Raw genomic sequence first — 1153433 nt, 5'->3', positions numbered from 1 at the left:
TACTATTTTAATACAGTCTATGTGACAATGCGTCAATCCCCTTACTTGGGAAGCAGATTTGAAGGGAATAGTCAAAATGCTCTCAAATACTCCAAAAAACTTATCTTCCTTCATTTCTATAGACTTGAACACAAATTAGTTCACAAGTACCTATGTCTGCTAATTGAGGAAGAACATCGATTTGCCCAAAGTAATTCCAGACACTTTTGATTTTAAAAGAAGTAAATTCAGAATTTAATCTCATTCATTGCAAACTCTCATCTTCCGCTTTGACCTCATCTTTTGTTTTTTTGTTTTTTTTTTCTTTTGAGACAGAGTCTCACTCTGTTGCCTGGCTGGAGTGCAGTGGTACAATCTCGACTCACTGCAACCTCCACCTCCTGGGTTCAAGCAATTCTCCTGCCTCAGCCTCCTGAGTAGCTGGGATTACAGGCGCCTGCCACCACACCCAGCTAATTTTTTGTATTTTTAGTAGAGATGGGGTTTCACCATGTTGGCCAGGCTGGTCTTGAACTCCTGGCCTCAAGTGATCCACCCACCTTGGCCTCCCAGAGTGCAGGGATTACAGGTGTGAGCCACTGTGCCCAGCCTAACTTCATCTTTGCTCTGGTAGCAATGTGAGATGAGGCTGGTGAGGTCTCAGAAGGGACAATGCTTTACATAGCTTCTTGATATGGGCAAAGGATGCTCTATCCCAATGCCCCCTCTGGTGCTCAAAGGCTTCCACTACTGAAGTAGAGTTTCTCTATCCTGGTCTTCAGGCTCTCAGATTATTGTCTGTATTATAGACTTTAATTGTCCATTTGGAAACTTAAAGATAAGCAATACCTCTTTAATTCCCAGCTGAATTCTCCATCACTTTATTGATTCTGAGGGTGAAAGCCCAGAGCAAGTAGTAGTAGATTATCTCCGTTAATACTGCACAAGGATTCTTCCACTACACATGCATTATCTTTCTTAAATTTATCCACGGTTAAATGGTTAGTGAGTGAAAAGTCTGGGATTTTACCCAGGTGGGACCGACTGCAGAGCCTGGGCTCTTACTTATTCCTCTGTTATAGTATCATTCAGCGGAAAAACAGGCCTGATGCAGTGTTTCACACTTGTAATCCCCAGCACTTTGGAAGGCCAAGGTGGGAGAATCACTTGAAGCAAGGAGTTCATGACCAGCCTAGGCAACATAGCAAGAGCTTGTCTCTAAAAAAAAAAAAAAAAAAAAAGCCAGGCGCGATGGCTCACACCTCTAATCCCAGCACTTTGGGAGACTGACGCAGGTGGATCACGAGGTCAGGAGATCAAGACCATCCTGGCTAACAAGGTGAAACCCCATCTCTACTAAAAATACAAAAATTAGCCAGGCATGGTGGCAGGCGCCTGTAATCCCAGCTACTTGGGAGGCTGAGGCAGGAGAATGAGAATGGCGTGAACCTGGGAGGCGGAGTTTGCAGTGAGCTGAGATCGCACCACTGCACTCCAGCCTAGGTGATGGAGCGAGACTCCAGCTCAATAAATAAATAAATAAATAAATAAGTTACCCAAGCATGATGGTGTACCTGTAGTCCCAGCTACTCATGAGCCTGAGAGGGGAGGATTGCTTGAGCCCAAGAGTTCAAGGTTATAGTGAGCTATGATTGTGCCACTGCACTCCACCTGGGTGACAGAGCAAGACTCTGTCGCTAACAATAAATAAATAAATAAATAAATAAATAAATAAATAAAAGAACAACAAAACATCATCCACTACTAACACTTCAAGTTTTTCTCTGATTAAGTTCGGTGATTGATTAATTTCCACGATTTAACAAAGGTCTAGGACACAGAAAAGCAAAGAAAAGAAGGAGAGAGAAAAAAATATATCTCCAAGAATTTCTCTTAAGGGGAGACCCTAGGGAAATGCTAAAATGGGGGACATGGAAACCTTTCTGTCACTATTCAGGGATGGTATGCATTTAGGAAGACAATTCTCTATGTGTCTCTTGCATTTCTGTGCTTGTAAGAACAGCCACTGATGGCCCTTGCTCTGGACTCTCTTTCACAAATGTTTGTATAGCAAACATCCTTGGATGATAGAGATAGTACCTCCCTCTAAAGAGAAGGTAGATTTGTTTACTGTCAAATAGAATTTGGATAATGTCTTCTTCCAGGGCAAAAGTTAGGCAGGTTTGCCTGTAGTGCATTAAGAATGATTTAGATTTTCTAAGCTTAAGGTTCCTCAGTGGAGACACAAACCTATTATATATGCAGCATCTACCTGGGCCATTCCACTCATGTCTGACTTGGGGAACAGACATGAACATGATGCTCATGATGCTTTTTGTCCTGTGAGTAATAAAGTCCTTTGTCTCTGATCCAGGAGTCTCACGTCCTCTGCCAGTATTTATGAAACTGTGGCAGGCTATCTCGTGAGTTTGCAAGTAGATTAAAATCTCAGACCCTTTACAGTTCTTAACACCCATAATATCCTGTTCTTGGCTTAATGTAGTACCTAAGATAATATAATTTTATTTTGGCCTAATAATATCTACCACAGGTTTATAAACTAAAACTAGTGTATCAGTCAGCTTAGACTAAGTTATGGTATGGTAACAAACAAACTCAAAATAGTAGTGACTTTAAACATTGGAATATTGATAAATATTTAACATTAAGCTTTCCAAGAATAAAAGCCCTGACTTACTGTATTTGCCAATTTCCATAGTGTACATATTCCCACCTTTCCCAATGTTAAGCTATTAATATGGCATCATCTAATGCAGAGTTGGGAGGAGATGAACACAATCACATACAAGCCAGCTCCAGCACACCCATGGCTTTATAAGAACAGAGGATTGGTCAGGTGCAGTGGCTCATGCCTATAATCCCAGCACTTTGGGAGAGGCAGGGGGATCATGAGGTCAGGAGTTCAAGACCAGCCTGACCAATGTGGTGAAACCCCGTCTCTACTAAAAATACAAATATTAGCCAGGCATGGTGGTGCATGCCTGTAGTCCCAGCTCTTCGAGAGGCTGAGGCAGAAGAATTGCTTGAACCTGGGAGGTGGAGGTTTCAATGAGCCAAGATTGTACCACTGCACTCCAGCCTGGGCGACAGAGTGAGACTCTGTCTCAAAAAAATAACAATAAAAAAAGAACAGAGGTTTATTTCTTGCCAATGATACATGCTCTTTGTAGTTCAGGTTCAACCCTGAACCAGGTCATCTTTATTCCAGGATATAGGCTGAAAAAGCAGCTCTTCCCTGGGTCATGCCGTTTGTGTGGCAGAGAAAAAAGGGTAAGAGCAGAGCCATAGAATGACTCTTAATGATTCTATTCAGGAATGGCACAAATCACTGTTATTCACATTTTATTGGTTAAAGCAGATCACTTGGCCGAGATTGAGGTCAATGGGTTGAGAAGTATACGCTGGTCAAGACAGACCCAGTTAAGAGGGACAGTAAGATTTTGACATTAATACTATTGTGATGGTTAATTTTAGGCATCCACTTGATTGGATTGAGGAATGCCTAGATGGCTGATAAAGTATTGTTTCTGAGTGTGTACGTAAGGATGTTGCCAGAGGAGACTGACATTTGACTTGGTGGAGTGGGAGAAGAAGACCCACACTCAGTGTGGGTGAATACCATGTAATCAGCTGCCAGTGGTGCTAAAACAAAGCAGGTGGAAGAAAGTGGAATAAATTTTCTTGCCGAGCTTTCTGGCTCACTTTTCTTCTTCCTTTGATAGACACTTGATTCTGCTCCTCCTGCCATTAGACTCAGACTCCAGGTTCTTCAACCTTTGGACTCTGAGGCTTGCACCAGTGGCTTCCCAGGGGGTCTTAGGCCTTTGGCTGCAGAATGCAGACTGCACTGTTGGCCTCTCTGGTTTTGAGTTTTTGGACTGAGAGACTGCTGGCTTCTCTCTTTCCCCAGTTTCAGATGGCCTATCATGGGACTTCACCTTGTAATAGTATGAGCCAATTCTCCGTAACAAACTCCCTTTTATATGTACATATATCCCATTAGTTCTATCCCTCTGGAGAACTCTAACACAATTATCTATAACAATGTGCAACACATCTTATTTCTCCTTGAACCCATGCTATCCAACACAATGCTTTGTGCAGTTACTCCTCAGTTAATGAAAGACTAAATAACGAGTTAGTTAAAGAGTCTTTACTTTTATCTTTTTTTATTTTTATTTTTTTGTTTTGTTAGTTAGAGCCTTTAATAATAATGTTAGAAAGGTAGGCTAAGCTGTTTACTGTAAGACCAGCAAACATCATAATTTGAACTTTGTTATCTTTTCCCCAGTATCTTCCCAGAGGTTTGCACAGCCCTTTCAGTGGAATGCTGCATATCTAGAGGTTAAGACCATTAACATGTTAGTATTGTCAATTTGACAAAAATTTTTTGAACCCATATTCTGAGTCAGCCATTGTTTTAGACTTGGGGATTAACAGCAATAAAAAAAAAAAAAAATAAAAAAAAAAAAAAAACACCTTATTGCTCTTATTGAACTTAAAATCTATCAGAAGATGTATCATATGCAAATAAGCAAATTACAGATAATACATCATTCTATAAGTTCTATGAATAAACAACAAGCATTTGACAAATATTTATAAACATTTATGAACTCACAAACAAGAGCATTAAGGGAGACTCCTGTATATTATTGTTTTTATTAGCAATTAAATCTTCATGTAGCAGGCCAAGTGTGATGGCGCACACCTGTAATCCCAGCACTTTGGAAGACTGAGGTGGGTGGATTGCTTGCACTCATGAGTTTGAGACCGTTGTGGGCAACATGGTGAAACCCTGTCTCTACAAGAAATACAAAAATTAGCTGGGTGTGGTGGTGTACACCTGTAGTCCCAGCTATTTGGGAGGCTGAGATAAGAGTGACAGAGGCAGGAGGCAGACAGGGCAGGTCCCTGGAAAAACCCCACCTTGAAGAAAAAAGCCTGAAACCTGCAGCCCAAAGTGAGAACTTCAACTCCTGTTTGCCCACTCTCCTCCAATTGGGTCTTTCTGAATAGTGTCCTTTAACCAACTGAATGTTGCCTTTTCCAAAACTACCTATAGCCCACCATACACCCCACACCATCCTATGCCTATAAAGACCCTAGACTCAGTCAGTAGAGTGGAATGATGGCTCGATGTAGAGGAGAGGCAACTTAACTTCAGAGAAGTGGTTGGACTTTGCAGGAAGAGCCAGCTGGACTTTGGGGAGAAGCCTAAGTGCCCTTCCTCTCCCCTTTCCAACTCCCCTGTCCACCGAGAACCGCTTTCATCTCTCAATAAAATTCTCCGCATTCACCATCCTTCAATTGGCTTGTGTGACCTCATTTTTCTTGGGCACCAGACAAGAGCTCAGGACCCATTGAGTGCAGGTACTCAAAAAGGCTGTCACACTGGCCCTTGACTTCAGCGGCATGGGGCAGCTGCCCCATGTGACAAGGAAAGGGGCCAGCTGAGCTGATAACACACCACTGTCCATGGATAGCAGAACTAAGAGAGCGTTGTAAAATGTCTTCTAGGCCTCAGGGTCTTAGGCACCCCCACCTGGGCACCACCATGGACCTCACACAGAGCTTGCTCCTGCCAGTGTCTGGAACAACCCACACTCATTCCCTCATGTGTTCCTTCCCACAAGGGGTTGAGCATGGCAGGCAGAGTAAATGTGGCACCCGTGTCTCAAGTGCGATAAAGGGGTCACAAAAAATCCTGCATCAAGAGGATGATTTGAGCCCAGGAGGCAAAGGTTACAGTGAGCCAAGATTTTGCCACTGTACTCCAACCTGCGTGACAGAGTCAGACTCTATCTTAAAAAAAAAAAAAAAAAGAAAGAAATCAATATAAAATCTTCATGTAGCAAAGAGTATGAAGTTACACGGATTTCTTAATGTATATAAACTGTGACTTTGATAGGAATAATTTCCTGCTTGTTTTTATTGTTTTTGAAGTAATTAAATCCTCATTAAATACAGAATTTGCAATGTGGTTTTACAAATAATATGTGGATTGTGCCTAACTCTCTTTATTTCTAGTTTTAAAAGTTTAAGCAGTTGCTTTTTTAAAGATTTCTGTTTCATTTTTCTTTCCAAACTTTTTCCTTTTGAGGCTCTATTTCACATTTTTACCATCTTTTCAACTTGCTCTCATTTCCAATGATCTGAAGAATAAAAAAAATAATGTGTTCAATATGTTCATAATTTGAATATATATTTTATCAGAAAAATACAATAAATATAAAAATTAAAATTATTTTCACTCATGTTTTCAAAAATGTTCTATTTCTTCTAAAATGTCTAGAATTATATGCCTAATTGCCAATGTAAATAATTGATATTATGCTTCACATTTCATTTTTAGATCTATTTATACTCAAATGTAAGAGTAAATATAAATTGTTTACCATTGTAGAATCTTTCTCAGGCCCAGTTACAACTATGGATTTCAGCTAGTTCCTGTGTCCCTCCAGAACTATGAACAGGAACAGAAAAAAGGCAAGCAAATAGATGCAGAGCACCCCTGGAAATCATACTTCATTATGCAAGAATTTATTGTATTCATGCTATCTGAGAGGGAGTATTTGAGAAGTTAATTACTTTGTCTTTCTCTTACTTAAGTACTTCCACTGCTCCAATTATGCTGTCCTTTGAAGTCATGTCAATCTCTGATGTTGGCAGCAATGCAATCCACAAATATTCATAGCATTTATATATAATTGCTTTTTATTTTGAAGGCATAAATGAAACATGTGACAAGACATTTCCCTGGGGACTAACAACGTTAGTTACAAGAGCATATGTTTAGAGTGTGGATGTGTTGTGCCAGTAGGGAGAAATGGCTTCTGAGTGACAAAGGTACCTGTGTGTCCTTTAGTACATCTTTTTTTAATGTTTTTGTAATACATGGGAACCTGTAAAGAATGGATCAACTTAATAATGCCTTGTAGACTATGGTAAAGAGTTTAGATTTTATTTTAGATGAAAAATCTTTGGAGAATTCTGATCTTGGATTCATTTTAAAATTATTTTTCTGAATGCAACATGCAAAATGCATTGTAGGAAAGCAAAAAATAGAAACAGGGAGACCAGTTGGAAGGCTACTGCAATGGTCACATGGAAAATGAGGATGGTTAATTAGAAGTGGCCTAATTCTGGATATATTTTGAAGGTAAAGTTCAAAGGATTTGCTGAATTGGACATGGGGTATAAAAGAGACAAGTCATTGAAGAATCCAATTTTGACTCTCACTTTCCTTTTCTAAGATTAATTTTCTTCATTTTAAAATAGGGTCATCTTCAAAATTGGGTTTTTATGTAGATTAAATGTGATAATATATGTAAAGTTATTCTCATGATGCCTGGCATATACTGATCATGTAATGAATATTCACTATTTTAAAAAGTTTATTTTAGCTTCAGGGGTACATGTGCAGGTGTGTTATATAGGTAAACTTGTGTCACAGGGGTTTGTTGTATAGTCATATAGATTATTTCCTCACCCAGTCACTAAGCCTAGTACCCAGTAGTTTTTTCTGATCCTTTCCCTCCACCTATCCACCACACTCAAGTAGGTCCCTGTGTCTGTTGTTCTCCTATATGTGTCCATGTGTTCTCATCATTTAACTCCCACTTATAAGTGAAAACATACAGTATTTCGTTTTCTGTTTCTTTGTTAGTTTGCTAAGGACAATGGCCTCCAGTTCCATCCAGTACTATGCATGGCTGCATAGTATTCTGTGGTATATAGGTACCACATTTTTTTGTTTTATCCTCTCTGCCATTGATGGGCATTTAGGTTGATTCCATGCCTTTACTATTGTGAATAGTGCTGCAGTGAACATACATGTGCATGTGTCTTTATGGTAGAATGATTTATATTCCTTTGGGCATATACCCAGCAATGGGATTGCTGGGTTGAATGGTAGTTCTGATTTTAGCTCTTTGATGAATCACCACACTGCATTCCACCATGGCTGAACTAATTTACACCTCCATCAAAAGTGTATAAGCATTCTCTTTTCTCTGCAACTTTGCCAGCATCTGTTATTTTTTGACTTTCTAATAATAGATATTCTGACCAGTGTGAGATGGTATCTCATTGTGGTTTTGATTTTCATTTCTCTAATGATCAGTGATATTAAGGGTTTTTTAATATGTTTGTTGGCTACATGTATGTCTTCTTTAGAAAAGTGTCTGTTCATATCCTTTGCCCACTTTTTAATGGGGTTGTTTGTTTTTCTCCTGTACATTTGTTTAAGTTCCCTATAGATGATGATATGAAACCTTTGTCAGATGCATAGTTTGCAAGTATTTTCGCCCATTCTGTAGGTTGTCTGTTTATTTTGTTGATAGTTTATCTTGCTATGCAGAAGCTCTTAGGTTTAATTAGATCCAATTAGTTAATTTTTGCTTTTGTTGCAATTGCTTTTGGCATCTTCATCATGAAATCTTTGCCAGTTCCTATGTCCCAAATGGTATTGCCTAGGTTGTCTTCCAGGGTGTTTATAGTTTGGGGTTTTACATTTAAGTCTTTAATACATCTTGAGTTGATCTGTTATATGGTGTAAGGAAGGAGCCCAGTTTCAATCTTCTGCATATGGCTGGACAGTTTTCCCAGCACCATTTATTGAATAGAAAGTCCTTTCCCCATTGCTTGCTTTTCTCAGCTTTGTTGAAGATCAGATGGTCATAGGCATGAAGTCTTATTTCCAGGCTTTCTATTCTATTCCATTGTTCAATACTATGCTGTTTTGTTTACCGTAGCCCTGTAGTATAGTTTGAAGTTGGGTAAGGTGATGCCTCCAGCTTTGTTCTTTTAAATGCAAAAGAACCACAATCATACCAAACACACTGTCAGACCATAGTGCAATAAAAATTGAAAATCAAGACTAAAAAAAAAATCACTCAAAACTATGTAATTACATGGAAAGTAAACAACCTACTCTTGAATGATTTTTGGGTAAATAATGAAATTAAGTTCTTTGAAACTAATGAGAACAAAGATACAGCATACCAGAATCTTTGGAACACAGCTAAGGCAGTGTTAGGAAAGGAATTCATAGCATTAAATGCCCACATCAAAAAGTTAGAATGATCTCATATTAACAACCTAACATCGCAACTAAAAGAACTAGAGTTCTCCAAACCTAGCAGAAGACAGGAAATAACCAATATCAGAGCTGAATTGAAGGAAAAACCATTCAAAAGATCAATGAATCTAGAAGTTGGTTTTTTGAAAAACTTAATAAGATATATAGACTACTAGCTAGACTAATAAAGAAGAAAAGAGAGAAGATGCAAATAAACACAATTAGAAATGACAAAGGGGATGTACTGACCCCACCAAATACAAATAACCATCAAAGACTACTGCGAACACCTGTATGCACACAAGCTAGAAAACCTAGAAGAGATGGATAAATTCCTGGACACATATACCCTCCTGAGACTGAACCAGGAAGAAATGGACTCCCTGAACAGACCAAAAACAAGCTCTGAAATTGAATTCGTAGTGAATAGCCTGCCAACCAAAAAAAGTCCAGGACCAGACGGATTCACAGCTGATTTCTATTAAATTCAAGAAGAAGAGCTGGCACCATTCCTACTGAAACTATTGCAAAAAATTGAGGAGGAGGGACTCCTCCCCAACTTTTTTTTTTTTTTTTTTTTTGGAGAAGGTATTTCTCTGTTGCCTAAGCTGGAGGGCAATTGTGCAATCACAGCTCACTGCAACCTCAACTTGCTGGGCTGAAGCGATCCTCCTGCCTCAGTCTCTAGAGTAGCTGGGACCACAGGGCCACATGCTGCCAAGACCAGCTCAGTCGTGGAGACCCTAACCTAGCAGCACTAGAGAAATTAAAGACACACACACAAAAATACAGCCTGTGGAGTAGGAAATCGGGGGTCTCACAGCCTTCAGATCTGAGAGCCTCGAACAGAGATTTATCCACATATTTATTGACAGCAAACCAGTGATAAACATTGTTTCTATAGATAATAATATTAACTAAAAGTATTCCCTACAGGAAACAAAGGAATGGGCTGAAATAAAGGGATGGGTCTGGCTAGTTATCTGCAGCACGAACATGTCCTTAAGGCAGAGATCGCTAATGCTATTGTTTGTGGCTTAGGGAGGCCTTTAAGCGGTTTTCCACCCTGGGTAGGTGGGGTGTTCTTGCCCTCATTCTGGTAAACCCACAACCTTCAGCGTGGGCGTCATGGCCATCACGAACATGTCACAGTGCTGTGGAGATTTTGTTTATGGCTAGTTTATGGCCAGATTTGGGGGCCTGTTCCCAACAACGTGCCACTATGCCCAGCTAATTTTTATTTTTGTTGAGACAAAGGTCTTGTTGTGTTGCCCAGGCTAGTCTCGAACCCCTGTTCTCAAGCAGTTCTCTGGCCTTGGATTACAGGCGTCAGCCACCACACTTGGCTAAATTACTGGTTTTTTTTTTTTTTTTAAACCAGTCTAATTAAGTAGTGGTGGGGTTGTGATCAACTTTCTAAATTACTTTTAAGGCACCACCTGATAAAACTATGTTTCCGAAATATCCTCTTTCATTCGTCTAAATTTGTTCACATTTATATTGCTATAATCAGAATCCACTGTGCCTATGATTTTCCCATCAACAACTTCCTGTCTATCTATCAGATCTTTGAAGACTAAAACACTTTCCAGTCTCAAAGGAAAAAAAAATCAAATATTGAAAACGATAGAAGATGGATTGATGCTTGACAAACAGGAGATACCCTTCACAAGCAGTTGCCTGTTCCACTTATTAAATCTAAATTTCCTAAATCTGAAACTGACTGTTGAGAACTACAGAACACTGTTTCATTAGCAATTCATTAATTTTTTTAAAATCTCACCTTTATGCATGAATAGATGCATAAAAATAAAAATGAATCATCTTGTCAAGAGACTAGTAATGACTTTTGCCTAACTGCTTCAGGAACCATCTCCTCTCTCTAATGAGAAAATATTTTTACACTGAACTAAAGAAACCTCATATTGGGCAGGGCTTATATATGATTCACACCAATGCACTGGAAAATTGGACCTAGACCATGTTATCATGATATGTTTTATAATTAGTTGAGTCATAAATAATTCTTCATATTGGAGTTCTGAATATCTTCTTCCAATACATAGAACTAACATTGTCTTTTTAAAGAGATGGGAAATTATAAAGCCCACTAAAACTTAAAACTAGTTTCTTAGTTTTAGTAGTCCTTTTATGAATTATGCAATTCAAAGAGGATTTGCAAGGTGAGGATAGTTTATCAAAGTAATTAAACTGATGTGGTCATCAAAATGTTTGCCACAATAGTCATTAGTGATATAGTTCTAACTGGAGAAGGAAAAACTTTAAACTTTGAGAATCACAAAAGCAGCTGGCCCATTTGGCTAGTAGTCCAATTCAACCATGTAAGGAAAATACATTGGTAAAAAAAAAAAAAAAGTACTAAATTCTCAGGTAGACACACCAAAAAGAATGACACCTGTTATCCAAAGAATAACTCTTTTTTTTTTTTTTTTTTTTTTTTTGAGACAGAGTCTCGCTCTGTCGCCCAGGCTGGAGTGCAGTGGCGCAATCTCGGCTCACTGCAAGCTCCGCCTCCCGGGTTCACGCCATTCTCCTGCCTCTGCCTCCCGAGTAGCTGGGACTACAGGCGCCCGCCCCTGCGCCCGGCTAATTTTTTCTATTTTTAGTAGAGACGGGGTTTCACCATGGTCTCGATCTCCTGACCTTGTGATCCGCCCACCTCGGCCTCCCAAAGTGCTGGGATTACAGGCGTGAGCCACCGCGCCCGGCCAAAGAATAACTCTTAACAGCCCATAAGACAGACACAGCATCTGTAGAGAGGGAAAAAACAAAGATATATTCAAAATGTCGCAGCCATTTTAGAAGACAATTTGGTGACTTCTTATAAAACAAAACATATTCTTATTATAATTTATCAAACACATTTCTCTACCTCTAAGGAGTTGAAAACATATGTGCACATAAAAACATGTGCAGGGGTGTTTTTAGTGGCTTTATTCATAATTACCAAAATAAACAACCAAGACATCCTTTAGTAGGAGAATAAGCTGTGGTATAGTCAGACAATGGAATATTATTCAGCACTAAAAACAAATGAGTTATCAAGCCATGAAGAGACATGGAGGACACTTAAATGCATATTACTGAGTCAAAGAAGCCAATTTGGAAAGGTTACATACTATATGATTCCAATTATATGACATTATGGAAAAGGTGAAACTATGAAGGTAGTTAAAAGACCAGTGGTTGCTAGAGGTTACAGAGGCAGAGAGGGACGAATGGTGGAGCACAGAAGATTTTTAGGGCAGTGAAAATACTCTGATTCTTAAAGATGGGTACATGTCATTAAACATTTGTCCAAATCCACAGAATGTACAATATCAAGAGTGAACATCAATGTTAACTGTGGATTTTGGGCGATAGTGATGTGTCCATAGGTTCATCAATTATAACAAACATACCACTCTAGCAGGCAATGTTGATAATGGGAGAGAATATGCATGTGTAGTGGGGCAGGAGGTTTTAGGTTATCTTTGCACTTTCTTTGCAATTTTGCTATGAACCTAAAACTTCTCTTAAAAAAATAAAGTATTTTTAAAAGATACATTTGAAAAGAATCACGAGTGATATATACTTTAATCTATTTTTAAATGATAGCAAAGAGTTCTGTAATAATGAAGAATATTGAATTCCATGTTCCATTGCATTTGGTCACACTAAATTTACCTTATTTATACGTATATAATATATTATGTCTAACTCTATCAAATCACTTATACTGTTTTATAAATGTTGATTTTTATTTGTTTCCTCCACCAGATTGTGAATCACTCATTAAAATAAAGAACATTAAAAGAGGTTCTAGTAGAGATGTAAACAGTTTAGTTCTGAACATATGTCTCCAGAATCCAAGTAGAGTTGTTAAAAAGGGATTGGGATACTGAAATCTAAATGTTAGAATTGGGATGCATGAGTCTTGATATTAGAGGAGAAATATGGGTTGAGGAAATGAATCATGGTAGGTGGAAGTAATTGGGACTACCTAGAGGAGAGAATGTAGGAGGCTAAGAGATAGTGGCTCTGGGTTGGATTCTAGAGAATTCTGGCATTTAGAGGTAAGATGCAAACAGCAAACAGAGAACAGGAGTGGCCAGTGATGTAGAAGGAGAATCAAGAGCGTGTGGTGTGTTTCTAGAGTACTGGGAAGATAAAAATATTCCAAAAAGGAATACGCAGTAGAGAGGGTCAAATATTGCTGGGAGGTCAGGTAAGATTAAAACAGAAGAACATGTCCACTGGATTTGAAAAAAATGTTCACTTTTGTGACCCTGACAAGAGCAGTTTCAGCAGACAGATGTGTTTAAAGGTAGAATGGGCCAGGCACAGTGGCTCACGCCTGTAATCCCAGCAGTTTGGGAGACCGAGGGATCACCTGAGGTCAGGAGTTCGAGACCAGCCTGGCCAACATGGTGAAACCCCATCTCTACTAAAAATACAAAAAATTAGCCAGGCGTGGTGGCACATGCCTGTAGATCCAGCTACTTGGGACGCTGAGGCAGGGGAATTGTTCGAACCCGGGAGGCGGAGGTTGCAGTGAGCAGAGATTGTGCCATTGCACTCCAGCCTGGGAGACAGCAAGAGTCTGTCTCAGGAAAGAAAAGAAAAGAAAAGAAAAGAAAAGAAAAGAAAAGAAAAGAAAAGAAAAGAAAAGAAAAGAAAAGAGAAAAGAAAAGAGAAGAGAAGAGAAGAGAAGAAAGGAAAGGAAAGGAAAGGAAAGGAAAGGAAAGGAAAGGAAAGGAAAGGAAAGGGAGAGAAAGAAAGAAAGAAAGAAGGGAAGGAGGGAAGGAGGGAAGGAGGGAAGGAGGGAAGAAGGGAGGGAGGGAGGGAGGGAGGGAGGGAGGGAGGGGAGGGAGAGGGAAGGAAGGAAGGAAAAGTGAGGCAGCATTCACAGATAAGGAGAACAGAGAGAGATAGGGGAAGTTGGAGGAAGGTACATGAGGCCAATTTGTGTGTGTGTGTGTGTGTGTGTGTGTGTGTGTGTGTGTGTGTGTGTGTGTATGATCATATTAGTATCTTGACGGAAATGATACAACAAAGAGAAACTAATGAAGCACAAAAGAGAGAGTAAAACCCAAGAAGAAAAATCCTTGAGTAAGAGAGAACACAAGAGACTTCATTCACAAGTAGAGACATTGGCCTTGGCTAGGAGAGATACTTTTGTCCATTATGACAAGAGGGAAGAAGAAAATACAAAAGGATTGTAGAATTAAATTATAAAGCAAAATGAGAATTCTTTACATTAATAACTTCTATTTTCTTGAGGAAGTGTGAGGAAGGTAGTTAATTGAGAACAAATTGGGTAGGGCACACTGGCTCATGCCTGTAATCCCAGCACTTTGGGAGGCTGAAGTGGGCAGATCACTTGAGGTCAGGAGTTCAAGACCAGCCTGGCCAACATGGTGAAAACCCATCTCTAACAAAAAATACAAAAATTAGCCAGGCATGGTGGCATGTACCTGTAATCCCTGCTACTCGGGAGGCTGAGGCATGAGAATTGCTTGAACCCAGGAGGTTGTAGTGAACCAATATTGCACCACTGCACTCCAGCCTGGGTGACAAAGTAAGACTCTGTCTCAAAAACAACAACAAAAAAGAAAACGAGAGAGAACAAATTGGCAGAGTAGGTATGAAATAGTCATCTGTAAGAAGAGAAGAGTAATATTACTAGAGACGTGTAGTAGGATTTCTGGTGCTAAGTACTCACCTGACATGAATAGTCGTGAATTGAGGTGAAGTTAGTCAGTACAGTTGGGTGATTTTCTTTTGCAATATTCTGCTATTCAGCTAGAGGCAGAGAAGACAAATAGTTGGGTTCAGCTTGGGCTGAGGTTTTGCCAGGCAATTATAAGTAGTAGAGAATAGGGTGGAGAAGATTTTACTAGGGAGAAAATTTAATGATGGACCATGAAATCTAAGCACCTTCCTAGGTGAATATAGAAGGGAATAGATGGATACCAACAAAATGGTAGAATCTATAGTTTGGAGGCCTCAAAATACTGGAAGAATTGCATCGGGGACGTACTAAGGTAAGCAAATGGAAAGATGGAAGGTGGTGGTTGGAGAGTCAGATGTTTGAAATCAAGATTTTGGATAAGGTTACATTTATGGTGTTGTCAAGCACTGCAGGGACAGAAAGTTGTCTGCTACCACCTAATGCTTAATAACAAACCACACCAAAACTTAATGCTTAAAACAACAATCTTTTTTTTATTTCTCATATCTCTGGGTAGTTTGGTAGTTCTGTTGACCTGGTCTGGAATTGGTCAATCACAGCTGGGCTCACTCATGTTTTCTGTGGGCAGCTACAGATGTGCTTGTGGCTAACTGGTTCAGGATGGCCTCAGCTGGGAAGACCACATATGGTCTCTCATCCTCCAGCAGGCTAGTCTATATTTGTTCTGAGGTGGTGGCAGAGGTCTGAGAGAGAGAGAGAGTGGATGCATGATCTGGCTCTCTTGAGGCCCAGACTTAGAATTTACATATTGTTGCTTCTACACTATTCCATTGGCCAAAGAAAATCACAATCCAGACCAGACTCAAAAACTAGAAAAACTGACTGTCTTGACCAAATAAATAAAGGGTATGAATACAGAGAAGGATGGGAAAACTGGTCATTTTGTACTCAATCTATTGCAACAAGATCTAGGATGTAATTGTGTTATTGAACGTCCTCACCCTCTTCCTATTATCACCACTATGAATACATTCATGAACAGATTACATTTGCATGGCACTTTTGAGTTTGAAAATCTTTTGTGATTATTTGATTGATCTTCACTACAACAAGCATTTAACCCCACTTTACAAAGGCGAGGCATTTAGAAGTTTTATACTGTGGAGGGAACATGATCAGATTTGCATATAGAAAGCAGACCCTGGAAGATAGGTGTAGGATATGTGGGGAAGGTAAATAAGAAAGGAGAGCAGTTGGAAGGCTATTGAGTAGTTCTGTGGATAAATACTAAGAGTCTGAACTTAGGCAGTAGACATGAAAAGCAAATGACAGATTTCACCTGGATGCAGTAGCACACACTTGTAGCCCCAGCTACTCAGGAGGCTGAGGCGAGAGGATCATTTGAGCCCAGGAGTTTAAGGCCAACCTGGGCAACATGGTGAGACACTGTCTCCAGAAAAAAAATGGAAATGATAGATTCCAGAAATATGTAGGAAGATAGGAAAAAAAAAAAAAAAAACAGGATTAGTATATTAGTAGATGCAGTATATGCAGACAAGGAAAGGAGAGAATTAATATTGAATTTTAGGTTTCTAACAGGGGCATGTGGATGGATCCTCAAGACAGGGAATTGAAGATGATCGACCAACTTCAGGCATAGGCATAGGCTAGTGAGTTCAGATTTGGATATACGAAGGTAGAGGTTCCTGGAGGACTTATGCAGATATCAAGTTGGCTTTTGGAAATATGAATGTGAAACCCAGGAGCACACAGGGTTCATATACAGTTTATAAGTGGAGACCACCAGTAATGAAGGTGGTTGTGGAAATAAATATATGGAACCAATTTATCAGGAAAGGGGTTATAGGAAGGAAAGAATTAAAGCTCTAAAGAGTTTATAAGGTGAAGAGAATTTAAAATGGAGCCCCAAGGAGGCCAAGGCAGGAGGATCACTTGAGCCCAGGAGTTCAAGACCAGCCTGGGCAACATAGGGGGACCTCGTCTCTATAAATAATAATAATAATAATAATAATAAATTATCCAGGTGTAGTGTGTGCCTGTGGTCTCGACTACTTGGGAGACTGAGATAAGGTGGGAAGATCACTTGAGCCAGTTGAGGCTGCAGTGAACTGTGACTGCACCATTGCACTACAACCTGGGTGATGGAGCGAGACCCTGTCTTCAAAAAAAAAATGAAGCCCCAGGGAACATCTACCCAGAAGTGGTGGTCTGAAAAAAGAAGGGAATATGATCATAAAGGAGACGAAACAGGAGACAATAGAGAGTAACATGAAGAAAACCAAAATAGAATGATACAGAAACCAAGGAAAAAGGAAGACACCAGGAGAGCTTGTTAAAAATGTAAAATACAGCTTATGTAAAATAAAAACTAGTAAGTGCCTAAGACGTCATCACTATGAAGGACAAAGTTCACCTGAATTAAGGTGAGGACAGTAAAGTGTTTTGAGGAGGGGCCTGGTTGTAGGACTTGTGAATCTCTTATAAGTAAAGAACACTGTAGAAGTGACGCAGCTTGACTTTTGAGGCTAGGAGGGAAAAGGCAGGATAGCTTCTGCCTTAGTTGCTGGGATGCTTATCCTTGGGGTCCTGCGAGCTTCTGTGGAAGAGGCCTAACTACCTGAGGCTGTCATAACATAAGGAAGCCCAAGCCACATGGAGAAACTGTGTGTAAATGCTCTGGTCAATGATTCTGGAGGGATTAAGGTCCCAGCAAAAAGCCAGCATCAATTTGTCTCCTGGTGATTCCAGCCTCCAGCCATCAGGTCACCCTCAGCTTTCAAGTCTCCTTGGTTGAAGTTCCAGATACTGGGAAGCAGAGACAAGTCATTCCCCTGAGCCCTGTTGTTGTTTCTTACCCACAGAATCCATGGCCATAAGGAGCAGTGTTGTAAGCTACTAAATGTTGGTGCAATTTATTACACAGCAATAGTAACCGTAACATCACTGAAATATATTACATCTCCAGAGGGAAAATATGTAATTTTTATGATACAACAATTTTTAAAGGATGTTAAATTACAAAATATCTTCCCAACTCAAGCTCTAATCTTTCCAAGTTTTGGGCATAGATAAAACTCAAATCGGCTGTATCTTTTCACACGTTTCCCAGGATTTACAAGAAGCAGCTCTTACTATAATTTCCTGTTACCTAATCTCCAAAGCCTATCTTAAATGCTATCTTCTCTCTGAAACCTTTAGTGACCACTTTTGATAGAAGTCATCATTCATTTCTATAAACTCCACCACCTTTTTTTTTTTTTTTTTGGTAAGAAACATATAGCCTATCCTATCAAATAGATCTAACAAATCTGGGGACACATTTATGTTTCTTTGTATCATACAGATTAACGATCACAGGACACTGTCTATAATAGGTGGTCAATAAATATCTGTTTATCTATTGATGATTATTAACCATTAATGCAAATATTATTACTGGATTTTAAAGCTGATTGTTTTTTCTTGCAACTTAATAAAATTTACTCTTCTTGCTTTTAAAGAAAGAGATTGTGTGCATAGTCATCATATAAAGTATACATCCTCTTAGTGTCTTCAAAAGTTACTTTTGTTAATAGAATATTATTTTCACTTTGTTTATGCCACCTAAAGAGACATGTATTTAAAGGATGGTGGTGTCCATGCTAATAAACGCAGTCACACAACATGTTGAGAAACATTGGGCCAAGTTGTTGTTTTGTTTCGTTTTTCCCTGTTTTCCTTTTTAGAGACAGGGTCTCACTCTGTCGTGCAGGCTGGAGTGCAGTGGTGCAATCACAACTCACTGCAATTTGGACCTCTAGGCTAGAGTGTTCCTCCCACCTCAGCCTTCGGGGCAGGGTAGCTGGGACTACAGACCACCATGCCTGGCTAATTTTTTGTAGAGACGGGGTTACATCATGCTGCCCTGGCTGGTCTGGAACTCCTGGGCTCAAGCGATCCGGCCACCTCGGCCTCCCACAACGTTGGGATTAGAGTCTTGAGCCACCACGCCTGGCCTGGACCAAGTTTTTATTCACTCAAACAATTTTCTAAGAATGGAAAAGGAAATTGGGAGAGGAAGGAAGACTGACTCAGCGGGAGGCTGTTTGTTAATTAGTAAACAAGTGCTGTATACACATTGAGCCAAGTGGCTGCTTTTCAAAAAAGCAAAGTACATGAGAAATCTCAGCTGTTTCCTGAAAATATGCTCACTTACACTTCCCCGATGGAGACATGTTTTATTATCTGTGAGAACTGAGGAGTTTGTTTATCAAGAAGAAAGAGACAAAATGGGATTGGGGGTGGGGTGAGGAAGTTGGAGAGTCATCTCGGCAGCCGGCTGGAGAGAGAAAGTGTTTGTCGCTGAGGCTTGTTCAACACAAGCAAGCAGATAGCATATTCTTCTTACCAAAAGAACGGTTATTCTTCATTCTTAGAAAATTTGCAATATCAGAGTTGAGGGCAGAATTTGGGTGGGGACTGGGTGGGAAGTCAGGGACAGTTGTTTTCCAGATATGTTTAAAATGTAGACATTCTAATCAAGGACTGTCTGGATCTCCAGGACTCTTACACTGTTCAAAGTCCATGACTGTATCACCAAGTTCATGGCCTTTTGTTTATTTATTCAATAAATATTTACTGAGAACATATGAAAAGCCAGACATTGTTCGAGATGCTGAGAACACAGCACTGGGGGAGAAAAACCAGATTAAAGTCTCTGCTCTAAAGGAATTTATTTACATTTTACTGGAAGGGGCGGGAGACAGACAATAAGCAAATAAATACAATTTTCAGATGATGATAAGTATCATGAAGAAATTAAACCAGAGTAATGTAATGGAGATTGACCTTGACATTCAGTAAAATGAAATCCTCTTCAAGGTACCAGACTGGCTCCATTGAGTTCTGACCCATTGGAGCCCCTATAGGAATTAGAAGACAATGCATTCATCCTTATTGGACAATAGCTCTGAAGTCTCCTAACTAGTCCTAGACCCCCTTGACTATAAGAGGTTCTTTAGGAGCCAGAAGGAGGAATGTTGTCCAGCAACTCTGAGCTGCTATGAAATTATAGGCCTCTTTCAGCAGACACTCCTTGATTGAAATAATGGCTCCCTCCAAGCGTGCACTGATTTATGGTCTGCTGGATTCTTCTTCTTGATTGCCTTAATGTTGTTGATATCAGATTCCATTTAGCTTTGAGCCTCCTCTTCTTTCTCTACTGCCATCCCCAGACTATCCCGCTTGCTTTCTGTTGCAAGTCAAGCTTGCCTAATCCTCCGCAGGGCCTAACTCTGCCTAGCTGTTGTGAGTTGGATGGAACACGCTGCTAACATGGCCCACAATGATGACATCCATGATAAACCTGGTTTTTTGCTTTCCTTGTGTCAGCACGATGATTTTGGCCAACATGTCTATTCTTACAAATGTTGCAGCAATGCCTTCTAAATCTATACTACGCGGAATGTTTTGCCAACTGAAGTTAAGAGGTTATTATTTGAACACTTGGTGGTAGGTCATCCTGAATATGATATCTAAACACTGGGCCTGCTAATTGGCAGAGGAAAACTCAGTGCATTACAAAAAATATCAACAGTCTGAGAGGTATAACTGTGGGCACAAGTAGAGGAAGTACAGGCAGCTGTGGGAATACCTAGTTAAGACCTGTTAGGTCAAAGGCGTGGCCGTTCTACCAAAAAGTATAGGATTCCCTGAAATAGCTAAGCAGCTTCTCATTCCAAAACCATTTGCCTGGGGTGCTGAGAAAGACATTCCAATAGACAAGATGAAAAGGGAATTTATTTGAAGGATACATGGAAATCTTACATAATCCAACTGTAAATGCTGCCACTAGGCCTCATAAATGTTGAAAAAAATCTTCAGACAAGCTACTTTCTCTGCTTTTTCTTTCAGGAAACATGATTTCTTTTCTGCATCCCTCTGTACTTGAATTTCACTCTGCTTCATGTAGCCAGACTTCTTTTACCAGGCTCTCTCATTTCACTTCCTGGGTAAACTTCAGCTTAACGTGAGCCCCTGCCCTGCTGTGAAGCAATTTGGTTCAGACTTGACCAGATGTACAGCTCCAGCCCACCACTGATTACCAAGTCAAACTCTACGGCTTTTAGTTCAAATTCTTGTGAAAGAGAATCTAATTGGCTCAAGTGAGCTTTGGGTTGTTTTTCCCTGGGTCGTTTTTCCACTTACCTGTGACTAGCCATTGGGGCTAGAGAATTTATAATCCTGTGCTACAAACAATAGCCATGTGTGTGGTTGGGAGAACATTTTCTTAGATGGTGAATAGGAAGGAAATGATCAGCATTCAGGTGCAGTGAAGCTATAAAGTCTAGCCACCACCCACAACTACCAAAGAGGCCACTCTTTTCAGGCCAACTGCTTGATAGGTGGTAGTTACCATAAAGATTCTGATGCCTCTAAGTTTTTTTTAGTTTTTTTTTTTTTTTTTTTTTTTTTTTTTTTTTGGAGATGGGGTTTTGCCATTTTGCCCAGGCTGGTCTTGAACTCCTGGACTCAAGTAATCCATCTGCCTTGGCCTCCTAAAATGCTGAGATTACAGGTGTGAGCCACCACACCCAGCCACCTCTAACTTATATGAATGTTGGAATTGCTCATTGTTGGGACAGAATGTACTTCTAATTTGTCCACTTTCCAAAGGAAATTAAATTGAAGGCATGCTAAAGATAAACATTTTGTAAATCTTGATCTAACAGAATTAGCATAACAAAGCAAGAACTTGTGAAGCGATAGTGAACAACAATGTAAATAAAAAATAGTTGATGGTTTCCAGCTTCATCCATGTCCCGGCAAAAAACATGAACTCATCCTTTTTTATGGCTGCATAGTATTCCATGGTGTATGTGCCACATTTTCTTTATCCAGTCTATCATTGATGGGCATTTGGATTGGTTCCAAGTCTTTGCTATTGTGAATAGTGCTGCAATAGACATACGTGTACATGTGTCTTTATAATAAAATGATTTATAATCCTTTGGGTTTATACTCAGTAATGGGATTGCTGGGTCAGATGGTATTTCTGCTCAGCAAACTGACACAGGAACAGAAAACCAAACACCACATGTTCTCACTTATAAGTGGGAGCTGAACAATGAGAACACATGGACACAGGGAGGGGAACATCACACACTGAGGCCTGTCGGGGGATGGGAAGCTAGGGGAAGGATAGCATTAGGAGAAATACCTAAATAGCTAATGTAGATGACAGGTTGATGGGTGCAGCAAACCACCATGGCACACATATACCTATGTAACAAACCTGCATGCTCTGCACACATATCCCAGAAGTTAAAGTATTAAAACAAAAAAATAGCTTATAAGAGGCTAAAAAGGGGAGTCAGGCTTCCTTGCACTTGCACATGCTCCCTAGCATGAAAAACTGAAGTGTTCTCTCTAGCATGCCTTTCCCTTTACCATCTACTTGGCAAAGTCTTATTCATTCTTCAAGAACTATTATAGATTAACCATCACTTCTTGTAGAATGCCTTTTCTTACAGGGCTTACTTTCCTCCCTAATAGGCAAAAAGGATTTCTCTTCTTTTGCCACAGACATTTAGATTGAATTTCTGTAGGGCAGAAACCTTGTTTTATTCTTCTTTGAATGCCCCTCACCATACACTACAAAATTTACATGGATTTTTAATGAATACCTATTGATTAAAATCATATAACCAAATGGATGTGGTTAACAACCTCACTTTACACAGAAATTAGGCCAATATACTATAGATAAAGGCTCTAATGAAGTGCTGCACACCTAATTTTAGACAACACACATCACCTACACTATTCCCATTATTTCATCCAGTTGACAGATATATTATTAAGAGAATAATTCTTATATTTGTCTTTCCACAAAGAGTGCAGGTGTTTGTACTCAATAGGATCAAAATAATACAGGATAAAATGAAAATTGTATGAGAAAGTAATTATTATTTCATTCAAGTAATATTTATAGTGTACTTACTTTGTGCCACACATTAGCTATAAATGTTGTATACTAAAGCAGAAAGTGGAGAATGTAAGCTAAGAACTTGCTAAAGTAAACATGTTATATAATCATCAGATAATAATTCATACTGAATAAAGGCTAAAAGGAATTATTACAAACTCTCATAGAACTATTCACTTCTATTTTGCAACAACAATGTGCTTATAAATTATTTGTTGAATATCTGCCTGTTTTTCTCCCTGGGCTATAAGCTCCAGTGGAGCCTAGTCCATGTCTAACTTGTCAGTATTCTACTCGTGGTGTGTAGCACAATGCCAGCACATAATGAAGTATTTAATAAGCGTATGCTGAATAAATAGTGAATAGATGGATGTATAGGGAGAAAAACAACACCAAAACTTGCATTTAAAAAAAAATCCCCAAATAGGAAGAATTATAAAAGGTAATATCAAGCTATCCTTTATTGAAGACAATTTGAGAAAAGCAAGTTGTTCAAGAATGTGAGTCTTTAAAAGTAAATTTAAAGAATAATTTGAAGGCTAAATTTATATTGGACTTTGGCAAAGACCAACAAGCTCAATAATTTAGTAATTTGCTTAACAACTAGATGTTGAATCCATACAAAGTGCCAGACATTGTACTGAGTGCTAAAATGCAGGAGAGAATAAGATAAATTTGATCTCTGTTCACATGGAGCTTACAGGAATTCAGAAGATACTAGAAGGTTCGTAGATTATTTTCCTAACATGTAAAATAAAGCAAAACTCTAGTATAAAAAAAATGCATATCTGATCAAAAAATACCTATTAGATCTTTGATATTATTTGGACAAATATACTCACTAGTGCCACAGTAGGTTCTATGGTTTCCTGTACAGTCTGTGACTGTTCATACTATTAGTCCTTGTTGGAATCTTTTCCCACCTAAGCCCCTCTTTTACTTGTCTAAATCACCCATTCGGCCAGGGTAGTGGCTCACACCTGTAATCCCAGCACTTTGGGAGGCCGAGGGGGACAGATCACTTGATGCCAGGAGTTCAAGACCAGCCTGGCCAACATGGCAAAACCTTGTCTCTACCAAAAATACAAAAATTAGCTGGGCATGGTGGTGGACACCTGTAGTCCTAGCTGCTTGAGAATCACTTAAACCCAGGAGGCAGAGGTTGCAGTGATCTGAGATTGTGCCACTGCACTCCAGCCTGGGTAACAGAGTGAGACTCTGTCTCAAAAATAAATAAATAAATAAATAAATAAATAAATAAAATGAATCACTCAACTTTCAAATTTATGAGTCATAGACATAGTCTCCCACCAGCCCCTCCACATCCCCTTAGCTACCATAAGCTTCGTGTACATACCCCATTGTGAGTTTACCATAGTATATTGAAATCATGATTTGTTTGCCTGTTTCTTTTCTGAACTCTAAGCTCCTTGAGGGCAGAGGCTAATTTTCATTGATTTTTGCGTGTATAATGTCTGGTATATAACAGAGGATCAATAAATGTATATGAAGTTGAACTGAAGTCTGTATGTTTTCTCTTTAGAAACTTGTATCTGCCTAATATAAGAGCAAGGGCTTCACCTGATATCCTATATTTCTAAAATTTCTTTAAAAGACATTCTACAATCTAAGTCATCAAGAAAGTTCATCACTGAAAGCATTCACAAGCCTGAATATCTCCTCTCCTCTCCTCTCCTCTCCTCTCCTCTCCTCTCCTCTCCTCTCCTCTCCTCTCCCTCTCTTCCTCTCCCCTCCCTGTCTCTTCTTCCTTTCTTCCTTTCTCTTTCTTTCTCTTTCTCTTTCTCTCTCTCTTCCTTCCTTCCTTCCTTCCTTCCTTCCTTCCTTCCTTCCTTCCTTCCTTCCTTCCTTCCTTCCTTCCGTCCTTCCTTCCTTCCTTCCTTCTTTTTCTTTCTTTCCTTCTTTCTGGGTCTTGCCCAGCTGGAGTACAATGGCACAATAATCATGGCTCACTGCTCACTGCAGCCTTGACCTGGGTTCAAGCAATCCTCCCACCTCAGCCTCCTGAGTAGCTGGGACCACAGATACGGGCCACCACACCTGGCTAATTTTTTGTAGAGATGGGCCTCTCTATGTTGCCCAGGCTAGTCTTGAATTCCTGGGGCTCAAGCCATCCTCCCACCTCTGTCTCCCAAGGTCCTGGAATTACAGGTGTAAGCCACCACACTCAGACCATTATTTTTTCTTCTTACCCGTAGCTCAAATCCACATGAAAATTTGAGGCAGAGATCATCACTGTCTTTACAGTCCTGATCATGTAGAACCTATTTACATTTTTATACCTTAAATGCTTAAATAATTATACATTAGAAGTCAGGCCTCTTTCTTGGCAAGCCCAGTGTTAGAAGGAAACATTCTCTGGTACCACTATTGCTCCTGGAATAGTAAAACAAGATGAAAAAAAGCAAAAGGAGATGTAAATACATGAGAATAGGCCGGGTACAGTGACTCATACCTGTAATTCCGGGTACAGTGACTCATACCTGTAAGCACTTTGCAGGCGGAGGCTGGCGGATCACCTGAGGTCAGGAGTTCAAGACCAGCCTGGCCAACAGGATGAAACCCCATCTCTATTAAAAATACAAAAATTAGCCAGGTGTGGGGGCGGGTGCCTGTAATCCTAGCTACTCAGGAGGCTGAGGCAGGAGAATCACTTGAACCCGGGAAATGGAGGTTGGAGTGAGCCACGATTGTTCTATTGCACTGCAGCCTCAGCAACAGAGCAGAACTCTGTCTCCAAAAAAATTTAAAAAAATTTTTAAAAAGAATATCTGCCATATATAAATGTTGTCTGTGACTGGGCACCTCACAAACACAGTGAGTTCACCTCATTGATTAATTACTATTTGAGCATCTCTGCGTTATCTATGTCTATTGCCACAATAATGCTTGATAACAAACCATCCCAAACTCAGTTCCTTAAAATAATAAAATTATTTAGTTCACTAGATTTTAAATGGGGCTAGCTGGAAAGTTTTTCTGACCTAAGCTGGATGTCCTCACATATCTGGGGCTAACTGGCTGTTGGTTGATCTAGGATGGCCCTGGCTGGGATGTCAGGGGTAACTCTGCTTTCTTCCACATCCCTCTCACATCCTTCCTGCAGGCTAGCCCAGAAGATGTATGTTCTCACAGCATAACAGAGGAAAATAGTGGCCAGGCCCAGTCATACAAGAGTGCAATGAAAAAGCGCATGCCTTCTTCAAGCCTCTGCTAACATCTTTTTTTTTTTTTTTTTTTTTTTTTTTTTTTTTTTTTTTTTTTTTGAGACGGAATGTCACTCTGTTGCCCAGGCTGGAATGCAATAGTGAGATCTTGGCTCACTGCAACCTCCACCTCCTAGGTTCAAGAGATTTGCCTGCCTCAGCCTCCCGAGTAGCTGGGATTACAGGCGCGTGCCACCACACCTGGCTAATTTTTTGTATTTTTTGTAGAGATGGGATTTCACCATGTTGGTTATGCTGGTCTTGAACTCCTGACCTCAGGTGATCCACCCACCTCAGCTTCCCAAAGTGCTGGGATTATAGGCATGAGCCACTGCACCTGGCCTGGTAACATCCTATTGACCAAAGCAAATCACATGCCCAAGGCCAGAGTAGGGACTGGTTCGGGGGACAGGGGACACTTTAAAGTTATAAGACAAACATTGTGATTTCATGGAGGAAATTAAGTGGGGTCATTAACACAACCAATCTATGGGACATCTGGATTCCTAAACCTACTATGATACTAAACTTTAACAGCCTGTTCGGGAGAAATAGCATAACATTTCCATATTATAAATTCCAGATACTTCAGAAAGTAGAGTAGTCTAAAAAAATGTAACACAGTGTTTAGAAGTTTGGAATTTTTATTTAGAATTTGGCACCTAGTTTTACAAAACTATAGATTTTTTAAAAATATGGATTCAGCATCTGAGGTCCACTCATCAAATATAAGACTGAAAATAAGCTATGCAATAATAGCAATTGTAAATTGCAACTAATTTTGTTGAACCCCTCAAAGTGAATTGATAAGGCAGATAATATAGAGGATTCACTAGAGAAGGAAATAGGAGGTAACATAGCAAAATTCAGCCTACAAAGATAGTGTGTACATGTGCAGACACACACAAGAAGGCTGTAGCCAAATCCTCCAAACAAATCTTTTAAAAAGTTACTGAAAAAAATTGAACCTAGCAGCATTTTAGGAGAATAATTCTACTGGTTGGTATTTTTCAGGCAGCAAAAAAGCCATATGTAAGTAATTTCAGCTGATACAGGGGATATATGCAAAATAGTCTCTCCACAGTCATATGACCAGGTCTCCTGAAAGACTGGAATGACATTCAGGATGCACTGATGCTCCAGAGCTTCACAACTACAGTAATCAGCATGGGAATCCCATTTGTCCTATCATCTCTCATAGCAATTACCTTTTGCTCTCTATTTTTGCTACTCTTCCATATTTGTGGCTAAATGTATCTCTGCTTCTACAGTGTCTGTTTCTGTTTTACCACCACTTCAATCTAACTGTTTTTACTGTTACCCCATGGCTTCTGATTATTGCTTCTCTCTCTTTGTTTCCATGCCAGTCTGTTTTCCGTATCTCATTCTGAGTGTCTGATACTGCCAGACTGTCATCTTCCAGGAGAGGGTTGGCAAGCTCTTCTCCCAGGCCCTGTGTTAGGCAACAGGCTGGTTTTCTAAATGAACATCTTTGGGTCAAGAACTCATCACTGCTCTGCTCAGCTGTTGTTAGTGTTGGTGTTATTGGGCAAAAAGGAATCCCAGAGATGGAGGACTACAGGGACTTGGAGGTCTCTCAGATGAGGATGATCTAGCTGTCAAGTGCTTTCCATAGACTGTTTAATATAAAAACCACGACAAACAAGAAAAGACTAATCTAGGAATGCAAGGATAAATCATTATGAGGAAACCTATCAATATAATACAACCTATCAATGAATAAAAAGGGAAAAATTATACATCATCTTGAAAGAGGTTGGAAAAAAGCAATTGAAGTGCTAGTATAGATTTAATATTATTCAATATAGTTTTTCTAGCCAAATTTTTAATCTGGTGGATCTATACAAAGAAAAATATAACATTTTGCTGGGGAAATATAAGTGGATGTAATAAATGCCAAGAATACTATGTTTTTTAATGAAGAGGCTGTTAGAAGTGATAGTGAGGCCAGGCATGGTGGCTCACATCTGTAATCCCAGTACTTTGACAGACTAAGGCAAGAGGATCACTTGGGTCCAGGAGTTCAAGACAAGCCTGGGCAACATAATGAGACCTCACCTCTACAAAGAAATAAAAAAATTAGCTAGGTATGCTGGTGCATGCCTGTGGTACCAGCTACTCAGGTGGCTGAGGTGGGAGGATTCCTTGAGAGCCCAGAAGGCTGAGGCTGCAATGAGCTATGATCGTGCCACTGCAACACTGCACTCCAGCCCTGTCACTAAAAACAAAAAGAAGTGATAGTGGAATAATTAAGGTGGTATTACAGGACACAGACATACTTAAATCTAGTTGTGGTCCAGACACTTCTTCTTCCTGAAAGGTCCCTGAGGAATATAAATAGATGACAATGACAATGACAAAGATGAGCAAAGTAATACTTAATTATTAAGGGCCGTCATCGTGATACTAATCCCCAAATACTTTCTGTTTCCCACAGCTTGGACTACCACTAATGTTGCATTAAAGGAAAAAGTAAAAAGAGCATTGAGGAGTGGAAAAATGGAGAGAGAGAGAAAAAAGAACAGTAATGGTATCTAGGCCTGCTCAAAGGAAACTGTGTACACTGACCTTTGAACACACTGTCACCATTTCTGCTCATGAATATGGCCCACTCAGTGTCCTGAAACCCCACGAAACACATTAGCTGCTTTATTCAGGATCACGAGGAAGGAAGGGAGAGGAAAATAGAATGGAGAGAATCAAGTATTGTAAAATATCAGGTCTTCCCAAATTAAGTTCAGTGCAATCCCAAACACCATCTTGATGAGGTTTTTTAAAAAAAAAAATTGACAAAATAACTAATATAACCAATAATAATAATTATGTGAGAATAAGCAAGAAAAATTTGAAAAGAGAGGGTAATGAGAGCCTGTACACACACTTATGATCATACACTGTGGTATGTGCTGTGTGCCCTCTTGTGATTGGTCAGTTCATTTGCTCTGATTGGTTTATGGTTGTGCTTAACTAACTGTTAAACATTTGGTATATCAAGCTTGCTTATAGGTATTAAATTATATAATATAGTTACAGTAATTAATAGTGTGATACTAACAGGTGAAAAAAACAAAAAAGGGCTGGGTGTGGTGTCTCATGCCTATAATCCCAACACTTTGTGAGGCCAAGGCAGGAGGATTACTTGAGGCCAGAAGTTTGAGACTGGCTCACATAACAAAGTGAGACCCTGTCTCTACAAAACTAAAAAAATTAGCTGGATGTGGTGGCACGTGCCTGTGATCCCAGCTACATGGCAGGCTGAGGCAGGAGTTTTGCTTGAGCCCAGGAAGTCAAGGCTGCAGTGAACTATGTTTGCACCACTGCTTTCCAGCCTGGTCAACAGACCGAGACCCTATCTCAAAAACCAACCAACCAAACAACAATAACAACAACAAAGAAGAAGAAGAAAAAGAAAAGGAACAGAATAGATGACCTAGAAATAGATCCTTGTTTCGTGAGATGAAAGAAAGTGATTTTGACATTTTCTGTGAGAATTTCTCTTGGGAAATAAATAATTTTCTTGAGAAAGATATCTTAATATATTGCATGAAAGTAAGAGGCAAGATCCTAGTGGCATAGTTTGGAATAACATAATGAAACAAAGAGACAAGCAAACTATCTGCTTAAGAAATAAAAAATAATTTATATGAAAAGAGAGTGAAGAGAAGAAGCAGCACCATGTGTGTGGAGAGAAGCAGCTGGTGAGAAATTCCTGGCCATGGGTTGGCTGAAGGGCTTCTGAAAGCAGGGAGCTCCTAAAGACCACTTTTAAATTGGTTGCATTGCTGTATGCAAATCCCTTTTGTCTCCCCTGTCAGTGGGGAGGATGCTACAAACAAAGAACAACTTTTATAAGTGAGGTTTTCTTTTTGAGGGGATAGGGTGGTGAGAAGAAATTAAAGAGTCTTGAGATTTGTGTCTAGTGTAGAACAGAGAAGAGACCAGCCATGTGGGATGTGTATGTGTGAAAGCAAAAGTTAATTAGGAGCTTATTCACACAGCCAGAAGAGACCATGTGAACATAAGTTTTTGGGAATTCAGAGAGGCTGTAGGAGGGAGAGAGACTAGACTTCCAATGGGCTGTTGGCTAAGGGGTTGGAGCCAATTTTATTTAAATCTCAAGGGGTGGGCCTGTGTATGTAAATATATAGCAAATCACACAAAGACATACAATAATCAAACAGTTCAAAACCAATGATACAGAAAAATATTTTGAAAGAAACAACATCAAAATGGTGTGTGTCTTGGTCCATTTTGTGCTGCTATAACAGAATACTTGAGATTGGGTAATTCATAATGAATAGAAACTTATTTGTTTGTGAATCTGCAAGCTGGGAAGTCTAAGATCAAGGTGCTGGCATCTGGGAAGGGCCTTCTTGCTGTGTCATATCATGGCAGAATATGGAAGGATAAAGAGAGAGTAAGAGGGGGGTGAATTCACCATTTTATAAAAGCACCAATCCCATCCATGAGGATAGAGCTCTCATAGCATAATCAGCAACTAAAATTCCCACCTCTTAGAACTGTTACAATGGCAGTTAAATTTCTTATCTTTCTTTTTTTTTTTTTCCACTTTTTGAGACAGGGTCTTTCTCGTCACCCAGGTTCAGTGTAGTGATGTGATCATGGCTCACTGCAGCTTCAACCTCCTGGGCTCAAGCAATCCTTGCACCTCAGCTTCCCCAGTAGCTGGGTTTATTTGCAAAACAAGAGGAAATACACCCAAAGTAAGTAGAAATGTAGCAATAATAAAAATGAAAGTTGAAATAAATGAAATAGAAAATAAGCAGACAATAACATTAATGAAATCAAAGCTCTTCTTTGAAAAGATCTAATTGAAATATGTTTAACCAAACTGATCATGTAAAAGACAGAGAATATACAAATTACAAATATTAGGAATAAAAGATTGGACATCACTACAATCCTACAAATATTAAAGAATAACAAAGAAATATGATTAACAACTCTGGGTCAATATACCTGAAAACTTAAACAAAATGGACAAATATCTTAAAAGACAAAATTACCCAAACTGGCATAAAAAAATAGAAAATGTGAACTGTCTTTAATTTGTAAAAGAAATTAACTTCACACTTTAAACTTTCTCAAAAAGAAAACTCTAGTGTAGAGTGTAGGTAATAGATAAGGAGGATATACTTCCAAGCTCATTTTATCAGGTCAGTCTCACCATGATAATATAGACAAAGATATTACAAGAAAACTACAGATTAATATCCCTAATGAATTTGGATTCATTAACATCCTTTAAAACATTAGCAAACAAAACAAAACAAAACAAAAAACCAGCAATATATAAAAGGGAGAATGCATCATGACCGAGTGTGGCTTATCCCAGAAAAGCAAAGTTAGTTTGACATTTGAAAATCAAAAAATTTAATTAATCATATTAATAGTCTAAACACAGAAACAAAAAGATCATCTCAATAGATGCCCCCCCCACCCCCGACTGCCAAGCATTGATAAAAATTTAGCATTTATTCATGATTTAAAAGTTATCGACAGGCCAAGCACAGTGGCTCATGTCTGTGGTCCCAGGACTTTGGGAGGCTGTGGTGAGAGGATCACTTGAGTCCAGAAGTTCGAGACCAGCCAGGGCAACATAGAGAAACCCTGCTTTTACAAAAAATGAGCCGGGTGTGGTGGTATGCATCTGTAGTCCCACGTACTCAGAAGGCTGAGGTGGAAGGATCACATGAGCCCAGGAGATTGAGGCTGCAGTGAGCCATGATCGTGACACAGCACTCCAGGTTAAGTGACTAAGATCCTATCTCAAAAATATAAGAAAAGCTCTCAGCAAACTAAGAAAAGAAGGGAACTTCCTCAATCTCATAAATTGCATATATAAAAACCCTACAGATAGTATACTTGATGGTAAAACACTGAATGCTTTGCCTGAAAATCAGGAACAAGGTAAGGATGCCTTTCTCATCACTTCTGTTCAACATTGTACTGGATGTTCTAGTCCGTGCAATAGGGGAAGAAAAGGAAATAAAAGTATTAAAAGTATACAGAATGGAAAGGAAAAAATAAAACTCTTTATTTGGAGAAACATGATTGTATACATAGAAAATCAAAAGACATCTATAAAATGCTACTAGAACTAATAGGTTTTTTAAACAAGATCTCAGTGTACAGGACTAATATTAAAAAAGAATTATATTTAAATACCCGATTAATGAACCACTAACAATGAAATATCATTTATAATATGAGGGCACTTCAAAATGTTCATGGAAAAAATTGAATTTAACGATAAAGATAAAGAATATAAACTTTATTTCTCAACATAAGCTCCATCCAGGTCAACCATGGTTGTAAGTGATGACACCAGTCGTTTAATCCATCCCTAAAAAAACTGGGAGTCCTGGAAATTCAACCATGTCTTTTTTACATGATTAACTGAAGAAAAATGGGAGCCCTTTGCAGATTTTTTAAGATTAGGAAACAAAAAGAAGTTAGAGCCAAATTAGGACTGTAAGGTGGATGCCTAATGATTTCTCATTGAGAGTCTTACAAAATTGCCCTTGTTTGATGAGAGGAATGAGCAGGAGCATTGTTGTGGTAGAAAAAGACTGTCCAGTAAAGCTTTACCAGGAATTTTTCTGCTAAAGCTTTAGCTAACTTTCTCAAAGCACTCTTGTAATAAGCAGATATTATTGTTCTTTGACTCTATAGAAAGTCAACAAGCAAAATAAGCATCCCCAAAAACTATTCCCATGACCTTTGCTCTTGGCAGGTTTGCTTTTGCTTTGATTGGACCACTTCCACCTCTTGGTAGCCATTGCTTTGATTGTGTTTTGTCTTCAGGATTATACTGGTAAAGCCATATTTTATCTCCTGTTACATTCTTGAAAGAAATGCTTCAGGATTTTTATCTTACTTGTTTAAAATTTCCATTAAAAGCTCTGCTCTTGTTTGCAGTTGATCTGGGTACAATGGTTTTGGCACCTGTTGAGTGAAAAGCTTGCTTCACTTTAGTTTTTCGGTCAGATTGTATAAGCTATGAGATTTGAGTTTTCTATGGTGTTGGCTGTTGTTTCTCCTGCTAATTGTCAGGCCTCTTGAATGAGGGTATGAACAAGGTGAATTTTTTCCTTGCAAATTGGTGTTAAGGTCTGTCATTGCAGGCTTCATCTTTTACATAATCTCTTCGCTTCTTAAAATGAGTTACCCATTTGTAAACTGCTGATTGCTTTGGAGCATTGTCCCCATAAATTTTTCATAAAGCGTCAGTGAATTTATCATTGTTTTATCCAAGCTTCTCCATAAATTTGATGTTTGTTCTTGCTTCAACTCTAGCAGAATTAATGCTACTCTGCTAGGGGGCTTTTTTCAAACTGATGTCTTATCCTTCTTAGTGACTCAAACTACATCCTGTTCATACATGTTATAACAAGTTAGTATGAGTTCATCTGGGGGCAAAAAAATATAAAATTTGTACATAGTTTTTTTTCAAAATATGCATATTTCTATGAACTTGTTGAAGATCCCTTGCAGCATCAAAAAGCATAAAATATGCAAAGAACCTGGAAGAGTCAAAATCATTTTGAAAAAGAACAAATTTGGAAAATTTACACTTCCCAATTTTAAGACTTTCTAAAGTTATAGTAATCAAGACAGTGTGATATTTGTGTAAGGATAGACATATGGTTCAATGGAAGGAATAGAGAGTCCAGAAATAGACACAGAGTTTTCACAAAAGTTCCAAAGTAATTCAATGGGGAAAGGATTGTCTTTTCAACAAATGATGTTGAAACAACCATATATCCATTTAGAAAAAAAATGAACATTGACTCTTTCCTCTCACCATATGCAAAAATTATTTTGAAATAGATTATAGACCCAAATGTAAAAGATAAAGCTATAAACTTCAAGAAAAAAAAAGTATTAACAAATCTTCACTGTCTTAAAGTAAATAAAATTTCTTAAATATGTCACAAAATGATGTGAACTTCTTCAAAATGAAAATATTGACTTTTCAAAACACATTGTTAAGAAAATGAAAATGCAAGTATATTTGTTGTATAAAAAATTTCTCCAAAACCTAGTAGCTGAAAACAATAATAAACGTTTATTATTTCTCACAGTTTTTGCAGATCTGGAAAATATGAATTTCTTGGCTGGCTACTTCTGGCATAGAGTGTTACATGAGATTGCAGTCATCTGAAGACTTGTGAGGGATTGGAAGATCCATTTCCAAAGTGCTACATATGGCTAGCAAATTGCTGCTGTCCATTTATCAACAGGCCTCTGTTCCTGTCTGAGGCAAGACAGCAAGGCAAGAGCCTTGCTAAAGGACTGTCTTTCTCTAGAGCAAGAGTAACCCACGGGGGCAAGGTGGGAGCTGCAATATCTTTTATGATGTAGCCTCAGAAGGCATGTACTATCACTTTTAAAATTTTCTCTTGATCACACAGGTCAGTCAATAGGGGAAAGTACTGTATAAGAATGTGTACCTACCAGGAGTCCAGGATCAATGGGGTCCATCTTGGAGGCTGACTGCCATAGCAAGCCATAATCTGGGAGAAAATATTCACAACACCAATATCTGACAAAGGATATTATAAAAGACAGAATATACACACCCCAATAATAAGAGGGAAAAAAAATTTTGAAGTAGACAAAAGGTTTGAACAGATACTTCTGTTCAAATATGCACATACCCCTAAGGACAGGAAAAGATACTCAACATGACTAGTTATTAGGAAAATGCAAGTTTAAATACAATAATTAAAAACTAGAAAGGATTACCAAGCATTGGAGAAGAAATGGAGCAACTGGAACTCTCATATATTGCTGGTGGAAATGGAAATGGTACAACCACTTTGGAAAAACGGTTTGGCAATTTATCATAAAGTTAGATACATGACCATATGACCTAGCTGTTTTACTCTTAGGCATTACTTATCCAAGAAAAATGAAAACATACTTCCACACAAGGACTTTTAACCAAATGTTCATAGAATCTTTAGTCATAGTAGCCAAAAACTGGAAACAGACCAATTATCTATAAATAGGACAAAAATAAACAAATTGTAACAAATCCATACAAGGGATCACTACTCCACCAGAAAAGAAGAAATAACTACTACACACAATATTATAAATAAATCTCTAAAATGTGCTGACCTGAACCACAAACAAGAGAGTATATACTGGATGATAACATTTATATCAAATTCGTGAAAAAGTGGGCCTAGGTGCAGTGGCTCCCACCTGTAATCCCAGCACTTTGGGAGGCTGAGGCAGAGGGATCACCTGAGGCCAGGAGTTTGAGACCAACCTAGGCAACACTGCAAGACCCCCATCTCAACAAAAAGTTAAAGAATTAGCTGGGCCCTGTGGCACATGCCTGTAGTCCCAGTTTCTCGAGGGGCTGAAGCGGGAGGATCCCTGGAGCTCAGGAGATTGAATCTGCAGTGAACTGTGTCCATGCCGTGGCATTCCAGTCTGAGTGACAGAGCGAGACCCTGTCTCAAAAATGAAAAATGAAATTATGTAAAAAGTATAATAATTCTACAGTGACAGAATGCAAACAAATAGTTACCTAGGACCAGAAGTAGTTGGGGGGAGGGAGGGCTTGAGAATACTTTTTACTGTGTTGGAAATGTTCTGTATAATGATTGTGGTAAATTTACACTGGTATATTCATTTGTTAAAATATATTGAACTGTACCATTTAAATGAGGTTAGTTTAGTGTATATAAATAATACCTAATTCAAGTCAATTAAAAAAGAGTATCACAAAAATATAAATAAAAAGGCTAGGCATGGTGGCTCATACCTGTAATCCCAGTGTTTTGGGAGGCCAAGGTGGGAAGGCCTGAAGTTCAAGACCAGCCTGGGCAAAATAGTGAGACCCTGTGTCTATAAAAATATTTTTAAAATAAAAACAAAGAGTATTACTAAAGGCTGAGTGTGGTGGCTCACGCCTGTAATCCCAGCACTTTGGGAGGCTGAGGAGGGCAGATCACCTGAGGTCAGGAGTTCAAGAGCAGCCTGGCCAATTTGGTGAAACCCCATCTCTGTAAAAATATTTTTTTAAAAAGACTATCACCAAAAATAATTCCCTTCATAAGATATAACTACTTTAAGTTATATCTTATGGGCTGGGAACCCCTTAAGACTCATATACCCGATTACTTTGTTTGGTACTTATAGGAAGGTAAATAGGAGAGAGGACCCTCAGAAGAGGAGAGGACTGCCTCATGTTAATATTTCACTCCTTCAAAGGAGTTCTTAAGGAAGTCCAGATTGTCCTAAGGGGCACTGCTCTCTATGTTATCTGAGTTTTGGGTTTTGACCAGCAGAGGAGAATGAGAACGAGGAGAATACTAAAGAGCGTTAAGCAACAAGCACTTGTGTGACAGGATCATTTGTACACCAAGCCTCAGTGACACGCAATTTACGCATGTAACAAACCTGCACACGTATCCCCTAAACCTAAAAGTAAAAAAAAAGAAGAATAAGAAAAAAAAAAAGAAACAAGTGAAGCAGCATTTAAATGAGTAATGGAAATGAAGCAAACCCCACCTCTTTCACAAGTACAGGTGAAATAGGAAACTTTTAAGGTGCAAGGGAAAATAGGTTGGGGCAGAGTTTCTCAGCTTCAGCATTAATGCCATTTGGACCTAATCATTCTTTGTTTTTTGAGTGGGGTGATGGGGCTGTCTTGTGCACTGTAGGATGTTTAGCACCATCCATCACATCTACCCACTAGATGCTAATGGAACATCCAAACTACCCCCGTGAAAAATGTTGTAAGCCATTGCCAAAGTCCCCGGGATACGAAATGGTCCCAAGTTGAGAACAACCGGATTAGTGTATTTGTTATCTATTCTTGGATAGCAAATTATCTCTCACATTTAGTGACTTAAAACAATAAACACTTATTTTACAACTCTAGTTGCTATGGGGTAAGCATTTGAGAGTAATTTAGTTGGGTGGTTCTGGTTCAAGGTCTTTGATGAGGCTGCAGTCAAGATGCAATCATCTGAAGGCTTGACTTAGGCTGAAGGATCCACTTCTAAGATGTCTCACTCACGTGGTGATGGCAGCAGGCCCCAGACTGTGGTGGTTGTTGGCAGGATGTCTCAGTTCCTTGCCATGTGGGTCTCTACATAGGGCAGCTTCCTGTGTCTTTGCCATATGGCAACTGAGAATGATCTGAGAGAGAGTGGGAGAGGCTCCATGATGCCTTTCTATGGCCTGGTCTTGGAAGTGACACACTGTCACTTTTGCTATATCTATTAACAACAAGTTACTAATTACAGTCTACATTCAATTTGGAAGAGAATTAGGCCCCACTGGTTTATTTTTTAAAATTTTATTTTATTTATTTTTTTTTTTTTCGAGAGGCAGCCTTGCTCTGTTGCCTAGGATGGAGTGAAGTGGCGCGATCTTGGCTTACTGCAACCTCTGCCTCCTGGCTTTTTTATTTATTTATTTTTTTTGAGACAGAGTCTTGCTCTCACTCTGTCACCCAGGCTGGAGTGCAATCATGATGCACTCATGACTCACTGCAGCCTTGACTTCCTGGGCTCAAGTGACCCTCCCACCTCAGCCTCCAGAGTAGCTGGGATTACAGGTGCACACCACCATGCCCAGCTAATTTTTTTTATTTTTAGTAGAGATGAGGTCTCACTGTGTTGTCCAGGCTGGTCTCAAACTCCTGGGCTCAAGCAATCTTCTCACCTTGGCCTCCCAAAGTCCTGGGATTATAGGCATGAACCACTGTGCCTGGCTAGGCTTCACTTTTTGAGGGCAGAAGTATCCACATATTTGAAGACATATTTTATTAAGAAATTTAAAAAAAAATTCTTAAAATTATAATAGAGACAGGGTGTATTAGTCTGTTCTCATGCTGCTAATAGAGACATACCCGAGACTGGGTAATATATAAAGGAAAGAAGTTTAATTGACTCATAGTTCAGCATTGCTGGGGAGGCCTCACGAAACTTACAATCATGGCAGAAGGGGAGGCAAGCACATCCTTCTTCACATGGTGGCAGCAAGGAGAAGTGCTGAGCAAAAGGGGGAAAAGCCCCTTACAAAACCATCAGATCTTGTGAGAACTCACTCACTATCACCAGAACAGCATGAGAGTAACTGCCCCCATGATTAAATTATCTGACACTGGTCCCTCCCACAACACATGGATATTATGGGAACTACAATTCAAGACAAGGGCTGGGGATGGTGGCTCATGCCTGTAATCACAGCACTTTGGAAGGTCGAGGCAGGAGGGTCGCTTGAGATCAGGAGTTCGAGACCAGCCTGGCCAACATGGTGAAATCCCATCTCTACTAAAAATTAAAAAAAAAAAAAATTATCCAGGCGTGGTCGCATGTGCCTGTAATCCCAACTACTCGGGAAGCTAAGGCAAGAGAATCACTTGAACCCAGGAGGTGGAGGTTGCAGTGAGGCAAGATCACACCACTGCACTCCAGCCTGGACAACAGAGCAATAATTCATCTCAAAAAAAAACAAAAAAAAAAAGATGAGATTTGCGTGGGGACAGAGCCAAACCATATCACGGGGTTTTGTCATGTTGGTCAGGCTGATATCAAGCTTAAGTGATCCAACTGCCTTGGGTTCTCAAAGTGTTCGGATTACAGGTGTGAGCCACAGTGCCCAGCCTGTAGACATATTTTAAAACCACTACAGTTAGAGAACAATTTTTTAAACAAATGGTTTGGGGGAATACCCTGAGCTATTTTTAAAAGAATAAAAGTTAGATCATCATTGTGAAATAAATCTTAGAAAATTAAATTATTTAATGAAAAAAGTAAAATGTCAAACAAGTAGAAAAAAGTAAAGACAGATGAATTATATGATCTCAGGATGCGAAAGATGTGTGAAGTAAAAAATAATGAAAGAATACAAAAATGGAAACGATCAATAGTTTCACAAAGGATTAATATCTACATTGCATGAAGCACCCTTTTGTGAAATACCTCAGTAAGAAAATGGACAAAGGACAAAAAATAAGCTACCATACATACACATATGAAAACATACCGTGATGATTTGGGCACATGGAAGAAGGACAATCACATACTGTCATGTAGTGCTGTGGGAAAATTGATAACCATTTTGACAGTAATTTCTTGATTATGTGCCATGCTCATGTGTTAAGTAGCTCTATGCGTGTTACTTATAGCAATTTATATATTATTTTACTACAACATGTGGAAGCACTATACTAATTTTCTAGTTGAGGTACAATTAGATTAAGCAATTGGCCAAATCTCTCAGCTTATAGGTGGCAGGTGGGTCAGGTTATCCATTAGGCACAGTAGACACAGTGCCTCAGGCTTATAACACTTTCTGGGGCCCACAAAAATGTTTTAATTTCTTTTAAAATCAGAAGGCAAAAAATTGAATGTTTAGGTCAAAGAAAATATTTTAATGCATAATGGTAATATCTTTGTCTTCATACCAATGCAGTAATAAAATATATTATGTAGTATTATTTTATGGAAGATGAGGCCCACACAGGTATAACACCTAGGGTCTGTGAAAGTCAGAATGTGGCACTGGCTGGCAGAGCTGTGTTTTGATGCTGGGTGATGTGATACCTGAGCCTATGCTCTTTCTGGAAGGTAGTTGCCAATATGTTTCAAAAGGGCTAAACTTGTTCACACTTTTTTATTACTTTTAATAATTTATCTAAGACAGTGAATAAGGACATGAACAATGGTTATGGAATGCTATTTATAATATTGTTCATTTGAAACCAAACAGATAGTCAATAACAAAAGGCTGGTTCAATATTGGGTGTCAGCTTGGGGACTAGGTGAGTACTAAGAGCTTCTGAGCAAGGGAGGAAATTGAGCAATGAGGGGAGCTGAAAGTGAAACACAGAGCAGGAAGCAGGAGGCCTGCATGCATTCTAGAGAAGGAGTCCAGATCCCTGCTGGGGAATACCTAAGGAATTTCTGAGGACGTGTTTGTAAGCACATTATTGCATTTATTTAAAGGGACCGGACAGCAAAAGAAAAAGATGAAGAAAATCTTAGTACATGTTTAAAGCAGAGATGAGTGGGCACATATGGGGCACTGTGAAGAGTTTTTCATAACAGGAGAGAGAGAGCATGTGAGCATCAAAGGAACCTTGAATATCACGTTAATCTTTGTCAGGAGAGGTCCGAAAAGCCAACGAATGATTTTAAGCAGTGGAGTGACACAGATGTATATTTTCGAATGATCTTTGTGTATATAATGTGCACCAAATTCAAGTGTGAAACCAGAGGGCAAGAACTAATGCATGGAGGTAGGCGGGAATGTGCATTGTTCAGTCAAGATATACTTGTTGAATTCTGTACACACTGATGAAGCGATGGCGCTGTTTTTGGTACACAGTTCAAAAGCTCAGTTAAAATGGAAGGGGAGAGAGAACCACAGGTTTTAAAATCAAGGGAAAATTTAGGACCTAGTCTTAAAACGTGATTATGCTGAGAGTTGTAGGCAGTGGAGACAGTGAAGTTAAAGATGTGCCAAGGACCGCTCAAAATGGGGAGCAGGCAGTGGAGAGGGGCAGGGGCATCTGGCCCTAGATAGAAGGAAAACTAGTAAGTCTGGGTGTGGACGTAGATATAATCTATCGGGGTTGGTCAGGTGGTTGGGAAAGCTGTAGAAATCCATGCCTGAAGGCTTCTGCTTCTCTGAAGTAGGAACCGGATCACCTGGTAAGTAATGTGGTCTCACGGACTTCTATTTGCATATTGACCTTTCTTCTAAAAGCAATACATATAACCAGCAGCACTTTTCTAAACCAGTTGACTTTTCTGTAAAATGCAGACAGTAGACGCTACTTTATCAGATTGTTGTGTGCGTTAGTTGTGCCAACACGTGTACTTGGTCAGTAAGTATCTGCTTTATCACTGGGCTGATGTGAGTGAGGACTAGGTGGTGGGACTTCCACAGATGAACGTTTTGATTAATAAAAAACGGACTGAAAGTCTTCGGGTATGACCAACAGCTAAATGCAATTATTTACTCTTGCAATGGGTTCGAGGTCAAACACTCAGGTCACGGAGTATTTATGAACAGCCTACTTTTGCCCCCGGACTTTAAGAAGTCCTGTTCCGGGCTCGACCGCCGACCGGAAAGTCAAATTAGCAGTGCCCAGAGCGCGTTTAGAGCAGCCCCTGCCCAAATCTCAGCGACGGCCCCGCCCCTTCCACAGGTTCAGGCCCCGCCCCTCCCTGCTATTGGCTGTCCCTCCCCCTCCGCTCGACCGCTCGGAAGACCAGGAGGAGCGGAGTTTTCCTAAGGCAGCATCCGAGCGCCCTCGCTGCGCATGCTCCGGGGAGGCGGATTCCGGGTCCGGAGTTGGAGGCTTTGGGCGGCCGCGGCGTAGCGCGCTGTGCCGGGGCCGGCGGGGAGGCGCGCGCTCGGGGCGCGGCGCCGGCGACGCGGCCACGCGGCGCGCTCCCGAGGAAGGGAGGTGTGGGGTCGGCTGGGGGTGGCGCGTGGCCGGGGTGGGGGTGGGGGGAGGGTCGGGTGTCGGCAAGCTCCGCGTGCGGGTTCCGAGTGGCTGCTGGCGGCCTGGGCTGCCGGGGCCGACGCCTGGGTGGCTGCCGCCGCCGCGCCTGCTGCGAGATGGCGATCTTGGGCGCGGAAGGGTGAGGGCGCCCGCCGCAGGAGGAGGTGCCGCTGCCGTGGCCGCCCGGCTGCCGGGAGCCGACAGCTTCGCGCCGGGTAAGGACGGCGCGGCGCGGGGCTGGGGGTGCGGGCGCCCAGGGCGGGAGGGGGCACGGGCCCGGAGCCTTGGTCGCGGTGCTGGGCGCCCGGCGCCGTCCGCCTCCGGGCTGGACCCTCCTAGGGGCCGTCGGGGGACGGTCCGCCCTACCTTGGCTGCCTTCTCCAGCCAGGGAGTCGGGAGTTTTCTAGGGTGGGGTCACGGGTCTTACCCGGAGTTCGTCCTGGCACAGGCCTGTGCCAGTGATCCTGGAGCGGAGCGAAGTGTTTCCGTGACTCTGCAGCTGCAGTTCTTAGGCTTTCTTAGCCTTCTCTTCGCCTTCCTCCACCTTTCCCTAACACCTCCCTCAAAACACAAATATATGGACTCATTGCCCGTGCCCTGACTTTAACCCCAATTTGAGCGTTGCAAACCAAGGACTCCAGCCTTGGAACGTCTTTTTCTGACATGTTTTTATCACTCCCCGTTCTTCACCGACTCTGCAGCTCCCCATCCCCCGCCCCCCCATCGCAACCCCCACCTCCACCTTTTGTGACCTGGTAGGTTCCAGTGACCTTGCAGATTTTACCAGTCCTTATCTTGTCTGTGACTTACAGACTCTCCTTTCATCTTCGTGTCCTTTTTTAAAAAAATTTAATTTTGTAGTTTGCTCCTTACCTTTACGACCTTTAAATGATCAGTCTTGTTCACAGTCCTTTCTTTGCTCTGTCGATTTGGAGTTTTCTTTGCTCTGGTAAATATATGAAACCTTCATTACCAAAGAAGAGTAGTGTCTGTTATAATTTTGACATTTTTACTCTTCCAGAATAAAAATATTTTTCAGGGGCTTGATTTTGCTTTCTTTTTCTATTTGATAAGTTTAACAAAATTTTGTGTGTGTGTAGGTTAATGTAGAACAAGATTTTGTGTTTCTGCTTTAAAATGTTACTAGTAATAGTAATGGGGGAAAAAATCATGTCCAAAGTTATATTTGTTTTCCCCATTTGGTGTTTTTACCTGAAATACTTGGTTTACAGTTACCTGCATTTTTTTTTTTTTTTAAAACAAGAGTTCATGTGTAAATCCACTTTACCTGCCTCACCAAATCTGTGTGTATTACGCAAGCAAAATGCACCTTTTAAAAAAGAAAGACATTCTTTTATTGTGTGACTTGTTTTTAGCCATCAAGTAGTAAATTAGCTGCGACTAGAAATGATCATTTTTTATAAATGGTTAGTATGTTAAAAAATGGAAAGTGTAGTGGCCAAGTGTTGGGAGCTACTCAGATTGGGAATTGTAAAGTATTTGGAATAGTTCTTTGGGACATAGCTTATTAACATTTTCAGATAGTTCTTACCTTAAAATGTGAAACTGCTGGTAAGATCTACATCAGGGTTTTGAAAAGCAATAATTATGAGCTACCGGTATAATACAGGATGTCACAGATAAAGTCTCTGCCTTCAAAGAGATGGTAATCTTTGCTGTTTACCCCACGGTGGCTGAAATTTCCTTTACTTCCTTGTACAGTTGTTAAGCATTTACTGCATAATTGTGGGAGGTATTTTGGGGAATACAAAGATGAACCGATTAGCAGTTTCTGCCTTCACACTAATTAGGTAGATAGTGCTATACACAAATGCCCTATTTGTCTTTTAATATATAAGTTTCATAAATGGTACCAAAATCCTCTCAGAAGTAAACTTCAAAGAGTAGAGCTCAGATCTTACTTGGCAAGGTAGAGATAAGAGGGTTAGTTTGTAGAGCTTATGGCTTCTGAAATCATGGTTTTGAAGGACGATTATGACTTTGGATAGGCAGGAAAGGTAATCCAAGCAAAGAGGTATCTCTCTATGAGAGCACAGAGTTCCTATTTAGGGAGAGGCACGTACTTATGTTTGAATGGAACATAAGCTTATTTGTACCAGGATAAAGGATGGTAAAACTTGAAGGGAAAATTTGAACTAGTTTATGGGTTGTTTTTAATGCCAGGCTTATGACCTTGGATTTACTAGGTGATGGGGCTTCCACAGATGATTTTGAGTTGGGAGTGAAACAATTTGAACACTTTGTTTCAGAAGGATTAGTGGGATAGCGGCCTGTAGTGTGAATTGAGGTAGGGAGAACCTGGAGGTAGAAAGACCTCCCAGTTTTTGTAGTCATGGGTAGTGAGGATCTGAGCTGTGGTGCAGGCGAATGGAAAGGAAGAAAGGAAGTCGAATAGCCAAAATGGATGAGAGGGCAAGTGAAGAAAGTAAAAATAACTGATTCTGATTCAGGTTGGTTGGGAGAACAGTGGTACCATTTTGAGCAAGATCATGACGCTTTACCCTTAGCATGTGTGTGCTACTTTACAACTTTTTGGGGATTACTAATTCTTGGTAAAACTTATGCTGGCCTGGAAATTTTCCATATGTGCCTATGCTTCGTGGATATAATTTTAGCGGAGTCCATGGGCCACCTGAAGGTCATCCACAACACTCATGTCGGAATTACTTGGAGCTTTTTTCTATTTTCGAGGCAGGATTTCTTTCACTCCTGTCCCTATGGTTGGAGTGCAGTGGTGCCTTCTGGGTGCATTGCAACCTCCGCCTCCCAGGCTCAAGAGATTCTCCTGCCTCAGTCTCCTGTGTAGCTGGAACTACAGGCACTTGCCACCACACCCGGCTAATTTTTGTATTTTTTTTTTTTTGTAGAGACGGGGTCTCACTATTTTGCCCAGGCTTGTGTTGAACTCCTGAGCTCAAGCGATCAGCCTGCCTTGGCCTCCTAAGTGCTGGGATTACACTTAGGGCGTAAGCCACCATGCCAGGCCTACTGGGAGCTTTTTAAAACAGTAGAACCTTCAGATTCCTCTATGTATTGATAAGAACTCTTACTGTAGAGATATGCCGTATATATACAGAGACACAATATTACATTTGTGTTGTGGTTTACAGTTTACAGAGAATTTTGACTAATGTTATTTACTATTATATTACAGAATAAACTAGCCCGGGAGTTTAAATGATTTGCCTGAAGCATTATTCAGCTGGTGGGTAAAGTGGAATCAGGAGATTGTTGACAATGATGGTTTTCTTTTATGTATGAAGATAATACAATGGCTTTACCATCAATTAAATATAGTTACTGCCTTTAAGTGACCTTGTCAGTAAGACTAGATGATCCCACAAGATTCCTTCTAGTTTTTAACATTTTGTGATTCTCGGGTCCTAGACTTTCGTCAGAGTATCTACCCTCCTTGTTTAATATGTGCATGAGAGCTGGTGAGTCTAAGGGATGAATTGGGTAGAGAAGAGCAGTTAGCAATATCAGGTGATTTATTTGGATTGTTACTTTATTTGTATGTCTCACTTTGGGCTAGGGAGTAGGAAGGAGAGAGGTGACATAAGTGAAATAAGAAACTTTAAGAACTTTATCGGGAGGTTGAGGCAGGAGAATGGTGTGAACCTGGGAGGCGGAGCCTGCAGTGAGCCGAGATGGCGCCACTGCACTCCAGCCTGGGCGACAGAGCGAGACTCTGTCTCAAAAAAAAACCAAAAAACAAAAAACTTTATCTTCTCTATTCATTTATACTTTCAGAATACTCTTTTCTTTCAGGAAGGCTTTATCAAATAAAAATGAAGACTTTACAAAGTAAATGAAGATTCCTATTCAATTTTTTGTGGGTGGATTAAGTAGCTAGCTAGTATGGTTAAAACATAGTGTGATTGGTAAACAGTTGACCTTTCTGTACCTATAAGATTATCTCCCTGGTAATAGGTTAGCATGTTATTGCATGTTAATACACTTTGATTTCATAATTATTAGAAAGACTGGGTTTTTTACTCTATAAAAATGTGATACGATTATAATGAGCAGTGGAAAATCCAATAAATTGCCCTTTATAATGGTATCCAAGGAACTAGTTAATAATACTTAATGGAGGAAAAATGATACAAACATACATAGATAAATTTTACTGTTTTAGCTGGCATTAAGAAGAGTGTTATAGCTTATGTTAGTATAGCATTTCACATTTGTAAATAATAACTATATTTATTGTTTGGTTCTCATGACAACTGATAAGTAAGTGTGTTAGTAATAATTGCTTTATATTTTATTTTATTTTATTTTATTTTATTTATCTATTTTTGAGACAGGATCTTGCTTTGTTGCCCAGGCTGGAGTTTAGTGGCGCAGTTATGGCTAAACTACAGCCTCGACCTCAGCCTCCCAAGTACTTGGGACTACAGGTGTTTGTCATGACACCCAGCTAAATTTTTAAATTTTTTTATAGAGATGGGGTCTTGCTGTGTTTCCCCAGGCTGGCCTCTAACTCCTGGACTCGTAGCCCTCCCACCATGGCCTTCCAAAGTGCTGAAATTACAGGCATGAGCCACCGCTTCTGGCCAGCCATTGCTTTTTAGATGAATATGCTGAGGCTAAAAAAAAAAAAGTTTAAAAAGTTACATTTCCAGAGTGGCTAGTTAGTGGCCACAATTAGAACTAAAACTAAAACCTTATTTTTGTTCCTATGTCAGTATTCTTTTCCCACCCGACTTCTTGCTCTTCATGTACAATGGAACATTAGTTAAGAGCTGTATGTGAAGGATTTGAATTTACCTGTTTGGATTGTATTAAACTTTTGTACCGTGTAGAGGTGAATTTGTCGGTTTTTTTCCTTTGTGTTAAAATGGTAATCTCACTGCAGTGGCTACTGGTAGGTGATATTTAAATTTGTAAGCCATTGTACCACAGAATAGTTATTCTGTCAAGGATAAAGCAGAAGTTGATTTCTTATCTGGAAAAGTACACTGGTGAAATGTAGATATTTATTTTATTTTGAAAATTTTGAATTCTGTTGCTTTTACAGATGAAGTTTGTGTTTCCCTTTTATAAAAGCTTAGTCTTTGAAAATTTGCATTTTTTGAGCATATGAATCAGGATCTAATTTCCAAAATATATATAAAGTGGGTATCCCTAATTCAAAGTTTGAAATGCTCCAAAATGGGAAACTTTGAGGCACCTACATTACTCAACAGAAACACCCTCTGGAGTATTTCAGATTTTGGATATTTGGATTAGGGATACTCAACCTATATCATGATATTTTATTATTTTTGGTATTAGATCATAAGCTCTACCATTGAAACAAACCCAAATATATTAAAAAGCCCTCCTTAGTGGGCACTTCAATTCATATGTTTAAACAACTCTTATGTATAATGTAAAACCATGTGTCAGATGGTTTTTAAGTTATAAGGAAGACTAGCATTTGTTGATTTAGTCTTGACATTTCTTTCTCTTTTTTTTTGAGATGGAGTTTCCCTCTTGCTGTCCAGGCGGGAGTGCAATGGCGTGATCTCGGCTCACTATAGCTTCCGCCTCCCGGGTTCAAGAGATTCTCCTGCCTCAGCCTCCCAAGTCGCTGGGATTACAGGCATGCACCACCAAGCCTGGCTAATTTTGTATTTTTACTAGAGATGGGGTTTCTCCTTGTTGGTCAGGCTGGTCTTGAACTCCCGACCACAGGTGATCTGCCCGCCTCGGCCTACCAAAGTACTGGGATTACAGGTGTGAGCCACCACGCCCGGCCTAATCTTGACATTGCTTAAACCTGTAGTTCACTCACAGCACATACTGGTGTGCCTATTATGTGCCAGACATATTTCTAGGTGCTGGGAGTACAGTGTTGAGATGACAGACATGAAGCCTGTCCTCTTGGAACCTGGAGTTTAGTGGAATCACTGACATTAACAAGGGCATAGGACTTTATCTTCTCAGGTTGTAATTTTGCAGAGTGTAATTAATTGTACCTGTCCTTTTTCTGGGATTTGAAGAAATTATGCAGAACACACAAGGAACCAGGTGAGCGTAGTTTCAGTTACGTGTTGCTGCGTAGCAAACAGCCCTAAACCAAGTCACTTAAAACAACCATTTTCTTTGTTACAGTTTTGCTTTCCTGAGTTGGGCTCATTTGGACAGGTTTTGCTGGTGATCACTCTGTGGCTGCTTTTCTCTCCATGTAGCCTTTCCAGAAGAGTTGCTGGCCTTACCTGGTAGCTGATGACTTAGGGCTCACAAGAGTACAAAGCAGAAGCAACCAGATCTTTTGTTTTGAGAGGGAGCCTCACTCTGTCACCCAGGCTGGAGTGCAGTGGCTGAATCTCGGCTCACTGCAACCTCCGCCTTCCAGGTTCAGGCGATTCTCCCACCTCAGCGTCCCGAGTAGCTGGGATTACAGGCGTGTACTACCATGCCCAGCTCATTTTTGTATTTTTAGTAGAGATAGGGTTTCACCATGTTGGCCAGGCTGGTCTGGAACTCCTGAGCTCAGGTGATCTGCCCGCTTCGGCCTCCCAAAGTGCTGGGATTACAGGCGTGAGCCAACGCGCCTGGTCTGCAACCAGATCTTCTTAAGGTTTAGGCTTGTAAGGGACACAGTATCATTTCTACCTCATTATACTGGTTAAAGCAAGTCAGAAATCTAGCCCAGGTTCAAGGGTACAAATATGTGAATCCATTTGGGGCCATCAGTGTAACAGATTACCATAAATTTTATTTAAGTATAGCATCAGCTTTATTATACCAAAACAGGACTTCCGGAAAACTGTTTTGAAAGCTGAAGCTTAGACAGCTTACTACTTTCTGCAAATCTGGATTTTGAGTCTGAGCCTGCCACAGGGAAAGCTGAGTCTAAAAAGTGCAAATGACAGCACATCTGGCTTACTACGCAGATGGGAATAGCTGGCACTATCCTTGGTTAGAAAAGAAGAGAACATTTGCGGCCTCTGAGGTTTTTCCTGGTATGCCACCGTAATGGGGCAGGATTGACTTGCTTTCTACTTGAGGGCAGTGGGATCTAACAAAGTACAGGACCCAATAGTCCACACTGCTCGGAAGTAGTGATTTACCCGATCTCGTGAATTGGAGCAGACAGCGTCCCATGCAGAGAATGGGCCACAGATGGGCAGAAATCAATTCCCCCTGCCCTTGTGATTGGATTTGAGACCTAGGGGAGCAGGGTGTCTTCACTATCACTCTGGCCTTGACCAGAGTGAGCAGCCTTTCCCCCCGTGCTCCCAGCCCCAATGGCATTTTCTGTTTGCAATGTCTTGAAAAAGCTTGGGATAAGCTACTCTTCCTTTGAGAGGTGTCATTATAGTGGAGGGAAATCTCTTTCCTTCTAGAGACTGGAATGGAAATCCTCTCTTATGGAAATACAATGACTAAGGTGCTGCTTCTCCTTTCCAAGAACAGGTAGATTCATTGCTTGCTATCTGGGTTTTTCTCGCTTTATCTCTTAGCCTTATCCATTATTGCTTTATTTTAGTCTCAGCAGTGTTTTTTGTTTGTTTGTTTTTAGTTCATGTTGGCTGCTAAGTAATGCCATGGTTAAAGGTGAAATGAAGAAAATGAGTGTTTAGTTTTTATTACATTATAGCTTCTGAGTGGAGTAGTGAGTGCATTTCATTTTAAGAATTTAGGTTATTAGTGCATAGCTGCGAAGCATTTTTGAAGCATTTCATGTACACTAAAAACGGGCCCCTGCATCCTCATGCAAATCTCTTTGCAAATTTCTGAAAATAGTACATTGGCTGTTGCGGGGAGGAGTTTGGTAATTGGATGTACTGAGAAACATGATTTATAGAAATTGGAAAGGCCGGGGCACAAAGAAGGGCACGGATTGAGTTACATGAAGGTGCTTCTTGATGGCTCTCCTCCCTACCCTAAATTACTTGGGTAGTTAAGAAATATCCTAGCATTAACAATGTAGGTATGATAGCCTTTTAGGAAACAAGGAAAACAAGTTCTTTTGGTAGCTATTCAGTATACTCATAAATCTGATTGACTGGGCTAGGTGGAAGCTGACTGTTGAGTCCTGACTTGAAATTAGGATACTGTGGTTATACATTAGCCCCAACTTGCAAAGATGTCCTATTTTTTGTCTGTGTTTAGTTAGACTGGGGAAGAGAATTAAATGAACCTGTTTTGGATAAAGTAGGATATTCTTTACCTTAGAAGTAAACAAACTAGATTGCTCTTCTCTTTTTAAGTTTTTAACAATAGAGGCACTTTTGGTATACAGGTTAAGAGTTACAGTTTAAAGTCAGGCAGACCTGACTTGTGGTAGTACTGTTTAATGGTAGGATTGCCTCAGTTTCTTCTTTTGTAAAATGTAAAGAATACCATCCTTAATGGATTTTTGTAAGGATTAATTGAAATAATGTTTATAAAGCAGAAAGCATGGTGGCCAGAACATAAGCCCTTAAAGCAAGTTTATTGCTCGTAATTCAGTATTATTCAGTTGAAAATTCAAACAAGTATTCACTTTGCTGTGAGCTACTCATTTCTCAAAGACAGTTCTAGCTTCGTTTTGGCATGGGCAGAGCTCCTTATCAAATTTTCCACCCCTCACTTTTTTTTGAGACAGGGTCTCTGGCAGCTCTGTCTCCCAGGCTAGAGAGCAATAGTGTGATCATGGCTTATAACAGCCTTGACCTCCTGGGCTCAAGCAATCCTCCAACCTCAGCCCCACAAGTAGCTGGGACTACAGTTATGCACTACCATGCTCAGCTATTTTTTTTTTCTTTTTCTTTTTTTAGTAGAGTTGTTGCCCAGGCTGGTCTTGAATTCCTGGGCTCAAGTGATCCCCCCCACCTCGACCTCCCATAGTGCTGGGATTTACACGCGTGAGCCACCATGCCTGGCCAAATAAAAAACAGTTGCTAAAAGGGTAAGCATGAAATCTGGGATACTCACTTAACATGGCTAGCAGTATATCAGGTAGTGATGGTTTTGCTGTGCAGCCTGGGAACAAGAAATCATTAACATCATCATTAGATGAAGTATAGTATAGACCAGTGTTTGTCAAAGTGCAGTCCTTGTGTAACAGTCGTCTGGGATGCTTATTAAACATGCTGATTTTGAGTATCCTTTGAGATCTCTGATATGGTCCTTGAGAGTGGAGCTTAGGAATCTTCATTTTTTGCAAATGTCTCAAGAGATTTTATACATGTTAGTTTGAGAACTGTTGGTAGAAACTGAGTTGGTTATTTGGGTCCTAGTGTGCTCTGTCAGAGGTCATTTTTCTAGCTAGCTAAAATATTCCTTTTTTTTTTTTTTTTTTTTTGAGAAAGGTCTTGTTCTGTTACCCAAGGCTAGAGTGCATTGGCAAGATCACGACTCACTGCAACCATAACCTCCTGAACTCAAATGATCCTCCCATCTTAGCCTCCCTAGTAGTTGGGAGTACAGGTGTGTGCCGCGACACTTGGCTAATTTTTTATTTCTATTTTATTTACTCATTTTTTAAGACAGAGTCTTACTGTCACCCAGGCTGGAGTACAGTGGCACAATCTCGGCTCACTGCAACCTCTGTCTCCCAGGTTCAAGTGATTCTTGTGCCTCATCCTCCCGAGTAGCTGGGATTACAGGTATGTGTCACCACACCCAGCTAATTTTTGTATTTTTGGTAGAGACGGGGTTTTACCATGTTGGCCAGGCCGGTCTTGAACTCCTAGCCTCAAGTGATTCACCTGTCTTGGCCTCCCAAAGTTCTAGGATTGATTTCAGCCATGAGCCATCGTGCCCTGCCTTATTTTTATTTTTTTGTAGAGATGGGGGGGTCTTACCTTATTGCCCAGACTGGTCTTTAACTCTGGGACCCAAGTGATCCTCTCACCTTGCTGTCTTTCCAAAAATGCTGGGATTAAAGTTTCGAGCTAGTGTGACCAGCCCTCAAGTATTCTTTAAGTACACATGTATAATGTAAATACAAAGAGAGCTTAACATCTGAACCTTCCAGACATTTAAAACAGCCTAAGATAATTGCCAAGGACTTGATCCAAACAAACTCTGGAAACTTGATACAGGGTGATTACAGTGAGGAGTAGGCAAGAGAAATGATACTGCAAAGAGACCTCCATTAGGCTTCCTTGTTCAAAACATTTCCTCCGTACTTCTTTCTACAAAAGCAGAAATTATTTTGAGCAAAGCTAATTCTTTTTTAAAAATGCCTACTGAGAGTTCAGCTAGAAGTTATGATTCATTATTAAATAGTCTGATTGCTTTTCGCTTAGCTAAGGTAAGCCACTTAAAAATAGAGATTTTTAACTGAAATGTGTCAAATTTGGAATTTGGGCTTTTGACTAGAAAGTAGGTTGGTTGGGGGCATGATGTGTCTCTTATAGGAAAAAGCCTTTGTTTAGGGTAAGGGCATTGACTTGGAAAGTCGTGAGAAAAGGTTTGAATTTTAAATTAATGAAAGAAACAAAACAAATTTCAAGCTAATCTCTAACTCTTATTTAGGGCCACAGTGATGACACCTATGGGCTGTCTCACTTAAACCCTCCTCAGACCCATGACCAGCAGGACCCAAAATCTGATCCTGTCATCAGAAGAGTAGATCTTTTTTCCTGGAAAAACCTAAAAATATGGTTGAAATAAACATAGGTTGCTGTGTTAGTAATTTTGTGGTCAAAAATATGCCAAAGCCATGATTTTTTTTTTTTCTAAATTTGAGTGGAAAGGATTAGTTGACATTTCTTTTTGAGGAGCCTATTGTTTTTTTTGTTTTTTTGGTTTTTTGTTTCCTGAGACACAGTCTCGTGTTGCCCAGGCTAGAGTGCAGTGGTGCAGTCTCAGCTCGCTGCGACCTCCGCCTCCTGGGTTCAAGCAATTCTCCTGCCTCAGCCTCCCAAGTAGCTGGGATTATAGGTACCTGACACCCGGTGGCTAATTTTTGTAGAGGTGGGGGTTTCACCATGTTAACCAGGCTGGTCTCGAACTCCTGTGACCTCAAGTGATCTGCCTGCCTTGGCCTCCCAGAGTGCTGGGATTACAGGCTTGAGCCAAGGCACCTGGCCATGAGAAGCCTATTGTATTTGTGTTTGTTTTCACTGTCTCTTTGAGCCCTTTCTCTCGGGGAAAAACAATAGCCATCTCTTTTTGTCTATGCTCTGTGAAATATTGTGTCGATGTTTACAAGTGAATACGGAATGGAAGGTATATATTATTCTTGGGAATACCATTTTTCTAGGTTAAAAGTGGTAATTGTAACTTGTTTTAAAACTTTCTTTGTGATTTAATTTCCATTAATGTATTGGCTATTTAGAGCTCGGGCCTTAAATAAAGTAAGACAAACTTAGATTTGAGTTTTGGCACCCATGGGCTGAGTGATACTGTTTAAGTTAACTTCAGTTTAAGCCCTAGTTGTATCATATGTAAAGTGAGAATAATATGCCCAATTCATGGGTTTATTGTGTGACTTAAAGCTGGCACTTGGTTTTCAGTACATATTCACTTGGCTGGGTCTATAATACCTTCTCGTTGATGTCAGATCTATTTCAGAATTTTCTTGAATTTTGGAAAGGTAATCCGTTCCATATACTGTTAAATAAAACCCAGTGAAGTCTAGGGCAGTGCCTGTACTTTGTTTGGCAAATGCTTGTGTGTGGATAAGTAAGGTTAATAAATAGCCACACATCAGGTCAGATTTTGTTGCTAAATGAACTTTCAGGTTTTTTTAGTTTTTTGCATTTTGGGTCTGTGGATATTGTGTCCCTGTATTTTGGATTCTAATACTTTCCTCTAAGAATGAGGACTATCTGATGAAAATTTATCCTTTACAGCATGCTTTAAAATGCTTAGGAAGAGTATTTGTAAATAGTGAATTAACAGTGTGTATCTATTATGTAAATAACTTGAAAATATCTTGAAATTGTGTATTTATAACAGATTTTGTGGCAGTACTGTATTCCTTTCAAGTTCTTAAATGTAATTTCTAATCCTTACTGCAGGTGTGTGAGGGGCTTTCTTTACCTACTTTTCTCTATATGTTGTGGAAGTGTAGAAGAAAAATATTGAGAGTTTCTGTGCCTTAGAGTAATTGAGAGTGTGGTTAGAGTGGTGGTGATCACGGTGGGATGGGGTTAGGAAATTAGCTATTATTGGGCACCTTCTATATTCCTGATTCTAGAAAAGAGTTCCACTTTCCCACAGTTAATATTAACACCTTTTTTTAAAAAAAAAAAAAGTACACAATACTATATTAATTTGGTTTTAGTATCCTCATTTAACAAACAGGAAAACTGAGACTCAGGTTAAATATGCACAAATAGAGTTGAAGTTTGCACGTAGGTCTGTCTGACTTAAAAACTGTTCTCTACATTACATTACCAAAATGTGCTCTTCTCAAACTTGAAATTGGCACTTTGGAATTGAAGAGTTAGGACATCTCCATGGCTGCTTAAATGCTGATAGAATTCTTAATGTATTAAGAAACAATCAGAAGATGTTTTGAGGTGAATATAACTTCGAGTCATGATATGCTGCTGATGAGCACACTGTGGAAGAGTGCTGGTTTCATCAGCAGTTCTGGGTTTGGCCTGCCATTAAGAAGCTCTGAGTTTCTGAGTAATTCTCTTTAATCACCTCTCATCCTCAGCTCAACTTCGCGACTCTGCTTTCTGCTGCTTCATAAATGCAGCAAGTATGTGTATTTCAGGGATGCCAAAATATTAAAAATTTTTGAATTTTTAGGAAAAAAGTCAGTTAAGCAAATATACTATTAAAATATCAGTTTGAATCAAGTGACCAATTACTTATGGAAATGTTAGTGTCATTTTGAAATAAGAGATTATACTGAAGTTTGATCTTCATAGAATGTGAATGTCATGTTGTCCTGAATGCTTTCCCAGAATACATGGAAATTATTTATTAAGCATGATCTCTAACAGCTTACCTACTCCATTATTTATGTGCTTATACTTTTACACATTTATCTTTTTACGATTAATTGTTCTTTCTCTCTTAACCTTAAGGAAAGATATTTTCAAAGGCTAGCTGAACAGCCCACAAAACCACCTGACGTAAGCTTTAGTTGATAAAATAAGAGAATAGTAACTTCAGATTGATACAGCAAACTTCTCATTTTAAGGCATGGGATTAGCTCAGCGTTTCTTATTATATATTTTGTTTCTGCAGTGCATATGTAGTGAAAAGAGCATTAGCTTTGAGCTCAAGAAAATCTGGCTTCAAATTCAAAGTTTTACTAGTTTCATGGCCCTGGGCAATTTACTTCAACCTAATTTTTCTTATCTGTTCATAAGACTATTAATGATGACTCTAATAGATAATTGATAACGTTAGAGAGAATTTTTTTTTTTTTTTTTTTTTTTTTGAGACAGAGTCTCGCTCTGTAGCCCGGGCTGGAGTGCAGTGGCCGGATCTCAGCTCACTGCAAGCTCCGCCTCTCAGGTTTACGCCATTCTCCTGCCTCAGCCTCCCGAGTAGCTGGGACTACAGGCGCCCACCACCTCGCCCGGCTAGTTTTTTGTATTTTTTAGTAGAGACGGGGTTTCACGGTGTTCGCCAGGATGGTCTCGATCTCCTGACCTCGTGATCCACCCGTCTCGGCCTCCCAAAGTGCTGGGATTACAGGCTTGAGCCACTGCGCCCGGCCAGAGAGAATTTTTTTGTAAAGTGACTGACATATAATAGGAGCCCAGTAAATGTTTGCTGCTGCTGTTATATTTTGGAGTTCAGGTTCTGTGTTTAAGACTGGCTATGTTTTCTGCATAACTCAGGTGCCCCACCTAAGTGTATGAGGTCTTGGGCTTTATCATCTTACCTTTCTGTCTAGCAAGTATCTACACAGCTCTTTTTATACGTTAACTTACGTTGATTCTGTAAGTTTGGAACCCAAGTTTTAATGTACTTAGTGTTATTTGAATTATATTGTCTTCGGAAACCTGCAGCATAGGAGTGGGAAACCTGTTTCTGATGTTCACTAGGGTAAGGGGAAAAACTATCAAATGCATGCTTTTATATATATATATATATACACACACATACACACACACACACATATATATATTTTTTTTACTGTAAAAACTTTGGTGTAATATGCAAACATAATATTGTATAAGAAACTGAGAAATTATAGCAAATTAAAAGAAAAACACTAGCTCATTCTTAGAACTGTACTGATACCATTTAGGTTTATCTTTTGTTGACATAGCTAAATTTTAGTATAAATTATTTTGGTTGACACTAAGTATTCTTATACAGAGAAATAATCTTAAGGATGGGAAAAATAAAGTTCATCAATGCATGATAAGTGAAATTATATTTCGCTCTTTTTAGAGGTGGAGGAGGAGATGGAGCTGGGAGAAAAGGAAAGATTAGTGGGATAATAGAGTAATGATGCCAAATCGCCCTATGTTTTTGTGTTTTAAAGGCCTATAGCTGCTTAGGTTAAAAATTGGAATAGTTGCTGCTAAGTGTGATGAATACATTTTCTTTTCTTTCTAATGTTTTCTAGTAAACATAGTAACTGATATCCTTTCCTGCAATGGAGGAAAACTGTCAATTTCATTTTGGGGAAGTTGGTATAATCTATTTTATTTTTTTAAAAAGGTTCTTTTTATGGTGCAACATCACCACCTTGTGGCTGTCTAGAATATTGTTTCTAAGTTGTTTCCACCACTGTAAGCATAAATTAAATTGTTCTTTGATATTGGCCAGCGACTCTATCTAGTTTGTAATGCGTAGCTTTTTACTATAAATAGGGGTGGAGAGTAGAAAATAAAATGATTTGTATACAAGGAATGCAACTTTATAGAAGTGTATTTGAGGAAAATAATTGTGTAAATCATTGTGAGGTTGGTGTAATTATGGATGGTTTCTGTGTATTTCATATTTTCATGAAATATGCACTATTTTCAGTGAAGTAATTCTAAGCTAAAAATTATCAATATGTTCTATGTTCCAGTTCTCATTTAATAAGAAAATTGAGGCCAAGTAAAGTTTAGATGCCCCATCTCACTCAGCCATTTAATGTAGGACTGTTTGTTGTCTAAAACAGTGTTTTCTAAACTGATGACTCTTGGAGGGATATTTTCTACATGAATTTTTACACTTTTTTCTTTTTTTTATATGACTGCTAACAGCCAAATACTTTTTTCATTTTGATGATAATTTTAAGGGGACAAATCAGAATGAAAAGTATGATGGTTAATTTAAAAGAGCATCTAGAATAAGTAGGCCATTTGGTTTTACTGCCTGTATTTACTTAGTTGTTTGGGTATTTGGTTGACACTAAGTATTCTTCAGTAGCAAATATATATTAAACACTTCCAGTATGCCAGGTTTTGAGGGAGGCAAGTGGTAAGGACTTGCCCTGGCATTCTTGGAATTTAGTATTCAGTGAGATAAATAAAGCTGTTTTATGACAAAAGTTTAATATCAGGAGTTCTGGATAAAAGTAGCTATAATTTGTTTTGTGTTAGGCATCATGCAAAGGGATTTAGGTACTGCTTTTTAGTCTCGGCAATTGATTTTGGAATTTTGCTTTCATTTTGCAGGAGCAGTGTATATGCACACAAATAAATATTGGTGGAAGCCCTGGCATACCCCCATGGAATGATGGTTTTCCTCGTCAAGTATGGACAGTTTGGCTGTTCCAGTGGGCTTTCCTGGCTTGGTCTTGCTATCCTGCCACCATTTGTCACAATGTTTCTGTGGGAAAATTTGTCTTGTATTCCAAGAAGTCATCTTTTCCTTAAACTTTTGGGGTCTAATGTTTGATAGTTTGGGGTTTAGCATACAACTTCTAAAGTGTTTGGAATGTTTAATTAGGGTTGGGGAGTATCCAAGTGTAATAAGCCTCTGTCCTATATTTTTTTGTTTCTTTGAATATTTAATAAGTCAAACTAGCATTTTAGATCCTTTAGTTTTGTATTGGACTTTTTTCTATTGAGCATTTGTTTTGGGCTGTGGAGGTGAAATATTGGTGAGGTGAGCATGGACTTGAATCTTAGAATTAGGGCAGAGATGGGAGAGGATGTAGGTGGGTATTGTCCCATTTGCATAGTATTTTCTTAATGATATTTTAATTTAAAATTTCAGTTCTGTGCTGTATAGGTATTTTCTTAACCTAACCAGTCTAGCCATCTTTTATTGTTGTTTTAACAGTTAACATAATAATATGTTGTTTTATTAGTTGTGTATCTGTGTGTCTTCATTTAATACACATTTATTGAGGGTTTTTTGTTTTTTCTTTTTTGGAGACAAGGTCTAGCTCTGTCCCCCAGGCTGGAGTGCAGTGGTGCCATCACAACTCACCACTGCCTCAAACTCCCCAGGCTGAAGTGATGTCCTACCTCAGCCTCTTGAGTAGCTGGGACTACAGGAACGCAGCACCACACCCAGCTAATTTTTTTTTTTTAATTTCCTTTATTTTGGGTATATGTAATTCTATTTTTTTTTTGTAGAGACAAGGTTTTACCGTGTTGCCCAGGCTGGTCTCGAACTTCTGGGCTGAAGTGATCCACCCACCTTGGCCTCCCAAGGTGCTAGGATTATGAGCATGAGCCACCATGACTGGCCCATTTATGGAGTATTTAGAAGGGGCCAGACATTGGGCTAGAGGCTAGAATTACGATGAAGCTTAGTAATAAAGACTTTAATAGTACAACAGGGGAGATAGAGAAAAAAACATGGTTAGAGTGCTCTGAAGACACATAGCAACTAGTTCAAAATTGGAGAGATGACACTTGAGCGGACAGATGATTAGAAGTGAAGGAGAAGAGCAGTGGGAGGAACATGTGGGAAGTTGTTGGTATCTAAATCTGTGTGAGAATCACCTAGAATGCCCAACACAGACCCCAGGTGATTCTGCCATGCAGCCAGATTGGGAACAATTGGCAATGAATTAGAAATATATGCGAATAGTGAACTTTTTTTTTTCTGGAGAATCATCTTTTTTTCTCTACCTAAATTTTAATGAATGGAGGTAAGAGAGTGAGTGTGTATAAATAATGAATTGGAATGACCAGGACTAATTTGATAATAGTTGGAGTGTGCCCCTTTCTCTTCTGGAACCTAGGCTCTAAACAACTCTAACAGATTTCATCGTTTCAAATCGTGTACTATTAAAATGAGCTGGAAGAAAGTTCTTGTCTAAGGGGATTGGTGCCTCTACTCAGCTGGGCCCAAGTTTCTCCTCTGTCTGCCTCAGATTCCTTACCTTAGTCACATACCTGGTAAAACGGAATTTTGTCTATTCTCGTTGACCGTTGTATTGCCAGTGCCTCAAAGAGTGTCTCCTACTTCACTGAGAAAATTGGAGACATTAGGGAACATATCCTTAACTTCCTTTCCAGACATTTTTAAAGATACCTGCACCCACAAGCATCCTTTCCTCTTTGAAATATCAAGAGTAAGAGCAGTTTTTGTCTCTACCTGTGTTTAATCTCAGCCAGTTCTGCCTTCTCGGGTATCTTGTGTTAGTGGTCATCATCCAGCCAATGACTACAGCTTCTGCTTGCCTGTAAAGAATACTCAGGTCTCTTTCATCATTAAAAACAATCCTCTAAACATGTTTACACTTATGTTTCTCTTTTCTTTGCTGGTCAAAATAATCTGAAAATAAGTTTCTGGTTGTTCCTTTTGCTTCATAAGCCGCAGGCTTCTGGGCCTACCTTTCCATGAAAATTGCTCTTGCTAAGGGCCTGGAAACTTTCACATTGTCTAGTAAACAATTTGCTGTTTTTACTGATCTTACCTTGATGGGGTTGGTCACTGTTTCCTCCTTCTTGAAATTCTTCCTTGGAGTTTTCTTTTGGTTTTCGTCACCCCTTTTCATAGTTCCTGTCTGCTGTCCAGCTTATTAGTCCTGGGGTTGCCTAGGTTCTGCTCTATGCAGTAGGCCTTTCCTGAGTGAGTGCGTGTACACTGGGTACCTGTCACAGCATGGCTGGCTTTCAGTTTACTCTCAAGCTCTGCTCATAGGATGTCATGCGCAGAATATACCTCCAGAATATAGCTCTTTGCTGTGCTGTGTCTCAGTCAGTAACTGTTTATTGGGGGCCTTTCCCCAGCCAGACTCTGGCGTAGGTTCTAGGAATAGAATGACAAATAAGATAGTCTCGGTCCTCAAGGATCTTATCTTGGCAGAGATGGGAATATGGATAGAAGCGAGAGGACAAAATATGTGAACGTCAGTAATTGAGAATTACTAGGACAGATAAAATAGGGCAAGGTGGTAGAGTTGGCCTGTGGTGATCAGGAATTCTTTCTGAAGAGATCATATGTAAGTTGAGTCCTAAGACTGAGAAGGCAGCCAAAGGACTGTTGGATGAAGCAGTGAATGCAAAGGCTCCTTAGCAGCACTTGAGGTAATTAGGTTGAGGAATGGCAGGAATGGATACAGAAGAGAAGGAAGAGGTGGGGCAACAGATTATATAGGCATTTATGAGTTTGGATTTGTTGTAGTTAAAATGAGAGAACATTGGAAACAGAGTTACCGTGATGTATCCTGCTTTAGAGGGATCAGTCTGACTGCTGGGTAGAGGATGGATCTAGGTTGGGAGTGAAGAGTGGGGCAGGGAGACCATTTAGCAAGCTGTGCTTAGTTTGGATGAGAAATTATGGGCTTGGAGATAAGAGCTGTAGTGGTAGTGATGGTAAGAAGTAATTGGCCTAGTCAGAAATCTGGGACATCTTAACGTCTCCCCTTCTTTTACCCCTGCATCTCATTAGTCCACCTCTTGTTATAGATTCTGCTCCTCAATGTCTCTGCTTCCTCTTCTCTTTCCCCTAATTTCAGGCCATTTTCTGCCTAGACTACTTTCAGGCTACCCTCACAACACTGCCAAAGGGGTTTTTCTAAAATACACATATATTCCTTCTCTGCTGAAAATGTAGTGGTTCTGTATGGCTTTCCTGGTATTCTTCATGGTATAGCTTCTTTCTGCCTTAATAGTTTTGTCTCTTAAATTTCTCCCCCATACCCTTCCTAACAGAACTGCTATTTAACCTGCTTATGTTAGTCATCTCACCTCTCTGGGCACGGAATGTCTTGAAAGCATGTCTTTCCTTTCTACTTCTTTTCTTTTGTATGTGCAGCTGCTGCATTGGAGTCCTCCACAACTCATCTCAACTGTTACCATTTCTCAGCATTCTTTCCTGACAACTCTTTACCTCTTACCTCCAAATAATATTAAGGTGCTCCCCTTTTGTTGTGTAGTTACTCTCTGCGCAACCTTTTCTGTCAATGAACTTAAAATTGAGTCACTTGTCTGTTTCTGCTACTAAATTTTAAACTCATTGAGAGCAAAGAACATATTTTATATGGTTTTTATGTTTCTAGTGTTTTAATATATCACCTCAAAATATGCCGTGTGTGTGTGTGTGTGTGTGTGTATATATATATATATATATATACCAAAAAACTTCATTCAAAAAATTGTTAAATTGCCTAATGCCTAGTTTGTTTAATTATTGATCACCCTTTTTTTTTTTTTCTTTTTGCAACATGGTAAATTGATTTACTAGAAAGATTAAATTAGAAGCTTATGTCAGTATTTTTCAGGGAGAGAATGGAGGCCACATCAGTGTTTATTAAGTGATTGAATTGTAGTCTGATGGTGCAGACAGGTCCAGGAGAAAGTGGATATGAGGTGGCCACTGTTTGGCCTTAGAAGAGGAGCGGAAATATTGCAGTAGAGTGGTGAGGGCAGCAACCAAATTGCAAAGGTAGAAGAGTGGGTGACAAAGAAGCTGGACATTATTTTAGGAAGTGAGTTCATCAAAGGAATTTTTTTCTCCCTTTTTCTTGTTGCTCTTGTTTTTTAAAGTAATTCATGAGCCCCAAATCTGTTTGATGACCCAAAAAGAAGGGTTTAAATGAGGGAGGAGAAGTGAGGGAAGACATTATCCTAGAAGATGACAGTGTGTAGGTATACCACTTCAGAAAGTAGGAGGGCATATTTAATTTCAAAGACTTAATGCTAGGACAGGATTGAGTGTAGTGTCTTTTTACAGAAATTTTCATCAGAAATTATTTAAAAGCTGGGATTAGTATCTCAAAAGCACCTCAGTGTTTAGAATTAACTGATACAAATCATATAAATGTAGCAGGACTATTATTTTTCTAAAATGCATTATTTAACTTTCATTATTTAAAATTGTTCCTTGTATTTAATATTATTTAATATTGCATTTTTCATGCTTAATAATTTAGCGTTTATATAGTACTTGATAATTCACAAAGTGCTTATCTAATCTTACCTTGAAGGTATCAAAAAACAAAATTATCACAAATTTAGTTATAGATTCAATTGGCTTTTATTCACAGTCTGTTATAGATCTAATTGGCTTTTATTCCATTCTACAAAATAGAATGAGAACGTCTGCTGGGTAGTGGCAGAACGCTGGGTTTTGTAAGATGGGGACAAGGAAACAACAACAGAGAAAAAGCTGACTGGTTAATGTCAGGATTAAAGCAGAGGGGAATTCTTTATGATGTTGACTCAGGCAGACTGTTATCTGTTTTCAGGGAAAGATGGTCTGCTTTGACTATCTGCTTCCTTGGACTTTTAGTTTGATTATGTGGCATTTAGCATGAGTGGCTTCATTTTGTCTTGGTCTGGTATTTTGGGGCCTAATGCAGGAGCTTAGTCCAAAAACAATGGCTCCCCTAAGTTTTGCTTAACAAAGGCTACTGAAAGAGGTTAAATTATATGTCTATGGGCCGAGCGTGGTGGCTCACTCCTGTAATCCCAGCACTTTGGGAGGCCGAGGTGGGCCGATCACTTGAGGTCAGGAGTTCAAGACCAGCCTGGTCAACATGGTGAAACCCCGTCTCTACGAAAAGTACACAAATTAGCCGGGTGTGGGCACCTGTGGCCCAAGCTACTCAGGAGGCTGAGGCAGGAGAATCACTTGAGCCTGGGAGGCGGAGGTTGCAGTGAGCCGAGATCACACCACTGCACTTAGCCTCGGCGACAGAGTGAGACTCCATCTCAAAAAAAAAAAAAAAAAAAAAAATTGTCTGTGGTCTTGCTCATTTTATTTATTGTGCTTTGTCACTAAAATGACAAAGGTAGTATACGTGAAACACATTTTCCTTGAAAGGGTGGTTAGTTTAGTTTTGCTTTGGGTATGTAATTGTAGCTTTTGTCATTAATTGGAACAAGAACTCTGATAGAAGAGCACATTAAATTGCTCTGATCATATTTTCTGGTATTACTGAAGCCTTGCTGTGATGCAGGGCTATTTAGAAAGCAAGGACATAGATGGAATTTAAAGTACTCAAAAAGGTACTTGATTAGAATTAATGAGAATGAAAAGAGAATTGAGTTAAATAGTTTCACTAGTTATTGGACTTGAATTTCTGTAAATAAAGTGAATTTTATGTGTTGGTTGCTTTGAGAGAGAGAAAAAAATTTGTGTTCATTTTGTAACTAATAGTTTAGAGTAGATTGATCATAGAATAATTTTGAGAACAAGGCTTTCATATAGCTTAGAAATGGTTAAAATTGGCATTAAAAAGGGAATCTACAGAAAAATCAAGATTTGGTGCTTCAAGCTCAAAACTGTGATATGTATGGTGCATTTTAATGTAAGAATATTTTTTGCTTACGTTATACATGTTAATGAGAGGTAAATTTTGAGGTAACTTACTGTAAAGCAGAGGAGTTTTCTGTGTAATTATTTGAGAGTAATAAAACTTTAAAAATAAAAAATACTTCAGTGCTTTGGGAGGCTGGGGTGGGAGGCTCACTTGAGCTAAGGAGTTCTGGACCAGCCTGAGTCAAGTGTAGAGAGACCCCATGTCTACACAAACAAACAAAAAAATTAACCAGGCATGGTGGTACATGCCTGTAGTCCCCGAGACTCAGGCAGGAGGGTGGCATGAGCCCAGTATTAGACGCTGCAATGAGCCATGATCATGCCACTGCACTCTATCCTGGGTGACAAAAGTGAGATCCTGCCTCCAAAGAAAGAAAGAAAATAAAGTAAAATTAAAAATTAAAAATACAATCGAATAGAAGCTCACTTTCTATAAGAAAATGAAGTGGTTGAAAAATAGGAAGAGATTGCATTTATGAAAGGGGAGATGTGAGATATATCTGAAAAAGAAAAGTCAAGAAACAAGGTTTAGATTTATGTTACTGGAAAAGAAGATGTAAAAATTAGAGAGTAAGAGAAAACAGAACTAACAGGCTCAGAAAAAAATTAATGTTAATTAAAAATTAATGTATTATCTCCCTCTGGCTGAAAATCTGAAATTGAGTGATAATGAATAGTAAGAGTTGGGTATTCATACTAACTTAGGAAATTGGGCATTTTGAAGAAAAATACATTTTTCTCATAGAAATACTTCCTAAAGGGCCATATATTGTACACTTAAAGGAACTTTGAAATTGACCAAAAATACAGAAAGATAGAGGAAAGATAGTTGAAATTATTAGGTCCTGTGGTTAGATAGGCATTTTTAGGTTAAAATAAACACCCAAATTAAAGTCAGAGGCTAACAAGTACCTGTAGATTCCATGTTTATTTGTCATTTTTCTGGTAGATATTGCAAGTACTCTTCAAGTCACTGGAATGGTACAGCTCAGAAGTGCTATTCTGCAGCACACTTGTAAATTATCAGAAGAGGGGCATTCTTGTATTTTGAGTATAAGTGGATCAATCCGTGATATTTATAGGGAGAGGTCAAGTGTGGACAAGAAAGCTTTAATTTTTTGGCTGGTTATAGTGGTTGATGCCTGTAATCCCAACACTTTGGGAGGCCCAGGTGGGAGGATCACTTGAGGCCAGAGGTTAAAGACTAGCCTGGGCAAATAGTGAGACCCCGTCTCTATTTGTATATAAAAAGCTTTAAAAGAAATTAGATAGCTTCTTTCCCAAATAGTTAGATATGTACATTGAGAACACCAAGTTTATTTGAAGGTAGAGACAGAGGCACAATAATGACAGAACCTGGGAAGAAAAGCCCAATGGGAGATAGAAGTGAAAAGTGATATTAACGTGGCACTGGTAAAATTGGAAACAATTGTACTTAGCCTGTTTTCTTGACATAACGTGTGAAAAGTTGAAACTATGAAGTGCTATGCAAATGTAAAGTATTAATGACATTGCCAGTAGGGCCCCTACAGTGGAGTGTGGGAGAGTGCTGGAGAGACTATAGTTCCTGAGTTAAGCAGACCAATTCTAAGGGAAGAGTGCAGTGGTAGAGATTACTATTGGGAGATTGTGAGAAGAATAGGACCCATCAAGTCCAGGATGGGGTCATATGAGCTAGTGAATGGAACGGAGATCAGCAAGATACAGGACAGGTGAGTTGTTGGCATAGATGCATAGGCTGCGATGGCATGGGGTATGATGGCATGGGGATGATGGAGGATGGCATGGGCCAGGGAAGAACAGTAGCACTAGTTGGAAATGCCTTGAGTAGAGAGATCAGTGGTGATGATACGGACAGAGAGTCTATTAAAAGTAAATGATTCGGAGGGCTAAAAGGTATTGAGAAAACCTCTTACTGTTCCCTTCTCCCGACATGTAGTCCCAATGATATGATTTTGAGCCCTAGTGATGAGTCGTTCCTATAAAATTGGTTTTTCCTTTCTGAATTTGCAGGTCGCATGGAAATGAAAAATCTAACAGAATTATACTTTTATAACAGGATTCCACTAGAAAAGTTTCTTTGAGATACATCAAAAGAGCTGTCTAGGCAGTTAGAGCCAGTACACTGTTCGCTAGGATTATCAAAAACCCCAGTTTGGCCAGAACTGAGAGGTTTCCCAGGATGCAAGATTAAAACCTGATGTTCCTGAGCAAACTGGGACGAGTTGGTCGCCCTCCTGTTTACTCTCTCATTCTATAAAGTCATTGAAATGACCAACAGTATTTCTATGTAGAAGTAATATTTCTATATTCCTATATATAATTTAACTTAAAATTTAATCCTCTATTTTGTAGTTTACATTTTAATGAAATATTTATTTTATGCTTTAGAGTTGCTGAATCTTAGCCATATTGAGGGGGGAGACTGCATGGTTCATCCATTTTTATCTTTGCCACATTCATTGAGTTTTACATTTTATGCTTGATAAAATAGCTTTGCCTAAGTGCAGGCTTTCTAACCTTTTAGGTTCCACATTTATTGGACTAAACTGCTCTGTTACATATCATCCTATCTTGTTACTGAGTTTTTTCTTATGTATTAGTATTGTCGTCAAAATTAGACTCGGTATTGAAGCCAGGACTTTGTCTTCTACCATTTCTGTATCCTTGCCATACCCACTTTATAAACTATGCAGCCAATAAGTATGTTTATTAGTTGATCCAGGTACATAGATATGTGACAGTATTTATTTGACTTTTCAAAGCTTTAACACTGCAGAGTGTGCAGAATGAATCAGATCTGTTCGAATTGAATCTTCTTTCCCTTCCCTTCCCTCCCCTCCCCTCCCCTCCCCTTCCTTCCCCTTCCTTCCCTCCCTCTTTCTTTCTTCCTTTCACAATTTTGCTTCTGACTTAAGAAAGACATTTTGAAGTAAGCAGGCAATTAAGATATACCTTCTAAATGAGGATTTGATAGATCTATAACCTGAGTACTGGAAATGTAGTTTATTATCTACATTCAGGACTTTTTTCTGTTCTTTGCAGTTGAATAATAGTGAACCTTTATACAAGCCTGGGGATTTTCATAGGGTTGGACCGACATAATTAGCTTAGATATTACTGACCATACCCTCTGAGCGTAGATTATGACCTAAAACTCAGACTTCGTTTTTTCTTTTGCCAACCCTGCTTTCTAAATTCCTGAGCCTAAATTGATCATACAGTCTTTTTGTCTTCTCATATGCTGGGGACCAAGGACAACTTAATAAAAGTCATACCGTTATGCAGATTGTTGTCCCTGAGGGCTTGTGATAAGCACAGTATTAATAGGGCTCAGCAGAAGTTGATCAGCACTCTCTCATTCTGCTCAATATTTATTCCAAAACATCTCCACTGTGAACAAGCCCATTGTCTTCCATGGAAGTTAATGCCACTTACATAAACTGTGACTCCAAAATATTTCTTCCCCATGGACCTGTTTCCTCGACTGCATGCTTCTCTAACTAGCTGTCTATTATACCTGGTTATTAGCAACTTTCTTTTGAACTGCATATCCAAATGAAACTTGTATTTTTAACCTCCTTCTTCCACAATAAAAACAATAGATAGTCTTTATTGAGTCCTTACTTCGTGCTGCATACTCAAAGTGTTACGTCTTTTACATATATTATCTCATTTAATTCTCATTGTAACATGAGATAGATGACTTTGTTTTTCCTATTCTACTGATACAGGAAATGAGCCATGGAAAAGTTAATTTGGTCATACAGCTCTTAAGTGGCAGAACTGGAAGTGAAAAATAGTCTTACTTAGACCCGTAATGGATCTCCGTTCCGTTCACTAGCTCATATGACCCCATCCTGGACTTGATGGGTCCTGTTCTTCTCACGATCTCCCACTAGTAATCTCTCCCACTGCACTCTTCCCTAATAGTCAAATAGTCAAATAGTCTTACTTTTCTCTCTATCCTGGTTAGGGAACCATCATCCACCCAGACAACGAAGTGGGAAATTTTAGTTTTTCAGATTCTTATTTTTTTTGTAACCCTCAGCCATCCTATAGCCATCTGGTCAAAGACCTTATATGTATCCTCAGTGTTTTCTTTCATACTGCCAGTGCTCTAGTTCAGATAAGCTCACTATCTTAAATCTAACCCCCACAGCTTCCAAAGTTATTTTTCCAAAATGCAATTCTCATCACTGAAGCCATCAAGATAAACTTTAAAGTACTATGCATGGTATATTTTAAATACAATATAAACTATTACATAGGATCCTATGCAGTTTAGACCCTCTTTGTTTGCCTGATCACATTACATTCTCCGTATGTTCCATTGTGCACTATGCAAGCAGTTCTCTGGACGTTCCATTCTTTCTCTAATTCTCTCTCGAAGAATTACGCACTTCAAGATGCGGTTCCCTCAGAGGTTATCTTCTCTGTGATCCCTTTCTTGATCCCTGAAGGATGGATTGTCTACCTTCTCTTATGTGCCCCGGATGTAGTACTTTACCTTTTGCATCTGTTTTAGGAATTATCACACTGAAAGCTATTTATTTGTTTACAGGGTTGTCTCCTCACAGACTATGAGCTCCTTGAAAGAGGGAATCGTGTTTTACTCATCTTTGTATCCCCAGTGTCTAGCAGTTCCTGATACATAGTAAGTGATTAACAATTTTTTTAAACTAAGACCACATTTAATAATGAGACTTCATACATTTTGATAATTATGTAGACTTCGTAATATGTGGTCATAAAAAATACTTTAGACTTCTGATACTCCTGAGACTCAGTTTTCTCGTCTCTAAGATGGACAGAGTGCTTCCCTCCTCACACAGTGTTACTGTAATGCTCAGATGGGAGAATATATGATAGTACATTATCTTTTAAGTGTCATATAACTTTATTAAATGAAGTGTAGAGAATAATTGTTGAAATTGATAATTTTATTTGCTGTATCTCTTCCCTTTTAAGGCAAGGTAAGTATCATTTTTTGAACCATCTTTCATGGTTTTAGTTTAAATTTGCAGTTACTGGTTACCAGAACATGTGCTCTTGAGTCTGGGGATTGGGTGATATCAAAGAGTTTATATAGAATACAGAGAAAAATAGATTGGGGGTGGGGATCAGAGTACACAGAGTTTCATGTAATAAAGTGAATAATTTTTTACCTGGTTGGCACTGTTCCTGCGTCTCCAGGGTATTGTAAACTTTTAAGATTTTTCTCAAATAAGTAATCTATGCCTCTTGCCTTTATTCTCAGTAGTTGTCTTTGTGTTTAGTTCCCCAGTAAGGGTCTTTGATTTTTTTTTTTTTAATCTACCTCCAAATGAATCAATATCTTCACCTATCCTTAAGTCCCTCATTTACTGCCTAGAGGAAGAAGTGTCTTTTTCTTGGAAGACTAAATGCATCTGTGAAAGCTGTATCTGTCCTTCTTTTGCATCACAGTCTCCAGTAATCACACTTGATTAATTAGTGATTTATACTTTACTGTGTCTACTTCCGTGCCTTCCATACATTCTTTAAATTAAACAAGAAAAAAAAACCATGTGATTTGAATGTACCAGATTATATGTAACACATAGAAGTCAATAATAAAATCCATTTGTGAACCGACTGCTCAACCGAAGAACTAGGTCAATCCCAGTGTGGTTAAAGAGCTGTGAAGACCTCTCTGATTCCATATTCTTACCTTTTCCCAGCCCCTAAAGTAACTGCTATCCTGAACTTGTTTCCATCTTTTCTTTTTAAAATACCACAAATATGATTGTTTGATTGGAGTTTCATAATCATGTTTGCAGGCTTTTTAAAGCTTACACATATAGTATTTTATTATAGAGGAAAATATAATTTACAAATCTTTATACATTTCAAGGAAAGCATTGAAACATCATAAAAGATGTTTGAGCAGACATAAAAATAGACAGAAATATCTGAATAGGCAAATTCAAATTTATAACCAGAAAATAATTGTGAAGACTTATTTTTGGACTCTGTGGATATTGCTATATCATAGACAAATAAACATTTCTGTACACTAGTTTCTTTATTGTGTGCAGAAGTGTTACCATGAGATTCACAGAGTACTCCTTGGAAGACTGACAGCTTGTTATTTGGTGGCCGTTTGGACCTTAGCAGTTCTTTACTGGGCTTCCTGTAATTGCTCGTTGGTCAAACTCTTGAGGCTCAGGATCCACAGTACCCCACATTTCTGGATTTCTTTTTCAATCATGGAATCATGGTGTTTTCAAAGGAAATGAATAACAAAAGATGAGGTCATGATAACTGTCAAAAGAATTCATTTCTTCTTTGTCATTAGGAGTTGGAAGAATTTCTTATGACTTCAGTGTAGAATGTTAAATCTTGGAGACAGAACTGAGAGGAAGGTGTTAATGCTCAGAACTCATCTGTCTTTTTTCTTTTCTTTTCTACTTACTGTTCTTTTTCTTAGATCCATTCATGTTGTTGCTTATAGCTATATTCATTCTTTTTTTTTTTTTTTTGAGGCAGAGTCTTGCTCTGTCACCCAGGCTGGAGTGCAATGGCACGATCTCAGCTCACTGCAACCTCTGCCTCCTGGGTTTAAGCAGTTCTCCTGCCTCAGCCTCCCGAGTAGCTGGGGTTAGAGGCATCTGCCACCTCGCCTGGCTAATTTTTGTATTATTATTATTTTTTTTTTGGTAGAGGCGGGGCTTCACTGTGTTGGGCAGGCTGGTCTTGACCTCAAATAATCCACCCGTCTCGGCCTCCCAAAGCACTGGGATTACAGGCGTGAGCCACGACCCCCACCTAGTTCATTCTTCTCACTACTGTATAATGCTCGATTGCATGAGTTAGCCTAATTTATGTAACCATTTTCTACCAATGGACATTTGAGTATTTTTCACTTTTTTTGTTGTTATGAAGAATGCTTATACTTGGTACACAGGTACAAAAATTTTATAAAATTCAAAATCGCTCATTGAAGGGCATGCAAATGTTTAACTTTAAATGATAATGCCAAATTGTTTTCCAACAGGATTTTGCCATCTGAAATGCCTACCAGCGGTATATAAGAGCCACCACTGTTGCATGTTTTTTGCCATTATTTGGCACTATCAACATTCCTAGTTTTTACCATTCTAATGAATTTAAAAATGACATCTGTGTGGTTTGTATTTCTCTGATGGGCAGTGAGATTTGGCATTGTTTCATCTTTGTTGGCCTTAGAAATCTCCTTTTCTATATAATTACAGTTAAGCCTTTTGCCTAATGTGTTGTCTTTTTCTTATTTGTAAGTATTATATAGTAGTAAATACTAATCTTTAGTTTTTTGTTTTGCAAATTTATTCCAGTTTCTGGCATATCTTTTCATTTTCTTTATGATGTCCTGATAAACAGAAGTCTCAATTTCCATGTAGTCAAAATATTCACACTTTTTTTTTTCTTTTGAGACAGAGTCTCACTCTGTTGCCCAGGCTGGAGTGCAGTGGTGTGACCTCGGCTTACTGCAACCTCCACCTCCCGAGTTCAAGCCATTCTCCCTGCCTCAGCCTCCTGAGTAGCTGGGATTACATGTGCCCACCACCACGCCTGACTAATTTTTGTCTTTTTTTAGTAGAGACAGGGTTTTGCCATGTTGGCCAGGCTGGTCTTGAACTCCTGATCTCAGGTGATCCGCCTGCCTTGGCCTCCCAAAGTGCTGGGATTACAGGTGTGAATATTCACACTTTTCTTATTTGGTTAGTATGCCCCTGTCACTTAAGAAATCCTTGCATCCTGGGAGGACACAAAACAATAGTTTTCTGCTGTAATTTGTTCTAAAAGTTCTACTGTTTCCCTTTCATATTTATGTCATTGGTCCATCTTGAATTGGTTTTATATATGATGTGCAATAGGGGTCCAGTGTCATTTTTTTCCATATGGCTAATTCAAGGTTTATTTAAGTATACCCCTTTTCTCGTGGATCTGCATTGCTACATCTCTTACATGGCTATGTCCTTACATGCGTCGGTCTGTTTTAGGGCTTCCTATTTTGTTTCATTTTTTTCCCCTTCATTAGTCTTATCAGACATTTATTATTTATCTTAGTGTTTTCTAAGTAGCTCTGACTTTGTCGATCCTTTCTGTTACCTTCTTTCTACTTCGTTAGTTTCTGCTCTTTATTAACTCCTTTCTTTGGGTTTGTTCTGTTTTTCTCTTTCAGACTTACCAGATGACCTACTAACACATGAGTTTTCAACCTTTCCTTTCCTAGTATGTCTTTAAGGCTATAAATTTGCCTCTAAGTATAACTTTTCCCATACATTTTCATATGTGGTATTTTTGTTTCTCAGTTCTTAGTTTTTTTTTTTTTTTAATTTCCAACATGGTTTCTTTTGATTCATTAATTATTTAGAAGTGTTTTTAAATTCTATTCATATTTTTCAAGTTTATCTTTTACTGATTTTTAACTTAATTGTATTACGGACAGAGACTTAGAACATTTTTTGAAATTTAGTGAGCTTTTCATTGTATCTCAGTGTATGTTTTTTTGTATGTCACTCATGTCTCATGAGTACCTGAGAAAAATTTTTATTTTCTAATAGTTGGTTGTGAGGTTCTGTTGATGTTATTAAATCCTGCTTGTTCATTATTATTTTTTGTCTGCTTGACTTATGATTAATTGGGATGTGTTGAAATCATCCACAACAATGGCCGAGTTGTCAGTTTTTTCCTGTAGTTTTTACTGTATTTTGAGGCTTCCCACCCACCCCATGTAGATTGTGAGTTTTATTTTGTCTTGTTTGGATAGAGATTCTCGTTGTTGTTGTTGAGATGGAGTCTCGCTCTGTTGCCCAGACTAGTGGCTTGTTTTCATATAAATTTGATTTTTAAGATTATAGACTCGGACTTGGTTGGTCTTCGTCTTGGGTACTCCCAATGGCTTAAATTGGGGTACCTTCCTAAAACATGTATATATATGCTTCTGCCGTATGTTAGGAGTTTCTACTGACTTGGGCCCTTGCTTAGTATGGGAATCTCAGCTCCTTCCCCTTGTAGCAGGCCCAGTGCTTTGTCTCTGGATCCCAGCGTTCCTGCAGCAGGGCAACATTCTAATGTTTATTTTTATTTTTGCTTACTACTCACCATTTTTTCTGTTATTTCAACTAACTTTAGGGTTTGTTTTAATGGGATGGTAATAGGCTTCATAATTTCCCTGTACTTTTTGAGAACTTCTTAGTTGATTTAAAAAGTAGTTTTAATATCTTGAAAATTATTAACTCTTGTCTAACACATGAATAAATTCCCTTTTTTAAAAATAGGTTTTAGCTGAATTTTGGGACATGGCCACTGCTTCACCAAGGTCTGATACTAGTAATAACCACGGTGGAAGGTTGCAGTTACAAGTAACTGGTAAGTTATTTTTATATTTAATATGGTGATTCCCTGATAAACTTTTCTTTTGAATACCTAATTCAGCAGACTTATTCCAGAAATATAATTTCTTTTAGATTCATACTATGGCGTATTTGTTGCAATAGGCCTCAAAGGTAGATGCCCTCCAAAAGTATGCTATTTATTCAGTAAATATTTATTGAACCTATGCTGGATGAAGAGAAAATAAAGCCTCTGTAATGGTGGGAGAATTTGGGCTTTTGAAAAGTATCATTGAGTTGACCCTTAAATGATTAATAGGATGGAGCAGGATGCTAAAGGCCTTCTTACATACATTTAGTCATTTGTTCAATCATTGGGCAAATATTTAAGTGGGATTACACAGTGCTGTAGTTCCCATGGTACTCATTACTGTAAGGTTAGTTGTTTCTGGGAGGTTTCAGTTAACAGAGCTAGGAAATGTTTATTGTAGAAAGCAAAAAATGAAAAATATTTTAACATCCTTAGTTCATGCTGATATTTCCAATTCATAATAATAACTGTAGTCTATAAGTACCATTTTCTACTAAAAGGAAAAAAAATTAAATTAATTTGACTTTATATTTATATCTTTTTTTTTTGTTTTTCTTTTGAGATAGGGCCTTACTCTCTCTCCCTGGCTGGAGTACAGTGGCACAAACATACCTCCCTGTAGTCTGAAACTACTGGACTGAAGTGATCCTCATGCTTCAGCCTCCCAAGTAGCTGAGACTGCAGACGTTCAACACCTTCCCTGGCTAATTAAAAAAAAATTTTTTTAGAGACAGGGTCTCACTATGTTGCCCACGCTAGTCTTGAACTCTTTGTTTCAAGCAATCATTTTGCACCACCCTCCCAAATTGCTGGGATTACAGATGTGAGCCACAGTGCCTGACCTGTAACTCCCTTCTCTTAATCAAAAAATCTTCATTCAAAATGACATTATCATATTATCTGTTTTATCCTACCACACCAGTTCAAAATAACATGAAAATTACCAAAAACAGAGGAAGGAGGAGATGAAAAAAGGGGGAAAAAAAGGTAATTAAAAAAATTACCAAAAACAATAGGTCCACTCATTGCAGTTTAAGATTTTTTTTGTGCGTTTTCCCCCTTTAGGATGTATAATCAAAATACCATGTTTTAAAGTACCTTAGTAATTCTCTATTTGGTTATGTCACTAAATTGATAATTAGTTAAGTTCATTTTTTTTCAGTGTTTTTTTTGTTTTGTTTTGTTTTTTTAATTTTGTTTTATAACCTTGTAAGACATTTACATAGTCCCAGAGTCAAAACCAAGGTACCTTCAGAGAGGTCTGGCTACTTGGTCCCATTTTCCCACTTCTCTCCCTTGCCCTGTAGGTTCACATTTTTTATTAGCTTTGCTTTATCTTTCTGTTGCTTCTTTTTGAAAATATAAGCAGATATGTGTTCAGTATATGTGTCTCATTTCTCCTCCTAATCCCCTAATTCTTACATACTTTTCTGTGCTTTGCTTTTTTTAACTTTATAGTATTATTCTGGACTTTGTTTCATGACAGAATATTCTTTTTTATTATTGCGCCATACCTTGTTGAATAGATGTAAAAAAGCTAACTAATCTATTGCTGGACATTGGAGTTCCACTGTTTGCTATTACAAATAGTGCTGCAACAAATAACTTCATACAAAAGTTGTTTATTATTTCTGCTCATGTATCAATAGGATAGGATCCTAGATTGCTGGGTCAAAGGGTAAAAACACATGTAATTTTGCTAGGTATTGCCAAGTTCCTCTCCATGGGGCCTGTACCATTTTGTGTCTACACCAGCTGTACATGAGAGTGCCTGTTTTCCCAAAGCCTAACCAAAATCTATTGTCAAGCTTTGGGATTGTTCATAATTAGATACTAAAGTGGTATCTTAGTGTTATTTAAATAGCATTTCTCTCACTGTAAGTAAGGATGAACTATAAGGGATATTTGTATTTTGTTTTCTGTGAATAATGGGCATGTATTTTTGAAACAGTTCTCCTGATGAAGCTGATAGGTACTCCACTGAAGAACCACTTACATAATTCCTTCTACTTTTGTTCTGTATAAGAAACTTAGAGCCTTATTTTCACCACATTTTCAGTTCATTGTAACTTGCCTAGGACCAATGGACAGTACACCCGAAGTTTAACTTTCAAATTATCTTGATCTATGTGTAAGAGTTCTTAAAGTAAGAAAAACCTAGGCTGGGCATGGTGGCTTATGCTTGTAATCCCAGCACTTTGGGAGGCCAAGGCAGGTCGTTCACGTGAGGCCAGGAGTTTGTGACTGGCGTGGCCAATATGGTGAAACTCCATCTCTACTAAAAATACAAAAATTAGCCGGGCATGGTGGCACATGCATGTAATCCCAGATGGTTGGGAGGCTGAGGCATGAGAATCACTTGAACACTGGAGGTGGAGGTTGCAGTGAGCCGAGGTGGCGTCACTGCATTCCAGCCTGGGGGATAGAGTGAGGCTCTGTTTCTTTTCTTCAAAAAAAAAAAAAGAAAAGAAAGAAAAAAGAAAAACCTGATCTGGCTAATTTGAGCTGAAAAAGAACTTACTGAAAGGCTATCAGGTGAATCAAATCTGGAGAACCAATTGGAAAATAGATGTGGACCAAGGGAGTCTAAGTAACCAAAACAATGCCACGACAGTATTTATAATTTTGAGCATCAGTTGCTGCTCTCCTTTGAAATACAGTGATCCTCTTGGGAAATAATGATCATGGACCTGTGCTAAATGGCACCAGGTTTTAGTACCTTCTTTTCTTTTTGTCTTTGTCTTTTGTTTTGTTGATCTAATTTTTAAAATAAAAATCACCTTAAAATTCCCAGTCTTACTGATCTTACAATCACTTCTTAAATAAAGATTACGACTCCTGATTTGTCATTGAGGACACTGAGAATCAGAGGGATTAAATTAAGTGCCTTGGGTTAATAATGAGAAACTAACAGAGGTCTTAGGACTCCAAGTTGTTTCTCCTTTTATTAGATTACAATGACCTCTGTATTGATTTTTCCTTTTTTTTGAAATGGAGTCTTGCTCTATTGCCCAGGCTGGAGTGCAGTGGTGCGATCTTGGCTCACTGCAACCTCCCGCTCCTGGGTTCAAGTGATTCTCCTGCATCAGTCTCCCAAGTAGCTGAGATTACAGTTGCATGCCAACATTCCTGTCTAATTTTTTTTTGTATTTTTAGTAGAGACGGGGTTTCACCGTGTTGACCAGACTGGTCTCGAACTCCTGACCACAGGTGATCCGCCTGCCTTGGCCTCCCAGAGTGCTGGGATTACAGGCGTGAGCCACCACACCCAGGCTTTTCTTTTCTTTTAAAAACAATAAGTAACCAGGTTAAGCCCCCTCTAATATTGCAGTCTGGCTGTTTATTGTCTGTAAACTGAGGTACTCTGCCCTAAGCCGAATTATTAAAATCTCCTAATTTATTTTTATTATTAGCATAGTTACTCTTATCCTCATTTCTGTTCTTAACCCTTATCTGATTGGCAGCAACTTATAAGAATAAGAGCATTGATCATGGAACGCAGGGAAACTGATGGAAAAAATAAAACAGAAAACTACCTATTGTCATATGGTGATATACTGTAATGTACCAGGTACCTAAGGATAGTAGCATATAGAAGTGTATTATCTTCGATATTTTAGATTTTAGACTTTCAACAGGAAAGAGTCAGAAGCATAAAGTGTGCAAGATATATTAAAAGGATGAGATTGAAGAACAAATGGGATGTTATATTCATGTTTATAATTTTTTTTAGCATTTTGTCTTCTAGAGCATTAATTTCATTTTTTAAAGTAAAAATGCCAAATCATATGCCACTTATTTTTGTATGAGTGGTGTGAATTATAGACTTCATTCTTTTCAAATGTTTCAACATTTATGGACTAATCTATCTTCCCATTGATTTGAAATGCCACTGTTATGCATTAGTATCTTGCTTGTTCTCTTTACTTCTCTTTTACATCACTGTCAAACCATTTTAATTATTTTCACTTTATGGTGCTTTTTAAAAGATTATTTTGATAAATTTCCTTTTATTACTTTGCATTTTAAAATATACCTTTACTGTTCTCAAATTTTCTTTGGCTTTTGTTTGAATATTTAAGTCTCCCCTCCTTTTCCTCTGCCCCGACCAAAAACACTCAAAACCAATCAGTTGGTGTTTTTATTTTAAAATAATGTATTAAATTGGAGCTAATTGAAATATTTCAGTGTTAAATTTTTCAAATCTAGGAATATATCATATCATTTTTCTTACGTCTTTGTTTCTATTGGTAAAGTTTTATTGTTCTCTTCATGTGACTCTTACGTATTAAGTTTATTACTAGATTTTTTGAAGAGACGTTATTGTCAGTGGGATTTTAAAGTTAACGCTCCCTACCCTCCCACACATGACTCATTTTCTGATAGTTTAAAAATACTTATATAACCTTAGGGTGGAGGACAGTCTGTGTATAACACCAAAGGAAATTCATTAAATAGGAAAAAAAATCTATATATTCTACTAACTAGAACAACTTTTTGAATTAATAAGATTGTCTTCTAGTTATTTAAAATCACAGTATTATATTTATATGTGCATTTTTGCTAGCATATTTATAAATTCCTCATGAGATTAAAGATTATTATCTTTTCAAAATCTCTTTTCTTACCTTACCCTCTAGTATTGTTGAGTATTTTGCCAAGTAAGGGTATTCATTGGACGTATTTTGGATGGATCTGCAATGAACTCAGAGAAGAGTTAATACTATATAGTCAGTAGTAATAGAGTAACAGCTACCATTGTTGGATGCCAGGCATTCATTGATGATGATAGTGCTTTGCATGCCTTCACTCACCAATCCTAAGAATCAGGTACTGCTGTTCTTCTAATTTTTCAAGTAAGGACGGAGAAATTAATTGACTTACTATGGTCAGGCTTTTAGTAAGTGGCACAGTTGAAAAATGAACCCAGATATATCTAACCCTCTGCTTTTAACACCATCATATACTGACTTTTCCTTCTTCCAGTCTTCTACTATATGGATAAGACTTACATATACTGAGGAAATATATGAACACTTTTATTCAAAGAATCTTGGGGAGTTCTTGGGAGAGAGCAAGTCTGGGCCTTCTGTGTTAGTTCAGTGACACTGAACTTAGAGCAGTTTGGAACCGTGAAGGATGGAAATGAGTTTTGCTAAGACCCTGATAGTAGCAGTTCAGATATAACATTGAACACTCTTTAATTGCTATGTTGCCAGTACTTAAATATAGTATTTGTTTTACATCTTGCATTTATCACATTGTATTTCAGTGGTTTATTTGTGTGACTCTTTATTTAGATCATTATTCTCTCACAATAGAATGGAAGCTTACATAGCTTTGGTTGTTTTTATATCCTTAACATCAGTTGTGTGTGACATGAAAGAGGCTTTTCCCTTCCTCATCTCTGACCTAGGGTGTTCATAGGTAACTGGTTATAGAGGTGATCTTGATAAGTTGTTCTTACTGCCTGGTCATCAGTATTTTGCCCAGAAAGTAGATAGTCCCTGATTTCTTCATATGTCGGGTATGTTAGATTTAAAATTCACTTTCTGGAAGGGGTTATGATTAACTTTTATAATGACATTTTGATTTTTAAGTTTTTATTTGAAAATGCAAATACTGCTTCTTTTCGAAGCTAACTTTCCAGATAAAACATTAAAACATTTTTTTAATGCCACAGTTATGTAATTTCAGAAAGATAAGTTAATAGTACCTGGCAAGGGTGTTAATGGGCATGTTGAATCTGAAGACGCTTTTCCCTTGATCTTTACTGCAGTTGTTGGGTGAGGATGTGGAGAAATCAGTATATATTGTTGGTAGGAGTATAAAATGGTGCAGCCACTTTGGAAAATAGCCTGGCAGTTACTCAACAGAGGGTTATCATACAAGCCAGGAGTTCTACTCCAAAGCATATGCCCAAGATAAATGAAAACTTACGTCCACACAAAAGCCTGCACACAAATGTTCATAGCAGCTTTATGCACAATAGCCACAAAGTGGAAGCAGTTCATATATTTATCAGTTGATGATAGATAAAATGTCATATACCCATATAATAGAATGTTACTTGGCAATAAAAGGCGTGGAGTACTGGTGCATGTTACAATATGGATGAACCTCAAAAATGTAATGCTGAGTAAAAGAAATCAGTCACAAAAAACTCGACATTATATGATTCCATCTATATGAAATGTCCAGAATAGGCAAATTTAAAGAGACAGATAGTAGGTTACTGGCTGCCTAGGGATGGGGGTAGGGAGAGGGTTGATTGGGAGGAGAAAGAAGGGGGTGACTGCTTAATGGTATGGAGTTTATTTTTGTGGTAACAAAAATGTTTTAAAATTGATTGTGGTGATGGTTGTGCATTCTGAATATAGTGCGACCATTGAATTGTACAGTTTAAGTGGGTGAATTATATGGTATGTGAATTATAGCTCGATAAAACTGTTTTGGAAACATTCAAATGGCTCTCAGGCATTATCAATAGCCCTTTTGTATTGTTCCTTCATTCTGCCAATGAGAAGGGTTCTAGTTGCACAAGAATCACAATTCCATTCTTACTGATTGATTAGTGCGCAGTACTACTTTTTGGCAGCACATACTCACTAGTGAATTATTTGTCTGTTAGTTTCTAGTGCCAAACTTAAAAGAAAAAAGAACTGGTTCGCAACAGCAATATATACAGAAGTAGCTGTAGATGGAGAAATTACGAAAACAGCAAAATCCAGTAGTTCTTCTAATCCAAAATGGGATGAACAGCTAACTGTGTAAGTACCTTGTATAAAGGATGGAAAATCTTCACAAGAGAGTATGTTTTTTGGAATATGTTTTTTATTTTGTAAAATGACTTCAAAGTAATGAGTGTTTTTTTAAAGTGTGGATCGACAATTTAAAGTATGGAGAAATTTTTGATTAAATTATTTTTCAGGAGTGGATGCATAATAATGCTTGCTTTTGCTTTATAAACCAAATTGTTTCCATATAGACATTTTCTCTGACTGTTCTGATACAGAAATAAATAGGACTGCATATTAGTCATTCTTAATTTTGGCATTTCAAAATAATAATGGCATAAATTTGTGTATAGTAAAAGTATTATGTAAGTCTTTAGACATTTGTTCAAATAGAAACAGTGTTACTGTGAACTCTCAGTAAGACTCTTGTGTTGGTGTTTTGGCTTGCTAATTCCAAAAATCCTCATCTATTTTTTAAAGTCCTAATGTATTTGAAAGTAAAATATTTTTATTTATGATTCAAGTAGTTTCCTGTTTCATACAATATTTCTTCTCAAATAAATGGAATTCATGGTCTTTAAAACATTACTGAAATAAATAGTTTAATAGGAATTGTTACTTATTAATAGAATGACGATGTCTGCTCCTGTGTTTTTGTTATAATTTTACCCTTCCAGAAATGTTACACCACAGACTACATTGGAATTTCGAGTTTGGAGCCGTCACGCTTTAAAAGCAGATGCTTTATTAGGAAAAGCAACGATAGATTTGAAAGAAGCTCTGTTGATACACAATAGAAAATGTAAGTTTTTTGTTCTGACCTTTATTTCCTTATAAATTTATTTTAGACACTTTGAACATATCCCGAAGCCTAAAAGCAAAAACATAGTTTTGTATTCATAAAGAACTTCAGTTATTGCTTGTGATTGATTAACTTTGTGGCATTTTATGAAATAGGAAATATTTACCATGGCCTTTCTCCAGTCTGCACGTTTACAAGGTGATCTAAGTCATCCACAAGTACCCTATTATCAGTGACTATCAGTCATTTATTATCTGCTTGTTATTGTATACTTTAAAACTTGAGAAAATTATCATTACATGACCCTACTCTATTTCGTCACTCGACTAATAACAATTTTATTTTGGCTAAAATAAATTGTAACTCTTAAGTTTTCTTTTATTATTATATAATTAGTTTATTGTAAAAAATAAGATAGAAAATTATAGAGTAATATAAAAATTTTCTATAATTTTACTATCCGAGGATAACCAAGCTTAATAATTTGGTCGCTGCCCTTTTTCATAGACACAAACACATATTTCTTTTCTTCTTTGCATCTACTAGTTTATCCTTTGCTTTCTAGAAATTTAACAATATACCAGAAATATTATGTGTCCATGAAAGTTTTTCTAGACTGGGATTTTTAAGGTAGTTTAGACTTTAATTATTTGTAAACCTCCTATCATTATATGCAAAAATATGGGGTTATATACATATATGTGTAATTCTCGGGAGAGGGTTCATAGCTTTTATCAGATTCTCAAAATGCGTGATCCTCTGAATGTTAAAAACCAGGGTCCTGGCTGGGGGCAGTGGCTCACTCCTGTAATCCCAGTACTTTGGGAGGCCAGGGTGGGCAGATCACTTGAGGTCAGGAGTTCGAGACCAGTCTGGCCAACATGGCGAAACCTCGTCTCTATTAAAAATACAAAAATTAGCTGAGTGTGGTGGCATGTGCCTGTAGTCCCAGCTACTTGGGAGACTGAGGCAGGAGAATCACTTGAACCCGGGAGGTGGAGGTTGCAGTGAGTCGAGATTGCACCACTGCACTCCCAGCCTGGGCGACAGGGTGAGACTCCATCTCAGAAAAACCCACAAAAAACCAGGGTTCTAGTTTATGATTTTTAAGTACCATAAAATAAATTCTCACACCACAATTTATTTAGTTTCCTGTTGTCTGACACTTAAGTAGCTTGTAACAGTTCACTAAAAATACGCTCTTGCTCAAATCTGTAAATATTTTTGCTCTTCTTACTTCCTTAGAGATTTTCTTATTAATTCCTAAAAGTAGGTTTGCTGAATGAAGTAAGGGATGAAATGCTAATGATGAAAATAGCAAGTTAATCTTTAAAAAAGTTCTTTCTGCAAATCCACATGCAACTTAAAGATCTGTTTTGATCTAGTGTTTGGAAATAAAGAGTTATGAGCTAAGAAAATATAATGTGATTATGGCATATAATTAGAACTAGTAATTAGTAGTTAGTATAAACCATAATAATTTTTATATACTCGGCTTAAAACATTTTTTTTTTCTCTTAAAGCATTGTAAGTTTGATTCTCTGCTGTGCCATGGCTTTTTTTTTTTTCTTTTTCTCAATGAGTCATGCAATTCATCTTGATTCAGAAATAAGTAATAGGTTATTTAAGTATACAGTACCTTGCCTGGATTATTACTATTATTTAACCATATTCCCATTGTTGGACATCTAGATTGTTTTCAATTTTGTTATGTTAGACTCTACTGAACCTCCATGTAAAGATAACTATCCACTTATCTGCCAAATGATTTTCTAGGTAGGTTGTGATGTCATTACACTTCGAAATGAAGCCCTCACAAATTGTTAAAACTAAAAATTACCTTGGCCGTGTGCAGTGGCTCACGCCTGTAATCCCACCACTTTGGGTGGCTGAGGCAGGCGGATCAGCTGAGGTCAGGAGTTCGAGACCAGCCTGGCCAACATGGTGAAACCCCGTCTCTACTAAAAATACAAAAATTAGCTGGGCGTGGTGGCGCATGCCTGTAATCCCAGCTACTGAGGGGGCCAAGACAGGAGAATTGCTTGAACCGGGAGACGGAGGCTGCAGTGAGCTGAGATTGTGCCGCTGCCTTCCAGCCTGGGCAACAGCGTGAGACTCCATCTCAAAAAATAACTAACTAAATACAAATTATGATTTAATTGAGTAGGATATGCTCAGGAAAAATAAAATTTAATAAACATACAGTGAGTAGATGGCTTCAGAAATTGTCGTAGCATCCTGCACACCTAAGAAGTCAGTAAATTAGTTTGCAAGGGCTGCCATAGCAAAATACCACAGACTGGGTGTCTTAAACAATGGAAATTGATTTTCTCACATATCCGGAGGCTGGAAGTCTGTGATTAAGGTATCAGTGGAGTTGGTTTCTTGTGAGGCCTCTCTTGGCTAGGAGATGGGCATCTTTTCCCTGTATCTTCATGTGGTCTTTCCTCTGTATATGTGTCTGTGTCCAAATTTCCTCTTATCAGGACACCAGTCATTGGATTAGGGCCTACCCCAATGACGTTATTTTAACTTAATTACCTCTTCAAAAATCTAGTCTCTAAAAACGTCACATTTTGAGGTACTGGGGAGTAAAACTTTAACATACTAATTTGGTGGGGGACACAAATCAGCCTCAAAAGGTAAATAAATTTATTTGGAGAATTAATCTCATGATAGTATCATAATCCTTTTATGATAGAAGACATTTATGGGTATTAGTTTTAGTCATTTATAGACAAATGAGTAACTAAAATAATTTAAAGTAAAATTAGATTTTAATCTAAGTGAGTTGTTCAAGAGTATACACATAACTTTGGGTTGTGAGTAAAATATAAGTTTTCTGATTCTTAGCTGCCTAATTTTGATTAGAAGTAATATAAAATTAATAAGGTTCAAGACAGCCTTGAAGCAATTTATAAATACTTTTATAAATGATAGCATTCTTGGTTGCCTTTTTTTCAGTCTCTTGGTTTAGCACTTGGACTCTGAGTTTTAGTTGGGTATCAGTTGAATGAACTCTAGTTAAATTTTGGGGTTATTGTATATTTACCTTTAAAAAGAAGTAAACAGGCTAGGGGTGGTGGCTCACGCCTGTAATCCCAGCACTTTGGGAGGCTGAGGCAGGTGGATCACCTGAGGTCAGAAGTTTGAGACCAGCCTGGGCAACATGGTGAAACCCCATCTCTACCAAAGATACAAAAAATTAGCTGGGCTCTATCAAAGATACAAAAAATTAGCTGGGCACGTGCCTGTAGTCCCAACTACTTGGGAGGCTGAGGTGGGAGGATCGCTTGGGCCTGGGAGGTGGGGGTTGCAGTGAGCCAAGATTACACCACTGCATTCAACTCTGAGTGACAGAGTAAGACACTGTCTCCAAAATAAATAAATAAATAAACAAACAAACAACTGCTAAGAACAAAATAGGTAACCCAAGAAAAACGTGACATCCTAGTGATGAATAAAAATATTCAATACTAAAAACACTTTTTGTTCCTATCCTTAAACTCTGATTTGAGGGACAAGGTTATTGATAGAGATATTATGTTCCTGAGGTGTGCTCTATACAGAAAATGTTTGATAGTCAGCACCTTGAATAGAATTGTGTATATTTGTGTAGAAGGCTCCAGTGGAGGGATGTTCTGCAGTATGTCTGTGTTCCTCGTCTATTTGCAGAGGATAGATTTTTAAGGGATGAAGTGAAAGAGGAATCTCCTGAGAGGAAAGAAAGTAGGCTGAGTTTTTAGGTATTGAGGCAGTGAAAGAAGAGAACAGCGAAAGACAATCCAGCTGTTCAGGAAGAACCCTGGATCTAGCATGCATGAAAACTTCCAGTATGATTTCTGGCAAGACATTTTTTTAAAAAGTTTATGGTGTGAATGAATGGCAGACAGGATTAAAGTCCTTGAAGGCAGATTACAATATGGAGCAGGTGACTGTTACCAGAAGTATATGTGGGGGCTCTCAAGAGTAGTTTTAAAGGATGAAAGAACATGGTTTGGTTATAGTGGGAAAGTTATTGTAGGAATCCGAGGTAACATTTGTAACAATTGTAGACCACAAACAAAATGGAATTATTGAGCAACTTGAATGCAGACACTGTCTTATTCACTTGTGTTTTTTTCAGTGCTTCCCACAGTCCACAGCCAAAGATTTTTTAAAAATGTTAACAGAGAAACTGGCTTATTCAAGTAAAATCTTACCATGGAATCTTATTCTGTATAAAAATTTTACTGTATGTAAAACATAAAGCAGTATTGAACAATACAGTCATGTACATGCTCACATGTCCTTACTCTTGTTATCCACAGCAATTCCTGAGTTAATTTCTGGGGGTACCCTGCTCCTGAAACCAGTTTGAAAATCACTTTTCTATAAGATCAAGTTCAACTCCTGTTTTCAGTGCCTTACAGAGTCTTAGTTCAGTTTGTCTAATTTCCTGCCTACACGTTCATACCCTGACTACTGTGTTCAGCTAGTCTTCTCATTATCTTCTGAGTATGCTTTGCTGGGTCTCCTATACTGAAAGCAGCCTATCACTAATCATGTCCTTGGTATTTTCAATAATTATACATTTGTTTAGTGGGTTTTTAATTTCATTCTCTAACATAGATGGAATTATTATCGAGAGTATATAAAAAACTATATCTAAGGTAGCTACTAAGGAGGCTGAGGCAAGAGGACCTCTTGAGGCCCAGAGTTCAAGGCTGCAGTGAACTATCATTGTGACTGTGAACAGCTGCTGTACCCTAGCCTGAGTACACATTTTATCATTTTATGTTCCACTCATATAGCAGGCTATTCTGTCCCTTCCTTTCCTCCTCGTTCTTTGTGTGTGTGTGTTGGGGGGGTGGTCTTGACAATGATGTAGGCCCTGTGGTATATACTCAATTATTTTTGCCTAAGTGCTATTAGAATGTAATTTTTACTTAACTATCCTTACCTTTCAACATAAATGTACTTAAGCTTGCCTAAAATTATTTTTGCAATGGGTTGGAGGTACAATGAATAATTCCACAAATGAAAACATAAACTAATTGTAATGACTATAACTGAAGAAACTTTGGGTATCATTCAGATGTAAGGATTCAATTTTTTCTGTACTGTCCTACTGCATTTGTGCTGCCATAACAAAATACCTGACACTGGGTAATTTCTAGAGAACATCAATACGTTTATCACAGTTCTAGAATCTGGAAGTCCAAGATCAAGATCAAGATGCCAGGTTCGAGTTTGGAGAGGATCCAGTTCCTGTTTCCAAGATGGCACCTTGTTGCTGCATCCTCTGACGGAGATGAACACTATGTCCTCACATGGCAAAAGGGACAGAAAAGGGCACACCCACTCCCTCAAGTCCTTTTATAAAGGCCCTAATTCCATCCATGAGAGCTGTGCCCTTGTGATTTAATCCCTTCTAAAGACCCTAATTTTTAATACTATCACAGTAGTGATTAAGTTTCAACATATGAATTTTGTGGGGTGCCATCAGACCGAAGCAGAAGTGGTCCAACTTTTTGTTAAGCTAAATTATTTTTATTAGTTGCCATATATATCTTTTTTTTTTTTTTTTTTTTTTTTTTTGAGACGGAGTCTGGCTCTGTCGCCCAGGCTGGAGTGCAGTGGCGGGATCTCAGCTCCCTGCAAGCTCCACCTCCCAGGTTTACGCCATTCTCCTGCCTCAGCTTCCCGAGTAGCTGGGACTACAGGCGCCCGCCACCTCGCCCGGCTAGATTTTTTTTTTTGTATTTTTTAGTAGAGACAGGGTTTCACCGTGTTAGCCAGGATGGTCTCGATCTGCTGACCTCGTGATCCACCCGTCTCAGCCTCCCAAAGTGCTGGGATTACAGGCTTGAGCCACTGCGCCCGGCCGCCATATATATCTTAAATGACCTTTATTTTCACATTCTTTCATTAGCAATGGTCCTGTGTATTAGGCATTTATCTTTTATTGGAAAGATATTTATTAGAACCACTTAAAGGGTAAAATACCAAGAATCTTGTGAAAAAGGTAGAAGGGAGTGCCAAAATAGTCAGCCTGTGAATAACAACAGAGATTCTACTTTGTATTACCAGTTGTCTTGACCATAACCTTGATTTCTAATCTTTTAAAATATATACTTTTGTAATCCCAGTACCATTGAATTTTACTGACACATTCTCATATATATATAGATATATATATATATATTTATTTTTTTTTTTCCCTTGAGACAGGATCTCACTCTGTCACTCAGGCTGGAGTGCAGGGGTGCAGTCTCAGCTCACTGCAGCCTTTGCCTCCTGGGTTCAAGCAATTCTCCCACCTCAGCCTCCTCAGTAACTGGGATTACAGACGTGCGCTACCATGGACCACCATGTTCGGCTCATTTTTGTATTTTTTGGTAGAGACGGGGTTTCACCATGTTGGCCAGGCTGGTCTCGAACTCCTGACCTCAAGTGATCTGCCTGCCTCAGCCTCTGAAAGTGCTAGGATTATAGGCACGACCCACCACAACCTAGCTGGTGTTTTATATTTTTATATAATTTTCTTCCGTCTTCATAATGAAAAGTTAGCTTCATTTAAGCACTGTTCAGTAAGGGCTGCTGTCCAATAGAACCTCTGCAGTGATGGTTATGTTCTGTATCTCTGCTATCCAATATGGTAGCCTTTAGTCATGTATGGCAGTTGAGCATTTGTAATGTGGCATGTAGAACTAAAGGCTTTAATTTTAAACTTGATTTATTTTAATTAAATTTACATTTAAATAGCCATATGTGGCCACTGGCTACCGTATTGGTCAGTGCAGTATCAGACTCTTTTGTGTTTGAATTGCAAAATCAGAATTTATCTCTGCCATTTTTTTTTGTAATAGCTTTGCTTTCCTTCCTACTTACTTTTATATTTCTCTTAGGTAGAGTTTTAATTTTATCACTAGATATCAGGTTGTCTTTTTTTTTTGTTTTCTGAATGTTGCCCAGGCCAGTGACTGTTCACAGGTGCTATCCTAGTGTACTGTAGCCTCCAACTCCTGGACTCAAGCGATCCTCCCACCACAGTCTTCTGATGCCACTACACTTGGCTAGGTTGTCTTTTTTGTAAGGATCAATTCTGGAAGCTCCTTGAGTATTTTCTTAATTGTTAGTTTGAAATCTGTGTTTGTTTTCTCCTTCATTATGATTTGCTGCCATTTGTCTTTTGTGTTTCCCCTGGCACACATACTAATATAATCTAATCATAATCCCTTATTGCCTTTTCTTCCCCCTAGGTATTTCACTGTGTCATCTGTTTGGTCTGTGTTCTGGTTTTGATTGATACTGTTTGTCATTCCTTTATTTCTTGCTTACAATGTTGTTTTGAAATTTTCATGTTTTCCATTGTATTTTTAGTCTTCAAAATATCATTTCTTTTATAATAGTTCTTAATAATTTCATTTAAACATCTTGGTAGATTATATTAACCAATAATTCTTATTTTATTTGCCTAAGATTTTAAAAGTTTTTCGTAGAACAGAAGGATTTATTCTTTTGACTTCTGCAGTCTTTTAAATCAGACCTGAGTTGCTTTTTAATTTTATATTCCCATTTGCTAACAGCCAGTAGAATTGTCTTCTTATTTATGATTTTTTTAAAATAAAAATGCCTTTGTTGTTTTGATATGTTTGGTTCAAATCTCCCTATCTTCCAAGAAGTTGCATATTTTACCTCAGGTATGCTTTGATAACTTGCTTAAAGTTAGAAACCCTTAAAATTAATTGTATTTTTTACTTTCTTAGATCTGGGACTTTTCTTCATTAAATAAACATTTATTGAGTTTTAGGAAGAAACATACAAAACATAGAAAGAATATGTGGTTCTGACCACTCCCCCATTCTACCATAGTAGGAACCCAACAGTCTACCATATCAAAATAGATTTTGCAGTTGTTGAGGTCATTTGTTCCTTTTCAGATTTATGAGGCTAATTTCTTCCTTTGTTCAAGGCTCCCTATCGTTTTCTCTTATATTTCATGGTTTTTCATCTGTCTTTTCAGATATATTTGGGGTAATGGTGGGGGAGCGATTTATATGAATAGGCATTTTTTTCTATTTTTGAAGTTTTTTTTTTTAATTTCTTCACCCTTGATGGCATGTGTTATTACAACCATTTGTAACCTTAAATAAAACCCAAGACTCACCTCACATAAATTATTTGTATTGTTTTCCTCAGAATCCAACTCACTGCGGCTTATTAGGGAGATTGTTCCACTTCTTCACATTTAAACCCTAGTGAGCTTTCACTGCTTAACCTTCATCTGTTTTGTATAAGTCCCAAAGCTTTTGCTCCTTTAATCCTCTAATACATTGTCTCAGAATGTTTGTGGATTTAAGCCATCATTTGTGCCTCAGTTAACCTTCAGTTCTGTGTTCAGGTCACTTGAACAACATTCCAAAGTATGGAAATTATTTATTTGGCTCTGCAGAGATGTGTGGTATTTTTAACTTTCTTTCCTTCATGTCACCAGTGTGAGATACTGATATCTGAGGTATGTTTCACTTACTCAGCCTCACTATTGCTTAAAGTACATAGGAAAAAAAAAATCCCTCTATTGTCACAGATAAACAAAACTGGGACACTGTTTAGAGTGGTTAGGACATACTTTAATCAGTAATATGTTTTTGCAATAAGGAAGAGATTCCAGCATGAACCAAACCCAATTTTGATTTGTGTAGAGGTTACTGGGTCTTTTAAAAGGAGAATGAAGGAGTGGGGGCGAGGGGTTCAATGGAGGCTCAGTAGAGTCAGGAAAATGAAAAATTACAAAAGCTCGGTCAGTGTAAATGCAATTAGGCCCTTGTGTTTGGTAGCTGGCAAGTAACAAAGTCAGGATTCTGTCCTCCCACAGAGACAGGGAGACAAAAGCCCTATCCTTCCCGATGATTGCATTTTAAAGGAATGTCTTTCAGGCCCTTGAGAAAGACACTCACATATTCTAGGAGACAGAGGAAGGATTTACCATTGTAAGCCCTTTTTAGTAAAAGCTCTAAGAAAGAGGAGTCGGGGGCCTATCATCAGGTGTTGGCTACAACAGGCAGTAAATTCTTTTGGCAGCCTTAAGTTTTCTCAGGCAGGCGCTTTAAGGGGAGTTAGGGTTATCCCTAAGAGCCTTGAACTGTTAGAAACTATGGTAATGCTTGCTGAAGTCTTTCCGTGTGTGTGCAATGGTGGTCCAAGTGGTGCTTGTGGTAGTGAAGTTGCCGATGAAATAATTTGGGCTGAGTTTGCAGTTTTTCTAGGTCAAGATTGAGGCCTAGTCAAGAAGGTTCTGAGGACCCTGACTAGAGTTTGATTAAAGAGAGAATCTTTGTCACTATACCCATAGGTGAAAACCGTAGGAATAGTATAGCTAACATACACATTAGAGTATATTTAGAACTTCACTTTGTGTTTCAATTTTGAGGCTGAGAGAACCACTTTAAATATTCCAGAGAGGAGTGAGATGGCTGCCATTCAAATACTGGTAATTAGACTGAGGTTTTTTATTTATTTATTTTTTATGGTGTTAATAGAACCAAGAACTTAGTTTTTGTCAGGGAAAGCATTTTGAAATCCATTAAGGTCATTTCAAAGTAAATTATGTCCAAAATGATTTATAATGAATAATTCTCTCTTTATATTGAATGGTGGGGAAATACAGCAGAGAAATGTGTCATTTGTGGTACTGGACAGAGTATAATCAAATTGGATTTTATTTTATAATTTTCTTTAGCCTTATTAACTGGGTGAATTCGCTTATTTAGTTTATACTGAGACAAATTTTGTTTTATAAATTCACTTACTATCAACACAAACTCAGACATTTTGAAGTCAAACTTTGAATAAACAGTATTTTCACATTCAGTGATATAAGTGCCTCTTTATTCTTTTTTTTTTTTTTTTTTTTTTTTTTTTTTGAGACGGAGTCTCGCTCTGTCTCCCGGGCTGGAGTTGCAGTGGCTGGATCTCAGCTCACTGCAAGCTCCGCCTCCCAGGTTCACGCCATTCTCCTGCCTCAGCCTCCCGAGTAGCTGGGACTACAGGCACCGCCACCTCGCCCGGCTAGTTTTTTGTATTTTTTAGTAGAGACGGGGTTTCACCATGTTCACCAGGTTGGTCTCGATCTCCTGACCTCGTGATCCACCCGTCTCGGCCTCTTTATTCTTTAGAAATTTTTTTTGTATTGAAATTACTGGGAGGTAAAAGGGAATGCAAAGTTTTCAGGAAGTTCAGCTGCCTTCCTGAAAAGTTCTGCTAATTTATATACACAATGTAGCATATGGCAGTGCCCATTTGTAAATATTTGCCACATTAATTGGTAAAAAAGATGAGTTTTATTATCAAAGCATTTCTTTGATTATTAATAAGGTCAGATGTTTATTAATCATTCATACTTCATCATTTATGATTGTCTCATGCTCTGTACATTTTTTTATTGGTTTGTTTAGTTTTTTTCTCACTGATTCATAAGAGCTCTTATTTTTTTTCTCTCAGTTAATCATTAGTCTTTTTATTTTTTAATTTGTATTTATTTATTTTTTTTGAGACAGGGTCTCACTCTGTCACCCAGGCTGGAGTGCAGTGGCACGATCTCGGCTCACTGCAACCTCTGCCTCCTGGGTTCTAGCCATTCTCCTTGCCTCAGCCTCCCCTCAAGGCTCTTAGGGATAACCCTAGCTACTTAACTTTGTGAGTAGCTGGGACTGCAGGCACGTGCCACCATGCCTGACTAATTTTTGTATTTTTAGTTGAGGCAGGGTTTCTCTGGGTTGGCTAGGCTGATCTTGAACTCCTGGCCTCAAGTGATCCACCCACCTCAGCCTCCCAGAGTGCTAGGATTACAGATTTATTATAAATAAATAAGTAAATAAATTCTGAAATTTTTTGTTACATGGCAGGAAGTGGGAGCTTAACTTTGTGAGTTGTTGAACATTGACTCATAGCATGATATAATGAAAAGACTTAGGAATTAGAAAACTTTGCTATTATTGGGACTGTCGCTTACAAGCTATGTAACCTTATGTATTCATTTTGTTTCTAAAAATTTGGTTTTTCTCATACTTACGAGTACGTTGGCCAGCCTCTAAAATGGCCTCCAAGCATTCATACCTTCTGGTGTTCCAACACCCTTCTGTAGTCCCCCTCCCACACTGTGTCACAGATGATCTGTGTGATCACTAGATTGTGGCAGAAGTGATGGTGTATGACCTCTGAGACTTAGTCGTATAGGCATTTTAGCTTTTGCCTTGTTCTCTTGGAGTACTCACCATGGGAAATCAGCAACCATTGGGAAGACTCTCACAAAGCCCTGTGGAGGGGCACTGAGGTCTCCTCTCAGCAGCCAGCACCCCCACCTGCCAGATGTGTGTGTGCCCCTCTTGAGTTCTTGGCAATAATGAGTGATTATTGTTATTTTTAGCCAGTAAGTTTTAGGATAATTTGTTACTCAGCAATAGATAATACATTGAGCAGTTTTTAAAAACTGCTTCAAAATGTGGCTCTGAGCTAAATAGAAATCTCTGAAACACGTTTTCAACAAATCCGTGATTTATAGAACAAATTACCTACTTATTTATCTGCCTCCTCAGAGACTCAAGTTGTTCTGTCTCAAATTGCTAGGAGGTACGAAAAAAATCAGCTTCTGCCTTGTAAGAGTAAGTTCCCCTAGGACAGGACTACCTTAATCACTTAGTTTAAATGTTTCTTAAGCACTTACCTTCTCTCAGCTGCTGAGGATACATCACTGAATTAGTTGGACAAGATCTCTCTGCTCTGCTAGAGATTTCAGTTCGTTTGGGGAGGTCGACTGAAAAACAGAAACATTCTTTTTGTGGTAAGTGCATTGAAGGAAATGAGCAAAGCAGTGGTAAGGAGATCTCCTTTAGGCTAGTCAGGGTTTGTCCTGCTTCTTCCCCAGCTACAGTGCCTGGCACACTGCAGGCACTCAAATATTGAATGGATAAATATGTCTGAGTTGGTTTGTTTATACTATGACAGAATAATATCTTTTTCCCTCTGACACACACATATACATTCACATGTAGATGGGAATTATTTATGTGATTGTCCTTCCAGTTTTATGATCCAAAATGTTCCATGTTCAGAATTGTGAAATAATATATACTGTAAACACCCTCCCACTGCAGAAAACCTAGGTACTGGATTGAACAAATCTTTGTGGCATTGATGATTTTGCAAAAAGGTAGAGGACTGTTCTTCTTAAAAAAAAAAAAAAAAAAGCCAGGAGATGAGGGGATTGGGGTAAAGAAAACCTCATGAACCAGAATTAGAATAGTCTGCCATACCAATAGCAGATTTAATGATGCTGAGCTTTTGGCTAATAGCCAGAGATAAGGGAGCTGAACTTGAACTCCTCTAGTCTACACTCTTGGGTGTACAATGAAACCACTGTAAAATTAGGGCATATCATCAAACCACTGGTAAAAATTAGCTTAAAATTAGTTTAAGCTAACGTCAGATAATAAACGTAAGGGAATAAGCCACCAGAAGCAGAGGTTTTCCGTAAAGAGACAGATTGTAAACATTTGAGCATGTAGGCCATATGTGGTTTCTGTTACACCAATTAACTTGCCATTTTAACGTGAAAGCAGCCATAGAAAATATGTAAATGAATGAGTGTGACTGTGTTCAAATAAAACTTTATTTATGAAAAATAGGTAATGGGCCAGATTTTTGAGGAGATATTTTAAGAGAGAATGGCTGCAAGTTTTTGAACACTAATGAAAAACGTGAGTCCACAGATTCATACTGTCCCAAACAAGAGAGCAAAGAGAAAGTCATGCCTAGTGACCAGGCCACTAGGTGACCAGGTCAGGATCAAACCCTGACCAGCCTAAAGGGGACCTCCTTACCACTGCTTTGCTCATTTCCTTCAATGCACTTACCACTAAAAGAATGTTTTTGTTTTTTGGTCTACCTCCCCATATCATAGTGAAATGCATAATACCAAAGACAAATAAATTTAAAAAGCAGCTGTAGAGAAAAACTGGGTATTTGCAAAGATTTATGAATTAGAATTGCAGAATTAGTAATAGGAGAAGATAGTGGAAAAATATCTTCAAAGAGTTGAGAGGAGATCATTACCGATATAAAATTATATGTCCAACAAGTCTGTCTTTTGAGGATGAGAATGCAGACATTTATAGATAAATAAAAGTGAAAGAACTTACCAAGAAACACACACTAAAGAGATTTTAAAAGGCTGTTCTTTAGGAATCTGGTCAAACAGCTTCATATTTTAAGGAGAAACCAAATCACCAAATTCCAGACACTTGAAATCATGGGAGATGACAAGAATGCAATTGTATGTCAGTCAATATAGTTTTCTTCAGATATTGATTATTAGAGAAAGCTGAAATTTGTGCTTTTGTAGTTTTCTTTTTTTTTTTTTGGAGAAGAAGTCTTGCTCTGTCGCCCAGGCTAGAGTGCAGTGGCGCAATCTGGGCTCACTGCAGCCTCTGCCTCCCAGATTCAAGCAATTCTGCCTCAGCCTCCCAAGTAGCTGGGACTACAGGTGCCTGCCACCCAGCTAATTTTTTTGTATTTTTAATAGAGACGGAGTTTCACCATGTTGGCCAGGATGGTCTTGATCTCCTGACTTTGTGATCTACCCGCCTCGGCCTCCCAAAATGCTGGGATTACAGGCGTGAGCCACTGTGCCTGGCTGCTTTTATAGTTTTTTTGTGTGTGTGCTTTTGTATTTCCTTTAGTTTTTCTAGTTGTTTAATTGGTTTTTTTTTTGTTTGGTTTTTTTTTGGGGGGGATGTAAAGTAGAATTGAGGTCTGTGATGCTACAAATGGTTGGGGTATTCTATAAGGTCTTTTATTACATGGTTTAAACTTTTTTTTTGCTAACAATTTCTTTTTCTTTCCTTCTTTCTTTTTTGAGACAGGGCCTCACTCTGTTACTCCCACTAGAGTGCAATAGTGCATTCATCATTTGCTGCAGCCTTGAACTCCTGGGCTTACAGGATCCTCTCATCTCAGCCTCCTGAGTAGCTGGGAATACAGGAACATGCCACTGCACCTGGCTAATTTTTAATTTAAAAAATAAAATAGAGACAGGGTCTTGCTATGCTGGCCAGGTTGGTCTTGAACTCCTGGGCTCAAGTGATCCGCCTACCTCACCTCCCAAAATGCTAGGATTAGAGGCGTAAGCCACCATGCCTGGCCTTAATTTTTAAATTTTTTATAGAGACTAGATCTCACTGTGTTGCTGGTATCAAACTCCTAACTCAAGGGATCCTCCTGTGTCGGCCTCCCAAAGTGCTGGGGTTACAAGTGTGAGCCACCAGGCCTAGCCACAAAGAATTTCTGTCCAGTGATTAGTAGTTCTAGATTTTTGTCTTGTCTTTTCTGTACATAGATAACTGTGAACATACTTATTCTGGGCATTTGGTAAATGGAGAACCTCCCCTCCCCACCCAAATTTGTTAAATATAGGAAAGATCAAATATAGGAAAGATCAAAGTTAAGGACTTCATCTAAAACGTGAAATGTTCCGTGATTGCAAAAACTGCAGAAAGCCACCGAAGATCAGATTGAAGTATTTGGCCTCAGTTTGAATAATAAAGTGATCACTGATAACTTTCTCTTTTAGTTTTTATTTTTAAATTATAAATTGACAAATTGTAGTTGTGTATATTTATGGGATACGGAGTGATGTTATGATCAATTAATACAATGTGGAATAATTAAACCAAGTGTATTAACATGTCTGTCACCTCAAATACTTATGTTTTTTTTTGTGATGAGAACATTTGGAATTTACTGTTAGCAATTTTGAATGTACCACACATTATTTACTGTGTAAATCACACTGTACAATATCTCAAAGAAACAAAAATTCCTTCTAACTGAAGCTGTATTCTTTTACCTTCATCTCTACTTTTCTCTAAGCCCCTTCTAATAACTATTAATATATAGTCTAATATATAGAAGTCTAATATATCACTTAATACATAGTCTAAATATATAGTCTAATAGAAATTGAAGCAAAATGACCTTGAATTTAAGAAAGAACTAGTTGTTCTAATAATGGGAAGGAAGTATTTATCCTTATATGAAAATGATGATAAACGATTGTCACAATACGTAGCATTTATCGAGCATGTAAACTGTGCCTCAGAAGTGGTGCTAGAGCTGTCTGTATGGTTTTGCATTTGGTCCTCAACACTGTCCCTTTAGTTTGAAATCCATCGTCTCCATTTTGTAATTAAGAAACCAAGGCTTAAAGACGTTTGAGTAAGTTGCTGAATACACGGCCAGTAAGTAGCAGAACTGGAATTTGAAACCAAACTTACCTGACTCTTGCGCAGAAATTTTGCCTCAGCCACAAGAGTCCTCTGTGGTACCTTAAGCTGAAAAGCAAGTTTAGATAATTGCTACAGTTATTATTTAGATGTATTTATATGTTCTCCAACATTTATAATATGCACAGAAGCAATTAAAGCTGATATTGAAAGCATGGGATTGAGGGGGAAAGAGGAATTACTTAACTAAGTGTCAAAGGCATGCAAAGAATTCCTTCCAAATGTCAAGTACTGAATTAGAGTGATTCTTGAAATGTAATTTTGATTTCTGAAGCATTTTTATGTATGGCAAAAGCTTTTAAATTAGAATATTCTTCTTTCTAGTGGAAAGAGTGAAAGAACAATTAAAACTTTCCTTGGAAAACAAGAATGGCATAGCACAGACTGGTGAATTGACAGTTGTGCTTGATGGATTGGTGATTGAGCAAGAAAATATAACAAACTGCAGCTCATCTCCAACCAGTAAGCTAACTTTATATGTTTGTAAAATTTAAAGGAAAAAGAATGAGCAAGAAGTATATAAAAACCTAGTTTCTTTCTTTCTTGTTGTTCAGTAGAAATACAGCAAAATGGTGATGCCTTACATGAAAATGGAGAGCCTTCAGCAAGGACAACTGCCAGGTAGAATATTTTATTTGAATATGGGTGGCGACATGATGTGGAACATATTTCCTGAATAAGAAGTTTTATATTTTACCTTAGTTTAGAATTTGCCACAGAATTTAGAAGCTTATGTCTAAACATGTCATTTGGTTAATTCTTGTGAAAGTAGCTTTTTAAAAAATTACAGCTTTATTGAGATATCATACATATATCATGAAATTCACTTTTTAAAAGTATATGTTTTAGTAGTTTTTAATATATTAACATAGTTGTGTTACCTTCTCTACTGTGTGATTTCAGAACATTCTACCCTGAAGAGAAACCATGTATGCATGAGTACTCACTCTCCATTTTTCCCTGTACCCATAAATCTACTTTTTCTGTGTCTGAATTGTCTATTCTGGCCATTTTATATACATGGATTCATACAGTATGTGATCTTTTGTGACTGGCTTCTTTTTCTCAGCATGTTTCAAAGTTCATTTATGTTGTAGCATGTATAGTGCTTTATTTCTTTTTATTGAAAATGGCTTTTTAAAATCTGTATTTAGACATATTTTATAAGTACAGTCAGTTACTATGGATAAATAGGTATCATACCGCTCTCTGGATTGGCATTATGCTGTAAATCATGAGAAGGTAAATGCTCCACAGATTGTGGCCTTCTTTCAGACATCATTGTGGCCTTCCCTCAGATATATCATTCTAACATTTCAGAAACACCCTGGCATTCACAGTTCGTGACAATTAATAAAGGTTTTTTTTGTTTGAAGTAATTTAAATTGGAATAAAAGTATATAATAGATCAAATAAAGTGGAATTAGCACCTGAAAATATAAAAATATACTGTTGTAAAACGGACTCATTACCTTTGAAAAAGCATACTGGTATGTGACAAAGTGTGACCTTTATTAATCTATAGTTTTTAGTATCATTTCTTCTAACCTGCCATTTAGTGATTCTCATTAGACCACCTGAACAGATAAGTATGCCTTCTGAATGTATATTTGGTTTAAGTAAATATATTTAATGTCCATGTAATTAAAAAAATTTTAGATGGGTAGAGGAGCTTGAATTACTACCAAATATTGTCGATTGCATAGTAAGACTCTTTGAATTAAAGATTAGTTCTATAATACCAGGAGAAATTCAGATGGGTTATTTTACCTAGACTTCTGAATCACTGATTCTTGCTAGTTGCCTGGGGAGGGGTGTACAAATCACAATCATTTCAGTCTTTACCTGCCCAAACTTCCTAAACACATCTTGTTCCAAATGTATAGGTGACAAGGGAAAGGAGGGTGGGATTCATTAATCATTTGTTCATTCAACAGATACTTACTGAATGCCTGTTTGATGCCAGACATTAGTTCAGGTACTAAGAATACCAGCCGTGTTCCCATGAAATTGACATTCTGTTGAGATAAAGGTAGATAGTAGGCTGGGCACGGTGGCTCGTGCCTGTAATCCCAGTACTTTGGGAGGCTGAGGCGTGCAGATCATGAGGTCAGGAGTTCCAGACCAGCCTGGCCAACATGGTGAAACCCTGTCTCTACTAAAAATACAAAAAAATTAGCCAGGCGTGGTGGTGCGCACCTGTAATCCCAGCTACTTGGGAATCTGAGGCAGGAGAATTGCTTGAACCCGGGAGGCAGAGGTTGCAGTGAGCTGAGATCACGCCATTGCACTCCAGCTCTGGGTGACAGAGTAAGACTTCGTCTCGGGGAGGGGGGGGGAATATATATATACACACACACACATATATATGTGTGTGTATATATGTATATATATGTATAGTAAACAGAAGACATAAATACACTAATTGGACATAGCAATAAGCACTATGAAGTCATTTAAATGGGACAAGATGACAGGAATGGAAGGGAGCCTATTTTTAAGAGATGCCAAGGAATCATCTCTGAGGAAGTGTGATTTGAGCTAAGATTAATAAGCCAAGAATGAACCATCTGTGCAGAGTTCTGAGGGAAGAACTTTAAACTTTTCTGATAATTTCATAGTTATTATGTTTTACCACCTGGCGTATCATAATTTGTAATAAACATTTGAAGACTGTTCAGTATGTTTTTGATATTCAGTAAAATCGGTATCTGCTGCAAAGTGAGCAAGGATGAGCTCAGAGAGAAATAGGTTAGAGAGAAGATGGGATAAAGGTGTGGTTGATTTTCAAAAGATTTGTTGGCTAACCAGGAGAGTGACATGATGATCTGGTTTATATTTTTAAAACAATGCTCAGGCTGCTCTGTGGAGAGTAGATATGGGATGACCTGTGTATTTGGAAAAGCACTCCTGGCCACTTACAATTTCCAACTCCTTTAAAATTTTTTTGTTTTGTTTTTTTTAAACACTGTGTCTCACCAAATCGCCAGCTCCTTCCACTGCCAATAAGACTTAAAATGTTTGATTTTGTTGTTAGAGTTACTTATTTGCTAATGTATATACTACACATTTTTATAGTTCTGGGGTATAATATTTAGCTTTTTTTGATCATCCTGTAGTCATGATTTTAGTGCCTCGTATATGCTAATTTGTAATCAATATCTGAAGACTTTTTCACTTATTTTTCAAGATTTAATAAAGTTATAATAGTTTCATGCCAGGTACAATGGCTCACACCTATAATCCCAGCACTTTGGGGGTCAAGATGGGAGGATCACTTGAGGCCAGGAATTCGAGACCAGCCTGGGCAACAAAGGGAGATCCAATCTCTACAAAAATTTTAAAAATTAGCTGGACACTGTGATGCATGCCTGTGCTCTTAGCTGATCAAGAGGCTGAGACAGGAGGATTATTTGAGCCTAAGAGGTTGAGGCTGCAGTGAGCCACTGCACTCCAGCCTTGGTGACAAAGTGAGACCCTGTCTCTAAAAAAAAAAGAAAATTTACAGTAGTTTGTACTTGATTTTTATGATTCATATAATTTCATGAACTTTTTGAAACTACTTTCTTTTAGAGCTTTTAAAATAGATTAATATTAGTCTTAAATATTTAAAATGTACAATTTGAATATTTTTGTGAGAGACCTTATTTATTTTGACTTAGTATGTTTGTATACCTCAGTATTTTTTTATCTGCAGAATGGATATACTTAGAACTGAAAAGTAATTAAAACGTTAATATAAAACCTGTCATATCTTTGTTCATTACCTCTCATTTTACTTGAAATGTAAGAACTCAATTGTTTGGAAATAGAATCTAAAAAATTATTTTTATTTTTATTTTATTTATTTATTTATTTTTTGAGACGGAGTCTCGCTCTGTCGCCCAGGCTGGAGTGCAGTGGCTGGATCTCAGCTCACTGCAAGCTCCGCCTCCCGGGTTCACGCCATTCTCCTGCCTCAGCCTCCCGAGTAGCTGGGACTACAGGCGCCCGCCACCTCGCCCGGCTAGTTTTTTCTATTTTTTAGTAGAGACGGGGTTTCACCGTGTTAGCCAGGATGGTCTCGATCTCCTGACCTCGTGATCTGCCCGTCTCGGCCTCCCAAAGTGCTGGGATTACAGGCTTGAGCCACCGCGCCTGGCAAAAATTTTTAAAAAATAAATAACAGAAACTTAAGAGAACTCAATAAATAATTCTTATGAAAATTCTCATGAAATGTTGTTGACTTGTACTTAAATGATTGAAATAAGGCATTTTTTTTTTCAAGGTTGGCTGTTGAAGGCACGAATGGAATAGATAATCATGTACCTACAAGCACTCTAGTCCAAAACTCATGCTGCTCGTATGTAGTTAATGGAGACAACACACCTTCATCTCCATCTCAGGTTGCTGCCAGACCCAAAAATACACCAGCTCCAAAACCACTCACATCTGAGCCTGCCGATGACACTGGTAAGCAAGGCTATTTTTGACACCTTGTTTAAAGGAAAAGTAAATAAAGTTTATGTATCCATCCATGCCTACACTTCCCTTTTTGTGCAGTCCAGTCTTTTTGTGTGTGTGTGTGTGTGTGTGAGATGGAGTCTCACTCTATTGCCCAGTCTGGAGTGCAGTGGTGCGATCTCGGCTCACTGCAACCTCTGCCTCCTGGGTTCAAGCAATTCTCCTGCCTCGGCCTCCTGAGCAGTTGGGACTACAGGCACCCACCACCACGCCCAACTATAAGTTGTTGTATTTTTAGTAGAGACAGAGTTTCACCTCTTTGGCAACTGGCTGGTCTCGAACTCCTGACCTCAAGTGATCTGCCCGCCTCAGCCTCCCTAAAGTGTTGGGATGACAGGCATGAGCCACTGCACCCAGCCTGTGCAGTCTTTCTTAATATTCTAGTCTATGATAGGAATTTAAAAATTACAATGCCTGAAATTTTTCCTAATAATTTGAAACTTTCTGGATTGTTTAGGAAGATATTTCAAAAATATTTTAGAGGTCAGAACGTTTACTAAGCAAGTGCATATATGAGAGCTAGATTCTTAAGCTTTACGCCACAAAAAGTACTGTGTAATTCATGGTATAAAATATACTTCTGAAAGAACTTTAGTTAATTCATTGATTTCTTAGTAAAAGTAAGTAATGAATGGTTCTTTTATCCCCTCTTTCAGTATATAAATTTATTATTCTTGGCATCTAACTTGGTGGAAAAATGTACTAGGAGTTGAATAGCTCTCAGAAAGTTTATTTTCCAAAAGTAAGCTTTACTGTATTATAGAAGGAATGCCTAAGGAAGATGTCCTCTATAATCCTTAGTGGACTCAGTTATAAGATTCACAAATGTTTTGTTTGGTCATTGTATATTAACTCTTTCAGGTGAGTCTCCTGAAACTTAAACATCTTAGGATGTTTTTAAGATTATTAGCACACATATTGGGAATTAAGTTGAAATCCTGGTCTTTTTATTCAAGAGCCTGTATTCCTCCCTGTGTTTGTCCATTTCTGGGAAAGTATTCAGAAGTAGAAATACGTAAAGAAGCAATTCAGTATTTACATTAAAATAGATGGACCTTTTTGATAATGAGTCTTTTTTTTTTTTTTTTTTTTTTTTTTTTTTTTGAGACAGAGTCTCACTCTGTTGCCCAGGCTGGAGAGTGGTGGCAGGATTTCAGCTCACTACAACTTCTGCCTCCTGGGTTCAAGAGATTCTTGTGCCTTAGCCTCATGAGTAGCTGGGATTACAGGTGTGCGCCACCATGTCCCCCTAATTTTTGTATTTTTAGTAGAGACGGGGTTTCATCATATTGACCAGGCTGGTCTCAAACTCCTGACTTCAAGCGATCCACCTGCCTCAGCCTCCCAAAGTGCTGGGATGACAGGCGTGAGCCACTGTACCCAGCCAGTAATAAGTCTTAATTATGTATTTTTATCCAAGGTTGGTATTTGGGGGATGTTTACCAGGAGTTGTCTGAGAGTTTTCGTAAACATTGAGAACTGACACATGAATTATATTTTTAAAATTTAATTTCTTTAATAATGCTCCCCTTAAAAAAAAAAAAAAAAGGAGTAGACTAAAAGATGGTTTCCCAAGTACTCATAGTAGGTAGAATTTTTTAGTCTTAATTTAAGGTGGCTAGAAAACAAAGAGAGTAGATACAACTATTATGAAATTAATGAGCAAAGTTCATGTATTTTCTGATTTTCACCTACTTTCTAGTAAGAACATTTGTCTCTGATAGTTCTGTTAGCAAAGCAGAAAAGGAAATATCATCTTGGATTATTCAGGTTATTTCTAAATTAAGAACAGATCAGTTATAATTGCTACTATTTCTAATACAGGTGGAGTATCTCCAATCTAAAAAATCTCAAATCTAAAATGCTCCAACATCTGAAACTGTTTGAGCATTGACTTGATGCTGAAATTTCAGAAATGCTCACTGGAGCATTTCAGATTTTGGATTTTTGGATTAGGGATGCTAAACTGGCAAGTAAAATGCACATATTCCAAAATTTAAACAAATATCTGAAATCTGAAACATTTCTGGTTCCAAGCATTTTAGATAAGGGATATTTACCTTGAATATGGATTTGGAGGTTTTGCTCTTATTCCTAAAATATTCAGCTGATTGAATACATCTGTGAAAATATCCCTTGACCACTAATTAGTTGTATGTTTTGGCATGTGGATGTATTCAGATGTTGATGTAAAAAGGAGAAGAAATTGAGGCTTTCCTCATCATAGAATCTTAATTTATACCTCTACAGCTTGTCTGATACTGTGTAGATTCTTTCCATTGGTAATAAGTTCAGTTCTCACATTTCTTTCTTATTTATCCTTGCCTAAAATTTTAAGGTAAAAATAAAACGGATGTGAGGAACTAGAAATGAAGGTCTTATCATAATTCTCATGACATTTCATAGTAACTGTAAGGAAATCTATGACAATCTGAAAAATAGTGATAATAGCTCCTATTTGTGCCCTGCATGTTCTAAATAGTATATATGCATTAACAGATTTATCTCTCTCACAATAACTCTTTGAAATAGGTGGTAGTATTTTTCCTTTTCTCTGATGAAGGAACTGAGGCACTGAGAGGGCACAGCTAAGAAATAGAAGAACTGTAATTGACATTCCACTATCTGGCTATTGATTCTGTGCGCTTTGCTTTCTTCCTATTCATTTTGATGTGTGTGATTTTTATAGGATCTCAAAGCTATACAGTTCATCTTTTATGCTGCTAGGCTTCAAACAGCATTCCCCTAGCCTTTTCACCACCTCTGATTATTGCTAGTGACATCTGACAAAACAATCCAACTGTCATCATTCTATTGGCTGGTTTACAGAGGCTTCCGGAACCTGTTCTGTTGGTAGCAGCCATTTAACTGATGGCTTTTTGGATGATTGTTCATCACTTAATAGGAGGATGAATTCAGGTATCTTTTCAAAGAGTGGGTAATCCCTGTCCTTCTAAGATGTTGGTGTAAGATGGCATTACTTTTTCTAATTAAGGATTTCAAAAATTAGCTTTTGTTTTTGGAGATGGGATGGAGGTGTGTATATTCTGTGTATAACATGTTAAATGTTTTTAATCCCTTAATCTGCAATTCCACAAGCTTGAAATCTCTGAAACCAAAAGGTGTTTGTTTTTTATTGTTATTTATTTATTTTTTTGGTAAACTCATTTGGTGGCAAAATTACTAGAACTGATGGAAGGCTATTTATGGTTTTTACTTATCGTGCTTACTATGCATATCTCTGCATTTTGCTGCAGAAATATTAATGTATTTAGTCATGATGTGTGACCCCTAAACCCCCTCCAGGCATAGTGTAATATACAATATATATGCCTTTACCTTTGTTTGTTTGTTTTTTTGAGACAGGGTCTTGCCCTGACTTCCAGGCTGGAGTGCAGTAACCCCATCATGGCTCACTGTAGCTCCGACCTCCTGGGCTCAAGTGATCCTCCTGCCTCAGCCCCCTGAATAGTTGGGACTACAGGCATGTGCCACCATGCCTGGCTAATATTAAGATTTTTTGTAGAGATGAGGTCTTGCCATATTGCCCAGGCTGGTCTCAATCTCCTGGCCCCAAGCAATCATACCACCTCACCTTCCCGAATTGTTGGGATTACAGGGGTGAGCTACCATGTTGTCCACTGCTACCTTTCTAAATTCCAAAAAGTTATGAATTCTGGAACACACCTGGCACTTAAGGTTTCAGATTAGGGATCATGGGCCAGTACTAAGGTAATTTAAGACAAATGATATATTTTTGTCAAAGACAGTATTATACATGAAGGCTTCCCCTTCCCCCAACTCCTGTTCTTTTGAAGCTTGAGTAAGGGGATCCATTTGACAGTTTAGTTGCTATGAAGATTGGCAGGTATTCCAGGTTAAAATGGGAGGCAATCATAGTGTAGTAATCCTAGCACTTTGGGAGGCAGGTGGATCACGAGGTCAGGAGATAGAGGCCATCCTCGCTAACATGGTGAAACCCCATCTCTACTAAAAATACAAAAAATTAGCCGGGCGTGGTGGTGGGCACCTATAGTCCCACCTACTCAGGAGACTGAGGCAGGAGAATGGTGTGAACCCAGGAGGCAGAGCTTTCAGTGAGCCGAGGTCGCACCACTGCACTCAAACCTGGGCGACAGAGCGAGACTCTGTCTCAAAAAAAAGATTAGATTTAGCCTCTGACAGGAGGTAACGTGGTGTCTCAGCTCAACCACTTACCATGTTAACTCTGTAACCTTGGACAAATTTAGCATCCTAAAAATTTATGAAAAGAGGATAATATGCGACTACCTTATAGAACAGTTTTGGAGGTTAAATGAGATAATCTAAAACATAATAGTCCTTGGAGAGTGGTATTTAAGGAAAATATATTCTTTTCTACTTTGTTCCTCTGGTCATAACTTCTAGTGTAAAATAACTTTTTCTAATATGTTGTTATTATTTTATTAATCAAGTAGATCAGAGCTCAGTGTGGTAAGTTTCGTAGAGAACTAAATGATATCACAAGTTTATTGTATTTTTTTTAGCTCTATAAATATACAAAAAGTTGCAAAGAAATGTCTAGGAAGGTCTCATGTACCCTTCACCAGCCTCCTCCAGTGTTAACATCTTGTACAACTATTTTGTATCAAAATCAGGAAATTTACATGAATATAACCCATAGAGCTTGTTCACATTTCACCATTTCTACCTGCGTGTGTCTGTGTGTTTCTGTACAGTTTTTTGTCACGCATATGGCTTCATGTACCACCAGTTCAATCCAGATACAGTACTGTACCATCACCAGAAGACTCCTTCATGATGTACCCTCTTTAAAGCCACATCCACTCTCAAGTGTGAACTGAATATTAAAGAAACTTGCTGTGTATATGCAAACAGTTATTTTTCATGTCATAATTTTAAAATGGAGAAAAAATGGTATTTACTCTAGTATTTCTACTTTTTTCTTCTTTATATTTGAATGTACTTTTAGAGTGAGGACAATTGCATGGTGCTTTGAAATGGATATACCATAAAGTTCATGCGAAAATTAACCTCTCAAAGACTAAACATAAAGTTAGGAAGATATGTCTTATAACCCAGAAGTCATAATGGCTGCAAGTAAGGCTTGGGATATGTTCATTAAGAAACCAAGTCAGTGAGTGTGGTCTTATGTCTTGTGGAGATGAGATGGTTTGCATAAGCTTCTGCTATCATACCTGTTACATAAGATTTTAATTTTTTGCCCCATGTTTCTGCATGAGCAGGGAGCCTACCATCCTGTCCTTCATCTTTCCTTTTTCTTTCCTTCTTTTTTCGGTTTTATCTGTTCAGTCTTTCTTATATCCATTTGTCAACAGATGTTTATTTTGCAGCTACCATAGGCTGCACACTGCCAGGTGGCTGGGCACATAGGTATCAGAGTTTCTCAATTTCAGCACTATTGACATATTGGCCCAGGTAATTCTTTGTTGTAGGGGGCTGTCCTGTGCATTATATTAATAGAATGTTTAGCAGTATTCCTGACCTGTATGTACTAGGTGCCAGTAACGTCTTACCTTCTCCTAGTTGTGATGACAAAATGCATTTACAGACATTACTAAATGTCTTTGGAGGTGGGGAGAGCAGAATCTTCCCTAGTCAAGAACCATTGATATATATGAACAGTAATCTCTCCAATCAAATATTATTGTGGCATCTTAATGCAGTTCTGAGCAGTATTGAAGAACAAACATTTGTTGAATTATTGAATAGAAATAACTTGTTTCTAAGCTAGCTTTTTTAAATTAATAGATTTTATATTTTAGAACAGTTTTAGATTTACAGGAAAATTGGGCAGATTGTAGAGTGTTTCCATATGTCCTCCCACCCCACTCAGAGTTTTTCTCTTATTAACATTTTGCATTACTGTGGTATGTTTGTTACAATTAATGAACCATTATTAATACATTGTTATTAACTAAAGTCCATAGTTTATGTTACCTTACATTAAGGTTCCTTCTTTGTGTTGTACTGGTTCTGTGGGTTTGAGAAATTCATATTGTCATGTTTCATTTATTCATCCCTCATACCCTTTGCAACCACTGTTTTTAAATACTGTCTCTGTAGTTTTGTCCTTTCCAGGATGTTACATAATTGGAGTCCTACAGTGTGTGTAGCCTTTTCACATTGGCTTCTTTCACTTAGCAATGTGCATTTAAGGTTTCTCCATGTTTTTTTGTGACTTGACTTCTCATTTCTTTTTATCACTAAATATTCACTTATTAAGGCTCCTTGGTTACTGCAGTTTTTGGCAATTGTGAAAAACATTGCTATATACATTTGTGTGCAGGCTCTTACGTGAATATAAGTTTTCAATTCATTTGTACTGAGGAGTGAGAGTGGTGGGTTGTGTTTTTAAAGTATGTTTACTTTTGTAACATACGGCCAAACTGTCTTTCAAAGTGTCTGTACTCCTGCATTCCCACTGCAATGAATGAGAATTTGTAGTGCTTTGCATCTGACCAACATTTGCATTTCAAGGAGAGTTTATTGTGTATTATTATTTTAACAATACTGAATCTTCCCATTGAGAGATATTTTATGTCTGTATTCATTCTGTCTTTTTAGTAATGTTTTTAAAAATGTTTTCTTCATGCTGGGTGTACAGTGGCTCATGCCTGTAATCCCAGCATTTTGGGAGGCCCAGGCTGGGGAATCACTTGAGATCAGGAGTTCAAGACCAGCTTGGCCAACATGATGAAACCCTGTCTCTACTAAAAATGCGAAAAAAATTAGCCGGGTGTGGTGGCACACGCCTATAATTCCAGCTACTTGGGAGGCCGAGGCAGGAGAATCACTTGAACATGGGGTGCTGAGGTTGCAGTGAGCTGAGATTGCACTACTGCACTCTAGTCTGGGTGACAGAGCAAGACTCTGTCTCAAAAAAAAAAAAAAATTTTTTTTTTAAATGTAATCTTGATGTTGATCTTGTGTCTGTTTATTTTGCTGAAATGTTTTAGCTCCAATTAATTGGTTCTAATGGGTTTTTAAAAAAAATTTTCTTGTGTGTTCTAAATAAATAATCTATTTGTCATTTTCATTACAAATGAGTTTTACCGTCTTCTTTCCAATGTTGTTATGACTTTTCTTAATGGATTTTCAAATATAATCAATATTGAATTGGCATGGTAATTGTGATCTTCTTTGTTTTGTTGCTGATTTTAATTTACTCTTTTTCTTTTTCTTTTTTTTTTTTTTTCAGACAGAGTCTTGCTGTTTTGCCCAGGCTAGAGTACAGTGGCGTGATCCCGGCTCACTGCAACCTCCACCTCCTGGATTCCAGCGATTCTCCTGCCTCAGCCTCCTAAGTAGATGGGATTATAGGCACACACCACCACACCCAGCTAATTTTCCTATTTTTTGGCAGAGATGGGGTTTCACCATGTTGGTCGGGCTGGTCTCGAACTCCTGACCTCGTGATCCACCCGCTTTGGCCTCCCAAAGTGCTAGGATTACAGGCATGAGCCACCACGCCCAGCCCTGATTTTAATTTATTCTTGATCTTAAAAGAAGTTCTTACAATAGGCTGTAATCCCAGTACTTTGGGAGGCCATGTAATCCCAGGCATGTAAAAACATGCCTGTAATCCCAGCACTTTGGGAGGCCAAGTCGGGTGGTTCATTTGTGGTCAGGAGTTCGAGACTTCCCTGGCCAACAAGGTGAAACCCCGTCTCTACCAAAAAAATAGGAAAATTAACGGGACTTGGTGACAGGCGCCTGTAATCCCAGCTACTTGGGGGGCTGAGGAAGGAGAATCATTTGAACCTGGGAGACGGAGGTTGCAATGAGCTGTGATCGCGCCACTGCATGCCAGCCTGGGCCACAGAGCGAGACACCATCTCAAAAAAAAAAAAAGAGGTTCTTAAAATGTTTTACAATTATTGTATATTAATGACTATAGGTTTGTGATAGATAATCTAGATAACTTGTGAATTTTTCCTGATTCTTCTTGTCAGGTATTTTACCAAGATTTTCTTGAATGCTTTTGGTTTGTATTGAAAATAATCATATGATGTTTATCCTTTAATCTGCTAACATAGTAGATTTTCTAATGTAGTTTCCTAATATCAAATCATCCTTGAATTTATACATGATGTTAGTCTATAGTCTTCTTGTTCTGTTGTTGTTCAGTTTCAGCTTTGAAAGGTTACATTACATTACCTTCCCAGAATGAGTTAGGACACTCCTTTTCACTTTTTCTCCCCTAATGTGTTATAACACCTAAAATAACGTAGGAATGATCTATCTGATAAAGTCTTCATAGAATTTTCTCAGAAACCTTTCTGAGCCTGGGGCCTTTAGGAGCAATGGTATTAGAACTTTCATCACCTTTTCCATTGCTACTCTGATTTGTCTTTTTTTTCTTTCCTTTGAGTTAGTTTAGCTAATTTCAAACTCATTGATAGGAAATTGTACGTGGTATTTCTAATGTTATTTATATTAAACATGTTTTCTTTATAAAACTTGGAAAGGTATATTTTATGGTTTCTCCAGCTTTCCTGATTAAAAAAACCATATGCATTTGTTGAAAATGCAGATCCCCAGGTTCCTCCCTAGCGATTTCCCCTAGAGATTCAATAAGTCTAGTATGAGGACTTAGATATTATATTTTCCGTAAGTTCTTGAGTCATATCAGGTGCATTAGGAAATTCTGGTCTTTTTTTTGGGTCTTTTGATCAAAATTCATTTTCTTCTAGTTACTTTTTTCTTTTTTTCTGTACCTGGAATGAATTCTAAGCTCTTTTATTACCTTTTTTTCTTACATCTTTGGTACTTCTTTGGCCATGTCCAGTAGCATTTAATCTGAGTGGGTTTTTTTGTCATTAATTCTCCTAAAATTTGTGATTATGTCTCCCTCTGCCGTTTGATATGTGGTTTTCCAGTAGGTTTTATTCTGTAATCTATTCACCCTTACAGTTTTAATTTGACTCATTTTTATAGTGACACATAGTCGAACTAGAGCAATCAATCACACTTAAAATGAAAATTAGGAAAACTGTGTCACTGGATTGCAGTACTGGGTTATTTCTTGAAAAAGTGTAGAACAGGTTCTTGTAACCCCTATAGTGCTATTTTTAGAACTGATGCCATCATATAGTTCCTACTATTGGCAAAGCAGTTTGTTTGACGTTAGCTACCATTTACACAAGAGAAGAGCAATTGAAAGGGATCATTTTTCAAAGTTTAGATGGCCCATACAGACTTCTCAGAATTGATGATTTGGAGGGAAAACATTGGTTATCTTAATGTTGGTGCCTCTCTCCTTAAGGTTGTTATTATTATACATACTTAAATTTTTATCGTTTACATATTTATCCCTGAAATTTTGAGGAACAAAAAAAATCTCCATTTTATTTTATGTTACATATTTTGAAAAGATTACTTTGTCTGCTGTTTGGAGAATGGATTGTAGTTGCTTAGTCTGGATTAGGCTCTGAATAAGTGTAGTCAATTGATTAGGTAATTGATTGCTTTATCATTACTTGATAGATTGTTTTATTAATTTTCCCTTCTCAGTTAATGGAGAATCATCCTCATTTGCACCAACTGATAATGCTTCTGTCACGGGTACTCCAGTAGTGTCTGAAGAAAATGCCTTGTCTCCAAATTGCACTAGTACTACTGTTGAAGATCCTCCAGTTCAAGAAATACTGACTTCCTCAGAAAACAATGAATGTATTCCTTCTACCAGTGCAGAATTGGGATCTGAAGCTAGAAGTATATTAGAGCCTGACACCTCTAATTCTAGAAGTAGTTCTGCTTTTGAAGCAGCCAAATCAAGACAGCCAGATGGGTGTGTGGATCCTGTACGGCAGCAGTCTGGGAATGCCAACGCAGAAACCTTGCCATCAGGGTATGTTAAATTTTTTAATGCCTGACTTGCATTTAAGTAGCAACTGTCTGTTAACATATGACTATTGAATGTGTGTATAAAATGTTTTCATTGTTCAGAACTTCAAAATCTAAGTTGGGATCTGAATCATACTATTTATTTACTTGCTACAAAGAAGTACTTTTTGAAACTAAGAACAATTGCTCATCTGGTTGAAATATATGTAGTATGAAGGGAAAACAAAAAACCTGATGTTAATTAGCAAAACCCTCTTGATTTGATTCTCGGTTTATTTTTACTTTTCATAAGAGTGACCATGATACTCCATATAATATCTTCAGTTCTCTAGCATCCTTGGTGGTCTGTTTCCAGACCTCATGCTGGGGAGGAAATAGCTCTTCTTTTCCTCAGCTAATAAATTGAGTGCTGGAGAGTCACATACCTTGCTGATTGACTATTAAAAACACAGTTTTTCATTGCTGGTTAGTAATTCTTAAGCTCTTTTAAGTTTCTCATTATAATTATTTAGCTCCCCATGATTTTCTTTAAAGAGTATTCTATATGTTTATTCCATTTGGTCATCTCCTCTGTATTCATGTAACAATTTCTTTGACCTTTGGCACTGGTAATACTAATATTAATTAATGATTAATTGTCTCTGCCTTCAAGAAGCTTATGTAGTGATTCACAGTTGTAAACGTGTACAGTATATACAATACGGTCAGAAAGTGCTGCAATAAAAATATGGACACAGTGCTTTCCAACACAGCTTACAGTGATCAGAATGTCAACTCTTGTAGCTGTTGCAACTGCACTTCTAGATGTCTCTACACTATTGTCTTCATTTTCTTACCTCAGTCACTGTTAATGTACCTTGGTTTTTTTTAGAATTGTTTTTTCTCAGTGCCCCTTACTGGCTCATCTGATGTTGTCCACTGCATAATTATGGTTTCAACCTTTGGTCTTCCTTTGTGTGCTTACCCCAGTAGATCTAGCACTCTCCATTATTATTGTTTTGGAATGGAGTTTCACTCTTGTTGTCCAGGCTAGAGTGCAATGGCACAGTCTTGACTCACTGCAACTTCTGCCTCCCAGATTCAAGTGATTATCCTGCCTCTGCTTCGTGAGGGGCTGGGATTAGAGGCACCTGCCACCATGCCCAGCTAATTTTTGTATTTTTAGTAGAGACAGGGGTTTCTCCATGTTGGTCAGGCTGGTTTCAAACTCCTGACCTCGTTATCCACCCGCCTCGCCTCCCAAAGTGTTGGGATTACAGGTGTAAGCCACCACACCTGGCCAGTGCTCCATCATTTTAACTATTAAATCTATATGTTCAGGCCAGACTTTTCTCTGAGCTTATTTTCAACCGCTTTTCCCTCTTCTGTTTCCTGCAAATGTTTCAGCTTTCCTTTCCCTCTCAAGAATCTCTTGTCCTGTGTCCTCTGTCTTTGGTAAATTAGTCATTTATCCTAGTCTCTCATGTAACAGTCACTGTGGCAAAGACATATAAAAAGCTATTCTTAGCCGGGCGCGGTGGCTCACGCCTGTAATCCCAGCACTTTGGGAGGCCGAGGTGGGTGGATCACGAGGTCAGGAGATGGAGACCATCCTGGCTAACACGGTGAAACCCCATCTCTACTAAACATACAAAATATTAACCAGGCATGGTGATGGACGCCTGTAGTCTCAGCTACTCGGGAGGCTGAGGCAGGAGAATCGCTTGAACCCGGGAGGCGGAGCTTGCAGTGAGCTGAGATTGCGCCACTGCACTCCAGCCTGGATGACAGAACGAGACTCCATCTTAAAAAAACAAAACAAAACAAAACAAAAACTATTCTTACTGTCAGAAACCTCATCATCTAAGTGCTGGGGGTGGGGAAGAGGAGTAAACAATCAGCCAGTATACAGTATAATTAAAGCTAATACCAGAGGTAAGTTTACGATGCCATGACAAGGAACACATGCAGAGAAGGAATGGGAGGAGTCACCTGTGCTGTTGACATCGAAGAATACTTTCTGAAAGCTGTGACACTTCAGTGGATTCTGAAAGAAGAGGAGGAGTTATAGTTAGCACAGTGGTGAAAAGTTTCATTTTAGTAGAGCCGACTGCACATTCAAATCCCTAGTACCCATGAAAATGAGTATGCTGAACCCAGGAATTATTATTTTGTTATAGTTTGAGTTCAGCATTTGAGGCAGCAAGATATATAATGCTGAAGAGAAAACAGCCCTATGAAGAATTTTGTGTGATTGCGAAGGGTTTTGAACTTTTTTCTGAAAACCACTAATAAGCATTAAAGAATGTAAAGCAGGGGAGTGACATAATCCTCTGCTTTTACTAAGAACATTTTTGCAGTGGTATAGACAGCTGAGGAGTTAAGGAGTTGGGATAGCAGCCAGGCTGTTTTATAAATGAGGGAAGCCGGCATTCCAGTTCAAAACAGTAAGTACATACACCTAATTCTGTCGGGACCAGATAAATGCTTCAGCAGGCTTGTTGCCACCATTTATGATCTTTGTATTAGAATTTGGCAGTAATCTAGATTAGTGTTTTTCAATTTGTAGAGTGCAACCCATTAATAGGTTATGACCAGCATTTGAATAAAGAAATATAGGTGAGAATAGGAAATACTGGAAAATGTTAAATGTAGTAAGAATAAGCATTGTTTCCTGAAAGTTTCTCTCTCTCTCTCTCTCTCTCTCTTTCTCTTTCTGTGTGTGTGTGTATGTGTGTGTGTAAGTAAAATCAGTAAATAGCAATCTGGTATACACAGAGATGTTTATATAAAACACACTTCTTACTGTGTAAACAGTGGTCCAAAAAAGTTTAAAAGCCACTAATCCAGGGGAGAAATGAAGAGAGCCTGAAGTGAGGTAAATGCTAATATTTTAGGTTGACGTAAGATGGATCTTGGTAATAAGTTGTGGGGAGATAGAATAGAAAAGAGTGGAACCAAGGTGGATTCTTCTGGCATACACAGCACTAGGCTGTGTAACCCTTTGAATTAGCAGTTTTCAACTCCACATCATCTTCCCTCTTTGCTTAAAAATCTTACCTTAGTTCCTGTGTTTTCTTTTGTTTGGTAACTTACTGAGTCATTTAGCTAACAACAGGATAGGATTATGGGTGCCTAAATCCTGTTGATTCGAATGCACAGCCAGGTTGAGAACTGCTACTTCAAGTTGTTTTGTTAAACAACCCTTTACTCTCCACAGTTTTTTTAATTCACTTTCTATAGAGATATGTAGATGAAATAAAAAAATTCTGTGTATCAAAATCTAATTTAAAGTGCGCATCAGTGAAAAATTGGACAGTGTATTGAGTTACTTTTCAGAGAGATTAAAAATACACTGTGAATCTACACCCCTCCGCCCCACCCCTAAATAGTGGTTAGGCGCCTGGGTCGTGGCATATTTGACCAAAATAATGATAGAATGTTGGACTTGGGGTAGGAGAGTGAAGAGAAAGCGTTCTGTATTTTGTAGGACATCCAGTTGATATATGTTACCTCATGCCGTATACCAAGGAGGTAGTTATATGTATAGTTCCAAAACTGAAGAAGAGTATTCTAGCCTGGAGATAACATTTGAGTGTTATGCCAAGCATGATTTCGCCTAAAGACCTTTGCATGTGCTCTTTTATGTATTCTCAAATATACTCAGGTTTTGTTAAAATGTTACCTCATTCCAGAGGCCTTTTTTGAGTCTCCTGTCCAAATCAAGCCAGTCTCCCCACATTCCCCTACCCTGCCTTATTTTCCCCAACATTTTATGTTGAAAATTTACAAATGTACAGAAAATTACAATTTTGCAGTGAAAACCCACACACTTCCCACTAGATTTTAAAGTTGACACTTTATTGTGCTTGCCTTATCTCATTTCTTCATCTCTTTATCCATCTGATTTTTAGTGCATTTCAATGAGTTTCAGACATCAGTATGTTTTGTTCCTCAACACTTCAGCTTGCAAATCATTAACTGGAATTCAATATGTTTTTAAATTTTTTTAGATAAAGATTACAAAGAAAGAAAAACACGAGTCTTGAATGTACCATTTTGATGAATTTTGGCAAATATGTATGTCTGTGTAACTCAAATCTTTATTGAGATATAGAACATTAATATCACCCTAGAAAGCTGTGATTCTGAGGCAATCACTATTCTAATTTTTTCTACTGTAGATTACTTTTCCCTGCTGTAGAACTTACTATAGATGGAGTAAATATGAACTCTTTTGAGTAGGCTTCTTCCAATCAGCATGATGTAACCTTTATTATTTTTCTTTTTAACATTTAAATTATGTGACACACAGTGTTATTATCTGTTGTCTCTCCACTAGATTGAAGAGGGATTTTATTTTGTCTATTTATATATTCTTCGTGCTCAGAACTGTGCCTGCCATATAGCAGGCACTCAATAAATATTTGTTAAATAAGTGTATTTGTGTTACATTAAATGATTTAGAATGAGCAATTGGGCAAAAGCTCTGACTGGTAAATGCCTCTGGAAGAAATGGTTACCAAGGTCAGAAGCCACTGAAAAATTCTAGTAAGAACTGAAAGGCACTCATTGAACTTAATTACAAAGAGTTTATTTATTGTTGACCTATGACAGAGTGTGGTTTCAGGGAAATAACGAGAGCTGTATTTAACTTGCTCTGAGTTGAGAGTGAATGAGAAGGGAGGAAGTGTAATAGAGGACACTTTGGAAGAGTGTGAACTAATGTAGAAAACTTTCTCTGAAGACAAAGGGAAGGAGGAATGTTTGATAGAAGTGAGCAAGAGGACATACAGAACTGAGGAGTAGATTGTTTTGTAAAATGGAAGAGACTGACAGTTGATCTGCTGATGGAGTAGGTCGGTGGAGGCAGAGATTGGCCAATACTAGACAGAAAGAGGATTAACTCTGGGATTGTGGTTATGACAAGGCAGCAGTCTTACTGCCAACCCCTGTTACCTAAGTTTGAAGCCAGCAGTTGCCCAATCAGTCACCAAATTTTATTATTTTTATTGTAATATATTTCACAAAATTCTTCCACATTTTTTTTTAAAGCAAAGTCTTTGTTCAGTACGAGGCTTTGAAAATTTGTATATAATGTTTCAGTGAGACAGAGAAACCATACCTAAATACTAGGCAGAAGAGGGTTATGGTTGAAGGTGAAGTGTGGCAGTTATAAATCAGAGTTCTATTGAGAATTCTCAGTAATCAGTAATTTGGTGGTTTGCACCTATTTGCGGGGTGTTCATGAATTTTCACTATGGGATTATCTGGTCTCTGGCCAGATCCTGTCCACCACTTTTATAGGGCCCACAGGTACAGCTCTAGCAGGCTGTCACTGTGAGTCATGGAGACAAAGCCAGAGTACCCCCTTTACCCCTGTACCACTTCCCCCTAAAAATACCTTCCTTACTGCTGCCCAAGGCCTGCTCTGGTCACCACCAGATTTTGGGGACTTACTCTTGGCAGCTACCAGGTCCCAAGCAGTGGACACATACCCTGGGAGTGACAGCTCAGCATGGTGACTCCCCTTGGGCCAGCTGCCAGGGGAGGAGAGAAGGGCACACACAGGTATTCAAGAGTCCCTGGGGCAGACGGTGAAATTGGCCAGGCTGCTCCCTTGTGGACCAGGAACTCTGTGTTCTGAGAATGTTGTCAGCAGAGGGAACTGGGTAGGCAACATACCCACAACTCCCGATGCCCCAGCATAGGCAGAGAGGGTGGAGCTGGGCAGGAGTCTCTTTTTATGTAAGTACCTATATAATTGTCTTGATTATATCTTTGGTTCACAAAGCCTGAAATATTTATCATCTGGCTCTTTGTAGAAATTTGCCTATTCCTTATTTAGTGCATTATAGATCTATTAAAGTGCATTCTGTGGGTCTAGAAAATTAGAAATAAGATAACTGAAAGCAGTTCTGAATATAATGTTCTGTGTAGCAAGAAATTTAGTTTGAGAAAGACAAATTCTATTTAGAACAAAAACACTGAAATCTGGAAGTGATCTAACAAGATCAGCAAGTAGCATTGTGCTTGGAACGTAAGTGCTTACTGAATATTTGTTAAATGGTAAATTAGAAATACTTGAAGTTAGCTCAGGATAAAACAGAAAAGGGCTTTGTAGCCCGTTATATGGATGAAGGGCTTGGTTGTGTTTATTTTTTCCCCCAATATTAAAACTGTTTCTGATTACAAAATTAAGACATGACCAAATACAATATGTAAGTCATATAGAAATATTAATACTTCTTAAACTCACCAGTGAGAGTGGTGTCTATATATATTATTCCAGCAGGAAATATTTGAGAGCCTTGTTCTAGGCGTGTGCAGCAGAGCTAGAGAACCCGAGGCTCTGTTGTGTAGCACCTGTTGTATAGAGCTTGTATTTCAGTGGGAAGACAAACAGCGGTCTTCTGTAAAAAAACTCATTGAGTAATGTCCGGTAGTGACAAGTTCTATGAGACAAGATAAAAGTGGATGAAGAGGCTAGAGAGCAGCTATATACATTATTATTTTGCATAAAATATTTTCATAAATAGGATCATACTGTGTATAGCTTTTCAGTTGGTTTAAAAAAACAACTTAGTCATATTTCCAAATCAGTACAAATAAATTCACACATTGATCAAATATTTAATTGACAAATATTTATTAAACTCTTTGTCTGTGGCAGCCTCTGTGCTAGGTGCTGTTAGTATACTGATTAGCAAAACAGATGAAGGTCCAAACTCTGTGGAGCATATGGTCTAATATGTAGGTCTCCCTTAATTCTTTTGAATGGTTTGTAGTGCTTCCTTGTGTATTATTTATTGCTGTATAATAAATTACCCCAAAACTTATCTCACATAGTTTCTGAGCGTCAGGAATAAGGAAGTGCATTCGCTAGGTGCTTCTACTTGGGGTTCTTATGAGGTTGCCATCAAGCTGTTGGTGGAGGCTGCAGTCATTTGGAGGATGGTTAAGTGCACCTCAGTTAGCAAACCCAAGAGAGCTGGATTCTGGCCTGTCATTGGGAAAAGCTCAGAATACGCATTGGCAGCATCGGATACCTTTGGAAGTGGTAGTGAAGATGACACTGTAAATGGCAAGATTGAATGTTTGAGAAACCCTAATTCCCTTCCCTGCAGCCAAAACTTCTGCTCTGCCTAGGGGTTTCCTCACTGGAGATACTTGACGCTTGGGAACACCAGGCACATTGGAGGTCAGAAATACTGTCCTAAATCAGCAGACATAAGTGAACCTTTGAAAGGTTAATAAGTAAAGAAGGTTGTAAAGTAAATTTTCAAATATACACCCAACCCAGATCCCAGAATATTGACACCCAGGATTTTACCTCTTCACCCAGGAGACTGACAGTATCTTCTATTGAAGACCTCCCCAAAACACCGAAAATACTAGTATAGATTGTTCTCTAACAAAACAGCCCCACTCTTTATTTAATCCCGCAATCCACAAGCCCCACCCAGGCACATAAAACTCCCAGTTTTCGGTGCCCTTCTCATTAGACATCTGAGGGAAACCTCTTAATTTGAAAGATAGATATCAAAACAAACAACCTAGAAAATACTGTTTTAAGATACCAGACTAGGGCTGGGCACGGTGACTCCCGCCTGTAATCCCCAGCACTTTGGGAGGCCTAGGCGGGCAGATCACGAGGTCAGGAGTTCAAGACCAGCCTGGCCAATATGGTGAAACCCTGCCTCTAATAAAAATACAAAAATTGGCCAGGCGTGGTGCCACGTGCCTGTGGTCCCAGCTACTCAAAAGGCTGAGGCAGAAGAATCGCTTGAACCTGGGAGACGGTTGCAGAGAGCCAATGTCGCACCAGTGCACTCCAGACTGGGTGACAGAGTGAGATTCCATCCAAAAAAAAAAAGATACTATTTTAATATCCTCTGAAGGATAAAAGTAGATATGACATACATAAAACAAGAACCCAGTGCTATAAAAATGGAATACTCAAAGGACTAAAAAACTCTTGGAAATTTAATTCAGTGGAAAGTTTGACTGATAAAGGTAAAGAAATTTGCCAGAGAGTAACACATAAGGATCAGTTCAGATAGTCTGATAAGAAAAGTTCTAGAAAGAGAGAAAATAGGAGGAAGTCCTTAACAAAATAACAAACACAAATTTCTTTATTGAAGAATAGACACAAATTTCTTATTGAAAAGGCTCACTAAAAATCCAGGATGATAAATGAAAACATTTATTTTAAGACAATTGGTTGTGAAAATTTTAGTACATTTGGGCCAATTAAATTCTAAATATTTTCAGAGATTGAAAAAAATAAAGCAGGTTTCATAATAATCAGAATGGCATCAGATTTCCTAGAATCAACATGAAAACCTAGAAGACAGTGGAAGACAGTGAGTCCATGCCTTAGATGCGGAAGGAAATTATACCCAACATATGATCTGTATCTAGACACAGTGTTTAGTGTTTGCATAGAATAAATACAATTTTTCATATCCTAGGTTTCCAAAAGTTCACTTCTTATGTCTTCTTAGAAAGCTACTAGGACTTGTGTTTTCCCAAAACTAGGTAGTTAAAGTAAAAGATGTTGGATGCAGGAATTAGAGGGTCTGCTAGGAGAGGAGTGAAAGGAATGCCTGCACCATGATGAAGGAAAGCACAGAGTGGCCTCAGACAGCAGACAGTCTAGACTAGAAGCTAATCAGAAGACAGGTGCAATCATAGAACAGCTAACGAGCTTGAACGTTTTAAGAGATTTATGCAATTGGAAAAGTATTTGGGGTTTAACGATAAGAATGTAGACAATAAGCAAATGGAAGTGGAGATAATTTTTCTAGCTAATAGTATTTTTTTAAAAAAGAAATTGGGGTATGTTCTGTGCTCAGCTGTGGGGAGTTTATATAGTCATAATGATAACTGTAAGGGAAGGTACAACATATGTATATATTTGGAATGGTTGGGAGGAGGGTAAGTGTAGATGTGTGTGTGTGCAGGAGAGAGACCTGCAGCTTCACCTTTCCTAGTAAAATGTCAATACATTGTGTTTGAAATTAAACAAGTTACAATAAATCAAGGAAGTTAATAAGTAAAAGAAGTAAATACCAAAAAAAATGGACTGAAACAAAGTTGAAAATGTTGCCTTGGGGAGTGGAAAATGATGTGAAAAAGACAGTAAGTACTGTTGTTTTTTGCAATAAGTCTCATAGACTATATGACTCTGTTTAAACTATGTGAAGGTATATATAATTATATAGCTATGAAGGTATATATTAAACTATCTGGAAGTATATGTAATTTTGATAAAAATTAAAGCCAAATTAAAAATAGTAAAGGATATTTGTGAAGAAACAGTTGAAACCAGGAAATTTTGCTATAGGATAGCAATAAAAATTCAAGGACTGTGTATGGGAATTATTACCTAAAAATAGCAAAAGTGAAACTTGATCAGGTTTTTAGGTATTCATTTGGTTTTGGTAGTTAAGCTTTCATACAGAATAGCCCATTGGTACATGTTAGACATACTCCTGAAAGGCCTTTAAAATGAAATTTTATATTTAACTCCTTTCCTGTGAGCTTTTTATATAAGCAAATAAAGTTAATCATAACTTTCAGATTGTCTGATTTTAGTGAAATGCTTTATAAGGAATATCTAAGTTTTTACAGTACTGAATATCTTGAGTGTTCCAGTGTAGGATATAATAGGCAAGTTTAATAATTTTTGTGATCCTAAGTCAGTTCTGAACTTGGGAATCTTTACTGTTTATGGTTACTACTTAAGCGTTTTGTGACTTAGGTTTGTTAGATGCAGACTAAACAAATTTTTTAATTTTTTGTGTGTATTTGTCATCTTAAGTATGTATGTGTTTATGGGTGCAAACTAGGGAGTAGTTTCAGTATATATAGTTATCGTGTATAAAAATAAAATAACTTCGGCACTCTTAATAAAATAAATTTAATTGGGTTCCTTTTGGGGGGGTTCTCACAGATTGACTTAATATTTGAAAATATAAATTTACCATATTAACAAATAATAGGGAAAAGCGATTTGATCCTCAAAACTTTGCAGATGGGGAAGGAAGGTAGGAGGGAAAAGTGCAGGATTCTTTATGGGAGATCCTTGAGCCTCCCTCTTGGTGCAGGACAACTTATCAAAACTCACCATTCCAAGTTAGGGCTTCTTGATAAGCACTCACATTTAAAAACAGAATCTCTTATTGTGAAACTTCACATACACACAGAAAAGTACTTTCCTTCAAAATATATAGATGAAGCTGATTTCTCACAAAATACACATTTGTAACCATCACACAAGTCACGAAAGAGAACATTGACAGCATCCCAGGAATACTCTCTCATGTCCCTTCCGAAACACTACCTTCTTGAGTTCTTGTGTTAAAGAAAAAGGAAAATATTTTCTGGTTATTCTATTTTAAAATTGAAAACAAGAGTCTTAAACTCAGAAGTATGAGCTTTTGTTTGTTTATTTATTTATTTGTATTTTATATTTTTAAGACAGAGTCTTGCCCTGTCGCCCAGGCTGGAGTGCAGTGGTGCAATCACGGCTCACTGCAACCTCCACCTCCTGGGTTCAAGCAATTCTCATGTGTCAACCTCCCAAGTAGCTTGGATTACAGGAGTGTGTGCCACCATGGCTGGCTAATTTTGTGTGTGTGTGTGTGTGTGTGTGTGTGTGTGTGTGTGTGTGTGTGTTTTTAGTAGAGACGGGGTTTCTCCATATTGGCCAGGCTGGTCTTCAGCTCCTGACCTCAGGTGATCCACCCTCCTTAGCCTCCCAAAGTGCTGGGATTACAGGCATGAGCCACCATGCCTGGCCCACCAGTTTTTATTTTTAAAAATTATTTTTCTATACCATATTAAGAAAAGACTGAAGAGAAATTAACAGGAATCACAGAAGAAAAAATGAGAATGGTAGAAACGAGAGATTGAGAGTCTTCAAAATAGAATATGAAAAAGATAAAATGTAATTTCCATAAGTTCTGAGACCTACCAAAACGAAAATTGGGATAGATATGCACAAAGAAAAGACACTGTGCACACAGATGAAAGAATTTTCATGGAGCAGTATCACCACATACTTCTTTAAGGCCATTTCGGCTAAAAATCTTTTAGATGGGTACTTTTGAAATTATAGCAAAATCAATGTATTACTTCATAGACATTTTGTGCCTTGGATTTAATATTAAGCTGAAAGTTTCTTTATTCTTGATTCAATTTCTGCTTTCTGATAATTTGGAATTCTATAAGTAACTTTTTAAAATGTGGGGTATTGTATTCCTTTTCTGCTAACTATACTTTTTGAGTTTCCAATACTGTAATAAAAAGGGAATAATTAAGAGGTTAAAAAAGTACTAATAATTGAGAAAATGAACACTTATGTATATATATAAAATAGCCTTTATATATAGCTGTGTATGTGTGTTTATAGTCTTTTAATGTAAAGCTTATCTGTAATTTTTCTGATTGTAAGGAAGAGTCATTCAGTCATTCTGATTACTAGGAAGATTGTCTTAGTGTGTTGTCTCTTACTGTTATTTTTGTATTTTTATTAAAGGTGGGAACAAAGAAAAGATCCTCATGGTAGAACCTATTATGTGGATCATAATACTCGAACTACCACATGGGAGAGACCACAACCTTTACCTCCAGGGTAATATAGCATCTTTGTGCATCTGCAGTTATATTTTATCACATATGTGGTTTTCACATTCATTTAGTACAGCATAATTTGATTCTTTCATTCTGCATATATTCAGTTTCTTTAAATTTCCTTGTATAAATAATGAATGTTCAGTCAATGAGACTAGATAGTCTGTAGGGCTTCTTCAAGAGACTGTCAAGCATTGGCATGAGTTACTGAGAGAAGTTGCAAAATTTGGTCAGTTGTCAGTCCTTCCTTGTAATTTTTTTAAGGAAAGAAAGGTAACATTTAGGACAGTTTATATGTATGGTTCTGCAAGGATAGTGATCTAAAGTATGTTATTTCATAAGATTTAATGACTTAAATATTAAAGTGGCCCAAAACTATAATCTACAAAGGTCTCCATGAGTGAACTTATGCCTAAAATTGTAGAAAGTTTTAATAAAGTTTTTATTACATACTAAAATTCATGCTATTAGGCTGTCATTCAAGGCCATTCACAAACGAGTCTTCCTTTACTTTTGTATTTTTTCATAACTGTCTACATAACTGCACTGATAGCTAGTCGAATTGTACTATTTGCATTTATTTATCTCACACATTCTGTGTGTACCTGAAGTATATTTCTTAGATACTCAGATTTCCCTTCCAGATTCAATTTAAAGCCCACCATTTTAAAACACATTCACAATCTAGAAAATTTAAGGCAGAGAAATGTTATTTTTGTGGGATATTTCTGTTTTATGGAACAAAGCACTCAGGCCTTGATTCTACAGTATTAAATGAGAACTTATTGGAAAACATGGCGCCGATATTGCAATATAGCAAACCGTGAAGTTCATTTTAACTCTGACAGGATCATCAAGTTATAGTCATTCATTTAGCCCATTCATTGAGTGCCATGACATGGGGTTTATTTCACTGAAACTGTTGTCCAAAAATTAGGCAGAGGTTGTCTTTAATTTCATCTTTAGCGTCTATTATTCTCTTTGTGACCCCATTGTATTTTTAGTAATAAGTTTAAGGAATTTATAATTGCTTGCTGAAAGGAGTTTACAATCATTTCATGAATTAATGATAAAAATTGGTTTAATAGATCCTACATGTGTAGAACAGGTGGAAGTTGGCATGAACCCTCAAGGATGAGTAGAATTCTAGTTGGTAGAGATATAGGGAAGGGTATTCTGTGAGGCAAAAGCATGACAAAATTCAACTCATGACACCCTTGGAACCAGCAAATAGTTGGTTAGACTCTCACGTGAGACCCTTGTAGGATCTCAGGGAGATGAGACTGAAAATGTGGACAGTACATTTTTATGCCATGCCAGTGATCCATCGTGGGTGGAATGACATGGAGTCCACCTGTGTTTCAGGAAGAAAATTGGCAGCAATATAATGGCAGGAAGGTGAGTTAAAAAGTAATAAAAAGAGTTCAGTTAACTCATCCTGAACATGGGTATTGGCTATAGAGCAGATTGCTTGGTATACAGCAAGCACTGTCAGTAAATGCTTATCAAAGAAAGAAGGAGAGGCCGGGCACGGTGGCTCATGCCTGTAATCTCAACACTTTGGGAGGCTGAGAGGTGGGAGGATCACCTGAGGTCAGGAGTTCAAGACCAGCCTGGCCAACATGGTGAAACCCCGTCTCTACTAAAAATACAAAAAATTAGCTGGGTATGGTGGTCTGTGCCTGTAATCCCAGCTACCCAGGAGGCTGAGGCAGGAAAATCACTGGAACCTGGGAGGCAGAGGTTGCAGTGAGCTGAGATCACGCCATTGCACTTCAGCCTAGGTGACAAGAGCGAAACGCCATCTCACAAAAAAAAAAAAAAGAGAGAAAACGGATAGCCAGATTGATACTGAAACTGTTCTTTCAGTGGCCTCTTTTTAGACAGGTTTTAGAAATTATATTAGGACTAATGCTCTCCCTCCCCTTGAGGGGCTTAAAACCTGATGGGTTGATAGCTGCAGCAAACGACCATGGCGCATGTATACCTGTATAACAAACCTGCGTGTTCTACACATGTGTCCCAGAACTTAAAGTAAAATTTAAAAAAAAATAAAAATAAGCAACCTCTTCTAGTGCGGGACTAAACATTACAGTGACTAAAGGAAATAAAAAGGTATTAGTCGTAGAATGGGAAGGTAATGTAGCTAAAATAAATAGTTCATAGTTTCATGTTTTAGGTATTTTAACATGTCTTGATATTTAAAGTGAGTGAAGTAATAACTGCTTTTCATTTTCTTATATTGAGAGATTATTGTTTATTTTTATTATTGTTTATTTGTGGTAGTTGGGAAAGAAGAGTTGATGATCGTGGAAGAGTTTATTATGTGGATCATAACACCAGAACAACAACGTGGCAGCGGCCTACCATGGAATCTGTCCGAAATTTTGAACAGTGGCAATCTCAGCGGAACCAATTGCAGGGAGCTATGCAACAGTTTAACCAACGATACCTCTATTCGGTAATTAGCAAATTATAAGATTGTTTACATAACTTCCTCCCTTATTTGTTTGTCCTTCTCTATTATGGTGATTTTTCTTTCCCTTTTTTTTTTTCTTTCTTTTTTTTTTTTTTTTTTGCTATCCCTTGACCATAATCACATATCTGTTTTGGTGATTTTTAGAAATGGTATAGACTGTGTTACAAGATATTTTTTAATCTTTAATAAATAGTGTTTCTGATATATATATATATATATATATATGCACTTTATAATAATTTAAAATATTCTAGTTTAGTAACATAACTTACACACTAAGTTTTATATCCTTACTAAGGGGTAGTTTCATAAATGCAATTCTTCGTAAAATAATATTTTTGCTAATTTTCAATCCTCCACTTTTATAATAATTTTGTTTGCTTTCAACATAACCAGTTACCTTATGATTTTACTTAGAGCCAGTCTCGCAGTATTATAGCTATTCTGATTCTCTTCCCAGATTCTAAGAAGCAACGTTCATCTGTTTTGTCCCATAAGAGATATTTCTAGAACTTGAAAGTTTTGTCCAAAAAGTCTAACACTGTCTGAAAATTTGACCAATTGGGGATTTACTTATTGCCATAAGCAAACATCCGTGAGAGAAGTGGAAAAAACAAAACAAAACTCCTCTGATAAATGGTGTGATCATAGGAGGTAGAAAAGATAAATTTTAAAGTACTGGGCAACTACAGATAGTGTTTTGAGGCACCTTGAGACCTAAAGTGTAGCAGTTAGCAGATAGAAAGGAAGTAGGAAAGAGACATAGAAAGAAAATGTAAGTAACTTCCTCCAAAATGCTGTTACAGTCTGACTCTTTTGACCACATTTTTTTCAGAGGTTAAATAGTAAGTTCTCATTTGCAGGTTGACCTACTCTCCCGGTTATATGTAGCTAGCAGGGAGGGAGTGGGCAGCCTAGTTTCTATAGCGTTTCCTGCTGCCTTCAATTGCTGGTTCTTCCATGACTTGTACAGAAATCAGTGGTAAGGTTCCATAGTTTAGCTGTATATAGTAATTATACCATATGGTATATATAGTAATATATATAGCTATATACATACATAAAAAGTAATACATATAGCTTTGTTTTTGGTTGGACTTACCTGTACACTTGAAAACCTTTGGTGAACAGGGCAGAATGAGGTAACAGATGCGTATCAGAAGAATGTTATCTTGCAAGTAATAGAATCTCCTTAAACACATTGAGGTTTAATTATCTCAGTACAACATCAGGTCTGGGGTAAAAGTCTAAGTGCTGCATTGACTCAGTAGTGTCATCAAGGACCTGGGTTCTTTCTGACTTTATGCTCTGCCATCCGTATCACACTTCAGGCCTTTTACTTCGTTTATATGGAACTCTACACTGTGGGCCTCACATCCATAGTCTAGGCAAGAAGAAAGAGAAAGAGGAATTGAAAGGGCAGATGGCTCTGTTGTTGCAAGCCCTTGCCTTTTTTACTTAGTGAAGGATGCCCTTACCATGGCCTCTGCCTATACTTCACTGGCCAGAATTGTTCACTCTACCAGCTCAGCTGCAAGGGAAGGGGGATGGAATGATCTTTATGGCCACGTTTCTACCTCCAACAAAGCAGGGATTTGGTTCTCAAGAACAGGTGGAAGATAAATATTGAGTATAATTAACAGGGTCTGTTACAAGATTATATTCATCAAGATGCATTTACTTTAAGAAATTATTTTTCAGGTAATTATTTTTACATTTGTCATTATTATAAAATTCTTGATAGAATGCTTATATTTTCCTCAGAATATATTTCTAGGTTATAATAAGAATGGAGGCATACATAAAAATGTGTTTTTATGTATGCATGAAAATATAAAAGATACTAATTAAAAGTTTATTTCTATAAATGGTACTGGAGTTGAGTGTTAGTTTTATTAGTGGGCATTTGTTTTAAAGAAAATTGTGATAATTGGTCTATTTTTAAACAAATAATATTGCCTCATTTAAACATCAATTTCCTGTATGTTCTTCTCCCATTTCATCTTCCCTCTATAGTTTAGTATGGAAGGACTGGGAGAGTAAAGTACTGATGCCAGTGTATTATTTTTAAATCATTTTAGAAAAACTAATAATTAATTTGATTAGTTGATAGTCTCCTCTTCATGACGTTTTATGAACTTTGTGTCTTGGCTGGGAGTGGTGGCTTACACCTGTTATCCCAGCACTGTGAGAGGCCGAGGCGGGTGGATCACGTGAGCCTCGGAGTTCGAGACCAGCCTCAGAAACACGGCAAAACCTTGTCTCTACAAAAAATACAAATATTAGCCAGGTGTGGTGGTGCATGTCTGTAGTCCCAGCTACTTGGTGGGGCTGAGGTGGGAGGATTGCTTGAGCCTGGGAAGCAGAGGCTGCTGTGAGCTGAGATCACACCACTACACCCTAGTCTGGGTAATAGAGCAGGAAGATCCTGTCTCAAAAAAACAAAGAACTTTGTGTCTTGAAATTGCTACATTTCCTTATTATGTAGATCTCTCTATCTATCTATCTATCTATCTATCTATCTATCTATCTATCTATCTATCTAATAATATAGATCTATTTTTGAGATAGCTTCTTGCTCTGTTGCCCAGGTTGGAGTGCAGTAGTAGTGTGATCACAGTTCACTGCAACCTCCACCTCCTGGGCTCAAGTGATCCTCCCACCTCAGCCTTCCAAGTAGCTGGGACTTTAGGCAAATGTGCCAACATGTCTGGCTAATTAAAAAAAAAATTTTTTTAATAGAGACAGGGTCTTCCAGGCTGGTCTTGAACTCCTGGGCTTAAGTAATCCTCCCACCTTGCCCTCCCAAAGTGCTGGGATTACAGGCGTGAGCCACTGTGCCCAGCCCCTTATCATATTTTTAGAAAATTATTATAAAATGTGATTCTGCCATGCACTTGGCTTATTTCCACTTCCATATTAAAATACTGTTATTTTATTTCTCTCCCCAATCTTTTCTCCAATCAGGCTTCAATGTTAGCTGCAGAAAATGACCCTTATGGACCTTTGCCACCAGGCTGGGGTAAGCCGTTATGTTTTTGCTAATGATCCGTAAGGGAGATATATATATCTCCATGTATATATCCCTTATTTTATATGTATATCTCCCTTATATATATCCCTTAATATATACCCCTTATAATATATAATATATATTATTTATATAATATATAATTATGTATGTAATATATATTATATATAGAATAGATTATATATTATATATATTCTATAAGACATATAAGCGATACATATATCCCTGATATATTTTTATATATATTTATATATAATATATAATATATAATTATATATATTCCTTATTTTATATATAGATCCCAAATAGTTATTAAATATTATGGTCACTTTATATTTCAGAGAAAAGAGTGGATTCAACAGACAGGGTTTACTTTGTGAATCACAACACAAAAACAACCCAATGGGAAGATCCAAGAACTCAAGGGTATGTATATACAGCAGCCTTAAATCATCTTGCATATATCTGTAGGTAGAATCAACCAACCTTGAATGAGATATTTTTAGTACCTAGAAAATGTTCATCTTGTGATTTTAACTTTATCTTTTAGCTTACAGAATGAAGAACCCCTGCCAGAAGGCTGGGAAATTAGATACACTCGTGAAGGTGTCAGGTACTTTGTTGATCATAACACAAGAACAACAACATTCAAAGATCCTCGCAATGGGAAGTCATCTGTGTGAGTGAAAACCTGAGGTTCTCCTTTAAATGTTGCTTAATGAGCACATGAGAGTTAGTCTCTAACTTATCCTCAAGTTTAGAAAAATATTTTACTTTTTGGTTCAAGAAAACCTACACAAGTGATACGTTAGTATAGCTGTCTTTGCTCTCATTTGACGATGGATTTGCAGCATGTCATTCCTTAATAATAGCAATGGCAACTATTTATGTAGTGATTACTATGTGCCAAGGATTGTTCTAAGTACTTCATAGATATTAACTCATTTTATCTTCCAATAACCCCTTGAGGTAGATACTATTATTTTTCTCTTTACCAAGTGAGGAGAGATACAGGGAGTGTAACTAACCGTGCAAAGTTATAAGGCAAGTAGTGGAGCTGGTTTCTAACTATGACAGTCAGTCTGTCTCTTGACTCTGTGCTCTTAACTGCCACATGACACTGCTGCAATGAGATGGTCAGTGAAATGATTTTCCAGATTTAAAGATAACTGAATTAAGCAGTTGACAGATGTCTCCTTCATTCTTACTCTAAGGTGTAATGTCTTTGCATAACTAAGAAAGTAGAAGCAATCATAAAAGGTCTTTTGCAAATTTGTACCACCATATCTGTGCATCTCCTACCACCTCTCCTCCCTCCTGTTCTGTAGATGAACTGTCATTGTTATTATCAAAGTCTGCTCCCTCTGCTGGTACATTCGATTCCTACCACCACTTTTCTACTTAATTGCTCCAACAGTTACCACCTTTGTCTTGAATTATCAGGTTTTATTTCTCCACTAAATTATTCTTATCAGCTGTTATTTCTCCTAGATTTAAAAAAAAAAAGCAAAAAAAAATTACAACTCTTCCCTTTACCAAACCAATGTGTTCGATTACACAGTTCATTTGTGTGTGTGTGTGTGTGTGTTTTTTTTTGAGATGGAGTTTCGCTCCTGTTGCCCAGGCTGGAGGGCAATCAATGATGTGATCTCAGCTCACTGCAACCTCCACCTCCTGGGTTCAAGCGATTCTCCTGCCTCAGCCTCCCGAGTAGCTGGGATTACAGGCACCCGCCACCATGTCCAGCTAATTTTTGTATTTTCAGTAGAGATGGGGTTTTGCTATGTTGGCCAGGCTGATCTCAAACTCCTGACCTCAGGCGATCCACCCGCTTTGACCTCCCAAAGTCCTGGGATTACAGGCGTGAGCCATCACACCCAGCCCACAATTCATTTTTATTGCTCCCGTTTACAGGAAAGCTACTTGCACGGTTGTCTCTGTATTGCTGTTCATAGTTTCTCCTTTAAACCAACTCCAGGAAGTTCCCGTGACACTGAATTTGCAAGGGCACCAATGATCTTCCCATTGTTAATCCAGGCATTGGTCTGAAGTCCTGTCTGATTGGACTTATCAGGAACATTTGACATAATACATTTCTCTCTCCTGGCAAAAGTAGTGCTGTGAACCATACTTTCTTGATTTCCCTCTGCCTTTCTGGTCTTTTTTCTTTATTTTGCCGAGTCCTCCTTTTTTTCCTCAGCCCTTTTTTAAAAAAAAAAAAAAACTACATTCATTCTCTTGGTGCATCCTATTCAGTATTACACTTTTAAAACACCTGCCCGCTAATGACTCACAAATTTAGCTCAGACTTCTCACTTGAAATTTTGCTTTCTATATTCAGCTGCTTATTGACGTCTCCACTTGTAACTCCTTCCTGATAGGTCCTGTAGAACCTGCTCTCTGGCCAGGCATGGTGGCACACACCTGTAATCCCAGCACTTTGGGAGGTTGAGGCAGGTAGATCACTTGAGCCCAGGAGTTTGAGACCAGCCTGGGCAACATAGCAAGACCCCATCTCTAAAAAAACAAAACAAAACAAAACAAAAACAAAACAACAACAAAAACCCAGCCCTACCTGTGATACTCCCTGTCACACAGTTGATGATAACTCCACTCTAGCATGTACTTGGGTCAAAATTTTTTGAATCACCTGGGCATGGTGGCTCAGGCCTGTAATCCCAGCACTTTGGGAGGCTGAGGTGGGTGGATCACCTGAGGTCAGGAATTCGAGACCAGCCTGGCCAACATGGTAAAATTAGCTGGGCGTGATGGTGGTGCCTATAATCCCAGCTACTCAGGAGGCTGAGGCAGGAGAATCACTTGAACCCTGGAGGCAGAGGTTGCAGTGAGCTGAGATTGCACCATTGCACTCCAGCTCGGGCAACAAGAGCAAAACTCCATCTTAGAAAAAAAAATGTGGAATCATCCACAACTCCTCTTTCTCTCCTAGCTTACAAACAGTCCATCAAGAATTCTAGTTACCTCAGCTTCAGAGCATATCTAGAGTCCAGCTGTCTCACCACCCCCATTGCCACCATTTTGGTCCAGGCTACCATTGTCTGTTGCCTGGCTTGGTAGCAGAGTCCTCTCCCTGCTTTCTTCCCATACCTCGTACAATGTTGTGTTATTCTCCGTACAGCACAGAGACTGACTTTCCAAAACAAAAGTTAAATTAAAAGCCATTTGTTTGCACAAAACCCTTCAGTGGTTTCCATCTCAGTTGGAGTAAAAAGCACAGTAATGGCCTTACAGGATCTGACCCCTCTCATCTCTTCAACCTCTTCTTGGTTTTCGCTCTTCCTTACTCACCATGTTCCAGCTTCACTGGCCACTAGCTGTGCCTTCAACACCGTCAGCTTCCACCTTGGGTCTTAGCCCTTACACCGTCTGCCTGGTATGCTCTTTTCCCAAATCTCCATATGGCTTATGCCCTCTCCTTCATGTTTTTGCTCAAATGTCGCTTTGTATATGAGCTCTACTCTTTTTACCCTTTTGAAAATTACAAAATACTTGTCATATCACTCCTTATCCTTTGTCCTTTTAACAATGCCTTTTTTATTGTTTTAGGTCAAGAGTGATAAGACATTTGTACTTTACTTATCTCTTCACTAGTACATAAGCTCCACAAAACAGGCATTTTTACCTATTAATAAGTAATGCCGTCACTGTCTAGAAGAAAGCCAGGTACCAGCTATCCTTTCAGCAAATGCTTGAATAAGTGAATTCACTTGAACCTGACAATGCAAGAGAACATTTTTCATCTGTTCCAAAGTGTTCCTTAAGATTATGAAAGTGATTTGTGCTTGTCAGGCCCTCAGTCAATAGGGAAGAGATCCAGGCTCTGTTACTGTGAGTCAGACCATGTTGTGAAACCTGTATTCCCAGGTGCCATGCCACCAACTCTGCCTTTTCTCTCACTGACCGCCTGAACCGTGTCATCTGGATGACAATGTTGTTTCTAGGAATTTGATTTTGCTCTGCTTATTATCTCCAGGAATATTTGTTTGAGTTTTAGGTTAGACTTAGGATGGGATAGAATTTCCTTCCACGTCTCTACTGTCTGGAGCCTCTGTCCTCCTTAGATTTAAGGATTATCAAATATTTTCTTTGAAATAGTCTGTAGTAGACTTTGGTATTTCATTTAACTCACTAACCAAAGACCCAGCATAAATACAGTGTCCCTCTTTGTGTATGTGTGTGTCCTGTTGCTGTAATAGTCCCCATTACTTGAGCTGCTTTTGGCCCACCATGTATGTATACCCTTCTCTCCCAGCAAAAAACTTCCTGTGGTATTTTGTAGGACTTTAGGACCTCTGATTTCATACTGAATACTAAGTATTCAGCTTTATTGTGAGTTAATTTGGTTTCTTTTTGTTTTTCTTTAGAACTAAAGGTGGTCCACAAATTGCTTATGAACGCAGCTTTAGGTGGAAACTTGCTCACTTCCGTTATTTGTGCCAGGTACTACAGTGGTAAATAAATCTTATACTCACAATAATTTAGTGTTATCTTTATACAATACATATACTATAACTTAGATGATATTATGATATTGTTTTTGTCTTTAGTCTAATGCACTACCCAGTCATGTAAAGATCAATGTGTCCCGGCAGACATTGTTTGAAGATTCCTTCCAACAGGTAAGGAGGATTTTAGCAGAATAAAATACTATTTGTCTCATTGTATTCTGTACATCTAAATAAAGTTACGGTTTTAGAAATTTTTAAACCACCCAGAACACAGCTATAATAATAATGACTGCCACCGCCACTTACTGAGTGCCTTTTTTTTTTTTTAATAGAGATGGAATTTTGCCATGTTACCCAGGTTGGTCTCGAACTCTGGGCTCAAGTGATCCACCCACCTTGGCCTCCTAAAGTACTGGGATTACAGGCTTGAGCCACTGCATCTGGCCTGAGTGCCCATTTTAATAATAGTTACACTAAACCCTACCATAAACTGAGTGAATATCATTTGTAAAACACTGGCATCTTACATTTCTCATTTTATTTCATTCGTCCTCACAGCATCCCTTTGAGATAGCTCTTATTGTATCTCCATGTTATAGGTGAAGGTACTGAGACTGAGAGACAATCATTCTATCATGAATTTAGACGTGTATTTACTAAAATAAAGCCTAAACAGCTTTTGGAATGAGTTGATTCTTGTTTCGACACTTAATACTTGGCTAAGAATTTATTACTTCAAAGTTTTGATAATGCTATCAAATTAAAATTAAATTGGTAGATACTGTATTCCATCTGAGTATTCCTTTAATAACTGTTTATTCTCACCTTTACGTTTCTGTTTAAATGTGATCTCAGAGAGACCTTCTCTGAGCTTACTATTTTAAGATGGCAGTCCTGCTCTTCTCCCTCACAGTCACATTCCAGCCATTTATGGTGCTTTATTCTTTTTCATAACCACCCAACATAGTGTATTTTGTCTTCCTTACTAGAATGTGACTCCATGAGAGCAGAGACTATTGGTTTACTGCTGTTCTGCCTAGTACCTAGAATAGTGCCTTTGCACATATAGGGTATTCAATAAATATTTGATGAGCGAATAAATGAATGCAGTATTTCTACCTTTCCTGAATCATCTGCAGAATATTTAAGGATAAATAATCCAAATACTGTATTGTCAGTTTTTTTCCGATGGAGAATTTTTCATAATGAGACGTCTTGTTCCCTCCCCCTCTAGTATCACAGTGATGAACCAAATTTTGCTGTGTACTCAGGCATACAGGGACTTTTATTTATACTTTGTACAAGCCAGAATGGAGTAATGATACTCTGAGCCCCGAGAGAATTTCAAGCCATAGCTTAATTTTACTATTGGACTTTGGGCATAATACTTAAACTATTATCAAGTTGATTTTTTTCTTTTGAGTTAATAAATTCTTGGCAAACTAAGTGTAAATAGGTCAACCGCTGTTTGTGTTGATTTTAGTAAGTGTACATGTGAATTCATAGACTTTATTTTGCTTTTTACCCTGTCTTGGGAAGAATCATGGTCTATTTGATGTAGAGCACTGAGCCCATGACTGCCCCAAAGGAGGCATGCTGGTGAGCTATGCTCCAACCCAGACCTGCCAGTCTTGCTCTGGTCCTGACATATGTGTGGAATGTAATGTATTTCTATCCAAAAGTAAAGCCTACTTACTAGTAACCTTGATGTAAGCTATTAAAGATTATGAAAATTTGGTATAGGTATTGTTTTTAAGTTATACTAGCCTGTGAATAAATTCATCATTGTATAAATAGTCATTATAGCTGAGTTTCTTTCCTACTAAGAAATGGAATGTTCGGTATAAGCAGGATGCAGAACAAAGTCTTTTGCCTCTAAGTGCTGCTAGTCAGAAAAATTTACAAGTCACGTGTTGAAAGATTTTGGTACAGTTTGGGGAAACCAGCAGGGGAGATAATATTTTTAACCTTAAAAGCCTTTTGTGTCAAGCTTTTCCTGTCTTGCCGTTAACCCAAAGTAGAACTATCATTTAATACCAGAAGGGGGAAAGAGTATAGGTGACCCTTAAACAACACAGGAGCTAGGAGTGCTGACCCCTTGCACAGTTGAAAAACCACATATAACTTGACCCAAATGGCCGGGCGCGGTGGCTCAAGCCTGTAATCCCAGCACTTTGGGAGGCCGAGACGGGCGGATCACGAGGTCAGGAGATCGAGACCATCCTGGCTAACACGGTGAAACCCCGTCTCTACTAAAAAAAATACAAAAACTAGCCAGGCGAGGTGGCGGGCGCCTGTAATCCTAGCTACTCGGGAGGCTGAGGCAAGAGAATGGCTTAAACCCGGGAGGCGGAGCTTGCAGTGAGCTGAGATCGCGCCACTGCACGCCAGCCTGGGCGACAGAGCGAGACTCCGTCTCAAAAAAAAAAAAACTTGACCCAAAAACTGAACTACTAATACCTACCATTGACTGGAAGCATTACCAATAACATAAAGAATCAGTTAACACCTTTTGTATGATATATGTATTATATACTATATTCTTAAAGTAAGCTAGAGAAAAAATGTTTTTTAGAAAATCATAAGGAAGATAAAATACTTATACTATTCATTAAGTAGAAGTGGATCATCATAAAGGTCTTCATTTTCATTGTCTTCACATTGGATAGGCTGAGGAGGAGGAAGAGGGCTTGGCCTTGCTTTCTCAGGGTTGGCAGAGGCTGAAGAAAATTTCAGGTATAAGTGGACCTGTGCAGTCACCATGTTGACTTAAATTCATGTTGTTTATGGGTCAACTGTATGTGAAAGTGAGTCAGGAAAAGCTTAAGAGATTGAAATGTATGTCTTTATCTAGTTTGTGAAACAAACCAATTCATCTCTTCAGTTAAAAGCATTGTATAAGATAAGGAAATCTGTTATTTTGAAAATACAGTTTAAATTTAAATTGTTTTGAAAGGAATTTGTACTGCATGTGAGTATTTAATATTCATGTTTTTGTTTTTAATTAGATTATGGCATTAAAACCCTATGACTTGAGGAGGCGCTTATATGTAATATTTAGAGGAGAAGAAGGACTTGATTATGGTGGCCTAGCGAGGTAAAATAAAAAACACATATCTGCCTTGAAATAAGTGTATCTCGTATGCAGGGAAAGTATTCTTGAAAACATATGTAAATATATTGTATTAAAATTTTGAATTAACAATCCAGAATTTTTCTCAAAAATACACAAGGTAACCATTATTATTATTATTTATCTTGGTTATCTTTCTATACATCTTCTTTACATATGTGTAAATTCGTATATATGTGTATTATATATTTGCTGCTTTTTTAACAATCATACAAGTGTACAAAATGCAGGATCTGATTTTGGTTTTTTAATGTAGTGTGGACATCTTTCTATGTATATATATATATACAGTGAGTGAGTGAATTTATTTCTTTTTTCTTCTTTTTTTTAAAAAAGTTTTTAAAGGCTGGGTGCAGTGGCTCACGCCAGTAATCCCAGCACTTTGGGAGGCCAAGGCAGGCGGATCATGAGGTCAGGAGACCAAGACCATCCTGACTAACATAGTGAAACCCCATCTCTACTAAAAATACAAAAAATTACTCTGGAGGCTGAGGCAGGAGAATGGCGTGAACCTGGGAGGTGGAGCTTGTAGTGAACTGAGATCACGCCACTGCACTCCAGCCTGGGCAACAGAGCAAGACTCCATCTCAAAAAAAAAAGAAAGTTTTTAAAGCTTTTTGTAGAGATGAGGGTCTCATAATTTTGCCTAGGCTGGTCTCGAACTCTTGGGCTCAGGAGATTCCCCCCACCTTGGTCTCCCAAAGTACTGAGATTACAGTTGTGAGGCACAGCACTTAGTCTGAATATTTTCTTTTTTAAAAATGTCTGTGTAATATTCTGTTGTATGGGAATATCATAATTAATGGATTAGTATGCATACATTCTTATTTTTTGCTATTGTGACATCGTATGTTGGTTTTATATTTATGTTTTTAGTCTAATCTGAGTCTCTTTTGGGAATGTTTTCTACATTCACTAAATATATTGTTAACAGTAGACACTTGTGAAGCAGTATGGGTGGAAAATCCTTTTTTTTTTTTTTTATTTTGTCCCTTATTTGTTCTGCCCCAGCCTAATTTGGCAACAATCTATTGTTTAGCAAAACATTTTGATTAAATCTTTCTAAAGAATTCAAACTTGCTTTTCATAAAAACAACTCCTTTTTTGAACTCATTTTAGAGGTGTACAGAATTACAAAATCACGGTTTTAACACAGCTGGCAAAAAGAGATACAGAATCAAGTACAACTGGTGGGAACAGATATGTGATAATATATGTGGAATTATCAGAGTTTTGTTTATATTAGCATATTTCCTCATTACAACATCATTAGACTTTTCCAGAAACAAAACACTGCCTATCACAATAAATGTTCATATTGCATCTATTGTGAGTTTATCTCAATTTCAGAAATGTTCAGACATAAGAAAGGTACATCTTAGAAATGAGGAAGTATGGTATGTTTACAATGTGTCTTTATTAACATTTACATTCTTATCTGAGCCCTTATTTGCCTCAACTATTTTGGTCTAAGTTTTATATTTTGATGGTTTTAATGAATATAGCCAGTTCCTCCATAACATGATTTTTTATTCCTAAATTTTTTATTTAATTCGTGTATTGGTGGGTTAGATTCATCAAATGGTTTATTAAAGAGTTTACAGGGTTGATATATTCCTACAGTCTTTGCATAATGTTCTCTGTTGCTTTTACATATAAACAACAATTTCACTAGATATAAATTTCTCACACACTTGTTTTTCTAATACTCAGACATTGCTTTACTGTTTTCTAGCACTGAATGTTAGTACTGTGAAGTGTGAGGCCAGCCCCTTGTAGGAACCTTATTTTTCCTCTGGGTGCCCACACAGTCCTTTTTCTTGAAGTTCAATAATTTCACTGTTGATTGTTTTGTATCTTTTTTTAGGAATGTGTTAAGATCTTCCTTAATGTCAGGGAAGTTTTCTTCTATTATGTCTTTGAATATTTTTTCTGTTCCGTTTGTTCCATTTTTCTTCAGGAACATCAGTCATGGGTATGTGGAATCTCCTTTGTCAGTCTTACATGTCTGTCATCTTTTCTCTGATCATTTTTATCTTTGTGCTTTTCCATTTTACTTTGATTTTTCTCAAGCCTATCCTCATGTCACTGTTTGCAGTACTGCCCTACGTTTTGCTGCTTCTAATGTGGTTTTTCTTCATTAGTGGTTTTACTGTTTTCTTCATTTTCTTCTTTAGGCTCTGCTAGTTCATCTGTTGTCTCATAATTTTTTCAACCTCTTGTGTCTCTTCAGTTTATTTGAGAGTATTGAGAAGAATATGTTGAAAGTTAATTCTTCTGCCTCTTGCTAGTTAGGAATTTTTCTTCCTTTTCTGCTAGCATCAGGGGAAAGTTTAGATGCCATGTTTTAGCCATTCTTCTTTTGAATTGATTCAGTTTCCTCTGGGCTGTTGTTTGCTAAAAATTATCTGAAGCATCTGGAGGATTTATTCCTAGTTTTTATATATGTGTCTAAACACACTCTCACTAGACCTGCTCCGTCCTCTTACCTGGGGCACGTCTTACTTCAGCCTCATCATAGGGGGACGTCACTTGGTTCAACTACTACTATGTTACAACTGGACTTAGTTTTAAGAATTGGTGTTTACCATTTCTAGTTGATTTTGTTTAGGGACTCCCTTCTCTACCCTTCAGGCAGTATCAGCGATTGTGTTTTAAAAGTTTTAGAAAAGCATTTATTAACAGGCTGCCAGACCAGATCTAGCCTACATAGAGGTGGCCCTCATTGTGATTTTACAGTTTTTAAATTACTTGATGACATTTGAAAATCATTAGATTATGCTTAAGAATGAAGATTTCTGACTTCTCTTTAAAACACTCGACCCACAATCCTGCCTTCTCACGTGGCGTCAGTGGGCTGAATCAGAGTCACTGTTTCCCCTGTAGGTTAGCATATGCTCTGTTTCACTGCAGTGTCCACCGCTGCCCAGTTGTCTGAGGACTACGATAATATGCCTAGAAATTCTTCTTCCTTAACACCGATAATTTAGCAGGGATGTAAGGAATGGAGGATTGTGGCTAAGCAGAGAATGTGAGAGAAGGAAGCCCCTTGTACTCACAGATCATTGTAAGCATTTGAGTTTGGAAATCTTCTTTAGAAGAAATTGCTGTTGAAAAGAATCTTTTAGAGATTGGGTTTATCTTGTAATACCTTTATCTAGTTGAAAATTTCGTATATTGGACTTTAAAATGGGTGGTAAAAGGTTAGAGATTGCTTATCATATTTAAAGATTTAACCTTTTAAATGTTAGTTTCATTTTTAATGCAGTGACAATAAAGTTAAAACTGTTCTATAGCAGCAGTGCTGTGTATCTCAGTATCACCTGCAAATGTATATTAAAACCTATTGTATATATGTCCTGGAGTGCTTGCTTGTAAGAGTTAAGAATACAAAAAATACATGGCTTTTGCCTTTGAGAAACTTATAGTCTGATGGATGGGGCAAGTCATGTGCATAAAAATGAATTAATATTGTGAGATTGTTACCACAGAGTATTCAGTGACTGATATTAATACATATACACTGGAAATTGCTTCAAAAAATTGTTGAAGTGGGATTTAAGCTGAGTTGAAGTTGAGGAGACATATCCAAGCAAAAGTGTGGCATACAAATAAGCATGTTATATCTGTATGAGGATCAGTGAATTTGTAGTTTGGCCATATCGAAACTAGCAGGTAACTTAAAATGGAGAGCCAGATCATAGAAGAACATGGATGGAGGGCCGAGGAATTGGGCAGTGGAGTTCTTAAAGACTATTGAGCCAGAGGTATGATGTATATATGAGTATATTTAAGATCTGTTTTTAAATTCACATATTAATGCTAAAAAATAACCTTGGCTTACTTTCTTATAGAGAATGGTTTTTCTTGCTTTCACATGAAGTTTTGAACCCAATGTATTGCTTATTTGAGTATGCGGGCAAGAACAACTATTGTCTGCAGATAAATCCAGCATCAACCATTAATCCAGACCATCTTTCATACTTCTGTTTCATTGGTCGTTTTATTGCCATGGTGAGTTCTTGATTTTATTGTTTTTATTTATTTAAATTTGTTACAAATGTATTAGAGAAGTCTTTTTTTAAAAAAAAAGATAAGCATTATATTTGCTATTCACAAATTTTATTACCAAGAAAGTTTCCCTGGAGAGTATAAAAATACATTTTTTGAGTACCTGTATAAAATCAAGATTATGAATATGAAGATTATGTTTATACAGCCACTTAGTCTTTAAAAGTCCTTTCATTTTTAAAATTAAAACTCATTTATAGTATGACTACTTTTATTTGTTTATTTTTAATAGAAAAAAATTCTTTTGAGACAGGATCACACTCTGTTCCCAGGCTGGAGTGCAGTGGCATGATCTCAGCGCAACCTCCCCCTTGCGCTGTTGTTTATATTTGCTTGTTTAATCCTTGTTTATATTTGCTGTATCCACTCTTCCTCCATTCTCTCTTGATTCAAACGATCCTCCTACCTCTGCCTCCCAAGTAGCTGAGACTACAGGCTCATGCCACCATGCCAGCTAATGTTTTTGTAGTTTTAGTGGAGATAGGGTTTCGTTATATTGCCCAGGCTGGTCTCAAACTCCTGGGCTCGAGTGATCCACCTGTCTCAGCCTCCCAAAGTGCTCAGAATACAAATGTGAGCCACCACTCCCAGCCTGCTTTTCAATACAAGGAAAATCTTAGCTATCTAATAATTGTATTTGATTGTTTTTGGAATTTTTAGAGCTTTGCAGAAGCCTTTATGGAACTATTGTCTTTTGGGAAGTGTTTGTATTTATTTATTTACCTATTTATTTGCACTTTGTTACCTATTAATTCATTCAGCAAAAATTTATTGACAGCCTACTGTAATGCCAAGCACTGTTCTAGGCTCCAGAGATGAAAAGAATACACGTCCCTGTTCTCAGGGACCTAAATTCCATTAGATAGAAACAAATAATCAATAGATATATTCTGAAGGAAAGAGTGTGTTGCTTTTTTTATATGGTTAGAGGAAGCCTCACTGATGGATGACACATGAACAGAAATTGAAGAAAGCTAGGGACTGAATCATGCAGATATCTTGAAGACTATTCTAAGCTTAGGGAACAGCAAGACAAAGGCTCTAATGCGGGAGTGCATTCTTGATTGAGAAAGAGACCAGTATAATTGCAACAGAGGATATGAGAGAGAATGTAGTAGGAGATGAGATTGAGAGATGCTGTGTTGGGACCTTTAGGAAATTCATGTAAGAGTTGAGTAGGGCAATGAGTGACATGATCTAACTAACATGATCTGACTTAAATTTTATTAAGCTTGCTTTACCGGCATGTAGAAGACAGACTATAATTGGGGGCATAGGAAAACATGGATAGAAACAGGAAAATCATTTGTAATAATCCAGGTGAAAGATAATAGTGGCTTGGACTTGTGTCTTCTAGCAGTGGAGGAAGTGAGAAGTGGTTTGGATTCTGGGTATATTGCAAAGTTAGAACTAACAGTTTTCTGACAGATTAGATGCAGGGTGTGAGAGAGAGTCAAGTATGGCAACAATACTTATGGCCAGCTTGTCTGGTTGCAAATTTTGGGGGTGGGAGAAATCAAGAATATTTAGGTTTGGCTTGTTAAGCTTGAAGTAGACATCCAAATGGAGATGTAAAAGAGATAGTTGGAGGTATAAGTCTGGCAATGAAAGGATATTTAGTTTGGAGATAGGCATTTGGGAATTCTTGGCACACAGAGAGTATTAAAAGGCAGTATGATTGTTTACAGAGTGAGTGTGGATGAAGAAGTTTTTCAAGGACAATTATAAGTCAGGGAGATAAGTAACCAGCAAAAGTTCTGAGGTAGTAGAATCAAATAGGAGTGGTCCCCAAAGGACAAGGGAAGAAGGAAGTGTGTTTCAAGAAGGAAGACATGATCAGCCCTGTCATATGTTACTGATAGGCTGAGCAAGATGAAGCCTGCGATTTGACCATTGTATCTGCAAAGGTGAAGGTTATTCATGAGTGGTAGGGTGGAAAGACTGATGAGAGTAAAATCAAGAGAGAATGGAGGGAGAGTGGATACAGCAAATATAAACAAGGAATCGTAGAGAATTGGTCACTAACTAGAAATGCTTATGGAGTCGAAATGGGAGGAGAATAAAACATTTGTATTGCTGATAGTGATGACTAAATATCTTAGTCTGTTTTGTGTTGCTATAAAAGAATACCAGAGGGTGGATAATTTATAAAGAAAAGGCGTTTGTTTGACTGTGCAGGCTGTACAAGAAGCATGTTGCCAGCATCTGCTTCTGGTGAGGGCCTCAGGCTGCTTCCACTCATGGCAGAAGGAGAGGCAGCGTGGATGAAAGTCACATGATGAGAGAGGAAGCAAGGGTGGGGAGGAAGTGCCACACTCTTGTTAACAACCAGCTCTGTAGGGAACTAATAGAGTGAGAACTCACCAGGGCATTAATCTCTTCATTGCAAGTCAAATTTCTTTGTTTTTCTGGTTTAATTTTAGAATCGGGGGGTACATGTGCAGGTTTGTTAAAAAGGTATATTGTATGATGCTGAGGTTTGGGGTGTGATTGAACCCATCATGCTCAGGTAGTGAGCATAGTACCCAATAGGTAGTTTTTCAGCCCTTGCCTTCCTCCCTCTCTCCCTCCCATAGTAATCCCCAGGTGTCTATTTTTCCCATCTTTATGTCCATGTGTGCCCAATGCTGAGCTCCCACCTGTATGTAAGAACATGTAGTATTCGGTAGTTGGCTTGAGAAAATGGCCTCCATCTGCATCTGTGTTATTGCAAAGGATATGATTTCATTCTCTGTATGGCTGAATAGTATTCCATGGTGCTTATGTACCACATCTTCTTTATTCAGTCCACCACTGATGGGCACCTGGATTTATTCTGTCTTTGCTATTGTGAGTTGCGCTGTGGCAAATGTACAGTGCATGCGTCCTTTGGTAGCACAATTTATTTTCCTCTGGATATCTATACCCAGTAACTGTATTGCTGATTCTTATGGTGGTTCAACTCTTAGTTCATTGAGAAATTTCCAACCTGCTTTTCAAAGTGGCTGAACTAATTTACATTCTGAACAAAGTATATGTCTCTTCTTTTTCTGCAGCCTTGCCAACATCTATTATTTTTTAATGTTTAAACAAAAGCCATTCTGACTGGTATGATGGTATGAGATGGTGTCTCATTGTGGTTTTGATTTGCATTTCTCTGATGATTAGTGATGTTGAGCATTTTTTCATGTATTTGTTGGCTGCTTATATGTCTTTTATTTTATTTTTTTGAGACAGAGTCTTACTCTGTCACCCAGGCTGGAATGCAGTGGCATTATCCCAGCTCACTGCAACCTCTGCCTTCTGGGTTCAAGCAATTCTTCTGCCTCAACCTCCTGAGTAGCCGGGACCACAGGCGTGCACCACCAAACTCAGCTAATTTTTGTATTTTTAATAGAGATGGGGTTTCACCATGTTGACTGGGCCAGTCTCAAACTCCTAACCTCAGGTGATCTACCCACCTCAGCCTCCCAAAGTGCTGGGATTACGGGTGTGAGCCACCACACCCAGCAGCTGCTTATATATCTTCTTTTGAGAAGTGTCTGTTTATGCTTGCCCACTTTTTAATGGGGTTCTTTTTTCTTGTTGATTTGCTTACGTTCTTTATGAATTCTGGATATTAGACCTTTGTTGGATCCATAGTTTATGAATATTTTCTCCCATTCTGTAGGTTAGTTTACTCCCTCTCTTGCTGTGCAGAAGCTCTTTAGTTTAACTATGTCCTATTTATCAATTTTTGTTTTTGTTGCAATTCTTTTGAGGACTTAGAAGTTTTTTTCTCAAGGCTAATATCAAGAGGGCATTTCCTAGGTTTTCTTCTAGGATTTTAATAGTTTTAGGTCTTACATTTAAGTATTTAGTCCATCTTGAGTTAATTTTTGTGTATGATGAGAGGTAGCACTCTGGTTTCATTCTTCTGTATGAAGAAGCCAGCTGGGGGATCACATTTCAACATGAGATTTGGAGGAGAGAAACATCTCAACGATACTACCAAGTTAGAGGATAAAGAATTTGATAAAGTCAGAATATAAGGAATATGAGAGCAATGGACTTGAGTTGGAGAGAGGAAGAGATTTATTTAGCACACATACTAGTTGATAGAAAGATTATCTGTAATAAGATTATATGCATTCAGATGCTAGTAGTGAGCAGATATAGTAGAACACACAAAAGTTCTCTTGTGGTTGCTTCTGTTTCCTCTGTGAAATAGGAAGTAAGATCATCAACTCAGAATAAGGAGCAGGGAGAAGTATTTGAGGAAAGAGGAGTAGGAATGAAATAGTCATCTAGGAAAGTGGGAGAGTGAATGCAGTAGGGAAATGTGATTACCAGGAAACAAACCAGTGATGAAATATGACTGTTGGTCATGGAGGAGTCAGCTTGGTTGTTTATGCATTTCTAGCATGTTCCATTGCCTAGGTATAGACATTGAGTAACCTGAGAGTTGAATTTAGCTGTGCTTGGGATTTTGCTAGAATACACTGGCGGAGGTAGGGTTTGAAGGGAGTTATTTTATTTTATTATTTGAGACAGAGTCTTGCTCTGTCACCTAGGCTGGAGTGCAGTGGTGTGATCTTGGCTCTCTGCAACTTCCACCTCCCAGGTTCAAGCAATTCTCCTGCCTCATTCCCCTGAGTAGCTGGGATTACAGGTGCGTGCCACCATTCCCAGCTGATTTTTTGTATTTTTAGTAAGGACAGGGTTTCACTGTGTTAGCCAGGATGGTGTTGATCTCCTGACCTCATGATCCACCTGCCTCAGCCTCCCAAAGTGCTGGGATTACAAGTGTGAGCCACCGTGCCCCACCTTGAAGGTAGTTATTTTAATGATTGACTATGGAATCTAAACTGAGTAAGGGAAGACATAACTTCATGAGGAGGCTAAGGTAGTATTAATAGCTTCAGTGGATTTTTTTAGTTCCCCCACATTGCTGGGAGTCTGGGGCTTCCTGGGTTGGCTGTTGTGAATAGGAGCAAAGGCACAGTGAGGTTAGTCCTAAAAGCCTCACATGCAACAGTGAGAGTAAGAAAGGAACGGGGGAGCTGCCTTTTCAGGTGCACAGAGCCCTTTTCTATTTCGTTATCCAATTAGGTTAATTCAATTTATAAAACATTTAGGAAGATTGAGGCAGGGTATGGTAACAGAAGTCTTGTATCATCCTCTACATTTTTTGACATATGTTATATAGCTGTATGTATAAAATAGATTTTGTTTTAACTTTGTTTTTCATACCTAGCATTTTATATAATATTTTAGTTTTCATGATTTATGCCATTCACTTACTGAATGCTTTGTTTACTTGTAAAGTCTCATGATTTTTCTGTTATCATTGTTTTGTAAGAAATTGTTATTTTGCAAATTTTAAATAAAATTTTTCATTTTTCTTTGCAGGCACTATTTCATGGAAAGTTTATCGATACTGGTTTCTCTTTACCATTCTACAAGCGTATGTTAAGTAAAAAACTTACTATTAAGGATTTGGAATCTATTGATACTGAATTTTATAACTCCCTTATCTGGATAAGGTTTGAAGATTTTGTTTTGCAGTAAGTCATTGTTTTGAAACTCATTTTGTTTCATTTTGTTAATTAGTGTATATATATTTATTTCACCCAGAGATAACAACATTGAAGAATGTGGCTTAGAAATGTACTTTTCTGTTGACATGGAGATTTTGGGAAAAGTTACTTCACATGACCTGAAATTGGGAGGTTCCAATATTCTGGTGACTGAGGAGAACAAAGATGAATATATTGGGTAAGGCGATATACCTTATTAAGCTTAATTTCTAGAACACTTCAGAACTAAATCCTTTCTCTGTACCCTTAATTTCATCCCCTTTTCATGCCTTTGGGAAGTTCTTCTCACCAGTACCAGTGCTCTTGAAAAAAAAAGAATGTATGTTGCTTCATTTTCCCACTGCCATTTGCTGTAACCATTCTACCATTTCCCTTTCCATGTCATTTTCCCTTTTTTAACTTAGGCTTTTAAATAGTGCTCACCATAGCCTCTTTCTTGAAACTCAGTGTTTTCTTGAATTCCATGATCCTATGTCATACTGATTTTCCTTACATTCTCTTGTTTTAAAATTTTGTTTTCAGAGAGTAGACACTGAAATTTGATTTTGTATGATTTTCATATCCCAAAATACTTTTAATATTTTTCAGTCATTTTTTTAAAATGTAAAAACTATTCTTAGCTCAAATGCTGGGGACAAAAAAACCAGATGATTAGGCCCACGGGTCATAATTTGCCAACACGTGAACTACAGATGACCCATCTTAAAATGTCATGGGTCTAAAATCAAACTTTTCATTTTTTCTAGATATTTTCTCCTACTGATGTCTTCTATGAATAGTACTACCATTTTCACCCTCTTAGATGCTAGCTGTCATCTCTGTCTCTTTCAGATTTTTTGTTTTTTATATTTGTTTTGAAAATGGGATTGGATTATACACATTACTCTGTATCTTACTTTTTTGTCTTAAGGACAGTACAGTTAAATCTAGCTCATTTTTTAATAGCTAGGTAAACTGGGGTGGTTTTTTTCCTATATTTTTCAGCTATTCCTGTCAATAGAGATCATTTAGGTTGTGTCCAGTTTGGGCCACTGCAAAGAAGACAGCAGAAAACTTCCTTAAGCATGAATCCATACATCCTGCTACTTGTTTTGTGGGCTAGATTTTTAAAAAGTGAAGTTACTTGGTCAAAAAGTATTTAATAGATATTGCTATGTGGCTTTTGTAAAATGTCACAGCCATTCTTTTTTCCCTTCTTGTAAATTGCTATGGCCTTTCAAATTTATATCCTTAATGTCTCTGCTTACCAACTTCAATGTACCCTTCTTAGCTTGACATTCTTGGCCTCTTCTGTTTCTGCTAAACCAGTCATCTCTGAGTGAGAGAAATTAGCAATAGCTGATTTTCTTCTTTTGTACTTTTGTACTCTGTTAGATATTTTTGTTTTGCTTTGTTCTGCAGCGTGCATTTATTACACTAGTTGGAAAAAAACAGTAACACTAGATTTTGAGGAAAATATATTCACAAAGATCACGCATAAGGCACTGGACTTTTTTATTTGTTAAGCCTGAGCCTTCCACAAAGTCCAACAAAAATAAGTACCACAACCTGAGTGGTTAAAAAAATGCTATCAGTGGTTTCAAATATCAAAAGCAGTCTAAATAAAATCTTACCATGTAAGATTTATATTCACTTTCTGTAAAGTTAAGCACTGTTTCAAAACATTTTATCACTGTAATACTATTCATAGCTAATCATGAATGCAGCAATTTTTGGAGGATTTTGTTTCAGTTTCAAATAATAACAGACTTTAGTCTTATTTTTTAATCCTGCTTTTGCAAATTATATGATAACACTCTTGTTTAGTTGTGATACCTTATTTTTAGTGCACAAAATAGGCCATCAGTGAAGCTATAAGTAAATGAATGGTAGAAATATATATGAAGTACTACTGGAATCTAAAGTAGGAAGAGAGGTAGTGTTTCTACTGGGAGGAGTCAGGAAAGTTCTTCATAAGACATTATGTATTAGGTTACGTCTTAAAAGATGCATGAGAGGCTGGTGGCTCCTGCCTGTAATCCCAGCACTTTGGGAGGCTGAGGTGGGCGGATCACTTGAGCCCAGGAGTTCAAGACCAGCCTGAGAAACATGGCAAAACCTCATCTCTACAAAAATAAATAAATAAATAAAATTTTAAAAATAATTAGCTGGGCATGGTGGCATGCGCTTGTAGTCCCAGGCACTAGGGAGGCTGAGGTGGGACTATCACCTGAGCCCAGGGAGGTCAAGGCCGCAGTGAACCAGGCAACAGAGTGAGACCTTATGTTAAAAGAAAAAAAAAAAAAGATACATGAAAGCTTGCCTGATAGAGGGAGATTTTGGGACAGGGAAAACAGCAAGAGCAGAATTGACGTATTAAGGGGATAAGTTGATAGTGAGAATTAGTGGCTATAGTGAAGCCTACAATGATAGCCAGGGTTAAAATTACCTTGGTTTAAAATTTGGTTGAATAGAAGGTGAGCAAGTGAAAACACTGAGTGTGGTGTACTCTTATAATGAGTGTGGTGGTAAAGAGATGACAGAGAGGAATTTAAAAGAGACACTGGGTTAAAGGAAGGGTTTTTGGAAAAGAATAGTCTGAACACGTTTGTGGACAAATGGGAAGAAAAGTTGGAGTTGGAGTTGAGGATACGGGACAAAGAGGGTTTAGGAATTGAAGAAAAGTTTTAGAGGCAGCCTTAGAAAAGCATAAGGCCAGCTTCCTCTAGAAAACAAAAAGAAGAGTTAGAAATGAGAGGAGTGGGAACAGCTTGGCTTTCTTTTCATCTGCTAGAATCTGTGGCTTCTCTGTATGAGGTGGTGTATGCTGCTTCTCTAGGTAGTTCTTTCCAGATCCACCTCCTTTTGGAATCTCCTTTTACAGATTTTGTGTCACTGACACATTTTCTTCCTTATTTCATTTCTATCATACTTCTGTGCTCTTATAGCTGCTTTATATGTGTCTCTTCAGAATGTTTTGTTTTCATCTTGAGTTCTTCTATTCTAGTTAGGAAATCTTCATGTTTTCCAATAAACCAGCAAGTAAAGAACCTGTTCTCCAGCCTTAAGCCCTCTCAGACGATAAGCCCTCACCAGTCCATGGCCTGTGGACATATGGTCATTACATACTACTGAGACAATCCCTTGCCTCCCTGGTGTGGAAGGCTTTGAGTCAGAGTCCTCAGGTCTGTCATGGCAATGCTTGGTGTAAGGACAGCCTGTTAAATGACTAGCTATTCCTTTCCCGGTGAGCACATGATGTTTGGATGTATTTGTCTAGATATAAACAGGAAATAATTAGTGCTAGGATTTGGCTATCTTACTAAATAGTGAGGAACCTCCTATTTATTTTCTTTCTTTTTTCTGTTTTTTCTTTCCTATTTATCTTAAAAGCATCCTTTTTAATAGTTGCCAATGTGCTAGAACTGATTTCTTTGAATGTGTTAACTCTAAAATTATGTGCATACATACATATACACACACATCACATTTATATGTATATATATATGTGGCATATTTAGAAAAAGAGAAAGAACTATAGAAGTTCTTGGTGTTTTTAAGTATTTTACTTCACATATAAATTACCTATTTTTAAATACTATCTTTATTTTCAGTTTAATGACAGAATGGCGTTTTTCTCGAGGAGTACAAGAACAGACCAAAGCTTTCCTTGATGGTTTTAATGAAGTTGTTCCTCTTCAGTGGCTACAGTACTTCGATGAAAAAGAATTAGAGGTTAGGCCCTTTTATTTTGCTATTGTAGGGAATGTTAGTGGGGGGAGGGACTAATTTTGTGCTTTTACAGAACAGTGTTCACACATTTAAAAATCCTGTAGCACAATCTTGAATCCTCTCATTTGTCCTGATGTCAAGGTGGTATTTATTCTAGCATTGGGTAAGAGTCTTAGTTATGTTCTCTGAACTATATAATGCCATGAGCACAAAATCATCAATCAGTGTCAGTTGTTAGGGGTCTTGAAGAGTTATTGGAACATTATTAATAATTCTGAAATTTCAGTTTAGTAGTGAGTTGCTTCAAAGATCAGAATTTTAAGTCATGAGTTGTTAGTGGTCTTAACTACATTTAGACTTGGTAGAAGTATATCAGGTGTGCGATAAAATATATCTTAAAATATACCATCTTAACTATTTCTAAGTGTTCAGTAATGTTAAATATATTCACATTGTGCATCCAATCTCCAGAATTTTTTCATCTTGCAAAGCTGAAACTCTATATCCATTAGACAAGTCCCCCTTTCCCCAGCCCCTGGCAACTACCCTTCTACTTTGTTTCTGTGAGTTTGACTACTGTTGATACCTCCTATGAGTGAAATCATACAGTATTTTACTTTCTGTGAGTGGGTTATTTCACTCAGCCTAATATCCTCAAGGTTCATTTGTCCTGTAGCATGTGTCAGAATTTTCTTCCTTTTTTAGACCGAATAATACTCCATTATAGGTATGTACACTACCACATGGTATTATCCGTTCGTCCCTCGAGGGACCTTTCTGTGGCTTCCATCTTTTGGCCGTTGTGAATAGTGCTGCTGTGAACACAGGTGTATACATATCTCTTTGAGATCCTGTTTCTTTTGGATATGTACCCAGGAATAGTGTTGTTGGATCATATGGTAAACCTCTGTTTCATTTTTTGAGGAACTACCATACTGTTTTCTAGATCAGTTGCATCATTTTACATTCCTGTTAAACATGTAGAAAGATTCCTGTTTCTCCACATCTTTCCCAACACTTATTTTCTGTTTCTTTCTTTTTTCTTTTTTTTTTTTTTTTTTTGCTTGTTTTTTTAATAGTATCCACCCTAATGGGTGGGAGGGGATATCTCATTGTGGTTTTGATTTGCATTTCCCTAATGATTAATTATCAAGAATTTTCTAAGTCTTATTTTCCCATATGAAGTTAGGACATAGGCCGGGCATTTGAATAGTTCTTGGCATTTCCTCTCTGCCTGCTTTGGGTGTGCTATTTTAACTGTAGCCATATTGGGCCTTTTATTAAGAAACTTGGTTCTTTCATGTAATCAAATGTACATATGAAAAACAGTACTTTAAATTTCATACAGTAATATTCCTATGTAGGAATTAAGCCTTCTAGCAACTCTGGAAGTACAGTCATCCCTAGGTATCTGTGGGGGATTGGTTCTGTAGGGCACCTGTGGACACCACAATCCATGGATACTCAAGTCCTTACGGTTACAGTATATAATAGTATAGTATTTGCATATAACCTACACACTTCTCCCTTATACTTTAAATCATCTCTAGATTACTTATAAATACCTAATGCAATGCAAATGTTATGGTAAATAGTTATTATACTATATTTTTAATTTTTTTATTTTTTTAATTGTTGTATTATTCTTTTTTTCTCAAATATTTTCAATCCACCATTGGTTGAATCTGCCGATACAAAAGCTGTGGATATGGAAAGCCGATATATATGAAAACCAGGACTCTGAGCCTGGCTGACATAGACCGTCACTAATCCTGGTTAACATCTTTCTTAACAGTTTGCTTACACAAATTAACAGAAACATATTAGAAGATTAGCATGGAAGACATTTTTAGAGTAGTATTTATTAATCTTTTTAAAAACCACAGACTTCATTTTTAATCTGAAGACAGACATCTTGCATCCTCTAAATTCATACACCTAAATACTCCATACCTCCCATTAAGAATGCCTATTTTAGAGGTGCACTCAAAGAGGGATGTTATAGTGGGAGCCTTATATTGAAGTGGAGATGAAATTAAAACAGGAGATCAAGAAGCATAATAATAGGAACATGTAGTTTATGTACCCTTGGCAGGGTGTATAATGTTCTCACATACTGCCCTGTGTGTGGGAAGGCCATATGATACTTTTCTTTTACATATAAGGTGACTGAAGCCCTTTATGATTATTTGCCTTGACCTAATCAATTAAAAGTACAATTAAGAGTGCTAATCAATTAAGAATGCAGAGCTGTGTGAGAAAATAGATTTTGTCTTGTTTTGCTTTGTCTTAAGTTTTACTCCTAGTCTGTTGTTCTTCCGTCTGCTGCCATTCATTGGCTCTCTTATCACAGTAACCGTTATTCATACTATTATTCACAATAATGGCTATGCATAATCACACCCCCTTTTATAGGTTAATATCTGTTTAATGCTTAAGATACAGTAGTCATTCTTTATGAAAACCCCTACCACACTAGGAATAGAAGGCAACTTTCTTAGTTTGATAAAGGGAATCATCATCAACAACAAAAAACCTTAGCATTATTCTAAATGGTAATATTTTGAAAGTTTCCCATTGAGTTTCGGAAAAAGGCAAAGGTGTCTACTCTTACCACTTCTATTCAATATTTTACCAAATACCCTAGCCAGTGGCAAAAGCAGAAATAAGAAGCATAAAGATGGGAAATAAGTAAAACTGCCTATATTCACAGATGAAAGCATGAGTTTCAGCTTAGATTAGAAAATCCTAGGTAACCCACCAAAAAACTACTAGAAATAAGGTGAATTTAATAAGGCATGGGTACAATTTTAATACTTTAAAAATCAATTGTATTTTTATGTATTTGCAACAGACACTTAAAATTAAGATTTTAGTTTCATTTGTGAAAGCTCAAAAAATGAGCAAATTTAATCAAAAACACACAAGACCTCTATACCAGCCGGGCGCGGTGGCTCACGCCTGTAATCCCAGCACTTTGGGAGGCCGAGGCGGGCGGATCACGAGGTCAGGAGATCGAGACCATCCTGGCTAACACGGTGAAACCCCGTCTCTACTAAAAATGCAAAAAATTAGCCGGGCGAGGCGGCGGGCGCCTGTAGTCCCAGCTACTCGGGAGGCTGAGGCAGGAGAATGGCGTGAACCTGGGAGGCGGAGCTTGCAGTGAGCCGAGATCGCGCCATTGCACTCCAGCCTGGGCGACTAAGCGAGACTCTGTCTCAAAAAAAAAAAAAAAAAAAAAAAAAAAGACCTCTATACCAAAAACTCAAAACTGCTCAGAAAAATTAAGGAAGACCTAAATAAATGAAGAGATATACCATGTTATATTGTTAAAGTGTCAATTCTCTTCAAATTGATTTAGAGATTCAACATCTCAGCAGAATTTTTTTATAGAAAGTGACAGGCTGATTTCAAAATTAGAAGGAAATACAGAGGCCCTAGAAGAGCAGAGCCAATTTTGAGAAAGGACAGACTTGGAGGATTTACATCACCTGATTTTAAGACTTATTTCTAATAGTAAATAAGATAATGTGGTATTTGTGAAAGAAGAGACAAATTGGTGGAACACTAGAAAGTCCGGAAGTAGACCCTATATTGTCAATTGATTTTCAGCAAAAGTGCTAAGATATTTCAATGTGGAAAGGGAATATCTTTTCAACAAATGATGTTGAATCAACTGAATGTCCATATGGAAGAAAATTAACTATGAACCTACTTCAGTCCATATTTAAAATTAACTTTGACCTTACCTCTGCCCATAAAATTATTCATGCTTACAATTAAAGAGAATTATAAGTCTGAATGTGAAAGTGAAAAAGAAAACATGAGAGAAATCTTGATGCAGGCAGAAGTTTTTTAGAACACAAAAAGTAATAACCATGAAAGAAAAATATGGATAAATTGGACTTCTTCAAAACTAAAAACTGCTCTTGAAAAGATACCATTAAGTGAAAAAGTAACCTACACACTGGGAGAAACTGTTGAGACAGAGATCTTATATCTGGAATATATTAACAAAAAACTCATGGAACTCGATAAAAAGACAAGAAAACATTTTTAAATAGACAAAGGCTCACTTCACAATAGGAGATACACAGATGGCAAGTAAATACATGGAAAAATGCTTATTAGTAATTGGGGAAATGCAAATCAAAACACCACTTTGAGATAGTGTTGGTAGTTTCTTATAATGTTAAATGTACATCTACCTTATGGCCTACTAGTTCTACTGTTAGGTGTTTGTTAAAATGAAATGAAATATATATCTAAACAAAGACTTGTACATAAATGTTAATCACTTTATTCATCAATGCTAAAAATTGAAAGTAACCTAAATGAATTAACAAGTGAATGGATAAGCAAATTGTTGTATATTCATATAATGGAATACTACTCAGTGATAGAAAATATGAACTACAGCATGGATGAATCTCAAAAACATGTTGAGTGGGAAAAACAAAAGAGGATGTGTGTATATGTGTATGCACTATATATGACACAAATATGGACGTATGCATATACATGACATTCTTAAAAGGACAAATATAATCTGTGGTGAAATCACTGATCACCTGAAACTAGGATGAGGATATGGTTTTGATTACAAAATGGGATATGATGGAAATATTCTATATCTTGATTGTAATGGTGGTTACACAGGTGTATACATCTGTTGAAAATCTTCTAACTATATACCTAAGTTTGTGCATTTTATTCTATGTAAATTATAGCTCAAAGTTGACTTATGAAAAAAACTTAAGAGATAAGTGTTACATATTTTACTATGCCTAAAATAATGTTCATTTCATATACAAGTTGAGGTTGTTTGAAAATTTCACATATGTAGAATATTCCTAGAGAAGCTGGATAAATTATTAATAGGAGGTTAGTATTTTTTTATTTTTAAGTATATAAGATAGCATAGATTTTTTAAAATGAGAACCAGAAATAGGTTTGGAACTAATGAATTTGGATACCCAGTTTGGGGGAGATCGATTGATCTATCTATGTATCTAGATATATATCTATGTATATATCTAGATACATATATACACACATATCTAGATATAAATCTATATATATAGTGTGTGTGTAAATACACACACCATATATATACACATGGTAAAGGAGACATGCTTTTCAGTATAGCTGTTTTTCTTGAAAATACTCTAAATGTAGTTTTTATTTTGAGTTCAATAAACATGGGTAAAGTACCAGAGAATCCTTTATGCTAAATTGCCACAGTTTTGTTCAAAAGATTTGCTTATTGTTATCATTATATGCCGTGCACATAGCTTTTCACATAATTTGCCATGTGCATGACTGCATTAGGAAATTTCAGTCATATGATTACTCTCTTCACTAAATCTTTATCGTAGCCTGATTCTGTGCTCATTTCCCAGGTTATGTTGTGTGGCATGCAGGAGGTTGACTTGGCAGATTGGCAGAGAAATACTGTTTATCGACATTATACAAGAAACAGCAAGCAAATCATTTGGTTTTGGCAGGTATTTGCTTTTATCTTTTTTGAAACAAAGTACTCAACGTATTTGAAACAAAGTACTCAACATATTTTCTAATGAAATGGTGGTTTTAAAAATAGCTTATTATTTTTAATTGAGACTGCTTTTGGACACAGTTTATAATTTTCCAATTCTGAATCTAAGAGAATAGTGTGAACACTTGTCAAAAGTACTTTCTATTGCTTCTTTGTCTTGCTAAAATGAAGGAGTGAATGACGGAATCTTATTTAAGTAATAGTTTAATGTTAATAGTTGTAGGCATAGCAATTTTTTTCTAGTGGTATCAAAGTAGTCTAAATTCCACTTAATTCTAGAAGTAAATGAGGAAATATGTTTGTAATGATAGTCAGTGCAGATATTTTAATTCCTCTGAGGTAATATATACTAGGGAATTAGAATGATCGAGGGCATAATGTCATAAGAGTGACTTTATTCATTTATTTATGTATTTATTTTTATTTTTTTGTGTTTTGCTTAAACTGTAATAGGATGGTCTCAGGAATCCAAGTGTACCACACTAATCTTGAACATTTTATTTTAATAGACTTTTGTTTTGTGTGTTTGAGAATTTAAAATCTCCAGATCAGGGATATTCTTCAGATAACTTCTCTACTAATTGGGACTCATTTGAGCAATTTAACGACTGGACTTCTGGCTTACTTCTGCTTAACTGTTTCATTTTCAGGTGAAGAGTAATGCTAGGTTTTGTGTTACAGTATACTTTCCAAAAGTTGCATCTTTTCATAAGGATGTGTGTCATGAGTTTATTGCTTGATATTTTAAAGAGATGTAGACACTTCTAGAAATTTATCTTAAAATATACTTCCACATGTGTAAAGTGGCACATACCAAAGTAATGCAATATCATTGGTTTACTAACAGAGACTTGAAACAACCTAAATGTCCATCAGGAGAGTACTGAGTAAATAAACTATCATACATCCATTCTATATGTCTATACCTTGGAGTCATTCTTTTTTGAGACAGAGTCTCACTCTATTGCCTAGGCTGGAGTGCAGTGGCAGGATCTCGGCTCATTGCAACCTCTGCCTCCCAGGTTCAAGTGATTCTCCTGCCTCAGCGCCCCCACTCCAAGTAGCTGGGATTATGGGTGCGTGCCACCACGCCCAGCTAGTTTTTGTATTTTTAGTAGAGACAGGGTTTCACCATGTTGGCCAGGCTGGTCTTGAACTGCTGACCTCAAGTGATCCACCTGCCTTGGCCTCCCAAAGTGCTGGGATTACAGGTATGAGCCACTACGCCTGACTTTTCTTTCCATTTTTAAAAATGCAAATTAACAAAAATATTGGAGAATAATGTTTCAATACAGTATTAAGGGGAGAAGGAAGATGCTAAACAATGTGTATAATATGATGCTTTTTGTTTAAAGACTTATCTGTATAGTAAAAGTGTATGTTAGTATGGAAATATATCATCTTTGAAAAGGCAGAGAAAAAACTGGAAACAGTTCTAGAGGGGTGCTGAGCAGTTGGAGGCAAAGGTAGGAAAGCTGCTTTTCATTAAGTAAAAGTCTTTTGCATTCTATACTATTACCTATTATAAAATAAATACATAAATAGGAAGGAATAAATCAATTTTCACGCCTAAAATACCTGAATTGCATTGCATGCAATATGCATACTATTGTCTGTAACCTTCCCTTTCAGGCTTTTTACTAGCTTCGTTACATTTGGTCTTCCCTGGCTTTCTGTTTATACATTTGTATCTACATAGCCAATGAGCTTAAGCTTAGGGTCATATAAATCCAAATGAATACTTGTGTTTTCTGAAGTGGGTTTATTTTAGGGGAAGTGGTGAGGTTTATGCCAGACCTGGTAATAAGTTTTGTTTCTTGTGTTTTGTTGAAATATGTGCCTCAGCACAGTTCTTCACTGAAATATTTTGGGACATGATTAGCACAGCTGTTTTATCTTATCCTTAGCTAAAGTTTATTCCCTATTTTTAAGATACATTTCTACTCTTAATCTGCTCCCTATGTTCCTTGCTTTCTGTTATACTCAGACCAATCAAATTAGTATTTCACCACATTGCCCATTTATGTCTTTGAAAATGACTAGTCAGTGAAATAGATAATTTTAGAGAAATGTGTACTTTGGTTTTTCAAGTACTAGTCAGGAAGAACACAAAGTGTTAGGAAAATGGTGTTTCATGGGAGAAAATACCATAGACTATTAAGAGTGGCAGCAGAGAGGTGTTCATTTGTTTTCTGTAGCTTAAAGGGGAGATGGGTAATTGACTCAGGGAGGAATAACAGTGGTTTAGGGCTCATCTAGACTTGAGTTCAAATGTTAGTTCTGCCACTTTAGCAGTTTAAGAAGGACAAATGATTTAAACTCTCTAGGCCTCCATTTCCTTATGTGTACAGTGGGGATGCTAATGATTCTACCTATCTCATAGAATTGTGAGAACTAGATCCATGAAAACCAGTGGCACACTATTTGGCAGGAACCCTTAATAGCTGTTATACTACAGCCCAACAACAACATCTATCTTGGTTGCACCTTTTGTTTGACCTTACATAAATGACTTAACCTTGCCAAGATTCTCGTGTCTTTGCTCGCTGTAAGATGGGCGTAGTAATGATGGTGGCCAGCCTCCGTGTTCTCATGAGGATGACCTGAAGTGAGGTTCACAGTGTGCTTAGCATGGTGCCCACCCTTATTAAATGACAAACCCTACAACCACTTTTTCACACGACTTTTCAACCAATTCAGTGTTATTTAATTTCTTCAAGTGTGTACTAGTTTCATGATTGAATATAGTTTAGCATTTATTTCATATTAAAGTACATTGGATTTTATTACAGTTTGTGAAAGAGACAGACAATGAAGTAAGAATGCGACTACTGCAGTTCGTCACTGGAACCTGCCGTTTACCTCTAGGAGGATTTGCTGAGCTCATGGGTAAATGTAGTTTCACTGTAATTTCTCTGTAGATAATTTTGTGATAATAATGGCCTTTGGACATACAGTAGACTTGAACTAAAGATTACTCTTCTGTGCTGTAGATAGGACTTCATTTAGAAGAAAGAAAAATGAATGGCTAATATCAAAGCACTTGTAAGACAAAAATGAATGTCTCCTCATATAGCTGAGGTGGCCATTGCTTTGCTCCCTAGGGTGACTGTGAAGGGAGCGACATTCTGTATAAATAGTTTTCTTCCCACTGATTTAATTCTTATTGCTGGATCTCTGCAACAGTAAGAAGCTTCTTCAGGCAGAAGCAGCTTACATTGTGAATTTCTTCTTTATTTCGTATCATTCATATGATTATGCAGCATGTTCTATTATTTAAGTAGTTGTCAGAAGAAAAAAGTTTAAAGGACCAGATAAACTTTGTCTTATTTTCCTGGTGTAGGAAGTAATGGGCCTCAAAAGTTTTGCATTGAAAAAGTTGGCAAAGACACTTGGTTACCAAGAAGCCATACATGGTAAGTTCAAGAATCCTAAATACGAAGGTGAAAGCCACAGAGAATCTTTTGTTTTGTTCCTTTAAAAATATGTAAGATCCAGTATAACTGCGTATTCATTAAAGTAGTCAGAATTTCAATTTTGAGAACACATTGATTAATACAGCATTCTATAACTGAACACTTTAGCGTGTTCTCATTAATAGAAATACTTGAGAAATGCATCCATGGATTCAACAAATATTAGTGTACCCACTATGTATAAAGTAAGATTTAAGTATTCCCTGTCTTTTATGAAGTTTGTGCCCCATGGTGGGGCGCAAATGACAAACAGATAAACAAATAACTATTTGCAAATCCTGGTAAGTCCTTCGAAGGGAAAAATGAGAGTACTCTAATAGAGAACAACTAATGGGAACCTACTCTGGGTTGAGTGGTCAGGGAGATTTCTTGGAAGGGGTAATTTGCTTAAGTTGAGTTTGATAAAGAGCATGCTGTGGGAATAAGCAGAGAAAGAACATTCTTTGCACAGAAATGCCAAAGTAAGCAAAGACCCTGAAGAAATTGTTTTTCAAGGAAATGAAGATGATAGGTATGATTGGAACTTGGTAAATCAGAAGAAAGGGAGATGAAAAAAATTGGGGGATGTAGGCAGGGATTAAATTATGTACAGCCTTATAGGCTAATATAAAGAACTGAGATATCAAAGAAAAATTAGACAGCTTTGAAAAGTTTTAAATAGCAAGTAATAAATCCCAGAAAAATCGGCCGGAAAACAGTATAGGGGAGGAGTTGGATGCAAGGGTGAATGCAGGGAGAGTAGTTAGGAAATTGTTATAGTTACCCAGGCCAAAGATGACAGCCTGGAGATACGTGATTCTTTCAGGAGGTCAAAACTATTTTCATACCAAGCCATTATTTGCCTTTTTATCATTTTGAAATTTCTACTTGTGGTGCAAAAGCAATGGTTTGTGAACCTGCTTGTGCCTTAGCATAAATCAAGGCAGTGGCACCAAACTGCTACTACCTCTGTATTCTTCAGCACCATATACTTGAGGTTTAAAGCAAGGGGAAAAAAAAAAAAAAAAAAGCAAAAAGGCAGGTTCATTGAAGTTCTTTATGAAGCAGTAAAAATTACTAACTTTATTCAATCTTGATGCTTGAGTATATGTTTTTTTAACATTTGTGTGACAAAATAGGAAGTCTGAAATAGCACTTGTGCACACCAGAGAATGATTTTCTTGAAGGAAAGCTCTTGGGCAGTTGTTTGAGTTGAAAACTGAACTACCTTGTTTTCTTTTATGGAACACTATTTTTACTTGAAAAAATGACCCGCCAGCAGTTTATGCAGACTTAGGTATTTGACAGACATTTTCTTGAGAAGTAATGTTGTTAGCTTGTCATTTTAAGGAAAACAATAGGCATTTGTTGGTGGTGATAATTACCACCATGAGCTTGAGAGCTTCTGAAGACTTTCGTCAATGAGATTAGTGAGATTGTTTGTTTTTTGTTTTTTTGAGACGGAGTCTTGCTCTGTCACCCAGGCTGGAGGGCAGTGGCGCGATCTCAGCTCACTACAACCTCCGCCTCCCAGGTTCAAGCGATTCTCCTGCCTCAGCCTCCTGGGTAGCTAGGATTACAGGTGCGCACCACCATAGCTGGCTTATTTTTGTATTTTTAGTAGAGACGTGGTTTCACCATGTTGGTCAGGCTGGTCTCGAACTCCTCACCTCGTGATCTACCCGTCTTGGCCTCCCAAAGTGCTGGGATTACAGGAGTGAGCCACCATGCCCGGCTGATTAGTGGTATTTTAACAAATGTGATTTTTTTTCCTATTATATAATTAAATGAGTCAACATTTAGAAAATCCTTATAATTCAATGAGTCATTATTTTCAAATGATCAGTGAATGCTACAACAAATGTTACAAAATGACGCATGAGTAAAAGATCTATTCAAAGTGCAAGAGAGTCTGGGCACAGTGACTCACACCTATAATCCCAACACTTTGGAAGGCCGAGGTGGGAGGATCGCTTGAGCTCAGGAGTTTGAGACCAGCCTAGGCAACATGGTGAAACCCCGTCTCTACAAAAAATACAAAAATTAGCCGGGTGTATTGGCACACACCAGTAGTCCCAGCTTCTCTGGAGGCTAAGATGGGAGGATCACTGGAGCCAGGGAAGTCAAGGCTGCAGCGATCCATGATCACACCACTACACTCCAGTCTGGGTGACAGAGTAAGACCCTGTCTCAAAAAAAATCAAATCAAATCAAAAACAAAGTGCAAGAGAGAACAGTAAATTTTGTATAACAAAGTACAAAGTGTTCTTTGACCTGATTTCGAACCATATTGTGCATTCCCTTGTCAAATTTAGTATCAAAGAATAATATCGATAATTATCTGACAAGATGAGTAGAGTATATCTCTATTTCTAACTATTTTTCTGTGTGGGGCAGTAGATTAAATGTACAAGTAGATATCAGAATCCAGATGTTTTCTGTTACACCAGATATTTAAAAGATTTCCAAAACTATAAAACAAAATCACTCTTTCCACTATATTTTTTTGGAAATACTTGGGTTTTTCCCATTAAAATGTTTATTTTCATATCAAAATGAATTAATACTTTTTAAACTTCTGTTTTAACTTTTAAATATCAGTAGCTATAATTCATATAAATAAAATATGTTTTAACTTTTAAATATCAGTAGCTATAATTCATATAAATGAAAGCTCTTTGCAGTTGGAAATTTTTTTTTCCGAGACAGTCTTGCTGTGTTACCCAGATTAGAGTGCAGTGGCACAAACACAAGTCACTGCAGCCTCAACCTCCTGGGTTCAAACAATCTTCCCACCATAGCCTCCCCAGTAGCTGGGACCACCAGTGTACACCACTATGCCTGGCTAATTTTTTAATTTTTTGTAGGGACTAAGTTTTGCTATGTTTTCCCAGGTGGGTCTTAAACTCTGGGCTCAAGCCGTCCTCCTGCCTTGGCCTCTGAAAGTGCTGGGGTTATAGGCATGAGCCACCGCTCCCAGCCAAAGTTGACAATATTTTTAAGAGTGAAAAGGAGTCCTGTGACCAAAATTTGAAGACCTCTGCCTTCAATTAAAGTGGTAGATCCAATATCTACCACTTTTGAGTGATTTTTGAGTCAAGGGGAGAATTAAAATAGATTTCAAATTTTGTGAAGGGAAAGTAATTACCACCCACTGATTTCTGTTTTCTCAAAGTATAAGGAGAAGTCACTGGCTAAGAGTGAAGAAAGGAAAAACTTTTGAAGGAAAGAAGGAATTGGGAGAATTGTTAGAGAATAGGGAAGTATTGATTAGAGGAACACGGCTAAGATTGCTAGGCAAAATTGGATTGTTCACTTGGATTAGTAGTATATTTGAAATGACAACCGTCTACTTGAATGCATGATTTCCTCCCCCAGTAATTTTCAGCTGTTAAGTTGAAAGGAACAAGAAAGCAGAAGATTGAGTTCATCAGAATTTGAGTTTATGAGTTCAAAAGAGGGAGAAGCGTGAGATTTAAAAATATTTGTAGGCCGGGCAAGGTGGCTCACACCTGCAATCCCAACACTTTGGGAGGCTGAGGTGGGCAGATCCCAGGAGTTCGAGACCAACTTGGCCAACATGGTAAAACACCGTCTCTACTAAAAATACAAAACTTAGTCGGGCGTGGCTGTGCACGCCTGTAAACCCAGCCACTCGGGAGGTTGAGAGCAGGAGAATCAGTTGAACCCCAGAGACGGGGGTTGCAGTGAGCCAAGATTGCACCACTGCACTCCAGCCTGGGATACAGAGCTAGACTCTGTCTCAAAATAAATTAAATGAATATGTTGTAAATACTTTTACAAATACAAATAAAATGCAAATACATTATGATGTATAATGATGGACTATGATCTCTAATTATAGTGATGGGCTATAGGTAAAGAAAAAAGGGAGGACAAGAAGAGGTAGACAGGATAGTATGATGAGGCCAACAGGCTGGCATTTTAATTGAAATAAACTGGAAAGACATGGTAAGAGAACAGGATTTTTAAATTAGAAACTTCCTTTACTGGTGATGTCAGGGTTCAAAGTATAGCCTTGGGGTCAATAATTGAAGAAAGCAGAATCAATTTTAGCTTGTCTGTCTTACAAAAACAGCACAAAACATAATGGCCAATGTTTTAAAACAGAAGCCTCTTTTGGATGTTTTCAAGTAACCCACTTTCATGTTTTTCAACTCGGCATTTACTAAATATCTACTGTATGCGAAACAGATCAGCATTAAGAGAGTGCAGAGATGACTGCCCTCATGGATTTTAGAATCTAATGGGAGAAACCAGTCAGTCCTAATCCAGAGTAGATTAAAATAGATGCTAAAACAGAAATAAAAGGAGCTTATGAATAGGGAAATTGTATGTATAAGATGCTCAGAGGAAGTTGTAGCATTTGGACTGGTTCTTGATGAAAAGTGTATTCCAGATCATAGAGAGCAGGGTTACAGAAAGAGAAAGGCATGTGGCATGCTCGGGAGAGCGTGAAACAAGTTGACGGTAGAGAACAGAAGCTTCCTTTCCCCACCACAGCCCCCTCCCCACCCACAGCAACTCAAAAGCAGCAAAGGTTTTTGAAGAGTAGCATAAACTGGTATGTCATTTTAGCAAAAAGTAAAAAAGAAACAAAACAAATGGGCCCAAAGTTGAGTAGCAGGAAATTCTCTGATGATCCAGATAAGAGATGATGGGGAAGCATATACAGAGGGATGTAGTGGCAGTAGAAATGATCAGGAGGAGCCTGGGCAATGTGACAAAACTCCGTCTCTACAAAAAATATACAAGTTAGCTGGCCATGGTGGCATGCACCTGTACTTCCAGCCACTCCAGGGGCTGAGGTGGGAGGAGGGAGGATTGCTTGAGCCTGGGAGGTCGAGGTTGCAGTGAGCCGAGACAGTGTCACTGCACCCTAGCCTAGGCAACACAGCCAGACCCTGTCTCCAAATAAATACATAATCAGGAGAAAAAATGGAATATTTGGTAGATAGAATGACAGAATTTGGCAAAGACTATATGTGAAAGATGTAAGAGAACAGAAAGTGAATGGTTGTCTTATATAGGAAGTATTGAAAAATAATATTTTTTTGACCTTGTTATCATACTCTACCTTGAAGTATAGTTTAAAGGGGAAGGCAGTAGATGGTCTGCTTAGTTGCTGCTATTAATATCTTTAACTTCTTTTAAAATACAAAGAATACAGTCTTAAAACAGCACTGTTTTAATTAGATGCCTTGTTTCAAAGGCTCTTTCCTAACTCTAACATGGGAGGATCAAGGGCACATGGAAAGTGGTGGGAATGGTAAGAGGGTACCTGGATTATCTCTAGAAAGCTTCTGCATGGGAAAATGAAGGTACAGAAGCGTTCTGACTTACTCAGAGCTATCTCACTAGTCACTGCTACTGTGGGGACCAAAACCCTGAACACCCGAATCCTAATCTAGCTACTCAGTGCTGTACCTTACAAAATGAAATGTGATTTCACCTTTGTAAACTGAAAAATAATACATTGTTATTTTAAGCATTTTTTAGTATTTTAACATTTTTCATCAGTTAATCCCAGAATGGAATTATTTGAGTATGACAAGGCTAAAAAAGTATCATTTTAGAAGAGTTTATATATGTGGTTAGATTATTTGAAAAGACAGATGTATATATTTGTTCACTGACTGTCTCCACCCCAGAATGTAAATTCCATGAAGACAGGGATTTTCGTTTTCTTCACTGTATCACTAGCTTATCGGTTATGTCAAAAAATCTCAGTAAATGACTGATGAATGAGTGACTGAGTGGATGAAAGAAATGGACTCTTATCCTAAGAGAAATTAGGAGGACTCATGACACACGTAACAGGAATAATAAAAAGAAAATTGATTTTTTTTTAAAAAATTGTCTTTATCCAAATTTGCTACACTTATTATTTGTAATTCCATTTTCCTCTCGGAGATGTTAAAATAGTTTTTATATGTAAGTCTTAAATTTGGATTACTCTAAGAAATTTAGAAATGTTAATATACCAATTAAGTAATATTCTAGTAGTAAATTGTTAGAATAATTCTGGCAAAATTTTTACATATATAGTATATATTCATATATCCATTCAGCTTTTCTATGTGCTTTGAAAAATATTGTATTTTTTTTTCATTTTATTGAAAACATCTGATTTTGTTTTTGTTTCTGTTCAGTTTTAATCGCTTGGATCTACCACCATATAAGAGTTATGAACAACTAAAGGAAAAACTTCTTTTTGCAATAGAAGAGACAGAGGGATTTGGACAAGAATGAATGTGGCTTCTTATTTTGGAGGAGCTCTTGCATTTAAATACCCCAGCCAAGAAAAATTGCACAGATAGTGTATATAAGCTGTTCATTCTGTACAGTGAATTTTCCGAACCTCTCAAAGTATGTTTTCCGTTCTTCCACAGAAATATGCAAAACAGTTCATCCTTTTCTACTTTATTTATTGTTCCCTTGAAATGACTGACCAGGAAAAACATCATCCTTAAATTTTGAAGCAAGTGAGAGACTTTATTAAAAATACATATATATCTATAAAAGCATATATGATAGTGGCTCTAGTTTTATAGAGCTCCAAGTGTATGAAACATGACAGCCGTTCATTCATAAAGATCTGGATTTGCTTTACCTTGTTAATATTATCTAGGGGAAAAAGTACAAAGTGCTCCATGTTCTTCTCTCCCTTATGTAACATCTCCTGAGGGTGTTTAGTTGCATGGCTGTTCAGGAAGGTATTAAGGGCTTAGGCCAAATCTTACTTTGAGTATGTTAAAAAAAAAAAAAAAAAAAAATGCTGCTGGCTTTTCTGAAGACAGGTGCTTGAAACCTGTCAGTTTGTTTTAAATAAATACAATAGTTGAAAATTTTTCTCTCTGTTACATCAGTAATATTGTCAAAGTAATGGATAAAACCATAACTTACACATGCAAGTCATATACTAGATCTGATACTATTTAGTTTATCGAAATTGGAAAGATTCATTGAGCAGCATAGAAGTTTGTTTACATGTTGAGATGCTAGGTATTTGTGGAATTAAAAAGAATCAGGCACTTTTATACTTTGTTTTTAAATCTGTGATGTTTTTCAAATTTAATTCATAATAAATTGATGCAGTTTCATACTTAGGAACATACAAAAGGTAATGTGAACTCTGCCACTTTTTTTGTGTTCAAAGTTTTGGATTTTATGAAGCCAGATGGATTGAAGAGTTACATAAGCATTTGAATGCTCTAATATGAGGCTAATGATTTTCTGTTAGTATTTGACTATCTTCATTCCTCTCAAATTCGTAACAGTTCTATTTATCTGAATTAAATAAGCATATAAAAATCTTTTGAGTCTCCCCCTTTTTACACAGATAATTATTTTTGTCATAAGTAACACTTTTTAATTGTTTTTCATCATAAGGCCTTTGCTGAACTACAAAAATGTGTAACAAATTAAAATCTGATGTGAATGATATTAATGCTACTTTTAGCAAACTGGGCTTCCTAATACAAAATTTTAAATTTCCATTTGTATCATGCTTTTAATATGCACTGTAAATTTCATCAACTTAAACATTTTTTATAGCCATGGAACTGACTTCTTAAAATATGTTGCCTATAAATATTTCACTGCTAAGTACATACAGAAAAACAGTAATTATTGTTTTGCCAAAATTTTATTTTTCTACATACTGAGAGTGTGTTCTGCATTTTATTCAGAAATCACAGTAAAGACGAAAGAAAGGCAGTGATCTGCTTGGCTGAATAGACTCCTTTTCCAAATCCTAATTATGAACACTCTGGTTATTTTCAAGCCTAAAGAATTTTTTAAAAATTCTAATGTATGTGACAGGTTATGTGATAGACGGTAACTGGTCTTCAAAAAGGACTGCCTTAATTATACCATAAGAGTTAAGTATTAGAATTACAAATGGTACCACTGCTGTATACATTTTGCTATGACACAAGTTATTGAATATCATTCATTGGAGGTATGATTTAGCAGATTTGACTAAAGAAGGTGGCTTTCCAGTTCGTTTTCAGGGTGCTGGTCTCCCTCCTCAAGTAAGAAATTACGATGCACCAGGTGAGGCTACACAGAACCCTACAAGAGACCAAACCAGCTTTGTTTTGGAGAATTCATCAGGGTCTTCCACTTTTCACACCCAGTTATAGATATCCAAGACCTACAGGCAGAGCTGTCTTGATTTATCTACCCAGTAGCAGTCGGAAAAATTGTAGAAATATGGTCCCTCACTCACCTTCTCCCCTTCTTCCCTTCCCAGCTGGACCAACCAGAAGAAATTAGGGAGTGCAAGACTCTCTGTGCAGTTCATGAGGAAACAGACAAAAGGGAGGCTCAGAGACAGGTTTATACTGCTATTTCATTTTGGTGACTCACCCGCCCCCACCACCAGTAAATAGTCCAGGGAATAGATCACAGACCCAATACAATTGTGTCTATTAGATCAGTTTAGCTATTTGTCTTCCAGGGAAAGCAGCTTACCAGTGTTTGGGGTTCCCCCCCTCACCCCCATACTTCCCAAGTAGTTGAAAATGAAAAGGTTAACAAAACCTTTCCCCCTGATGATTTCTGTTAACTACCTACCTCTTCCTACCCTGACAACTAAATAGGATGTATTGCCAGGCAACTTTGCTTCCGGTAAGTATGACCCCTAGGACTGGTAAGTTGCATCTGGACTGGGAAATCTCCAGATACATGATAGAAAGCCACAGCTTTGGACATACTTGAGTGGAAAAGTCTTGTAACTGCATGTCCTTTAAGGAGGACCCTGAGCTGTCACCTGGGGAGATACCGTTGCATTGCTGTTAGAATATTGTCTTCTGAAAAGGAGGTTCAAAATTGTCCTGCTGGTGAGCTGTGGTTCCTGTCCTAGAGCCTTCTGAGTAAATTGGTGCCAAATATAGCCTGTTGTAGACTTGTTAAGTCTGAATGTTTGGTTGAACCTAAGAAGATTGGTGGATGATGCAGAAGTAAAAATCTTCCTTTGTTGAAATACGCAAATAAAAGTTGTCCTGTAACACTTACTTGGCCTTAAAAGCCAAGCTTTAGGTCAACTGGGGATTTGATCTAAGTCCAAAAGTGGTATCTCCTAAATTCCAAAATTTCTCTCCTCAATTCTCAATCAAGAACAAAATCAGAGGTAATAGTAGTTGTATTTATAGGTATTCATGGCAAATCCTTTACATAAATTATTCTTTTAATCCTTACAATTCCATGAAATTGGTGGGGGTTGCCTTTAACGATGCTTTTTTTTATAGATGAGGAAAGTGAGTATGAGAGAAGACATTTTTACAACATCCACAGCTAGTACACAGCCCGTGATTAAAAACTCAGTTGAGATAACTTGGCCATCAAGAAATTGAGGACTTTTACATTCTTATAGGATCATGGCCACTTTCCAAAATCAGTATTCTACTCACATCCTCAAAAGGAAGGAAGGAAACATCTATAAAGGAGAGAGATAGCCTGTGTATGTAATACGCTTAGAAGACAGAGTACTACCAACTTCTATATACATGTATATGGGGAAATAAGCATCTCAGTCCAGCAGTCAGCTCTGGAATCCACACAAGAACAGAATCAGGTGGGGGCTGCAGGGGAAGGAGTAAGGGATTCCTGGGGTTCCTTCTCAGTAGTGGGTCTCATCCTTAGTAGGGAAACATCAAGAACCAATGTGACATGTGGGGAATCAGGCTCCTGGGAAGTCAAGTGGAAGCGACTTAGTGCACAGAATTAGAATCTTGGGAAGGCACCATGTCTTGCAGAAGAAACCTAACCCTCAGAGAGTAAAGGGGAAAAATGAAGATAAGGACCCAATAGCCACACTCCTGGACATGTATCCCAGAGAGAGAGAATTTATGTAGACATAAAAACCGGCATATAATGCTCATAGCAGATTTGTAACAGCCCCAAATCAGGAATAACCTAAATGCCCCTCAGCATATTATTGATATGGTATGCCCGTACAATTAAATACTAATCAACTCTAAAAAGGAACAAACTATTGATAGAACTTAGGTCTCAAGGGAATTATGCTGAGTGGAAAAAAAAGTGTCACAGGGTCTCACTGTATGATTCCATTTGTATAACACTGTTGAAATAAAATTATGAAGAACAGATTAGTGCTTGTCAGAGCTAGGGATGGGTGGGGGAGAGGAGGTGGATGGCGTGACTATAAAGGGACAGCACTAGGGATCTTTGCGATGATGGAACAGGTCTGTATCTTGATTATGGTGGCAGTTACCAAAAATCTACATGTGATAGAACTGCATACAACTATACACACAAGAGCATTTAAAAGTGGTAAAATCTAAATAAGGTCTGTGGTCTGTACCAATGTCAGTTTCTGGGTTTTGCTATTGTACTTTAGGTTATATGAGATGTTAGCACTGGGACAGGCTGAGAGACGGGTACACAGGACCTTTTTTTTTTTTTTTTTTTTTTTTTTTTAGTGTGTGAATCTATAATTATTTGAAAGTAAAAATATTTTTTAAAGTTCTAATAAGGAATCAGGAGGTAAAACCGCACTCCATAAAAAGCTTTATTACTGAATGATACCTGATCTCACAAAAAACAACTTAGCAGAAAGTATTCTTGAACTAACCCAGACCCTTTCCTCCCATTTGATGACTTAGTATTGCTGGTAACTCAACATAAAATTACATCCCTAGGGAAAAAAATAAAATCACTAAAGAGAAAACTGAAAATGAGAAAAAAGTAAATTTTAACACAATATGCTAATATGAATTAAATTATTAGATATTTAAAAAATCCAAAATAGCAACTTAAAAACTCAGAACTGGACAAACAAAATGCAGATGTGAATGACTGGCTAAAATCAGGAAAAACATTCAGAGAAAAAGACAAACATATCAGACATGAAGGCAATTATAAAGTATCTAAGGAAGAAGAGATACAACCAAAAGTAAAATAAGAGATATGGAAGATATAAATGAAAAGAGCCAAGAAAATGAAACAAAAAGGCTAAAAGAAAAATCAGTAAGTGATAAATATGAAAGTCAGGCAAAGATCTAATAGAACTAATTTGAGTCCTGGAAATAAGCTGGAACAGCGGTTCTCAAGGTGTGGTCAATTAGGCCAATCTGGAATGTGACAGAATCTATGACAAACGGACTGGCCTATTCAAAAAGTCAATGTTGCAAGAAGAAAAAAATGGGGAACTGTTCTAGATTGAAAGATAAGCAACAAATCAAATGCAATTTGGATCCTGATTTTAAGAAGCATGAGACATCTTGGGGACATTTGAGAAATTTTGAATATGGGTAGATACTAGATGATGTTAGAGCATTGTTAACTTTTCCAGTTGTGATAATGGTTTTGTGTTTGTTTAGGAAGATGTCTTTATTCTGAGAAAATGCATGCTGACACATTTAGGGGTGAACTATTATGATGCTTGCAATTAATTTCAAAAGGTTTAGAAATGTATGTGTTTGTACACACACAGACATACATATAAATACAGTTTGAACATCCCTGAATCCAAAAATCTTAAACATGAAATTTGTGCTCCATAATTCAAAGCTTTCTGAGTGCCAAAATGATGATACAAGTAGAAAATTCCACATCTGACCTCATGTAACAGGTCACAGTCAAAATGCAGGTGCACAACACAGTTTATTCGGTTTCCCTAAAGGAAAAAACCCATTTTAAAAAGCCATCCAGCAGAATGCCACCACATCCCTAGAAAGACCCACTTCTGGCCCTTCAGCTGCTTCTGTTTCTCCTCACCTACAAAAATAAAATACAGTATACAATAACCTTTTAAAATACAGCATCATAAGCGGGAGACTGAAAGCCTGCCATTGTTTGTTGCTGCCGTTAACCAGCTGATAAAGGTTTCTGGTGATGCTACTGTTGCCTAGCTACCCTGACCACATTATTTTTTCACTGTATCAATGGTATGTCTTTTTTTTTTTTTTGCCATCTTTGTTCCTATGCGAATTATGTCATTTTTTTTACTGTTAAGTAGTTATGCATGAATAAGTATAGTAACTGCTTATTGGTAGCATATAAATTCAGTCAGGAATGATGGTGACATCAAACCACAAATTGACCACATGAGTGGCTGAGATGACACCTTTGCTTTCTGATGGTTCAATGTATGCAAACTTTGTCTCAATGCACAAAATTATTTTTAAAGTATTATATAAAGTTACCTTCAGGCTATGTGCATAAGGTATATATGAAACAAGTGAATTTTGTGTTTAGACTTGGATCCCATCTCCAAGATGTCTTATTGTGTGTATGGAGATATTCCAAAATTTGAAAAAAATCCCAAATCCAAAATGCTGCTTCTAGTCACAAGTATTTCAGATAAGAGATACACAACCTATATAGCAGAATCGTTGAATCTGAGATGGGTGTACAAAGATCACTACTTTCGGTCTTCCTTTTTGTTTGAAAATGTACATGATAAGCATATCCATACAGTTCATTGTAACATTACAATTTCCAAATCCTTTGGGGAAAATCCACCTACACACAGTCTCTCTTTATCCAAGTGGATTCAAGATGATATTCCTTTTTACAAAACTTAAAAAGATTTTGCAGTGGTGGCACTCCAGCCTCAAGTGAGTAGCATAGTCCTGCCTATTTAAAAACATCTTAGTATTCCATTTCACTCTTAAGTTTTGTGTTCCTTCCATTCCATTAGGGAATAGAGCTTTGTGTCTGATAAATTCAGTCTACCATGAGACTATACACCACATTTAGAGGAAACTGGCCAGGCGTGGTGGCTCACACCTGTAATCCCCACACTTTGGGAGGCCGAGGTGGGCAGATCACTTGGGGCCAGGAGTTTGAGACCAGCCTAGCCAACCTGGTAAAACCCCATCTCTACCAAAAATATAAAAGCCGGGTGTGGTGGTACAACCCTGTAATCCCAGCCACTCAGGAGGTTAAGGCAGGAGAATCACTTGAACCAGGGAGGCGGAGGCTGCAGTGGGCCAAGATTGTGCCACTGCATGCCAGCCTGGATGACCGAGTGAGACTCTGTCTCAAAAAAATAAAAAAGGAAACCACTCAATTTTTAGTCGTCTCCTGACTTAATTCTTTCCTTATACAGGTTAGCTCCAAGATACATCATTTAACTACTTTATGTCAGGAAACCACAAAATCCTAACCTCTTTCACCACACCTTCTCTGCAAAGATCTCAACTTAGAATCAATCCAACTTGAAAATCCATCCCCCTGTATATCCCCTATAGATCCATTTCCCCTCCTCTACAAAGCTTTCTTTGCTTGATCTCCCATCCCAATGTGATCAATCCTTAGAAATCTCATACCATTTTGCATTGCTGGTATCCAGGATGCAAAATAATCTTTGCCTGAGCCATGGAGATTTATTTCTACCACTCTTACGGCAATTATTTATTTTACTTTATTATTTGTGAAGAAGCCTAGAATTTTTTATATTTACACTGTTAAATGGTCACAACATTTTAAAAGCCGTAGAACAGTTATAGGTCATATATTTTTATAATTAAATGAAAAGGCAATGTTTATTAGCTGTTTCACACATCGTCTCTGAAAAGTTCTCAGTTCTTCTCACTGAAACTTGTAAGCAACTGAGCAGCTTCTGTCTGTATCTAAAATGGAAAAATATATGTTATAAGTAAACAGGAGAGCTAAGAGACTAACTTGTGAAATTTAAGTTTATAAAGTGGGGTTTCTAAGAGTTTCCAAACACCAGATAGGACATTATAACAACAAAATTTCTTGACAGTGACCTGATGAGACTCTCAGCTCTTCCACTTTAGTACACATCCCTTGACTTTTATGTTTTAGAAATCTTAACTCCATCTGCCATGTGTGTCAAAACAGGAATAATTCTGCATTGTAGCAGGCAACCCCTAACATCTCTTTGGTGACAGTAACTAAACATTTCCTATATAGAAATATAAATGTCAATGAATTTACACTTGAAATGAACACACCTGTTTTCAACAATATTATGCATTTAGAAAATTATGCTTTTAAAGTTCTTAATTCACCATTTAATAGTGCCTCAAAACATTTCTGCCTTACTTTATGGGAGATGTTTTACCTGTTTATCCTCCTCTGTGTGTGCTGGATAGTCCTTGGCTTTCATTAGCCAGAAAGCAGCAAGCTTTTTGTTGTGTAGTTTCAAGTATGTCTTTCCTAAAAGAAGTAAGTTTTTGCTGTAGAAGTTTGGATCCACTGCACATAGGAAAGAAAAAATGATCTCAGATGAAATAGTGTTGCTTTTATTTTTAAAGGTTTGATTTTGAGGTCTAAATTTCAATAAATTGGGTCAATAAGTGATTAGACTAATGGAAATTCTCTTTTGTTCAACTGTTTATATCTCAAACAAATATTTGTAAAATAATAATTACCATTTAATGAACATCTACAAATGTGCTAGGCACTGTATTATACACATTTCTGATTTTCACAACTTTGCAAGTGGGTATCTCCATTTTATAGATGAGAAGCTGAAGCTCCTGATAGAATGTACGCTATTTGAGGACAGTGATACTCTTTTTAATCTCTTTAGTTCCCTATGGTACCCCAAGTGCCTACAACAGTGTGTGAAACAACATACATTCAGTGTACATCTGCTGAATAAGTGAATGAAATAATGATGATGACATATATATATTTGATCAACATTTACTGGATGTCAGCTATACTTAAGCATAGAGGATGAAACAAAAGCTCTGCTTTTTTCAACTTTATAACGAAAAGGAGAAAGAAACATGAATACAACTAAATGTAATATAAAAATGAAGGGAATGCTTTGCTAGATATACAAACTTTGAAATGGTATGAGAAACCAAAAAAAAAAAAAAGTGGTGAACATTCTTGGCTGAGAGAAAAGCATAAAGCCTATGAATGAAAGCATAGAATTATCTCACCAACTTAATTCTCCACAAAGTTTCCTAACAATCTGAGATCCTCTGTATTCAAAGCATACTTTTTCCTGTATACAATTAATGATTAATTCCATGTGCTCCTTAGCCAAAATTGTTTTACTTCTTTTATTTGAGCAGATTTGTGTGATGCCATGTTGATATACTTAAGTTGTCCTGTGGTTAAATATATTCTTAAATTCATTCATCCAATCATTCATCTATTTACTCGGTCATTGAACAAATTTGCCAAGCATTGTGCCAAGTAATGAGTGTGCAATTGTGAGCCAGAAAAGACAAAGTCCCCGTCTTCTCTGAATGTACAATCTTAGACATGTAAGTGTTATAGTATTGAGTGATAAGTGTCACTGGAGAAACAAAAGATACTAAGGGCATCGGAGGAGCTTCTGAACTGAATATGGACCAGAAAGAAATAAGGTAAGGTCACTGAAGAATGACTGAAGTTACCACACATTTATTTTAGCTCCATGAGGGAAGAACCATGTTTTTCTCAACACACCCAACCCTTAAGTCTCTAAGTCCTATATTTTTACTTTGTAATTAACTTTTAAATCTCTTTTTAAAAAAAAGTCATTCCTAGATTCATATTTATGGTATGTGAAACAGTATGATCATGAAAGGGTATTAGTAGAAGGTAATAATGTAAGTCAGAATTGATAAATTACAGAGATAAAACATTCAGATAAAATTCTGTAGAAAACTATTATCATGAAATGAACAAGTCTATTATGTGTGGGATCTCAAATTTAATAAACATGGGATCTTCTTAATTTTCTCCTGATTAAGTTTTATAGAATATATTTCAATGGTTTTTATGGTCTATTTGGTAACATATGCTTATGTCTCTTATCTCCCCCACTTAGTGTATGAATATTAAAAAGGATAAATTTAGGATGGCCTGGTGACAGTTTCATAGGACTAGTCACTTTTCAAAACAAACATGACCTGAAACTCTTTATCACAATATCTTCAAGAGAACTAACCTGGCTGAATAGCAGAATTCCCATTTAAATGCCTCTAATGAGATATATATATATACACACACATATATATATATATTTTTCCCCCCAGACAGGTGTCACTCTGTGGCCCAGGCTGTAGTGCAGTGGTGCAATCACAGCTCATTGTAGCCTGGAACCCCTGGGCTCAAGTGACCTTCCTGCCTCAGCCTTCTGAGTAGCTGGGACTACAGGTGTGTGCTGCCACACCTGGCTAATTTTTATTTTTATTTTTTGGTAGAGATGAGGTGTCACTATGTTGCCCAGGCTGGTCTCAAACTCTTGGGTTCAAGTGATCCTCCTGCCTCGGCTTCCCAAAGTGCTGGGATTACAAGTGTGAGCCACCACATCTGGCCAATATGTGCAGTCTTGAATAAGATAATTACCATGTCAGAGACTCCTCTCAAAAAGGAAGGCTGAATTACATCAAATGATGAACATTCCAGAACTGTAGCTCAAGTTCAGTAGCAGCCTATTTCTCATTCAGGTGATCTTTACTGAATAAAGACTTTAAAAATTGTTTTATAATATCTAGCACAAAAATAAGCATAGCAGAATAACTTTGCTTTAGAAATTGCTATTATAGTATATATATACAGCATTCATACAATTGTACTGTATTAATATGTGTAATCAAAAATACCTTACCTTGTTCTGCCCTGTGAAAGTAGCCTAAGGCCTGTCAAAAACACAAAGAGCCCAAACATAAAAAAGATTAAAACAGACAATATTAAAAAAGCATTGTCTCAAAGACCTATTCCTATATTAAAGTCAGGAAGTAAATCATCTTAAAATAATGGTCACTTCTTCAACAGTGAGAGTTAACACCCAAACTGAACGTAACACTTAAATCATCATTAAGATTACAATATATAGACTACTTCTGGTAATAACTCGGTTGCTGTTTAGAACTTGTACCAAACTAACAATGTGCAGAAAGGAAAGAACATTATCACGTGTAACTCAGCTATTTTGACAGTTCTCTTAAATAAGAACTAGTGATTTCTAGTAAAAATGAAATATAATCAAAAGCTGAATTGATTCAGGTTGTACTAGTGAATTTTTAAGAGTCCATTATTATTGAAATTCCTACATACAATGTTATTGTGGGTCTGAAACACTTTTTGTCCTACTTAAGCTACTGTTTTTGTAATGCATTCTCTAATGACATTTGATTTCTTAGAAACATAACTAATTTGATAAAGTAGAGCTGACTATATTTTTTGTCCTTAAAATGATTTTTTTTTTTTTAAGATAGGGTCTCACTCTGTTGCCCAGGCTGGAATGCTATGGCACAATCACTGTTTATTGCAGTCTTGGCCTCCAAGGCTCAAGATCCTTCTCCCACAGGCCACCACACCTGGCTAATTTTTGTATTGTTTTCCAGAGGTTTTGCCACGTTGCCCAGGCTGGCCTCAAACTCCTGGGCTCAACTGATCCACCAACCTCAGCCTCCCAAAGTGCTGGCATTACAGGCATGAGCCACTGTGCCCAGCAAATGGGCATGATTTTAACAATGCCATTATAAAATAATGTATTATAAAATAATGCCACCAAAGTGCATTATTTTAATAATATTTCTCAACTGTGTGTAAAGAATACAACTATTTTTCTACATCAATTTCTACACTATAGCTTCCAGAAGAAAGAAAAGTTCCTTGTTACAATGTAAGTAATATAAGTACAGCTTTCTCAATTGCCTGTTTTCTTACTCTGAAAAGCTTGTGATGAGTAAACCCAAAGTTTAACCAGAAATTCCTCTCAATTTTTATTTTTAACAAGAAAAACAAACTCCTTGAAAATATGACAGAATATGAAACTTTCATATGCTTTTTAAAATCAGAGTTATAATGAGTGTTCTTCTTTTATCAACTCAAGCATGTGCTTTACTTTTCTATTATTGTGTATAATACAGCTAAAACATGCTGGGTAACAGTTGCTGTATTTCTTGTTCTATTTTTGTGACTTCAATATGGTTTAGATTTCAAACAGAAAATGAAGGTAGATTTTAGCCACGAGCCATTTTAAATTACAGTATTCCAGAATTACCAGCCACTCACCTAACAGGGAAAAAGAAAACCGCTCACCAGTCATGAATAATAAGTTTTAAGCCTTGTGATAACATAGTTGAATTGGATCATTAGAAATTGCTCAAGTCCCTCACTGAATCAGAGCTCCACATGTGTGAACACTGGGGAATGGCGCTGTGGTTAATAAATCGGTACTAACTTAACAAAGGACATCATACTACCTTCTCATAGGTGGAACTCGGAGGAGTTGCAAACAGCATTTCAGCAATTCTTCTTTGATACCAAGGCATTTCAGCAAATGTATAGCACCTACAAGGAAATAATACAATTTTATACATTCAAATTGTACCTTCTTTTCGCTTAAAGATAACGAAGCATCTTAATACTATAAAAGGAATCTTGTACTGTATGTTTAAACAACTTGTGCTTTACATGATTATCAGGTAAACCAGAGATTGACATAGTGATCCGTTAGCTGGGATGTGTATTTTGTGATTAAATATAAATAGTAAGCAGTCATACTAATAACAGTAATATAATATGCATCTACCATTGAATGCATTGTGCCAGGTACTGGGCTGATTATTCTCTCACTTATTCTTTGTAACAATTATATATGAGATAGGATAATTTCCCCTATTTTTTTATAGAAGAAAAACTCAGAGAAGTTAAACCTTACTCAGGAAAAATGACAAAGCTAAACATCAAATGTATAAATAACAGCAACCGACAACTTAAATCCATTTTTAAAGGGGCAAAGCAAATGATTAACCTCCAAAGATCTTTACAACTTTCAGAAATAAGTAGGAAAGAAAGTGTTGGATCTTTGACTAGGATCTAAAGTCCTTAAGGCAGAAATTGCTATTTCATTTGGGTTTGCTTACTAGCATCTGACTTAGTGATTGCCCCTCAATTATCATTAATCCTCAGTGAGTGAGTGTTAGCTTAATATGTCCTTTATCCTGAAGAATATATTTCTCTTTTTAAAAAGAGTTTGACACCGGACAGTTTACACTGGTACCCTTCTTAGATGGCAGTAAATATTTAGCTCTGCAGACCATACTCAAAAGAGTGGCCCATCGATCTCAAAACAGACTGTTAAACCATCAAGTACAAAACACTTTGATAAAGCCTAATACCAGCACAATAATAATCTACAGTGGACATAAGATCACATAAAAATGGACAGATACTGAAAATCAGATTATATCATTCCTCAGATTAATCCAGACTATATCTGACACACGTTGAAGATACAAAGACCCTCTTGGGGCATTCTACTGTTTTACTATAGTTACATTAATCTAATTTCATTTAGCATGGTAAGTAAGAACAGTCTTTTCAGTCTGTACATGTTTCTAAATGACCTGAATAACAATGTTTAACAGGGTCATAATCAAATTTAGTATGTTCTAACAATACATATACGAGTGCTAGTTAATGGATTTAGCCCTCTAAACTCTGTCAGATAATATTTTAAAATATTTAATATCTTTTATATATGCAAAAGATATTTATACATACTACAAAATAATATCACACTAAATACTACTGAAATATTGAAATAAATTTTCTTACCAAATACCCATAAGGTGAATTGAAGTCGCATCTTTAGGGTTCAGTTCAATTGCTTTCTAACAAGAAATGAGAAAAATAAATTGTATTTATTTTCTAAACACCAATAAGTGCTTTACTGTGTTTGCTGAAGAAGCCATGATTTTTGTAAAAAAAAAAAAAAAAAAAAAGCAATCGTGTGTTTCAATTCTCCCATTATATTAATAATTAATAATCCTGATTATTTGATTAAATTCACTTCAAAACACTATTAATGACTTGTACTAAGGTTACTATTTTGTAAGGTTCAGACATTTATAGTGTCTATCAAGATGAGAAAAAACATGAAATACATAAATGAATTGATTTTGCAAATTAATAATCTATAGCTCTTAATGTTTCTTCCAGATTAAAGGAAAAATGAATAAAGAAGTACTTTCTTGGCAAACTGTAGATGAATACTGAATAAAAGTCATTATTTCCTAAAGAAGAACTAAAAATGCATTTTAGTTTTTTAGAAAAAATCTAGTTTTAGAAAGTCTCTTCTATGTAGAGTTTAGAAAGTCTTTTCTGTTTTTAGCAAGTCTCTTCTTGTATGCAGATTTTGTTCAACTTCCCCATCTGTACTTACCAAGGAAAAATAAACAGTTTATAGAACAACTATGTGCAATGTCAAATATGTTGAATCTCCCGAATTTCTATTTACTATGTGAATTAGTGTGAAGCATAAACTACAGAATACCTTTAAAGAAACTGTTCCTCCTTTTCTCCATTATTTTGTTGAAAACCACTAAAGAAATCTTACAGATTAATGTTGATCATATTAAAAGGACTTTTTTTGAAAAAATTAAGATTTCCTAGTTTATGCTTTTCTATAAACCCACATTTTTGCTTTCAGTTTAGTAATGTGTGAGGTACACATTTTCAAAATTTGTAATGGTTAAGAGCATGGTCTCTGAAGCCAGACTGACATGATTCAAGTCACAGCTTAATGACCCTGAACTGGCTGCAACATCTACATTGTTACCACGACTGAGTTTTTTCTTTTTTATAGAAAAGTCGTATACTCACTTAACTCATAAGGTTGTGGTAAAAAATAAAAATATTTTAACATGTTTATATGCAACTTATACTCTAAGCAACCTTTCCCAATTGGAATTCCACTAAAAATTAAGCCCTTCAAAAAACTGTGTAAGTAAGTATTTTTTCCATTTCCTAAGAATGATACAGAGATACTGTAGTCCCATTCTAGATGCATAGGAAGGAAGTCAATTCATCACAATGGATGCCTGGGGGGATCAGGGTTTAATTTTCCTTTTTTTTTGCCTTTGCCAAAATAAGGTCTTATTTTGAAAGTTACTTGAAAAACACTGAGGAAAGAAGGAGAAGACCTAAGACCCAACGGATATAAGTTTCCAAATTTGTATTCCTGACAGCCCCACCAATGGTCTGTCTCTGTCAAGCCCAGAAGGTGATTTCTTTGGTAATTCCTATTTTTTAGCTTCCTGGAGGAGAGATCTTTTCCCATAAGCCATCTTCTTCTTTTTTTTTTTTTTTTTGTAGAGTAGGGCTTTATTTCCAGGAAACTGTGTGTTAGTTGGAGCAGTATTTTTTTAAAAACCATCAAGGTAGATCTAGTATGTTCAACAAAGTGGGACGGCTCGGCCAGACACGAAGTGGAAAGATTCTCTAGTATTTGCTTGTCATCCTGCTGCAAGCAGAAATCCACATGTGGAAATGGCATCCAGGAGTACAGTCCTTTACGAAGTTGTTCTGTCTTTGCATCGTAAATGCGAATCATTGGTCCTCCTGCTAAAACTCATGCGGCGTGCAGCTGCTCCTCCAGACCTCGATCTTGAAAGGAGGCTCTGTAGGCCGGGCACAGTGGCTTACACCTGTAATCCCAGCACTTTGGGAGGCTGAGGCAGGCAGATCACTTGAGGTCAGGAGTTTGAGAACCAGCCTGGCCAACATGGTGAAACCCTGTCTCTACTAAAAATACAAAAATTAGCTGGGCATCGCAGCAGGCGCCTGTAATCCCAGCTACTCGGGAGGCTGAGGCAGGACAATCACTTGAACTCTGGAAGTGGAGGCTGCAGTAAGCCAAGATCACACCACTGCACTCCAGTCTGGCCAACAGAGGAGACTCTATCCCAAGCAAAAAATAAAAGAAAGGAGGCTCTGTAAATCTCTGCAGTCTCAAGTTGACAGCAATGCCATGTATTATTAGAAAGTGGTATTCATTTTCTTCCCGATCATTTAATTCCGTCACACATAATCATAATACCACTAAGTGAATGTCATCTTCTTTCCTGTCAGATTCACTAAGAAGTTAATGAATGAGTTTTTGTGACAACTGCCTCCCACATCACTGAAGCCTCCCACGAGGTATACTTCCAGCCTTCCACATTGAGCGTGGTCGGAAAAGGATTTTATGGAGTTCATGACCAAGGGGACCTCAGCTTTGGTGTCAGTTCCATCACAATGTGTCAAGCAGGTGGCCCCGTTACCTGTGTGCCACATGACCACAATGTGACAAGTAGTGGCATTATCAGAACCCAGAATGGAGATGGAGCCATCCTTTGGGGAGGTCACTGCGAGCTCTCTTTGCTGAACATACAGAAGGCCCTAGGGTCCCACTTGTTGAACAGACTGACCTCTGAGATGTCTGGCTCTTTCCTCCAGAGGCAGGTGGGCTCGGACGAGGTCCCTCGCGAACTGCAGCAGCCACACTTGCCGCCCCTCAACAAGCAGTGGCATTGCGGAGGCAGCCGCCCAGGCCAGGGTTTAATTTTCTTATGGAAAGCGTTGAGAGGGGGTACTTTCAAGCAAACTCTTTCATAATCAATCTTTCCTGCCATTGGTCTTTCAAAAAGAATCCAAAGATGGTAATTCCTTGCCACTTTGGATATATAATGGAATTTGAAATGTAAGTAGTATAAATGATCCTTTTAATATGTAAATACTAAATACTGCCATTTAAAATATATTTAAACATGCACATTTGAAAGCTTATATAAAACACTTTTTCTTTTATAATCTATGACCTTCACTGTTTTGTTAAAAAAAGAGAAAAGCATACATTTGTATTTTTTCTACAGTTCTTCATTATTCACTTTGGAAGTTACGTCATGTATTTCTATATCCTGAGACACAGAGAAATTAAGTGATCTATCTAATGCCACTGAGAAAAGTACTGTATTTCCCTAAATCTAAAATATCAAAAATGACACACCATTAGTTTATGTGCCACTAAGAAAGAAAATATCACTGCCAACTACAATGTAAGGTTCCAGTGATTACATCATGTAATCTCATTTCAAGAATTTTAAACTGTGAAACAGGTAAAGTGTTACATTATAAAATGTCAGTTATTAGGTATATATTACTATCCATACCTGAACAAGAAAAGCTAGGTCTCTTGACTCCCAGTCATTCTTTTTCACTAGTTGTTATATAAACTAGGAATTGACACTAAACCATAAAATTCTGAAAAACTATTTAAATAGCAAATTCAGCACTATTCCTATGTATGTTTCCATCACTTTTCCTTCCTATAATCTCAAAAGAGCAATAAATATGCTGGTTTTTTGTGGGTTTTTTTTTTTTTTTTTTGAGACAATGAAGTTCATACACGTTAAGAAATATACGGACTCCTATGCAATTCTTAGCACCTAATAGCTAACTATAAACTTTAGGGGAAAATATTTTTAATAAAACACGCATACAATACACACACAGATATCAATCTTAAATAGAATTATTACTACAAGGAGTGGTATGTCAATTGTGTTAAAGACTGTTACACTGGACCACACTTTCCATATTCAGGAACTTGTGTCACTGGTCCCCTCCCACAGAAACTGGGCTTGCCCTTGTGACTTGTTTAGATTAATAGGATATTACCAAGTATGATGCAAACAGAGGCTTGCTAAAAGTTTGCACACTGGATCTTTTCCCATGGAACACTCATTCTTGGAAGCCAACTACCATGCTATAATGAAGGCTGAGCTAGACAACTAAGTGATTAAAAAAAACAAGTGAGGAGAAACTCTCATAGGTGATAGGCCATCTTGGACACTGTAGTCTCAGCTGAGGGCCCAGGTGAATGCAGCTGTCTAAATGACCTCAGCTATACTAAGCGATGTGGAAATGCCACTGAGCTCAGTTAACCCACAGAATTGCAAGAAATAACAAACTTGGCTGGGCGCAGTGGCTCACACCTGTAATACCAGCACTCTGAAAGGCCGAGGCAGGTGGATCACCTGAGGTCAGGAGTTCGAGACCAGCCTGGCCAAAATGGTGAAACCCTGCCTCTACTAAAAACACAAAAATTAGCCAGATGTGGTAGTGTCCGCTTATAATCCCAGCTACTCAGGAGGCTGAGGCAGGAGAATTGCTTGAACCCAGGAGGCGGAGGTTGTAGTGAGTCGAGATAGCGCCACTGCACTCCAGCCTGGATGACAAGAGCAAAACTACGTCTCAAAAAAAAAAAAAAAAAGAGAAATAACAAACTGTCATGGCTCTACTCCACTGTTATCATAGGTGGTTTGAAATACAGCAATAGATAATGAAAACAAAAACCTATTCAGAAAAATTTGACTTTTAAAATTCATGAATTTGAATAATTCATCAGTACCTCAAAATGCTCCTTGATAATATACGCATTTGCAATTTTAGCCTTGATGCCTTCATAATCTCCAACATCACTAAGGCAGATTGCATACCACTGAAAATTAAAGAAAAGTGTAAGAACAATAATATTCTTAATATTCCATTCAATACAAGGTAAAACTGTATAATATTTATTCTTCAAGTCATTTTCATCCAACAAAAAGTCATCGAGCACAAAAACTGTATTAAATGTAATGGAATACATAAAGAAAAGTGGACATGGCCCTCTAGAAACTCAGGAATAGGGTTGGGCGCAGTGGCTCACGCCTGTAACAGTACTTTGGGAGGCTGAGGTGAGTGGATCACCTGAGGTCAGGAGGTTGAAATCCTGGCCAACATGGTGAAACCTCATCTCTACTAAAAATACAAAACTTAGCTGGGCATGGTAGCATGCACCTGTAATCCCAGCTACTTGGGAGGCTGAGGCAGAAGAATCACTTGAACCTGGGAGATGGAGGCTGCAGTGAGCCAAGATCACACCCCTGTACTCCAGCCTGGGCAACAGAGAGAGACTATGTCTAAAAACAAAACAAAACAAAACAAAACAACCTCAGGGATAGGACATGTTTATAGAGAACTATAACACAAGGTAGAAAGTGGTGAATTTTCCAAGAAAGTTACCAACACAATGAGATAATGGTTCATGTTTATGGTCTGAGTGTCAATTTAGAAGAATATGTAATTGAATGTTTTATTTTCTCATTCTCTTTTCTAGGAGTTCCATCTCCTCCCGTATTGCATTGTTATAGTAAGAACAGCCACATTGTCAACTGTGACCTTATCTCCACAGCCACAGTTGGACAGCAGACCCAAACTGAGACAACCTGAGTTTCTTTCCCAAGAAATGAATCTAAAATGGCCATGCTTCAAAAACCCAGGTGCTGTGGAAAGTCACAAGACTTAGGATAAGGAGAAAACAAACGTCTGCAATGAAAAAGATTTTCCGGTAACAGCAGAGTAGAGAAACAATTAATGAAGCCTCGGAGCAATCAAGCCAATTTTTTCCCAAGGTCCAACTTTACCCTGCCTTTGGGTTCTATGAAGTCCAACAATCCAGAAGGCTAATGATGACCTCGTCTCCCTGTACAATTTACTGAAAAACGTCGTCGTGAACCAACAAGAAATCCTGAGTTACATGTGCAAGTCATTCTAGGTCTCAGCTGTCTAGCTGTTATATTCCTACCTCTAAATAAAACAAATATAACGTGAGGAAAATGAGAAAATATTTGTGAAGCGCTTATACTAGTAAGAATATAGATATAGGTAATTCATGAAATTACTAAACTTCTGTTTAAAAATAAGCATTCACAAAAGTAATTTATCAAATACACATGAAGTTAGAGCAAATGTCTATGAAAACAAAGACTTCTTTTTGAAAAACATAAAACTAACTATCTTCCCTACTTCTTTAAAATAGAGAAATTATCCTTAAGAGATAAGATTGAATAAAAATAAAAAAACCTTAAAATAGAGAAATTGTTCTTCCAATGTAAATTAGGGATAATAGAAAAATATAGAAAATGTACCTCTCAGTACATGGTAATAGCTTAGTTAAGCAACTCACCTTATGAGCTGCAAAATGTGATTCATTCTTCTGCAGTGCTCTTTTTGCATACTCTAGGGCTTCATACACTAATAGCTTTTTCTCCTCTTCTGAGGTTCTGCTAAGCTGAGCAACATCACGTGATGCCCGTGCCAAACGCCACAGTAACTCTGCATCTTCGCTAATTTGAAATAAAATATAAAACAACCATTTTAGCTCACATTTAAAAATTGTTAAGGGTTACATTACTAATGAATACATTATGGTCTTTCAGCTTAGGAAGCTAGCAACATGGTATCAAAAGCCATTATTAATAATGCTAAATTTGTTATTTTCATTAATACAAAACCTTTATTTGCTAAAATTTCCTATAAAAATGTCTAATATTCATAAATATTAACTTACCTCTAGTATCTAAAACACTGACTTCTTTCAAAAATATCTCTGTATTCAAATTCTCTAAACATTTGCCCTACAAAACTCAACATATTAACTTGAGGCTTGGCCTCACTGGCACTGTGTTTCAAATAGCTCACTCGGTAGTTCATACAGTACCATAAAATACGTAAATTTTATAGACAGGGTCATGTTCTAAAAATACAAAACTGCTGAATCCCTAGTCTCAAATATAGCACCTGACACACAATAGTTTTTGACAATTATTTGCTAATGAATGAATGCTTGAATATAATGTAATCTCAAAATATAATCCTATGTTTGAATACTATGCCATGATGTATGGGTTACTTCAAGTAAGAGCATTGGATTCTTTGAAGAACTGCCATTTCCATATAGTGATATAAGAAATGGTTAATAAATTATTAACCATCACAACTGACAGAAATAATTGCAAAAATTAAATTCTGGTCAGGCACAGTGGCTCACGCCTGTAATCCCAGCACTTTGGGAAGCCGAGGCAGGCAGATCACCTGAGGTCGGGAGTTCAAAACCAGCGTGACCAACATGGAGAAACCCCGTCTCCACTAAAAATACAAAATTAGCCGGTCGTGGTGGTGCATGCCTGTAATCCCAGCTACTTGGGAGGCTGAGGCAGGAGAATCACTTGAACCCGGGAGGTAGAGGTTGCAGTGAGCCAAGATTGCGCCATTGCACTCCAGCTTGGACAACAAGATCGAAACTCCATCTCAAAAAAAATAAAATAAAATAAATAAATTCCTTTTTATTAAATGTTTGCCTTTAATCCTAACTTTATATTTTTTTAACAAAAAATAAAAATTTGAAACTAAAGGTTCCTTAAGATAGTTATTTTTTTTTTTTTTTTTTTTTTTTTTTTTGAGACGGAGTCTCGCTCTGTCACCCAGGCTGGAGTGCAGTGGCCGGATTTCAGCTCACTGCAAGCTCCGCCTCCCGGGTTCACGCCATTCTCCTGCCTCAGCCTCCGGAGTAGCTGGGACGACAGGCGCCCGCCACCTCGCCCGGCTAGTTTTTGTATTTTTTAGTAGAGACGGGGTTTCACCGGGTTAGCCAGGATGGTCTCGATCTCCTGACCTTGTGATCCGCCCGTCTCGGCCTCCCAAAGTGCTGGGATTACAGGCTTGAGCCACCGCGCCCGGCCAAGATAGTTATTATTCAATGAATATGGAGTAACTACCTTACAGCTTATTTTTCAAGCTATCAATGACATGACAATAAAATGACAAACCAGCCACCTTGAATTACTGAGGGGAGAATGGAGAAGAAAAGATCAATCCTGTAGATATCTAGAAAGTAAATTTGGTGGGTCCTGGGGAGAAAACTGGTTTTGAAAATCTCAAAAAGGTAGATGAAAAGGACTCAATGTTTTTAGTTTAGGAGATGCGTAAATTAGTTATCTAGAAATGCTATTTAGCCATATGATTTACTTTATAGGTTGAGTCTTTCTCTCACTCCACACTCCTCCCAAAAATGAGTACACACTGATATTCTACACTAAACATACAATCTAATACTAAAAATAGAAAAAGGGGGTATTTTTTATTTCTCTGACTATCCTTCTAAAGTAATACACGGTTACCATTCAATGGTGGCATACAACATCCTAAATCTCAGTGAATTCATGTAACCTATACCAATAAATAATTACTTTAAAAGGAATGAGAAATATACAATATGGCTAGAATGGATAAACATATATTCAGTAACTATGCTGTACGATCTAAAGCAAAATGGAAAAATCAACATTCCACTAGAGTAAGTAGTAACACCTTTTCTAAATCAATGAGATACATGCAGCATTTAACGTAAGAAATAAATAGTATATTATAAATTAAACTCTAAGAAATATTTTGAAGTAAAAACTACAATAATCGATTTTTAAAACCTCAAGCACTAAAGGTCATTTTAATTGTTAAATAAAAATTTTGAGGAAACCACAACCCTAGGCCTATCCTACATTGCTTACCTTTCCTTGTATTGGGTTAGCAACTGATAAAGTTTTTCTGTTTCTCCGCTTTCATACAGGTAGTCTGCTTGTTCAAGTATTTCTTCAACTTCAAAGATTATAAAGGAAAAAAGACACAATAAAATATGTCTTCCCAAGTCAGATGACAATAATTCAAAGAAACATAAACACTTTTATATATAAGCAAATGAAATTAGATACAGAAATGACCTATAGTGAAAGAGCAGAAATTATGAAGAACCTAGATGGAAACAAAGTAGCAATAAGCATAACGCTATCATAAAAAATGATTTATTGAAATCATGGGAAATAAAAAATTAGAAAACTTATTCTGGTACTGATTAAATACGAAACACTAACAATAAATATAACAGTAACGATAGCTGATGAGCTAAAAAAAATTCCAAAAACTCTCATAATATTTTAAGAACGTTTACTTATCTGTGTTGGGCCAGATTCAAAGCTGTCCTGGGCTCCATGTGGCCTATGGGCCGCAGGTTGGACAAGCTTGCTGTACAGTCTTTGTTGTTGCTGCTGTTAAGTACCATCCATTGTAGAAAATAAAAGTCATCTACTTGCAGCACTGAATGTTAGTAATGTGCATGAACCAAACTACACTGTTTTAATAGATTCTCTTTATACACAGATGTTCAATGAGTCAGAGCTGTCATCAGAAATTTAGATGAAGCTAACTACACACTGAACCTGGAACTTATTGATACTATGCTCTGACCGACTCTTAAAACTAATTTATATATGACTACAAAATACATAAACATTATTGACAGTGTAGTGACCTAAGAAAACTGTCTACTTAATGAAAAAACAGTCCGAATTTCAGGAAATTCCAATTATTACTCAGAAACATGTACATTTAATTTTGTCTTCTATAAGGGTACTGTACTACTTAGTCCTAAGCCAACATTCCAATGTGTATACACTTGGTATACTTTAATCAATCATGGTATACTTGTTGTTAAAAGGGTTTCTTGGCCTGGCACGGTGGCTCATACCTGTAATCCTAGCACTTTGGGAGGCTGAGGTGGGAGGACCACCAGGTCAGGAGTTTGAGACCAGCCTGGCCAACATGGTGACACTCCGTCTCTACTAAAAATATAAAAATTAGCTGGGCGTGATGGCATGCGTCTGTAATCCCAGCTACTTGGGAGGCTGAGGCAGAAGAATCACTTGAACCCAGGAAGAAGAGGTTGCAGTGGGCCAAGATCACGCCACTGCACTCCAGCCTGGGCAATAGAGCAAGACTCTGTCTCAAAAAAAAAAAAAAAAAAAGGTGGGGGGGTGAGTTCTTTTTTAAAAAATTAGCCAAAAGAAAAAAACCACGCAACTTGTGATGCAATCATGTATTTTTTAACATCATAATGTAATAATTATACTAGTTAAGAAATTAAATGACAATAGCAGGGAAAAAACCCTAAAATTAAATAAAGACTATTTTTTTCAGTAATCCCACTTCATTCTGATTAGGTGTTATAAAGTTTAATAATATTCATATGGCTGGTTAATTTTTAAAATTTTGCTTCCATTCTATTCTATATTTTTATCTAATAAGTGGCTGAATCACTATGTTTGTGTTTTAACAACCCAAAGGATAAGTAGTAGTCTTTATTCTTTAGTTGATATTTACAGTAGGTAGAATAATGGCCCCCAAAGATGCCCCAATCTTAATCCCTGGAATCTGTTTGAATGTTTGGTTACATGGCAACAGTGAACTGTAGATAGAATTAAGGTTGCTAATCAGCTAATCTGAAAATAGGAAATTATCCTGGATTATCCAGGTAGGCCCAATATAATTATAGGAGTCCTTAAAAGTGAAAGAGGAAGGCAAAAGTCAGAGAAGGAGTGTCAATGGAAACGAGGTCAGAATGATGGTTTGATGGTGGTTCTGAACATGGAGGAAGGCGCCTTCAGCCAAATAATGCAGAAAGCCTACAGAAGCTGAAAAAAGCAAAGAAAGGGAATATTCCCCAGGGTCTCTGGAATGCAGCTCTCCCAATGCTGATTTTAGCCAGTCAGAACCATTTTTGGCTTCTGAACTGTAAGATACAGAACTATAGAACCCTAAGATAATAAATTTGTGTTGTTTAAGTCACTGAACTTGTCAGAGCAGTGAAAGAAAATTAGTATTAAATTAAATATATTGATCTGGCATATTTGAATGTGTATATAGTATGTATAAGTAAAAAAGTTACTTTTAAATCTATTCATTGATTATTCTCTGACTTACTGAAAAGACTGATTACTGTCCTTAACATGATCTAGGAATTCTAAATCACATTACTCATGCGATTAAAAAAGTAGAAATTGTCAGCCAGGCATGGCAGCTCATGCCTATAATCCCAACACTTTGGGAGGCTGAGGTGGAAGAATCACTTGAGCCCAGGAGTTCGAGACCAGCTTGGGCAAGATGGCAAGATGCCAAGATGCCATCTCTTTAAAAAAAAAAAAAAAGTAGAAATTTAGTGAATAATCTAAATCGTTTTTGTGTGCATCCTTTTATAATCTCTCAAATCACTTAGCTCCAAATTCTTAATTACATAGTAAAATACTGTAAGCTATAATATAATGGCTTTAAATATATATACACATATATATATATTTATTTATTTATTTGGGACAGAGTCTCACTCTGTCACTAGGCTGGAGTGCAGTGGCGCCATCTCGGCTCACTGCAACCTCTGCCTCCAAAGTTCAAGTGATTCTCCTGCCTGAGTCTCCTAAGTAGCTGGGACTACAGGTGTGTGCCACCAGTCCCAGCTAATTTTTTGTAGTTTTAGTAGAGACAGGGTTTCACCATGTTGGCCAGGAAGGTCTTCATTTCTTGAGCTCATGATCTGCCCACCTTGGCCTTCCAAAGTGCTGGGATTACAGGCGTGAGCCACCACACCCAGCCTATAAATTTACATATTTAAATATATATACATATGTATATATATAATTCTAAAAAGGATTTTTCTAAAATCATACACTGTACAAGTTATAAGAAAAAGGTACACTTCCTATGGTACTACAGACTGACGCAGGCACTCAGGTGAGAGCTTGTAGACAACTCCACATATCTGTAAATCAGTTGTTTTCTAACCTAATATTTTATACTTTCTTGAAAATATTTAAAACTAAGTTATGTTACTAACATACAGACCATATTCTATAAAACAGACTAAACTTTTAAAGTAAATTATTTTCAACTTAATAAGCAAGTATTCTAAGATGAAATGAGATGTTAATTCACCTAAAACTGTAGAGTGAAATCTTAAATTTAACCTAAAATAGATATGTACAAGATCAAAATAATTAGAATTTTTTAAAGAAATGCCAATGATGTAACCTCCTACATATATGTTAGTAAACTTCGATTTTCTACTTTTCTAGCTGACTGTATTCCAGCCATGTGAGCAGTGTCAGGACAAGAATACTCCTCTGGCAAGATAAATAGCTATATTCCTGAAATTTCTCTACATAAGACTTAAGAAGTAGAAAATCTGAGTATCTAGATTCAAGCCTCTAAGTAGCAGTAACATCATCAAAGTTTAAGGCAATTCTTTCATACCAATAATACTGTGTCTCAGCAGTACCAGAAACAGTGCAACCAAAAATGCACTGAAGTACAACAAATAACTACATACAAAGGAACACTGATCTCAGTTCTGTAGGTTCATCAGTAAAGAGGAATTTTGAAAATATATATGAAAACACAAGTGATATATAAAGAACCTTTAATGACTGTGACAAAAACAGAAATTTAAAAAAACACACAAAAACAAACTAAAAAATAAAAGAGAACCTTTAAGTTGGGCACTTGTAATTATCTTTTAAGCATTTTACACAAGCTTTCATATGCACAAAGAGTACTATGAATGTATTAGCATACCTTTCTTCAAGGGGCTTTAAATTTGGTCTATTTTAAGGAGCTAATGAGGCCAGGCATGGTGGCTCACACTTATAATCCTAGCTAGCACTTTGGGAGGCCAAGGCGAGTGGATCACCTGAGGTCAGGAGTTCAGGACCATCTTGGCCGACAGGGTGAAACCCCATCTCTACTAAAAATACAAAAATTAGCCAGTCATGGTGGCGGGTGCCTGTGATCCCAGCTACTTGGGATGTTGAGGCAGGGAAATCGCTAGAACCCAGAAGGCAGAAGTTGCAGTGAGCTGATATTGCACCAATGCACTCCAGCCTGGGGGGACAGAGCAAGACTCCGCCTCAATAATAATAATAATAATAATAATAAGATAATGAAACGTTCCTATAGGAGTGCTTCAGTTCCTGATAACAAGTGGATATCTGGTACCACCTTGTGATAAATACAGATATAACCATTTTAAAAGTCAGTCCTATAATCCCATCCAACTAAAATGTCAATGATATTTATGCCCTTAAACTTCAACTCATTTCCAAAAAACTCCCACTTCAGAATGTAACTTAGTTCCAGAAAATGGAGGAAGTAAAAGCTTTTAAATTTGCTTTAAATAAGCACAAAGCAGATCAAAAGAGAATCAAGCAGAAATTTTGAAGCACGGAATTATTTGAAGACCAATTCCTTTAAAAAAAAAAATAGCAAATGGAAGAGATATAAGACAAAGAAAAACTTGTAAGGGCCAGTGAAGTTATATTTTTATAGAAACATATGGATCATTTTCCAGGATAAAAAAAAATGTGTCTGTATTTTTCAATTAATCTTTTTTCAAGGGCTATGGTCTGTAGTCTCACAAATTATATAAGCATGCCAATCAACTAATTACAAAGTGATTTTTTTGTTGTTTTAAGAAAATAAAGCTATTGCATTATGGAAAACAACAGCGAGGTTCCTCAAAAACTAAAAATGGAACTAGTATATGATCCCGCAATCCCACTTCTGGATGTATATCCAAAGGAACTGAAATCAGTATGTCGAGATATTTGTACTGCCACATTCACTAAGGCATTAGTCACAATTGCCACGCCTTAGGAAACCACCTAAGTGCCCGTTAATAGATAAGTGGATTAAACACAAAAAGTAGCATACATACACAAATGGAGTATTATTTAGCTTTAAAAGAGAAGAAAATTTTGTCATTCTGTCATTTGTAAGAATGTGGATGAACATTATAGTAAGTGGGGGACATTATGTTAAGTGAAATAAGCCAGGTACAGAGAGAAAAATGTAGATTGAACATTTCTAATCTAATCTGAAAATCCAGAATTTGAAATGTTTCAAAATCCAAAACTTTGTGAGAGCCAACATGATGCCACAAGTAGAAAATTCCACACCTGACACTTTTACTTTTTGATGGTTCAATGTACACAAACTCTGTTTCATGCACAGTTATTTAAAATCTTGTATAAAATTACCTTCAGGTTATGTGCATAAGATATAAATGCAACACAAATAAATTCTGTGTTTGGACTTGGGTCCCATTCCTAAGACATCTCATTAGGTATATGCAAATATTCCAAAATCCAAAAAAATCCAAAATCGGAAACACTTCTAGTGCCAAGCAGTTTGGACAAGGGATACTCAACCTACACTATATGATCTCACTTACATGTGGAATCTAAAAAAGTCAAACTCACATAGGTAAAGAGTAGAATGGCGGTTACCAGAGGCCGGGGTTGAGTGGCAGGAGGGAATGGGGCAATGGTCAAATGGTACAAAGTTTCAGTTAGACAGGAGGAATAAGGTTTAGAGATCTGCTGCACAGCATGATAACCATAGTTAATAAGAATGTATTACGTATTTAGAAATCGCTAATGGAATAGACTACAGAACTCCATAGCTTAGCTCACTTAAGAGGTAGAAAAGAGAATGCTGGAAAGTGGCATAAGAGCTTGTTGAGGCTGGGTGTGGTCGGTCATGCCTGTAATTCCAGTATTTTGGGAGGCCGGGGTGGGCAGATCACTTGAGGCAAGGAATGCGAGACTAGCCTGGCCAACATGGTGAAAACCCGTCTCTACCAAAAACACAAAAATTAGCTGGGCATGATGACACGTGCCTATAGTCCCAGCTACTAGGGAGGCTGAGGCAGGAGGATTGTCTGAGTCCACGAGGTTGAGGCTGCAATGAGCTGTGATCATGCCACTGCACTTCAGCTTGGGTGACAGAGCGAGATTCTGTCTCAAATAACAAAACAAAACAAAAGCTTGTTGAAGTGTGAAAGAAACCAGTGATCATGTGACTCCCTCACCCATCCCTACTGTGGCTAAAAAGGCCTCATCCAGCTTGTGCAGGCCTCATAGAGGTCTAGGACCTTAAAATGTTATTTTTAACTTAACAAATATCAGCCAGGTGTGGTGGCTCATGCCTGTAATTCCAGACTTTGGGGCGGGCGGATCACTTGAAGTCAGGAGTTCAAGACCAGCCCAGCAAACATGGTAAAACCCCGTCTCTTCTAAAAATACAAAAATTAGCTGGGCATTGTGGCACATGCCTGTAATCCCAGCTACCTGGGAGGCTGAGGTGGGAGGATCACTTCCACCCAGGAGGCAGAGGTTGCAGTGAGCTAAGATCACATCTCCACACTCTAGCCTCAGGGACACAGCGAGACTCTGTCTCAAAAAACAAAAATAAACATGTAGTAACTTTTTATGTTCTCAAGACACTTTTGAAAAACTAGAAGAGCCAAGATGGCTGACTAGGCACAGCCAGGAAGACATTCTCCCACTGAGAGAGACCATCATCAAGTAGACTGGCACATGCTGAACAGATACTCAGAAAGAAGACGTTGAGAGTGGATACAGGGAGGACACAGACCCTGAATCTGAAAAAGGAGGAAGCTGGGAACCCTGCATGGGGTTGCCAAGCACCAAGACTCATTCCTGGAACCTAGCAGCTCCTAGGGAAAGGATAATTGAAACTGGTTTGGAGTGGCCCACTCTCATCACAGACCTTTGAGATCCTAGCTGCAGGAGACCCTAAGACCCCTCCAAGACATTTGAAATGGCAGGGAGAACCACCTGGAGAGCTGCCAGAGACAGAATTCTAGTCTGTGTGGAGAACAGAGGGTTTAGCATGGGAATAGCAACAGTGCAGCATGGTCATAAGTATCCATTTCCCAAGGCTCACCATACTCCTCTAGGTCGCCTTAGCCTTTATTAGCAGCCAGACATGGAGACAGCAGGGCTGTCTTGTGCATGGGATGGGGCCTGTCTCATCTGAACATCCCCGTCTGCCAGTCTCTCCCAGAGTCCCTGCCTGGCCACACCCGTATGCAACATAGCCTCAGCTGTCCTGGTGAAATACTTGCCAGTGGCCCCCACCTTCCCAAGGGAGGACTTTTGCAGATGGAGCCCCACAGGTGCACACTCACTCATAGCCTCTGTCCACTGCCTCGCCGGCATGCACACATACAACATGCAAACTTAGGAAATGCAGAGAACCCCTACAAGTTGGTATACAAAAGAACCATCCTCGAGACACACAGTCAGCAGATTCTCCAAGGTCCACATGAAAGAAAAACTCTTAAAGACAGCTAGAGAGAAGAAGCAGGTCACCTACTATGGGAATCCCATCAGGTTAACAGTGGACTTTTTAGCAGAAGCCTTACAAGCCAGAAGAGACTAGGGGACTATATTCAACATCCTTAAAGAAAAAAAAATTCCAATCAAGAATTTCATATCCAGCTAAACTAAGTTTTATAAGCAAAAGAGAAATTAAATCCTTTTCAGACAAGCAAATGCTAAGGGAATTTCTTACCATCAGACCTGCCTTACAAGAGGTCCTTAAAGGAGTGCTAAACATGGAAATGAAAGACCAATACTTGCCACCACAAAAACACACTTAAGTTCATAGCTCACTGATACTGTAAAGCAACTATACAATCAAGTCCACATAACAACTAACCACATGATGACAGGATTAAGTTCTCACATATCAGTATTGACCTTGAATGTATACAGGCTAAATGCCCCACATAAATGACACAGAGTGGCAAGTTGGATAAAGATGCATAACCCAATTGTATGCTGTCTTCAAGAGACAGATCTCACATGCAATGATGCCCACAGACTCAAAGAAAAGGAATGGAGAAACATCAATCAAATGGAAAACAAAAAAGAGCAGGGGCTGCTATTCTTGTTTCAGAGAAAACAGACGTTAAATCATCAATGATAAAAAAGGACAAAGAAGAACATTACACAATGACAAAGAGTTCAATTAAACATGAAAACAACTATCCTAAACATATATATAAAATTAGCATTGGAGCACACAGATTAATAAAACAAGTTCTTAGAGACCTACAAAGAGACTTCGATAACCACATCGTAATACTGAGAGACGTGAACACTCCATTGACAGTGCTACACATACTATTAAGGCAGAAAACTAACAAAAATATTCAGGATCTAAAGTTGACACTTAATCAAATGGACGTTAACAGACATCTACAAGGTACCCTACCCAAGAACAACAGAATGTACATTCTTCTCACCTGTGCATGGCACATACTCTAAGATAGGCCACATGCTTGGCCATAAAGCAATTCTGAACAAAATTAAAAAAAAAAAAAAAATCTGAAATCAAACCAAGCACTCTCTCGGACCACAGCTCAATAAAAATAGAAATCAATATCAAGATCTCTCAAAACCATACAATTATATGGAAATTAAACAATTTGCTCCTGCATGATTTCTGGGTAAACAATGAAATTAAAGCAGAAATCAAAAACTTCTTTGAAATTAATGAAAACAAAGATTTACCATACCAGAATCTGTGAGACACAGCTGAAGCAGTGCTAAGAGGAAAGTTTATGGCACTAAACGCCTGTATCAAGAAGTTAGAAAGATCTCAAATTGACAACCTAACATAATATCTAGAGGAAGGAGAGAAACAAGAGCAAACCAAATCCAAAGCTAGCGGAAGAAAATAACAAAATTAAGAGCTGAACTGAACAAAATTGAGATGTGAAAGCCATACAAAAAAAATCAACGAAACCAAAACTTGGTTCTTCAGAAGAATAAACAAAATTCATAGACTGCTAGCTGTATTAATCAAGAAACAAAGAGAGGCTGGGCACGGTGGCACATGCCTGTAATCCTAGCACTTTGGGAGGCCAAGGTGGGTGGATCACGAGGTCAGGAGTTCAAGACCAGCCTGACCAACATGGTGAAACCCCGTCTCTACTAAAAATACAAAAATTAGCCAGGTGTCGTGGCACGCGCCTGTAATCCCGGCTACACGGGAGGCCAAGGCAGGAGAACTGCTTGAACTCAGGAGGCAGAGGTTGCAGTGAGCTGAGATCATGTCACTGTATTCCAACCTGAGTGACAGAACAAGACACTGTCTCAAAAAAAAGAAAAAGAAACAGAGAAGATCCAGATAAACATAATCAGAAATGACAATGGGAATATTAACAGCAAACCCAGAGAAATACAAAAACCAGGCCAGGTGCAGTGGCTCACGCCTGTAATCCCAGCACTTTGGGAGGTTGAGGCAGGCAGATCACCTGAAGTCAGGAGTTTGAGACAGAGTGACAACATGGAGAAACCCCATCTCTACTGAAAACACAAAAAATTAGCTGGGCGTGGTGGCACATGCCTGTAATCCCAGCTACTCGGGAGGCTGAGGCAGGAGAGTCACTTGAACCCGGGAGGTGGAGGCTGCAGTGAGCCGAGATCGCGCCATTGCACTCCAGCCTGGGCAATAAGAGTGAAACTCCATCTCAAAACAAAAACAAAAACCCTCAGGGACTATTGCAAACACCTCTATGCATACAAACTAGAAAACACAGAAGAAATGGATACATTCCTAGAAACATCCGAAGACTGAACCAGGAAGAAACTGAAATCCTTGTAATAGTCCAATAACAAGTTCCAAAACTGAATCAGTAGTTAAAAAAAACAAAAAAAAACAAAAAAAAAAACCTACTGTCATGCGCGTCCCTGTGGAGAGACCATCAAACAGGCTTTGTGTGAGCAACATGGCTGTTTATTTCACCTGGGTGCAGGCAGGCTGAGTCCGAAAAGAGAGTCAGCAAAGGGAGATAAGGGTGGGGCCGTTTTACCAGATTTGGGTAGGTAAAGGAAAATTACAGTCAAAGGGGGGTTGTTCTCTGGCGGGCAGGAGTGGGGGTCACAAGGTGCTCAGTGGGGGAGTTTTTTGAGCCAAGATAAGCAAGGAAAAGGAATTTCACAACGTAATATCATCGCTTAAGGCAAGGACCCGCCATTTTCACTTCTTTTGTGGTGGAATGTCATCGGTTAAGGCGAGGCAGGGCATTTGCACTTCTTTTGTGATTCTTCAGTTACTTCAGGCCATCTGGGCGTATACCTGTAAGTCACAGGGGATGCAATGGCTTGGCTTGGGCTCAGAGGCCTGATACCTACCAACCAGAAAAAGCCCTGGACTAGATGGAGTCATAGCCAAATTCAACCTAATGCACAAATAAGGGCTGGTACCAATCCTATTGAAACTATTCCAAAAAATTGAAGAGAAGGGACTCTTGCCTACTCATTCCATGAGGCCAGCATCATTCTGATACCAAAACCTATCAGAGACACAATGGAAAAGGAAAACTTCAAGTCATTAACTCAGGTGAAGGCAGATGGGCTGGGCATGGTGGCTCATGTCTGTAATCCCAGCACTTTGGGAAGCTGAGGTGGACGGATTGCTTGAGCTCAGGAGTTTAAGACCACCCTGGGCAACATGGAGAAACCCCAACTCTACAAAAAAAAAAATTACCTAGATGTAGTGGTATGCACCTGTAGCCCCAGCCACTCAGGAGGTGGAGGTGGGAGGATCACTTGAGCCTGCCTGGGAGGTAGAGGTTGCAGTAAGCCAAGATTGCACCACTACACTCCAGTATGGGTGACAGAGTGAGACCCCATCTTAATAAACAGAGAAAGAAAAAAGAATATAGGCATAAAAATAGTTAAATTAGTATTTGCAAACTGAATCCAGCAGCACATTGAAAAGATAATATAACACAATCAAGTAGGCTTTATTCTTGAGATGCAAGGTTGGTTCAACATGCAGATCAATAAATGGGATTCATCACATAAACATAACTAAAAAGAAAAACCACATGATCATCTCAAAAGACACAGAAAAGGCTTTTGATAAAATTCAACATCACTTTACGTTAAAAAAATCAACAAACTAAGCACTGAAGAAACACACCTCAAAATAATAAGAACCATTTATGACAAACCCACAGCCAACATCATACTGAATGTGCAAAAGCTAGAAGCATTCTCCTTGAAAAATGGAACAAGACAAGGATGCCCGCTCTTACCACTCCTTTTAAATATAATACTGGAAGTCCTAGCCAAAGCCATCAGGCAAGAGAAAGAAATGAAAGGCATCCAAATAGAAAGAAAGGAACTCAAACCATGTCTCCTTACAGATGATATGATTCTTTACCTAGAAAACTCCAAAAACAGTCTTTGCTCAAAGGCTCTTGGAACTGATAAACAGCTTCAGTAAACTTTCAGGTTACAAAATCAATGTATGAAAATCAGTACATTTCTATACACCAGTAACACTCAAGCTAACAGCCAAATAAAAAATGCAATCCCATTCATAACAACCACAAAAATAATAAAATACTTAGGAATACAGTTAGATCTTTTACCAGAATGAAAAGGAAATCAGAGATGACACAAACAAATAGAAAAACATTCCATGCTCATGGGCAGGAAGAATCAATATTGATAAAATGGTCTTACTGCCCAAAGCAATTTACAGATTCCTATTTGTTATTCCTATCAAACTACCAACATCATCTTTCACAGAATTACAAAAAACTATCCTAAAATTTGTATGGAACCAAAAGAGAGCCCAAATAGCCAAGGCAAACCTAGGCAAAAATAACAAAGCTGTAGGCATCACACTACCTGACTTCAAACTATACTACAAGGCTACAGTGACCCAAATAGCATGATACTGGTACAAAAACTGACACATAGGCCAGGCAACAGGTTAGAGAACTCAGAAACAAAGCTGCACATCTACAACTATGTGATCTTCAATAAAGCTAACCAGAACAGACAGACAACATGGTGAAACCTCGTCTCTACAGAAAATACAAAAATTAGGCAGGCATGGTGGTGTGCATCTGTAGTCTCAGCTACTCCTGAGGCTGAGGTGGGAGAATCTCCTGGGCCCGGGGAAGTTGAAGCTGCAGTGAGTTGTGATCATGCCACTGTGGCCTAAGCATCAGAGTGAAACTCTGTCTCAAAATAAAAAAGTTCTAATATCCACTCTAACATTTTGACTTTCAAGAAGTTTAACTCTGTGAGCTTTTCAAAAATTATTATAATGTGATAAGATAATAAGACTTGTACTATTTTATAAGGCTGCTGTGAGAATTAAAGTCTAGGTTGCTTTAAAAAGATGAATTAAGTATTTGCCAAAATACATCATTCAGCCGGAAACAAAACAAGTCCTTCTTCATAAATACATTAAAAAAAAAAAAACACAGTGCAGGGTTTCTCAATTATCTGCTTTTTAAAGAAGATAATCATAGATAAATGAAATCAATAGATAACTATCAACCTTTAGATCACATTCTCAAATTCTATCAGAAGTTTAATAAGACCATCTATTCAAAATCAAGTCTCTGCTTCTTTCCCCAATCACCTTCTCCTTTTTAAAAGGTGAGAATTGCAAAAAACAAAAAAGCTTAAGCCATTAATTCTTTCATATGATATTGCTGTAATATACCAAAATTTTGGTTCACAATTGGTTCAACTAATTTTTTTAAACTGGCAAGTCTTTTTTTTTTTTTTTTTTTTTTTTTTTTTGAGACAGGGTTTTGCTCCATTGCCCAGGCTGGAGTGCAGTGGTGAGACCACGGTTTACTGCAGCTTTGACCTCCTGGACTCAGGTGATCCTCCTGCCTCAGACCCCTGTGTAGCTGGGACAAGCACGCACCACACACCCAGCTAATTGTTTCAATTTCTGTAGAGATGGGGGTCTCAATTTGTTGCCTACACTGGTCTTAAACTCCTGGGCTCAAGTGATCCCCCCACCTCAGCCTCCCAAAGTGCTGGGATTACAGGCATGAGCTGCCACGCCCAGTCAAGTTTTAATATATGTTTACTTATCTATATTATGCCAATAAAAAATGTGATGGATTTTTCTTTTTTTCACTTTCAACCTGTTACTTACCAAGCAGCATTCTGTTTGTAAATAAAAATCTATCTATCTCAAAGTACTTGGGCCTTTTGTTAACCATATCAAGAAGAATATAACACCCTGGGATTGGTTTCATTTTGTCATTATAAAGCAGGGATTAGCAAACTTTTTCTGTAAAGATCCAGAGAGTACGATATTTCAGGCTTTGTGAGCCATACATGGTCTCTGTAGCATGTCCTTTTTCTTCCCTTTAGCTCTTCAAACTCAACCCTTTAAAAATGTAAAAGAATATTCTGAATTCTTAGGTAAAGGGCTCTACAAAAATATAAACTATTAATAAAGCATCGCTGAGGCAGCTCTAATTTCTAGGGAAAAAATATATATATGGTATTAGGCTGACAAGTAGAGAAAGGCAGAAAATAATCCAGACCATAGCAATATTAGTTTCATTATCTATATAAAAATAACTAAGCTACGCCAGGTGCAGTGGCTCACGCCTGTAATCCCAGCACTTTGGGAGGTCAAGGCGGCCAGATCGCAAGGTCAGGAGTTTGAGACCAGCCTGACCAACATGGTGAAACCCGGTCTCTACTAAAAATACAAAAATTAGCCAGCTGTGGTGATGCGCACCTATAATCCCAGCTACTCAGGAGGCTGAGGCAGAAGAATGGCTTGAACCTGGAAGGCAGACGTTGCAATGAGCCAAGATCACATCACTGCACTCCAGCCTGGGCAACAGAGCAAGACTCCGTCTCAAAAAATAAACTAAGCTATTAACAAAATAACAAGCAAAAATAACTTGAGAGATGCTGTAATGGTGAGAGTTTAGAGCATTCCTGAGGACCTGGAGAAAACCTGTTGCTGAGGACAATTTGAAAGTTTTATTGGCTAAAAAAGGTGTCTGCAATCCCACTCCTAGATCTTTTTTTTTTAAATTTTATTATTATACTTTAAGTTCTAGGGTACATGTGCACAACGTGCAGGTTTGTTACATATGTATACATGAGCCATGTTGGTGTGCTGCATCCATTAACTTGTCATTTACATTAGGTATATCTCCTAATGCTATCCCTCCCCGCTCCCCCCATCCCACAACAGGCCCCCGTGTGTGGTGTTCCCCTTCCTGTGTCCAAGTGTTCTCACTGTTCAATTCCCACCTCTGACACACTCCTAGATCTTTCTTGAAGACTTGAAAAGAATTAGATTAGGGCCATGGGGACACAGAAGGTCACCCCAGCTCTGATCTTCGCCATCACAGTTGCTACAATCGGCTCTTTCCAATTTGGCTATAACACTGGGGTCATCAATGCTCCTGAGATGATAATAAAGGAATTTATCAATAACACTTTGAGGGACCAGGCAAATACCCCTCCCTCTGAGACGCTGCTCATGTCCCTCTGGTCTTTGTCTGTGGCCATATTCTCCATTGTTGGTATTACTGGCTCCTTTTCCATTTGACTCTTTGTCAACCACTTTCACAGATGCAATTCAATGCTTATCGTCAACCTGTTGACTGTCTCTGGTGGCTGCCTTATGGGATTGTGTAAAGTAGCTGAGTTGGCTGAAATGCTGATCCTGGGCTGCTTGGTTATTGGCCTCTTCTGCGGACTGTGCACAGGTTTTGTACCCATGTACATTGAAGAGATCTCACCTATTGCCCTGCAGGGTACCTTTGGCACTCTCAACCAGCTGGGCATCATTGTCAGAATTCTAGTGGCCCAAATCTTTGGTCTGGAATTCATCCTTGGGTCTGAAGAGCTATGGCTGGTGCTATTGGGCTTTCCCATCCTTCCTGCTATCCTACAAAGTACAGCCCTTCCATTTTGCCCTGAAAGTCCCAGGTTTTTGCTCATTAACAGAAAAGAAGAGGAGAATGCTAAGCAGATCCTCCAGCCATTGTGGAGCATCCAGGATGTATCCCAAGACATCCAGGAGATGCAAGATGAGAGTGCAAGGATGTCACAAGAAAAGCAAGTAACCGTGCTAGAGCTCTTTAGAGTATCCAGCTACCGAGACCCAATCATCATTTCACTTGTGCTCCAGCTCTCTCGGCAGCTCTCTGGAATCAATGCTGTGTTCTATTACTCAACAGGAATCTTCAAGGATGCAGGTGTTCAAGAGACCATCTAGGTGTGTTTCATACTACCTTCACTGTAGTTTCCCTATTTCTGCTGGAAAGGACAGGAAGAAGGACTCTGCATATGATAGGTCTTGGAGGGATGGCTTTTTGTTCCATGCTCATGACTGTTTGTTATTAAAGGATGAGTATAATGGGATGAGCTTTGTCTTTATCAGGGCTATCTTGGTCTTTGTGGCCTTTGAAATTGGACCAGGTCCCATTCCCTGGTTTATTGTGGCCAAACTCTTCAGCCAGGGCTCCCGCCCAGCTGCGATGGCAATGGTCAGCTGCTCCAACTGTACCTCCAACTTCCTAGTGGGACTGCTCTTCCCCTCTGCTGCTTACTGTTTAGGAGCCTATGTTTTTTATCTTCATCGGCTTCCTCATCACCTTCTTGACCTTTACCTTCTTCAAAGTCCCTGATACCCGTGGCAGGACTTTTGAGGATATCACATGGGCCTTTCAAGGGCAGGCACATGGTGCAAATAGATCTGGGAAGGACGGCATCATGGAGATGAACAGCACCCAGGCTGCTAAGGAGACCACCACCAATGTCTAAGTCATGCCTCCTTCCACGTCCCTCCCAGCATGGGAAAGGCACCTCTCCCTGAACGAGGGAGACACGTCATCAGGATGAACCCAGGACTGCTTCTGAATGCTGCTACTGATTCCTTTCTTATCCCATGCATTCCATGCACACCTCAAGGCTGTGGTTTGTTGGATTTTCAATGGTTTTTTAAATATTTTATTTTCTAGACATTCTCTTCTGCTTAAGAGAGACCACGTGAACCTACCTTCATTTCAGGAGGCATTGGCCGCTTGGCATATGACAACTCGGCCAGTTTTTCCTTCCTTGGTTTCTAATATTGCCGCACTAGGGGATATAGGAGAGGAAAAGTAAGGCGCAGTTCCCCCAACCTCAGACTTATCAGGAAGAAGATACACACATGAGTGTGGAAGGCAGAGAGGGTTTATGTAAGAGCACCTTCCTCACTTCCGTATAGCTCTACATGGTAAATTAACTTGAGTTTTATTTATTTCACCCTCCCTCTGGTTTAATTACATAATTTTTTAAGTTCTGGGATACAGGTGCAGAATGTGCAGGTTACATAGGTATACATATGCCATGGTGGAAATGTTTATTTTTTTAAGTGTAATTTTGCTAAATAATAAACACAGAAGGAAACTGAGATTAGAGGGAGGTGTTTAAAGAGCGGTTACAGAGTAGAAGATTTCATGCTGGAGAGGTTAGCGTCCAATACGAAGAATTTAGGGAGAAACGTAGTTCATTATTGGAGGGTATATTATGTGGTGCCTGAGGTCTGCACGTTACCTCTTAACAATTTCTGTCCTGCAGATGGAAACTCTTAAGTTTAATTTCTCATAAAAGTCATATGCCTATATAATAGTTATTGATTTCCTTTGGAACTTTTTTCTTTAAGATAATAGTTTACATGTAGTAGTACTTGAAATCTAGGATTATTAACTAATACGGGCCTTGTAGTTAATGGTGGTTGATGGGTTCTAATTTTGAATGCAGGTGAGGGAAGAGAAAGTTATTTCTAGAAAGCGTGTTCGCCCTCACTGGACCAAACAGCCTCTTCTTGTAGTAGACTCATTACTTTTGAAGTAATCCCACCACCTATCTGGTGGGAGAGCCATCCAAATGAGAAACCTAAAATAATCGGTTCTTGGTAGAGATTCATTATTTCTCCATTTTGTTCTTTAGGAGATTTTCTGTTTTATTTCAACTCATATCTTTAAAGGAATTCCCCAAAGAATGTTTATAGCTAACTTGGAATTTGTAACCTCAGCTCTGGGATTTTTTTCTGAACACTTATTATCTAAAGCTGTGTTGTTGCCTTTAGGGTCATGCCATGCTTGTCTATGCCTGTTAGCTTGTCACTGTGGTCCTATGCCAAGTGCCCTTAGGGGGCCTGAATCTTTCCAATAGACCATGTTTGAAATAGTATGAGTCAATGTACAGTGTAGCCCACACTTGAGAAGATGAATATATGTGCACTGTCCCTTTGCTCTGGATGGAAATAGGTTATAGTTGACTTATTTTTTCAGTGTTTGTTCCTACAGCCCCTTTTTCATATGTTGCTCAATTTCTCTTTCCCTTCTTGGTGCTAACACATCTCAGACTCTTTAGCCAAACCCTTGCCAAAAACAGTATTTTAGTTCTCAGTTCTCAACTGTTTCCGCTGGTCGTGGAGACTTCAAATAAAAATGCACATAGCTATGGAGTGGGGTTTAGTTGGAAAAGGTGACCTTCTTCCAACTTCACGTCAACTTCTGGCTCCTCAAACAGTAGGTTGGCAGTTAGACAGGGAAGTTGTTTTCCCATTTCTCACTGAGTAGATAGTGAATATTTCCATATGGATTTTCTATTATTAATGTTACCCTGATTATTTGTATTAAAATAAAAATTCTGAATGTACACACACAAAAAAAAACTCTAAATGTTCCATATATCTAATTTATGCTTACCTTTGGCTGCGGCATGAACCACAGCAGCCTGAGAGATAACCTGGTAAGTTTCAAAACCCCAATAAGACAAAGCTGAGAGTAAAAGGCCTCTTTTGAAAGTTCCTGGGTTTCCCATTACCTATGGAAACAATTATGTTAAGAGTTACAAACTTTGAAAATCTGAAGGTACTGCTACCCCAAGCAAAAATTACATTAATCTTCTCCCATCCCCAAAGCAATCGATCATGATATTGGAAGCTTAAAAATTACTTCATCAAAATCTGTAGTAAAACAATCTCAAAGAGTATCTTATTAAGAAAAAGATATCACACTCCTGCTGGAAAGGAAGAGCTACAACTTATTTGCAAATGCATGAATATTGCAAATTGCATGAAGTAAAATATGAGACACCAACACATCATAAAAATGAATCTTACAGACAAGATTAAGAACACAGACAAGAATAATACAGTAATCTTACAGACAAGTAATATGGTAATTACTACATATAAAAAATGTACATGGCTTTTAAATTTTTTTGCAGAGCCAGGGTCTCACTGTGCCGCCCAGGCTGGTTTGAAACCTCTGGACTCAAGCAATCCTTCCGCCTCGGCTTCCCAAAGTGCTGGGATTACAGGCTAATCCAAGGGACCAGGTCTAAAATGGGACTTAAAACTCATTGTTCTAATTTGAAAACTTAAGGCTAACTAGTTTCATACTTAGAACTCCTCCCATCTCTCCGCCTATATTATCTATCACCTCCCCATTTGGTTATAGACTTCCAAGGAAAGGGAATATGCCTAACTTTTAACCACCCCTCCCCACCATCAGTCCCAAAATAATTCTGAAAGATTTTAACTGAGCAGTTAAAAATTTGAGTTTAAAATAATGAAACACCTAGTTCATGTGAAATATGTCATATACACTAATGCCATTCCCCAATTCCCTGACAAGAATAAACAGAGGCCCACGAGCAGTCTAATACCAGAACTGATACTACAACATGCCGACATCCTTCATTGACGTCATGCAGATAAAACAGGCAACTCAGAAATAATCATTTTTAAACAAAAACCTAAACAGGATGAAATCTCTGCTTCTGAGTTGTTGAATTTTTTAAATCACACCCCACACTTATCAAAGTCTGAAAGTTGCAGCCTCAAGCGCTGTTGCTGTATCTGTCATCGCCTACAGTGAGAATCATTTCACAGCGCTCAAGGTTCTTTCCCGTCCTGTTCTCTGTTTCGCACAGGATGGGCAGGTAGGAGGCAGCTTCCGGGGCGCGTGGGGGCAAACCCCACTCCTTCTCTGACAGCCCCAGCTTAGGATAGTGAAGGTTTGCAAAATGGAAGGGACCTGGCCAAGCGCTCCAGGCACAGTGGCCCGAGTTCCTTCCTCGGTTCATCACATTCCCGTAGAACCGTAGGCGGCGCGGGGCCGCCAACCCTGAAGAAGTTAAGGGAGAGCAGGAACCCACTGGGTAGGAGGTGGGGAGCGGGAGCCAGGACCGCGGGGGTACCTCGAAGCCACGGAATCGACAGCGGCCGCAATGCCCACTGCTGCCCGAAGTCCCCGCAGGGAGCCGAGGCCCCGGGGCGGCTCCACGTCGCAATGGCAGAAAGCGCCACAGTCGAGCGGCCAGGGACATGACCAGCAACTCGCGGGCAGACCCCGCACTACTTCAGGCAGCTACCGAGGCGGGCGGGGCTAAAGAAGCCACAGCCCTTCCGGAGAGAACCGCGTCCACCCGCCTCCTATCCAGCACCTCTTCCGCCCCCAAGGTTTCCGGACCACGGGCTTAGGGGGAGGGAAATACCCCGAGTGGGTGGGACTTAGTGGATCTTCCGCGCCGGACTGAGGCCGTGAGAGCGCTGTCTTTAGGCTGACTGACTTGTTTCTGCACCATCTCTCCGGAGGTTTGGGCACAAAGATAAGTCGCCAGAACAGAACCGAAAGCTCAGAAATAGACCCAAGAATACAAGTATGCAAGAAAAAAAACTTGTCATTTTAATTATCTGCTGCCTTCAAAAGTACATTGAATCTTGGCACTAGTAAATCTTTTTTTGGAAATAAATAATTGGAAGAATTAAGTTGCCCAATATGAAGAAGGGAAAGGAAGAGACTGAGCGACTTAAGGGGGTAGATTCAAGAAAGAGTCCAGAGCAGAGGAACAAAAAATGCAAAGCGTTTTGGGAAGAACTAGCGGAAGGAGGCCTCTGGACAGGATATTGATGCCTTTTAATGCTAGGGCATGTGTAGTAAAAAAATAAAATAAATAAATAATTTTTTTAAAACCTGGTCTCCCCTAAAATTCTTCAATAAGATGTTTTACTTACTCGAGCAAAGTATTTTATTTTACTAGAGTAAAATAAAATTTCTTGCTCAAGTGGAATTCTTTTGTGGGAAAATGAAGAGGTTTTGGATCCTACTTGAGGCCTGGTGGTGGGTGGAAACACAGACTGCAAATGGAGTACCTACTATAGGTTTCACAAAAAAATGTTACGGGTAATAAGGGAGGCGAGTCATGGTTTTAAAAAATTAGGTTGCATTTCTATGGTACTTTTAGTACTGTATAGGGAATTAATACATAATTGTATTGATCTACCAAACTACCTTGTGAAGTAACTGGTATCCCAGGTTTACAAATGAAAAAACTGTAGCTCAAAGAGATGCATTAACCTAACCAAGAATATGTTATAAGACAGGAATCCATGTCTTTCTACTCTTGAGTCGGGTGCTCCTTCTACTATATGATTGCTACCTCCACTAGTTCCTATTAAATCAGCTGTATTTCTTTAGGATTATGTCTTTAAAGTCTATCTTTAAAAATATATAGATCTCCTTCCCAATTTCTGAAACCTACCCTTTTTTTCCCAAAGACAGAATCACTTTTATTTTACGCATTTCTACTGGTAGCTACCCCTTCAATATTGCTAAATGTTTATGCCACTGGATACCATGATAACACTGAAATTAAGTTTCTGATATCTCTGCTAGAGTGAATTTGTAATTAAGTTTTCAGCTTTGAAAAAAAAAAAATTAGATCCTAAGAAAAGTTGCAGGAACTCCCATATATTCTTCAGCTAGAGTCAGCCATTGTTAACTTTCTCTCACATTTGCTTTACCTTTCTTTACATATATTACCTATATTCCTAGTATTATATTCCTAGTATTTTCTGTTGTTAGGCCTTTTGAGAGTAGATTACAGATATCATGACTCTTCAGTCTTAGAAACAAGACATTCCCTTATTTAGTCTCAGTATAACTATCAAATTCAGGAAACTGAAACTGACAGAATACTATTATTTAATATACAAATTTTGTTTACTTCCCAATGCTGTCCTTTATGCTAATGATTTTTTTTTTTCTAAATTCAAGATCAAATCTTGATAACATCTTGCATTTGTTATGTTTCTACTTTCTTTAAATCTTTAAATCGTCAGCCTTGGTCTTTCATGACATTAGTATTTTTTAAATGTATAGTCCCATTGGTTTAAAGCAGGTTTTCTCAACCTTGGCACAATTGAACTTTTGGGCTGAAGAATTCCTTCAGCCCCTGTCAAGCCATCAGATGATTGCAGCCTTGGCCAAAATCTGACTGCAACATCAAGAGAGACGACGAGCCAGAACCACCCAGCCAAGCCACTTCTAAATTCCTAAACCACAGAAGCTATGACAGATAATAAATGATTGTTCCTGTTTTAAGCCACTAAATTTGGTGTTATCTGTTACAGAGCAACTGATAACTAATACAACAACCGAGTAAAGCATAGAGAGTTTAAGCGTGGAGTTTCAGAGGAAAGGTGTGGAAGTTCGATAACCTTAACAATATAGGCTGGGCATAGTGGCTCACACCTGTAATCCCAACACTTCAGGAAGCCAAAGCCGGGGAATAGCTTGAGCCCAGGATGTTCAAGACCAGCCTGGGCAACATAGTGAGACTCTGTCTCTACAAAAAAAGTTTCTGTTTGTTTGTTTGTTTGTTGTTTTTTAATTTGCTGCATGTGGTGGTGCATGCTGTAGTCCCAGCTACCCAGGAGGATGAGCTGGGAGGATCATTTGAGCCCAGGTGTCCGAGGTTGCAGGGAGCGGTGATCACGCCACTGTACTCCAGTCCAGGCAAAGAGTGAGACACCGTCTTTAAAACAAAAAAAAGAAAAAAAAAAAAAAAAAAAAAAAAAAAAAAAAAAAAAAAGAAAAGCGGCCAGGCCCGGTGGCTCATGCCTGTAATCCCAACACTTTGGGAGGCCGAGGCGGGCAGATCATGAGGTGAGGAGATCCAGACCATCCTGGCCAACATAGTGAAACCCCGTCTCTACTCAAAATACAAAAAAAGGTCAGGCGCAGTGGCTCATCCTGTAATTTTGGCACTTTGGGAGGCCGAGACAGGTGGATCACGAAGTCAGGAGATCGAGACCATCCTGGCTAACACTGTGAAAACCTGTCTCTACTGAAAATACAAAAAAGTAGCTGGGTGTGGTAGCACGCACCTGTAATCCCAGCTACTCAGGAGGCTGAGGCAGGAGAATCACTTGAACCCAGCAGGCGGAGGTTGCAGTGAGCCGAGATCACGCCACTGCACTCCAGCCTGGCGACAAAGCTAGACTCCATCTCAAAAAAAAAAAAAAACACACAAAGAGAGAGAGAAAATACAGATGGAATTCAAAGCTCTGAGACTAACGCTGGGCGTGGTGCCTCATGCCTATAATTCCAGCACTTTGAGAGACAGGCCAGTGGATTTCTTGAGCTCAGGAAGTTGACACCAGCCTGGGCAACATGGTGAAACCCCATATCTACAAAAAGTACAAAAATTAGCCAGACACCGTGGCTCGTGCCTGTAGGTCCCAGCTACTTCAGGAGGCTGAGGTGGGAGGATCACTTTAGCCTGAGAGGTTGAAGCTGTGGTGAATCGTGTTCGCACCACTGCGTCCCAGCCTGGGTGACAGCAAGAACCTGTCTCAAAAAAAAAAAAAGCTATAAGACAGGATGAGGTAATTAAAAATGTGACTGAAAGAGGTAAGATAGAAATATGACGATCAAAATACATAGGAGAAAGAATATTTTGTGAATATCTCATTCATTTTAACATGCATTTAACTCTCCACCAGGTGGTGTTTTATTTCTAGAACCTTGTTAGGCTTGGTATCTAATTCAACACATGTTAAATTAATGGGTGAATGAATAAGAACAAAAGTAGAATGGGATTTAGACTCTAGTTAAGGAGAATGAATAAATGCATTGAATAGCTATGGCACTATGTATTTAAATGATAGATTGCTGTTTGGATACTAAAAGTACAAAACTATCCCCTTGCCTCCACTCTTTCCCTATTTTAGTGGAAAGAAAAGTTTTGAAGGTTGGGTATGGATACTATATATTCTGGGAAATTTGAAATTTGCAATCCAATTAGTGGTGCCTGAGAACGTTCATTTACATATGAAGGCAGAATCAAAAATAGAGCCAGAAACCTTTAGTAAAAACAAAAACACTTCTAGTACCTCCCCAGTACACTTCAGCAACAAAGGCCTTGTTTCCGCACTTGCAGTTTGTTCTTGTCTTTTTGCCCCTGCTATCATTCCTGTGCCCCAGATATTTGCATAACTGGCTGCTTCTTATTTTTCAAATCTCAGGTCAAATACCATCTTAGAGAGCTCTTTTCTGATCCCCAGTCTAAATAAGCTCACACTATCCTCAAGTCCCTCTAACACATCACCTTGCCTTAACTTTCATCATGGCACTCTGGCTGTCTGAAATCTCATTTTGTCTTTAACAACTAACTTATTATTCGACCCTCCTGTAGGATAGAAGTTCCTATCTGTCTTGCTCACAAGTATAGAACAATGCACATAGTAGGCAATCAGGATGTGTTTGCTGAATAAATAAATGAATCCTCACTGGCACTGATATGATTTTAAAAATGTTTAATTTGCAGGCCAGGTACTGTGGCTCACACCTGTAATCCCAGTACTCTGGGAGACCAAGGCTGGCAGATCACTTGAACTCAGGAGTTCGACACCAGCCTGGGCAACATAGTGAGACCCTATTTCTTAAAAATAAATAAAATTAAAATGTTTAGTTTGCATTTTTTGGATTAAGAGTAAAGTTTTTACTTAGGAATGTCTATGTTTCTTCATTTGATACCCTTTCCATTTCTTCTGTAATTAAAAAAAATAAAACCCTTCACCCATTTTTCTATTTTTTTTTTTTTCTTATCAATTTAAATGAACTTAAGAGGCCAGGCGCGGTGGCTCACGCCTGTAATGACAGCACTTTGGGAGGCCGAGATGGGTGGATCACCTGAGGTTGGGAGTTCAAGACCTCTGACCAACATGGAGAACCCCATCTCTACTAAAAATACATAATTAGCTGGGCATGGTGGCAGGTGCCTGTAATCCCAGCTACCCGGGAGGCTGAGGCAGGAGAATCGCTTGAACCCGGGAGACGGAGGTTGCGGTGAGCTGAGATTGCGCCATTGCATTCCAGTTTGGGCAACAATAGTGAAACTCCATCTCAAAAAAATAAAAATAAAAAATCAATGAACTTAAGATAGTAACTCTGTCAGGTTTGGGACCAATATTTTTCCTAATATGTTTTATTGATTTTGTCCCTGTTTCCTTGGGAAGAAGTTCTACATAATCGAGCAGTTATGTATCAATATTTTCCATAGCGTTTTGTTTAGTTGCAGGCAGCATGGAGTAGCAAGCAGTCCAGCCTGCACTTTGAGGTTAGTTTACTTACAATCTGTGACTTCAGAAAAGTAGGCCAATTATTTAGCTTTCAAATCTCATGTTACTCAAATGCAGTTTTCATTTGTAAAATGGGGATACTGGCACCAAATACATCACAGAATCATGAGGATTAAAGGTAATGAAGGATATAAAATGTCCTTGGTAGTGTGCACATTAAGAATGCCCTAAATAAGCATATAAGCATGGTTAAGAGCTAAGATGTGTTTCGCTATTTTCATGTTGATAATTTGTCTTAGTAACTTTTTATTTTCTTTTTTGAGACAGGGTCTCTCTGTCACCTACGCTGGAGTGCAGAGGCACGAACATGGCGCACTGCAGCCTGAGCCCGTGATCCTCCTGCCTCAGCCTCACGTGTAGCTAGGACCACAGTCGCGTGCCTCCACGCCCAGCTATTTTTTTTTTTACTTTTTGCATCGGTGGAGGGGGTCTCATTTTTTTGCCCCAGGCTGGGCTGGTCTCCAACTCCTGGGCACAAGCCATCCTCCCATCTCTGCCTCCCAAAATGTTCGGATTACAGGTGTGAGCCACGGCGCCCAGTCTTCTCAGTCCAGATATGGTATAAATTTTCTCAAATATTTAAATTATTTAATCCTTAAGGAATTTATTTTGGTGCACCAAACCACTTACCTTAAAGTCAGCTTTGCCTTTTCAGTAAGCGACTGGCCCCCAGAGTAGCCTTGAAGCGCCAGCCTACTGGCAGGGAGCGGACCTGCAGCCCATAGTCAGCTCCCTGTGGATGGGCGGATCCTCGCGCAGGCTGTGCGGGGCTGGGCGCACACTGGACCCGCCCCCTCCCAGCCCCGCCCCGCCCCGCCCCGCCCCCTTGCTCTGCCAGTCCGGCCCTAGGTTCTCTTGAATCCCTGCGGTCCCGGCAGCTCTCCGGACGCTGCTGGCCTGTTCTCCACCGTCGCTCGACTTCCACCTCTAAGACTCGCACGTGAGTGCGGGCCTCTCCCAGTTCCTGGGCCGGTGAGGCAGCAGCCCAGCAACGGTACCGCCCGGGGGAAAAGGAAAATCCTGGCCTGGAGAATCTAAGCCCGCAGGCTCCGTGCGGCAGGTCCCGCCGGGCCTTGGTGCTGGAAGTGCTCGGTAGCCGGGGATCGGCAGGTCGCGCGGGGGGCTCCCGAGCTAGGTCGCGGCCTGGCGGGGCCCAAGCACCGCCGGCGCCTCCTGGAGGAGCCCGGGCTCGGGGCTCAGCTCTGGGCCGCAAGGCCCCGCCTGGGCCTGGCGCTCGCGCACCTGGGGCTAGGGATAGGCTGGGATCCGCCCTCCTTCCCTGGGCGGAGAGGGTCGGGCTTGTGGCCCAGAGAAGGGTGACAGGCCCCGAAATCACTGCAGCACCACGCGGGGAGAGGGATAGGGTACCCACATCACGTCAGTGGTGAAGCCAGTGCCCAATTGAGCAGGGGGCGCGCGCTTCAGAGCACCCGAGAAGCTGGCAGATGAGGTGGGAAGAGGTGACTCCTGATTTCAGAGTAAACAAGGAGGTTGTGAGAAGTAGTCCAGCAGCTCCCGTTTCTCCTCCAGCTTCAAGTTTCTTCTGTCTAGTGTTTTGGGTTCCCTACACCAGGATTGTGGAGGAAGCGCAGGGCCAGAACCCGTTGGGACCGAGCAGACCAGCCATTTATGTTGCGCTTAATGATCGTCTGCACTTTTTGCATATCCTTAGCGTTGTCTTTTTGAGGCCGCCTCTATAATGGATAATCAAATAGAGGGAAGGGCGGGATTGAATATTGTAACTATTGATTGCAATGTCCCACAACAACTGTGCTGGACAGTTTTTATATGTTAGCTTATTTAACGCTCCCAAGCACTTATAGAAGTGATGTTACTCTGTTTCATTCTCCAGGAAACTCAGGTTGAATAACTCATCGGATTACACAACTGGTAAGTGGTGGCATTGGGGTTTGGAATTCAAAAGTTCGTATGGTTTTAGGGCACAGGCTTTATTGCTTAATGTAAAAGAACGTTATTCTTTGGGATAAGCCAGATACCTAGGTTTCAAATCTATGCTATGAAGGCTGTTAGCTGGATGACCTTGGGCAGGATACTTCACCTTTTAGGGCCTGTTTCTGCATTTGTGAAATAGAGATAAAATGTCACAAGGTTGCTATGAGAATTAAATTAGATCCTACTTGTAAAACATTTAGCAAAGTGCTTGGCACATAGTTAGTGGTAAGCTATATATAGTCACATATATCCTGATGTCATTAATTAAGGTTAGCAAACTAGCTCTCTGTGTGTGCTGCCAGCCAGAGCCAAACACAACTTATACAAGCCTAGGACATAGGTAGAGGGAAACAGCAAAGGATGGGAAATGGAAAGGGAATAAAAACAGGTGACATATATAATGGCAATTATAATGACACCAATAGATGTCTCAGTCATTAATCTGTGGTACCCAGGGCCACTTTTTGCCTTTGTGAGAATTTTTAGGAGGTCCGTTCCTTTTGGCTGATGAATTGGAAAAATACATCCCACTCTGGGCTGAAGAATTTCAAACTCTGGGACTGGATCACTTTGAGACTCTAGATGTGAGGGGGAGCTGAATTTTAGGACCCCACAGACCAAAAGGTGCCTGGCACAAACCCCACAGTGAAGTCTGCAGTTCTCTTTCAGGATTTCTTCTCTCAGGTCTAGTCCCTGAAGAATGGGAAGGGAGAGGAGGCTCCAGTATGGGAGAAGCAAAAGAAGTTTGCTTCATTAAGGGTTGCATAATGACTGGACACCCCTTCTAATTTTATCTGTAACTGTGAACAGTTTATAGACAATGGTCTTCATTTTCACATAAGTTTATGGAAACCTATTATACTTTTAAAATATTTTATTTTCTATGCTCTTTATGATGATATCACTGCTGCCCTGAGTATTTCCCTTGCATCATCTGTTTCGGTACCTAGTTCGTATTGTACTCCAACACCTATCAATTATTTTATTTACTTATTTATTTATTTTAGAATAAAGATAAGGTCTTATTATGTTGCCCAGGCTGGTCCTGAATTCCTGGGCTCAAGTGATCCTCCTGCCTTGGCCTCCCAAAGTGCTGGGGTTACAGGTGTGAACCACCACACCCAGCCTTATCAATTCTTGGAATAGCTTTATCCATAGTTTTCTTTGCCCTCTTTGTTTTTTGGTACTATCACTGGACTTTTTTTCTTACTAGTGTTAGAGTTTTCTTTTTTTTCTCCTTTTCAAATGTTCTTTAGTCAGTGATTTATTATGCTAGAAAGTATGACTGTTAGCAAAACTAAGAAAGTAAATGTTAGACGTGAAAAATGATTATATGTCATTTGACCTTCAAAGATTCATAATGCCACCACTGCTCACCAAAGCATGATCTTTCAGGTGGATCTTTTCGCAAGACTCAATGTCACTTCTATGGGTTGTGCTCAATGACCTGCAGGAGTCCTAACTAGAGCATTCCTTTACTGTTCCCACCATTACCTTCACCTGACAATCTAGCTTCCTTCCCACCAATATTTTCCCTTCTTGTTCTTACTTGTGAGTGGGAATCATATTGGGGGTTTTTTTGGAGAGACTGTTTATTCTTTTAATATAACAGCTTAGCAGTATGCAATCCTAACTTTTTAAAAGACATTAAAATTCATCAGTATTATGGTCACATTAACCAATATGAATTAGGTGGATAGCATATTAGTAAGTGTCCTCATGAAAAAAAATAGAAGGAAATACTACATACTGATTTTAGTAAATAATTTTGAAATGTCCTCTTGCAAATGGTTATATTATATCTAGTTCCTGTGAAAATTACCGGAACAACTGTGTGGTTTCTGGACACGTTGTTATGAGGCTATTTCACCTTCCCCGGCTTTTAGTTTACCATGCCTCTAGACTAAGGTGATGGTCAGTACTTGTTAAAAGAGGTACCTGCAACTGTAAAGAGGAACTTACTTATCTGTCCACATTTTCATGTTTATGTGTCAGAATTTTTTAAAATGAAGTGAAAATTAAGACAAATACTTCCTGATGATATTGTCAAAACAATTTTATAAAATATGTAAAATTGCACCCCACCTTCAGTACTTCTTGCTCTCCTTCTTTATTGTTCCCTGTAACACTTACTGCCACCTAACATACTATACATGTTACTTATTTGTCTTTATTGTTTTCTGTCTCCCTGCAGTGTAACTCACCTCTCCCTCATGGGGATGGTTGCCTGCTTTGTTTATTGTTGGCTCTCCAGCACCTTAAAACAGTGCCTGACACACAGTAGGCAATCTATAATATTTGTTCAATAAGTGTTAAATGAATTAATAGTACTATTAAACTGCTCATGATTGGGAAATATAAAGGGATTTGCCCTAAAATTAAAAACAGCTACAATGTATGTGTTAAGTAACCAGGACATGAATATTCTTGAAATCAGGAAATGTATAAACATCTCAACCGTCCTTGCCCAATATACAAACTTTTAAACCTTGGGAACCACGTGGTTGTAGTTGTTGCTACTTTAAACTGAAGGCATTTTTATATGATTTGTTCACCGTGAACTAGAAAGGAGCACATAGTGATAAATTGTGAAGTGCTCAACTTGCCCAATTAAATATACATGTTCCCCTACAAAGAGAAGGAAAGGAGTCAAATTTTGGAAAGCATGCATTTAGAGTTGGGGCATAGTGGACACCAGGGCAGGTGAGAGGTTCTGATGGCTGGTTCAACATCTGGGAAATTCCAGAAGGGGGAAAATTCTTAATGTGCTCTGAGGGGAATGAGAACCCCAGGAGACTTCAGTCTCTGCAGGTTGGTGTGCCTTAATATCAGATCCAGCCTGCCTGCTGCACAGCTGGCCAGCAGCTTTACTTAGCCCTTATAATGAAAGACTTTTCAACTGAACACTTGGGATTTTCAGGTAGGGGATGCAGCTCTGATTTTCATTGAGGGTAAAAGATGATTCACTTTGTAGACATGTATTTCATAGCCAGCTTTGCCAAGATGCATGTTGCATAAAGTGAGGCAATAGTGAGATGTTGCCACTGCTTCTTTTTTTCTTAAGCCAGTCAAATTTAGCAGTAGGGGATTGTATACCAATTTTAGTGACACTGATGTTAGTAACTTCTTATTTGTAACTTTTTAATTTTAATTTAATTTTTTCTGCTTATGTAGCTAATAAGTTCTGATAACCCTTCTTTTAAAAAAAAATTTTATTTATTTATATATGAGATGGGGCCTGATTCTGCCACCCAGGTTGGAGTGCAGCAGCATGATCTCGGCTCACTGCAACCTCCACCTCCCAGCCTCAAGCAATACCACCTCAGTCCCCAGAATGACTGGTACCACAGGCATACCCCACCATGCCCGGCTAATTTTTGTATTTTTGTAGAGACGGGGTTTAGCCATGTTGTCCAGGTTGCTGTTGAACTCCTGAGCTCAAGCCATCTGCCTGCCTCAGTCTCCCAAAGTGCTGGGATTATAAGGATCAGCCACCATGCCTGGCCCAACCCTGCTTCTATTAATAACTTATATTAATACCTCACTAAATGAACCTATGATGAACTGTTCATTTGATGGGCTTGAAAATACAATCAGTGATACTTCTAAAATGTATATACAGTAACCAAGGGATTAGAAAAGTGGTATAACCTGAAACACATGTTAAGTAAACTTTGTAGCCAGCTATGAATCATGGAATAGAACCATATCAGGATTTTCTAGAGAAATTAATGAAGGGTCCTTAGTTGATTGCTTACTTTGTAATGATAAAGACAAGGTAAAACTGCACCCACTTTTTATTTTTGAAGTTAGAGTGATAACATATCAACCTTTTCATGTTAACTCCTGCTTTCCTCAGTTCTACGTGTCCAAGCATCAGCAATGGTATCACTATTTAGATTTTGCTCAAGATAGTTTAAGAATCTGGAAACTTTTTAAAGTGTGGCTAAAAGCTGATTTATTTTACTGTCATGATAGATGCTAAGAGCTTAATAATGTGAGATTTCATGGATGCTAATAAAATTTACTTCCTTATCGTGCTGCATCTGCTTAATAGACTGGGCCCTGTGTTTTGTTTGTTTATTTAAGTCATCTGAGCACTTAATAACAATTTTGAGCCAAGATATCTAACTAATGGAGAAGTTTCTAGATACATTTTTTTTCAGATATAGCTTTTTGTTTGTTTGTTTTGAAACGGAATTTGGCTCTTTTTGCCCAGGCTGGAGTGCAGTGGCATGATCTTGACTCACTGCAACCTCCGCCTCCCTGGTTCAAGCAATTCTCCTGCCTTAGCCTCCTGTGTAGCTAGGATTACAGGCAGACACCACCATGCCCAGCTAATGTTGTATTTTCAGTAGAGACAGGTTTTACCATGTTGGCCAGGATGGTCTTGAAGTCCTGACCTCAGATGATCCGCCCACCTCGGCCTCCCAAAGTGCTGGGATTACAGGCACAAGCCACCGTGCCTGGCCCCAGATATTGTTTTTTTGATAGAGATGGAGACTGAGTTTGGAAAACTTTATCCTTTTTCTTCCATTTCTCCTTTTTGTCCTTATAAATATTCTGATGTTTTCTACTCATTTTTAAAAATCCTTTAGTACCACTTCCTAAACAAGTTACATATTCATTATAATTAAATCAGGGTCAGGATACATTAATGGAAAAGACCTTAGTAATTACTTAAAGAAAGGGATTGACTCAACTCTTAGTTTTAACAGCTGAAGGCTGGATGCAGTGGCTCACGCCTGTAATCCCAGCACTTTGGGAGGCCAAGGTAGGCGGATTGCAGGCAGATTACCTGAAGTCAGGAGCTGGAGACCAGCCTGGTCAACATGGTGAAACCCCGTCTCTACTAAAAATACAAAAATTAGCTGGGCGTAGTGGCGGCGCCTGTAATCCCAGCTACTCAGGAGGCTGAGGCAGGAGAATCATTTGAACCCAGGAGGCGGAGGTTGCAAGTGAGCCAAGATCGCCATTGCACTCCAGCCTGGGCAGCAAGAGTGAAAGTCCATCTCAAAAAAAAAAAAATTTTTAACAGCTGAAAAAACCTGAGGCCCAGAGAAGTGACATCAGTTGCCTAAATGCCCGCCATTGTGGTATGACTAACACTGAACCAGTCCCTTTCTTTTTGTTTTTTTGAGATGGAGTCTTGCTTTGTCGCCCAGGCTGGAGTGCAGTGGCACAATCTTGGCTCACTGAAACCTCCACCTCCCATGTTCAAGTGATTCTCCTGCCTCAGCCTCCCAAGTAGCTGGGGCTATAGTGCACCATGCCCAACTAATTTTTATGTTTTTAGTAGACACAGGGTTTCGCCATGTTGACCGGGCTGGTCTCAGATTCCTGACCTCAGGTGATCTGCCTGTGTTGGCCTCCAAAGTGCTGGGATTACAGGTGCGAGCCACCACGCCCAGCCCAGTCCATTTCTTTTGACACCTGATCCAGTGATTCTTCCTTTTTCTTTTTTTGTTTTGTTTTATGTATGTTTGTGCTTGACTTTATTCCCTATCTTCATTTCTAATATCTTCTGGTAGTGATTAAAAAAACAAATCTGGGCATCACTTTCTTACTAAATACAGAACAAGCTTAGTTTAAATTCTTTTAATGTGAGTTTTTTACTGTCAGAGTCTGGGTATTAAGTGCAGTATATTCCTGAGAATAAGTGTTGCTGCTCTAAGATGATCTAACGTCACCTACGTACATGGTAGACCTGTGTGTGTAGAGACACACTAGCAAGGAGAACATGCTTTCTTAGTCTTAAGTAATTTACAATTTAATGGGTTATCTTGAAGAGGAACTGCTATGAGATAAATAAAGTATAAACCATTCTAGTTCTTCCATTCTTTGGCAAGCTTTTGTTATTCTGGTTACCTTTGTTTGAGAACCATATAACTAGTTTTAGCCTCAGTATTAATCTTGTAATTTTAAAGATATTATTTTATTAGTTTGTGTCAGGCTGAATATTACTTTTGATATTAACAAGCCAAAAGGAAATTATTTAGAGAATATTGCTGTTATACTAAGTAACTATTTTTTGATATTGTTTTTAATTGAAAAATCATAATTGTGGGCATCTATGGAGTTTATTTATTTTTACAAATACTGGTTTTACTTGACAGCTAAGTAACTATTAATTAGAGGCTTTAGTGCCCTGGAGGGATTTTGGCATAAAGGAGAAAATACGTGGGTTTATGCTGTGGTGCTGACACTTAGTAGCTTTGTGATCCCATGTAAGTAATTTAACCTTTTTGAAGAAATTTGTATTTTTTTTCCTAGTAGATATTATGCATTGTTTTGAAGATTAACAATGTGCTGAAAATTATCAACATATTCTGGGTCAATCAATTCAGACACTGGAGTGCCTTATATTAAAGTCATACCTGTGACACATGGACCTTTCACCATGTAGTAATCATTATCCTGCCTAACTCACAGAGTTTTTATAAGGTTCAGAAGATAATATATTATTTGGAAGCACTTTGAAAACTATAAAAGAAATAATATCTGTCTAGTTGTATGGAATTATTACCTATCTTTTCTTTCCCCTTATTCTTCTACTCCCCACTCTCTTACTGTCTACCCTTAAATGTAAGGGTGAAAAAGAAATCCAGTAGTCAGTAGCAATAAGATTGCACATTTTTTTATAGTGGAGTATAGTTTTAATTGCCAGTAAAAGTAGAAATCTCTGGGGAGCTTCTTCAGCTCCAAGAGCACTAATTGTTCTCTGACTGTACCACACAATTTTATACTCTTGTATACTCTTTCTGTGTATACATAGTTAGCTAAGTAGCTAAGTATTTATTTCGTTTTGGCCTCCTCCCCAAACCCCACTTTTGGAACACCTAGAAAGTATTCAATAAGTAATTGTTTTTTGAATGGATCTCCCCAGTTTGATTATAATGAGCTACGAGCTCTTCCGTTGCTGTATAATGTCCCTGCTGTCCTTAGCAAAATAATGGGTTTACAGTAACCTCATAATAAATACAGTTGCTAGTTTGGCCTGGGAACTCTCAGGAACTTAGCAGCCTTGGGATTTTCAGCCGTATTACCTGCTCTGCGCGCCCCCCCCCCTTTTTTTTTAAGTAGGGGAACACTTATTACTGTTCTGAGCAGCACAATTGGAGAAACACTGCCTAGGGTGTTTATTGCTGATGTTGCTGGGCGGGTTCCAGCTGCCCCAAGGTTGCCCTTGTGTGCTTTCAGTAGCGGTCAGGCAGGATGTACTGCGGAATAGCAGTTAGTGAATCATGGTATTAGAACCAGAAGGAACATCTGAGAATTTTTTATAGTAAGCCAGTCTCTTCATTTTTCGGCTGAAGACCGAAGGAACTTTACTAAAGGGATTGGTAGATGGGCACTGACTTCTCCTTCACAATTGTTTTAGAACACATTTTGAGTCACTGACATGAGCCTGCGCTGCCCTCACCTGCGTACCTTATCTATGCTCAAGGCTGACTATTTTGCCAAATTAATTTTATGTAAATCCCAAAAAGTATTATTGTTTCAAGAAGCTTTTCATAAATAAGAATGAGAAAGCTGCTTTATGTCTTACTACTTAATAATAAGCCATCTATGCTGAGACAATCAATTAAAATCCCTGAGTCATTAATAAAATAATTGCTACAATTCATGGAGTGTCTATTATATGCTGAGCATGCTACAAACCTACAATTGTCAGGGTTTGTATTAAGTTTATTTTTCTATTTTAACCTTATTTACATTAAGGATAAGTGTCAGGGTTTTTTAATATCCCCATTTTATAAATTAGGAAATTGAAATTCAGATAGATAATTTGGCAGAGGTGACACATCCAAATTAGTGGTAGGAAAGAAATTTGAACAACACACACTGACTCCAGGTTATTGCTCTTTCTGCTACAAATAACCTGTGCCAGATGTCATGCTTCAGGAAGAAGAGGAAGTGGTAAAATATGATCGCTGCCCACAGTTCACAGTATATAGACGGAGTGATGAGCCACAAATACGAGTAACAATAGTGGAAAGAAGATAGAATCAGTGCCATAACAGCATGAGGGGTATCAGCAGGGTATCAGCAACAGCTGTATGAAGGAAGTATCATTTCAAGTGTTTGTTTTGTTTTGTTTTGAGATAGAGTCTCACTCTGTCACCCAGGCTGGAGTGCAGTGGTGCCATCTCGGCTCACTGCAACCTTCGCCTCCTTGGTTCAAGCAATTCTCCTGCCTCAGCCTCCCGAGTAGCTGGGATTACAGGCACCTGCCACCACGCCTGGCTAATTTCTGTATATTTAGTAGAGACAGGGTTTCACCCTGTTGGTCATGATGAGTGTTGAACTCCTGACGTCAAGTGATCCCCTGCCTCGCCCACCCAAAGTACCGTGATTACAGGTGTGAGCCACCATGCCCGGCCTGAAGTGGATCTTGAAGAACTTGAATGGGCAGAGGTAGCTGTTCAGGTAGACTAGGGGTAGATGTTGGCAGAGCCGTGAATTCTAGGCTTAGTTTATTGGACTATCACTTTTTAATCAGAAGTGATAAAATCATAATGTGAATGGAGAGAAAATGGCAGTGGGAATACCCATTAGGAGACTATTATGTTAGGCAGGTGACAGATATAGAAGACCTGAAGTTAAGGTTGTGACTCTGGGGATGGGGAAGGGGCTGTATCTCCATGTTTGAGAGTGATTTGGGTTTCTAGTAGGCAGAATCTCTGTCGCATCTTTACTGGATAAATCTAAGAGTAGGTTTAAGGAGGAATGAGAAAAGAGAAAGTAGATAAGACTTCAGGATTTTCAGCCAGGGCATGGGAATGACCAGATGCCTTAAATTTGACATATCAGATACCACTTTAAATATTAGGTCTTACATTCATACAGCCAACAGACACATGAAAAAATGCTCATCATCACTGGCCATCAGAGAAATGCAAATCAAAACCACAATGAGATACCATCTCACACCAGTTAGAATGGCGATCATTCAAAAGTCAGGAAACAACAGGTGCTGGAGAGGATGTGGAGAAATAGGAACACTTTTACACTGTTGGTGGGATTGTAAACTAGTTCAACTATTATGGAAAACAGTATGGCGATTCCTCAAGGATCTAGAACTAGATGTACCATATGACCCAGCCATCCCATTACTGGGTATATACCCAAAGGATTATAAATTATGCTGCTATAAAGACACATGCACACGTATGTTTATTGCAGCACTATTCACAATAGCAAAGACTTGGAATCAACCCAAATGTCCATCAGTGACAGATTGGATTAAGAAAATGTGGCACATATACACCATGGAATACTATGCAGCCATAAAAAAGGATGAGTTTGTGTCCTTTGTAGGGACATGGATGCAGCTGGAAACCATCATTCTTAGCAAACTATCGCAAGAACAGAAAACCAAACACCGCATGTTCTCACTCATAGGTGGGAACTGAACAATGAGATCACTTGGACTCGGGAAGGGGAACATCACACACCGGGGTCTATCATGGGGAGGGGTTAGGGGGGAGGGGGGAGGGATTGCATTGGGAGTTATATCTGATGTAAATGACGAGTTGATGGGTGCAGCACAGCAACATGGCACAAGTATACATATGTAACAAACCTGCACGTTATGCACATGTACCCTACAACTTAAAGTATAATAATAATAAATAAATTTAAAAAATAATAATAATAAAAATAAATAAATAAATATTAGGTCTTAATTCTCAGTTCCTTAGGTTTATCTCTGTTATAATACTGATGCAGAACATTAGGGTGAATGGGAGAATGATTGATATGTTTGGTATTTCTAGGGATTATTTGCATTTCAGAGGAGGTGTTTGGATCAAATTATTGTCCAATAAGTAATAATCTGTACAGTAGGAAGCCATTGTCTAATCCTAGGGATTATTTGTGTTTTCTATCCTGCTCTTTAAGGAGTAAAATACTACATAGAATTATTCTTTAGTTGCTCGTTTATTCTTTGCCAGGTAACTTATCCCAGCCAAATCTTTCACACTAAAAGAGTATAAAACATTTGCTTTATTTTCCTTCATAATTTTTTTTTTTTTTTTTTTTTTTTTTTTGAGACAGGGTCTTGCTCTGTCACCCAGGCTGCAGTGCATAGCTTACTGTGGACTTGAACTCCTGGACTTGAGTGAGCCTCCTGCCTTAGCCTACCGAGTAGCTGGGACTGCAGGTGCATGCCACCTTGGCTGGCTAATTTTTTAAATTTTTCTTTCTTTCTTTCTTTTTTTTTTTTCTGAGATGGAGTCTTGCTCTGTCACCCAGGCTGGAGTGCAATGGTGCAGTCTCACTCACTGAAACCTCTGCCTCCCAGGTTCAAGTGATTGTCCTGCCTCAGCCTCCTAAGTAGCTGGGATTATAGGCACGCACCACCATGCCTGGCTAATATATATATATATTTTTTTAAGAGAATGAGGTCTCTGTTGCTCAGGCTGGTCTTGAACTCCTGGGCTCAAGTGATCCTACTGCCTCAGCCTCCCAAAGTGCTGGGATTACAGGTATGAGCCAATATGCCCAGCTCCCATTGTGATTTGTGGATAAAATATGCTATTGCTCTCTTAAAAAATTGTATATCATGTACTGGATAATTACATTAAAAGGAAATGAGAACAGCATCTTCATGAATATTACTATTAACAAGATTCCAGACGCTGGTGTTTATGTAATTTCTTCCATTTGCCATTCAGCCATAATGGTTTCAGGATAAAATTGAGGCCACAGTCAGAGTCATTTTCAGAGGGCAATGCTGCTAATAGAGGAAATTTGTTTCCTGGCAGCAATGCAGTAGTGTAACTGTCAGCAATTTGTTAAATAATCAGTTGTGCCTGGCATGTTGTTTTTGTAGCTTTTGTATAAGCATTTTTAGGGAAAAAAAATAATGCTCTTCTGATATGTGGTGTCTCTTTGCTGTGAGACTGACTTCACACATAGATGTCTGCATTCTCTCTTGAATTCTCCCCATCCTTGGAAATTTGAAGACTTTTCTGCTGGCTGGTAGAGAATCCTCTACATGTTTTTTTTGGAAGCTTTAGCAATCATTGCTCATTCTATGTTCATCCACAGGGCACTGCATTATGCTTGGTACTGCTGACATACAACTTACAAGACTCTAAACTACATTATGCAAAAAAAAAAAAATCATACAACTAACATTTATTTTACAGATTCTATATTAGATACAAAAGACAGGATGCCTGGCACATGCCAGATTTACAAATTTACTTGCAGTATCTCCATTTTTACTGATGAGGAAATCTAGGCTCAGGGAGTTGAAGTTACTTATACGTGGTCACACAGCAAGTGCCAGGTGGAGGGTTCTACAGGGCGTGGTGGTGGGCACCTGTAATCCCAGCTACTCGGGAGGCTGAGGCAGAGAATTGCTTGAATCTGGGAGGCGGATGTTGCAGTGACCTGAGATTGTGCCACTGCACCCCAGCCTGGATGACAGAGCAAGACTCCATCTCAAAAAAAAAAAATTGGGGGTGTGCATTACCCCAAATTTGATCTTGTTCCTGTAATTCAGTAATCTGTTACTATTAGTGCAATAGGAATTCAAAGGAACACCTTAGTATGGATTGGAATAATCAGGATAATCATGCAATGGAATAATAAAAAAATAAGAAACATGGGATAGATAAGAAAGGATCAAACCCTAGAGGCAGATAGTGATAAAATAATAATAATGATAAAATGTGAGCACTTACTGTATACTAGGACTGTTTAAATATATATATCTTGTATATATTTTGTTTGTTTTTGTTTTGTTTTTGTTTTTGTTTTTGTTTTTTGAGATGGGGTCTCACTCTGTCACCCAGGTTGGAGTGCAGTGGCATGATCTTGGCTCACTGCAAACTCTGCCTTCCAGTCTCAAGCGATCCTCCTACCGTATCAGACTCCGGAGTAGCTGAGATCACAGGCTCATTCCACCACACCCAGCTAATTTTTGTATTTTAGTAGAGATGAGGTTTCACCATGTTGGACAGGCTGGTCTTGAACTCCTGACCTCAAGTAGTCCACCTGCCTAGGCCTCCCAAACTGCTGGGAATACAGGTGTGAGCCATGGTGGTCAGCCAGCTTTGTTTTTAAATGGGATTTCTAGCTACTTCTAAGACTATGCAACCTACTTCATTTTTCTTAGTCTTTATTTATTTAGGAATCTTAGTATTGATTTTTGACATGTGTTAAGAACTGCTACTATTTTTAGAGAGTTCAATAGAATTATCAATTTTTTTTATAAGACGTTAGTTGTTTTTGACATTACAAAGGCTCTTCTAATGGTAATCTTTGTTATTTCAGATTTGCTTAGGCATTTTATACAGCACAGGAATCCTACTGCCATATTTAAATATAACAAGATAATGAGCGGATTTGTTTCTGTGGTCCTAGAACTTCAGCTAAATCTCAAAGTGAGGGGCAAAGGGCATTATATCTTACCCCATTGTAAGGATGTTTGCCAGTAGCTCTAGGGTAGTAGGTACCTTCTCTCCTGCAGAACCTGCCCTAGCACCATCAACGTCCACTGGCTAAGTGGACATCCAAATGGGAAATGCAATGCCTAGTTCCTTTTCTTGGTGACACCTGCATCCCCTTTCATTCCCTGGGTTCACGGATGAAGGCAGCTCACCTGCAATACTGAATTCCTTCTCAAGTCCAGCCCCCATCATGTGCTCCACCCTATCCCCAGTCCTTTTCATATTTTGATTGGATACTGAGGAAGGAGGGGTCTATGGAAGTTAAGCTAACTCTGATATTTCTTAGCAAGTCATAAGGGAAGATGGACCACACCTTCTCTCTGTAGAACAGTAGGCTTGTCAACCTTGTCTACACATTAGAATCATCCAAGGAGCTGATGTCAAGGTTGTACCCTAAACTAGTTAAAATCTCTTTAAGTGGAACTCCGGCATCAGTAGCTTTGAAAGCTTCCCCAGATGATTCCAGGAAGCAGCCAATATTGAGAACCACGGCTGCAAAATATTGGGAGCTGGGGGTAGAGTAGGGGGAAAGGGGGCTTTGGGGTTTTTGGTTTTAGCCAAAAAATCTGTGAAAACAGAAAATATCCCACTCGGTGTCTTGTTAAATAAACAAATAAAAATAAAACTTAATCTGTTTTGTAGTATAATGTTAGGCATACCTTTAAGTGAAGAATCAAGATAATACTTGGAGTTTTTCTGAATGATAAAATTTATAGTTAAGGTAAAAAGAAGATTAGTTTTTTCTTTTTTTTTTTTTAGACAGAGTCTCTGTTGCCCAGGCTGGAATGCAGTGGCACAATTATAGCTCACTACAGGCTCAATCTCTTGGGTTCAAGCAATCCTCTTGCCTCAGCCTTCCTAGTAGCTGGGATTATAGGCACACACCACCATGCTTGGCTAATTTTTTATTTTTAGTAGAGACGAGGTCTTGCTGTATTGCCCAGGATGGTCTCAAATTCCTAAGCTCAAGCCATCCTTCTGCCTCAGCCTCCCAAAGTGCTGGGATTACAGGCTGAGTCAGCCCAGCCAAGAAGATTAGTATGTCTTATTAGCCATCTTAAAAGCTGCATTTTTCTGTCATTCAGTAAATGAATTTTATCCTAGCAAGAGAATCTGATGGAGGCAATATCACTGTAATGAGCTAATAGACACCCACATCCCAAGGAGGCATATATAACAGTCGGATTCTAGCAAGTTCACTCTATAAGCTTATTATGACAATTGATCTTAAGAAGTCACCTGTTTTTGTTAGGAATGAGTGTGCTTCTTAAAGGCATTGTTTCACTTGCTTTCTCTTTTTATTGGTTTTCTCAGAACTCAAGACATGGCTGCCCAGTGTGTCACAAAGGTGTCGCTGAATGTTTCCTGTGCCAATCTTTTGGATAAAGATATAGGGTCAAAGTCAGACCCTTTATGTGTGTTATTTTTGAATACAAGTGGTCAACAGTGGTATGAGGTAATGTTAAATACTTTACTTAAAAAGTCATCTGAATTACCCTTTTAACAATGTAAGTAGTTTTTTTTTTTTTTTTTTTTTTTTTTTTTTGAGATGGGGTCTCGCTGTGTCTCCCAGGCTGGAGTGCAGTGGTGTGATCTCGGCTCACTGCAAGCTCTGCCTCCTGGGTTCAAGCCATTCTCCTGCCTCAGCCTCCCAAGTAGCTGAAACTACAGGCGCCCGCCACCACGCCCGGCTAGTTTTTTGTATTTTTAGTAGAGACGGAGTTTCACCATGTTAGCCAGGATAGTCTCGATCTCCTGACCTCGTGATCCACCCGCCTCGGCCTCCCAAAGTGCTGGGATTACAGGCTTGAGCCACCGCGCCCGGCCAGGATTTTTTTTTTTTATGTTAAAAATAATAACACTATCTCATCTGTTAATGGAGTTTTTTGTGAAAGTTTGCCCTTGATTGTAGAATTTTTCATACACATATAGAAACTTCCTTTAGTTGTCATGCCTGTGTTTATGTTTAGTACGTAAAGATGTGAAAATCCAAGTGCACCTTTGATCTGAACAAACTTTTTTGTTTTGGGGGATGGGTGTAGGTTGAGCGCACAGAAAGGATTAAGAATTGCTTGAATCCCCAATTTTCCAAGACATTTATTATTGATTACTACTTTGAAGTGGTTCAGAAATTGAAATTTGGGGTTTATGACATCGACAACAAAACTATTGAGCTGAGTGATGATGACTTCTTAGGGGAATGTGAATGTACCCTTGGACAAGTAAGTATACATAGCCACTGTACTCTATTTTGTCTAAGTTTTAATGAATTTGGTGTTTTCGGTAAGAATCATTTAATTTTTAAAGTTGAAAAACATGTAATCACTTTAAAGACAGTTTATATATTAATATGCTTGGCTTGAACATTATAGAATTCATCTTATATTTTGTACGGGCAGGAACTATGTATTTATGGAAAAGCCTGTTAATTCTTTTGAGTAAGGGAGGCTTCATGAGGCATTTCATTAAGTAATACCAACGCTTTAGCTGCTGCAGAGTTCTCTATAGTTTTGTTATGTTCAAGCCATAAATGCTATCAAGATAACAGCAACTTCTCTGTTCTTCTAACTAGTGAGACTGGCACCTCCTGACTTCCAATGCCCCAACACTACCCACTTTACCTGGCTTGCTCTTACTCAGCCTTATTCCCCCCATAAACCTTCTCTGACCCTCTAGATTAGTTTGGAATCCTTTCCTGAGCTCACTTGGTACTGTCTAGTACTTCTTATCATACTTTTTAATAGTTGCTTAATTATGTGTCTTCCCGGTATATGACAAGTTTGGTCAGGGTAGGGACGTGTCTCGTGGCTCACCATTTTGCTCCTATTTTAATCTGATTCATAAGGAGAGATTATGACCATTTGTATAGACTGAAGAAGGTTTTAGGAGGGAGGAATAATTTTTTTTCAATATGTGACATTTGTCACTCACATATGTCTTTTACAACTTTATTTTTCAGGGTTGAGTTGTTTGGAGATTATGGGTGTTTTCTGTATCTCAAAACCAATATGAAACTGATCAGTTTTCTGGAACTTTGATAAATAATATCAAAGAAAAAATTAAGGAAGTATTTATTTTTTGGGGGAAAAAATCCCAGTGTAGCTAAAATTCCTATGAATTTGTGAGATATATCAGAGGTATATCTGTTTGACAGAACCTAGGTATACTATATTCCTTCAAGCAATATGACATTTTATGGGAGTTAAATATTGAAGTTGTGTCTCAGTAGAAAACTCGAATCCTTTTTTTGTGGTTTTTTTTTTTTTTTTTTTTTTTTTGAGACAGGGTCTCACTCAGTCACCCAGGCTGGAGTAGAGTGGCTCAATCACAGCTCACTGCAGCCTTGACCTCCTGGGTTCAAGTGAGCCTCCCACCTCAGCCTCCCAAGTAGCTGGGACTATAAGCACACGCCATGGCACCTGGCTAATTTTTGTATTACTTTGTAGAGACAGGTTTCGGCATGTTGCTGAGGCTGGGCTTGAACTTGTGGGCTCACGCAATCCTCCCACATCAACCTCCCAAAGTGCTGGGATTATAGGCATGAGCCACTGCACGTGGCCTTGAATCTCATTTATCGAGTGTTCTGAAGCCCACCTTTTACCTAGAAGGTTTCAGCTAAGTGATTTGTTTATGCGATGAGAATCTGGTCCTCTTTTTCCATTACAAGGAATGATTTAAACTTTGACATACCGAGGAGATTAAGAAACTAGTGGGTAAGGAGATTGTATCTGCCAGGGTAGGCTCCTTAGAAGTTTTTTCCAATGGGTTTTAAATATGTATATGATTTTTTTTTTCTTTCTTTTTTTTTTTTGAAATGGACTCTCGCTCTTGTTGCCCAGGCTGGAGTGCAATGGTGCGAACTCAGCTCACTGCAACTTCCGCCTCCTGGGTTCAAGCGATTCTCCTGCCTCTGCCTCCTGAGTAACTGGGACCGCAGGCACCCACCACCACACTTGGCTAATTTTTGTATTTTTAGTAGAGATGGGGTTTCACTATGTAGGCCAGGCTGGTCTCGAACTCCTGACCTCAGGTGATTTGCCTGCCTCGGCCTCCCAAAGTGCTGGGATTGCAGGCATGAGCCACTGTGCCTGGCCCTAAATATGTAGATGATCTAAATCTTTAAGAAACCAACTTAATGTTTCTATTTCTAATGACTTTAAGTGAACCTTGTACTCAATCTTTTTTGCTGAAACTATTTCATTTAAAAATTCATAGGTTGAAGGGAAATGACTCTTTGTATCACTTTCTAATTCTAACAGATTGTTTCCAGTAAGAAGCTAACTCGACCACTGGTGCTGAAAAATGGCAGACCTGCAGGGAAAGGGAGCATTACGGTAAAAATAAGATATTTGTCTTTTGTCTCGAAAGATTTATCATAATAGGACATGCTGAAACTGTGCATATCAGACAAATATTCTGCAGCCATGCTTTGCCACTCAGTCTTGAATGTTGCATTCCGTCCACCCTTGTCTTGTAGTTATCACAAACGGAAAATGTATTGTGCAAACCAGGAGAAACATGCAATGTGGTAATCCCTTCTTTCAGTTTTTTTAAGTTGCCCATAGAGGTCCAGTGCACCTTGGTGATACCTGCCCCTCCTCTGTGGAAGTAAACTGCTTAATAATCTGGATCAATTTGGTTCTCTACTGGCGAAACATAGTCCTCTCAACATGACAGAAATTTCCCCTAGTGGATTTTATTCCAGAGGGATGTTATATTATGACATGGCCATTGAACCTATAAACTCTTTACCTTCATTTTTTGTGCTTGCTATCTGCTGCCCATCCTCCCACCTGGGCTTTTCATTGCTGATTACTGACTTCAAGCAAATTAATATATGCATCATTGTATTTTACATTTCCCATCATATAATGCCAAGCCTGTAAACCTTATCTTCTAGAGTGTCTGTACAGTTAACTGCTGCCTGGAGTGATAGTATTTTAACTTTAGCTCCCTCTGAGAATGTAAGGCTAGTTCCCTGAGAGAGCTATGTTTCAAGGTTATCAAGGTTATCATGATCATCAAATACATTTCTCTGAGAGCTATTTTGCTACAGTTTAGATTTCCAAAGGCGTAAGAATGTTCAGGGGTTTTGATTTTTGTGGGAAAGAGAACATTATCAGTAGTTAGCTTCCTTGCTGTGGGGCATGATAGACTGATACTTATTTTTAAGTAGAATGAGTTTTTCAGTTACATTGGATGAAAAACATTGATCTGATAATATCAATGTATAGAGTTTTCTAGGTATGATTTATTCATGCTTCTCAGTATTAGGGAACTTCAGTGTTGTGCAGAGGGTATTCTCAGTCTTCTGGGGTTTTGACATTTCTCTTGAGTGGGGAAGATCCAGTTTGGGCAACCACATTTCAAAAGACATTGCTTAATGCAGACCTGGGCATATTTTGGGCAAATCTTTATTCCACACACATAAAAGAAATAATGGTAGATCTTTCTTAATGATGCCATTTTCTTATGAAACATTTTAGAATTCATTTATATTAGTGTAGTCTTTATATTAGATAACAGAATAAATCAGTGCTTAAGTGTCTATCAGAATTCCTAAAACATATTTTCTTTCACTCACTTTATCTACTCATAGATTTCAGCTGAAGAAATAAAAGATAATAGAGTGGTCTTGTTTGAAATGGAAGCCAGAAAACTGGATAATAAGGTGGGTAGACTATGCAGATTTCAGCAAGTTTGTCATGTTTTGCCTGTTTTTTAAGAAAATGAAAATGCAGTTAATATCATGAACTTCATCATCTGAGCATCACATAGGGTACTAGTTACTTCCAAATTTTGCATATGTGTGTGTTGTATGTTTAAGCAGAACCCATTTCTCTTCACCTCTTTCATCTAGATGTAATCAAAGGATTTGTTTAGATTAAGAGAGGAGTTGAATAGAAGCATTAAGTTACTGTAAAAGCATGAAAGAGTACAGTTGAATTACTTTCAGGAAAAAAGTGGAAACTGTGCTTTATTAATTATAGGTCAATTATCCTCTTTGCATTCAAAGGTCAATTTCTTTTTATGAAGGATGAGTATATATAATATATAATAACACAACAATTTAGTATATAGCATGGATTATAATTCTTTTATCTATCTTATCTATCTATCTATCTATCTATCTATCTATCTATCTACCTACCTACCTACCTACCTACCTATATTTTTTAGAGACACGGTCTCACTGTGTTGCCCAGGCTGGTCTGGAACTCCTGGGCTCAAGCAATCCTCCCATTTCATACTCCCAAAGTGTTAGGATTACAGGTGTGAGCCCCTGAGCCCAGCTTTTTGTACTTAATTCTATAATCTAGTCAATATTCTTCATTGTTTGCAGTTCAATTTGAAAACATTTTAGGGCTAGGCGTGTTGGCTTATGCCTGTAATCCCAGTACTTTGGGAGGCCGAGGTGGGCAGATCACTTGAGCTTAGAAATTTGAGACCAGCTTGGGCAACATGGTGAAACCCCATCTCTACAAAAAATGCAAAAATTAGCTGGGTGTGGTGGCATGTGCCTGTAGTCCCATGTGAGGTAGGAGGATTGCTTGAGCCAGGAGGTCAAAACTACAGTGAGCAGTAATCCTACATTCTCACGTGCGTAATGGAGCAAGACGCTGTCTCAAGAAGAAAAAAAAAAGTAAAGAAAACATTTCAGACTATAGGCTGGAGACTTTTTTTTTTTTAATTGTGGAAAAATTTAAATATATACAAAACTGGAAGACTATTTTTAAAAAATTTCATGTTCCCATCACCCATTTTCCACAATAATAACTCATGGCCAATTTCATTTAATCTCTACCCTCATCTACTTTCTCTCCTCCCAGACTTCATAGCATTTCATCCCTGAATGTGTTGATGTATCTCTGAAGACACTTTAAAAAATGTAATTGTTTAAAGTGTGTCTTAAGTCCTTTTAAATCTATATATTTCTTCCTTTCTTTTACTTCTTTCTTCCCTTCCTCCCTCCCTTCCTTCCTTTCTATCAATTCTTCCATCCATCGTGGAATTTATTCAATGGAGAAAACTGATTTCTTTGTCCTGCAGAAGTTTCCACATTCAAGTTGGGCACAGGTAATGTACACCTGTAGTCCCAGCTACTCAGGAGACTGAGGCAGGAAGATGGCTTGATCCCGGGAGTTTGAGGCTGTAGTGCATTATAATTACAAGACTCCATCTTTTTTTTTTTTTTTCAAAAAGGAATTTTCCATATTTTGCCTATGGCTTATTAAAGGTGTCATTTAACATGTTTCTCTCTCTACTTTTACTTTCTGATTTCTGTAACCTGGCAATTGAATCTAGAAGTATGATCTGCTGGTATTTTTAATTGTTGGCAAGACAGTTTCATCATGTAATTCCATCAGGAGACTCACACTAACTTGTGTGTTTTGGGGATGTTTGTGATCATTGATGATAACTGCCTGGTTTTATTATTAAGAGTCTGGGCCAGGCGCGGTGGCTCACGCCTGTAATCCCAGCACTTTGGGAGTCCGAGGTGGACGGATCACGAGGTCAGGAGATCAAGACCATCCTGGCTAACATGGTGAAACCCTGTCTCTACTAAAAAATACAAAAAATTAGCTGGGCATGGCGGCGAATGCCTGTAGTCCCAGCTACTCGGGAGGCTGAGGCAGGAGAATGGCGTGAACCTGGGAGGCGGAGGTTGCAGTGAGCCGAGATCGCGCCACTGCACTCCAGCCTGGCGACAGAGCAAGGCTCTGTCTCAAAAAAAAAAGAAAGAAAGAAAGAAAGAAAAAAATCTGTAAAATAGTGATATCGTCAGTCTGTCATTGCTTTTGTTTCTTAGCAAGAATGTTTCTATAGAGAGAAACTTCCCCGCCTTAGGTATTTATTTACTTCGTGGTATAGTTTATATAGGAAAAACAAGTTAAACTGTTTGACTTTTCCCTCATATTTGCCATTTTTCAAAATTAAGTTGGTTCCCTAGCATCCCCTAAATGTGACCAGTGAAGTTTTTTTGTTTGTTTTGTTCTGTTTTAGAATTGCTATAAAGTAATAGATTTAAATATTAATAACTGCAATGGATTACTTCTCATAGATGCTTAAGTTATTCCAACTTTGGCCTGAGGGAATTCGTTTAAGTTTGTGCTTGAGACCATTTGGCACAACTCCAGGACTCTTTGAATAGTTTCCTTGCTCTGTGGGATGACAAGAGCTTCAAATAACTTCTTTCTGAAGTTCTTTTTGTCTTTAATAAGCCATGTTCCAAGCTTATTTTATCTAGTTTCTGCCTCAGACTGGCAGATTAAAAGGAACCTTACTTCATTTTGGTGGAATTGGTATTTAGAGACCACAGTCCAGTGCTAGGGGTACTCACTGTTGCGGGTTATTGTCATTCATGGTTTCGAGGGCTTTTCAGTGGACAACAGAAAAGACTTTTTTTTTTAATTTAAGAAAAACTAAATCATGAAATTACACAACTATTTCCAATTCAAATATAGAATTACTGGCTGGGCACGGTGACTCATGCCTGTAATCCAGCACTCTGGGAGGTGGTGGGTAGAACACTTGAGGTCAGGAGTTCAAGACCAGCCTGGCCAACAAGGTGAAACCCTGCCTCTACTAAAAATACAAAAATTAGCCGATCATGGTGGCATGTACCTGTAGTCCCAACTACTCAAGAGGATGAGGCATGAGAACTGTTGAACCCAGGAAGAGGAGGTCATAGTGACCTGAGATCATACCACTGCACTCCAGCCTTGGTTACGTCTCCAAAACAACAACGACAACAAAAAACATTTATAGAATTACAGGGACTTATTTTATATTCATACCTCATTTCTCTTGGTCGCTAAAGATATTAACATAATTGCTTATCTGTTTTGTCTCACATGACATTAATAGTTTTAGAATAAAAATATTATTATTAAGAGTATTTTTACTGAAAACAGTTTGAGCTTTCTTTGAAGTTCTTTTTGTCTTTAAGGTGTGTATATTCCACTTTTGTTATATAGTCACATTCTTACGATTTAAAGAAATAATTCTTTTGTGTGGTTATGCTGTCACAGTCCTAGTTTCATTTTGCTTTTTATATTTAGGGATTGCTTTTTAAAAAAACCATTTGATTTAATTTTCTTTTATAATCACATAAAAAATTTACATGGCTCTAAAATCTACAAAACAAGGTATTTAAGAAATTTAACTTCTCTCCCTGTCTACCTTGCTTCCACTTTCCTCCGTGCAGATAATAATTTTTAAAAAGTTGTGTTTTATAATTTAATCATTCTGTTTCCTAAATATCTAAGGGTTTTTCTGTGTGTATATATACTTGTGTGTGTGTGTGTATGTGTTCATATGTATATGTGTATGTATGTATTTGTATTTATGTTCCCCACCTCCAGCCCTTACATAAGCGTAGCATGCTAGATGTACACTTTCCTCCACCGTGCTTCTTTTACTTAACATATCCTGGAGATTAGAGCCAGCGAGTTTAATTATTGTTTTAGTTCTAATACTAACAACTTAATGAATCTTCGAACAAGTATTGGTTTTTAGCCTTCAAAATGATAACAAGGATATTTTGCCTTTTCCATAGGATTATTTTTAAGATAACTCACACAGGGCATGTTAATGTGTTTTTGAAAAGTTAATTTCTCACTGTTACATTGCTGTTATTTATTGTGTTTAAATATAAACACAAAGTCTTTGTGTTTATATTTTTGACTGTACCAAATATCTTATTTGCTTGACATTAAACTTTGTATTCAAGAGAGAAATAATTTTATTTTAGTTCTTAATGTAATACTGAAGTTAATTCAGAACTAAAGAAATCTTCAGCTCAGGGATATATCTGCATATATTCCTGTGAGATTAACAAGTGTCCTTTCATTTTCAAAAATAACAAGTCATATATGTTAAGGAATATGCAAATTTCAAAATGAAAATGAGAAAAAAATCATCCATAGTCTTACCACCTGAGTTAATCCATTTTCCCCGAATTTTATCTCACTGTATGTGTGTGAATATGTGTGTACTGAGGATGGTGATAACGGTATTTTTGAGCACTTAGTGTGCTTGAGCATTGTATAGGAGTTCTGTGGTGAATCACAGAGGAAATGGAAGGTGCAGTTTGTGCCCTTGAAGTGTTTCTATTATGCGTTCCACGTATCTACCTCTGGTCATTTGTGCATGCAAAGAAATGTGTGGTATTGGTGAAGGGGTTTCGGATATAGAAGGGTGAGATATGAAGTTAAGGCCTGGATCCATTAATTAATTAGATATGTGATCTTGGGAAAATCATTAACCCCTCTGAATCCATTTTCTCACTGATAACTTCCCTGTCTCCATAGAGTTGGTATGGCTAATGTTTGTGATGTCATTTATTTAAACCTACTCAGTGATATGTGAATGAAAATGGTTAAAGGTGAAAACAAGGCAAAAACATATGTTATGGTATATTTGACCACTGCATTTTAAAACCGTCATGTTTTTGAGAAGTCAGGGTATGATATACAGCATTATGAGCATTTATCACAAGCACTTTGATAATTCTCCCTAGTAGACTTCAGTAAGTTGCTAAGTTAGGGAGAAAGGTGATGAGATGTGTATTTACTACCAGTACTATAGAGTTAGACTTCAGGGGGTTGCCAACATGTGTAAAGTATGGTCACACATGGTTTCATGGGTTCAGAGGAGAACAAATGCTTTTTGTTGTTTGTTTTAATTGTAGGATCTATTTGGAAAGTCAGACCCATACCTGGAATTCCACAAGCAGACATCTGATGGAAACTGGCTGATGGTTCATCGGACAGAGGTGAACCTCTGAATTTGAAAAGCAGAGTGGAGGTGTTCTTTGGAATTATTGTAATCTGAGTTTTAGAAAGCTTATATTTATAAAAATATCAATCTGAGTTCAGACTTACATATAGCCAGAGATACAAGTTCAGACTTACATATAGCCATGTTCACATTTTTTTCTTTCAGTGAGGAGGCGCTACCATACTTTATGATTTTTATGTTGAAAAATTTTAAGCCCTATGAAGAACACTAAATGTATTCCTCTGCACCCCTCACCTAGATTCACCAAATGGACACACACTCCCACACACTTGTGCTCTCTGTCTCTGTTTCTGTACCTCTCTGTCTCTGTCTCTCTCTCTCTCTCTCTCACATACACACACACACACACTCTTTTGCACACATATATTTTCCTTTTGGAAAATCATCCTAATGGAGCTACAGACATAATAACTCTTATCTTTAAATGCTGCAGCAGGCCAAGTGTGGTGGCTCATGCTTGTAATCCCAGCACTTTGGGAAGCCAAGGCGGGTGGATCACTTGAGGTCAGGAGCTCGAGACCAGCCTGGCCAACATGGTGAAATCCCGTCTCTACTAAAAATACAAAAATTAGCCAGGTGTGGTAGCACTTGCCTGCGGTCCCAGCTACTCAGGAGGCTGAGGCACAAGAATTGCTTGAACCCAGCAGGCAGAAGTTGCAGTGAGCTGAGATTGCACCACTGCACTCCATCCTGGGCAACTGAGCGAGACTCCACCTCAAAATAAATAAATAAATAAATAAATTCCACAGCAGGTATGTTTAAAGAACAGGGGTATTCTATACAATCAGACTTGAGAAAATTGACATTTGACATAGCTAAATGTGTCATCATTCGGTATACCATTCAACTTCAGATTTCCTCGGTTGTCCCACAGGTTTTATATGTATTTTGTTTTGCTTTGTTTTGTTCAGAATCCAGTCAAGGCTCATATTTTGGATTTGACTATTATATTCCCAATAGAGGACTCTTCTCCCTATCTTCCTTGGTGCCACTGAATATCTTGAAAATCAAGACCAGAATGTCCAACATTCTGGATTCTTCTGTTTCCTCACAACTAGATCCAGATCAAACATTTCTGTCAAAAACACTGTGTGCGTTCCTTTTCTTTACATTTTCAGGAGGCTCATGGTACCAGTCTGCCCAGCATTGATGTCAAGCTTGGCTACTTGGTTAAAATGATGACCACCAGATCTCACCATGATAAAGTCTAATTTTTCCCCCTTTTTAATTAATAAGTGATATGTGGTGTGAAACTATGAGACTGCATGAATTACCTGTTCTCTAGCACTTCAACCAGTGATTTTAGCATCCATTGATGATCCTTGCCTAATGAATTATGGGTAGTAAAATAGTGATTTTTCAAAATCTTTCATCCTTTTTACTTATATTAGCAGACGTTCCTCTTTCATCTCTTCTCTCTCACTTTCTTTCCTTTTATTTTTAGTATCATTATAAATTCATGGATTGTTATAACAGTGTATGCTTTGTGTTAACTCATTACTCTATTTTTGCTGCTCAGATTAATCCAAGTTTGACCAGAGAGAGCTCCTAGTCTCTAAAATGGCTCTTGGTTTTTCTTTTTGACCTCATTTGTCTTTAAGCATTCTCTTAAGTTAGAGTATGTTCTCAGTTCTCCTTGTACTTTTTCTGTCCCAGAGCTGGTATGAGCTTGTCTCTTAATAAGCTCTATTTCTGCAGGATGGTAGTAGTATTTAGACACTGACATCTGAGTGCTAAATGTGCTCATTGCTACTGGATATCATTGCTTTTAGGCCTTTTCAGTGGACAAAGCTAAGAAATTTGTATATTTGTGTTTATCTGTTTATTATGTATGTATATATGGTATTAAAATTTTATATTATAAATGTGGACTTACTTCTCCAATTCAATTCCAACATAGTGAGTTTCTTATTCTGTATTACCTTTTCTTATTTCGTATTTGAATCTTCTGTGCCCTGCAATAAAACCGTGGTTGCTAATAAAATCAATAATCCTCTGCAGTTTTTTTTTGTTTGTTTTTTTTGTTTTTTTTTTTTTGAGATGTAGTCTTGCTCTGTCACCCAGGCTGGAATGCAGTGGCACGATCTCCACTCACTGCAACCTCCACCTCCCGGATTCCAGCAATCTCCTGCCTCAGCCTCCTGAGTAGCTAGGATTATAGGCGTGCACCACTACACCCAGCTAATTTTTTATTTTTTTAGTAGAGACAGGGTTTCACCATGTTGGCCAGGCTGGTCTCAAACTCCTGACCTCAGGTGATCTGCCCGTCTCGGCCTTCCAAAGTTTGGGGATTACAGGCATGAGCCACCGCGCCCGGCCATCCTCTGCAGTTTTTAAGTGCTCCTTGTAGTAGGTAGATGTATTTTCCAAATAGTTTTCTACTTTCCTCAGAATGTACCACAACTGTACAATTTATTACATTTTTCATGTAACAGTTGTATAATATTGTTCTAGGTAGATTTTTTGTTGAGATAGATTTTTTGTAGAAATAGTTGAGTTGATGAAAAGGTGAAGGATGAATGGTGAGAGTATAGCAAGAACCTAGGAAGGGCAGGAGCAAAATGTTAATGAACTGGAAATTTTTTCTAACAGCTCTTTGAAACCACATTTTTATAGGTTGTTAAAAACAACTTGAATCCTGTTTGGAGGCCTTTTAAGATCTCTCTGAACTCCTTGTGTTACGGAGATATGGACAAAACTATTAAGGTAATTTGAAATTTTATATATATATATAAAATACATAAATATATACATGTTCACCTATTTTATAAAATTAATACATAAGATAGTATCTAAAGAAAGTAAATGATATAACAGACACCTATAGAGTTAAATTTTATGTGTGTAGAATAATACTAAAATAGAAATGTCTTCTGTAAGTGGCATAGTTTGAGGAGTAGGCATGTTTGACTAATCTGTTGACCTAATGCTTAGTCAAACAGTGTCATTTCTATTTTATTCATTTTAAAAAATCAAATGTCCAGTTTAATATTTTTTCCTTTTAATAAGATTCCTCTGCTCTGCTAATAGGAACCTCGAACTACATTATTTGCCTTTGGTATGTCTGTTGCAGATAGAAGCAGATGTTACCCTAAGAACTCAGAGCTTGCTTCTACCCTTAGTAAAGGAGGGGAGTGTTGATGGCATTTTTCTTCCTTATTTTCAGAATGAGATAAGTAATTAATTGAAAGCCTTTAGAAGGCTTTAGTTTTAGAGTATCAGGGAAGTGAAGTATGAACAGCAAATAGCAGATGTCTCAGTATTTTTTTAAATGTTTTTATTCATAGGCATTTATTTGAAAAAAGAATAAAAAAATAAATAAAAGAAAACTCATGGAGTGGTGTTGAGAATGAAAAATATTTACATACATATACATAAAAAACACTTTTGTACTAGAATTATTATCTTTACATGATTACAGATAGAAGTCTTTTTTATGTTCAGACATCAGTAGATCAAAGGGATTTTTTGGTTTGTCTTTCTCTTTTTTTGATAATGAATAGGGTAAAAGCAGGCAAGGTAATGAGGAATAAGTATAAGATTTGGAGTCAGACCACAGTTCAAGATTTGACTTAGTCCTGTAACCGGCTAAGGGATCTTGGGCAGGTAACCAAACTTCTTCACATTTACTTATTTATTTATTTTGCTTATTAGTAGGAAACTTCACCTGCATTCTTCACTTTTATAATACAGTTAAGAATTTCTACATTGCAGAAAAGCAAAAATTAAATGAACAGAAGTGAAAGTTTTGTGAAAATTTTGTAAAGGTGCCATTGTTACTGAAAAACTGCTTCATTTTTGCTGGGTGTGGTGTCTCAGGCCTGTAATCCCAGCACTTTGGGAGGCTGAGGCAGTTGAATTGCCTGAGCTCAGGAGTTTGAGACCAGCCTAGGCAACATGACTAAATACTGTCTCTACAGAAAATACAAAAATTAACTGGGTATGGTGGCGCACACCTGTGGTCCCAGCTACTCAGGAGGCTTAGGTGGGAGGATCCCTTGACCCTGGGAGGCAGAGGTCTCAATAAGCCAAGATTGCTTCACACTGCACTCCAGCCTGGGTGACTGAGTGAGACCCTGTCTCAAAAAAAAAAAAAAAAAAAAAAAAAAACCCAACTGCTTCATTTCTGAGATCCATAAAAAATTGCTTCAAATTTGTAAAGAACTTTAAAAATCAATCTAAATATGATTTGTAAGGTATTTGAAACAGTAGTGAAAATCCAGGTCCAAAATAAATAGTTGAAAACTAGCTATAAAATTATTTTTTATCATTATACCAAATCCAGACTTTTGCTTTTCCTATTAAAAATAGTAAACGTCATTAGATGTCAGACGGCAGGTAAATCTGGGGAAAAATGTCTAAACCATGACTATTTGATTGTGTGTAGTGATATGTTAACAACAAAACAATGTTTTTTAAACTTTTTTGCTCACAGTGGCATGCTTACAGGGCTATTTTATTATAGTAAGTAAATTGATTTTCTGAGCTTTCTCTGATGAATGTCTTCCATTCTTAAAAGTTTCTTGGTTTGTTTTTATTTGTTTTTAACTATACACAACTTGGTTTGCTACGTCATCACTGACTTTATTTCGTTTAGTTCTGCATTTCTTTGCAATATCAGAAAAGTCATACATTTGTGATTCTCTTACTGTTTGAAAATTGCTTGTAGGGATAGTAAAGAATTATAGAGCAGAGAATAGAGTCAGAATCCTCAGTAGTTTCTTTGCTGTGGTGTGTTATTATTCTAGCATGTATTATTTTCATTAAGATCAAGTGAATACGAGAAATAATCATGCATGCTGCCACTTTGCCTAAAATGGGAATGCCTTGCTGAATGTAGTGTTGTGTGGTGTGTGCATTCTCTTTCATATATACATATGCCCATGTGTATATATGTATACATTTATTTATTTATTACACACATGTTTATTATGTATACTATATATGCATGTGTATATGCATATTATGTATCCATTAAATGTATATGAATACATGTATATATTATATACTTGTATATACATATGCATGTGTATATATGCATATATTGTTATGCCTACCATTGTTTAAAAAGCCAATAGTACTGGTCTTTGAATTCTTGAAAAGATAAAAATTAAATGACACAAATCGTCTTATCTCAAACAGTATCTGAACATATGACAGCATTATGAATATCATGTCTGCCTTCAAGGGGACAAGAGGCAGCTTTTTCTATATATTTATTATAGTGAGTAATCAAAACTTTTAGTTTAAAAATGTTATTTACATTTCCTGAAATTTTAACGTACGAATAGTCTAAACATATGAACCGTTTTAGCCCTTCATAATCTTTACTTAGATAAAATCTTGGCCTTGTCAAAGCTTAATCTTGTCTTAGATATAAATTGGTGTTCCCTGATTGCAAATCTAAACTGCAAGGTTCTATTTTCCATAACTGAAAATGTCTGTTTAAAAAACATGAACTTATTAAAATATTAAGATAGTTTATTTTCTACCTTATCTAAATATTACTTCCTCTAAAAATTATGGAAATTTTTACATTTCTTTTCTCTTGGCACATTAAAGAGTCATATAAAAGGTTTTTGGTTTAAAAATTGGATACTGAGTAGGGCAAGAGTCAAACTGTCAGACTTGGTCAGTGGCCAAAATACCTGCAAAGCATTTTCTTAAAAAAATAAAATTCCTTTCTGTTACTCAAAATTGAAATTCTCAATCTTGGCTGTTTTGATTGATTGATTTGTAGTCTTCCTGAAGAATAATGAAAATAGAAGTAGGGAATGAAAGACTTCCAGTTATGATAAGCATTCATTTCATAGAACTAAGGGGAAAAATAGTCACTTTGCCAAGTAAACATATAAAATCCTGAGCATTTTAGCTTGGCAGTTAAGTTTGAGAAGGATATTAGCAAGATAAAACTCTCTATTGGCTGATGGTAAATACAAGTTGCTTCTTAGTTAAAAGTTTTTTTTTTAAAGTATAGGTTCTAAGATTTCAAAGTGTCCTTAGCACAGCTTTACTTTACCTGTGTTGGTTACCACACAAGGCATACCATCTTCTAAGACTATTTAATTCCTCTAAGTTTTAGTTCTGCAAAATGGGCATCATAGTAACAAGATTCCAACTCTGTCTACCTCACAAGACTATTTACAGAATGTGCACAGTATATATAATAAATGTTTGCAGAAATGAAATAATCTGTTTTGAAATAAAATACTATAAAAACATTGGTGTTAAATGTTCACAATCATGGTCAGTTTTCAGCTTCCCTTGAACACTTCTGCTTGCTAGTAGTTCATGCCACCTAATTTTTCCCATTGCAAATAATATTCTAGTATGCTGGTGAATATTTGCTCTTTGACTGCTCTGTCAACCTGTCACGAAATTACATGCAACTCAAATACTCTCACCTCTCTTCTGTCTCCTTTCAGAGAGAGAAAGCATTTAATCAGAGCCAGATCTAAGACTAGAACTCACCCTGTCTCACATGGAAATAGAGTAAATATGACCCGGTATAGATACTTCCTCAGTGGACTAAGTACTCTTAGCCTGGAATTGTTCTTTTCATTGTAAGAGTTGTGATCTTCACAATGATGCAAATCTGGCTTCATCATATGTAACTTCTAATATAAGCCTAACCTTACCAAACTGCAGCTAATGAAATATATTTTTCATAATTCTAAATTATCTAGGATTTAATTATATAAATTTTAGCTTTCTAGAATGTTAACTTCCTTTCCTTCTCCAGATAATGGTTTTTAGCCATTGCATAGTAATAAGGCAAAGAAGTGGATGAGAAAGAAGGTATACCTCCTTTTTGCCCTTCATCAGCACTTATAGAAGGCATGATAGAGGAGCTGGAAACTGCTTAATGTGGAATTGAAACAGTATTTGTGTTTTTCATCTGCCTGTGGTTCTAGATCTGTTTAGATCCCCATTCCAAGGATAGCTGGGGTTTGAAAGTGTTTCAATATTGCTTCTCTAGGATATTAATTCCTACTTTCCCAAGTAGGGACTGCATATTCCATATTTTCATTTACTGTAATTAAAAGGGCACTTCATGATAGATTGTATTTATCACAGCCAATACTTTTTAATTGATTTTTATATATTTTTATTATATTTAATTTCAGGTGGAGTGTTATGATTATGACAATGATGGGTCACATGATCTCATTGGAACCTTTCAAACCACCATGACAAAACTGAAAGAAGCCTCCAGAAGCTCACCTGTAAGTTACATCTGTGCATTTTCATATACTTTATAGTTGGACTGTGTATTTATTACTGTATTTCATTTTTTTCCCACAGCATCAAACGGTTTACTATGCTTTTACTCTATATTGTGTAATGCCCCGAAATGTTTAGTAATCACATAATCCACAATTCATACTTGGGGTATGAATTTTATTGAGCAGAACACCACATAACAGTTACTAATGCCAGATGAGGACTCCAACTACATGGAGGACAGCAAAGATGATCACAATGTCAGTCACTAGGAATAGAAGTCCAAACCTTTTGCCCATTGTATCATGGTATTGGAGTCAAGGCAAACACAATGCAGGCAAGCACTAGAGGGAACCACACTTTACTCACAGAGAGAAGAGACAGAGCAATATCAGCTTTAAAAGTAGGCATTGATTTCCATGGCCAGCAGTTCCATCCAGCAGCTAATGCAGGGCAGTTGGCCCCAGTGCGCTTGTCTAGAAGAATGACCCTGCCCCTCTCAAATAGACTAGGAAATACTGAAAGCTGGGGGCAGGCCTGAGAGTCATTAAGCACAGGCTTCAGCAGGACCAAAGAGCACTTATTGAGCCTGAAGGTATAAATGAATAAGTGAAGTAATCTAGCCCTTTTTCAATAAGAATTCAGTTTGTGGAATTTCTGTAGCTCTAATACACAATAATTTTTTAATTGTTTTTCCTTTTTTTAATTTCTAATACTCAATAATTAATACTTATGATTGTGACTGAAACTCCAGCAAGATCCTGAACCATCAAAGAATTTGTTTAACATAATTTTGTTTTACATCATTGTATTATACCACATGTATTTTTTAGCGTTTGATTCTTGGAAAACTAGTAATGACTGTCTGAAGTACATATAAGTGGCTTTGTGTTAACCAGAAGAGGTGACTTATCAAGTAATTATTGAATATCTCTTATATTATTATTAGGCAAGCCAGTGAGAATTTGAAGGTATAACTTGGAGGTGATTATAATGTCACTGTGAAGAAAAAAATTAAATGAGACACTTGAGAATAACACAGAGTATGTAACTAAATTTCGTATAGTTGTAGAAATTTAAAGAGATAGAGATCAGAGAAAACTAGAGGAGTAGTGGAAGTTATAGAGCAGAACAACTTGAGCCAAGCCCTCAAGATGGATAGGGAGATAGGATGGGGGAAGGAAGATCATTCTTTTGGGAGAAGGAAATATAAAGCAAGAGGAGGTGTTAGATCAATTTTTAACATGTATTCCCAGTGGAAAGAGAAGATCTTTGCTGTATATTTTACCATAGAGTTGGGCTTCATATATTTGTTTTATGATGTTACTTTTTTTTTTCTTTCCTTTGCAGCGTATTTTCATTCTTTATGTTGGTAACAGCTAGGAGTAATATTTTATTTCCTTTATTATACCATATTATACCATAGAGCCCAACTCTATGATAAAATATACAGCAAAGAGAAAAGAGTATGCCTCGGAACATTTGCAAGAAAATTACCTGCAGAGGTAAAATTTATTTGGGGGAACTATTTTGAAAGGTATGCAATTTTAGGAATGCCTTAATTGTTAGAAATTTACCTGATAAATATTCCACATATTTAACATATTATGTAATTGTTTCAGAGTTATATTTTGCAACAGACCTATATCAGTAGGTAGTTTGATTCTAAAGGGAAAAAAGTCATTCACTTAAGTTCACACTGGCATTTCTAATATTGCTAATAAAAAGTAACATTTTTGTCTTCTCTTCCTACAGGTTGAATTTGAATGCATAAATGAGAAAAAAAGGCAAAAGAAAAAAAGCTACAAGAATTCAGGTGTTATCAGTGTCAAACAGTGTGAGGTCAGTTGGCCTTGGCTACTTATTTTTATTTATTTATTTTTGAGCTGGAGTCTTGCTCTATTGCCCAGGCTGCAGTGCAGTGGCACAATCTCGGCTCACTGCAAACTCCGCCTCCCGGGTTCAAGCAATTCTCTGCCTCAGCTTCCTAGGTAGCTGGGATTACAGGCGCCCACCACAACACTGTATTTTTTGTAGAAACGAGGTTTCACCATGTTGGCCAGACTGATCTTGAACTCCTGACCTCATGATCCACTCGCCTTGGCTTCCCAAAGTGCTGGGATTACAGGTGTGAGCCACTGCGCCTAACCCAAGCCTTGGCTACTTATAATATAATGAGATCATATTTCAAGTTCTCCTGTTAGTATGATTTATATTAAACAAATACTTGAATTTCAGGCAGTTGAAAATCACATGAGCATCTGGTCACCTTTAGCAAAAAGAATCAACTAGGGAAGAGGAAAAAAAATCAAGTAACCTGTTTCTAAGGTTTGACAAGTTATTTGCAAAGGACAAGGATAAGTTTTTCATTATCTTAGGAAATATAAAGAAGCATAGTATTTTCTCAGCTCTTTAGTGGAGATGACCTGACCCAATGCATTTATCCTCTTCTTAATTTCAATAGAAAATGTTATGAGTAGAGGGGAAAAGCCAAGATTTCTTAGGTTGAACAAGTGGAGTGGAGTTTTTGTTTTTTAAATGTTGACTACTATGCTTATTAAAGCCCTCAACATATTGGATTCATTACTAATATCTTAAAACTTAAAATTAGTATATTTCATCTTTGGCCATTAATATTCTAATCTTAACATTGCTGTAAGTATCTTGAAGTAAAATCTTACAGGTTCATGGCACATAGGGGAAGGGATATCTTAAACCTGAATGCAGGGGTAATTTCCATGTTTATATTATGTCCTGTTCAGTTTACAGACTTTAAAAAATATATGCGAAAGAATTTTTTGCTTCTCTTGTATAGTAGGAGAGTTGTAATTTTAACAGTTTTCTCTTATTATTAGATTACAGTGGAATGCACATTCCTTGACTATATAATGGGAGGATGTCAGCTGAATTTTACTGTAAGTAACACACTGAATTTTTCAGCATAGGCTTTTTCCTCCATGTTGCAGTATATTTTCTTCACTGCAAAACTGACTTTGTAATGAAATTTTCACAATCTGTTTAGCATAGTCTTCTTTTTTTTTTTTTTTTTTTTTGAGACGGAGTCTGGCTCTGTCACCCAGGCTGGAGTGCAGTGGCCGGATCTCAGCTCACTGCAAGCTCCGCCTCCCGGGTTTACGCCATTCTCCGGCCTCAGCCTCCCGAGTAGCTGGGACTACAGGCGCCCGCCACCGCGCCCGGCTAGTTTTTTGTATTTCTTAATAGAGACAGGGTTTCACCGTGTTAGCCAGGATGGTCTCGATCTCCTGACCTCGTGATCCGCCCGTCTCGGCCTCCCAAAGTGCTGGGATTACAGGCTTGAGCCACCGCGCCCGGCCTAGCATAGTCTTCTTAGAGTCCTCAGGCAGGTTGTCTGGGCTCATCCATCGTGAAGCTCTCTTTGTTGATGAGATCTCTTTCTCCTGAGAGAAAGCAGATGTGTACAAACCTACAAACCAGTGGTTATCCTGAAGTAATTTAAGGACTAGAAAGCATTAGTGAGACAACCTTATAAAAGACAACCCCTAAGCCTAAGTAGTGGATATAGTAATTCATTATTTAAGCCATCTAGAAAAGTAGAGGCATCAGGTTGTTTCACATTTAGGCTTTACTTGTTTCATTGTCTATGGAAATAAGTGGTAGACATTTGTTAGGAAGTCGGCGCCAGGATGCATGATTGTATCCCATCTCTTGAAGTTTTCCCGGACATCAAGCACAGGTGTCCCTGCCTTCTCCTCAGTAAGGGCTGCAATTGTTATTTGGCAGGTGGGAGTGGACTTCACTGGCTCCAATGGTGACCCAAGGTCTCCAGACTCCCTTCATTACATCAGCCCCAATGGCGTTAATGAGTATTTGACTGCTCTCTGGTCTGTGGGACTGGTCATTCAAGATTATGATGCGTGAGTATGACTTTGGAAAAACTAAAATACGTGTTTCCACAATTCCCCAGAAAGGGTAGTTTGTTTCGTCGGTTAGTACTCTGAAATAGGTGGTAGGATGATGATGCTTTCTCCCTAAAATTCCCCTGTCTTGTCTTCTATTTTTCTCTTTGTGGCAATCTTGCTGTTTACTTTAGATCTCTAATATCTTGCTGTGATTAGTTATAATATATTGCATGTACTTTGCTTTATAGTACATATAGTTTGCTATTTACTTCCTGACTGATGTCAGCAAGGCTCTTGTTTCTTTAGTCTGGTTTCCTTGGGGCTTATTCATTAGGCATAAGTTGTATGAGTGATTGAAGCCCAGAAGACATGTTTTATAAACACAAAAACTATTTCTTAACATATCTATCTCCTTGGCAGTTGTCAAATTATTTTTTTAATGGTGACTTTTAACAAGTGCTGAAGGATAACTAGATCTAATTGCTATGAAATATTCTGAATGGTTATTGATGGTTAGGTTTTGAATAGATTTAAATAGGTCCTCTTGAGGGTTTACTGAACAATATGGAAAACATCTGCATTAGTAGTGTTTTTCCTGGATGTGTTAAGAGTACAAAATAAAGTTTCTCTTGTTTTTGTCTATTATTATTTTATTTTCATATTGATGGGGCTTTTAATTAATCTGTAGCATTTAAAGAGGTGAAATTTGTAGGCACATGCAAAGAAATCTAAAGCAAGGTGGCAGTTCCAATTTCAGGCTAGTAAGTTTTAAGGCAAAAATCATTAAATATATTTAACATATATAGAAAGTTACTTTATTAAAAAGTAGTGAGAGCTTAGAAAGGTGGTCAGATATAACACAGAATTTAAAAATTAATAATTTCTCACTAGCAGATATTAAAAGTATTCTTGCAGTTATCTTAATTACAAGTATGGAATTAGGACATGACCAGTGGAACCAAGCAAACAGTCCAGAAATAGACCCATGTGTATAAGTGAATTTAGGGGAAGGAGTTGTAAAAGCTGTCAAACTGGACCAAAATTAAATTTGGATCCCTGACTCATACTTGCATGTTTTAGGATATTATTCTGTATAAATTAGAGTACAGACCAAACTGCTGAAATGGACACCCAAAAACAAAGTGACTTTGACAAAATAGAGGTTTATTTCACGTTGCATGTCTGGGGTAAGTATAATACTTAAGAACTGATAGGAGAGTTCTGCTATTCTCAATTCACAGCTTCCCTCTCTGGGTCCATAGCTCTGGTTCTCATCTTCTCCAGCCAGTGGGAAGAGAAGAAAGGGACTAGGGGGTGCATGTGCCTTCCCTTTTAGGAGTATGATTCAGAAGTGGCTGGCAAATCACTTCTTTCTCACATCTCCGTCTCTAGATTCCAGCCACCTGATCACATCCAGCCCAGAGAAGCTAGGAGGTACAGTGTCTAGCTCAGGTGTTCTATTATTAAAGGAGGGAATGGATATTGCCGGGGAGCAGCAATTTCTGCTTCATATCCACTTCAAAACACTTTCCAGATGAATTAGAAGTTTAATATCAAAAGCAAAGTTCTAGAAGTTCTAGAAGAAAATATATGTGAATTGTTTATAATCTTGTAGTGAGGAAAACCTTCAAGCAAGAGAGCAAAAGCAAAAATCATGAAACCTTTTTTGTATTCACATTCATTAATATTAAAAACTATGAAAAGAAAGACGCTTTAAACAAAGTTGAAGACAGACTACAAACTGGGGAAAAATGTATCTTTCTTTCTTTTGAGAGAGAGTCTCGCTCCGTCACCCAGACTAGAGTACAGTGGTGCAGTCACGGTTCACTGCAACCTCCACTTCCTGGGCCCAAGTGATCCTCCCACCTCAGCCTGGGAGAAATATTTCTGACATGGCATAGGCTCCATCTTCAATGCAAAACTAACTGTTAAGAATAAATAAGAAAATAATATTCCTCATAGAAAAAAATATGTTCATTATGGTGTTTTATAATGGCAGAACACTGGCTATCAGACATCTGGGGGAGGATATCCATATTGTGGCATATTGTATGGAGGATATCTATACTCAGTGGCTATTCATGTGATATATATATATTCGATCCACTGTCCCTCTCCCTAATGTATGAATGTTTGTATTAAGTGGCATAAATAAAAGCTACCAATATCCTCTGATCATCTGGGGTCAGGTTGTGCTACCAAATGAGTTTGCTTTAAATTAGTAAAAAAAGAATTGTGGTTTTCAGGGCTTCGTGTATTTATTTACCCATTTGATCACTGAAATGATATACAAGATTTAAGTAGAACACAGTAGATTATAAAACATGCATGTAAACTCCATTTCTACAAAATCTATAGAAAGAAACATTTTTCTTCCTCAGTGCACAGAAAAATATTTAGGATGAGAGTTGTCAAATATTAACATTGATTCTCTTTGGCAGTTAATATAGGTAATCTTTGTTTTATCTCCATACTTTTCTAAGATTTTGAAAAATTGTTTTTGAAATGAGCTCATATTGATTTTATTGTGAGCAAAGATAAAGCTTTTTTATTTTGGAAAAACAATATTTTATTAATGTTTTTTTTTTCTTTTTAGTGATAAGATGTTTCCAGCTTTTGGTTTTGGAGCTCAGATACCTCCTCAGTGGCAGGTAAGAGGAAATCTCATTTTTAAAGCTTTACCTCCTAGAAAAGCAACCCAGCCCTCATCAGTCCTTTGCCCATCTTTGACAGGTATCACATGAATTTCCAATGAACTTCAACTCATCCAATCCCTACTGCAATGGTAAGTTAAAAAACAAACATGAAGACTTCAAATGGAAAGTCTCACTAATCTTTGTTACTTTGTTCTTTGTTTTTTTTCTTGTGATGAAAACTACTCAAATTACATTTCTAGGTTTCATTTTCTTACATATTTAACTTTCTGTTGTATAAGGTAGAAGAATTGCACCAGGTTGGTGGTTAGGGTGGTAATGGTAATTATGGGGCAAATCAGTATTATGATGATGGAGGTGGTAAGCTAAATCCTCCTACCTTAAGAACTTTAGTGGGACAAAAAAATTCTCAATCTTTGGAGCTGATCAGTAAAAATAATCACATATTAAAAAGTATTTTCACATGTAAATTTATTTAAAAGCAAACCTTCAATAAAATAAGTAATTTAATATACAGATCTTTTGAAGCTTTTTTCAGAGTAGTAGTCACTCTCAACAAAGAGAAAAGTATCCAGCATCTAATACTTGTTGCTCACACAGTATTCTGTAAGTAGCTGGGATGGGCAAAAGGAACAAAGAATTGAGCTTCTATAGCAGCTTTCTCTTCTGTGTAGAGAGAAGGAGGCACATAGTTGTCTTTCATTTCACGTTTTTCTTTTATCTGTTTAAAAAAATAGAGACAGGGTCTCACTATGTTAGCCAGGCTGGTCTTGAACTCCTGACCTTAAGCTATCTTCCTGCCTTCTGCCTTGGCCTCCCAAAGTACTGGGATTAGAGGCATGAGCCACCATGCCCAGCCATGTTTTATTTTTTTCCTTATACCTCAAGTATCCAAGTGCTGCTGCTTTTTTTTTTTTTTTACCACATTGAGCAATCAATCAGAAATGCCAGCTCTTCCACTAAATTACATATGAGACTAAAGAGTTTGGAAAAGGGAAAGTAGGTGTGGGAGCAAGAGGCATAATTTAAAATTCTAGACAATAAGCTAATTTTCTGCAAAGGGTCCTTTTGACAATTACAAATGTATAGCTTTCTAACAGAAGAAAGTGTTTTTTTCTTTTCTTCCTAAACAATATTCATAAGGTGGAAGAGTGTGAACAATTTTTGTGGGGGCAGTTTGCAATATGGTTTTGTTCTTTTCCCCAGAACACTTTTTCCATACTAATTCAGTGTTCCTTTGAGGCACTTTCAGTGACTGGTTGTGACCTCTTTTATTCCCTAGCCATTTGAAACTGGGAATGTTATTCTTTTTAAGAAATAGGCGGCCGGGCGCGGTGGCTCAAGCCTGTAATCCCAGCACTTTGGGAGGCCGAGACGGGCGGATCAGGAGGTCAGGAGATCGAGATCATCCTGGCTAACACGGTGAAACCCCGTCTCTACTAAAAAATACAAAAAACTAGCCGGGTGAGGTGGCGGGCGCCTGTAGTCCCAGCTACTCGGGAGGCTGAGGCAGGAGAATGGCGTGAACCTGGGAGGCGGAGCTTGCAGTGAGCTGAGATCTGGCCACTGCACTCCAGCCTGGGCGACAGAGCGAGACTCCATCTCAAAAAAAAAAAAAAAGAAATATGCTTCATTTTTTTAATGAAAGTGGAATGATTTTTAGAATTTGTTGTAATTAGCTTTCATTTATTGTAAATGAATATGGATGACATATAATATGATAATTCATTTTAGAAGTTCAGTCATTCTGTGAGTAATGTAAGCCCATCCTTGGGCTGTTCACCAAGTGGTTTACACTCTGGAAAAAGATCAGTTTGGTTTTAAACAAAGGAGATACTATACAGCAAAAAGCTCAGAGCCTGATTTTAGGTCAAGGAAGTTTAATCCCCTTTTCCTAACTAATCATTGAACCTAATTGCCTTAGAAATAATATGCCTTAGAAATAACTTGTTACTGGCCGGGCGCGGTGGCTCAAGCCTGTAATTCCAGCACTTTGGGAGGCCGAGACGGGCGGATCACGAGGTCAGGAGATCGAGACCATCCTGGCTAACCCGGTGAAACCCCGTCTCTACTAAAAAAAATACAAAAAACTAGCCGGGCGAGATGGTGGGCACCTGTAGTCCCAGCTACTCGGGAGGTTGAGGCAGGAGAATGGTGTAAACCCAGAAGGCGGAGCTTGCAGTGAGCTGAGATCCGGCCACGGCACTCCAGCCCGGGCGACAGAGCGAGACTCCATCTCAAAAAAAAAAAAAAAAAAAAAAAAAAAAAAAAAAAAAAAACAGAAATAACTTGTTACTTTAATGCATAGGAAGGGTTTTTGGCATAATTCAGTTTTAATTAAGGAATTGAAGGCTCTTGATATTTGTGAAGAAATTACATTTTTGTTTTTGTTTTTGTTTTTTTGAGATGAAGTCTCGCTCTTGTCACCCAGGCTGGAGTGTGATAGTATGATCTAGGCTCACTAGAACCTCTGCCCCCTGGGTTCAAGCGATTCTCCTGCTGTGCCCCCCCCCCCCCGCCAGTAGCTGGGATTACGGGCGCCTGCCACCACGCTCGGCTAATTTTTGTATTTTTAGTAGAGACAGGGTTTCACCATGTTGGCCATGCTGGTCTAGAACTACTGACCTCATGTGATCTACCTGCCTCGGCCTCCCAAACTGCTGGGATTATAGGCACGAGCCACCATGCCCAGCCCTAAATGAATTATTTATGCCTTTGTTACTACTGGATTGACTACTAGTTACATGGACCTTATGCATGTAAAATCACCTCTGCATATGAATTAGTTACATTCTCAAAGGTTGTTCATAAGACTACCTGTTCCTAAATTCAAATAAAATAAGAGGAGTTTATTGGAACTCTTACATTTTAAGAGGAGAGAGTTGGTTTCATGAAGCTTTCAAGCCAAGTATGGTCATGCACTAAAAGTGACATTTTAGTCGATGACAGACCACATGTGCGACAGTAGGCCCATAAGATTTTAATATTGTATTTTTATTGTAAAGACATAGAAAAGGTACAGTTGCTATAATTCCCTACATTATTCAGTATAGCAATATGCAGTACAGGTTTTTAACCTAGGAGCAATAGGCTATACCATATAGCCTAGGTATGTAGTAGGCTATACCATCTAGGTTTGTGTAAGTATAATCTTATGATGTTCACACGATGATGAAATCACCTAACGATGCATTTTTCAGAATTTATCCCCATTTGTAAGTGACACATGACTGTATATGCTTCTCTTTTTTGTTGATCTGTGTTCTATTGGACATTTTTAAAGCAAGAGACCTGTTTTGATTTACATTAAGTTTTTTTTGGCCGGGTGCGGTGGCTCAAGCCTGTAATCCCAGCACTTTGGGAGGCCGAGGCGGGCGGATCACAAGGTCAGGAGATCGAGACCACAGTGAAACCCCGTCTCTACTAAAAATACAAAAAATTAGCCGGGCGCGGTGGCGGGCGCCTGTAGTCCCAGCTACTCAGGAGGCTGAGGCAGGAGAATGGCGGGAACCCGGGAGGCGGAGCTTGCAGTGAGCCGAGATCGCGCCATTGCACTCCAGCCTGGGCAACAGCATGAGACTCCGTCTCAAAAAAAAAAAAAAAAAAAAAAAAGTTTTTTTTTGTGGCAAGTATCTGTGATGATCTCAGCATATATTGTTGGAAATTCTTTAGAATTTCTGTTATCCTATCTGCATCCTAAATGCTCTGATATTAAGGGCAGATTCAACAGGTGCATGTGTGGGATACAAGTTTCATCAGCAGTGCTTTGACCAGCAATGTCAGTCAACTTTCACTGGGCTGTGCTATTGTGATAAACAATCTCTAAATCTCAGTGGCTTTAATGACAACAGTTTATTTCTTGCTCATTTTACATGCAGCTAGGCTGTAGTTCTCTCCATGTTTCTTATATTGGGACTCCAGCTGAAGGAACAGCCTTATCTGGGATGTGCTGCTCCTATGGCAAGGAAAGGAGCAAGAGAGCTGGAAAAAACAGGCAGTAGTTCTTAAGACATCTGCTTAGGCATGGGTGTCACATGCATTGGTCAAAGTTAATCAAATGGTCCTGTCCAACTTTCTGTTATAAAATGTGCCAGCAGGTTTAGGGGCAGTACCCCTAAACAAACACATCAGTGCTTCTGCAGCAAAATGGATAAATAACTTGGAAGTGAATATTTGGAGCTAATGCAATCTGTGATACAATGATTAACCTTTAACTTACTGAATAAACACTTGTATCAGTTAATTGACTAGAATTAATATTAGTTTTATTGCCATCTGGTATTTTTGTAGAACCTCTGGCCACACATGCAAATGATTTTTCATTTTATTAATAACTCTTTCTTACCTTTTATCATCCGTTGTATGATGTGGAACCTTTTTCATGGTTTTCTATCAGAGTCACATTCCCAACATGTATTAAAATTAAGCACAAATGTAACAGTCCTACTGTAGACTAATGAGTAACTTGACTGAGATGAAAGTAAATCCCTTCTACTGGGGGAGAACAGAGCTTATAGGTTTTTGCAATGGAGCATACCTATGGAGTTATGTAATACATAGCTTAGAGGAACTCCTGCATATAGAACTTTTGACTATTTAAAGTACTATATGTTGATATATATAATCAAATTAGCCAGAATAAACACGTTGTGCTTGAGAATTTTTAATACTATTTTTTTTGTTCTAGGAATCCAAGGCATTATAGAGGCATATCGGTCTTGTCTTCCTCAGATAAAACTCTATGGACCAACTAATTTTTCTCCAATCATCAATCATGTGGCCAGGTTTGCTGCTGCAGCCACACAACAGCAGACAGCTTCTGTAAGTGCTCTATGGCCAGGGAAAGGGAAGAATGTGGATTGGTAGCAGCTCCTGGTGCCATTTTTCTATTTTTCTGGTTTGTCATAATACAAAGTCAGGGCAAGATACAATAGCACAGTCACTCTTGATTTGCGAGTAACTTTTGTTGTGGTTATACTAGTGATTGTTAAAAATAAGGCAACAGCAAAACAACACTAGGCATTCATGAGTCTTTTATCCTTTGAACTAACTTCCATAGATAGGTTCTACCAAAAAAATTGCATATCATCTACCTTTTTGAAGTAGACATAACAAATTAAGGCTTAAGGAAACTTACCACATCAGATGCTGTTACAAGATTTCTTATTGTACTAAAGATATCTGAATGAGCTAACCATTACCTATTGGACCGTGGATACCAAATCTCTCTGAGCTTCAGCATATTCAGAAGTAAGTTAGGGGAAACTACCTCACACTGTTGTTGAAAAGGTTAGATAAGATAATTCATATAAAGTGCACAATGCCTGGGTCAGAGTAAACACTCAACACATGTTAGCTAATATTGTAAATCTTATTCCTATTCTAGACTTAAATGGCCCAAAGGATGGAGTCACTACTTGATGTAACATTTTACTGCTCTCTGAAAAGGTTTATCTTGGGCGACACAATCTGGGGGATGATTTCATCACTTAAACCATATCTATTTTTTTTTTTTTTTTTTTGTATTTTAGTTTGTAAAATTTTTGTATTCTAATTCTAATATTTTTATATTTATTTGCTCTTCTGAGAATGAAGTTTTCCACTTGCCTCCTTGACATATTTAATACTTGAGTTAAACTGTTATTCCTAGCCTGACTGAAAGGTTAATCTTTGACATTTAGATGTCTTGCTTCCATGTATTTTGCCAACCCTATTTTGTGGTCTGCTGCACTTTTAATGAACCTGCAGTTTTTGTTAAGAGTCAATTTCCTTGTCATCAGAGGAGCTTAGAATATTTTACGTATTGGTAGCCAGGGTAGAGACTGGCAGGAAAATGAACGAGAAAGATGGGTTGACTCATCAAGGCAGAGATGCCATTAGCCATTGCTTGACTTGCTCAGTGGACATGTTTTCTTTTTCTGGCAGCAATATTTTGTGCTTTTGATTATTACTGATGGTGTGATCACAGACCTTGATGAAACCAGACAAGCCATAGTTAATGCCTCCAGGCTGCCTATGTCCATCATCATTGTTGGAGTTGGAGGTGCTGACTTTAGCGCCATGGAGTTTCTGGATGGTGATGGTGGAAGTCTCCGCTCCCCATCAGGCGAAGTGGCCATCAGAGATATTGTCCAGTTTGTGCCTTTCAGACAGTTCCAGAATGTGAGTACCACTCCTCCCTACTCAAACACTAAAGTGAGTGAACACAGACCTTTGCCCATCTACAACCAGGCAGTTGAGTAGGTGTGTAGGGTTAGAGGACGTATGAACACTGTCCTTTGTCCATTGGAGAGCTCTGATTTGGTTTGGCAGTGTTGCTTCAGGATGTACATTATGTGCATCTTACAGGCTATATGATAAATCGTTTTAAAATAGTATTGCAACTGTCTCAAGTATTTTATCTTTACCTTTGTAACAGCTGGAAAAAACTCTTATGTAAGTGTACGCCAAATCCCCCTCAAGCTGGAAGTTTAGTTTGATGAATATCTCTTAGAAGACTATTTTACCCACTTTACTCCAGCGGTAACATACTGCAAAGCTATAATACAGAATCACAACCAGGATACTTACAGTGGTATAATCAAGATGCATTGGCCGGGCGCGGTGGCTCAAGCCTGTAATTCCAGCACTTTGGGAGGCCGAGACGGGCGGATCACGAGGTCAGGAGATCGAGACCATCCTGGCTAACACCGTGAAACCCCGTCTCTACTAAAAATACAAAAAAAACTAGCCGGGCGAGGTGGCGGGCGCCTGTAGTCCCAGCTACTCCGGAGGCTGAGGCAGGAGAATGGCCTAAACCCGGGAGGCGGAGCTTGCAGTGAGCTGAGATCCGGCCACTGCACTCCAGCCCGGGCTACAGAGCAAGACTCCGTCTCAAAAAAAAAAAAAAAAAAAAAAAAAAAAGATGCATCACAAGGATCCCTCTTGTTGCCCTTTTATAGCCACATCCCATCCTTTCTCCTTCTAGCCCTTCCTTAACCCTTAGAAACCACTTACTAATATGCTCTTCATTTCTATAATTTTGTCATTTCAAGAATGTCATATAAATGGAATCATAAAATATGCAACCTTTTGGGATTGGCTTTTCTTCTACTCAGCATCACTCTCTCGAGAATCACCACGTTTTTGCAAGTACTCCTTTTTATTGCCGAGTCATATTCCATGGTATGGATGCTCCACCATTTGTGTAACTGTTTCACCACAGAAGGACATCTGGCTGTTGCCTGTTTTTCTCTCACACACAAGGCTACTATAAACATTTATACATGGGTTTTTGTTGTTGTTTGTTTGTTTTGTTTTTGTTTTGGGACAGAGTCTGACTCTGTCACCCAGGCTGGAGTACAGTGGAGTACTGTCACCCAGGCTGGAGTACAGTACTGCAACTTCCACCTCCTGGATTCAAGTGATTCTCGTGCCTCAGCCTCCCGAGTAGCTGGGATTACAAGTGTGCACCACTATACCCGGCTATTTTTCCCTATTTTTTAGTAGAGACAGAGTTTCACCATGTTGGCCAGACTGGTCTCAAACTCTTGACCTCAAGTGATCCACCTGCCTCGGCCTCCCTAAGTGCTGGGATTACAGGCGTGTGCCACCACACCCAGCCTATGCATGGGTTTTTATGCAAACGTAAGTTTTTATTCCTCTGGGATAAATACCTAGGACTACAGTTGCTGGGTTATACAGTAGTTGCATGTGTAATTCTTAAAGCAGTTGTTAAACTCTTCCAAAGTGGCTGTATCATTTAACATTCCCACCAGCAATGGGAAGGGAGGAAGTGGAGTGTTGTGATTATAAAGTAGTAATGTTAGGTAGGGATCTTTTTGGTGTTGGGGAAGTTCTGTATCTTGATTGTAGTGATGGTTACACAGATCTACCCAGATGACAAAATTGCATAGAATTATACAGAAACACACACACACACACACACACACACACACACACACACACACAAATGAGTACATGTAAAATTATAAATCAGAGTAAGTTCTATGAACCATACCAATGTCAGCTGCCTGGTTTTGATACTATGCTGTAGTTATGTAAGATGTTACCTTTGGAGAAATCTGGGTGAAGGGTACATGGTACCTTTTCTTATTGTTTTTGCAACTTCCTATGAATCTGTAATTGTAAAAAAGAAGTAAAAAAAAAAAGAAAAAAAAACAAGTGAATGAAAGACCCACATTTAAAAGTTATAAAACAACAAAATCATCAAATGTTAGAATGTTGGCACCAAAAAAGGACTTGACAAATGTTAGCAGGGACAGTAATAGCAATCATAAGTAACTTTGGCTAGTTAGGTCATTCTATATTTCATGGACTGTTCCTAAGAAAAGGTACAGGCCTATGAATTAGAATTGCTTCATTTTAGTGGCTGCTGAAGTATCCCTAGTCTCTTTTATGAAAAAGCCAGGAAAATTCAGTTGCTAACAAAGTCACGTTGATTTTGTTTTTCACAAGGCTCCAAAAGAAGCACTTGCTCAGTGTGTCTTGGCAGAGATTCCCCAGCAGGTGGTGGGCTACTTCAATACATACAAACTCCTTCCTCCCAAGAACCCAGCCACGAAACAACAGAAGCAGTGACCACTTCAACAGAATTCTTTTGTGTTATGTGGAGCAATGCCGTCTCTCACCCTAAATCATGTATCTGTCATTCTATGTACTTTTTGCCTCCAGCATTTATGATGTAAATCTCTTTCTCTATGGATTATATCTGTTTAAAGCATTCTTTCTAGGCTCTTTTAGGGGGACAGTGCCAAGTCCATCTCTGCCCAATCAATTCAGTGATTGATAGTGATTTACATTAATTGCAGTAAAGCTCTTTGAATTAGAAATTAGTGTGAGGAAAGCTTATTTTGTTGTTTTTGTTTACTTTCATATGATGAAAATGCTGTTTTTAAATGTTTCTCAATAGGAAGAATGGAAAACTTGGGATGATGTGGTTTGCAGGTTGCTGTGCCTGATTCACAGTGTATGTTTTATAAGCCAATGTCCATACCTGGTTATGAGAGCTCCTTAAATTATATGATATCAAATTTGTTCCTCACTCTGTATACAGTGCTTTTCTGCAAGGTAAAAATTACCTTCCTGTGCATCTGATTTTTGCTACAGTTTAGACACTATGGTTTACAAAACAGCATGCACTCAACTTGGGACTTTATGAAAAATACTGAATGAGCAGGAAAAGCCACATACTCAGTTTTTTAAATGTACAATCAACAAGTAAAAATAACCTCATGTAAGTAAACTATTTTTATTTGCCTTTCTAGATATTTTATTTTATTTTATTGTGGAAAACTGTAAACATGTTCAGATTTGGCTTTTTTTTTTTTCATTAACTGAGCATGACTTTCAGGATATTGTAGATGCACAGATGGTAGGTTGTCCTGAATTCTACATTATTAGATTACTTTAATTGAGATTTGTTAAAACAGTTAGGACTGTTTTGTCCAGGAAAGATAAGAGGACCAAACATATAAGGTGAAATTCAGAATTCCATTTCCTTCTAACTAATGAAAAACTACTTACTAAAAAAAATATTTTATACTTTCCTTGCTAAGGTCCCACACGTTGATTTGTATAGATCCACTGAGTCATTTTTTCCTTTTTTTAAGTGCCATTTTCATCTGATTTTTAAACTTATGATACCAGTTATCTGTTAATTAAAATTGCGTTTTACAATTTAATAATGTGCTATTTCCTATGTCTAGAACAGACTTTATTAGGTATAAAACCTACTGCAACTTAGAAAAAGGAAAGAAGAAAGAAAACTTTTCCAACTGCTGCTTTAAGATAGGGTGGATTTTATGTGCTTTTTTTTTTTTTTTTTTTTTTTTTTTTTGAAGAGTTGAATTTCTTTTCCTGATTTTACCTTTTACAGCGTATTACTTAGTGAACATTACATTTTTGGAATAGATTCAGTAATATTTTATTGAGGGCCTATGTGCTAAAAACTATGCATATCTATACATTGGCCAATTATCTTTAATAATTTACCTTTTGAAATTGCATGTTTATCATATATCCTTAAGTGGACGCATACAGTGCCACGTTGATGTGCCTCTCAGTTTTACTGAAAAGCTGCCCCACAGCCCATGTCTCTTGTTGTCTGCAATGCCTCAAGGGAGTGAGCTCTCAACCACAGACAGCTGTGGCTTCTCAGAAGCAGCTCATTGCCAAGGCCAGGCTGAGAGGGGACCTGCTTGCTGTGATGGTTGCCTAGCCCAGGTGAGCATTTACCTACCACCTTCCCACTTGGCTAGCTGTCCTTTGGATATGTGCTGTTAACTGGGGAAGGCGCCTAACTAGTAGCCTGCTACTCCATAGTATGGCTCAATAGATGACACATCATTTTGACATTATCAATAGGAGAAAAGAAAACCCTTCTTCTGATTGTTTGGAGCCATAGTTGTCTCAGATGTTCTAATTCTCTTTGTATGCTTGGAAACAGCATTGATATGTTGCTGTGGTTTTCAGAATTTTCTCTTTTAATCACAAGAAACCTTTTAAAAAAATGACTTACACATATTCTCAATGTACAGTAAAACACAGAAGTGAGCTTATCTGTTTGATGCTGAGGCAGGGTCCCAGTCACTGGCCGTATTCTCCTTCTCCTTAACCAACTCCTCAGCAGCCCCTAAGTCACCTGCACAAGGTACTTGGGAACTGCTGGTCATGAGCATTCCTGGTTTTCTTCATCCAAATAACAGTTAATCACTGTCCATTGGATTTGGTCTTCATTATTTTATATTCTGATTTTATCAAAATTATTCTATTTTAAAATTGTTTTAAAATTTAAAAACATTTAATTCATGTCATGTTCATCAGTAGATGCTATTATTCATAAGAACTGTGATTCCAGCAAACTAGGGTAATTGGTGCCTTTTTACAATTTCGAATAAAAGCGTTTACAATTTCTAAATTATCAGTTTTCACAGTTTCAGCACTCAACCTCATCACATGCTGATTTAATATTGTTTTATATTAAAATAGTCCTTTTCTCTGTTGTGCCACCATTCATTCAAGTGCTATTTGTTCTTAAAATGCATTTAAAGAAAAATTACACATATTGACTTTCACACCTCATATAATCAGATCTATTACTAATATATATCAGAGTGACAGTGTCCAGGATAGATGTAATATTTCTTACAGATGCTGGCACAGAGAAATTGTATACCAGCTAATCTAGTCACCTAACCTTGTGGTTAGAATTGACATTTTAAGACCAGAAAAATTTGAAGTCTGATCAGGGATTTACAACTGTTCATTATAGTGGTGCCTTAGGCAATCTTTCCAAAGTAAATTCAGGGCCCCATTGCTACTTATGCTGTATTTTGACATGCCTCTTTTTTTTTTTTTCCAATTTTATAAACTTCCTGGAAAGCCGTCTTCACTAAGTATCCCCTAGTCTCTATATGTGTGGTTGGTAGTCATGGAAATGACACATAAAGTATGCCAGAAGTTTGGTGGAACGTGTTAGAAACTGTTTTGTGCTTTTATGGATGTCATACTTGACAATACATGTATAAGTTACTAATATATGAATTGATGCTAAATATATCTTACATTTGAATTCCTTGTGGATAAAGTTATTTCTTGATGTGACACAGTAGTGTCTTGTTTTCATTTTTATTCTTTACATGTGACCAAAACAATAGAAAAGTTAAAAATAAAATATAGTGTTTTAGGTGGCCTCGACTTCATATTTTACTGAATTAAACAATTTGGGGGATATTATTTTATGGGATTTATTTGTTTAAAAGATATTGAGTGGGTCCAAGATACTCTTCTGGGTACAGTAAAGGAAAGATTCTTAGCTTATAGCTAGAATGGCCTGAGATATGTAGCACTCACATTTTATCAATCATGTTAGGAAGGATAGTATAAGCACCTAACTAAAACGAATTTTTTAATTGCATTTGTCATAGGCATTGGGCACGACTTTGCCAGTGTACAGCCACAGTAGCTGACTTGTAGAAATAATGGTCTAGTGGGGGAGAGAAAACATTGAGCAAGTAATTATAGAGATGTGAGATCTGTGTGTGAAACAACATACAGTAGAGAGAGACCTAACCCATCTGAGAGGCAAGGAGCGCTTCCCTGAGGATGTGCCATGTAAGCTAAGACCTGAAAGTTAGCCGGGTGAAGAAGGTTAAAAGCACTTATGAAGCTGTCAGGCCAATAGCAAGTATAGAGTTGAATGTTTTAGAAGTGGACAGAAGTTTGAGTTTGTTGGAATATAAAGTATACGAGGGAAAGTGGTAAAAAAAAGAGCTAAGAGATGAGGTGGAGTAGTTGGTGGTGTTTACATCCTGAGGGCCTTTTGGGGCAGGTAAGGGAGTTCAGACTGAGGCTTAGGGTAATGGGATGCCACTAAATGGATTTAAGCAAATGAATGATGTGATTATATTTGTGCATTTGAAAAGCCAGAGGACCATATTTTTAGGGCAGACAGATGAGTTCAGAAGCCCACCGAGTTCCATATGGAACCCCGTGACCAAATGTGGGTCTAGTCTCAGTGGCTTTGCCTTGGTGAAGGCCAGATGGCAGAGCTGATAGTGGTCACCTTCTGGCAGAGACTCAGCTGTTTGGTCACATACTTTCTAAGTGTCTGATTATAGGTCTGTTTCCAAATTCTGAGCTTTTCCTGCCTCACTATCACATTGTCTGGTAGACCCATATCTTGTTGGTTCCTTAATGGTGCAGAGGCTGGTTCAGACCTGGTGATAACAGATCTCCAGGATTGCCAAACCCTTGCGTGTAGCAAGACCATCATCCTTGTCACTTATCACCAAGTAGCATCACTTCCTGATCATCATTACATTTGGCCAGATTCTCCAGAAAAACCACAGTAGGTTGAAATGTCCATACACTTTGGCTTGGCTGTTGATTCCCTCCTCCACAATGATGGCAAGTATTATTATGAGCAGAATTGTGATTCCTTACTGCTTGGGAAAGGAGCTATCTCTGGTCTTTCATCAGCAGATGCTTCCAAAGCATTTATTGGTGCTCACAAAGCACCAAGTTTTATAGCAGCACCTGGTCTTCTAGGACTGGACTCAGAAGAATTTCAAGGATGGGGAACTTTAAGGAGTTCTCAGAGAAAAGTCTGAGTAGGAAATCGTTTGTTTTTTTTCAACCTTCCCTTCCTTCCAGTAAGAAGTATTCAATTTTTCTTTGAACAAATATTTATTGGGTAGTCTATTACTGGCAATCAACAGGGGAATTCAAACAGCATAAAAAAATATTCTTGCTGACTTCAAAGCTTATGATCTAATATGGAAAAGGAGACAGTATATGATGCTAAACAGAACAAGAGTGAGCAAGATGAGGGACTCTGCTGTGGTTGGAGTAAGACGGGCCTTTCTCGTGCCTTCAGGCATCCATGGTGATGAGTGAAGAGGGGCGCTTGAATACTGCTTCTGGAAAGATGCTTCTCCTGCTCATCCCGCTATCATTCATTGCTCTCCACTGCCATCCTGTGATCGCTGTTCATGCCAGTCCTCACAAGAAGCCCAGACCATTAGTTCCCAACCCCTGTATTTTGACTCCACATCCCACCTCTCTCCAGTGCCCCATACCCTTCCACTCTGCCTTCAAAAACTGGGTCACTCATTAGCACAAATTTCTGAGGTCAATGTTTTTTCTGAACAGTACCTTCACCTTTTAATTCTAAGTAAAACCTGCCTCTCTTGAAGAACGTTGCTTCCTCTGCTACCCTCTCAAATGATGATAATTTCCTCTCCCTGATCTGCCACTGGGCTTAGAGGCTGCGTAGTTCCCCTCCTTGATCCTCCCTTCTGCTTTCAGATAGCTTTTCCCTCCTCTTTAAAACCTCTGACTTTGAATCTCACATCATTAGATTAGATCACTCTCTCTATCCCTCCTTATAATAATACTGCTCTCTATTCAACCTCAGCCCACACTCTATGGGTCACATGCTAGACTTTATCGTTATTGAGTAAAAAAACCCCTCCCTGATCACATTTTCAATTATTCAGTTTTTCAATAACAACCCCTTTTGCAGTTCCCTCCCTTTAGTACCGCAGCTCTAACAAGTCTCCTCTGTGCCTTCAAACCACAAATCCTACCAACTTCTCAGTGTCTTCTATGGTCTGGCCCCTCCTGCTCTTTCCTTTTCTAAACTTCTACTAATCTCTCGTCCTTCACTCCAACCGCATGGGCTTTCTTGTTCTTACTTGAATGTGCCTGGAATATTCCTGGCTCGGGGCTTTTGCACTTGTCGTTGCCCCTTCCTGAAAACCCAGCCTCCCGTAGCCACTTGGGAACCTTGTTCCCTCACCTCCTTCAGGTCTTTATTTAAGCATCACTCAGTGAGGCCTTTTCTGATTACCTTATTTTAAAGTGTACCTCTTTCCCTAGTACTTTTTATTTTTCTTCTCTGTTTAAAGTACATTTATTTTGGCCAGGTGCAGTGGCTCACGCCTGTAATCATGGCACTTTGGGAGGCTGAGGTGACTGGATGCATTTAGCTCAGGAGTTTGAGACCAGTCTGGGCAACATGATGAAAACCCATTGTATTAGTCCGTTCTCATGCTGCTAGTAAAGGCATACGCAAGACTGGGTAACTTACAAAGGAAAGAGGTATAATTGACCCACAGTTCAGCATGGCTGGGGAGGTTTCAGGAAACTTACAATCATGGCAGAAGAGGAAGCAAACACATCCTTCTTCACCTGGTGGCAGCACGGAGAAGTGCAGAGCAAAGTTGGGTAAAAGCCCCTTATAAAATAACCAGATCTCATGAGAACTTACTCACTATGACTAGAACAGCATGGAGGTAACCACCCCAATGATTCAATTATCTCCCACCCGGGTCCCTCCCATGACACGTGGGGATTATGGTAACTACAATTCAAGATGGGGACACAGCCAAACTAAATCACCTGTCTCAATACAAAAATTAGCTGGCTGTGGTAGAGCACAGTTTTGGTTCCAGCTACTTGGGAGGCTGTGAGGTAGGAGGATTGCTGGAGCCTGGGAAGTTGAGGCTTGCAGTGATCCATTATCACGCCACTGTACTCCAGCCTGGGTGACAGAGCAAGACGCTGTCTCAAAAAAAAAAAAAAAAAAGTGTTTTTTTGTTTTTTTCTTGTCCTCCCTCACCCACTAGAAAGTCAGTTCCAAGAAATCTGGGATTCTTGCCTGTTTGTTCACTGCTTTCTCCCCAGAGCCTAGAAGTTACCTTGGCATTTAGAAGGCATCCCCTAAATAGACACTGAAAGAATGAATGAATGAAGTATCTGCCAGAGCATATATAAAAACATAGAAGTTAGTTTAGTAATCCCAGCACTTTAGGAGGCCGAGGCGGGCGGATCACAAGGTCAGGAGATCAAGACCATCCTGGCTAACATGGTGAAACCCCATCTCTACTAAAAAATTACAAAAAATTAGCCGGGCGTGGTGGCGGGTGCCTGTAGTCCCAGCTACGCAGGTGACTGAGGCCAGAGAACAGTGTGAACCTGGCAGGTGGAGCTTGCAGTGAGCGGACATGTGCCACTGCACTCCAGCCTGGGCAACAGAGCTAGACTCTGTCTCAAATAAAAATAAAGAAAAAGAAAAAGAAAAAAAATACTGAAGCTTAGAATGGGAAGATTTTCTATTCAATGTGGAGAGTGGTGAGGGCAGTGGGAAGATCTTGGAGAGCTTCATGGATGGTTTGACATTTCATCTGGGATTTAAAGGTTTTTACGGAGCTTTATAATGTAGAGAAAGTGGAAGAGCCTTTCAGCAAAGAAATTGGCATTGTCAGTGGCATGGATTAAGAAAGCGTGGGTTGAGGAACATTGTTAGTATAGGGAGATGAACGTATGAAAGAACCCTTTTGTTTCATAACTAAATCTATTCGCTTTTACAAATGTGACATTGAAATTCAAACAATATTAATCTTCCACATGTTTTATTTCTTTATTTTTTGTAGAGACAAGGTCTCAAACTCCTGGCCTCAAGCGATCTGCCTGCCTTAGCTTTCTAAAGTGCTGGGATGACAGGCATAAGCCACCATGCCCGACCACACATACTTCTATTTTAATGAAATCTGTGGTTAGTCCTTTTCTGAAGGACATGCTAAATCTGATTTTTTTCTCTCAGATTTGGAATATAAATATGGTCCTAACATGGCAGACTTGATCATCATTTGATCCCATAAGATCTTGGCAAATGTACTTGTTTATTTGAAAAAGGCCTTCTTTAGGTGGATGCTACTTTTATCAAGCCAGTCCATGGGCTTCACTTTTGAAAAGCATGTGTTGTCTTTTGACCTTGAACTCTGCTTTACTCTGGCGTAGCCCTGGACAAAGGTTCTTATTTAATGTTTTGTAAAATAGGACTTGGAGTAGGAATCTTTAAATTCCCTTGCAAGTCTAGTATTCTGGTATAAACAACAGAGCTTGATTTATTCAAAGCTTGATGCAAGAAGCTGTATCATGAGCCTAGTTAATAACCCTTAGCATACACTGTATGCTGAATTCTGTATTACTTAGGATTCCCGGCAGAGAAGATTCTCATAAATTTGTAGCAAAATCATTGTGTGCAGTGGGCAGAGATCTCTAGAGGTGCAAAGGGACAGTAAGGGGGCTGTGACCTTTCAGGTATCATTCCCTTTCCTCATCCGAGGGAGTTATTATCTAGAAATGTCAGGTTGCATTGCTTAATGATGCACATTTATTTGACCTTTGCACTGTCACTTCTAGTCACAAAGTTATAGTAGGAAAAATACAGTCAGTCATAAAAGCCCACAGAGAAAAACATCAAATTTTACTATAGCATATGGGTATGGTACTTAAAATATCAATTTCAAGTATCTTTGGTCTGATTAGTTCTAATAAATTCCAGAACAGCATAATGATTAATTAACACCTTCTAAAGATTTAAAAAATTCCTCGTAGGAGGGTAAAGGCATTATTGTAAATATAGAACAGGTCCAAATTACTAAAAGTACAGATTCTTATTGGTTTTCTGTGTAGCAATTTTTAATCTAATACAACTGAAAATAAAATAGATTCTTATATATCAAGGGTGTTCAATCTTTTGGCTTCCCTGGGCGACATTGGAAGAATTGTCTTCGGCCACACATAAAATACACTAACATTAATGGTAGCTGATAAGCTAAAAAAAAAAAAAAATTACAAAAAACCTCATAATGTTTTAAGAAAGTTTACAAATTTGTGTTGGGCCACATTCAAAGCTATCTGAGCCACATACAACAAACTTATTATGTATTATGTTAAGAGGGGACCAAGTTGCTCCTTTCCTTTGGGTATACTTAGAGCTTTCGGCCCATTCTAATACTACAATTGGTGAAGTTGTGCAATTTATTTTATTTTTCTTTTTTAAATTTCTGTTTTGTTTTTAGATGGAATCTCACTGTGTTGCCCAGGCTGGATTGCAGTGACACAATCTTGGCTCACTGCAACCTCTGCCTCCTGGTTCAAGTGATTCTCCTGCCTCAGCCTCCTGAATAGCTGGGATTATAGGCACCCACCACCATGCCCAGCTAATTTTTGTATGTATGTATGTATGTATGTATGTATGTATTTATTTATTTATTTATTTATTTTGAGACGGAGTCTTGTTCTCTCGCCAGGCTGGAGTGCAGTGGCGCAATGTCGGCTCACTGCAACCTCTGCCTCCTGAGTTCAAGTGATTCTCCTGCCTCAGCCTCCCGAATAGCTGGGACTACAGGCACGGAACACCATGCCTGGCTAATTTTTTGTATTTTAGTAGAGACAGGAGTTTCGCTGTGTTGGTCAGGCTGGTCTCAAACCCCTGATCTCAAGTGATCCACCCACCTTAGCCTCCCAAAGTGCTGGGATTACAGGTGTGAGCCACCATACCCGGTGCTTTTTATTTTTTTATTTTATTTTATTTTTTTTTTGAGACAGAGTCTCGCTATGTCACCCAGGCTGGAGTGCAGTGGCATGATCTCAGCTTACTGCAACCTCTGCCTCTTGGGTTCAAGCAATTCTTTTGTGTCATCCTCCGAAATAGCTGGGATTACAGGCGCATGTTACCACGCCCAGCTAATCTGTTTGTTTCTTTGTTTTTTAAGTAGACGAGGGGTTTCACCATGTTGGGCAGGCTGGTCTCAAACTCCTGACCTCAGATGATCCACCTGCCTCAGCCTCCCAAAGTGCTGAGATTACAGGCAGGAGCCACCGCACCTGGCTGAAATTGTGCAATTTAAAAGTAATTTCTAGTTTCACGTTCTCTCTCTTTTAAAGAAAGGTTTTGCTTATTTTTGACATGGTCTGTGTGTGGGGTTGGCAGATTTACCAAACAAAAATACAAGATGTCAAGTTGAATTTGAATTTTGGATAAAAATGAATATTTCTTCATACAGGCAAGTCACAATTATGGCATGGAACGTATCTATACTAAAAAATTATTCAGGCTGGTCATGGTGGCTCACGCCTGTAATCCCAGCACTTTTGGAGGCCGAGGTGAGCAGATCACCTGAAGTCAGGAGTTTGAGACCAACCTGGCCAACATGGTGAAACGCCATTTCTACTAAAAATACAAAAATTTAACCGGGTGTGGTGGCACATGCCTGTAATCCCAGCTACTCAGGAGGCTGAGACAAGAGAATTGCTTGAACCCAGGAGGCAGAGGTTGCAGTGAGCTGAGATCATGCCACTGCACTCAAGCCTGAGTGACAGTGAGACTCCGTCTCAAAAACAAACAAACAAACAAAAGTATTCATTAACTGAGTGTTTTATGTGACAATTCTGTTTGATAGATTGCAAAAATGGCCAGAATCCTTCCACTGCCTCTGGAGCCACTCCTTTTGCAGTGTGGCTTTGCTGTCCCCCTATTAAGAAGTGGGTTTTATTTCCCTACCCCTTTAATTTAGGCTGGTCTTGTTACTTACTTTGGCCAATAGAATGTGTAAACGTAATGATGTGTGAATTCTGAGCCTATGCCTCAAGAGCCTGGCTCACTTCTGCTTTCTCTCTTAGAACCTTGTGCAGTCTCCACACCCAGTTACCCATTTTCAGCATGACAGACCATGTGATTAGAAACAAGCTGTCCCATCTGAGACTGTCCTGAGACTGTTCTATACCAGCCAGCCCCCAGTCAATCCAGCAACTGACTATAGAGCATGAATTAGCCCAGCTAAGACCAGAAGAACCACCAGACCAGAAGAACGAGCTCAAATTGGCAACCTATAGAATCTAATAAATAATTCAGGAGCTAATAAATGATTATTTTAATTCACCACATTTTAGTTAGCAAAAGCAAATTAATGTAGTTTGACAATGAAATTAGAGCTGGGCATTTTTAAGACCAGAGGACAGCTTATAGGTTGTGCTGAGTTTTGGGGGCCACAGATAAAAGTAAAATAGAAGGTGATATTGTACTCAATTTTGAGCAAATTACACTTGGGATGGCTTCAGTGAATCAGAGGAAATTACTTGTTGAAATAAACACTTGTGCCCACAGGGTGAAAAAATTACTTCTTATAGAGATATTGTTTTCCTTCTTTAACTATTTAATATTTAAAATATGGAACCTCTGCTGAGTGGCTTCTTCCTTCTTTCTCTGCAGATCTTATCATGATACATCTCTTTTAACCAGCCTATGCTGCACTGTATTTCTGGTGATTAATTGTTGAGGTCAGACCTGGGCAGTGAGGAAAGACCTGGTAGGGGAAGAACTTTCATACATAATAAGTCTTCTCTTGACATTAACCAATTTTACCATAGGCTAATTAGTATAAATAAGAGCTAAGTTACCATGGCATATTTCTGGTCATAAAAACATCACCAAACTTCAAAATAATGACCAAGACACCTATAATATTAAACATTGAAGTAAGTGTGAGCTGTACACACATTTAAGAAAGATTAATTAAAACAAGATAATTACTTACTCAATTATTCCAGTTCAGAGTCTCAGGTGACCTGAGAATATCCAAGCAGTGAAGGACATAGGTGAGAACTGACCCTGGAAAGGATGCCATCCATCATAGGGTACATTCACACACACCCACACACTCACACCCACACCCACACACACCCACATTCACAAACACATACACACACCCACACACACTCCCACACTCACTCTGACTGGGACCATTTAGACACAGTAGCCCACCTAACAGGCACTTCTTTGGGATACAGGAGAAAACTGGAGAAACCCACACAGTCGTAAAAAGAACATGTAAAATCCATGTAGACAGTGGCTATAGAGAGGAATCTATTTTTTTCTCATTAATGTTATAACAAAACAACATTGTATGTAATTACATTACTTGAGGACCTGCTGTATCTGTAAATCAATTAATTAGTCAAATGATTAATGAACATGGATTATAAGGAGTCCAGGGAAGAGATATATGTGGATTAGCAGTAGCAGGGGAAGAAAGAAGTAGGGAAAAGCACACCCTTTATCTCTGGGGACCCCTGGATGTCTGAATTCTGACTCTTGGCCAAGATAAGGGCAGTGAGAATAATGTGGTGTTTAAAGTGCTAAACTCTGGCGACTCCAAGAGTCAATTTCTTCACTAAAGGTTTTCTAGTGATCTAATTGGTTAGGCAGCGTGCCTTTGATACGTGGAGAGAGGGGTATGTGAAGCCCACTGTTGATTTTATAGCTTTGAGCTCTCTCAAAGCCTAGATTCCATGGAAAGATCTTGGTGGTTCAATCCCTGAGAGAGTCTGGTCGGATCCTTGTGTAACCACCTTGGGGAACTTGCTCATGGGATGATTGTCAGACTCCCACTGCTTGCCTGTGCTCTTTTTCTCTTGCTGCATCGTTTCCATGGCCTTTACATAAAAGCTCCACATGTGTATGAGTATGCTCTGTGGAGTGTGGTGAGCCCTTTCCAATATCCGGACATGGGAAATCTTTGCATTCACAGTGCCTAGGGAAAGAGATGCCTCATTTTCCTCATTGGAAAAATGATGAGGATGATAAAAATAATAATTACCTTATGGGGCTATTATGAAGATTAAGTGAGCTAATAGAGGTACAACAATTAGAGCAGTATATGGTACACAGTAAATGCTGTATAAGTCCTAGTTATTATTATTTTGAGCCTGTCTAAACCTTAGTGATATGGTTTGGCTGTGTCCCCATCCAAATCTCATTTTGAATTTAACTCCCACAATTCCCACATATCATGACAGGAACCTGGTTGGGGGTGATTGAATCATGGGGTGGGTTTTTTCATGCTGTTCTTATGATAGTAAGTCTCAGGAGATCTGATGGTTTTAAAAACGGGAGTTTCTCTGCACAAGCTCTCTCTTTGCCTGCTGCCATCCATGTAAAATGTGACTTGCTCCTCCTTGCTTTCTGCGGTGATTGTGAGGCCTCCCCAGCCATGCGGAATTGTAAGTCCATTAAATCTCTTTTTCTTTCTAGTCTCGGGTATGTCTTTATCAGCAGCATGAAAATGGACTAATACACTTAGCATGGGGGACTTCTTTTGCCTCAACTTTGTGTGTGTGCATGTGTGTATGTTTGATAATTGCTTCCTGTCTACTTACTTATTATTAAGAAAAACATTTCGTTTTAAAATAGCTGTTTTTTTGTTTGTTTGTTTGTTTGTTTGTTTGTTTGTTTGTTTGTTTTGATGGAGTCTCACTGTATCGCCCAGGCTGGAGTGCAGTGGCATGATCTTGGCTCACTGCAACCTCCACCTCCCGGGTTCAGCCTCCCAAGTAGCTGGGACTACAGGCGCCCACCACCATACCCAGCTAATTTTTGTATTTTTAGTAGAGGCAGGGTTTCACCATGTTTGCTAGGCTAGTCTCAAACTCCTGACCTCAGGTGATCTACCCGCCTCAACTTCCCAAAGTGCTGGGATTACAGGTGTGAGCCACCTCACCCAGTGCTGTTTGAAATCTTATCAGTAAGACTGAAACATTCCATTTTTGCCTGGAGGGTCTGAGTTATTTTGACACAGAAAAGCATCCAGGTACACAACTTCAAATAAGAGAGTTTTGGACACAACGTTCCATTTCAAGGAAACAGGGCCCTGCATTTGCTTCTTAGCTCAAGCCTGATGTTAAATACTGTCTTGCTTTAATTACAGCCTATCAAAATATCACTTCATTTAAACTCCACTTAACCTCTCCCCTACCCCAATATCCTATAGTAACCTTGTCTTTTTCTGTGTTTGGTGGGACACTCAGATTTTCTCTGTTGAATAATGTCCCTTGTTGCATCATGTTAATAAACTTGGCTTTATTGTATCATACTATAGTTTTGTTCCTGGTGGTCTTTATCAGACAAGCTTTATAGAAATATACATGCATGGTATAACTGAAGATTTCATTCTTTTTTCTTTTAAAAAAACTATACTAGTATTTTTAAAATATCTATCCTTGTTGCTTTATGTAAATCTAATTCATTACTTCTAACTGCTAGATAGAACTTCATCTCACAAATACAACCATACTCCCACACACCATATTTTTTTCCCCATTCTCCTAGAGGTAGATATTAGAGTTGTCTCCAATTCCTTTGTACTATAAACAATGCTATATATCCTCATGGATTTCCTCTTATGGAAATCCTTAAGAATTTTCTGGCATATATACACTGAAATGGTACTGCTGAGTTCTAAGGTGCGCTGCCAAAATTTTGCTAAGATTGCTAGAATAGTAGATCCAGTGTACATACTTGCCAGCACTTGGTACTATTATCTGCTTTCAAGTATTTTACAGTTAGATGGTGTAAGGTGGTATTCCATTTTTGTTCTGATTTGTATTTCTTTGAGCACAAGTAAAGTCAAGCACCTTTTCTCTGTCAATTACTTATTTGTTTTTCTTCCACGTATTACTTACTCATATTCTCTCCCCCTTTAAAAAACTGGGCTTTTTGTCATTATGCAAAGAAAGCACAAGAGCTAGTCTTTGCTGTGTTATAATTTATAATTAAGCAGAAATAATTTATAATTAAGAGGAAATTAGAGGACATGCTGTACTCTGTGGCACTTCCTGAAAGTACAAAAGATAATCCCTTGAGATAGAACCATCATAGGATGATGTTTTTAGAGGCAGCTGGGAGAGAGAAAATGTGAGCAGAGTTGGAAGTATAGGACAGAGGTAAGTGGTGGAGGAGAGACAAACTTCCAGAGTATGGCAGGCAGCAGGAACAAAGGCTAGAGGAAGAAGGGTAGGTTTGTTCCAGAAAAAGCAAGGAGACCCACTTAAGTGGAGGATATGGTTAGGGTAGTGGAAATTAAATTTGTATACATAGGATTTAACTGGTAGGAGGACTAATAGGTTCCTGTGATGATAGGTTTTATGTGCCAATTTGACAGGGCCACAGGATGCCCAGATAGCTGGTAAAACATTATTTCTGGGTATGTTTGTGGATGAGATCAGCATTTGAATTGGTGGACAGAGTAAAGCAGGTTGCCCTCCCCAATGTAGGTGGGCATAATCCAGTTTGTTGAGGCCCTGAATAGAACAAAAAGATGGAGGAAGGGACAATTTGCTCTCTTGGCCTGGTTGCTCATGCTGGGACATTAGTCTTCTCCTGCCTCAAGCTGCAACCTTCGCCATTAGCTCTCCTAATTCTCAGTCCTTTGGATTCAGACTAGAGCTACACCACCAGCTCTCTTGGGTCTCCAGCTCACAGACTGCAGATGATGGAACATCTCAGCTTTCACAATTGTGTGAGCCAATTTCTAATAATAAATCATATATATGTAAAATATATAAATAAAAACATGATAAATATCTCTATATGATATATATTAAAATATATAATAAATCACTCTATATATTTATAATATATAATATATATTTAAATATATTTATTATAAAGAATTGGCTCATGAAATTATGAAGGAAAAGAAGTCTCATGATCTGCCTTCTACAAACTGGAGTCCCTGGAAAGCCAGTTGTATCATTTTAGTCTGAGTCTGAAGGCCTCAGAACCAGAAGAACCAATGGTCTAAGTTCCAGTCTGAATCCAATGGCCTGAGATAGATATATATCCCCTATTGTTTTTTTTTTTTTTTCCCACTGGAGAACTCTAATACAGCCACTGAGCAGGGAAGTAACATGGTCAAAAGTAGGGTTTTAGAAAGATTTTATTTTCCAATAGTAAAGGGACTGAGAGGGCAGACCAGTGACCAGAGAAGACTATAGGTAAAAAGTGAATGTTTATTTGCATTGAACAGAAAATATGTACTGGGTGTTAGCAATGGGATTGAAAAACAAGGGATAATTAGAAAGATTTAAAAAGAAAAAGAATTTGGTGGCACTATATCAATAATAAAAGAGTTCTTGAATTTTCTAAGATTTCAGTCTGATGGATTGGAAATATATTGATATTATCTGAAACAGGATAGCTTGGGGGGGGCGGAATAACTGCCAGGGGAAGAGCATACATTGCAATGATATTTTAATATCATTTGAATAAATTACAGGGTTTAAGGGGAAAGCATATTGCTCACAAGTTGAGGACTTTTGTCCTTTTCTTTTCCTATTATCAGACTCTTCAGCCCTATTCTACCTTTTCTTTCTGGGTTTTGAAAACACCCTTTTTGTACACAATCACTCTTTCTGCATACAAACTCCCATTTATCAAATAAATGCTATTTAACAATTTGTCTGTATTCCCTTAAATCCTGAAAAAAATCAACCATTCTTTAGTAAAACTTGTTATATTTTGTGATATTCAAACACTACATTCAAAAATGGTGACTCTATCAAACGACACAGTTTATTATAGTGATTGATTTGTACATGGTTTGTTAAATGCATCTATGTTGTAGGCTTTTTGGCTAATACGATTTGTTAAAACCCTCTCAGCAAAGTGCTGTTACAATGACCATCTTTGGGGACTTGGAAATAGCCTCGTTACACAGAACTTGATGTTATACACTAATGGCATTTATTAGAATGGAATTCTATATGTATTATTACTTCCGACATCAGCCTGGCCTTTGTAGCCTCCTCACAGCATGCAACTTTGGTAATTATGCTAATGCTAGCTAATTCATGAGGACGACTTCCTAAAGTGCACTCAATTAACTTGGAGATTTTGTAAATAGCTATACATGTAGGTTCCGGAAATTGTGGGGATATGTCAATCTGACATGTGTAGAGTCTGCCTTCCTAACTGCATCACTTTGTTTTACTAAAGCTTAATTTTAAACAAGAAGTTACAATCTGATTTCTTTTCCAGCAAGTGCTTGAGGAAGATTCTGATAAGTGTCACTTTAGCCTGTATCCTCCAGTCCAAGTCCCTTGAGCCAGATGAGTTAGGTAGCTTGGTGTCTTTTAAGTTGGTTAGAAGAGAAAATATTGAAGTTTATTTCTTTAGCAAAGGGTACAATTTTTCCAATATGTTCCTGCAATGTGATTTTTGCCAGTTTGCTAATTCTGCCGACCAACATTGCTCTTCAGGGGACTGTTCCAAAAATTAGACTTCTCATTCAGAAGGCTTCATGATCTCTGCTTCCCTTCAGTCCCAGCTGCTGGGGATTTATTGATATTACAGTGACTCATCAACCTCATTTGAATGAAAATAATCTGATTTTTGACCTATTACATTAAAGGCTTATATCCCTTACATGTAAGAGGTGAAATTTATAAACCTAGAACAATTAGCCAGGCTTAAGAGTGCCATACAAGAAATTAAACACAATAAAAATTAAGAGAAAAGGTTAGTGAATCACATCACAGCCAAGAGCAAGCTAATAAAACTGGGAGGAAGAAACATTATCGGGAAAGAACCAAAGGAAAAGGAAACTTACTACATACAATTAGAAGATATAGCAATTGCATAAAGTTAATGAAAACAGAGAATAGGGATGGCTTTTAATAATCTTCTTATTACCACTGCATGAAATCACACTCTCAGATAAGTCCTAGAAACTAAGCTAGGGATTTGCCTTTCATTTCTCAAGGGTCCCAGCAGGTCATTTCCCCTCATTAATTTAAGTTACAATCCTAGGTACAATCTCTTTGGGAACTAGCTATATCACATCTAAAGATAATCAAACATTTATTGCTTAGCCTTTTCTTTGACTTCAATAGTAAGAACCTCTTCTCCACCCTCAGCAGAAGGAGCCATGCTGATGATGAGTGATTGACGGGAAGTTCCTCTGGGTAAAACTGTCCTAACTGACTGGGTCTCTTCCTCCACTGCAATAGGACTTGCTGTACATTCAGGTCTGTCCAGTGGCTTCTCTTCTGGCTCTCTTCCTTTATCTTTATCTTCATTTTCTTTTTGTTTATCTTCATTTTCTTTTCCTTTATCTTCGTTTTCTTTTTGTTTATCTTCATTTTCTTTTCCTTCTTCCTCTCCTTCAGAATTTTCTTTTTTCTGGAAAGAGCAATTACAAGTAACTGGTGTTGAAATCATAATTAAAAACATTGGATTGGATTTTGATTAGCATGCAATGGCTAAGATCACCACCAAGACAGACTGTCTGAATTAAGTGAATCCAGGAATCATGTCTGCTTTGCTTCTAACTATCATTTGACTAAGTTTCTGGTGTGTTAGAGAATAGACCTGTTGCCTCTGACTCATGACGTTAGTCTGAATTGCATTTTTTTGGTCTCTGCTAAGGAATTCTCTTCCTATTGGTCCTTATACTCTCCAAATTATTAGACTCAGTGCTCAGGACTCTGTTTTTGCTTTTTAAATATTTACTTATTCTGTAGAGATAAAAGTTTAAATATTTATTTTTAATAAAAAAGTATTAACCACTACCATATAAAAGTACTGTAGAAAGTAGGGTTTCCTCTTGCCTAAGCTCATGGGAGAAACTCAGGGAGAAACTTATCCCTTTCCTAGTATAATCTTTTCCATTTGTCCCACAGGTGCTTGACCTGTCATGTTTGAACCTATTGTGTTTAGCACTAGCTATAGAAATTTCATAGCAAAGGTACACTATGCTCTTTATTGGTAATGGTTGGTTGGGATCAATTTGAGAAACGCTTGCCCGAGATATGAATGTGCACAGATAAAGTTGAGATTCTTAACACATTTACTTATATATTTCTTTACTCCCATACATTTTTTATGTAAATTACTATTTCTATGCCGATGCAAATGAAGCATTTGATTTATATTGGATCCCTAATTTTCACCACAGTGTTTTGTGTGTAGAAAGGGAAAAGGCAAGTTTTCATCTTTTGTATGTGACTGAGTTTATAATATGTGCTTTACTCATTTTCTAAAAGGTCCACAGCTACCCATTTTCTACAGTTTTAGAGATAACATAATGACTAGGTTCAGAAAACCTGAATCCCTGGTCTGTTTCTCAGTATCTGCCCTCATAGACTAATTATGAGAATGAAATAAATACAGAAACCAAAAAAAAAAAAAAAAGAACATTGAATATTTGTGAAAATGTTGATAAAATAGGTTATTTATTTATATATCCATATGTATGTCTGTATATATACAGTTGATTCTATTATTCATGTAGTTTTGTTCTATAAAGTTTCAACAAACAGCAAGTGAGAAAGTACTGAACCATTGCTCCTGGGGGAAATACAGCATTAGGTTCCTATGAGATATTATGGTTCAAACCATAATATTTTTGTCAACTGGTCAATATATAACTTTGTTTCATGTGTGTTTTTGTTTAGAGATACCCTGTTTAATTTGATCAATTGATTAATTTGAGGTATTATTGATTCATTATATTGAACTCGTGGAAGCAGCACTGTAATGCCTGAATGAAGTTTATCTAACACACATATTTTCTCTGGAAGGCACATCACAGCACTTTGGCACTTAGAAGCACTAGACAGTATTTCAGGACTATGCTTGGGGGCTATTTTAAACAGCAAATCACACACATGCAAAAAGCACAAAAATGTGGAACCCATGGCCCCAAAAGGGTCACTCTTTGTTGTTGTTGTTGTTTGTTTGTTTGTTTGTTTGTGTGTTGAGACAGATTCCTGCTCTGTCGCCAAGACTGGAGTGCAGTGGTGTGATCTCGGCTCACTACAACCTCTGCCTCCCAGGTTCAAGCGATTCTCTTGCCTCAGCCTCCCAAGTAGCTGGGACTACAGGTGCATGCCACCATGCCCAGCTAATTTTTTGTGTTTTCAGTAGAGACAGGGTTTCACCACGTTAGCCAGAATGGTCTCGATCTCCTGATCTCGTGATTTGCCTGCCTTGGCCTCCCAAAGTGCTGGGATTACAGGCGTGAGCCACCACACCCAGCCAAGGGTCACTCATTTATACTATGAGAGCTGAAACAAGAAAGTAGAGTGCCTCTTTGTTCAACCTCAGCTGAAAATGTATGCATTAAGCAACTTAATTTTTTTGCCACCCTGCACATGTTCTTGTCCACAAATAACCACACAAGCACCATAAGTATTGATTTTAAGTTACTAATAAATTATAGTAGGTAGATGCACCAACATAGAATCTGCAAATAATCTATGAATAATGAGGGTATACTCTTTATAAATACATGTATATTAAGGCCGTCTATAAACATCCTGTGAGGGTTAATGTGATGATATGTGGGAATTCAGCAGTTTAAATAATAATGTGCTATATATAAAGCAGGAATTATTAGTATTATATTAGTCCAAATCATCCCATTGTCTGAAATGGAATTAGAGTAGGCGTTTGTGTGGATATACTTAGACTGGAGCCTTCTCCATGACAGCCCTCCATTCACTCCACCTTATTACCTGAGCTGCTTGTTCTTGTTTCAATTTGAGTAGTCTTGCAAGACTCGCTTTTCCTTTGCCTCCTAGGAGAGTTTTAAACAGTTTGGGTGTCTCTTCTTTTGGTGGGAAGAGGAAGGCAAGATCTTTTCTTGGAGGGGTTGCTTCTGCGGTCTTAGCCTTCTGCTTTAAAAGCACTCTGGGGGTAGCAGAGAAAAGCTGTTTTAGGTAACTCTGTGAGAGTTCTGGCAAAATCTACCAGAAAAACTGCAATTTATCCTAACCTGTGTAGTTTCAATTGGTACCTACATTAATAGTTGTTTATTAAGCCTATCTCACTGTGATCAAGTTTATCACAATCATAATACGGTTCTTCCTATTTCAGAGTTTACAAAGTAAAACCAACTCCATTCATCTCTAACGGGGTTTTATTTTTTTTTTATTTTTTATTTTTTTTTGAGACGGAGTCTCACGCTGTCGCCCAGGCTGGAGTGCAGTGGCGCGATCTCGGCTCACTGCAAGCTCTGCCTCCCAGGTTCCCGCCATTCTCCTGCCTCAGCCTCCTGAGTAGCTGGGACTACAGGCGCCCGCCACCGCGCCCGGCTAATTTTTTGTGTTTTTAGTAGAGACGGGGTTTCACTGTGGTCTCGATCTCCTGACCTTGTGATCCGCCCGCCTCGGCCTCCCAAAGTGCTGGGATTACAGGCTTGAGCCACCGCGCCCGGCCATCTAACGGGGTTTTAAAGGATGTACCTGGCTTTCTTCATGAGGATCCTTTCAGAATCTGGATAATGCACTAGAATTTCTTGAAGGGTCTTTTTGTCTAGAGTTAAAAGATTGGCAAACCCATGGGCCACCACATTGGCAGTTCGACGGTTTCCTCCTCCTGCTGCTAGAAGGCTGTAAGAGAGAAAAGTGAGTCTTTGCCACCAGTTTCACTTTTCCTTCACTGAAATCTGTTTAAAAAAATAGCAACTACTGTAAGTATTTATACTGCTTCAGAAATCATTCCCTAGAGGTGAGGGTCCAGGTGACTGTGTGGAGAGTGTCAGGATGTGGGAATATAAATGGCTCAGTTTCGGATATATTTTTTCTCTAACTCTCACCTCTAAGTCCCACAAATCACAGACTTGTGGCTGTCAGTATCCTGTCAGATCCTTCATCTCAGATTCCAGAAATGCAGAATCCTTTTTGACTGGGTATCCCTCATTTGCTCCTTCAGATACACTTTTCACCTCTCCCCAGGCTCCTTTGTTTCCCAGGAAGCTGACCTCTGTAGGCTTGCCCTCTGACTTCACTTGAGCTCAGTCATTGGAAAAGACTAACAGGAAATCAGAAAGCAGGAAGAGAGTGGGTTCAGAGCGTTTATCTCCCCTGTTATTTTCCTGCCGAACCTTAGGTTAGCAGTGGCTGCAGTTCTCTACCAAAATCTACAGCTCCTGACACATGGATGTTTTCTAGAAGTGCAATTCCCATCACTCTTGATGAGTTCTGGTAACTATACTCTCTTGTTTTCCTGTTCAGGCCTCACTATAGTAACAGTTCCTTTACTGCTGCTAAATTTGAGATGCACTGCCACCTTTTGTTGGTGTAGTAGTCCATTTTCACTCTGCTATAAAGATACTACCTGAGACTGGGTAATTTATAAACAAAGGATGTTTAATTAAGTCAATTCTGCATCACTGGGGAGGCCTCAGGAAACTTATGGTAATGGTGGAAGGCAAAGGGGAAGTATGGCACATCTTACATGGCAGTAGGAGAGAGAGCGAGAGCAAGGAAGTGCCACACTTTAAAACCCTCAGCTCTCCTGGGAACTCATTCATTATCACAAGAATAGCATGGGGGAAAATGCCTTCATGATCCAGTCACCTCCCATCAGGTCCTTCCCTCAACACGTGGGGGTTACAATTTGAGATGAGATTTGGGTGGGGACACAGAGCCAAACCATGTCAGTTGGGTGCGCTTAGACTTTTCCTCACTTCTGTCAGTAATCCCTTTATTAAACTTTACTCAATTGCCTCACTTGAGTGTGTCTGTTTCCCACCTGGGCTCTGGCTAATACAGCTCTCAACATCAAATGTGAAAGCCAGTCCTTCATGATGCCCTGGTCACCTGAGATGAATCCAGTCTCATCTCCTACTGTACTCCAAAATCTGTTTCTCAATGTTTCTCAATGTCACACTGTTTCTCAATGTCATAAGCTGCTCTGTAATAGAGTCATTCACATACATCTCCCCACCTGGAATGCCAGGGAATTGTGGGCTTTATGTCTTGGAGGGATAGAGAAGAGCATTTTGCATTTGAGAAATAAGCAACAAAGAGTGGGGGAATAAATGAACACAGAAATGAATAAGATAAGTGGATAAAAAGTCTATCATTACCAATGATCTGAGAAAGAAGGATTGGTCTGTAAAAACGAACAAGAATAACCGCATTTCAAATGTGTAAAAAAGACACCATATGTTCTGCATTAAGAGCATAACACAATGGACTGAACCCCTTGGAGTTAATCTGTTAGAAATTGAGAAAGAAGGATCACATTAACAAAAACAGCCTCTACAGGTGGAGAAGACAGAGAAAACAGTCTGACCTTTGGAAGCGATGAGGTATGAGAAGCTGCATGGGCCCTGTGCCTGAAGATTTCTGTTATACAGTGTGAACAACTTCTGTTGTTGCAGAAAAGGGGGCATTCCAGTTGGCTGTTAATTGTTAAAAATACTAATGTAGGGTTTTAGCTCTGACAGGTTAAGAGCCTGGAAGTCATTACTCCTGTCCTTACAACAAGAAAAAGCTGCACAATTGAAAAACTAATGAGTTTTCTTAGATCCGTCAGAGAACTAAAGTCACGGGGCAAACGACCACCCTCAAATCTGGAGAGAGAGGTGAATCCATAAAACTACAGCCGTGTCTGCTTATTAGAGCAGAAACCCCTGGAGTAGGAACTGGTAGGAATGCTTAAACGTTAATGTTAATAGATTGTTGGAGGCTGAATGTGGACTAGCATGAGAGTGAGAAACTCTTGGGGGCCGGGGTTATAAAGTCACTCACACTTTGGTGGGATTTACCACCAGGAACCTCATCAGGTTCTTAGGGTGAAGAGCCAACGAAGATCCCCTCTTGGCTCTGGCAGGCGTGGGGAAAGATGAATCATCATGAAATATGCCCAGAGCATATTTGTTCTCCATACCGCAGGCCTACTATTTAGAGAAAAATCCTTTACCAGAGCTTTGTGCCACGTGAGGGAAGAACATTTTTCCCAGTGCAGCCCCTTTAAGCCTTCCTGTCTTATCTAAGGGAGATGGAAAGCTAAGAAACTCCTGTGAATGTCACAGCATTGGGACATACAAAAAACTGAAAATCACAGAATTATAAATTGTTTCTCCTTCTCCATGCCTTACCCCCACCCCAAGTGTCCTACATAATACTAATGAATTACAGCTGAAATAGCGGCAAGATGCAAAACCTCTCTGAGAAGCCTCTCTTAGGCTGCCCTAAGCCCAGTCAACAGTGGAAACAAAGACAGGGAACTAGAAGGAATTTGAAGCCTCTGGCACCAACAGCTGTACCAAATGTTAAACACAGCCCGATTCCTAGCCAAATTCGTATAAAATGTCACACTAGAGACCTGTTTACCTCAGTCCATATTATTTGTTACATAATTTTTAGCTTTGAACCACAAAAAAACAAAAAAATTACAAGGAATGCTAAAAGGGAAGAAAAAACAGTCCCAAGAAACAAGCATCAGAAATAGATTGAAATATGACACAGATATTGAAGTTATTGGACAGGAAATGTTTTAAAACTATGATTAATATGTAATCCCAGCACTTTGGGAGGCTGAGATGGGTGGATCACTTGAGCTCAGAGTTCAAGACCAGCCTGGGTTACATGCTCAAACCCCATCTCCACTAAAAATATAAAAACTTAGCCGGGCATAGTGGCATGCCCTGTGGTCCCAGCTACTTGTGAGACTGAGGAGGGAGCATCACTTGAGCTCAGGTGGTGCAGGTTACAGTGAGCCAAGATCGCACCGCTGCACTCCAGCCTGGGCTGGAGTCTCACTCAACAGAGTAAGACCCTATCTCAAAAAAAAAGAAAAAAAAAAAAGGCCTAGAACTTTTCAAAATTAATGTCAGATACAAAACCATAGATCCAGGAAGTTAGGAGAACATTAAGCAAGATAAATACCAAAAGAAACAAAACAACTGAAAAACCCCCAACTTCTGGGCATATCATATTCCAACTGCAAAAAACCAAAGACAAAACCTCGGAAGAATCCAGAGGGGGGAAGTACCTAAGATAGAGAGAAACAAGGATAAGAGTTGTAGCAGATTTTTAAATTAGAAGCCACACAAGAAAGACAGCAGAGTACGGTATTTAAAGTGTTGCAAGAATAACTACCAACTAGAATTCTATATTTAGGGAAATGACCCTTCAAAAGTAAAGGAGAAACAAAATCATTGTCAGAAAAACAAAAACAGAGGGAATCAATTGCTAGTGTCCTCGCCCTGCAAAAAATGTTTAGAGTTCTTCAGGGAGAAGGAAAATGATATAGATCAGAAACTCAGGTCTACACAAAGAAAGGAAGGACCGGGGCCGGGCGCGGTGGCTCAAGCCTGTAATCCCAGCACTTTGGGAGGCCGAGACGGGCGGATCACGAGGTCAGGAGATCGAGACCATCCTGGCTAATACGGTGAAACCCCGTCTCTACTAAAAAATACAAAAAACTAGCCGGGCGAGGTGGCGGGCGCCTGTAGTCCCAGCTACTCGGGAGGCTGAGACAGGAGAATGGCGTAAACCTGGGAGTCAGAGCTTGCAGTGAGCTGAGATCCGGCCACTGCACTCCAGCCTGGGTGACAGAGCGAGACTCCGTCTCAAAAAAAAAAAAAAAAAAAAAGAAAGAAAGGAAGGACCTTTAAAAAGGCATAAATGAAAGTAAAATATTTTGTCATTCTTTTTCCTTTTCTTTTTTTTTTTTTTGAGACGGAGTTTCGCTGTTGTCACCCAGGCTGGAGTGCAGTGGTACAATCTCGACTCACTGCAACCTCTGCCTCCTGGGTTCAAGTGATTCTCCTGCTTCAGTCTCTTGAGTAGCTGGGATTACAGGTGTCCACCACCACGCCTGGCTAATTTTTGTATTTTTAGTAGAGATGGGGTTTCACCATATTGGCCAGGCTGGTCTCCAACTCTTGACCTCAGTTGATCTGTCCGCCTTGGCTTCCCAAAGTGCTGGGACTACAGGCATGAGCCACCATGCTCGACAATTTTTCTCATTCTTAGTTGTTCTAAAAGACAACTGTTTAATAAAGTGGTAATGTGTTTGGTAATTATAACCTATTGATAAGTGAAATGAATGACAGCAATGTCATAAGGGCTGAGAGGGAAGAACTGGAAACATTCTGTTGTAAGGCACCACATGTGAAGTGGCATAGTGTTATATGAAGGTAGGTTTAGATACGTTTAAAATGCATATTGAAAACTGCAGAGTAACCATTAAACTTTAAAAAACAAGTATAATTATTATGCTAAGAAAGAAAAAGGAAATGGAATCATATAAAATGCCCAAAGCGAGAGAAGGAAGGAAAAAAGTGGGAGGAAACTGGTGTAAGGCCAGTCATGGCTTCAAACTTGGCCACTTACCTGCACCTAGCATTAATGACAGGGTCCAGGGCTCTCCAGGCCACTTAAGAATGGACTTAGCCCTGGAAAGGTGACTCACGCATGTAATCTCAGCACTTTGGGAGGTTGAGGCGGGCAGATTGCTGGAGCCCAGGAGTTCAAGACCAGGCTGGGCAACGTGGCAAAATCCCATCTCTACAAAAAATACAAAAATTAGCTGGGCGTTGTGGCACACGCCTGTAGTCTCAGCTACTTGGGAGACTGAGGTAGAAGGATCACTTGAGCCTGGGAGGTCGAGGCTGCAGCAAGCGCCATGGTCACACCAATACACTCCAGACTGGGTGACAGAGTGAGACCTTGTCTCAAAAAAAAAAAAACAAAACAAAACAAAACAGTGGAATTCCTCCTCTAAGGCAGAAAGAGTATATTTGGAATCTTTAAACATGTGCTCAATGATTTCACATTTCAAAGTTTTTTCCTTTGTGGAAAACCACTAACTTTAGTCTTTTCCTAAGGTACTCTTAAGCTCTGCCTTTATCAGAGAAGACAAGGGAAATAAATTTTACCCCATCTGTCTATGTATGTACATATCATTCTGTCTGTCATCTGCTGTCACAACCATATCTTCACTCATTCATCTAGTCAGCTTTCTTCTGTCTACCTTCTTCCCTTTCTATGAAATTGATGTTAATATTTGAAGGACAGTGATTGGATGAGTCTATTTCATTCACATTCCCGTTGTCATGGACACAGGGTAATCCAGTAGTTATGCAAGGCTGGATGGGATTGGGGAGGTTAATTTGAACCTGAGAATATCTGTATATGTATGTTAGACTACAAGAACAGAACGGAAATAACATATTTAAATGTCAGGTTATTTTGAGCTTTCTCAAGTTTTAATTAAACTTGCCTACAGGTTACACGTTTGGAGTGCTTGATGAGTTTTTAAACGGAAGAAATAGTCTGTCTGCCAGATGGATTTTGCCCAAACTCTTTAAGCAACGTTTAAAATAGCATCTTTTTTTTTTTCATCTTGTCCACAAAATGCTTCTCCAGCATTCCAGCCATGGAAAGTTTCACTCATTAAATAGCCTAAATATTCCCAGCCCCACATAGAGTTTCCGAAAGAGCCCATGCTGGAGGACAAAGAGTTGAGGTTGCTATTGTGTCCCTAGGTAAAAATAGAGTGAGCAGAGCAATGGACGAGGAAACAAAGAAATGGTTCTAATCCTAGAGCCACATCTATTTGCTGTGACCTTAGACAATAACTCAAAGACTTTTTTGATTTTCACTCTAATCATGTATTTATTAATACTTACAGTGAAGTAGGGAAAAAGGAGAATTATTAAAGCATGGTATGGTTTTGTGGAAAGAATACATGCTTTGGAACTAGATAATCCTACCATCTATTGTGTTTCTGAACAAATTACTAATCTCTCCTGTAGGAAGCAAGGCCATATTTAGTACCTACTATAGATATCTGATTATCTTTAAGAAGAAATAGTACTAGTGTGCCAAAGTTGGGTACTAGTGTGCCAAAGTTGGGTGAATGAACAAAAGCAGGTGTGAGAATGTCATGGAGAAATGGTGTACTCAGGGACTATGTAAGATAACTTGTATATGCAAAACTCAGTAAATGTGAGGAACAAGTATACACACACATACACACATACATTTTCACATACATACATAAATAGCATATATAACAGACATACATTTGTGTGTATGTGTGTATATATATTTATATATATTTTTTCAGACAGAGCTAGAATATTAAGATAGTCCCTGCTCAGTCATCCATTCCAAGCTTTGTGCAGGGCTGCCACATGTAGGATTACAAATTGTGTGTTACATACAAAATGTAATGTGATTGGATCCCTCTGGAGGTGTGCAGTGTACAACCTGCACAGCTCTTTTTAGTTGAGCTACTGTATCCAGAAAGTACTCACAAGGAAAAGTAGAATACAAAAAAGCATAAATTGAATGTAGGAGCAAAAGAAAAACAAGAATGGGGACATAAAATGGAATTCATAAAAAAAATGAACACTTTGGCACCGTGGGGCTTCAAATTTAGGTATAATCCTCTGTACCATAAAAATGGATCCAATGTTGGTTTAAAGACAGGCAGAAATATCTCCTGAAGGGCTTAGTAAAGGGGCCATTCTGCAAAGTGGTAGAAAACTTCATATTCTTGCAATAGACACAACAATAAGCTTGCTAGGAGCATTTGTAATAGAGCCCCCAGTAAAGGCTATGAATCACTTTCAAGTAAAGTTCAGTAAGAGTAAGTTTATGGATGGAAGGAGATAGGTCAGTACAATGCATTCCAGATATCCAGCTCTCTCTTTGTTGCTCAGACGTGATCAATGGCATACATTTAGAATATTCAGAGAAACAATCTGTTTTAAACATTGTCTTTCTCAGCAAGGCTTTGATAAGTACTTTTTTGGATACATCCAAGATTGTACGGATGATTGTGCTTTGAAGGTCAATCATGCAAGGGAAGATAAAGAATTCACTGTATAAATTGAAAAGAAAAGGAAAAAGATAAGTTAGGAGTACATAGAAATAGCATACTCTATAAAAGGCTAGATACTCTGCCAACTTCTGGGGCTATAAAGATGACTAACACCTGCCCTCAAGCTGTTTGTAATCTAGGCATGGGGTAAGGGTGTGTGCAGATAGTCAATTAGCAAATATTATTACTACTAAGAATATTGTAATAGTGACATTAATAGATAATATTATTGAGTGCTTACTATGAGTGAGATATTTTCCCAAGTTCTTTTTTATGTTTTAATACATATAATACTTTTCAATCTTATGAGGTGGTCATGTATTAGTGTTTCTCCATTTTGACTGATGAAGAAATGAAGTCTCAGTTGAGTAACTTGCCTGGAGATACATAGCTTATACGTTGTGGCATATGGATGCAAACCTAGTCAGGCACCCTTCTCAAGCAGATGCAATTTAGAATGATTAATGCTTTAATAATTGTAAGAAATGAAAATGTTTCCTAAAATAAAGAAGGCTCTGGTCTAAATACATTTTCTCATGTAGAATTATTTCCGCCTATATATATAAAACGAACTCTACATGCTATCAATGGAAAGAACATCACATTCAATGCTGAGTAAGGGATTAAAACTCCAAATATTTGTTCTCATTAAGCAAATTTCCAACTGGGTTTTATTTGGGAAATATGAGGTTAGATAACCTGTGTAGACTTTTTCTGAGCTATCCTTTTATCTTTGTCAACATTATTGGGAAACACTTTATTCCTTGACAACTTTAAAATTTGACTAAGCCGGGCGCGGTGGCTCACGCTTGTAATCCCAGCACTTTGGGAGGCCGAGGCAGGTGGATCACCTGAGGTCGGGAGTTCAAGACCAGCCTGACCAACATGGAGAAACCCCGTCTTTACTAAAACTACAAAATTAGCCGGGGTGGTGGCACATGCCTGTAATCCCAGCTACTCGGGAGGCTGAGGCAGGAGAATCACTTGAACCTGGGAGGCGGAAGTTGCGGTGAGCCGAGATCGCGCCATTGCACTCCAGCCTGGGCAAAAAGAGCGAAACTCTGTCTCAAAGAGAGAAAAAAAAAAAAGAAAACTTGACTAAAAATAAATTCTAGCAAAACTTTTGTGACTGAGCAAATATCAGAGGATGTTCTAAGGCCACCTCTGCCTGGGCTTTTTGCTCTTTGCAGATACTTTGAATGAAAGGACACAAAGATAGATGTGTACCCGCCCCCCACCCGCTACACCCTTGTTCTGCTCTCTAATCTTTGCACATACCAGAGATTTCGTAAGTTCTGTGAGTACCTGGTTTTCTGCACGTACCAGAGATTTTGTTTTGCACATACCAGAGATTTTGTAAGTTCTGAGGCAAGGTCACAAGACGTGTTTAAGTAAGATAAACTCTTGCTGCCATAAACCTGCTCTCCCGCCTCAAAGTTTGAACCAAAATATCAGAAATGGCAGGAACCAATCATAGTTAGCCAAATCGCCTTGTTCAAACACTAGCCAATCATATATCTGATTTGTATAATAACTCTATGCCCACTTTTCTTAGACTATATAACATTGTTCGGAGCTGAGTGGGGGAGCTCTCCTGCCCGTCTCGTTTCACGAGCGAGGGAGAGTTCCAGGTTCGAACCTGTAATAAAGATCCTTGCTGCTTAGCTTTGACTCTGGACTCTGGTGGTCTTCTTCGGGGAATAAACGGTCTGGCCATAACATGATATTCATAAAACTACTGAATGGCAAAAACATGTTAGCCTAGATTTTTTTTCTGTAAAACATTTTGAGGAATGTCTGCATACATAGATTTTTAACAAAATTAAGGGTTTAGATATTACAGATATAAAATGTTTAGCCCCTTCTCCCCCTAGCAGGTCTTGATTTCAGAATCGAATTGGCCTTACAGAAGTGGATGAGCGATGAAGAATCTGGGTACAACTTCTAAGGAAGGAAAGAGGAGAAAAAGGATAATGTGGATCCTTTATTCCATGCTCTGTTTATCTTCCTTCAAGTGTGGGGAAGAATACTGAGCTATAGTACTTTGGCTGGAAAATACTGCATCAAATAAGCATATCCTAATACAGTAGCCTAACTAAATGTTTCTTTGGAGTAAAAACCGGGTAACTATGTCAAATATTTGTACAAAGTTTATAGTTTTAAAGTTTTTTTTTTTTTTTTTTTGGCCGGGCGCGGTGGCTCAAGCCTGTAATCCCAGCACTTTGGGAGGCCGAGATGGGCGGATCACGAGGTCAGGAGATCGAGACCATCCTGGCTAACACGTTGAAACCCCGTCTCTACTAAAAAAAAAATACAAAAAACTAGCCGGGCGAGGTGGCGGGCGCCTGTAGTCCCAGCTACTCCGGAGGCTGAGGCAGGAGAATGGCTAAGCCCGGGAGGCGGAGATTGCAGTGAGCTGAGATCCGGCCAGTGCACTCCAGCCTGGGCGACAGAGCCAGACTCCGTCTCAAAAATAAATAAATAAATAAATAAAATAAAAATAAAGTTTTTTTTTTTTTTTTTTTTTTTTTTTTTTTTTTAAGTAAATCCCTTTATTTTCTTATGTAATGACCATATCACTTTGGTGAGGTAGGTTTTTTTGTTTGCTTGTTTTGTTTTGTTTTCTCTCTCTCCTTCGAGGTCTTTATTGCCACTAGGCACAAGTGGCCATGAGAGGTGGTGGCTATAAGGGGTGAGTGGGGTTCCCCACTGAGGTAGACCCTGAAGGTGGCTGTATGCCCATGGCCAGACTTTGCTAGGCATGCTGAGGGCCAGGCCTGTGGTCCAGCAGTGGTGGGGGTGGCAGGAGGGGCACCAGCACAGGATGCCAGGGCAGTACTTATCAATGAGCCCCTGGTAATAGGGCCACAGCTTGTCCATGTCTGGCAGGTCAGGGCAGTTGGTCAAATTGAACTCCTGCACCCAGGGCAGCATGGCCAGGTCCTGCTTGCTGCACCACTGCCAGTAGTCACTGCCTGTGTGCGAGGGGAAGAAGGAGTGGAATCGGATCTTGTAGGAAGCCTCCACTGGGAGCGAGAATTTGTTGAACGTCATCAACCGGTATGTCATGCGCGTCAGTGTGAAGAGACCGCCAAACAGGCTGTGTGTGAGCAACATGGCTGTTTATTTCACCTGGGTGCAGGCGGGCTGAGTCTGAAAAGAGAGTCAGCAAAGGGAGATAAGGGTGGGGCCGTTTTATAGGATTTGGGTAGGTAAAAGAAAATTACAGTCAAAGGGGGGTTGTTCTCTGGCGGGCAGGATTGGGGGTCACAAGGTGCTCAGTGGGGGAGCTTTTTGAGCCAGGATGAGCCAGGAAAAGGAATTTCACAAGATAATATCATCGCTTAAGGCAAGGACCGGCCATTTTCATTTCTTTTGTGGTGGAATGTCATCGGTTAAGGTGAGGCAGGGCATTTGCACTTCTTTTGTGATTCTTCAGTTACTTCAGGCCATCTGGGCGTATATGTGCAAGTCACAGGGGATGCGATGGCTTGGCTTGGGCTCAGAGGCCTGACACGGAACAAGTACTCATTATGGCCCTAGGACATGAGGACCCTGCCCAGCCCACAGTGGGGCTAATACACGCCCAGTTTTGTGCTGTATCGAGGATCCTGGAGGTCGGGATTGTCCTGGAAAGTGGAGTTACAAAACCACGGAGGCCTGAGGACAGAGGCCCCCAAACACAGCCAGGACCTTCCCTACGTCATAGAAGCCCAACAAGCTGGAATCAGTCCTTGCCTGGGTGAGCTTCTGGATACCCTCTGCCATCTGGAAGGCTTGGAAGGAGGGGGGAGGTCTACACCTGGGTCCGATTCGTCCACCAGCTCATGCAGCAGGTCCACGGCCTCCATGACCTTCATTTCCTTGTAGAAAAAGCCCCCAAACCAGGCGTGCTTGCTCCTGACGAAATCCACTATCTGGTACATGTACATGAGCTTGTACGTGGTAAAGACATGGTCCAGGAGGGGACCCAACACGTAGTTCTGGAAGCCGGCCTTGTCTTTGGCAGCCTCTGGGTCCACTTCAGGTAGGTAGACCAGGGAAAGGTCTGGGTCCACTGTCACCTTCACCCTGAGAGGGATCCAAAGCACAGGGCGGCAAGTGTGCACCTGCTGAGGGATGTCTGCAGGCCCAGCCTCCAGCTTGCCCCTGGTTTTAGACAGTTTTTTTTGTTTGTTGGTTGGTTGGTTTGCTTGTTTTTGAGATGGAGTCTCACTCTGTCGCCAGTCTGGAGTGCAGTGGCACCATCTCAGCTCACTGCAACCTCGGACTCCCTGGTTTAAGCGATTCTCCTGCCTCAGCCTCCGGAGTAGCTGGGATTACCGGCACATGCCACCATACCCAGCTAATTTTTGTACTTTTTTTTTTTTTTAGTAGAGACAGGGTTTCACCATGTTGGCCAGGATGGTCTCAGTTTCCTGACCTCATGATTCGCCCGCTTCAGCCTCTCAAAGTACTGCGATTACAGGCGTGAGCCACCGCACCCGGCCAGTGAGGTAGGTTCTTAACCTATACTTACAGACATGGGAACTGAGGTCTAGAATCAGTTAAGTGAATTGTTCAAGAACAAATACTTAAGAATTTCATCCCTGAAATTAAAATCTAAGACAAGACCTGACTTCACGTCAAGAGGTCTTTTCTTTAACCATAACTAGTGATGCCAACGAAGTTATTGCTGTTGTTTTAATGATACAGATTTGCCCATGGACATCAGGAAAAATAAGGGAGGAACCCAAGCCGGCTGGTGTGATAAGACATGTCAAGGTATGATTCTCAGAATCTTTACTTCCTCTCTGCTGTTCCAAATGGTGGCAAAAAGCCTTGATTTAGCACTGGATAAAGTTACTTTGGGAGGAATCCTGAGGATATTTCAATGAATATTTAAGCAATGACACTGATTGTATATTTGTTCAGCGGGATATTGTGGGACTTAGATGAGGTATGCTTTTTATGCTAAGCAAAAAGGTGCAATACAAAGAGACTATATTCAAAAGGATGTAGTGAAAATGTAAATGTGTATTCTTAACACAGGTAGTGCTCACAGGTTTGAGACAGGAAAAAAATGAAAATGAAGTTTTCTCTTTCAGTATTAATCAAGTCTTATCTCTGCTCATACTTTTAATCTCCTATTGCATTGACCATTTCTGCCTTTTAGGAAAGGGGAAAAAAGGAATAACTGCCTTATTCTGATGAAGAGTAAGAATATGGAATTAAAATAGTCCAAAGACCTAAAAGTCTCCTCTGGTACCCCCATTTTAATGAGTATTCAGCAGAAATAGACAATAATGGTTTAAAGGTTAAAAGGAGTTTTAGATGATTTGTCAAAATTTTGGCCATTTCACATTGATGTAAAGTAAATATCAAAAAGAAATTCTCAGATAGGTGATTTGACTAATGTAATAGGTGAAAAGACAGAATTTAAATGTTTTGAATGAAAACCAGATATCTAAAACATACAAGAATATATCAATGCCTGAATTCTACTCAATAACTTGTTATATATGATGAAAAAAGGATGGTGAACAATGAAAGAAATGCAGAAGGTAAATGATCACATTTATGAAAATAAATAGACCCATAGGAAATTAATTCATTTAGCAAATATATATGGAGGAACTATTATTTCCAGGCACTATTTAAAGAACTTAAAATTAAAATAACCTATTAAAATGCAACAGCAATGGGGATAATAAAGTCATATCAGTAATACTGAAGGACAATAGCTATACATTGTGCTTTGTAATGCAAATTGGTTCATTTTTTCTGGAAAATAATCTGCCCATATATTATAAGAGTTACAGAAATGCTTCTACCTTTTGGCCTACTTATTCCTATTTTTGGGAATTAAACCTCAAATAAATAAAAGAAAACAAGTAATTTTACAAAGATAAATATAGCAGTGCAGGCCGGGCGCGGTGGCTCAAGCCTGTAATCCCAGCACTTTGGGAGGCCGAGACGGGCGGATCACGAGGTCAGGAGATCGAGACCATCCTGGCTGACACGGTGAAACCCCGTCTCTACTTTAAAAATACAAAAAACTAGCCGGGCGAGGTGGGGGCGCCTGTAGTCCCAGCTACTCGGGAGGCTGAGGCAGGAGAATGGCGTGAACCCGGGAGGCGGAGCTTGCAGTGAGCTGAGATCCGGCCACTGCACTCCAGCCTGGGCGGCAGAGCGAGACTCCGTCTCAAAAAAAAAAAAAAAAAAAATATATATATATATAGCAGTGTTATTCTTATAATGAAAACTGACAAAAAGGGCACAAGGCTGAATACGCATATTCATGACAAAAATGAATGTGCATTTGTACATTCACAAAGATAGAAAGATAATTACATTCACTTATTTATTCAATAACTGTTTATTAGGCACTTATGTGGACCAGCCGCTGCCCTAAGGGCTGGGGATAGAGTATAGGACAAACCACATATGGTGTCTACCAGGATCCCTGGGGGCCTGTGTAAAGTGTCTTCACGCAAACTATAAAAATGTGGCTTTTCATGCACACGTATGTTTATTGTGGCTCTATTCACAATAGCAAAGACTTGGAATCAACCCAAATGTCCATCAATAATAGACTGGATAAAGAAAATGTGGCACATATACGCCATGGAATACTATGCAGCCATAAAAAAGGATGAGTTCATGTACTTTGCAGGGACATGGATGAAGCTGGGAACCATCATTCTCAGCAAACTATCACAAGGAGAGAAAACCAGACACTGCATGTTCTCACTCATAAGTGGAGTTGAACAATGAGAACACATGGACACGGGGAGAGGAACATCACATACTGGGGCCTGTCAGGGGGTGGGGATCTGGGGGAGGGATAGCATTAGGAGAAATACCTAACGTAAATGAGTTGATGGGTGCAGCAAGCTAACATGGCACATGTATACCTATGTCACAAACCTGCATGTTGTGCACATGTACCCCAGAACGTAAAGTATAATAAAAAACAATGTGGGTTTTCTGAGCATGTGCAGTCCTGTGCTTGGCTAGAAGAATGCCTCCTTTCACAAAGTGAAAGGTAACTGTGCATGAGAGGGAGCACAACAGCCAGGGCTCATGGCTCAGAAGTGGAGTGCAAACCAGGTCCCTGCCCTCCCAGTCCCTCAGTGGACATTCTGGTGCAGAGAACATTTGGCACCGCCATAGGTGGTAGTTCTGGTGCTTGCAATTTAGGAAAGAAGAAAAACATTGAAGAAATAAATGCACGAATGCATGTATAGTTACAAAGATAAGTGCTCCAAAAGAAAGGAACATCATTGGATGAAAGTGTATGGCAAGGAGACCTGGGAGGCCCCTATAGTGGGGAATCCAGGAAGGCCTGAAAGAAGCTGAGATCTTGGTACAAGGGTGGGGAAATCATCCAGGTAGAGGTAACAGAATGTGCAAAAAACTCCCTGTGACTGGATAGAGTGTGGTGCATTCAAGGAACGGGAAGACAATGGGTGTTTGGATTAAAGAGAGTAAGGGCAGCTAGGCACAGTGGCTTGTACCTGAAATCCCAGCACTTTGAGAGGCTGAGGCAGGTGGATCACCTGAGGTCAAGGGTTCAAGACTAGCCTGGCCAACATGATGAAACCCTGTCTCTACAAAAATACAAAAATTTGCATGATGGCAAAACCTGTAATCCCAGTTACTTGGGAGGCTGAGGTTGGAGAATCGCTTGAACACAGGAAGTAGAGATTGCAGTGAGTTGAGATGTGCCACTGCCCCAGCCTGGGTGACAGAGTGAGACTCCATCTCAAATAAATAAAATAAAATGAAATAAAATAAAATAAAGAGAGCAAGGCAAGTCAGGTGCAACCTGAAGTAGAGAGGTAGGCAGGGGCTAGACTCTACAGGATCTCATAGATAGGGAAAATCACTTTGTTCTTATTCCTAAAAATGGCATGAAAACATTGAATGGTTTTAAGTGGGAGGGCAGTGATATGATCAGATCTGTGTTTCCAAAAGATCCCTCTGGCTGCAGAGTGGAGACTGATTGTGGAGGATATGGTTATTGGATTTGAGTGACTTGAAGTAAGCCACTACAGTTGTCCAGTGAGAGATGGATGAACTGAAGTAGTGGCAGTGGAGAACTTAAGATACAAATGATTTGAGACCTTCTTAGATGGTAGGATTAACAGGTGTTGGAGGTGGAGTGGCCATGTAGGGTGAAGGGGAGTGTCAAGCATGTTTTTGTTTATCCCCAGTAAAATTTTGAAAGTGAACAATTTAAATAATTTGGTATTGTATTCATTTCCTAGGGCTGGTATAACAAATTAGCACAAAACAAGTGACCTACAACCACAAAAATTTATTATCTCACAGTTCTGGAGGCCAGAAGTCCAAAATCAAAATATCAGCAGGGCTGTATTTCCTCTAAAGACTCCAGTGAAAATCTTTTCTTGCCTCTTTCAGCTTGTAGTGTTGCCAGGCATTTCTTGGCTATGGCTGCATTACTCCAGTTTCTGCCCTCAGTCTTCACATGGCCTTCTCCTCTTAGGTCTTTTATAAAGGCACTTATAAAAAGTGTCTTTAGGAAAAAGAACCCTCTTTGTCATTGAACTTGGGGCCCTTCAAGATAATTCAGGATGAACTCATCCTGAGATCCTTAACTTAATTACATCTTCAAAGACCCTGACCCTTTTTTTCAAGGTGGGTCACATACACAAGTTCCTAGGATGAGGATGTCGACTTATCTTTGTGGGAGACGCCATTCAACTCACTACAGGCATCATGTCAATTATCCTTTACATACCCCTCAGTAGGGGTTTCTAGGACTGACCTGTGTGCACACATCATTTGAGGACCACTGAAGGTTCAGCTTTTGGTTCCCAAATAACCTCTAGTAATTGCCAGATCCAAAGGACGCACTGGTCCTTGTGAAAACTTTGTCCCCCACAGCATCCTGTACACACTGTCTTCCTGGGACACAATCCATACATTTAATCACCAGGTATTGAAGTCTCCTCTAAAGCCCTTGAGGACAGCGATTGTTTCTTGTTCTCCTTTGTACCCTCATGACTAACACTGTGCCTGGCCAAGAAGGAATACACGGCCTTCTTTGAGTCACTTTCACACTATGCCATAAGGGGACCCAAATATAATTTTTTTTGTTTCTATCAAATCACAGTTAAATAATTAATTAAAAATTGCTGAAGAGCTGCTGCAAATTATTTTTGAATGGAGGTAGGATATAAGTAAAAATCACCACTTAGTATATAGTGTTTATGTAGCTGCTGGTGATCTGAAGATAAATTCTAGTTCTTTTTTTTTTTTTTTTTTTTTTTTTGGCGACGGAGTCTCGCCCTGTTGCCCAGGTGGGAGTGCAGTGGTGCGATCTCGGCTCACTGCAAGCTCTGCCTCCTGGGTTCGTGCTATTCTCCTGCCTCAGCCTCCCGAGTAGCTGGGACTACAGGCGCCCACCACCACGACTGGCTAATTTTTTTTTTTTTTTTTTTATTTTTAGTAGAGATGGGGTTTCACAGTGTTAGCCAGGACGGTCTCGATCTCCTGGCCTCGTGATCCGCCCACCTCAGCATCCGAAAGTGCTGGGATTACAGGTGTGAGCCACCGTACCCGGCCTCTAGTTCTTATATTTCAGTAGCTCAGTCTGTTGGAGAGACCTGTCTGAACAAATTAATTATAAATCAGTAGTAATTACTGTAATAAAGGCACGAATGAAATGCTATGGAAGCATAGAATAAAGAGCAACTAGTTGTTTTAGGGGTTAAAGATAGCTTCAAAAAGGTGGCATTTGAAGGATGAATGAAAAATTTCCTGGGGGAGGATATTCTGAAGAGAGATGAAACCAACAGAAAATCCTATTGAAATAATAATGGCAACACAAGAAATAAAAACTCAGATGTGTTTTAAGAAAAATGTCATTTTAACAGAAACAGAATGCAGACAGGAAGTGGTTAAATACATTCAGGGAATAGGACTTGGGACTAAATGCATGTGTAAGGAAAATGATGGAGTCGGAACCACCACAGGGCCATCCCTCAGCAGACCCTGGGTCTCTCTTTTAGAAATGGGGTATCTGCACTCTTCAGATGTTAATTGGAAATGTGGTCTGGGTTTTCTCTGTGACAGGCTGTAAATCTATATTTTAGTCAGGGTTTTGCTCTTTTGGATTAATATATAATGTCCTTGAAAGCCCTTAATTTTTTTCTTCATTTTTTTTCCTGAGGAAAAAGAACTCTTTTAAAGGCTACATGATAGTGCTGGATTGAGCTCATTTTAACAAAGGTCACAGCATTTTTGAGTAGTAAACACTATTACTAGATCTTTCCAGTATCTGGATGTTTGGCAGGCATGCCTCCAGCTCTGGAATAAATGACTAGAGCTTCAGGGGTGTATGACAGCTGTGGGCCTGTGAAGCCTGTGGGTATCTGGAAAGAGGCAGATGCATCCTGTTTTCCCATAACCACAGCCAAAAAGAGAATCAAGGCAAAAAGCTCCCTTTCACTTGAATCAACCAAACTACTGAGCAGGTTTAAAGCTTGTCCATTCTACCGGCTTCAATTTGGCCTTAGAAACCAAATGGGTAATAGGAGATTTATTTGAGAAGCTGCTGTCAGGAATCTAGGATTACTTTCAGTTGCAACTCAGCTACACCTGGAATCAATTCCTAGGGTAGTTCTTCCTGTGATGATAATATCAGCAATTAACATACTTGTATTTATAAGGCTTATTCTTCAGGGAGTACTCAACCCTTGGGAAAGGTCAGCTAATTAATTTCTGCAGTGTTTCAGATTAAACTGTTGCATGTTTTATGACCTTGAAGATTACAGTGATTATTAAGTCACAAAATATTAAATCACTTTTGCAAGGACTCCCAGGAAGGAAATGATAGAAAACAGGCAAAGAACTCAGGTCTTGTACATTCTGAGAAGTGTTTCCACCACTGCCCAGGAGCAAGATCCTCAGAGGATCACCTTAACAATAATCAGTCGTTAAACAAGGAGAAAAAATTAAAGAGAGAAGCCACATTTCCAACAGAGAAATAACATGCTTCAACATTCCAAAGAAACCCTAACGATGCTCCTATGAAGTCATCTAAAATTGTCCATATTTCTGGAACACGAAGATAACTTCTTAGCAGCTATGAAATTAGAGATTGGAAATTTCTTCTGTGACGTGGTATAAAGATCACTGGACCCCGATCCATGGAGACCCAGGTTTGAATGTTGTCCCTATAATTCATTAGCTATGGTGTCCTGGGCAAGATATAGTACTTGGCATCTTGGGATAGATGAAATAAATATATTATGAAAATATGAAATATATATTATGAAATAAATATATTAATAACTGCCTGATAGGGTACTCTTCTTTTCATTGTATGAGCCAGTATCCCAGTTCCAGACACCATCATCTTGCACTTGCGCCACCACAGTTGACTTCTAATTGGTCTCTATTCATTCTCGCTCCTCTACTGTATCTTTTCCACATAGCTGTTGAAGTCGTCTTTTAAAATAAGAATTCAGAGTGTGTCATTCTTTTGCCTAAAACCCTCTACTGGCATTCATTCATATTTAGAAAAAGACATAAATTCCTATCATGGCCTAAAAGACCATGTGTTATCTGAGCCTTGCTCACCTATTTGGCCTCATCTCCCCAGTGTTCTTACTCACTGTACTCCAGCCATATTCACCTTTCTGCCCCTTGACCAGACAAACTTGCTTTACCTCTAGGCCTTCAGTAATCAGAGAGGCTCTTCCCCCAATTCTGAATGGCTGATCCTTTACTCTTTCAAATCTCAGCTCAAATATTATCTCCCTAGAGAGGTCATTCCTGACCACTGCATCTAAGTAGTGTCCTGTTATGTTCTAACCATTTTTTCCTTCATAGCAGTTATTACAATGTGAATTCATCTTGTCTAGCTAATTAACTATTTATTATCAGTTTTCCCCGACTGTACTGTAAGCTCTTTCAGGGGCCATATCTTGTCTAATATTTTTTATATAGTTTATTCCTAGAGTTAAGAGCAATACCTGACAATCTAGCAAGTACTAGGCACTCAATGAATATTTTTTGGTTGAATAAATGTGATAATGCATATAGAAGTGTTTAGCCCACAAAATGCTTAAATTTGCTGTCTATATTTTTCCTCTTGGGGACTTTCTTTTTCTAGGATAAACTTTTCCGGGCCAATAAGAAACAATGGTAAAAATAAGTAATATTTATTGAGCTCTTAACAGATGCCAGGCAATGTTCTAAGTGCTTTTAATGAATTAACTCATTTACCAACACTTTAAGGTACGTTCTATTATTATCCTAATTATTAAGGTGAGGAAACTGAGGAACAGCGGGGACAAGTAACAGAGGAAAAAAGCCAGTAGTGGTGAAACTGGAGTTTAAACTCAGGAAATTTGGTCCCACAGCTATGATCACATCACTAGCCTACTCAAGATCCCCTTGTTAGCAAGGCATTCAAGTCTTCCAACAATCTGGTGACAATGAACCCTCCAAACCTCTTCTCTCATTAACTAATTCATTTGCACATCCATTCAACATATACTGGGAACTTGCTTTATGCCAGGCACTGCTCTAGGTCCTGGACTAAAGAGCTGAATGACCCAGTTCTTTTCCTCAGGTCTTTTTGGTGAAGGGATGAATAGAAATATGAAAATCCTTATTTTACCAATGCTATCAGCACAATCAAACCTTTTATAAATCTGAGCAGGAACTTTACTTACTTTACTACCTAAGATTTTTCTTTTATGACAAATGATGGGCTTCAATGTTTATGAAGTATCTTTCAGATACCTGATTTCTCCAAACACTGACCCAGCTTTCAGAGTAACCAGAACTTTAGTACCATCAGGGCCTCCGAGAACTTGGACTTCTCCATGCTTGATGATATACATTTCCTTGCCAATTTCTCCCTACATTTTAAATATAAAGAGGAAATGGTAGTTATTTTATTCTTGACAATTATGCTGTAAATTAAGAAATATAAACTCTTTTAGAGGAGTAAATATAAATGAAGGAAGCAAAGAACATTAGTGTGAAAGTAATTGTCTTAAGACCTAAAGTACTTACAGACATTGGTTAGACATATCATGTGAAAGGAAATGATTAGGAAGATGATACTTCTCAACATGTGAGTACTGTTTGCCTCCCTTGGATACATGAAGATATTTCAGTTAGCACATTGCTTTAGGAAGGACCCTGGGTAGAAGAAGTAATTGATTTTAAGCATGGTCAAGCCTTGCTTTGATGACCACCACTATGCTTGGTAGAAGTTGCTTGGTCTAGCCAAAGAGCATAGACTGCAGTCTTTCAAGGGTCAATTCTATTCTTCTACCCATGTCATCGAGGTCTGATTTGGGGAATTGGGGCATAGGAGATCTTTGAGTTATTATTAGTATTCCATGCTGAGATGAAGTATTAATGGAGTAGGTTGTTTTACTCAGTTCTTGCCTATCTTTGGGGACCCTTGGGACCAGGGGAATGATATTTGTTCAAGCCCTAAGAATTAAACTGCTGGAATGTTCACATAGCCACTGGTTAATGGTGTTATTCTATATTCCTGAGCCAGTGTAGCAGGATGTACCAGGCTGTCAACACTATTTAATATAATCACAAAGATTTACGATGTGTACATCCTACATATTTTGAAGTCTGAATCATGTCTGGTCATGCAGCTATATGCCCCAATTAAGAACATTGGACCCAAGACTAACATGAGCTTCCCTGGGTGGAGATATTTTGCTCATGTTTCTGTGGTCCACTGGAGAGAAAAATGCACCCATGTGACCCTCACAGAAATAGTACCTAGTAAGCCTGTGTCTGATTTCTCTCGTGTTTGCCCGTGTATATCTTTTTCTTGCTATTCCTGCATTTTATTCCTTGCTATAATAAATCTCAAGCCATAAATATAACTTTATGTTGAATTGTATGAGTTCTTGTAAGTAAATCACCAAACTAGTGGGTGGTTATGAGGCCCTTGGAACACATCTTCTCGCTCTAACTTCCAAAAAGAATAAATGTCTTACAAGAGATTTAATGGCACTTAGGTCAAGAAAGGCTATTAAACTTTAAATAGACCAGATTGCATAACACTAGGCAAACTATTTGGATAGCCTACATGTCTGAATGAGTAGTGCCTTGATCACCTTTAGCTATATAAAAAAAAATCATTAATAGATAAATTCACTTACTTGGCTTAGGAGGGGACTGGGTTATTTGAGTTATTCAAATATTCTCATTAACCATACTTTGAAAGAATTAGAATACACTAAAATCAACTCAAGATTAAAAGATTTTTTAAATTTTTATTTTAAAAAGTATTTAGCCTACATCATGCTTTGGAAGAAAAAAAAGTATTGACTGTAGTTTACTCCCCGAGATGGCTGAGAAAATGTCAACTTTGTTACAGTGCTGAACGCAGGTTTGACATGTAGAAGACACTCATTTATGAATAAGGAAAATATAACTTAGCTATTCTCTGGGAGATTTTAAAGTCCTTCCATACCTAGGTTTATTTTCCTGAACATCAACTATTGTTGCTTTATAATTGCCGGATTGTGTTTAAAGTTATCAGAATCCACCTTTTAGTTAATATCCAGGAAGCTGAAATTCTTATTTTATCTCCCCATTACTCTTATAAGGAAGGTAAAGTAAGTACTATTATTTCCTTTTTACAGAAATTAAAACAAAGGCACAGATTGGCTTAGCTAATTAGCTAAAGTTGTATGACCCAGTAATTAGAAGCAAAGGAAGCCTAGAACCCACATCTCCTAACTGAGCAATGCAAGAAATATGTTTAAGTTTTGCATTGTGCAAAATATCTTTTTAATTAAAATTTTTTGGTTGTTTTTGCTCTGAGACAGGGTCTTGCTCTGTTGCCCAGGCTAGAGTCCAGTGGCACGATATCAGTTCACTGCAACCTCTGCCTCCCACATTCAAGTGATCCTCCCACCTCAGCCTCCTGAGTAGCTGGGACCACAGGCATAAGCCACCATGCCTGGCTAATTTTTGTATTTTTTGTAGAGACAGGGTTTTGCCATGTTGTCCAGGCTTGTCTCAAACTCTTGGACTCATGTGATCCTGCTGCCTTGGCCTCCCAAAGTGTTGGAATTACAGGCGTGAGCCACTGCACCTTGCCTGTGCAAAATATTAAGCATATATTTATACTCAAAAACATATAAAAGTAGAAATTCCAACATAAATGGATCTTATTATATTTATTTACATACTATTAATGCTAATAACAATATCATGTCTTTGCATATTACTTTAAAAAATCATTACATTACCTGACATTTACATAGCTCCTTATTTTAATTCCTATATTTGTTCTAACAGAACATGCTACTTTATAACTGCAAAGCATTTCATAGATATTCATTCATCTAATTCTTGCAAAAATCCCAGTAAAGTAAGTAGGAAAGGCATCATTACTCTTGTTTAAAAATTGGTAGTCGAGGTTTAAAAAATTAAGTGTCTTGAGCAAACGTATAAGGCTCGCAGGTGACAGCGCCAGAACTAGTGGCACCTATGTCATCTGACTCCATATAATACATGAAGACAGACCATATCTAACGGTGACTCCAGTATCGGGAATGATCTCTTAAAAACCAATAAAATAGCCATGAATAATTTAAAAAATAAGGCATGATGTCTGAAAATTAGTTTTCCAAGAGATACTTTAGGAAGTAATGATGAGGACGGGGTCATATTCCTTATTCTTTGCATGAAGTAATTCTCAAGGAACTGGAATGATTTTTCAAAGGCAGTTATTACAACTGACTGGAGGTAGAAGTACATAGTGAGTACTTAAATACAGTTCAGCTCTTTTAATTATTTTTTAATGCTCATTTCAATAATTTTCCAAGGAGATCTGGCATAATCAACGAACCAAAACTTCCACTATTTCTTGCATATTTCTAGGCTAATTTAAGCCCTTTCTGCAGTTTAATTAGCATTCAAATTAAGTAGACATTCCTCAGAGAATAAGGGCTGACAGCATGTGCAAAATAAGATTGAACCAAGCTCTGGTTGTTAGTGTGTGGACTAATTTGGAGAAAATATGAAAAAACAAGAGCTTCATGTAGAGTGAGGTAACCCCTGGAGAGAGTGCACTTCAAAATTTCAGGGTTTCTGTGTAGGAAGCTATTTCTAAGGCTCATGAGGGCTTTGTGACACTCAAGGGCACCCCAGCAGAAAAGAGCAGTGCTACTTAAAGTGTGGTTCCTGGGTCACCAGCAGCAGCATCACTAGGAGCTTGTGTAGAGGTGCAAATTCTCAGTTTACTGAGAGTTCTCACTGCAGAAATATATATCAGAGTTTTTGGGAATGAGGTCCTAGAAACTGATGCTTTAACAAGAGCTCTAGGTGATTTCTGCCCTGCCCTAGAGCATCTGAAGAAAACTCCCACTCTTTCAAGCCGCCCAAGCTACCACTCAGTCAATTCCTGGGGATTAGGTAGGTCAGCAAACTTGGCCCCAAATGCCGTCATCTCTTACATTCAGATAACCTCAAATTGAACATATATTTTTCCTTCTCTTATTTTTGAGAAATATTTTGGAGATTTTGGAGAATATCTCACAAAATATTCCTTCAATATTTTGTGACAACGATAAGCAAAACAACGCTGAATTCAGCCACCTGAAGTCCTGTCAAGTAACAGCCTTTCTTCTCTGTCAATATCTACTATCATGCAAATCCCTTCTTAAAGAAATGTGACCTGTCAGTCTAATGTCTCCTCATTTCTACTTTCCACCCATTTATTCCTTTTCCTGCCTCATTTGTCTCCACTGATGTTTTTGTTATTGAGTGATGAATGTGATGTGAAGAAGAAATTAGAAATGAGAAGGTTGCATCTACTCTGCATTTCATACTTTGTTAAACAAATTTGCACTGCTTGGGGCACAGGTGCTAAAGTTTATGTGAGTTATCACAATTTTCAATCTCTGTTGCTACTGGCCCCAAATGAAAGGACATTTTTTGGTGCATTAAAGTCATGTCATTCCAGTACACCACTGCCCCCAAGGGGTTCTTGGACTGCACTGTGACTTGTATTTCCCATTTTAATAAAACTGATTTCATATCACTAATCTGCCTTATTTTAACTTGGACTAATTTGTGTGGGATTGTATATTCTTGGTTCCCATTTTATCATAATCTCTCTTCCATTTCCCCCCTTCATCTATGAAAGCTCCTTCTCAGTTGCCCTCTCTGACTCTTCTTCATTGATCTCTTCCATGAACACTGGAGTTCTTCAAAGTTAGAGCCAAGGCCCTCTTCTCCGACCTTTCCTTGAGCTTCTCTTGAAGTCTGTTTCCTTTATATTCCAATTCCCAGTAACCCCCAGTTCCATCCTCTCTCATTAGACTGATTTTCACTGTGTACTTGGCATCTCCACCTGATGCCTTGAAGTACCTCATACTCCATCTGACTTCGTCTGTTTCACCACAGCCCATCACTCACTTGCTTCTGTTCCTAGGATATGCCAACCTCCATCTTGCCTCTTGGCTCATGGTTCCAAGTCTTCATAAAAAATACCATCCTGTCCACTTCTTTTTTTGAAACTAAAGAACTATTTATCTTTAGATTTTTCGAGGGTCACTCCTGACAACCTAATAACCTCCCCATCTCCCAACCCTGGATCTAAATTAAGTGTCGTTGTCACTACATACTCTTCTGGCAACTTCTATTTTCCCTTTATACAACTTAGCACATTTTGGAATTACGCATTGACTTAATTTCACTTGTTTATTGCTTGTCTCGCCCATGAAGCCAGTGGTTCTTAGTTTTGGCTGCATTTTAGAATCATATGGGAACTTTTAAATAATACTGGTATATGGGCTCCATCTAGACCAAATCAATCACTGAGGGGTGGAGCCCAGACATCTTCATTCAGGTGATTCTGATGTGCACTGTGAATTGAATACCATGGCACTAGAAAGGTAGGACCCTAAAGGACAAGAACCATCTTTTTTTTTTTTGCTCAGTGCCCAGCACTGTTTCTGGCTCATTGTATTGAGAAACATTTCCTGAGTTTTGTAGAATAAATCATTCTAAAATTGTTCTAACATTTGCCTTATTATAGTTCTCTGTACTCCCTCTATAGACACAGTTCCTTCCTTTTTGCCTTAGCTCACACTTCTTTCCTCTACCCAGAACGCCTATTTCCTCTTTCACTTGGTTTACTCCAATTCATTTTTCAAGACTTAGCTCAGACCTTATCTTCTCTAGGAAATCTTACCAGTAACCAGGAAGGACAGATGCCCCTCCTTTATGTCCTACAACAGCTTGTGCTTTCTTTGACCATAGCATTTAACACATTATTTTGAAATGATAAAAGTGCCTCTCATCTTTATTCGCTTGTGAACTCACCGAGGTCTTGGATCATCTTGCATTTTTTTTAACTACTCATTTTTCTTTTAAAATTTTGATTATTGAGTTTATCTTTGATTTAGTTTCTCACTATATAAATCCCAGGGTCATCATTCCTTTTCTCCCCCTTCAAGTTAGTGATCAGAAATATGCAAAAATATTTATCTGAGGGGATGTTCGTTTTATTTATGATAGCAGACATTTGAAAATTGATCCTGATACATCCCTAGACTGAAATATCATGCAGCTTTTAAAAATCATATTGTAGATTACTTAATACATAAAATGTTCATATGATATATTGTTACATGACAAAACATGTTTCAAAACATATGTACAGTATGATGCCACTTTTATAGCACGAGCTCTATCCATCAGTCAATATAAAAAGATAGGCCAAAATATATGAAGAGTGGTTATTACTGGATGGTGGAATTTATGTCCTTATGTTTTTATGTGTTTTCTATCTTAAAATAATGAACATGTATTATTTTGTAATCATAAAAAGCACAGTACAGGTTTTTAAAATGTGGCATTGATTATTCACTACTTGGGAGAGCAAAATGAAGGTAACTGATATTTTGCCGAAGACATAAAAAAGGCTGAACCACCTATCGCTTCTAGAACTTTTTCCTCCACTTTAAATATTTGAGATTAATGAGCTGTGACAATTGATAATTAACATTTATACAAAGCAGTTTTTCAGGCTACCCACACTTCTATCCTATAATATGAGTAATGAAATCCATATTGTCTTGTTCCTTTGTGAACTCTGAGGGCGCATTATTGCTGTACAGAGCTATACATCATAATAATTTCTATACTATGGAATTCACCCTGAACAAATTTTGTTTAAACAATGCTCTTGACTTATGTCTGAAATACTCAAATTCATTTATTAGTTGTGCATTTGAAAAATAGCATGCACTCACCTTTTTGCAGACAAAGTCACCAGGCAAATAGAGAATGGATTTCAATCTTAGCAACATGTCATAAATCATCTGTGTATCACAACCCTATATAAAAAGAAAAATAATTCTTATAGAAACAACTAAAAGGCCAATATTCCAAATGAATTCAAAACTCAATGAAAATAAACAGTAATATATATTGTTTGTATTAACATAAAAATATTAACTGCCAATGGCTATGGACTTGTCATGACCCAAAATTTAGAAAAAAATACCTATAGTATAATGGCAAGGATTTAGATCTTGCTCAGATAGACTTGGGTGTGAATCCTGTCTCTGCTACATATTGCTACATAACCTCTCATGCCTCAGTTTACTAATGTGTAAAATGGGGATAAAAATGGTACTTATAACAAAAACTTAATGTACTTAATGACAGCTATTAATGGTAATATACTAATAATAGATTGTTAGTATATCAGGACCAACATAGATCAAAATCTTTGCTGCATATTTTTCTTTCTTAAAACATGTTTCATACCATCGTTAGATATTATTATTTAACATTGCAGGCTTGTCTATCTTTCTTCTTCAACTCAATTATCTTCTTAAGGCCGGGGAAAATGTACACAATAGATACAAAAGCAGTATCTGTTGAGTGAATGTTCGTATTCACTTTAATAGTGTAAGAAACACTATTTGGCTATAGGTCTATATTTGTCTTCTGTTTAAATAATTATATCTATAAGAGCTAAAGAAAAATCTTTAGGTGCTACAAAAACTCACATAGCAGTTTTGAATCTTTTGCTTTCAATAAATATATATTTTTTCATTTTCTTGCAGAGCTGCTAACATGTAACAACTTTCCTCTTGTGGGTGGTCCTGTCCACCCCTTGAGGGAATCATGATTTTGCTGTGAACTAATTATAGAGTCAGTGGCAGAGAAAGGAGAAGCTAAGGGTCTGCTCCCATTTGTGGATCGGATAATCGTTCCTTTAGCAATCACCAGTTTTCTGTAATAGCTTTGGTAACAGACACTTGACCTAGATCCATATGAAATTTAGACTTCAGGGTTGCTTGACTGATAAGGCAAGCTAATAATTTATGATTGAAGTATCTCCAAGTAGCCATTGGTGAGAGGCATTCAGATGAATGTAGTGTTAGAATTTTTAAAAATCACTTCAGAAAGTAAAGCTTTTGGTTCTTTAGGACAGAAAAAAAGGCCAAGGCCAGAAGATATATCTTCTTTTTTTTTTTTTAATTATTTTTTATTATTATACTTTAAGTAGAACTTAAAGTATACATGTGCATAACGTGCAGGTTTGTTACATATGTATACTTGTGCCATGTTGCTGTGCTGCACCCATCAACTCGTCAGCACCCATCAACTCGTCATTTACATCAGGTATAACTCCCAATGCAATCCCTCCCCCCGCCCCCCTCCCCATGATAGGCCCTGGTGTGTGATGTTCCCCTTCCCGAGTCCAAGTGATCTCATTGTTCAGTTTCCACCTATGAGTGAGAACATGCGGTGTTTGGTTTTCTGTTCTTGTGATAGTTTGCTAAGAATGATGGTTTCCAGCTGCATCCATGTCCCTACAAAGGACACAAACTCATCCTTTTTTATGGCTGCATAGTATTCCATGGTGTATATGTGCCACATTTTCTTAATCCAGTCTGTCACTGATGGACATTTGGGTTGATTCCAAGTCTTTGCTATTGTGAATAGTGCCGCAATGAACATACGTGTGCATGTGTCTTTATAGCAGCATGATTTATAATCCTTTGGGTATATCCCCAGTAATAGGATGGCTGGGTCATATGGTACATCTAGTTCTAGATCCTTGAGGAATCGCCATACTGTTACCTGACTTCAAACTATACTACAAGGCTACAGTAACCAAAACAGCATGGTACTGGTACCAAAACAGAGATATAGACCAATGGAACAGAACAGAGTCCTCAGAAATAATACCACACATCTACAGCCATCTGATCTTTGACAAACCTGAGAGAAACAAGAAATGGGGAAAGGATTCCCTATTTAATAAATGGTGCTGGGAAAATTGGCTAGCCATAAATAGAAAGCTGAAACTGGATCCTTTCCTTACTCCTTATACGAAAATTAATTCAAGATGGATTAGAGACTTAAATGTTAGATCTAATACCATAAAAACCCTAGAGGAAAACCTAGGTAGTACCATTCAGGACATAGGCATGGGCAAAGACTTCATGTCTAAAACACCAAAAGCAACCGCAGCAAAAGCCAAAATTGACAAATGGGATCTCATTAAACTAAAGAGCTTCTGCACTGCAAAAGAAACTACCATCAGAGTGAACAGGCAACCTACAGAATGGGAGAAAATTTTTGCAATCTACTCATCTGACAAAGGGCTAATATCCAGAACCTACAAAGAACTCAAACAAATTTACAAGAAAAAAACAAACAACCCCATCAAAAAGTGGGCAAAGGATATGAACAGACATTTCTCAAAAGAAGACATTCATACAGCCAACAGACACATGAAAAAATGCTCATCATCACTGGCCATCAGAGAAATGCAAATCAAAACCACAATGAGATACCATCTCACACCAGTTAGAATGGCAATCATTAAAAAGTCAGGAAGCAACAGGTGCTGGAGAGGATGTGGAGAAATAGGAACACTTTTACACTGTTGGTGGGATTGTAAACTAGTTCAACCATTATGGAAGATATATCTTCTTAATACAGTCTAACAAATACTGATGAGAAGCTGTTTTGAGCAAGGCTTTGTATGACAACCTTGGAGGAATTAAAGATGAAAGAAAATGCTGGGCGCGGTGGCTCAAGCCTGTAATCCCAGCACTTTGGGAGGCCCAGGCGGGCGGATCACAAGGTCAGGAGATCGAGACCATCCTGGCTAACACGGTGAAACCCCGTCTCTACTAAAAAAAAATACAAAAAACTAGCCGGGCGAGGTGGCGGGCGCCTGTGGTCCCAGCTACTCCGGAGGCTGAGGCAGGAGAATGGCGTAAACCCGGGAGGCGGAGCTTGCAGTGAGCTGAGATCCGGCCACTGCCCTCCAGCCTGGGCGACAGAGCCAGACTCAGTCTCAAAAAAAAAAAAAAAAAAAAAAAAAAAAAAAAAAGATGAAAGAAAATAACTCTAGTTGGGGTGATCTTGTAAGTAAGCAGAAAAGCTGTAATTGATGGTAGAAGATAATCATGTCATAAAACATTCCACAAATATACATAAAACTTGTAAGATAAAGAGAGTTAATTTTGCTTGGGAGTGGGATGGGAGAGAGGGGAGGCACCAGAAAAGTTCTAATTTGGGTAATAAAATTTGAATCATTTGAGGATGAGGATGATTTGCATTTGTAAAGATGCACAAAGGCCCTTTTAGGCAGAGGGAAATTTACCTTTTCTTTGCTTGTTATGTATTTGCTTTGCACAAAGTGTACACATTTTATTTATATTTGTTTTAGTCCTAGTATGTCTGATAGGTTAGCATATTTGCTAAAGCAAATTACAAACATAACTTTTTTTTTTCTCTCTAAAAGGCATGGTTCTTTTGTTTTCAGTAAAAATTAAATAAATGGCCCAAGTGCTTAATTCCTTTAAATGCTGTCATCATTTTGGAATAATTTCACTTCAGATACTGGTATTCTGATTCATTTAAAACTCACTTAGAAAAAAGACAAACAGACTTTGGATTGATTTTTGAATCTTCTCCACTAAAGAAAGTTTGTGTCTTTGATATGGTAAAGAAAATCCACGTGAAATATGCTTGGAAGTTCTTGAACATGTACGTGTCTGGAATATTTCTGCAATGAAGGTAACTCTCAGTCACTCATATCCGTGGAGATTTACATTGTAAATGATCAGAAATAGAAGATCTCAAAAGATCCACTTATATTTGTTTTCATATAAATAATCTGAATTTTTGGCACTAATTTTTAAGGTTTTAATTATAATTTGTAAATCAAAAATGACATTTGTATTCCTTGAACAATTTCTATCAGAATGTATTTGATGAAAATTCCCAACTATATTAAGTTGTATTCATGGGAAATATTAATGATTTTAAATGCTGTTTTCCTGTGGCAGTAATTCTGATTTTACATAAGTATATCTATAATATATATAAATTATGTATGTATGTATTATGTACATATAATATATAATGTAAAATATATATTATAAATATATATAATTTAAATATAATCATATATAATACATATATTTTAGATGTATAAAATTATATATATAATCAGAATTACTGCCACAGTAATCAGAATATAAGTATATATACACAGATATATATATTCTTATAATTTTATGTTGCCTTGGCACCAATTTTGAATATAAGTTTAACTTTCTCATACTGGAAGCGGGATCAGTCACTCTTGATACAGTTTCCAGTTCTCTGCCTCTTTCCAGTTCCTCAATATGGTTGATCCAGACACCTGCTTTATACCACTGCCTCCTGGTGACCACCGTTCTATGGTACAGCTGGATGCAACTGACTAGAATTGCCCCACTGACTTTCAGAGCCCACATGGATGAGCAGATATTCCACAGTGACTACCTGTCAGTCACAGCAAGACCTCATGGAACTCATGTCTGCTGTAAACCAACCTGTCAGAACTTCCCCTGGGAAACCTCCCTGGGTAACACCCTGGATCCCAAAAAGGCTTTGGCCCATTCTCTCTCTCCCCACTGGTTGAGCACGAGTGTTCCCCCTTCCCATTGGCCCTGTGAGGCGTGCTGCCCTCTTCTCTCTGAGATCTGTAATTAATAAAAATGCTTCTATTATTTCATGGGTTTTGTTGTGCTGCTTCCCCTGTGTCTCGCCTGACTGACATATCCAAACCTAACTTTTTTTCCAGTACAGGGTTTTCCTAGGGAGTGGCTATCTTATAGGAATAAACTGGACACGGATCAGATAAAAGCCACAAGAGCATCAGTCAATATAAATAAATTCCCTGTGAGAGAAATGTCTGTTCATGGTCGACCACCTAGGCATGAGGTCGTCGACTGGGATCAAGAAGTATCCCATGAAAGGCACACTGTGAACAGCCACCACCCATCCTCTGGAGCCCCGTGAGGGCAAGGCTGGAGTGTATGGCCAGTCTCCCAAGACAGACCCCAACTCCAAGACTAAATGAAAGGAAATATAACAGTGTGGCAGCACAGTCGGCCTCCGTATCCATGGACTCCACCTCCACGGATTCAAACAACTGTGGATGGAGAATATTCAGGGGAAAAAAAAAAAAAACCAAAATAGCAGTACCACAGTAAAAAAATACAAACAAGAAATATGGTTTAATTATTATTTACATAGCATTTACATTGTATTTGGTACTATAAGTAATCTACAGATGAGTTAAAGTATACAGGAGGATGTGGGTAGGTTATTTGCAAATACTATGCCACAGATTTTGGTTTCCTTGGGGGTCCTGGAACCAATCCCCTGTGGATACCACGGGATAGACTGTATTGTTTTCAATACTGAAAAAATTGGAAACAACATACTGTCAACCTATGGGCAGATAAAATATTGAATATTTGTAGATTGCAATATCGTAAAATGGTTAAAATAAATCACAGATCGGCTGGGTGTGGTGGCTTACACCTGTAATCCCAGATTTTGGAGGCTGAGGAGGGCGGATTGCTTGAGCTCAGGAGTTTGAGACCAGCTTGGCCAACATGGCGAAACCCCATCTCTACTAAAAATACAAAAATCAGTTGGGCGTGGTGACACATGCCTGTAATCCCAGCTGCTTGAGAGGCTCAGGTGGGAAGATCGCTAGAACCTGGGAGGCGGGGTTGCAGTGAACCGAGATTGCACCACTGCTCTCCAGCCTGGGTGACAGAGTAAGACCTTGTCTTAAAAAAATCAATAAATTAATTGGAAAAATAAAGATAAAAATAAAATAAACTATATCTATTTAAATATATGATTAAATTCAACCAATAGTGTAGTCTGAATACAGAATATATTCCGTATGATTCCAACTACAAAAATCTAAACACACTACTGCCAGTTTACGTTCATATAACTATAAAGTAAAACGATAAAGATGAGGAGTGGAGGGACATCCTCAGATGAGGGTCTTCGTGGCCACCTCTAGGGAGGAAGAAAGGAGAATGGGTCTGGGGAGAAGAACTGATGAAACTTCAACTCTCATTTTTTTTTTTTTTTTTTTTTTTTTTTTGAGGCGGAGTCTCGCTCTGTTGCCCAGGCTGGAGTGCAGTGGCTGGATCTCAGCTCACTGCAAGCTTCGCCTCCTGGGTTCACGCCATTCTCCTGCCTCAGCCTCCCGAGTAGCTGGGACTACAGGCGCCCGCCACCTTGCCCGGCTAGTTTTTTGTATTTTTAGTAGAGACGGGGTTTCACCGGGTTAGCCAGGATGGTCTTGATCTCCTGACCTCGTGATCCACCCGTCTCGGCCTCCCAAAGTGCTGGGATTACAGGCTTGAGCCACCGCACCCAGCCTATTAATTTTAAATTTTAATAAAATGTCTCTCTTTGCAGAGAAATGTGTTCAGGCTTCTTTCCCCTTTTATTCTTTAGGTGGGCTCAGGGGCAGATAGCACCAGTGAAGGAAATCGGATCAATGGGAAGTGTGAGACCAACCTAGGAGATAAGCCCGAACATAGATAAACAGTGAGCACTTTTCTCGGCAGGAACACACACAAGCATCTACATCCATAGCTTTCAGCTGACGGCTTGGATTTCCTCAGACAAAAACATTTGAACCAATCTAAATATGACTTTTTATTAACATACTCGGATAGCACATGGATCAAGTCATGCAAACTGAATCTAGCAGCTGTATATAGTAAAAACTTAGAATTTAAGTTCCACCAATTAAGTGATTCTGTCCCTCAATGATTACTTTATGAAAAGACGCCACTAGCTTTGGGGCAGCTTTTGTTTAGGACTAAATCCTTCTTATTTGGATTTAGGCCTAGTGAAATAAAGTTTGCATTGTGATGTCATTATATTTTATAATGTGTTTGAGAACTATTATTATTCTCTTTCTCCAGAAAATGATTATTTTCTTGAGATATACATTGCTTCATTATTGTGGGATTTAAAAAGAATTACATCCTGGGGCAACTTTTTCTCTCGGTAACCCAGCTCCATTTTGTTTAGTTAGGGAATTTTCTGATGTATGAAAAGACAGGATTGCTTTGTAAATGTCTCTTTTTTCTATAAAGTGAGAGTACCTGAGAAAGTATCAACATTAGCATTATACTAGTGTATAACATTTGTATTATGTTTTACTGTCATATCTTTACCTGTTTAATTCTTCCAGCCTCCCACTGATGCCTGGCATTAATGAATAGATGGTCATCACTCCTGGTTTTTAGATAAAAACTGGAATCCCAGGAAGCCTGTTGACTTTCTCTAAGGTCACACGTACGATAGGTATTGGAGGAGGAGTATCACCAGAGTGTGTGTTTTTATCTACACTTGGAGCAACTTGAGATCAAAGTGTTTGTATTATTCACTCTTGTATTCTCAGTGTCTCACCAGGGTTTAGGGCATGTTGGATGCTAAATAAAAATGGCTGACATATAGAATGAAGCTGTTAGAAATTATTCCATTTTGGGCAATGAGAAATTCAGTGCTGTACAGCTGTGTTACAGATTTGAATGAGGATATTGGAGATTTGAATGGAGTTGGGAGCAATGTTACTTTGATTCACAACAGAGCCATAGGTTAGATGGTGTTTCTCGTACCCAGGAAATTCCACTTTTAATAATGGCAAGCTCTGAATCCAAGTGTAAGGTTGGTAAAATTTTTCCTTGGAATGTGTACTCTCTTAGTCCTATAGAATTTCTCAATTTCTAGGCTCATTTCTGCTTTCTTTGAAACAGAACTTAAGATATCATCACTATTTTATAACTCACTGTGAATTTAAGTCACTCTCAAGTATAAGCAATGGTCTTCAGGGCTTTTTCCATCTCAGCCTGTTTATTACAAAGGGACATGCTTTGTTCTATCTTAAACCCCTTTCTCATTAAACAAGTAAATTATAGGTGATATGACTAGGGCAGGGAATTCTGAATTCAGTTCTTCATGCCATTGACTATGTGAGGCAGGATACTGATTGGTAGCTGTTGGGACCAGCAAAGTCAAATGTGATAAAAAATTTGCAAAGTGCTGTGATGTCATAATTTATTAATATTACTTAGACCTAAACTTACAGTCAATATTTGCAACACTAGTAAAAATCATCTCCGTCAAACTTTCCCTGAAAATTGGCAATAGTTTTAATTTTCTAGGAGTTTGGGTCAAAGTGGGTAGTCATGAGTTAGACAGAATCCTGAAGATGAATCTAATCCAGCAGTCCCCAATCTTTTTGGCGCCAGGGACCAGTTTTGTGGAAGGCAATTTTTTTTCACCGATGGGCAGTTGGGGGGATGGTTTCAGGATGATTCAAGCACATTACACTTATTGTGCATTTTCTTTCTATTATTATTACTTTGTAATATGTAACAAAATAATTATACAACTCACCATAATGTAGAATCAGTGGGAGCCCTGAGCTTGTTTACTTGCAACTAGACAGTCCCATCTGGGGGTGATGGGAGACAGTGACAGATCATCAGGCATAAGATTCTCATAAGGCACATGCAACCTAGATCCCTCGCATGCTCAGTTCACAATAGGGCTCCACTCCTATGAGAATCGAATGCCACTGCTGATCTGACAGGAGGCAGAGCTTGGGTGATAATACCAGCAATGAGCAGTGGTTGTAAATACAGATGAAGCTGCTCTCACTCACCCACCACTCACCTTCTTCTTTGCTGCCTGGTTCCCAACAGGCCACCGACTGGCACTTGTCTGTGACCCTGGGGTGGGTACGCCTGATCTAGTCAATTTTTCTATGATCAGGCAGGGCCACAGGAAGAATCTGATTTTACCTGTGTAGAAACTCCCACACAGTTGCATCAGTTTTATTTCTCCATTTAATAATGACTATGTAATTTACTATGTACCAGGTCCTGATATAAGTGCCTCATGTATTTTGAGTCCCTTACAGCCAAGTATATTATCTCATTTATTTAGTGTCTTCCCTCCTATCGAAGGGCTCCAGAGGGCAGAAACAACATGGTTGCAGTAGCTGGGCAGCAGCCCTCCATGTCTGGCTCAGTGCTTTAGACAGAGCAACTGCTGAGGATGTATAGTTGAATGGAGTTCATTTAGATTATAAACTCACTATTCAAAACATTTTTAAAAAATCTAGCGACAATACTTTATTGCTGATACCATTAGGGTAAAAATAAAGTTGGTAGAAACGAAACACAAATCTCACTGTAGTCTCCCTCTCACGTTCTGATTTCAGGCCCTGTGGAGTATATATGTGATGACATATCAGATAAGTAGGATGCCACTGCTGGGGATCTGCATGTGAGTGTTAGAAAGCATGCTGCCATTCCGGTTCTATTCCTGGCTCAGTCTGTCACTCACACACAAAACACTTCCTTCTCATCCTTTCTTCCTTGGAAGTCACAGCCTTTGCAGGTTCTCTTTGCCACATAATCGCAAACAATGAGTCAAAGATCCCAGTGAGGTGTCCTGTTGGGATGGGTTCTGCATAATTACCAGAGCAGCAAATAGACACATTGTGTCTTCCTTGTCAGACTGAAGGTACCTACGTTCCAATTTTGGTATCTCTGGGTCCCTGCTTTCCTACTGACTGCGGGCTGTTTCTAAAGTATGCGCTTCTAATACCAGCCACTAGGTGGCGCAACAGAACTTACATTAAAGTTTCTCCCATTTCTGGTAACGTAGTGGTAAAGGCAAAATGTGATTTCCCTAGCATTTAATTTGATAAAATATATTTAAAAATCGAGATCGAAATAATAAATCATCAGAAATGAGGGGAAATTGCCCAATCTCATAGAAATGAATCACTCCTTATTAGCTTAATACTTATGCTTGGGCCTGGAATAACGTGAAATCTGCAAGGAAGAGGAACCATTTTTGTGAAAAATTAAAATATATATATAATTTGACTATTCATCCCTAAGCTATTTCAAATCTCCGATCACCCATGTTGAAGCAGCAAATCTTACTAATTAACCACAATTTATTGAAGCAAAGTTTTAGTGAAAATCTGTGACTCTAATTCCACCTGCTTTGATTAAGAGGAGAAAAATCCTGCATGAGATTCAGAGGCTTTTCTTAGCAGGAAAGTAGAAAAGTGTGTGTGACTGTAGATATCTATCTGATGTGCCAAGTCTTAGTCTGTGAATATCGCCAAAGGATTGCCTTGGTCTTGATCTTTTTTTTTTTTTTTTTTTTTTTGAGAGGGTCTCGCTCTGTTGCTCAGCCTGGAGTATAGAGGCACAGTCATGGCTCACTGCAGCCTCAACCTCCTGGGCTCAGGCGATCCTCTTGCCTTGGCCTCCTGAGTAGTAGGGACTACAGGCACCTGGCTAAATTTTCTATTGTTTGTAAAGATGAGGTCTCACTATGTTGCCAGGCTGGTCTTGAACTCCTGGGCTCAGGCAATCCTCTTGCCTTGACCTCCCAAAGTGCTGGGATAACAGCCATGAGCTACTGCACTGGAGCAGCTTGACTTTTGACTCTAGTGAAACTTTTCCAGTTCCTCCCCACCTTATCAGTTATCCAGATAGGGCTGGCAGAGAACTGAAGGAAAGAATGATAGAGTGGTGTAAAGAAAGCCGTGCTCAAACTGTCCCAATGCTTAGAGCTCAATGACCTCAGTCAGGTAAGTTGTTTGCTCTTTGTAAAATGGGATAGTAACAAAGCTTTCATTGGCAGTGTATTAGTTTGTTAGGGCTGCCATAACCCAGTTATACAGGGTGTGTGCTTTAAACAACAGAAATTATTTTCTCACAGTTCTGGAGGCTAAACGCTTAAGATCAAGGCATCAGCAGGTCTGGTTTCTTCTGTGGCCTCTCTGCTTGGCTTGCAGATGGCCACCTTCTCACTGTGTCCTTACATGGCTTTTCCTCTGTGCACTTGCACCTGTGGTGTCTCTGTGTGTCCAAATTTCCTCTTCTTATAAGGACACCAAATTGAATTAGGACCCATCCTCCTAGCCTCATTTTAACTTCAGTGAACAGGTTAATCCTTTTCCATGCTTAGGAGTTTTCACCCAGGTGCTTCTAGTTTCTCACTCCATAGGCTCCTCCGCATCCCACACCTGGGCCATTCTCTCCTTTGTGCAGTCAGCTTCCTGGGTGCGTAGTGGCTTTCAGTGAAGATAGGAGACTGGTTCAGAAGCAGTGCAAGGATCAGTCAGGTATAAATTATGAAATGTAGGGTGGAGGATCACTATTCATCCTATTTCCTTCATAAGAAAATAAATTTGTGTAAACTGCTAGGACCATCTCTATGAAAATAAATTTAGAAAGATTCCATACCTACGTATTTTCTACTTCACTTGGCTTTACAAAAGAAAAAAAACCTTTTCATGTAACAGAAATATAAATGTAAATGGGTTCTTTCTGGAAAGAACTGTATCTTTAACAGAAATGTCAGGAAAAAATGAATCTAAGTTATATACAACATTAGCAAGATGTGAAGATTTAACCTTTTTTCTCAATCAGATGTTGCTGATTTGGTGGAGTACCAAAAAGTACATATAGAAAGAAAAAAACTATGAGGCAAAAAACTGATATCTTCCCAAACAGGAGATAATCCCATAAAAGTCATTGGTGTCTAATTTAAAGCATTTGTTTTCCTTTAGAAAAGGGTTAGTTACTGTCACTTATTCTCAAGTTCGTCATTCAGGTATAAAAAGTTTTATAATATTTTAAAACACTGTTAAGATAATTTAGCTTAGTGGCTTTCATACATTTCTGACCATACCCATAATAAGACATATATTTTCATTGTGCCTAGTACACACATAAATATGTATATGTGATTTTAAAAATAAAACATACAAACTTTTATAATATCTACTCTTATGTATGAGGCACTCTGCTATTTTCTTTTTAAAAATTTTTATTTAGGCCGGGCGCGGTGGCTCAAGCCTGTAATCCCAGCACTTTGGGAGGCCGAGACGGGCGGATCACGAGGTCAGGAGATCGGGACCATCCTGGCGAACACAGTGAAACCCCGTCTCTACTAAAAAATACAAAAAAAAAAACTAGCCGGGGGAGATGGCGGGCGCCTGTAGTCCCAGCTACTCGGGAGGCTGAGGCAGGAGAATGGCGTAAACCCCGGAGGCGGAGCTTGCAGTGAGCTGAGATCCGGCCACTGCACTCCAGCCTGGGCGACAGAGCGAGACTCCGTCTCAAAAAAAAAAAAAAAAAAAAAAAAAAAAAAATTTTTATTTAATTTCAATAGTTTTTGGGGGAACAGGTGGTTTTTGATTACATAGATAAGTTCTTTAGTGGTGATTTCTGAGATTTTGGTGCACTGGTCACCCAAGCAGTGTACACTATACCCATTGTGTAGCCTTTTATCCTTCACCCCCCTTCCCACAGTTCCCCCTGAGTCTCCAAAGTCCATTATATTATTCTTATGCCCCTGCATCCTCATAGGTTAGCTCCCACTTATAGATAAGTATATACAATATTTGATTTTCTATTCCTGAGTTACTTCACTTAGAATAATGGTCTCCTTCCAGGCGAGGTGGCTCATGCCTGTAATCCCAGCACTTTGGGAGGCTGAGATGGGCAGATCATGAGGTCAAGAGATTAAGACCATCCTGGCCAACATGGTGAAACCCTGTCTCTACTAAAAATACAAAAATTAGCTGGGCGTGGTGGCACACACCTGTAGTCCCAGCTACTCAGGAGGCTGAGGCAGGAGAATGACTTGAACCCGGGAGGCGGAGGTTGCAGTGAGCTGAGATTGTGCCGCTGCACTCCAGCCTGGGTGACAGAGCGAGACATTGTTTAAAAAACAAAAAACAGTAAAAAAAGGAGTAATGGTCTCCAACTCCATCTAAGTTGCTGCAAATGCCATTATTTTGTTCTTTTTTATGGCTGACTGGTATTCCGTGGTATACGTGTGTGTATATACAAATACATCAATATGCAGTAGAGGTGTCTGCAACTTAGAAATGGAGTTTACAGTTGAGTGTTATTTTGCAGAACAATGTAGAGTAAGTCTCATTCCTTGTTCATATAACAGACTTTAGTATATGAAACTTCCGCTGCCCTTGAATTTATTTATTTTTCTCACAACTGAACATCCTTAGCATCTACTCATTTTCTTTTGGGGCCATTCTTCTTTTTTTTTTTTGAAAATGGAGTAATAATTTACGTAAAATGAAATATACAGATCTTAAGGGACAGTTGGATCAATTTTGATAAATTTATACACTTATGTACCTTCCCTAGCAAGACAAAAAACATTTCCATCACCATACAAAGTTCCCTCATGCTTCTTCCTAATTAATCGCCTCATCTCCATTCACCACCAGAAGCATTAATTAATCTGACTTTCACCATTACAGAATAATTTTATAAGATTACCCTTTTACTATCCTTGGTCCATAGCTCAACCCCTCCTCTTAACCCCTTAGCTGGAATATACTCTAGTTTGTTAAAATCCTTCTTAAAACTGGTTATTTGCGGCCGGGCGCGGTGGCTCAAGCCTGTAATCCCAGCACTTTGGGAGGCCCAGGCGGGCAGATCACGAGGTCAGGAGATCGAGACCATCCTGGCTAACACGGTGAAACCCCGTCTCTACTAAAAAATACAAAAAAAAAACTAGCCGGGTGATGTAGCGGGCACCTGTAGTCCCAGCTACTCGGGAGGCTGAGGCAGGAGAATGGCATAAACCCGGGAGGCAGAGCTTGCAGTGAGCCGAGATCCGGCCACTGCACTCCAGCCTGGGCAACAGAGTAAGACTGTCTCAAAAAACAAAAAAACAAAAAAACAAAAAAACTGGTTATTTGCAATTTGATATGCTAATCCAAATGTAGTTTAAATGATTAAGAAACCGATATTATGTGAAAATGTCCGAGAATCCCACATATGGTTCTACTGACTCATGTGGAGTTGGAGATCAAGTAAAACTTCTATCTAAAAAGAAGTGTTATAAACTATTGCACTTTTGCATTTGTTATATATAGATCTCTCGTTCTCTCTCTCTCTACACACACACACACACACACATACACACACACAGACATATATATATATTTCAGTCAGGGTCTTGCTCTGTTACCCAGGCTGGGTATAGTGGTGCAATCTTGGCCCACTGTGGCCTCGAACTCCTGGGCTCAAGCAATCCTCCTGCCTCAGCCTCCCAAGTAGCTGGGATAAAAGGTGTGTACCAACATGCTCAGCTAAGTTTATTTTTTTAAAAAATGGGGTCTTGCTATGTTGCCCAGGCTAATCTTGAGCTCCTGGGCTCAAGCTATCATCCTGCCTCTACCTCCCAAAGTCCTGGGATTACTGGCATAAGCCATGGTAGCTGGCCTGTAATATTTTCCTTTTGGACCTAAGTTTAGAATTTTACTTTTATGCTTGTTGATGTTAATCTTGTTAGCTTTGCTTGTTGTTTCAAAGTATTCAGTAATTTTATATTTTGTAATTAATATATTTTATTCTATTCCTTCTTCCTTTGTGTCATCTGCCAATTTGAAAATCACATCTTTTATATGATCATCAAAATATTGATGGAAATCTAGCACAGGACATAGCTAGGAAAAGAGTCCTAGAATACTGACCTAACTCTAATAACTTACAAAGTCGTGGGTTAACCTAATGCTGGGGGTGACCATGCCTAACCATTCTACTCTACAGCTTCTGCTTCTTCATCTTGTTCCTAATATTATTGATTATATAATTTTAAGACATATCCTTCTGTTTGGATAACATTTTTTCTTCTGTCCATACTTACATCTTAAGTGATCACATTGAGTCCCTTGGCTTGAAATACACCAATAGGCTGACAGGTCCAAATGTATTGCTCCAGCTTGGACCTCTCCCCCGAACTCAGATTTATAAACCAAAGTGCCTACATGACATTTTCAACTGGAATCTAACAGTCACCTCATCAAACAAACACATCTGTTTTTGTGCTGATATTAAAAGAACACCACAGACTGGGTAATTTATAAATAACAGAAATGTATTTCTCACAGTTCTGAAGACCGAGAAGTCCAAGATTAAGGCATTAGCAGGTTTGGTCTCTGGTGAGGGCTGCTCTTTCTTCCAAGATGATACCTTGTTGCCGCATCCTCCAGATGGGAGGAACATTGTGTCCTTACATAGTGGAAGACCAGGAGGGCAAGAGAGTTCTTCCTTCCCCTTGAGACCTTTTATAATGGTGCTAAACCCATTCATGAGGGTCGAACCCTCAAGACTCAATCACTTCCCAAAAGGCTACACGTCTTCATGTTGTTGCATTAGGGATTGAGTTTCCACATGATTTTTGGGGAGGACACCGTTATCCAAACCATAGAAACATCCGAAAACAAAGAGTTGATTTCCAGCCCATCCAACCTACACTTACTTTAAAGTTTCCTATTTTGCAAATGATATCTTTGTTCTTCTTGTTCCTCAGATCTAAATGCTTGGAGTCATTTTTGGTCCTTTTCTGTTTCTTACCCTCTTCATGTAATCAAACAGGAAAAACTATGGGATTTTTGGGTTTGAATACACCCAATATTTGGCCACTTCTCAAAAACTCCGCTTCAATAACCCTGGGTCTGGTCACTATCATCTCTTCCACAGATGGTTATGATAACTTCCATTTGCTTCCCTGCCTTCCATATTTGCTTCCTAAGGCCTTTTCTCCACACAGCAGGAAAGATCCTGTTCAAACTGGTCTTGAATAGGTCATTTTCCTCTCAAGAGCCTCAGTGTCTTTGCAACTCAGAGTATAATTTAAAGTCTATAGAAGGCCGGGCACAGTGGCTTATGCCTGTAATTCCAGCACTTTGGGAGGCTGAGGGGGGGGCAGACCACTTGAAGTCAGAAGTTCAAGACCAGCCTGGCCAACATCGTGAAACCCCGTCTCTACTAAAAGTACAAAAATTAGTTGGGTGTGGTGGTGCATGCCTGTAATCCCAGCTACTTGGGAGGCTGAAGCAGGAGAATCATTTGAACCCGGGAGGCAGAGGTTGCAGTGGGCTGGGATTGTGTCACTGTACTCCAGCCTGGACAACAGAGTAAGACTCTGTCTCTAACTAAATAAATAAATAAAGTCTATAGATCCTCCAAGGCCCTCCATTAACTGCCGCCTGCCTCAGCCTCCCTTTTTTTTCTCATTCTTCCCTGACTGCTCTTGCTTCCACCACTGCCTTTGCTCCAGCCACTCTGGCTTCCTTGCAGTGTGCTTCCAGCTCAGGGCATCATGTCATCCATCCTCCTGTAATATTCCCTCCTGTCCTCATTCCTTTCTGTCCTCTTCCAATATCTGCATAGCTCACTCCCTTGCTTCTTGCCGTCCTCTGCTTGGGTGCTCAAATGCATTTAATCAGAGAGGCCTTTCCTGGCCAGTGCCACGCTCATCCTCCTTTACCTGTGACATGGCTGGGATCGGTGTCTCCACCAAATCTTTTGTCGAATTGCAATCCCCAATGTTGGACGTGGAGCCTGGTGGGAGGTGATTAAATCACAGGGGCGGATTTCCTATGAATGGTTTAGCACCATCCCCTTTGATACTGTCCTCATGATAGTGAGTGAGTTCTCATAATATCTGGTTGTTTAAAAGTGTGTGACACTGACCCCACCTGCCTTGGTCCTGCTCCTGCTGTATAAGATGCCTGCCCCTGCTTTGCCCTTTGCCGTGAGTAAAAGCTCCCTGAAGCCTCCCCAGAGGCAGATGCCACCATGCTTCCTGTACAGCCTGCAGAACCATGACCAAATAAACATCTTTTCTTTATAATTTACCCAGTCTCAGGTATTTTTTTTAACAGCAATGCGAGAACAACCTATACAACCTGCTTAACTTTGTTCAAGGCGTTATCACCTCCACACATGTTATGTATTTATTTTTCATTCCCTTCTTCTGGAATTTAAGCTCCACTTGAGTAAGTATTTGTTTTCAACTGTTATATTCCCAGGGGCTAAAGTGGTGCCTGAAACATGGTGGGAATTTCATAAATACTTTTTGAATGAATTAATTGAATGGATAAGTCGATGAATGCTATACCCAGAAGGAAATATTAGGTGAGAAAAATTTATATGTGACATAATGCATAAAAAGATTAGTAATACTTAAAACATTCAAAAAGTTAAAAATTTCTTTGTTATACTTTTTTTTCCTGAAACAAAAAGCTTCTAAATTAAAATTTGGCCATTTTAAGAGTCTAAATCCAACGTATTTGTAATAGAAGACATGATTAGGTATGATTCTCCGATTTCAGGCCATTACAGAGCTAAGCTGGAGCCTGATTTGTTGTGCATTGCCAAGGCACATTTATAGATGGGAGGTGATACATGTACTAGCAAAGACATAGAGCCATATAATTTAAATTATATTTAAATTAATGCAAGAAGAGTCTGAAGAACTCTTCTTTTTTGACACCAATTAGAAGAGAAAGAGGCTTTTAAAGAATAAGCCGTCTGCTGAAGAGAGACCTGTAATTTATTTGACTCTTTAATTCCACATACATTCTCTAGGTTATTTTGACTTTGTTAAAACATAAGGCAAAAAACCCCATAAATGCTGTATAAATCAAGAGCTTAGATTCCACAGAGAAATAGATACAGTGTCTTTCTATTAATTGTAAAAAGCACTTGCCTTGAACAAGTCGACTTTGCTGATGATGCTGAAGTTCACATCAATGGCGAGGGCTAACTGGACCGTAGTTGGCAGGGTCTTAAGCAAATCGGACTCATCTTTGTAAAGATAAACACATCAAACCCCGATGCAGAATAATTAATGAAATAAGTTGCCAAGGTACAAGTAGAAAATTTTTAAAAATAAAGGAAACAAAATGCAAACACTTTTTACACATAATTATATGCATCAGATTCTATATTTTCATTACTTCTATTGGACCTCCATACCTATTACAATAACACTATTATGCTTATGCAAGAAAAGAAGTATTTTTAAGTCTGGATGACGTACTGAATGATTCCTGAACATTATGCTTGCTGAAACTTTAGATATGAAACATAATGATCATAGCACAAAGGCTAGTGAACAAGCCAGCATGGGCAAAGGATCTAGTTCTTGTTTTCTGATTCTATTGATTCCAGCCTTAGCATTCAAGGGATGGCAAATAATAATGAGCACCATGTGGCATTGGAGAGCTTACAGAGCTCTGTCACACCCATTATCTTATTTGACCCTTGTGACAACCCCAAGGGTAAGTGTTCTCATTCCTACTTTGCAGAAAGAAGAAAAACAAAAGAACTGAAGCCCCGAGAAACTGTAAGTGACTTGCTCCATTGTGCATAATTAATAGGTGGCTCAGCTGGGATGAAATCTAAAGAAAAAATGTGCTAAGAGAGTAAATTCAAATTATTGTTATTTACTTGCTTATTATCAATGAAGAATGTGAATACATTACAGATTTTTCTACATGTGAATTGAATGATGGGCTTTCAGGCTGATAAAATGTTCCATAAACAAAATTGCCTATTCTTTTTTTTCCCTTTCTTAAAATCTTGTATTTGAAGTTCAGGGGTTCATGTGCAAGTTTGTTATATAGGTAAACTCGTGTCATGGAGATTTGTTGTACAGATTATTTCGTCACCCAGGTATTAAGCTTAGTACCTATTCATTGTTTTTCCTGATCCTTTCCCTCCGCCCACCCTCCACCCTCCAGTAGGCCCAGGGTCTTTCTGTTCCCCTCCAGAAAATTCCCTGTTCTTAACGTTTAGAATGCCAAGAGTTTATGAGAGTTGATTTTTTTTATGTTTTCTTATATTATTTAGAAAAGAGAAGAATTGCTATACTACATTCCTATTTTGATTCAAATATAGATTCTAAACATAAAAATCCGTCACATATAAACAGTTTATTGTTTCCGAGGGCTGCCTCTAGTTGCCTCCTAAGCCAAGGAGTTGAGTCATTATCTACCCTCTCTAAGGGGTGTGAGGGAAGGAGCCTGGCACCACTCCTTTTGTTGCTCTTTCTGCCCACTTCAGATGCCCTCAAGTAGCTGCAGATGTTCTAGAGAGGCATGTTGTTTTGGTCATTCAGGAAGAGATTCTAAACACGAGGCTGGAGTCTCCTAAGAGTGTTAGAAAGGTGAAGAAAAGATCCTACCATAATAACCAGTGGTTTCTGTCTACTCTTAGGAACCTTTGTGATTTGAGAATTTCATTGTAATTTGCACTCTGGAGCATTTTTGGTTTCTTAGTGGCACTAATTCCTATTTTCATATGGTGAGAACAAACTAAAAGTTGAGTTTCATTATTGTCAACTAGCAGTGCATTATCCTGAACTTATTTTATGTCCCTCAGTAACAATTATTTTTAGCTGCAGTAATATAGTGGTATAGTGGTATAGTGGTATAGTGGTAGGCACCATTAATTATTTAGCATCTCGTGGAAGCAACTGTGTGCCCTGAGGCGGGGTGGGAGTGGCCTGAAAGGTTGCTGCTTTCCATTAGCACAGGTGACCCTTGAACAACAACAACACGTGTTTGAACTACACAGGTCCACTTATACAAGGGTTTTCTTCCACCTCTGCTACATCTGAGAGCAAAGTCAACTCCTTTTTCTCCTCCTCCTCAGCCTACTCAACAGTGAAGATGAGGAGGATGAAGACCTTTATGATGATCTACTGTCACTAAATGACTAGTAAGTAGAGTTCTTTTCCTTATAATTTTCTTAATAACATTTTGTTTTCTCTAGTTTATTGTAAGAATATGGTATATAATACAGATAACATACAAAATGTGTGTTAATCAACTGTGTATATTATCAGTAAGTCTTCTAGTTAATAGTAGGCTATTAGTATTTCAGTTTTGGGGGAGTCAAAAGTTATATGTGGATTTCTTTCTTTTATTTTGAGGCAGAGTCTGGCTCTGTTGCCTAGGCTGGAGGGTAGTGGTGCATCACCACACTCTGCTGATTTTTGTATTCTCAGTAGAGACAGAGTTTTGCCATGTTGGCCAGCCTGGTCTTGAACTCCTGATCTCAAGTGATCTCCCTGCCTCGGCCTCCCAAAATGCTGAGATTATAGGAGTGAGCCACCACACCTGGCCTCAAAAGTTATATGTGGATTTCTGACTGTGGAGTGAGGGTTGGCATTGTTAACCCCCACTTGCTCTGTGTTCTGGGTAAGAGAGTAACATTGCAGTAAGAGCAAGGGTTTGGAAGATGCAGGTCTGAGTTCTAATTAGACCATGTGCTGGCTCTGTGTCTTTGGCCAAATTTCTCAGTTAGGAGCCTCCATTCTCTTCCCTTAAAAGGGATAGACAATGCCTAATTTTCCCACCTCCTTTTTTGTATGTGTGACTATATGAGACAATGTGTGTAATAGCCAGCATCCAGAAGATGCTGATTAAAATTTAGCCTTTTCTCTTCCAAGGTTTTCAAAATCAGTAAGATATGGCTTTATATTTAAGGAAAAACAAAACAAAACAAAACAAAAAAACCAAAACAAAACCCTGTAGTATTAAACGAATGACTTGAGGATCATTTAGTTGTTTTTCAACCTTTTGTTCAAATCCAATTAGTCTCTGCTACCTTACAGAATTTTCATCATATGACAAGGTTTACAGGAATTTAATTAGTAATCTGCCATGCTTACCTAGCATTCGCTGAGAGTCCCATGTATATTCATACCAAGTCCGCACTCGCTTTTGCACAAGTTTAGGAATGGAGTAATTGTTCATGTAGGCAATGGTATCATCCATGCAGGCGCGGAAGTAGTTCTGATTGGCTGTAGCTGCCCCAATCACATCTCTCATCTAAAACCACAAATACGGTTACTCCACACCCAGCAGAGGAAATGAGTTCATAAAAGTCACATTACATGTTTTCCACATGATATACTCCCTTCTAATGCCCTGATTACTTGATTTTATTCATTCATTTATTTTTATTTATTCTTGCCCAGACTTAACTTTCCAGCAGTGGATTACTTGACTTTAAATACACTGATATTGGGTCCTAATATCACCCACTTCCATAAAATATTGGGCAAATTATATTCTGTCTCTGATCCAATAAGGACAACAATAAGACCTGTAGGACAAACCAAGTGAGAATTCAGCCATGTAATGCATAGGACTGCATATAATCTTCTCTGCAAACTTGTATTTCACTGCAGAAATGTTAGTGTACATTGAAAAAATTATACAGCTGTGCTTATGCAAGGAATGTGCAATAAAAGTTGAGCAATTGTCTGGCAGAATGGCTAGTCCATTTTGGTGAGTCTTACTTTGAATGCATCCTTCATAGATTATCCAGCGTAGCTGGCTATATAGACTCAATTCATCATGAAATTGCAACCTCTGTACTTCCCTTTGTGTTGTTTAGACAGATAAAATCAAATCTCATCATGCTTAAGGCATAGTATTCAGCAGAAGTTGAAATGTGCTGAAATTACTGTAGCATCATCTACTGCTGTGACAATTCTTAAGAAACTGTCAGGTTTTAGTTCTTGGATGTTTATAACTCACCCATAAAAACCCACTCTAGGTTAAAAGCTGATCTTTAAGGTCTCAGCACAGAAAAGATATATAGCTCAACTCTTCCTCTCACATAGAGGGAGGTGAGTGGCTGTAAATATGTTTTGACTGTGGGTTTATAATAGGCAGGAAAACCAGGGCCTCACTTTCACACTCCTAAGACTTTGCTCGTTCATTTTAGTAGCTGTTGAGCCTTTCCTGCTTATGGAAAAACGACTCATTCTTGGAAGTCTAGCTCAAATGCTTCTTTTTAATTGTGATGCCCTCCTCAGTTTCCATTTTTAGAGTCATTAAACTTCTACAAATTAAAACTATCTGTTGAGGAGCTATGCAGTAGTCCAACTGTATATATCTTTTTCAGTCTCTTACTCCTCAGGGGCTCTTCCAAATATTCCTCAACAATCTCAATTCCTAGATCTCACTTATCCATGCCGTTCTTGACTGATAACTTACATTACCTAGTCACCAAAGGCTGGGGGACTTGGTATGTTAGGAGAGGGCTTGGAGATTTAATAGAGTGTTAAGTTGGGAAGCAAGGACTATTAAAAGCATTATTGATCGCTGTTGAGGCTCCAATAATTTGTAGTGACAGTAATTTGAATGGGTTGTGTGATATCCTTCAGCAACGTTGGGTTTTGTTGTTGTAGGAGTTGAGGAGGATGTATATTCTATGATGGATTCCAGGCTAGGGAAGTATGTGAGAGTATGAGAGGAAGAAAAATGTCCGTTTCTGTGAGTTGTGTCAGAAAATAGAATATTGTAGTTAAAATGTGATGATTGGCTGGGTGCAGTGGCTTATGTCTGTAATGTCAGCATTTTGGGAGATGAGGTGGGAGAATCACTTGAGGCCAGGAGATCAAGACCAGCCTGGGCAACATAGTGAGACTCTGTTTCTACAAAAAATAAATGAAGAAAAGAATTAGCCAGGCATGATGCCATGCACCTGTAGTACCAGACACCTGGGAGGCTGAGGTGAGAGGATTGCTTGAGCCCAGGATTTTGAGGCTACATTGAGCTATGATTAAGCCACTACACCTTAGCCTGGGCAACAGAGCCAGACCCTCTCTCTTAAAGAAAAAAAAAAGTGATGGTTAGCTCCAGGGTATAGTCTCCATGTGGGAATTTTGAGTGAGTGGAGGGTTTTGTTTTTGTTTTTGTTTTTGTTTGTCCCAGGCTTTTAAACTTTTATTTCTATCTGTTCCCCTGCTCAGCATCTTTTATTCACTATGACAGTTCGAGGCACACATCTGTATCTCTAGCCTCAATCTTTCTCTTGTGCTCTACGACCACATTTTTAGTGACTTGGTATTCCTTCTTGTTCCTATTGGAACCTCGAATCCAATTTAAAAGCAGATGTGGTGTGGTGTATAAAACAGCGCTTCTCAAACATTTGTGTGTATATGAATCACTTGACGATTTTGTTAAAATGCAAGTTCTGACTCATTAGTCTCAGGTGGGGCCTGAACTCTGAATTTCTCAAGTGCTGCTGCTGCTGCTTGTCCAAAGATTACACTTTGAGTGGCAAGATAATGGAACTGGTGCTAGAAATAGTATTTTAGTTTTGATGTGAAAATCGCCTTGCACACAGTAAGTGCTCAATACGTGTTAAATTTTACTGTTTCTATCAGTGTTGTTATATATGGTTCTACCATATGACCATATGAACTACATGTATGAATCAGGGATGCTTCTTAATCTCTTTAAACTGTAGTTTTCTCATCTGTAAAATAGAGAAAATATTGACTGTGATATGACACCTTCACATTGATTTTATGAGAAATTTTTAAAAAATGTGATTTTTGCCATTTATATTCAAATGGATTTGAATTTAGAATCTCTCAAACCAGCTTCCTATTTTAAACATTGTTAATATAATCTCCCCAGTCATGAAGATAATGATATTTTATACTTACAATTTTTAACTCTTAGTGTTCATCTTCCTAAACCTAAATATTTTCTACATAGAGTTTCCTTTACTACCCCTCTCTGTATTCCATTAACATGTTAAGGCTGGAGCTGCCATATCCCTGTATATCTGTATTAACCTGTTTTATTTTCTATGTTTTGATATGTTAATATCAGGGAACTTGCTGGCCGAGGCCTTGCTTGTTTCTCTCAGGGTTAGGTAATTACTAGAGATGGTGGCCAAATCTCCTGAGAGTGTGTCTTCCATATGTAAACTAACTATGTGGAACCCATATCCCAACTGCCTTCTGCATCAGGTTCTTACATGGGCTCTTACATTCAGGCCACTATCCACCTGTCCTACAAAAAAATTAGCTGGGTGTGGTGGGGTGCAACTGTAGTTGCAGCTACTTGGGAGGCTCGGGTGGGTAGATCCCTTGAGCCCAGGAGGCTGAGGCTGCAGTGAGCCATGTTTGTGCCACTACTCCCCAGCTTGGGTGCAGAGCAAGACCCTGTCTCAAAAAAAAAAAAAAAAAAAAAAAAAAAAAAAAATGTGGGCTCTATCCTTTGTGAGTGCCAACTATCTTCAATATAATTTATGTATTTAATTTCTTTCTAGACTGACTTTTTTGAGAATAAGTACAAGGAGATGCTATAGTAAACATTTGTGAAACAATAACTTATTATTTTATATGGCATTTTGTAGTCTCTGGTTTAAATGACCTCTGAAGTCAATTATAACCCAGTGATTTTATAAAAATAGTTGAAATTTAAGTAAATAAAAGAGATTTTAATGGTTTTCATTGGGGTCCAAGTAAAAAGTTAACTTAGAAACAACTTTCTCTGAGAGTTCAAACCAATGCTCTTTGCTGACAGTCTTTTGATAGATTTAATGGCTTAAAAATGGAAAAGCACTGTTGATCTAATTACATCCTTCTTCAACTCATTAAAATAGAAGAAAGTTAGTTCAAAAAAAAAGAAGAACCAGACAGATTTTAATTTTTCCTCCATAAAGTTTATAAAGACTTCTTAGTCTTTCAAAAATGACAGCACTGTGTATCCAGTGATTCATACTCAACTTACCTGACCAATTAAACTGCTGAACACAAAAACCCCAGAAAAAAAATTCAAGAGTTGAAAAACAATTTCAAATAAAGTTTGTGGTTCTGGAAGGCCACCAATGGTAATTAAAGTTCGAACTGCCCAATAATAACATCTCAGATACCTGTGAAAACAGAAGATACACATTTTGCTTTTTTTCTATATCGCTGAAAGACCACTATTCTTGGGAGAATATAGTACTATTAAATTATAATAACTTTCCTTATATATATAATATAATCAAGATTTTCTTTCTATAGACAGCACTGGCAAACACCACGTGTGCTAACGTAAACTTCTTAATAAACACTGTGAAATGATGAAACAATCCCACGGAGGGTGTTTACTAGCTGTTACCAAAATTTGGTGGTTTAAATAACCACCATTTTTATTAGGCTTATAGTTTTATGGGTCAGAATTTTGTGCAAAGCCCAACAGAGATGACTCATTTATGTTCCATGATGACTGGGCCCTCAGCTGGTATGACTTGAATGGCTGGAGATACCTGGAAAGATTCAATTGAGGTCAAATGTCTGAAACTTTGATTCTGACAGTTGGCCGGGTTCCTCTGTTCCTTTCCACATTATGTCCTTTTGGAATGCCCAAGGTAGCTCCTTACCTCACGTGTCTGAGCCTCAGCTGGTAATATTGGAACAGTTGGGGGTGACTGGGTATCTTTTATCATTCAGCCTCTCAATGTGACTAGCTTGGGCTTCCTCACAGCATGGACATCTCAAGGTAGACGGATTTTTACATGAGAGCTGGTTTCCCCCAGAGCAATAGCAGCCCAAGTGGTAGCTGCCAGGTTTCCTATAACTCAGAAGCCCTATATCATCTTATAGTTGCCACATTATATTTGTCAGGCAAGTCACTAAGGCCAAACCAGGTTCAAGGGAAGAGACATTTGAATCCACCTCTCAATGAGAGAAGCAGCAAAATATTTGAGGCTGTTTTTAAACTACCACGCTATTGATTTGTGGGAATATTTTACAGATCAAATGTATTTATGCAGATGGGAGAACCTTCTATAGTTTAGATCCAATTGTTTTTATGAATGGAAAACAGAACAGATGAATATCTCTTCTATTTTTCACCCACATATTATTATATTATTGAATACGTAAACCATGGCAGAGACAGAGGAGAACTGAAATCCATCTTAATAGGGAAATTACTGTTGATTGTAATGGGCAACTGAACTAGAAATTTGGTATTGAAGAAAATCAAGTATGCTCAGAAATGTACTTGATAAAAATTCCGTACTTGAACAATTGCAAATGAAGAGGCTGGGGTCATTACAGACCAGATAGGAAGAGGACGATAAAAGAATATGATAAAGGTTAGTAAAGAATGTATAACGTTCACTTAGCTAGCCAGAGAGTCCTTAACCTATTATGGTTTGATTTTATGATGGCATAAAAGCAATATCCATTCAGTAGAATCCATACTTTGAATACTCATACAACTATTCTGTTTTTCACTTTTAGTATAGTATTCAATAAATTATGAGATATTCAATAATTTATTAGAAACCAGGCTTTGTAGTAGATGATTTTGCCAAACTGTATTCTAACTTAAGTGTTCTGAGCACATTTAAGTTAGGCTAGGCTAAGCTATGATGTTTGGTAGGTTAGGTGTATTAATTGCATTTTTGGCTTACAATATTTTCCCACTAGGCTTATTGTGATGTGACCCCATCAGAAGTTGAAGACATCTGTATATATATTTCAGAATTCTTGTGCAGCCAGAACTATTTGGTAATTCTACATAGCTCTGACAATGTGGTCTGTATCAGGCATTTCCAGTGAATCCGTTTAAAAAGTCATTTATATAGAGAATGTCTCCAGGTTTTGTTATAGAGGGACATTTAGATTTCGTATGTTCCAACTAGCTATTTCAGCATCTTGTGCAGACACAGAAAAGGAGTACTTTTTACAGAATCCTGCCCTAGCCAAGCTTTTATTTCTTATCTAGGTATGCCACATATAACATTAGCACTTTGGGTAACTGGCATTAATCTTGGAACAAGGGTGGTCTTTTCTTGTAAAAATACTTTGAGATTTTAAGATCTTCAAATAGTAAGAAGTTGAAGTTTACAAAGGAAGGAACAAACTGCAGTTGAAGTTAATATTCAAACAAAAACAGATCTAGAAAGAAATCACTCATTTTGAAATTCAATACCTTTTGAAGGACATAGGACTCTTTTTTTTTTTTTTAACATAGTTCCTTATTACAGGAACAGAAAAAATAATTAACACTTTGGTAGTGCTTGAAAATCGCTATGCCAAGAGAATAAAAATGTTACCACTGTATAATTTTTTTCTAAAAGGCTTCCTTGGACTTACTAATATTATAGTGAACTTGATGTCAAAGAGAACCACCTTGAAGAAGTATGGAATTAATTTTATGGATTGCATTTTAACTTTTCAAATTTCAATTTATAATTTCCTATTACCTGATTTATTTTGGTCACAGGTTTTGGACCTGTGGGTCTCTTTAAATTAAGGAAATTTATTAAACCTGACATTACCCAAGAGTGAAGAGAAATAAGATTCTCTCCCAACATGGTCAATTCCATGATAAGTGTTGGGATTACTGTCCCCTCCAAAGTCACTCAAAAGTTTGTCCTACTTTAACAGGAACAAACATAAGAATTACTTTCTCCCATTTTCTTTTTTATGATGTTAAAAAATAACAATCAAGTGTGAAATTTTGGCATAGATTTTCCAAATATCAAGGGTTTGGCTTGAACTAATTTTTTTGGTATATTAAATAGTCTGCTATGTTAACTGGAAGTTTTCTGCCCTGAAGCTTTGAGATTTATTTTAGGATTCTTTTCTCAGTCACATCTTACACCTAGATATGCATAACCAAAGGTAAGATTTGTAATTTAATTAGATGGCCTCTTATTGATTTCCTAAGATTAGCTTAATTAGTCAAGTGTGTCAATCTCTAATATGTACATCCCAGTCAGATAGATCTTTTCAAAGATATTCTATCTGGCTGGATTCATACATGAACTATCTAACTATTAACTATATAATGCATCAACTATATAACACTGATATGTATATATACACACATACTTAGGCATATTTCAAGTTAAAGCAGTAAGGCAGAATTTGACATAAAGCCATAAAAAATATTTAGTATGAAAATAGAAAGTCTTCCTATGTGAAACAAACATGACATGCAATTTCTCCCAATATTTTATTATGAAACACTTTAAACAAACAGAAAAATTAAAAGAATTTTACAGTGAACACTCATTTTACAGTCAACACTCATATGCCCACTACCTAGATTCTACCATTAACATTTTACTATGCCTGCTTCGTCACACATTTCTCCACTTATTTATCAATAAAATCTTCTTATTTTTTGGATGTATTTCAAAATAATTTCTAGACAGCCAGAAACTTTCTCCTAAAAACAGTACTTCAGAATATATATGTTAACTTGAGTTCAGTATTTGTTTAGAGTTATGTTTTATTTTGAATATACAGTTAAAGCACTAATGAGGCCGGGCATGGAGGCTCACGCCTTAATCTCAGCACTTTTGTAGGCTGAGGTGGGTGGATCACCTGAGCTTGGGAGTTCGAGACCAGTCTGGCCAACATGGTGAAACCCCGTATCTACTAAAAATACAAAAATTAGCCGGATATGGTGGTGGGTGCCTGTAATCCCAGCTACTCAGGAAGGTTGAGGCAGGAGAATCACTTGAACCCGGAAGGCGGAGGTTGCAGTGAGCCAAGATTGTGCCACTGCACTCCAGCCTGGGCGACAGAGTGAGACCCTGTCTCAAAAAAAAAAAAAAAAAAAAAAAAAAAAAAAAAAAAAAAAAAAAGAAAGAAAGAAAGAAAAGAAAAGAAAAAAGAAAAAAAAGGCACTCATGTTAAGTAGGACCATTTGGTGAATTTAAAGAAAGTATAGTATTATCTATAGGCATTATGCCATACAGTAGATTTCTAGGACTTACTCATTTTGCATAATGGAAGTTTTGTACCCTTGACTTACACTTCCCCATTATCCCTTTCCTCCAGGCCCTGGTAACCCCCATCCTACTCTCTACTGCTATGAAGTTGAGTATTTTAGATTCCACATATAAGAGAGTTCATATGAGGTCATACAGTATTTCTCTTTCTGTGTCTTGTTTATTTTGCTAGGCATAATGTCCTCCAGCTCTATCTATATTGTCACAAATGGCAGTATTTCTTTCTTTTTAAGGGCTGAATAATATTCCATTATATATGTGCATATTTACCACATTATCTTTATCCTTTCATTAGTTGAGAGAAATTTAGGTTCCTTCCATGTTTTGGCTATTGCAAATAATGTTGCAATGCTGCAATAAACATGAGAGTGCAGGTATCTCTTTGAGATACAGATTTCAATACCTTTGGGTATATTCACAGAAGTGGCATTTCTGGGTCATATGGTAGTTATTTTGTTTTTATGTTTGTGGATATCCAATTTTCCCAGTACAATTTATTGAAGAAACTATCTTTCCTCATTGCATATCCTTAGCACCCTTGGACAGGCAGTTGACCATCTATGTATTCATTTATTTCTGGGCCCTCTATTCTGTTTCATTGGACCATATGTGTGTTTTTATGCCAGTTTCATACTGTTTTTATTATGGTAGCTCTGTGATATATTTTGAAATCAGGAAGTGGCATGCCTTTAGCTTTGTCCTTTTTGCTCAAAATTACTTTAGCTATTCGGAGTCTTTTGTGGTTCCATATGAATTTTTACATTTTTTTTCTGTTCCTGTGAAAAATCATTGAGATTTTGATAGGGATTGCACTGAATCTGTAGATCATTGTGAGTAGTTGGGACATTTTAACAATATTAATTATTCTAGCCCTTGAATACAGATGTCTTTTGATTTATTAGTTTCTACTTTAATTTTTTTCATCAACATTTTGCAGTTTTCAGTATACAAGTCTCACACCCCTTTGGTTAAGTTTATTCCAAATATTTTATTCTTTTTGATGCTTAATTTCCTTTTCAGATAGTTTATTGTTAGTATGTAGAAATGCTACTGATTTTTGTATCATTTAATAAATTTTGACAAATGCATATACCTGTGTAACCAAAACACATATTAAGACATACAGCCTTGCCATCACTTTAGAAAGTTCTCTCAATTCTTTTCCATCAATCCTTACTCAAATGCGCCAGAAGCAATCACCTGTTCTAATTTTTTTCTACCATGGATAAGTCTGCCTGTTTTAGAATTTCACATAAATGAAATCATACAGTATATATGGTTCTGTATAAGATGTCTTTTACTCAATATGCTTTTGAGAGTTATTCATGTTGTGTATTGGTAATTTATACCTTTGTATTTGCTGCATAGTATTCATTGTATGTTTATACCACAGTTTGTTTATTTATCCACCTACAGATTAATACCTAGGCTGCCTCAAGTTTTTGGTCTTGATGAATAGAGCTTCTATGAAAATTCTCAAACAAGTTTCATTCTGTGAACATATATTTTCATTACTCTTGGGTAAAATACCTACGTTCAAATTTTTGAGTTGTAAGGTAGGTGTGTTTAGTTGTAAAATAAACTGTCAGATCTTTTTCCAATATGGTTTTGTCATTTCACATTCCCTCTAACAATATGTGAGAGTTCCAGTAACCCCATGTTACCCTAACACCTGGCATTGTCATTATCCCAGTCTTTGGTATTGTCAGTCTTTTAAATTTTAGCCATTGTGGTGAATCTGTAGTGGGACATACAACTTTTAAAAGTACCCCTTCTATACTTATCTTACTGTGTGGACCTTCCTAGCTACCTCAATCCATCTTAGTTCCTGGTTTCTGTAAACTTATTTCTGGAAGCACTGGCTATGAGGGAGAACGGTCTTGTTAGAATGTAAGTGCTACAAAGGTAGGTATTTATGGGCCTAGTAGCACACAATAGGAATTCACTAGTATTTGTTGAATGACTGGAATGGATGAGTGAATGCATACCTAGACTTACTGAAATGAGAATGTAGGAAGACTGTATTTGAATCGCCTTCTGAACTCTCCCCTGTCATGCTGCTCACTGCCCTTCACTTCCTTCTGATCCCCCGATTCTTTGCTCTGGGTTTTTTTTGTTCTTGTTGTTATATCCCAAGGGTGACTCTCCAGGAATTGTAATATAAATATCCACCCCACCGCGCTCTCTCCCTCTTCCCTTCTCCCTCTCCCTCTTCCCCTCCCCTTTCTCCTCCCCTCCCCCTCCCTCTCCCTTTCCTTCTCTCTCTCTGCCATTGTCTGACCTCAGCTATGAGGTATCTAGGGCATCCTGAATAAATATTTTCATCTACCTAAGTCTTATAGTCTTCATCTGTAAAGTTAAGAAGGTAGATTACCTAAATTTTTCTAGCACTATAGTATAGTAATTCTGATTCCTTCCTTACCTCAGTTAAAGTCAATAATTCCCATGGCAGCCTTGTTTGCTTTTCTTTTTTTTCGAGGAAAAGATACATTAGGGATTAGGACCATGGGTTTGTTAAAAAAAATTTGTGCGCATTGGAAAATTTATGTCAGAAAATAAATAAAATTGGGATATATGTGGACAAAAGTACATTGGCAACATTTTTAAGTATCACATAACCGTAGGTACTCACTTGTGTTCTCCTTTTGAAATAACATTTGCATTCTTTGTCAAATTTTACAGTCTAAAGAAGGATGTCATTTGCTCAATATAAATAAAAATGCCTTCTATTGAAATGAATAGAAACTGCTTTTCTGATGAGAATTAATGGAATAATAATAAACTTGACTTATTTTAAATGTTCACAGTGTTCCATTTTTGCCCCACAGTCTGCTGCGTAATTCTAACTAGGGCAAAATTTGCAAATCCAAAGGCCTAATAAGCAACCTTCAATTTATAGGTCACCAGGACCATCACAAGGGTTAAGTTAAAAAAATACTTTAGGTAATTATTGCAAAAACTTGGCTTACAAGATCAAAGGGTAATATGAAGCAATAGAAGGATAAGTTGATGTTAAAAAAAACTGTTAGGATTAGTATATGAATAACTGACATATGCAAATTATCTAAAAAGATAAGTAAAGAAGCTACTTTTAAAAGCATTTTCATTGCAAAGGTGGCGACCTGTGTCCCTGACGGTTGGTAATAGGATTGCTGGAGCTTTGGTTTTGAGTGAGAATGCTTCAGTCTAAATGAGCAGAGCAGACTTGATGGGTTAATATTTATAGTCAGAGAATGTGAGTTGTATGATAACAAGGCTGTGGAATTTATTGAAACTAGTTTTGGGCCTAGAAAATGATCACTTTTAGTAGTTTTTCTGTGAGTGATTAAGAAAAATGAGCAGTTTCTTATCCTTGGGTGCAAGATTCTATTTCTACCCATGAAATCAAGCTTGTTATTTGGGTTATCAAATCTTTTATATGTTCATTGTTTTTGGTTACTTGACCTGTCAATAGTTATGTTTGGTGTCTCACACTTTGATGATATATTGGCCAATTTCTCCTCCTCCTATCAATTTTTGCTTTATGATTTTCTTTGAATGATTGTAAGTATTTTATTGGGTGCATACACATTTAAAATTGGAATATCCTGATGGTAGTAAATAAAATTTATAGGAGGCCATTGGTTTGGACTAAACTCCTGCACTAGGCCAAACAGACCAAACCCAAATGGAATGACTCATGCTGAAGTTCTATGTCACCAAACTGAAACTAAGTTGTTTATCTGCCATTCTAAGAAATCAGGAGAGAGAGAAAGAGAGATAGCTAAATCCCCAAACAAGCCAGTTTTATCCAGCATGGTAAGGAAGTCCCCTCTACTTTAACCTTTACAAGGAAAGTAACTTTGAAATGACCAATCCATTTTTGTTCTTTGTTTATGCTTTCTTCAGCCCCTTTCTGCCTATGAAGCCAACTTCTTTTGCTCAGCTCATCAGAACATTCATTCTATTTTATAGAATTGAGGTGTTGCCTGATTCTAGAATTGCAAATAAAAGCCAATTAAAATAGTTAAAATAAATTTGTTGTAATTTTGTCTTTTGACAATCGTGAATCAAAATTTTATCATTAAATGGTGACCTTTTTCTCTAAAATGTCTTTTGTTTTAAAGCTTTTTCTGACTAATTTTAATTGACAATCTCTGTTAGCATGTGAGTTTAGTTCACATTAATTTACTGCACATATTTGTCAGAGGTATTTGAACCAGAGTGACTCCATCTTGAAAAGGGGCTGGGTAAAATAAGACTGTGACCTATTGGGCTGCCTTCCCAGGAGGTTAAGCATTCTAAGTCACAGGATGAAATAGGAGGTTGGCACACGATACAGGTAACAGAGACCTTGCTGATAAATTAGGTTTCAATAAAGAAGCTGGCCCAAATCCACCACAACCAAGATGGCGATGAAAGTGAACTCTTGTCACCCTCATTGCTCATTATATGCTAATTATAATTCATTAGCATGCTAAAATACACTCCCACCAGTACCATGACAGTTTACAAATGCCATGGCAATGTCCAGAAGTTTCCCTGTATAGTCTGAAAAGGGGAAGAACCCTCAATTCTGGGAATTGCCCAGCCCTTTCCCTGAAAACTCATGAATAATCCACTTCTTGTTTAGCATATAATCAAGAAATAATTATAGGTATTCTTAGTCAAGCGGTCCATGCCACTCCTCTGCCTATGCAGTATTTATTTTTTTATTTCTTTACTTTCTTAATAAATTTGCTTTCACTTTATTCCATGGACTTGCCCCAAATTCTTTCTTGCACAAGGTCCAAGAACCCTCTCTTGGGGTCTGGATCAGGACCCCTTTCTGGTAACATACTGATCTATTTTAAATTGTCCTTATTATCTTATGTTGTGTCTTCTATTGTCCTGCCTTTCCTATACTTCTCCCCAAAACTGCCACTCCTTATCTTTGTGTCTTTTTTTGGATTGGTTTGCTTTCTAAATTTCCATATTCATTTTTTCCGCTTACCGATTTAGAAGTTATTCTCTCCATTTCTGTTCTTTAGTGGTTACTCACACTCATTTCCTACCGTACTCCAGGTTTGGTACATACGTTTGTGTTTTAGCCTTTGGAGATACTTCTTACTTTCTAGGGAACTCAGCAATCATTGAAAACTGTTGTAATTGTATTCATCTAGAAACTTATAATAAATAATTATAATAAGTAACAACAAAATTACAACAGGTAATTTATCTTGTATTTTAGAGAGAGTATTTTGGCTATCTGGTTTATAATGTAGCTGGAATTAGAAATCTAAAACACTAGCACACTTGAAGTTTCTTATGGGCTGAAGCTGAGATTTCTTTCTTCTTGTTACAATGCAGATTTGGCCGTTCCTTTCTTTTTTCCTTACTCTCCCTCTCTCTATCTGCCTTTATATACCTAATATATTTTCTACTATTATATACTTAACACTGAGCTTGACACTGGGAACAAGATATAGTCCCTAGAAACTCCACAGAGAGGCATCTAGGTATAAAAAGAGAAACAGCTTCACTTTCTTGAAGGCATTCTTATGCAATCCTGTATTATTTTGCTAATTTGAAAAAAACAGTTATCAGTCACAGTCATCTAATGATGTTGGATTACATACTCACTTTGAGGCAATTTTAATATAGTTGGTATTTTAGTCAATTTTTATACAAATTAGTTGTTTATATCAAAGTAAATCATTCACATTCTAAAGGGAATTATTTATTTAGTAAATTTTCTGGAAATAGAGTATCTGTATATGTGTGTTTCCCAATCAGTGGTCCTTCTGACTTTAAATTCTTTAAAATTGGTTCCGGTTGTTATAATCCCTTATGCACATCCAACTCACTCTAGGTAGTGTGTAATTTTGTAAGTTATTTTCCCTCTCTTTGCTCTATCCTATAATTGCTCTCCATCCCAAGGCTGCAGTGAGTTGCCCTTCAAAGTAATGCTGGGATCTGCTTTTTTTCCAATTTGGATATTGCCTTATTATATGTTCAATGTCATTTCACTGGAGCAGAAAGTTAGTGAAGTCAACTTTATGCCAGGTCTTTGTATCTTACCAAAAGGAAATTTCACTATTAAATAACCCAGTTGCCATTCCCAAGTCCTGATTCTACTGCTCTAAATTTTTCAGATGATCTTTTTTATTTCTGGGACACTTGCATACCTAATTATCAAGTTTAATTTATGATCCTTGTTAGTCTCTAAGTGTTTAATTGAGTTAGTGGTTATAGCTGACTCATAAACCCATAAAACCCTTCACTGGTAAACTAGCCACTGCACCTGCCCTCTAAATAATTAACATTGTTCATTACTAACAATCAGCATTGGAGTTATTAAAAGTTATCTTACTGCTCAGTTGTCTAATGTAGAGGCTTTCAAACTTTTTTGATCATGATCCAGAGTAAAAAATGCATTTCACAGGTTAACTCAGGATACACACACACACACACACACACACACACTCCCTTACTATCAGACAGATTCTGATATGTTCTATTCTATTCTCCTCTATTCTCTTTCACTTAAAAACGAACTGACTTACTAAAGAGGTTTTTCAGCTTAAAAATTTTTTTATTTGGACAAATTCATGGGGTACTGGTCCAATTTTGTTACACGTATATAATGCATAGTGATCAAGTCAGGGTGTTTAGGGTGTTTGTTAGCCGAGTACAATACAGGTTTTGAAACTATAGTCACCCTACTCTGTTGCAAACATTGAATACATTCTTACTATATGTTTGTATCCTTTAATCCACTTTTTATGTGCTCCTCTCTCCACCACCCACCCTTCCCAGTCTCTGTTATCTTTCCACTCTCTGTCTCTATGTGATCAAAATTTTTAGCTCCCACATATATGTGAGAACATGTGATATTTACCATTTTGGATCTGGCTTATTTCACTAAGATAGTGACCTTCAGTCCCATCCATTTTGGTGCAAATGACTTGGTTTTATCCTTTTTTATGGTCAAATAGTATTTACCAGTCATTGAATGGGTTATGACAGCTTCAAAAACACTGGCTCTCATAAATTCATGCAATGAAACAGAATGTTAAAAATAATCAATAAAGGTTTTTTTCAACATTAGAACTTACTTGTTTCCTTCCCCATCATACACCCATCTAGTAGTGCCAATTCCTTCATAGTTTGAAGCCCAGTAATAAACACAGGCATTAATGTGCAGAATAAACAGCAAGTATCCAGTTGTTCGAATAACTCTGTCAGAGAGAATAGATAGAAAGTAAGAATCCATGTTTTTTCTGGAATACAGGCTATTTTAACACTTTCTTTTCCTTAAAGTCTCCAGTGAACCCCTTGCTTTGGATTTGTGAACTGTTAACTCTCATTAGTACAGTATAAAGTGATGGTACCATTGCATGTTTTCCGATGGCAATGTCTTGACTGGGATTGACAGAGTGTAGGGAAAAACACAAATAACAACAACAACAACAAACCGAAAGACATGCCTCAAGGGTCACCTCTTCAGTTTAAGTACCATAAAATACACTATGCTGATTTAACTAGATGTCTCTGAAAAGCTCATGAGACTTTATGCTATGATGAATGGCAACTAGAGGTTTTGGTGCAAGTCAAATTTAGAACAACAAACGAATGAAATTCAGATTAGGAATGAATTATCACGAGAAAGGTTTAAAGTCAACTTGCAAAAGAGTATGTTTTTCTGTACTTGTTTTGACAGAAGCAGATAATAAGTCTTATTTTCTTAGTCCAGTACTCTTCTAAAATCTGATATGATTTTCATACTTTTATTTCACTTAAAATACCCACATCTGTTCTAGAACATAGTCCTATATTTTATGTAGCCAGAGCTGAAATTATACCCTTTTTTTTTTTTGAAGAGGGAGGTCATATCCCTGCCAAATTCTGTCTAAAATGCTGCACCATTGCTTTTTCCCCTTCCCCCAAGTATACTGAGTTATACTTTACCTGTAAATATATGCTTTGTCCATTATAGACTCCAGGTGATGATTAAATTCAAAAAATGAAGTATACTGTATAGAAAAGCAAAAGAAATCCAAAAGCATGTTAGTCCTAAATATATATATTTAAATAAAACTATATGAAATAGATTTTATTCATTACTGAAAATAATTTTATTCATATGTCTTAAAAAAAAAAAAAAAAAAACAAGACCCTGTTCAGTGGTATTTTCCTCTGGGCAGTACATTTTATAGCATGATATCACACTTCCAGAGCTTCTTGCTTTATGTTATTGCTACCCTCTAGTTATAGTCTTACTTTTAATGTTTGTTGAAAATGAAACTTAAAAAACATTTTTTTCCTTTTCCTTTTGTAAGCATGTAGTAGAACTCTATATTTCCCAACAATTAAAATCACACTCTCCAAAAACATACATAAAAGAGGAAAAGTGTAATGTGTTACAGTTATAAATAGATGTTAAGTCTTATTGCTCAACACTAGCATTATTTTTCAGTGAATTGCATTAAATGTGTATTTGTTTAAAGAAAATTTAAACTTCAGTAAGTATTAGCATTGGCTGTTCTTGACAGTATTCAAAGATACAATGAGTTTATGTGCATCTAATACAAGCAGAGTTACTATTTCCCTCAAGGCTTTTTCCTGCTTACTTCTACTTTTATCTCAACCTTTTCTACCTGCATGCACTCCTACCCCCTACTTCCTCTTTTATTTCTATAGGCAGTAAAGTATGGAATCCAGAGCCAAATGCCAGTCCTATCTCTGCCACTTACTACTGTGTAACCATGGAAAAGTCTCTTGCTATTTCTCTGCCTTGGTTTTCTCATCTGTAAAATGAGGTCAATAAGAAAAGATGCCCCCCAAAAGGGTTGTGTGCATATGTAAGTTAATATATTTAATATGCTTCAAATCATAGACTCTTACAGATAGGAGGGACCACAGAGATTACTTAGTTCAAAATTTTGCCCAACGTGGATATGACTGCAATAGAACATTTAGAATTAAAAATAGTGTAGGTAATAGTAATGACTATTTAATTAGAAATATACACAAAGGATTTGTTTTTCCAGAGTTCATAAGTAGGAAAAAACGTCTTCGAACACTCAGATTATGATACTTTATATGTGTGGTAATTTGTTTATTGTGCTCTTAAAACAATTTTGCACAAAGGCATGATTTCAAATTTAGCTTAAGTGTTCACTAAAAAGAAAATGTATATTCATTTGTTTTCTCTTTTATAATTTGGAGACAGATAGATAATAAATATTTATCCTAGAGAATTGTGCATTAAGATGACACCCTTATAAATAAGTGAAATGAGTGGACTACGGGGCTTTGAAAAGAAGATTAATGTTAACTGTCAGGATCTCCTATATTTAAATATCTAATGGATAGAGAGGGCTTTTGGACATTTTAGGGTTACAGAGATGGGGAATGAAGAGTTGGCACTTTATAAGCTTTTATCATAATGCCAGATAAACTCCTAAATCTATAGAAACCTGATTATTTCTGAAAATTGGTTATCTCCAAGCAGGTACCTTCTGAAATTTCCATGTGAGATATAAAATAAAAACCAGGAGCAACTTTCACCAGTAGACATTTTGTTCTTCTTTCATTAAAAAAAACATAGCATTGATGAGGGCAGAAAGATGGAGAAGAGTTTGGGAAAAATCAAGAATATTGGTAATTTCAAGATACTTTAAATTGTTTTGAGATTTCCATTATAAGGAAATGGAAATATTTCCATTATAAGGGAAAAGACAATTAAATATAGTTATCTTACCTTTAACATCCTGTTTGCTCTAAATATTGGATTAAACCCGAAGAAGAGGTAGCAAACATCAAATGGTATTATTGATGCGACATCCAACTGTTGAAAGAACACATTCAAAAATATGTAGTGTTTACATGCCTTTCTGGGAATGGATGGATTTACATTGATGTCTGTAAAAGTTGACCAGTCACAGTGCATTATTTGTTGTTTAATCCAAAACTGCTTTCAATTAACTATGCATGAGGCTTTTTAAGGCATATTAGCACCATGAAAACTATTCTGTAGCCTCCTTCCACTATATTTCATTTCCACCACCATGCATCTGATCTCTCCTTAGGCACTGCATTTACTGGGATTTTTATTGAGCTGTCACATATACAATGGGCATAGTTGCTAATGTTAAAATACGTTTGAATAGTGTTTCTAACATGGGGCTCTTGGACTAAAAATCAAGTCCATTCTTGATTTTATTTGAAAGCATTGAACTTTCATTGCAGCATTATATTTTTATGTTTCAGCCAATTCTCCAGTGTTCAGAGTTGATTATATTGTGGTTCATTTAGGCTCTTCAATGCTTTCTACTCTTGTCTACTTTGAACCATTTTGCTACCAATAAACTGCTTTAAAAGTATCTATCAGAGCCTGTACAGCAGGCTGAGAGAGGAGAGAAAAGAAATCAATAATGATTGCAATTAATCAGCAGCTCTGATGGGAGGAGGTGTTGAAAGTACTATTATAGCTAAGAAATTTTTAAAAATTGTCATGTATTAAAATTATTTTGATCTTCTGTTAAACTGGTCATTATGAAATGACAATGTCATACTTCATACTTTCTTGATGGCAACAACAATACGAAATTCTTTTATGTAAAATAATTATTCATTTTTAGTAAATTTTACATGGTCTTAATAGGGTATATTTAAAAACTTTAAGACATCTTAAGACAATTAAGAGCAGTTAAGAACATATTGTAAGGCCACACGTATAAAATAGAGAGTTGAGGAAGTCCTAGCCAGAGGATAATCAAGAAAGAGAAAGAAATAAAGGGCATTCACATCAAAAAAGAGGAAATCAAACTATCACTGTTCACTGATGATATGATCGTATACCTAGAAAACCCTAAAGACATCTCCAAAAGACTCCTAGATCTCATAAACAAGTTCAATAAAGTCTCAGATTATGAAATCAATGTACACAAACCAGTAACACTGCAATACACATACAAAAATGACCAAGCTGAGAAGCAAATCAGGAACTCAATCCCTTTACAACTGTAAAACAACAACAACAACAATAACAAATCCCTAGGAATATACTTAACCAAGGAGGTGAAAGATCCCTACGAAGAGAACTACAAAACACTGCTGAGAGAAATCATAGATGACACAAACAAACAGAAACACATCTGATGCTTATGGATTGGGAGAATCAATATTGTAAAAATGTCCATACTGCCAAAAGCAATCTACAGATTCAATGCAATTCCCATCAAAATACCAACATTATTTTTCACAGAATCAGAGAAAACAATTCTAAAATTCACATGAAACTAAAAAAGAGCCCTTACAGCCTAGGCAACCCTAAGCAAAACGAGCAAATCTGAAGGCATTACACTACCAGACTTCAAGTCTATAGTTAGCAAAACAGCATAGTACTGGTATAAAAGTAGGTACATAGACCAACGGAATGGAATACAGAACCCAGAAATAAAGCCAAATACTGATAGCCAACTGGTATTGAACAAAGCACACAAAAACATAAGTTGGGGAAAGGACATCTTGTTTTTTAAGTGGTGCTAGCAAAACTGGCAAGCCACACGTAGAAGAGTGAAACTAGATCCTTATCTCTCACTTTATACAGAAATCAACTCAAGATAAATCAAAGACTTAAATATAAGATCTGAAACCATAAAAATTGTAGAAGATAACCTTGGAAAAATTCTTCTGGACATTGGCCTAGGCAAAGAATTTATGACTAAAGCCCCAAAAGCAAATGCAACGAAAATAAATAAATGGGACCTGATTAAAAACGTTTCTTCACGTAAAAAGAAATAATCATCAGAATAAACAGACAACTCACAGAATGGGAGGAAATATTTGCAAACTATGCATCAAAGGACTAGTATCCAGAATCTACAAGGAACTCAAATCAGCAAGAAAAGACAAATAATCTCATCAAAAAGTAGACAAATGCCATGAATAGACATTTTTCAAAAGAAGTTATACAAATAGCCAAAAAACATGAAAAAAATGCCACCCCCAATTGCATCATATCATCAAACCTCATTGATTTTATTGTACAGGTACTGATCTTTGTAACAAGTTAAGAAGTGTACAGAACAGTACTTAAAATAATGTATTTAAAATAAAAAAGCAGGCACACTGTAGACCTGTCTAGTGCTACTATAAAACCTATAGTTTTTGGCTCGAATGATGATTTTTTTACTTGCTTTCTATTCAGTTGCTCAACTCCCCTCTCAACTCCTCTATGATGACAGTCATTAGTCATTAGCCATTTTAATATTAACACATTGGCACAGATTTGTGTAGCTCTACCATTCGATCCAGCAATCCCAGTACTGGGTATCTACACAAAGGAAAAGGAGTCAGTACATGAAAAAGACACATGCATATATAGGTTTATTTCAGCCCAATTCATAATTGCAGAAAATATGGAACTAACTGATCTTTGTAACAAGATGTCTACAGAACAGTAATTAAAATAATGTATTAAAAATAAAAAAGCAGACACACTGTTGACCTGTCTAGTGACCTGTCTAGTCAATAAGGATATGCAAATTAAAACCACAATGAGATACCACCTTATTCCTGAAAGAATGGCCATTATTAAAAAGTCAAAAAACAATAGATGTTGGCATGGATGTGGTAAAAGGGGAGCGCATATACACTGCTGCTGGGAATGTAAATTAGTAAAACTTCTATGGAAAACACTATGGACATTCCTTAAACAACTAAAAGTAGATCTACTATTCGATCCAGCAATCCCACTACTGGGAATCTACCCAAAGGAAAAGGAGTCAGTACGTGAATAAGACACATGCACGTGTAGGTTTATTTCAGCCCAATTCATAATTTCAGAAATATGAAACTAACCTAAGTGGCCATTGAACAATGAGTGGATAAAGAAAATGTGGTATATGTACACCACGGAATAATATTTAGACATCGAAAGGAATCAATGTCTTTTGCAGCAACTTGGATGGAGCTGGAGGCCATTATTCTAAGTGAAGTAATTCAGGAATGGAAAACCCAACACTAAATGTTCTCACTTATAAGTGGGAGCTAAGCTCTCAGAATGCAAAGGCATACAGAGTGATATAATGGACTTTGAAGACCAGAAGTGGGGATGGGCTTGGAGTGGGACAAAAAAAACTGCATATTAGATACAACGTACACTACTCTGGTGATGGGTGCACTGAAATCTTATAATTTACCACTATATAATTAATCCATGTAACCAAAAACCACTTGTACCCCAAAAGCATAGAGTTGAGATAATTAATTGCCTAACAATTTCAAAGCCTGCTGCTACTGAACAAGAATAGAACTTCTGGTTTGAATTAACCAGATTAGCTATTAAAAACAAATTACTTACTAAAAGTATTAGTTTAGAAATTACATCATATCCTCAAACCTCATTGATTTTACTGTATAAGTATCGATCTTTGTAACAAGTTAGGTGTACAGAACAGTAATTAAAATAATGTATTTAAAATAAAAAAGCAGGCACACGATTGACCTATCTATTGCTACTCTAAAACCTATAGTTTTTGGCTCAAATCATAACGATCTTTTTGCTTGCTTTCTATTCAATTGCTCAACTCCCCTCTCAAATTCTCTCTGCAGACAGTCATTAATCATTAGCCATTTTAATATTAACACATTGGCACAGATTTGTGTAGCCAGAGATAATTTATTTCTCATTGAACTATAGAAAATTGATTGAAGTATTGACTAACACTAAACTCTGTGCAAGACAATTTGCAAAGCATGTTGGGGTTGAAATAGGAATAAGATATTGTTTCTATTCACAAGAAGTTAACAAGCTAATAGTGGAATGACCAACTTCAAAAATACAGTCATGTGTCACTTAACAACAGGGATATATTCTGAGAAATGCATTGTTAGGTGATTTCATCGTGTGAATATCATAGTATGTACTTACAGAAACCTAGATGTATTGTCTACTACACACATAGGTGGTATGGTATAGACATATAAGCCTAAGCTTCCAGGCTACAAGCCTAGGAGCATGTTACTGTACAGCATGCTCTGTATATTACAGTATATTATTGTATGTTATTGTACAGCATGTTACTGTACTGAGTACTGTAGGGAATTATAACACAATGGTAAATATCTTTGTATCTAAACACATCTAAACATTGAAAACATACAGTTAAAAATGTGATATGAAAGATAAAAATGGTACACTTGTATAGGATACTTACCATGAATGGAGCTTGCAGGACTGGAACTTGCTCTGGCTGAGTCAATGAGTGAGTAGTGAGTGACTGAAGGCCTAGGACATTACCGTACACTAGTGTATACTTTATGAACACTGTAGACTTAGGCTACACTAAATTTGTTTAACAGTTTTTTCTTTAATAATAAAGTAACCTTAGCTCACTATAGCTATTTTACTTCATAAGCTTTTGAATTTTTGAAAACTTTTTACTCTTTTGTAATAACACTTAACTTAAAACACTCATTGTACAGCTGTACAAAAGAATTTTCATTATATGTTTATTATATAAGCTTTTTTCTATTTTTAAATGTTTTTATTTTTACTTTTAAGCTTTTTTGTTAAAAACTAAGACCCGAGCACAGAGTCAGGATCATCAATATCACTGTCTTCCACATCCATATCTGGCCCCACTGGAAGGTCTTCAGGCTCCATAACATGGGTGGAGCTGTCATCTCCTATAATAACAATGCCTTCTTCTGGAATACCTCCTGAAAGACTTGCCTGAGTCTCTTTTACAATTAACTTTAAAACAATTCATAGGAGTACAATCTAAAATAACAATAAAGAGTATGGTATAGTAAATACATAAGCTAGTAACTTAGTTGTTTATTACCATTATCCCCAATATTATGTACCATACATATTTGTATGTACTATACTTTTGTGTGACTGGCAGCCCAGTAGTTTTGTTTACACCAGCATCGCTGCAAACAGGTGAATAACACATTGCACTGTAATGTTATGATGGCTATGATGTCACTAGGCAATAGGAATTTTTTAGCTCCCTTATAATCTTATGGGACCTTCACCATATACATGGTCTGTCATTGACCAAAATGTCATTATGCTAACACAAATTAAATATATAAATTAATTTAGCCCTTATTCAAACTCAGGAAAGTAAGAGTTTGGAATAAGCTTTATGGGATTACAAAAGTATTCATCCTCTTCGCAGAATTCATCAAAGCCGCACAGAGATCTTTTATGAATGTGCCTAAGTATGTGGCAATTTTTAATAAAGAAAATTAGTTGGAGATTTTTAAAAAAGCCAATTGAAAGGGATGTTAATCATTGTAGATTTCCAACAGGGATAGTTTGAGACCTAAACCCAGATTTGTATTTTTAAACAAACTGTGAGGCCACTAAAGAATTGTCTTTGAAGTGGGGGGCTAGAGTTCACTCCAATTGGGTAAACCGAAATAACCCCGACCTCTGCCTATTTCTCAGAGTTAGAGAACAAAGTACTTAGAAAACAATTATGGGCAATAAAACGTATGTTTTAGAAAAGAAGGTTCCATGTTATCTAAACAATTGCCTCTCTTCTATTAATAATTTTTATTTTGAATACATGAGAACAAGAAAGAAGCAGGAGTAGAAACAAGTTTGCACCTTTACAACATCATGCTACATGAATTGGGGGCTAGAATTTTGCAGACAAGGCAAAGTATACAACCAACCCATATTCCTTTATTGATGTGTAAATTAGAATTCAAATGTGGGCACTAACTTATTTTAGTCTGCTTAATAAGGACTTATATGTGGAATTACCCATTTGCACATACAAGGAAATATATCAGGTAATTATTGAGAGGCAGAAACTTCAGGCTTATCTTTGTCTAATAAAACTTCATATGTATAAACTTTGTTTATAGAAATCCATAGATGGGATTTAAAGTCAAAATGGTAAGAGATTACTTGAGCAATTTTGAAATTGTTTTTGAGTCACCTACCTGAAATTTTGTAGAAGTCCTGTAGTTTTTCCTTAGCTCATTTGGATCCACCTGAAACATATTTGTATTTTCATTAATTTTCGCCAATTTCATCAATTTTTTTCCTCACTTTTAAATTTATATTTAGAACTATTTCTCTTGGCTGGTTCCTTTCAATCTCAGCCAATCAATATGCTCCGTATTCTCAGGTTTTAAAACAAATAATGTTTGGTTTTAGTTTTCTTCTTCTTGCTCTATTGTTTGCCACAGTCAAGCTTCTCAAAAGAGTTGCCTACCTGCTTTACTCTATATCCTTCCCTCATATTTATCCTTAACTCATGGCAATTTGGTGGTAATTTGGCTTCTTCCCACTTCTCTCACTTCTTCAAGGCTAACAGTACAAAACCATCAATGACCTCCTAATGATGACACCCGGGGTATCATTTATGGCACTTAGCATCCTGTTATGGCACTCATCATAATTTGAAATGACACATATATTGTTTGGCTCATTTATTTAAAATTAGTCTACTCCATTAAATGGTAATCTATCTGAGGACAGGTTTGATTTTGCTTAGCAACTATATTTAACTAGTGCCTAGAATATACTAAAAGCCCAGTGAATATTTATTAAATGAATGAAGAAAGAAATGGAGAGATGAATAAAAACCTTTGAAGCATTAAAAATTTTTTTGGACAATTTTTTTCCTTGAAACTTTTTCTTTTCAAAGAATCTGTAATGCCACTCTTAGTTTATTTCTTCACTTCCTACTTTTCAATGTTCTTCTTGGATTCTTGGGCTAGTCATTTAAAAGTCAACATTCCCCAGGATTTAGCTCTCTTCTCTTTTCTCTTCATACTTGCTTCCTGGGAAATCTCACCCACTTTTATAGTTTCAGAGATTACCGTGTGGGTTGATGCTACCAAATCTCTGCTTCCACCTAATATCACTTTCTTGAGCTGTTGGGTAAGCAACTGCCCATTGTCTTCTTCACTTAGCAGATCCACTGCACCAAAACTGAATTCATCATCATTCTACATTGCCCTTGAGCCAAACTGTGCTCCTCCTCCTGCTTCCGAGTATCCTCTGAGCACCCTCAACTACACTGCTTAGTGGTCCTACCCTGCGTGGTCTCCCTCAGCCCTCATACAACCAATAGCCAAGTTCTGCTCATTCTTCTTCCGAAAATTTTCTCATGTCCATTCTCTCCTTTCTGGCACTATCTCTGACTTTAGTCTTGTTCCCCTGGAACAATTCTACAGTGGCAGCCAGATGATCTCTAAATCAGATCACTTAAAATCCTCGTTTATGTCAAATCCTGCAACTCCACATGATTTTAAGAAAAAAAAAAATGAAAGCACCTTTTCAGGGTATACAAAGCACTACTTTCTGTTTCCCACTCACTTCCTGGAGCATCCCAGGAACAGAACCCACTCTGTTCGGCAGTTCCTCAAATGCATCATAGTAATGCCTTCGCCCATGCTGTCCCACAGCTCAGAACATGTTTTTCCTTTTTTCTTGTGGAGGAAAAAGGTGCAGGTAACACCAACTCATCCATCAAGATTTGGACTAAGGGTCTTCTCTGTCAGATGGTTTTCTCTGAGCTTTATAGCACCCTGGCCATGCCTTTTCATGACTCACAACATAAAATCCTACCATTTTTCTTTTGCCGGTCTGTCCTAGACATTCTGAGCTATGTGAGAGAGTAGGGTCCAATCTTTTTCCTCTATTTCCTCAGTTCCTAACACAGTGTCTAACACATAGTAGGTGTTCAATAAATGTGTGACAAGTGATAGATGACTAGAATGGCATTTGTTAATATTCAGACCTAAAAGAATTAATGTGAATATTGGACTTATATGTTTCACTTATATGTAATAAGGGATTTTCTAAGGGCTCTTAATTAGTTGACCGAAGCATTATAACTTGGACACATGGAAGTAGCATCTTCTAACAATTATCATTCAGGCTGTCTGGAAGTTTTAAACTGCTGTTTGAGCAATGTTAAAGATTGGTTAGTCAACTCCCAAGTTACTCCCCACACTACTGCCTTTTTTGGCTTTAATTTTTACTCATATACACATACTAAATTTTACATAAATATATTAGAAAATATATGACATGCTCATTTAATGATTTTTACTGTGAAACAAAATGGCCTACATAGGTAGACATAGATACAGGTTCAAATAAATAGCCTTATAAATCATGTACCACAAGAGTAAAATCAGTCACTTCCTTCAAAGCTTATATGGGACAGCCAGATAGATATCAAGTGCCAGACAGTTAAGTTAAAATACTACTTCCACCCTGCACCCAGGAAGAATGTTCTTAGCACATTTGTCTGTTTACTTTCAAGGTTGTCAATGATTCTATGATTGAGTAAATGTAAATGCAACTAAAACTTGCTAGATTAAATTAAATGCCATGTAGTGATTTTAAATTCTATCTTCTTTAGAGCAGTAAATCAACTTGGCATCATTAGCCTTACGAGGATCAGCATGCTTACCGGTAACAATTAGGTACTTATTTTTAAAATGTCACCCCACTTAATTCTCTCTCCCTCTTTTAAGCCTCATCATTATGCCACAGACATTTCTTCAGGGGAGGCTTACTTAAGAAGGATATGCTAATTGCACCTAAATCCTTTTCCAATGGATACTTTTTGAAGAAGATCTACTCAAGTGTTAGTATATTTATGCAGTATTCACCTCTTCTTCCCCCACACCATGGCTAAATCCGTTTATTCCAAAATAAAAAGCAAAATAAACAGAAATTGCATCACCAGGGCACCATGACCCCATCCCTGCCTCCTTTCTCTGTCCCATGCTATCAATAAAGAAGTTTCCGAGCCCCAAATAATTACTAAAACCTCCTCTCCATGTGCCAGCTTCAACCTCCTCTATGTATAGTACAGGGGGTGGCCCTACCCCTGGAATTACAAAATGTTATGCAGATACAATATGTCCACTGGGGAAGGGGAGTCACCCCCAGCAGCCTGTTCTCTTGCGTGTTCTACATTTAGCCCCATTGTCCTGCCTCAGCTGCCTCTCCAAATAAGAAGATGGGAGCCCCTGTGAGGGAAAAGTTGCTTTAGTGAGAGTAAGGCCATCAGGGAGGCCACCAGGCCTCCTCCAAATAAATCAACTCTATGAGCCTCTGGCTCTTAAATAACCACAATAATCATCCAGAAATTAAGGACTCAGCCCGGGCCAAGGTGGCAAAGGGTCTGCACTTGTTTGTCTCCCCACATCACACAGGGATCTTACCTTGCTACTCTAAAGATAATGGGGTGACTGGGAAGGGGTGGTAAGGACCTGATGGGGATGAGCTTCTGGCCCCACTTCTCCAAGCTTTGCTGACAGTGGCCGGCTTTTAGATGACGGTGATCTTCACCTCATTTCTCGTCAGCACGATAGAAAAATGGAATGCAGGGGTTGCTGCCCAAGCCTGGGTGCTCCTGGGGGTTCTGCATCTCAGGAAGCAGCTGCATAACCTGCTGTGCAGTGGGATTGTCATGGTGAGAACCCTCCCCGGCCTCTCCTTGTGCAGGTTCCACACTGTGGACGAGGCGCATATTGCAAAGATCACCCTGCTTGTTGGTAGTCCCAAGCTCCTGGGGGAGCTGTGGTGCCTGGAGCGGGCTCATCAGCAGGGTTCTGGGCAGCTGCCAGGAATTTGCCATGGCACTTGTTGTGGTTGCCCACAAGCTGCAACACCAGCTCCTGCAGCTCCAGCAGCTTCACTTTCATCTTCTTCTTGTCCTGGGCCAGCCTGCTCATGTATTCCTTCTGTCGCCACATCTTCAACACTGCCCTCTGGCTCTGGTACAGTGTGATGTACTTTCCTGCCGGAGGATAGGGTTCAGACACTGGGACCCCTCCGACCACAGTGCAGCTCCCCCTGCCATGTCCTGGCCTCCCGCACACTGATGACATCTGTCTCTCCAGACAGCTGGATACAGTGACGTTCCAGCTTTTCCATCTGCTCCTTCAGGTCCACCTTCTCCTGCATGAGCTCCATAAAGTGGCTCTGAGGCTTTTCCATGGCCCCCTGGAGGGCCTGGTGGGCCTTCCCACACACAGAATTGTCTCCAGTCCCTGGGGCTAGGGCTGCTGCCTCTGGCTCCTTCTGGACCGAGGCCACCAGGTGAGCCAGACACTTACAGCTCACCCTTTGCTCCTTCAGCTGCCCACGTGGCTGTGCCTGCTCCTCTTCGGCACTGGCTACAGCTGAGTGTAAAAATGCCACCATGGCCTCCTGACTCTTCAGGTCCTCCAGGATGCTCAGCATGAGTGGAGGCGTCTCCTCCTTACTGTCCAGTCCATCTCCTTCCCCATGGAGAGCCACGAAGGTCAGCTGGGCCTGTAGCTGCTGCTTCTGCTGGCTGGTGGCTTCCAGGTGCTCCTGGGTCTCCTGCAACTCTTGGCAGGCCATCTCAGCCACCACTTTGCCCTGAGCTTCCTCCTGCTGCAGCTGGTCTATGAGCTGGGTCTGCAGCAGTAACTGCTTGTGGAGCTCCTTCTCAGAGGGCACCTGCTGAAAGGTGGCCACCTGCTGCTGATAGGCCTCCATGTACTGCTGCAGGTGACCCAGGTACTGATCTCACTACTGCTGCAGACTCTGAGCCTCTTGGCTTTTCAGTTCTACCATCTCCTTCAGCTCACCCAGCTTCTTGCCCAGCTCCTTCTTGATGTACTGCTCTGACTGCAGTTTGCTGGTGATCTCCATGTTCTCATTTTTCAGCTTCATGAAGCCACTCTGCAGCTCGGCCATCTGCTCCTTGAGCTCACCATTCTGAGAGACTGCATGATTGATGGTGGCGAGGTCATTCTGCATGGTCTCCAAGGTTTGGGCCTGCGCACCTCTGCCTGCTCCTCCCAGAGCTCAGCCTTCTGCTCCAGCTCCAGCTCCAGCAGTCTCTCCTCCTGCTCTTGGTTCGGGCAACTCAAACCCTCATTGTCTGGCACCTGGGCTTGGAGCTGTCCTGCCAGACCCTCTAGCTCCTCCTGCAGGTGCTCGGCCTCCACTTGTAGCTGCTGCTCCACCTCAGAGGGCCCTGCTGGGGGCTCCAGGAGCAGGGGTTCAGCCATGTGGTTCCTCAGTTCGGCCAAGCTCGTCTCCAGCTCCTGTACCTGACTCATGCTGTGCCCCTTCTCCTCCCTCAACCTGTGCACCTGCTCTGACATCAGCTGCATCCTCTGCTACCACATGGTGCTCCCTCCTTTCAGATTTTCAGTATATTGATCTTTCTCTATCTGTAGCTGTTTCAGCAACTCTGTAACCTGCCCCAGGTGTGCTTTCAGTGTGCCTGATCCTCCATGGCCTGCTGTAACTGCTGGTTAGCATTAGGGGGTTCACACTGGCTTGAGGACTGTTGAAGCAGGAGCTTGGCCCTCTCCAGCTTCTTTTGCAGCTCCTCTAAGTTGAGCTGGACCCCTGACTTCTCCGATACTAGGACTCAAGTTTCTCTTCTAGTTCTGAGTTCTGCTGCTTCAGATCCTCATATAACTCCAGCCGGAGGGCATCTCTCTTTTTGGTTAACTCTTTGCTGTACTTGCCCATCATCTTCTGCTGTGTAGAGACAGCAGAGAGAGCCTGCTCCAACTCTCCCACATGCTGCCAGGAATACTGCAGGCGGCTGGCCAGATCCTTTCACTCTCCTTCAAACTACCTGGTAGCACGCTGAGTGTAATACAGGGCTGTCCATAACTCTGCTTTCTTGGACATGAGTATCCCTATGGTCTGAATTTGAACCTGTAACTACTCCCTTTGGGCTCCCTGCTTTCAATTCCTTGCTTTCTTTTCTTCTTCCAGTTGATCCAGAATTCTGTTGTTTCTGTTGTTTCTCCAGATCCTTCAGGTTAGCAGATGATGCAGGGCTCTCCCCATTGACAAAGGATGTAGACTCAGAGGCAAGACCATTGAGCTGTTGGGAGAGTTGCCCTGGGCTCCCGGTCAATGAGAAAGTCTTGGTTTCATCCATGAGGTTGGGACCAATGTTAGCATCATGATTCTGAGGTGCCGCCATGTTAGTGTGACTGGCACCAGGGGAAGAGACACCACCAGCTAACATGGTGTCATGAGCAGACAGTTGTAGGGGAGAAGCGTGGTCTTTGGATGTATCATCAGGTGAATGGCAACCAACAGAAGTGGTTGTCTCAGGGTTGCTGCCATTTTTAATTTTCTCCTTTTTTTGCTCTTGTACCTACACCAGGGTATTTTCTGTGCTGATATTCTCTCAATGTTTTCTTGGCCACAGCCAATTTGCTCTGTAGGGTTTCTTCCGACATCACAGGGCAGGGTGGGAGGCGGGGTTGGGGCCACATCAGCACGATCCTGGCAACCACTGCTAAACACATCCAGTCATCTACCAGGCAGATGTGCAACTGAGCCAGAGGAGAAGTAACCAGGGCCACACTAGAACGCAGAATGGGGCATGGCCTCAATGCTCCAAGCCCATTGGTCGATGAGAAAGATGAAAGGGAAAGGAAGCATGGCCAGGCGGCAGTGTGTCCAGAGGGACCATTTTTCTCATGCATCTGAACAATGGAATTATAGAATTGTTGGGCTCTTGCTAGATTATATTGATTCTTATTTGCTCCAAACTGCACTCTGGCTTTGCCTCTGACTAAGATGGCATTTATTTGCATGATGACCAATTCCATTGTGTAGGCACAGCTACAGCCCTGTTTTGTGAGAAGTTCCATATACAGTGCTCCCCCACCCAATACATACCCTCCTGAGAGAACAGGTAACACCACTCGAACAAATGGAGGATCAAATGGAAAATTATCCTGCTACCCTCCAAAGTCTGTGAATTCCAATACTAAAAACTTGGCAATTCAGTTTAAGGTCCTCTTCACAAGGCCAGTTAGCTCAAGGCAATAACATTCTTCCCAGGCCTCTTAAGAAATACTCCTACCCCAGAAAAGGCCCTTGTTTCTGGTATCAGGAAGCATGGTCCAGAAACACAAATCCAATAGAATTTCAGCCATTTACCTCTCAGATCGTCCCCTCCCTGAAGTTCTACTTTCCTGTTGTGTGTGTGTGTGTGTGTGTGTGTGTGTGTGTGTATTTTGTGTTTTGTTTTCGGCTTTGGTGCTTCATTCGTTCCCCCATATGAACCAGTAGAAATGTAGCCATTAGCAACTTCGGTCAATATATAACAGATTCATACTTTAGGACGACAACCCAGTTGACAACCACAACAGTTTCTTAAAAGATATGTTAAACAAAAAATATTCTATCTTCCTTTTTCTTTTCCGATCTGAAGATCATTGTGCAAAAGACTATCAGGGTCGACCTTCTGCAGTTTAACATGCCAGTCATGTACTGTCATTTATGAGTTCCACTGAATAAATCCTTTCCAAGCAATATTACTCATGCTTTTGTCAGAAGGTAAAAATCATGTAAGAGTTAATTCTCTTTCAGGAAGAAGACAAAGTTCCAGCAGACCTGTTTTATAACTCCGTGATCTGTATACGTCCCTGAGCTCTTTCATAAGTCTATCTGAAGCTTGCACTGACCCAAACACCACACCACATTTAAATGGTCTTGCCTTTGAGTCTTCCTAATTTTCTGTAATGTTGCCAAATTTTCTTTTTCAATTCCTTCATCCTCTGACTTTTTCCCACTAGTAAGTTCTTCTTCCTTCATCTTATAGTGATTTAAGTATTTTGTATCTCCAACCATCTATTCTTCTTCTGAAGTCACTTCTGTTTTCCCATTCTGACCCATGGGTAGTGGTTGATCTAGCATCTCAAACATGCAGGTCCTTAGGAAGGTTATATAATCTGCAGAGTTCACATATCAACTACTTCAATTACTGACGAAGGTGATTGTTGTTCTTAGTATCTTCTAGACATTCCAGAACTGATGTCAGATTTGGGTTATCAGAGTCCACAAACCGTATTGGTGAAAAAGATGGATAGGATTCTCGGAATCTCTAGGCACAAGAAGAGGCTCAACCCATCATGGGACAGTCTTGGCCTCGTGGTGGCTTGTCCACAGGAGATTCGGCAATGTGTAAATATTCAGGAGACTGGCCCAGGTGCAGGGCTGCGCGGGTGCGCTGCTGTCCCTGTCCCGCCGCCGCCAACTCAGTCCGTGAGGCTGAGCATGGGGTGCCACTGTTGTGAGCCTGTGCCAAGCCGCACACCGCGACCAGTATTCACTTCTTCTGAAAACAATTCATAGAAACTTCATAATTTTACACAGGACAGATGGAAGAAGTATTTTAAAATAATATTACCTGAAATAGTTATAATGCAGATTAATTATTCAAGGAAATAAAATCCTTGAACTGAGATTACCATTCATTCACTCCTTCAAACATTTCTTGAGTGTACTCTAAGTTCCTAGGTTAGATAAAGAAGTGAATCGAATACTGTCCCTACTCTCAAGAAACTTATCCTCAGGTAAGAAAGAGAGATACATAGACAAATAGGAGACAAGAGGGAAAAGTAAAGTGTGTGGACATCCATTCATTTAATTCATTTAACAATCAACTGTGTGTTTTCTACATGCCAGACCCCGAGCTAGGTGTCTTATTCAATCTTCATAATAGGTTTATGAGGTGGGTGCTGAGATAGCCGGGTGGGAGGGGGTTGCTGCAGAAACTCCAGCCAGCCTGCCCACTGAGGTGGAGCCTTGGAAAGTTTGCTACATTTGCAGTAGGGAGGAGCCTAGCCCCTCCTCTTCCTGTGTGGAACCTGGAATTTGAACAGTGGGCAGGAAGCACTCTAGCAGGGGGCTCTGGCTTTGTGGAGGATCCCTGTTCCCCCCCTTTTTAAACCTTTTCACCTAATAAAACCCTGCTTCGTTCACCTTTCAAACCATCTCTGAGCCTACATTTTCATGGCCATGGGACAGACAAGGACCCTGTCTTTAACTGAACTAAGGAAAAGTCCTGCAACAGTACGACTATTCCTATTTTGGGGGATGAAAAAGATTGTATTCAATGAAAGGGTAAGTTTACTTTCTTCAAGTTAATGCTATTAGCAAATTTCAGAAGTGAAATTTGACCCCGGACTGTTTGTTTCTACTACTTCATAATTAGTCTAATCAATATTTAACACAATTAAATAATAGAATTATGAGTAAAGTGTAGGAAACACAGAGAAGGGAGTGGTTTTCTTCAGATTGGTTTATAAAGAGCAATTGAGAGGTTTAAGTACCAAAAGCAGTTGACTATAAAGGAAGGCCTAATTGACATTGTAACTAGATGACAGCGAGGATTTCTGTGAATTTTGCAAAGGGTTGCGGATGTGTCTCTTACCTAAATAATCTTCACTGTCATTTCCAACTCAATTTCTGCTATCTCTAAAGGAAATTACATACAACAGACTAATGGTTCGACTGCATTTCAAAATTCTGTTATCTTTGTAGCATCACTTTTAGGAGAAAGATTTTATAAGTAAATGCTGTGAAAAACTTATAAGTCCTCCTGGTTTCTATTGTAGCTGTTAGCACCTCAATCTGTTGTCTGTTACTTGTTTGTTTTCCTTCAAAGCCTTGGGGAATTAATATTTCCATCCTCCAGTTATGGTGCAGTTATTTAATAAATGAATTAAGTAGATGTATCTACCTAGCAACTGTAGGTATTTAATAAATGTTTCTTGAATGAATGAATGAATGAATGATTCAGTGGTGTATACCAATGGTAGCATAGATAGCTAAATATAGTGAGACCTTCAGGTTGGGTACTCAATGTGCATAGTCTTCTTACGAAAATGTAATCAAGTTTCAAAGGCTGCAGCTACTTACTCTAAATTAAAGAAACCATTAATTTGGTTTCTTTAATTGAACAAACAAAGCAATTATTTCCTGCTCTATATTTGTAGCTTATGATAATGCATTTTAAATAGAGCTCGTTGCGTGTGTTTTTTACTGGTTATTTTTCTTGGTTTTAACACTCATTGTGTGCAAAGGCCTCTTAGAAAATTCAAAATAAAAGTCTCCCTTTATGGATTTTGTCATTTTCCATTTGTCAGATATTGATTTTCTCCCCCCTTGTAAGTCTAATGGAGGTTGAAATTAGTGTTCCTTTTTTTGTTGTTGTTTACTTCTTATTTGTACACTGTCATCACCATTCATCAAGCTGCCAGGTTGCTCTGGGGATGGGTGCTGGTGAGTTAACTAGTGTTCTAAAGTCTGCACAAGGAATATTTTGAATAGACTTTTGGTATAGCTTTGGCTTTTGCCTTTAGTATTTCTTTCTAGGAAAGATTTCAAATATAGAAAACACTTCCTAGAAAATGACAATTTTTTAAGGAAGAAAAAATATTCAAAACTATTGCTTTCAGCTTTTTGATAATTTAAGACCTTCTGAAGATCCAACAGAAAATATTAAGAAGATTAAGCAACCTAACTATCTTCTTGAAAATTCTACATGAACCTAAGGTGCCATATAGTCAGTCAGTCTGCTCTTCCTATCGTGACACTGGAGGACATGTTCTGTGCAGCCCTTGCTGAGCCTTGGGAGGAGGATGGCACATTGGCCACAGTTGGAAAGGAAGCATCCTTCTAGTTAGCTGGGGAAGGGGCTTGGGCTAGTGGCTATAACACTTGGATTTGTGCTTGTGAAAACACATTTGTCTGTTTCTCAGATTGACTGGATTCACAATAAACTTCCCTTAACACCGAGAGTAAATCCAGGAGAAGATAATTTATCCTAAGGGTAAGAATGCTAATTTCTTAGGAAGGGCACTGCATTTGATCATGAGAAATAGGATGTGATGAATTTGGCAGGTAAAGAATAAAAAGATAGACCCATAGATGCCATATTCATTAAAAAACAAAACACCAGTGGAGGTGTTCTATGTACTTGTGATTTGCCCATATCTGTGAGGGGTGTGGCTACCTGTCTGTGGTTTGGCTATATTGATGGAGATACGGATGGCTCATTTCTCTTTCATTCTCTTACCACACTGAATAATAGTATATTTTGCAATGGTGGAAATCTTCTGTGCTGTCCACTAGACATGTGGTTGTTGAGTTCTGGAAATATGAACAATGTGGCTGAGAAATCTGAATTTTTAATGTTATTTAATTGTAACTAATTCAAATTTAAATTTGAATGGACATATTTGCCTAGTGGTCACTGTATTGGACAGTGCGGTGAATCCACATTGATTCAAATGGTCATGACCATACAATGGCCAAAAAACAAGTGAAAAAATGCTCCACATCACTAATCATCAGAGAAATGCAAATCAAAACCACAATGAGATACCATCTCATAGAAGTTAGAATGGCTATTACTAAAAATTCAAAAAACAGCTGATGCTGGCAAAGGCTGCAGAGAGAAGGGAACACTTATAAACTGTTGGTGGGAGGGCAAATTAGTTCAGCCACTGTGGAAATCAACTTGGAGATTTTTCAAAAAACTTAAAACAGAACTACCATTTGACCCAGCAATCCCATTACTGGGTATATATCCAAAAGAAGACAAATCTTTCTAACAAAAAGACACATGCACCTGCATGTTCATCGCAGCATTATTCACAATAGCAAAGACATGAAATCATTCTAGGTACCCACTAATGGTGGACTGAATAAAGAGAATGTGGTACATATACACCATGGAACAAGATCATGTCCTTTACAGGAACATGGATGCAGCTGGAGGCCCTTATCCTAAGCAAATTAATGCAGGAACAGAAAACCAAATACAGCATGTTTTCACTTATAAGTGAAACATTGGGTACTTATGGACATAAAGATCCGAACAATAGAAATTGGGGATGACTAGAGGGAGGAGGACTGCAGGGAGGAAGCGGGGAAGGGTAGTAAACCTCGTTATTGGGTACTATGTCCAGTACCTGGGTCAATCATACCTCAAACCTCAGCATCACCCAAGATACCCAGGTAACAAACCTGTATGTGTATCCCCTGAATCTAAAATAAAAATTGGAAAAAAAAAGGGTCATGAAAGCTTTGCTTTCTAAGTTAGGTTTTCCCGAAGTGTCCAGGCCTAAAACCCTGTGCTTGATTTATCTACTACATGCAGACGCTGCACTCGGTTCCAGCTGCACAATGATAGACAAGGCACAGTCTGTGTCCTAAAATCTTACAGCCTAGTACTTTCTCACAACACCAGACTGTCTCCTAGGAAGGCTGAGTAGGTTCTAATGAGTGAAATCATACCTATCTTATTTATTAAAATATTGCGGTGAATGGTAGACTGTAACATGATAGAAAACAACTGCTTCACAGACTGTTTGAGGCTTGATTACCAGAGGAATATATAATAAATAGTTTCTTCTTTTGGCATTGATAATTGATCCATTTAAAAAACATTATTGAGGTAAAATATGTGTATAGTTTCAATATTTCAGACTTGGCACTCTCTTTATATGCTCAAGTATTGTCAAATTCTGAAAAACTTGCTGACCTGAACCAGCGTGATTGTAGAGGCAAGGCCTGGGTTAGAATCCTGGCCCCTCTACTCTCTCGCTTTGGGCTTTAAGCAAATAACCTCTCTCCCTGAACCTCAGTTTCCTCATTTGTAAATAGGGCTAATTACATCTTTTTCATAGTGTCATTGAAAGGATTAAATGCGGTATTATAAGTAAATTAACTAGAACAATAATGCTAGCTGACATTTAATACTCATTCACTATGCACCAGATACAGTCTAGGCACTTCACAGGCCTCAATTTATTTAATCTTTCAATCAATATGATGGTGTTATTGTTATTTTCACTTTAAATATGAGGAAATTAAGGTACAGGGAGATGCATGTTTTCCAGCACATTGTGAACACTCAATGGCTGTTTTGTAATTGTTTTCTTATTATTATTGCTCATGATTTCTTGCAGTTGTCCACGCAGATAGCCAGTCAAACATTAAATAAAACAATGCTGTTATTTTTTGTAGCCCAATTAGATGTTATTCATGTTTCAGTTTCTGCCTTTTCCGAACCCCACTTACTATTATGTCTCCTCCTCTTATAAACTGGAGTCTGGGCTGGATAAATAGCATATCATAAAGGTAGATGATATCACATATGATGTCCACAATAAGCCAGTAGTGTATGTTGTCTGGGGTTTGATATGGGAAGACGAGGCGCAGTGGTATAAACCAGCAGTTCCAGTTATAGGCAAGGCTGACAATCAAGAGCCACAGGAGATAGAGTCGATCTGGAAAAACAGCAAGTGGAGCAATCCAAATGACAGAGAACAAACACAGAAAGAATTCTCTTGCTTAGTTTGGGGAGGTTGGGATACTAACCTCTAGAGAGCCGTTTGCCATAGGAGGCTCTATTAAACATTCAACACAATTCTGCCTCTGGACTGTGAGGCACCAGGCTTTACAAGAGATGTTAAATGATCTTATCACCTCTTCTGAAAGTGGATAGTTTCCTTCCAGTCTCCTGAAGAAGTGGCCACTCTGAGTCTGTCCACACAGGTAACTACTATTTGGATCAGGAAAGAATTTCACGAAAAGTCGGAAGGACTTTACACAGACATCACTGCAGCCGCAGATCTTTAGTTCCTCAGTAGTTAAGTTGCAGGATTGATTGCCCAGGGCAGGTGGCAGAAAGGCCACATCCTGCCAGAAGGAGGATGGCACTAAATGGGAGGGCAGAGGGTCAGCCCATTAACGTAGTCCATGTCCCTTCACACATAGCCCTTCTCTGCCTATGGGAGGCCGCAGGAAAGAATTTGTTCAATTAGAATAATCAACAATGTGAAGCCATGGAAGAAGACTGACACTTTATAATGAATTGCAAGTGTGTCAGTGCACATATTGTGGAGTGCTTTGGGCCTTCTTTTCCGAGGTAATTAGGGGCAGGAGAGGATCTGGACTGCCTTTTAAATATAGGCAGGAATATTATATTTCTTATCTTCACCAAAGATGGGCAAATGATCCTTTGCAGGTTATATAACTTCAATTCTGCTTGCTAGTTAGATTGAGATTATGAGGTAAGGAAAATAGAAGCTATCGGTGACTTCGAGTCACAGGGTTTCTTGGTGATAGCCAGCCGTCCCACTACAATAGTTCACCCTTTGTTAATACCTGTGTATGAATCTATGCTGCTTGGAAGTTTAAGTCGCTTTAAGTACTCTGTTAAAGGCATCTTCTTGACTTTGAAACACAACAGCCTGTAGTAATGTTCTTCTGTTGGCTTATCATCGCTTTCTTTTACTGGTGGTACAGCCGTGGGCTTTGCTTCGTAGGAAAAAAAAAAAAAGATGAAACATTTAAAGAGGTTAAGTTAGCTTAGTTAAAAACTTGAATTTCTTAACCAAACACCGAATGTTCTCACTCATAAGTGGGAGTTGAACAATGAGAACATATGGGCACAGGGAGGGGAACATCACACACTGGGGCCTATCAGGGGTGGGGGACAAGGGGAGGGATAGCATTAGGAGAAATACCTAATGTAGACCATGGGTTGATGGGTGCAGCAAACCACCACAGCGCATGTATACCTATGTAACAAACCTGCGTGTTCTGCACATATATCTCAGAACTGAAAGTATAAAAAAACCCAAAAAACTTGAATGTCTTAAAGTCAGAACATTTAGGAATCTTCCTCTTTTGATACAGACAGATGAAACAAAACCTTCATGACATTTAAAATAGTGACATTTATTTCACTGTGTGTGTGTGTATAAAGAAAAAATATGTCAATGTAAAAAATTAAAGGAAACACAATTTTTAAAATAAATAAATGTTTTTAAATTTTTCCAAAATAAAAAAAGAACAGGAAAAACTACTAAATGATGACAAAATTCAGGATAGTGATTACCTTGGCAAGGGGGCTTTGTCACCTGGGGAGACTGTAAGTCTTCTCTAGTGAGGGAAATGTCCTTTATCTTGGAGGGTGGTGATGGTGATGCAACAGGACTATTCATGTATAAAAACTATCCAAGCATGGCGGCACAGGCCTGTAGTCCCAGCTCCTTTGAAGGCTGAGGCAAGAGGATCATTTGAGCCCAAGAGTTAGAGGTGGCAGTGAGTTGTGACTGTGCCACTACACTCCAGCCTGGGTGACAGAGCAAGACCCTGCCACTAAAAGAATAAAATAAGATTAAATAAATATATAAATAAAATGTTTGTCTACACTGAAATATTTATGGATGGAATATAGTGTCTGGAATTTGCTTTAAAAATTCATTGTAACTCCAATGTTGTGGAAAATAAAATTTTAAAAAATGAAAAAAGAATATGTTAAAATAATTGAACTGTACACTTAATTGTGGATTTTACAGTTTATGTCTCAAATAAAAATGTAAAGTATAAAATAAAGGCATTCTCTAAAAAAGAAAACAAATCATGTTGTATATCCTAAAGTATACAATAGAAACAAAATAAAATAGTAACATTTATGAAAATATACAGGTAAGGAAAACACTGGAATTTGGAAATATGTAACAGGTTTAAAGCTCACAAATAAGGTGTCACAAAGGTGTTACAAATAGAATATTTTAAATACAAGCTTGATTTTCACATACTTTGGAGCATCAATAAAGTCAGAGATCAGAAACACTGCAAATGTACGTCATTCTGCAGGTTTTGGTTTGGTGCTTCTTTACCCTCACATATGTCACACACAATATTCTTTTCAATATATCTTTATAAAAGCATAATGACTATGATTTCTTTAAGCCTCTTCTGTTTAAAAAGAAACTGTTATACAATACACAGTTTATTTTGAAAACCCACATTCTCTTATACAGAACTATGAGGAAGCTCAACTCCATCCCATGTAATTATCAACTTGATTTGCTTTTATATGTTAAACAACCAAGCTTTGTTCTATTCTTTTTCTGTATATATATGTAAATATTTTACATAGATGTAATCATAGTATATATTATTTTTGTGCTCTACATATTGATTTTTTTTTTTTGGAGTCTCGCTCTGTCACCAGGCTGGAGTGCAGTGGCGCGATCTTGGCTCACTGCAACCTCTGCCTCCTGGGTTCAAGCGATTCCCCTGCCTCAGCCTCCCGAGTACCTGGGACTACAGACACGCGCCACCATGCCCAGCTAATTTTTTGTGTTTTAGTAGAGACGTGGTTTCACCATGTTGGCCAGGATGGTCTTGATCTCCTGACCTAGTAATCCACCCACTTCGGCATCCCAAAGTGCCAGGATTACAGGCATGAGCCACTGTGCCTGCCTGATTAATTTTCATAAACACATTTTTGTAATTATTAGGGTGGTTGATAATAGTCCCTCCCTTTACGTGATTGGTTTGTTGATGTCCTTTGCTCTGTTGGATACCCAGGTAATATTCCTGTATTTTTATAATATGTACTTTGCATAATATGGGTATTTTTAATATTTACAATAAAATTTGCTATAGAAGATACTGTTTGTGTCCTACACATATACCCTGAGCCTGGAGATCACCTGTAGGAGGGTTCCCTGTGTCTGTCGGAGGATTTCCTTGAGCAGGTTTACTTAAAGTGCTGGGGAGGTAACAGTATGAAGCTCCAGCACCAATCAGTTTCCTCCTCTTCCATTCAGATAATTCTCAAGTATGATCCACACAGCTTTTCAGCTGGATAAAGCCCCAATGGCACAGTAGGCCCTCACTATGTTGCCCAGGCTGGTTTCAAACTCCTAGGCTCAAGCAGTCCTCCTGTCTTGGTCTTCCAAAGTGCTTGGATTATAGGTGTGAGCCACTGCATCTGGCCAGTGATCCTCTTACTAACCCATCTGTACATCTTAACTTTCTTCTCTGTCTCACCACTTGTACCTTCCTGGATCACTCTCAAAATAAACTGTGTGTAAATAATTTTCTCAGGATCTGCTTTTGGGAGATCCAAACTGAAACATCTGCAAAACACAGGTACCCTCATTACTTCCTTCTTCCCAGTACTTGGAGGGAGCAATGCTTACCAGTTTGTGGGCTGGCTTCGGGTGAGGAGAGATCTCCCTCTACCAACTTTTTCTTGTAGAGGGCTGTTCTTTGACGCATTCTTTTCACCAGGTTGTGTAGCTGGGCATCAGCATACTCATTTATAACAGGAGCTGCAGGCGATTTGTTTTGTGGGCTAAATGAGAAAAAAATGGCAATAGAGATGGGCCCACGAAGAGATAGATACAAGGGAAGGATTAAACTTTTCACCTTCCTTATATATTCAAGATTATTAACTTCCCCTTCTTTTGCAATTGAATAGTACAATTCAAACATTAGGTTTAATGGAAATAGTGCTGGTGGAATACAGATTTGTTATTAAAAATATTAGAATCCTTAAATAGCAAGTGGTAACTCTTGACTATATTGGATCTTGATGACGGTGATTCTGTCATTACATTGTATCACTAGGACAAGTAAAGCTACAGATGGTGGGGCAGGCAGGCGCCTAAGATGACCCTAAGATTCCCTGCCCTTGGTATATGTGCCTGCATAATCCCGGGGACAATAAATATGGTGGTTTTATCCCCATCAATAGTCCATGTTATATGGCACAGTTGATAAGGAGATTATGTAGGTAGGCCTGATCTAATCATACCAGGTCTTTTAAAGTAGACTTCCTCCCACTGCTCACACAGCAAGAAGGCAGAGATTTGAAGCATAAGGGAGATTTTACTTGAGAGAAATTCACCATGGCTGATCGTGAAGAAGAGGGTCACCTGGTTAGAATTTCATGAGGCCTCTTGGAGGTTGAGAGTGATTCCTGGCTAGCTATTCATAAGAAAACAGGGACTTCAGAGGTACAACTGCAGGGAACTGATTTTGCCAAAAACCTGAGTGAGCTTGGAAGTAGATTCTTCACCAAAACCTCCCAATGGGAACCTGGTCTGGCCTGGCCAACACCTTGATTTCAGCCTTGTGAGACCTGAAGCCAAGAACCCAGCTGAGCCCACCCAGACTTCTGATTCAGACCCATTTGCTAATGTGGGCTTTAATTTAATTTTATTTATTTATCTTCAACTTTTATTTTTGGGTGTTGTTTTAAATCACTTAAGTATGTGGTAATTTGTTTTGTGGCAATAGAAAAATAATGTAGCTGCTGTGCTTCAATGAACTTCCTTTTGTTTTTTTGTTTTTGTTTTTGACTGAGTCTCACACTGTCACCCAGGCTAGAGTGCAGTGGTATGATCTTGGCTCACTGCAATCGCTGCCTCCCAGGTTCAAGCAATTCTCATGCCTCAGCCTCCCAAGTAGCTAGGACTGCAGGTGTGTGCCACCACACCCAGCTAATTTTTGTATTTTTAGTAGAGACTGGGTCTTACCATGTTGGCCAGGCTGGTCTCAAACTCCTGACCTCAGGTGATCTGCCCGCCCTGGCCTCCCACAGTGCTGGGATTACAGGCATGAGCCACCGTCCCTAACCAATGAACTTCCATTCTGAGAAAATATACAAACAGCCCAGCATGGAGCGTAGAGTAGACATTAGGATACTTCATCAAGACCTGAGTTTCCTCACAGATTTTCCTCAGAGCTCTCACTGTCTATCTTCCTTCCAATGTCTGACATTGGGTCTACATGAGCCCATGTAGGCTCCATCCATTCTCATCTCCTCATATCTGCCCCTCCTATCTCACCTCCAAGTGGCAGCCCATGGGGTTCACAGTGGATCTGGGTAACTTGTAGATTCCACTTAAGAAAATCTCAGTATGAGATTTTCCCCTCTCCATGAACCCCTTCCTTATGTGGCCCACAAATATATCACATCTATAACTGTTTATAGATTCCCAGACTATCAGTGTTTTTCTCTCTTCCCTCATATCATAGTACGATTTATGCTTCTTTCAAAGGTAAATGGTCCTGTCTCAGAATCAAGATCTCCAAGTATGTCACATTAAGACATATATAAGCTTGCGTAAGGATGGTGGAGACCAAGAGGCAATGAAAATAGTTCAGATTCATCTTAAACGGTTCAGAAATAGGTGGACACTAGGTCTGTAAAGCCAGAATAACTTTTTTTCTGGTTAAGACTTGTTGTCATAGATATAATTTCATGGATTCCTTCTTAAAATCTTGGTGTGCTTAGAAGTTTATTCATCCATCAAGCAGTTATTGAGTTTCTACTTTATGTACTGCAAATAGAAATTCAAGTTAGACAGCGGCAGGTCCGATAGTTGTTCATAGTTTAATAGGGGAAACAAGGATGTCAATCCATAGCTAATGATAAATAATAAAAACATGTGCAAAGTACTTTGCTCCACACTGAACTTAGCCTGGGGTGTCAAGGAGGGGCTTTGTGGAGGAAGTGCACTGTCTTAAGGGACTAGCATATCTTTGACAGATAAATGATAGACTGGTCTTTTAGGCATGGAGAGTGATATGTTCAAAGGCATGAAAGAACATGGCATGTTCAGCAAATTTTGGTGTGATTGGAACAGAGTATAAGTGTGTGTGTAGGGGGCCAGGTGGCAGAGGGTGGCAGGAGTGATGGTGGTTGGGTCTGGAAAGGAAAGGTGAGTGAAGCCAGGTTATGATGGTCCCATGTGATCTAGTGAGGAGTTTAGACATTAAGCAGTGGGCAAAGAGACCCAATGCAGAGTATTAAGCAGACAAAAGGCCTGAGCAGACAGCATTGAACTTTGAAAAATTAGCAATAGTGAGAGGATAGGTTAATGAGCCACACATGGAACTTTCGGATAATTCAAAGAAATCAAGAACGACTCGAGTTTCTATTACAAGAGACTAGACTCATGAGGATGACATCAATATAAATAGGAATTCAGGAAGCAGATGTTTGTATGTAGTAGCGGCATGAAAAAATTAGTTACTTTTTGTGTATCTTCAGTTCGAGGTGTTTGTAGGACCTTGTGTGATAAAACCTTGTTTGTAATATTCGGGAGACATTCAGAAATACAGTTCTGGCAATAAGAACTTGGTATTCATCAGTGAATATGGAATATTTGAAGTGATTTATGTGTATAACATCATCATAGACTGTAAGATTCTCAAAGCAAGGAACTATGTCTTTTCTTCATTCTCCATAAGACCAGCACAAAGTAGGTTTTAAATAAATGCTTATTGAGTAAATATACCCACTACTTCTAACTATTTGTTCGACCTTAGTTGATGTGCCTGAGTGCTTTAAAATATATGTAAAAAGCTAAGTTGAAGATTGGTGAATCATTAACTATAAAGTCAGGTATTCAAACTGCCAAACTCTCTAATGTCCCAAGATCTGAGGAGAATATTTTTTCTTTCCCTGAATTATCTATAAGCCCTAATTGACCATATAATTGCCATTTAGTTTTATTACTTTGTAGTGTGCAAACCCACCTAATTGTTAAAATGCTGAAATTCATATGAAAAGAATGCAAGCATATCAAATACGTATCTATATTTTAACTACTATGCGTTTTTGTCTTTATGTTAGCTGGAGCATTATGATGTCATTTTATTTCATCTTCTTGTCTTTCTCCAGCTTCTTTTCTAGGATCCTTGCCCTTCTCCTCTGCATATATACATATAGAAGCTATGAATGTATTTTTCTTTGGGTAATTTTATGATTGGACAGGAAAGGCAAATAGAAAGGAAGAAACATACATCATGAGATAAAATCCAAAAGAGATAAAAGAAAAAACCAGTGAATTTGCCTTATATAACTATGCTTCATGTGAGCTCTGTTTGCTATTTCTTATTTATATTACTAATTTTTATGTTTTGTAAAGCATTGTTTCTCGTAATTCCATGATGAAAGTTTTGGTAAACAGTAAAAATATCCTACAATTTAACTCTATGTGTGTGTGTGTGTGTGTGTGTGTGTGTGAGATAGGATCTTGCTCTGCCGCCCAAGCCTGAGTGCAGTGGTACAATCATAGATCGCTGCAGCCTTGACTTCCCTGAGCTCAAGCCATCCTCCCACCTCAGCCTCCTGGGTTGCTGGGACTACAGGTGTGCAACACCACACCTGGTTATTTATTGATTTATTTTTTTGAGACAGGGTCTTCCTCTGTCACCCAGGCTGGAAAGCAGTGGCAGGATCTCGGCTCACTGAAACCTCCGCCTTCCAGGTTCAAGCAATTCTGCTGCCTCAGCCTCCCGAGTAGCTGGGGTTACAAGTACACACCACCACACCTGGCTAATTTTTGTATTTTTTGAAGTAGAGACAGGATTTCATCATGTTGGTTAGGCTAGTCTAGAACTCCTGACCTCACGTGATTCACCTACCTTGGCCTCCCAGAGTGCTGGCATTTCTTTTGTGTGTGAGTGTGTGTATTTTTTGTAGAAATGAGGTTTCACCAGGTTGCTCAAGCTGGTCTCAAACTCCTGGGCTCAAGCAATCTGCCTGCCTCAGCCTCCCAAAGTACTGGGATTACTGGTGTGAGCCACTGTCCCCGACCGATTCTATAAATGTTGATAAACATAGAAGGAAACTCATATTGGATAGTTGTTATTCTATTCTATTCTATTCTATTCTATTCTATTCTATTCTATTCTATTCTATGGTTGGTGTCTCACTCTGCCACCATCATAGCTCACTGAGGCCATAAACTCCTGAGCTCAAGCAATCTTCCCACCTCAGCCTCCTGAGTAGCTGGCAACAGATGTGTGCCATCATGCCTTACTAATTTATTTATTTTTTGTAGAGATGGGGTCTTGATTTGTTGCCCAGGCTGGTCTTTAAGCCAGGAGCTCCTGGCTTGAAGTAGGTTCCTCAGCCTCCCAAAGTACTGGGATTGCAGACGTGAGTCACCAAAGATGGTCAGTAACCATCTTTTATTGAGAAGAATGAGACTAAAAATTTATTTATATCTCTCTATGAAAGAATAAAGGATTTGTTATTGTTTGAATAAAATTTGTGACTTTTTTTGATATAGGTACAAGGGAAGCTCATTTTTTAAAAAGCTGATGAAAAAGAAAAGAACAATAGCAGTTTCCTTATTTCTTTAAATTCAGTCTGAGGCACAGGCCAAAAAATTGTATAATTAACAATTAGGGTTACAGAAGTTTTTACCCTCCAGGGCAATGCTAGTAAGATTGGAATGGGTGAGGCGAGTTAAGTTTTTTATTTTTGGGGGTAAAGTGGTGGGGTTGGAGGGAAGTCCATTGTGAAAGGGAAGATATGAAAGAAAAACACGTAGTCTGCAGCTGTACTCAATATTATTAGTTTTAAGAAAGAGAACATTTATAAGATGTGGATCTTGAAATTGGTTCTTTTAAAACTATCTGTGTTAGAACTCTAAGAAAGTTTTCACATGCATGCAGGGATAACATATTTTCTAGTTTAAGATTGCTGCTTTAGTATAACATGGAGAGATGACTAATTTTGATGGGCATGGTAACATGAGTGGGTGGTGATCAGCGGTGAGTTCACAGCAGAGGTGGTATCCTAGTTGAATCATGAAGGATGGACAGCACTTTGATAACATATAGGGAAAGTATTCAAAGCAAAGGAAACAGCTTTAGAAAAATGGTGTTCATTACTGCCTAATAGAATACAATAAAGGTTCAAACATTTTAACATACGATCCCAAGTGACCTAAAATTTGGCTTGCGTGATCAGTTGAGATTGATGGGGAACCAAGGCAGAATTCTAAGCAGAAGAGGGACATGATTAGCTATGCTTTGGAAAAATAATTGAAAAAAGAAAAAAGATAATTAGGTGCAGTAAGAAGGAAGTGTGACTTGAAGAATGGAGAGAGTCAACTTAAAATATGTGGGTTAATGTCAGAGTAGGGAATTCCATGTTTGGTCATTGTACTACATTGAATAATATTCTGCCAACATTCATGTTCACCTGGAACCTCAGAATGTGACCTTATTTTAAAATCGAGTCTTTATAGATATAACTATTTAAGTTAAGATGAAACCATACTGGAGTAGGGTGGGCCCTCAATCCAGTGACTGAGGTCTTTATAAGAAGCCTAAGTTCTGGAGTGGCCTATCAACTGCAATCCAGTACCCTTACACTAATGGTGCCTTTCCTATTTTTGCATCTGCTCATGAATATAGTAATTTACATATAGTTAATTTATGTTTGCCAAGTCTCTTAGGTACACGGATGATGAATAAATCAGAACAGTATGAATTTTTTTAAAAAGCCTAGTTGAAGACAGAAAACAGACACAAGGAGAATGCCATGTGACAACAGTGGCAGAAATTGGAGCACTATATCCCTAAGTCAGAAAACACAAAGGATTGCTGGTGATCACCGAAAGTTAGGAGAGAGAGCATGGAATGAATTCTCCCTCAGCTCTTTCAGAAGGACCAACCTTGAATTCAGGCTTCTGGCCTCCAGAACTGCGAGAAAATAAGTATCTGTTGTTTTAAGCCACCCAGTTTGTGGTAATTTATTATGGCAGTCCTAGGAAACTAACAGAGTTAGCAAAGCGGATAATTATGGTACCACATGGACAACTCATATGGAAGCATAAGTTGTAAGAGAAATAGCAATACATTCAGTTTAGCAGATGTTAAACTTGAGTCGTAAGAATCAAGGTCTCTTTCAATACATTTGGTACAGCAAGCAGTTGAGAATTTGGGTCTGGAAATTGGAAGGGAGGACTGAGTGGGTTAGATATTGAACTAGGCTGAATCACCTGTCTAGAGGATATGGTGGGAATGATATAGTGGATGAGATTACCAGTAAAAGCCTGCATAGAACAAGAAAAAATTGGGAAGTTGCAACCTTGGAATTTACTGACATTTACAGCATAGCATAAGAAAAGGAACTGAGAAGTAGCAATTAGAGAGATAGATCTAAAAGAGACAAATGTCACAAACAAATCAGAGAAGGTAAGAGTTTGAAAAAGGAGGTCAGTGGCATCTTATGCTGCACACAAAGTGAGTAGGATGGGGGCTAGAGGAGGGGGCAAGTAGGAGTTCACTGGTCATCTTTAAGAACATTGGTTAGGGAGATGTGTAATGCCGTCACATTTTCTCATTTTATCCCCATTTGTCTTAACAAGTATTTTGTAAAAACAGGTATGTAGAATCTTGTGTTTGTTCTCTAAATAGTATTTTGAATTTCTATTCATTATTTTCTTTTGCAAACTTTGCTAGATTCCTTTCAATTCTTAATTAAGAATTAATTCATTTTTCAGTGACTTAACTCATTTCTCAAAAATCCCAGTTGGTTCAATTTTTTAAAACCTACTGTTTCTATCTTGTTGAATAACAGGCATGAATTAGGCAAAGAGTATTGCATTCTAATTTGGGAAGTTTTTAGGGGAGAAAGAAGCAGGTCCTTTTTCTTTTGCCATATTTAGGCAATAATTAATGATAAATTCAGACAGCTGCCCTCAGAAGTTATATCTGAAAAAAATCCCACTTTAAATACATGAGTATTTTTGGTGGGAATACATTTCTGAGTGAAAGTAGTAAAAAATTATGATTTTTGCTAAAGTATGTGGCAGTCTACCATAAAGCCTATACATTTTAGGCAAATTTGGGAAAGTATGGATATAACTCAACCGAGTCTTACTTCACTCCCTTTTCACATTCACCTCTAAATGCTGTGAAGATTTTGAGTTGTTTACCACATTTCACTTGTGCATTGTGGTATTGTTGGTACACATCAGTTTGTACATATGGTAATGTACATATGGATGTTGTGATGCACAATTTCCTAACCTGACTTATTCATGATCTGTGTAGAATATGCTGCAATGCATTTATGGTTCCAACACTTGTTTCCACACCCCCTGTTAGCAGTCTACTCTCTAGAGCATTTATTTTGTTAATCTGGAAGTGCTGGAGGTGTGTCTCTGTTGTTTATTTTTGTTACTAGTGAATCATATTCTTTTGGCCCAAAAATGTAATGGTACCTAACCCTGTTTGAAGTTAGGCAACTATTTAAGGCTAAAGTAACAACAACAACAAAAATTCATAGATTGTGAATTTATCTTATACACCCATATGTACACATACCTGCCTTTATACACAAAAATCAACACACACAACCAATGGCAATCCTTCCAAAATCTAAATGCAATTGGAAAAAGAATGAATAAACATATCAGCATAAACATAGTCATAATACTAATATATTTAATTTCAGTAAGCATTTAAAATTCTCCAATGGCTTCAGGTATTTTTTTGAGAGTGGGAAAGTAACAAGTAGGGTGACTGTGTTTTTACCATTTTTTCTTGTTGAGTAGCAGCCTGAAAGAGTCAAAGAATGTTTGACACAATGTCCCTGCAAATTGGTGTCTTGGTGTCTTAGAGGTGCATTTTGAACATCTCATTCATTTATTCAACTAATATTTATTGTGCACTTACTTTGCACCAAGAAAGGTCATTATATTCTGTATTCACTTTGAAGATTTTTAGTTAACATTCCTCTCTTTCATTTTACACACACTTTTCCATTTATTAGTTTATACTCTTCCTTATTAGTTTGTTTATTGATGTTTTCTTTATTTAAAACCTATTTTATTAGAATGAAATTTTGTGCATTCTAAATTTTGTTCTGGGCTAAATTTTGTTCCCCCAAAATTCATATGTTGTAGTCCTAACCCCTAATGTGACTGAATTTGGAGATGCAACCTGTGGGGAGGAATTAAGGTTACATGAAGTCATAAGGATAAGGCCCTAATCCGATAGGATTGATAGGATTGGTGTCATCTTTTCTTTCTTTTTCTTTCTTTTTTTTTTTTTTAGGTAGAGTCTTGCTCTGTTGCCCAGGCTGGAGTGCAGTGGCACAATCTAGGCTCACTGCAACCTTCGCCTGCTGGGTTCAAGCAATTCTCCTGTCTCAGCCTCTCAAGTAGCTGGGATTAGAGGTGCCTGCCACCACGCCTGGCTAATTTTTATTTTTGGTACAGATGGGGTTTTGCCATGTTGGTCAGTCTGGTCTTGAACACCTGACCTCAGGTGATCCACCCACCTTCGCCTCCCAAATTGCTGGGATTACAGGCATGAGCCATTGCGCTGGGCCAGGATTCGTGTCCTTATAAGAAAAGGAAGAGACACCAAAGAGCACTTTCTTTCATCTCACGCACAGTGGAAAGTCCATGTGAAAATACAGCAAGACGGAAGCCATATACTAACCATCTACAAGGAAGAGAGGCGGCTTCACCAGAACTGAACCTGACAGCACCTTGATCTTGGACTCCTAGTCTCCAAAACTGTGAGAAAATACATTTCTGTTTGTTAAGCCTGTGATATTTCAGTCTGTGGTATTTTATTATGGAAGCTCAAGTGGACTAACCTGGAATACATACATATCAAGATAAAAGGGGTAAATCTATTTTAAGAAGCAGGTGAAAAATTAGATCAAGATATTAGGCCAAATGCCATAAAACCCAAGATGACTGAAAAAAATGTTGTGAAAACTCTACGGTACTAGAAAGCAAGACATTGCCACCAGTAAGCCAGAAAATTTGAGACATTTCTGAAAGATAGAAAGCATATGGGTTCATATGTTAGCTCATTTAATGCTCACAGTTGTAAAATGCTCAGAACAGCATTGATGTTAATGAAGAAAACCATCATTCAAAACAGTCACGGTAGATGTTCATTGCAAAGTGAGAGGGTTCTGGGAGAGTTTTACCCTTGGAGGAAGTGAATACAAGGGGCCAGAAGGGGCCATAGTCAACCACTGAGGTGATTCCACACCGATTGCATTCAGAGTAATGAAGTAGGTTGTTCTCCTTTTGACCAAACCTGCATTCAGTTGATAAGTGCAGAAGCATTTTCCTCTAGGCGGTGAGAGAGAATTTGAACTAGAGAAGCAGAGCTGTATCTTAGGAGGATGGCAACAATCAAAAGGAATGGGGAACTCTATGCCCAGACAGTGAGTTGGTCTTATACTACTCTTGACAGTGGTTTTCCCTCACAGTGTAGAAAGAATACGGTCAACTGAACATCATCTACAGCAATGGCATACCAAGTTGTGGGGTGACGAGGGGAGGTGGAGTGAGAGGAGGTTGTGGGACTCATCTTCCCCAGGTGTAGTCAATAAATGGGGGACATTGTCTGTAGGAAGTTTAAAAGAACTCCTAAAACACCTAAAAGTTGGTGTTTTATTTTTATTATTTTTATTTTTATTATTGCCATGTGCTAATAATTCTTAAAAACACTGATAAATGCTTCTACCCCCAAGGTAAACTGCTCCCACTGTTTGCTCTGTGTCCACTACAAATCTACACAAGTTATAGGGACAATTTCTAGTACAAAGATGATCACACAAACCCCAATTACCAAGTGATTGCATGAAATCACTACTATGAGAAGCACTGAAGAAAACAAATAAAGAAACCCCAGTATCTAAAGAAACAGAATAACAAAGCTGATGACATGTTTTAAAAGCTTGATATCTTCATAAAGGTAAGAAAATATATCTATTATATGTTGATTGGGATAGTTTATTGCAAAAGGGAATAGATAAGAGACTTGAAGACAAAAAATTGATTATCCAAAAAACAAACAAAAAACAACAACAACAACAACAAAAAGATACGAGATTAGCTAAACTACAGAATGAACACAACAGAAGAGAGAATAAGTGAGTTGAAGAATTTTCTCAGTGTAGAACAGGACAACGGGTGTAAAAGTATGCAAAGACAGGACTGAAGTTACATCAGGTAAGAAAGGCATATGGAGAATAGATCTAGAAGTTACAACACCTGTATAAATTCCCAAAGGAGAGAATAGAGGAAAAAGAAGATAAATCAAAGAAACTGTAGAGAAACATTATGCAGAGTTGAAGAAATGTACAAATCTTCAGATGCAAAGAGGTCATGAGCGGTGAGTGAGATGAATAAGAGAAAACTCAAACTTGGCACACTGTCAGAAATCTCAGAACACTAAAATTAAAAAGAAAAATTCTAAAAGCTTCCAGAGATGGAAAAAGACAACAACCTTATAAAAACATTAAATTGGCTTCAGATTTCTCATTGACAACACTGAACACTAGAAGCTAATGGAGCAATATCTCAAAATTTCCCAGGGAAAATAAATTTTCTTTGAACTCCATGTTGCCAAACCCTAGATAAGATTATCTCTTTGTTTTGCTCAGGAAGACTTCACCTTCTCCCAAGCACAACTCTTCCTTGCTAAGAAAGCAGCAAATTCCATTTTTGTGTCAGCTATTCAGTGGTGGCTTCTTCCTTTTGCACTAGGAATATCATGTAAAAGGTAAAAATGTTTAAAAAGAGAAAGCAAATGAAGAAGTTGAAATTTTTCTTGGTGTAGCGTGTAGAGCTCTGTAAAAGTTTTATTGAGAAATTTAGTGTAGGTCTTCAGGCTAAAGTAGATCTGCTGACCTTTTCCTGAATCTAAATTTTGGAACCACATAATGAAGAGAAATATGCTATTTCCACAGGTCAGACTGTGGGCCTACTTACCCACCTACCTATCTTGAGTGAGGACTTCCTCTAAGAAGTAATTCATGCCCAGATGGACTTACTGAATGGCAGATGGAAACACCTAGAGAAAAGTAAGTCCTGATTTCTTGCCTTTGAGGCGAAGCAATCCCAACCACGACTAAACAGTGGTGGATGAATATCTTGGCTTCTGACCAATTAGGTCAGCAACTTCTCCAGCTATGAGTAAATTGGGAATGAAACAGGGGATAGCAAGAGGCCAGTTTGACAGGGGGATTGTAGAGGTACTTCAACTCCCCAAAACAAATATCAGTACTTCTGAGGTTGATTTGTCATTGCCTCGGTAGCAGGATGTGTGGCTGGAGTCTGGAGATAAAAGCAGAAGTACGTGATGCAGAGATTGTCTTCTTTCATCGCAATGCCAGGAGAGATGTGTGAAGAGCTCCTGGAAGGGAGGGATTCCATTCAAAAACAATTCAATCATCTAAATGCAAACGGAGGACATTTGTAGAAACAGGAAAACCAAGAATGTCCGAGTCAATAACGCAAAATCGCGTGTGAGCCTTAGAGAAACCAGAATGAGCACAGACGGAAGGAAATCAGAGTAGGGAAGGGGGAAGAAGTCAGGGTGTCAATAAACAGAAATGTGGAGTAAGGTCCTGCTTCTGCACATTGGGATTCAGGACTGTAAGACAGAGGTCTAAACTCTGTTGACCTGTGTGTGGTTGAGGTCAGCTGTCAGAGCCCTGGAGCACCACGATCCCAGTTTTTGGCCATCTAGAAATTAGGAGGTTCAGTGCCTGACTGGGAAAGTTCTTGGGTCGATTCTTCTTTAAGAGTGAGTGGGTAGTAAATGGTTTTCAGAATTATACTTCCTTGACTGGAAAATATTTACACAGCTTCTTTCTCTGAAAGCATAGAGAGAGAGACACCATTTTTATTTCAGGTAAAGAATTAACAGCACCTAATAAAGAAAGAATGGAGAATGAATATTCAGTTTGATGTTAAAATAAAGGAGAGTACAGTGCATATATTTAAGAGATACTCTGAGTGCCAAATTAATGTCTGGTTCTTTTTCTTCTTCTTCTAAACAAAAAGCCAGGAAGATACATTGAGTTGGTCTGAATGCACTAAAGAGCCAAACTAAGCATATCCAAGCAGGTCCTGGATATGTGGGTGAAATTTAAATGTTTTTTGACCTTCAAACCACTAAATGAAGGATGATGGAAATGTCTATTAGAAGTAGATTAACAAAAAAGAGTAAGGTACAATTAAACAAATTGCTGATAACTGCCGAAACTCAGCCAGAGACCTGTACTGATAGTCTGACTCTATATTGAAACTTTCCTTGAGATGCAAACAGATGGTAATAACTTTTTTTTCATTTTTTAGGAATTATATTTTCACGAAGACATTTATACTGACTAGGTCACTGTCATAAGTCTTGATTGGTGTCAGTTATCTGCTGCTGGGAACAGACCTGCAGGATATTCATGTACCATTAAAAAGCTACTAAGTGATTTTTGACAAAGATAAAAAAGCAATTCAAAGGAGAAAAGATAGCCTTTTCAATAAATGGTGCTGGAGCAACTGGACCGCCAGAAGCAAGAAAAGTAAGCTTCAACCTAAGCCTACACCTTATACAAAAAATTAACTCAAAATGGATTGTGGACTTAAGTGGAGCACATAAAATTATATTTATGTTTTAGAAAACAATAGGGATAAGTTCTGGATCTATGGCTGGCAAAGAGTTCTTAAGTTGGACACTAAAAATACAGTCCATAAAAGCAAAAATGAATGAGATTGCACTTGGTCAAAATGGGAAACTTTTGCTTTGTGAAAGATATTATTATGTTAAAAGCATGAAAAGGCAAGCTACAAGCTGCAGAGTGGGAGAAAATATTCGCAGACTACCTATCTGACAAAGGTCTAGTATCTAGAGTATAAAGAATTCTCAAAATTCAACAGCAAAATACCAAAACAATATAATTATGAAGTCGGTAAAAGACATGAACAGACATTTCACAGAAAATGATATTCAGATGGAAAATAAGTACATGAAAAGGTGTCTTGCATCATTAGCTACTGGGGAATGCAAATTATAATCACAATGAGCTATAACTACACATCCATCAGAATGGCTAAAATAAAAAATAGTGACAACACCAAATGCTGGCAAGCCTGGGAAGAAACTGGATCAATCAAACACTGCTGCTTGGAATGTAAAATGGTACAGTCACTCTGGGAAACAGTTTGACAGTTTCTTACAAAGCTAAACATGCAATTATCATATGACCCCTATAATTATACTCCTGGGCATTTATCCTGGAGAAATACAAACTTTGTGTTTGCACAAAAACTTGTGCACACATATTCATAGATTTATTCGAAATAACCCCAAACTGGAAGTAACCTGGATGTCTTTCAATAAGTGAATGGTTAAACTCTGGTACATTCATGTCATGGAATACTTAGCCAAAAAAAAAAAAAAAAAAAAAAAAAAGGAATAAACTCTTGATGCACACACAGTTTGAAAAGATCTCTGGAGAATTATATTGATTAAAAGCCAGTCTCAAAATATTATGTACTGTATGATTCAATTTATATAACATTCTTGAAATAACAAAATTGTAGAGATGGAGAATAGCGATTGTCAGGGATCAGGTTTGGGTGTGGTTATAACAGTGCAACATGAGGGATCTTTGCAGCACGGAATTTTGTGGTTTGGGGATACATGAGCTTGCACAAGAAATAAAATTGCACAAAACTAAATATGCCATACACAAACACACACGCATGGATGAGTACAAGTAAAACTGCAGAAATATGAATAAGATCAGTGGATTATCATTGTCAATATCCTGGTTGTGAATTTTCATTGTCAATATCCTGGTTGTGAGATTATCGTACTATAGCTTTGCAAGATGTTACCATTGGGGAAACTGGGTAAAGGGTATATGGGATATTTCTGTATTATTTCTTACAACTGCATGCAAATCTATCCCCAAATTAAATTTGTAATTCATAGAAAAGGCCTCATTAACCCGAGGGCAGGCTGTTTGCTTAGTTAATGCTGAGCATACTTAGGCAGAACCTGGAGTTCTATAACCTTGCCACTCAGAGTGGTCCACAGACCTGTCACATTGGCATCCCCTGAGAACTTGTCTGGGCCCCATCCTAGGCCTACTGAATCAGAATCTGCATTTTCACAAGCTCCTCAGTTAATTTATATGCACATCAAAGTTTGAGAAACATTGTTTCATAAGAGTAGTCTTGCAATTTTATATTGTAAAATGTTGGCAAGAGCCACACTTCCTCCCCCCGAAAGCTTAAATATCCTTTCTCTTTTCTTGAGAGAAGGGTAAAAAGTCCTGTGTTTTCTGGAATGCTAGCTGTGTCTAGATCACTAATGATTCTCGCAAAACTCAATGGCTTTGTTAGGTCCCTTTCAGATGAATGAACCAAAGCCCGGTCTATCTTACTGAAAAGTCATATGTGCAGATAGGTGATAGAAGGTATAAACAAATTATGACTGAGTTAACAGAAGAGAGAAGTGAAAATAATTAGAACTCAATGTTTATTGAGCTTTAAATAGTGAGTATTTTGATTTTAAGAGGCAGAACTAGTCTCATAATGAATATCTTCTCTTTAAAAAATGGAGAACATTTAGAATATATGGAACACAACTAAATAAGAATATAGTTATTAGGGTTTTATGTTAGCAGTGTGTGCCGGAAGGTGAATTTGTTAATATTTAAACTGAATGACATAAACTTAGTTTGCTTATATGTAAAGTACAGCTAATATTTTACAGAGGAGAATAATGTATTAATAATAAACTATGGGAAAACACTTTGAATCTTCAAGAGGAAAATGTAGAAACGAAGAACACCATATGGTACTATAACATAAATTTCGAAGGCTATTCAGAGAGGCAGGCTACTCTCCTGATGAACATTGTCATCAAATTTTACGGTCTAAATTACTTACCATGTCTTGTGCAAATAATTTGTATAGTCTGTCACATACTGTATTACACTGAATATTCAATTCAAATAGCCTAGTTTCTGAAGGGCATAACAGCACATAGCTGTAAAACTTACTCATAAATCATATGGGCATGGTTAATGGAGCTCACCGTTCGATCTATTTGTAGTCAGTACAGATCTTGGATGTGCATCATAGATTTTTTTTTTTTTTTTTTTTTTTTTGAGACGGAGTCCCGCTGTGTCGCCCAGGCTGGAGTGCAGTGGCCGGATCTCAGCTCACTGCAAGCTCTGCCTCCCGGGTTTTTACGCCATTCTCCGCCTCAGCCTCCCGAGTAGCCGGGACTACAGGCGCCCGCCACCTTGCCCGGCTAGTTTTTTGTATTTTTTAGTAGAGACGGGGTTTCACCGTGTTAGCCAGGATGGTCTCGAACTCCTGACCTCGTGATCCGCCCGTCTCGGCCTCCCAAAGTGCTGGGATTACAGGCTTGAGCCACCGCGCCCGGCCGCATCATAGATTTTTATATAAATTGAGGACATCAACAGTCATATAAATTTGCATTTGCAACTTGATTTCTCTTAGTGAATGTGACAGAATCATCCCATTGGCTACAAGCAAACTGCAAAAGCAGTGTAAAAGATATGACATCCTTAAAATATTGCAGACACCCTACAGATCTGTTCTTTTTAATTTGATATTTGAGAAGAAGAGACAATTGTAAGCAAAACTGTGTAAGAATCCTTTTGGAAACTGAAATCTGTACTTGGCTTTCTAGCAGTAACCTGAATGCAGGGTGTTCTGCAATTGATAAGAGGCTGGGATTACTATGGTTCCTGCCGTGCTATCTGTGGTACTAGGTTCTTAAACTTTTTAATCAGGGGATAAGGTGTTTGTCATAAAGGCTTTAAGTGTGACTATGGTGACATTGGAAGTAAGAGATCACAGTACCACAGCTGGAGAAAGGTATATTGCTTTTACGCTCATGAACTAGATATTTGTATTTGCTTGTATGCGGGAAAATTCAAGTTTTGTAGTGCCAGGAACTTACATAATTTTTATGTCTCTTTTAAAGAAAAAGAATAGAAAATTATAAATTCTAATTTCAATGTAGAATCTTCATTGAAAGAATCTGAAGCTTAAGCTTTATTAACTTCATAGTAAAGTCATCTCTGAAGATGTTAAAGATTGTTCAAAACACCAGAGTGTTTTAAAACCTACCATCCAGAGGTACCACTTCACACTCACTAGGATGGGCATAATAAGAAAAATGGACAATAAGTGTTGGTGAGTTTGTGGAGTAACTGGAACCCTCATACCTTGTTGGGAATATGAGATTGTTCAGTCACTAAAGTATAAAAACCAGTTTGGCAGTTTCTCAAAAAATTAACCATAGAACATTCATAATAGCACTATTCACAGTAGCTGAAAGGTGGCCAGCAGCCAAATGTCCATCATTAGATAAACATACAATATATACACAATGAAGCATTATTCAGCCATATAAAAGAGTGAAGTACTGATACATGCTCTAACATGGGTGAACCTCAAAAACATTATGCTAAGTGAAAGAAGCTGGACACAAAAGGCCATATATGGTATGATTTCATTCATATGAATAACCAGACAAGTTCATAGAGACAAAACGCAGACTGTTGAATACCAGGAACTGGGAGGAGCAGAGAATGGGGAAAAACTGTTTAATGGGTAAAATATCTTACTTTAGAGTGATAGAGACTTTTTGGAACTAGACAGAGGTGGTGGTTGCACAACACTGTGAATGTACTAAATGCTGTTGTGAATGTATCAGTGCACTTTGGTTAATTGTGTGTTATATGAATTTCCCCTCAATCAATTACTTTGTAAAAGTCCACCACTGTTCATTTGCTCAATAAACATTTATTGATGTATTAGGCCTTTGACTGGGAGCTGGAGATATAAAGACCTTGCCCCCATGAAGCATAGCACAGTATAGGATAACCTTGTAGTGTGCTGAGTTCCAACTAAAGTGTTTATAGAGTGCCTGTTATGAAATAGATATCCAAATATGTTAAGAAGATAAATCACATTACTTATTCTTAAATAATTTAATATCAAAATGAAAAATACAATTACAGAATTGTGTGACATTCACAATGAGTAACAAAAAAGGAATTATCAGGCAACCTTCAAAAACCAAACAGGGCTTCAGATGATTGCAAAAGGTGGATGAGTTTCAGAAATGGAGGGAACTATGGGATGAAAAAGGAGTTTAGATCTTATGGGAGCTCAGAGAGGACCAGGAGAGAGATGTTTTGGATGGCATTTGTTTTCTTCTTCTCTCAACTGGGAAGATTTTTATTGTGAACCCGTACTAAGATGATACTCAATAAATTTTGTACATTGATCCTTAATTTGTTCTCTAAAATGACATAGCACAAATCTAACCCCTCTTCCATAAAATGGACAAATATTACCTGAAGATAATCATCATTTCCTTCCAATCATGAGCTTTAATTTTTTTAGGATGCCATGTTACTGAGGATATTTGTATGTGGCATGATATTAAGACCCCTTCATTATCACTGTGGGTGCCCTTCCTGGAATCACTCCTTTTGTCGAGTCCCTTTCAAGATGCCAAGTAGCAAACAGAATACCACAGGCCTGCCTTATTTTATTTTATTTTTTTGAGACAGTTTCTTTCTGGAATTTATCAATTTCTTCTAGATTTTCCAATTTATTGGCATGTAGTTCCTCATAGTAGCCTTTAATGATCCTTTGAATTTCTGCAGTATCAGTTGTAATGCCTCCTTTTTCATGTCTCATTTTATTTATTTGGGTATTTCTTTTTTTCTTAGTCTTGCTAAAGGTTTGTTGATTTTGTCTATCTTTTTAAAAAACCCAACTTTTCATTTCATTGATCTTTTTTTTAAAAAAATTATATCTCATTTATTTCTGCTCTGACTCATTATTTGTTTTCCTGTACTGATTTTGGGTTTTACTTTCTCTTGCTTTTCTAGTTCTTTACTTGGTTTTTCTACTTTTTTATGTAGGTGCTTATTGCTATACACTTTCCTCTCAGTACTGATGATTTCACCATATGCCACAAGCCTTGGTATGTTGTGTTTCCATTATCATTTGCTTCAAGCAATTTTTAAATTCTTTTCTTTTGTTTTTCATTAACCCATGGGTCATTCAGGAGCATTTTGTGTAATTTCGATGTGTGTGTATAGTTTCTAAATTTCCTCTTGTTACTGATTGTCAGTTTTATTCCATTGTGGTCAGAGAAGATAATTGATATAATTTCATTTTTTTTTTCAATTTTTAAGGGCTTGTTTTGTGGCCTAACATATGGTCTACCCTTGAGAATGATCCATTTGCTGAGGAGAAGAATGTGTACTCTATAGCCATTGGATGAACTGTTCCATAAAAATTCATTAGTTCCATTTGGTTTGTGGTGCAGATTAAGTCCAATGTTTCTTTGTTGATTTTCTGTCTGGAAGATATATCCAATGCTGAAAGTGGGGTGTTGAAGTCTCTAGGTATTACTGTATTGGGGCCTATCTTTCTCTTTAATAATATTTGCTGTATATATCTGGGTACTCCAGTGCTGTATGCATATATATACACACACACAAACCAATTTTTATATATATATATATATTTACATATAATTTTTTTTTACTTTTTATTTTTATTATTTGTTTTTTAAATTTCTTTTTATTTTTTCTTTTTATTTTTTAATTATACTTTAAGTTCTAGGATACCTGTGCACGATGTGCAGGATTGTTACATATGTATACATGTGCCATGTTGGTGTGCTGCACCCGTTAACTCATCATTTACATCAGGTATATTTCCTGATGCTATCCCTCCCCACTCCCCCCACCCCATGACAGGCCCCGGTGTGTGATGTTCCCCACCCTGTGTCCAAGTGTTCTCATTGTTCAGTTCCCACCTATGAGTGAGAACATGTGGTATTTGGTTTTTTGTCCTTGTGATAGTTTGCTTATAATGATAATTTCCGGCTTCATCCATGTCCCTACAAAGGACATGAACTCATCCTTTTTTATGGCTGCATAGTATTCCATGGTGTATATGTGCTACATTTTCTTAATCCAGTCTATCATTGATGGACATTTGGGAACCTTTTATTTTCTAAGTGCTCAAAAATCACATTTAGTCATTGATTCTGGTGTTCTGCCAAAGATCTGATAAAGCTGTGTGACCTATAGTTTCCAGATTCTATATCATAACCCTCTTTGAAAATGAATTCGTTTATTTGTATACAGCAGATTCAAGTTATTTGTAAATGAAGATTCTTCTAAATGTCATTTGTTATTTAGATATTCTTTGAAAACCAAATATAAGTATAATTTTCATCAGGGCCAAATAACAGATTTGAATCTACCTTTGTATGAACGTTATTATGACTTTATAGTCTAGGGTAATTAATTCTCTTTAATGAGTGGAATAAAAAGCACATTTCAAGCTTGTACTTGGTGGAGGCTTTAATTGGGGCAAGGACGTTTTTATACAAAGAAAGAGAAAACAATAACCTATGGAATTCGATTCGTTGCTCCATTCCCTTGCTAGCACCTCTCCACATGCTTGATGATATTTAAATTTCTTCATAGGGAAAAAGCTTTCATCCCACAATTAGAATCAGGCTTAACTGCTTTTTGAAGAGGTAGTATGTAATTTGTGTTAAGATATAAATTACCAAGATTTTTATATCTTGAAACAGATTTGGATGATAGAGTGAGGTAGATGGTGGTGGTTAGTGGGAAGGGGTAGTTTGTTAGAGAGGGTATTAAGAGTTGGGATTTTCAATGTGAGAGACGTGAAGGTTTGAAAATAAGTAAGAAAAGCACTTAAAGAATGAAGTCAAGGGCCTCTGAGAGCCAGGATGATAGATTCTATTTCACGTTTAACACAGGATCACCATAGACCAAAGCAAGTTTATAACTAAGGCAATAAAGGTCATCTGTCTCCTCCCTTCACCATTAATTGTGAACTTTAGTTTTGTAAGCTCCTAAGAGGCAGTAAACAAGTCAGAGACCTGTCATCTATATGGGAGTATATGGCAAGTATTTATTGTCCTAGGTGCTGGGTTTATTTTTTTTCAGCTAATGACAGCTTTTTTACAATTATTAATCAACGATGGAGGAAGTGATCATTGGAGTACACCTTTATATTTTGAAGGTTAGTAAAGTTACTCTCACAACTTGATTTTTCTTCTGAAAGCATGTTTTCAAGATCCTTACAATTTGAACCTCTTTTTTAAACTCCATCTATTGCATCTTAGTATCATATTGGAAATTAAAACAGAATTTTAAAATCTTCTTCATTATAATCTTATGTAATAATTAATAATTTAGATATAAATTAATTGGCCATAATTTTATAAGTAAACAATAAAATCAAGACTACTGAATGTTGGCCAGGTGCAGTGGCTCATTCCTGTAATCCCAGCACTTTGGGAGGCCAAGATGGAAGATTGCTTGAGGTGAAGAGTTTGAGACCAGCCTGGGCAACATAGCGAGAACCCATCTGTCTCTCTCTCAAAAATAATAAATAAATAAGACTATTGAATGTTAATATATTGCATATAAGTACCATTTCCAATGAGCCATGTATTGGTACTTATGGATTCTTGTTGAATATGATATATGATGATGGCTCATGACAATGTTCTGACATCCACAACAATCAATACAAGGAAAAACTGCTGAAAGCTTTCAAGTTTTTCATTGTCTGAAAACGGCAGTTAGTTTGGATAGAAATTTAATTGCCCATACTTTCAATCTCATTGTATTAGATCCCTTTTGCTAAATGTATAGGGTTGTCCAAGTATTTTATTTGAACAATGCTTATAATTTCCAATCTTTGCAGGTGGTGAATTCTTTAATCTTTCTTCTTAGCCTCCCTAAGAGGAGAGACAATTGGAACCTAAAATACAGTTTATTTCCTTTCCTACTTTTTTTCTCCTTCCCATCCTCCCCTCTTCTCCTCCCTCTGTGATCCAATCTCTCTTTCTTTCTCCTTTTGCTTTCAATTCAAATCAAGCCAAATAAAATGGCAAGACCCCCACAAAATTTTGTTTAACATGTTCAATTTCTTTTTGAGTAATACAAAGATACTAACTTGCTATAATTTTTATTGTAACTTCAAAGAAATGAGACCTAAGCATTTCCAAAACTAATTACTGCAGATTAAGAGCAACATTGTATGAGATGCAATGTTTATTTTTAATTGGTTTAATTCAGTTAACTAATACATACATCTGAAGCTCTTTATGCTTTTTTTCCTATTTGTCAGTGATAAACTTACCTCTATCTGAGGCATTTGTGTGACATCTTAGGAATTACTAAAATATGTTGCCTGCCATTTTCAATTTTTTTAATACTAATAACCATTCAACTAAACGTAAGAAAATTTACCACTAGGAAATTTCCCTGAATGAATACTTTCAACTAGTTGTATTTAAGTGATAGTCGTGGTAAAAATTCTGGAAATTTTTCTTAGAGTAAGACTTCTTTTTCTAATGTTATTTTCTATTTACAAAATGTCTCTTGGTTACAATTAACAAGATTAAATTGTTTAAATTCTACTTCCTTTTCTCCTCACATCTCCAATACCCTCAGGTTATGGTATGAATCAAAACCAGTGGACTGAACTGAAAGTAGATGGACTGGTAGACCAAGGGGAAGAAATTTTTTTTTTTTTTTTTTTTTTTTTGAGACAGAGTCTTGCTCTGTCACCCAGGCTGGAGTGCAGTGGCATGATCTTGGCTCACTGCAACCTCTATCTCCCGGATTCAAGCAATTCTCATGCCTCAGCCTTGTGAGTAGCTGGGATTATAGACTGTGCCGCCACGCTTGGCTAATTTTTGTATTTTTAGTAGAGATGGAGTTTTGCCATGTTGGCCAGGCTGGTCTTGAGCTCCTGGCTTCAAATGATCTGCCAGCCTCAGCTTCCCGAAGTGCTGGGATAACAGGCGTAAGCCACTGTGCCCGGCGGGAAGGAATGTTTTTGAATCATTCCCAATCTTAATAGTTTCTGGATAATTATCATGGTCAATATAGTTTAAAATATAAATAATATTGCAAATATTGAATCCCAGCTCCACTAAAATCCCTGCCTCCACAGCCTAGAATAAATGCTTTAAGTTTTTATACTTTGGGAAGGTATGCAAATGAACCTGTTATTTTCTATTTTACTAGCTGTGATCTCATAATTCCTTCAATTAAAATTTATGCACATCGTACCTATCCCTCTCATCTTTTAGATTCAGCTGTTCCTTGGCTATAGAAAAATCTCTGGCAAGCAGAAGGGTGGAGAGTATAAACTGGAACTTCAAATTTTTAAGTTTAAATTGGCAAAATATGTCAACATTGGTAATATTACAGAATGTATGGAATTTAATTTCTTTCAGTGTTGAAGTATTTCCTGAAATAAATATGGGGCTCTAACCCCAATAATAAGCCCTAAGTTTTGTGAAGTGGGGCACAAAAGACAAGCTTTGGAGGACATCTCAGAAATCTTCTAATTCAATTGCACTTAAACAAGAATCCTCTCTACATCATATCTAGATAAATAATTACTCAGGTTTTGAAGATAGGCTGTCTGTGGACTGCTTGAAGTAATTTAAAAGATTAGAAAAACAAAGATAACTGTGCAATAATGCATTGTTTATTATTTTTAAAATTCTCTCCCAGTGAAAGCCCGAACAGTGCAATAATATATTTAAAACATAGCTCTCTTACTGGACAGTCATTATAATACTATCTCATGGTAGATTTTACTTTGTAAATAATTCAGTAGGTAACTACTGCGAAACAGTCACTTCCCCTTCAGTATTTTTATACTCATTTGTTATGAATTTTACCATTTAGAACCTTAAAAATTAGTTTTTAATGGTCAAAAATGAGTAGTTATTATTGAGGACTCAGAAAATACCAAAAACGTGAAGGAAAAGAAAAATAAGAGTTTTAAGTCTACTATTCAGGGGAAATTATTATTAAAAGTTTGGTGCATATTCTTTAAGTCTTTGTTTTATGTATCAGTTTGAAAATATATATTTGAGATTAGTTGATATGGACAGCCCTGTATTCTTCTTTTTGTTACTAACAATCGAACATGTTTTTGTTAATATAACTTTTTGTAAATATTTTAATGCTTGTGTAATAAACACATTGAATATATGCTCTAAAAAGTTATTTGCCTTTTCCTCACATTATAGCACATTGGAAAGTAACTATTTTTAAGACATTAAGAGGTAAACAGATGAAGCTGTTTGAGACTAGATGCAACTGTCTTGTGGCACTGGCTGCACAGATAAATCTTCTTACCATTCTTGAGGGCTCGGAAGATCGATGAATCAGTAATCTGTTCTGCAGCATGGCAGAATCCACTAGGAGGACAATTCTTCTTAAGGCTATTCTGTATTGTTCTATCATTGGGCATTTAAGCTGAATACACATTTTATATTATTATAGGTAATGAACATATTTTGTATTAATACAGATACTGCAACAAAGATGTTTTAATTATCATCTTTGACCATGAAGATTTTATACATTTGAGATTATTTCCCTGTAATAAATTCTCCCAAATAGTAGCACTGAATATTTTTGGATATAGATATTTATAAGAATTCTGATACCTGCTCATTGGTTTTCTGAAGAAGTATCATTAACATTTGAGAATGTTTATTTTATCTCCCCTTCTCTAGCATTGAGTAGTATTTTAAAAACATTTCTGCTAATTTGGTAGCCAAAAATTGGCATGTAATTTTAATGAGCATTTTCTAGGTTACTCTCAAGGTGCATGCTTGCACATTTACTTATAAGTCACTTTTTTCTAACTTGTAAATTGTTGGTTTTGGAGTCATATTCTTTTAAAAAAATCTCTTTGGGTAAGCTTTTAATATATATGTTAAATATTTTCTGTTTTTCATGTCTTGCTCTATTTTTTAAAATAGGATAGTTTTTATTTTGATGAAGTCTAATTATTCATATTTGCCTTTGTCACTTCTTCCACCTTAGAAAGTTCTTCATATATTTGATGAAGATTGATTTTTATGTAATTTTAAAAAATTGATTTTACTTTTAACTTCATCCATATGAAATCTGTTAGGCTTTTTGGCATGCCATAAGGAGCTAAATACAATTTTCTTTCTTTTACATACAGTTGTTTACCATCTAACACAATTTTAAAAATAATGTTTTATTTTCTTGTGCTTCATAATGTCATCTTCATTTTTCTTTAGTATGTTGTTCTTTTTCTATTAATTAGATTCCTACTTAAAACAAGACTAATTAGTCTTCCACATATATCTAAATATTTATAACATGAAATTCTTTATTTATAGCTTTATTATAGGGACTCTTTTTCTTCCACTTACAGGCATGGTTAAAATGAAAAAAAGAGTTTGTGTATTGTGTTGGTAAAGAAAAATATAAGTGGAAGGAGGAGAGGAAAATAAGTGCTTTATGATAATTTATTTTTCCCAGAATAGGAATTCACTGAGTGCACACAATTTAATTGTTTTTCTCATCACTTCCGTCTACCCCTTAGCCATCATTATCCTTTGATCTTTTTTAAGCTTTGCAATTGTTCTGTGTGGCTGCATGATGTCTAGTGGACTGGCACTAGAGGGCAGTGTGAGTGCATGTTTATGGGTGGAAACCTCGACACTGCTCAAAGGCCGTTCGAAACCGAGTTCAAGCTTTGTTGTAACTGATTGCTACTGTGCCTCTTCTTCTTAACTTAATCCATGCTTTGGTTCAGCAGCCTGTACAGTAGGAGCCAGTGCTGGGGAGACTATTGCTTGTTGCCAGGGAGCTTGTACAACCAAATAAAGCCCCATTCGGGTCTTATACTGTGAATTTATTCATTCAGTGATTTGTATTTTTCAACAAAGAATCAGTAGCTATGGTGTTATATCTGAGTGATTTTAAGTCATTTTTACCTTTATTTTGTGGTATTTTTCAAATTTCCTATTGTGGACGTGTAAATTACACTATGAGAAATAATAAATATTATAAAAACTAATATTTCTTATTATTTCTAGCAGCCAAAATTTATTGCAAATTACAGTTGTTCCATAAATGATGTAGAGGTTAGGGGTGCCTGACCTCCTGTGCAGCTGAAAATTGCATATGACTTTTGACTCCCCCCAAACTTAACTACTGATAGCCTACTGTTGGTCAGAAGCCTTACTTGTTCCTATCGATGGGCACATATTTCATGTTATATGTATTACATACCGCATTCTTAAATAAAGCAAGCCAGAGAAGAGAAAACGTTATTAAAATCATAAAGAAGAGAACACATATTTACTATTCCCTAAGTGGAAGTGAATCATCAGAAAGGTCTACGTCCTGTTGTCCTCATGTTGAGTAGGCTGAGGAGGAGCAAGAAGAGGAAAGATCATGTTACTGTCTCACGGATGGCAGAGAAGGAAGAAAATCCAGGGATAAGTGTTACCACAGTTCAAATTCTTGTTGTCCTAGGGTCAACTGAATTAAAGATTGTGTTTATGATGGGAACAGAAGGAGAAGAAAAATTCATTAGGCTGTATTTTCCTATCCTGTTAACCAGGGATGATGAAAATATGGCTGTAATGGAAATGGAAAACCTTGTCGTTTTCCCCACTTCTCTTAAGGCAATGCTCTGAAGGACTTCTGCCCAGGCTTTGGGAGCTACGTCAGGGACTTGGAGGTTTCTCTCTAACTGATTGGCACTTGGTCTACCAAGGGACGCTGAGACAATGTCAGGGACACTATAGCAGTCATGTGTTTCAAGCTGGAAGTCGAGAGTACAATTTCTCACTGATTAGTTTCATAGTTCTTTTCATACAGCACTGGTCTTAAATAAATTATAATCTAAATTGAATTCTTGAGGCTATTTTGTCATCTGACTGTCAATTTTAACTTTGTTACAATGGAAAAATGCATTAGGAGTTTCAAACAACTAGTGACTTTTAAAATACCGTTTATTTTTTTCTTTTTTTTTTGAAGTAACATCTGTGTCATCAAATGACAGAATGGTAGAAGGTCTCTTTCATTCAGAGGTCACCAGCAACCCACAAACTAGAAATGTGGTATTAGAAGCTGTAGTTAAGGACTGATTGGCACTAAAAATTAGATTTAGAATTAATGTAAATTAGCATGTCTAAGCATTTAAAGCTGACAGTCAATAAACTCCTCCCCACACCTCTCAAAATACATCTTGGGAGAAGCAAATTGCCTAGGAATTCTAATTAACTGCTGAAGTCCTTTGCCAATATTTCACTTTAAGTTGAATTCTCATATGTATTTCTGTTAGTGAGTAGGCAGCTTTCTTCTTTAGCCAATTAAACCTAAGGTCTTGGAAGTTTTCATTTTCATCATTTAAGTTTTGTTTGGTCCTTCACTGTGTTTACCAGTCCAAATTATACTATGGGCCAGTAAACTATTTAAATTCTCCAGAGCAAATAAACTTCAGGTGTGAGTAAAAACAAACGGTGCTGGCAGATGACCTCCCCCACCCCCCACCTACAAATGTCTGTGCTCCCATTCCTAGAACCTCTGAATATGTTACATTACATGGCAAAAGGAATGCTGCAGGTTACAGAGTTTAAAATGGGAAGATTATCCTGGATTATCTGGGTGTGCCTAATATACTCATGTAAGCCCCTAAAAACGGAAAATATTCTCTGGCTGCAAACAGAAGAGATGCTGCAGACAAAACATTGTCACACCAAATATCAAAGACAGGCTGGATATCAGAGACACAGCTGACATGAGCGCCGGGCGTTCAGAGAGGAGTTATAGCCTGAGTTACATCCTTCTGGGGTGGAACTGCAGGTGGTTTACATATAGCAGCACAGGCTTTGGCCTTAGGTGGACAGTGAGAGAGTAAGTTGCTGGGTTTTCTAAATTTGTATTTGCACCAACGCATGGAGTTAGTTTAAATGATGTGGATTATAGTATGACACAGACTAGGAATAGTGGGTGATGCAGAACCAGATGCTCATTTGAAGAAATCAAGACAAATTTTTTGCTGCTTCTGTTACACCTGGCTAAATTTTCACCTGGTCATTGATGAGGAAGACTTGTTAACTTCAGAACCTTCTTTACTGAGGCCCTGCACTGACAGTGAGCTAAATATGGTGATTTAATTATCTTTTCTTATATAAATTACCTGTTAATAAACAAAACACAATTCATCTCATATTGTAGTTTATATCCTTTAGTGAATCTTTTTAAAAATTATATTTATAAAGTAGGGAGTGAAGTACTTTTCCAGGTCTCGTTAAAACCCAATGTGCTGATGTAAGAAGAATAGATTGATGATTGAGTAAAGACTGCTGTACCTAAGGAGGCGAACTAGGCAAACAGCCCCTCTCTTCCCCTCAGATTAATGTCTGAACAAGACCTATTTAAGTCTACATGAACCATATGTTACATTTTCAGTTCCTTTCAAAACACATGTTGGTACGGTTTAAGTAAAACATTCATTACTTTAAAAAATACCCTCTGCTTCTAATTTTAAAAGCATGTGAGTAAATGCATTGCTCATTAGTGTGAGAAAACACTGTATTGAGCTCCAAGTAGGTAAAAGTGCAACAGCCTTGAGAGCTCTTTCATGTGGCCACCGGTTGTATCTTAATCCTGGGGGAAGTAAAACCTTTCTCCAATTAGCTTTGCCCTGAATAGAAGGCTTGCTGTGTCCCTCAGCCTGGTACTTTTGTTACGTGGACTGATGCCTACTGAAGTCCAGACTTAAACCATTGTTTTCCTTTCATTTGAGTCTTAAATCATGTCCTAGACTCTGGAGGTGAACACTTAGGGGCAATCAATCCCTGATTACAGTGCTTTCTCCAAATCTGGTTATCATATGAGTCATTAGAATAATTGCAGTTGAAACCAACAATTGTAGACAGGAAGTCAAATGCATAACTTCTACTTCTTGTACTTGTGGAATCAGTTAAAGCTTGAGGGTTCAATTTTGTTCTTGACCTCAAATAGCTTAAAAGTACATTAAATTATGAATTTTCTACGAACCATTCAAAAAGACTTGGTGGTATTTTGTGATAAAATATTATAAAATCAGACATGAAGTTTGATCAAATAAATGTATTCATGGAAGAGGCTCAGAGTTACTTAAGAGATATTAACTTGATAATATTTTACATTTAATAATTTAAGAATAAAGTCACACATTTATGGGAAGAAACATTATCTTCCCTCCAAAGTTACAAGGCTCTCATCCATCCATCCATTCATTCATACATTCATTCAGAATTTATTAATCATAGGCCTATTATATGCCAGAAAGTCTTTTAGGAATTGAGAATATAGAAATAAGCTTAACAAAGTCCTATCTTTATATCTGAAGATACCTCACTTTTTAATAAAGAGAGACAGATAATATAAACTTAAAAAATATAGAATATGTCAGGTGATGATAAATGCTATGAAGAAAAACAAAGTAAGGAAGACAAAGAGTGAAAGATACTGGTATTTTCTACAGAGTGGTCAGAAAAGGCCTCTCCCGTAAAATAACATTTGAGCAGAGACTTTGAAAGGAGTGAGGGTAGAATTATGCAGATATCTGGGGTAAGATTGTTCCAGAGTGGTTGGGTCAGAGTGAGACAATGAGAGTGGTAGGAACTGAGGTTAAGGAGGCAGTGGGGGGTTACCAGGTTGAAGGCAGATAATATGGGGCTCTGTGGACCATCATGAGGACTTCAGCTTTTACCTCGGCATGAGATAGGAAACCACTGAAGAATCTAGAGGAGAAAGGGATGATCCACCCTTCAACAGGATCATCCAGGCTACTCTGGTGAATATGGAACATACAAGGGCAAAGAGCAGAAGCTAGGTGACCAGTTAGAAGGCTACTGCAATAGCTATGTGTGAGGGAGTAGCAGTGGAGATCTGAGATATGGCAAAGTCTAGATATAACACAAAGGAATAGCCGACAGAATTTGCTTTTGGATTGGCTGTATTGTAGGAGAGAGAAAATAGGGTGGATTTTTGGGTTGAGAAAAGAGAAGAATGAAGATGCCCTGCACTGAGATGGGGAAAACTGCAGGAGGAGTGGGTTTGAAAGAGGTAAGGGAAATTAAGAGTTGGTTTTGGACGCATGCATTTTGCCATGTCTGATTCCACCAAGAAGAAATTTTAACTTGGCGGTTGGTAATTCAACCCAGGGTTCTGCGCAGAAATACCAACTGAAGATACAAATTTGGGAACCATCAGGGTATCAATGTTGCTTACAGCCATGGGACTGAATAAAATCACTTACTAACAGAATCTAGGTAAAGGAGAGGTCTGAGGATTGTGCTTGTGCCCTTTCAAGTTTAGAGGTTGGGGAGGTGAAGAGGAGCCATTAACGAACGGTGAGGAAGAGTGGCCAGTGAGGGAGGGCAGCAGTCAAAGGAGTGGGCTCTGGGAAGCCGGATAAAGATAGAAGGGAGAGAGAGATCAACTTCGAATAGTTGCTGGTAGGTGGAATAAAGCAGAACTGAGCAATGGCCATCAGTATACACTTGATCTTAGCCAAAAGGCTGAGAAGCAGTAGTCATCAGAGTAGAGGGCATTATTGACCTTGGGAAAAGTGAACAGAAGCCAATAAAAGCTTTTTTCTTTAGTTTCTTTCTTTCTTTCTTTTTTCTTTTCTTTTCTTTTTTTTCTTTTTTTTTTTTTTTTTGAGACAGGGTCTCACTCCATCACTCAGGCTGGAGTTCAGTGGCATGATCATGGCTCACTGCAGCCTCGACCTCCTGGGCTCAAGTGATCCTCTTGCCTCAGACCTCCTAGTAGTTGGGACTGCAGGCATGTGCCACCATGCCTGAAGAATTTATTTATTTATTTTTGTAAAGATGGGATCTTGCCCTGATGCCCAGGCTAGTCTCAAACTCCTGGGCTTAAGTGATCCTCTTGCGTTGGCCAATAAATGCTTTCATAACAGTAGAAGCTGTGGAATGAAGGAATAAAACCCTGGCTGAAACAGATTCAGAAGAACATGGGAGTAGAGGAAGCGGAAAAAGTGAATATAGGTAACTGTTTCGAATAAATTTGCTGTAGTGGGGAATAGAGAAATAGGGTATGGCTGGTCACTCACCAGCAGCCCAGGGAGGCATTTTGTTGCTATTGTTTAAATGTGGAAAATGCTACACGTTTACATGCTTATGGAAATGATCCAACAAAGAGAACAAGCTAGGTGTTGTGGGAGAGAAAGGGTGCAATTGCTACAGTGGTGTCTATGACTAGGCTAGAGGGGATTAGCACACTAATAAAGGAGGTGGCCTTAGATGCAAGTATGTTAGGTTCATTCATTGTTACAGAAGTAGAAGTTGATAAACTGGGTACTGACACAGACACATGTTACATTTGCTGGTGGAAGCACATGGATTTTTTTTCTTCTAATTGTACCTATTTTGTCATCTTGTCCCCTGGCTACAGTTTCCTCTAGCATAGAGTAACACAGTTGTTTCTCTATTGTCTGTCAATGTCTTACAATCCCCAGTGCTTGGCTGAGCTCAGACAGCCCTGTTTCTGTGAGCCTGCTGCCCACATAAAGGGCATTGGTGAACAGTTGCAATATGAACAGCTGCAATGAAATGAATCATTAGGCTAGGTAGAAGCAATTTACCTAGCTGATTGTTGGCACGAAAACGAGTTGCTGGACTGTTACTTGTCTCAGCAGAGTTAGGGTGAATATTTATTGCTATAGAATTATTAGACATTTAAGCTCTCAGTTTTATGTTTTACTGCATTGTACCACAAACTGTCCTGATACTGTGGGATGTGGAAAAGTAACAACAAAAAAAATGAAAACATTACCTTTCATATAAAGGAAGAATGATCAAGACATTTTATGGCTAATGAAAACAGCCATATTTGAAAAAAAATTCCTATGTTTAAAACAAGAACAATATTTAAAGCTAAAACTATACTCATAAAATTTCCATCAGAAATTAAAAAATTTTGTGTATGTTTTCACTTTGTGATTCCTCTTCTAGGAATCTACTAGAATAAAGCACATAATGTTTTATTCACAATGTGATTACCTTCAACTGTATGTATTAAGTGCCAGACCCTGTGCTAAACAGTTGAGATAAAATGGTCAGTCCCTCTGGGAATTGCCTCACTCTGGCAAATGAGTTAACCCGCATACCTTGGTTTGCTAACTCACAAGTCTCTTCCTTCCTTGTAAAGGAAGGAGACAGTATGGGGGTTTCTTGTAAACTGCCATTCTCCACCCTGGCCGCCACAGATTAGCTTACTTTTAGGTGGCTTGTAAATGATTTTCTCAACTTATCTACATAGTATTTACGCTGCTTCTTGAAAATCTGTGCACTGTAAACCAATGTACTACTTTTACTATTTCCCATGCCTGAAGTTATCTCCCACTAGGTGGAAATCTGTTTTCTTTTTCAAATGACTCAAATTTTTTGTCTGCTATTGCCACCAGGTAGGGAGATATCCCCCACTCTCCACCCCCATCTCTACTCTTTTCCTCTCACCTTGTTCTTGTCTCCTGCTAATTGCCAGTCCTAGGCAGAGCAATCATTTTCCTCCTCCCAAGAGGATGAAGATCTTAAGAAACACAGTAGTCATCCATTTATTCTCTCACCATGGGGAGCTTCCATTTTACTTGTTAGCCAGCTCTACCAGCCATCATCAACCAATTAACTTTCAAATAGAATCAACTAGACCTCTTTTCTAATTGATTCATATTTGGACTACTATGAATGAATTAAAGAGGTTGGCTACAAAAACATTCTATTACCATGGAAGACTGCTTGTTAAATACTGTCGGACAAAAAAATACCTAAGATACAAACATCTACAAAAATTATAGTATAAAACAAAACCCTAATAAAAGCAACACTTATAAAAATAAGCTGGAAGGAAATGTAATAAAGTTAATTAAAATATAAAAATGATTCTTCATCTAGTTTTGATTCTTTCTTCCATAACTGCTTTATATTGGAAACAACATTAATGAATGTTTTTCCTGTTGACCACATGCCAGATTTTATAATGAAATTACATGGTTTGACAGTGAACTTGTTTAGAACATTCTTTCAAGGCAGAAATGGTAAACTGGTGACCTATAGCTGTGTTTTGTTGGATCTATCATTTGAAAGAATTGTAACTTATTTTGGTAGTATTGCAAAATATGTATTTCTAGATATTGGAGGTTTTTTGAATAAAGAAGATGATATGGTATCACTAGGCCCCCTTTTCCATATGGCAACCCTCAGCTATATGGGTTCTTTGCAAAAGGAAGGACTTCTTAAGGTGCACTTATGTTCACCTCCGCTTCTCTTTTCTACCTCCTGTCTCTTTTGTTATCAGGTTAACTCTGTTGTTTTAATATCCCCAATGTGCTTTATTCATGGATTTTTGCCTGCCTGCATCATAGAAATGAGATTGTTCACTCTTGTAATTTTCAAAAGCTTTCAATCAACCAACCAGTCAATCATCACATGGGTCTCCTCACTTTGCTAAGAACACAAGAAGACCCATTTTTTGAAAGTCTTAATTAAAGTGCCATAAAACAATATAGGAATTGTCAAATTTCCTTCTTTCTATGCCAAAAGAAAGGAAGGAGACTCAGGAGTTCTGTCAGCTCTGGTTTTCTATAGCAATAGGCAACAGAGCTGTCATCTCTCCATGATAAATAGTGAAGCAATTTTTGATAGGACCACAAACTGCCTGTAGGCTGGTTCCTCTCTCAGGGCCACTACACACACTCATAAAATGTTTGTCTTTTGTCTGCTGACTCATGTCCAACCACCTACCTGTAAAGCACTCTTGCCGTTTCTGATCCTGGCCTGCTTCATCTTGGTACATCTAGTTTTTGGCAGCATTATTAATGACTTTTAAGAATAGAAAGCACAGATGGAAGCTCTAGCAGGTAGTTCACCACTCTATAGATATATAAGACATGTAATACATAGTATATAAATATTATATATAATATATACTTTTATATGTACTATGAGTAATTACTTTTTTTGAGGTAAGGCCAGACTTTCAGATTGTACTTGTTTTGAGTACCAGGATCACTGTTTTACTTCTGGGATTACCTGACATATTTGTTACTTTAGGCTATTGGTTAAAGTATACTATGTTTCTGATATTGAAGTTTGAAAAAAGAAAAATGAAATTGTGGTAGTAACATATGAAGGATATCAAGTTAATTAAATCATTAGCAATTTTAAAGTACCTTAATAGCAAAACAAAATTTAAACATGTTATCAATCCCAAAATAAACTTATCAGTCATCGGAGAAAGTAGCAATGAGCATTTTCATATCTGGGTATTTTGCTGATTCTTTCTTTTTTATTTTGGTTGTGATTTGTTTTGTAATGCAAAGTCTTTTTTTATTTTTTAGGTAGTAAAATTTATTAAGCTTTCTTTTAATTGCTTCTGAATTTTGAACTTTAGGACATAATGTACATTTCTAGGCTGTAGAAGAATTAGCATTTTTCCTCTAGTATTTGTATAGTTTTATTATTTTACATTTAAATCTCTGGTTCATTGGGAATTTATTCTGGTGTGTGGCACGAGGGACAAATTCAAATTTAGATTTTTCCATATGGCTACTTAGTTACTCTAGCACTACTTACTTAAATCCACCTTTTTCCTACAGATTTTAGATGTTAACCTTAATATACTATATTTTTATGTGCAATTAGATCTATTTCTGTATTTTCTATTCTGTTCTATGGTTTGAGTCATGTGCCAATACCACACTTTTTCAATTATAGAAGTTTAAATAGGTTGTAATATCTGGTAGGAATAATACTACATCTATTAGTTTTATTTTTCAGGGTTTTCCTGGCTAACTTTTTTTTAGATGAGGTCTTGCTGTGTCGCCCAGGCTGGCCTTGAACTCCTCTGCTCCGGCAATTCTCCCTCTACAGACTCCCAAGTAGCTAGGATTACAGGCATGTGATACTGCACCTGTCTTTCTGGCTATTTTTGCTCATCTGTTTTTTTTTCAAATGAACTTTATAACCAACTTAACTAGTTTAAAAAAAGAAAAAAGAAAAAAAAAGGAGAGAGGAAAAACCTCCTGAAACAGAAAGGCAAAAACAAATACCTGACAGTATATTTATTATTCCTCAAGTTCAATGTTCATTATTTTCATTGTTGTATTTCCAGTTTCCCTTTGATTTATGTTTTGACCTCGGAGTTACTTAAAGGTGTTTTAAATTTTAACTAATGGAGATGTTTTCTAAATTTTAGTTTTATAAAATTAACCTCTAACTTTATTGCATAGTGGTTAGAGAATATATTCAATATAATGGGCAATCTTTAAAATTTGCTGAGACCTACTTTATGTTCTAGAAAAATGGTTCTCTAGCCTCGATTTACATTAGAATCACCTGCGAAGCTTTATGATCTGCTCATGCCTAGAACCCATTCCAGACCAATTAAATCAGTATTGCTGGGGATAGAACTCAAGCATTTGCACTTTTAAAGAGTTCCTAGGAGATTTTACATTGCACTTTGGGCATGGTATATAGTCAACTTTTATATATACTCTATGTAAACTTGAAACAACTGTGTTCTTTAGGAACTAGCTACTGTGATATTCAAATATACTGTATCCTAAATGAATTTTTAAATCCTTGATCCATTAATAAATGAAGATAAATATTTTAAAATCATCCACCCTAAGAGTGTGGAATTACCAATTTCATTTTGTAATTGACAGAATTGCATGCTCTCTCTGTCATCTCTGATCTTATAATATTAAAACCGTGAAAGTTTAGTATTTGGAGGTTAAAAATTCTGTTTTAATCTCGTATTTTTCAAAGATATTTAACATGCACGTTTACTTAAAACATTCTAAAATTAATCAATCAATTTTTTTGAATGTCAGTCACTCCTCTTTAGAAGAGATATTTTAATTCTTTCACACTTAAAAAAATATACTTCATTGTTTAGAGCAGCTTTAGGTTTACAGCAAAATTAAGTTGAAGGTATACAGATTTCTCACATACCTTTGACTCCACACTTGCATAAACTTCCCCATTGTCAACATCCCCCAAGAGAATGGTACATTTGTGACAATTGATAAACCTGCACTGACATATCATTTTCACTCAAATTCCATAGTTTACATTACGGTCCACTCTTGGTGGTGAACATTCTGTGAGTTAGGACAAATTTATAATGACATGTATCCATCATCCTAGTGTCACACTGAGTTGTTTCACTGCCCTAAAATCCTCTATTTTTTGCCTATTTGTCTTCCTAACCCCCCAGTCCCAGGCAACCACTGTTTTTTCTTCTTTTTTGTCTTCACAGTTTTGCCTTCTCCAGAATAGCTGTGATCATAGAGTGTGTACAGTGTGTAGCCTTTTCAGATTGGCTTCTTTTCCTTTTGAGATGGAGTCTCACTCTGTCACCCAGGCTGGAGTGCGGTGGTGCAATCTCAGCTCATTGCAACCTCTGCCTCCTGGGTTCAAGTGATTCTAGTATTTTAAATTATATTCACCCCAAATAATATTCTACATATAGTTTGCCATATTGCTAGAAATATGTTAGCAATAATGATTAAAAATGAATTGACAGGGATTGTGGAGAAGATGGGAGATAGGAGGTAGGACAAGTTTGTAGCTCCTCCTAGGACGGACAGAACAGCATGTGGAGACTCACATCATGATCTTTTGCACCAAGAACTGCCACAGGAACATATCAGGAAAGCTGAGAGAATCCACAGACCCTTGAAGGACATCTCAGGGAGATGCCGAAAAACTGAGTCTGTTGCTTTCTCAACGAGGAGACTAGTGGTCTGGGCGAGTTCTCAGTCCTGGTCACCGGCTGCCTGGAAATAGACTCAGTGCTATTGGTGGGGCACTGTGGGAGTGAGAACGGCCTTTAGGACTGCAGGCTGTGTGGGAGCAGGGTGAGGCCTGTGACTGCTTTCCCCCTCTTCCCTGGCCACATGTATGACTTAGCAGAGGCAGCCAAAATCCCCCTGGGAATATAACTCCTTTGGCCTGGGAACCACACTCCCATCCCCTACAACAGCCACAGCAAACCCCACCCGAGGCAAGTCTGAGCTCAGACACACCTACCCCTACCCCCACCTGGTGGTCTTTCTTTACCCACTCCGTTCACTGAAGACAAAAGACGTAATCTCTTGGGAGCTCTATGGCCCTGCCCACCACCTAAAAAACCTGAATACTTAACCAGGCAACCCTAGGGCAAGTTTACATCCTCCCCATACCCTATAGTACTGTAGCTGATGTGCTCTTGAAAGCACCACCTCCTGACTGGAGGCCAACCAACACAAAATTGGCACAACTGAAAAAAATACAACCAAGGACCCGCACAGAGTCCGCTTCACTCCCCTGCTACCTCCACTGGAGCAGGTGCTGGTATCCATGGCTGAGAGACCTGAAGAAGGATCACATCACAGGACTCTTTTCAGACACTCCCTAGTACCAGCCTGAAGCCCTGTAACTCCACTGGGTGGCCAGACCCAGAAGGGCAAAAACAATCACAGCAGTTCAACTCTCAAGAAGCCCCACCCCTAGGGAAAGGGAGCAATCACCACATCATGCGAGTACCCCATGGTACAAAGTAATCTGGCAGCCCTTGGGTCCCAGATCTTCCATCTGAAATAGTCTACCCAAATGAGATGCAACCAGAAAAGATCACACCAGCTCACCAGCAATGGATCTAAACCAAGATGAAATCTGAATTGCCAGGAAATAAATTAAGAAGGTTGCATATTAAGCTAATCAAGGAGGCACCAGAGAAAGGTGAAATCCAACTTAAAGAAAGAAAAAAACATGATATAGGATATAAAAGGAAAAATAATCGGTGAAATAGATAACATAAAGATAACACATATTTTAAAAAATCACAACTTCTGAAAATCAAGGACATAGCTAGAGAAAAGCAAAATACACTAGAAAGTCTCAGCAATAGAATCGAACAAGCAGGAGAAAGAACTTCAGAGCTCAAAGACAAGGCTTTCAAATTAACCCTTCTGACAAAGGAAAAATAATACAAAAATGGACACTGCCTCCAAGAAGTCTGAGACTATGTTAAGCATCCACACCAAAGAATAATTGGTGTTCCTCGGGAAGAAGAGAAATCTGAAAGCTTGGAGAACACACTTGAGGGAATACTTCCACACGTTTCCTGAACACATTGAGGTCAGGAAAACTTCCCCGGCCTTGCTAGAGATCTAGACGTCCAAATACAAGAAGGTCAAAGAACACCTGGGAAATTCATTGCAAAAAGATCATCCCCTAGCATATAGTCATCAGTTAATCTAAAGTCGAGATGAAGGAAAAAATCTTAAGAGCTCTGCGGCAAAAACATCAAGTTACTTATAAAGGAAAACCTATTAGAGTAACAGTAGATTTCTCAGCAGGAACGCTTCAAGTTAGAAGGGATTGGAATCCAATTTTTAGCCTCCTTAAACAAAACAATTAGCAGCCAAAAATTTGTATCCAGTGAAACTAAGCATCATGAAAGAAGGAAAGAGGCAGTCTTTTCCAGACAAACAAATGCTGAGGGAATTTGCCACTACCAAGCCAGTACTAAAAGAACTGCTAAAAGGGGCTCTAAATTTTGAAATAAAACCTCAAAATACACCAAAATAGAACCTCCTTAAAGCATAAATCTCATAGGGTCTATATAACAATAACAATAAAAAAGCCAATGTATTCAGGCAACAAATAGCATGATGAATGGAATAGTACCTCACATCTCAATACTAACATTGAATGTAAATGGCCCAAATGCTCCACTTAAAATATACAGAATGGCAGAATGGATAAAAATTCACCAACAAAGTGTCTGGTATCTTGAGGAGACTCACTTAACACATAATGATTCACGTAAACTTAAGGTAAAGGAATGGAAAAAGATATTCCAGCAAATGGACACCAAAAGTGAGCAGTAATAGCTATTCTTGTATCAGACAAAACAAACTAAAGCAACAGCAGTTAAAAAAGACAAAGAGGGGCATTATATAATGGTAAAAGGACTAGTCCAAGAGGAGAATATCACAATCATAAATATATATGCACCTAACACTGGAGCTCCTACATTTATAAAAAAATTACTACTAGACCTAAGAAATGAGATAGACAGCAACACAATAATAGTGGGGGACTTTAGACTGGGCATGGTGGCTCATGCCTGTAATCCCAGCACTTTGAGAGGCCAAGGCAGGTGGATCACTTGAGGTCAGGAGTTTGAGACCAGCTTGGCCAATATAGTGAAACTTCATCTCTACGAAAAATACAAAAAATTAGCCAGGTATGGTGGCATGTGCCTGTAATCCCAGCTGCTGTGGAAACTGAGGCTGGAGAATTTTTTGAACCCGGGAGGTGGAGGTTGCCATGAGCCAAGATTGTGCAACTGTACTCCAGTTGCTCTGTCTCAAAAAAAAAAAAAAAATAGTGGGGGACTTTAATACTCCACTGACAGAACTAGACAGGTCATCAAGACAGAAAACCAACAAAGAAGCAATGCAGTTAAACTATACCCTACAACAAATAGACTTAATAGATATTTATAGAACATTCTACCCAATAACTGCAGAATATACATTCTATTTATCAGCACCTGGAACATTCTTCAAGATAGACCATATGATAGACCACATAACAAGTCTCAGTAAGTTTAAGAAAATTGAAATTATATTAAGTACTCTCTCAGACCACAGTGGAATAAAATTGGAAATCAACTCCAAAAGGAATCCTTGAAACCATGCAAACACATGAAAATTAAATAATCTGTTCCTGAATGATCATTGGGTCAACAATGAAATCAAGACGAAAATTTAAAAAATTCTTTGAACTGAATGATAATAGTGATACAACCTATCAAAATCCCTGGGATACAGCAAAAGTGTTGCAAAGAGGAACATTCATAGCATTAAAGGCATACATCAAAAAGTCAGAAAGAGAACAAAATGATGATCTAAGGTCACACCTCATGGACCTGGAGAAACAAGAAAAAACCAACTCCAAACCCAGCAGAAAAAATAAATAGCCAAGATCAGAACAGAACTAAATGAACTTGAAACAAACAAACAAACAAACAAACAAATACAAAAGAGATGACACAAAAAGCTGGTTCTTTGAAAAGATAAATAAAATCGATAGAACATTAGTGAGATGAACCAAGAAAAGATAATAGAAAATTCAAATAAGCTCAGTTAGAAATAAAACAGGAGATATTACTACTGATACCACAGAAATACAAAAGGTTGTTCAAAGCTGCTATGAACACCTTTACGAACATAAACTAGAAAACTTAGAGAAGATGGATAAATTCCTGGAAATATACAACCCTCCTAGATTAAACCAGGAAGAAATAGAAACTCCGAATAGACCGATAACAAGCAGTGAGATTGAAATGGTAATTTTAAAAATTGCCAACAAAAAAAGTCCAGGATCTGATGGATTTACAGCTGAACCCTATCAGACATTCAAAGAAGAGTTGGTACCAATCCTATTGACACTATTCTACAGGACAGAGATAAAGGGAATTGTCCTTAAATCATTCTATGAAGCCAATAACACTCTAACACCCAAACCAGGGAAGGACATAACAACAACAACAAAAACTACAGATCAATATCCCTGATGAACACATATGCAAAAATCCTTAACAAAATACTAGCTAAAAAAACCTAACAGCATATCAAAAAGATAATCCACCATGATCAAATGGGATTTATACCAGGGATGCAGGGATGGTTTTTCATTCATAAGTCAATAAATGTGATACATCACACAACAGGATTAAAAACAAAATTACATGATCATCTCAGTAGATGCAGAAAAACCATTTGACAAAATTCAGAATCGCTTTATGATTAAAACCCTCAGCAAAACTGGCATAGAAGGTACATACCTTAAGGTAATAAAAGCCATCTATGATAAACCCACTGCCAACATTATGATAAATGGGGAAAAGTTGAAAGCATTCCCCTTGAGAAGTGGAACAAGATAAAAATGTCGACTTTCACCACTTCTATTTAACATGGTACTGAAAGTCCTAGCCAGAGCAATCAGACAAGAGAAAGAAATCAAGGGCATCCAAATCAGTAAAGAGGAAGTCAGACTGTCACTATTTGCTGATCATATAATCTTATATGAAGAAAACCCTAAAGACTCACCCATAAAGCTCCTAGAACTGGAAAATGAATTAAGCAAAGTTTCAGGATACAAAATTAATGTATACAAATCAGTAGCTCTGCTATATACCAACAGTGACCAGGCTGAGAATCAAATCAAGAACTGAATCCCCTTCACAGTAGCTGCAAAAAGTAAAATAAAATACTTAGGAATATACTTAATAAGGAGGTGAAAGACCTCTACATGGAAAACTACAAAACACTGCTGAAAGAAATCACAAACAACACAAACATGGAAACACATCCCATTGTGTAAATGACCACACTGCCAAAAGCAATCTACAAATTCAATGTGATTCCTGTCAAAAATGCCACCATCATTCTTCACAGAACTAGAAAAAACAATTCTAAAATTCATATGGAACCAAAAAAGAGCCCGCATAGCAAAAGCAAGACTAAACAAAAGAAACAAATCTGGAGGCATCACATTACCCAACTTCAAGCTATGCTATAAGATCATAGTCACCAAAACAGCATGGTATTGGTATAAAAATAGGCATATAGACCAATTGGACTGAATAAAGAACCCAGAAATGAAGTCAAATACTTATAGCCAACTGATCTTTGACAAAGCAAACAAAAACGTAAAGTGGGGAAAGGACACCCTTTTCAACAAATGGTGCTGGGATAATTGGCAAGCTACATGTAGAAGAATGAAACTGGATCCTGATCTCTCACCTTATACAAAGATCAACTCAAGATGGATCAAAGACTGAAATCTAAGAGCTGAAACCATAAAAATTCTAGATGATAACATCAGAAAAACCCTTCTAGACATTGGCCTAGGAAAATACTTCATGACCAAGAACCCAAAAGCAAATGCAACAAAACCAAAGATAAATAGGCGGGACTTATTAAACTAAAAAGCTTTTGCACAGCAAAATAAATAATCAGCAGAGGTAACAGATAACCCACAGAGTGGGAGAAAATCTTCACAATCTATATATCTGACAAAGGACTAATATCCAGAATCTACAAGGAACTCAAGCAAATCAGCAAGAAAACACAAACAAACAAAACCCTGAAACAATCCAATTAAAAAGTGGGCTAAGGACATGAATAGACAATTCTCAAAAGAAGATATACAAATGGCCAACAAGCATACGGAAAAATTCTCAACATTACTAATTATCAGGGAAATGTAAATCAAAACCACAATGCAATACCACCTCACTCCTTCCATAATGGCCGTAATCAAAAAATGAAAAAAATAATAGATGTTGGCATGGGTGTGGTGAAAAAGGAACACTTACACTGTTGGTGGGAATGTAAACTAGTACAACCACTGTGGAAAACAGTTTGGAGATTCCTTAAAGAACTAAAAGTAAATCTACCATTTGATCCAATAATCCCACTACTAGGTATCTAACCAGAGGAAAATAAGTCATTATAGGAAAAAGGTACTTGCACATACATGTTTATAGTAGCACAGTTTGCTATTGCAAAAATATGCAACCAACCCAGATGCTCATCAATCAAGTGAATAAAGTGTGATTCCTGTCAAAAAAAACATATATATACACACACACACTTAAACTAGTACAACCACTGTGGAAAACAGTTTGGAGATTCCTTGAAGAACTAAAAGTAGATCTACCATTTGATCCAGCAATCCCACTACTAGGTATCTACCCAGATACCTAGTATATATAAAAAAACATATATATGCACACACGCATATACATACACACACACACACATACACGCACACCATGGAATACTACTCAGCCATGAAAAGGAACAAAATAATGGCATTTGCAGCAATGTGGATGGAATTGTAGAGTAAAATTATTATAATAATAATAATAATAATTTTTTGAGACAGAGTCTTGCTCTGTTGCCCAGGCTGAAGTGCAGTGGCATGATCTCGGCTCACTGCAACCTCCATCTCCTGAGTTCAAGTGATTCTCATGCCTCAGCCTCCTGAGTAGCTGGGATTAGAGATGCAAGCCACCAGCCCAGCTAATTTTTGTAGTTTTAGTAGAGACGGAGTTTCACCATGTTGGCCAGGTTGGTCTCAAACTGCTGACTTCAAGTGATCCACCTGCCTTGGCCTCCCAAAGACCAATCTCCACTGGGATTACAGGCGTGAGCCACCACATCTGGTCAGAATTGGAGACTATTATTTGAAGTGAAGGGACTCAGGAATGAAAAACCAAACATCGTACATTCTCACTTATAAGTGGGAGCTAAGTATTCTCATGCAGAAGCATAAGAATGATACAATGGACTTTGGGGACTGTGGGAAAAGAGTGGAAGGGGGTGAAGGATAAAAGTTTACACATTGGGTACAGTGTACACTGTTCAGAATGATCTCAGAAATCATCACTAAAGGACTTACTCATGTAACCAAACACCACTGTTTTCCAAAAACCTATTGAAATAAAAAATAAATAAAAAATGATTTGATGATCTGTTGTTTAAAGTGTTTGCAATGTTTAATTATAAAAGTATTGCTTACTATAGAGGAAAATTTCAATATGGGGCTAAAAGTAATAGTGCATTATTTTTATTATGCATCCCACAAAACTGGCAAGTGTGTAGCTGGTTTCCTTTTTTTAAAAAAATGCTTATAAATTATTGAAGTGTAGATTACTTTTTATTTTTGTAAACTTGACAACTGACATTCCTTTTCTATTTCAACTATAAAGTCACATATGGATTTTTAAGCATCTTTACTGCAGTGATTCTTGCTTTTTCTAGCTACAAGACAATAAACGTCAGTGTTTATGAGTGGTGATAAGATTCTGAATTCTATTCTGCTCTCATTGTTCCTGCTGTGAAATGATTGCCTATTTTAAAACCACCCAAATAGAGACTGATTGCTATTATGAACAAAGAAGACTATTCATAGAAATAACCTTCCTTCTCAGTATTATGAGTAACAATGGTGATAAAAAGCCATATACTATAGTGTAAAAGTCAGTCTTGCAGCACACCCTAGTCACAGGCACTGAACATTTCATTCCCTTGCTTGTTCATCATTTAACCACTTAACCTATAAGCCATTCAACTCTGTCTCCTTTTTCAGACGTAGCTATTTGACATTTCCAGGCAATACACATCTTCTCTTGCTTGCTATTCATTAGTGTCCATCAAAATGTATTTTTATATTAAAAAATAAGACTGGACTGAGATAAAGTGCCAGAAATAAGCTGTTTTTCTTGGTAATGGACAAATGGCATCAGTGGAACTTCACAGGGGTGAACCCTGTGTCTTTCAGAAGCTAAGTGTTTCATTTGACAAGATAACGAATTGTTTGCTTTTGGGGGTGAAGAGTGGGACCAATACAGTTTCAATTCCTTTATGTACATAATGGAGATAGTGTGATGATTAATATTATGTGTCAACTTGACTGAGCCACAATGTGCCCAGATATTTTGTCGATCATTATTCTGGGTGTGTCTTTGAGGATATTTTGGATGATATTAACATTTGAATCAGTAGACTGAGCAAAGCAGATTGATTTCCCTAATTTGGGTAAACCTCATTCAGTTAGTTGAAAGCCTACATAGAGCAAAGAAGCTGACTCTCATGAGAGAAAGAGGGCACTCCTGCCTGATTGTTTAAGCTTGGACATTGGTCTTTTTCTGACTTCAGACTCAAACTGAAACATTGTTTCCTTTTGGGTCTTATGTTTGCTGGCTCTTTGAACTGGAACTTACACCATTGGCTCTTCTGGTTCTCAGGCTTTCAGACTTGTACTAGAACTATATCATTGGCTCTCCTGGGTCTCTAGCTTACTGACTGCGTATCTTGGGACACTCAGCCTCCATAATCGCATGAGTCAGTTCCTTATAATAAATTTATTTCCCTATATGTGCATACATCCTGTTGGTTCTATATTTCTGGAGAACCCTAACTGATATAGATGGTAATCTCTGTGTCTCTGCTCCTCTAGATGTTCACTTCTGCCCATCTTCCCAACAGGGCAGAAACTAAGGGTGTAATCAATAATATCACACTGTACTTCTCACACACTGACACCAAAATCCACACTATCCCTTCTCTCCAGTACCTATTGATCAGTCCAGACATAATAATCCCTATTCAGCTCAAGGCTTACATGAGAAGATAAAGTAATTGCACTTACAATAAGAAAACTTCTTTTAAATTTTCCAAATTTAAAAAATTGAGGTGAGAACAGGTCACTCACACAGCATCTATACTGAGTTCCTGCAATCAATCAAATACTTAATTTTTTTCTAGGAGAAAGAGCTTTTCAAACCTGACCTTGCCCAAGGTTAAAGATGCTGATATTTAACAACTGAAAATACAAAGGTGATCTTTTACTCATCAAAAGCATTATGAAGTAATAATTTCAAAAATTATTTTATCATTGATATTTTATTATAATGTATAAAAACTCTGTCTCTAGAAGTCTAGATATGGTAACTGTTGTTGCCCATAAGATCAGAACAGAAAACTTTGGTCAGTTCTACATGGTATTGAACTTTAAGATTCCCATTAATTTTAGTCAAAGGTGATACTGGAGCTTATAATGCCCCTTTCAAGTTGTTCCTTCAGTGCAGCTGAAGGATTTCACCCAATCCTGAGAAAACATGTGAACAACCATCTAATGACAAAGCAAGAACTTCAAGCTAACTTGGGTCTACTCAGTTTGTTAATACTTCTCAAACCACTTTGCTATCTACATTGTAGCCAGGAAGACATTAAAAAGTGTTCTGACAAGATCATGTCCTTTGCAGCAACATGGATGGAGCTTGAGGCCATTATCCTAAGTGAACTAACACAGGTACAGAAAACCAGACACCACATGTTCTCACTTACAAATGGGAGCTAAACATTGAGCACACAAGGGCATATTGAAGGAAACAATAGACACCAGAGCCTACTTGAGGATAGAGGGAGGGAGGAGGCTGAGGGTCAAAAACTACCTATTGCGTACTGTGCTTATTACCTGGCTGATGAAATAATATATACATCAAACCCTTGCAACAAGCAATTTATCTATAGTATCAACCTGTGTGTGTACCCATGAAACTAAAGTAACACTTAAAAAAAAAGTCTTCTGGATTTAACAGTTTTGCCATCTCATGGTAGTGATAGTGATGAAAAGCCGTGTTAGATGAGAAGTAAGGAATTGAGAGCTTTACAGCCTCATGTTTTTTTCTCATTATCTTTGCTATCTGCTACTGATTATTCTTGCTTTTGTCGAGAATTCTGAGCAGAAAGGAATGGGAAGACTTCGAAAGCCATTTGTGTCTTGCTGTCTCCTCCTGAAGATGCTGTACAGTTTTGAAAATCTAGAAGTTCAAGCAAATCCAGTATGTTTGGATCAATCATTTCATTTGTTAAATATTTACTGGATATTTACCATGCGCCAGACATCGATGTGGGTACTGGGGATACTAATCATCAACAAAAACAGACATGGCCCCTGCCATCATGAAGCACACAATTTAGAGGATGAGACTGATGGATTTTTCTGGCAGATAATCATATAAAATGCATCAGCAATAAATGCTGTGAAAGAGATCTTTTAATAGGGGCACATGGCCTAGTTAGGAAGGCCAGGGAAAGCCTTACAAAGGAAGTAATGGTCATGCTGTTATCTGACGAATGAATAGAAGTTAATTAGGTGATCAGGGGAGGAAAGAATAGAACAAGCAGAGGAAGTAGTATGTGCAAAAGTCTGCGACAGGAGGGAACATGACAAATACAAGAGACTGAAATAGAACAGGTGCGACTGGAGCAGAGAGTTGGGAAGGTTGTGCGTTGGGAGAGGAGAAAGTAAAAACAGGTGGGAGACAGACCAGGCAGGGCCTTAGAGGTCATGTCAAGAAGTTTTGTGTTTTTGAGCTATGCTAATTTACCCCTGGGTAACTGAAAGGTTTCCACTTCCGCATTTCAGAAGAGTATAAAAAATACTAGGAAGGAATGAAGATTAAGAAGAATTTATCCCCCAAATTGTTAGTTATGGCTTCAACTTCAGTCCTTTGAAAATCTATCAATTGCCATGGGTTATTATAAAAAATAAACATATTGAAATTAATGCTAGAAAGGGAGATTAGTTTGGAAGGCTAGGAGTGTATTGGTATGAGGAAGGTGAAAGTTCTCTTTGGGAATTCAAATCTTTTGTGGTCTAATATTAGGAGAGCTGACTCTATTACTATAGGCAAATGAATTAACCTTTCAGTATCTTGGTTGCTTATCTGTTGAGTGAAGATAATGATGATCCACTAATAGGACTGAAAATCATCCTGTAAACAACAACAGTTATAGATAAAATATAAATAATTAGTTGTTCTGTTGTTAGATTCCAGTTCTTCCCTCAGAGTTTAAACATCTCTCTGCCAAAATACTATGTCAACTTTTATTTTTGTCAAATAACATTGTGTTTATGTGCACACGTGTGTATGCGTGTGCGCGTGTGTGGTAGAGTGAGCTTGTGTTTATTTTCATATAGCCAAATTTGTATTTATCGAAAAGGCATTCTCTCTTTCTGATGCCAAGTGTTCATTCAGCAATTCCCCGGGTCCCAGATAATCACGATGACTCCTACTGACAGCAGATGGTTTAACACAGTAGAGGCACTGCTAAGAGAGAAGGCGGGGTGGGGTGGAGTGGAATGGACGAATAGGTACTTTTAACTTCTTTATAAGTGACAACTCTTTTTGTCTATTAAATAAGAATATGCTTTTATTGTTTCATAAACATATTACAATTATATCAACTATAGTTAAGCCATTTAAGCTGGATCAGCGGGTGTGTAATACCATGCCAAGGAGTGGCAAAATGAAGGACCTCCCTGTTGGGATTTATTGCAGATTTACTGATTCACATTTCAATTGTCATCTCTTTTGTAGTATTTCCAATAATCTTATGGGAAGTACTTGTAAAGCTGTGTTCCTTCAGTGGCATAAAGATGTTCCAGTTCTGTAATTATTCCTAGTTAGTGTGTCACACTTTCTTTAGTGGATGAAAGGAAATAATAATTAATCTTTTGAAACTATAAAATATTCACAGAATTAGAATAGCTATTTATGTGTGAGCTTGGAAAATTTTCATCATTTCTTTTTAAAATTCATGCCTAGTAAATATATAGGCTGTTTCCATAATGACACAATGACTCATATATGTAACAGAAATGTTTTTGTTCTGATTTGGCCTATAGCCAAATGGCTGCCTAGAGATATTGGTTAGTGGCCATGCCTGGCCAGTGAGGTACGATGAAGTGCACAGAACCAGCCTTTTAGTTCTGACACAGTTTTCTTGTGTTATGTGACTATTGAATTTTTTTTGCCCTTATATTCAACTAAAGGGGAGAGTGGATATTTGAGCTCTTTAGGGCAGGCTGAGCGATAGCTCTAACATGGGTTGTGAGCTTTATTAAATGCTCACCTGTTTGGACCTTCTTTCTCGGGGTCCATCTCCTTCTGCTCTGGCACTGTTCCGGTTGGTTCTGCTGCAGTTTGAGGGTCAGGGTTTGTGGTCAGATCTCCAGAGGAATTTTTCTTGGAGAGTTTGTCTATGAAAAAAAATTCACATAGACAGAAGAATGTACACCACTCTTGACCCAGTTATATTTGACAACATGAACTACAAAGATGTTCCTTGTGTTTTAGAATAGTCTTCTCAAGAACACCTCCCCTGGGATTTCTGCTAAACAAAGTAGGACTTTATGCAGGAAGAATTAACCTGTAGACACCTTCAGGCCAATGAAAAAATATAGTTATGTGCTATTTAATGACAGAGATATATTCTGAAAAATGCATTGTTAGGTGACTTAATCATTGTGCAAACATCATAGAGTGTACTTATACAAATCCTGATGTTACAGCCTACCACACACCAAGGCTATACAGTATACCTTATTGATCCTAGGCTACAAACCTGTGCAGCATGTTACTGTAATAAATACTGTAAACCATTCTAACACAATGGTCAGTCTGTGAATGTAAACATAGAAAAGATGTAGTTTGAAATATGTTATTATAATCTTATGAGACTATCTTCTTTTATGCAGTCCGTTATTGACTAAAGCATCTTTAGGCAGCATATGATTGTAATTGAAGTTGGTGTATTATGTAATAAAGAGTTCATAAAATATATTTCTTTTTGATATTGGCAAAGCTGAGGATAATAATTCATTATTCAGAGGGCATTTCCAGTTTTGCTAAAGTATTCATAATTTTGGGCTGAAATTGATGCATCATAAAATTCAGAAAAGTAAAATAGGAAAAAATGTGATTGGCATTATTTAGCACTTGCATTCTACATTTTTATGAAATCAAATTTTTGTTTTTAGCTTGACCATATTTAAGTTGTGAAATATTTTCTGAAGAAATGATACAAACTAATATGTACCAGCTTTATTTTCAGTACAGAAATTAATTTTTTCCCTTCAAGCCTACAAATACAATTTCTGATTAATATAGTTTAAATTGTAATTTACCCAGAGAATAATCAACTTACTGGTAAATATTTGGATTATAGAGAAGATTTTAATGAAAGAAAATTACTTAATATTAAAAGATAATATAGAAGCAGAAAAGAAAAATAAGAATGAATACAATTTAATGATAATTCATTATCCACAGTTTCTAACTTATTTTTAATTGGATGTCTTGTGCTTAGGATATTAAAATAGAGTCCCAAATCATCATTCTTATTTTCTTGTAATATATATAGTTTAAAGATTTAAGCAAATCCAATATTGAAAATTTAGATTTACAAAAGTGATAAATCAGGGGATGTTTGGTTTACACAAGTTTTCACCATACCAGTCCTTTAATATGAACATTTCTAAGATCCATCTAAAAATCTTTCAATGTACTGAACTTTCCAGGAACAAGTTTCAGGAATAAAGGAAATCATAAAATTGAATCACTCCTTAAAGTTTTTAAAAGTTTAAGACTAAGAAAGCTTAAATTATCGATTTCCCAAGACACTTTTATTCATTATGCATCTATCTACTTTTGTTTTGGAATTATAGTATTTTTGGCTAGAAGATAGAAAACACAGTACTAGCTATGTTTTTGTTACGTTTAAATGGAAAAAACCCCAATTCCCAATTTACTTGGGATACAAAGGTCTCAGTATAATCACATCCTTGAAGCCTGTATGTAAAGATTATGTTTAGGTGAAATATTGAAAATTGTAGGATAGGGACCCTTCTGTACAGGCACATGTGGTACGCTAATGAGTTTATCAGTATCCAACAGATTTCAGAGTAAAAAAATAGCACTTTCAATATGTCATTCTGTACTAACAAGCTTTTGATAAAAATAAGAGAGAAGGATCTGTTTTCCTTATGTGTTTGGGTCAAGTCATGTTTTCCATTTCTCTTTACCCAATCAAAACAAAAATCATATAGATCAGATCTCTGACAAATTGCCATTTTGCATTGCTGTCTGTGAAAGTGGCAGCCTAATCCTTTTTTGTATCTACAAACACTTGGACCATTACTGTATAATGTTTAGAAGCAAAATTCTTAATCGCTGGCCATGGATGTCTAGCACATTTTTGGTTTGAAGTCCTTGAAGCCATATGTTGTATATACCTTTTATTACATGGAGGGGATCTAGAGTTATCATGGGCTTCTCAAAGGAGTCTGGACCAAGAAAAATGTTATGGATCATTGTGTTCACATATGTTTCTAGGAGCGCTTACCCTAAAAGAAAATTAGGATTGATAAAGAACATGAAATATGAGTAAAAATCAGAAAAAAAAATCCTGAATGTAAAACAAATAGAATCTGTACTGTAAAACATTTCTTAAAGGCTTTTATTGGCTATGGGTTTTTGTTTTTGTTTTTGTTTTGAGACATGGTCTCACTCTGTCACCCAGGCTGGAGTGCAGTGGCATGATCACAGCTCATTGTAGCCTTGACCTCCTGGGCTCAAGTGATTCTCCCACCTCAGCCTCACAGATCACTGGAACTACAGGCATGAAGCATCACACCCAGTTAATTTTTGTATTTTTTGTAGAGATGGGGTTTTGCCATGTTGTGCAGGCTGGTTTCAAACTCCTGGGCTCAAGAAATGTGCCTGTCTCAGCCTCTCAGAGTGCTGGGATTATTGATGTGAGCCACTGCACCTGGTGGGCTATTTCTTATAAAGCCACATGGATATAAGCTGCATCATATATCTCCTCCATCTCTCATTCAAGCTACAGCATATGTATTGCATTTTCAGTATTAACTTTTCTGCTAGTACCAGTTAAATGACCAACTGTTCTGCAGTAGTTCTTTTTGTCCATTCCTAATAATAATTTTTATTTATCACCATAACATTCGGATAAAATTAATTCTAGGTAGATCTTAGCAACTTACCAGATCTTCTCTAGCTATTACCAAGCCTTTCTAAAATAACACTGCCCCTGTTTTGACAAGCCTGGGATATTTATAAATTAATTTCAGCCTGATTTGATTTGTGGATAAGCATTTAATTACAAAATAAATCCTCATTAATAGCTTATTGATGAACATGAGAAACCAGTTATTTCCTATTCTTGGCTTCAAAGCACAACAACAACTTAAAAAACCCATGAGGACTTAAAACAAAAGAATGCCTGTCAACTATAGTTCAGTGTGGGTGTCTTTTTATCCATGCAACATGTTATTTGTTTGTGGAAACAGATGGTCAGAGTGTTTGCATCATCCTCATCATGAAAGAGAAATCTGAAATACAAGGCAAGTGTTGCTCTGGCATCTGGGTGAAGTGTTGTCAACTGCACATTGTGCTTCTTCCCAGCTTCACACATGGACAGCAGGATTCCCGATTTCAATAGCTGCCCAAATGAATAGTGTAAGCCTTTCTGCCAGTGGTGCTCTTTGAACATTGTATAGCAATCGCCAGATCTCATCAGTACACTTGGTTAAATTCTGCCCTGGAATGTGTGCCTGTGGCAGATAGTGAAATCTGGAATCAAAGTGTTGTGATATGGTTGCCTTTATTGAATATGCAAAAATAAGTAGAGTTTGCTCTCCACACACCAGGCTGATTCCATCCTGAGCCTGGCAGCGTCTCACACTGAGCCTGTGTAATATGTTTCCAGTATCCTTGGCCCCTTGTAGCAGCACAACATGGAGACCCGAGCAGGTGTGAAACATCTGCTTCTCTCTTCAGGTGAGGAAATAAGTGATGTGGAAATCCATTAACCTTCCACATTTTATCAGTGACATTACATAAATGCTGGAAAGGAGGGATTCAAAGGAAGAACCTAATATGGGAATAAGGTTGTAAATTAAAAAGACACTCAATTGGCTTGTTTTGGATGGATATAAAAAGCACAAGACTTGACAATGCCTTCATTGGTTAGAATCTTTGGTGTGGGGGATGGTACTACTTTGGTCAAATTTCTAGTTCTTAAGACCTCAAAGACATGTGGATTCTATCTCAAAAATAAATCTTTTTTTATTAGCAGCCACCAGTACCTGAGTAACTGGATGTTAGATGCATTAATAAAGACTAAGTCCGGGTACTTCGATTAGATGCCTAAATGATACTATTATTTTCATCTAAATGAACATTTGGAGTTAAGGACTAACAGTTTTAAGAAGTGTATGATTAATGATTATTTTCCGGCACCCGAGGTTGTATTTTTGACTCAGCTTGTGGTTAATTTCAGAGTTGCTGGATTATCTAGTGTACTTACAATAATTTTAACTACAATACTTTAATCACACTTGAAATTTTATTACATCTTTGTAGATTGTCAAACAACATGAAGTTGACAACATTACAGCAGTGCACATAAAATGGAATCTGAAAGAGTGTTTTAAAATGGCATTCACAAGAACCGAAAAATGACACACTTTATATTAAAAACATGTAATCTGTAAAAAATCCAGAGAAGGACTCAAAAGGGATGAGAATTCTGGAAACCATCTCATATGAGAAATGGTTTGAGGAACTTAGGCTCTTTTAGTAAAGTATTTAAGATTAACTAGTGACATAATAGTTACTTCAAATTCATAGAAATGCTGCTACATAGAAAAGAAAATAGATTTATTTCATGTGGTCTAGAAGGCAGAAGAAGGACTTACCAATGAATTAACAAAACAAACATGCAAAACCCTCAAACATTCTAGCAACTTGTGTAACCACAAAATGCACTGCTTTGTGAGGTAGTGAATGCTCTGTTGGCTGGTGGTACTCAGGAGCCTCCAGCCAATCTAAGCCTGTGCTAAGGGAGCCTGTGCTGAGGGAGGACAGGATCTTTGCATAGGGTCAAAGCTTAGGTGTCCTCTAGGCAGCCTTAAAGTCCTATAATGTCCTGAAGAGATCTTTGTATTGAGGAAGATTTTTGACTTTTGGATACATCATCACAAGTAAAGAAATGTGCAAATCACCAAATGAAAAAGAACATGGATCTATCTAAGGTCGTTTTGTTACTGTGTCAGGATGGAGGAATCCAGTGCTCTCTCAATGTCATGCTAGGTTTCAGGGACTTTTTTAAAACTGAGATTAATTCATTTAGAAAATACATTTTATATATAGCTATTAAGGAATATGATGAGTTACCAGTGCTGGGTACTGAACAGAGACCTGTAATCCCTACATAACTAATTCTCTAGGTGACTCTGGATAAGTCTCTTTTTTATAACAGTTTCCTCATCCATAAAATGAAAAAATACTTTTGTACTAGGGATTTCTGTGAGGATTAAAGACTCCATTTGAGAAAAATGCAATATAAACACAAAGTGTTCCATGAGCCAGACTGGAATAAATTGCTAAAAACAAAAACAAAAACAAAAACAAAAAAGGTATATTAACTCTTTCAGGTCTTCATAGCACTGATGTATGCGGGGCATGATGCAAGACCTTCCATTTACTTAACACAGCCCAGGAACCAGAAAATCGTAATGCAATTTTCCATAAGTCAGCTATATTCTTTGGCAGAAAGAAGCCTAAAAGCACAGAGTTTAATTGAATTATGCAAATGTATTTAAATCCTGCAAACTACAACATAAAAGGCATTTTAAAGGAAAAAAATCCATCCTATCCACATTGGTTAGGGTCTCTTAAGTTTTTAGCCTATAAAACATGTAATGACAGTAATTTTATCAGTCAGAACCTGTTCTCTGTTCAATATTTAAAACGGTAGGTTTTCTAGGCCAAACTTCGCTCTTTTCAGCGAGGGAACTTTCAGCTGTATTACATGCAGGAATGGTTACCCATCATGCACATGCTGGGCACCTAATCTCAAGAGGGTGGCCTGTCCACAGCTGGCTGGCAACCTCGATGGTGGTCTGAAGGGCTCTGCTGAATGGGAAAAATGGTTGTTATCTAAGTCAGTCAGACTACTCCCTTTGGAATTTGGACTGGAAAATGAGTAAATGGAAATGAGAGAAGTCCAGAGTAGATATGCAGAGAAAACAGCGGTCACGAGAAATGAAGCCATATTCACTGAGGGAAAAGGAGAAAATGTAATTAGCTCCTAGGCTGCCTCAGTCTGAAAGCCTCCCCTGAATGGTTTTTCAGCTCTAGTTATCCATAAGTTTTCTTACAATGAGCCCCTGCCACTGAAGGTGTCCTGATTATGTCTCTGCCTCTTGCCAAACCAGCAGTTAGGAATTTTCTTTATCATCTCAGACTAGAAAGCAGATAATATTTATCTTTTTTCTAGACTAAATTTTCAGAAATGTCATACCAACTTTATTCATTTCTCAATTCTTTTGTTTATCATCCTATCAGGTATCATTTTAAAAGAATACTTCTGATTGTTTGCTACACAAGACTATTTCTATTTGGATGAAGGAAATAAATATGCTGGAGTCTTGTTTTTTAATTTCAGTTTTTATTTTAGATTCAGGGGATGCATGTGTGGGTTTGTTACATGGGTATACTGCATGATGCTGAGGTTTGGGATGTGAATGGTCCTTTCACACAGATAGTGAGCAGAGTACCCAACAGTTAACTTTAATTTTTTGGTTATTATTTTATTTTTTATATCTCCTCTAAGGTGAAATAGTTTTTCAACTCTTTCCCCCTCTCTCCCTCCTCCCTCCAGTAACCTGCAGAGTTGATTGTGCCCATCTTTTTGTCCATGAGTACTCAGTGTTTAGCTCCCACGTATAAGTGAGAACATGTGGTGTTTGGCTTTCTGTTTTTGCGTCAATTTGCTTAGGATAATGGCCTCCATCTTCAACCATATTGCTGCAAAGGATATGATGTCATTCTTTTTTATGGCTGTGTGGTATTCCATGGTATATATGTGCCAGCTTTTCTTTATCCAATTCACTGTTGATGGGCACTTAGGTTGATCTCATGTCTTTGCTATTGTGAATAGTACAGTGATGAACATACAAGAGTGCATGTGTCTTTTGAGTAGAACAATTTATTTTCTTTTGGATATATACCCAGTAATGGGATTGCTGGTGCAGAATGGTAGTTCTGTTTTAAGTTCTTTGAGAAATCTGCTTAAGTAGTTTTGATAAAAAGTTGTATACATTTTTTAGGAGGGTGTCTCTATTCCCACCTTATCCTTTGGCTGGTGAATGGGACTGAAAGTTACAGGGAGTGGACTATAGAACTAAAATTAACCATAGTAGTACTTCTTATGCATGTCAATCAAACTGGTTGGTCTTATACAGCAAAGTCTTTACTGCTTTTTGTAAACTAAATTTCAGTAGATGGCCTAGTTATTTTTCTATTACACATAGGACACATTAAATTGTATACGATAATTGTTACTACCAAGGACTGAAGAGTGGTTTCCTATTTAAACATCCACTACCTTTTCTAAAAAACTGGACTTTATTTTATATTTTTGTTTATTTATGGTTTAAGAGACAGGGTTTCTTTCAGTCACTCAGGCTGGAATGCAGTGGCATGACTATAGCTCACTGTAACCGCAAACTCCTGGGCTCAAGTAATCCTCCCACCTCATTCTCCTGAGTAGCTGGGACTACAGGCACGTGCTACTATGCCCAGCTAATTAACACAATTTTAGGGGGTAGAGGTCAGGTCTCTCTATGTTGCCCAGGCTGGTCTCAAGAAATCCTCCTGTCTTGGGCTTCCAAAGCACTGGGATTATAGGTATGAGCCACCATGCCTGGCCAGTTTTATTTTTTTTTTAGAGCAGTTTTAGCTCCAGAGCAGTTTTTAGCTTTAGATTGCTGCCCAAAGTGAGAGTTGGCTGAGATGCAGTCTAGATCAGTTTGGAGAGATGATAGGGACCTGGGCAAGGCTGGGGACACCTCTGTAGATCCAGAATTGTGCTAGACTTGGAACTCAGGGGTCTTGGCTGTGGAAAGTTATTTGGCAAGCAGTTCCAGGGAGGCTACCCTACTTGTAATCTGTTTACAAAACAAAGACTGAGATGGAGATTATGAGTGAAGAGGAATGGAAAAGCAAGAGGATCACTAAAAGCATTGCCAGATTCAGAATTTTGTCTAGGGATTTCACTGTTCACAAATGTAGACAACATTACATATCTACCATGTGGTTGGTTAGAGGTCACAGAATGGTCTTGTGGACTAAATTTCATAAGAATTCAGTTATGTGTTCCCAGTGATTTAAGAAAGGGAATATTTAAACATCAAAAAATCAACACTTAAAAATTGAGATCTTTCAAATTAACATTTGTGTTTGTAGTTTGTCTTGACAAGGTGTAACACCTGGCAGAGCTTGACCTGCATCCCCATGTGACAGTGACTAGCAGAGCTGAGTAGCTTCTGACCTTTTCAGACAGGGCATGAATGCTCCTCATTTATGCTATCTGGCTTCTATCAGGGTTGGGATTTACTGACCTCCGTGCTAAATGCTTTACATATATTAACTAATATAATTCTCACTCACAACCCAACACTGATAACAGTGTTGTCCTTATTTTATACATGAGCAAAATGCACTCAAAGATGTTAAATGCCTCAACTAAAGAGCTAGAAAGTAGCAGAGTTATGATTTGAATTCGGGGATGTCAAATTCTCAAATGCTCTTTTTTTTTTTTTGTATAAGTATACTGCCTGTACTATGAATTCACATGATTGTAGGAAAACTCAATTTCATTTTAAACATGGTTGCTTTTTTTTTTTTTGAGACGGAGCCTCACTTTGTCACCCAGGCTGAAATGCAGTGGCACAATCTCGGCTCACTGCAAGCTCTGCCTCCTGGGTTCATGCCATTCTCCTGCCTCAGCCTCCCGAGTAGCTGGGACTACAGGTGCCCACCACCACGCCCGGCTAATTTTTTGTATTTTTAATAGAGACGGGGTTTCACCGTGTTAGCCAGGAGAAAAATGGTTGCATTTTATATTTCAAGTTGGAATTATCTTAAAACAGTATGTATTATAGTTTTCCATTGCTGCTGTAATCAATCACCATAAAGTTAATGGTTTAAAACAACACAGTCAGTTGTCTTACGGTTCTGAAAGTCAGAAGTCTAAAACATGTCTGAAAGGCTGTGTTCCTCCTGGAAGCTTCAGGAGACAATCCTTTCCTTGTCTTTTCCAGCTTCTAAAGGTCATAGCATTCCTTGGGTCCTGGTCCCTTCCTCCACCTCCAGAGAGCATCAATCCACCTCTGCTTTCATTGTCCCATCTCCTGCCTTTGACTCTCCTGCTTCAACTCTTATAAGGAGCCCTTGATTACACTGGGGTTAGCTGAATAATCTGGGATAATCTTCCTATTGCAAGATCCTTAGTAACATTAGCAATTTTCTTCAATGTAAGCTAACAAATTCATAGATTTTAGAGATGATGGTGTAGATGACTTTGGATAGCCATTCATCGGCTTACCACACCATACTAGCAATGGGAACTCAACTTTGACCCATTTCTACACAAATAATATATCACTTAAAAGTACCATAAACCACTAGGTAAATTACTTACATATCCTCTACTGGGACCGAGACATTTATTTAAAGAAGCATTTAATGTAATATAAGTGAAGTAGATGCCTAAGGAAGATGATTATAATCAAAAGATGACCTTAGCAAGTTATCTTTATTTGAATCCAAAATATGTTGCATTCTTCATTTCCATGGCAGATATAAATTAAACCATGCTCTGCAGAAGATAAGAGTTCTATAATCAGAAATCAACATCTGCAGATTTTATGACATTGCACCTGCATGTTTTGAAGTGAACACAAAAATACCAAGCACATATCAGAGGCTATCTTTAAACACTAATAATTTTGCTTTTCCAAGACAAAATATCTTAAATATAACTGTTATTCCTATTAAAGTCTTTGGAGACGTGCTAAGTCTGCAGATTTAAATGAAACTACTTTTTCCTTCTACTCAAATAGCTCCTCTGTTAAATGAAACTTCCACAAAAGAGTTTTTATTACCAGCTATGAAAAATTTAAGCTTACAAATACACTTTGAAAAAAGTACAACAAAGATAAGAATAAACTTGTCTTTTCAAAGGTGTAATCCTTGGTTTTATGCCAATTAAGGTTGTATTTTTCTGTGCAAAGAACTGTAGATTTAAACCATTATTATTACAAAGTAACTCAGAAAAAAAGAATTGTAGTTTGAATTATCAGAATGTTTTTCTCTTCCTTGGTACTTCCATTTCTTAATCACATTTTGGAGTATGCCTTCAAGATTGTTGTATAATCTACAAGAGTCTTCTCCTTTTAAACAAATTTGAAGATTCAATAATCGTCTTCAATTACTGATAAAAAAAGGCAAGATTACATTTTTTACAATATCCTCTTTGTTTATGATTCTTACTATTTGTGGAAGTTTTATATATGTGAGTTTGGGTCAGACAGAGTTTTAGGCTTATTAAGTGATTTCCTCTTTCAATGACACATTATCCTAAATATTTTAAATAAGATAATCTAGCAGTTGAACAGTCTAGCTTTAGTCATCAGCTAGGAAGTATGATTATATTGCTTTCATGTTGAAAAATGTATTGTAGAACATTTATTTGTTTCCCCCTCTCTCCTCGAATAAGTCAATGCTGATTTTCTATTTGGAAGATACTGTTTTCTTATCTTTGTGGCAGAGATAAAAGTACAGAAGAAAGATAGTGGCAAAAACACCTGGTCTGTGCAAGAACATGTATTCCCTGCATTCTAATCTGCATAGTGAAAACACAGAGGTGTTTTTCAAAATAAGTAAATAAAGTCAAGAAAACTAAAGTGAATTTTCTTCCCCTTTTTTTAAAAAAATTATTACTGTAAGGTAGAGAGTAGGCTGTAACAAGTATAAATATAAATTAATTTAAGAAAAAAATCAATATCTTTATAATATCCTCCCAAGTGGACACATATTTCTCTCCAGTTATGTAAGTTTATTCTGCATATCTCTGTAAAATTCAGTTATTTTCTTCATATAGGTTCTTTCCTTTTCTCCTAAATAGAAACAAGTAAGTATGGGAGTGGGGCCATTTGTTTAGAGCAATCCTTTTTTTAAAAATTTTTCTTTATTACACAACAGGTTTAATGTAGCATTTCCAAATTAAAGTAAGATGGTACTGGAATTTTGTATTATTTAAAAATTGAAAATGTAACAAATCCTTTTAGGTTCAGGAGTACATGTGCAGGTTTATTTTTTATTTATTTATTTTATTTATTTATTTATTTTTTTGAGATGGAGTCTCGCTCTGTCACCCAGGCTGGAGAGCAGTGGCACCATCTTGGCTCACTGCAAGCTCCGCCTCACGGGTTCACACCATTCTTCTGCCTCAGCCTCCTGAGTAGCTGGGACTACAGGTTCCTGCCATCACACCCAGCTAATTTTTGTATTTTCAGTGGAGACGGGGTTTTACTGCATTAGCCAGGATGGTCTCGATCTCCTGACCTCTTGATCCGCCCACCTCAGCCTCCCAAAGTGCTAGGATTACAGGCGTGAGCCACTGCGCCCGGCCCATGTGCAGGTTTATCACATGGGTAAATTTTGTGTCATGGGGGTTTGGTATACAGATTATTTCATCATCCAGGGAATAAGCATGATACCGTATAGGTAGTTTTTCCATCCTCACCCTCCTCCAATCCACCTTCAAGTAGATCCTGGTGTCTGCTGTTCCCATCTTTACATGTGTACTCAATGTTTAGCTCCCAAAAGTGAAAACATGAGGTATTTAGTTTTCTATTCCTATGTTAGTTTGCTTAGGATAGTGGCCTCAGTACTTTGATTGTGGGGATATTCCTTGACAGCGATTTATGTATTTGAAACATTTCTTGTGATTTGTTTTTAAATTTATAATCTTGCTTGTAATTTTTGTGTATTTCTTATTTTTGTTCCTTAAAGATGAGACATTTGGGCTAGTAAAAGCTCAATTGTGCTTCAGTTCAAATATTTGTTTTAGTACAAATAGGAAGTCATTAACAATCATCATACACAGACTTTGTTGAACAGATGAAAAGCAAAACGTTTGTGCTAGTTTTATGGCAAAATTTTTATTTTTATTATTTAACAAAATATATTCTGTTCTAGCGATTTCCCTTTCATTTTGTATTTTTTTGTATTTTTTGGTTAGGGGGTAGTGTTCCTACTGGAAGTAGGAGAGAAGTAGGAGAGGTCTAGAGAGGGGCGCTGGGAATAGATCACATTAAGTTCTACAAAGTCAGGTGGAGGAATTTAGATTTTGTCTTGCAGGCAATATACAAACACTTAAGCTTCTTGAGCAAAAGTTGAGATCAAAGTGGTGGTTAATGGAAAATAATCTGCTAACAGTGTTTGGGCTGGGTAACAAGGGAGAGATGGGTGAAATAGAGTTCTAAACAAAAGTAGCCACTTAGCCTGGGGGTAGTGCATACATGACCTACTAATAAGGGCCCCAGCCAAGATGGTATTGCTGAGATTGGAAAGAAAGGAAGTGGGCCAGGCGCGGTGGCTCACGCCTGTAATCCCAGCACTTTGGGAGGCCAAGGCGGGAGGATCACGAGGTCAGGAGATCGAGACCATCCTGGCTAACGTGGTGAAACCCATCTCTACTAAAAAAAAAAAAAAAAAAAAAAATTAGCCGGGCGTGGTGGCATGCACCTGTAGTCCCAGCTACTCGGGAGGCTGAGGCAGGAGAATGGCCTGAACCCAGGAGGCGGAGCTTGCAGTGAGCCGAGATTGCACCACTGCACTCCAGCCTGGGAGACAGAGTGAGACCCCATCTCAAAAAAAAAAAAAAAAAAGGAAGTGGGTTTCAGGGTCCTTATGAAAGGAGATTTGGTGACTAATTTTCTTTATAGGACATCCTAGATAAAGGAATAAAATCTGAGTGAGGTTTTGAGCTTAGGAGGCTGAAAGAATGATAGTACCAGGGGTAGAAGTAAATCAGGAGAGGGAGCGTATTTGCAAGAGAACATAAGGAATTTAGTTTTAGACATGTTTTCTTTGTAATGCAGCAGAAAATACCGTCGTGTACATCTAGTGGTGAGATGAAAAATATTGACAGTCTTAAAAAAGAAATTGACCTGATATGGATTTAGAAACAAGTGTGGCAGCCTTAGAAGTATATGAGCCTTCTATTGGAAAGAGTTTAGCAGGAGGGAGCAGAGGTGTGAATGCTAAACCTTTAAATGTATTCAATCCACATTCATTTTAATGTCTTTATATTGCTTATCAGTGTCTGAAATTGCATCGTTCACAATGTGCTTACTTATCTGTGATGTGTTTCTTTAGACTACAAGCTCTATGTAACCTCAGACTCTGCTCGTGTTGCTCATCACTGCACCTCCAGCCCAGGGAACAGTGGCTGGCACATGTCAGGTAATGAAAATGCATCTATTGCGTGGACAAATGAGTTACTGATTGAGAATATAAAGTTTTTGTAAATATTCAGATCTTCAAATAACTGCAGATAACCCTAGATAATTCACCTAGTCAAGGACAAATATTTCAACAGACAATACATTTCAGATAAATACGTATTTCACTTTTTTTTTTTTTTTTTTTTTTGGCAGACTGCATTCTGACCTTGTATGTTGGTGTGTGGCTCTTCAGACGTGACTGGAGTCGAGTTGGTTTTGAGAGATTTCTCTTCACCTTTGTTTTGTTCCTTTGAGAAAAAACATAGAGATTGTATGTGATGAATTTACATGAAAATGAAGTTGAATGTAAAATGTAACACCATTTTCCACTCAATTGTTAATTGGATCATTAAAATTGACTGTTTATGATGCACTAAAAATGATTCATGCATTTAAAATGGGCATTCGTGGCCTACTATTGAATAATCAACCTCAGCCTCCACAGCTTGTTAGTCACAGGAGCCCTCTGGTTTTTTCAGGGTGGATTTTGTGTTTCTCTTGCTCACAGTTCTTCAATTCTGGTCTTTACTTGCCACAGGCCTAGCATTGGTCTAGGTCTTTCATGGCAGAACTTAAAATAGTGGAGAGAAGGCGGTTTGGTGCCATTCACACAAAACTCCCTTTCTTCTCTCCATGATTTCTTGTGCTTCTACCTCATCATTTGTCTGATCATCTAAGCTTTCCTTTGAAATGCCGTCATGTCGCATCGGACATGGCTAGTGTGTGCCTCAGGATGTTCCTACGGGGGCAGAGTGAAACAAGATATGAGGTTAGATCATAAAGATTGACTCCTAAGCTATGCACAGTCTAGAAGGGGAAACAAACACACAAAAATGTTAAGTGCAAGAAAATGCAGGTGACGAATCAATGTCTGTAGAGGATAAGGATAGGGCATAAACAGGAAGTGGTCAATTCTATTGGAGTAGAAAGGAAAGAAAGGAAGCTCTTCCAAAGATAGTGACTCTTGACTTTATAAAGATAAGATTTTTGTTTTCCACATGGAGAGGTCTTAGAAAACATTCCAGGCAGATGATGCAGGTTTAGCAAAAGCCAAAGGCGTGACTGTACATAGGTGGGGGGAGAGACTCCAGTGGGAGCAGTTGGATGGGACAAAGGGTGAGTAGATGAGGCTTGAGAGTAGGCAGGGACCAGAAGGACACTGAGAGTCTTGTGTGCCTGCTATGGAGTTCTGACATTATTTATAAGCCGTGTATGTCACAGAAGCATTTTAAACTAAAAAATGAATTAATTGGCTGATTTTCGCTTAAGCCTCACAATAACTGTATATGTTAATATGGTATAATAATAGCGAGGCAGCTATTATTAAATATTATTATGTTATTGAATATGAAATTGATTGAGTGGCCAGTTTATATGAACCTAGCTAGAAAGGTATAAGTCCAGAACAATTTATAAACGGTGAAGAAGCCTTCTGACTTTAATCAAGTCCTTTTGCATCATTATGTTGTTATTCATAAACATTTCCATCATAGTCTTTATGTGTGTACAAATGTAGATTTATGTGAACAGTGTCTTCTTCTGGGGTAAGAGAGAGTTTGGGTTAGACTGATTTGCAGTTCTTGAATTACTGTTTATTGATAGGTGGGAATAACCCATGACATTTTGGTTTGTAAATTCGCTCTTTAAATGACCCCTTAAAAAAATATACATTGATATATTTATTCCTAGATATTTTCTTAGAAGACTCTGATCATTTATTCATAGTTCAGAGGTTTATTGTTTAAATGCCATTTTGAAAGGTCAAATTCCATGAAAGAAAACGGGATTTTAACTTTCTGTCATTTTTAACATTTAGCATATTTGAAATCGGAGATAAATTATTTTTTCCCATACCCACATGTTCTTGGAAAGAACAGATGCAAATAATTCCCCAGACATGACTTTTAAGATAAAAGGTGGCCAAGCGCCATGGCTCACGCGTGTAATCCCAACACTTTGCGAGTCCAAGGTGGGCAGAATTCCTGATGTCAAGAGTTTGAGACCAACCTGGCCAACATGGTGAAACCCCATCTCTACTAAAAATACAAAAAATGAGCTGGGTGTGGTGGTATGCGCCTGTAATCCCAGCCTCGGGAGGCTGAGGGAGGAGAATCATTTTAACCCAGGACACAGAGGTTGCAGTTAGTCAACATCGCACCACTGCACTCCAGCCTGGTCAACAAAATGAGACTCTGTCTCAAAAAAAAAAAAAAAAAAATCTAATGTGATGCCAGTAGACTTCATGATTAATATCCACAAATTATGGCTGTTGGAATGGTGTGGGATATACCCAATGGGTGCTCTACCTCTGCCTAATCTAAGTACTTCTCCAGTATTCCTGTTTTGAAAGGAAGGACAACTCTTTCAGAAGTTTCTGTTCTTTTTTCCCCTTCTCTCTAACATCCCTTTATCATGCAAGCAAAGTATCTGAAAGGTTGACTCAACTAATATCCCTCCTGGTTTGAAGCAGTATAGCCTAGTGATTTAGCTCTCAGGTGCTCAAGTCAGATAGGACTTGGTTCCAATCCAGGCTCTGCCATTTGCTAGCTATGTGTAAGGAGCAAATTGTAATAGGACCTGTGACTGTTGTGAGGATTAAATACAGCAGCGCTAGAAAAGGGCTTAGCACCTTGCTTGGCACATAGTAATTGCTGTTAGCTACAATGTTCTCGAAGAGAATAATATATTAGCTATAGCTGCTTTTATGTGTTCCTTTGGAAAATAATCACAGTAGGCAAGGGTTAAAGATGAATGTAGTGACTTTCCCAGAGCAAAACACAGCAAGACTAGCTGAAGGGAAGTACCAGCTCAATATTTGTGACATTATACAAGTTCTTCAACATATAAATAACTTTTAGTATGACATAAGAATTTAGTTTGACATAAGAATTAGAAAGAAGTCAAGGGCACTCTCACGAAGCAATCCTAACACAATCCTCCTCATCTCCTCTCTACTGCAAAGCAGTCAACATTAATCAGAAAAGGAAGGCGGGTTTTCCACTGCCAATATTAAATAATCTCAGTGTTGTCTATCCTCTGGGCTCATTTAAACCCGAACCATTGGACCATGCTCCCCTAGTCCCTGAGGAGCACTCCTGCTTGTACTTGACATCTCTCATCCAGCCCTTTCAGACAGGAAAATACTGCTCTAAAAATCTTCTGTAGCTTTTTTAGATAATTCTAGTGAGTAATTCATGAAAATTATTCTCTAGATAGTTCTAAGCAAATATTGCTCTTGTAATGATCACTTTGGACTTAAACCTGTCACAGAAACACAAATTCTTATTAATAATGACCACTTGCAGAGTACCTACCATGTGCTTTATATATTACTGTCTCTAGTTCTCACAACAAAGCAGAAATTATCATATACATTTTGCAGATAAATATATTTAGAACTTGTGAAAAGACTTGTTTAAAGTCAAGTTCCTCCACCTTGGCAGTATTAAAATTGTGTAGTGTATAATTCTAAGTTGTGGAGGGCTGTCCTGTACATGATAGGATGTTTAGCAGCATCTGCAGACTTTACCCACTAGATGCCAGTAACATCCCCATCCCAGAGCTATGACAACTGAAAGTGTCCCCAGATTTGCCAAATGTCCTTTGAGTGGTAAAATCGTTTTCAACTGAGAGCCAGTAGATTTCCTGTTGCTCTAGAGAATTTATTGTTAACGTGTGGTTTATGAAGACCAGGATACTTGATGTTCTTTGTTGAAACTCAATCAAGTAACCAATTTAATATTTGAGAGGTGATTTCATTTTGGATGATGGTAGAAGTGAAAATCAGCAATAAGAAGCCTCACTTGGCTTTTTCAAATCCTAGTATAGTCTCCTAAACATTTATTATTCTTTTTATGAACAAATACATACAGAATATATAAATTAATGAAGATAAGCCTGACACAGTACATCTACCAGATGGTGCCAGGTAAAACTACTAAGCAATCATATATCGTAGCAGTGATTAAATGCTATTACTAGATAAGAAATGATGAAAATCAAGGCTCACATAGGAATGTAGAGAACATACCTGTGCTGTGGTTTGCTGAGACTGATTACTTGGATGAGAGTCTTGTTCATTCTGATGAGAACTTTGTTCATTCTCATTGTTCTCTCCTATAGGCTTTACCTTGTTGACTTTTGTCAGCGATTTAAACATCTTCTCTGAGGTAGTTCTGAAAACCCTCTGTATTTATGACTGTGCCTTAAGGTAGAGAAATGTACTTTGTTTTCCTTTTCTTTTTCTTTAGTAGACAAGCCAATTAGTTGTTTAATCAGGATTTTGTTCTGGTTAATTCCCACAGGCAACTCCTTAGCTAGTCAGGGCTTTGGCTTAAAAGCAGCAAATTACTTCTGCTTGGGTGATTTGCACTGTGTTTATGAACTTTAGAGAGTCAGAATGATCTTGTGAATAATTTAGAAGTAGAGGATTAAACACAGCTTCATAGCTGATTTGAATGATTTAACTGTGATCACACAACACATTGGTTTCTTTCTTTTTTTTCCTTCTAATTACCCACTTACCTATCTTTATCTATCTAACTTTATGCAAAGTAATATGGAAATGATTAAAAAAAACATCCACGAGGGCTTATGATATGAAGCAAATCATTCACTCCTCAAAATCTCCTTCTCTGGTCCTTCAATGTTAGGTCACTATTTTTAAGTTATCTTCCTCTGTTCTTCTGGTGGTTGATTTCCACATGGCTAAACAAACAAACAAAAAATCTGCTTATTCTACTCTCCCTCTGTGTGTGTGTGTGTGTGTAAATTTGACCCCAAACTTGTGTGAGATATAGGTACAAGACTAAGAATTGTTAAAGAGAACTTTTCTTCCCTTCTACCCAGAGCCCAGACAAACTTTGTTGATGTTCTATGCTGTTGGATGAGATTTTTAGTGCACCAAAGATGCACGTTTTTTTTAAAAGGGGTTCTGTTTTTGGTTTTGTTTTTAATGAAAGCACTTATCTTCTGCAGTTTCAAATTAAAACCAAAGCCTTTATGCAACAAAGCACATACCCACACCCAGGGCAGCCTAAGTCAACCCATCAAATACTTCTTGCCCTCTGTATTTTTGCAATCTGGAAATTTCCTTGAGATGCTAGTTATGTATTTTAAGATACATTTATTACAGTTAATACAGAAAAAAACCTTTACGTATTTATGAAGAAAAAAAAAAAAGAAAGTATTTATGTATTTATGAAGAAAGCATTTTAATTTAGATTTCGTATTACCAAAATTGTAGTTCCCTTATGGATTTTTAAAATAAATTAGAAGTTTTAATTTTAGATTTAACCATTTTATCAAAAATAAACTTACTTAATAAATAACATAATTGAATACATCATTTGACTTATATGGCCTGGAAACACAAAGCTATTTATTTTTGTTAAAAAATGGTGGGGGGTGTTTTTGTTCCATTATTGCTTCAGAAATACTTCTGAATAGATTATCAAATATGTATGGGGCCATTTTAGGAACTTTTCAGATAATCCTGTAATCCTATAATTGATTACATTTTGAACCTCGGATATAAGCATAGAAGCTGAGCCAAAAGAAGGGAAGGTATTAACAGCCAGCCTGTGACTAATTTTTTCCCTTCCTAAGACCCGCAGAGGAAAAAATGACCTCACCAGACTTTCTTATAAATCTCATAGTATTTATCAGTGGAAAGATACCAGGGAGTCCCTATTTATGAAATGTTTTTTTAGCAGGACATTTCTGGTCTGTCTAGATTGCTTGTTGTAAGTAAGCCTGGAATTTAGCAGGCTGACTGGAGAATGGAGAGAGAGGTGCCATGTAAGCTCTGTAAGAGAATGTGGAACGAAGATGTCCCCAAACCAAACTGCCTTCCTTTTGTGAGAAATGTTTTTGCAGACAATTCTCAAAAATTACTTGTCAATGCAAAACCAAAATGTGCCGACTACAGGAGAAAATGGTCTGTTTTGGATGCTGTGTCTGAAGATTTGGGGTTTTTCCCAAAATGAATGTTTTGTTTATTCCTGATGGTGGCTTGTATTAACAAAGTTTGGTACTAGGTAAGATCTGTGGTTCTGGGTAGTATCTTTTGACAATTTAACCCTTTAGGTTTATCACAGGTCAGAATAAATGGGATAGAGATATTTTTAAATAATTCAAGCACCTTTAAAATGATTTAAAATGCCTCCAACAACCTGATTTTTGACAATAGAGTGGCATTAACATGGGCATTAAAATTGTAAATGACTACTTTCATTTTGTCTAGATCAGAGGACTTAAAGTTTGGAAAATGGACAACTAGAAAGAATTCTGGACTGAAGGACATGCATTTTGTATCATTCTTTTTCACTTTAGTAACTCTGTTGACTAAGGTAAATCTCTTGCCTTAACCTGGAAATAACTAGGTTGGGAAAAAATAATGTTTGTTTTCTTCTGATTTTAAAATCTGTGATTTGTGGTCTTCCACAGAAGAGCGCTTCTAATCAGCAAGAAGACAAGGGAAGAAGGAGAGTTACTTATTCTGGGTGAAATGGCTTATTAGAATTTCATCAATAACAATTTAATTTTTTTTGTACCAAGTTGCCATGTTGGTGAAGTAGTGTATGTCCAGCCATGTCCAGGCCTGTTTTCTCTATTGGAGCATAAGCTCCTGCAGGCAGACACTATGCTTTGGCCACCCTCAGATTCCTGTGCCCAGTTCAGTGCTTGACATAGTCTAGGTACTCGGTGAAAGTTTGTTGAAAAAATAACAAGAAGAAGATGGTATAGACAATCTCTTAGTTCTGGATTAATGGTAAAGAGATTCTCTGTGGTAGATGCAGTAGGTAAGAAGAAGGGGAAAAAATCTTTCTGGAAGAATGCAAATGTTATAGCCTCATTGTTTTTTATTAGTAGTCATTGCAGGCTGAGGTTGGGATAGGCTAAGAGAAGCATGCATCAAATAATGGTATATTTTACAACAAATGGTGTCTTAGATACCATAGATAGTATACAAATGGCACATAGGAATATAACATATAAAATATAAGTCAGATGGTAATAAAGCCATGCTAAGACAAGAAGATTATTATCATTAGCAAACAGTTCCATATTCTTATTGTGACTAGTAATTTTATTTTCAGCAGAGCATTAGCCATCATATAGACATTGTTTTAATGTTATGGATTTTTAAGTTTTATGTTAAAATTTCAAATAAGTTTTAGCTTTATGGTTCTATAAAATTATAAGCAAATGAAGATTATATCTAGTTTCAGGTTTGAACATATTTAAGTATTATTCTTATGAATTATTCAGATAGGATCTGTAATAAAGTTTTCACTTAATAGGAGTCAGTTTTGGGAAATGCGATCTTTCTTTGAGGGAATCTTTAATGATGGAATTTCAGACATTCCCACTGTGGGTAATTTTGAAGGAGGAGGACTTTCTTCTGGTAATTCTCAAATCACAGTCTCCTCTGCTTCTGGATGGGTTCACAGGTTGAAGACTTGTTTTTATCTGGCAAATTACTGGAAACAAATTAAGGTTATAAAACCAACTAAGGTTATATTTTCCCCTATGCCTACTAGAAAGAAACATTGAGGCAATTTTCCAAGATCTTTCCAAATTAAGTTCTAACAGTCTGAATATTATTTCAATAAGGGAAGAGCAACCACTGAGTATAAGGGGAATAGCTGGTTTACAGTAGATGACCTAAAACAGTAATTGAAGGGAAGCTCCCAGAAGTCTTCTCCCATCTCAGGGTCGGGGCTGTGTATTTTTAGGAGAAGATAATAACCTGGTAAGAAACCTGAACACTGACCAAGTCCTGAAAAATTACACTGAATATACTTAATAAGGCAGGAAAACAGGTGAGTAAATTATGAGCTTTTTTAAAAAAAAATTATAAGACTTTAGAGAAGAAAGTTACTAGCAATGTCTGGTTACCTGCGAACAAGGTTTAGGTGCTCATCTGCAAAATGGAAGCTAGAATAACAAGCTAGATTACACAAGCCAATGAATAAGATGACAGACAAAAATTACCTGCTATAAGTTAAATTCTCAACAAATATTTGCCAATTAATTGAATAAAACAAATTGTGTTTTTGGAAGCACTAAAACTTAAAATACTTTGTATATTAAAGCATGTAATTTTATTGGGTGGTGAACATTTGGGTTCTTAGTGTGTGTTAGGTGCTTGGCTAGCTGCTGTGGGGTATACAGAGATGACCAAAATATGGCATCTGCCTGCACACACTCACCTTTTGAGACTGAAAGATGGAAGGTTTATAGACAATCGCAAGACAACTTCCATAATGGCAGTGTGTGAGCCATGCTACCTAAGCAGAGAAGAGCAGGTGACCAAGTCTACCTTTGTGTGAATGGACTGTAAAATGGAGAGTAGCTCCGCGGAGGAGCTAATGCTCATGACAGGTTTCAAAAGATGAGAGCTATTCCGGGCAGATGTTGAAAGGTCCAGACATTAGAAACAATATCCAGTGAATTAAGGTATTATAATAGTTAGCAGTTTATGTGGCCAGCACAGTGCGCTAAATATAATAGATACATAACAAAGACTTGTTAAACTACTGTTGAATATTAACAATAAACAAGAAAAATATACAATTTTCTTTATATATACGATGTAGACCACATCAGTTTCAAAAGAGACTGATAGCACTGATTTTATGTTCTTTTAATTATTGTAGGATTAGCAAAACATTAACTTTGCATTCAAAAAATAAATATTCAAAGAACATTTCTGAATATATTTATTTTTCTTGAGTTGATGACATTAACTAATGATCTTACAAAGTGGAATTATAGCAACTGATACTTAGAGGAAGTTTTCCCTCATAAAATATGTATGGCATTATTTAGAGATATTTGCCAGTGTGATTTTATGTGATGACAAATTTAGAGTATTTAGAATTTTTTTCAGTCATCTGCAGGTGTAATATGACTAGATGATGCAACTTAAAAATTTCTGAAACCAAAGTGATTTTAAATATGGTATTGCAATAGGTAGAAATGTTGTTTCTTTGATTATAATATTTGCATTGCTTTTAACTTATAATTAAAATTCACGAGCAGTGAATGTAACAGATATTAAGGGTAAAAATGCCTTCAGGAAATTGTTAATAACTAGTGGCATCTGTGTCTAATGAATGCTATATTGGTTTAGTCTGTGACTAATAGAATAAATGTTTTGAAAAAAATCCTTATGTTAGTATTTTATAAACAGTAATCAGGCCATGACGAATTTGTTCTGTGAATATGGATGGGGTAACTATGAAGTTTCCTCATTCTTTTACATTTTTTTTTTTTTTAACAAAGTTGATTAGCCTATTTCAGTACTTGGTTCCAATTATGGACTATCATTGCTTATTTATTTATTTTTTATTACTTAGTGAACTAACTGAAAGCACTTCAGCTAATTGAACGTCATGATCTACTGTTATGTAAGGAGATTAATCGTGCCATTTGGAAAGAAGATTGTCTATATACAATTAGCTTTCTAGCTAAGCTGCTTTTAACTGCATTTTTTTTCTGTATTCTAAATTTATCAATGATCTGAATCTAATGTTGTGGGAATTTTTGAGCTATACCAGAATATTCTTAGTTCTAACAAAAAATACATCCATCTGTTATTGAAAGTGGTTGTTGGTTTATGAATAATAGCTGTTGGTTACCTCAGTAATAAAAGCCAATATATGTTTTAAATATGTTAATCCTTGACCCAACACAAAGATGTTATTCCTTTTTGACAATTTGAAATTTCAAATTTACCAATGGTAAAACTTTATTGGTGCCTTAAATTTGAGAGATGAATATAATATTTAGCAATTTAAAGATTTTGAGGGTGATTATTAGTTTTTTATTTAGAAGTCAGAATCTATTTTATCCTTGAGTTTCAGCCTTATGGTTCCTACTGGAAATTTAATTCAGAATGTCTTGTAATCACTTTAAAATCAACCTGTTTAAAAATAAATGTATCTTCCTTACTACCAATCTAGCAGCTTCTTTTTTGTTCATGACATGATCATTTGTTTAATTCTCTCCCTTACCTTTATTATATGAATTTGGTACTTGTTTCTTTGATTCTTCCTTTACAAAACTTCAGCTCCTTATCCCTTCTTCTTTATACCCATTTTCACCACCATATTTAAACACCTAGAGAATGCTGCACTATTGTAATAACTTCTGGGTTGACCAGAGGAAGCCTGAGAAATGCATATGGAATCCAGATGGCTAGCCCATATGTGTGGGAAAAGGTAGAAGCCTACCCCTGAGAGGCAATGAGGAATCCAGCAGAGCACTTGTTTGAGCAATGTTGTCCATATTTTTCTGTAATGGGAGGAAGTCACTGGTTTCATTGAGTACAAGTTCTGAAATTGATGTATAAATGTCAGGTTGAACCTACTGATGCACTTGTTAGAAATTTAAAAAAAAATTGCAAGCATACCTCAGAGATACTTCAAGTTCAGTTCCAGACCACCACAATAAAGAAAACATGGCAAAAAAGTGAGTCACATGAATTTTTTAGTCCCAGTGCATATCAAAGTTATGTTTACACTATACTATAGTCTAGTAAGTGTGCAATGGCATTATGTCTAAACAAAACCAATGTACATATCTTAGTTAAAAAATACTTGGTTGACCCCGTCTCTACTAAAAATACAAAAAATTAGCTGGGTATGGTGGCATGCGCCTGCAGTCCCAGCTACTCGGGAGGCTGCGGCAGGAGAATCACTTGAACCTGGGAGGTGGAGGTTGTAGTGAGCAGAGATCGCGCCACCGCACTCCGGGATCGCGCCACTGTACTCCACCCTGGACGACAGAACAAGACTCCATCTCAAAACAAAACAAAACAAAACAAAACAAAAAACAAAAAACTGTTGATAAAAAATGGTACCAATCACTGAGCCTTCTGCAAGTCATAATCTTTTTGCTGGTAGAGAGCAGCCTTAATGTTCATGGCTGGGGACTGACCAGGGCAGCTGTTGTTGAAGGTTGGGGGACTGTGGCAATTTCTTAAAATAAGATAGCAATGGAGTTCTCCTCATCAACTGACTCTTCCTTCCACAAAAGATTTTTCTGTAGCATGCAATGCTGTTTGATGGCATTTTACTTCATATTAGAACTTCTTTCGAAATTGGAGACAATCCTTTCACACCCTGCTGCTGCTTTCTCAACTAAATTTGTATCATATTTTTAACCCTTTGTTGTCATTTCAACAATATCCACAGCATCTTCACCAGGAGTAGTTTCCATCTCAAGTAACCATTGTTGTTATTATTATTATTATTTTCTCATCTATAAGAAGCAATTCCTTATCTGTTCAAATGTTATCATGAGATTGCAGCAATTCAGTCACATCTTCAGGATCCACTTCTAATTCTAGTTCTCTTGCTAATTCCACCCATCTGCTGTTATTTCCTGCACTGTCTTGAATTTCTTAGTCATCCGTGAGGGCTGCGATCAACTTCTTTCAAATTCCTATTATGTTGATATTTTGACCTCTCATGTTCTGATTAGCATTCAGAATGGTGAATCCTTTCCAGAAGATTTCCAATTTACTTTGCTTAGATCCATCAGAGGAATCACTATCTATGGCAGCTATAGCCTTATAAATGTATTTCTTAAATAATGAGACTTGAATGTTGAAATTACGCCTTGATCTATGCATGGATTGCAGAATGACTGCTGTGTTAGGAGACATGAAAACAATATTCATCTCCTTGTATAGGTCTGTCAGAGCTCTTAAGCGACCAGGTGCATTGTCAATGAGCAGTAATATTTTGAAAGAGATCTTTTTTTTTTTTTTTTTTTTCTGATCAGTAGGTCTCAACGTAAGCTTCAAATATTCAGGAAACCATGCTGTAAACAGATGTGCTGTCATTCAGGCTTTGTTGTTCCATTTGTAGATCACAGGCATAGTAGATTTAACATCATTCTTAAGGGCCCTAGGATTTTTGGAGTGGTGAATGAGCACTGGTCTCAACAGAAAGTTACCAGCAGCATTAGCCCTTAATAAGAGAGTCAGCCTGTTCTTTGAAACTTTGAAGCCAGGCATTGATTTCTGCTCTTTATCTATGAAAGTCCTAGATGACATCTTCTTCCAGTAGAAGACTGTTTTGTCATCACTGAAAATCTGTTGTTTAGTGTGGCCAATTTAATCAGTGATCTCAACTAGATCTTCTAGATAACATGACGCAGCTTCTACATCAGCAATTGCAGCTGCACCTTGCATTTTTGTGGTATGGAGATGGCTTTTTTCCCTTAAACCACATGAACCAAGTTCTGTTAGCTTCAAACTTTTCTTCTGCGGCTTCCTCACCTCTCTCAGCCTTCATAGCATTGTGGAGAGTTAGGGCTTTAATCTGTATTAGACTTTGGTTTAAGGGAATACTGTGACTGGTTTGATATATTCAAACCACTGAAACCTTTTTCATATCAAGAGTAAGTCTGTTTTGCTTTCTTATCATTGTGTGTTCATTAGAGTGACACTTTTAATTTCCTTCCATAATTTTTCTTTTGCATTCAGAACTTGGCAAACTGATGCAAGACACCTAGCTTTCCTCCTTTCTTGGCTTTTGATATGCCTTCCTTACAGAGCTTAATCATTTCTAGGTTTTGATTTTAAGTGAGAGACATGTGACTTTGCATTCACTTGAATATGTAGAGGCCATCACAGGGTTATTAATTCACCAATATTGTTGCATCTCAGGGAATAGGGAGGCACGAGGAAAGGGAGAGAGATGGGAAATGGCAAGTTAGTGGAACAGTCAGAACACACACATTTAACAATTAAGTTCATCATCTTATATGGGCATAGTTTGTGGCAGCCTAAAATAATTAAATTAGTTACATCAAAGATTGCTTATCATGATTACCATCACAAATATAATAACAATGAAAGTTTGAAATATTGAGAGAATTACCAAAATGTGACACAGAGACACAAAGTTAGCACATACCGTTGGAAAAACAGTGCCCATAGACTTGCTCAACACATCTTCCATTTATACAAGATGTCTGTGAAGCACAATAAAATGAAGTATGCCTATCCTTTGAAGTAGTTTAAAATTTATGAGAAAGTTGCAAGAATACTACAATCAGTATCTGCTTCATCAGGATTTTCTAGTTTGATAACATTTTACATTTTACTGTATTTGTGCACTCCCTCTCACTCTCTTTTTATATACCAATTATCATCAATCTTTTCCTGAACCATCTGAGAGCAGGTTGCAAACATGATGTCCCATCACTCTCAAGTATTCCAGTGTGATATAATCATCATTCAACCCCCAAATCAGGAAATCAACATTGATATAACACTACCATGCAATCCACAGACTTTGTTTAGATTTTGCCAACTGTCTCAAAAATGTTCCCTTTTCCTTTCTGATCTAGGATCCAATATAAGATAAGTTCTTCTGTTCCTTGGTATCCACAGGGGACTGGTTCCAGGACCCCTGCAGATACTAAAATCATGAATGCTCAAGCTTCTTATAAAAAATGCTGTATTACTTGCGTATAACCTGTGTACACTCTTCCACATACTTTAAATCATCTTTTTTTTATTAAATCATCTTTAGATTGCTTATAATACCTGCTACAATGTAAATGCTATGTAAGTAGTTGTTATACTGCATTTAAAAATGTATTATTTTTATTGTTGTATTGTTATTTTTTATTTTTATTTTTTAGAATATTTTCAATCCATGGTTGGTTGAATCTGCAGATACAGAACCCATGGATATAGAAGCATTGTATCACAAATGAAATGGAATACTGACTCTATTTTATTTGACTGCTACGCCTCTTTAGTGTCTTTCAATCTGGAATGGATCCTCTGTCTTTTCCTGTCTTTCATGACAGTTTTAAAAAGTACCAGCCTCTCTTTCCACAGGATGACATCATCTATTTTATATATTGTGTCAAAGTAATATTTCTAAAAAGATGAATTACATTTTTGAAATAGTCTCAGGTAGGTCCCACACTGGCTTTCTAATACCTACAGTTTAGTTTGGAGGCCAATAAGTTTTAAACATTGCTTCCGTTACTCCTATGACATTTATTATGTATTGCCACATATTATTCTTGTGTTTATTTGTTGATTTATGGATGCATTTATTTAGTATTAAACGATTCAGTAAACATAATAATCAATTATATTGAAGGCCAGACACATTACATATGTTATTTCACTTAATACCTTCTCAGATTTTATTATTACCCTCAATATGCAGATATAAAAATTAAAACTTAAGGGAATTAAGTAATTTGCGCAGTTACACAACGAATAAACAGCAAAGCTGAAACTCTAATGTCAAAGCTCTATTGCTTTTGAAAACCTATCTATTGAGCATCAGAGATATAAAAATTGAGACAACCTGTTTTTCATTTTTTTAATTTTAAAATTTAATGGAACGTATAATAACTTTTCTCGTGGGTTTTCTGTAAATACAGGGAGAAATCAGAATTATATAAAGAAATTTACAAATTCACTTTTGCTTTACTTCTCCAAATTGATTATGTTGGGTAATACTTTTCTTTTCTTTTTTTTTTTTTTTTTTTTTTTTTTACTTTAAGTTCCAGGATACATGTGCAGAACCCGTGCAGGTTTGTTACATAGGTATACATGTGCCATGGTGGTTTGCTGCACCCATCAACCCTTCATCTAGGTTTTAAGCCTTGCATGCATTAGATATTTGTCCTGATGCTCTTCCTCCCCTATCCTGCCACTTGCACAACAGGCCCTGGTGTGTGATGCTCCGCTCCCTGTGTCCATGTGTTCTCATTGTTCATCTCCCACTTACGAAAGAGAATATGTGGTGTTTGGTTTTCTGTTCCTGTGTTAGTTTGCTTAGGATGATGGTTTCCAGCTTCATCCATGTCCTTACAAAGGACATGAACTCATCTTTTTTTTATGGCTGCATAGTATTCCATGGAGACACCCTGTTTTTCAAGAGGTCACAGTTTAGCGGAGGATATAGGCATGTTGATGAACAATATAAGCATCAAGATGGAGGGAATATCATCCGTCCATTTTCAGCCCTTGCAGTCAGTGCCTTTTAATATGTAGGCAAATGATATGTCCTGTTAAATAAGTGTATTAATGAAAAGGAGTTTAAAAGCATCCTAATTAGTTACTTAATTATATCTAACATTTGCAAATGTGTTTTAACCTGAAGCATACTTTAATCTGAATATTCAGTGAAAATAGCCTCCACTTGAAACTATGTATAATTCTAAAATAATTGACATTTTTCCTATTGGTTGTAGACCGAACCTACCTAAGGAGATAAATGCAGAGAATTTTGATGATTATAGTAAATCTTTATAACAAATTTTTAAGTTAATCTTCTTGTGGGGCCTATAATACCTGAGCTCAATTACTATAATTAATTTATAATATATTTTTTAAATTTATTTACCTCATACTTTTCATAGGGTATAACCAATTATGTAATTCAATTTATGCAACGTTTCTGTTATGTCTATTTGTGATTTTACAGGATACTGGTAACTAAGGGTTTATGACTATCAACTCGTTCATCCCTTGATCTCTAGGTAATGTCCCAGGAAGAAACTTGTGTATGTTATTATGGAAATCTATAACAATGAGCTCACTTTCTCTTCTTAGCATTTTAATACTTAATATATTTTTTATTTGGATTAAAGTTGAAACATAATATGAGTCACTAGAAGGAGAAACTTGACCTAGCAGTGAAAATAGAGGACTTCATATTAGAGAATGTTTCATAAAGAGCCAGTCTAAGCATTAATTAACTGTAAATTTGGCAACTCACAACTTATATAAACTGTAGTCTTTTCCCTTACATAAAAGAGATAGGCATGTCTCCTTTATAGTATACTCCCTCTGTAATTAAATCTCTTGATACTTAATGAAACGCTATGTTTGTGATACTGATCTACAACTTTGAAAATGCTTGATAATAGAATTTTAATCATGATTATGAATAATAGGTTAAAAACAAAAATTAGCACATATTGAACACCTTATAGCAGGAACACTAAAAATAAATTATTGTGGTCCATTTGCATGTATATAACTAACTGATTAACAAGAAGGTTGTCTTGTTAAACTTTGTTGTTATGATACATCAGGATATTATTTTAACATCATTTTCATCAAGCATTTGCTTAGTATTTATTATAGAGGAACTCAAGCTTATTCTACAAACACATATTGAAACCACGAGATATCACTAACTACCCACCAGAATTGCTATACAAATGGGAATGTAAATCTTACAGCCACTTTCAGAGACTGGCAGTTTCTAATACAGTAAAACACACGGCTATTCTGTTGCTTAGCAATCCCACTCCTAGAAACATACCCAAGATAAATGAATGCTTAGGTCCACATAAAGATGTATGTTCAGAGTAGATTTTATAAATAATTAGTTCCAAAATGGAAATAATACAAATGTTCATCATCATGAAAATAGTTAAAATTGTGGTCTGTTTATACAAAGAAGTATCTTGAAACAATCAAAAGGAACAGACAACAGATACATGCAACAACAGGAATACATCTTTAAGACATTTTATTGTGAGAAAGAAGCCAGACATGATATAATATACTCTTAATGATTTCATTATATGAAGTAAAAGAATAGATAAAACTCATCTTTGCTGATAAAAATGAGAATACAAGTTGCCTTTACATGATGGGATGGAGTTGAGGCTCTGGGGGGAACACTGAGCAGAAAGAAGCAGGAATGAACTTCCTGGGGTGGCAGAAATGTTCTATATGTTGATCTGAGTGATGATAAAATGGGTGTATTATGTTTGTCAAAATTCAGTGAAGTCTACATTTAAGATTTATGCATTTTGTTGCATATTAATTACAATTCAATAAAGTAGTGTGAGCACTAAAGTATTTATTTTAATTGCTTTCTACTGCTAGACATTATTCTGTGTCTGAATTAATCAGATAGAGTCCTGGACTTGAGAAGTTCACATCCCAGTGGAGGTGGGGAGTGAAAGAGTAGGTATAGATACATAATTATATTAAAACTATAAGACAGATATGTATACTGCACATGGCTAGCACAAAATATGGCACAATTTATTTATTTGTTGCATGGTGTTTCAGAAGGCTTCCAGAAACTGATTCTTGAGTGCTGAGTAGAAACTTGGGTGGAAGACTCATATTGACAAGGGAAGTAGAGAGAAACTCACTTGTATAGGGCTATTGGGAGCATTGCAGGCAAGAGAAAGATGACTATAAATTCTAAGAGACTGAGTTGAATTTGTATAAATCTTAGTTTATCCTCCAGAATTTGTTTTTTTGTAGAGTAAATTTCGTTTGCTTTCTGTTTGGTCAAATTAAGGGAAACAGCTTAAATCTCTGAGTTAGTTATTTATTTTTTTATTTTAAAAAATCACCTTAACACTTAGTACCTCAAAAGCACAATCATTTAATTTATCTAACAATTCTGTGGATCAGCTTGGCTAATCTCTGGGTTCTCTTGTGCATTCGTGGCCAGCAGGCAGGTCAGCTGGGACTGGCAGCTGGTCAGTTTAGGGCAACACTGCTCACAGACGAGTCGTTGTCAGGCTTTGGACCTGGCTTTCTGATTCTCTTTCATGTGGCCTGGCACTCTCCAGCTGGCTTGGGTTCTTTTACATGGTGGGCTCAGGGTATCACATGCAGCAAGAAATCAAGCCTCTATATCCATGTTCTTTTCATGTCTTTTACAGCACTTTTGTTAATATTTCATTTTGCCAAAGCAAGTCATGTGCTCAAATGTTCAAAATTAGAAAGGTAGACTCTGTCTTTGGAGGGAAGGGAAACATTTAATAGAATTTTTTTGGTAACCTATATAAACATTTCCATTGAAGGATTTACTTTATGTATTTACTTTCCTAAAGGTGTTATTTTTTTTCTGAAAACACTTTTTAATAGGAACTTCTAGGCAAGGTAATTTGTAAAGAGGTAGCTAAGTAATGGCATCAAACTGTGCTATAGAATTTGTAACGGTTTTAGCTTAAAAAAAGAGAAGACTAGCTGGATTGAGTAAGTTTTCAGAAAATTTTTGCAAACTGGAGATAAACCTATTTTGGGCATATTGGAAACTTTTCCCATTCTTACGTTAATTAAGGTTCTTTTTATTTCAGATAAGATAATCCCAGTTCAAACTAGATTAACCAAAAGGGGGAATGTATTAAAGGGATATAGGAGTGACTCATGGATCCCAGGGAGAGTGCTATCTTGCCGCTGGGTGACTTAAAGGCTTCTATCTTCTCTAATTCTCATCTGGTAAATTTTTCTTTCTTTCGCTTCTCAATCTACATGACAGAAATGGCTGCCAACAATACCTAGCAGATAGCATGTGTATAATTCAGATTCCTAGAGAGAGAAAAAATGTAACATGAAAACTATAAAATGATGTTATAAGATTATACCTGTATCCCATCAATTAGAGCTTTATTTTATTATGATTGAATCAATATTTGAAAAATTCTTTATACATAGTAAATAATACTGCATTTAATTTTAGCTATGAACCAAGAGCCAGAAATTTTTCTTTTTTTATCAGCATTTTATTATCATTATTATTATTATACTGTAAGTTCTAGGGTACATGTGCACAACATGCAGGTTTGTTACATATGTATACATGTGCCATGTTGGTGTGCTGCACCCATTAACTTGTCATTTACATTAGGTATATCTCCGAATGCTATCCCTCCTCCCCCACAATAGAAATTTCAAACAATATGGAAATATAGATTGTAGATACTGAAAAGCCTCCAGGTTCTATTCTCTTCCCATTTCAATCATTTGGCACATATTTTCTCAATTCATATATATATATGTTATATATGTTATACATGTTATATATGTTATATATATGTAGTAGGAAGAGAGGGAAGAATAATGACAGCAATATTAAAAGAAACATAAGAACTATCATTGGACAAGGTTTGACAGATGTCTAGGAAATTTTTCTACATTAGCACTGATTCTTACAAAACAACCTGTGAAGGCAGTTATTATTGTCTTTATTTTGCCTTTGAGGAAACAGACTAGGAGTGAGAGAATAACTTATTTAAAATCACAGCAAAGGAAGAGAGCCAGGAACTGAAGTTAGGTCTGTCTGATTCAAAACTTGTGCCCTTTCCACAATGATAAGAGTAATAGTCATCATTAATGAACCCTTACTATGTATCCAAACTTTAAAAGATTCTTTTTTTTTTTTTTTTTCTTTACAAAAACTCAGTGAGATAACAATAATCCTTCCTCTTTTAAAGAGGAGGTGAGGTTTGCTAATGAATGACAGAGCCATGATTCATACCCAGGACTTTAAGTTTCCAAAGCTTCTGCTTTATTCTCTACATTCTTATAGTGTAGTATTTTAGTAAAGTAGCATTCTGTATCTCAACACATTATTATGCATTGCATATTCTTTAAGAAATGGTTTGAATAGTCATTTAGTGGGTTTTCACTCCTGTGCTCACTCTGATAGATGGATGGTGGTTAAGAAGGATTCTGGGACAGCTCTGGTTCAGAGCAATGAGATGTGATAGACCAGTGACATCTGTCCTGTGTATGGAAGGAGAGGAGTTGTGGCCTCAGTCTCCAGATTTGCCATCCCTGCATGATTAACTTAAGGTGACATAAGATTACTAATTATTAATTAATTATACTTCTACAATGATTGTTTTTTTTCAAATGACCTAATAAAAGAACATTTAAAACTCTAGTTATAATAAAAGAAAGAATCATCTACAAAGACAAAGGAAGAGAGCCAGGATTTGAATTTAATCATATAATAATTCTCAGATAGAATTCCATATATAGCCATTTTTAATATTATAGACAAAAATCATTCAGTATAATTAGACCAACAGCTTTATTCACACAACCTGCTTCATTTCATTGTAGTGTTATGCTTTATAGAAAGATAGAAAATTGTCACCTTCTGCTCTATTAATTTTCTGCCCCTCAGTCTGATTTTTGTGCTGCCAGATTATCTTAACTGTTTGTATGTCTTTAAGTTAGGAGTTAATTTGTAGTTAAAAGACTAACTTTAATCAGTATTTCAATTGGGTAGACTATTTGATCTTGTTTTAATTTGGTTTGATCATGTTTTAATTTGGTACTTTGGCTTTGTGAGTGTAGATAGGTCTGGGAAATAGAAGGAAGTTGGCATGAATACATGAGAGGGATGACAGTCCAGTATTAAAGGCCAGGTAATTGCCTTCACACGGTCCTCTCCTTGGTATCTAGGGGGAATTGCTTTACTTGTACTATGAATTTCAATAATTGCTTCAAGCAAAACAAGGGGAAGTTAACCATGTTTTCCACTTGACTACTTTGTGCAAAATAACTGACAGGGATTGCTAGAACAAGTTTGATTTTAGGGGGAAGAATTTAATGATTTGACTTTAGGAAAAAGCACAGGAAAGAGTTTGGGAATTAGAATGCGTAGGTTATGGTCCTAGTTCAATAAGTTAATGCCATTGATCTTTGTAAGTCATTTCTATTTTCTTAGCCTCAATCTTTCTTTGTCTTCTTTAATGTAAACTGTAATATATATGTGTGTAATATATTTAAATGCATAAAACAAATTTTCAACCTGACAAATAAGTTTAAAGATCTGAAACCACTAACAAGGTCAACAAATAAATGTCAACAGCACCCCAGAAGAACTTGCTCTTATTTGTCCCTTCCAGACAACCATTTACTCCCCCACCATTTCACCCCATTTTACCAGGAGTGACCACTGTCCTGACTTTTATCATAATCCCTGTCTGACTTTTTCTTGGTAGTTTTACCACTCATACATGCATTTATAAATAAGAATTTTGCTGTGTTCGAACATTATGTAAATGGAATCATATGCACTATGTAAGCAGATGTTTATTTGTTGAATACAATTATATATATATATATATGAGATCAATTTTGTTAATCATGTTGTTCAAGTCCCCCATATTCTTAGATTCGGTTATCCTGCGATTTGTTGGGTTTTGTAAATCTGTGACTTGGTGTCTGTGACAGAGAGCCTCCAAATGGTTCCCAGTGATCCCTGCCTCTTGGAGTTCACACCTTTAGGCACTTCCCTCTGCCATTTACAAGGGCTGGTTTGGGCAATCAATAGAATATGACAGAATCACTTCTGAGATTAGGTCTTGGCTCCTCTGTTTATCTTACTCCTGCTCTCTTGGATCATTTTCTCTGGGCAAGTTGGTTGCCATGTTGTGAGCAGCCCCCCTGAGAGGCCATGTGATGATGAATTGAAACCTCCTGTCAACAGCCATGCCAGTGACCTAGGAAGCAGATCCCGCAGCCCAGTCATGCTTCAGATGACTGCAGCCCCAGCCACTATCTTGCCTGAAACCTCATAACGGGCTCTGAGCTAGAACCACCCAGCTAAGTCACCTCTGGCTTCCTGATCTTATCTTTCCAAAATAGTAAATGTTCACTGTTTTAGTCACTGTGTTTTGTTATGCAACAATGGATAACTCATACAGTATTTTTCATAATTTCCGGAAAATTTCCAACCATATCAATTCTAGTATTGCCCCTGCTCTGTTCTATTTTCTTTTTTGGTTCTTCTCATTAAAAAAAAAAAGAAAAAAAATTCTAGGCTGGGCGCAGTGGCTCACGCCTGTAATCCCAGCACTTTGGGCGGCTGAGGCAGGGGAATCGCGAGGTCAGGAGATTGAGACCATCCTGGCTAACACGGTGAAACACTGTCTCTACTAAAAATACAAAAAAATTAGCCAGGCGTGGTGGCACATGCCTGTAGTCCCAGCTACTTGGGAGGCAGAGGCAGGAGAATCGCTTGAACCCGGGAGGCAGAGGTTGCCGTGAGCCGAGATCAAGCCACTGCACTCCAGCCTGGGTGACAGAGCGAGACTCCGTTTCAAAATAAATAAATAAATAAATAAAATAAAATAAAATAAAATTATAGGTTAGTTACTTTCCTTCTTTATTTTTCACTTTGTTTTGTCCCTTTGTGCTCCATTCTATTAGTTTGGTGCAAAAGTAATTGCTATTTTTGCCATATGTTTAATAGATAATTTCTTCTGACTTACTGAACTTCATCAAATCTAAGACATCATTGAGTGTAAGAAAAATAAACTAAGACAAAATGTTTTCTTATCACATTGATGTAAAATAAAATGTATACAATTTTAAAGATATTGAGATAAAAATATTTTTAAAATCAATTACTCTGTCATTCAGTTCATAAATTTCATCTCAGCTGTGTCTTCTCTGTTTTTAAACCAAGTGCAATTTTAGTTTTTAATTTTGTTTATTAAATTTTAATTTTAAAATACTAAATTTTAAAATTTAATATTATTAAAAGTTAATATTATTCTTTTTTTCAACAATCATTGGTCGCTTTTTACATTTCCCTTTTTCCTGGAGATTTCTTCAGTTTTGTATTTTTTAAATGTTATAATTATAAGTGTAGTTGTTTTATAGTCTGTGTTGGAGTGTCCCCAGGACCACCTCCAGGTTCAGTGATTTGCTAGGAGTCACAGCATTCATTATAGAGTCATACTCATGATTAAGACTTATTACAGTAAAAGAATACACCACAAAATCAGCAAAGGGGAAAAGGTACTTGAGTAGTCTGGAGGAAAACGAGAACAAGGTTCCAAGGGTTTTCTCCCAGTGGAGAAACATGGGACACATTTCTCATAGCAATGAGTCATGACCACACATATGAACGTTGAATGTTACTAACAAGGGAATTTCTTTAGAAACTCAGTGCTCAGGATTTTAACTGGGGGTGATCATATGGGCAACCTCTGCCTGGCACATATATGACTCTCAGAAGGAGGACAGGAGTTCAGCATAAACTATACTGTTTGCACAAACAGTTTAGGCACAATGAGCTACTCTTACCAACGAGGGATGGTGGGAACCCTCCCAAAGTACAAGTTCCCATACACCAGCTAAGAGCTAGCCTTGTAAGTAGGCCTTTCAGAGAATAGCTGTAACTGTAATAGGTTTATCACTCCATGCACACAGCAAGTCAATATTCTGAGATTCCAGGTTGAAGCAGAGAAGCAGGTTTAATTGTAGGGTCACCAAATGAGGAGATGGGAGGAAACCATAAATCCATCTCCCCAAGGAATTTGAGGTTAGAGTTTTTAAGGACTTTGGAGTGAGTGGAAGTATAGAAACCATTGACTGATTAAAGAACGCAGGATGAAAACATGGGACAGATAGGTGAAGAAGCTGTATTCTCATGCTGATCCTTCTGTGTAAGTTTTCTATCCTCCTGTGTAAGTTTTCAAACTGGACGCTGAGATTCAGGGTCTGAAAAACGTCTTAAGCAATCCTTAAACAAAGGCCTTGATGATTCTAATGTCAGAGGTCCTGTCTATAGGAACAATGGGAATGTAAACCAATTTTTAAACAGTCTTGTGACCCTAATGTAAGAAATTCTATCTATAGGCACACACTGGGGATGCAATTGGTCAGAATCTAGTGTTAAGTGACTTTTAGCAGCAAAGAAGTCAGCCAAGGTGCAGCCTGATTAATGCTTAATCATATCTATATTTCTGTCCAGAACCTGGCATGTAATTCTTGTCAGTCTTGTGGGGATGGCTTCATAGCAGTCAGCCCTGTTACATTAATTATCTTTGCATGTAGTCCATGTCTGAAGTCTGTGTAAGTCTGATTTTGTATGTTGTTTCTTAAATTTTATGCTAATCTTGCCCACGCAATCTAGTTTTCTGGTTATCTGTGTGTTGCTCCTGGTTATCTGTATGCTGTTAATTGTATTTGAACAATAGTTTGAAGGAATAATTTTGAAGCACAGAATAAAGTTATTTTCCCTTAGAAGGAATTTGTTTTCACGTTATTTCTGTTTTGGATCATCTTAAACTAAGTTGAGAGCTTGAAAGTCTTTGGATAACTCTGGTGATTAGAAACTAAGCTGAAATCCTGGACAAGAGCAGCCTCACTTCTGGTTCATGTTTACACCCAGGGCAAATTCTTATTGTATCCCAGTTTATTGTGGCTCCTGCTTAACTAACAATCCTCTGTGGTCCCTGGGTTCATACTTTGATTCCCTACAGAAGTCATCCAAATGGAATTGCAAGTTTTCTTGGCTAGATAAATGCCTCCAAGGCAAAAGGATCTTCTGAGCTTGTTTACTTCTCTGGATTCCCATTTTCTCTTCAGCTTTGGCCTGGCAATTTCTCACAGTTTGTCAGTTGTTTTTCAACACTTCTAAGAAAGTACTTTTAATACTTTAATCGGCAGGATTTGGTAGGGCTTGCTTGCTTACCCTCATTGTTCTCTCCTATGAAATGGAAACAAGAATTTTTTTTTTTTTTTTGAGACGGAGTCTGGCTCTGTTGCCCAGGCTGGAGTGCAGTGGCCCACAGTCTCCACTCACTGCAAGCTCCGCCTCCTGGGTTCACACCATTCTCCTGCCTCAGCCTCCCAAGTAGCTGGGACTACAGGAGCCCGCCACCACACCCAGCTAATTTTTTGTATTTTTTTTAGTAGAGACGGGGTTTCACCATGTTAGCCAGGATGGTCTTGATCTCCTGACCTCATGATCCACCCGCCTCGGCCTCCCAAAGTGCTGGGATTATAGGCGTGAGCCACCGTGCCCAGCCAGAGACAATAATATTAATGGCACTTTTGCAATGATGTAATGATAATGAGTTAACGTGATAACAAAAGAAAATATTTTACAGGCTCTTAAGCTAACTCTTACTAGTGTAGACAGCCTATCCACTTCTCCTCCCCTAACTGCACCACAGGGTATTTGTTAACTTGGCTTCTGTTCAGATGCATAAAAAGATGTATAAGAAGTTTTCTTTTTTCAAATGCATAAGGAGAGACTAGAATTGTGTGTAAGAGAGAGCTCTTCTGACTTCTCTCCTCCATGATAATAGAAGGACAAGAAAAAAGTGGGAATATGGGGGCAGATGTAGGAAAGTCTCCTGGTCTCGCCCTATGGAGTGAGGGTGATCATCTGTGGTTGACTAGGAGAAACAGAATCTGCTCTGTGCAAGAGGCTCTGTCTGACACTAGCACAAAAGCTATGCTGAAGCCCAGGGAACAGTGTGCCTAACTCCATATGTGAATTTTCTTTCTTGAGAATCCAGAGTCCATTTGTATTGGAGGCATGGTCAGTGTAGTGGTTACCAATTGTAATGGTGGAAATTAGGTTTCTGTAAGCACTTTTTGTAGGCAATATTTTTTGTGTGGACAAGGGAGACTCAGAGCCTGGAGGGACTTACAAGAAGGAAGAAGGCAAATTACTTCTGCAGACAGTCTTGTGTATGCTTTGGGGACAATCAGAGATCAATGAAAGACACCTCAAGAGGGGCCGAGATCCTACTATAATACTAGAGGTGCCTCTTGAGTTTCCACAGTTGAGATGATGATAATAATACCAAGTGTTTACTTGGCATTGGCCAGATACTGCTGGGTGTTTCACCCCATTGTATGAGACAGGTGCTATTATTATTTTCGTTTTACAGATGAGGCATATCTGAGGCACAGAAAGGTTGAGTTGGGGACTGAAGGGTGACTCCAGAGTCTAAACTTCTAACTGCCATGCTATGGTGAGATTAGTAAGTGCATATGAGGAACTCATGAGCCTCAAAGTTATTTATCAATGCAGCATTCCATGATGGCTTACATCCAGGTGTTGAGGTAGGCTCATCACTTTTACCCAGACTCAAAAATACTGAGTTTTTATTAAGAAAGAAGAAAGCATGAAAGATGGGCACCACCCTTCATAAATGGTCATTTAATTGGTTTGGGGTGCATCCCAGGAAATCTAATTTCAAAAGCTCCCTAGGTGATTCCAATGTGCAGTTAGTGTTAACAAACACTGTCGTAAGACTTTTTCTTTTTATATTAATTTAAATATCCCTTGAAAGATAAGAACAGTTGAAACCGCCTTTTAAAAATGATTACAGTAAGAGAAATCTGATATAGTTGGCTCCATCTTGCTTCTGACCTCCTTTGGTCATTCCTGGATGTAGGCCAAGCTAACTTTGGGAGGAATTTAGTTTATAGTTTAACTTTGAAGCAAGGATGATAATCATCTCTCCCTAAAACTACTCCCTTCCTTATTCAGGGGCTGAAAATGCCTTTATAAAACTAATAAAAGGCCACAAGATTAGGATTATGGGAGGGGCCTGAGTTCTGCTAAAATGTGGGCATAGTTTTCATAATCCTTTTCTGCTTAGGAGTCATGTGGTCAGAGGTCACAATATTTGTGACTACCCCAATTGCTTCTGTAGATAACATCACATTGTGGAACCTAAGATTGTTCTTTTGAGATGTTTTTCAGACTGACCCCACTGGACACATGACTCATGACTCAGCTGGTTCTGTGGCCCTACCCAGAGGTGGACTCAGCACACGAGGACCATTTTCCCCACTCCTGTGATTTTATCCCCAACCATTCAGCAGTACCCTTTCCATAGCCCCTTGCCCAACAAGTTGTCCATAAAAACCCTAACTTCTGAGCCTTTGGGGAGATGGATTTGAGTAATAATTCCATCTCCTGCATGGCTGGCCTAGTGTCAATTAAACTTTTTTCTTTACTGCAATAACATGGTCTCAGTGAACTGATTTTGTTCATGCAGGAGGCAGGAAGAACCCCTTGGGTGATTACACAGTGGTTCTCAAAGTATGGACCTCCAACCAGCAGCATCAGCAGCATCTGGATACTTGCTAGAAATGCAAATTTTCTGGTCCTATCTCAGGCCTTCCAAGTTGGAAACTTTGAGACGGGGCCCCGCACTCTGTGTTTTAACAAGCCCTCTAGATAATTCTGATGCGTGTTAAGGTTTGAGAACCACTGATTTTAGACAATTACCACAACTCACTTGTATATAAGAAAGTTTTATTTTGAAGTCATTTTGTTTAATATTAGATTGCTAGCACAATTTACAGTTGCAAAGACATGGACCCACCCAAGTGCCCATCAACTGGAGAGTGGATAAAGAAAATGTGGTATATATACACCATGGAATACTACTCAGCTGTAAAAAATAGTTAAGTAATGTCTTTTGCAACAACCTGGATGGACCTGGAGGCTATTATTGTAAGTGAGGTAACTCAGGAATGAAAAACCAAATACCATATGTTCTCACTTACAAGTGGGAGCTAAGCTACGAGTGCACAAAGGCATACAGAATGATAAAATGAATTTTGGAGACTCAGAAGTGGGGATGGTGGGAGACAGGTGAGGGATAAAAAACTACCTATTGTGTACAACGTACACTACTTGGTTGATGGGTGCACTAAAATCTCAAAATTCACCACTATATAATTCATTCATGTCATCAAAACCACTTGTACTCCAAAAACAATTGAAATAAAAATTAGCAGGGAAGACCACACTCTGGGGCCTACTGGAGGGTGGAGGGTGGGAGGAGGGAGAGCATCAGGAAAAATAACTAATGGATACTAGGTTTAATACCTGGGTGATGAAATAATCTGTACAACAACCCCCCATGATACAAGTTTATCTACATAACAAACCTTCACATGTACCTTTGAACTTAAATAAAAGTTAAAAAAAAGAAAAAAAATTTTAAAAATATATATATTAAACAATAAAAAATGAAACAAAACAAAACAATATTAGATTGTCTAAATGGTTATTTTCCACCTTTGAAAGCCAGTATTGGTGTGTTTATCTTTGGTATTTATTTCTTTATTTTACCCATCTAATTTGCCTCATTTTTAGTTAATTTCTCACTTTATCCCTGGTAAGTCCATACTGATGGATTTAGTCTAAATGAGATTGTGTAGTAAACTTTATGCTGCATTTTTGCTCTATGAGACTCAAATAGAAATTATGAATAATTTATCATCTACCAATGGACTGATAATATTTTGGTTGATAAGCCAGAAATGCAGGAAAACAGAGTAGCTTTTAATTAAGAAACTACATATGCCTCTGAGGAATAAATCAAGAGTTGGAAAGTGGTATATAAAACCTAGTCTGTAACTTTTCTGAATTTTTTTTGTTATGTGAATTGTAGTAATTGTTGCATTTAGGGAGGTACACACTTGGGAAGCCAGCTGGTGACTTAGACAAGGTCAGAATTATTATTTGATAAGGTCATCACATTCCTGGATCTGGTTCTCAGCTCTCTAGGCCCAGAAATTAATTTTTCAAGCTTGCCTTGGGGTGACATCCTCTGGGCATTCTTCCCAAACCAAATCCCTAAGAGGCTGATATATTCTCCAGAGTTCTAATTTATTAACTCATCATTTTAAATATTTAACTTTCAGGGAGAGTAGAATGTGTGTATTGTGATACATGAATTCTCTTCCTTCTCAGTAAAATTACATAAAAAGACAAATTATAATCAGACGTTTTCTTGGTGAGCATGGAGTCAATCCAGGGAGAATGAATTGGATGAACAAATGTCTATTACATCCATCTTCGCTTGGGGCACATTTGTAAGAGGGATTGGATACTTATTTCTGGGGTCGGGACATGTCCTTTCCTGGGCTGTCCTGGGTTCTTTCTTCTTAGAGACTCTTTACTCTCTTTCCTCTAGATCATTCCCTTTTCGTTAATATATTCTTTCTTTATAATGAAGACAATGCAATTTATTTGATTATATGTTCTAATAGTCCTTGTCTGTTGAGGCCGTGTCTTAATAAATAGAATCCAAATATTACCAAACTCCCCAGTCAACAATTTATAGGATTTTTTTAGGGTAGATGATTTCTTTATTTTTTATAGAAAACCATTCTAAGTTGCTTCCTATTGATTTCCTATACTTTTATTTACTTTCAAAGTATAATTTAAATGCTGTGTGTGTGTGTGTGTGTGTGTGTGTGTGTTGCCTGTAGGAGTGGAGGTAAGATGTTTGGCTGTCATTCTGATGTATTTTTTCAAATCTAGGACACCATTACTCATGAGAAAAAGTGTATTTTGGAACTAAGAAAAAAACCTCTTCTGGTTATGATACAATGCTTTAGTACTTGGACTCTTTATTTTACACTTATAGGAAGAGCACTTTTAGACTCTCCTGCACATAGATTTTTAAAAAATCACATATCACTCCTCTTCATACTTAAAAAGGAAATAATAAGAAACATAAATTTATTGAAGTATTTCTTAAATGTAATTATGTACAGAATCCTATTCTTCTGAATCATTTCTCGACTTAGAGTTATTGACAGGCATGTTTTCAATACAATGTCACTGTTAGTGCCATTAAAAGCATTTATGGAGCCGTGTTTATTTAGAAGTGCTCTATCACTGATAACCGTTTTACAAATTTTGATGACAGTCCATTTCGATTTGACCACTCATTTTTTTTCCTCCATTGAAGCAAAGGTAGCTGAGCAGTAAGAACTTATCTTTAAAGTCATCAGGAAGTTTCTGAGTAATGGTAGTCCTATGTAAAATCTGAATTGATCACACCAGACAATTAGAGCTTTGAAATTTTTTTCCCATTTATTTTGAAAAAAATTGGCAATTTATCTCACCCTTAGCTGCATTGTTTGATGTAGAGAGGTAATTCTTCAGTGCCTTACAACATTGGCATGACCTGGGAGCCCATTAGAAATGCAGAGTCTTTGGTTCCTCCTCAAATTTACTGAATCAGAATCTGCAAATTTAGCATGATCCCCAGGTGATTCAAGTTACAAAAGCATTACTGTGCATCATGGTTTTATCCACTTGTGGGATTTTTCCTTTACTAATTGCTATAATGTTCTTGGTTTCTCCTTTGCAGGAAAATTTGGATTTGTTGTTATTTCTCCAATAATTACTATTTAATCATTTCCAGCACCCTTCTATTTCTATGTCTTTCTGCATACATAATTACTTGATTTTGATGAATCATCGTCTATTTTTTAAGACATTGTAAAAGATCGTTACATTCCTTGTGCCAACAAGTGCACATAATTCAATTGAAGTGATATAATATAAACAGTATGAACAATAGCAGTTATGATCCCTGTTAATAGTGACTGTAAAATGACGTGACTCAATTTTAAAGCTATTAAAATATAAGCAAAATATGTATGCTTTAGAATTGATGAAATATATGCCAATCATTTTGTTAAGTACTGGGCTGTTTCCTACTCTTTGCTTCAGCCCTTTTGTCCTGCAAGGAAGGAAATGTCAGTGGGGTTGGGATTTTGTTTCTAGCCCTAAGTTTAAGGAATGAGAGCTTTCAGGCTGCAGAGATGGAAATAGTGAACAGAGCTGGGAGAATCATGCAGGAGGGCAGACCAAGGCTGTGTCTGCAGAGTCAGTCATCCCCTTTTGTGAAAATATTTATTTCTTTGAGTGTTCATCCTCAACACAACAATAACAGCTTTCCTGACTGTGTACAACAAAATAGGTCTCACTTCTCCAGAATCTACATGGCTCTCTGAGTGGCCTTCTTAAATTGGATATTTGCATTACTACAAATTTAATCAGGTATAGTCAGTTGCAAGTCCCACAGAGTGGCTCAGGTATAAGGACAGGGGTAAAAATCTGGTCAAATTAACTTGGCTGGTGTAAAATAGGGATATATATTCACTTTAATCCAGAATTGCTGGATTGCTCACTCCATAATTTTTCCTTGGTATATTCTCAAATGGTTCAGGGCTGTTGTGTACTCAAAGCATTAAAAAGTTGGAATATTGAGCATAGAACAATCCAAGTTTATCCACAACAAAGCTTTCAGATCTTAAATGACTCCATATTTGATTTTCATAGAGTCTTTTTTTTTTTCTCTTTCTGTTACCAAACATCCTCTTCGGTGACTTATATATCATGCATTGATGGGAAATGTATTCTTCTGAACTTTAGTATGTCTTTCAAGATCTTTAGGATAATATTCACACTGAAAGACAACCCATATAATAATTACTAGATTTACTTATTTTTTATTTTTATTTTTTAATTAAAAAATAGAATCAGAGCTTACACTATTTACTAGATTTAATTTTCCTAAATAGAATGTATGATCTTTATCTGTCTCTTTAGATATTTTTATACTTGGAGTAAGTGGTTACTTGTGAGTGGTGGGAGGAGGCACATCTATTTTGTGGACAAAGTCCTATAAGCTTCTTATACATCAAAGAAAGAAAAAGAAAGTTTTGTTTTATTTTCTTTTTCCAATAGAGAATAAAAATAAGAGACTAATTACTTGGGTCTGCCTTTAGTAACCTGTAGCTTCTTGGAAAGCTAAAATGTGCCATGATATCTGTATTAGTCAGGGTTCTCTAGAGGGACAGAACTAATAGGCTAGATGTATATATGAAGGGGAGTTTACTAAGGAGAATTAACTCACACCGTCACAAGATAAGGTCCCGTAATAGGCCACCTGCAAGCTGAGAAGCAAGGAAGTCAATCCAAGTCCCAAAACCTCAAATGTAGGGAAGCTGACAGTGCAGGCTTCAATCTGTGGCCGAAGGCCAGAGAGCCCCTGACAAACCACTGGTGTAGGTCTAAGAGTCCAAAAGCTGAAGAACTTGGGGTCCGATGTTTGAGGTCAGGAAGCATCCAGTACGGGAGAAAGATGAAGGCTGGAAGATTCAGCAAGTCTGTTCTTTCCAACTTCTTCTGCCTGCTTTATTCTAACTGTGCTGGCAGCTGATTAGATGGTACCCACCCAGACCGAGGGTGGGTCTGCCTCTCCCAGTCCACTGACTCAAATGTTAACCTTCTTTGGCAACACCCTCATAGACACATCCTGGAACAATACTTTGCATCCTTCAGTCCAATCAAGTTGACACTCAATATTAACCATCACAATATCAAAGAGATATATTCCTTAAAGCCCTCTTACTTTCTGCACCCCTCCAATACTTCTTTATTCTGCATTGACACTGAGACTCCTGTTCTTTTTCCATGAATATTTAAAGCTTGCGATCATAAAAATCACATTAGCTAGTTCCAATTGGAACTTCAGAGGGCAGACCTCATTATACATAAAATTCAAACTTTGAGAAGGGTGAATTTATTGTTATTACATTCATTAGGAGTTATTTAGCTTTATTTTCCAAATCATTATTCTTTCATTTGAATGAAATCTTACTTATTATGAGGACTCTATTTTGATATTATTCGCTTACTTTAATGAGTGTCTTCTTCTACTGTATTCACCTGGCTATTGAAAGACGTCTGTAAACTCTTTCTGTTGTACAATTACAAGGTTATAAGACACCAGACCATTCTACGATGCTGGCATAAAGCGAAGAATATATTTGTATTTCTGTTTCATCACTGTACTTTGAAACTAAATTAACATGTAAAAAACTTGATAGCTGTTTACAAAATATAAAGTGGGTAGCTTTGCAATATGGCTTTTAAAATAAATATTTAAAGTGCATTCAAAAGCATGTTTAGTGCAGACATATGTGAGAAGTATTAGAAATACAGGCAAGTAGAAAGGACTATAACTGATTCAAACTTGTACTGTTCAGAGAGAAGCATTGTGAAAACAAGTTTTCTTATCTTCTCTCTCTCTCTTCATATGGGTAGATATGAACATAAATATCTACTGATAAATACATATAATATTTAGAATTAACTGCACATGCTGTACTGCTTTTTTATTTAATAATAACATGTCATAAACCTAGTTTCATGTCAGTAAATATTATAACGTTACTTCCAAGGTGGTATTCATGGAGTGGATTTAACATCGTTAATTAAGCAAATTCCTTAATGTTGGACAATGGAACATGAAGTGGACACTTACTAAAAGAGGTTCTGGTCACCTTGAACTTTGAGTATGAGGTTGTGCTTATATACACATGTGATTAGAAAGTGCAAAGAAAAATAGGGTTCAGGAATGAATTATATGTTACATATATGCAAGATATGCAAGAAAATAAATTGTACTCAACTTTAAAGTTAAGGAGTGGGGACAATATGCATATAAAATATAATAGGATAGAATTTTCTTTGTCATTCCTATGGACTTAAGGAAAACAACTCTGAGGACTCTTGTCACAGACTTGAAATTCTCATCTGTGCTTGGACAAGACTCTGAAACATACCAACTGTGTATTTTCCTGCCTTTGGTAAATCTGGAGTTATTAACCGATTCTAAAGAACATTAGACTTAAAAAGACTATGTAAAGCCCAAAGAATAAAGGTAAAATTTTAAAAGTTGTTCAGCCTTGAATATAATAATAGGTGATTGTCAACAAACACTTAGTTCATACTATGGCAATTATGATGTGGCATAAGTAGATACTAAAATGCTTTTTTCTTCCTGGTGTCATAATGAACTTTCATATTTACTAAAGGATAATATTTTTCTCTGAATAATTTCAACTTTTACTCAATATCCTACATATGCTATTTTAATAACACATTTTAAAATGATTAGATTTAAATATACTCTATAGTATTTCCTGACCTAAAGATGTACAGATGCTTCTTGAAAGCTCTTCATGATGATTTCACACACACACATACACATACACACATATACATGCATGCTGTCTTATTTAATGTCATATAAGACTATGCTTTTAGAAAGCTGTACTATTCCATTCAATTATCTCTCCCCGCCCCCCCACTTATGTACACATTCTTCAATTTGTTGCACTACTATAATTATAAACAAGACATAATCGTTTTCCTTCAGGGCCTTATAATTTATGTCCTAGGGTTATACTCATGTAGACATAGAAAATACTAATAAAAAGACAGTTTATATAAGGAAAAATTATTTAAAAGTACTCTGGGAATATTGGGGTGATAAATTTAGTTTCGATTAGCCAAAGTTTCTTGAAGAAATCAAGATTCAAACTACGTCTTAAAGGAAGAGCAGAACTTCAATAGGAAGAGAAGTATCAGGAGGAGAGGTCTTGTAAGTGCCCATGGCCACACTCCTGTGACACTATCTTCTGTCTCCCTGATGCACCTATGGTCTCACTGGCAGCTCCATATAATCAATTGATAAGGAAGAGGAGATGACTTGTTTACAGATGATTCTCTGTACGATATGCAGGCACCACCTGAAAGTGGACAGCTGCAGTACTACAGCCCTTCTCAGGGACAGCCCTGCAGGACAATGGTGAAGGGAAATCCTGTTTCCTAGAGATTTTAGTTCCAGAAGAAGGAATACTTTCCCCCAGGAGTCACAATGATTCAGTTGAAATGGAAGTTAAGACTGGCACCCTGAGCTTTGGGCTTCTCATACCTCTGAATCAATAGACAAGGAAGGGAATTATGGTGTTTGCTGGGGTATTAGATCCTGACCACCACAGTGGAGGTAAGGAAGAGTATGCCTGGCATACAGGATATCCTTTAGTGCATCTCTTAGTATTGTCTTAGTAACTAAAATTAAAGGAAAATTACAACAATACAATCCAGGCAAAAGTGTGAATGGCCTTGAGGAATAAAGTTTCATGTTACCCCACCAGGTAAAAAACCATGATCATCTGAGGTGCTTGCTAAAGGCCAAGGGAAATCAGAATTAGTAGTAGAACAAGGTAGTGATAAATACCAGCTATGATCAGTTACAGAAAGGAGTACTGTAATCATTATGTGTATTTCCACTTTATTAATTTATGAATTCATTTCTGAGTATATCTACCTAGATCAAGCATATATCTTTGTATTCTTTCCTCTCTTATCCCCTTATCATGTAATATAAGATGTGTTGACTTTATAACAGTATTTAAATGTTGCTAATTTTACATCATAGTGTCAAATTATGGGCTATCAGGAGGAAAGTAAATACCACTCAAAGCTTTTATCTCCTCTTCTCGGGAAGGGGTTAGTGTGTTTTTCGTTATATGCAGGATATTTGTATTATGGTAGGTAGATTGTTACTGTCATCATCTGAAGATCAAGTATGGCTTAAAGAGCTGCGTATGGGTGCCAAGTTGACAGGCATGGATTTGTAATGGTTAATTTTATGTGTCAATTTGACTGGATTTAGGGATGTGCAGATGGCTGGTAAAACATTATTCCTGAGTGTGTTTGTGAGTATGTTTCTGGAGGAGATTGGCATTTGAATTAATAGACTGAGTAAAGAAGATACACTTTCACAATTTGATTGAGCATTATTTAATTGGTTGAGGGCCTGAATAAAACAAAAAGACAGAGGAACAGCAAATTTGCTCTCTATGCTTGATCTGGGACATCTATCTTCCCCTTTTCTCAGACCTTAACATTACTAGTTCTCAGGCCTTTGAGCTGAGACCAGGACACTACCTGCCCTCTTGGGTCTCAGGACTATGAATTTGGACTAGGATGACATAACTGGCTTTCCTGGGCTTCCAGTTTGCAGACAGCAGATTGTGGGACTTCTCAGCCTGTATGGCTGCATGAACCAATTCCTCATAAAAATTTCTTCTATGTCTATATCTATGTATATACCTATATCCCATTGGTTCTGTTTCTCTGAAAAACTCTGACTAATACAATAGGATTAAGCATGAGGATTTCGGATTCAGACAAAATAGGCTCAAATTTAGCTTTTCTCTGTTCTGACAATGGCCTAAAATCATATGCTCTTTAAATCTATTTCTTCACATAAAGAATAGAAAAATACAATGGATACTATCTAACTCATAGCCTTTTTGAGAAGATTAGTTGGGCAACATTTGTACCAAAATAAACATTCAATTTCAATCAATTTCAATGGTGACTTGTCAAATCGAAGCTCTAGCACCTGAGACACAGGGCTGACACATAATAGTGGCTCAACAAGTATTTCTTAAATGAATGAGTTATGCTAGAAAGATCAGCTGGAGCAAAAAAATAGAGGTATACATAGGGTAAGCTAGGGGAATGGTGACAAAATTTGTATGACTGACCATAGGGAGAGCAGTGATGATGTGGATCAGGTGAGTTTTGTTTGTATGAATAGGTGGCCTTGAGGGAGGTACTGAGGGAATGGGCCAGGTCAATGTCAGTGGAGTCAGAAGGAATCAGATATGAGACTGAACTATTTAAAGAAATTTATGATTGTTTGGATGTGGTGTGAGAGAAAGGTATAAAATGACTCTGATATTCATATGAGAAAATTTCCAAAGGGTGGAGTTGATCCATTCTGTTTAGATACCACACATTTGACGTCTTTTGGGGCAGCTTATTTACCGTAGAATAAAGGCACAAATGCTGAGATTGGAGGCAGAAACCTTAATGCTTCTTACTTCGCTCTTCCACTTAATGTATGTGCTACTTTAGGGAAGTTAATACACCTCTTTAAGCCTCATTTTCTCAGTTTCTAAAATAGGAATGATTATTGTTATGAACTGAATATTTTCCTGTCTTAAAGTTTATATGTTGGAATCTAGCTCCCAATGTGATGGTATTTGAGGTGGGCCTTCGGGAGGTAACTAGGTAATGAGGATGGAGCCATACCACAAAAGGCATTAGTGCCCCTATAAGAAGGGGCCAAAGAGATAGTAGCCCATTTTTCTGACATATGAGGTCATAACAAAAAGTCATTAGTCTGCAACTCAGAAGAGGACCTTCACCATAACTTGACCAGGCTGGCACCCTGATCTCAGGCTTCTGTCCTCCAGAATTGTGAGAAATATATTTCTGTTGTTTATAAGCCACCCAGCCTGTACTTTGTTGTGGAAGCCCAAACTGACGGAAACAATAGTATTCATAGTTTTTGTTTGTAAAGAATGAAATGTTATACAGAATTAATTGCTCTTGCTTGATTTTGGTCCAGATATTTTGAAACAAGGTAAAATAAGAGGCAGACTTTAGAATATTAGAGATAATTGATTTGGCAATAGGAATTGTTAGGAAAAAAATTTAGGTAGTTATAGCTACATTTAAGTGAAGTTGTAAACCAAATGATTAGGAGAATGTAAGCTCTGCTAGGGCAGGGCCTTTATTTTCTTTGCTGCTGTGTTTCTAGCACCAAAAAGAGTGATAAACACACACAGGTTGAGTATACCTATTCAAAATCCAAAACATTTTTTCAACCAAATTTTTTGAATTTATTATAATCTTGCTTCTCTACAACTAATGATTCTCCTGGTTTGCAAACCATGTCTGCCTTTATTTACCTACACAAATACAGAATAGCATTTCCAATAGGGGAGGCTCACACAGAAAACAAAGTATAGAGTGTGTGACCTCAATAAGGCATTCAGGAAAGGTTTAAGCCTTCTTTCCCTCAGACCAGATTTCCTTAGGATGCTCTGATATTGGTGTTGCATTCTTCTAAAAGTAGAATCAAATCTCCAATCAGGCTGTGTTCTCTGCCATGTGTCACTCTCATAATATCAGAAGAGAGTCTTCGATTCTTTATTGCTTGGGGAAACATTCTTTGAGGTAACTGCAGTTTGCCAACTTGCACATCCAGAAGCGTTTTGGATTATTTTCAGATTTTGGAATACAGGCATTACATTGACCAGTTGAGTATCCCTACTTCAAAAATCTCCAATGAGTGTTTTCTTTGAATGTCATGTCAGTGTTCAAAAAGCTTAAGATTTTGGAGCATTTCAGATTCTAGACATTTAGATTGGGATGCTCAACCTGTAGGAGGCTCTCAATAAAGATTAATTATAAGAATAAACAAACAATAGCCATGGAGCTGCAGTTCTGAGGAAGCCAGGAAAGAATACTTAGTTTGGATACTAAATAGAAGCTGGAGAGTGTAGTCAATAGAATTGGAGATAAAAAATATTGGTGAAGCTTAGATATATAAATTTTTTCAGACTAAGGTGGAGGAGAGCACAAGAAAGAAAAACAGAATAAATAAGAACTAACTACTCATGAATCAGGTTTGTAGGAAAATAAAGATTAGAACTGGAAATATAAAGTGGGGGATGCAGTTAATGTTGTCCCTGTGCTCTTCTCATCTGTACACATTGGATAATATTATCTATTCCATGCCTTTAAAGCACATCTATTGGAGCATGGCTCTTGAATCTCATTCTAAATCTGAAATCTCTTTTAAGGTCTCAACCTATATAACCAATGACCTGTTACTAAATACCACCATTTGGATTCCACAAAAAACCCCAGGCTCAAGTGTAAAAACCTGTACTTGTTTTCCTTCCCCAAATCACTCCTTATATATTTTCTATCCTTATGACTGGCACCTTCATCTATCTACTACCCACATCAGAAAATTAGCATTTCCCACCACATTAAAAAATTCAACCATTCACTCAGGTTATAAAGGACAGAATCCTACTCAACGAATGTAGTTCTAAAATATATGGGGCTTAAGGATATAAAGAGAGTTTTTTTACCCAAGCACAGAAAAATTAATGATAATTCAAATGTTTTCTTACAAATAAGATGTTTAGGAAAGGCCAGGTGGTACACTAGATGAGATATTACAGATTTAACACTTTGAGATAAAAAACTCTGCTTATATTTGACACTATTATTTTCCCAGTGCTTAGCACAGTGCCTGGCATATAGGAAGGGCTCAATGAACTTAACTGGGACTCAGAAGATGCTTGGTGATCACAGAATGGTAGGAAAAGAAAATAGATAATAAGCTAATGAAACATGTACTAACAAGAGGAGTTATCTTTAAAGAGCAAGGGGGCCCTATTGACCAAAATCTTAATATCCTGAAGACAGAGTTGTTATCTATATTAGTCTGTTCTCACACTGCTATAAAGAAGTATCTGAGACTGGGTAATCCATAAAGAAAAGAGGTTTAATTGGCTCACGATTATGCAGGTTGTACCGGAAGCATGGCTTCTGAGGCCTCAGGAAACTTAAAATCATGGCAAAAGGTTAAGGGGAAGCAGGCAAGTCTTATATGGCTGGAGCAGGAAGAAGAGAGAGATATTAATATTACATTAATATTTGACTGTTCATCATAAGGTATGGGAGATATCTTGCATATTTTCAGACTCTGACTGGCATATTCTCTGCCCAGAAGCAAGATCCACAGGAAGATACATTATACCATATATATATTTTTTTTTTGCCTTGTAAGAGGTAGTCACAGCAGTAGTACAAAGGAAGGTAGGTGACACTGATTTATAGCTTTAAAAAATCTTATCAGAAAATGAGAAAGATTAAAAACAAACTGGCTACACATTCAATTCACAAAGTTAGGAACAGAGAATTGAACAGACCCAAATAAGCAGGCAAGAAATAAATAATAAAGGGCATAGATCTGTGAAATACAATACAAAATAATAAGGACATGTAACTAAACTCCAGACATATTCTTGAGATGATTAATGATATAATGAGATCTCTGACAAGACTGACAAACAGAAAAAAAGAAAAATGACATGGAAATAGGCAAAATAGAATGTAAAAAGAAAAATTATCATTCACAACAGAGTAATAAATAATAGACTATTAAGATAATTATACTTTAATTAATTTAAAATTTAGTATGAAACATATGCCTACTTGAAAAAACATAAAAGACCACAAAATTAAAGGAAATCAAAAATTAAAGACTAATAAATGTGTAAATAATTTGAAATCATGTTCAAAGTCTCCCTTTCTGGAACTTCTGGGCCAAAATTCTAGCAAAGTTTGAAGAAGCTGTTATTCCAAACATAAAAATTCTTCTAGAAAATGAAAACTTAGCAAAATGTGCCAACGTATTTTATGTTGTTAGATTAAGCCTGATTTCAAACTAGATGGAGAGAACACAAGAGAAAATCTCTACTTACAAACACAGATGTGAATCTCCTTAATAAAATATTAATCGACAGAATTCAAAAGTGTATAAAAAATAATACATCATGAGAAATAGTTTATCTATTACAGTAAATTGATACCAGTAGAGTGGGGTGCTGCTGAAAAGATACCCAAAACTGTGGAAGCGACTTTGGAACTGGGTAACAGGCAGAGGTTGGAATAGTTTGGAGGGCTCAGAAAAAGACAAGAAAATGTGGAAAAGTTTGAAACTCCCTAGAGGCTTGTTGAATGGCTTTGACCAAAATGCTGTTAATTATACCAACAATGAAATCCAGGCTGAGGCGGTCTCAGATGGAGATGAGGAACTTGTTGGGAACTGGAGCAAAGATGACTCTTACTATGTTTTAGCAAAGAGACTGGCGACATTTTGCTCCTGCCCTAGAAATTTGTGGAACTTTGAACTTGAAAGAGATGATTTACGGTATCTAGTGGATAAAATTTCTAAGCAGCAAAGCATTCAAGAAGTGACTTGGGTGCTGTTAAAGGCATTCATTTTCGAAAGGGAAACAGCACAAAAGCTTGGAAAATTTGCAGCCTGACAATGCAATAGAAAAGAAAATCCCATTTTCTGAGGAGAAATTCTAGATGGCTGCAGAAATTTGCATTAAGTAATGAGCTGAATGTTAATCACAAGACCATGAGGAAAATATCACCAGGGCATGTCAGAGACCTTTGATGCAGCCCCTCCCATCACAGTCCCAGAGACCTAGGAGGAAAAAGTGGTTTTGTGGGCTGAGCCCAGGGTCCCTGTGCTGTGTGCAGCCTAGGAACTTGGTGCCCTGAGTCCCAGTCGCTCCAGCCATGGCTGAAAGGGGCCAATGTAGAACTCGGGCCGTGGCTTAAGAGGATGCAACTCCCAAGCCTTGGCAACTTCCACGTGGTATTGAGCCTGCAAGTGCGCAAATGTCAATAATTGAGGTTTGGAAACCTCTGCCTAGATTTCAGAGGATGGATGGAAATGCCTGGATGCCCAGGCAGAAGTTTGCTGTAGGGGCAGGGCCCTCATGGAGAACCTCTGCTAGGACAGTGCAAAAGGGAAATATGGGGTCAGAGCCCCCACACTGTGGCACTGCCTAGTGGAGCTATGAGAAGAGGGCTACCATCCTCCAGACCCCAGAATGGTAGATCCACTGACAGCTTGTACTGTGCACCTGGAAAAGCCACAGACACTCTGTGTCAACTGTGAAAGTAGCTAGGAGAGGGGCTATACCCTGCAAAGCCACAGGGGTGGAGCTTCCCAAGACTATGGGAACCTACCTCTTGCATCAGCATAACCTGAATGTGAGACATGGAGTCAAAGGAGGTCATTTTGGAGCTTTAAGATTTGACTGGCCTACTGGATTTCAGACTTGCATGGGGCCTGTAGCCCCTTTGTTTTGGCCAATTTCTCCCATTTGGAAGGGCTGTATTTATCCAATGCCTGTACCCGCATTGCATCTAGAAAGCAACTAATTTGCTTTTGATTTTATAGGCTCATAGGTGGAAGGGACTTGCCTTGTCTCAGATGAAACTTTGGACTGTGGACTTTTGAGTTTATGCTGAAATGAGTTGAGACTTTGGGGGACTGTTGGGAAGGCATGATTCATTTTGAAATGTGAAGATACGAGATTTGGAAGGGGCCAGGGTGGAATGATATGGTTTGTCTCTGTGTCCCCACCAAAACCTTGTCTTGTAGCTCCCATAATTCCCGCATGTTGTGGTAGAGACTCGGTGGCAGATGACTGAATTATGGGGGTGGGTCTTTCTCATGCTGATCTCATGATAGCGAATGGGTCTCATGAGATCTGATGGTTTTAAAACTAGGAGTTGCCTTGCACAAGCTCTTTGCCTGCTGCCATCCGCATAAAACATGACTTGCTCCTTCTTGCCTTCTACCATGATTGTGAGGCCTCCCAGCCATGTGGAACTGTAAGTCCAATACACCTCTTTCTTTTGTAAATTGCCCAATCTCAGGTGTGTTTTTATCAGCAGTGTGAAAATGGACTAATACAACAGGTATACTTAATGTAAAAATGACATATTTTCTTCAAGATCAGAAATAAGACAAGAATTTCCCCTGTCAGTGTCGATGTTTTACACAATACTGGCTGTTTTGGCAAATACCATAAGTAAAGCAAAGAATAAAAGAGGTATAAGAATTAGTAGGAGAGAGAAGTATCTGTTATTTGCAGATATTGTGAATATCTACTACAGGCTGAGTACCTCTCATCCAAAATGGTTGAGACTAGAAGTGTGTCAGATTTTAATTTTTTTTGGAATATTTGCGTATACCTAATAAGGTATCTTGGGGATGGGACCCCAAATCAAGACAAGAAATTTATTTCATGTACACTTCATACACATAGCCTGAAGTTGATTTTATATAATATTTTAAATAACTTTGTGCACAAAACAAAGTTTTGACTGTGACCTCTCACATGAGGTCAGGTGTGGAATTTTCCACTTGTTATGTCATATTTGTGCTCAAAAGGTTTTGGATTTGGGAGCATTTCAGATTTTGGATTTTTGGATTAGGGATTCTTAACCTGTATGTCAGTTTCCTAGGAATGACATAACAAATTCCACAAATTGAGTGACTTGAAACAATAGAAATTAATTCTGTCATATTTCATGAGACTGGAAGCCCAGTGTCAAGGTGTCAGCAGGGTTCCTTCAGGAGGTTCTGAGGGGGAATCTATTCTGTGCCTCTTTCCTAGTGTTGGTGGTTTCTGGGAATTCTTGACATTCTTGGCTTGTTGACACAGCATTCCAGTCACTGTCTTCATTACCACATGGCTGAATTCTTCATCTGTGTGTCTTTACATGGCCTTCTTATAAGGACACCAGTCATTGGATTTAAGGCCCATCTTAATCCACTATGACCTCATTTTCACTAATTACATTGGCAAAGACCCCATTTCAAAAAACAATGACTGTCTTAAAGACAGGGTGGATGTAAATTTTGGGGGGACACTATTCAACCCAGTACACCTACGTAGGAAAAAATATCCAACAGAATCAAGAGAAAAATTCATAATACATATGCAAAATTGCCAGACACAACATCAACGTTTAACAATCAATAACATTTCTACACACTATAACCATCTAGAAAATACAACCAGAAATAAAGTATTTACAATAACAAAATTCATGGAGCTTATAGGAATAAACATATTAAAAATATACAAAACATCTATGAAGAAAATTGAAAGCTATATTGAAGTATGTTTTAAAATTTGAATAAAATGAAAGAATAATAAATAAATAATAAATACATTTGAATAAAAAGAAAGAATAAGCCCCAATGGGATAGCTTAATATGATAAAGATTTATATGTACATTCTTATTAATTGTAAATTCTATGCAATTCCAATCAAAACTTATCTTTTATAAGGAGCATGATCAACTTATTCTAAAATTGATATGAAAGAATAGAGAGCAATAAGTAGGAAAGACAATTTTGAAAGAGAGTAGTAGGAGAGAAAAAGCTGCATTTTTAAAAGGACACATGTAAATAAAAAGATAAGCATCAGACATATTAGAATAGATGCCTATAGGAGGTGAGGGAAATGGGAATAGAGACCAAAGGTAATAAATACACACAAAAAGGAAGGCCTTTGCTCTGACCAATGGTAGAGAGTATGAATGAACTGAAGCTTAAAATAAGTTACTCAGTGAGCACAGAATCAGAAAAATGCCATTTCTTAAATGATTTCCATCTCAATAGATGAGATAGAACACTTAACAGCATTTCCATATATTAGAGATCTGTGTGCCAGGTCTCCATATCTCTACAATGTTATCTAACTATTGTCTATGTAGTTCAGTTTTCTAGTGCTGCCATTAACAAATGACCACAAACTTGGTGGCTTAAAACCACAATTTTTTTTTTCTCCCAGTCTGGAGGCCAAAAGCCTGAAATGAAAGTGAGGTCAGGGTTGGTTCTTTCTTAAGGCTCTGAGGGGAAAACCATTTTACACCTCTCCTAGCTTCTGGTGGGTGCCAGGAATCCTTTGTGTTTCTTGAGTAATAGACACATCACTCCAATCTCTGTCTCCATCTTCAAATTACCTTCTTACCCATGTTCCCTCTATTCTAAGAACACTTGTCACTGGACTGAAGGCATATTCTAATTTAGGACAATGTTTTGAGATCTTTATAACTTAATTACATTTGCAAAGACCCAATTTCCAAGTAACTGGAACATCCCTAAGTTCCAGTTAAACATGACTTGTGGGAAGCAACCATTCAATTCATGGAACTATCTTTATATCTTATTTAAGCACTATATCATCCTTACATGTGGGGTATTCTCTGCTTTTTTTTTTTTTTTTTGAGACGGAGTCTCGCTCTGTTGCCCAGGCTGGAGTGCAGTGGCCGGATCTCAGCTCACTGCAAGCTCTGCCTCCCGGGTTTACGCCATTCTCCTGCCTCAGTCTCCCGAGTAGCTGGGACTACAGACGCCCGCCACCTCGCCCGGCTAGTTTTTTGTATTTTTTAGTAGAGACGGAGTTTCACCCTGTTAGCCAGGATGGTCTCGATCTCCTGACCTCGTGATCCGTCCGTCTCGGACTCCGAAAGTGCTGGGATTACAGGCTTGAACCACCGCGCCTGGCCCCCTCTGCATTTAATGGATAATTAATTGATGCCCAAGGAAATCTGTATCAGCTTGTTTGCGTTTCTTCCTCACTCCTCACTTAAATCTCATATGATTTCTGCTTCCTTTTTTTTACTGCAACTGTTGGTTGTCTTGTCCAAGTAGACAAGATTATAAGATTTTTTAAAGAATCTTAAAAACAGATTTAAATCTTAAAGAAAAAGATTTAAATCTTAAGAAAAAATCTTAAAAGATTCTTAAAGTATCTTTACTATTAAAATCGAACAAGCATTAATAAATGCCAAAAGGAAAACATATATCACTGTCACTGATTATAATTTAATAAAATTAGAAATTAATTTTAAGAAATTTTTTTTTTTTTTTTAAATATGGAACGCTTCACAAATTTGCGTGTCATCCTTGCGCAGGGGCCATGCTAATCTTCTCTGTATCGTTCCAATTTTAGTATATGTGCTGCCAAAGCGAGCACAATTTTAAGAAATTTAAACAAAAAACGCCAAACCATTTTGAAATTTGTAAAAGGTATACTCCTAAAGTAATCTTAAATGGAAGAGATGTGTAACAGCTGTTGAATACAACTCCAAAAAAAGTTAACTCCAATAATACACACTCAAAGCTATATTCTTAGTAACATTCCTAGTTGAAAATAATTACAATTTTGAATGAAACAACAAGGAATGGAAGCATATGGCGAATTCAGCATCAGAAGATAGACAAATAAGACAAATCTCAATAAAGCAGAAACAAAATATAACAGATAAAAATAATGAATTATATTCCTAAGTACTTTATTATTATCATGCTACTGATTTGTGTACACTGATTTTGTATCCTGAAACTTTATTGAATTTATTTATCAGATCTAGGTGCTTTTTAGGGTCTTTATGGTTTTCTAGGTATATGATCATATCATTAGCAAACAGCAACAGTTTTAATTCCTCTTTTCCAATTTGGATGCCCTTTATTTCTTTCTCTTGCCTGATTGCTCTGGAAAGAGGAAAAAGATCTCTGTAAGAAAAACTACAAAACATTGCTGATCACAGGTGACCAAACAAAGAGAAACAGCTATCATGCTCTGGATGGGCAGAATCAATATTGTGTAAATGACCATGCTGCCAAAAACAATCTACAGATTCAGTGCAATTCCAATCAAAATACTATCATCATTCTTCACAGAACTAAAAAAAAAATAAAAAAAAAAAATCCTGAAATTCATATGGAACCAAAAAAGAGCCTGCATAGCCAAAACAAGAGTAAGCAAAAAGAACAAATCTGGAAGCATCATATTACCTGGCTTTGAACTATAAACTACAAGGCTATAGTTACCAAAAGAGCATGGTACTGGTATAAAAATAGGCATGTAGACCAATGGAATTGAATAGAGAACCCAGAAATAAAGCCAAAAACTTACAGCCAAGTGATCTTTGATGAAGCAAACAAAAACATAAAATGGGTAAAGGGCACTCTATTCAACAAACGTTGCTGGGATAATTGCCAAGCTACATGTAGAAGAATGAAACTGGAGCCCCATCTCTCACCTTATGTAAGAATCAACTCAAGATGGATCAAAGATTTAAATCTAAGACCTGAAACCTAGAAGATAACGTCAGAACAATTCTTCTAGACATTGGCGTAGGTAAAGATTTCATGACCAAGAACCCAAAAGAAATGCAACAAAACCAAAACTAAATAAATGGGACCTAATTAAACTAAAATGTTTCTGCTCAGCAAAAGAAATAATCAGCAGAATAAATAGGCAACCCACAGAGAAGGAGAAAATATGTGCAAACTATACATGAGACAAAGGACTAATATCCAGAATCTACAAGGAACACAAATCAGCAAGAAAAAAGCAATCCCATCAAAAAGTGGGCAAAGGACATGAATAAGCAATTCTAAAAAGAAGATAGACAAACAGTCAACAAACATATGAAAAAATGCTTAGCATAACTAATTATCAGGGAAATGCAAATTAAAACCACAATGTGGTACAACCTTACTCATGCAAGAATGGCCATTACTAAAAAGTCAGAAACAACAGATGTTGGTGTGAATGTGGTGAAAAGGGAACACTTTTACGCTGCTGGTGGGAATGTAAACCAGTGTAACCACTATGGAAAACAGTATGGAAGTTCCTTAAATAACTAAAAGTAGAACTACTATTTGAGCTAGCAATCCCACTACTGGCTATCTACCCAAAGGAAAATGATTCATTATATGGGCCAGGCGTGGTGGCTTCAAGAGTTCAAGACCAGCTTGCCAACATTGTGAAACCCTGTCTCTACTGAAAAAAATACAAAAATCAGCTGGGCATGATGGCAGGCACCTGTAATCCCCACTACTTGGGAGGCTGAGGCAGGAGAATCATTTGAACCCGGGTGGCTGAGGTTGCAGTGAGCCAAGATTGCTCCACTGCTGTCCAGCCTGGGTGGCAGAGTGAGAATCCATATAAAAAAAAAAAAAAAAAAAAAGAATTCATTGTATGAAAAATACACATGTGCATGCATGTTTATAGCAGCACAACTGTCAACTGCAAAAATATGGAACCCACCTAAATGCCCATCAACCAATGAGTAGATAAAGAAAATATGCTATATACATATCATGGAATACTACTCAGCAACAAAATGGAACAAAATAATGGCATTTGTAGCAACTTGGATGGAGTTGGAGATTATTTTTCTAAGTGAAGTAACTCAGGAATGGAAAACCAAGTATCATATATTCTCACTTATAAGTGAGAGCTAAGCTCTCAGTGTGATATAGCTAAGCATAAGTGTGATATAATGGACTTTGGGGACTTGCGGGGAAGGATGAGAGTGGGTGAAGGATAAAAGACTACATATTGGGTACATTGTACACTGATCATATGACAAGTGCACCAAAATCTCAGAAATCACCACTAAAGAACTTATCCATGTAACCAAAAGCCACCCGTTCCCTAAAAACTATTGAAATAAAAATTTTAAAAAATGAATTTAAAAATATTTGGCCAGGTGCAGAGGCTTATGCCTATAATCCCAGCACTTTGTGAGGCTGAGGCAAGAGGAACCCTTGAGCCCAGGCAACATAGTAAGACCCTGTCTCTATAAAATTTTTTAAAATGTTAAAAAGTCAATAACAATAGTAGTCTTTATAGATAAACCCAAGAGTAATTTCTTTCTTTTTTTAAATTTTTTTTTTTTTTTTTTTTGAAATAGGGTCTCACTCTGTCACACAGGCTAGCGTGCTGTGGCATAATTACTCACTACAGCCTCAACCTCCTGGGTTCAACCAATCCTCTCACTTCAGTTTCCCAAGTAGCTGGGACTATAGGCATGGGCCACCATGCTTGGCTAATTTAATTAATTTTCTTTTTTATTTTATTTTATTTTTGGTAGAGACACAGCCTCACTATGTTACCCAGGCTGGTCTCAAACTCCCAGTTTCCTGTTGTGGCCTCACAAAGTGCTGAGATTACAGGTGTGAGCCACCATGCCCAACCTGTTTATAAAAATTTATTCATGTCTTCTAGCTTACCCTATTTGTTGATGTATAATTGTTTATAGTAGTATCTTGTGATCCTTTTTTATTGCTGTGGCATCCGTCTAATCTCTCTTCTTTCATTTCAGATTTTTGTTATTTGAATCTTTTCTCTCTTTTTCTTGGTTAATCTAGTAGGTGGTTTGTTAATTTGTTGATCTTTTAAAAATACCAACACTCAGTTTCACCGACTTTTTCTATTCTCTATTTTATTTATTTCTGCTTTGAACATTGCTATTTCCTTCCTTCCTTTAACGTTTGATTTAGCTTGTTCTATGCTTTTCTAGTTTCTCAAGGTGTAAATTAGGTTGTTTATTTGATATTTTTCCTTTTTAATATAGGTATAATACTGCTATAAATTGTCTCTTTGTATTGCTTTTACTGCATCCTACAAGTTTTAGTATGTTGTGTTTTCATTTTCATTTGTTTGAAATTATTTTCTAATTTTTCTTGTGACTTCTTTTTTGATTCATTGGTTGTTTAAAAGTGTGCTGACTTTCACATATTTTTGAATTTTCTAGTTTTCCTTTTGCTGTTGATTTATAATTTTATTCCATCATACTTAGAGAAGACACTTCATATGACTTTTAAAATTTGTTAAGACTTGTTTTGTGGCCCAACACATGAGCTATTCTGAAGAATTTCCCCTGTGTGCTTGAGAAGAATGTGTATTCTGCTGTTGTTGGGTGGAGTGTTCTGTATATTTTTGTTAGGTACATTTGGTGTATAATATTGTTCAAATCCTAAGCTTCCTTATTGATCTCCTATGTGGTTGATCTATCTATTGTTGAAAGTGAGGTATTGAAACCTCTTACTATTATTGTGTTATTGCCTATTCTTTCCTTCACTTCTGTCAATGATACTTTATATCTTAGTGTGCTCTGTTATCACATGGATATATATTTATAATTGTTATAGCTTCTTAGTGAATTGATTCTTTCATCATTATATAATGTCCTTTTTTTTGTGACAGTTTTGGACAGAAAGTCTATTTTGACTAATATAAATATGGCTGTTCTTGCTCTCTTTTGTTTACCATTTGCTTGGAATGTATGTATTCATTCTTTTACCTTTGGCTTATGCATGTCCTTATAGCTGCAGTAAGTCTCTTGTAGACAGCATATAGTTGGATCTTGTTTTTTTTTTTAAATACATTTAGCCACTCTGTTTTGATTGGGGAGTTTAATCTATTTCCACTTAAAGTAATTACTTTAGGAAAGACTTACTGATGTCATTTTATATTTTATTTATTTCTTGGTGTTATCTCACTCATTTTCCTTTCTTACTGTCTTTCTTTGTGTTTTTACTGATTGTAGTAAATTGCATTGATTGCTTTCTCATTTTCTTTGGTGCATCTTGTATAGGTTTTTTTTTGTGGTTAACACAAAGATTACATAAAAAAACTTAGTTATAACACTATAGTTTAAACTGATAACTGAATTTCAACCATATACAAAACTCTACTCCTTTACATCTTTGCTTCCCATTTTATGTTATTGCTGTCACAATTACATTTTAAACTATTTCATATCCATTAAAAGCTTTATTGTTATACTCATTTTCATGCTTTGCCTTTTAAATTCTATACTATAATTGAAAATGATTTATGCATCTATATTATAGCATTACAAGTTTCTGTATTTTTTTTATGTTTACCTTTACCAAAGTACATTTTTGTATTTTTATTTTTATTTTGTTTTGAAATGGAGTCTTGCTCTGTCACCCAGGCTGGAATGCAGTGGCACGATCTCGGCTCACTTCAAGCTCTGCCTCCCAGGTTCATGCCATTCTCCTGCCTCAGTCTCCCGAGGAGATGGGACTGCAGGCGCCTGCCACCACGCCTGGCTGATTATTTGTATTTTTGGTAGAGACGGGGTTTCACCATGTTAGCCAAGATGGTTTTGATCTCCTGACCTCATAATCTGCCCACCTCGGCCTCCCAAAGTGCTGGGATTACAGGCATGAGCCACTGTGCCCAGCCCAAAGTGTATTATATTTTTAAATGTTTTTGTGTTGCTGTCTAGCATACTTTCACTTCAACTTGAAGGATTCCCTTTAGTAATTCCTTTAAGTCAGGTCTAGTGGTGATGAACTTCCTCAGCTTTTATTTATCTAGGAATGTCTTTATTTCTTTTTCATTTTTAGAAGATAGTTTTGCCAAATATTTTGTTCTTGATAGGCACTTTTTTTTTTTTTTTAGCACTTGAGTATATAACCTCACTGCCTTCTGGCACATAATGTTTCTGCTGAGAAATCTCATAAGATTATGGGCATCCTTTTGTACAGAATAAACTGCTTTTTATTATTTCTGCTCTCAATATTCTTTTTCTTTGACTTGTGACAGTTTGATTATAATGTGCCCTGATGTGGGTCCCTTTCAGTTCATCTTAGGTGGCATTTTTTAAGCATCTTGAATTTGAATATCCATTTCCTTCTTCAGATTTGGGGACATTTTGGCTATTACTTTTTCAAATATGCTTTCTGTTCTTTATTCTTCTTCCAGAACCCTCATAATGTGTATACCAGTCTGCTTGAGAGTGTCTCGTAAGTTTCATAGACTTTGTTCACTTTTTTCTTTCCTTTTTTCATGTTCCTCTGACTTGATAATTTAAAATAAACTGTCTTCAGGTTTCTTGATTCTTTCTTCTGCTTGATCAAGTCTTCTATTAATCCCCTCTAGTGAATTTTTTAAATCAACTGTTGTTTTATTCATATCCAGAATTTTTGTTTGGTTCTTTTTCTTCTTTTCTTTGTAGTTTCTATCTCTTTGTTGATGCTCTTTGTTGTTTATGCATTGCTCCAGTGATTTTTGTTTAGTTGCTTATCTGTATTCTCTTATAGTGCAATGATCTTTGAGACAATTATTTTAAATTTTTTGGTGGTTCGTAGATCTTTGTTTCTCTGGTGCTGGTTTCTTGAGATTTATTTTGTTTCTCTGATTGGACAATGGTTTCCTGTTTCTTTCTAAGCCTTGTTAATTTTTCATTGTGATATTTGCATTTAAAAAATAGCATGTCCTCCAGTCCTTATGAACTGGCTTTATACAGGGGAAGACCTTAGCCATTCAGCATGGCTAGAGATTCTGGGGGCCTCTCAATACTTTCATGAAGATGCTTCCTCTCTGGACTTGGGAAATAGGTAATTTCCCTATTAGAGAAGTTTTCTCAGTTCTTTTTCCGGAACTTGAGTCTCTTGCTTCCTATGTTGTCTGCCTATGGTACTAACAAGCTGATGAGCTCTCTTTTGTTTTCTGAGGTTCTAGGCATCTAAAATATGCCAGTTCTGTAAGTAATCTGAATCAGTCAAGACAGAAACCAGTTTGTTGAACAGCCCTTCAGAAAGCTAGAACACTGAATACTTGTTTCACTCTTCTCTTTTGTTCCCAAGGGAGAAGCTACTAGCTGGGTAATTTCTCCTGATCTCAGTGAGCTGTTCCAGCTTCTGTCCGTGGCATTACAATTTCTCTGGTAGTGCCATAAGCTGCTGAGCTCTGTATTGTTTTCAGCAGCCCCAGGCATCCCAAGTAATAACAATTCCTTGTAATTGCTGAGTCAGGCGAGACAGAAACCCCGCACCTCAAGCACCCCCTTGAAAATTTCTACTCTTCTTTCCTCTCTCAAGGAGAAGTTTCAAATTGGGATTTTATTCCCATTGCCCTGTGCTAGCTTGGGGAAGGGGCTGGCATGGCTGAAATAAAATGACTCTTCTTACCCATGTTAATGCAGCTATTCTTGACTTTGGGCTTCTCTTGGGTACTGTGACTTCCTAACTGGTTTCTGCAGTTCTCATAGAGGGTTTTTGGAGCATATATTGTTGTTAATTTAGTGTCTGTACAAAGGAATGAGGGCTTGGGTTTCTTATTCTTTCACGTTACTCACTTTGTCCTTATATTTTTTTCAGCTCAAATCTTAGTAGATTTATTTGGCTCTCTTTATGTTTCTTTTCTGAGATTCTCATTTCCTTTCTTGCTTGACACTACAAACTCCTAGGTGTCATACTTCTCTAAGAAATACTTGTTTCCCTTGTAGAATTCCCTTATCTTTTAAAATCTTAACTGTTGGTATTGTCTAACTCTTTATACTCTTCTTCTTTTGGATTTGGACATTTATGCTTGAAATCTTAGTAGTTCAGCCAGATACAGAGATTTGGTGGTTATAATTCTTCTCATAGGCTTTGTTCTTTCTCGCCATCATGACACAGTCTATTCTATCTCAGCCTGAAATGCCATTTCCCTTCAAGTCTCTCTGCTTAGTGTTCCCTCTCTTCCCCACCATATGCACTTTCCCTTTTGCCACTAGCCAAATTCTTGGCTCAAAGTAGCATTTTATAAATATGAGTCAAACGAAGAAAGGAAAGAAAAACAAGGAAAAGAAAAGAGAGAAGAAAGAAAAGCAGAGAGCACAGGTAGCAAATGGCAGAGTTCAAGTTTAAATCTAGATCTTCCAAATACAAATATTGCTCTTTCCAATATGCTATTCATTTCCTAGCCCAAATATGCCTCCCTGGGGAGTGGGTGTTACTTTGTATATTTCTAATATCATTCAATGTATGTAGTTCATTATTGACTTTAGTTTTGCAGGGAGACATTTTCTAACCTCATCCTGAAGTCTGAGATTACATCTTACCTGAATTTTTAAAATCTATCAACTAAATAGACTGCCTTAACAAATTTTGTTGACTATACCCCTTAATTATAGTAAACATTTCTTAGTAATTCTAGCCAGATCAGTTACCATATTGTGCATCAGTATAGTCTGTTAGTTCTTCTTTCTTTCATTAATTAATTCGTTCAGCTGATATTGTGTACTTTCTAAGTGATAGGGAGATAATGAACACTGAGTGTCACAGGAAATGAAACAGATCCAATGTCAACATTTAAGGACTTAAGATTGGAGTTTAGTGGAAAGTCAGGCAAGCCATTTGTAAAAATATGACATATTACCAGATGGTGGTATCTGCTATGGAGCAAAAAGACTAGAACTTGGAAATAGAGTGTGAGGTTGGAAACAGGAGGCTGCTAACTGAGATGGGAAGGGCCGAAGACCTATCTGAAGCTAACATTTGAATGAGGGTTTGCGTGAAGTGAGGGAGGGAACTCTGTGGATTTCATCATGCAGGAGAAATAGTGAATGCAGTTCATTAGTATGCTTGGTATGCCTGAAGATCTGCAAGAGGCAAGGTCTTGAATGAAGTAAATAAAGGACAGTGGAAGTTGAGGGGTAACCAAGAGCTGGAGCAAGCAGTAAATGGTAAGCCTCTTAAGGGCTTTGGATATTTCCAACATATCAATTTTCCCTCCCTATTGGATGATTTTTATTGGCATACAAATATCTTCCTCTTGAACAAAGAAGCAAAACAAACAAATGACTTTCCATTGATCTCACAGTTTTCTTTCTGCTTTTTTCTCATATTTTAGTTACCATTTAGTACAACTTTGTTTAATATACTTGCCACCATCTCCACTAATACGCCAGAGGTCAAGCCACCACATGTCTTACCTAGTTGGACTACTACAATAGTTTCAGTCTGGTCTTCCTGACTCCATTCTTCCCAATACATTGGCCTGAACCATCACCTTCTCCTATTCTCTACAAAGCAGCCAGATTAATCATACGCATTTTCTAGTCCTGCTGTAACAAATCAACACAAACTTAGTAGCTTGAGACAATACAAGCTTATTATCTTATAGTTCAATATTTTAGAAGTCTAAGGTGGATCTCACCAAGATGGTGAAAAGACTGTTCAATTTCTCTGCATTTTCCAGCTTCTAGAGCCCACCTGCATTCCTTGGGTCCTGGCCCCCTTTCTCCGTCTTCAAGGCTACCAATGGTGAATGAAATCCTTCTCATGTCAAATTACTTTGACCTCCTTTTCTGCCTCCTTGCAGTTTCAGCGATCCTGTAATAACACTGGACATCCCTGGATAATCCAGGATAATTTCCCTATTTTGAAGTCATCTGATTAGCAGCTTTAATTCCTTTATACCATGTAAGATAACATATTCACAGGTTGTAGGAGTTAATGTGTGGACATCTTCAGAGGCCATATTCAGCCTACCACATTAATCATATTTATTTATTTATTTTTTGTGAGACAGGGTCTTGCTCTGTTGCCCAGGCTGGCATGCAGTGACATGATCTCAGTTTACTGCAGCCTCTACCTCCTGAGCTTAGGTTATCCTCCCACCTTTGCCTCTCAAGTAGCTGGGACTACAGGTGCTACACCAGCATGCCCAGATAATTTTTGGTATTTTTTGTTGAGACAAGTTTCACCATGTTGCTCAGTCTGGTGTCCAACTCCTGGACTCAAGTGATTTACCTGCCTTGTCCTCCCGAAGTGTTAGGATTACAGGTATGAGCCACTGCACCTGGCCCACATTAATTCTTTGAAATATAAGATAGATCATAACACTTCCCTGCTCAAACCCCTGAGGACTTCGTATAAACTCACAAGTCTTACAATGGTTTAGAAGGTTCAACATGACCTGGCCTCCCTGGCTGCAGGGTAGGGACTAGGGTGAGGTGAAGGAGGTATGTAGGGCACAAATTTGCAGCCAGTTCCACAGATCACTTTATGTCAGACTGGACTTCTCACCTCATCTGCTGTGTCTTCCCTCGAGCTAACTCCACTCTATCCATAGTGGCCAGTATGTTGCTCCTTGAGCAACTAAGCACACTTTTGCTTCAGTGCCTTTACATTGATATTTCTTCAGAGCTCTGGGACATTCTGCTCCTAGGCATTGGGCATAACTTAATTTCTCACTTCATTTAAATCTCTTGTCAAATGTCACCTTCCCCGAAAGGCCTTTTTTGACAATTCCATTTGAAGTACAGCCACATCACTTTCTAACCCCTTTCATTTTTTTTCCCTCCTAGTGCTTATCACCCTGGGTATCATATTATTCTTTATTTGTTTTTCATTTTTTCTACTAGAACAGAAGTGCCAGGAAGACAGTCTCTGCCCTACTTACTGTTTTAAAATTACCAGAGTCTGGGACAGTGTCTGGCATATAGAAGATGTTTACTAAATATTTGTTAAATGAAAACAAAGATATGACAAATTTATTTCTGTGAACGACAATGGAAACATTCAAGTGCTTTCTGTGAGCCAGGCACTGTTCTAAAAACTCTAAGTATATTAACTGATTTTATCCTCTTAAGGTTTTCAGATGAGAAAACGGGCGTGGAAAGACCAAATAACTTGACAAACTCACACAACTGGTAGTTACGGCTGCATCTGAATCTAGATAATGTGGCTTTAGCAGCCAACGCTTGTACATGTGTATGTTCTGATTGTATTTTTACTCTTTATGATTACGTAGGATGTTAAAAATGAATACGTACTGCAGTATACATTTTACAATTTGATGACTGCTCTAAACATGTTAACAACTTATTTACTTGAATAATCTTTAATATTATCGAAAGTTTTATTAGGAATTTCTGGGTAAAAGTATGGGAGAGGGAAAATTTATTAAGCATTTATTAATTTATCTAGCTCAGGTTGTTAACACAGATTAAATATTGCTTTCATTTGGGTGCATTAATTGGAAATGTACTTTTAAACTGTCTATTCTTTTTTTCCAATAAGTTTAGAATTAGGGAATAGTAGGAGCCACTCATGTAGATAAGCTGTGTAAGGTGGCACAGGTGGCAAACCGGGCAAGGGCTAATTTTATAAATCCTTAAAAATATGAAATAAAATTATTCTCAATAAGTAAGAGTGTTGAATTTAAAGAGGTGTGTGCCAGATGGCCTGATGGAAATTCAACACCATTTTCCCTCTCTTGTATTTTCTTGTGAATTCTTGGTAATAACATTTTCCCAAATCTGTGCCAGTAGGGTTCTGGATTAGATTCCACCTAGGAGAGGCTCTTGAGCAAGATTTGGAAGGCAGAAGAGCACCAGAAGCCATGAATTCTCCTGCAGGCAGGTTCATGGGTCTCAGCAGATGGGATATGTGATGTTCTGCCAGCAGCTTCCCAGCATCCTCTGGTGCATCTCAAACTTGGAGGCTGCAGGCAGCTGAGCTCACTGGTGGTGGTGGTCTATGAGCCTGTACGTCCTCATTTCTGGAAAATCAGTGGAGGCTTTTTCTGACTTTTGCTGTCCCAAACCTGTAACGGATTTTGTAAACCTCTGACTTACTTTATTAAATTTATTTCTGCATGAACTACCTACAGTGGCTTCTGTTTTCCTGACCTGAATGCTGATTGCTACACACACATTTTCTTAGGAAAAATATTGTATTTGACATGTGTTTTATAATTTTTCTTCCATCAAATATTAATTTTTTTCAGAAAATGAGTGGAACCATTAGTGTCGATTATAGACTTAAAATATTTCACTGGGGCTGTTAAAACAGGTAAATCAAATCAGTTATTCAATAATTAATATTTATTATTAATATTTAAACTTGTTTAGTACTCTTAGCTTGTGAAATAAAGATGAGGGAGATTTCCTTAGCAGGTAAGCATTGGCAGATTTGCAACCCAAAGAAGTGGAAGGGCCTTTCAAGTACTCTTCAGAATTATTTGGATACAAATAATCTCTTCTTCAAACACAGATATCTGCTCTGTCTCCCAATTCTTCTGGCCACTCCTATTTTCTACCATGTTCTATGCTAGTCAACTAAGGATAGAACCACATACAGACTCATCTCTGTGTAGGGCTTCAGTTTACAAGGCATGCTCCATACATTGCATCATTGGATCCCCACAAATTTAAGCTCAATTCCTGTGGGTTTCCACAATTTCCTGTGCTTTCCCTTATTATAGCACTTATGCATTACATTTAACAATTTCATGTCTCTTCTACCACCCCTAGATTTCAAACTCTTTGAGAACAGGAATTGTGTCCTTTAAATCAATTTTTAGTTTTTTGTTGTTGGTATAGATCGTGTCCTAATGATCATTGTTAGCCTTATCCTAGGGCCAAGCTCCTAGCAGATCGTCAGAAAGGATATATTTAATGGATGAATGTAAGTGGCTGAGACTGAGTTGATGTGAAACATTTTGGATTCTGAAACCTATGACTTTTTAATGATGCCACTTTACTTCTCATTCAAAATATATTTACGATACCCAAAAGAATGGATAAAATAATCGAAGAAAAAAATAAACTCCGTAACGTATTTTATGTAAACTACTTGGCATAACCAATAAAAGCAGAGAGAGAAATCTGGTTTTATTATTGTTTTTAACATGCATTAACCCTAGTATACCTTTTCTGCCACATGTTCCTTACCTCCCCAAGTATTCCATGCTATCCAATCACTTAATTATAGGCAAATGAGTAACAAAAATAATTCATGTTCTGTGCCTGGAAGACTTGACACAAGCTTTGTTTTAAATGGTTTGTCTGAAAAATTCAAGGAAGCATAGAAAAAGCGGTGGCAGATGGAGTGGTTTATTTTGAGCCGAATTTTAGGCAAACTTTGTGTTGATGAATAAGAGTTATTTATTCTGGAACACTACTATGTGAAAAGAGCTATACTAGTATTGAGGAGACGAATATGCATTAGATGTGGTTTTTATCCTCAAGGAGTGCACCCCCTTGTGGAATAGTCTGTTATTCAACAGGTACAAGAGGGTGTGAAAAGTGTTGAAGAGCGAACAAAGTAAATGATGGATTTTGATATTTAAAAATGCTCTTTATACTAAGATTGTTCTGGGAGAAATATCCCCTGGATATCAGGCCAACAGAGACAGAATCAAGGAATAGAAGGGAATGATGGTCCTTTTACTAATCACCTGCTTCTAGATATAAAGTGCAGTTTACTGCGGAGGTCATTGCCTTCAGAGTTAGGCATCAATTCTGAAAATTGAAGACTCAGAGGTGAAACGGTGAAGTGATAAGCGAAAAGTCAGATATAAGTAGCAGAAAAAAGATTAAAATCCCAGTTTCCAGAGTCCCAGTTTAATGTCATTTCTGATACTTTGCACTCTTTGGACTTTTTTAGACTTCGGCCATTAAGAATTTCAATTCCCACATCTACGTTTCCCCCAAGCAAGATTAGCAAGATTATTCCATGTACAGAGAAATTCATTACTAAGTCATCTGCCCAACTTCTTTTTAAGGTAAAGATAAATTAATGTAAATCTTCCTGTCCTTCTTATTGCAGATAAGAATGAATGTATATGAAATGTTTATTCATTTAAATGTTTAGTTTGTAGGGAGAGTGTCCAAGAACGGGCATTGGAGTGGGTGGGAAATGTGTTAAAGTAAAGGTGACTTGGATTCAGGACTAAGATTCCTTCATGAATGCAAGGCAATTTGATATTTTTCGCTTATACTGAACTGAATTCATGCAGGTGTGTATGCTAATATTACATATTTTGGTTTATATATCTAAAGTATAGAAATTTTAAAAATTAGACATCTTAATTATACCATCAAAAATTTTTGCCTAATTTAAACCAGTATATATTTTTTCCAAAGCAGAGTGACTTTTTATTTTGGTAGACGTTTCTTACCAGATAAATCACACATTCATCAAGAATTGCTGTGATTGCCTCACAGAGATGAAAAAAAAAAAAAAAAAAAAAAAAACTTGTCCTAAATTAAAAATAAAATCCATCTACTTTAATTATAAAATGGGAATGATTACTACTATTTACTGATTACTTAAATATTCATGAGAAAGAGTCTCCAAATTTAGATGGCTGTATATTTAAAGATAAGGGTGTGCTCATATTTCTTATAAGGAGATAGAGTTAATTCTTATCCCCATGGTGGAGCTCCCAGAGAGCATGGCAGATGCCTTTGTTGATTTCTGTACATTTAAAAGGTAGTGAGTAGCAGTGAGGGAGTTTCTCTCTGAGTCAAATGAGTGAATCAGGATGATTTGCCTTGGATGCACAGAAATAATTTATTCTGTTACTCCTTTTCATCGGACATGACACCTCAAATATTGAATATATGAATTCTGAAAATTGATATATCTATTTGGGCTTTTAAAAATCTCCACATAGAGAAGAATTGAACACTGCCAGGCACCTGGGGGAAATTCTGGTATTACTTGGAAAATATTGGAAGGAAGGGCAGAAAGATCTTCTTCTACCTGACACACTATGGATGGCTTGTTTTTTCGATGCCTGAGTGTCAGAGCTGGAGTGAACTCTAGGGATAATCAAATCCAAGCCATAATTTTACTGATAATGAATTGAAGACTCAGAGAGGTGAAGTGGTGAAGTGATAAGCAAAAAGTCAGGCATAATTAGCAGAAATAAGATCAAAATCCAGGTGTCCAGAGTCCCAGTTTAATGTCATTTCTGATACTTTTCACTCTTTGGACCATTTTCGACTTAAGGCTTACTAATTTCAGCTCCCACATCTAGCTTTCCCCCAAGCAAGATGAAAAGATGTGTCTCTGCTCACAGAATCGCCTCCTATAACCTTTATCCCAGTCTACTTTCTGATCCTGTTGGCTTATTCCTCTTTCCCTTGGAAAAACAAAACAAAACAAAACAAAACAAAAAATCCCTGCCACCTCACTATCAATTTGCCTTAGAGATTGCCACTTAGTTTATTTACAAATAAGATGGGATGGGATGAGAGGGATGGAAAGGTGAAAAGGAGAGAAGGCCACTCATCCTCTTACTGACATGGATATTTTGTCATTTTTTGGTCAGTATTTTTTTTCTGCATATTGCTCTCACTTCTCCTGCTAGGTTTTGTGCATTTGGAGGGCAATAGTGATGGCATTTTGTCTGCTTTCTGTTTATTTGGCAGAGCACCATGAATATAGTAAGTTTCGATACATTTTGGGGGAGTTCCTTCAATTGAGGCAGCAGGCAGAAGATATAACACTGCTAAGACAAGCTCAGTATGATTCTGTGGTCTAACCAAGTCATAAAGCAAAGGACACATTTTCATTAGTCTACCTTCCAGCTGATAAAATCTGCTAACAAGACATGTGCCATCTCAGAAAATTATAGCATATATGGTCCAAAATTTGATCAGGAACACAAAAAGGTCACTCAACATATATTAAACAGAAAAGGACTCAATACAGGTAACTAGATGCTTTCAAAACCATTGGCAGGGTTAGAGGCATGAAAGAGAATGTGACCACTTACTCTCAAGTGTTCTAGTTTCCAGAAAGTCTCTGGAATCATAAGAAACTATTGATTATGCTCTGAGCTGCCTCCACAATTGAGCTAGGTGATTCTTGAAAAACCACCTAGAGACCGATGCAAAATATCCCATTTGCTGAAGCCCACAAGTTTGTGGTTGTCTTTTCTGACAGAGAAGCAACAATACAGTTTCTGTTTATTTTGCCTCTCAAACTTCATGCAAGCGCTTCTGGCTGGCACATTCTAATCTGGAACACTGGTGATTAGAATTTTGAAAAATGCTGCTTCCAGGCTTCTAGCATCTAGAAATAGAGATGAGCATTGGGAAAGGTGGGTAGAAATGGTGTCATTTCTAAAGACTGTCCAATACATAAACATTTCTTCAGCTTTTAATTCTTTTGCTTTCACCAACTTTTTTATCTACTAATTAAAAAAAATCCTTCCATGTGTGTTACTTATTTATTCATCTGATGATTTCAGTATGTAACTGACATACACATGACATAGTTCTGTTTTTTTTTCAAGAAGAGTAGTTTGAGAAATTATTTATCAGAATACTGTGTAAGAGTGAACATGGTATTTGGGTGATAGAACAAATTCTTCAAATAAAAAAATGTTATGACTATACTCTGACAAAAACTTACCTCAGGGATATATTTTGACTTGAGATAATTTTATTTTTAAAAGGAAAGTGTGAAGAATGCAAATCATTTTTTAAGCTATTGAATTTGCTTTGGGGAGAGACTGACTTTGGGGCCAGAGTTTTGGAATAACTTAGTAGTATGCTTATAGGTGTATGATCTTTCTTTGCCTATACCAATGATAATTACCTAAACACGATCCATACCTGAAACACTTACACAGTAATAAATAACTGCTGATACTTGAGGAAAAGTAAAAGTTCTTTTTTGTAGAAATAATACTCTTTTTCACTCACTGGTCATTACCTTCCTTTGCAAATATTTAGAAATATACGTATTTCAGTATTATCAACATATGAAAGTTAAACATGTTTTATTTCCTAGAGAATATATCATTTTGGACAGAGATGGTGGCTCATGTTTGTAGTCCCAGAAATTTGGGAGGCTGAAGCAGAAGGATTGCTTGAGCCCAAGAGTTTGAGACTAGCCTGTGCAATGTAGTGAGATCTTGTCTCTACAAAAAATAAAAAATTATCCAGATATGGTGGCACATGCCTGTGGTTTCAGCTACTCAGGAAGCTGAGGTGGCTGGATCACATGAGCCTACGAGGTCTAAGCTGCAGTGAGCCATGATTGCACCATGCACTCCAGCCTGGGTAACAGAGCGAGACTATGTCTCAAAAAAATTAAAAAAAAAAAAAAAAAAGAAGACAGAATATACCATTTCATAGTGGATTTAGGAAGAGAGTCACCAAAAAAGGTGAGACTACTTTTATGAATAACAATTATCTATAAATAGGGAGGGAAATAAAAAAAATGATATCCTTCTATCATTTGTTTTTCTCGGAAAAATTTTACATTTATAGGTGTGATAGGATAAAATTTATTGATATTTTACTGATCACAGTACGTCACATTGGCCTCTAATTGTCAGTAACAGGTTAGGAAGATTATATCTGTAAATACTGCATAGAAGGTCTAGATACAAGTTCAATAAATGGTGCTGGGATAACAGGCTAGCTGTATGTAGAAGATTGAAGCCGGACCCCTTCTTTATACCACATACAAAAATAATCTCAAGATGAATTAAAGACTAAAATGTAAAGCCCAAAACGATAAAAACCCTAGAAGCGACCTAGGCAATACCATCCTAGACTTAGGAACAGGCAAAGATTTCATGACAAAGACGCCAACAGCAATCACAACAAATGCAAAAATTGAAAAGTGGGATCTAATTAAACTTAAAAGCTTCTGCACAGCAAGGGAAACTATCAACAGAGTAAACAGACAACCTATAGAAAGGGAGAGAAAATTTTTGCAAACTATGCATCTGATAAGGAACTTAATCATATTTACTAGAGAAAAACAAGGAACCTTATTAAAAAGTCGGAAAAGGACATGAACAGAGGCTTCTCAAAAGAAGACATACACGGCCGGGTGCAGTGGCTCACGCCTGTAATCCCAGCACTTTGGGAGGCCAAGCTGGAAGGATCACAAGGTCAAGAGATGGAGATAATCCTGGCCAACATGGTGAAACCCCATCTCTGTTAAAAATACAAAAATTAGCTGAGCGTGGTGGCACGCTCCTGTAGTCCCAGCTACTCAGGAGGCTGAGGCAGGAGAATCGCTTGAACCTGGGAGGCGAAGGTTGCAAAACAGAGCCAAACTCCGTCTCAACAACAATCATCATCATCATCATCATCATCATCATCATCATCATCATGATAATGATAAACATACATGCGACCAACAAGCATATGATAAAAAGCTCAATACCACTATCATCTTCAGAGAGAAGCAAATCAAAACGACAATGAGATGTCATCTCATATTAGCCAAGTTTGCAATTATTAAAAAGTAAAAAAAAAAAAAAAAAAAAAAAGAGATGCTAGCAAGGTTGCAGAGAAAAGGGAACACTTATGCACTGTTGGTGGGAATGTAAATGAATTCAGACATCATGGAAAGCAGTATGGCGATTCCTCAAAGAGCTAAAAGCAGAACTATCATTGGACTCAGCAATCCCATTAGTGGGTACATACCCAGAGGAATACACATCGTTCTACCATAAAGACACTTGCATGCGAATTTTCATTGCAGCACTGTTCACAATAGCAAAGATGTGGAATCAGCCTAAATGCTGATCAATGACAGATTGGATAAAGAAATATACACCATGTAATACTATGCAGCTATACAAAAGAACAAGATTATATCTTTTGTGGGAGCATGGATGGAGCAGGAGGCTATGATCCTTAGCAAACTAACACAGGAACAGAAAACTAAATAATTCATGTTCTCACTTATAAGTGGGAGATAAATGATAAGAACTTATGAACACAAAGAAGGAAACAACAGACACTGGGGTCTACTTGAGGGAGGAGTGTGGGAAGAGAGAGAGGATCAAAAAAGATAACTATTTGGTACTGGGCTTGATACCTGAGTGATGAAACAATCTGTACATGAGTTTGCCTATATAAGAAACCTACACATGTACCCCTGAACCTAAAATAAAAGTTAAAAATAAATTTAAAAAGTAAAAAGATAGCCTGTGACTATTTTAAAGATAGCAATAGTAAGTGGTACTATACAGAGGAAATATATTTAAAAGAGAATTTTCCTGGAAAGAGGCAAGAATTACCAAATGGTTATTGGAATTGGTAGTTGCAATTAGCATCGATTTCTTCATCAGATAAAAGTTTCAGTCAGTTTTCTTTTGCAAAAGGCAAAATCCCCAGTTTCATTATCTATACATTTGTAATAATAATAGCTCCACCTAACCTGTGGAGCTACTGTGAGGATTAAATGCATGTGAAGTAATGGCACATAGTGAATAAAAGCCATCATGACAGACACAGAGAGAAACAAGAAGAAAGGAAAAAGTCTTATGTTTTAGTACTTTTGCTGACACATTTTTTTTTCTGCTCTTTGAACAAGTAGCCCCACATTTCCATTTTGCACTGAGACCCACCAGTCCCGCTCATACCCACTCTTTCTCTTCCATTGCCTTTGCCACTCTCCCTGCATCCAGGTCTTTGTAGCAGGTTTCCACCTGGCCTCCCTGCTACCACATTCTTCCCTATCTCCATGGTGTACGTCACTTGTCATTTGCCATTAATATAAGTGGATATTATTAATATAACTACTAATAGGACTTTCAATAATATAACAAAATAAGTAGCATTAATAGTGTGAGTTGCCACAAATAACTATGACTTATGTGAATGACCACTATAACAAAAATAAGTTAAATATTATGATGCTGATGTGTAAATGAAGGGTTTAGAATGAATTTCTGTGTGGATTTGTAAGCATATGTAATAATGTATGAGTGAGGAGTATTCAGAATAAAAGCACTGATATCAAAAACATGACATGTGCCCTCAAAGTGCTTTGGATGTTGCTTGGTTGTTAGGCCTCTTAAATCAAGATACAAACCAAGAATATAACTTGAGGTCCAAGGAGAGCCAGTGCAATATGGTAAGAAACAGACTTCAGGATAGGAAAGGTTAGTGCTTAAATCCCCTGCTCCACCAGTACCACATGATAACCTGGGAGGAATTGCTTAATCTCTGAATGTCAATTCTTTCTTAAATTGTTTTTCCAAAAAAAAAAAAAAAAAAAAAAAAAAAAAAAACTTCCTAAAAATTCCTACCATCTCCCTCATAGAGCTATTTTAAGTGCTGTGTTAGATAACACATGCAAATTTACAAATATGTTGCCTGGGAAAGAGAAAATGCAATAAACTCTGGTTATTGCCACAGCAACAATGATGTAAAAAATAACTGGTAAAATTTTGACATTTTCCTGGACTTTGGGATATGAAACCATCCATATAAAATCATATTTTTAAAACAGCTAAGCAAAGAAAAGGTTTTTGCAAGATGATAGATCATCTTTACATGCAAGAAGGAATGTATGTCACATCTCTGGATTATGAACAAAGATCCTGGAAATGGAATTTGTTGAGAGCATGCTATTGAAACCATAAGTGGAATTTTCTTTCCTTTCCCTTTCTAAAATACCTAGTCATTTCAGTGAATCCACCAATCTGGACAACTTATGAGTTGAATGTAGCAATGGGTATATGTAAATGAGGAAGGGGTATATATAAGTTTACGTGCGTGTTTGTGAGCAATAGTATTTCTCCAATTGGCCTTTCCACCTTCCCCTGATGATTCTCCACTCTTCTCTGTCCCATTGGGGATGCCTGAATTCAGCTCCAAGTACCATATGCCTGAGCTTCTTTCCCTTTAGTTTTCATTTGGTTCAGTCAATGGTCTCCTGTGGCAGGAGGTGGAAGAGTGGGAGAAGAGTGAGGTTGAAGTACTGATTTTCTCCCACTGTTCTCTTCCTACAGACACTCTCTTTGGTCCGTTTGGCTGTGGCTACTTTCCTTCACTTATGGACACAACTCCCATTAGCCCTATTCCTACTCTAACATATATCACCAAGTTCAAATACCACAGATTCTCATTTTGCCCCTTCAGGACTAAGGTGGTTAATGACTTTCTTCTGTTGCTGGTCCCTGGGTTCCTTATAATCTGCACTGGTAATTTGCCCCTTTGAAGACTGTTTATACCCTAAATCTGTCATCTGTTTTCTACTAGGTCCCTAACTGTTAAAGTGTTTGTGTGTGTTTATTTGCATGTATTTCAGAAAGAAAGAGAGGGGCAAAGGATGATGATTAACTTATCTGTAACCAGTCGAAGTCTGTGGCCTTTTGAGACTTTCATTAATCACTTCTTACCAATATGTCACATTGCAAAGGCTATCAGTAAAGAACAGGGAAGAAAGAAGCAGAAATATAGAAAAGAGAAATAAAACAGAAAAAGGAAGAGAAAATGTCTTAAATTTTAATTAAATAAAAAAACCCACTCACTATTTGACTTTTTTTCTTGAGTTGCAGAAATTCTTTATATGTGTTTCAGATATGTACTGGATACAAAGTCTTGGTAAGATATATGTTATGTGAATATTTTCTCCAAGTGTATAGTTTGTCTAGTCATTTACTATTTTATTTTATTTTATTCTATTCAAGGGGTACATGTGCAGGTTTGTGACATGGGTGTATTTTGTGATGCTGAGGTTTGGGCTTCTGATGATCCTGTTATCCATGTAGTGAACCTAGTACCTGACAGGTAGTTTTTCAATCCTTACCCCTGCCTTCTTCCCCACTTTTGGAATCCCCAGTGTTTATTATTCCCATCTTTGTGACCATGTATACCCAAAGTTTAGCTCCTACTTATAAATGAGAACATCTGATATTTAGTTTTCTGTTCCTGTGTTCACTTAGAATAATGGCCTCCAGCTGTATCCATGTTGTGCAAAGGACATGATTTCATATTTTTATGGCTGCGATGGCTGCGTAGCATTCCATGGCATATATGCACTACATTTCTTTTATCCAGTCCATTGTTGATGGTCACCTAGGTCCATATCTTTGCTATTGTGAATAGTGCTATAATGAACACGGAGTACCTGTGTCTTTTTGGGAGAACAATTTATTTTCCTTTGGGTATATATCCAGTAATCGGATTGCTGGATCAAATGGTAATTCTATTTTTAGGTTTATGAGAACTCTCCGACGAACTGCTTTTCACAGTAGCTGAACTAATTTTTATTCCCACCAACAATGTGTAAGTGTTCCTTTTTCTCCATAACCTTGCTAACATCTGTTATTTTTTGACAGATGTTAAAAAATAATAGCCATTCTGACTGATGTGAGATGATACCTCACTGCGGTTTTGATTTGCATCTTTCTGATGATTAATGATGCTGAGCATTTTTTCATGTTTGTTGACTGCTTGTATGCCTTCTCTTGAGAAGTGACATTTCATATTCTTTCCACAATTTTGATGGAGTTATTTGAAAAAAAATTACAATTCTAATAGTGGGATCATTAAGAGTTAAAGCAACAATATAAAGATGTTAGATTGGAAAAACACTAGGTCTGTTCATTGTTAGAGAAGTCTCAAGAAGAAGTTGTGAATTGCTATCTTTTTCAAGAGATTTTTCAGTAGCAAACAGCATCTTAAAAAAAAAAGTTAATCTTTCCCATGATTTCCAATCTTTCCATGATTGAAGAGTCGTGAATGAGAACAGTAGTAATCTTTAGTCATTTAACTTCTGGAAACAGCAGGAAGAATCTGGATATAACTCTTCAGGTCAAGGTGGTCTCTATTTGTTTTGAAATACATTAACTGACATAACTGAGCTCAGATTAATAAGTGATTTCTAAATAGTAGAGGCTCCATTTGTTAGAGAATCATGGAAACAAAAATATCTTTAATACATTTCACCTCTACCCTGCTGCCAGAGGCTGATTAGAAAAACCTAAATGATAATATAAATACAAATGAAGAAGTAAGCATACCTTGCCTAGCCACGTCACATCTCATGAGGGAAAATGTATATTCTGTGTAGGAATACTTTCTGAGAAGAACAGACTAAGAAAATTTATGTAAACAGAATCAGATTTTCCTTTCAGCACACTATAAAAGATGGTTGATTTACATAAAATATTTTTAGTCCAAAATAAAAAAGATATTTTAGAATACAGACTTAGAATATAGCAACAAATGCTATGCAGAGATTATTTTTCCTTAAGTCTAGATGTTTTGTATGGGTAAATGGGACTGTGGGTATGTAAGATCTTTCATTACCAAACTTCAAGTCTTTCTCTGCGCCAAGGAAATGATCCCTAGCCTTAAAATATTTCTGCTTGAAATGTTCATTTTAAGCGATATTTTCTAAGATGTGAACCCTACTTAGTCCCGGATAAGGCTATACAGTGACTACTGATTTGTTTTTGTTTCATCTTTGATAAAGACTGTTTTAGAAAAGCGGAAAATATACCATTAAAAGGAGAGATAAGTTTGTTACAAAAGATGCTTTGTTGCATAGACTCAATCTCTCTCTCTCTCAAAATGAGTAGGAAGGTAAAATTTGGTTTCAAACACCTCTTTCTCTCTTTAATAGTCCACGACGATTTAGCCTTTAAATTTCTGTTGATCAAATTTTAGCTGTACAAAATTTTTTTGGAAATGGAGTCTTCAATATGGCACTTGATTAACTACTTTTCCCAAAACTTTATCTTTCAGTCTTGGTAGAGTTTGGAGGAGGAGAGTTTACCAGTGTTGGAGTACATTAGAATTTGGAAAGTCAACAGTCACGCTACCTATCTCCTTTATGATTTTATAGATTTCTATTACATTGCTTTTGACTTTCATTTGTCTAAATTGAAAGTACTCAATTTTTAAAAAATATAAATTTTGCAGAGTAATTTTTATCATTCACTTGAATATTTTATTTGATCTTCTCTTTATTCAATTTATTAATACCCTACTTATACAGTATTATAGGGTGTTTTATGTTTCTGATTATTACAGTTTTTGAAGGCTTAGATTTCTGCTTCGTTGTCTTTTGCTGATTAGAAGAATATTTACATATGAGATATTTTTCACCATGTGTTAATTGAACATTATGTGCTATGTATATTTTTAATATATTGAAAATTTCCATAATATAATAATATATGTTTTGTATTATAATCCATTAAAAGTCAGAAAGAATTCTTATTTAGCTCTAAATATACAATTTGTGCAAGTATATATTTTTACCTACATGTTTAATAGATTTTTTTGGATGGTAATATTGTATTGTAATGTGGATATGAAAGTATATTTCTACAACTGAAAGGAACAAATTTGAAGACATTTTCTACAATGATTCAGTTAAAATTTACCTCTAGTTAGATTGTTTTAAAAAGTCTCTTGCATATTTCTTCAGTTTTGTCTGTGTAAACATAGCTTCAGTTTAAGAATTTGATTTTACTTTTCCTACGCTTTTCATAATGTATATAAAAGCAGCACTGCAAAGAAGTTACAAAAATATTTTCTTCTTATGAGCCTAATAAAAAAGTAGAAATAATCCCAAGAGTCTGATTTTCAGAGCCCATGTTACAAGGTGTTTTTTCTTATTTGAACATAAATTAGATTGTGTGTGTAAAATATTTTCTAAACCTCTATTTCATTCCCTTTTTTTTTTCACCTTGAAAATGTTTGTTTTTACAATTTCAGGTACTTTAAGCCTAGTTACCAAACGATATGAGATTTTCCTAAAATTTATTATATTTACAAAGTGCATATCTTGAAGATGTAGAAAACAGACCTTATAGGTACTTTTAAAAAGAGTTGCTTTATCACATCCTTTAAAGAAGAAACTTCTCGTTTTTAAAAGATTGACAACATAGCAAACCCTTGAAATATTTCAGTTTAATTATCTTATTTTTCATTTAATTCACATAAAATTATAATTCTAAAATTATTTTAATTTGATGTTCAGTTATATTTAACCATTTGTAGTATGTTTTAATTCATATTGGATAAATCATGTAACCTTAATTTTATTTATCTTATAACATTTTCATTAAAAATAACACTCACTAATTGTAGAAAATTTGGAAATAAAGGATACTGGGAAAAATAGATAAAAGGTTGATAACATTTAAAAGTGATTAATAAAGTGAACATTTATTTTAAAGAAAAACCTTTATGCAATGGATGATAGATGGATGCAGATCTAGGCTTTTTAAGATAAATGGACATGACCGAGTTAAGAACACAGGTGACCTTTTTGATTTTCCATTTTTCTAATGTGTCTTTTAATGGCAGTTACACAAACTAAAATGTTTTAGCCTTGGTTTAATGCAACCATAATTAAGTAAACTCGATTTAAGAAAGCTTATATAATTAAAGAAAAGATCTTTTAAAAACCTTTATTATGTTGGCAAATAAATCATGGGCTTTACTGGTTCAACACCTTTGATATTCTAACTCAAGGAAAATTCTAAATTATATCATTTATAGACCATTATGCAAATGAAAGTAAATCTTTTGTAGTAGGTTCTTAGAAAGTAGATGAGGACAAGTATTAAACAGGAAAATTAAAAAAAAAACCAAATCCATTCACTTATCTAATAAAGGAAATAATAAGGCTTCTCTTATGTTGTAGATTTTTGTGGGTTTGTGCTCAAGTTTAAAGCTTCATTCAAAAACCAAAAAACTCGAAGTCAATTCTGATATGATACATAAAAATAAGAATGGCACAATGGAAGACTGCTAGGAAGACTCCCATCTATTAATATTACAAGGATAAGTTCTAATTTCTGTATATAAAAATGTGTACATAGCTAACAAGATGACTAATAACTAATTATTTTTAATTTGCTTATGAGAATTTGCTAGAAAAAAATTAAAGTTAAACTCCAACATAAGTTCAACAAATTTTCTCTGTAATAAAGACAGTGAGCCAAAGAATAAAGCTGTGGTCAGTAATGTATTAATTAGTGGGGTGATTGTTCAGTATGGTTGTAAATGTTCAATATAATACTAAAGACAAATATGAAGGTACTATATTCTCTTAAAAACTCAAGAAAAGCTATATAGACAGAAAGTAGTTACATTGTTACTAGTGTTGATTTCCTCTTCAGTTGTCTTCACTAGAGAGGAAAGAAATAATTTCTTGAGGAACAAAAAATAACAAGTTAAAAGAATATCTTTGGTCATTCATAATTATGGTTATCTATAAGGAATGAATATTAAATTCTTAAAAAAATTAAAAATGAATCTTTAATAATTTCCAAATATATTTTGTTGGAACATTGGATGTTCCAACAATACTTTATGAATTTTCTGTACCAGTCTCATGACTACACTATGAAATGTCAAGCCAAAGAATTACACCATAATTGTGAACATTTTCAGTAACAGCCCATCTAAGATAAGACTTGGAGTCAACCCAAATGTCCATCAGTGACAGACTGGATTAAGAAAATGTGGCACATATACACCATGGAATACTATGCAGCCATAAAAAAGGATGAGTTTGCGTCCTTTGTAGGGACATGGATGCAGCTGGAAACCATCATTCTTAGCAAACTATCACAAGAACAGAAAACCAAACACCGCATGTTCTCACTCATAGGTGGGAACTGAACAATGAGATCACTTGGACTCGGGAAGGGGAACATCACACACCGGGGCCTATCATGGGGAGGGGAGAGGGGGGAGGGATTGCATTGGGAGTTATACCTGATGTAAATGACGAGTTGATGGGTGCTGACGAGTTGATGGGTGCAGCACAGCAACATGGCACAAGTATACATATGTAACAAACCTGCACGTTATGCACATGTACCCTAGAACTTAAAGTATAATAATAATAATAATAATAATAATAATAAATAAAAAAGAAATCCTAATGATTTTCTTCTTTTGCTCTCTTTGATTAGTTTGGAGTTGGGGGAGAAAGTGGCTCTTTCTCATTGCCAATTTTAAAAAGTAAAATTCCCTATTTTGCCAATGGAGAACATTAAGAATAATTGTGTGTTTTCTTATTTTTTCTTTCACATTGTGGCTGTGATATTTTTGTTTGCTTGTTTTGATCTGTTGGTGTACTTCCAAAAGATTGGTTTTGGTCATTTGTTCTCCAGAGATTCAGGAGAGGCAAAATAATTCTTTAAAAATCTTCATAGGAAATCATATATGCATAAACTTTTGAAGCTGGATACAAACGTATTACAAGGCTCGTCACCAAGTATTTAAGTCCTCTCCAAAAGTTTCCATTAATTCATATAGTTGTTGAAAAATACTGATTAAGTATTTCGGATGACATAGGTGCTGATGAGTCAGTTAAGATACCATCCCTATTCTAAATGAGGAGTTTCCAGTCCAGTGGAAGGACAGATAGTTACTGCAAATGCAAAGATGTGCAAAAATGATTAGAATTAGTTCCAGGGTATTATGATGGCATTAAGAAAATTACCTAATCCTGTTTGTCTGGTGATGGGAGGGCTTCTGCATTCAGTTTTCAATAGAAATATTTAAGGCTGTGAATCTTCCTCTTAGCATTACTTTAGCTTTATTACATAATTTCTAAAGCAAGTTATTTTCATTGTTATTTTCTAGATGGCTTGCAGTTTATTTTTTATGTACATTTTGACTCAACAGTTTTCAAGTGGTATGTTTTTCTTTTCTAGTTTTGTTATTAATTTCTAGTTCTATTGTTTTGTGATAAAGTGTATATTGTCTTTACTATTTCTACTTTTCAGAATTTGAGCTTTTGCCTAATAAATGAACAAATTTTATAGCTATTTCATAGCTATGTAATAAGTAGGCATTGTCTCTCTTCATGATATAAAGGTTGAACATACGGGGATTCCATACTACATTTTTAATGATGTTTTTTAGGATTCCTATATTTTTACTTATTTTTGTCCACTTGATATATCAAGAATGAGAGAGGTAAATTCATATTCCTTACTAATGAGGCATTTGGCTATTTCTCTTTATATATCTTACACTTATTGTATGTATATTGTTGCTATGTTATTTAATCATAAATGTAATTCTGAGTTGTGGATTGCACACATTTTGTTATTGAACATACTTCTTTGTATAGTTTATGCTTTTTATGTTTGTGTTTCAAATAAAAATGATCATGATAACTTCTCTTTTTGTTTTCATTTGCCTTGTATGTATCTGTTCATCTTTTTAATTTTTACCTCTCTGATTCATTTTAGGAGTCTTTGTGAACCAAACTAATAAGTCGTCTTAGCCACTGGTATAAAAGATATATTTGGTGCTATGTATTTCATCATATTATTGTAATTAAAAAATATTTTTGTCTTTTTATTTATTTTTGTAACTGTTTTTATAATTCTTGCAGTATGGCTTGAATTTGTTCTTTGCTGCTTTCTTGTTTTATGTAATTTATAACTAGTTTATAATAATTTATTTGTAATTATTATAATTTTTCTCCTAATAGTTACATTTCTAACTGTACATTTATATAATGCAATTAGTTTGCTATTTCTTAGTAGTGTCTATTGACTCCTTTCTGTGATCAATAATAACATAATAACAAAATAATAAAATTATATTTCAACATTTTCCCACCTTAGCTCTTTCCTTTCCACATTGATTTTCAGTAATAATATTACTTTTCTTTGTTTTTATATTTGTATTCCTAATTATTTTCAAACTTCAGGTGTAAGTACTGGGTTTATCTGTTTTAAATGACTCTTTCTTTCCCCACCCCAGCTACAAAAGATATGAAGATCATCTTGATATTAGCTTGATTAGTTTAAGAAATGCCTTGGTGTTGGATGTACTGTCTTTATTTTATTTCCCCTGGGACACCTTGTGTTGTGTGACTTCATAGATTTAAGCCTTTTTAAATTTTGGGGTAATTTTCTTAAATACATTTATTTTTTGTTGTTGTTATGTTGAATTTCTTCTTCAGTATACATTTCTTTTCCACATCAATTTTGTGTGTATTGGGATAGCATTTCTCTTTCATGTGTTATGGTTTTCTGTCTAATCACTTAACTGTACTTACCTTCTCATTTCGCTTCCTTTTCCTGATCCTGTTTTCCATGTCCTTTAGTGTGTTTGTGGCAGCATTTACTGCTTTTGTCTGCTTCGCACGTGGACCTCATTTCTATGATGGAATTGCCTTTTCCCCTTTCTAAGTTCTGCCATATTGTGTTTTACCTTTTACTGTTTTTTTCACAATTTGTCCCCAGAGTTCATTTCTCTGTTTTGAGTTTTTATTTTTATTTATTTATTTATTTATTTATTTATTTATTTTTGAGACAAAATCTTGCTCTGTTACCAGGCTAGAGTGCGGTGGCGCGATTTTGGCTCACTGCAGACTCCGCCTCCCGGGTTTGAGCGATTCTCCTGCCTCAGCCTCCTCTGTAGCTGGGATTACAGGCACCTGCCACCACACCTGGATAATTTTTGTATTTTTAGTGAAGACGGAGTTTCACCATGTTGGCCAGGATGGTCTCGATCTCTTGACCTAGTGATCCACCCGCCTTGGCCTCCCAAAGAGCTGGGATTAAAAGGTGTGAGTTACCGCATCTGGCCATGTTTTGATTTTTTTGGAGCTATTTATTCATTGCATTAAGAAATTCATAGTGAAACTTAGAATTTTCATTTTGTTCTCATCCATATTTTCTGGTACATTACTCATTTTTCTTGTTCTTTCAGTTTTTAAATTTTCTTTTGGTATGTTAGTAAAGATCTTGTACAAAGTCCTTGCATATGACTACTCATTTATTTATAGAGGTAGGTTCTACTTGGACTACATATTTTCCAAGGGTTCATATGAGAGAGACCAAGGTAATCTTGTAGGCTGGTAGAGCTTCTCATTATAACATCACATGTGTGTGAGCAAGGTATTTTATGGTCGACTTCTTCCCAGTCATCTAAGATTGGCAGCTTCAGAGTGACTTATGATTCAGTCTCTTTTCTTTCAACCTTTCTCAGCAGGTTTTTCAACCTTTCTTTTTCAGGCAGACTCTGCCTCCTGAAAATACAGTCTGCCTGTGCAATTCCTCACTCATCTCTGCTTCCAGCCTCTCTTCAATGACAAACCATTTTGGAGACACTCCCACAGTATTCTATGTGCTCTGTTTTTGTAGCCCCCAGATTTCTCTTGCTTTCAGACAGAAGGAGTTGTCTTTCAAGATTATTTTTCCTCTGTGTTTTTGAGTAATTTCTGAGAAGAGAAGGGGTCAGCATCATTTTAAAATCAAAGTCCCATGTTCACTGTGGACCTTCCTTATCTAAACCTCCTGCTTTACTTTTCGCAAATCTGATGCCATGATTACTTGGTTACACTTATTGATCCATCAATGTATGCAGAGTGTTGTATTGTGAAGCAGTTATTAGGTTGATGCATAAGTAAACGCTGTTTTTGCCATCACTTTTAATGGCAAAACGTAAACCTTTAGAGTGTTTACAACTGTGCCTGGAACATAGTAGATATTTGACAAATATAGCTATCATCATCATCATCGTCATCATTAACATCATCATTTCACTCTTGCTATGTGTGTTTGCTTCATTAATGAGTATAAATACTAATAGGAACCTCTGTGCACTGGGAAAGCTTTTGAAGACAGTTAAGACAGGGGTGATCAAATTATAAATTCATCAAATTCTAAAAGGTTAACATTTATGAATCTTTTTAACACTATTTAAAGACCTTCACAACTCCTGAAATAACAAGATCTATGCAGTGGTCTTTGTGCTTCAGTCTTAGTCTAGTTTTACCTGGGGCTTATATCTAACTGTCAATGCTTCCTTATTGTTTTCTGTTTTTCATTTTCATTTTGAGAAAGCATAGGTACATGTGGAAATCTGAGGCCAATTGTGAGAGGTTACTGATTACTTTGATTACTTAATCAAAAGAGGAAAACAAATATGAAAGTGTGTTGCTTGGAAGAACTATTTTATAATTGCTACAGAAGTGAAGTCTAAAGTTGTCATAGTGCATTTTAAAATCTAATTCTTCCTCCTAACAACTTTAGTTCCTTTAAAATAGCTAACTCATAGGAATGGTTCAAGATATAATTGAGAGGTAATTAAAATCAAGTTTTAATGTAAGGTTTTGAAGAAATGATATTGAATACTGATTTGTTATAGAATATTCTGAGCATTTAAAAGATGCTTAAGAAAGCCAAATATTTCAGATTTACCCTGATTTTACAATGTTGAAATGGAATATATCAACAAAGAAGATTTTTAAGTAAGGAGTGACAGGGAAATTTCAAAAATAAAATGATTACTATAAAGACAATCATATTAGATGAATATCCAAGCATTTTAGAGTAGAAGTTATATTATGTATTATTTTTGAAATGATTTTATTACACATCTCCTTGCACAGGGATCATCAATGTTTATTGTGAGTTCAGGAATCACATTACCTATTGAAGAAAGTCACGGATTAACTGACTCTTAAACTTATAAAGATCCTTAAAATCATCCAGTACAATAATTCTCCTTACAATACTCCTAGCAGGCAGTAATTTAGCCTTTGTTTAAATTTCCATCTGCAAAGCAGACCAGTCTAATTTAAGGCATTTGTAATTGTTACAGAAATTCATTGGATTAAAGTTTGTGTCCCTATTACTTAAACCTTTGCAATCAATCTTTTCCTCTTCTGCCACATTGAGTACAGTCACTTTCCCGCTGACGCAAGAGACATTACTATGTAATGAACATGAGTTCTGGGTCACTCAGTCCTGAATTAACACGTTCTATGTTCTGTTCGCTAGTGGCATAACGGTTCATTAATTTTTCTCAGTCTTATATGACTCTGTGGCTATCTTTGATTGGAGTATGTTGTTCTTATTATGCCACAGTGGAAACATGGCTATTTTTGCTCAGAGCTATATGCAGAGTGCTGAGCATAGTACTTGGCAAAATGTAGGGTACTAATGTAATGTCTGTCCGCAGTAGATGATCAATTGATTCACTATTAGTTCATGAGAATCATTTGAAGTTATTTGATGTACAACTTGACTTCAACCTGAAATCTTTATCTAGAAATATTTGCCATGATATGCAATACAGATTTATTATGAGACAACCTTATTTTTGCCACTTTCCTTACTTGTAATAACCATCTCCTTCTCTCTACCTTCTCAGATACTGTCTTTCTTCAAGGCCCAATTCAAATTCCATTATTTTCTCAGGCCCGTCTTTAGTGCTGTCATTCTTAGAGCTCTCCAAACTTTGATAGCACTTTTCTGGATTTGTTCTCTAATTCTTAATAAACTAGCTTTTTAAATTTAATATTCTAAGTGCATTTGTTTTCTTTCATCTTTCAAGTGAGAGATTTTGTGTGATATAGCATCTTAATCTTCAACACTGGAAGGTCCTGAAGTATCATCTTATTTATTAAAGAATATTTCAAGAATATTCAATTTAGTTTTCATTTAACTATGAGTAAAGATAGCAACACTAACCACATCTCACCTTAGCAGGCTCAAGCTTGTGCACCTGAGCCCCTTCTGATGCCTGTGTAGACTTGTCTAGGTTTACAGAACAGTTGCACCTTTGGGCTTAACAGTTTTTTAGGGCATTGTGGAGGCTGATCATATGGCATGATTAGACCAGGACCAAATGAAATCTTGTTATATACAGTGCCATGCTGATGGGCAGCCAGTAACTGAGGTGCTGCCTGGAGATAGAGTGAAGTCTTCTCCAGCACTGGTGGTTGGATCACCTGGTTTTGATCCTGAGGGTGCAGGTGGTAGGAGGTTTTGGGTGAGTGAATTCCCAATAGGCAACATGTAAGAACTGAGCAACTGAAATAGGGACTGTTTCTTGGCCCACAAACTAGACTCTTTCCTAGTAGTAGGCACTTTTCCTTTTTAGGCATCTTCTCTGGAGTGAATTCTGTGGTTTACATGGCTCCTTGTGGTGAATCCCAATACTTGCACTCTCCCTCCATTCCCATTTCCTGTCATCTCAATTTTTCTCTTCTTTTATTATTTCCCCAGTAGATAATGAAGACCCCAGTAATTATTAGCAAATGAAAACTGGGTATCAAGAAGGGCAAAATCTTCAACCTTATCAGGAGGTGAGGGGAAATAATTATGCTCTATTATTATAATGCAGTAGACAGAAGAACAACTAAAGCAATTAAGTTTTCATCTTACTGCAAACTGAATAAGATACCACCATATTTTTATATGTTTATAAATTTAAAAAAATAAATTCATGAGTGTTATATACTTGTTATCTAACTATGTATCTATGTATCTCTCTATCATCTACCTATGTATCTAAACTATTGTCTTTTAGTATCTATCCTCTGATCATCCATCATAAGAGTATACCCTATATATTTTTGGAATATAATTTTTAGATTATTTTCACTAGCATTATTAGCTTCTGCCTGTCAAGGAAACTGGGAATTTTGGAATAGAAAAATATCTTAGAAAGCACTTTGTAACTGTTTTACATACATAATCCATATTAGTAACAACTGTTCCCAATGGCCATCTAGAATAATTTGGGTCAGTTATTTATAATTTTAATGAAACAGACGTTATTTTTTAAAGAATACAGTCTGTTTAGATATCCTTGAATCATCTTGATTTCCTAAGATTGTATATATGGGATTCAAACAATTTTTTGTTTGAGTTACTTATCTGGAGCATATCTTCAACTTGTAAATATCAGTTACTGAAGACAACACAAACCTTTGTGTTTTGACCTGGTTAATGGTGGTGGCCCCAGACTCACATCTTAAGAACCTGAGAAGATAAACTTTCTGTGATCAGGCCACAGCTTTCAGACTTTCTCTGGCTTCAATAAACTATTTCTCTATGAACTTCTGGACATAAAGGAAGATACTATATATGATATGCATATATAATATTATATATTACTTGTATATATTATATATTACTTATATAATTATACTATTTATATAGTACTATTGGCTATATAATAGTATTAATATAGTATATAGTATACTAAATATATGCTAATGCTATTTATTATACAATTACGTATTACATGATATATAATATTTTATATATTATATATTTACTTTGGAATTCAGTCATGGTTGATTAAAATTGTGTTATTTTATTTGGGATTTAGATTTCTATTTCTTTTTATATTTTCTTAAGGCTTTCATCAGTGAACAATTTAAAATAAAATTTGTATTCAAGCTTAAGCAAAGACTGATACATACTTAAAAAATTTAAATATTGGATTTGAATGATCTAACCTAATTTTTCATTTTCCAGAAAGAGTATATGTAAAAATATAACACATAGAATAACTAAAAAAAAAAAAACAAGTGATACCTTATCTGAGCTCAAAGAATCTGTTTCTTTGCAAATGGATAAAGGATTTATTATGTAAGTTTGGTGGGTTTGGGGGCAGAGAACTCAAAAAGTTTTTTTTTTGTTTTGTTTTTGTTGTTGTTGTTTTTTTAATATCAGAAGGCAATACTGTTTCTGAAAACTGTAGGAAAAGAATTTATAATGCCTTGCCAGAAAGCCTTTTCCCTGAATGTGCACTTATGTGCTTTGTTGTACAGCAAATCTCCAAGAGTGTCTCTTAATGCTCATTGACCAGTTCTCAACAGCTCAGGCATATTTATCATGTTTTTTGAGTAAAACCTTGATTTTATATCTAAAACCAAATATATGTCCTCATGATGACTTGCAGTGGCTTATCTGTAGTGATTGCATTTTTTTCTTGTAAAAAATATCATTTTGGGCTGGGCGTGGTGCCTCATGTCTGTAATCCCAGCACTTTGGGAGGCCAAGGTGGGCTGATCACCTGAGGTCAGGAGTTCGAGACCAGCCTGGCCAACACAGCAAGACCCTGTCTCTACTAAAAATACAAAAATTAGCTGGGTGTCGTGGTGGGTGCCTGTAATTTCAGCTACTCAGGAGGCTGAGGTAGGAGAATCGCCTGAAACCCGGGCAGCAGAGGTTGCAGTGAGCTGAGATAGCGCCAGTGCACTCCAGCCTGGGTGACAAAGAGAGACTCCATCTCAAAAAAAAAAAAAAAAAAAAAAAACCTTGTGAATCTTTAATATATTTATGCTACATGTTAGTTCTTGTTTTTGAAGTATAATGCACATTTGTGAGCAAATATATTTTAAAATGCCCTTAGAATGAATGGTAAGCTCATTCCCAAAATGCCTATTTGTAAAGTTTGGTATAGTCTTTAAACTTTGTATCTATAGAAATGTGAGGATAAAAATATATTTTAATACTCTTTTCTTTATTTTTGACCTTTAAAAATTCTCAATGAATAAGCTGATGAGACATAAATTAAAGGTTTTGTTGGCATATAGCAATGAATGAACAGATGTGTAACCTAAAATAGGGAGTGACATTGTTGGGTCCATTTAGTCACCATGGAAAAACAGATTTACATGTTTAACTTCCCCAAATAGAAGAAATTCCTTCTTCTCTCACTGTAACTTTTAATTATTAGATTCCAGCTCCATTTTCACTGACATTGGGCTTCGCTTAGGGCACTGTTCCTACAAATGCCTGAGAGGATTGGAAGCTTGGGAGTTATTATAGTCATTGATCAATGTAGTCAAGAGTTTTTCCATAAAAGAGCAGCTTTTGACTGGTTTCATTATTAAACTTTGTTTCTATGTAGGGGGCAATGCCTTAATCCTTTTCTTTCATTGTCACTTTGAAACACTCACATCAAGTGAAAAAAATTTTTTGGAGTCCCTCCGTGTTATACAATTTATCTATGTGGATAAGGAGCAAGGAAGGGAATGATGGTATGGGGAAACCCCAAGTTGAAAAGGGTGATTTTCCTCCTTTTTATGGATCTCACAGGATGCAGGGGAGACAAAGCTAAATGAATAGTTGCCATGCACTGCAACTGATAAGTGCTATAATAATAACTTGCTACAAGTGACCTCTGCCTGAGGGAGAGAAGACAGGATCCATAGGGGGAGTTTTTCCTGGAAAAGTTTTTTATTAATAGTAATTTAAAAGTGAGTCAAAAGCAAATTGAGTCCACGAGAGAAGACACAGAATCTTCTACATAATTTAACAAGAAATGTGTTGGCAACAGTTACTAATAATAGGTGAAAAATAATAGATTGGGATATGATCTATCTCTTTTTTAAACTTTACAATGTTTTACCCATTTAATATGGTGCTTGCCTATCCCTGTGTTTTATGATTTCTGTTTGTTTTCTTTCTCTTATAGATTATAGCGCCTTGAGGACAGAGACTTTATGTTTCTAACTACCCATTCCAGCATCATCTAGTTCATTCCTATGCTGAACAGCCCCTAACACATTGTCGCAATAAATACTAACATTATATGTGTGCAATGAAGTATTCTTTTGCTTAAAGCAAAACTTTAATATGGTCTTACAATAAGCCACTTGTAAGACCAGTTTTAAGTAATTACTGATACAAATGCTGCCACTGCCCCCAAAGAAACCTGAATAAAATTATGTTAGGCCACACTAATTTCAGTGTCAAGCCATATAACTCTGCTGATAATCATTTTTTAAAAAGTCTTTTGATCTTTAAATTGAGAGAGTTGAACTAAATAATCTTTTAGATATCTTCTAGTTTAATATTCTATGATTCTAGTAAATATATTGTATTTGGCCGGGTGTGGTGGCTCATGCCTGTAATTCCAACATTTCTGGAGGCCGAGGTGGGCGGATCACTTGAGGTCAGGAGTTCAAGGCCAGCCTGGCCACCATGGTGAAACTCTGTCTCTACTAAAAATACAAAATTAGCCGGGCATGATTGTGGACGCCTGTAATCACAGCTACTAGGGAAAGTGTGGCAGGAGAATCACTTGAACTCGGGAGGCAGAGGTTGCAGTGAGCCGAGATTATGACATTGCACTCCAGCCTGGGCGAGAGAGTGAAACTCCGTCTCAAAACAAAAAACAAAAAACAAAAAAACCCCAAACAAACGCATAAAAACAAAAAAACCTTCTCTCTCTCTCTCTCTCTCTCTCTCTCTCTCTCTCTATCTATCTACATCCATATATATATATGGATCTATACAGGGAGATTTTCCTAGAAAAGTTTTGTATTAATAGTAACTTAAAAGTGAGACAAAAGCAAATTGCAAAAGGTGAGTCAAAAGCAAAATACTATATATTACATATAGTATTTGCTTTGTGAAATTTAAATTATAGCTTAAAAATATAATGTGAAAATAACATACAGATTTGTATTTTCTGGTGTTTATAAGAGAAGTGTGATTGAATCATCTTAGAAACCAGTATCTATAGTATTTTTATGAATTACTTTCACAAAAGTGACTTTATTTCTCATTGACGTAGACATTGTTATTAAGTGTGACTTCATATGTTAAGTAACTCATACAAACTTTCTCTGTGAAAGCAGACAGGTTTCTTTCTGTCAAACCAATGCTGGTGCCTCAGATGACTAAACCCTAAAGATACTGTAAGTCTGCCCTTACTGTCATTGAAAGCTCTTGTTTTCCCTTAGACTTCTTTTTTCTCTTATCCAAAGTGAATATTCTGTTGTGAAGAATGTTGTAGCTCCCATGGTGATTTCTAAATGCAGTCTCTGCTGCACTGATGTGGCTGGATGCACACAGGATAGAGGATGCTATCAAGAGCTGATAAAACCCTTTCTAGAAATAGAGAAGAAATATTTATAAGCTTCTGGGGATATCATCAGGAAATTCTTCTAGGGCAGGGAATTAGGTCATTGGTGAAGAACAGATTTTGCCAAGAAACAGTTTACTGCGGGGTGGGGCACTGATAACAATATTCTGAAAGATTATAAATTCTTTTCCCTAGAAAAGAACTGTATAGTTTAACAGATTGCTGGAGCAGATGGAGATATGACATTCACTACTATAATTTACATTAACATGCTACAAGACAGATTTGCCTTAATCAAAAAAAGTCTAAACCACTTCAAAGATTCAGAAACAGCTTTTCATCAGTTCATTTCATCTCATTGAAACTTGATTTAATTTAGTCAATTTTGAAAAAAAAAACACACTATAAATTTACACCAGGTACAATGATATACTGTAGCAAAATCCTTTGAAACGTTTCATCTTCTAAAAATTTAATTCATAAAAATGATGATGTCTTGTTGCCAAATGTGTCTGTTTATTTCATGATGATGTTGCCTGCTTACTGAAATAGAACAGTGAATGATGTATTGCATCTGCTTCAGGAAACAGTAACATTTAAACATCTGTCTAGTATTGTCACATATGTTTACACCTGTACTAATTTTTTAATTTAATCCTGTGCCCTTAATTTAATGGAGTTAAAATGTTTGTTTTGTATATGCTCCATCAATTAAACACAGAACTTCTATGCTTGACTTTGATTATGTATGTCTCACCTCCGAAAACCCAATCTAATTCAAGCAAATTATTTGGCCAGCATTAGTAGTCGTTTAGACCATAATTAGTTGTTCTATATAATTGTGTTTCTTATAATACATTCTCAATACATATTAGTTGATTTTAGTTTACTTCTTATTGATCGGGCATATCACCTAAAGTTTAGCTAAATGAAGTTTCTTGGACTTTAGAGTTAATGATGGGCTAGGAATACATTTCTCAGTTTAAACTTAGAATATAGTACACACAATATTTGGGGAGTCTCAGAAATATGTAGCTGTTTCATAGTGTAGTTTTAATTGCTGTTTCACAATGACGTTAAATTAATTTGCACAATAATGAACTCTGGAATTTATTAAGTTGAAATATGAAAATCCATTTGTAGTAGTTTATTACTATCAAAAGAAAATGTATATCCAAAAATCACATGCACTTTTATTCTGTATTGCATACAAACTTATTTTTATTCAATCAGTTGAATCTTGTATATGCATTATCTTTTCTAAAACAAAGCAAGATTTGTGAACTTTGATGCAAACAATGCCATGTGGTGAGTCAGAATAAGACTAAGTAAATTAGTGTGGCCAAGTCAATTTCACATATGGTCTGAGCTTTTATGAAGCTGTGTATAGCTCCAGGATAATATGTAAAAACTTCTAGCACTTTATGTAAGGAAGCTATTAATTATCACCAACCACAGGAAAATGTTTTCATGAAACAAAGAATTAACAAGATGACAAAACTCACAATTCTTTCAAGGAGTTGGATAGAAAATGAGGTATATTCTGGATAATCTTTAGGAGATAAAGAAACATGGTTTTTCTGCCTAGAGTCATGGAATATTTCTGCTTAAGAAGTCATATTTTAAATGAGTGAAAGAGAAAAATCCCTGAAATATCAATTAGGGTAGCAACATTACTTTTTATGGCATATGCTAATAAACTATTTTTTAAGTGCATTTTTTAAGTATAACCAGGACATCAAGGATTGGAGTCAAACAAAAATCTGTTTTTCTAAGCAGTGGAACCTAGAATATGATCAAAGAAAATATGGAAGGGGATTATTTGGGGCTTTATAAGGAAATATGGACCAGTGTAAGGATGATTAAAGAAAGCTGGAAGGCAGAATCCCCAATTAAATCCTTTAATTTAAAGCAGAAAAGTCTGAGTTAATGTTATAATGTGATTGTGGTGAGACCTCGCCCCACAGACAGTGAATTAAGAAAGTCTAGAGAAAGGAGCAAAAACAATTTAGTGAATTTAGTGGTACAACCTGGTGCTTCCATTGGCTAATCCTCTCCCATCGCATTTATTAAGCACAATACAAATTGTAGCCATTATTATTGTTAAATAAAAATAACACTTCATATAGGGATTGTATGATGATTACAGATAAATGGGTAAAATTTTTGCACCACATGTAATGTGCGTCCATATGGGTACATGCGGTGTATGTGGGAAACAGGTGGGTTGGAAAGAAAAAGGGGTGGAGGTTTGATATGGTTTGGCTGTGTCTCCACCCACATCTCATTAACAATTGTAATCGAACCCGTAATCCCTACGTGTGGAGGGAGGGGATTGGATTATGAGGCAGTTTCCTACATGCCGTTCTCGTAATATTAAGTTCTCACGAGATTTGACGGTTTTATAAGACGCCCTTTCTCTTTCGCTTCCTCCTCTCTCTCTTGCAACGTTGTGAAGAAGGCGCTTGCTTCTCCTTCACCTCCCACCATGATTGTAAGTTTCCTCAGGTCTCCCTAGCCGTGTGAAACTGTGAGTCAATTAAACCTCTTAGACCTAATTTTATAAACTACCCAGTCTCTGGTATTTCTTTGTAGCAGTGTGAGAAAGGACTAACACAAGTTAAAGGGTGAGTACCCTGGGGCTCTATCTGCTATAATATTTGGGGTGAATGAGAGCTATGGTGGATGTTATATGATAATCATTCTCTTCCCAATGCACAATTCCTTTCTGTACAGAGCCAGAGACTGAAGATGCATTTATGCTGTTGCCTCCTTATTGGCATCTCTGCAACTTCTCCATTTTTTCATTGACTCTGATGTCGGACATGATAAAAATTTTTTGTAAAATGCTTACCATTTCTTCTTCTATACTCACTTTAATGTTTGGCTAAAGGTAGTTAATTTGTTATCTCCGAAAGAGTAATACATAACTCTGAACTGGGCATGTGTCACTTAGCCAAGAATTGTTTCCAACTCATAACAAAATAGACTGATTTAGGTATACTGTTTCTTTAAAGTGTTTGTCACAGCACATAGACTATCCAAATTGTTACTTATTTTATTGCATAAATATTCTGAATTTTTAGTTTTTGGTCTGAAATATTTGGTTTAGTCCTTCATTGTCGATTTCTCCTCCAAAGCCACTAATGCTAACATTACAATAGTAGGGTATCTAAATGGTGATAGTGATCTATCTATCTATCTACTTATCACCTACCTATCTAATACTTAATGTGAAGGAATCCACACAAATATCACTATAAATTAATGCATGAGCTGTCCATGATAAAGAATATTAATATTGATTAATAAGAAAGCAACAGTCAAACATCCTGCATTTAACTAGTTTGTAGCTTTGTGTTCTTGGGAAAATTGCTAACCCTTTGTGGGCTTTGGTTTTAAGAATCTAAGAAGGTACAAGACAGTAGAATTATGATGGTGTGGAAGTGGGAAAAAGATGACTTAAGGAAGGTTTGGTAAATTAGATTGAGTAGGATTTAAAGATGTTAGTTAAGGAATAGTTCACGGGAGGTGTGTGTTTGTGTGTGTGTGTGTGTGTATTTCCATGTGAACATGGATAGGGTTGGGATGGAGAGAGGGCTCATGGGAATGGACATAACTCTCTTCAAATATTTGAAAAACTGGTACCTGGATGAGGGATTAGATTGTTCTGTGTAGTAGGAAAAAACAACAACAACTTTTCCCAGTAGGTAGAATTTACAGAGATAACTCATTTGTTTTGTTGTTGTTCAATATAAACACTGACAGACTTATTCTTATCTGTCAGATGGAATGTTCAAATATAAGCTGGACAACCACTTGAATCATTGATAGTGGGGCACTTGTGAGTATGGACTTTGGTTTAGACAGACATCAATTTGAATACTAGCTCTAATACTCACTAGTTTTGTGACTTTTGGCAAATTCTTTAGTAAACTCTCAGGTTTATTTTCCAATTTTATTACATGGGGGATAACATATATTAACCACTGGACTTTTGTGAGATTTAAAAGAGATAATTACTCAGCAAAGCAAGTACTCAATACGTTTTTATATTTAGGAATGAGTGACTTAAGGATGGCATGGGAGGGTGTTTGGATATCATGTAAATAAATAAGAATAAAACCCAAATATGGCCAATTTCATCACCCTAAGGACTCATATCAATATTAAAAAAAGTAATTTAATGCATATTGTTAGATAACTCAAACAATATGAAAAGGTATAAAATAAAAAATAAGTTTCCTACCTCTTCGATTCTTTTGCCTATGGTACCCACTAACATGAATCCTCCCAGAAAACTTTTAGGTTTTGCATAGGAAGTTTAGGATGCTTTTGGATGCCTTTGGTTACAAACAACAGAAAGCTCAGCTGAAACTGGCTTAAATAATAAAGAAACCTTACCAATGTTTAAAACTAAAATATTTAGAAGAAGGAGAAGTTTAAGGCAAGGGTTTAAAAGTAGAGCCCTGGGTCTGAGCTTTTGGGGTTCTCAACTCTCTTCTTCACATACTGGCCCTGTTTTGGCTTTGACTTCCCTTATGGTTAAAAATTCAAACAACTGCAGCAGCTCAGAATTGTTCAGACAGAGAAAACACCTTTTACAGAGAACTCTGAGCAAAGTTTTAATATTCACCCTGATTGCTAGAGTCTGTTTTAGTTCAGATGCCCCTACATGAACTAGTCTCTGTGGCCAGGGGATTGGCATTGCTCATTGGATGACACTATATTATCTATTGTACCCATGAAGTTGGCAGACAACGCAGCTTTTCCAGAACAACATGAGCCCCACATGAACTGGGGACATTTGGAAGGTGGAAAGTAGGATATTGAAGATGGTAAGGTGTTCTAGTTATATATTACTGCATACAAAACTGCCCCAAATTTATGTGGTTTTAAACAACCGCCACTTAATCAGACTCACTGATTCTGTGTGTCAGGAATCTGGAAAAGTCACAGTGAGAATAGCTTTTCTTTCTAACGTCTGTGGTGTCATCTGGGAATATTTAAAAGGCTGGGGGATGAAATCTTTCAAAGGTTTCTTCACTTAATGTTTCTGGAACCTGGGCTGGAGAGAAAGAATTATGAGGAACCAAGTAAAAGCTTCATGACCTTTTCTGACTGAGTCACACAAGTCACAGTCACTTCCATTGCATCATTGCAATGACTTCTGTTGGTCACTAGCAAATCACTAAGGAGCTCAGATTTAAGGGGAAGGGGATTAGACTCCACTTCTTGATGAGAGATGGCAAGGTCATATGTCAGAAGAATAAGTAGGATGGAAGGTATCGTGAAAAATTTAGAAAATAAATCTGCCACCAGAAACAACCAACTAATGAACATTACGTGCATATGCTATTCTTTAAAAAGCTTACCAAAGCAACAATGCTGTACATTGTGCTTTTTTCCCTCTTAATGTTTAATCTTAGAAATTTCTCCCGTATTTACTCTAGATCAACCTTATTCATTCTAATGTCTTCGGGGCATTCTATTATATAAATCTATCTTTTTTTTTTTTTTTTTGAGATGGAGTCTCGTTCTGTCACCCAGGCTGGAGTGCAATGGTGTAATCTCGGCTCACTTCAACTTCTGCCTCCCTGGTTCAAGCAATTCTTTAGCCTCAACCTCCCTAGTAGCTGGGATTACAGGCACATGTCACCCCTCCTGGCTAATTTTTGTACTTTTAGTAGAGACAGGGTTTGCTATGTAGGCCAGGCTTGTTTTGAACTCCTGACCTCAGGTCATCCACCTGCCTTGGCCTCCCAAAATGCTGGGATTACAGGTGTGAACCACCGTGCCTGGCCAAATCTATCTTTTTTTTTAAAACTACTTTCACACTGAACATTTAGATTATTGTAATATTTTGCTACTGGAAACAGTGCTGCGATGAATTTTTTAAATATACTTTTATATACAGATATTTTTATATACTTCTGCAAAATTAACCTTAAGATAAATTCTTAGAAATGTAATTGTTGAGTCAAAGCATATGTGCTTTTAAATTTGTGATAGATATTGCCAAATTGCCTTTCCAAAGGCTGTGTTAATTTACATTTTCATCAACAGTGAATGAAAGTGCCTTGTCCACTTTGATCTATATTTGGTATCATCCAACCTTAACATTTTTACCAATCTTATAGATGGAAAATAGTATCTTATTGTTGTTTTGATTTAAATTTCTCTATAGTTGAGTGAGGCTGAGAATTGTTCCCTGAGTTTATTGGCCTTTAAAGTTTTCTTTTTGTTGGGCAGTGGGGAGATGATTATCTGTTCATATTACATTTTCTTCTTATTAATGTAAGAACCTTTTTCAAAAGAAAAAGAATTTAACCTTTGGTCTGTTGTATATTTCACAGTTTCATCCATTTTGTCGTCTGCTTAAGGTATTTATTTGCCATAAAATACTTTTAATATCCTATAATTTAAGTGATTAATTTTATACATTTTAATGTATAGGTTGTGTTTTAGATGTTTCTCTTATTAAAATTATAAATATATATATACTTCCATTTCTTCTCTAGAACATTAATGACTTCATTTCTATGTTTAAATTTTGATACATCTACAGTTTGTTTCTACTACTAATTCATTGATGAGGAAAACATAGCCCAATGAAGATAATTGACTACCTTTAGTTACACGGTTAGTGAGTGGCAGAGCCAGAAGAAGAACCACACATATCTAGAGTCTAGATTTTCACTAACGGGAAAGACAGAGTCCATTTTGGACAGTTTAAGTGGCAAAGGAATTTATTAATGAAGCTTGCATAGCTCACAGAATCTCTAGAAGAGACATAGAGGTGCCATGGAAATCTGGTGGTCATGATTGCCCAACCATACCTTGGGGCTTCTGTAATAATGACAACATTGCTATTGCTGCTCTTTGCAGGTGACAACCCGGGGCTGGACACCATAGGCTCTTTTACTAATGCTCCTAGGAACCAAATGCTTTTGCTACATCACCATCCAGAAGATCTGTTCCTTAGAGTGCAGCCTCTGTCTTACCTTGCTTAATTGCAAATCTAACTCCATATGGTGCATTTGATTGGCAAAACCTAGGCCACATGGTAATACATTAGGTGCAGGAGAGCCTGAAAATGCAGAAAGTTGGACTTAAAATATGGGAAAATACCAAAATGCAACAAGGGTGTTAAAAGATTTTTGGCTGTTGCCTCTAGGATGCAGATGAGACAAATAGTCCTCATGATAGACTTTTTGAGCTGAATAACTTGTCTGAGGTTATGATTTTAGAATTCAGCATAAGGAGAGTTAATTCACATATGATTTAGTTATTTTTACCCAAAGCTAAATATTTGAAACTTAGATCCAATTTAATACACCCTTGGCAAACATCTATTATGAAGCAAGCCCTGTGATGTTCTCCACATTCACTGGAGTTGAAAGAATTCTTGTAATCCTGTAACAAAATTTTCAAGTTATGTAGTTTAGTAGTCAGGGAGAGGATGAGAAAACACAATTGTTCATATTAAAAGCATCTAATTTTGTCAATTTCCTAATGGTCCTTGGAACCAAAGTATATTTACTTGCTGCCATAAAATGATTGAAAACAGCCATAAAGAGAGAAATTACACATATATAATGAAATAGAAATGATGAATCTCTAAAAGCACGCTACCTGTATATTGAATTATTGAATGAAAAAATTACTGATAGTATACATAACACCTTTAAATTATACTTTGTAGAGCTTTGTAGAACTACTGAACATGAAATATTTTTGAGAATTTTTAGCTCACAGGTCTTGCTTCAGACATTCAGTTGGCATATGAGGTTTTTAACCTTATATTTATTACTTTGATTACTTTCATTTGTTACTTTGAGTACTTTTCCGTAAACATAAACAGTTCTTAAAGGGCATCACATCCAGGTACATGGAAATAGAAATAGTCTTAATGCAACAAGAAGCTCTAATCACCTTTGGCTTTCCTTAATCTTCATGAAAAGCTATTTCGGAATTGAATATCTTTTGATTAAAACGATTCTAATCAACTCTATTACCAACTATAACATAGGAGTATTTCAAAGGAGGTGAAATAAAACAAAGTAAATCTTATCTCCTTAATTTCCAGTTGTATATATTTTTATGGGGAAAGTATGCAGATGTGGGTCTGTAATGATCAGATATACAGCTGGATGTAGAGGAAGGGGAGGAGGAGAGGAAACAGAATTAAGTTACAACATGTGACTATAAAAATCACATTCTACTTTTAACATTAAATCGTTATCTTAATAAGGATTCTGGCAGGGTTCAGTGACTCATGCCTACAATCCCAGGTCTTTGGGAGGCCAAAGTGGAAGGATTGCTTGAGGTCAGGAGTTTGAGACCAGCCTGGGCAACAAAGCGAGACCTTGTCTCTAAAAAATAATTTAAAAAATATTTTAAAGCTGTCAGAGTGTCCCAGGTAGGAAGTGGATGCCACATAAGCCAAGCAGGGCTGTGTATTCATCCAACCTTGTGACTTACATTCCGGAGAGATGTGTTAGGCAAAATGGTAACTAAGGGTCCAGAATTACTAGTAAGACTGCTGAAATGGTTTTGGACCTTGTCTATAGCACAACCATTGTGGTGGTATTCCCACATAATAGCCTGTGATGAAAGTATTCCAGACACTGAGAGCACCTATTTGAAATGACTAAGGTTGGAGAAAAGGGAGGAGTGAGTCTATATGCTCAAAATACATTAATCATTCAGAAGGATAGGCTAGAATTGGATAGTTCCAATTGCATTCCACTGCATAGCTCTCAGAAGAGTGATAATACATAGTTGTAGATAAAATGGATTGGTGCTCTTTGCATTCTAGATTCCGTGGCCCATTTTTAGGTCCATCTACTCATTCAGTTCTCATAGTGACCTTATGAGAATGGTGCTTTTATTATTCTTGTTAAAGAGATGGGGAAACACATTATTCAAGAGTTTAAAAACACATGATCTTAGTTCATTCCTTCTGCTGTGACAAAACACCACAGACTGGGTAATTTAGAAATACTAAATTTATTTCTCACAGTTCTGGATGCTGGGAAGTCCAAAATCAAGGTGCTGGCAGGTTGAGTGTCTGTTAAGGTCTAAGATGCTTATTATCTCTCCTTCCAAGATGGCGCCTTAAATGCTGTGTCTTCATATGGCAGAAGGTTGAAAAGACCTTAGGGTGGCCGGGTGCGGTGGCTTACGCCTGTAATCCCAGGACTCTGGGAGGCCGAGGCAGGCAGACCACAAGGTCAAGAGATCGAGACCATCCTTGCCAATATGGTGAAACCTCGTCTCTACTAAAAATACAAAAATTAGCTGGGCATGGTGGCATGCACCTGTAGTCCCAGCTACTTGGGAGGCTGAGGCAGGAGAATTGCTTGAACCTGGGAGGTGGAGGTTGCAGTGAGCTGAGATCACGCCACTGCACTCCAGCCTGGCAACAGAGGAGTGAGACTCTGTCTCAAAAAAAAAAAAAAAAAAAAAGAAAAAAAAAAAAAAAAAAAAAAAAGCTTAGTGTGCTCCTTCAACCTATTTTACAAGGTTGCTATCCCATTCATTAGGGCTCTGCTGGGATTTAAATCCAGCTTTATAAAACTGCAGAACCCTAGCTTCAAGCTACTGAACTTCACTGCTCTTTCAAAAGCATCCTTTTATGTAATAAATATATCATTACTCTAAATCCCAAAAAGTAGCACAGAAGGAAAAAAAAAAAAGAAATAAAGTATTTCCACTTGGAAAGCTAAAAACTCAGTCCCTGGAAAGAATAGACTAGTCTAAATAAACTATCTTCGGTACTGAGTAGTTATTCATTCATTCATTCATTTAATTAATATTTGCTAAACATATGCTATATGCCAGACCCTCTGCATAAATTTGATCATATTTTTTTATGGCTTAAAAATCACTAGTGGCTCTTTTTATTATAAATATTAAGATCTAAAACTCTTGGTTTTCATTGCAGGTTTATCTTTCTGTAACTCTTTTCTGTTTTTTACCTTTTAAAACAACCAGTTCCTGGATATTACAGTTCCCATAAAATTTAGTGCTCTTCCATTCCTCCACACATTTTCAGATTCAGCTTCCTCTGCCCAGTCCCTTTTCTCAAAGAGATTATAGTCTAATAGACATAAAAACAAAAAACTATGATTGAATGTCATAGATAACATAATGCAGGTCTAATCAGAGAAAAATGAAACCAAAAGTAAAAAGTAGTCATAAGTATCAGAATACGAGTAATAAGGGCTGGGGATGAGGTTGGCATTTCCTGAAAAGAAAATCTTCATGAGATAGAAGCTTGAAATGAGTCTTCAAAGGCAAATAGATCGTTCTCAGGAAGACTGACGGTGGAGAATGTGTGGAGACACTAAGTAGTGCTTCTGTGGGATATGGACAGGGCTAGGGACAAGGTCCTGGGCAGAGGAAGCTAGATTTGAAAATGTGCAGAGGCATGAAAGATCACTCAGTGTTATGGGAACTGTGAAATCAAGGAACTGGTCATTTTAAAAGGTTAAAAAAAAAAAAAAAAAACAAGGAAAGACTGAAAGATAAACCTATAAAGGAAACCAAGAGTTTGGAGCTTAATCTGTATGATAAAAAGAGCCACTGCTGAGTTTTAAGCCATGAAAAAATATGATTAAATTTATCTTCCAGGAATATCACTGATATATGAAGGATGAATTTGAATTGTTGGAGAAGTAGTATGGAAATTTAGCCTAGAAAGGAGAGGACAGATGGGAGAAATATTCACTAAGCATAAAAATAAATGGACAAACTCACTCTCCCCATGCTCTTCCCTGCCAAACCAAACCAAACCATGTGACTATTTCTCACCTAACTATAATTAATTAATGCAGCACAATGCCTGGCAAATAACATATGCTCAGTTTGGCTCAGAATTATGACCTTGGGGGTAATTTGAAGGAAAAAAAAATAATTGTTTGGTGGAATGAATTTTAAAATAATTTTGAGGCACAGTGAAAACCTTAACATATTATTCTGTACAATCTTTATTACTTATTCCTGAGAAGTATACTATCAAGATGAAAGAGAACAAAATAACAAACAAATATATTATATTGGTTTTCCAAATGTCACTATAGGTGTCCAATAGGAAGAAATAGAAAGGAACTTAAAAGTAATCAATTTGTGACTTTGTTTGCAAAAATATCCCTTTGAAAATAGCTTTTGAGTAAATAACCTTTTATAGCTAACCACTTTGGGAAATATTGTTTTCTATTACAAAATCACTTTTGGACCTGAGAGAAATAAAAGATTTAACCTATCTTAGAATCATAGTTGTAAGTCTTCATGTGGTACTAGTTGTGTTCTCGAAATGTATCCCCCAGCTATATCGAAAATTGTATTTGTTTTAAAAGTGAAAAATGCTTCTGAATTACAATGGAAAATCTAATTCCAATTCTCACTTATAAATGCCTGCATATCTGTTATTGTACTGTTGTTTATCAGTGAGAATGATATTGCATTGTGGGAAAATAGGTCAGGGTTTTTAGTGAGTACGTAACAGCTACAAAATAATAAAGTTTACTAATTGTTATCTACATTTAAGTTATGCTAGCAAATAATCATTGCTTGGAGTGAATACATGACTCCCTCTGGACTCAAAGGGGATAGCCTTTCAACAAGTGGGAACTTGAGCTCTTAGGTCTGCTTTCATATAATGCATAATGGAACCAAGAAACAGCAGTATTCCTGCCTCAGTCCTTCCTGAAATCACCTCAAAATTCTAATAATTCATGATTTGAAAATAATTGTCGGTTCAGGATGTGACCTTTTCCCTATGTTGCAAGCAGATAAAAAAGTTCATTGTAAGAAATTAGACATATTTCCATAACAAAAAAATAAACATATTTATATAGTCACCTGACCAGGCTAAAGACATTTTCTCAGTGCTTAACAAGGTCGGGATTTTCTCTTGCTTTTCCTTTAGGACTTTATGTTAACAGATTACATTTTGAATTTTCATCTTTAATCATTCTTTCTTACCTGACCCACAGATATACTCATGTTTTGCCTATCTCAGATTTCCTTCCCCAAAGATTTTTCTTCTATTACCTCAGTTACTATTGCCCCCTCTCTCTTTTTTCCTTTATTGCCACAATTTTTCCCTCTGACTCCTTATTTCTTGGAGAAATAAGAGTTATCTGTCTTTGAAACATCAAAACTGAGTAATTTCAACTTCTTCACTTTCAAGATTTACTTCCAATCAGTCACATAGTTTATACATTTTTACGTATCAATTTTTTCATGCCTGTCCCCTTATTTTTAATCTTGCCGTCCAAGAGGCAACATTCATAATGTCAGATCTGGATTATCGTAATTGTCTCCTAACTGGTTTCTTTTCAGAAACCTTTCCCTTTAATGCTTTCTAAACAGAGCTGCAGTAATAATCCTCCTAAAGGTCTGCTTTGAGAATGTAATCTCTATGTTAATAATACTGATACTCAACAACAAAATCTAATCGATTCTTATTTAGTAAGCATTCACAACCTTTCAAATTCTGACCCAAACTACACGCACTGCTGTTTCCCCGACTTTTCTACTTTCTACTCCTATGTGCTAGTTTTCTCATGTTATTCACTCCGTCCCACACCACAGGCTTTTCCATCTCTATGCTTTTCTGTATGTTCTTTTCTTTATCAGAAATCCCATCAACTCCAGTCTTTGCCAGTAGAAATCTCATCTATTATTTAAGGCTCAAACTAAATCCCATCTTCTCTATAATTCTTTCTTTAATTCCTTGATAAGTCACCTCTCTCCTATGAAGTGAGTTTTGAAAACTGTTTTTTTGTTTGTTTTTTGTAAAGACAAGGATATCTGAACAAAAAATTTCTTCTGGTTCAGTTATTTTCTTATGTATAAGTTCATTAACTCTTAATGTTAATGCTCATTAAAGTTCATTGATATTTATTTGTAGAGACAGGCTGATTGCATTTGGTTGGACTAAAAACATTTAGTTGCAATTGGAATTTTTTGGATGTATTATAATCATTGATCTACATAAGGTCCTGACTTGTTTTCTTTATTACTCTTCATCCCCATTTCCTTTTGCCATTTTCCTCTTCTCCTGTAATGAGTGCAAAGTATATCTTTACAAACCTTCTTTGAAGATATGTACTACTGCTCATGTGCAAGTATATTTAATTTTAATAGATTTTTGCTCTACTTCTTTCCTTATGTTTTCATCTATATTGCTCTGTGAACATATAGTTCATTTGTTCTAACTAATTATTAGTACTCCTTGCAGGGTTGCTTTTCAGTTGTTATGCATGCGCATGGTCGTACAAGTTGCTCAACTGTATAACTGACTTCATATGGATTGGCAAATATCTCCGCTTAGGGTCTCCTAAAGCCTCCTCCAGGAGATCTCTGGATCTCTCCACAATCCAGCGTCTACAGGGTTAACACTAAACCCTCCCCCACTTTTCTTTTTGAAGGGAGGGTGAAAGGTGTCCAGGACCCTGCTTCAGTGCCAAGGCTGGTATTCATTTCGATTGCTTTGAGCATCATCCCTGACTGCTGTGAATCCATCACATTTTGATGATTTGTTCTTTTAGTGACAGACAGATTGCCTCCAGCTGTATGCCACCTCAACCTTCTGCCACCACCAACTTTCTGCCCGATGAACATCTTTGTGCATATCCCTCTGGACATGTGTGAGAATTTGGGATATATCATTAGATACAGAATTTCTGGGTCATATCTTATACTTATCCTTAATTTGATCAAATAATGTCAAGTACTATGGAGGTATAAGGATGTAGGAACCCTATGTGCTACTGATGGGGATGGAGTTTAAAAGTTTATTTCTCTCTCAGCTAGCAATCTTGTAGCTCGGCTCCCCAAGGCTCTTCAGGAATACATTTTTATTTCATTTCAGTGCTCAGTCACCAACTAGGGACAGTGTAGTTGAAACGGGATTGCTGACCTATCTGTATTCTCATGAGAATAAGGAAACGAAGGCAGCCCAGGAAAAGCAGCTTTCTTTTTAGCAGTGCAGTGGAGTTTTTACATACATTCATGCATTGCTTAATGACAGGAATAGGTTCCGAGAAATGTGTTGTTAGGCAATTTTGTCACTGTGCAAACATTATAGAGAGGACTTACCTAAACCTATATAGTATAGCCTACCACACATCTAGCCTGTATGGTATAGCCCATGGCTCCTAGGCTACAAACCTGCACAACATGCTACTGTACCAAATAATGTGGGCAATTGTAACACAATGGTAAGTATTTGTGTATCTAAGGACATCGAAACATAGAAAAGATATGGTTACAATAAAAATACAGGTTAAATAATAAGAAAAAGGTACACCTGTAGATGGCACTTACCATGAATGGAGCTTGCAGGACTGAAGGTTGCTCTGGTGAGTCAGTGAGTGAGTGGTGAGTGAATGTGAAGCCCTAGAACATTACAGTATGCTACTGTAGACTATATAAATGCTGTACACTTAAGTTACACTCACTTATTAAATTTTTTCTATAATTAACCTTCTCTTACTGTAACTTTACAAACTTTTGAATTTTTTTTAACTTTTTCACTCTTTTGTAATAACCCCTAGCTTAAAACACAAACACATCGTGTAGCTGTACAAAAGTATTTTTTCTTTCTATCCTTATTCTGTAAGCTTTTTTTCCTACTTAAACACTTTAAAATTTACCATTTGCTTTTTAAACTCTTCATTAGAAACTAAGACACAAACACAGACATTAGCCTAGGTCTCTGCAGGACCAGGATCACCAGTGTCACTGTCTTCCAGCTCCGTGTCTTGTCCCACTGGAAGGTCTTCAGGGGCAATACCCATGGAGCTGTCATCTCCTATTATAACAATGCCTTCTTCTAGAATGCCTCCTGAAGGAACTGCTTGAGGCTGTTTTACGGTTAACTCTTCTTTTAATAAGCAGTTTGACAGTTAATTCTTCTTTTAATAAGTAGAAGGAGTACACTCTGAAATAATAATATAGTATAGTAAATACAAAAACCAGTAATATAGTCACTTATTATCATTACTCCATTTATTATATACTATGCATGATTGTATGTGCTATATTTTTATATGACTGGCAGCACTGTAGGTTCGTTAACACAAGCATTACCACAAACATGAGAGTAATCCATTGCACTACAATATTATGATGGCTACAACACCACCAGGTGATAAAAATTCTTCACCTCCATTATAATCTTATGGGACCACCGTCATGTGTGTGGTGCCTCATTGCTCCAATTGTTTTGCAGCTCATGACTGTATATTCTAATGGAAAGAACTTAGTCACATTGTCACAATTAACTGCAAGAGAGGATAAGAAATGTAGTCTCTAATTGTCTTGCCATGTGCCCAGCTAAAACTATACTATATTTAAAAAGGAAGTAGATTTCATATATTAATTAGAAATCTGCATGCCAATTTAAAAATTGAAGTTTCTCTTTCTTGCTGATTTTCAGAAGTTATTTGTATATTAAGTGGGTGGATACTTTATAAGATAATGCTGAATGAGCTTTGGTTGTAGAAAGTTGGTAAGTCTCTTATGAAGAAATATAGTGCAGGAAAAAGCTAACTCAGCAGGCCAGAGTGGCTCACACCTTGCACATTCCCAAGAAAAGCTGGTTTCTAGGAAAAACCTTTGGTTAGCTCTAAGGAGATGAGTTCAGAGCCCTTGGAATAAACTGCTGGATATGAGTGTTTTTGTATTCCTGAGGCCTTGGGCCATGAGATACTAGTTTGATCAGATAATTTATGCAAAAATGTGATTTATGGTGAACATTTGTGGTCACTCTGTTGGGTACTACAGTCTGAGTAGCTGAGGTCAGTTATACAAGTATTGCGTGCCTGTGTTACTGACTCCCTCTAAAAATCCTGTACACTGGTGGGGTGCAGTGGCTCATGCCTGTAATCTCAGCACTTTGGGAGGCTGAGGCAGGTGGATCACCTGAGGTCGGGAGTTCGAGACCAGCCTGACCAACATGGAGAAACCCCATCTCTACTAAAAATACAAAATTAGCTGCGAGTGGTGGCGCATGCCTGTAATCCCAGCTACTCGGGAGGCTGAGGCAGTAGAATTGCTTGAACCCGGGAGGCGGAGGTTGTAGTGAGCCAAGATTGCGCCATTGCACTCCAGCTTGGGTAACAAGAGTGAAACTCTGTCTCAAAAAAAAAAAAAAAAAAAAAAAAATTACTGTACACCAAGGCTTGAGCGAGCTTCCCTGATTAGAAGCAGTGGATACATGTTGTCACACATTGCTGCCAGGAGAATTAAATGCATCTGTCAACTTCACTGAGAGAAGACACTTGTAAGCTTGTGTTTTGTTTCTCCTAGAGTTTGCTTCATAAGCCTTTTTCTTTTGTTGATTTCAACTGATGTCCTTTTGCTGTAATAAAGAATAACTGAGCATGACATCCTTTCTGAATCTAGTGATCTTCCTACTGAATCATCAAGCCTAAGGGCCATCTTGGGAACACCTGACACAGACCCAGATTTCATCCCTGAAATAAAAGAAGTTCCGTACTTTAAAATACTTACAACCAAATGCATCATAAATGTATACGTTTTCAGAAAAAAACTCTCTGCCCCTATCCTTTCAAAAAAGTTTCTGAGAATAAATTGGGTATCTGAGAAAGTTGCATTAAGTCTTTCAAGACACAAGAATACGCTGTAACTCAGTGAATCTGTCATTGAGTCACATTTAAAATATTTACAGCATTAAATATATCAATTGATCTTGTTTAGAGTCAACTTGGTCAAGATTCAGCAACTGAGGTTGTGGGAGTTGGGGGCGTACACTGTCAAGCACCACTTTGCCATACTTGATAAGGCCCACTGTTCCCTGCTTGAGAGGGCTACCTCAAGGAAAGAATTGGAAAAATAACACCCTTTTACTATGACAAGTATAGTTGGCATGGAAACATTGTTAAAATATGTTGGCATGGTAACCATCCTCTCCATGGTCCTGAAGGACCAGAGGAGTAGGGTTTGACATTTTGGCACATTGCTTAGGAGGTTGCCGATCCCTGATTCAACCCAATACTTTTATTTTGGATTCTTATTTATTTTTCTATTTATATTATCCTGAAAAAATTCTGCTTATGGATATTACTCTAACTTGATCATCTAGTATAATCATTTTTCCATGAAAATTGCCTTAGAAGCCATTGAATTCATTTATATAGTGGTCGTAAAAAGTTTTTCTCTTGAAATAATTCCCACTGGCCAAATAGTCTACTTTCTATTATCCATGTTTATGTTTACTCCATTAAAATGTACTCATTTTAATGATATCAGATATAAAGCACACCGCACAATTATTTTGTTTTTAACTTCCAGGTACCATTGAAGTTTTATTATTTAGGTAGCAGAAATAAAGCTGAATGCTTGGGTAAATAGAGGCCCATACTGACAAATACTGCACACTCAGTTTATCATAACTATTATAAATTTGGGAGGAATGGAGGGAAATAAAAACAGAATATAAGCTGCCTATTAACCTTCAAGATGATAATTTAATGATTTATTAGCTGTTTAGTCTGTTTTAGATTGAGCCACATAAAATTGCCATTTTTTATAAGTAAAAAATGAGTGATTATTAGCAATTACAAACAGTTCAAGCCAATATTTTTCGGATCCTTTTTAAAGTATAGTGATACAGTGTGATTCTGAAGCAATTAATTCATCTGAATGACAGAAATTATATCTGAGTAATCTTTGATACCTATACTATGTCTTGAATATGATGTTGCATATAATACATATTTGTGGAAAATATTTGTGATTTATCTGGCTGTCAAACATCAGTTGCCCTTTCTAATGGCACCCTGTCTTGTTTTGCAAAATCACCTCTCTCTCATCATGGGCAATCTTGATGGGAGGTAATGCTGGTGATGACTGCACACCATGAAGCTGAAGTATTGGGAATCTCCTTCTCCTTGTTAGTTAATGGGCCCATGACATAAGCCAGGTCAAATGAATGCCTGGAAAACTAAAAATCTTGATAATAATGTAGCAGTTGGAAGAGTGGTCAGGTTAGCAACAAAGTAATCACCAGTCTGTTTTTATGCTCTGACTGAACCTTTGGTTTCTGCCTCTTGTTCCTCTGTAGCACCTTGGCACCTGCCCACTTCTCGGCATGACCGTCTAGCAATTCTGTGAGCTTTCTAATATACTTCCTATGAGTTACTTTTATTTTAAATTCGAATTTGTTTCAGTTGCATGTAATAAACCATACTGATGGAACATTTATTGTTTTACTCATTGACTCATATGCATAAGTCAGAAATTAAAAATGCATAAATAAATAAATCACTATGAAATGCAAAGAAAATGCTGATTATCCAATAGCCCTCCCCAAATGCCAACTTTTCCTCTAAAGCAATCCTTACAGAAAAATCTCAGAGGAATAAGCTACTACTCAGTTATTTTGAAGAATATTTTTTCTTTAGAATGTTTGCGGTTCTTTTTGCTATTTACTTCAATCAGCTAAAAATCGACAAGAGATAGATTACAAATAATTCAAAACAGCTGAATGATTAATTTTATTCCTACTTCTTAACATTCAGTTAATCATTTATTAGACATTTATTGAGTACTTAATATGTACCCAGCATTATACTTTGCCCTGTGGAAACAAGGTTAAATAAATAATAAATGATTATTACAGTGTACCTACGCTAAGGAGAAATCAGTCTAGTCATGGAGAGAGAAATACATAGGAGGAAATAGAGTAAGTTCTGTCTTTGAGTTTTGGCCAATGCAATGAGAGCCTAATGGAGGAAAACCTACATGTCTGTGAAAGAGGAAGTTACATATATCAAAGCAGAGAAAATGATACTTGGGTTCACTATTGAAAGAGAGGAAATTTTTACAAATGGGAGGAACAAAGGGCAGGAGGATAGAGTTGATTAGTCATAAGGGTATGATAAAGTTGATTAGTCATGAGGTTATGATAAGGTTGATTAGTCATTGCATATAATAGGTATAGCATCGACACAAAATTTAGTGACAATACAGAAACTTTTAAATGGATAAGAAGATTGATAAATAAGTTGTTCAGCTTACACTGACATCTTAAATTAACTATGGTTTTTAAGGAGGCTTACTCTCCCTTTTATTAATCTACTAATCAAATTGTGAATTTAAGTCAATACATTTCTTTGGCTATGTTATACAAGAACGATGCAAACATTCCTGTAATGAAAAGAAACCCTGCAGAGTAAATAAAACTCAGAAGCTTACTGAATCTGAAAATGGAATTATCTATTATGAACAATACCAAATTTGAATATGACACATTACCTTCCTTTTCTGTTTTTATTTCAGAAGACACAGTTCTTCCCATACTTCTATCCTTTAGGCTGGCTAAATTATCAATTTTACATGGTTTGTACATCTATCCCCAGCAAACTTGAGTCAAAGAGGAGTCTTAAAATGAAGTGTGGTTCATTTGCCTGAACTCAGACTTGACTATATGCAGTTCTCGAGCAAGAGGGAGGGCACTAGGAAGCATTGATTGACAGATGTTGCTATGCTGTCATCATGATGCTTCTAATGATCCAATGCAGTATTTACTGAGCAATCAGAAAATGTCTGTCTTTCCCCTTATTTAACGTACCTGGATCAAACATGTATAAGGACTCTAAGTTATTTATTATTAACAGATACAGTCTACACTCATTTACTTTACCCTGTTCCTTTCTGCCCTCTGTGATGTAAGAGTTTTGTCTAGCCAGAATCACTTATTAACTTCAGCCTTATTTAAACAGTTGCATAAAACACAAATTATATGAAGAGACTGTAAGACTTTTGTCAGTAAGAATGGAAAGCTTTAGTTACAATAACTATATTAAGTACAGCTGTTCACCTTGGGAAAGAGGAAATTAGATGAGGCAGTGGTGAGAAGACAGCTCATGCGAAAATGTCTCAGATAATTTTTATTTATACTCTAGTAATACAGGAGAGCTCGCCTCTTAATTATGGGATACATTGGAATAAATCCCCAGGCTTGAGCATTATGGTTACTGTTGGGATGCCAATTGTCACCCCTACTCTTAAGAGTGTTGCAGATCCTGTGCAGAACATAGTTACTGAACTACAAACATCTAGCCATGAGGGAAGAGTGGGATGATTTACTCCAACGGTCACGAGTTAAGGGAGAGAAAACCACATCAATGAATGGCCACCCTGTGATTCGTTTATTGTCCAAGAAAGAACTGAAGTTTTTTATTACACCAGTTTTATTCAGTTGAGTTTGACACTAATTGTATTAGGCTGTCCCTCTGTTCAAATGATAGAAAAGGACTAGTGACTCTAGGAAAAGAGAATTATTAGTTTCTTAATGGGGACAGAAGAGGAAAAAAAGCATTGTGAGAAAGAATTAGTCACAGTAGGGTCTTTTTGGAACAAACCATCTAAAGGTATATTTCTTAGCTTCCACATTCACCTTCATGGGGGAGCTTCATGTGTGCAATATTTACCCAAGGTTGGTGTTTGGTGAGCATGCCCTAGTGAAAGGCAGTTAGAGTTTCAGTTACCCAGAGAACCAAATCTTAGGCAGAGACAATCTGGATCTATGTTTAGATAGATGTTGATAACCCAGCCAATAACAAAGACGGAGGGGATTTCCAGAGAGAGGGATATAGTCTAGACTTGATCACATATTTGGGGAATAGGAGAGATATTGCAACCTTGCCATCTTCTAATAGAGATATCTCTTCCATTTCTTTTTCTTCTGGAGCCATGGAATATATTTTCACTGATCATCTAACAGGGTTAGGTAGAAAATCTCTAAAACAGATTTTCCAAACACTTCTCTGTGAAAACTTTCAATTTGTTCTGAAACTTAGACAACCTGTCTCAATTTGTTCTAAAGTTGTTAGTATCTTCCTTTTGAATGCAAAATCAAGACAAAACAAATCTAACATTTAGTTTTTTAAAATTTCTGGTCAACGCTAGCAAGACTAATAAAGAAGAAAAGAGAGAAGAATCAAATAGATGCAATAAAAAATGATAAAGGGGATATCACCACCGACCCCACAGAAATACAAACTACCATCAGAGAATACTATAAACACCTCTACACAAATAAACTAGAAAATCTAGAAGAAATGGATAATTTCCTGGACACTTACACTCTCCCAAGACTAAACCAGGAAGAAGTTGAATCCATGAATAGACCAATAGCAGGCTCTGAAATTGAGGCAATTAATAGCCTACCAATCAAAAAAAGTCCAGGACCAGATGGATTCACAGCTGAATTCTACCAGAGGTACAAGGAGGAGCTGGTTCCATTCCTTCTGAAACTATTCCAATCAATAGAAAAAGAGGGAATCCTCCCTAACTCATTTTATGAGGCCAACATCATCCTGATACCAAAGCCTGGCAGAGACACAACAAAAAAAAGAATTTTAGACCAATATCCCTGATGAACATCGATGCAAAAATCCTCAATAAAATACTGGCAAACCGAATCCAGCAGCACATCAAAAAGCTTATCCACCATGATCAAGTGGGCTTCATCCCTGGGATGCAAGGCTGGTTCAACATTTGCAAATCAATAAACGTAATCCAGCATATAAACAGTACCAAAGACAAAAACCACATGATTATCTCAATAGATGCAGAAAAGGCCTTTGACAAAATTCAACAGCCCTTTATGCTAAAAACTCTCAATAAATTCGGTATTGATGGAACGTACCTCAAAATAATAAGAGCTATTTATGACAAACCCACAGCCAATATCATACTGAATGGGCAAAAACTGGAAGCATTCCCTTTGAAAACTGGCACAAGACAGGGATGCCCTCTCTCACCACTCCTATTCAACATAGTGTTGGAAGTTCTGGCTAGGGCAATTAGGCAAGACAAAGAAATAAAGGGTATTTAGTTAGGAAAAGAAGAAGTCAAATTGTCCCTGTTTGCAGATGACATGATTGTATATTTAGAAAACCCCATCATCTCAGCCCAAAATCTCCTTAAGCTGATAAGAAACTTCAGCAAAGTCTCAGCATACAAAATCAATGTGCAAAAATCACAAGCATTCTTATACACCAGTAACAGACAAACAGAGAGCCAAATCATGAATGAACTTCCATTCATCATTGCTTCAAAGAGAATAAAATACCTAGGAATCCAACTTACAAAGGATGTAAAGGGCCTCTTCAAGGAGAACTACAAACCACTGCTCAGTGAAATAAAAGAAGACACAAACCAATGGAAGAACATACCATGCTCATGGATAGGAAGAATCAATATCATGAAAATGGCCATACTGCCCAAGGTAATTTATAGATTCAGTGCCATTCTCATCAAGCTACCAATAAGTTTCTTCACAGAATTGGAAAAAACTGCTTTAAAGTTCATATGGAACCATAAAAGGGCCCGTATTGCCAAGACAATCCTAAGTCAAAAGAACAAATCTGGAGGCATCACGCTACCTGACTTCAAACTATACTACAAGGCTACAGTAACCAAAGCAGCATGGTACTGGTACCAAAACAGAGATATAGACCAATGGAACAGAACAGAGTCCTCAGAAATAATATCACACATCTACAGCCATCTGATGTTTGACAGACCTGAGAGAAACAAGAAATGGGGAAAGGATTCCCTATTTAATAAATGGTGCTGGGAAAATGGCTAGCCATAAGTAGAAAGCTGAAACTGGATCCTTTCCTTACTCTTTATACAAAAATTAATTGAAGATGGATTAGAGACTCAAATGTTATACCTAATACCATAAAAACCCTAGAAGAAAACCTAGATAGTACCATTCAGGACATAGGCATAGGCAAGGACTTCATGTCTAAAACACCAAAAGCAACGGCAACAAAAGCCAAAATTGACAAATGGGATCTAATTAAACTAAAGAGCTTCTGCACAGCAAAAGAAACTACCATCAGAGTGAATAGGCAACCTACAGAATGGGAGAAAATTTTTGCAAACTACTCATCTGACAAAGGGCTAATATCCAGAACCTACAAAGAACTCAAACAAATTTACAAGAAAAAAACAACCCCATCAAAAAGTGGGCAAGGATATGAACAGACATTTCTCAAAAGAAGACATGCATACAGTCAACAGACACATGAAAAGATGCTCATCATCACTGGCCATCAGAGAAATGCAAATCAAAACCACAATGAGATACCATCTTATGCCAGTTAGAATGGCAATTATTAAGAAGTCAGGAAACAACAGGTGCTGGAGAGGATGTGGAGAATTAGGAACACTTTTACACTGTTGGTGGGATTGTAAACTAGTTCAACCATTATGGAAAACAGTATGGCGATTCCTCAAGGATCTAGAACTAGAAGTACCATGTGACCCAGCCATCCCATTACTGGGTATATACCCAAAGGATTATAAATCATGCTGCTATAAAGAGACATGTACACGTATGTTCATTGTGGCACTATTCACAATAGCAAAGACTTGGAATCAACCCAAATGTCCATCAGTGACAGACTGGATTATGAAAATGTGGCATATATATACCATGGAATTCTATGCAGCCATCAAAAAGGATGAGTTTGTGTCCTTTGTAGGGACATGGATGCAGCTGGAAACCATCATTCTCAGCAAACTATCACAAGAACAGAAAACCAAACACCGCATGTTCTCACTCATAGGTGGGAACTGAACAATGAGATCACTTGGACTCGGGAAGGGGAACATCACACACTGGGGCCTATCACGGGGAGGGTGGCGGGGGGAGGGATTGCATTGGGAGTTATACCTGATGTAAATGACGAGTTGATGGGTGCTGATGAGTTGATGGGTGCAGCACACCAACATGGCACAAGTATACATATGTAACAAACCTGCACGTTATGCACATGTACCCTAGAACTTAAAGTATAATAATAATAATAAAAATCATTAAAAAAAATTTCTGGCCAAAATTGTCTTTAAAATTTTACTTACAATTTATTTCTTTGAAATAGTTATTTTTATGATTCTACTTTTGTCATGTTGTAATAAAGAGTATAATAGCAGGAAATTGAAGAGTTTTTGACAAATAGAATTTCTGTACTTTGATTTAACAAATAAATGGTTTCTTGTTTTCTTCTCTTTCACTTATTTTTTTGGAAAACACGGTGTATTAGTCTGCTTGAGCTACTATAACAAAATATCATAGACTGAGTGGTTAAACAACAGAAATTTGCTTCTTTATAGTTTAGGAGGCTAAAAGTCCCAGATCAAGGTCCAGCAGAATTGTTTTATAATGAGGGCTCTCTTCCTGACTTCTCCTTGTTTCATCAAATCAGGGGGAAAGAGAGAGATAAAGAGAGAAAGAGAGAGCAACAGAGAGCAAGGAAGAGAACTCTCTCTAGAGTCTTCTTATAAAGGCACACTGGGAGTTAAGGCTTCAACATATAAATTCATGTAGGACACATTGAGTCCATGACACATAGTATACCTTCATATCTTATTTTTATCTTAGATGAAGTTCAGGCCTTTTCTGATCCTCTTTAAAACACCTTTTCTCTTTGAATCTTTTAGCAAATGCTTGTATTCATTTAACTTTGTGCTTTCTTTTGCTAAGCCTTTCTTGTTCGTGCTTTGCATTATACTCGATGTTGGTTGGAAGACATGGTCTCTGTTTGAGAAGAAGTTGCATCAGTTGAATGATGATTATAATTAACATTTACTTCAGAACTGCTATGAAGATAGAATAGGTTAATGTTGGTGGAAGCACTTTGTAAATTGTCAGGTGTTAGATGGTTCCCAGTTTATGATGGCTTGACTTTACATGGGTTTGTTTGATCATAACCCCATTATAAGTAAAGGAACATCTGCGCATGTAAAACAGTACTGCTATATTATTGAATAAAGGCTTGTTGATGTGAACAATGATTTTTTGGATATAAGTTCAAAAGTATAGGCAAAAAAAGTAAAAGTAGACAAGTGGGATTACATTAAACTAAAAAGCTTCTGAGTAACGTAGGAAACAATCAACAGGGCAAAAAGACAACCTATGAAGTGGGAGAGTATGTTTACAAACCATACATCTGATAAGGAGTTTATAGTCAATAAATAAGGAGCTCAGACATTTCAATAGTAAGAAACAAACAAACAAACAAAAAACAACCAAAATATGGGCAGGATGGGCAGAGCAAGATAGCCAAGTGGAAGACTCCACTGATCATCCCCCTTGAAGAGAACACCAAATTTAACAACTATTTACATGCAAAAAATTACCATCATAAGAACCAAAACTCAGGTGAGCTCTCACAGTATCTGGTTTTAACTTCATATTGTTAAAAGAGGCACTGAAGAAGGTAGGAAACACAGTCTTGAATCACAAATGTCATCTCTCTCCCATTCCTTGGCAGTGGATGTGTGGCATGGAGAGAGAATCTGTGTTTCGGAGAAGGAGAGTGCGGCAATTGTGAGATGTTGCATTGAACTCAGTGCTGCCCCATCACAACAGAAAGTGAAACTGAGCTGAACTCAGTTGATGCATGTCCACAGAGGGCACATTTAAAACAGCCCTACCCAGAAGAGAATCATCCATCCCAGTGGTCAGAATGTGAGTTCCAGCAAGCCTTGCCACTTCAAGCTAAAGTACTCTGGGGCCATAAATAAACTTGAAAGGTAGTCTAGGACACAAGGCCTACAACTCCTAGGTTAGTCCTAGTACTGAACTGGGCTCAGAGCCAGTGGACCTGGGGGTGTCACATGACCTACTGAGACACCAGCTAGGCTGGCTAAGGGAGTGCTTGCAACCCCCCTCTTCCAGCCTCAGGCTGCACAGCTTGTGACTCCAAAAGAGACCCCTTCTTCCGCTGAGCAGAGGAGAGGGAGAGTAAAGAGGACTTTGTCTTGCATCTTGGATACTGGCTCCACTAGAGTAGGATACAGCACCAGTCAGAGTTGTGACGTCCCCTTCCCAGGTTCTAGTTCCAAGATGACATTTCTAGACACTCCCTGAGCCAGAAGAGAACCTGCTGCCTTAAAGGGAAGGACCTGCTCCTTGCAGGACCCAAAATCTGCTGACTAAAGAGGCCTTGGGCCCTCAATAACCAGCAGTGATACTGAAGTAGTACTCAGTGGACATTGTATGAGTCTCTGAGACTCACTGGCTTCAGGTGAGACTCAGCTGTTGTGGCTATGAGGGACTTCTTCTGCTTGAGTAAAGTAGAAGGAAAAGTAAAAGGGGATTTTGTCTTGTACCTTAGGCACCAGCTTGGCCACAGAGGTGTACAGTATCAAGCAGGCTCTTGGGGTCCCTAATTCTAGGCCTTGGCTTGTGGATGGCATTTCTGGACCTGCCCTGGGCCAGAGGGGAGCCTACTTCCCTGAAGAGTGAGTCCCAGTCAAGGCACCATTCACTATAATCGGACTGAAAAGCCATTAGGCCTCAAGTAAACTTTGACAGTAGCCTGGCAGTGTGCCCTGTGGGCTTGTGGTGGTGGTGGCCATAGATGAGGCTCCTCTGCCTGCGGAAAGGGGGAGGGAAAGACTGCATGCATCTTGTGGTTTGAATGCCAGCTCAGCTGCAGTTCAATATAGAACATGAGGTAGACTTTTAAGATTTCGACTCCAGTCTCTGGCTTCTTGAGGGCACATCTGGACCTACCCAGGGTGTGGGGGAACTTGGCTCCCTGAAAAGTAGGACACAAGCATGGCTGGCTTCACCATCTACTGATTGTAGAGACATAGTGCCCTGAGCAAACATAGGCAGTAGCCCAAGTGGTGTTCACAGCAGGCCTTAGGTGAGACTTAGTGCCATACTGGCTCAGGTCTCACACAGTAAAGTCTCAGTGTTGATGACCACAAAGATACTTCTGTATCTCTCCCCAAGCTCCAGGCAGCTCAGCACAGAAAGAGAGACTCCATACGTTTTGTAGAAAGTAAAACAAGAGAACAAGAGACTCTGACTGGTAATCCAGAGAATTCTTCCAGATGTTGTCCAAGACCACAAAGGTGGTACCTCTATGAATCTGCAAGAACCACAGCAGTACTGGGCTTGGGGTGCCCCATAAGGCATATATGGCTTAGATCACAATACTCAAGTCCTTTTTGAATACATGGAAATCCTTCTCAAGATGGACAGGTATAAAGAAACCTAGACTATGAAGACTACAATAAATACCTAATTCTTCAATGCCCAGACACAGATGAACATCCACAAGCATCAGGACCATCCGGGACTACATAACCTCACTCAATGAAGTAAATAAGCCACCAGAGGCCAATTCTAGAGAAAGAAATATGTGACACTTCCGATAAAGAATTCAAATAGCTCTGTTGAGGAAACTCAAAGAAATTGAAGATAACACAGAGAAGGATTTCAGAATTCTATCAAATAAATGTAGCAAAGAGATTGAAATAATTAAAAAGACTTAAGTAGAAATTCTTGAGTTGAAAAATGCAGTTGACATAATAAAGAATGCATCAAGAGCTTTTTAATAGCAGAATGAATACGCAGAAGAAAGAATTAGTGAGTTTGATGACAGACTATTTGAAAACACAGAGGAGACAAAAAGAAAAAAAAATAATGAAGCACGCCTATAGAATCTAGAAATATTCTCAAAGGGTAAATCATTTTTTATTATTATACTTTAAGTTCTAGGGTACATGTGCACAATGTGCAGGTTTGATACATAGGTATACATGTGCCATGTTGGTGTGCTGCACCCATCAACTCATCATTTACATTAAGTATTTCTCCTAATGCTATCCCTCTCCCAGCCCCCCACCCCCTGACAGGCCCCTGGGTGTGATGTTCCCCGCCCTGTGTCCAAGTGTTCTCATTGTTCAATTCCCACCTATGAGTGAGAACATGTGGTGTTTGGTTTTCTGTCCTTATGACAGTTTGCTGAGAATGATGGTTTCCAACTTCATCCATGTCCCTGCAAAGGACATGAACTCATCCTCTTAGAGGGTGAATCTAAGAGCTATTGGCCTTAAAGAGGAGATAGAGAAAGAGATAGGGGTAGGAACTTTATTCAAAGGTATAATAACAGATAACTTCCTAAACTTAGGGAGATATATCAATATCCAAGCTCAAGAGGTTATAGAACACTAGCGGATTTAACCCAAAGAAGAGTACCTCAAGGCATTAAATAATCAAACTCCCAAAGGTCAAGGTTAAAGAAAGGATCTTAAAAGTAGCAGAGAAAAATAGATGACACACAATGGCACCCCAATATGTCTGGCAGCAGAATTTTCAGTGGAAACCTTACAGGCTGGGAGAATGTGGCATGACATATTGAAAGTGCTGAAGGAAAAAAAAAAAAACAAAAAACTTCACCCTAGAATAGTGTATCCAGTGAAAATATCCTTCAAATATGAGGGAGAAATCAGACTTTCCCAGACAAAAGCTGAAGGATTTCATCAATACCAGACCTACCTACAAGAAATGCTAAAGGGAGCCATTCAGTCTGAAAGAAAAGGATGTTAATGAGTGATAAATCATCTGAAGGCACAAAACTCACTGGTGATAGTGAGCACACGGAAAAACACAGGATATTATATAATTGTAACTGTAGTGTGTAAAGTCCTCTTAAGTAGAAAGACAAAAAGATGAAGCAATCAAAAATAACTACAGCAACTCTTCAATATATGTACAGTACAATAAGATATAAATAGAAACAACAAAATGTTAAAAAGCTGGGGGACGAAGTTCAGATGTAGAGTTTTAATTAGTTTTCTTTTTGCTTGTTTATGCAAACAGTATTAAGCTGTTATCAGCCTAAAATAATGGGTTATAAGATAATAGCAAGTCTCATGGGAACCTCAAATCAAAAAGTATATAATGGATACACGAAAAACAAAAAGCAAGAAATTAAATTATACCACCAGAAAAAAATCATCTTCACTAAAAGGAAGACAGGAAGAAACAAAGGAAGAACGAGAAGACCAGAAAACAAATAAGAAAATGGCAGGAGTAAACTCTTACTTATCAATAATAACGATGTAGATTGACAAACTTTCCAATAAAAAGACATTGAGTAGCTGAACGAATTAGAAAACAAGGCCTGACAATCTGTTGCCTACAAGAAACACACTTCATCTCTAAAGTCACACAGAGACTGAAAATAAAGGAATGGAGAAAGATATTCTAAGCAAATGAAAACCAAAAGAGAACAGGAGTAGCTATACTTATATCAGACAGAATAGATTTCAAAACAAAGAATTTTAGAAGAGATAAAGGTTGTTTTATATAATGATAAGCAGGTCAATTCAGCAAGAGAATATAATTGTGAATATACATGCACCCAACACTAGATCACCCAGATATATAAAGTAAGTATTATTAGAGCTAAAGAGAAAGATAGGCTGTAATACAGTAACAGCTGGAGACTTCAACATCCCACTTTCAGCATTGGAAAGATCTTCCAGACAGAAAATCAACAAAGAAACATCAGATTTAATTTGCACTGTAGATCAAATGGACCTAATAGATATTTACAGGACATTTCATCCAATGGCTGCAGAATACACAATCTTATCCTCAGCACATGGATTATTCTCAAGGACAGACTATATGTTACATTACAAACAAGCCTTAAAACATTCAAAACATTGAAATAATATCAAGTACCTTCTCTGTCCATAATGAAATACAACTGGAAATCAACAAGAGGAATTTAAATGAGAGGAATTTGGAAACAATAGAAACACATGGAAATTAAACAATATGCTCCAAGAATAACCAGTCAGTCAATGCAGAAATTAAGAAGGAAATTGAACAATTTCTTGAAATGAAAGATAATAGAAGCACAGCATACCAAATCCTGTGGGATACAGTGAAAGCAGTACTAAGAGGGAAGCTTATAGCTGTAAGTGTCTACATCAACAAAGAGGGAAAACTTCAAATAAACAACCTAATGATGCATCTTAAAGAACCAGAAAAGCAAGAGCAAACCAAACTCAAAATTAGAATAAAGATCAGAACAGAAATAAATGAATTTTAAATGAAGAAAACTATACCAAAGATCAATGAAACAAAAAGCTGGTTTTTTAGAAAGGTAAACAAAATTGATAAACCTTTAGCCAGACTAAGAAAGATAGAAGACCCAAATAAATAAAATCGGAGATGAAAAAGGAGACATTACAACTGATACTGCAGGCATTCAAAGGATCATTAGTAGCTACTATGAGCAACTATATGCCAATAAATAGAAAAATCTAAAAGAAATGGACAAATTCCTAGACACATGCAACCTAATATTGTTTCATGAAGAAACCAAAAACCTGAATAGAACAGTAATAAGTAAAGAGATTGAAGCCGTAATAAAAAGTCTCCCAGCAAAGAGAAGCCTGGGAACCGATGGCTTCACTGCTGAATTTTACCAAACATTTAAAGAAGAACTAATACAAATCCTACTCAAAGTATTATGAAAAATAGAGGAGGAGGAAATACCTTCAAACTCATTCTTGAGGCCAGTAGTCTCCTGATACCAAAATGAGGCAAAGACACATAGATAGGAAGGAAGGAAGGAAGGAAGGAAGAAAGGAAGGAAGGAAAAGTGAAAGCAAGCAAGCTTAGGCTAATAACATCTGAGAGAGAGAGAGAAGAAAGAAAGAAGGAAGGAAGAAAAGGAAGGAAGGAAAGAAGGAAGGAAAAAGGAAGGAAAAAGGAAGAGGAAAGGGAGGGAGGGAGGGCTAATATCTCTGATGAATATTTATTCAAAGATCTGGCTGAGTGCGTTGGCTCACTCCTGTAATCCCAGCACTTTGGGAGGCTGAGGTGGGAGGATCACCTGAGGTCAAGAGTTCGAGATTAGTCTGGCCAACATAGCGAAACCCCATCTCTACTAAAAATACAAAAATTAGCTGGGCTTGGTGGTGGGCGCCTGTAATTCCAGCTACTCAGGAGGCTGAGGCAGGAGAATCGCTTGGCCCCGGGAAGTGGAGATTGCAGTGAGTTGAGATCACTGCCACTGTGCTCCAGCCTTGGTGACAAGAGCGAAACTCTGTCTCAATAAAAAAAAAAAATTGATGCAAAGATCCCCAACAAAATACTATCAAATCACAATCAACTACAAAATAAAATCATGACCAAGTGGGATTTATCCCAAGGATGCAAGAATGATTCCACATACGCAAATCAATCAATGTGATACATTACATCAAGAGAAGAAAGGACAAAAACCACATGATCATTTCAATTGATGCTGAAAAAGCATTTGATAAAATTCAACATCCCTTGATAATAAAAACCCTGAAAAAACTGGGTCTACAAGGAGTACACCTCAACATAATAAAAGCCATAAATGATAGAACTGCAGCTAATATACTGAATGGGAAAAAAAATGAAAGCCTTTCCTCTAAGATCTGGAACATGACAAGGATGCCCACTGTCAACGATGCTGTCATTCAAGGTAGTACTGGAGGTCTTAGCTAGAGCAATCAGACAAGAGAAAAATATAAAGGGCATCCAAATTGGAAAGGAAGAAGTCAGATTATCCTTGTTTGCAGGTTATATGATCTTGCATTTGGAAAAAACCTAAAGACTCCACCAAAAAACTACTAGAGCTGATAAACAAATTCAGTAAAGTTATAGGATAGAAAATCAAGATACAAAAATCAGTATCATTTCTATTTGCTGACAGGGAACGATCTGAGTAGGTGGATTGGGGAGATGCTGATAAAATGATTCAAAATTTTAGTTAGAAGAAATACATTCAAGAAATCTATTATATAGCATAACTAGAGTTAATAATTATCTGCATATTTGAAAATTCCCAAGAGAGTAGATTTTATCTTCTCACCGCAAATAAATGTAAGGTAGTACATAGGTTAACTAGTTTGATTCAGCCATTCTACAATGTATGCATATTTCAAAACATTTTGTACACCATAAATATAGATAATTTTTATTTTTCAATTAAATGAATATATAATAACAAAAAGCCAATTTTGAATAAAATTTTACAATTTTGAACCCTTGGGAGCAAAGTTATCTCTGGTCTGTAGATGCATTCTAGATGGGTTGAGAATTTTTTTTTTTCATTTTAGAGACAGGGTCTCACTCTGTTGCCCAGGCTGCAGTGAAGTGGTGCAATCATGGCTTACTGAAACCTCAAATTCCTGGGTTCAAGTGATACTCTCGCCTCAGCCTCCCAAAGTGCTGGGATTAAAGGCATGAGCCACCATGCCTGGCCAAGGGAAAATATTTTTAAAGTGTCCATTATGTGTCATGCTTTGTTTTATGGACTAGAGACATAATAAGAAATAAGAAATACTTTCAAATAGTTTTAGGCAAGATGATGTGGCCCTAATTGTCTGTAACGTATTGGAAGTGATTCTCTTGTCCCATAGGAGTCCTCCACAGAGAGGGATCAGTTCAATTAGGGCCTCTGAAAATAGCGATCATAGTCTATTCTCATCATTTCAGAACAGATATTCTCCCAGAGACAAGCTAACATCCTACATTTTCCTGTGGCCTTGTTTTGTACCTAATTTGGTCTTTGGGTAGCATTGAAATTGTTCTCCTGACTGCAATACTAGCCCTTTCTCTATGCCTTATCTGCTTTTGATTCTCTCTCATGTCAGTTGGATACTTTTGTCTGCTAATTATTTGGCTGTAATTAACAACTAAGTTATTTTTTCTGATTTATGCCACAACTGACTTTCACCACATGCCTCACCCCCATCATCCCAGAGACCTAACCTTGCTCCCAGTCTTACAATAATGAGTGGATTGCAAATTCGCTATCACTTTTTCCTTGGTAGTGCTTAGGTCAGCAGTTCAATTCTTGACCCAAAGCATCAGATCACCCAAAGAGCAATTGTAACTGTGGGGATAATACATACTCAGGTATTTAGGTAGTGATGGTTCCTGGAATACTTAAGCACAATTTTATTTTCTTCACTTTACTGTGTCATAAGATTATAATTTAAATAGGTACAAATATTAACAGGTAGCCAGATTATATACAGAAAAGAGTGATATTGCATCTTTTATTTAATTACGTTATTCTGAAAGTTCAGATGCCTATTTGTGTTTTGTTATGTTTATATTCACTTATGAAAATAATCATATAGTAATTGGCATAAGAAATATATTTTTTAAGAAATACATTCTTTATCAAATTCTTGGAGGACATGCGTAACCAGCTCTGAATAATAGCATTTTTACCTTAAATTTATTCCAGCCTTCTACTTCTACAAGAAGAATATTGCTTAGAATTGGAGGAAGGCTGATCTGTCTTCCAGGATCAGAATCATACATTGAAAACATAAAAGAAGAAAGAGACATATTTAAAGTGATGGGCATTGTTGATACACTTAGTTAATTAGAGCTATCATTCTCTTGGATACTTTCAGTCACTCCAACAGTAGTCATAGATGACATCATAAAATCAAATATTTTCAATAGTCCATTACACAAATGATAGGGAGTATGTCAGTGTGTGAGTTGGCCTCATTTGGACTGGCGTGTAACTACTACACAGAGAGCAGCGTGAACTTGGTTATAAGAAGTTCCTTCAGAAGTCTTGGGTTCCATTGGTGGAAACTAGTGCTAGTAATAAATCTATTTGACTTCTTTTGAGTCCTTGTGGTGCAAACTCTTGTCTGGATACCCATTCCCTTATAGCCTGCTCATCCTGTGAATTTCCATATCTTTCTACCTCAACCCATGGAAAGAACTTGTGATGACTATTCTCCTCATTTAACAACTTGCCTGCTATAATGCTCCCTGGATTGTACTGAGAAAAATGAGACAGACTTATCGTATTTAATGTTTTTTTCCATCTGTATAATTTCAATTCAAAATTAAGTACTTCTTAGGTACATCTTTGTTATGAAGATATTCCAGTGCTGAAGAGCGCTGCAATGCCTGTTAAATCAGTTTGTCCATAAGCAGTAATTCTAAAACCATTGTCTTATAATCTCTTTTAATCTAAAATTATACATTGGTTGGGTTTTCATTTGCCTCAGATATTTGTTCTCATGCTTTCAACCCATTCTGAACCTTGCTGTTATTGTAGTGAGTGTAATACTGACAATTCACTGAAATTGTAAATGCTCTTGGGAAAGAAAAAATACACAATGGCTTCTTTTTGATAAGAACTCAAATTCAATGACCTAAGTTTATCGGTAGCTTTTTGTTTTTTAACTCTTCATGAATAGACAGATATGGCTGGAACCTAACAGCAATTCCAGACAGTTTCGACAATTTACCAGGAGACTGTAGAATGACTTTGATGCTTTTGAAAATATAGCTAAGAACAGATATCTCAACTGGGGTCATCATCAGTCAGCTGTTCAGTTTGACAGTCTTTTTCAACGTTTAGTCAAGACAGTATTGAACTAGTTTTTTTTTTTTGAAAAATTTTTATATTTTCCCCAGAGCACCTGCTTTTAAAACTTAAAAATATATGTGGTATTCTAAATTTGGGGCTCAAAACATGTCTTAGATTTGATTTCAGTTCAATAAGTTTAATTTAATATGAAGTAAGTGAGTATAAAATTGAGAATCTGTTTAAGATTTTAAATGATTCATATAGTAATACATTCTTAGCAATGACTGGTGCTAATACAGGCTCACTTATTTTTTCTTTGCTATGTAGCTCTCTCAGAACACTTAGCCATCCTCATCATGATCATCATCATCATCATACCCAAGAAACTTTAAGATCTAATTACATGCAGCTGTATGTAAAACTTTTAGAAGCAAGTGAGGTCAGACACAGTGGCTCATACATGTAGTCCCAGCACTTTGGGAGGCTGGGGCAGACGGATCACTTGAGGCAATTTCGAGACCAGCCTGGGCAACATGGTAAAACCCTATCTCTCCTAAAAACACAAAAATTAGCTGGGCATGGTGGTGTGTCCCTGTAGTCCCAGATACTCAGGAGGTTGAAGCACGAGAATCACTTGAACTCAGGAGGTGGAGGTTGCTGTGAGCCAAGATCACACCACTGTACTCCAGCCTGGGTGACAAGAGTGAGACTCTGTATCCAAAAAAAAAAAATAGCAAGTGATTTCTCGTTTTTTGAGCAGTTAACAATCTAAGAAAAACATTGGTGTAGGTTATTTTAATGCATCTACATTGCAATAGGACAACAGTGATGGGTGCCTAGTGTCTTCCTCCATTTCATTGTGAAGCCACAGCATGGCTAAGTGGAAGACAGCAAGTTTCAGTACACAATTCATTTTCTTTCTTCAAGAAAGAAGTGCATTCAAGTTTAAATATAAATCTCATAACCTTAGTTACTCGTTAAAAAGGCATAATAGAATATTACTTACATCCTTTGAATTTGCTAAGAAGCACATGACACAAAAGCAAATTGTGATGAAAATACATACAAAAATCATAGTTACTGTCTTTGAAAAGATAGATTTCATCAAGTATGAGAAAATAACCGCAAGAGTTCTGGTGAGATTTTGGAATCCTTAGGAAAGCTTTCTTCTTAAACAACTAATCAACCATTTGGAATGATGATATGTCATATCTCACACACATATATATGATATACATACATACATATATCCATATACAGTAGTCCCCCCTAATTCATGGAGTGGGGGGGGACTACTGTGTATGGATTCCAAGATTCCCGGTGGATCAAACCACTGGTAGTAACCAGTATATACTAAGTTTTTCCTATACATACTTACCTATGATAAAGTTAAATTTTAAACTAGGTATAGTAAGAGATTAACAACAATAAGTAATACTTACAACAGTTATACTATAATGCAAAGTTATGTCAATGTGGTCTCTCTCCCAAAGTATCTTATTATATAGTACTTACCCTTCTTCTTTTTGTGACTGTCTATCTGATAACCAAGATGGCTACTAAATGACCATTGGGTAGGTAGTTCATACAGCAGAGATATGTTGGGCAAAGGGATGATTTATGTTCCAGATGGAATGGAGTGGGATGATGTGAGATTTCATCACTCTATGTAGAAAGATATGCAATTTAAAATATATAAAATATATAAATTGTTTATTTTAGAATTCTGGAATTTTCCATTTAATATTTTCATACCACAGTTGCCCATGGATAAATGAAACCATGAAAAGTGAAACTACAGATAAGGGTGGACCACTCTGTGTGTGTGTGTGTGTGCGCATGCGCACATGTGTATGTGTGTGTGTCCGCATGTGTATATGTGTGTGTCATTGGACATAAGCTTCAGGAGGACAGTGTGCCCTTGGGAAAGGCAGCATTTTTTGTCACTAGACTAAACCTGTTGCTGGAGCAACAGGTCTTCCCTTGAAGGAGGACTGCGTTTGTGCATCTTCATGTTCACAAATATAATGCTAGTGAGACAATTTAACTGATTATCTTTGGACAGTGCTGATTAGAAGAAACAAATGAGAAGGGAAGAGTTGCCGCATTAATGATGCCATATAATCACTGACCAAATTTTTTTTTAAAATACTAAAATCAGAAAGAATTATCTCAAATTAAAGAATGAATCCATTTGATAAATTCTGACAACTGTATACACCCTAAGAGCTTCCTAAGGTACTATTGTAGCCCTGTAGTATAATGTTCTTGACAATCCTAAATCAACAAGTCAAAAACATCTATTCAGCAGAACTCCCCTCAACTAATTGATTAATTAGGTAATATTTTAGAAAGACTACCATTTAAAATTGTGAAATATTTAAAAATGTTTTGGGGATTTTAAATGTAAGTTAAACTATCTAGATAAGTTTCATATTGGAGTCTTTCTATCTCCTTATGATACTATTTTCTGAACTAGGTGTCCCAGATTTGTGGTACACAGAATCAGTGGACAAACACAAAGTAGCCTGTCCTTAAGAAGGGAGCAAGAACCCAGGGCTAGGGTAAGATTCCAGAGCTGAGCTACTTGTGAAAGCGTCAAATTCAGACTGAGTCTAGTAAGGGGGAAAAAATAGAGAAGGAGAGAGAGAGCGATCACACAGAACTGATGAAGAAAGGGATGGGTGCTCATAGGGGCCTGTGGTGCAGTTTGCATACCAAGCTTGCATAGAGTGCAGAATACATTAACAAGAGCTGGATTAAGAACATATTATAAATTATGCTATGAAATGAAGCAAATGTAGTATATTAATGTTTTAGGGCTGCTCTAACCAAGTACCAAAAGCCAGAGGGCTTAAAACAACAGATGCTGACTGTTTTATAGTTCTGGGGATTAAAAGTCTGAAATCAAGGTGTAGACAGTGCCATGCTCTCTCTGAGAGAGAGTCTCTTTTTGCTTCTTCTGGCTTCTGGTGCTTGCTAGCAATCCTTGATGTATCTTGGCATATAGTTACATCACTCTAGCCACATGGTTAATTTTCCCCCTGTGTATCTTTTTTTTTTTTTTTTTTTTTTTTTTTTTTTTTTTTTTTGAGACAGGGTCTCACTCTGTCATTCAGGCTGGAGTGCAGTGGTGTGATCATAACTTACTGCAGCCTCACACTCCTGGGCTGAAGTGAGGACTGCAGGTGTGCATTACCTTGCTTGGCTAATTTTTAAAAAAAATTGTAGAGATGGGGTCTTGCCCAGACTGATCTCAAACTCCTGGCCTCAGGCGATCCTGCCACGTTGACCTCCCAAAGTGCTGGGATTATAGGCATGAGCCACCACACCTGGCCATCCCTGTGTGTCTTCACATCATCTTTCCTCTGTGACTGTCTCTATGTCTAAATTACCCCTTTTTTTATAATGACACCAGTCATATTAGATTAGGGACCACATGGCAAACCTCATTTTAACTTGAATATCTCCTTAAATACCTTATTTACAAACAGGGAGGTCATATCCTGAAGTACTAGGGATTAGGACTCAATAGGATTCTCATCAGTCCTATGCCATATGCTTTACATTTTGCACAGAATTCTCTCAGATTTTGCCATTATGTTGTCTATCACTCTCAATTTTTGATACTAAACATTTTGTCTTTTAAAATATTTTTATGATTATTTTACTGAGAATTTGGAAGAAATATACAGGAGTTGGTATTCAGATACTATTTTGAATGGTGTTATTTTTCTATTTTCCTGAATGTGTCTTGGATGGTGATTTGGTAGTTTCCCCTAATATGTTTAGGGAGTCTATTTAGAAAAAAAGTGGAAATTGGATAAGTTAAAAGATCAGCAATGGGATGATGAGATGGATTTGTATTGTGTTACCGTATAAGCTCAAATCCCTATAATAAATCCCTTATTCCATGTATCTCTTAGTGGTTTTGCTTCTCTGATCAAACCCTGCCTAATGTGGATAGAGGAAGCAGCAGTTCAAGCTCTGAAAAACAGATAGATATTTTTTTCAGAATCATGCACAATTTTGAAGGCCAATTTGTGATATCTATATCACAGAAAATAGATAAAGCATCAGAGTTGATGTGTTCCTAAGCTATGTTTCAGCCAGATTTCTCTGGGTAGCTCTTCCTCTATTTGACCTAATAAAGTCAGAGATTTGCTTCAACTAAGCCATTTGCCATTGCCTATAAATCTGTCCTATGTTTGTTGCAGATACCATCTAACAAAATGATTAGCAAAAATATTCAGGCTGGGCGCGGTGGCTCATGCCTGTAATTCCAGCACTTTGGTAGTCCAAAGCGGGCAGATCACAAGGTCAGGAGATCGAGACCATCCTGGCTAATAAGGTGAAACCCCTGTCTCTACTAAAAAATACCAAAAATTAGCCAGGTATGGTGGCAGGTGCCTTTAGTCCCAGCTACTTGGGAGACTGAGGCAGGAGAATGGCATGAACCTGGGAGGCGGAGGTTGCAGTGAGCTGAGATCGCGCCACTGTACTCCAGAATGGGTGATAGAGCGAGACTCTGTCTAAAAAAAAAAAAAAAAATTAAATGATCATTAGTGATCTTTTACCACTAGTATGTGACCTATGGTTTACTAACACATAAACACATAGGCATGTTTTTTTGTTCAAAGATACTGCATCTAACAAGTACTAAAATAGAGTTTCAAACAACAGCAGTAAACAATAACAAAAAACCTGGAAAAGTATAACTGGTAACAGGCTTTTCTTCTGAACCATAAAAATGTAACTAGTAGTTCTCTGGTGAAAAAATGCACTACAATGGATATTTACCTAAGTAACATTTTATGCCAAAACAGCACAATGATTTATAACATTATAGGCCATCTCTGAAGTTGTCACAGGACATCTCGTGCAGATAGTGTACTGTGTGGTACAAATTATAGTGATTTGTGGAAGTGTAGAGAAGAAGACTAGAGCAATAAAGAAAGAAGAATAATGTTCTTCCTTGAATCATGGGAAAAGCACAGCTCAGCACTTGTCCCCAGGCAACTTTGAGTAATAGTACAGTGCATTGAAGTTCAAGTCTCTGAAATATTGCATCTAAATGACAATGGATTACATTAGAAAAAAAAAATCAAGCTCATTTAATGTTGTGAATGGTATCCTCATAAAAGTCGCTTATGGTGTAAACTGGGAAGCACTGGAAGTGGTTGGGTGAAGAGGGAAATAATATTCACTCATGAAATAAGTGAGGAAAAGGATACTAATCAAGAGGCAGAAAAAGGATTTGTGGTCAGGGCTTCAATCATGACTCCTATACTAATTTACTATTTGACTTTCAGAAAATTGAACATTGGTTGGATGAAGTAGTGAGTCCAATTCTGTTTGTTGCACAGGAGAAAATGAGAATTATATTCAGAAAACAGAAGGCACACAGTAGTTTCACCCAAAGAAGGAGAAAATGCCTTATGCCATTTCCAAGCTCTGCGAATGCTGCCACGTCTGTATCTTACTTCTCTGGCTACATGCTCCCACAAACTACAAAGTGAGGATCCACAAAGTGAGGATATGTAAGGAATGGGTAGGATTGTACAAAAAAAGGACGTGTCATGCACACCTGTGTGATACTTCTAAGACACATCTTTAGGCAGTTGTGAATATAGTTAAGTGCATCTTTGAGAATGTCTATGTCATACTAAAGAAAATGCAAGAAAGGGAGAAATGAAAGAGAAAGGGACATTAATTTTTGTCCTTGTATGGTTCACATCCTCCCAGTTATAAAGCAGATATTGTGCTTTTAAGTTTAAATGAATTTTGGGCACTTTCAGAGCAAAATGTTGTGAATTCAAAGTAATGTATCTGCAGAAATGTTGAGGGAGAAAATAGATTGTGAATCTAAAGAATGCATGCTAGTCAGTATTCACAGCATACAAGGGCAATCAGCTAATGTACTTCTTTGTAAGAACACATACTCGCTTAAATAGGGGCTCCCTTCTAACAAGAGACAGTGACATTTAAAGTAGGTCTGAGAAAATAATTGTTGAACATGTTTTCCATTGCTTGAACTAATGCTGAACCAACAGGCTGTGGAGTCAGCCCAAGTTTGAATGCTGAAACTGCATTTCAATGCAGCCGGAAGATCTGAGAAATTATTTTAACATCACCAAGACTTTATTTCCAAATTTATAAAATGGGAATAGTATCAATTTCTGCCTCATAGACTTTCGTGAAGATTAAATTAGAAGATAATGCATGGAAATCACTTGGCTTGGCAATTAGGTTATAGTCTACAGATGTTATTGATCATTTGGTTATTACTCTTGTGAGAAGGAAAATTTGAAGAGAAATGCTATGAATGAGCTTTCTCTCAGCATGTTCTTAAGGTTAATTTTGATCAAATATACTCAAGAAGCTTCGTTATAAGTAGAGCATGAATGGGTTCGTGACTTTCTGAGTGAATTTTGAACACACATTGAAATACTAGGACACTTCAGAATCTAGTAAAATGCATGGCTTAGTGTATTGTCATGGTTAAAATTCTTGGTAATATAAACAGTTTGTACTCTTTATTTTGTTTAGGAAAAAGCCGACTTCAATAAGGAGACTCCATCTGTTTGTGAGTGTCTATAGAGGGAAAGAATTTTAAAAGTAGGGAAGAGACGATATTTTATAAGTTTTGTGATATATTGAATATGTTTCAAATAATTTTATCCAGAAACCAGCATGGGAACTGCTAATGCCATCAAATCTGACAAAGAGTTTTTAATCTCAGTAGTTACCTCAACTACATAATTGTTATAATGTTTGATTATTCCCTTGAACAGTAGATTTCATTTGGATGTTGTTTTCATTTACAAACATCTACAGTTGATAACATCCTGAACATTTTGAACAGCCATCCTCTGGTATTAATATACTCTTCCTTTCCTGCTGAATACATTTCTCATAGAAAGAGCTTATCAAAAGTATTATTTTGATTCAGTTGGTTAAGACTACTAAGTCACTTGAGAAAGATCGTTTATTTGCATGCTGTAAGAAAGCATTTGGTATTATCACATCTTTTGGGAAATACCCTCAGTTTTAAAAAATCACATTGCATCTGGTTACATCTTCAGGCACTTTTTATATTAAAATGACACTCTTACTTATAAATGAGACTCCAAAATTCTGGGTACTTCCTAAAGGATATACACAGGGAAAACAATTGTTGGGATTCATGGGTAAAACACAGCTTAATTATTTTGAGGAAGGAGAGATGAGCAGATATCCTATTTCTTGTCCTTTCCTAATCTACTTTCGTGAACTCCCAAGAATCCCTTTTCACATCCTCTTTTGGTCCATTTGTTACAGGTTAAAAGTAAGACTTTCTCTGCCCTTTACGATATTTTCAAGTTAATTACCTCATTGTACCTCAATTTTCTTATCTATAAAATAGGAGTAATACATTGTATCTGCTTTATAGGATTGTGAGGGCTAAATACGCGTGGAGTATCTGAATCAGTGCCTTGCAAAAATCTACCCAATAAATACTGGCTGAATTCTTATCATCATTATCATCATCATCATTAGGGTCTCTGTTTTGGTTAGTGTACCTGCAGCTATTCCAACACAGAAGGCAGCACCCAAGGAATCTTGTAACTCGTTCTTCTCCCAGCCTCCACTGTTCATCAACTATTCTCTCTTGTTCTTTCCTGTTACCCAGCCCTAGTTGAGACCGTCATCATAACACCCTTGAACTATTCTAACAGCCCCTGGAAGGGTCCACTTTCTTTCTTCAATTTATGCTTCACTTTGTCCCAGAGTTCCAGCTCTGAAACACACTATATGATCCCTTCATAAGATCTGGGCAGGCACTATCTCACTGGTCACCTTCCTTTACATACATATATAAATCTTTGCATACTTTAGATAATTATTTCCCAATTGCTTAACCTGGAGTCTTTAAAATGCAGACAAATGAATTAATGCAGCTCTGATCTTCCACATGTATTCGTTACTGGGAAGACCAGATCTCACCATCTTCTGAATGTTATTTTCATTCAGAGAATTTCTGTACTATAATGCAGGGCACACAGTGTCATTTTCAGCAACATGAGTGGAACATGAGGAACATCATCTCAGTGAAACAACTCAGAAAGACAAATACTGTATATTTTCACTTATAAATGGTAGCTAAATAATGTATATACATGGACATAGAGTGCAAACTAATAGACACTGGATACTTGGAAGGGTGGAAGGGAAGTGGATGATGAGAAATTACTTAGTGAGTACAATGTTTATAATTCAGGTGATGGAATATATATAATTAAGGTGATAGATATGCTAAAAGACCTGACTTCATACTATGCAAAATATACATGTAACAATATTACACTAGTATTCCTTAAATTTGTACAAATAAAAATGAAGATGATTGCACATCTTTAAATCATGGAATCAGTGTGACCAGGACAAACTTTGGTTCAAATTCTAGTTTTACTGCATTCCAACTCTATAGTTTTCATTTTCAGAGCCTCATTTTCCTCATCTGTAAAGTGGGATCATATTAGCTATCTTCTAAATTATTGTGAAAAGTATCTGAAAGTTTGGAATTGCATAAGCCATTAGCAAATGCAAAAATGGATTGTTAAGCAGACAGTGTCTCAGAAAATAAAGACAAAACTCCTAAACAAATCAGGAGAATTTGTAATGAGGATTTCTGTAATTTTGTAATAAGAACAAGAGGATTTTTCTAAGTATGTAATAGAAGTCAGAAGGTATGAAAGAAAAAGTTGATAAATGTAACTACAAAATAATTTTTTAAATAACCACAAATAAAAAAGCATAGATCCAGAGGTCAAATGCAGAACTTGGAAAAACTGTCAGCAACCTACAAAGGGTTCATTTCTTTACTGTGTAAAGGCTTGACAATCAGTAAGAAAAAACTAACAATTCAAGAAAAAGTGGGCAAAAGTTATGCATGATAGTAAACAGACAAAATAGAAATGGCTCTTAAACATTTAAGGCATTCATTCTTATTCCTAACAAGACAAAATACAAATTAAAGTCACAAGTTGCTTGGGTGCAGTGGCTCATGCCTATAATCCCAACACTTTGGGAGGCCGAGAGGATCACTTGAGCCTAGTTCGAGACAAGCCTGGCCAACATGGAAAAACCCTATTTTTATAAAAAATAGAAAAATTATCCAGGTTTGGTGGCATGCACTTGTAGTCCCAGCTACTCAGGAGGCTGAGGTAGGAGGATTGCTTAAGTCTAGGAGGTCGAGGCAGCAGTGATTTGAGATCATGCCCCTGCACTCCAGCCTGGGCAACAGTTGGATCCTGCCTCCAAAAAAAAAAGGAATGTAAGTCACAAGTTGGATACCAAGGATTAATAAGGTGGCTATTGGTCTAGTGTTGAAGATGTAGATAAAAAAAGGCACTCTCACACAATTTAACCTTTGGGATAAATTGATACACCTTATAGAGAGAAATGTGGTAATATTGATCAAAATTTACAATGCACATTTACTTTGATCCAGCAATCTCACTGCTAGAAATATGACCTATAGATATATCTATACACATACAAAGTAAAATAAATACACGGATAAATATTAACTGTCACACTATTAACAATTTGTAAACAACTTGAATATCCCTCACAATGGGATTGATACCTCATGATAGAGATAAATGTAAGTATTTTATAATAGCACTTAACTAAGAAGAGCACAAAGATGAGCATAATAGCACTTAACTAAGAGGAGCACTTAACTAAGATGAGCACAAATAAGTATAATAGGACTTAACTAAGATGAGGCAGGCCTATACATACTGCTGTGAAAAAACTGTTCAAGATATATTAGCTGTGTGTGTGTGTGTGTTGTGTGTGTGTATATATATATATATATATATCAATGTGTGGAATTTGTAAAAAGAGAAGTATGCAGGTTTATGGTTCTATAAGCATAGATTATATCTGAGGAATGAATTTATATAGCAGAATAATAAGAATATAAAGACTTTTTACTATGTATAAATATCATTTTTAAACTCAGATTTGTATTATATGCATGTATTGCCTATTCAAAACATAAATAACAATAATTTAAAAGCAACTTAAATGTTACAAAAACTTGTCAGCAGTCCATCTGAGGAAATGTGTATCCTGCTAGTACTTTTTGGTAAAGTTTGCTGATATAATATGTCTGCTCGTGTCTTCTGGATACTTCATAGGATAATAACATACATGTCAAAATACTGTGGAGTCTGCTATGCTCAATTAATTGTATCACATCAGTTGTTGCTGAAACCCTTAGTCAAGAATATCTAATATATTTTCTATGTCCTGGTTATTATTTTTTTGTTCCTTTTTTCTAGTTTCTGAGTCATATGCTGAGCCACTTCAGTGTTCCAAGTGAGTAGTCATCTCATTTTGATGTACGCCAGTCCTCGTTGGACTGGCTGCTTTCTTGTACCTTAGCTTGACATGCCATTGCAGAAAGAAAGGAAAGGAACTGTAATTCTTTTTGGAATGTATATTATATGTCAAGCACTGTATTAAATGTTTTGCATGTTTAATATAATGTAACATTTATAATCATCATCATAATTAAGTAGTCACTTTGCTTATTTACAGTTCTCTCAATAATCCTATGAAGTTACTCTCAGTCTTATAATTTTACAAACAAACAAACAAACAAACAAAAAACCAGGGCTTAGTTAAATTAAATGACTTAACCAAGGGGTCACACCAAAGAGGTTTGGCTCAATATGGCTTCAACGCCTGTCAGCTCTGTCCTGTACTGTGCTGTCTTAAGTACTGACATACTCAAAATTCCATTTTAAAAATACAGTGACTTTCTAGTATAATATTTCAGGGTTTTATCAAATATATTTTATATAGTTAATTCTATGTAAAATTTCATGACTTTATAAAAAGCAAGGATATCAAAAAATGTAATTTTCCTTGGATGTGAATATACTCTGAAATTATTCTTTCAAAATGCCTTCTGTGTGTGAATATCTTCTCCATTAACCTCAAAGTGACCAAAACCCTCTTGCTTTTGCTAGGACTTTTTGAAGCCAGTCTTAAAATGTTCTTGTACTTCCCCCAAAACTTAAATTTAACTAACACATAATTTTTACTGAAAAAAGTCTGTATTTTTAGAGTGATGGAGACTGATTTTTTTATATTGCAAAAATCGCTAAAAATCCTCTCTAAATAATTTCTATTTCTTCCCCTAAAAGCCTGTCTATGATTACTGCCCACTTTTCCTCTCACTGTCTTCTCCTACTCCTCTTATGCTCTAGGCTGACCTGTCTTTTATATTATTTCTAAAAAGTATCTCAATTTGTCTACCCTACTTCACAAACTAAAACTGTAGTGTGTACAACTTCAGCAAACTAAAAGCCCCCATTTTATACATTTTTTTTTCTCCTGCAGACCCTGGAATGATCTAAATTTACCTTACTCCATATGTATTGATTATATTGTGAGATTGTTTTCTATTAATAGATTTCCACAGTTTTAGGATTCTAAAATATCTTTTGGGATATGTCTCTTGAGAGCCTATCTGCCAGCGCTCAGGAGCAGTTTTGGACTTTTGCTTGTTGCTTCTTTGGACTTTGCCATTTAATCGTTACATGCATCAGCTACAGGGTTATAAAAGCACTGGAAATATGCTTAGTTAAAATTTATCCAATGAAATGACTTGGGTATAACGTATATTATACTTGCATATCGTCAGCCCAACAGACATTGTTCTGGAAAATCTTTTGAGATCTCTTAATAAAATTATGCCAGTTATCTTAATTTGACATATCTTTTCTAATAAATAGAGTTAAAATATAATAACAGAATTAAACACTCAAAACCAAAATAGGGCATATTTGATATATTAAATATGTTAATAGTGTCTAGAAATGTTAATAGACACTAGAATAGTATCTAGAAACAGTGTCATGGTAAATTTGATTATTATTGGTTTTTGCAATACAGAATGAATACTTAAGGTACATCCTGAAAAATGAACCTGTAATATACTACTGCTGACTATGTAGCAGGAATAAATGGAACCCATATTAAATGTACTTTTAAAAAAGTATTTAAAGTATTAAAAATATTTATGTTCTGGTTTCTCTTCAGAATGACTATATCTTTTTGCCTTTTACTAAAGTATTAAAAATATTTAATCCATACGAATTTTTCAAAGTTTACTTCAGCAATAGTAATATTACTAATAAAAATGGAGTTATTACTATATCTAGGTACTGTGCTAGGACCTTTCTGCATTATTTTATTTAATATTCATAATATTTGTATGAGGCGTTATCATATCATTATCCCTGCATAGATCAGGATATTGAGGCCAAGGCAGATTAAGTGACTTGTCCAAGATAATTTTGTAAGTAAGTGGTTGGGAAACAATTAGACTTTACTGTCCAGGCATTGGTAAACAATGTAATACAGCTATCTCTCAAAGACAAATTGTGTGATTATGTTATTATTCTTTGAATGAATTTCAAAAGAATTCAGAATACATTGAAAAGACTAACAAGAAACATTTAGGGGAGCTGAATTTGTGATTTGATGGATTTTCTCTGGACATATATCAGCAGATACTAGCAGATGCTCACCTACAATTACGAATATTACAGAGACTTAGATAAAATTCAGTAAGCTATTCTAGTTGTTTATTTTGCTATTTACTCCATAATGTTCTTGTTTACTTGCATTGTCACTTCTCATATTTTCTTTCTTTAAAATTGTTTTCAAGCAAGGTCCAGGTTGATGTGAACTATGATATTATATGACTTTCAGTATGTAAGGTTTATTACATATGAAATACAGAAAAGAGAAAGGGGAAAATATGGAAAGGAAGGAAAATAACTAGAAAATAAACAAAAATAAGAACTGCTCACTTGGAGTCAGAGAGGAAATTGGTCATCACAAATTTAGGACCTTAGAAAACTTCCTTTCCTACATTTGTTTGATTAGAACTGTGTGTCAGAGAAAAACAGCATTTTATATAGCCCCATCTGGTTAACATCGATGAAAAATTCACGTCCTCAGTTCTTTGGGTTTTAAATGTGAGACTGGGAAGAGAATGGATCTAGAAAACCTGTAGAATTATGGCAGTAGGGATTACCAATGAGGGGACAGTTGGAATGGCAAGGAACCATTCTGAAGTGGGAGCTAGGCAGGTGGCTAGCGTGGAAAGAATGCAAGATAAAGAAGAGTGATGAGGCTGGGTGCAGTGGCTCACGCCTGTAATCCCAGCACTTTGGGATGCCGAGGTGGGCAGATCACCAGAGGTTGGGAGTTCGAGATCAGCCTGGCTAACATGGTGAAACCCCATCTCCACTAAATATACAAAATTCGCTGGGTGTGGCGGCACCTGCCTGTAATCCCAGCTAACTTGGGAGGCTGAGGCAGGATACTCGCTTGAACCTGGGAGACGGAGGTTGGAGTGAGCTGGGATTGAGCCACTGCACTGCAGCCTGGGTGACAGAGTGAGACTTGGTCTCCAAAAAAAAAAAAAAAAAAAAAAAAAAAAAGAATAGTGATGAGACTCAGTGACAAAATTGAGTCTATGGTGAGTTTGGACTTTGTAAAACTGGAAGTAGGAAAATACTCAATTGAAAAGTTATACCAAAATAAATTTGTTGTACAGATATAATTTAATAGAAACTGTTGCAAAATGGATTTGTTACTTTTGTAATATAATTAATGTTTTCTATTCTAGTTATTAATGTTATCTAGATGAAGTTGCTTAAGAAATGGTTGGTTAACACTCTACCAGTCCAGCTCAGGTGTCAGAGAGCCACAGTCCTTTTGTATATTACCTGATGAAATGGGAGAGTTCCCTGATTCCCCTCACAGGATGTGTGACAGGATTGTGGTTTGCCTGCTTGATTGATAGTCGCTGCTGCTCAAACCCTGCGGGGAGGGGGAGCACACAGACGGACAGGTGCAGGAGTCCAAGTGGGCATGTGTTGCAGTGTGCCCTTGTAGCCCTGCCCTCCATGGATGGCTTGATGTTAACAAGCTCAATAGACCCTCTGCCTTTTCACAAGGGTAGAGGGCCAGTGTGACAGCTTTCTGTATCCTGAATTCTTGCCCAGCATCCCAGAAGTACTGGGTCACACATGGGCTTGAAGGAAGAACTCAGGGTTTTATTGAGTGGTGGAGGTGGCTGTCAGCAGGATGGATGGGGAGCTGGAAAGTGGATGGAGTGGGAAAATGATCTTCCCCTGGAGTTTGATCGTCCAGCGGCTGAACTCCTCTCAGTGTTCGGATGTTCCTCCTCTTCTCACTTTCTCTACCATGTCATTCTGCCGTTCATCTATTTGTCTCATCTCTTCGTCTGCTTCTGGAGCCTGGGATTCAGGCTTTATATGGGTACAGGATAGGGTGTGTGGCGGGCAAAAGGCAACTTTTTAGGTGCAAAAACAGGAATGCCTGTCCCCATCTAAGGCTGCAGGTCTCCAGGCTTGAGGGTGGGGCCTTTACCAGGGAACTACCCTCTTCTACCCAGTGTTTCCCTGTCTCCTGTTCATATGACTGTAACAGTTATGAAACCAGGAACATATTTTTAAAGGCCTTGGAAGATAATACACAGCATCAAAAGATACATTAGTTAGGAATCTAAATCCTCGCCATTGTAACTATTCTTAATTATTGTGAAGCAGCAGAAAATAACACAAAAATGTACCACACTCTAGCAGAATATGGTTAAATGTAAGCAGGGGTGGGTTTATTGGTGTATGATAATTAGAAGGGATGGTTTACCCTATATATGTAGCCATGAAGAACAGTATATATATGTTATCCCTGTTACTGCTGGTACAAAAAGGGCCTGTGATACCCAGTGTAAACATTTGGTAGGTAGGAAAAGGGCTCTGGACTATGGAAGACCAAGGAAGTGAACACTTTCATTTCACCTAGACTCATGAGTGCTGTTGATTCTGCTGTATCGGCCTTGTCTGCTACAGTTTCCTTCTTCATTACTGCTACTCTCTATAGCTCATAAAGTCCTACTCATGATTTCCACTGGACTGAAATATAGCATAGTTCTTCCTGGTCTAGATTCTACTCTTGGAAATGCACAAACAATGGATAAGAACTGTGAACAAGAAGATTCCATAGGATTCAGCCTATCAGAGAGGACCTTGAAGTTCTGCTTTATGAGCCTGCAGGCAAAGAGTGATCACTTACCTCTCAAGCAGCCTCTGGTCCTCTGCCTTTGAGCCATCAAGATGCCTATGTCTTCTCTTCCAGCAGCTATTTTGTCTCACATGACAGCTGTTAACAACGTGCCTCCTCCTCCACTTCACAGTATACCAAGTGAGTGGGAAATACTTTGGTGTTCTCATTCATCTACCGTTGTTTTCAGTGGTTCTTACCCCAGATATGACAACTGGGGTTATTTCAGGGTTGATAGCGACATTGGCAATCTTATTGACAGTGCTAAGGAATGGAAAGAGCATAGATGTGTAAATCCTGCTTGGTCTACTTGAAGTCATTTCAGTACTCTAGGTCTTAAGTACTTTTTCTTTGTAAAATGAGGATCTTTATGAACTCTTAGAGCTTCAGATACATCGAAAGGTTTCTAAAGATGAAAGAAAACAAAGGCTCAGAGAGGCCACATGTTCCACCAGCTATCATGTTCCTTTTTCTAGCAGATCTTCTACTCCCTACCAAGAGTTGGTCCTACTACCCTTAATGGGATAATTAATACTTAATATTCTCTAGGAGAATTCTCATTTCAATTTGACGAGGAAAAAAAGATAATTCCTACTATTCCGACTGTGAAATTTATTCCTATTTAACTTTTTAATTTTCTAGTCTTTTACTTATAAGAATTAAGTATAGAACTAGATATTTCAAAGTTTATACAATTGACAGTATTTTCTCATTTTATGTAATTGGTCTAAACCTATAACATTTTCTTAAGATTGTAAACACTTCTTATGGCCATAGAATTTATAGATCTATTATTTGAGCACCATCATTCTGACTTATGTATGAGTCCCAGTGTTAGTTAAGATTTTAAAAAAAATACGTGGATAACAAAGGTAATACTTGTGACCCTTTTCAACTTCAATAAAGCATTAACTCTTATTTTGTTATTCATTGGGCAGATTTATAGTATTGATTTGAAGAAGCTAAGCCATGCATCCTTTTCCCTTCCTGTGAGAGTTAATTTCTCCAAATACATTTTAAAAAATTAATGCTCATAGTCTCCAGGTTAAAAAGGTATCACAGGTGGCAGTTGATACTCCTTGAACGGGTACACTGATGTCTTGAATCGTGTTAGATAAAATCCTTATGGTAAACAAAATTAATTCCATTTGTACATTTGTATTATCATGAAAACATTCTTGCATCTGGTCAAAGTTTTCTAGTTCTACTTGAGTGGAAATAAGAATTAAGTGCAATTTTGCTGAAGAAACACAGCTTCCACTATTCAGGTTTTATTTGTGAAAAAGAAAATAAAAGTCACCATAAAATAATATTTTTAAAAAGCCCAGGAAACTCAGTAGCTGGGAGTTAAAAGATCAAATTAATTTAGAATCAATGAGATGAGATTTGTGCTACCCTCTGTAGTGCCTCCCAAGGACACTTAACTTCTGTGAAGTGATTAAAAGATGAAAAATCAGCAGCAATTTAGATCTCAGAACTGAATCGAGCATAATGGAAAGTGGTGGAGCTCCCAGTGTTCTCTTTAGAGGCTCCCACTTGATGTTTCTATGTCTGAGACTTCTCTTTGAGGATGTGCCCGGCTTGCCTTAATAACTGTGTCTTTTTGCTAACTGTACAAGGCCACAATTTCCCTTAGCAAACACTGATTGTCTCGCTGCTGAAACAATGATCTCATGGAAGCCAATGTGTGGTGAATGCTTTCAATTTATGAAATGACTGAACCTGCATTACAAAGGATATATAAATGAGTTTTAAAGGCAATGGGCATAAATAGGAATGCATATTTACATACCTAAAGAGAAAATCCAGCCATTGTATACATCCTCGATACTTTGTATTTGTTGAGTTAGGTTGGATTTAGTGACTAATTCACCTTCTCTGTAAGTATTTATTTATTTATTTATTTTTTTATTTTTTTTTTGAGACGAAGTCTTGCTGTCTTGCCCAGGCTGGAGTGCACTGGTGCGATCTCCGTTCACCACAACCTCTGCCTTCCAGGTTCAAGCAATTCTCCTGCCTCAGCCTCCTGAGCAGTTGGGACTACAGGCGTGCCTGGCTAATTTTTGTATTTTTAGTAGAGATCGGGTTTCACTATGTTGGCCAGGCTGGTCTCGATCTCCTGACCTTGCGATCTGCCTGCCTCAGCCTCCCAAAGTGCTGGGATTTACAGGCGTGAGCTACCATGCCCCAGCTGTCTGTATTTATATGTGAATATTGTTAATTGACTGCTTTCTATAGTTAGTATGTAAACATGTAGCATGCTATGTTATTTCATGTATTTCTTACAATAACTCTGTGTCTTTGGTGGATAGAATAGTGGTCCCAGTGATATCCATGCCTTAATTCACAAATGAATAGGTTATACTACATGTCAGGGAGAATTGAGGCTGCACATGCAATTAAAGCAGCTAATTGGCTCACCTTGAGATGGGAGAATATTCCGGATTGTCTGGGTGCCCGCCACAGTTGTGAGAGCCTTTATAAGTGAAAGAGGAAGGCAAGAGAGTCACTCAGAATGATATGTGAGAAAGATGAGAAAGACTCGACTGGCCATTGCTGGCTTTGAAGATGGAGGGGTGGCAAAAGCCAAGGCATTCAGGCAGCCTCTAAAAGAGGGAAAAGCAAATAAGTGGATTCTTCCCTAGCGCCTCCAGAAGAATTGCAGTCCTGCTGATGTGATTTTAGCCCAGTGAAATCAGTTTCAGAGTTCTCATTTCCAGAACTGTTAGATAATACATTTTTATTGTTTTAAGCCACTAAGGCAGTGGCAATCTTTTACAGCAGCAATAGAAAATTAATACGTGTTCCAGTTTACACTTAAGGATAATAAGGCTTAGGTTTCACTCTAAGGTTCACACAGATATTAAGTAGCAGAGGCTCCTCATAGCGTCCTCTGTGTAAACGAACTCTCTCTACTCACAACAACAAAGCTAGCAGCATTCTGGATTGCCCCTTACCTCCTGCCCTGAATTTCTTGCCCATTTGGCTTCTTAGATGCTATTAATGTATGGGAGGCAACATGTCACACATCTTCAAACACTCCTTCACTGCTATCTTGTTGACTCTGAAATTCAGACTTAGACACTTCAAGTAGTTAATCTTCTTGAGCTAGTTTACTGCTTATGGTTCTTTCTTCTTTGAAACTTTCAAGTCTTCTCCTTTTCTGGTCTCTTTGACTTCTGTCTCAGGATTCTTCACAGTTTGCTAACCTTAGGGGAAGAATGAACGCTCTCAAAAGCAAAAGAGTTGTTCCACTTTTCGTTCTGGATGAGATTTATTTTAAAAACATTATAGCTAGCAAACTGTACAATTTTACCACATAAGTGAAATGGCATCTGGTTTAAGTACATACATGACCCATTATTATTATAAGTTGTTTCCCTGAAGAGACAGAAAAAAAGGAAAAAATAAGTCTTATTTTAAAAATTTTTTAATGGAAGGCAAGAAGCTGTTCTTCACTATTTGGTTTATGGTCCAGTTAACTTTCTTTCTTTGGGTAAATTTGCTGCTACTCTATTTTCTTCACACTAATTAGGCTTATTCTTCTGAGGAAGAATGGGTTTAAAAATATGCTTTCCATTTTGACTACTGGTTGACTTGAAAAAAAATTTCTGTGCTTTTCCAGTTCCAAAAGTGTTTCAAGTTCACCAGACATTTCTAGATACCTTTCATTTGTTCCAACATATGAGTTGGAGAAAAAAAAAAAAAAAAGCATTCAAGATAAGACCAGAGACACGTCAAGAAATTTAGAAACAAGATAGTACTCTTAAGCAAATGTTTTTCTTTGCTCTTTTTCATTTTATGGCTTTACATTTACTGCAAATCTGAAAAGACTGTGTCATCATTCCTAAGAGTTCAAAGGCATTTTCTATAATTTGAGAGTTTTTCCGTTCTTTGGTAGCCAAGGATTAAAGGTATATATTTGAAAAAGTGAATATTGTACCATTTAAAAGTTTTAAACCATTCAAATCCTAGGAATGCAGGTAAGAAAAAAAGGAGGCTTGCCAGTGAAGAAGAAAAACAGGGAAGTGGATTGTGTAATGTGTAAAGAAACCAAGTTTAAGAAAAAGAAAGAACTAAAATAAATAAGAATGAAAATTCCAAGAAGGAATAAAAGGTGGGAAAAAGGTTGAATGTGTCCATTTCTGTATCTGTATAATCAATGATAGTCGCAATGGGATGTGCTATCACAAAATTCAGAAGTATTGAAAAATTTTTTTCCTTGCCTTAAATTTTTAGGATAAAAGCCAAATTTTTAATCCCAAGGAGAAAAGATGGGTGTTTTATTGTAAAGCAAATATTTAGTCTTTTTTTCCTATTACTGTTATAACTATTTTGATGTACTTTGTGTCAAACCATTTCGAGTGGCCTTTAGAAATTAAGCTGTGAGAACTTAAATGTGAGCTTGATGGTACCTGGGAGTTCAGGCAGGAAACAGGAAATGGTGAAGTCAATTGCAATGCCTTGCAAATCACATCTCTCCACTAGATGTCAGGCTAGGTCTCCCCTGCGTCTCAGGCTACTGCTCTATCAGTCTATTTCAGAAATTAGTCCTGTTATTAGTTCCATGTTACCAATCCTTCAGCCAACTGAAGATGCTGGTCCTCCAGCATCTTTCACGGAACTGATCTCTGGTCTTCCTTCCAACATATATTATGAACTAGATTTACTTGTCTGATAGGATGATTAAACTTTTTGATCACTTTAACTCTCCATCCAAAAGCTGTCAGGGTCCTACTCGCCTTTAAAACTTAGATTCTAATCTATTTTCCACAATCTGGCATTTAAATCTTTCATGATTAGGCTAAAATCTGTCTCTTGTGTTCTAGATCTTATTCTCCATTGATGTAACTCTCCTCTACAGCTAAAACACTTTGTTATTCCTTAAGCTTATCTGCCAATACTGATTAGAGGTATAGGAAGATTTCAAAGGTTAAATTAACCATTCAGATGGACACACTTGGCACATATGTGGAGTAAAGTTACAGCCTTCCATAAGGACACTGTTAGGGGTTCCCCTTCTGTGGAAAAAGTCCCCAGATGCCTAGGCTGCAGCCCACACAGCCAGCCCTCTTTGGCTACCTACATAGTAGCTCAGGTTTAAGGCAGTGAGAGTCACATAGGGCAGATGCTGAATTGCCCTGGCTTAAAACCCTCATAAACCATCGTTTTTAATAAAAATTCCGAAGGCACTGCTTCCAAGTTTCCTGTAAGAAAACTCTCAATTACAAGAGTTAAGGTACTCAAGGGTAGCTCATTTCAGTGACTGCTCATCAGGTATTCATACATCATCTGTAGTGCTTCCTAGTCCAAATGCAAGTCATCAATCCAAGATCATTGTTATCATAAGCAATGTTGCCCAGCAACACTGTTAACTGTACCTTAATCTGGCCTATAAGGAACAGAGCTGGAGAGTTCCCATGCTGATAGGAAAACCATTCCTTTAATTACACCATCATAATCTTCACCATACTGTCATGCCTTAGCTCATGTTTCCTGTGTTTGGGGTTCCCTTTGCTCTTCCTCTGTTTGTTCTTATTTCAGTTCTTCAGAGTTTTTGTAAATTACTTTAATCTCCACAAAGGCTCTCCTGACTTTTCCAGTATGAAGAAACTGTATATACTATTTTAATATAATTGTATTTATTAATTATAATCACATTTTATATAATCACATTTTATATAATCATATTTATATAATTTTTATGAGTCACTATAGAGCCAAGAAGTAGGATTATTGGATCATATGGTAATTCTATTTTTAATATTTTTGAGGAACTTTCATACTGCTTTCCAAAATGATTGTATTAATTTACATTCTCACCAACAGTGTATCAGGGTTCCCTTTCCTCCACTTTCTCTCTAACACTTATCTTTCGTTTTTTTGATAGTAGCCATGCTAACAGGTGTGAGGTGGTATCTTGCTGTGGATTTAATTTGTATTTTCCTGATGATTAGAGATATTGACCATTTTTTTGTTGGCCATTCATAGGTCTTATTTTGAAAAATGTCTATTCAGGCCCTTTGCCCATTTTTCAAGTTGGACTATGTGTTTTCTTGTTATTGAATTGTTTGAGTTCCCTATATATTTTGGATATTACCCCTTTATCATAGGTTAGTTTGCAAATATGTTCTCCATTCTGTGGGTTGTCTCTTCACTCTGTTAATTATTTCCTTTTCTGTGCAGAGGCTTTGTAGAGTTATGTAATCTAATTTATCTACATTGACTTTTGTTGCCTGTGCGTTTGAGAAAGCTGAGGCAGGAGGATCGCTTGAGCCCAGGAATTTGAGGTTTCAGTGGGCTATGATCATGCCACTGCACTCCAGCCTGAGCAACATCACAAGACTCTGTCTTTTTTTTTTTTTTTTTTTTTAGATGGAGTTTCGCTCTTGTTGCCCAGACTGGAGTGCAATGGCGTGATCGCGATTCATTGTAACCTCCGCCTCCTAGGTTCAAGTGATTCATCTGCTTCAGCCTCCCAGGTAACTGGGATTACAGGCATGTACCACCACGCCTGGCTAATTTTGTATTTTTAGTAGAGATGGGGTTTCTCCATGTTGATCAGGCTGGTCTCAAACTCCCAGCCTCAGGTGATCTGCCCACCTTGGCCTCCCAAATTGCTGGGATTACAGGTGTGAGCCACCACACCTGGCCAAGACCCTGTTTTTTTTTTTTTTTTTTTTTTTAAAAAAGGATGAATTTGTGGAGAATTGATATATTTATAATATTCAGTCATCCTACTCAATAACTGGTATCTTTACAATGCTCAGTCTACCTCCTTCTCAGGCTCAATGGCTCACACCTGTAATCCCAGCACTTTGGGAGGCTGAGATGGGAGGATCCCTGGAGGCGAGGAGTTTGAGACTACCCTTGGCAACGTAGTGAGACCCTGTGTCTACCAAACAATAAATGCATAAATAAATACATCTTCTGCTTCAAATTTATGTAAGTGTTCTTTTCTTGTATGCCACTAAATAAAATTTATTCCTGGGTATTTTATCTTTTTTCTATTATGAATGATATCTTTTTCTAATTGTAAAGTCAGTATGTGAGAAATATTAAATTTAAATTTTTAAAATCTTTTGAAATAATCACAATCTTACAGATGTTGGAAGTTCAGATTAAAGGAACTTATTTTTCTAGAGCAATTTGACATTCCATCATCCCCGTATTTTAGTGTGTATTGTTAAAAAAAACATTGTTACATAATTACAATACAACTATCAAGATCAGGAAAATTAACATTGACACATTACTGTAATCTAATCTTTGGACCCCATTCAAATTTGGTCAGTTGTTCTGATAATGTCCTTTCTAGTAAAACAATCCAATTCAAAATCTCATGTTTTTCTGGTCAGTGTGTCTGTTTTATGCCAGTACCATACTATTTTGATAGCTTTATATTTTGAAATCAGACAGTGTGATACTTTTAGCTTTGTTCTTTTTTCTTGAGATTGCTTTGACTCTTCAGGATCTTGCTGTCTTATCTCTTCAATTTCTTTCAGTCTGGAATAGTTTCTCAGTTTTCCGGGAGACTACAAAGTAGTTATTTTATAGAATATCTTTTAATTTGGTTTGTGTGATATTTCCTCATGATTAGATTTGAGGTAGACATCTTTGTCAGAAATATCACAGGAGCGATTTCATGTTCTCCTTCCATCTTATCAGGGACCATATGATCTCAGTTTGTCCCACTCTTGATGATACTCACTTTAGTAATGATTAAGGTGATATATGGAGAACTTTCCACCTGTAAATGTACTCTTTTCTCTTGTTAAATTAATATGTTTTGTGAAGATGTATTTTAAGGTGTATAAATATTCCATTTCTCATGAAATATTAAAGTAACATTAAATAGATACATTGACCATTTTTTATTTGGGTTAAAAAAATAAAAATTAGATATATAAACTGTGAGGTTTCTATTTTATTCAAAGAGTTTTAAGGAGTTACTTTAATTATATATTTGGATCACATTGGTCACAGTTTGGACAGTGGGAGCCACTTTAAGTTGGTTTGAGCATTTCTTTGCTTCTGACACAGTGAGATTTTTCAAACTCTTTTCATACTTTCTTTGTCTGATCCCTGGAATCAGCCATTTTCCCTAAGAGCCCTGTCTTATTTTAATGAAAATTTAAGATTTGGGTGCTCTGTGTGTCTTGATCTTAGGATGCCGTTGCTCCCAGGCCCTCTCAGTGGACAGATCTAGGGAATACAAAGTCACATTTGTATTTGTTTGTATATCAGTTTATATGTATATATATATTAAAAATTGTGAGTTTACACTGATTTCTTTAATCCTAATGCAGCACCACAGGCTCATTCTTATCTTCTCCCTTTCTGTATTTCTAACTCCCATCTCTGAAGTGATAAAGCTTTCTCCTATTAGCTTTATCATAACACCTTTGAGCAGTTTCCTTGTTTGTAATCTATCTTCCATATTCACTGCCGTCCATTCTGACATTTAGCTCTGCGACACTCCCTCTGCCTCACACCTCACAACTGCTGTCCTTACCTGGTTGTTCTGAGACTCTGCACAGGCCCACCTTAACGTGGATGCCCTCCACACCCTGGTCTTGGATGCTGTGATACCTTACCTTTCACCTCACCTACTCCTGGCATAGATGTCTACCATCTGCTGCTGTCCCATTGGTCTTAGGACTCACTGTTCAAGGAAAAGGGCAAGCTGTTGAATTAGTTACTTCTGTAATAAGCCACTTCAGCAAGTACTCTAATGGGTTTCTGGCTTATGTACTTGTTTTCTATCTATATAATTATAATAATAGCAAAAACTGATTTGTATCTTTCTTTCTAATTTCTATATCTTATGCATTTCTTTTATTAAATTGTGTCCTTTGGTACTTTCAGAAATTTGTAGCACTAGTGTATATCTTTATCTCGTTCCTGAATTTAATGCTATTGCTTCTGGTGTTTCAACATTAAACATGATTCTATCTTTTGGTTTGATCTACCTACCAGCTTCAAAAAAATAAACTTTTTTCAATTTAAGCTGCTAAGAACTATGTTGAATTTTACTGAATACTTTGTCTGTATTTGGGGAGATTATAATTTTAAAAATTTCAACTTGTGGAAAATTATATTGCTATATTCACTAATTGAATTTTCTTTGATTACTTGCATAAATCTTACTTTGTTGTATGATCTTTGTTAATATGTTGCTGGGCACTATATCCTTATATATATTTTTGGAAAATATTCATGTGTATTTGTGAGATTAATCTCTGGTTTCCTTTTTCATGTTTTGTCATATTTGAATCTAATTGTTTTGCTTGCTTCATCAAATAAATTTAAAAACTTTTCTATGTTTTGAAATATTTAACAAGCAAAAGTATTGTCTCTTCTATGAAGATCTGATGGAATCCACTGTGATAATGCCTTGTTTGATGCCTCTGTATGTGTGTATGTGTGTGTGTGTGTGTTTGTGGTGGAGGAAAATTGCTTTGAGATTATTCCCAGCTTTTCAAGGCAATTAATTTACTTAGGCTTTTCTCTCTCTTCTAATGTCAAATATAAGATACATTTTCCTTAAAAAATCATTTTTGTTTAGTTTCAGTTTTTTTGACCTTACATCTTTGTGTAAAAATTTTTTTTAAAATTTCTTTTTAATGATATATACTGTTAGTTAGTTCCCAATTTTCTTATGTTGGGTACTTATGCCATTCTTTTTTAGATATGCCTGTGATTTACTTTTTTCTTTCCAAAGAACCAGCTCTTGATTTTTACTTTTCTGTATTTTTTGTTTTATAAATGTATTAATTGCTTTTCTTTGTTTTCTCCTTTCCATTTTTCTTATGTATTTTAATTTTCTTGTATTAAATACTTGAGTTAAAAGCTAATTTTTTACTTTATTCTATCTTTCTTCTTATAATATCAATCATTTTTTTCTTCAGAGAAATACTTTAACTATACTCTGTAGGTTCATGAAAGGATTCACTATTTTTACTTTATGTTTCATAGTTTTAGTTTTAATATCCTCTTTTGATTTAAGAATAAAATTTGGTACATGATTAATATATGTAAAAATCTTCTACATCCTTAGTGATTCATTTTCTATTTGATTTTTGTTGGATGACTAATGGGTTATTGGGGTTTATTTTGCCTCCATTTATACCTTCAATTTTTGCTTTATGAATTTTGATGGTATATAATTTGGAACAAAAATGTTTAGTAGTTTGATTCTATACCTATATCAAATCTCTGTTTCTTAATTTATGAACTTTAGACAATGCATATGTGTAACCTAGTATGAAATGAGAAAAATTTCCCTCTTCACATATTGATTTTGTTACAACAAATATTTATGTCCTTGGTTGGTTATATTCATATCTTTAAATATTAAACCTTTATTATTTTTAATATTTCTTAAACTGTAACTATTAATTATCTACTTTGTAAGGGAATATGTACAGATATATATTACATGTTCTCCTCTGCTGAAACTTCACATTTGTTACTCATTATTTGTACTATCTCCATTATAACCTGTGAATAATTTATTTATGTTAATGTTTACAAAATTTGCCTACACTTTATTAGTATAGTTTGCATCCTATTTAAGTCTTAGTTGAATGGGTATGTGATTTCTTCACCCAGTGCTTACTAGGCTAAATTTGATATCCAAATAATATCTCTTAGGTTTCATATTTATTAGTTGGGGAATAATATTCATGAGTCATATTTTTTTCTTCCCTGAGGTTGCCCTACTCTTTGCAGGACACTGCTGTGGAGAAGTCTGTGGCCAAAGTTTTTCACACTTGTAGAAGACTTCCTCTTTTGGCTTGCTGCTAAAATAATTATTTCTTTATCTTTGAAATATGGTAACAATTAGTTGCTAATCGAGTAACACCTAGAACATCTAATCTTTTTTGTAAATCATGTATCATGATTTCTCTTTGCCTTTCTGGGTCATGGTATTATATTTAATTCTGCAGATTCAAGTGTTTATATAAGTATTCTTGCATTATATCTTTGAACATTTTTTGTCTACTCTTATTTCTGTTTTCTTATTCGGAAATCATTTTTACATATAGTATCTGCTCCCTATTTTCATTTATTATTTTCTCCTTTGTTTATATTTTTCCTATTTATTTGAGTGTATTAGTCTGTATCTATGACTATATTTTCTTAAATCTTTGTCATTTTTGCAGTTTCCCATGTGGATTTTATTTCTGCCATAATTTTATTTTATCTTCCTCTTATTTCCTGAATATTGCCTGCTTGTAATTTCTTTCTGTTTTCTTATTTATGGTTAATGCCTTATAATTTTGTTTTTCTTTCGTCAAAGCTGTGTGTGTGTGTGTGTGTGTGTGTGTGTGTGAGAGAGAGAGAGAGAGAGAGATGGAGAAGCATGAATTTTTACTTCCTGGCATAATTATTACTCTGGTGCATACTATTTGATTTTTATTTGCTATTATAAATTAATCATTTTTACCTTATCCCTTAGAGCATATTGTGCTTAGGTTCCAGGATTATTAAATAGTGGTTATTTTTTGAAGGTAGTTTACTTGTTAGAAAATAAACGGTGGTGGAGAGTGCCCTGGTTCAGCAGACAGATTGAATTTTCTTGTATGTTAATGTTGAACACTTTTCATCAACTCTGTTCTGTTCTTTTCCCTAAACAACATGCCCCTAACTCGTGCTGTCATCGTTTATATTCCCAAGGTTTGTGTAGTTATTTGGCCATAATCTATTTCTTTTCAGTGACTGAGATCAGCTGCTTCTGTGTGGATTGCCACTTACATTGTCCTCTGTATTATCACAACAACTTTATTCTGAAAAAAAAAATGACTGTTATGTGGGACCCCTGTTTAACCCCGCCTTTCATGAATGTCATTGGTTCAAGGGTATCCCTTTAGTCTGTCCATGTCGGAACATCTTCCCATTTCCAGTAAGGTTTAATGACTGCATCCTTCAGAGCTATATCAGCTTCCCCTGGAAAACTCTTCCCTTTTTCCTCAAACAAGAGAAGTATGCGTTTTCTCTTGTACCTCTTTTACAGTTTATTGATGTTTCACTATTTGGTTGATATTCTTCAGAATTCATAGTTAGAAAATATGGTTAATCCTCAGTTTTACTGTAGACCAGGCTCCTTCCCCCTACTTCTATTTTTTACTCTTTATGTTATTGAGTGGGCTGTTTGTCATGATGAATAGATTTTTAATGCTGAAAAAAATGACATTGACTTGATGTTCAATCTCATGTAGATTGGAGATGAAATAATTAAATATGATCTTCTGCAAGAAACAGGGTGGTTCTGGAGTTTTGAAAGTATTATTTTAATAACATTTTTATTTCCACTTACCTGCCTTTGTTATTTTTCCTTGATTTGATTTTCATTGCACGGAACTGACTCTTACCTGACAAATTAGAGTCACATTATTATTACTTATTCATTATAATTTACTAAATAGTATTTAAATCCAATCATTATGATAAGTTCTAGTGTTTTGGTTCAAGATGAATAGAAAATGGACCCTGTCTTCAGGGGATCGTCATAAATCTGAAGAAATATAGATATAAATTAAAAAGTCGTAAAGAAAGATATTCTTTCTTTACGTAAAGTGCAACTATTCTTGTGGTGCTATAAGAGCACAATGGAAAATACATTTACCTTTTTCTATGGAAGACGGGTTTCAAAAATTGTCACTGGTTAACTTCTGAGATGGATCTGAAAGTATGGATGAGTTTTTTAAGTTGAGTAATGATCCAAAGAGAATATAATATCAAAAGGACAAGATATGTTCATGGAGCACCCAGAACATGCGTTGTTGAAAGATGGTGAGAATGAGGCCGGGCGCGGTGGCTCACGCCTGTAATCCCAGCACTTTGGAAGGCCAAGGTGAGTGGATCACGAGGTCAGGAGATTGAGACCATCCTGGCTAACACGGGGAAACCCCATCTCTACTAAAAATACGAAAAATTAGCCGGGCATGGTGGCGGGTGCCTGTAGTCCCAGCTACTCGGGAGGCTGAGGCAGGAGAATGGCATTAACCCAGGAGGCAGAGGTTGCAGTGAGCTGAGATTGTGCCACTGCACTCCAGCCTGGGAGACAGAGTGAGACTCCGAAACAAAAACAAAAACAAAAACAAAACGGAGAATTGGGGAGGAACTTAAAGGGTGGTCTTCAATGAAGTCACAGAATTTAATTTAGGTACAATTATAAAAAGCATGATTACATACAAAGGGATTTAAAGTAAGAAAGTTTAACAATCACATTAGAATTTTAGAAAGTACTGTGAGAGTAGCCTGGAGGATGTGTTGGGGAGGAAGAAGCTGAAGTCAGGGACATTAGTTAGGAGATTATTGCAGTATTACAGGTGAGATTCAAAAAGAACCTGAAATAAGATATTGAACTGTGGCAAGCATGTGAATAGTACTACTTCACAACGTACACATCACATGGCCCTACTTTGTGACTTCTGATTAACGACAATCCTTATTGTCATTGGGATAAGACGAGACACACGGTCAGTCCTTTGTATCTGAGGTCTCCCTATGCAGACTCAACTTGGGATACAACATATAAGAAAAAATAAAAAAATAATAATACTACAATGAAAATAATATAAAATACAAAACAATGCAGTATAACACTATTTAAATAGGATTTATACTGTATTAGGTATTAAAAGTAATCTAGAGAAGATTTAAACTATATGGGAAGATGTGCATAGGTTATCTGAAAATATGCCATTTTACATGAAAGACTTGAGCACTTATGGATTTTTGTGTTGGAGGGATGAAAGAGGTGTCCTAGAACCAACACCCTGTGGATATTGATGGACAACTGTATTTTGAAAATATTTAGGATATATTTAAAAAGAGGTAGAGTTGACAGTCTTTGTAACACTTTGGTCCTGAAGAGGAAAGGGCAGAATAAGGTCTCAAGATTGGTTATAGATACAACAACAAAAAAAGAAAACCTCAGGTCAATAACCTTAATGAACGTCAATGAAAAAATCCTCAACAAAATATCAGCAAACCAAATTCAGCAGCACATCAAAGCTTATCCACCATGATCAAGTAGGCTTCATCTCTGGGATGCAAGGTTGGTTCAACATATGCAAATCAAGAAATGTGATTCATCACATAAACAGAACTAAAGACAAAAATCACATGATTATCTCAATAGATGCAGAAAAGGTTTTTGATAAAATTCAACATTCCTTCATGTTAAAAACTCTCAATAAACTAGATATCGAAGGAACATACCTCAAAATAATAAGAAGCATACATGAAAAACCCACAGTCAATATCATACTGAATGAATGGGCAAAAGCTGGCAGCATTCCTCTTGAATGCCAGCACAAGACAAGGATGCCATCTCTCACCACTCCTATTCAACACAGTTTTGGAAGTTCTGGCCAGGGCAATCAGGCAAGAGAAGGAAATAAAGGGTATTCAAATAGTAACAGAGGAAGTAAAACTATCCCTGTTTGCAGATGACATGATTCCATATCTAGAAAACCCCATTTTCTCAGTTCCAAAGCTTCTCAAGATGATAAGCAACTTCAGCAAAATCTCAGGATACAGAATCAATGTGCAAAAATCGCTAGCATTCCTATACGCCAACAACAGACAAGCAGAGAACCAAATCATGAGCGAATTCCCATTCACAATTGCCACAGAAAGAATAAAATACTTAGGAATACAGCTAACAAGGGAGGTGAAAAATCTCTACAATGAGAACTATAAATGACTGCTCAAATAAATCAGATATGACACAGACAAATGGAAAACCATTCCATGCTCATGGATAGGAAGGATCAATATCATTAAAATGGCCATCTGCCCAAAGCAATTTATAAATTCGATGCTATTGCCATTAAACTGTCATTCACATTCTTCACAGTATTAGAAAAAACTATTTTAAAATTCATATGGAATCAAAAAGAGCCTCAATAGCCAGGCAATCTTAAGCAAAAAGAAAAAAGCTGGAGCCATCACGCTGCATGACTTTTAAACTACACTGCAGGGCTACAGTAACCAAAACAGCATGGTACCAGCATAAGAATAGACACATAGAATGATGGAACAGAGTAGTGAACCCCAAAATCAGCCCACATATCTACAATTATCTGATCTTCAACAAACCGGGCAAAAATAGGCAATGGGGAAAAGATTCCCTATTCAATAAATGGTACTGGGAAAACTGGCTAGCCATAAGCAGAAAATTGAAACTGGACCCCTTTTTTTACACCATATTCAAAACTTAAGATGGGTTAAAGATTTAAATGTAAAACTCCAAACTATAAAAATCCTGGAAGACAACCTAGGCAATACTATTCAGAGGCATGGACAAAGATTTCATGATGAAGATGCCAAAAGCAATTGCAACAAAAGCAAAATTGACAAATGAGATCCAATCAAACTAGAGTTTCTTCACAGCAAAAGAAACTATCAGCAGAGTAAACACACAACCTACAGAATGGGAAAAAAATTTTTGCAAATTATGCATCTGACATAGGTCTAAGATCTAGCATCTATAAGGAACTTAAAACAAATTTACAAGAAAAAAAAACCCATTAAAAAGTGGGCAAAGGACATGAATAAGCATTTCTCAACAGAAGACATAAACATGGCCAACAATCTTATGGAAAAAAGCTCAACATCCCTGATCATTAGAGAAATGCAAATCAAACCACTAAGACACCATCTCACACCAGTCAGAATAGCTGTTATCAAAAAGTCAAAAAAGTACAGATGCTAGTGAGATTGTGGAGAAAAAAGAACACTTACACCCTGTTGTTGGGACTGTAAATCAGTTCAACCGTTGTGGAAGACAGTGTGGCAATTCTTCAAAGACCTAAACACAAATACCACTGAACCCAGCAATCCCATTACTGGGTATATACCCAAATGAATATAAATCGTTCTATTATAAAGACACATGCACACTTATGTTCACTGCAGCACTATTCACAATAGCAAAGACATGGACTCAACCTAAACACCCACCAATGATAGACTGGGTAAAGAAAATGTGGTACATAACACATGCAGTACTATGCAGCCATAAAAAAAAGAATAAGATTATGCCCTTCGGAGGGACATGGATGGTGCTGGAGGCCATCTTCCTTAGCAAACAAACTCAAGAACAGAACACCAAATACCACGTGTTCTCACTTGTAAGTGGGAGCTAAGAGATGAGAACACATGGACACATAGAGGGGAACAACATACACTGAGGCCTACTGGAAGGTGGAAGGTGGGAGGAAGGAGAGAATCAGAAAAAAATAACTAATGGATACTAGGCTTAATACCTGAGTGATGAAATAATGCATGTAACAAACCACCATGACACCCGTTTACCTATATAACAAACCTGCACACCCTGCACATTCCCTGGAACTTAAAAGTTAACAAAAAATAGATTGGTGATAAAGTTATTATAAGTGGTAGGGATTTTCTTAATCCAGACAAAATTCAGGCGAGGATCATGTTTTATGTGGCAAAATAAACATAGGAGAAATATTGAGTGAAGTTTTGGTTATCTTGAGTTTGATTTTCCTGGGCAACATTCACGTGAATATTTAGTGGAGCACCGGTTAGAGATCTGGTCTAGAGAGTTTGATTTGAGTATCTTAAAATCAATGTGATCACTGAAGACATGAATGCAGATAAGATTATGCAAAAAGAGGATCTAAGCTGAGAAGAGAAGACAGGGGTAATGAGAATGGAATCTTGGCCAACATCAATGCTTGAGGGAAGAAGATAGCATTCAGTGGAGCAGTCTAATAAGGGGAAAGCAAGAAAGGAGAGAATGGTGTTGTGTCTGGAATTGGTGGGTTCTTGGTCTCACTGACTTCAAGAATGAAGCCACGGACCCTGGCGGTGAGCATTACAGTTCTTAAAGATAGTGTGTCCGGGGTTTGTTTCTTCAGACGTTCAGATGTGTCTGGAGCTTCTTCCTTCTGGTGGGTTCGTGGTCTCGCTGTCAGGAGTGAAGCTGCAGACCTTCATGATGAGTGTTACAGTTCTTAAAAGCAGCCTGTCTGGAGTTGTTCGTTCTTCCCAGTGGATTCGTGGTCTCATTGGCTTCAGTAGTGAAGCTGCAGACTTTCGTGGTGAGTGTTACAGCTCATAAAAGCATGGTGGACCCAAAGAGTGAGCAGCAGCAAGATTTATTGCAAAGAGCAAAAGAACAAAGCTTCCACAATGTGGAAGGAGACCAGAGCCAGTTGCTGCTAACTGACTTGGGCAACCTGCTTTTATTCCTTTATCTGACCCCACCCACATCCTGCTGATTGGTTCATTTTACAGAGAGCTGATTGGTCCACTTTACCGAGAGCTGATTGATCCGCTTTGACAGAGTGCTGATTGGTGCATTTTCAATCCTTGAGCCAGACACAGAGTGCTAGACAGAAAATGTCTCCAAGTCCCCACCAGGTTAGCTAGATACAGAGTACCAATTGGTATACTTACAAACCTTGAGCTGGACACAGTACTGATTGGTGTATTTACAAACCTTGAGCTAGACAGAGAGTACTGATTGGTGCGTTTACAGTCCTTGAGCTAGACACAGAGTGCTAGACAGAAAAGTTCTCCAAGTCCCCACTAGGTTAGCTAGACACAGAGTACTGATTGGTGTATTTACAAACCCTGAGCTGGACACAGAGTACTGATTGGTGTATTTAGGATCCTCTAGCTAGACATAAAAGTTCTCCTAGTCCAGAATGGTGTGAACCCCGGAGGCGGAGCTTGCAGTGAGCCGAGATCCGGCCACTGCGCTCCAGCCTGGGCGGCAGAGCGAGACTCCATCTCAAAAAAAAAAAAAAAAAAAAAAAAAAAAAAAGTTCTCCTAGTCCCTACCAGATTAGCTAGATACAGAGCACTGATTGGTGCACATACAATCTCTGGCTAGATATAAAAGTTCTCCGAGTCCCCATCCGCCTCAGGAGCCCAGCTGGCTTCACCTAGTGGATCCCGCACTGGGGCTGCAAGCGGAACTGCCCTCGCCAGTCTAGAGTCGCGCCTGCACTCCTCAGCCCTTGGGTTGTTGATGGGACCGGGAGCCACAAAGCAAGGGCGCCCCTGGGGAAGGCTGCCCCCTGCGGGGGCCCACCACAGTGGGGGAGCTCAGACATGGTGGGCTGCAGGTCCAGAGCCCTGCCCCGCGGGGAGGCAGCTAAGACCCGGCCAGAATTTGAGTGCAGCACAGGTCGGCGGGCGCTGCTGGGGGACCCGGCGCAACCTCCGCAGCTGCTGGCATGGGTGCTAAGCCCCCCACTGCCCTGGGCGGATGGCCGGCCCCTCAGTGTATGGGGCCCGCGGAGGCCGCGCTCGCCTGCACTCGGACTGGCCCGTGAGCGCCCTGCAGGCGCAGCCCGGGTTCCTGCCGGCACCTCTACCTTCACACCTCCCGGCAAGCAGAGGGAGGCAGCTCCGGCCTTAGCCAGCCCAGAGAGGAATCCCACGGTGCCATGGCGGGCTGAAGTGCTCCTCAAGCGCCGCCAGAGTGGACACCGAGGCCGAGGAGGCGCTGAGAATGAGGGCTGCTAGCATATTGTCACCTCTCAGTGTCACAAAAACCTAGTAAGAAGAACCTTTAGTGTCAAACATCACACAGGGTAAGATGTAGACTGAAAAGAGGTTATTTGACTAGAATCTACAAGGTCTCTGATGATCTTAATGAAAACAATTTCGAAAAATAATGAAGGCAGACAATTAATTATAGTAGATGGAGGAGTGAATTTGGGTTGGGGAAATAGAAAAGATACATGCAGATTATTTTTTCCAAAAATGCTGGGTATAAAGAGAAGTTATTTTGATAATTTGTTGTAAAACATTGCCCCTTTCCCTTTTGTGTGTTCCCCACCACTCCCCTGCTGCCCCCATTTTCTCTTCTCGGGTAATACAGTTCTATTTTAACATCTTAACCCACCCAGTCAATGAACAGGGATAATCTAGGCACACTTGGGAATTGTCCCTGTCAGTGTACCAGCATTTATTAATAGAAGACTTTGATTCAGCATTATTCTTTGGCCGCTGAAGGTTTGTTTAGTCACCCTTTTTGGGTGCCTCATTCTTATCTAATATTATGTTATTTTAAAAAAAGTTAGCTTTGAGATTTTTGAAAACAAAAACTAGTTGAAAAATGAGTAGATACACTATGAACCGTTAACATACGTATGTTTAGTGACCTCACTAGATAGTAAGACTTATTTTAAACATACTCCTTCCCGTAATTAAATCACTAATCCAAGTATATATGAATACTTAGTTAAGCTTATTGTCTCTGAAGGATCCTTTTCTTTATTTTCTGCCATCCAGCTTCGTGTTCAGTACTTTGGTCCTATGCTAGAATTCACCTTCTGCTTATTATTGTGTAAGGGCTGCTATTCTTACTACAAAAAGTTTGTTGCCAGTATTTCTGTTGCTATGGCTGCTGAACTGCTGCTTTGTGCTCTAAAAATCATATTAAGCAAGGTTCCATTTATCGTTGGATTAATTATTAGAGTATGTACTCTAACTACTTTGAAGGCATTTGACGCTGTGCTTTCCCGCTAACTCTGCTCTGATATTTCCACAGGATCAATGTGGTATTTTTTTCTATGGCTATACTGTCCATCTCTTTCTTGCCTCCTAGCCACTCAGATAAGCCTGGTCTCTGAGTAAATTGTGGCTATTTACAGAATTTCTAAGGCTTCACTTATTCTATTGCTTCCTCTTAGCTTTTTGTAAAGGGTAGTTATATACCTCCTAAAGGAAAGCTTGTTGGGGAAAAACAGTTTAGTAACATTTAAAACAAAAACCATTTCTAACTTCCATCACATGCATACTTAATTTACGACATGCACACATATGAAGATATATCTACCTTAAATAATCATTAACACATATAAATGATCGCCAGTATAACACATAAGACATTGCAATTTAGCTTTTCTATTCCAATAATATACAGTGGGCCTTATATCAATAAAGATAATTGGTTTTTTAATTGCACAGTGGGTTTCTAGTTAAAGATTAATATTCTAACCCTCTTTCAAATATACTCTTGTCTAAACCCTTGATTTTAACCCTGTTATAGGGTTAAGTCTTCTCTGCTTCTGTCAAAAGCCAGGCTAAGGCAAATTCATCAGGGAAAAACCAGGCTGGAAAACAAATGTAAACTTTGTACTCTTTGAACCTCTTTAAACTTTATCCTTGTATTAAATTTGATCGCAAGAAAAGCTCAACATCTGCTCTTTACAAAGTTACAATTTCGTGGTGAAGCCTTTGGCTTTTTTTCTTTTTAATGAAACTGCTTTCAAAGGCAAGATCCATTATGTTGCTCAACACCCTCCGCAGAAAGAGCCTTGCGACAAATACCTCTCAGAACTGAGGATCAGCAAAGAGATGTTTTGATGAATTAAAGTGTTCTTCTACTAGGCTGTGAGTGCTATCCAGCCCATTCTATTTTGAGTTTACTTGGCTGTTCCAAGCCTACTATGAAGCCTTGACCTCTACTGCTATAGCTTTTCTCAGGCAATGTTACTGTTAGATAAAAAGCAAAGTAGTAGTTTAATCTTTCTATTCTTTGCTAGCAGTTCTTAATCTTATTTTCTCCGTTCTATAATTCTTATTTTTTTGGTCACCTGCTTTAAATGAAGAATAAAGAATATTTACCTTTTTAAAGCCTCCCATTTTTAGTTAGAATTTCTCAAACCCTGACCTTTTTCCAAATGTTTGTGGCATCATCTCCCTTTCCTGTCCTGACACTATTCTTGAACACCATTAGAAAAATAGGCTAAAAGAATATTGTATAGAAGTTCCTTCCTAATCTGTGTATATAAAAATCTATGATTAAGATTTTATGTATCAGAAATATTAGTAGACTAAAAGGTAGTTTAGATATATTTAAGCTGATAGCTTGGTTCATTTAAAATAAATTATTCCATATGATGCTAACACACAATTTGGTAATTTTTTTTTGTTTGTTTTTCAAGGCTTTACCTGAGTAATGTGGGTAAGAAAATGCCTAAATCATGTAATCAGTATTTCCAAGTTTATTAAATGATATGATTTATATGGATAGCAATCAGTCGTCTGCTTAAATTTGCCTTATTTCAATTTCTAATTTAGAAAAGCAGTGTTTGTTATTGGTGATTAATAACCAATTTGTTATTGGTGATTAATTTAAAGGATCACAACATTTTTAAGCAAAGTCAAATTTTATGAGTCAGAAAACTAAAAGTTTTTAAAACAGATAAATGTGGATGTCAAATTCCAATTCTTCATAATTAGAATGTGGTCAATGAATGCATTTTTTAACGTTTGAGAAATGCATTAAACCACTGATTTTCTCAATAACTTTTCACTAAAGAAAGGAGTAATATGCCTAAGTGAGTATTTATTATTGCTTTTTTTTTTTACAACAGTTCTAACAGCACTTATTCTTCTGCAGTAAACAGAAGGCCTGTAATGTGACTGCCCATCATTGTAAAGATGCTATAATACTCAATACTCTATCTTCCTTTCCATCTAATTTGAAGGATGTCAGCCCGTTCTGGCACTGAAGAAGAATGACAATTAGTTTGCTTTTTGAGTATGATTACTATCTTTCTGCTCTTAAAGACTTCTTTATGATTTGCTTACATTTGATCTTTAGAAGGAATTGCAAACTGAATCCAGACACTGGAAGGTGCTCTGAAGAGGGGGAACCAAAGATGGGGACCTGCATAGGACTGAATAGGCCGGCATATGTAGGAATGAATCAAAGGGCAAGAGTGAAAGTGAGAGACAAATTAAGAAAACTCTTACTCAAATTGTCATGTCTGAAGTTCTGGGACCAGTTCACCTTCTAACAGTATTGGATAGGGCTTCTGCATGGCTTGCTTTAAGAGAAGTGACATTATATGAACACAGACAAACTTCAGCATTTGCTGGAAATAAAAAAAATGCCAGACTAGATTTGACATCAATAAAAAACATTAAATTCTTTCCTCACTTGAATCACCCTATTCAGTTCGACTTGTGTATCAAACAAAGACTGTTAATACCTCACTTCCATAGTCACTGAATTCTTTCACTATGATGAATGTTTTCAGTTAAACTCTATTTATATACTTGCTTAATAAGATTATGGAAAATTACTCAATTTTTTAATTGATTTTTTTTCAGACTTGAAAAAGTCTAAGCACATTAATTATGGCCAGTTGAATGCATTATGCCACATTAGAGGACAACACAGGTAAGCTATTCATGCATTTCTTTTTCTGTCATTCAAATGAATATGAGTATTTTTGTTTTAGGGATAAAGTATAGTAATAAACCATTGCTGGCTCTCACAGGTACCTGATTTATCACACAGATAAAAACAGTTGAAAACCTGGAGGTTATTTCTTCAGATTGAAGGGGCAGAATATATATGTCATACCTTAAGGAAACAATTTAGTGTGAAACAAACATAACTCATCCCTAGCTGGCCCTTTCTAGTACTTAAAAAGCAGTCATAAGGGGAAAAGCCTTAAGTGGTTGAAAACACACATACTGAGTGAAGTAAGTACCTGAGCAGTGAATAGGGAATGCCTCGTTGAAATATACTGGAACCAGAGAACTAGGAAATATCACTGTTCAAAGCTCAGGATTCCTAAGATGTGTGATACTTGAAGATTTAGTTTTAAAAGATCTATTTCCTTGACAACTCTTTTCTCCAAGTGGGATTTTCAGAATTATAAAACTGGTTATTTCCTTCCATATCCATCAGTGTCCATCCTCCCTCTTACCTTCCTTCACTCATCCTTCATGGGACTGCTGAGGAATGCCTTAGGTTTGCAGAGTTTTCTCTCTCTACTTTAAAACATCTCCAAGTCACATCCTTGTACTTTGCAATCCATTTCAAATTATTTTTATATTGTTGTGTGTCTTCTCATTTCTTCTTTCTCAGAGAGAGAGAGAAGAAGGCATTCAACTTTGATATTGCTTGGATTTCTGTCAAGAGGGATCATTTTCCCCTGTGCATTGCTGCCTCCTCCTCGCTCCCAGTGCTTTTCGACATGGACTAAAGAATGAGGTCCACACACTCCCGAGACCTATTGCCTGGTGTGACTCCTGTGTCAGCCTCTTACCCTCTGTGTGACTTTATACTGCTTACTACATTTCTCTGCCTTGGTTTTTTCATTTGTAACGTAGAGATAACAATAGTACTCACTTTAAAGGGTTACTAGGATGATTAAATGAGCCTAATATATGTAAATAGTGTCTGGCACGTAGGGTTCCAGAAGTGTTAGTTATTTTTATTATTATTGTTATTCAGAAAAGCTCATCCAATATTTTAAGTGTCTTGAAAAATGTTACCATCCAGGCTTTGAATCTGTCTTATATGTTGGTCCCTTTTCTAATGCATGAGAAGCTAGTCAAGGCTTTTGGAACTAAATGGCCTTTTTGTTTTCATTTTCCTTTTGCTTTCTGGCCCAGACTCATTTCATTTTTCAAAATACTTCTAGATTTTTTTCTCTTGGGGGATCATAATAAGAGAGATTGAATCATCTAGATCTAGCTCTGTCAAAGTATCCCCTCTAAATAAATGTGATCAGCCTTCCTCTTCCTGGATTGAATCATTCCTCTTGGGCAGTGTCCTCTCATGAGACAATTATCTCATTCAGGTCCAGTCTGGCTGTACTGCCTGACTCCCTCTAGTAAGTCTTATGTTTACTGTGTCTTCTGTTAGAAACCCAAATCCTGAAATTGTTGGATGTGTTCTTTTGGAGCACTGGTACACACTAGGGGGCTGGGGGGAACAGGTTTTAAGGTATGTGCATATAGGTTTTGCATCATTCTGTTAGAAATACAATATATAGTTACAAATATAAAATCAGATGTGAAGATGAATATTTACTTGGGGTGAGAATAAAATTACAACAAATTAATAAAAGCTTAGAAGTCCGGTCCTTTTTCTCCCTTGACATTTCTTTAGACAGTTTACCAGAAATACATTCACGGGAATTATTTAAAAACTTCAGAATTCAAGTGATTTCAACAAATTGAGAAGCAATTTAGGAAAAATGTATTTCTCCATATTATTAGTTCTTTATGTATTATAGATGAAAAATGACCAATAAATTACACTTTTCCCCTATAATAAAAATAGGAAGGCTGAGAATTAAATAATTCAAGGTTTTACATTTTTGTACATGAAACTCACAAAAGGCATTAGTTTTGATTCTAAAAAAGTTTCTTCTATTAGAATAAAGGCAGTAGGTTGGTATATTATCCTAGGATTTTTTTATTGAAGATAAAATAAAAAATTAATAACAAAGGGAGGATGATGTCACTTTGGATTTTTAAATTTTTGAGTGCAAGATTTTTCATCCTAGTAGACTACAAACTCCATGAAGGCAGATTTGTTTTATTTATTTTAGTGCTTCCAACTCCTTGACATTTGGCATAGAGTTCAATGTTTTGCATTGGATTTTATTTTGATGTTCAATAGAAATAAATATCTTCTGATGATTCAAAAAATGTACAAGACTTTTCTGTGTTGATTATAAATAAGTTAGGATAGATTCAGACTTACAGTTTTTCTTTTTAGTATTGTCTGGAGAGCAGATTCTTTTTAAATATTACTTTTAATCAGGAAATCTTAATTATATGCATATCTGTGGTAAAATGTTTTTGTATATGTACACAATGTGAAATAATTAAATCAAGATGATTAACATATCCATCACTTCTCTTACTTTTTTGTGATGAGACATTTGAAATTTGCTCTCCTGGCTATTATATAAACAATATATTATTATTAACTGTAGTCACCTGTTGTGCAATACATCTTAAAAACCTTTTACTCTTGTCTAATTGAATCTTTATACCCTTTCATCAACATCTCCACATTCCTCCCCAGCAACCTAGCTCCTAGTAACCACCATTCTACTCTCTGCTTCTGTGACTTTCATGTTTTCAGATTCCACCTCTATGTGAGATCATATGGTATATGTGTTTCGGTGCCTGCTTTATCTTACTTAGCATAATATCCTTGATGTTATTCATGCTGTTGCAGAAGAATTTCCTTCTTTTTAAGACTGAACAGTATTCCACTGTGCATAAGTACTACATTTTTTTAAAGCCATTTATTCATTGATGGACGTTTAGGTTGATTTCACATTTTGGCTCTTGTGAAAAGTGCTGCAATAAACATGGGAATGTAGATATCTCTTCAACATATTGATTTCAGTTTCTTTGGATAGATACCCAGAAGTGAGGTTCCTACATCATATGTTAATTCTATTTTTAGTCTTTCTGAGGAAATGCCATACTGTTTTCCATAATGGCTAAACTAATTTACATTCCCACTAACAGTGTACCTGTATGAGGGTTCCTTTTAGTTCAGGTCCTCATCAGCACTTACCTTTCTTTTTGATAACAGTCATTCTAACAGATATGAGGTAATATCTCACTGTGGCTTTAGTTTTCATTTCCCCATTGATTACTGCTATTGAGCATTTGTTATTTTTTTTCATGAACACATTGGCTATACATATGTCTTCTTTGGCAAAGTACGTGTTCAAAAACTCTGTCCATTTTTAATCATTTTTTTTTCCTTGCTACTGAGTAGTTTGAGTTCCTTGTATATTTGGATATTAATTCCTTATTAGATATATAGTTTGCAAATATTTTTCCCATTCTGTAGGTTGTTTCTTCACTTCGTTGATTGTTTCCTTGATTGTGCAGAAGCTTTTAGTTTGATGTAATCTCATTTGATTGTTTTTTCTTTTATTGCCTATGCTTTCAGATCATACTCAATAAATCTTTGCTCAGACCAATGTCATGGAGATTTTCCCCTATGTTTTATCCTAGCAGTTCTATGTTTAAGTTTTAGATCTTTTGTATTTAATCCATTTTGAGTTTATTTTTGTATATGGTGAGAGGTAAGGGTCTAATTTCATTCTCTGCTGTGGATATCTGGTGTTTTAAAGCACCACTTGTTAGAGAGACTGTCCTTTTTCCATTGTGTGTTCTTGGCAATTTTGTCAATAATCAATTTATTATAACTGTGTGTGTTTATTTCTGGGTTTTCTATCCTGTTCAATTGATCAATGTGTCTGTTTTTATGCCAGCACCATACTGTTTTGATTATACTAGCTTTATAATATATTTTGAATTCAGGGAGTGAGATGCCTTTGGCTTTGCTCTTTTTGCTCGAGACTCTTTGGTTGTTTGGGGTCTTTAGTGGTTCCGTACAAATTTTAGAATTGTTTTTTCTATTTTTGTGAAGGTGACATTGGAATTGTGATGCAGTTTGCCTTGAATCTGTATATCACTTTTGGTAGTATGGACATTTTAACCATATTAATGGTTCTAATCAGTGAACATGGATATCCTTCTATTTGTGTTTTCAATTTCTTTCATTAGTGTTTCAGTATACAGATCTTTAAACTTTTTTGGTTAAATTCACACTAAGTAGTCTATTTTGTTGTTGCTATCGTAAATAGAATTATTTTTCTAGGATTTTTTTGGGTGGTTTGTATATAGAAGCATGACTAACTTTTGTACATTGATTTTGTATATCCTGCAACTTTACTATATTTATTTATTCTAATAGCTTTTGGTGGAGTCTCTAGGCTTTCATACTTATCAGATTCATTTTGTCTGCAACTAGAGACAGTTTCCCTGCTTCCTTCCCTATTGGGCTGAATTTTTTTTTTTCTTTCTTTTGCCTAATTGCTCTGGCTACGACTTTCGATACTATGTTGAAAAGAAGTAGTGAAAGTGGGCATACTTGTCTTGTTCTTGATCTTAGATGAAAAAATTTCAACTTTTCACCTTTGAGTATAGTGTTAGCTGTTGGTTTATCATATATGGCCTTTATTATGTTTATGTACATTCCTTCTATTGAGAGTTTTTATTATAAAAAAGGTCAAATGCTTACAAAAACTATAACCCATGAATACTTGAATACTTATAAAAATTATCACCCATGAACAGCTTTTAGTCCAAAGTTCATTTATAAATTTACTGTCAAGCATTCAGAATTTTCCAAAGACACAATATTATGGAATCACAGAATTGTAGAACAGGAAGTCAACTCAATCCTCTAGTGGAAACTCGTTAACCTAAATATGATTGTTAATCGTTGTTCTTTAAAACAAAAAAGCTAACTAACAAAGTCATAGAGTACCCAATTTTCCTTAATTTGCTCAAAATATATCGAAATGTTATGCTTTTATAATAAAGAGGAAAATAACATTTTAAAATTTATAGTAATTAATGAAAAATTTAAAAATTGAGTGTTTCTTTCTCACTGTTTCAGTACCTTTAATTAGAAAAGTATTAAGAGTTTGATACCGATAATTATGATAATTTTAAGGAGGTTCCTGGAAAACCATAAGGCCTTTAGAGTATATTCATTATTAATTTTTGTTTCAAAATATCTTACTTTCCTCTTCTCTTTTTTCACTCACAGGATGTTGGTGAGAACCTTTCTTTTTCTTAATGAGAATGTTTTGATAATTCTGTTGGCTTTCCAGACATAATTAGACATGTATTTTTGTCTTAAAAAATAAAGAAATAAAGAAATAGGGGACTTTTATTTTTATGGATATAAAGTTTGAAAGAGAAAGGAAAGGTAGGAGAGCTTTAAAAAGATGGTTTATGTACACATAAAAGAAATGATCTGAGCTTTGAGCCATTAAATATTGCTTTGTCTGGAATGAAGCCATTTTTTATTTTGAGGTTTCCTCTGATGACCACTAGCTGGCACTGTCAATCCAGAACAGTCCTGTCTTTTGGGATGGCTGAAAATGTGGGCAGAGATTGGTGGGATCTTACATTTATTCAATAGGTTGTTAACATTTATTCAATAGGTTGTTAATTCAAGTCATGCCTATTAATCATATTTTACCTAACATGTACACTCTTATAGCCAATTGTTTAGGCAAGGTTTTCTACCTCGGGCGGTACCTTCACTAGGGGGCATTTGAAATGTACACATATTTATAGTTATTACCATGACTCAAAGGAAGTAGGGATTTTAAACCTTTAGTAATGTACAGTAAAATCTTGCACATTGTCCCAACCAAAATGTCAGTAGTTCTCCTTCTGCCATCCTCCCTTCTTCTTAAGGAACACTGGTTTAGACGATATTATCTTAAACTTTCTCAAATTAGAGGAGTTGCTATAGATAATTGCTAAAGATTTCATTAACCTTCAGATTTCCCTAGATCTTGATTTCAGAAACAAACTCATTCTTTCCTGAAAACTCACTTTCTTTCTCTATTTCTATACGTATCACTACAGTTAGACTGTAAACTCCTGGGGAAAAAAAGCAACACTATTTGTTTGGTGCACCTGGGAATTTTTATTGCTTATTTCAGTGCATGATACATAGGTGACATTCAAAAAATACTTGTGGAAGGCCTGCATTTACCCAGTAATTAAAGCATGAAAATCTTGCAGGCATGTTTTGTTACCTTTTCTCTTTATTTCTCCATGTGTTATAATTAGATTCTACTGCTCCATTGTATCTCTACTGTTTATCACTCATTTTTTAATCTACTACTCCACTCTAGCTTTTATTACCTGAATCCAGGACTACCAAACTTCTAAGTGGAATTACATTCTCAAATCTCTTCTCATCTTAATTCCACATTTTGTACTAGAACAAGTTAAATCTATTTTATTCACATGTTTTAACAGATTAATTTTTGAATACTTTTGGCTTTATAAAAAATTTGAGTAGAAAGTATAACTTCCACATATACCTTGACCCCTCCTTCCTAGTTTCCCATATTATCAATATCTTGCAGAAGCATGGTAAGTGTGTTGCAATTTTTAGCCAGTGTTGATATATTACTATTAACTAAAACCCATTTACTTTAGGGATTACTGCTTGTGTTGAACATTGTAGGGCTTTTGACAAGTATATAATGATGTGGGTCAACCATTCCATGTAATGATGTATGTTCAACATTACAGAATAGTTTTACTACTCTAAAAATCTTCTGCTCCATCCCTTCTCCCTCCCTTCTCCCTAGCCTCAACCCCTGACAACCACTGATTTTTTCCTATGTCTCCATAATTTTGCCTTTTTTAGAATGTCATATAGTTGGAATAATACTGTATATATTATTTTCAGATTGCCTTCTGTCTTCGTCTGTTTTCTGTTGCTGTAAAACAATATCAGAGATTGGATAATTTATAAAGAAAATAAATTTATTTCTCACACCTCTGGGGGCTGGGAAGTCAAAGGGCATGAGACTGGCATCTGTCAAGGGTCATCTTATGGTATAAGGGTGGAAAGCGAAAGCAAGCTTTTGAAAGATAGAGAAGATAGAGAAAGACCCCAAGGACTAGACTTGCTTTGTATCAACTCTCATGATAATTAACCTGCTAATGTGATAATGGCATTAATTCATGAGTCGTACCCTCATGACTCAATCACCTTTATTAAGCCCCACCTTACAACACTGTGGCACTGGGGATTAAGTTTCAAAAGCGTGAATTTTGGGTGGCACATTTAAACCACAGCAGCTTCCTTCACTAAACAATATGTATTTAAGTTTTTTTCTCTGTGTGTGTGTGCGTGTGTGTATTTGGCTTGATAGCTCATTCCTTTTAATGCTGAATAATATTTATTGTATGGATATACTAACCTACATATATTTGTGTTTCATGCTTAATTTTTATTTCATGAATTTATTGTATGGATCTACATATATATAGTGTGTGTGTGTGTGTGTGTGTATGTGTGTGTATTTGGCTTGATAGCTCATTCCTTTTATTGCTGAATAGTATTTATTGTATGGATATACCACGAGTATACCACATATTGTATTCAAATACAATATGATATATCTTTTATATACAAAGACCACACACTTAAACATAAATCTATATATTAAATATCTACTGGTTCACTGAAACGTATATAAAGACACAAAAAAGGCTAAAATAATATTCACTGATTTAATATGGGTTTTCTCTGAGGGTGATGAAAAAATTCAGTGTTAAGCGATGGTCAGAATAGTGGTCAAAATAAAATTCAAAGTAACTTATGTTGTTTTCAATTTTACAAGAGATTTTTCTGTTGCATGTGTACTCTTTGAATTACTAATTTAAAAAGAAATGAGTGCACAAATTCAAGATTTACTATAAAGCTACAGCAATCGAGACTATGTGGTATTAGCAAAATAGACAAATGGATCAATTAAACAGAATACAGAGGTTATGAATAGACCCACACAAATATGTCAACTGATCTTTAACAGAGGAGCAAGCCAATTCAATAGAGAAAGTATGGATTTTCAATAAATGATACTAAAACAACTGGATATCCATATCCAAAAACAAAAAATTATGTGTCTAGACAGAGACCTTACATTATTCACAAAATTAACTAAAAATGGATCATAGACCTAAATTTAAAATGCAAAAGTATAAAACCATATAAGATAACAAAGGAAAAAATCTAGGTAACGTTGGGTTTGGTGATGACTTCTTAGGTAATACACCAAAAGCATGACTGATGAAAAATAAAATGATTAAGCTGAACTTCCTTAAAATTCAAATCTTCTCCTCTGCTGAAGACACTGTTAGAAGAATAAAAAGGCAATGCAATTTACTTATGTAACAAACCTGCACGTGTACCCCTGAACCTAAAATAAAAGTGAAAAATAAAAATAAAAAATCTGGTTTATATACCCAATGGAATACTATTCAGCCCTAAGGAAGAATGAGATCTTGCCATTTGCCACAACATAGATGAACCCAGAGGCCCTTACGTTAAGGTAAATAAGCCAGACACAGAAAGTAAAATACTTCTTGATCTCACTTATATGTGAAATTAAAAAAATTGCAAATACAGAGATAGAGAACAGTGGTTACTAGGGGCAAGGGTGAAGGGAGGAAATGGGGAAATGTAGATCAGAGGACACAAAGTAGAATATATGTAGGATGAACAAGTGAAGATATCTAATACACAATATGAGGACTATAGGCAATAACATTGCACTGTATTTGGGATTCAAACTAAATGAGTAGATTTGAGCTGTTCTTGCCACACACAATAAAAATGGGTAACTATATGAAATGATGGATATGTTAATTTGCTTCCCTATAGAAATCTTTTTATTTTCTGTGTGTATTCTATAACATCATATTGTACACTTAAATTATACAGTAAAAATAAAATTTAAAGATACTGGTAATTCTGGGAGGGCGGAGCAAGATGGCCGAATAGGAACAGCTCCAGTCTCCAACTCCCAGCGCGAGCGACACAGAAGACCGGTGATTTCTGCATTTTCAACTGAGGTACTGAGTTCATCTCACTGGGGAGTGCCGGACGATCAGTGCTGGTCAGCTGCTGCAGCCCGACCAGCGAGAGCTGAAGCAGGGCGAGGCATTGCCTCACCTGGGAAGCGCAAGGGGGAAGGGAATCCCTTTTCCTAGCCAGGGGAACTGAGACACACAACACCTGGAAAATCGGGTAACTCCCACCCCAATACTGCGCTTTAAGCAAACAGGCATACCAGGAGATCATATCCCACACCTGGCCGGGAGGGTCCCACACCCACGGAGCCTCCCTCATTGCTAGCACAGCAGTCTGTGATCTACCGGCAAGGCAGCAGCGAGGCTGGGGGAGGGGCGCCCGCCATTGCTGAGGCTTAAGTAGGTAAACAAAGCTGCTGGGAAGCTCGAACTGGGTGGAGCTCACAGCAGCTCAAGGAAACCTGCCTGTCTCTGTAGACTCCACCTCTGGGGACAGGGCAATAACAAACACAGCCGAAACCTCTGCAGACGCAAACGACTCTGTCTGACAGCTTTGAAGAGAGCAGTGGATCTCCCAACACGGAGGTTGAGATCTGAGAAGGGACAGACTCCCTGCTCAAGTGGGTCCCTGACCCCTGAGTAGCCTAACTGGGAGACATCCCCCACTAGGGGCAGTCTGACACCCCACACCTCACAGGGTGGAGTACACCCCTGAGAGGAAGCTTCCAAAGCAAGAATCAGACAGGTACACTCGCTGTTCAGAAATATTCTGTCTTCTGCTGCCTCTGCTGCTGATACCCAGCAAACAGGGTCTGGAGTGGACCTCAGGCAATCTCCGACAGACCTACAGCTGAGGGTCCTGACTGTTAGAAGGAAAACCGTCAAACAGGAAGGACACCTACACCAAAACCCCATCAGTACATCACCATCATCAAAGACCAGAGGCAGATAAAACCACAAAGATGGGGAAAAAGCAGGGCAGAAAAGCTGGAAATTCAAAAAATAAGAGCGCATCTCCCCTGGCAAAGGAGCGCAGCTCATCGCCAGCAACGGATCAAAGCTGGACGGAGAATGACTTTGACGAGATGAGAGAAGAAGGCTTCAGTCCATCAAATTTCTCAGAGCTAAAGGAGGAATTACGTACCCAGCGCAAAGAAACTAAAAATTTTGAAAAAAAAGTGGAAGAATTGATGGCTAGAGTAATTAATGCAGAGAAGGTCATAAACGAAATGAAAGAGATGAAAACCATGACACGAGAAATACGTGACAAATGCACAAGCTTCAGTAACCGACTCGATCAACTGGAAGAAAGAGTATCAGCGATGGAGGATCAGATGAATGAAATGAAGCGAGAAGAGAAACCAAAAGAAAAAAGAAGAAAAAGAAATGAACAAAGCCTGCAAGAAGTATGGGATTATGTAAAAAGACCAAATCTACGTCTGATTGGGGTGCCTGAAAGTGAGGGGGAAAATGGAACCAAGTTGGAAAACACTCTTCAGGATATCATCCAGGAGAACTTCCCCAACCTAGTAGGGCAGGCCGACATTCAAATCCAGGAAATACAGAGAACACCACAAAGATACTCCTCGAAAAGAGCAACTCCAAGACACATCATTGCCAGATTCACCAAAGTTGAAATGAAGGAAAAAATCTTAAGGGCAGCCAGAGAGAAAGGTAGGGTTACCCACAAAGGGAAGCCCATCAGACTAACAGCAGATCTCTCGGCAGAAACTCTCCAAGCCAGAAGAGAGTGGGGGCCAATATTCAACATTCTTAAAGAAAAGAATTTTAAACCCAGAATTTCATATCCAGCCAAACTAAGTTTCATAAGTGAAGGAGAAATAAAATCCTTTACAGATTAGCAAATGCTTAGAGATTTTGTCACCACTAGGCCTGCCTTACAAGAGACCCTGAAGGAAGCACTAAACATGGAAAGGAACAACCGGTACCAGCCATTGCAAAAACATGCCAAAATGTAAAGACCATCAAGGCTAGGAAGAAACTGCATCAACTAACAAGCAAAATAACCAGTTAATATCATAATGGCAGGATCAAGTTCACACATAACAATCTTAACCTTAAATGTAAATGGACTAAATGCTCCAATTAAAAGACACAGACTGGCAAACTGGATAAAGAGTCAAGACCCATCAGTCTGCTGTATTCAGAGACCCATTTCACACGCAGAGACATACATAGGCTCAAAATAAAGGGATGGAGGAAGATTTACCAAGCAAATGGAGAACAAAAAAAAGCAGGGGTTGCAATACTAGTCTCTGATAAAACAGACTTTAAACCATCAAAGATCAAAAGAGACAAAGAAGGCCATTACATAATGGTAAAGGGATCAATTCAACAGGAAGAGCTAACTATCCTAAATATATATGCACCCAATACAGGAGCACCCAGATTCATCAAGCAAGTCCTTAGAGACTTACAAAGAGACTTAGACTCCCATACAATAATAATGGGAGACTTCAACACTCCACTGTCAACATTAGACAGATCAATGAGACAGAAAGTTAACAAGGATATCCAGGAATTGAACTCATCTCTGCAGCAAGCAGACCTAATAGACATCTATAGAACTCTCCACCCCAAATCAACAGAATATACATTCTTCTCAGCACCACATCGTACTTACTCCAAAATCGACCACGTAATTGGAAGTAAAGCACTCCTCAGCAAATGTACAAGAACAGAAATTATAACAAACTGTCTCTCAGACCACAGTGCAATCAAACTAGAACTCAGGACTAAGAAACTCAATCAAAACCGCTCAACTACATGGAAACTGAACAACCTGCTCCTGAATGACTACTGGGTACATAACGAAATGAAGGCAGAAATAAAGATGTTCTTTGAAACCAATGAGAACAAAGATACAACATACCAGAATCTCTGGGACACATTTAAAGCAGTGTGTAGAGGGAAATTTATAGCACTAAATGCCCACAAGAGAAAGCAGGAAAGATCTAAAATTGACACTCTAACATCAAAATTAAAAGAACTAGAGAAGCAAGAGCAAACACATTCGAAAGCTAGCAGAAGGCTAGAAATAACTAAGATCAGAGCAGAACTGAAGGAGATAGAGACACAAAAAACTCTCCAAAAAATCAATGAATCCAGGAGTTGGTTTTTTGAAAAGATCAACAAAATTGACAGACCACTAGCAAGACTAATAAAGAAGAAAAGAGAGAAGAATCAAATCGACGCAATTAAAAATGATAAAGGGGATATCACCACCGACCCCACAGAAATACAAACTACCATCAGAGAATACTATAAACACCTCTACGCAAATAAACTGGAAAATCTAGAAGAAATGGATAACTTCCTGGACACTTACACTCTTCCAAGACTAAACCAGGAAGAAGTTGAATCCCTAAATAGACCAATAGCAGGCTCTGAAATTGAGGCAATAATTAATAGCCTACCAACCAAAAAAAGTCCAGGACCAGATGGATTCACAGCTGAATTCTACCAGAGGTACAAGGAGGAGTTGGTACCATTCCTTCTGAAACTATTCCAATCAATAGAAAAAGAGGGAATCCTCCCTAACTCATTTTATGAGGCCAACATCATCCTGATACCAAAGCCTGGCAGAGACACAACAAAAAAAGAGAATTTTAGACCAATATCCCTGATGAACATCAATGTAAAAATCCTCAATAAAATACTGGCAAACCGGATTCAGCAACACATCAAAAAGCTTATCCACCATGATCAAGTGGGCTGTATCCCTGGGATGCAAGGCTGGTTCAACATTCGCAAATCAATAAACATAATCCAGCATATAAACAGAACCAAAGACAAGAACCACATGATTATCTCAATAGATGCAGAAAAGGCTTTTGACAAAATTCAACAGCCCTTCATGCTAAAAATGCTCAATAAATTCGGTATTGATGGAACGTACCTCAAAATAATAAGAGCTATTTATGACAAACCCACCCACAGCCAATATCATACTGAATGGGCAAAAACTGGAAAAATTCCCTTTGAAAACTGGCACAAGACAGGGATGCCCTCTCTCACCACTCCTATTCAACATATTGTTGGAAGTTCTGGCTAGGACAATTAGGCAAGAGAAAGAAATCAAGGGTATTCAGTTAGGAAAAGAAGAAGTCAAACTGTCCCTGTTTGCAGATGACATGATTGTATATTTAGAAAACCCCATTGTCTCAGCCCAAAATCTCCTTAAGCTGATAAGCAACTTCAGCAAAGTCTCAGGATACAAAATTAATGTGCAAAAATCACAAGCATTCTTATACACCAGTAACAGACAAACAGAGAGCCAAATCAGGAATGAACTTCCATTCACAATTGCTTCAAAGAGAATCAAATACCTAGGAATCCAACTTACAAGGGATGTAAAGGACCTCTTCAAGGAGAACTACAAACCACTGCTCAGTGAAATAAAAGAGGACACAAACAAATGGAAGAACATACCATGCTCATGGATAGGAAGAATCAATATCGTGAAAATGGCCATACTGCCCAAGGTAATTTATAGATTCAGTGCCATTCTCATCAAGCTACCAATAAGTTTCTTCACAGAATTGGAAAAAACTGCTTTAAAGTTCATATGGAACCATAAAAGGGCCCGTATTGCCAAGACAATCCTAAGTCAAAAGAACAAAGCTGGAGGCATCATGCTACCTGACTTCAAACTATACTACAAGGCTACAGTAACCAAAACAGCATGGTACTGGTACCAAAACAGAGATATAGACCAATGGAACAGAACAGAGTCCTCAGAAATAATACCACACATCTACAGCCATCTGATGTTTGACAAACCTGAGAGAAACAAGAAATGGGGAAAGGATTCCCTATTTAATAAATGGTGCTGGGAAAATTGGCTAGCCATAAGTAGAAAGCTGAAACTGGATCCTTTCCTTACTCCTTATACGAAAATTAATTCAAGATGGATTAGAGACTTAAATGTTAGACCTAATACCATAAAAATCCTAGAGGAAAACCTAGGTAGTACCATTCAGGACATAGGCATGGGCAAAGACTTCATGTCTAAAACACCAAAAGCAACGGCAGCAAAAGCCAAAATTGACAAATGGGATCTCATTAAATTAAAGAGCTTCTGCACAGCAAAAGAAACTACCATCAGAGTGAACAGGCAACCTACAGAATGGGAGAAAATTTTTGCAATCTACTCATCTGACAAAGGGCTAATATCCAGAACCTACAAAGAACTCAAACAAATTTACAAGAAAAAAACAATCCCATCAAAAAGTGGGCAAAGGATATGAACAGACATTTCTCAAAAGAAGACATTCATACAGCCAACAGACACATGAAAAAATGCTCATCATCACTGGCCATCAGAGAAATGCAAATCAAAACCACAATGAGATACCATCTCACACCAGTTAGAATGGCGATCATTAAAAAGTCAGGAAACAACAGGTGCTGGAGAGGATGTGGAGAAATAGGAACCCTTTTACACTGTTGGTGGGATTGTAAACTAGTTCAACCATTATGGAAAACAGTATGGCGATTCCTCAAGGATCTAGAACTAGATGTACCATATGACCCAGCCATCCCATTACTGGGTATATACCCAAAGGATTATAAATTATGCTGCTATAAAGACACATGCACACGTATGTTTATTGCAGCACTATTCACAATAGCAAAGACTTGGAATCAACCCAAATGTCCATCAGTGACAGATTGGATTAAGAAAATGTGGCACATATACACCATGGAATACTATGCAGCCATCAAAAAGGATGAGTTTGCGTCCTTTGTAGGGACATGGATGCAGCTGGAAACCATCATTCTTAGCAAACTATCACAAGAACAGAAAACCAAACACCGCATGTTCTCACTCATAGGTGGGAACTGATCAATGAGATCACTTGGACTCAGGAAGGGGAACATCACACACCGGGGCCTATCATGGGGAGGGGGGAGGGGGGAGGGATTGCATTGGGAGTTATACCTGATGTAAATGATGAGTTGATGGGTGCAGCACACCAACATGGCACAAGTATACATATGTAACAAACCTGCACGTTATGCACATGTACCCTACAACTTAAAGTACAATAATAATAAATAAATTAAAAAAAAAAATTTGATGATACTAAAAATATATGTAATTTTCAATTTGAGATTTTCCACTTAGTTCTTCAAGATAGATTGGCTATTCTTGATAGTCTCTTGTTATTAATCATCACTGTGATTCCCTCCTTTGTTTTCATAAAGATCTTATATATAACTCTTTTATATTTTATATCTAACATAGGGTAATTTATAGGCTTAGGGATATAAATCTGATGTTGTTGCTGCTGGCTTGCACTTATGGCAGCTTATCTTTCCAGGTGATCTTTCTGTGAAAGATTTGCTTATTAGCATGTAGTAGTAACATGTGGCCTAAATTATGAAAAATTCTTCAACAGAAAATTTATATCTATCTCTTCCTAGACTCAGTGTGCACCATCAAGCTAAGCTACTCCATTCTCCTTCAAGAGTCCTTCCACAAAGATGGCTGGGCTCCCCTCCTTGTTCCTCGGTCATGGCTCAATTCCTCCCACCCATGCTCCTTCGTATCAATGACTGCCTTTAGAACACCGTACCCCTCCTCTCTGCCCATTGCTCACATCTCAAGTATCCACTCACTTTCCCCCTTCTTTTCTTGCAATGTGGTGGGCCTTGGAGACCTAGGTCACCTTTCATAAGACCAGTAATGCATCAGAAATTTGTTATGCAGGATATGTGCAACAACAGGGCTCTTTAGAGAATCAAGACTGCCATGCTGCAAAAAGCTTGAAGACTTTTTTTCTTTTTTTGCATTTTGGCATGTGTGCATATAAGGTGTGTTCTAAGGTGTGTTAGAAGGTGTGTTCTTCTAAGGTGTAAGATAGGTTCTACCCTACCAGTATATGAGTGCCAGATATTTCCTTTTTAATAGTTCTGTTCTAATGATCAACGTTTTTCCTGAGTCTGTGTCTAGGTACTTTTTAACAAATCTTTCTCATAACTAGATTTTTCTAGTCTTAATAGCGTTTAACATGACAGGCACTGCATATATATGTACTGCTACAGGAAGATTTAATGGTGACTCACATTCTTGTCCTTTTTTCTATTAAAAGTGAGGCTTCTAGCCCTGTGATTTTAATAAAAATTTAAAAACTGTCTGATATCTAAATGCTGTACATTCTGTACCTGGATTTACATTAACAGTTAACATTTTTACATGCCTAATATACTATTAACAGTGGGTCTGAAGTTTTACTTTTATTATTTCTAGCTACTATAACAATCCTAAAGATAGGAAGTCCTTTTCTAAAGATAAAAAAATAAATGAAAGGTTTAAATACTTCATATAAGGTTATAGGACTTCAGTTTTATGTGCAAATCGTATATTGATTCTCAAAATAGGGAGAACTTTAGTTAGTTATTTCAGGGGAAGTAAATTTTTATGACTGATCAATATCTCTCTTAAGAGGTTTACATTCAATCTTGCAGTTAATTTTGTCAAACAGATCTTTAAATTTTCCTTTAGTACTTTATGAAAATGAAAAGTTTGAGATTAATCTTAATGTTTAATTGTGATAGCATGTGGAACTTCTTTGAAAAAATATAATTTTGAAGGCATAAAGTCATTGGCTATGAGCTTTGTCCATGAATAAGGCTAGAAACTCACATTTCCAAAAAAAATTTTAAATAAGAACAGAAGACACTGAATAGTGTGAAACTTTGTAGTGGCCTAATGTTAAATACACTGACATTTTTAAGGAATGTTTATTTTTCAACTCATATTGTAATAAAAGAATGACATGCATTATGAAAATGTGTTTATATATGCAATATACATATCGTATATATAAAATATAGAATCAGCTTAATTCTTATCAAATGTACCTGCCTCCTTTATCAGGATATCACTTGTATTTCTTTTAATTTTCATCAAATACGTGTGTAGGTGCTATGATAGTTGTAAGACAAATTCAGGAGGAAACAATCTATAAGTGATTGAATATATTCAACTTTTATGACTTGCTTTAGTTAACTTAAAATGAAAAATGTGAATTGCCTTAGGGCAAACACATAAATATAATTAATCAATAAGCATCTTATTAAAAGCTTATTATGTTTTCAGACATATGAGCAAAACTGAATGAGATGCAGAAGAAATATTGCATTAGGGTATTTCTGGTTGCTATAGATAAACACTAAATCTCAGTAGCTTTACACAATATAATTTTATTTCTTTCCCACATAATGCTATAAAGGGGTGCTTTTCATTGACAGTTTGTTCTTTTAGTTTAGAAACTCAAGCCTCTACTAAACATTTGCTCTTCAGTCTTTATTGTGTGGCTTCCAAGGCCACCTTGTTCCTCTGCATCAAGCTGGAAGGGAAAAGGACCTTGAGAATCTTCTGTGGAAGAATCTTTTTTGGCACATCCTTCTGCCTTCTCTTTTATATTCCACTGGGTAGAACTCAGCCATGAGAACACCAAGTAGATTAGCCTAGAACAGGGGAAGGGTGATCACTTAAAGCCCTCGGTAGTATTACCTGACAGTACGACGTGTTCCTTCCTTCCTTCTCTACTAGATTGTGCCTATGATGAGAAATGGAAGACCCTTAATCTTAGAGCAAGATGATTGGAATGTGTTCACTTATTTTGCTAGTTATATAAGCATAGGCAGGTAATTTAAACTTTATATGCATCATTTCCTTATCTGTAAAATGACAAACACATTTCTAAATAATAATACATCCAAATCTAATATAGTCAGTGGTTTTATGTCTACTTTAAAGGCTTCCGTATGCTCCTCCAAACTTTATCTTCTTTTTCGGCACAGGGCTAGACTACATTTACCAACCTCCCTTGTAGTTAGGGAGACTGCATTTATCTTCAAATATAGTCACACTGGGTGTTAGAGCTTTAACATACGCCTTTTTGGGAGAGGGGGAACCATACAATCCATAGCAGTTATTAACATTTAAAAATAAGACATTTTTACATGAGAGTACAGATTTCTGACTTCTGTAGAAAACTACAGGATCTGAACACATTGAACTTCTATTAATACATGTGGTCTTAAGGGCGAGGTCACAGGTCCCTCCATGTGGACATGGTCTTTTCAGTTTACCACAGTTCCCACCTTATGATACTTGCTTGGATATGATAAGCATTTAATTTTGTAATCCCTGTATATAGAGAATCCTGAGAGTGCTCTAGAGTTCTGCTGTGTAAACCTATATATTTTGAATGTATTTCCCTTTCATCTGCTTGAGGAAGTTGGAGTTATTTTCTTATAGATGAGTTCATTGCAGGTAAGCTTCAATGAAGTGGCAACTTCTTTGTCCATGGGTAGTATTTACTCATAGCCTGGTAAATCACAAAAAACATCTTCAGGACAGAGTTGAAGGGTGAAATAGGTATTTAGGTCCATGATCTACTGTCCAACTCTACCATAATTCTAAACATTTCTTTGTCTCTGGCATGCTAATTATTTTATGTTTCCCCTCAGCTACTTCTATATTCCATATTTAGATACATTTATTTACAGATTTCACATGGTTTTAGACAATAATACTTTTCTACTGAACACACAGACATATGTTGTTGTTTCAACAAGAGATTCAGAAGTAGGAATATGTTCTACATTACATTTTTGGAACATAGAGTATACATTATAGCATTACAGGTCATTTAGGGGCTCAATCTGAAAATCATGTCATCTCCAGCTCTAGTATTTGACTCTTCCATTTCAACCTTCCACGTATTTCACTTTTTGGACATACTACTTTTGGAGACCCAGATCCTAAACACTGAATCCATGTACATTACCAACCACATCTTGGAAATTCTCAAGAATTAGGTGAAGGAGGCAGCTAACTAAGGTTATATACATAAAGTATGTAAGTATAACTAAGGTTATACATATAAAAAATGACTTGGGTAAAAGTCTTAGTATTTGGGAATAAATTTTTTAGCCACTCCAAAGATGATCTAACCAGATCACAGATTGGAATAGGATTCCAAGTTTTATAGTATAGGCTGCATATGTCTACACTTTTGTACTCCTTGAACCTCAGCATCTTTTTGGGAACAAAATGGATAGGAGTATCTAGTTAATACAGTCAAGTAAGATGCATATACATTACTTAGAAGAGTGCCTGGCACATAGCAAGAACTAATTATGTTTTATTAATTGGGGGGTAGAATATCCCAGCAGTTAAAATAATGGGTTTTGGAGTCAATTTAGTTTTCATTTGTACCCTGTGTCCTCCACTTCTTAGTTATATGAATTAGGCAAACTATTAAAGTTGCAGTTTCTTTTTGTGCAGAAGGGTCAATAAAGTAACTCAAATAAAACATGTTGTCAGGTTATATAAATGTGCAATAATACAAAACAATGTAAAAGATCTTAGTACAATGATTCAAATATAACAAGTATCCAGTGAAAAACAGGTAGATGTGTAAAATAGATGATTGTAGAATGTGAGTTCCAAACAACAAAAAATTTTTTTCTGGGAAGCCTCCAATAAATCAGTGGTCAGATTTTAAAAAGATTTGATGCTTGGTGAATGTATCTCTACACTGTGAGAAAATGAATAAAAATGCCTAATATAGAAAATCACATCATATTGTGTTATTTGAATCAATTAAGTTACATTAAATAAGATTTTTAAAGTATGTAGAATTTGTCTTGTGTAAAGCGTCAATATGGTGTTTTAGGAACATTATCCAAGAGAAGAAAAAGCTGTTATGAATATTTTAGAATGTGTTGTTATTATTTACAATAAAAATGAAAAAGACTTTTTAAAAAAGCCTTCTCTTGAGGATTTTTGTGTTCATTGTCATGTGGCAACTATTGGCTAAGATGTTTGTCACTGTTCAGTTTGAAGTACGACAATTTTTTATACTTATTGAAATAAGCCCTCAAGATGAATGTTTAGCATTTTTTAAAAAATTGACAAACTTTTCATGGTGTTGTCAATTTAAAATTGAATGTGGTGGATTTTCCAGAAACAAATATCATTACCTAACATTTAATGACAATTTGCTATTCTCTGGATCTTGCTTATTGGCATTTTTGGTATTTGCCATAGATCAAGCTGTAGCTGCATATAAGAGTCGTCCTGAGGAATATATTTAAAAAAGAGAAACCCACCCAGGGCTCTACCGTTGGAGTTTATGATTATCAATAAATGGATCAGAAATTTTTACTTACAAAAAGCATCTTAGGTAATTTCAGTGATCTGAATTTGGAAAATGCTGATCTTTTGTTGTAACACATCTTTACCCTAGACCTAAAAAATACTGCATGAGATTTTAATACAAGATGGCAAAGATTCAGATAAATATTCTCTCTAGTAATGTAGATTGAAACTATTTTAAATAATTTTAGAGGGATTTTAATTCTGTAGTACATTATATAAAACTTTAATCAATTATAGAAATATGAGTTTTAAAAAGACAACTTCAAAAATTAAATTTTTTACATTGATATTATCATATATTATCATACATTTTGTATTTCTTAAAATGTTTCTCACTGAGATTTGGATATTTTTAAAGCACAAAATATTGATATTTTATATTTTTGTTAGTTACTTCTTAGACTAAATATTCAGTATAGAATTGATATGTATATATTAAGTTAAAAATCTTTCTCTTGGAAGCTGTTATCCTACGACACTTACAATTTAATTTCTGTCTTCTTTTTAAGCCAGAGTATAAGCAATACCTTATCACCTCACGATACATTTATGAAGCAATATCCTAAAGTATTCCTGCACCAAAAAACCAGACTTCCTAAACTTTTCAAACAGGAGGAACAAAGGTAATGATACCTTCTTTTGAAAGCAAGGTTGATGAGTGTGTATGAGTGTGCTTGTGCTCACATAAGTGGAACTCAATACTGAAAATATTTGACCAGTTTCCAGCCCTCTACACTAGGGAGCAGCCAAGGAAACAGAAATTAGTTTGTAAGGGTAAATTCATTTTTTGTTCAGCAAAAATATGTGTCCACTGCTAAGGATCATATTTATTTAAACTTTTTGTCAAAGAATTGTTACCTTTTACTAATGAATAGCAGTTTTTATGAAAGGGATTAAAATATTCTACAAAATTTCATGAGAAACTTCCCAATGGAAAGGATTAGAGTGTTTGTGGGTGGAGGATATTCGGAGGTGTGTCGTGTATCAAGGTATAAATGACAAAGTCGTGGGGCACTAAAAGGCATTTGTGAAGCCTTTTTTACTTGGCTCCTGCTTCTAGGTGGACCTGTATTTAGATGTGCTTTATGTGTTTTTAAAGTCAAACAATGAGATTACTTAAGGGTGTTGCAGAAGGTGTAACTGCCCTCTCAGTAAAGGATGAAGATGGATTGCCAGATCACATTGTGATGCAGCTCCTCTCAAATTGTCCCTGGGCCCAGTGGAACTGTAAGGTTCTTATATCAGTGCAGTACCTAGAAAGGCATTCTCACTTCTCTTTGTTGTTCCTTAAGTATCTTACAGTGGATATGGAAACCTCCTACCCCATACTATTCAAGTAGAGTTGACCTCTTGACATCCTTGGCTACCCCACTGCCGTACTCTCTAATAACTTGTATTGCCGTATCTGTAAGACTGTATTTTGCTTGTGTGTTTACTAGTCAGTATTTTTATTTCTGATATTTAACAGAGGGACTGACCCATAATTGTGAGTAGTAGATGTGTGTTGCCCCATGGGCAAACTGCTTACTGGCTGTGTAAGGGAGTTGATCAAGAATATGTTTTCATTTATTTATATCAACAATACAAATGTAAAAATTCAAACAAAATTGTTGTAACAAATATGTTTCCAGGGGTTGGAAGATATCAGCATGAGAGACATAGATCTATTTCATTATCCCATACCTTTCTTTTCTTTATAGCCATAGGGCAGTATTATGTGAAACATATCATATTAGTTGACTGGGAAGAATCTCTGAGAGATAGAGTTGCTCTGCCTTTTCAAGAACAATTCTGTTAAATTAATAAAATCTTATAAAAACAGAAATTCAAATATAACTTTTTCCAACACTGTATCTGTCATGTAGATCAAACTACATCCCTAGATAGTAAGCCTGCCTGGAATGATCATACAATGCTTATACTGTGATTTATCAAATTAACATCACTCTAGAAATATCTAATAAAAATATTTTGTACTTTTTTATTCCAAGTATACTCAATTTCTATTCTAATCTCGTTGATTAGAAAGAGACCTGTAAATATAGCTCTGTCTATAGAATAAGGGACCAAGAGCCTTTATAGATAGCTGATATGTTCATCTTGCCCCCATATTTATTCACTAATCTACCAGCAGTGGTCTGCTTCTTTAGTTAAAACATTAAACTTTGAGAGGACTACAGGGAGGCACCCAGCGGCTGTCAACATACTTGGTAATGAAATACCATCTTTATATTTTTAAGAAAAGAGACAGACCCCAAATGTGTTTTAACAGTAAAACTGTGGTTTAAATGTGAAAATAAAGAGTGGACTGCCAAATACACAAGAACTAGGAAGATACAGTATACTAATTAAGATTTGTTTAAGTGTCTGAAAAGCCAATAAAATTAGCTTAAGAATCAAGGGGAATTTTAAGAATCACACTTTAGAAATGTTTTGCTGTAGAGCTAACTTCACCATTAAATGATGACATTGGGACTCAGTTTTCTCTGTATCTCTGCCTCCTCTTTGCTGGGTTGGTTTCATCTTCACATATCATGTAATAGGTCTGGGAAGACCACATTGATTTATTTTATTATTCAGGTGAGAACAGAGGTGTTCTGAAACAGGCCCAGCAGGAGACTCATTGAAACCTCTAATTAAATTATATCATATCCCTGGATTGTCACTGTGCTGAATTTGCCAATCTTGAATTGCATGTCCACCTGAAGAGTGGGGAATATTGTTGACACTATATGAAGCACATGGGATAAGATTAGAAGAGAGAAAGTGGAGGCTCAGAAGAAAATTAGGGGCTGGGCATGGTGGCTCACACTTGTAATCCCAGCACTTTGGTAGGCCAAGGCAGGCAGATCACCTGAGGTTGGGAGTTCGAGACCATCCTGGCCAACATGGTCAAACCCTGCCTCTACTAAAATACAAAAAATTAGCCAGGCATAGTGGCGCATACCTGTAATCCCAGTTACTTGGGAGGCTGAAGCAGGGGAATCGCTTGAACCTGGGAGGAGGAGGTTGCAGTGAGCCAAGATCGTACCACCGCACTCCAGCCTGGAGACAGAGCATGACTCTATTAAAAAAACAAACAAACAAAAAACCCCAAAAAACAAAACAAAATGAAACAAAACCACAACTTAAATTGAATTAAATAGAATCTCCTAAAATATATTAAGAAAATTGTGAATTTTCTTCTTAGCTTAGTATACATGGGTCCCTCATTCAATGTGATATATCTATAGATACCCTGATGATAGAAACTGAGCTTAGGTAAATCCAAGAATCTTTTAAAGGAATAAAACTGATGAGGAAACTTGCAAGTTAGCAGACACTAAATACCTACACTGTTAACATTTACACTATTACAATTATTCATCAACAATATTTACCTATTATCATTGTCATATTTAACACTATAATTCATTTAACACAAATATTATGTGATAGCTACAATAGCAAATAAGGTACCTGCCTGGCTGTGGGTAGCTGGTGATGCCAGGTCATTTAGTAAATATTGAAGGAAGACAGACATGTTCAAGGAGATTAGGAGAAATGCTACATAGAAACGTTAAGTCCATATGGAGCAAGGCACACAAATGAAAATAAGCAGAAGACCTGGCTGAGACATTGAGAAACAATTCTATTTGAACAAAACTTGAAGAATAGGATAAGAAGAGGAAGTACTGCTATTTTATTCATGGATTGATAAGAAAGTAAATTTTTGGCATATTCACATATGTAGGAAATCAAATAGAGAGGAAGCTGTGTTGTTTTAAAAAGAACACTCAGTTTTGACCCAAAAGACTTGGTTTTGTGTGTTTGTTTCACTCAATAGCAGAAACATGACTTTTAAGAAAGAAGTCTGTTAACTCACACTCAGTTTTCACTCAGAAAAGGAGGACAGACAATATTGATCCCCTACTTCAGAGTTATGCATTGAAAACACTTTTAAATTGTACTTGTTTTCATTATTATCATGCACTATTGATGGCAGTGATGTTTTAGGTACATTATACCATCTGTCAAGAAATCCACCATTTTTCAAATAGATTAAACAACAGCAACAAAAAGATGGAAACTTCACCTTATATAAAGTACCAGTATGTTTAAAGGGGGCTGTGAAATGAAATGATTAACCATATTCCAATGGCTAGATGAAATGAACAATGTTGTGATTATCATCCTAAGAATTCTATTTTTTTTTTTTTTGAGAGGGAGTCTTGCACTGTTGCCCAGGCAGGAGTGCAGTGGCCGGATCTCAGCTCACTGCAACCTCTGCCTCCCAGGTTCAAGTAATTCTCCAGCCTCAGCCTCCCAGGACTACAGGCTCCCACCACCAGCTCCCACCACCACGCCCAACTAATTTGTATTTTTAGTAGAGACGAGATTTTACCATGCTGGCCAGGACCATCTGGATCTCTTGACCTTGTGATCCGCCCACCTTGGCCTCTCAAAGTGCTGGGATTACAGGCATGAGCCACCGTGCAGGGCCAATAATTCTTTTTGATGATACTGTACAATAATTGACTTACCTGTTCCCAATAAACATAATGGTCATCTTTTTTAAACAATAACAACAACAAAATGTGATTGCCATTTTGAGCCATCTTTACTCATTACAGAAAGATGGAGCATAATCTCAGATTTACATCTATATCTTATGTTTAGAATACATAATTATAAATGTACTAATTTAAAAAAAATGCTAGGGAGTCCTTTTGCTTTCAACCTATTCTATGCTTATTTTAGAACTTTCTTTTTCACAAAAATTATAACTTTACTGTTTTGATATTTTCATTTACTTTTTAATGACAGTCTTGGAAGTATTATAAAGCTAGATGGCTTCCTGAGAACAGTGCTGTTAAAGTGAATTTGGTAAATAGTTTACATTTTTTAAATGTAATTGTAACTTTCTACACTTGAAAAATTCCTAAATAAATATTGCAGTGATTTTTACCCAGAATATGTAAACTACAGCTCAATCTGTTTGCCTTTGAACATTTACTCAAATTTGTACTCTCCAAACTTTATTCTCAGTACTATGATGAGAAATATTTTTAAAATCTGAGAACCCTGGCTTAAGATAGAAAGTCATGATGTTTGTGATTTAAATACATAGAAGAGAAACATTCTGGCGTCAAGAAATCTTCCGATTTTGTGTTAAATTGGACAGTATAACCACCCTTTTCTATATTGACATTCAACTCTTTCTTTTATTAATTAATCCAATTATTTACCAAGTAGCTATTATATAGCAGGCACTGTGGTAGTGTAGAGTAAGATGAATATGGTCCTTGCTCCTCTAGAGTTTATGAGTCAGATCTTCTCAAGGGAGATAGCCTTAAGCAATAATCCTGCTAATAATTATTTAAGCACAATTTATCTTCATGAATTCATCTTTCAGTTTTTAGATTAGATCATGAATTAGTCCAGACTTTGAATTGTAATAGAAATTGGACTCAAAGGAACATAAGTTCCCTTGAGGAACATTTAAAAAAGTTGCCTACTGATTCACCTAACCTACTGGAGGATGGGAAAAGCCAGCCTTAGAGAAAAGGGTTATAAGATCTGGAGTGCTTGTCAAACCTCTACTTCTCATCCCTGCTCATATTTGTAGATTATCCCAATTCTCTCTTGGTGATTGTGACCTTTCTCCGTGTGGCGGGGAACATCGTTACCAGGAGTTTTGAACTTGTAACACCTCTAACACTGGAGATAAAAAGGAATTTTTTTCAGCCAGAATAATCCTGAAAAAGGATTGAGATTGGCTGCCCAGTGGCATAGAACCTGTTAGCAAAAGAAATGGGGGAGGGGGAGCATCCTGCACAAAGAAGATAGCCACTGTAAATAATGAATGCTTTCCTAGGTGTAAGATACATTAATACATAAAGTCACAGTGATTTAAAAAATTGCTACATTGTTTACTTCAATAAATTTAATATCTACCCTTTAAGCAATAAGAAAAGACATAGATTTTTCATCAATGTGTGTTTAGGTCAATTTATGTCAGGAGTGAAAAAGAAATGAAGTGGTCTCATTGTCTGGGGTAATAACCAAGGTTTGTTGTTCCACGGCCACGGAAAACTAGGACGTGGACACAAGAGAGTGAGGTTAAGAGCAGAGGTTTAACAGACAAAAGAAAGGGAAAAGTTCTCTCCTGCAGAGAGAAGGGGTCTCAAGTGGGTCTTCTGGTCCCCAGTAATGTGCAGGGGGTTTTATAGATGAGCTTGAGGAGGTGGTGTTTGATTTACATAGGCCACAAAAAATTGGTCAGACCAGGTATGCCATTTGCATAGCGTAAAGAACTGGTTAGGATTAGGTGTGTTGTTTGCATAGCCCGCGAAGAATCTGGCTACCTCACCCTAATCTTTTATTATGCAGAAGGGTTCTCTACCTCACCATGTTGCCTGCTTTTCTACTTAGTGTACATGTGGTGACAAAGAAAAGGGAAGATGGAGCCTCCGTGTTGAACATACCTGGTTTCCAGGTAGCCCTTTTCCATTGGCACAGCTGTTGGCATTCACCTTGCAAGCTTTTAGCTTGCTTATCTATGTTTGCAGCTGGATTTTTCAGGCTGCTCTTTGTTAGAAAAGAAATTATTTGGGGGCCGCTTTTTGTTAAAAGGCAAGCCTTGCCGAGGACTCCTTCACCCTCACTATCTGCCTAAATAATTTATTTTTAGCTCCTATATCAAAAGTTTAAGGAAACATTTGTAATTGAAGAAACAAATAATAAGCATCCAAAGCATTATGGAAACCTTTGTTAAAAATATATTTATTCAAATGTGACTTTTTATTGATACATAATAGATGTATGCATTTTTGGACATGTGATATTTTGATAAATTTATATTATGTATAATAATCAAATCATGGTAGTTGAAATATTTATTATCTTAAACATTGATCTATGCTGGGAATGTTTGAATTATTCTCTACTAGCTATTTTGAAATATACAATAGACTATTGTTTACTGTAGTCACAAAGAAAGAAGTGACATTATCCTTGTTCATAAATGACATGAGCTTATATTTAGAAAACCTTAAAGATTCCACCAGAAACTGTTAGAAATGATAAAAAAATTCAGTAAAATTGCAGGATACAAGAGCAACATAAAAAATCAGTAGCATTTATATATGCCAACCGCAAACAATCTGAAAAAGAAATCAAGAAAGCAATCCCATTTACAATAGACACAAAAATTGTAAAATACCTAGGAAAAAAATTTAACCAAAGAACTTAAAGGTCTCTACAAGGAAAACTATAAATTTTAATGCTGATGAAAAAAATTAAAGAGGACACAAAAAAGTAAGAAGATATTCCATGCCCCAGACTGGAAGAATAATAATATTAAAATGTCAATATTACGCAAAATGTGACATTTTTACGGGGGTGGAAATTGAAGTATTTACAAAGAAGGCTGCTTGCTTGTTATAATTTTGTTTGACTTTTATAAAAATGTTACCAGATTTTGACCATTTTAGTTCCAGAAGGGGTTAGTCAGCACTAAAATATCAAAACAATTTTTAAAAATTCTGATTAAGTTTAACAATTATAGTATTTGTATTAGATTGGTAGATATTAGGCAAAATGTTTATCAATGAGGGGTACATTTTTCTAGAAGGTGTAAACCAGAAATAATGTGGCAGAAGCTAAGGGGAAACCAATGATATATTTGAATTATTAGCTATAATACTTCTTCCAATATGCAGTCATGCACTACATGCATTTCAGTCAACAATGGATCACATATACCATGGTGGTCCCATAAAATTAAAATGGGACTGAAAAATTACCTATCACTCAGGGACTTCATAGCTGCCTGTAATGTCATACTTTAACATATTACTTATGTTTTTATGATGATGTTGATGTAAACAAATCTATTGTGCTGCCAGTTATATAAAAACACAGCACATACAATTATGTATAGTACATAATACTTGATGATGATGATAAATGACTATGTTATTGATTATGTATTTACTATAACTTTTATTGTGATTTTAGAGTGTATTTATTCTATTTATATATAAAAAAAGGTTAATTGTAAAACAACCTCAGGCAGTCCCTTCAGGAGGGATTCCAGAAGAAGGCATTTTTATCATAGGAAGTGACAGCTCCGTGTGTGTTATTGTCCCTGAAGACCTTCCAGGGGGACAAGACATGGGTGTGGAAGACAGTAATATCGATGATCCTGACCCTATATAGGCCTAGGCTAATGTTTGTAATTGTGTATTTGTAACAAAAAAAAAATTAAAAAGTAAAAATTAAAAAAAAAATTGTAAAAATAGAAAAATGCTATAAGATAAATATAGAAACAGAGCATATTTTTGTACAGCTGTACAATGTGTTTGTGTTTTAAGCTTAGTGTTATTGCAAGAGTAAAGACATTGAAAACAATGAAAAATCTTATAAAGTCAAAATGTTACCATAATCAAAGTGTAATTTATTATTGAAGAAAGAAAAATATTTTACAAGTAAATCTAGTGTAGCCTAAGTATACAGTGTGTATAAAGTCTATATGTGTGTACAATAATGTCCTACTCACTCACTGACTCACCCAAAGCAACTTCCAGTCCTGCAGGCTCCATTCAAGGGAAGTGCCCTCTACAGGTATACCATTTTACATCTTTAATCCTGTATTTTAATTTAACTCTACCTTTTTTGTGTTTAGATATGCTTAGATACATAAATACTTACCATTGTATTACAATTGCTTATAATATTTGGTACAGTAACATGCTGTACAGGTTTGTAGCCTAGAAGTCATAGGCTATACCATATTAGCTTTGGTATGTAACAGGATATACCGTTTATGTTTCGTTAAGCACACTCTATGGTGTTTACCCAATGACAGAATTTCCAAATGATGCATTTCTCAGAAAGTATCTCTATCATTAATCAACATATGACTGTATTCAGATTACTCAATTAATCAAAATGAAAGTTGGTTAATTTTGAAGAAAATGTTAAACTAAAAGTCAGATATATAATATTAAGTGAAGAAGTTTCTTCTTGTAAAGAGTTCAAATGAATAAAAATGAAAAAAAAACTTGGATGGTATCTACCTAATCTACACTTTCCTTAAACTATATACTTCACAAAATCAATATTATTTTATCTAAAGTGCACTCTCAGAAAAAGGAGCAGAATAGTTGATTCATATGAATTGAATGCTTGAGCAAATGTATCAAATGGAATAGTAAAGAAGAAAGATGCTTAACTCAAAATGGCACATGTCTAGTATAGAAAAAAGATTATAATTATAGCCGTCCAATGGGTTCTTCTTGCCTGTTGCCCAGATAGAGCTGATTTATCAAGGCAGGGAAATTGCAGTAGAGAGTTTAATTCATGCAGAGCCACCTGAACAGGGAACCAGAATTTTATTATTACTCAAATCAGTTTCTCAGAGAATTTGGGGGCTAGGGTTTCTCAAAGGTAGTTTGGGGGAAGGGTTATGGGTAGTTAGGAAATGAGTGCTTGCTACTTATTAATTGTGGATGCAACCATAGGAATGTGGGAAATGGTCCTCCTGCGTGCTGAATGGCTTCTGGGTGGGGCCATAGGAGCAGTTGGCGGGTCCTGGTAGAGCCATAGTGTCATTAGACATGCAAAAAACCTGAAAAGACGTATCAAAAAGCCAACTTGAGATTCTACAATAGTGATGTTAACCTTCAGGTATAATTGGAGAAGTTACATGTCTTGTGACCTCCAGCATAATGGCTGGCAATTGTTTATGTCTACACCTTAGCTGAATTCAGGCTCCTCTATCCTCCTAGGCTTGTGGTCTTCCATTAGCTTTACAAATGCAGTTGAGTTTTGGGGGAGGGCTATTATCATTTAAACTATAAGCTAAATATCTCCCAAAGGTAGCTTGTCCCATGCCCAGGGACAATTAAGGGCAACTTGAAGGCCAAAGGCAAGATGAGGGTTGGCCAGATCAAACCTCCTTCATTGCCATAAATTTCTCACTGTTACAATTTTTGCAATGGTGGTTTCATAATGATATATTCATATACAATTAACTTTCCAGACAAGATGTATAAGAACTCTTTGGAAATTCAGATGAGTAGAATCCAGCTAATAATTAAGAGTGCATTGGAGTGAATGTGCATTGCCTTGACATATAGTGTCTATTTTGCCACTCAGTAACTATATGACTTTGGAGAAGTCAGTCTATCTGGACGTTAGTTACCTTATATCTAAAATAAAATGCTCAGGTAGATGACAGTCAGTTCTCCTTTTAGCTCTATTAATCTAAGGTTCCATTTTCTAGTTGATGTTACAGATACTGTAGGGAGATAAATATATGTAATGAAGATAATATTTTTGTATTAACTTTTGATATATATTCCCTTATGACTGTTTCCTTCCTTGTATCCCATGTGCCATAGAGAATAGAGCAGGAAAAATATTACTTTAAGTAAGAGGAAGATATAAAATGGAGGTGTTACTGGTGGCAAATCTGTCTGGGTCTGCAGCAACCTCAATGCTTGTCTCCTCAGGAGAGAGAATTTAACTAAGGGGCATAAGGCAGAAGGAGAAACTGAGGCAAGTTTTAGAGTGGGAGTGAAAGTTTATTAAAAAGTTTCAGAGCAGGAATGAAAAGACATAAAGTACACCTAGAAGAGGGCAAGTGGGCAACAGGAGAGATCAAGTGTGCTGTTTGACCTTTGACTTGGAGTTTTATACGCTGGCATACTTCTGGGGTCCTGCATTCCTTCTCCCCTGGTTCTTCCCTTGGGGTGGGCTGTCTGCATCCACAGTGGCCTGCTGACACTTGGGAGGTGAGCATGCACAGTGTGTTTACTAGAGTTGTATGCATGCTCACTTGAGGCTTCCCTTACCAGTTGAATGTCCCTAGAAAGTCATATACCTGTTAAACTCTGCCATTTTACCTCATAATGTGTACGTGTAAGTCCACTTCACTCAATTACTGGAATCTTATTAGAAAACTGCCGATTACTAGTTTCAGGTGTTTTCTGTCTTTTGGGAGCCTGCCTTTCTCTGGTGCTGGCTGCGACCATTATTATTATTATTATTTTTTAAATGGAATCTCACTCTGTCACCCAAGCTGGAGTGCAGTGGTGCAAACTTGGCTCACTGCAACCTCCGCCTCCTGGGTTCAAGCCATTCTCCTGCCTCATCCTCCTGAGTAGCTGGGATTACAGGCACCCACCACCATGCCCAGCTAACTTTATTTATTTATTTATTTAGAGACAAGGTCTCACTCTGTCACCCAGGCTGGAGTGCAGTGGCACGATCTTGGCTCACTGCACCCTCCACCTCCTGGGTTCTAGCGATTCTCATGCCCCAGCCTCTCAAGTAGCTGGGACTACAGGCATGCACCACCATGCCCAGATGATTGTTTTTGTATTTTTAGTAGAGACAGGGTTTCACCATGTTGGCAAGACTGGTCTTGAACTCCTGACCTTAAGTGGTCCACCTGTCTCGGCCTCCCAAAGTGCTGGGATTACAGGTGTGAGCCACCATGCCCAGCCCCAATTACAATTTTAGAGAGATAGTTAACAACTGCCTATCACCTTATGGTTACCTGACATTCTTGGGTTGGGGAGGGTCTCCTGCCCTGTTCATGCCTTACTAGCTACCTACTGCAACAGAGGCATATGAGAAAGAGGAGAGCTATAGAGATAAAGTGAGATAAACTAAACAACTGCTTATCTTTATCCACTCCCATCCTTGGTATGAATCTCACAGTCAGGAGTGTAGAATATCTAGATAGTTGGGCCAGAGGTGGTGGCTCATGCCTGTAATCCCAGCACTTTGGGAGGCTGAGGCAGGCAGATCACGAGGTCAAGAGACCAAGACCAGCCTGGTCAACATGGTGAAACCCCGTCTCTATTAAAAAAATATAAAAATTAGCTGGGCGTGGTGGCACGCACCTGTAGTCCCAGCTACTCAGGAAGTTGATGCAGGAGGATCTCTTGAACCTGGGAGGTGGAGGTTGCAGTGAGCCTGTAGTCCCAGCTACTCAGGAAGTTGATGCAGGAGGATCTCTTGAACCTGGGAGGTGGAGGTTGCAGTGAGCCAAGATCGTGCCACCGTACTTCAACCTGGTGACAGAGCGAGACTCTGTTTCAAAAAAGAAAAGAAAACAAGAAAGACTATCTAGATAGTTATTGAGGAAGCTGTATCTTGTAGGACAATGATAATCAACTTGAACTACACATTAATATCACCTTAAGAGTTTTGAAAAATACTAATGCCAGATATGTCCACCGACATTATGTAAATTGGAGTCCCTGGCTTCAGGCTAGGACCTTAGTAATTAAAAAATAACTTGTAGTTGATTCTTGAAAATTACTGCTGTACAAGAAGACCTAAATTGGGCTCAACAGAACATTCAACAGGAAGAGAGAATAGTACAGAACTGGTGGAGACAGATGTCTTGTGATCTACCTCAAGTTAGTGCCATTAGATCCCCTTGGTCTGTGTCTAGCATGCAGGGAGGGGGTCCAGAATTTCCCATGAACACTGGTAAGAGTAGAATGACTTGCCAGTAGGACTGATGGGTGGTAAGACTCTGGGAAGGGGAAAACCAAGCTGCTGAGTCAGGAATCTGATGACACGAGGGGAAGATAGTTAAGAGTGGATGCAGAAGCAGAAAAAGCCAGTCATTCCTAAGTGGATACCAATCCAGAGCCAACCTGCCGGCCACTCTGCAACAGGAACATGATGATGATCAGCTGATAGCTTCCTCTCCCCAACCAGAATCGTGTAAGCAATCCAACCCACCCCCAACACACACCCAAATCAAGTCCAGAAAAAAATATGAAATTGACAGAAAATTGTTAAAACAGCCTTATTTACCTGACAGAGACAAAGTTCTTCTAATTATACTTCTTCAAATTAATGAGACTGAGATACCATAAAATGGTATTGGAGGAAGAGGGTTTGTCAGCTCATGAGAAAGGTTTAGCTTTTTTATAGAAAATAAATTAGTTTCTTTGTACATCTTAGCATTTAAGTAAATTTTCAATACCACTAATCTATTTAGCTATTAAAATACTTATTTAAACTATATCCATATAAAGGGGAATCAGAATAAAATGCCTTTTAAATATGAGAAGTTGCAGAGGATCCTGTCTCTTTAAAACATGCAATCCTAATTACTCACCTCTCAGGATATATGATGGTTGTAGCATATTCAGCATGGACTCTGTCATGACTTAAAAAAAAATTATTTGTAAACATGCTTTCTTAAAGAGGCATCATACACTCTTCTTTTAGTGAATGGAAGTGTCTGACAGAAAAACACCTGTGTAAGTAAACCTTTAGAATATGTTATTAGAACATGTTTCTTTCCTCACTGGTTCATATTACACAGGTTTACATATGCTGCTACAAAAGGTAAGTATAAGCGTGCTGATATGATTTGGTTCTGTCCCCACCCAAATCTCATCTTGAATTGTACCTCCCACAATTCCCATGTGTTGTGGGGAGGACCTGGTGGGAGATTATTGAATCATGGGAGCCATTTCCCCCATACTGTTCTCATGGTAATGAATAAGTCTCATGAGATCTGATGGTTTTATAAGGGGTTTCCCCTTTTGCTTGGCTCTAATTCTCTCTTGTGTGCTGCCACATAAGACAAGACTTTTGCCTTCTGCCATGATTGTGAGGCCTCCCCAGGCACATGGAGCTGTGAGTCCATCAAATCTCTTCTTATTTATAAATTACCCAGTCTTGGGTATATCTTTATCAGCAGTGTGAAAACGAACTATTAGACATGTTTTCTTTCTTTAAAAAAAAAAAAAAGATTTAGGGAGTAAAAGTGCAATTTTGTGTAGTCATAACCCAATTAGTGTACATTGTACCTATTAAGTAGTTTCTTTTTCCTAGCCCCAACGTTCTGAGTCTCCAGTGACTATTATTTCACTCTATGTTCATACGAAGACATTATTTAGCTTCCACTTGCAGGAAATGTGGTATGTGATTTTCTGTTTCTGAAAATATCATGTTTTTTTTTTTTTTTTTTTTTTTTTTAAAAAGAGAAAGGCAATTGGAACTTTAATTATGCCCCTATAAAATGAAATGTCATGAATCAACAAGACTGAAAAATAAACAATCCTCTCAGGCCCTCAGCAGTTTACCCTAACTGTAGAAGACAAAACAATGTAAACAAAGAAATACACATAGGATTCATTCACATTGGGATCCAGAAATATATATTGTGGATGATAGTGGCATACACACTCCTTATGGTGTTAAAAGGAAATCTTTAGACAAATTAAATATGTAACAGTTTATCTGAGCAAAGAATGATTCATGAATCAGGCAGTACTCAAAACTAGAAGAGGTTTGGAGAACTCCAACCAGCCATGTGAGCAGTGAGTTCTTATAGGCCAAACAAGGGAGCAAAGTATAGAAATTATGTGACTGACCAGTAAGGTATCTGCCTTATTTGCAAATGGTGTGATAAAACATCTGCCTTATTTGAGCAGGATTCAATCAGTTGACTACCTGTGATTGGCTGAAGCTTAGCTGTTTGTGATTGGCTAAAATCTGGCTATTTGTTACAAAACATATACTCCTGAGTTGGGTTTCTGTTTGTTTACATACTAAGTTAAGTTGTGGTTTGTTGATTAGGAACTCAAAGTACTGAGACAGCCTCAGGCTAGTGGCCTCCTGCTTGTTTAATTTAACAATGGGAATTTATTATTAAAAGGTAATTATGAACTATTTACAGAGGTAGAATTACTAGGCAGTGAATGACAGAAAGCTGACTTTGCTGTCAAAGTGACTTTCAATAAACTTCAGATTAGTGTTTTTCAAACTTTAATATGTGCACAGATCTCTTGGGGAGGTTATTAAAATGCAGATTCCAATTCAGAGGGTCTTGAGTGTGGCCTGAGATTCTGTGTTTCTAACAAGCTGCCAGTTGATGCTAATGCTGCTAGTTCATGGACCACAATTTGAACAGCAAGCTTACTATTTCATGTGTTTCTTCTTCTTTGAGAAAATGAAAAAAAAAATCCCTAAACTGTAACTTTTCTATTGGGAAAAGTTTCTACTGGGAGAATTTAGCCCACATTTTAAAGCATGAATTCATTCATCTAGGGATTTATTTCAGTTAGATAAACTACAAAGCTGTGTATGGTCTTTGGTCATAATATACTTGATTTATTAAATTTAGCAACCAGTCGCATGTTGCACTTAATGTGAACAGCATGTCTGTTTGGAATTTTTTTGGTATATTTTAACTTAGGATCTTTTAGTGAAGTCCAACCAGTATCTATTATCTTAAAAAGTTCCATTTTAATTAGGTACTAAATCAGGTAAGAAAAAGAGAGAAAGAGGTAGCTTGCTAAGTTTAGGAGTTGCCAGGCTTATAACTTATCCAGGTAATGGTAGTATTTTATAAAATCATTTTCTCTTAGTTTGTGTTATATAACTTACAGTAATTTGGAAGGCAGCTATGGTCACCACTATACCACCAAGACACAACTTAATAATTTGAACAGGGGAGAGCAAAATAATTTTGGTTGGCACTAGCCCCAGGACTCCACTGGCTACTCTCTAATGTGCCAAAGGCAGCCTGACCCAAGGAGGTCTGTTGGGAATGTTTCTCATGGACTCAGAATGTTTCTCATGGTCGGTATGCTTGGTCAGCCAAATTGCCAGTCACACCAAAAGCTGTCAAAGTACGTTTTATGCAAAGAATTGATACATGTTTGAATTTTAGATTCTAAAGAGGCTACGATATCCCAGCTGCTTGAATTAAAGAATTTTACTGAGAATTTTACTTCTAAATCTAAAAGCAGTAAACATGTAGCTTTAATCTGGGTTAAAATGATGAAGGGCTTCTCTGTAATACTCATTTTTTTTTTCCCAAACACATTTTAAGACAATCATTGGTATAGTGTATGCATAGTCTAGATGGATTATAAATTCTCTCTAAATGTATGAGAGCAGAAAATGTTCAAAAATAAAGATGAATATTTGGAGATGAAGAAACTGAAAACCTAGAGCAAATGGATTCTGATAGACTTAAAAAAAAGGTTTCTGCAAAATTGCATTTTGAACTTGTGAGTTCCTTTTGAGTTTTTGAGTTTTTGGACTTAATTTCTTTCTCTAGCATAGCTGAAATTACCCATATGATACAGCTACATCTAAGTGTACTTATTTCATGCTAGTGTAGATCTGGTCTCAGGTTAAATAATAAATGTTTGAACCATAGGCTATTTGAAAATATGTATTTAACATTAGAATAAATGAAGTTATTCTTGTTACGACTATGAAACCCATATTTTCTCTGAATTCCAAAATCTGTTGAATGAGGTACTCTTGTTTTTTTTTTAAGTCAGTCCTATAGTTATTCTGTTGTACCAATTTATTATAAAAATAAAAATAAAACTTACACTATCTGAAAATAAACCTCACAGTAATACTGTATTAGTCTGTTCTCACATTGCTAATAAAGACACAACTGAGACTAGGTAATTTTTAAAGCAAAGAGTTTCCATTGACTCACAGTTCCACATGGCTGAGGAGGCCTCATGATCATGGCAGATCAAGGGATGTCTTACATGGCAGGAGGCAAGAGAGAATGAGAGCAAAGTAAAAGGGGAAATGCCTTATAAAACCATCAGATCTCCTGACACTTATTCACTATCACAAGAACAGTATGGGGGAAACTACCCCCGTGATTCAATTATCTCCCACCAGGTCTCTCCTATAACATGTGGGAATTATGGGAGCTACAATTCAAGATGAGATTTGGGTGAGGATTCAGACTGACTATGTCAAATAACTTGTCATTTGTTTATTCAGTTAGACAATATATACTGAGCACCAACTGTGTGCTAAGTGCAAGTCAGAGAGGACCTCTGTGCTCAGAGCTTCGTGGTGCTGACAGGGTCTGAGTAAGAGGTGGTAAGTGCAGTGCAGGGGGTGTCAGAGGAAGACTTCAGGGCAGGGGCGGTTGCACTGAGAGTGCTTACATTGAGGACAGATTGTGTACTGGAAGATCAGAGAAGCAGAGGAGGCTTTCTTGAGGAAGAAATGTTTAAGTTGAAGGATAAGTTGTCCAGAAGAAGAGAAAGATTATCTGAGGCAAAGAGAATCACATCTGATAATTCTTCACATTATTGATTTCTAAATGCTGTCGAAGCCATCTTAGCTGATACTCTAATTGCCCGAGTTGGTAGTTGTCACCAGAAACTTGTTGAGAAAATTTTTTTCAAAACCTTAAATGATCTCCCCCATGGGTGTCAAGATGGGAGTGATAGCTTGAAGTGGGAGAGGAGACAAAAAGGAAGAAAGGAAGAGAAAGAGAAGAAAGAGAAATAAAAAAGGCAAGGCAAGGGAGAAGTGGACATGCCAGGCCATAGGAGCAATAGTTGGAACTTTTGGAAGTTTTATGAAGGAAGGAAGAAGAAAGTTTATATTAATAGAAATCTAACATTGTCTCTGCCATGCTTTGGTCTTGTCCTTTGTACCCCAAATCAACCCCTCTACCATGACATAAAAGGAAAGCCTGGATGGCTTGGGGAATTATTGTAGCCAAGTGATGACAATTTGTACAAATTGGCTACATGCATAAGATTTGCTTGCAGTAAAGTAGAAAGTTACAAGAAAGTTTCAAGTCTGAGTTAAAAAAAAATCCATTTATGATGATAACTGCCACTGAGTAATGGCAGATTATGCTAAAAGGAAGGTCCTTTTGTTTTATGCTTCCTTCCTGATTGCTTTGGTTTGAAGCATCTGGGTATAGGTGCTGAGAAGGGGTGAATTGCTCTGCCTGGTAGAAATGTTCTAATTTAGAGTTATGGAGCAACCAGGAATGAAGAAATTCAGAGACAAAGGGGACAGGAAAGAAGCAAGAGGAGCCAGGAAATGATTGAAGGAAGGTATGCACTAAATAAGGAGAAACTACAATGCTGGGGATGGGGGTGAGGACATTTAAGAAAAGAAATAACTATTAATGTGTTTCAAGTAGAGTGTCATATGTGATACTGTTACTGGAAGGAGGGCCTTGAGAGTGAGTTGTCCAGGTCCTTGGCGTTTTTAACAAAGAATTGCTGGACAAAACACACAAATAAGGTAACAAAGGAACAAAACACAGGAACGAAGCAGGGATTTAATTAAACAGAGAAAACACTCCACAGGATGGGAGTGGGCCCAAGCAAGCGGCTTAAAGGCCCAGTTACAAAGTTTTCCAAGTTTTAAGTACTCCTTTTGAAGTCCCTATCAGTTAACCTTGTCTCAATGAAGGTCTTGGTCTGTGGCTAATTAAAGGCTGAGGTGAATTGGAGTCTTATGCAGATGAAGGGATAGTCCCCGCTTGGCCCACAGCCATTCCAGGGCACCTTCCCTTTCTATCTGAGATGTGGTGGAAGGGAGGGTTGTAGGGAGAGTAGCCTTTGATCCTTACTACTCGGGGAGATACGGTTTTTCCCTTTGGTTTAGCTTTTGGAAGTTAGTGTTAATTGGTCTTAGGGTCCCTGCCCCTAGACCCAGGTGTTTTCCTTTTGACCCAGCTTTGGGAAATCAGCACAAATTGGATTCAGATTCCCTACCCCCAGCCTTTGGTGTTTTCTCTTTTAAGAAGTCAGCACAAGTAGGCCGTGGATTCCCTGCCTCCAGACCCTATTCTCCTGCCTCAATGCAACATCTCTTTAGGATATCCTCAGTATTTGGTAAGTTCTAATTTCAAGTGCTCTGCATGGTTGCTTTCATTTAGTTCAGTTTTGTTGAGAAAATATTAGGAAAAATTGGATTCATTTCTGGGTAAACAAGCCATAGAATAAAGAGAGCATTTAAAGAAGAATCATAGAAGGAGAGGTGACATCCGAACAGAATCTTCTGGGGAACTGCTGAAATCTTAGGGAGAGCTTTACACTTTCATGGATTTCCATGGGACTGTATGAAGACCCTAAGGGACCAATGGGTCCCAGTTGGCATGACCATATGCAACATAGGGAGAAAAGCCCAACTTTGATTTAAAAGGGGTATGTTCCATTCCATTCAATTCAAAAGGATATAGTTGAAAGTTTGGGGCATTTTTTCAGGTTGTGTTACTATTGGTAGCAGGAAATGTACCTCCCTATGTCCTTAAATTGGAGTTTCTATTTTACCAATTAGATGCCCCATTCATTACTTAGCACTGTGGGACTAAAATCTGCTTGAGAAGGTTACAATGAAAGGAAAAATAAATTCTGAAAATTCACAGGCCACATTTTCTGTAAGTCTTGCTTGAGTGACTGTATACCTGAATGGCTAGAACGATATTTTCTCATTATTTCTCAACAATTAGTAATAATTGTAGGTAGAGAGCATTTGAACCAAGACAAGTTGTCTACAGAATGTGAAAATGGGGTTGAAAAAGGAGTTAGATGAGAGTCATCGAGATGAAGGTGTAGGAACTCCACAAACAGCTAATTTAGGAATGCTAAACAAAATCAAAGATCCGTTAAAATTAGATAATGTAGATTTGTAATTATCCAGGTGTGTGACTAATTCAGCAATGTTCTGTGGGTGGAAAAAGTAGAGTGGTTACAGCAGAAAATGGAAATGATTCATACCTGGGAGCTGAGACAGTGAAGACAATATTGTTTTTGCCTGACAGGAGTTCAACAAATGTTTCTTGAATTATAAATAGAAGAAATTTAGGCTATGAGTGAAGATGGAACATGATATTTGATGATTATTTTATAAATGCATATTAATATATTGCTATATATTAAAGCTTGTCTTAAGGTATCCCAACTTTTTAATTTGCTTCTTTAATTTGAATTTGTACTTAGGAAATAAATCTGTATAATAATAATCTCTGAACAAATTGACTTTCTTGCATGTTTCTATAGCTTCTATATATTCTGGAAAATGTATTGCTACTTTAGCCTAAAGAATACATGTAAATCCAACTGTTGATTTTTAGCTGCACATTTTTCTATTGCATTTTTAGAAATGGAAAGAGAAGACCTTGAGTTTGGCACAGACATTACTTTAGTAGAAACCAGGGAAATATTGCTTACCTCTCTCTAACCTTAAAATATTCTTTCTTATATTATAAGAGATGACAGGATTCCAATATTGACTGTCAAGAGTTTATGATGGAACTTGCCTTGGACTCCTCAATTTTAACTTTGGATATGTTTGGCAATGTGTGGAACAAAGTCAGCAGTCTTGGTTAGCACAAGACAAAGCCTGGAATTTGCCAACTTCTATCCTGGAGTGAGAATTTACCCATAGTTACTTCCCTCGTTTGGTACTAGTGATAATTAAGCTAAGCTTAACAGATGGAGTTAACTTAGTGTACTTAGTGTACTGAATTTAATTAGTATTTTTATGAGTGAGGCTGACTTCAGCTTTTATTTTAAAAAATGATGGAAGAATCTTATAGCAAACATCTTAAGAAAGAGTCTGTCTATTACTCTGGCTCTAATTACTACCTAGTAAAATATATATGGGCTCACCAAAAAGTGTGTGTGTGTGTGTCTGTCTGTTTGTGTGTGATGATAGGACTGAGGGTAAAGGCAGTCAAGAAAGATTTTGGGAACTGATAAAGGAAAAAAGTTTGTAAAAGCTATAATACAAGAATATATGCACTTTGGGAGGCCAAGGTGGGTGGATCACTTGAGGTCATGAGTTTGTGACCAGCCTTGCTAACATGGTGAAACACCATCTCTACTGAAAATATTAAAAAAAAAAAAAAAAAAAAAAAAAAAAAAAAAAAGAATTAGCCAGGTGTGGTAGAGGGTGCCTATAATCCTGTGTCTGGAGTTGGTTCCTGCTGGTAGGTTTGTAGTCTCGCTGACTTCAAGAATGGGGCTGCAGACCTTCACAGTGAGTGTTACAGCTCTTAAAGATGGCATGGTAGTAAGGTTTATTGTGAAGAGTGAAAGGACAAAGCTTCCACAGGGTGGAAGGGAACCCGAGTGGGTTGCCACTGCTGGCTGGGGTGGCCAGCTTTTAGTCCCTTATTGTCCCCTCCCATGTTCCATTTCTGTCTTATTAGAGTGCGCTTTTTTCATTCTTCCCCGTGATTGGCTACTTTTAGAATCCTGCTGATTGGTGCATTTCACAGAGTGCTCATTGGTGCATTTTACAATCCTCTTGTAAGACAGGAAAGTTCTCCAAGTCCCCACTTGACCTAGGAAGTCCAGCTGGCCTCACCTCTCAATCTCCCCTCTAAACAGGACTCCAACTGCTGTTGGGAACTGGGCAATGACCGTTCTAGCTACTTCCTGCTGGATAGGGGTTAAGAAGGGGCCCTGCAGTTGTAGTGTCCTCCAGAGGGGAACTCTCTAGGCCCAAGGGCCAGTGAGTTGGTCCAAGTGTCCTCAGTGGAAGTTGTGAGTTGAGCTCATTTGGGGATCCACTTGTAAGACCATCTGTAGCTTGATGGCCTTGATCCTGGAGGAAACAAATTTGACAAGGAGGTTAAAAATATAGGGCCTAAAGGCGAGTAATAGCAAGATGGCTGTCACAGGCCCTAGAAAAGGGAGAAGCCATATTGCCCAACTCCAGAGGTTGGTATAAGAGTTTGAAAGGCATTGTCTGATTTCAGAAGCCTTTTCCTGTAAACACCGGGTGGCTTCTCATACTATCTCTGACTGGTTGGTGTAAAAACAACACTCTTCCCCTAAGAAGGTGCAGAGTACTCCCCTCTCAGCAGTGAGGAAGTCTAGGCCCCAGCAGTCTTGGAGAGTCACCGCTGCCAAAGAGTCCACCTGGGATTGCAGAGTAAGGACAGACCCTGTCATTTCCCACAAACTATCCGAGAAATCCTTTGAGAGTGTGTGGGTAGTAGGATAATGAAGTAGATAAACTGGCTATTCTGGCTCCTGTAGCAGTGGTCATTCATAACCCTATAAGAAAGGATATCAGTTGTATGGCCCTCTGCTGATAGACTTGAGCTTTGAGCAGCACTGATAAGGTCTGATTTCCTGGAGCAATGTCAGTGTTGGGACTTAGGAAGACTAAGGTTCAGGTGCCTGTCCAGTTGGTGGGGAGGAAGATATAGGCTGGAGTTCCACATAAGAAGAATATGCCTTGGCTGGGTAGACAGAACTGGTTGTGTATGTTAAAAAGGTGTGTGAGTTTGTTGTTTTCATTTTCCCATACTCCTAGAGTACTTGCCAAGGTAGCTCCGGTGAGCGATTGGAAAGGGGTGTTGGGAGCAAACTGAGTGGCTCCGTGTGTTCTATTTTCCCATTGGAGAAAAAACCATTTTGTATCTACTAGGAACCATTCAAGAGAGTAACTGAAAGAGGGGATAAGAAGGCATTCATTAGTGTTGGGGGCACTGCTGCAGGGGGTCCAGGGTTGAATGGTCATACAGGGAGTATGTTTGCCATTACAAAACCCAGACTGTTAAGCAGGGAGAAGGTGATGATTTTGGGGGGCCCTGAGAAGCAGACAAGCGGTTTGAATGGACCTGTTTAGGTGACTCAGAAGTTACTATGATCAGTTGGGGCTTGAAGTTGTAGGGTATAATTACACTGATGGGATAGTAGGTGCCCCAGGGGCAGGCCTGATAACAGGTTGTGTTGGATGCATAAAGGGGCTTGGAAAGTTAAGACAGTAAAAAAGGTTGATGTGATTAGGATTTTCATCCTGGCAGGAGCTACATTATATACTCCTACTGCAAAGAGTATGGTTAGTATACTGCTTAATAATGTGATGAAACAGTAAAAGGATTCCATTAAAGGGGCAAGGAGAGGTGTTAAAGATTAAATAGGTTTTCACTTGTCTTTTTTAAGTAGGAAGGGGTTTTTCCTCAGGATCAGCTGTAGGAGCCTTTTTAGTCTGGGATATTTTCTTCCGAAATAGGAGATGCAAGTCCTCCGATAATTCAAAGCTGGTCTGGCTGATCTTGAGACTCCTGAGCTGACGGTCTCGCAGGTTCCTCACAGGTGTCCAAAGTTTAACTCTGGTATGGTGAATCCAAGATTCCACTCTTGCCACCTTCACTGCAGTGGGAGTAGGGAGGATTACTCAATATGGTCCTTCCCACTAGTAATCCATAGATGGGGAGGTAGAGGGAAGGGACTTGACCAACACTAGATCTCCTTGTTGGAACAACTCTGTCCCCTTGTCTCTGACATTCTTCAGGTAGGTTTTTAAGGTTTTGTTGATATCTTGCCAAAGAAGTTATATCCTTGACCAAGTTGGCCTTTTCCTGATCAAGTAGGAAGTATTTGTGAGAAAAGGTCGTCCACACAGCATTTCATATGGACTGAGCCCCATTTTGTGAGGAGAATTTCGGATTCTCAGTGAGGCCCTGGGCAAGAGAGTAGGACATGGGAAATGAGTTTCTTGTCTTTTCAACCTTCCATGAGGATTGTGGCCTCCAGGCACAGTGAAGGTTATATTGTATCCCTAGCACCCTGGAAATTCCCTGAGTTACCGTGGCTTTAAAAGCCAGACCATTGTCACTTTGTAAGCTTTGGGGAAGCCCAAATCTAGGAATTATTTCATGAATTAGGACTTTAACCACTTCCTGAGCCTTCTCTGTTTGCAGGCTTCTATCCAATTTGTGAAGGTATCAACACAGACCAACAAGTATTGAAATCCCCTTGACTTAGGCATATGGGTGAAGTCTAACTGCCAGTCATCTCTGGGATAGTGCCTTATTTTTTGTTCCCCTAGAGGGGCCTTATGATGAACCAAGCAATTATTCTCTTGACACACATCACAGGCTTTGACTACTTGTCGGACGGTCTGTAGGAGATTTGGTCCTGTAAATAGGGATTTGGCCATTTGATGAGTGTTCTCAATACCCATATGAAAAGTTTGGTGGAGGGTCTTAAGTATTTTCCACTGGCTGGCTTTGGGTATGAGTACCTTTCCCTCTTCTGTCGTTCACCACCCCCAGGGGAGAAAACTATGCCCCTGCGAAAGTCCCCATTCTGTTTCAGTCCGGGAATACTGGGGCTTAATCTCTTGGAGAGAGTTGTTCCATACCAAAGGTCCTTTCATAGGCATTTCTAATGGGAGGTTCTGCTTGGCAGCAATTGTGGCCTCAGTGTCTGCCCAACCGTTTTCTTCTGCCTTTCTCCTTCACCTTTTTGATGGCTTCGGCAGTGTAAGACTGCCACCTCTTTGGGTTTTTGCATTGCATGCAATAACTCCATGATTTCTTTGTGGTATTTAATGGGGGTTCCCCCAGAGTTTAGGAACTCCCTTTTCGTATTGCAGCATGGACATGTAGGATTATATTAGCATACTTGCTATCTGTATACACATTTATTCTTTTTTCCCTTCCCAGTTCTAAGGCTCAGGTAAGCACCACTAGTTTTGCTAACTGGGCGCTGGTCCCTGGGGGAAGAGGCTTACTTTCAAGTACTGTTACATCGCTAACTATGGCATAACCTGCCCTTCATATCCCATTCTCCACAAATGAACTTCCATTGGTACATAGGTTAAGGTCAGGATTGGCTAAGGGGACTTCTAAGAGATTCTCTCAGGCAGCATAGGTCTGGGCAACAATTTGTTGGCAGTCATGCTCGATTGGTTCCCCATCCTCTGGGAGAAGAATAGGAGGGTTGAGGGCTGCACACATGTGAATTGGAAGCACCGGTCCCTCAAGGAGTAGTGCCTGGTATCTAAGCAGGCAGTTGTCTGATAGCCATAAATTTCCTTTGGCAACTAGTATGCCATTTACATCATGAGTAGTCTAAATGGTGAGATCCTTTCCTTGAATTATTTTGATAGCCTTTGATACTAAGATGGCCACTGCTGCAACTATCAGTAAACAATGAGGCCAGCCGTTTGCTACTATATCAATTTCCTTACTTAGGTATGCAACTGGTTGTGGGGTTGTCACACGAGTCTGAGTAAGGACTCCAAGAGCTATTCCTGCTCTCTCTGTGACATATAAAGGGAGATTTTGTCCTCTGGGAAGGCTTAAGGCTGGAGCTTGTACTAGGCCCTGCTTTAAGGTTTTGAAGGCTGTTTCTACCTCTGGTTCCCATTCTGCTAGATGAGTATTTGCCCTCTGGGTCTCCTTGATTAGAGTATAGAGTGGCCTGGCCATCTTGCTGTATCCAGGGATCCATAGTCAGCAAAAACCGGTGATCCCAAGGAACCCCCGCAACTGTTTTAATGTCTGAGGGCAAGGACAAGCCAGTATAGGCTGTATTCGTTCTGTGCTGAGGGCCCTGCTTCCTCTGGCTAAGATTAGGCCTAGATATTTGACTTGTTGTAGGCAGAGCTGGGCCTTCGATTTAGATGCCTTGTACCTTTTGATTAGCTAGAAAGGTCAAGAAATCTAGAGTAGCCTGCTGGCAGGAGGCTTCTGAACTGGTAGCCAAAAGTAATTCATCCACATACTGAAGGACCAGAATGCCTGGACTTGAGAAATGGCCTAGATCTTGGGCCAGTGCATGACCAAACAGGTGAGGGCTATCCCTGAACCCTTGGGACAAGACCATCCACATAAGTTGGGACATGTGGTCTGTGGGATCCTCAAAGGCAAAGAGAAACTGGGAATCAGAGTGCATTCACAGAAGAAAGCATCCTTGAGGTCCAGAACAGTGGACCATTCTGCTTCCTCTGGTATTTGAGAGAGCAGGGTATAGGGGTTGGTTACATCTGGATATAGAGGAATTACTGCCTCATTGATGAGTCTAAGATTTTGCACTAGTCTCCACTGACCGTTCAGTTTTTGTACCCCTAGAATTGGGGTGTTGCAGGGACTGCTGCATTTTCTTACTAAGCCTTAAACTTTTAAATGTCTAACAATATCCTGTAATCCTTTATGAGCTTCAGGCCTTAAGGGATATTGCCTTTGATAAGGAAAAGTGGTGGGGTCTTCTAATCTGATTTGGACTGGGTGGGCATTTTTTGCCCTTCTGAATTGTCCTTCCAAGGCCTAGACTTCAGGATTGTTTCCCTCCTCAAGTAGGGGACAACAGATGGGTAACGTGTTCCCTATATTCGTGTAGATAATAGCTCCAGCTTTGGCTAATATGTCCCTCCCTAATAAGGGTGTGGGGCTTTCAGGCATAACAAGAAAGGCATGTGAAAAGAGCAAAGTCTCCTTACAACTGAGGAGGTGGGAGAAATACCTGGTTACAGGCTGTCCCAGGATTCCTCGGATGGTAACTGACCTTGAGGACAGCTGTCCAGGGCAGGAGATTAATGTTGAGAATGCCACGCCAGTGTCTAGGAAGAAGTCAATTTCCTGGCCCTTAATGGTTAAACTTACCCGGGGCTCAGTGAGGGTGATGACGTGAGCTGGCGCTTGCCCTGGGGACCCTCAGTCCTGTTGTTGGATCATCTGGTTGGGGGCTTGTGGCCCAGAGAACCTTTGTCCTTTTGGGCTGTGCACCTTCCAGTGATTGCCTCAGCATAGTGGACATGGGCGAGGGGGTGGCTTGTTTCTCATTGCACAATTTTTTTTTTAAAGTGTCCTTGCAAACCACACTGACAACAAGCTCTACCGGGTGATTGGCCTACTCCGTTTTCTGTCCTTTCTGAACCACCAAGGTTTGTTTGTCTAAGGGCCATGACTGAGGCTGTGGCCTTTCTCTGATCTCGCTTTTCCTTTTCAGCCTGTTCCTTCCTCTTGGTCCCTATTATAGAACACCAAGGCTGCCAGGTTTAGTAATGCCTCCAAATTTTGTTCAGGGCCCAGGGCTAGCTTTTGGAGCTTTCTCCTGATATCTGTGGCTGATTGGATAATAAAATTATCTTTTAGGATCAATTGGCCCTCAAGGGAGTCGGGTGACATGGTAGTATATTTTCTGAAGGCCTCCCATAGCCGCTTAAGGAAGGCAGTAAGATTTTCTTCCTTTCCCTGAGTTATGGTGGACATCATTGAATAATTCATGGGCTTTTTCCTAATTCTCCTTAGTCCTTCTAGAACACAGGTCAACAGATGTTTGAGACTCCAGTCCCTATGATCTGAGTCGAGGTCCTGGTGGGGATCCATACTGGGGACAGCTTGCTGACTGGTAGGGAATTTGTCCCTTTCTTCGACTGTCATTCTATCATTTACTTGAGTAAGATACCAGGTATCTCCAAACTCTCGGGCTGTGGCTAAAGTCGCATTCTTTTCATTAAAGGCCAGGGTTTGATCTAATAATAGCATGACACTTCTCCAAGTGAGGTCAAAGGTTTGCCCTAGACCTTGTAGGACATCTATATACCTATCAGGATCATCTGAAAACTTCCCCAGGTCTACCTTGATCTACTTTAAGTCAGAGAGGGAGAAAGGGACATGTAGCCGGGTTGGGCCAAATTCCCCTTCCCCTGCAGCTTGAAGGGGACGTAACTGATAGCCCGGGAGGGTTTGTGGTCCCTTGTAGATTTCTTTGCTTGTTTCCTTCTCGGTGGGGAAATTAGAGGAGGCTTATCACTAATAGGAAGGGGAACTGTAGGGAGGCTAGGATATGAAGGTAAGCTGACAGGTTCTCCTGTCAGGGACATAGATTGCAAGTTGTGCATAGTTGTGGATTATCCTTCAATGAAAGGAAAGCTTGGACATAAGGTATTTCAATCCATTTGCCTTCCCTCTTACAGAAAAGGTCAAGCTGCAGGATAGTATTGTAATTTATACTTCCCTCAGGTGGCCATTTTTCCCATCAGAGAGAATAATGGGGCCAGGCCATAGTGCAGAAAAAAATAAGCAGCTTCTTTTTCAGGGTTTGAGGGTCAAATTGGTTCCAATGGCTTCATTTCAAGGGAGAGCTTGTTGAGGCTTGAGCGTTTCCCATCTGAAAGAAAAAACCATCCATGATTTTAGTCTGTTTTATTTTTCCCCCGCCCAATAACCTGCAATGGTCCTGGGACCCTGCTGTTCAGAATAGTTGCGCTCACCGAAGCAGCAGCGGAAACACTTGTTTTCCTCTTAGACCACAAAGAGGATGGAGGAAGGTCGTATTGAGTGGCCCTTACTGACACATTCTCGAAAACCTGCACCCTTGCCTTTCCTCTTAGACTACAAAGAGGAACGAGAGAGGTCGGAGTGGAGGGCCATACCCTGAGGGAGGGATGGGATCTCCAGCGTTGGAAGAGTGATGCCTTTTGTCCTCATTTCTCATCATATGAATAGGAAGAATATCCCCCCCAATTTTGGAGTCTGTAATTTGAGGCTCCCCATATCCTAGCTTCAGAAATAGCCTTTTACTCTTGGGCATATCTCTTGGAGAAGTCTTACTTATATAAGACTGGTAATAGTAGCCATGCTTGTATACAAAACAAAACAAACAAACAAACTTAACAAAAATCCAGTTTCCTACAGACTAGAAAAATGAAAAAACAAAACACACAAACTCCCCCCAAAGCCTTTGTGGTACATACCTATAATGAAATCCTCATAAAGCAGTAAAATGAATGAATTAGTCATTGAATCTCATGTACACAATGTTGAATACAACAAGAAAAGCAAGTTACAGAATCCATAAGAATCACTTCTTTTTACAAAGTTTAAAATATAAAAAATTAAAATGATCTTTTTAAGTGAATACATATATCTTTGATAAATCTATAATGAAAACCAACAGAATACTAGAAACAAAATTCAGGGTAGTGGTTACTTGTCTTAGAATGAGGGACATGTCACCTAGAGAAATAGTTGTACAGTAACTGGTAAGGTTCTGTTTTTAAAAACCTGGGTGGGTACATTAAGTTTCATTTCTGTTACTCTTTAACCTGTAATATATTATGAATATTCTTTTTTATTTGTTTAATAATTAATATAAACAATACCAAAAACCTTAAAATATCAACATCAGAGAAAGGAAAAAATTGCCTTTTTAATTACTAGTTCTATACTGTAAAAATCCAGTTGTGTACATTATTTTACATATCTCTATTATTTACCTGGAATAAAAATTAATCCACAAATAATTGGATGTGATGCCAAAATGCATGAACAGATGGATAGTCTGTTCATATATTGTACAGTGACTACTTGACATAATAAAAACATTTTTAAACAAAAATTTACTATCTATAGAAGCTTATTTTACAGGAGAATGCCTGATACCTTCTCCCTGGAATATTCTTTGTCTAGCTCCTTTTCATTTTTTTATGTCTCAGCTTAAATCCTTCTATCCCTGAGAGATAATGTCTTTTCCTGGCAAGCAAAGTAGGTCCCCCATTTTTATATTGTTATAGTACCTATGATTATTTTTCACAACACATATACATTTTCATATTATTTTTAACAGCTTTAAATTACATATTTATGGAACTGATTCTTCTATCAGTGCCTTCATGCATTCCTATGTAAGGATGGCTGATTTTTGTATATTGAACTTTCATCCCAATTTTATTGTCAGTTATAATATCTGTATGTTCTTTTGCATATTCCATGTATAAGATCATGTCATCTGCAAAAAATAACAGCTTTGCCTGTCCTTTCCAATTCTTACATTTTGTAGTTATTTTAATTTTAATGCTTAGGACCTTTTCACTAGAATGTTGAATTGATTAGAGCAATATCCATGGCATTTCTGATTCCAGGGGCAAAGTTTTCAAAATTTCACCTTCAGTATAATATTTGCTATATTTTGTGTAAATAAATAATTTTGCATATTGTTTCATTTCTGTTTCTAGTCTGCTAATAGTTTGTGTTACAAAAGATATTGAACCATATGAGGTGTTTTTTTAGATACACATTATTTTTTCCTCCTGTATTTTGTTAATGGGTTAAATAACACCCCTGGAATAGTATTCCTGATATATTCCCAAGTAGCCTAGGCTTTGTTATCTTTTAAAATTATCCCTGGATTTAGTGTTAATATTTTGTTTAGAAATTTTGCATCTATAATCAGTGACACTGGCTTGTAATCTTCCTTTATGGTAATTTCCTTGACTGCTATTGATATCAAGGCTAAGCCAGCCTCATAAAACTTGCTGGAAACTACATATGACTTTTGTATTTTTCTGGAAGCGTTGGGTTTATTTATTAAAAGTTTGTTAGATTTCACCGATAGGACCATTTTGGCCAGTTTTCTTTGTAGGAAGGTTCTTAGTTGTATTCTTTAAAATATTTGAACAATTAAAATTTTATATTTCTACTTGTGTCATTTTGGTAATTTGTACTTTTATAAGTATTTGTTCATCTAAATTTTCAAATTGATTGGCATGAAGTTTTCATAATATAATCTTTCTGACTTTTTCTATCTGTGGGATCTGTGATGAAGTCTCCTTTTCCATTTCTGACATAATTTATGTCTGCCTTTTCTGTTTTTGTCCTCAAAAAATTTTTTGCCAAGTTTATTAGACGTTATTTTTGCAAGTTTATTAGATTTCTAAATAAGTTTTGGTTTTATTGCTCTAACAGTTTTTCTCCTTTATTATATATTTCCTTATACTTATTTTGAGTATAACTTGCTCTTTCTTTTTCTCATTTTTTGAGATCAAACCTTAGCTCATGAATTGTCAGTTTTTCTTTTTTAAAAAACATGCATTCGGGGTCTGAGCGTAGTGACTCATGCCTATAATCGTAGCACTTTGGGAGGTTGAGGCAGGAGTGCATCACTTTGAGCTCAGGAGTTTGAGACTAGCCTGGCCAACGTGGCAAAAACTATCTCTTAAAAAAAAAGTAGCTGGGCATTGGTTTGCACCTGTAGTACCAGCTACTTGAGAGGCTGAGGTGGGAGGATCACGTGAGCTGGGAGGCAGAGGTTGCAGTAAGCCAAGATCATGCCATTGTACTCCAGCCTGGGTAACAAAGATCCCTTCTCAAAAAAAAAAAAAAAAAAAAAAAAAAAAAAAAAAAAAAAAAAAAAAAAAAAAGAAAGTGCATTTAAAGCAATATATTTCTTTCTACTTTGTTTTATCTGTGCCTCTTTTTATTACTACCTGAAAAATCCTTAAGATAACCAACTGAAAAGGGTGAGCTAAGTAATGTAGCTGACTACTAAAGAAAAAGGGAAAAACAGTTTTACTCTACAACCACAGTGATCATTCAAATTATAAAATTAAAAACTCCTAATTACATTAGATACAGAAATATTATCACACATATACAAGTAATATGATAATACAAATGTTATGTATTTTGTAAAAATCTTATGGAACATGTAGAATTTGTTTGGAAAAAAAATATGTAGGGATTGAGGCCAAGCGCGGTGGCTCACACCTATAATCGAAGCACTTCAGGAGGCAGAGGCAGGTGGATCATGAGGTCAGGAGAACAAAACCATCCTGGCTAACACCATGAGTCCCTGTCTCTACATAAAAATACAAAAACATTAACCAGTTGTGGTGGTGGGCTCCTGTAGTCCCAGCTACTCAGGAGGATGAGGCAGGAGAATGATGTGAACCCAGGAAGAGGAGCTTGCAGTGAGCCGAGATTGCACCACCACACTCCAGCCTGGGCAACAGGGCAAGACTCTGTCTCAGAAAAAAAAAAAAAAAAAAAAGAAAAAAAAAAAGACTATAGGGATTGAGAATAATATAAAGAAGTAGGTTACCAAATTAGACTTCTAAGAATCAGATTTTACCCAGTATCAAGCTTTATTAAAAATTCAAAGGTACAGGTAATTGTGAAAAGCAGAAGGATGAAAAAAGTCTTTCCAACTCTACTAGCTGTGAGAGTTTAGAAAATTTATATAAACTCTTTTAGTTACAGTTTCCTTATTTTATAAACTGAGGCTAATATTGCCTACTCACATGGTATATTGTGTATTCATCTGTTCTCACACTGCTAATAAAGACATACCTGAGACTGAGTAATTTATAAAGGAAAGAGGTTTAGTTGACTAACAGTTCCACATGGCTGGGGTAGGCCTCACAGTCATGGTAGAAGGTGGAGGAGGGGCAAAGTCACATCTTACATGGCAGCAGGCAAAGAGAGAGCTTGTGTAGGGAAACTGTCCTTTATAAAACCATCAGATCTCATGAGACTTACTATTGTGAGAACAGCATGGGAAAGACCTACCCCCATGATTCAATTACCTCCCACTGGGTCCCTCCCACAACATGTGGGAATTAAGGAGCTACAATTCAAGATGGGATTTGGGTGAGGGACACAGCTAAACCATATCATTCTGACCCTGGCCCCTCCAAAATCTCATGTCCTCACATTTCAAAACTAATTATGTCTTCCCAACAGTCCCCTAAAGTCTTAACTCATTTCAGCATTAACTCAAAAGTCCACAGTCCAAAGTGTTATCTGAGCCAAGGCAGGTCTCATCTGCCTATGAGACTCTGAAATCTAGGCAGAGGTTCCCAAACCTCAATTTTTGACTTCTGTGCACCTGCAGGCTCAACACCATGTGTAGACTTGTACTCTCTGAAGCAATGGCCTGACCTCTACGTTGGCCCCTTTTAGCCATGGCTGGGACATGGGGCACTGAGTCCTGAGACTGTACAAAGCAGCAAGGCTCTGGGTGAGACCCATGAAACCATTTTTTCCTCCTAGGCCATGTGGCTTGTGATGGTAGGGGCTGCCATGAAGGTCTCTGACATGGTCTGGAGACATTTTCCCCATTGTCTTGGAGATTACCATTTGGCTCCTTGTTACTTATGCAAATTTCTGCAACCAGCTTGAATTTCTCCTCAGAAAATAGGTTTTTCTTTTCTACTCCATTGTCAGGCTGCAAATTTTCTGAACTTTTATGCTCTGCTTCCCTTTTAAACATAAGTTCCAATTCCAAACTTTATCTTTCTGAATACATAAAGCTGAATGCATTTTATAGCACCCAAGTCACCTCTTGAACACTTTGCAGCTTGGAAATTTCTTCTGCTAGATAGTCTAAATCATCTCCCTCAAGTTCAAAGTGCCACAGATCACTAGGGCAGGTGCAAAAGGCTGCCAGTCTCTGCTAAAACATAGCAAGAGTCACCTTTATTTAAGTTTCCAACAAGTTCATCTCCATCTGAGACCAACTCAGCCTGGACTTTTTTGCTGACATCTCTATCAGCATTTTGGTCAAAGCCATTCATCAAGTCTATCGGAAGTTACAAAATTTCCCACATCTTCCTGTCTTCTTCTGAGCCTTCCAAACTGTTGCAATCTCTGCCTGTTGCCCAGTTCCAAAGTAACTTCCACACTTTACTGGTACCAATTTTCTGTATTCATCTGTTCTCACACGGCTAATAAAGACATACCCAACACTGGGTAATTTATCAAGGAAAGAGGTTTAATAGACTCACAGTTCCACTTGACTAGGGAGACCTCACAATCATGTCGGAAGGCAAATGAGGAGCAAAGTCATGTCTTACATGGGAGCAGGCAAATAGGGAGCTTGTGTAGGAGAACTCTCCTTTATAAAACCATCAGATCTTGTGAGACTTACTCGCTATCATAAGAACAGCCCGGGAAAGATCTGCCCCCATGATTCCATTATCTCCTACTGGGTCCCTCTAGTGAGACATGGGAATTATGGGAGCTACAATTCAAGATGAGATTTGGGTGGGGACACAGCCAAACGGTATCACATGGTTAGTGTTAATGAGATGATGTGCGCATAATGTTTAGCAGAGTAGCCAGCACATTTAAGAATGCAACAAGTTGCATGTTAATGTGATAATTTACTATTGCTATTATGATTCCACATAATATCTTATATTTAATTTTTAATCTTCCTATGTATATAATTAAAGGTCTGTTATCAAGATGTAATCCAGATTCATTTCTGCAACCTAACTTACTATTTTTTTTCTTAAAGATAGGCAGCACTGGTTGGATTTCTTGCCTATAAGTTTTCAATGGCCTTTTAATAGAAATGCTTGATCCTAGAAATATGAATGGGAAATAGTCATTTATTTGTACATCTCTTAGGGACTTAGGTATAGAACATACCATAGCACAAGAATAAGATATGGTGGCTATCTTCCAAGATGTTTATAGATTACCAGGGGTAAATAAAAGTTAAATAATATAATTTTATCCTTGGTGCTAAAACAACACTGAAAAACAAGTGTTCGTGAGTATAAAGGATGTTAGCCATTGGCTTGAAATATTTTCCTAAATTATGTAAGCCTAATATATTATTAAAGGTGTTTCATTTGCTCAGGACAGTTATAATACATGTAATCAAATTCTATACATTGAAAATACTTCATATATTCTAAGTTCTACATTTAACAGAATGACATATATAACTGTGCTATCATGATTGAAACATTCTAATGCATTTAAAAAGAATATGTTCTTAAATTGACAAATTTTCTCAAAACAGTGCATTTATACTCCTGGTAATATAGTTAAAAGTCCCTGTAAATAATTTTTGTGCAGTATACAACAGCATAAAATACTCTATTTTCTTGTTCAGGGAACTCAGTGAAGGCAAAGAGGAAAGTCAACATCAACAACCTGATGATTCTCACAATGTAGGTGTCTATGTTGAGAGAGCACATGGTGGCCATAATTTATATAGACCAAAAAGAGCCACAGAGAACTTTGAAGAATTCCTAGCTATCTTAAAGAAATTGTAAGTATTTAAATTATACTCCTTCTTTTAGTTGAGTAATTCTTTGGAATGTCTTTGTTTATTGTTGTTGGATAAGTGTACTTTAGTTATGATATAGCACTTGTGGTTGATTCAGAAGAGATGGACACACTGGAGATTTTATTTCTATATAAATACAATCTTCATGAATTCAGTCTTCATGGTGTGTCATGGATATAATGCTAAACCTGTGACCCATTATTTTAAAATTAAGCTGCAAGCATAATACATATTATTTACTGATATTTCACAATTATGTTAAGGATGTCCTTAGCTTATGGTTATCTGAAGGTTTTTCACAGAATTTAAGCTGTCTTCCTCATCCAGGAGTCTTTAAATAAACTTACCACACATTCCTTTTTTTTTTTTTTTTTTTTTGAGACTAAGTCTTGCTCTTGTGCCCCAGGCTGGAGTGCAATGGCATGATCTCGGCTTACTGCAACCTCTGCCTCAATGGCATGATCTGGGCTTATTGCAACCTCCTGGGTTCGAGTGATTCTCCTGCCTCAGCTGGGATTACAGGCACCTGCCACCATACCTGGCTAATTTTTGTGTTTTTAGTAGAGATGGGGTTTCACCATGTTGGCCAGGCTGGTCTCGAACTCCTGACCTCAGGTGATCCTCGGCCTCCCACGGCCTGGGATTACAGGCGTTAGCCACTGCACCTGTCCCCATTGGCTTTAATTTCCTAGAATACTTTGTGCTCTAATAGGGACACAACTGTCTGGAGAAGGATTGGTGTGTAAGAGAAGATTAAATCTGAGTGGAGGCTGATTACAAAAGATGGTGTTGGATTTGTGAATAAAATTAAAGTTAAACGAGGACCATGAAAATTATAGAAGAAAATCTTTACCACCTGTCATAGGGGAGTAAAATTAAACTTGTAAGCTGAAAAAAAGAAATTCAACTAGAATATGTGATATTGGAATTGAGATTGATAATAGGAACAAAACCAAAAGTCTCAAGACTAGAATTGTCTTCATAAAAAATTCAATAGCAGGGAATGAGTAATTAAAAATTTGACATTTATGTTCTGAAGAATGAACTTTTTCTTTGTTTAGATACACAAATACCATTATGGTATAACTGCTACAGTATACAGTGCAGTAACATGCTGTACAGGTTTGTAGCCTAGGAGCAACAGGCTAGACCAGCTGGCCTATGTGTGTAGTAGACTACACTATCTAGGTTTGTTTAAGTGTACTCTGTGATGTTTACAGAATGACAAAATCGCATCGCATGATGACAGATTTCTCAGGTATCCCCGTTGTTAAGTGACACATGACTATGATTGCAAATTTGAGGAAATATGATCAGAGCTTCCAGGAAAGTTGAGAATGGTCAGATTTTTGATACTCTTAACTTATAATAACAAAAAGGAAACAACGAATACTAGTCACGTTTCAGTAAAGCAGGTATGAAGGAATTATAGAAGGAAATCTTAACCACCTGTCATAGAAGAATAAAATTAAACTTGTAAGCTGAAAAAATTAGAAAATTCAACTAGAATATGCACAGGAAATTTGTTAAAAATATTCTTTAACTGGTAGAAAATCACTAAAACACTGAAAGTGATTGAAGATATACTATGCTGCAATCACTTTAATTCCATTAAACTCTAATGTTGATTAATATTGCATTAGATTCCAAATTTTAGTTTCCAGAAACCCATGAATCACTCTGCTGATTTCAGATTGTGCTGGACTGTAAGAGTTTTAATGGCAATGGTGATTCCTATCTTTTTTACTATAATGAGATAGCAGTTTCCAGATAACAAAGTTTCTGATCTGAGATGCAGGAGGTCAGTAACAGGGACTTCCAAGCAGCTATGATTCTGCACTGCAATGTCAGAATACTGGGAGGTAAATCCAGGTCAATGTCAGAATGGAAACTGCAAATGGGTAAGAAGCCTAGTACCTTCTTAACAGTGGACTACTGCGAAAAGCAGGAACCATGGTAGAAGGCTATCCAAGTACAGTGAAGAATAGACAAGTTACTTTGCTGCATTCTTTTGTGGACCTCCATGGATGCTATTTAATGGCCTATTTCCAAATACCTAGGACAATAGATGTTGTATCAGTGTCAGTTTCCAGAACCCACTTCCTCACTTATGTGTGAGAAAATGGATGAGTAGAGAAGGTCCTGAAGTATATACATCCCCGTTTTCAGTGGCTCAGAATTGGGCAGCCAGGACTTTGACATGGCAAAACTCACTGCTGTGACAGCCACCAAATTACCATAGGAGAGTAAATGTGAAGGAAACTCACTTTTATGAGATGTTTAATATTAACACAAAGCCTTAAGCTCTCTATATAACATTTCTTATTTAATCCTCACGTCGATGCTTTGAAGTAGCTATGACAAGCTATTAATAGTAAGTAAAAGGGCAATGTATGCACTAAATCCACAATTTATGTTCTATAGTACATGCCTTTTCTCTCCTCTTCTCCTTGGGACACTAATGTATTAGCTTCTTATTGTTCTGTAATTAATTAACATAAACTTAGTGGCTTACAAAAACATACATTTATTATTTCTCAGGGTGAAGTTTAGCTGGTCCTCTGCTCAGTGTCTCACAAATCTTCATCAGAGTGTCCACTGGGCTGTGACCATTTCTGCAGCATGGAATCCTCTTCCAAGCTCAAATGGTTGTTGGTAGGATTCAACTCCTTGTGGTTGTAGGACTGACATTCCCACTTTCATGATGACATTCAGCAGGGGCCCCTCTTTGTACTAGATACTCCCTAGATCCTTGCCACATGGCACTGTCTCAAGCTCTCTCACAACACAAAAGCTTAAATTTTCAAAGCTAGCAAGGGAGAGTCTGTTTTTCTCTCTGTTATTCTGCCTAGGTGAAGTATGATATAAGCTAATCAAGGGCCTATATATCCCATCGCTTTTGTAGTATTCCCAAACCACAGATTCTTTCCCCACCCCCAACATTTAAGGAAAGGGGATTGAGTGTTCCCTTGGTCACATTTAGTAACATCATCAATCTATTTGTGACTCTGTTAATCACATTCGCAATGAGGTTGTATGCTTTATAAACACAACACTAAAGTAATTCAATTAAAATCTATTTATTGATGGATAAGTTGTCAGGTCTGTAGCCTTTTGTTTATCTCTGACTAATTCAACCATGATCAGATTGATGGGCTGCTTCAGTGATGTTATCTAATGAAATTTTGAAAATGTTACCTTCTATACTTTAAAACTTTTCACTTTGTCATCCTGACTAAAATTAAAAAAAAAAAATTGACTCACAGTAGCTTTTTAAATAAATGCAGGCTGGGTGCAGTGGCTTACACCTGTAATCCCAGCACTTTGGGAGGCCAAGGCGGGTGAATAATGAGGTCAAGAGATGGAGACCATCCTGGTCAACCTGGTGAAACTCTATCTCTATTAAAAATACAAAAATTAGCTGGGTGTGGTGGCATGTGCCTGTAGTCCCAGCTACTTGGGAGGCTGAGGCAAGATAATTGCTTGAACCTGGAAGGTGAGCCAAGATCGGGCCACTGCACTCCAGCCTGGTGACAGAGCAAGACTCCATCTCAAAAAAAAAAAAAAAAAAAAAAAAAAAAATGCAAATATGTCTGATGAGATTAAGATACTATTAATTATTAATAACTCAGTGTGGTATAGCTTAATCATGTTAATTACATCTTAACTTCCACTTCATGTCAGCAGCTCTGAGTAAATACTGATAGATGGGAAAAATAATAATTTTGAAACATTAAAGTCATGGTGGTGGTGCCACCATAAAGGAGAGATTTGAGCAACCAGAGGATTGTTGAACAGACAGTCAGAGGGAGAGAAGAGACAGAGTGAGAAAAAGAGAGTTGGGAGGCCCCTTTTAAAAATTTTATATTTTAAGGCATATCAGATTGAATATAAGTTTATCATGCGTATTCATTAGGATTTTGGATCATAAGCAAAAGAAACTGACTCTGGTTCATTAAAACAATCACAACAAACAAAAAGGGAAGCGGGGATTGATGGAAGAACATCAGGTAGCTCTCAGAATGGAAGAACAACAATAAGATGCTGGAGATGATACGAACTCTAAGGCAACTCTGGAAGTCTCTTCAAGGTACAACACTGGAATCAATCAGCTATAACTACTTGCATTTGGGAGTCACTAGGCTCACAGCTTAATTTCAGGGATAAGGAGTCAGATTGTTGTTTATTTTTGTACCCACTCTTAAATAAATGCTGAGGGAGAAGTACACTTTGACAGGCAGTTTTACTGAGTTTACATGCAATTGGCAAAGGGGCAGCGTTTCAAAAGAGAAAGTATTTCAGAAGAAGGGGGAAATGATAGTAAGTAAATAATATTAAAATCTAGGAGCTGAAACATGACTTAGAATTTTAGTTTCTAAATAATTTTGACTCATTTTAGTTTTCATCCATTAATTAATGAATCCAACATACACTTTTGAACTCTTCTGTGTTTCTGTCAGTATTCCTGGTATTGGGACTGTGGGAACACACAATACCTTTGCCCTCATGGAGCTTACGTTCTAATGTAAGAGATACTAAACACATATATATTCTGTCAGTTAGTGATAAGTGCTAGCAAGAAAAGCTAATGCAGAATAAGTGGTTAGAGAATGATGGAAATGATCAGAGAAGTCAGATTTTATGAAATAGGAGAAAGAGAAGAGAGAGAGAGAGACAATTAAATACCTTGAAGAAGTGCGTTCTAGGGAAAGAACACAAGTGCAAGAGCCCAGGTATTGCAACATGGTCTGCAAATAGAAAAACAAATTAACAAAAACCACAATAATTGGCAAGAAGGTCATTGTTGTGAAAGTGCATGAGTCAGATGGGAGACCTCGTGGAAATAGGGCTTCAGAAGTAGCCAGGGACCAGATTATCATTTAGGGTCTCATGGGCCATGAAGGGATTTCAACCTTGGTATGATTGGCACGTTATGATTTACATGGCAAAAGGTCATGTGTGGATGGTAGACTGTGGATGCCAAAAGGAGATTCAGAGTGACCTGTTAGAATGCTGTGAAATTTGTCTAGGTGTGAGATGAAAGTGGCCCATATTCTGTGTTAGGGATTTAGATTTGACATGATTTGATTTTCTCTCTCTGTTTAAGACATGAGCAGGGTTGAATAGATAGTCCTTGAAGCAAATCAGGTTCATTGCTCAATTTAACCACTCATATGATGGAGAATGCTGGGCAAATCATCTGATGCTCTCACATGTTGGTATTTGACTGCAGTGCCTATAACAACAGTGGCTTTTAAAATGCAATTATAAAATACTATGGTAAAAATAATTAGTTTCTTTATAAATGACTAATTTCTGGGGAAAAAAGTTATGTTTGTGTGTATTTGTGGGAGTTGTAGAAAGGGTAGGAGAAGAGAGGGACTTATAAATGAGCTGTGAAATGCAGATTAAGATCCTCTGAGAAAACTTGGCCCGATTGTTTTTTCTTCTACTGTCTCCAGTTAACGATGTTTCCTTTGAGGGAATGAGGCAGCTGAAGATCATTATGTTTCAGTAGAGCAGTGATGCAAAGCCACTTCTCAGGAATGACTCAGAGGAATTGCTCCCTGGAAGAACATCAGGATTTTTGCCTTTTAGATTCAGGCTGTTTAAAAGCCAAATGCAATATGGTTCTTACGCTGTCGTCCTCTGGTGAAATGGCACATAAGATGAGGAATTGCAGTCTCAAACTATATTTAAGGGCTGCATGCTGATCAAAGAAAAACACTTTGTGGGGCTATTAATTTGTGAAAAAATACAGTATTTTGGAGGAAAACTGCACTGCAATGGAGTGGAAGGGGGTTCACATCTAGAAAAGAAAATTTCTCTTTGAAGTTAAAAGGTAACATAGGTTAATAAAGAATGGTGTGGTACTGAAAGGAATTTAGATTTCTGACACAAATGGTGATCATTTATGACAGAAGAATGGGAAATAAAGGAAGAGAATTATTTGTGTTAAAATGAGTTAGCAAAGGACAGAAATTAAAAACTCATTGACAGTAGATTGGTATTCTAAAAGCGTGTCACACTGCATCTTGTTTTGTCTGTGGCAGCTAGATTGAAAGTTGCATTTGGGATGTACATGTTGCAAAATGCCTGGCCTGCAGAGTCAGAAAGAACTGTGTTCTCAACTGGACTCCCCTAATCATTAGTTGTATGATATTGAGCAAATTTCTCCTTCTAAAAATTTAATGCACTAATCTATAAAATGGGCACGATTATTAATCTCATAGAGTCATCATTGTTGTGAAGCCTAAACACAGTTAGAATGTAAAGCCCCAAACATTACTTGGTCCGTTTTAGGCCCTGTGTGAATGTCAATCTCCCCTTTCCCAAAGAATGTTACATATTGTGACTGCTTTTTAACAAAAGACTTGGCTATGTTCTTGCCATAGTTGAATTATAAAGGGGTTCCTGGTGTCTCTGAATAATAATGTATTTCATTTTTAATTTCTTCAAGAAAGAATATTCAAATTTCTCCTACAACTTATGAATAAATAACAGATATTACTTATTTATAATATATTTGCATTCATTTACAAAGTTGCTGGGAAAATTTTCATACAGGAGTTTAAGAAACTACTGTTTGATCATATATTAACTAGTATTCAAAAATAATTGTATCTTGATAGCTTTGTTCTATTGTTTGGACATAAGCAAACATCTATTATAATATTTCTTATAAAAAGTTATTTTTTCACTGTATAGATGTATTATTTCAGCATAGATGTGACTATTAAAGCTGAGGCTTCTTGTTTTGGGTGACATGGTTTTGCATTTTATTTTTCCATAGAAATGTCTTAGTAAGTGTTTAGTGTAAGTTCTTTCTTATTAATATTAGGTTTATAAGTGTAACAGAAAGTGCTTGTCATGCACTGAGACATGAGAATCTTATGACTTTATTGGGAATTTTTATCATGTGTTGTATTATAGATTTAATAACATAATGGAACACAAAGTCTTTTAAGAATATTTCTCAGGCCGGGCGCGGTGGCTCAAGCCTGTAATCCCAGCACTTTGGGAGGCTGAGACGGGCGGATCACGAGGTCAGGAGATCGAGACCATCCTGGCGAACACCGTGAAACCCCGTCTCTACTAAAAAATACAAAAAAACTAGCCAGGCGAGGTGGCGGGCGCCTGTAGTCCCAGCTACTCGGGAGGCTGAGGCAGGAGAATGGCCTAAACCTGGGAGGCGGAGCTTGCAGTGAGCTGAGATCTGGCCACTGCACTCCAGCCCGGGCTACAGAGCGAGACTCCGTCTCAAAAAAAAAAAAAAAAAAAAAAAAAAAAAAAAAAAAAGAATATTTCTCGTAACAATTATCTGTTGAACTATCGCAAAAATCCATGATTTCATTAAAAGATTTAATGTCTGACTATGCAAAAATATTACTTGCCTTCCTCATGCAGTTATTCTTATAGACTATTAAAATCATCTTGAATATTAGTCCTACATTTATCAAAATGACTTAGTTTCACATACATGCCATTGTACTTTATATGTATGAGTAGAATGCTTTTGTACTCGAGGAGTTACCTCATGGTATGAAGAACCATTTTAGGGAAACATAGATAATTAAGTCCAGGCTGAACTCATACAATATCTAGAAAATTTTGGCAAGATTTGGTTGTTTCTAGCAGAGTGTGGGTCTGCATGGTCGCTGTTGCCAGTCAAAACCTGGGTCTATCTGCGGAGAAGTAATAAACTACTTGGCAGTCTCTAAAAACCTGCAACATAATTCCTTATTTGTCTCTCCTCTTTCATCCACTGAACGTTTAGTCTAAGAAAATGGTGGTTTAATTGGTTTAATATTCAAAGGTGATATTATAATAGGCTTGGTTTGGCTACAGAGATGAAAAATGTGGTCAGATGTCCTTAGTACGTTTGCAGTATCCATTTGTGGTTCTAAGGAGATGTGTGTGTGACTCTACCTATTTGATGGCTTACATAAAATTTGGTTTCCAAATGAGCCACTAAATTGGGCTTGTTGTACAGCAAGGTCCATCAGTGTATGGTTAAATGTTCTTTCTTCTTCATTAGATATTTGTCAGCTAGACTGATGTGAAATCTACATTGGACAAAAATTCTTCCCTGGAGCATTCATGCTCCATTTCATTTTTTTTTTTTTGTAATCTGATAATTATGACCATATTCTTGTTAAAAATTTCCAAGCACTACTTTTCACTTTTCATTTTTTTATTTTTGTGGGTACATAGTAGATGTATATATTTATGGGGCACACAAGATGTTTTGATACAGGCGTGCTATGAATAATAATGACATCGTGGAGAATGGGGTGTTCCTGCCCTCAGGCATTTATCCTTTGTGTTACAAACATTCCAATTATACTATTTTATGTATTTTAAAATGCACAATTAAATTATTGACTATAGTCATCCTGTCGTGCTATCAAATAGTGGATCTTATGTATTCTATTTTTTTGGTATCCTTTAGCCATCCCTACCTCCTCCCAACCACCCTACTACCCTTCACAGCCTCTGGTAACCATACTTCTACACTCTATGTTCATGAGTTCAATTGTTTTGATTTTTATATCCCACACATAAGTGAGACTATGTGATGTTTGTCTTTCCGTGCCTGATTTCATTTACTATAATGACCTTCAGTTCCATCCATGTTGTTACAAATGACAGGAGCTCATTATTACATATGGCTGAATGGTACTCCATTGTGTATATGTACCACATTTTCTTTATCCATTCTTCTGTTGATGGACATTTAGGCTGCTTCCAAATCTTGGCTAATGTGAACAGTGCTACAATAAATGTGGGAGTGGAGATATCTCTTCAATATACTGATTTCCTTTCTTTTGGGCATATACACAGCAGTGGGATTGCTGGATAATATATTTCTAATTTTAGTTTTTTCAGGAACCTTAAATTGTTATTCACAGTTCTTGTACTGATTTACATTCTCACCAACACTGTACAAGTGTTCCCTTTTCTCTGCATCCTCACCAGCATTTGTTATTGCCTGTCTTTTGGGTATAAACCACTTAAACTAGGGTGAGATGATACCTTATTGTAGTTTTGATTTGCATTTCTCTGATGATCAATGATGTTGAGCATCTTTTCATATGCCTATTTGCCATTTTTATGTCATTTTTTTGAGAAACATCTATTCATATCTTTGGCCAATTTTAAATCAGATTATTAAATTCTTTCTTACAGAGTTTTTTGAGCTTCTTATCTATGCTGGTTATTAATCCCTTGTCAGAGGGGTAGTTTGCAAATATTTTCTCCCGTTCTGTTGACTGTCTCTTCATTTTGTTGATTGTTTCCTTCACTGTGCATAAACTTTACAACCTGATGTGATCTCATTTCTCCATTTTTGCTTTGGTTGCCTGTGCTTGCGGGTTATTACTCAAGAATTTTTTGCCCAAACCAATGTCCTAGAGATGTTTTCCAGTGTTTCATAGTAATTTCATAGTTTGTGTTCTTAGATTTAAGACTTTAATCCATTTTTATTTGATTTTTTTATATGGGGAGAAATAGGGGTCTAGTCACTCTGCATGTGAATATCCAGTTTTCCCAGCACATTTTGTTGCAGAGATTGTCCTTTCAGCAATGTATTTCTTGGTTCCTTTGTCAAAAATGAGCTCACCGTATATATATGGATTTATTTGTGGGTTCTTTATTCTGTTCCATTGGTCTATGTTTCTGTTTTTATGCCAGTAACATGCCATTTTGGTTACTATAGCTCTGTAATATAATTTAAAGTCAAGTAATATGATTCCTCTGGTTTTGTTCTTTTTGCTTAGGGTAACTTTGGCTATGCTGGGTCTTTTGTGGTTCCATATACATTTTAGTATTATGTTTTCTATTTCTGTGAAGAATGCCATTGGAATTTTGATTGGGATTGCATTGAATCTGTAGATTGCTTTGGGTAGTAAGGACATCTTAACAATATTGATTCTGCTAATACATGAACATGGAATATCTTTCCATTTTTGGTGTCCTCTTCAATTTATTTCATCAGTGTTACATAGTTTTCTTTATAGGTATATTTCACATATTAGTTAATTCCTAGGCATTTAATTGTACTTGTGGCTATTGTAAATGGTATTACTTTTTTGATTTCTCTTTCAAATTGTTGATTTTTGTATTTGGTTTTGTATCCTGCAGTTTTACTGAATTTGTTTATCAGTTCTAATCATTTTAGGAGGAAGTCTTCAGGTTTTTCCAAATATAAGATCATATTGTCTACAAATAAAAATAATTTGACTTTTTCCTCTGCACGTTTGATGCTCTTTATTTTTTTTCTTTTGTGTGATTGCTCTTGCTAGGACTTCCAGTACTATGTTGAGTAACAGTGGTGAATGTGAAGATCTTTGTCATGTTTCAGATCTTAGAGAAAAAGCTTCAGTTTTTAATCCCATTCAGTATGATTCCAGTGTGGGTCTGTCATATATAGCTAATATTATGTTGAGATATGTTTCTTTTATACCTAGGTTTTTGAGGGTTTTTATTACAAACAGATGTTATATTTTATCAAATGCTTTTTTTTTTTTTTTTTTTTTTTTTTTTTTGAGATGGAGTCTCACTCTGTTGCCCAGGCTGGAGTGCAGTGGTGTGAGCTCAGCTCACTGAAACCTCCGTCTCCTGAGTTTAAGCAGTTCTGTGCCTCAGCCTCCCGAGTAGCTGGGATTACAGGTGCGTGCCACCACGTCCTGCTAATTTTTGTATTTTTGGTAGAGACGGGTTTCACCATCTTGGCCAAGCAGGTCTTGATCTCCTGACCTCATGATCCACCTTCCTCAGCTTCCCAAAGTGCTGGGATTATAGGCATAAATCACCGTACCCAGCCTATCAACTGCTTTTTAGGTATCAATTAAAACAATTATGTGGTTTTTGCCCTTCATTCAGTTGATATGGTGTATCACATTGATTGATTTGCATATGTTGAACTATCCTTGCATCCCTGAGATAAGTCTCACTTGGTCATGATGAATGATATTTTTAATGCATTGTTGTGTTTAGTTTGCTAGTGTTTTGTTGAGGATTTTTACAGCAATATTAAACAGTGACATTGGCCTGTAGTTTTCTTTCCTTTTTTTTTTTTGAGACGGAGTCTTGCTTTGTCGCCCAGGCTAGAGTACAGTGGCGCGATCTCAGCTCACTGCAAGCTCCACCCCCCAGGTTCATGCCATTCTCCTGCCTCAGCCTCCCGAGTAGCTGGGACTACAGGCGCCTTCCACCATGCCCAGCTAATATTTTATGTATTTTTTTTTTTTAGTAGAGATGGGGTTTCACTGTGTTAGCCAGGAGGGTCTTGATCTCCTGACCTCGTGATCCACCTGCTTCAGCCTCCCAAAGTGCTGGGATTACAGGCATGAGCTGCCACACCCAGCCAGTTTTCTTTTTTTTAAATGTGTCTTTGTCTGGTTTTGGTGTCAGAGTACTACTGGCTTTGAGAATGAGTGTGAAAGTATGCCAGTGTCCCCTGTTTTTCAGAATAGTTTGAGTAGGATTGGTACTAGTGCTTCTTTAAATGTTTAATATAATTCAGCAGTTAAGTCTGTCCTGGGCTTTTCTTTCCTGGGTGACTTTTTATTACAGGTTCTATCTTTTTACTTATTATTGATCTGTTCAGTTTTTGGATTTCTTCTTGTTTCAATCTTGGTAAGTTTTATGTGTCTAGGAATGTGTTCATTTCTCCCAGATTTTCCGATGTATTTTATGTGTTAATTTATTCTGTGTTCGTTTATTCTATATATTCCAAAGGATCATAGTAGCTACTAATGATCCTTTGAATTTCTGCATTATCAGATGCAATGTCCACCTTTTCATCTCTGATTAAACATTACTTTTCTACTGTTTGCTTTTTGATATCACAAAGTTAATAACTTTACAGTCAATTCTTGCTTTTCAGTTTTCAGCACTTAGGATTCTTATTTGAAAGCAATAGAAGCTGATTCCTAAGCTAAAAGAAAAAATATTAAATTTCTTGTTATTTAGAATGATTTTCTTAAAACAGATTCAATATCAGGTAAAAGTACAGATAATGTAACTATTCCTGATCTTTTTAGCTACATTCACTTTTGGCAAGAATATAATAGAAAGGCAGGGCATGGTGGCTCACGCCTGTAATCCCAGCACTTTGGGAGGCTGAGGCAGGAAGATCACCTGCGGTTAGGAGTTTAAGACCAGCCTGGCCAACATGGTGAAATCCCATCTCTACTAAAATTAGCTGGGTGTGGTGGTGGGCACCTGTAATCCCAGCTATTTGGGAGGCTGAGGCAGGAGAATCACTTGAACCTGGGAGGCGGAGGTTGCAGTGAGCCAAGATTGTGCCACTGCACTCCAGCCTGGGTGACTGAGCGAGACTTTGTTGCAAAAACAAAAAACAAAACAAAAAAAATTGCCCCTAGCAGTAAATATTAGCTTTTAAATTATTTTTAATTTTATAGAACAAAAAAAGACATCTTGTTTAACTTACAGTTATCTTAATTTGCCTTTCTTTGTTTCCTTGTTAAGCTAAATTTTCTTTAATCATTTATTAGCCATTTGTATTTATTCATGTTGGTGTTGTGAAAAAAAGTAAATCTTGGAATTCCCAAATCACTAAGACAAAGGAAAAATGAAGCTAGGAACTGCGCAGGGCAAACCTGCCCCATTGTATTCCTAAAAAGATAGCTACTAAGATTAAAAAGCTGCATACCTCCCTCACAATTGGTCCACAGAGAAATTCCTTGCAGACAAAGGACAAACAGAACTCAGGAGAAACCCTTTGCTCACTGAGATAAATGCATATCTAATTGCTTCCTTTGGAAAGGAATCAGAAACTCAAAATAATATAACCGTTTGTCTTCTATCTACCTATGATCTGGAAGCCCCCCCTCCCCTCTTCGAGTTGTCCCACTTTTCTGCACCAAACCAATGTACATTTTTACACATATTGATTGATGTCTCATATCTCCCTATAGCATATAAAACCAAGCTGTTCCCTGACCACCTTGGGCATATGTTGTCAATACTTCCTGAGACTGTGCCACAGGTGCATCCTTAACCTTGGCAAAATAAACTTTCTAAATTGACTGAGACCTGTCTCAGATATTTCGGGTTCACAGTGTGAATTATCTGATAATGGATTTTGCCCATATTTTCTACTGTGCTGATATAAAGAGCTATCTATATTTTATATAGATATATGACAGTATAGACATAATACCATTTATGGAATGGAGAATAAAATTTTTTAGAAAAATATTGTACCTAATATATTTATCCAATATATATTTGCTGGTCATGTGAAAATTTAACAAACATCAAATGAAAAAGAAAGAATATATGTGTGTGTGTACATATATATCATATATAGCATATGTTATTAAATATATAAGCATTTTTATTAAAGTCTAATTTACATATAATAAAAATGTATATTTTAAACTGTGCAATGTGGTAACTTTAGACAAATGTATAAAGCTGTGATATAAACCATCACCACAATTTAGATAATGAACATATTCATTGTTCCCAAGAGTTTCCTTGCAACTTTTGTCGTTCTTTCTTCTTGTGTGTCCTTGTGCCCACCCTCTGTTCCAAGCAACCACTTATCTGCTTTCTGTCAGTAAGTTTATTTTACATTTTTGGGGGGGGGGAGAAGTTAAATAGCACTAACTGATACATGGAATTAAATAGTATTATTATTTTTTAGTCTAGCGTTTTTCACTCAGCATAATTATTTGGAGCTTGATGCATGTTGTTTTTCATAACAATAGCTATTCCTTTTTCTTTCTGAATAGCAATCTGCTGTATGAATATACCATAGTTTATCTAAGTATATGTTGATGAACATTTGTGGCTACTATGAATGAGGCTGTCATGAACATTTATTTATAAGTCTTAGTGTGAGCATGTGCCTTCATTTCTCTTGAGTAAATACTTAGAAAAGAAACAACTTAATCATAGGGTAGGAATAATTTCATCATATGTTGAACTTCTTAAGTAACTGCCAAACTATTTTTCAAAATGGTCGTATCATTTGGTATAGATAATAATTTTCTATGAATGTCAAAATGTCCTATGGTAGTCACAGTGAAAAACACAATTGACAAAGAAATTTGGTCACCTCTGTGATTTACAATAACCGAACACAATAACCCTAATTATGATTGATAACACAGTCTCAGACATCAGAACTCTGGAAATCCCATACAATTCTGGAACACATGTTAACATTTTTCACTAAAATATGGCCTGAAGATCAAACACTACCTTATTCCAACAATCCTATGCAGACCGGGCACGGTGACTCACGCCTGTAATCCCAGCACTTTGGGAGGCCGAGGTGGGCAGATCGCCTGAGGTCCAGAGTTCAAGACTAGCCTGGCCAACATAGTGAGACCCCTGTCTCTACAAAAATACAAAAATTATCCAGGCATGATGTCGGGTGCCTGTAATCCCAGCTACTTGGGAGGTTGAGGCAGAAGAATCACTTGAACCCAGGAGGTGGAGGTTACAGTGAACCAACATCCTGCTACTGCACTCCATCCTAGGTGACAGAGTGATACTCTGTCTCAAAAAAAAAAAAAAAAAATCCTGTGTAACTAAACATGTTAAATAATCCTGTTTATCACTCCTTTGGACACTCCAGGGGTTCTCTTTAGCATCGAAATGCTAGGGGTTAGGAAAGACAATTTTGAAGCTATAAAGGCTTAACACACTTAATAGAATTTCAGGTTATTTTAAGTCATCCATTTAAATCATGACTCAAAGCGAAAAACTTTATTCACTAAGAGGGAAGACCTAGTATTCCAAACAATCTGTCTCTTGTCCTTCCCTTCTTTTGTCAGTATTTTATTCACAAAGCAAACAAAAATCTTTCATTGCATGAAAATCTTGTTAAAGAGAAAGCAAAATTTCACCTTGCATTAGTCTATTAATGTCAACCCCAATTCTTTAAAAAATAAAACCTTACAGACAAATCTATTTAATCTTAATCAGTTTGGCCATGAACTGAGAGTCTTATAAATCTTTTACAACACTTCATAAATTTTTGTTAAAGAGCATATTAGTGCCTCAGGAAAACCTTGTTGTGTTTTTATTTTAATGTTCAATTTACAGAAAAACCAAATAATACTCTTTTGAATTTAGTCAATATGTTCACAAACAGATTTTCTCTTTAAAAGATTAATTTTTACAAACCTTCCATAACTTGTTTTAGCTATTAGCTTTATCTTATCTAATTTAAAACAATCCTTTAATCTTCTGAACTAGATGAAAATTTACATTCCCATACGTTCTTATATTCTTTTACTAAAGATACATTTTACTCTCCTTACACACATTGTATTTAAATCTATTTTCAGTAGACTCCACTACATGTTATAATGGTAGCTCTTAGCAATTTTTAATTTTCAAATACCTGGTAAGTTATTTTAGTTACATACCTAGGTGCAGATAAGGCCTGACTATTTCCAGTATAGCTAGGAGCATGGTATCTATCCCCAGGCCTTACCAAACTATAAAGCAGGAAAGTTAAACAATTTGCTTTTTTTTCTTTTTTTTCTTTAATTATACTTTAAGTTCTATGGTACATGTGCACAACGTGCAGGTTTGTTACATATGTATACATGTGCCATGTTGGTGTGCTGCACCCATTAACTCGTCATTTACAGTAGGTATATCTCCTAATGCTATCCCTCCCCACTCCCCCCAACCCACGACAGGCCCCGGTGTGTGATGTTCCCCACCGTGTCCAAGTGTTCTCGTTGTTCAATTACCACCTATGAGTGAGAACATGCCATGTTTGGTTTTCTGTCCTTGCAATAGTTTGCTGAGAATGATGGTTTCCAGCTTCATCCATGTCTCTACAAAGGACATGAGCTCATCCTTATTTTATGGCCACATAGTATTCCCTGGTGAATATGTGCCACATTTTCTTAATCCAGTCTATCATTGATTGACATTTGGGTTGGTTCCAAGTCTTTGCTATTGTGAATATTGCTGCAATAAACATATGTATACATCTGTCTTTATAGCAGCATGATTTATAATCCTTCAGGTATATACCCAGTAAAGTAATGGGATGACTGGGTCAAATGGTATTTCTAGTTCTAGATCTTTGAGGAATCGCCACACTGTCTTCCACAATGGTTGGACTAGTTTACAGTCCCACCAACGTGTAAAAGTTTTCCTATTTCTCAACATCCTCTCCAGCACCTGTTGTTTCCTGACTTTTTAATGATCGCCATTCTAACTGGTGTGAGATGGTGTCTCACTGTGGTTTTGATTTGCATTTCTCTGATGGCCAGTGATGATGAGCATTTTTTCATGTGTCTGTTGGCTGCATAAATGTCTTCTTTTGAGAAGTGTCTGTTCATATGCTTTGCCCACTTTTTGATAGGGTTGTTTGATTTTTTTCTTGTACATTTGTTTAAGTTCTATGTAAATTCTGGATATTAGCCCTTTGTCAGATGGGTAGATTGTAAAAATATTCTCCTATTCTGTAGGTTACTGTTCACGCTGATGGTAGTTTCTTTTGCTGTGCAGAAGCTCTTTAGTTTAATTAGATCTCATTTGTCAATTTTGGCTTTTGTTGGCATTGCTTTTGGTGTTTTAGTCATGAAGTCCTTTCCCGTGCCTATGTCCTGGATGGTATTGCCTAGGTGTTCTTCTAGAGTTTTTATGGTTTTAGGTCTAACATTTAAGTCTTTAATCCATCTTGAATTAATATTCATATAAGGTATAAGGAAAGGATCCAGTTTCAGCTTTCTACATATGGCTAGCCAGTTTTCCCAGCACCATTTATTAAAAAGGGAATCCTTTCCCTATTTCTTGTTTTTGTCAGGTTTGTGAAAGATCAGATGGTTGTAGATGTGTGGTATTATTTCTGAGGGCTCTGTTCTGTTCCATTGGTCTGTATCTCTGTTTTGGTACCAGTACCGTACTATTTTGGTTATGGTAGCCTTGTAGTACAGTTTGAAGTCAGGTAGCATGACGCCTCCAGATTTGTTCTTTTGGCTTAGGAATGTCTTGGCAATGCGGGCTCTTTTTTTGGTTCCACATGGACTTTAAAATAGTTTTTTTCCAATTCTGTGAAGAAAGTCATTGGTAGCTTGATGGGGATGGCACTGAATCTATAAATTACCTTGGGCAGTATGGCCATTTTCACGATATTGATTCTTCCTATCCATGAGCATGGAATGTTCTTCCATTTGTTTGTATCCTCTTTTATTTCACTGAGCAGTGGTTTGTAGTTCTCCTTGAAGAGGTCCTTTGCATCCCTTGTAAGTTGTATTCCTAGGTATTTTATTCTCTTTGAAGCAATTGTGAATGGGAGTTCATTCGTGATTTGGCTCTCTGTTTGTCTGTTATTGGTGTATAGGAATGCCTCTGATTTTTGCACATTGATTTTGTATCCTGAGACTTTACTGAAGTTTCTTATCAGCTTAAGGAGATTTTGGGCTGAGATGATGGGGTTTTCTAAATATACAATCATGTCATCTGCATACAGGGACAATTTGACTTCCTCTTTTCCTAATTGAATACCCTTTATTTCTTTCTCCTGCCTGATTGCCCTGGCCAGAACTTCCAACACTTTGTTGAATAGGAGTGGTGAGAGAGGGCATCCCTGTCTTGTGCCAGTGTTCAAAGGGAATGCTTCCAGTTTTTGCCCATTCAGTATGATATTGGCTGTGGGTTTGTCATAAATAGCTGTTATTATTTTGAGATACATCCCATCAATACCTAGTTTATTGAGAGTTTTTAGAATGAAGGGCTGTTGAATTTTGTCAAAGGCTTTTTCTGCATCTATTGAGATAATCATGTGGTTTTTGTCTTTGGTTCTGTTTATATGACGGATTATGTTTATTGATTTGTGTGTGTTGAACTAGCCTTGCATCCTGGTGATTAAGCAAACTTGATCGTGGTGGATAAGCTTTTTGATATTTTGCTGGATTCTGTTTGCCAGTATTTTATTGAGGATTTTTGCATCGATGTTCATCAGGGATATTGGTCTAAAATTCTCTTTTTTTGTTGTGTCTCTGCCAGGCTTTGGTATCAGGATGATGCTGTTCTCATAAAATGAGTTAGGGAGGGTTCCCTCTTTTTCTATTCATTGGGATAGTTTCAGAAGGAATGGGACCAGCTCCTCTTTGTACCTCTGGTAGAATTCGGCTGTGAATCTGTCTGGTCCTGGACTTTTTTTTTGTTGGTAGGCTATTAATTATTGCCTCAATTTCAGAGCCTGTTATTGGTCTATTCAGGAATTCAACTTCTTGCTGTTTTAGTCTTGGGAGGGTGTATGTGTCCAGGAATTTATCTCTTTCTTCTATATTTTCTAGTTTATTTGCGTAGAGGTGTTTATAGTATTCTCTGATGGTAGTTGTATTTCTGTGGGGTCAGTGGTGATATCCCCTTTATCATTTTTTATTGCATCTATTTGATTCTTCTCTCTTTTCTTCTTTATTAGTCTTGTTAGTGGTCTATCAATTTTGTTGATCTTTTAAAAAAAAAAACAGCTCCTGGATTCACTGATTTTTTGAAGTGTTTTTTGTGTCTGTATCTCCTTCAGTTCTGCTCTGATTTTAGTTATTTCTTGCCTTCTGCTAGCTTTTGAATGTGTTTGCTGTTGCTTCTCTAGTTCATTTAATTGTGATGTTAGGGTGTCACTTTTAGATCTTTCCTGGTTTCTCTTGTGGGCATTTAGTGCTATAAATTTCCCTCTACACACTGCTTTAAATGTGTCCCAGAGATTCTGGTATGTTGCATCTTTGTTTTTATTAGTTTCAAAGAACGTCTTTATTTCTGCCTTCATTTCGTTATGTACCCAGTAGTCATTCAGGAGCAGGTTGTTCAGTTTCCATGTAGTTGAACAATTTTGAGTGGGTTCCTTAATCTTGAGTTCTAATTTGATTGCACTGTGGTCTGAGAGACAGTTTGTTATAATTTCTGTTCTTTTACATTTGCTGAGGAGTGCTTTACTTCCAACTATGTGGTCAGTTTTGGAATAAGTCTGATGTGGTGCTGAGAACAATGTGTATTCTGTTGATTTGGCATGGAGAATTCTGTAGATGTCTATTAGATCCTCTTGGTGCAGAGCTGAGTTCAATTCCTGGATATCCTTGTTAACTTTCTGTCTTGTTGCTCTGTCTAATGTTGACAGTGGGGTGTTAAAGTCTCCCATTATTATTGTGTGGGAGTCTAAGTCTCTTTGTAGGTCTCTAAGGACTTGTTTTATGAATTTGAGTTCTCCTGTATTGGGTGCATATATATTTAGGATAGTTAGCTCTTCCTGTTGAATTGATCCCTTTACCATTATGTAATGGCCTTCTTTGTCTCTTTTGATATTTGTTGATTTGAAGTCAGTTTTATCAGAGACTAGGACTGCAACCCCTGTTTTTTTTTTGTTTTCTATTTCCTTGGTAAATCTTCCTCCATCCATTTATTTTGAGCCTATGTGTGTCTCTGTACATGAGATGGGTCTCGTGAATACAGCACACTGATGGGTCTTGACTCTTTATCCAATTTGCCAGTCTGTGTCTTTTAACTGGAGCATTTAGCCCATTTACATTTAAGATTAATATTGTTATGTATGAATTTGATCCTGTCATTATGATGTTAGCTGGTTATTTTGCTCGTTGGTTGATACAGTTTCTTCCTAGCATCAATGATCTTTATAGTTTGGCATGTTTTTGCAGTGGCTGGTACTGGTTGTTCCTTTCCAAGTTTAGTTCTTCCTTCAGGAGCTCTTGTAAGGCAGGCCTGCTGGGACAAAATCTCTCAGCATTTGCTTGTCTGTAAAGGATTTTATTTCTCCTTCCCTTATGAAGCTTAGTTTGGCTGGATATGAAATTCTGAACTGAAAATGCTTTTCTTTAAGAACGTTCAATATTGGCCCCCACTCTTTTCTGGTTTGTGCAGTTTCTGCTGAGAGATCCATTGTTAGTCTGATGGGATCCCCTTTGTTGGTAACTCAACCTTTCTCTCTGGCTGCCCTTAACATTTTTTTCTTCATTTCCACTTTGGTGAATCTGACAATAATGTGTCTTGGAGCTGCCCTTATCGAGGAGTATCTTTGTGGTGTTCTCTGTATTTCCTGAATTTGAATGTTGGCCTGCCTTGCTAAGTTTGGGAAGTTCTCCTGGATAATATCCTGCCGAGTGTTTTCCAACTTGGTTCCATTCTCCCTGTTACTTTCACATACACCAATCAGACGTAGATTCGGTCTTTTTGCATAGTCCCATATTTCTTGGAGGCTTTATTCATTTCTTTTTACTCGTTTTTCTCTAAACTTCTCGCTTCATTTCATTAATTTGATCTTCAATCACTGATACCCTTTCTTCCACTTGATTGAATCAGCTGCTAAAGCTTGTACATGTGTCATGTAGTTCTCATGCCATGGTTTTCAGCTCCATCGGGTCATTTAAGGTCTTCTCTACGCTGTTTATTCTTGTTAGCCATTCGTGTGCTCTTTTTTCAAGGTTTTTACTTTCTTTGCGATGGGTTCAAACATCCTCCTTTAGCTAGGAGAAGTTTGTTATTGCCGATCGTCTGAAGCCTTCTTCTCTCAACTTGTCAAAGTCATTCTCCGTCCAGCTTTGTTCCATTGTTAGCAAGGCGCTGTGTTCCTTTGGAGGAGAAGATGCGCTCTGATTTTCAGAATTTTCAACTTTTCTGCTCTGGTTTCTCCCCATCTTTGTGGTTTTATCTACCTTTGGTGTTTGATGATTGTGATCTACGATGTGGCCAAATAGGAACAGCACCAGTCTACAGCTACCAGTGTAACCAATGCACAAGATGGGTGATTTCTGCATTTCCAACTGAGGTACCGGGTTCATCTCACTGGGGCTTGTTGGACAGTGGGTGCAGCCCAGAGAATGTGAGCCAAAGCAGGGCATGGCATTACCTCACCCCGGAAGCCCAAAGGGTTGGGGAATTCTCTTTCCTAGCCAAGGGAAGCCATGACAGACAGCACCTGGAAAATCGGGACACTCCCACCCTAATACTGAGCTTTTCCAATGGTCTTAGCAATCGGCACACCAGGAGGTTATATCCCGCACCTGGCTTAGAGGATCCCACGCCCACAGAGTCTTGCTCACTGCTGGCACAGCAGTCTGAGATAGAACTGTAAGGTGGCAGCAAGGCTCGGGGAGGGGCGTCCGCCATTGCTGAGGCTTGAGTAGGTAAACAAAGTGGCCCGGGAAGCTCGAACTGGGTGGAGCCCATCACAGCTCAAGGAGGCCTCCTGTCTCTGTAGACTCCACTGCTCAGGGCAGGGCATGGCTGAACAAAAGGCAGCAGAAACTTCTGCAGACTTAAACGTCCCTGTCTGACAGCTTTGAACAGAGTAGTGGTTCTCCTAGCACAGAGTTGGAGATATGAGAATGGATAGACTGCCTACTCCAGTGGGCTGCTGACCCCTGATAGCCTAACTGGGAGACAACTCACAGTAGGGCCGACTGACACCTCATACAGCCGGGTACTCCTCTGAGATGAAGCTTCCAGAGGAAGTATCAGGCAGCAGCATTTTACTTACGTTCTGCAATATTTGCTGTTCTGCAGCCTCTGCTGGTGATACCCGGGCAAACAGGGTCTGGAGTGGGCCTCCAGCAAACTCCAACAGACCTGCAGCTGAGGGTCCTGATTGTTAGAAGGAAAACTAACAAACAGAACAATTTTCAAAAGCCAAAGCAGTTTATGACCTTAAAGCCTTTAGTCAAGCTAGTTTCTGACTTGCATAATTTAGACCATGTCTATATTTTGAAGACATTTCTACTTTTATTTTACCAATAATTTTAAAGCTAGCCTGTCTACATATAGCAATATATGTTGTTACAACATGACAGTAAGTGTACAAATAAACACATCTAGACATGTATATATACACAAATGAAGATCCAGTAGCTTGGAACCCTAGTCATAAGATAGCACTATGAGCTTACCAGTTTTACTTTGTTTGCTCCAATAGGTAATCCAATGAAGGCTGTCAAAGAAAATTTCGGGTAAAGCGGTTTCTATGACAGTTTGATTTTTAAAGGCCAAACTTCCCCAGACTCCAAAGAACACTGGGACCAAACAGCACCAAAGGAGAACATCACAAGTTAAAACAGGCCCCTGCTTAGAACAGCAGCACAAAACCCTGGATACATGCAATGCAATCTTACTTTCCTATTCAACAGCAAAACTCCAGATTCCATACAATATTGGGGCCAAACAGTAGTGTAACTGTGAGAGAAAATTCTAAGGAGGGTTTAGTACTAGACCCCAGAACCTCTGCCAAGGGCATCCCGTTTGGAGAGGTGGAGGTCCAGAGGATCCCCTGGGGTGTCCCCCTGTGGAATTCAACCTTAGAGTGTCAGATGTCTCTGACCTTAGGTAGGCACTGGTGCTGCTTTGTGTTTTCCCTCCAGAGGCAATGGCCTACTACGAGCTTTGTAAGGCCATACTTTCTCATGCTTCCCGTTCCACCAGAGTGATAGCCATGAATTAAAAGGCATTGCAGCTTTATTTTTGTTTCAAAATAGTTGATCTAAGAACTTGATTTTCTTTAAGCCAATCAGAGCTCTCTTATATAAACATCATACACATAACACATGTATAACTACACAGACAGAAGGAGAATCAGTAGTTGTAAGATTTTTTATGTGCCAATCTCCTATTTGCATTGCTGGCCCTGGGGTGGAGCACTTCAAGAACAAGGGCTAGGAAAACATGCAGTTTCTATGGCCTAATAAGTAGGGATAGCTGGAAGACAAAAACAGATTTTGAGAGGGATACATCCACCTCTAATCCCTGGTGCTCCATGAGGAAAACAGAGGTTTTTTCAAAAATGAGTCAGTGGTGCCTCCTTTGTTTTCCCAAGAAGTCCCAGGACTTCAGGGGTTATTTTGGGGCCCTTCATGTGTGCAATAGGATTGGTAAGACAAAAATGGAGACCAGTTCAGTCGACTGATAAAACCTTTTTCCAGAAAAACAAGATCCATGATGAGAAAAGACATAAAGGCCTTTTAAATATACCTATAGCTTGGATAACCATAGACATCTACTTTTAAATAAGCTAACTTTTAACTGTAGCACACCTTTTTAAAGTTATTTTAAATCTCTTATTTCCTAACTTTAGCCATGCCAAATGGCTATTTGAATTCTTGAAGGGGCAGAGAATACAGTGATTTTTATCCTTCCTGCTACCAGTTTGCATGAAGAAAGAGAAGCCAGAGGCCTGGCGCAGTGGCTCACACCTGTAATCCCAGCACTTTGGGAGGCTGAGGCGGGCAGATCACGAAGTCAGGAGATCGAGACCATCCTGGCTAACACGGTGTAACCCCGTCTCTACAAAAAATACAAAAAAAAAAAATAGCTGGGCGTGGTGGCAGGCGCCTGCAGTCCCAGCTACTCAGGAGGCTGAGGCAGGAGAATGACATGAACCCAGGAGGCAGAGCTTGCAGTGAACTGAGATTGCACCACTGCACTCCAGCCTGGGTGACAGAGCAAGGCTCCATCTCAAAACAAACAAACAAACAAACAAAAAACAGAGAAGCCAGAAATCTGACTGGCAAGGACCTTTGCCCTTTTGTCGGCATGTCAGGCTTCTGGGTTCCCTTCCCCTGAGACATGGAGCCCTTTGACCCTGGAGTCTGTGAAGGGGAAAAAGCTATTTTCTTTCTTCAGAGCCTGAGGGTCAAACGAGTCCAGCGATTTAGGATACACTTGAGGAGTGCAGGCTGAAAATGATTTGTTGGTTACCCATCTGGAAAGAGGGATAAAAGTCTTCCCTTTGTTCCTCTGTCTTCCTAGCAAATACCCGGGGTACATGACAGAGAGAAGAAAAGGCATCCCTCTTAATTCTTTTGACCTTATATCCCCAAGTCCGGGTGATCTGCGCAGGTGCTGACCATGGGTGTAAGGGCAACCTTCACCCATGAAGTTGGAGGCATAACTGACAGGCACTTACCTGAGCAGAGCCTATGCCTCCCACTGTCAGTCACATTCGAGTTCCTAAACCCTATCCATGCCATGAAAGTGAGCATGATCTTCCCATCCATGAAGCAGGAGGGCCTAATTGGCAGGAATTAGTCATGTTCACCTACACTGTGCCCTTTGACTCCCACTGTCATCTGCCTCAGGTCTATTATTCCATTCCAGGGCTTCAAACTGAAGCTTTGGACCAAAAGGTGCCTCAGGGGGGTGTATGAACCCATTAAATTAGTTCCAGATAGCCCTCACCAAATTGCGGCTAGTAACTGGCAGGGGCTGCTCCACCATTGCCTCCCTATCACAAGCAGGTGAAGCTGTGGGGCCAAGTACAAGGGAGAGAGAAAGGGAGTCCCAGTAAGTGAGGACCTGGCCTAAGAAGGTGACAACTAAGAGGTTGGGTTTTTCCTGAGATGCCCTTCACGGTCATGCTAAGAGATGAAGCAGAGGTTGGAGAGGAGAACTTAAAGGCCCACTCAAGTCCAGGAGGAGATCCAACCTCCTTCCCTTGATCCCTAGAATCACCCGGGCTCCTGGATGGCAATGACAGTCTGAACCACCAGAGTCAGCGAAAGGAACCCTGGGACCAGTCAGTCTGGCTGCACCATTTGGGAGATGGCAAGCTAGACCTTGCAACCTATGTCTCAGGGACAGTCTGCCCTCCAGTGATGTACATTTGCAACAGTCGACAGGTGTATCATGAGGACTCTGGGGCTTGTGAGCCTGCAAGGTGGCTATTAGAGGTTCTGCCTTTTTCTTGTGTCTCCTTCCCTCTCTTGGGCCTCCTGATCCCTATTTTAAAAGGCCAAGGTGGCCATTTCAGGAGGTCCTCTAAAGTACTACCTAGTCCTATGGCCTGTTTCTGCAGCTTCCTCCTGCTATCAGGTGCAGCCTGAGTAATAAACTCATCCCCTAAAACCAGCTGTTCCTCTATTGAATCTGGAGATTGAGTGGTATGTTTCACCAAGTCCCCTCTTAGATTTCCCAGGAAGGCAGTGGGACTCTCATCCAATCCCTGGTCTACCATGCATAGCCCACTGCAATCAAGAGGTCTAGTCCCAGTCCCTTGCAAGCCATCCAATATGTACACCTGTAAGGGCTTTCTTTTCCATTCTCCCATTTCATCATTGGACTCTCATTTAGGGTCCTCCAATGGTATTGCTATTCTTCCAACTGGAAAAGGTTCCTCCCCTTCCCACATCCTATATAAGATGTAAAGCTCATCCTAAAAATTCTCTGCCACTTGCAGAGTGGCCTGCTTTTTAGCAGTGGTCAGAGTTTGATCCAAAAGTAACACGACACCCTTCCACAAGAGTTCAAATACTTAGGTTAAGTTCTGGAAGGCCCATATGTGCGTGTCAGGGCCATCTGAAAACCTGCTAGGATCCCTGTTAATTTGCTGTAAGCCCTGAAGATAAAGGGGCACCTGAATCTAAATGGGACCATATTTATTACGCGTCTGTTGTAGGAGCAGGAGGGAGACTGGGACCTTCCTAAAATGACTTCTAGGATGAGGCAAGCTTGGAGGAGAACCTGGATAGGGAGGAGTGGAGGGAGTTGATTCCCCTGCTGGAGGTACCACTGGGGTTTGTTTCCCCAGTTCCCTGGGATTGACCCTTGCAGCCTCTCCTGAGATGGCCACTAGGAAGGCTGAATTGCAATCCTACAATGTTGGCAAAGGTCTGGGTTACCCTAGAAGGCAAAGAAGGCCTTCACATAAGGGACCTTGGACTATTTGACCCGGTGTTTATGGAAAAGTTTTCTTCTTGAGGCAATGCTTCTTTTCTGTGCCTCATGGTGCTTGGCCCTAAGTTGGCAACCAAATAAATTACAAGAACATTTTTACCACAAATTTACATACAGATACCAAGATATACTTTTCTTTGTGCTACTCTTAACCTTATATCTTATACTTTCAATGACTACGCCAAATGCTCGTTCTACACAGTAGTATCTCTGTTTGGCAACATTCTTGACATTTTAATATTGTATATAAAAGAAGAACCATGACGGCATGAAAGAAACAATGATAGGAAAGACTAAGGTCCTAGCGTGGACACCCTAATGGGCAGTCAGGGACTGGAATTAGTCCAGGAAACTTTGGATAACACCGAGGTGTAGCCTTAGCCAGATACCCTTAGTTGCTCCAGGACCTCTGTCCAGTCCCACGTGACTGCGAGATCTCCATGAAGTGAAACTGGGTTGGAACAAAACCAACATTCCCAACACCAGAGAATGATGGGGGATTGACAATGTCCTCCCCAGCAAGCCTGTCCTCTTTGTCTTCAGTCTGGCAGCCATGCTAGTCACTTTTAACTGGCTGAGAGTGTTTCTTCTTCATTTTGACTATTACGGAGTTTAGAGACTCCAAAAGAAAAGGACAGAAAGCAGATTCACTTTTACTCACCCTTCCTGCAGATCCCAGATGAGCCCCCAAAATGTTATGAGATCTTTGGGGGGTGGATTTTCTGGCCAGAAACCTCTGTGGCTGTGGGTGGTTTTGCCTGAGTTCTTGTCCTGTATGCAGGAAGAATGAGGTATGCAGACAAGTGAAGGGTGAACAAGATGAAGATGAGCTTTATTGAGTGTTATAACAGCTCAGAGGAGACCCACAGTCGGTAGCTCCTCTCGGTAGTCCTCCTGTCTCCTCTCTGCCTTCTTTGTCCTCTGATTGTCTTCTGCCCTGCTCTGACTGATCCCAGGGCTTTTATGGACCTTAGAGGGGAGGAAGTGCCTGCCAATTGGTCCATGGGTGGCTATGGGTGGGCCCAGAAGAGATATAATGAGTCCCCTCTCCGGTCAGCGGGATTGGCAGCCTGGCCCCCAGCCTTCAGGACCTCCCTGGCCTGAAGGTGGGTATTCACTGGGAACCTGCCCCACTCTACCCAGGAATCAATCTGCCTCCTGGGGCCAGGCCAGGAATTAATCAGCCTCCTGCTGTCAATCATGGCCTGGGGGCTCTTCCCCAACTCCCGCTCCAAGATTGGAGCAGGTGCCAGGAGTGGAGAGAGGCCAGGCAGCCAGAGCAGACACCCTTGAGTCTGCAGAAAAACTATGTGTGTGGGGTCCTTCCTGGGTCTCTCAAGGGTATAGGCTGCAGAGACACCCTGGTCCTGTGCCTGGGAGGGTGGCTGAAGCAGCACCCAGGAAGACAGATCCTGCCTACTCCTGGCCTACCCAAAGAGCACAGAAAGGCTCAGATACACAGCTGCAGTTTGGATGGCTGTAGCCCTGTCTGGGAGGGCCAGGCTCCTGCCTGCTTCATAGAGCAGAAGACTTGGGTCTGCAGCTGTGATTTGGGTGCAACCGGGGAACTCCTGTCCCAACCCAGAAGGGGTGGGGCTCCCACCGGCTCCATGGAGTGTGCAGGCCCAGCTGAGCCCCCCTCCTGCAGCCAGTGTGATGGCCTCTGCCATCAATATCTTCTATCTCAGAGATTCTTTCCTCAGCTGTCTACTAATGAGCCCATCAAAAGCATTCTTTATTTCTGTTAGTATTTCTAAAATTTTAAAATTATTTCTCAGAATTTTTATCTCTCTCTTCTTGTATTTTCCATCTGTTCTTGCATGTTGTCTACTCTTTTTATTGAAGCTATTAGCATGTTAATCATAGTTTAAAAAAATTCCTGGTCTGATAATTCCAACATTCCTGTCATATGTGACTCTGATTCTGTTGCTTGTTCAGTTTTTTTTAACCTGCAGTTTTGCTGTTGTTATTTTTGCCTGCTAGTAGCTCTGTAATTTTTTGTTGAAAGGTAGATATTGATATACTGAGTAAAAGAAACTGCAGTAAATAGGCCTTTGGTAATAGTGGTAAGGTGTAGGGAGAAAGAGAGTGGTTTACAGCCCTATGATTAAGTCTCAGTCTTTGGTGAGCTTGTGGGCCTGGACTATGAATGTTACATGTGCTTCTGAGTATTTTTCCCCTCCCCTTAGGTGGGACAGAATGGCTGGAGTGGGTTGAGGTTGAGCATTTGCCTTCCTCCTGGTAGGTTTGGCTCTGACAAAACCCTAGTCTGTTAGGCTTTTGTAAAATAGTTTATTTTGAGGACACACCTTGTTAAGAAAATCATATTGCTCTGTCTTATTTCAAATCTTTTTTGTTTTGTTTTGTTTTGTTTTTACCACTTGCCCTGTTGGAAGCTTGAGACGATTTTTCTCCTATCTTCATCATGAGGACCTCGTAAGTTTCTGGGGAAAAAATTCACAAAAGTGTGAATTGCCCCCACCCTTCCTCAAGCATGAGTGGGTCCTCTGGAGTTTCTAACACCTAAAGAAAGAGTAAACACAGAATAAAAATGTATTTTCTCTTTTAGAGACAAGACAATCAGAATCTGAATTTTACTTTGTAAATCAAAGAAAATGACTAAGGCAAGTCTCAATCATTGTAGGAGGTTTATTTGCCAAAGTTAAGGACATGCACCAGGGAGGCACGTCTATGCCTTTCTCCAAAGATGATTTTGACGGCTTCAATGTTTAAAGGAGAAGGGCAGATATTTGGGGAAGAGAAATATTTTTTACAAGATTCAGTAGATAAAAGGACAAAATGGTTGCGTCGTTTTGAGTCTTTGATCAGCCTTTCACTTAATATACAGTTTTCCTGTGAGAGGGTGGTAGAGGAAATAGTCACTCATAATTTAGTGTGGCTCAGTGAATCTGCATTTTTTTGTAGGACAACATAGACAATAGGGCAGAGGAAGCAATCAGATATGCATTTATCTCAGGTGAGTGGAGGAATGACTTTGAGTTCTATCTTTTGTCCTGCACCTGTGAAGATAAGCTATCAATTTACATTGCTAAGGTGAAATTCAGCAGAACTCTTTGAGGGTACAGATCTTGGCGCCCAGAAGGAATTTTCTTGTGGGCAAATTGTGAGAGAAGTATGTAACTTTTAATTTTTTTAGCCATCTTATTTAGGAACAAAATGGGAGACAGGTTTGTGTGATCCAGTTCCCAGCTTGAATTTTCCCTTTGGTTTAAGTGAGCTTGGGGAAAATAAGATTTATTTTCCTTTCACAACTTACTGTTTTTTTTTTTTTCTCTGCATTTTCTCATTTGCTTTTAAATGTTATGTTTGCTTTATGTTAACTGAATTTATTGAGTCTTATTGTGTTTTTAAAGAATCTAATTATAAAGCTCATTTAGGCCGGGCGTGGTGGCTCACGCCTGTAATCCCAGCACTTTGGGAGGCCGAGACGGGTGGATCACGAGGTCAGGAGATCGAGACCATCCTGGCTAACACGGTGAAACCCCATCTCTCCTAAAAAATACAAAAAACTAGCCGGGCGAGGTGGCGGGCGCCTGTAGTCCCAGCTACTCGGGAGGCTGAGGCAGGAGAATGGCGTGAACCTGGGGGGCGGAGCTTGCAGTGAACTGAGATCCGGCCACTGCACTCCAGCCTGGGCGACAGAGCGAGACTCCGTCTCAAAAAAAAAAAAAAAAAAAAAAAAAAAAAAATAAAGCTCATTTAAACACAACTTTTCCACAGGTAAATAATACGTTAAACAAATAAGAGCACAGATATTTTGATTAAAGAGATGGAATCTGTAAACTTTTCTATTCTGTTTTTTCCCCATTATTTGCAGTGTCTTTATAAACACTCCTTCAGAACCTTCTTTGAAAACCACTGCCACTGGCAAATCCATCAATACTTTTCTTTGGGATTTTGTCCCATGTTTTAATGTTTAGGAACTTTTACTTAACAGTGAACTAATTGGTACTACTGGTAAGCTTTTCCTTATACGTCTGAATGCTTGATACTTTGAGCCTATGAAATAAACTGAGAGTGGACAGATTACCAGTAGAAAAGGCACACATATTAATTATGAGCATACACATGGAATCTCACAAACTATAAGGCTCAATATTATAGTATAATATTACATATTACAGTATGTATTTTTGAGTTATTGTCTAATGCAAATTAATAATGTGGAATACAGTCATCTAAATTTTTTCTCCTATTCAAATAAGGACTAGTGTTTTTTATATATATATATATATAGTTATATATATACACACACATATATAGTGTTATATATGTATATGTAGTTATATATATAGTTATGTATATATAGTTATATATATAGTGTTTTTTATATATACATATACTGTGTGTGTGCGTACATGTGTATAAATCCTACAATCAATATCACTAGTACTTTAAACAATGATTTTTAACTTAGATTTACTCCCATTTTAAACTTGCATTTCTTTTCATTTTTTTCTGCCTGAAATATATTAATGTTTTCATTATTGTGGTCTGCTGATGGCAAATTCTTTCAGGTTTTATTCAGAAAATGCCTTTTTTCCTTTTCATTCTTGAAGAATGTTTTTGCTGAATATAGAATTCTAGACTGGCAGTCATTTTTATTTACAACTATATGGCTTTGTTTCAACTACAAACTCAGTTATCAGTCTTACTGTTATTCCATTGAAAATAATAAGACTCTTTAACCTAGCTCATTTTTAACCCAGTTGTTTTGGAAAATTCTTAACCATTTACCTACTAAATATCCCTCTAATAAGCTATCTTAGCACTTCTAATTATGTCCTACGTGTTTTATTATTTTTTCTGTTCTTATGATTTTGTCTCATCATTGTTCAGTTTGTGTTTTCTTTTGTTCTAATTTCTTGTTCACCAATTCCTCGTTTAGCTGAGATTTATCTGGGGTGTTAATCTCATTCACAGAATTCTTTTTTTCAATTTTTATTTTAGATTCGGGGTGCATGTGCAGGTTTGTTACACGGGTATATTGTGTAGTGCTGAGGTTTGAGGTATGAATGATCTGTCACCCAGTTTTACTAAGCATAATAATCAACAGGTTTTCAACCCTTCCCTTCTTCTCTCCCTCCCACCTCTAGTAGTCCACAGTGTCTATTGTTGCCATCTTTAAATTCCTACGTATGCAGTGTTTAGCGTCCACTTATAATTGAGAACATGCAGCATTTCATTTTCTGTTCCTGCCTTAATTCACTTAGAATGTATGACCTCCATCTGCATCCGTGTTGCTGCAAAGGACATGGTTTCATTCTTTTTTATGGCTGTGTGGCATTTCATTGTTTATACATACCACCTTTTCCTTATCCAATCCACCACTGAAGGGCACCTAGGTTGATTCTATGTCTTGGCTATTGTTGTGCACAGAATTATTAATTTCAGTTATACATTTATCATTTCACAAGGCTTTCGATGGATTCTTTTTTACAGATTATAGTTCTTTGCTAAAAATCTTCATGTTATCTTTTATGTCCTTGGACATTTCAATTATAATTATCAATTTGTGATACAATTTTATCACATTTTAAACTTATATATTTTATTCTGTGTATTAGTTTGTTTTCACACTGCTATAAAGAACTATCTGAGACTGGGCAATTTATAAAGAAAATAGGTTTAATTGTCTCACACTTCCACATGGCTGGGGAGGCATCGAGAAACTTATACTCATGGCAGAAGGCGAAGGGGAAGCAAGGCACATGTTACATGGCGGTGGGTAAGGGACCAGGGAGTGGACTGCCAAACGTTTTTATGCCATCAGATCTTGTGAGAACTCACTCACTATTATGAGAAGAGTGTGGGGAAACCGTGCTCATGATTCAATTGCCTCCCACCAGGTGCCTCAACACGTGAGGATTACAATTTGAGATGAGATTTTGGTGGAGATGCAAAGCCAAATCATATCATTCTGTTTCATTGAATTTTGTTTAGTCTTATGCTGATTTCATATTGATTTAAAAATAGCTTTTGTTTTATGGTACGCTTTTTTTTTTGAGACGGGATTTCTCGTTCTGTTGCCCAGGCTGGAATGCAGTGGCGCAATCTCGGCTCACTACAACCTCTGCCTCCTGGCTTCAAGCAATTCTTTGCCTCAGTCTTTCAAGTAACTGGGATTACAGGTGCCCGCCACCATGCCTGGCTAATTTTTGTATTTTTAGTGGAGATGAGTTTTCACCATCTTGGCCAGACTGGTCTTGAACTCCTGACCTTGTGATCCACCCACCTCGGCCTCCCAAAGTGCTGGGATTACAGGCTTGAGCCACCGCGCCTGGCCTAAATAGAACATTTTTAAACATAATATTAAATATGACAAAAGTGAGCAGTTTTTAAATGTATTTTCTTTTAATAGTATACTTCTAGTCATTTACCATATTGTGTGATGTAGGCTCTTGGTTTAAGGAAAGAAAAATGTAAGAGTAGAAGCATACTTGTCAAAAAGTCTTGAGTTGAAAATCTAACTTGCAACTTTGTAGATATAGCATCATGAATAATTTATCTAACCTAGATTTATTCATTTTTGAAAAGGTGAAACATTTAGCTAGTTCTTAGGATGCTTATGAAACTTCAGGAGATAGTGCATATGAAGTACATAAATGTACAAAATTGTGCACGTAATAGGTAAGATACACACACACATACACACACACACACATCTTCACCATTTTTCACTCTGCTTTATGCCTCAACCAGGTGACTGTTATAAACAGCATTAGCTGTACTTTCTGACCATCTAGTTTCTGGTTGGATTTATTAATACAATGGAAGACACCAGAACATATTAAGGGGTGAAAGGAGGATGAGGTCTGAGTTATTCCCCGGTTCCTTTCTTGCCAGTTACACAAAGTTGGCTGTTATCCTATTGCAAATGCCATAGTAATCCCTCTTCTACGACTGTAGCTCTCTCAGGACATCAAGGACCCATCTTTTCCCTTGTACCTTCAGGCTTACAGACAACTTCTTGCTGTCCCCTTGTGCCCTGGTTGACTTCCCTCACCCCTGCCTATTTACTTTTTAAAATAATTTCTACATTAAACATCCACTTAATTGTCCCTTCTGACGGTGTAATCATCTTGTTTGATGAATCTATGAAAACATATATAACATTTCCAAACAACCTAGAGTGCTAAACCAGATCCCTACTATTTGGCTCCTACCTACTCTAGAATTATATTCTAACCACTCGCCTTGACAAATCATCTGTAGTTTTCTGATTGGGCTGCTGTTTCATGTGCCTGTGCTGATGCTCTTTCCTTTGCTTTGAATGTCTCTTCTATCCACTTTTCAATTTCTTCTCTGAAGCCTTTTCTGATACACTAGGTAAAAGTCTACAGTTATCTTTTAAACATCTATCTATACATGGAATTTTATATAGACTTCTATCATAGTAGTGCAGGAATTTATTTTGTTTGCATGATGAAGAGTTGTAATTTTTGTTACTAAACTGGAATCTTTGTAAAGGATGGGGCCTTGTCTTTTTATCATTGTTTATACTATGGCTTACATATAATTCCTGGCACAGTAGATACTGAAGAAATATTTACATAATAAATGAATCTAGCTATTATTATTAGGAGTTAGCTCATACAATTTATGTTAGAATTGAAATATTGTAAGAAAGGTTGTAAGGTTCATGATGCAGAAGTTGTGTTTAGTGTGAAAGTAGGCCTTATGTATTTTCAATGCTCTGACATGTTTTTGTAGCAAGTTGACACATTGCTTTTGAACTACCAGGTGGAATTCCATAGAGCTTAAACCAGACAGGGCTTAACAACAGTTTGAGCAGTCTGAGAGAGCAATTGACTGCTTTTCCAGTAGCACTGAAACCGGAAAAGGAGGGGGTAGAAGAAAATTCAATTATTGCACTATTTTAAAAGCAGTCATCTGCTGATTTCTGAGAGTGACTTGATATCATGGAATTTTTATTTTCTCCAGTGCTCACCTAGAAAAGAGTAAGGCATTAATAAATATTTATTGACTATTGTCCAAATAAAAACTTAATCCTCTAGGAGGACTTTTTAAACAGTGTACAATGAAAATGTACCCCAAACAGTTACTAAGAGGATGGGGAATGTTTTGTCCTGTAATTATGATAAATGTTCAAAGACATAATTACAGTTTTATTTTATGGAAGAGGAAATAATTATGACAAATGTATATATGAGTAAATATTCAACTTCATAAGTAGTCAAGGAAATACAAATTAAAACTATCATGAAATATGATTATATGACCACCAAGTTGAAAAAATTCAAAAGTTGGAAAATACCAATTTTTCTTAAGGATGTGGTGCTATGGGTGTTCTTACATGCTAATTTTGGGAGTATAAATCCATACAATTACTTTGAAAAACAACATTGCCTAATATAGACAAACATTCCCATAGTTATAATTCACTCCTAGGCATGTAGTACTACAGAGCAACTATGTATGTAGTTGCATATATGTGCTATACAATATTTGTGCATATATGTACCAAGAGAGACAAGATTATTCACAATAGCATTGTTTGTGATAAATGGCTATTCACAATAGAATGGTTATAAATTGTAGCCTATCCACACAATAGAATGCTATTATTATGGTGAATGTACTAAGACAATAATCCATGCCTATCATCATGGTTGAACCTCAGAATATTACATCTTAAATGTTAAAAGTGAGAAGCAAATTATGGTTAATAATATACAACATTCCATTTGTATCAAATTTGAAAATAAGTAATACCAAATATAATATTATTTAGGAATATAAATACACATGATGAAATATAAAGAAAATCAACTTTCTTGGAAATGTTCTATTCTTAAGCTGGATAATGAATGTTTATGTTCAGTTTCTTTTTAGTTTATTTAAAATTTGCATGTGCATTATGTTTTGTCCATATCTTTTACATGTCATATAGGATTTTAAAAAATTATGTAAACCACCTTAAAATAAGTCTATTCCCATTTACAAATGCAAACACTAAAAATCCATTAAGGCAGGGCTAATATGTTTGGAAAAAATCTATTGGGAAAACTGTAGGCACAGATAAAATGAAAATATTTTCTGTGTTCAACAAAATTACTTTAGTGTATACAGCAGATTTTCTTGTTTACATTTTTAAAAATATTTTATTTTATTTTTAATTGACAAATAATAGTTGTATTTTGTATGGCTTATGGCATGATGTTTTGAAGCATGTATACATTGTGGAATGATTGAATTGGGCAAATTAATATATCTATCATCTCACATACTTATCATTTCTTTGTGGTGAAACATTTAAAACCACTCTTTTTAGCAATTTTAAAATGTAAAATACATTATTATTAACTATAGTCAACATGCTATGCAATAGCCCACCAGAACTTACTCTTCCTGTCTAATGAAATTTTGTACGCTTTGATCAACATCTCTTCTTTTCCTGTCTACCACTGTTTTCATCCCCTCCTTCAGCTTCCAGTGACCAACCTTCTACTGTCTACTTATATGTTTGACTTTTTTAGATTTTGCATGTAAGTGAGATCATTGAGTATTTAACTTTTTGTGCCTGGTTTATTTCACTTAGCACAATGCACTCTAGATTCATCTATGTTGTTACAAATGACAGAATTTTCTTCTTTTTTAAGGCATAATATTATTCCATTTTGTATATATACCACTTAAAAAAAGTTTTATCCATTGGTGAACACTTTAGTTGTTTCTATATTTTGACTATCGTGAATAATGCTGCAATGAACATGGGAGTGCAGTTATCTCTTTGATGTGCTGATTTCAATTCCTTTGGAGATATACTCAAAAGTGGGATTGCTGGATCAAATAATAATTCTACTTTTAGTTTTTTTGGAAAACCCTCATCTGTTTTCCAAAATGACTGTCATAATATTACCACCAGCAGTGTAGAAGGAGTTCTCTTTTCTCCCTATTCTTACTGACACTTGGCTATCATTTTTCTTTTTGATAATAACCATTCTAACAGGTGTGAGGTGATATTTCATTGTGGTTTTAATTTGCATTTTTCTGATGATTAGGGATGCTGAACATTTTTTTTGTACCTGTTGACCATGCATATTTTTTTAAAAAATGTCTATTCCACTCCTTTGTCTGTGTTTTTTAAATGGGGATACTTGTTTTCTTATTGAGTAGTTTAAGTTTCTTATATATTTGAATATTAGCTCCTTATCTGATTTATAATTTGCAAATATTTTAGTTTGTGGGTTGTCCTTGATTTTTTTTTTTTTTTTCCTGTGGAGAAGCTTTTTAGTTTGATGCAAGCTCATTTGTGTATTTTTGCTTTTGTTGTCTAGACTTTTTGGGTCACATTAAGGAAATCACTATCCAGACAATGTTATGGAGCTTTTCTCCTATATTTTTTTCTTATAATTTTATAGTCTTAGTTCTTACATTTAAGTCTTTAATCCACTTTGAGTTCATTTTTGTATAAAGGATGAGATAAGGGTTCAATTTTATTATTCTGCTATTAGGATATCCAGTTTTCTAAAGACCATTTATTAAGACCTACCCTTCTCTAAGATTGCTTTGGCTGTTGGAGATCTTTTGTAATTCTATATAAATATTAGAATAGTTTTTTTCTATCTCTGTGAAGAATGGCATTGGAATTTTGATAGGGATTGAATTTAATCACTAGATTGCTTTGGGTAGTAAGGATACTCTCACAATATTCTTCGCATTCCTGAACATAGAATATCTTTCCATTTATTTGTGTTTTCTTCATTTTCTTTCACCAATGTTCTATAGTTTTCAGTATATAGATCTTTCATATCCTTGGTTAAATTTACTTCCAAATATTTTGTTTTATTTTCTGATGCTTTTATAAATGCTATCGCTTTCCTAAGTTCTTTTATAAAGAGTTTGTTGTTAGCAAATAGAAATGATACTGATTGCTTTATGTTGGTTTTGTGACCTACTAATTTACTAAATTTGCTTATGAGTTTTAACAACTTTTTTGTTGGAATCCTTAGGATTATCGATAAGATCATTCCATCAGCAAACAGAAACAATTTTACTTTTTCCTTTCCTATTTCAATGTCTTTCATTTCTTTCTCTTGCAAAATTGCTCTGGCTAGAATTTCCATTACTACGCTGAACAGAAGTGGTGAGAGTGGATAACCTTGTTTTATTCCTGATCTTAGGGGAAAAGTCTTCAATTGTTCACCCTTGAGAATAATATTAGCTGTTGACTTGTCACCTATGGCCTTTATTTTGTTGGGGAACATTTCTTTAAAAATCCAACAAGTTCTTTGGGCTTCCTGGATCTGAATTTCTATTTCCTTCCCCAGGCTAGTGAAGTTTTCTGCCATTATTTCTTTCAATACAATTTTTGTGTCATCCAATCTTTCTTCTCCTTCTGATACACTAATTATGCATATGTCATTCCACTTGGTGGTTTCCCATAAGTTTCTTTCCCATTTTCACTCTTTTTATTCTTTTTCTCTTCTTTGCTCCTCATATTGGAAGATTTCCAGCGCCCTATCTTTGAATTGACTGATTATTTCTTCTGCAACTGACAAACTTTTAACTGGGTTAGCTAAGAAGCAATGAGAGAAGACTCAAATAAGTAAAATCAGAAACCGAAGAGGCGACATTACAACTGATACACAGAAGCAAAGAGAATTAATTATGAGACTAGTATAAAATTATACAACAAAAATTGGATAACCTAGAACAAAATTCATAAGATAAATTCCTGGAAAATATATAACCTTTATAGACTGAATCATGAATAAACCAGAAAACTGAACAGACCAGTAATGAGTAAGCAGATTGAAACATGAATAAAAGGTCTCCTATCAAAGAAAAACTTAGGACCAGATGGCTTCATGGCTGAATTCTATCAAACATTTGAAGAGCTAATACCAATCATTCTCATAGTCTTTCGAAAACTAAAAAGAAGTTAATACTTCCAAACCATTTTAAGAGATGGGTATTACCATGATACCAAATCCAGACAAAAACACAATAATAAAAGAAAGCTACAGGCAAATATCTCTGATGAATATAGATGCAAAAATACTCAACAATATACTAGTAAACTAAACAGTACATTAAAGAGATAATTCACTATGGCCTCTTTATATTAAAGTAATCTGTACTGCTTATGAACAACATTTTTTTTTTTTTTTTTTTTTTTTTTTTGAGACAGAGTCTCGCTCTGTCGCCCAGGCTGGAGTGCAGTGGCTGGATCTCAGCTCACTGCAAGCTCCGCCTCCTGGGTTTACGCCATTCTCCTGCCTCAACCTCCGGAGTAGCTGAGACTACAGGCGCCCGCCACCACTACAGGCGCCCGCCACCATGCCCGGCTAGTTTTTTGTATTTTTTAGTAGAGACGGGGTTTCACCCTGTTAGCCAGGATGGTCTCGATATCCTGACCTCGTGATCTGCCCGTCTCGGCCTCCCAAAGTGCTAGGATTACAGGCTTGAGCCACCGCGCCCGGCCTTATGAACAACATTTTAATGTCTATTTTCAAAAGATTGGAATGTACTGTATCGTTCTCCTTATTTTCTTGCTATTTGACCTATGCTTATCACTTATGTGCTTTTTCTTATAATTCAGTAAATAATTTATAGGAAAAAATTCACTTTTCACTAAAATCTACTTCAAACCATTAATCTCGTTTACAGAAAGCCAATTTCTACGTTGACTTTTATGTGTCAATGTCGGTGAGCTTTCCATTGAGAAAACAACAACAATATTATTCAGAATAAGGAGCACTCTTTAATCTTACCCTCTAAAAACAAAGATAAAATGAGATAATTTAGGCAGTCTGTTTGAAAAAAATTTTGTCTCTAAGGTTAAGATTGACCACAGCTTTTATGTGAAATTTGATTTATAAAATATTATGGATTTGATACTCCTAATTTTTTTTACATTTGTAAAGGACATGCTATACATAAATATATATATTTATATATCTATATTTTGTTTGTTTGTTTGTTTTGAGGCAGAGTTTCACTCTTGTTGTCCAGGCTGGAGTGTAGTGGCATGATCTCAGTTCACTGCAACCTCCACCTCCCGGGTTCAAGCAATTCTCCTGCCTCAGCCTCCTGAGTAGCTGAGATACGGGCATGCGCCACCGCACCCGGCTAATTTTTGTATTTTTAGTAGAGACAGGGTTTCTCCATGTTGGTCAGGCTGGTCTCGAACTCCTGACCTCAGGTGACCTACCTGCCTCGGCCTCCCAGAGTGCTGGGATTACAGGTGTGAACCACTGTCTCTGGCCGGACATGCTTTATATTTTAATAACTGATTATAATACTCAATGTAGCAAATTAATGATTTTTTTCCTGGAAAACAGTATAATCTATGCCACAGTCTAGGCATATTTTGAAGTTGACTGTATACAGCTGAACGTTCTAAGTAATGAGTTATACAATGTAACTTTTCATTGTAGTAATGTTAACATTATGTTGTAATGTTAAGATTATGACTTGTAATGTTAAGACTAGTAATGTTAAGATTATGACTTCAAAAAATTTACATTTTGAGTCAATCAGGGAGTTAGTCACAAAATCAAATTTTTAAAAAAGGCTATATTTTCCCTTTGTAGTCTCCATTTTTCTTATTAGTCACTGAAGAACAAGAGTATTTGTCTTCTTGTGTAGATTTATTATGGGCAATATATTTTTCCTTTTTTAAAATTAGAAAAGTCAGAATAAAGACTATAATGAATAACACTGAGGGCTGGGTTTGGTGGCTTGTGCTTGTTATCCTAGCTGTTTGGGAGGCCCAAGTGGGCAGATCACTTGAGCCCAAGTGTTTGAGACTAGCCTGGGCAACATGGAGAAAAATCATCTCTACAAAAAAAATTTAGCCTGCCATGGTGGCACTCACCAGTAGTGCCAGCTACTTGAGAGGCTGAGGTGGGAGGATCAACTTAGCCTGACAAAGTCGAGATTGTAGTGAGCTGTGATCTACTTCAGCCTAAGTGGCAGAGTAAGACCCCATCTCCAAAAAATAAAAAAATTAAAACTCACACTGAGTATGTAATTCCAAATGATTACTCCCCAAGAAATATTTCTGGATAAATAAATATTACAGACAAATTAGCTGTTCAGTATAAAAAACAGATTTTTATGTAGACATAATTTGTCCCCATATAAGAAGTCCCATAAAATATGTTCTTCTGCAAAGATTATGTCAAAGGCTACCTGTGATCTCAAAACATCAGCTTGACCACTCACCTTTTGTTTCTCAGGTTAAATGCTGTTTTATGGAGAAATGATATAAGAGCAATATGATAACATCGGGGATCCTTTCAATGTTGTTGAAAAATGTGACAATTTATGGTGCCTGACAGAAAAAAATATTTTAGATTTAATTACTTTACTTATAATAAATAATTGAACTTCTACAAATGCGTATTAATCAATTTTTGCTAATTTAAGTGATTTTGTTATTTTTAAGTTTTAAAAGGCAGATTTATCAACAGCTCTCAAATACTTGCTTTTTTCTGTTATGACTACATTCTTTTGGTCATCTTCATGCATGCTTGAAGTTTTTGGATTCATAACATTTGGAAATGTATCGCTTTAAAGAATGAGGGAAGTCACACCATGTACCGTAATTCTTTTTGGTGCTTCAGTGACTAATATGGTGAGTGTTTCCCAGACCTCCAAGGTGTTCTTTTCCTTGACTGGGAGAAGCATTGCTTGCTGCTGGCTTTCAGCCACCAGCTCTGAGCAAGAGTACTATCCAGCCAAGCTTATTCCCTCTCTGGCATCTAATGACAGGGTCACAGGGTGAGTGGTATTTTATGCCATATTTACTGTACACGTTTCTCCACTTCCTTAGTGAATATCTGGCTCACTGCTATATATTTACACCTCAATGTGGCTTTATTTCCAGATTTTAAACGTATTTTGAGAAAGCATACAAATACACAGTTTGGTAGAGTTTATTTTAGAGATAAAGTTTATTTTGATAGCTTTGAAAATGAGTTCACTAATATACTGTAGAATCATTAAGAGTCAAAGGGATTGCTTACATTTTTTTGGTTACACTTTGCTGTGTTTTAGGAAGCAGATTATTTGCTGTAGTGGCATTAAGGGATTTGCAAAAATCTCAGGATGTAGACTAATAATAAAAGCTGACATTTATTGAGCTTTACATTTATTGCATTTAATATTCATAATCATGTAATTAGGTAGACATTATTATTTTTCCCATTTTAACAGATGAGTAAACCAGAGTTTGCTAATATTTACTTGGGATTTAGATCTGGAGCACAAACTTAGGATATTCTGGTAGCAAACACTCTTCTCTCAACCACTGCTTCTTAAATAATAGTGATCTGCAAATATTTTCTATCAGTTTGTGGCTTGTCTTTTTGTTTTCTCGTGTCTTTCGAAAAGCAAAAGGTTTTAATATGTCACAAAATTTTCTCTTATATTTTTTTCTAGAGATTTTAGGGTTTTAGCTCTTCATGTAAGCCTGTGATCCATTTTAATTTGCTATTTAATTTTTGTGTATGGTGTGGATAAGTGTTGAGGTTCCTTTATTTCCATGCAAATAGGCAGTACGATTTGTTGCAAAATCTATTTTTCCCCATTGAATTATCTTTGTAAGTTTGTCAAAAATCAATTCATAAAAGAACTATGAGTCTATTTCTGAATTTTATTTTATGTAGATGCAAATGTTGATTCCTATGCCAATGTAACATTTTGTAATGATTACAGAGGCTTTTATTAAGCCTTAAAATCAGGGAGTGTGAGTTCTGCCACCTAACCTTCTTTTCAAAATTGTTTTGCCTTTTCTAAGTCCCCTCTGTCTATGTAAGTACTAGAATCATCTTGATGATTAGTACACAACAAGCCTGCTGAGGTTTTGATTGGGATTATGTAAAATTGGGATTAATTTTTGGAGAATTGACATTCTAACAAAACTAATCCATTGGCATATATTTCTCCATTTATTTAGATATTATTTAATTTTGTGTTTTACAACTTTAAAAGTATGAGTTTCCTTAAAAAGTAATTTTGACATTTATTTTAGATTCAGGGAGCACATGTTCAGGTTTGTTACATGGGCATATTATATTGTGTGATGCTGAGTGATATGGTTTGGCTGTGTCCACACCCAGATCTCATCTTGAATTCCCACATGTTATGAGAGGGAACCCGTAGGGAGGTAATTGTATCATGAGGGCAGGCTTTTCCTGTACTGTTCTCATGATAGTGCATAAGTCTTACAAGATCTGATGGTTTTAAAAAGGGGAGTTTTCCTGCACAAGCTTTCTTCTCTTGTGTGCTGCCATGTCAGATGTACCTTTCACCTTCTGCCATGATTGAGGCCATGTGGAAATTTAAGTCCATAAAACCTCTTTCTTTTGTAAATTGCCCAGTCTCAGATATGTCTTTATCAGCAGCATGATGCAGTAAATTGGTACCAGTAGAGTGGGGCACTGCTGAAAAGATACCCAAAAAAGGGAAAGCAACTTTGAAACTGGGTAACAGGCAGAGGTTGAAACAGTTTGGAGGACTCAGAAGAAGACAGAAAAATGTGAGAAAGTTTGGAACGTCCTAAAGACTTGTAGAATGGCTTTTCCCAAAATGCTGATAGTGATATGGACAATAAAGTCCAGGCTAAGGTGGTCTTAGACAGAAATGAGGAACTTTTTGGGAACTAGAGCAAAGACAACTCTTGTTATGTTTTAACAAAGAGACTGGTGACATTTTGCCCCTGCCGTAGAGATCTGTGGAACTTTGAACTTGAGAGAGATGATTTTGGGTATCTGGCAGAAGAAATTTCTAAGCAGCAAAGCATTCAAGAGGTGAATTGGGTGCTGTTAAAAGCATTCAGTTTTATAAGGGAAGAAGAACATAAAAGTTTGAAAAATTTGCAGCCTGACAATTTGATAGAAAATAAAATCCCATTTTCTGAGGAGAAATTCAAGCCAGTTGCAGAAATGTGTATAGTAATGAGGTTTAACATTTGTTAATCACCAAAACAGTGGGGAGAATGTTTCCAGGGCCTGTCAGAGACTTGTGTGTCAGCCCCTCCCATCACAGGCCCAGAGGACTGAGAGAAAAACATGGTTTCATGGGCTGGGCCCAGGGTCCCTCTGCTGTGTTCAGTCTAGGATCTTGGCACCCTGCATCCCAGCCTCTCCAGTCATGACTAAAAGTGGCAAACATAGAGCTTGGGCTGTAGCTTCAGAGGGTAAAAGCCCCAAGCCTGGGCAGCTTCCACGTGATGTTGAGCCTGTGAGTGTACAGAAGTCAAGAATCGAGGTTTGGAAACCTCTGCCTAGATTTCAGAGATGTGTAGAAACATCTAGATGCCCAGGCAGAAGTTTGCCACAGTGATGGGGCCCTTATGGAGAATCTCTGCTAGGAAAGTGGAAGGGAAATGTGGGGTTGTAGCCCCAACACAGAGTCCCTACTGGGGCATAACCTAGTGGAACTGTGAGAAGAGGGCCACCGTCCTGCAGGCCCCAGAATGGTAGATCCACCAGCATCTTGCACTGTGTGTCTGGAAAAGCTGCAGACACTCAATGCCAGCCTGTGAAAGCAGCTAGGAGGGGGATTATACCCTGCAAAGCCACAGAGATGGAGCTGCCCAAGGCTGTGGGAGCCCACCTCTTGCATCAGTGTGACCTGTATGTGAGACATGGAGTCAAAGAAGATCATTTTAAAGCTTTAGGATTTGACTACCCCACTGGACTTTGGACTTGCATGGGGCCTGCAGCACCTTTATTTTGGCCAATTTCTCCTATTTGGAATGGGTGTATTTACCCAAGGCCCATACCCCTATTGTATCTAGGATGTAACTAACTAGATTTTGATTTTACAGGCTCATAGGCAGAAGGGATTTTCCTTGTCTCAGGTGAGACTTTGGACTGTGAACTTTTGAGTTAAAGGTGAAACTAGTTAAGACTTTGGGGGACTGTTGGGAAGGCATGATTGACTTTGAAATCATTGGTGAGGACATTAGATTTGAGAGGGGTCAAGGGTGAAATGACATGGTTTGCCTGTGTCCCCATCCAAATCTCATCTTGAATTCCCATATGTTGTGGGAGGGACCCATTGGGAAGTAATTGAATCATGGGGGCAGGTCTTTCCTATGCTGTTCTTGTGATAGTGAATAAGTCTCACAAGATCTGATAATTTTAAAAAGCGGATTTTCCCTTCCCAAGCTGTCTTGTCTGCTGCCAAGTGAGACATGACTTTCACCTTCTGCCATGATTATGAGGCCTCCTCAGCCATGTGGAACTTTAAGTCCATTAAACCTTTCTTTTGTAAACTGCCCAGTCTTGGATATGTCTTTGTCAGCAGTCTGAAAGCAGGCTAATACACTAAGGTTTGGGTTATTGATCTCATCACACAGATAGTGAGCATATTACCCAATAGCCAGTTTTTCAACCCCTGGTCCCTTCCCTTCCTCCTGCCTAGTAGTTGATAGTTGTTTTCATCTTTATGTCCATATATACTCAGTGTGTAGTTTCCACTTATAAGTGAGAATATGCAGTATTTTATTTTCTGTTCTTGCATCAATTCACTTAGGATTATGGGCTCCAGCTGCATCCATGTTGCTACAAATGACATGGTTTTATTGTTTCTTTATGGATGCATAGTATTCCATGGTGTGTGTGTGTGTGTACTACATTTCCTTTATCCAGTACACCATTGAATAACTGCAATGAACGTGTAAGTGCATGTGTCTTTTTGGTAGAATAATTTGTTTTCTTTTGGGTATATACTCAGAAATGGGTTTGCTAGATTGAATGGTAGCTCTCTTTTAAGTTCTTTGAGATATCTTCAAACTGCATTCAACAGTGAGTGAACTGATTTGCATTCCCACCAACAATGGTTAAGCCTTCCCCTTTTCCCACAGCATCACCAGTATCTGTTATTTTGGTACTTTTATAATAGCCATTATGACTGGTGTAAGATATCACCTCATTGTTTTTTGTTTGTTTGTTTGTTTGTTTGTTTTTTCCTGAGATGGGAGTCTTGCTCTGTCGCCCAGGCTGGAGTGTTGTGGTGCTATATTGGCTCACTGCAACCTCCGCCTCCTGAGTTCAAGCAATTCTCCTGCCTCAGCCTCCCAAGTAGCTGGGATTACAGGTGCACACCAACACGCCCAGCTAATTTTCCTATTTTTAGTAGAGACAGGGTTTCACCATGTTGGCCAGCCTGGTCTCAAACTCCTGACTTAGCGATCTGCCTGCCTCGGTCTCCCAAAGTGCTGGGATTACAGGCATGATCCACCACGCCCAGCCCTCACTGTGGTTTTGATTTGTATTTCTCTGATAATTAGTGATGACGAGCAGTTTTACATGTTTATTGGCCATTTGTATGTCTTCTTTTGAGAAGTATCTGTTCATGTCCTCTGCCCATTTTCTAATGGGGTTGTTTTTTTGCTTTTGAATTGTTTACGTTCCTTGTAGATTCTGGATATTAGAACTTTGATGGATGCATAGTTTACAAATATTTTTTCCCATTCTGTAGGTTCTGTTTACTCTTTTAGTAGTTTCTTATACTGTGCAGAAGCTCTTTAATTAGGTCCCAGTTGACAAGTTTTGTTTTTGTCGTAATTGCTTTTGGGGAGCTTATTCAAAAACTCTTTGCCAAAGCTAGTATCGAAAAGGGTATTTCCTAAATTTTCTGCTAGGATTTTTATAGTTTGAGGTATTACATTTAAATCTTTAATCCATCTTGAGTTTATTTTTGTATATGGTGATTGGTAGGGGTCCAACTTTGTTCTTCTGCTTATGGATAGAGAGTTACTCTAGCACCATGTGTTGAATAGGATGTCCTTACCCATTGCTTGTTTTTGTCCACTCTGTTGAAGATCACATGGTCATAGATGTACAACTATTTCTGAGTTCTCTATTCTGTTCCATTGGTTGATGTTTCTGTTTTTGTGTAGTACCATGCTGTTTTGGTTACTTTAGCCTTATAGTATAGTTTGAAGTTGGGTAGTATGATACCTCCAGCTTTGTTCTTTTTGCTTAGGATTGCTTTGGCTATTCCACTTTATTTTTGGTTGCATATAAATTCTAGAATAGTGTTTTTCTATTTCTATGAAAAATGACATAGGTAGTTTAAAAGGAATAGCATTGAATCTGTAAATTACTCTGGGTAGTGTGGCCATTTTAATAACATTGTTTCTTCTAATCCATGAACATGGAATGTTTTTCCATTTATTTGCTTCACCTCTGATTTCTTTCATCAGTGTTTAGTTCTCCTTGTAGAGATCTTTTACATCCTTGGTTAGCTGCATTCCCACATATTTCATTTTCTTTGTGGTAACTGTAAATGAGATTTTTTTTTTATTTTGACTCTCGGCTTGAACCTTATTGGACATAGAAATGCTACTAATTTTTGCAAATTGATTTTGTATACTGAGACTACTGAAGTTGTTTATCAGTTCTAGGGGCCTTTTGGCAGTCTTTAGCATTTTCTAGGTATAGAATCATAATGTCAATAACGAGAGACAGTTGGGCTTCCTTTCCTGTTTAGGTGTATATTATTTCTTTCTCTTGTCCAATTGCTTTGACTAGGACTTCCAGTACTATGTTGAATAGGAGTGGTGAGAGTGGGCTTCCTTGTCTTGTTCCAGTTCTCAAGAGAAATGGTTTCAGTTTTTGCCAGTTCTGTATGATGTTGGCTGTGGGTTTGTCATAGATGGCTCTTATTATTTTAAGTATGTGCCTTCAATTCTTCATCTGTTGAGAGTTTGTATCATAATGGAGAATTGGATTTTATCCAAAGATTTTCTGTGTCTATTGAGAATAATTTTTGCTTTTAATTCTGTTTATATTGTGAATCACATTTATTGATTTGTGTATGTTAAACTAGCACTGTATCCCAGAAATAAAGCCTACTTACTTGATCATGGTGTATTAACGTTCTCATTTACTACTGGATTTGGTTTGCTAATATTTTGTTCAGAATTTTTGTGTCTATGTTCACCAGAGATATTGACCTGAAGTTTCCATTTGTGTTGTCAGTCTTCCCAGTTTTGGTATCAGGCTGATGTTGGCTTCATATAATGAGCTAGGAAGGAATCTCTCCTCCATTTTTTGTAGTAGTCTCAAGAATACTGGTACCAATTATTCTTTGTACATCTAGTAGAATTTGGCTGTGAATCAATCTGGCCCATGGCATTTTTGGTTGATAGTTTTTTTTTTTTTTTATTACTGATTAAATTTTGAAATTCACTATTGGTCTACTTAGGTTTTCACTTTCTTCCTTATTCAATATCCAGAGGTTGTATGTTTCCAGGAACTTATCTATTTCCACTAGGTTTTCTAATTCGTGTGTATTAAGTTGGTCATAATAGTCTCTGAGGATCTTTTGTGTTTTTTGGGATCAGTTATAATGTCACTTTTGTCATTTCTATTAAAAATTATTTTTATTTTTTGTGGGTACGGGGTGTGTATATTTATGGGGTACATGAGATATTTTGATATAGGCACAAAATGCATAATAATCATATCAGAGGTATCCATCATGTGGGGAATGCATCACCTCAAGCATTTATTCTTTCTCTGTGTTACAGACAATCCATTCCAATTACACTGTTTTAATTATTTTAAAATGCACAATAAATTTTTGTTGACTGTGGCCACCCTGTTGTGCTATGAAATACTAAATCTTATTCATTCTATCTAACTATATTTTTGTATCCTTTAACCATCCCACATCCCCTCCTTTCCCAGCCTCTGATATTCATCATTCTGCTCTCTAACTCCATGGATGCAATTGTCTTAATTTTTAGCTTCCACAAATAAGTGAGAACATGTGACATTTGTTTTTCTGTGCCTGGCTTATTTCACTGAATATAATGACTTCCAGTTCCATCCAAGTTGCAAATGACAGGATCTCATCCTTTTTTATGGTTGAATAGTACTCCATTGTGTCCAGGTATCACATTTTCTTTATCCATTTTTCTGTTGATGGATAATTAGGCTTCTTCAAAATCTTGACTATTGTGAATAGTGCTACAATAAACATGAGATCACAGGGAATGATGGCTCATACCTGTAATCCCAGCACTTTGGGAGGCTGAGGTGGGTGGGATTGCTTGAACTAAGAATTTGAGACAAGCCCAGGCAACATAGTGAGATCGTGACTCTACTAAACATTAAAAAAATTAGCTAGGCATGGCGATATGTGCCTGTAAGTGCCAACTACTCAGGAAGCTGAAGTGAGATGATCACTTGAGACTGGGAGATCAAAGCTACAGTGATCTCAGATCAAGGCTGCAGTGAACTGTGATCATGCGACTGCACCCCAGCCTGGGAGACAGAGCAAGACAGCATCTCAAAATAAATAAATACATACATACATACATAGGTATGCAGATATCTCTCTGATAGACTGACTTCCTTTATTTTGGGTATATACCTAGGTGTGGGACTGCTAGAAATAGTATGGTAGTTTCTAGTTTTAGTTTTTATTTTATTTTATTTTTTAATTTTTTTCAGATGGAGTCTTGCTCTGTTACCCAGGCTGGAGTGCAGTGGCATGATCTCAGCTCACTGCAACCTCTGCCTCCCAGGTTCAAGTGATTCTCCTGTCTCAGCCTCCCAAGTAGCTGGGATTACAGGCACATGACACCATGCCCGGCTAATTTTTGTATTTTAGTACCGATGGGGTTTCACTGTGTTGTCCAGGCTGATCTCTAACTCCTGAGCTCAGGCAATCCACCCACCTTGGCCTCCCAAATTGTTAGGAATATAGGCATGAGCCACCATACCTGGCTAGTTTTAGTTTTTATACTGTTCTTTATAGTGCTTGTACTAATTTACAGTTCCCATCAACAGTGTACGAGGGCTCCCTTTTCTCCACATCCTTGCCAGCATTCAGCATTTATTATTGCCTGTCCTTTGGATAAAAGCCATTTTAACTGGGATGATAGGATAGCTCATTGTAGTTTTGATTTGCATTTCTCTGATGACCAATGATGTTGAGCATTTTTTCATACACCTATTTGCCGGTTGTATGTCTTCTTATGATAAATGTCTAATCCAATCTTTTGCCAGTTTTAAAATCAGATTATTAGATTCTTTCCTATAGAATTGTTTGAGCTTCTTATATATTTTGGTTATTAATCCCATGTCAGATGGACAGTTTGCAAATATTTTATTCCATTCTGTGGGTTGTCTTTTCACTTTGCTGATTGTTTCCTTTGCTGTGCAGAAACTTTACAACTTGACATTATTTCATTTGTCCATTTTGCTTCAGTTGCCTGTGTTTGTGGAATATCACTCAAGAAATCTTTGCCTAGACCAGTGTCCTAGATAGTTTCTCCAATGGTTTCCTATAGTAGTTCCATGGTTTATATTCTTAGATTTATGTCTTTAATTCATTTTGATTTGGTTTTTGTTTATAGTGAGAAGAGTTCAGTTTCATTCTTTTGCATATGGACACCCAATTTTCCCAATACCTTTTATTGAAGAGATTGTCCTTTCCCCAATGTATGTTTTTGGCATCTGTATCAAAAATGAGTTCAGTGTATGTATGTGGATTTGTTTCTCGGTTGTCTATTCTGTTCCATTGGTCTATGTGTCTGCTTTTATGCCAGTACCAGGCTGTTTTGGTTACTGTAGCTCTGTAGTATAATCTGAAGTCAGGTAATGTGATTCCTTCAGTTTTGTTCTTTTCACTCAGGATGTCTTTCACTATTCTGGGTCTTTTGTTGTTTCATATAAATTTTCTGATTGCTTCTTCTATTTTTGTGAATAATTCAATATGTGTTTTGATAGAAATTACATTGAATCTATAGATTGCTTTAGGTAGTATGATATTTTAACAATAATCGTTCTTCCAATCCATGAACATGGAATATCTTTTTCATTTTTGGTGTCCTCTTCAATTTCTTTCAGCACTGTTTTATAGTTTCCATTTTAGAGATCTTTCACTTCTTTGGTTAATTTCTAAGTATTTAGTTTTATGTGTGGCTATTGTACTTCAGATTACTTTTTTGATTTCTTTTTCAGATTGTTTACTGTTGTTATATAGAAATGCTACAAAATTTTGTTCATTTTGCATCCTGCAACTTTACTGAATTTATTAGTTCTAGTAATTTGGGTGGGGGTAGTCTTTAGGTTTTTCCAAATATAAGATTATATCATCTGCAAACAATGATAATTTGACTTCTTCCTTTGCAAATTGGATGCCCTTTATTTCTTTCTCTTATGTGATTGCTCTGTCTAGGATTCCTTGTATTATGTTGAATGACAGTGGTGAAAATGGGCATCCTTGCATATTCCAGATCTTAGAGGAAAGGCTTTCAGTTTTTCCTGATTCGATATGATACCAGCTGTATGTCTGTCATATATGGTTTTTATTTTTGTTATTTATGATTGTACTTATTCTGATATTCTCTCTCTGATACACACTCTCTCTGTTTCTCTCTGTCTCTCTCTCTCTCTCTGTCTCTCTCTCTGTCTCTCTCGGTAATCTAGTTAGTGCTCTGCCAATCTTATTTATTCTGTTGAAGAACCACCCTTGGTTTCATTGATATTTGTGTGGAATTGTGTGTCTCAATATTGTTCAGTTCTTTTCCAATTTTAGTTATTTCTTTTCTTCTGCTAGCTTTGGAATTGTTCTGCTCTTTTCCCACTCCAGTTCTTCTAGGTGCATAAAGTTAGATTGTTACTTTGAAATCTTTCTAACTTCTTGATGAAGGTGTTTAGTTCTGTAAACTTCTCTTAACACTGCTTGAGCTGCATCCCAAAGATTTGGTAAGTTGTGCCTCTACTTTCATTAGATTCAACGAATTTTTTTATTTTTGCCTTAGTTTTTTTGTTCAGCCAGAAGTTATTCAGGAGCAATCGTTCAAGTTCAATGCATTTGTGTAGTTTTGAGAGATCTTCTTCGTATTGATTCTATTCTTATTGCCCTGTTGTTCAAGAGTGTGCTTAGTATGATTTCAATTTTCTTGAATTTATTGAGACTTGCTTTATGACTGAGCATGGAGTTGTTCTTAGAATATGTTCTGTGTGCAGATGAGAAGAATGTATATTATGTGATTGTTGGTGAATTATTCTGTAGATATCTATTTGGTCCAATTGATTGAGTGTAAATTTTAAGTTTAGATGTTCTTTGTTAGTTTTCTGCCTCCATGTTCTGTGTAACAGTCAGTGGAGTGTTGAAGTCTCCCACTATTATTTTGTGGCTGCCTAAGTCTTTTCATAGCTTCATAAGCTCAAGTTATCCTTGTTTCATAAGCTTCATAAGCTCAAGTTATCCTTGACCTATGAAACTTGTTTTATTACTCTGGGTGTTCCAATGTTGGGTGCATATATGTTTAGTACAGTTAAGTCTTTTTTTTTTTTTTTTTTAATTATACCCCTTATCGTTATGTAATGTCCTTTTTTGTCCTTTTAATTTTTGTTGGTTGAAGATCTGTTTTATCTGATATAATAATACCAACTCCTGCTATTTTTTTTGTTTTTGCCTGTGGGTATCATTAAATATAATATGGGCCTTTTGAAGATAGCAAACAGTTGGGTCTTGTCTTTTTATCCAGGTTGCCACTCTGTCTTAAACGAAGCGTTTAGACCATTTTCATTCATAGTATTGATATATGAAATGTTGATCCTATCATCATGTTGTTGGTGGTTTTGTAAATTTGATTGTGTAGATTTTTTAAAGTGTCTGTGGCCTGTGCTTAAGTGTGTCCTTGTGGTAGCAAGTGTCATTCTTCTGAATCCATGCTTAATATTCCCTTAAGAGCTTCTCATAAGGCTGATCTAGTTGTTAGGAATTCTCTTAGACTTTGCTTGTCTGAGAAGGATTATCTCTCCTTTGCTTATGAAACTTACTTTGGCAGGATATGAAATTCCCATTTGGAATTTCTTTTCTTTAAGGATGCTGAAAATAGGGTCACAATTTCTGGCCTGTAAGGTCTGCTGCTAGTCTGATTGGGTCCCCTTTGTATGTGCCTTGACCCTTCTCTCTAGATGCATTTAAGATTTTTATTTTCACATTTACTTTGGTGAATCTGAAAGGCACTATATGCCTTGGTGATAGTCATCTTATATAGTACCTAGCAGAGGTTCTCTGTGTTTCTTGAATTTGCATGCCAACCTCTTTAGTGAGGTTATGGAAATTTTCATGGACCATGTCTTCAAATATATTTTCCAAGTAGCTTATTCTCTCTCCTTCTCTCTTTGGAATGCCAATGAGTTGTAGGTTTGGTTTCTTTATGTAAGCCAATATTTCTTGGAGATTTTATTCATTTTTTAAAGTTCTTTTTCTTTATTTTTGTCTGAGTGCACTGATTTGAAAAACCAGTTTCAAGCTGTCAGATTTTTTTTTTTCAGCTTGGTCTATTTTTCTGTTAATGCTTTTGAATATATTATGAACATTTTTATTGAATTTTTTCAGTTCCAGAAGAGCAATTTGGTTCTTCCTTAAAACGGCTTTCTTTCATCTCTTTCATCTCATGGATTGTTTTACTAGAGTCCTTGGATTGGCTTTCAGCTTTCTCTTGAATCTCAATGGGCTTCCTTTTCTTCCTGATTCTGAATTCTATTTTTGTCATTTCAGTCATTTCAGTCTGGTTAAGAACAATTGCTGGGGAGCTAGTGAGCTGATTGGGAGATAAGGGGACATTATAACTGTTTAAATTGCCAGAGTTCTTGTGCTGCTTATTTCTCATCTGAGAAGGCTGGTGTTCTTTACTGTGGTGTAATTTGAGTAGGGTGAATTGGCTTCATTTCTGGATGCTTTCAGAGGGTCAAGGCTCTGTATAGAATCTTTATTTGTGGCTGGATTCTAGCCTTTGGTATCACAGGGGTGTGTATTAAAAGAATATTTTTGGTGTTGCAGCTTGGGCTGTGATCCAGTGGATGCTGTTTTAGAGTAGTGACCAGCAGATAGGCTGTTACTCAGCCACATGGCTCTTGTATATTTCCTTGCATTAACAGCCATGCTCTTTGGTGGAGGAAGAGAGAGAAGCCCTCATCACTATGTCTGCTCCTGGACCTTGAGGGATCCCTCTCTGATCACTGGTGCTGTACCTGTGCACTTCCTGTGTTAGGTGTCCTGGGCTACAGGACTCTATTGGGTAGAGGCCATGGAAGGGAGGTAGGCCACACCTTTTCCAGCCCAGCCCTGTAGAGGGAGGCCCATCCTGCTCCTGCACCAGTCCATGATCCTGCATGTTTCATCCATCTCAGTCCTCTGACAGTGGAGGCTCCTCTCCAACTCTGGTACCAGCCACAGATCTTTGCTCAGCATTCCCAAGATGCCTGTCACAGCCCTGGGGCAATGGGATCAGGCCATAGCTCCATCCTTCAGACCCTTGGAGTTGAGCTGCAACTGTGCTAAGGAATCTGAAGTGCTCCTAGGTCACTGGGCAACTACTTACAGGAAGCAAATCACCCAGGCTGGGCAACAAAGTCTGTGATGTGCACAAAAGGCCCTAGTAGGGACTGGTGGGCAGGAGGGCCTACAGAACAGACGTGCCACAGTCCTTGGGTAAGCCAGTCCCACTGTCTCCTGGCCAGGTGGATAGTTGGGGCTAGAGCTAATTGGAGAGCGATGTGGAATCCAGGAGGATGGGGTGTCTATGGGCACAAACGCCCCTGGCTCCGTCTGTCTCTGCCTACTCTCTGGGCAGATTAGCCTGCTATTTCAAATGTCCGTGATGGACACTGGTTGCCTTGTAGCTAGCATCCCAGCGGTCCACAGCAAGAGTGGGTTCTTTCTCTGTCCCTTGACCCACTCTTTTCCCAGGATCCATTCAGGGCTGGAAACTAGCTCTAACATTTGAATACCCCAGCAGAGTCCCCAGCTTCCTTTCTTCAGCCTCAGTGTGTGTGTTGCTTCTCCATCAAGTCTCAGTGCTTTCTGTCTGAAGATCTGCTCAAAATAGGTTGGTTTTGTTTATATGTTGGTCACTCTCAGTGGGCGTGGCACTTCCTGGCTTTTGTTAAGTGCCATGAATAAAACAAGCCACATGCTTTGATAGAGAATAATGATAGGAGTGGAGGATATGGGTTGTGTGCTACGTATGGGTCAAGGAAGAGGCCTTTTTGGGGCTGTGATAATTAAGCTGAAATCTGAAGGGGGACAAAGAGCCCTCCTCATGAATAGCAAAATGAAGGAACAACTTGTATGAGGATCTTTAGATGAGAATGCTTTTAGAGGCATCAAATAACTGAGAAGAGGCTTATAAAGCTTGGTGGGGATGCAGGTGGAACAAAATAAGTTTGAAGAACTAGGCAGGATTTAGGTCAAGTAGGGATTTGCGGACAATTGTAGGAAACACAATTTCTGGCTTAATGGATGAGATAAGAATACATAAATAAATATTTATGAAACAAATGGGAAGTTCTACAATGGAGGCAGAAACCATGAACCGGGGGCAGGCATGCTTTTAATTTAAATGTTGAGATAGTAAATGTCTGTTGCAACTACTCAACTCTGCATTATACTGCAGAAACAGCCATGGTAAATAAACAAATGAGAGCGACTGTGTTCCCAACAAACTAGTTACAAAAACAGTCAGCAGCTGGATTTGGCCTGTAGGCCGTAGATTCCCAACCCCTGACATAAACCAAGAGTTCTTGCCTCTAATTCTGACTCAGCATAAAAATCACAGAGTTGGAAGTTCAGGTAGAGTTTTGAAGGGTAAGAAACATTAAGGGGATTGTATACCAGATAGGGCAAAGCACAAGGACATTAAAGGGAATATACTATTGCTGGGGTAGCAAAACTGGAGCATATTTGCACACCATTGTGTGTATGGGTGGTGTGTGTATGTGAGAGAGAGAGAGACAGAGTCAAAAACACAGTGGAATGATAAAAAATGAGACTGGTGAGGCTGGCGTTCTGAGAAACATGCAAAGGCCTTGGACTTAACTGAAAAGCAGATTCCTAAAGTATTTCATTGCCATGCTTACATTTGCTTACATTTAAATGTTGAGTGACATTCATGTGAAAGATGAATTGAAATTGGACAAAAGTAGAAGTATTTTTCTTGTCAAAAATCCCCAATGGCTTTCTATTTCTTGCCATATTACTCTAAATCCCTATCAGTATTAACATCTGCTATAATTTGCCACTTACACTCCCAGTCTAATTTTGTTTGCTCTCATTTTCCCAAGAGAGTAAGCCCCTTCCTGGCTGATTTCTACCTGGTAATTAGGCTTCTGTTATCTAAAGGATCACCTTCCCCTGTTTTTTATTTTATTTTTTAAAATAAATTCAGAAAGCATTTCTGGATGTTTCCTAAGGCTATTTTTTCCCACTCTGGATCTCTTTTGTTGACTGTGACTCATGTTTTGGGCACCTTGCTATGCAAGGTCTTATTTGTGCTTCTGTTGTATGTTTCATATGTCTCACCAGGATTGTAAACTTCTTGAGCAAAGAAATCATTGCTTCCTATAAAAAGGGCTTGTTTTAATGCTGAGAATGCTGAGAATTCTCAAAAACACATTAATTGATGTAAACATCAATAATGTTGAAAATTCTATCTGAGCACAAACTAATGCAAAACTAGTTTATAAACCTGATCAATGTTTTCATTAGGATTTCTAAAACATTACTCACATTGCTATTTAATATTTATATATAAATTCTTTGTACCTTACAACATTATAGCAGCAGACTGAATATTAAGTTTTACACTTTCTGTTTTCAGTTTTTGAAATTGACATATTTTTTACCTTTGGGCAGAAAGTGTTCTGTCTTAAATAGTGATGAAGTTATAGTGGGAGAGGATATTAAACAGAATAGCAAGTGTCACAAAGTTGATACAATGAAAGCACAATGAGTTCAGAGTTTAAAAGATTATGTATTTACTACTTTAGCCCATTTGGGCTGCTATAAAAAAGTACTATAGATTGGGTTGCAGATAAACAATGAAAATGTATTTATTATTACAGTTCTGGAAGCTGGGAAGTCCAAGACTAAAGCACTCGCAAATTTGGTGTCTGGTGAGGACCAGCTTTATAATTCATAGATGGTACCTTTTTGGTTGTGTCCTTACATGATAGAAAGGGCAAGACAGTTCTTCTATAAGAACATTAATCCCATTTATAAAGACTCTGCCCTCTGACCTAATCATCTCTAGAAAGCCCTACCTTCTAATCCCGTCACCTTGAAGATTAGGTTTCAGATTATTAATTTGGAGGGAGTCACAAACATTCAGACCATAGCAAAATTTACAGCTGACATATTTGTTCTAGGACCCTAAATTACTTGCTACCTTTAGAATGGAGTACATACTGTGTAATTAAGAGACATGAACAGTGTTGTTTCTTTTTACCTTTGTGGGGATTGCAATGCCATATTTAGAGAAGACAGATTTAAGCAGAAAATTATGAAGACTCCTTTCAGAACACTTAAAAAATTCCAAAAGTACAAGTTGAACTTCTTGAGCATCATTGCTGTTTTCATCTTGCTCTTCAGTTCTCTAGGGTGTACACTAGGAGGAAGTTGTCTTCTATCATTGCCTTGGAAAGGTAATGAGATCAATTTGTCAGTATTCACAATCCTTTGGTTTGGTATTTCAGACTTTTAGTCCTTCTTGAAAAGGATTAAGCCATTAGTCACCAATGGGTCCTCATTTATCTGAGAAATAGTGTTCAGAGAAATATCACCTCTGAGGCTGTTTACCTACTCAACACGAAATAGAGCCTGTAAAAGTGGGGGACATTCACTGACTTGATTACCTTTCCCAAGGCCCAATGTGGCAGGGCTTGCAAAAGCCACAGGAGACAGCAGATGTCTTCTGATACGGACTTTGTTGCAGTAGCCTTGAGGTTCCTAAGGAGTTACCACTAGGAGGATTAACAGTATTTTCTCAGCTTATTTGACTTCCTGACTCACAAATTTCCTTCAGACCCAGGGGGGTGGCTGTTCTCTTAGTAGGGCCTAATATTTCTTGGTAGAAAGGTTATGCTTTCCTTACAGTATGAATTCTCCACTATAAGAAGCTCCCACTATGTGCAGCTCAGAGTAGACTGGGACAATATAGTTTAATGTTCCTTGTTAAACACATTTCTGTCCTTTAAGTGCTGAGAGCGAGCCCATAGTGTACTCGGGATTCCTTTCTTACATGCCCATGTTGTAGCACAAAGGCAAATATATTTCATAAAATACCGGTCTGTTGCAGTTGATTCTTGCTACTTGCAACCATTCTGTTCTATAAAGTCATTGGTGATACTAACCATTGCCCCTAAGGAAAATACAGGGTTAGGTCCCTTGCAAACTTTTACTCACAATGTTCTCATAACTATATAACCAGTTTTGTGTGTATTTCTGTTTTATTTTATTTAACATACACACACAGACACACACACACACACACACACACATATATATATAGCTGATATACTAACATTGAACTCACAGCTGGCAGCACCATAATTCATGCCTGAATTAAGTTTATGTAATGCATGTACTTTCTCCATAAGGGACATCACTGCCTTCTTGTGCTAGGGAACACTAGGTAGGACTTCAGCCCTATGCTAGGGCCATTTTAACACAGTGAAATCACCAGCAAAAAGCACAAAAATGCAAAAAACATGGCAGCAAACAGACTATGAAAAAGACACTTGTTTATGAGAACTGAAGAAGTCACAATGTTTTATTTTCAGCCTCAGTTGGGGTCCTGTACATTGGGCAATTCAAAGTTTTTCCCTTCTACCTATGTCCACAAATCACTGTGAAAACACCTTGTGTATTGATTATGGGGCTACAAATAAATTTTAGAAAATAGGCGAATTCATGAATACAGAATCTGAAAATAATGAGGATCAACTGTATATCACTGGCCCCATGTTTGATTTTAAATTTGTACACTCTAAACCTTTTGAATGATTTGTAATTATATGTTTTTAGAATTGCTCAACCCTGAAACAGATCAACCAGATCAACCAGTGGGTCTGTCCCATCTAGTTTTTATGCTCTTCCATCCACATTTTACAGCCAGGCAGATTTACATCCACAAATGAGTCTTGCCTTATGCTGGACCCTCAAAGCATCCCACAATCCACCTCTGTGTAACTGTGTTTTATTGGAATCCGATTCAATGAATTCATTATAAAATGGGAAACAAACTCCTCATCCCAGTTTTGACCTTTATGCCCACTATCTATGTGGACTTTGGTCAATTTTAATCACAAGAGCTATCTGCTATCAATATTTAAATGTCCATGCCATTGATAACATCAACTTTCTGAACATTCTGAGTTAAAGTCAGCTTTTGGAAGAGTGACTGAAGGGCAGGGAAGGTTGACATTCAGGACTTATTTTTGCTTTGATTTTCCAGCCCTTTTGCCTCTTCTCTCTCACCCAGTAGCTAAGGTTCTTCCCCTCTTGGGGTCCAGGAGGAGAGTGGATTAAGAGAAAAGGCAGCCTTGGGCAGATAGGATCTAGTGACCTGGACTTGTCCTCTGGTTATGGCAGCTTCCTATGTTACTTGTTTTCTTCTAGGGCCTCTGTGGGTTTCTCAGATATTTCCCTACTGGGAACCTCCATGCACAGTTACAGTAATGTGATCTATGCATCTACTAGCTGCTGTTGTTGCTTGTAAACTTCAGTCAAATTTTCCTGCCTTGCCCATCCATTCCAGACAGTTTTCTTGGCTCCTGGCTGATTTTGTCCTGAAAGAACACCCACTCGGTGGGGGGGGGGGGGAGGGTTTTATTTCAAATAGCAGCTTACTTCCCAAAGCAGTTCAATCTCTTTCCTTCTGTCCTTCCCCTGGTTGAGAGCCTACCATTTTGCCTTTAGATTTCCTAAGCTTATAGCAGACACTAATCCCTTATTTCCTCAAACTTCAGAGGATACATATAAAACTCTAAAGTTTATCTTTTGAATTCCTTTTCATTTGGCTTGAGATAAAATTGGATATTTCTTTCCTCTTTCTGCAGGGGGGAGAAAGCTGAAAATACTTCAGTGATGCCTTCAAAGCATCAGTGTTATGCCTTTATTGATTACAGAGGGACATTGTCCCATGGGGCAAAACCAGGGGCCCAGTTGCTTAGCATGTTGCACCTGCATATTCTGCAACCTTGTTTTGCAATGTGGCAACCATTATTTTGCTGGCCTTAGACTGAATTTTATCAATATTCTTTTTTGTTTTTGTCTCCTGGGAAAAGGACATGGGTTCTGTATTTATCAGATATTCTTTAAGTTCTTAATTTTTGATTTTCCGTAAGTAAAGTAGTAAGGCATTGATATGGTTTGGCTCTGTGTCCCCACCCAAATCTTGTCTTGAATTGTAATCTAATAATCACCATGTGCTGAAATCACCTCCCACCAATCGCCAGGTGGGAGGTGATTGGATCATGGGGGCATTTTTTCCCCATGATGTTCTCATGATACTGAGTTTTTATAAGATCTGATGGTTTTAGAAGGCAATTTTCCCTGTTCTTGTACACTCTTTGTAGCCTGCCACCATGTAAGATGTGCCTTTTCCCCTTCTGCTATGATTATGTTACTTGAGGCCTCCCAGCCATGTGGGACTGTGAATCAATTAAACCTATTTTCTTTATAATTACCCAGTCTTGGGTATTACTTTATAGCAGTATGAGAACAGACTAATACAAGTATGGTCTCTGGAACCAGATAGCCTAGATGCAAATGAGACTTAGAGCAAATTATATAATCTCATTGTACCTTAGTTTTCTCATATGTAAAGTTAAGTGGATAACAGAATCTTGCTTATATTATTGTTGTGAAGATAACACTTAAAAAATCACTTAGAATAGGTTTGGCCAATGATAGCATTAAATGTTAGATAATATGCCTGGGAATATATTATGGTTGTTTGCATAATTGAGTAGCATCTTAACTAGATATGAGTTAATTCTTGGATCTCACTTTCATTCTTTTAGAACTTTTTAATGTTGTTCCATCATCTTATGGAATTTATTGTTACATTATAGATTTGATGTCACCTTGACTATTTCTCTCCTTTGGGGGTAATTTGCTTTTGCTACCTATATACTTGAAGAATTTTTATCTTTGAAGTTTATCCATATAATAGGTCTCAATATTGAGCATTTTAAAATCAAATTTTCCTGTTATCTGGTGTTTTTTTAATGTGTTGTTTTCAATCTTCATAATTAACTCTTCACTTTAGAAAGTTTTCTACATTTTATCTTTGAATATTTTTCCTCTTTCATTTATTGAATTATCCCATTGTGAACAAACAATTATCATTATACTGAACAATCCTTGCCTTCTATTATTCTCTATCTTATGTCTTCATTCTTTTTCTTTTTCTCAAGCCTTTTATGTGTCATTATTCAATTTTTACTTATGTCTGTTCTGTTATTGCTTTTATTTTATTTATAGAGATGCTGATTTGGTGATTAATTTGTTTTCTTAGGTCTGCAGTGTCTCTATCTCATTCTCTTTTTTATGGAATCTGGTGTCTTAGGTTGTATTAAAGTGTAAGTTAATAAGTAGGACTCTTCTCCAGTTCTTGGTGTTATATGTTCTTCCTGGTTGAATTATTCATATTTATTTAAGTTTTACTTATGCTTTATTTTTTGGAAGAGGATATGTGCCTCTCCACTCTCTGGATAACTTACTGTTTCTTTTCCTTTTGACCATATATGTGCATATCAGATAAGGTAGTGTATTTGTGTTCTAATGGAGCCTCTGTGACTTTTTTTGGTCTTTTTACACTGTATTTGAGGCCAGTTCTTTCTAATGAGCTAAAGTTGAATATGTGGTTATTTAATTAATTCAATCATTCATTTATGTACTAATTCATTTTTTTAATTTTACAATAGCCTTGGGATCATGAATAATTAAGGATGAACTCAACTGAGGGAATGCTCAGTTTTTTTCTTTGAATATTTCAATGTGTTTTACCTTCTGAGATTCTTTATTAATGTCTTTAACTGGGGTGCATTTCAATTCAGTTGGGAGGATATTTCCCATTGTGACATATCACAAATGTTTTTCCCTCTCTGTATGTTTCAATCTAATGAGTATCAGTGAAGTGTTCACTACTTTAGGAAGTCAGCTTGGTCTTTCATTTCTCTGTTTAAACTTTTTGTTCTCAGTAGTGATTTCAAAATGTTCTTTCTTTAATTTTTTCATTTGTTGATACCACTCTTGGAGGCTGAAGTCAGAGGTAGGAACCTCCTATATGTGCCATTGTACTTTGCTATAGAAATGTTATTTACTTTAATGGAAATTCACATACAGATTGTTTAGGCCCCAAGTCCTTGACTCTTTTCTCTCATACCTTATATCTAACCTATTAGGAATCCCAGCTGGGAAGACCTTCAAAACAGTGTGCCCAGAATCTAATCCAGTCACTTCTATTTACCTCCACTGACAAAAATTTGGGCAGGGTCACCAGCATCTCTCTCATAGTTCATTTTCATAGACTCCTAATTGGTCCTGGCTTTTATCCTTTATCCTCTATAGATTGTTCTTAGCATAGTGGCCAGGGTGGTTTTTTACAACAATTAATCAGATTATTATCTGTCTTCTGTTCCAAAGCCTAGGAGAATAAAAGCCAGAGTCCTTTTGATATCCCACAATGCGGAACATGTTTTTCCCTCCTACATGACTTCACACCTAATACTCTAGCAATAACCCAACCCTTCATTCTATTCCAGGTATGTGGTCTTCTTGCTGTTTCTCAAAAATGCAAAATGTACCATCTCCTTTGCACTTATTCTTACTCATGCTGAAACCTCTTATTTTTATTCAGATATCCCATGCTAAGTCCTCAATAAAGGTTTTAAACAAACATCATCTTTTCAGTAAGGCCTATTAAACTTTCAACCTGTTCTTCCAACTCTGCTTTCTTCATCCCTCTTACCTTTATCATTGTTTTCTTTTTCCTTATCACTTATTAATAACATACTTACATAATTTATTTGATTATGTTTCTTGTTTATCTGTCTCCTTTATCTAAAATGTAAATTCTGTGAGCTCAAGTCTCTATGTCTTTCTTGTTGACTGTTATATTTCTGGTGACTAGAAAAGTTTCTGGCATGTATTATTTGTGTAAAAAAAATTTATTGACTGTTTTAAGTAATTAGTCATTTCTTCCCTAGGAAAGATAAGAAAATTATACTCAAACACCTTTTCCCTTGAAGCAGTGACTACCAGTTCATGCCCATGAAACTTGGCAGAGGGCACAGTTCTCTTTTTCTGATTTTTATTTTGAAAGAAGTCCAGATCTGTTGGAATGCTTGAAAATAAAAGGAATGCTTTTACAGCAGAGATCTGAAAAACAATATTAAAAATCTCATTGATTAATATTATCTTTTGTAGATATGAAGGGATATATTAAAAAATATTTTGTGATTGTTTCATGTTTTATGGTTCTTGGTATTTTAAAATATTTGTCTCACAGGTTTTAAAAAGGAATGATAATAAATTGATTAAAAGGACAGAATGATTCCTGATTTTGCAATATCCTAAAATACCTAGATTATTAGAATATGTGATTACTTGTTATTTCATCATGATGATAATAAAAGGGAGACAGGGTAGCATGGAAGGAACAGTTTAGGACTTGGATAGGTCTTAGCAAAAAATGTCATCTGCTACTTAATCACTATGTGTGTTACCCTTGGCATGTTACTTAAATATTGTGAATTTTGTCAGTCCTTCTTTGTCAAGTAGGAGATAACAAAACTTTGTTAGTCAAATAGAAAAGGAGAAACCACTTTATCAAGAAAAGAGAAATCCCTTTATTTTTTTTTAAAGAGGGAGTTTAACTTAGGGCATTGAGAACACAGGTACTAGAGGATATGAGAAGACAAATAACAAAAAGTTAGCTAACCGAGAAATTACAATAAGAAAGACAAAGGTAGAAGAGGAAATAGCACAGTCTGTGAACTAGGGTCACCTGCTGGCGGTGGGCTGGATCACACGGGACTAACATCAACTAGGAGACTAACCACTGCAGGAGATGGTGCCCAAGGAAAAGTGTGGGCAGAAATACTCTGGATTCTCCTTTCTCTTGTATTCTAGTCTCCTTCCAGGACGTTTGAAAGTCCAATCCTAGTCAGAAGTCTGCTGACAGCAAGAACCACAGGGGAAGAACAAGGAATGAATTTATTAACACACAGGTCAAGAATCAGCAAAAAAAAAAAAAAAAAAAAAATTAAATGCGGCATACTATATATATGAAGTCTATTACTGTGCTTTTTACATAGTAAATGATCAATAAACTATTAGTGCAATGATTTATAAATTACTGGAGACCACAAAATTTATAAACAAAAGAGGTTTATTTGGCTCACAGTTCTGTACAGAAAATAGTGCCAGCATCTGCTCAGCTTCTGGGGAAGCCTCAGGAAGCTTTTATTCATGGGGGACGCTGAAGTGGGAGTAGGCACTTCTCATGGTGAAGGCAGGAGTAATATGCACTCATAGTTATAGTTTGTTGATCACCTACTATGTGAAAACCACAGTAATGTGCATTGTCTTTTCCTTTGTGTTTGCATGCATCAATTTTAAACACAATTTTAAACTTTAAAAAAGTGTAACTTATTTATAAAATTTCTCATGTGTAAATATAAACATTTTATATTACTCATTATTGCTACTCACACCCTTACTTTGTCCTAATCAATTCCGTTTTGGCAAATTAGTATTTATCTGAAAACAAAACCCTGTAATTTTACTTTAAAATCACAGAGCACAAAAATCTAAGGGCTTATTTTACCAAATATAATTAAAGACAATACCAAGAACCAATCCATATACTCTACCAACACAAGCACAGGATAGATATGCTATCTAGGAGTTGTTTCTGGCAGAAAAATACCATATGCTACATGAAGGGGTACGAAGGAACCTAAAACTAAGACCATACCAGTTTTAATTCAAACAGTATAATGAATTGTCTTACATGTTATTTAAACAAGGCTGCTCTTTGTAATTCATACCACTCTCAAGGCTGCGCCTTTTGAAATTCAAACCATTCATTGTTGAACTTTGATACTTTAAAATACAACTGAAGTTAAAAAACAAAAAATGGGTGCTGATAAAATAAAAATCTGTTTTATTTGGGCAGGCATCACAAAAATTGTCTTGGATAATTCAAACCCAAGACATATTCCAAAATGCAATAGTTTGCTGCATGATTTAATTCATGTAATATGAAATACATGTTGAAGATTTTTTTTTTAAGTTGTTGTCTTAAATATTGAAAAAGAAAGCTTCAGGTCACCAAATCTATATTTTGTGATAAGGAGAAGCAAGATTTGAAATAATTTAACTTAATATTTCTCCTAGTTAAAACACAGTAGAAATCATGGTTGATAGCATATTAACTGCTATCACTCACATCAGAAATGAAACATAATTTGTTTCCATGTTTTTGCACTTCTGCTTGCCTATTTATTAAGAAATATATATATTTCTTTTGACTGAGGAATTCAGTAGGATCACCATGCCAAAAATTGTGCCAGACATGTTAAACAGGCAAGGAAGACTTTACTCAAGATTATTGCAGCAAGGGAAAGAAATTGAACCCAACTCTATTGAAACAAAAAGTGGGAGAGTTTTTAAGTTCTGGGGTGAGCTACTGGAAAAGGACTAAAGATCATTAGAGAGAAGGCCCCATATGATTATGCTATCTGTGTTTACTAATTGGTACTTATGGAAGAGCCTGGGCGATGAGGGGGCTCTATCTTTCCTGATGAATATAATTCAAAGGGATCAATCCCAGGTGTTTGAAAAATACATTTCTGGGTTATAAAACTGAAAGAGACTGGGAGAAGATTTGTATCTCAGGGGGCAGAGAAAGGATATATGGTTGCAAGTTTTCTAGAGTAAATGCTCTAAGAAAAGGGAGGAAACCTGTCTAAAGTTCAGTCATGCTGAGGAACACTGAGGCCATCTTGGTCAACAGATTCTACAGGCACCATTTTGGAGTTGAGATGTACGTTAAAGGCAAGATTGAGCAAGCATCTATTTTCCCTAAATTCTGTCTGGTTTCTGATTGACCATTTTTACTTTATCACTCTAAATCAGAGTGACAAATGTGTCCTCCTCTCCTAAGATCTCTGTCTTCTCTGTCCCTTCAGCCCTTACTTTAGTTCTAGGTGACCTTTATGGAAGGTGATAATATTTCCAAAACAGAAGGCATCACTTGTCCCATTTTCCTATAATTATAACAAGTATAAAATAAATTAACCAAGAAAAGGGTGTTTTAGGCCATTTTTGCATTACTATAAAGAAATTTCTGAGACTGGGTAATTTATAAAGAAAAGAGGTTTAATTGGCTCATAGTTCTGCAGGCTATACAGGAAACATAGTGCCAGCATCTGCTCAGCTTCTGGGGAGGCCTCAGGAAGCTTTTATTTATGGGGGAAGGTGAAGTGGGTGCAGACACTCCTCATGGTTAAAGCAGGAGTAAGAGAGAGACTAGGGGGTAAGAGGTAGGTGCCACACACTTTTTAAAGACCAGATATCACAAGAATTCAGCGGTTATCATGAAGACAGCACCATACCAGGCCTCACTTCTGTCAGTAGGGATTACAATGCAACATGAGATTTGGGCAGGGACAGTTATTCAAACTATATCGGATGACAGCTCCTCCTCTTTAATCTCCTCCTCTTCTTGCCTTGAATGTTTCTCTCCATAATGTAAGTTAATGTTTATCTAAGGTAAGATGAAGCTATTTAAACATTATGACTTTCTTATCTCAGTACCTAATTAAACATTGTACAATATGTCTTCTTGTTGGCCGGTTGCCGTGGCTCATGCCTGTAATCCCAGCACTTTGGGAGGCCGAGGCAGGTGGATCACCTGAGGTCAGGAGTTCAAGACCAGCCTGACCAATGTCAAAACTCCATCCCTACTAAAAATACAAAAATTAGCTGGGTGTAGTGGTGGGCACCTGTAATCCTAGCTACTCAGGAGGCTGAGGCAGAAGAATCTCTTGAACCTGGGAGGCGGAGGTTGCAGTGAGCCAAGGTCATGTGATTGCATTCCAGCCTGGGCGACAAGAGTGAAACTCCTTTTTGGGGGAAAAAAAAATTAAAACTTATTACTGATTTTCCTAAATGTATTTTCCCCATTTATTTTCATCTTTTCATACTGTAGAGAATGCCAAAATATTAATCTCATTGGAGATTTGATCTGCAACAAACTGGAAGGTATTTACAGTACTTAAAAAATCCATAAGCTCTTATTTTTATATTTTTTAACTAGTGCATACTTTTGTATTATGCGATCCAATTTTTCATTGTTTTATATTTTATCTTTCAGATGTAAAAAGTATATTTTGAGCCCTCAGTGCTATGTTTTAGCAGTTGAAGTATGAACTTTGCCCTTTTTGAAATGGTAATTCTGTTTTTTTTCCACTAAGTAAGTTTTCTTTGTGTCTTTTCTATGTTACTGATGGTATTTCATCACCTAAATAAACGCTTCCCATCTTGATTTTAATTTTTTTCAGCGGGTGAAATTAAGTCACTTACTATACTTCAGTGGAATTAGGACATGTTTATTACAGACAAATGTATTTTAGATAACATTCTTAAAGTTTTCCTTAAAAATTTACAAAAGAATGTTTAGATTTCTGTTGAGACGTTTGTCATACATTAGTATTTTTTTTTTTTACTAAATTTACTGTGTATTTATTAAATTTTCAAACATCTAGATAAGATGTTGGGCAGATTGATTTACCATTTTTTTTTTCCTGTATAGGACATTGCTCACAAGATCATTAAATGACTCCAAAAACATAATTATTGTATGGGTAATTATAAATGATACTTGAGGTGAGGGATGAAAAAATAACTGGTCCTCACAAATTAATATTTTTGTCTGCGCACTCATATTGTTTTCATACAGATTTTAAAATTACTCAGGTTTGACATTTTACATTGAGGTTTTGGAATTTTATCTATACTGACTACTTCTATGAAATTGAGATATTTCTCTTACCAAATACTGGTTTGAAATCTATATCATTAATTTATTGTTTTTTCAAATGCCAATTCACGGCTAATATAATGGGTGGCTATTAAGTCCAATATGTGCTCTGAGGTTCTCCCAGTGTTTTTAACGTAATCTTTATCTGAATCTATTTACAATAGTTTCTAAGCATACGCTTTAGTGTTCTCTAAGTTTGATGAGTTCCTTGTTATATGCTTAATTTAGTTTTAGAAACACTAAATATGGGAATCTGGAGGTGAACGTCACAGTACTGATTTTCTTAGATGTTTTACACGGTAACTACTGTTCTTAACTATAACCTTTGCGTTTTTTGGCTGGGGCAGGGGCGGGGTGGGTGTTCTAATTCCACTGAAGTATAGTAAGTGACTTAGAAGTCCTTTCTGTAGAACTTATCCAGTAAAAGTTAGTTTTTGGATAGGCTGGGGTTTACTTTAATGCATGTCTGAATGCTCAGTGTTGGTAAGTCAAATATATCCTTGTATCTAAGTCCCTGCTGAGTGAAAGGTTTTGCTACAGCTAAAAGTCTGAGAAGAAAAGCAGAAATGATCAGGGAGTTAGCTTTATGCATGAAAGACCCACAGGAAACAAAACTGAGTTGATGTTACCAATAGGAGCAATTAATAAAGAATGGTTTTGTGCCAAAATGTTCCTGTAAGCTTATTTGAGGAATCTGTATTTCTTTGCTTTAACAAACAACCTTTATTCATCTTCCTTATAAATAAAACTTCCTATTCATATTGCTAAAAAAATGGTTTGCTTGGATACAAAAAAGGAGTTTTTGCTCACATTTTGAATACACTTAGATACTTTCTTATTCAGTCTGATAATCTTTGTCTTTTCATTGTGACATTTATTCAGTTTATTATTTAATATAATTTAAGTTGAAATTTTCCATATAACTATTGTTTTTCTATTTGAACTAGCCATTATTGTTCTTTTTTACTTTACCATTTTCTTGGTTTCTTTCCTGATCATTTTCTGGCTAGCTACATATTTTTTTTATTTCCCCAGAAATTCCTATGTATCTCTTTAATTTACTAGAGTCTATGATAAATTAGTGCTTTTATATTTCTAGAAAATTATAATAAGCTTAAAATAGTTTAATGCCATTCAATTCTCTTTGCCTTCTGCTCTTTTTCTGTCATTTAATTTAATTCTACATATATTTTCATACTCCCAAAACATTGTTTTTTATTTTATTTTATTTTTATTCTTTTGAGACTGAATGTCACTCTGTCACTCAGGCCAGAGTACAGTAACGTGATCTCAGCTCACTGCAACCTCTGCCTCCCGGGTTCAAGGGATTCTGCTGCCTCAGCCTCCTGAGTGGCTGAGACTACAGGCACGTGCCACCACACCCGGCTAATTTTTTGTATTTTTAGTAGAGACAGGGTTTTACAGTGTTAACCAGGATGGTCTTGATCTCCTGACCTCGTGATCCGCCTACCTTGGCCTCCCAAAGTGTGCTGGGTTTACAGGTGTGAGCCACCACACCTGACCCCCCAAAACATTATTACTATTATTTTATACAGTTGATATTCATTTAAATTCACCTATACATTTACCCTTTCTGGTACTCTTCATTTCCTCCTGCATTTCTATGACGTAATATGGGGTCAGTTTTCTTCTGCAGGAAGAACTTTTAGTATTTCTTTATAGCTCACATCTTCTGGTGACAAATTCTCTTGGCTTTTGTTTATCTTAAGCATCTTCATTTTATCTTTATTTCTGGAGTATATTAGAGAATTCTAAGATGCAATAATTTTATTAAGTTCATTAAAGATGTCAGTCTACCATCTTCAGGTGGCCTTTGCTGCTGCTTCTCTTTCTTCTCTTCCTCCTGTTCCTCATCCTTCTTTTGTCTTCTTTCTTTGAAATGTCATCTAATAGTTTTATTTGTGTATTTGAAAGGAATATCCTCTCCTATCTCTGTGGCTACTTTTCGGTTTTTCTCCTTATCTTTAATTTTTGGAATTATTTTTTTCTAAAATTTGTTGTTTTTTGATACTTCAGGTTAATAAAATTCAATGAAGTTACAGCTTGTGGTCTTTCATTAGTTTTGGGGAAGAAAATGAGACATAGGCTGCTCTAATATTCTTCCTACCTTTCCCCCCACTTCTCTTAGTACTAGAAATGCATGAGTTAGATGTATAGACAATGGTTCATGCGTTCCTGACACAATTTTTTTTCTTATTCTTTCATCTCTCGAGCTTCAGTCTGACATTGATCTGTCTTCCAATTCTCTAATGCTCTGTTTTATATCTAATCTGTGGTTAAATCCATCTACTAGGTTCTTTTTTACTGTGCCTGTATTTTTATTTCAAGAATTTACGTTTTGCTCTTTAAAAAAATGAAATCCAGGCCAGGCGCGGTGGCTCATGCCTGTAATGCCAGCACTTTGGGAGTTCCAGGCGGGTGGATCACCTGAGGTCAGGAGTTCGAGACTAGACTAGCCAACATGGCAAAATCCTATCTCCACTAAAAATACAAAAATCCAGGCATGGTGGTACGTGCCTGTAATTCCAGCTACTTGGGAGGCTGAGGCAGGAGAATTGCTTGAACCCAGGAGGCAGAGGTTACAGTGAGCCATGATCATGCCACTGTACTGCAGCCTGGGCAACAGAGCGAGACTCTGCTCAAAAACAAAAACAAAAAAACTCCCATTCTGTGGTGAAATTCTCCATGTTTTCACTTGTTTTCTTGAACACTGAAAACATTATTTTTTTTAATTGATGTCTGAAACTTCCAATGTCTAATTTCCTCGTAGGTGCGTTTCTAGTCTGGGTTTTTTTCTTTATATTTGATGACTTGTTTTGTTCTCCTACTAGAATTTATTTGTAAACTGGACATTGAGTGTGAAATGTTGTAGAGACTCTCGATGATGGTATCTTCTTTTGGAGAGGATTTAATTCTTTTCTGGCAAAGAGAATAGAAATGTGTCATCTTGTTGCAATCATAGTTGGAGAATCTATGGCTCATTGAGTCTTTCTAGGGGCTTGCTCTGTTTATTTTGTCTCTAAAGTGTAGTTTTGTAGGGTTTTCAGTTTAAAAACATGGATGTTTATTAGAGTCTTTTTTTTTTTTTTTTGTAGTCCTTGAATTCCAATATTTATTGTTGCAGCAGTGTGCAACTAAAGAATTCTCTGCTTAGATTGTATCCTCTTAGGTTTATTTTCTGCTTGACTCTTTGGCCTCTGCCCTTGTATATAGCTTATTAATCATCAAATAGGGCTTGAGGGGAAAAGTGGCAAAGATCACTGGGGTTGCCTCTGTCAGTTTCCACTTGGCAGAATTTTGACCCATTGTCTATCTTGGTTGTGTTTGATACATTCAAAATATTGTCTTTTGTTTATTTGTTCTTGTTAAAAAATCATAAAAGTTGGATAATTTTATTTTTTCTTCATTTGGAGGTAGGGATATGGGGCTGTTACCTGAGACAGGTTACTTTATCATAACCAGGAACAGAAATACTTATTAAAATCTTCATCTAAACATTTTGTAAATAAAAATCTTTATAGATGAATTAAATCTTTATTTTATTCTCATTTGAATAATAAAAAGCATTTTAATTTAAGAAAAATGTTATGTAGCAAGAACACATTTTCTTCTTTTCTATTTTAGGAGTTTTAAGATTAGATATTGTCAGTTTGTTCCAGTACACTAATTTAAAAAACAAACATGAGACTCATTTTGTTTTTATGGAAGACTAATTGAAACTCTGGATATGATAAACAAAAATATTAGAAGAATAGCTCAGGTAATTGACACTAAGAATAATTTTAGATGGAATAATTTGTGCTTGAAGGGGGAAAACAGATTAATTTGAAATTCAAGAGCTAAAGAACATCTGGGAACTTTGTTTTGTATTTATACAAAAGAATTTACATTATTCTACAGAACACAGCAATTCCTACTATAAATAAAGTGATGAAGGTGAAATTCTCTAGGGGACATGTAGCTCTGTTGTAGGACAGGTTCATTGTGGTCTGAATTTACAAGTTAGAAAGGACTAGAAAGTCACTAAATTAACTTTGAAATATGGCTTCTTTAAGAGCAGATAAATGAGTAGGAAATTTTTGTCCATTTGATAGTAGAGGTCATTGGTTGCAGAAATGTTGGCAATTGTGTTGGTCATTCTTGTGGTTGTTGATTTTTGTGGGAGCAGGATTGTGACTAATACATATAACATGTTGAAGACTAAGCTCTGATTTTTTATCTTATCCAAATTCCTGCCTAAGTGGTCTAGGGAGTCATGCCTACAAACCACAAATTCTCATCAGATGGGTTTTATTTAACCATATATATTGTGACTTACTTTTCAACCTAACTCTGGCATAACATTATGAGACAAGGAAAAAATATTTAACCCAAAATATATTTCCTTACCATACCTTACATTGCCCTGCAAAGTCTCTTGTGGGAAGAATCCACATTCTATAGAGAATCCCCTACCCCTTTTGTTTTCCTTCCTTCCTTCGCAGATCCAGGAGATAACCAACTAAGAGCCAGGTGCCCTTTTAAGTCCTACAAAAAAACAATTTACGACCTGCTCTTTCTAAAGTCTGCTATCTAAGAACTTCCTCTGAACAATAAAACTTGGTCTCCACAGTCCTTTACCTTTAACCTGAACATTCCTTTCTATCAATCCCAGGTCTTCAGACAACTTCAACCAATTATCAACCAGAAAATATTCAAATTTACCTATAGCCTGGAAGCCCCCACTTTGAGTTGTCTTGCCTTTCCAAACCAAACCAGTGTATTTCTTAAATGTATTTGATTGATGTCTCATGCATCCTAAAATACATAAAACCAAGGTGTACCCCAATCACCTTGGGCACATGTTCTCAGGACCTTCTGAGGGCTATGTTATAGGCCATGGACACTCATATTTGGCTCAGAATAAATTCCTTCAAGTATTTTACAGAGTTTGACTATTTTTGTCAACAATATAAAGAGAGACTGGCGCCCAATATGGGGCCTCAGAGAAGACTCAAGACCCCAAAAAAACTTGCCTTGAAAGTGGAGCTAAGGTACCAGCAGGGGCACACTGAAGTCCCACTGAATTCAATCTTCTCCTCCAGTAGAACTGGTAAGTCCTCCTGAGCCTAGGACCTCCCTTAGGTTAATTGTCCTTGATTTATTCTAAACTGGTTTTTCCTAGAAGTTGTTGTTAAAGGATCCTAATGCAAGTTTGGAGGTGCATTTCTAAAGGGTCTTCTCAATTGGTTTTCTCTCAGAATTAACTAAGAATAAGGACAAAACAAGTAGAATGACCCCCTTTTGAGCACTTCTCAAAAGGGGTTCTCAAAAGAGGTTTTATGGCACCTCTACTTGAAGTAATACAGTTTTTGTGCACAGTTTACTTTAAGAATAAAAAGTCCTAGCGATGACCTGCAAACTATAGAGTTTCTATTCTAAGTTCTCTTTCTCTGTTTTCTTTTCTGCTTGCTTTACATCTGCTGTTACTTTTCTATTGAGATAAAAATAACTGCTGTTTGGATCTAACAGGTTTTTTTTTTTTTTTTTTTTGCCAGAAAATTTATATTCATCTCATGGCTAAAGTACTAAAGTAAAGCTGTAGGATATTTGTGTTTGTATGTATATGCATGTGTATATTTAAAGGCCTTTATAAATTCTATAATGTTATGTTTAATTGGCAGTTAAATGTTTTAATTTCCTTCTGGCACACCAAACTTTTCCTCCCTATACCTTATAATGTAAATTTTGCTATCTAATCTTCACCTGAGTTATTTCCTTTAATATGCAAATTTAGGGCTATTTAGCTAACTACTGCCTAGGGTGATGCAACATATTACCAAAAATATAAAAGTCTAAAATAGAAAAAAAAAGGAAAACAAAAGTCTTTTATAAATCTATAAAATACTTGTATCAGAATGCCTAACTACATCTACATATTAAGTGTGTGTATACAATATTTTCACTACTAAAAATGTATATAGAGCTCTAATCCATTGGCTTAAAAATAGCACTCAAAATATTAAAAAAAAAAAAAGACAAAAAAACAAAAACAGAAGAGCAGTCAAATGCTTTTTCAAGTTCATGTGATTTAAGTAAAATCTTTACTAAATAAGCTAGCATTAAAATTATCAGTATATAATATCAGCAATGTCTTTGGAATTGTTAGCAGTTTTTTTTTTTTTTTTGCATCTGTTGATCAAGTAGTTTCATGTTTACTCCTGTAGAATACTATAAGATTTGCCATAAGGGTTATAAACTATAAAACCCAACCCAAGACAGAATGATCTTTGCTTGTATATACTTATAAAATATTGTTGGCTTCAATGAAAACAGCTAAATACTGAGTTATTGGTACAAATATCCTAAAAACTAACCATAAGCTTTATTACTAAAGTAAATATCTGAAATTCACCACTATAAAAATGGTTTATAGAAAAATAACATAAATATTTGCTATCACAGTTTTGTAAATAATCTAGGTAAACTACAAGATTAATCGGGTAAGTGTAATGAAATAAATGCTTGTAAACAAACTTGTCATAATTTAGGATCTAAGGTTATTATCTGATATAAGTATCTGGGTAATTTATAACTTAAAAATTATAGGAAAACATTTTTAAACATTCTTATTACAGGTAAAATATCTTTGTCTAATACAGACCTTATTTAAGTGTTAGGTTTAAAACAAGTTAAAAAAAATCAGGAAATAATAGATGTAAAGAAAGTTAAAGATGTAAAAAGCTATTTTTGGTAAAGATTGTAAAAAGAAAAATTATTTTATATAAAAAAGAATCTCATATGGTGAATTTTTGCCCTAAAATAAAATAGCTCTGTTGTTCAAAGAAGAAAGATATTTAGGGTAAAATGAAAAGTCTAACCATCGTGAATGATGTAAGTCATAATAAGGTTAGTAAAATGAATTTATAAGGGGGTTGTATAATTCAGCTGGCTATAATTAAAAATAAATCATAATCTTTCTAGAAATAAGTATTTAATACTAAAAAACATACACTAATGCAAAACTAAATAATTGGTTAAAACAAGATTTTATTACAAATACTGACCTTTTTTTTTTTTTTTTTTGAGATGGAGTCTTGCTCTGTTGCCCAGGCTTGGAGGTTGGAGTGCAGTGGCACAATCTTGGCTCACTGTAAGCTCCACCTCCCAGGTTCATGCCATTCTCTTGCATCAGCCTTCCAAGTAGCTGGGACTACAGGCACCTGCCACTACGCCCAGCTAATTTTTTTCTATTTTTAGTAGAGACAGGGTTTCATCATGTTAGCCAGGATGGTCTCCATCTCCTGACCTGGTGATCCGCCTGCCTCAGCCTCCCAAAGTGCTGGAATTACAGGCATGAGCCACCATGTGCAGTCAAATATTGACTTATTTTTAATACAAAAAGTTTTTAAGTTTTTAAATTCTATAATTTGTTTATTTGATATTCTTCAAATTGGTATCTTTAAAATACCACTCTTTCTCTTTTAAAAAGGCCTTAAATGATGACTTTCTCCTTTACCTTTTGTTGGCTCCTGTAACTTTTACTAATCTAAGGGAAAAAAATTGTTTTTGAAAACAGGCAAATATAGCATCTTTTAAACATGCTTTTTAGCTCACGCCTATAATCCCAGCACTTTGGGAGGCTGAGGCGGGTGGATCACTTGAGGTCAAGAGTTTGTGACCAGCCTAACCAACATGGTGAAACCCCATCTCTACTAAAAGTACAAAAATTAGCCTGGTGTGGTGGCAGGCACCTATAATCCCAGCTACTTGAAAGGCTGAGGCAGGAGAATCGCTTAAACCCAGGAGGCAGAGGTTGCAGCAAGGTGAGATTGCGCCACTGCACTTAGCCTGAGCAATAGAGTGAGACTCCATCTCAAAAACAAAAAACAAAAAACAAAAAAACCGCCTTTTATTCTGTATAGCTGTTATACCTCTATTCTATCTTATATGTGATGTGTCATGTGGAAGTAATATTTCACTTTCCAACTACATAAAATAGCTCTAATCGAATAACTTAAAAATGTAAGTGATTATCAGATTGGTAAAAGCTAGCTCAGAAGCCTTGTAATTTACATAACCTTAGTAGTCTTTAATAAAAATTAATTTGGTACATTTAATCTCAAAACTCTCTGGTAATTTAAAATTCTTAAAGTCATGTTTAAACCCTCAGGATTTTCCCCACCACTGGAAATTTGGGTTACTAAAAAGTTAAAATAATAAAAGCATAAAAGCATAAAATAAGGTTTTGTTAAAATTTTATAAAATACAAGGATGTCAATTTTCAATAAATGTAAAGTTTTTGGTTAAGAAAACTGTTTAAAACTTGCTTTAAAATAAAGAAAATTATACAGATAAGATTAAAAAAAATATCTAGGGCAACAAAACCCTAAGTCCTATGGTTAACAAGAAAATAGTCGATATAGGGAAAGGGCAAAACCAAGTAACTATTTAAAAACCAAAGGGTGTAATGTTAAGGAATTGTTTCATTTTGTAGATTAGTATCATTCAGCTTCTTTAAAAACAAACAAACAAACAAAACAAAACAAAAAAACCTTAGTGTGTTATAGAAATAACTACTTTAAAAACAAACTTCTTAATTTTAAATGGTACAAAATGTAAGCGCTTTGTTTAAATTAATGCAGGACCCACAGCTTATTACTAAACAATCACTGATGCACAGGGAGCTATTCCTAAAAAAGCAATCAGCCTAGTAGGCCAGATAATGCCATTATAAGGTCTGTTTGCCCTGAGAAGGGGACTGCCCAACTCTCCCTATAAAATACCAAGGAAAGTACCCCAGATGAAGCCATTAATATGTTTCATATGCAAGCCATATTGGACTAGCTTTATGATAACTGGGATATCCTCCCACCTAATATGTCTATTACTCAGGTCATGGTAAATGTGGGGACTAAAGGGGCCCCTTTTACATAGGTACCCCTCCCACAGAATCATAGGTTTATTTAAGAAGCCTTATCAAATCTGCTATTCCTCATAGGTCATGCAGATGCAACCTCCTGCTGGGAACCCAGAACCTTTTCACCAGAAAAGGTAAAACGGTTTGGAGGTAAAATGGCTTTCTGGAACCAGAACACAAAAACATACAGGTTAATAGAATTATAAAATGTAAGATGTTTAAACAAGCTTTATGTAAGCTAGCCATAACCACTTTTACTTGAATGCCTTATAAAAATAGGTACTCTATCTAGCTGGGAATGTTTTCCCTTTCTAACACTATAAAACCGAAGACATGTAAATCTGCTCATATAAATTCTCCACTGCATAGCCTTTTGTGTGGAGCATTTATTGGGGCTAATGGTAAAAACTGTAAGTATTTTTCAGTAACAATGACTGAGCTAGAGAATTTCTACTTGATGGGGCATTTACCGCTTTGCTATGGAATATTAACTAAAGCTATCCCTATATTAATGGAAGTAATGTTTCTTAAAAAGTTCCATAATAAAATCAAAATGGTTTACATGAAATCTTGAAACCTAATAAGCAAAAAGCCTCTTTTCTAAAACTAATTGTAAGGAGTTGCTAAATTCCACAGTTCCTAATAGTTCCTAGTGAGCTGTTTGGTCTGTAAATGGCATTTCCAAGGTAAACAAACATCTTGTTTCAAAAGCTGCTGCTCTGGTTAAAGAAGGATATATATATATGTGTGTGTGTGTGTGTGTATATATATATGTATATATATGTGTATGTGTATATATATATTTTTTCTCTTTTACTTGGGGAAATATCTTTTTATAGGCAAATTTACCTAAGTCCTCCAGAATTCAGATTATAGTTTTATGGCAATATAGTTGTCTGCATAAGTTCAATAATAATTTTTTAAAAAACAAAGACACTGGTTATTTTACCAAGACTGAAACTAAAATAACCTATTTTTAGGTAAAGTTTGAGTAAAACCAACTTTAAAAAAATTCTGGCCGGGCACAGTGGCTCACACCTATAATCCCAGCACTTTGGGAGACCGAGGCAGGCAGATCACCTGAGGTCAGGAGTTCGAGACCAGCCTGACCAACATGGAGAAACCCCATCTCTACTAAAAATACAAAATTAGCCCAGTGTGGTGGCGCATGCCTGTAATCCAAGCTACTCAGGAGGCTGAGGCAGGAGAATCTCTTGAACCCGGGAAGCAGAGTTTGCAGTGAGCCAAGATAGCACCATTGCACTCTAGCCTGGGCACCAAGAGCAAAACTCTGTCTCAAAAAAAAAAAAAAAAAAAAAATTCTATATTGCCAATCAATTTCTTACTCCATTTTATGCAAATAATCAGGCAAACATAATAAGCCTAAAACTTACCTTGCACAAATTGGCCTTTCTATAATATTCTCTTTAATAAAAAAAGTGGCCAAAAAAAATTGTTTCAAAGGCAAAGCATAACATTTAATACTGGATTTCAATTGTTTCAAAGGCAAAGTATAACATTTAATACTGGATTTCAGCCCTGACTTTTTAAGTACAAATTAAATCATTATTTCTTGGCTATAATAATCCTCTAAAAAGTACTAAATTATAATTTTTTTTCATATTTTTATTTGGTACCCTAAAGGAGTAGCTTCCTTTTTCTGGTCTAACATACAAATTACTGTTATGTCAAACTATAAATGTTATTTGTGTCTTTTTGTTTTACTTCCACAAAAACCCCAAATCATGGTATTTTAAAGACCAGAGATATAAATCTCCCTCATTTGGCATCCCACTGGGCCCAGATCTGTTTCACTGCTAATGCTCTGCTGCTAAAACTATACAAGCTGCCTCCCTCTAGGCCCAGGGACTATTGCGGAAGAGGTAGGCACGTAAGATTGTAAGGGCCAGTTTTAAGGGATAAAATTAAAATAAAATCAAACCCTCCAAATCAAAAAGGGGGTAGAAAAAATGCCTAAACAGCTGGAAAACAATTTGGTTGCCTTCTAAACTATTATGTGTCACTTTTGCATCCACCCTAACCATAAAAATTTTCTGCTTACTATAAAATTAAAGGAAAATATTTACTAACAGGATAAAATACCTTGTAACAAAGTCTCCTGGGTATAATACTCCCAATTATGAGTTGTAAAAATAAATCTATCTATACATATTTAATTTTTCAGAACAATGCTTATGTTTGTATGGCTAATTGCTGTAAGTCTGTAACAAAAACCAAGCTCACAAAAGCTCAACACATAAAAGTTAAAATAAGTCTGTCTCATAGCTTTTCCTTTTGGTTTTTCTATCTACCTTTTTACTTAAAACAATCATTTTAAAAAGTAACAGATGCCTGTCCATATCCGTTTTTATCTGGCCTAAAACAATTAATTGGCTGTAAGTCTTTTAACTCTTAAGGCCTCAGCTATAAGAAGTCCTTCCAAGAAAAAAATAACACTGTAGATTTGTATAACTTTCCCTGTAACATAACCTTTTCTCTCCCAAATACCAGTATATGGTGAATACAAATTTGGGGAGAAAAATAGATTTGTCTACTGTTAACACGTCTACAACTACAACAATTTAAACACTAAGAACCAGGCATTTCTTGCATTTAATTTATACCTTCCTCAGGATCCTATATCTATAAAGATAAATTAGCCAGAAAAAAGATTAAATTTGGCCCAGTGCAGTGGCTCACACTTGTAATCCCAGCACTTTGGGAGGCCAAGGTGGGTGGGCCACCTAACATCGAGAGTTCCAGACCAGCCTGGCCAGCATAGTGAAACCCTGTCTCTACTAAAAATACAAAATTAGCCAGACGTGGTGGCAGGTGCCTGTAATCCCAGCTACTGGGGAAGCTGAAGCAGGAGAATCGCTTGAACCCAGGAGGCAGAGGTTGCAGTGAGCCAAGATTGTGCCACTGTGCTCCAGTCTGGGCAATAGAGCGAGACTCCATCTCAAAAAAAAAAAAAAAAGATTCTAATTTAATGTTGGTCCTACAATTCTCAAGTAAGATTTATCACAAGGTTCAAATAACCCTTAATAAGGAAGGGAAACATATTGTAAGTCTAATCAAAAATATAATAAAGCATATGGGTTTTTTTTCTGGCTAATTAGTTTGTTTACTGCCCTCTATTTCTACTTGTAATCTTGGATGCCCAAACCTTCACTATCTTTATCATATTTATTACTATATTAACATGAAACATTTTCTTGTAAATGTTATGCCAAATATAGCAGAAGAAAAGGCATAATTAAAGACTCGAATCATAATAGCTCAAAAAATCTGATCTAGGATTTTTTTTTTTAAACAAACCCTAGGCCTAACTCCATCTCACCCATTAAACAATTAGCTGTTATATCAGGTCAAACCATGTCCTCCCCCATTATCCAAATCATTAATATTTAAAACTATTGCCACCAATCAAACTACACTGGGAATAAGCATTCCTAGTGCTGTGAAACCTCGCTAAATGACCAAATCAAACACCCCTAGGAATAAGCCTCTTAGTGCTGTGGGAACTGATGATGTTTTGTTGGCCTGTAGGTGCATTCTGTGGAATGCTTTTTGGCCAAGAGTGGGGACTAAGGACTAAGCTCTGATTTTTTTATCTTACCCAAATGCCTACCTAAGGGGTCTAGGGAGTCATGTCCTACAAACTATAAATTCTCATCAAATGGGCTTTATTTAACCCTATATATTGTGACTTACTTTTTAATCTAACTCTGGCATAACATGAGACAAGGAAAAAAAGGTTTAACCCCAAAATATATTTCCTTGCCATACCTTAAAATTGCCCTGTAAAGTCTCTTGTGGGAAGAATCCACAATCTATAGAGAATCCTCTTGCCCCTTTGTTTTTTTCCCTTCCTTCCCAGATCCAGGTAGTCAACTAAGATCCAGACAGGCTTTTAAGTCCAACAAAAAATCATTTACAACCTGCTCTCTCTAAAGTCTGCTCTCTAAAAAGCTTCCTCTGCACAATAAAACCTGGCCTCCACAATCCTTTATCTTGAACCTGAACATTCCTCTCTGTCAATCACAGGTCTTCAGACAACCTCAACCAATTGTCAACCAGAAAATGTTCAAATTTCCCTATAGCCTGGAAGCCCCTGCTTTGAGTTGTCCTGCCTTTCTAAACCCGTGCGTTTCTTAAATGTATTTGATTGATGTCTTATGCATCCTAAAATACATAAAACCAAACTGTACCCCAATCACCTCAGGCACATGTCTCAGAACCTCCTGAGGGCTGTGTCACTGGCCATGGTCACTCATATTTGGTTCAGGATAAATCTCTTCAAATATTTTAGAGTTTCACTCTTTTCATCAACAGTGTTAATTTTTTTTTTTCTGTCCAAGTACTTGTATAAATGTTTGTTCAGTAAATTTTCTTATTGTCTGGGAATACTTTTGCATCAATTGTATTATTATCCTATTTCAGTGCATTGTTCATATTATATAGATATAAGAAATGTGTATGAATAATAAGATGTTATTTGGGAGCAATCTTTCTTCCAAATTTGAACTAATTTGAATTACCGACATACCTTTTAGTTATTTAGTATTCTGTTGGCTACATTTGCTTATCAAAGGTTAAAATTTAGATTTATTGATTTAAACCAGTAGTTCTCAGCTATTGACCAAGTGCCTCCAGGGCACATTTCACCATAAGCTGAGACACTTTTCCTTGTTTGCACAAAAGAGAAGGTCCCATTGACACCTGTAGGGTAGAGGCCAGATGCTGTTTTGTACTTCAAAGCACACAGGGGGGCCCATTACAACAAAGCTTTATCCTGCTCAGAATATCAGTTATGTCAGGGTTGAGAAACTAATCTAAAGATAAAGATAATATGAATAAAAATGTAAAGAAAATACACATAAATGCACTGTTACTCAAATTAGTAAGCATTGTATCTAATATTTACCAGATTTGTGCTTATTCAAAAGCAAATGTAGATCTATGTGAGAGATAAAACACACAAAAATACATTTTTAATAGATGAGAGTCAGTAGTTTTGTATGAAGAATAATTTATTTATATCAGAAATGACAGTAACAGGCAAGGAATTTGTACATGTAAATGGCATACCCATGTTTGAATTTACAGATTAAGCATAAAATGCATCTCATGGAATGTCATGAATGGAGATGGATAGAGGCCTGCATCATGGGTAGTAAAAGAATTTACTTAAACAGCAGTGAGTTAAACAAAACAAGTTTATTAGAAAGTACTTTGCAAGGAAGCAACCAGCAACACAGCGGAGAAGGAGATGTCTGCAAAGAGGCAGGGGCTGGAGGAAAGTTTTACAGGGTCATGGTGCTAGGACTACTTGCATGAAGTGAGGCATTTGGGAACAGGATATTGTGCCTCTTGGTTTTTTGTGGTTAGCTGTCTCAGAATAATTGTTCTCCCCGACCTGGGGTCCCTTCCTCTTTGTTGTTAACTTATCAGGACTCCACATGAAATATTTAGCAGTCATTAGTAATACAATTTACTGTGGAGAGCTGTGAAATGGGAAAGTTATATTTTTCTGTTGGTGAAAAGAGAAATAGGAGATTGCTTCAAAATGAGGTAGCCTACCATAAAGAAATGAAAATACTGGAAGCTTTATGCTTTCAAGTGTGTGCTTGACACTTCAGATGACCTTGATTACATTTTGTTTACTCTGCCCTTAAATTTATTAAATCTACAAATTTCCAATTGAGTACGCATTTATACTCTAGCTTTTCTGTAACTACTAATTCTGAAACCATGGTAATGAAATCATCTTTGTTAGAATTCTGTAGATTGTCAAATAAACTTCAGAAAAAGTGAGTTTAATTGCAAGTTGATTCTCAAAGATCACCTGACAATGGTTGCTGGAAGCCTTTTAATATTTTATTAGATGGAGACAGTTTGAAATGTAAAGACAACTTGAACTTGCTTGCTTGAAGTCACAAAATTTGCATTCCAAATTTGAAAGAATGGAGGTAAGGAAGGAGGCAGTTTAGGAAGAGAATACTATCATGAACCCAGGTGCTTTCCAATATTTATTTAAACCTTACTGTAACTATTTTAAGTGAATATTATTATCATTATGTAAAAGGAAATGAGACTAATTGTTCTCAATGTCCTTCAGCTCCTAATTAAGGAGGTAGCTTGAATTCAGTTCCTTTGAAATAAAAGGTACTGGTCTTTCCTCATATGCTCCTTCTTTTTGACAGAATTTATACTAATGTTCATGACTTCATTGAATCTATTTTGCATGAGCGATTTTGCTGAAGGTAACAGATGAAAAATACACACACATTGCTGATGAGGGGCTCCTAAAGCAAACTTGATGATTGCAGAAGATGGAACACAGTGACATGTTAAGAATAAATGTAGAATACTCCATTAAAATATACCTTTAAATTTGAAATATGTAAAATAATATCCTAGTGTAATTAGATAATTTAAAATCTTTATTTTTATTTTATTTACCTTGGTGAAGCTTTTGGAATCGGAAAAATGTATCACATCCAAATAGTATTTTACATTTTGACTTTTTGCATTATTTCCTTATCTGTAGAGACCCTCAATACTATTTTTTCCAAATGTATAATTATGTCATATATTTCTTTAGGTCAAATTTTAATTCAAGTATCAAATTATCATTTTAACCAACTCTTCCTTGTGTTCCTGGATACCCATCAGGCTTAATCACACTGAGTTAGAATCCCTAACCACTGTCTTAATGAGTGAACCTGCTTTGTTCGTGTGACTGGATATCTTGGCTTGCCAGAAAACATTGGCTTTTTCATTTTAAAAGTTTGTTCTGACTTCTTAGAAAGTGTTATTTGAGTTATGTGGTTTGATTGTTCATTAAAACAGTATTATAAATGCAGTTTAGCTTCAAATTATACATTTTCTTTGTGTTAAACACCAGAATACCTCTGACTCATTTCGTATAAAAAGTGAGCTGAGCTATCCGGCCGGGCGAGGTGGCTCATGCATGTAATCCCAGCACATTGGGAGGCCAAGGTGGGTGGATCACAAGGTCTGGAGATCGAGACCATCCTAACTAACACAGTGAAACCCCGTCTCTACTAAAAATAGAAAAATTAGTCGGGCGTGGTGGCAGGCGCCTGTAATCCCAGATACTCAGGAGGCTGAGGCAGGAGAATGGTGTGAACCCAGGAGGCGGTGCTTGCAGTGAGCCTAGATTGTGTCACTGTACTCCACCTGAGTGACAGAGCAAGACTCTGTCTCAAAAATAAAAAAAATAAAATAAAAAACTATCCAGGAATCATTAAAGTATACAAAATATAGGGATTTTTAAAATTTATTTTATTTATTTATGTTTTGAGAGGGAGTCTCACTCCGTCTCCCAGGCTGGAGTGCAGTGGCATGATCTTGGCTCACTGCAACCTTTGCCTCCCAGGTTCAAGCAATTCTCATGCCTCAGTCTCCTGAGTAGCTGGGATTACAGGTGTGTGCCACCATGCCCAGCTAATTTTTTATATTTTTGGTAGAGACTGGGTTTCACCATATTGGCCAGGGTGGTCTCGAACTCCTGACCTCAAATGGTCCACCCACCTCGGCCTCCCAAACTGCTAGGATTATAGGCATGAGCCACCATGCCCAGCCAGGAATAACTTTTTAGAGTAAAAAAAAGTAATTTATTATTTTTGGTTTTTGTAGAATAAGACATTTTGATACTTTAAAGTTCATTTATTTTCTGTGTTGTTGTAAAGACTTATTCTCCTAGATAACAATGAGAGATAATTTTGTAACTTTGCTGATTCTGCATCAATTGCTGTGGTTTTTGAATGGTGGCTTACTACCTAAGACTGTACAAATAAGAATAATCCCAAAAAACTTTTATGAGAATAAAGTTTTATGAAATCCAAGTTAAAGCATTTAAAAATGATAACTTTCCTGAGTGCATAGACAATGAGTGAGAAATACAAAGAGGCTAACATCTTTCTATGTTTATTAAGCCAAATTGTTGGGTGAGATGAATGAAGTTCAGAATAAAGATGATTGAGAGGTGAAGCCAGCTGGGCTTCTGGGTCGGTGGGGACTTGGAGAACTTTTGTGTCTAGCTAAAGGCTTGTAAATGCACCAATCAGCATTCTGTGTTGAGCTAAAGGATTGTAAATGCACCAATCAGCCCTCTGTAAAAATGCACCAATCAGCGCTCTGTAAAATGGACCAATCAACACTCTGAAAAACGGACCAATCAGTGCTCTGTAAACTGGACCAATCAGCAGGATGTGGGTGGGGCCAAATAAGGAATTAAAAGCTGGCCATGCCCAGTCAGCAGTAGCAACCCACTTTGGTCCCCTTCCCTCCTGTGGGAGGTTGCTTGTTTTGCATTTTGCAGTAAGTCTTGCTGCTCACTCATTGGATCTGCCTGACTCTTTTGAGCTGTAATACTCACTGCGAAAGTCTGTGGCTTCACTCCTGAAGTCAGTGAGACCACAAACCCACCAGAAGGAACTCTGGACACCATCTTTAAGAACTGTAATACTAGCCACTGCACTCCAGCCTGGGTGACAGAGCGAGACTCCGTCTCAAAAAACAAACAAAAAACTGTAATACTCATTGGAAGAGTCCATAGCTTCATTGTTGAACCCACCAGAAGGAACCAATTCCGGACACTGGATGAATTCATGAGGATGGAGGGAAGAAAAATAGTTAAACTCTGTGACCTCATGTTATAACTGATATGTGTTATTCCACAGGAAACGTTTTCTACATTCTCTAAGAGGAATGCCCTTATGGTTTAAAATAGATTTATGGGATGTTAACTTTTTTCTTCCAAATCACTGTGTATTTAAGGTCAAATGTTTTGCTTGTCTTTTAAATTAGAGGAAATAAATGCCACAAAAGCATTCTTTTAAAAGGGTCTTTTCAGTAGCATACAAATCAAAGAGATCTACACATACTGTATAATGGAAGGACCAAATTCTGTCTTTATACTTATGACTACCTTATAATCAATAGAGCTAAAATGGTTATAACTGAAGAGTTTTTTTCTTTTCTTCTCTCTCTCTTTCTCCCCCTTTCCTCCCTGCTCCTGTCTTCCTTCCGTTGTTGCTTCCTTCCCTTCTCCCTCCCTCCCCCTCTCCCTCCCTCCTTTCTTCCCTTTCTTTCCTATTGCTAAGAATACAAAGAACCCCTACTTGTTAACAGTTACTTTGAGGGAAAAATGCGATATTTCTATTCTTAAAAAAAGTAGGTAAGCAAAATGTATTCTAAATTCTGCCTAATCTCCAGATTATTGCTTTATATTTCAAAATAAAATATGGGACTATTTTATGATTTTTTCTTTTAAAAAAAAAACAATTTTACTTTAGAATAAAAATTCAAACAAGATCCTTTCTCATAAAAAAATTTCTCTTCTTTATAACCTTCCTTATCAAAAAGACATCTTCATTTTCATAACTTCCTTCAAATCTCTCTCCCCTACTTACTGGTTCCTCACTATCTTGTTTCATGAATAACCTTTTCAAGCTGATAATTTGAATTATACACAGGTATTTTTCCAGATAACTCAAGAAATTCAGCAAACAAATTAGTCTCATTTGTCAAAGAAGACACACAAACCAGGATCATTTCATTTTGGCTGGGTTTCTATGCCAAACCTTGATACCTCAAAATATCCAGCAGAGACAAACATAAAACCCAGACAAAAAAAGTATGCTGACAGTTCTGAAGAAGTTTCTATTTTTATTGTATCAATAATTTTAAAGCCAGCTTGTTTGTTAAAAATTTCTTTAAGTCATGTGAACTTCAAAAATACTTTGGGCTTAACTTATGAGTGCTTTTTTTTTTTTAATAAGCCAATTTGGTAGACACAATATATAACCTAATAAATGTACATACATAAATACTTCTAGACGTGTACATACACTTAAACAAATATCCAATAGTTTTACCCCAGAACTCTAGCCATGTGATAGTAATACAAACTCACCAGTTTAGAGGCTACATTTTGTTTGGTCAAATAGGTAATGCAATGAAGACGGTGAACCAACATTTTGAGTAAAACAGTTCCCATGGCAGTTTGATTTTTATTTTTATTTATTCATTTTTTTGAGATGGAGTCTTGCTCTGTCACCAGGCTGGAGTGCAGTGGTGTGATCTTGGCTCGCTGCAACCACTGCTTCCTGGGTTCAAGCGATTTTCCTGCCTCAGCCTCCTGAGTAGCTGGGACTACAGGCAGGCTCCACCATGCCCAGTTTATATATATATATATATATATATATATATATATATACACACACACACACACACACAGAGAGAGAGAGAGAGAAGGAGGGAGGGAGAAAGGAAGGAAGCAAGAAGGGAAGGAAGAAAGGAGCCAGGAGGAAAGGGGGAGAAAGGGAGAGAGAAGAAAAGAAAATCTATTACCAAAACACCAGGAGTTCAGTATAGGTCCTGCTGCTCACTGCACAGAAGGCCAATCACTGAGACAACGAGTATTGGCAAGGAGAAAGGCTTTAATCAGGTGCTGCAGCTGCAAAGATGGGAGAACAGTCTCAAATCCACCTCCCTAAGTGACTAAAAATAGGGGTTTATATAGCAAGTGAGAAATATAAATATAAGTATATATAAGTAAAATATATAAATATATAAACATGTGAATATATATATATAATCTATATAATATGTAAATACTATATATATGTATATATATTTTTTTGAGACGGAGTCTCGCTCTATTGCCCAGGCTGGAGTGCAGTGGTGTGATCTCGGCTTACTGCAAGCTCTGCCTCCTGGGTTCCCACCATTCTCCTGCCTCAGCCTCCCGAGTAGCTGAGACTACAGGTGCCTGCCACCTTGCCTGGCTAATTTTTTGTATTTTCTTTTTTTTATAGTAGAGATGGGGTTTCACCATGTTCACCAGGTTGGTCTTGATCTCTTGACCTCATGATCCATCCACCGTGGCCTCCCAAAGTGCTGAGATTACAGGTGTGGGCCACTGTGCCTGGCCTGGCAGTTTGATTTTTAAAGGCCAAACCTCCTGAGACTCCAAAGACCACTGGGTCCAAAAAGTACCATAGAAGAACATCACCTGGAATCTATTAACCAGGCCCAACCCTGTTTAGTATAGCAACATAAAAGCCTAAATACGCAGGACTCCATCCCACTTTCTCATTCAACAGCAATCTCCAGATTCCAAAGAATATTGGGACCAAACAGTATTGCAAAGAACATCAGTTTACCAAATTCTAATTTCCCATGACCATGTCAAACATAAACAGTCATCAAAACATCCAAGTGCTGCAGCAACAAACAAGCTCCAGGTGCATCCAAACTGAAACTAGTCAGTATGCTTCCTCTATCAGTTGGGCTTGATCAACAGCAAACAAAAATTCCTTAGGAATTTCTCAATTGAGAGGAGCCCATCCCAGTGTCTGGTACCCACAAAAGACATTCACTTCCCTGGACACACACACAACGCACAATTGCAAGTATGTCCCCAAGTGTATCCATACTGAAACAGCCAGGGTGCTTTCCTCTCTCAGTCAGTTAGGCTTGTTCAACTTGCAAATGGAAATTCCTTTAAAAATTTCCCAAATTGAGAGGAGCAGATCCTGCTATCTGGGGCCACAAAGGACACACAGCTATCCAGATGCAGGTGCCAAATTTTAAAGGCAGCTCTTCTGAGGCAATCAGGAATGTGGTTGGGGCCACATGCAATGGGGCCGGAGAGAGACAGAAACTTGCCTCCAGCCAAAATTGGGCAGGCATCTAGTTAGGAGGTCTTCTGAGACTCCCAGTCAATGGCAGCTGAACCATGAGCAATGCTTTTCAAGTCAGGGAATGAAAATCTATTACCAAACACCAGGAGTTCAGTATAGGTCCTGCTGCTCACTGCACAGAAGGCCAATCACTGAGACAACGAGTATTGGCAAGGAGAAAGGCTTTAATCAGGTGCTGTAGCTGCAAAGATGGGAGAACAGTCTCAAATCCATCTCCCTAAGTGACTAAAAATAGGGGTTTATATAGCGAGTGAGAGATGTAACAATATGTAAGAAAAAAGGAACTAGGGAGGGGTAAGAAAGTAATTATGATAAATGGGGGCCTGGTATCTCATTGTCTGGAGGTGGTGATCTGATGAGTTTCAATTATTTGATACTTTTTTTTTTGAAAAGCCAAGGGTTATTTCCTAAGGAAGGAACTCAGATAAAATGAATGTAAGTTTCAAGCTTTAAGACCAGAAGGGTCAATTTCTGTTCATCTACAAAAACTATTTATAGGACCATTGACTTGATTTCACCAATTTATTTTCTCTGCAACAAGATGTACAAGGGTTCCCTTTTCTCTACATTCTTTCTAACACTTGTTGCATTTGACTTTGATATTAGCCATCCTAACAAATGTGAGGTGATATCTCATTGCTTTGGATTGACACATTTAAAAAGAAGGCTTTTAGCATTATTTAGACTTATATTTATTCTAACTTACTACATTAGCAAAACATTTAGTCTTCAATAGAATTCTTTGTCCCGAAATTGTTTTCTTGATAATGTGTTTCTACTCCAATTTCACAATCTCCCTCATTTTTTCTCTCCATTTGAAATCTGTGTGTTCCAATTAAAAGTATTCTTTCAGACCAATATGCATGAAAAGTGGAGCATAGTGCAGTATTATGTAGGAGAAGCCAAACAAACAAGTAAACGACAAAGGAATCAGTCATGGTAATTTTCAACACTTAGTTGTAAGTTATATTTTTAAAGGCATGCTAATTTAAATACTGAATATAGAGTCAACCAAACTTATTCCAATTTTTATGTGGTTATTTTGTGTAGTTATGTCACATAGACACATTGGGAAATGGGGAGGTAAAGCAGTGTAGAAAAGACAAAATCCCTCATGTGCTCTCACAGAAAGGTAATAAAATCTAAAATTGAAAAATTGTAAGATAATAAATTATGTATATAATTTAGATAATTTCTGATAATGCCAGAAACCAAAGCAGATAAAACAGTAAAAAGTGGTTGCCCTATATGAGAGAGACCAGAGGAGTGAGAAAGGGCCTCACACTGTTTTGTTGAAAGACTTTAATACTATTTGAGGAAAAAATATGGATCACTGGGAGAAAAGATATTTATGGGAAATAATTTTTATGCTATTGTTCTACATCTTTATTTGTTAGTTTTTTGGTGCAATTATCAATATTTATAAGCTTCTGAGGTTTTGCTTTTAATATGTATTTGTATTTTGAGGGATTCATTTCCTAAAATGCAAAGTCTAGACCCACGTTTTAAAAGCCAAATAGTTATAATCTATTGAAATATAAAGATCTCGTCTATTACATGTCCACTATTCTGTGTGCCTGTGACAGGCACATATATGTGTGTTCAGCATTTTATATAGTAATGAAGTCACAAATATAGTCAATTGAAAATAAAAATGAAATAAATTTATATATGCTTTTTAAAAGTGAATTCTGTACTCTGTTCATTGAGTTTAATACATCTGCTGAGTTTTCAAAATTATTGTAATCACACAACATAAATGATTAGTAAAGATAAACATTTCAAAAATTTTATTTTAAAATGCTTAATGGCACTAATTTTTTTTTTTTAAAGCAGCTTGGTAAATGTTTTATGGCTGCTGGATTTAATAGGAGTCACCATGGAAACTATCTCACAATGCTTTGCAGTTGAATGAGATATAAAATATCCATTTAAAAACATAAACACTTTGACAGCTGTAAGAATATTTACATTTTCTCAAATTATGATGTAATGGTATTGCTAGGGGAATGGGAGAAATAAGCATTAAAACAAGATATTCTTGGAATTCTTATGAACTACTCAGGAACTTTGGTTTATCTTTATATGTTTTCCTTCTTTTTGAAAGATAGTAAAAGATTAGGAAAAATCATAAAATTCAAGACATCCTGTCCAAGTATATAGAAATCACTTGCTACTTTTCACTCCTTTATCTCCATACTACATATCCTTTTGCTCTTTTTAAATCTTTTCTTCCTAATCTACCTGACACTTTATATCTTCTAAAATTTTTTTAAATTAAAAATAGTGTATTTTAATGCTCTTCAGGATTTATTCGGGGATGCACTATATTATTACTGTTCTTAGTAAAAATTGACATGTTTGCTTCATTATCTGAAGCAGGATGTGCAGTGATTCAGCTAGAACTCAGGATAAGATGGAGGGAAACACAGCTCCAGCCATAACATCTGTGTTCAAGGTAGAAAGGGAAAGGGTGATGACAGCCATGCCTCCTCCTCCCCTTTCCCCTCCCCTCCCCTCTCCCCCCTCCTAACCCCCTCCTCCCCCTTCTCACACTCTTCTTCTCCCCTCCTTCTTTCTCCTTTTTTTGTAATCTGGAAAAAAACCATAATTTTTCCAGACGCCCTCTTCACCAAACAGATTTCCGATTATGTTCCACAGTTGGGTTTTATAGATGCTCCCAAATTAAAGAAGTTAAAAAAATTAAACATCCCCTTTTCAGCATCAATATATAATAAAAAATGACAAGGGAATAGGGAGTTAGAAATGACATTTCTATAGTCAATCCGAAGTATCTTTCTCAGGGAATTAAGGATGGAAAAGTGGTGAAGGCAGTGTGTCTTAAGCACACGTTGTAACATTTTCACAAAAAGCACTTAATTATTGCCTTGGAATATACCACATCATGGAAATGTTGCACATAACTGGTACGTGCAACATTGCCTTCATAGTAAGGCAAGTAGAGCATCAGACTGAGCTTCAGAGATATCAGTGGAGTTGTTGCTACACTTCAGCCTGTTTATCATGCCTCCTTATCAGTAGGGCTCATTTTGATTATTGGCTAGAATTGAGAAAGCCTATGCAAGCATTTTCCACTATTTTTCAGAATTATAATTTAATTCTGGATGATCTCATCTATTCCCATTGCTTTAAATTTAGCATCTGTATTCTGCAATTAAACCTGTTCCTTTTCTGGGGTTCTCTGTCTCAGTGAATGACAACATTCCTGCTCACTGGTCCCAGACAGAAAAGTTAATACACTCTTAAACTCATTCCTCCATGAATATTGACATCCAGTTAGTCACTAAACCCTTCCTTTATGTTTTTATTATTTATTTATTTATTTATTTTTGAGATGTAGTCTCGCTGTATCACCCAGGCTGGAGTTCAATGGTGCCATCTTGGTTCACCATAGCCTCCATCTCCCAGGTTCAAGCCATTCTCTAGACTTAGCCTCCTGAGTAGCTGGAATTACAGGCATGCACCACCACATCCAGCTAATTTTTGTATTTTTAATAGAGATAGGGTTTCATCATGTTGGCCAGACTGGTCTTGATCTCCTGAAGTAAGGTGATCTTCCCCCATCAGCCTCCCGCAGTACTGGGATTATAGGCATGAGCCACAGTGCCCAGTCTAAATCCTTCCTTTAAATATCTCTAAACAAAATTTGTTTTCAACATTGTTTGAAGGCAACATCTTTCTCTTTGAAAGAAGGTTCTTAATGGCTGCATACGTTTAATGGTATGGATCTTGCCTAATCTAATCAGTTTTTTAAAGTTTTGTTGGAATCCAAAATTATATGCCATTCACCCTTGAACAAAGTGGGGGATAGGGGCATTGACCATCTGTGCACTTGAAAATCTGCATATAACTTTTAACTTCCCTCAAACTTAATTACTAAGAGCCTATTGTTGATCAGAAGCCTTACTAATTATATAAACAGTCAACGAACACATATTTTTATGTTACATGTGTTATATTCTATATTCTTACCATAAAGTAAGCTAGAGAAAAGAAAATGCTATTAAGAAGATCATAAGGAAGAAAAAAATATATTTACTATTAAGTGGAAGTGGATCATCATAAAAGTCTTCATTCCTACTGTTTTCACACTGAATGTACTGAGGAAGAGGAGAAAGAGGAGGGGTTTATTTTGCTGTCTCGGGTGGCACAGGCAGAAAAGGTGGAGGATGTGGAAGGGGAGGCAGAAGAGGCAGGGATGCTCTGTAACTTCACAGAAATACATTGTAATTTTTGTCTTCCTGTTTTCTCTAAAAATGTTTCTATATGGTACCAATTGTTCTTCCACCATTTGCATATTGTAGAAAGATCAACGTCATAAAAGAGTAAAAATCAGTCTTGAGTAAATGAGAATCCTTCTGCCAGATTGTCTCATGTTAACTTGTTTTCTGGCACTGCTTCTTTTACATCTTCCTCATTGTCTGTCACTGATTTGGAAGCACTTATTTCCCTCTAGTCATTTTCCATTAATTCCTCTGGTGTGGTGTCTACTAGCTCTTTGTTTTCTTCAGGATTCATATCTTGAAACCCTTTATCTCACCCCCCTCTTTGCCATATCGACAATCTCTTTCACAATTTCCTTGATTGACTCTGTCATAAACCTGTGAAGTCATGCACAACATCTGTACACAGTTTTTTCCAGCAGGAATTTATTGTTTCAGCTTGATGGCCTTTGCAGCTTTTTATATAACAATGATGGCATCTTCAGTAGTGTAATTTCCCCAGACTTTCCAACATTCTTTACATCAGGGTTTTCTTCCACAGTATTGACAATTTCTTATGTAGAGTACCATGTGTAATAAGCCTTAAAGGTCCTGATGAAACCCTTGGTCTAAAGGCTGAATTAGAGACATTGTGTTTGGGAGAAGTAGACCACTTCAGTGCCTTTGGTATAGAACTCATGAAGTTCTGGGTCACCAAGGTCATTGTTCATTAAAAAAAAAAGAGCTTCAAAAAGCAATTTCTTACTGACAAAGTAATTCTTGACAAGGTATTAATGAAATCAATCCAGAAAAAGTGTTCTTGTTGTCCAGGCCTTCTTTTTGTACACCCACAACTGGTAGCTGGTGTTTATCTTTTCCCATCAGGGATCAGAGATTAGCAGCTTTATAGATAAAGGCAGTACTGATTATAAACCTAAATGCATTTGCACAAAACTGTAGAGTTAGCCTGCCCCTTTCTGCCTTAAATCATGCTGCTTGTTTATCTTCCTTACTAATAAATATCCTTTGTGACATTTTCTTCCAGCATAGGGCACTTTTGTCTTAAAACTTTTTTCAGGTATATATATCATTTCTCCTCAATGCTTTTTTAAATGGCTTCTGGGAATTTGTCTGTTGTCTCTTGGTCAACAGAAGCTGTTTCTCCTGTTATTTTGACTTTTTTAAGCCAAACCTCTTTCTAAAATATCAAACCATCCTTTGCTGGCATTACATTTATTAGTTTTTTCCTTCATCTTTCTTTTGCTTTAGGTTGTCATATAGTGACTTAGCTTTTTATTGAAGCGTATTAGAGCCTATTGGTATACTTTTCTTACGGCTGTCCTGCATCCACAAAAAAAAAAAAAAAGCTGTGTTTTTAATATGATATAAAAAGGTATTTCGTAAAAAGGGCAAGGTTTTCATGTTGTGTGGCTGTAGTGAGAGCTTCAGTAATTTTCTTTTTCCCATTTATTTTTGTATTTATTTACAATGATCCTTATGCTGTATTCATTTATCTTGAAATGTCAGGCAACTGCAGCTATAGACCTCATTTTGATTACACATTGAGCAATTCAACTTTTTATTGTAATAATTTAACTTTTCTCTGCTTCTTGGGAGTGCTCCCAAGGTATCATAATATCATTCAAGGTTTACAGTATTGCACCAAACATGAACAATGTGCAAGAACTATGAGAGATCACTTTTTACTGCGATAAGTAGCCTACTGCAGGGAACTGCTCATGAGGAGATGGTTAGCATCACCTGGTGTTTTAAGCTAATACTGGCAATTCTTGAGCTCATCTCAACAGCAACAGGAGGCAGCTACACAATTGTTACAGTAGCATGGTATGTACTACAGTTAATTTTATACAGTTAAAATTTAATACTGAATCTTTATATTTATTTACATGTCTATTAACTGTGATGGTGCCAATGTAGGTATGGTCTGTTCATGTGTGTGAATAAGTTTTGGTAAATTTCAACATTTTATAATTTGTGTATATTTTGTGGTAGTAAATGACAACATAGACTAGTATCTAATATCTACATATATTATTTGCATTCGTGACATACTTAAACTTTCTTAAATTTTTTATGTTCCTAGGCTACATAGTTCAACTGCTTTTTGATTTATCACAAATCTCCAGACAAATTTAGTATATTTGTGTTTTAAAACTCATATACAAGTGGATCTGCACAGTTTAAATTCATGTTGTTCAAGGATCAACTGCATACATATGTACAGATTTGGATGTGACCTTTTTATTCAGATATGTACAATTCAAGTTCTTAGATGGTCAATGTACATCTCTGGATAATTTTTTTTTCTGGAATTTATGTGGATGGTTTAGTTTTGTTTTTGTTTTTGTTTTTTTTTACTTTTTTTGCTGTTGTGTTTACATTTGAACAACTTGACTGGAACAGAATTTGGGAGGGGAGTTGTAACAGTGTTTAACCAAATGTTCATTTTTTTATAGATAGTATTTTATTGTCTTTTGGCAAATTATGTTTGAAACCAGACTAATTTTTTTAAAGTTTGTGCCATCTTTATTTCCTTAATTAAGTGAATTATTTAATGTTTATGTTTTTATTTTAAATGCAGGGGGTGCACATGCATGTTTGTTACATGGGTATATTGTGTAATAATGGAGATTGGGCTTCTAGTGTAACTGTAACCCAAATATTAAATGTTGGATACAGTGTTCAGTTGGATAGTTTTACATTTCCTTTCTCATTGGATACAATGTTCAATATTAGATTGGATATTTTTGGAGTCCCCAGTGATGTTAGCCTTATAAAATAAATTAGGAAGATTTTAATCATTTGCAATGCTTTAGAATAGTTTAAATAACAAACTTTCTTAAATTTTATTACATATACTTTAATTTTTATTAAAGTATACATATGCATAGCTTAAAATGAAAATAGTAGTATATGGTTCAAAGCAGATACAATCTTTTGATCGTATTCCCAAGGGCAACTTCTCAGATGCCAACTCTTTTAATGCTGTCTTCTTTATATTCTGTGTTTCTAAATAAAATACTTGAATGTGTTTGTGGCAGTTATGATGAGGTTTGGCTTTAATACAGATCACAAATGACAGTAGCTTATATAAAACAGAACTTTGCTTCTCTCTCATATAAATGTCTGGAGGGTAGATAGTCCAGGTAATGTATAGCAGCCTGGCTCCACAGAGTTCTTCATGGATGTTTCTATATTGTGGCTCAGACAGAACATGTCCTTCATTGCTAATGTTACCTTATAGACCAAGTAGCTGCTTCAGCTCCAGATGTTGCATTCCAGCTAGCAGAAAGAAGAATGTGATAATTCCCTGACTGCGTTTTAAGGAAGATGCTGGGAAACTAACACCTGACATATCTACTGACCAGAACTCAGTCATGTGACTGTAAATACCTAGGAGCAAGAGCAGTAGGGAAACGCAACCATGCACCTCCATAGCCCATTACTGTGGGGAAGGGGAGATAGCGATTAGAAGGGAGGGAGTGGTTTTTCCATTTTTATTTCTTGATTTTTCTATTCTAGATATTTTCTTTTAACATGTTATGAAAATGTAGGATTGGGATCTCTTACATCCATTAAATCCCAAGTCTTGATCTTTCTCCTCACCATTTATGTTTCTTCCTCATATTTTTAAAAATTAAATTATTGTTCACTATTATTTTTACAGAGTAAAGATTGGTCACAGATGTTCCATATAGTTTTAAATTTCCTTTCTCATACAATTTTTGTTTTTCCTGCAGATAATAAAGTACTTTTCATTTATTCACTTGTTTCTATATCTATCATTGATTTGTCTTTCAATTGTTAAATAAATTAAAACTCTAATAATAAAGTCCAGTATATCAGATAATATATCATTTTTTTTCCCTAGAAGCCACTTGGAGGCCTCGGCCTTCTTGCTTTATTTTACACTAGATGTTCTCTAGGCCTGTTACACAGCTGTCATCCTAAGATTTTATTTGCTTTCATCCTGTGAAGTCCCTTCCAGTTTTACTTGTGAAGGCAAACCTTTTCAGCAAATGCTGTCTCTTCTGGTTTCATTTACCTCTTAATATTGAGGGCAGCATTTCTCTATAAACTTCTAGGAATTTGTAAATTTTTTGAGACCTTGAATATAAAAATATGTCTTTATTTTACCTCTCACATTTAATTATTAGCTTGGCTGGTCATAGAATTCTAGAGTTCAAAATAATTTTATCTTGAAATTTTGTTTCCTTATTTTTTAGGTTTCAGTTTGCTTTTCTGGAGTTTGATGTCATTGTGATTGACAATTCTTTAAAAGTGACTATTTTTTAAAAAACAGTATTTATTCTGGAACCTTTTAGGATTTATTTTCTAGAGTTCTGAAACTTTGCAGTGATATACTTCTATATAAACTTTTCCGTTCATTTTCTTGAACATTTGATTGTCTTCATCAGTGTTTAAGTCATATCCATGGGTATAAAAACATTATTATGTTATTTCAATGATAATCACCTTGCTTTCCATTTTTCAGAAACTCATATTAATTACATATTAGCACTCTTCTTCTGGAACACATAATAGTTAAACATTGGCTCTCCTAAATTATCTGATTTTTTTCTTATATTTTCCAGTTTATCCTTTTCTGGTTTTCCTTTTTAAGAAGATAATTTTTTCAGCTTTGTCTTCCAACTCCTTTACTGAATTTACACTTCTTTTACCGAAATTTTAAGTTCCAATAACTTTTTGTTATTAAAGTATTTATTAGTGTCCTTTTATTATTTTAAGAATTTAATATTTTGGTTTTATCCTTTTTTGGTTTTCCTTTTTAAGATGATAATTTTTTCAGCTTTGTCTTCCAACTCCTCTACTGAATTTACACTTTTTTTACCAAAATTTTAAGTTCCAATAACTTTTTGTTATTAAAGTATTTATTAATGTCCTTTTATTATTTTAAGAATTTAATATTTTGGTTTTTTGGGAGCTACTGATAATTAAAACTTTGTATCCTAACCCTTTATGTAACATTTCTGATTCTTCAAAAACTTTGTTTTGATGTTTGTGTTTTTGTTGCTGTCTTTCACAGTGGAAACTTTTCCAGACTGTATGCTGTCTTCATATTTAAGAGTGAGACAATAAAATGTTCATTCAAAATTGTGTTTTTAGGCCTCATATAGGATGAAATAGGTGGTTACTGAGGAATTTCAGTGTCTGTGTCATTTTCTAAAGCTTAGTATAAACTTTCAGTCTCCCATCTGATGGTGGAATGGGTCAAAGTCTCATAGCCAGCGTTCGTGGGGACTCATGATAGAGAGGTGAATGATGATCTCACAGTTTGACTTGCACTTAAATCTCTGTCTTCAGTAACATGCCTCACTTTGTCTTCTGCCATCCAGAGCCTCCACAAATTGTAAATATCGTAGTGTCATCTACGATTGAAAAGGAGGTAGCCATGTTGATATGTGGGTTTGGAGAGGGACTTTAGAGATCTAATATTTAGGCTCAAGTTAATCAATATCTTTTTTATTCAGCAGACTGTAACCGCCTGGTGGCTTCTTCCTGCCCTGCACAGACAAAGCCAAATCACTGAGTTTAATTGATGCAAGACTGGCTACATTATATGGGAGACAGAGTTATTACACAAATCAATTTTTCCAAAAATTCAGAGGCTAGGGTTTTTCAAGGACACTTTGGTGAGCAAAGGGATGATGATGTGGAAAAATGGTCCTCTTCTGGGTAGGGCCACAGGACAGTTGGTGGGTCTGGGTGGAGCCATCTCTCCAGACATGCAAAAACCTACAAAAGACAGCTCAAGAGACCAATTTTAGGTTCTACAATAGTGATGTTATCTGCAGGAGTAATTGTTGGAGTTACAAATCTTGCAACCTCCAGAATCGTGGCTGGTAATTGTATTCAGGCTCCTCACATCCTCCTAATGTATTGGCCATTCATTAGCTTTATAAAGGTAGTTTAGTTTTGAGGAAGGGCTATTATTATTTAAACTATAAACTAAATGTCTTCCCAAGTTAGCTTGGCCCAAGCCCTATAGTAATTAAGAAGAATTTGGAGGTTAAAGGCAAGATGGGGGTTGGTCAGATCAGATCTCTTTCAGTATCATAATTTTCTCACTGTTGTAATTGTTTCAAAGGTGTTTTCAAGGCCATTCCACTTTCCATTGTTGCCTTCAGTGATACCCATTGCTGCCTTCAGTGATACCCATTGTTGCCTCTGATTCTTAAACTTCCCCGGCCCTTTGAGTTGCAAATCTCTTACTCTTGCAGGCTTCATCCCCACTACAGGCCCTTAGCAGAACTCCGAAAGCTGAAGCATTCAATTATTATTATCCATCAAAAGATGGATAATGGATAATTATCAATTTTCCAAAACTATATTGACCTATTTTGTCTGCTATTAATGTCTCTTCTATTATCTCTGTGTGTTTGGCTTAATATATATTTAAAATTATTTGCCTTTTATTTTAGTAAATTTCAGGAGGAGTGAAGATAACACATTTCTTCAACCTATGTTTAATTGGAAATTGATTATACCTTAAATATGCAAACTTTAATACTCTGGTTTTTATGGGTATAAAACATTTTAGAATTTAGAAGTATATTTTCTATTCAGGTTTACTACCTCTTCCTATATTTGCCATCCTAATTTACTCAGTGGATCACATATTTATTCAATACGTTTCTACTCAAAAGTTTTGATCTTTTCCTTAGCTATCATTATAGCCTTTTTTCATTACTGTTTCTGATGATATATTATTTCTCCATGGTTTTTTGGGGGGTTGGATTTACTAGAGGTTTATCTATTTTTTTGTCCTTTTCTAAGAAACTGCTTTTTGGTTTTATTTCTCACTTCTAGTTTCTTTTGTTAGAAAAAAGTACGTGTAGCCACCCAACATTTCACCTTGCCAGCTGCTTAGATAGAGCCAATTTATTGAGATAGGGTAATTGCAATAGAGAATGAGTTATTCATGCCGGGCTGGCTGTTCTGGAGACCAGAGTTTTATAATTACTCAAATTAGTCTCCAGGAGAATTTGGGGACTGAGATTTTTAAGGACAATTTGGTGGATAGGGGCCAGTGAATTGGGAGTACTGACTGGTTGGGTTGGAAATGCCTCCCTATGGAGATGACTGGTTGGGTTGGAGATAACTCCCTATGGATATCAATCCCTATGATTTCACAGGAATTCAATGCTGTCTTCTTGCACTGAGTCAGTTCTTGGGTGGGGAGCCACAAGACCAGATAAGCCAGTTTACTGATCTGGGTGGTGACAGCTGATCCATCAAATGCATGGTCTGCAAAATATCTCAGACACTGATCTTTGGTTGCAAAATACCGATGTTATCTCCAGGAGCAATTTGGGGAAGGTCAAAATCTTGTAACTTCCAAATGCATGACTCCTAAACCATAATGTCTAATCTTGTGGGTAATTTGTTAGTTCTACAAAGGCAGTCTAGTCCCCAGGAAGAAGGGGGTTTGTTTGAGATAGACTTTTATTGTCTTTGTTTCAAGCTGTAAACTAAGTTCCTCCCATAGTTAATTTGGGCTATGCCCAGGCATGGATGAGGACAGTTTGGAGGTTAAAAGTAAGATGGAGTTGGTTAGGTCAGATTTCTTTCACTGTAATAATTTTTTCAGTTATAATTTTGCAACGGTGAATTAATATGTATTTACAAATGCATTTACTTTTTTCTTTGTTGTAATGAATTTTTTTTTTTTTTTGAGATAGAGTCTTGCTCTGTTGCCCAGTCTGGAGTGCAGTGGCATAATCTTGGCTCACTGCAATCTCCGCCTCCCAGATTAATGCCATTCTCCTGCCTCAGCCTTCTTAGTAGCTGGGATTACAGGCACCTGCCACCATGCCCAGCTAATTTTTTTGTGTTTTTAGTATAGATGAGGTTTTGCCATGTTATCCAGGATGGTCTCAATCTCCTGACCTCGTGATCCACCTTCCTCAGCCTCCCAAAGTGCTGGGATTACAGGCGTGAGCCACTGCATCTGGCCTGTAATGAATTCTTAACATGAATTTTCTTACGTTTATTTTTTGTGTTTTTTTAAATTATTGAGTTGAATATTTATTTTTAATATTTATTATACAATAATAAATAATAAAACCTTTAAATTTTCTACTAGGATATGATACAGTAAGTGTTTCATTAGGAAGCATTCCTCCCATTACTAATTTATATATTGTATATCATTATACTTTCTAGTTAAAATAATTGATTGCCTCAGATTACAAAAATAATGCAAACTTGTTTTTAAAATACTTAGAGAAATGATTATATTAGTTTGGTGCAATAGTAATTGCAGTTTTTGCCATTTAAAAGTAATCGCAATAACTGCAATTACTTTTCACCAGCCTAATATATTTTTAGGGAGGTTCCAAGCAATAAAAGGTATATAAATAGAAAATAGTATAGCCTGAAGCTGTAAGAACTACTATGAAGCCAGATAAAGAAAGATAAAGGGTTAGGGAATGACAGGAGGGGTAGGGAAGATATATTTAGCTATGGTGTTCAGAAAAGACCCAGGAATGTGACATTTGAAAAGATAACTTATGGATATCCCTGAGCAATGTGAGCATTTGGGTGTAGGGGGTTGTGGGGCAGAACTAGGAATGGCTGGTGTCAAAGTCTCAGGCAGAAATTAGGTTATTTGCACAAAAGCAACCACGTCGGTGTGAAATAAGTACAGTGAGGGAAGAGAAAAATGTTCTTAGATGAGCGATAAAAGATGATTAGGGGGCAGATTATTTGACAATCCATAGAAAGCTGAACTTGAAAACCATCTATGGATATTGAGCAGGAGAGGGAATGCTCTGACCTAAGTATAGTAAGTACTGTGTTTCTTACTAGATATCATGCTGGAGGAATAAAGAAAGCAGGGACACCAGGTAGGAGAATATTCCAGTAATCTAGGAGAGTGACAACGGTGACTTTATCAAATTTGAACCTACAGTAGAGATGGTGAGAAGTAGTCAGGTGTACCATCTGATTTGTAGGTAGAGAGGATTTGCTAATAAATTGAATTTGGGGCCTATGCGAAAGAGAGTTGAAGTTACTGCTCAACTTTTCGGCCTGTGCTATGGTGCTTTTGTTTACTAAGAGGAAGATGGGTTGGCCAAAGGCAGAGTTTTGGGTGTCAGATAAATCAATAAATCTGTCTTAGATACTAACTTTGAATTTGTCTGTTAAATATATCCCAGTGGAGAAATTGCTTTGACGGTGGAATATAAGCATCTGGAGCTCAGGTGAGGGCCTGAGGCAAAGATACAAATGAGCCATCAGCCCAGGGATAGTGTTTAAAACCACGGTCTTGAATAGAACTCCCTGCAGGTATTTTGTAGTGGTGTCTGCCTTTCTGTAGGTAAAAAAGGCAGAACCGGGCTAAGTAATAAACCATATACAGTGATGCTGTGAGTGTGAATTGATTGCCATTTGGGGGTTGATAATTATATTTGGAAAGATGAAGTAGTTGGTTATTTCAACAAAAGTTAAATGATGGGGAAGAAATATTGACCAGAATAGATTAAAGAGAGACTGGACAATCATGAGCCAGCAAGACCCCTTTTGGAGAGTTTTCGGTGAAATCATACTTATAAATATTTTGTGGTCAACAGAGTGTGTTGTATTCATCTGTTTTAGAGCAAACAGTTGGAAGTAGATAATTGGTTATATGTTTTCACTAACAATTATGTGTTATAAATAATTATACAATAAACATGTAAATATATAAATTCAATAATGTGTAAAATAGAATGGATTGGATTATTAATATGCTTGTTATATTTTTATAAATTCCCCTAAATTTTATAGATAGAATTTTAATCTTAGAAATTATATCTATATACAGAGATACAATACACATAAATACACCTATGGACACATGTGCATGTGTGCTGTGTGTGTTATTGTGGGTGGAACTAGCTGGGGCTGATGTTATGGGCAATAAAGGAATTTGCCAAGACAACTGTAGGTAAGGAAAGGCAGATTTGTTAGAGAAAGTATGAAGATATGTTGCATGTTGCAACAGGCAGCACAGCAGAGAAGGGGCTGTCTGCAGAAGCAGGGGCCAGTGGGAAATTGTACAGGGTCATGCTGGAGGGGGTTATGTGTGGAACAGGTTATTGTGCCAGTGGAATGAGGTGGTTGTACCTGTAGGTTGTTTGCAATTAGCCTTCTCTCAGAGCAATTGTTCATTGTTTTCCCCAACCTAGGACCCTCCGTGACTTGGGCTTCCTTCCTCATAGTTGCTTACTCATCAGGACTCCATGTGTGTATAACACATATCTATAAAGTCTGATATAATGAGAGAGATTAATTACAATTATTCACAATAATTTTGGTTATATTAATTTATCCTTATGTTTTGCTATATATATAGAATTCTTGATTCAACACATTTTGTCTGCAAACCATATATATGTTCCACTAATGTTTCCTAATTTTTGATATTTTAGTTCTGATATCAAATATCAGTCTCACTCCCTTTACTCAGTGGCCTTTGGGCTCTGATATTAGGTCAGTCCCCTGGAACTCAGAGCTCCTCTGTTTCCCTCAGCAGGGTGGGAAACAGCTCTGCTACATGTTCATCACATAGGAGCTGTAGCTAACCAGCAGTATCCAGAGTCGGAAGACTCATCACTGTCTCTGCCCAATCATTCCTTAATCACCCGGATAACCCAGTTGTCTGCATTCTTCCCTACTCTCTGCCAGTCCCCGGTTAATGTTCTCAGGCTCCTTCTTACCTCTCTGATGTTTCTAAAAACTCCTTATCTCTTTTGCATAGCAGCAGCGAGAAATCTGGCATTTCAGTTCTTTGCTATTTCATCCCTGCCCTGGTCATATTTCCTCCCCATCCCACTGTCAGAAAGAAGTTGGTTTCAGACTTTCCCCTTCTACTCTGTGTTATTTTACTTGTACCTTGGACACAAAATTTATTGCTTCAATGTCTTTGGTAGAAAGTGCCACACATGGTGAAATAATCTCTATGATCTGAGTCATTATTTGTGTCCTTTATATGTTAATGCAAGGTAGATAGCTTTAGAAAGGACTTTAGTTTTATTTTCAAGACTTAATATTTCTTCAAAATTTTATTTTGGTTTTCTACAAAAGCATATTTACATTGAAGCTAATGAAAATTGAGCTTCAGGGTCACTCACTTGAATGGACCTGGATAGAGCTCTAACAATCTGTTCACATGATCATATGTTTTTGTGTTTTTTTTTTCTTTTTAAGTGCATTATTTTTGTATTATTTTTATTAAAGAGAGATAATGTCATATAAGTGTCAGATTCAACAAAATCTGGATATATCCTTGAATAACTTAAATGGTTGTTTTTTCCCTCCCTCCCTCCCTCCCTCTCTTCCTCCCTTCCTTCCTTCCTTCCTTTTGAAACAGTTTAGTGTCATTGGTCATGTTGTCTGGGGTGTTATCTGAGTTCGTGGTCTCATGACTGAGAATATGAAGGAGCATGGACACTAGAGTGAGGTTAGAGCAAAAGTTTAATAAGCGAAAGTAGAGAGCTCTCCACAGCAGGGGGGTCCTGGACAAGTTGACATTTTACAGTCGAATGCAAACTTTTATAAGAAACTCCTCTCATCTCTGTAGCTGTTTGAGTAACTTTTCTTATGTGAAAAGCTGTCTGTACAACTCTCCCCATCTTTACAGCCGTGGGATGTCTCTAGGTAAGCACAAGCATAACTTTTCTTGTTTATGTAATTGTGGGTTTGTTTTAGGTCACTCCCCCTCCCCTTCCTGTGCAAGCTACTACGAAGCCTGCCATATTCATGTCTGAAAAAGGGAGGAACCTTTTTCCTGGGAGCCTACTAATCACAAAAAGAACAAAAAGATTCTATGCTGGACCTTACCTGCCTGGCCTACTTATCTGTACAGCTGCAGCCTGAGTTTTCTTCAGGCTGCTGTATTTTTGCCTGTAATTGTGATTTTTCAGAGCTGCTTCTCCGACTAGCCTTAGTTGTCTGCCTATCTGATTTTTCCTTTTCTTCTCCCTCATTACCCCCCTTTAGGAGAAGAGACCCTAACTGCGTTAGGAAGGTTAGGCAGTGGTCTTTCTAGATAATTCCTGATGGAGAGGGGTGTTGTGTTGGGAACACCAGCTAGGGTTTCTTCTGGGCCTAGTTCAAAGGTCCGTGGAAGAATGGCATGTCCATGTGGGTTCCATTTGCAGCACCACTTGGAGTTTACTAGCCTCTAGGTGAGAGGAAACAATTCGGGTTATAGCATTGAGTATACAGGGTCCAAACTTAACACAAGACATACAAGAAAAAGAGGTCCCAGTAAAGGAGCCAACCAGGTCCAAAAAGAAGACTGGAATCTTTCAAGAAGGGATTGTAGCCACCTGGGACTGAAGCCTGCTCTTTCTCTTAATGTGTCAATGATTCTAATTTGATTCTTAAGCACCTGTAAGTTTTCTTCCAATTGGCTAGAGGTGTTGATCCAAAAGGAACATGCTTTATTTAAGAGTACACAGGTGCTGCCCAGGCATGGTGGCTCACGTGCGTCATGAGGTCAGGAGATTGAGACCATTCTGGCCAACATGGTGAAACCCTGTCTCTACTAAAAATACAAAAAATTAGCCGGGTGTGGTGGTGCATGCCTGTAGTCCCAGCTATTCTGGAAGCTCAGGCAGGGGAATCACTTGAATCCGGGAGCTGGAGGTTGCAGTGAGCCGAGGTCATGCCATTGCACTCCAGCCCGGGTGACAGAACAAGATTCCCTCTCAATAAATAAATAAATAAATAAATAAATAAAAATAAGTGCACAGATGCCCTCTTACTTTAGGCTGTAGAAACATCTAGGACTCATCTATTTTGCCTTAGCATTGCCACTGAGGCTACAGAGTTTATGGATTGTTGTTGCGCCTCTTTGGCTCCTACTGTTGCCTTCCACCCTTGTGGCATCATAATAAATATATTAAGTACTGATCTCTCAAAAAGAGAAATACTAGCAAATCAAAATAGGCCTTTGGCTATAGCGTGTCCCATTCCTAGTTTTTCTAGTATAGGATTATTGTGTGCATGTCCTCCCCAGTCCTTTCTCTCAGTTAGATATCCATATGATGGCATGGACATAATAGACCTATGTGTTTAGTGTGCCTGATAGAGGGCACTTTCTAGAAAGGAGCCCAGATTGTGAATTCCACCAGATTATGTTGCCATGTCAGTGGAGTTTGAAAATAATAGGTCGAGGACCACAGCCACTATAGTGCATATTCCACTCCAGTGCCTAGGGAGAATTAGGTGTAACCAGGAACTACAGAGAAAATAAATCCCTGTCCCTTGAAGGGAGGATTCTAGGTTGTGATGTATGAGAGATGCAACTCATCTGTGCCTTGGCCTCATAAAGAGGTTCCCCTTATATCTAATGGGAGCATCTTTGATATAGAGATAAAAATACAAAGTATAGTCATTTTAGGTGCCATTTGGGACTATATACACTAGGTGGGAAGGATCCTGTTGACAGATGGAACTTTGGAAGATAATATGTCCTGACCAGTATCTCAGTTGATTCTTACTGCAGGGGCTGTCAGTCCAGACATCTCCTTCTCGCCCACAAATGTGTAGGTTATTCCTAGTATCAAATATCTTACAGGGGTCTGGGATTCCCTGAGATGGCATAGTTGGGAAGGACCATGTGTTATTTGTTATTCTGATGTAATACTGGTAGGAGGAGTTACCCAGGGGCTGCCACTCAAATTTAGAATTACAGTTAGGAGGTGTGGATGGGTTTTTTAAATTTTTCAACCTTTTATCTCACATGTTAGATTAGCTTTCTCCTTTTTTTACCCTCCATACCTCCTCACTTTTAGAGATTGTAAGTGTAATGTTGCAATATTTGAGATTTCCCAGGTATAGAACTTTTCCTCTGCTTTCAAAGCAGAGGGAGGCATTTGCTATTATTCTATCAACGCTACCTAGTCTAAGGATGTGTCTTACCCTAGGGGGATGTGTCTTCCTGGGTAGAATTAAAAGTGCTCCCATATCAAGTTCCATTTATACCTGACAAGTTCTTGATGGTTAAGGGCAAAGCTATCAAAGGGAACCCCAGGACTATGAGTTAAGGATCATCAAGAAGCCTCCAAGTTTCAGTGTTATTAAACTGAGCAAATTGCTCAGGGAAAACCCAGCAATTAGTCTTGCTGTATAGATGAGCAATGGCTGATACAGTTGGGGTTAAGGGCTAAGAAGCATTCCTGCCTCTAACAGTGAATGCTGCTAAGCTTGACAGAAACAAATTTGTCTCTTATCTGTTACTGCCATCCCTGCAATGAGGATAATAACTAAGAAAAATATTACAGCAAGTGAGACCCTCTGTCTGCTATTCCACTCAGGAGGTGCCACAGTGTGTAGCCCTGCTGCAAAAGCAAAGTAAGCAAGATAATTCCTGCAAGTATGGTGTAGTTAATGATTTCTATCTGAATTTCTACCTGTCAAAATATTGGATTTTCCTCTCTGGGGTCTATGGAGTTATGAATTTGGTCCCATGGATAATCAAAGTCCCCCTATAAATTTGCATCAAAAAAAGCTGCAACACCTGACAGCAGATCTCAAAAGGAAAAGTGGAAATAACTGGAAGAATCTGATAGGGTAAAGGTGAGATTGAGTTAGATGGGCAGTCCTCACTCATTTACTTATCTTTTGTAATCTTCACTTTAAGGTCCCTGACTTCTTCATGTTGGTACCTGGGATGCTCTTCTGGGATGTCAGAGGCTGCTTTCTCTGCTTTCCAGGCTTTGACTTGGGTGTGATAAATCCAAGAGTTGATACCTGCAACCTTAACCTTTGAGAGGGTAGAGAAGAGGACAGTGTAAGGTCTTTGCAATTGGGGTCTAGAGAAGGGGAAAGAGAGGGAAGAGCCTTCACCAACACCAAGTCTTCTGGGTTAAATAAGTGTAGTTGTATTTCTTGGGGTTTGGCTTCCAATGGTTGTTTTCATTCCTATTGGAAGTGGGCAAGGGAGGTTATATGTTTAGCTAATTCAGAAGTTTCCTTGTCGAATAGAAAATCATTGGTAAGAAAAGGTCAATCATACATTATTTCAAAAGGGCTTAAACCTAATTTGGAGGCAGTGTTTCTCACCCATAGTAAAGCCATGGGAAGAAGAGTAACCTAAGGGAGGTGAGTTTCTTGAGATAGCTTCCTCAGGTACCTCTTAATGACATCATTTGTTTTTTCTACTTTTCATAAAGACTGTGGTCTCGTATTATATGCCTGGTGCTTTTGGGTAACAGACACATTAAATGAGGGGGCCATTGTCACTTTGGAGGTACTTGAGGAGTCCAAAGCAAGACGTTATCTCACTAATTAGTACTCTTACCACCTGAGGGGACTTTTCTGTTTGACATGGAAATGTCTCCACCGTTAGTCAAGGTATCTATCTATACTAAAAGATATGGAATGCCCGTTACTTTTGGCACATGGGTGAAGTCTATCCACTAGTCTTCTGCCAGATAACTTCCTATCCTTTGAATTTGGTGGGGAAGGAGCTGCCTGTTGAGGGGATTATTTTTAAGGCAAGTTTCACAAGCATTAAGAAGCTGTTTGACCATTTTAGTAGGTTTCCCCCCAAAACAATCTTTGAGTGCATAGATAAGTCTTATCCCTACCTAGGTGAAAGGAGTTTAAGAACTTTTCACTGACTAGAGGCTCGCAAGTGGACTTCACTGTGCTCTGAGTGTAACCATCCCGAGGGCTGAAAAGTGTATCCTCGAGAGGTGGCTTATTCTATTTCTGTAGAAGAATACTTCTTACTTCTCTTATGGAGCTCTCCCAGATTAGAGGGGTCTGAAGTGTGTCAGATATCTTGGGTATTTTTGCTGCTGATTTGGCTGTTTGATCTGAAGCCTATTTCCCTCAGTTATGTCATCCATACCCTTCTCATGTACTCTGCAATGCATTACTGCCACTTCCTACAGAAGGAAAACTGAGGATAAAGTCCGCCTATTTCCTGATGGTATTTAATGGAGGATCCATTAGCAGTGAGGAAGTGTCTTTCCTTCCAGATAGCAGCATGGACATGGAGAACTGGGAAAGCATATTTAGAGTTAGTACAAATATTAACTGCCTTTCCTTTGCTTTATTTGAGCATCCTTGTGAGAGCAACTAGCTCAGCTAGTTGAACAATGATGCCCAGTGAGAGATGTGTGCTCTCAATAATGACATTCAGGGTGACTACTGAATACCCTGCCTTCTGGATTTCTTGTTCTACAAAGGAACTTCCATCTGTAAAGAGAGTCCAGTCTGGATTTTCTAGGGGAGTTTCTCTGAGATCCTCCCTGATTGCATAGGTTTGTACCACTATATGTTCACAATCATGTTCAGGTTCTCTGATTTCCTCTGAGAGGAGAGTGCAGGGTTTAGGCAAGGGCAGGTTTTTAACTGAACCACAGAGCCCTCTAGCAGCAAGGCTTGATGTTTGAGGAGGTGACTTTTTGTTAGCCAGAGACTCCCTTTAGAGTATAGCAGTCCTGCTGTATTATGGGGAGTATAAAGAGTTAAATTATTCTCCATGGTTAACTTGATGGCCTCTGTTACCAGCAAAGCCACTGTGGCAACTGCTGGAAGACAGGCTAGCCATCCTTTAGCCACCAAATCAAGCCCCTTGCTTAGGTAACTGACAGACTGCTGGGATAGACCTTGGGCCTGAGTTAAAACTCCCAAGGCTATTTCTTTCTTTCTGAGACATAAAGATTGAATGTTTTTCCTATGGGAAGACTATGGGTCAGTGCTTTAAATAAGGCTTGCTTTAGCTGGTTAAAGGATTTTGGGGCCTCAGATTCCCAGAAAAGACAGTGACTTTTAGCGCTTGAGCATCTTTCATAAGATGATATAAAGGATGAGCAATTTCACCATACCTGGGTGTCCACAATCTTCAAAGGCTTGTAGTACCCAAAAACATTCTTAGCTGTTTGAGACTTTGGGAAAGGGCGAAGGATGTAATGGGCTTAATCTTCTCTTTGCCCAGTGTTCTGGTTCCCTCTGACAGGACTAAACCTAGGTATTTCACTGAGGTTTGACAAAGCTGAGCCTTAGATTTTGAAACCTTATATCCTCTGTTAGCTAGGAAATTAAGAAGAGCTTCAGTGCCTTCCTGAGAAGTCTTCTCAGATGAGGTACAGTGGAGAATGCCATCAGCATTGTAAAATGTTAATGTGAGGATGAGATAACTAAGAGATCTCTCAAAAACTCCTTCCCAAACAAGTGAGGGCTGTCCCAGAATCCTTGAGGCAGCACTGTCCAGGTTAGCTGGGTAGTCTGGCCAGAGGGATCTTTGAAGGCAAACAGGTATTGAGAGTCAAGGTGCAACTGAATGCAGAAGAAGGCATTCTTTAGGTCTAAAACCATGAACCATTTAGTTCCCTCAGATATTTGGGTTAGCAGAGTATAGGGATTAAGAACCACTCAATTAATTGGGACCACAGCCTCATTAATGAGATGGAAGTCCTGAACTAGCTTACATTCCCAATTGGGTTTCTGCACTCCTAATATTGCATGTTGCAGGGGCTGTTGCAGGGCCCAAGGAGGCCTTGTGCTTTTAAGTTATCAATAATGATGTCTGATCCTTTTATAGCTATGGCTGTAGGGGATATTATTTCTGCTTAGGAAAAGAAGTGGCATCCTTAAGTTGAATCTAGACTGGTATAGTGATTGTTCAGCCAATCTTTCCCTGAATTGCCCATACCTCTAAGTTAATATTGGTTTCCACTAAGAGGAGATAAAGAGTTTGTTCTGAAGGCATTAGGATGGTGGCTCCCAGATGGGCTAGAATATCCCTGCCTAGCAAAAGAGTGAGACTTTCAGGCATAATTAAAAAGGCATGGATAAAAGCAGTTTCCCCCAACTACAGCTGAGGGTCTGAGAAAAATTTCAAGTTAAGGGCTTTCCTGAGATGTCCATCACAGTCATGCTACGGGAGGAGGGAATGCCTGGATTGGAGAGGAGAACCAAAAGACTGGCTCCAGTGTCCAGAAGGAAGTCTACTTTCTTCCCTTCCACCTCCAGAACCACCCAGGATTCCTGGATAGTGAGGCCAATTTGAGCTTCTGGAGTCCAGGATATGTGCCAAGACCAGCTCAGTCAGGGAGACCCTAACCCAGTGGTGCTAGAGGAATTAAAGACACACACACAGAAATATAGAGGTGTGGAGTGGGAAATCAGGGGTCTCACAGCCTTCAGAGCTGAGAGCCTTGAACAGAGATTTACCCACGTACTTACTGACAGCAAGCCAGTGATAAGCATTGTTTCTATAGAACATAGATTAAAAGTATTCCTTACAGGAAACAAAGGGATGGGCCGAAATAAAGGGATGAGTTTGGCTAGTTATCTGCAGCAGGAGCATGTCCTTAAGGCACAGATCACTCATGCTATTGTTTGTGGTTTAAGAATGCCTTTAAGCAGTTTTCCGCCCTGGGTGGACCAGGTGTTCCTTGCCCTCATTCTGGTAAACACACAGTCTTCCAGTGTGGGCGTTATGGCCATCACAAACATGTCACAGTGCTGCAGAGATTTTGTTTATGATCAGTTTTGGGGCCAGTTTATGGCCAGATTTTGGGGGCCCTGTTCCCAACAGATCTGAGCCCCAGGATCCATCAGTCCTGCTGGACCATCTGTGAGACTGGCCTTGGACCTGGTGACTTCTGCCTCCAGGGACAGTCCAATCTCCAGTAGTCCCCACCACAAACTAGATAGGGTCAAGGTGGCTTCTTTTTGTTGCCTGGGCACTCCTGTTTGAAATGTCCTGGCTTACCACACTGGTAATAATTTGCAGGCCTACCATGGGGATCCTAGACTTTATAGACCTGTAAAGCAAATGCTAGTGCCTCTGTCCCTCTCTTGTACTTCCTGTCTTTTTCCTGGGCTTCCTCCTGGTCCTTGTTGTAAAAGACCAAGGTGGCCATGCTCAGGAGATTTTCTGAGGTGCTACTCAGTCCTATAGCCTGCTTCTATAGCTTCCTTCTAATATCAGGGGTTGTCTGAGTAATAAACTTGTCTTTTAAGATTAGCTACCCCTCAATTGAATCAGGAGATGGAGAGGTCTGTTTCAGTAAAGCGTACCTCATCCTTTCCATAAAGGCCAAGGAATTTTCATCTGGTTTTTGATCTATCATAGATAGCTTAGAGTGATTAAGAGGTTTGTCCCTGATCCTTTATAAGCTTTCCAGTATGCACGTTAGAAAGTGTTTTCTTTCCCACTCATGTATAGGATCACTAGGGTTCCAATTAGTATTCTCAAGGAGTACTGCCTTACTCCCTATTGGAAATGGAGTTTCTTGTTCCTATTCTTCTTCTCTAATCCCCTCTCCAGTTTCTTCCTTCTAAGTTATTTAGTTCCCCTTCTTGGATGAGGAGGTTTTCTTTGGCTACAGGAGACATGTTTATCCCCAAACTTTTCTGCTGCCTGTAAGGTTACCTGTTTCTCCATAGCAGTCAGGGTTTGGGTTAGAAGAACATAACATCTCTCCATGTATGATCAAATACTTGGGTTACATTTTGGTAAGCCTCTATATATCTATCAGGGTCATCAGAGAAGCTTCCCAGGTACCCTTTATTTGCTTCAGGTCTTGTAGTAAAAGGGAACTTGAACCCTAGTGGCATCACATCCACTGGACATTTCTTGCAGGCGTAATCGTGAAGTCAAGGGAGTTGGAGGCTTTGGAGTGGATGGAGCTGGAGTGGCTGATGTTGTGGCTGGAGAGGGCCCAAGATAAGGGGTCGGGGGTGAGAGGGGCTGAGGCACTCAGAAGTTTTCTTTGATGGTTTTCCAGAAATTCGTTTCTCTGATTTTGGAGAATCATTCTCTATGTGCCTGCCTGATATGACTGCTAAAAGAGCTGGATCAATTGTGCGATACTTACAAAGATTTGAGTTGTGTCACAGGACAAAGAAAGCTGGTACATAGGGAACCTCGAATCATTTGCCTTCCTGTCTGCAGACAAAATCTAATTGTTTGATAGTATTAAAATTAACACTTCCCTCAAGAGGCCAGGCCTGTATGCTCTGTAGTTGGTAATAAGGCCACCCTCTTGTACAAAAGAATATGTGCCACTTTTTCTTCAGGGTCTGCAGATCAAAGAAATCCTAGTGTCTCTGGCTGCACTTGAGAGGCATGTAGGCTGAGGATGGTTTTTTACCCATCTAGAAAGAGAAAAGAAAAGGCATCCCTTAGTCTCTTTCCTTTCTTTTGGAATGACTCAGCGTGGAGAAACAGACAGAAGGGGTGTCACTCCTCTCCTCTTCTCTCCTTTGCTGTCTAGGTCCTGGTGACCTTTGTAGATGCTGCCCCTGAATGCAAGTGTGACCTTTACCCATGGATCGTGAGGAGCTAGTCAGCATGAATAGTCGTGCTTATCTGCTGAAGTCCCTAGCTCTCTGCTGGTGCTTCCCCCTTAACTCCCTTGCGTGACTGGTATGGATCCCAGGTCTCCCAGCTATATGGATCCTGGGAAAAAACTGTGTAATAGTTGTACTTGGGCAAAGCCCCCTAATGGAGGGAATGTTCTGGCTCTAAATACCTATATTCAGGTATTTTGGCCCAGGCTAAAGTATTCATTCCAAGACAATGGGTCCAATTGACTTCCAAACATAAAACCCTTCTTTCTTTTAGATGCCATTGCAATTGGATGCAGAATGGATGCCTTAAAAGAATGTAGGAATTGAATGGCTGTCTTCCTTCAGATGGAGACAGCATGGAGGCTAAAATCTGCCTTTCAAGGGCAATTTCCTCCACACTGTCAAAGACAGAGTTTCTCCATTCACAGATAAGACGTGGAGCCTGATGTCTGATAGAAAAGTGCAGATGAGAGAAGAGTTGGGAAATTGTAGATTTTGGACAAAGGACCAGTAAGTCTCCCCAGGGAGAAATCCCATCCAACTAGTTGGTGTGACAGAGATTGGAACTCTGACTTCAATTATTCTCCAGACAAAAGTTAGAAAGGGAAGTTTGGGGCTGTCCCCACATCATGCCTCCCCATAAGAAAAAAATAGTCCATCTCATAGAGAGACTGTCTAGTTATGCTGCACAGTGCTGGCTTCTCACTTGGAAAAAGAGACAGCTTGATCAATAATCCCCACATCCAACCCCATTGAGTGCTACCATTGAGAGATAAATAGGACTTCAGATCCAAGTCTTGGAATCTCCCTGTTTCAAGAAAATCACAGAAACAGCAATTCCTTGAAATACATTCTTGATTACTAAGGCACCAGCTGACTTTACCCAACAGGATTATATGCCCAGATTGTAAAAACACTTGCAACATTGCATTCAAAGAAGGAATAGGAGACATGATAACCACAAAACGAAAGGAAGAAAATGCAGCAGAAAAGTCTGGAAGTCCTGGTGCTGATACCAACAGGCTGCCAGGGACTGGAGTTAGTCCAAGAGTCTCCAGGTAACACCAAAGTGTAGCGTTGGCCAAAAACCTTTGGTTGCCCCAGGGCCTCCTTCCAGCCTCATGAGATGTCTAGATCCTCCACAAAAGAGAACTAGATTGGAACACAGACAACATTCCCAACAACCAAGGGTGAGCGGGATTGATAAAGTCCTCTTAAGAAAGCCTGTCCCCTGAGTCTTGTAAGGCTGGATGCTACCCTATTGGCTTTTAACTGACTGATGGGCCCAGTGTGTTTTGTTCACTCTTGAGAGAACAAAACTGAGAATGAGAAGCCTCAAAAATAAAAGTAAAGTGTTAAGAATTTGCTCCTACTCACGCTTTTGATGGATCTCAGGCAAGCCCACACTAATAAAAAGTATAGGGTCACTGGTCACATTGTCTGGGATGTTATTCAAGCTCATGATCTCATGACTAAGAAAATTAAGAAGTGTAGACATGAACAACAGGGTGAGGTTAGAACAAAACTTTAATAAGTAAAAAAAGAAAGGTCTCCACAGCAGAGAGGGGTCCTGGACGGGTTGCCATTTTACAGTTGAATACTAAAGTTTTTATAAGAAACTTCTCTCATCTCTGTTGCTGTTTGAATAACTTCTGTTATCTGAAAAGCTGTCTGTACAACCCTCCCTATCTGTGAAGCTGTGGGACATTCCTAGGTAAGCACAAAGCATAACTTCTCTTGTTTGTATAATTGTGGGTTTGCTTTAGGTAAGTCCCTCCCTTCCTTCCCTGTGCAAGCTCCCATGAAACTCATCGTGTTAATGTCTGAAAAGGGGAGGAAACATTTTCCTGGGAGCCCACTAATAACACAAAGAAAAAAAGGCTTCTATGCTGGACCTTGCCTGCCTGGGCTGCTTATCTGTACAGCTGCAGTCTGAGTTTTCCTCAGGCTGCTCTATTTTTGCCTGTAGCTGTGATTTTTCAGGCAAGCTGCTTCTCCGAGGACTAGCCTTAGTTGTCTACCTAACTGTTTTTTTCTTTTCTCCTCCCTCACTTCCTTCCTTCCTTCTTCTTTCTTTTCTTCCTTCCTTTTCTCCTTCCTTCTATCCTACCTTTCTCTTTTACTCTCTACTTCCCTTTCTTTTCAGCCATCCATCCCTCCCTTCCTTCCTTCCCTCCCTCCTTCCTTCCTCCCTCCCTCCTTCCTTCCTTCCTTCCCTCCTTCCCTCCTTCCCTCCCTCATTCCTTCCTTCCTTCCCTCCTTCCCTCCTTCTCTCCTTCTCTCCTCCCCCCTTCCCCCCTTCCCCCCTCCCTCCCCCTCCCTCCCTCCCTCCCTCCCCCTCCCTCCCTCCCTCCCTTCCTTCCTTCCTTCCCTTTCCTTCCTTCCTTCCTTCCTTCCTTCCTTCCTTCCTTCCTTCCTTCCTTCCTTCCTTCCTTCCTTCCTTCCTTCCTTCCTTCCTTCCTTCCCTTCCTTCCTTCCTTCCTCCTGAAAACCAGGATAATAAAACAATGACAATGAGAACAACTAATAGCTAATATTTTTGGAGCACTTACTAGGAGCCAGGAACTGCTAGTTTGCAAAAATTAACAATGAATGTAGTAAGTCCTACTATTATCCCCACTTTACAGATAAAGAGTCCTAGGCACAGAGAGGTCTAACAGCTTGCCCAATAGGTCATAGAATAGGTAGATATAATGGAAGCATTGCTACCTATATAGAACATTTGGGCAGTTTACATAAAAGCATTTCTACCTCTAAGTGCAGGAATGACAAAAGGCACTCCTTTCCATGGTCACATGGCCCCACATCAGGGCACACTGCTGGGCTGGGAGATCAGGAATGGCTGCCAGGCTCCTACTACATTTTTGTCCTGGTTCCATGGGGGCAACACATAGCTGTACAGCCTTGCAGTTCCTAGACTTAAGTACAAGGAATATTAAAGGGAAATTAATGTTAATGTTAATAGCATTGACACTCATATTAAAAATGTTATCTTAGAAATTCATTAGTTCACTAAAGCTATTAGAATAAAACATTTCAGGAAGGTGTAGATGATCAATATAAATACAGGTTATAAACCAACTGTATTTTCATATATGAGCAATAAATAATCACAAAATTTAATAAATACAAATCTATTTTTACTAACCATTATCATCCAGAAATAGTCTTGACCAAAAAAGTCCCTCAACTAGAATATATGTGAACTATGTGAAGATAATTATAGTATTTTAAACAGGTAAAGTTAGAATTTGATTATATTGACTGATTATATATTAATTCTAATTAGAAAGATTATATATTTTAGAGGTAGCATTTTTTCCAAATTAAAATATATAAAATTCAAACAGACTCACATCACAACTAGAAGACTTAATTTATAAAACAGCAAAAAAAAGTTTGCAAAAATATTTTAAAATTTTAAGACAAATATTTGATAGGTGGAATTCTAAGATAGCCCTCGCGATCTGTGCTTTGTGTTACGTCTGTATAACTTTCTCCCTTTGTGTGTGGATGGAACCTGTGACTTGCTTCCAACCAAAAGAATATGGCAAAGGTGATGCAATGTTACTTCTATTATTATATTTTGTAAGACTTAATCTTACCTGACTGGGGAGGAAGACCATCCACCTTGAAGTAGCAACCTGCCATGTTATAGAAAGGGCCGTGTATTAGTTCATTCTCATGCTTCTATGAAGAAATACCTGAGACTAAGTAATTTAAAAAGCAAAGAGGTTTAATTGACTTCGTTCTACAGGGCTGGGGAGGCCTCAGGAAACTTACAATCATGGTGGAAACGGAAGCAAACATATTCTTCACATGGCAGCAGGAAGAAAAAATGCAGAATGAAGGCAGGAAAGGTCCCTTATGTTGATAAAACCATCAGATCTTGTAAGAACTCCATCACTATCAAAAGAACAGCATGGGGGTCACCACTCCTATGATTCAATTACTTCCCACTGGGCCCCTCCCATGATATATGGAATTATACGAACTACAATTCAAGATATTTCAGTGGGACACAGCCAAACCATACCATTCTGCCCTGGCCCCTCCCAAATGTCATGTCCTCACATTTCAAAACACAATCATGGTCAGGCACGGTGGCTCATCCCTGTAATCCCAACACTTTGGGAGGCCAAAGTGGGTGGATCACTTGAGGTCAGAAGTTTGAGTCCAGCCTGGCCAACATGGTGAAACCCTATCTCTACTAATAATACAAAAATTAGCTGGGTGTGGTGGTACATACCTGTAATCCCAGCTACTCTGGAGGCTGAGGCAGGAGACTCACTTAAACCTTGGAGGCAGAGGTTGCAGTGAGCCAAGATCATGTCACTTCACTCCAGCCTGGGCAACAGCATGAGACTCCATCTAAAAAACAAACAAACACACAAACACACACACAATCATGCTTTCCCAAAAGTACCCCTAATGTCTTAACTCATTCCAGCATTAACTCAAAAGTCTAAGTCCAAAGTCTTATTTAAGACAAAGCAAATCCCTTCTGCTTATGAGCCTGTAAAACCAAAATCAAATTAGTTACTTCCTAGATATAAAGGGGATACAGGCATTGAGGAAATACACCCATTCCAAATGGGAGAAATTGACCAAAACAAAAAGGCTACACGTCCCATGCAAGTCCAGAATCCAATAGGAAAGTCGTTAAACAATAAATTTCCAAAATGATTTCCTTTGACTCCATGTGTCACAGCCAGGTCATGCTGAGGCAATAGGTGGGCTCCCACAGCCTTGGGCAGCTCCACCCCTGTTGCTTTGCAGGCTACAGTCCTTAGCCCTAGCTGCTTTCACAGCTTGTGTTGAGTGTCTTCAGCTTTTCCAGGCATACGGTGCAAGCTGGCAGTGGATCTACCATTCTGCACTCTGGAGGACAGTGGCCCTCTTCTCACAGCTCCATTAGGCAGTGCTCCAGTTGGGACTCTGTGTGGGCATTCCAACCCCACATTTCCCTTCTGCACTGCCCCAGCAGAGGTTTTCCATGAGGGCTCATCCCCTGCAGCATACTTCTGCCTGGACCTCCAGGCATTTTCACACATCCTCTGAAATCTAGGAAGAGGTTCCCAAACCTCAATTCTTGTTTTCTGCACACCTGCAGGACCAATACTACATGAATTCTGCCAAGACTGGGGCTTGCATTCTCTGAAGCAATATCCTGAACTGTACCTTGGTCCCTTTAGCCATGGCTGGAGTGGCTGATATGCAGTCCCAAGGTTGCACACAGTAGGAGGGCCCTGGACTCAGCCCATGAAACCATTTTTCCTTCCTGGGTCTGTGATGGAAAGGACTTCTCTGTGAAGGGAAGCTCTCTGACATGCCCTGCAAACATTTTCCCTATTGTTTTGGAGATTAACATTTGACTTCTTGTTACTTATGCAAATTTCTGCAACAGGCTTGAATTTCTCCCCAGAAAATGGGGTTTTCTTTTCTATTGCATCATCAGGCTGCAAATTTTTTGATACTTTTATGTTCTATCACCTCTTGAACACTTTACTGCTTAGAAATTTCTTCCACCAGATATCCCAAATCATCTCTCTCAAGCTCAGCGTCTCTAGGGCAGGGGCAAAAAGCTGCCAGTCTCTTTGCTAAGCACAGCAAGAGTCACCTTTGCTCTAGCGCCCAACAAGTTTCTCATCTCCATCTGAGACCACCAAAGCCTTGACCTTATTGTCCATATCACTGTCAGCAGTTTGGTCAAAGTCATTTAATAAGTCTCTAGGACATTCCAAACTTCCCCACATCTTCCTGTCTTCTGAGTTTTCAAAGCCCCTAGGAAATTCCAAACATTCCAACATTTTCCTGTTTTCTTCTGAGCCCTCTAAACTATTTCAATCTCTGCCTGTTACCTATTTCCAAAGTTTATTCCACATTTTCAAGCTCCTTATAGCAGCACCCTATTTCTGGTACAAATTTACTGTATTAGTTTGTTCTCATGCTGTTACGAAGAAATACCTGAAACTGGGTAATTTATAAAGGAAAGAGGATAACTGGACTCACAGTTCTGCAGAGCTGGGGAGGCCTCAGGAAACTTACAATCAAGGTGGAAGGGGAAGCAAACATCCGTCTTCACATGGTGGTAGCAAGGAGAAGTGCAGAGTGAAGGAGGTGGGGGAAGCACCTTATAAAACCATCAGATCTTGTGATAACTCACTCATTTTCACAAGAATAGCATGGAGGTAGCCATTCCCATGATTCAGTTATCTCCCACTGGGTTCCTCCCATAATATGTGGCAATCATGGGAACTACAATTCAAAATTAGATTTTGGTGGGAGCATAGCCAGACTATATCGGGCCACATGGCAGTGCACTGTTGGTGACCTCTAGGTTCTGAGGACAGCCTTTACCTGAGAGCCAGTGGTAAACTGGCTTAGTTAAGGGAAGGTACCCCTTGTTCTGACCCCTATGGCCTCATTAGTTTGGCAGCCTGTGCTAACAAAGCTGAAAGCTGCTAAGAGGTCAGGACAATTCCCAGGCCTTAGAAGCCTGCCTTAGGGGGACACAGCATCTGGACCCTCTGCCCTGGGGTGACTCCTCCCAAGAACAGTTCCTGGGAAGTTGCCCAGCCCTTCACTGGCCACACAGATGCAAGAAAACAAATTTTGCTGACAACTTGAATGAATCTGGAAGTGTAGTCCTCCCTAGTTAAGCCTCCAGGTGAGAATGTAGCCCAACTGACACCTTGATGTTAGCTTTGTGAAACCATGAGCAGAGGATCCAGTTAAGCAATGCCTGGACTCTTGATCTATAGAAACTGGGGCATAATAAATACGTTATTTTAAGCTGCTATGTTTGTGGCAATTCATTATACAGCATTAGAAAAAGAATACAGAAATTATAGAAACATTAAAGTCCTATATTACAGCAACTCTTACTGAAAATAAAAGTGTTGGTGCATGGACAGATAGATCAATGGAAGAGATAATTTCAACTTTAATCTTATTATAGGTGAGAACCTAATATATTACAAAACATCACAAATTACATTTAAGAATCTACTCATGCCTGGTGTACTATTTACTCCTTTTCTCCATTTGGGAATCACGGATACATCACTGAAATAAATAACAGGCAGATTCGTTCCATTGTATTGTGAAAGATCTAATCACAGGAAAGCTAAAAGCGTTTTTCAAATCTTAGTCCATTCTAGGCTTGAGAATGATAAAAATAGGTCAGAGAGAAAAAGCGTACATGAATATTTAAAAACTAATCATCACAATTTTACACCTAAAATTTTTTTAAAATTAAGAGAATGTTTTCATTAAATATGAAAACGTTTAGTATATCTATTATGTAGGGAGCAAATCCAATAGGTAAATGAAAGTGGGTGCAGACCATAACTTACAAATGATAAAATGCAACTAGTAATTTTTTTTTTTTTTTTTTTAGCATTTTTGCTTATGGAGGAAGAAGCTGGTCACCAATAGATATTCCTTACTTTGGTCAAAGCCTGAGGAGTATGAGTAGTGGGCAACTCAGGGCTGACCCTGAGAAAGTTAGAGTCTCTCTATCTCTTGACCCTGGCTCATCATGACAGTCCAGATTTCAATGGTAGTGAAAGTCAAATTCTTCTTTTAATATGAAATTCCTTTTCAAAAAGCCAAGTGCATGATTGTCAAGCTGGTAATCAAACTTTCTGTGGCTGTTTGCAATGAGCAATGTCCTTGCTTCTCTTGTACGATTGGAAAAAATTATTCTGCTCAACACTCACCAATCGGTGCTGGCTTGCTTGAACTATGTGTCATGCAAGTGACAAGCAGGATTCTGTGAGATAAGAAGTAACTAAATAGGATTAGTGTCCTTAATCAGGGCTAATCAATCATTTCAAGTGGAAAGTTTATTTGGAATTCGCTGACCTGAAGTGCATTGACAGCAGATTCCATAATAATACTGCAAATGGTTATATTTTTACAATGCTCTATGATCCCCACAAGGAGCTAATTTATTTTTTTCCTTCTGAATTTTTCTAATCATAAAGATTCAATCATCTGTCCCCACTGACTTCCCAGAATGGCTTTCATATTTATTTACATTCATGAAAAATGTGTGATTTGTTTTATGGCACTTCTTTTACACCTTGAAATAATTATTTTGGTTGAATTCACCATGCTTCATTATGTTGTGCTTGCCCCATTCTGAGTTTTGTTTAAGAGTATAGGGTAAGCTGATGACATTTCAAATAACTTAATTTGTCTTTGTATACTGTATGTTCCAATCAAGGATATTTCAAAGAATATGAAAATTCTGTCAGAAAATATGTTATCAATGTTAAGTGTAGAGGCACATTTCCCCCCAGTATTAATAATTATTTTAAAAAAGGATCTCTGGCAGAGGGTCACATGATTCTCCTAATAGCTTTCTCTGCAGGCATCTCCATAATTATTGCACCCTGTGGTATGCCCTGTCAGTACAGCTAAGTATGACAGAGCAAATGAAGTGGTCAATGCTTTTCAAGATCTATTTTCAACTGAGCAATGAATGACTGCTAAGTGCAGATAGTTGTCCATTGGTGAGTACTCTCATTATTGACATTAAGGCTGTGACACCAGTGAATGAAAAGTGAACTGAGGTTGTTGCTAGTCAGCAAGTCAGCTCCTGGCAAGTGATATATTCTTTCAGAATTATTAGCCAACTACTGAGGTCTGCAATGACAACTAGAGTTGCTTTCAATTCCTATATAGGTTTATATTTTATTGTTCAAGGTAAAGTTAATTTCAATGAATAATTCTTGACAGTGGCAGCTTCTTTCAGTACTGTCATTTTAGGCTTGAAAAAACAAAAGGACAAATCATGCCTGAGTGCGTATGTGAGTTTGTTGTATGTTTGCATGTAAGTGAGCTTTGTCATCTTCCTAGGAGGTACCTACATTATTAAGAAAAAAAATGGACATTTTTTAACAGCTAATATTTTGATTGCTTACTATAAACCATGCACCCTATTAAAATGCTTTGTACGGTCAGGTGTGATGGCTCACACCTGTAATCCCAGCACTTTGGGAGGCTGGGGCAGGTGGATCACCTGAGGTCAAGAGTTTGAGACCAGCCTGACCAACATGGAGAAACCCTGTCTCTACTGAAAATACAAAATTAGCTGGGCATGGTGGCTCATGTTATACCTGTAATCCCAGCTATTAGGAAGGCTGAGGCAGGAGAATCGCTTGAACTCAGGAGGCAGATGTTGCAATGAGCCAAGATCACATCATTGCACTCCAGCCTGGGCCACGAGAGCGAAACTCTGTCTCAAAAAAATTAAAAAAATGCTTTGTACATTATACTTTATTTTCTCCTTAAATTTAACAGGATTTAATGTGAGCCATGGGGCTTAGGTTAAAAGTATATTGAAATTCCACAATTCAAAATGGAGAAGATAGGTCTTAATAGTAATACCTATTTTTTTAAAAAGTTAGGATTTTAGCTAAATATAATCATAGTACAAGCCATCTACTGGTGTGGTTGTCAAGAAAATTAACATATACCTGCATTATTAGTATAACAACTGAAAAATAAGAACTATAGTGCAGATCAGACCCCTTCAAAGCAAGTATTCACTTTTGGTTGTGCATTTTTAATGGGGGACTGGTAAATTGGCCAACTACTGAGGTCTGCAGTGAAAACTACTACTGTAGCCCACTCGGATGAAAGTAACTATACGGTGAGTACTCAAGAAACCCTATCATATGATGAACAGTTCAAGTAACTTTAGAACTTAGCTACAGAAAACATATATAATTCCCAGGATAGTTATCTTCAAACACATTCACACCTGTTCAACACAGGGACTGTGTTCCTGGAAAGGAGTGTGGATTTAATCAGCATTATAAGAACTGGAACAGTATGGTCCATATGGATATCTATGGATATCCAATTGCCTCAGCACCACTTATTGAAAAGACCTTGAATTTTTCAATGCTCTGAAGTACCAACTTTGCCCTAGATAAAGCAGCGATATATTCAAGTGTTTAGTTCTGGGCTCTATTTTCTTGCCTGGTCTAGTTGTGTAGTTTTATGCTGACATTGTATCACCTCAATTACTTAACTTTTTAATTAGGCTTGATATCTGATAATGTTGTGAAACCTTGTTCTTTGACTCTTGAGAGTCATAGCTGTTCTGGACCCTTGAATCACTATATAAAGGTTAGAATGAGATAATTTTCAGAGGGGAATATTTGGGATTTTAATCAGGGTTCTATTATCTATATATTGATTTGAGGAAAATTGACATATTTTCAGTACTGAGTCTTCCATTCCAAGTTTCTTCGTCCATTTATTTAAAACTTCAAAAACTTATCTCAATACAGTTTATAATTTTCTGAAAGGAGGATGTACATATATCTTTTGTTGAATTATTTCTAGCAGTTTTATATTTTGATGCCATTATAAATGGTATCTTCACAAATTTTTATTTTTTATTTACTTATTGCTACTTTATAGAAATGCAATTGATTTTTGTATACTGACCTTATGTCTAACACTTTGCTAAACTCACTTGTTAAATCAAAATTTATCTGTCATTTTGTAGGTTTCTCTTATATGCAATCATATTATCTGTGAAACGTTAAAAGCTGTATTCCTTCTTTCCAATCTTCATACCCCTTTTCCCCTAGCGTTGTTACTACACTGGCTTCTACCTTCAGTAAAATGTTACTCTTGGCAATCAGCATAGAGCTGCGGTTCTCCCCACAACCTGAAAACAACCTTTATTACAGACGTTAGTCCACTGACATTTACCAATATTGTTAACATATCTGATTTAAATAAATTACCTCACTTGCTTTCTTTTTATATTTTGTGTATTAGATTTTTCTTCCATCTTGTTATCTTTTGCATATTTTTATTATATGATTATCCAATTTTCAGCTTAAAAATTATAGATTATTTTACTATCATTTTGTTTGTTTCTGTAGAATTCTTCTCAATTTATCAAAGTATAATGCTAACTGATACTTTTATTTTCTTTCTGAGTAAGGAAGGGCCTTAGAACACATTAAATCCATTGTCTTCTTTCTTGAATTACATGTTATTTTTCTATGTCTTTTAATTTTTTATATTTTAAAATTTAAAGGATGTTATTGTTTTATAAAGTCAGTATTACATTTTTTGTTGACCTTTGTTTCTATTCATCTCTCCAATTTTATTCGTCTGAAGGAGCACCTTTTTAATATTTCTCTTAACTCAGGTATTCTAGTAACAAACCACCCTAGTTTTTGTTTGTCTGAAACGTTATTAGTTACTTTTACGTTTAAAGGATACTTTCTCTGGCTGTAGAATTCTAGATTGTGTCCTGGTGGAGGCTTCACATTATTTATCTTATTTTGAATTTAATTGGCTTTTAAGATCTGTGACTTATTGTCTTTCATCACTTTAGTGCAACAGGCATTAATTTAAAATTCGCTTCTGTTCCATTCACTCTCTTTTCTTCTTTTAGAACAAAATTACATGTATGTTAGACCTTCCCAACTTATACCCTGTGTCTCTTATCCTCTAGATGTTTCAACAATTGTCTCTCCATATTGCAATATGGCAATATTTTTAAAAATAAGTTTTGGCTCAGAAATTTTCCATCTATGTTTATTCTGTTGTTACTTCAATCTGTTTGGTTCTTAATTTGGTGGTGTCTTTCAATCTTGTAATTTCATCTCTTCCATATGTTTCTTATAGATTTTCTAGTTCTCTGCAGAAGCTCTAATTTTGTCTTTTATATCCTTGAAACATGGTAGGTATAGTTTATTTTACAGCATATGTCTGTTTAATATTTAGAATTCTTACGAATTTGTTTCTATTGTCTGTTTTTCTGTTGTTTTGTTTATAATGTCTTTCTTCTCTTGGGCCTCATTATGTATTTATGTGACAAGTCACTGTATTTGAAAAATTCTGGAAATATTTTGAAGGTGGTGATGTTATCTTTCTCCAGAGAGGATTTTCATTGCTTCTGATGCATTTCAAATAGCACCAGGAATTTGGATTTCTTAATACAGTTTAAGGAATTGATATTATCTAATGTTGGATGTAGTCCCTCTGTGGCATTATTTCTAGTTCACCCTTGTTAGGAGAATGCAGTTCTTTGAGGAACCAAACCAATTTGTGGAAATCTTTACTAGGTACACTCTTAGCAGGCATGATTTCCAATCCTTGTTCTCCATTTTCCATTTAAAAACTTCAGAAACTGACAGATTTATAAGGGAAAAGTAACTGAATACTGGGTTTACTTTTCTTCATTGCATAGTTAGTCCTCTAATGCCTTTATGTAAATATTTTTATCTTGTTTCCAAGCCTTGAAGTTGTCCTCCAAATTTCCCACCAGTCTTAGGAGAAACTGGGACTTGCCCAAAGACACACACCTATAAATAGAGTTGGCGCTCAAGACCCAGTTCACTGTAGCCATGAAGTCCATCTTCTTAACCTATATGTGATTCTTTCCCACTCCACCGTTGTTGATAAGTTTCAAAGAACAATGCACAATGATTCCTAGATGTCACCAGAGAAGTACAGATGATTGGAGACTATGAACACCAATATTGTCTTGTAGCAACCTTTGACAGTTAATAGTAGCCAGAGTTAGACTTCATTCTTTTATGTTTAGTGACCCAGTGTTGTCAGCATGAGAGTGATTTAAATTCTCAGACATAGTCACAATACTAGGTTCATGAAAGGTATGTGCAAACCAGAATGCCTGTGTATTAATGTATAATTTTAAAAATTAAGCTATCCTGAACATAGGAAGGTTTATGTCAGTCAACTAGTGATTTCTATTACTGTTGATAAGTGATTGAAAAAAAGATGAACTGGAATCAGAAGGTTGTATATAATCAGAATTGTTAAATCAGAATAAGAATTATTCAGATGTTACATAGTTACACTACCCCAGTCTCCAGTCATGAGTTCTTAAATCCATGGACCAGACATCCTCTCCTCCACATGAGTGAGTGCTGCCACCTTATTAATTTTGAAATTTCCCTTTTCAGTGTGCTAAGATAGCCAACCCCTTTTTAAATCAGTCTTGCCTCTATGAAGAAATATCCAGAACAATTTGGAGATTTGGATATTATAAAACTTTTCAATTAAATAATGAATTACACTCTTGTTTTAGTTTTGGAGTAGTCAATTATATTGATTGTGTGGGAAGACTTTTTTTTAAACAATTACTCAGTGTGCATCTTTATATAATTCCAGATAGATGTTATACACATTGTTTTTGTCTGATATACTGAGAAAATCAAATATTTAGAATTTTCCAAATTCTGTAAAAATTGCTTCAATTAGAATATAACTTAATATTTTGAAAACTAATAGTTTCAAAAATTGTGATTAATGTCATATAGATGTATATCCTTGTGTAAGTTAAAATTATCATTAAATATTTATTTTATTTTTACTTCCTATAATCTACTAATTATTACAATCACCAATGTAATTACTTCTTTACATATTCAAGTTAGACATTTGGCCTTTCAGCATTTTGTTTGTTAAGAAGCAGCTTTGGAGTAGATGATATTGAAGATATGTTCCTGATCTAAAATTTCACAACTACTTCATTAATATAGATTAGGAAGAAAGTCATTCTACTGGCTGCGTTTTAAATTTAGGTACAATGCACATGTGTGCTGCCATCATTAGTTAGGGCTGGGTATAGAAGCATCACCTCTTCCATATCATGATGCACTTGAGAGTTGAGTTCAATTGTTTAGAGATAGAATGTTAAATATGTCTACATCTGGTGCTTATCGATTAACAAAGTCTTTAAATATTGACAATTTGACCATATTTTTTTCCAGCAAATAAGCTTGGAAAAAAGTTGGAGAAAGAATACAAAGATAAAGAACACAGATTTTTCTCATGCCTTAAAAATGCAATTCCACCCTTACAATTGTGCAGTTATTATTGTGGGATTACTTATTCTCATTGCAGCCTTTTGACTTTCCTCTTGAAATTTTAAATCCCCTGTTGCTACCAGGAAGCATTTATTATACGCAAGTATAACATTTTTCCTTTGATTTTTGAAGACGTTGTTTATAAAAATTTCATGATATACAGTGTTTCTATACACATTTTAATATTTGAAAACTTTTTAATGAACCAAATAAGGAAGGTTTCAGGGCAAAAGCCAGTTATCATGGTCATAAATATTTCAATCTTTTTTTCACCATTTTCCAGTGTAAGTATAGGCATTTCTTTTAGAGATTTTAGAACATTCTTTGTAGTTTTCAGTCTTCACAAATTAAAATGATTGAACAATGGCCATCGGCTTTTACTCAGTACTTAATTTGTACTCTTGTATTTTAAAAACTTGCCTCTTTAAAGTGTGATTGATCTCCATTAATGTATTATTTCTCTGTGTATTTTTTCATGTTTCATAATATACTTAGTGTTTTCACCTGAGAAGACCAAAGACTATCCTTTGATTTTCATGTGCCTCTTCAACAGGTGAAACGAGTTTGACCTAAGAGTAGTTAGCACTTGAGTTTTTCTTGAAAATAATTATCTAAAACACAATAGTCAACTTATATTCTAAAGAGGAACACTTAATCTCCTTTACAACTCTAGCAAATCAGATTTAGAAAATATGTTAAGCATTCTGAGGTGTGGGCAAGTAATCATCTGTTCTTTCAGTATTTAATTGCTTTTTTAATTGCAACTGTGATTTTGACCTCCAATATAAAGCAAGCATGACTTATTGGGTTACTCAGACAGCAGCAGAAGCGCTTGTAAATGAATGCTATCTTACCCATCAAATTCTGACAAAGTGCTTAGTTAATTTACAAACCACTTGCACAGAGACACTTAAAAATGTGTTTTCAATGAATGGATCTAATAAAATTTTAGGTAATATATAATTACAGTGGTAAAAATACTCTTTTGTTTTTTAATTTTGGAAGTTTTAAGGGGTAATGAAAGGAAATACCAATTGCTTTTCCACTTTAACCCAATTTAATCTTTACAACAAATCTTTGAGTTGGGTTTTATGTAAAGAAACAATACCAAGGCTCCAGGTGATTAAATAAGTCACCAGTATGTCAATGTTTCTCAGTTTGTATGTGTTTAGGCCAAGATTTGAGCCTGGGCCTGTCTTGTTAATCTTGCTTGTGTTTTGGTAAGCTAATTTTAAATATTTTCCAGAAGCAAGGGATATATAATAAATAAGCACATCGATAAAATTAACAAATCAGAGGAAAGAGAATTTGTCAGAATCTGTTTAGGATATAACTTGTTTAGGTGAGCATTATTAAAGAGCATTTGAAGAATCTACAGATAGAGTTCCTATTTTCTCTTTCCTTTCTCAACCAAGTCACCTGCCGTGTATCATTCCTTTCTCCTAAAGCCTCTCTCAGCCAAGAGGGAAGGGCTCTGGAACTCTGTTGTGCCTTTGAAGGAGGTAAAGCCTCAGAGCTCTTAAGCTAATCCAAGACACTCTCATACAGAAAGAAAAATAGTAAGTACCTTTTGGTACTTCAGTGCCTATGAATACAGCAAGTTCAGAAACTATCTTGAACAAAACTGCATGCTGCATGTGACACAGGAACTAACAGAGATGTGGTTGAGGTGAGGAAAAGGGACAAGTCTTTGTTTCTATAAACTACACCTGCTAATTTGGTGCTACGATGAGGCCTTTTTTTAGGATGAATAAACAAGTCTCTGCTTTGTAAATGTACCCGTTTATACATTTTTTTTTTGTATTACTTGATAGCTTTGGTGTTATTTCATCATTTATCTGTTGTTGTTACCCTGGCTGCCTCTGCTGTTGTTACTGTATTGAAAAGTAATTTTAATAATTATGACCAGGAAATTTTGGCAATGCCTGTGTCAAGCAGTGACAGATATAGTCACAGCTACATAACTGCATTTTGATCAATGACAGGCTGCATATATGATAGTTGTCCCATAAGATTATAACACTGTATTTTTACTGTAAACTTTCCTATGTTTAGATATGTTTAGCTACACAAATGCTAACCATTACATTACATTTGCCTACAGTATTTAGTACAGTAACATGATATACAGGTTTATAGCCCAGGAGCAATAGGCTATACCATATAGCCTAGGTGTATGGTAGGATATTCCATCTAGATTGTGTAAGGATATTCTATGATGTTCACACAATGACAAAATTGCCTACCAAGGAATTTCTCGGAAGCTATTTCCATCATTAAGCAGTGCATGACTGTATAGTGAAGAGTGAAAATTTGGAATATAAAAATGTTAGGAATCTACTGGAGTTGCCATTCTTGCTCCACCTTGTCTTTTTCTTGTAAATCTTTAGTGCTTTTGTAATTTAGCATTTTAGCTGTGGATAAATTTCATACGGGCATATAATACATTTACCTTTCTACAGTTTAATTTTTGATTTAAGTTTGTACACTGTGCTCAAAAGTTCTAAATTCCTTTGTTCATGAATCCAGTTACTCATTCGGAATAGCGTGATACATACACAGCTACCCAAATCCCAATTCCCATGCGGTTCTGTTCAGTTTTATTTTGGTTGAAGGCTGAGGTTTTCATCTGGTGTCTAAACAAATGAATAAGCCTCCACTCTCATGTCAGAGAGTGTCAGATAGCTGGATAATCAAAGGTTTAATAAATGGGTGGGTATCCACATTTCTGGACATTTGGGCACAGTATCTCCTTTACTTAGTCCTGGTGAGCAAAGATCCATCTTCTGTTGTCACTTCATGGATCCTGCTCCGTTCACTTGTTCCTGTCTGGCTGAATTGTCATTCTGTCACCTTCTCTTCCTTTTACAACTCTAGTCCTACCCTGCATATATCTAAAATATTCTCTCTTGACTAGCATTAGTATTTTCTGAGTCTTATTTTTGTGTGGGATGGGGAAGAGGAAAAACCACCTTTGAAATTGTTGAAGGAAAAGGTGGAAGTAAGAGAAACAAACATAAAATACATTGTTAATTGCAGATAAGATCCTACACATATTTGTTCAACAAATATTTATCAAATGCCTGTTACTACTAAAAAAATCTACTTAAATGCTGAGAATGGCACACTTTTAAAAGAGACAAGCTCTCTGCTCTCTCAAAAATACTATGTATGGCTTTGAGGGAAATTATGAGAAAAATTTTTTTTTCCTAATTGTAATGGGACATTATTATAGATTTTTAAGCCACGGAATTATATGGCTTATAGTATGTTTTTGGAGGATTATTTTATGCTCTGAGGAGCAGAACTGATAGCTAGATTAGATTGGGAGGGGTGATTAAGGGAAATACAATGAAAGACAATTACTTTGCTTTTGGCATTTATTAACCCAAGCAGTAAATATTTATTAAGTAGCTACTATGTACCCCTAGGCACCAGCAGTAAATACTTATTTTAGTGGTGACCTCATTACCCAGAGCCTTGATGTTTTCACCATATTAATAATGAAGAGCACATCCCTATCTTTTGTTATGATTCCAAGGTATTAGAGAATATTATATTAAATATGTGAAATGGGATAGGATAATGTTTACTGTTCTCCTTTGAATATTGATTTTCTTCAATTGTTGATTAGTTAATTATTCTTTGGAAGACAAATTTAGGCTGATGATTAAAAAATGATTTTCTAAAAAAGGCGAAGAACTTCTGTGGAATGAAAGTGACTCTTTTCTGTGGTGGTTTTTGAATGAAAATACAGTGGTCTGAATGTTTTAGTGAATGTTTAACCTATTTTATGTATTTTTTCATATTTTCATGGTTATTCAATGTATACATTTCTCAAGGTTTATAAAATGAAAACTCAATTTTTCACCACTTTCTAAGATTTTCAAATTTTTATAGTATTTTTAATTCACACACTACTGCATACTATAGTTCTAAATGTGGCAATAGAGCCTCAACTTTGTTCATTGCGGTGATTCAGACATTTCTGAGAATCCTTAACACACTCTTGAAAAGGCTCCATTCACTAGCAGACTTTGTGTGAGACACTGAGAAATTTTCTGGTAAAAGTCAAACATACCCACACAAACACTAATTCTAAAAGTAGCGACAATTAGGCAAGACAGTCTTAATATTGATTTCTGGTAATGGCAAAATGCATATTGTTCATTTGTGTTTTCTCATTCAGACCTTTAAAAACTCATGTAACAGATTTCAATGGAGGTGATTAGAGGTAGAGTGGTGGTAGTGGAGTGAATATATTAATCTTGAGTTCTAATTTGATTGCACTGTGGTCTGAGAGACTATTATTATTTCAGTTCTTTTGAATTTGCTGAGGAGTGTTTTACTTCTGATTACGTGATCAATTTTAGAGTAAGTGTCATGTGGTGATAACATATATTGTGTTGTTTTGGGGTGGAGAGTTATGTAGATATGTATCAAGTCCATTTGAGCTAGAGCTGAGTTCAGGTCCTGAATATCTTTGTTAATTTTCTGTCTCAATGATCTGTCTAATATTGTCAGTGGGGTATTAAAATCTCCCACTATTATTGTGTGGGAGTCTATGTCTCTTTATAGGTCTCTGAGAACTTGCTTTATGAATCTGGGTGCTCCTGTATTGGGGGCATATATATTTAGGATACTTAGTTCTTATTGTTGAATTGAAACTTTTACCATTATGTAATGCCCTTCTTTGTCTTTTTTGACCTTTATTGGTTTAAAATCTGTTTTGTCAGAAATTAGAATTGCAACCCCTGCTTTTTTGTTTTCTATTTGCTTGTTAAATTTTCCTCCATTCCTTTATTTTGAGCCTATGTGTGTCTTTGCATGTAAGATGCGTCTCTTGAAGACAGCATACTGATGTGTCTTGGCTCTTCATCCAGCTTGCCATTATGTTTCTTTTAACCAGTTAGCTTATTTACATGTAATTTTAGTATTATTATGTGTGAATTTGATTGTGTCATCATGATGATAGCTGTTTATTTTGCAGACTTGTTTATGTGGTTGCTTCATAGTGTCACTGGTTTGTTTATTTCAGTGTGTTTTGTAGTGACTGGTAACAGTTTTTCCTTTCCACTTTTAGTGCTTCCTTTAGGAGCTCTTGCAGGGCAGGCCTGGTAGTGAAGAATTTCCTTAGCATTTGCTTGACTGAAAAGTATCTTACTTCTTCTTCACTTATGAAGCTTAGTTTGGCCGGATATGAAATTTTGGATTGGAAATTCTTTTTTTCAAGAATGTTGAATACTGGCTCCCAATCTCTTCTGGCTTGTAGGGTTTCTGCTGAGAGGTCTTCCGTTAGTCTGATGGCATTTTATTTGTAGGTGATCTGGCCTTTGTTTTTGGTTGCCCTTAACATTTTTTTCATTTGACCTTGAGGAACCTGATGATTATGTGTCTTGGGGTTGATTTTCTCGTGGAGGATCTTACTGGGATTCTCTGCATTTCCTGAATTTAAATGTTGGCCTGTCTTTCTAGGTTGAGGAAGTTCTCCTGGATGATATCCTATAGTATGTTTTCCAACTTGGTTCCACTCTCTCTGTCTCTTTCAGGCACCCCAATCAGTCATAGGTTTGGTCTCTTTACATAATTCCATATTTATCAGAGGTTTTGTTCTTTTCTTTCTATTCTTTTTTTCTTTTTTATTTCTATTCTTGTCTGTGTGTCCTATTCCAGAAAGTTCTGAGAGTCTTTCCTCTGCTTCTTCTACTCTGCTACTCATACTTGTGATTGAATTGTGAAGTTCTCAGGTCTGTCAGGTCAGTTATCTTCCTCTCTAAACTGGCTATTCTGGCTGTCAGCTCCTGTTTTTTTTTTAATCATGATTCTTAGCTCCTTTGCATTGGGTTACAACATGCCGCTTTAGCTCAACAAAGTTTGTTATTACCCACCTTGTGGAGCCTACTTCTGTCAATTCAGCCATCTTAGCCTCAGTCCACTTCTGTGCCCTTGCTGGAGAGGTATGGTAGTCATCTGGAGGAGAAGAGACATTCTGGCTTTTTGAGTTTTTACATTTTTACATTGATTCTTTATCATCTTTGTGAGCTTATCCACTTTTGATCTTTGAGGTTGCTGACCTTTGAATAAGGTTTTCGTGAGATCTTTGTTATTGATGTTGTGTTGTTGTAGTTTTCTGTTTGTTTTTCTTTTAACAGGCCATTGTTCCATAGGGCTGCTGCTCTATGCTGCTGTTTCCACTTCAGACCCTAGTTGCCTTAGTTTTTCTCATACTGGATGTATCACTAGAGAAGGCTTCAAAGTAGGAAAGATGGCAGCCTGCTCCTTCCTCTGGAAGCTCTGTCCCAGTGGGGTACTGACAGTTGCCAGCCTGAACATTCCTGTAGGAGGTATCCGGAGGCCCCCATTGAGAGGGCTCACCTATTCAAGAGGAACAGGATCAGGGACCTTCCTAAAGAAGCAGTCTGGCTGCTTTTTGGTAGAGTAGGTGTGCTGCACTGGGTGGGGGAATTATTTGCTGTTGATACATTTGGGCTCTCCAAAGCTGGCAGGCTAGAACAGCTGAGTTGACCAAACCATGGAGATGGTGGCTGCCCATCCCCTCAGGAACTTCATCTCAGGGAGAGACCAGAGCTCTGTCTGTATAACCCTGAAGCCCCCACAGGGATGCCCCCTCCAGTGAGGAGGAATGAATCAGGGTCTCACTTAAAGAAGCAGTCTGGCTATGATCTAGCAAAGCAGCAGTGCTGCATTGTAGGGTATCCTTCCTCATCTGGATCGTTTGGATTCTCCAAAGCTGGCAGGCTGGAATGATTGAGTTGACCAAACCACACAGATGGTGGATACTCCTTCCCCCTGGGAACTTGGTCCCATCTCAGGCAGACCCCAGTCTATTGCCATTGACTGGCTGGAATTCCAAGCCAGTGGGTCTTAACTTGTGGGGTGCTGTGGAACTGGGGCCTGCAGAATGATGCTGCTTGGCTCTCTGGATTCATCCCCATTCCTAGGAATATGTACAGACAGATCTCCCATTGTTTTGGGGATCCTGGGGCTGGAGTATGTAAAACTCCTGGATCTCTGTGTGTGCCTGAACAACTGCTCTGCTGAGACTCCACACAGCTCTATGTATTGAATCCAAGGCCCTGGTGACATGGGCTCATGAGGGGATCTCCTGATCTATGGGTTGCAAAGATTGGTGGGAGAAGTGTGGTTTCCTGGGCGAGGTTGTACAATCACCCGCTGCTTCCCTTGGCTGGGAGTCGGGGCTCTTTTGGCTCCGTTCCACTCCTGGGTGGACTATCACCCCACCCTGCTTTTCTTCATTCTCTGTCGTTCAACTTGTTTGCCTAGTCAGTCCCAAGGTGAGAATCTGGATATTTCAGGGCACTGAAATCAGTCGTCTCTTTCATTCCTCTCCATGAATGCCACAGACTGAAGCTGCTTCTAATGAGCCATCTTGCAGAAACCACTGGTTTCATTTCTTTAGCATTAGGTATTGAACTTCAGTATAATTTAGTGGTTAGAAGCAGGGATCTTGGCTCTTTCAATTATTTAATCTGTCTTTTTGGAAAAAGCACATAGCTTCTGTCTGTTTTAGTTTGCTCATCCATATATGGGGTTAATAATACTACTTATCTCTTAGGCATATTATGAATATCAAATAAGTTATTATTTGTAAAACTCCTGGAGCACTATGGCACTTAGTGAGCATACATGAAGTTAATCACTCATTTAAAAATATTTTTTCTATGAGAAGAAAAGTCTCTTTTATTTGTATATCCTCAGTTACTAGTGAGGTAAAACATATATGATGCCCGTGCAGTTCTTTCTTAATTGCATGTATGAAACCAACCCAATAGTCCCATAGGTAGTTTTTTTCTAAACAAAGAAATTGATCCTTCTGGTCTTAAACCTTGAAACTTGCATTTGTTTTATCTGAGTTCCTTCCTTAGGAAACAACCTTCAGGTCTTTCACCAAAAAAAGTATTAAAGAATTGAAATTCTACTGATTACCACATCCAGACAGTGAGATGCTGGACTCCTCATTCATCATGATTGCTTCTTTGCCCCTCCCTAGTTCCTATCTTTTGTTTTTCCACACATTGTTAAATTTTTTTCCCCCTATATAAATCCCTAGCTTTAGTTAGTCAGGGAAGTTGATTTGAAATTGAGCTTTATCTCCTTGACTGTAGCACCTGGTTAAAGCCTTCTTCCTTGGCAATAATCATTGTGCCCCTGATTGGCTTTCTATGAGATGGGCAGCAGGACCTAGACTAAACCCCTGGTGTCTTGGTAAAATGTACATGGATATTTGGGGAGTGTTTTCTTCTTTTTATTTTTATTTTTAACAGCTCTCTGAGCTTTCTGTGAGGTGAGCAATGGGGCCTAGACTGAACCCCTGGGCTTTTGGTAAAATGTACATGGGAGTCTGGAAAATATTATTATCTTTTTATTTTTGTCTTTAATAGCTCTCTGAGGGACAGAAACTACTTTAGCCCTTGCATCTAACTTCTGTTTTCAAATTTCCATTGGCACACTAAAGAAAAATATTATACATATACTAGTTGTGTAAATCAGGATACGTTACATATGAAGCAATTTCAATATGTTTCTGAAAGAGTGCAGATGGGATAAGAGTGAGGAAGGCAGATTTACCACCTATGTAAGAAAAACTATAATATATCCAGCATGAAGTGGGTAAGAACTACAGAGGAGGTTGAGTGATAAGGCAGGAAGTAGATTTTATTAAACTTCAGAGGAATGCCCTGATTTCTAGAGTCCACACAGGGTGGTGATACTGTAATGGTAATCACAACCTATATCTGAATGATATGGTAATAGGTCCTGATATAATATAGTCTTAGGATATGGTCACTCTACAAATAGGACTTTTGACTGGTGCTACTGGTGGCCTATTTTTTTTTATTACTTAAATTATTTAGGTCTCCTAATTGCAATAAAATATTATATAGTATAATGGAACTCTTAAAATTTTATTTATTTTTTATTTTTTTATTTCGAGACAGAGTCTTGCACTGTTACCGAGGCTGGAGTGCAGCGGCACGATCTTGGCTCATTGCAGCCTCTGCCTCCTAGGTTCAAGCGATTCTCCTGCCTCAGCCTCCCAGGTAGCTGGGACTACAGGTGCACACCACCACATCTGGCTAATTTTTTGTATTTTTAGTAGAGATGGGGTTTCACCGTGTTAGCCAGGATAGTCTCGATCTCCTGACCTTGTGATTCACCTGCCTTAGCCTCCCAAAGTGCTGGGATTACAGGTGTGAGCCACTGCACCCAGCTGGAACTATTACTTACATTAGTTAACCACTATCCTATTTAAACACAATAAAGCTCTCTGTGTCATATGTCAGGAAAATGTAACTGAGAGATTTGAGAAATTCAAAGGACAAGCATTCATGATAAATAATACAGAAATATGAATTGACTTCTTTGAGACAGTCTTGAATCATTGTACATGATTTAAATGAGGAATTAAACATTCTGAAATTTTTGGCTTTGTTGACATCAAAAAGCTATTTAATATGTGCTTGTTGAAAATACCACCAAAATAATCTGTTGACAAAGCAAATCCGAGTGTATTGCTTACCATGGAAAGGGAAACATTTACTTTGATAGAGTTTTAGTAGTGTTTCAGAAGAGGGAGGGCAAAGGAAGGATATTTTTGAGGCCTTGAGGGACCTGGCTTAAAGAGGGTCTTTTCAATGTTGGAACTTGCCTTAATCAGTTTGGGCTGCTATAACAAATTACCATAGATGGAGTGACTTAAACAACAAACGTGTATTGCTCACTGTTCTGAGATTTAAAGCCCTAGGTTGGGCTGTCAGCAGGGTGGGATTCTTAGTGAGGGTTCTCTTCCTGGTTTATGAATGGCTATCTTCTTGCTGTGTCCTCACATGCCAGAAAGACAGCTAACTAGCTCTTAGGCCTCTTCTTAAAAGGACCCATTCATAAGGGCTTCAATCTAATGACTTAATCACCTCCCAAAGATCTCACTTCCAAATATCATCACATTAAAATTAGACCTTCAATGTGTACATTTTTGGAGAACACAAATATCCAGTCTATTATAATGGTTTATTAGAATTGGGCAATCTTCAGGATATAATATTTTAAAAGTGATAGACCCAGAGAGTCAATGATTTTGAGGCAAGAGTTCCTAAGTGAGCTTTGGCCAGTCCATGAGATTAGTTGGGCTATCTAGTGTTTTTAGATGAGAACTTTCAAAAGGTTCCTGAAAGAACAATTGAATATTTCTGCAATTTTAGTTTCCTGGGAAGTGGTTGCTGAAGTAATAAAATAATGTTAATGTCAGTGGAAAGCTGTATGAATGTTGCTAGTTTTATTTCTCAAAGCAGTACAGTTGTAGAAAAAATATCTATTCCAAGCAGTGTAACAAGGAACAAATGCTACAAATCTAACAGATCTAGGAGTCAATGCAGAGAACAGACTCTGGTTTTAATGTTTCCTCTACAAAAACAAATTATGATTTGTTTGAGGGGAATCATTGCATTGGATCCATTACTTCCTTATCAAAGATACTCATATGCTTGAGTTTCTCCATTTATCAGGAGTTTGCTGTAGTTGGAAATAGAGGACGAAAAGGAACTAATAGAGTCTTGATGACTTTAGCTCTTTTGTTTGTGTTTAAGAGCATCGCGGGAAAAGAAAATTAGGGAGATCTTAGTATAAAAAAGAGCTGTAACTTTTAAAAAGCTATTCAGGCATGATTTAGAGTTAATCCAGAATGTAAATAAAGTGATATCCAATGACAGCAGTCAAATAATATAATCTATAGGTATATATAGTGTTTGTTCTCAGTAATTTATTAAGAATTATTTTTAATATCAACTTTATGCATAATTTATTTACAATAATTTCTTCCAATTAAAGTGAATAAATTGATACACCACCACCGTTAGACAAAACTCTGTTGCTCCCAGAAAGTTCCATTATGCCCATAGGCAGTCTATCCCCTCGCTTTTTTCTAGACCCAGGAAACTACCATTTTTTTTTTTTTGGGGCCAGTATGATTAGTTTCCAATTTTAAGGCATTTTCTATAAATTGAGTCATACACAAGAATTTCACAGTGTCTAGTTTTTTTTCACTCAGCCTGCTGATTTTAAGATCATCCAAGTTTTGTCGTTATCTGTTACTTTTTAATAATGAGTAGTTTTTTATTGTTATAATACCACATTTTGTTCATTCATTGTGCATTTGGTTTGATTTCAATTTTGGATAGTGAATAAAGGTGCTATGAAGATTTATGTAAATGTTTTCATAGATCCATAGGGATAGAATGACTACATTGTATAGAAGAGTAATTTTTATAGATATTTTAAGAAATAATCAAATTGTTTTCTAATATGGCCATACCATTTTACATTTTCATTATCAGTATATGAGAGTCTCAGTTACCTTCATATTTTCACCAACACTTAGTATTGTCAGTCTTTTTTAATATAGTATTCTAATAAATGTGTGGTGGCATCACTTTAAAAATTTAATTTGCAGTTCCCTGATAATCCTTGATATTGAGAATCTTTTCATGGACATACTGACTTTTTTTTAAATTATTATTGATTTATCTTTTGTGTATCTGTACAAAACTTTGGCCCACTTTTTATATAGTTGTTTCTTTTCTTATTGGGTTAGGAGGACTTCTTATTGAACACACATATTTTGTCTGACAAATGTACTGCAAATATTTTTCCAATTCTGTGGCTTGCATTTTAATTTTTTAAAAAAGATCTTTTAAGCAGTGGGATGCTTTTATTGTAATAAAATTTAATTTTTCAGGGTCTTCTGTTATGCTTTGTGATATTTGTGTTGTAATTAAGAAATATTTGGCTAACAATAGATGCAAAGGTTTTTCTCATTTTTTCTTCAAGTTTTAAGTTTTAAATTTAGATTTCTGTTCCATTTTGGGTTAATTTTTGGATACAATATGAAGTCAATGTCAGTGCTCTTTGTTTCCATATGGATATTGATTTGTTCCAAAAATATTTGTTAAAAACTATTTTCCTTTCCCTATTAACTTTTCTTGTCATCCTTGTCAAAAATCAATTGAGCCTACATTTCAGGGTCTACTTCATTTATATGTGTATCTGTCCTTTCATGAGTACCACATTGTCTTGATGGCTGTAGTTTTATAATAAGTCTGGCAATTAGATATGGTAAGTCTTCCACTTTTGTTCTTTTTCAAAATTACTTTGGATTTTCTAGGTCAGTATAATTCTTAAAAGTTGAACTTTAGTTCTGGGTATGGTGTCTCATGCCTGTAATTCCCAGCACTTTGGGAGGCTAAGGCAGGTGGATCACAAGGTCAGGAGTTTGAGACCAGCTTGGCTAACATGGAGAAACCCCGTCTCTACTAATAATACAAAAATTAACTGGGTGTGGTAACCCACACCTGTAATCCCAGCTGAGGGATAGAGAATCACTTGAACCTGGGAGGCGAAGGTTGCATTGAGCCGAGATTGTGCCGTTGCACTCCATTGTGGGTGAAAGAGTGAAACTCTATCTCCAAAAAAAAAAAAAAATTGATTTTTTATTTCCCTTTTTACTTTCTGCAAATGATTATTTAGGATTTGAATCATTTTTTAGTTAACTATGTTGTAGACTTTGCCAGTGTTGTGAAATTGTTCTGTAGTCTTCTTTGTGGGAAGATTTTGAATTATAATTTATTTCTCTTAATAGATATTGGACTATATTCTTCTCTGAGCTAAGTTAGTTTGAGTCTTTCATTAAGTTTGTCCATTTCACTAAATCTTCAAAATGTTTGTTGGTCAATGTTAATAATATTCACTTAATATTATTGTTAATATCTGTAGGATCTGTAGTGACTAATTTTTTTCTATCATTCTTGATATCAGTAATTTGCATCTTTTTTCCACTTGTCATTGTGTCTAAAAGTTTGCCAATTTTTAAATCTTTCACTCTTTTTTTTTTGCTTTCATATATTTTCTCTTTTCAGTTACATTTATTTTCTTCTTTCCTCTTGTTTTGTGTTTAATTTTCTCTTCATTATCTTATTTCTTAAGGTGGAGGTTTACATTATTGATTTGAAACTTTTATTGTTTTCTAAAATAAACATTTAGTGTTATAAATGTTTCTCTAAATGCTTATTTAGCTTCATCCTATTGTTTTTGATATGTTGTGTTACCATTTTCATTTTTTCCATAATATTTTCTAATCTTTTCTTATTGATTCTTCTTGGGAAATGGGTTATTTAGGAGTGTTTAATTTTTACATATATGAGAATTTTCTGGCTATCTTTCTGTTATGTATTTCTAGTTGAATATCCTTGAGATAAGAGAACATACTTCAAATGATGTGTTTTTTCAGAATTTTTTTAGGCTTGTTTCATGCCTACAATATAGATTATCCTAGTAAATGTACCATGTGCATTCAAAAAAAAAGTGCATTCTGCTGTTATTGGGTGGACTATTTTTTTTTTTTTTTTTTTTTTTGAGATGGAGTCTCGCTCTGTCTCCAGGCTGGAGTGCAGTGGTACGACTTCAGCTCACTGAGAACTTTGCCTCCTGGGTTCAAGCAATTCTCCTGCCTCAGCCTCCTGAGTAGCTGGGACTGCAGGTGCATACCACCACACCCAGCTATTTTTTTGTATTTTTAGTAAAGACCAGGTTTTACTATGTTGACCGGATGGTCTCGATCTCTTGACCTTGTGATCCACCCACCTCAGCCTTTCAAAGTGCTGGGATTACAGGCATGAGCCACCACGCCTGGCCTGGGTGGACTATTTTATAAATGAAAATTAATTCAAATAGGCTGATAATGTTGTTCACGTGTCAATTTAGTCTCTAATTTTCTCTCTATGCATTACTTAGATTATTGATAGAGGAGTAATTGTAGTTTGTTTATTCCTCTTACAGTTCTATCAGTTTTTGCTTCGTGCATTTTAAAACTCTGCTTTTAGATGAATATACACTTAACATAGCAATGTCTTCTTGGTGAATTGATTGTCAGGGCTCTGAGCTCAAGCTAAGCCCTCATAACCCCTGTGACCTGCACATATACATCCAGATGACCCGGAGCAACTGAAAAACCACAAAAGATGACATTCCACCATGTGTTTTGTTTCTGCCCCACCCCAACTAATCAATCAACCTTGTGACATTCCCCCCGCCCCCCGCCGCCCCGGACAATGAGTCACATGATCTCCCCACCCTGCACCTTGTGACCCACACCCCTGCCCACAAGAGATAACCACCTTTAACTGTAATTTTCCATTACCTACCCAAATCCTATAAAACTACTCCACCCCATCTCCCTTTGCTGATTCTCTTTTCAGACTCAGCCCACTTGCACCCAAGTGAAATAATCAGCCTTGCTGCTCACACGAAGCCTGTTGGTGGACTCTCTTCACATGGACGCACATGACATTGATCACTTTATAGTCATGTAATGTCCTTTATCTTGATAATATTCCTTGTTTTGTTGTCTACTTCACATGCATTAACATCTACCCTAGTTTACTTTTTATTAATGTTTGAATGGTATAGTTGTTTTCTTTTCATTTTATTTTTAAGCTATTTGTGTCTTTATATTTAAGTGGGTTTCTTATACACTGCATACAACTGAACTGTGTGTGTGTGTGTGTGTGTGTGTGTGTGTGTGTGTGTGTTTTAATTCAATCAGAAAATCTCCGTACTTTAATTTAGGTGTTTAGACCATATACATTTAATGTATCACTGTGGTTGAATTTAAATCTACCATCTTTTTGGTTGTTTTCTAAATGTTCCATCTGTTTATTCTTTGGTTTTCTTTTTCTCAGTTTAGGTCTTCTTTTGGACTGATTTTAAAATGATTCCATTTTAAATGATTCTATTGCCTCACTGGTTTATTAACTCTTTTAAAAAAATTTTTAGTGGCTACTTAGAATTGACCATATACGACTTTAATTTATTACACTCTACCTTCAAATAATATCACCTCACATGTTGTGTTTGAAAACAAAGCTCTGGCTGGGCGCAGTGGTCACGCTTGTAATCCCAGCACTTTGGGAGGCCGAGATGGGTAGATCACAAGGTCGGGAGATCAAGACCATCCTGGCTAACATGGTGAAACCCTGTCTCTACTAAAAAAATACAAAAAACTAGCCAGGTGTGGTGGCAGGCGCATGTAGTCCCAGCTACTCAGGAGGCTGAGGCAGGAGAATGGCGTAAACCCGGAAGGTGGAGCTTGCAGTGAGTTGAGATCCGGCCACTGCACTTCAGCCTGGGTGACAGAGCGAGACTCTGTCTCAAAAAAAAAAAAAAAAAAAAAAAAAAAGAAAACTAACCTCTGATTTTTTCTTACCTTGCCCAAATTCCTATCTAACCAGTCTGGGGAGTCATGCCCTATAAACCGTAAATTCTCATCAGATGGGTTTTATTTAACCCTATATATCATGACTTAATTTCCAGTCTCACCCTGGCATAACATTATGTGACAAAGAAGAAAATCAAAATATTTTATTCCCAAACATGTTTCCTTGCCATATTTTAAAATGGCCCTACAAAGCCGTCCTTCATGGGAAAAAATTTGCATCTGTATATAATCTCTATTAACATAACTACATCTTTTTCTTCCAGGCCCTCCTAATCCTGAAGAGATTAACTGAGAGTCTAGCACCTTTTAAAGGTCTGAACAGGAAATATTTGTCATCTGTTATCTCTAAGGGCAGCCACCATAAGACTTCAAAAGAGCCTTGGTCTCCACAATCTTTTATCTTAACCTGAATATTTCCTTTCTGTTGATCCCAGGACTTTAGACAAACTCAACCAATTGTCAACCAAAAATTGTTTAAATTTACCTATAGCCTGGACGCCCCACCCCCTTCACTTGCTTTGACTTCTGGACCAAACCAATGTATTTCTTAAATGTATTTGATTGGTGTCTCATGCCACCCTAAAATGTATAAAACCAACCTGCACCCTGACCACCTTGGGCACATGTTCTCAGAACCTCCTGAGGGCTATGTCATGGCCCATCGTCATTCATATTTTGCTCAGAATGAATCTCTTCAAATATTTTACAGAATTTGACTCTTTTCATTGACATGTTAAAGGATTACAACAGTATATTTCTACTTATCTATAATTTATACCACTGTTTTAATGTTTCATTTTATATATGTTGTAAAACCCAAAATACTTTAATATTGTTTTTGCTTTAAATAGTAGTGTCATATAAAGACATTTTTAAAAAGTTTTAAAATCTGTATCTTTATTATTTTTATCATTTCCAGAACTCTTCATTTCTTTATTTAGATTCAGTTTCTGTCTGGTATTATAATCCTTCTACTGGAAAAAATTGAGTTAATATTTCTTGTAGCACAGGCATGCTGACAATGGATTCTCTCAGCCTTTATCTGAAATTATGTTTAACCTTTGTTTCTTCTTTGCTTTGAGAGATGTTCTCACTAATAAAGAAATCTGGATCAACAGGTTTTTTTTCTTCTGCACTTGAAATATGTCATCCCATTGTGTTTTGATTTGCATAATTTTTGATGAAAAGATTACTGTATTGTATGTAAAATATTCCTGTATTGTATGAAATGGGTCATTTTTTTCTGTCTACTTTCAAGATTTTCACTTTTAAAACATTTTCTTTAGTCTTCATAGTCTTCATATGATGTATTTAGTTTTCTTTTCTTTTTCTTTTTTTTTTTTTTTTTTTTATGAGACAGAGTTTCACTCTTGTTGTCCAGGCTGGAGTGCAATGATGCAATCTCAGCTCACTGCAACCTCCACCTCCTGGGTTCAAGCAATTCTCCTACCTCATCCTCCCGAGTAGCTGGGATTATAGGCATGCATCACCATGCCCAGCTAATTTTGTATTTTTAGTAGAGGCGGGGTTTCTTCATGTTAGTCAGGCTGGTCTCAAACTCCCAACCTCAGGTGATCCACCTGCCTCAGCCTCCCAAAGTGCTGGGATTATAGGTGTGAGTCACCGCGCTTGGCCGTATTTAGGTTTCTTTTTAAACAATACTTAACGTTGTTTGTTTTTTTCTAAGCCTTTTAAGTTTGTACTTTGATTCCTTTATTTTTGAAGAATTCCCAGTCATTATCTTTTCAAGTATTTCTTCTGTCCCATTCTCTTTCTCTTCCCCTTTTGAGATTTCAATTACATGTATATTTTATATGTTGCAATTCATCTACAGATCCTGCATGCCGTTGATCCCATCAAAGGCATTCTTCTTATCTGTTACCATGCTTTTTATTTCTATCATCACCGCATTTTCTATGGATCATATGTGGGCCTGGTTCTTCCTATTGCCTTGTAGCCTACTAGTGTGTTGTTTTTCCTAGCTTTGTTATGTTTCTCAAATTTTGTACTTGATAAGCTGATGGTTATGTATAAGATAAGAGAGTAAATTATATTTGTGTCTAGAAGTGGGGCTAATTTCTCTCTTTGTTCAGTTTTTATCATGAGGAATTGAGCTATTATAGTCAGAAGTTGAGCTAGTTTGATTTATTTATTTTTATTCTTATGTTTACCCCAGTGCACTGCTGATTTTCAAATTACTCTAGTGTTGTCTTTTACTTAGAGTGGCAGCTGAGTAGCAAGTTTTTCCTCAGTATTGATCTTAAAACCTCAACTTTAGGGTTTCCCCATGAGTCTGTGCCTGTGAGAGGTTCTTTTCTTTTCCCATGTTCTTGTACTTCCCTCAGCAGGAGACTTCTGTTACTTGCTTCCTGTTGCTTCTAGCCTTGTGTTGGTGGGTGCAGGGTCATTCTCTGCTACCTTGGTTCAGCCTCAGTCTTGGGCAGGTCCCTGGGCTTCAGAGATGGTACTTTCTCAGTGATTCTGGCCCTAATCCAGCTAGGGTGAGGTTTTATTTGTCTCCTTGCCTTAGTTTGCAGTTGTAATGTGTCCCCACCTACATGCCTTTACCCTTGGTTGCTTAAGGTTTTGTTTCATAGTATGGATAGGGCAAAGGGATCATGCTTTCCCTCAGTGTCTGTTCCTTCCCTTTTTCAGGACTTTTAGTGAGGGAGCTTTTGTAAATTTTCTGCAACAGGTCTCTTCTAGGTTCCTGGTGAGATCCCTAGAGGAGAGTTTGTGAACTGGTGTGAACTCTTGAATCTGAAGCTCTAAAGGGTTTTGTAATCTCATTCTAGCCCACACTTATCCCCTTTTAGAAATTCAATCATACTTTTTAGCTAGGTTTTTCTTACTGGGTTATAAAGCACCCAGTGCCTCTTCCTCCCATGCTCTGCCTCAGCTTATGCTTCTCTCTCCTTGGAGACACCTGACTTTTCTTAGATATCAGACAAGATTTTTGCTGAGTAACCCCAGTCCTCTGATTTATGCAAGAAGAGATATGCTTTTGAACACTAGCTTTTTCTGATTGTTAGAGGGTGGGAGAGGCATTCTTTCCAGATTTTTACTTGCTAAGCCAAATGCAAGTAAGATTTTGAGAAGTAGAAAAAGAAAGTATATTGGCAAAAGTCTACAGGCTCAGAAAAGACATTCTATTGTAATAAATATATGAAGATATTGCTGAAGCAATGATTACTTGGTTAAGATTTTCAGATGTTTTCCCTAGAGCAATGTGAATATTATAAACCTGCTGTTAAAGGTCAAAGTACTATTTATTTTCAAAATGATAATTTTGTGAAAAATGAAAAAAACTTTAAATTATGAGATTATTTATTGAAAATACAAATGATAAAATTGATTTTAATCGATAAAACAAAATATTACGATGCTATATTTCTTATAGTAGGTATTTAATTTTTGAGTGATCCTTACGGGATGGCTAGGTAGATCCTTTACAAGTTCATTAATTATTGCCTTCATTTGAAAGCTTCAGTTGCATATAACAGAAAATCCAACTTAAACTACCTTAAATAGAAAAGTGAATGTGCTTTCTTATAAACACAGAAACTAAAGACAGTAAGATTTTATGCAAAGATTGAACCAGAGGTTTATAATGTTTAATAGGACTCCTGTGACATTCCTCTGAAACAGTTATTGTCCCCAAGAAGATGCAGTGTACTTCTTGGATTGATTTAAATTACAGGACTCTTTCCTGGAAGTGGCAGTTAATTCAACTTCCTGAGAATAAAATATATTGTAAATGATTATCAGGAATATGTGTGAGGCAAAAAAAAAAAAAAATATATATATATATATATATATATATGTTAGTGAGGCACTCCCCAATATCTATTCTACATATGTGTGTGTGTGTATATATTTATTTATTTATTTATTGCCCAATAGGTATAAAGCACCAAACTAGACATATAGACATTTTGGGTGTTTGACGGGGATGAAGATAAATCACTGTTTACTTTTAAAAACTAGAGCAAAATATTAAGAACACATTTTGTTGAAGAATGTTGTAAGAAAAAAGAATCAGAGATTCCTCTATTGGAGTACATTCTTGAGAGTCTCAGGATTTTAGAGCTTGGAATTACCTGAGAGATCACTGAGTTTACCGTTCGCATTTTACAGATGAGGTAATGGAGACCACAGATGCTAAATGACTTTCAAAGGTCATGCAGTCAGCAGGTGGTGAATCCTAGGCAAGAACACATTTTTGGCTTTGAGACTGCAGCTCTTTCCATTACTCTATATTTATTTTGAAAGAGAGAAAAAATTCTGATCACCTTATATGCACATAAAGTCATTTGTCACCATAGAATAGTCTTATTAAATACATTGATGGCAAAAGTTCCATCCTCCTTTTCAAAGGCCTAGTTTGGATGTGTGTCTGCTTATGAATGTAACTTTAGATTAAAGGGCTTATTAGTTTTTTTCCCCTTTGTTTCAAAGACATTTTTCAAATGTTTTACCTTTGACACTGCCACCTACCCACACTTATGAATATTAAATAATGTTAGAGGTTAATGCACTACTAATGATAGGTTGTTGTAACTCAATTGGCCCCTCTTGGCAAGAAATGCTTAATAAAATGCTCTTTATATAGCAAAACTAAGTAGTCCTGGTTATAACCTGTGTGATTGAGGAAAATAGGATTTTATTTTGGTATATCTGTGTGGCATATCTGTCTTTCAGGATAATATAAAAAGAGAATGTATGACTTTTATAAATGATTTATGAGTTTACCACTTTTCATAGTTATTACTCTTTTAGTAGTGCTTGTTTTTAAATATCATGCCAAGTAATTTAACTTTTAATATTTTTAAATTGAACAATTTTAAAATCACAATGAAATTAGTTTATATGTTAATTATAGTAATAGCTATATTATGATAAAGATTATTAGGGAGAATCTAAATTTTGACAGTGGTTTTACTAGTTTTCTGTTACTAAAAGATTTCATTAATCCTACTTCTCTTTATAATAAAGGTAAAAGTGTATTTTAAAAAGAATGGCCTAATAACTAAGTCTTTTTGAAAATATATCAAAATGCATAATGTAATATAACAATAGAAATTGAGCACTATTATTGCTCTTGGAATTTTGGTGTGTGAAAGTACAATTGAAAGAGAATCTCTATCTTTAAAAAACTGACAATCTGTTAGAAGAAATATGGCATGAACATATAAGTAACTATATACAGACAAATGTGATATGGGCTGTGTGAGTAATACCCACTAACTTCAGAACACAAAGGAGAAGAGATGACTTTGACTAAGAAGATTTACGGGAAGCTTCATAAAGAATAAAATAGTTGGGCTATGCTTTACAAATGCTTACTTGATAAAAAAGAGAAACAAAAGATATAAAGGCAAGAAAGATCATAGCATTTCAGGGAAAGGCAGAAAATATCGTTTGGTGGAGAGATGGATCTATGAAGTGAAGTCAATGGAATAAGAGATTTAAAAAAAGGGTACTTTGACTAGGAATAGTGGACCGCTGATGTGATTCTGTAGCTAATGGTGGTTACTAAAGTGTGAGCTTGAGAGCTCATAGTCATATAATCTAAATATACTTAAAGAATATTTTTTGCAACTAGATATAGGATGGACTTGAATATGTGTGTTAGTATAGAAGGGCATAGAAAAAAGTCTAATGATGTTATCACATATTCCAAGCAAGAGATGATAAATTTAGTTCTGGCACTAGAAAATGGAAAAGAGGTTAAATATAATTAGCATTATAGAAATTGACTTGGCAAGACATAGTGACTAACTAATGGTTTGTCTGGATTTGTTGGGGATTAAGAGACATATTTGAGAAAAGGTGTCATTTACTTTAAGGTTGGAAGAAGGAGGACTAAAAAAGATATTGAGTTAGTGATTTCAAGACCCTTCTTTCAATAAGAAATTTTATCTCAATTGTATAGAGTCATAGGGGTGAGACTATATTATAAAGAATTGAGGGGTAACTGAAAGGTGAGAAAATGGCTTTGGAATTATACTTTACTATTTTCTCAAAGAATTTAATTTTTTATTTCCTTCTATTTAAATTTTTATGCTATTGAATTATTAGTATTGAAATACTACTTGTTCATACAAAATGTATTTTATTAGTGACATATAGATATTTGATAATACAGCTAATAAATTCCTGAAAGATTAGACATTCAGATACCCAGCCTTAGCTTACATATGTGAATAGGGAATTCAGGTTGGACAATATTTCTGTTTCTCCTATTTTATTGTATTTCCATGAATACAAAGGTAAAAAGAGTACAGCTTTATACCATTTTTATTTTTACTTTTTATTTATTTATTCATTTTTTGGAGACAGAGTCTCGCTCAGTCGCCCAGACTGGAGTGCAGCGGCGCCATCTCGGCTCACTGCAAGCTCTGCCTCCCAGGTTCACACCATTGTCCTGCCTCAGTCTCCCGAGTAGCTGGGACTACAGGCGCCTGCCACCACGCCCTGCTAATTTTTTGTATTTTTAGTAGAGATGGGGTTTACCATTTTTCTTTTTAATCACATGGTTCTTCTGGCACACCCTTTCAAAGAATGTAATGTTTCTATTTCACTTCATTGCTGTTTAATTAATATGCAGTTCATAAGTGAGGATAAATATACTAATTCACAAAAGATAAGTAAGCCAAACACTGTTTGTTCATTCCTTCTGGGCTATGATTTGAGAATGTGCAGGACAATACACGTTTTATAAAGATTCAAATGAGATTATTTCCTTTGGTGATTCTCTAATATATCGTCTCTTAAGAATGCTAACTTGTTTTGAATTACTGTCTTGTGTGGCAAAAATAACCTTCTAAGTTAAGAATATATAATAATTGATGACTTAATAGTACAGTGTTCACCAATATCCTATGAAGATGAGGAAGTGATTGGAAAGATATTAATCCATCTGGATATAGTTATTTTCAATATCTTACTGAATTAACAGCTGACACATTTTTAATGGAACACATTTATATTTGGATGTAGTGGATGTAAATGTCTACAGCAGCATTCTTAACTTTCTGATCTTCAAAATTAATTTTAATAGAAGACTTGGTTTTTCCAAAAGCTATCTTCATTTGTATGTAAAATCTATAGTGAATGAACTCGTGTAATAAATTTACTGATTGAATTTGATTAATTTAATTTTTCTCTTCAGAAATTTTATTCTAAATCAGATAATTTAAACAATTAGATTGAGTTTGTTACATATTTTTAAAAATATTTAAATGGAAACCATAATATTATCACAATTAGTTTAATATTTAAATGATAGCTTATGACACATTAAACTTTTATTAGTACTGGAATTCTTTTTAGAAAGTTAGGCTGTGCACGGTGGCTCACACCTCTAATACTAGCGCTTTGGGAGGCCAAGACAGGCGGATCACCTGAGGTCAAGAGTTCGAGAGAAGCCTGGCCAACATGGTGAACCCCTGTCTCTACGAAAAATATAAAAATTAGCCAGGCATGGTGCCAGTCACCTTTAATCCCAACTACTCAGGAGGCTGAGGCAGGAGAATCGTTTGAACCCAGGAGGTAGAGGTTGCAGTGAGCCGTGGTAGCGCCACTGCACTCCAGCCTGGGTGACAGAGTGAGACTCCATCTCAAAAAAAAAAAAAAGAAAGTTAATCTAGCCTCATAGAGTCTTGTGAAACCTATCTGGCTTGTAATTACTTGGCAGATGTATTTTCTTTAAGCCAATATGCCCAGTTCTGTAGTTAATTTAGACATACACCTTATGGCCTAATTCTTACATAGGTTACAACAAATTCCTTTCCTTAGGACAATTCTATAAAGTCTTCTACCACTGTCATCTCCCTTTTAATATGGCATAACTGCACACATCATGTAGCATAGCTATGGAGGAATATACTCAGTATGGTGAGAATCAGTCATCTAGTTGCTTCCATCTCTAACATCAACTCCAGAATATACACTAAACTCTTCTTGTGAATCCTTGTCATTTAACAGCCTGTGCTCATTTTGTCTCAGGAAACTGGGCTTTTTAAGTTATCTTGACTCTTGAGTCTTTTTCTATAATCCATGTTCAATAGGTCAGCAAATAAATTCTCAGAATTCCATGGATCTTAAATGTCAACCAAGACAAAAAATAAAGGGAGCTCCATTTTCTCAGGGACTGGGTGACTAAATGTAAATGATCAGAAAATACAGTCTTGAGTGTTGTTTTACTGTTTACTCTCAGAATAGTTATGACTCCAGATACTGTATCCTTCATGCATAAAGGAGGTAGAACAATTTTACATAAAATTATTATTTTTTGCATTAAAGGTGACATTTTCTGTAAAAGCACACACATACACGTTCAGCAAGTATGAAATATATAGGACATATGTGTGTCTATAAGTATACCTATAAATATGTGTAGGAAAAAGTCCCCCCAAAATGATAATACTGGTAGAGGATTTATAGTTCATGAAGTGCTTTTCTAAATACTATGTTGTTATTATGCATCATATTAATTTAGTTCTTACATATAACAAATGCAGATGGTTATGTTTATTTCATATTAATCTGAAGAAAAAACTATGACAAAGAAAATTTAAATATGCAGGAGCAAAGACATAGCAAGAGAAATAGTCAGGATAGTAATTTAGATCTACTGATTTCACCTCTAACTCTAGTCTGCCTTCTTTCTGGGAAGAACAACTTGACTTTATCTATTCCCAGTAATAGGGAAGTTCTTGCTTGTCCCATGTCTTTAGTTCAGTTTTAGTATTTATTTCTGTGATTACTTTGTGGCTGCTGATTCCATTTACAGTAGGACATTGATGAACCCAGGGGATTCCATAATACAGGCTCAATATGTGTGTGTGTGTGTGTGTGTGTGTGTGTATGTATGTGTGTATATATATACACACACATACACACACACATATATATACACACATATGTATTTCCCCTCTCCTGTCTATTTTGCTGTTCATTTTTATCTTCGCTGCTGGCTCCTCTTCCTGTATCTGAGTGCTAAATATTGGTACTTTTCAAAGCTAATGATTTTGCTTTTTTTTTTAAAAAAAAAATTCTCTTCAGTTTTTGCTAGGCCACCAATGATTTAGATAAGAATCTACATGTCGTCACCTCACAGATTTGTAACGCCAGCTGGTACTTCTCTTCTGAATTCCAAATCCATCTATTAATTCTGAAATTGGATGTCTCACAGCCTCCCACATTCAACATCTCCAAAACTTAGCTCATGAACTCTCCAAAACCCCTTTGAATTTGAAATTGCTTCTCCCACAGTTGCAAAAGCCAGAAACCTGGGCGTTACCACTATTTCTTCTCCTTTGATATCTGCTCCTTCCAATTTATCACTAAGTTTTTGGCTTTTTCCTCCTGATTGTCTGTATCAGGGACTAAGGATTTTTAATGTATGAATAAACACAATATTTTCTTCTCCCTCTGACTTCTAGAATAGATGTATGCTTATTTCTTTCGTGAACTCTTGGCAACTTATTTGCTGTATAGAATTTAGGAAAATGTCTAATTCCTGCAGGAAATGCATTAAAGGATCCCTGAGTCTTTCCATTCGTGGGAAACTTGGGTGGTTGTTGGGAGCTAATTTTTCGGCCACCTTTGAGCAGCAACGGGGCAGATGAGAATGGAAATGCTGATGAACATTTCTTGCTAGGGGGCAATGAATAAGTAGCATGGCATTGTGTGGTGGTTAGGGAGTGGGCCGTATGACTGTGAGAGAGCTGTGGGTTGAGAGGAAAATCTGGCTGCCAATGTTGAAACTTGACTTATAAGGCAGTTTACTGGCAGAATTTGTTCCTACCCAGAGTACCTCAATCTTTTTTTTCACTTGAGGCCTTCAGCTGATTGGATGAGGCCTACTCACATTATAGAGTATGATCTACTTTTCTCAAAGTCTACTGATATAAAAGCTAATCATATCTAAGAAATACCTTCACAGTAACATTGAGATTGCCGTTTGACCAAATTACTGGTTACGTAAAATTAACCATGACGGAGGGGATCTATTCTATTTTCACCTGATTCAGTTCCAGTAATTCTTTTTTTGTATCTTATATCCTAGAGATCTCTCAGGAATTTTTCCCTCAGCCCCAGATTTTCTCCCATACTTGTAATAAGAAACCTTTTCCATTTCCTTTGTCTCAGTTTGAATGTAACTTTATCAAGGGAGCCTCTACTTTTCCAAGGATTAATTAGGTCACTTCCTCTGTTAGATGCTTCCATAGCACCCTCTGCTAATCATTTGTTTAAAATCTCTGTTCCTTTCTTTCTTTTTTTTTTTTTTTTTTGGAGACAGAGTCTTGCTCTGTCACCCAGGCTGGAGTGCAGTGGCGAGATCTCGGCTCACTGCAAGCTCCACCTCCAAGGTTCATGCCATTTTCCTGCCTCAACCTCCCGAGTAGCTGGGCCCGCAGGCGCCCGCCACCATGCCCGCTTTTTTTTGTATTTTTAGTAGAGATAGGATTTCATCGTGTTAGCCAGGATGATCTTTATCTCCTGACCTTGTGATCAGCCCACCTCGGGCCTCCCAAAGTGCCGGGATTACGGATGTGAGCCACCGGGCCGGGCCAAATCTCTGTTCCTTTCTAGGAACAGAGAACACAACAGGCATGCAGTAACTATTAAAATAATGGCTGGATGTACCTTAGAACACACTTAACCTGCACTGTTGGTTCCATAGCTTTCTGCTTTGCTGAGAGTGACATCTATGGCAGTTTTCTCTACCCTCCTCACCCCTTTATTACAATTTGAGAAGCTATGTTTGTGAATGGGGCAGGTCCACTGAATGACTGTGTTGGATATTGAGATAAGCAAACAGACTAAAGGCTTAGGTTGCCCACAACGCTAACTATATCACTTTTTAGCTTTTTCTTCTCTCTTTCCCATAGCAGCTGGTACAGTTAGAAGGAATAGAGGCTATGCCAGGTAGGAGGGGCCCAAGCTTGGCATAAATATTTGACATAAGCTCTTCCGTGAAGCTCTTCTCAGGCTTTAGGGCATGTGGTATTTTTTAATGTTTTTATTTTTGTGTTTTTTTTTTTTTTTTTTTTTTTAACTCTTACTTTCCTTGATGTTTTTTTCTTTAATACTTTTTTTTTTTTTTTTTTTCCTTTCCAGGTTCGTGTTGGTATATAAGCTAAAAAATATCAAAAAGAAAGAAGGACTGCCGTATTGTCATGTTGGCAGATTTATTCATTTCATATTGACAATGCTAATTTGTTATACTTTTCAAACCCATCTTGCCCTCTGGGATGTTAGATGATCTGGTTCTATTGTTATCAGTATTAAATGTTTGCTCCTGTAAACTTTGTGGACATAGAGGCTGAGGGACCCCAATAATTTAATCCAGAAGTCAAATTATCATGAGCCTTGGCCCAGTGGTGTTTCTGTTAAATTCACAAAAATAATTTATGGACCAGGCACAGTGGCTCACACCTGTAATTGCAGCACTTTGGGAGGCCGAGACAGGTGGATCACCTGAGGTCAGGAGTTCAAGACCAGCCTGGCCAACATGGTGAAACCTCATCTCTACTAAAAATACAAAAAATTAGCTTGGCGTGGTGGCAGACGCCTGTAATCCCAGCTATTTGGGAGGCTGAGGCAGGAGACTCACTTGAACCCGGGAGGTAGAGGTTGCAGTGAGCCGAGATCACGCCATGGCACCCCAGCCTGAGCAACAAGGGCAAAACTGTCTCAAAAAAAAAAAAAAAAAAAGTAATAATTTATGCATTGTGAGGAGATGCCTATAACCTACTAAACATCATATTCACAATAGCATGGCCTCTTCACCTAAACCGTGAAACCTTCAGATTAAACCAAGGTTAATTATGCTTTCCATGGTATCATGTTTCTACAAAGTATAAAATGCAAAGCAAAATAACCCAGAAGCTAGGAAGGATAATTAGTTATTTTTAATTCTCTTTTAGAACTAAGGCATTGTTTAGTTCTGATTTGAATTCCTGGAAAACCTAGTGCTTTCTTAAGATAATTCACTTGACAGCCTTTATTAAACTTACTAAATAGATTAGAAGATAAGTCTGTGCTTGTTTTAGATAGTTTCCTATTTGAGTATTGTCTTTTTTCTACTATTCCTTCACTCTGACTAGATTAGATGTCTCTCTTCTCTGCTATTATAACAATCAATAAATAGCTGAGTTTTTTTACTTATGATTTTTTCCATCATATTTACGAAAGTATTTGTCTATGTCCTCTTTTAACTGCCTGTTGGCAATTGCCTGTTGCATCTTACTCACTGAGTAACTAGGCCTATGGCAAACAATCAATTATTAGCATCTGAATAATTATATATATATATATCTGTTCTTGTCTTTTTTTTTTTTTTTTGAGACGGAGTCTCGCTCTGTCGCCCAGACTGGAGTGCAGTGGCACGATCTCGGCTCACTGTAAGCTCCGCCTCCTGGGTTCACGCCGTCTCCTGCCTCAGCCTCCTGAGTAGCTGGGACTACAAGCACGTGCCACCATGCCCAGCTAATTTTTGTTTTCTTTTTTTTTGGATTTTTAGTAGAGACGGGATTTCACCTTGTTAGCTAGGATGGTCTCGATCTCCTGACCTCGTGATCTGCCCACCTCAGCCTCCCAAAGTGCTGGGATTACAGGCGTGAGTCACTGCACCTGGTCCTGTTCTTGTCTTTAAAATATCCTGTACTTCCTTCCTTAATTGAATGTAACCTCAGAGGATGTTAGGTAACAGATGTTAGGTAGTTGGGCATTCTCTGCTCCTGGAATCACCCTTATATTCTGAGGCAGTCAGGCCTTTCCATTTTCAGGGACATTTTGTGGGAAATGAAACACGGGGGCTGTATTAGCTTGGGCTGCCACAACAAATACCATAGACTGGGCAACTTACTAGAAATTTATTTTTTTCACAATTCTGGAGACTGGAAGTTTAAGTTCAATGTGCCATCTGATTAGATGAAGGCCCTATCTGTGGCTTATAGCTGGCCTTCTCCCTATGTCATCACATAGGGGAGAGAGAAAGAAGAGTAGCTCTCTGGTGTCTTTTTTTAATAATAACACTAATTTTATCAGATTAGCACTACCCCCAACCTTATGACCTAATTTAACCTTAATTACCATGTTACTCCAAATACAGTCACATTGGTTGTTAAAAGTTTTGACCTGAATTTTAGGGTAAACAATTAGATCCATAATGGGGAATTGAAGAATTTTTGATATAATTTCAATTTTTAATGCTGGAAAGCATGATTACATATGAAGCAAACTCAGCAAAATGGCCAGTTCATACCAGGCCACTTTCCTTCCACACATTGCCTACCTTTTAGCTGAGAAGAGGATAGGAAAAACAAAATAGGTGTTCCATCCAGTTCTACAAGTTAGATGTTGAGTTTCAGAATACAAACCAGAAAATAGGTTCAGGGTGGGAGAAAAGTTCACAGAACGGAGATAAAAGGCTTTGCTGCTTCTGACTCTGCTCATTTTTTTTTTCCTTTTTTTACCGTTTCCTCTCCATACCTTTAGTCTGCAAAGCTCTACATGGTAATATTAGCAGATTAAAAGGAAATTTGAGAGAAGACAAGTTTAAATGCCAGAAAACAGTGAAGCACTGGATGAAGTGGAAATCAAAGCAAGCAAGAAGAGGAGGCTCAGGGTATACTTGGAAGCAGACACAGCTTCCTTAACTACATAGCTTTCTCTTCATTTGACATTTTTATTTCCAGAGTACTACTTGAGCCTCAAAAGCTTGCTTTTTAGTGAGGAAAAAAAATTAAAAACTTTATTCAACTTTTTAGGGTGGAGGAAAATGTTGAGTTCTCTGAGTATTTCCTTGTGCAATGAGCCTTGCCTATCTAACCACTTTGGTTTCCTGTTTTAATCTTGGCTTTGATATCACATGGTCCTTTTTAAAAAATATATTTATATTGTTTAAAACTAATTTTTGAATTTTCATTTGGTTTCAAAAATGAATCGAAGGAGTGGAAAATTTTCTGCAATTTACCAAAGAAGAAACTGAGGTTCATAGTTTATGTAGTGTGCATGAGATCACGTGTCTCTAAGTGGTTAAAGCAATGATTCATACCCAAGAGTGACTGACTCCAAAGACTGTGTTGTCTTTTCATATGAAATACTTCGATGTGTACCAAGAAAAACATTTATGTTTCTTCACTTGACAAGCACAAGCCCTGTCTTTATAAACCATTAGAAATAATTATAGCCTTCACAGCGGGGCAGAAAGCAGTTTTCTGCTTTGATGTATGTCTTGTAGGGAAGAATAACATTTTAACTATGATTTTGACTTTGTTCTTCATTAGTCTACCTCATGTTGAGCATTTTGTCATACTGATTCCCTCTGAAGATTTTTAATGCAATGCATGCTGCCACAAATTTGATTAGAGTAACTGGCATTTGATTGTGCCTTGGCTCAAACTTTCCTCCTTAGTGCCCCAGGTGCTAGTTTTTCAGATTCCTGCAGTAATCAGGAACTCAGGAGATTTGCACTCTTGACATCCTAACAGGTAAATTAACTTCATGATCTGTCAGATTCCACTGGAGTCATCATAATTCTGACTGTTGTGACATACAACCACTTAATGTTTTTTAAGTGGTTTGAAGATGGATGGCACATAAATATGTATGTCTAAAGATGAGTATAACATTGTTATGCTTCCCTTTGCATATTGCAAAATGAAAAAACACTCATTTTGTCAAAAATTCTCAAGAATGATCAACAACTTATACTGAAAAAATAGTGTAATATTCTATATAAGTGTTACTTAAGAATTTCTAAAACAAAGTTACGTAACTCATGAATATTTTACGTGGAAGGCATATGATGCTGGAAAGACTTGGGGGCAAATACTGGCTTTTCCACATATTGGCTCTCTAGGCAAAAGTAAGTCTGAGTTTACTCACTTTTAGAAAGTTTAGGATAAAGTTTTAGGGTTTATTTTTAACAAATATTAATAGACTGCTAACTGTACCAGGCACTGTGCCAAATATTTTAAATAAAATAGTGAACAAAATAGAGAGGTAGCCCCACTATGATATGGCTTACAGTTGTAAGTTTTAGTTGAATAAACAAATAAATGTCACACACTGTGACAAGTTCTATGATGTGTAGTATGAGGTGTCCTGGAATCAAGTGAAATTAATCCCAACTGGGGTTGAAACTTAAAACATGAGCATAAATTAGCTATGGAGGGAGAGAGAGTGTATTACCAAAGACATGAAGCTCTTTAGAGGTAGTAATAAGCAAGATTATGTGGAAATTAGAATACATATTAGGAGTTTGCACTATATCCAAAGATCAAACAGAAGCCACATAGAGTTTGATTTATTCATTTATTAATTCAACAACTATTCATCAACAAATGTATTAGACACTATTTTTGTTTCTAGGAATATAGTAATAAAAAAACAAAACTCCTGGGCCAGGCACAGTGGCTCATGCTTGTAATCCCAGCATTTTGGGAGGTTGAGGCAGGTGGATCATGAGGTCAGGAGTTTGAGACCAGATTGGCCAACATGGTGAAACCCCATCTCTACTAAAAATACAAAAATTAGCTGGGTGTGGTGGCGGGTGCCTGTAATCCCAGCTACCCAGGAAGCTGAGGCAGGAGAATAGCTTGAATATGGGAGGAGGCTGCAGTGAGCTAAGATCATGCCATTGCACTCCAGCCTGGGACAGAGCAAGACTCCATGTCAAAAAAACAAAACAAAACAAAAAACCCTCCAAATTTTGAACCTTGTGCTTATATGCCAGTGTGAAAAAGACAACCTCAATATAAAAAATACATGATTATATTTGAAGGAAGAATATCAGTGCTATTGTAGAAAATGTTGTTTTAAAAATGGAGAAAGGCTAGGGGTTTGTCCAGTTTAGAAAAAAAAAAAAAAAAAAAAAAAAATCCAGAATGGCTACAGCACAGTGAGCAGGTAGGAGAGTTATAACAAAAGAGCCTGAGCTGTCACCAGCGGCCCCTGTGGGACAGATCACTATAAAGACTTATACTTTTACTGTAAGTGAAGTGGAGAGTCATTGAACAATTTTTGGCAGGTAAATAATATTATCTGATTTATACTTCAAAGGAATCACTTGGCTATTGATTTAGGAACAGTAGTAGGGTGGCAATGGTAGATGTTGAAAATCAGTTAGAGGGCCGTTGTCAATGCTGAGATGAATGATGATGACCAGGATGAATTTGACTGCCTTCAAAGGCAAGTAGTGGAAATATTCTTGGATATATTTTTAGGTTAAATCATTTAATTATTTCCTAACGTGTTGAATGTGAGTGACAAAATAGAACATGCAAGGAAGATACTCCCAATTTTTATTTATCTGACAACTGCAAGTTTGAAATTCCCAATAAGATAAGAAAGAAAACAGTTTAAACATGTTTGTATGATATAAGGTTAAGAGTTCAGATTTTGACATAATCATATTTGAGATGTGTAACAGACTCTCAAGTGGAGAATTTAAATAGGCAGTTGGGTAAAGTATTCGGAATTCAGAGAAAGTAGTTATAAATTTGGAAATTTTTAAAGCAACTAGATTAGATGGCATTGCCAAGGATCATTCTGTGTCTATATGCTTGTGGATAGAGAATAGAAATGGCAAACCCTATTTGTGCCAAACTCTTAATGTTAAGAAGTCTGCAGGAAGAGGAAGAGCCAGAAAAACAGCCTAAAAAGAAGTGTCCATTTAGGTAAGAGAATACCAGGAGAGGATATTTTCTTGGAAGGCAAGTGTGATCTTAAGCAGAGTGAATATCACACTCTTCTGAAAATCTGGGTAACTTGAAGACTGAAAATTAATCACAGCGTCTAGAAATCTGGGGCCGTTGGTGATGCTAACAAAAGAAGTTTCAGTGGAGTTAGGGAGATAGCTTCTGGTTCCAGAGCATTGTTGTCATGCTAGCTTATTTGTGGGTAACAAGAATAATATCTAGATAAAATATTTTACATATTTTAAAAGAAAATATTTGAAGAAACTGAATAATGACCAGAAACAGGCAAAAACTAAAGGGCAATTAACCCTTGAAAAATGAAACTATTTCAGATGAGGTGTGTGTGTATGTGTGTGTATTGTCTCATAGTACTTCTCAATCTGAATGGGGATAACAGAAAGCCACGGTTTTATTTGTTTGTTTGTTGTTGGAGATGGAGTCACACTCCATTGCCAGGGCTGGAGTGCAGTGGTGCAATCTTGGCTAACTGCAGCCTCCACCTCCCAAGTTCAAGCAATTCTGTCTCAACCTTCTGAGTAGCTGGGATTACAGGCACCTGCTACCATGCTTGGCTAATTTCTGTATTTTCAACAGAGACAGGGTTTCACCATGTTGGCCAGGCTGGTCTTGAATTCTTGACCTCAAATGATCTGCCTGCCTTGGCCTCCCAACGTGCTGGGATTACAGGTGTGAGCCACCATGCCTGGCCAGAAAGCCAAATTTTAAAGCCTTATTTTATTAGAGGACTAAGTTCAGAGCTGACAGAGTGGCTGGAAAATTTAAATGGGAAGTTTACAGAGAGAACAGTCTCTAAAATCTATATAAAAACTACCAAAATCCTTGTCTTCCTATTGAACCACCCATTTAGGGAAGATTCTAGTTTTAGTAAAACCAGCATCCAGAAAGAGAAATAAATGAAACAAAACAAAATAAAACAAAAACTTCAGTTCCTGGCCACTGTGGGAGAAAGATTTTAGTTTGAATCTAACTGCCTGCTAGGCAAAATCTCAACACCTTTCAGATAAAAGTTTACTAAATCCAGGGAATCTACAATATTTCTAACACAATTTCAAGGATAAAATAAAGTTTATTAGGTGTAAAGTAGCTGGGAAAAGTTACTAAACAAAAATATCAGTCAGTAGAAACTTTAAGATGATCCAGATGTTGTAAGTAGTAGACAAGACCTTTTTATCAGGTATTATTAATATTTTCAAAAACTAAAAGAAAAACATAATTATAGTGAATGAATGGCTGGGAAATCTTAGTTGAGAAAGTATGGGAAAGAACCAAATGGAAATTCTAGAATTAAAAACAAATATTATAGAGTAAAAACAGACATTTCATAAAAGAGCCAATATCTGAGGAGGATACAACTATAAATATATATCTAATAATTATATACCTAATAACACAACTTGAAAATACATGAAGAAAAACTGACAGAACTAAAAGGGAGAAATAGACAAAACCATAATTGGAGACTTTACACATTTCTCAGTAAATTATGTAACAACTTGACAAAATGTCAATAATAATGTTGAAGACATGAATGGTTTTATCTACCACATTTATCATATTAACATTTATAGAACATGACAATTGCAGAATCGACAGTCTTTTAAAGTATATATAGAATTTTATAGACATAGAATGTGTGCTAGAATATTAAGAAATCTCAGTAAAAATTCATGTTCCTTGTCCGTAATGAAATTAATAAGAAATCAAGGTAATAATAGAAGAAGTATAAGGTAGTGCGTTGAGGGGACAATTTGCTGTTATGATGCAGCTGGAAGATGAAGTGGGGTCAGTAGATTGAATTTTTTTCTTGTCTTTTGAGACAGTCTTGCTCTGTCGCCCAGGCTGGAGTGCAGTAGTGCGATCTCGGCTCACTGCAACCTCCACCTCCTTGGTTCAAGTGATTCTCCTGCCTCAGCCTCCTGAGTAGCTAGAATTACAGGCGCCCGCCACCATACCCAGCTAATTTTTGTATTTTTAGTAGAGATGGGGTTTCACCATGTTAACCACGATGGTCTCAATCTCCTGACCTCGTGATCTGCCCGCCTCGGCCTTCCAAAGTGCTGGGATTATAGGCGTGAGCCACTGCGCCCAGCCCAGAATTTTTTATATGTTGATGGACATAACTGATTGGTGAGAGTAAACTTGGTGTAAGAAAGAGGAGACTTGGAGGTCTTTGAGTGGGCATGGGTATAGGAGCAGACATAGTTTACTTACAGTAACATGAGAAGGAAGGCAGTTTACATGTGTAAAGATACTGGAATATAGATAGCATGGCGAGAATTTGTACGAATTCACATTTTATGTCTGCCAGATAAGTGATCCAACCATATTTGTGGTTTTAGAAGGCCATTGTAATTATAGTTTGGAGCAATTATTGTGTGGGCAAGATTGCAGGTAGCTATACCCATTAGGAGATGGCTATAAGCCAAGTAAGACAGGATGATGGCATGAAATAGGTAACAGTGTGTAAACAACTCTTACGTTTGAAAGACATTTGGAATGTGGCGGCAACAGGACTTTTTTTGTTGTTTGTTGGTTTGTTTGTTTGTTTGTTTTTGAGACAGAGTCTCACTCTCTTGCCCAGGCTGGAGCACAGTGGCGCGATCTCAGCTCACTACGAGCTCTGCCTCCTGGGTTCATGCCATTCTCTTGCCTCAGCCTCCCAAGTAGCTGGGACTACAGGCACTTGCCACCATGCCTGGCTAATTTTTTTGTATTTTTAGTAGAGACGAGGTTTCACTGTATTAGCTAGGATGGTCTCAGTCTCTTGATCTCGTGATCCGCCCACCTCAGCCTCCCAAAGTGCTGGGATTACAGGCGTGAGCCACAGCACTCGGCCACAGGACTTGTTAAATGGTAAAAAAGACAATATAGGGAGAGAGGGATTCAGAGGAACTGAAGAAAATTCCCAGGAGTTTGATTCAGGCAATTAGTTTTAAGGTGGTAGCATTTGCTAAGATAGAATGCTTAAGAAAGAGCAAAGTTGGAAAGAAGATGATGGGTTTAGTCTTGGAAATGATTGGGTAAATAGATTTAAAGTTTCACCAATGGATCTGGGCTGAAGGTAGCATTTGCCAAACATCATCATACAGATGATAATTGCCACCAGCTATATGGTTGTTGAGACCTCCAAGAAAAGGTATTGTGAGTAGGATGGAAAGAAATGAAAAAAGAAGGGAATGGAAGGTCCACAAAAAGCCTTGATTTATTAAATAATTATTCTGGGCCATGCACTCTTTGATAAATAGTTTTTGCATCTTAATATATTTCATCCTCACAAAAATGCTATAAGACATGTATCCTTATTCCATTTTACAAGTCAGTAAACAGAGTAAGATGATTGTATTAGTCTGTTCTCATGGTGCTAATAAAGACATACCTGGTACTTGGTAATTTATAAGGAAAGGTTTAATGTGACTCACAGTTCTGCAGGGATGGAGAGGCCTCAGAAAACTTACAATCATGGCAGAAGGGGAAGCAAATATGTCCTTCCTCACATGGCAGCAGCAAGGAAAAGTTCAGCGTGAAGTTGGGGAAAAGCCCTTTATAAACCCATCAGCTCTTGTTAGAACTCACGTACTATCATGAGAATAGCATGGAGGTAACCACCCCATGATTCAGTTACCTCCTGCTGGTTCCCACCCATGACACATGGGGATTATGGGAACTACAGTTCAAAATGAGTTTTGGGTGGGGACATGGCCAAACCATAGCAATGATCTTTAAAAATGTAGACAAAATGGATCTGAAAGTAAAAGGAATATTACAAGAGTATGATGACCCTGAAGTCACAGAGAGTCTGAAGGAGACCAGGTCCTCTACTGAGAGTAAGAGGAAATTGCTGTGATACAAGAGTCAAGGGAAATGAGATTTTAAATGTGCACTTTAATTGCTATGGGTACTAGAAGTTGAGACAGATTGATGAGACATATTATAGGCCCTGCTTATTATAGAGACCATGATGGTCATGGTCAGCCATGATCGATGTTTTCCTAAGCATGTAACCAAATGAAAAAGACACAGTGGGAATATGGACTTTGGCAAATAATTGGATGAGGTAATAAACTATGTTGAAAGGTAAAAACAGAAAAAGCTAATAAGAATATAAAAATGTTGTCATGGACTGGAGGTCCTAGCGAGATTAAAAGGCAAGTTTAATGGCAGTTGTTGAAAAAAAGAGTCAAAAATATTTGGAACTTGGTATCTGAAGCAGGGTCTTTGCATTTAATATTTTAAAACTGGAGCACTTCTGAATGATGGCAAATTCCAAGAATGGCTATGAGAATACATGGAGGTAAAAGCAACAGGAAATGAGGATGTCAAAGACATGCGCAGATAGTCTACTGAATTACTTGCTTCCAGGGATCAGAAATACCAGATTCTGGCAGGACTTGGTATGCAGAGAAAATTGGGAGGAGGAGAAAAATATTCAGTGATTGAGGTGGAGGCAGAATAAGCTGGTTGATGAGACCATTGAGGTGGAATAAAGATCTGTGTCCCATTTCCAAAGAAAAGTGGCTTTTACGAGAAAGTAAAGGACTGATGGTCTAGAAGTGTTAGTGTGGAGAGTACTAAGCCCACCTCCACACCTTGGTATCTGGTCCATAGTAAGAACTGAAGAAAATGGGACTATTGTTTCAGTCTGGTCTTTTCTTTGTATATATTTGTATGACTTTTCATTTATCTTGTTATAAATACAAACACTATTATGTGCCATAAAGTGAAACAGAATTTTCTCCCAAGGGAACTAATATATGCTTGATTTACAAAATAGAAATCATTATGAATTGTATGCCTTACTAAATAATTCTGTAATTATATGTTATGAAACAACATAAAGGTGTGATGCAAAGGAAAGAATTATCATCCCATAAATGTAGTTTAATAATTTTTAGTTCACTGTATGAAATTTTATATAGTTTTTTGTTAAAGATATAGCAGGTGAATGTAGGTTTTATTTGATTTTAAGGATGTAAACAGTTTTAATTATATAACAGAATGTCTCAGAAAACATGGCCATTTTCAAATACTTTTGATGAGGAGATTTTGTTTTTAATTTAAAGGCAAATGCACAGAGTTTTGGCTATATCAAAATTGTGAAATACCAGTTAGCATAGGATAACTTTATCTTCTTTGAAAATGATGAAAGTAATTAATACACTTCTTTTTAAAACCACATGTAATTTTTGAGAATAGATGACTATTTCAAATAGTCATGTGAAACTTCTCTTAAAATTAAAATAGATATTAGTGAAAGAGTCATAAATGCAGCCTTTCACTTTATTGGACAAAAAATATAGAAGACATGGAAATGAATTGGGATAATGGTATGATCTTAGGGTAGGTAGCAATGCTATAAATATGAAATTATCCCATATCTTTGTCCAAGCTTCGTAGCACTTTCTTCCATACCCTGGATGTCATACTTTTCCACCAGGGTCTTCACAGCTTTTTTAGCCCTTGATAAACCCTTCTGTTTGAAAGCAGGTGGTTGCCTCTCTGTCACCTGGAAAAGACATGGGCTTTCTCAGTCTGAAGATGCTGTTCACTGGGAAAAAAGCATGGCCTCCCACCTGACAAAGAGTGTGTGTGCTGTGCCTTCATTCTACAGATTATGTATTTAGGCTTAGTCTTTTTTTGGGATTGGATCTTGGACATTATAGATTAAGTTTCTTGGACTTATTTTAGGTGTCAGTTCTAACTCTAATGATGCTCAGGCCCAGTTTGCTTCCCATTTTTTCCTGACCCTGAGAGGAGGTCTCAGTATCTTCACGGCCGAGCAGTCATTGTCAGTGCACATTTTGTGATTTTTGTCATTTGGGGAATTTCTTTGCCACATAGTTACAGAATTTGATTTACCAATTGGGACCACAGGCAAACCATATCTTTGATAACGCTGACCCTTGACAACTCATCATCCTACAAAATCAATTACAGGGACAACAGTGCTTACTCCAGTGTTCCCTTATCAAACTCGACATCAGAGTTAGCTGTGAGTGATTTCTACTTTTAGTATTGGAGATGAATATTAAATGTTTTTTGCTTTCTTTCCTTTCTTTTCCTCTTTCTTTTTTCTTTCTTCCTTTCCTTTTCTTTCCTTTTTTCTTTTCTTTTCTTTCTTTTCTTTCTTTGATAGTCTTACTCTGTCGCCCAGGCTGGAGTGCATTGGTGTCATATCATCTCACTGCAACCTCTGCCTCCTGGGTTCAAGCGATTCTCATGTTTCAGCCACTGGGATAGCTGGTTACAGGCACCTGCCACCATGCCTGGCTAATTTTTGTATTTTTGTAGAGCTGGGATTTCACCAAGTAGGCCAGGCTGGTCTGGAACTCCTGGCTTCAAGTGATCCACCTGCCTCAGCCTCCTCAAGTGCAGGAATTACAGGCATGAGCCACTGCACTCAGCCAATATTCGATGTTTCTATAGATAATTCAGTTACTTTATAATCAAATAATTATTATTAATTTTTCTGATATTCTAGAGCCATCTTGAACTTTTCACTATTTTAATTAAGTTCTGTATCCATGTGCTCCTCTACCCTTTTTTATTCCCTCCTTCCTATCTTTGAGCTTCCATGATAAGGATTCAAACCACACTTAACTGTGTTTTCCCCAACCTCACTGGATGTCCTCCTCATTTTCATTGTTGGCTTTTATCCTAAACCCATACTTTTAATATAGATGTTCTCCACTACTCCATCCTGGGCTGCTTCTATTTGTTTGTTTGTTTATTTATTTATTTTGAGACCTGGTTTCTCTCTCTCGCCCAGGCTGGAGTGCAGTGGCGTGATCTCGGCTCACTGCAACCTCCGCCTTCTGAATTCAAGCAATTCTCTGCCTCAGTCTCCCGAGTAGCTGGGATTACAGGCACCCACCACCGTACCTGGCTAACTTTTTGTAGTAGAGACAGGGTTTCAACATCTTGGCCAGGTTGATCTTGAACTCCTTACCTCATGATCCACCTGCCTCGGCCTCCCAGAGTGCTGGGATTACAGACGTGAGCCACTGCGCCTGGCCTGTTTTAATGTTTTTAAATACTTTTCACTGATGTCTTAGGAGTAGCATGTCCAGATATAAACTCTTGGTTTTATTCCCCAAATCTAGATTGCGATTGTGCTTAGAGAGTAACACCTGCCTACCAGAAGGCACATAATGTATCTGCTGCCACCTCTCCTGTTTCCTTCCAACCTTTCACTTGCTCCGTAGGTTCTAGTAACATTAACCTTTGCTCATTTCTTGAACATAGAAAGCACATTAATGCTTCAGGACACTGTCCATCCTGAACTATTTGCTCACCATGCTCTTTCTTTAGGCCTCATTGTAAATAAGACATCCTCAGAGAGCATATTCCAACTACTCATCTACATTTATCAACTCACACACCCATTAGTCTCTATTTCAACATCCTGTGTTTGTTAACAGTACTAATGACTGTAGTTTGCAATTATTTTGTTTTATCTATGAGAATATAAGTTTCACAAAGGTAGAATCACATTGCTGTAGTATATCCTTGTATCCCTATTACCTAATTTAGTGCCTGGTGAATATACAATAAATATTTGAATGACTGCATCTTAAGAATTTATTTTGTTGAAATCAATTCCTTTTAGTTGTCTATATATACTGTGGCATTAGCCTCAGTGAAGTATCTGACCAATGGCACTAGTCTAGATTTAGAGCTGATCTCCTGGGAAGGCCCAAAACTCTGCCTGGCAACAGCATATTTCAACCTATAACCTGCAGCATACCCACAGGGCCTAATCTGTTTGAATCTCCTTAAAGTCTGCCTGTCATCAATTCATTTTAAACTGCATGTGTATCTATCTCTTCAAATAGTATACTGACCTATCCCTCTATTTGTTTGTTTCATTTAGAAATGAAATACAATCATAATCTTTATAATATTATGTAGTACTCATAAATAATTAGTTTCCTAATTGGCAGAGGGATTCTCCTTCTCTCCATTAATGACATGATAGTTTTGAAAATAGATAGTTCCTGACAGCTGCATATCAAGAGTTTATTTGTGGGTAGAGTGACATTACACTCATACTTTCCCATAAAAGTTATATATTATATGTGGTTATTAGGCTTCTCATCTAGTCCTCAAGCTAGTTCTTAAAGCCTATTGAATATTTTTAAAGTGAAATCCTAATGCTGCAATTTCAAACAAGATATTATTTATAATGTCTGGTATTCTATAAAAAATAGGGATCTGAAGTCAAATTTGGATGTACAACATATTGCATTCATTCCAGCAATCAGTAGATCTCAGACAGGTATATAACAGAATCATTCATGGAACTTTTAAAGTATACAAGTTACTAGGTCCAATGTGGGAGTTTATAAATTAGTGGGTCTGCATTGTGACATGATATTTATGCATTGTTTAAAAGCTTCACAGGTGACTCTATTACACATCTCTTAAGAACCAACATTCAGGGAATTTGCTCTTGAAATTTTCCAAATCCATGAATTAAAAGAAGGTGTGTTGGAGGAAGGGGTTAAGGCTTTTCACTATGTGAATGTCAACGAAGTCTTAATTTAGGAAATGAGGTAGTTTTATTTTCCTATCCTACATTACATATCTGGAATTTTCAGGTTACTTAACTTTTCTTTACCTGGAATCTAGACGTATAGTCATGATAGTAGTGGCTTTCTTGTTTGTAGGAGAATGCTTTATAACTCATCTTGGTTTATAGTGGAGTGTTCTTCTTGTATTCCAATTCCTTTAATCTCTTGGTGTATATTATGGCCAAAAAACTCTCATGGCCTCTAGTAGAACAAAATGTAGTCCTTTGTGAATAAGAAAAACAGCATTTGGTAAAAGTTATTTATACAGCTGATAAAATGTTATTCTAATTTGCCCTTTACTTTGTTCTGCTTCTATACTATTGTTTTTAACTGACTGAGAAAATTAATATATTCTGTTTATCCAAATACATAATCAGAACTAGATTTAATTGCAGCAAAATTTGGAATCTAGGAAAATATCAAAGAGGTTAAGATGAATTTTATGACATCTCACCTCCTGGAAATAATTTTATATTGTTTCTTATTAAGGGAAAAAAATAAAGGCTGAGATTAAACCCTAAGTGTATCCAGCCGGTAGGGGGCAGTTCTTCTAACTCACAGGACTATTTTGTCTTTAAATTTAGCACGTGGAGGGTCCTTTCCTTGACCTTTGACATCAGTATTTATGCACCAGATGGATAATATTTTTATGTGAGGCAGCTTTGGCACACTATATGGCTCAGATATAGAAATAATACATTATATTTATTAATACCTGATGGCATAAAAATAGTTACCATAATTCAACTCATATAACTATCATCATTATATAGAACTCTGTAATTGGAAAATTTAAAAGTCAGGGTTTTTTTTTTTTTTTCTTCTTCTTCTTCTTCTTTCTTCCTTTCCTTTTTTAAATTTTTTAATTTTTTATTTATTTATTTTTTTGAGGCAGAGTCTTGCTCTGTCACCCAGGCTGGAGTGCAGTGGTGTGATCTCAGCTCACTGCAAGCTCTGCCTCCTGGGTTCACATCATTCTCCTGCCTCAGCCTCCTGAGTAGCTGGGACCACAGACGTCCACCCCCACGCCTGGCTAATTTTTTGTATTTTTAGTAGAGACGGGGTTTCACCATGTTAGCCAGGATGGTCTTGATCTCCTGACCTCGTGATCTGTCCACCTCGGCCTCCCAAAGTTCTGGGATTACAGGCGTGAGCCACCATGCCTGGACAAGTTAGGGGTTTTTTTCTACACAGAATCCTGAGTTACATAGGCTTGAAGATAATTGGTAATGGAAATGAACAAAAATATCACTGTCCTGCAATTTGTTTATAGTTTGCCTCTTCCCCAGGCCTTCTTTTTCCTGATGTTCCAATTATGCTTCTTTCAGGCATCTGAGCAAACAGTCAAACCATTTGCCACTGCCAGTGAGTCTGTGCATATTCTTATCTTGGCCACTTTTCTTTCCACACACAGTGAATGACCTGATGGACTAAAGCTCAGCCCATCTGGAGGATTATCCCTCACAATTGTCCTCAGGGGCACCCTGAGTGAGGCTATGATGCAGGAACGGTGCTTTCAAAAGGTGTATCATTTCTGCTACAAATGGCATGCACTTGCTTTATAATGTTAAGGTTCCTGCCTTTGAGTGTCCTACTGGGGCTTGCAAAGATTCCACACTGAATTATACATAAGTGACCTCTACACATTGAATCTGCTGGTGTGTGGCCTAAGCATATTGGCAGCCTGGGCCTGCTACCCTACCCTTTCTTGCTCCGGACCCTACCCAAAAATGAGCTTCTGCATCACCTAATGAATGGGTCAGAGCAATAATATATCTGAAGATATATACATCTGAAGAGGCCTACAAGATGCTAAGCTTCTTTGTGATGGGTGGCACCGGTGTAATAGCTTGTCCTTTACATTGAAGGAGTTGTCTCAGCAAGCCTGAGGCCAGTGAACCTCTGAAAACTTTATGCATATGGCAAATATCCCATGCCCTCTGGAGCATGTGACTGACCAAGGGCATCCAGAGTACATGCCACTTCAGTTCATCAAGTATAATTTACAAAATATCATCAACATAATGGACTTATTTGATGTTCTTTGGAGTATTAAGGTCCTTTTAGACTATCTTGTGATAGAAGGTTAGACTGAGCCCTGGGGCAAATCAACAAATGTATTTATTATCCACCACATGTGAATGTAAACTGTTTTTGATTCCCCTTCCTAATAGATATGGAAAAGGATACATTTTTCAGATCAATAGCTTCATGTAACATACCGGAGATGATGGGAATCCATGCTAGTAAAGATACCACATCTAGTAGCTTCATGTAACATACTGGAGATGATGGGAATCCATCCTAGTAAAGATACCACATCTGGTAGCTTCATGTAACATACTGGAGATGATGGGAATCCATTCTAGTAAAGATCTGGTATGTCAGCTGCATTAGGGCTACCACGTGGTTGGGTTTTCAATGGCCCATTTTCACTTGCCATGACCTATCTGTGTTTTATATATATTTTTGCAGGTGACAGACTGGTAAAATAAATTGAGATATAATGAAGAGTATCACTTCTGCACCTCTGAGGCTAAAACTAATCTCTTCAATTAATCCTAGGATTTTATACTTTTTTGATTTACCAACTTGGTCTGTTTCAGGGACTTCTACTTGGCTTTTCTTGTAACAATAACCTTTATACCACTGGACAAAGAATCAGTGTGAGGGTTCTGACAGCTGTTAAGTATGTCCATCCCATCTATACATTCAGAGACTGGGGAAATGACAACCGAGTAGGCCCATGTACCCAGCAGAAAATTTAGAAAACCTCAGAACTGAGAAAAACCTAATGGAAAACCATGGCCAGCACTCTGGTTATTATCTGATCTCATAATGTCATTATCTGCTCAAATCCTGTATCCTATCCACAACCTTTAAAATATGTAGATATTCCCCTTTTCTCAGTGTGTACTTACCTTGTTGCACAGCCTCTTTGGAAATGGACTTGGGGGGTCACTTCTGTATATACCTACCAGGGAATTGCAGAGTTACTCCTCAAATAGATCTGACCTCTCTCAGTTGGTGCAGCCTTGGTCTGAGAACTGGCTCAGGATTGAGAACTGGGAAACGGATTGACTTTCCATTGAGGAAGCTGATCACCCTGTTGTTTATTTATTCGTGATCTCTTTGGTTATATAGTAAGCAGTACTCTCATTCAGTGCTCATGTATCTCTCTCTAGGAACACCATAGTCTATGAGCATTTCCATGGATCCCTGTGGGTTAGGATCCCCCAGCAGGCTGCCATTAAGAACTTTGCGCTTGTTACAGTAATTACTTCCACGTTGCTGCTGACAGTTAAGTTCTGTCACATGTCTCTGATATTCAGGGAAGCCATTATCTCCATTACTACCAGGGAGCTCAGTTCTGCAACTTTATCTCCTACCTACAGAGCACATACAACTGCAGAGTTTTCAAAAATGTTGGTACCTCCATCACCAAGACCTCCCTTATTGTTTTGGTAAACAGATTGTAAACATATTGTCTCTTGGACACTCCTGCAGAACTCAGTCAGGTGGAGGGTCTTTCATTCTCCTGTAATGGATTGACTCTAGCATGTCCACTTCTCTGCACTTTTGATTCTTTCTTCCATCACCTGCCTGCTCACTCTTGAATCTCTCCCATATTTAATGTGGGCCATTATCTTCTCAGCTTCTTATGGAGCATCATTTTTAGTGCATCTCTAAGCATCATTACCAGGGCATTCAATTTTGAGTCATGGGATAGTGCCCTGTTTTTGCCAACCTTTCACCTATCCAGTTCCCCTATCTAATAAGGCCTTGATTTTATCATGTGAGCATTGTCTAGGCTGTGAATACTGCCTTCTCTAATGTTCTGTAACTTTCACAATTAAGTCCTAGTCTTGGTCTTCAGCTTGATTATCCCTTCAAGTGTGGTAGATGAGGGTTTCTCTAAACCCTGATAGAGAGGCCCTCTGATTTCCACACTTTGCTTCAGATGGTTGATTAGTGATTGATTGGAGCCTGTCGTTTCTCTCTCTAAAGCGTAAGTTGCTCTGAGGAATAGTCACTCAATTGCACACTAATTTTGCAGTTCCTATTTTTTCCCCTTATCTTTCAAACACCAACGATAACACATACACTGGTGCATCTGTAACCTGTATCTTGTCTCATCCATCACAGGTGAACATTTCAGCAATTGTCCTGCTACATCATGCCAGGGACTATCACATGACACCTGTGTACAGTGGTAGGGACTTTATTGCATCTGGCTACTGAGAAATTCAGTTTTAGAATCCCATCCTTAAAGAGTCTACTTCCTAAGGTACTCCTGGCACTAGCTGTCTTATGTCAGGTTTCCTAGCACTGGCGCTTGATGAAGGGATTCCTTTGTGAGGCAGGGTTCTCAGAAAACAACCTGTAAAGAAGTAAGGGAAGATCAGGATGGGGGAAGAAGCTAGGAAATGATATGGCTTCAAGAGAAGTACAGTTTAACCTGATCCCATAGGGAGTTCTGAAGTATAAATTGCATTATAGAGACTGTCTTCTCCAGAAGCAAAAGGTCTGTGCATCAGTCAGTCATCAGTCAAGGGTAGTCCCCAGGTAGAGGGTGGATGCAGGATCACCTGGGCATCCCTGGGCAAGAGGCTAATGCCAGTCCAGGACAATTCTTCAGAGAAGAGTTCCAGTGTGAGCCAGTAGGTAGGGGATACATAAACAGCCATTAAGGGGAATTGGATGGGGATACCTATAGCATCTGCTACACGTCACCTCATGTTAGAATACTGAAAAATAAAGTACTATTAATAGTTCAGCTTTTGGAGTTTTACAGACCTTCATTGATTTGGGTAAGACAATTAACCTTTCTGTTTCCTCTACTGTAAAATAGAAATTATAGCAGTTTAAATTTAAAAGGGTTTAAGCGAGGATGAATTTGTGAAGTCTCCAGTAGAGTACTTGTTTTATAATAGGTGCTAAATTAATGTTATTATGTTGACAAAGAAAGTAGAACTTGGCTATGTACCAAGAAAATAATATGTATGTTTATCTAATTCTACTTAACACAGAAAGCTAATTGATAATATTTTACTTACCTCAAAAAGAAACGATGGGCCAGATGCAGTGGTTCACACCTGTAATCCCAGCACTTTGGGAGGCTGAGGCGGGCAGATCACGAGGACAGGAGATTGAGACCATCCTGGCTAACATGGTGAAACCACATCTCTACTGAAAATACAAAAAAAAATTAGCCAGGCATGGTGGTGGGTGCCTGTAGTCCCAGCTGCTCAGGAGGCTGAGGCAGAGAAAGGGCCTGAACCTGGGAGGTGGAGCTTGCAGTGAGCTGAGATTGCGCCACTGTACTCCAACCCGGGAGACAGCGAGACTCTGCATCAAAAAAAAAAAAAAAAGAAAAAGAAAAAAAAAAGAAATAGAAATGATGGCACTATGCCTCTTAGTTCATTTGCAAAATAAGTTAATAAGTCATAATAATGCAGTATTAATCTCACATGTAAGAATAAAAGTATAATATTTAAGATAAAGAGGTATTATATATGCATTAATCAATCTGATTAATATTCAGAGAAAGTGAGCTACTATTAGAATTTCCTTTCAACATACTACTCAGTACTTTTTGAAAAGGTTATCGATGAAATGCTATATGTGCATTAAATGAAATTGCTCACACACAAATTCTCTATACATTCAGATGTATATTGACCCAGCATTTGCTGAACATAAGTGATTCATTAAATTACATTAGCGTATACAATGATTGCTTCTTGACTATTTTTCTCTTCCTTTGTTTTCATTTCATCTCCTGAAGATTGACTTTTTTTTTTTTTTTTTTTTTTTTTTTGAGATGGAGTCTCACTCCATTGCCCAAGCTAGAGTGTAGTGGTGCTATCTTGTCTCACTGCAACCTCTGCCTCCTGGGTTCCAGTGATTCTCCTGCCTCAGCTTTCCAGGTAGCTGGGTTTATAGGCACATGCCACCACAACTGGCTAATTTTTGTATTTTTAGTAGAGATGGGGTTTTACCATGTTGGCCAGGCTGGTCTTCAACTCCTGACCTCAGGTGATCCACCCTCTGTGGCCTCCCAAATTGCTGGGATTATAGGCATGAGCCACTGCTCCCAGCCACCAATGATTGACATTTTTCTGTTGATTCTTATTTACCTAGTTCCTTTTAGTAGATGAAACTTTGCAGGTACTGTATCTGCTGTCCTTGGGTTTCTTCATTTAATTCTGAGGGCGTTAGTGAATGACACTGATTTACTCAAGAGCTTTGGTATACCCTTTATAACTACTACTTGTGTCTCTTCAACACAGGAACATACATGTTCACATTCATCAGGGGCATGATTCCTATTGTTAACCACTTCCCTTTAGGAGGAGGTTGCCTTCTAGGTAAGCATATTTCTTTTATGCTTGTCAAATAGGAAATAAATATACAACCAACTCAATAGAATGTCATAGGCTAATATGGTACCACAGAACAAAGCAGTTATAAAGTTCAGCTGCAAAATTAGATTACTTTTGGAGAATATTGGTCCTTAATAGTAATTTAATCAACTTGCTTTACCAGAGATGATATGCGACAGCTAATATATTGAGCCATCAACAAACTGAATCTGTAAACATTTGCTTTGCAAAACCACATTCATCTCAGGCAAATAACCTTTTTATACTTAAACAATTACTTTAGACAATAGCAACAATTTAAACTGAGATACATGCAGTACTTATCACAACAAAATTAGTATCTCTATTTTTAAAACCATTTGGAATACTGTGAATTTTTTGGGAATATATGTCTAAGCTTGTCTCCGTTTGCTGTATAGATTAAGGTATTTACCATATTTTATGTTAATATTAATCATTTTGCAATCATTTTCATCATGTTTGTCCTATAATTACATAAATAAGAATGAAAATGGGCAGATTTTCAAATTGCTCACTATTTATATTTTCATCCAAAAGAATAGTGCAATGAGGAGTCCATACCTGATAGAGATGTGGAAATGTAGCTGGACACATTTATGGAGTGACGATCAATGACAAGACACAAGTGGGAAATAGTTCTTAAGTTTGAAGTTCCCACTAGAGAGTTTATGTTGTAGACACTCAGAATGTAGAGTCTAATAAAGATGGTATGATAAAAGCAGGTTTCACCTACTGAGTACTATCTTTTCTCACGTTTTTTGTACCTCATATCTCTCATATCTCTAAAAGGTCAAAGATACTGCAAAAGCCCTCTGGAAGCTGCCTCTTCCTAAGTCTACATATTCACACTGCTTTTGATTAATTGATTCCTTTACCTTCTCACTGTGCATCAAGCCTTCTGTCATTGTTTCCCTTTATATCCAGCTCATCATTACAAATACCTTCAATGCCAGTACAATCCTTACATCATCCTAACCTATGAAACTCAAACTCTGAGAGAATCCACCATCTCTTCTCTTGGAACACTCTCTTCACTTGCTTCTGTGCATTTTCCTAACTCACTGACCATTTCTTAAATTTTAGCCTCTTAATGACTTTGTTTTTCCTCTAATAAATCTACAGATTTTGTCCTGGTCTCCTTCTCTTCTCTCTCTATCTGTCTATATTCCTTTGCTATTTTATTCTATTCTCATGGTTTTTCTTTTTTTTTTTTTTGAGACAGAGTCTTCCTTTGTCACCTAGGCTGGAGTGAAGGGGCATAAACATGGTTCACTGCAGCTCGACATCCTGGGTTCAAGTGATCCTTTCAGCTCATGCTCTCGACTAGCTGGGACTACAGGCATGCACCACCACACCTGGCTAATTTTTTTTTTTTTAATCTTTTTGGTAGAGATGGAGTCTTGCTGTGTTGCCCAGGCTGGTCTTAAACTCCTGGGCTCAAGTGATTCTCCTGCCTCAGCCTCCCATAGTGTTGGGATTACAGGCATAAGCCACTGCACCTGGCGCTCATGTCTTATATAATCTTTTTTTTTGGTTACCAGGGTTATGTATTTAATGGCTTTTTATTGTCACGTTGATTTGGATATCTCCCATATTTCAGAATTAACAGGTTCAATTTTATCCTCTGCCACCCAAATCTGTGTTCCTCATTTCCTTCCCACTTAGTCCTCCAGTTTCAGTAAATGACATTAATCTGAAGGCCTGAAATAGAAAACAAAGGATCATATTTGAGGTTTACTTTTCTTCATGTCTAAGCTGGTTAGGCCTGAGGTCAACTGCATGTGCCAGGAGAGTTCTACATCAACACTACTCAAAATAAGACTCTTTCAACATCTCCCACCTCAGAACAATACACACACATTCCCTTTTACCTCTTCAGGGCCCCTATTTTCTTAACAGTTCTTATAAGTCTATTATTATGTTTCTTATTTACTTACTCTTTCTGTCTTTCTTACCAGAACTTTAGAGGGCAGTCAATCTGTCTTTTGGCTGTCTTCATCCGCTACCACAGTGTGTGGCACATAGAAATCACTAAATAATAGCTTTGAATGAATGGCGAATTAACCATCTTATATCTTCTTGGACATCATTTATAAGAACCAGTGGGGCCAGGCGTGGTGGCTCATGCCTGTAATCCCAGCACTTTGGGAGGCCAAAGCGGGTGGATCACGAGGTCAGGAGTTTGAGACCAGCCTGGCCAACATGGGGAAACCCCGCCTCTACTAAAAAAATACAAAAAATTTGCTGGGTGTGGTGGCAGGTGCCTGTAATCCCAGCTACTTGGGAAGCTGAGGCAGGAGAATTGCTTAAATCCAGGAGGCAGAGATTGCAGTGAGCCAAGACTGCGCCACTGTACTCCAGCCTGGGCAACAGAGCGAGACTCCGTCTCAAAAAAAAAAAAAAAAAAAAAAAAGAAAGAAAAGAAAAGAAAAAAGATAAAAAGAACCAGTAGAATAACTGAGAACATATCAGATATGGATAATGAACCTAGGATAGTTGGACATGATGAGAGACACTTATTAGTTATTGACTACAAAAGAGTAGCCAAGAGAAACTGAGAACAGCATCAGTCTACAGACATCTTATTTCCAAAAAGACAAGCATGACTGATCAGTTTCCTCTTTTTATTTATGGCTGGTCTTTCATTATATGCTTCACAAAGTACAGAGAAGAACAATGTTTTACTGGCAGAGTTAGAAAACAAGATAAGGAGTGAGAACTGAGATAAATTGCAAAGACTCAACTATTAGTGTAGACCTTGGACGGCTAGCTAAAAGAATACAGCCTGGTGAATTGGAGACAAAAGGTACTCCAAATATTTGGCTAAAATTTTGCAAATATATTTGGGTTACTTAATTCATTTGACGTATTTAAGTCAAATTATAAATCACATTCTATTTATTTAAAAATATTTATTGAGGACCTACCATATAATAGGAACTTAGGATATGTCATCAATGAACAAAACAAAGTGTTCTGCCCTAGTGGTATTTATATTCTGGGGTAAAGGCAATAATAAACCATAAAATGTGTTAGAATATGTTAAGCATAATTTTAAAAATAGAGCAGTACATCTGGGCACAGTGGCTCACACCTGTAATCCCAGCACTTTGGGAGGCTGAAGTGGGCGGATCATGAGGTCAGGAGATTGAGACTAGCCTGGGCAACATGGTGAAACCCCATCTCTTCTAAAAATACAAAAAATTAGCCAGGCATGGTGGCACGTACCTGTTGTCCCATCTACTCAGGAGGCTGAGACAGGAGAATTGCTTGAACTCAGGAGGCAGAGGTTGCAGTGAGCCAAAATCACACAACTGCCCTCCAGCCTGGGTGACATGGCGAGACTCTGTCTCAAAAAAAAAATAAATAATATGGCGATTCCTCAAGGATCTAGAACTAGATGTACCATATGACCCAGCCATCCCATTACTGGGTATATACCCAAAGGATTATAAATCATGCTGCTATAAAGACACATGCACACGTATGTTCATTGCGGCACTATTCACAATAGCAAAGACTTGGAATCAACCCAAATGTCCATCAGTGACAGACTGGATTAAGAAAATGTGGCACATATACACCATGGAATACTATGCAGCCATAAAAAAGGATGAGTCTGTGTCCTTTGTAGGGACATGGATGCAGCTGGAAACCATCATTCTTAGCAAACTATCACAAGAACAGAAAACCAAACACCGCATGTTCTCACTCATAGGTGGGAACTGAACGATGAGATCACTTGGACTTGGGAAGGGGAACATCACACACTGGGGCCTATCATGGGGAGGGGGTAGGGGGGAGGGATTGCATTGGGAATTATACCTGATGTAAATGACGAGTTGATGGGTGCTGACGAGTTGATGGGTGCAGCACACCAACATGGCACAAGTATACATATGTAACAAACCTGCACGTTATGCACATGTACCCTAGAACTCAAAGTATAATAAAAAACAAAAAAACCCAAAAAACAAACAAAAAAACAAAAAAAACAAACAAAAAAAAAGAAAAATAGAGCAGTACAACGGTATATGAGAATGCCACTGGTATTGTAGGTGGAGGTGCATGGTTCATGTATGTAAATAGGAGGGTCCGGGTGAGTTTCACTGAGAAAATATTATTTGAAAAATTTTGAAGGAGTGAACTCTGCTGATACCTGAGAAATTAATCCACCTGGCAGAAGGCACAATCAGTACAGAAGCTCAAAGGCAAGAGCAGGTTTAGTCAGTTTCTAGCAAGAGCAAAGAGGGTAGTAGGTAGCTGGAATAGAGTGAACAGCACATAGGATCATAGAGATCAGGTATAAGTACCTTGCTTTTTATGCTGAGTGAAAGTACCTTGGCATGATTTGGGATCAAATGAACATTCGTTATATATTCTCCTCTTAGTGGTTCCACTGGCTAATATTGGAAAGATCTCCTGTCACTTTTGCCTTCACATTTACACTTTATAATTTAACACACCTGGGAAAGGCACAATTACATGCTTCATTAATTTCCTGACCTTCTGTTTGGCAGAAGGCCCTATATATTTTTCTTTATACTTTCTTTTCATCGAAATGTCTTTGAAACTTTATTCAGAGAAATAGATAAAAGCCTCATGTCTAGACTTATACACAGTTTCATTTTTATCTTTTATATCTATACTTACACAATTATCCTTAAGATCTATTATGCATTTTCATTTAACATGTATTCAGCACCTCTTGTGTGCCAAGTACTGTTAAATAGATGTGTGAGAACACAGGCATTTTTTTGGTTCCATATGAATTTTAAGATTTTTTTTTCTAATTTCATGAAAAATGACATTGGTATTTTGATAGAGATTGAATCAAATCTGTAGATTTCTTTGAGAAATATGGTCATATTAATTCTTCTGATCCATGAGCATGGGATATTTTTCCATTTCTTTGTGTCATCTTCAATTTCTTTCATCACTTTTCTGTAGTTTTTCTTGTAGAGATTTTTTACTCCTTGGGTTAAATTCATTCTTAGGTTTTTTTGTTTTTTTTGTTTTTTTGTTTTTTTTTTTTGTAGCTATTGTAAGTGAGATAGCTTCCTTCATTTTTTCTTGTCTAGATAATTATTGGTGTGTAGAAATGGTACTGAGTTTTGTACATTTATTTTGTATACTGTAACTTTACTCAATTCACTTATCAAATCTAAGAGTTTTTTTTGGTGGGGTCTTTGGATTTTGGTAGATATAAGGTCATATCATCAGCAAAGTGGGACAATTTGATGTCCTCTTCTCCAAATTGGATGCCTTTTATTTTTTTCTCTTGCCTGATTGCTCTTGCTAGGACTCCCAGAATTACGTCGAATAGGAATGGTGAAGGTAGACATTGTTGTCTTGTTCCAGTTCTTAGAGGAAATAATTTCAGCCCTTCTCCATTAAGCTATAGGTTTGTCATATATGACCTTTATTATTTCAAGATATGTTCCTTCTATGTCTAGTTTGTTGAGAGTTTTTATAGTGAAAGGATGTTGAAATTTTTCGAATGCTTTTTCTGTATCTGTTGAGATCATCATATGGTTTTTGTCCATTTTGTTGATGTGATATATTTATTTATTTGAATATGTTGAACTATCCTTGCATTGCTGGCATAAATACCACCTGATTATGGTGTGTTGTATTTTTGATGTGCTGTTAGTGGTTTGCTGGTATTTCGTTGAGAATGTTTGTGTTTAAGTTCATCAGGAATATTGTCCTATAGTTTTCTTTTTTGTTGTTGTGTTCTCATCTGAATTTGGTATCAGGATAATTCTGGCCTCATAGAATGAGTTAGGAAAAATTACCTCCTTTTTGATAATTTTATAATAGTTTCAGGAGAATTAGTATTAGTTCTTTGTATATTTGTTAGAATTTGTCTGTGATTCCATCTGGTTCTGGGCTTTTCTTTTTTGAGAGGCTATTACTGATTCAATCTTCTTACTCGTTATTGGTCTGTTCAGGTTTTCTATTACTTCCTGATTCATTCATGGTAGGCTGTGTGGCTGTGTGTTTCAAGGAATCTATCCATTTCCTCAAGGTTTTCCATTTTGTCAGTGTATAGTTGTTCATGACAGTCTCTGATGATCTTTTGTATTTCGGTGGTATCAGTTGAAATGCCTCCTTTTTCCTTTCTGATATTGTTCTGATATTGTTTATTTGCATCATCTCTCTTCTCTCTTTGTTAATCTAGCTAGTGTTAATCAATGTGGTACATCTTGTTGAAGAAATAATTTTTTATTTTCTTGAATATTGACTTGTAGTCTATTTTGTTCAGTTTTGCTCTGATTTCTTTCTTTCTTTATTTCTTTTTTTTGAGACGGAGTCTGGCTCTGTCGCATAGGCTGGAGTGCAGTGGCCAGATCTCAGCTCACTGCAAGCTCCGCCTCCCGGGTTGACGCCATTCTCCTGCCTCAGCCTCCCATGTAGCTGGGACTACAGGCGCCCGCCACCTCGCCCGGCTAGTTTCTTTGTATTTTTTTGGTAGAGACGGGGTTTCACCGTGTTAGCCAGGATGGTCTCGATCTCCTGACCTCGTGATCCGCCCGTCTTGGTGTCCCAAAGTGCTGGGATTACAGGCTTGAGCCACCGCGCCAGGCCGCTCTGATTTCTATTATTTCTTTCCTTCTGCTAATTTTGGGTTTGGTTTGTTCTTGCTTTTCTAGTTCCTTGTGGTGCAGTGTTAGATTGTTCATTTGCCCCAATCTTTCTGCTTTTTGATATAGGTAATTATTTTTATAAACTTCCCTCTTAGCACTGTTTTTCTGTATCTTACAGGTTTTGTTGTATTGTTTTCATTTTCATTTGTTTAAAGTAATTTCTTATGTTGAATAACATTTGATGATTATTAGGAATTTGTCTGTCTATGTTAATGAGCGCTATTAGTCTCTATTTTTGTTTTTGTTTTGTAGATATTTTGTCAGGTTTTAGCATCAGATTTGTGCTGGGCACATAAATGAGTTGGCAAGTGTTTCCTCTAATTTTCTGAAAGTGCTTGTATAAGATTTCTGTTCATTGTTTCCCTTAAGTGTTGATAATATTTTACTATCTGGGCATGTACTTTCATTGTGGGGAGGTTTTTACATAAAGAGTTATTCAGATTTTTTATTTAATCTAGTTTCAGGTTTTATTTTCCTTCAAATATTATAGTAATCTAACTGGTTGTAAAAGGCTCAACAGTTAAAAGACCAAACTTGATAGGCTAAATATTAAAAACCCAAACTGTAAGTTATTTCCATGAAATCAGTCAAATCATAAAATAAATTTTGTGTAAATACTAAGGAAATATATACATCTATATAAATATTAGAAAAAATAAAATTAGACTGCAAAATTGTATTAGGAATTAAGAATGTATGGCATAAAAGATATATTTATCATTAAAAATACTTTTATTAACATGTCATACATTTATGAAGTACAATGTGATGTTTTGATATATGTATGCAGTGTAGGATAATTAGTTCAAGCCAATTTACGTACTGATCAACTTGCAGACCTATCCTTTTTTATGGGGCAATTAAACTTGAAATTTACTCTCATAGTTATCTTGAAATATACATTATTATTGACTATTGTCACCCTGCTGTGCAGTATATCACAACCCCCCGTGCATATAAAACTTTGTGCCCTTTGATCAGCAATTCCCCATTTGTTCCCTCCCTGTACCCTCAATCAGCCCTTGGTAACTACCATTCGATTCTCTACTTCTATGAGTTCAACTTTCTTAGATTTCACATATAAGTAAGATAATGTGGTATTTGTCTTTCTGTGCCTGGCATATTTCATTTATAATAATGTCTTCCAGATTAATTCATGTTGTCACAAATAACAGGGCCCCCCCACCCTTTTTAAGGCTGTATAGTATTTTTGTGTGTGTGTGTGTATGTGTGTGTGTATATATATTACGACATATGCTTTGTTGTCATATATATATGACAAATACTTTATTTTCATATATATATGACAGACACCTTATCCTTTCATCTGCTGATGAATGCTTAGGTTCTTCCTATATCTTGGCTATTGTGAATCATTTTGCAATGAATATGGGAATGCAGGTATCTCTTTAATGTATTGATTTTGGTTCCTTTGGGTATATACTCAGAAGTAGAATTACTGGGTCATATGGTAGCCCTGTTTTTAGTTTTTTGGGGAAACTCCATACCATTTTGCATAACATTTCTACTAATTTACATTCCCACCAACAATGTTCAAGAGTTGCCTTTTCTCTGTATTCTCACCAAACCTTCTTTCACCTTATTGATAAAAGCCATTCTAAAGGTGTGAGATAATATCTCATTGTTTTTAATTTGCATTTTTCTATAGTGATGGTGAACATTTTTTCATGCATCTGGTGGACATTTGTATGTCTTCTTTGAGAAATTTCTGTTCAGGAGCTTTGCCCATTTTAAAATTGGCTTGTGTATTGATATTACGTCGAGGTTATTACATACTTTGGATATTAACTTACAAGGTATATGGTTTATAAATATTTTCTCTAATTCTGTGGGTTGTCTCTTCAGCCTGTTAATTATTTTTATTTTGTGCAGAATCTTTTTAGTTTGATGCCATCACTTTTGTCCATTTGTGCTTTCATTGCCTGTGTTTTTGGTCATATCCAGAAAAATTTTTGCCCAGATCAGTGTCATTTAGCATTCCAGACCGATGTAGTTTAGCATTCCCCCATTTTATTCTAGTAGTTTTACAATTTCAGGACCTATATTTAAGTCATTAATCCATTTTGAGTTGATTTTTATATAAGAGGTGAGATAAAGGTCCAATTTTATTCCTTTGCTTGTAGATATCCAGCTTTCCCAAGGGCATATACTGAAAACACTGTTTTTCCCCATTTTGTACTCTTGGCACCTTTGTTGAAAATCAATTAACCATAGATGTGTAGGCTTATTTCTAGGCTCACTGTCCTATTTGATTGATGATGTATCTGTGTTATGCTGTTTTGATTACTATAGCTTTGTAATTTGTTTTCAAATCCAGTAATGTGATGTTTCTAGCTTTGTTCTTTTGGGTCAAGATTGCTTTGACTTCAGGATCTTTTGTGATTCCATACAAACTTTAGGATTGCATTTTCTATTTCTATGAAGAAATACATTGAAATTTTCACAGATAATGCATTGAATTTGTAGATCACTTTGGACAGTATGAACTTGAATTACACTTTAAACCAAATATAGCTAACCCACATATAAAGAATATTCCACTCAACAGTAGCATATTATACTTTCTTCTCAAGCTCACACAGAAAATTCTCCAGGCATATATATGTTAGGTCACAAGACAAATTTTAACAAATTTAAAAAGATTTAAATTATGTCAAGTATCCCTGTGTGTGGCAATGGTATGAAACTAGAAATCAATAACAATAAAAATCTTGGAAAATACACAAATACGTGGAAATTAAACACCATGCTCCTAAACAACCTGTATGTCACAGAAGTAATCAAAAAGGAAATAAATATCTTGAGACAAATGGAAACATAAACATAGCACACCCCAAAATTATGGAATGCAGCAAAAGCAGTCCTAATAAGGACATTTGTAGCATTAAATGCTTATATCAAAAAAAGAAATATCTCAGATAAATAATCTAATGTTAAGCCTCAGGAAACTAGAAAAAGATGAAAAAACTAAGCCCATAATTAGCAAAAACAATTAAATACAAAAAAGGAAACAGTAAAAACCAGAACAGATTTAAATGAAATAGAGACTATGAAACAATAGAAAAATCAACAAAATGAAGAGTTGGTTTTTCAAAAAGATAAACAATATGGACAAATTGTCAGATTAAGTAGGGAAGAAAGATGACTCAAATAAATAAAATTAGAAATATAAGAGCACACATTATAGCTGATACTACAGAAACATTTATGAACAATCATATAATAACCAATTGGATAATCTAGAAGAAAATGATAAATTTCTAGACACATGGAACCTACCAAGACTGAATCCTGAAGAAATGGAAAATCTAAGAACAAAATAAAATAAGATTGAATCAATAATAAGAAGTCTTCAATTAAAAACAACAACAACAAAAAAAAACACACCCTTGACTGGATGGCTTCACTGCTAAATTCACTCAAACATTCAAAGAAGATCTGGTGCCAATTGTTGAACTTTTCCAAAAAAATGAAATGGAAGGAATACTTCTAAACTCTTTTTATGAGGCTGGAATTATGCTGACAACAAAGTCAGACAAGGACACTGCGAGAAAAATATTTACAGGTAATTATTTCTGATGAACACAGATGCAGATTTCTTCAAGAAAATATTAGCAAACTGAACTGAAACACATTACTTCAAAGACTCATTTTCAAGTGCACGCAGCACATTCTCCAGGCATATGTTAGATCACAAGACAAATCTGAATACATTTAACAAGATTTAAATTCTATCAAGTATCTCTATGTGTGGCAATGATATGAAACTAGAAATTGATAACAAGAAAAATCTTGGCAAATACATAAATATGTGGAAATTAATAATTACCACCATAAAGCAGTGTTTGTCATTGGAATACAAAGATGTCTCAACATATGCAAATCAGTCAATGTGATACACAGCATTAATAAAATGAAAGATGAAAATTGTATGACCATTTAATCGTCATAGAAAAACCATTTGACAAAATTCAACATCATTTTATGGAAAAAGTTTTCAACAGCTTAGATATAGAGGGAGTGTACCTCAACACAATAAAGGCCACATATGACAAACTTGTAGCTAGCATCATTCTCAATGGTGAGAAGTTAAAAGCTTTTCCTTCAATGTCAGAAATAAGATAAGGATGCCCACTCTCACCACCTGTGTTCATTATAGTACTGGAAGTCCTAGCCAGAGCAATTAGGAAATAGAAAGAAGTACAGGCATTCTAGTAGGGAAGAAAGAAGTAAAATTGTCTGTATTTGTTGATGACATGATCTTATATGTAGAAAACCCTAAAGATGCCACTAAAGAATCTGTTAGAATTAAAATTGAATTAAGTAAAGTTACAGGATACAATATTAATATACAAATTAATAGTATTTTTATGTACTAATAACAAATTATCTGAAAAGGAAGTTAGAAAAACAGTTCCATTTACAATAGCAACAAAGATTAAATACTTAGTTCTAAATTCAACAAAGGAAGTAAAAGTCCTGTACACCAAAAACGCTGATGAAAAAGTTAAAGAAGACACAAATAAATGGAAAGATATCCTGTGTTCATGATATATAAAAATTAATATTGTGAAAATGTCTATACTACCCAAAGTGATTTATAAATTTGATACAATCTCTATCAAAATGCCAATATCATTTTTCACAGTAATAAAATCAATCTTACATTTGTATGGAATCACAAAAGACCACAAATACCCAAAACAATCTTGAGTAAAAAGAACAAAGTGGAGGCATCACACGTCTTGATTTCAAACCATATTATAAAGGACTTATAATCAAAATAGCATGGTGCCTGCATATAAACAGGCATATTGACCATAAAACAGTATCCAAAACCCATAAATATGCCTATGCATTTATAGTCAAAATATTTTTGTGTCAGTTCTGATGGCTACATTTTTATTAATTTATCCATTCCATCTGAATAGTCAAACTCACTGCAAAAATGCTATTCACAAATTTCGTTTTTTAATTACTGAAGTCCCTATTTCCTGATTATTAAAAATTTGTGTTGTCTCTCATTCTTTCTTTTTAAAATAGCCTGTTGAGGTATAATAAGCAAACAATAGACTTCATATATTAAAAATATACAGTTTAATAAGTGTCAAGATGTATGATAAATGAACACTACAATCAGGTAATGAACATTCCCATCACTTCCTAATTTCCTCATATCTCTTTTTAATCCCTCCGTCCTAACTGTCCCAATACCACTCTTTTTTCTGGACAAAGCCTAATCTCATTTCTGTTGCTATAGATCAGTTTCCATTTTCTAAAATTTGTATAAAGGAATCATATATTATTATCTTATGTTTGATTTCTTTTACTCAGCAAAGTTATTATGAGATTTATATATGTTGCTGAATGTATCAATTGTTCCTTTCTTTTTATTTCTGAGTAGTATTCTATTGTATGAATACACCATCATTTGTCTATCTAACATATTGTGGGTGGGCATTTCAATTGTTTATAGTTTCTGGCTATTACATGTAACATGTTCTGAACATTCATGAACAAGTCTAAAGACATGTGCTTTCATTTCTCTAGAGTAAATACCTAGTAGTGGAATAGTTTCTCATATGGCAAGTGTATGTTTAACTGTTTAAGAATTTGCCAAAGGGCTTTCCAAAGTGGTTGTACCACTTTGCATTCCCGAAGGCAGTATATAAAAGCTCTGGTTTCTCCACATCCTTAGTCTTTTAAAATATAACCATTCTTGTGATATCCCTTTGTGGTTTGAATTTGTGTTTTCCCAGTGATAACTGGTGTTGAGCATCTTTCAGTGTATTCATTTCCCATCTGAACCTTTCACTTGTACAGATCTTTGTCGGTTCAAATCTTATATCCATTTGTTTTCTAAACTATTTTTTATTACTGAGTTCTGAGAAATTTTTATGTATTATAGCTATATCTCCTTTATCAAATATGTGATTTGCAAATATTTTCTCCCAGTACGGCCTATATGTTCATTCTCTAAATACAATCATCTTTGAAGAATAGAAGTTTTACATTTTGATGAAGTTTAACAGTTTTTTCTATGGATTGTACATTTGCATTTTATCATAGCAATTTTTGCCTAACTCAAAGACACAAGGAATTTCTCCAATGTATTATTCTAGAAATTTTATAGTTTTAGGCATTCCAGTTAGGTTTAGAATCTATTTTGAGTTAATTTTTATATTGTGTGAGCTGTGGGTTGGAGTTTATTATTTTGTGTATGGATATCCAATGGTTCCAGCACTATTTGTTGAAAAACTATTCTTTTCTCTACTGAATTGCCTTTGCATCTTGTAGAAAATTTGTTGTTCATAAATGATTGAGTCAATTTTGCAGGTCTTGTTGTGAAGACAGGGTAATAGATGAGTGAACCAAATAGTGAAGCAAATTCATCTATTCCCCTGTCTTTACAACAAGACTACACTGGCTTGCTTACCATAGCTTTATAATAAGTAAGTAGTGTTTGTCCTCCAAAATTGCTCTTATTTTTCAAAATCATTTTAGATATTCTAGGTCCTTTGAATTTCCATATGTATGTTAGAATTAGGTTGTCAATCGCCAGAAATCCTGCTGGGATTTTGATTGGAGGTGCATTCAATTTGTAGATCAATTTTGGGAGAATTAAGATATTAATACTGTGAAGGTTTCCAACATATGAACAAAATATAGCTCTCTGTTTATTTTAGGTCCTCTCTAATTTCTGCCAGCAATGTTTTTAGTTTTTAATATTTAAGTCTTGTACATCTTTTGTCAGATTTATCCATAAGTATTTTATAAATTTTATACTACTTTAAATTGTATTAAAAATTTCATTATCTGGATGTTTGTTGTCAGAGTATAGAAATAAAATAGATTTCTGTGTATTAATCTTGAATTATACAACCTTACCAAAATCACATATTAATTCCAGTGAATTTTTTTTGTAGATTTCTTTGGATTTTCTCCATGGACAATTGTGTTGTCTGTGAATAAAGACAATTGTATTTCTTCATTACCATCTCTTTATCACTTTTTCTTGACTTTATGTCTTAGCTAGAACCTCCATTGTAATGTTTAATAAGAGTGATGAAAACAGACATTTTTTCCTATTTCCTGATATTAAGGGAAAAACACACAATCTTTTATCATTAAGTATTTCAGCTGTAGGTGATACAGACAGGAGGCAGAGAAATACTGGGTAGAAGAGGTTGGTTCCCCAGCAAAGGCCCCACCCTGAATCCTGGAAACCCTTGGCCCTAAATGGGAACAGGCATTTGTCTTTTCATGCCCCAAAGTTGCCTTTTGGCCTGCCATGCCCCCCTATCCTGTACCCATATAAACCCCAAACCCCCGGCTCCACGAGGAGACAAACAGAAGAGCAGAAGAATGGCAGAATGGCACGATAGAGAGAAGGACCGTCCGAATGTCGAGAGGAGTTTGGCTGGGGATAGTCAGGGGAAGATAATCTTCCCACTCCATTACATTTCCAGCTCCCTATCCATCCCGCTGAGAGCCACCTCCACCACTCAGTAAAACCCCTGCGTTCATCCTTCAAGTACGTGTGCGACCTGATTCTTCCTGGAAGCCGAACAAGTACCTGGGTACCAAGAAGGCACTGAGCTGGTTAACACTTAAGCCATCCCGGATGGCAAGGCTAAAACAGCGCACTGTAACACAGGCCCACTTGGGTTCTGGGAGTTGCAGACACCCAACCCTGGATGCTGCCATGGGGCCGGAGCTCAGGGGCACTCACCTTGGCTCCAGCACCTGCCCGATTGCATGCTCCCTCTCCTGTAGGGAGTTTGAGCAGGGCATGGTGGCTGAGCAGATGAGCCACACCCCTGTTGCAAGTTCTGTGAGGGACGTCAGGGAACTCTCCTATTTCATAGGTTTTTCACAGATCCCCTTTATCAAGTTAAGGTAGAATTTTCTTCTTTTGCTAGTTTGAGTTTGAACAGTAATGGATAATGGATTTGACAAATACCTTTTCTGTTTCTATGAAGATAATCATATAGTCTCTATTCTTTAGTTTGTTAATATGGTGAATTACACTGATTGATTTTCAAATATTAAACCACTTTGTATCCTTGGGAAAAACCCCACTTGGTCACAGTATATTGTCATGTTACATATTGTTGGATTTGCTTTCCTAATATGGTGTTAAGAATTTTGCTATGTTCAGCCAGGTGCAGTGGCTCATTCCTATGATCCTAACACTTTGGGAGGCTAAGGTGGGTGGATCATGAGGTCAGGAGATCGAGACCATCCTGGCCAAGATGGTGAAACCCCGTTTCTAACTAAAAAAACCAAAAAACAAAAAATCAAAAATTAACCAGGCTTGGTGGCGTGCACCTGTAGTCCCAGCTACTCAGGAGGCTGAAGCAGGAGAATTGCTTGAGCCTGGGATGCAGAGGTTGCAGTGAACCGAGATCGCACCACTACACTCCAGCCTGGGCCACAGAGCAAGACTCCGCCTCAAAAAAAAAAAAAAAAAAAAAAAAAAAAAAAAAGAATTTTGCTATCTTCAGAAGGATATGAATCTGTAATTTTCCTTTTTGGTAATATCTTTGTGGAGGTATCAGAATAATTCTGGCTTCATAGAATGTGTTGAAAATATTCCCTCCTTTTCAATTTCCTGAAATAATTTTAGTAAAATTAATACTACTTCTTCCTAAAATGTTGGTAGTGTTTACCAGAAAGCCATCTGGGCCAAAAGTCGTTTTTGTGGGAAGATTTTTAACTACAAGTTACATTTCATCTATATATCTATGTGTAGCTATCTACCTATTTATCTATCTGTCTGTTATCAATCATTATGCAGGTTATTGATTTTTTCTGGATTGAATTTTGGTACTTTGTGTCTTTTAAGAAGTTGTCTTTTTTGCTCAGTTGTCTCATTTGTTCTTGATCAGTCTGCTGAGAGATTTATTAAATTTGTTGGTCTTTTCTAAGACTCAATTTGTGGTTTTCTTAATTTTCTTTATAGGTTGTCTGTTTTCTATTCTATTAGTCTTTCCTCTGATCATTTTTTTTTCCTTTTTGTTTTTCAAGATGGAGCTTTAGGTCATTGGATTTATACTTTACTCTTTTAATGTAAGCATTTAAAGATATCTGTTTCTTTCTAAGCACTGTTTTAGCTCTATCCATAATTTAGGTTATGTTGTTATTTTTGTTCAGTCTCACATATTTAACATTTCTCTCTCTCTCTCTTTTTCTTATTTATTTATTTTTTTGACCCATGGATATTTTGTGAAGGTGTGATTGTATTAGTCCATTCTCATGCTGCTGATAAAGACATACCCAAGACTGGGGAAATTTAGAAAAGAAAGAAGTTTAATTGGCCTACAGCTTCATGTGGTTAGGGAAGCCTCACACTCATGGTGGAAGGCAAGGAGGAGCAAGTCACGTCGTAAATGGATGGTAGCAGGCAAAGACAGAGCTTGTGCAGGGGAGCTCCCCCTTATATAATCATCAGATCTCATGAGACCTATTCACTATCATGAGAACAGCAAAGGAAAGGCCTGCCCCCATGATTCAATTACCTCCCACCAGTTCCCTACCACAACACATGGGAATTCAAGATGAGAATTGGTGGGGACACAGCCAACCCATATCAGTGGTTTTTAAAAAATTGCTAAATATTTGATTTTTACCTTAGCTACATTATTATTCTTGATTTCTCAATAATCCCATTATGGTTAGAGCACGTTTTGTGCAATTCCAGTATTTCAAAATATACTGAGACTTATTTTATGGTTCATTATACAATGCATCTTGACAAATTTTCCATCTGCTCTTGAATAGAATGTGTACTCTGAAGGCTTTGAGTATAGTGTTGTATAATTTTCAGCCAAGTCATAGTGGATAATAATGTTATTTGGCTGTTCTTTGTTCTTTCTCATTTTTTTCTGGTTGTCTTTTAAAAAATTCCTGAGAGGCTGGATGTGGTGGTTCAGACCTATAATTCTAGCACTTTGGGAGGCCAAAGTAGGTGTACTGATTGAGCCCAGGAGGTCAAGACCAACTTGGGCAACATGGTGAGACACCATCTTTACAAAAAATACAACAAAATGGCTGGGTATGGTGGTACGTACCTGTGGTCCCAGCTACTTGGGAGGCTGAGGTGGGAGGATTGCTTGAGCCTGGGAGGCAGAGGTTGAAATGAGCCAAGATGGCCTTATTGCACTGTAGCCCAAGCCACAGAGCAAGACCCTGTCTCAAAAAAAAAAAAAAAAAAAAAAAAAAAAAATTCCCGAGAAAGGATAATTCAACTATCCAAATATGATTGTAAATTTGTCTAGCTCTCTTTTTATTAATTTTGTCAATTTCCTGTTTATGTATTTTGGGGCTGTGTTAGATATGTGCATGTATATGATTTTATGTCTTGTGAAATCACTATTTTTTCATTATGAAATGTTCTTCCTTGCCTTGAAGTGGCTATATATTATTAATATAACCACTCTAACCTTCTTACCTGGTTTACATAATATATATCTGTCCATTCTTTTCCTTTTAATCTATCTGTATTTTAAAATTTAAAGTATACCTCTTGCAGAATAGTTATGTCTTGCTTTTCCAAATATTAAAAAAAACCCCGGCATTCCTAATTGGAATCCTTAGTTCATTTGCATTCAATGAAATTTTCACATGCTTGGATTTTTGTCTGCCACTTCACTACTTGTTTTATACTTTTACGATTTTTTTTTTTTTTGATTTCTCTGGTATTTTGTTATCTGACTTTTTTGGGTTAATTGCATTTTTAAAAAATATTTTACTCTGATTTATCTATTCATTTTAAAATTATACTACTTTGGAACATTTAAAATGGTTGCTCCAAGGCATAAAATACACATTTCTAACTTTTCACGCTCCACTGGGAAATGTAAAACCCTTGCAATCATATAGGTCTTTTTTTCTCACTCTGCTTTGGCTATCATTGTCATATATAGTACATCTATGTATGATATAATTGTATCTGTCAGATTTACATGTTTTTACTTTTCTCATTAAGCATTTAAAGCTATTTCCTTATAAACATTGCTGTAGCTGCGTCTCATTTATAATATGCTTTTTTAAAATAATTCAATATAAAACATTTTACATCTCTCTTGAGAGTTTCTTTGATTTGTGCATCTTTTTGATCCATAGCTTTTTGTTTTTGTTTTAAAACATTGGAACACACACACACACACTATAATTTTTGTTGTAAATAGTGATGTGATATCAAATTATAAAAAAAAAGTTGTGTTTAACCACCTCAACTCAACTTCTGATGCTCTTATTTTCTCTATAAGACCTGAGATTTCATTTGGTATCACCTCTCTTCATTGAAAAAGACTTTCTTCATGATTTCTTATAGTGTTAGTCTGCTGAAGATGAATATTCTTAGTGGTAGTTTGTTTCAAGACTGACTTTGTTTCCCTTCATTCTTGTAGGGTATTTTCACTGGATTTATAATTCTTAGTTCTCAGTTTTACGTTGTAGCACTGTAAATATTTGCTACAGTTTCTTCTGACCTCTATTTTTTGTTTGCCTTGTTTTTATATGTAGGTAATGTGTCTTGGCGCACTGCTTTTAAGATTTTTATGCCATTTTGGAAGTTCGGTGGTTTAACTCTGATATGCTTGGACATAATTTTTTTTATTTACCCTGTTTGGGGCTTGCTGAGATTCTTAAAACTGTGAATTATGTCTTCCACAAAATTTTGGAAGTTTCTCACCAAGATTTCTTATATATCAAGATATATATTTATGTATAATATATAATGTAATATATATAAGATATATATCTAATATATGATATATCATTTAATTTATATATATTTGCATATTATGGAATTATATATAGATCAATTTGCATATATATGGAGAGAGAGAGAGAGACCCATTTCCTTTCTTCTCTCGTTTTGGGACTCAAATTACGTGCAAGATATGGTTTTGATAAAGTCCTACAAGTCACTCAGGTTCTACGAAATCATTCTCAATCTTTTTTCTGTTTTCTCTAAATTGAACAATATTTATTGAGCTCTCTTCAAGCCCACTGTTATTTTCTTCTGTAAATCTAATCGACTTCTAATCCCTAAAGGAAGTATATTTTTAAAAATAATCTTATGCTTTTTAGTTCTATAATTTTTATTTGTTTTTTATATTTTCCATTTTTCTGCTGAGATTCCTTTTTTCTTCATTAATTATAAACATGTTTTTAAATAGTTTTTGACAATGGTCATACTCGCTACTTTAAAATTCCTTTCTGCCAGTTCCATCTTCTGTGACATCTTAGTATCAATGTACATTGTCTTTTCTCTTGTGTATGAGTCATTTTTTTCTCTCTCTCACATATCTAATAACTTTGAATTGTATCCTCAACATTGTGACGTCTCTGAAGTCATTTGTCTTTCTTTTTAAAACATTAAGCTTTGTTTTAAGCCATCTGGACTCAAACTCTAAACTCCATCTTCCCTGCAGTAGCAGAAACTGAAAGCTTTGATTGATGTTTTAGTCTTAGCTATGTGTATCGGTCAGTTTGAGCTGCTACAATAAATTACCATGAAGTAGGTGTAATTATCCCCAATCATGGAAAAGTCAAAGCATGGACCACTCTCCCTGGGTTGTTCCCTTCTCTCAAGTTTTCTCTTCACTTCAGTCCCTTCTGTGGGTTCATGTTCATTTTCTACTAGGTGGGGTGCTTGCACTGATGAATAGCCTGAAATATTTGCCTTCTTATTGATTGTTATAGAACCTCTTTTAAAGTAAAAAAAAAAAATGCATATTCCACAGAGGAGTGGATTTAATTTTTTTTTTTTTTATGAACGAGCTATATAATTATGTTGATTCAGGCAATCAAAACTCATTGGACTTTAATTCTGATAATCAGGAAATGTTTGGTCTTGTATATTGAGAGAACGGGGAAGCTATTTGTTGTGTGTAATGTAACCTTTTGACTCATATTTTCCCTGGAGGCTTTAATGGTAGAGCACTCAGAAGTATTTGGTTTAGTTCTTATCTCAAATATGCTATCTAACAAAACACTTCAGTTTCTGCTTTATACTTCCATTGGTTGGTGTTAAAATTGGCTTAGGAATACCAAACATTAGAGTGTTTGAATTCAAAACGTATATAAACATGTTACTGGAAAGAGTATATTTACTTTTAAATGTTTTCATAAAATGTATTGGAAAAGGGCTACTAACTGTGTAGTTTAGTGTGAACTGTGTGACTAATTTGTTTAAAATGTAAATGCAAAGTATTTGAATGTAATTATTGACTGTCAAATTGATGATTACTGATTAATATTATTCATCAATGCTGCGATGGTTAACATGGATGCCAAATTAGTAATAAAATCAGGAAGCTGTGACTTTGGAAAGGGGATGAAATCAGTATAGATTGATGTTTTAGAAAAAAAATTTCCAGTTTCATAAAATGTCATTAGCAACACAAAAGAGTAAATAGTGTACACCAATACATGTTCTTTCAGCTGTTTTGTTTCTTAATATAACTTTTATTGTTAAATTCTGCATTTCTAATCTGACAGTATTCTTCAGGGAAAGAATTGAAAGGAAATTCTAAAAGAATTTCAGAAAACTTTTTTAATTGTTCAGAACTTATTGTAAATGCCTTTTAAAATTCAAATTCACCTTTGTTAATTGGATTCCTCTGTGTGTGTGTGTGTGTGTGAGATGGAATCTCGCTCTGTCGCCCAGTCGCCCAGGCTGGAGTGCAGTACTGGGCTCACTGCAAGCTCTGCCTCCTGGGTTCACGCCATTCTCCAGCCTCCCGAGTAGCTGGGACTACAGGCACCTACCACCACGCCCCGCTAACTCTTTTTGTATTTTGTTTTAGTAGAGACAAGGTTTCACCATGCTAGCCAGGATGGTCTCCATCTCCTGACTTCGGTCTCCCAAAGTGCTGGGATTACAGGCGTGAGTCACCACGCCCGACTAGATTCCGTTTTTAATCTTGAAAACAAACTTAAAAAATTCTGCGCTATTGTTAACAGGAAATTTTGAGGCTTGTAGTGTTTATTAATGTTCACACTTAGAGTTACATCATTAAAAATACTTGATTTATACCTTCCTAAATAATTTATTTTGATGTTTATTCCAATATGTACATTTCCCATTTATAAAGAGAAACACAAAATTGAGTCTGATTTCCAGATCATTTTGGTTATTAAAACAACTCTTATACCACATGTAAATGGAAGTTACAGTATAAGGTACATCGTGAATAGGGCAATCACAAATATATTACTGTCTATTAGAACATTTAATAAAGATGGCAATAAATATATATATATATGAGATATATAAAATCAAATATACTAAGATGGAAAAGCAAATGTATTTAACAAATCAAATATATACCACTGATGTTCTATAAAATGACTACCTAGTGAAAATCTTCAAAAAAAAAATCTCAAAATAATCTTTTCCTTGCTTTAGCAAATTTCATGTAGATATTGCTTTAACAAATTTCATGGTGGATATACTAAATAAGTATTAAACATGTGTTGCTAGTGTGTATTTTGATGATGCTCATCTTTGCCTAATAAAGCAATACATTTAAGGAGAAAAATGTTTGTCATCCTAGATCCAAGGCATCTAATATATATAATATATATGTGCCATATATAACATATTATATAAAAACATATATATGTGATATATATAATATATCCTATATAATATGCATATAATATATATGCAATTTAAAATGATTAGCATCCTAAAACTATGATCCAGATCTGATCCAACATATATATATAATATAATGCATATAATATATATGCAATTTAAAATGATTAGCATCCTAAAAATATTTATGATCCAGATCTGATCCAACCTTTCAGTTAAAAGTTACATAATCTTACACCTCCTATTTAGTACTAATGCATTGTATAGCTACATGTTAGTGGGTTAAGACAAGGAACACATAGCAAAGCAATTAACTAACAATCAATTAAAGTCAGTGGTATGTATGGATAAAGTTGGGAAGTGCCTGGATGGTTAGTTGTTCAAAACCTATAATAGAGTATAGACTGTTAGCTTCCAACATCTTGATGACATAGGTTTTATCTCTCACTTAAAATCTAACTTTTTTGCTTGGAGAGGATAAAATAGTTGAGAAGGTAACAATTATTACCCAAAAACAAAATCTGAAGAAGCAACTCAAAAGCAATGGAGGTATTCATAAGGGGGATACTTGATTCTTACTGAGTTATTGGTTCTCTGCTTTCCATGTCTGTCTAGGCCAGTACTTATTTTCATGGTTAATTTACATCTCAGCGACTTCATATTTTTAGAAGTAATGATAATTTAATTCCAAAGGTAAAATACTAATATGAAATGTGGTATGATTACTTGAATAACACATGCAATTACTTTTAACATCTCAATTAATGTGGAAGATGCAGCTAGTTTTTAATGGGAAATTTGTAGGCTTAGAAAACTATAATTCATTATATTAATAGAATATGTGAGCAAGAAGCATACATTTTTATTATTGATTTTTTTTACTTATTTAACAAGAAATATGAAATTAAAGCTTTATAGTGAATTGGAATGGGAAAGCATATGAATAGGAAAAGTTTGATTCAAAACAGTTATAAGGATGGGATGTAGAAGGATCTCTGCTCCAGATAGAAGCTATGAAATAGTAAGAGGGAAAACTGCCTAGGACCTGTGTGTCTTCCATGAGGGAGTGGAATGAAGAACTTTTCAGAGATTCTGCCATAATTATGGTTCTATGCTAATGAACTGATTGTTCATTTTGTTCTTGAAGCCCTTGGGGGGGAAAAAAAGGAGAAACATCTCTATTTTATTTAAAACTTAACCTCATTACAGAAAACCCCAAAATATCTAATTCAGATTATTTCCTAAAACATCAATTCTTTTCCCCTGTAGTCACCAGATTGGTTAGTTGACCCAGACAATGAGGAAAGGCACAAAAGGTCCTGTTTTTCTTGGTCTCACACCAATCCAAGAACATAGAGGGAGCAGTTGTTTTTTCTTCCTATTTATTCAATTTTTGAATCGACAACTTTAATTTAGAACTGGAGTTCCTACTATTATACTGAATATAGTGAAGGAGGTTACCAATCGAGTGCAGTACAATTTGAGAATTTTGATGCACAAGAATTCAGGAATGTGGCAGTCTAGTTGTGATCTAAGCCCTCTCCCCAGATGCCTCATTCAGTGGGCAATAGTGACCATTCGCTCTCCTCCTGCTGAATGCCTGTCAAAGACCCTCGTCAGCAACCCAGAAGAAATGGCAAATTCATTTATGGGTAACTGTGCTGTTTGTAAGCATCACTTCTTACCATCCCTGTGGTGCAGATAAACTTACTGCACAAACGCAGTGGTCTTTATCTGCTCCTGCTGTTTAGTGGAAATAGCGTTTTCTCAATCTCTTCTGAGTTAACCACTGCTCCTCCTTTAACATTTAGCAAGATGGCACATCTTTCAGGAAATCTTCCCTGACTCCTTGGTTTTGGTTAGGTGCTCCTTTCGGGTGTTCCCATGGAAACACTAACATAATGTGTTTATAACTATCTGTTATGGGGACTGTTGTCCAGTGAATTATAAATTGCATAAGGTCAGCGAATATGTCTTCACTTTTGGATTTCCATGGTCCAGGATTGATCCTGGGCAACAAAGGATTCACGATAAAGCCCTGGTGAATGAATCAACAAATGAATTCCAATAAATGATTTACTTAAAAGGCAAATTAGTGATGATATATTTTAGGAGGTTTTACTGAGTAAAAGAGATTGAACTTTCCCATGAATGCGTCATTTGAATAACAATTTTTAAATTAACAGGTTAGAGGAGATAATTTAGCAGCTATTGGTTGGCACAGTGTCCTCTTTTATCATAATTTTTCATTCAAATTCTTGTTCTTTTTGTGAAAGGATGATATTGTGAAGGTGTACACCCTTTATTTTTATAATCCCTGCAATTCCTTTATTTCTTAGTTCTTTTCAAACTAGGCCTTGGCTTTAAAGCCCTGCCATGGGAAAAGAAAGTGATAGCAGAAATTCAAAGTAAAACAGAAAAAGTCGTAGGTTTTATTATTCTTATTACATCACAAAGATAAACTCTCTCATAGGACTGGTTGAAGAAAAGATAACAACTAACTAGAGTAGGTGTTGTGAAAGAATCGTGTCTCAGGAAGGAATCTGTTTCTATTTCTATTACATTGAGTTCTAACCACACAAACAAATCTTCAGACTTATTTAGGGATCTGAGGGCAGGAAGAGAACCCAGGAAGCCAATGCAGTCCTCGTTTCGTGTTTCCCTGTGCCATGTGAGCAAGGTTTGATAGCAGAGGAATACTGACTAATTGGCATGTATGGGCATAGAGAAGTTGGGAACAGCCACCTAGATTGCTGCTGCTTAGAGTGGTGTCAGGGAGCAGGTGAGGTTTTTAGCTGAGTTGGAAGGCTTGGCTTGAAGGTGTCTGGTGGTAGATGGAAAAGGCAGCCACAAATGATAGCACAACCAAGCTGAAGGACCGGAAGAAATGGGAAGAAAAATTAATGCCGGCAAAGACTAGGGGTCAAAGGCCTCCTCCACAAGTTGTTGATGTTGTAAGACAGCCTCTCCTTTGTAGACAGTAAATGTCAAAGCTTCGCCTGAGAAAAGATCAAGGGAACTGTGCAGCTTTAACTTGTACCTCAACTGACTGTGATGAACAGAAATACTTGATGCTATCTACCTTTATTTGGAATGGGGGCTTGAATTACAGAATAATTTTCAGAGAGATCAAAAGTTACATTTGCAGTTCTGAGTTCTTGGTGTGACATTATCTTACTTTATATTAGTTTCACTAAGATCCAGTTCTCTAAAATGAAAAGGAAAAAAAATTTTTAATAACTTCAAGATTGGGATCCATTAGTCTCACACAGAATAGTCCGTTAATGCTGACAAACATATTTCACCATTTATTGCCAACAGCATGTTATTTCAGCACTTTCTCTATACTGTCTATATTAAATTTCTGTGTCTGCCTCTCTTTCTCTCCCTCTCCCCCGCTCTCTCTCATACTCACACACCCTATACAATATAGCTCACCTTACTGAAATAACAAACAATCTGAAGATGTTATGTATTCTATCAAATCCACAAAATAAGTTGCAGAGATAGGATATAGATTGAGGTCTGTCTCTCTTCAGCGATTTTGTACTTTTCATTTATTATTGTGACCTGCAAGAATTGATACTTCCTCAAACATAACCTTGTTACTTTTTCTTACTAATAGTTGGCAAATGATAAAACCTTCAGCTTACAGATGACTGTTCTACAAAATGTTGAATGGAAAAGTGCCTTGATGGCTTAAGTAATCTGTTAACAGTAAAAAGATTGATTTATTGTAATATTGTTATTTATTGAAGTTATGAGATGGTAGGAGAGAGTACAATAGGGTATTGAATTTTTATCTAGAGAAAGAAGGCATTGTGTTATAAATTTTTTAAGTTCAATTTTTAAAATTACAATAACATATCAAGATTCATGTTAGAAGTATTAAAAATTCAAAGATTCAGCCATTTCAGTTGTCAAGATACCATAACATGTACAATCACAAATTTTAAAAAGAAAAAGAGTTTGTCAAAAGATGAAATGGCAAGAAGCCTTAGAGTAGGTGTAACAGTATGACAGTATGTGTGGTGGTCGTTATCACATTCCTCTGCAGGATGCCACACATCCCTGTGCCTTGTCTTCCTGTCATTAAATAATACAAAGTGACTTTTTTGGGTCTCCTAAATCTTTGTTTTCTTTAACAAATATTCAGTTGTAAAAAAAGACCATAAAAGGAACATGTTTCCTAAAGTCTTTACTTCTGAACATTAATAAAATATTCTGTCAACATTGTTAATTATTTTTATTTTTAAACATGTAAAGATTGTGTAGTTCACACATGGTATTTACTACTGGATTTTGTAGAATCAATTTACTTAGTAGAAATACCCTTAGTTTGTAAACAACTCATCTAATTTTCATTTAACTATGTAACTACCACATAAAAATTGATTATTATAAAATCCTACTGTTACTGATTTCAGCATTCTATATTTCCAGTGATATATAAATGATGGAGAAATCAATGCTGTTGTAACTAAGTTAATGGAAGTATAAGAGTCGCATTTGATGTTGATTTCTGTGTTCCATGAAGAGGAAGAGACTGTGTAAATATATATGTTCGTACACTGTCAATATATATGCTGACAGAATATTATAAAATGTTAGTTCAATAACTGTGCAGACCTATATTCTAAATTATCAGCAAATCATGGCACACAGCCAATTCTCCTAACTATAGTCAATGTCCATTTAAGACAGCCGGTTTTCCAACCATTTTTAATATTTTCTAGGTTTAGAAGTTGTCCAAGTCCTCATAAGTACAGTTTATTTCAGTGGTTGATTTTTTATTGGTCTCTATGTATAATATTTTTGAATAACAACTCCAAAAGGTGAAGATATAAAAGATTTGTAATGATATTAAGCAAATGAAGAGCACCAGATGTATAATTAACATAACATAGAAAATGGACAGGATCGATTAGAAAAGGTCCTATAGGGAGCACTCATAAAAGTTTTCATCTGACCTTTTGTCCAATTATATTTTATATTCTGAAAGAATGGAAACAATCTCTTTTAAAATTTTATGGCACTCAGGTCCTACACTAAATCTTTCATATGTTTTCATATTATTCATGTGCATAAATTAAATTTATACTGTAATTATTTCTTTAAAATTGGGTAGACTCCTCCAGTGGCAGTGGTTTTAAAAAGACTCCTTAACTGTGAAACAGAATTCATTGCATAAAATACACTGGAACATTCACATTCAGCTATTACACCACTAGTCTTTCACTTGAATGTGTCTATTTATTAATTTATTTATCAAGAAATTTTTGAAATCTATTTGGTGAAAGTAGAGAAGAGAGAAAAAGGATAACAAATGAGGTTATCAGGGAATGTTCTGAAAAGAAGGTTGTGTTTGAGAGAGGTGTGAAAATTTGGAAGAGTGATTATGGCAAATAAGAAAGAATGCTGTTTAGAGATGAGTAAAATTCTGTGAAAAAAAGTGAGGTTGGGAATAATCAGTAATGAAGTCCTTTGCCACAATTTTATGCATTTTTCCAAAAGCTTCAAATAAGAAAGAATGCTGTTTAGAGATGAGTAAAATTCTGTGAAGAAAAGTGAGGTTGGGAATAATCAGTAATGAAGTCCTTTGCCACAATTTTATGCATTTTTCCAAAAGCTTCAAGTAAGATCAGATAACATGAACTGCAGGTTTTCCCACAGATAACCTGTGAACGGGAGGATTGGGGACCGTTTGGTTGAAATATTTAGTTATGAGATTTAAGGTGGGTATAGAATTACATGAAGACAGACTTGTTTTAACATTACAATATATAACTAAACTGTAGTGTAATTAGGCTAAATACGTTTAACTCTTCATAAGTTTATGAAAATGTTTAGAAATAAAACATAAAACTTAAAAATTACATTAAATTTGTACTAAATCTTACATAGTGCCATATTTATGTACATATGTAAAAAGGTACATTGTGTCTCTCTCCTACATTCATAATTATACAGAATTAATCAGTTTGTGATATCTTACTTTTTGCTTCAGATCAATCATTAATTTTGAAGAACTTTAGATTAAAAATGAATAGGCTTCTGTAGATACACTAAAATGTCGGATTCTGGTGAACATTTTCACAATCTTGGCTGTTTGGTCAATCAGGTTTTAAAAAACCTGGAGTTTTTTTGTTGTGTTTGTTGTTCATGAAATTTTCGTGTGTCTGTATATGCATTCATTCAAAAAATGTTTATTGAGCTTCTGTTAGCAGGCATAGTTCTAGACATCCTGAATATAGTTGTGAACAAAACAAACCTAATATCTGTTCTCAATCTTAGAAGCTGATTCTAAATTAGGGGCTCTGTAACTAATTAATCACTTACAAGTCAAACCATTTTAATTATTTGGGTATCTTGCTTATTATAGTTAATAGCTGTTACTTGGCCTTTGCATCTGGAGTCATCCTAGCTCCACTAGAAACAGGCAACTCGATTGAATTACAGCATGTTCACCTGCTTTTGTAACAATGGTATAGCTAACCTTTAATTCCTAACATTAAGTCTTCGTATTCTTTTCTCTACAATATGCCAATGGATGTCTGGAACCTCAATTCTTTGAAGTGGGCATGGCATTGGTTTTAAGTTGGGGGTAACTAACCTAGCATACCATTATGAATGTAGTGAGCTTTTCAAGCCTGCAGATTGTCTGCTAAGGGCACCTACATCAACATTTAGCTCACTCAAGTCCTCTCAAACTCAATATGTACAAATATACTCTAGTGCTTGTTATTAAATGTGCACACATTTCCATTTCTATCAGTCTGATCAAAATAATTATATGTGGTTATTTTAAACATTATTTAAAGAATGTAAAGTAATCCTGAAAATGTCAAATGAGTATTACAATAACTTCAGAAGGCCATTGATTCTTTTTGATAAACATACTTATTTGTCTTATAAAATTTATATTTATTATCAAGGAATCAGAGTGCATTTAAGAAATAGATTTTTAATTATTGTACAAAGCAATTAAATATCCAAACCTGTGTTGAATCAGGACTATGGGTCATCTTAGTATGTGAAATAGTAATGTTTTCTGATGGCCAGAACTACATCATCTCTACTGTGAGTTCACTATCTTGTTTGTTACATGGAGAATAAAGTCTTTTATATGTAATTAAAAAAAAATTATTTTAAGACAAAACTTTAGTTTTATTTTTTGTAGTGCTGCAGAATCAATTCTCCTGATAAAATAACTGTTATAGGGTCCCTATGATGAAATAACACGCATCCTGGGTAAATTATGACAAATATAAAGTTTATTGCACTTCAAGAATTGCTAAAATAAGTTAAATCTTAAAGGTGCCTAAAATAAAATGAAATGATAAAACAAAGCAGTTTGCCCTGAAGGAAAGTGTGTACTTCAGTGGCATGATGGAAAGATAAATCCATGGGAGTCCAGCAATGTAGAGAAGCTGACATTGAAATTCCTATATTAAGCTTGGAACCTTGAAGGGACAAGAGTGTTCTCCAGTTGATAAAACCTTCTAAAACCAGAAAAGGCAAATGCAAATTCAAATTCAAGAGAAAGCATCTTTCATTTAACTCCAAATCAATCTCACAGATTATATTTTAAAGTGAGTTTACTTTAGGAAACAAAATTACTAAGCATGGCAGAGAATAAGTCACCATGGTTGAGATATAGGGAAATAACAATAGATTTATTTCCCCCAATGACTTCAGATATTAAAATGATCAAATTTAAGATATAAATTACTTTGACTGAAGCATATAAAGGGATAAAAATAAAATGGAACTGATATAATTACAGGAAACAGTCAATAATGTCTTGGTAGATTTAAAAACTATCCCAATAGAAATTTTAGATACAAAAAAAAGTAATTGTAGAATCCCAGCACTTTGGGAGGCCGAGGCAGGCAGATCACCTGAGGTCGGGATTTCAAGACCAGTTTGACCAACGTGGAGAATCACCATCTCTACTAAAAATACAAAATTAGCTGGGCGTGATGGCATGCACCTGTAATCCCAGCTACTTGGGAGGCTGAGGAAGGAGAATCGCTTGAACCCAGGAGGCAGGGGTTGCAGTGAGCTGAGATTGTGCCATTGCACTCTAGCCTGGGCAAGGAGAGCGAAACTCCATCTCAAAAACAACAACAACAACAACAACAAAAACAACAAAAAAACTTGAGTGAAAAAGATAGAAAAAGTTTAGTAGAGCGATACGAAACTGGATGGATAGAGTTTCGGGAGCTAACCAGAATGTAATACAAAATATAAAAGGATGTAGAATATAAAAGAGTAGTTAAGAAATATGTATGCTAAAAGAACAGTAAAAATATCTAACTGGAGTTCTAGAGGACAGATTAAAGAAAATGGTAGAATGGCAATATTTGAAAATATAATGGGTGATGATATTCCAGAAGTAACAAAAAATTTATAGCATACACTATTAAGGTGTTGAAAGAAATTTTTATTTAGGCACTTTTTAGTGAGTTTGAAGAACAAATACAGAATGAAAATTGTCAAAGCAGCCAGTGAGAAAATACATATCAATTACAAAAGAATGACAAATAGATTGGGAGTGGATAGCTCAAGAGTAAAATGAAAACCAAAGAACAATAGATTAATGATCTTTCAAGTGTGAAGAAAAATTAATGTCAACTTTAGAATTTGTATCTGTCAAAAATATCTTCCATGGATGAAGGCAAAATAAATATATTTTTAGATATGCAATATTTAACACATGTTCACCAAAGAAACTTTTAAAATACATATTTTGGGAAGAAATGAAATGACCCCAGATCCCAGGTTTGAGATACGAAACAAAAATCATAGGCAAATAACCTAGATAAAATAATGTAAATAAAATGCTGTTTGTATAAAGTAATAATGATAAGCATGAGAACAATTATTTTTAATTAAATACAAAAGGAAAGAGAATAATGAAAAACCATAGTATATAAGATGGGGTGGATTAGATTTCAAGCGTTGGAAAATCCTTTTACTATTTGTGAGAGGGTTTATAATACTTCTTGACTTTAAACATGATAAACCAAAATATTAACATATCTGCAACAAGAAAGAACAGAACACTATAGAGAAGGGTTGAGGATTTCTGGGTTGTCGACCTTTGGGGATCCTTTTATCCCCATTTCGGTTCTTGGTGTACCAGACTTTCCCATGTAACAGTCCCAATTTATACTTAACTGGTGAGTTCAACAGAAGTTAACAATCTTCAGGATCATATTTTACTTTCTACTTTTGGCTACCTCAGCTATATTATCATTAGTATAGAAAAATATTTGGTTGTATTTTATATCTCGGGATAAAAATTTAGAGATTTGGACTTATTTTCATTCCTTTTTTGCCTCTGCATTGGAAGGTGAAGTCCTGTCTCCAAATATTTTCAAATTCTTTTTCACAATAAATGGTGTTTAGATTCTATGTTGCTAAAACTTAATAGTGCCCAGTATCCTCTATTCATTTTAGAATTATGTATTTTACAATTATAATTATATACTTTTCTTTCTTCCAAGTGAGATAAAATGTCTTGCTAGTGCTTACTCTCCTAAAATTCTAATATATTTGCATACAAATAAAATTGTTTTAACTGTTGGAATTATTTTAAAAATATTAATCAAATTATCTATACTAGAACTGGTAACCCAGTTACATATTTATGTCTATACCTTTACTTTTTCAACTGCATGGTATGTGTTATGACACTTGCCTTGAGGACATGAATGAAATGGATATTTCTAAGTCGTTTCTCCAAAGTCTTTAGTTGTAGGTGTCAAATTATGCTCTCAACTTAATTTATTTTGTTTAGTAATTCATTGAGCCCTATGGCTTTAAATATCATCTTTAAGCTGGTAAACGTAAAAGGCTTAAACTTGAATTATCCTCCCCTACCCATCCTGCAATCCTGACCTCTCCATTTGGTGAGCAGTGCTGAGCCATTTTCCTAATTATTCCAGCCACAGCACAAGAGTTTTCCATGGTTCCTCTTTTTCTCTTACTCCTGTCCACATTAGCAAGTCCTATTAAGTATGCATTCAAACAATGTCCTGAATCTTTTACTTTTTCCATCTTATTATGACTACCTTAGTGCAAAACACTATCATCTGTCACCTAGCTCACTGTAAAAACCTCCTGCTGATTTCTCCACTTCTACTCAGGCTTTCCTCAATCATTTATTTTTTAAACAGGGTAGCGCTCTCTCTCTCTATATATATATATAATTTAAAAATACATTAAAAACACAAATCAAATTATGTTTATTATCTGCTTTAAGTCTGCTAGTGACTTTCTATGACACTTAAAATAAAATTGGAATCAGTTGCTTGTCTGCAAAATCCTCCCTTCCATACCATTTCCTCCATCAACACTATGCCCTCAGTGCTGGCTGTTCCTTCTTGAAATTCTCTCCCTCATCTTTTTAAGACTGACCTGCTTGTCATTAAGATCTCAGACTAACGTAATTTATTAGAGGCTTTTCTGACTACTAAAGTTACCTAGTTACTCTGTACTAAATGCCTTATTTTTTTCTCTATGTGATATGTTATTAGTTATTTTTATCTCTGTATATCTCTCTATCATCTATGTAATACCCCCTAATTCCCAGAACATAACATCCATGGGAGCAGCAGCAACCTCATCACTACTTTTCACACAGGCCATTGGAATACTACCTGGGCCTTTGATGGTGCTTATTAGGTATCTGTTGTATACATGAAGGAGATACTTTTCTGCTGTTTTGAATTAATACTTTTTTTTATTTGTGTGGCAAATTTTGTTAATGTGATTGCTTATTGATAATGGCTAGTGGTCTTATCATCCAAGAATTTAAAATATATATTTCTGACTACATTTGTAAATGTCTTATTCAATATTTAAATTAACTTAAACCTCCTTGAAATAATGCTCAGAGTAATTTCTACTAAATTGGTTGAACTTTGAGAGCTTCTAAAACCTGCACATGAATAGTGATTTATTTCTGTCTAGTCCAAAATTGTTTGAATATGACATGATTTAGCCTATTTTTTAGTACATCGGATGCTTCATAACTTCAAGAATAATAAATGTTAATTTTGAGCATCCTAGCTGAAAAAAGGAAACTGTCAGCACTGATGTAATTTTTAGTGAATTCCCCTGCAATGAAGGACTGATTGGGTTGTGGTTTTAAAGTTACATTAATTCTGAGTTTCTAACTCTTTTACTTTCTATTTTTTGTGGAGTATTTCTTACAAGTTTTCATATCTTTAGTATAAATTATCTTTCTTTATGCAGAATACCTTTCTGAAAAGGGTCTCTTTAAAATTTCTAGGCAATGTATTTTTAGCATGTTAAATTAGGATTTTTTAAAAAAGTTTATGTGTTGAAGAAAATACCTCGTCAAATAGGAGATATTCATATAGGTATTCCAATAGCAATCAGTTGAACTTTTGAATAAGTACTGTAGAAAAATATTTTATTAATCTGAATGGTGCTTTTACAAATTAAATTCATATAAATGATTCAGATTTTTTACCTCCAACCTTGTCAGGATTTCAAGTATTCTCTTTTTCTGTTTCCTTTTGGTCTTATTTTAGGTAGTCGTCTTTATAGAGGCATTTACATTTTTTCAAAAACTTTCTTGCCTTAGAGATGGTGTGATTTGTCATTAAATTAATTGGAACTGCTGTATGTTGAACTTGATCATAAACATGTATACAAAACTATACTTTTAAATTTGGTAATTTCCCATGGCAAATCCTATGAAGTAGATTTATTAATATTATTGTCATTATTTATTTTACAGAACAGAGATTCAAATGGGTTAATGACTTTTCTAACAAGATATAACTATGAAGAGGCAGAATTAGATTTGAATTCAGGCTGTTCTGTGGCAGAGAAAGGGAATACTAATCTAGAAACAGGCATAGACTAACATGCTGTGATGTTTAATTTAACTATGGAACACAGAGCTCCTGTGGAGAGCATTGACAGGCAACCCACCAAGCTTTTGTGAGTCATGTGCTGCCAAAATTCCCCAGCCCTGAAGAAGAGGGATCTGGATCTGACTCAAAATAATATGGTAGGAGCCTCAGTCACATAGGCAATATTCAGACCTGAGGATAAAGGATTAAAAACAAATAAATTTGAGCCTATATTTTCAGAAGTCTCTGCATGCTAGGTGATCCCACCCTGAAGTGGACTGTTAGGATATTACAGCTGTTACTACTCATAGCGGATTTGTTGCCAAGGGGAAAAAACAAAAAACTCAGGCAATCTCACTATCTGATGAATCTATTCATTTCACTGCAAAAGGAATGAGGTCCCAGTGTTCTCAACATTCTCACCACAGTCATGAGAATTCATATCACAGAGGTGGTGGTCTTCAGATTCTCTTACATGCTTTGAATCAATAGGGCACACAGCCTGAATACCTATGCTGAGAAATTTAGAGGTTGAAATTTCTTTTTGTTCTTTCTATACTTACGTAGGATATGTTATTTCTTTGTTATTACTACTAAATATATAGTGCGTATTGATGGTGATCACGTTTCACATTGAGTCTACTGATTTCAGAAAGGAGAAAAAGAATACCTGGGTGGTCTGTCACTGTACGAGAGGAGAGATGGGCCTCCCCTGGATTCAGGATTATAGTAGGACTATTGGCAAGATTTTTTTGAAATGGCATTATGACATTTTTTTCGAGATGAAGGGTTGCATAATTTTGTGTTGTCACTTGATTGGAAGTGGTGAAGATTCCCATTGGAATGGGAATAGAAGGTGAAATGATGGAGCAGATTTATGGAATAAGGATCATTGGCCATTGGTCATCCCAAATCATGAGGAAATAGAAGATAATTAATAAGGAAAAATAATCAGGTAGAGGCCAGGCGTGGTGGCTCACGCCTGTAATCCCAGCACTTTTGGGAGGCGGAGGAGGGCAGATCATGAGGTCAGGAGATCAAGACAATCCTGGCTAACACAGTGAAACCCCGTCTCTACTAAAAATATACAAAAAATTAGCCAGGCGTGGTGGCCGGTGCCTGTAGTCCCAGCTACTTGGGAAGCTGAGGCAGGAGAATGGCATGAACCGGGAAGGTGGAGTTTGCAGTGAGCCGAGATGGTGCCACTGCACTCCAGCCTGGGTGACAGAGCGAGACTCCATCTCAAAAAAACAAAAAACAAAAAACAAAAAATAACCACAACAACAAAAATCAGGTAAAAACAGCTATGTTGAATGGAAAAGAACAAGGCAGGTATTTGGTTTACAAAGCCCATATTAATAGGAATAGAGAAACATTTAGTTATAACAAATTACCATGAAATAGAGTGAAGGTCTATATGGTTTTTCACCGCTGTTGAAGTCTATAGACTTCATTGAATCCTAAATAGTGTTTCAGTACCAGTTCCTGTGAAGCTAAACCATATTAGATTAATATTCTTTGTTTCTTTTCTTTTTTTTCTTTTTTTTTTTTTTTTTTTTGAGAGGGAGTCTTGCTCTGTTGCCCAGGCTGGAGTGCAGTGGCCGGATCTTGGCTCACTGCAAGCTCCGCCTTCCAGGTTCACGCCTTTCTCCCGCCTCAGCCTCCAGAGTACCCGGGACTACAGGCGCCCGCCACCAATTCTGGCTAATTTTTTCTATTTTTAGTAGAGACGGGGTTTCACCCTGTTAGCCAGGATGGTCTCGGTCTCCTGACCTTGTGATCAGCCTGTCTCAGCCTCCCAAAGTGCTGGGATTACAGGCGTGAGCCACCGCACCCAGCCTCTTTGTTTATTTTTGAATGAGTTAATATTCTTTTCCTCTCAAGAAAGAGAACTAAATCTGAATTGCTTAATTTAAACCCACAATTTATTTAAATATTTTGTCAAAGAAAAAAGTGCATTGGATAGACTGAAACAGGCAAGGAAGGTTTTATTCAATTGTAGTAGAGGTCAAAATTATTGCAGTAAGGGAGATTGAACTCAACTCCCTTGAAACAAAAGGCAGGTGAGTTTTTAAGCTCTGGGCTGAGCTGATGGAAAAGTACCAGAGAATGTTGTGGGAAGGTTGTCAGTGTGATTAGCCCATTCGTGTTTGCTAATTGATACTTTTTAAATTTAGGCCCCTACTCCGAAACAGAGACGAGCAGATAGGGGCTCTATCTTTCTTGATGATTATATTTCAAAGAGATAGCTCTTGGGTGCTGGAGAAGGACATTTCTGGGTTGTAAAATAGCAAAGAGACTGGGGAAAAATTACATCTCTAGAAGCGGAGAAAGAATTTACAGTTGTAAGTATTCTAAAGTGAATGCTTTAGGAAAAAGAAGGATGGGGCCTATCTTCAGGAAGAAGCCTATCCAAAGTTTGGCTAAGCCGAGGTAACTTTAAGGTTAATGCTGTCTTGTTCAATTACCAGAGTAATTCACAGATCTAAAAGGTGTTGCCAACCAAACTTCAGAATGGCAGGAAGCAGAAAGACTGTAGGTACCTTGGCAGCCAGAAGTCTGTATCTTTTCCCCAATACACAGTCATTAAGATGTTACAGTTTTCTGTCCTTTGAAAATTACCAGGAGCATCCTTTGACCCAGTTTAGATGGGGTGCACACATATTCATTCATTCATTTGACAAGTATCAAGAATCTACAGTCTACCAGATACTATTCTAAGCGCTAAGGATATGTTTGTCAGTGAACAAAATGTTCAAAGTTCTCCACACTAATGAAACTCACATTTTAGTGGGAAAGCAAGAAATAGTAACCAAAATAAGTAATACAAGTATGTAGTATGTAGATGGTGTTAAGTTTTGCAAGTAATACAAGTATATAGTATGTAGATGGTGTTAAGTTTTGCAAAGAAAATTAAAGCAAGGAAGAGGAATATACCATACCTACAACAGTTACAGTCCAATGTATGGAGCCCTAGCCACTCTGGGGCTATTCCATGCACATTCTCTGGGCAATTACTAGGTATGAGACAACACTTACGACATGGGGAAATAACCAAATTGGTGTATGTTACACCCTTTTGACATCTATTTCTATACTATACAGTCTCATTATTTACCATAAATTTGCAAATTTACTGTCTTAATTTAGGATATTTAAATGCATATTAAAATATTTTGAAAGGCTATATTACAACCTATTAGTATTGGTTTACTAATTTAGTGTTGATTGGAAGGTTATGGGTCATATTTTGGTCTATACTTTTTCATATTTTGTACATTTTGATCAATGGGCATATTATTTTTACCTTGATAATTAGAAAATTTTTTATGCTTTAAAATTGTAGCTTCCTATATAACTTATCATCATTATTATGATAATAATCCTATTTAGTACTGAGCACTTTCTTTTTTATCATCTTATTTAAACCCTCAAAAATGAGTCTAGGGAAGTTGAGGCTAGAATATAAAAGACCTACTGTGCACATTAAAGTTTTGACAATAAGAGAAAATTGAAAGTGTTTAATGTGAAGACTGGCATCATAATATTTATTAAAAAAAATAAATAAAGAAAAAAAAACCTGTAAGTTACACCCAGGGTGGAATGATTTGGGGAGGACCTGGAGTTGACCATGGTGTTGATGGAGGGAGACATAACTATAGTTATAGAGGGAAAGAATATTAGGACTTTGCTAAAGAGAAAGGCTAAGGAGACCTTTTGGAAAGAGTGATAACCAATATTTCATTTAACTCACACTTTTGTAACAGGGGTGTCCAATCTTCTGGCTTCCGTGGGTCACATTGGAAGAATTGGCTTGGGCCACACATAAAATACATTAACAATAACGGTAGTTGATGAGCTAAAAAAACAAAACAAAACAAAACAAAAACTCAAAAAAACTCATAACATTTTAAGAAAGTTTACAGATTTGTGTTGGGCCATAGTCAAAGTCGTCCTGGGCTGCATGTGGCCCACAGGCTGTGGACTGGACAAGCTTGGTACAGAGCCAAACTTATATTCCTGAGTGTTAAGGCTGCAGATTGAAAACTCCCAAGCCCTCTTGATACTGAGCTATCATTGCCAAATTCCAAATGCCTATATGGATGAACTCCATCATGTGTTTCACATTTTTACAGTGGGATTTCTATTATTTTTATATATTTATTTTGCAAATTATAGTAAAAATTTATGAGTTTTAAAAACAAAAGAAATGACTGAAAAACCAAGGTCTGCAAGTTGATTGAAATAGTATACATTTTTCTGTAGGGGAGCCATTGTAGTTTTAGGAAGTTGTGTTCTATTAGTTTCACCTCCGTTAAGCCTTTAACCCAGAAATATTCCTCTTTTTAAATAATATTGAAACAATTTCCAGTAAATAAACATTAGGTGCAAGGAAAATAATTAGTATGATTTCCTTCAAATTTGTTGAGAAAGGAGGCTCCATAGCCCTCCTTCTACAAATGATCAACTTTGAAAAACAGTGGTAATATGGCTGCATGCTCGCATATGTCTTTTAATTGACTAGTTAGCTATTTACTTTTCTGCTTGTTGATGACTTTCCTAATTGAATAGAAAAGCTATAGTTACCAACCACAATATAAAATATCGAAAGGTGATGGAGAAAAAGCACTTTACTAGTCTCTTGGGAAAGAAAATTGCATATTGTATCTGTAATTGTTTTGCTCTCTGAAGAAATATATCAGACGGCCATTTCTACATTAATTTTCTGGATATCGTATGACCCGTTATTTTAATGTCAACAGAAACAAGCTCTTGTAGAGTTTCTCTGCCTTTTCTATGCTCTAGTTAACCTGAAGGACCTTTAAGCTATAATTTGTAGAGAAAGACAACAGCATGACACAAATGAGTTAGAGATTGATTTGTAAGTCATGTAAGGCATGCAGAGTAACAAATCGTGGACCAGGGCAATGCAGATCAGAAAAGAAAAGAAAAATAAAATCCACACTCATCACACTACCTCAAAATGGTCATGTAATGGGACTTTGATTTAATAAATGTCACGAAATTTCAAATAGACCAATACTTAAAGCCTGGATGAGAAACATAACGAATTGTTTATCCATTCAATGGCTACTTATTGCTCAACTATAATGGGGTCAAACCCTGTGCTGTACAGTGGAGATACATGAGTGAGCAGAGTAGATGTGGCTTCTGCACTATCCTAGGATGGAAAATGAAATAATCAATGCTGATAACATTTGTAGACTATTCTTTGAGAGCTGTGCAAGAGCATCTAATTTCCTTTTGGGAGACCCTAGAACAAACTGCATGAAAAATATGTAAGGTGGTTAAGTAAGCAGAAGGTTTAGGGAGCATTAGAAAGAGGTAAAATTATATAGGAAGGATAGAGAGACAAGTAGTAGCACGGAACTGAAGGAAGTTCAGGATGGCTAGAATATGGCAAGTGTTGAGACAAGAGTGGAGAGCCAGGCAGGTGGCAGGTGGCAGGCGGCAGGCTTTGTACGACCTGTTAAATTACAACTGACACCCAAATAAGTCCAAGTGCATTCTTCTATGATTATTTATCAAATACCTACATTTTTTCAAGCTGTTTAAGATACAAAAATAAAAAAGGATGATTTCTTAACCTATAGCAACTCCAATTTGGTGTAATAGAAAGTGAAATAAAAGAATGACAGTAATACAGAGTGAAAAGTGATATGAATGTACAAGCCAGAAGCTGCTAAAGAAACAGAAGAAGGAAAGTCAGGAGAAAGGTCTAGAGCCTGAGAAAGACTTCAGAGGTGAATCTTGGGTTGAGTCTTAAAGGCCATCGGAAGCTGGTGAAGCAGAGGAGGGAAGGACGGTTAAGGCAGTAGTACCGACATGTCCAGTGGCTTAGAAGCACGCGGAAGAAGATTTGTTCAGAACTGCAAGGGGAATGCTTTTACTACAGTAGCATTTTTCAAAGTATGCCTCAGTAAACAATCTGCAATAGGATCTGGAGACTCTACGTACTTCTTGGAAAGTTACAATGCCTATTAGCGCTGTAAGGGATTTGAAAATACCCACAGTGAGGAGTGCTGTTTCACTTTATTTCATATGGTGTTTTTCAGAACAATTTGACCACAGAATTTCCTCTACTGTCTTCTTTTAGTTTAAAACCTGTTAATATCCATTAAACACACTTTGAAATTGCTATTAGAACCTAGAGTGGGTAGTAGAGGAGGTCAGAGGATGGGGCTACAGAAGGTCAGATCATGAAGACCTTGGTCTGCCAGGCAGAGCGTTAGAGTAGAACGCACCCGTTTCCTTCCAGGTGAAAGGTACTCCATTGATGTGGCACATCCAGCCTTACTCACTCCACACTAATGGGGTTGTGGGGGGTGACTCATATGAAAGGTAAATTTAGGAGAAGTTAAATGAGAGTATCATAGCTGTACCATTTCTCCTCTTGGAGTGTGCTGCCAGCTGGGAGCACCTGCTCCAGGTGGAGAGATTTGCTCTAGTTCAACACCACCTGGGTCTGTGAGGGCAATTTTCCTCTTTTGGGATTCAATATTAAGAGGTGCACTTGACTGCAAGAATAAACAATATTTCCAACATAGCTTCATTGGCAATAAGGGAGATGTCTTAGTTATCCATTCCTCATTCATTGTTTTATTTCTCAGTCTCTTCAAAATTTTTTATAGGCAAGGAGGTGATGTGTGTTGACCTTCATGAGATCCAGATATTGAGGATTTTGTCTTTATCCTATAGATAATTGGGAACCACTAAAATATTTTAACAGAGGAGTGACATTGCCAGATTTGCATTTGACAGCTTAGGTAGAAGTGTAGAAGATATATGAAGGAGGAATAAACAGAGTCTGAGAAACCAATCTAAAGGGACAGCAGTAATCCAGACAAGAATTAATCAGATCTTGAGCTACATCAATGGCAGTAATTCACTGGAGAAGGGGATGAATATGGAATACATATTGGAGGTTGAATGAACAGAATTAGGAGACTGATTAGTTGTATGATATTTGAGAGAGACAGCCTAGGACAACTCTCAGATTTCTGAATAGAGTTGGTTTGCTTTCATTTTGGTGGAAATGAAAAACTGCAGTTCCAGCAGACTGAGTGGGCATGGCTTAGGAATTCAACTGGTGATGTCTAGGTGTTCATTGTATATATTTGTCTGCATTCCAGAGACATTTATAGTCTAGAAATACAGACATGGCGGTTGTTCATTAATTCGTGGTACTTGAGGAACCTGATTATGTGTGGAACAATAATACTACCCAGTATCAACACTGAATACTTATTACATGCCCACTATGTACCAGCATTACATTAAACACTTTACTCACATGGCGTCATTTAATTCTCATGAAAACTCTTTAAGGTGAGCACCATTACACTATTATCATCACTTTACAAATGAAACTTGGGAAAACAGAAGGACTAGAAATGGCATCCTAGAAAAAGTAACATTTAAGGGCCAGTTGGAGGGAAGAAATAACAATGAGAAAAGAAAAAGTGGTTGAAGAGAAAAGAACTTTTAACACAAAGCATGGTGCTGAAATAAAAAAAAAAAACTGGTCAACAATTTCAAATACTTCCTAGAAGTGAAATAGGAGCTGAATAATTTCCACTTGATTTGGCAACTAGGAATCATATTTATTGTGTTCATAAACCTTCCCATTATATTTATATATGTATATATATGTATATATGCATATATATGTATATATACATATATGTACATATATATGTGTTTATGTATATATGCACATATATCATACATATATGTATATACATATATATCATACACATGTATATACATATATATCATACACATATATGTATATATATTTTTTTATTATTATTTTTTTGAGACAGAATTTCACTCTGTCACCCAGGCTGGAGTGCGGTGCTGTGATCTCCACTCACTGCAACCTCTGCCTCCTGAGTTCAAATGATTCTTGTGCCTCAGCCTTCCATGTAGCTGGAAGTACAGTCACGTACCACCACACCAGGCTAATTTTTTTTTATTTTTAGTAGAGACGAGTTTTGCCATGTTGGCCAGGCTGGTCTCAACCCCTGACCTCAAGTGATTCACCCACCTTGGCCTCCCAAAGTGATGGATTTACAGGCATGAGCCACCGCACTTGGCCTCCCATGATATTTTTAAAATACTTGATAAAATATACTTGTATTCAGTAACATACACAGACGGTCTTTGTGATTTGCAATTTTAATTATTTTTCACAGGGGATGTATATTCAGAGAGTTTTGCTATGCAATGCTCCTGGACAAATTTAACTTTATTCAGGGTTGGGGGTTAAGCCTGCTATGGGAATAAAGAACAGAAAACCGCAGGGCTCTCATTCTCTTATTGTTTCTTCTATTAAGGGTCAAATTCAGGAGCATAGTGCACAATAGCAGTTATTCGTCAGAAACTCAGTTTCCTGTTAGAATTCTACTCAGAAAGTAAATAGAAAGAAAGGAGAATTCTATATGCATTTAGGGGAAGAGATATAGTCGATGACCTAGAATTTGATGATAATCACCTACCTTAAAGTCAGATTGATTATTAAAGAAGTTAACACCAATCAAAACTTCTAAGGCACAGAGCTAAATGAGCTTATGACCCTGTGCATAGGGGGACTTATTAGGATGCTAAATCTTAGAACAAGTCTCTGCATGCATGAGTTTTAATGAAGCAGATGTACAAGCAGATGAGCATTATTTTAAGAAACAATTCTCTCTAAAAAACAAGATAATATTGTAGTTTTATCAGCAATTGTTTACATACCATTTGATTTCTAGATTTAAAGTTGATTAACAGTGAACTTTCTTTTATAATCCACTTTTTTATCATTGGTCTGGCTGACTGAATAATTTATGCTACAAAGATTTTATGTCTGTATATTCCTTCTGAAAATAGTAGAAAAATGATATTGTAACACAAATATAGAGCTTACACAATGGGAAACAAGGAAGAGAAATCTTGAGTTAATGTAGAATTGCAGAATGTAGGCCAAAAGTAAGAGGGATAAGGTGACCATCTTGATCAGGTTAAGACATATATAGTTCCTTGCATTATGACTGTCCTGTTACTTGGAGTTGTTGACAACTGACTATACATAGGGACACATTTGGTATTCTTTTGGATTCAGCAGAATGTAGCAGAGTAAGTTTGGCAGATATAAAAATCATTTATGTTCCTCCCTCTGGCCTTCTCCATCCCCTTTTGAAGTGCCTAATCTCCAGGGCTTTGCCTGGAGATTTCCCAGGGCTCCTCCTGCCAAACAAGCTCAGGCAGGAACGAGGGGTCTCAAAATCCTGAGGACTGGGTTGTGAATTTGGAGTCTGAATAATTTATCTGTTTTCATTCCTAGCATATTTGCCTTTTTTTTCTTTTATTGTTCAAAACAGTCTATTTAATTTCTGAAATGCAACAGAATGTTTGGCATGAATAAATAGCTGTGATTTCTCTCTCTGATATATCTTACAATGTTAGAGTATAGCAAAAATAACTCATATATTCTTGTCAGTAACATGGGCTTTGGAGTCATGCTTACTAATTCTGGATCTACTGCTTATTGCTCATATGAGTATGAGCAAGTTACTGTACTACTGATTCTCTTTTTACTTTCTAAAATTAGGTTAATAATGTTTAGTATATTTTCATGAAAAATATAAGGAGTTATTGTGTACAAAGTGCATAAGACAGTGTCTAATCCTCAGAAGACACTCAATAAAGGGAGTCTGCTTTAGAGTTGAGCTGTCTTGAGTCCAACTGCCTGGAATAAAGTCTGGACTCCATACTTAGCAGCTGTGACTTTTGCTAAGTTATATAATATCTCTCTGACTCCATTTCCTTGTTTGCTAAGAGGGATTCATAATAGGGTCTACTGTGTAAGTTCATAAGAAGATTAGTGAAATAATACATAAAGCTCTTAGAACAGTGCGAGACATAGTAAAATCTTCAATGTTTTTGGTGAAATTGATTATATAAAAATTACTATCAGTATGTAGTGCTGTCAAAGATATAATGGAAAACTATAATGAAAACTTGATTTCTATCCAAGGAAGCTTGTGCTAAATAGCAAATGTGTTCATTATTAAGAGTTCACTTTCCTTTCCTCATTACTTTTGAACTCTGTTCATTACATTCGAACTTTGTCTAGTGAGTGCTTTGAAACGTGAAGATCAACATAATTTTAATGATCTCATTAACTTTATGCAGTAGATCCCCCTCTGAGCCTGGGGGAGATGGGGGTTTAAATCCAGAGGCAGACATTTCTATGGTCTTACAGCAAAGAAATGGATGCTCTGATACTGTGTTTATGGACTTTTTATACTGAGACCACTGCTTAGTTTAATTAGTTCACAGTCCTACATAAAGAATGTGAGCATGCTATCCATCCAAGGGTTTATATAAACTACAAAGAGAGCGAGCAAGAACTAAAACAGAACCATTTTTAATGCACACTTTTTATTGTTATGCAAGTGACATCATGCAGAAAATAACATATCTCATTTTCCAAACAATTTAATGGTCTTCCAGTTATCATTTGGCAGATCAAGCTATAAATCTGTTTTTATACAATTTTAGGAAGGCTTATGGAATCCATTATTTATTTCATTTTTTGTAAGATCTAAGTAATATTTTTTGTAGTTAATGAGCTGCCAAACATTTAATTTTCTTAGTAGAATCTGAGTATATCATTTTACTTGTTGAATTTTGATGGGTGCTTATTTGCATTAGATTATAAAAGGTTAATATTGAATTTCAAATCCGTGCAGAGTCAGTTTCTATTAGTACCTGTCATAATCCTTGCTAGTGCATAATCCTTCAGGCTATATCTTATAAACACCAGTGGCCTTTCTTGATTTAAATGAAGCAGAGAAACATTGTTTTAGTTCAGCCCTAAAACTGAATCCCTCATATAATTTCTAGGAGTTTTCATGGGATATAAAAAGAGAATGGGGCTGATTCAGAGATTCTTCTTCTAGCTCTTATGGAAAGTAGAATTAAAACAATGAAGTTATAATTATGAAATACAACATTGTGCAGTGGTGAGTAGAGCTCTTGCGATAGCTCCTTTGTCTTGGAGGGCTCTCCGTGCCTGGGGTGGGATAGGATGGGAGGGGAAGGCTCTTCCACTTGGATGTCTTTCTTTACCTTTGGGGCATGATAAATCCGTGTTCCACCTTTTAAGGTAGTGATGCTGGATGACCAGTATCTCATCTGCTATAGTTGAACTGCTGGTGTGGAAACTGCTCTTTTGGACTCAGTTTCTGATGTAATCTGAGTAGCACCTCTGCAGCCAACCTAAGGCAAGAGGTCTACCCCTGGAAAGCCTCCTGGCTGTGTCAGGGCTGCCAGATCTTGGGTCTGCATTTCTACTTCCAAAATTACTTGTGCACTTATTCCTGACTGTTGGTAGCTGCTTCTCATTAGACCACTGCACTAGGTGTCATTTCAACTAATAATGTAATAGCATTTATATTTATTTATTTATTTATTTATTTATTTATTTATTTTTTTGAGACGGAGTCTCGCTCTGTCGCCGGGGCTGGAGCGCAGTGGCCGGATCTCAGCTCACTGCAAGCTCCGCCTCCCGGGTTTACGCCATTCTCCTGCCTCAGCCTCCTGTGTAGCTGGGACTACAGGCGCCCGCCACCTCGCCCGGCAAGTTTTTTGTATTTTTTTAGTAGAGACGGGGTTTCACCGTGTTCGCCAGGATGGTCTCGATCTCCTGACCTCGTGATCCGCCCGTCTCGGCCTCCCAAAGTGCTGGGATTACAGGCTTGAGCCACCGCGCCCGGCCAGCATTTATATTTAAAGGGGGTGGATATATTTTTAATATTTTGATAGATACATACCTTTTTTTTTTTTTTCCCAAAAACAACTATACACACCAACCAATACAAACAATGACGACAAGACAGTGGTGCGGCTCTCCATTAGGATGAAGCCTCATATCTGATGTTTAAGTCCAGAAAATGTCATTCTTAGATATACACACACACACACACACACACACACACACACACAGACAGATGTGTTTTTGTATGAGTAAATTATCAAGTAAGCTCTAATTTTTAAATAAATATTTGGAAGATGATTATCATATTTTGAAGTGCTTTTCACTGTAAGTTACTTTTATGGAAATAGTATTGTGAAAAAACTTACTTCTAAGTGCAACTTATAAGAACAAATTCTTATGTATTTTAATTTTATTTTAAAAAACTATGTTTTTCTGAAATATGTTATAAAATGTGTTAAAATATTATGTCTGTCACAGGTATAGATTATTAAAAAATGGAAAAACCACAGAGCTTTTATCTGCTTTTTACAATACATTTTTCTTTGGCTGTAGCCAAAGAATATCATTTTATCATAAAACAAAGCCCATCAACACTATGTAAAACTAGTACCGAAAAAGAAAAACCAGTATACAGATATCCTCTATGACTTCTTTTGTTTCAGAGTAGCACTTGACATAAAGGTCAACATTGACTAAGCTCTTGCATTATCAATATATTCTTCCAGAAAAGTATTGGCAACAACATAAAACAATAGGATGTTTTAAAATTATTAATAATTTTATGCTCTATTTTAAAGATAGTCTTTGAGGAAGACTTTCTCTAAGGAAGTACCTTTTAAAGTCAAAATAAAAATCTGTGATGCTATCTGCATGGTGGAATCAAGACACTGAGCCTGAACAAATAAGAGGGAGGGGGAGGATTCTTGAAGTAAATGAAACTTCATTTATACTAATTTTTTTAAGCAGAAAATACTGTAACCAGACACAGTACCCCATGCCAGTTACAAACTCCAGGATGTATTATAGTGGAGAACACTATTTGATGATTGGCAATGTAAAGGTGAAAATGGATTACACATTTTGGAACTACAACAGGGTGTATTTTCTGTAACACAAACATCTTGTGTTAAGGAATTGGCTTAACTGTTCTAACAAAAAGATCTTAAAATGAAGTGACATCATCAATGTTGTCTTCATTGTCGTCATCATCATCATCATTTAGATTTCATTTTTCTCTTGTGTGACAGATTAGAGAAAAGAGGTTCGGGCTGGAGGGAGCCAATTCTTCATGAGGATATTTAAGGACTAAATTTGCTTCCATTATGTTGCTCTGTCGTTTCCTGGGATATAATCCTGGAGTCAAGGGAGAATGACAGGTTACCGTCACATACATTTTCTAGCCTGCAAGCAAAAGAGAAAGAGTAGAAATGAAAGGAAAACAGTTGACCATTTGTGCGTATAATATGAAAGCTACCCACATCACCTTCATTTAGTGCTTTGGCAAGAACTTACAATCATAGATGCAACCAGGTGGAAAGGAAGCAGCTATAGCACAGCTAACACTTGTAGATAGCTCTACCACAAAAGTTATGAAAGGAAGACTGATACTTTGCAATCTGTCGCACACTTCTTAATAACAAAGCGGGGTTGAAGAATATCAAAAAGGACTATCAAAATTATGAAATGTAGATAACCTGTTTAATAAAATAGAGAATATGGACAGCAAAATTATTAAACAGAACAATTAAGTGCACATAAAATCAGTCTAAAGTTTTAAAAATAGGAAAGATAGAGATCTTGAATTGTTAGAAATAATAAATTTGATGAGTTTTAGGTTGACTGAAGAATTCCCTGTGGATTTTAAACCAATTTCTACAGTACTCAGTATAACTTATTCAGACAATGTGTTTTGTCAGATATGCCTTACAAAAGTAATTCAGCTTATATAAGCACATATCCACATCTAAGTACTGAAGAAAATAATGTCATATTGTTAAAACAGAATAAACATTTCACTAGTTTATTCAACATGGTAAAGCTCTTAAACAAACAAGGTCTTTCTAAAACACAATCTTAGATTCTTATTTTTTTGCCTACTCCTCCTTTTGCATGAATTAGAAATTTAAAATCAAGAGTAAAACTAAAGATAAAAATATGATGACAGTACGATTTCATTAGATTATGAAACAATTTCAAACTTAGGTCTTGGTGTGGGAGAATTACTGTGAACAGGGGCTCTTCATGGAGTCAGAGATACTGGGAGTGTTCAAACACATGCAAAGTCTTTCTAAAACACAATCTTAGATTAATATTTTTTGCCTACTACTCCTTTTGCATGAATTAGAAATTTAAAATCAAGAAAAACTAAATCAAGAGAGCATAGAAGAATTTTTCTAAATTTGGATAATAATGCTTAGATATAATTAATACTCAGAATATGTTGAAACAGAAAATGATAAATCATTATAAATTGCAGCTAATGGTGTTTCACCATTTATTCAATTTATTAAAGCTTTGTGATGATAAAATTGTATTTAATCACTAAGGTTTATTTTCTTGCTGCTGTCACCATTTTAAATATTTGAAAATGTCTGCTTTAAGTATCTGCTTAAATTGGAGAAATATTAACTAGCATAAAGTTTACTTTTTAATTTTAAAATAATCCTGATGATAATTTTGTGGCAGTTGTTTTCCCTGTTGATCATAAATTGATAAAAGCAGAGAGATTTTGGATTTAATAAGAGACAGATGTTGTCTGGATCAATTTATGCTGTTATAACAAAATACCATAACTGGATAATTTGTAAAAAACAGAAATTAATTTTTCCACAGCTATGTAGACTGGAAAGCCCAGATTAAGGTGCTGCCTGGTGAAGGCCTGATCTCTCTGCTCCCAAAATTGTATGCCTTGATGCTGCTTCCTCTGAACAAGAGGAATGCTGTCTTCATGTAACAGAAGGCAGAAGGGCAAAAGGCAGGGAAGTGCTATGGTTTGAATGCATCCCCTCCAAAATTCAGGTGTTGCCAATGTGATGGTGGTAAGAAGTGAGATCTTTAAGATGTAATTAGGTCCCAAGGACTCTTTCCCTCCTGAATTGGATTAGGTCCCCTTATAAAAAGACTTGATAGAAAGAGTTTGTCTCATTTTATCTTTCTGCTTTCTGCACCATGTGGGGCCCAGCATTCCTGTCCTCCAAAAGATGTAGCTTTCGAAGCACCATTTTGGGGGTGGAGAGAGCAGCCTTCGCCACACACCAAATTACGCAGTCTTGGGTATTAATTTTTTGTTATAGCAGCACAAATAAGCTAAGACAGATGTTTTCTTGATTAGAAAGATGAAAAAGTAGATTGAACTAACAAATGTATAATATTTTGGTATTAATAACATCTCATTTCTGAGATAAGCTTTGTAATATAATTTGAAATCAGGAAGTGTGATGCCCCCAGCTTTGTTTTTCTTGCTCAAGACTGCTTTGCCTATTCAGGATATTTTCTGCTTCCATATGAATTTTAGAATTGTTTTTTCCATTTCTGTAAAAAACAATACCATTAGAATTTTGATAAGAGATTGCATTGAATCTGCAGATCACTTCAGGTCATATGAACAATTTAATATTAATTTCTTCAACCCATGAATACAAGGTATCTTTCCATTTATTTGTGTCTTCTTCAATTTCCTATTCAATGTGTACAGTTTTCAGTGTACAAGCATCTCACCTCCTTGGTTAAATTTATTCCTAAGTATTTAAAATATTAAATGTTTTTTGTTGCGGTCATATATGATTTTTTTTCTTAATTTCTTTTTTCATATATTTTGTTAGTGAATGAAAATGCAACTGATATTTGTAGGTTGATTTTGTTTCCTGCAAATTTATTGCATTTGCTTATTAGTTCTAACAGTTTTTTTGTCGGAGTCTTTATGGTTTTTTAAAAATATAAGATGTCATCTGCAAAAAGATAATTTTACTTTTTTATTTGGATGTCTTTAATTTATTTTTCTTGTATAATTGCTCTCATTAAAACTTTTACTATTATGTTGAAGACAAGTAAGCATCCTTGTATCGTTTTTGATCTTAGAGGAAAATATTTCCACATTTTACTGCTGAGTCTAAAGTTAGCAGTGGACTTGTGATATATGACCTTTGTTGTATTGAGATACTTTCCTTCTATACCTAATTTTTTGAGAATTTTTATTTTTGAAAGAATGCTTAGTTTTGTAAAATGCTTTTGCAGCATCTATTGAGATGATCATATTATTTTTATCCTTTATTCTGTTACTGTAGTATATTACATTATTGATTTGCATATATTGAATCATCTTTGCACCTCAGGGATAAATCCCAATTATGTTTTATGATCTTTTTAATATGCTGTTGAATATGGTTTGCTGATATTTCATTGAGTTTTTTTTACATCCATGTTTATTAGTGATAATGGCCTGTAATTTTATTTTTTTATAAAGTCTTTGTCTGTCTTTGCTGTCGGGGTAATGCTGGCCTCCTCAAATAAGTTTGGAAGTGTTCTCTCTTCTTAGTTGTTTGAAAGCAGTTTACAAAGATTGGTATTAATTTTTTTTAATGGTTGGTAAAATTCACCAGTGAAGTCATTTGATCCTAGTTTTTTTTCCTTTTTGTTTGGAGGTGTTTAATTACTGAGTCAATTTCTTTACTCGTTGACTGATCTCCTTAGATTTTCTATTTCTGCATGAATCAGTTCTGATAGGTTCTATTTTTCTAGAAATGTATTTATTCTTGTAGCTTGTACAATTTGTTGGTATATAATTGTTTACAGTAGTTTTTTATGATCATTTGTATTTCTGTGGTATCAGTTGTAATGTCTCCTCTTTAATTTATAATTTTATTTGAATCTTTTTTTTTTTTTCAGTCCAGCTAAGGTTTCATGAATTTTGTTTATCTTGTTAAAAAATCTCCTACTTTCATTGCTTTTTTCTGTTGTTTTGCTAGTCTCTGTGTCACTTACATATGCTCTAATATTTATTACTTTCTTCCTTCTGCTAACTTTGGGCTCAGTTTGTTCCTTTCCACATTCCTTGAGGTAGGAAGGTAGTTTTTTTATTTGAGATCTTTTGTTTTTCTTAATGTATGCATTTATAGCTATGATTCTTTCTCTTAGAAATACTTTTGCTGCATAAGTTTGATATTTTGTGTTTCCATTGTCATATGTCACAAGATTTTTTTTGACTTCTCTTTTTTGATATTTTCTTTTACCCATTGGTTGTTCAGAAGTGTCCTGTTTATTTCCACATATTGTGAATTTTCCATTTTTTCCTATTTTCATACTATCGTGACCTGAAAAGATACTTGATTAACTTCACTCTCCTTAAATTTGTTCATAATTGTTTGTGGCCTAACATATGATTTATTCTGAACAATGCTCTATGTGCACTTAAGAAAAATGTGTATTCTGCTGCTATTAAATGGAATGTTCTGTGTATGTCTGTGACGTCCATTTGGTCTGTAATGTTCAAATCTACTGTTTCTTTATTGATTTTCTGCCTGAAAGATCTATCTAATAGTGAAAGTGGGGTATTATAGTCCCCTACTGTTATTATATTGCTGTCTAATTCTTCTTTCAGTTGTTAATATTTGCTTTATATACTTAGGTGTTCTGATGTTGGGTGAATGTATATTTACAATTATGTCTTCTTAATGGATCGACCCTTTTGTTATTATATAATGACCTTGCTTGTCTCTTGTAACAGTTTCTGACTTAAAATCTATCTTGTCTGATACAAGCACAGCCACCCTTGCTTTCTTTTGGTTAAGATTTGCATGGAGTAGGTTTTTCCATCTCTTCACTTTCAGCCTGTGTGTGCTTAAAGCTAAGTGATTTTCTAGTAGGCACATATAGTTAGATCTCGTGTTTTATGCATTAGCCACTCTGTGTACCAAGACTCATTCATCACTCCTTCTTTTCCCTAGCACTCACAAAGAACAAGTCACTAAATGCTGTCTAACCTTACTTTTTTTTTTTTTTTTTTTTTTGCATTACCACTTGGTTTTTATTTATGGACTTTCACCTATTGTTTATTTGCTGTTATATATAAAGCATTATTATAAACAATTTTTTTGTCTATATCTATGTTTTTATATCCTAAATATATCTCTCTAGAAGTAAAATTTAAAAGTCAGAGGATATGAACTTGTGGTGCAAAATACAGTTTCTCGGCATTGTGAAATTATAAAAATGAATAAACTATGACTTCTGAGATCTACATTCATGTATTGAATTGTCATTTTGAAGGCCTTATAAAGGCATCTTCTACCATATCTGAAATAAAACTCTTGGTTTCCTCTGCCAATCTGTCCCATTCATAAAGACTCTTAAACTGTTCCTTTTCCATTCCTCTCTCTCAATAAATGAGACTAGGAACTATCCAGGTGAGTAAGTGACAAACCTAAGCATCATACTTGATGCTCATACATTCTGTCCCTTTTACACCACTGTGTCAGTAACTCTTTCCAGCTCCATCTCCAATACATATCTTGGATCTGTCTGCTTGGTTCCATCTTACTGATGTCGCTTGTCTCCAGGTCACCATAGCTTCTCACCTTGATACTTCAATAGCCTCCTGGGCAGATTTGTATCTTCCACTACTTCTGCATGCCAGCCTAGTATTTACAAAGCTGCTGAAATGCTCTTTTCAAAACACAAACTGATTTCATTTGTTGCCCCGTTAATCTGTTTATTGACTTAGCATCGCTCTTCAAATAGAATCTAAACTCCTTAACAATGTTACATATGGCCTCAAGGATCTGGCCCAGCTCAGTTTCTCAGTGTTCATTATTTCCAAAGTCCAGCCCTTCTCACAGTTCTCTGGCTATTTCACTTTCTTGTCAGTTCCTCTTTGTTCCTTGGGTTTTCTGATATTTGTACATGTTTGTTTCTATTTGGACAGTTCTTTCCTAACTAGGCTTGTTACAAAATTTTATGACAGCCTCCTTTGCATACTTTTGTTTACCCTTGCATTTCTCTGGGAGAAGCCTGCTATGAACACCCTCTGTCAGGTATTCTGCAACCCCACCACAAACTCATAATTGTTCCATTTTCTAGTATAGTAGGTAACTATATATTTAATTTTTTTTTCATTACAAAGGGAATTATATCCTATACACATTCTGTCATTTTGAACAGAGTTCTCAAAGTTATTGCTGAAGCTTAACCAACATGAATGTAGATAGCAATGTGACCATATAAAATATTTTACATTTTTGATTGTAGAAATAATATGCTTATTGCAAAAGGAAGTCAAAAATACATGGAAATATTAGCATAAAGTAATATTTACCTTAAATCCCACACCTTTGATATTATAACCATTAACACTTTTGTGCCTACCCTTTCAAATTTTTATTTTTAAATTCAATCAAGCACATTTATACTTACATAATTGAGGTTATAACAAACATTCTTTGTTTCGATAGACATTTCTTTGACACATGTATATAATGTGCAATGATCAAATCAGGGTAGTTAGTATATTGACTACCTCAAACATTCATCATTTTTTGTGTTAGAAACTTTCAAAATCTGCTTTCTAGCTATTTGAAATTATACAATAAATTGTTGTTATGATCATCCTTCAGTGTTATAGAACACTAGAACTTCTTTTTTTTTTTTGTCTGAGCTGGAGTCTCGCTCTGTCACCCAGGCTGGAGTGCACCAAGTATCAAAATTTTAAATAGAATTTTTATGACCCTGCATTGTTTTCAGTGGGTATTATTTCCTAGCATCCCATGCTTTCTGAGCCGCCTGGTGGTCTGGTTCTCGCGAGGTGGATTTATAAAAGTTGACAGTGGTATGTGAACCAATTGGACAATGCAGGGCTTTATATATACTCATGTTTTTTTATTGTATAATTTTTATTAAAAAGTTTTATTTTCCACTTGGATCAAAATATGGGAGGATATTCGGTAAGTAAGTATAGTCATGTGTCACTTAACATGAATAATTCTGAGAAATGCATTATTAGGTGCATTTTTATTGTACCATTTTATTGGCATTATTATTGTACCAATGTCACAGGGTATACCTTATGCAAACCTGATAATATAGCCTAATACATACCTAGGCTATATAACATAGCTATTGCTCCTAGATTTCAAATCTCTCCAGTATGTTACTATAGGTTATTGTAACACGATGGTAAGTATTTATGTATCTAAACATAGAAAAGATACAGTAAAATATGGTATTATAAACTCATGGGGCCACTGCTATATGTATATCCCATCATTGACCAAAATGTTGTTATGCAGTGCATATGCACAGTTTTATTTTTGTTTCAGGTTGCCGTATGGATCCACACTGGCACTGCTATGGATCCACATGGCACTGCTGTGTGAATAAATACATGAATGCATTTAAACATCCAGAAAGTATGATTGTGTATGTATTTAAATTAGTTTTTTATTCTTATTTTATTGGTACATAGTAAAAGTATGTATTTTGGGTTAAATGAGATATTTTGACACAGGCATGTAACGCATAATAGTCACATCAGGGTAAATAACGTATCTATCACCTCAAGCATTTATCCTTTGTGTTACGAACAATCCAACATACTCTTTTAGTTATTTTTAAATGTACCATTAAATTATTTTTGACTATAGTCACCCTGTTGTGTTATCAAATACTATGTCTTATTTATCCTTTCTATTTTTTTATACCCATTAACCATCCATACTTCCCCACCCCTGACTCCCTCTACTCCCCTTCCCAGCCTTTGGTAACCATCCTTCTATTCTCTATCTCCATAAGTTCAACTGTTTTCATTTTTAGCTCCCACAAATAAGTGATAACACGCAGCTTGTCTTTCTGTGCCTCCCTTATTCCACTTAACATAATGACCGCTAGTTCCATCCATGTTGTTGAAAATGACAGGATCTCATTCTTCTTTTATGGATAAATAGTACTCCACTGTGTATATGTGCCACATTTTAAAAATTCATCTGTTGATGGACACTTCAGTTGCTCCCTAATCTTGGCTATTGTAAATAGTACTGCAGTAAACATGGGCATGCAGATATCTGTTCAACATACTGATTTTCTTTCTTTTACGTATACACCCAGGAGTAGGATTGCTGGATTGTGTAGTAGCACCCTTTTTAGCTTTTTGAAAAACCTCCAAACTGCTCTCCGTAGTGGTTGCAGTACTTTAAATTCCCATTAACAGCATACCAGGGTTCCCTTTTCTCCATGTCCTCGCCAGCATTTCTTATTGCTTTTGGATTAAAACCATTTTAACTGGGGTGAGGTGATATATCATTGTAGTTTTGATTTGCATTTCTCTGATGATCACTGATGTTGAAGGCCTTTTCTAACATTTTCCATTTGTATGTGTTCAGACGTTGAGAAATATCTATTCAGATCTTTGGCCCATTTTTATTGAGATTATTAGGTTTTTACTTACAGAGTTGTTTGAGCTTATATATTCTGGTTATTAATCCTCTGCAGATATTTTCTTCCATTCTTTGGGTTGATACTTCTTTTTGTTGGTTGTTTCCTTTGCTTTGCAAAAGCTTTTTAACTTGACGTGATCCCATTTGTCCACTTTTGCTTTGGTTGACTGTCCTTGTGGGGTATTACTCAATAAATCTTTGCCCACCCTAACCTTCTTGAGATTTTTCACCAATGTTTTCTTGTAGTAGTTTCATAGCTTGAGGTCTTAGAGTTAAGTCTTCAATCTATTTTGATTTTATTTTTGTATACAGTGAGATTTAGGAGTCTAGTTTCTTTCTTCTGCATATGGATATCCAGTTTTCCCAGCACCATTTATTGAAGAGACTGTCCTTTCCCTAATGTATGTTCTTGACACCTTTGTCAAATATGAGTTTACTGTAGATGCGTGGATTTCTTTTTGGGTTCTCTACTCTGTTACATTGGTCTCTGTGTCTGATTTTATGCCAGTACCATGCCATTTTGGTTACTATAACTCTATAGTATAATTTGAAATCAAGTAATGTGATTCTTCCAGTTTTTTCTTTTTGCTTAGGATAGCTTTGGCTATTGTAGGTTTTTTGTGGTTCCATATAAATTTTAGAATTGTTTTTCCTGTTTCTGTGAATAATGTCATTAGTATTTTGATAGGGAATGTATTGAGTTTGTAGATGTACATTGCCTTGTGTATTTATGGATGTTTTAACAATTTTGATTCTTCTAATCCAACATGGAATATATTTCATGTTTTTGGTCCTCTTAAATTTCTTTTATCAATGTTTTATAGTTTTCATTGTAGAGAACTTTCACTTCTTTAGTTAATTCCTAGGTATATTTTAACTTTATTTGTAGCTATTGTAAATATGATTACTTACTGGATTTCTTTTTCAGATTGTTCTCTGTTAGCATATAGAAATGCTACTGGTTTGTGTGTGTTGATTTTGTAACCTGCAACTTTATTAAATTTGTTTATCAGTTCTAATAGTTTTTTGGCAGAGTCTTTATATAAGATTATATATTCTAAATATAAGATTATATCATCTGCAAACAAAGATAATTTGACTTCTTCCTTTTTAATTTGGATACCCTTAATAAACTTTCTCTGATCTGATTGCTCTAGCTAGGACTTCCACAACTATATTGAAAAACAGTGGTGAAAGTGGGGATTCTTGTTGTGTTCCCAATCTTGGAGGAAAGGCTTTCAGTTTTTCCCCATTCAGTTGATACTATCTATGGGTCTGTCATACATGGCTTTCGTTATGTTGAGGCATGTTCCTTCTATACCTAGTTATTTTGTTTTTGTTATGTTGAGGCATGTTCTTTCTATACTCAGTTTCCTTGTATGCCCAGTTTTTTGAGTATACCTATCTTGAAGGGATGTTGAATTTTTTCAAATGCTTTTTCAGCATCGATTGAAATGATCATATGTTTTTTCCCATCACTCTGTTGATATGATATATCACATTGATTTATTTGCATATGTTCAACCATCCTTGCATCCCTGGATAAATACCACTTGGTCGTGATGAATGATCTTCTTAAGGTGTTGTTGAATTTGGTTTGCTAGTATTTACTTGAGAATTTTGCACCAATATTCATCAGAGATATTGGTCTGTAGGTTTTTATGTGTATGTGATGTGTCTTTGTCTGGTTTTGGTATCTGGGTGATCCTGGCTTCACAGAATGAGTTTAGAAGTATTCCATCCTCCTCTATTTTTTGTAATAGTTTGAGTAGGATTGGTATTAGTGCTTCTTTAATTGTTTAGTATTATTAGAATTCAGCAGTGAAGATATCAGGTCTCAGGCTTTTCTTTGCTGGGAGACATTTTAACATGGCTTTGATTTCATTACTTGTTCTGCACAGCTTTTGGATTTCTTCCTGGTTCAATCTTGGTAGGTTGTGTGTCTCTAGCAATTTTTCCATATCTTCTAGATTTTGCAATATGCTGGTGGCATATAGTTCCTCAGAGTAGCCACTACTGATGCTTTGAATTTCTGTGGTGTTGGTTGTAATATCTCCTTTTTCATCTTTGATTTTATTTGGGTCTTCTCTCTTTTTTCTTAGTCTGACCATTTTATCTTTTCAAAAAAACAGCTTTTTGTTTTGTTTATCTTTTATATTTTTCCTTGGTTCAATTTTATTTATCTCTGCTCCAATTATTTTTTTTCTATTAATTTTGGGTTTTGTTTGTTCTTGCTTTTCTAGTTTTTTTAAGATACATCATTAGGTTATTTATTTGAAGGTTTTTTGTTTTTGTTTTTGTTTTTTTTTTTTTTTTTTTTTTTTTTTTTTTTTTTTTGAGACAGAGTCTTGCTCTGTCCCCTAGGCTGGAGTGCAGTGGCATGATCTCAGCTCACTGCAACCTTCGCCTCCTGGGTTCAAGCAATTCTGTGCCTCAGCCTCCCAAGTAGCTGGGATTACAGGTGCCCGCCACCACGCCTGGCTAATTTTTGTATTTTTAGTAGAAACGGGGTTTCACCATCTTGGCCAAGCTGATCTTGAATTCCTGACCTCGTGATCCACCTGCTTTGGCCTCCCAAAGTGCTGGGATTACAGGCATGAGCCACTGTGCCCAGCCTGAAGATTTTCTTCATTTTTGACTTACAGCTGTACACTTCCCTCTTGGTACTACTTTCACTGTATCCCAAAGGTTTTGTATGTTGTGTTTCCATTATCATTTGTTTCATGAAACTCTTCAATTTTCTTCTTAATTTCTTCAATGATTCAATGGACATTAAGGAATATGTTGTTTAATTTCCATGTGTTTGTATAGTTTCCAAAATTCTTCTTGTTATTAATGTCTAGCTTTCTATCATTGCGGTCAAAGAAGATGCTTGAAATTATTTCAATTTCTCTGAATGTTTTAAGACTGGTTTTGTGACCTATATATGGTCATACATCAAGAATGATCAATGTCTTGAGGTAAAGAATGTTTATTCTATCGCCATTGGATGAAATGCTCTGTAAATATCTACTGGGTCTATTTGGTCTATAAAGCAGATTAAATCTGATCTTTCTTTGTTGATTTTCTGTCTGGAAGATCAGTTCAGTGCTGAAAGTGGGGTGTTGAAGTCTCCAAGTATTGTTGTTTGAGGTCACTCTCTTTAGCACTAATAATATTTGCTTTATATATCTTGGTGCTCTGGTGTTAGGTGTGTATATATTTACAATTATTATATATTCTTGCTGAACTCATCTGTTTATCATTATGTAATGATCTTCTTTTTCTCTTGTATTTTTTGTCTTGAAATTTATTTTGTCTCATATAAGTATAACTACTCCTGTTCTTTTTTACATTTCCATTGGCATGGAATATCTTTTTCCATTCCTTTATTTTCAGTCTATGTATGTCTCTATAATTGAAGTGTGTTTCTTGTAGGCAACAGATTGGGCTTTTCTTTTTATTATCCATTCATACATTCTATGCATTTTTATTGGAGTATATAGTTCATTTACATTCAGTGTTATTATTGATAAGTAAGGATTTAATTCCCGCCATTTTATTATTTGTTTTCTGGTTATTTTGTGGACTTTCTCTTCCTTCTTTCTTTTCTCCCTTTTAGTGAAGGTGATTTTTCTTTGGTCATATGATTTAATTTTTTGCCTTATATTTTTGTGTATTTGTTGTGTATTTTTTACTTGAGGTTACCATCAGGATTGTAAATACTGCCTTATAACCATTATTTTAAAGTGATAACATTGCTTGGATAAACATACAAATTAACTATGAAGCAAAACGAAAACTAAAAAAACACTACATTTATCTTTGTCTTCCCACTTTTTACCTTTTTGTTGTTTCTATTTATATCTCATTGTACTGTCTATGTCTTGAGAAGTTGTAGTTGTTTTTGATTGGTTCATCATTTGGTCTTACTACTTAAGATAAGAGGAGTTTACACCCCACAATTACCGTGTTATAATATTCTGTGTTTTTCTGTGTACTTACTATTGCCAGTGAGTTTTGTACCTTCAAAACTCGTATTTCTCATTGTTCATTAACATTCTTTTCTCTCTGATTGAAGTACTCCCTTTAGCATTTCTTGTAGCATAGGTCTAGCGTTGATGAAATCTCTCAGCTTTTGTTTACGTGAGAAAGTCTTTATTTCTCTGTCATGTTTGAAGGATATTTTCGCTGAATATACTATACTAGGGTAAAAAGTTTTTTTCCTTTGGTAGTTTCAATATGTCATACCTGTTAGACTTCCACTGAAATGTCTGCTGCCAGACCTATTGGAGCTCTATTATATGTTACTTTTTTTTTTTCTCTTGTTGATTTTAGTATCCTTACTTTATCTTTGGGAGTTTGATTATTAAATGCCTTGAATTTATCTTCTTTGGGTAAAATCTGCTTGGTGTTCTATAACCTTCTTGTACCTGGATATTGATAACTTTCTCGAGGTTTGGAAAGTTTCTGTTATTATTTCTTTGAGTAAGCTTTCTGTCATTATCTCTCTCTACCTTCTCTTCAAGGCCAATAACTCTTAGATTTGTTCTTTTGATTCTATCTTATAAATCTTGTAGGCGTGCTTCTTTCGTTTTATTTATTTATTTATTTATTTATTTATTTATTATTATTATTATTGACAGAGTCTCACTCTGTCACCAGGCTGGAGTGCAGTGGCATGATCTCGGCTCACTGCAACCTTTGCCTCCCAGGTTCAAGAAATTTTCCTGCCTCAGCCTCCCGAGTAGCTGGGACTACAGGTGCGCACCACCAGGCCCAGCTAATTTTTGTATTATTTAGTAGAGACGGAGTTTCACCATGCTGGCCTGGATGATCTCGATCTCTTGACCTTGTGATCTGCGTGCCTTAGCCTCCCTAAGTGTTGGGATTACAGGCGTGCCTGGCCTCTTTTTTATTCTTTTTTTTTTGTCTCCTCTGTGTATTTTCAAATAGCCTATGCTCAAGCTCACTTTCTTTCTTTGGCTTGATCAATTCTGTTATTAATAGATTCTGATGAATTCTTCAGTATGCCAGTTGTATTGTTTAACTCTAAAATTTCTTCTTGATTCTCTTTAATTATTTCATTCTCCTTTAAATTTATCTGATAGAATTCTGAATTCCTTCTCTGTGTATCTTTAATTTCTTTAAGTTTCCTCAAATCAGCTATTTTGAATTCTTTGTCTAAAAGGTCACATATCTCTGTATTTATGAGATTGGTCCCTGTTGCCTTTTTTAGTTCTGTCAGGTCATCTTACCCTGGATGGTCTTGATGCCTGTTGATGTTTGTTGGTGTCTGGGCATTGAAAAGTTGGTTGGGTATTTATTATAGTCTTTGCAATCTAGGCTTTTTTTTTTTTTTTTTTTTTTTTTTTTGTCCTTATTGGGAAGCCTTTTCAGGTATTCAGAAGGACTTGGGTGTTATGATCTAAACCATGTCTGCATTAGGGGGAACCCAAGCCCAGTAATGCTGTGGTTCTTGCAGACTCATAAAGGTACTGCCTTGGTAGTCGTGGATAAGTTCTGGAAGAATTCTCTGGATTCCCAGGCAGAGACTCCTGTTCTCTTCCCTAATTTCTCCCAAATCAGTGAAGTCTTCCTCTCTGTGCTGAGCTGCCTGGTGCTGAGACTAGAGTGACACAAGCAACCCTGTGGCCACTAACACTAGGATTGCACTGGGTCAGGCCTGAAGCTAGCACAGTACTAGGTCTCACTCAAGACCCTCTGTAAACACACCCTGGTTACTGCCTATGTTTGCTCAAGGCCCCATGTCTCTATAATCTCAGGTGGTGAAACCAACCAGGCTTGTTTCCTTCCCTTCAGAGTGTTGAGTTTTCCCAGGACTTTGGCAGGTCCAGAGATGCCATCTAGGAGCTAGGTACTGGAGTTAAAAACCTTAAAAAACTACCTAGTGTTTCATTCTATGGTGGCTGAGCTTGCCCTCAAACTATAAGACACAATCCTTCCAACTTTTCCCTCTCCTTCCACACGCAGAAGAGCCTCACCCCCTAGTCACCAGGACCACAGGTCCATGAGGAGTACATCTAGGCTACCACCAGTTCTCACATAGGGCCCAAGTGCTCTTTAATCAGCTTGTAGTGAATGCTGCCAGGCCTGGGGCTCAACCTTCAGGGCAGTGGGCTTCCCACTGTCTCAGGGCAGGTCAAGAAATGCTGTCTAAAAGCCAAGGCCTCGAACTGGGGACCACAAGTGCCTGCTTGGTGCTCTATCTCACTGTGGCCAAGCTGGTATCTAAGGTGCAAGCAAAGTCTCCTTTACGTTATCTTCTGCTTTTCTTAAGCAGAAGGAATCTCTCTTCAGAGTCACCACAGCTGGGAATATGCTGGGTCTCATCTGAAGCCAGCACATCTCAGAGTCTCATCTAAGACCCATACTTTTTGTTTATTCTTATTCTTTCTGGCTTCATATTTTATGAAAGTGAATTAAGATAACTATAAACAATAGTCATTTAATAGAATACTTAAAAAATACATTACCTTTTGTAATCTTCCTTAGAGAGAATGACAGGATTAGGAAGAAAATGATATCTAGAACCAGGTTTAACCCATGTGTGACACTCTTGGTACTATCTTGAAATCTGAGGCCCATGTTCTTTAACTAAATAATAAGAAAATACTGACTATATAGATTTACAGAGTTGTTACTAAGGTTAAATGAGGCAATATAAGTAAACTTGCACTGAAACATTTAAAGGTTATTCAAATGTTAATTATTTTTATTGTTTTATATATTCATTTTTTTCCCTTGGAGCAAATAGAGAAAATTAAAGGGATATAAAGTGGAAGAAAAATGTAAAAGGCAATATTTAGGGACCAATTGCAATTGTGTAGCTAGTTTTGCCACTTCCCAAGAATGGACTCTTGCTATATCAATGATTTTATTCCTAAGAAATCTCACAATGTTGAAAACTAATTTATAAAATAATTATTTCAATATGGAAAAAAAATTGGGAGATGGAGAATTTCATCCTCTAAGTAATGAAAGTATTTCTCTTCAGGAATTTTAATACTGAAGATTTTTTTATTAGCACAATTGCATAGTTCTAAATTCTACACATTACTGAACAAATCCAGCATTGATAATGCGTATCAGCATCTGCTCAAAAATGTATTTTATTTTCCTAAAACCACTGACACAGAGATTAGAACAGTGCTGCTTATGAATTCTTATCTTTTTCACACATTTTTATGATAAATAAAACACAGAGCACTCAAGATAAATTTTATTTTTACCCAGAAGTTCTAACTTTTTGTTTTAATTGCATTTTTATCAGTACTTATGAGATAAATGCAATTAATAGTTCTTATTAATTGATAATGTTATATTAAATATTTTTTTAAATGTTGTAGAAGATTGCATGAATTATAAAATAATCATAGTTTTCTAACATATTAGGAAGAAGAAAGCTATGAGGAGAATTTTAACAAATAGTAGGTTTGGCTTTGCCTGGACTGAGTGTGGATAGTTGTGGAAAGGTACATAGGGAAGATATATAATGTAATGTTGTATGAACAGACATTAAAGTACAATTTACTTGCTTTGAGCAAATTGTCGTGAAGCTTAAAAGCAATGTGGAGGAACTTACTAGCATGTGGAACTATCTTAAGAAAAAAGGTGAAATAATAATTCCTTCAATAAAAATTTATTGAGCACGTTCTAAATGCCAGACACTCTTCATAGTACAGAACTTAATACAGACCATCTTCATTCTGCATATATTCTAGTGGGAGGTAACTGACAATAACAAAGAGGAAAATACATAATGTATTTGAATGTGATTAGTGTTATGAATGAGTTCAGGTATGAGTCTTGATAAGAGTAGAGGTGGATAATTCAGTTGTATTTAGAAGTACTCTGAGAAAGCCTCAATGAGAAGTTGACATTTGAGCAGAAACATGAAGGAAGAGACGGGGCATGCAATGCAGATATCTGGAGAAACAACATTTGAAGGAGACGAAATTAGAACTGCAAAAATCCCAAGATGAGAGTTTGCTTGGTATATGTGAGGCACAGAAAGAAGGCCAACATGATGATTAAATGGAAATGGAAAAGTGGGAAAGCTTTAGTGAAGTCAGAGAGATAGTTTGGCCCATTGTAAAACCTTGGGCATTTTTACTTGGAGTCTGATGGAATCTAGCGACAAGCCTGACTTACATTACCTGGCATAGTACAGTATTGAGCAAAAGTATAAACAGGGGGAATATTTAAGAGAGTACTACATTAATACGGGTAAGCAGTGAGGATTGAACTAGGCTTGTAATAGTAGTAGGATGAAAAGTAGTCACATTCCTTTGATGCTACCTTCAAAACACCTCCAGAATACACAGGGCTTTCACAGAACCCAAAGGCAGAGTTTCACCTTGATGGCAATAGATACCTAGAACCGAGATCTTGAACATTTCTTCTACAGAAAAGTAACTGAATCCCTGAATAGTTTTTGTTTGTTTGTTGTTTGAGACGGCGTCTCGCTTTTGTTGCCCAGGCTGGAGTGCAATGGCATGATCTTGGCTTACCACGACCTCTGCCTCCTGGGTTCAAACAATTCTCCTGCCTCAACCTCCCAAGTGGCAGCTGGGACTACAGGCACACACCACCATGCCTAGCTAATTTTTGTATTTTTAGTACAGACGGGTTTTCACCATGTTGACCAGGATAGTCTCGATCTCTTGACCTGGTGATCTACCTGCCTTGGCCTCCCCAAATCGTTTTTATAAAACAGAAGGATTTAAAGACTTCAATTGAACAACTGAGTAAAAATATGCAGGAAACTGAAGAAACATTTTTTATCACATTTGGAGTTAATTGGAGATATAGGGTATCCATAAAATAATGTACAGAATTTGCCTTAAAAACTGCAGTTTTAAAACATTAGATATTAGTATAAGTACTGTTTAAATATGATTATGACTTTAAAGAGAGAATTCTTTTGAAAACATTATTTAAAATGGCTTTTTCTCTCTTAAAGAACAGTCTAAATGTAGATCTTTTATTCAATATAAATAAAAGGAAAACATGGTTATATGCCCTCTAAAAGAAGGAATTCAGAGTATTGACTGAAATTAAGGCTGTTGAAGCAGAAATAACTTGATAAATGTTTATTGGAAGCCAAATGTAAGGATTGATCCAGGAAGGCATGGCAACAAATTTTGGCACAGCCCAGAGTTGGCTACAAGTTGGAAGGGTTTTATTAAAGTTTAAGAGAAGGAGCAGGACTCCTTATATCAGAGTTGTCCTTTTTCATTGAGGGTGCAATATAGAGTTTATAATCATTTGCTAAATATAGGCTAAAATGTCTACATACAAGACAATCAATAAAACTTCATGATGCAAAAGATCAAATCAGCATCCTTTTTAATGTCAGTATTTCATACATTAATCAGTATGTCAAAAACCTGAGGAACTCAGATAAGATTATTTACTAAGAAACAGGATGTCACCATGAATCACAAGACATTTCCCAGGAGGGCTAATTTGGAAGCTTGCCAGATGTGATCTGTAGGTTGTCAGCAGTAAATATAAAGGATTTTTTGTGTGTGTGAAGAGTGAGACATGTAAATAGAAAACTGTATAAAAGAGTTCAAAGAAGTATGAAGTGAAAACTTCAATTTCTGAATTGCTTGTCTGCAAATAGAAGTCAAGATACACATGAGACTGCCCCGGAAATGCATGTAGAAAAAAAATACCCCAAGCCATGATTACTATATTTCTTGCAAATATTAGAAAAGTTAGTGTGCAGAAAAACTGAAATTATTCATTGTATTTTAAGCATGAATTGGTTGGTTGTAGAAATCATGAATAAATATATTCTATAGACACATTTTCCATGTATTTTGGAAAATATATATTGTACATTTTTATCACCTTTTACTCAATTATGATTTTGTATCATTTCTGAAAGTAGTTCCACCAAAATAAGCCTAATATGTTAATGTGAGTTGCCTTGTATTATTTTCTTACCTATTATTTGCATACTCCAGTTTTAACTTTAGGTAAAATAATGTATCATGGCATTTCATGCTTTCACCTGTACAATGACTAAGATAAATATTTGGATGTGTCAAAAAGTAACTCCAGAGGTGATGTGAACCTGGAATTTACATAGTTTTATTATATATTAAAGAATATATAATTTAAAACAATACCTATAATTTAGCCACATATTTGATAATGTAAAGATGAACCTGTACCAATTAAAACTTAGCATTGTTTAAGCAAAGAAACTTACCCCTTATTTCACCTGGACTGAAAAAAAGAAGGAAGAAATGGGAATGAGGGAAGAGTGTGAGTTTGACTCTCAGGCAGTCCATATTTTATGTACTAGGGAATGGGGAAGGAAGTTAGGATGTAATTTTGCAGAATAGTGCACTTCAACTAGCAATATTGTTTGCAGCTCCACTCCTAATTTTTATTCATTTTATTTGCTATAAACAAGTGTCGAGGCTCTTTGGGGTTCCACAAAGCAGATGGGCCACCACTTCTGCTGCAGCTGCCTCTCCTAATCCTGCTCTGGGCTTTGAATTTCTCCACTCTGCAATCTGTCTGTGCTCTTCTATTCACTTTCATCCCCCAGAAATGTGATGCACTATTCATCAACTGATAACGTTCTCCCTTATCTCCTTGATGTTTCATCATTATTTTTATATTTCTGTCATCATTTTAAAGAGTCATTTTGAGAGGAGAGTGATTAACAGATCTATGTCTGCAGGTTGACTCAAAAGCATCTATTCCTTTTTAAAAATATATTTTCTTAACTTATGAATCTATAATAACTGCACATATATACAGTATACAACTTGATACATTTGACATGTGTACACATCTGTGAAACTGTAGTTAAAATTGAGATAGTATATAATATGCAAATAATACCTCCATCTCCTCACAAGGATTCCTTGTGCATCTCTACAATTTCAAAATTAATTTCTTTATTAGAAATATAGCCCTGCAAATTATCTGTCTTCATGGGTGAGACTCAGAAGTTTGTCAATAATTATGTCCATTTCATTCAATTTATTGAATTTATTGGTATAAAGTTGTTCACAATATTCACTGGTTAATATTTTAATATCCAAATAGTCTGTAAAGCTGTCACCTCTCTCACTCCTAATGTTAGTAATTCTGTGTTTACTACTGTATTTCTTCTTGGTGTGGCTACAGATTTTTTAAAATTATTGATCTTCAAAAAACCACCTTATGCTTTCATTATAATCTGTTGATTTTCTGAGGTTTTTTTCCTTGATTTCCACTCTGATACTTAACATTCTGTTTATTCTGTTTAATTTAGATTTAATGTTTCTTCTTTTTCTAGGGTTACAGGTGAAAACTGAGGTCCTTGATTCTTAGAACTTTCTTCTTTCTAATACAGGCATTTTGTGGTATATTTTTCCTTTTCATCTATAAATTGGCTTACATGGTATTTATTTTTTCTCAACATTTATTTCAGATTCAGGGAGTACATGTGCAGGTTTTTTCCATGGGTACATTGTGTGTTACTAGGGTTTGTTGTACACATGATTTTGTCACACAGGTAGGGAGCATAGTGTGTGCTAGGTAGTTTTTTGACCCTCACCCTGCTCCTAACATCTCACTTGAAGTACGCCCCAGTGTCTATTTTTCTCATCTTTGTGTTCATGACTACTCAATGTTTCATTCCCATTTATAAGTGAGAACATGTGGTATTTGGTTTTCTGATCCTATATTAGTTCACTTAGGATAATGGCCTTCACCTATATCCACGTTGCTGCAAAGGACATGATCTCATTCTTTTTTATGGCTGCATGGTATTCCATGGTGTATATATACCATATTTTCTTTATCCAGTTTACCATTGATGGGTATTTAGGTTGATTCCATGTCTTTGCTACTGTAAATAGCACTGTGATAGACAGATGTGTGCATGTCTTTATGGTAGAACTATTTATATTCCTTTGGGTATATATCTAATAATGGAATTACTGGGTTGAATGATAATTCTGTTTTTGTTTCTTTGAGATATTGCCAAACCATTTTACACAATAGCTGAAATAATTATATTCCCACCAACAGTGTGCAAGAATTCCCTTTTCTCCACAACCTTGCCAGCATCTGTTATTTTTTGACTTTTTAATGATAGCCATTCTGACTGATATGAGATGGTATCTCATGGTGGTTTTGATTTGTATTTCTCTAATGACTAGTGATGTTGAACATTTTTTCATATGTTTGCTGCCTGCTTGTGTGCCTTCTTTTGAGAAGTGTCTGTTCATGTCCTTTGCCCATTTTTAAATGATGTTGTTTGTTTTGCTTGTTGATTGTTTAAGTACCTAATAGTTTCGGGGTATTAGACCTTTGTCTGAAGTATAGTTTGCAAATATTTTCTCCCATTTAATAGGTTTTCTGCCTATTCAGCTGATAATTTCTTTTTTTCTTTGTCCTGTGCAGAACCTCCTTAGTTTAATTAGGTCACGTTTGTGTATTTTTGTTTTGTTACAATTGCTTTTGGAGACTTTGTCATGAAATTTTTGCTAAGTCCTATGTTCAAAATGTCATTTCCTAGTTTTTTCCAGGATTCTTATAATTTGGGGTCTTACATTTAAGTCTTTAATTCATTTTGAGTTGATTTTTGAATATGGTGAAAGGACAGGGTCCAGTTTTAGTCTAACATATGGCTAGACTATTATCCCAGCACTATTTATTGAATATTGAGTCTTTTCCCTACTGCTTATTTTTGTTGACTTTGTCAAAGAGCAGATGGTTGTAGGTATACAGCTTTATGTCTGGGTTTTCTAGTCTCTTTTATAGCTATATGTATCTGTTTTTGTATCAGTAACATGCTATTTTGGTTGCTGTAGCCTTGTAGTATAGTTTGAAATCAGGTAGTGTGATACCTTCAGCTTTGTTTGTTTTTCTGTTGTTTTTTTTATTTTTTATTTTTTACTAGCGATGACTATTCCACTTTTGTATTGTTTTACTGCTTTCCTCGGATTGAGTTTCAGCCTCCTCTTGTATCTTGATGGATTTTCCTGCCATCCCGATTCTGAATTCTATGTCTGTTGTTCCAGCCATTTCAGTCTGATTTAGGATCATTTCTGGAGAGCTAATGTGGTCAGCTAGAGGTAAGAAGACGCTGGCTTTTAGAGTTGCTAGAATTCTTGCACTAGCTCTTTTTCATCTGTGTGGATTGATAGTCCTTTAATCTTTGAAGTTGCTGTGCTTAGGTAGGACTTTTTGCTTTTATATTCCATGATACCCTTGAGGGTTTGATTGTGGTATATGTTGAGTTTAGTTGATTGGTTTCATTTCTGGATGCTTTCAGGGGGCCAAAGCTCAGTTCAGCATTGCTGGGCTGTGTGCTCTAACCCTGGGAGCACTGGGACTAGGCCTATCACTTTGTTCTCTGGCCCTTTGGGGTCAAACACTTGCTACACTAGAGAGCCTGGGGTGTTCCCAGTTCACTGGCAACAACACTCCAATAAGGGCTGCCAGCAAAACACTGCAGTAGAATGGCAGGGAGAGCCATACATGTGTGCACAGCAGCAGAAGTAATGGGTCTGTGCTCACCACTGTGGTGACAGGGGGCCACAGATGAGTGTTGCCAGGGAGGTGGCAGATGGGGCTGCACACATGTGCTCACAGACTGGAAATGCTCACAGCATTTCCAGTGTGCACCAGTGGGAGAATGCTGCAGGAAGCTTTGTGCCAGCAGGGGTTCATCTGCAAAAGTGCTCTGATAGGAGTGTAATAGTCTGTGAGCAAAAGAGCTAGCACCATGGCTGACAGCAATCTTTTCAGTGGGGCAGCTGAGGCTGCGTGGCAAATGGGTTTGGCCAGGCAGGACCTTGGGAGATACCAGCAGACAGAGGAGCATTCAGATCAGACTGACCCCTTGGGAAAGACAGCCCTGCTCTCTCCAGGCCTGGCTGGTAATAAAGGCTAAAGCCACCTAGAGGAGGAGTATGGCAAGCCTTAGAGGTGGACACCCATGACAGTGCTCCCCTGCAGCCTTTCCTCTAGGCTTCATGCAGACTGGAGTTCTATCTCTTCCATCTCTCCTGGCAGTTTTCCCTTCCAACTCAAATGTCCATGGGGGGGGGGGTCATGGGGTCACCTGCAGCTAGGATCCTGGAGGTCTACGGCTAGAGTGGATTGCTCCATGCTTATTTCACTCACCCCTTCCCTAGAAACCACTGGGGGCCAGGGATGAGTCTGGTGCTTGGCAACCTGACTTTCTCCCCTTTCAGCTTCTGGGTCTACATCCTCCCTATATCCACTCCCAACACCTTCTTTCTGAAGATCTGTTCAGAGTCTGCTGATGTACTTAATGGTATGGTCTCTCTCAGTGGCCTCTCAGTGGTAGAAGCTCTTCCCAGCTGCATCTATCAGCCATCTTGGCTATTTCCTTGTATATTTTTTTATAGCTACTATTTTAGTTGCATCTCCAAGTTTTAATATGTTGCATTTTCATTTTAATTTATTTTAAAGTATTTTAAAATTATATTTTGAGTTTTTTATTTGACTTCTGGATTTTCTTAAATATGTTATTTTTTTAATACATTTGGGGATTTTTCAGAGAACTTTCTGTTATTGATTTCTAAATTAATTATATTGTGGTCTAAGGATATACTTTGTATGATTTTTACAAATATACTGAGATTTGTTTTATGGTATATAATACAGTCTTGATAAATGTTCCACATACAATTGAAAAGAATGTATATTCTGCTCTTTTTTGAGGTGATTGCTTTATAAACATCAATGAGGTTAAATTCAAGATTTCTATAACCTTACTGTTTTTCTGTTTTTCTATCAATTCTTGAAATATGATGTGGAAATTTGACTACATTTGCATATTTTTTTTCTATTTCTCTCTGCAGTTCTATTAGTATTTACTTCTTTGTATGCCTAGTAATTTTTTATTTGGTGCTAGTTATTTTAATTTTACCTTGGTGGCTGCTGAACATGTTTATATCATCATACATAGTTTGAACTTTGTTCCAAAATTAGTTAAGTTTATTGGAAACACATTGATACTTTAGAATCTTGCTTTTAGATATTGTTAGGCAGGATCAGCACAGCATTTTGTATATGGCACATTTTTTCCTAATGCATAGGCAAAACTCTCATATGTGGTCTATCCTATATCCTGTGAATTATAAGGTTTCTACTCTGCTTTTTAGAAACAAGAACTATTCCCAGGCCTATGTGAGCTCCAGACATTGTTCCCTCTAATCTTTTTAGGTGCTTCATTTTCCGGTCCATGATAGTTTTTTCACATGTGAGCAGTGATAAATACTCATTAATAATTCAACAGATTCTTTTTGAAAATCTCTGGTGCTCTCTCTCCCTCTCTGCATTTTTCTCCTCTACAATAATTTTCTCTGAGAACTCTGACCCATGTAACTTCCTTTGACTGTCTCCTCAGATATATCTCCTCAATTAAGGAAACTGTCTGGATTCCCTCATCTCATTCTCTATCATAGAAATTTTCTCTCTTCTGTATACTAGATAAATCATAAACTTTACCTTTATTTGTTCCTTGTTTCCAAGGTTTACTGTTTGTCTTTGCCTGATGTTCAATATCTGCAAAACAATTATTTTGCATATGTTGTCTCTTTTATAGATGTTTCCAGCAGGTGTTTAAATTAGTACTTGTTTATCCATATTTAACAGAAACCTACGTCAAAATGTATTTATTCTGACTTTAATTTTTTTCTGTAGTAATTTGGATTTACTTATAATTAAATACCTATTTCATATTCTTATGTGGTATGTCTCACTTTCCATATCTAAAACCGAACTAAAGTTTTTCTTCTGCAGCCTTCCTCATCTCAATAAATTCTACATAATATTTATAATTTCATAAACCATAAATTGGCAGTTTTCAAAGGTTTCTTCTCTCTTTAGCCAATCTAATCAAGTACCAAAAATATTTCTTGACCATCTTCTAAATTTACAACCATCATTCCAGTTCCATTTTCTGCCCTATTCCTAGTTATTATCCTTTTCCATATCTACTTCAGACTTCTCCAAAGTTAAAAGAAACAATAAACAAACAAACAACAAAAATAAATGAGAGAATTCTTCTAAAGACAATTGTATACACTGCTGGGAGAAACTAAATATAGGCAGTTCTTTATATCTTATTTTAATCAGTGAACCACAATATAATGTGCCTACTTCTAATTTATTAAAAATTTAATTCCTATTTTAAATTTATTTTTGAATTTTTATTTTTATTTATTTAAATAAAAATTCCCATTTTAAATTTATTATTAAATATATAGTGTAAGTAATTTTTAAAAAATAGTTTGAGTGACTTCTACCAACATATGCATATGGCAAGGTTGTTAAAATGGAAACAAGGAAACAAAAGTTATGGAGAAGAGGAAGGGAGATATACTAACCACCTTAGCTGACCTAGCTGATCTGTCTTAGCATTAAATTTAGCTTAGAGATTTTTGGGCATCCCAAAAGCAATAGAAATGGATTAATTATCATTGATTTGATAAATCTGTGCTTCAAGTGTCAATTTTTCCTGCCAAGTAGAAAATATTCAAGTACATAATTGACAATATTATGCAACATATTTGTTTTTCTCTTTTACTCAATATCTAAGGAATTTTCCCTATATTGCCATTTTAAAAATCAATATTCAAAAAGGCAACATTTTTATATTAAAATATTAAAAGATTTATATAGCGATATCTCAATATATATCTGTACATATCTATCTATATACCAAATATTAAAACATCACTATATAAATATTTAAATTATGTATATATTTATTCCTATAACTACCTATATATCTGTCTGATCCATGTGATTTTTTGTGTGTGTTTGCTATGCAGATATTATCCCATAAATGATGGAAGAGTAAGAGTTATTGAAGTTTATCTTTGTAAATTACCATGGTTCTAACTTTATATGAGGATAGAGCATATCTTAAAAGATATGCTAAAAGGGAATAATATATTTCTTATATCCTTCTCTTTTTTTTTGGCTAGCATTTTGACAGTAACTAAATATAGGCACCAGTTTAAGACACCAAACATAACAGATTATTTTGGACTGGAAAAATTTCAAACCAGCATTACCAGTCAGCAATCCTGACAAAGCCCCTCAAGTCATCATTGTTGGCAATAGCAATGACACCAGTGTTAACTCCTATGGAAGGACAAATTGCTTGCCTCATCTTGAATTGTACCATCTTTTTCTTGACCCTTAATTTCACTAAATATATTGCAAACTAATTTTAATAACTTGATCTGGAATTGCTAATTACATAATTCATTGTACTATCTCTCTAACTGATCCCAGAACATTAGTTTTACAATACCCTAATGTATCCAGTCTCCATAGCCAGACTGAACTTTCAAAATGTAAATCTTCCCAGTTATTCCTCTTAATAAAGTCCTTGGATGACTTTACTTTTCCTAATGACAATGTCTAAAATTCTTAACAAGGGTTATAATGCTTTCTGGGATTTCGCCCTGCTTATCATTTTAGCTTCAATTTATGCCCAGTTTCCTCATTACTCTCTCTGCTCCAACCACACTGAACTTTCTTTCCCAAGTGTTTCTTAAATACTTGACTCTGCATGTTTGTACAAGGAATTTTTTATTCCTGAAACATTGATATATCCTCTCTTTCTCCACTGCCAACTTATTCTTCACATGTCGGTTTATACACCATGATCACTGGGAAACATTTGCGAATGTCCCTGCTCCCCTAGACTAGGTTATGTCTCTCCACTACTTTCCATGACACACAGTACTCTGCCTTTTATATCACTTTCACATGCATAAGTTGTATTTAATGTCTGATTTTAAGTTGTGTGAGGCAAGGACAAGATCTGTCTTTACTTTTGTTATATGCCAGTGTTTGGATTATTACCTGAAAATTAACCATTGCACAAAACTATTGGCTGAATAAATAAATGAAGGAGGCTGGGTGCAGTGGCTCACACCAGTAATCCCAGCACTTTCGGAGGCCAGGGTGGGTGGATCACCTGAGGTCAGGAATTTGAGACCAGCCTGGCCATCTCTACTAAAAATACAAAAATTAGATAGGTGTGATGGCATACACCTGTAATCCCAGCTATTTTGGAGGCCGAGGTAAGAGAATCACTTAAACTCGGGAGGTGGAGGTTGCAGTGAGCTGAGATCATGCCACTGCACTCCAGCCTGGGCAACAGAGAGAATCCATCTCAAAAAATTAATAATGAATATAAACAAACAAACAGACAGTAAATGGTCTTTTTTGGTTGACTTAAAAAGTCTAACATGTAGGTAGAAGCTGTTGCTTGATTTCTGAACCTGACATGTAGTTATTGTATACTTTTGAACACAAGAAAAAGAGAAATAGTGTGATTATATGAAGAATAATTAAGATTTCCAACAGAATGGTGTTCATTTTTTTTCCACAGAAAAATTCATCTCATCAATTTTTTGTATGTGGTAGAAGCAACTTCTTCAAATGTCTAAGCACAAAAGATGTAGAAAACCTTCAACAACATTAGTTCAAAGCATCTGTGTATTTCAGTAATCTGTGATTATTGTGTTTACGGCTGCTAGGTGTGTTCAGGAAGTGAGATTACAGGCAACGTTTGAAGTGTTCTGAGAACTTATGCTCTCTTTTGTGTGACTATTGTTAGCCACTCAGATCGTCTGAACTGAGTTTGTGATTGATGCTAAGGAAGTGCTCTTTGATGAGGTAACTTGCCTGAGGATTTTCATAATTTTCAAGCTTGGCATTGGAACTATAAACATGTAGATAAAGTAAGCGTGTTTTATGACCCATCCCTCCTTTAAAAAATGTGCAGTTGGCAGACAAGCTTATTATTTACTTCAATTTTCTCCTGGTGAAATGAAAGGAAATATGCTACTGTAGTATTCTGGAGGGTATACCATGTCCTTTAATTCCTCTTTCTCTACAAGAAAAAGCCCAGCCATCCTCCCCAAACAAGAAAAGGAAGCATGTAAAAAAATTAGTAATCTATTTTCTAATTATAAGAGGTTTTTTAAGCTTGAAAAGAAGAGTTAAATTTGTTGGCATTAATCTTTCAATTTTCAGTGGTGTATAAGAATAGCAGAGAGAACCAAAAGCGTGCTGTGCCTCTGATGTGTGCACTCCACAAATGACCAAACCCAATTTCTGGAAAAACTGATAATGATAAGCATTTGTCATATGAATTTGGATGATCAAATAAAATCAATTGTTATTCTGTTCATTCATCCTTGACTGATTAGGGAATTCAAATGGAAAGTCAGACAGAAAGTGATGTGCATATTAATGATTAATGATTCAAGAAATACTTCAAGTACACCCTATATTCTAGGAAAAGAATTTTATAGTAGTTTGCTTGAAAACATGCAGGAAAAAGGGACATATAGAAAAAAGGGACATTTGAGGAGAAAGTCACATTTTTAATAGTTTTAAATAATTTTATAACAGCCACGGTGCTACTTCTAAAACTATTATGAAGGTCCAAGAGCTTGCCTGTGTGCGTCCTTTAATTAAAATGAACATTTTTGGTGGATTTTTCTATTCCATTAATCTGTGGCTCATAGAACATTTGGTCAAATGTTATATACTTGCTAAGGCCCAGGGTTTTAGCTGTACAATTTCTGAATATGTTCATGTACCCCCAAACATATGCCATCAAATTTCAGCAAGCTTTTTGGATCCTTGAGGAACTCACGTGGCTGGGTGTGCAGGATACATTTTCTAGGGACATATATATCCAAATGTAGGAGACTCCCAGGTATTCTGTTTCCAGCTGATGACCTAAGTTTTCATTTCTACCATTATTTTTCCAGGTTGTAAATCTGAGCTGATTCCTCCATGCCCTCTGATTCAAGCTCATAATTTTATTGTTCTCTGTGTGCCTTATTCCATGTTATTTTTTTTTCCATTACTACCCTCTTTCACTCCAGATTCAAAGTCTTGTATGTTTTTAATCCAGCTTCATTAATGGGTCTATTTTCTTACTGTTTCTTTTGTGTAATAATTTGATCTTAACTCAGAGGTAGATTTACCCTTTCCCTAAATGTAATAAAGCTTAAACTTTAGGCTTGTCATTTAATTTTCATGGGTCACTTCAAAGGCCCTTAAAGAGGCTCTAGAAATATATTCACATGCTCATAAGTTTCTGTAATATTTGTAAAAGTAAGACATTTTCACTGTAATCATGTGTTTTTCCTTTGCCTGCTGTATTAGTCAGGATTCTCCAGAAGGACAGAACCAATAGGAGATATATATTTAGATATAGATACATATAGATACATATATCTATATTTAGATATAGATATAGATACATATATCTATATTTAGATATAGATATAGATACACATATCTATATAGATATAATAGAGTTTATTAAGGAGAATTAGCTTTCATGATTATACAGCAAAGCCCTACCATATGCCGTCTGTAAGCTGGGGAAAGAAAAAGCCAGTAGTGGCTCAGTCTAAGTCTGAAAGCCTCAAAACTAGGAAAGCCAACAGCGTAGGCGTCAGTCTATAGAAGAAGGCCCAAGCGTCCCCAGGAAGACGCTGGTGCAAGTCCCAGAGTCCAAAGGCCAAAGACAGGGAATCTGAGGTTCAAGAGCAGGAGAAGTGGAAGGAAGCATCAGGCATGGGAAGACAGAGAGAACTAGGGGAATCAGCAAGCAAACTTATCCCCATTCTTCCACCAGCTTTGTTCTAGCTGCACTGGCAGCAGATAGGATGGTGCCCACCCAAATTGAGGGTGGGTCTTCCTCTCCCATTCCACCAACTCAAATGTCAGTCTTCTCTGGTAACACCTTCACAGACACACCCAGAAACAATATGTTGCCAGCCATCTAGGCATCCCTTGATGCATTCAAGTTGACACCTAATATTAACCATCACACCTGCCAACTTTTTTTCTTACACTCAATTTTCATGGCACCTGGTGTTGGAGTTGGCTTGACCATTTTGAGAATCCAGTTTAGGGAAAGTTAAGTTAGAGATACATTTCATTTGAGTCTAGTGGGATATAATTTTTGGTTTTTAGTCATTGATGTGTGTGCAATTATTGCTAGCTGTGCTAGTGTAGAAATGCCTGTCAAGAAACACCCTGACTGCCCACTGTGTGGACCCAGCAGTTTAACATGAAGCAACAGGGTTTATAGCTACCTGGCACCAAAAGCATGTGGGCACAGAAGTGGCATATACTTTTAAAAGTGGAGAGAGAATCAAAATCTGTGGAAAACCTTTCTAAATCTCCTAGCCCATATATGAAAGAAATTCAGATAGAGATTTTCCTAAAATTGACAAGAATTCTAAAAATTTTATATAATATTACCAATAATTGGTTGTGAAGCTAAAGGAAATATTTCTATGTTATTGAGAATAATTTTTAAAATTATATCAACCAAGCTAGAGGGAAGAGTCTATTCTATCAAAATGATAAAAAATTGTTGTCATACAAAGGTGTGAAAATATTTTTAAGTGTAATTTAAGAAGTAAGAAAAATAAGTAAAATGGAGTGACATAGACAACTAATTAATAAAATTTTATATTTTTTCTAGATTTGATGATGTTTTAAATTATCCAGCTTTTCAAACTTTGTGATTTGTTGTACTTTCTTCTTTTTCTAAACAATTATTCACATTTGCACCAAATTTTTAATTTATACATTTGTATTCTTTTTAGTTTATTGTATGTCAGATGTGATAAACCTGGAACATCTCCTGCCCTGATTCATTTAGCCCTAGTAACTCAAAATAAGTGAAAATCACTATAATAAAAATTTGATATAATGTAGGGGCTAAAGTGGGTGGAAATCTAGGCTCTGGAATGAGACTCCCTGAGATAAAAATCCTTGTTTCCACAAGTTATTATTCATGTGACCTTGGGCAAGTTACTTAGCATATCTAAACCTCAGCTTTCTCATTTAAAAAGCAGGAGATTGGATTAGAAAGCGTAATTCCTTGATGCTCTAACTGTGTGATAGTAACATGAAACATAGTGAGCAACCAACTAATTAAAATTAGTATGCATGTTGAGAACCTTGGATCCCCTATAATTTCACATCAGACCTATGAATTCCTAATTGTTCTTTCAGGTATGTGTAGGGTAAGAAGAGGTCTAGTGTGGCAACTGACCTACCTGTCCATTCTTTTAACTAGCATAGTGCCACTTTTATTAACTTCATTTACACTCTAAGCTTTAGTTTGAACAAGGTGCTCTGTGTCTGTATATGTGTGTTCATGTGTGTAATTGAATACAACTGCTCTTGCCCAATCCTTCTATCACAAGAATCATGTGATAACATTAGTGAAAATATTACAAATGGAAAATAAGTGGTAATCTCTTCTCTATTTGACTTCAATCTTATATGTAGGAAGGATATGTTTTTTATTTAAAATAAAACAAAATAAACTAACCACAGAAAATTCTGACTTCCAGAACAGAGATTAAGCATTCAATGAAAATAGAAAATTAACAAGAATTGATTGAGAGAAATATAAGCTTCCCCCAAATTCTCGGGGATATTAAAGGATTATCAAGTTTCCATAGCATATGGGACTGAGCCTCATGTTAATATTTGGTTATTTATATTTGACTAATATTAAAGAATGTGTAAACTCAAAACAGCAGGAGGACTTGGATAAAGAGCTAACACTGGCATTTTATGTATAGCTCCCCAAAGACTTGCTTTATTGATTTAGTATTTTTAATTGTACTTTTTAATTAGAAAAAAATCACATTTTAATAATTTCTACTCATAATTGCCAGAAAGAATAATCTTAATCCCTCTTTAATTTGACAGCTTTTCAAATACATGAATCAGTTCTATCCCCAAATAAATTCACTTCCAATTAAAAGTTGATTGTTTTATGACAGGACATAGGGATATTTTCTTTGATTCTTTCATATCATTGAGACGTAACAATAATCAGCATCTCTGAAATTTCCTTTCACTTTTAGAGACCACAAGCCTTCTGGCAATTCTCCATGAATGAAGTCTTTTTTGTAATCAGAATATTCCTGTTTTATTAACTTTTTTCTTTTATATTTGTCTATAAAAGAACAGGGAAGTGTCTTAACAGCATTTCTAATACCTAGGTAGTCAGATATTCCTTCAAATTAAACAAATTTGATATCTTAAAAGTAAGTGTAAGTAAATAAATAATAAAGAGAATGTCCAACTCCTTTGCTAAGGTATACCAGTAATTTAGAATAAGAGTTTAACGGATAAAATAAAATAAGCAATAGTTACTATTTCATGTATATACTAGTACAGGGGTCCCTAACCCTGGGCCATTGACTGATATGGTGTCTCCTAAGGAACAGGGCCACACAGCAGGAGATGAGTACCAGCAAGGGAGGGAAGCTGAGCTCCACTTCCTGTCAGATCAGTGCATTAGATTTTCATGGGAGCATGAACCTTATTGTAAACTGTTTACATAAGGGATCTAGGTTGTGCGCTCCCTATGAGAATTTAATGATAAATGTAATGTGCTTGAATCATCCCAAAAAATGGTCTCCACTAAACCAGTCGCTGGTACCAAAAAGGTTGTGGAACCATGGCCTAGTGTACAGTTATCTTGTTTTGAAGGAAAAAGAAACCAGGCAATAGAGATAAGTGGTATGATAAATTGACACTTGAAAAACACATAGTTAAGGGGAACAATGTTTAAGAAGGTAGTGAATTTTGAATCATTAATACTCTTAAAACTAGTGTCTAAAGTGAACATTTTAATTATGGCGTTTTTCAATTATAAAAATAGATCATTAAGAATCACCTATAATCTTGTCCCTAGGATAGGTATTTTGGATATATTCTTAATTATGTAACCAAATGCCTAATAATGTGTCACCAATATTGTAGATTTCTGTTGCCACCTAAAATTCTGCAGTATATGCCTGATTCTACAATAAGCTAGCTAATATCCCCTTTGAAAAATGTAAGACTTTAACCATTCCTTTATTACTGAATACTTATTTTTAATGTTTAATATTTTGACTAATGTTAATATGTGTATCTTTCTACATAGAATATTTTGATTCCATTTTAAATGAGTAAATTGTATGTTTCCCCTAGTTCCGTAGTTTATTAATTTATCCTGAGAGACTAGAGTTATTTTATTTACATTCAGGTTTTGTGTATGTGTGTTTTGTGTGTATATGTATGTGTGTGCATTTGTAACATGATTTGTTCTTCATGTAGTTTTTTTTTTTTTTTTGAGACAGAGTCTCACCCTGTCATCCAGGCTGGAGTGCAATAGCGTGATCTCGACTCACGGCAACCTCCGCCTCCTGGGTTCAAGCAATTCTTTTGTCTCAGCCTCTTGAGTAGCTGGGATTACAGGCACCCACCACCATGCCCAGCTGATTTTTTATATCTTTAGTAGAGACGGGGGTTTCACCATGTTGGCTGGGTTGGTTTCGAACTCCTGACCTCATGATCCATCCACCTCAGCATCCCAAAGTGCTGGGATTACAGGCGTGAGCCACCATGCCCACCCCATTTAGTAATTTTTTAGTGTTTTAATTTCTTTGAGAAAATTGACTTTTTTTTTTTTTTTTTTTTTTTTTTCCCTGAGATGGAGTCTCGCTCTGTCACACAGGCTGGAGGGCAGTGGCACAATCTTGACTCTCTGCAACCTCTACCTCCCACATTCGAGTGATTCTTCTGCCTCAGCCTCCCAAATAATGGATTACAGGTGCATGCCATCACATCCGGTTAATTTTAGTAGAGACACGGTTTCACCATGTTGGCCAGGCTGGTCTTGAACTCCTGACTTCAAGTGATCCACCCGCCTTGGCCTCCCAAAGTGCTGGGATTACAGGTGTTAGTCACCATGCCCGGCCGAAAATTGACTTTTTGATCCTCAGTTTATATATTGCTTCTTTTTTTTTAATTTTTATTTTTGAGACAGAATCTTGCTCTGCTGCCCAGGCTAGAGCGCAATGGTGCAATCTTGGCTCACTGCGACCTCTGCCTCCTGGGTTCCAGTAATTCTCCTCCCTTAGCCTCCTGAGTAGCTGGGACTACAGGTATGCACCACCACACCTGCTAATTTTTGTATTTTTAGTAGTGATGGGGTTTCACCATGTTGGCCACACTGGTCTTGAACTGCTGACCTCAGGTGATCTGCCTACTTCAGCCTCCCAAAATGCTGGGATTACCGCACGAGCTACCATGCCTGATTTAAATATTGCTTCTTATAGCATATTTCTTCACTGATTTCTTCCCTTGCTTGTACCTGAGTGTTCTGATTTACTGTTTTGTTTTTTGTTTGTTTGTTTGTTTTTGGCAAGCATCCTATCTAAGTTAATGGCTTTTTTTATGTGTTCAGTAATATAAGTTGACTATGTTACTTCAGAATTTCGAGCATATTCAAATCAGTTATTCCTCTACCCACAGCCACAGGACAGAATCAATGCTTTTGAACACTTATACTCCCTCACAGGTAGAAAAATTTGGGGTGGAGTAACTCTGGAAGGCTAAGCATCTTTACTAAGAGTCTAAGCCCTCTAAGGAAGGCCGTGTAAATCAGCTAGGAGGGGGACTTAAACTTTGTGTTAGTCTCAACATTTAAATTGAACAGAAATTGTTTATATCAGAAGATGTGATATTTTTAAGAGACAAGTGCAAGGCTTTTTTGGTTTTGTTTTGGGTTACTCTTCAACTGAGCAGATTAGAGATTGTCAGAAAGATTAGATAAGTTGCAGACAAATGCAAAAGCTCCCTTTCCTTTGTACAACTGAGTAAATATAATTAGTATTAGGGGTATAGAAACCTTAAGAGAGTCCTAAGCAATTTTTCATGGCCTCACAGATGTTCACAAAAGTAGTCAAAGTCTCTTCTTATCAGCAAGAAGTGCGAAGAATTGCCTGAGAGTGAAAAGTCAACAGATTTGCAAGAGCTTTAGAACACCAAGGTCATAAGTACCTACAACTGGGAACACTGAGCGATTCAGTGGATGTCAGCACGGATGCCGAAGGCTATACATGATAATTACAGCTCAGCAGATGCCACCCCACATGAATACTAATGATCAGAAGCCAGATACCCATGACTATAAGCCCCTAGGTTTGAGGTGATCACTGAGAGAGGAAAGAGAAGAAACAACAATCTGAAATTATTTGTTTCCCACTGAAATGCCTGAAATCTCTGAAATACACTAAAATTTTGCTTTTGGCCCTCAGCTGGAATTGGGTCTAGAAGTATATAGAAAGTTGAATTAATGAAAATATAAGGGAATAGTATTTTTTATACACCACTCTATGTGGTCTGATAACTAATAATGATAATTTTAATAACAACACAATTAAAGAGCTACTACTAATAATACTTTGGGGATTTCAGTTTATGAAACACCTCTCAATGTATGACTTTTTGTTAATCTAGTTTTATTCACTGAAGTATTTCCTATTAAGAATGTGCCAGGAAGCACTGGCAAGAAAGGAATGGGTACAATGTGTGTAAAAGGTGTTCCTGACAATTTAGAAGACTAGAGGTTAAGAGAGACGTGAAGGCCAAATTTAGAGAAGTGAAAGCCAACTTTTCATACCTGAATGTCTTTATTTATCCTCGCAAGGATGATACACACAGGGGTGTATGTTAGATTCAAGAGGTTTAATTTCAGAGTTGCAGAGTATGCTGCTGATCATTTGCCAGAGTGTAGCCTGGGAAGGCCTTAAGACCAGTGCAAAAATAGGTTCATACAAACAAGGAAGAAAGGTGGTAACAGGAGGTGAAATGGGTGTTTCTAGCACTTCTGTTTCTCCATGGCCCAAATCAAGTATTCTAAATACATTCTTGGATACTCATGTAGAAGGTCAGAAGGAAGGTGAAAAATAGAAATTGATCAGGAATGATATTTCCAGAAAAAGATTATAGTAGTTATATAAAATCATATTTTTAATTTTTGAGTTAGAATATGTAAATTACAAGGACATTCATTTATCAAAATGATAAAGAGCTGTAACTTTTGAGTGACTTTAATCTTTTCTGTTAGTCAACAGTGTTTATCAAATATTTTTATTTTCCCTCCCTCAGGTTTCATGTGCACTCCCCTAACCCTTGTCATTAGGTGCTTGCAATACAGGTCGGCCTTCATCTGTGGGAGGAAATTGTAGGTATTGCTGTAGATTAGAGAGATTCAAGAGTCAATGTTGAGTGTAGGACTTTGAGAATGCTGGAGTGAAAACCTCTGTGAAACTGTTCCTTTATGAAAGCAATGAAATGCTAGAAAAAAACTGTCAAAATAAGCTTTTCAAAAACCTGGAAATTAGTCAAATGTTTGCAACAATATACATTTATTCAACAAAAATAGTAGAGCCTAGGTAAGAAAAGCAGAGTTTGTAGCATTTTTATATTGACTTGTTTTAATCTTCCTTTTTCCAATTATGTGATAACCTTGAATCACAGCAGCTATGAAAACCAGCAGGCTTGCAGCCACTGGAGGAGACAGCTGGTGAGGAACTCCTCACAAAGCTCCGCTCCCAGAAGATACCACAATGTGACTTGTCTACCAACTCCATGGAAAAACCCCATTCACAGGGCATTGTTGTTATTTGACCCTGGGAAGGAGGGAAGAGCTTATTTCCAGAGTTCCCATATTGTGTTATTCAAAATGTTTAGTTTTCAACAAAAATTATGAGACATGCAAAGAAACAGCAAAGGTATCCCATATACAGGAATGAAAAATGCAGTTAACAGCAAATGATATCCTGAGGGCATTCAAATGCTAAACTTAACAGACAAAGATTTTAAATCAACTATTATGATTAGAATAAAGTAAATAAAGGAAACCAAATCCAAAGAGTTCAAGAAAATCATGACAACATACAACTTTTGCCTATCAGCAAACGTTTTTTAGAAAGATTTGAAGGATTTACAGAAATAGTTGAACAATTGTGAGATGACAAGTGAGATAAATTAGTAGATATTTCTGTGGCGATACACGGCAGGGAATATAGACTTTACAGAATCAGAGGAAACTATGACTGTATTAGGCCATTCTTGCGTTGCCATAAATAAATACCTGAGACTGGATAATTTATAAAGAAAAGGGGTTTAATTGGCTCCCAGTTGTGCAGGCTTTACAGGAAGCCTGGTGCTGGCATCTGCTCAGCTGCTAGGGAAGCCTCAGAAAGGTTACAATCATCGTGGAAGATGAAAGGTCAATAGGCATGTCACAGGGTGAAAGCAGGAGCAAGCGAAAATGTAGTGGGGGGAGGTGCCACACACTCTTAAATGACCAGATCTCATGTGAACTCAGAAGGAAAGCTCACTTATCACTGAGAGCATGGCCCAAGCCATTTGTGAGGAATCCACGCCCAGGATCCAAACACCTCATGGGGATGACATTTCAACACGAGATTTGGGCAGGGACAAATATCCAAACTACATCAATGGCAATGGAGTCTCAACACATACAGAATGAGAGAAAGTGCCACAAAATTAAAAAGCGACAAACAGAGATTCTGGAATTGAAAAGTAAGTAACTAAAATTAAAAAACAAAACAAAACAAAACAAAAAAAACTGCTAGTGGAGTTCAACAACAGATTTGAGCTGCCAAAAGGAAGATTCAGTAAGCTCGAAGATACATCTTCACTGATTATCTAGTCAGAAGAATAGAAAGAAAAACAATACAAAATGTGAATACAACCTCAGAGACCTGTGGGCTACCATCCACTGTACCAGCACAAAGATAAAGGGAATCCCAGAAGAATAGGAGAGAAAAAGAGCAGAGAATATTTAAAGAAAGAATGGCTCAAAACCTTCCAACCTGAGGGAAAATGTTAATCTACTCACAGAAGAAGTCAACGAACTCTGAGTAGTAGAAACATAAAAAGCTCCACACCTAAAAACATCACAGTCAGTGTTCAAATTAGAAGAAACAGAATACTGGAAGCAGTGAGAGAAAATAATTTATGCTGTGAAATGAATGCTCACAAAAATGGAATGAATTTTCATAACGTATTTGAAGTGCTAAAAGAAATAAATGAAATAGAGAATAAAAAATGAATACGAAAAAACAATTAGTTCTTTAGAAAGATCAACAAAATAGAAAATTTTACCTAGGCTAACTAAGAAAAAACAAAGAGAAGACTCAAATGACTAAAATGATTAATGAAAGAGAGGACATCTCTACTGATACTGCAGAAATAAAAAAGATGATACAGGAATCCTGTCATAAACTGTATGCTAACAATGATGTAACTTAGAATTAAAGGAAACATTTCTAGAAATAAACAAATTGCCAAAATTGACTCAAGAATAAAAATGAACTCCAAAGTCACCTATAACAAAGACTAAATTGCTAGGTAAAGAACACTTCTCACAAAGCAAATGCCAGTCCTAGATGGTTTTACTGGTAATTTCTGCCAAACTCTTAAGGAACTAAAAACAATTCTTCACAAAATCTTTCAAAAAATAGAAAAGGGAGAAACACATCCCAACTTGTTCTATGAAGCTAGCCTGATACCAAAACCAAATAAAGGGATCACAAGAAAACAAAACTACAAACCAATGTCCCTTATGAATGTTGATGCAAATATTCTCAACAAAATAGTAGCAAACTAAATCCAGCAACATATAAAAAACATTCCATCAGGACCAAATTGCATTTATTCCAGTAATGCAAGATCACTCTAACATCTAATAATCAACAAATGTAATATACCATATTATTAGAATAAAAAAAAAGCCATGATTTTCTTTATTAGCATGAAAAAATTGACAAAATCCAACACCCATTCATGATGAAAAAAGTACTCAACATAATAAGAACAGAAGAGAACTTCTTTAATCTAATAAACAGCATCAGTGGAACTCACAGCTAACCTGAAGAAAGACTAAATGATTTCTCTCGAATATCAGGAAAAGACAAAGATACCTACTCTGGCCACTTTTATATAACATTATAGTGAACATTCTAGTTAAGATAGTCATTCATGAGAAAGAAATAAAAGTCATCAGATTGGAAAAGAAAACTAAAACTATCTCTGTTTGCAAATGATATGATCTTGCATATAGAAAATCCGAAGGAATCTAGTGGATTCAATTTAAATAATAAATACATTCAGCAATGTTTCAGGATACAAGATCAATATACAAATATCAAATCTACACACCATCAATGAAAAATCCAAAAATGAAATGTAGAAAACAAAACCATTTAGAATACCCTCAAAGACCTAAAATACTTAGAAATGAATTTAAGAAAAAACGTGCAAGACTTGTACACTAATAAAACATTGTTGAAGGTAAAGATGGTCTAAGTAAATGAAAAGATATGTTCAGAGATTGAAAAACTTAATTAAAAAATTATTTATTTATTGTTTGAGATGGAGTCTCATTGTGTTGCCCAGGCTGTAGTGCAGTGACACAATCTTGGCTCACAGCAACCCCTGTCTCCCAGGTTCAAGCCATTCTCCTGCCTTAGCCTCCTGAGTAGCTGGGTTTACAGGAGCCTGCCACCACACCTAGCTAGCTTTTGTATTTTTAATAGAGAAGGGGAAAAAACTTAATATTGGTAACAGATATCCCACATAGTTTGTTTGACAGAAGTTCAGTGTTTAAAATACAAAATATACATCATCTTGAAAATGAAATAACAAATATATGTAGGCAAATATATAGGCCAAGAGAAGCTGGAATATGCAAACCCTGTAGCTGACAAGATAAAATTGAAGGAAAAATTTCAAAAGGAATAAAGACAGACTTTATGTACTGGTAAAAGCAATGATTGTTTTCATCAAATAACATCAGTTTAAAATACGTTAACACAGTGACTGAATTCTGGGGAGCAACAGATAAATCCATAATTGCAGTATTAACCCAAATACCTCAGAAATATATAGACCAAATTGATAGAAAACATATAATACAAGGAAAGATACAGAAGATTAGAATAATAACCAGTAATAAGTTATAATGTAGATCGTGGTTAAAAACATTTTCAGGAACTCAGAAGAGCTGGAGAGAGAGAATGTGAAACAGCAAGTATCAGAATAGCTGATAAAACAACAAGCCCAAATGCAAGTAATAGTCAAGTCTTTAATCACTAACTGTGAAGGAATAAGCAAGATCTCAAACTGGAGGTAGCACTGACCTCATGTTAAATCCACCGTGCCCCGTGAGCATATGCACCAATTACGGGTCAGGTAGATTATTACTAACGTAATGGCTATCTCACTGTTGAGGAAGCTCTGAGCAAAGACTTTTGCAGTTTTATAGACCTGAGGGTTGGGGTGATGTCTGGGGAAAGGTTAGAAGTGGAAAATGCCTGAGTGCTGAATGAGTCCGAATGCGGAAAAGTGTCTTCAAGATCCTCCAACAAGGAGAATTCCAAATGGAGGGCCTGGACTAGGAATGCAGATGAGCATGAGAGCATGGCTGGCCAGGGAGCCGAGTTCTTGAATGAAACTCCCTTCAGAGACTGCAGTGCACTGACCCTGAAGCCAGTCTGGTGTGGGGAGGGCAGCTTTCCCTCAGGAGGCCTGCCAGCTAAAGCCTTTATAATGGCTTGTGGTTGTTCCTGAAAAATCACAAAAAATTTTTGACCATGGGCTGAAACTCTTGAACATACAATTCAAGGCCAAACTGAACCCTGCCACTTAGTTCTGTCACTGACTAGACATGAGACCTTGAGCAAGTTATTTAACAATTCTATGCATGAGTTTTTCTATTTGTTGAATGGCAATACGCTTGGTAAAGGAAGTATACTGATATATTTTATCTACAGAAAGAATATCAGACACATAGTGTTATAAATTTGTTAGCACTTGTTTAGATGTATACATAGGCACAAACACACATGTATCCATGCATATATATATTATGAATATATCTGATGTACATATATATTATTATACATTTTTATTGTATATGTGTTTTTATATATACACTCTTACACAAACAAATGATTTCTGTACCCAACAAATGCACATATACATTCTTTCAGATTTAAATGAAATATTTACAAAATTTGGCCGTTTGATATGCTGCACTTCATCTCTGTGTCAGTTCACTTTCCATTGGCTAGAATTCAGTCACATGGTGACAACAGAATGATTTTGAAGTGCATTCTAGCTGTGTAACTAGAGATAGAAGGAACCCATTTTTGAATAGCTAGCATCTCTTCTGTAGTCTGCCTCTTTCTAGTTACCAACTACTATGCATACCTTTTTTCAACACATACATTTACTCTTTCACCAAAAGAAAAAATAGAAAGTTTCACTAGTTACGCGTTTCAAAGTCCAGAATTTTAGAGGACATACCCTCCTCCCCATCAAGAATGAGTATGTATATTTCTGGTCTGCTAACATAAAAACCAGAAATATGGTTATTTGTTGCTATCCTCTTACACGATACACAATAGCAGAGCCAGGAATAGGCTATTACAATAAAAACTCATACTAAGAAAAAAGGAAGAAATGGAAACATTATAGCCATTGATTGAGAGCAACACTGCTGTTTTGCTGGGCTAGTATTATAAAAAACCTCCACCCTAACAGTACTGGAAGTTTTAAAAATTAGATCTTAGATCTGTTTTTTGGGAGGAACACCTGGCTCCACTATCTGGGAGGTTTTCTCTTATCTTTTGACCTGGTGGACAAATGTAAGAACACTGGAGATTATGTTCCCTTTGAAGGGTGAGGAGTGTGGCACAATTTCTTTTGGTTTGAGAGTTCAATAAGCCAAAACTGTTTTTAGAGCATAGTATTAGGTATTTCAGTGGTATAGATGCTTCAAAAACATAACAGAATTTTTATCTATTTGTTTTCAGTATCTTCTATGAGGCAGCAACCAAAGCCAAGGTTATGTTGTAGACGTTGTTTTTAAGTCGTTTATTATTTCTGTGCTTATTCCTTGTGCCCATCTCTCTCTTCATGGAGACTACTTTAAGGCCTTCTAAAAAAGTAGGCTTGGATGAGGAGGCCAAACTTTTCATCAGACCTTTGCCATAGGGTTAAGCGCCTTTATTTACTGAGATGACTTTCAAGTCCTTTCTTGCTATATGGGATGAGGAAGTACTGGGCTTTTTATAACCATGTCCCACTTTTCTAGATCCTCTCTATTCCCTTTCTTTTATACTTGAAAACTGATCAACCTGAATCAGTTAATAATATATTGCTACAAACAAGCAGCACTAAGCAAACAAAACACAATAATGTTCTGGCTCTTTCCAGCTACTTTCTATGAAGTAGCAAGTTTTCTAGGCACTTGATCTGCCTTATAAATTATTGCAGGCAACTAATAAATGTATTACCACTAAAATAAACAAAAAAAGAAAACCCTCTATCTTTACAGCCTGTGATAGTATTTCCTTGCCACCTCCTGTTTGGCTGCTAAGTCAATGGCACATATTTTAGGTTTTGGTTATGATATCATGCTATTTCTAATACGAATTATTTGTTATTGCATCTGAAGAACAAATTTGTAAATGACATTGTGTAGGGAGCCAGTTTTCTCAAAACTATTTCTCAAGACTGTATACTAAGCTAGTATTTTTAAACTTTTTTTTTGCTACAACCCAAAACAAAAAACACAATTTATATCATTCAATAAACAGATACAGACATAAACCTGTATGCATACACATGGATACCAGATGGGCCAACACTATGTCATATCTAAACTGGGACTATTACTGTCAAACCCATATGTGTGGTATGGGTATCTGAAATTCCCTTTATGAGGCTAAATTAATTTTTCACATGAATTTTTAAAAATTTGCTTGAAAACTGCTGAGTATTTTGTATTTTGGTATTTTTAGTAGAGACAGGGTTTCACCATGTTGGCCAGGATGGTCTTGATCTCCTGACCTCTTGATCCACCTGCCTCAGCCTCCCAAAGTGCTGGGATTACAGGCGTGAGCCACCACGCCCAGCTAACTGCTGAGTATTTTGAAATGGTATTTATGACAGCTAGGTTAGTCCTTTGAGACATTAGATTGATAGGAATTTTATATCCTGATTTAGTGTTACATTTATTAAAGAGTTTTAACAATTAAAAATAAATAATAAATACCATGTATTATATGATAATCATGTTTCATTTAAAAGTACATATGTATCTTTTCACTTATGATTTATCCCCTTTAGTGTTAAAGTATATTTCCATTTGATCTAACTTTAATAGTACTTAAAAGAATTAAGAATAAACAGTGAAAACAACATTAATCTTTTTAATATCTGAAAGAGGTCTTTATTATTATAATAATAACTACTGATAAGAGATGCAACTTTACAATTGGAGTACTGAGTTTTCTTTTTAAAAAGAATGATAAAGGCATTGTGTAATTTCCTAAAGTTTAAAGTACTGTGAAAGTGCATCTTAATGTTGGAAGGGTAACAAATCCTGAAGTTGATTAGTAAGACAAAATATAATAGCATCACAGTTCTTTTTTAAAAACCCCTAACTACAAAGAAAATACAAATTTGGAAATTTAAAAAATAAGAATCTGTTTGTTTCTTTGCATTTCTGCCATACTCTCTGAATTTGTAATTTTTTTTTTTTTGAGGCCCATTCACAGGACGCCATATGAACATAAAACTGTGTGGAAGTACCTGAAAACAATTCCAAATTTAACCTCTCAGCTAAATGATAAGCATCTGAAAACACTTAGTAAGACCGTCTTTTCCGAAACCTGGTTGAAAGGCAGCACAGGTAATAGACTAATGTGGGAAAAATTTGGCGAGATAAAATGCAGGCCACTATTTTGAGTTCTTTATCATTATTATGCTTAAAATTTCACTTGACAATTTCAGTTGACGTGGTAAAAATATACTATTTGGGTGTATTTCATTTGTAAGTTTATAAGTAGTGAAATGAATAACATCTCACATTTTAGTACTTAGAGTTTAAGATATACACTAGTGTTTCTCTGCCTGGAGAATGAATCAGAATTACTCAGTGATCACATTGAGACCCATATTGTTAGGTTTAAACATCAGAATTTCTGGTTCAGTAGGTATAGGATGAGGCCTCAATTTCGTTTATAATACCTCAGGTAATGCCACTAGTGCAGGCACCACACTTTTGGAACCAATATCTGAGATACACATTTAGTAACAATATAGTGTTGATTTTCATAGGTGAGACAGCAGACAGTCAATATGATTATTTGACTGAGTCAGGTACTAATCCAGATATAGGGAAAAAAGCCTATCTGGATAGATTTTCATTTCCCAATTTTAGTTTTTGGTCCCTTCACGAAGGACTTAGTGGATATATTAATAGACTTGTTATATTTTAATTATGGGGGTAGGCATATAATTTAATACATTCTTTGTGTCAGAAGCATCCCTTTTTGTTCCTCAGAAAAACAAATGAAGGAAGATATTGCTATTATTATTCCCCACAGATGAGGACCCCTGAGGCACAACACAAATATCACACGGAGTATTCTTGCTTAGAATCGAGTTTCAAACACACTTCAACCAATTCTAAACTTGTTCTCTGTGTATTATGTCACTGTTAGTACAAACTGGTTTATCAAGATCATGACATTTAAAACCTAACTGGAATTTTAAAGAATATATGTCTATTGAAATAATTTACATATTTCCAGCATTTTCCCTCAATGATCTTCTCTCATAATTAGTTCTATTTAATCTGTGATCAAGCAATGAAAAATAAATCAAAGGAATTTTAAAGGGGATGAAATAATTTTGAAAGGGAATAAAGGACAAACATTCAACATCACTTTGCCATTAGATTGAGGATAGTAATTAAAAATTAATTTGTTTTATAAATCACTGAAAACATATTTATAATGGTAAAAAATATGGGAACAACCTAAATGTCCTTGAATAGAAGATTGGCTACACATATTTTGATATATCTATTCTATAGAATTCTAAACAGTGATTAAAAAGAATAAGCTAGATTTATATATATTGCTATAGAAACATTAAAGACAGTAAATAGAATAATTGCAAATTATATTAACACATTTATGAAAAAGTCTAAATTTATACACACGCACACATATATACATATATATTTTTTAAACTATACAAGTGGGTCCAGAAGGACATTCCAAAAATACATATTTTTAAAAATTGTTGCCTTAGTAGAGGGGAGTGAAATTGAGGGGTGATAAAGGGCTAAAATTAACTTTCTCCTACATATATTTGAGTTCGTTTTATTCTCTCACAGTAAATGTTCATTTGTTAATATTTGTAATTATACATTTTTTTCAAACATTTTCTAAAATTAAAATTAGAAACGTTTAATTCTGATGGCACCTTAACTCAGGTGATTGATGATTAAAATATGAATTTTCAATCTTTCACAAGTGTCAGGCATTCCAACTTGCATTTCAATAGGGTGTACCTTCAACACTTAAAAATTAGGAGTCTCTGTGTTTACACCTACCTGTGTCAAAATCTCTCTCAAGTTTTTAAAGCATTTAGTTCCGACAGCTCAGATCTGTTTCACTACCAAAGAAGTCAACTCATTAAATATCTGCCCTTTGTAGATTTCTTTGTTCATCCAATTTAATAAAAAGGCCCAACTAGGTGTCTGTCTCTCTCCTTTTTCTTTATTCATGTATGTGTTTCCCTCCCTCTGCTGTTATTTAAACTATTCCCTCTAGTAGCCCCTCATCACCAGGCTGCTGACTTTCAATCTGCTACTGGGGCTTCCATTTCTCTGGTGCAATTCCACACAGCTGTTTGTACCTTCTGGTCTCTTTTCTGGCCACTAGTTCTTAAAGCCTCATTAAGAAAGCTTCCTAAACTTACCATTATTCACTAAACCTCTTGCTCATTCAGTTTTTATAAACAATCAAACAGTAACAGGAAAACAATATTATACTTCTAAGTAGTGAATAAAACACATTATGTGTCTCTAAGTTAAAATGCTACAAAAACATGATTACTATATTATTATTTACTGACTATATTAATATTACTATATATGAGTACTTATATTAAAATTACTGTATGTAATATATTTTATAGATAGTCATCTCTCCATATACATGTGTAGGTAGATATAGTTTACTGAAGTCAAATGGAAGAATTTTTCATTAGATTACATTTTTAGGGCCTGAACTAGGGACATTTTTATGATTGATAACCTAAAGCTCATGAAAACTAAAAGAACTGCCTGTTTAGTTACAACCTGTAACAATATCCCAGATCAAACTCTTATTATCTAGCTTTATGTTAATATTAAAACACATTTCTATAAAATATGTTTTTCTCTTTTATATCTATGTCACCTTTACTGTTTTCTTTGTGTAGTCCTTTGTCTTACAGTATTATTTCCCTTCTATTTCTTTCATTTTATTTCATTCTGAACCCACTTTGGTGAGGTTGTATCTCAAAAACTCCAAAAGTCCTCATTTTCATTAAATTTTATATTTATTTTTAATGCTGAAAATATTTTTATGTTACTAAACTTCTAACATTTCTTTAACCTGCATATATTTTATTTTCTGTTGTGGTTTATATTTTATTTAACAACTAAAAATATGGTAGCTAAATCTCATGAAATATGTAGTGGGCGTCTTTTCTAGACATAAATTAACCATAATTCAAATAATTTATTCTTATAATAGAAGAAATAAAATCTTTAGCTGAGATTTAGTATAAATCTAGTCTTTATGTAGACTGATCAAGAAAAAAAGGAGATCCAAGAGAAACCCAGGAAAGGAAGGCTTCACTGCTGAATTTTACCAAACATTTTAAAAAGAATTAATATCGATTATTCTTACATTCTTCCAAAAATTGAATAGGAGGGTATACTTCCAGACTAATTTTATGAGGCCAGCATTACCCTGACACTAAAGGCAGACAAGATAAATGAATTCAGTAAAATTGCAGGATACAAAATCAACATACAAAAATTAGTAGTGTTTCTCTAGTAATAAAATATTCAAAGAGGAAAATAAGGAAACAATTCCATTTACCAATAACAACAAAAAATCTAACCAAGGAAGTGAAAGACCTGCAAACTGTAAAGTAGAAAATATTGATAAAAGAAATTGAGAAAAATAGTAATAAATAGAAAGCTGTCCTTTCTATGCTCATGGGTTGAAAAAATTAATATTGTTAAAATGCTCATACTATTCAAAGCGATCTATAGATTCCATGCATTCCCTATCAAAATTTCATGACATTTTTCACAGAAATAGAAAAACAATTCTTAAATTCATATGGAACCACAAAAAAACCCAAATGGCCAAAACAATTTTGAGCAAAAAGAACAAAGCTAGAGGCATCACACTCTCTGATTTCAAAATACATTGAAAAGTGATTATAATAAAAACGCAAGGCAATGGCATAAAAACAAATATGTTGATATGGTAAGGCTTTGTGTCCCCATCCAAATCTTATCTTGAATTGTATTGCCCATAATCCCCCCAAAACCCACATGCTCAGGGAGAAACCAAGTGGAGGTAGCTGAATCATGAGGGCAGTCACTCCCATGCAGTTCTCATGATACTGAGTGAGTTCTCATAGGATCTGATGGTTTTATAAGGCACTGTTCCCATTTTGCTTGATTTTTGACAAAGGTGCTAAAAACACTCAGTGGAGAAAGGACAGTCTCTTTAATAAGTGGTGTAGGAGATAAATGGTGTTTGAATTTATAAGTGATGACTTACAGTATCTGTGGAAGAAATTTCTAAGCAACAAAGTGATCAAGATATGGCCTGGCTATTTCTAACCACCTCGCTAGACTTCAGATTTGCTTGAGGCCTGCAGCCTCTTTCTTTTGGTCAATTTCTCCCTTTTGGAATGGGAATGTTTTTCCAATGCCTTTTTCCCCATTGTATCTTGGAAGTAAATAGTATGTTTTGATTTTATAGGCTCATAGGTGGGAGGAATATGGATTCAAACTCAGATAAGACCTTGGACTTGGGACTTTTGAGTTAATGCTGGAGCAAGTTAAGACTTTTGGGAATTATTGAGATGGGATAATTGTATTTTAGAATGTGAGAAGGATATGAGATTTGGGGGCCAGGGGCAGAATGATATAATTTGGACATCCCCTCCAAATCTCATGTTGAGATATAATTCCTAGTGTTGGAGATGTGGCCTGGTGCAAGGTTTCTGGTTCTTGGGGGTGGATCCCTTGTAACTTGGTACTGTCCTCATGATAGTGAGTGAATTCTCACAAGATCTGGTTGTTTAAATGTGTATGACACCCTCCCTTATTCTCTCTCCTGCTCCTTCTCTCTCCATGTGATACGTCTGCTTCCATTTTACCTTCTACTATGAGTAAAAGCTCCTTGAGGCTTTCCCTGAAGCTGAGAGGATGCCGGCACCCACCATGCTCATGCAGCCTTTTTTTTTTTTTTTTTTTGAGACGGAGTCTCGCTCTGTCGCCCAGGCTGGAGTGGTGCAGTGGCACGATCTCGGCTCACTGCAAGCTCCGCCTCCCGGGTTCCCGCCATTTTCCTGCCTCAGCCTCCCTAGTAGCTGGGACTACAGGTGCCCGCCACCTCGCCCGGCTAATTTTTTTGTATTTTTTTAGTAGAGACAGGGTTTCACCGTGTTAGCCAGGATGGTCTTGATCTCCTGACCTCATGATCCACCCGTCTCGGCCTCCCAAAGTGCTGGGATTACAGGCTTGAGCCACCGCGCCCGGCCTAAACATCTTTTCTTTACAAATGACCCAGTATCATGTGTTTCTTTAAAGCAATGCATGAATGACCTAACACATGCTGTATTATAGAAACTCATAACTTAGATATAATGAACAAGTTCAGATACAAACTATCATAGTTGACTCAAAAGAAGGAAAACTTGAAGGATAACTAAAATAATGTATTAAATTGGTAATTTAAATTATTCTCACAAAGAAAATCCCTGACCCACATGGATTCATAATGAAGTCTGTCAAGTATTTAAAGGAGACTCTATAGCACACGTATTGAACAGTTAAGAATAAAAGTTAATTTAAAAAAATGCAATTAAGAAATTCATTTCAATTTGCCAATAACATCAAAAATATAACCTGCTTAGGAATAAATTTTATAAATGAAGTGCAAGACTTGTACATTGAAAAGTATAAAACTGTTGAAATAAATTAGTAAATAAATAGAAGGTAATTCAATGTTCATAGATCTACATAATTAATATTGATAAGATAACAATACTATTTATATTGATCTACAGATTCAACACAATCCCTAACAAAATATCAATTGCCTTTTTTTTTTGCAGAAATTAATAAGCTGATCTTAAAATTCATATAGAAATTTAGGGGATGCAAAACAGTCAAAACTTTTTTGAAAACAAATGATAAAGTTGAAAGACTCACACTTCTCTATTTCAAAACTACTACAAACCTATAGTAACATAACAGTGTGATATTGGCATAGATATATATAGAGAGAGATAGATCAATGGAACAGACTGAGTCCAGAAATAATGTTTTAACTTGATGGTCTATTGGTTTTAGACAAGGTTGCCAAGATGGAAAGAAAACTCTTTTCAACAAATTATGCTTGAGGAACTAAGATGCTAGATAATGAAGATAGACCATACACACTTATTTACTTACACCATACACAAATATTTACCAAACGTGAATCGAGAATATCAATGTAATAATTAAAACTATAAAACTTTTAGAAGAAAAGAATCTTCATAATCACAGGTTAAGCCATGCGTTTTTACACATAACACTGACAGTACAAGACACAAAGAAAATATTGAATAATTTGGACCTTATAAAAATTAAAATATTTTCAGCTTCAAAGAATAGAATCAACAAGGTAAAAATGCAGCCCTTGAAATGGAACACAGTACTTGCAAATCATATATCTAATAAGGGTCTCATGTCCAGAATGTGAAGAACTTGTAAACCTCAATAACAAGAAGACAATTAACCGAATTTAAAAATGAGTATATTAGCTGAATAGACACATTTTCAGAGAAGATATAGCCAATAAGCATGTGAAAATGTCCAATGTTATTGTCATTAAGCAATTCCAAATAAAAACCACAATGGCATACTACTCCATCTCCACTATCATGATTAAAATATGAAAGAAAGTATTAAGTGTTGGTATGGATGTAGAGAAGTTGAAGCTCATACATTTCTCTTGGGATTGTAAGATGAAGCCACTTTGTAAAACAGTTTGGCAGTTCCTCAAATATTAACCATAATGTTACATTTGCCCCATGTAGTAGTTTGTTCTCACGTTGCTAATAAAGACATACCTGAGACTGGATAATTTATAAAGGAAAGAAGTTTAATGGACTCACAGTTCCACAGGGTCAGCGAAGCCTCAAAATCATGGCAGAGGGTGAAGGGGAAGCAAGACACATCTTACATAGTGGCAGACAAGAGACGATGAGAGCCAAGTGAAAGGGGAAACCCCTTATGAAACCATCAGATCTCATGAGACTTATTCACTACCATGCAATAGTATGGAGGAAACCGCCCCACGATTCAATTATCTCACACTGGCTCCCTCCTATAGCACATGGGAATTATGGGAGCTACAGTTCAAGACGTGATATAGGTGGGGACACAGCCAAACCATTTCACTTCTGGCCCCTCCCAAATCTCATGTCCTCACTTTTCAAAACCAATCATGTCTTCCCAACTATCTCCCAAAGTCTTAATTCATTTTAGCATTAACTCAAAAGTCCACAGTCCAAAGTCTAATCTGAGACAAGGCAAGTCCCATCTACTTGTGAGCCTGTAAAATCAAAAGCAAATTCCTTACTTACTAGATACAATCAGGGTACAGGCATTGGGTAAATACAGCTGTTCCAAATGGGAGAAATTGGCCAAAACCAAGGCGCTAAAGGCCCCATGCAAGTCCAAAATGCAGCTGGGCAGTCAAATCTTAAAGCTTCAAAATGATCTCCTTTAACTCCATGTCTCACATCCAGGTCACACTGATACAAGAGATGGGTTCCCATATGTTGGGTGGCTCCACCCCTGTGGCTTTGCAGGATATAGCCTCACTCCCAGCTACTTTCATGGGCTAGTGCTGAGGGTCTGCAGTTGTTCTTTTCTATCACATCATCAGGCTGCAAATTTTTTGAATTGTTATACTGTTTTCCTTTTAAAACTGAATGCTTTTAACAGCACCCAAGTCACTTCTTGAATGCTTTGCTGATACCCTAAATCATCTTCCTCAAGTTCAAAGTTCCACAGTCCTCTAGGGCAGGGGCAAAATGCTACCAGTCTCTTTGCTAAAACATAGCAGCAGTCACCTTTTCTCCAGTTCCCAACAAGTTCTTTATCTCCATCTGAGACCACCTTAGCCTGGATTTTACTGTCCATATCACTCTGAACATTTTGGTCAAAGCCATTCAACTAGTCTCTAGGAAGTTCCAAACTTTTCCACATTTTCCTGTCTTCTTCTGAGCCCTCCAAACTGTTCCAACCTCTGCCTGTTACCCAGTTTCCAAATCATTTCCACATTTTTGGGTATGTTTACAGCAGCACCTCACTCTACCAGCATCAATTGACCTTATTAGCCTGTTTTCAAGCTGCTAATAAAGACATGATTGAGACTGGGTAATTTATAAAAGAAAGAGATTTAATAAACTTACAGTTCCGTGTGACTAGGGAGGCCTCACAATCATGGCAGAGGGCAAGGGGGAAGCAAGACACATCATACATGACAGCGGGCAAGAGAGAATGAGAGCCAAGAGAAAGTGGAAACCCCTTCCAAAACCATCAGCTCTTGAGAGACTTATTCACTACCCCAAGAACAGTATGGGGGAAACTGCCCCCATGATTCAGTTGTCTCCCACCAGGTCCCTCCCACAACATGTGGGAATTATGGGAGCTACAATTCAAGATGAGATATGGGTGAGGACACAGTTAAACCATATCACCCCAGAATTCCACTCCTAAATACACACCTAAGAAATGAAAATGTACATTAATGCAAAACTTATATACAAATGTTTATAGCAGTATTATTCACAGTAGCCATAATGTGGAAAAAGACCGAATTTCCATCAATGAGTGAAAGAACTTTTAAAAAGTATGTACATATCATTATAATAGAAAACTTTTTGGTGAAAAAAGTGGTGAAGTACTGATATATGCCACAATTTGTGTAAACCTTGAAACCATTATGATAAATAAAAGAAGCCAGTCACAAAAGGCCACATGTTTATGATTGCTTTTATATGAAATCTCCAGAATAGGCCAATTCATCTGGACATCAAGTAACATAATGGTTGCCACCTTTGGGACGTGGGGTAAGGGACATTATTGCTGATGCGTAAGAGTTTCTTTTGGGAATGATAAAAATATTCTAATATTAGATTGTGATGAGATTCAACATATCTTTACATATACTAAAAATCAACAGAATTGTACATTTTAAAAGGGTGAATTTCATTGAATTGCATCTTAATAAGCCTTTTTAAAAATTGAGGTAAAATTCATATAATGGGAATCTTTTAGAGTGTACAACTCAGTGACATTTAACACATTCAAAATATTTTGGAACCATCACAGCATCCAGTTCCCCCAAATTTCTAACATCCCAAAACGGAACCCCTTGCCCATTAAGCAATCACTCACCATTCCCCTAGACCCTGGTAGCCACTAGCCTGTTCTCTGTTTCTATGGTTTTATTTATTCTGAACATTTTGTATGAATGGAATCATACAATATGTGACCTTTTGTGTTGAGTTCTTTCACTTAACGTAGTGTTTTCATGGTTTATCTGCATTGCATTATGTACTTCATTGTACCTCATACGCTGTTAATTGTTCCTTTAATAGCTGAATAATATTCTCTTATGTAAGCTATTTTTTTTTAAATTTATTTATTATTATTATACTTTAAGTTGTAGGGTACATGTGCATAACGTGCAGGTTTGTTACATATGTATACTTGTGCCATGTTGGTGTGCTGCACCCATCAACTCATCATTTACATCAGGTATAACTCCCAATGCAATCCCTACCCCCCCCCCCCCCCCTCCCCATGATAGGCCCCTGTGTGTGATGTTCCCCTTCCTGAGTCCAAGTGATCTTATTGTTCAGTTCCCACCTATGAGTGAGAACATGCGGTGTTTGGTTTTCTGTTCTTGTGATAGTTTGCTAAGAATGATGGTTTCCAGCTGCATCCATGTCCCTACAAAGGACGCAAACTCATCCTTTTTGATGGCTGCATAGTATTCCATGTTGTATATGTGCCACATTTTCTTAATCCAATCTGTCACTGATGGACATTTGGGTTGATTCCAAGTCTTTGCTATTGTGAATAGTGCTGCAATAAACATACGTGTGCATGTGTCTTTATAGCAGCATAATTTATAATCCTTTGGGTATATACCCAGTAATGGGATGGCTGGGTCATATGGTACATCTAGTTCTAGATCCTTGAGGAATCGCCATACTGTTTTCCATAATGGTTGAACTAGTTTACAATCCCACCAACAATGTAAAAGTGTTCCTATTTCTCCACATCCTCTCCAGCACCTGTTGTTTCCTGACTTTTTAATGATCGTCATTCTAACTGGTGTGAGATGGTATCTCATTGTGGTTTTGATTTGCATTTCTCTGATGGCCAGTGATGATGAGCATTTTTTCATGTGTCTGTTGGCTGTATGAATGTCTTCTTTTGAGAAATGTCTGTTCATATCCTTTGCCCACTTTTTGATGGGGTTGTTTGTTTTTTTCTTGTAAATTTGTTTGAGTTCTTTGTAGGTTCTGGATATTAGCCCTTTGTCAGATGAGTAGATTGCAAAATTTTCTCCCATTCTGTAGGTTGCCTGTTCACTCTGATGGTAGTTTCTTTTGCTGTGCAGAAGCTCTTTAGTTTAATGAGATCCCATTTGTCAATTTTGGCTTTTGCTGCCGTTGCTTTTGGTGTTTTAGACATGAAGTCTTTGCCCATGCCTATGTCCTGAATGGTACTACCTAGGTTTTCCTCTAGGATTTTTATGGTATTAGGTCTAACATTTAAGTCTCTAATCCATCTTGAATTAATTTTCGTATAAGGAGTAAGGAAAGGATCCAGTTTCAGCTTTCTACTTACGGCTAGCCAATTTTCCCAGCACCATTTATTAAATAGGGAATCCTTTCCCCATTTCTTGTTTCTCTCAGGTTTGTCAAAGATCAGATGGCTGTAGATGTGTGGTATTATTTCTGAGGACTCTGTTCTGTTCCATTGGTCTATATCTCTGTTTTGGTACCAGTACCATGCTGTTTTGGTTACTGTAGCCTTGTAGTATAGTTTGAAGTCAGGTAGCGTGATGCCTCCAGCTTTGTTCTTTTGACTTAGGATTGTCTTGGAGATGCGGGCTCTTTTTTGGTTCCATATGAACTTTAAGCAGTTTTTTCCAATTCTGTGAAGAAACTCATTGGTAGCTTGATGGGGATGGCATTGAATCTATAAATTACCTTGGGCAGTATGGCCATTTTCACGATATTGATTCTTCCTATCCATGAGCATGGTATGTTCTTCCATTTGTTTGTGTCCTCTTTGATTTCACTGAGCAGTGGTTTGTAGTTCTCCTTGAAGAGGTCCTTTACATCCCTTGTAAGTTGGATTCCTAGGTATTTGATTCTCTTTGAAGCAATTGTGAATGGAAGTTCATTCCTGATTTGGCTCTCTGTTTGTCTGTTACTGGTGTATAAGAATGCTTGTGATTTTTGCACATTAATTTTGTATCCTGAGACTTTGCTGAAGTTGCTTATCAGCTTAAGGAGATTTTGGGCTGAGACAATGGGGTTTTCTAAATATACAATCATGTCATCTGCAAACAGGGACAGTTTGACTTCTTCTTTTCCTAACTGAATACCCTTGATTTCTTTCTCTTGCCTAATTGCCCTAGCCAGAACTTCCAACACTATGTTGAATAGGAGTGGTGAGAGAGGGCATCCCTGTCTTGTGCCAGTTTTCAAAGGGAATTTTTCCAGTTTTTGCCCATTCAGTATGATATTGGCTGTGGGTTTGTCATAAATAGCTCTTATTATTTTGAGGTACGTTCCATCAATACCAAATTTATTGAGCGTTTTTAGCATGAAGGGCTGTTGAATTTTGTCAAAAGCCTTTTCTGCATCTATTGAGATAATCATGTGGTTCTTGTCTTTGGTTCTGTTTATATGCTGGATTATGTTTATTGATTTGCGAATGTTGAACCAGCCTTGCATCCCAGGGATGAAGCCCACTTGATCATGGTGGATAAGCTTTTAGATGTGTTGCTGAATCCGGTTTGCCAGTATTTTATTGAGGATTTTTGCATCGATGTTCATCAGGGATATTGGTCTAAAATTCTCTTTTTTTGTTGTGTCTCTGCCAGGCTTTGGTATCAGGATGATGTTGGCCTCATAAAATGAGTTAGGGAGGATTCCCTCTTTTTCTATTGATTGGAATAGTTTCAGAAGGAATGGTACCAACTCCTCCTTGTACCTCTGGTAGAATTCAGCTGTGAATCCATCTGGTCCTGGACTTTTTTTGGTTGGTAGGTTATTAATTATTGCCTCAATTTCAGAGCCTGCTATTGGTCTATTCAGGGATTCAACTTCTTCCTGGTTTAGTCTTGGAAGAGTGTAAGTGTCCAGGAAATTATCCATTTCTTCTAGATTTTCCAGTTTATTTGCGTAGAGGTGTTTATAGTATTCTCTGATGGTAGTTTGTATTTCTGTGGGGTCGGTGGTGATATCCCCTTTATCATTTTTAATTGCGTCGATTTGATTCTTCTCTCTTTTCTTCTTTATTAGTCTTGCTAGTGGTCTGTCAATTTTGTTGATCTTTTCAAAAAACCAACTCCTGGATTCATTGTTTTTTTGGAGAGTTTTTTGTGTCTCTATCTCCTTCAGTTCTGCTCTGATCTTAGTTATTTCTAGCCTTCTGCTAGCTTTCGAATGTGTTTGCTCTTGCTTCTCTAGTTCTTTTAATTGTGATGTTAGAGTGTCAATTTTAGATCTTTCCTGCTTTCTCTTGTGGGCATTTAGTGCTATAAATTTCCCTCTACACACTGCTTTAAATGTGTCCCAGAGATTCTGGTATGTTGTATCTTTGTTCTCATTGGTTTCAAAGAACATCTTTATTGCTGCCTTCATTTCGTTATGTACCCAGTAGTCATTCAGGAGCAGGTTGTTCAGTTTCCATGTAGTTGAGCGGTTTTGATTGAGTTTCTTAGTCCTGAGTTCTAGTTTGATTGCACTGTGGTCTGAGAGACAGTTTGTTATAATTTCTGTTCTTTTACATTTGCTGAGGAGTGCTTTACTTCCAATTACATGGTCGATTTTGGAGTAAGTACGATGTGGTGCTGAGAAGAATGTATATTCTGTTGATTTGGGGTGGAGAGTTCTATAGATGTCTATTAGGTCTGCTTGCTGCAGAGATGAGTTCAATTCCTGGATATCCTTGTTAACTTTCTGTATCATTGATCTGTCTAATGTTGACAGTGGAGTGTTGAAGTCTCCCATTATTATTGTATGGGAGTCTAGGTCTCTTTGTAAGTCTCTAAGGACTTGCTTTATGAATCTGGGTGCTCCTGTATTGGGTGCATATATATTTAGGATAGTTAGCTCTTCCTGTTGAATTGATCCGTTTACCATTATGTAATGGCCTTCTTTGTCTCTTTTAATCTTTGATGGTTTAAAGTCTGTTTTATCAGAGACTAGTATTGCAACCCCCGCTTTTTTTTGTTCTCCATTTGCTTGGTAAATCTTCCTCCATCCCTTTATTTTGAGCCTATGTATGTCTCTGCGTGTGAGATGGGTCTCCTGAATACAGCAGACTGATGGGTCTTGACTCTTTATCCAGTTTGCCAGTCTGTGTCTTTTAATTGGAGCATTTAGTCCATTTACATTTAAGGTTAAGATTGTTATGTGTGAACTTGATCCTGCCATTATGATATTAACTGGTTATTTTGCTCGTTAGTTGATGCAGTTTCTTCCTAGCCTCGATGGTCTTTACATTTTGGCATGTTTTTGCAATGGCTGGTACCGGTTGTTCCTTTCCATGTTTAGTGCTTCCTTCAGGGTCTCTTGTAAGGCAGGCCTAGTGGTGACAAAATCTCTAAGCATTTGCTTATCTGTAAAGGATTTTATTTCTCCTTCATTTATGAAACTTAGTTTGGCTGGATATGAAATTCTGGGTTTAAAATTCTTTTCTTTAAGAATGTTGAATATTGGCCCCCACTCTCTTCTGGCTTGGAGAGTTTCTGCCGAGAGATCTGCTGTTAGTCTGATGGGCTTCCCTTTGTGGGTAACCCTACCTTTCTCTCTGGCTGCCCTTAAGATTTTTTCCTTCATTTCAACTTTGGTGAATCTGGCAATGATGTGTCTTGGAGTTGCTCTTCTCGAGGAGTATCTTTGTGGCGTTCTCTGTATTTCCTGGATTTGAATGTTGGCCTGCCCTACTAGGTTGGGGAAGTTCTCCTGGATGATATCCTGAAGAGTGTTTTCCAACTTGGTTCCATTTTCCCCCTCACTTTCAGGCACCCCAATCAGACGTAGATTTGGTCTTTTTACATAATCCCATACTTCTTGCAGGCTTTGTTCATTTCTTTTTCTTCTTTTTTCTTTTGGTTTCTCTTCTCGCTTCTTTTCATTCATTTGATCCTCAATCGCAGATACTCTTTCTTCCAGTTGATCGAGTCGGTTACTGAAGCTTGTGCATTTGTCACGTATTTCTCGTGTCATGGTTTTCATCTCTTTCATTTCGTTTATGACCTTCTCTGCATTAATTACTCTAGCCATCAATTCTTCCACTTTTTTTTCAAGATTTTTAGTTTCTTTGCGCTGGGTACGTAATTCCTCCTTTAGCTCTGAGAAATTTGATGGACTGAAGCCTTCTTCTCTCATCTCCTCAAAGTCATTCTCCGTCCAGCTTTGATCCGTTGCTGGCGATGAGCTGCGCTCCTTTGCCGGGGGAGATGCGCTCTTATTTTTTGAATTTCCAGCTTTTCTGCCCTGCTTTTTCCCCATCTTTGTGGTTTTATCTGCCTCTGGTCTTTGATGATGGTGATGTACTGATGGGGTTTTGGTGTAGGTGTCCTTCCTGTTTGATAGTTTTTAACAGTCAGGACCCTCAGCTGTAGGTCTGTTGGAGATTGCTTGAGGTCCACTCCAGACCCTGTTTGCCTGGGTATCAGCAGCAGAAGCTGCAGAAGATAGAATATTTCTGAACAGCGAGTGTACCTGTCTGATTCTTGCTTTGGAAGCTTCCTCTCAGGGGTGTACTCCACCCTGTGAGGTGTGGGGTGTCAGATTGCCCGTAGTGGGGGATGTCTCCCAGTTAGGCTACTCAGGTGTCAGGGACCCACTTGAGCAGGGAGTCTGTCCCTTCTCAGATCTCAACCTCCGTGTTGGGAGATCCACTGCTCTCTTCAAAGCTGTCAGACAGAGTCGTTTGCTTCTGCAGAGGTTTCGGCTGTGTTTGTTATTGCCCTGTCCCCAGAGGTGGAGTCTACAGAGACAGGCAGGTTTCCTTGAGCTGCTGTGAGCTCCACCCAGTTCGAGCTTCCCAGCAGCTTTGTTTACCTACTTAAGCCTCAGCAATGGCGGGCGCCCCTCCCCCAGCCTCGCTGCTGCCTTGCCGGTAGATCACAGACTGCTGTGCTAGCAATGAGGTAGGCTCCGTGGGTGTGGGACCCTCCCGGCCAGGTGTGGGATATGATCTCCTGGTGTGCCTGTTTGCTTAAAGCGCAGTATTGGGGTGGGAGTTACCCGATTTTCTAGGTGTTGTGTGTCTCAGTTCCCCTGGCTAGGAAAAGGGATTCCCTTCCCCCTTGTGCTTCCCAGGTGAGGCAATGCCTCGCCCTGCTTCAGCTCTGGCAGGTTGGGCTGCAGCAGCTGACAAGCACCGATCGTCCGGCACTCCCCAGTGAGATGAACCCAGTACCTCAGTTGAAAATGCAGAAATCACCGGTCTTCCGTTTCGCTCGCGCTGGGATTGGAGACTGGAGCTGTTCCTATTCGGCCATCTTGCTCCTCATCTCTGATGTAACCTATTTTTAAAAATGCTTTCAAAAACTCAATTGGAGTCCAATGGACACCACTAATGCAAGCCAGCTCCTAACGATCTCTGTGACTGAAGTCAATTTCTTTTAATAAATTTGTTTAATATGAAAAGAGAAATACAAAAGATATTTTAAAAGTCCACTAGCAATGGGTTAGCTGAGACAAACCCTTTTATGAATTGATTTAAACAAAGTTAAGTAAAATGAAAAATTAGCATATCAGAGATATCAGTATGCCACCATTGAATATATCATACACGTACACTAAACTACTTCAGAAATATGATTTACCTGTGTTTTCCCACTCCCTTCAGAAAGCACCTTTGCATAATATACTGTGTGGAATTCTGTCATATGAGAAATAAATTTATTTCTTATAGATTTTCTATAATCTCTTATATTAGAGTAACAGTATTTTATGATGTATACATTCCTTTTATTACCATTAATCCTTTCATAGACAGTCCTCTCAGCTGTGCAGGACAGAGCTCACTGTCCCTTTCTTATGTTTGAGGACTCCAAGTTTCAAAATCTTACTAGTTCTACATAGTGAAGGGTAGGACCAAGCCTTTTGAGTCTGGGTCTTCTGAAGCCAACCTTCAGCTTTTTTTTTTTTTTTTTTTGAGACGGAGTCTCGTTCTGTCACCGGGGCTGGAGCGCAGTGGCCGGATCTCAGCTCACTGCAAGCTCCGCCTCCCGGGTTTTCGTCATTCTCCTGCCTCAGCCTCCTGTGAAGCTGGGACTACAGGCGCCCGCCACCTCGCCCGGCTAGTTTTTTGTATTTTTTTAGTAGAGACGGGGTTTCACCGTGTTCGCCAGGATGGTCTCGATCTCCTGACCTCGTGATCCGCCCGTCTCGGCCTCCCAAAGTGCTGGGATTACAGGCTTGAGCCACCGCGCCCGGCCAACCTTCAGCTTTATTTTACCCTTTTCCATGAATAACATTTTCCAATGAATAAAATTAAACTACAATGTCAAGGAACCATGTTTATTAACATGCATCATCAAACAGCCTTCACTAGAATAATACGTGATGTTAATTGATACAGGTTTTGATAGGTAATCTAAAATATCTTTGCTGAAATGCTGGTTTATGGAAATCAGTGCTATTACTTTTATGATCTTTTCTACTGTGAGAACAGTCTTGCATGGTGATGCTACTTCTCTCCCTGTTATCTGTTATCAGTAGAATGGCTCTTGATGTAATATGTCCTTTTTATGGCACTGGTCTGAATTTAATGTTCAATGTATATTTTAATCTTTTAAATATCTGCAAAATATACTCTTTTTATAAAAGTGGAACCAATAAGAGAGTTAAGATTATTTTTTTAATGACAAAGGAAAATAATAAATATGTGTTTATTTTAAATCTTAAAATAGAGCATTGAAAAATGTGACTTATATGGCACATTATAAATAGACCAAAAGTCAAAAGAAGATGTAAAATAAACTAATAAGATGTATTGGCTAAAAATCTTGTATTTTATGGGAAAATGAATCAAATCATCACTCAGTTTTACACCCATAAGGTGATACAGTTTTATCCCCATGAAATTGGAGATTTAGTAAAATTGATACATTTAGGATTAAACTGTGGTATGACTTAATATTACAATCACAGCGAAGATTTCAGAAAAATATTTTGAGTACATTTATTATGTACTTCAATCAAAATCTAAGCTAGACAACAAACATGGAAGAAATAAGATTGCATAAAATTTGTTGGTGTATTTTAAGGCAGATATTTTTTAACAAGTTTTTTTTTTTCTAAGTAGCCACAGGGACTGTTAAATGTTAATGTCTGAAGTAAGTTAAAATAACCTTTTCACTGGAGAGAACAAAAGGTTTGACTTTAATAGTCAATGATTCATATTTATTATCAGAAAGAATGACTGAAGTAACCAACAATTTGAAACCTCATATTATTGTTTATGTAGATTATTATAAAGATTAACTGGCTTATACTAGAAATCTTGAAAAGCCAATTCATCTGGTTATCCAGGTATATATTTTATTTTATTTTATTTTTTTTGAGACGGAGTTTTGCTCTGTAGCCCGGGCTGGAGTGCAGTGGCCGGATCTCAGCTCACTGCAAGCTCCGCCTCCCGGGTTCCCGCCATTCTCCTGCCTCAGCCTCGGGAGTAGCTGGGACTACAGGCGCCCGCCACCTCGCCTGGCTAGTTTTTTGTATTTTTACTAGAGACGGGGTTTCACCGTGTTAGCCAGGATGGTCTCGATCTCCTGACCTCGTGATCCACCCGTCTCGGCCTCCCAAAGTGCTGGGATTACAGGCTTGAGCCACTGCGCCGGGCCCCAGGTATATATTTTAAAATCAGTAAAAAGTGCAGAAACTACCTGGACTTTATGTGTCTTAAGAATTGATATTTTAAAAAAAAATTTTAAAGACCTCTCTGAGATTTTTGTTTGTTTTAGTAGAAGGGCTTTTCATAGCAAATTTTAAAAGCTTAATGGTATACAACTTGGAGCCAGAAAAAACACCTTCTTTTGGTGTTGTAAGTGCTTCGATTTATTTTCAGAGGTAAAAAATTCTTAGCTCTTCCACCCGAATACCTATGAGTGTAAGAACCATAATGCTTTTTTCAGGCATATGGGGACTTCTTCAACATCCCAAAGCTGTTTGTTCCTCCCCGCTCCTAGCAGGGCTAACTCTAACACACACATGCTCTTGATCTGAAACATAACTTAATCTGCAGTGGTCAGACATAATAGTTACTCAAAAAATAATTGATACATGAATCTATGCATTAACTAGTATTGGAAGTAATTTCCAACAATGTAACCTTTAATACACAGTACTGATCTAAAGTTCGTTCAAGAACAATGTATTTATTGCTAGATGATAATCTGAAATAGATGTAGTTCTTGCATTCTTCCAGATAAACTAATGATTATCATTCAATTATAATGCTGAATTCTAAGGCCATATATCAAGGTGCCATTCTTTTGATCTTCCCATGTAAAAGTGATTTTTAAATTCTTAGAAATAGTCTATTATGCTTGGTAAAGGGTATTCTATTAATTAGTTTTGTGAAAATCCTAGTTATGTTTATATTAAAGTGTAAACTTTTGGGAGAAATATATTCAATATTATTGAGCCTTTTTGTAGTTACTAAATCCTGTAACTGATCATATTTCCTCCCTTTAAAAACTGTTTGATTTAAAATATATATGACATTGTTTTGATAAATGATTTTTGATAAAATGGAGCTGAAATTGTCCCCGTATCCAGTATTACCTCTTTGCAAAGATATAGAATTTCACACAATATATTTTGTAATTTAATGTTATTCTTGTCTTTATCAGTTTTTCCTATAATATTTATCTTCATTATATTTCATTAATTTTTTGAACAATATTGTCTGTATTTTTGAATGCTCACAAAATAAATCCTTGTAGATAACAAATGAGATCCTTCACTGAAAAAATTCAAAGGCTTTGATTTTATGTATTATTACGCATAATAAACTGTTTTCCTTCTCTGGAAATTTTTAATATAAATGTAAAATATTTGAAGAAATTATAAAAAATAAATAAATTTGTATATATTTTTGAATCTGACTTCAAAATCATACACGAGGCTTAGACATACATGTGTCATTTGATAACTGTCTTAAGTAAATATAAATAAAAAAGCATTTTCATTATTACTTCAACTATAAAAACACAAATTCAGTAAGTACTTCAAATCTTGGAAGAATAACTTGAAAACTACAATAAGTATTGCAAAAGGTGAGGATGAATGTGACTGAACTTGAAGAAACTGTGGGACATAAATGAAAACAGATTCTTATCAGCACATAGGTCCTCTACATGTGGACATGATTACACAGAGATGTGTAAAGTCTTAGTGATATCAGTGTGGTCTTGAAATACTTAAATACCCTTCAAGACAAATTATACTTTCAACTTAACCACAAATCAATGAATACATCCTATGATAGGATGTCTAAAGACCATATATATGTATATATAGCCAGAATATATATGCATATATATAGCCAGAATACTCCTATAGTAACTCTTAAGTACACAGTGATGGTCAGCAAGTGATAAAATACTAAATACTGACTTGGAGCTTAGCCGAACAGTTGGATGGACAAGTCATGAACAACTGAAATTCATAATCATATTAAATAAGAAACACAGTTTCAAAACTGTTCAATATTTATTATTCATGCTTACTGTTTGGAATCAGGCATATCTACATTAGTTTTGAACCAAACAATGTTAATATAGTCACATGCTTATACAATTACTTACAGGAATAACAAGAGTTAACTATATTTTAGGTACCTTCATATACTTCTTTAATATTTTGACTAACTAGTACCTTAATAGATGTCCATTCACTAGGTCATATATTTTACAAGTCTAAAAAATTCATATTATTATCCTAAAAACAACAGGCAATAAAAAGGTTTAATTATCATAAATTCCTATAAACTTTGGGAATAAACTTTTAAAGTTAAGCTCAACATTCACCTAATTGAACTGCTAATATTTCTGTAAACACCACTTTTTTTTGGTCATACAGATATGTTATACTTGATCAATCTTTTTAAAAAGGTAGTACATATTTTCCTATCATGAATACTGTGGTCCTGAATATATATTTACAGTAACTTTTACTTGCATTTTGGATTATTTATTTGTGACAGATTTCTAAAGTTAAAAGTAGTGAATAAAAATGTGGGAATATTTTAATATCTCTTGATACTTGTCTACAAATGATAGGAAATGTATCATCCCACTGTTAACATGAGAATGTTAACATGTTAACATGAGAATGCCATTATTGCTGCATTATAAATTTTAAGGCTTTGGTAATTCAAATGTTGAAAATCACCCTCTCCCTATATTTGAGAGTCACTGCTGGCTCTGACTGTCCCTGCCAAGCAGGCTGCCCCTTTTCTTTCTCTGTCCTTATTTTTGGTGTTTCCTGCCACTTTTCTCTTGAACTCCAGTGTTCTCTCTTGGATAATGTATTTGAGGTATGGTTTTCTGATACATTATTTTTGTTCTCTTAAGTGGATAAGGTATCTCTGAGATGCCTCTAGTCAGTCATTTTGAACCAGTCATACCTCATTTTAAAAATTAGTATTCCTTTTATTCTAATTGAACACTCTGTAATTGGTTATTTAAAAGATAATTCCAATTTTAAGTGCTCTCCTAAGTATGTCCTAGCCTGCTTTTAAGTGAATTCTTTAAGATACTTTTTCCTGTACTCTGCTTCTGGCAAACTGGGTAATTCACTGTTCTTTATCAACCTTCCCAGCTTGACTGAAGACCATGAAGTACTCCATGTTACCTGCTTCTGTGTCTTGTTCATTTGATTTCCTATTATACAAATATTTTCCCTTCTATTGTCTGTCAATCAAAATTGTATCTACATTTCAAGATCCATCATAAATGCTTCTTTTTCATGAAGTCATTCCATATCTTTCCCATCAGGCACAATTTATTTCTTCTTCAGACCTTCATATCATTTTAGGTACTCATTTAGGGATGTTTGCCTTGTGATGCTTCTTATAATTATATACTTTGTAATTTCCACAGTACCAGAAGAGTATTTGTTTTTATTTTGGAACAAAGAGTATCAATATTTGAAGGCAGTTTCAATAGAAACTCTGAGCTTGAAATAGAATAAAATAAATTTCTTTACATCCCTTCCAGTTAGCTGTATAATATTTACATATTTGCTTTTTTATTCTCAAAATAAATACCCACTTTTATTTGCATATTGTCTTCTACAAGTTATTGCATTATTCTAAGCAAGGTTATTGGACTTGTGTCTTAAAATAACTACTCCTGGTACCTTAGAAGAGGAAAAATTGGACCTATGTGAAATAATCCCATTTCCAAAGATTATTTAATATAATAAAAGCTATGAAGAGGCCATTTATTGCTTTGTTATCTTATCTCTGCAATCATTTAGACCTTATAAAGAGATTCCATAAATTAATCCATCTGGCTTAAAATTTATATAACTTTCCTATATTTTTCCTAGGCTTCCATATAAGGTCCTGAGAAGAAAATTGACTATCAAAGAGTTTTATCTTATTCCTCAATAGACAGAATTCTAAGGGGAAAAAAAAAAAAAGAGTTGATCTTCAAATATTTTATAAAATTCTTTGGAGAGAAATACTATAGGGGATCATTAATTAAACTTTCATTTATTCGACGAGTGTTTTTGCTAAATGTTTAAAATTATCCACGCTGTGTGATATGAGCTGGAGATACAGAGAGCAGTCAGAGTTTCTTCTCTCAAGAGGTTACAGTCTATTGACAGAGACTGAAAACAAAGAGTGCCATGGCAAAAATTCTGTGAAGAAAGATAGCAGAGGAGGCCTGTTAATTAGACTGGAGGAGGGCAGGGCTGAGGTCAGAAAAGGCTACCCTGGTAGATAGATAACACTTAAACTCAATTTTATAGGGCAAGGAGGGATTTGCTGCTGACAGTATGACCTTATTCATCCAATTACAGTTCCTTGAAACTTTTAAGTCCTTCTAGAATGGCTGATTTTAGCTGAAGGTCTTTGTACCAGAGAGTGGGAAATCTTTAGCAAGATTCACAATCATGCTTGCTTTAATCAAACTTTGTAATTGGCCTTTAACTTTTCAAAAAGTCACTATCAAAATGATTAAAGTTTCCCTAGTATTTTTAATTCTTTTGTAATGCCTTTTGTTCATTAATAAAAGTATAGTTAAGAGCTATTTTCAAATATGGGGTCCTGCACTAGGAGATTTCTCAAGTCCTTATGAGAATAGTTCTTTGACTTTTCATGTAATAGAAGCTAGGTATATAAATACTTTTATGAAACTTATTCCTAACCAACTTGATTTTGATAAATTCCTTTACTTTTGCAGAGTCTGGGAATCATTATTTAATGGGCTGGAAATCAGTATTATTTCCTTATTGTCTGATTTTTCTTAAATGCTTGTATTTTTCTTAAAAAATACATGAAATAATTTTATGTATTTTGAATATTTGAATAAGGAATCCATGCTGTTTGTTTCTTCTCACTGGTTAAAAATTTCGAATGCTTATATTTATCTTGCATTATTAACAAATGTCTTTTTTCTCACAGTTCCTACAGTTAACATCACTTTGTGCTCTGTTAGTAATATTTTAATTGTTCTTTGAGAGCTTAACTAGATAGTAATCTTTTTTAGACAGTTTTTATAGTATTTAAATAATTTTTCTATAAATTTGAGGATTTATGACAAATATTCTTTGAATTCTATTTTGAGAAGCTTTTGTAAATTCAGTTTCTGCTAAATTTTGTACTTTTATCTGAACTCTTCATTTTAACTCCATTTATATTGTTAATTTTTTTGTTTGAATAAGGATCCTTTTCCTTTTTTATTCTCCTCTAGTACATCTATACAGAACTCACCTAAAATTTCATCTCACTCTGCATATATGTCTGAAATTAAAAAAAAACTTTTATTTTCAAATTCTAAAATAATTTTGATAGATTTATGAATACACCAACTATGTTAATTTAAGGAAATAATTGAGGGTCAGTTTCTGAACTCTGTTACAAATAATGTATGAGTCCATTTTCACACTGCTATAAAGGAATACCTGAGACTGGGTAATTATTTATAAAGAAAAGAGGTTTAATTGGCTCATGGTTCCACAGTCTGTATAGAAGCCATGATGCTGGCATCTGCTCAACTTATGGGGAGGCCTCAGGAAACTAACAATCATGGCAGAAGTGAAATGGGAGCCAGCACTTTATATAGCTGAGAGCAGGAGGAACAGAGAGAGGAGGGAGATGCCACAGAGTTTTAAACAACGGGATTTCATGAGAAATCTATCACTAGAACCGCATCGAGAGGATGGTGCTAAACCATTCATCAACAATTCACCCCCATGATCCAGTCACTTCCCACCAAGGCCCCATCTCCAACATTAGGGATTACAATTCAACACGAGATTTGGGCAGGGACACAGATCCAAACCATATCGAATGGTAAGAATTCTTTTAATTCTCATTGAGGTTGTTTATAAGATCTATAAAACTAACATACATTTGTACATATATATTTATATATACATTTTATATCTAGACATAACTACATAAATACACACGCGCAAATTACACACACAGAGCACTCCTATGTGTGTATGTATGTTTGTATGTATGTGTGTATCCTTCAGATGTTAGAATACATTTGAAAACTTCCAGAAATTAACGTACTTTGTAACTTTTGATGAGTTACTTTATCATTCTGAGCCTTGGTTTCTTCATCTGAAATATGCACTAACAATATATGATTTTCTGAGTTATTGGAAGAATTAGTGTTAGAACACGTAGCACAGTGCATGACAAACATTTCATGCTTGGTATGTGATATTTACTCTTCATGGCATGTTTGGTATATATGAATAACAGTAATAGCTGTTTCTAGATTTAAGAAATCCAGATTAAAATGTTGCTTCTTAATGAGTCATTTATTTAGGAATAGCCCATCAACTCATTTGTCATTAACATCTGAAAACATTAACCTCTATTTTATGGAGACCATCTAGTGAAAGGTATACTTACAGTTCTAATCAAGCACTGTTATTTTGCTCAATAATTAACAATGTCTTTTTTACAAGTCTCTTTAAAAAGAGACTTATTTTTAATGTCTCAGAAAACTTACAATCATGGGAGAAGGCAAAATGGGAGCCAGTACTTCATATGGTTGAGAGCTGAAGGAAGAGAGAGTATGGGAGGGTGCCACATAAGTTGTTCTCTTAGGAACAAGTAACTCATACTACCAAATCTCTTTCTAGATTTGTTTTTGTATTATAATGTTTGTATCTTAAACATGCATTCATAGGCAGACATATATTTACTTTTTTTTAAACTGTTTAAATGAACATATATTACTTTGTAATATATTTTTTAACTGAAAATGACACATACTAAATAACACATTGTAGTCTTATTTTATCATAATTGAAACAATATCCCTAAGCAATATATTTCAAGAATGAGACAGAGAGGGGAGGGGAGGGGAAGAAAGAGAGAATCTATGTCAAATTACAAAGACTAGTATCGTCATGTGGAACTGCCACTGGTTGTCTTCAAATACTGGCTCAACCACTACTGGCTCATCAAGCCTGGGAAGGATGTTTAATTTTTCACTGCTTTCAGTTTCTGCAGTTGTAAAGTTGAAGCAATTATAGTGCCTGATTCATAGGGTTATAATATGTTTAGTGTAGTGTCTGGCATATAATAAAGTGTTCAAAACCAAGAAAGAGTCAAACAATATTTGCTGTCATCTTGTGAACACTTAATTTTTTTTCTCTAGTTTTTTTTCTTTGTTATATTTGCATAAGCTTCCATTTAATTGATATATCATAGCATCAGGACATTTCACCCCTAAACACTTCAGAGTGTATCTAGGATTCAATATTTGTTTCTGACACTTTATTTTTTAAGGCAAAATTTATATGCAGTGATGTGCATATATATATATATATACCTTAAATATATCACTTGATGAGTTTAGACAAATACTGTATCCCAGATCCGTAGCAAGCTATCAAACTTTACCATCACCTCAAAAGTTCTGTTTATACTTCTTCCCAGTCAGTCTCTTGTCTATCCCATAGGGGCAATGGCTCTCTTTTTTTTTTTTTTTTAATTCTCACTATGAATTAGATTCACATGAATAATTTAAAACTTTATAATGAAATCAGACAGCATGTATCCTTTTGTGAAAACTTTATTCCAATTAACATAATGCTTCTGAGATTTATCAATGTTGTATGAATCAATAGTTCATTCCTTTTCATGGCTGAGTAGTATTCCATTGCAGGGACATACCAGAACTTCTTTACATATTTTCTTCCAGATGGACACCTGAGCTTTTTATAGCATTCAACTATTATGATAAAGCTGCTAGTAACATCCTTGTACCAGTCCTTTTTGGACATCTACTTTTATTCCCCCTGAGCAAATACCTAAGAGCTGAATTACTGGGACATAGTTTAGAAGTATGTTTCATTTAAAAAAAAAAAAAAAACTGCCAGATATTTTTGCAGAGTAATTGTATAATTTATACTCCCACCAACAATGTGTGAGAATTCTAGATGTCTCACATCCATGCCAATATCTGATTCTTTCAGTTTTCAAACCTTTGGTTATTGCAGTCTCCCTCTTCTGTTTCCAAATAAATGCACTTATTCAAAAATTCTGATTTGTATAAGTATGGGTGATTCTTATTTTTTCTTGTGCCTTTTCAGTAAGTTTAATTTTGTAAAAGCATTTTTAGCAATAAATTCAGCATTTTACAAAATTAAAAAATCAATTTAGCTAAAAACAGTTATGTATGTACTTGTTGTGCAAGTCATTACAGTACTTGTAGCTTGCGATACAATTTCAGGGACTTCTTTACATTGAAATGCAAATATACTGTATCCCAAACCAACTGGAGTAGAGATAATGGTTTCAGAGAAATGTGTTGGATGATGAAATAAATAATCTGAATTATGATGAAGAAACTACAAAAGAGATTCATGTGAGATATTTGAATATTTATGCTTTTCATATTAAACACAGTTTTTTCTGAAGTGATATTATGTAATATGAGGTTTTTAACATTATTGTTAACTAATTTAATTACTATTATTAGATACAGTCTTTTCATCTACATCTTTAACATTTCACTAATTTAAATTGGCCAAAACTTTTAAGATAATCTTTGCATTGGTAAAATTTGGTTATGTATATTAGTTTCAAAATTCATTTAAACCCTATAGTAGTAACTACAACAACATAAAATTATTACATTCAGTGAATAATTGACAAAATAACACATTTAAAATACATGTAGATAACTTAGCATGACAATCTTTGATCTGGACATTGATTCTAGGAATATATTACACAATGAATGCAACACTGGGACTAAAAATCAGTCCTCCTCCTGCCTCCTAGACTAGCACTTGATCCATTTATACAGGCATTCCTCAGAGAAATTTCAGGTTTAGTTCCAAAGCACTGCAACACAATGAATATCATGATAACATGAGTCACACACATATTTTGGTTTCCCAGTGCATATAAAAGTTATGTTTGCATTATCATGTAGTCTATTAAGCATGTGATTGCATTATGTTTAAAAATATATATACCTTAATTTATAATACTTCATTGCTTAAAAAAATAGTAATGACCATGTGAACCTTCAGTGAGTCCTAATCTTTTTCTGGTGGAGGGTCTTGCCTCAATGTTGATGGCTACTGGCTGTTCAGGCTGGAGGTTGCTGAAGATTGGGGTGGCTGCAGCAATTTCTCTCTCTCTCTCTCTCTCTCTCTCTCAATGGAGTCTTGTTGTTTTTGCCAAGGTTGAACTTGAACTCCTGGGCTCAAGTGATTCACCCACCTCAGTCTCCCAAGTAGCTGGGACTTCAGGCATGCAGCACCATGCCCAGTTTGACTGTGGTAATGTCCTAAGAATATGGCAATGAAGTTTTCTGCATCAATTGACTCTTCCTTTTACAAAAGATTTATCTGTAGCATGTAATGCTGTTTGATAGCATTTTACCCATAAAACATTTCAAAATTTGAGTCAATTCTCTCAAACCCTGCCCAACTGCTTTATCAACTAAGTTTATGTTACATTCTAAATCTTTTTTAACATTCACTGTTCACAACCTACTCATCAGAAGTAGATTTCATCTAAAGAAACTGCTTTCTTTGTTCACTCATAAGAAGCAACTCCTTGTTTTGTTTAAGTTTTATCATGAGAGTGCAGCAATTCAGTCACATCCGTAAGTAAGCTCCACTTTTAATTCTAGTCATCTTGCTGTTTCCACCACATCTGCAGTTTCCTCCTCCACCAAAGCCTTGAACCTATCAAAGTCATCCTTGAGGGTTGGAATCAACTTTTCCAAACTCCTGTTAGTGTTGATATTTTGACCCCTTCTCATGAATCACAAATATTCTTAATGGCATCTAGAATAATGAATCTTTTCCAGAAGGTTTTCAGTTTGCTTTGCACAGATCCATCAGAATAATTATGTCCATGGTAGCTATAGACTTATGAAATGTATTTCTTAAATAATAAAACTTAGAAGTTGAAATTACCTCTTGATTGATAGGTTGCAGAATGAATGTTGTGTTAGCAGGCAGGTAAACAATATTCAACTACTTACACAATTCCATCAGAGTTCTTGGGTAACCAGATGCACTGTCAATGAGCAGTAGTATTTTGAAAGGAGTCTTTTTCTGAGTAGTTGATCTCGACAGTGGGCTTCAAATATTCATTATAGAATGCTATAAAAAGATATGCTGTCATCTAGGCTTGGTTGTTCCATTTATAGAACACAGGCAGAGTAGATTTAGCATAATTGTTCAGGGCCCTAGAATTTTTGGAATGGTAAATGAGTAGTGGCTTCAGCTTAATGTCACCAGCTGCATGTCACAGTCAGCTGACCTATGTGTCACCATCACCAGCTGTATGTCATCATCAACCTCTCCTTTGAAACTCTGAAGCCAGGATTTGACTTCTTCTCTCTTTTAACTATAAAGTACTAGATAGCATCTTCTTACAATAGAAGGCTGTTTCATCTACATTGAAAATCTGTTTAGTGTAGCCATCTTTATCAGTGACCTCAGCTCATCTTCTGGATAACTTGATGCAACTTCTACATCAGCACTTGCTGTTTCACCTTGCACTTCTATGTTATACATATGGCTTCTGTCTTTAAACCTCATGAACCAAACTCTGCCAGCTCTCAGCTTTTCGTCTGGAGCTTCCTCACCCTCTCTTAGCTTACCTGAAATTGAATGAAAATAGGGCCTTGCTCTGGATTAGGTTTGGTTTAAGAGAATGCCGTGGCTGGTTTCATCTATCCAGACCCCTTAAACTTTCTCAGTATTGCAGTGAGGCTGTTTTGCTTCCTTATCATTCGTGTGTTCACTGTCATAGCACTTTTAAACTTCTACAAGAACTATTCCTTTGCATTCACAGCGTGGCTTACTATATAGTGTAAAAGGCCTAGTATTCAGCATATCTCATCTTCCAACAAGCCTCCCTTACTGAGGTTAATCATTTCTAGCTGTTGATTCAAAGTGAGAGACACATGACTCTTCCTTTCACTTGAACACTTAGAGGCCATTTTAGAGCTATTAATTGGTCTAATTTTAACATTGTTGTGTTTCATGGAGTAGAAAGGCCTGAGGAGAGGGAGAGAGATGGAGAAACAGTCATTGAGTAGGGCAGTCCAAACATGCACAACATTTACTAATTAAGTTCATTGTCTTATATGTGCATAGTTTGCCATGCCCAAAACAATTACATCAATGGTAACGTCAATGATCACTGATCACAGACCACCACAACAGATACAGTAATAATGAAAAAGTTTGAAATATTGTGAGAATTACCAAAATGTGACACAGAAACACAAAGTGATCACATGCTATTGGAAAAATGGTGCTGATAAACTTGCTAGATGCAAGGTTGCACAAATCTTTGATGTGTAAAAAAATGCCGTATCTGTGAAGCACTGAAAAGCAAAGCACAGTAAAATGAGATATGCTTGTATTGTGTTGCCTGGAAGGAGGTCTAGTTTAACCTCAGACATCCAAGCAAGAACAATCTTTGCTTTAAAGAAGCATGTGAATCACTCCCCCATGGTCCCTGTGTATGAATTGTGACTAAGAAAGTCACACTAATTAGCACTCAGGTTAGAAAAAAAGCAGACATGGCAAGCATTTGATGACTTTTGGGACATTTTAAAAAAACGATTGTCCCTGAAAATGAAATTTGTAAAGTTTCTATTTCTAGCAAGTTAATAAGCAAAGTGTACGAAAATATCTCCTGACAGCACTTGAGTAATTTGCTTCAATCTTAGGAAGTAATGTAAATAAGAAATGGAGAAAGACACCATCCTATTCTTACCCCCTTCCAGGCTTCAGAAGAACTGGAATTAATTTAAGGTACATTAGAAATATTCACAAATGAGTATATCTTTCAGACCTACAGGCATACAGTTTAACTTTAGGAATTGGGGTTAGATGACAGACTTTAGAGATTTATGTTATGGAGTAGGATATATTTGGGAAAACTCTTCTTTCTAGTAATAATCAGCCACCTTCTCCAGACTCTCTCCATTATTAAGTTCTATAAGTGATTGTCATCATGTCCAGAGCAAAGATAAATTAAAATTAAGGGTAGATATATATTGTTATTTATATAAAATAGGAAAAATGGCATTTTGTGTATTGGAGGGTTATAAACATTAAAAAGCATTCAATGGCTTTTCTGGTCCCATTTTTCTCACAATGTCTCAAATCTATTAATATTTATATGTTATGTTTTCTTCCCCTAGAACCTATCAGGCTTTTCTGGACCCATTTTTCTCACAGTGTCTCACCTCTATTAATAATTATATGTAATCATGTTTTATTCCCCTAGAACCCATCAGTTCTATGAGAGGATAGCAACTATATGTAATTGTCTGAAAAGAATAATCCAATGTACAAACATGCTTTTGTTATTCTTGTTATTTGAATAAACTATTTGAAAATGGCTATTACATTAAATTCATTGTTATAGAATACACTGAAAGAAATGTGTTGAAAGTACCGTAAGTGCAATATATGTATTAGTCATATCTATATCAAGGAGCCTGAGCAATGGTATACATTTTTTGGCTTTGTTTTTTTCAGTGATTGCAAATGATGGATTTTATGTAATACTGAAAGGCCTAGCTCGACCTCAAACAAATGTGTATAAAAATCTGATTGAAGGAAGTGATTCACCAGTCTCGTTCATACCTCAGAGTTTCCACAGCTTCATTTTGAGTGAAAAATTCAAAAACTCCACACTTGCTAAGATGTACCTACATTCACATGACTCAATGGTGAGAGATGAGTATTTGCTTTTTCTACAAGTAACAAGATAACATGCTTTTGTAAAACTTTATCTCTTCCAGACATTAAGATCCAGTATCTTTAGAGTCCTGAAATATTTAAGATAATATAGCCTTTAAAATATAAATGATATTATTAATATTGACATTTGACTAAACATTTTTGATAAAGGATGCCTTCAACAGCATCGTGACAACTGGCAAGGTTTATATGGTATATTTGATAACAGACAAGGTTGATGTGGCTGGATCCCTGAAAGAAGGATAATAGTAGTTTCAGATAAGGGAGAGAGAATAGGTGATTTGAGGAGAGAGAGACAGGAAGACTATTTGATTATGAAGGACCTTTAATTCAAGTCAAGAAATGTGTGTTTATTATGTTTGTCACAAGAGCAATGCTACGATAGTCAAGTAGTTAATTTCATTACATTCAGAAATTCTTAATTGAGGAAAATATTTTGCCTCTATATAATATTTCAAGACTATTAGCTGGTCAAAATTGAAAAGTTCCATATCTTTGTAAATCTCTGGATACTCCACATAGGATAGAGGTCTGAATTGACTAGAATTGTGGCTGATAGTCAGTTCTCAATTTAGGGTGATCAAGATGTCCACAGTAGAAAAGAGTCAAATAACCAATTAAAACCAAATTATTTGGCATTATGGGGTACAATCAGAAAAATCCAGAACTAATATCACATTCAAGAGAAATAAGCATGGATCATACCCAGAAAGAAAGACAAGGATAAAAATAAACAAGCCTATAAAAGTGTATTATTCATTTCACATGAATGAATGATGTTTCTTCTTGTTAGGGATGGAAAAAAAATGCATTTGCCATGTCAGTGGCCACATATAACGGATCTAATGCTATTTTAATCTGCTCTAGCAAATATGCCACGTTTAGCACAACAGCTATAATTAGGGCTGTTTCCTGATTTAATTTCTAGTAGTTGAATTCAGACTTCAAAGACCCTTTTTTTTTGAATGTTCAAACTCATATATTAAATGGGGATATGATGGGAATCACCAGATCTGTATTCTGCTTTAGGTCTTTAGGAGCAGTACTAATTTCTGGCATTCCACCTGAGATGTGATATTGTTTTCAATTTCCTATCTTGACCAGAGTGAGGAAAAGGGTAGAGAGAAGTTTCAGAGGCTTCCACTTAATCTTTACTGTGATAGCTCTTACTGCACAGGCCAAGAAACCAATGTGGAAACTCTACCCACTACCACGTATCCATTTAAATTATGCTTTTAGGGACCACGGATATTGCCCATGGGATAGGCTTATGGACCCAGTGAAGCCACTGGGAACCAGACCTGAACCAAAACTCTACTTTTTAGAAATTCTGCCTATTTATTCTCTGTAACAGGTGACCATGATCACATTTTATGTATCAAGGCTTTAATGTCACTATCTCAAATTTTAGAGCTCCACTTCTCCATCTGGGCCCCAGCCTTAGAATAAAATAATTAAAAAAAAAAAAAGCTTGCCAAGGTTGAGACTGCTATAGCGGAGCTCCAGAGAGCATAGATATGAATATATTTCTATCTGTGTGCATATCTATCTAGCTCTCTATCATCTATGTATCTGTCTACCTACCTACCTACCAATTATCTATCTACCTACCTGTCTATTTATATTCCAAGTCAGATTCTCAGATTTTTCTGCCCTCTAACTGTTGAAAATGAGATTTTCTTTATATGCAGTCAAAGAACCCTTGGATTAGATAATTCATCTTAAATGGGTGATTAATTTTCCTCTTCCTTTTATTGTATTCCTTTAGTGCACTGAGAGCTCCAGGCAGCAATCATCCTATGCCATGGTCCTTATAAATACTCATTCTACAATAATCTCAAACATCTGAGATATTGTACCTTCCAGTGCATTCCCTTCTATTAGTACCTAATGCCTGCTTAACATCATTAAAATTTTATCGGTGGTACTGATACAGCGTGTCAGAGACTAGCAGTACTCCAGTGATAGATTTGTATTGCTACCTGGCTGGCAGGCAGTTAAGCTCTACAATATTTTTTCTACTTTAGTAAAATATTTTGAAACAAATGAAAAGATAGAAATCAAGGCAGACAATTTTAACTTGCATCAGCTCTGTGGTTTTTGTTGTTAAGTTTGCAGAAGGACAAGTGTATGATTATTGATAAATTTATTTCACATTGCTAAAAACTTAAAGTATCCTTGCTAACCCTGTCCCCTGTAGAAATTATGAGTTTAGCTGGTGTTATGAAACATGCTGCTCTTTCCCTATTTTAAAAATTTCCCTTTTTGTGTATTTACTTAGCGGTCCTTTTTCAAATAAAAGTATTACTATTTCCAAAGATTTGTGTCTAGAAGAGTTTTGTAGTTTTGCACACGTAAAGGGCTATATTTTTCTTTCTCCCTATTTTTGGCTTTTTTTAAAAAAAACATTATTTGCTTTTTTATTGCATTGTAACAGAGAACCAAACAACTAAGAAGAAGAAAAAAGTTATAACATTTTCATGTTTCAATTTCACCCTCCAACAGTTTGATATACAAATGGGGATCATTTAAGTATAACAAACATAAGGTGAAAAACATATAATCCAAGGATCAAATTTATTTCTCATGAGATAATATATAGTTCTGAATAAAAATTGTTAAAGCTCCAAGCATCTGCTGTTCTTCCTCTTTACTACACAATGGATGAAAAATGAGTGTGGTATAAATGTACAGTGAAACAATTTTTTTGCTTTTCTCAACGTAGATTTACACATTGAAGCTGAAAACTTTTTCATTAGAGTTAATTATGTAAGGAAAGAGATAAAAAATTACACAAAATCTTTCATTAATTTTATTTTTTCTAATTAGTCTTACAACTTTTAAAATTATAATAATAAATACATTCAAATTTCTTAGAGACATCTCAGCATAGATATAGTATGGTCTGTGCCAAAACACACACACACATACACACACACAGGCACTTCTATATTTTATATTTATATACTTCTATATTTAACATATGTTGCTATCTGCAATAAAACATATTTTACTAAAATCTATTTTTGCTGTGATTAAATTCAGCAAAATTATAAAAGCAAATTATTAAGTTGAAGATTCTCAATAATTATTAAAATAACTTTCTAGTTTGTTAGTAGTAATTTTCTTTGAAATACATTTGGAACTATGTGGAAAAAACTGATAAAAATATTTAATATATTCAACAAGCAGGGCCCAGTAAGGGTAAAATTATAAAATAGTAATTTGGTTTTTTTTTTTTACACCAAAGTTTTCAAACAAGTGGTGTAGTATTACTCTTCCATGATACCTGGATCCTAGCACCTCAGTCAGATCCTAGGTATTAATGAATAACCTCACTCTTTTTGGTCTTACAAATTCCAATCCTGTTTTTATATCAAATTTTCAAACTTTCATGTTTGATACTCAGCTTGTGCCTTATTGTGCCATAGAATCCAGCAGCAGAAAGCATAAGTTAAATTGGTCCATCCCCGCTTCTTACTTCTCATGCTCTTTACTCACTAGCTTGGCTTTCTGGTTCTTTCCAGTGAGGAAGGGAAGGAGGCTGGGAATTAAAGGCAAAATGGTAACAGGACCTTCTGTGATTGGATGTCCAAATGTAGGCTGGTTTTCTCAGGGTGTTGCTCCTCCTGCAGTCTCCTGGAGCAGGTGTTGCCTCCCAGAGGGCTTTTTAATACCGTACCCTTGATCCCTGGCTTCAGGCAGTGACCCCTTTGAATCTCTTTTTAGGGTCAATTCTTCCCTCCAGGAGGTTCTCCAGGGTTCTTCCCTTTTCATACAGTTTAGCTAGATACTTTTTGTGTGTCCCCTCAGTTGATGGGCTAGGGAAAGTTTCAAGTTTACTCCACTACATTTCTGTGTCCTCAATCTGAGCCCAGAGGTCACTGGGAATAGAGGAGAAAGAAAACTTCAGTACTCTAAAAATTGTCATGAAGCAGGTATCTTTCGATCTTTGCTGTCAACTTCCTGATCTCATTTCTCAAGAGGATCTGGAATTTACAGTTGAAGGAGTTTGTGCTCATTTGAGACACTACTTGAAATTATGGACTTTGAATCTTATACTTACAATAGCATTCAGCACAAACATCTGTACATGGAAGTTTATTTTTTATTTTTATTTACTTATTTATTTTTTTGAGACACACTCTCGCTCTGTTGCCCAGGCTGGAGTGCAGTGGCACGATCTCAGCTCACTGCAAGCTCCGCCTCCTGGGTTCACGCCATTCTCCTGCCTCAGTCTCCCGAGTAGCGGGACTACAGGTGCCCGCCACTACGCTGGGCTATTTTTTTTTTTTTTTTTTTTTTTTTTTTTTTTTTTATTTTTAGTAGAGACGGGGTTTCACCATGTTAACCAGGATGGTCTTCATCTCCTAACCTCGTGATCCGCCCTCCGCGGCCTCCGAAAGTGCTGGGATTACAGGCGTGAGCCACCGCCCCCGGCCCATGGAAGATTTTTGAATGGATAACAATGAAAGTGTCTAGCAGGGTGTCTCATACTAAGCCTGGAAAAATAATTACAGGCTCGGTACTTTGGTCTAGGAATGAGATTACAAGGGCATGAAATACACAGTGATTCAATTCTTAGTTTTTGCCTATGTAAAAAAATAGTTTAAGTAATAGCGTATCAATACCAGTGCATTTAAAAAAACAAAGTGATACTTATTTGTGATCATTTTGGAAGCTATAATAACACCATTTATTTTCTTGGTAAGATAGGAAAAGGCAATGGTTCTACCTCTCTTTGCAACTGTGTAAGTTGGGGAACCAGAGATAATAAGCATATGTAGAGAATGTAAGTCAAAAATAAAATTCTAAGGCCCCAGCCAACTGAATAGACCCTCCTCGCAGCCAAGAACATTACAAAGTTAACCTGAAAAAGTAGTTGAGGACATAATTGCCAGGGGGGTCAGACATTCCTCATTATACCCTCTTGCTTTTGGTATTCAGGCACAACTGACCAGCATTAATGTTAAAACAGAGACCTTAAGACTGACAAAACACTCTTTGTAGCGGTAAAATACCAACATGACAGATGGCAGGCCCTGGAAGATATTGAAGTATTTTACCCCAAAATATATTTCTCTGACATATTGTGAAATGGCCCTGCAAAGCTGACTCCTGTGGGGAAAATCTACATTCTGTAGAAAATTGCCTTCCCTTTCCAGGTCTTTTTCCTGATACAAGAGAAAATTAGCTAAGAATCTGGCCCCTTTTTAAGTCTGATAAGAAACATTTATAATCTATTATGTCTGAAGCCTGCTACCTGGAGGCTTCATCTGCATAATAAGAACCTTGGTAGCTACAACCCTTTGTATTAATGCAGATGCTTTATATTAACCCTTTATATTAATTAACCCTCTTCTATTGATTCAAGGTCTTTAAATAATAGCTTAACTCTTTCAACCGATTGCCACTCAGAATGTCTTTGAATCCACCTGTGACCTAAAAGGCCCCTCTTGGAGTTGTCCTGCCTTTTCAGATAGAACCAATGCACATCTTACATGTATTGATTGAGGTTTTATGTCTCCTTAAAATGTATAAAACCAAGCTGGAGTTCAACCACCTTGGGCACATGTTCTTAAGACCTCTTGAGACTTTGCCTTGTGCCACAGTCACTTACATTTGGCTCAGAATAAATCTCTTCAAATATCTCAGAGTTTAACTTTTTTCATAGACAATAATTTAATTGCTCATGGCATAAACTTAATTGTTGATATTTATATTAATCTTAATGGGAATAAATCCCAACTCAAAAGTATTCCTTATTTTCTTGTATCAATTACTAGCTAGTGAGTCAATAACAAAAAATCTGAAAAAGGACAGGGTGGAGGGAGGAAATGTGGTGAAATCAACCTTCTGCCAGTATGTATATTTCCTTAATTTACAATAAAGATATTTTGAGCAAATTAATCATTAAACCATCAAATCCTAACTTTTCCATTTCCCAAATACAAAATATTTCTAACTTGTGTTATCAGCACAACCTGTATTATTCAAGCTGAGGATAATGGAGCCATGAGTATTTTATGCATACTGCCCAGTACATCTGAGGTTTTATCAGGTATCTAGAGTAAATTCAGAAGGCATTGATAAATGGTGGATCCAACTAAATAAAGAATATCTCATTTCATAAAGCAGTTGAATAGCAATTTCATCTTCACATCCCGGATAAAACTCAACCAATTATTTTCAAACAAGACCATATTCCAATTAATTTTAAGTTCTGTGTCAAGCAGACTATTGGGATATCTTGGAAGAGTAAAGGCAAAGTCATGTTGGATAAGGACAAGGAATTTAAGATATTTAATTCTGCTGCCTCCAGATTTCTGATAATGGGTGCTGCCTGACCTTCTGTGTACACCATTCCCTGTGGTCAGTGCTCCATATTCTTTTACTTGCCTCTTCATTATCCAACATTCTTCACAGATTCATTCCCAGTGTGGTCTTACCTTGGTTCCCTACATCTTTTACCTCATTTATTCATGGGCATTTTTAAAAATGGTGTTTTATAGAGCGTATTTTTCATATGCAACACAACTCCATTAAAAACCAAAATGAAAGGCAACTAGAAAAAGAAACTAAAGTTTCCAATTTAAGAAACACGTATAAATTATTCATGACGCAAAACAGGAGTCACAATAAAAAAACTATTTCAATTAAACAAAAACATAAATATCACATATCAAAACAAAAATACCATGAATCAAAACTTGTAACATATATATGCAGTGAAAAAAGATACAGAATGTGATTTGCTATTTAGTATTGATCTACATGTGATCAGAGTATAAAGTTTACGTTTTGTTTTTTAATTTAAAAAAAATTTGTACAAATTTATGGGGAATATGAAACCCAAAAATCTGAGGCAGGTCTCAGTTAATTTAGAAAGTTTATTTTGCCAAGGTTAAACACGCATGCCCATGACACAGCCTCAGAAGGTCCTGATGACATCTGCCCAAGGTGTTCAGGGCATAGATTGGTTTTATACATTTTAGGGAGAGATGAGACATCAATCAATATATGTAAGAAGTACATTGGTTCCATCCAGAAAGGTGGGGACAACCTGAAGTAGGGAGGGGGCTTCCAGGTCAGGGGTAGGTGAGGGACAAATGGTTGCATCCTGTTTCTGATAAACCTTTCCAAAGGAGGCAATCAGATATGCATCTATCTCAGTGAGCAGAAGGATGACTTTGAATAGAATGGAAGGCAGGTTTGGCCCTGACAAGTTGCCTGCTTGACTTTTTCCTTTAGCTTAGCAATTCTGGGGCCCCAAGACTTTCCTTTCACAGTCCCATGTGCAATTTTGTTGTAAGTATATAATTGATAGTGATCAAGTCAGGGTATTTAGGGTGCCTAGCTCCTGAGTGTAATACATTTTTGTTTAACAATATCACCCTCCTTGCTTATCAGACGTTGAATTTATTCCTTGTAACTGTTTTTATACCCTTTAACCCAATTCTCTTCATCTGCCCCTCCTCCACTTACTCATAGCCATTTAAATGGTTCTTTGCTGCTTCTAGGTGTCCCCTGACTCATATCCCAGCTCCCAGTGTTAAGATGACTTCCTTTAAGTCAGGGATCTTATTTTTCTCTAATGCGTAGTATAGTACGCTAGGAGCTTTTAAGGTGTTCAATAAGAATAAATTAAATTAAATCCAGTTAAATTTAATTAGACAGAGCCTTCAAAATGTCAAAGATGATCTGTGAAATGAGCTTTGATTCAACTAAATTGCAACTGATAGAGGATTTAATCTATATTGATTAAAGTTCAGTTATATTACATTTATTTTATCTAAATTGATGTTTAAAATATATATGATTATTTTATTCTTAAAATGAAATGTAAATGTTAGAATATTCAGATGTTCAAAACTAAAATGTCAATCAGGAAATATTTTTACTATAATAATGGCATTGGAACTTAACATCTAATTATCTCTCTGATCATTAAAATATTTAATACAGATAGCTTGTAATATATTTATAACATGAATATATTTCTTAATCATCCCAACATATAGTTGCCTTTTGTTTTCATCAAGAGTTAAAATGTGTGGTGTAACTAAAAATAAACATTAGCTCATAGTAAATTTACTACTGTTTAAAAATAAATAAGAGAAAAAGTAAAAATTATACTTTGTATAAGATTTTTACAACTCTTCTATTATAAAAGCAATAAAAGGGTTATGTTTATTGGTACATATTAAGTCTGTTTACCAATGCTTTTTTAATAACATCATAAAATAAGAAGACTTCACATATAAACATTAACTCAGATATTTCATTTCAAATACATACACTTAAATAAAATTAAAGTTTTCATTTCTTTAATCTTCCCCCATTTTTTTAATACAACTGTTTGTTATTTGACTACATTTATGAAGACATCAAAATATAATCAAGCTTGCTGTTGTTTATCTCATTATATTAAGTATTGTATTCAAAGATTAAATAATTTCAACTTTATGTAAATTAAAAATAAGTATTAAATTTGAAGGTAGGAAAATAAGTATAGTTTCTGGTTTATGGATGTTTGCATGCCTTCTGTGAAATGCCAGATATTGTGTACTCATTTTACTTTTGTCTTCTTTGTCTTTTTATCTATTAATTTATAAGCCTTTTGAGTATAGTAGTGATATAAGTTTTTAATATACATGTGTTACAAATATGATTTTTTAAATATATTGTTGATATTCTCACTTTATCGTTCTTTTATTATTATGGATATATTAATTGTTTTTTTCTTTGTTAATGTTTGCTTTCCCATTATTGGCAGTATTTATGATAAGAAAACTAATAATAATTGAGTACTTACTATATGCCCATTTCATTTAAAGGTACCACAGGTTCTTGAACTAATATCTCATATCCATTGGTTTATTTTGCTTTAGTGCCTATTTTATCTTCATACAATTTTCCAGAACTACTGCCTTAAGCCCAGTGTTTTCAGTTTTCTGTTTTGTTGTTTTTTTGTAATTGCCTTGGGATTCTTTGCTCCTCTAATTTTTAAATTTTTCTGGCAAACACAAAATGATGAAAAGATGAGGCAAGCTTGGTCTATAATTTTTATTCTGGCAAACCTGTTCTGTAATTTTTCCATTACTTCTGAAAAAAGCTTATTTATATTCATTTTCCATGTCATAATTTCCATTATCTCTTTCTGTCATTAATTAGACTGGGAATGAGAAGCTTTTGGGTTTGCAGAACCCATAATGGATGATGCCAGTAACTATCAGAATTGTTGACAACAACATAAGCTTTGAGTATAGTCTGTAACTTTTAAATATAGATTTTATTTCTTTTTGAGGCTGAAAATCATTTCATGAAAGTTGTTTGAGAATTTGGTCTTAATCTCTGTATCAGTTAAGAGAGGTTTGGTTTATGTTATCTAAATTATTACTAATGACTTAAACAATAAGAATATTTTTTATCTCATAGAAAGTCTTCGAGATAGATGACTTTAGGGATTAGTTAATTTAGAACCACAACAAAGTCACCTGGACACAGAGGCTCCCCTATCTTTCCATCCTGTCATTTTTAGAATTTCTTCCTCAGATTTGCACCTTAATTGTTAGCACTCCTCCAGGCATGGGAGAGCAGCATTCCCCGATCTTTTTGGTACCAGGGATCAGTTTTATAGAAGACAATTTTTTACGGACTGGGGGTGGGGGATGGTTTTGGGATGATTCAAGAGCATTACACTTATTGTGAACCTTATTTCTATTATTATTATATTGTAATATATAAATAAATAATTATACAACTTCTTATAATGTAGAATCTGTGGGAGCCCTGAGCCTGTTTTCCTGGAAGTAGATGGTCCCATCTGGGGGTAATTGGAGACAGTGACACCGGAATTATGTTGCCTATGTCCAGTCTACTCCATAATCTTGTTTTGGTTACTGTCACTACAAAGAAAACCCTGCTTCACAAAGATAAGATATTGGAAACAGGAGCAGGCTTTTCACTGCTTTTGTGGCAATCTCAGGATAATCTCCAGCTTGACTTTAATCCAGAACATATGGAGATTTGAAATTGTCTCAAACATACTTTTAAGGCCACCATCATTTGTGATCTCAAGCAGTTGATTCTCTTCTAGCATGGACAAAGTCCATTCATCTGACTTATTCTCAAATGAGTTGCAGATCCATTCCTTCCCAGTTCAGTGCTCTTTTCTAGTTTGGAAGTAATGTTGAAACTCTTTTGAAAGTTGAGAGAGGTGATCATGGACCAGCTCGGAGTAAGAAGGCCCTGGCTGAGTCTCTTTCAAAATCTCTACTAATGTTTGAAACATGTCAGAAATTCCAGTCTTCCCTCATTGCCCCATAATTCCAGTTTGGCTTTGAATGCAACTACTTTATCTGATGGCTTGAACACAGTTGTCAGTCTTCCCTGAAGTGACAGATTGAGTTCCTTGACCAGGTTGAATGTGCCACACAAGTAAGCAAGTTTTGCGATCCATTCTGCCTCACTGAAGTATGCTGCCAGGGGTGACTTTTTCTATAAGAAGTCTCTGGAGTGGCTCTCATAACTCAAAAACTCTGACTAGTGATCTACCTTTAGAAAGCCCTCTCATTTCTGAGTATAAGAGAAGACGTGTTTGCTCTGCATCCATCTCCTCATAGAGTTGCGCAAACAGATGTGAGTTAAGGGTATTTAATGTGGTTGATAATTTTAATCACATCCTGCAAAATGTTGTTAAGTTCAGGTGACATTTTCAGTTGTGAAGTTCAGGTGACATGGCATTTTTCAGCTAGCCATCATTTCTCTATGGGTGACATGGTGCATAGACTTATATTCAGAAGTGACCTCGTTGACCAGAGTGGTGAAACCAGAAAACTGTACAGTCATGGCAGCCACTTCATCCATGCATACTTACACAAAATGAACAATTTTCCTGATATGTAATCATTCAAAGACTTGAATAGTTCTGCAGCTGTGGTGTTGTTGGTTGGCCAAAAATTTGCCCATAACATATTCTCATGTACATCCTCCTGAAAAATATATCACACAAAACCAAGAATTGTAGCCCTGTTGTCAACATTGGTAGACTCATCAATCTGGGTTGTGTACCATGGTGACTCATTAATCCTCTCTAACAATTGTGCTTCAATATCTTCTGCTGTTTCATCAATTCATCTAGTTATAGTGCTAACTGAAAAGGGAACACATGTCACCTTTTAAACTGCAGCCTTTCCTAAATGTTCACAATGGATGTTTTCAGTAGCAGGTAGGATCAACCTTCACCAGCAGTAAAAGACTTCTTAGCATTAGCAATGCAGTTAGCCACTAAGGGTGATGCTGTCAGTGCAGACACATTTGTTAAAGTGGTGTCCTTCAATAATCGCTTCTATTCTTTGTGTTCACATTTTTTTTTTCTTTTGAAAAACTGCATAGCTTGTCTTTTAATACAGGGTGCTTGATCGCCATGTGGAGAAGCAGCTTTGAAGATTTCATAGCTTCGTTGAATAGCCTGTTGCCATGTGTTATATAAAGCAGGATTGGAGTATGTGAATCACCTGTTGCAGTGAATCTGCAATTTAAATCGGACTCTTGGTATTTTCTTTTAAATACAACTTTCTTTTGTTGGCAGTCATAGAGTCTTCTGTTGGCCCCTCATTGAGTCTTTACCCCTTTTCAAAGAAATATTCCAGTGACATTTGGTTTTTACTATTTTGGCTAGGGTTAGCTTGTGGACTTACCAAAACTGTGACTGAGACAAGTATACAGTGCAGGAAAGAGGGGTAAACAGAAGTGGTAAATAAAATAATGAGTGGGCCTCGTGTGGACTAAAATAAGTGTCAGATTCTGACTTAAAGCCTGCCACCAGAAGCAACTATACAGTTGAAATATATCAACTCACTTACTACTATAATGCCTGCCACCAGGTGCAGCTTAATTGTCACTTGCCACTCACTGATAGGGTTTTGTTATGAGTCTGCAAGCAATTGATTTATTATGGTCTCTGTGCATTCAAGCCTCTCTGCTAATGTTAATCTGTATTTGCAGCTGCTCCCCAGTACTAGCATCACTACCTCAGCTCCAAGTCAGATCATCAGGCATTAGATTCTCATAAGGAGCACACAACCTAGATCCCTCCCATGCCCAGTTCACAATAGGGTTCATGCTCCTATGAGAATCTAATGACACTGCTGATCTGACAGGAGGCAGACCTCGGAAGGTAATACAAGTGATGGGGAATGGCTGTAAACATAGATGAAGCTTTTCTTGCTTGCCCATTATTGTGTGGCCTGATTCTTAACAGGCTATACAGACCAGTATAAATCTGTAGCCCAGGAGTCATGGACCTCTAGGGTAGAGGATGTTTCTTCATTGTGTTTGTACCCCTTTATCTGTGAAGAAAACATTTCCATAAAATGCACAGAAGGCACAGACTCACATTTCCATCCCATTGGCCAGACTAGGTTATAGGTCTACCTTTCAATTCCAAATTGATAAAAGTGAATATAACCACCATTATTAGTTTAGAGCAGTTAATTAAGACTCAGTCCCAATAACTAGGTTCTTGATCTATGTGCACTTTGCAGCCTAATGCCTAACCAAATCAGGCTTCTGTTAGCAAGCAAAACAGGAGTGAAGTGCTATTGACTAGATGAATATGTTTCTGATGCAAAATTATCAGGAGTTAGTTTGACAGTATGCAAGATAACTTAATCATCCAGTAGATTAGAAAGGTTCATAAAAACAGGACCGTTGAACTTAAATATAAAACTTCAAACTATTAGAATAAATCATTGGAGAAACTCTTTGGGACATTGATCTGAGCAAAGATTTCTTGAGTAATATCCCAAAAGGATAGGCAACCAAAGCATAAATAGAGAAACGGGATCACATCTAACTGAAAAGTTTCTGCCCAGCAAATGAAACAATCAACAAAGTGGATAGAAAACCCACCAAATGAGAGAAAATATTTGCAAACCACCCATTTTAAAAGGGATTAATAACCAGAATTTATAAGGAGCTTAAACAACTCAATAGCAAAAAATGAAATAATCTAATTACAAAATAGACAAAAGATCTGAATAGCCATTTCCAAAACAAGGCATACTAATGGCCAACAGATATATGAAAGAATGCTCAACATAATTAATCATCAAAGAAATGCAAATCAAAACTACAATGAGATATTATCTCACTCCAATTAAAATGGCTGTTATCCAAGACAGGTAATCACAAATGTTGGCCAGGATATGGAAAAAGGGGAACCCTTCTACACTGTTGGTTGGAATGCAAATTAGTATAGGCACTATGGAGAACAGTATGGGGATTCCTTAAAAATCTAAAAACAGAACTACCATGTGATCCAGAAGTCTCACTACAGAGTATATATCCAAAAGGAAGGAAATCAGTATATCAAAGATATATCTGCACTCCTATGTTTATCGCAGCACCATTCACAATAGCCAAGATATGGAAGCAATATAAGTGTCCATAAACCAGTGAATGAATAAAGAAATGTGTTATATATACATAGTGGGATATTATTTAGCCATAAAAAGAATAAAATCCTATCATTTGCAACAACATAGATTGAACTGGAGGACATTATGTCGAGTGAAATAAGCCAGGCACAGAAAGAGAAATATTACATGTTAGCACTCAAATGTGGGAGCTTAAGGAAAAAACTGAACTCATGGACATAGAAAGTGGAATGATGTTTGTCAGAGGCAGAGTGTTGCGGAAGTCAGGGACCCCAAATAGAGGGACCAGCTGGAGCCATGGCAGAGGAATATAAATTTTGAAGATTTCATGGGCATTTATCAGTTCCCATATAATACTTTTATAATTTCTTATACCTGTCTTTAATCTCTTAATCCTGTTATCTTCATAAGCTGAGGATGTACTTCACCTCAAGACCACTGTGATAATTGTGTTAACTATACAAATTGATTGTAAAACGTGTGTTTGAATAATATGAAATCAGTGCACCTTGAAAAAGAACCAAATAACAGCAATTTTTAGGGAACAAGGGAAGACAACCATAAGGTCTGACTGCCTACAGGGTTGGGCAAAAAGAGCCATATTTTTCTTCTTGCAGAGAACCTATAAATGGATGTGCAAGTAGAAGAGATATCGCTAAATTCTTTTCCTAGCAAGGAATATTAATATTAATACCCTGAGAAAGGAATGCATTACTGGGGAGAGGTCTATAAATGGCCGCTCTGGGAATGTCTGTCTTATGTGGTTGAGATAAGGACTGAGATATGCCCCTGGTCTCCTGCAGTACCCTCAGGCTTACTAGGGTGGGGGAAATACTCCACCCTGGTAAATTTGTGATCAGGCCTTGTATAAATTTGTGGTTCTCTGCTCTCAAACTCTGTTTTCTGTTGTTTAAAATGTTATCAAGACAATACATGCACCGCTGAACACAGACCCTTATCAGTAGTTCTGCTTTTGCCGTTTGCCTTGTGATCTTTGTTGGACCCTTATTAGTAGTTCTGCTTTTGCCCTTTGTCCTGTTCCCTCAGAAGCATGTGATCTTTGCTCTGCTTTTTGCCCTTTGAAACATGTGATCTTTGTACCTACTCTCTGTTATTACACCCCCTCTCCTTTTGAAACCCTTAATAAAAAACTTTCTGGTTTGAGGCTCAGGTGGGCATCACAGTCCTACCGATATGTGATGCCACCCCCGGCAGCCCAGCTGTAAAATTCCTCTCTTTGTACTCTTTCTCTTTATTTCTCAGTTGTCCGGTACTTATGGAAAATAGAAACAGCCTACATTGAAATATTGGGAGTGGGTTTCCCTGATAGAAGAGAAAGGTAGCAGGGGCTGGGGGATGAAGTGGGATGGCTAATGGGTACAAAATTACAATTGGATAGAGGAAGTAAGGTGTTGTATTTGGTAGCACAATAGGGTGACTATAATCAGTAATAGTTTATTGCATATTTTCAGATAACCAAAATAATGGAATTTCAATGTTCCTAACACAAAAAATGATAAAAGCTTGAGGTGATAGATACCCCAATTACCCTTATTTGATCTCTGTACATTGTATTCTTCTATCAAAACATCACATGCACCCATAAATATATGTTACTGTTATGTACTCTTAATCATTAAAATATTAAAATTAGAAAAATAAAAATTATAAATTATAAATACATATAGAACCCTTGAGATCATTAGTAAAATTTCAGGGCCCTAGTTCTTGTGATGTTTTAGGGCCCTAGTTCTTCCTAATGTTCTGAATGTTGGGCATGACTGATATGTTAGTAATACAACAGTCTTTCTTAGAAATTGGATTGAGGCCTGGGCGCATTGGCTCATGCCTATAATATCAACACTTTGGGAGGTCAAGCCAAGTGGATTGCCTCAGGTCAGGAGCTTGAGACCAGTCTGGCCAACAAAGTGAAACCCCGCCTCTACTAAAAATACAAAAAATTAGCTGGGCCTGGTGGCAGGCACCTGTAATCTTAGCTACTCGAGAGGTTGAGGCAGGAGAATCCCTTGAACCCAGGAGGTGGAGTTTGCAGTGAGCCAAGATTGCACCATTGCACTCCAGCCAGGGCAATAAGAGCAAAACTCTGTCTCAAAAAAGAAAAAAAAATTGGATTGACTACTTTTGTCTAGATAACATTTAGGATTTATTCCTTCCAAATGCTGTGGTACCATTCAGAGTCACATGACCATAAATATATTTCATCACACTATTTTTCTAATTGTATTCTTTATTCGTTTTATGGCCATAACGGACAATAGGAAGTTTAGGTAGAGCATTTCATTCTTCTTACACTGGCTGGGTCTCAGACACTCATCTGTTATATGAAGAATTCTTCTGTATTTATCTTTTTTTTAAAAAAAATACATATATACTTCCAAGCAAACTTTCTTTGAAGAAAGTATTTTTTTTCTGACATGATGGATATAGGTAGATTTGAAACCCATCATTGTGGAATCCATCTTGATTACTGTATCTGATGGGCAGACTCATGTATTCCCACATAAATTGATAAGAATTTGAGTGTTTTTGAAGAAACAACAAACACATAAAAACATTTAAATTAGATTTAGTCCCTGGTGACATTTCTGACATTCATTTTTATTTTTCCATTCTGTTATAATCAGAATTATATTCATTATTATGATAAATATGGTTTGACAGTGGTCCAAGATATACTAAATCTTTTCCATTTTTAGGTTTACTTAAATGAGAAACAAAGTGCACTTTCCCTTCATATCTAAGTATATAAAATTTGTTGACTATTGAATATCAAACAATGATAATTGACTTTCAATATTTTCTTATTGCAGTGAGAGTTTTAACATTCAAAATAAATTATGTTTTTAATTCAATAATTACTTTTGCATGAAGAAAGACAATTTCATATCTACACTCTGTAAACTTCTGTATAATCAGAGGAGCAATTAGTTATTTTACTTAGGGAATAAATTAATTAAAAGACATAATTTATTTTTCCACTGGTATTTTAGTATGGTTAACTTAACCTTAAGTAAGCACTTGAGCTTACTTAATTGACTGCTGAGTACTGGAAAAGCAAAAATGAATGCAACCTTTTTCCTGTTTTTAAATTTAAAATCTAGTATGCATTGTTAGTAAAGCTCTGATAGATGTCATGGAGAATCCAAAACTCAGAGGGATTTTTTTCTTGCTTCTAAAGAGTTTACAGTCTAGTTGGGGGTTTAAAACATGAAAACATACACAGTAAGTAGCAAGATGAGTTAGTCTCAGTTGAGGGATAGATGCTACAGGATGTCAGGTGTGAGATGAGCTGTGTGGCCAAATAATGCCTACTGAGAATGGGAAGCTTGTGATGCACTGTAAAGGAAAAGTAGGACTTGGCTAAGTAGAAAGGAGAAAGGGCACATACGTTTACTGCAAAGAATCATGTTTTAAACAATGATTTAGAAATGAGCAAATGCGTGGTACGTGAAAAGTTTGGACAATTCAGTGGACGATGAATAATAGGCAGGTCCAGAGAGGAAGGAGAAAAGAGAAAGCAGAGGTCAGGCTAGGCCAGATTCCCAAGGGTAGTTTAAAAAATAAGCTAAACAGCTAAGCCAATGTAAAGTTTGAATATCTTCTCTTTTTCCCTTTACTCACTTATCAGGGCCACTCCCCACCCTTCTCTGCCTTGCCCTTTACCCCAAGACTGGCCTGCAAGATTACATCTAAGGGCTCTTCTGACTTCTGGCTTGTAGTTAGAGTCAGCCTTGGGAGAGAAGCAGCAGCAGACCAGAAAGAAGTAGCAGAGTGGAGATCATAGTGTTTCTTCCCTAGAATCCTCTGCAGAATTTCTGGCTGAATCTAAGGCTGAAGGTTGCAGCTCCTGTCAGATGGCCCTCTCCACACAGTCCTCTAAGTTGTCAGGTTCTAGAAAACACATCCACCTCTCATTATTTAGGCCTACAGGAGGTGCCTGTGCCCTGCCCTTTGCCGCAGGATATTCCATCTGATTTGCCTACATCCTTAATAGCTAGTTTCTTCATTTCGTTCTCATAGTAACCAAATGCCATGTGGTATCTCTTTTCTGGTAGGTTCCTGACTGGTAGAGAGGGAAATAATGAAGGAATTGTTTTAAGAATGTTAATATTGTGGCAGAAATAGACAGATTGACAAATTAGAACTAGGGAGAAAATTAACAAATAGAAATGAGCATTTAAGGGCCAAATCAAGGTAAAGAAGGTACAATTGCCATTGAGAGATTAGTGACCAAAAGTGATGAACAACAAAAACAGCAACAAAACATTAAACATAAACTAAATAGTCATGAGGATATCAAGAATATGAGAATTGGATGGGAATTGGAATTTATTACATAAAAATATCAACAAGTAAAGGACGAAGTTTGAGTCACTAGTAAAATTCTAGTATCATACACAAACACAAAATAGAGGATAAAGATCTCTAAATTAGAGGAGAGGAACAGAATTTTAGATTACAAGTTTTAGATTACATTCCTATGTTCATGGAGAAATGTCCAGTAGAACTTTGAGATGTGACTGGCATTATAGAAATAGGTCAGAAATGGAGAACAGTTTAGGAATATTCCAAATGGTAGTGACACCAGGTCATCAGAGTTGATGAGTTCTCAGGCAACGCAGCCACCTACAGTGAAGAACAGAGACCTGAAGACGAAATCCTTGGAAGAGACTCCCACTAAGCAAGCCTGAGAAGAAAAAGAGGGCAGTAAGAGAAACTGAGAAAAAAATTCCAGAGAGATAGTGGAAAAAGGACTCATAGGGTAACGATTAATAAAGAGCCTATTTCAGTGCTGTGTAGCTTATCATGTGGTTCAATTGAAGTATTTCTGTTTGATTAATAGTCAATAATTTGTGATATAATTTTTGTCATCATAAATATTACAACATGATTAAAATAGGAAAAGGAATATTATTTCTTTGGATGTCCCAATACATCCAAATGGTGTCAACTGCTCTTCCCTCTCTGGGTTTTGGTTTCAATGTAGAGGATTCACATCAACTAAATATTTTTCTCAGTATAGATATGCATGTAGAGGGATGATGCTAATGACTTCACTGTAATAAAGATATAGATAATTTGGAACCCTCATCCTTTATTGTTTTTCAAGTTCTTCTGGGGAAATTAAGTCAGGTGGGTTTCCAAGCATCACCTGTTCAAGCAATATGTGAAGTACAATAGCACCCAGATCCCCGCCCCATCCTTAACTGACACTGGACCTTTTAAAAGTATTTTTCAGCGCTCCCTTTATTTAGCATCAGGTCAGTTCCTTGCTTTTATTCTGTTTTGAGGCTACTGTAATAGAAAATGGGGCAAGAAGAATGTCATTGAAATATTTAGCTTGCTAAATTAAAAAGAAAGTAAAAGCAAAATGCTTTTTTTTTTTTTCCTGGTTGTATTTCAGTGACTAGTTTTAAAGAAAAACTCTATTGCATTTTTTTTTTTTTTTTTATTTTACTACCTGATCTTTAATGCATTCAGTATGGCTATGTGCCAAAGAAGGGGTTTGATTATGGAATAAAATGATGTAATGATATTCTGTAGAGGACAAATCTGTCTACATGCAAAATTACTTAATGCAAAGTTACTTAAGACCCTTTGCATTTCACTTGGATTATGTTATCTACCTCATGGATTTGCAAAAATGTCGATAGAGACAACTTGTGGAAACTTGTGGAATCAAGGGATAATTGGTGCTCAGGGAAGGGAGTGGCATGGAAGATTGAGAAAGAACCACAGGAAACAAGATGTAGATGGTCCAGTAAATAAATTCTCTGCATGTAAAAAATGTACTGAGTAGTTATAATTTATACTTACTGTTAATAGCCTGATAAAATAATGCCTGTGCAAGAAAGTAGAGCTAAGGTGTCAAAGGAGAATAAATGATTATAGTTTTTTGAGAAAAGAGATCAGAGAAATAACAATATAACAATTTAATCTATACCTGCCATTTAATATACAGATTTGATAATCTTAAATATTTGAAAAATCTATATAAATATAATGTTTTTAAAAAATAATACCAAAAATAAATATCTGTTGTTATAGCTTTTTAGCATTTAATAGCTATCTTTTCCTCAGTGATTCTGTATGTGACTCTAAGCACACACAGTTAGCAAAGGGCAGGAATTGAGTCAGCTGACAAATTAGAGCCAAACTGAGTGATTCTGTATGTGACTCTAAGCACACACAGTTAGCAAAGGGCAGGAATTGAGTCAGCTGACAAATTAGAGCCAAACTGCCTGACTTCCAACATTGACCCTGCCACTTACCATCTGTGTGGCATTAAGAACGTGCCTTAGCCTTCTGGGTCTCGTTTTTCTCATTTTCTAAAATGACTATTTTAACAAACAACTTCATAGGGTAATTATGAGAATTCAGTGAGTCTTGAGCATGGCACCTAATACATAGGAAGCATTTTATGCCTTAAATAAATAAAATAAGACAAAAAAGACTGATGTTGCAAGATTCATGTATATATAAAATACTCATATGATTTTTAGCTATATATATATATATATATATATATATATATATATATATATTTTTTTTTTTTTTTTTTTTTTTTTTTAGACAGGGTCTCACTCTGTCATCCAGGCTGGAGTGCAGTGGTGTGACTTCAGCTCACTACAACCTCCACCTCCTGGGTTCAAGGGATTCTCCTGCCTCAGCCTCCCCAGTAGCTGGGATTACAGGCACACACCACCATGCCCAGCAAAATTTTGTATTTTTAGTAGAGACGGGGTTTCACCATGTTGGCCAGGCTGGTCTTGAGCTCCTGGCCTCAGTGATCCACCTGCCTCAGCCTCCCAGAGTGCTGGTATTACAGGCGCGAGCCATTGTGCTCGGCCCAAAAATATACATTTAAATTAAGAGAACTCTACTCATATCAAGGTGAAAAAAAACAATTATTTGAACAGTTACATTATTTTTTAGAATGTATTTTAGAAGTATTGAATCCAGGTGTCCTGGTTGGCTCTCCTATTGCCTAGCTATGGGAACTTGAGCAGTGAAGAGCTTCACTCAGTCCCAGGTTGCTGTGAAGACTGTTACAGATGAAGTGCTTGGCTGCAGAAGGTTTTGCACAATTGCCAGTAGTTTATTTCTTCTTCAACAAATCCATCCCTCTCTGCTCTCTTGGGCCATGAGTTCTGAGTACCAAAATTCTCTCTCCCCATATCTAAAGATCAGTGATTTGGGGGAATTTTTTAAAAAATTTGATTCTATACAGCTTTTTTTTCTTTGCTAGTGCCATAAATATTTAAAGATTTCTTCTGAAATTCTTTACAGCTTCTGAAAATACACGATAATAAATGCTTTGAAGGTAGCTTAATCTTTACTAGTGGTTCCTCTATCAACATGCCTTTCACATTGTGTTGTTTTCCTTTGGAGTTGTTTGGTTTGTTCTACTTGTTCAGGCAACAAACAACCTCAATGTTTTATTCGAATGCACTCTGACATTTCAATTTGTCCCCAAGTTCTGTGGAGTAATGCTTTCTGACCATACCATTTCTTACTTTAGAAGCATTTGGAATTACACTACCAATTATTTGAGATGTGTACTGATATACTCTGTGAATATCTGTGTATAGATTTACTATATTCAGACACAGAGTATCTCTCTGAGTATAGATATTCTATGAATAGGTCTATAATCTGTATAGATATTCAACAAAGACCAAATGCCTAGGTTTGACTATGAAAAAAGTTCCCTGGATTACTGAAGTGTTCCTTATGGATTAATCACTGCTAGTGAAGTGTTCCTTATGGATTAGTTACTGCTACAGGTTTGAAGTTAATCACAGGGGCCTATGCTTCTTCCTGACTTGTTGATGGCAGAAAATCTAAGTACATTTAGCAATAGTTCAAGAACCATGGTTTGTTCTGATAAAAGAAAAACCTCAGCCGAATTAAATTTAAAAGAGTTAAACTGAGTGATGAACCATTGATGAATCAGGCAGCCCCCAGAATCACAGCAGATTCACAGAGACTCCGGCGCAGCCACATGGTGACAGAAGATTTATAGACCATAAAAGGGAAGTGATGTACAGAAATCAGCAGTGAGGTAAAGAAACAGCTGGATTGGTTACAGATTGGCATTTGCCTTATTTGACACAGTTTGAACACTTAGCAGTCTATGAGTGGTTAAAGTATGGCTACTGGGATTGGCCAAGGCTCAGTTATCATTAGAAGCACATACTACTATGTTAGGTTTTCAGTCCAGTCTGAACGTTAAGCTAGGTTAAAGTTCATTCACAGGACCCAAACATAGAAGTACAGAGTCCTTCTCAGGCCATATTTAGTCTGCTTTAACAATTCCCCTCTTTGGTCATTTTCTCAATTTTGAGAGCTTGACCCAAACTTTAGTCATTGATGTCACCATCACCATCATAAACATACCTATATGGTCTTGAAACCCACTGACAAACAGTAAAACAGTAGGTTTTGCAAGCAGGGAACAAGAACTGAGTAGAGGGTATCTCTTTATGCTAGATCATTCTGTTTACAGGAGAAAAAACCTGGCCTATTCTAGGATCTATGTGTTTCCTTAAAGTCTTAGTTTGATTATGTCACATTTAGTATGAGTGACTCCATTTTAATTTGATTTGGTCTGTTGGGGCCTAGTGCATGAGCTCAGTCCAAAATTATAGTCTCCCATCATTTTGTTTAAAAAAAAAAAAATCCCCCTTTTGGCCAGGTTCTCACTTAGTTGAGAGTGTGACCAAAACTTAGGGCCTTAGCACCACTCTCAGTTACCATCATTTTGGGTTTCCTTTTTTCAGCACATTATCTATTGTTTACGGTGTCCTCATGGTTGCACATTTCTTTCAGCTTTTGTGATTCCAGTTGAAGAGAGACCATTTGACTTTCTAGAGATGGCTGCATGCAAACATTTAAAACCTATGAGAGAATGCAGTGCACCAGGGAGACCATTATTATGACTATTGGGAGGATAATACCAAGAGTGTGGAGTGTCCTCCTTATACAGGGTTCCCATAAACCAAACCACCTAAAATTAAATAGATTAAAGAATGAGCTACATGAAGAGTCTACTTGCTTAACTAAGTGATCTTTTCATTAATCCCCTACAAGTGAAATTTTATAATCTACATTTGATGTATTTCTCCATAGGCCACAAGTGTCAGCAGCTGCACAGGTATATTTGTGTTTAGACAATTGTATTATTTAGCATAACTTTCACAAACAAATTTAAAGTCCGTTATGTAACCATAGCCTTTACCGTAGAATCTGCTATGGAGCCTATCATGAAGGATACATTTCTAATTATTGCCTCTTTTCTTCTAAACCATGGAAACGGACCTAACAAATGATGTTAGAAGAGTTAAGGCCTTCTGGCAATGTTCTCTTTAACCCATAATTTGGGTTAAGAGGAGTTTTGACCGATGATGAGGCAATGTATGTACCATTAAAATTTCTCACTTACATTGGGCCTTCATGTTTTATCTATCAAAGTATAAGGTAATTAATGTATGAGATTGGCTGCAAAATCCTTCGCAAATAAAAGTATTCCCTATAAGTGCACATTTTCAACTCCCATTGTTCATAGAAGATAAACAAGAAAAAAATATTCAAAGATAAGGGTCTCATGATAATAGAAGTCTTGATCCATGATCTTGGGAAAAGCTGTTCACATCAAGGATGCCATCTTTTCTAGGGAGAAACCTTCCTGGTTAGTTTAACCTTAAGGGTTCCAGTGGGTGTATAGTTCCAAGACTGTAAAGAGACCCTTGTCAGTTGTGAGATTGTAAACCCAAGGTTCAAGGTTCTAAAGTTTTGCTGTAGTGTGAATAGCAAGGACAGTCTTTCTATGATGTCCTCATAAGATCCAGTCTTTGGGTTCTAGATTGTGAAGGGGTTGTCCTCAGTGAACCATATAAAGCTTTCTTTACCTGGTGAAAATATACTGCAGTATAATAATCTACTGTTATAACATCAACCCTCTTTCATGGGAAAGTTTTTATACAATCAGAAAACATTCATTGAAAATGACAATTGGGCTGGGCATAGTGGCTCATGCCTGTAATCCCAGCACTTTGGGAGACTGAGGTGGGTGGATCACCTGAGGTCAGGAGTTTGAGACCAGCCTGGCCAACATGGTGAAACCCGTCTCTACTGAAAATACAAATTAGCCAGCTGGTGGCAGGCACCTGTAATCCCAGCCACTGGGGAGGCTGATACAGGAGAATTTCATGAACCTAGGAGGCGGAGGTTGCAGGGAGCTGAGATTGTGCCATTGCACTCCAACCTGGGCAACAAGAACAAAACTCTATCTCAAAAAAAAAAAAAAAAAAAAAAAAAAAAAAAAGGAAATGACAATTGAACGAAATTTCTTTGTAAATGTTTAAGTGGCCCATCAGGTAGCCAAATGTACCTGAAGCTTTGATTGTCTTCTCAGGAATATGGAATCAAACATTGGTTTTAAACTATTTCTGCAATTTATAAGTCACCTCATCAATATATTCAAATTGGATCATTTTATATTTTCCATGATAAGTCATGGAATGCAGAACCTTTAATAGCAGAAGCTTTAAGGACTCAGGAAGGACAAGGCAGCCATCCTGGTTCTCCATGAGTCCATGCTTAACATTAGACTTATATCCTCTTGAATACTAGTTGATTTTCCAATTTAGTTGATTTTCCAGCACTGATAACTAAAGGGTTATCACAAGTAATTTGACTTAGACTGTGGAGTTCAAATTGTGTACCTAAACAATTTCAGTATTGGCTAGTTTAACATGAATGTCTGGAAAAGCATTTTCTCCATATTTAATTTTTTTTGTTCTACTTGGGTTAGCAGTTTTATACAAAGAAATTCGGTTACTTCTGTGGTATACAATAACTTAACATAATAACCTTAATTATGATTGACAACATATACTCAGACATATTCAAATTTTAGAAATCCCATACAATTTTGAAACATGTATTAATAACATTTGCTAAAATATAACCTGAAGATTAAACATTATTTTCATTTTGACAGTGATTCCTATGTAACTTAGCATGTTAAAGAATTCTGTTTACCTGTCTTTTGGATGCTTTAAATGCCCTCTATAGCCTCCCAAAGTTAGAGATCAGAAAAGACCATTTTGAAGCTTAAATTTGATTTTGGGAAGCCTATTAAATATCTTAAATGTTTAAAACACTTGATATTATAAACTAGAATTCCAGGTCACCATAAGTCATTCATTTAGCCAAAATGATGACTCAAAAAATTTTTAAAAGGCAAAAACCTTTACTCATTGATAAAGGGAAGACTTATGTTTCCAAAGAATCTGTCTTTTGTCTTCCCTAAAGAAATTGTTTGTATAGTATATTTAAAAGGCAAACAAAAATTTTTCTTTTATTTATTTATTTATTTATTTTTAGATGGAGTCTTGTTCTCTTGCCCAGGCTGGAATGCACAAGCATGATCTTGACTCACCGCAACCACTGCAACTCCTAATCTCAAGTGATATGCCCTCCTCAGCCTCCCAAAGTGCTGGGATTACAGGCATGAACCACCATGCCAGGCCAACATTTTTCATTATCTTTTAATATTACATGAAAATTTTGTTCAAGAGAGAAAGCTAAATTTCACCCTTGCACTAGTGGACTATTAAGGTCAACCCCAATCTTCAATAAAACCTTATATACAAATCTATCCAATCTTAAGTCAGTTTGACCACAAGGCAAGATTTTTATAAACCTTTTATAACCCTTTACAAATTTTTGTTAAAGAGAAAATTAGTGCTTTAAGAAAACCCTGTTGCACTTTTATTTTGATGTTCAATTTACCAAAAAACAAATAACATCCCTTTAAATGTAGTGAATATTTTCACACATAGAGTTTTTTTATGAGGTTAATTTTTATATACCTTCCACAACTTGTTTAAACCTTTAGCTTTATTTAATTTAAAACAATCCTTTAACCTTCTAAACTAGGCAAAAATTTACATTCCCATACCTTCTTATAATGTCTTACCAAAAACACATTTCATTCTCCTTACATCCCTTGTATGTAAACCTATTTTTTTCAGTAGTCTCAATTACATGTTATAGTGGTAATTTTTAACAATTTCACTTTTGGTGCATAAATTTTCTTTTATAAAGCCTTTCACAACTTATGTAGGCTATCTATGACATCCTTGGACTTTCTGACTTGTCCTAAACATCCCTGTTTTTAAACAACTAGTCACTTTACTTTAGGACAAGAATTTACCATGAATTATATGAATTATCTTTCTTTATAACTTTCTTTGCATAGCAAGGAACCATGGCTAATTCCACATATCCCTAGGCCTTATTTAGAATTTAATGTTTCCAAAATAAATTGAACAATTTTCAAAAGTCAAAGCAGTTTATGACCTTAAAGCACTTAGCAAACCTAATATCTGACCTGCATAAGTTAGATGAAATGTTTTTATTTTGCTAATACTCTTTAAAGCTGTTCTTATTTCCCAAAGATTACTAAAGTTATGTGAACTAAAAGGCATTACTGTTTTTATTTCACTTTCAAAATATTTAAGTGCTTATTTTTGTTTAAGCCAATTAGCGCTTTTTTATATAAACATCACACACACAAGACATATATAACTACACAGACAGAAAGAGAAGATTACTACAGTAGTTGTAAGATTTTTCATTTGCCTTTTTTTAGGTTTCTTAATTGGTTATTGGCTTTGGGGTGGAGTCCTTGGAAGAACAGAGGCAGGAAAGGCTCTCTGGTGCCTCCTGTTTTTCCTAAGGAGTCCAGACTGTTAGAGTTTGAATAACTGCTTTTAATTAAGCTGAGTTTTAACTATAGGACTCTTTAATAAAGTCATTTTAAATTTAATATTACCTGACTTTAGATAGGCCAAATGGCTGATATTTCTCACTTTTGAACTTTACCAAAGGTAACCTTCCAGGTACTCAGATAAAGGAAAATTTAAGACAGTCCATGGAGAAAAAGAGAATTGACAAGGTTACACATACATCAAAGCAGAAGAGACTCATTTCTTAAGCTGAGAATCAAACCTGGACTGCCACTGTGAAAGGGCAAAACTCGTAGCTACTGAGCTACAGCAGAGGCTCCAGTATGGTCTCCATTGCCATTGCCAGTAGGAGTCTATAGCAGTTAATTTTGAGATTGCAAAGGCTTTTAACTACTCAAAATAATTTTTAGAGCTAATTATGACCTGAACCCTAAAATTCCTGTATCCTGGAAGGCAGAGACCAAGAGAAAGCACCCCCCTGTGGTTATAAGGTTAAGCTCTCAAATACATAAAACAAGATAGAGACCTCATCCAGTTTTTTTGTTTATTTCAGGGACCTGCAGCAATGTTTGTTACTGACCATCTTGCTGGGTCATCTTGAGCAGCGAGCTTATGGGGGCCTAAGCCCATGTTTTATCCTAAGGCACTTTTTGACACAGAAAAACAAATTCATAGCACAAAATGCACCAGATTTACTATAGCTTAAGACTAGCCTCAGAATTCTTTTTTTGCATTAATCAAAACTTTACAGGGGAGATAAAGTGATTTTTACCATTCATTCAACTGGTTTGCACAGAGAGAGAAAAGCCAGAAATCTGACTGGTAAGAAACCCTTACCCTTTTGCCAGCATGCCAGGTTTCTGGGTTTTATTTCCTTGAGCAACCCTAGTGACAAAGCTTACCATAGCCATGGAGGCCAACCCCAACACAGAAGAAAATCTTTTTCTTTTTTTTTCACTGTGTTGTTGTTCATTTGGAACGTTCTACTGTAAGTTATCTTTAGTAAGATTTTGCCGTTTCTGTAAGACTTTACTGCCTCCCAGGCCTAATGTATAAGTCAGAAGGAACTCAGTTTTCCAAAAATTAAGGATCCAATTTTTTACCTAAAATTGGCTTTACTCTCAGGTTCTCTTGATTAACTTAGTCAATGATTTTTCCTACCTAAGCGTGCAAGAAAAATGACACAAAGGGATAGAACACAAAAATCCCTGTGAATTTTTTAAAGCCAAATTGTATAACCCCTGCAATGTTACTGCTTACTACCAGTCCCTTTCTGACCCAGTCAGATGTAAGAGGCCTCGAACTAAATTCAAGACAGTTAATTCCCAGATACAGTTTGTCCCCGGACCCATTCCTATTTCTGTAATGACTTGCACACCCAGTTTGGATCAGAAATGTGCTCAAAGAATCTCAGAGAGCTCAAAACACAAATCTGTGGAGCTCCGAAATCCGAAAGGGAGCTTACCCACGATCCCCAGCTGCTCTGAGAGATCAATGGACACAATCTGGTCCTGCAGGTACCTTCCGGTTCAGTGCTCCTGGGGATTGCTAGAAGCTCTACTTTGGATCCCACTTCTGACAACATCTGATAAAAGAAAAACTTCAGCTGAATTAAATTTAAAGGAGTTTAATTGAGCAATGAACCATTCACGAATCAGACAGCCCCAGAGTCACAGTAGATTCACAGAGACTCCAGCACAGCCACATGGTGGAAAAAGTTTTATTTATAGACCAAAAAAAAAAAAAAAAAAGGGAAATGACATACATAAATTGGCAATGAGGTGCAGAAACAGCTGGATTGGTTACAGGTTGGCATTTGCCTTATTTAAACAAAATTTGAACACTTAGCAGTCTATGGATGGTTAAAGTATGGCCGTTGGGATTGGCCAAGACTCAGTTATTGTTACAGGCATCTACTTCTGAGTTAGGTTTTCAGTCTTGTCTGACTATTAAGCTAGGTTACAGTTCATCTACAGGGACTCAAATTTAGGAGTACAGAGTCCTTCTCGGGTCATATTTAGTTTGCTTTAACGGTTTCCAGTAAGTTTCTTATTAAAATGCAACATAGGCCAGGTGCAGTGGCTCACACCTATAATCCTAGCACTTTGGGAGGCTGAAGTAGGGAGATCGCTTGAGCTCAGAAGTTCAAGACTAGTCTTGCCAACATGGCAGAACTCTGTCTTTACACACACACACACAAAATACAAAAATTAGCCCCACGTCATGGTGCATGCCTGTAGTCCCAGCTACTTTGAGGGCTGAGGCAGGAGGATCACTTGAACCCAGGAAGTTGGGGCTGCAGTGAGCCTGGATTATGCCACTGCACTCCAGCCTTGGTGACAGACTGAGACCCTGTCTCAAACACAAACAAAACAAAACAAAAAACACAATATAAGTAATGGCTGAATGCTATGTTTTTATTAGATGTCATAGTGTAAAAACTAGAAGCAGAATGTCAAAAACATAAGATTAAGTTTCAGGATAAGCTTTCCTCCTTTGGTAGAATTACTTTTTAATTACACGTTTGTTTTTCTTTTCTGATATGATGGTTAATTTTACGTGTCAGTTTGACTGAACTAAGGGATGCAGAGATAGCTGGTGAATTGTTCTTTCTAGGTGTGTCTGTAAGGGTGATTTCAGAAGAGATTAGCATTTAAATAAATAGACTGAGTAAAGAAGATCGCCTTCACCAATGTGGGCAACCAACATCCAATCTACTGATAATCTGAATAAAACAAAAAGATAGAGAGAGAAAAGGTAAATTTACTCTCTCTGTTTGAGCTAAGACATACATCTCCCACACTTCAGACATCGGTGCTCCTGGTTCTGTTTCTCTGGGGGATCCCTGACTAATATGCCTGCTTTGAAGAATTCCTAGTCTAAGGCAGGAATTATAAACTTTTAGCTTGGTTCTGCTACTTGAGATAAATTATTATGAAAATTTACCACTTAGGCATCCAGAACATGTAAACACTTTAAAAGATCCTTATCTGTTCTATTAAGTGATTGTATTCTGTCATCTTCCTTATGATCAGTTCACTTTTATAGACAGTTTGAACATCTAGTATGTGTTCATTCTTTGATTAATACAAAATAGTCTTGGAGATAATGATGATGGAGTTGGAATGGGTGGAAATGCATCTGATAGCTTCAGTTTAATGCTGTGCATAGAGTGACTAAAGTAAGCACAGTTCATTGTGGGAGCAAGAAGTCGGAGCAGCAGACCCAGATTAGAGAGCTGGGGAGAGACTTTGTAGGGTTAGTGGAGCTCCTTTTGTGTGTGTTCCTTGTAAGACGTCAACTGGAAAGACTGATCAAAATCATGATGAGATTATATATAGCAGTTTCAACCTTGATGATCATTCTTCCAATTAAAAATAATATTTATATTTACTTTAGTGTCCTTGTCAACTATGATGACTACAATTTATTTCTCCTTATAAGCTTGTCATTTGTGTGAAAACCATGCATGTTTGTGTATAATAACACTGACAATTGAAACATTTTTTCAATTTTTAACCTTTTTTTCAGATAATTTTTAAAGGAATTGTTTTTGCCCATCTTTAGAAGTCACTATGCATAATTTGAACTGGGCAACATGTACAGCTAGTTGAATACATTATTGAAAATCAGTACATACTGGCTGACTTTGGTTCTTTAAAGAGGTGACTAAGATGTTGCTCAGCCAACACAGAAATAAATACACACAATCACAAACAAAATTGTTTTCAGTAAACTTAGGTAAGTAATAATTTTTTAAAGCATTTATATTATATTCATGTAGAGTAGTATGTCATCCAACAAACAAAGGTCTGTTATTCTTCTATTATTAGTAGAGCAATAAACCAAAAATTATTTAGAGCAGGACCATGAAATTTTACCAAGGCAAACAAAATTCCTAACCTTTGGTACTTTACTCCTAAAAGAGCTTAATGGATAATATATTTTACTCATACTCAACATATAAATATAACAATCCTGGAAATGGAATTTCCAAGGCCAAAGAAAATTAAGTGTAAAACATTAGCAGGAAACAGAGACAATACAACAAGAGGAAATTAATCACATTTAAAAAATCTAATACTATAATTTTTAAGGTACTTTACACTTCACAAATATGAAATCTTAGTGTACTCTTTTATACCACATATTACATAAAATATCACTGTTATTTTATGATAAGTGTTAAAAGGTATTTTTCACACAAGATAATGGCATAATAATTTTATGCTTTTAAAAAATTAAAGTAAATATAAGGAATAATCTGGGGACTTGATCAAATGAATGAAGCTCTAGATTCAAGGGTGGCAGTTCTAATCTTTGAGCTAAATCTAGGCTACAGTCTCTTTTTCTTAATAAAGTTTTTATGGAACACAGCCATCCCCGTTTATTATACATCATTTATGAGTGCTTTCTGCTAAAACTGCAGAGTAGAGTAATTGTGACAGAAACTATATGGTCTGCAAAATTGAAAATATGTACTATATTGTCTATTACAATAAAAGTTTGCCAGTCACCTCTCTAAATGGAAACAACTGAAGAAATGAGTAAAATATTAGAAAACACACTTGTAAACACATTGTTGATTTGGCAGTAAAACAAAAAATTCACAGAAACATAGGTAATAATCAGTTGGATAATATCAATAATTAAAAGAGTCTATTTAAATAGCTATATAAAAGATTGAACACTTAAGAAAAATATAGTAAACCATATGCCAATACTTTTGGAAGAACATTACACATTTTCTTTGAAAGATATTACAGAAGGCTTAAATTTAGGTAAATTACATTCATGGACAGAAACATTCAATATTGTAAAAATCAGTGTCCCCTAATTATTTATAAGTTTCATGCAATTCCAGTGGAAAAAAAAAATCCAAACAGACTCCTTGCGGAACTTGAAAAGGTAATTTTAAAAAACTATACCAAAGAGTAAAAGGCTAAAAATACACTAGATATTCCTAAAGAAGATACTTTGGGAAGAGGAACTTTTCCTATTAGGTGTGAAAACATAAAATAAAGCTACAACAATTAATATAGGGCACTAGCGACTGACAGGTTAGCAGACTGACATCTAAGCAATTCCAAAAATGAGGTCCACATACAAAAAACTCTTTTTTTTTTTTTTTTTTTGAGACGGAGTTTCCTTCTTGTTGCCCAGGCTGGAGTGCAATGACACGATCTCAGCTCACTGCAACCTCCACCTCCCGAGTTCAAGTCATTCTCCTGCCTCAGCCTCCTGAGTAGCTGGGATTTCAGGCATGCGCCACCATACCAGCTAATTTTTATTTTTAGTAGAGACGGGGTTTCTCCATGTTGGTGAGGCTGGTCTTGCCTCAGATGATCCACCCGCCTTGGCCTCCCAAAGTGCTGGGATTACAGGTGTGAGCCACCATGCCTGACCACAAAAGAACTCTTGATGTAAAACAATGAGGTGAAGAGCAGTGAGGAATGTGGCTTCATTCATTTGGGTAAGGGCAGTTGGTTATTTACATGGACAGAAAAGATAAAACTGCATGCCTATTTTACACCATTCATAAAACTTAATTTGGGATCACAAGCCTAATGGCAAAAGGAAAGAGTTCGAATATAATAGGTGCTCTTTTCTTCATGGTATAACAGAAAAACACCTTTTAAATAAGAGACTTATAGAAGGAAACTATATTTGATACTTGTTTAAAATCAGCAGCCATTTGTTCATCCAGAGATATTCTAAGTAAATGAAAAGTCAAGGCATACACTGGGCGAAGATATTTGTAACATACACAAATGGCAAAGGATTAATATCTGGAATGTGTAATGATCAACAAATCAAAAAGGACAATATGATGAAAATTACAAAATATATTAATACATCAAAGAAATGTCCATACTCCTATGCTTATTGCATCTTGGCTACTATTCACAGTAGCCAAAATATAGACGCAACCTAAGTGTCCATCAATGGATGAATGCATAAAGAAAATGTGGTACATATACACAATGGAATGTTGATCAGCCATAAAAAAATGAAATCGTGTCAAGTACAACATTATGGTTGGAAATGGAGGTGATTGTGTAATGTAAAGTAATCCAAGCACAGAAACACAAGTATCACATGTTCTTATTCACATGTGGGAGCTGAAAGAGTGAATCTCATAAAGATAAAATGTAGGCTGGTGGTTACCAGAGGCCAAGAAGGGTGGAGGTGATGTGTGGTGAAGAGAGGTTGATTAATGGGTACAAATACACACTTAGAAGAAATAAGACCTGGTGTTTGATCAGTAAGATGATTATAGTTAACATTAATAGATTGCACATTTCAAAATAGTTAGCAGGGAATAATTAGAATGATTCTAGATAAAAAATAAATATTTAAAGTGATGGATATCCCAATTACTCTGATTTGATTATATAAATGTATGAAATCATCACATGTATCTGAAAAATATGTACATCTAATATGTATCAATAAATAAATAAATGTCACGTTGAAAAATTTAAAATTTTTCACATTGAAGTTAGGCTGACACAGTTATTTCAATTTATATCTCAGCTTACTCAACTGAGTCTTCTTTATAAGACTATATTAAATTCAGAGTAAATGAAAATATGAGCAATTTAATTTAGTGTTATGTGGGGGAAATGTTTTCTTTTGAATAAGACAGGAGCAATGTTTCTAGTTTATTATTATAAGAAAAAGTCTGTGATATTAAGTTCCCAAAATGTATCATCTTTTATATAAAATTCAGATCATATCAGAGCAGTCAATTTATACATGGATAAAACACATAACAAATGAATGATGGTAATCCATTAAGCCAAAGGGTTTTATAACTTCAATAGCTAGTGAACATGTGGTGAGCACTTGTGTATGAATACATATAAAGTATGTATTTAAATGTACACTCCATTAATTTTTTAATAAACCTTATGTGCTAACTTTAAAAAATTTATGATTATTTAAATTAGACACTAACAACTTCTTTAATTAACACTAAATTTCACATTATAACGCAGGAATATTTTTAGCTCTTAGTGCTCACTCTTCCAAAAATTGTTAATATGCTTATAGTTATATTTTTTACAGTGTAACATCCAAGTATGGAGGGACAATTCTACTAAATGGTATGCTGAAATAATTCTTTCTAGTGACTGAATGATGTTACTCTTATATATCAGACAGATCAATTTTCCCTAATAATAGGAAAATTTTAAAATATCAAATAACAGTAGTACTAAAAATCAGTTTCTCATATATTAACTAGTCAGCAATACTGAGAACCAATAATGTTTAGAAAATTATGAAATACAGCTCAAATTATTATATTATTAATTGGTTTAATTTTTAAAATATGTATCTGGTTGAATTAAGTATTCAATAATTCCTACTTACATTCATGAAAGTGCTGAATCATGATGGGTGACTATGTTAGAGTTTAGTTAATAACTAACTGGGCACATAGGAAAAAGAAAGGCTGTGCCTCTTTAGAATAAAATAAGAAGAAGCCCAAATCTACCTGAACAGAAAAGGGAGACTGTTGTTCCAGTCAATGCTGAAGATTTTGTTTCTCTGAAACAAATTCAAAATAACAACAAACCAATGCAAATGGGAGTACATGAGATCCACTTGAGATTCAGTTCATGGTTATCAGCCAAGCTGTGCTCATGGACTAATAGGATGCAGTCTGGGCTGTTCAGGAGATTTTATGTTGTCAGTAATGTGACACTCATTCCAGTAACTTGTTTTCTATAAGTTCTCCAGTTACTTTACCATGAATATCGTTATTCTTTGCTGATCCACCCCTTTTCTTGCGCTCTCATATTTTTATAAAGTAGTGTGTATCTCTTTAAAAAACTTTTGAAATAATGTAATTGACAAATAAATTTTAAAAATGACACACACATATGACAAATAAAACCTACAAAGTAGGAATCAGTGGTAAATACATTACTCTCATTGCTATCTAATATGTGTAAATAATATAGGCATTGGAGAGTCTGTTACTAATACATTGATATTAGTTGGCTTACTTATCACCTACAATTAATGTCTACATATCTATATGTAGAAATTCTTTTTCCTAGGATGTTACTAATGCCTTCCTTCTATTAAGATGCTGTAATCTTGATCCCTCTTTCAGGTTTTATTTATTTTTTTAAGGGAGAAAATATCAAAATGAGAATCAGGCTCTTCGGAACATTGTTTCCTATTACAAGCAGTAATTTATGTAGAAATTTTTGGTTTACTTTACCAGAATTTCCACCTTTATAAGAAAAGACTTGGATGTCATGGTCTGATTGCTTGTTCCGAATAATTTTGTTACTCACTTCATAATGGGTTGATAAGGGCAAGCGAGAAAAAAAAAGAGTCCAAACAACAGAAATGGAGAAACAGAAGTAGATCTTGTTTAAAAGAAGGTCAGTTGCTTCAATCTACTGAATGTCAGTCTGCTTTATACCATGGTGAAGTAGCTTGCATCAGACCAATCCCCTTGCTGAGAACAACTAAAAAAGCTGAATAACACCAAATTAATAACAGTTTGAAGGTTTTGGAGAGCAATCAAGGGAACCAAGATTAGAATGGCTATAATTCAAGAAAGAAGGGAAATATGTTATTTTGAGTCAGACATTTCCTGCTGCTTTTCCTTAGAGACATCCAACAACTTGCAAGGATCATAAGGATGAACAAATGAGCAGAAAATTGTGAATAGAACTTACAGGAACCTTAGAATGCCAGAGCACCATGAATCTGAGTTTAGTCTACCCAGGCAGTCAGGCTTTGAGGGGTCAGGATACTGAGAAAAGGGAACCAGAGAAAAGGGAGCTTGAATAATATTATTTTTTTTTTTTGGAAATACACATCTGGTTGAATTAACTATTCAATAATTCCTTCTTGCATTTATGAAAATGCTGAATCATGATGAGTCATTTATATATATACACATATGTATATGTATATGTATAGATGTATTATAAGGAATTCGCTCATGTAATTATGGAGGCTGGCAAGTCCAAAATCTGCAGAGGTGATGTCCAAGTTTGAGTATGATGGCTGAAAACTGCTATAGAGTCAAAAAGAGCTAATGTCCCTGTTCTCAAGTTGTCAAGGAGGATAATTCTGTCTTATTTAGGGGAAGGTCAGCCTTTCATTCTACACAGGCCTTTAATTTTTTGGATAAGACCCACCCACATTATGGAGGGCAATCTGATTTACTCAGTCTAGTATCTAAATGTTAATCTTTACCAATTTAAATCAGAACTCATCCAAAGACATCTCCAGAGAAACACCCGGAAATATGTTTGACCAAATATCTGGACACCCCATGATCCAGTCAAATTGAAACATAAAATGAACCATCACAGAATTTGAGTAATATGTACCTACAAATTTAAGAAGTAGAACTTTCACCAGTCTCATGTATTTTATAGACAGAAATTAGGAGTCCTGGGTCTGTCAAATATAAGAGATTCTGAAAAATGTATCAGTCTATCAGTTGAAACCCAGAACCAAAACACTGCCCTAAAGACTGAAAACCAGTCTCAAAAGACCTCAATTATTGATTGAGGCCATTTAGTCTGCTCCTATACTAATTGACTGTGAGGAAAATAAAGCACCTCAGAGAAAGACGACATATCTAGAACAACCATGTGTTTTCATACACAATGTCCAACATTGACTAAAAAGTTACCAGGAATGTCAAAATACAAGAAAACATTTTTAACAAACAATAAAAAATCAGTAGAAACACACACACAGGTAATTTAGATATTGGAGTTACTAGTTCATGATAACAATAATAATATTTTCAAAATCTGACAATGAAATAAACTAGAATTGTGAGCAATAAATTAAAAAATGGAAGCTTCATAACTTAAAAATATAAAATGAAATTAATAACTCAATAAATGTAGTTATTAGCAGATTAGACACTGCAGAAGAGAGTTACTGAAATGGAAAATTGATTAATAGAACATATCATAACTATGAAGAAGAAAAAAGATGAATGATAGAAAAGACTATAAGTTAGATATGAGAAATGAAAAATTCTAATAAGTATGCAATTAAAAATCCAACAAAAGGATAAATAAGAAATAGAGTAGAAACAATATTTAGTCCTGCCTGAAGCAGTACTGATTGAAATTTTTTTCTATGGAAAGACATCTAATAACAGATTTAAGTTGCTGTGTGAATTACAAGTGAGACAACCACAACTAGACTAATGTAAACCAAATATAAAGTCATAGTAGGAAAAAAAAGAAACACACTCCAAGGTAAGTTTTAATGAACTCTTAACAAATAATGAATGCCAGAGAACAATAACATATATTTTTAAAGCATTCAGGAAAAAAATACCTTCCAACCTAGACTTTTATGACCAGTAAAACCATCTTTTTAAATGTAGGCAAGATAATGTTGTATTCAGACAAACAGTAAAGAGAGATGTCATTGCAAGCAAAGTTACAGTAAAAGGAATGGCAAGGGGACAAACTCTGGCAAAAACAAAGTTATCCAAAATTGAAGTACAGAAATGTAGAAAGAACTGAAGAACAAAGAAACTTCTTGGTGAATATGTGGATTAATCTAAATATTAGCTGACTGTATAAATCAATATTATTCCTTGTGAAGTTTCTACACATATGTAGAAATAAAATGCATCAGAAGTAGCAATAACAGTAAGAGAATAGTGTAAAATAATTTTTTCAATCCTTGTCTTTCTGAAAAGTGGAAAAGGTAATATAGCACTTCCTTCTTCTCTGTGGTTTCACTTTCCAGTTTCAGTATCCCAAGGTCAACTTTGCTCTGAAAATTCAATTATTATGTTAATTTTTTTCCCTAAATTTATAATTTTTCTATTTAATTAATAGTTGTTTTTGTTAATATCTTATTGTGCCTAATTTCTAAAGTAAACTTTATCATATACACATATGTAAAGAAAAAAACACATAGGATTTGATATTATCTGCAATTTCTGTATGCAATAACGGTCTGGAAAGTATCTTCCATGCATAATGGGAGACACTGTTATTTAGGATACACTTTAATAAGATAAGGATGCATTAGTAATAACTAGATCAACAAAATGATAATAAAAGAATATATAAGTTAAAAGAACATAAAATATAGAAAAAAATATTTGATTAGTTCAGAATTTAGCAATAAGTAAGAAATGACACAAAAAATAGAAAAATAGCAAATATTGAGATGACAGATTTAAAAGCAAATATACATTAAATATAAACAGACTAAATACTTTCATTAAAAAACAAAGATTGTCATATTGCATAAAGCAATACCCTGTATGATTACCGACCTTATTGGAAGGATACAGAAAGTTGCAAAGTGAAATAACAGATAAACCAGATTATACTAACCAAAAGAAGGCCAAAGTAGCTGTACTATAGTAGGCAAAGTAGATTTTATTGCAAGAGCATCATTAAAAATAAAGATATTTCATAATGAGTATGAAATGTATATGCACTAAAAATTATTACCTCAAAATATATAAGTAAATATGTTTGTTTTATATATATTTTATATATATTTATATAAATATATTTATATACACTCTATAATATATAAATATATATTTATAAATATATAATATATAACTAATTTATAAATGTATAACTATATCTGTGTAGTGAAACCACAGATAAAGAGGAAATGCCTTATATTACCTTTTCCACTTTTCAGAAAGGCAAGGATTGAAAAATAATATATATATATATATGTATAAATATATGTATGAGGGACATACTAGGAAGCCATGATTAGCCAACTTTTAAAGAGAAATGTATTGGCTCCATTTGCAAACTGATTTGATTTGTAGGTTTTACTTAGAAAGTGCATATTCATATTATCCTAAAATATTTTTTTCTATAATTGAAAAGGTATTCCTCTTTGATTCAACATACAGGTTTAGAATAAATTTATTCAGAAAATTTCTATTTAAGCATACAAATCCATCCCTCAGCCAATAGAATGCATAAGGTCCCAATCAGATTGTCCTCACATCAAGTTAGTTCCTGTTTTACCTTCCAGATATCAATATATAGTCCCATTATGGCCCATATTCTTGGAGAATATAATTAAAGCTATAGAAACTCATTCAAGAAAAATTGATGTACAAATAATCACAAACTGTGGGATAATATATTAGAAGTTCAAGAAGAAGTTCATCTATTGACTAGATTATGAATGCCTGATCTTTGTGTGTGTGTTTTTTTAATCCATTTCTTCAGCCCCTTAGGAAAGAAAAAACATGTTATGCAAAGTTTAGAGCAAGACCTTTCCTTGGTTTAAAAATAGTAGCTCTAATTTTACTTACAGATCTTATTTAATGTGTAAATGCCTGGAAGCTAAAAGCAATGGAAAAAAATAAGAACAAAAATTATACCTATGAAATACTTCTGTTTTTCAGGAAATTTTATTTTTATAAAATGCAGTTTAGAACAGATCTCAACATTATGACTTTATTCAAAAGAAAAATTAATAAATTTACCAATTCTTATTCAGAGGGAGATTGTTCGGGTTATGTATTATTATAAAAGTTAAAAAAAAAATAAGCATGGGAATACATAACTTCTCAATAAAGTTAGTTATCAATTTATTTTTCAGTAAAATAACATGAGCATTTACAAGTACAAGAAACTGTTCCTTCTGTGCAACTTGACCAACTATCCTCATCAGAATAAGATTATCTATATAGCCTTAAAAAAATGATATTTTCAAAAAAGTTGAGAGAGACTGAGCTATGAAGTAAATAGCTTTACAGTGTTGTCTGATTTAAAAATTGCTATATTTATTAAAAATTCAGAAATACAGAATTAAAGTAGACCATAATTATTATCTGCAGTTTTCAGATATAACAACTGTAATCATCTGTTGTATATCATTTAGATGTTTTATGTATATTTTTAAAGATATCAAAACAAATAACACATGTATGGAAGATAGCTCAGCATTCTGTTTCAAAGTCACATTTTACACTTTAAATTTCTTTAATAAGTGTCTAAAATTTACAAATGTACTACATAGTTTTTATGGCCACTGAAACAAATACAAGGAAGTTGGAGGAAATGTTAATAAATATTCTGCCATTTCAGCTCCATCACTATCCCCTGGACATATGAATAATATCAGCCTGACAGGTACGCTTGCACATCTTCCTCTGAATTGACACTGGCATTTAAATAGTTACATACACATATGAATTACTGTTTTTGTAACTGTTCATTTTGTAAAAAAACATTTTTAATATACTATCTATTATTTGTTTTTTTCCATCAGAATTCTTCCAGGCTAAGATATATAGACATAACTAATTTTTACCAGTATATTAAAACTTAGACTTGGTTGAATTCCTTAAAATGTATTTATTTCTACAAGGTAGATTCTTAGGAGATGGGTTTCTGGGTAAGACATTGCATACATTTTTTGGTTTATTTTAATAGATATTGCCAGATAATTTCTCATTTTTGAAGGTTTTTACAGTTTTCAGAGTTATAAATGAAAGTTATCTTCCTAAACCCATAGGTTAGAGGACTTTAATTTTTTCAATCTGGTGGATAAAAACCATGTGGCATTATGACATTAATTACAATTTTCTGTCTCCTACTGAGATTGAGCAGGTTTCTTTTGTGTGTGAGTCATTTGGTTCATCTCTTCTAGGAATAGTTTTTCTTCTAAAAATATTTTTGCTATTTTTCAATAACTGTTTGTTTTGGTTATTTTCTCTTCTTTAAGTCAAATTATAGATGTATATTAGATATTTGAGGTATTATTCTTTATATTTACCATTGTTATAGGAAATATCCCATACTTCATCACTTTACTTTTTTGTCATTGTACTTTTTTTAACTTGTATATAATTAAATTTGTAATTTGAAAGAAACCTATACAATATCTTTCTTTCCTAGCCCAAGAATATAAAGATTCTCAAATATTTTAATTCTAACTTTCTGCTTGTCTCTTCTGAGTTAGTATTTGAAAGCAGTTTAAATCTCTCTTATTTTAAAAGCATACCATATTAGTCATTTTAAAATTATTATATATCAATAATGCTATTTACATTTACCAATGTTTTTAGCTAATTATTTGTGCTCCATTTTGGATTCAGTATTGTTCTAGCTGAAATTCGTCTTGTAGTCATTTGTTTCATATAATGTCTAAAATTATTATCTTGTTTCTTTACTCTTACTCTAAATTGCTATTTCAAGTAAATAAAAAATTCTAGGTTGAAAGTTATTTTTTCCTGAGCACTTTAAGATAACCATATTTACAGAACAAAATTGAAAATTATAAATATTAATTCTTTTAATATTTGAAAATTTAAAATTTAAGCTTTGAAGAAAGTAGTGGTTCTCCCAGCGAGGAGTTTGAGATCTGAGAATGGACAGACTGCCTGCTCAAGTTGGTCCCTGACTCCCATGTAGCCTAACTGGGAGACATCCCCCACTAGGGGCAGACTGACACCACACACCTCACATGGCCGGGTGCACCTCTGAAATGAAGCTTACAGAGGAATGATCAGACAGCAACATTTGCTGTTCAGCAATATTCACTCTTCTGAAGCCCCGGCTGCTGATACCCAGGCAAACAGGGTCTGGAGTGGACCTCAAGAAAATTCCAACAGACCTGCAGCTGAGGGTCCTGACCGTTAGAAGGAAAACTAACAAACAGAAAGGACATCCACACCAAAACCCCATCTGTACATCACCATCATCAAAGACTAAAGGTAGATAAAACCACAAAGATGGGGAAAAAGCAGTGCAAAAAAGTTAGAAATTCTAAAAATCAGAGCGCCTCTCCCCCTCCAAAGAAACGCAAATCCTCGCCAGCAAAGGAACAAAGCTGGATGGAGAATGACTATGACGAGTCGAGAGAAGAAGGCGTCAGACAATCAAACTTTTCCGAGCTAGAGGAGGAAGTACGAACCCAGTGCAAAGAAGCTAAAAACCTTGAAAAAAGATTTCACGAATGGCTAACTAGAATAACCAATGTAGAGAAGTCCTTAAATGACCTGATAGAGATTAAAACCATGACATGAGAACAATGTGAGAAATGCACAAGCTTCAGTAAGTGACTCAATCAACTGGAAGAAAGGGTATCAGTGATTGAAGATCCAATGAATGAAATGAAGCAAGAAGAAAAGTTTAGAGAACAAAGAGCAAAAAGAAATGAACAAAGCCTCCAAGAAATATGGGACTATATGGAAAGACCAAATCTACGTCTGATTGGTGTGCCTGAAAGTGACGGGGAGACCGGAACCAAGTAGGAGAACACTTTTCAGGATATTATCCAGGAGAACTTCCTCAACCCAGCAAGGCAGGCCAACATTCAAATTCAGGAAATACAGAGAATGCCACAAAGATACTCCTCGAGAAGAGCAACTCCAAGACACATAATGGTCAGATTCACCAAAGTTGAAGTGAAGGAAAAAATGTTAAGGGCAAGACACAAATGGTCAAAGGGAAGCCCATTCACCAAAGTTGAAGTGAAGGAAAAAAGTGGGGGCCAATATTCAACATTCTTTTTTTTTTTTTTTTTTTTTTTTTTTTTTTTTTTTTTTTGGACAGCCACCCTGAGAGAAAGTGGCCGGTTCAGCCACAAAGGGAAGCCCGCCTCCCGGGTTCAGGCCATTCTCCTGCCTCAGCCTCCCGAAGCTCTCAGGCGCCCAAACCTCTCCCGGCTAGTTTTTTTGTATTTTTTAGCCACCGTGTTAGCCAGAGGTCTCGATCTCCTGGGCCCGTCTCGGCCTCCCAAAGTGCTATTACAACATTCTTAAAGAAAATAATTTTCAACCCAGAATTTTATATCCAGCCAAACTATGTTTCATAAGTGAAGGAGAAATAAAATCATTTACAGACAAGCAAAAGTTGAGAGATTTTGTCACCACCAGGCCTGCCCTACAAGAGCTGCTGAAGGAATCACTAAACATGGAAAGGAACAACCAGTACCAGCCACTGCAAAAACATGCCAAAATGTAAAGATCATCGATGCTAGGAAGAAACTGCATTGACTAATGAGCAAAATAACCAGCTAACATCATAATGACAGGATCAAATTCACACATAACAATATTAACCTTAAATGCAAATGTAAATGGGCTAAATGCTCCAGTTAAAAGCCACAGACTGGCAAATTGGATGAAGAATCAAGACCTATCAGTTTGCTGTATTCAGGAGACCCATCTCACGTACAGAGATACACATAGGCTCAAAATAAAGGGATGGAGGAAGACCTACCAAGTAAATGGAAAACAAAAAAGGCAGGGGTTGCAATCCTGGTCTCTGATAAAACAGACTTTAAACCAACAAAGATCAAAAGAGACAAAGAAGGCCATTACATAATGGTAAATGAATCAATTCAACAAGAAGAGCTAACTATTCTAAATGTATATGCACCCAATACAGGAGCACCCAGATTCATAAAGCAAGTCCTTAGAGACTTACAAAGAGACTTAGACTCCCATACAATAATAATGGGAGACTCTAACACCCAACTGTCAACATTAGATCAACGAGACAGAAAGTTCACAAGTATATCCAGAGATTGAACTAAACTCTGTACCAAGTGGACCTAATAGACATCTACAGAACTCTCCACCCCGAATCAACAAAATATACATTCTTCTCAGCACCACATCACACTTATTCCAAAATTGATCACATAGTTGGAAGTAAAGCACTCCTCAGCAAATATAAAACAACAGAAATTATAACAAACTGTCTCTCAGACCACAGTGCAATCACACTAGAACTCAGGGTTAAGAAACTCACTCAAAACTGCTCAACTACATGGAAACTGAACAACCTGCTCCTGAATGATGACTGGGTACATAATGAAATGAAGGCAGAAATAAAGATGTTCTTTGAAACAATGAGAACAAAGACACAACATACCAGAATCTCTGGGACACATTTAAAGCAGTGTGTAGAGGGAAATTTATAGCACTAAATGCCCACAAGAGAAAGCAGGAAAGATATAAAAGTGACACCCTAACATCACAATTAAAGGAACTAGGGAAGCAACAGCAAACACATCCAAAAGCTAGCAGAAGGCAAGAAATAACTAAGATCAGAGCAGAACTGAAGGAGATACAGACACAAAAACCCTTCAAAAAAATCAATGAATCCAGGAGCTGGTTTTTTTGAAAAGATCAACAAAATTGATAGACTGCTAGCAAGACTAATAAAGAAGAAAAGAGAGAAGAATCAAATAGATGCAATAAAAAATGATAAAGGTGATATCATCACTGACACCACAAAATACAAACTACCATCAGAGAATACTATAAACATCTCTATGCAAATAAACTAGAAAATCTAGAAGAAATGGATAAATTCCTGGAAACATACACTCTCCCAAGATGAAACCAGGAAGAAGTTGAATCCCTGAATAGACCAATAACAGGCTCTGAAATTGAGGCAATAATTAATAGCCTACCAACGAAAAAAAAGTCCAGGACCAGATGGATTCACAGCCAAATTCTTCCAGAGGTACAAGGAGGACCTGGTACCATACCTTCTGAAATTATTCCAATCAATAGAAAAAGAGGGAGTCCTCCCTAACTCATTTTATGAGGCCAACATCATCCTGATACTAAAACCTGGCAGAAACACAACAATAAGAGAATTTTAGACCAATATCCCTGATGAACATTGATGCAAAAATTCTCAATAAAATATTGGCAAACCAAATCCAGCAACACATCAAAAAGCTTATCCATCATAATCAAGTGGGCTTTATCCCTGGGATTCAAGGCTGGTTCAACATATACAAATCAATAAATGTAATCCAGCATATAAACAGAACCACAGACAAAAACCACATGATTATCTCAATAGATGCAGAAAAGACCTTTGACAAAATTCAACAGCCCTTCATGCTAAAAACTCTCAATAAATTCAGTATTGATGGAACATATCTCAAAATAATAAGAGCTATTTATGACAAACCCACAGCCAATATCATACTGAATGGGCAAAAACTGGAAGCATTCCCCTTGAAAACTGGCACAAGACAGGGATGCCCTCTCTCACCACTCCAATTCAACATAGTGTTGGAAGTTCTGGCTAGGGCAATCAGGCAAGAGAAAGGAATAAAGGGTATTCAGTTAGGAAAAGAGGAAGTCAAATTGTCCCTGTTTGCAGATGACATGATTGTATATTTAGAAAACCCCATTGTCTCAGCCCAAAATCTCCTTAAGCTGATAAGCAACTTCAGCAAAGTCTCAGGATACAAAATCAATGTGCAAAAATCACAAGCATTCTTATACACCAATAACAGACAAACAGAGAGCCAAGTCATGAGTGAAATCCCATTCACAATAGCTTCGAAGAGAATAAAATACCTAGGAATACAACTTACATGGGATGTGAAGGACCTCTTCAAGGAGAACTACAAACCACTGCTCAGTGAAATAAGAGGACAAAAACAAATGGAAGAACATTCCATGCTCATGGATATGCTACAAGGCTACAGTAACCAAAACAGCATGGTACTGGTACCAAAACAGAGATATAGAACAATGGAACAGAACAGAGCCCTCAGAAATAGTACCATACATCTACAACCATCTGATCTTTGACAAACCTGACAAAAACAAGAAATGGTGCAAGGATTCCATATTTAATAAATGGTGCTAAGAAAACTGACTAGTCATATGTAGTAAGCTGAAACTGGATCCCTTCCTTACACCTTATACAAAAATTAATTCAAGATGGATTAGAGACTTAAATGTTAGACCTAAAACCATAAAAACCCTAGAAGAAAACCTAGGCAATACCATTCAGGTCATAGGCATGGGCAAGGGCTTCATGACTGAAACATCAAAAGCAATGGCAACAAAAGCCAAAATTGACAAATGGGATCCAATTAAACTGAAGAGCTTCTGCACAGCAAAAGAAACTACCATCAGAGTGAACAGGCAGTCTACAAAATGGGAGAAAATTTTTGCAATCTACTCATCTTACAAAGGGCTAATATCCAGAACCTACAAAGAACTTAAACAAATTTACAAGAAAAAGACAACCCCATCAAAAAGTGGGCAAAGGGTATGAACAGACACTTCTCAAAAGAAGACATTTATGTAGCCAACAGACACATGAAAAATTGCTCATCATCACTGGCCATCAGAGAAATGCAAATCAAAACCACAATGAGATACCATCTCACACCAGTTAGAATGGCGATCATTAAAAAGTCAGCAAACAACCAGTGTTGGAGAGGATGTGGAGAAATAGGAACACTTTTCCACTGTTGGTGGGACTGTAAACTAGTTCAACCATTGTGGAAGACATTGTGGCGATTCCTCAAGGATCTAGAACTAGAAATACCATTTGACCCAGCCATCCCATTACTACGTATATACCCAAAGGATTATAAATCATGCTTCTTTAAAGACACATGCACATGTATGTTTATTGTGGCACTATTCACAATAGCAAAGACTTGGAACCAACCCAAATGTCCATCAATGACAGACTGGATTAAGAAAATGTGGCACATATACACCATGGAATACAATGCAGCCTTAAAAAAGGATAAGTTCATGTCCTTTGTAGGGACATGGATGCAGCTGAAAACCATCATTCTCAGCAAACTATCGCAAGAACAGAAAACTGAACACCGCATGTTGTCACTCATAGGTGGGAATTGAACAATGAGAACACTTGGACACAGGGGAACATCACACACTGAGGCCTGTTGTGGGGTTGGGGGAGGGGGGTGGGATAGCATTAGGAGATATACCTAATGTAATTGACATATTTATGGGTGCAGCACACCAACATGGCACAGGTATACATATGTAAAAAACCTGCACATTGTTCACATGTACCCTAGAACTTAAAGTATAATAAAAAATAAATAAAATAAAATATTGAAATCATAAAACAATTATAAGTATTAATACTTTAAAAAATAATTTGACTAAAATAAGTGGGTATGTAAGGGGCATTGGAAGTTTTATAATTTCCTAATTATTAATATTAGGGACTCTGATGATATATTTTAATTAATTGAGAGAGAAATCCTTAAGAATATTGTTCAAAGTCATGGAATAGTTTTGCTTTTATAATGACTTATTAGGTAATTCCAACCAATGCCCTAAAACAATAGATAAATTGAAAAATATGTAAGTGGACAATATCTGCTTGAAATTATTGAGAGCTAATGTGATTGTAACTAGGAGATCAAGTAGAGGAGAAAGATTAGGAGAATATGCCAAATCCTGAGCAGGAATACAAAAGCAAATTCATCTTTCAGTTTTGTGTGTTGCTTGCTTTGGACGACTCACTTATTCTCTCAGCTCTGGAAAACTTGCAGCCATTATCACTTATGCATCACCGTTTTCCCATTCTTTTCAGTTTCTTCTAGAATTTCTATTAGATATATGCTAAATGGTCTCCATCTATCTTCTATAGCTATTACAACCCCCTTCTTATTTCCATTTCTTCTATATTTTATTCCAGATTATTTTCTTATATATTATCTATGTAATGAATTCTTTTGAAAATTATCTTTAATCTACAAATTTTTGTGACCATTATTTACAGAAGTTTTATTTTGTTCTTTTCCAAAATACCTCTTTTTGCTTCCATCATGTCATGTTCTGATTTTTATAGTTTACATAATTTTAAATGTTTATAGTTTCTTTTAGGTTGTTCAACTTTTTTCTCCTTCATGGACTTCCCTTTGTAGGGGTTTATTTATTTGTGTGTCTTGTAATTATTTTTATTATGATTTTGTCATCAGCAAGTCTTGCTCTCTGTGGGAGTTCCTTTCTCTCTGAATTTGTACATAAGGCTAAGTTTTTATAATACCTTCCTGGATCCTAGGAGTTTTACTAGTTGTGTACTAGGCGTTTTATTCATTTTTCAGCTTTGGGTCTTCTACTGTGCATAAGTGTATGCTCTGTACTCATTCAAGCTGCAAACCTAGGTTCTTGATTTTCTAACAATTCTGTCCAGTTTCACGGCTAGATAGCCAGCTTTTATGTGGCTTTCATAAAATACTGGATGTAGTTCTTCCTGTCCCCACTTCACAACTGGGGTGATCCTCCAAGTTCCTAGACTTTAGGCAAGAAGGCACAATTCCAGTCTCTCGCCTTTCATGGATCTGAGTCCCATCTCCTGTTCCTACATGTACAACAAGCCTCAGAACTCAGTTCTTTGGGACCTTATTCTGGTTTGATAGGACTGTGGCCCACTTTGGCCTCAGCTGTGACTGTTTGACATTTTAAATTTCCTCTATGAATTTGGACTTGCAGATTCAAGCTCAGATATGCATTTAGTTAAAAAGAAAAATAGTCTATGGTTTTGAAGTAGAAAAATGGAAGTTTTCCCATATCATCTTAGATAGGCATATTGACGTGATGTTTTCCCTAAGAAGCTCCTTAGCCTCTCATAAAAAATATGCTCCTTATCCTTTACATGCCCTCCACTTTTCCTGGGTAAATATAAATATAGGTTCTCTATGTAACTATATGTAATATCATTATAACCTAATAACTCATGACATGTATTCTAGTAGTAACATTTTTCCATGCCTAATATTTATCATTTACATATTAAATTAAGCAATCATCCATAAATATATATTAATGGTTTATATACTGTTTAACATTTTATTCATTTTTGTTATTACTGAATACTACCAACATGTGATAATAAAACAAACAGAAGATCATATATATAAGTTTACAATATTTCTTCATTCTTTCAACTACTATGTATTGAATGGCTGCTATATTCCAAGCGCTGTAATAGGCACTTTAAATTACTGAATAAAACAGAAGATTTTTAATGTTATTTTCTTCATATCGATGAAAAGAATGACCATTTCTCTTGCCTTGGGAAGTGACATTGAGCAGAAGTAGTAGGAGCCATCCATGCAAAGACAGTTTAGAATCTCCTCTTTCATTGAATGAAAGCTTGACCTACAATCCAGTCCTTCACTGGCATTTTTATGTTGGTGAGTGGTAATAAACATTAAATTGTCTCTGGTATTTTTACAGCTTAGCAAATGGAGTACCTTTGGAACTCTGGAAGTTATACCTCAGATTGAATCGGGAACACAGATGTTCTCAGTGGTGACAGAAGACGATTGTGAAATTCTTAAAATCCCAGCAAAGGGATATGCAAAGATAAAGGAGGTATGATATCTAATATTATATATAAACAGAAATTGGGCATAAACTCAAGCTGTATTTTGCTTCTGTAGACAAAGATATCCATTATCTGTTTTATTTTTAACTTTAACTTAAGCTAGAGACATTAAAAAGGTGGTTTATTTGACGAAAATCACTTAAGAGTGCTGGTGATAGGTAAAGTGTAAACAAAGGTCTCAATGAATATATTTTAGGTAATTTTAGAATACCCTTTGGCTTTTCATTAATTTCAAACGCATTCATTCAGTCACCAAATATGTGTTTTGCATGTTCACAACATGTCATATGCTAAGAATACTAGAATAATAAGATGGATAATAGTACTGCTGCTTTCCCAGTCTCTATAGTCTACTTAAGGAGGAAAAATACTTGAATGGGATTGGCATGATATTTCATAATTATACAACAAACATCAAACTCAGAGCTGGATGAATAAGTGATAACAACTTATTCTGATTCCTTAATTCTGCAGCTTTAAGATACTCATTTACCTAAAGTTTAATAATTTATTCTCTTCTAATCAAATCCAAATTTTTTCTTGACTCCTATTTCTCCTACTTTGGATAGCAGAGGAAGTTTGTATAAATAATGGAATTGAGGCTGGGGGCGGTGGCTCACGCCTGTAATCCCAGTACTTTGGGAGGCCGAGGCAGGTAGATGACCTGAGGTAGAGAGCTCGAGACCAGCCTGACTGACATGGAGAAACCCCATCTCTACTAAAAAGACAAAATTAGCTGGGTGTGGTGGCACATCCCTGTAATCCCAGCACTTCAGGAGACCAAGGCAGGCAGATCACCTGAGGTAGGGATGGAGACCAGCCTGACCAACATGGGGAAACCCTGTCTCTACTAAAAATACAAAATTAGCCGGATGTGGTGGTGCATGCCTGTAATACCAGCAACTGAGGAGGCTGAGGCAGAAGAATTGCTTGAATCCGGGAAGTGGAGTTTGCGGTGAGGTGAGATCGCACCATTGCACTCCAGCCTGGGCAACAAGAGTGAAACTCCATCTCAAAAATAAATAAACAAAAAATAATGGGATTGAAAGGTTTCCATGATCCTGCTGTTTCATCTTTTTAAAAATGAGCTTAAGCCAGATGCAGGTCCTGCAGAAAGCTGGTGTAAGCCATGGTTCAGTGCTCATGTGGAGTGGAGTTGAGAAGACACCCATCTTCTTGGGTCTCCAATGGTGGGGATTTCTTGTGATTTAGTGGTCCCAGTGTCAGTAGTACAGGTAATTCTCTCAGAATTCAACATTATTCTAAATCCTTAATGTTCATTTGTTTTGATTTTCAGAGTGGCTGGCTTTAACAAAAAATTCTGTATGTTTTGTTTTTATTTCCCAAATATCAGTACCAGTTACTTGATTTTATCAAACACAACTTTTCAGTTTAATCTTGACTATGACAGGGTTTTAAAAAACTCCTAAAACATTTATAGAAGTATAATATATAATGAAAGGTGAGCAAATATAATTTTAGTAAGTAGATCTGAAGATTAACATTTTAATATGTCTATATGGCCACAGAGTGATGCTCTGATAAAATTCAAATGTATCTTATACTAACTTTTATTCCTATGGCCTTTATTTTACTTCTCTCACCATTTATCTATTTGCTATTTCTTTGATTTTAAATGGCCTATTATTAAAAATTTGATAATGACATTCTATTTCAGGAAAAAATAAAAATTGAAAATATGCAAAAGTTGAAATTAATCCATATGTGTCCTTATTATGAGGAATGGCCTACTTTATCCATATATGAGCTAATTGCACTCCTTAAATGGAAAAAATTTCCTCCAGGTCATGGTGAGTTTAATGCAATTTTGGATCATTTTGTTTGCATTCTGTTATATTATTGGAATTGAAATTCTTCATAGTTGTAACATTTTATACAATATTTCTTCATATAAATATTCTCTAATTTATTTGATAATAACATTTGAATTGGACATTTAGATTATTTCTTGCTTTTCATTAAAAGTGATACTGTACTGGCTTGAAGAGTGGCCTCAGGACTAACCTTACTTTAACATCTCCCTCTACTCCCTGTAACTGTTCCCCTCTTGCCCCACCCTGACGGTTACTATAAGGGCCAAACTGAAAAGGAGAAATACTAGAGGGTATAGCCACTCACACGAGAGAAAAGGGAAAAAAACCATTTTTTCTTTTCCTTTTTCCTGGGTGGATAACTATTTAAGCAGCAAGTTTGCTAATCTGTACTTGTGCTACACATATTAGCCATGGAAAAAAATAATTATGGAGAATGAGTGAGGCCTAGATAAGAGAAAGTAGCAGTGAAGCACCTACATTTTCAACATTCAGCATAGCAAGGATGCACGGATTTCCTGCATTATGTGTACACAAAAAGTGTAGGTGGTATTGAGCCATTTTGCATGATTTGTCCATCTATGAAAGCCAATTTAACAAGGGTTGCCAACCCAAGAGGAGCTGTGGTAGGATGGGCCAGAGCTTTAGGTCTCTTTTGGTAACGAAACACAATTGCTTCATGAGAGACAGCCACAGATAACAGAGAGAGGATGGTAACCTCGCCTCTCTTTCCTCACAGCCAGTGAAGGAGCCAGAACTTAACATTATAATGGAAGAAGAAGTGTTTGAAAGAAATATTTCTACCCCAAGTCTGCAAAGCCACAATTATAGTGAGGGACATTTTTAATTTAAGTTTGAGATTAAAATTCTAAAACAAATGAATCTAATTGGTAAATTCTGGGCAGCAACTATAAAAACATGGCAGAGTATTTATGAAATCTGGCTAAGGTATCCTTTGAAGGAAACACTGTAACATAGGAAAATGAGGTTCAGCACACCAGGAGTTCTTTTATTGAAAAAAAGTAAATATAATTAGGGGAAGTTTATCCTTCAAAAACAGGAATACTCTAATAAACCACTTAAATTTGGTGAGAATCTAAAACATTTCTCATATTTGTTCCAAATTTCCTTCTACTGCTTGCATTTATATTTTATTTATCATGTTTTTGAGATGTAGCATTTAATCCATGTTTAGTCAAATAACTATTTTTGCTCATAAATTTGAATATTTGTAATATGATGCTTTTGTTTATGACGTATTTTTCCTGATTAGTTATAAATGGCATTTTTTTTTAACCAAAAGTACAAATGGAAGGCAAGTAGTAAACTGACTTGTAAAAAATCGGGAATTGAATATTTCTAAATTCCCCATGTTCATTACATAGAAACAGATGAGCATCTCAGAACCAGTTTGATACCTCGAGGTGCCAGTGATTCAAGTACCTGTGATGGTGATGCCTTTTTGTTCCTTCATTCATCCTTCACTGCTCTCTTTTGTTTTGGACAATATTTTCTAACGTAGCATATTAATTCTGTTAATATTTTTTCACCATATTTGTTATTTTTCATGGTTGCTTTATTTTTTATGGTTGTTTTGGATTTGTCACGGTTTTGTCACAGGTTTTCCACTTTGTATCAGAAATATCAAATTTTGATCCTTGCCTCTCTAACAGGCTTTTAATAAAAATATAATATCCAATCCTTGCCAATCTATCATTATATTAATATTTTTGAGTTGATTAAAAAGGAGGAAAGAGACCATCATAAAGATATTTTAAATTAGGTGATCCAAAAGAATATGAAATTTGGAAAGGGGAGAATGATTATGTGTTTTAATATATTTGATTACTAATGATAATAATCTCTCTTTTGATCTAAAATATCAATCAAAAATACTAAAATTTTGCATCAAAGAGCTAAAAAGATACTGAGAAAGTTAACATACTGTTTCCTAGACTAATATTGAATTCAAGTTCTTTTTGGTAAGTATCTTGAAAAATAAATGGTGGTGTTTGTTAAACTACCAATTGCATTGGACAGTCTGTGAGTCTATTGAATAAGTCAAAATAATATTGTTTTCTCACCTATTCCCAAACATATAAATGTGTGGTACTTTCATAGTTTTAGAAAATATTTATCTTCCTTAGAGAAGATTGACAGTTTCATCTGATAATCATCAAAGCCCTATGGGTTCTGAAAGACTGTAGTTTTTATAAATAAATATACCTATGTGAAGAATAAACCCTGTCAAATTCATCTAATTTTCTTTTATGATAGTGACAAACTTGATATATCAAAGAGAAGAATTGGATTATAATACTTCCTGACTGTTTACTCAAGATTTAGTTTGAATTTTTATCAGAGAATGTAGAGAATGTAGCTCAAATTACACTTTTATTATCTGGGTTGAAAATTAGCAGTAGTATGATTTCCAAAGCATAATTATGTGTGTTTTGATCTTATTTTAAATATGTATAGTAGATAGAGTTTCAGAGGGATTTAGTTAATTATTCAAAAGCTTGACAGAGTTTAGGATTAATCCTTGGCAATCAATGAAATAAGTAAAGCTTGTATCTGACTCTATTTGCTTTGTTAACTTCTTAAGTCTTCCTACTTTTGCTTCATATGCTAAGGGAACCTTATTGTAGTGAATATGTACAGTGTTGCTTATCATTTGGGTGTGTCTAGTTTATAACAAGTCTTCCCAGTTGTTATTCTTTCAAGATGTGGATGACTTGAAAGTGACAACCAGCTTAGGTCACTAATCACCTCGTTCCCATGTGTATCATGAATATAATAAAAAATGGTAAACTGACTTGGCAAACATTTAACTATTTATGCATATTTTGTTGTTTTCTTGCTAATGTCAGTATGCCCCCATCTTTCTCCAGGTAGGATTTGATATAGCAAACATGATAATTGGAAAACCTAAAAAAATTACATCAACAAATTTAGTGCAGAAAGATAAAACATGTGAAAATCATAATAGTAACAATAATAATAGTCAAAATTATATCTAGTTATCTGAAACCAAAAGTGGAGTATTTCAGTCACAAAATACATAGGGTCTACATCCCTTCAACCTTTTGACATCAGTCTCTTCCAGTTTAATTTACTCTACAGGGAATCAAAAGTCTTAGTCCCATGAGGCACTCTTTGAGCATCCCAGAACCAGTTTGATACCTGGAGGTGCCAGTGATTCAAGTACGTGTGATGCTGATGCCTTTTTGTTCCTTCATTCATCCTTCACTGGTCTCTTTTGTGTTGGACAATATTTTCTAGTGTAGCATTCTTTTAATAATTTTTCACCATATTTGTTATTTTTTATGGTTGCTTTAGGGCTTACCATATACATTTCAATTCAGCAGAATCTACTTCAGATTTTTACTAACTTTATTCCAGTTTTAAATATGACTCTTATATAGCTCTATTTCCATTTCCTCCTTTATATGTTATTGCTATTATACAGATTGCAGCTATGTATGTTACAAATTCAACAATATATAAAGTTATGTCTCAAAAACAGAGAAAAAAGAAATCAAATATATATTTATAGTGTTCATTATATTAGACATCTTATTTACCATTTCTAGTCCTTTTTATTTGTTCCTGTGGACTCAAGTTGCCATCTGATATGCTTTCCTTAGTTCAGTATCAGTTTTCTCCCACCTGCTTTCTTATGCTGCTATTGGCAAATATATAATATTTCTATATGTTATATATCCAACAACATTATACACATATTATTTCACACAGTCACTATGAGTAAGAGAAGAATGGATAAGAAATATGTATTTATCTTACCTTTTATAATTGCACATTTACCTTTAGTGGTATGTTTTGATTTTTCATGTGGATTAAAATTTTATGTGAGGATGCTTGTTTGCAGACTGAAGAACTTTTTTTAGTATTTCTTTGAGGGAGTATATGCTAGTAACAAATACTGCCAGGTTTTCTTTTACTGAGAATTTCTTCATTTCTCCTTTACTTTTGAAAGACAGCTTTGCAGGGTATAGGATTTGAAGTTGAAATTGGGTTATTTTGTATATTTTAAAAATGCAATCCCACTTTATTCTGGCTTCTATTATTGTTTCTGATGAGAAGACAGCTGTTAATCTTTTTGGGATTCACTTATAAGTGACAAGGCTTTTGCTTGCTGGTTTCAATATTTTCTCCTTGTCTTTCGCTTAAAGAAGTTTTAGTATAATGTGTCTGTTTGCTTATTTTCTTACCTAATACTAGAATTTTCTGTCACATACTTTAAAGCCCTGTTTGCTACTAATCTCTTCTGTTTCTGACTCCCTTTCTACGATATTGTTAGCTATGATAATCAGTTTTAAAGTTTTTCTTGTTATTCACCCACTTAGAAATAGTTAATGTCCTCTCATTGTTATTCAGGTAAAATGCAAAATCCTTAATATAGTTTGAAAGGCCATTTATATCTAGGTCATACCTATATCTCAAAGTTTTAATTTTAATAATTCTTCTCCTTTTTCGTTCGTGTTTCTGCCAACCTGGACTTTCATTAGTTCTTCTATGTCACTATCGCCATTAAGGCCTTTTACATATATTGTTCCCTCTTCCTGGAGAAGTTACTTGCCCCTCATTTCAGGACATTTACTATTGTTAAGATAATGTTTTCTGGACCAGTTGAGATTCTATTGCTCTTTGTTTGCTTGCAGAGATGCCTCTTTGTCTCTATGAGGGTCAACGAACTTTTTCTGCTAAAGAGCAGATACTAAATATTAGCTTTGTAGGTCATATAGTGCCTCTGTTACATATCCACCCGCTTCTTCTTTTTAAAGCCTTTAACAATGTAAGAATCATCCTTAGTTGTAGTGTTATTAAAAAAAAAAAAAAAAAATGGCCTTGGGTCAGATTTGGTCCATGGTGTAAAGTTTTCTAACTCCTGTCCTATCTTATTTTGGTAATCACCTTTTTTTTTTTTTTGGTGGGGGACAGGGGGCGGGGGGACAAGGTCTTATTATATTGCCCAGGCTGGACTCAAACTCGTGGGCTCAAGTGATCATTCCACCTCAGCCATTCGAGTAGCTGAGACTAAAGGCACATGCCACCATGCCTGGCTTTCCTTGTACTATCTTAACACTCATTGTGCTATGTCATAATTAATAGTTTAAGGGTCAGTTTTTCCACTAGACTTACAGTTTCTTTGGAATGAGACCATCTTATTTTTTAGTACCCAACAAGTATCTAGAATTTACAAGCCCTTGAAAATATTGTTGATGAGTTAATGAATATTTTGATGTCAGTGTTTACCCTTAGACCAAAGTTATGACTTTTTTCTTCCAAAAGAAAATTTAACTCTTTGCTGGTCAGTACATATGGGTTGTATTAACACTTAGCATTAATTTTCTCTGTTTGAGGAAAATGCTATCATTAATTCAATCTTAAAATATCTTAATACATTTATTGATAAATCTCCTGATTAAAACACAGTGTGTTGCTTTGCTTTGCTATCTTTGAGACATTTTACAGAATTGCATCGTTGCAATAAATCAACCATTGATAATGCTGAAAGGTTATACTGTCTTAAACTCACAATCCAGGAAGAATAAAGGCAATTTGGATTTAAGGTGAGGTTAAATAAGGAAAACATTAGCACGGCATTAAGGACAACAATAGTTAAAGGAAGTCTATTCTCTTCAGTGAATCACCAGGAGTAAAATATTTGTAGAATCTATCAACTAATTTTCATTTTTGGTCATCATGTTTAATTCTCACTATGCATGCAGCAAGCTTTCTACTACATGGGGTATGAGAAATGGAATGATCACTGATAAATGTAATTGAAGTATAATCTCCCTCCTTCTTAAGTTTGTCATCATGCATATTGTTCTTATTAATACAACTGTAAGAAAAAATTTTGGCGAATGATGAATACTGTACATTATATGGCTGAATGCCCCTTCCAAACACTTCTAACCAACCTGTGAAAGCTAAAAACAACTAAAGACTACATATTCTAGAATCCTTTGTAAAAGTTTTAATTTTGATTGTGGCCTCCATTCTGCCCAGTGTGTATTTCTCTACAGTATTTGGAAGAAGTCAGGAGCCACTCTCCTTGCAAGCATGGTGATGAACATGGTGATGAGCATGGTGGTTCTAAAGTTCATCCCCTGTATCACACATGATGAGTGACACACAGCCGCAGGAGTGAGGTTTCCTTTAGAAGAGCTCTGTGTTGTGAGTGGGCATTTCCGCTAGCTACTGTATTTTCTTGCTCTATATTATTGAATTCTAGTTTTATGGCCCTACTAGAGCTTCCTAACACCCTCTGATAAACCATTTTTTATTGAAATTAGATAGCAAGAGTCTGCTGTCTGTACCTAGGAACAAAGGACTGTGCACTGGGTGTTCATTCTACCAATGATCTCCTTTGTGAATAACTACTTTTTTCAAAAATTTTTCATTTGAGAAAATAATTTTTTTCATAAGAAATATGAAGTTTGTTCTTCATATTTTTAACATCTGTGTACAGAACACCTTGCTAATTGCTTTTGTCGTGGCAATGAAAAGAAATACATTTTAAAATCACTTAAAGTCATGCCGGGCACAGTGGCTCACACCCATAATCCCAGCACTTTGGGAGGCCAAGGCGGGCGGACCACCTGAGGTCAGGAGCTCGAGACTAGCCTGGACAACATGGCAAAACCCTGTCTCTACTAAAAGTACAAAAATTAGCCTGGCCCTGTGGCAGGCGCCTGTAATCCCAGCTACTTAGGAGGTTGAGGCAGGAGAATCTCTTGAACCAGGAGGCGGAGATTGCAGTGAGCTGAGATCATGCTGCAGCACTCCAGCCTGGGTGACAGAGCAAGATTCCGTCTCAAAAATAAAATAAAATCACTTAAATGCTTGAGTAGCTACACTGTAGTCCTTACTATGTAGGACAGTTTGAGCTTTCCTTTTTTATCTCAAAGATTTAATAATTAGAAAAATACAAAAAAGTGTGATTGTTAAACAAGTGAGATAGATCAAAATATCATGTCTTAAAATGATTTTCACTACCTCATGGACATATATATTATATAACATAATAAATATCACAGACACAGTAGAAACTGAATGGGAGAGAGGATTTTTTGGATGTGGTTGAACTGAAAGTAGGAGTGATAATGCTAGGCAGGAAAAATAGCATAAGCCAATATATGGTTTTTGCAGATCTTGCTTTAGAAAAGTTGATCAAACAGTCCAATTTAATCAGATGAATATTCATGAGCATTGGGAGATCAGTAAGACTTTCTGTAGTCTCAGGCATTTTAAATACCATATTCATATTCTTGGGCTTTAACTTACAGACAATTTGACATCATTAAAGGTTTTGAATAACAGAAGAGACCTGAAAAAGTCAAAGTTTAGGGGAACAGCAGAGCAATATGAGTGATAGTTGAAAGGAGAGAGGTACTAGAAAACCAGAACAATTAGAAGTCAATTTTGGTAGTACCAGAGGCAAAGAGATGAGAGGCAATGGAGATAAGAGGCAGTAGTGACAGTAATAATGGAAATAAATTAATATGAGGAATATTTTCATTATTCAGGAGTATTGTACAGAATAGATCTTTTCAAATACATTTCCTCTTCTTCTTTGCAATGCTGACAGTCTATGCATGTTGGGGATGTTTTGTTTTTTCAGATCTCTACCAGAGTACTCTGTTGCTGCACAGATGCATATGTCTGTGGATATCAGTTTAAACACACATCTGACACTGAGAAGGGATTCTCAAGCATGGGTTTAAATGAACCTGTGCTCTCACCCACCACCTGCAGCATTAGAATACACATTTCCTGGTATTTCTCACTGTCTCCAAAGTCTTTTGTGAGTACAGGCCACTATTTATCAATGTTCAGAAGAGAGTTGCTTTTATTTTCCTACCCAAAGCCCAAGGATAAAGATAGTTTCCTGAATGACTCACTTCATGTGTAGAAAGATATTTATATTCATGTTTTCATTGACAGTCTTAATTAACGTTATTTTCCCTTTACTCTTACTTTTATCATTAAAACTCAAGCACTTTGGCTATTGCCATTTTGCAAATGCTCCCAAGGCTTCTTATGAGCCTGTTTACCATTTTTTCAGCTTTATCTGTAATATATATATATTTTTACTATGAAAGGATTTATGGTGATATTGATCATCTAAAGGTACAAATTCAGCATATATGGATTTTTTTGTTTTCTAAATAATATTTATCAAGATTAATTAAATATAATCCAGTACCTCAACATTGACTTTTCTGCTAGATTTTTTTTTTTTTAACAATTCAAGAACCTTCAATTTATTTTCCATGAAGCTTCTTTTTTAAATAACTGTTTTCTTATGATTTCGTAGTATACCTTTTTGGTAGAGTAATAATTAGTAATAGAAATGTGTAATGACTATGTAAAATTTAATAATTTCATTAACATTCTCTGGAAAGAGCTTCTACTATTATTACCATAGAAGCTTTAATAATTTACCTCAAAAGTATTATGTCTAGAAATATCATTAAAATATAATGTTATAGTACAACAATGCACAACAGAATCACTGATTTTGTTTTCAATCAGTTTTGAATTTGGCAAACATATTTATATCTATAGAATACTTCAAACATACTTTGTAGAAAGTATATAGTTTAATTTCTTACTCAGAATTTAGCCTTCTGATTTTATTAATAATATGATAAAGGTGAACAGTATATTAGTTATGTAAAGTTAAAAAAGTACTGCTTATTTAAATAATTATCCAGCTGCTATATAATAATTAAATTAAAATAAATTAAAAATTTATTTAATTAATTCAAATCCCTCAGAAGTAGATAAGATAAAATTAAACACCTTTTAATAATGGAACACTCATCTATTCAAATTCCCCATGAGCAGATAGAGCTTTTCATCAGTAACCCAGGCAACTCCTGAAGCTCTTTATAGAACTCTTTTTTCTACCTCTTTCTACTTCCGGCAATTGACCATTGCTTCTTTATTTTGTCATGACATAAACTGTATTTCCTATTATTACAATTAACTTTTAGTACTGTATCTTCTGACATTTAGAAGGAAAGCTGCATTTCTCTTCACCTAAAAAATAAAACTGCATAATTTCATTTTCTCACATTTGAAGCAAACTATTTAAAAATAAATTTGAAACTTTTTTTCTCTAAGCAAAACAAATATGTGAACATTTAAATCTAGAGAAATGCTGAATTACAAATACCATTCATTTTAATAAAAGTGATTTCTACTAAAATTTCCAAAGTAGAACTTTTTAAAATGTGAACTCTTATGTTTCACTATGAATATTGTGTATAAGCAAACTGTTAACAATGATTATTGCTGCTTGGTGCTATTGATTGCCTTTTTTCCTGCTTTCCTGTATATTCTAGACATTCTATAATAAGTATATATGTTTATAATGAAATAAATAAATAGGTACAATTATAATACAATTTGATTTCTAAAAACCTAAAACAATCTTTTTAATAAAGAAGCAATTCATATTGGATGTTGCGATCCACCATTCCTGTCTTCTGCCCATTGGAGTGCATTAGCATAAGTCTTTGCCATCTTAGGTTTGACCGTTTTTATGAACTTTGGCAATACAAGTGTTTGGGAATGCCTTCTGCATGGAAAATTTCTTAACATTTGGAGGAATAAAAATGAATAAAGATAGAGCCCCAGATAATAGAAGTAGTCAGTTAGGTATGTAGAGGAGGGAGAAAGGGGGAAGAAGTGAAAATGGAAAAGAAGTTCTTACTTGCTTCCAAATTCTAAGGACAGGTCATTAGGGTGTAAAAGTAAATAAGGCTAAAAGGTGTCTTTGTGAATGGTGACATCCTGAGTATGTTTAACAAGAGGACATAAAGAAGCAAGATTGACTGTTGCAAAAGTAATTAGTGTCTATATATATATATATATGTCTATATAATTTGGTGTGTGTGTATATATATGTCTATATACTTTGGTAATGCTGTCATGACCAATGATCACTGAATTCATTTCCTTTGTATATCTGATGTCTATAAAAAGAGAAATAAGGCTTTAAATCATAAAACAGGCTACAATTCATAAAGTATCATAATGTAATAATATATGGTTTGAGGAAGTATCTTAGGCCAATAAGTACAGAAATATAATGCAAGCCACATATATCATTTTAAATTTTCTAGCAGCTACATTTAAAAAGTAAAAAAGTAGACTGGCGCAGTGGCTCATGCCTGTAATCCCAGCACTTTGGGTGGCCGAGGTGGGCTAATCACGAGGTCAGGAGATCAAGACCATCCTGGCTAACATGGTGAAACCCTGTCTCTACTAAAAATACACACACACTCACACACAAAAATATTAGCCAGGAGTGGTGGTGGCCACCTGTAGTCCCAGCTACTTGGGAGGCTGAGGCAGGAGAATGGCCTGAACCCAGGAGGCAGAGCTTGCAGTGAGCTGAGATCATGCCGCTGCACTCCAGCCCGGGTGACTGAGGAAGACTCCGTCTCCAAAAAAAAAAAAAAAAAAGTAAAAAATTAAATAATATATTTTATGTAACACATATACATATCTAATATGTGACCAACATAAAAATTACTAATTAGACACTTTGTACATTTTTCATATTTTGTTTTCATATTAAGTCTTCAAAATCCAGTGTTATTTTACACTTACAGTGTATCTCTATTTGACCTTGCCACATTTTAAATGCTCAATAGCTACATGTGGCTAGCAGCTACCATATGGGATAGCACAGTCTTAGAATATACAATACTCTTTCTGAAACTGTAAAACAGAAAAAGAGGCAAAAATATTGGCATAACAGATACATAGATATCAATTTTTAAAGCTATCAGTAAAGATTAACTATGATTTCTTTTTAAAAAATCTTATAAATCATTTTAATAATAACTTCCTAAAAAGTAACTAGAGCTAAGAGAGTGAACCATGTCAATATAGGTTTTTTTCTTACTCTGATATTTGAATGTCCCTAATTTGTTTGTAATCACACATTTAAGGATGCATTTGTGAGAATGTGGGGTGTGTGTGTGTGAAGATTATCTCAAGAAAATGAAAACATATTTACCTATAATATTTTAATTTTCATTTTAAAATAAACTATGTTGTACTAATAAATCTGTCAAGATACCAGGATTATGAATTAAATATCTTAGATCTTTATGGATGCTACTGGGCTTCATGAAGTGATGTTTATATCTCTATATTCTATCTAGAATTCTTTATTTTATCTAGAATTATATATTCTATATATTCTCTCTACATTATCTATATTAATAAGAGCCCTATTAATATAGACATTATTAACATATTAATAAGAGCTTTATTATTAATATAAATTTGTATGAGCTGAACTTTATTTTAAATACATCGGGAAACAATATTTACAGGCATCTTATAACAATTATTTGAGAAAGTAATTTTCAAATTTTTTGTAAATCTGCTTTTATTATTGTTATTGTAACTACATTGCTACATTTTTTATTATAAAGGTAATTTTATATTCCACAAAGTTTTACCCTACTTGCAAATAGATTATGCATGTTTATAGTTTAAAAATTATATAGATTCATGGTGTCATAAATTTGAAATCTATAGTATTCCCCTCCCCTCAAGAAAATAGTACTGACTGCTTAGGTTCCCAGGACAAGGCACAAGACCTTGTTAAATCACGGTACCTGTAAGCGCAGTGGAGGACTTAAAGTATCCTTCTCTGCTTCTGAAAATGAGGGGCTACTCCTCTCCCCATGACCACTACACCTTGATCCATTGAACAACATAAATGGATATTCCTTTAGCTTCAAATGTGCCATGGTTTCTTTTCTCTTTTTCTTTTCTTTTTTCTTTTCTTTTCTTTTTTTTTTCTTTTTGAGACAGAGCCTCTCATTGTCGCTCGGACTGGAGTACAGTGGCACAATCTTGGCTTACTGCAACTTTCCCCTCCAGGATTCAAGTGATTCTCCTGCTTCAGCCTCCTGAGTAGCCAGGATTACAGGTGCCTGCCATGAGGCCCAGCTAACTTTTTGTAGTTTTAGTAGAGATGAGGTTTCACCATGTTGGCCAGGCTGGTCTCGAACTCCTGACCTTTTGATTCACCCACCTCGGCCTCCCAAAGTGCTGGGATTACAGATGTGAGCCATCATGCCTGGCCCAAATGTGCCTTGGTTTCTTTGCTTTGTCCAAAAGATTGGGTATGGGAAAAATCAGCCATTTATTGAACATCTACTCTGTGTCAGCTACTTTCTAGTTACTTTCACACACATTGTCTCATTTACTTCTCAAAACCGCTATCAGAAAAGTATATTTGCTTTATTAATAGAGAAACTCAATCTCAAACGTTTACCATTCCAAGGTTAGACTTTTGGTAAATGTCATGTTTGAAATCCAGAACTGATAAATGTGAAAATAAATCTTCTTTCTGTTACATTATGTGATTTCTTCAAGAGGTTTTCTAGTGTTTGGAAAAGTCTGAAGCAACTGCCTATGGGTTTGCAGAGGTAAGAGTATCACGACTCCAGTCAGTACAAAAATCTGGGGTTTATTTATGCATTTGTAAACTCAAGCCAGTTCTCTATTCCACTTTTTCCAAATATTTGCTTTTGTGAGTCTCAGGATTAACCTTCCTTCCTCTCCTTCAACATTTTCTCCCCTGTCCCGTCTCCTGGCCGTGTTTCTCTAGTCCCGATGGTCGTGTTTGATCACAATACAGTTTGTAGATTTTCCTTCACTCTCTCTTTCGGAAAGAAATGCCAAAGTGGTGTTTTAAGAAGCATTTATTGCTATAATAAACAGAAAGAAATAGCCATATGGTTAAAAAGCACCTCACAGCATTCCATCTTCTCCTACTGTTCACATAGACTTTCCCTAGTTTTCATGTAAATGAAATACGTCTTTGGGAACTTGCAGTCCTGAATTAGATCCAAATGCATTTCCCAGAAAATCATAGATTAAAAGGATTTTGGATTGTTAATTTGATAAGTTAATTGCGTTCCTCGTTTGTTGGAGAAGACCAGAATGAGGGCTGAAAACTCAGTCCAAATATGAGACAAAGTAAGCAATAGCTATAAAAATTGTCCCAGATCATTTGTCACCTGGGTGTATGTTAGAAAAAGGTACTACTTTCTTGTGGCAGATGTGGCCCTATGCTAGGGAACACATAGTGGTAAGATCATCAGCTGGATTTCAGCCACACCACACCCTGCAGCCAGGTGTCCTTGTGCAGTGAACAACCAGCAAAACTATGTATATGCAGTGATCGTCCATCTCTCTGTTCCCTTCTCCGTCCACATATAACATTCTGAAATCATATACTCGAGCTTGGATTATAAATAGGGCCAATGGCCTAGAAATATGGAGAAAAAAATGAAAAATATAGTGAAAGGGAAACAGGAAGAGTTTTCTTAGCCCATGGGACACTTGGTTTAACCAGGCAAATGTTAATATGTGGAGAACATATGCAAATCAGTTATCCATGAGTCAGCATTACTTGCAGTTTAAAAAATGTAAATATGATATCAAAAATCAATATTACAGTTTTATGAATTATAAAGTATTTTTAAATATTTTCAAATTGATTTTATTAATGTTATTCTCAGAAATGGAAACTTTTTTAACAAAGTATTTATTTTGTGTCCATATATATAGCCACAGATATTAGACATGGACACAGCATGTTATAATGACAATGAATTATATCTCCATCAATAAGTATTTACAATATATAAAACCCCAAAACTCTAGAGAATCACCAAAATGAGTACCTGTTATCACTGAGTTTAAAATCCATATTGAAAAACTTAAAAAAAAAATCTAAAGTTATACATTGTTCCGTTGGAAACTAGACACATTAACTTCTAAGAAGCTAAAATTTTGTAGCTATACTGGTATGTTAGGGCCACTAGTTGGTCACTTAATTGATGGCATTACAAAATCATATAAAATGACATATATAGCTTAAGCGTTTTATTTTAATTAAAAGTGTTTATCATGGAGTCAAACACAATGGATAGTGATCATAGTCCCAGCTACTCAAGAGGACAAGGTGGAAGATTGTTAGATGTATATGTGTGTGTGTGTATATTATGTATTTACATGTATATATTTCCATATATATATGTACACACACACACACACACACATTCTATTTCTAATGTTTGGAGTGTGCAGTCCTCTTATTTTAGTATGGTTCCACTGATTGGAGATCTGAATTTTTTTGTGTCCTTAGAATTTTAGCATCAATTCATTTAAAGAGGGTCAACAAATAAAATCTTTTGTGAAGACTAAAAATTTCTTTTGTACAATGCAAAAGATGAAACAAAATGTTGGTTATTTGAAAAAATAAATAAAATTGATAGACTATTGGCATGATTAACCAAGAGAAGAAGAGAGAACATCCAAATAACCTTACTAAGAAACAAAACAGGAAATATTACAACTGACACCACTGAAATACAGAAGATCACTCAAGGCTACTGTGAGCACCTTTACATACATAAACTAGAAGACCTAGAAGAGATGGATAAATTCCTGGAAAAAATACAACCCTCCTAGCTTAAATCAGGAAGAATTAGATAACCTGAACAGACTAATAACAAGCAGCAAGATTGAAATGATAATTTAAAAATTACCAACAAAAAAAGTCTAGCACCAGATGGATTCACAGCAGAATTCTACCAAACATTCAAAGAATTGGTACTAATCCTTTTGAAACTATTCCTCAAGATAGAGAAAGAAAGAAACCTTCTTAATTTATTTTATGAAGCCAGCATCCCCCTAATACCAAAGCCAGGAAAGAACATAACCAAAAAAGAAAACTACAGACCAATATCCTTGATGAACACAGATGCTAAAATCCTTAATAAAATACTTGCTAACTAAATCCAACAACATATCAAAAACATAATCCATCATGATCACTTGGGTTTCATACCAGGGATGCAGGGATAGTTTAACATATGTAAGTCAATAAATGTGATACACCACATAAACAGAATTAAAAACAAAAATCACATAATCATTTCAATAGATGCAGAAAAAGCATTCAACAAAATCCAGCATCACTTTATGATTAAAACTCTCAGCAATATCGGCATACAAGGGACAGACCTTAATGTAATAAAAGCCATGTATGACAAACCCACAGCCAACAAAATACTGAATGGGAAAAAGTTGAAAACATTCCTTCTGAGAACTGGAACAAGACAAGGATGCCCACTCTCACCACTCCTCTTCAACATAGTACTGGAAATCCTAACCAGAGCAATCAAACAATAGAAAGAAATAAAAGACATCCAAATTGGTAAAGAGGAAGTCAAACTGCCACTGTTTGCTGACGAGATGATCGTTTACCTTGCAAACCCTAAGGATTCCTCCAGAAATCTCCTAGAACTGATATAAGAATTCATCAAAGTTTCTGAATGCAAGATTGATGTGCACAAATCAGTAGCTCTTCTATACACCAACAATGAATAAATGAAGAATCAAATCAAGAACTCAACCCCTTTTACAACAGCTGCAAAAAATATATATATGATGGAATACTACACAGCCATTAAAAGGAATGAGTTAACAGCATTTGTAGTGACCTGGATGAGACTGAAGACTGTTATTCTAAGTGAGGTAACACAGGATGGAAAACCAAACATCATATGTTCTCACTGATATGTGGGAACTAAGCTATGAGGACACAAAGGCATAAGAATGATGCAATGAACTTTGGGGACATGGGGGAAGAGTGGGAGTGGGGTGAGGGATGGAAGACTACAAATATGGTGCAGTATTTACTGCTTGGATCATGGGTGTACCAAAATCTCACAAATCACCACTAAAGAACTTAATCATATAACCAAATACCACCTGTACCTAAATAACTTACATAAAATAAAATAAAAGTCAATTTACCCCAGGATATGGGGGAACAGAAAAAAATGTACTCAATAACTGTATCTGGAATAAATAAACTACCTAACCTCAAAAATAAAATGATAGAAAAAAATAAAATGAGATAAACATAAAAATTTGTTTTGTTTTACTCAGACTCTTATCTACATCTAAATAGAAGATATTATTTTGCAACTCAATGTTTAGGTCTTTCTAACAGATTCGCCCTAGATTTCATAAAAACATGAGCTCTCTTGAACATAAAATAATTGTTGGTTTAACATTTGATTAAATATATACTTATAATGCAAATGAAAATTGTATAAACAGAATTTGGAACAAACACAACTATTGTGAAGAATACAATTTAACTGGCATTAATTGAAGTACATGAGGATATTAAAGTGTAGTACACTAGCTGCAGGTATTTAATGGGACATAGGTATGGGTCATGCTTTGTAAAGTCAGGTTATTTGGTAGATTTGTAAAATGGAATCTGGTTAGGAAATTTTTGCTGAAAACTTAAGTGATCAGAACTTAGCAAGGGCCGGGTGCAGTGACTCATGCCTATAATCCCAGCATGTAATCCCAGGAGGCTGAGGCAGGTGGATCAGCTGAGCCCAGGACTTCAAGACCAGCCTGGCCAACATGGCCAAGTCTCATCTCTACTAAAAATACAAAAATTAGCTGTGCATGGGGGCACATGCCTGTAATCTCAGCTACTTGGGAAGCTGAGGCAGGAGAATTGCTTGAACCTGGGAGGCGGAGGTTACAGTGAGCCAAGATTGTGCCATTGCATTCCGGCCTGGGCAAAAGAATGAAACTCCATCTCAAAAAAAAAAAAAAAAAAAAGAACTTAGCAAGGATATTGCAAGAAGGCTTCATGGATTCTAAACTAATATCTTTCCATTTTAAGTGATGGCAGTCAAACTCAATGAAGCAAGAGAAAATAACAATAAACAAAATAATTTATTGGTTTATACAACTAGGAAGTTCAGGCATTTATCTTTCACTAATGCCTGTATCCACAAGTTAAACTAATTTCACTAGGATTGTATTTTCCAATCCTTTGTTCTTTTTTCACTTTGCATTATCTTCCTTCTCCAGGAAGTTTCCCCACGTTATGGCAAAAGTAGCTACATTGTCTTTACAGCCAACAAGCGACATTGTCTTTATAGCCCTGTGAAAAAGTCCCTTTTCCTGATTGTTCTAGGAAAAATCTGTTATGACTTACTGGCTGGAGTTGGGTCACATGCACACAGTGAACAATTTACTTGGGCCAGGGGATGGAATATGTTGTTCAGTTATTGCTTGGCAACAGACCTGCCCCCAGGAATTGGTGAAGTCCTTCTTGAAACCCTAGATTACCAAGGGGATGGGTGTGTCTCTTGCAATTTTTACAAAAAAAAAAAAAAAAAAAGTCATGTTTCATCCAGCTGGGAGTCAGACATTTCATAATCTTTAAAATATTCCTGCGGTAGTCAGAATTAGTTAATAGGATTGTCTCCTTTTGAGCTTGGATATGCTTTGTCTTTTTTTGTATGATTCTATTTCTTCTTTCTTGTAATAATTGTACATATTTATGGGGTAAATGTGATATTTTGACAATGAATATAATGTGTCATGATCAAATCAGGGTATTTAAATATCCATAATCTCAAACTTTTGTTATTTCTTTGTGTTAGAAACATTTCAAATCTTTTCTTACAGCTATTTTGAAATATCCAGTATATTGTTGTTAACTATAGTCCCCCTACTGTGATTTGGAACACTAGAATTTGTTCCTTTTATGTAACTATAATTTCGTACCCATTAACCAATCTCTCTTCAACCTCTCCCCAACCCTTCCTAGCCTCTCATATTGATCATTCTACTCTGTACCTCCGTGAGATCCACCTTTTTAGCTCCCACAAATGAGTGAGAACATGCAATATTTGTCTTTATGTGCCTGGCTTATTTCATTTAATATAATGATTTCTAATTTTATCCACATTGCTGCATATGACAGCATTTAGTTATTTTTTTTATAGCTCAATAGTATTCTATTATGTATGCATACCACGTTTTCTTTATCCATTCATTTCTTGATGGGCACTTACATTGATTCCAGAACTTGACTATTGTGAATAGTGCTGTCTTAAGTACCAGGGTGTAGGTATCCCTTCGAAATGCTGATTCTCTTTCTTTTGGGTAAATAGTAGTGGGGTTGCTGGATCATGTGATAGTTCTAATTTCAGTTTTGAGGAACCTACATATATTTGTAAATAATGGCTTTATTTATATTCCTACCAACAATGTATAAGACTTCTCCTTTTTCTGCATTCTCATCAGTATTTGTTAATTATTGTCTTTTTGTAATAGCCATTAAAACTGGGATAATATAATCGATTTCCTCTTATTACCAAATCATCTCTGCTTCTCTTTGCTACTGTATCCCCAATTATACCTGTCATTTCTTGCATTTCTTGGTACTTAACATTTTAGCTGTCTTCTATTAGGGTCAGCATTTAAATTACAGATTTTCCTCCAAATTTCTCAGAGGCAGTAATGTTTCTAGTGCTATTGCTTTGTGTATTTCTATTTATAACTGCCTTCATATGATTTCAGGAAATATAATTCCCTGTGTGAATTTTCTAGAATTCCTAAATTGACTCCTGCTGAAGACTGACAGGATGAGAAAAGTTTTTGTAGACTTCCATAAACAAAACTCATATCTGCATAATTATATCTGTATTGGTGTGTCTGTATCTATATCTTTATTACTTATACCTATGAATAACTATATCTACATATAAATCTGTATTTATGTCTACATATAAATCAATCATCTCCTGGATAGAGTGATACCTGTAAGTCATCTCCATTTTTCAAAAGCAAGTCATACTTTTGTTACCCTCTTTCTTCTAAAAGCACCATATTGGAAGTCCTAGCCAGGGCAATCAGGCAAGAAATAAATAAATAAATAAAAGGTGTCCAAATAGGAAAGAAGAAGTCAAAGCGTTTCTCTTCATGGATGAAATGATTCTGTACCTAGAAACCCTTAACAACTTTGCCACAAGCCCCTGATAAATGACTTCAGTAGTGTTTCAAGATACAAAATCAGTGTACAAAAATCAGTAGCATTTCCATATACCAATAATGTTCAAACTGAGAATCAAATCAAGAATGCAATCCCAGATAGATATGGTGGCTCATGCCTATAATTCCAGCATTTTGGGAGGCCAAAGTGGGAGGATCACTTGAGCCCAGGAGTTTATGACAAGTCCTGGCAACATAGTGAGATTTCATCTCCACAAAAAAGTTTAAAAAGCTGACTTGGTGTGATGGCACATGCTATAGTCCCAGCACTCAGGAAATGGAGGAGGGAAGCTCATTTGACCCCAGGAGGTAGAGGGCGCAGTGAGTTGTGATCATGCCACTGTACTCCAGCCTAGGTGATAGAGTACAACACTGTCTATAAAAAATGCAATCCCATTTACAATATCCACACAAAAAAATAAATATGTAGGAAGACATCTAGCCAAGGAGGTGAAAGAAAGACATCTATACAGAAAACTAGAAAACACTACTTCAGAAAATCACAAATGACACAAACAAATGGAAAAACACTCCATCCTCATAGATTGGAAGAATCAATATTGTTAAAAATGGTCACATTGCCCAAAACAATCTTCAGTTTCAACACTATTTCTATCAAATGACCAATGTCATTTTCCCCAGAATTTGAAATAACCGATTCTAAAATGTATAGGGAGCAAAAAAAAGGGGCCAAATAGCCAATGCAATTTTAAGCAAAAAGAACAAGGCCAGAGGCATCACACTACCAGACTTCAAACTATACTATAAGGCTATAGAAACTAAAACAGCATAGAACTTTACAAAAACAGACACATGGACCAATGCAACAGAATAGGGAACCTAGAAAATAAGCTGCACATCTGCAACTGTCAGTCTTTGACAAAGTTGACAAAAATAAGCAATGATATTGGAATAGCTGGCTAGTCATAAGCAGACAAAACTGGACCCCTTCTTTTCACCATATATAAAAATTAAGTTGAGATGCAGAGAAGACTTAAACCTAAGACCTCAAACTATAAGAACCCTAGGAGAAAACCTAGGAAACAATGTTCTGGACATTGGCCTTGGGAAATAATTTATGGGTAAGTCCTCAAAAGCAATTACAACAAAAACAAAAATTGACAAGTGGGACCTAATTAAACTAAAAAGCTTCTGCACAACAAAAGAAACTATCAACAGAATAAGCAGACAACCTACAGAATGGGAGAAAATGTTCACAAACAATATATCCAACAAAGGTCTGATACCTAGAATCGATAAGAAAATTCAACAAGCAAAAAACAAAAAACTCACCTAAAAAGTAGACAAAAGACATAAACAGAGGCTTCTTAAAGAAGACATAAATGAAGCTAACAAACATGTAAAAATGCTCAACATCACTAATTATCAGAGAAATGCAAATCAAAACAACTATGAGATACCATCTCCCACTAGTCAGAATGGCTATTATTAAAAAGTCAAAAAACAATAGATGCTGGTGAGGCTTCAGAGAAAAGGAAATGCCTGTTCACAGTTGATGGGGATGCAAATTAGTTCAGCCACTGTGGAAAGCAGTTTGCAGAATTTTCAAAGAAAAAATGGAACTACTAATAAATCCAACAATCCCATTCTTGAGTATATATCTAAAATAAAATAAATCTTTCTACCAAAATGACTCATGCACTTGTATGTTCATTGCGGTACTATTCACAATAGCAAAGACATGAAATCAACGTAGTTACCCATCAACAATGTATTCGATAAAGAAAATGTGACACATATATACCATGAAATAGTATGCAGCTATATAAAAGAGCAAAATCATGTCCTTTGCAACAATATGAATGCAGCAGGAGGCCATTACCCTATGCAAATTAACACAGGAACTGAAAACAAAATACTGCATGTACTTACTTATAAGTGGAAGCTAAACATTGGATACTCATGGACATAAAGGTGCCAACAGTAGACATTGGGGACTACCAGAGTGGGGAGGGAGAGAAGGGAACAAGGACTGAAAAACTAACTATTGGATAGTATGCTCATTACCTAGCTGACAGGATCAATTGTACCCCAAACCACAGCTTCATGCGATATACCTTTGTAACAAACCTGCATATGTACCCCTGAATCTAAAATGAGAGTTGAAATTATGAAAAAGAAAATCTCTAATTTAGGCATTTTTCCTCTGAAAGGTGCAAATTGTAATTTTCCCAATAACACATATATTCCCCTCCCTCCCAAAATAAAACTACTGTATCAGTATTTTGACATAAACTATTTTTAACAAAATGAGTCCTTATTGCAAGGTTGCAATGCTTTCATTTTAACCATTTCTAAGTATTGTGTGTGACTTACATGTGCACACATTCTCTGTTCTCTTGGGGCAATAGCTGCATGATTAGTTTGATCACTGAATATTGCCACTCTTGAATTTATGTCAGTGGCATTTCTATACATTTTGGATCCCAAACACATGTTAATTCAAGGCTTCCCAGGCTACGAGTTAATGATAAAAATGAACTAATCTTCAGATCCTGTGAAATATAGTAGGGTTTGACATTGCTTTTATAAAGAGAGAAAACTAAGACTCTGCTAGAGACAATCTATCTTTTCTGACTACAGCATTCTTATTTCCTATTTTAACTTTTTTGCACTTCTATATGTAAGTAAGAAACATATGAGGAATTAATTTTCCATAATGTCATATATTGATTTTTTTTAGCTTTAATGAAAGTAGTGTTTGGGGGTGTTTTGTGGAAAAACAAATCTAGCATTTTAGAAGACTCAGAAATTTCAGCTAGGAATATTTCATAAAAGTTTTTTTCTAAAAGCAAGACAAATATTGGGTCAGTAGAGGGCAGCCATGTCAAAGACCTGCGTTTCCCTTTTGGTCTTCTTAGATTGCCAAACTTTACAGGAGTTTTTAGGAAGATAGAGCTATGAGATGTGTATTTGCTCCCAGAAAAGTTGGGCATTTACATGCAGTTAGTATTCAATGATATATTGTTCTGCCTAAAATTTCTCAAACGACATACTTTAAGTGTTTTGAATTATTTTCATCATGTAATTTTGGCTGCTTTGTGAGGGTAGTAACATTTTCTGATGTTATTTAACATTAATCCACTCTTCACTCAGAAAGATGGGCAAGGCTTTTTACTAAAATACCATGTCTCCAACTTCTACTTTAGAAAGGACAAAGTGATAATGAACTTGAAAAGGCTTGATGCTTTTTGCACATACTACATTAATATTTATCCATTTGTGTTTGTTGGACAAATGTTGTTTTGGAAAATATTGCAGGGACTTATTTGGAGAAAATATTTGTCATAGAATGTAAAATGTAAATCAAATTTGAATTATTATCCAAGAAGAAACGACATGTGTCTGAATAATGTAATGAGAGTTATTCAAGTATTTTACACAGAACAATTTTATGTACTTAAGCAGTTATACTCAAGAAGTACTGTGGTCCCGTATTTATTCATACCATTTCTCAAATATTTAAGATAGTTTCAAAGAGAAGAAATACAATGTATGTTGCTTGAACAAATTCTTCAATAATGAAGGAACTATCAGTAGTTTTTAATGCATGGAACCATAGAATATCACTTAGCAAACTGTCTCAGCCACTCATTCACTGTCCTGCATAACAAGGGAAGTCTTTGAGAAGAAAGTGATGTTTTTTCTTCTTCTCAGGAAGATCGGCTATGTTACACTGTGTTCTTATGTTCACTTTACTAGATAGAAAAGTAACATGCAACCTTTTACAATTACTTGTTCTTAAATAGAAAGATATAGAAAATAAGATTAAATGGTTATATACATTTAATGTTTTTAACATTTTACCTATTCTTTTTATATAATGACAGTAGGGAAAACATGTCAGCAACAAAAATAATTTTAATAATAGTATATACCAAGGCAAAAAAATTGTGTTTACCCCAATTTTGTACCTTTCATTTTCTAGTCTAAACTATTTTTACTTTGTGTGTTCATCTTAGAAGACTGTTCATAGCAGCCTCTTCTGGAATATTGGAGAGATCCTTCTTGAGTACCAAAGCACATGTAATAATAGCATGAATGTTTTAATATGCATAAGTTAGTTGATTTGATCACATTTTCAAGAAGTAGATGATACCAATGCATTTTTTTCTAATTCAGTATAATATGGGAGCTAAAACTGACAAAGATAATATTTAAAAAGATTATTTATGGATCTAAAATGTGAATATACATATAAAAATCTTAAAAATTCTATTTGGAAATATAATCTAGCAGCACTTTAAAGAATAACACACCCAAAACAAAGTTCATTTATTCTAGGAATTCACTAAAACATCTCATTTTTTTTAAAAAAGATATTACTATATTTCACTTAAATATAAGTCAAGGGAGGAAAATCATATCCTTATCTTTATAACAGCTAAAAAGGATTTGAGGATAGTTTCATCAATTTTTTGACACATATTCCTAATAAAATAAGAAGAGATGAAAACTTTCATGATATGATAAAATGATCTAAGAAGTCAGCTACATTCTTATAGTAAACACCAGAACCATTGCCATGAAAGTGATGAGTGTGCTAACATTTTTAACTAAAATAGTAAGTATGAAATTGTTAAAAGGGGAGGCAGTATTACTATTTTTTCTCATGATATTATCAGATTTGAATATCTATAGAAAGTCAATGAGAAAATTTTTAAGAAATATAAAATTAAGTGAGGTAAAGTCTTGCAAGATGAATATGTACACATTTATTTTATAATAGCTGTTTGTCAAATTTAAAGGAAGAAGAGGTTGCATATATGATAGCACCCCAAATACTAAATATCTAGAAAAAAGTTACCAAGAAATGTAAAGGTGCTATATGAAACAAACAAGCAAAAAACCCTCAAATAATGTAAAATAAGACAACAATTCAGACAGAAGTTGTTCTTGGATAGGAATATGCTTTGATGCAAAGATGTCTTTTATCAGTAAATTTGTTAGCCCAATGTAAACGTTAAAAAATAGTAGGATTTTTTGGTTGTTATATTGATTCTAATGTCTACACGGAAAATTTAACAAGCAAAAGTACTTAGAGAATACCTTTAAAGTACTGAAAGAATGGAACATAAATTAAATATTTTAATGGACAGATTAATTGAAGGACTAAGGAAGAAAGAAAAAATGAGAATTTGGCATAAAATAAAAGTATTATTTAAAGAGAGTAGGGAAAAATAGTTTAACAAATATTCTGTTTTGGACAAATAGTGAATAGAGGTGAATACATTCCAGCTGGATCACAAAGCTCTATACAAGCTATGATAACATAGCTATAAAAAATTGAGGCCAGGCGCGGTGGCTCACGCCTGTAATCCCAGCACTTTGGGAGGCCGAGGCGGGCGGATCACAAGGTCAGGAAATCGAGACCACGGTGAAACCCCGTCTCTACTAAAAATACAAAAAATTAGCCGGGCGCGGTTGTGGGCGCCTGTAGTCCCAGCTACTCGGGAGGCTGAGGCAGGAGAATGGCGTGAACCCAGGAGGCGGAGCTTGCAGTGAGCCGAGATCGCGCCACTGCACTCCAGCCTGCGCGACAGAGCGAGACTCCGTCTCAAAAAAAAAAAAAAAAAAAAAAAAAAAAAAAAAAAAAAAATTGATAGATTTATTTTCTTACCTCTGGTATCTTAGTTTGTTTGTGTTGCTAAAAAGGAATAATTGAAGCTAGGTAATTTATTTTAAAAATAGAGATTTTTTTGGCTTATGGTTCTTCAGGCCATACAAGAAGCATGGTGCAGGCATCTATTTGGCTTCTGGTGAGGACCTCAGATTGTTTCCACTCATGACTGAAGGCAAAAGGGAACCAGAGATCACATGGTGAGAGACAAAGCCAAAGAGTAGGGAGGTGCCAAGCTCATGTGGAAAGTAACAGAGTGAGAACTCACGCCTTACCCCCAGGGATGGCATTAATCTATTCATGAGGGATCAGCCCTCATGACCCAAAAACTTCCCATTAGGCTCAACCTTCAACATTGGAGATCAAATTTCAACATGAGTTTTGGAGGGGTAAAATATCCATAGCATCTGGGAAGTGTAGTTTGGTTAATGGTTTCAAAATATAGTTAGATTGAAGGAATATCTCAGCGTTTGATACACAGTAGGGTGATAATAATTTATAATTTACTGTATATTTTAAAGTAGGTAGAAGAGAAGATTTAGAATGTTCCAATCACACACACACACAAATTAAATGTTTGAGGTGATGGATTTCCTAATTACCTCGATTTGATCATTACACAATTTATGTATGTATCTTATCACATGATGTGCCCCATAAATATATACAATTATGTATTCATAAAACATTTAAAAACTATAAAATAGGTAAAAATCATAAATTGAAATATTCATCTCAGAGTAATATACTTGGTCTTAGCCAAAAGGCTGAGAAGTGATTCATCTCAGAATAATAAAAAATTAGTATTCTACATGGCAAAAGGTTTAATAAAGTCATAATCCACAACAGCAAGCTGATAATATTGTTGCATACATAAGAAAGAAACTTTTTCTTTATATACAAATGACTCTTACTAACAAATAGTAAAATCTCAAGGAGGTGAAGAGAAATAGAGAATTAAGAGAATGAAAAGATGGTTTCTAAAAGGAACAAAAATCCCTGCCTAAGTCAATTTAACTTATAATTTTGAAAATATTTAGTTACCATTTTTCACTTATCAAAATGGCAATTTTTTTGTATTTAAATATTTTAATATATTTGCTGATTATCTTAAGAAGGTACATATGTCAAATTTTAATACATTATATCTTATTTGGAAATAACAGGAATCTTGGCCTTGCAGTATTGCTAGACCTATAAAATAAAGTATGATCTCATGAGAAATGGGGGCAAGTGTAGATGGCAATTTTTTGTAATTTTATTAATGTATGAAATTTTCCTACAAGTTGGAAAACAAGAATCTTATGTAATTTAGGTAGGTGTGTCAATTGATGCAACATGTTTCAGGACTGAGTTAACCAAACCTATAAAAAGTAAAAAATTTGAATACTAAAAAAGTGTGTGTCTAAAAGTTTATACTACCAATATAACCACACTTGTTTTTCAAAGGTTCAAAGATAGAAGTACAATAATTTTTATTACACTTTTTTTTTGTAGTAGGAAACAAGAGGCCATCAAGGCACAGGTTAAATAACTTATGAAACATTCACACAGTGGGAGATTGTAGTCAATAAGGAAGAATGAGGAAGATCAGATGCAAACGTACAAGGATTTCCAATATATACTGAAAAATAAAAAAGTGCCAGAATGTTTGTAGAGATTGATTTTAGTTGTGTTATCTACCTTGTATCTATTTATAACTCCTATTTATATACAAGTATTAATCTATATGAATTTATTATATAAATGTTCATTATATGATGGAATGCATTTTAGAATGTGACTTAAGAAGTCACAAGTGCTTAAGTTTGAAGTCTAGTTGTATTATGTCCTATTTGTGAGGCCTTAGATGAATTACATAACTTCTCTAGGCCTCATTTTTCTTCTTTGTAAAATGGGGATAATAATGGTACTTACCTCAGAAGGTTATAAGAAATTTGGGGGGGGGTGAACTGTCTAGCTAGAAAATATCAATTTTATTTATCTTCTCAAAGAAATAGCCTTGGTTTCATTAATTTTCTCCATTAATTTCTCTTTTCTCTTTCATTGATTTCTCCTGTTTTTTTTTATTATTTAAATTCCTCTGTTTGGGGTTTAATTCACTCTTATAGTAGCTTAAGGAAGTAGCTAGAGTTGTTGATTTGAGACCTTTTTTAATTTTTTAATCTAGCCATTTAACACTGTCTAAGTACTGCTTTTGATGATACACACATTTTGATATATTATCTTTTTGTTTTCATCTCACTCAAAATGCCTTCTAATTTTCCTGTAGATTTCTCCTTGGCCCATGGTTTACTTGAAAATATTAATTTTCAAGTAAATTTTTAAATTTTATTGTTATTTGAAAATATTTAGTTATCATTTTTTTGCTATGTTATTATAAATTTTGTAAGTATTTTGTATTTTTACACATATTTTTTCATTTAATGGCTTTGAACTTAATGCCATTTTGGTGGAAGATCATGTTTTGTATTATTTGAATTGCCTTATTTAGACTTGTTTTATGGCTCAGAATAGGGTTTATGTTGATAAGGGTTCCATTACACTTATAAAAGTGTGTATTCTGGTACTATTGGATGAAGTATTAGTTTTTATCAAATACTGGGTGGAAAAATTTTGGAAATTACATCTTCAAATGCCTACTTCCTCTTTTCTGGGTATACTCTAAATACGTAAGATTAGGTCCACTGAATTTGTTCCATGTTTCACTATTTCTCTGTTCTAATATGTATATGTGCATGTGTATATACTTGATTTTTTTTTATTCTCTTTGTCTTATTTTAGGTGAATTTTTATTGGTATGTCTTAAAGGTCACCAATATTTTCTTCTGCAGTGTCTAATCTACTATACATCAGAGCCATTATATTTTTTAATCAGACATTTTAGTTTCATCTCTAGAAATTTAATTTGAATCTTTTTTATATTATGTTTTTACTTAAAATGCTATTTTTTCACTAACTTCATAAACATTATGGGCTATGTGTTCGGTAATGATTTTAATGCAATTGTCTTCTGATTCTAATCTCTCTCTTATTTCTGGTTTTGTTTCAGTTAATTAATTTTTCTCTTTATTATGGGTTATATACTCATGTTTCTTTGCATGCTTTGTAATTTTGCATTGGATTCCAAGCATTTAAATTTTACTTTGTTAGGTGCTGGATTAAATATGTGTAAGTTTTCTTGAGCTTTGTTCTGGGACACTGTTAAGTACTCAGCAACAATTTTATATGTTCTTGTCTTGCTTTTAATCTTTCTCAGGCAGGATCAGAACAGTGTTTAGTTTAGGTCTAATTTTCCCCACTACTGAGGAAAAACTGTTCTCCTAACTCTGTCCAATACACCATACATTTTGAAGGAGCCCTGTGTGCACATCAGAGGTTGTTCCCTCTAATAACGCTGGATGACTATTCTCAGTTTTGGGTGCTTTCCTCACATGCAAGGATGCTCACTCAATACAGCTTCCCAGAAACGCTGGAGGCAGTCAGTAAAGGAATTAGATAGAATTAAAGAGAATGATACTGAAATAAAACCTGGAAGACTCTCAGAGGAAGGAAGGAGAATGGGCAGAGGGGACATTGGAAAATTGCAATAAATATAGAAATTGACACGATTTCAAAAATATATATTGTACCAGGCTGATGAGGCAGACCCCCAGTCAGCTTTCACAGAGAAGAAGGATATTCATGGTAAGTGATCTGAATCACACCTTAGCATACTCTTTCTTTGGAAGTAGCACCTTCACACTACATTTCATGTAAGACTGACAGCCAAACTTGTAAGAGTTTTGGGAGAGCTAAGGCTCATCAGAGAAAAGAATGAGCATAATGAAATAAACTTGGAGCAAGAAATTTTTAAGCAACTAAAAGAACAGTAAATAAAATCATGGGTTCATTAAAAGGAGATCAACATAATAGTGTGTGTTTAATGCAATACTAGTATAAATCAAGGAAGAAGAGGATATTAGGAGAGAGGTGGCCCTTCAATGCTGAGAGAACATGGAGGATATTGATTGATAATGTAGCACTTGATTTCCCATTTAGAATGAAGCTAGTTACCTTCACCAGAGAAGTTTCATGAGGATAGTATTAGAGCAGGAAGCAAGGCAGGGGTAATAATTCAATGCTTGATGTGGAAGTAGAGTTGGCCAATATGGACGATAAAACTGGGGCCCAATAAAAGGCAATGAGCCTGATGTTCCCATAGGTATTTTTACATTGTTCTAAATGCCTTGCCTATAGCAGTAATAAAACCAACAGGTAATGAATACAATTCTCTTCTCCTTTGGCAATACTTGCAGAAATTTTACCTCACATAAGTGGAGTTTAGATGAGTACTCATAGAATAACCTATATGAACTTTGAAGAATAAAAAATGAGCAAGCAAAAGGTAATTTTACCTCATTGGAAAATTTCTACTCTACAAAAAGGTTACAGGATAAAAGAACAAAACTATTACTAGAATTGTGTAGCGACAGGGGAAATATACTTTCAGTAACTAAATGCAATGCTACAGAAAAGTAACATATTTTTACCTCAATTTAATTTTTTCCTCTTTAACATATGTTGATTGAAAAATAATAATGCTCTATAAGAATAAAATTAACAGTGAAAGTAGTAGGGTTTGAGTTAAACATTCAAAAAAAAGAGTTTCCATATAGCTCATAAATGTTCATTTTATGCTTAGATAAGTGATAAAAGTAATGTGTATGAGCCTACATCATTTATTTGATACCCTTGCATTGGATTTTGTCTTAAGTTCTTGATCTCTTAACAACAAAATTTTATCTTTTCCCTTCTCTTTTTGAGAATGGCACTATTTTAAAATGATCTGAATTTCAAAAAGTATGTCCCCTAGCTTGGAAACTTCTCAGAATAATGAATTCCAAAATCAAGTCCAGACTTCACACCATCTGAACAAAAATATATTGAGTGTCTGCTGTTTGCATTGCATGACATTGTGATAGATGTTCTTTTAACTCCAAAAGAGAAAAATTAAAAACTGACTTGAAATGAGTACCTTTTAACTCTCTTATACTAGCTTAACTTTTTATTGTTTGTCTTGTCAAGTTCACTATATTTCAGGCTTTGTTAAGGACGTGATAGGAGGTTCATCCTAGTCACTTAATTACATTAAGTGATTTACTTTTGTTTCTACCGTTTAGTTAAAAAGAACAATAAGATACAATCTTTAAGCTTGAAAAATAACTTATATTTTCATTACCTTTATAAAAATTGGCTGAAAACTTTACTAAGACTATCTTCAATGATTTCTGGAAACACATTTTATGTGATCATAATTCTGGAGTTTCTGACAGAGGGAAATTATTTTGCCAAGAGTTAAAATTATGTGCCACCTCCCTTAGGTCAGTCACTGATTAACAGGATTTCTTGTAATTCAGTGGTCTTATTTTTCAAAAGAGAGAGTGTGTGTGTGTATGCGTGTGTGTGTGTGTGTATGTATGTGTGACTGAGGGTACATTTAGATGAAGAAGACATCAAAAGTTACACCTTAAAACCTATGTGTTTATTTTTCACCATGATAAAAAAACTTGAGATCTATCCTAACAAATTTTATGTGCACATTACAGTATTATTAACTGCAATCACAATGTTGTTCAGCATATCTCTCTAATATTTTCACCTTGCATAACTGAAACTTTATATTCATTGCACAACAATTTCCCATTTCACCTTCCCCACAGCCCCTGGCAAACACCATTCTATTTTCTGCTATCAGTATGGTTACTTTAGGGACCTCATAGTAGTGAAATCATGCAGTATTTGTCCTTCTGTGACTGACTTATTTCACTTAGAATAATGTTCTCAAACTTCATCCATGTTGTAGAATATGAGAGTATTTCCTTCTTATTTATAGATGAATTACTACATTTTATTTACCCATTCTTTTGTCAATATCACTTAGTTTTCAACACCTGGCCATTGTGAATAATGCTGCAACAGACATAGTAGTGCAAATATATATTTTTTGAGATCCTGATTTCAATTCTTTTGAATAAATATCCAGAAGTAAGATGGCTGAATCACATGATAGTTCTATTTTTAATTTTTTGAAGAATCTTCATACTATTTTCCATAATAGCTGCAACATTTCGCATTATCACCAACAGTATACAAGAGTTTCACTTTCAACATGTCCTTACCGATTTGTAGTTTTCTGGTTTGCGTTTGTTTGCTTGTTTGTTTGATTGGGGCCATCCCAACATCTGTAATGCAGTATCTCTTTGTGATTTTGATTTGTGTTTCTGTAATAATTAGTGATATTGAACATCTTTTCTTATACCTGTTCTACATTTGGATTTCTTTGGAGAAATAAATTCAAATCCCTTGCCCATTTTTTTAAAGGATTGTTTGATTTTTGCTATTGAGTTATAGATGTTCCTTATATATTTTGGATATTAACCCTTTATCAGGTATAAAGTTTGCAAATATTTTCTCTCATTCCATAGGCTGCCTTTTTCTCTGTTGATTATTTCCTTTGCTACACAACAACTTTTTAATTTGATATAATCTCATTTGTCTATTTTTGCCTTTTTGTTACCTGTGCTTTTGGTGTCGTATCCAAGAAATCATTGCTAAGACCAATGTCATTGGGCTTTTTTCTTGTGTTTTCTTCTAGGAGTTTTGCAGTTTAAAGTTTTATGTTACTATCTTTAATCCATTTTTGAGTTTATTTTTGTGTATTGTATAAGAATCCATGTGATTTTTTTTGCATGTTGATATCCAGTTTTTCTTTTCTATTTTTTAGATTTTACTTTAATTTATGGGATACATGTGCAGAAAATGCAGATTTGTTCCATAGGTATGTATATACCATAGTGGTTTGCTGTACCTATCAACCCGTCATCTAGGTTTTAAGCCTCGCATGCATTAGGTGTTCGGCCTGATGCTCTCCCTCCCCTTGCTTCCAAACCCCCGACAGGCCCTGGTGTGTGATGCTTTCTCCCTGTGTCCATGTGTTCTCATTGTTCGATATCCAGTTTTTCTAAAACCATTTACTGAAGAGGCTATCTTTCCCTCATTGTTTATTTTTGGCACCCTTGTCAAGATCAGTTGACAACATATGTGTGAATTTTTTCTGGGCTTTTTATTATGTTTAATATTTTAAATATAATTATGTTTAATATTTTAACTAATTATTTAATATTTAATATTTTATGTTTAATTTTTAAAATTATGTTTATTTTTTTCATAATTTGTTTTTTTTTATGCTTCATTTTTTTTCTGGGCTTTTCATTATATTTAATTGGTCTTTGTGCTAGTAACATACTGCTTTGATTACTGTAGTTCTGCAATATGTTTTGAATCAGAAACTATGAGGCCTTGTTCTTCTTTATCAAGATTGTTTTGACTACTTGGAGTCCTTTGTGATTCGATATCAATTTTAGGATTATTTTGTCTATTTATCTATAAAATGCCATTGGGTTTTATATACAAATTGCATCAAATCTTTAGATCACTTTGGGTATTGTGGACATTTTAACAAGACTAAGTCTTCTATTTCATAAACATAGTTTATCTTTTTATTTATTTATGCCCTCTTTAATTTTTTAACAATGTATTATATTTTTCAGCATGCAAGCCTTTCACTTTCATGGTAACTTTATTCATAAATATTTTATTCTTTTTGATGCTACTGTAGGTTAGAACGTTTTCTTAATTCCCTTTATTAATTAATTAAAATCTTATCAATTATTTCTTGCATGGATCATGCTTTTGTTTTTGTATAGTCATTACCAAACCCAAGGCCATCTAGATTTTCTATCTTCTAGGAGTTAATCCTTCCTAGGAGTTTTGTAGTTTCCTCATAAGAGTTTTATATATTTTTTATTTTAAATTTAGGTCTGTTATCTATTTTGATTTAATTTTTTTGAAAAGTGTATGGTCTTTATCTAGATTTGCTCTTTTGCATGTGGATGTGCAGTTAATCAGCACTGTTCTTTGGAAAGACTATCTACTGTACTGCCTTTGTTCCTTTTTCAAGGATCAGCTGACTATTTTTATGTGAGTTCATTTCTGGGCTCACATTGATCTATTTGTCTATATCTTTTTGTTACTATCACATTGTCTCTATTATTGCAGCTCTGTCATAACTCTTAAAGTTGGCTGTGTCAGTCCTTCAACTTTGTTCTTCAATATTCTAGGTATTTTACCTCTCCATGTACAGTTTTGAATTAGTTTTTCTATGTCTACAACGTAGCTTATGGGAATTTTAATTGATATTGCATATCATCTGTATATTATTTTGGGAGTCTAACATCTTAAAATATTGAAGCTTTGTATTCATGAAATGTAATATCTCTCCAGTTATTTAGTACTTCTTTGATATATTTTATCAGAACTTTATAGTTTTATTCATACAGAAATACATTTTGTTAGATTTGTAACTATTTCATTGGTGGGAAGTGCTAATTTATAATTAAATAATATGTTTTTAATTTGAAATTCCATTTGTTTGTTGCTAGTATATAGGAAAGAATTGACTTGTGTATATTAACCTTGTATCTGCAACCCTATGTATTATCCCTTATTAGTTCCAGGAATTTTTTCTCTATTATTTTAGATTTTCTATGTAGCTGATTATGTCATCAGCAAAGACAGTTTTAGTTCTTACTTCCAAATCCATATATATTTTTCTCCTTTCTTGTTTTACTGTATTAGCTAGGACTTCCAGTATAATGTTAAAAGGAGTAGTGAGAAGAGATATCCTTACCTTGTTCTTTATTTTAGTAGAAATACTCCTAGTTTCTTACCATTAAATATTATTTTAACTCTTGGGGTTTTGTAGATACTCTGTATCAAGTTGACGAAGGTCTACTGAGAGTTTTTAATGTAGGCTTTTAGTCTAGTTTTTAATTTAGGTTGTCATATTTGTGGGCATAATTATTCATAGTATCCCATTATTTATTATTTTAATGTTCATAAGATCTGTAGTGATGTCCCCTATTTTATTTCCCATACTGGTAATTTGTGTTCCCTCTCTCTTTTTTTTAGTTAGCCTGGCTAGAGGCTTATCAATTGTATTGATCTTTTTGGAAACCAGATTTTAGTTTTGTAGATTTTCTCTATTGATTTTCTGGTTTCAATTTTATTAATTTTGGCTCTGATTTTACTAGTTCTTTTCTTTTCTTTTTTTTTTCTGAGACGGAGCTCACCTCCCGGGTTCACGCCATTCTCCTGCCTCAGTCTCCCGAGTAGCTAGGACTAGAGGCACCCGCTACCATGCCCGGCTAATTTTTTTGTATTTTTAGTAAAGACAGGGTTTCACCATGTTGGCCAGGATGGTCTTGATCTCCTGACCTCGTGATCCACCTGCCTCAGCCTCCCAAAGTGCTGGGATCACAGGCGTGAGCCACCATGCCCAGTCTACTAGTTCCATTTTTTTTATGTTTACTTGGATTAATTTCTTCTTCCTTTCCTGATTTCTTAATGTGATTCCCCTCTAAGCATGGATTTTGCTGCATCTCATAAATTTTCATAAGTTGTTTTCCTTTCAGTTAGTTCAACATATTTGAAAATTTCTCTTGAGAGTTTATCTTTGACCCATGTGTTGTTTAGCAGTGTGTTGTTTAAATGTCAAGATATTTTCAGTTGTTCTGGCTATCTCTTAGCTACAGAAGTCTAGATTAATTCCATTCTATTCGGAGAGAAGAAATTGTATGATTTCTTTTCTTTCACATTTTTAAGCTTCGTTTTATGGACCCAGATGTGATGTATCTTTGTGAATGTTCTATGTTTGCATAAGAATATATATGCTGTTGTTAATGGATTAAGTCGTTCATAAATGTCAATTATACCAAATAATTGATGGTGATGTTGACTTAAAATATGAATTAGAATTTAACTATGAAATACATATATATAAAATGTACATAATAGATTTATATTAAACATAAATTAGGTTTCTCATAGACAACATATAATTGGGTCTTGATTCTTTGATTCAGTCTGACAATGTCTGTCTTTTAATTGGTGCATTTAGATCATTGATATTCAAAGTGATTATTGATATAGTTGGGCTAATATTTACCATATTTGTTAGTTTTCTTTTTTTATTCTTTATTTTTTTACTTTAAGTTTGAGGATACATGTGCAGAACATGCAGGTTTGTTACACAGGTATACATGTGTCACTGTGGTTTGCTGCACCTATCAACCCCTCATTTAGGTTTTAAGTCCTGCATGCATTAGCTGTATGTCCTGAGACTTTCCCACCCCTTGCACCCCACTGACAGGCCCAGGTGTGTGTTGTTCCCCTACCTGTGTCCATGTGTTCTAATTGTTCAACTTCCACTTATGAGTGAGAATATGCAGTGTTTGGTTTTCTGTACTTGTGTGAGTTTGCTGAGGATGATGTCTTCCAGTTTCATTGAAGTCCCTGCAAAGGACATGATCTCATTCCTTTCTGTAGCTGCATAGTATTCCATGGTGTATACATACCACATTTTCTTTATTCAGTCCATCATTGATGGGCATTTGGGTTGGTTCCATTTGTTTGCTATTGTGAATAATGCTGCATTAAACATGCATATGTGTGTATCTTTATAATAGAATGATTTATGTTCCTCTGGTTATATACCCAATAATGGGATTACTGGGTCAAATGTTATTTCTAGTTCTATATCCTTGAGGAATCACCACACTGTCTTCCACAATTGTTGAATTAATTTACATTCCTACCAACAATGTAAAAGCATTTCTTTTTCTCCACAGCCTCGCCAGTATCTGTTGTTTCTTGACATTTTAATAATCACCATTCTGACTGGCATGAAATGGTATCTCATTGTAGTTTTGATTTGCATTTCTCTAATGATCAGTAATATCGAACTTTTTTTCATATGTCTGTTGGTAGCATAAATGTCTTGAGAAGTGTCTGTTCATATCATTTACCCACTTTTTGATGGCATTGCTTTATTCTTGTAAATTTGTTTAAATTCCCTGTAAATTCTGGATATTAGACATTTGTCAGATGGGTAGATTGCAAAAATTTTCTCCCATTCTGTAGGTTGCATGTTCACTCTGATTATAGTTTCTTTTGCTGTACAGAAGCTCTTTAGTTTAAGGCCAGGCATTGTGGCTCATACCTGTAATCCCAGCACTTTGGAAGTCTGAGGCAGGTGGATTGCTTGAAGTTAGGAGTTCAAGTTCAGCCCAGCCAATATGGTGAAACCCTTTCTCTACTAAAAATACAAAAATTAGCTGGGCATGGTTGTGGGCACCTGTCATCCCACTTATTTGGGAGGCTGAGGCAGGAGAATTGCTTGAACCCAGGAGGCGGAGGTTGCACCAAGCTGAGATTGTGCCACTGCCCTCCAGCTGGGAGGACAAGGGAAACTCTGTCTAAAGAGAGAGAGAGAAAAAAAGGAAACTCTTTAGTTTAATTAGATCTCATTTGTCAGTTTTAGCTTTTGTTGTAATTGCTTTTGGTAATTTCATAATAAAATATTTACCCTGCCTATTTCCTGAATGGTATTGCCTAGGTTTTCTCCTAGGGTTTTTATGGTTTGAAGTTTTACATTTAAGTCTTTAATCCATCTTGAGTTAATTTTTGTATAAGGTGTAAGGAAGGGATCCAGTTTCAGTTTTCTGCATATGCCTAGCCAGTTTTTGCAGCACTGTTTATTATAGGGAATCCTTTCTGCTTTGCTTGGTTTTATTAGGTTTGTTGAAGATCAGATGGTTGTAGATGTGTGGTCTTATTTCTGAGGTCTCTATTCTGTTTCATTGGTCTATATGTCTGTTTTGGTACATGTACCATGCTGTTTTGGTTACTGTAGATTTGTGGTGTAGTTTGACGTCAGGAGATGCCTTCAGCTTTGTTCTTTTTGCTTAGGATTGTCTTTGCAAAGAGGGCCCTTTTTTGGTTCCACTTGAATTTTAAAGTAGTTTTTTCTAATTATTGAAGAATGTAAATGGTAGTTTGATGGGAATAATATTGAATGTATAAATTACTTTGGGCAGTATGACCATTTTCACGATCTTGATTCTTCCCGTCCATGAGGATGGAATGTTTTTCCATTTGTTTGTGTCCTCTCTTATTTCCTTGAGCAGTGGTTTGCGGTTCTCCTTGAAGAGGTCCTTCACATCCCTTGTTAGCTGTATTTCTAGATATTTTATTCTCTTCATAGCAATTGTGAATGGAGTTCATTCATGATTTGGCTCTCTGCTTGTCGATTGTTGGTGTATAGGAATGCTTGTCATTTTTGCACGTCAATTTTTTTATCCTGAGACTTTGCTGAAGTTGCTTATCAACTTAAGGAGTTTTGGGGATGAGACGATTGGGTTTTTTCTAAATATACTATAATGTCATCTGCAAATACAGATGATTTTTACTTCATCTCTTTCTATTTGAATACCCTTTATTTCTTTCTCTTGCCTAATTACCGTAGCCAGAACTACCAATACTATGTTGAATAAGAGTGGTGAGAGAGGGCATCCTTGTCTTGTGCCAGTTTTCAGTGGAAATACTACAAACTTTTGTCCACTCAGTATGATATTGGCTGTGGGTTTGTCATAAATAGCTCTTATTATTTTAGGATATGTTCCATCAATAAATAGTTTATTGAGAGTTTTTAACTTGAAGGATGTTGAATTTTATTGAAGGCTTTTTCTGCACCTATTGAGATAATCAAGTGGTTTTTGTTATTGGTTATGTTTATGTGATGGATTATGTTTATTGATGTTAAAGAAGCCTTGCATCTCAGGGATGAAACCAACTTGATCATGGTGGGTAAGCTTTTGATGTGCTTCTGGATTTGGTTTGCCAGCATTTTATTGAGGATTTTTGTATTGATGTTCATCAGGGATGTTGGTCTGAAGTTTTCTTTTTTTTTGTCATGTTCTGCCAGGTTTTGGTATCAGGATGATCCTGGCCTCATAAAATGTGTTAGGGAGGAGTCCCTCCTTTTCAATTGTTTGGAATAGTTACTGAAAGAATGGTACCAGCTCCTCTTTCTACCTCTGGTTGAATTTGGCTGTGAATCTATCTGGTCCTTGGCGCTTTTTTTTTTTTTTTTTTTTTTTTTTTTTTGGTTGGTAGTCTATTTATTACTGCCTCAAATTCAGTAACAAATTAGGAGGGTATATGTGTCCAGGAATATATTAATTTCTTCTAGATTTTCTAGATTATTTGCATAGAGGTGTTTATACTATTCTCTGATGGTAGCTTGTACTTCTGTGGGGTCAGTGTTGATATCCCCTTTATCAGTTTTTATTGTGTCTATTTGATTCTTCTTTCTTTTCTTCTTTATTAGTCTAGCTAGCAGTCTATTTTCTAATTTTTTCCAAAAACCAGCTCCTGGATTCATTGATTTATTTGAAGATTTTTCATATCTCTATCTCCTTCAGTTCCACTCTCATCTCAGTGATTTCTTGTCTCCTGCTAGCTTTTGGATGTGTTTGCTCTTGCTTCTCTAGTTCTTTTCATTATGATGTTAGGGTGTTGATTTGAGATATTTCCAGTTTTCCAATGTGGGCATTTAGTGCTATAAATTTCCCCCTTAATAGTGCATTAGCTGCATCTCAGAGATTCTGGTATGTTTTTCTTTTTTTTTTCTTTTTTTTTTTTTTTTTGAATGCTAAAGACTTTTTATTCTCAAAATTCAATTGCCATAGTTTTAAGAATCAAAAATATACTGAATTAGTTTAAAACGAATGATGTCTGCTTTGCAAATTATCAAAGGTAAAATTCAATAAAACAAATTCCAAATATTAAAGGATAAATAAAAAATTGAAGAAATAAAAATTGAAAGATAAAAAGTTAAAGGATTAACAAATACATATAAGAAGATGTATAAACTATATATTAATATAAAAAAGTAAGAGTGGCTAGAGAAATACTGGGCAAGATGGAATTTACAAGGAAAAACATTAAGTGGGATAGATAAGATCATTTTATAGTGGCAAAATGCACAAAAGAGTTTCAAATGCAATACAAAATTAATGAAATGGAATTGCTTAACATTTGACTCAATCTTATTAGTCAGCTTATGATAGAATAAGAGGTGACATAAATGACTTAATAAAGATATAGAAAATCTTTAAAACTTATGTACTCCAACATTAATATAAAATATGTATCAAACATTATAAATTGAAAAAAGAAAGTATACTATCTTCCTCACTATCGCTTTAACATTTACAATCAAGCTCGTATTTTGAGCAACCAAAAAATAATTCCTAAAAGGGAGAAATTTGTACTCTATATTTTCTCTTTTTCTTTCCTTCCAACTTTTATTTTCGGTTCATGTGGTACATGTGCAGGTTGTTACATGGGTAAATTGCGTGTCACATGGGTTTGGTGTACAGGTTATTTTGTCACCCAAGTAATGCACATAGTACTTGATAGGTAGTTTTTTATCCTCACCCTCCTCCTGCCCTCTACTCTCAAGTAGGCCCTAGTGTCTACCGTTCCCTTGTGTGCTCCCACTTATGAGAACTTACACTTAGTTCTCCATTCCTATATTAATTCACTTAGAATAATGGCCTCCAGCTGTATCCATATTGCTGCAAAGGACAAGATTTCACTGTTTATTATGGCTGCGTGATAGTTATACCTGATGTAAATGATGAGTTGATGGGTGCTGACGAGTTGATGGGTCCAGCACGCCAACATGGCACAGGTATACATATGTAACAAACCTGCACGTTATCCACATGTACCCTAGAACTTAAAGTATAATAATAATTAAAAAAAAAAAGAAAAGAAAATGTGGTACATATACAATCTGGTATGTTTTTCTTTCTTTTCATTGGTTTCAAAGAACTTCTTGATTTCTGCCTTAATTTTGTTATTTACCCAGTAGTCATTCAGGAGCAGGTTGTTCAATTTCCATGTAGTTGTATGGTTTTGGGTGAGTTTCTTTCTTTCTTTCTTCTTTTTTTTTTTTTTGAGATGGAGTCTTTTTCTGTTGCCAGGCTGGAGTGCAGTGCAGTGGCACAACATCGGATCACTGCAACCTCCGCCTCCTGGGTTCAAGTGATTCTCCTGCCTCAGCATATCGAGTAGCTGGGACTACAGGTGCCCACCACCATGCCCAGCTATTTTTTTGTATTTTTAGTAGAGAGGGGGTTTCACCATTTTGGTCAGGATGGTCTTGGTCCCTTGACCTCATGATCCACCCACCTTGGCCTCCCAAAGTGCTGGGATTACAGGCGTGAGCCACTGCACCTGGCCAAGTTTCTTGATCCTGAGTTCTAATTTGATTGCACTGTGGTATGAGAGACTGTTATTATTTCAGTTCTTTTGCATTTGCTGAGGAGTATTTTACTTCCAATTATGTGGTAGTTTTGAGAGTAGTGCCATGTGGCACTGAGAAGAATGTATATTCTGTTGTTTTGAGATGGAGAATTCTGTAGGTATCTATTAGGTTCACTTGATACAGAGCTGAGTTTGAATCCTGATTATCCTTGTTAATTTTCTGTCTTGTTGATCTGTCTAATATTGACAGTGGAGTGTTAAAGTTTCCCACTGTTATTGCATGGGAGACTAAGTCTCTTTGTAGTTCTCTAAGAACTTGTTTTATGAATCTTGGTGCTCCTGTATTGGGTGTATATATATTTAGAATACTTAGGTCTTCTTGTTGAATTGATCCCTTTACCATTATGTAATGCCCTTCTTTGTCTTTTTTTATCTTTATTGATTAAAAGTCTGTTTTATCAGAGACTAGGATTGCCACCTTTGCTTTTTTCTGCTTTCCATTTGTTTGGTAAATTTTCCTCCATCCCTTTATTTTTAGCCTATGTGTGTCTTTGCACGTAAGAGGGGTCTTTTGAATACAGCACACCAATGGGTCTTGACTCTTTATCCAGTTTGTCAGTCTGTGTCTTTTAATTGAGGCATTTAGCTTATTTACATTTAAGGTTACTATTGTTGTGTGTGAATTTGATCCTGTCATCATGATGCTGGCTGGTTATATTGCACACTAGTTATTGCAGTTTGTTCATAGTGTCATTGATGTTTATATTTTTGTGTGTTTTACAGTGACTAGTACTGGTTTTTCCTTTCCATATTTAGTGCTTCCTTCAGGATGTCTTGCAAGGCAGGTCTGGTGGTGATGAATTCCCTCAGCATTTGCTTGTCTGAAAAGGATTTTATTTCTCCTTTGCTTCTGAAGTTTAGTTTGATTGGATATGAAATTCTGGGTTGAAAATTCTTGTGTTTAAGAATGTTGAATATTAGCCCCACTCTCTTCTGACTTGTAGGGTTTTTGCTGATAAATCCACTATTAGTCTGATGGCCTTCCCTTTGTAGGTGACCTGACCTTTCTCTCTGGCTACCCTTAACATTTTTTCATTCATTTCAACCTTGGAGAATCTGATGATTATGTGTCTTGGGGTTGATCTTCTCATGGAGTATCTTAGTGGGATTCTGTTTATTTCCTGAATTTGAATGTTGGCTTGTCTTCCTGGGTTGGGGAAGCTCTCCTGGATGATAACCCAAAGTGTGCTTTACAACTTGGTTCCATTCTCGTTGTCCCTTTCAGGTACTCTAATCAGTTGTAGGTATTCAGTCTTTTAACATAGTTTCATGTTTCTCGGAGGTGTTGTTCATTTCTTTTTCCCTTTTTTTCTCTAATCTTGTCTGCCTGCCTTATTTCAGCAATATGGTCTTACATCTCTGATATTCTTTCTTCCGATTGATTGATTCGGCTATTGATCCTTGTGTACGCTTCACGAAGTTCTTGTGCTGTGGTTTTCAGCTCCATCAGGTCATTTATGTTTCTCTCTAAACTGGTAATTCCAATAAGGAGCTCCTCTAACGTTTTGTCAAGGTTCTCAGCTTTTTTGCATAGGGTTAGAACATGCTCCTTTACCTCAGTGAAGTTTGTTTTTACCCACCTTCTGAAACCTACTTCTATCAATTCAACCATCTCATCCTCTGTCCAGTTCTGCACCCTTGCTTGAGAGGTGTTATGATCATTTAAAGGAGAAGAGCCATTCTGGCCTTTTGGATTTTCAGCGTTTTTCATTGATTCTTTCTCATCTTTATGAGTTTCTCTAGTTTCAATCTTTGAAGCTACTAACCCTTGGATGAGGTGTTTTTGGTGACTTTTTTGTTGATGCTATTGTCATTGCTTTCTGATTGATTGTTTTTCTTTCAATAGTCAGGTCCCTATTCTGTAGGGCTGCTGCAGTTTGCTGGGGGTTCACTTCAGGCCCTATTCATCTGGTTTACTCCCACACCTGGAGATGTCACTCAGGGAGGCTGGAGAACAGAAAAGATGGGTGCCTGCTCCTTCCTCTGAGAACTCTGACCTTGAAGGGTACTAACCTGATGCCAGTAGGAGTGCTCCTGTTTAGGATGTCTGACAATCCCTGTTGTGGGATTTCACCCAGCTTGGTGGCATGGGAAGCAAGACCCATTTAACGAGGCACTTTGACTGTCCCTTGGTGGAGGGTGTTTGCTCTGCTAGAGGGAAACACAGTCATCTGAGCTCCTCGGAGTTATCAGAGCTAGAAGGAGGAAAGATTAAGTCTGCTGGTTTGTGGGGACTTCTGCTACCCCTCCAACTAGGGCCTCAGGCCCAGGGACATCAGAGGTCTGTCCCTGAGCTTCTGGCTGGAGTTGGAGTTCCCGCAGGGAGGCCCTGCAGCCACAGTGTTGGCTGCCATCCCTCCCCAAAGGAACTCAGATGGCTTAGACTGCAGGCAGCTTCAGCAGTGGTGATGGCCATTCCCACCCCCTGGCTTAGGTTGATTCTAGCTGAGTGGCTGTTGAGAATCTGTGTGGCTCCATGTTTGTGACTCAAGGCCCCAGGAACATGGGCTCCTGAATGTGATCTTCCAATCTGTGGGTTGCACACTTTTGTGGAAAAATTACAGTTTTCCAGGATGGGCAGCACACTCACTCACTACCTCCCTTGGCTGGGGGTGGCGGCTCCCCTGCCCCGTGTGGCTTTCAGGTAGGCCACTGCACCACAGTGCTCTTTCTTCCTCTTCCTGGGTCATGTCAGCCACCTAGTCAGTTCTAATGCCAGAACCTGAATACCTCCGTTGCTGGGTGCAGGATTTGCCTGCTGCTTTGTATCTTTCTGATGGGAGCCTTTGATTGTTGCTGCTTCTAGTCAGTCATCTTGGCCCCACCCCCAAATATTTGTTAGTTTTCTATCTGTCACCCTTGTTTTTCTATTTTTGTCTTCCACACTGTCTTTGGCTTTCCTAATTTTATTATTTTATATGATTCTATTTTTTATGTCCTCATTGAACATATCAGGTGTACTTAAAAGAAATTGGAGGTTGCCTTAAAGTTTGCAACATATACTTAAACCTAATCTGATTCTAATTTCAGATAACACTACCACTTGACAGGAAGTGGGAGTACCTTCCAGTAACCTTATAAGAACAAAATAATCTATTTATTCCCTCTCTTCCTTTACATCATTGCCATAGCTAATTTTACTTATACATAAGCATAAATATCTGTTTTCTGATGCTCTTCCTTTCATTATGTAGATATGAGTTTCTGTTTTATATCTTTTCTCTAAACATTTCTTTTAATATTTCTTGCAAGGCAGGTCTTCTGGCAACAAATTCTCTCATTTGTTGAAAAATTATTGTTTCTTCTTTACTTTTGAACAATAATTTTTCAGGTTACAGAATTCAAGGTTGGTGGGGTTTTTTGTTGTTGTTTTGTTTTGTTTTGCAATATGTTAAATATTTTACTCCAACCTCTTCTTGTTTGCGTGATTTCTGAGAAGTCAGATGTAATTTTCCTCTGTAGGTATTTTTTATACTCTGCTCTCTTTTATATTTTTCTTTGATTTTTTTTCTAGTTTAAAAAGTATATAGCTAGATATGTTTTGTTGTTGTTTAGTGGGTTGGGTTTTCATTTTTGTAGCTATCTTGTTTGGTGTTTTTTGAGCTTCCTGGATATGTGGTTTGATCTTTGACATTCATTTGGAGAAATTTTCAGTCATGTTAATATGTCTTGTAATTTTTCTTCAGAGCCTGACATGATGTACTGGATAGAAGACACTAGTATAAATAGACCTTTAGTAATGTGGTGATAAGGTGTGTGGGTGAGGGAAAGTGCTCTTAATCCTATACTTAGACCTCAGTGTTTTAGTAAGCCCATGTCTCTGAACTGTGAACTTCACATGTGCTTCACAGTTTTCTCTTCCTTTAGGTGAGACCAGATGCCTAAAATGGGCTATAGTTTGGTATTTCCTTTCCTCCAAGTGAGAAGCTAGAGTTAGAGTTGAATATTTTTCTTCCCTCAGGTCAAGCAGATTAGACTTTGATTAAACCATTTCTCTTAAGAGAAGATCTTGTTAAGGAGAATGAAATGCTCTGAAGTATTTCAAATTGTTCTTCCCCTCCCCTCACTGGAAGAACCAAGTGATTAGTATCTGATATTTACTATAAGTACATGGTAAAAGTCCAGGATGTAAAACCTCATAAAAATGTGAGCATCATAGTGATGGGGTCTCCCTGGAGTTTTTATGTCTCAGGCTGGCCCACACCAAGCTCCAACAATTGGTCAGTTACAATTCAGATTTCCCTATCCTCACATAGTTTCCCATGGAAATTTCAGCTTATGGGTTTCTGCTCTGTTAAGTTTTGATTCTCCGTTTTGTCTATCAGTCTCTCCAATTTCTTGGGCAATGGTTTGCTCTATGACCTCACTTCTTTAAAGGATGTATGGATAGTTGCCAATATTTCAGTTGGTTCAGCATTTTGCTTGTTATTAAGATAAAGTGGTGACTTCCAAGCTTCTTATACACTGGGTCAGAAACCATAAATCTCATTTTGTTAATTTTTTTAAAGTGATGTGCTTTGATTTCTTTCTAGTTTTCTATTCTGTATTTTTAATATATATTTCTTTTTTCCCTTTGGTTACTGTGGTGCTTATATAAAACACCTTATAGTTATAACTGTCTATTTAAAACTGACAACAAATTAAGTGCCATTACGTACAATGAGTCTACACTCTTACTGCTCTCCCTTCTCATATTTTATGTTACTGATACTGTTTATTTATTAACATATTTATATAATTATAATTTTTATTCATTTTGCTTTTAACTTCTTTATCAAAATTAATAGTGATTTATGCATCAGTGTTATAGTATTACAGTATTCTATTTTTGTCTTTATATTAATCTTTACTTGTGACTTTTATAATTTCATATGCTTTCATGTTGTGGTTTCGCATCTTTTCAGTTTAACTTGAAGGACTCCCTTTAGCATATTTTTGCCTAAGGCAGGTCTGGTTATAATGAACTCGCTCAGCTTTGTCTGGAAACATCCCTCTCTGTTTCATTTTTGAAGAATAGTTTTGCTGCATCTAATAATCTTTGTTGACAGCACTTTTCTTTCAACACTGAGTATGTTATATCTTCTTCTGACCTTCAATGTTTCTGCTGAGAAATCTGCTGATGGTCATATGGAGGTTTCCTAGTCCGTGATAATTCACATTTCTCTTGCTGCTTTCAAAATTAACTCTGTCTTTGACTTTTGACAATTTGCCTATCAAAATCAAATTGTCTTTGATTCTGTATCTGTCTGGCTGTGGACTTCTTTTGATTTATTTTATTTGGGAGGCATTGGGCTTCCTGAATCTGGATGTCCACTTCTTTCCTCAGGTTCAGAAAGTTTTCAACCTTTATGTCTTTAGATAAACTTTCTGTTTCTTTCTCTCTCTTCTCCTTCGAGAACTCTCATAATGCAAATGTTGGTCACCTTGATGACATCCATAAATCATTTCATTTTTCTTCAGTCTTTTACTCTTTTTCTGTGTTTTTTTTGTTTTGTTTTGTTTTGTTTTCTATTGCTTTTTTTTACCTTTTGCTTATTATTAAGCTCTTCTGTCAGGACAATTTCCAATTAACTATCTTCCAGTTCACTGATTACTTTGCTTGATAAAGTCTGCAGTTAATCCCCTCTAGTGAATTTTTAATTCAGTTATTCTATTCCTGAGTTATAATGTTTGATTCTTTTTTATATTTTCTCTTTATCAAAATTTTTATTTTGTTCACATATTGTTTTTCTTAAGTTGCTTATGATTATTTTGAATTTTTTGTTGGGTAACTCCTATACCTCCATTTCTTTAGCCTCAGCTTCTGAAGTTTTATTTATTAATTTATATTTTGATTCATTGGTTTTCCCATTTTTTTCATGTTTCTTATAAATATATGTTACTGTCTGCATATTTGAAAATACAATTATCTCTCTCTTTAATTTTTCATACATATGTTCATACGGGAAAGGACTTTTTATCACTTAGCCTGGCAAGAGATTCTTTGGGCTTCTCAAGCCTTTTCTGTAGATGTGTCTTCTTGGACTTGTGCTTGTAAATTTCTAATTTGAGATATTTTCTATTTTTGGTTTTTCCTCTTAGGCACTCATAACCTCTTGCTCTCCCTAGTGTCTGCTTGTTGTCTCACTGGTCCTCTAGAGAAGCAGAATGCTTCCCAGCTCTTTTTTTCTCAGTGACACCCAGATATCTAGAGTATGCTGAATCTCAACAGTGCTCTGAGAGAGATAAGACCATGTCTGTTCTTCTGGCAGCTCCTATCTTCTTTAAAAGTGTGAACATTGAATGTATGTTCCAGTCTTTTTTTCCATCCCTACGGAGAAATTGGTTGCTGGGAGTTTTCTCTTAATCACATAGGGCTGTGCTGGGGGTAGAAGCACTATGGCAAGAGGGTAGGGTAAACTCTTCTAACAGTCTTCTGCTATGGTTTGAATCTTTGCATTCTACAAAACTCATGTTAAAATTTTATTGCCATTGTAATAGTATTAAGAGGTGGAACCTTTAAGAAGTAATTGAATCAAGAGGGGCTCCAACCTCTTGGATGGGATCGGTGCAATTATAAAAGGGCAAGTCCAATCCCTCTTGTTCTCTTCCTTTTGCTCTAATCTCTTGTGAAGAAAAGTGTTTCCTGTCCTCTGGAGGATATAGCAACAAGACATAATCTTGGAAGTAGAGAGCAAGCCCTTACCAGACAAAATATCTTCTGGTGCATTGATATTGGTCTTATCAGCTTCCAGAATTGTGAAAAAAAAATATGTATCTGCTCTTTGTCAATTAGCCAGTCTTAGATATTCTATTATAGTAGCATGAAACAGACTAAGACAGAATCTACGTGGTGGTTTCATGCTCACCCAGGTACAGAAGCCTCTTAATTGGTTTATGGGTTTCTTACAAAGAAAACTCATCTGGGCTGAGTGTGGTGACTCACGCCTCTAATCCCAGCATTTTGGGAGACCGAGGCAGGCAGATCACAAGGTCAGGAGATCCAGACCATCCTGGCTAACACAGTGAAACCCCGTCTCTACTAAAAATACAAAAAATTAGCCTGGAGAGGTGGTGGGTGCCTGTAGTCCCAGCTACTCAGGAGGCTGAGGCAGGAGAATGGCCAGAACCCAGGAGGCAGAGCTTGCAGTGAGCTGAGATCATGCCACTGCACTGCAGCCTAAGCAACAGAGTGAGACTCCATCTCAAAAAAAAAAAAAAAAAAAAAAAGAAAGAAAGAAAAAAAGAAAGCTCATCTCTGTACTCTTGTTGAATTAGTGTCTCCATGGGAAGAGTAAGAGTCTGGGGCTTCCTATTCCACTTTCTTGTTCACAACCAATTTATTTGTATTCTTTAATTAGAATGTATTTCTCTCAGATACTACATTATGAATCAGTTATTTTAAAATTATTTTAGAAAATGTAATTATGTTATCCAATTATGAAAATAATGTAAATTTTATGTATACATTTGAGAAAAACAGAAGATTATAAAACATATGTAACTTATACTCTTGTCAATATCTCCTGTCAACCTTTCCTATGTGTTGTTTAAGTTTTCAATTAAGAAGCAGAGAGCTTTTGTACATTTTAACAAAACTGAATACTATAAAGTTACTGGAACACGTTTTCATTGCACGTTGAAAAGTGAGCATATTTCTATCATTAATTGTTTTAAAAATTATTAATTTATTGACAGTATAATATATTCTATGGGCTTTCATAACTTAATAATTTACGTTTTGATTACCATTTACATTTCCTAAAATGTCTGAAATACAGTTTTGTATATTTAATATATAAATATGTAGATATTTACCTGATTTTTTTCTTAAGAAAATTTTGTAGAATTAGTGGTATTTCCTCAATGTGTATAAATATATCATTCTTGACACATATTATAAATTACTTCTGGGATGGTTCCAAGATGGCCAAATAGGAACAGCTCCAGTCTACAACTCCCAGCGTGAGTGACACAGAAGACAGGTGATTTCTGCATTTATAACTGAGGTACCAGGTTCATCTCACAGGGGCTTGTCTGACAGTGTGTGCAGGATAGTGGGTGCAGCGCACTAAGCGTGAGCTGAAGCACGGCGAAGCATCGCCTCACCCGGGAAGCACAAGGGGTCAGGGAATTCCCTTTCCTAGCCAAGGGAAGCTGTGACAGACGGCACCTGGAAAATCAGGTCACTTCCACCCTAATACTATGCTTTTCCAAGGGTCTTAGCAAATGGCACACCAGGAGATTATATCCCGTGCCTGTCTTGGAGGGTCCCACACGCTCATTGCTAGCACAGCAGTCTGAGATCGAACTGCAAGGCAGCAGCGAGGCTGGGGGAGGGGTGCCCACCATTACTGAGGCTTGAGTAGGTAAACAAAGTATCTAGGAAGCTCAAACTGGGTAGAGCCCACCACAGCTCAAGGAGGCCTGCCTGCCTCTGTAGACTCCACCTCTGGGGGCAGGGCATAGCCAAACAAAAGGCAGGGAAACCTCTGCAGACTTAAATGTACCTGTCTGACAGCTTTGAAGAGTAGTGGTTCTCCCAGGATGGAGTTTAAGATCTGAGAACAAACAGAGTGCCTCCTCAAATGGGCCCCTGACCACCGAGTAGCCTAACTGGGAGACACCCTCCAGTAGGGGCAGACTGACACCTCACATGGCCGGGTACCTCTCTGAGATGAAACTTCCAGAGGAACAATCAGGCAGCGACATTTGCTGTTCAGCAATATTCATTGTTCTGCAGCCTCTGCTGCTGATATCCAGGCAAACAGGGTCTGGAGAGGACCTCCAGCAAACTCCAACAGTTCTGTAGCTGAGGGTCCTGACTATTAGAAGGAAAACTAACAAACAGAAAAGACATCCACACCAAAACCCCATCTGTATGTGACCATCATCAAAGATCGAAGGTAGGTAAAACCACAAAGATGGGAAAGAAACAGCAGAAAAGCTGAAAATTCTAAAAATCAGAGTGCCTCTCCCCCTCCAAAGGAACGCAGCTCCTCGCCAGCAATGGGACAAAGCTGGACAGAGAATGACTTTGGTGAGTTGAGAGAAGAAGACTTCAAATGATCAAACTACGCCAAGCTAAAGGAGGAAGTTCAAACCCATCACAAAGAAGCTAAAAACCTTGAAAAAAGATTAAACAAATGGCTAACTAGAATGACCAGGGTAGAGAAGTCCTTAAATGACCTGATGGAGCTGAAAACCATGGTACAAGAACTACGTGACAAACGCACAAGCTTCAGTAGCTGATTAGAACAACTGGAAGAAAGGGTTTCAGTGATTGAAGATCAAATGAATGAAATGAAGCGAGAAGAGAAGTTTAGAGAAAAAAGTGTAAAAGGAAACAAACAAAGCCAACAGGAAACATGGGACTATGTGAAAAGACCAAATCTACATCTGATTGGTGTCCCTGAAAGTGACAGGGAGAATGGAACCAATTTGGAAAACACTCTGCAGGATATTGTCCAGGAGAAATTTCCCAACCTAGGAAGGCAGGCCAACATTCAAATTCAGGAAATACAGAGAACGCCACAAAGATACTCCTTGAGAAGAACAACTCCAAGACACATAACTGTCAGATTCACCAAACTTGAAATGAAGGAAAAAATGTTAAGGGCAACAAGAGAGAAAGGTTGGGTTGCCCACAAAGGGAAGCGCATCAGACTAACAATGGATCTCTCAGCAGAAACTTACAAGCCAGAAGAGAGTGGGGACTAATATTCAGTGTTCTTAAAGAACAGAATTTTCAACCCAGAATTTTATATCCAGCCAAACTAAGCTTCATAAGTGAAGGAGAAATAAAATCCTTTACAGACAAGCAAATGCTGAGAGATTTTGTCACCACCAGGCCTGACATACAAGAGTTCCTGAAGGAAGCACTAAACATAGAAAGGAACAACCAGTACCAGCCACTGAAAAAACATGTTAAATTGTAAAGATCATTGATGCTAGGAAGAAACTGCACCAACTAATGAGCAAAATAACCAATTAATATCATAACGACAGGATCAAAATCACACATAACAATATAAACCTTAAATGTAAATGGGCTAAATGCTCCAATTAAAAGACACAACCAGCAAATTGGATAAAGAGTCAAGACCCATCAGTCTACTGTATTCAGCATACCATCTCAAGTGCAGAGACACACATAAGCTCAAAATAAAGGGACAGAGGAAGATCTACCAAGCAAATGGAAAACAAAAAAAGCAGGGATTGCAATCCTAGTCTCTGATAAAACAGACTTTAAACCAACAAATATCAAAAGAGACAAAGAAGGCCATTACATAATGGTAAAGGAATCGATTCCACAAGAAGAGCTAACTATCCTAAATATATATGCACCCAACACAGCAGCATCCAAATTCATAAAGCAAGTCCTTAGAGACCTACAGATAGACTTAGACTCCCAAACAATAAAAATGGGAGATTTTAACACCCCACTGTCAACATTAGACAGATCAACAAGACAGAGAGTTAACAAGGATATCCAAGAATTGAACTCAGCTCTGCACCAAGCAGACCTAATAGACATTTAAAGAACTCTCCATGCCAAATCAACAGAATATACATTCTTCTCAGCACCACATCACACTTATTCCAAAATTGATCACATAGTTGGAAGTAAAGCGCTCCTCAGCAAATGTACAAGAACAGAAATTATAACAAACTGTCTCTCAGACCACAGTGCAATCAAAGTACAACTCAGGAATAAGAAACTCACTCAAAACCACTCAACTACATGGAGACTGAACAACCTGCTCCTGAAGGACTACTGGGTACATAACGAAATGAAGGCAGAGATAAAGATGTTCTTTGAAACCAATGAGAACAAAGACACAACATACCAGAATCTCCGGGACATATTTAAAGCAGTGTGTAGAGGGAAATTTATAGCACTGAATACCCACAAGAGAAAGCAGGAAAGATCTAAAATTGGCAACTTAACATCACAATTAAAAGAACTAGAGAAGCAAGAGTAAACACTTTCAAAAGCTAGCAGAAGGCAAGAAATAACTAAGATCAGAGCAGAACTGAAGGAGATAGAGACACAAAAAGCCCTTCAAAAACTCAATGAATCCAGGAGTTGGTTTTTTGAAATGATCAACAAAATTGATAGGCCACTAGCAAGACTAATAAAGAAATAAAGAGAGAAGAATCAAATAGATGCAATAAAAAAAGATAAAGATATCACCATTGGTCCCACAGAAATGCAAACTCCCATCAAAGAATACTATAAACAGCTCTATGAAAATAAACTCGAAAATCTAGAAGAAATGGAAAAATTCCTGGACACATACAGCCTCCCAAGACTAAACCAGGAAGAAGTTGAATCTCTGAATAGACCAATAACAGGCTCTGAAATTGAGGCAATAATTAATAGCTTACAACCAAAAGAAGTCCAGGACCAGATGGATTCACAGCCAAATTCTACCAGAGGTACAAGGAGGAGCTGGTTCCATTCCTTCTGAAACTATTCCAATCAGTAGAAAAAGAGCGAATCCTTCCTAACTCATTTTATGAGCATCATCCTGATACCAAAGCCTGGCAGAGACACAACAAAAAAAAGAGAATTTTAGACCAAAATCCCTGATAAACATCGATGCAAAAATCCTCAATAAAATACTGACAAATGGAATCCAGCAGCACATCAAAAAGCTTATCCACCATGATCAAGTGGGCTTCCTCCCTGGGATGCAAGGCTGTTTCAACAAATGGAAATCAATAAATGTAATCCAGCATATAAACAGAACCAAAGACAAAAACCACAAGATTATCTCAATAGATGCAGAAAAGGCTTTTGACAAAATTCAACAGCCCTTCATGCTAAAAACTCTCAAAAGTTAGGTATTGATGGGATGTATCTCAAAATAATAAGTGCTATTGATAAGAAACCTGCAGCCAATATCATACTGAATGGAAAAAACTGGAAGCATTCCCCTGGAAAACTGGCACAAGTCAGGGATGCCCTCTTTCACCACTCCTATTCAACATAGTGTTGGAAGTTCCGACCAGGGCAATCAGGCAGGAGAAAGAAATAAAGGTATTCAAGTAGGAAAAGAGTAAGTCAAATCGTCCCTGTTTGCACATGACATGATTGTATATTTAGAATACCCTATTGTCTCAGCCCAAAATCTCCTTAAGCTGATAAGCAACTTCAGCAAAGTCTCAGGATACAAAATCAATGTGCAAAAATCACAAGCATTCTTATACACCAATAACAGACAAACAGAGAGCCAAATCCTGATTGAACTCCCCATTCACAATTGCTTCAAAGAGAATAAAATATCTAGGAATCCAACTTACAAGGGATGTAAAGGACCTCTTCAAGGAGAACTACAAACCACTGCTCAATGAAATCAAAGAGGACACAAACAAATGGAAGAACATTCCATGCCCATGGATAGGAAGAATCAATATTGTGAAAATGGCCATACTGCCCAAGGTAATTTACAGATTCAATGCCATCCCCATCAAGCAACCAATGACTTTCTTCACAGAATTAGAAAAACTACTTTAAAGTTCATATGGAACCAAAAGAGAGCCCACATTGCCAAGTCAATCATAAGCCAAAAGAACAAATCTGCAGGCATCACCCTACCTGACTTCAAACTATACTACAAGGCTACAGTAACCAAAACAGCATGGTACTGCTACCAAAACAGAGATATAGACCGGTGGAACAGAACAGAGCCCTCAGAAATAATACCATACATCTACAACCATCTGATCTTTGACAAACCTGACAAAAACAAGAAATGGGGCAAGGATTCCCTATTTAATAAATGGTGCTGGGAAAACTCACTAGCCATATGTAGTAAGCTGAAACTGGATCCCTTCCTTACACCTTATACAAAAATTGTTTCAAGATGGATTAAAGACTTAAATGTTAGACCTAAAACCATAAAAACCCTAGAAAAAAACCTGGGCAATACCTTTCAGGACATAGGCATGGTCAAGTTCTTCATGTCTAAAGCACCAAATCAATGGCAACAAAAGCCAAAATTGACAAATGGGATCTAATTAAACTGAAGAGCTTCTGCACAGCAAAAGAAACTACCATCAGAGTGAACAGGCAACCTACAGAATGGGAGAAAATGTTTGCAATCTACTCATCTGACAAAGGGCTAATATCCAGAATCTACAAAGAACTCAAACAAATTTACAAGAAAAAGACAACCCCATCAAAAAATGGGCAAAGGATATGAACAGACACTTCTCAAAAGAAGACATTTATGCAGCCAACAGACACATGAAAAAATGCTCATCATCACTGGCCATCAGAGAAATGCAAATCAAAACCACAATGAGATACCATATCACACCAGTTAGAATGGCAACCATTAAAAAGTCAGGAAACAACAGGTGCTAGAGAGGATGTGGAGAAATAGGAACACTTTTCCACTGTTGGTGGGACTGTAAACTAGTTCAACCATTGTGGAAGACTGTGTGGCGATTCCTCAAGGATCTAGAACTAGAAATACCATTTGACCCAGCCATCCCATTACTGGGTATATACCCAAAGGATTATAAATCATGCAGCTATAAAGACACATGCACATGTATGTTTATTGTGGCACTATTCACAATAGCAAAGACTTGGAATCAACCCAAATGTCCATCAGTGACAGACTGGATTAAGAAAATGTGGCACATATACACTATGGAATACTATGCAGTCATAAAAAAGGATGAGTTCATGTCCTTTGTAGGGACATGGATGAAGGTGGAAACCATCATTCTCAGCAAACCATTGCAAGGACAAAAAACCAAACATCGCATGTTCTCACTCATAGGTGGGGATTGAACAATGAGATCACTTGGACACAGGAAGGGGAACGTCGCACACCAGGGCCTGTTGTGAGGTGTGAGGAGGGGAGGGGGATAGCATTAGGAGATATACCTAATGTAAATGACCAGTTAATGGGTGCAGCACACCAACATGGCACATGTATACATATGTAACAAACCTGCACTTTGTCCACATGTAGCCCAGAACTTTAAGTATAATAAAAAAAAAATACAATCAACAAAATAAATAAATAAATTACTTCCTATAAAGGCTCTAACAACTTTTTCATGCTCTTTGCTTAGGTTTTGATTTGAGTGCTAGATATTCAATATTCTAATGTATAGAGTGGTATGCAGTTTGTAACAGAGGAAGTGTCACAAATCAGTGGGAAAAGGCTAGTAATTTTTAAAATAAAATGTGTTAGAAAATTATCTATAGAAACAGGGAAAATAATCAAGTTATTTAACCCAACATAATGTTGTCAAAAATTATTTCAAATGAACTAGTTATTAATGAAATATCAAAAAGAAGAAAATATGGGTAAGAAATTTTTACTGAGTTGTTCTACATACAAAATAATGAGATTAAGGGGAAAATAATAGTTTCAGAATAATCAAAAATACTATTACAAGAGAGATGTATTAAGAAGTTTACAAAGCCTAATAAGAGAAACATGAATATTTCAATTTTAAAATAGAAATGGGTTTTATCGTATCATTTTGAGATTTTGAAAAATAGTTTTTTAAAAATTTCACTTTTTTTTTTTATTTTTATTTTTTTAATTTTTTTTTAAATTTATTTATTATTATTATACTTTATGTTGTAGGGTACATGTGCATAACATGCAGGTTTGTTACATATGTATACTTGTGCCATGTTGGTGTGCTGCACCCATCAACTCGTCATTTACATCAGGTATAACTCCCAATGCAATCCCTCCCCCCTCCCCCCGCTCCCCCTTCACCCTCCCCATGATAGGCCCCGGTGTGTGATGTTCCCCTTCCTGAGTCCAAGTGATCTCATTGTTCAGTTCCCACCTATGAGTGAGAACATGCGGTGTTTGGTTTTCTGTTCTTGTGATAGTTTGCTAAGAATGATGGTTTCCAGCTGCATCCATGTCCCTACAAAGGACACAAACTCATCCTTTTTGATGGCTGCATAGTATTCCATGTTGTATATGTGCCACATTTTCTTAATCCAATCTGTCACTGATGGACATTTGGGTTGATTCCAAGTCTTTGCTATTGTGAATAGTGCTGCAATAAACATACGTGTGCATGTGTCTTTATAGCAGCATAATTTATAATCCTTTGGGTATATACCCAGTAATGGGATGGCTGGGTCATATGGTACATCTAGTTCTAGATCCTTGAGGAATCGCCATACTGTTTTCCATAATGGTTGAACTAGTTTACAATCCCACCAACAGTGTAAAAGTGTTCCTATTTCTCCACATCCTCTCCAGCACCTGTTGTTTCCTGACTTTTTAATGATCGCCATTCTAACTGGTGTGATATGGTATCTCATTGTGGTTTTGATTTGCATTTCTCTGATGGCCAGTGATGATGAGCATTTTTTCATGTGTCTGTTGGCTGTATGAATGTCTTCTTTTGAGAAGTGTCTGTTCATATCCTTTGCCCACTTTTTGATGGGGTGGTTTGTTTTTTTCTTGTAAATTTGTTTGAGTTCTTTGTAGGTTCTGGATATTAGCCCTTTGTCAGATGAGTAGATTGCAAAAATTTTCTCCCATTCTGTAGGTTGTCTGTTTACTCTGATGGTAGTTTCTTTTGCTGTGCAGAAGCTCTTTAGTTTAATGAGATCCCATTTGTCAATTTTGGCTTTTGCTGCCGTTGCTTTTGGTGTTTTAGACATGAAGTCTTTGCCCATGCCTATGTCCTGAATGGTACTACCTAGGTTTTCCTCTAGGATTTTTATGGTATTAGGTCTAACATTTAAGTCTCTAATCCATCTTGAATTAATTTTCGTATAAGGAGTAAGGAAAGGATCCAGTTTCAGCTTTCTACTTATGGCTAGCCAATTTTCCCAGCACCATTTATTAAATAGGGAATCCTTTCCCCATTTCTTGTTTCTCTCAGGTTTGTCAAAGATCAGATGGCTGTAGATGTGTGGTATTATTTCTGAGGACTCTGTTCTGTTCCATTGGTCTATATCTCTGTTTTGGTACCAGTACCATGCTGTTTTGGTTACTGTAGCCTTGTAGTATAGTTTGAAGTCAGGTAGCGTGATGCCTCCAGCTTTGTTCTTTTGACTTAGGATTGTCTTGGAGATGCGGGCTCTTTTTTGGTTCCCTATGAACTTTAAAGCAGTTTTTTTCCAATTCTGTGAAGAAACTCATTGGTAGCTTGATGGGGATGGCATTGAATCTATAAATTACCTTGGGCAGTATGGCCATTTTCACGATATTGATTCTTCCTATCCATGAGCATGCTATGTTCTTCCATTTGTTTGTGTCCTCTTTTATTTCACTGAGCAGTGGTTTGTAGTTCTCCTTGAAGAGGTCCTTTACATCCCTTGTAAGTTGGATTCCTAGGTATTTGATTCTCTTTGAAGCAATTGTGAATGGAAGTTCATTCCTGATTTGGCTCTCTGTTTGTCTGTTACTGGTGTATAAGAATGCTTGTGATTTTTGCACATTAATTTTGTATCCTGAGACTTTGCTGAAGTTGCTTATCAGCTTAAGGAGATTTTGGGCTGAGACAATGGGGTTTTCTAAATATACAATCATATCATCTGCCAACAGGGACAATTTGACTTTTTCTTTTCCTAACTGAATACCCTTGATTTCTTTCTCTTGCCTGATTGCCCTAGCCAGAACTTCCAACACTATGTTGAATAGGAGTGGTGAGAGAGGGCATCCCTGTCTTGTGCCAGTTTTCAAAGGGAATTTTTCCAGTTTTTGCCCATTCAGTATGATATTGGCTGTGGGTTTGTCATAAATAGCTCTTATTATTTTGAGGTACGTTCCATCAATACCGAATTTATTGAGCGTTTTTAGCATGAAGGGCTGTTGAATTTTGTCAAAAGCCTTTTCTGCATCTATTGAGATAATCATGTGGTTCTTGTCTTTGGTTCTGTTTATATGCTGGATTATGTTTATTGATTTGCGAATGTTGAACCAGCCTTGCATCCCAGGGATGAAGCCCACTTGATCATGGTGGATAAGCTTTTTGATGTGTTGCTGAATCCGGTTTGCCAGTATTTTATTGAGGATTTTTACATCGATGTTCATCAGGGATATTGGTCTAAAATTCTCTTTTTTTGTTGTGTCTCTGCCAGGCTTTGGTATCAGGATGATGTTGGCCTCATAAAATGAGTTAGGGAGGATTCCCTCTTTTTCTATTGATTGGAATAGTTTCAGAAGGAATGGTACCAACTCCTCCTTATACCTCTGGTAGAATTCAGCTATGAATCCATCTGGTCCTGGACTTTTTTTGGTTGGTAGGCTATTAATTATTGCCTCAATTTCAGAGCCTGCTATTGGTCTATTCAGGGATTCAACTTCTTCCTGGTTTAGTCTTGGAAGAGTGTAAGTGTCCAGGAAATTATCCATTTCTTCTAGATTTTCCAGTTTATTTGCATAGAGGTGTTTATAGTATTCTCTGATGGTAGTTTGTATTTCTGTGGGGTCGGTGGTGATATCCCCTTTATCATTTTTAATTGCGTCGATTTGATTCTTCTCTCTTTTCTTCTTTATTAGTCTTGCTAGTGGTCTGTCAATTTTGTTGATCTTTTCAAAAAACCAACTCCTGGATTCATTGATTTTTTGGAGAGTTTTTTGTGTCTGTATCTCCTTCAGTTCTGCTCTGATCTTAGTTATTTCTAGCCTTCTGCTAGCTTTCGAATGTGTTTGCTCTTGCTTCTCTAGTTCTTTTAATTGCGATGCTAAAGTGTCAATTTTAGATCTTTCCTGCTTTCTCTTGTGGGCATTTAGTGCTATAAATTTCCCTCTACACACTGCTTTAAATGTGTCCCAGAGATTCTGGTATGTTGTATCTTTGTTCTCATTGGTTTCAAAGAACATCTTTATTTCTGCCTTCATTTCGTTATGTACCCAGTAGTCATTCAGGAGCAGGTTGTTCAGTTTCCATGTAGTTGAGTGGTTTTGATTGAGTTTCTTAGTCCTGAGTTCTAGTTTGATTGCACTGTGGTCTGAGAGTTTGTTATAATTTCTGTTCTTGTACATTTGCTGAGGAGTGCTTTACTTCTAATTACGTGGTCAATTTTGGAGTAAGTACCATGTGGTGCTGAGAAGAATGTATATTCTGTTGATTTGGGGTGGAGAGTTCTATAGATGTCTATTACGTCTGCTTGCTGCAGAGATGAGTTCAATTCCTGGATATCCTTGTTAACTTTCTGTCTTGTTGATCTGTCTAATGTTGACAGTGGAGTGTTGAAGTCTCCCATTATTATTGTATTGGAGTCTAAGTCTCTTTGTAAGTCTCTAAGGACTTGCTTTATGAATCTGGGTGCTCCTGTATTGGGTGCATATATATTTAGGATAGTTAGCTCTTCCTGTGAATTGATCCCTTTACCATTATGTAATGGCCTTCTTTGTCTCTTTTGATCTTTGATGGTTTAAAGTCTGTTTTATCAGAGACTAGTATTGCAACCCCCGCTTTTTTTTGTTCTCCATTTGCTTGGTAAATCTTCCTCCATCCCTTTATTTTGAGCCTATGTATGTCTCTGCGTGTGAGATGGGTCTCCTGAATACAGCAGACTGATGGGTCTTGACTCTTTATCCAGTTTGCCAGTCTGTGTCTTTTAATTGGAGCATTTAGTCCATTTACGTTTAAGGTTAAGATTGTTATGTGTGAACTTGATCCTGCCATTATCATATTAACTGGTTATTTTGCTCGTTAGTTGATGCAGTTTCTTCCTAGCATCAATGGTCTTTACATTTTGGCATGTTTTTGCAATGGCTGGTACCGGTTGTTCCTTTCCATGTTTAGTGCTTCCTTCAGGGTCTTTTGTAAGGCAGGCCTAGTGGTGACAAAATCTCTAAGCATTTGCTTATCTGTAAAGGATTTTATTTCTCCTTCACTTATGAAACTTAGTTTGGCTGGATATGAAATTCTGGGTTGAAAATTCTTTTCTTTAAGAATGTTGAATATTGGCCCCCACTCTCTTCTGGCTTGGAGAGTTTCTGCTGAGAGATCTGCTGTTAGTCTGATGGGCTTCTCTTTGTGGGTAACCCGACCTTTCTCTCTGGCTGCCCTTAAGATTTTTTCCTTCATTTCAACTTTGGTGAATCTGGCAATTATGTGTCTTGGAGTTGCTCTTCTCGAGGAGTATCTTTGTGGCGTTCTCTGTATTTCCTGGATTTGAATGTTGGCCTGCCCTACTAGGCTGGGGAAGTTCTCCTGGATGATATCCTGAAGAGTGTTTTCCAACTTGGTTCCATTTTCCCCCTCACTTTCAGGCACCCCAATCAGACGTAGATTTGGTCTTTTTACATAATCCCATACTTCTTGCAGGCTTTGTTCATTTCTTTTTCTTCTTTTTTCTTTTGGTTTCTCTTCTCGCTTCATTTCATTCATTTGATCCTCAATCGCAGATACTCTTTCTTCCAGTTGATCGAGTCGGTTACTGAAGCTTGTGCATTTGTCACGTATGTCTCGTGTCATGGTTTTCATCTCTTTCATTTCGTTTATGACCTTCTCTGCATTAATTACTCTAGCCATCAATTCTTCCACTTTTTTTTCAAGATTTTTAGTTTCTTTGCACTGGGTACGTAATTCCTCCTTTAGCTCTGAGAAATTTGATGGACTGAAGCCTTCTTCTCTCATCTCCTCAAAGTCATTCTCCGTCCAGCTTTGATCCGTTGCTGGCGATGAGCTGCGCTCCTTTACCGGGGGAGATGCGCTCTTATTTTTTGAATTTCCAGCTTTTCTGCCCTGCTTTTTCCCCATCTTTGTGGTTTTATCTGCCTCTGGTCTTTGATGATGGTGATGTACTGATGGGGTTTTGGTGTAGGTGTCCTTCCTGTTTGATAGTTTTCCTTCTAACAGTCAGGACCCTCAGCTGTAGGTCTGTTGGAGATTGCCTGAGGTCCACTCCAGACCCTGTTTGCCTGGGTATCAGCAGCAGAGGCTGCAGAAGACAGAATATTTCTGAACAGCGAGTGTACCTGTCTGATTCTTGCTTTGGAAGCTTCCTCTCAGGGTTGTACTCCACCCTGTGAGGTGTGGGGTGTCAGACTGCCCCTAGTGGGGGATGTCTCCCAGTTAGGCTACTTGGGGGTCAGGGACCCACTTGAGCAGGGAGTCTGTCCCTTCTCAGATCTCAACCTCCGTGTTGGGAGATCCACTGCTCTCTTCAAAGCTGTCAGACAGAGTCGTTTGCATCTGCTGAGGTTTCGGCTGTGTTTGTTATTGTTTACTGTGCCCTGTCCTCAGAGGTGGAGTCTACAGAGACAGGCAGGTTTCCTTGAGCTGCTGTGAGCTCCACCCAGTTCGAGCTTCCCAGCAGCTTTGTTTACCTACTTAAGCCTCAGCAATGGCGGGCGCCCCTCCCCCAGCCTCGCTGCTGCCTTGCCGGTAGATCACAGACTGCTGCGCTAGCAATGAGGGAGGCTCCGTGGGTGTGGGACCCTCCCGGCCAGGTGTGGGATATGATCTCCTGGTGTGCCTGTTTGCTTAAAGCGCAGTATTGGGGTGGGAGTTACCCGATTTTCCAGGTGTTGTGTGTCTCAGTTCCCCTGGCTAGGAAAAGGGATTCCCTTCCCCCTTGCGCTTCCCAGGTGAGGCAATGCCTCGCCCTGCTTCAGCTCTGGCTGATCGGGCTGCAGCAGCTGACCAGCACCAATCGTCTGGCACTCCCCAGTGAGATGAACCCAGTACCTCAGTTGAAAATGCAGAAATCACCGGTCTTCTGTTTCGCTCGCTCTGGGAGTTGGAGACTGGAGCTGTTCCTATTCGGCCATCTTGCTCCGCCCCTGTTCTTTTTTTTTTTTACTGTCACTTTTTTTTTTTACTGTCACTATTGTATACAAAAATGAAAGTTAGATGACGACTATCTGTATGAAATATGATTTTACATATAGTGATCGAATTCATTTGAGTTTAACTAAGGTGTAATAAAATAAATCTCTTTACTACAAATGGTTTCCCTGCCCCTGTATAGACTACTTTAATATAAACCAAGCAGAATATGTCTTGAATCTAAATTAATTATTGTGAAATTAATCAGGTAAGTCATTATTTCGCATAACAAAAAAAATAATCATATTGTACACTTGGTACAAATGAGTGAATGTATTGTACAGTACCATCCATGTACTTCCTTTGACCAGTTCAATTAATAGTGGTTATTCATTTCTGAAACAATGCTGCTTAAATAATTAAACTGAAATTACTATAGGTAGTTAGGCAGTGCTAGGATGAGGTAACTAATCGGTGTATAATATTTACATGGACAGTTACCCTGTTTAACTAGAATGTATGACTAAATATGATTACCAAAACTGAAAACTTAGAAACTTCTTTTTTTGACACAAATATGAAAATATTTTCCTTCTATTGATTTTGCACTAGTTATAATGCACTGGGCCTTACACATTAAGTTAGATCATCTCTTTTGATACTCTAACAAACCCTGTGACACAAAGTCATTTAACTACTTCAGCTAAAATAGAATTTTGATTCAGAATGTCAGGCTTAACATACTCACTTTCCCTAACACACAATATCTTATTGAAATGAAGTCAGGCTTAACATACTCACTTTCCCTAACACACAATATCTTATTGAAATGAAGTATATACACTTATCTATTTAAGTACATCATTCCATGTGTATTTAGATTCAACATAGTGCTAGAAAAACTGAAGGGTTATATTAGTGAATCAGACATATTTTTGGAACTTGGTAATCATACAATTCTTATGTTATTTGAAACATTTCCCTTTTAATTTTCTATTTGCTTAGCATCTAATCAGTCATTTGGTACTGCCATCTAAATTCTTTTTTAATGCTCTACCCCTTCTGCATAGCCAGAAGTCCCACATGTATCTGTCACTTGACTTCATTTATTTTGACTGTGGTACCCAATGTAAATGACTTTGGGTCAAATATCAGTCTTTTCCTCAAAACCTTCCCTCTGACTACATCAACAAGAATCAGTTTTCATTTCAGGCAATCAATAAGTCATAATTTATATAATCAACAATAATTGTTCAAAATAATGAGAAATATCATTTAAATAGTATCAGAATTTTAGAGATTCGAAACTGAACTAAGCAAGAAAAGTAATGAAAGTACAAGCCTGTTATGAAGCAAACATAAAAAAGACTTACAAATAAAAATTAAATTGGAATATCAAAAACATAAAATTCCACCAAAACTAGTGATTTCAACAGAGTATCAATAAAAATCTTGATGAGTATACCCAGAGTAATTAAGTCTCTTGGCTACTGAAAATAAAAAGCAGTTAAGGAGTATTTCTACCTTGCATAAAGAGGTGACTATTTAATTTCTAAATTTTGATTAAAATAAACTGATATTCAAATGCATAGTGCTTTGAAATAGAAATGTATTCGTTGTGTTACAGTTTCATGGCCCTGATTATAATATAAAAAGTCATATTATACTTAATTTTCTTTCTTTTTTTTTTTTTCCTTCTTTTATTTGTTGGGGGACGGAGTTTCACTCTTGTTGCCCAGGCTGGAGTGCAATGGCGAGATCTCGGCTCACCACAACCTCTGCCTCCTGGTTTAAGTGATTCTCCTGCCTGAGCCTCTCAAGTAGCTGGGATTACAGGCATGAGCCACCAGGCTTGGAAAATTTTGTGTTTTTAGTAGAGATGGTGTTTCTCCATGTTGGCTGGTCTTGAACTCCCGACCTCCAGGTGATCCGTCCGCCCAGCCTCCCAAAGTGCTGGGATTACAGGCGTGAGTCACCGTGTCCGCCGTTATGCTTGATTTTTTTCGTAAAATTTGAGAATCTAGGTTTGATATTTCTGTTTAATATTTAATTCATTTAATATTTTTATTAATTATATTTTTTCTAAAATTTCTATACAGTTATTTTTTGTAATCCAGTTGGCCAATTATGAGTCTCTTTTTCTTCCATAAGTATAGTCTTATATTTGCTATTTGATCATTGTGATGTCTTTATATATGTGTATATTTGCTACACATAGAAAGTATACATATATACACACACAAACATGTATAATAGTGTGTCTGCATATATGCGTGTGTGTATATATATATATGTAGACAAGTTTTTAAGAGTATAGTGACTATGTGTTGATATACTACTATATTTGCTCTACAGCATCTATTTCATTGAGAGTTTATATTCCCTAAAATAGCATCTTATATATAGAGAGTCTTTGAAGCTTGGGATAAGGTTAATTCATTCAGAAAGAATTTATTTTCCTTTATTCCAAGCATTTAGAGTCACTAAAACCCAGTATGGTTTGAAAATAAATGTTTAATTAAAGGATTTTATTGCCTCACAGGTGGTATGGATTCTAGCCCCAATATCATGAGTGAGAATTACAGAGACTTGTTACCTTTTTCTTCTTTCATTTAATTCAGAGCCAGGACCAAGAGAGGAAAATATCTCCAGGAGCTCTTTTTCTGAGGTGGGCTTTTTCTAGTTCACCCACTGAGAGTATTGCTCTTTGGGAGTTTCCGTAGGAGGATTTCCACATTTGATCTTTCACACATACTTTGCCATTGCCTCCAGGGCTTTTTTACCCACCCCCAGACAGATCTAACTGTACACTTTCTTTTTATTCATGTTTTTTGATAAATTCTGTTGCTGTTCTGCTACCTCATATAGTTTTAAATATATTATTCAGAAGTTTTAGTAGGGCTACTTGAGGAAGGATTTCAGAAATATCTAAACCATCATATTCTGAGCTTTCTCTTATGCTCAAGAAAACCTTTGTTTAATATTGATATTCTTGAGAATATGCATTCATCCAACAAATGTTTGTTGAGTGACTATATGTAGATACATGAGTGAACAAAAGATAAATATCTTTGCCTTGATGGAGCTTGCATCCCAATGGATAGAAAACATAATATACAATAAGTGCAATAAACAAATCAATAACTTAGATGGCAACACAAACCTTGGAGATAGCTACAGAGAAGGATGAAAAAGCTAGAAGGAGCAGATTAAACCATTGCATAGAGTAGTCACGGTGATCTCATTAGGATTGTGAGATTTGGGCAAAGATTTAAAGTTAGTAAGAAAGATGAGATAAACGTATGGTTTCCTTGGTTATTGGGCTGGACATGAAATCTGGATAATCTCTTCTTCCTTGATCTGTGGATGGCTCCATAGCCCTAGCATTTGTCCTATGTTGCCTGCTGAGAAGGGGAGGATGGGGTAAATGTGGGAGCAATAGATAGTAAGAGGGGATCTCTGACACCAAATATTGCCCTTCTTCATCTTCCCTGTTTTGCAGTGAGTAACCATATTCTGATAATTTCCATGACTAATTTTATAAATATATTATTTTAGTAAGTTCTTTGATTGGAAGTCTCTGAGGCATATTCAAAATGTAATTTTTTAATTCATATTTCTCTAGATTTCCTCAGATTTGTCTATAACTATTTTCCAAATCACACATTTGTAACATTAGAATAAATGTGGCCTGGCGCGGTGGCTCAAGCCTGTAATCCCAGCACTTTGGGAGGCCGAGACGGGTGGATCACAAGGTCAGGAGATCGAGACCATCCTGGCTAACACGGTGAAACCCCGTCTCTACTAAAAAATACAAAACAACAACAACAACAACAAAAAAAAAACTAGCCGGGCGAGGTGGCGGGCGCCTGTAGTCCCAGCTACTCGGGAGGCTGAGGCAGGAGAATGGCGTGAACCCGGGAGGCCGAGCTTGCAGTGAGCTAAGATCCGGCCACTGCACTCCAGCCTGGGTGACAGAGCGAGACTCTGTCTCAAAATAAAATAAAATAAAATAAAATAAAATAAAATAAAATAGAATACATGTACATTTATTTTTTCTTATGCCAAGTGACAGGTAGTTAATATACAGAGGGTATTTTATGTATAGTATTCATTCTTTAGGAGAACAACCTCTTTAAATGTGCCATAGAATTCAGAAGGCATTGTATAATTGGAAATTAATCAAACTTGATTCTTCTCAGATGCCCTTATATTTAAGAATTTGCTTTACAGGGCTATAAATGCTATCTATATTTATCTGCGAATAAATATACATTTTTACTAATAAAGAGATAGTGTTTAATATTGGGTAAAGTATTGATGTTTACACGGTATTCGCACTGGTATGGACCATTACAGAGATAGTAAATGTAAAGCCCTTTCTAACCAAGTTCTTTCTTAACATTTTTAAAGCAAAATATATATATTTGGAAGGAGAATATATTCAGAAAAAATTCTCAAAAGGGAAAATAAAGTTCAAACATAAAATTAATTGGTACTATTATTTTATACTTTTCTTCCTCTAGTAGTCTATCTTTACAAGGAGAGGCATTCACTCAGCTAATGGATGTCATGCTCAAAGCTGCCTCACGTTTGTCCATCCTGAGATATATTCCTGTTCCAAACCTGTTTTGGTATGTTAGGCTAGTAGACTGAGGTTTATCTTAAAATAAGAGAACGTCCTTTAATAACCTCTCTAATCATTAGTTTCTATTTAAACTGAGACCTTCACTATCCCAGTGCTGATGCTAATAGCCAGTAGGGAATTATTATTCTTTTCATAACTTCTTCTGTCTGACTTTAGAATTAGAATAAAATGGTTTTATTAGACTTGGGACTATTTCTGGGCATATGATAAACAATAGAAAGAAAAGGAACAATGCCTGATTGTTTAATTTCTGTGAATCCTTCTGATCTTCTTCTTTTCATTTGCCTTAATATAATATCAAGTTTGTTCTTTTCATAATGATCTAATGCTTTCAGGTCTTTCGAGTCTGAGTCTTGATAAGGGTCTTTAAAATATTACTTTTAACTACAAATTCCACTACATTTTGTAAACATAAATGAATATGACTTTGAGATAATAATAAATAAAATTTGGTCTATGTAGTTCATGATTAAATCTTTTCGTTTAAAAATGTGTTATAATTCTGCAGATCATCGTAGGTTATTTGTCATTTTCTATATAAGGGAGGAGGAAAGGGTATGCAAATAACATTTATCTTGACAGCATAAGTTCTTCAAAATGGAAAACATGATCAGAGGCTGAATGAGTAAAATTAGGAACAACAATGAGGGTGGCGAGTAATTGCATGATTCTGTTTCTAGTCCAAAATAGTAATATTAATATTTAAATGTTCTTATTTAAGTGTGAAGATACAATTTTTTTTGAGGCGGAGTCTCGTTGTGTCGCTCAGGTGGGAGTGCAGTGGCACGAGCTCAGCTCACTGCAACCTCCGCCTCCTGGGTTCAAGCTATTCTGCCTCAGCCTGCCAATTAGCTGGGATTGCAGGTGCCCACCGTCAAGCCCAACTAGTTTTTGTACTTTTAGTAGAGACGGGGTTTCGCCATGTTGGCCAGGTGGTCTCAAACTCCTGAGGCAGGTGATCCGCCCGCCTGGGCCTCCCAAAGTGCTGGGATTACAGGCGTCAGCCACCGTGCCTGACCAGAAGATACAATTTTTATATGTATTTAAATTCAACCTCTTTACCTAGGTCAGAAAGGTTTGCTTTATTGTCTTCATTGAGATGAACATTTGCTATGATTATCATAAAGACCAGAGACAATGATTCAAGTAGCCAATTCTCCCTCTAGGGAATGAGACTGCGTCATAGATTTTGCAACAATGGTTTGGCTTTTCCAATTTTGGCTTGACTTCAACACAAAGAAAAATTCCTGGGGCCTTCTTCCTCTTTGTTGTTATATATACATCTCTGTGATCTACAAAGGGTTTGACTTTCAAGAATTAGAGTAGTACAGGTCTGATAGTTAAAAATAATGGATTTCTTTAGTACATGTTTAAGTGCATTATTTCCTTATCTATAACAATTGCTAGCAGCTTCTATGCCTTTCTTTATATCCTTGAGGATTGACTAAAAGAAGTTACATAGTTTCTACTATCATATGTTTTGATAGAGGAGTTCCTCTTACTTTTAAGAGAAAAATCTGTGAGAAAATGTTTCACATAATTCTACACATACATTATACTTTTACATTGTAAGATAATTTTAATATCATTTTCTGCTGTAAAAAAAGAATTACCATAAATTTTTATTTCAACAAAATAAATGATTGACAACAGTAGAATAACCTTTAAATTTTTTACTATAAACTTCGAGGTAGCTATGACATGAGGAGAAAAAAATAGGCTATCCTCATAATTATGCCAGCAAAAGTATTGAATCCCACTTCATTTATCTTGAAGTACTTTTTCCATTGTATGTTGATGTTTATTTTTTGCTAGTGGTAAATTATATTTAACAATTGTTACCATGTTCTTATTTTAGCCATAATTTTTAAAGAATTATGCTATGCTCTAGTTTCTTTATTATTTTGGTAACATCAGTAATCTTTATTATGTTGATATATGCTCTTTTATGCCAGAAAACAAACAGGAATGCCTTCAAGTGATCTAAAAACTTGTTTTTAATAGTTTATATACTTTATAAAATTATGAGAAAGTTATATATGTGTCTTTATATTTAGGTTACTACTGCTGTGTTTAAAGTTTTCAGAATTAAATATTGATATGTTTCAGAATTCATACAGTAGAAAATAATTTGAAATACTAATTTTAATTTATATATTGCCAATTGATTTAAGTATTTACATCATGTTGATAATTTAAAATGTTATGTAGATCAAGGGATTTTTATTTTAATACATCGATAGTTACAAAGTTATAATAGAGTTCACCTTCAAATGTATCTCGGCCTTAGAGTGACTTTACAAGTTTGAAAGACTAATGATAGTAACATTGATTTATTGTAATAATATGATATTATGTTGTACTATGTACCAGGCAACATGCTAAATACTTTATATGACCCATGTGGTTTATATAAGGCTTAAAGTAAGGACTCTTAATTAATTTTTCCATTTTAAAGATGAAAAATTTGAAGCTCAGAGGGATCATGTCATTTATCTAAGGTGGCATAGAAAGTAGTGGACTAGGTTCAAAGTGGGCCAATGTGTCCTCAAAGCCCTTGCTTTTAACTCCTACTGTAATTGTAATCAGTAGAGTGTTGGTACAGCCCAAGATACAGGTTCTGGAGAGCCAATTTTCAAATATTTATCAATATTGTGAGTTTGTTATTAAACTGTCAGAAATTTGAAATGAGCTATGGTGGAAATATTTAAACCTTGGAACTCAGCAAATGCTACAGACCAAGGTTTCTTCCATATTCCCCTTTCCTTCCTGCCTCGTATAGTATGCTAGCATATCAGTGCCTTTACTGCCAAAGTCTTGTGTTTGCAATGTTACATGTATTATGTTAAAGATATAAATAATGGGCGTAATTTTTTAAATATTGTGTTAAGTACTGTCTATAAACTGGAATCTATTAAGAAACTTACCATTAATAGTTATTGAATTAAATAACATTAACTTTTGTTGATAAAATATCTAAGATAATTTATTAAAGACAAGAATGTGTGAAATGAACTATCTCTCTTCTTTTCAGTGATAGTGGAAAGTGGAAATATAATTTCTTTTGTGGGTTATATTAATTCTGGATGTTGTAACATTTATAGAAGTATTATAGGATTTGTGAAACTACAATCAAATAAAGTGGTAAGTTTTCAACTTATGTATTCTTTTTAATCAATTAATCTACTCTAAAGAATAAAGAGTGTTGGACACCTTTTCATGTACTTACTAGACATTTATTTGTGTTAGTTTGTGAAATTTCTGTTCAATTTTTTGAAATTGTTTACTTTTGGTTTATTTAGTCTTAAGATATAAGAATATAAGTTGTAAGATATATTGATTTGTAAGATATACAAATGATCAATGAACACGGTAAAATATGCTTTACATTCTTATTCATCAGAGAAATGCAAATTAAAACCACAGCCAAGTACTATGACAAACATATCAGATTAGCTAAGATGCACTTAATCATTTGACTTAATTCCACTCTAGATAGTTTCTCCAGAAAAGTGAAAACATATGTCTACACAAAGACTTACATGAATTCTAGGGCTGGGCATAGTGGCTCACACCTGTAATCCCAGCACTTTGGGAGGCCGAGGTGGGCAGATTAAGAGGTCAAGACATCGAGATCATCCTGGTCAACATGGTAAAACCCCATCTTTACTTAAAAATACAAAAATTATCTGGGCATGGTGATGCATGCCTGTAGTCCCAGCTGCTCGGAAGGCTGAGGCAGGAGAATCACTGAACCTGGGAGGTGGAGGTTGCAGTGAGCTGAGATTGTGCCACTACATTCCAGCCTGGCAACAGAGCAAGACTGTGTCTCAAAACAACAACAACAACAACAACAACAACAACAAACTTGTATGAATTCTTACAAACTAAAAACTGGAAGTAATCCACATGTCCACTGACAGTTGAATGAATAGAGATGTTACAGTGTATTTATACTATAAAATGCCACATAGCAGTAAAAATAATCATGGATACTTGTAAGAATCTCAAACATATTACGTTGGGCCAAAATGCCAAACCTGAATGAGTACATTCTATATAATTTCATTTTTATGAAGTTCTAGAAGAGGCACAAATATGTAATGTGTGATAGAAAAATCAGAACTAATCATTAGTTGTTCAGGGAGTCTTCAAAGGAATTCAATTAAATATGTAAACTAACTTGAATTCTGCTGCACTGGTCATATTCAGTGTAAAGATTTGCCATGTATATAGGTACAAATATTCAAGTTATATTGGATTTGACTCCAGGATACTTAGTAAAGGCTTTTGCCTCTTCCAAGTTCTTGTCACTCTTCTACCTGAGGACTACATTCTCTTTTATATATCTTAGTGGTCATCAACTCCTAGCAAATCTCCCGGCAAAGGTAATTTGAGGTCTCAACATTTTCTCCAGAACCATTCATATTGAACATCCTGTAGGCCCTTCTCCACAAGGTCTCTTATTTGAATCAAAATTCTAGTTCCCTGAGTCAAACTCATTTTCCATGTTTCTTTTGTACTTAAACAGAAAAGACAGGGAATAATCCCTCCTTTTTCACTTAATACCATCAGTTCTGGCCCTGAAATTTTCTGCTTATTTTACTTCTCCCCTGTGGGTTCAACAAGAGTGCCTTGTGACTAGGGCTGATGTAACAAATGGTAGTTAACAAAACATCTTAAATGAAACTATGAAACATCTTAAATGAAACTATCATAAAATGATATCCTAGATCCTTGAAAAGTGGAATTAGTTCATTATTTCCTAAACATCTTTGTGGATTCTAAATGAAAATGCTTTCAATTACCTTAGATATGCCTACGTTATCTATGAGTTTACTATTTCTCTAATATAATTGAAACACCTATGTAAGTAAATTTTTATCTAATTTGAATACAGTTGCTAATTTATTTTAAATATCATATCGTTAAACGGTTTAGAGTGAGTTTCTGATAAAACCAATACTGATTCATTGTATGGTTAAGCATCAATAATATATTTTTTTTTAACAGAAAAGATCTCACAAACTTGTTTATATGGGTCAACTTAAGGAGAAGGAGTCCTTTGGTGAGATTAGCGTCCTTCTTCAAGTTCCTTTCACATGCACAATCATTACTGAAAAAGAGGTGGAGATGGCAATCATTGAAGATAAGGACCTATTTGGTAAGTGCATAAATATCTTTTAACTGTTATACCATTTTATTGGATGAGTTTTTTAAAAGAGTAGAGATATTTCACAGACAAATTGGGATACTCAAGTCTGTGTGTTTGTATGTTATGTATAAAGACAACATACAGTAGCTATACTATAATATATTCTGAATTAATTGTGTGGTGTTAGAATATATTAGCAATATTTCAAAAGACTTTGTTTTTAAATTACTAAAATCTCTCTGCCAATTCCCAGGTTATCATTAATAGCAACGCTCCCTTTTCTGGGACATCTTCTGGCTTTCGTCTCTAAGGTTATTGCTTTTATGTTTTTGGTTCAGGTCAAGTCTGTAACATCCTCAATGTTTAATTAAGATCAAGCATATATGAAAATCTAAGACTGCTAGTGTATAAGACTTTATCTAAAATTTTAGAGTTCTACTAATAATAACAGAATAATAATAAAGCCACCTGTGTTCGGCCCTCCAAATACTATAAATACTCAAATTGGAAATGCAATTGAATATGAAGGAGAAATTAATAGAAGCTAATAAGTTATAACATAATAGAATATTAAAGAAAATTGTAGGTATGTACAATAAAACTGGGAATAAAGGATGAAGAAGAGAAATGTGTAGACATTACCATGGGTGAGAGATAAGCTTCAACAAGCTAAATTGAAAGATGTTCATGATAAACCATATAAGATTTGACTGAATACTGCTATCCTGAATTTCAATTATGTTTTATGTCTCTGACATGATTTGGATGTTTGTCCTTTCCAAATTTCATGTTGAAACGTCATCCTCAATGTTGGAGCTGCAGCCTAATGGGAGGTTTTTGTATCACGGGGATGGATCCCTGATGAATGGCTTAATGTCCTCCCTGGGTAATGAGTGAGTTCTCACTCTATTAGTTCATGAAAGAGCTGCCTCTTTAAAAGAGTCTGGCATCTTTCTCTTGCTCATTCTCTCACCATGTGACACACCTGCTCCTCTTCCATCTTCCACCATGAATAAAATCTTCCTGAATATTTTCATGAATAAAGTCCTCACCAGAAGCCAAGCAGATGTTGTTGCCATACTTGTAGACCCTGTCAAATTTTGAGCCAAATAAACGTATTTTCTTTATAAATTACCAGACTCAGGTATTCATTAACAATGACACAAAACTGACTAATGCAGACATGGGACATTGCTATAAAGATACATGAAAATGGGAAGCAGCTTTGGAACTGGGTAGCAAGCAGAGATTAGAAGAGTTTGAAAGTCTCAGAAGAAGACAGCAGATGAATGAAAGTTTAAAACTTCTTAGCACTTGCTAAATGGTTGTGAACAAAATACTGATAGAAATCTGGATGGTGAAGGCCAGGCTTATGAGGCCTTAGATGGAAATGAGGAATCTATTGGAAAATGGAGTAAAGTGTATCTTTGTTATGCCCTAGCAAAAATCTTGGCTGCATTGTGTCCATGCCCTAAAGATTTGTGGCAGGTTAAACTTAAGAGTGGTGACCTAGGGTATCTGGTGGAAGAAATATCTAAGCAGCAAAACATTCAAGAAGTAGTGTGGCTGCATCCAACAACCTGCAATCATATACGAGCATAAAAGATGACTTAACGTTGGAACTTATAATTAAAAAGGAAACAGAGCATAAAAATTGAAAAATTCACACCCTAGCTATGTGGAAGAGAAGGAAAGTGCATTTTCTAGAGAGGAATTTAAATGCACTATGGAGCAGCAACTTGCTAGAGAGATTAGCTGGACTAAAAGGGAGAGAAGTGCCAATAGTCAAGATAATGGGAGAAAGTCCTCAAAGGCATTTCAGAAATCTTGAAGACAGCTCCTCCCATCACAGGCCTAGATGCCTAGTAGGAAAGAATGGTTTGGGGAGCCAGGCCAAGGATACTGCTGCCCTATGCCACCTCAGGATACTGCTCTCAGAATTCAAGCAGATCCAGCCTGGGCTCTTTGTCCTAGATACAGCATGGGCTACTGCTCCAGAGAGTATAAGCTGTAAGCCTTTTGTGGCTTCCACATGGAGTTGGGTCTGCAGGTATACAAAATGCAAGAGTGAAGGATGCTTGCTATATTCTACCTAGATTACAGAGAATGTATCAGAAAGCCTACGTACCCAGAGAGAACGTCCCTGCAGGGGCAGAGGCCTCACAGAGAGCCTCTACAAGAGAAGTGCCAAAAGGAAATTTGGGATTGGAGCTACCACACAAAGTCCCCCATCAGGGCACTGCCTAGTGAGTTGTAAGCAGTGGGCTGCCACCCTCCAGACCTGAGAATGGTAGAGCCATGGGCAGCTTGCAGTGTGAGCCTGGAAAAGCTACAGGCATTTAACTCCAACCCATGAAAGAAGCCACGTGGGCTGCATCCAGCAAAGCTGCAGGGGTGGAGCTGCCCAAGGCCTTGGAAACTCACCCCTTGCACCAGTGTACCCAGAATTAGAGTCAACAGAGATGATTTTGGAGGTTTAAAATTTTAATACCTGCTTTTCTGGGTTTCAGACATGCATGGGGAATGTTCCCTCTATCTTTTGTCTTATTTCTGTCTTGGAATAGGAATGTTTACCTGATTCCTTTAGCACCATTGTATCTTGGAAATTAATAACTTGTTTTCAGTCTTACAGGCTCATAGGTGGAAAGAATGTGTCTTGAGTCTCACATGGAACTTTGGACTTTGGACTTTTGAGCTGATGCTAGAATGAGTTAAGACCATGGGACTGTTGGGAAAGGGTGATTTTATATTGCAAAGTGAGAAGAACATGAGATATTGGAGGCCAGGAACAGAATGATATAGTTTAGATGTCTGTCCCCTCCAAATCTCAGGTTGAAGAGTGATCCTCAATGTTAGAGATGGGGACTGGTGAGGGGTGTTTTTGTTATTGGAGCAGATCCCTAATAAAGGGCTTGGCATCATCTTCATGGTAAAGAGTGAATTGTTGTTCTGTGAGTTCACATGAGAGCTGGTTGTTTAAAGAGGACTAGCAGCTCCTTTTCTCTCTCTTGCTCCCTCTCTTGCCCTGTGACATGCCTGCTCCTTCTCTACCTTCCGCCATGAACAAGATTCCTGAGGCCTCATCAGTAGCCAAGAAGATACTGGTGCTGCCATGCTTGTATAACTTGCAGAACTATCAGCCAAATAAACCTCTTTCCTCATTCCATTATAGCAATGCAAAGGAATACCCAGCCTTGGGTATTCCTTTATAGCAATGCAAAACTTACTAATACAGTCTCTTACAAAATGTGTTACCAGTACTTGCATAACACTAACTCAAAATGAAAAAAAAAAATTCAAATTCATATATCTAATTTTAAAAGTTGTAAATCTGAAATGGCGTTTGTTAATTTTATTTTCTTCTGTGGCATTCAAATACAACCTCCCTCAAGATAAACATTGCTTAAAAATAATTACTAACCATCAATTAAAATTATAATATTCTCACTTAATATAAGCTGTTTTTCTTTTCCTATATTAATGATGTTAACTGGTGCAAGGCAAATACACTGTGGACTCTTTTATGTAAATCAACATTTCACACATTGTATTTTTCAAATTTCTTCAGAAAAACAGAGCCAATAGGATATATATAAATATACAAGAGGAAATCTATTATGGGGATTGGGTAATATGATTGTAGAGGACACAAAGTCCTATGATATGCTTTCAGCAAGCTGGAGAATCAGGAAAGCCAGTGTTATAATTTGGGTTGTGTCTGAAAGTCTGAGAACCAAGGGAACTGAGGGTGTGAGGCTTGAAAACTGGAGAGGGCAGACAGGAGGCAGTTGTATTAAGTCCTGGACTCTGAAGGCCAGAGAACCAGGAATGCTAGTATTCAAGTACTGGAGAAGATGGCCATCTTAGCTCAAGAAGAGATAGACAGAATTCCTCTGCCTTTTTAAACTGTTCAGGCTCGCAATGGATTAGGTGTTATCTGTCTGCATTGGTGTTGGTGGATTTTCCTTACTTCGTCTCTACTGATTCAAATGCTAATCTGTCTAAAAAACACCCTCAAAAACACATCTGGAAATGTTTTACCAGCTATCTGGGCATCCCTGATCCCAGTCAAGGTGGCACATAAAATTAATTGTCACATACAAAAGTGTTTCAGTCACTTAATAGAATCCCTTTGTCATCTGGCAGCCTAACATTCAAACACTTGGTATTGTATGGAATTTAGTAATGTTTGTGTGTGTACTATTTATATTTTAAATTCATTCCATAGTCTGTTCATTTGAGAGTGATGTTCTAAAGCTGCTGACATGGTGTGTACCTAATTAAACATTCTCTAAATAGAAATGTGCTTGAGGACTAGATTTTGCTTTCTTTTCAAAATTTACAAGGAAATAAAATACTGTGTTTATTTCAAAAAACATTTTATTTCTACATTCTAATATTTCATATTCTATTTCAAGATAGTTAAAGGTATGCTTTAAGGGCTAGATAATTCTAATGAAAAATTAATGGTTAATTTTGCTGAAATAATTTTCACACATGAAGAACAATGATATTAATATGCATTTAATCTGCTATATCCTGTCTGCATCTGCTTTGTTTATTTTTTGACATATAGATCCACCTCTATGAAATAGCATAGGATAGGACTCAAGAAAAAGTAAAATGAGTGTTAAAAATATCAAGTTGAAGACAAATGAAAATGCTGTGCTAGAAAACTCAGCGTGAGCAAACTCCATGTTACGTCATCTTGCTATCAAGTGTCATTATTAGCTGTTATATTACATAGGTGTTAGGAATAATCTAAATTTGAGAAGGTCCACTAAAAATAAATAAAAATAAATAAAATCATTATGTTCCAATAGAATCCTGCATTATAAGTTGGTTATGTTGCCTTCACTTTCTAATTTTTCAAGAATTATTAATTATAGCAATGTGTTTAGAACTATAAAGGTATTACTGTCCGTTGGGTTTCCGTACTGAAAAAATAAATTAATGCTTATCTTTCTCTAGGCATATGGGTTATACTCTCTATTTGATCTCATATAAATCATGTAAAGATCCAGTTCCCCTAGAATGAATCAACAATATTTCGTAAATACCCAAAGAGAACAATTCGCTCACTATACCTGTACTTCAGGATAGGTAGAATAGAATCTAGAGAATATTAAAGACTTCATAAATGTTAAATGCTCTACCAAGGAATTACATATGTAACTGTCTATATATAAAATACAGTAAGATGTATGCAGTAGTTAGTTTTGTAATATTTACAAGGACTTGAGGAGTGATATCAAAATTATATCAAAATTTTAAAATTTTGTTCATTTTGGTGGTTAACGTTTGGAAGTTAGGAAATATCTTTTTTTAATCTATATGCATACTTCTCAGACATTGCCTTGAACATCTAAATAAGAATGAGAATAGCATTATTAAGCTTAAGAAAATATAAATTTCCTCTGTTTTTCACATGCTACTGAGAATGTAGTTTTTATCTGATTGTTATTTTTATAAAGTTAACATATCTTTGTCCAGATGCAGAGCTTATTACTCAAGTCATTCAAGGTAAAGATAATTGCAAGGCAATATAACTATTTTAATTTTACTGATGTCTGAAATTCTCATTCCACCATTAAAACAAGTGTACTACTTTTGTAAAGAGAAAAAATTGCTTTTTATCTATAAAATGAATTACTGCTGTTTTTCATTATATCTCATTCAACAACTTATGATTGAAAAATACGGGATAGCTAATGTACTTAACTTGCCGTACCCAAAAGGAAAATTTCAATTCCAAGGTGTTATTGGTATAAACTATCTGAAAGTTTCTGCTTGTTTTTAAAAAGGAAGAATGCCCAAAGACTATCTCTCATAATGCTTAATACAAAGCATAGGAGGTCAGATTTTTTACTGCAGATATATCTGTTAAGCATTTCAGGGGCAATAAATATATTCGGATTCAAAAACTTCTTCCCAACACATCAGTATTTCACCTTAATGACAAGAAAAGTTATAGCCAAGATTCTCCTTGTTAAATTAACAAAGCTAATCAAAAGGATTTAAGCTCTTGAACATTTTGCCACAGGGAATACACTACTCTTTCCCCTTTTGCATTTTTGCATTGTGATTTAAAATTTTGATATATACAATTCCAAGTTCAAAATAAGATGGGACACTTATTTTTAAATCAGATAAAAATACTTAAAAGTATCTACTCCTCTTATACTTTTATTAATTACTAATACATATTAAATTTTAAAAGTGCAAGTTACAAATTTGAGTGAAATGTTTTTTAGGAAAAAAATAATATTTTATTTGCAAAGCAGAATGAAATGTTAATATCTTTAATGATACTTGAGCTCTTAGAAATCAGTAACAAGGAGACTAACATTACAAGAGAAGTGAAAATAAAATCAGAGGAAAATGAAATAATGCAAATGATTTACAAGGCTATGTGAAGATAATATAGCTTACCAGTAATAGATGAAAAAACAATTTCACTATAAATTACATTATCAATGCTTACAAATATTGATATCTAATGTTCGTATAGTTTTAGGAAGTGGGAAATCCTCAAATACTGGGAAAATTTACTCCAAATGCTCCAAAATTCTCATTCACTACATAGGAAATCTTTAGCTAATATGTCATCCCCCAAGAAACTACTTATGTATCAATTGGTTTATAAAGTAATAGATGGCAGGGAGGTAGAATTAGAAAGAAAAAAAAAGACACTTAAGTAAAAATACAAGATTTCACAAAATTCTGTGTTCCTTGAATTCTTGAAAAATAACATTATTTAAATGAATCAGTTTTATATTTACCCTGTGATAAGTGAACATTATAAATGTATGCACTTCATACTTGTGGAAGCACTGAGATGAAACCCTTTTAATTCCACTATCCTGGCTTCTTTGTTTAAGAATGTCTCTCATTCCATTTCCTGAGATTGAGTCCAGTGACAACCATGAAAACAATTATATGCTTACTTAAAATCTACTTCAATGACACTCTTTAGGTTGCTTTTCAAAAATGAGCTTTCTCAGTCAGGGTTTTCTGATCTACAAGGAATGTTCACTGCAATGCATGTGAGGAGTCTCCACACATCATGAAGACCATATTTTGGTTTTGGTGAAGATGATGGTAGAAACAGTGGCACAGGCTCCCTCTTTCAGTCATTACAATCATATTGCCAAGGGACTGAAGAATGCTTGAATGAGAATACTGCAAGAGGTCATTCAGTGACAATGAGGTTTTGCAATACCAGATGTGTTTATCCAAGTTCAGGAAGAAGTGTTAGCTATTGTACACACTGCCCCTTGTTCATCCAACAGGCAGTCCAAGGCAACTTGATTATCTACAAAAAAAATTAGCAAGCGAGTTTAGAAAAGTTTGTTGGGCACCTATAGCCTTTGCAGTAAACTTAGCTATAGTAGCTAATGCTTGAGATAGAGTTTTAATCATAACCTTATTTCCATTTGTGCCAAGCCAATAAAGTTACATTCTACCAAAGATGCCCATTTAGAGGAATTTACACCATTTTGTCTACTCCATGGTATGTCATGGATGGCAGTTTTTAGTAATGGAATCTTTAAGGACTCAGAAAAGACCAGGCAGCCATCCAAACCCTCTGTGAGTCCATGCCTAACATTAAATTTATATCCTTTTAGATACCAATTTTGTTTTTCCAAGTCAGATACACATAACATTGCTTATTAAATAGGTTATTATAGGTGATTTGACTTGCATCAATCTTATGGAGTTCATTCAAATTGCATGTTCTAACATTTTCTTTTTTTATTGTACTTTAAGTTCTGGGGTACATATACAGAACGTGCACGTTTGTTACATACATAGACACGTCCCATGGTGGTGTGCTGCACCCATCAACCCATCATTTATATTAGGTATTTCTCCTAATGCTATCCCCCCTCTATCCCCCAACCCCGCAACAGGCCCTGGTGTGTGATGTGCCCCTCCCTGTGTCCATGTGTTCTCATTGTTCAACTCCCACTTCTGAGTGAGAACATGAAGTGTCTGGTTTTCTGTTCTTGTGTTAGTTTACTGAGAATGATGGTTTCCAGCGTCATCCATGTCCCTGCAAAGGACATGAACTCATCTTTTTTATGGCCACATAGTATTCCATGGTGTATATGTGCCACATTTTCTTTATCAAGTCTATCAATTGGGTTGGTTCCCAGTCTTTGCTATTGTGAACAGTGCCACAATAAACATACACATGCATGTGTCTTTATAGTAGAATGATTTATCATCCTTTGGGTATATACCCAGTAATGGAATTGCTGGGTCAAATGGTATTTCTGGTTACAGATCCTTGAGGAATCACCACACTGTCTCCCACAATGGTTGAACTAATTTACACTCCCACCTACAGTGTAAAAGTGTTCGTATTTCTCCAGATCCTCTCCAGCATCTGTTGCTTCCTAACTTTTTAATGATCACCATTCTAACTGGCATGAGATGGTATCTTATTGTGCTTTTGATTTGCATTTCTCTAATGACCAGTGATGATGAGATTTTTTTCATATGTTTGTTGGCTGCATAAATGTCTTCTTTTGTGAAGTGTCTGTTCATACTTTTCACCCACTTTTTGATGGGGTTGTTTTTTTTTTTTTTTTTTTTTTTCTTGTGAATTTGTTTAAGTTCCTTGTGGATTTCTGTATATTAGCCCTTTGTCAGATGGATAGATTGCAAAAATTTTTTCCCATTCTGTAGGTTGCCTGTTCACTCTGATGATAGTTTGTTTTGCTGTTCAGAAGCTCTTTAATTTAATTAGATCCCATTTGTCAATTTTGGCTTTTGTTGCCATTGCTTTTCATGTTTTATTCATGAAGTCTTTGCCCATGCCTATGTCCTGAATGGTATTGCCTAGGAAATTTGGGGTTTGTGTGTTTTTTTAAACAAATGAAAAGTTTTGGACAAATCTTTGACAACCATTTGCTGGCTCAAATGCTTTTGTTGTTTTCTAAGCTGTTTCTCAACATATTGTTTTATTCCATTAGTTATTTTATAGATGTATTAGACTCTTTTGTTAATGAGAAAACTAGCTAAACATTTTGAATGTCTTGCTGACATTTAAAATTAATTTTTACTTGGAGAGATTATCTCATAAAATATTGTATATCACATATATTTATAAGTTTCTATATGTGTGTGTTATATATATGTATATACACACACACCTAATGTGTGGAAAAGATGACATTACTCAGAATATAATGTTGACCTTGATATTTTAGCCTGACGGTATGTATTTGACCACTCATAAACTTTGTAAAGTTTTTGTTTGTTTTGTAAGAAGAAGTTAATGTTTTTGCTTGAGTTAGGCTTTTAGATATTTTTTTTCTCTAACAAAGGTATTAAACTGTTTTACTTTTTAATTCTTTCAAATCAAATTATCTTTTTATTTTCATTTTTTAAATATTTTAGCTTTTATGTTCAGGAGTACATATGCAAGTTTGTTTTATAGGTAAACAAATGACTCAGGTGTTTGGTGTACAGATTATTTTGTCACCTAGGTATCAAGCCTAGTTCCCATTAGTTATTTTTCCTGATCCTCTCTCCCTTCCCACCCTCCTCCTCTCTGATAGGTCCCAGTGTGTGTTGTTCTCCCTTAAGTGTTCGTGTGTTCTTATTATTTAGCTCCCATTTACAAGTGAAAACATGCTGTATTTGGTTTTCTGTTCCTGCATTAGTTTGTAAGGATAATGTCCTCCAGTTCCATCCACATTCCTGCAAAGGACATGAGCTCATTCTCTTTTATGGCTCCATAGTATTCCATGGTATATATGTATCACATTTTCTTTATCCAGTCTATTGTTGATGGGCATTTAGGTTGATTCCATGTCTTTGCTACTATGAACACTGTTGCAATGAACATCGCTGTGCATGTGTCTGTATAATAGAACTATTTATATTCTTCTCGGTATATACCCAGTGTTGAGATTGCTGGATCAAATGGTAGTTCTTGTTTTAAGTCTTTGAGGGATTGCCACACTGCTTTCTATAATGGTTGAACCTAATTTATACCTGCACCAACAGTGTAAAAGTGTTCCTTTTTCTCCACAACCTCACCAGCATCTGTTATTTTTTTACTTTCTAGTAATTCAGTCAAAATGCTATTCTGACTGGTGTGAGATGACATCTTATTGAGGTTTTGATTTTCTTTTCTCTAATTATTAGTGATATTGTGCTTTTTATCGCATGCTTGTTGACCGTGTGTATGTTAAAGTGTCTGTTTATGTCTTTTGCTCAGTTTTTGATGGTGTTGTTTGTTTTTTGCTTGTACATTTGTTTAAGTTACTTATAGATTCTAGATATTAGACCTTTGTCAGATGTGTAGTTAAACCATTTTAACTTGAAGATGGCAAAGTTGATTTTAGCCCATAAAAAAATCAGTAAAATGTTGAATATCATGTTTTCATATTCAGATTTGCTATACTTGAAACCACTTGTTCCACTGTAAAATGTGATCCTTTGTGAATTTTATATTCATTGATTCAAAGGTTCTATGTTTACATTGCCATGCCATGTCTAACAATAAGGTCCACTTGTAAGTAGGGTTATTTGTTATTGGTAACAATAATCTCACACAATTTTGATGTATTTAGATTAAAAATTTCAATATAGTAACTTTGTTTTCCTGTCGTAGATTTTAAAATTAACATTAATATGGGTTTGTGCATGCCTCTATTAAAATATAACCAGAAGCAATTATTAGATTTCCAATAAATAATTGGTTTGCTGAACAATTACAACTCACAGGAAGCATTTACAAAGGAATTTTATAATGTCTCCCACATTCTTTATTATTTGTTCAGTTGGAGAAGTTCTTTTCCTGCCCTTTGAAAACTCGATGTAATGATTTTATGATCACTCTTAAGTTATAAAATGCCCTATAAATCATTTTTAGTTGCCAAATATTCTCAGTTGGGATAATAATAAATCTAGCCTGGTAAGAAGCCAGTATCCAGACTTCATTGTAGGTTGATAGGCCAGCTATATGTGTGTATTAATTTCCTTTTGCTACATAACAAATTACCATAAATTTAGCAGCTTTAAACAATACTCATTTATCATCTCACAGTTTTGTAGGTCAGATGTCTGGGCTGGTTCAACTGGGTTCTATTCTTAGAGTTTCACATGGCTAAAATCAAAGTGTTGGCCAAGCTGTGATCTAATTTTAGGGCTGTGGAGAAGAGTTCACCTCCAAGTCCATTCAAATTGGTAGATTTCATTTCCTTGCAGCTGCAGAACTGAAATCCCTGTTTTCTTGCTGGTTGTTACTTGAGGGTCACTCTCAGCCATCAGAGGCTGCTCCATCCATCTGGCCCTCTGCATCTCAGCAATGAAGAATTCCTTCTGTTCACCTTCTCTCTCATTTTGAATCTTTCTCTTCCCTGCCAGCTGAAGAAAACTCTTTGTGTTTAAATAATTCATGTGATTGGGCTAGGCCCACCCAGATAACCTGCCCATTGTAAGGTTAACTGGTTAGAATCCTTAATTGCATCTGCAAAATCCCTGTACTGTATAATATAACATAATCACAAGAATAACACCATGGGCTGAAGGTCATGGGGGCCACTTTAGAACTCTGCTACCACAGTGCTGGAGGTCAGCAGTGGGTACGGAGAGCATGACAGGTATCTCTGCTTTCCACTGCCTTTCTATTTATGGTTCTGATTTCTGATTTCTCTGCTATGAGGCAGCATGGGATACTGGGGAGAAGAGGATGGCAAACAAATAAGAAAGGAAGGGAAAATGTTCTTAATCGTTACTGTTATAAACTGTTTTTTCACTATGTGTTTGACAGTTGTTTCAAGCTAAGCCTTTTTAGTGAGCACCTTCAAAGAGTTTTGGATATCCCTTAATGTTGGGGAATATTCGCCTGTAATTCCTTAATAAGGTAGTACATTTTCCTCCCTGGGAATCCAGAGATAATTTCAGATTTCCTCTGCTGAGGGTACTTCACTCTCAGCCTCCTCTCTCACTAATATAATACCAGTGGGACTTTATCCTGGCTGTATTTTACACATGAGATTATATGTGGCCTACATCGGAAAGTCTACATAGGAAGACACTCCTATATTCTTTGTCTTCACAAACTTTGAGAGGACAGTCCAATTTCTGGGCAGCCACTTATGTAGCTTGTTTGTCAACTGTCAACTAGCTTGTCTCTTACCTTTACAAGGTCTAGTCAGACAATAGTGTACTCTACCGTGGTTTTTAACTTCTCAGAATGTATATAAAGCTCTTCAGGTGGGCTTTTTGAAGATCCCCTCTTTCAGTTGAGGTGATGAAGAGATATTTCTCATTATATCCCCTTGCAGATGGTGAGGCTTAGAACAGACTCTTCAGAGAAATCTGCTTCAAAAATCTTCTATTAATCTCTATTCTCAACATTTTTATACCTTCAATGTGCATTTCTGCTTCTCCACATCTATTAAAAAAAATTGGTACCTTGTTATGAGATGTACTGCCTTGGATTCTGAGCTGATTCTCCCACTTTTTAATTACCTTGGAGTATTCACTGTGTTCCACACATTATTCTACATACTTTATATGTTTTATCTAATCAAATGTTCACAACAACCCATTGAGAAATGTGCATTTAATGGCCCTACTTTGTAGATCAGGAGAATAAAGTATAGAAAGGTTAAGTGATATCAATGCTGTCTATCCAAAGGTCATGAGGGATACTTCTGTGGTTGACTGAATTGGGTTTGTTACTCACTGGGATGAGAGAGAACATACACTATGGAGAACCATAGATTGTCTCAGCAAAAGGACATTAAAAGAATATGTTGGCCGGACGTGGTGGCTCACACCTATAACCCCGCACTTTGGGAGGCAGAGGCAGGCAGATCATGAGGTCAGGAGTTTGATTGCCAACATAGTGAAACCCCATCTCAACTAAAAAGACAAAAATTAGCTGGGCATGGTGGCATGCACCTGTAGTCCCGGCTACTCAGGAGGCTGAGGCAGGAGAATCACTTGAACCCAGGAGGCGGAGGTTGCAGTGAGCCTAGATTACACCATTGCACCCCAGCCTGGGTGACAGAGCGAGACTCCATCTAAAAAAACAAAAAACAAAAAAACAAAAACAAGAGCATGTTATAGAATTTGGGTTTTAGTTGGGTGACTTGGGGAGTAGTCTAAGAAAGTAGAAATTTGTTCTCGATTGAATGCTGTCAAAAAGCAATATATCTCAATAAATCTTAAGTTTTGAAAGGGCAGACTAGAGTGAAGATAAGTATGTAATTAATAAAGAAGTAGATTGGGCATGGCAGCTCATACCTGTAATTCCAACATTTTAGGAGGCTGAGGTGAGAATTGTTTGAGGCCACGAGATGGAGAACAGACTGGGCAACATAGTGAGACCCTGTCTCTAAAAAAATAGTAAAAAGTTAGCTGGGCATGCTGCCTCACACCTGCAGTCCCGGCTACTTGGTGGACTAAGGCAGGAGGATCCCTTGAACCAGGAGTTTGAGGCTGCACTGAGCTATGATTCAGCCACTTCACTCCAGCCTGGGTGACAGAACATAAACCTATCTCAAAAAGAGAGGGAGACAGAGACAGAGAGAGAGAGACAGCGAGAGAGAGAGAGAGATAGCACCTCTATATTAGCCAAAAGATGGATATTTAGTATTTTTGTAGGTGTCAAGCTGACTTTGCTTTTGTCTGTGCTTAGACAAAATTATGAAATGACTTGCTTGTCTCATTTTGTGCTTATGGACAACATATCGGAGGGTTACATTCTGTGCAAATCTGCCATAGGAGAATTATGTGGCCAACTGAACATGCCAGGCCAGCTTCCAAATGACAGATTCGCCTTCCCTCCCCTCCCTCTTTTCCTTCTCATGACTTGCTTAATATTACAGAGCTATTAAGAGTTGCAACCAGGAATCAAACCCTAACACTCTGTCTCCAGGATCCATATTACAATGGCTATACTTTACTAATAGTTTAGCTGATAACTCAATCATCTTTCTAATCCATTATCCTCAGGTAGTTATTTTATTCCATATATTTTAGCCATAATTGTATAAATTTTGGCTAGATTTTTGGCTAAATAATATTTAATAATGGGCTTCAATGTTCACATGTATTTAGGAAGGAACCATATTTTTCTTTGACTAGGATTCATTACATTGATATAGCTAAGAATCCTTGAACTCAAGTGTAAGATTTGGTTTCCTAGGTCAATTCTACCATTCCCCACATGCTGTTTGAGTCACCTATGTTCTTTCTTGAGATTGAAAAGAGTTACAATATACAGTTATACTGTGTTTTATACTTACCCATGTAATTACCTCTGCTCATGCTCTTTATTTTTCATGTGGAACTGAATTACCACATACTGTCCTTCAGTTTCAGTCTGAAGATCTTATTTCTCGTACAGCAACTCTGCAGGTGACAAGTTCTCTCAGTCTTTATTTATCTGGAAACTTCTTTATTTCTTTTTCATGTTTGAAGATTAGTTTTGTTAGATTTAGAATTCTTGGCTGATAGTCTTTTTCTTTCAGCACTTTGAGCATGTTATTCCTCCTCCTTCTGGCCACTATAGTTTCTAATGAGAAATTGCTGTTAATACCATTGAGTATCATTTGTGGATGATTTGTCACTTTTCTAGTGCTGCTTTCAAGATTTTGTTTTTGTTTTTTGACAATTTGTGATGGGTCCTGTTGTAGATATCTTTTAGTTTATCCTACTTGTCATTTTTCTGAGGTTCTTAAATCTATACGCTGATGTTTCCCATCAAATGCTAGTTTTCTGTCATTATTTCTGGTTCCTCACTTGATAAATAGTAAATATTTTATAATATTTGTTCACAATCCACTGATTTCCAAATTTCTTCAGAAACTCTGGGTTGATTTTCTGTTTTAGAGTCACCATAAACACTGTCTTCAAGATTGAGTTCTTAGAAGATTATGATAGGTAGAAAAGAATCTATGCTATTATAAACAATGATGACATTGAAAATCAGTCAATCTAGTAATAGCTTTTTTGTTACATAGTACTTTATTTGTCCACAAATAAGTGACCTTTTTTCTTTTTTTTTAATTTATTTTTTATTATTATTATACTTTAAGTTCTAGGGTACATGTGCATAACGTGCAGGTTTGTTACATATGTATACTTGTGCCATGTTGCTGTGCTGCACCCATCAACTCGTCAGCACCCATCAACTCGTCATTTACATCAGGTATAACTCCCAGTGCAATCCCTCCCCACTCCCCCCTTCCCATGATAGGCCCCGGTGTGTGATGTTCCCCTTCCCGAGTCCAAGTGATCTCATTGTTCAGTTTCCACCTATGAGTGAGAACATGCGGTGTTTGGTTTTCTGTTCTTGTGATAGTTTGCTAAGAATGATGGTTTCCAGCTGCATCCATATCCCTACAAAGGACACAAACTCATCCTTTTTTATAGCTGCATAGTATTCCATGGTGTATATGTGCCACATTTTCTTAATCCAGTCTGTCACTGATGGACATTTGGGTTGATTCCAAGTCTTTGCTATTGTGAATAGTGCTGCAATAAACATACGTGTGCATGTGTCTTTAAGTGACCTTTTTTCTGATGCTCTTACCTATCAATGATTATTAAAATTCTCAAACTTTTATGTGGCAAAATTATTAATAATTTAGGTTCAATCACCTCATATATGCCAAATTTTCACTAGATATCTAAAACAAATTTATTTCTGTATGTAAATTATGTTTCCTTTTTATAGATGGTATAAGCCATGGTATTTTCCACTTTTTTTGGGTCCCAGGATGAGCAATGTCAACTTTGCATATAACTGTGGTAGCTTCCTTTACCTGAGTAAACTCATGTGATTATTTTCTTCCTTTTTCTGCCTACCTTACATTTGTTACTTTAATTAGTTTTAATTAATACTTAAGTGATATTGTTTATTACAGTAGTTAGATTATAACTTTTTATTCTACATACTTTATGTGTACTTTTAAAAATTACGACTGTATCAAGTATTCGGATGGATGAATTCTTCCAGTAATAAATAAAGGCTGAGCTTACATATTTTTAAATTGGAAGTTGTGGGTTTAATTATTGGCTCATATTTTTCTCTCAAGAAAAAAAGCAAATGTTATTGAAAAGTGGACTTTTCTGAAAATGATGATTAATGACCAATGATACTTCAACTGACCCAGAATTATAGAAGTATTAGTTTAATGGTGATGCCACTGATCACTTAGGCAATATCGAAATGTATTGTTGACCCTAACTGCAAGTAACATGTTTTGGAGTGCTGCTAGGCAGAATTTTTTTAAGGCATTATCACAAGCCCTTGATGCATCTCTCACTTACCTAAACATGAAACATTTTGAGACCAATAATTAGTTCGGTTTTAATTCTTAACATTCACAGATTTTGATTTTACACTCTTGTAATTATGATGCCTTAAATGTAATTGGTTTTTCAGCAAGGACTTTAGATGACAGCTATATAAAGTTATAGGTTGTGTATCTTCACTTAGCAAATACTTTGTATGCTCCAAAATTCTAATTATCTGTAGATGAAAGAAAATTACAATAAATGTTAGCTTATAGGAAATTGCCAATTCAGGCCAGAAAGCCTAACTGGTTTAGCAAACAATATTAGTCAGATATCAAGTTCAAAACAACCAAATGTTATATTTAAAAAATATGTGTATTTTTAGGATAAGTTTATATGAAATTTCAGGCCAACTTTCTGTGTAAACCTTAAACTTCAATATTTTTTAGATAGAACCCAAGTCTATGCCTATACAAATGTAATTTTATAAACTTGTTATCACATATTTCCTGATGAATTTTCATATTTGTATTGCAAAACGTTGCTTAATTGTTAGAAACTACAACAGTTTGCATCTGATGAATTCAGTGTTGCAGCTACTGGTAATTCCAACTAGGCTTTTATAGTATATACATTTCTCTCTTTTGGTTTATTATATTATTTGGCAAAACTAATCCCCTAAAAAATTCCTTACAAAATAATTCATAAAAAAAGAAAATCAGAATGGAGGCAATAATGTGCCCCGTCAACATGTACATGACAACTATTTCCAATATGAAGCATAACCACTGGAATATAATCATAACGGTGAATATTTACTGTGCACTTCATCTGTCTGTTACTGTGCAATAGTGTTTTTCTTGGGTATTTCTGATATCAAATCGTGGTGGATTGCTAAATTTTGATTTTTACTCAATTTTTAGGATGGCTGTAATAAAATAAAATGTGTTTCCTAAGAAATTTGATAAAATTCACAGAGTTATGCACAAATGATAAAAAAATACCACTTTTAAGATACAGTTCCTTAAACCAAGATCCTAATAAGGATAACTTTAGTATAACAAACTATTACTGAGGATTTTCATTTTCATTGCCAATTTTTACATGCTCAAAAGGGTTCTAGACTGGTACACCTTGTATGGAAAAGATTAGGGACTGAACAACTCCCACTTTTGTCTTCATCAGTACCGAGGCACGTTAAACTTCCCAGCCTCTCTTGCAGTTAGATTGGAGCCATGTAACTGGCTCTGGTTAACAGAATAGAGGGAACATATTATTGCCTGGCCATGAAATATATGATTTTTCTATGATCTCACTCACTGTCTGGAAATGAAGTACTCCAAAATAGCAGAATCATATGATGATGACAACCTAGACCTTGGAATTCTTTTCTTGGATTGAATTGCTCAGAAAAATAGCTTAGCTAGAAACATCTGTATTGGACTTTGTGTAAGTGACAAATAAACATTTGTTGAATTAAGCAACCAAGATTTTAGTTTGTTATAGCAACTACCAAGTGCTACACTGAGTCATACAACTGGCACAAACTCAAGGTTTTCTGAGGAGTTCTCAAAAAAAGTAATGATTTCTGGATTAGAACATAAAATAAATATGCTTTTTGTGATTATTCTTTTGTTCTTAACATTTAGAAATCTTCCACTCAAAAATAATTATACAGTACATTTAGAAATGAAAATATATGTGCATAAAGAAGGTATATACTATTGCATCTAAGTTTTAATATGGTTTTTGAATGGTATTATAAGGACATATGTACATGAATTCAGCTCTTAGTTTTTTAATTAATGCACTTTCACAATCCTCTGACAACGTTGTTTTTAAAAACAGCTGATAGTTTAGTTACAAATTTCCAGGAACTTAACAAATGTCATAGGGTAAGCTGTGTGCTGTCTGTTAACACAGAGGGAGGTAAGTAGAATTTAGCACATTTCAAAGATAAAGCAAAAAGTTAGACAAACCGATAATCAAAATTAACTTTTGTAAACTATATTAGATAAATGCCCACCAAGACTTAATAGAACAAGGCTTAGAAATATCTGTAGATAAATGTATCAGTGAATTTACTGAGAAAGTTTACAATGACCATCTTTTCCAAAAGCATAGCATTCCTTATAAGTTTTTATATCTAGTTTGGGTATCACACAGATTCTATTTTCTTAGGCTATCATAGGAACTGAATCAAAGTTATTAGATTGGAATATTGGTATAGAAACCATTCCAAAGCTTCAAAGAAATGAATGAAATTCCTTATGTCTTGCAAGATAAAACTTTCATCTATTATTTTTAAAATGTCTGCATAAATGAAATCCTCAAAAATTACTTATAGTTACATTATATGAGAAGTTAAATTTGAGTTGAAGTTTTCAATTTCTCTTGCAAAGGAACACTGAATTCTGTCACTAAATACTTTCCTGATATGCTTTTGGAAAATATATTCAAGATCCCATATCTGTATTTTTTCAGGCCTTGTATTTACTCAGACTATGTTGATAAAAGAGAAATAGATTTCTTGCAGGAAGAATTGTACTTTCTGTGATAAAAATTTAATAGGCTAATATTTAATTATGTTGATTAGCAAATTTAAAAATTATGCAATATGAAGGATTATAACATCAAATAAAAGCAGAGATGAACTTTTTAGTTCAAAGATTCAGCAGCGTGTTCTATCACTTACTGTAGATTGTGACTATAAAGGAAATATAGTTTAGATGAGCTCTCAGTTCACACTGCTTCAGTGCATTACCATGGGCTGGGTGGCTTAAACAACAAACGTTTATTTTCCCATAGTTTTGGAGGGTAAGAAGTCCAAGATCAAGTCCCTGGCTGATCTGGTGTCTAGTGAGGGTACATCCCTGGTTTGCAAAAATAGCTGTCTTCTCCTTGTATTCTCACATGGCTGAGAATAGAGAGCAAGCTCTTATAAGGGTACTAATTTGTGAGAGCTCGACCTTCAGCACCTAATTACTTGCCAAAAGAAACCTACTAATACCGTCACATTGGAGGTTAGGATTTCAACCTATGAATTTTTGAGGGACATAATCATTCAGCCCATGACACATACTAACTTTTTGGACAGTAAAAACTGGCCTAAAATTAATTATCTTCTAAAAATATCCTGACAGATGTGAAACCACATAGTAATATGCTTGGAACACATTTGGACATATGTATTCATAGAGTTCTATATTTGGGTACTTTCATAGAAATCTTTACCTTAATTTAATAGCTAAAGCAGCGATTATTTACTATATTAAAGTGTTTTTCTGCATCATTTCATTTCATCTTAATGAAAATTTTAGTTAAGTTTATTAAACCCATTTTATAGGTAAGGCAACAAAAGCTTATAAAGCATAAGTAACTTGCACAAATACATAGAAATTTGTAAGTGTCGGAGCCAGAATTCAGACCCAATTCTGTCCAGATCCCATGCTGTTACTCAAGCTTCCTATTTTATAGATTAAAAATCAGAACCTTAGAAAGAAGAAATAATTTACTTGAGGACACATGTCTAACTACTATTAGAGCACATCTTGTAACCCAACTATTCTGGCTCATATGCAATACTAAGTGTTGATATTTGTATGTTTAATTTACATAAAAATATCCATGAGAAATAGATCTTGATGACTAGAGAATTGCATTCATTTTTGATGAAAAAATAAAAGAGAAACATTAGTAAATAATATAATGGTCATAAAAGTGCAAATTAAATTAATAATGAAACATTATTGCACTGTCAGATACCAACAAAGTTTTTTTAAAGAAGCACATTTATAATATTTGTAAAATTACATTGATTGAATCTGTTTTATATATAAAGAATGAAATAATTTTCTAAAAAAATAAGGGAGGTGAAGTAGAATTATAGAAACACAGGTGTAATACATTATCTAGAGCTTAGTAGCAAATCCTCAGAAAAATTCTGAGTAAAAGGAAAATACACAAAAAATACTTAAATGTGACCAAATGATTTACCAGAAACAAATTAGAAACATCTACTAAGTGGTAAAATCTAGATTAGGACAAAAATGTCTGACCTCATCCACTGGTACCACTTGGGAGATTTTAGATAATGCAAGACAATAATATAAACTAGTAAGGAAACTTAGAAAAAAGAACCAAATATCTGTATTTGCTTATTATAATTACATACACAAACAAGAATATTTATTACTAGCTAAATGATTAATATAATTTAATAACTTGTACTAATAATATTAAAATGTCAAATGTCAAGATAGAAATGCAAAATGTAATAGCTTCTCTAGCTAAATAGTATTACAGTTGGAAATGTATATCTAATTACAGTTAGAAATGTATGTAGAAATAGTATATACAGTTAGAAATGGAAATGATAATAGTTGAAAATAAGAGTGTTCATGGCACCTTTGTTGAATATCAGTTGATCATATATACATGGATTTATTTCTGTATTTAATATTGTGTTCTATTAGTCTATATGATTGCCTTTATGCAATACCATACTCTTTTGATTACTGTAGCTTTGTAAGGTATTTTGAAAGCAGGTGGTATGATGTTTCCAACTTCATCCTTCTTTCTCCAGATTGATTTGGTTATTTGTAATCTTTTATGGTTCCATATGAAATATAAAATTGTTTTGTCTATTTCTGAAAAAAAAAAACCTTTAGGATTTTAATAGAAATTTTATTGACTCTATAGGTCTCATTGGGTAATAGGGACATTTTTATAATATTATCTTCCAATCTGTGAACATGAGATGTCTTTGCATTTGTTTGTGTTCTTTAATTTCTTTATTTGGTGTTTTGTAGTTTTCAGTAAACAAGTCTTTTACCTTCTTAGCTATGTTTATTCTAAGTATTTTATTTTATTTTATTTTATTTTAGTGCTGTTGTAGATGGAGTTGTTTTACTAATTTAATCTCTACAAAAATAGCATTGAAAAATTGGATATCCATATTCAAGAATAAAATTGGACCCTTATCTTGCACTGCACTTAATAATCAACTAAAAATGGACTAAAGACATAAATGTAAGAATTGTAATGTAAAACTCTTAGAAGAATACATACAGAAAAATATTTTCGCATTTGTCTTGGCAATGACTTCATAGATGTGACACCAAAAGCACAGGCAACAAAAACAAAAATAAACCAGTGGGACTACATCAAACTAGAAAACGTTTGCACAGCAAAGGAACCAATCACCAGTGCAAAGGCAACCTATAGAATGGGAGAAAATATTGGAAACTGTGCATCTGATAAAAGGTTAATCTCCAAAATATATAAAACAATATTCCAATTCAATAGCTAAAAATAATAGCCCAATTTAAAAATAGGATAAAGACTTGAATATACATTTCTCTAAAAAAGACATACAAATGGCCAACACGTGTATTTTTAAAATGTCCAATGCCACTAATCATCAGGAAAATGCAAATCAAAACCACAATGAAATATTACCTCATACCTATTAGCATTGCTTATATTTAAAAAACACAAAAGAAAAGTGTTGACATGGATGTGGAGAAACTGGACTTTTTGCACCCTGTTGTTGGGAGCACAAATTGGTGTAGCCACTATGGAAAACAGTATGGACGTCCCTTAAACAATTAACAGTAGACCATTTGATCTAGCGTCCCACTTCTAGATATTTTCTACAGGAATTTTAATTGGGATCTCAAAGAGATATTAGCAGTACCATGTTAATTGCAGCATTATGCATAATAGCTAATATCTGGGAAATTATTTATAGATAAATCAATTAAAATATGTACATAAAATGGAATGCTATTCAGCCTTAAAAAGGAAATTCTGCAATGTGTAATAGGATAGATGAGCCTTAGAACATTATGCTACATGAAATAAGCCTGTCACAGAATACCCAAACCTGACCACTCATACGAGGTATCTAAAATGGTCAAATTTATAGAATTCAAAAGTGGAATGGTGGTTACAAGGGGTTGAGGCATGGGAAATGGGAACCTACTAATCCATGGGCATAAAGTTTCAGTTATACAAGATAAATAAGTTCTATAGATCTGCTGTACAACATTCTACCTATAGTCATCAATATTGTATTGTATACTTAAAAATTTGTGTTGAGGGTATATCTCATGTTAAGTGTTCTTATCATGATAATATAACATTTTAAAAAATAAGTAGAAGAGTGACTCAACCACAGTCAGTCTATATTAAAACAACTATAAAAATTGTATTAAATAATATAAAACAAATAAATATAGACATATAATTTATCCATTGGTTAACAAAATGTCACCTTTTCCAAAATGTTCGTGGAATTTAATACAGCTCTGTTCAGCATTTTGGCACTTCCTATGGACTTCCAGCTAACTGGTTAGATACAAAATAGGTAAGATGATTTTGCATTCATATGAAACAATGAATACCAGCAATTTAGAAAAAATAATTACCAATTTAAAATATCAGCAAGAAACATAATATTACTACAAAAACCGTAATTTGATTAGAAGAAAGGATCAAATCAATCCATATAATTATAGGATTTTCCTTGTGGACAAATGATCACTCTTACATGTCATTAGAGGGGGTGTAAAGTGTTACATTCTTTCTAGAATAAGCTCTGACAATATTATTTTTTTATTGTAAAGCATAACCCCTCTGGTTCAGCAATGTAATTTTAGGGTTCTATTCTGTAGGAAAATAATTACCAAAAAATGAGTATTTATTTCATAACTTCTTTTGTTTGCATTTTGAAGTGGCCTAGATCTAGAAACAACCTCAGTGGGCATCAGTTAAGAAAGTATTGACTAAATAATGGAATAATTGCATTCTGGAAAGCTATCAAACTACCAGCAATGAGTTTGGTCTATTGTGACTACATATCCTGGATTCCCTGGGAAAGTCCCAGTTTAGAATTTCCTTTCAAACACAATTTTTATTAGCAGTCTTTCTTGGTTTGGATACTAAAATATAGTTATCATTGTTAGATTCACCTCTGTTGATACGAAGGTTTTTTTCCAAGTGTTTCCATACATATATAAAGTAGTTGTAAACAAAAAATTAAAAGTTATATGTAAATGTTTATATGACCATGGACGAAAGGATGGAAACATACTCCTCGGTTTGTCATTTTTGATTGTCAGGGTTTGGATTGAGGACCACATATGTCTTTGGGATTTAAAAATAATCTATAAAGAATATGCAAAGGGCAAAAAGATATTGAATAGCTGTCTTGGTTCTAAATTTATTTGAGACCTTCAAAGACCTTGTGCTTTTTTCATCTTTCAAAATATTCCATTTTGTAATAAAGTCTTCATTTCCTTGATGTAAGTATATTATGGAGAATATCAGTTAATTTAAAAAATAACAATGGAAATGCTACTAATTTCAGAATTTATAACACATGCTTCATATTGTAACATAGTTTCAGCGTATCTTTTCATTAGACCCATGATCTTATACCTGTTGCCATGCCCATTTGATAGTCCTTAGTAAGGGGAAAAAACACATTGATTCAATACCTACCATGTGTCTGACACAGTATTAGGTGCTCTAAAAATGTTTGATATTATTTTACAGATAAAGAACTAAGGCTTTATGCAGTTTAATTTTTCTATCATTCCTACATGGAGGAAATATAGAGTCAATGTTAAAACTGAGGTCTGTCTGCTTTCCAATCATGTCCACTTTAACATACTGCTGCCCGTGCATTTACGTATCTGTTAGTTTTCATTCTTACACTATTAATGTGTTTCTTTCTACTAGCATTGAAAGCTTTCCCCCCACAGGAATTGTTTTCATTGGAGTGGCAATTCTCAAGTAAAAAATGAACCTGTGTTTAGAATTATGTCACCTTTCCCAACACTGCCAAATGCACAAGAAACTATACATAGCACCAAGTTGTATTAGCTTTGTTTTAAGGAAACACAACCTAAGGTTAGAAAAGATAAATGACTTGTCCAGCGGCACGTTCCACATCACTCAGAGTTAAAAATAGAATTGTGAACAAGTTAAATCCTTTTTGGCTTTTTAGTTTAAAATGCTATTTATAAGATGTCAGTGATTATCTCATTTTAGATCATGGCTATCTAAATTTTATTGCTTGCCAGGACTGGTAATGATTACAAGACATTAGTATTTTTGACTTGTTGAAAATAAGATTTTAAAAAGGGTCATTCAATTAAGAATGAGTTATGTTAGTCTGCCTCCAAAATCATTTGGCATGTCCTTTATAGTATACATACTGATTGAATAATATGAAATATTGAACATAAAAGGACAAGAAAAGTTTTAATTATGTGTTATTTGCATGTACCATTATCTAATGGATAATTTGGCTAAATTTGGCCATTTTATCTGTAGCCATTAGATATTTTAAGATATATGCTTAATCTTTCAACAGACATTTATTGAATATTTCATATGTGACAGGCACTCTTCTAAGAACTGAGAATAAAATACTGAACATAACCAAATTCTTGTTTTCATGAAACTTACATTATATTGGGAGAAGATTATACTTAGAAAATATATATAATATTATATGGTATATACGATACATTAGGCAGTGGTAAGTGCTCTGAAGAGAAAGATCAGAAATTAAAGTTGATGGAGAAATTATCTTTTAAATTAGGAGATCAAGGCAGATCTCAGTTTGAATGTTCACTCTATAGTTCCTCCATGTAGGAATGACAGAAAAATTAAATTGCATAAAGCCTTAATTATTTATCTCTGAAAGATTAACAAACACTTTTAGAGTACCTAACATTGTATCAGACACATGGTAGGTATTAAGTAAATGTATGGTTTTTTCCACTTACTAAGGACTATCAAATGGGTATGCCTCTATGTATAAGATCATGGGTCCAATAATATGACATTATACCTGAGACCTGAAGGAAGTGAAAGGTCTATAGATAGAACAATATAGGTAGAGTGAACAAAGAGAGTATAACATTATCTGAAGTGGATCATGCATGGGATGATTGATGATAAGTTATGTGTAGTTGAAATGAGTGAGTGAAAGGGGACATTGTAAAATATGGAATCAGAGTAATAGCAGGGGAAAAGTAAATGTGAGACCATAGAACCTTGGTAAGGACTTTAGATTTAATTCTGAATGAAACAGAAAGGCATTGGAGATTTGTAAGCAGAGGAGTGAGATGATGAGATGATCTGACTTAAGTTTTCAAATAATCACTTGGGTTCTATGTGCAAAAGAGATTTGGGGGACAAGGACTGAAGTGAGATCATTTGGGAGGGCATTAAAAAGTCCATGTAAAAGATAATGATGGCAGATCCCAAATTGACCCACAGATTCAATGCAGTCCCTATAAAAACCCCAGCTTGATTATTTTCAGAAAGCCACAGGCTAATCCTAAAATTCGTATGGAAACACAAGAGTTTCAAAGTTGCCAGAATAATCTTGAAAGAAAACAAAGCAGACAGACCTACACTTCCCAATTTCAAAACTTACTACAAAGCTGTATGGTATTGGCAAAAAAAGGGTAGACATATGTAACAATGGAATGTAATTGAATGTCCAGAAGTAAAACTTATTTTTATGGCTAGTTGATTTTTTTTGACATGTTGCTGAGATAATTCAATGGGGGAAAGAATAATCTTTTCAACAAACGATGCTGAGATAATGGGATAGTTGAATCCCATTTTGAAGGATCCAACTTTGTATCCACAGTTTGCACAAAAATTAACTCTAAATGGGTCATAGAGATTATAGACTTAATTGTAAGAACTAAAACTGTAGAACTCTTAGAAGAAAATTTAGAAGTAAATCTTCGTGACCTTGGGTGAAGCAAACCCTTTACAGACAGAAAAGCCCAACCAAAAAATGAAACGAAATAAAATAATTTGGCCTCCATAAAAATAAAAAAACTTTTGTGCTGCAAATGGCACTGTCAAGAAAGTGATGTGAATCCACAGAATGTAAGAAAATTGCAGATAATTTCTTTGACAAAGACTTTATACCCAGCATGTAAAAAGAAACACAACTGTGTAATTAAAAATTAATGAAGGACTGGAACAGGCCTTTCTCCAAAGAAGAATGGCTGATAAGCACAGAAAAAGGTACTCACTATCACTAGTTATTAGGAAGATGAAAATCAGAACAGCAGTGAGATAAGATTTCATACCTGCTATGGTGAAAAAAATATAAAATATAGACAATAATAAGTGTTGTCAAAGATGTGAAAAAAATGGTGCTCTCATACATAGCTTATGGAAATGTGAAGTGGTACAGCCACTTTGAAAACAACGTGGCAGTTTCCCAATAAGTTCAACATATATTTACTATGTTACTGAGCATTTCTACCCCTAGGTCTATATCCAAGACAAATGAAAATATATGTACATGCAAAATCTTGTACATGAATTAAAGTTTGTACGAGCATTACTCATAATAGCCAAAAGGCAGAAACAACTAAAAAGTTCATTAACCAATGAAGGGATAAATTAAAATGGTATATGCATATTCTTGAATATTCAGCAATAAAAAGGAATGAAGTTCTGATACATGAAATAACCTAGATGAACCTTGAAAACTTTTTGCTAAGTGAAAGAAGCTAGAAACAAAAGATCACATATTGTATGATTTCATTGATATGAAGTGCACAGAATAGGCAAATCTGTAGCAGAAAGTAGATTAGTGGTTGCTAGGCATGAGGAAGAGGGTGGAGAGGAATGAAGAGTGACCAGTAAATTGTATGTGTTTCTTTTGGGGGTGACAAAAACATTCCAAATTAGATTCCAGTGATGATTGCCCAACTCTGTGAATATAATGAAAAACAATAAATTGTTTACTTCCAAATGGGTAAACAGTGTTGTACATGAATTATATCCCAATAAAGCAGTTAATATTTTTTTCTAAGAGATGATGATGTCTGGGACTATCTTGGGAATATTGAAGGTGATGGGAAGTCTGATTCTAGATGCATCAGGGTAAACCATGACATGGCTAGCATTTAACTATTTTTTATTTATAAAAAGAGAATTTCAAGTGGTTCTACTTAACATTTTGAAGATTTATTTAGAGGTTTTTGATGTTAGGACTGTGTGATGACTCCTAAGGCTTAGGACCGAGGAATTATAAATATGAGCATGTCATTTACTGGAATCTAAAAGATTGAAAGTAGAGTAATTTGTGACTGGGATCAAGAGATTATTTTTAGGCATGTTAGCTCTACAGAGAGTAGAATATTACCAAGTGGATGTTCCAGTAAGCAGGGAGACAGCAGTTCCCTATTTAGGAGAAAGCGAGAGAAATAATTTGCTCTGACTGGACTCAAACATAGGTCATACTGTGACTAGGTAATGTTTTTTGCTCTTTTGGTAATGTTCTTCCTCCAGAAACAGTCCATCTGTGCTGCCAATTAGATAAGATGTGACCAAGTCATCTTAATTCCTTACTAGAGAAATAAAGATCAAGATTTGAAAGTAGACATATGCCCTAAATTATTATTAGTCATTATATTTTATTCAACATGAGTATACTTTTTTTAATAAAGCACCTACTCCGTAATCAGGAGTAGGCTTTGGGAATTGCAAAACAACTATAAACCATGGTTGATTTCCCCAAAGAAATTGTGGTTTGGACAGAATAATAGTTTGGCTTGCGCAAAAAAAGTCAGTGACAACAAATGACAGAAATATAAAAGTACTAAGGGACCAATATAGGATGCGCAATAGACTAGTGCAACTTAAATGCCAAGATGAGTGGTTAAAATCTTAAGAACTGTGCCTGAGAAGAGAGAGAAAACCACCCTGAACAGGCACAGTCAGAGAATGTTTATGAAATGACACTTCTTCTAGGCTTCAAAACAGAGCAGATTTGAATACATTAGTGGAAGAGAGACAGATAATCAAAATTGGAGAAAACAAATGTGAATATTAGTGGAAAGACTGAATTGCACATTGGCTATTTAGAAAACAGTGAATAAAAAAAACACTATCCAAAGGCCAGTATCCCGGGAGCACAATATGTAATACACTTGCTTGCGTAAATGACCAGTCTGAATGGAGAAGAGAGTCCAATCAACTTCTAGTTTAAAAATAAAATAATAGTAACAATAATTTATAAGGTACATGCTTGTTTTTATGGACATGATCACAGACTATATTTTACCATTTGTTGATAGGGCGTAACAATCATCCACATTGAATATTTTATGAGCACGCTATACTACGGACTATTTAAAATCAGAATTACCTTAAAGCATTACAAACTGCTTAGTGAAATAAAATAAGATTCCTGACAATACAAAACATTGCTAAATATCAAGTAATTGGCTTCAGTTCTTATCATAATACATGTATAGATGAGAGGACTGGGGAATAAAAAGAGGCAGGATAGTTCAACTTGACATATAGTCAGGTCTATCCGCAATTTAAATTCAGAAATTTGAATCCCAAACGTAAACCATCTTATCCTGACACTTTTCTATTTTTATCTTGTTTGTCATGATTTGCATTCTACCCTTATTCTCTCTCTCTGCCTTCCTCAAATATACCACACGCAACCCTTCCCCCACATAAAAGAATAAGGGGTGAGAAAGGTTAGCACAATTATTACTGTTCTTTTATCTGCTTTTAACTGTACAGTCAATGCCTTGATGATAAACATCTACCTTCTTCATAGATGTGTGTTTTGTTTTCAGAATAGTTAAGATTGCAAAATACCTGTGTTTTATTTTTCTAGTTAGAGGGCAATTATCCATACACAAAAAGAAAACATGAATTCTTATTTTTTAACAAATCATTTTAAGTTTACGATAATTAAACTCATCTGTTTGGTTAAGTTTTATAAATTTTTAAATTTTATGGCTCTTTTTCTGCTGGTTTTTAAAAGAAAATGGGTATTTTACACTATTTTTCACTCTGGACAAAGAAAAGTGTTATTTTTATTACTACCAAAATAAAGCAAAGCAAGGTGAGACATTATTTCCATTAAGTAAAGTCACTAAAGCACCAAATTAAGTAATTGAATTAAAGTAAAATGATATTGTTTTAACATTGTGTCCCCACTTTGCCTGCTAAGCATAGATTGACAGCTCAAAAGCACTTTGCTTAATGTTTTTTTACTCAAAATACAAAAACATAAAATTAAATATATGCTTTGAACTAGGCAAATATGAGTATAGAGTCCTTTTAACATGATAATAAGTAATCTTAGGTGAGCACCATTCTGCTCTCTACTTTCATTAGTACAACTTTTGCATTATATATTTTAAAGTTGAAAAAACAAGTAATCATAGATGAATTGAAATGTTACGCAGATACATAGCTGCCTGTATGCTTGTGATATTGGCACAGTATATATTTTTTGCCAGTAGTGAAAATAATAGTCTTGCTGCTACTCTGGATTTTAGAACACAAGTTCTGGAGAAGAGGAAAGGGAACAATATTTGAGGAATATGCCATATGTAATATAATATATTGAAATGTTCATTTAAGAAACATGCCAAGTAATGTGAAAATGCTATAATAAAGGTTTTATAAAGTTATTTCTGAGTATAATAGAAGTATAAAAATATTAAAAGTATTGCTATCTTTAAAACAGTGGTACTTTGTGTTAACTCTTCTGAGAATATTAGGAAGGCTAATGATCATTCTCTCTAAAAGCAGTAGAGGGGGTGGTATCATAGGCATAAAAACACAGTATTTCCCATGCATTTTAGAAGTTCATAGAGGTTAATGCAACACAGAAGATATGATTTGGTATCCCCACCCAAATCTCATCTTGAATCATAGTTCCCCTAATCCCCACGTGTCTTGGGAGGGACCTGGTGAGAGATAATTGAATCATGGGGGTGGTTACCTTCCTACTGTCCTCATTATAGTGAGTGAGTTCTCACAGGATCTGATGGTTTTATAAGGGACTTTGCACCTCCTTCGCTCAGCACCTCTCCTTACTGCCACCATGTGAAGAAGGACATGTTTACTTCCCCTTCTGCCATAATTGTAAGTTTCCTGGGGCCTTCCCAGCCCTGAAGAACTGTGAGTCAATTAAGCCTCATTCTTTTATAAATTACTCAGGCTCAGGTATGTCTTTATGAGCAGAATGAGAAATGACTAATACAACAGATAAAGATACCACTATCTAATGAATGACTATGTATAGAAGAGGAAATATTTGTGGAGCTTTGAATATAGCCCTTTAATGTGTTTTCCTCAATCTCATTCCTTCCTTAGGACCATTTTGACATATGAGATACAACAATCTTCTTCAGATCTTTGGGGGTGTTTGTCTATAGTTTCATATAACAATCTATGCAGTTATAGCAATTAACTTTTCCCCAAACACCTTTTCATTGTTATTTAGGACTATAGAATTGCCCTTAAATCATTCTCACTTAAAATGTTACCTCCTTTTACTGCAATATACATGCCTAACTTAGAATCAGCTGCTTTTGCTGGTGGTTCCTTAAACATGTGTTATTTATAATACTATGTATGCCTGTGTTCCTTACTTCATTGTTAAGTCTTCCATGGCATAGATATTTACCAGGAATAAGAAGAATTGACTTTTATATTTGTGTTTATATATCATTTTAATTTGCATTTTCTTATTATTGTTGAATATCTCATATATTTATTTGATATTTTCATTTCCAGTTCTACTATGACCTATTATAGCTCTTATCTATTTGTTTTCATTTATTTGTCCTTTTTTAATCAATTCATATTAATTTTATCATGTCAGTTGTATTAAAAGTTTTCCTTTTATATATATTGGAAATAATTTCTTCAGTCCATCTATTGTCTGTTTTGTAATATTTTCAAATACCACCCCCTCGTTTAAAGTATTTAGAGCTGGCTGGGCGCAGTGGCTCAAGCCTGTAATCCCAGCACTTTGGGAGGCCAAGATGGGTGGATCACGAGGTCAGGAGATCGAGACCATCCTGGCTAACGCGGTGAAACCCCGTCTCTACTAAAAAATACAAAAAAAAGAAAAAACTAGCCGGGCGAGGTGGCAGGTGCCTGTAGTCCCAGCTACTCGGGAGGCTGAGGCAGGAGAATGGCGTGAACCCGGGAGGCGGAGCTTGCAGTGAGCTGAGATCCGGCCACTGCACTCCAGCCTGGGTGACAGAGCGAGACTCCGTCTCAAAAAAATAAATAAATAAAAAAATAAAGTGTTTAGAGCTATCATTCTCCTTTCCTCTTTGTGACTTCTTGGTTTTCTTTATAATGTGTTATAGTTTGTTTTCTTTTTTTTCAAGTAGTTATTTAAATCATCTGAAACTTCTCTTCATATAATTCATGGATTAATCCCTCCTTCAACAAATCATGTATAACTAATTTCCCAAATATTATGTATTTTAAAATCTATTATTTAACCTTTGGTTTTAGATGCAAGCTTCTAAAATACAATTTTTGGTCTGTCTCTAGACTCTTGATGATTTGACTGTTGCTCATTTTACAGTGCCAGCTTTGTATTCGTTAGAGCCACTCTTGCCTTATTTATTTATTTTCCATATATTTGGGTTATTTTATGCACTATTTCTTTCAGAGCTGGAAAGTTTATTTACACTGGAATTAGGCAAGTGATAATATTATTTATATTATTAGGAGAAACGAACAGCCTCCCATGACTAGAAATGTTTGCATCACTTGTTCAGAATACCCACTTTCCTAGTTAGTGTGCTTCATCCATCATCTTGAGCCAGTCCTCTAATAAGGCAATATTGATAAACCAAATTATCATTTGTTTTGTAAGAGTGAAATCAGTGCAAGACATGATATTCAAGCATGTTTTGCCTAAGTGCTGGGAAATATTGATGAAATATAACTTTGCCACAAAACTAAATTTACCTCTACTAATGCCAGATAGTTCATGACAAGAGACAGACATTATATCTTTCTTGGAGAGTGCTAGAAATATAGTGAAATATATATATTTTTAATTCACAGTATTCAGAATTCAGGTAGATTATCTTTCTTTTAGTGCAGGATAAAATAACCACATATATGCAATTGTGGTCATGGCTTTAATTTTGCTGTTATCACAAATTGATTATTAAGTTATTATCATCCGATATAGTCTGCTCTTGTTCCCACCCAAATCTCATTTTTTAGCTCCCATAATTCCCTTGTGTTGTGGGAGGGAACCAGTAGGAGATGACTGAATCATGGGGGCGGGTCTTTCCCATGCTGTTCTCATGATAGTGAATGGGTCTCACAAGATCTGACGCTTTCAAAAATGAGAGTTTCTCTGCACAAACTCTCTCTTTGCCTGCTGCCGTCCATGTAAGATGTGACTTGCTCCTCCTTGCCTTCTGCCATGATTATGAGGCCTCCCCAGCCATGTGGAACCATAAGTCCAATAAACCTCTTTCTTTTGTAAATTGCTGAGTCTCGGGTATATCTTTATCAGTGAAAATGGACTAATACATCATCACTTTTCTCTAAGTTTTTAGATATCAGCATATTTATAATATGGGCTGGTTTATACTGGTGTTATCAGCAAACACTACATTTTTGCAAGGATTCTCATGTTATATTAATGGATTTGAAATATTTTCTTATTTTCTTATAAATCTATTTTCTGGAGATATTTAAGCATTCATGTATAGATTTTGGTGAGCTTTAAAAATTAGACATTTTTCCATTTCTGGAACCATCCAATTGTATTCCTATTTGTTGCCAAATACAGGGCCCTCTTTTTCAGAGAAAATGGACTGCCAGAGAAAATAGAAATTCTGTAGTTCTACATGAGCCTATATGTGGACCAGTTTGTTGATATGTACTAAAAAATATAATAAACATTTTCTGTGTGTGCCTGTTTGAGTGGCATATGTTTAACCTGCATAAAAATATACATTCTGGTGATCCCTCTCAATTTTTCCAAATGCTTTTCAGCATATTTTCACTCTCAGTTGCCTACATTTCTATAAAACCTTGGATTGCTTTACATAATCCTTCTTTGAAAAACCTGATTCATCCTCCTTTTATTATATTCCATGCATGCCTTTCATCACCCCAAGTCTCAGGGAGGCCTATATGGTTGGATATAATTCCTCTGTCTTAGAAGTTTAAATTCACCACGTCTCCTATGCTCAGTACATTAAGAAGTAAACATATTTTGCCTTAAGCTTCTACATGCCATTTTTAAAGTTTCTCCTATGACGTATTGGGCTTTAACTCTATTGTTAATATTCTTTTCAGACCAAGGGAGGCAGTAAATCTAAAACAACTATCGGACCCACCTATTCTCCTGTGAAGAAAATTATCCCGTTAGTGGGATACTTTTTCTACTTGTCAGAGAGATTGTTATTCTTCACTGCTAATTCTTTATTTGAATCAAGGAGATCCCCTCCCTACCCTACCCAACTCCTAGAAATTAAAGATGCAAAAAGAAAACTATTTATTTTATTTATTGATTTCATTATAATGGAACAGTATATTTCTGTTTTATTTTCATGTCTTAATTTGCAGGTACTCCACTAGTTTAAACTGAGATGATTCAATAACTGATGGTTATTTTTGTTACTATTGATTTGTTTCTTTTATATTCAAATATGAAACATGGAACTCAATAAGTAAGAATTTTAAAACAGCTGCCAAATGTGTGCTTGTCCTGAGGATACCCAGTCGTGGCAGGGTCAGCCTTGGACACTGTGCATGTGCACAATAGGACTGATTTAGGGTCACTAGGACCCTTCCTGAGTCCTTTCTCTGTTCTCCCCAACACCACCCACCTCTTCATTTGGGAACATTATGAAGGAAATCACTTAATTGGAGGTAAACTTGTCTGAAATAAATCAAAACAATTTTAAGGGCTTTGCCTCTGGAATGAGACTGCTAGATTTCAAATCCTGGGCCAGCACTTACAGTCTGAGTTATCCTGGATAATTTATGAACCTAATATAAAGCCCTTAATGCCAAAAGTTCAATCAAATGAGAGCAGGAGTATTATTCAAAATATTTATCCCTTGGTAAAGCCTAAGCTCTGATCCTTTCAAAGGAATGCTTTTCAGAACAGGATCCTAAGGATCCCTGACCAGTGAACCATCATGTATTTAGCAGTGGGGCGTTATGGGATCTGGAGCAGCTTAGGCGCTGGTAGGATAGTTAGGGTGCTTGGACAGTGATTATTTAACTCAACTGGTGAAAAAGTATTTCAATGTTTTAACTGGTACAGCTGAAGTAGAGTAACCCAGAACCATCACTGCAATTAATTATTTACAGCAGATCTTTCCCAGACACTTTTTTTTTTTTCCTAAGGAGAAAGAAGGGCAATGACATCAGAAAATGTTAAAGGCAGGACATAACCGGGACCACTGGAAAGGGAAACAAGAATTGGAAACCCCCAAATACATGTTGCCTAATTCACAGATAATCAGTGGTCATGGCACCAGCAATATCACATTCCATAGGTTGTTCCAGGGGCAAGATCCTTCTTGAGCCTCGCCTTCTTTTGTGCCTGTCTGACGGCAACTCCCCAGGATTCTCATAGATTTTGTGAACTACCAATTATCCATCTACTAAAAACCTTTTCTACCTAAGTTAACCAGATTTATGTTTGGTGCAAAGGTAATTGCATTTTTCCCATTACTTTTAATGGCAATTACTTTTGCACCAAACTAATAATTTTTCTGATTTACAACTGAGAGGATTATTTAAAAATCTCATACCAGGACTGGATTCTGGTGTTGATACACCTTAATGTGTAGAGTTGAATTCCTGAAAGGCTACCGTTCTTGGGTAGAAAACTGAAAAGAAAAAAATCAATATTTGGTTAAATTATGACATTCTACATTTGAAATAAGAGCAATATCTTAAAGAACTTGTTAGAAAAATATCAGCATGTAGCAGTGTGTTGATTAATTCTAATGGCCGTCAATAAAATTTTTCAAGATAGACCCAAGTTCAGGACACAAGGAACCAACAAAAGGATGGTTTTAATAATAGATGACATTTCTCCCTGTCACTGCTATCCAAATTGACTACAAGATTGATAATTTGATTGTTTGCATTGTGGAAAATAGTCTGTAATACACATTTAAGATCTGATAATTCTGAGGTGGAAATATAGAAGAATTCTCAAAGGAAAAATTACTTATCCTCTGAGATAAGTAAAAGATAAATCTAAACTCTTAAACCGCTTGCAATACCTCTGGTTAACACAGTGATTTCAACTTTGGCTGCTTATTGCTTTTTAAAGTATAATTATGCTTTGTTGCCAGCCCCTGAAATTCTTATTTAATTAATTTATTTCGGAAAGTGGATTAGGCATTGTTTCTTAAAAACATCTCTAGGTAATTTTTGAGAAATGATTTCTACTGAAGAAGTCTCTGGGATTCAGGCTAAAGGACAGAATCATATTCCAGGTTTTAATTTATCTCAGTTTAAAGCCATCGCTTTGTGAACTAGAGAGTGATTAGTGTACAAAAGCTTGCTGTGAGGCAACAGAAATTCCTACACTTCAAAGCTACATATAAATATAATCTTTGGATGGATTTCTAGCCAACCAAATAAACCCAAAGCAAATATATTGGAAGCCTATTGAGGTTTTTAAGATAACCACATTGAAATGAATAAATCTAAATATCACAGACTAGAACCTGAGATATTTAATTCCTAAGGCAATCTCCAATTCCCTAAATTTACCTCAAAATCAAAGAGAATGCTAACACTTTGATTCCTTTGGAAGAGGAAAGTGTCATAATGCCCCTCCCAGATATGGCCACAAAGGAAAAATGGACCAAAGTTAACCACAGATGCTAGAAGCTTGGACTGCTCTATTGGGTGACCAAGGAACCCCCTTCAGTGCTGAGAGAGACTTTTCACTGTGCCTTTGGATCCAACAGGATATGTATTCTATACTACTGAACATTATGCATTGTTTCTCATTCTTGTTTTTTATTTATGTTATTTTTTGTTGTTGTTGACCCTTTTATCAATGATGCATATTTCAGTCAGAGGTTGCTGGGCCATGAGGATCTGCATCCATGCTTAACAGAAATGTCAAAACAATATCTACCTAACCTTTGAGCTAGATGCAAATCTCAATTAGTTTTATTTGTTAAGATGTTAATGATTTTCATAGAGGAATGGATTTAAAAAAAATTTTAAACAAGTAAAGCTATGCATAAATATTGAGTTCCTGATATCAATTATGCTTTTCCACATTAAGGAACACCAATATCATTTGATAATTAAACACAGAGTAACAGGTAGGCCTGAATGATGTAAGGGCCCTGTCTTCCTTGTGAACAATTGGCTTAGAAGAGGACATGTAACCTAATTCTGACTAAATAATTTCAAGGAAAGTGTATTAGTTCATTTTCATACTGTTATGAAGAAATATCCAAGACCTGGTAATTGATAAAGAAAAAGAGGTATAAAGTACTTACAGTTCCACATGGCTAGGGAGGACTCACAATCATGATGGAAGGTGAAGGAGGAACAAAGGCACATCTTACATGGTGGCAGGCAGGAGAGCATGTGCAGGGGAACTGCCCTTTATAAAACCGTCAGATCTCATGAGCTGTTTCCACTATCATGAGAATAGCACAGGAAAAAACCACCTCCATGATTCAATTACCTCCCACTGGGTCCCCCCTAGAACATGTGGGGATTATGGGAACTAAAATTCAAGATGAGATTTGGGTGGGGATACAGTCAAACCATATCAGAAGGTTTGCATGAGCCTTTCAGGAAGCATTCTTTTTCACTCTCACAAAAGAGCAGTCATGAACAATCAACTTAAGAAAGTGCTCTGCCTCTGGATTAATGTACATAAATTAATTTCCTATTATTTAAAGCATAAATATTAATAATTTAGATTAGACAATTTGGGCTTGGTGTTTTTGAATAGGTTTTCTTTTAACTGTAGCTGAGATGGACATAAGGACCGAACATGAGCAAAGGAACAGAAGCAAAATATCAATTGTGTGGGAGTCCAAACTTTATCCATTGTTTCCTCTTATAGTCTCTGATATGTATTATATCATGGTGCATGAAACTGGAAAAGCTGGCCAGGGCCTAATCTCAGGGGATTTTTTATGCTATGTTAAGGAGTTGTAATCATCCAGTTGGAAATCCAGTGCCATTAAAGTGTTTTAGGGAAGTGAAATGGAAAGACTGGTACTCAGATATATGTGGAGTAGAACAAAAGGTGAAAATGAGAGCAGAAAATAGAATGGAAGCAAAGCCGTCTAATGAAGCCTATTGCAATAGTTAAATGTAGTTTGGGGAATAAATACTGAAGAATGGAGTTATTGCTGTACAAGCACACAAGCATACTTGGTGATATAATGTTTATATCATGCAATTGTGTTGTCTCTCCAAGGAAAGTATTTATTTATACATTTTATCAAATTCAATTAAGGAGGAATTCAAATTGACTAGTTAAATTGAATTTATTGCTTTCTTAATAAATGACTTTTCAGGTTTCCTCATAAAGATGCTTAAAAATGATGTAATTAGAAGCACTAACATAGAAAATAAAAAAAAAATGATTTAACTTTTTAAAACATCACTACAGCTGATGTTTTGTCAATGTGCCTTTCAAAAATATAGTTTGAGACCCATTATTAAACACTTCTGCTGGTGAGCAAGAGGTTGGGCTGTACATCTTGTTTGCATCAGCAGTTAGTTTAATCTATTTTGGGGCACAGCATCAAGCACTACAGGGAATGGCAAGAGCATTCTCCTGAAATATATGGCACTTGCTGTAGATAGACCGAAAATGGAATATGGTCAATAGAGAGAAGAGTTACCTCCACCTATTACTTAGTTACCCTGGTTTCAATTACCCTAGTTTCAATTTCCACGCATTACTCCATCCCTTAACTATTTGTTCATTATCATCATAGAATAATTAAGACAGTTTATGAACCAGATACATTTAGGCTTTCTTTGAGATTTTCTGAATGTTGCTTTACTTCTCTCACACTGGGTTTCCTCATATACAAAATGTGGCTTAATTATCTGTATTCTTATTCTTGCACAAGGTAGGCACTCATTAAAGGGAAGTAGCTTTTTAAAAAAAATTACCATTATTATTATATTTATGTTTACATCAACAATTACTACTACTACCGAGAGCTAGAGATCAGGTATTTTCTAAGCAAATCAATAAATGACCAAAATTTCAAGATTGTTTCTTATATGCTTCAACACAAATAATTTGAGTTTTAGCAATTCTTTTGGATTCCTGGATGCATTTCACGTAAGGAAAAATTATGATCAGGGCACCAGACCCAATCTATGAAAGCCACTCTCCCCCGTGATGTGATTTACTTACAAATAGTGCTATCTGAGCAGTAAATAACCATGATTTATTGGTAAGATGTTTCTTTTAATTTACACGAGGGCACTATTAGAGAGAGGTTTGCTGCATGCATCCTGGTGAGGAATCCAGCGGAGAACTATCTGACAAAAGGCCGGATTCAGGGAAGGTATTAGATCAAGAGGGAAGAAGGAGACAGCAGGGGAGCAACTCAGATGGAAGGTTTTATGTCAGCAAGTATAAGAGATCCAGTGTGGGCAGTGGCAGGGTTAGGGAAGCAGGGGTTTGTTCAAAAGTTGGAACAGCTTGTTTATGGCTCATACAATATTGAATTAGTAGTTTTGTGATATCTAACAAACGAACAATTCCAAAAGTGATTGGTCATCACTTTTCATCATTGCCATGTTACCTCAGTTGGTGAAATTGTTATGTACATTTAAGTGGCAATATCCTGCCCTTTTTCTTATTCTTGACAAAATTTGATACTGAGTTTCATTTCCCGAACTTTCCCTCTAATTTTCACAGAACAAGATTTATGGTGTCGAAATCATTTGCAAGGACTGGTTATTTTCTTGCTGCAAATTCCTTGAGTTAATTAATACAACGAATGCTGATCAAATTAGTGCTAAATTTCTTGCATATAAAAGTGGTTCTTCTTGTTCGTTTATGTCCTGTTTGGAAAAATGGATCTGTATACCCACAATATATACATCTGTGTTTAAATTTGAGTTTAGCTGCTTATATATTTGATTGGAAGTGGAAATCCTCATGTCCTCTTCCCAGTATGTAAGAATATTAGCAAATAACTATCATTTAATTTACTATCCGCATCCTCTGTTACTAGTCTAGTCATTCATCCTTCTTATAATGCTTTTCTGTAGGCAACAATGTTTTTGCAAAACTTTCTGAAAAGTGATGGAGCTGCATTTTAAAATGGCATCTTTGCTTCTGTATATGTATTTCTCTATATGTACGTACCTAGGCCTCCACCAACTCACTTTTGGCAATTGCTTTGATTATAACCGGATTGAGTTTTAACTGGGAAGCAGCAAGAAATATTTTTGAGCCATAAAACTGCTATCTTACATATCAGTACTGAGTTGAAGAAAAAGTAAATCATTTTCATTCATTTGGAAAGAAAAGAAATGATTCTGTTGAAAGTTGTACTTGCAGGACTTAATATACTCAACCATTGTTACAAAAAGGTGAGGGAATAGATGTAATAAAATAAATTTAGGCTTTGGACTGAGAGATTTGAATGTAATTCCAATCTCAAGCACTTAGAAGTTATATAATTTTTTAAGGCCAGTACTTAATTTATATACTTTTAAAAATCAATAATATGGTAAACTTTAATATTTCATCCTGTGGATTAGAAATGATGCATGTAAAGTGTTTGGCAAATAGTGGCATTATTATTGTAAGTATTATTTACAAACAGATGATTAAGTAAGAAAATAATGCTCCTTAGAGAGTAATATTCCTAAGAGAAACACTACTATAAGATTATGTAATGCAAGCATATTTTTTTATTTTGTTACAAAATCACACATGTTTACAGCATATACTTAGCAATAATTCATAAGTGGTTTATTATTGCCTAAGACAAAGTTACCACTTTTCTTAATCTTTGAGTTTTTGAAGTATTCAGATGAGTAAAAGACTACAAGTGTGATGGTCTGCAAGAGTAACACGTGGAAGGAATAAAGTATGCTATAGGCATTATCATATTATGTGCTCTTGAAAATTCCTTGCCTAGGATATGAGCATTTCTTTGGCATGAAATGTGACTAACAATGCCAATAGCACAAGGAAAGGCTATATTCAGTATTCTGTGGCTAATACACCCTGGTCACTATTTCAGAGATTCTGAAACCAGCACAGATTCTATTGTGAGCCACATAAGAAATATTAGAATTATTGATATCTATTTCACCAGTTAACAATTTAGCTCTGTCAAACACTAAACATCTGTTATCTGATAACACTTAAATAGTATTCAGGGAGATTGATCATCCAGTGACAAGTTGAAATCCCTGCACTTTTGCATCTTATTCTCAATATATTTCTCTGTGGATATTGAAGCAGAGCCTGTTTTTAAAGATTTATCAACCTAAAACATGTTGATTGCTTATGTCATTTGAAATATGTATTTTCTTAATTAGATAATCATACAAACAAAAGGAAATTTAAAAGATCATTAGTTTAGAGATCTATATCCAAATACATTATCTAAGCCATTGATTCCAATCTTTGTTCATGTATGGGGAAACTTTTTTAAAGTGAAAATCATTCATAAACATCTGTAGTATGATATTATTTTTGGTAACTATTGATTGACAAAATACGTAATAGAAAAAAGCTACTATAAATTTAAACATTTTAAGTAAGTTTACATTAATCGCAGTAAATTCTCAATGCATTAAAAAATAACATGAATTAAATATATTCATTCACTAGAGGTAATACTCCGTATACATTTTTTTTTTTTTTTTTTTTTTTTTTTTTTTTTTTTTAGGTGGAATCTGGCTCTGTCACCTAGGCTGGAGTGCAGTGGCGCGATCTCAGCTTACTGCAACTTCTGCCTCCCGGGTTCAAGTGATTCTCCCGCCTCAGCCTCCCAAGTAGCTGAGACTACAAGCACACGCCACCACGCCCAGCTAATTTTTGTATTTTTAGTAGAGATGGGGTTTCGCCATGTTAGTCAGGCTGGTCTCAAACTGCTGACCTCGTGATCCGCCCGCCTCGGCCTCCCAAAGTGCCGGGATTACAGGGGTGAGCCACCGTGCCCTCCATTTACATATTAATTCACATGCCACAGGTAATAATATCTCCATGACTGCCCATAACCCACAGCCCCAGATTGAGAACTAGGGTATAAACCAGACTTTTAAAATGAGTATCAGTAGAGTTTGAATAATCTTGTTATTTCAAAATATTTTGTAATTTACTCTGGAGGAAGTTATCCTTTATGGTTCTAATTATAAAATCAAGGAATAACATTTTTTTCTCATAATAAACTTTGTTTTTACCTGAAGGCTATCATACATACATACATACAAAAGTACACAGCTCATAAATAAATTTTAATAAAATGAACCCATCAGTTAATCACCATACTGATCACAAATTAGCAACACCCTAGAAGCCCTTCCTTAACCTCTTTCAGTTACTTAATTACTGCACCTATCTGTATCTTCAAAGTTAATCACCTTTCTCACTGGTAATATTATGAGTAAGTTTTACTTGTTTTAAAATTAGTATAAGAAACACAGTATATCATTTAGTATATGACCTCCTTTGTTCACTTTTGTGTTTTCAAGATTCATCCATGTTGCTATGTCAGTAGTCAGTACTTAGTTTATTATTGTATGATATACTTTTGTATGAATATACTATATGATATTATTGATGGATATTGGTTGTTTCTAGTTTGTGTCTATTATGAATAAATACTGTGACGCACATTCTTGCATTCTAGTTAATACTTTTATTGCATATATTTCAAGTAGGTCTGTATCTCAGAATGGAATTTCTAGATTATAGTTATTATATATGTTCAGCTTTAGTATATACTGAGAAACAATTTTTCAAATTGATTTGTATGGACTTTCACTTCAACCAACTGTCTATAAAAATTCCTGTTGCTTTCAATCCTTGTCAACTATTGGTTTTTTCCTTTTTCTTTTATTTTAGTAATTTGGATAAGTAGATAACCCTATCTCACAGTTTCAATTTGTATTACCTTGCAGAATAGTAAGGCTAAACAATTTAAAAATACATGTATTTGTAATATGGATATCCTCTTGAATAAGGGCCTACTTAAGTTATTTACTCATTTGAATAATGACTGCTTTCTATTTTTTATTGATTTGTAGATCTTTAATTATTTATACACACGAGTTAGATTGAGCAAATATCCTCTCCCTTTTGAATTGGCTTTTCAGTTGTCTTCATGTTGTCATTAGGTGAGATATTCTTAATTTTAATACAGTCCAACTTACAATTCTTTTTGTTTTATGAATAACATCTGTTTTGTCCCTTTAGAAATTTCTGTTCACTCCATTGTTTTCAAGATAACTTTCTGTATTATCTTCTAGATACTCTTCTTCGTTGATTATCTTTCCCCTTTAGTTCCATAATCTGCCTTAACATTACTTTCTATGGTTTGAATTCTTGGTAATTACCTTCTCAAACATTGCTTCTGCTTCATTATCTCCTTTCTTCATGGGACTATGCTTCTATGTTTGTCAGACCTTTTCTTACATTGTTTTCTCAGTGTTTTTCAACCTGTTTTCTTCCTATGCTTCAAACTGAGCATTTTCTCATGTGCTATCTCCATTTCACCTTCTTGTTAATCCCACCTATCAAGTTCTTCATTTCTGTTGCTTTATTTTTAAATACATGTATATGTGTGTGTGAGGATGGATAGATAGATAGATAATATTTAATTATTTAAACTAACAAGTGAAATAACAGAATTCCAACTCACATTACTTAAACTTGATATTCTATTTAATTAAGTCATCTTTATGAATTATTTTCAAGGACTTTGGGCTGCTTTTCTCTTTGCATCTCTCAGTATGAATGACAGTGTAGGCATACCTGTACTCATTCCTCCTTTTATTGTGCTTCACCATATCATGTTTCACAGATGTTGCATTTTTAAAACAGATTAGAGGTTGGTGACAGCCCTGCATCAAGGAAGTCTATCAGTGCAAGTTTTCCAAAGTATGTGCTAATTTTGTGTCTCTGTGTCACATTTTAGTAATTCTCTCAATAGCTCAAACTTCTCATTATTATTACATCTTTTATTGTGATCTGGGATTAGTGACCTTTGATGTTACTATTGTAATTGCTTTGGGGTGCAATGACCTGCATCCATATAAGACTGCAAACCTGATCAATAAATGTATGTGTTTTGACTCTTTCACCAATTTGTCATTCGCCCATCTCCGTCTCTCTCTCCTCAGACTTACCTGTACCCTAAGGCCCAAGAAAATTCAAATTAGGCCAATTAATAACCATACAGTGGCCTCTAAGTGTTCAAGTGAAAGGAAGGGTTGCATTGCTTTTACTTTAAATCAAACTGTAGAAATGATTAAGCTTAATGAGGAAGGCATGTCGAAAGCTGAGAAAGGCTGGAAGTTTTTAGCTAAATAGTAGCCATGTTTTGAATGCAAAGGAAAAGTTCTTGAAGAAAATTAAAAAGTTTTACTCTGGTAAACATGCAAATGATAAGAAAGCAACAGTCTTACTGCTGATACAGAGAAAGCTTTAATGATCTGAATAGAAGATCAAATCAGCCACAACTTTCCCTTAAGTCACAGCATGTAGAGCAAGGTCCTAACTGTTCAATTCTATAAAGACTGAAAGAGGTGAGGAAGCTGCAGAAATTTGAAAGCCAACAGAGGTTTGTTCATGAGGTTTAAGGAAAGAAGTCATGTTCATAACATAAAAGTTTAAGGTGAAGCAGCAAGAGCTGATGTAGAAACTCCTGCAAATTATCCAGTTTACTATTATTCCACAGTAAACAATAGACAAAACAGTCCAATTTTGGAAGCATATGCCATCTTCAACTTTCATAGCAGGTGAAGAGAAGTCAATGCCTGGTTTGAAAACTTCAAATAATAGACTGATTCTCCTGTTAGGGCCTAATAAAGCTGATGACTTCAAGTTGAAGCCAATCCTCATTTGCCAGTCTGAAAACCCAGGGGCTTAAGAATTAAGCTAAGGAATTAAGTTGTCTGGGCGTGGTGGCTCATGCCTGTAATCCTAGTACTTAGGGAGACTGAAGCAGGAGGATTGCCAGAGCTCAGGAGTTTGAGACCAGCCTGCGCAACACAGTGAAACCCCGTCTCTACTAAAATAGAAAAAATTAGCTGGGTGTGGTGGTATGCACCTGTAGTCCCAGCTACTCAGGAGGCTGAGGTAGGAGAATCATTTGAACCCAGGAGAGGGAGGTTGCAGTGAGCCGATATCATGCCACCACACTCCAGCCTGGGTGACAGAGTGAGACTCTGTCTCAAAAAAAAAAAAAAAAAGAATTAAGTTAAATTTACTCTTTTACTCTTCCTGTACTACATAAATGAAACATAAAAGTCTGGATGACAGCCCATCTGTTTACAGCATGGTTCACTGAATATTTTAAGCCCAGAATTGAGACCTACTACTCAGAAGAAAAGATTCATTTAAAATGCACATAATCAACCAAGAGCGCTGATGGAGGTCTGCATGCCTGCTACCACAACATTTATTCTACAGCCCAAGGATCAAAAAGTAATTTTGACTTTCAAGTCATATTATTTAAAAAATACATTTCATTATGCTATAGCTCCCATAGATAGTGATTTCTCTGATGGTTCTGGGCAAAGCAAATGAAAATCTTCTGTAAAGAATTTACTATTCTAGATGCTGTTAAGAATGTGGTGATTCATGGGAGGAGGCCGATACATCAATATTAACAGGAGTAACTAAATTGCTGCAATCTCATAATAAAATTTGAATACATGAGGTGATGCTTATAAATAAGCAAGGAAAGTGGTTTCTTGAGATAGATCAACTCCTAGTGAAGATGATGTGAACATTGTTGAAATCACAATGAAAAATTTAGAATATTACATAAACTTAGTTAGTGAAGCAATGACAGGATTTGAGAGGATTGACTGCAGTTTTGAAAGAAGTTCTACTGTGAGTAAAATGCCAGGAAAGAGCATTGCTGCTACAGAGGAATCTTTTGTGAAAGGAAGAGTCAACTGATGAGCAAATTTCATTGTTTCATTGTCGTGTTTTGAGAAACTGCCACAGCCACCTCAACTATTGGCAACTACCACCCTGATCAATCTGCAGCTGTCCACATCAAGAAAAGACCCTCCATCTGCAAAAAGATTATGACTTACTGAAAGCTCAGATGATTGTTAAGCTTTTTTTAAGCAAGAAAGTATTTTTAAATTGGTGTATGCACATTTTTTAGACATACTGCTATTGCACTTAATAGACTATACACTACAGTATGGTTTAAACATAACTTTTATATGCTCTGGGAAACCAAAATTTGTGTGACTCATTTTATTATGATAGTTGGTGGTCTGGAACAAAACCTGCAATAACTCCGGAAATACAGGTATGCTTGCATTTGTCATATTTTATTTCATTATTGCTTTACTTACTTGTCTCTACCAATAGAGTGTATAGCCATCCAAGGTCAGAGGCTATGTTTTATTTATCCTCATTTCTGGCATATAGTTGAGGCTGAACACATTCACAGAGTGAATAAACAACAGAATTTCTTACAACCCTATGTTTAACTTGTGATTCAATACAAAATTCCACTTTTTTCCTTTCTATAGCTTTGCCCAAGCATTTCACAGGCAGGATTAGCCTAGCTATGTCATATATATATATATACACACACACACACACAGTTAATATGTTAATATATAGTTAATATATAGTTTATAGTTTATATATATACAGTTAATAATGTCACTTATTAAAATTAAATGTACTGAAGTTTTATGTATATCCACTTATTGACAGTTTTTTAGCCTTTCCTGACATAAGACATGCATTGGGCTTTTTTAGATTTTTTTTTTACATCCATTACTATAATAATTGTATTACACCCATTGATGTTTTCTAAATTTTCACCACCAAGTTATGTACTGAAAAGGTTCCTGTAAGTTAGTTGTATTTTTTCATTAGGGCAACAATAATAGTGATATGATAAATGCCATCTTAGTGATATTCTAATATCATTTTTCAATAATAATATAATGAGTGACCATGAAGGGCATAGAAACCTAAACAATATTATTGTTTAAACATGAGCAATTTTTTAAAAATAGTTTTGCTTGTATAGGAGAAGTGTTTGACATAACATTTTTTGTTGTTCTTATAATTACAACTGAATGAAATTTTCTGGGGATTCCCTTGACATTCATTAGTGCTTCTGGGGCACAAATACCCTTTTATGATAATCAGGAATTACTTAGTATCTTAGATTTATAATGCTAAAATGTTTTAAAAAAATTAAGGAACCTAAGTTTTTTTCATTTTTTACTTCAAATTAAGATACTGTTCTCCTTCATTTTGTCTGCTTAAGGCAAACTTGGAAAATGCTGTTTGTTTGTATATAATCGCCATCATCATCTAACATCCAAATCCTTGATATATCATGTGTTTTGGTATGTGTGTTCCTTCTAAATATTGAAACTAAGATGAAATGACATCTGTATTCAAAGCAAAATATAAAATTAACAAAAACAGATCAGTAATACTATGTCAATATATCACTTCTGGTTACTCAATATGGCCAGGATTTGCTTCTCAAATGTCAGAATAAAAGTAATGTGCCTATCATGCGCAAGTGATTTCATTAAAACATGCCTATGTGTTCATGCTTTGAAAGACACTCACCCACATGGTCCCTGTTCTAATAATTACTTCCCGAGTGCACATGAGGCTAGACTTCACCAAGAAAAATCACCAAGAGAAATAGGAACTTCAGTGTGCTAATAGATACCATGTTTTCACATTTGTGTTTCTTGTGTTAAGCAAAGAGTGACTGAGACAGGTGTCTCAATTGATAGACGTTTATTTAGCCAAAGTTTGAGGACTCATCCAGGGAAAACACAGTCACAGGAGTATCTGTGACATGTGCTTTTCCGAAGAAGATTTGGGGGAACTTCAGTATTTAAAAGGGAAACAAGAAGAAGAAGAAGAGAAAAGAGGGAGGTAGGTTAGGCAGTGACACAAATTGTTACATTTTTGTGAGGCTCTTAGATAAGGTAAAAATGCAAAAAGAAGGAATAGAGAAAAAGTCAATTATGAATTTGTCTCAGGGTAGGTGGAGGGATGATTTCTGGTCCTGTCCTTGTCCTGTACCTGTGAAGATAAGCTAGTAATGGTGAGATACAACAGAACTCCGGTTTATGTCTAGTTTATAGGGGGGTATGTATTCTAAAAGATTTAGGGGCTCACAAGGGGCTCTCAATTACTCCTAGTGAACGATTTGTGAGAGAGACTATGTGGGGAGATACGTGGCCTTATATCCTTGCTTGTGGATGAGGCTATGACACAGGGTTGTGAAATTACAGCTGTCTGGGAACAAAAGGAAGGCAGTATTGTGTGACTCATTTTCCAAGCTTAACTTTCCCTTTTATATGGTGAGTTTTGGGGCCCCAAGGTTCTATTTTTTTCACACTCACTACTTATAAATTTCTGTAGCTGTGTTTTAAAATGATTCAAGTCTTCATCCACTTAAAAGATTGTTTAACTTTTAACACCTAGTGTCATTTTGTTTCAGGTATTTACCTTGGTAGATTTTATACTGTGATTCAATTAAAACCCTTCAATTATTGGTGACTCCAAACAGCTTAGCCACTGAAAGCATAAATGCTTAAGATATTATTATATTTGCCAAGTGGTCAGAATTCTTCTGTTTTGTTTGTTTGCTTTTGTTTTTGCTGTTCTATCTTAATGCATCTACAATGTACACACTTAGAAATTAATATGTACTGTGGTGGAAGGTTAAGAAAGTAGGGGTTGGTTGGCATATGCTAATACTACAACTTATATAATGTAACTCATATAATAATAATATATCTTCTTGTACTATTACCACAACTGTTCATTAATTAAACATTACTCATTATCATTGTTATGCATTTTTCTTTATAACTTTAGCTTGTTTCAAAATTACTAGTGTGACTTGAAAACTAAAGTAAAAAATGTGTTATTTAAAAAGGATTTTTTTTACAATTTAGTATACATTATCTTTATCCTATTTTGCAAGCTGCTTGAGGTATGTTTTTTGAATGGAGAATCCATCATATGATAAACACAGAGCTTCACAGGCAGAATTTCCTTAAATGACTTATAGGTCTGACCTGGAACTGTTATTCCCCTTCGCCCTCAGAGAAGTGGGTGGCTGGATGCTGCAGATATGTTTCTTCTGGCAGCAAGATAGACAAAATGAAGAGGGACCTTCTCAGTGCCATTTCTGCAGATGGCAAGAAATGTGAGCAATAGCTGGAACTCATTGCTATATTACAAGGATCTGAGTGTAGCCTCAAAGGTGCTCTCCCACATGGACATTGATTTCCACAGTCTGCACCTGCTTTGGTGTATGTGGCATTAGTTTTCCCTGTAGTCGTTGTTCTCTCCAGGAGCACTAAAGGAATTCTGTGAGAATATCAATTACTGGTATCCATACTCAGACTGTCTAATTCAGTAAGTCTAGGTTGAGTTCCAAGAATCTGTATTATTAACAGAGTCCTAAGGTACTGCTGCTGCTGGTCTGAGCACGTTAGAACCACTGCCTCACAGAATGTTTTGAGGTCATAGGTTATTTCTGAAGATTGTCATAAATTGCTCTGTGTTAGGCTCCTGAAATTTTATGTACTGGTGAAATTTCAAGTGTTCCTATCAAAGGAGCACTCTCACAACACATATATGCATCCTTGCAATACTTTGAGTCTCACCGTGACACTACAGTATTGTTTACTCTTCTCTGTATTGAATGACTAGTTGCGATTCCTGAAACTTTTCCTAGAAATCTAACTACACACTGGTTAAGCTTTCTTCTTGTCTTTCTATTTACTTCTTTTCAAGACAGCATTAATGAGCATTCTAGATTCCTGTCCAAACTTCAAGAAATGAGAATTGTTTCCTTTCATAAAGAGCTATGTTATTTAGAATAACCTCCTGCTTAAAAAGCTGTAAAAAGCTATATAAATTACCGAATGGAATAATAAAAAGATGCAAGATAAGACAAATAGGGAAAATAGAAGTATATAACCTAAAGTGGAAAAATTGAAACCAAATAAGAAGCAAAACAAATTTCAACCATATATCATATGGACAGTGACAAAAAATTACGTCCACACACACATACAAACCCAAAAATAGATTTCAAGGGGGGAAAAAAGCTTTACTATAAATAAGTTGGAACACTTTCTCAATATAACAATGTTCTCAGAATTATATAACAATTTCATATTTGTATATTTTAAACAATATGTCTTCAAACCACATAAAGCAAAATTTGACCAAAAAACCCCACAATTCTAATCAGGAATGTAATAAACCTCTTGCAATATATAATAGAATAAGAAGATAAAAATAAGTAGGAAGCTACCATCCCCAAAAGTGACAAAATAAGAACCTTCAAACATTCTATTTTCTATGAAAGTGTGGTAAGAACCAATGTTTTCAGTTATTTGCAAATTAACCAAGGCTTGCAGCAATCTGGAGAGCATTTATCAAGAAGAATGGATGAATGTCAATGAGACCAATGAACTTTGTGGCATTTTAGCTTGTCCTATAACCACATTCCCTATCTAGCTCTGGGGAAGCCTTGAAAAGCAACAGCCCCCAGTAAATGGAGAAAACTAGAAGTATGACAGTCACTGAAGAGACGAGAACAGGTTGGGAACCTTTCAATGCCTCACTCCAAAACAAGCATCGTTCTCTGACATGTGTGGTCATTCTCTGGAAGACTCAACTTGAAAGGTTGTTGTTATATGACTCAGTCCACCCAGTACAAAGCCTTTTTCCCAGGGGTGTTTGTTGAAAACAGTGAGAGGCAATTGTTTACACTGGGAGCTCCTGAAGGCTGTGGATACAAATTGAGGCAGATAATAGGCTAACTAAAAAAGTGAACATTTTCCAATGCATTCTATGAGTATTACCAAAAACAGATGAAGATGTCACAAGATAAGAAAACTACAGATCAACATTTTATAAATACAGATGTAAAAATTCTCAACAAACTTAATTCTGCACCATGTAAAAAAGATGATAAACCATGTTCATATAGAATTTAAGCCAGAAATGCAGTCTGTATCTGAAATTCAACATAATACATGAATGTAATATCAACTATTATCTCATTGTAATATGAATCATTGTAATACACTATACTCATGGGATAAAGAACAAAACCCACTGTATTAGTCAGTTCTCATGCTTCTAATAAAGACGTATCCAAGACATAATTTATAAAGAAAAAGAAGTTTAATGGACTCACAGTTCCACATGGCTAGGGAGGTCTCGTAATCATGGTGGAAGGTGAAGGAAGAGCAAAGGCACATCTTACATAGCTGCAGGCAAGAGTGAATGTGGAGGGTAACTGCCCTTCAGAAAACCATCAGATTTCATGAGGCTCATTCACTATTACAAGAACAGCATGGGAAAAGCCAGCCTCCACTGGATCCCTCTCATGACATGTAGGGATTATGGGAGCTACAATTCAAGATGAGATTTGGGTGGGGACACAGCCAAACCATATTACCCACATGATCTCTTTGATGATAAAAAGTACTGAAAGAACTGGCAATAAAAGAGAATTTCCTCAACCTGGTAAAAATCGCCTCCTGGGAAATTCAGCAAGTAAATGGAAGAAAAGATATCCAGATTGGAATAGAAGTAACATTACCTCTCACCTCTCTTTGCTGACGATATAATTGTGTTTATAGAAAAATCCTAAAAAATTTACACACACACACAAAGCCAGCTAATGAGTTTGCCAATATTGCAGTATTCATGATCAACATATAATAATTCTATTTCTATACACTAGCAAAGAACAGTCTAAAAATGAAATTAATAAAATTAATAGTATCAAAATGACAATATACTTAGAAATATATTAAAAAATAAATGTTTAACTTGGATATAGAAAACTACAGAATATTATTGAAATAAATTAGAGAAAACCTAAATAAATAGAAAGACATTGTGTGTTTATGAATTGGAAGATTTACTATTGTTAAGATGGCAATATTTCCTAAATTGATCTACAGATTTGCCATAATTCCTATTAAAATTTCTGCTCTCCTTTTTTGCAGAAATTGATAAACTGATCTTAAAATCAATATGGAAATACTAAGGACCCAGAACAGTCAACCATCTTGCAAACGAATATGAAACTAAGAGCACACACACTTTCAGGGTGTGAGTTTGCATTAGTCAAATTTGTGTGGTGCTGGTATAAGGATAGACATATAGACTAATAGAATATAACTGAGAGTCCAGAAATAAACCCACACATTTATGGTCAATTGACTTTCAACAAGAACACCAAGACAATTTCAACAAATGGTGCTGAGACAACCGAATATTTACATGCAAAAAATGAATTAGGACCCCAATCTTATATGATGTAAAAATTTAAGCATCAAAACTGTAAATTTAACAAGTCTATAAAACTCTTAGAAGGAAGCATAGATGTAAATGTTTATAACTTTGCACTAGGCAATGGTTTCCAGGATATAACACTTAAAGCACAAGCAACCAAAGAAATATTAGATAAACTGGACTTTATACAAATGAAAAACTTTTATGTTTCAAAGGACACTATCAAGAAAGTGAAAAGACAACCTACAAAATAGGAAAAAATATTCACAAATCACATATATGAATAGGATCTAGTTTCTAGAATATACTCAAAACTATTATACTTCAATAATAAAACAAAAATACCTTATTTAAAAATAGGCAAATGATTTAAATACAAAGTTCTTCAAATTGCGAGAAAAGCAAATCAAAAAACATTGTGATACGACTTTACATCCAATAGGATATCAAAATATAAAATACAGACAGTAATAAAAGTTGTGCGTATGTGAAGAAATTGAAACCCTTATACATAGCTGATGAAAATGTAAAATGATGCAGCTGTTTTGGAAAATACTTTGGCAGTCCTCGAAAAGCAAACCATTGACTTTTTATATGACCCAGCAATTCCACTTCTATGTATACACCAAAGAGAATTGAAAACATACGTTTGCATAAAAACTTTTACATGAATATTCATAGCAGCATTATTCATAACAGTGCCAAAGTGTAAACAACCTGAATGTTCACCAACTGTTGAATGAAGAAAATATGACATGTTATATATAATTATTCATTCATAAAAATTAATGAAGTACTGATTTATGCTACAAACCATAGATGAATCTTAACAAAGTCAGACACAAAAAGCTACATATTATATGACTGCATTTATATAACATGTCTGGAATAGGCAAATCATAGACACAGAAAGATTAGTGTTTGCTAGGATCTAAAGAGAAGTAGGGATGGACAGTGAATGATAATAGATACAGAATTTTTCTTCAGTATGAAAATGATCTGGAATTAGATATGGTTCCACAGTTGTATGAATACACTGAAAACCACTAAATTGTACTGTTTAAAGCTGTAAATTTTATTATGTGTATATCTTTTTTTGGGGGGGGGATGGAGTCTCGCTCTGTCACACAGGCTGGGGTGCAGTGGCCAGATCTCAGCTCACTGCAAGCTCCGCCTCCCGGGTTTACGCCATTCTCCTGCCTCAGCCTCCCGAGTAGCTGGGACTACAGGCGCCCGCCACCTCACCCGGCTAGTTTTTTGTATTTTTTAGTAGAGACGGGGTTTCACCGTGTTAGCCAGGATGGTCTCGATCTCCTGACCTCGTGATCCGCCCATCTCGGCCTCCCATATTGTATGTATATCTTAATAAACAATAAGAACGCATAAGATTTGGACATGTTGTCCATGTTGTTACATATTTACAGAAATTGATCCTATGCCATAAAACTCATTTCAAAAAATTCAGAATGTGTTATATAGACCAACAGTGGAGATCATCAGCAAAATCACAAGATAGCTCTGAAAAGAGTAGTGAAATTGATACAGTAATCCCAGGAAGTCTTCACAATATGAAACAGACTATGCGACTAAGTTTGTCTATTAAATAGACTGAATATGTAATTTAAAATATTCCCACAAATGCCCATTCACTTTAAAAGTATGAATTCCTGTGAATTCTATGAAAAATTTAAGGAAGACATGTCAACTCTACACAAACCCTTCTAAAGGACAAGGGAGAAAATGGTCCTAAATTATTTAATTCACCCATGATAAACTTTATATTGAAACCTGATAAGGGCTTTACAAAATAAGAAATTATTGGCCAACCTCATTAATTAAAAATATATATAATATATTATTTTTAATATATAATATATATTTAATATATATTAATAAAATATATATATTTTTATTATATGTAATATAGCAATATGTAAGTATATTGAATCCAGAAATATATAGAAAACACTATACATCATGACCAAGTTTGATTTATTACAAAATTTAAGATTCATTTAACAATAACAAAGTGTTAATATATTTTACCATTTTTACAGAATAAATGATAGACATCATTTGGTCATCACTTTTCAGACTCTTAGTTTTACATTTTTTTGCTCAATGAACTCAGATACAGTGTTATTTCTATCGCTATAATTGAGGTTTCACAGCTTTCTGTAAGTATTGTAATGAAAATATGTCAACTCTTGAGGGCATTCTTCTTTAGGAAAACCTGATAACAGCAGGATCTTTTAAATTACATCCTGTAGATCAATTTGACATTAGTTTTTCAGCTGTCCCTCCTGAGGTCTCTCTGAAGGTACAAAGAAAAGGAAACAGTCATTCTTTTATGGCTATCATAATTGCTGAAATGGAATCACATGGTATTTCTGCACCCTCTTTGCTAAAGTATGCCTCTTTGTTTGTTGAAATGTTGTAAGAAAAAAAGAGAAAAGTTTTATTATGTGTCAAAGTTTGCTGATAATCGGAGATGACATCTTCCCACTTTGGATTCCTGTCTCTTACAGTTACTTGAGATAGAGAGAGACAACCCCATTTCAAATAAAATCTACCTACTTAATGACCACTCTCTTTCATGCTGCTATTATGGTTTTGCTATTTAAATATAATGTTATAATAATGCTTTAGGCACAACTGATTCCTAATTTTGTTTTACCTACATATTACTTTCCCTACTATAAATTGTTTGCTTTATTTTCTAAATTATTAAATGCAACATCATGATCTGAGTAAGGTAAGGTTGGTATAAAAACTTGAATAATAATGCTAACATTTATTATGACAAAATGATGTTCCTATAGTTTCACATCCATAAAATTGAGAGAAATTTTGCACAATTCTGGGTTGTGCCCTATGTCAATTAAAACCAATACCCGAAACTTATGAGATAATTATCCACTTTTACTTTTTTATCAAGCTAGACAGAACTTAGCTAAAATCCTAGCAATGCCAATTGCTTAATTTTCCTGAGACATCAATTTCTCATTTGTAAAATTGTTGCAAGGCTACCTATCTGGTACCAATTTCTGTGAGGACTGCATGAAATGATGGCAATTGCAGATTCTGTGATCTGGCACCTAGCACTTAGTATGGATAATCAAATTTGAGTTTCCTTGGCTCACTTCTTGTACCAAAAAAATTCATTTATGTATCCCACTGACAGACCCAAAGGGTACAGTTCCTTAATTGATTTAATTTGGCCAGGGATATACCCTTAATCTAATACAAACAAATTTATAGGTGTGGAAAACCAATCATCCTTTCTCAATAAATAATATAAACTTTGTCAACTAGTGGAGCCAACTGTTAGCTTCTTGAATAAAATCATGTAAACTTGGACTTGGGGCTCCCATATTTACTAGGCGTTATACAAGATGAGATTATGGAAGCATTGAGCAGATAATGGAAGGGAAAACAAAGTCAACAGCATGACAAGGACCTCACAGTTCCCCCTGTAAAGAGCGAACACCCTTCGTTCCTGATACATGTGGTTTCAGACTCAATTCCCATTACGCCATACCCTGAGAGTCTACTACCTTATTTTGTATGTCCTTTGGAACACACATCTTTTGTATGTTAGCTGGCTTGAATGTGTTCTACTCATTACAATCAAATGAGTTTGGACTATAAAGTTGTTCCACTGCTTTTAAAGTTATGTCATTTAGAGCACCATATATTAGTTTTCAAAATATTAAGTTGCACCATGGCTTTTTATGAATATTGATTATTCAGTAGACTGTGTAAGATTGGCTAATAGGGTTACCGATACGTAGTCTGGCTTAAAACTACATCTTTACCTTAAAAGTGTTAGTGCTTTCATCTATGTCTTGAATATTGAAGGAAAAAAATGTAATATGGAGATTACATAAGCCTAGGGAAGAAAAATGACCAAAACAGTTTGCCCAACTGTTTGAATGAGTTGTGCACAAAACACCATGGTCCTAAATTGTGTTACATGTTAATATTTATGTTTATATATATAATTTAAAATGTTTTTATCACAAGTAAAAAGTGAAGTAAAGAAAAAAGTTATTTTTGATTTCATGTAAGAATAAACAAACTCTTCATTATGTCAGCAAAGATTTTGGCTCTTTCTGTATTTTCACTCGTCTGTCTTCTGTGTGTTGGCTGTAGTCCTTGGTCTTGTTTTTCATGCTTTCAAGATGCTGCTGCATGCTTAAAAATTTAACACAACCTTGTCCAAAACATAAAGGGCAGTTGATCATCATAGGTTGTTTTTGTCTCCTGGATCACTGACCTTCCCCAAAGCACCCCCCCCAGCATACTTCCTCCTAAATCCTATTGGTTTGATTTGGGTAGGGTAGCCAGATATACTCTGTTGTGCAAGCAGAGTTATGAATGCTTCCTTTTTATTCTCAAACATGCCCATACTTCAATAAGAAATTATCCACCTGCTCTTGGTTTGGGTAACATGCCTATATCTTAGGAGCATAAGATCCCCCTGCAAAAAAAGGCGCCCCCCAAAAAGAAACCTTCAAAAAAACAAAAACAAAAAACCTCAGATATCTAGTGTTTCAACCTCTGTCATGGAAAGTGAATCTGCCAGCGGATAAATGAATGGCTTTGAGGTAGACAACCACTAATGTCTGCCACATGTTAGGTACTAAACAATTTCCAATTTCTGAATAAAAAGTGGGACATTGTGTAAATTAGTCTAAATTATTGATACTAAAAATTTATGGGATGATCTTGTTGTATGTGAATGTGAACTTAGAAAGAAGTACTAATGAATCAATTTAATTATTAGGGGAAATTTAATTTTGTCTACTATTTTGAAATATTGATTAAAATAGGATTATTAGCTGCTCTTTTTATTTATAAAAATTATCTTTTGATGGTATTCTAAGTGTTTTCTTTTGTTTTCATCTAGAATTAGACCCAGTGACCAAGCAACTTATGCTCCAAACAGCGAAACCAACTTTTGGCCATCTGACAGATGTAAGTAAAATGTTCAAGTTATAATAAATGTCACTCTTCATAGTAATTAAATGCAAACATTTATTATTTATTTTTTTTAATGTCTAGTAGCCTTCATATTAAGATAAGTGTAATGTTATCTGCTCTAGAAAATAATGACATAAGACATTTGTAAAAGTTCTTATAATGAACCATCCACCTACTTATGTGTTTTAATTTTACTCTAAGATACTATTTTTGGTAAAATATTTATAACATCCTTAAAAAACTTTCAGTCTGTCTCAACAAAATTATTCTTGTAATAATCCTTACCTCAAAGAGTTTTACATTTTTAGAGAGGAATATAAACATTTAAATAGATATTGCAAAGGTCAGGGGTCACTCTTTTTTTTTTTTTTGGTTTTATTGTGTCCATTTTATATGAATAAAATATTGTAGTTTGAACAAATACACCTCATGCCAACCTCTATAAAATTAATATTATAATATGCCCATAGAATGCATAAAGAACCACTATGCATTAGTTCATTCTAGAATATTTAATAACCTATACAAGAAATGTGATTAAAACTTTGAACAAGTTGTTAATATAATGAATATGAACAACATTCAAGACAATAGCTTCCGTAGGAGTCTGGAGAAGTCCAGATGGCCTGATGGTATTGCTCCTCATGAAAAGACTGCAAAACCCAAATGACCTCAGCCCTCACGGCCATATATAGAGAGTGGTTGTCTGTAAAAGGTGGCAGACTGTGATGTGTGATATAAGGATGTTAAAAGAAGCCAAAGGGAGAAGGAAATGGATTGGCAGTTTACCCAAGTAAGATCTGGGAGGAACAGAAATACCTAAAGGAGTTTTTAAAAGATTAAATTGTTTATAGTGTTGTGCTAAATGTCTCTGTCTCCTAACAAAATCCTTAGTGAAATCCATCTGACTCATTCTGATGTTTTCAGTGTTTCCTTATGGTTGAATTTGAACACATGCTGTGTCTTCCTTTTTGACTAAAGTATAATGAGAACAGTAGTTCCCCCAAAGAGGGCAACATTGGGGTTAAAATTTGAGAGCTCATCTGCTATTTGTGAATTAGGGTGCAACTTTCAGTTGTCTTTTGGATTAAATCATCTTGATGAAAGTGCAATGAGTGTTTCCTTGCCATGGTTACCAAATGACTCAAATGATGGTAGTTGGTGTGTGACCACAAGGAGAAGGACATTATGAGGTGAGCATTTGCTAGTTTGTACCAACAAAAATTGCATATTCCCTGAATTTAAGTTCTAACTACTGACTCTGCTGATACAAGTGGAGCTTTGCCTGAGTCAGCTAAGCAGGACAAGTTTGGAGTTGAGGGAAGACACTTTCTTTATAGCTAAGCCTTCAGACTGGGATAGGAAACAATAGTCCAAAAAGTATGTAGAAAAGAGTCTCCTCAATTCCTTAGTTGGGACAGGAGCTTAAATCTTTGTAAATCTTGGATGTTGTCTTCCCCTTAAGATTTTTTTTTTTTTTCCTGGTAGGGAGGAAAAGAGAGGAAAACATCTTTTTCTGTAGGAAATACAGCAGTGATAGATGTTACTCAGCACGATTAGTGGGGATAGGAAATGCTGAAAAGGACTGACTAACTGGCCAGAACTGCCACCCTCCTAAGAAACCTGGATTATGCCTTCCAGGGATCCAGGCATAGTGAGAGTGTGATGTATCAGGATAGCAGACATTTGAAAGGCAGTGGGAAAAGCAAAATGAAGCAAGGAGAAACTCCTAGGTTGGAAGTGTGTCTAGAGATATGTAGAAGAAAACAGACATTTCTAATTAAGTTCTTTTAAGCAGTTTGAAGTGTCAGTTTTACAGTAAACCTTCTGTCTTCCTTCAGAGTCTTCAATTGCTCACTAATGATTTTGATGTAAATAGATTTATTTTTAAATTCTGAGTAGAAAAATGTGCCAACTGAAATTTTCAGTTTCCTGGAGGCAAGAACAGATGCCACATATTAAGCCAGCCACATCTGTTAAAGCATGTAGCACAGGAAAAATAAAAGGAAACTTACTTTATTCTGGCAATATGTTAGTGATTGTTCAAGTGTTCAATTTTAATTGTGCATTTGTCACTATGTGGCTTGTGACAGTTCTCAGGCTACTTTGAACTTTGCTTTTTTTCCCAGCAGGAGCATCTATTTCAGTACTTTGCACAAGCTAGCATTATTTTAACTAATTCCAGCAGGGTCAAAATTAAATGAGTAGGTTATATATCTCTATAAAACACCCACCTGCATATGTTATGCACTTGCTTCATACTGATCAGCATTTTTCCACAGACATGGTGATATGGTTTGGCTGTGTCCCCACCCAAATTTCATCCTCAATTCCCACATGTTGTGGGAGGGACTCAGTGGGAGGTAATTATTCAATTACCATGGAGGCAGATCTTTCCCTTGCTGCTCTTGTGATAGCTAATAAGTCTCACAAGATCTGATGGTTTTAAAAAAGGGAGTTTTCCTGCACAAGCGCTCTTCTCTTGTCTGCTGCTATGTGAAACGTGCCTTTCACCTTCTGCCATGATTGTGAGGCCTCCCCACCCACATGGAACTGTGAGTCTAATAAACCTCTTTCTTTTGTATATCGCCCAGTCTTGGGTATGTCTTCATCAGCAGCATGAAAACAGACTAATATACATGGAATTACTTTGACTAGTTTATTAAATGGGGAGTTTCAGACATAGCTCAGTTTTGTCTGAATAATGATTGGATGATTAAACAAAGTCAAATTTTTATGTATGGTGCCACAAAGAGAACCTTTACCAATAGGACCTCACTCCTGCCCACCTGTTCAAATAACATTTAATTCTCCTGTGTTTACTTCTAAAAACATCATTATTTACATTTTACAGTTAACCTACAATTAATCTGGAATTGACAATTGTCTATAGAGTGAATTTAAGTTGAAGAGTTTTATTATCCATATGAATATTCAGTTTTCTCAGTCACATGTGTAAAAAAGACCATTATCTACTCACTAAACTACATTGTCACCATTGTTATAAATTAGGTGACTGTATATATGTTATTATATTCTATATTTTACAAAATAGTTGCATTTGTCCATCCCCATCTCGATGCCACAGTTATTTAATTTGGGGGTTTTTATATAAATTTTGATATATTTAGTGGAGTAAATCCTCCTACTTTGTTCTTTCTCATGGCTGTCTTATCAATTCCCCTCTCTTTTGGATTTACATTTAAGTTTTGGAAACAAATTGGCTTGTCAATATCTACAAAAATAACCTACTGTAATTTTAAGGTTTTATTTTTATCTTTGCTTTTCACTGGTTTTACTTTGGTGTGCTTACATATGGTTTTGGTTTTATTCCTACTTCTTCTGTTTAGGTTTTACAGGTTTTACAGGTTTTTTGAATGTATGCATTTGTCTTTCATTAGCTTGAGAAAATTTTCAGCCAGAATTTTATCAAATAATTCTCTGCCTCATTCTTTTTTCTCTCCTTTTGGGGCTCCATTTAAACATACATGAGAAATTTTGCCTGTATGTGTCTTTCCTCCTACATATTTTTTGGGTATTTCTTAATCTTTTAATCTCTATTTCAGTTCTCATATTTTAATTGCTCTTCCTTCCTGTTTATTAATTCTATTTTCTGCTCTTTTTAATTTGGGGTTGATCTATCTATTGAATTCTTCATTTCCAATTATATAGATCCCAATTATCAGGTGATATTCTATATTTTTTATCCTTTTAGTCCAACTTTTCTACTATTTCTTGAACATATCAAAGTTATTTTAAACTTCTTGTCTACTAATGTTAATATCTGAATCTTTGGTGCATCAAGATATCTAATTGTATTTTTTTTCCTGGTTCTCTGTCACATAGTCTTGCTCTTCTTATACTTGGTAATTTTCAGTTGAATGCTGGATATTTTGTACAAAACTTTTATAGACTTCAAATAATAACTTCTTCATGATAGGATTATTAATTTCTTTGTAGGCAATTGGAATGGAGGATTGATCACTTTAAGCAATCAGGGAAAATTGAGCTCATGTCCCAAGAGTGGCAAGCCTCAGTCTACTTCTTCATCCCTGTTACTCTTCAGGGTTTTCAATGGGATTGGAAAATATCACTTGCCTCACCCCTGTCAGGTCCTAAACTCTAATTTTGTTTCTTTAAGGAAGACTGATGAAATCTCAGCATTTTTCCAACAGCTTTTGGCTTAGCTTTTGAGCCTCTTGTCCTGCACAGACATCTTGATGGAATAATCATGTGTTTGAGTCCCTTAAAGTCCCTTAAAGTCTCTAATTTTGTCATTGTGGACACGCGAGACTACCCAAAGCTCAGCTGGTTTCTCTGTTCTCTAGCAATGTACCTCCTCTGCCGAGGCAAATTCCTTGAGCAGCATCAGTAACAGACCCCAAAATAGTAGTCAGTTCCACGTTGATACTTCAGCTTCTCTAGATTACCATACCTTTATGACTTCATGAAATTAGCACATCTCTGAAGACTTTAGGGACATAATTTTTCCCCCAGCTCAGCAGGAGCATAATTGTGCTCAGCGGGAGCAATGGTCTATCACAAACTAACCTACTCTGTACAGAAGCAGAAATTCTGAATACATTTTACTGAAAAAGATCAAGTGAAACCTGATCTCTAGGTTAGTTTTAATATTCTCTTTGGTCCTACCACTTCATTATGGATTTTTATCTGAAGGATGTGCCTAATTCAAAGTACATTTTGAAGAAAATGGTTGACATTGTTTTTCCCCAAAAATGATCCAAGACTACCTGTTAGCTCACCAGTATCTGAAACATTGAAATAGAATCTCCTCTGCACCCACATGTCTTTCACCACAGGAATAATTTTATGTAAGACAATTAGTTTAACTATCCTGTCTTTTAAACTTGTATATTCTAAGATTTTGCCAGGGGCAAGAAGTGGCAAAACTGTTTTCTCTCAATTGATACTGTGTAGAATAAATTGAGTTATTTCAAGGAAGGTAATTGGTGCCCATGATTTGGTAAATAAATGAGGTTCAGGGAAAGCAACAGAAATAACATAGATATAAGAGTAATTGTTGACAGAATGTGGAAAAAAAAGTTATAGAGAGATTAAAGACCACACGTTGAATTAGGGATGACTCACTAAGTTGAAAAAAGGAGCAGAGTGAATAAGAAAAAAGCATTTAAAACATAGTAAGTCAAGTTTAATATAATTGTCTACCAAAATAATAATGAATTTTACCCTAGGCATAGAATAAAACTTATTGGAAGAATAGTAATTAATTTTAAAAGTGTGAAAAGATAGTTGGGACACTTTGTAGCTGGTGAAAAGTCATTCTGTGATTACTCTTGAACTAAATCAGATTTGTAATAGAGCAGAACAATTTGATTTAGTTTTTAAAGATAAATGTCAAAAGTTTACCCTAGTTATTTAAGAAATATGTAGTAAATGGGAAGGCAGATGGAAAATTAAGAAGTTTCTTCTTATTCGGGCCTTCCCTAGTCCTGAGTTTCATCTGCCAGTGAATATGTTGCTTGCTGAAATTTTCTGAAAAGTCTCCATTAAAACATATGTGTTGCATACAAAAAAGGGAATGGTTGAATTCTCTCTGAAAAAGTCTGTTTATGATAAATGTTCCAATGTCTCCCATTTCACATGACAGAAGTCAGGAGCACAGCAATAGTGAAGAGGGCAACACACAGCTAGGAGAACACATGCAGCCTGGAGACTGTGCTCTTGGCATTTCCCGCTTACTTGAGTTGTTGACATTTAAAGACAGAAAAGAACATGGGCTAGCAAAACGGAAGAAGCTTGTAGGCGTAATGTTTCTTCACCCCACAATGCCTGTGGTATGTGTATCTTTTCCAGCTTCTTTTTTGGCACATGATGGGTGACAAGTTACAGAGAAGACTGAACTTTCAAAATAAAGAAAGGGATTATTTTTGTTTTCTCATATTTTTTCCTATTTAGCTTATTCAAAACAAATTCATGAGTTTCAACATGGAATACATGACAGGCTCCCCTCTGGGGCTTTCTGAGGTTATATTTTTTCTCCCATGACCCTCTGAAGTTTCTAACCCAGGATATTTCAAATGGATGTCAGACACTTACATTTTTAAAAATTTCATAAGAGATTATGTGAAAACTCCTTTCAAACTTGGGAACATTTTCCTGGCATCAATTCTAAACTTAAATAAATAAACTCTTGTTGTTTGGTCCTGAAATAAAAGCCAAACTAATTTTTAAGACCCTTAGACAAATCCAGGTTGCCTGTTTAAGTCTGTATACTTTTCTTATTGTAGCCCTTATCTTTCAAAAGATGAAGATAATCCTATTTTAGTTCCACTAGGTCTTAAAACAGTTGGTTTTGTACTGGATAAGAAAAAATAAAAGAGTAATGTTAGAAAAAGTCAGGAAGGATAACCCAGAAATAACTGTCACTTATTTTCACTCGGTTAAGAATCGGTGGTTGAAAAGTTTTGAAAACATGCCATTTAGCCCTTTGCTTAGATATAAAACTTTTAAAATTCTCCTTTAAAAAACCCTTTTAAAATGTACATATTATGGAAAATATACAAAAATAAAGATGGATATAATAAATGACTAAATTTTTGTTGAAAGTGTTATTGTATCTCCTTTTATCGAGGTATCCATATCAACACATGAGCACACATGCATGCAGACAAACAGCCTCTAAGACAAGGTGAAAATATGCACACCACAGTGTATTGCTTGGTGAAGCCATGTTATCTGATGGCTCTGTCCATCCATATTAGATTGCTTTGGCTTTTGCCAAATTGTGTTCTGTGTGATAGCACAGCCTAATGTGAGGACATTATTACCAGAAATGTCAGAGCTCTTCTGACAGTACTATAAGGATGTAGGTGCAGATGAAATTTCCAATATTCTTTTTATTAAGAAATATGGGACATGTTTTTCTGGTTTTAGTGCCAGGAATAGGTCTTCTCCTGAATGACTACTTTGTTTTTATTTCAAGGATACTATGACCCATTAAATGAATCACTGATCCTTCTAGATCAATCCTACTAGAAAGCTTTGGCCTAAATTTGTGACCCATCTCCATCAGATGTACAGGAACACTAGTAATGTGCTCAGTATACTCATCTCACTTCTGACATCAGCTCATTTTCCTATCCTCATTTTCCATCTGTCCCAATTTTTTTCAGTCAGCATGTATTTTATTTTGAAGTTGTATATATATATGTAATGTGTTGCTATATATATACACACATATATGTATATATACAATAAGAAGCTCTTTTTTTAAATTTATTTATTATTATTATACTTTAAGTTGTAGGGTACATGTGCATAACGTGCAGGTTTGTTACATATGTATACTTGTGCCATGTTGGTGTGCTGCACCCATCAACTCGTCATTTACATCAGGTATAACTCCCAATGCAATCCCTCCCCCCTCCCCCCTCCCCATGATAGGCCTCGGTATGTGATGTTCCCCTTCCTGAGTCCAAGTGATCTCATTGTTCAGTTCCCACCTATGAGTGAGAACATGCGGTGTTTGGTTTTCTGTTCTTGTGATAGTTTGCTAAGAATGATGGTTTCCAGCTGCATCCATGTCCCTACAAAGGACACGAACTCATCCTTTTTTATGGCTGCATAGTATTCCATGTTGTATATGTGCCACATTTTCTTAATCCAATCTGTCACTGATGGACATTTGGGTTGATTCCAAGTCTTTGCTATTGTGAATAGTGCTGCAATAAATATACGTATGCATGTGTCTTTATAGCAGCATAATTTATAATCCTTTGGGTATATACCCAGTAATGGGATGGCTGGGTCATATGGTACATCTAGTTCTAGATCCTTGAGGAATTGCCATACTGTTTTCCATAATGGTTGAACTAGTTTACAATCCCACCAACAGTGTAAAAGTGTTCCTATTTCTCCACATCCTGTCCAGCACCTGTTGTTTCTTGACTTTTTAATGATCGCCATTCTAACTGGTGTGAGATGGTATCTCATTGTGGTTTTGATTTGCATTTCTCTGATGGCCAGTGATGATGAGCATTTTTTCATGTGTCTGTTGGCTGTATGAATGTCTTCTTTTGAGAAATGTCTGTTCATATCCTTTGCCCACTTTTTGATGGGGTTGTTTGTTTTTTTCTTGTAAATTTGTTTGGGTTCTTTGTAGGTTCTGGATATTAGCCCTTTGTCAGATGAGTAGATTGCAAAAATTTTCTCCCATTCTGTAGGTTGCCTGTTCACTCTGATGGTAGTTTGTTTTGCTGTGCAGAAGCTCTTTAGTTTAATGAGATCCCATTTGTCAATTTTGGCTTTTGCTGCCGGAACGTACCTCAAAATAATAAGAGCTATTTATGACAAACCCACAGCCAATATCATACTGAATGGGCAAAAACTGGAAAAATTCCCTTTGAAAAATGGCACAAGACAGGGATGCCCTCTCTCACCACTCCTATTCAACATAGTGTTGGAAGTTCTGGCTAGGGCAATCAGGCAAGAGAAAGAAATCAAGGGTATTCAGTTAGGAAAAGAAGAAGTCAAATTGTCCCTGTTTGCAGATGACATGATTGTATATTTAGAAAACCCCATTGTCTCAGCCCAAAATCTCCTTAAGCTGATAAGCAACTTCAGCAAAGTCTCAGGATACAAAATTAATGTGCAAAAATCACAAGCATTCTTATACACCAGTAACAGACAAACAGAGAGCCAAATCAGGAATGAGCTTCCATTCACAATTGCTTCAAAGAGAATAAAAGACCTAGGAATCCAACTTACAAGGGATGTAAAGGACCTCTTCAAGGAGAACTACAAACCACTGCTCAGTGAAATAAAAGAGGACACAAACAAATGGAAGAACATAACATGCTCATGGATAGGAAGAATCAATATCGTGAAAATGGCCATACTGCCCAAGGTAATTTATAGATTCAATGCCATCCCCATCAAGCTACCAATGAGTTTCTTCACAGAATTGGAAAAAACTGCTTTAAAGTTCATATGGAACCAAAAAAGAGCCCGCATCTCCAAGACAATCCTAAGTCAAAAGAACAAAGCTGGAGGCATCACGCTACCTGACTTCAAACTATACTACAAGGCTACAGTAACCAAAACAGCATGGTACTGGTACCAAAACAGAGATATAGACCAATGGAACAGAACAGAGTCCTCAGAAATAATACCACACATCTACAGCCATCTGATCTTTGACAAACCTGAGAGAAACAAGAAATGGGGAAAGGATTCCCTATTTAATAAATGGTGCTGGGAAAATTGGCTAGCCATAAGTAGAAAGCTGAAACTGGATCCTTTCCTTACTCCTTATACGAAAATTAATTCAAGATGGATTAGAGACTTAAATGTTAGACCTAGTACCATAAAAATCCTAGAGGAAAACCTAGGTAGTACCATTCAGGACATAGGCATGGGCAAATAAGAAGCTCTTTAAAGATACATCTTTTAACACAAACAATAAATAAACTGAATCCAGATTTATTACCTAGTGCCAACTATCTAATTTAAATCATTTTAATTGTAATCAATATAACCAAAATGATATAATTTTGTGATAATATTCTTTTGATTACTAGTGTGTTATTTAATTTATGGTTTCTATAATAAATAAAGAAATATAAAAATAAGATTATTACCAGATAATTTTAGAAACAGTATTTTTTTTGTTCATTTGCTTAATAATAATGTATAATAAAGGAGAATGGACTGAAGAAATAATTATACTATTAATATAATTCATAAAATATTTTAATTAAGTAGATAAAATAGACTGTTATTTTTAGGTATCTTTTAAATAATCTCAATAGACCAGCACTTAATTTTTTAATATAGTCAATTTATTCTGTTACATTTCCAGTCATAAACATTATAATTACAATAGATTGTTCAAACTGTATGATACATGATTTTTAAATTGCAAACTGAAGTTTTCTTCAAGAGAAATGTAGATAAAAGCTAGAAACACAGAAGAATTTTCCAACACTCTAGCATGACTGTGTTACTTTATATTTCTACCATATCAATTATAAAGTTTAAGAAGTGAAAAACAAGTATTAAGTTCCATTTGAAAAGTACTCTGATTCTAATTTGGACAAATCTCTTTTAAAAGTATTCTTGATTTAATATTCTTTTCATGCATAATTATCGTGAGAAATTATCTTTTAATTACAGTTTTCCAGAAGACAAAATAATCTAAAGCAAATTTCCAGAATGTGGCAATGATTTATGCTTTTAAAAACAGGTTTTCAAGACGTTTCCCTTATTGGAACAATCATTTTTGCATAAATAATTTAAAAACAATAAAAAGATTCTCTATTGTTTTAACAGAAGTTGTAGTTTTGAAGAAAACAAGGCAGCCATGCTTTTGAATTTACAATGAAACTATCATTTTTGCCATTTACTTGTGTATGTAGGATACAATATATTATTACTCACGAAATGCACAAAGTACAGATAGCGAACGCAAATTGGTGAATTTATGCCTGTTATTCGATGTATAATTAATGTTGTTAGGCTTTTCTTATTGTAAATTTATAAGAAATACTGATAAATGTATTTATCCATAAATAAATCATGTCATATGATAAAATCTGTATTTAACAAAATGACAGAGGAGTTTACCAAAGCTCTACTACTTAACTGTGTTGACAACCCCCAGAGACCTAATGACCCAAAAGTTTCCATCGTAATTGTCTAAACTCAATTTCGTAGGAAATTCAGGTCACCATATGAAATATTTATTTTTTATTCCATAGACAAATATTGACAGTCTAATATAGGACAGGTTCTATTGTTAGTCACACTGACTTAATTCAGTGCTTATCACTTCCACATATGTAGTGACTTTCTAATGGCCATGAATTTATTCTCAGGACCAAAGGCTGCAATTCTAAGGAAAAATATAATTTCCTACTTTAGAATTGGATTTTTTTTTCATATCTTAGAAGATTAGTGTTCTTCACATTTAGAGGGTTTACTAAAAATCTAAAGTCACTTATTCATGTTTTTTTCCACATACTTTCACATAGTGATAAATATTTAGCTATGTTTAGATCTGTCTTTAAAATGATTCAGGATTTAATTGCCTAAGAACTCTACGTATATGTATATGAGAGAGAAAAAAGGTGAGAATGGAAAAGACAGGAAGTAAAGAGAATTTGAGTGATGGGCTGGTAGACATAGAAATTTGCAAAATTGAACTTATAACAATGATATACATGAACTGTATAGCAATTACAGTAATCCTGGAAATTTGTAACATAAAAATCAAAATATCAATGTGATATGACCAGTGTTTGTGGCATTCCATTCTTAAAATATACTTGTAAACTTTTAGATTAAATTATCATATGCATATAATAAAATCATACAGTTCTTAAGTGTACTGGACAATGAATTTGTATTAAGTGGCAGCACTCACATAACCACTTCAAAGTTCCTAATATAGAATACTACTAGCACTCAAAAAAACCTCCTTCATTTCTACTCCCAATCATTCATCTTCCCCAAAGTTAACAATCTGTCTAATTTTCTGATAAGGTTAGTTTTACCTGTTCTTGAACTTTATATAAATGGTACTACGTACTGTGCATTATTTTGCCACTGGCTTTGCCTTGCTAGTGCTGTCTATGTAATCTATCAATCAGCACTGATGTGTATAGCAGCTGTTGGTTCTTTTACACTGACAAATTATAATTCATGATGTAAACATGCTACTATTTCATGGTACAATTATATACAATTGATTCCACCATTTATAAGCAGTTTTTTTTTTAAGTTTTTAGTTATTAAGAATACTGCTGTGAATTCTAGTTCCAGGAAAGAACTACCTGGACTCTTCCCTAACTCTCTTTCTAAATGCAGCTATAGAATCTGAACAGAAAGCATATCATAACTATTGACCATTCTGAAAGGTAAACAATGACGTTTAAATTGGGGAAGAAGATCAGAATTCAAAATTATACCAAACCGGCATGAGTTTACCGTTTTTCTCCTTTGTTATTCACGTTGCTTGGCCCAGTAGGTGGGCACAGCCTCAGAATTACAAAGCAGAGTGAGGTAACTAATGCCTAAGCTTTCTGGCCAAAGACATGGGAAGAAGAACCACAGGGAACTGGAAAATAACAGAGAGATAAATGAAAGCACTCATGAAAGTGACCCCATAAATTTGAGAATTCCTAAGCGCACACTAGAGCCACACATGCAAAGATTTGTTCTTCCTAGGCATTAAAAAAGACTGAAGCTGAGTCAGCAGATAGACCACCACCTTGCTGGCCACTGGATTGCCACACATCAAGGAGCACTTCAAAGACTGAAAACTGAACAGACTATGAACCATAGTCCATACAGGGCGTGTTGGAACTTGCAACGTAAATCTAATCAGGCTATTGCCCGTTTAAACACAATGTCATCATTCTCAAAGGGATTGAAATAAGACCTATATATTACAATTATATAAAATACAGAATAAGTTTTACTATAAAATATAAAATTAACTATACATATCCAAAATAAAATATATGTATATGGGTATATGTGTGTATGTGTTTATATAAATGTGTGTGTATTTGTGCTGGTGAATACAATCATGCCTTATTTGGATATGTAAAATGACATATTTATTCATTCTTTTTATCCCTTATGTTTTAAAATGTATTTTTCTGACTCATTACACTGGTTTGTACATCCAAACAAACCGGTGATAAATGAATGAAGTGATGACAAAAGAGTTTCAATCTTTCACTATGTTTGCTACATGTTTGTATGTATGTACCCTGTCAGATCAAGAGAATTCTCTAAATTTTTGGTTTGCTGAGGGCTTTTATTAAATGAATGTTAAATTATAGAAACTGTTCTGCATTTATTATTCTGAAAGAATAATAAAATTTATCTTTGTTATTTTAAAATAAGATTCTGATGCCTTTTCACATGTTAAAGTAACATTAGCTTATGTAATAAAATCAATTTGATATTGTTTTATTATAAATCTGAGTTGAATATAGTAATTCCTTATTTAAAATTTTGGGATCTAAATAAGTGTGATGGCGGTGTCATTTTTCTTTCCTTAAATTTTTTCAATTTTTATTTTTAGAGATAGGGTCTCACTGTCATCCAGGCTAAAGTACAGTGGCATAATCACAGCTCACTACAGACTCAAACTTCTGTACTCAAGCAATCCTTCTGCCTCAGCATCCTGAGCAGCTAGGACTACTAGTGTGTACCACCATGACTGGCTAATTTTATTTTTGTTGAGACAAGGGTCTTGCTATATTGCCCAGGCTAGCCTCTAACTCCTGGGCTCAAGCAATGATCCTTTCTTGGCTTCCTAAAGTGCTGGTATTTCAGGTAGGAGCCAGCATGCCCGGCCTCTTTCTTTTAACATATTTGTCCATTTTGTACAAATGTTATACTGGGTTTTTAAAATATTTTCAGAAGCTTTTAAACAATTCTATGAAAGAGTTTATTCTAAAATGGCATTATTTCTTTTTTAGATTTTTATAAAATTTAATTGAGTAGCCAAGTGGGCCCTGGGTCATAGATTAAATCCTTTAATATAAAGTTATTTATATTTTAAAATGTCTTTTAATGTTGCTTCTAGTAAATTGTATTTTTCAAGAAATCTGTCCATTTACTTTCATTATTTTGTGCCTTTTACATTGTAGTTGAGAAGACAGTGTAAGTCTTGTTCCTTTTTGAAGGTAATGTTTATTCTTTGACTAGTTGTAGATATTTTATTTATTTTAATTGATTTATTATACTTGTACATATTTTGGGAGTACATATGATATTTTGATACCTGTTTATAATGAGTAATGATAAAATCAGGTAATTTGGAGTATTCATTACCCTAAATGTTTATCTTTTCTTTGTGTTGGCAACATTGCAATTTTTCTCTTCTAGTTATTTTGAAACCGACGATCTTTAGTCACTATTATTTCTCTACTATACTACCAAATACTAGAACTCATAGCTTCTATTTATCTGTATTTTTGTACCCCTTAACCAACTTCTGTTTATCCCTTTCTTTCCACTTCCCTTCCCAGCCTCAGGTAGTCACCTTTCTACTCTCCACCACCATGAGATCCACTGTTTTAGCTCCCACACATGAGGGAAAACATATCATATTTGTCTTTCTGTTTCTGGCTTATTTTATTTAACATTATGGAACCTCCCCTTCCATCCAGGTTGCTGCAAATGACAGGATTTAATTTTGTATGATGGAATAATATTCCATTGGGTGGATATAGCACATTTTCTTTATCCATTCATCTGCTGATGGACACAAGTTGCTTGCATATGTTGTATTATAAATAGTGCTGCAGGAAACATGGGAGTTCAGATAGTTCTTCAAAATATATATATTTTTTCTTTTGGATATATACTCGTCAGTGGAATTGCTGGATTACACGGTAGATACACTTTTAGATTTTTTAGGAACTTCCATAATATTTTCTGTAGTGTCTGTACTAATTTACATTTCTACCAACAGTGTACTAGCATTTTCCTCTCTCTCCATCCTCTTCAGCACTTGTTATCTTCACTGATAGACGTCATTCTACCAAATGTGAGGTGATATCACATTGTTGTTTTGATCTGAATTTCCCTGATGATTACTGATGTTAAGCTTTTTTTTTTTTTTCATATACTTGTTGGCTGTTTGTATGTCTTTGCTTGATAAATACCTATTCATTTCCTTTTACCATTTTAAAACGTGATTATTTATTTATTTATTTATTTATTTATTTATTTATTTGCTGTTGGGTTGTTTGAGTTCCTTGTATATTCTGGATATTAGTCCCTTATTGGATGAATGGTTTACAAATATTTTCTCCCATTCTGTAAGCTGTCTCTTCACTGTATTGACCGTTTTCTTTGTTAGGCAGAGGATTTTTAGCTTGATATAATCAAATTTCTCCATTTCTGCTTCTGTTGCCTATACTTTTGAAGTCTTACCCAAAAGAGTTTTGCCCAGATCAATGTCCTGTAGTGTTTCCCCAGTGTTTTCTTTTCATAGTTTCAGTCATACATTTAAGTCTTCAATCCATTTTGAGTTGGTTTTTATACATGATGAAAGATTGGGCACTAGTTTTATTCTTGTGCATATGAATATTCAGTTTTCCCAGCACTATTATTAGAGTCTGTCATTTCCCCAATGTATGCTCTTGGTGTCTTTGTCAACAATGAATTGGCTGTAAGTACATGGGTTTGTTTCTGAGTTCTTTATTCTGTTCCATTGATCTATGTGTCTGTTTTTAATGACAGTATCATGCTGTTTTGGTTATAAAAGCTTTGTAGTATAATTTATAGTATAATCAGGTAATGTGATACGTCTAGCTTTGCTCTTTTTGTTCAAAGTTGCTTTTACAATTTGGGGTTGTCTGTAGTTCCATATGAATTTAAGGATTGTTTTTTCTGTCTCTGTGAAGAATGGTTCTTGGTATTTTGATAGGAAATGCATTGAATCTCACTTTAGGTAGTATAGACTTTTTTATAATATTCTTACAATCTATAAGCATGGGATATCTTTCATTTCCTTGTGTCATCTTTAATTGCTTTCATCAGTGTTTTTTTGTTTTCCTTGTAGAGATCTTTTGCTTCTTTGGTTAAATCTATTTCTAGGTAGGGCTTTTTGTAGCTATGGTAAATGGTGGTTTTTTTTGATATTTTTTTCAGATTGATTGCTGTTAGTGTATATAAACACTACTGATTTTTGTATGTTTATTTTGTATTCTGTAAATTTACTTAATTCGTTTATTCCTTCTAACAGTTTTCTGTGGAGTAATTAGGTTTTTCTAAATATAAAATTATGTCACCTCCAAACAAGGATAATTTGACTTCTTCCTTTACAATATGGATGCCCTTTTTTTCTCATGCCTAATTGATCTGGCTAGGGTTCCAGTACTACGTTGAATAGAGGTGTTGAAAATGGATGTTCTTGTCTTGTCCAGAGTTTAGTGGAAAGGCTTTCATTTTTTCCCCATTCAATGTGATATTAGCTGTGAGTTTGTCATATATGACCTTTATTGTGTTGAGGTATGTTCTTCTATACCTAATTTGTTAAGAGTTTTTGTCATAAAGGAATATTGAATTTTTTTTCATTTCTTTTTCAGCATCTATTAAAATGATCACATGGTTATAGTTCTTGATTCCTTTGATGTGATATATCTTGTTTATTAATTTGCATATGTTAAATCATCTTTGCATCTCTGAATGAATCCACTTGATCATGGTGAATGATGTTTTTAATGTGTGTTCAATTCAGTCTTCTAGTATTTTGTTGAGGATTTCTGCATCTATGTTCATCAAGGATATTGCCCAGCAGTCTTCTGTTTTTAAATGTCCTTATCTGGATTTGGTGACAGTGTAATGCTATGTTAGTAGTATAAATTAGGAAGAATTTCCTCCTTTTAAATTTTTTGATATAGTTTGCATAGAATTGGTGTTATTTCTTCTTTAAATGTTTGGTAGAATTCAGCAGTGAAGCCATCAAGTCCTTGGCTTTTCTTTGATGGGAGACTTATTACTACTCCAGTTTTGGTTCTCATCATTTTTCTGCTCAGATTTTCTATTTCTTTATGGTTCAATTTTGGTAGATTTTAGTCTTAGGTTTTCAAACTATTATGTATCTAGATGTGAATTTCTTTAGATATCTATCTATCTATCTATCTATCTATCTATCTATCTATCTATATCAGTCTTTCTTTATCCGTAGATGTATCTATCTAGAGATAGATCTTTATTAAGGTTAAGAGAGATTTTTGAGCCCATAACTTAATATTATTGTTAGTTTTTGGAAATCTCTACCAATAATTCTTCAAATACTTCTTCTGCTTTAGTATTTTTCTTTTCTATTCCTGGGACTTTGATGTCAAGTACATTAGGCCTATTTAATATGTTTCTATAATGTATATCCTCTTTTGTGTATTTTTTATGCTAGTTTTTCTGTCTGTGGTAACTTAGATGTTTTCTGTTGATACATCTTCCAGTTTACTAATCTATACTTTTTCTAATTTTCTTTTAAATTTATATATTTATTTCTGTGATATTTATTTTTATAATTCCAGTTTTCTGGAGTATTCATTATATTTTTATCTATTAATATCATAGTTATTTAAAAATTCGTTCCATTATCTGGACCCTCCAGTGGGCCCTGTGTATGCAATGTATACTTATAAGAGGATAAAGGGAGATTTGAAGACAGAAGAGGAAATGAAAGATGATGATGTGGTAATGCAAGGAGAGGGAGAAAAGGCAATGTGATGTGGGGCCACAAACTAAGGAAATAGTAGAGCTTCCAGAATCTGGAAAAAGTAAGTACATGGATGCGCTCCTAGAGCCTCTGGAGAGAGTTCATCCCTACTGACAACATGATTTCAGTCCAATGAAACTTATTTTAAGAGAATAATTTACCAGTAAGTTAGTGGTTACTTGTTACAGCAATAATAGGAAATTAATATGGATACATTTAGATGAATGTTGGACTTTGTATATAAAATACTTACAAAACCTCTGAATAATGTTATTTTGTTTCAGAGAGAGTATCATCTTTTTTTTCTAGTTGGCAGAAAAGTGATGGGAAGATTACTTTGATTTAATCAAGACTAGTCTATTTTCAGATCTCCCTCTTCTAGTATATAGCCCTCTAGTGTCTCATTCAAAGCCAGGGGTTTTAACAAGGACATCTTCTCCTTCTTGGCACTATCAATTTATGAAACAGAGTTTGAAAATGCTCTTGACATCAGGGATGAAATTATTAAAGTAATGGCCCTTTTCTTCAAGGGACTCGAAATTAGACACAGACTCTAACACACCTGTGATCCAATAGCAAAACTGTTCAATTTTATGGCAGTTTGGGAGATAGTTTGAAGTCCCTCACATCCCCATGTTTTCAGTCTTTTCTCCAGATTCTGAAATTTAAAAATATTTATATTCTCAGACTCTTTTGCTGGTAGTGATGATCATGTGGCCTAGTTCCAACCAATGAAGTATTTAAAGGTATTCTCTGTAGAGGGCTTGGCTTTTACAGAAATAGACAATATCTCGGTAGAAAAAGGTTTTTGGCTCTTCCCATTCTTTCTGCTAGAATACAGGCTGTAACTATATTGTGACCATGTAGCACAAAAAGAGATGTTGTACCATAAAGACAGCAACAGCCCATTTCTTAACTACATTGATGAATTGGACCAGTTACCTACAGACTTTATATACATATATTGAATGAACCTTGAATTTCTTTAAGCCATGAACGTATAAGGCTTCAATGCATTCTTTCCCAGAACAGGGGGCTAGGAGGAAGGAACAAATAGTTTTGGTGGTGGAAATTATAAGGAAGTGTAGAGGGAGTGAATCTACATGAAAAATGTAGTATATTATCTAAGTATAGAAGAATAAGTAGGCCTTTTTATATGGTGATGGTAGGAAGTGGGGTGATAATCTAAATTTGGAGCACCACATTGAAGCATTAACTTAGTAACGAAAACACAAGGTTGAAATGGAGAGAATGTGATAGATTTATATGAGACAGGAGGCTGGGAAGTTATCTGGTGTCACATTTTGCAAGAGGCTTGATTTTTATTCATCAGAATCTCCTCCTAGCATCACTAGAATGCCATAGGGATTTTTAAGTAGGAATTTATATAGTCCATGTTTCATGCAAATAACTTGTGAAAATGGATTGGTGGTACGAGTATAGGAAGGGTTTGATGTTGGTGACTTATGCCAGGTATGCTTAGTTCAGTGGCTTCAGAACTTGTATATTGAAATGATATAACATAAATGTAACTCTTCAGTAATACAATTTTAATATATTCTATAAACCTCCATATGGCATGAGCCTTTGATATTTTTAGAGGGATATCTATATCTATGTACAAGCACAGAGGGTAAAATCAACAAGAGTCCTCCTGTTTAGAGTCTCAAGGCCTTTAGTCAGTTGCACTGTTTCATTTTTCTCTTGACCTTATAGAACTCCAGTTCATTGAACTTCTGGGCACAAAACTAGAGACATCTGTTCTGTTGAACTTTTCACAATTGATATGTTAATGAAAAATGACTTTTGGCTTTTAACATTTTGTTTATTTTTCATAATATATATACCCTATGGCATTTCACAATGGGTGTTGTCTTATAAATATCAAATATAAATAAACAAAGCAAGCAATTCATTATTACTTCCGGACTAAAATTTGTACATGATGTAACTCTAAGCTTTTTCTTTCACCTCTATCTGGCCAGAATATTCTGGGATTTCCTCCAGAATAAAGATCAGCTCAGTGGGATTCATGCATCTGTCACATCTGGACTATCTCAATGCAGCCTAGTCAGTGTGCACAGAGGCCACGTGAAAGTTGTAGATTGCATAAAGTGTGACAGCCTGCCTATATTTTGCAGCCAAAAGCACAAGCATATTATCCAATTTCCTACTTTCAAATGCAGGATTCTTTTTATTACACCAACACCAACCACAAAACAATCAGGACAAATTTAGGCCAAGCTAGAAACCATTCAACAACCCTGTGGAAGGCAGGAGAAAGTAGACACCTAGCTCTTCCTTTGGAATCATGGCTTTTAAACAAAGATGATACATAGCTTGTGAGAAAAAATAGTAGCGCTATACATAATAATAGAATAACATTGCAGAACAACAAAAACTATAATGAACTTGCCTGAGTATGTGGATGACCTGCTCGGAGGTTTTCTTCTATTTTTTTTTTTTCATATCTAGACTCTGAAAGGGGCTATCCCGTTCTAAAAATGCTGAAGTTGGAGGAAGGGAGATCTGAGAAATAGTTGCTGTATATATAATAGAATATTGGAAAAATGAGGGTTGGTTATATTTTATAGACATAGATAGATATAGATGTAGATACAGATATATAGCGTGTTCCTAAAGAGCCACTTTTCAGACCTCAAGATTAAACATGATGCTTTATATTTCAAGATAGACACATATATACTACAGACTGTCTGATAATACGTATTTATAGATAACATTGTATATCAAGCTGAAAAATAATAAAATTTAACATTATTAGAGGAACCAAAATGATGTTTTATGCATACTTCTGTCATAATTCTGACAATGAAAGAAAGCAAATCTGAATTTACTGATTCATTTATTCTCACCACAATAGCAAAACTACTGAATTACAAAAGTAACTTGTTACAAAATAAATGATGCTTATGAGATTTAATTATTCTAAATTTAATAAAACATAATAAAAGGATATTTGTAAAAAGGTTATAGTTTAGAAAAGATGAATATCAAGCAAATCTGACAAGTTACTTGTTCATAAATGTTAGATTAAAATGTCAAAAGTAGCCATTTATGTGTCTAAGATTTTATCTGTAGTCTTTAACAGACTTTTATAGAACACTTACATTTAGAAAAGCTTTTTTTAAATTCTTGGGAATACGAGAATTAAATAAGAAAATCCCATCGCTTTAGCGGTTTTCATAATCTATTTGAGGATAAAGTTATGTAATACCTTAATGGAGGTAAAATTTGGGCCACACTGATGTATACTTTAGTTGTTTTCTTACGTGTGGGAGTAATGTTCTTTATCATCCACAAAACTGCTAGAAAGTGTACTAAACGGTTTACATCTATTTTTTTTAACTCCATGACTATCCTATGAAACACAGAGAATTATGATTCCCATTTTGAAGATGATGAAACTGAGACTCAGAAAGATGAAGGATTTATCCAAAGCTGCACAGCTGACAGGGCTGGAAATGACACTTAAAGCTATGCTTGTCTGTCTGATTTTAGACACAATGCTTTTAACCTCTACTAATTATTCTCTGTACTGTTTCCAGAGAAAACTGTCTAAATAAACACCTCTGATTATGACACGTTATATGTTTTACATTTTTTCCAGTGACTACTCTTTGCTTATAGAACCAAAACTAAATTTCTTAACATGGTATAAAAACAGATAAGCTCCTGCCCATTTCTCTTGCCCCTTATCTCTCTTTACTGAGCACTTTGAAACTCTTTTATCCTACCACACTGAATTCCTTTTGGTTGTAAGTGTGCTGACTTGTGTATCTGTGTCTGTACTTACGCTGCTTGCTCTGCCTTCAATATCCTTTTTTTCTTTTTGTGTTTTTTTTCTTTTTGAAAAAAAATCTTGCTCTTTCATCCAGACTGGAGTGCAGTGGCATGATCTTGGCTCACTCCAGCCTCCACTTCCCAGGCTCAAGTGATTTTTCCCACCTCAGCCTCCCAACTAGTTAGGATGAAAGTTGTGCACCCCCATGCCCTGCTAAATATTTTTTTTGTATTTTTTATAAAGATGGGGTTTCATCACCTTGCCCAGGCTGGTTTCAAATTCTTGGGCTCAAGCAATCCACCCACCTCATCCTCCCAAAGTGCTGGGACCATCAGCCACTGCCCTTGGCCATGAATATTCTTTTTTTAATTTCATAACTTGTGAGATAGACTTATCCTTCAGAATAAGCTCCAGTGTCACTTGCATTCGTGAGACTTTGCTGATCCTTGAAGTTACTGACCACTGATCACCTTCCCCATTTGCTTCTACATCATCTACATCATATGATGTAAATATTTATTGGGATGTTTTAATTTGTATATTTTCCCCTACAATCACCAGACTTTAAACTCTCTGAGAGGATGGTTTTACATGTTTAGTTATGTTACTCTTGTATATGGCACATAATAAAATACATAGTAAACATTTCTAAATGAATAAATTAATGATTTACTTTATAGATGAAAAAATTATTACCCATGGGTCTGGGTTACATATAGTGAGATATGTAAGAGAAGCTCATATTGCTTACACAGCACATTCAATACATGATTATAGATGATTTAGAAAGTCTTATATAGACTTGCATATTATTAAATGCCTATCACGTCTAAAACCCATTCATTCATATCCATAGCTCATATGTGAAAGTCCAAGTGACTTAGTTACTAAAAGCCCCTGCCGATTTCTCCAGCATTTTCTCCTGCTATTTATTCTTTATGTTTGTATTAGTCTGTTTTCACACTGATATAAAGAAATGCCCAAGACTGGATAATCTTTAAAGGAAAGAGATTTAATTGACTCACAGTTCCACATGGCTGGGGAGGCCTCAGGAAACTTAAAATCATGGCGGAAAGGGAAGCAAAGGTGTTCTTCACAAAGCAGCAGGAGAGAGAAGTGCAGAGAAAAGGGGAAACAGCCCTTTATAAAACCATCAGAGCTCATGAGAACTCACTCACTATCATGAGAGCAGCATGAGGAAACTGCCCCCATGATCCAATTACCTCCTACAAGGTCCCTCCCCTAACACATGGGGCTTACCATTCAGATTACAATTCAAGATGAGATTTGGGTGGGGACACAGAGCCAGACCATATCAATGCTCATGCTAAATTGCTTGAAATTTCCTAAATACACCATCTTATTTCACACGTCTGTGCCTTGTCTATGTTGCATTCTCTCATTAGCCTAAGTTCACCTTTGAAATCCTGCCTATATGAAACTTTCTCTCTGAAGTCTTTCTTTTCCAATGTCCTCAGCACTCTTTGCTCCATGACAGCCACTTGCTGTGAAGGTTTTGCTGTCTCTTACGTGTTATATTCTGCTTTTGTCCCTGACATATAATTTAAATTTATGTATAACTTGTATGTAACCATTTCTTTCTACTAAAATATAAGCTGCTTGGAGAAATATCTTAAGACATTGTTCTGGGCAATGGATTTTCGGGCAAGACCTCAAAAACACAGGCAACAAAAGCAAAAAGAGACCGATAGGATGACTTCAAACTAAAAAGCTTCTGGACAGCAAAGAAAATACTCAACAGAGTGAAGAGACAACCTATAGTATGGGAGAAATTATTAGCAAGCTACTCAACAGGGAATTAATAATCAGAATATGTAAGGAACTCAAATAACTCCATGGCAAAAAACAAAACAAAACAAAACAAACAAACAAAAAAAATAATTTAAAAAACTGCAGATGATCTGAATGGATATTTCATGAAAGAAGACATACGAATGGCTAACAAGTACATGAAAAAATTATCACCATCACTAATAATCAGTGAAATGCAAATAAAAATCACAATGAGGCATCGTCTTCTATTTGGTAGGTTAGCCTTTATCAAAAAGTCAAAGGAGACTGAGCACCGTGACACACAACTGTAGCCTCATGACTTGGGAGACTGAGGCAGGAGGATGATGTGAGCCCAGGAGTTCGAGTCCAGCCGGGCTAATATGAGACACCATTTCTTAATTTAAAAAAAGTCAGATGATAACAAGTAGTGTTGGAGAGAATGCAGAGAAAGGGGAATGCTAATATACTGTTAATGGAAATATAAATTAGTACAACCACTATGGAAAACAGTGGTTTCATCACTGTTTAGTAGTGGTTGTACTACTTAAAAAAAAAAATTAAAAATAGATCCACTATGTAATCCAGCAATCTCACTACTGGATGTATAATCAAAGGAAAGGGACTCAGTATGTCAAACATATACCTGGGCTGCCATGTTTATAGCAGTAATATTCATAATAGCTATGATATGGAAGAAAACTAAGTGTCTATTAGTGGATGAATGGATAAGGAAACTATTATATATAAAATTTTATTTTATTCCTTTTTATATCTGAATAATATTCTATTGTATATTATTCTATTGTATATTATTCAGATATAAAAAGGAATACAATCCTGTCATTTGCAGCAACATAGATGGAACTGGAGGTCATTATGTTAAGTGAGATAAGCCTGGCATAAAAAGACAAATATTCGCTATTTTCATTCATGTGTGGGAGCTAAAATAGTTGCACTCATGGAGCTAGAAAGTAGAATAGTGGTTACCGAAGGTTGGGAAGGGTGGAGGGAGAATGAAGAGAGATTGGTTAACAGGTATAAAAATATACTTAGATAGAAAGAATAAGTTCTAGTGTTTCACAGCACAGTAGGGTGACAACAGTTAAGAATAATTTACTGTATATTTCAAAATAGCTAGGAGAGAAGATTTAGAATGTTCCCAACACAAAGAAATTATAAGTATAATCTTTGAAATTGTGGCTTTGAAATATTTAAATTAAGAAATTATTAATAAAAGGGAGTCAAGATTGAAGAAATTACTAGTAGGTAATTGCCCTGATTGGATCATTACACATTGTATGCATGTATTAAAATACTACATGTACCCCATAAATATGAACAATTCTTACGCATCAATAAAATTTTTTAAAAATGAAAAAACATAAGCTGCTTAAGTACAGGAAAAGTATCTTCCTCTTTATATCTCTAACTTCTACTAATGTGTTAGCATGAGGTAAATGTAAAAGTCAACCTGGTACACCTGTCGTATTTTGTAAGTAGGGATAATTGCTATAAATTTAAGACTGTTATTTTAACATAAAAACTAAGTTGATTTCATTTAGAATTATCAAAGTACAAACCAGCAACATTTCTTCTAGTAATGCATTTATGTATCAATTATGCATTAGACAATTAAACCTCATCTCTACTAAAAATACAAAAATTAGCTGTGCATGGTGGCACATGCGTGTAGTCCCAGCCACTTGGGAGGCTGAGGCAGGAGATGTTGCAGTGAGAGGAGAGGTTGCAGTGAGCCAAGATTGTGCCACTGCACTCCAGCCTGGAGACAGAGCGAGATTCTGTCTCAAATAAAAATAAAATAAAATAAAAAGTACACAATCTGAGGATACATGTTCTCAGCACAATTAGCATTGAGTTGGTTTGGTTTCCTGTCTTGAACAAGAAAATCACATAATTCGCTCAAGAAATCTTTTTGGTGTCCTTATGAGCAATTTATTTGACAGTATGTCTTTAGGAAACTGTATTTTCGTTATCAAACTTTCAAGTTGCATGTTCCTAGAACTTGTCAAGTCTGTCAACTGGTCCTTATAAAGTGGAAGTGGGACTGGAAGGTGTTAGAAGGTAGGAATTTTTATTTTAATTGCATTTATTTTTATATTTTTGAAACCATTATAATAATATATACTTTTATTATTTTGGTAAATATAGAAAATAAATAGTATATCTGACTGAACATGGTTCAATAGCTGTTTTCAAAGTGAATCCCTTAAAAACTATTTTGTTACAAAAAAATATGTTTTGACATAATTTGGGGTTGAAAAAAGTTTTCTTTGTAGATTGTCCTTAATACTCTTGTCTATAGAGATACAGTAACTTTTTCCAAAATCATGACTTTTATGTTTCAATGATAAAATACACAGACACAACTTAATTAAAATCTAAGGCCCTCCTGGCTCCCTAATATTTCCCCTCCAATGCAAAATAAAGTAAAATGTTTCTACTAGAAACATCTGTGTACAGAAATCACAATAAGCATATTGTTCAATGGTTCAGACATATATTTCTTTTTCCACATTCACAATGAATTTTGAAATATTAACACATATTATCTGAATAAAGTACATTACTGTTTTGCCTACCATTTCGTGTATGGTTCTTATTTAAGTTATGTGGAAAATTAGTACAGGAATACTAGTAATTTCTTCAATCCTGACTCTCTTTTATCAGTAATTTCTTAATTTAAATATTTCAAAGCCACATTTCCAATGATTGATAATTATTTATTTATTAGTAATAAATAATATTTATTTTTAGCCTTGAATTTATTTCTTTTTTTTTAATTTATTTATTATTATTATACTTTAAGTTGTAGGGTACATGTGCATAACGTGCAGGTTTGTTACATATGTATACTTGTGCCATGTTGGTGTGCTGCACCCATCAACTCGTCATTTATTTCTATTTCTTAGGTCTTTCAACGTTCTATTTTCTCACTTTGATTTTTTTAATGGTTTTCTTTTTTTACAGTTTTTATGTGCCTAAATTTTTTATTTTCAATTTATAATGCCAGTTAAGTTGGGTAAATAGCCTTCAATATTACATTAATGCATCATTGCTCATTCTTACAGATAAATGATCTGAAGCCAGACTGATTTTATTTCTTATATTTTATTTGTCTATTTTCTGTTTTTTCCGTCCTTTAGTATTGAGGTAATTGGTTTAACAAAATAAATATATATATTTGAGATGGAGTTTTGCTCTTGTTGCCCAGACTGGAGCAGAATGGAACAATCTCGGCTCACTGCAACCTCCACCTCCCGGGTTCAATCAATTCTCCTGCCTCAGCCTCCTGAGTAGCTAGGATTACACCATGCCCAACTAATTGTTTGTATTTTTAGTAGAGACAGGTTTTCTCCATGTTGATCAGGCATTGTGGGTTCTTTGATGATAAAAGTTGAACTGTTTTCTCATCACTAAGATGTGTTCCAAATCCATAGTTCCACAGTTCCATCCTAAGTTTCAAAGCTTGGGAACATTTCTTTGGTGCCTATCATTAATTCATTTATTTAACAAGTAAGTTCCTACTGTGTTCCAGTCAATGCTCCGATTACAGAGAACATAGTAGGTAGCAAAACAGAGGAAGTGCCTGCAGTCTGGTGAAGGAAACTGACAATAAACAACTGAATGGTTTGGTTATTTATGCATTTCCCATTGTGGGGATAAATATAGTGGAGACCCAGGATGGAGTGCCCAGCACTGGAGGGTGTTAGTTTATAAAATGTAGGTGGGGAAGGTCTTATGGATATGCTGACATTGAATAGAATCCTGAAGGAATTGAGTGAATGAGCCAAACATTTTAGGGAAAAGTGTTTCAGAAAGAGGGAACAGCCACATGCAAAGATTCACCTTTTATGTGACTTGAGAACATGGTAAACAAGTTTAAAGAAGAGAATAAGCCAGTGTGGCTGGCATAGAATGAGCATAGATTAAAACGGAAGGAGATTAATTCAGAAACGTAGTGGTGGCATGTGAACACTTAGTCGTCATACTTTAACGGCTCTAATCTCTCTGTTATCTCTTGTTGGCACATGTGAAATGAATCTTGAAAATCCCTGATTTACTCTTCACATTTCTAACTTTACTCTCATTCTTTTCATTTTGTTTTCTTTGCACTTTTTAATGTGTTGAGGTAAAACTTCAGTTCAATCTTACAGTTTACCAGGGTGAATCATCAATAATATCAATTCTACTAATCATCCAGTGTATAACATTGAAAATTTACCTAGTTGTGTTTTTAATATCTAAGAATAATATGTTGTGAAGTATATCTATCATGCTCATGATTTTTTTTTTATTTTCGGTTCCTGAATTTATATCCATCATTGTAGATAAGACTCCAGCTTGGTAGCTGAAGTGCTTATTTTCAACTCGATGTTAACTTTGTAGAAAATCAAGAAATGCCAATTCTGCTTATGGGAGCCTTAGCCCTGCTGCCATGTATAAAAAGTGGGTGACAGGGGGATTTTGCAGAGTTTACCCTTGTCATATAGCCTGGTTCTTGAGATTTCTGGGAGACATTTATGCAGAGTGGTGGTGACATGGTGGTTTAAGTTCTGATATGCTACACTGTGTCTCTGACACAAAACCTATTCTGGGCTTATTCTGAATTAAAACTCATTTATAATTCCAATTGTGGAATTATTTAACTTTATTCTGAAGATTCATACTGAAGTCAGCACTTGGAGCATGAAGAAATATTTGCAGATGCCACCTAATATATTCATTAACTAGCTGATCTCCCAAGCAAATATTTCTTCTCTAGGAAAAGTATTATTTTTCCTATCTAAAATTATAAAATGAAATTATCATTATCTTTATCATATTTCATGTGTTTTCTGTCTTATACAACATCTTACTGGTCTGTTCTCCCCTCCTTACCAACATGCTATCATTTTGATCTTATATTAGTACGCTTTCATCCATTTCAATGAAATATGGTCATTGTATTCTGCTAGCCATGTCAAATTGGAGGTATCTCAATGAATGTTTTCCCTCAATGAATGGAGGGAATCTCAATGAATGTTCATAAGAATTATGAACCCTCTCCAGCTTAGGGTTCATGAACAATAGATGTCAAGGACTAATTAAGCAGGAACACTTACATGCTTGAGGAAGCTTTCCTCTGGATATGGTTCTGAGTGGAAATGTACACTTGGCATTTCTTTAAGAGTAAGTAGGTGTATCAATTCAAATGGCAAAGGTTGACATCTAACTTTTTCTTTGTTGTTCACAGGTACTCACTTTTCCCATTTTCATTCAGAGTTTCTAATATAAATAAGCAAATCAATTTATTTTTATTCACAGCAACAAAACATTGGTTAAACATGTTAGTCTGAATACTGATGGAATTTAATACTAGGTTTTGCAAATACATACAATGATTTACTTAAAATGGTATGTTTTTTTGAAACTACAAGAATGTTTTCCAAAGTTTATTCCACATCATCAAATGATAAGTAGGAACAGTTTTTAGAGAAGCAAAGTTCTTGGATCATAGAACTTAGAGAATTTTATCTATTACTTTCACTATCTTTACTGTGAAAAAGAAGTTTAAAATAATTTACTGCACATAAAATGCCTGGTAATCCAAATCCTAATAACTCTATGTCATATATGTATATATATGTGTGTGTGTGTGTGTGTGTACATGTATATATTACTGAGAAACTGAGGTTGCCAAATTCCATGAGATAACAATGTCATCATTCTTTCGAAAAATATATGTAATGAATACGAACAAAAGATATGTTTATTCAGAATTCTATGAGAGATCTGAGGTTAACAGATTTCAGTATTGTTGTATGTTATTTTTACTGCATTATTTCTATGTTAAACATAATATCATAAATGCCAAGTAGGTAGTTTCTCATTCCACATGTATTTTTCTGGTTAGAAATAGCACAGGCATTTTAGAGGGATGAACCAGTAATTTAATTGGAAATATCAGAGTATTGATCGAAACATAAAAAGATGCTCAGAATAGAGAAAATAAGATGGATTACATTATATCCAACATTCATATTTTAAAATCTCTCATGCAGAAAGTATCAATGTATTCATTTTCCTAGATCACAGAATAAGAACTAACGGTTAAAAGTTCTGTGATGTTTGATTTCAAGTAACTATAGACAGCATTTTATAGAACCTATCTATCCAGGACTGGCCCATACTCACCAGTGAAGTAGTAATACCCTATCCTTTGGAAGTGTTCAAGCAGGCACCGTAATGCCATATGTCAGGACTATTATAGAGGGAATTCAAATAATGTAGAGCTAGAGTTAGTGGTATCTAAGATTTGGTTTCAAATATTCTATTTTCCTACATTTTTCTTCTGTACAAATACTGGGGTCAAAAGTCATGTTTCTTTGTTTCAGATTAGAGTAATTATTTTAAAAGCTACTTGATGTTTCGCTTTTGCTGAATGAAAGATTCTACTGTATTTTTTTTTAAGTAACTTCTCTCTTTTTTGTCTCTGTGTGTCTGCCTTTTTGTCTGTCTTATTCATTAATTATACTCTAAATGGAGATTCTTTATAAAATCAAAGAAACAGTACAATACAATTTTATTATTATTTATGACTTTTTAATCTGTCAGATAATGCAACAGCTTTGTTGGAACATGAATGCTATGCTTAGATGATCAGAATCTATCCTTTCGTTATTATATTTCACTCACAATTACTGTATATTTTTTAAAGTGTATATGCAATTACCATTTTATTTATTTTCCTCCAGGTGCCTCATGTTTTTCAGAGACCGTATTTTGTGAGAGACTTGGAATTATAGGTGATGATTGGGCTACTTTAAATAGGAATAAAATTATTTAACTAACATTTGCTACCTAAGAGTAGAATCAATATCATCAGTTCTAGATTATTTTATAGTTCCTGTATTATAACTGTACTAAAATCATCTAATTTTATTTAAATAAGAATTGGAGAAAAAGCATTTTGTATGAAAATGCCTTATGTAGAGAACTTCATATAACAAAATTTGAACAAAGCTATTACAACATGTCATCTGCCAAAAAAAGACATTTGTTACTTTAAAATATCAATGTTGATTAGAATTTCCCCATTTTTTAATGACTTTTTGTTTTTGTTTTGTAAAAACAACCCATTGTTTAACATGAACTTGGCAAAAATTTATTTATCTCTACTTTTATATGATCAACCATAAACTATTATTGTGTGGGAGTCTAAGTCTCTTTGTATGTCTCTCAGAACTTGCTTTATGAATCTGGGTTCTCCTGTATTGGTTGGATAGTTAGCTCCTCTGTTGCATTGATCCCTTTACCATTATGCAATGTCCTTGTTTGTGTTTTTTGATCTTTGCTTGTTTAAAGTCTGTTTTATCAGAGACTAGGATTGCAACCCCTGCTTGCTTGCTTGCTTTTCTTTTCTTTCTTTCTTTTTTTTTTTTTTTTTTTTTTTTTTTTTTTTTTTTTTTTTTTTTTTTTTTGCTTTCCATTTGCTTGGTAAATATTCCTCCATCCCTTTATTTTGAGCCTATGTGTGTCTTTGCATGTGAGATGGGTCTCCTGAATACAGCACACCACAGCCAAAAAACATATGAAAAATTCTCATTATTGCTGGTCAATAGAGAAATGCAAATCAAAACCACAATGAGATACCATCTCACACCAGTTAGAATGATGATCATTGAAAAGTCAAGAAGCAACAGATGCTGGAGAGGATGTGGAGAAATAGGAACGCCTTTACACTGTTGGTGGGAGTGTAAATTAGTTCAACCATTGTGGAAGACAGTGTGGCAATTCTTCAAGGATCTAGAATCAGAAATACCATTTGACCCAGCAATCCCATTACTGGGTATATGCCTAAACGATTATAAATCATTCTACTATAAAGACATATGCACATGTATGTTTATTGCAGCACTGTTCACAATACCAAAGACTTGGAACCAACCCAAACACTCATCAATGATAAACTGGACAAAAATGTGGCATATATACACCATGGAATACTATGCAGCCATAAAAAGGATGAGTTAATATCTTTTGCAGGGACATGGATAAAGGTGGAAACCATCATTCTCAGCAAACTAACACAGGAACAAAAACCAAACACCGCATATTCTCACTCATAAGTGGGAGTTGAACAATGAGAACACATGGACACAGGGAGGGGCATATCACACACCAGGGCCTGTCTGGGGGTGGAGGGCTAGGGGAGGGATAGCATTAGGAGAAATACCTAATGTAGATGACGGGTTGATGGATGCAGCAAACCACTATGGCATGTGTATACCTATGTAACAAAACTGCACATTCTGCATATGTATCCCAGAACTTAAAGTATAATGAAAAAATGTTATATTAAAAAAAGAGCTAATTATACCCAAAACCAGACAAATAAAAAATCCTAAGTGATACTACATGTATTATAGAAATTAAACTTGTAATAATAATAATAAAAAACTTTCCCACAATGTAAACTATAGGCCCAGATGTCTTCAATAATGAATTTCATCACATATTCAAAGAAGACATAATATCAGTAATGTACACTCTTTCAGAAAATATAGTGTGTGGGGATATATCACACACTTCATGAAGTTAGCATTACCCTTATTCATACCTAACAATAGCATTACAAGAAAAGAAAATTAGAAATGTCCCTCTTGAAGATACATAAAAACATTTAACAAGATATTAGCAAGTCAAATCTAGCCATGTATAAAAAGGATGATATATAATTAACGTGTCATTTTATCAGAAGTACAAGGTTGTTGTAACATTTAAAACAATCAATATAATTCACTACACTAACAGAATACAAGATAAAAACATATGAACATCTCAGTAGATTGCAGAAAAAATAAGCAATCTTTAGACAAAAACTCTCAGGAAACTTAGAAGTGAAAGGAACTTTTCAATCCAATAAATGTTAGTAGAAACTTTAACCTAACATTACACTTAATGTTGAAACTCATTTCACCTAAGAGAAGGCAAGACTGTTACCATTTCTATTCAACATTGCACTGGAAGCCAATACAGCACAAAAAGACAAGAAAAAAATAAATTAAAAACATAAAGTTGGGAAAGGAAGAAGTAAAACTGCCTGTTTCCAGACAACACAATTGTATATGTAGAATACCCTACTCAAATGATACTATGACATCCATATACAAAAAGCAGTTGTATTTTGATGTAATAACAAAGAACAATTGGGAAAAAAGATAACATTTAGAGTAGTATCAGAAAACGTAAAACATTTAGGATTAAATCTAAAACAATATGTGCAAAACTTCACAATAAATATAAAGAAAAGGTATATAATTGCTACACTGACAACTAGAAAACATTATTACATGAACTTAAAGGCACTGAAGTAAATGAAAATTAATACCATGTTCATGGATTAACAGACTTAATATGTTTAAGATGTTCATTCTTCCAAGTTTATTTATGAACACAAAGGAATCGCTCTCTTATGTTTATTTTGAAGAAACCATCAAGCTGTTCTAAAATTCAAGGGAAAAGACAAATGATGCATAATAATCAAATAAATAATGAAAAAGAACAAAACTGGAGGAATCGCCCTTTATTTCAAGACTTACAATAAAGTTGCAATGATCAACAAAATTTCATATTGACATACACAGAGACAAGTAAAATAATGGAACAAATATAGTACGACACTAGACTCACTTGTGTTCTTAATAGATTTTTTACAAAACTCCAGTCAATTCAAAGAGAAAAAGATAATCTTTATAACAAAACATTTCTATGGAAAATAAATGGACTTAAACCTCTATCTTTATAAAAAGGAAGAAAAATTCAAGACTTATCAAACAAGCATAAATCCCAGAAACTTAAAGATTCTAGAATAAAACATAGGAGAATATATTTATGAATTTGGTGTGGGGAAATATGCCTTTGGCAGGGCAAAAAAAAAGCCACTGATATAAAATTTTCTTAAGTTATAATGTGGGCTTCATCAATATCTACTCATAAGAAGACAGGATTAATATAATCAGCAGAAAGGTCTTAGAAAATATTCACAGTACATAAATATGAATAAGGATGTGTATGCAGAATGTGTAAAGTACTATTATGCACCAACAGTAGTAAGAAAAATACCCAATTATAAAATGGGCAAAACACCTGACTGACACTTTGCAGAAGAAGATATGAAAATGTCCAGTAAACACATAAAGTAGTGTTCAACAACATTAATTATTAGGGAAATTTGATTTAAAACCACAGGTAGATATTATTTTATATTTTCCAATATGGCTAAAATTTAAATATGATAGAGGTAAGATACAAATAAATATTTTTGCATGGGAAAAATGAACAATAATCATTAGCTTCACTTTAAGAAAAAAAGAATAATATAATAGTAATTCAAGACAGATCAAACACATTGCACATAAAGTGCAGACCCATAAAGATTCCAGAACTAAACATAGGCAATTATAACTTTGGTGTCATAAGTTGGCATGTGACAGGGTGAGGTGATGAGCAATTGGAACTACTCTACATTGCTGATGTTAGTGTAAAATTACACAAGTTTGGAGAAATCTTTGACTATTTCCTTTAAAGTTAGACCTACATCTACCCTATGGCTCAGCATCTCCATTCCTAAGTATTTAACGGAAGTGTCAAAAAGAAACACAAAAGATTTTTACAAGAATGTTCATAGCAGTCTAAGTCTTAATAATAGAACAATTGAAAAACAGAAATATTCCTCAACAGAAAAATGAATCAACAAAGTGAAGTTCATGAGGATACTGGAATACTACTCATTTGTAAAAAATAACAAACTGTTACATGTAAGAACATGGAAAAACCTTAGAGACATTATTTAAAGTACTGTGGCACTGATTGGTGAGGAATGACCTCCCATAAACTCCCAAAATAAAGTAATAGAAAAAGGGAGGAGGCAATAATGACCGTTTAGATCTTCTTCCAAATAATCAACAAGTAATTTGTTGAGTATCTACCACCTCCTCTATTCTAGGCACTGGAAATAGAATCATAAATCAGATGACTCCTTGCCTTCACAAATCTTCCAGTGGGGAGAAAAATAGATAGTTCAATTCAGAGATTCTGCCTGAATTGAACAAGGGAAGTCTACACTGAGAAGATGGCATTTGAGTAGGCTCAAAGTGAATAATGGTGGAAGCCACTTGGAATTTAAGGAAAATAGATAAATTTAAGAATTTATTTTGATAGTGCAGAAAAATTATTTTTGTATATTATAGTTCTTTGCTTATTTTGTTCTTTTATGTAGACATAATACAAAAATAAGAAAACTGTGGTCTAAAATTTCTAGTAGATCATTACACTTTGTTGAAAAAAATAGATTTGGCACATGAAAGACATTGGAATGTGGGAGGATCTCATTATCTAATACATGAATGAAATTCTATTCTTACAAAACCAAGTGATGGTGCTTGGAAATCCTCCATGCACTGGTCAGCATTTCTCACACATGTGAGTGGAGCTAGGATTTCCACTCCCTGCATATGTTTAGTGTGTCACCCTGGACATCTGCTAATGTTGAACATCTGTTTTTTGTTTTCATTGAAAGATGTTTAATTTGGAGTGCCAAAAAGAGATGGGGTCATTAGTTATTCTACAATGTGAAGCTATCCAGTAAATTGTCCTTGTTTGAGGAATAATAATGTCAAAAAAGCTATTTCCACTATAATTAATCCTAAAGTTTCCTTCACATTGAGAATTATTACAGACATAATTTTAAAAGAAAATGCCAACCTATGATGAGTCTCTGAGAAAAAACAAAAGTGATTTCATTCAGTATTTATCATACAGGAATTACTGTAAACTGGTTTTCAAACACTAAAAAACATATGTAAGTTGTGAACACAGGCAGATACTTATGTGTCTGTAGAATTAGCTAATATTTAAATTATGCATAGTGTTGTTTGAATTCATTCATATTTTGTTGAAATGAATAGTCCGTGTTTCTTACCCTCTATTAATTTGTTTGATTTTTAAAAAATTAACTGTGACAAGTTACTGTCATGTTGAGCTGAAAACTTACCATGTTAAGTGACAGACCATATTCAAGAAGAGAAATAAGCTGTTGTACATTGTATGCCTTTTATACTTGTATTATATGTGACAGTGTATGAAATCAGATTCACTATCATTTGACTTATTTTGATCATCAATAGGCCATAAGGTACTATTGCAGGTTTTTATATGAATAGTTGGAATGTTAAGTAGTGTACTCCTTTTTCTGCTTAAGAAATCTGTTTTTACATTTATATATTTAATTGAGTCCTTCTAAAATATGTAAAATGTAGTAGAAGCATAATCACATCCTTCTAAAATGTAAAAATGCCCTTTTTCATTTGAGAACTAAAGCTCTGTGTTAGATTATTGGTAAGAAAGTTGTGGGTTTGAAATTTTGTATGTATAGTATATAATCATTTATTCAACTTATGTGTAGATTTATATTCACTCATGTTTGCAATTTGAATTTTAAAACAGCAAAACAAAAAGGATGATATACACAGAAGAAATGGAATAATGATCTTAGTGTCACATAGCAATATAGAGACCATGTTGGTCAAATCTTTAATTTTAAAATGGGGAACAAATCTTAAAAAATCTCACTTCTCTGTTTTTTACTTGTTTCCATTTTATAAAATGGTAGTGTTATTAAGATACAAGAATACCTGGGAAAACTTGTATGTACTTGGAGTGGGGAGGGTATGGGTGTGTCTTGCTTTATATAAACATAGCTAAATTCTTTATATATGATAATTTGTCATATAAGTACCAATATAGCTATTTTTTTATATTGTTTTTCTGAAAGTTTCACTTTATTCTTCACATTTTTGGGTTGTTCCAATAAGTTATCCTATTTCTTTTTACTATGTGCCTATTCAATGCCTCTGCTGTTATTTTCCAGCTGCCCACAATTAAACATGTCAAGGTTTGCTTTAATTATGAATTTAGTGGAAGAATCCATGGTATAGAATACTAAATAATTGGAAAAAGGGCTCATTTATTCAATCTAATCTTGTATTCCTTTGTAGGAGGATGTCAAAAATGAATATTTGAAAAAGGAACAACAAAAAGAATGGAAAGATTACAAGGTATAATAATATATACCAACAAAATAAATAGTATAATTAATTACTCTTATAACAGAATATATTAAATTAGTGATAAATATAAATATTAAGGGAAATTAAACTTTTATAATGAATGAATGTTAAAGAATATATTTCTACTGAAAACATATTCTTTAGTCCTTTATATCTGAAAAGAGCATGTAAAATAAATTTGTAGTAAGTCCACATTTTTTCCTCCAAATTTAGAGGGAAGAAAATGCATTAAGTACCTACAATATGCTAAGCAGTTTATGTATGTTGTCTCATTCAGCGCCTTTAACTATAGTTGTTCCTTTTCTTGTTTTATGGAAGAGGCCTCTAAGGACTGGAGAAATTAAGGAACTTGTCTGAGTAACATAAGTAGTTACTAAAACTGCCAGTAATCTGACTCAGGTTTACCCAATTGAAAGTATGAGCTCTTCACAATTTTATAGTGCTTTCTGCTATAGAATGCAGTTGGCAAGCGAGAATAATGAACTATTTTGTAATGTGCATGTCAAGGGAAAAAAATAGTGACTATGGTGATTTTAATACTGATATGGGATTAATCCACATTTTTTGCACTTTGAAAATTTGACTACCAGAATCATCATCACCACTGTCATTATGTCTCATGTCTTCATTGCTTATCCAACACCTTCTGTAAGATACACACGGTGGGTGGAACTCTTTAAAGATCTCAGTTAAGTACATCTTTGAATATATTGAGAAAAAAAATAAAGATAACTTGGAGAGTTTTAAGCAGCTGAGAAATACAGTCTCTCATGTAGTAGAAAATACAAAAGGAATACAACATAAAGAGCTAAGATAATATGTTGTCTTTTAAAGAAACAGCTTCTCTTTAATTTTTTGGCTAACACAGTAGCTTAATATCTATGAGATACCACACCATCAACAGAAATTAAAAATGGCAGGCAGAGATTTTAAGTAGGGCATTCTTTTAAACAAATATCCTCCAGTGGACTCCTCAGATAAATAGAAGGGTAATCGTTTTTCAAACAGCTCCACCTTGGGCTCTGAGCCTGGAACACTATAGGTAAGTGCTGCACATCTTCAATGTGGCTTTAAGTTTCTTCCTCTCTTTGTGTCATGGGCGTGCAGAAAAGTGTAGGGACACTCACCGACTTAGTATGAAAAAGTAGGGCAGGAAAACTTTCCAGATATTTGTTTCTGTTAAGAGGCAGACAATGAAGCAAAAAGTGGGATGAATTCCCATGTTAAAACACCACCTTACATAACCATCTGCAATGATGCAATCTTTGGCAGAAGGGCAGTTTGCTCTTGCCTTGACAAATTTCTAATTTTCTGTTCCTGGTAAGCTAATTCTTATGAGTTTACACATATTATTGTCAGTCTAGAGGACTTATTTAGTTCCCATCAGGGATCTGCATTTTTCCAAATATATTAATTTACTAAAATATGAAGCCTAAGTCTATTGTTGAAATATACACATATTGTTCCTTTTACATTCTAGTTCCTTCTAAAATAAAATGTCATTTCTTTACTCCTATATGTCATATTAAATAAAGAAAACATTTTATACTTTCCTATTTTTCTTAAGAAAACATACCAATTTCATTTTTTGAATTACATGCAGTTTGGTAATTAATTTTGCCCCTAACAACATCTCCTGCCCTACTGAATTTCTTTCAATTCCCTAAAAGGACATTCTCTCTCTTGTCTGAAACACCTTTACCTTGAACTGATTTGTAACTGCTAATTGTCTTTTTCACTAATAGACCATAATTTCAATAGGCGACAGATAGTGACAGGTGCATTCCCTGCCACATAATAAGAACTTAATTTTTATGTTGAGTAAATGAATGAATGACATGCCTATCATCTGTAGATGCTATTACTTCTGAAGTGGCACAGAAAAAAATGGGCAATAACTTTGTTGCTGTCACCCCCAATCTATATGGAAGTAAGTTTCCTGGCAAATCTGGGAGCTCAAGTTTCTTCCTTTATTCAAGCAGTTGTTTCTTTGATGATACCCTGCTGTCAGTCACAGTGTCATCATATGTTTACAAAAGGATTCAGTGATCTCCTAGCTGGATATATCAGCATCTCAGATTTATTAAAGTTATTGTGAAAGCAATTTATGAAGAGTGATTTGCAGAGATTTGTCTGAAGATTGTTGCTCTTATCCCAAGTCCTAAAATCTGGATGATTTGCCCACTGTGTAAATTTACCTGAAACAGGAATTCTTGTTAAAGATGTCTTGTTACCTGGTATTTGATGATTGCTTCTTGCAGGATATCCGTTCTAGCACCAGAGATTTATCATGGAAGTCAATCTTGATTTTTTTTCTTCCCATAGTGTATCCATCAGGGAATATTGGAAAAACTAGGCATTTAGAAAACATTTTTATGGGAGTAACTCCATCAGATTTCATAGTCTGTGGACATTACATTCCACTAACAAGAATAGATTATGAGCTTTCATGTTCATGTTTTCTAGTCTACTAGCCTTAAGCAGTATAAATATTCTATAACCATTTTTCTTATTGGTTCGTAAAAACTAAGAAGCTGAGAACAAAAATTGTAACTAAGAAAAAATTGAAAAGAATATGGTAAAATACATAGTTGTGCACAGTGGTGTGTTAATCAATGTTTACAAAACTGTTTCCCTTTACTCTGCCAAAACTCTTGATTTGTAGCATTTTCCAGTTTTCATGTTGTAAATAATCCCGTTATAGCCACTTACATGCAGCTGGGAAGAGATGCAAGGTGTCAGCCCTAACAGTACTGCGAGCCCACTCCAACCCACCAGGGCTTCCTGTGAGATTGTGCACCTGTGGTGGGGGTGGAGTTAGGAGAGGTGGGGCAACCACTTAGACCTACTGTGGAAGATTAAGTAAAAGGTAGAAATTTGGAGAAAAAAATATCATTAATGAGATTAGTATTACTAGCAACAATATCTTCTGTATTGCTAACAGCAACACAAACATATCTTGGATTTGCCAGTATAATCTTTCTATATTTTCTTGCTGGTTCTCCTAAATTAACTTTTCCAGTGAACAGTATTTGATGCCTATGCTTCTTGTTTATTTTTTCATTTAGAGAATATATACCATGCAGTCTTGCTACCCGATGTCCCTGCATTCGTGTCTGTAATCAACTCTTTGGCTCTTCTGAGCAAGTTTGAACTCTTCAATGAACCATTCAGGTTTTTGCACTTAATTTTCCCAAAGTTTTGCCTTTATGACCATCCGATTGAGTTTAGTTTTCTCTTGTTTTGAGACGGAGTCTCGCTCTGTCACCAGGCTGGAGTGCAGTGGCGCGATCTCAGCTCACTGCATCCTCCGCCTCCCAGCTTCAAGCGATTCTCCTGCCTCAGCCTCCCAAGTAGAGTAGGTGGGATTACAGGCACGCGCCACCACACCCAGCTAATTTTGGTACTTTTAGTAGAGACAAGTTTCACCATGTTGGCCAGGCTAGTCTTGAACTCCTGACCTTGTAATCCACCTGCCTTGGCCCTCCCAAAGTGCTGGGATTACAGGCGTGAGCCACCCACACCCAGCCTTGAGTTTAGTTTTCTTACTCTTCCAGCACAAATTCTGAGTCTGTTATTTGTATTTTCCTTGACTTCTCTGAACCAATTTCAGTCTTTCTTCAACCAATTCCAGTCTTCTTTCAAGCTACAATATCCTCCATATTTTATAAAACATTCCCTGATTGCCCCTCACTAGCACTAATAGTCCTCTCTTAGTGAACAAATATAGTCTATAATATACAATTAGACACTTGGTTATGTATTGAACTAATATTGCCTAATGTTTTATATAGATGCCTCCCATTATCTTTTAAAATATACTTTAAGGTACTTGTGAACAGAGACCATAGAATATCAAATAACCATGAACACACAGGGAAACCTAATAACGACTCAACGTTAACTTGACTATAGAACTGGAAAAAAATTACTTTGAGAAATAAATTGTTTAATGCTTTTATCACGTTTTGGTTTCATAATCTTAAAATAGTTGAGTCATTTTAGCAGGTTGAACTAAAATTGATAGGATGATAACAGTAACATCTATCTATTTTACTCATTTGTATTCAGAATAAGTTTTTTTGTTTTTTTGTTAATCTAATCATCTTTGAATGAAATATTAAAGTAGTATGAATCAGAGTAGAATTGTGAGTCAGAGAATAAATCGTTTTAGTGTTAAGAAACTAAAGCATATAAAACCACTAGAAAAAAATGAGCATGAAATTACTTTTCAAAATATCTGAAGTAATCACTCCGCGTTAGCTTACAAACTATATTCAGAAATTTTTAATGTAAATATTCAATAGGTTGCAGAAATAAAAGTACAAATCATGGACTCAGCTCTGGTATTTAGCTATGAATTTCTCATGCATTAAATGGTTTTGTGAATTTAGGAAAAGGAGTCCAGTGAGAAAAATTGGTAGTCTAATTTTTAGTGGGCATACTAAATGATTAATGGTGTCTGTTGCAGTTTATTAGGCTTATTTTAACCTATTTAAAGTATTTATGGATACTTCTTTTCAAGAAGAGACAGCATGGTCACGATTTATTGCACATCTCCAATCTGTGCTACAAAAGCACAACTCAAGTAACCCCACAAAAATACCCTCACAACCAGGTGGTGGAGCACCCCAGAGTCCTAACTCCTTGGGAGGCTGAGATAGGAGGATCACATGACCAGGATTCAAGACTGTAATGAGCTGTGAGCATGCCACTGCACTCCAGCCTAGGTGACAGAGTAGACTCCATCTCTGTAAAATAAATAAATAAATAAATAAATAAATAAATAAATAATAATCACAGAGAAAACAAAGCACTTTCTATTCATTTATGTTATAGCCTATGGTTAATTATTTCTTGTCCATAACTCCAGAGCAAAAATCACATAATATTATGGAAAAAATGTCAATAAATATAAAATACCCAAATTCCCTAGTTGTACATTTTTTATTAGCACACTTGTATTAACATTCATACCAGTTATTTGGCCCTAATATCATACCTCTTCTATATTCTTTCAAGTGTTAGAAAAAAATGAAATTAAACATCTTTTAGCCTTCCTTTTCTGGGCTATATTGCAGTAGTTCCTTCAGTTAACCTCATAAATTCTATTTTCCTTTTCTTTAATTATGTTGTTGCTGTCTTCTGAACCCTTGATGATTAGCATGAGACCACTAAATTAAATTTTACTTGTTATGGCTAAGTCTCTATGTACCAAGTTATTACATTAATTGACCTGATGCCTCAGGCTAGTCTTCATGACTGAAATGAAATATATTACTGTACAGTGAAAATTTTGTTTTGCTTATTGTACCAACTATTGGTTGATCTTTTTATCATAAAATTTACATTTGCTTATTCTTCCCATTGAGAATATTATGAAAAGAAATATTCATCATTAATTACTTAAGCTATATCTATAGCTTTTAAATGGAGAATTGATGCTTTTTTTTTCATTCCTCTCATCTTTTTGTGAACGTTGTCTCAGGGCCAAACTTGTCCTTCAGTTTGTCTCTTCCTCTGAACGTTAGGAATTTAGGCTCCTTGAAGAGAAGGTATCTTGTTTATAGAGGCATGTACAGTATAAAAAACAGAAATGATACATAGGCAGGCCTTCAGTAAACATGAGTTAAATGATGAAAATGAATAAATCCTTGGATAATTCAAAACACATAGAAAATAGAAGAGTCCATGGGTGGGGCTAGGGGTATAACAAACAGAGATTTGGCCAAGGACACAAAGTAGCAGATACGTAGAATGAACAAGTCTATAAAGCTAATGTATAACAGGAGGACTATAGGCAAAAAAATTGGGAGATACTTGAGATTTTTGTTAAATAGTGGACTTTAGCTGCTCTTGTCACAAAAATAAAAGTAACTATGTGATATGATAGATATTTTAATTTGCTTCCGTATAGTAACCACTTTATTGTCTATATGTATTTTATAACATCATGTTGTTAAACCTTAAATATACACAACAACATTTATTTAAAAACAGATGAGTTCTTATTTCCTGAAATGTAAAAAAGAAGAAAAACTTTCATACAATTTACTGGTATTTTTTGAGCACTACTCTGTGTCTGGCTAAGTAATCAGCAGTAAATAAAAATGAAACACTTCCTGTTTATATAGATTTTCAGGGTCTATCTAATGGGGAACATAAAAATTACAAAAATTATGTATCCCCAAATAAGTGTATATATAGCATTGTGAGATGTGCTCTAAAGGGTGCTGTAAAAGAAAAGAACTAGGAATATGAGGCAAAATAATGGGTTCATCTGACAGTTTTTCCTTTGAATTATCTGAGTTTCCTTCACTATCTTAAGAATAAACCTATAGTCAATGGCTATTTTAAAATAACTTATTTTTTTGATTCTATTTGCTTAACACTTCTGATAATCCTTTTTCCCCTCTTTTCTTTCATGTATGTGAATAGACATATATCTCAGACCCACTCAATTATTTGTAGAGATATTTGGGCATATAAGCTCTACACAGACACAGATAATTCTAAATTCTCACATTCACCACTTTTCTATCAGATTAAAATGTGTTGCAATTCAATACTACATTTAAGATATGCCTACTAAGAGCAAACTATATATGAGGTGTTTTATTTTTGTAGCTTTATTGCTTCTTGTTTTATACCACAACCCATCTTAAATGTGGACGTTTCTATTGTACAGCTTTTTCTTTCAGAGCTTAGAATTTTTTAGATTTTAATATATGATGTGGAAGTTGTAGAGTGGTAACAGTATATAATCAAGGAACTGCATTCTACGGGGAGAATTTGTAATTCCCTTGTTTTTCTGTTTGTGAAAGAAACCTTAATGTTGATGTTGTGCATTATGAATAGTCTGTCTTATCTTGAATATATATAGTTCTGTGACTCTTCCTTCAATGTAAAACCCCAAACAACTTCCATGATTCCTAATATAAGGATGTAAGTATTTCCTCAGTTCAACTGTAATTCAAGAGTTATTTAACACAGTGTTTAATGATATAACACATCTGTCTGCATTGTACATAGGCCAATTCATTATATGCAAAGGGCTTGTTTTGGTTTATCACTGGTAGGAGGATGAAAAATTCAGGGATATAAATCAGGGCACTGAGGAAGAACAGCTTAATCAGTGATAGTTAGAAAGTCACTTCATATGAAATAGAGAGTGCATTATTACCACAAATATTGAGGAGAGAAGCCAGGATATTAAGCCCCAGTGGAAGAAAAGGCTTAAAGGCCTTGTAAGGAGACAATGCTCTAGGGTTTATTGTTTGTCTGGTTGAATATTTTGAACTTAGAAAACCAAGTCTGACATACATATGAAGGAAAAAATGACAAATGGTTTTATATAGCATGATTCAGCATGGAAAAGGCAAAGCCAGGCCACAAATGAAATATTTTGATAGCCACAAATTGCAATTTAGAAGTCACCACGTACACCCCAAGCAAAGGGTGGCAATGCTGTTTGGCCCCTGAGACTCAATGTAATTTCTTAAGTATCAAAACAGGCAGGTGGGTTTACAAAACAGCAATCACAGGGTAGGCTCATCAACAAGAAAAAGGCTTTCTGATCTCATCCTCATGGTGGGACGAGATACCTATGTAGCCAATAAAAATTATGAAGTTGACAAGTGCTGCTTTCCAGAGTTAGGGCTGCATGGACTGGTCATTGCAGCAGGGGGCTACATCTGCTGGGTAATCTTTAAATTTCCAATAAGTTTATCTGTATATGCAAGAAAGTTATAAGAAGGATTCACAAATACCTATTAAAATATATATATATATATTATGGGCCTATAGGTAGAGACACATCTATAGCTATACCAATATTATGCACACATTTAGAGTACTTTATTTTTGTCCTGAGTACTATGCATTTATTGATACATTTGCCTTATATATTTTAAAGACAAAAAACATAAACTAAGATTGCAAATACGCTGTTTATTTCCAGAATAAGAAAATCATTTGTGATCTGATAAGCACTGCCTTTTCCCATCTTTGAGCACCCAAACCCAGCAACTGCCTTGCTCTCTAGCCCTTACCATTACTGGCCTGCAGGTGAAACTCGTCCTCAGGGCTGGACTACTTTTCTGATGCTGAGCTTTCCTGTTCTTCAACTTCTGCTTTTGATAAAAGCCATAATCATCTGGGAAATATGAATGCAGTTTCTGGAGAGAGCTGAGCCCTTCTGAGGATGAACTGCCTGGTGGGCCAAGTTTTGTCATAAGAAACTCACAGGCAATTCACACTGGAATAAGTATCTAAGGGTGTGGGAACATGTGGACAGATTTTTCACCCTTTGTGTTTAACTTGGCAGTCTTTGTCCTCACCACTCACTATATTGTTTTATAACAATGACATCTTCTTACAGGATTCACATGACTAGGTTTTTAATAGAAAAACCTGCTGGTTTTCACAAGATTTGGAAAAGAGAGGATGGATAGGGAGGCTGTTATAAAGTTTTTGTCCATTTTCAAACCAAGCAATAAATCTAAAAAGCTCTGTGTCCAATGTAAACCACGAATGAAGAAGTGCTGAAAAGTGTTCAAATTAATTTTCCAGTGCAATGGAAAAAAATACAAGTACTATAATATCAGCTTCTGCAGTTTCCCTGTCTGCTCCCCAGGCCATTTCTCTTTCTCTCCCTCTCTGTCTCTCTCAAAAGATATGCTTTAATTTGCTGTTCACTAAGCTCATTAATTCTAATTCCTTTCTTAACTTTGTTTCCAAACAAACATAGTTATATTGTCTAGCTAAATAAATAAGCTGAATACAACTGAGTGATTGAGGTCCTGATACACGCTCTAACGTGGATCAACCATCAAGACATTATGCTAAGTGAGATAAGTCAGAAACAAAAGGACAAATATGTACGATTCCACTTATATGAAGTATTTGGAAGAGTCAAATCTTTCTCAGATTCACAGAGACAGGAGGAAAAATGGTGGTTATCTGTGATTGAGGGGAGAGCAGAATGAGGAAGTATTATTTAGTGGATAGAGAGTTTCAGATTGGAACTATGACAAGTTTAGAGGTAGACTGTGATGACGGTTACCCCACAATGTTGATACCACTGAACTACACACTTAAAAAGAATGAAAATGGTCAGTTTTATGTTATGTATATTTTACCACATTGAGAGAAAAAAAGAGAATGGATGGTGGTATAAGACAAGTTAATATGTTTCGGACCATTTTCTAGCACCTTATTTTTGGGAGAAGAATAATTTTCTTTTAATTTTTCCATTTTCTCTGTCTTCGATAATTAAAACTTACTGGTGTAAACAGAATAAGTAGTAAAATGCTATAATTCCAAGTCTGACATAACACCAGCAACAAATCAGTAAAACTTAACTCTGACTATCCTTAAGACTTAACCTTTTTTTAAAAAAAGTTTATCTGACAAAATAAATTAGTAAGCATAAAAAGAATAAACTGAATACCACATCCAATTTTCCGACTCCCAAAAGCATTGTCTTTATAATAGGACTTTAGTGGGAGAATATTTACAATCAATTCAGGGAAGGAGAGGATATAGGAAAGCGTGTATGTAGTTGGTGGAAGATGAAGAAAAAGAAGGTTATCTCAAGAGCTTCTCACAAAATTTCAAGAGGAATTGAGATCTCATATGTTCTACAAGAGAGAGGCCCTGTGCCAGCTCCCTCATAGTACCCACTGAGGCAGCACACTTCTGAGAAAATTACTTCGTGGTGCACCTGGAGAGGGTGGACTGCAGACAATGACATCTTATGAGGATGGCCACCCGCAGTTAAGAGATGAGTGGCCTCAAAGCAAAGCATTTCATTGACCATGCAGAGAAACCAGGCAAGCCTTCTCAAAGGCTTAAATTACATCAGGCTCATAACATTGACACTATTGTGAATAGAATGTTAGTGATATCTAAGAGTGACTACATTCAATTTCCTATAAGTCCAGAGAGTGAATTTTTGGAGTAGATTAAATTTAATTGAGAAAAATAAAAGTAATGTTACTTTTTTGTTCAATAGTAGGGTAAATTCTGGAACCACTGAATAAGTTTACTTTCCCTGAAACACTATTATTATGCTATCTATATCTTATCAATGGTGTCTAACTTTAATAAATAGATTAATTTTATTAAGAAATGGGAGGTATAAAATTCACAGAATATCATTTTAATTTGACTATGAAGTCAGAATTATGTTTTGTGCTAAAGTACAGTAACTTCTGTCAAACTAGTGTTCTTATTTTATTGTTATTTTTCTTCTGTCCTTTTACCTGGCTTTACTGGTCTTTCTTATTTTTATTGTTTCTTTTACTGTATGTTATTGCCAATCATTTTTACAAGTATAGGAATATAAATAAAAGATATGGAAATATAAATGAGTTTGACATTAATTCTCCAAAAAACCTGTTACTTCTATTGGTGTCTGCTTCTGAATCTGTGATTTATATTCTCCATATTGATATATTTCTCTGACATTCTGCTATTCTTTTGGTCAACACAGTTCTTCCTGTTTTCAGTTATTATTATTAGATTATAAGTTTTGTGGGCTTTTTGAGCTATTTACTTAAACAGGATCATGCTATAGTCAGAGCTTTTAATTTTATGGGAACATGAAAAGAAGACTCAATCGGATTCAAATCTGGGCTTCACAACACTGTTGAGCTGTATGACTCAACAGGCTACTTAACACTGTTTTCATAGGTTCCGTATGTTCAGATTTCAAGAAACCACTATATCTGTATGATATCATATATCTCTTTATTGTAAATCTATATATTAAGACTGCTTGTCACTTTCAATGTTTACAGAAAAGTAATGTAAATGTATCCTTAACTATTTGGATTACCACTTTTAAGTATCCACTTACTGCAGAGAGTCATTGTCTCTGTTTTTAAATAGTACTGTTTTAATTACTTAAGTTTTATGGGGAAAAAGTTAAGAAATTTCATATGTAACTTTCTCCTTTGGACCAATTGGATGGAAAAACACTCCAATGGTAGGATGTTAAGTCCAAAAAATAGTGTATCAATCCTTCAAAAGGAGAAATGTGGTATAATAAGTAAATTAACATACTACATACAACAGTGTAAGCTTACTGAACTAGAAGCAGTAATAAACACAAAACTGTGCTCTAATAATAGGTACCATATTCTTTATGAGGCTGGATACAGTTTCAGCTTAACTATATTATCCATCAATTAAATTCATATTAACATGAATATAATTGATTTCATAGTTGTTGATGGGGCATTCGTTGCAAAATATTTCTGTTCCAAAAATTAAAATATAATTTTATATATATTACATATTACATATGTATTAATTATATATACATACATTTGACATTGTAATTATTATTATCCCAGGAGTCAGCTAGAGTTTTTTTTAATTAAAAACTGCCTTAGCGTCCTCATCTAAAAATCAGTCAGACACTCCCCATGTTTCAGGGTGGTTATGAGGTTGAGACAGTAGGCAATCAATACAAATTCATTTCTTCTGCTTATTTATAAATGTGTTTTACTCCCTATGGCTTTTATTTTATTATCTGTTTTTACAAATAAAGTAAATATGAACAAAATCAAGTATAGAACAAGATATGTTTCAAAAATATTAATGTAATTCTTCAGATTAAGCTAAATTTTGCAATAGTACAAATGATTGCCAAAACCTCAGTTACTTTCAACAACAAAGATTCACTTCTCAATCACTTGTCACTTGCACGATGGTTGACTGCATCGTGCTTGGATGCAGAGTATTACATTAATGGGGAGAAAAGACAGACAGTGCAGGAAAGGCTTGATGGCTGCTTCATATAAATGGCACACCACGTGTCTCCTCTCATTGCATCGACCAAAGCAAGTTACACAGCTACCCTTGGCATCAGTGTTGCAGAGAAGTCTAAGCCTCTTCTATGCAGGGGCACCATAGAGATGTACCCATATGGCAGTCCCAAAGAGAAGGCATCAAATATTAAATTGATTATGCAAGCTAGTCCAGTAATTGAAAGAATTTATTATCTTGGCAAAATATAAAAATAAGGCAAATAATTTCTTGTTATCTGTTCAGTATCAATAACAGGAAGATAAACCAAATACCACATGTAGAGTTTAAGGATCTCAGAAAAAAAGCATGCTTTATTAACATAAAATTATATTCATATTTCTCCATATATTTGTTTTTAAAACTTAAAAATTAGCCTCATACAGAAATAATTTATAGATATAAACATTGAAATAGTTTCTTAAATAAAAAATTATATAAAAATTATATTTTCTATATATTTTGCTAAGGTAAAAATTCTATCCTTAGAAGTTCTGTGAATTTTTTTTTTTTTTTTCAGGATAAGACTGTGAAAAACTCCTTGTATTATAATGGAATTATTCCAGGCTTTGGAAAATGGGACCATTACTGGACCAGCATTCCTAGGAACCTCAAGGACACCTTAGTCAGTTATTAAAAATACCAGCTCGTAAGAAGCTGGGGATTTCAGCATGCATTATTGAATCTTTTTAGTTTTTTATTTGAAATTACTATAACCATCTACCAAATTGCCTTAACCTTTGTTTTTTCCTGTATATTAACTTCCTACTAATTTATTTATATAAATTAATTTTACGTATATTTTAGACAACTAAATTTTCCTTCTATTAATTTTTCAAGTTCCTTTATTAAGGCCTTGTATCATAAAAGGAGATAAAAATATCTTCAATAACAACAAGTTTTAAAGGGCCAAAGATTTTTAAGTAAAATGATTTCTGATGCGTAAATCCAAACTAGAGATACTAAAATAAAATAACATTCATTGGCTTATTAGAGGAAGTATAAAATTTAAACATTTTTGTTTCAATTTTTGTTTCAAACTATTTTTAGTTTGTTTTTGCTTTTCAAAACTATGAAACAAAACAGTTTTTCTTATGTTAGACTTGTTCACAAAGCAAAATTTATTTGCCATGCACTTCACGCTATATGTAAGCAGGGAGAATGTCTACCTAATATACTACCCAAAAAAAGTGTTATTTCATGAATTCAAACTTACTCATGATTCTAAATTAGACTATTTTAAAATTAATGCTACTATAACTCTTCAATCATTATCATCACCATTTTGATACGTTTTCTTTGATGTCATGAGTCCTTCCAATTCCTATAACATGTCTTTCTATTAAAGGGCCTATAATATCTCATATTGTTTAACCATTTGATGTTCAAAATTATTATTTCTGGTTAGACTTGATTTAATGCTTCACAGTAATAACTTATCCATACACTCTCTGGAAAACTTCTAATATAAGAATAAGTAATGATAGAGATGGTAGAGATGAAAACATCAATAGAAACATAAAAATCTAATTTGGTTCATCATCCCTTGCTAGAGGCAGAAAATTTTTCTAATTTCTCAATTTAATTAGGGTGGGTTTCAAACTGAGTTTCACACTACATGCTTTCTATGTAATAAAACATTTTAATAACACCATTTGACCATTTTAACTATCTTCAAATACAAAATTGTTTCAAATTCTTTTAACATTTGTAACCTAAACAAATATAATTTGATCTAAAATCATACTAAGTTATGACACATAGAACTTTCATAAGCAGTATAAACACGTATGAAAGTGACACATGATTGTCAGCAATTCCTACACCAGAGGCTACTTGTCAGGAAATTTTAAAAGATTATGTGGTAAGTGGTGAGATCAAGACCAGCTTCATGGTTATGATACCATGTTTGATAGCACAGAGTTTTGTGCTTGGAAAACCTCATGCTAGGTTGAATGATTTTCTGTCACCACCTTGAAATTCTGAATTTATTAATAATGTCACCCCCCACGTTTTCTTTCTTTTTTTTTTTTTTTTTTTTTTTTTTTTTTTTTTTTTTTTTTTTTTTTTTGTCTTTTGAGACGGAGTTTCGCTCAGTCGCCCAGGCT

At 36.6% G+C, this 1153433-nt stretch overlaps 5 protein-coding genes, 1 non-coding gene and 5 pseudogenes across 13 annotated transcripts; 4 read left to right on the top strand and 7 right to left on the bottom strand.

Annotated features, from left to right (window-relative positions):
* Nucleotides 1–41351: 41351 nt before the first annotated feature.
* On the top strand, nucleotides 41352–181944 carry WWP1 (WW domain containing E3 ubiquitin protein ligase 1). Of its 3 annotated transcripts, none has more exons than XM_050801226.1 (25): nucleotides 41352–41735; nucleotides 67679–67771; nucleotides 72399–72489; nucleotides 79175–79313; nucleotides 79958–80082; nucleotides 95730–95867; nucleotides 95960–96026; nucleotides 99673–99857; nucleotides 109446–109782; nucleotides 121303–121398; nucleotides 123684–123858; nucleotides 126844–126898; nucleotides 127249–127333; nucleotides 127458–127586; nucleotides 131293–131368; nucleotides 131476–131547; nucleotides 134385–134473; nucleotides 138364–138523; nucleotides 143951–144084; nucleotides 144176–144316; nucleotides 147732–147852; nucleotides 153252–153356; nucleotides 156199–156295; nucleotides 156750–156822; nucleotides 163035–164602. In XM_050801226.1, exons 3-25 carry the CDS (start codon nucleotides 72420–72422, stop codon nucleotides 163132–163134), a joined length of 2769 nt encoding a protein of 922 aa, XP_050657183.1. In that variant the 5' UTR covers nucleotides 41352–41735; nucleotides 67679–67771; nucleotides 72399–72419; the 3' UTR covers nucleotides 163135–164602. The 3 variants fall into 3 exon arrangements, with proteins under 3 accessions (XP_050657183.1, XP_050657185.1, XP_050657184.1); XM_050801228.1 differs by lacking the exon at nucleotides 163035–164602 and adding an exon at nucleotides 181763–181944 and having other exon boundaries at nucleotides 41541–41735; XM_050801227.1 differs by having other exon boundaries at nucleotides 41541–41735; nucleotides 95963–96026.
* Nucleotides 168495–204427, bottom strand: RMDN1 (regulator of microtubule dynamics 1). Of its 2 annotated transcripts, none has more exons than XM_050801238.1 (10): nucleotides 204174–204427; nucleotides 202676–202793; nucleotides 184992–185079; nucleotides 182612–182771; nucleotides 181013–181102; nucleotides 176398–176453; nucleotides 175041–175128; nucleotides 173438–173468; nucleotides 170945–171078; nucleotides 168495–170486 (listed from the first exon to the last, which is right to left on the bottom strand). In XM_050801238.1, exons 1-10 carry the CDS (start codon nucleotides 204300–204302, stop codon nucleotides 170436–170438), a joined length of 945 nt encoding a protein of 314 aa, XP_050657195.1. In that variant the 5' UTR covers nucleotides 204303–204427; the 3' UTR covers nucleotides 168495–170435. The 2 variants fall into 2 exon arrangements, with proteins under 2 accessions (XP_050657195.1, XP_050657194.1); XM_050801237.1 differs by having other exon boundaries at nucleotides 204132–204393.
* Nucleotides 177871–178264, bottom strand: LOC126961552 (protein N-terminal asparagine amidohydrolase-like; annotated as a pseudogene).
* LOC126961175 (protein N-terminal asparagine amidohydrolase-like) lies at nucleotides 177916–181005 on the bottom strand (annotated as a pseudogene).
* On the top strand, nucleotides 199269–200784 carry LOC126961170 (solute carrier family 2, facilitated glucose transporter member 3-like; annotated as a pseudogene).
* A 5798-nt stretch (nucleotides 204428–210225) lies between the features above and the next one.
* Nucleotides 210226–260071, top strand: CPNE3 (copine 3). Of its 3 annotated transcripts, none has more exons than XM_050801230.1 (17): nucleotides 210226–210340; nucleotides 211253–211290; nucleotides 225132–225273; nucleotides 225860–226039; nucleotides 228077–228151; nucleotides 229417–229488; nucleotides 234511–234594; nucleotides 237237–237326; nucleotides 241748–241846; nucleotides 243600–243686; nucleotides 244700–244759; nucleotides 245607–245740; nucleotides 248322–248376; nucleotides 248459–248510; nucleotides 253067–253200; nucleotides 254305–254541; nucleotides 256837–260071. In XM_050801230.1, exons 3-17 carry the CDS (start codon nucleotides 225142–225144, stop codon nucleotides 256957–256959), a joined length of 1614 nt encoding a protein of 537 aa, XP_050657187.1. In that variant the 5' UTR covers nucleotides 210226–210340; nucleotides 211253–211290; nucleotides 225132–225141; the 3' UTR covers nucleotides 256960–260071. The 3 variants fall into 3 exon arrangements, with proteins under 3 accessions (XP_050657187.1, XP_050657188.1, XP_050657189.1); XM_050801231.1 differs by having other exon boundaries at nucleotides 210238–210372; XM_050801232.1 differs by having other exon boundaries at nucleotides 210238–210394.
* Nucleotides 260072–272502: 12431 nt separating this feature from the next.
* Nucleotides 272503–431160, bottom strand: CNGB3 (cyclic nucleotide gated channel subunit beta 3). Of its 2 annotated transcripts, XM_050801220.1 has the most exons (18): nucleotides 430908–431160; nucleotides 427044–427125; nucleotides 413569–413695; nucleotides 365707–365861; nucleotides 362870–363022; nucleotides 361781–361989; nucleotides 348865–348915; nucleotides 342656–342742; nucleotides 340861–340925; nucleotides 340008–340130; nucleotides 328920–329061; nucleotides 325049–325208; nucleotides 322079–322176; nucleotides 304411–304494; nucleotides 297902–298020; nucleotides 277756–277902; nucleotides 277027–277201; nucleotides 272503–274690 (listed from the first exon to the last, which is right to left on the bottom strand). In XM_050801220.1, the coding sequence occupies exons 1-18, from the start codon at nucleotides 431034–431036 to the stop codon at nucleotides 274370–274372; spliced, it is 2427 nt and encodes an 808-aa protein (XP_050657177.1). In that variant the 5' UTR covers nucleotides 431037–431160; the 3' UTR covers nucleotides 272503–274369. The 2 variants fall into 2 exon arrangements, with proteins under 2 accessions (XP_050657177.1, XP_050657178.1); XM_050801221.1 differs by lacking the exons at nucleotides 413569–413695; nucleotides 427044–427125; nucleotides 430908–431160 and having other exon boundaries at nucleotides 272723–274690; nucleotides 297917–298020; nucleotides 365707–365854.
* On the bottom strand, nucleotides 352220–355173 carry LOC126961154 (golgin subfamily A member 2-like; annotated as a pseudogene). The gene is made up of 2 exons (XR_007728204.1): nucleotides 352774–355173; nucleotides 352220–352691 (listed from the first exon to the last, which is right to left on the bottom strand). The product of XR_007728204.1 is annotated as a golgin subfamily A member 2-like (transcript).
* Nucleotides 355215–361656, bottom strand: LOC126961551 (ubiquitin-conjugating enzyme E2 Q2-like; annotated as a pseudogene).
* A 40264-nt stretch (nucleotides 431161–471424) lies between the features above and the next one.
* Nucleotides 471425–471531, bottom strand: LOC126961981 (U6 spliceosomal RNA). Its single transcript, XR_007728546.1, has one exon. It is a non-coding gene; the product is annotated as a U6 spliceosomal RNA (small nuclear RNA).
* An 86026-nt stretch (nucleotides 471532–557557) lies between these two features.
* CNBD1 (cyclic nucleotide binding domain containing 1) lies at nucleotides 557558–1152081 on the top strand. The gene is made up of 13 exons (XM_050801223.1): nucleotides 557558–557769; nucleotides 579754–579823; nucleotides 600550–600663; nucleotides 634240–634398; nucleotides 895994–896139; nucleotides 926097–926290; nucleotides 974549–974686; nucleotides 976378–976510; nucleotides 1044800–1044909; nucleotides 1046779–1046929; nucleotides 1103476–1103543; nucleotides 1139440–1139499; nucleotides 1151846–1152081. The coding sequence occupies exons 1-13, from the start codon at nucleotides 557682–557684 to the stop codon at nucleotides 1151960–1151962; spliced, it is 1548 nt and encodes a 515-aa protein (XP_050657180.1). The 5' UTR covers nucleotides 557558–557681; the 3' UTR covers nucleotides 1151963–1152081.
* The last annotated feature ends 1352 nt before the right edge of the window (nucleotides 1152082–1153433 follow it).

Source organism: Macaca thibetana, chromosome 8 (genome assembly GCF_024542745.1).
Source record: "Macaca thibetana thibetana isolate TM-01 chromosome 8, ASM2454274v1, whole genome shotgun sequence".
Taxonomy (NCBI): domain Eukaryota; kingdom Metazoa; phylum Chordata; class Mammalia; order Primates; family Cercopithecidae; genus Macaca; species Macaca thibetana.
This window is presented reverse-complemented; position numbering and strand designations above follow the sequence as displayed.

Excerpts from the sequence above, each read along its gene's own strand:
- WWP1 (XM_050801226.1), top strand. The coding sequence starts at position 72,420 with ATGGCCACTGCTTCACCAAGGTCTGATACTAGTAATAACCACGGTGGA. Across the intron at positions 95,868-95,959 it reads CTGCAGCTCATCTCCAACCA|TAGAAATACAGCAAAATGGT; the intron begins GTAAGCTAACTT and ends CTTGTTGTTCAG. Across the intron at positions 134,474-138,363 it reads GATTATGGTGGCCTAGCGAG|AGAATGGTTTTTCTTGCTTT; the intron begins GTAAAATAAAAA and ends ACTTTCTTATAG.
- RMDN1 (XM_050801237.1), bottom strand. The coding sequence starts at position 204,302 with ATGTCCCTGGCCGCTCGACTGTGGCGCTTTCTGCCATTGCGACGTGGA. Across the intron at positions 202,794-204,131 it reads CGCTCCCCACCTCCTACCCA|GTAATGGGAAACCCAGGAAC; the intron begins GTGGGTTCCTGC and ends TTGTTTCCATAG. Across the intron at positions 173,469-175,040 it reads CGAGTTCCACCTATGAGAAG|GCCTTAGGCTACTTTCACAG; the intron begins GTAGTATGATGT and ends TGTTTTTGACAG.
- CPNE3 (XM_050801230.1), top strand. The coding sequence starts at position 225,142 with ATGGCTGCCCAGTGTGTCACAAAGGTGTCGCTGAATGTTTCCTGTGCC. Across the intron at positions 228,152-229,416 it reads CAGGGAAAGGGAGCATTACG|ATTTCAGCTGAAGAAATAAA; the intron begins GTAAAAATAAGA and ends ATCTACTCATAG. Across the intron at positions 229,489-234,510 it reads CCAGAAAACTGGATAATAAG|GATCTATTTGGAAAGTCAGA; the intron begins GTGGGTAGACTA and ends TTTTAATTGTAG.
- CNGB3 (XM_050801220.1), bottom strand. The coding sequence starts at position 431,036 with ATGTTTAAATCGCTGACAAAAGTCAACAAGGTAAAGCCTATAGGAGAG. Across the intron at positions 363,023-365,706 it reads CGAAGCCAGCCCACAAACTG|CAAAGCCCACGGCTGTACCA; the intron begins GTAAGCATTGCT and ends TTTCCTACGAAG. Across the intron at positions 361,990-362,869 it reads CAGCATAGATTCATACACAG|ATCGACTCTATCTCCTGTGG; the intron begins GTATTAACAAAG and ends CTGTTTTTCCAG.
- CNBD1 (XM_050801223.1), top strand. The coding sequence starts at position 557,682 with ATGCCTATGTCTTCTCTTCCAGCAGCTATTTTGTCTCACATGACAGCT. Across the intron at positions 634,399-895,993 it reads CTAGCTATCTTAAAGAAATT|GCCCATTCACAGGACGCCAT; the intron begins GTAAGTATTTAA and ends TTTTTTTTTGAG. Across the intron at positions 974,687-976,377 it reads GATATGCAAAGATAAAGGAG|GAAAAAATAAAAATTGAAAA; the intron begins GTATGATATCTA and ends ATTCTATTTCAG.